The sequence below is a fragment of the Lissotriton vulgaris genome, chromosome 12, assembly GCF_964263255.1.
Source record: "Lissotriton vulgaris chromosome 12, aLisVul1.2, whole genome shotgun sequence".
NCBI classification, from domain to species: Eukaryota; Metazoa; Chordata; class Amphibia; order Caudata; family Salamandridae; genus Lissotriton; species Lissotriton vulgaris.
Genome location: NC_141700.1, coordinates 481,914,826 through 482,914,931, shown reverse-complemented (window position 1 = coordinate 482,914,931; position 1,000,106 = coordinate 481,914,826). Strand labels below are relative to the sequence as shown.

General features: G+C 45.5%; 2 protein-coding genes across 3 annotated transcripts; both read right to left on the bottom strand.

Annotated features, from left to right (window-relative positions):
- Positions 1–115,011: 115,011 nt before the first annotated feature.
- LDHD (lactate dehydrogenase D) lies at positions 115,012–850,662 on the bottom strand. 2 transcript variants are annotated; one of them, XR_015302444.1, is made up of 12 exons: positions 850,458–850,662; positions 761,938–762,050; positions 617,930–618,071; positions 556,492–556,633; positions 473,370–473,529; positions 406,853–407,052; positions 401,705–401,833; positions 360,298–360,425; positions 258,599–258,689; positions 158,970–159,081; positions 115,744–116,675; positions 115,012–115,080 (listed from the first exon to the last, which is right to left on the bottom strand). XR_015302444.1 is itself a non-coding variant. In XM_086945224.1 (11 exons), exons 1-11 carry the CDS (start codon positions 850,533–850,535, stop codon positions 116,510–116,512), a joined length of 1,461 nt encoding a protein of 486 aa, XP_086801350.1. In that variant the 5' UTR covers positions 850,536–850,662; the 3' UTR covers positions 115,600–116,509. The 2 variants fall into 2 exon arrangements, 1 of the variants encoding a protein (XP_086801350.1); XM_086945224.1 differs by lacking the exon at positions 115,012–115,080 and having other exon boundaries at positions 115,600–116,675.
- LOC147676803 (uncharacterized) lies at positions 295,295–335,143 on the bottom strand. Its single transcript, XM_086946519.1, has 4 exons — positions 335,077–335,143; positions 298,601–298,699; positions 296,869–297,012; positions 295,295–295,901 (listed from the first exon to the last, which is right to left on the bottom strand). The coding sequence occupies exons 1-4, from the start codon at positions 335,141–335,143 to the stop codon at positions 295,510–295,512; spliced, it is 702 nt and encodes a 233-aa protein (XP_086802645.1). The 3' UTR covers positions 295,295–295,509.
- Positions 850,663–1,000,106: the final 149,444 nt, after the last annotated feature.

The window sequence follows — 1,000,106 nt, the reverse complement described above, 5'->3', positions numbered from 1 at the left end:
CTGCCTTAAGGCGACACTCCTCCGTCACCCCCACTCACGTATGTCATCCTTCCATTTGTCCCACGTGGGACCCAACAACCAGACCCAACATTACAAACTTGTGTCTTATCTGTGTCCCCTTCTTTGGTGTTGGGAGTACGGCAAGTATACATTGTTTTATGGAGGCTTCGATTCGCACTGCTGTTGCTGTGCGAAGAGTTTGTACCTCCCGATTCCAATACATTTGTAGACGCATGCAACTCCGAGTCATGTCTAGGAATGTAGCGGGGTCTGTGCCGCATCGTGGGCAGGAGGGGGTCAGTCCCGGAGTAAACCGTGCACAGTGCTGTGGGGTCAGATACGTACCATGTGGATAATGGAACTGAGTTAGCTTGAACCTCGATTTACTTGTTGCTTTGGCCACCTGCGCTTGCGCTCTCTTCCACTCGACATCAATCAACGGGATAGGAAGGTCCTAATTTCACTTCCCCCTAATTGCCGATAGATTGGACCCACGGTCTTCATCAGTGCTCTAAATATACTCGAGATGAGACCCCCTACTGGAGCCCGTATGTAACAGCGTCATCAGCGCCCATGACTCCTGTGGTTCCTCTGGAAACGTAGTCCACATTTTGCGAACCGTACGTGATAATTTTGCTCATTGCAAAAAATGCCCAGCCGGTAGCTGGAACAGATTCTGTTCCTCAAAGAAGGTCAGAAAGGCTCAGTTGTGGTAGAGATCTCCCGCCGATCTACATACTCCCTCGTACCATTTCGAAATGTCCATAGTTGCCTGAATATTCTGAAATCCCCATAACCACTGGGGGGGTAGCGCACTAGCATGCGGGGCCCTGCAGAAAACCAACACAACTGCCTCTTCCCAGGCCTCAGTCACCTGTCGTATTATGTTAGAAATTGGATTTCTGGTTGGCTAGGGCATGCACCAAAGCCAGGCATATACCACCACTCTAGTCAGGGCAAGATAACCCCTGCTCACCCCCTTGGTAGCTTGGCACGAGCAGTCCGGCTTATCCCAGAGGCAATGTGGAAAGCGTTTGCGCAACACACGCACAGCAGCAACACACTAGGCAGACCACAAAAGAAACTCCACAGAAGGTTATATATAAAAATAGCCTTTGTATTATCCAAAACACATTAAAATAGTAATCAGACAATATACACTATGCCAACTGGCACTAGGTAATATTTACAGGGGATTATATACACTTGACAGGACCAATTGGGCCACTGTCAGAACCATCACAAGGCACAACGAGTACATTTAGAACACAACCAGCAATTACTGGCAAAATACAGTACTCAGCATTATATCCTGCAACATAAATCATATTATGCAATCAGCATCACATTAGGCGTAAAATACATTATGCACCAACCTCATAAGTATAAATCACATTAGACAATGGGACCCTCCTTGAGGAAATAAAAGTGGGCATAAATCACATCACTCAGTAGACTTCACATTAGGCATACCAATACACATAAATCACAGTACGCATAGATCTCATGGCAATATCTGTAGGTATCAAACCTCATAAGCATGAATTATCATAAGCATAAGCACATGATGCAAGGGGCATCACATTAGGGCTTGGCGCCCTACCAACATTACACCTGTCCCCCAGGCCAACTGGCCTCTAAAGGGAGGGCCCCAATGCCCTCTGTTCAGAAAGTCACATCTTACTCCAGGGCTATCCAATTAGCCCTCTGGCTGCCAATGCAGCGAGCAAAGTGTGCAGGTGTGCTGGGGCGTGGGGGGCAACTCACCCCTGTTTTATCAGGAAAACAAAATGTCCCCAAACATTGCAGCTGCCCACTGTCCGGCGGGGCAGCTGTGGAAATGAGCTCTGGCACTACCGTGCCTCCTGAGCCCCAACTGGGACACAAAAATAGATTGCCTCGAAGAGGAAACCAGCACTGGGCAAGTTAGAGCCCCCCACTGGGGCTCACAACCACCAGAATGCAGCTGCCCGCGACTGCAGCGCAACTGAGGAAACTGACTTTGCTCTGGCATAAACTGTGCCCAATATGAGGCCCCACTCACCGGGGTCTCCCTCTGGTGCTACAGGCACCAGAAATACTGGCAATGTAGCCCCCACTCAAGAGAGTCTGCTGGACAGGGACTCTTCTAACTCGGGACTCCTTCAGACCGGCTCCAAGCATGGGCACCACAATGCCCGGAATGAACTCCACTCACCGGTTGACTCCTCAGGTCCGGCAGTTAGACCCGCGGGGCCCCCACCGGCACAAGGGGACCCGCCCTCTTCTGGCTGGCTTCCGGGTAGCCTTCCCCTTTCTTCTGCTATGGGGGAAGGCGAAAATGGAGCCCACGAGGCGCAGATCAGCTCCTTCTGCAGGCCTGACCATAGTCAGGCGCGGCACCTGACTTTCGCTCCTGCCGGTCTCATAGTTTCTCGGCGGCGGCTCTCTTCTCACCAAAGTGCGGGGTAGGCTCCCGCTTTGGAAACCAAGAATGAGGAGTGGGCTCCCGCTGAAAAAGAGCATGCAGAGGCGGGGTGGGCACCCTCTCTCAAAATAAGCACCAGTGCGGGGTGGGCACCTGCTGATCAAAGATGCCTAAAGCGGGTTGGGCACCCGCTAGATAGGCACGCAAGCAGGATGGGCACCCGCTCTACAATAATGTCGAGTGCAGGGTGGACTCCTGCTCCTTCCCCAAAAACGCAAATTCCTTGGAAGTCCTTAAAGTTAAAAGGGGGCAAAGGCTGGGCCCAGGCAGGCTAGCACTCAGGGCCCTCCAGCCCTCCTAGCGGTTCCTCCTGGAGCCCAGAGCAGCAGCAAGCCCCCAGTCACAAGAACAGCACAACATCCATGGGGTCACAGCCTCTATATTTATATGATATCTTGGCTTTGTCTGCCCTGGCACAGGGCTTGGGGGAACCAGCCAAAACTGGTTCAGGGGGAATTGGAGCACTTTGTTTATCAGGCTCCTCTTCCCCTTTGTCAGGTGGGGCTTGTCATCGGACACACCAGAGGGGGGCGGAGCCAGCATTGTACAGGCTAGACACAGACCTATTCAGGGACCAGGGACTTCTCCTCCCACTACTCCAAATGCAGAAGTCCCATTCAGCCTAGTGCTGACTCACCCTGCCCCTCCTGGAGCCACACACACCTCACCAGCCCCTGTCACTCAAAAGCCAGACATGCAATTCACATCAGGCAGCCAGACACATAGCACACAGAAATGCCAACTTATAAAAGTAAAAGACACACAGTTGATGAATGGAATGCAGAACAAATCAAAACATTCACCCCCTGTCAAGAGATCTGGCTTAAATCAATCATTCTTTTGGACTGGACTGTTCCCATTGGGCGCAGGGTCTAGACTGATTTGCATATGGCTGGGTCAAAACTGGAATGGCATGGTGAGCAAAAAAACAATGGATTTATGCCCAGGTCTCTGTACTGGGGTGAATGTATGACATTGTTCTGCATTTAGTCCATCAATTGTTCTTTTTGCATATGTCACCCCAAGTGGGAGTGGTATGCCCAGACGTGGGTCCCGTTCTCTCCATGCTACTGGAGTCCAGCTATCCTGGCTGATGAGGGCTGAAAGCCTGAAACCGTCCTAGGAGACTTGTTTCCAGTCCAGGGAAGACCTGGCCTGGCAGTTCGGGCTGGACTGTTCCCATTGTGCACAGGGTCAAGACTGATTTGCATATGGCTGGGTCCAAACTGGAATGGCATGGTGAGCAAACAATGTATTTAGGCCCAGATCCCTGTACTGGGGTGAATGTGTGACATTGTTATGCATTCAGTCCATCAATTGTTCTTTTTGCAACTTCTAAAAGTGGCATTTCTAAAATAGTTATAATAAATCTGCGCACACCATTACGCAGCATTTATTATTACCATTCCAAATATACCAAACTTGACCACCCTGCTCCTCTCATATCAGGAATTCCCACTGAAACACTTATCAGGGAATCCCCAATGCATTACTATGGGAGGGCAACCTCATAGTAGTGAGAAACCAAAATGGCTGTTTGTCACTACCAGGACATGTCACACACTTAGGGTACATGTCCTACCTTTTACCTACAACGCACCCTGCCCATAGGGCTAGGTAGGGCCTACTTTAGGGGTGACTGACATGCAGTAAAAGGGGGGTCACAGACATGGAACACACTTTAGGTGCCACGTCACAGCAGCAGTAACACTGTGCACACAGGCCCTGCAATGGCAGAGGCCTGAGATAGGTTTGAAAGGCTACTTTGGTGGGTGGGGCAATCCGCGCTGCAAGCCCATTAGTAGCATTCAATTTACCAGCCCTGGGTATATGAGATACCACTTTACAAGGGTCCGACAGGTAAATTAAATAGGCCAAAAAGATGTAGACTAATCTTACCATAAGTAACACAGAGAGCACACACACTTTACACTGGACAGCAGTGCTAAAGTGCCCAGAGTCCTAAAACCACCAACACCATGTCAGAAAAATAGGCTAGGAGAAAGGCAAAAAATTTAGGGATGACCCTGCAAAAAGGGCCAAGTCCAACATATTATAAAAGGAGAATCTTTTGAAACCCTTGAGCCCATCATAAGGAACTGCTGTAATTGCATACCATCATTCCAGCTCCCCAATAAGTCTGTCTACACCATGCTTTCCCCCCATACACCACTGTGCTGCATACTGCAATAATCCTGCTATATAATATAATCTGAGCTCAGGCAATCCTAGGTCCCCCATGTCCATAGCCAGCTTGAGCGTCTCTAACTTAGCTCTGCTCTGTCCCCCGCCCACACTAGTGAGATTAGGAGACCATTTAATATATAAAACGTGGACTTTGGAATTTTACAGAAATAATTCTGTAAAACATAGAGACAGCGGGGCAGGAGCACCATCTTCAATACTGCCACCCTCCACATAACCGACAGTGGCAACCTATTCCAAAATGTTATCGATGCCCGCAATCCTGTGAGGACTTTTCCCATATTGAGTTCAAACTGGCTCTCTGGTCGGTGGGCCACCTAGATGCTGAGGTATCAAAAAAGATTGCATTTCCAGTCTCAACCCACCTCGGGAAGACCTTGGGGGGTCCGTCTGCGCTAGAGCCGCAAGCTTGAATAATATTGTTTTCTGGCTATTAATTCGGAGGCCAAAGGCCAATCCAAATGAAGTTAATATTCTTCGGGCCGCAGGTATTGCCTCTTCTGGTTTTATAATATAAAGAAGCGAATCATCTGCATACATGGAGACCATCTGCGTACGGCCGTCTGCCACTATATCCCATGGCTCCATATCTCTCCGCAGAACCACCGCCAGGGGCTCCATTGCTAGTGCGAAGAGTAGCGGGGATAATGGCCATCCCAGTTGTGTACCCCTCTATATCTGTGTAGTCTCTGACACCTGTCCCCCATTCCACACTCTGGCTGTCGGTTGGTAATAAAGCAGTTTAATCCAAGCAACATATTCCCTGCAAAACCAATTGTTCTCAGCACTTCCCATAGATACTCCCACCGCAATGTATTAAAGGCTTTTTCAATGTCCAGAGCGACAACTGCCCTGAGCTTGCTGTCAGCCACCGAATGCAGGACCTACGAGAATCGCCGTAGGTTCAGGTGCGTCACCCTCCCCGGTATAAACCCACACTGATGCTCGTGTACCAGTGAAGTAAAAACTCTTCTTTATCCTATGGCCAAGACTTTGGCCAACAATTTAGCGTCTATACCCAGCATGGACAGGGGTCTATATGCAGCCCGGTCTTCAGGATCCCTACCAGGTTTGGGGAGCATAATATTCTGCGCCTCTCTCATGGACGGCGGCAGACATCCAGCCTTTTTGGCTTCCTGTACGGTGTCCAACAGGCATGGGAGTAGAACATCTGCATATGTCTGATAGAATTCAACAGGAATTCAATCTGAGCCAAGAGTTTTACATCGAGCCATGGCACTCAGTGCTTCCTGTAGCTCCTCTAATTGGAGTGTTCCCTCCAGGTTTTTACTCTGTTTATCTGTGACCCGCAGGAATGGGATATCCGGAAGATATCAATCAATCAATCAGAGACATTTATAGAGCGCACTACTTACCCGGAGGGTCTCAAGGCGCTTGTCCTCCCCCACCTATCTCTTCACTCCCCGAGGGCTTGTAGTAAGTACCGGCTAAGTGGGTAAATAGCACTGTGTTGACACCAACCTGCCTGTTGCCCATAGATCCCTCAGGAATATGCAGTGTTGATATCATCAATGGTGGGCGTTCACGCTTTAACAAACATGCCAGCAGCCTTCCCGATCTATCGTTCTCCTGATGAATTAATTGCTGATATTCCCTGCGGACTAAACAGTCCAGTCTATCCCAGATCTCCCCAACTTTCGGCTGCGCCTGCAGGAGTAGGTCGGTGGCCGCCCCATCGCTCGCTTCTCGCGCTGAAGCTTAGTCAGTTTATCTTCTGCCTGTCAGTTCTAGCTCCAGTCGCTTTCTGGTGCCCCCCACTCTAGATGACAGTCCCCTCTGGTGACCACCTTCAATGCTTCCCATTCTGTACTCCTAGTCTCGGTGGTTGAGCAGTCCATTGCAAATTAGTCTACTATAGATTTCCTTAGTTCCTTTCTGAACACCGAGTCACGCAGTGTGGCCAATTGCAATCGCCACAATGGGGATCTCAACCTGATCCTCTTAGGTCCCCATTCTAGCAGTACAGGAACATGATCCGACAGAAAACGGCCTAGCACCACAGTCTTACCCACTGCAACACACACCTCTTGGGAAAGCAAGAAACAATCGAATCTGCTATGTACCTCACTGGCTGGTGTGTAGCAAATGTAGTGTCATTCATCCAGGTGTGTTTCTCGCCAGATGTCTATACAGTGAAGTCTGTTCATCATTTCCCTCAGTGCGGCCAACTTGTTCGGTTTAGTGTGGTGTTTCAGTGGGTGCCTGTCTAGAGATCCATCTATCACACAATTAAAGTTGCCAGCCCATACTGATGGTATCCCAATGTATGGGATAAGCTAACTCTCCATACCGTTAAAACTCCACCATCGTCTGTGTATGGGGCGTAATATTCACCAAGCACACCTCTACCCCATCCAGGTCATCATGCACTATCAAAAATCTACCTTCCACATCCGCCTCATATTTACGTAATTTGAACGGGACCTCTGGAGCTAACCATATCACCACCTCTCTGGTGTAAGTGGGAAAGGTGGATGCGAACAGCTGCCTTCTCCACTTTTTGTGGAGTTTCTGTGTCTCGGCATCTAGGAGGTGTGTCTCCTGCAGCATGGCCACATGAGCTCCCTGTCGTCGCAGAAATGTTTGTATTCTATAACGCTTCTCAAATTAATTTAACCCTCTCACATTCCATGGTATGATTTTGTATTGTCCCATGTCCACCAGTAATTGCCAACCCTAACTATTGTTTCTACAGCCCGCTTTTTGCCGCCATCTATGCCAGGGAGTCCCATACCCTGAACATTCCGAACACCCCACCCCTCGGATAGACACATGCGTTAAACAATCGTGCATCCCTATGTAATCCCCAAACCCAGTTCCCCCACCCCCCCTTAAACAGCATCAACAAATAAGCATTGTATTATCGTGAAAATTACATAACAAAAGCAACAATACACACACACTTCTCATGCACTCCATACCACTCATTCTGCCCGCAGTCATCCAATGTGTCTCTTCTGTCGGCCCAGGGGTGGTGCTCCGCCCGGACTCGCAATGTGTCTGTCAAACTGCGCCCACCCTAACCCCATTCGTCACACACTTGCACACATATCCCTACCATCCATACGCACTCATATCATCAAGCCTTCCACAAGTCAGAAGGCACGACCATCCAGGCAGGGAATAGAATGATCTGAAAAAGGAAACGGAAGAGAGAATTGAGTGGGAAACAGGGTATAGAAAGATCGAGAATATGTAGGGGGAAGAGGCACTGTCCCCCCCCCCCCTCTCAGTAGCTGTGTCCATCCGAATTCCTCCCCCGTCTGCAATGGGTAGGAGGGGTGCACCACCGTGACATGCAGTATTGTTCAGTAAAGAGGATACAATCTGTGACATAGATCCTGGAACACCCTCACTGGGTCCGATCTCTTGCCATTATTACATCCTTATGTGAGCTCACTGGGGGTGTGTTAGCTGTGGTGTGTCCTCTACAATGTCACCTGTGCTCATATCTGAACGTGTAGCTGTTACCACCTCCACCAGCGCTCTGGCGGCCTCCTGCTCGGAAGCTGCCAGGGCGCTGGTGGTCTATTGGTCTATTCTGGGAGATCTCCTGCCTTCAGTGCTCACGTCCGCTTTCTCCAAATCTAAGGATCCATCTCGCTGTACTACCACCCTCTGTGTTGATATAGTTTTTGGGGGGGACTTTCCACTACAACTATTACTCTTTCCGCCTCAGGGGTTAGTGGCGGGTCTGCCCTACGTAATGTCCTTTCATCCCCATAGACCTCCAACCAGTCCCAGACCACCTCCGGGGTTGTGAAGAAGTGTGTCCGGTGTGCATAGATAACTTTTAGCTTTGCGGGATAACGGAGCATATATTGGAGGTTTATGTCTTGCAGCTTTTGTTTCACCCCAAGTAAAAAGCTCTCTGCTGCTGAACCAGATGGGTGTAATCTGAGAATATACAAATTTTCTGATTCCCAAAGGCAGGATCTCCTTCGCGTCTGGCCGCCTTAAGAATGCAGTCCCTATCTCTGAAATGTAAGATTTTGGCAATGAGCGTCCTGGGCTCTATACCCCCGGTGGCGGCAGCGCAGTGAGTGCCCAATGTGCCCCTTCTACAATGAAAATCGAGGAGAGTTCGGCTATGGGGAGGACCTCTTTAATCCATTTTTCCAAGAAAAGTTCTGGCTCCTTCCCCTCAGGAAATCCCACAAAACACAGGTTGCATCTGCAGGAGCGCTCCTCTGCATCCTCAGCCCGACATTCTAGAGTCACTGTTTTTTGTGAAAGGTCACTTAGTGTGGTCTTCAGCGTGCAAACGTCTTGCAATTCGCTAACCGTTTGTTCTGTGGCCAGCAAGCGGTCCGCAACCGTGCGAAGATCCGCACGCAGCAGCCCGATGTCCAAGGAGACCCCGTCTATTTTCGCCGGCACAGTTGCACTGGAGGCTTCGATGCCCGCCAGTATTTAGGCCCCTGTGGGCTCAGGCTGTCCTGCACCACCCCCTGCTGTCACCGTATGTACGGAATCCGATTTCGGAGGTGCCCCCTGAGCAGTGAATTAATCTATCTTTGTCTGCTGAGCTGCTCTCGGAAGGCGATCCTTGCTCATTGCATAGGAGTACACTTGGCCGCTAGTAGCTCACCCGTCGACCTCACTCCACAGTCTGTGTGAATAAGCAGAATTACACCTCGGGGCGCAACTACAAGACAACCCAGGCTTATTAAGTATCACAGTAATTGCTATGTTACGTCAGTTGTTGTTGTTTGCAGGCAAGCATGGGCAAGGGTCAGTTGCTCCCAAGACTCTGGCCCGCGAGACACCGCACTGTCTCTCCCCTAAGTTCAGGCAATGAAAGCCCCAGGCTGGCCCCTCCGTACAGTTGTGCTCCCGCAGCACAACAGAGCTGCCTCAGTAGAGCACCGCCGCCGGGCCTGCTAGATCCATCGTCCCCCCCTCACCAAAGGTGAGGGGACCGGCATCCAGCTCGCAGTGAGGGGTGGGTGCAGCGCCTCGGACTAATGTTGCCTACCCTCCCGAGCGTCCCTCAGGATCCGTCACCCCTGCCAGCCGATTCCGCTTGCTGCTCTTCTTGGGCCGCAAGGAAGGGGGGCAGCACAGACTAGCTTGTTGGTGTGAAAAAGGCCGCTTTATTGGAATCAGGTGCACCTTACAAAAACACAATCCCTTGGCCTGTGCTGTACAAAACTAATCCTCACTAAATATTGTCTTCTTGCCTTACCCCCCACCCCCTCCCCTAAACATGTTCCCCCCCACCCCCTCCCCTAAACATGTTCCCCCCTGCAACAATTTTGAAACAAACTTGCCATTCCTAACTTCTCTACACCTACCCAACTTTGTACACTTCTTATGTTCCTTTATAAATTCACACCACCTTATTATATCTCCGAAAAAACTTAGCAAAAACGCCACTCGAAAGTAGGCCCTGCTGGCTTTTGACCCCCCCATTAGGCATCATGACTCTTCGGGTACCTGCGCACACCTATCGCCCTGTCCAAAGCCTCCTTCAGCTGCACTATGTAGAGCTCCTTGCCATATCGGTAAAGATGCACCCCATCCTCCCTAAAGAAATATACCGCAGCATAACGCAGCTCCGGGTGCTCCATCCTCCCAAACCCTTCCGTATTGCAGAATATTCTCATGTCCCTATTGAGTTTCCTGCGCGCCATGTCTATAGCTGCTGGCCGCTTGGCCCCTCTCCAAATCCTCTGGGGTACACATTCAGACCATATTATATGACAGCCTGCCCAATGTCTCCGAATCTCCAACAAATCCTGCTTCATTTGCTTCATCAAGCCAGGCCCTTACATTGCACCAAATCGTTCTTCCCTACGTGGAGGACTAGGACATTAGGACACCCCCGACCACTTTATTCAATGCCAGAAATTGCTTGTGCCACCTCATGCCCCCTTTCCCCTGCCAATGACAACTGTAAAGCCTAGGGTCCAATTCTAAATTCAGGTTCTTGTGCTTATCTCACTCTGACTGCTCCGCTCGCTTCACAAAAGAATGCCCTAAGATGAGGATGGACAGTCCTGCAGCCTCCGGCCCCACCACTGCACCTGAAAAGACACAAATGTAAGACCAGGAAAGCAAATCAGGCCTCTTCCTCCATCCCACAACCCCGCAACCTGATGTAGGTCTTGTAACAGTCCAATTTCCACCATCTCAACCGCATCAGCTCCTCCCTCCTCTTCCCTTTACGTGCCACATCCGTCGCTGCTCCTATGCGGAAAGAGTGCGTCCCAAACTGTCTGGTGCCCTCACCCATTGCTTGCAGCGCGTGCCGAAGGACCCACAGCAACTGTGCTGCCATCACCTGTCTACCGTCGCCCCACCAAAAAACCTCCCCCGTCACTGTACTCGCCCCAGACGCCAACTCCCCCCCCCCCCCCCCCCCCAACCGCTGGGCACACCTCTCGCTCCAACACTGGACCCATGACAACCAACTTCCCCACCCCCCTTTGATCTGTCTTTAAACACCGTAGCAGGACCGCCACCTCCCTGGACCGCATTTCCACCGCCCCCACATTGCAAGGCCTGCTGACCCCTCTGCCCCACAAGTTCAGACACCCAAAATTCCCCGAAATACATCCACGACATGGCTGTGGAAAACATTGTTACCTTTTCCCGATTACGGCAAATCTGCGGCAAAAACCGGATCTCCCCACCCAGCATACCTCCGTAATGGGGCGGCGCTGTTGCACCCTAGTGCCCCTCTCCCTCGTCCACCCTTCCAAGAGACGTGCGCCCAATTCCCCCGCCGACGGTGCGTAGCCCCACCACATCTTCCCCATGAATGCTATGGCCGACAGTTTGCCCGCAATCGTCACTTTCAACATTCCCTTGTCTATCAGTGCCAGAATATACTGCACCACCTGTTCAACCCACACCCAGGGGCTGTCATGCCACCCCGCGCCACTGTCCAGAAACTCCTGCCAAGCCTGTCCATACGCATTCCATGTAGAAACAGCCACCGATCCTCTTACCAGCTGTCGGACCCTTTATCTCCTACTGACCACAGCCCTGCCTGCACTGGCGTCTTGTATTCGTCCGCCTCTGTGGCTAACCCATGGAACCCCTGCCACTGTGAGCGAGACAAAGCATCCGCAATGTAATTGTTCACACCCGGCACATGAAGGGCCTGAAACAAAACGTTGTGTTCCAAACCTTGCAGCACAAAGACCCGCAATAACTTAAGCACCTGTGCGTCCCTGGCGGACTGTCTATTGACGACGTGTACCACTGACATGTTGTCCACCTTGAATACCACCTTTTTGTGCGATAGCTCCCGCGCCTACACCGTCACTGCCACCACCAGTGGGAACAATTCCAAGAATGTGATGCTCCTTCCCCCGTTCTTCCAGTGTGGGGGCCAGACCTCCGCGCACCACCTCCCCTGCCAGTACAGACCGAAACCGCCTACCCCCTCCGTGTCAGAGGAGATAGTGACGTCTCATTACCACTCTTCCGGGGGAACCATAGGTATACCATTGAAACGCTCCAAGAAGGCTCGCCACATGCGCAATTCCTCCTTCGTACCCGCAGACAAGCGCAGATGATGGTGTGGTAGTGTCAATCCGAGGAGATAGTGACGTTCCATTCCCACTCTTCCGGGGAAGCCATAGGTATACCTTTGAAACGCTTCAAGAAGGCTCGCCACATGCACATGTCCTCCTTCGTATCCGCTGACAAGCGCAGATGATGGTGTGGTAGTGTCATTCCGGACAAGGACAACCCCAAACACCTACAGAAAGTGCCTCCCGCCCGCACCACGCGGCACGCAAAGTTCAAATGCCCCAACAACACCTGTACTTCACGCACCTTCACCTTCGGTTTCCCCAACATGGCGTCCACCAACAACAGCATATGCCCCTTCTTGTCCCCCGGCAAGCACGCTTCCATGGCCACCGAGTCCAGCTCTATTCCCAGAAATGACAGTACTGTGCTGGGACCTTTTGTCTTCTCTGGCGCCAGGGGCACCCCCAGGTAGCCCATGAGCTCCATAAAACTGTCCAGCTGTTGCTGGCAGTCCACCAAACCGGGCAGTCCCACCAGGAAAAAGTCATCCAGGTAGTACCTCACCGTCTCTTTGCCCGTGTGCCACGAAAAAGCCCACTGTAGGAAGGTACTGAACCGTTCGAACAACGCGCACAAGGTGGAACACCCCATGGGCAAAGCCTTGTCGACAAAAATGGACCCGTCGAACTGCATCCCTAGCCGTTTCTGATCCTCTGGGTGCACCGATAACAGCCGAAGGCTAACTTGATGTCACATTTTGCCATGAGCGCCCCGTTCCCCAACGCCGCTACCAAACGTCGCGCCACATCCACTGAGGAGTAAGACACCGTTGCCAACTCAGCTGCTATGAAATCATTGACAGATGACCCCTCCGGCCACGACAGATGTTGTATCAATCGATATTGACGGGGTCCTTTTTCTGCACGACTCCAATGGGAGAGATAATCAGGTTCTGCATCGGCGCCTCCTTGAAGGGGCCCCCCATCCGCCCCTCCCGTACCTCCTTGGACAGTTTGTCCCGCACCACTGCCTTATGCGTAGTCGCAGATCTTAGATTTTCTTCCCATCTGGCAATTCTCAGACCTTCGCTCCCCAACTGGAAACCCTCCCTAAACCCCCGCCATAGGAGGTCAGCATCTTCGGTCCGTGGGTAAGACGCTAAGAAGGTTTCCATCCTCTCCTGCTTAACTGGCGTATGAGCCTTTTCCCAAAGGCCCCTGTCCTCCCCTGCCGCCACTGCTCCCTGCTTGCTGCCCTGCCGTTGCAGACTGCTGACCTTGACCCCCGCCCACGTCCCCTAAGATTGCCCCATTGGGTGGCGTTTCCCCCCGCACTCGGAGCATTTGTGCCGGAACTTGCAGTATTGCCTCGTACAAGTGCCCTTGTAGTCCCAGCAAGCCCCCACCAACAGCGTTCTCACCCTGTCCCACCCCGCCACGGGTGGGGCGAATCGGAAAGGGGCGGGATGCAAGCGGCAAACCGCTGGCCGTGTTAAGTGTTTTCCCGAACTTCGCCCCCCCATTGCCTGCTGATATAAATCTGAGTCAAGCTCCCCCCACTTAGCCTCCGGGTCCCCGGCCATATGCGCTCTGAACTCAACGTCGTAATGCAACCATGCGTAACCCCGTAGGCGATCTGATCTGTGCCCGCTGTATCACGTCCATGTATTTAAAGAGCGCGACCGATCTTTCCGGGTACTTGTCGAAGTACACACTGGCAAAGATCAAGAAACCTGCTGACCAATTTTCGATATTTAAAGGGATCCGAGGTCGCCTGGCCAACTCCTGTTCCTCCTCCTTCGACCCCTATTTAGCCGTGAGCTCCCGGTGCAACTGCTTTAATATGTCCACGTACTCCCCCTCCCATATCTTTTCTTTGGTCGCCAATGACAGGTGAGCCCCTAATGGCTTCGCAATGCCCATGTATGGCAGCTTGCATATCGGAACAGCATGACTCTCCTTCCCCTCCTTTCCCTCCTTGGGGGTCGCCTTGGTACCCGGTTCCTCACTCCCTTCCGGACCCGCGTCTCCCGGCCCCACCTCTGCGTCCTTTACGTACCGGCCGTTATTCAAGCGCCCTTCCGTCGTGGCACCTGAGTACCCGCTCACTCCTGCACCTGCTGCCGCCGGCCCCACCCCTGTGTCTTTCACGTATGTTCCTATACTCAAACGCCCCCCACCCCTCGCATCCGTGCCAACCGACACTCTGACCAGTGGGGCCCAGCACCATGCTCCATGCCACGTCTTACCTGGCGTCAAGGTCGGCATCCGCACCGGATCCCGCTGCCTAACCAGTTGAGCAGGAGGGACCGTCACTCTGTCCGCTTTGGGTTTCCTGTGCTCACTCTGCAAGAGACTACGACATACATTACTCCGTCCCCCCCATCCCGTTCCACCCAGTCTTAGCTCAAATATCTCTCCGCTCTCCTCTCCATAGTCTAGATGGGACGGGCCGCCCTCCTCGGACTCCAGCCCTGCTGTCCCCCTGCGTGCATGCTCAAGGCCGCCCTCACCGGGCTCCAGCCTGCTCAGCCCCGCCCGTTCCCTGCACTGCACAGCAGCTCCCCCAGACCAACACTCTCCCTCCTGTGTCCTGAATAGCACTCCTCTGGGTCCCTATTCGTACTGATGAACCTCTGCCCCGTCCCCCGGTGGCCATATCGACCCTTCGGGGTGGGGCTGGCGGGGACCTACCGCCCGCCTCTTGTAGCATGCCCCATCAGGTCCCTCGTGGAAGCGTGACAGCCCGCAAAAGGCAGAGCCGACCCATCCCCTTGGTGGAGTGGAGCCGCATGCTGCTCTCGAGCCCCTCGCCAAGCAGTCCTGTCGAAAGAAAAAAAGTGGAGTCCAACATGCCGGGGTTAAACCCATCCCCCGCTCCGCCACACCCCTCAGCATCTTCCCGTGATCACCCCCAAACGCCGCCTGCCCCCGACGAGTGTCCCCTCCGCCGCAACAGTGTTGACCTCCCGGTCCCTGGCCCCCCCTCCCCTGGAGTCCCCCACCCCACCGTGCTCTCCTCCCCGTCGCTCCAAACCAAATCCTCCAATTCCCTGCGGACCGCACCACCCCTTGCGGCCCCTCCGACGCCCCAAAACCCCTCCCAGGTGCCCGCCCGCTCCCCCCATGCCCTCCGACCAACCACTGCTCCCCCAGCCCACGGCCGCCCTCCCCTGCATCCAAACTTGGCATGGACCCCCAGCGCGTGAGCTTCCGGCTCACCTCTCCCCGAGGCCTCGCCCGCACTCCCTCCCCCTGCGACTCTGGCCAACCCCACCGGCTCCCTGCCCCGCAGCCCTTCCCCCTCCCTGCCATCCTCCCCTAGCCCCCCCACTGTCCCCTGCCCACCCTCTGGCCCCTCCCCTCTCCTTCACTGTCAATGAGAACTGGAGTGAAGCCCTCCTCATTCCCCGGGGGGGCGCGTCTCCGCTGCCCAGCCCCTGGCCTGAGTGCTCCACAACCGGTGTCTTGCTCAGCCCCCTCTTCCCCCTCCCCCCCCACTCCACTCGCATCACGTCGCGGCAGCCTCACCTTTACTTCGGGCCACAAGATGTCAATGGGGCCCACATCCTCCAGTAAACTGATGGCCTCCAGGACGCGGGGGTCATCTAGATGCGCCATTGCCGCCTGCCGTACCACGTAGGCCCACTCTCGCTGCTGCCCACACTTCTTCCACTGCCCAAACACGCTGCTGCTACCAAATACACCTCCGCTAGACCGCCAAAAACCGCCACTCACGAAAGCCAAGCCACGGGGAAGAAGCCCAGTTAAACCACAAAAAGAAGCCCCAGAGAACCTTCCACAACAGGCTGTCGTGTCACTGTCATGACCACCAAAATGGTGCCTCGTGACACGAAATGGCTGGTTGTACACCCCATGTCGCCCAAAACCAGCACAGCACAGCCCAGCCCAACCAGCCCAACTAGTTCCCCAGGTGCAGCAACCCCCCCCCCCCGTCTGGCCCAAAACCACCCGGGGGCAGTCTTCCCGCTGGTCGGCCACCCCCCCCAAAGCCCTATTCCGCACTTCGGCAGGCGTGCCCCTGGGCCGGGGGAGAGTCCGCAGAAGTGGGAGGCCTGCTTAGTTCGCCAATAGATTGGGTGGATCTGCGGCCACACCAGCACCCAGGCGGACCGCCATGATGCTTTCAGGTCCTATTTTGCTCGCTCCTGCATCGTCATGACACAGGCCCCAGTAGAGCGCTCCCCCACACGACAATACTGCCCTAATGCCACCAAAGCCTCTCAATACACAGTTCCCTCCCCCATGTCATCCGGAGGTGTCGTTGCTGTGACAGGAGGGCTCGGATGGGCAGGAAAATTTAGGATGATTCACAGGCGGGCTGCGGAGCTCTCTAAGCAGCGTCTGCTCCGGTCGCCAACTTGGCCACGCCCCTCCGAATACATTTTGTTATACTTTGATTAGTTTGTGTTCTAAGAGGCCCGATGTGTTGCTTTTGTGGAACGATAAACTGATCATAAGCTACTATAGGAAATGAACAACAAAGCCAATAGCTGTGCAGCGAAAGGCTAGTCGCTACTGGCTTTGTGTACGCTGGTTTATAGTGAGGACTGTGAGAAAGAGGGTGTCCGCGTTATTAATTTAGGGTTTATTTCAACTGCAACAGTGTTTCAATAACAGTTTTGCTACAAACCAGGTACAAAGAAAATATAATAGAACACATCCTTTGATTTAAAATAATTTTAGAGCCCAGCAGGTACATGCATCATTGGTACCGTTTGCGATTCCTTATTTGCAAAAATTAAGGAATCTCAATTAAGGAATCGCAAACGGCAATGCATCAAGAAATTGCAAAAGTTTTAGCGATTTCTTAATATTCCTTATTTGCGATTCCTTAATTGCAAATCCCAAATAAGGAATCGCTTTACATTGATTCCTATGGGCCTAGAGGCCCATAGGAATCAATGGGAAGGCATTTTCATTTTGCGAATTCGCAATTAAGGAATCGCAAAATGAGAATGCAATTTCAAGGGTGCAGGGGGGGTCCAAAGGACCCCCCCCTGCACCCCTGGAATGTCACGTAAGTACATTTTACTCATACACATGTCCCAAGGGCATGTGTGTGTGTGTAACATGAACATGTAAGTGTCAAATATGCATTTATTTGCATTTTTTACACTTATCGCAAAATTACCATGAAGGTGTACTTCATGGTAATTTTTCCCTACAAAATGCGAATTCGCAAAATAAAATGAATCATGCATAGCATTTAAGAAATCGCAAATTTTGCGATTTCTTAAATGCTATTGCAATTTGAGAAATCGCAAAAAATTGCGAATTCTTAAATTGCGATACATGAAAAATAAATGATGCATCCCAATAAGTGATTTTGGAATCGCAAACAGCCGATTTTTGCGATTCGCACCGTTTGCGATTCCAAAATCGCTTGATGCATGTGCCTGATAGTTTCATGCAAAATGTAAGTCAAAGTGCATCCATAATCAGCATTTTAGGATGCAATTTGAATGTTCATGCCTTTAACATGAAGAGGAGAGCAACATTTGTGATGTGAAGTTCAGTTTTATAGTGCTATTATTATTATTGTGGAAGGTTTCGTTCTTGCAGGCACTTACGCTATAAACTTGAAGTTAGGGCTTCGTGTTTGTACACTATAGTGGTAATGACTGTATTATTCCCCCCACCTAACAAAAATTTGCAGACTTGCTGTTTTCAGAAGAATGGAGTGGCAAATCACCTTGGATGCGTTTCTTACTTAAAGACATTTCATTAATAATTTGTAGACAACAATTAATACATGAGTGCTGACTGTAAAAATCGATCCACAAAAAAATGCTGTAAGTCAAATAGTTTGTCAATTTTTGACGACAGTTAACTAGGTGAAACTTCTGTGCAGAAATAAACAAATAGGCATAAGGGTATAGTGAATGCAAATGCTCAAACACATGGAGAGGGCATGGATTGTAGGTATACTTCTTGTTGTTCCTCTTGCAAGTTATGAGGCAGAAAGAAAAATCACAGTATTTAGAAGATAAAAGTTTGCAGATGAATTAAACACTGGTGTACGATGCATTTAGTCACCCTTCAAAGATATATATATATATATATATATATATATATATTACCTACTGGCGGTCGCCAGTAGGTAGTTATAGTTAGGATTTTTTTCAATGTTAAATCTCAAAATTCTATTTGGAATAACTTTGGCGCCGGTTGACGAATCTGCCTGAAAATTTCCTCAAAATGGCCTCGCGGCGCTCCGGTCCTTCCTTGACAGTTTGGGGGGGATTCGTCAAGCAGGGGCCGAGATTAAAGGGGGGTCCCAAACGTGTTTTCCCCATGTTAATTTCCATAAGGCGGTCGATTTCACTTTTAGCCCGAACGGCTGAATGGATTTCAACCAAATTTGGCAAAATTTTAGGGACTGGTAGCCCGATGTGCCTTTGCTATGTCTCAAGATATGTGCTCCAGTGGATTTTGAGTAATTTAGGTTAAAAAAAATATATATATATCTATGGCAGCGCACCGGGGAGCGCTCCGGGCGCGCCACGCGACTTGCGCACGGAAAGCTGATTGGCTCTCGGGTGTCTGTAAATATTCGAAACAGTCCGGAGCGGCCGCCATCTTGCGTCTCGGTAAAATCGAGACACAAGAGGTGGTAAAAACAAAGGGGCAAATGACCTTAAGGGGGCAGGGATAGACCCCCCCGACCCCCTAGGTTTGATGTGGGGGCTATAAAAGGGCCCCGCGGGGCAAATTTTATTTTTATTTTTTTTGCTTTGCGCGGGGGGAGCGCCCGGTACGCGCACCGGGGAGCGGACCGGGGAGCGTCCCATGGGGAAAAATGAATGATAGAGTTTTCAAAAAATGTAGCCTTTTTTAGAAATTGGAGGTAGTTCTAAAAAGAACAGTTTTTTTCTTCTTTTTGTTGTTTTATATTTTTTGTATTGTTTTTATGAACATTTTGTACTTTTTTGGGGTTTTCTGAACAGTTTTATATTTTTTTTGTATTTTTCATGGGGAGAAACGAAAAAACAGGGAATTGAAAATGGCTCAACTGGAGCAACAAAAAAAAAGAAAAGAAATAATTAGGGTTGATTGGGGCATTTATGGTTGTCCCCAGCAAGGACGATGAGCTTCACGCTCTGTTCTCCGTAGGAGATGGTCTTCCCACAATATTTGCATGTGATTCTGAAGTCAGCAAATCGTGGCTGAATGCACGGCATCGTCTCACTGTCTTCTGGTGCAGACGCAGTGGGTTGCTTCTTTTTTGAGCTGGTTCGTGTTGATTGGGGAGGGTTACTGGACAGTTCCCTCATCTCTGCAGCAGAATAGTTTATAGGATGCTTGTGCTGCATGTGACGAAGCATTGTCTGATTTCCAAAGGAATATTTTTTATTAGGGTTCCCCCTAGAAAGTTCCATGTCACAGATCAGGCAAGTCACCTTGGCTGCATTTACCTTTTTCTTCCCCTGTGGAACCGAAAAAAACTCCCAAATAATATGTGGTCTGGGCTGGTATGGGGTATTATGTTCTTGGAGAAATTGTCTCCTCACTTCTTCCTCCTCCTCCTCCTTCTCTTCCTCCTCTTGTTGACCACCAATGAAATCTTGTGGTGGTCCTCTTGGTTGTTGTGGTGGTGGTGGTGGTGCAGATGCACCAGCTGCTGCTACTACTGAAGCCATTATAATGATTAAATTGGTACAGAGGGGTACAAGCAGGTCTTCCTAAGTCAAAGGACAAAGTCAGAATAAGGAAAAAAGGTGGGGTCTTTCATCATTTGGAAAAGAAAGCTGTCCTGAACCAATGAAAAGTGTTATTTTCAGGTCACAAGACCAGGGGCTTCATCATTATGAAACCAAAACTGTTATGAACCAATGAAGTGTGTTATTTTCAGGTCACATGACCCGACGCGCTTACGCTACGCGCCCCGGGGTGCGCCCAGGGGCGCGCTCCGGGTCGCGTAGCGCAAGCGCGTCGGAAATTTACGAGTACTTCCGGGTGCGCTTACGCCGTGTGTTTCACGCAGACGCGGCTACGCGATACGTCACGATCATGTTTTAGTTCGCGATAATGGCGCTTACGGGACGCTAACCGGTGCGCGCCCCGGGGCGCTTCATTTAATTACGCTTTCTGGTGCGCTCCCCGGGGCGCGCACCGAGAGCGCACCAAGGCAAAAAAAAAAATATATATATATATATATTAAAAAAAAAATTGTCAAAATTGTAGGGACTGGTAGCCCGATGTGCCTTTGCTATGTTTCAAGATATATGCTCCAGTGGTTTTGAAGAAAATTAACTTTGAAAAAATATATATTGGGCTACATTGGGCTATATATATGCTAGAGCCCAAATGTAGCCCAAATGTAGTCCAATGTAGCCCAATATAGCCCAATGTAGCCCAAAGATGGCCACCAGAGACAAAAAAAACAAATGTAGCCAAAATATTAGCCAGATGTAGCCCAAATATAGACCAATGACAGAATGTCCAAGAGTGTTCTAAAGAACAACTAGTGGGCTAACAGTCTTACTTATAAACTGAGATTTATAGTTGGCAATTGGCAATAAAAAAAACTTTGAAATTCACTGAAAAATTTATATGTCATGAGTGATGTAATATGTGACGTCATCAGCAGTCCAACTAACTATAACGTTGGAATTTCAATGGTTTTATGTCAGTAAAATTTCCAGCTAACTATAACTGCTGTGAAACCTATGGTTTTTTCAGTGAATTTAATAGGTTTTTTAAATGCTAATTCCTAACTATAACTGGTGTGAAACCTATGGTTTTTTTAGTGAATATATATATATATATATATATATATATATTCACTGAAAAAACCATAGGTTATAGACCATATATAGTTAGGAATTCGCATTTACAAAACCTTATTTTACTCACACAAAACCATTGAAATTCCATATATAGTTAGTTGCACTAACTATATATCGCGCACCCGCAATCCACTGCTGATGATGTCACATATTACATCATTCATGACATGGTCAGTGACATCACTGATGACATCACTGATGACATCTCAAATGACATCACTGATGACATCTCAAATGACATCACTGATGACATCTCATTTGACATTACTGATCACATCACTGATTATATCATTCATGTGATAATACGATGAACCTCTTCAGACTCTAATATAACCTTAGATACAATCAGTGTAAACAGACACTCAGACTGTCACTCATCCATGGAGTTACTCACACACCTAGTCAGTCATGCAAAGAATCAATCACACCTCCATTTCCTCAACTATACAGTTATACAAACTTTACTTATTCAAACATATACTAACACATATTTACTCTCTTATACAATCCCTGATACAAGTTCACAATGATCCATACAGCCACTCACACATTCACTGGCTCTTATGCACAGTTATTTATATATGTCAACTCTCACATGTACTGTGTTTTACATATGTACTTACTTTGACATGTAGCACTGAGATATCCATTCACTCACCAATACACTCATGCACACAGTCAACCGCCCATACAGCTGTTTCCACATGCACTTTTGAAACCATACATCTAGTGAATCAACTGCTCACACATCTATGCACAGAGTCATACACCTCCCAGCCACCCACACACACACTCAGTCTCCCATACAAATACTTGGGCAACCAATCAATAACCCATATAGTTACTCATATAGCTACTTATCAACACATGCAACAGTTTACAGAACAACAGACATAATGATGCACAAATTAAGACAGTTTAGTCACTAACCCATGCACTCAGTGAGACACATTTAATCACTCACTCATACAGTCAGTCATGCACCTACTAAATCCTTCATCCAGACACTTCTACATCCACTCATTCTTCAATATGTAAGACATATTTTAACTTTACAGAAACATACAGTCACTGGATGTTGTCATCAGTGATGTCATCAGTGATGTCACTGACCATGTCATGAATGATGTAATATGTGACATCATCAGCAGTGGATTGCGGGTGCGCGATATATAGTTAGTGCAACTAACTATATATGGAATTTCAATGGTTTTGTGTGAGTAAAATAAGGTTTTGTAAATGCGAATTCCTAACTATATATGGTCTATAACCTATGGTTTTTTCAGTGAATTTTCAAGGTTTTGTAAATGCTAATTCCTAACTATATATGGTCTATAACCTATGGTTTTTTCAGTGAATTTTCAAGGTTTTGTAAATGCTAATTCCTAACTATATATGGTCTATAACCTATGTTTTTTCAGTGAATATATATATATACATACATATATAAACATATATCATCTGTATATCTATATAAATACAAACATAAATGCATGCATACATATACTTATATGCATACAGATGCATGTTATTTACATGAAAGTTGAAAAAACACTAATAAAAGCAAAGCTAAAAAGCCACCTCATTACAAACAGAATGGCTTTAACTTAAACGAGGGCGAAATCTATTGCATTTTCAATGCTTGTTTACTTTGGTTCCATCAAGAAGGCATTCAGATGTGTCACACATTTGCCATAAATTCTGAATGTTAGCGCTCTAGTTGCACATTAGATCACTGTAGTAAAGCTACTGCTCACCAGGGACGTCTGCTGCTGATATTCAAAGTGCATGTTTCAGTCTGCATGTCAGAATTTTTTTAATGAAATAGAAGAGGATTTGAGAAGTCACTCAAAATGATCCCTAATTTTTCTTTCTGAAGCACTAATCATACTTTCTATGGCAAAATTAACCCCCTCATGTTGTTCCTTTTTAAATTGAGTGTTTTCAGACTTACCACTTCATTCCAATCAAGATGGCTTCTGGTGTGCCATACTTTTGTCATAAGTAAGACTGTTAGCGCTCTAGTTGTTCTTTAGAACACTCTGGGACATTCTGTCATTGGGCTATACTTGGGCTACATCTGGGTGATATTTGGGCTACATTTGGGCTCTTTTGTCTCTGGTGGCCATCTTGGGAGACTGCATGTCAGAATTTTTTAATGAAATAGAAGAGGATTTGAAAAGTCACTCAAATGTGCCCTAATTTTTCTTTCTGCAGCACTAATAATACCTTCTATTGCATAATATACCCCCTCATTTTGTTCCTTTTTAAATTAAATGTTTTAAGAGTTACCACTTTATTCCCATCACGATGGACTGTTAGCGCTATAGTTGTTCTTTAGAACACTTTAGGAGGCTGCAGTAGAGCACAAAGGAATCAACTGACAGTCTCTGTCCTTGTTGGATGTACATGTTTTACTGAGAATGTCAGACTTCATTTTCACATGACTGAGAAAGATAATGTGAATTTACAGAAAATATGCTTTCAGTTTAGCTTATAGATCCCCTTCCAAACCACTGTGGGAAAATCATGAGATATTAGTTTTCTTTCAAACAATATTCATGATATCACAGCAGAAGGTTTTTTCACATGGTAAAATCACCTTAGAACCCACCACAATTCCTAAAACGAGTATGGTACCATCAACAAATGATTTATAATGTAACTAAAGTCCTAAAACCCTCTATTAACTACAATGCTTTTTAATGAGGTGCTATCATGTATATTGGTCCCAAGATGGCTGCCAACACTTCTTGGATGAAGTGCTGACAGCCAATCAGATCAGATGTGTGGTTAGGCTCCGCCCAGATATATATCTTTTTTTGAACCTAAATTACTCAAAATCCACTGGAGCACATATATTGAGACCTAGCAAAGGCACATCGGGCTAACAGTCCCTACAATTTTGCCAAGTTTCGTGCAAATCCATTCAGCCGTTCGAGCTAAAAGTGAGGCCAACCGCCCTATGGAAATTAACATGGGAAAAACGCGTTTTGGGACCCCCCTTTTTTCTCGGCCCCCCCTTGATGAAACCCCCCCAAATTGTCAGGGGCTGCTCAGAAACAAAATGTTCCATTTTCCTGAAAATGTCAGCCAATTCCGTCCACAAACGCCAAAGTTATTAGACATAGAATTTTCAAAAATCCCATAGAGAAAAAATCCTAACTATATATACCTACTGGCGACCGCCAGTAGGTAATATATATATATATATATATATATTTTACAAATACTTAAGTGTCCATTGGCAGCCATTACCTGATGCAGTCATGATTCCATGAGAGTGATGGAAATTAATAAAGCTTGTTTCCAGTTCGAAAACATTCACTTCATCACTACAGATATTATTATATCAAGAAGAGACTGTGATTTTTATTTGAATTCAAGTTATGTCGGAGTGACTTCCACTGTTCAGCTGTACAACATTTATTATGGCAGACAATTCTTTTCTTCTCAAGAGAGCCTTTTTTGAAAATTGTGTGGAAAAGCAAGTACCCAGGTAGGTGAATCAGGTAAGATTCTCAATCTTACTATGCTTTTGCCTTGCAAAGTTCTTCATTGTACTTACATGAATAATTAAGCTGTTTCTACACAGTATTCCCTAAATGCGAGTAACAATTTGAAGACATAATTTCCATTTTCTACGATAATCATCAATCCACAAAGAATTGGAGGAGTACCTTGACATTGTTCCTGCTTTGGTGAATCAGCCTGAACATTCCTGAGAAAAGGGCCAAGTTCATTACTAAAGATGTTAAACAGGGCAAAGGTCTATTTGTTAAAATCCATTCCTTGTATGTTTCGTATTAGAGTTGAGCTTACTTTCATTGTTTTTCTAAAGATAGTTGAGAGTACCGCATTTACTTAATAGCAGTAGAGCTTCAAACCAGGGCTGTTTACCAACCAAACATTTTTACATGTTTTGCAGCAGGAGTCCCACATTTTACAGGCAGCTTCTTGATGCTTTTGCAGTTTAGTCAGCTTTTGTTGTGTTGTGGTTTCTGTGAGGTGTAAAAAAAATGTATCTCTTTAGTGCAGCTGAATTCGCAATTGTCTGAAGTGTGCTCAAAGACACTTGCCATATGTTTTCTAGCTCTTGGCCCGACAGGCATCCTTCCAAAGTCACATACAGCGGTTTCATTTATATTTCATCTGCTAAGCACAGCACCTCAGACAATGTTGCTACTTACTCCTTCCATACTTTAATGTCTTGCACTTCTTTGTCCATATATTCCTGATCATGTTGACTCCAGTTTTGAATAGCAAACCGAGATTGTAGTTGCAATTCCTTCTATCTTGATTTATTCCCTGCAGTATCTTCTAACAAGGTGTGACAGGACAAACCACAAGAGTACGTAATAGTTGTTTGATCAAAGTAGGTTTTTTTAATCGTCCGTGAAGTGTCGTCGGTAAGTTCCTGGTAAATGGTCCGTTTCTTTTCCTCCTTTCGAGTCTCTCCTCATCTCAGTGGTCGGTATCGTCAGTCCTCGGTTGGGGTCGCGGGGGGGAGAAAGGACAGGCAATTAGTGCACGGATCACTCCTAGTACGTATTGGTTCCATCAACAATATCCCCAGGAAGTAGGGTCGTTGGATGGGTAGAAGTTCCCTCAGTTTACTTGGTGACATCTTGAGGAAAAGTGTAAAGCGCAGACTGGTAGTGCTCCCCACCTTGGGTCCCAATTCCACCCCAGGATCTGTTCACCACACAGGTTCACTCACTTAAGTCAGGTATTTAAAGAAAGGAGAGGCGAGAACACCCCTACCAAAACAACAAAAAGGAAATAAAACAAACCGGTTCCGTCTTCAGTACCCAGGAGGTGCCCTTTTGCAAGCCGGTAAGGTATGCATAGGTAAACAAACATTTACAATGCAATGGCCTCAGCTTTGTTAAAGTTAGAGCTATTGGCATTGTAAATGGCATTTTTTTAATTTTTTGTTTTTAAAAAAAACATAAATAAATGGTATTGTCATTTACAATGGCAATAGGTGAGCATTAGAGAGTAGTAGAGAGTATTAGCGGGCACAGAGCCACAGACACAGAAAGCCACACACACACACACAGAGCCCCCCCGCACACACACACACATCCACACACACACACAGAGAGCCACGCACACACACACAGCCCCCCCACACACACAGCCACACACACACACAGCCACACACACACAGACACACACCCAGAGCCCCACACACACAGAGCCCCCCCCACACACACAGAGCCCCACACACACAGAGACCCCCACACACACAGAGCCCCCCACACACACAGAGCCTCCCACACACACATTGCCCCCCCCCACACACAGAGCCCCCCCACACACACACAGAGCCACACACACACACAGCCACACACACACACACAGCCACACACACACACACAGCCACACACACACACACACAGCCACACACACACACAGCCACACACACACAGAGCCCCACACACACACACACAGAGCCCCCCACACACACAGAGCCCCCCCAACACACACACAGAGCCACACACACACACAGAGACACACAGACACACACACAGGGAACAGAGGCCAGAAAAAACAATCATAACGAGGGAACAGGGGGCAGAAAAGCAAGCACGAGGGAGCAGGGGGCAGAAAAGCAAGCACAACTAGAGAACAGGGGGCAGAAAAGCAATCACAACGAGGGAACAGGGGGCAGAAAAACAAGCACAATGAGGGAACAGGGGGCAGAAAAGCAAGCACAACGAGGGAACAGGGGTCAGAAAAGCAAGCACAATGAGGGAACAGGGGCCAGAAAAACAATCACAACGAGGGAACAGAGGGCAGAAAAGCAAGCACAACGAGGGAACAGAGGGCAGACAAGAAAAAACGAGCACAGCCAGGGAACAGAGGCAAGAAAACTTACCGGCTCAGGGGGGGGGAGTCTCTGTCTGTTGCGCGGCCAGTCTCCCTTCCTCGCTGGTCGGCTCCCTCTTCAGAAGCGACGGGGTGCTGGGGCAGCTGTGGAAATCGAGAGGAACTACCCGGTGACCTCGCAGCACGAATCAGTGGCCCGAACGACAAGCTGAGCGGAGCCAGGATCTGCTGCAGGGGTACGCGGCCTCACAATATCGAGTGCCGGAGTGAGACTGGAGCCGACCCGAAAAGTGAGTTCAAGAGCCTCAGTAGAGCTGAGAGCAGCGTGGCAGTGGAGAGGGCAGCCCGGGGACACCGGCGAAAGAGAGCGGCCGCTCCCAGCGGTAAGGGCTAAAGTGCGCGTGCTAGGAAAAGAGTTACCAGCGGCAGTCTCCTCAGCAGTGTGGGAGACGGGGCTGCAACTTATTTCTGCCTGGCTGATGAGGATTATGAATCCAAAACCGGTCCCAGGATGCTTGTTTCCGGTCCAGGGAAGACATGGCTTGGCAGTTCGGGCTGGACTGTTCCCATGAGGCACAGGGTCAGACTGATTTGCATATGGCCATGTCTGAACTGGGGTGGCTGAGTGAGCTAAAGAATGGTGATGGATTAAACTCAGATCAGTTGACTGGGGGTGAGTGTTTGATTGGCTCAAGCGCTCCGTCCATCATCCCCTTTTGTATCGCTGCAACTTATTTCGGCGCTCTGCAGGGGTGCGCTTGGCATTTGATGCAGCAGACTCAGGACTTTTAGAGCTGATGCAGGCTGAGTCCCACGGGGGTGCCGCGCTTAACAGTCAGCAGGGTGTATATCCATTCGAGCGCCACTCACCAGTTGCAGGCCCCTGCCTGCGGGGCATCTGCTTGCGGGTGCCCTCGTCTTCGCTAGGTAATCTCGTCGTGGGAGGCTCTGTGCCAGCTCTCCCAGGTGCTGTGTTAAATCGCTGAGCTACAGACTTAATCTGTGCCGCTCCCCTTATATTGCGCCACAGTAGCGCACCTTTTCCACAGTTCTCTGGGGCCGCTCGCCTTCGTCAGCTTCAGGGGTTCTCTCTCCTACCCGTAGCCGCCATTTTGTGAGGACAGGGACGCACTGCCGATTTAATGCTCCGAGCCAAGTACGTCAGTCATCCGCCGCTTTTGAGTAAGTACTCGTGCTCTACAGCTTTGGTGGGTCCCTCTTCAAGCGCTTTCTTCTTCCAGTTGGCTGTGTGCAGTGAGCCTGCAGAGAGCATCGGGGATTCGTAAAGAGCCCGCCAACCGCGCTAGTGAGCCTGCAGAGAGCATCGGGGACTCGTAAGAAGCCCGCCAGCCGCGCTAGAGGGCCCACCACCCCCTTACCTTCAGAAGCCTTGTGCATGCAGGAATCTCGTGCACAGTGCCACGCTGGGCCAGGCCTTTGTGCACAATGCGGATCGTGGGGCCACGAGAGCCCCCTTCATTTCCCACCATGTTTCTCCGAGGCGAAGCAGGAATGCCTCGGAGAAACGCAGCATCATTTTCGGCTTGGGGGGCCTGTTTTTCTTTCTCTCCTCTTCTCATTGGTTGGAATGTAAAATTTCAGCCAATGGGAAGAGGAGAGAAAGAAACTAAAAAACACACCCCTCAATCCGAAAAAGACGGGGCTTAAACGGAAAGACGCCTGTCTTCTCCAATGGCTGGCCTCCGTTTAGGAAGCCAGCCAATGGAGAAGAGGGGCGGGTTTAAGCCCCCTACTCTAAGACATAAAATCTAGCCAGCGAGACTGCGCAAGCGCAGCCTACGCAGGCCGAGACCTAAAAACCACCCACCTATAACCTGTCCGGTCGTTTGGGCCACTTGCCTGAAGCCGTGGCTCAGTGACAGAGCCTCGGCTGCCTCGTCCAGTGCGCCTTTCCCTGAGATAACCGTCAGCGCAGCCTCACTCCGCTTCTCCTAGTCTCCAGTCCGGTTTTAGTTCTCTGTACTCGCTTCTGCTCTCTGCTCCCAATGTTCGAGCCTCCGTTGCGCTTCTTCTTCTCGGGCTCTGGATGGCTCCGTCTCTGCACCAGGCGACTTACGTATGTCCTGCGCCGCCTGTGGCAGCGGGTCCTGCCCTTCTACGGACGTTGAGCACACCTTTGCGGTACCCTTGGGGCACCCGTAGTCCTCCTCTAGGGTTGCCCTGTCACACAAGTCATTCTATGATGTTCATCCTCTATTTTCCAATAAGTCTTCCCGTGACCTTTCATAAACACTGGTGTGGCAGGGTTTTTCCAAATTAGTTCCATTTGGCTGTGGTATATCCACCATATGTTGGCACTTGCTTGGAGTCTCTTTAGACACACTTTCTTAAACCATTTGGGTGCTTCAAATGTATATAGATAGGCTGGTTCCTGACATCTTTAAACATGTATTGGAACGTCAACCCTCAGTTAGAATGGTCTGGGAGAGCTCCTGCAATTATACAGTTTTAAAATGAAAAGACCAACTATATAATAAAAGGTGTGGCAGTTGTAACGTGCCCTTTTCTAATTTTCTTCTCAGTTTTTTTTTTTAAGGTAACATAATCCCTGTGGGACCCCAGGTAAAGCCTGAGACACTACCTTATATTTGCTTTCTGTTGAAGTCTAATGGTCAGTCGCGGCCGGCATGACTCGTGGGTGGGAGGGCAGGTGGGGTGAGGGGGGTGTCGCTGGGGTTCGCATGGTCCCGTGACCGGCCATTTCCCTTTATGTAGGCGGCATGCAGCCTACATAGAGAAAAGTCAGAGTGCACATGACTGGTTTGGCCAGCCCCAGAGGGCGGACCAAACAGTCAGGGCCTGCAGCATTGGGCAAGCCACTGCTTCCTACACCCGCCCCCAACCAGGCATACCCTTCTGCTTTCTCGCAGTTCGAGAAGCAGAAACATAAAATGGTATTTAAAATACCATTTTATGTTTCTGCTTCTCTCACTGCGAGAAAGCAGTAGGGCGAAGCGCCTCTACCCTAATGGAGGAGCCACCCCTGCTAATGGTATTTCAAAAAAAGGGGAGAGGTAGAGGAAAAAGAACACAGTGGCTCGTCCTCCAGGTAGATATGTTATATTCAAAGAGAGCCCTTCTGTCATACAAAGGGTTTTCTTCCCACTCTGTTGTTTGTTAGGAAAACGGTGGGTTTTCCATTAATAACCCTCACCCACCAGGGTTTCCTCTTGTTGGCAGATATTCATTGGGTTCTTCCCGTTCCACTGCGGAACGGCCGTGTTGCGACCTACATGTTGCATGGGAGCACTTATTGTTGGTAAAAAAATGTATCGGATAAAGTTAAATGTGGGAGTGGGAGGGGGGGGAGAAAGAAAGGATAAAATGAAAAATACCGGACTAGAAGGAAAATATTTTTTACTCATACCTCTACCCGGTATGATTAAAATGTGGGGAAAGATAAGGGAACTTTGAGAGAAAAATGTTTGACATGTTTTTAGTCCTACCCCAAGGCTATTCTTCTGGACCAAGAATGAATGCACCCTGATACCACTCATGTCTTTTTTTAGTCAGGAAAATAATTTTGTGATGAAATATAAATAGTACGAAATATACATACAGCACCAATCTGTGTTTGTATCAGGATAAATCTGTTGAAAAACTATGAGATACAAAACGGTTGTCATGGTGTCAGGCCTAAACACAAATTTTCATGCTAAATTATGGTAAAACAAATCAACTGCGTGGAAAATGTAATGCAGGCAACGGTCTAGTTGCCGCACGCACACACGCATCCCTACATCCGCAGGCCAGGCGTGGCCTGCGGGGTGAAATAAAAGAAGGGCGGGCGCTCGTGCACGTCTCTTCCGACTGTGATCACTGTGTCGGGCTGAGTTCCTGCGCTGCGCGCTGCCAGCCTCCGCTCTACACTTCAGGCCTAACTGCGGCCTTGCGCACTCATAGCCCCAACACACAACATTGGCGACGAGCGGAGGGGGCCCAACCCTCGCCCGCGCATCGGTGGCTGTGGCGGAGCTGCCTGCTCCCTTACGCGGTGCCTACCGTGGTGCATTGCCTGCTGTGGCGTGGTGCCTGCATTGCTTGCAGTGGCGTGGTGCCCTCCTGTGCCTGACGGCCCACCCCTGCCTCCTCACGCCTGGGCCCCAGAAGATCCAGTGACTGCCTGCAGGACGCGGTGCCGTGGTGCGGTTTACCGGACCGGAGACGCGACAAGGTGCTGTATCTCACGCATCTCGCGTGAGCCGCGGATCCCGGGACACCCTACCAATGCTCACGCATTGCGCGTGAGAGGCGGGAAAACGCCCTACCAATGCTCACGCATTGCGCGTGAGGTGTGGAAAACGGCTGAGGGTGCATCCTACTGTGCCCTGGAGGGAGTGTATGCAGCTACGCAGTTCTAAGAAGGACCCCAAACAGGATTCCAGCGCCTTCACGCATACGGAGGCCGGGGAGACGATCAACGGAGCTGAGGTGAGCCGCACAGCTACCACGAGGCGTCGTGGTACCAGCGCAACTACAGAGGACAGTCCGTGGGTGCGCACACCCCTCACATTGTGAGTAAAGACAAGTAGAGAAAGCCACCCCGACGCACTACCACCATGGCAGACGAAGACGCGCCAGCAGCTACGATTAATATCCCGTTTCAGCACGCTGCTTCTGGGGTACTACCCCCATTCAGCGAAACGGAGGACCCATCCACAGCCGCGCCAAGATGGAAGATATGGCTCGAAATACTGGATAATTGTTTCGTGGTCATGAGAGAGACAGACAAAGCAGTGAGAAGGTCGCTCTTGCTACACTATGCAGGGGATGAGATATTCAGACTGTTCAAACATTTGCCCAACACGGGGGCAGCGGATAATTATGATGCGGCAGTTGCTGCCCTCAACGCCCATTTTGACCCACAGCTGAACTTGGACTTCGAGGTCTTCAAGTTGGGTCAGGCACGCCAGAGGGAAGGAGAAACGACGGTCCAATTCTACGCCCGCGTCAGGGAACTAGCCAGTTCCTGTACCGACGAGGATCAACCGAAGGCCATAAGGAGACAAATCATTCAAGGATGTCGAGACAAGGTGCTGAGAGGGTCAATTCTACGTAAACCAGGGATATCACTGGAAGATATTCTAATCCTGGCCAGATCTCACGGGCTCTCAAACGTCAGGGCCACCGCGTCGGAACACCACAAACACCTCCGGGATGTACTAAAGAGACTGAGTACCTATGGAGCGACACTCCACAAAGAAAAATGGCAATTCTTTCAGCCATCTATAGAATTTGTCGGATACGTCTTTAACCAGGAGGGTATCCAGGTAGACCCGAGGAAGTCCAAGGCCATCAAAGACGCCCTTGCACCGAAGTCCCCGACGGAAGTAAGAAGCTTCCTTGGCATGGCAACATACTGTGGCCGGTTCATACCGGGCCTAGCTACTCTGAGTGAGCCGCTACGAGCGCTGACCAAGACGGATGCCACCTGGCAGTGGAGCCCGAAAGAAAATGAAGCATTCCAGGGAGTCAAGGATGCACTCCTGGAGAAAGCCACTCTCTCATACTTTGACCCTATGAAACGTACGGAGGTAATCGTCGATGCCAGCCCAGTGGGCCTCGGTGCGGTTTTGACCCAGGAGCATGAACCTGGTCAGTGGACGGCGTTAGCCTTCGCCAGCAAAGCCCTAACTCCTACGGAAACCAGGTATGCCCAGATCGAGAGGGAGGCTCTTGCCATTAAATGGGCTTGTGGCCATTTCCATCTATATCTACAGGGACACCCTTTTGTAATGGTCACTGACCACCAACCCTTGGTGTCCCTTTTCAAGGGAACTGCTCCACACCCACCACCTCGCATTGAACGATGGGTAATTCAACTACAATCATACGAGATGGAAGTAATATACCGCCCTGGGGCCAAGAATCCAGCAGATTACTTATCACGCCATCCCTCCCAATCGGAGCCAGAATCAGTGGACGACGACTGTGAAGAATATGCCCAATGGGTGGCACTCACGTCATGCCCCCAAAGCATGACAATTGAAGATATTAAGGAAGCAGCTGTCGCTGACAACATCTATCTGAGGTCGCTACAAGCAGTTCGAGAAGGGTCGTGGGCTGACTACTTACACCCACCCAATTTCTGGTCCGTGGAAGACAAAGAGGCACTCACGAAGGTGTGGCGAGTTCGGCATGAACTAAGTGCTACTGAAGTAGGAGTATTATTGAGAGGGGCACAGCTAGTTATTCCCCAGAGCCTGAGGCACCGGGCAGTACAACTCGCTCATGGGGGCCACCAAGGCACGACAAAGATGAAGGCACGTATGAGGGAAAAGGTATGGTTCCCGGAGCTGGAGAACATGGTGGAGGAATACGTGAGGAACTGCATGGCCTGCCAGTTGACAAGTGACCCTGAGAGACCCGCACCGTTGAACACTGAAGAAGCCTGCACATCTCCCTGGACCAAGGTCAGCATAGATTTTGGGAGCTTCCCGGGGGAAGGACACACACTAGTGGCTATCGACGCTTACTCGAAATACCCGCTAGTGGAGAGGGTTGTCTCCACTGCATTTACATACGTAGGGCCAGCATTGGAGAAAATATTCTCCATGTTCGGGTATCCGTCTGAGATACGGAGTGACAACGGACCGCCCTTCCAAGGGGCTGAATTTGCAAAATATCTCAAGAACAGGGGCATCCAGCATCATCGCATCACGCCTCAATGGCCCCAGGCAAATGGGGACGTTGAGGGATTCATGCGGGCCCTCAACAAGGTATTCCGGATAGCAATGGTGGAACAGGCCGACCCCGAACAGAGACTGCATGAGTTCCTGCGGGAGTACAGGGGCACCCCTCATTGCACCACAAAAAGCAGCCCATGGACCCTCATGTTCCAAGGGCCCAGGAGAGATCTTCTCCCCAATGCCCCGGGCTGGACCCCGTCCCCGGCAGCCACCGACGAAGCACAAGAACGAAGGCGGCAAGGAAATCAGCGAGCCAGCCGGTGCAGAAGAGCCACCCCTAGAAGTTTAAGCCCGGGGACCCGAGTGATCATACGGAACAGACGCCCCGGGGGAAAGTTCCAAACTCGATATGAGCCGGGTACCTGGACAGTAAAATCTACAAAAGGCACTATGGTCACCGCCCAAAAGGGGGAAGAGGAAGTATCAAGAAATGCATCTTGGTTCAAGGCCCTACCTCCAGAATCCAGACAATGCCCGGAGGCAGCGGAAATGGACAACGAACCACACGAGACAACGACTCCTGGAGAAGAAGATAACATCTCTCCAGAGAGCCAAGCGGAAGAGCCTGAATCTGCGTCGGTGCCCCAAAAACCGCCGACCACGATCAGAGGCACTCCTCAAGGTGCTGAAGTTGTCAGGGCCAAAGCCCGGAGATATAACCTGCGGCCCAACCCACCACCGAGTCAGAAGTTGAAAGACTATGCCTGCCTGCTGAGACGCTGAAGCTGTCATCAAGGGACACGCAAGTACCCAGGCATTTTTGTTTGAACTGTAGTACAAGTCAGGACTGTTTTCATCCTTAAAAAAAAATATATAGTTGGATAGAGATGTAATGCAGGCAACGGTCTAGTTGCCGCACGCACACACGCATCCCTACATCCGCAGGCCAGGCGTGGCCTGCGGGGTGAAATAAAAGAAGGGCGGGCGCTCGTGCACGTCACTTCCGACTGTGACCACTGTGTCGGGCTGAGTTCCTGCGCTGCGCGCTGCCAGCCTCCGCACTACACTTCAGGCCTAACTGCGGCCTTGCGCACTCATAGCCCCAACACACAACAGAAAACATGTGATATATTTCTTGCAGTAAAAGTGACCACTTCTAGTGCTACCATAAGCAATTTCTTTGCTTAGGAAATGATTAATCACACACAAGGCTTATACAGGACAAACACATATTCAACATAATTATGAAAAAAGTGATTTAAAAGCACATACATATTAGTTGCTTCCAATTTGCAACATGAGACCGTACGGGGGAAGGGACGCCTGTAGTCACACTGTGCCTAAAAGGATAAGATAGAAAAATTATCCCAGATATGAGTTTTAGCAGAAGTGAGAATTGCTACAAGGGTAGCGATACTTGTACGGTCAGCGGTTGTCTGACCTTTCGTGTTAGGAGTGGCTATGCCGTACTTACTGCTGCATCAAGGCTACTCCCTTGCTTAATGGCTCTGTAGGTGCCGGTCAGTCACTTCTGCAAACTATTTAGTGGGGCCGCGGTGGTGAGACGTCAACATCCTTGTGTCCAGAAAAAAGCTAGAATGCTGACATAACAAAATGGTTGCCTTGAGTGGAACCACTTCCTGGTTACTCATTGGAAAGAATACATTGTGTGTGTAGCTTCTAAATAAGGTAATAACTGTGGTCATGTTGGCACAGAAGCCAAAGAAATCAAAGGGTATAAAGAATTTAATATTAAATCATGTATACAAAATACTTTATATATATTAAAGGTATTGGTTTTGTGTAGGTTATGGAAAAAAAAGGATGTGACTTACGTTTCCTTTTGTCATTATAGGAGTCTGTACAAGGAAAAAGAAAGACAAATGGACTTGCATGTTACTTAATGAACTGTGGCCATGTGTTCTTCTAAGGGCTTCCCCTGAGGTTTTTAAAATCCTCAGGAAAGACAAAGTAGGGAAAAGAGGAGAGGGGCATAGCGCTAATGGCCAGAAATAATTTCAAAACGTGGTTTAAACCAATCTTAGATAACACAGAGTGTGAAGCAGCTATTTTTAAAATCGGGCTTAATAGTCAGAACACTTTTAATGGCACATTACTTTATCGTCCACCTAAAACTAAAGCTAGCTTTCTAAATTCAATAGGTCAACTTCTGGAGAACAAACCAGACCAGTCTAATTTCTCTATTTTGGGTGACTTCAACTTCCACCTGGAAAACAGTGCAGAGAGGGATACTGAAGCCCTTATTGATCACATTGCCAGTGCAGGACTTAGTCAGTTGGTCAAAGGGGTCACATACTCGGCCGGGCATTGCTTGGACTGGATCTTTTCGGATCATCCCAACCTAGTATGGACCAGAGCATTGCCACTTATCTGGTCGGATCACCAGGCAATTATGTTTGAAATTGCCCTGCCGCCTAAAAGGCCCTCTAAACCCTCTAATAAAGCTATCAGCTTTCACCCCTGGAACAAGGTAATGATAGAAGAGCTAAACAAAATGCTTACCTAGTCCCTACATCCTGCCCCAGACCTGGACGTGGCAGGGATGAGCTCTCCCTCCTGGGTGGACTCCGCAGGCCAGCAGCTGGCTCCTCTAACTACTCTGAGATCAGTCAGGCAATCTCCGTCAGAACCATGGCTCAATGAGTCATTGAGAACACAAAAACAAATATGAGGAAAACTAGAAAGAAAGTGGAGGCTAGAAAGCGATGCTCAGACCAAAACGGACTACATACTAGCCATCCAAACATTTAAAAACCTTATTCTGAAGGTAAAGTCAGCGTACTTCAAGGAAAAAATAGAAGAAGCCAATGGCTGCTCTAAAATACTATTTTCTACTATTAAAAAACTCTCTAATCTCCCAGAAACCCAAGATCACGTAAGAAGGCAACAATTTTGCAATAAGCTAGCAGACTCTTTCCAACGAAAGGTTAAACATGTCTTTGATGCATTTTTGCCCCAAGCGAACCAATCCTCATTGCCCTCCAATAAAACTCAGGTGATAGTTCTGGATCTCACTCACACCTGGATAGCTCCTCCATACCTACTTTCTCATCTTTTCCGCCCATCACTCTTCACCAGATTACCAAACTAATTCTCCGGATCTCCCCTCGACCCATGCCCACCGAAAATTCTTCATTCAGCCCCCGAGATCGTAGCCTCTTCACTCCGGCCTATCTTCAATCTTATGGTCTCCTCAGGGCGCTTCCCCACTGAATGGAAGAAAGCTTCCATTGTGCCACTTTTGAAGAAATCCAATCTGGATCCTAAGGACCCCTCTAATTATAGACCCATCTTTAGGTTGCCTTTCCTGGCAAAGATAATAGAAAGGTTTCTAAATGAAGAATTATCTTGTTTAGTTTAGGATGGTCTACTACAAAGCTTCCTCAGCTTGGAGGAAGACTCCCCAGTGCACAGCACTCAAATGACTGCAAAGTCTAAATGTTTATGCACAGTTCATCATGAAGTGAAATTCACAAGTTTGAAAGATTCCTCATGTTTTAATCCACACTCATTAGCTTCATGAGTAGTTCATCAATGCTTGAAAAATGGGTTTTATACACATAATCCAACAATGTATCATCCAACGTTAACAGTCCCAATGCATATATGTGTATATAAGTGAGTGTATGTGAGAGTGAGAGATTGGGAGAGTTCCTGTATAAATATGCGTTTCTATAAGTCATTGTTTAAGAGAGTAAGTATGTGTAAGTTTCTGTAGAAGTAAGTATGGTGGTGTGTGTATAACTATATATAAATAAATGGATGTTTGATACTTTGTTTGCATGTGTGTGAGTAACTCTATGGATGAGTTTCAGTGTGTAACAGGATGTATAGGTGTATGAGTACATGTGATGAGTGAGTACATGTATGAGTGACTGTATCGAACTATTGGTGAATGAGTGGATGTGTGTGTAGATCTTGGAATTACTGAATAGGTGTGTTGTAACTGGTATTGGTATCTCATTTTTTTTAATGTTAGTTTCTATTTTTGTGTGAGAGGAGGTCTGCAACTCTATCACAAGGTTGATGTCATCAGTGAGGTCACTGACCATGTCATGAGTGATGTAATATGTGACATCATTAGCAGTGCATTGCGAGTTATAGTTAGTTGAACTAACTATAACGGGGGAATGTCTATGGTTTTGAACGTGTGGAATGCCCAACTAACTGTAACGCCCCTGGAACCTAAGTTTTTCCAGTGAATTTCTAAGGTTTGTTAAATGCTAATTCCTAACTGTAACGTGCCTGAAACCTATGTTTTTTTCAGTGAATTTCAAAGGTTTTTTAAATGCTAATTTGTAACTATAACGTGGCTGAAACCTATGTTTTTTCCAGTTTATTTCAAAGGTTATTTAATTGCTAGTTTCGAACTATGCCTACAGAGGTAGGACATGTAAAGAAAGGGAAAAAAAACGCAGAAAGAAGAAGAAATGCAGAAAGAAGCAACAGAAGTCCTCAAAGGCGAAGAAAAGTGCATGAAGAAGGAAGACATGCAGAAAGAGCAAACAGAGGAGCAGAAAGAGGCCTTGTTGCAAAATCATCCTGTACCCTCAACTTTTTCAGATAGGTACTGGTGGTAACTGACTTTGACTAACCAGTCCTAGAGGCAGTGCTATGCTAAAAGACACTAAGGGGCAGATTTACAAGCCCCCTGTGCCACCACTACATCACTTTTCGTGAGGTACTGGTGGCGCATTGGGCTCCTCCATATTTACAAGGAGAGGAAAAGCCACCCTGTGTGACTTTTCCGCCCCTCGTAAATATGGCCCCTTCACACGCAGCACTATGTGTGGAAGGGGCGTTCCATGGGTGTTGCTGTGGGTGTTCCCACGCAACACCATGGAACAAGACACATCTCCAGATTTACGAAAAATCGTAAATCTGGAGATGCGTGTGAATGCTACGCCACCCTAGAGGTGGTGCAACGAGGAGAAATGTTTTCATTCCTCCTCGTTTTTTCCTCTATCAATGCTTGCTGCATTCTACAGCACGCATTGAAAGAGGAAAAAGCCTCTTGTGATAGTTTTTGTGCAGGAAGGTGTTCCTTCCTGCACAAAAACAATCTCCCCACGTCGCAGGCATCCTTGCACCATGGTGCAAGGGTGCCTGTGCCGGCGCATGGCTGCAGTTTGTGCGCCAGCGCAGGGGAAGCACAGAGTTGCGACATATTCTTGTAAATATGTTGCATCTCTGTGCTTTCCAAACTAACGCAGCACGATGCAGCAAAATTACTTGCTGCACCGTGCTGTGTTACTTTGTTGTAAATCTGCCCCACAGAATAGAGTTAAAACACCTACATACACTAGGGAACACTATGCATTGTGTTACCCCTGTTATTAGCATGACCTCCTCTGTAAGCCCCTAGTATATAATAGGGCAGGAGGATTAAAAATACTTCTTAAAACGCGCCACAGGTCGCGTTTGCACACTGGTGAAGGGGGGGCTGAGCTGACATGTGAAAAACACGCCCTGTGGCCGTTTTCATTTGGTGGATAAAGTCCCCTAGAATCCTGAGTGTCCTTTAGGTACAAGCAGCCCACAGGTATCTCCAATTAGCGCCACAGAGCTGCGTTGCAGAGAGGTGTAAAAAGGGGCACGGCCTGGACCACCTCTCTACAATGCAGCGCAGTGGTGCTTACTGGAAGCACCTGGTGGGCTAGTTGGCCCCCATGGGCCCTCTGGATTGAAGGGGAATTAATTCTCCAACTTAAAACACGCCACAGGGCGTGTTTACACACGTCACCTCAGGCCCCCTCCACTCCCTTCATCCACTATGTAAATGCGACCTGTGGCCATTTTAATTTTGGAGATTAAGTCCCCTTGAATCCTGAGGGTTCCTACGGTCCAACTAGCCCGCTAGCAACCTCCAGTACGCTCCACAGAGCTGCGTTGCAGAGAGGTGTAAAAAGTGGTACGGCCTGGACCTCCTCTCTGCAACTCCGCACAATGGCGCTTATTGGAAGCATCTGGTGGGCTAGTTGGCCCTCAGGGGCTCTCAGGATTGAAGGGGAATTATTTCCTCAACGTAAAACACGCCACAGGGTGTGTTTGCACACCTCACCTCAGGCCCCGTCCCCTCCCTTCGCCCCTGTGTAAATGCGCCGTGTCCGTTTTAAGTTATGAGATTTGTATTTGTAGAGCGCATAAATCACCCGTAGGTCTCATAGCGCTAGCGGATGCTCAGGTGAAGAAACAGATAGCCAGACAGAGCTAGAAAAGCCAGGTTTTTAAGTTTCTTAGGAATTTCTGGTGGTTGGATGTGTAGAGGCAGAGCGTTCCAGGTTTCTGGGGCTATTTTAGAAAAGGATCTGTCGCCGTTTCTAACTGTGCAGACTTTGGGAACAGTTAGGAGAAGCTTGCTAGTGGATTGGAGGGTTCTGGTCGGGCGATAGTCTGTAAGTTTTTTTTCAAGGTATTTAGGCACTTGACTGTTGATGGTTTTATGAACTAGGCAGCATAATTTGAAGTTGATGCGTTTTTTGTTTTTTTATGCGGAGCCAGTGTAATGTCCTGAGGCTAGGCACAGAGGGGGTGCGCGGGTGGGGGGGAGATTAAGCACCATCCTGGCTGCAGTGTTTTGCAGGACCTGGAGTTTTGCCAAGAGGGTTTAGTTAATGGAGGCATACGGCTTATGATTAAACCTTGAACTAGGGGCACGCGGGATGGTAGGGAGATCCATTTAAAAATATTCTTAAGGCTGCGCATCAGCTCAAAACTCGTGTGCAATATCTTGTTAACATGGTCAGTCATGAACAGCTGGTGATCAATTGTAACCCCCAAGTTCCGGGCTGTGGTCTTGGGAGAGGGGCAGGGACCCATTGCCGGGGGCCGCCATTCGTCTGTCCAATGTTTGTGGGCATTTCCAAAGAGCAGTATCTCTGTTTTGCCGGCATTGAGCATCAAATAGTTGTTGGTCATCCAGTCCTTTATTGACATTGAGATCATGCATTGTTAGAATCTTAGTTTGGTGTCACTGTATTGATCCCTGGGGGACACCCTTGTCGTTTTCCTGGTTTGTTGAGGAAAATGATCCTATTTGGACCTTTGAACGCCGTTCAGTCATGTAGCTTTTGATCCAGAGTAAGGCTGAGCCTTCGACACCAATTTCAGCCAGGCATTCTAAAAGAATGCTATGTGAGATGGTGTTGAAGGCAACCGATAGGTCGAGCAAGATCAGAATGGCAGATTGTTTTGCATCGAGGGTCAGCCTTATATTGTCCACGGTCTCGAGTAGGGCAGTTTCAGTGCTATGAAACATTCTGAAACCTGATTGAGATGGATCCAGCAGCTTGTTGTTCTCTAGATGTATGCATAGTGGGCCGTGAGCAACCTGCATATATTCTAATGAAGCAACGGGGGTGGTGGTCCCCGGGGCTTGGGGGGGCCTTTGAGCCCCCCACCCACTTGTATTGAAGCCCAGGGGGGTTGCGGTCCCTGGGGCTTGGGGGGCTGTTAGCCCCCTGTACATCATTTTTGGAGCCCTGGGGATCCTTGTGGGACACCCTAAGCAGGCCTAGAGGGTCAGGGTGTTTCTATCCTGCCCCCTTTTTGTGGTATGCGCATTTTTTTCTCTCCTTTCTTGTGCCTCGATTCTACAGAGGCACAAGATGGATGCCAACACTTCCTGATTTGGAGTGTTGACAGCCATTTAGCATGAAGCTCGTGCTCGGGAGGGTGAGCGGATCCTCTGCGGCCATAGATATATATATAATTTAACTTTTGATTTTTTCAGGAACTACTGAACGGATTTACACCATTTAACAAAAAGGCACTACTCGGAACCAAGGGCTACCTTTTTGCCAAATGTGGTGTAATTCCGTTCAGCAGTTCGGGCTGTAGCTGCGACTAAATGTTCCTATGGAAAATTGCATGGGGAAAACACGTTTTTGGGACCCCCCTTTTTTCTCTGCCCCTGCTTGACAAATCACCCCGAGACTTTCAGGATAGGAGCGGACCTGAGCTGGCCAAAAGTTTTGAAAATTTCTTGAAGATTAGTCAACCGGCGCTAAAGTTATTGGGAATAGAATGTTGCGGATTTCCTATGGAAAATAGGTCCTAACTATAACTGCCTACTGTCGACTGCCAGTAGGTAATATATATATATATATATATATATATATATATATATATATATATATATATATATATTCAATGAAAAAACCATAGGTTATAGACCATATATAGTTAGGAATTAGCATTTACAAAACCATATTTTACTCACACAAAACCATTGAAATTTCATATATAGTTAGTTGCCCTAACTATATATCGCGCACCCGCAATCCACTGCTGATGATGTCACATATTACATAATTCATGACATGGTCAGTGACATCACTGATGACATCTCAAATGACATCACTGATGACATCACTGATGACATCATTCATGTGGTAATACGATGAACCTCTTCAGACTCTAATATAACCTTAGATACACTCAGTGTAAACAGACACTCACAGATTGTCACTCATCTACGGAGTTACTCATGCACCTACTCAGTCATGCAAAGAATCAATCACACCTCCATTTCCTCAACTATACAGTTATACACACCTTACTAATTCAAACATATTTCAACATATTTTTACTCTCTTATACAATCACTGATACAAGTTTTCAATGTTCCATGCAGCCACTCACACATTCACTGGCTCTTCTGCACAGTTAGTTATATATGTCTACTCTCACATGTACTGTGTTTTACATATGTACTTACTTTGACATGTAGCACTGAGATATCCATTCACTCACCAATGTACTCAGTCAACCGCCCATACAGCTGTTTCCACATGCACTTTTGAACCCATACATCTAGTGAATCAACTGCTCACACATCTATGCACAGAGTCATACACCTCCCAGCCACCCCCACACACACTTAGTCTCCCATACAAATTCTTGGGCAACCAATCAATAACCCATATAGTTACTCATATAGCTACTGATCAACACATGCAGCAGTTTACAGAACAACAGACATAATGATGCACAAATTAAGACAGTTTAGTCACTAACCCATGCACTCAGTGAGACACATTTAATCACTCACTCATACAGTCAGTCATGCACCTACTAAATCCTTCATCCAGACACTTATACATCCACTCATTCTTCAATATGTAAGACATATTTTAACTTTACAGAAACATACAGTCACTGGATGTTGTCATCAGTGATGTCATCAGTGATGTCACTGACCATGTCATGAATGATGTAATATGTGACATCATCAGCAGTGGATTGCGGGTGCGCGACATATAGTTAGGGCAACTAACTATATATGAAATTTCAATGGTTCTGTGTGAGTAAAATATGGTTTTGTAAATGCTAATTCCTAACTATATATGGTCTATAACCTATGGTTTTTTCATTGAATTTCAATGGTTTTTTAAAAGCTAATATCTGTAGCTGTAAAATGTCTTTTTCTTTATATCCCAAATTATATGGTATATGTTTATGATTATTTTTTTTAAAAATATTTTTGGGGTTCGCTCCTTGTTCGCGTACCGGAAAGCTTTCCGTTAGCTCAATTTGATGCCACGACCCGGTCCGCTAACCGGTAAACGTTCCGTTCACGCAACTACCGCATCAGAAATCAACATCGTGACGCGTCGCGGAAACGCGACATATCACGTTGTCGCGTAATGCGTCTTATGACGCGCCGCGTTAGCGCTCCCGGAAGTGCTCCGGAACGCGAACCGGAAGCGATTCGATGCGCGGCGCGCTCCGCGTAACGTGAGCGGAACAGGTCATGTGACTTGTTTATTAAAGTTTTCATTGGTTCATTTCACTTTTGGTTTCCTAATGATGTAAGACTAGGTCATGTGACCTAAAAATAACACTTTTCATTGGTTTAGAACTATTTCTTTTCCCAAATGATGAAAGCCCCCACCTTTTTTCCCACTCTGACTTTCAACTTTGAGAAAAGAAGACCTGATCATTTTCTCTGATGGCTTCAATAGTAGCTTCAGCTTCTGCACCCCCACCACCACCATCTCCTAATAGGAAGAGAGGACCACCTGCACAATTTATTGGAAACACAGAGGAGGAAGAGGAACAAGAAGACGGAGAGGAAGAAGAGGGACCACGATTTGTCCAAGAATTACCCCGGGTATCTCATCGGAAAGAAAGCTTTATCTGGCAATTTTTTAGCATTCCTCCTGGAGAAAAAAAAGTCAATGCACGCTATGCTACGTGCCTTATCTGTCAAGATAAGTTATCCAGAGGAACTAATAAAAAATACAGCTTTGGAAATCACACGATGCACCGACACATGCAGAGGTGGCATCCAATAAACTATAGTCGTGCAGAGATGAGAGAACTACAACAGAACCCCCCAACTTCGGTGGCTAGAACATCTTCTGATCTCTCTCTCTCAGTGGCAGAGGCAAACGAAACTGTGCCAAACATACAAAAAAATGTTGTGCATCTTAAGCTGACATGCTTATATTGTGGAACACTAATTTAATGCGCTAACATGAGTGTGAAATTAATTAATCTGGCTTTCGAGAAACACCAATGTTCCAAACGCAAGAAGTTTTAATTTTTTTTTTTGCTCCTGTTGAGCCATTTTCAATGCCTCTTTCTGTTCTTTCCCTTTGAAAAAAAACAAAAAAAACAAAAAAGTGTTAAAAAAATACACAAAAAAAAATAATGTTCAAAAAAGAAAAAAAAATATAAAACAAAAAAAAAAAAGTTCTTTTCAGAACTACCTCCCCTTTTTACAAAAATTGCTAGAAAGTGTAACACTCTGGCAAGCTGTTTTTTTTTAGTTCGCTTTCCGGTTCGCTCGCCGGTACGCGAACCGGGAGCTAACCCCAATTTAAAAAAAAAAATAAATAAAGGAGTAAGTACAAGAGAAGAAAACAGAGAGTGATGTAAAAAGAAAGACAGCTATAGGGACTAAAAAAGAAATGGTGTTTAATAGATTTATTTACCTAAGAAAAGAAGGAAGAGGATATAATTGTGGAAAACAAAATACATAAGGAAGTGAAAGAATCAAGCATTGAAAATGCAATAGGTTTCACAATAGAAGAGTTTGTTCGTTTGGTTTTGCAAATGAATGAGTGGCGTTGTGTGGATGAGAGGCATTGCATGGATAATTGGCGTTGTGTGGATTATTGGTATTGCGTGGATGACTGGTATTGCGTGGATTAGGGGCATTGCGTGGATGAATTGCGTGTGTGAATGGCGTAGTGTGTGTGAGTGACGTTGTGTGTGTGAGTGGCGTTGTGTGTGTGAGTGGCGTTGCGTGTGTGAATGGTGTTGCGTGTGTGAATGGCGTTGCGTGTGTGAGTGACGTTACTGTGAGGGGGGGGGGGGAGAGGAGAAATGCACACGGCAGACAGGAGAGGGGACGAAGCGAGGACAGTAGAATGAGAAGGTAAAGCAGCCGGGGCGTTTATAGTGAAGCTAAACTTCACTTCAAAGGTGTGGGAGGAGTACGCCTGAGGAAACAGACGGCGATTTGGTAATGTGCACACGCATTTTAGGTCAATGCACTTGTGTATTGAACCAAAACCCACGGGCACAGCTCCAAATTTGCACATTTAAATAATCTTTGTTTAAAGCTCTATAGTCTGAAGCCCTAAAGTAGGTGAATGTGATTGAAATGTAACGAAAAGAGTAGAAAACATTTACCTTATAATTCTTGTTAACTTTTTCAATTCTTTTTTCATACTTTCAATCTGTGAAAGAGAGAACAAACATTTCAAAAATATTAAAACATGTATTTAAAAATTAGAAAAGACAAGGGAAAAGGTTCAAGAACAAACAGTTTTTCAACAACTTTAACATTTACAGAAGCCTCTGCTTCTCTACGTCCCCTACACAATCCTAAAGATATATATATTAAACAAACAGTATCTTGATGCTGATGAAGTGAGGCCTATTTTGGAACATGGTGCATCTTTTGCACTGCTTATGTCTCACAATAGTGATGCAATAGCAGCGCAAAAGAGATGTAAAGCCATCATGAAATTGTGTCTAACATTTTAAATGATTGTTTCAGGATGCAAATAAGATGTGTCCTTTCAAGAGGTTTGTTTGAGGTGAGGCCTATTCAGTTTTAAAAAAAAAACAGTACCCAGAAGTGTAGCACTGTAAGCATTAACTTTGACACTTACAGAAGCCTCAGTTTCTCCATATCTACCTCACATTTCTAAATGTATATCATAAGTACAAAAAGTAGAACATTAATTATACATGTTAAATGGTTTATTTTTGCTGTTCTCAGAGTGTATCAAATTTCACTTAAATCAGTGACTTGAAGGTATTCATCATGTAACAGCGGGGAAAAAAAAACACAATCAAAATGATTGTGTTTAAAAAACCCATACAACATAAGAAATCTGAATTCAAAACTCCTTAAAATTAACTTACTTTCCATAACGTCGAAGGATGTCCTATGAACAGCGTACACTCTGTTGTGCTATTAATATTTTCATCCCGCCACTTTCTGAAAGAAAACCTCCATCGTTTTGAAAAATATGTTACATACAATAAAAGACTTCTCACATTCTACCACATGTTTCCACATGGCCAAATCATGTTGGAGCGATTTACAACTCTTGTAATTCTTGTAATCAAATCCCGTCATTTTCTATTTTCGCAACTTTCAGAAAGAAAACATTTAAGATTACTTTCACAATCCTGGACTACTAATATCTTACCCTTCTTGCTCACTCATGTTCTACTTTTCCTATGACACTGATACTGCTTACTATGAAGCAGACTTACTTGCATCAGGTTTATATAGTTGGATTTTTAAAATGACATTATAATTAAAAGTTTTGGACCAATAATCTAGACAGCATTGCAGACTTACATTCCCTCTACTTTATGAACCTTTTGCAATTCCTCTGAGCAAATCCCGAGATTCTTTCCTTAAAATTTTGGTTTTAAAAACACCAGGTAAGAATTTTTAAGGTCAAACGGCAATTTTTTTTTTAAAGTTACAACAGAATCGTTGCAGAATGACCAGCCGTTTCTAGACTTTAAATAAGCTGTGTAATGTCCTGATGTTGTTGAAGGACCATCGTGATAGATAATTGCTGCAGTTACAAAAGTCCTTCCTGATATTGACAACTGCGAAGCAACAAATTTTTTTATTAAAGTTGTCAATTTTGATCCATCAGGCCTACATCGTTGGATCATTAAAATGACATACTGGCCATATCTTCGTATAATTAATGTTGACATCATTTCAGATTTACATTGGCTACACTCCATGTTGTGATCAGCTGCTTTTACTAGCTTATTAAAGGAGACTGATTTACTGTCTGGCAAAGTTAAATATATAAATCTTTCTGAGTCTACACTAGTAGTACTTGATACCATACAGTTCTCGCAGTCATGCTGCCATTGATAAGAAAGCCCAAACAGGTGATCTACATCTACACCCTCATCTTGCAATACATCAAGCATATACATTAAAAACTCCTGACAATCCTGCTGATTATTTTCAGAGAAGTCTGTTTGACCTGAACATTCGTCTAATAGATAACGAACTTCAGACACACTTTCTACTCTCGTTCTATCAGCACTACATTTCTCTAACACAGAATTCAACACACAGCATAAACCTTGTTCCGAATTATTCACAATCTGTTCTTTTAAAGTCTCTAGTGAAAAGAGAACATTAACCACTACATTAGCATAGCAGTTGACACCTGAACTGTTTTCAAATTGAAAACCGACAACATCTTCAACAGAATCCATTTTCTTTCTGCTTACAATTTTCGGTTCATCGACTTTTGGGCTTTTTGCTTCAACCTCTCTACTATTACTGATATTTCTTCGTTTCCGGCCTACCACACGTTTCTCAAACAAAGGATATTGAGGCAAATGTGGCGCATACTCTTTTCTTAACCTATTGTATTCCTTAACACAATCTAGATCCGCACAAATGTTTGTGACATCACAGTCAATCAAGTACAATCCCGATAAAGATCTCACTCGTGACAAAGCCACATATGCCATACCTTCCTTGAACACAGAACTTCCAATATTCACCAATGCACTATCTACACTTAAACCTTGTGATTTATGGATTGTCACCGCATATGCCAAGCAAACAGGAAACTGTTTACGGCGAACATATAAGTCTTTAACAAGCAAAAACCTAGCAGAACAACGACCAATTACCTGTACTTCCTCAATGCCATCAAATTTAATTTTTAAAAATTCAATTCCATCTCTACTTCTGTATTTCTCAAAATCAACAACATTACCCATTGATCCATTTACCAGACCTCTTTCAACATGTAAATTCCTTCTCAAAATGATTCGGCAATTTAAACACACATTCAAAGTCTTTTTAAAACCCGCTGTTTTAGATATAGTCTTCTCTAATGAATTCAATTTTGATTTCAAATTCTCAGACAAAATAATTGTTGATCCCATATGCTCTATTCTGTCAATAGCTTCAAGTTTCACAATATCTTGCTTTTCTAAATTCAACATTTTGTTGTTGAAGATGGCACATTCTGCAACAGTTGGCATCAAACATATTCCGGATTTCTTCTCAGTAATTTTCTGAAAAATATTCTCAGGCACAACGTCTTGTTCTGGATATAAATTTGACAGTAATCATGCATTTAAAGCTTCTTTGCCATGCTCGGTCACTTTTCCAATTCTAATATCTTGTAGAATATTCTTGTAATCTTCATCCTTCGCCTGACGCATATTTTCATGCAGTTCAGCATAATTGAAGTTTAACCATATATTGACGTTGCCAATGCTCCCTAGGCACTTCCTAGTATCTTCATGCGTGAGTATTTTGAACACAGGTTGTCCTTTTACTGGTGTCAGCTGCAGAAGATCTCCGAAAACAATGATGTGTTTGCCACCAAATAACACATCATACTCAGTTTTAAGAACTTCTTGCATTCTCAAATGCACAAAGGCAAGCATGACATTGGAAACCATGCTTACTTCGTCAATGATAAGAAGTTTCATTTTCCTCAAGACTCTTGAAACTTCACAACAAGCATCCCCAGATAACTTGTGGTATTGTAATTTGTTGTCATGCTCCACTGGCAGCATCAGTAGACGATGCAAAGTAATACCTTTAATGTTATGTGCTGCCAGTCCAGTAGGAGCGCTAACAACACAAGACAGCGATGACTCAGTCCTTTCCTGCAAATAACAAGAAATTGCTTTAATAAGGAAACTTTTTCCAGTTCCCGCTTCTCCACTCACGTACAGTCGGACAGGCTTCAACGACGTACATGAGCACTCTTTCTTCTCATGACTTAATCCATGATCAATTTGCTTGGTAACTTCGTCATATATTTTCCTCTGCTCAACGTTGAGTTGTTTTTCCAAGTCTTCTAAATTAACCACATCCTCCTGAGCATGTGCCATGGCTCTTTCCACTTCATTCATAGCAGTGGCAGCTTCATTTTTGATAATAGGTCCTCCTAGTGGATCCTGACTCAATGAAACAGAACTCTGACTGTCCTGAGAACTGTCTCTGGCAATCTCGGCTGCAATCGTTGCTTCTTGCTCAATTTCCAAAGTCAACATTTCTTGATATTTGGGAAAAGCAGGACATTCTATGGTCTCCTTTGCGGCAGTGAAAGAGTCTTCGTAACAGAGGAAATCTCCAAGCAGTTCCTCTTCTGCACGCCAAGGCTTGAACAGTTGCAAAAGTGCTAAATAGAAAAACTCCTTTTTTTCTGGAGATTCGCCACTCAATTTTCGATGGTTTACTAATTGGCATTTTCTTTGCTTGACCAGACATCCCTCACTTCCAATTACAGCATACACTCCTTTCTCAATATCTTCTTTGATGTTCCTCTTGAATATGTAATTTTGTAGAACATCATATAGACAAACATTCTCAAGGTGACTGCTTCGATTTGGATAATATGTATCCAACATGTTGGTCTTCAAAATGTCGGTACTGTTTGGCTCCTTTTCCGCCAAATACTTAATTTCCCGGACAGGTTTTAGAACTCGATTTCGCGTTGCAGCAAGACCAAGACTCGCCCAAACGATACTCCTGGATTTGGCATAGAGACTTGCTGAAGACAACCGGTCAGAACATTCGTAAGCTCCGATTTCTCGATGCGACAACATCTTCAAACTGAAACTGTACAACTTCTTGCTGAGGCTTCTTTCATGGGAAATATCCTCCCACATATCCTTCAATTCTGTCTTTTCTTTTTTGGTGATGTAAGATGTCACATACCGAGCCACAGCCATACAGTTGTCAGCCACAAACTGTATATCCATGTTAGCATTCCACATGGACAAAATCACTGGGTTTTAGTCGCTGATGTACTTGGACTCTTCGTTCCTTTTCAAATTGTATGTATTTTTGGGTGATTTCCTCATCACATTATGTCGCAGAGAAGACATCAAACTGTTCACTCTTCCTTTAGAAATCACCGGTCGTGGAAAGTTGAAACGACATTTGGTGTAGAATTTGTCCTTGTTTCTGAATTTACGACGACAGTACTTTCCACAACGATGGCTTTGGAAACGTAGAACTTGTTCTCTTAGGCTTTTCTTCTCCGTTGCGTTTGGAACAGCACATGTAGAATACTGTTCTATGAAATTCATCACTAAGTCATCCGGATCTGTTCCAAATTTAGGTGCATCCTTGATCCACAGCAGCATATGTATATGAGGAGCACCTCTTGCTTGGTACTCCTTTCTCCAGAAGAAATCCAACACCTCTCCAAGAGGTGGATTCTTTTTATTTGTGATAAAAGACATCATAGCTTCAAATCTATGATTGAAGTACCTGCATACATTCACTGGATCCAAAGAACACAGTTCTCCAGGTGTCTTGAATTCAATGTTTTCAATATTTCCATTTGCCTCTCGTAGAAATTCAAGTAAGTCTTCCCAGCCATACTCGGCACAGCTCAGAGTGAGGAACCATGTTGGAGTTCCTAAGTTCTTCAGCATACATTTTAAATCACCATGACGACGGTACCAGTACTCATTAGTACCACGCTGACACGCCATGAGATTAATTAGGTGAGAATCCAAAATACTGTCTTGGACATTGACTTTATGCATAAAGTCACTTGCAGAGATGTTTCGCATCTGTATACCACTTTTTAAGATGTGGTTCACTGCATATGACAGTCCAGACAGATCGCTTTCAAACAGGAGATGAAACAAATAGGGAATGCATTGACGAAACCTAGGATCTTCTGCATACAATCGTAAAGTCCGGTATTCAGACGCAGGAATTTGATGAGGTCGCTCATCATATCTTCCTCCTTGACCTGTTGGAAATAGCTGTGGGAAACACCGAGCTTCCAAACTTTCCTCCCAAACACTAATGGGACTCCCTTTGGCTTGTTTCATTTGAAACAACTCAATAGCATTCCCCATGACTTCCTTGGAATGCAAAGGATGAACACTATAATGTTCATATATTTCTTCACTTTTAGAGGCCTCTACTTTCTCAATTTGGCCAGCACACAAATCGCTATCCTCTTCATCACTTACTTCCTCTTCTGCAACATATACATTCTTATAGTACTTATTATTTTTCTTCAAATACAATGTTGCCTTTTTGACTTTCCTAACATCCACTAAATCTTGCCATATTTTCATATTCTTTGTCGGAACCCCATTAACCAAGATAACCAGAGGTTCCTCTTCCACTTTTTCTACTCCAATTGTGTTTATGTTTTTGTTCAAATCTAGAGGCAAATAAACAACTCTTCCCTTTAATCCTCTCTGTAAATCTGATGGAGGCAACTTCCCTGTCTTTGGCTCCATTCTTACAATAGCCTGAAAGGGATGGATACTTTGAATCAAAATAGATTCATAAGTATTTAAATCCTTCAATTCAGAAGGAATCTCAACCAATTCCAGATTATTATGAACCGCCCTAGCAGGCATCTGGTTTTGGTTTAATTTGTTACAACAATAAGTACACACACGTTGATCCGATCCCAAATCAAAATAATTTTCTACCATCAAGTATGTGGCAAAATCCTTCCATTCACTATTATTTTCCCTTTCACTTTTTGCATATAAATCCACTAACTTAATCTGATTCTTGTAATAAGTGCGTCGACAACACACACAAGTGAAATTAGGCCTCTCACTTGATTTCATCTGAAACGTGGCAATTTCCTTCTGAAAATTATCTGTACTGGAAACCTGTACATTATCTTCAACATTACCCTCTAATGATGTTATTTTTCCCATTTAAATTGAAGAGCTTTCTCCATGGGGCTTGTTCCTTGTAAATACATGAAAGACACATGAAAGACACATGAAAGCGTTTTTTTGAATGCCCTTGCACCATTTTTGGGACATTTTTAACATGGCTAAGTAACTCCCATAATCAAAATCTAAATTTGCCAAGCACAGGTGGGAGCGTATTTACAAGAAACTTGCCCCATGAAGAACGCTTTCCTTTTAAAAAGGGAAAAATAACATCATAGACACTCATGCCCAAACAACCTATGAAGCTCTAGCAGTACATACCCAGAAATGTAATTGATTTCAAAAAATCGTTTTTAAACACAACATATAAATCAATTGAATACCTACATTCAGTTGGAAATGACTGAAAATGTCCTTAAGACACATGAAAGCGTTTTTTTGAATGCCCTTGCACCATTTTTGGGACATTTTTAACATGGCTATGTTACTCCCATAATCAAAATCTAAATTTACCAAGCACAGGTGAGAGCGTATTTACAAGAAACTAGCCCCATGAAGAAAGCTCTTCGATTAAAATGGGAACAATAACATCAGAGACACTCAAATGCCTTATAAATATGGCCCAAACAACCTATGAAGCTCTAGCAGAACATATCCAGAAATATAATTGTTTTCAAAAATCGTTTTTAAACACAACATATCTGTTTCAGCTTACATGAGAGACCATGGAATGGGCTCCATGTACAACAATAACTTGTGTTACTGCATGCCAGATTTCTACACAGAATATGCAATTACAATTTCTCAAAGAAACAAAATCTATTTGTATATCACTTGAGACAAAGCCACATTTTAAAAACACAGCTTTCTTCATCATTTTCTCCTTAAATCATACTATTCTCTATCTAAATTAAATAAATCTTTTCTCACCTTAGCAAATACTTTTTGAGTTTCAAAACAGTCTCAAAAATGCACCAAATTGTCTTCAGCAGAACAAAGAGGATGCACTCCAGAGGCTGCAGCTATAGAAAGCACAGAAATGCTGATATTCATTACACATATCTCTCATATTAGCCAATCATAACTCTTCCCTCACTTTTTTCAAATCAAAACCCTTCCCCCCTCTGCCCTCTCTGCCTTTTTTGCTTAGCAACCACCTCCTGAAAGACCTCTCATGTTTGCAAGTTCACACAACAATGTTTCAATTGAACTCTGAACTCCCAGTGCACCTGCGTATCCAGTGCAATCTTTCATTAAATGTTTTTTCCTTGACCATTCAAATTACATCTTTCAAAGAACACATCCATGCACCCTAACTTTCTGTTTTCAGAAATGGAAATGCACCAATCACTGCTAATGAATCATTAGCACTGGAAATCCACAGTTTTTTTTCTTTACAAACTCCTACTGTTTCAACTGCCCTTTCATTACCACACTTCATCTGACTGCAGCACAACCTTCTCCCACCATGTTTAATGTCTGGATTGTTGGACATAGTTACATCTACTGGGCTCAAAGGTATGCTGAGAACAGAAATTTACCTAACCTCAATTTACAAGATGTGGAAATTAAGTGGTTGGGCCAAAGAGGATTAAAATGTCACCAATTGATACCATTGGTGAAAACCTTTATGCATTTGCCAAAACCTGACCTGTTAATTGTGCACTGTGGAGGTAATGATTTGGGCACTTTGACTGGGGTAGGTCTGGAAATGCTTTTAAAGGACACCTTTGAGCAATTAATGGCACTTTTTCCTCAAACTGCCTTGGTATATTCCAATATATGCCAAAGACAGAAATGGAGGTGGTCCAACCAATTTTGTCCACAAATTGAGAAGTCGAGGAAGCATGTAAACAAATCTGTTTCCGCTTACATGAGAGACCATGGAATGGGCTCCATGTACAACAATAACTTGCGTTACTACATGCAAGATATCTACAGAGGAGATGGAGTTCACTTCTCAGATGAGGGCAACAGAATTTTCATTTTGAATTTAAGACTGTGCATTGGTACCTACTTATAAGTACCTAAATGTACCATAAACCCAAAAGCTCTTCTCAGAGCTACCCTACATCTAATCACTCACATTTATTATTTTTTCTCTAACTTTTTTCTCTAATTTTCATCAAACTACGCTCAAAGAGCGCTACCCGGTACGCGAACTGGAAGCTAACCGCGCAAAATTTAAAAAACAAATGTTTTTTTCCCGCACATATGGTCCTCCTCAGCCACCCTCAGAAAACCTAGGGGGTCAAGATACATCTACCGTGCCCCCTTCTACCCATTCTGAACATTATTTGCCCTCCATCTTGTATCTTGATTCGACCGAAACACAAAATGGTGGACTCCCGTAACGCTGCTGGTTCGCGGACCGGAACGCATACCGGGAAGCGGTCCAATAAAAAAGGTGGGAAAGTAATTCACAGAAAAACAACTGGAGACACTCTCACCAAGTATACATTAGCTCATACTACATAACAATCCCTTTCATTTTCACAAATTTGATTGAAATTCCATTTAGCCATTAAGCCTGTAGACCTCTCTAAATACCGTGAGGTAAATTACTTCACAAAACACATCTAAAGTGTTGGAATTGACAACCAATGAAAATGTTACTTTCATTTTCAACTTTTATTACCTGACATTTGATTGGTTATATACCTGAATATATATAAAGGAAGAGAAGGAAACACAGCCATTTTGACTGCTACTTCTTGTTGTACATTACATTTGAATTATCACTAAACACTTCAACTTGTTTGTGAAGGTAAGTTGTTATTTTTAAAACTGAAGTATATTGTGCACTATAAGTTAATATGGTAAACGTTTTCTGATAGTTATATACTATCCCTCTGTAGTAGTTATAGATTTAGATAGACTTCTCTGTTATAGTTATGGATGGAGTTACGCTTCTCTTAGTTAAATCACATAGACTTTTTTATAGTCCTACTTCCACTCTGATACTATACACTGCCAAAAGATAAATTCACTGATAAAAACTGCCTATCTAAAATTAATCCCAACAGTGCCCTATCTCTACTAATATATATTTTTTTATCCAAATTTCAGGCAAAATGGAAGGCGAACAGAAAGTTGTATTTAAAATTGAACTGCAAGAGAGCAGCCAAGAAAATGAATTTATGGATGAAAGTAGGGACCAGGAACTACTGCAATGTGTGGAAGCAGTGGATAACCTCCTTAAAAATGAGGACATTTTACACCCTCAAAGACTACAAAGTATATTCAATGAGAATTATGAAATTTCTGACAGTGAAATGTTAGAAAGTTTAATAAATTATGAAACACAATCACAATAAAAAAAAATGCTTCAAAAAAAAGAAAATAAAAAATAATAAAAAAAAACAACAAACAATTAACATACAGTATTTGAAAAGTCTATCATTCTTTTTTCCTTATAGTACGCTGCCCAGAACGCTTTCCGGTTCGCGGACTAGGGGCTTCCCACGCAAAAAAAAAAAAAAAATTTTTTTTTTTGCCCTGCTGGGCCCTTTTAAAACCTCCACATTAAACCTAGGGGGTCAAGGAGGATCTACTATGCCCCCTTATGGTAATTTCCCCCTTTGTTTTGGCCTCCTCTTGTCTCTCGATCCTACCGAGAGACAAGATGGCGGCCGCTCCGGACTGTTTAGCATGTTGACAGACACCAGAGAGCCAATCAGCTTCGCATCGCAAAGTTCCGTTACGCGAAAAGTACGCGAACTGGAGCGCTATCCGGGACGCTGTCACAGATATATATCTTTTTTTGAACGTTAATTTCTCAAAATCCACTGGAGCACATATATTGAGACCTAGCAAAGGCACATCGGGCTAACAGTCCCTACAATTTTGCCAAGTTTCGTGCAAATCCATTCAGCCGTTCGGGCTAAAAGTGAGGCCAACCGCCCTATGGAAAAATGAATGGGAAAAACGCGTTTTGGGACCCCCCTTTTTTCTCGGCCCCCCCTTGACGAACCCCCCCCAAATTTTCAGGGGCTGCTCAGAAACAAACTGTTCCATTTTCCTGAAAATTTCAGCCAATTCCGTCCACAAACGCCAAAGTTATTAGACATAGAATTTTCAAAAATCCCATAGGGAAAAAATCCTAACTATATATACCTACTGGCGACCGCCAGTAGGTAATATATATATATATATATATATATATATATATATATATATATATATATATAACTATAACATCCAAGTTGCCCATGGCTTCAGGAATGCGGGTGCATGCTGCTAACGCCTACGATGTGGTGTGATTCCTGACGTGTGTGGTTCCTCACCTGGGCAACTTGGATGTTTTATATATATATATATATATGTAATGGTTTGCAACCTGATTAAAGGTATTGGTTTTGTGTAGGTTATGGGAAAAAAAGGATGTGACTCACGTCTCCTTTTGTCATTATAGGAGTTTGTAAAATGAAAAGAAGTACAAATGGAGTCACTTTTTATGTAATAAACACGCCCTAGGAAATATGTTCATTCAGACCGTTGATGTGTATTTAAACCGAGAATTGCAACTTTTTGCAAGGGAACAATGTTTGGTTCTCTCATTCTAGAATAATCCTGAAGAAATCACTCATTCTAGAATAATCCTGGAGAAATCACTCATGGTATGTTTCTGTTCTATGTAGTGAGCTGAAATTTTTGTGGAGGCGCATCTACATCTTCAATTGCTACGGGGTTCCCCTATACTTACTTTAGCTTTTCTGTCGGTCATACCAATGTGGTGTAGATTACATAGGCAGGTAATCATATATACAACACATTCGGAGTTGCAGTTGATGAACAGTCTGAAATCCCATATAGTGTTGTCAAATGTGATTGTCTTTGTTGGTTGGAGTAAGGTGGCATACACTGCAAGTAACACAGGGGGTGATTTCCGTGGACTGGGAAAAGCCGCCTTTGGGTTTCTCTGGTGTTGTTGGTTTTCTGTGGTCGTGTGTGGACTAACATATCCCAAAAGCTATACCCTCTCTTATGTGAGAACATGGGTTTTGGAAATTGGAGTGTGTCACTGTTCATTGTGTGCCAATGCTTGTTGATGATCTTCCTTATTCGATTGGCTGCCATGCCGAGGGTGGTAATGCATATCGGTCGGTCTTCTTGCTCTTTAGGGGGAGTGTCTCCAGTAGAGCCTCCTTAGAATTTTTGTTTGTCCGTTTGATGGCTCGGGAGATGATTCCTTTTGGGTAGCTTCTTGCTTCCTACTTAATCGATATAGTCTCTGCTTGTTTCTTGTAGTCAGTATGTGTGGAGCAATTTCGTCTTAGTCTTAAGAAGTGGTCGAATGGTAAACTCTCTTTCAGATGTGTTGGATGAAAACTATCAAACATTAGGAGGCAGTTCTTCGCTTTAGGTTTTATGTGGGTGGTGATTCTCAAGGTTCCCTTTTCCGTGATGAAAAATAAGACAGCTGGACCAAGCTTTCTCCCTCTAACCAGGGTGATACAGGCTGAACTAATTCTATCAATCACCTATGGAAGTGAAGCCATGAAAGGGAGAGATGCGGAAACATTAAACAGCACCATTGCAAGAGCCTTGAAAATAATCTACCGGTTGCTAAGATCCACATCTCCGGCACAATTTAGGCTTGAATTCGGGATGCAAAGACAAGCGCTGGCCCGTAAAGGTGCTTTCGTTAAAACCTGGTACAAAATCAAAAAAGGGCAGCCAGAAATGCTAAACTCCTACTTGTGGAGGGAACTAGAAGCCTCAGAGACCTGCCCAGCTAGACACTTCTTGGACACTGCACTGGACCAGCTGGGGTTACAGCAACTCTGGGAATCGTCAGGGTCCTTGGCAAGCTTAAAAAAAATAGTAAATAACACTGTCAAAAATGAATATCATAAAAGACAAAGCCGTCTTGACAGAACGCGCACACGGCTGGCTCACTGTACAGTCCTACAGCAAAGCGACCCCCCAAGCATACCTCGAATTTAACTTCTCCAAAACCACAAAAGAGAAGTTCTTGAGATTTCGGTTAGGCTTATTGCCATCTGCACATCACCTGCCTCCATGGTTATGCCCTCCGAAGCCGACAATTTGCCGTCTCTGTGGGGAAGGAGAGGAGGACATAGTGCACATCATAACCATATGCCGGGATTTAATGCAGGAGCGCCGGTCACTACTTATACCAATCTTTAATAAGATACAATTACGGCCCTGTAGGCAAGCTGTGCTGGCAAGTTTCTCTGGTGTAGACATTCTTGTCCAAGAACGAAATTTGTGAATATCGTGATATGTAAATTATCATGTGATTATTGAAAATGAATGTATATCATTAAATCAAATACGAAAGATGGTACAACAGGTTTTTGTGGTGTGTATATGTTTTGATGAACAATGTGTATATATATTTTTTGAAAAAATATGAACAAAGTTGCCATATTTTGTGTTGAAAATTACAGTGCAGTTGCATTGAGCTAGAGTGCACCGTGGTCAGGTCACACAGACCTGAAATCGGGTGGTTCAGTATTAGGGCGTGTCTCGACACGTATATCACTGATGCACGCTGAGACAAGTGGTATAGATTGTTGATTCCTGAAATAATTTAACTCACTAATTTAATTCCCAAATTATTTTCCTGACTAAAAAAAGACATGAGTGTTATCAGGGGCTATTCATTCTTGGAGTAGGGCTAGAAACATGTCGACCAGCGGAACTGAGGTACATTGTCCCCTCTAAGTTCCCCAATCCTTCCCCACATTTTAATCATACCGGGTAGAGGTACAAATCTTTTCCTACTAGCTAGGTATTTTTCATTTTTTCCTTTCTTTCTCCCCCCACTCCCACCTTTAACTTTATCCGATACATTTTTTTTTACCAACAATAAGTGCTTTCACATAACACGTAGGTCTCAGCATGCCCTGTTTCACAGCAGAACAGGAAGAACCCAATGAAGAAGCATGCCACCAAGGTGAAACCCTGGTGGGTGAAGGTTATTTAAGGAAAACCAACCATTTTCCTAACAAATATCAGAGTGGGAAGAAAACCCTTTGTGTGACTGAAGGGCTCTTGATTATAGCATATCTACCTGGAGGGCAAGCCCCTTTGATTATAAGAAGTCTAATGGTTTACAATTAAAAAACGTACATTTCAGAAGAAAACCATCTTAATTAAAAGGATCTGCCCATGAATAGTTATTGGCAAGTTCAAACGTGTTTTCAATTGAGCATTTACTACTTTTGAGAGCCTATTTACATATCCGGACAGAATATTGATTATATCCTGTGTTATAGGTTACCGAAATACCTTATTTTCTTCATTCTGGTGCTAATACTATACTCCATTGGTAGATTCCATTCCATTAACTCGGTCTTCTCTTCAGTCAGCTGATATCCTGAAAGGACTGATCACTACTCAAGTAGTTAATAATGACTCCTCTTAGAAAAGCTTTATATGTGTTCCAGATGTTATTCAGATTACAGCTGCCTAAATTGTGTTGCAAAAAGTCTATCTCGCTGTCTTTTATCATCTGTGACATTCCCTCATTTTATAATAATCGTTCATCAAGTATACATTCAACTGCAGAATGGCTCAAGAAATGCCCGTACGTTTTACAATGGAATGTAAAGCTCCTCTTTTTCCCTGCCTTTCCATGCAAGACATCGTACAAATCCAATTCTTGCAATATACTCCTAAAGGAGCTTGATACTTTTTTTTAAGCTTTATTTTTTGTATTTACCTCACAACAGTAAAACACAGCGGTACATTCTTCAAGTTCAGTTCTTTTACATAGTAATGAGTCACTATCCAACATAACATATTTTAAACCTATGTATCTCCATCATCTTATTAATTCAACAGTGTTTCGTTCTCAATTTTATCCTGATTCACAGTGGTATATAATATGCTCCATAACAGAATGTAAAAAGCCTGCATACAGTCTGTCTCTTTTACCCTTTTAACATACCTCTTTTCAACTGTGTTTAGATATGTCTTTTGCATAGTGACGGCTTCACAAGGTACTCCCTCCCACATTCTCAAGCATTACACAACATATCCAATACAATCAGAGGTGAGGTCCTTGCAGTTTTCAGTAGGCAGCTAATTTATTTCCCTTTATTCCTGTGTACGCAAGTAAGCGATCAATGGATCTCATATGTCCCTGGGGCGAGAGGAGGGTGGCAATAGTTCCGCTCCTCTGTATACCCCAGTACCGCAACTATGGGCGACAGGGGGAGTCGGCTGTCTACCATCTCTGCTATTGCCTCTATTAAATCTCTCAGAAATTTCTGTTTTTTTTTTAATAGAATTTTTTATTGAGCGGAACAGAAACCAGGTACAGGACGGATAAAAACCAATCTTTACAAAAATGGAGAAGAAATTACAAGAAAAATACAGCTTCTTCTAAAAACCACAAACAGTCAAGCAATCAATCAATCAATGTAACTATTACTTCATAGAAATAAAGTGCAAAGTCCATATTTTGCTTTACCAATCTAAAGTGCAAGTATACAGACCGTTAATTCATTTTTCCCTTTCTAAAGTGCAAGTATACTACAGTACAATACAGTCGATCCAATAGAAGCAAGTTGCAGGATGAGTAAAAAACAGCCTCCTTTTTAAACCAAGAGCAATCAATATAACTGTTAATTTACCTACCAAACAAATATGCAGAATTTTACTTTTCGATTCTAAAGTGCATGTGCAAAGACCTTTTATTCATTTTCAATTTCTAGAGTGCTAATGCAATACAAATCAGTACAGACCGTTGAATTAAACTAAACCTCTACTATTTAAAACTGCAAATGTAATATAATACATATACTAATTTAGCAGTCCTAAAGTGCAAATGCTAAAGACCCCTAAAGTGCTTAATACGCCAAAGTGCTAGTGCATACCCACCCATTATATTCAGCTTGCCCCAGCCTCAAGACTATTTAATACTCCTGGTTTAAGTTCTCCATTGACACCCCCTTGCTTCCTCCAAATTCTCCAAATAGTGCAAGTTCCTTTCAAATCTCCTAATAGCCCCTACTCTGCTTGAATATGCTTCCTCAAAATTTCGTACCCTTCTCATTTTAATGAGCCATTTCAGGTGTGATGGGACTTCTTTAGATTTCCAATTTTGTAGGATTAATGATCGTGCAACTGTGCAAGAAATAAAAATGAAGGTTTCCTCATCCTCCTTAAGCCACCCTCTATTATGACAATTCCCAAAAAGGGCCATTTCGGCTGAGGGCAAAAGTGCATTCCCCAACGCTGCCTCAATGTCTAAAAAGACCATCTCCCAGAAACGATTCAAGTGGGGACAGGTGTAAAAAAATATGGAGCCAACCACCCTGGCCTTCAGCTAGACATCTAAAACACTTATTCCCTAACTCTGGAAACCTCTTTCCTAACGCCTCCGGAGTCCAATATGTTAGCCAACGAGACAGAAAGGACATTCTCTTAAAATTAGCGGCACGCAATGACCTATTACCCAACCGACTAATCGTTTCCCAATCTTTACGTGTTAGGTTGCATTGTGTTAGGTCATTAATTTTCACTAGATGGCTATCTATAATTGGGAGTTGTCCTTCACATGAAAGCTTCTTGTACCAGTTTCCTATTCCACAACTTTTGGCTTCATACAACAATTTCATCATCCCATTTATTACATCTAAATGGTCACCTATATTATTCCGTAGAAAATGTGCAATTTGTAGATATTCGAGAAGCAGCGAAGACCCGGGAGTACTTGCTCTACCCAGAACTTCTTGCCATGTAATTATTCTATCCTGGACAAAGAAGTGCCTAGAAATGTCTGTTTTGATGCACACTGCCATTATAAATGTGGAAAGCCAGCGCCCTCTTGGCGACATCTATCGCATCGGTCCTCTTCCCTTAATTTGTATCTATTCGCAACCGACTACTTTCAGTGATAGCCCCCGTTTGTGTACAACAATAGATCCATTGCTTATCTGTTACTGCAATACTTAAGACTGTCTCCCCTCTTCTCCTTGCGGCCTATTCTGCACATGGACGTTCCAATGAGGCAGCGAAAAAAAGGGGCTTGATACTTTGGTTGAGTTCATATGGGGGCGTCAAGTGGACCTTTCCATTTCATTATTGAGCAATGTATTAAAGTGTTTTATCCCCCCCCCCCCCGTTCCCCAAATACAACTGGTGATGTGCATTGTATTCATTCAGAGAACAGACACCTAAATGTCTCTGGGCCATCAATATTTGGACCATAATGTCCTGCACATATGAAAGTCATTTTGCATTTCTTGACCTTGGCTATAACTCATCTACCCAGTTTATCTACTATAGCATTGGTACATAGCGTACCAGAGTACACCAACCGCACTGTAGACCTTGCTTATCAGCCAGCATACCTTTTTCTTGGGCCCATGTGGTAAACAGAAGTGCACAGGTGATGCTTATCGGTCTGGTTGAGGCTTTCCCTGTATCCAAAGGAGCGCCTGTGAAGCATGAGCAGTTATGTGATTGTGGCACGTACTCCACTGGCCCTCTAAAAGTGACGCCATGCTTCTGGCAGGAAGTAAATGCATTTAAAGGTCAGCTGTTGCTCAATTACATAATAGTGAAACAACTTCTGAGCCTTCCCACCAGCCCAGCTTTGTTGGCATTGCCACCTGCAGCCAGTTCTTCTCTCCACCTGCCAGCCAACTCTCCACGCTCCTTGCTAGTCTGCCCTCTTTGTTGCCCTGCAACTGCTCTCCTTGCTGACCATTAGCCTGCTGTCTTTGATGCCTACCAGCCTGCTCTTCTCAATGCCTGGAGTCAGCCAGCTTGACTTCACAATCAGCCTGTGGCCTTCCATTGGAAAGGGAGTAATTGGCTACATTTAATGGATACGGAGAAATTGTCTACATTCAAAGTTGAGTCACAATTGATAGTTCTTTTTACTGACCTGGCCCATATTTGAATGTGCTAGTGAGTTCAAAAACTAGAAAAACAAGCATTGGCAAATGCAATAGGCGTGATTAATAGCTAAGCGGCGATAATTCTATCGCTCTATTAGCAAGCTGTCGCTAACAGCAGTTAGCAACAGCTTTTAGGCGATAGCGAGCGGTTTGGGGCCCGCTTTGCATGCTAGCGATATTTATCACTAATGACATGCAAAGTGGGCGTACCCAACCTGTTAGCGACTGAAAGCAGTCGCTAACATCGCTATCGCCTATTAGCAAGGCAGGCATAGCGATGGAAATATTCGCACTAAGCGTGAATATCTCCATGAATGGGAGGTGGATAACATGGCTATGAGCATTTCGTCGCTAATGTGTGAATATCGCTGTATTCTCAGCGATATTCACGCTATCTCCGGAAAATTTAGCACTTAGGAAATAAACGTTGCTAATAGCACGTTATCTCAGCGATAATTTCCGGCGATGCTTAGCGATAAAAAAAAGTTGCTAACCCTAGTTAGCGATAAATATCGCTGCTCGTTGGTAATATGCTCCCTGGTCTAATGTTGCTCCTAACCCCTCGTTACTCACGTCAACTGTTATGATACATTCTTTTGACGGATCAAAAAGTGCCAACACTCCTGCAGATCCAATTTCTTTGTTAAGTTAATCAAACTCTTGTTGGCAAACTTAACACCATACAAACACGTGTTTTTTCTTGAGCAATTCTCGCAAATTTGCAGTTTTTGCAGAAAAAGTTCTTAGAAACTTTGCATAGAATTCACAAAGCCCAAGAAATTATGCTCCTTGTTCTTTGCTTTAAGTCTCGGGTGCTAATTAAATTGCTTGTACCAACCGTGGTCTTGGCTCAACGCCCTTTTCTAAAAAATGTTGGCCCAAGTATTCTAGACTATGTTTTGCAAATTCATACATGTTCATGTTGTCAACTATACCATTCTTTTGCAACATTTTTAGCACACTATGCATCAATTTTTCATGACTGTCAGTATCTTCCCAGGCCACCAGAATATCAACCTGGGATGTCACCACTCATTTAACACCCTGTAGAACATTTTCCAGTACCCTGTGAAAAACCAATGTGGCCGAAGCTAGACTGAAAGGCATCCTCTTAAATTGGAACGTGCCTACCGGTGAAACAAAGGCTATGACATGTCTAGAGGTTTCATCCAATTCAACCTGATGGCATACGGATGTCAGATCAATTTTCCTGAACAACCTGGCACCCTCAAATGTGGTTATGATATCATCCATACTCTTTGGAGGATGAGAATGTACCTACATTACCTTGTTTGGACTACGCAAATCGATGCAAACTCTCAGCTGGCCATTTCTCTTCCTTGCTATGACCAATGGAGAGAGCCATAATGAAGATTCAACAGGTTCAATAGCCCCATCTTCACACATTTTCCTTAAAATTTCTCCCAACTTGTCGCGAATGCTAAAAGGCACATTTCTTAATTTATGCTTTACAGGCACAACACCATTTCATAGTTTGAGTTTCTGCTTGAACCCTATAATTTTGCCAAGTCGGTCACTGAACACATCCTTATACACTTTTGTCCAATTAGTATCCTGATGCTGAGCATTATTTTTTTGACTGTTAGGCATACTATCCCTTACTATGGAAACCTGTACATCCCTTCCAGGTCTTAGTGTCATACTGTATAGTCCATGATGATACCACCCAAGGATATTTATACCTATCCGTGCCATATACACCTTCCAAAATATAACCTTATCTTTGTATTGGATGTTGCATTAAAATAAACGGGAAAATCAATCATTCTTTCATCATATAGGACAATGGGGTTCTGTCAGGAGGCTAGAGTTTTTTCTCTCCCCATATTTAATGAAACAATTTGTCAGTAATCATAGTCATTCTTGCTCCAGAATCCTTCAACAAATTCAGAGCCTTCCCATCAATAGTAATGTTTTCATAATGATCCTCACAATTGGCTTCTCCGCCACCCACAACCAATATCTGATTTCCATGTGAACATTGTTCATCTTCTGAACCTTCACTATACTCTCCCTGGTGGACAGCATTGGCTTTTCCCCCTCTTCTTTTGAGACTGGCAGACCTTTGTATAATGGCCCATTTTTCTGCAGACCCTACACTGAACGTTTCTAGCTGGACAAGGTCATTGGGTGTGGGCTTTGAGAGTCCGCACCGAAAACATGTTCTTTTGCCCCTCAAAACTCTTTTCTTTAAAATATTTTTAGCTTGTTCTTTCATGTTGTTACTAGTGCTTACAGGTCCCACTCTACTCTGTTCCTTCTTTGTTAACTCTTTACAGGATTTACAAGACATTTCTATGCTTTTGAGAATGTCAGTTGTTTCCATCAAAGTTGTGTTCTTCAATGACAAAAGCTTCTGTTGCACTCTATTTGTCCCAACAACGTACTATTATCTGGTCTCGTATAAGTTGAGAGCAGAAGTTTTCAAATTCACACTGCTGCAAGAGTGCACAAAGCTGCAATATATCTGTCAATAGACTCATCCTGTTGTTGCTCATGGGTAAAAAAAAGTATATCTATTCACAATAACACTAGGTTGGACATCAAATAGTTTTTCAAGCTTCTTGATAGCCAATTGATATTCATCGATTTCGTTCTCATCATCCTCTGGACATTTATAGAATGGCAAGGGTTGATAAATGGACTGAACCCGGTACCCTAAGTGATGCTCAAGTAAAAAACTCTTCTGCCCAGGACATTTCCTTTTCCTTCAAATGTCTTCAAGATATTTTGTGAAAGCTTTAAACCAAGTACTCCAATGGATGGGCAGGTCACCTGGCGTCTGCAAAAACTGTGGTTGTGCTGTGATATCAGCTGGTCCCCGACCGAGGCAGTCGAGATTTTCCAAGATGGCACCACGGAGAAACCGGAGGTGGAAACTGTGGGAGAAGCCCGAGGACCGGAGGAAACGGGCGAGAAGACTGAGAACAGCGCAACGCAGCAGAGGGAGGATTCCCCAACAACCACCACACTAGTATCCGGTAGTCCGCCGAGGCAACAGGACACCAAGATACCCACTGCTACGGTCCAGGGGGACCGTAGCTCCAGGCAAGTGACGTGGAGGGAAGGGTGGAGGAAGAGGTTGATAGGAAAGGGCTTGTGGGGACTGTGGCACAAATAGAGTACTCAGCCCTGAATGAGTGAAAAATCCTACTCAAACCCTCACTTTCCTTACCCTTCAACCAACCTCTGATTAAACTGCACTAACCTCGGTGACCCAGGAATGTTGGTGACGGGGAGCACACTGTAGAGCTATAAGTTTAGCAGATAGACAGTGACAGTAGTGTCCCTTTGTTTCTGTTTGCCTTTTGGGGAGCGCTGGTCCTGGTTGCAGTTTGGGTCTAGTGGATGGCTGGACATTGTTTCACCCTAGTCAGCGACAGTATACCTTCCACTCGGGTGCTCATGGTAGTCTTTCTCGAATTGATTATGGTCTAGTGCCGGCTGCCCAGGCGTTATATATTACTGAAGTAAAGCATCTGGCTAGAGGCATTTCTGATCACTCGCCGCTTTGGCTCAGATTTGAAATGACCTCGGGTTCAAGTGGTAGAGTCGCCCCCATCAATTCTTAGTACTTGCGTAATCCTAAGATTCGCAAGGATTTTTTAAAAACGTTGGAGCAATATTTTCAAGAAAATGAGGGTTCGGTTTCCTCGTCGATCTCGTTGTGGGAGGCGTTTAATACAGTGATTAGAGGTCAAGCCTTGTCCCTGATCACAGGAGTAAAAAAGCAGAAAGAGGAAGAAGTGGTGAGAGTTGAATCGGAAATAGCAAACATCGAAATGGAAATAGAACAGAAGGTGTCCCGCGCTAGATTGCATGTTTTGCAACTTATGCAGCTTGAGTACAGGACGCTAGTCACTGATAGTGCTAGAGCCCTGAGCCGGGAACAACAAGGGCGTCTATATGACGTGGAGGACAAGGCCGGTAAACTGATTGCCTGGCTGGATAAGAAGGATAGAGCGGATCGAGTGGTTCCTGAGATTGAGACGGAGGAGGGGACTCATATAACTGACCCGCAAGGGATAGTGGGTAGTTTTGCGGAATATTTTCGTAAAGTTTACACTTCCGTCTCAGATAGGCCGGAGGAAGATTCGTGTCTATTGCTGAGGGATATTCAAATTCCATGTCTGACTGAAGAGGATCGCAACTTCATGGATAGCAAGCTTACCGCTGATGACGTAGCCCTAGCGATACGCTCTTTGAATTCGGGGAAAGCGATGGGTCCCAATGGGCTCCCAATTGAGTTGTACAAGATTAGACCATACAAGATTGCCCCCTATTTGAGAGACATGTTTTTGGAAGCCCGAGAATGCGGGGTGCTGCCCCAAGACCATAGACTGGCCTTGATAGTGGTGATACATAAGGAGGGGAAGCCGAGATCCAATTGCGCTTCGTACAGGCTGATCTCATTGTTGAATTCGGAACCCAAAATATTGGCTAAAGTGTTGTCTAATAGATTAATCAAGGTCATTAGTGAGCTGGTACATCCCGACCAATCTGGATTTATTCCACACAGAAATAGGGCTTTGAACCTAAGGCGGTTACACGGGGTGTTGGCTAAATCGCGTGCCTTGCGAGAGCCGGCCATAATAGCGTCGCTGGACGCAACGATGGCCTTTGACACGGTGGAGTGGCCATATCTATGGGCTGTTTTGGCTAACTTCGGTTTTGGCTCTGAGTTCATTAGCTGGGTGCGTCTATTCTATACCGAGCCTCTTGCGCAGGTTGTTGTGAACAACCGTGTCTCAGCGCCATTTTGTCTTGGGCGGGGCACTAGGCAGGGTTGTCCGCACTCCCCCCTTTTGTTCTAGCTGGCTCTCGAGCCTCTGGCGGCTTGGATCCGTTGGGAGCCCTCGATTAAGGGTATTCGTTGGTCTCCACAGTTCGAAGACCGAATCTCTTTATATGCTGACAACATATTACTTTATTTGACCTCACCCAGGAAATCCCTTGACGTTCTCTATGATGTTTTGGCTCCCAACGGTAGGAATTCGGGATTGATAATAAACTGGGTGAAATATTATCTTTACGTATTATGTGGTGACGCCCCCATCCTGCCTCAGAATTGTCCTATTCAGATCGCTAAGGAAGGGTTCAAATATCTCGGGATTTATATTTCAATGGATCTCACAATTCGATATGACAAAAACCTTCTCCCTCCGCTAGCTCGGCTGAAAAGGATGTGGCTGGCTGGAAGAAACTTCCGCTCTCGCTGTTGGGACGGGCAGCTCTTTTTAAAATAATGTCCCTACCCCGTTTTCTTTATGCCCTCCAGAACACTTTAGATGTGGTACAAGCTAGCTATTTTCGAGAAGTGGAAGAAATGCAGCGTAGCCTACTTTGGGAAGGCAGACCACTTATAGCATTAGCTAAGTTGACGCTCCCATGGTATGACGGAGGAATTGCCCTCCCTGATATCAAGAGATACTATTGGGCATCGCAGTTGGGAGCTATAAATCATGGTACCTACGGGTCCAATATGGATCCGGGATACCCAATGGATAAATGGCTGCTCCCTGGTGGTAATCATAATCGAGCTTTGTATACCAGGTCCATAGAGAAAAGTCTGATGGGACCTACCAGAATGGCGGTACGTATATGGCATGATGTTACTAGCTCACTGGGATGGAAAAACCACCTGACTTTGGCTTTCCCATTATTTGGATGTGATAGGTTGGGCAGGCTAAGGAACACGAAGGGTTTTGACAAATGGGACTTGATAGGGATTACTACTGTGGGCGATATTTGGGCAAAGGGGAGGGTTAAGTCATTTGCTGAATTACAAACTGAATATATGCGCTAAGTGGGACTGAGTATTTTTGTTATGTGCAAGTGAAACATGCATTGATGTCGGTATTCCGTGAAGGGGAAGAGATACCAGAGCCATCCCCATTGGAAGATTGAATACTAGATGGGCATCTGCCTGATAGCACCATTTCTCTCATCTATAAAAAACTGATAAATCACAGAGCGGATCTTTTAGTAGATTTGAGGGACAAGTGGACGCGAGATGGTATTGAAACTGATGACGAAGATTGGCAATCTGCAGTATCTTCCCCTAAAGAAGTTGCGATTCCGGCGAGACTGAGGCTCGTCCAGTTGAAAATACTACCCACCACTTATGTCACTGGTCCACGTCTGATTAGAATGGGTTTAACGGAGGAAGGTCTGCGTAAGCGTGGATGTGGTCAATTGGGGACATTTCTTCATATCCTGTGGGAATCTCGATATATGGTAGACTACTGGGGTCCTGTCCATGATGTTATGCAGGAAGTAACAGGTGTGGCTCTCTTGTCGGAAGCAAGGAGATCTATATTGAATATTTGGGAACCAACGGACCTGAACACTGCACAAACTCAGTGGGTTACTCTAGGGGCCATGATAGCTAAGCGAAATATAGCACAGCATTGGGGATCTGAAAGGCCACCTACGATAGAGGGGTGGAAGGAAAGTATGGATTGGTGTATGTTCCGTGAAAAAACTGTTTATCTGGCAAGAGGTCGCCCCCGGAAGTGGAATAATGTCTGTGGTCCATGGAATCAGTACAGAGGAAATATCTGTGTACCACCTGCACTGTTGTCTTTGATGCCCCGCTTTCCCCATGACCCCTACATGTTAATATGTTTTATATCTGTGCTCCCTCCCCCCCTCTCGCCAATATTTATTGTATCATATTTTGAATTTGTGAGCGACCCTCTTCTGTACTAAGCAGCTGTGTATTTATTGATGCCTTGTTTTAATAAAAAGAAATATAAAAAAAAAAGTCTCCCAGATGGGTATCCTCCCATTCGGGGGATTTCAGAACCAAGCATTCTGTCAATGTCCACTCCAAGGGTCAAATTGAAGTCTCTTTCCCGCCACCAGTAGCAGGGCATCTGGAGCATTTGTTGTCCATTCTCTGAGCTTCACCAACCTTTTCCATTACAATCCAGGTGGTAGGTAATAGGAGGCCACCACCAATCCCACGCCATTCTAACTGCCAGCCACCTCTATGTAGCATCCCTGGGGGTCCACCCATGTGTTAGTCACCTGCAAGCGCAGCGACTTCGGCATCAACGCACCCAATCCCTTCAACCAGCGTCAGCCAGGAGTTGATAGCATCTCTAATTGAGAAATGTGCAGTTATTTCCCACCAAATGAGTCTCCTGCAACAAAATCAAAAATGGTTCATGTCTGGACAGGAATTTGATCACTAAACCCTATTTTTAACTTGCTCCCTAAACCATTACCATTCCATGACAGCCCTTTTAGGGGTATCCCCTTTCCATTTCAATGTACCTTGGGATCAGCCATAACCTGCCCCCAGGAAATGCCCTTCTCTATCAGTTCCCTGGATGTGGTGGCCCTCCGTGCAGGTGTCATGCTGTTCCCTCCTCTCCCCACATGCTGCTAATGTGTAGCTGGGGTGCCATGCCGTTGATGGCTCATGTACATGGCTAGCCCAGGTTCCCACAGTGAGTTGTGCTGTCGTGTCTGGTGGTTGGGCATGTTGTTTGGCATGTTGTATGTGACTTTGTGACATGTGCATTTCCAGAGTTGTGAATTGCATGATTGTGTATTGGAGGTGTGTGGTGTGTTTATTTGGTACTTACCAATGAGCAGTGCATTTCCATAGGTGCCATCCTGGAAGCACTGGTTGATGATGGACTGTTGGAAGATGTATGAATCATACACACTGCCAGGGTAGTTGGTGACGACATTGGTGAAGAGTCCCCAGTGGTCCACTATTGCCTACACATTGATGGAATGTGTGTGCTTTCTGTTGCGGTAATTGTGTGCAGTGTCAGCAGGGGGCACAAGTAGGACACGTGTGCAGTCAATTGCCCCCAACATGTGCGGGAAGCCAGCTATGGCGTAGAATCCTTGCTTGGTCTCCAGCTGTTCCTGTGCAGTGTGGGGGAAGTATAGGTACTGGGGTACCAAGCTGATGATGGCATCCAGGACAGGTTTGAGGAACTTTGGTAGGGCTGGCTGTGAGACTCTTCCGACTCTGGCTGTTGTTGGTTGGAAGGTACCAGAGGCCAACAGATGCAGCACAGCCAACAGCTTTGTCTGTGGAGGGATGTTGGTTGTCCGCAGTGTTGGTACCGTCAGCCTGTAGGCTATGATGTCCAGGATGCGGAGGATGGTTGTCCTTTTGAGCCTGTAGTGGTTAATTACATACTCTGGTGTTAAGTCTGTGTGGCTGGAGTGTTTTCTGAAGGTCCGCGGTCTGTGTCTGCACTGCCTCTGTGGTGGTCCGCGGGGGGCTGGCCTGGGGGTGGTGGGTATTGTGGACCTGTTGGGGCTCTGAGCTGGATGATCAGTAGGTCCATGGCATCTGTTGTTCTTCAGGTGTGGCTCTGGGCTGGGCTCCCTTGTCTGGTGCAGACTGTCGCCTGACTTTACACCAGGTCAGGGCAGGTGTTAATTTCCTGCTGCTAATGCGCCTTTTCGCCTGTTTTGGGTCCTTATCGCCGATCTGGCTGGTTGTTGAGAATGTTGCGGAGTGGTGTTGTCGTGGCATTTTGCACGGGAACGCCTACTCTGCATCTCATTAGCGATAGTTGCAGGAGTCATCTGTGGTGATGTTTTTTGCGGCTGCTATCGCAGGTGAACTGGTGATATGGGCTGTTTGCACCAGCTTGTGAATTGGGCAATATATTTATAGCCAAATTGGCTGCGATAAAGTGCTGTTAACTTGGCGATAGCTCCTTGAGAATATGTGACATGTGCATTTCCAGAGTTGTGAATTGCATGATTGTGTATTGGAGGTGTGTGGTGTGTTTATTTGGTACTTACCAATGAGCAGTGCATTTCCATAGGTGCCATCCTGGAAGCACTGGTTGATGATGGACTGTTGGAAGATGTATGAATCATACACACTGCCAGGGTAGTTGGTGACGACATTGGTGAAGAGTCCCCAGTGGTCCACTATTGCCTACACATTGATGGAATGTGTGTGCTTTCTGTTGCGGTAATTGTGTGCAGTGTCAGCAGGGGGCACAAGTAGGACACGTGTGCAGTCAATTGCCCCCAACATGTGCGGGAAGCCAGCTATGGCGTAGAATCCTTGCTTGGTCTCCAGCTGTTCCTGTGCAGTGTGGGGGAAGTATAGGTACTGGGGTACCAAGCTGATGATGGCATCCAGGACAGGTTTGAGGAACTTTGGTAGGGCTGGCTGTGAGACTCTTCCGACTCTGGCTGTTGTTGGTTGGAAGGTACCAGAGGCCAACAGATGCAGCACAGCCAACAGCTTTGTCTGTGGAGGGATGTTGGTTGTCCGCAGTGTTGGTACCGTCAGCCTGTAGGCTATGATGTCCAGGATGCGGAGGATGGTTGTCCTTTTGAGCCTGTAGTGGTTAATTACATACTCTGGTGTTAAGTCTGTGTGGCTGGAGTGTTTTCTGAAGGTCCGCGGTCTGTGTCTGCACTGCCTCTGTGGTGGTCCGCGGGGGGCTGGCCTGGGGGTGGTGGGTATTGTGGACCTGTTGGGGCTCTGAGCTGGATGATCAGTAGGTCCATGGCATCTGTTGTTCTTCAGGTGTGGCTCTGGGCTGGGCTCCCTTGTCTGGTGCAGACTGTCGCCTGACTTTACACCAGGTCAGGGCAGGTGTTAATTTCCTGCTGCTAATGCGCCTTTTCGCCTGTTTTGGGTCCTTATCGCCGATCTGGCTGGTTGTTGAGAATGTTGCGGAGTGGTGTTGTCGTGGCATTTTGCACGGGAACGCCTACTCTGCATCTCATTAGCGATAGTTGCAGGAGTCATCTGTGGTGATGTTTTTTGCGGCTGCTATCGCAGGTGAACTGGTGATATGGGCTGTTTGCACCAGCTTGTGAATTGGGCAATATATTTATAGCCAAATTGGCTGCGATAAAGTGCTGTTAACTTGGCGATAGCTCCTTGAGAATATGCCCCTGTGTCGGGCCATCAGTCACGAGACAGAAAATCTGGATTCCCCTGGTCCTTGTTTATTGTTACAAAGTAATACACCAGCTTAAGATCCCTTCCATGGCCTGCAGTTCAGCAACCAAGTTTGGCAAGTGACCAGTTCAATACAGAGTGAAAATAGAGTGTTACGGGGGGGGCGTGGCCAAGCAACATGGCCGACAGGACGTGAGCTCCTGCAGCTCCCGGCTGGCCTAACCCAAATATCCTGATTTCGGGCAGCTCCTGTGGCCGCAAGTTAACGCAAAGTGAGGATCTGATGCTCCGCCACCCTGGGGAACGCTGTGGTGCCGAGCTTGGGGGCGCCTGACTGCGGCAAGAGGTGTGTGGCATCCGAGCTGCGGGCGCCCGGCGCCCTAACTACGTGAGGCCGGTGCTGAGGCCTCCTTCACGAGCCACTGCCGAGGGATCCCGTCGGTCGCGACATTTTCCTGGGCCGCAGTGGCTTGAGGACTGCGTGTCTCCGGGGCCGGGAGATTGCGAAGCTAGGGGCGATACCTCCCCCGGGACCTGGGTCCAGGTGGGCCCTGACACGCAGAGGAGAGGCGGAGACAGCCAGGCCTGGCGCGGCTATCTGGGGTGCCGCATCGGCCTGGAGAGGGAGAACGGGGGAGTGCGGGGGCCCCTACTGCCATCGGGGGCCTCCCTCTGGGCCTGCCGTGCGCTGCCTGCCTGGCGAAGTGACCGCCTACCCCTCGACTGATTCTTGGAGGTGGGGGGAGGGGCTGCACGCATCACGGCCGTCGGAGCCCCTTGAGGGGACATAGCGGCCCGAGACTTGAAGCGGAATACCTGCGGGCCCTGAGTGAGCCGGATTAGACTTTGGGCCCTATGCCCGTGAACCGGACTGTGGTGAGGCCCCGGGAATTGTCATCCCTCTGCGGTGTGCTGTGGACCGCTGGAGCCGCCTGTGAGGTGGATTGCTTGGCAGGGCACGGCTCTTTGTGGACGGGTGCGGGGCGCTTGGAGGCACTTGGAGGCGCTGGGTCTGACCTGGGGCCCCCTTCCTTGCGGGGATGATTGAGGAGCTCCTGCCCTGGTGAAGTGCCTGGGCGGGGTGAGGACTGGATGCCCGTGGCCCCTGCCCCTGAGGGTTGAAGCCGGGACCGGGCGTTGTCGGCCCTTGAAGTACTGTTCTGGCCCTTGTGACCTGCGGGGGTCTGCCCGCCTGGAGCGGCTGGAGGTGAGCCACCGTAGTCCCCCGTGAGGAAGCTGCCCAGGGGGTTTATTCTGGCCGCAGCGCTGCAGCAAATCTATCTGGCCCTGGAGGACTTGACGCGGAGGTGGGGGCTGCACCGTGACGCAGACACTGGGCCATTGGAGTGGAGGTGGGTGTGGTAAATATTTGATTTACCGTCTTAATTTCTATGCAGGTAAGTACTTAATCAATAATAACTCAATCGGAAAGAAAGAGGCAGAGTCCGTGGTGTTAGAGTTCTTAGGGGTTTTATTCCTTAAAAAGGAATGGTCATGACCTGGATATCATGTTCCTGCAACCACGGGGGTTCAGGATGGGATAGAGCAATATTTTATTGACAATACATAGCTTATATACTTAAATCACATCATAGAAACCAATATAGTAGGCGTAACAGCTGAGAGAAGACAAGATAACAACATCCATGTGGTAGTGATACGTAATTAGAAGGCGTGAACTAGGCGTGAACTAGAGGTGTGTGCTAGAAACGTCACAGGTAGGTGTCACAAGTGGGTGGCACAAAGCAGAAATGTTGCAATGTCAGCAGAAATCGGAGGCTTGGATGCGCGCGCAGCTGCATGACGTATGATTGACGTGAAACTGGAGGGTGCAGGGATCTTGACATTTACACTGGCGGAAAGAGACAGAAGTCTGGCATGTCAGATCAACTCGTACTTCTATCATATCTGATATCTGATGTTTGGGAATCATATTATCTAAACGGAAAGGTCTCTGGGGCAGAAGCTATTCTATACTAACTGTGAGTGCGTGTATAAGCGCCTAAGTGTCTGCATGAGAATGCGAGGGGCATGGGCTTTCCATGGTAACAGGGCTATGAATTACTTGCACATAGACAGTGAGGCCGGGCCCTTTGCTCTGCAGCTGGGAGGATGTTTACTTAAACTAGTAGGCAGGAATGTATTTTCGAGGAGTGGAACAGATAATTCGAAGATTGAAGTCAGTCTTGGCAGGCAGCAGGCTGAGCTAAGCGCCGGGGGCCGCACAGAAAGTAAGTCAGAGGTCACGGGTACAGAGAGAGCCTGGGCTGAAGTTTTCGGAGTCAGAAGGCAGAAGGAAAAGGCTCGATGGCAGAATTCAGGGCCTACTTTGCCAGACCTGAAAAACGTGTAAAGTACACTACAGAAAGACATTGGCATAGCATACTTAGGAACGGACTATTCAACCCATTCAGGGTGGGTCTGAAAGAGGACATGTTAACATTGGACGCAAATGTATTTACGTCTTCATAGCTGGCTCAGGAGGGAAGTTACATGCACTTTAAGCTGGTACATGGAGACGGTGGGGTACACGCTAGGGAACACAATTTGACCATAAAATGTATATTTCCTCATTCCCTCCTTGTTCCCTACGGACCCTTCATGATATATCGATCCTCATAAATCGATCAGTCTGTTCTTGTAACATCATTTGTTCTTCTTTCTTTCTTTCACGTTTTAAGAGAAAACTGGAATGTTCAATGCATGATGTGGCACACAGTCCACAAATCGCTGGCCCACACTGTAGGCACAGGCAGCAACTGAATACTAGGACTAGGCCAATGCCTAGGAAGGATAGGATCTTCCATCCCCAAGCAGTTAACGTTGTCCAGAACCAACCGGACCAAGTCCAGGTGCCTGGATTCTGATGTATCAGATTTGCAATCTTATGAAGACGTGTAATAGCTTTGTATACAGATGGCGCGTTTTCTGGAATGAAAACACAGCAACTTGACCCGATGACCTTACAAGCTCCGCCTCTATCTGCCAAGATGACGTCAATAACAAGACGATTCTGAAGAACAACAACCCGCATGGCGGACTGCTCTTCTGTTAAGTTACCTAGGGCGGAGGCAGTTTCATTTACTACTGCTTCAAGTGTTCTAGTTAATCTGCGTATTAGTTTACTATTCTGGACGGGGCCTAAGAAGAAAAAGAATCCTTTATTAAAATCTGTATATTGTTCCCATGCCGTTTCTGTGTAGTCGACAATCGGGAGATCTCTTCGGAATCTATTCTTTACTAGATTTGAATTTCTGTGATAATCAGGAGGGGCTAGAAAGACAGGTGGCAGAAGGAATGCGATGTAACAGGTACCATCCCAATCTGGAGGTAAGCGTATGTATGCGGTATGACCACAAACAAAGTAGGAATGACGGGTAGCTCTAAAGGAAGATTTGCCTTGATCACTGAATTCGACCACAGTAGTACATTTACTATGGCCTAAGTGTACTGAACCTTTCTTACTGACACATAATTCACCAGTGACTGGTAGTACTGACATAGCAGGGAGAACTGGTGCAGCTTCGGATTCAACAGTAAGAATCATAAGGTTAATTGTGTAATTACCTAATCCATATACTTCATTTTCTAGATCAGTTCCTATTCTAGTGGGGAGTCCCTTCTTATCAGGGTAACAGACATTAAGCAGAACTAAGTTCAAGTTTCCCCAAACCCAGCTCCCTTTGAAAACAGCAATATCAGGATCTAAGGAATTAATTATTCTAAACCATGCACCACAGGAGCCATTGTGAGTGAACGGGTACGGAAAGAGGGGCAGAGCTCCCTTGTATTTCTGGTAAGGAGGGAGTCGGCCACATATCCAGCAGTTTGTAGCATTGTTAGTCTGATGGGAGTGATGTAACATACTAATGAATGTGTTGTTGCGCAGCGCGAGTCTGTAAGAAAGTTCGTGTGGAGGTAATTCACTAAAAGAATGCTCAGCAGTGACATTGTAAGCAGATTGTTCATGCTTGAAAATAGGGTAGTAGATAGGAAGCAATATACTCGCAACAATAATCAGAAGACTTAGGAAAAACATAATCAATAATGTCACTATACAGTGACTGCGGAGTGATTTGCAATATGTACGTTTCTTGAGTTGTCTCTCTCTCTCTCTATCTCGATCTAGGGGATACATGTCAGAAACTATTTAACCGATTCACCTAGGGGAGGACTTAAACAATTAAACTGTCTGACTTGCTAGATCGAAGTTTCAGTTTATACTCCTCTTGGGGAGTTTTCTCTCGTTCGGGAACTTTAAAGTCACTAGGTTCAATACAGTCTTTGGAGGGGGTGGACGAGTCTGGGTCTGGTTTCAGTTCATTGCATTGTTTAATATGGCTTGTGTGGATCCACCCCTTTCTGCCTTCCACCTTTACTGCTGTCCTCGTAGTAAGAAGGACGGTCTTCGGCTCTTTCCAGCGGGGCTCCAGCGGACTTTTCCTGTCGAAGTTCCTAATTAGGACCAGGTCTCCTGGACGGACATCATGCGGCTTTACATCAGTGTTGTCAGGGAAAGCTGCGGCAACCTGTGAACGACATGATTGGAGTGCAGACATCAAGGAGGCAAGGTAATCTGTCAGCATATTACAATCGACATCGGTAATTTTCTTAGGAATGGGCGTCCCCCACATATTCGGTGGTCTGCCAAAGACCACTTCATACGGGGATAGTCCTGATCTCGAGTGGGCGACCATCCTCATATAGAACAATGCAACTGGCAGGGCAACTATCCAGTCGACCCCTTTTTCTTTACATATTTTGCTAAGGCGTGTCTTTAGTGTCTGGTTATGCCTCTCTACAAGGCCTGCGGCTTCGGGATGTCGGACACAATGGAATTTCCACTGATATCCTAGCAGCAAGGAAACTTGTTTCATTAATTCGGATGAGAATGGCTGTCCGTTATCTGAATACACGACACGAGGCAAGCCGTACCGTGGGAAAAATTCTCGAACCAGCTGCCTGGCAGTGGTCGGAGCAGTGTAATCTGGGACTGGATATGCTTCGGTCCAACGGGAAAGTGCACAAACAATTACGAGGACATATTTGAATCCTCGACAACGGTCCATCTGGATATAATCCATCTGGAGGACTTCAAAAGGGTGATCGGGAGGATGAAATCCACCTTGCTCTACAGGGATGCTTTTACCTGGATTGAACTGACAACAGATCATGCAAGTACGCACTTTCTGTTTTGCTGCTGCTCGTAAGTGTTTGTTATACCAGAGATTCTGTAAACTGTCTAACATCGCTTTCTCTCCTAGATGTGCAGGACTATGTGCTGTATTGATTATGACTTGAACCATAGAGTCGGGGAGAAACCATGTAGATTTTCCCTTCGTCATCCAACCTTGATCTGTCTGGATCCCTCCTAGTTCGGTCCATTTCTTTATTTCATCTGTAGTAGCATGTGTTTGAATATCGATTACATCTAGGGCGGGATCCCTGACTGTCATACAATGTGTCGGTACTATTGTCTTTGTCACATCAGTTGTCTGAGTGTGAGTCAGTGCTGTATGTTTTGCTGTCTGGTCTGCCAGGTCGTTACCCTGGGAAACAGAATCTGTAACTTTAGTATGTGCTTTGCACTTCATGACGGATATGCCTGAAGGCAGATGTATTGCTTCTAACAGTGCTTGAATGAGGGGACCGTGTTGAATCTTGGCACCATGAGAGGTCAAGAAACCTCGTTCTTGCCATAACATTCCGAAGTCGTGTACAACTCCGAAGGCATAACGGGAATCAGTGTATATGTTAACATTTCTGTTCTTGGCTAGTATACAGGCTCGGGTCAGAGCAATAAGCTCTGCCGCTTGAGCGGACAGTGTGTCAATACGATATGTTTCTTTAACTTCAGTTTCAGTGGTCACGGCATACGCGGCCACTAATTCTCCTGTACTTGTTCTCATGCATGAACCATCCACATAAAGTGTCAGGTCTGGATTTGTCAATGGAACATCGGTTAAGTCTCGTCGAGGCTTTGTTACTGTATTAATGATCTCTAGGCAATCATGCGGGGCTGGATCTGTCATAATTGAAGGTAACAATGTTGCGGGGTTCAGAATACTGCAGCGTCTGATTTCTATGTGTGGCTGGAATAGTGTTAATTCATAACCTGTCAGTCGTGCTATAGTCAAGTGTTGAGTCTGGGTTCTGTTTAAAAGAACCTCTACAGAATGTGGAACTTGTACTGTTAATTGATGTCCTAAAACAATTGAGTCGCTCTGTCTGATTGCTAGTGCTGTCGCTGCTACTGACTTCAAGCACGCAGGGAGTGCCTGGGCTACTGAATCCAATGTACTTGAAAAATAAGCGCAAGGCTTATGTGAACCTGCTTGGTCTTGAGTGAGGACAGACAACGCTGTACCATCACGTTCTGTAACAAAAAGTGTAAAAGGTTTGCTGTAACATGGTGTCGCTAAAACTGGTGCTTGGCATAAAGCTTTCTTTAATTCTTCAAAGGCTTGTGTGTGTTCCTGAGTCCAAGGTAGGGCAGTCGAAGTCGCTGCCTCCTGTGTTGTCAACTGAATGAGTGGTTTAGCTAGAAATGCATACTGAGGAATCCATTGTCTGCAGTACGAGGTGAGGCCTATAAAGGCCCGCACTTCCTTTTGTGTCTGGGGTTGCGGCATATTTACAATTAACTGGATGCGATCAGGAGTGAGCTGTCTCCCCACTTTGGACAGCAAGTGACCCAAGTACACAACTTGCTGAACACAGAATTGTAGCTTCGAAGGAGACACCTTGTGTCCCTTGTCGGCCAGAAAATGTAAAACTGTCAGTGATGCTTGCTCACATTCGGGCTCACTTCGTGCGGTGATCAGCAGATCATCGACGTATTGCAGTAAAGCGGTGTTAACTGGCATTTGAATACAATCTAGTTGTCTTTTCAGTGCTTGACTATAGATGCTGGGGCTTTCTGTGAATCCTTGAGGTGCGCGTGAAAATTTGAAACTTCGTCCATTTAAACTGAATCCGAAGAGATATTGGCTCTCCGGATCAATAGGTACACTGAAGAAGGCGTTCTTGAGGTCAATTACAGTAAAGAACGTTGCTTCAGAATCAATAGCAGTCAATAGGGAAGAGATATAGGGAACCACAGGGTACTGTGGAACGATACATTTATTCAGTTCTCGTAAATCAATCACCAGCCGATATACTGGCGGTGCATTGGTATCAGTACGTTTAAGAATCGGAATGATAGGGGAATTACAGATATTTGAGTCGGTCTCTACGACCACTCCTTGGGCAATGAGCTCTTCAATGATTTCCAGTAAAGCCACTACAGCATCCGGTGGTAACTTGTACTGTCTGATTCTCGGTAAAACAACACCTGGTTTGAGTGTAACACAGTATGGTGTGATATGCATACAACCTACATCGGTTGGGCCTTGTGCCCACAGGTGATCTGGTACATTTTTCAATCTGACATCAAACTCTCGTAATACATAATGACCCTTGAAATCTCTCAGAAACAATCTAACTCCCTCCGGAGAACAACATATCACAGCTCCTAGAGCCTTCAATGTTTTGATACCTAACAGATTTTCTGGACATGATTTCGTAAGTAACAAGTCTGTAACACGTGATAACGGACCCACAGCCAGGGGAACTGGTTCTGATACCTCATTTACAATAGGCTGTCCTGAAAAACCAAGGGAAACATTCTGTGAGCCTGAGAGGGGTGCCCCTGGGACTTCGTCATGGCTGATTGTTGTGCGGCTTGCCCCTGTGTCAATTAAAAACTTTCTGTCTTTTCCCAATACTTGACTGTGTACGTAAGGACCCTCTTGATCTACAGGAATCTCAATAAGAGGCAAGCCAAATTCCCTCTCTAGGCTGTTTCATGTGTATCGTGGATAATCGGGGTAAGCAGATTGGGCATACTGGTACATCTGTTGGGAAACTTGCTGAGTCGCGGCAATGGGCTGTGGCTGTGGTACCGCTACCGTCTGTGCTGTATGAGATGAAGCATGTGTATGCTGTGCATTCTGCATGGGCTGTACATTCTGTGAAATCTGTTGCTGGGCCTGGTCTTGTCTCGGCGGATGCGGTCTTTCTTTAGTTTTACCGGTTGCTATATTGTGTTTCAGAACTGGGCATTCATGTACGTAATGACCTGGCTGCTTGCAATAGTTGCATGTCCCTTTGACGGGAGCTGTGGCGTGACCTGTCTGGGTCGTACCCTTTCTTTGGCCGTCGGCTGGAACCGATTGGGCCACTAACATTTTCATTTTCGTGTCTTTCATGCGTTTCTGTTCATGATCCTGTTCTTCTCTAATTCTGTTCTGATGGTATTGTAACATCTGCAACATCTGTGATGGCGTGTTTGCTTGCCATGTACTCTCGACCTTGTATACACGCTTTTTAACTGCTAACAGGGAATTTTCCACTAATTTTGATACAAAAAGATGCGGGTACGACTCGCTACTTGGTCTAAGACCACTATTAATAATAAAACATTTCTCGAATCTTGAATAGAAGTCACTAGTATCTTCATCTGGTTTCTGTTTACAGGCCGAAATTGCATCCCAATCTTCCTTTCTAGTTGTCAGTAATCTTGGCAGAACCTGTACGATCAAACCTGGTAATGCTTTAGTTTTCTCCCCAAGGCCTACCCCTGGGGTACGTTTGTTCTCCTCGTCTTCTATTTCTGCCCATACAATCTTTTTCTCTCCCACCTCCCATTCTTTTTCCTTGAGTTTCTCGTAGATGCCCGTAGGCAGCAATACCTTTAACATTTTCATGATATCTTCATATGTGTAATCCCCCATCAGTAACATGTCTTTAAGTTCTCTGTGAAAACCTGCAGGGTCTTTATCATGACAGGGTACTAGTTTCTTCATTTCTAACAATTCTAACTTAGTCAGAGGCGTGTGTACATACACACGTTTCAAGTTCTGGTCGGCACCCATGACTGGATGTACTTCTCGTAAGGGGTTCTGACTTTCAAGACCATGCAGACGCTCCATATGATACATTTTCCTTTCTGGGGGCGGAGCAGGAACATATTCGGTACTTAAGAAAGTGTTATATCTATGTCGTTGTTCTAGAATTATTTGTATTAACTTGGTACTTAGACCTTTCCATCTATCCATGAGTAGTGCTTCTAATGTATCGTGTAAGGGACCTGGATCAGAATGTTGGTTTCTGTATAACGTGAGGAGGTGCTGAATCATGTATACACCTGCTAATTTCTGTTCGTCTGGGGAAAGGTTCAGAAATGTCTGCGCTACTGTGTCATCATTGTATATGTTCGGATTGTCAGCCCATAGTACTGCTGATCGGGCTAGTTCTTGTTCATCCATAGAATTGAGTAAGTGGTACCCTATTCGGTCTCGCAGCCTTTTATCAGTCTCTTGGAACTGGTGTTCAGGAGAATTCGGTTTTGTTATGCCAGAGAGAAAAACTCTCTTGCTTTCCGGACGAATGCCTTTCCTAAGGTAAGACCCCTTACCTACATACGCTATCGTATCTGTAGTCCTTTCTTGTTCTTCAGGTTCTTCCTCCTCCTCGGAGGAGGCTTTCTCTTTTTCTCTTTCATGTATTTCTATCACTGCTTTTCTTATTCTCTTGTACATACTGGCTATGCAACCCCCTTTATCATGCTTTCCTTCGGATATATTTTGACCCCACTTATTGAGTCCATCTAATTCCTCCTGTTCTGTCTCAGGCCTGTCTCGTTCTCTTATTAGACAATTTATGAAAAAACGTAATATATATGCTTGAGTGTCAACTTTCTGATAGGCCATGGCCTCCTTAATACTGTCAGGGTCTTCCCCAGTCTGGACAAAATGATATATTCTATCTAGGTGCTCCTTCATTCCTGAGAATAATGTTAGGTAATCTGTAGCTTGTCGCAATCGTAGTGATGCTATCAACATCCTATCGTCTTTACCGGGCACTGGATCGTATCTACAAACTGGAAGCTGTTCTTTGAGTCTGTCGAGACGGGGTGATTGAAGCGTAAAAGGGTTCTGTAGGTCCCTAAGGTGTAATCTGTGTGTTAATGGCGGGGTCCGAAGACCCCCTATCGCACCTCCTGAGGCGGAAGCTTGGACATTATCTCTCTGTGGAGTCTGTATCTGTACCTGAACTTGTCTTTTAGTAGGATCAGGTAGAAGCGGTTTTGGTATATCAATTTTAGGTGCGGGAAGTGGTGGAGGTGGAGGAGCGATGGGCTGTCGAACGGGGAAACCTGATTGCGGTAATGGCGGGATAGGGTCTGGAGGCGGGTTGCCACCCCCGTCACCGTCAGTAGGCGGGGCGCGGACAGGCAGGTTAGTGTAAGCGGGTGCTACATCCTCTAGATAGGAATTCAGAAATATGTCTTTAGTAGTCCTGTGATTTACTTTAGTTGGAACCAATGGTGGCGGCAGATTTTTCGGTATTTCTGACGTGGCTTCAGGCGAACCCTCGGCCACAAGATACATACCATTTACAAGATTGTTTCGTGCGCGGTCTACTTGTTCTGATTTTACTCGGATCCCTTCAGTAACTAATTCGTTTTCCTGGGCTTTACCTGATTCTTTAAGTCTGTCCTCTCTACGGAGTGCTTTTTCAGCACGCTTATGTGATTCCTTACGCCAAAATTCTATGGCGTCCTTCTGAGATTGTCTGGCTTTCTTTTTCCATAGCGCTTCTTCTACCTTCATGATGCACTCTGCATCCCATGTTCCGGTAACAGGCCATCTGTGTCTCTCGTCTAGATGCTTAGTATAATCGGCCCATAAATCTAGATACAATATGGCATCTAAGCCATGCTTGTGGTACATAAAATTTCCTGGAGTGTCCCTAGGGGGGATAGGAATTTCTTCCTCTAGTATCCCTTTCCTAGTTCCTATCTGCTTTAATTTATTGAAAAACGGCATCTTGTTTACTTAATACTGAATGCTCAATTCTTGCTACTTAATTCTGAATACAGCTAGTTACACAAGAATACAATAATGCACATTAAAACAGTCACACTCATACTACGACATTAATCACAATAAAGACATTTGAGACATATATGACTACCCCCCTATACCGGATGTACTGCTAAACAGCACAGATACACTGTCAGAGACAATGCAAAAACTTGAATAACTGATGTACTGCTAAACAGTACAGATACACTGTCTAAAACAGTGCAGACCGAATTTGTGTACCCAAACCCGTCTTGATACGTCCCAGCAATGGTACTCACCGGGAAGCACGGAAACAGAAGGCCTCGGAAAACTCGACTGGACTGGACCGGACTCGACTCGACTCGACACGTGAATACTTCGGAAACTGGTGGGCCTCTTGACACCTCGGACCTTGCTTCTTTCGGCTAGGCTCTGGTCGGGATCCTCCGCACTCCTCACCGCCTCGTCTGGGTGCTGATTGCAGTCTTCGTCACCTCCGTGGGCCAGAGGGAGATACAGGAAATCCTGCCGGTACGCGTAGTTTCCGTCTAACTGATGGCAGGGGACAGAGTTTGCAACGCACCAACCGGCGCGTGGGGTGGGGGAGGGGGCCTGTTCGGGCGCCAAAATAATGTGGTAAATATTTGATTTACCGTCTTAATTTCTATGCAGGTAAGTACTTAATCAATAATAACTCAATCGGAAAGAAAGAGGCAGAGTCCGTGGTGTTAGAGTTCTTAGGGATTTTATTCCTTAAAAAGGAATGGTCATGACCTGGATATCATGTTCCTGCAACCACGGGGGTTCAGGAAGCGATAGAGCAATATTTTATTGACAATACATAGCTTATATACTTAAATCACATCATAGAAACCAATATAGTAGGCGTAACAGCTGAGAGAAGACAAGAAAACAACATCCACGTGGTAGTGATACGTAATTAGAAGGCGTGAACTAGGCGTGAACTAGAGGTGTGTGCTAGAAACGTCACAGGTAGGTGTCACAAGTGGGTGGCACAAAGCAGAAATGTTGCAATGTCAGCAGAAATCGGAGGCTTGGATGCGCGCGCAGCTGCATGACGTATGATTGACGTGAAACTGGAGGGTGCAGGGATCTTGACATTTACACTGGCGGAAAGAGACAGAAGTCTGGCATGTCAGATCAACTCGTACTTCTATCATATCTGATATCTGATGTTTGGGAATCATATTATCTAAACGGAAAGGTCTCTGGGGCAGAAGCTATTCTATACTAACTGTGAGTGCGTGTATAAGCGCCTAAGTGTCTGCATGAGAATGCGAGGGGCATGGGCTTTCCATGGTAACAGGGCTATGAATTACTTGCACATAGACAGTGAGGCCGGGCCCTTTGCTCTGCAGCTGGGAGGATGTTTACTTAAACTAGTAGGCAGGAATGTATTTTCGAGGAGTGGAACAGATAATTCGAAGGTTGAAGTCAGTCTTGGCAGGCAGCAGGCTGAGCTAAGCGCCGGGGGCCGCACAGAAAGTAAGTCAGAGGTCACGGGTACAGAGACAGCCTGGGCTGAAGTTTTCGGAGTCAGGAGGCAGAAGGAAAAGGCTCGATGGCAGAATTCAGGGCCTACTTTGCCAGAGCTGAAAAACGTGTAAAGTACACTACAGAAAGACATTGGCATAGCATACTTAGGAACGGACTATTCAACCCATTCAGGGTGGGTCTGAAAGAGGACATGTTAACGTTGGACGCAAATGTATTTACGTCTTCATAGCTGGCTCAGGAGGGAAGTTACATGCACTTTAAGCTGGTACATGGAGACGGTGGGGTACACGCTAGGGAACACAATTTGACCATAAAATTTATATTTCCTCATTGGGGCGACCTGGTGTTCTACGGGATCCTGTGGACCCCCTCCATACCTGAATTGAGACTGCCCGGAGGGCGTGTTGTTGGAGGGGCGCCTGAGGAAGCTTCGCAGGGGGGTACAAGATGCAGAAAGATAGGATGGCCCGCGCTTCGCAACCGTCCACCAACACCATCACGCAATACACACGCCGCGCCTCCCTTCACAACGCATCACCCGTCAGACTGGCCAGGAGGACGAGGGACGCGGGACGAGGGTCCGGTGTCCCCGGCGAGCCCACCAGGGCGGAACTGCTGAAAGCCATACAAGGATCCCACACCACCCTGGAACGACAGATTGAGACTGTGTCAATAGATGTAAATTTGCTGAGGGCGGATCTCCGCAAGGTCACCGACAAAGTTACTGAGGCGGAGGGGAACATAGTTCAGTTGCAGGAGGAGGTGGCCTCTCTTAAGAAGACGGTGACGAGGCTCTAGGCTACCACGGGGGAGCTGGAGCACATGGCGGAGGATGCCGAAGGAAGGGCGCGTCGCAGCAATATCAGAGTCTTGGGTATTCCGGAACGGGCGGAGATGGGGAATGCGGAGCACTTTTTGGAACACTGGATCCGCTCTACGCTCTGCCCAACTGGGCTTTCAGATGTCTTCGTGATCGAGCGTGCCCATAGGGCACTGATGCCGCCGCCGCGGCCTGGGGCCCCACCACGAGCCCTCATCGCAAAGATCTTGTATTATCGCGACAGAGACTGTATTCTGAGGGCGGCGAGAGAAACGGCAGACCTGACCTATGAAAATTCGAAGGTGTCTGTCTATCCGGGCTATACCCAACAGGTCCAGGAGCAGCGTAAATCCTTCTTGGTGGTTAAACAGAAGCTATGGACCATGGGCCTCCAATATATGTTATTGTATCCTGCGAAACTTAAGGTCCTCTCCCAAGGCAAAGCTCACTTTTTCGAGAGGCCAGAAGAGGTATGGAGTGGCTTGAAATCAGAGGCTTAGCCGTCCCGCCGGAAGAAAGGGCCCGATCCAGGACTGTGTGGGGGACACGCCCTGCGAGGAAGCGGCGATCCAGACGAAGGCGGTCCACTGGCACCTCAGGTGGTGCAGAGCAAAGATGGATTACGGTGGGAGAAGATGGAGTCCTCCGCCTGGACTCTGCGGAGGCCGAGGATCCTTTGGCGGCTAGTTCAGACAACCCACAGGACGATGTACTGGTGCCGGACACCTTGATGCCACCTTTGGACGCTCTCCCGCCTACGGTCGATACGATACCGGAGACCCTTGGCGAAGCTGCAGCTGCGACGGCGAGCCAGACCTGACGGAGATATCCTTGTTTATTGCTTGGTCCTTTCTCTGTATTTCCTTGCGAGTATTGGGTGCTGTGGTTGGTTTGCATGATTGTGTGGGGTGGGGGGGTGGCCTTCGGGGAGGACTGCGGTTTAGCTAGGTGCTAGACCTTAATATTTGGCAGTTTGAGTGGCGCAAGGTATATTCAATGGGCTGGCTGTGCTGGGGGTTGCTTGGGGGGGAGTGGGTTTGCCTTTAGTACTCTTGGGGTGATTGTTATGTTTGATGGTATGGGTTGCTGTGCACATCCTGGCACCGGCGGGGGAAGGGCATTTCGGCATGTTTAGTTGTTGCAGGAATATTGCTCGTGGGTAGGGGGAGCCGGGGCCGTTGGAGGGGATTGTTCGAGGGATCTGTTTCAGGCATCAGTTGTACGACAGTTCAGGGACAGACAGGGAGGTTTGCGGAACCTGGAGCCAGGGTCCTTGAGGGGCTGGATGACTGGTCATGAGTTATAAGTTTTTAACATGGAATGTGAGGGGGTTGGGCACGTGTGCTAAACGACATAGAGTCCGCACATTCCTCCATAAACACGGGGTCTCTATTGCATGCCTCCAGGAGACCCATCTAGATGATGAAGGTGTCCGTAAATTGGGGAGAAAGTGGTGGGGCCGACTGTTTCATTCTTCCTTCTCTACATATGCCAGGGGGGTACTCATTTGGCAGGGGTGGTGGGTGACATTTGAAAGTGGTGGGGCGCAAACTGATTAGCATACAGCACCGTTGCGAGCGCAGCGAGCGAGGCCGAACCCCAAAAGGGGGGTTTGGGAGGGTTACCCCCCCAAGAAAATTTCGAAAAAAAGAAGAAAAATCTTCACATTTTCAAGCAAATTTGAGAAAGCAGGAAGGTTAATAAAGCAATTGTGAAAGTGCAGTTATTACATTAATAGATGGCATAACATAGGTAGCTGCTTATTCAGTATAACCACAGAGCTTCATACAAGGGGATATGGGTGCAGCTTCAGAGGACATTAAGGGCATGACCACTCCTCTCAGGCCCACATCCTTCCACAAACAAACAAGGCAGGGAGGAAAATTGAGAGGGACCGCAGGAACAGCAGTGTGGGGAGCCTGCCTTTATATGATCTGTACTAGTCCAGACATCATGTTCAAAATCAAACTCAAAGATTAAGGCAGGGCCCCTCTGCGGCCGCCCCCCTCCTTCACTCGGACTCTGCTCCGTCCGCCCTCATATGCTGGCCTGCCCTGCCCATGCCCACAAGCGACCTGCACCTGCTAATTAGACCTTAATGCACTTTTAGCAAAATATTAATTAGCCTCATCGGTGTCATAATGAAGACTAGACTAAAAGCCGAATGTACAAGGTGCTGTTGAGTTTGTATGCCCTCTTGAACATAGTTTACCTACAGGCGTTTGTCATGTACTCACACTACAGGCATGCACAAGGATGTTTGTGTTGGCCAACATACACAGACCCGTTTCAAACACACAGCACAAATTCACTCCCAGCAGCAGCAACAACCCCCACAACAACAACATATTTTCTTCTTGCTTTCTTCGGGGCTCTTTAAACTCGGCCAGTTGTTTAGAAAGTAGGCGAGCCTTCTTGATGACTTGCCCCGTGAACAGGAGTAAGTGTGGCTGTCTGGGGTTGTCCGAGAAGCTTACAGCTGTGTAGCTGTACAGCAGTCAGTGCCAGGAGGCCCAGACTGAGGCTTTCCAATAAATAATTTAGAGACAACCAGACATCCTGTTGGACATAACCCCCTGGCACTTCTCCGCAATGAGAGAGCACACAAAGAGAATGGGTGCAGCCGGGCCCCCCTCACACAAACCATATGATCTCATTAAAAATGCAGCAACAACTTCATCCTTTTAAGTGAAATCAAAACTTCCCACTCCGCCCTTTTCAGACAATGCAATGCATACTCTGGAGGAAATAACGTGCAATGCCAAACACTTCCTCCGGTAGCGTCGACTGATTTGGCCGCAAAGTGACATTGTTAAAACATTTCCTTAAAAAGAGATTTCTAATGCGGCCAAGAAAGGCGAGATAATGAGGCTGAAAAGTGCAAAGGGAGAGGGGATTAGTTGCTTGTCGTGAAAAGGTGCTGGCATCACGTGATGCAAAAGAGGAGGTGTTGCCTTTTCCACCTTGGTTAAATTCTTATGATGCATATGCTCAAAAACACATTTTCCTTGTTTTTGCTCAGGGGCAGGATCACTGTGTGTGGTATTTTCACACCCTGTCCTTTCACATGCATCCATGTTTTAGACACATATGAATATTGTTCAGTAGAGTTCAGTGAGGATCACATCTAGCATGTAATTTTGTGTAGAACATGATAATTTTCTCCTCAGTATGGACAATTCCAGGTGTCGAATTTCCACACCAATTTACTTGTGAACGTTGTAAATGAGGGGATGTGAAAAAGGGCATTACTGTAAGCACAACTAATGACCCAATTGGGATAACATATGGAAAACTGTCTATTAGGAAATTAGGATTAATGTTTTATTAAAAGAAAGTGGTTTTTTAAGGCGATATTAAAGTGTATAGTGGCTGAGTATTGGTCTTTATCACGGAAAGTCTTTTACAGATTAAGGTTTTGATAATCATACACTCGGAGGGGCATAGACGCTTAGTGCTATATATTCGACCTTTAAGGTAATGTTACAGTGAGTGGAGCATATTTGCTATTATGGAGGAGGGAGGCCGCCTCCCTCCTCCATAATAGCCACGGACCTGGCTGTCACCTTAGGGAGATTGGGTGATGAAGCTGCAAGATCACCCTACCTTGTTGTCGCTGAGGTTCTGCAGCACTTCCTTCCCTCCCGAGGTCCTGATCTCGATGCCAGTGACGCCGTTGCCCGTGGGCGACTGAGGGGTTCCCGGGTCCCCTTGCGTCTTCTCCTGGGGCACCTCTGGCTTGGTGGGGCTGCTGCGGGGGCTCCTGCCTCCTGGCACCCGCCTTTTGCCCCACTCCCAAGGCGCCGAAGTCCAGGGTCTTGGACTCGAAGGCCCCTTCCACGCTGCTGAACATGCCCAGTACCGTACTTCCACCCTGGGCACCTGGGCAGTGGTGCCCGGCCGGGCCAGGTAGAAGGCAGCTCCTCCTCCGGATCGTCCTCCCGCGGCCGCCGGATCCCCGAAGCCAAGCTTGGAGAGGGTGTGCGGAGTCTCAGGGGACAGACAGAGGGGAGTAGACAGCCGGGAGGCGGAGGGATGGGGCTGAAAGTGGGGAGAAGCAAGTGGGAGGGACTATGTGCCACCCCCACGCACGGCATCCAATGATGGATGCTGCGCGGTGGACCAGACAATCCTGGCGCTGCATGCAGCGCCAGGATTGGCTAGGGGGCACATTTGCTGCTCGCCCTGTCGGCCCTTGTAAACCCGGGCTACGGCAGGCTGAGAATTCCCCCTGGGTCCCACTGGGGAACTGTAGTGCGCAGGCTTGGGAAAGTTGGATCCCAAATTGCATTTGTGCACTACGCAGAAGTCTGTCTGCTGCAGCCAGAGTGTACTGTACTGTCAATCAAGCTGCAGCAGGCCACTCCCCTGCCATTCCGAAATCGCCGGGTGTGTCCCGGCGGCTGACAATAATGTGTACACACTTGTAAGACTACAGAGAGGACTACATAGTAATTTTATTCAGCTGTAAAAAGGATTGCGGCCGCAATGCGGTGCCATGTGGCTGGAGGGGCTACGCCCCTACGCCCCAATGGACGCACCGCGGCTGTCATTTGGGTGGAGCCCGGGGTCCCCTTTGTTGTTCAGTACATGGAGGCAGACATACAGGGTAGATATTTGCTCCTGAGGGCGAAACTGGATGGAAGGGGATCTCGCGCTGTTGAACTCATACGCCCCTAACGTGGATGACCCTGGGTTCTTCTTGACCCTCCAGGAGGTGCTGATCCAGGACCTGGAGGCCCCTTTGTTTTGGCTGGGGGACTTTAATTGTGTCTTGGACCCCGTAATGGATAGGCACCCACCCCGCGCGGGCACGAAGCCGCGTATGACGATGCAGCTTAGCGAGGTGATGAGGAACATGGGGGTGATAGATATTTGGCGCCAGCGACACCCAACCCTGAAACTATACACATGTTTCTCCCCCACTCCTAATACTCATAGCAGACTGGACAGGGCATTGGTCGCCAACATAGATGCTTCCATCTCACTGGTGATCACTCACCAGGCTCTCTTTTTATCTAACCACTCCCCGGTGGGTGCACGGTAACGTGGGAGGGGCGACCCACCCGCCCACGAACTTGGAGGATGCCGGGGGACCTTTTGCAGGACCCGGTAGCAAGAGACCATGTGCACAATGCACTCGCCAGCTACCTAGAGTTGAACTGGCAGGAGGAGTCCCTTACATATTCCACCAAGTGGGATGCCCTGAAGGCGGTTATAAGGGGTGAGTGTATGGGCCTCACCTATGGGGTCAGGAGACAGCTTCTCCAGGACCTGCGGGATGCTGAGGGTGATTTATTTCACCGACAAAGGTTGCCGGACCCGGATCAGGCGCAGCAGGAGTTGGAACGAGCGGCCCGAGCCTGTGTTCATGACATTCTAGATCGGCTCAATAAATACACATTGGGGCAATTCAGGCAGTGGCTTCATAGAGAGGGGGATAAGGCGGGTTGGATGCTAACCTGGATTCTGCAGAGGGAGTTTGCCCCGGAGAGGATATTGGCATTGCGAGACGCTGCGGGCGGGTGGTGCACTCTGAAGAGGCCATCCTCTGGGTCCTTCAGTCACATTTGCAATCACCGAAAATTCATACCGGCCGTACTTGCAGGATCTCCCCTTGCAGACCCTGTCGAGGGACACTGTGGAGGATTTGGATGCTGCGTTGACAATAGGGGAAGTGCGAGCTACCGTGGCCGGCCTCCCGAGGGCTAAATCACCGGGGAGCGATGGTTTTCCATCGGAATTTTACCAGGCATTCGCTGACACCGTTGCCCCCAGCCTCTAGCAGGTGTATCACGAGGCTTTCGAGAGTGGAGCCTTGTCGCCTAGTATGAACCAGGGCGAGATCTGCATGATTTTTAAGCCAGGTGGAGACAAATGTGACCCGGCCGCGTACAGACCCATACCCATGATTAATACGGATGTCAAGATTTTGACGAAACTCTTGGCGGCTCGGTTGGCGCCCCATATGGTGGACTTGGTACACTCAGACCAGTGTGGCTTCATCCCGGGACGCAATACCGCCATGAATTTGAGGCGGTTGAACCACATTCTTCATGAAGCACGCGATCGGAGGGAGCACCTAGTCATAGTGTCTATTGATATAGCCAAAGCGTTCGACACTGTGGATTGGGGATATCTCATGGAGGTCCTCCGCATGGTGGGTGTGGGTCCTACTTTTTGTCGTTGGGTCCGCCTACTGTATGCGGCCCCCTGTGCCAGAGTGAGGCTGGGCGCGGGATGCTCAAGGAGTGGCGTTTGAGTCGGGGGACGTGGCAGGGGTGTCCCCTCTCGCCGCTCCTCTTTGCCCTGGCGATTGAGCCTTTGGCGGTCAGGGTCCGTGCGGAGATGGCGCAATGGGGTATCTCGGTGGGGGACACGTGTAATGTGGTCTCCCTGTACGCAGATGATGCCCTATTCTATATGAGGGTGCCAGGTCAGTCGCTACCCATATTGTTGCGCCACCTCGACCGCTTTTTTGGAAGCCTCGGGTCTCAGGATCAATTGCAGTAAATCCTTGATTTTTCCCCTGGCGGGCTACGGAGTTGGACCGGTATCGGACCTCCCGGACCTTGGACTGCGCTGGTAACAGGAGGCTTTCCGGTATCTTGGAATACAGGTGGCCCCGTCGGATTCGCAGGTGCTGGCTCCGAATGTTGATCGGATTCTTCTCTCTCTACGGAGTTCAGTAACCTTTTGGAATACCTTGCCGCTTTCCCTTATGGGACGGCTCGCTGTCGCAAAGATGGTGATGCTTCCCAGGACTCTCTGCGTCCTGCAGAATTCGCTCTGTCCTATTCCCCCATGAATATTCTGCACGCTCAATACGCTGTTAACGTCACTGCTCTGGCTGGGACGTCGCAGCCGGGTTACGCTTCACACTTTGGTTCGGAGCTGGGAGGAAGGTGGACTGGAAGCTCCAAGGTTCGATTTATATTACAACGCAGCGCAACTGCTGCCGGCAGCGAGGTGGTTTGCAGCTGCGGACGGGTGGGAGATCCAACTCTTGGCTGGGAGGGCCACCGAACGTACCCTACAGGTGGCATTGATGAAGGGCAGAGGAGCGGACGCGACCCTACCATATGTGGTGCGCCACACGGCTGGAATCTGGCAGAGGTTTGTGGAACGAGTGATGAAACGGGCCCCCTTTCATAGGGAGTTACCGGTTTGGATCCTGGCACCCATAGTAGCAATGGAGGAGCACATGTCATTTAGGGATTGGCGGTCCGGAGGCTGTGCGACATTGGCGGACCTCTACCCAGGCGACTCGTTTGTCTCGCATGAAACGGCTGCGGAGGCTTTTGGGCTGGGAGGGGGACAATATCTACACTACTGTGGCATCCAGGAGGTGGTGAGGGAGACATGGCCCCAGTTCCCTGAGACGCCTCAGACTTACCATACACTGAACATCATTCTTTCCTGTGGCAGAGGTCGTAGGTTGATTTCATTATTGTATTCTGCCATGTGTCAGGACTCGGTTCCACCGGTCCAGCCCACTTGGAGTGCTTGGGAGACAGATCTAGGGGTGGCCCTGGAGGCGGGACAGCGCAGGCGTATAGGGAGTCTCACACGTAAAGTATCATGCAAAGCAAGGTTCAAGCTCATACACTTTAATTTTATGCATCGTACCTATTTGACCCCGGTTTCGTTGCAGCACATTTCACCTGACAGAGAGGACATCTGTCCCAGATGCGGGCGGTAAAGGCGGGGTTCTTGCACTTGGCCTGGGGATGCCCCTTAGTGAGGAGCTTCAGGGCGGATGTGGTGGGACGTATAGCCGCCACTACAGGCCTTAAGATAGACTTGACACCGCTCCATTGTCTGCTAGCTCTGGTTCCTAGGCCTAAGAAAAATAACCTCTCCTACAAACTACTGCAGCTTATGTTGGTCCTGGCTTGACGCAGGGTGGCCATTACTTGGATGGGGCGGAGGGCTCCAGAGCTTACTGCATGGTTAAGGGATGTTCGGGAGTGGGTGCTGGCGGAGGAGACTCATATGAAACACACGCGAAGGGAAGAGAAACTGGAAGAAAACTTACTGGCCTGGAGAGTCATGTGTGCTGCCGGTCTGAATTTGAGTGGTTCCGAGGGGACTAGTGAGGAATTGTTCACGCCCGAGGGATCGGTTGCTGATGGGGAGTGGGAGGGCGATGGAGACTGCTAGAACTGAATTGTTGGGGGCATTCGGCTACCTTCTCATGTCCATTTTTGTTATCTCCTAATTGTAATGTATGGTTATTCTTGTGTTCCCTATTGCCAATTCTCTCTCTGTGTTATCTGTAACCCGAAAGTGTCAAGTCAAGTCAAAAAAACTTTATTCGAATGTTCATAGTAACATCCATAAAAGCACATTTCAGTAAACATACATTAACACATAAAATCCAGATATTGTTAAAAACGACATAGAATAGAGGATCACAAGCAGAATATACAATAAAATTTTTTAGATATAAATAATTAAGTTAGTTAAAATATTTCTCTCAGCAACACAGATACCCCTCCATGCTTTTCCTAAATTTAATTGCAAGTTTTAAAAAGCTACATACAAATAAAGTGCAATCACAGCTTAAAAGTTGGAGGTAATAAAGTGCTGGTCTGATTTGTGCAAAATTCATTTGTTTGAGGCATGGTTTTAAATATAGCTTCCGTGGTACAAGATAGAAGGGACAGATGAATAAAAAGTGTGCCAGATCTTGCGGAGACTTTTCGTCGCAGCCGCAAGCTGGCAACACTTGGCCTCGATGGTCCCCCCTCGGTACGGCCAATAATAGATGGAATAAATCTAGGCGAAACCTCGTGAGCAGAAAGCGATCATAACCTGACAGGGGCCATGACAGGTACGGTTCCATGCGCAGAGAGGTTTTTAATAGCACATGTTTCCGGACGCTGTATTTCTTTAGTTCAACCTCCTCCCGAGCTAAGTACCTGGATGCAATGAAGGTCTTCTTCACAAAAATAACATCAGATTTAGTGATAAACTCTGGGGTTGCAAAAAGATCGGGACGCCCTAGTTCAGAAAAACATTTACTGATATATTCAATCCAGGGAACTTTGAACCCGTTTTCCCATGTTAGTGCTTCTTTCAGGATTTGTTGGGTAAGGAGTATGTCAGTATTTATCCAACAGTTTAGCCAACAAAGTAAGGGATTTACGGCTATCCTATCGCATAAATAGGGCATGCCCAACTCTTCATGGGCAGAAAAGTTTGCTGTTCCCCTCGGAACCCTCAAAACCCATTTAAAAAAACTATTTTCTGCAACCTACAGGCCTCTAGAGGAGGTGTACCCCCATAGCTCACTTCCATAGCGTGCAATAGCAGTGCTCTTAGCTTGATAAAGTTGGAGCAATGCGGCCACCGGACTATTACCCATTTTTCTTGCGAAGTCAAGTATTGCTGCGTTTGCTCTGGTTACCTCTCCCATTTTCCTCTATACTGCGGGTCTCCAATTTAGCTGGAGGTCAAAGAGGACACCGAGGTAGGAGAATGTTTTGGCTACAGGAATTTTAACATTAAATGAGTTTGGCTTTTTTTCCCTAGGCCTACCTTCATGACATAAGATTTTGAGTTGTTGATACTCAGGTACCGGGACTTCATAAAAACATGGAAAGAATTTAGCAGGGCTTGTAGGCCTGTTGCAGTCCTGGATATCAGGACTGCGTCGTCCGCATAGAGCAGAACCGGCAGACCTTTCCGGCCGACATAGGGGTAATCCACTCCTGTACTTAAAAGATGCTCTTCTAGATCATTGATGTATAGGTTGAAGAGGAATGGGGCTAGAATACACCCTTGGCGGACGCCCCGACGTATTCCAAAATCCCTCTTTACTTTTAAGTCTTGTGTATATCTGACATTTGCTCTTGTGTCAGAGTGCATGTCGGCTAGTAAGTTAATCAGGTTCTGCTCTACACCCATTTTTGCCATGGCATCCCATAGCCTACCTTGGTCTACACAGTCGAAAGCCGACGATAGGTCCATGAATGCCATGTGAATTGTACCTTGTCGGGCCATGGTGTATTTTCCTATGATCATGTACAGGTTCAAACACTGGGTAACCGTTGAGTGTCCAGGCCTGAAGCCGTATTGAATTGGAGAGATTACATTATTTTTATCTGCCCATGCTACTAACCTGTTTAAAATTACACCCCCCATTACTTTTACTACAGAGTTAATTAGAGATATTGGTCTGTAGCAGAGTGGGCTACTGCGGTCTCCTTTTTTAAATACGGGTACTATGGTGGAGATCCCCCACGACTTTGGGCAACCAGAAGCTGCTGCTGCATTAACTACAGCGGTAAGAACAGGGGCCCATAGTGATGGACAAGATTTAAAACGATCTGGGGGAAGGCCGTCAGGCCCTGGGGCCTTATTACAGGTTAGGCCTTGAATTCCTTTTTCAACCTCATTAATTGAAAAATGCAGAAGATTCTCCATAGGAGTGATAGAGTTATACTCAGCTTGTGGCTCGTTACTTTTAAAAATAGTACTGAAATGGGTGACCCACTCTTCCTCTGGGATATTTGTGCCAAGAACAGTGTAACTTGGATGATCAAACAGAGGTTTATTGATGATTTCCCAGAACTTGGCACTGTTACCCAAAATTTTAGGATCTAAAAGGGACTCCCAGGTGCTTGCCTTTACCTCTTTTTTCCGTGTCGCAAGGGATTTATTATAGTTGGCGCGCATAGCCTTGATACGTGCCGAGTCTCTGGGTCTAGCTTTTAGGGCCGTCTTAAGGTCTCGGCTGGCTTTGGAGCAGGAGTGGTCAAACCATTTTGGGTTATTGCCAGCATGCCCATTTGCTGGCACCATCAACAAGGACCCTACTGTTGCTACGGCCCCCTCAAATGCAGACAAAGCTTGTCCAGGAGATGATGTAGATGACACACAGATTGAAAATTTGGAGCTACATAGATTATTGATTGAGGTATACAAATTATCACAATTCACCATTGTCCATTTCAGGCGGCGCTTTCCATTTGTGCACTTTATGGTTCCCCGGCCTTCACAGCGCTTTCGCAGTTCAAAGATGCCTCCACCCAGTTTGATGGAGATGGGGTTATGATCACTATGGACGTTCATTTGGATGCGAAAATCTGAGGCAAAGTTGGCAAGGTCCGTAGATAATAGGATATGGTCTATGTATGATCTGTTTGAATTACCTTTATATGTGGGAACATGAAAAAGTGTGTGCTCCGCCGTCTCAGACATAGCTGCAACTAAGTTGTTTTCATTCATCAAAATGTTAAGTTGAGTTCCATGCCGAGAATGGTCAAAGTGAAAGCCTTTCATGCTATTACACCCTAGATATCCCATGGGCGTCACTCCTGGATTCCCACAGGGATGGGTATTAAAATCACCAGCAATCAGCAATTTGCTTGACAAGTTCCCCACATTATCTCTCAGAAAGTCACACAGCTGCAGTAAATTACATTCTCCATATTGGTTTACTGCATTATAAAAATTGATCAGGGTCAAGGTATGTTTACCCCTCTTTAGCTCTAGGACTTGGATATTCCTATTGCCTGAGTGACGGATGTTTTTATGACAGATAAGAGCCAAATTTATGTAAATTGCCAGACCCCCCTTTGCTCTTCCACTGCTCGAAGGTTCGGCTGGGGTGAGGAAGCTTTGATATCCCTCGATGTGAACATATTTTTTTTCTGACAGCCATGTTTCTTGGAGGCATATCACTGCGTATTGTTTGACAAAAGACAGCCAAGTAGGATCGCAACCTTTATCGGCCAAGCCTGCCGTGTTCCAGGAGACCAGGCTTGTGCTGCATGATGGTGTTGTGTCTGCATCTGTCGCTATATCTATGTTTACATTGTTAGATATATTTGGGTCAATAAACTCTGTTCGTGTAACTACCTATTCTTCCATAGTATTGTGGTTGTGTTCTATATTGGTTAGGTCGCGGCTAAAGGCCTCTAAATAGTCTGTGGACGAACTTGACCGATTTTGTAGAAGCGAACTCTCTGATGAGGTTCTTGTTTCTGGGCCTGTCTGGTCAATTAATATTAATTTCTCAGTAATGGTAAGTTCATTCAGGCCCTTTGTATCAGCGTCTTTGTCAGGTGTTATATCATGGTTTACGTAATCATTACGTACAGGGGGGATTTGCGTTACAGGTAGTCAGTCGACCCCCTCCAGGCCACACTGTTCATAGAAGGCATTAAACCTGTTTGAAATAGGAACATTGTACTGGTTATTCAGATAGGTTGAATAGGGATATTCGTGTTGGGGTACTTGGTATGATCCTTCCCTCCTCTCTGGGTACATTGCAAGGTGATTTATGGTTCTGTAATCCCTGGGTATGGCCCGACCTGAATATAATAGGTCGTCTGGGGTGTAGTGGCCATAATTACCTATAGTATCCCAGTTTTGGTGTTGGATAGTGAGGGTATCAGGTCTCCCCTGTTCCGGTAGAAGATGTATGTGCATGTTATTAGACCCAGAATCGTTTGAGGGATAGAAGTAGCTGCGGTCCATAGTACGAATCAGACTATTAGTGGGGCCATCCCTCCATCTGCTAATATGACTTGCCACGCGAATGTCTCTAAAAGTTACAATAATGCACTTGCCCTCGGTAGACTTAAATCTATGACCCACCCAATCTACCCTCCTGACATGGGATATTTGCCCATTGAAATGTGAGGGAAGCGGCCTATGTGTAGTTAGCCAATGGCTCACTTTATTTTTTAGTTCCCCATATGTTTCTGTTTTTCCCTCACCCAGTTTCGGGACACCTATCATTACTATTGTGTAGGGGTGAGACTCAGGGGGAAGGTTGATGTGGATTGGCTTTTTAGCTGGTATCCAGTTTGAGGGTTTCTCAGGGTGGTCATTTGTGGGCATATTTTGGGATACTGTGGGCCTTAGAGGTCCGGGCTGGTCGTTTTGTTTATTAGTACATAGACCCTCTGCCGCCCATTTGCTCTCATCATTTTCAGTTGGAGGGGACTCAGAAGCTATATTGGGGTCTAGAACTACTACTGGTGCAGTATTTTCGCGAGCGCTGGAGTTTTTGTTTGAGACGTTTGGGCTAATGCTGCAGATAGAGGGGGTAGTGTCTGTTTGATGTTACCGTTGTGAGGTGGGTTCTTCGATCGTACGGTCTTATTATTAGTCGGTTTTGATGGACATTTAACCGACGCAGGGTTCTCTTTTGATGGCGGTGATCTGAGTATTTTTAACATTGTTGCAGTGTTTTTGTTTTGTGTAACTTCAAATTTCTCAACGGTTTCCTCCAGCTTAATAATTCTTTCTCGTATAGGCAACAGGAGGGACCTTATTAAGTGTTCCAGTTGGGTCAAAAGTGTGTTATCACTTAAAGTTAATAAATCAGTCTGGCATGACTGGTCTATACTAACTATTATGTTTTCGGCCTGTGGCTCTTTTGGCTGTTGGAATGCCATCAGACTAGGTGGTAGTGGGGTCTGGTGGTTAGGTATATTACTTATCAGTTTGGCCGATCTGAAATTGGACCAAACGTCCTTCGCTAAGAGCTTGTGTCTAAAGGGGTCGGGAGATTATCCTCACATTTGATTTACATTTTTTCCTATTCCGCCTTTTGGGCTTAGTTGTCGGGCTGCCTTTATCGCAGGCGGAATTATTTATAGATGGTGGTCTCCCCGGGTATTCCTCACGTGGTAAAACTAAAGACATAGCTCTTGATGGAGCAGGAGGGCCCGAATTGTCCTTTGGGCTACAAGTCGGCAGCGGACTGCTTTCCCCGCTGTTACAAATTAATGGTGTACTTGTGCCTGGTAATGAGGTTTCTCTGACTTGGGTGTTAGGCAACCCTGTAAAGGATTGCATTAAAAGTGATTCCTGGGAATTTATAGTGATGTCAGAGGTATTAATGGTGGTGGTGTTATGTAGTGAAAGATTAGGGAAACACAAATTAGGAGTTAGCGAAAGACGCCTCTCTGTATTTTGGATAGCGTCTGCCACGACGCCTATAGTTTTCTGCAGCATTATGTCAATAGCAGTGAGGGTAGGAAGAGGTGTAGTAGGGGACACTTTATTCCTAGTGGAGGATCTTGTGGCGATGGGTGTTTTTTTGGCTTTCATCATGTTATTGGTGATTGACGTTAATTATTAGATTCTGTCTGCTTTAATACAGTTGTCTCTACTTAGATTCATAAAAATTAATCAAAATTAAAATACCACTGTGCATTCAACCAAAAAGAGAGGTATTTGTTTGTACAGTCACCTTATGCCGTAGTTCACGTAGCTGGCTGAAATGGGGGTGGCCCGTCCCGTCCTCCTTGGGCCTCTGAGGGCCACAGAGGGCCCGCCCTTTGCCCGGGCTTAGCCCCGGGCGCTCCCGCGCGCTCCAGCGATGCGGGGGTGACGCGAGCTTTATGCGCCGCCTGGTGCGATCTTCGTTGCGTCTCCCGCCGCTGTGCAGGGCGGGACAAGTAGTCCAGAGCCCCCCTCTGCTCGGTGGCCGCTATCGATGTCGGTTGCGGCGGCGGGAGGGGGACAGAGGCAGGCACCAGGCTCCGCGGGAAAAGTGTCAGGCTGTTGTGAGTTGGCAGGTCCTGGGATTATCAGCAAAGGATTACGGCGTCACCCGCTCTACCGGGGTGACGCAAGCTTTATGCGCCACCTGGTGCGATCTTCATTGCGTCTCCCGCCGCTGTGCAGGGCGGGAAACGTAGTCCAGAGCCCCCCTCCACTCGGCGGCCGCTATCGATGTTGGTTGCAGCGGCGGGAGGGGGACAGAGGCAGGCACCAGGCTCCGCGGGAAAAGTGTCAGGCTGTTGTGAGTTGGCAGGTCCTGGGATTATCAGCAAAGGATTACGGCGTCACCTTAATGAGGTTATCGTTCTGTGTGCAACAGTTCGTATGATGCCGTGTGTGGTGAGGGATTGGTCATATTGTGTTATATAACAAAAAGAAAGTTTTAAAAAAAAGAAAATAGAGTGTTCCAGGCTGTGTGGCAAGAAGAGTACTTTTGTATCAAGTACTCAAAAGAGAAAGATACATGTTTCCTTTACAAAGAGAAAGTAAATGTACTTAAAAATGACAATCAGAAGCAACACTATAAAACCTGAGACTCAGAATATGCTGAGAACTTTCCATTAAAGTCAAAACTGCGCTCTACAAAAGTGGCATTGTTAGAGCAATCTCTTCTTTCCGAGCAGAGGCTCTTCATTTGTAAGATGAAAAAATCTTAGGCTTTTACAGAAGCGTCATTGTTATTGTTATTGTTATTTTTCTTATAAAGCGCTAACAATCATCTTGGATAGGATATCACGGCGCTACAGCGACTATTGTGAGTGGTGGTATAACTTGAGTCCTACCATTTTAATCTAATTTGGGGAAAAGGGGAGTTTTCAATTGTTTCCTAAATGATATATGGCAGTCCATAAGTCTGAGGGCCACGGGCAGTTCATTCCATTTGGTTGCGGCTATGTGGGAGAAAGCTCGCTCTCCCATCTTGGCTCTCTTCACTCGAGTTGTTATTGCTCTTGCTGTGACTTGAGAGCGGAGATTTATAGATGGTACATAAAACTGAATCCTATTTCTTAGGATGAGTGGGCCTGTGTTGTACAGTGCTCTGTGTGTTATACACAGCATTTTAAAGGTTGCTCTCTGCCTCATTGGCAGCCAATGGAGTTCTCTCAAGCAGCTCTTGGCGGAATCAAATTTTCTTTTCTTGCATATAGCCTTGGCTGCCGCATTCTGCACTATTTGTAGTTTGGCTAAAAGATAGTCTGCTATACCTACAAACAGTGAATTTCCGTAGTCCAGCCTACTCACCAGTAGTGACTGAACCAGGATCTTTCTGCACTCTATGGGAATCCAGGGAAAGACTCTTCTGAGCATCTTTAGCAAGGCAAAGCCTTTGCCGCAGATTGTTGTCACGTGCGATTTCATAGACAGAGAGGTGTCAATTGTTACTCCCAAATTCCTTGCTGTCGATGTTGGTATTGGGGGGGTTCCCAGAGATGCCGGCCACCAACTGTCGTTCCATAGTTGCGTATGTCCACCGAACAGCAGTATTTCTGATTTGTCTGCGTTCAGTTTAAGGCAATGTCCATACATCCAGTCAGACAGTTCAGTAAGACAATTTAGTAACCTGTTTTTAGGATCATCATTCTCATCCAGGATTACAATTAGTTGGGTGTCATCTGCTTATGAACAGATTTCGACACCCCACTTTCTTCCTATTGCTGCTAGGGAGGACACAAACACGTTAAACAACGTTGGGCTCAATGAGGCCCCTTGTGGCACCCCATATTTGATATTCCTGAGCGGGGATGAAAAATTACCCATGCGCACTGATTGCGTTCTGTCCATCAAAAATGATTGCAGCCACCCCCATGCTCTATCCCGGATTCCTTTTAATACAAGTGTTTGTAATAGCAGGTTGTGTGGTACGGTATCAAACGCCGCCGAGAGGTCTAATAATATCAAGGCGACTGTTTTCCCTCGATCTTCATGCATTCTGATGGTATCCAGCACGGACAAGAGTGTAGTCTCCGTGCTATTGTTGACCCTAAAACCCGTTTGCGAAATATCTAATAAATTGTTAGTTTCAAGAAATCTGGACAATTGCCTGTTAACCAATTTTTCTAAAACTTTAGATAAGTAGGGTAGTTGGGATATGGGTCTATAATTGGCAGGATTATTGATGTCTGAGCCTGCTTTTTTTTAGTAGTGGGGTCACTATAGCGTTCTTCCAGTTAGATGGGAATTCAGCAGATTCCAGCGAGTGGTTCAATACTTGCGTTACTGCAGGGCATATTATTGGGGTGAGTTGTGAAAAAATGTGATGTGGACATGGGTCCAACGGGGAGCCTGATTTTATTTCTAACATGACTTTACCCACTTCTTCTTCCGAAAACGGGCCAAAGCTGGTGCAACTGATCTGAGGAATGGGCAAGTCCTGGGCATCTGGACATTCCAAATTGGTATGGGAGAAGGACGAATAAATTGTATCTATTTTCTCACAGAAAAAAATATTCATTTCATCACAGCCTACTTGGGAGGGTGTCAAATTCAATAAGAGACTTGCAGGACTACATAGTTCTCTGACTATTTTAAAAAGTTCTTTGGATGAATTTTTATTTTCGGTTATTCTGCGAGAAAAGTATTCCTTCTTAGCGTTCCTAATGACTTTATTATATAATAAGAGTTCTTTCTTATATGACACTCTAGCATCTTGGGTTTTTAAAAGTCTCCATTTATGCTCCAATGATGTGCATTTCCTTTTTAATAACTTTATTTCTGGCCTCATTCAATATGCTACTTGCTGGCAAAACATAAAAAAACATTTCCAGCGACAGCCCTAGTGAAGAAATGTGTCTTTTCTGCAGTGGAAATTTTTATTTGAAAACTATGTTATTAAAGCCAACATTTCAAAGAAAATCATTCCATTCAGCCGTGGCCCGTGCATGTAAGCGCAGTTGGGCCAGGTTGGGGCGGGGGGGTATTTTGACAGAGGTGATGGCAAGGGAAAAATACATAATTAATTTACCCTTCCAATTGTCTGTCGAAATCTCAATTCAGGGACCTCACCCCCCCTGTTAAGTCTAATTGAACTTTCATGGATGAATGCAAGGAATCTTGAAGTTGTTTTAACCTATTGGCCTGAAAAAGCACAAGCAGAAATTTTACAGATTGAGATACAGCACAATTAAATTAAATCACCTTTTTTGTGAAAGGAACCAGCAGAATTCTGGAAAATTGTATCCTTAGATAAATTCCCTCTCCCTTATACCTTGTCCAAGAATGTGATTTTTGTGTTGAACATATGTATTTGAAAGTTCTTTTACCACATTAGGTGCTATCAGCCCCCTTTTCAGAGGTGCTGTCAGCCCCCTTTTCAGAGAGGGGCAGGCAGGGCTACTGGGCCCAACTGTGGTGTTTGAGGCATTTTACTCCTGATGTCCCAGGCCAAGCCTACTGTGGATCCTGCTCAACTAGGCCAAGTATCTCTTCTGCACTTGATTCTCAGTGGTTGCTGTGGTCGAGCAGTCAAGGCTCCCGCTTAGGGGGAATGTAGATACAGGTCAATGAGCACAAGTGCATACAATATGAACAATAAATCAATGTTGAGACAAATATTTGCTTTTATAAGAAAAAGTAGTATTTTATTTGTAACTCAACACAGGCAAAGGGATGCAACACAATCCCCCTTGAGGTCAGGGGTCTAATGGTCATCAGGTGAATCTGTGTCTTGCCCTCCTACGTGTAACATGTTCAGGATTATTCCCCATTCACTGGTGGCTGCATCAGGGAATGCAACGTACTAGGCTGTACTCAAGAGTTCCCTTTTGCACTCTTCAGGATTTCAGTCAAGTGTCTATGGTGCTGCAGCACATTTAGCAGTGAATCCCCCAGGGCCCCAAAGGCCCTAGTTCAAGTCTTACCCCATCCTGCAGCACAGAAGCATTCGGGGGACTTGGAGAAGTCAGGCTGCCCATGATATACGCACTAGCATTGGGTGAGCGCAGACTCACTCTCTGGAGTGGCACGGCTGCTTTCCCCAGCTCACAACGATGCTGTAAATCAAGTTCCCCCTGGTGGGAGAATTGAGCACTTTGACTCCCAAATGCAGTTCTGTGAGGGTGTGTTGGCCTCCTCGGCATCCTCCTGGTCCACGTGAACCAGTCAGGGCATATCCTTTGGTGCGGCTAGGACCACCGTTCACAGATTGACTTCAATCATGTGAGAGGGCCCGAAATCTTTGATGATTTGGTCGCAGCAACCCCCCAGCATGCATAGTTGCTGCAATACGTTCCAGATGCAACGTAGACTCCTCAGTTGCAATCGCCACCACCATAGCAGCCCCATCTGGCATACGGAGTCACCATTCAGGCGTTCACGGGTCCTGGCACACTGGTCACACAGCTTCTTCACCGGTGGCTCTCTTTGGCATACAGGGCCACCGCAATGAGGCCCTGTGGGCTCGGCACCCTCCACACAGTGCTTGATACTTGGCACAATCTACGGTGGCCCTTTCCTGGCATATGGGGGTTGCAGAAAACATTCTTGCACACATGCACCCAATCGATGCACAGCTGAATCCTTAAACCTTGACCAGGGAGTCCAGACCGTAGTGCTCGGCAATAGATCTCGCCCCTCCAACGCTCTCCTCTCCCTCACAGAGCACACTGGTCTTAGTAAGAAGGCAGGAGCTGGTGCTCCAGGGCAGATGGTCTTTGTTTCCCTGGGCGATGTCCCCTCACCTAGCAGGGAGACTAGGAGGCTTTGGTCTCCAGTCTTGGTCACAGGCAGGAGTCTTGTAGAGCTTTCCCTTCTCACACTTCTAAGGTAAATTGGGGTCTTTGTATTTTTGTGTTAGGGTTCTGCTTCTTTTGAAGTGGGCACCTCTCCATGTCATCTTCTTTCACAGAAGGCACAACTTTGAAGTTGATTGTCCACAACACAATTCATGTGAGTGACCAGAGTTAATACTTGGATGTCAGCCACAAAGAGATCTGCATCAAAAGGTTAATCCCAACCCTGCAGCCTACTCTTTATGATTCTCTTACCAGCCCCATCTCCCTTCCTGAGATGTGTCCAGGTCCCTTCCTTGTGGTCTATTAGTGAATCAAAGAACATTCTTTTGAAATGTAAAGGGAATCTTTTCCTTTCCTCTCCAGTGTATCCCCACCTAGCTCACAGTAATGCAGCAGCACACAAATCTGTCTGGGGGAATTGCTCTTTTCATCATGTCCGTGTGCACTGTTCAGAGCTGAAGCTTTTCTATATTTAACCAGGGTGTGCTATTAATCACACACACTGCCAGGACACACACTCACTATGTGCATGCTGAACAACAGTTCATATTTCATACTGTACTCCATTCAAGCACACACACATTCAACACATGTTTTATCCACACATGCACTGCACAGTACTACATTTCTAATGTGATGTATTCTTCTTGGCATACATACACACAGTACATGTACTAACCAGACATGCACTGCACAGTACTGCTCAATCCTTGTATTTTACCCTTCCCAGGAACATATACAACTAACGCAGAGTCACTACTCCTGCGCTACGCAACCCTCCACAACTTACCTGATGTCGACCAAAGGTGAGTTAAGAACACAGCAAATGAACTTTTAAAATGGTGAGTGAGCCTGCAGGCCTTACTCCAGTGACACAGGGTTAAAGGTTCCTGTTCACTCCTAAACGGTATGCTGCTGCCACCGCACTGGTGCTGCTTAACTCCTGGTGAAGACGGTCTCCTTCCACCGCTATGAGCGTAGCGCTTTGGCACCACTCCTGGTCCAACAAGAGTGCAGTCCGTGAGACAGACCTATGTCATGGCGCACAGCCATGATCCTTATTTGCCTAGTCAAGTCAAGTCAAGTCATAGAATTTGTATAGCGCACTACATACCCAGAGGGTTTCAAGGCGCTTAGGAAGGGGAGGAGGATTATTTGTCGAATATCCACGTTTTAAGCTGCTTTCTAAACGCTAGGTGATTCTGGGTGAGGCGAAGGTAAGCGGGCAGTGAGTTCCATGTTTTGGCAGCCAGGAATGAGAAGGATCTGCCTCCCATGGTAGTCTTGTTGATGCGAGGTACAGTGGCGAGGGCTTGGCTGGAAGAGCGAAGTTGGCGGGAGGGGGTGTAGAAGGACAGTCGAGAGTTGAGGCAGTCTGGTCCGATGTCGTAGAGTGATTTGTGTGCGTGGGTGAGCAGTCGGAAAGTAATTCTCTTGTTGACGGGTAGCCAGTGGAGGTCTTTAAGGTGACCAGAGATGTGTTCGTTGCGTGGGATGTCTAGTATGAGCCTGGCTGAGGCGTTTTGGATTCGTTGTAGTTTCTTCTGGAGTTTAGCGGTGGTACCTGCGTAGAGGGTGTTTCCGTAGTCCAGTCGGCTCGTGACTAGAGCGTGGGTGACTGTTTTCCTTGTTTCGGTGGGGATCCAGCGAAATGTTTTTCTGAGCATGCGAAGAATGTTAAAGCAGGAAGAGGATACGGCGCTGACTTGTCTGTTCATTGAGAGTGAAGAATCCAGGATGACGCCAAGGTTCCGTGCGTGGTCTGTCGGGATGGGAGCATTTCCGAGGGCTTCCGGCCACCAGGAGTCGTCCCATGCAGAGGGGGAATTACCTAAGATGAGGACTTCTGTTTTGTCTGAGTTAAGTTTCAGACGGCTTTGTTTCATCCATTCGGCGACTTCTTTCATTCCTTCGTGTAGGTTAGTTTTAGCGGTGCTGGGGTCCTTGGTGAGAGATAGGATTAGTTGAGTGTCATCCGCGTAAGAGATGATGTTGAGGTTGTGTTGGCGGGCGATGGCCGCGAGGGGGCTCATGTATACGTTGAAGAGGGTGGGACTGAGTGAGGATCCTTGTGGTACGCCGCAGATGATTTCAGAGGGCTCGGACTTGAATGGTGGGAGGCGGACTCTCTGGGTTCTTCCGGTGAGGAACGAGGTGATCCATTCCAGAGCCTTTCCTTGGATTCCGATGTCCTTGAGGCGCTGTAGAAGGGTGCTGTGGCAGACTGTGTCGAAGGCTGCTGAGAGGTCGAGGAGGATGAGGGCGACTGTGTCTCCATTGTCCAGTAGAGTTCGAATGTCGTCTGTTGCTGCGATGAGGGCGGTCTCAGTGCTGTGTTTGGCTCGGAAGCCAGATTGTGAGGGGTCGAGGGATTTGTTGGCTTCGAGGAAGGTGGCGAGCTGGTTGTTGACAGCTTTCTCGATGACTTTGGCCGGGAATGGAAGAAGCGAGATGGGGCGGTAATTTTTGAGTTCGGTGGGGTCCGCTGTGGGTTTTTTCAGAAGGGTGGTGAGTTCAGCGTGTTTCCAGTCTTCCGGGAAGGTGGCGGAGTTGAAGGAGCAATTGATGACGTCTCGGAGGTGCGGTGGATCCTGACAACATTCCAGTTGAGCACTCAGGACAGTAGTTCACATCTTTACCATGCTGAGGACTTTTCCGTCGCAACAGGTGTGTTGAAAAATAACTCGGAAATAAATCTACTGACTTATATCTGGATCACCTCATAAGGCTTGCAGTCTCCAACATAGTTCCAGATTGCAGGACATTACTAGGAGATAAGAAATGCAAAATAGGTTCATAATATATCTTATTTGGAAAATGCACTTCCTGTGGTGCCTTTGTCCATTCCCAACCAAAGATATTTAATGCCAGACTTGCAATCCTTGCACAACTTCCAACTTGCTCTTGAAAACAGTTCTGTGTTTATATAATTCTGAATGTCACTTAGGAACCTGTTAAACCTCTGTTGCATTGGGCCCTTGCTTTGAATTTGAATAAGAGGTAAGAGCATGGCCATGCAATACCTATTAAGATTGCTGTTGTTTTTGACAATAAAAATATATTATCCAAATGTGAATAGAATGTGTTTTTAAAGTATACATATTTCTGAAAGGTCAACCAAGTTTATTCACTTCTCAGAATGCGTTGGAAAAGCTCTCTCTTTGAGTTGGGTTTCCATATAAATCTGCTTTTCAAATACAGCATTTTCCACTAATCTTTTTGGAAAGGTGTGTATTTTATTTTCAAGTTCACATAACCCATCACTTCCCACCTGCAAATGTTACCTGGGGTTGCCCTGGCATCGATGCCGCACTCAGTCACAAAACAGACCAAGCGTTTGCCCCCAAGAAAAGAGACGTTTACCGTGAGGGTACTTCCCCCCTCTGGTTACCCCGTACCCTCTATTAACACCATTAAAGGGGGCCCTTGCATCTCTGCACATTTACTGACGTCATTGTTCACGTGCGGGGTGGCCAACCAACCTAGAGAAAGCGTGACTCCCCCCTCCCCCGCACCCATCCAGCCCCCTGGAGTTCTAGGAGAGACCACTTGTCCCTCTCCTTGGGCGACCCCATTCAAGAATGGTGCCACCCTCTAAGGACCTTAAATTTACTGCTCACCAATCATGACCTTACCGCTACAGGCCAGCGTAGTTGACCGACTATCTGGCCCCCCCTACCCTCCTACACTGAAAGGTCATGCCCTGCCCTTAAAACTCACTAGCCAAGCCATTATATTTTCTAACAGGATTTCATTACCTATCCTAGTCAGGTGGACCCCGTCTTTTAAGAAGCATGATTCCCCCCCTGATACACCCATGTGCGATCGTCTGTAGCTGAGGAGACCAGAACAATTTCCATATTTTATTGTTGATCCTCCTTACTAAGTGATTCAACGCTTTCACAGAATCTCCCCCTTCCATTTAAATCTGGGTACCATTTGTGATCAAACTATGGTGCATCCCTGGCATGTCTTGGCTAACCACCCCACTTCCGAGATTATGTCCTCCATCAAGCCTCTTCTACCCAGATTCCCCAGGCCGTTCCCATCCAAGTGTAAGATAACTATCCTGGGCGGAGCCCTGTGTCTACTCAACAGATCTGTAACAAAACCCCTGAACTGACTGAGGCTAAGACCCCCTTTACCATGGAAAGATACCGTAAAACCATCCTGCTCAGCTCTGTGTCTGTAATTACCTGAAAGAAAAGAAAAACTGAATTCAGACGCCTTACATACGAATGACCAATGACCCAAACAACATGTGCTCCTGTGTCTTGTGGAAGTGCCCGCCGTTGCGAAGTATCTTGCTGCTGGTGCACCAATGCCTATTTCCCCCCTGCGTGACAGGTTTGAGAAACTGGAATGAAAACAGAAGATAGGACAGGCATCAGCACAAATTCAGTGCCACACTCACAACATGTGGAGCCGCACATAGCACTTATTACAATTGGATCACCACCTCCCAATTTTCTTCACACTGTTGCTGTGCAAACCTCTAGCTGTTGCTTCCGTGGCAGCCCCTATTCTGAATGAATGTGTTCCAAAGCCCTTTGGATCCAAACCTGTCCTTTCTATCGCCATGTCCAATACCCTTTTAAATTGGAACCTGGTAAGAGGGGTACCGTCAGCATGCATTAGTAATGCTCCCCCCATCGCACTATTCCTCTGTCGGAGGAATGCTTCTAGCTGCATCACTGGGCAGGATGGATTATCCTGTTCTCTGTGAAGTACTATCCTCTCGCCACGGGCTTCTTGGTTAGTTTTAGCTGGGGGGCAGACCGTGGAGCGCGGGGTCAAAGAGGCAGACTCACGCACTCCACTGCCTTTTAAACCCCTCACTGTCCAGGCTGGTTCTAACCGGGCTGACCTTTGCTCCCCAGCGACTCAGAAGTGATTCAATCACTTCCGGCTCACTGTGAAGCCCAGGGTCCAATCCACGATCGGGCGCGCCCTCCATGTCATTGTGACGCGGCGTGGCACGCCCCACTGCAGAGAGCGGGTGGGGTGGGCGGTGCCCCACCATACTTGCGGCGGGCCGATGCTGGCCCCGCTTTTCTCGGAACTGCTGCCCAGGAGCTGATGCTCCTTGGAACATGGGGAAGGTGATGTGTTGAGGATCTGGATGGTAGCAGGGTTGCCCTGCACCTCATGCAGCAGCAGGTTGTGGTGCATGCAGGATCCCCCGCTGCGGGCATAGAGCTGCTCGAAGATCAGGTTCATGCTGGGCGCACGCAGAGCTCTCACCTTCCGGTCCAGTCTCAGCAGCTCCTCCAAGGCGGTAGGGGTCAGGATATTATTGTTGTCTCTGGTCACCGCAATGAGGGAGGCGTAAGCGCCCTCGGTGTCCGGAATCGTTGGACAGCCTCTGGGGCAATAAGTAGAACCCGACTCCCAGCCCTGCAGCTAACACCACGGGGCACCAGCAGGGACCACCAGGGATGCCTGGCGATCAGTGCGCCCAGCCGGCCGAAGGCCCGGGAAAGGGGCTACTCCAGGCAGTCCGTGGTGGCACGTGGGCATGGCGGGGTGAAGGGTTCAACACCCAGGCGGTGACCCTCAGCACCGAGCACCAGAATGATGTGGACAGCCGCAGACTGCACGCTGAATAAATAAGAAGACACATTAAAAAAATATATAACAAAAAAAAACACGAAATAAGACAAAACAGCAGGACTCATATACAAAAATCAGATCTGAAAATCTCGCTTCAGTGGCCGCTAGTCAGGGTGATATGGACTAGGCAGAGTAACAGAACAGAAAGAAGCAGCTCATTGTGGAAAGTGGAAGTTAATAAAGCAGCAGATCTACCTGGTGGCGACAAAGTAAACACACCGAGCGACCTTAAGATCTGTGGTGGTGTGGGCGGCTCCGAGTTTTCTTTGGAAGCTGACTGTTTTTAGGGCTCGCCTGCTGATGCGCATGCGCATAGCTGGCGAAGCTCTAAAGTGGCTTATACAGAGTTCAAACAACTGGCGATTCCATGCCGTGCATGTGCGCTTTTTAGGTCATTGCGCAAGCACAAGCCCTAAAAAGCGCGTGCACAATGCCACCAGCCGCCTGACTGTCTGCCTCGCATTACCACATCAAAGGCAGCCCAGCCTCCCTCCCACAGCTTCTCAGCGTGCGCTAATTATTCATTGCCAGCCGGCCGTACTTTCAGTTCCTTGTCTCCTTTTATTTGCTCTCTGATGCTTGTTGGTTATGTACCTTACAGCTATTTTTTTATACTCAAGCATTGCTCTCAGTTCTACTAAAGAATTTTTCTGTCAGAACCATTGCTTTTCCGTCTGATTAAAGATAATCTCACCAAGTGGAAGTGTTTGGCTCACAACAAAATATATGGAAATACGTGTCTTTTTTTTGTTGCTTTATCATCAAAGAAGCAAGCTTTTTTACAAGTTACTGTTCTGTACGATTTCAACGTTGCATCTGTAAAATCTCGTCTGGGTACACTACACCTATTCAAAGTATATTTGTCCTTTTTCAGTGTGTTGCACAGACTATAAACCTCGTTCTCTCCTTTCATGCGGTCGGTCAGGCCTTTGTTTCCTTGGCTCAGGACCATTATCGTTCAGTTTCTCATGACCTTGCTTTGAGCGTTATTACCCTAGGGTTTCCGTTCTATTATTTAGAAGTAAAACCACATTCATGTCGGACAGCACTGAGCTTTTAGTAAAGGGCTTTTGCGACTGAGCACATCTGCAATAGAGTTCAGGATTTCGTTTGTTTTATGCAGTATGTTGTTTCCTGGCCAGCAGTGCAAAGGCTACAAACTTTTTAACAGTAAGTAATCTGATTTGTTGTATACCTTTACCTTTACCTTTACCTTTGTGCGTCACAGGAGCTGAGGAACGCACTACTTCCAAATCCTCTCCAATGTCCTTTTCAGGACTGCACCATTTGGCCACTTTCATTAACATGAGCAATTATGAAAATTATGATTTACCGTATCATTTTGGTAGCTCGAGTTTGCATACGTAAAGCCAACCACATTAAGCAAATCTTTATTATCAGATGTGAAGTATGAACATCTGGCACCTGTTGAAGCAACCACCACACAGCTCCAACGATGCAGCCACCACACAGCTCCACCACACAGCTCCACCGAGGCACCCACCACACAGCTCCACCGATGCACCCACCACACAGCTCCACCGATGCACCCACCACACAGCTCCAAAGATGCGCCCACCACACAGCTCCACAGATGCACCCACCACACAGCTCAACCGATGCACCCACCACACAGCTCCACCGATGCACCCACCACACAGCTCCACCGATGCAGCCACCACACAGCTTCACCGAGGCACCCACCACATCTTCTTCCTGTGTAAAAAAACAAAAGGGTATATACTATGTATCCAGTAACACACATAAATCAGCATAACCCAAATGAACACCATCAACACCACACACACCTGCGAGAACAATTGGCGTACCGCAATTTAAATAAGCATATTAGCTTAATCACGAAGAGGAATTTCCTCTCTGTGATACTCACCCAGCTTTTTGTGGGTGAAGACCTCACCTCACCCGGCAACCGCTCGGGAAATGGAGGCCCCGCTCTGATGTGTAGAAAAAGAGGGACACAGTTAGTCCAAAGGTCAACCGTGTCCAGCCAAATCGCTTTATTTTGCTCCTAGTGTGGTATAAAAAATTATGCGGTCGGGTGAGGAAGCACCAGGTAGTACCGAGCGGGTCTGCCGATAGGAACAATGTTTCCACGAGGCGTTCCTGCCCTTGCCTAAGACCATGGGGTGTAATCATACACTCTTTTATGAATCAAAGTGAAATACAAAACGTATGTATGACAACACGCATGTTTACTAATAACAGCGTTCATTGTAAATAATTATATTTTTAGCAACACTTTTTTCATTTGAAAACAGGAGTGGCAATACAGGGCTGGACCCTGTATGGTCCTGAAGAAAAGCTTGGGGGAGCTTGAAACATGTTGACCTTGACACTGATCTAACTCAGTAAAAGTTGGAACACAGTGTTACCCCTTTTTAATTTTTTATACCACACTAGGAGCAAAATAAATTGTTGAGGCCCACTAGCACGGTATTTTTAATTCCACACCCACTCCATCATCACTACACATGCACCACACATAGTCATCTCACAAAACCAGTGCTCCAGCGTAGTCGCCTTGTCGCAGCACGCCCCTTTTCGTAGAGAACTGGGATGGCCCCAATGATGAAGCATGTCACCGTGGGGCAACCCCGGTGAGTGAGGGGACTCTAGAAAGAAATTTTTCTTTCTTACACATTTTTTGGTACACACTGACTAAATAAGCAGTGACCATACAAACACCTACCAGGTCTCTGGACCCTTGACATAGGGTTCCTGTATTTCGTACACAGACTGGAGGCCGACCTGGCCAGGTTTAACCTCCTTCTCCCTCCTTTTTTGTTTATACATACAGGTGAGCCCATTTCTCCTTGTCATGTGGGTCAGGCTGCGAGAGTCTCGACCCATAGGTGAATTGACACTAAGGGTGTCGTAATTGGCTGAACGTTTTCGCCTCCTCGCGCTTTTTAAACCGATCCTCCAAAGCCGTCGGTGCCTCCCCTTCCGCTCGACTTTGAGCGTTGGGCACCGACGGATAGGTGAGTCTTTGGAGCGCGCGAGGGCTATTTTCGAGCATTTAGCATTGGCATTAGTACAGGCAATGCTGCTAGGTAGCGGGTCCTATGACGTTTTGACGCACACTGCTGTTGAATTTAGCAGATTTTGGCATGTTACCTGGCTGAGCATGCCTCATACCCTATGGATTGTAGCGCCATTGAAGAAAAAACGGGGCTCTTTTTCCCTATTTCTATGAACAACAGCACTATTGTGCTGATATTCATCTTAGTACCCTCAATATTATTTACAGCAACAGAGATGAGATATTAGACGGCCATTACTGTCTACTTTACCATCCCAGTTCTAAGGTTTCTTACTCTTACTTTTTATAACAATGAATGTAAATAGAGTACTACCAACTCATAATCAGTACTGATCTGGCGGGAATGGCGTAGGATAAGTCAGTCAGCGAGGTGTCTATCACACGTACATTGGCGTTTGGTGTAGAGCGATTTGGCTGGACACGGTTGACCTTTGGACTAACTGTGTCCCTCTTTTTCTACACATCAGAGCGGGGCCTCCATTTCCCGAGCGGTTGCCGGGTGAGGTGAGGTGAGGTCTTCACCCACAAAAAGCTGGGTGAGTATCACAGAGAGGAAATTCCTCTTTGTGATTAAGCTAATATGCTTATTTAAATTGCGGTACGCCAATTGTTCTCGCAGGTGTGTTTGGTGTTGATGGTGTTCATTTGGGTTATGCTGATTTATGTGTGTTACTGGATACATAGTATATACCCTTTTGTTTTTTTACACAGGAAGAAGATTTCCTTCCTGCCCACATCGGATAATGAGGTTCTAATGTCTCTGCCTCTTTAAGTATATTGTATGCTGTTGTGTGAATCTAATGTGTTTGCACTTTTGAATAATTTTTCACACTGTATTGCAGTAGCTTACCAATTGACAAGGTCCTGATGAAAGCTGGAGCAATTCTCTTTCTAGCTGAAACTAGTCGACCGACCATACTGCACAGCGCCACAATGTACTCTTACATTTTTTGAATACCAGGCGCGCGTTTTTAATCTTGACACCTACACTAATGCTTTAAGGAACATTTTCCAGTTTAGGTAGTCATTTTTAATCATGCACACTTTTCTTTAAGCACTGCACACTCTTTTTTCTAACTGTAGATCGCACACAATTGTGACTACAGGCACTGCCTCTTGATGGCATGGGCAGTAGATGGAGCAATTGCCCGTCTCCCACATGATGATATGCCGCCATGAGGGTGGTCTGATGGGACTTTTCTAGCCCTGTGTAATGCAACACACTTTCCTACACACATATCCGTGTGATCCTTTCTGCACCAGTCAGGACAGCACACCACTCCGGACCTGGTCTTCTCTTTTTGTGTGGTTGATCTCATGTACAGGGGCATGAGGAGACAGGTCGTTAAACTATTACCCCTTTGACCCTCCGTAAAAAATTTTGTGTTTTGGTTCCAGTGGGAGAGCCAGCGTAAGCTCTGCCCTTGGAAACGCTGGGGATTCCTCTTCTAGAAATGAGACTGGGCATCAAGGCGGATCGTAGTGAAATGAGGATGCATCTAGCGATTTCCACAGCTTTCTATTGGATGGTTTCCATGAGGCTGCTTGTAACGCTGGATTATTAGCACCTCTAAGAAATGTTAACCACTCCTGCCAAATTTTAAAGTTTACCTCTTTCGCGTTCTTCCATTTGCATAGAACTACTTTGCACGCCAGTGTCATCATTAAGTCCAAAAGCAGGCGGTCTTGGTCATTTGATAACTGTGGGTCAAGCGCCCCTAGGATTACATATACAAATTCCTGTATAGGCCGTATCTTGAATACATGTTGAATGCAATCAAATATTTTCCCCCAATATATACGTAGAGAAGGACAACTGAAAAGCATGTGCGCAAGGTCGCCTGAGCCCGACTGGCAGTTCCAGCAGGTAGGCGAATCTCTTAATTTACATTTGAAGAGCCTATAATGCCACTCCTACGCACTGAGAGTTATGTCTGTATGTGTTTTATAATAATGCAAGCAAGAGTTGATTTATTTTTATATTAAGTTTATTCTCTGTATGTGATTATCGATAGATGAACCGAACATTTTGTATACTGGAAGAATTATTGTACTGTCTTTTCCTTTTGTTTTCCTATTTCAATAAAAACGACTTGAAATAAAAAAAAAAAAAGAAATGAGACTGGGCAACTGCGATTTTGGTGAGGCAGGAGCACCACTGATTTATTTCAGTTCGCACCCCAGCAAACTCCAAATGAGGCCGTTAGTCCCACATCTTTATGGTCTAGGAGTTTTCACAGTACAAGTTCCCATGAACACTGAAGTTGCATAATCTTTTATTAGTAGAACCAAGAAATTCTGCAGTAAATCTTCTTGTCCAAATTAGTGTCCTACTGGTCTGGACCAAAAAAGATGTGTGCATGCTGCATCATCTGGGTTGCCTTCATTACTTATACTTATTATGACGTCAGTATATTTCCAAATCTTTTTGCAGGAGCTTATATATGGAATCATTTGAGTACATTTGGCGGTTTTCACACCTATGCCAAACGAAGAAACGTGTGAGAGACAGAGTAAATGCCTTTAAGTAGCTATTTGGATGTGTGAATAGGTTCTCACATGTTTTTTCCTAAACAGCCTTATTGATGTTGCTGTGCCAGTACAATATTGGGTGGTTTGTGACAATCAGGATCCTTTGCTTCATTGCTTTAGTTTTCTTTATTTGAACAGCCTATCTCTGGGATTCTACATTCCATTCACATTGCCCATTTGTCTGGCTTGGCCTCCAAGTTCCAGAATTACATCAGAGAGACAGAGGTTTTCAGGGGGAAAGTTCCAGTATCCATGTATCAGAATTGTGAGATGCCCAATTTCTGACAGCCCTTAATAAAAAGTCATTGGTTATGGATTCAATCATGTAAGAGCAGTCTCTGTCATCACTCTTGATCATTAAAGGACTTTTCCTGGGTTCATTAGATTTTTGGGATCCAGAGTCGACTTGAGCCTTCTCATTATCTCCACGCCAATCTTCCCAACTTCTTCCTCCAGCAACTTCCGCTTCCCCAATCCAATGCCATGCTCCCCTGTACATGTGCCATTCATTGCCAGGGCCCGCCTGAAAAGAGAAAAAGTACATTCTATATCAATATTTGTTCAACTACCAATCAGGAGCATTGTGTCATATTTGAATATTGGGTACGGATTATAAAAGCAGACTAATAACAGGCTAGCCCTCCGCGCAGGTCTACTGCGGATGGAGGGGTACTCCGAACACCATGGCCAACACTGCCACCAAAATGCTTGAGAAGAAAGGATTCCACTAAAAGAAACACTGTGGGAATAGTGACATTAATACTATACTCAAATAATGACTGTTCATATTCAAAAGAAGGAGTGTCGCCTATCGCACTGTGCAGGGCCGCGGAGCCAGTAATACTCATGCAGATACAGCACCTGATTCCTTCTGTAATGCTGAGGGAGGCATTTCGTTGGAAATATGTTACGCTGAAAAGGGTCCTCGACAAATGACTCCAGGTTTACACATACCATAATTAGGGTGACCAACCGGCATTGGTGCAAATTCGGGACAGTGAGTGCAAAAATTCAGGACAAAGGGTCAAAATTCAGGACAAAAATTTCGGACAAAGGGTACGTTTTGCATACACAGAGGAAGTCCTGCAATAGTGCACAAGTAAATAGACTACCAACACAACAAGCACAAGTCAAAATGAGTTTATTTTAGGATGAGAGAAACTTGCACTGTCACTGCATCTGTTATGTATGAGAGTGAAACACACCTGCGTTTGCATATTCAACAAAAAAAAGTGAAGAAAAAGATCACAGCTGAAGACTTCTCAGATCTTACATTCCCATAGCTGCCAATGTTTCAGATTGCTTACGTGTGACATATTCATAATTTCAGTGTAATTATGAGTGACATTCAACGACTATGAGTGACACTTTCTCACGAGGAGCAAAATCAATCAATGAAGACAAGGAAAATATATAAATATCAGAAATGACAGCCAGCACCAGAAATGGAAGAGCAGTAGGATGTGTGAGAGGCCCCCGCGTGGAGCCTGAACCAGCCACACTGACGCTGAACTCAACTTTGTGCAGACTGTGACTGAAGTGCAGAGCTCAGCTCGGGCACTTACTTAACTCATCGATTCTCTCATCTGCTTGCACACTCATTTGTCCATCAATACAATCTCTTAATCTATTCATCCATCGATCTGTTCATGCTGTTAGTAATCACTGCAAGCACACAGTTATTCCTTGATCCATGTATTCTACTATTCATTATCTAATCTATCCAAGTAGCACTCATTCATACATGCACTCACTCATCCATTGACTCAGCCACCATGCCATTCATCTGTGCGCTCACCCATGTACCTCATCTCCTCTTGCATTCATTCATTCACCCACCAATAAACGTGTTCATCTACCTATCCTCACCCATTAATACATTCTTGCAACCATTCACATGTCCCCCCAAAGACACTTACATCTAGAAACTCGCCAACCAATAAAAAAAACACTAAACTAAAAAGCTATCACTCATTTTTTAGCTTCTTTTGAAGTCTTTCACTCGCATATCTGCCAAGTTTTCAGTTTCGTAACATTTCCATTTCTGCAGCTTGCTTATGTGTATCATTTCAATACATTCTGCGTGACTCTTTAAGGGACACTTTATAATGTACTGAATAAAGCAGTTAATTTCTCTTTGGGTCAACATATTTGCCAGAGAGGGCCTTGAAATAGGTACACCGCTCACTCACCTACTTCATGCTTCTAACATTGTAGCCCTAAAAGCCTATGATGTCATAAAAACAGCACAAGTCATTTGTGACAAGACCTCCAAGGACAGCTACCTTACCTCTCCCACTTTGCAGAGTCCCCTGTGACAGTGCCTTTGCACGGAGCCTTTGACACACCATTTGTTCTTTTTTTGGAGAGACCTTGGCCCCTTCCACGTTATGGCTTTACCAACACTTGACATTCTTGTCATGCCAAAGACACATTGCGTATTATACTGTAGCCCACTCCATACAGAGATGTCCGTCACACTATAGACGTCTACCATTTTAAAGGACTCATGGCAAACCTCTTCAGAAGCCCCTATTAAAGCACGTACGTTGTTTTTAGCAGGCATGTAATAGTTAAAACCTCAGAGATGCTGAAAGTGTTTTATTTATTTATTTTATCAGGACATTTCGATTCCCCCTCACCCCCACTGGAAAAAAAACACAGGATCCGAAATGCTGTCACTGGGCACACAGGCCCATTATCGCTCTGTATGTGATAATTAGGGCAACATACAGAATGATAATGGGCCTGATAGTAGTCTCTGCCAGGGACTGCTGCAGGCCAGGGGTCACAGCAGGAGCGTGAGCAGGTCCCTGCAGTGAGAGTTACAGGCTGCTTGCAGGGGGCAGCTCACGCCAATGTCTGAAATTACGGACAAAAGGCGTCCGTTGAAGAAACCCTTACGGACAACGGACAAGAGGCCCAAATTACGGGCAGTCCGTGAAATTTACGGACGATTTGGTCACCCTACCATAAATGACTAGTACCTTATAACCATCAGCTATGGCTGAATCTCATTAGTGGTTCAGTAGGTACCGCAGATTGGCTCTCAAGGATGTCTTCTCTCTATACATCATAACTATTAGGAAGACAGTGAGCAGTGTTCACCTAACCCTACACTTAAGCATTGTGTTAGTGATAAGAATGGCTTTCAAGCACTATATCTCAATAAAGTGCTTGCGAATCACCCCCTAGGTTTGTTCTTACATCTATGGATCCTTTAATATCCCTTCTTGGTCCATAGTCTCCAATGCAAACTCAGGAGCGGTATCCAGTACAACATCAGTGTGTGTGTTTCTTTTGGTATGGTTTGTTGGAGGATAATCAGCTGCCATTTTTTAAATTTTCTTTTACAAATGTCTTTATTGAGAAAACTTAAGCTACATCTCAGATACATTCAGGCAGTTTCCTATAAGTGGTACAGTTCTCATCTCCATGTAGCGGGCAAGTATGACAAAGGTAAGAAGATGTCAGCCATCTATACACATTGGCGATCCAAACTGATGTCATTCTAGGTGAGTATACACATACAGTAGGTGGGGAATCAATTGGTTATCTCATCAAGCAGGGAAGAGTATTATTTAAGCATGGGCGAATTTTGCGAATCTGGCGTTCGCGAATTTGCGGATTTGCGAACTCGCAATCCGCAAAATCCGCGAATTCTCGCGATTTTTTTTTATTTTTGTGTTCGCAAGGATTTCTGCCAGTTCGCGAGGGTTTTGTACCAGTTCGCAATTGCGAACTTACATGTCGGCTCGCAACGGTCGCGATTATGTTGTTTCTACGTCTGGTTCATCATCACAGGTTCCCAGCACCCTCTGTTTCACCCATGCCACCCTCTGGTACATCAATGCCACCCTCTGGTTCATCATCACTGTAGATTATGGGGGGAAAAAGCAAGCACACCTGCCCTGCTTCAACTGACATGAATTAATTTGGGGTTGATTTATTAATGTGTCACTGTTTTAAAATTCCAGTCTGGCACCTGCTTCCTTATCTGTAATTTGCTTTCTGTTGCAGTGCAATTTTTTTTTCCAGGACCTTTGTGGCCTACTTGTAGCTATTCTATGAGCCTGCTGTGAGGGTCAGAGCAGGGTCATACAATTGTTGCAACTAGCAACTGAACTCTGGAGGGGCCCCAGTCAGGAAGCACTACAGGGAATGGTTACTAATGATGAGTTTGAACTTTTGCACCTGCTGAATGCTTTCACTTTTGCAAAACTCGTTTTTCTGCAGAACAGCATTACAGCAACTGTAATGCCCCAAACAAGCTTACTTGTGAAAGTTGATTTCTAATCCAAAAGTGATCCAAAGAAAGTCAAAAGGCCTCAAATCCAAAAAAGTGCAGGCAAATGTCAACCTGAGGAGTTATTCTGATAAAAATCATAATTTTCAGAAGGTCTATGCTGCTTGCTAGTGGATTTCTTGTGCAGAATTGCAAATTTTGTAATTTCGCGAGTGCGAGATTGTTGCTGCCCGCCGCACCTACATGTTCGCAATTGCGAACTTACGCCGCACGCTGCAAAATTGTATCACCAAGAAAAAAAAATCCGCTGCGTGCGAATTTGCGGATTTTTGGTAAATTCGCAAGCGTTCGCGGATCGCGAATTTACCGAAAATCCGCAAAATCCGCGAGCGGAACGGATTTTCTGCCCATGCTTAGTATTATTCTTCCCAGCTACTCCATATTTTTGTGTTTTTGGGTATAACCCCCAGCCTCAGATTGGGATTTCAAGAATATGCTCCTATTTGTACCGCTTTCCACACGTTAACACTTGGGGAGGGGAGGGGGGAGGGGGTGTATGAAATCCCCTATTCCAGCCTGACACCTCAGACACTCAAGCCCTGGTCATCTCCAAAACCACGAGTCTTTCACGGGGTCACGAAAATTCTATGGAGGTATTTAAACTCTATGAGGTGAAACTCAGTCGAAATTGCACTTATGGCTCCACGTGAAGCATCAAACATCCAATCCTCATTTCCCAGAGCACCTATATCTATCTTCCAAGTCTCATGGTTGCCATTTTAACTCTTACTGGGTCCTGTACAGATGCGCTTTACGGCCAAATCGTAACTTTGGTAGAAGCAAAATCAAACATGGTCTGACCACATCCCCTCATCTCCATAACAAAAAATAGCACATGGCCATTGACCCTGGTAATGGGCTTTTACATGTTTTTAAAAACTTTATTGCAATCAAGACTGTGAACTAAAAAAAGCTAAAGCCACACTTGTGGCCTCATTTCAAGATGGCTAACCGGCTGTTCTCAGTCACAATGAGGTGGATGTCCCATCGGCATCATTACAGGTGTAATGTATCTTTTGGTCCCTGTAAAAAGGCGGACGGGAAGTCCGTCACGTTGTGGCCAGTAACCCATGCAGCAAACTCTAAATCAGACCCTTGGTCTTAAAAGATCTATATTGGTAGTGGCGGGTTTGAAGTATGTCGGATGTAAAGAATAATGCAAAATGTGGACTGTGATGAGGAATGTTATGAATTCCTTGGATTTGACATTTGGTCGAGAACTGACAATGTAAAACATTATTTGATTGGAGACTTCACTAATGAATTAAGGCATCAATATATTTTCAAAATTCAGAGATCAGAGGGATTGTTCTGCGGCCATTGGGTGCACACAACAAAGTGTGGGTGGGGGCTGGCAATTATTACTCCTAGCTACTCCACATTGACGGCCCTCTGCCTGGAGCACCTTCTGATAGGAAAAAAACAAGAGCGTCTTGGGTGGAATTCTTGATTTAATCTCTGCCGATGGTAGTTACTCAGGGCTACATTCCAGCGGATTTTTTTTGCCCACTGTGCCTCTCCTTATGGGGAGCAAAGATGTGCAAATCAGCCTTACTCCTGCTCCAGTACGGGCAGTCCAGCCAATGCTGCCAAGTCACTTCCCATCCAGTGGCAGCCGGCATGACTCATGGGTGGTGAGACAGAGGCGGGCGCGGGTTGAGCAATGAAAAAAAAATATATACACTTACCTTGGGTCCCTGTCTCTGCTCCTGCTTTCCTCGTGGGACTCGAGGAACAGGAAGCCAGGAAGAACAGCCAGGCTCCCCATACCAATCACAACCCTGCAATACAGCGTTGTGATTGGTAAGCACCCAGGCTTCCCTGACCATTCACAACGCTGCAATGCAGCATTGTGATTGGTTTTGAGCATCCTGGTTGATGCTCAACCAGGGAATGTGGCCCTGGACATGTTCTCCACGCACGCTGTAATGCAGCCTGCATGGAGAACGGGGAACGTGCGCATGACTGGTTTGGGCAGCACGAGAGGGCCGACCCAACAGTCATTGTGCACTTAGGAGTGGGCAAACAGCTCCTCCCCTGCCATGCTCCAAAAGCAGAGCAGCCTCACCCACCCACCTACCCGCCCGCAAAGGAAACATGAAACGATAATAACTCAAAGTTATTATCATTTTAAATTTGCTCAAAAGCAGTGAAGCAACGCTCCTCTGCCATAGCGGTTGAGCCGCCACTGGTCTCATCGCAAAGGAAACACAAGAGATGCCAGCATGGTTGTCGGCTTGTTGAGCCTCATCAGTGAGGCCGCTTGACTCTTCTTACACTGGGAGCACTTTCAGATTGCAGCAGTCACATGAGAAACAACAGCTGATGAGTCTCCTTTTCTCCCTCAAAAAGAAGCAACACGCCTTCTCATCTAGAAATAAATGGACCAGTCAACACCAACTTCAACAAGCAATCGCCAGTCAGAGTAAACAGGGTTTAGCCCTGCAACACGCAGAAAAGTTATGAAAGACCGTGGCAGGCGGGACCCCATTCCCCAACCTTTCAAGGGGGCCCCATTCAGCCCCAAACCAATGAATATCTGTGAGGTATGTGAGACTCTGGGCCTCATCACATTCTGCAGTGCAAATGCGACTGAGGGTGTCTTGTGTGAGTTTTGCCCTCTAAAATCTCTAGTGTTGAAAAGGGTGAGTCAGGTAACATGGGTAGTTTTATAGGAATTACTTGTATTGCAGTGAAAGTATCACACAATTTACCTTTTCCCCCATTGTTTGCCCCTGTATTCATTTATATCTGGAACTCCATGCAAAGCCAGCTTGCGGCATATGATCTGCCTCTATTTGATCTAGCCTTGCCTGGAATTCTAGGGGTGCTTGTAATGTTCCTGCCCCGTTACGCTCACTTTGCATTGATTTACTGGGGATTCATTTTTATCAACTATAGGTTGCACCCCCCAGTCCGAATATCCAAAGGAAAACTAATTTATGAATGTCCATCCAATATTAGTAGTGTTCTGATTTCTTTATTCTTCTTTTTTAATTTGAAACAAAGCACCAGGCAGCCAACGTGTTTTGTTCTTTTAGAAAGAACTTCGTCAGGGCGATTATATTGATATTAGTTCTTCTAGGCTGAAGACGCAATCATCGGGATAGCTGAACTAAGAACACTCTCTGCAACGTCACTTTAAGTTCGTAATCCCAAGTGGAGAATAATGGCTGTTGTGCCTATAGTGCAGAATTGCTGGGTGTATTTTCAGACCTGGCGGCAATACCCTATTGAGAGGCTGTTGTGCCGGCGACGTGGTGAATCGAGCAGCAGGATATGTATCAATTCAAACGCTAAAAAATGAGTGGGCAAACAGCCCCTGCCCTGCCCTGCTCCAAGAGCAGAGCAGCCCCACCCACCTACCTGCCCGCAAATGAAACATGAAATGATAATAACTAAAAGTTATTATCATTTTAAATTTGCTCAAAAGCAGTGGGGCAACGCTCCTCTACCATAGCAGAGGAGCCGCCACTGGTCGCATCGCAAAGGGAACACAAGAGATGCCAGCATGGTTGTCGGCTTGTTGAGCCTCATCAGTGAGGCCGCTTGAATCTTCTTACACTGGGATCACTTTCAGATTGCAGCAGTCACATGAGAAACAACAGCTGATGAGTCTCCTTTTCTCCCTCAAAAAGAAGCAACGCGCCTTCTCATCTAGAAATAAATGAACCAGTCAACACCAACTTTAACAAGCAATCGCCAGTCAGAGTAAACAGGGTTTAGCCCTGCAACACGCAGAGAAGTTATGAAAGACTGTGTGACGCAGGCGGGACCCCATTCCCCAACCTTTCAAGGGGGCCCCATTCAGCCCCAAACCAATGAATATCTGTGAGGTATGGGAGACTCTGGGCCTCATCACATTCTGCAGTGCAAAAGCGACTGAGGGTGTCTTGTGTGAGTTTTGCCCTCTAAAATCTCTAGTGTTGAAAAGGGTGAGTCAGGTAACATGGGTAGTTTTATAGGATTTACTTGTATTGCAGTGAAAGTATCACACAATTTACCTTTTCCCCCATTGTTTGCACCTGTATTCATTTATATCTGGAACTCCATGCAAAGCCAGCTTGCGGCATATGATCTGCCTCTATTTGATCTAGCCTTGCCTGGAATTCTAGGGGTGCTTGTAATGTTCCTGCCCCGTTACGCTCACTTTGCATTGATTTACTGGGGATTCATTTTTACCAACTATAGGTTGCACCCCCCAGTCCGAATATCTGAAGGAAAACTAATTTATGAATGTTCATCCAATATTAGTAGTGTTCTGATTTCTTTATTCTTCTTTTTTAATTTGAAACAAAGCACCAGGCAGCCAACGTGTTTCGTTCTTTTAGAAAGAACTTCGTCAGGGCGATTATATTGATATTAGTTCTTCTAGGCTGAAAACGCAATCATCGGGATAGCTGAACTAAGAACACTCTCTGCAACGTCACTTTAAGTTTGTAATCCCAAGTGGAGTATAATGGCTGTTGTGCCTATCGTGCAGAATTGCTGGGTGTATTTTCAGACCTGGCGGCAATACCCTATTGAGAGGCTGTTGGGCCCGCGACGTGGCGAATCGAGGAGCAGGATTTATATCAATTCAAACGCTAAAAAATGAGTGGGCAAACAGCCCCTGCCCTGCCCTGCTCCAAGAGCAGAGCAGCCCGCCCACCTACCTGCCCGCAAAGGAAACATGAAATGATAATAACTCAAAGTTATTATCATTTTAAATTTTCTCAAAAGCAGTGGGCCAACGCTCTTCTGCCATAGCGGAGGAGCCGCCACTGGTCGCATCGCTAAGGGAACACAAGAGATGCCAGCATGGTTGTCGGCTTGTTGAGCCTCATCAGTGAGGCCACTTGAATCTTCTTACACTGGGAGCACTTTCAGATTGCAGCAGTTACATGAGAAACAACAGCTGATGAGTCTCCTTTTCTCCCTCAAAAAGAAGCAACGCGCCTTGTCATCTAGAAGTAAATGAACCAGTCAACTCCAACCTTAATAAGCAATCGCCAGTCAGAGTAAACAGGGTTAAGCACTGCAACACGCAGAGAAGTTATGAAAGACCGTGTGACGCAGGGGGACACCCAACCTTTCAAGGGGGCCCCATTCAGCCCCAAACCAATGAATATCTGTGAGGTATGGGAGGCTCGGGGGCCTCATCACATTCTGCAGTGCAAAGGTGACTGAGGACGTCTTGTGTGAGTTTTGCCCTCTAAAATCTCTAGTGTGGAAGAGGGCGACTCAGTAACATGGGTAGTTTTATAGGAATTACTTGTATTTCAAGATTTATTTATTTAAGTGATCGGTCTTTTAACCCGTTAACCGCGGCAGGCGGTAATTCCGCCGCGGTGTGGGTGTTTCGTGCGCGGGCGGTTGACCGATGGCAGCACTGGGGAGGTTAAAAACAAAAACCATTACACCAATGACATTTATAGTAGTACTACTGCATACTTATATAAATACGTAAAATAATTAGTAGAATTTTTACACGGTTGGTCTAAAACATACTACTATACATCAATTATTTAAAATTTCGTTTAAAATGTATATTTGGGAGTTGTTGTCTTTATGACAGTCTATTGCGATCTCCACAGAGTTTCAGCAAATTTCCTTTAAATACGCATTTAAAAGTTTCAACCCCCTGCATACCAGAAGGATTGAGGCCCGTCAAGCCAGGTGATTACGGCTTCCCTGCATGTTCATACTATCCAGTAGTGCTTTTTTTAGTGACTTCCGTTCTTTTAGTAACTTCGGGCATACACAATAAATATTTTGAATCGATTAGTATTTGTATCCACAAAGTCTGCAGTCTTGGTTATCACTTTTATCCTTCCAAGCTTGGATTAAATCTTTTGTTTCCAACATGCCAAGATGCAGCCTCATAAATTGATGTTTTAGGGTAGGTGAGAAGTAGGCTGATAAATAATCCTGTGGCTTCCTTTTTCCATATGAGCTGATAAACATCCAGGCATGCCGTCTTAGCAGTAAGGTGTTCTCATCCGTTGAGTGACACAAGAGTTTTATTGTAGTGTTAATTAATTTGTTAAAAGCCGTTTTCCCTTTGCTGTAATTCCAAATGTTTTGCACAGACAGATCCTCTATCACCTGGTTTAAATAACTACCCCAGGTTCCGTGCATCCTCTTTTCTTTTTTGTCTGCCTATTTCTTTACAGCATAGTTGGTCTATGGACCTGCTTTCAGAAGCACGTAACCTCCAACATAATTTAATGAAGGCGCCTTTGCTCCGAAATTCCTGATTTGGTAAGCCAAACTCTAGTCGCACCTGGGCTGGCGATGCACATTGTTGGATATGAAAAACTTGTTTGTAGACTTTTGTTTGTATTTTGTTCAAGGCAGGGATGTCACAACCTTTCATTATTTTAGTGCCATAGGTTACTGTTGGCATTAACTGTGCCTGCATGGTATGGGAGACTGTTAATAGGTTACCGTATGATGGACAACGTAATTCTTTTTTAGAACGTTAAAACCATATATCAGGTTTTGGGATTTTGACCTCATTGAGGTGAGCTGTGATTTATAGCACAATTTTTGTTCTACCATGAACCCAAGATATTTATAGGAGGTGACCGCTTCAACTTTTTTATCCTCTATATGCCATATGAATTTCTTGTATTTGGCATCCACCAAGCGTACAACCTTTGTTTTTAGTAAATTCAGTTCTGGCCCTTGAGCTGACAAATATTTGGCTAAGGCGCTCATTCCTCGTTGTAAGCCGATTGGAGTTTGACTTAATAGTATTAGGTCATTGGCTTACTGAAGGCACCTGATTTCCTCATTGGCTATCGATGGGGGATGACTATTGGTTTCCAGGAGAGCGTCTTCAAGATCAGATATGTACAGATTGAAAAGAGTTGGAGCTAACACGCACCCCTGTTTCAGAACATTCTGGGTGTATATTTTCTTTGTTATCCACTGGCCATCCCCTAACTTTACCTGACTCCATGTACACTAATATAGTTCTCTGATGGCGTTTAAAAACTTTGTTGGGATGCCCCATCTGTCCAGTTTTTCCCTTAAACGTTTACGGGGCACACTGTCGAAAGCTTGCTTAATGTCCACAAAACAGGCAAATAAGCGGGTGTTCTTAAATTTGCCTTTTTCGGCTAGCAATGTTAGAGCTGTTCAGTTTGTTAGCTTGCCTGCTCCGGCCCGAAACCCTGTTTGAGATCTTGGGATGAGGTTGTGATTGTCTGACCATTTTTTCAATTGGGTTAACAAGCAACTTGCATATAACTTTGCTTCAACGTCAATTAAAGCAATCAATCTGTAATTTGTCAGCTTTGTTGAGTTTCCCCCTTTGAAAATTGGCTAGATGTTGCTTCCCCTCCATGATTCTGGGATTCCATTAGTAATAAACAACTCATTGAAGAGTGGAGTAAAGTAATGGGCCCAATATGAGGCGTCTCCCCTAAAAAGGGCATTGGGGATCTCATTGGGGCCTGGCGGGCCCTCTAATTTAAATTTCTTTATCATTTTTATTAATTCGCTTACTTCCGTTAATTCATCCGAGTTTTTGTGTTGTAGGGCGATATGTTTGTTTTTCAAGTTGATGACACCCCGGAGGAATTTCCATTTTTCGTTCCTCGCTCCTCCTGCAATCCTTTTTTGCTGTTTGACTGACTGATGTTGATTTGGGCTTTGGTTCTTTGTACATACTCATTATGTGTGCTACCCATGTATCTTCGTTTATCCCTGCATTTTGATGTCTATTTTCCCAAGTGTCAGTGAATTTATCTGATACCAGTAGTGTTTTCCGTTCCGTTGTTTACTTTCCAGAAGTTTATTCCATATTGCAACTTGGTATCTGGTTTTGGCTATTCAACAGTTTTTAGGTCTCGGGCCTAGCGTACACTGCACAAGCAGTGTGACGTAGCCAGAGTCCTTTTCCTGGGTTTTGAAAATGGACCTGGAAATTCCACGCAGCTCGTGCGTGTTATATCCTAGGTCCTTTTTCATAGGCCTTTGCATGCGTGTATTTTTAAAACAGAACACACAGAATGCGTAGCTCCGCCCATGGCCTATTGGTGTCTGTTACGTGCACCATAGGCCATATATCTTCAATTATGGCGCCCGTCACGGCCGCCATAATTGAAGACATATGCTGGCAGTGGCGCGCACGCGTGCGCCATTCGCCGTTTTTCCCCCCCTGTTTCTAGGTCACTATTGATAAGCATTTTCTTCCGTTCTCTTGAAATTTTGCCACTAGCTTCAGTTGGAAACAGGAACAGACAATGACTAATTGCTCTAGATCATAGTCTTTTCTGTTAGAACTCAATTTTAGTACTTAAAGCACCAAAATCCACAAGACATCGTAAACATTGTACACTTTTGCCCTGTTGAACTCCGTCAGGTTTGACATGCCAACATTTAACAAAACGTGAGGTATTTAACTCAACTGGAAATCACGAGATCCGTTAAATACCACCCAGCGTGAAATTCCAGGTAGTGTTCTGGGAAAAAGAAACCCCCCTGAGAGGTTGCCATGAGTACTCGGTGTAAGAGATCGTTGGAGAATCTTTAAGTTGCAACTGTTTCCCAAAAATGTACTTTGACAGCGCAGTCCGCTTGACCTACCCACAAAGCCAATAAGGATACTGCCTTATTGCAATTGGGTGCAGAGTGAGAGTGGCTGCAGAGTGAGAGTGACAGCATGAGTGACTGCAGAGTGAGAGTGACTGGAGAGTGACAGCAAGAGTGACTGCAGAGTGAGAGTGGCAGCATGTGTGACTGCAGAGTGAGAGTGACAGCATGAGTGACTGCAGAGTGAGAGTGACTGCAGAGTGAGAGTGGTGACTGCAGAGTGAGAGTGACAGCATGAGTGACAGCAGAGTGAGAGTGACAGCATGAGTGACTGCAGAGTGAGAGTGACTGCAGAGTGAGAGTGACAGCATGAGTGACAGCAGAGTGAGAGTGACAGCATGAGTGACTGCAGAGTGAGAGTGACAGCATGAGTGACTGCAGAGTGAGAGTGACAGCATGATTGACTACAGAGTGAGAGTGACTGCAGAGTGAGAGTGACTACAGAGTGAGAGTGACAGCATGAGTGACTGCAGTGAGAGCAACAGCATGAGTGACTGCAGAGTGAGAGTGACTGCAGAGTGAGAGTGACAGCATGAGTGACTGCAGAGTGAGAGTGACAGCATGAGTGACTGCAGAGTGAGAGTGACTGCAGCTTAAACGGTGCACTGACAAACAGTAGCTAAAACAAAGAACAGCTGAACATGTGTCTTGGGAGCTTCATGGAGGCAGCCGGCCCTCTGTTAGGGGAGCAGCAAGGAGGGGACTCCTCAACCAATCAAGCGCAACTACTCACAACCTACTGTACGATTATAACACAGGCCAAAGGGCAGAGGCCATGATCTTCTAACCTTTTGCAAACTTCATAGAGATGTCCTACATGGTCATTTTCATTCCTTGAAAAAATCAGAATATCGTCCTGAAAGCACTTAACATATTCATCTAAGTCTCTGAAAATCATAAACATGACTCTTTGGAAAACTGACGCAGCTGACGCCAACCCAAAAGGCATTCTAGTATATTGATATAACCCAAATGGTGTAATAAATGCTGTCAGTTTCTTAGATTCCTCTTTAAGTTCAATCTGATGGTACGCTGAACGTAAATCCAACGTTGAAAATATTTTTGCACCTTCAAACATTGATACCACTTCGTTGATATTGGGTAAAGGGTGACAGTCTATGACAATATTAGCATTTAGAGCTCTGAGGTCTACACACACTCTTAATTTTTGATCAGGCTTGCGGACCAAAACTATGGGGGAAACCCACTCCGCTGACTCAATAGTTTCAATTATTCCCTCATCTGACAATTCTTTTAACATGTCCTTTAGTTCTTGTCTCACACTGATAGGTACACCCCTTATTTTTTGTTTCACCGGTATAGCATTGTCTTTTAAGACTATTTTGTGTGAGAAACTCTTTAACCTCCCCAATTTGTCACAAAAAACATTTTTAAAAGAATTGACAAGTTTTTGTTCTTCACCATCAACCTTCAAATTATCTTCCACCGTGGCTACTTCGTTATAAAGTGCATCATCACATAACATAACTGGTTCCTTAGCTCTCGGATTAAGTATAATACCTAGCTTATATTGATCACGCCAACCAAGGACATTAACACCTTTTTTTGCAATGTACAGTTTTATGTCAGCAGATCTGTGCTTAAAATGTATGGACACTTCAAAATAACCTTCAACTTCGATATGGTGTCCTTCAAAACTAACAGCCATGATATCCGGTTGTTCCAACTTACTAATACTAAGATGGTCACTTAACTTTTCAAACAAATACTGTTCTGTCATAATAGTCCATGGTGAACCTGAGTCTACCATTAAGGATAACTTAACCTGACATATAATGAAATCAGCATTAGGTGATTTTTTTATGTGCGCCGGAACCATATCAATTATTGAGACAACAAAACCCTTGTCTATTATGTCTGTCACCTGTAATGCATCTTGTGAATTGCTCTCATGAGTGGTTTCATTACTAGTGAGAACAGAAACTGATCCCTTAGAGGATGTGGCATTTCGTTTGACATCTTTGCAAACACTGGTAAAATGTCCCATTCTACCACAATTTCTACATACCTTATTGAGAGCAGGGCAACCAGGGAAGGAAGCCAAATGTGATCTATTTCCACATCTATAGCACACAGACATACTACCAAAAGTTCCCTGAAAATTTCTATTAGAACCTCCTCTGTAATTTTGTTGAAAACGTGAAAATTGAGGACGTTGATAGGTTTGTTGCATATGACTATCATTCTTGAGTTTAACATTACATATTTCCTCTTCAGTGGCCTTCTTATTAGCATTATCTTTAACAACTTCCATCCATTTTTCAGATTGTTCTAAAGCTTTGGCTTCTGAAATGGCCTCAGTTAACGTGGGATTACCCAACACCCACAATCTCTCCTGTATTTTTTTATTCTTAACATGCACTATGATTTGATCTCTGATCATTTCATCTGTTAACATCCCAAAATTGCAATGTATAGATAATGATCTCAAACCTGTAAGGAAATCATCAAAGTTTTCATCAGACTTTTGTTCTCTTGTATAAAATTTAAAACGATTAAGAGCGATACTGGTGACAGGTTTAAATCTTTTCTCTATACGTAATAAGGCCTCGTTATATACATTTAGATTGTCACCACTACCATCATTCTGTACTGTAACTTGAGGTAGGGACCTAAAGATAACCTGACCCTCTGATCCCAAGCAATGAAGGAAAATACTTTTCTTCCTTTCCGCTCCCATGCGTTCCCCATCAATTGCCTTCATATATGTAATGAACTCCTCCTTCCATCTTACCCATGGCATAGGAGGGTCACCTTTAGTTTGTAGAAATTTTGCTGGAGGGTCGAACTGCATATTTAATGATAACAATAGATACTACAATACTGTATAAGAGCTAATCTAAGTACTTCAATAAATAATAACAGTTGAAATACCAGTAAAAATGAGCAATAGGAGAAAACTGTAAGAAAACGATATATAAAGAAAAGAAATTTTGTTCCTATATAATAAACTAAAATGAGTTAAATATGAATAAAATAGTAGTTAGTCAGCTTGCCGTGTGAAAATCTGTGTTCAAAATAAACGAAAAGGCAGTAAAATGTGTCTCGTTGTCGGAGCTCCGTGAAATGTTGATTTCCGTAGTCTTGGAAACACAAAATGGCCGCCGACGTTATGACGCGCTGCGTTAAAGCGTGATGACGCGTTGGTGTGCAGATGCCAGACGATGAGAGCACTCGCGTAGGCAGGCGTCTTGGTAACTGGATACAAGGCAATGACGTGCCGTATTATTATTATTATTTGGCAACAAATAATAACAACGCTCGAGGAGAGGAGCTGCTAGCGAGCGATGGCAGGAGTTGCTCGTGTGCCGATCTCGTGTGCCGATTAAAAGATGCAGATGATGGTGTCCGTTTGAAAAATGGACAAAAGGTACGAAATTAACTATTTTGAAGTGGAAAAGTCACAGGAACATACGGTTTGAAGGAGAGCGAAGAGTACAGTTTAACACAGGCACGATGCAGTAAAAACGCTGTTTCCTTTTTATCTTCAAGAAGAAACGATAAACACAGGAACAGTAGAAATAGGTGCAATCCAGGGTAATCCAAATTTATAATAAAAGAATACAGCCGCAGGTGCTATAAAGCACATATAAACAAATTTGTAATTAGAAGCTGCCGCTGGTGCAATCAGAGCACATTTAGAAGAAAGTTTTTTTTTTTTTTAAAATAGACACTCCGTACCTGTGCTGGTGAGATGACAGGAGTGTAGAAAGGTTTTTTCCCTCGTCGCCAAAATATGTTGAAATCAATCAGGAAGCATTTGTAGAAATGAGTAGTTTTAATGTCCAGCACAGCATCAGCAAGTACACAGATCAAAGTCCACAGTACAACTGCTTCATTGCACTTAAACCTTCTAGAATACAGGTGAGGTTGGAATCATAACATAACATGCAGGGAAGACATCAGTAGAACAGAGTGATGTCATACAAGCATAAATAAATAATTAATAATGAAAGGAAAGACAGGATGTAACAAGGTGGCATCCCCTATTTCCAGGCAATCTGTATTTCCAGTAGGTCCTGTAGGCTAAGATTGGTAATGTGGGGAGCATAGTTCTCAGTAGGTTCTATAGGGCTGTCCTCCCTAGTCCTGCTTTCCGGGTGACTTACTGTGGTTTCATGTGAATGGGCAAGGCCTTCAGCGCCAAGGATGTGCCTGATTCGTTGGAGGTCCTGTAACGTTGAGATGCGTTTGCCCTGTTTTTATAGCAGGCTTTTCAGGATAGCCATTGTAGGAGGTGTATCGATTATAGTCTCGGAATGCCAGCCCAGTGTCTCATTTGTCTTTGAGAGGTACCTAGCGCAAAGGCTGTTGTCCTGGAACAATGCTTTTAATGCATCCCTGAATGTGTCAGGACCCGCCTTGGACACCCTGTAGTGCAGTTCAATGAGATCCTTTTTATATACGATGTCCATCATTGGAATGTTAAACTCCAACCCAATAAGTGTGCGGTTAGTTGAGTTTGGAAGATTAAATAACCTTCGGTAGACCATTATGTGCAGTCGCTCCAGTTTTTCAGTGAGTTGGCCCAGGAAGACGAGGTGGCCGTAGCTCAGTGTAGGAATCAGTTTAGCTTGCATGACCCATCAGATACCCCCTGCAGAATGTCTTTGGAGCTTTTGGTTTAATTTGTATAGCCCGTATGTGACCTTGGCCGCCTTTGCTTCAAGTGCCTTGGCCTGCGAGTTCGGGCTCCCGTTATCTGTGAATTGTATTTCTAAGTAATTGTATTTGCTGGTAGTGGTGATCCTTATCGGTCCAAGGTGCCATTCCAACAGGCACTTTTAGGTTTGTGGCCGAAGACCAGGACCTTCATTTTTGTGGTATTGGTGCAGAGTTTATTGTCCATATTGTACAGTGTAATGACTCTAGTGCCTTTTTCATGCCAATTCTGGTGTGATCCAGGAGTACCAGGTCATCCGCGTATTGCATGATGGGGATTCTAAGATGGTTTCATATGGGTGGAAAGATGTTGACTTTTAATAGCGCCTCGCCCAAGTCCACAGTGTGTAGGTTAAACAAGGTGGGAGTGATCACACAACCCTGTTTTAGCCATTTGTTGGTATAGACCTTAGCCATCAGATGAGTCTGCAAGGGCTTTGTGCGAACTCATGTGCCCGTGTGGAGCATCATGATGGCTGGCCAAAAGCTTCCTCAGGATGCCCCACTTTGCAAACTTGGCCCAAAGAATGTTGCGATGAATGCCATCAAAGGCTGAACTGTAACTGACAAAGCAGGCGTAGAGCGATGGGGAGGCGACCTCTGTGGTTCGAGTTGCCAGGTATGACAGGGCGACGGCATTGTTAAGCATGGATAAATTAGACCAGAATCCTGTCTGGTATTAGGGTATAATCTGATTTTTGTTTATCCAGGCCTCAAGATCGTTCAGCAGCACCTTTGCAAATGTTTTTCCATTAATATCCAACAAAGCCAATCAGTATATAGTTCTCTGGTTCTGATGCATCCCCCTTTTTGTAGATCGGGTGCAAGATGGAGCCTTTCCATGATTCCGGCACTGTCGATGTGAGGAGACATTGATTAAACAAGCTGTATATATGTGGGGCCCAGAATTCTCAGTCTTCGTTGAAAATGCTTCCCGGTCCTGGAGCCCCATCCTTCCGGATGCTCTTTAGGATAAAGAGAGTTTCTTTTTCTTTTGTCACCATGTGGCTGCCTCAAGTTCACCTAGGTGTTTGCCCCCCACCTCCATGGAATTGTCCAATGTTTTTTCTGGATCGACATAGAGCTTTGTTGCATGGGCTGCCCATTCGTTGGCAGGTACAGCATTTTCTGTGTGGACTGCGCCATGGAGGCTGCTGACGTATCTCCAGAATTCCCTGTTTTTATTGGGCGCCTAATAGGGCGTAGATGTATTTCCATTTCTTTTCAATGCAATTCTGTTTCAGCTGCCAGATAGTTTTTTTCTGCAATTTTGTAACAGTTTGCAGATTTTCTTTCGTCCATGAGCACTTTATCATCCTATGCTGTGACTTTGCCTGACGGCACCTCTTTTTGCTCTCATTGAATTCTTTGTTATCATAGAGGGGGATGGGTCCCTTTCCAATGTGTCTTCCTTTATATACTGATGCACTGCGTGCAATCAGGGCATTGAATAATGAGACCATTGTTTCTGTAAAGCTTGTATCGATGGCAGTTGTGATATGACCTGCTTCCCTTTACTATAGCTGGCCCAGCAGGAGAGTCCCCATTTGATTATTTTTATTGATGCCGAGTCACTGGTTACAGCGAGTATTTGGCCGGCTGGAAGATGCACTTCGTGCGTTGTGGCGCTTATGTTCACAAGGATGGATAGTGGATGATGATCACTCACAGTAGAGTGATACACTCTGTATTCTGAGCAAGACTTTACTCAAAAAGATGTAATCAAGCGTGGAAATGTGTTATATCATATCATATTATAGGGATAGACTAAAAAATCTTGCTGTGATGCAATCTGTCTATCTGTTGAGAAAGAGGCTAATCTGATTCTTATTTCCGAGGTAGAGATCAAATTTCATACCTACATGTGTGTGGATTCTGCCATTAGTGCTATTGTGTTAAAATCCCAAAGCACAGAGCTATAATCCACACAAACGTTATTTATTTTGTAATTCAGTCTCCCACAGTACCTCAATATCTTTCTATCTCTAGGTACCATATTTCAATGGTATATTCAAGATAGAGTGAGGCACTAGATAGACAGATTGCATCACAGCAAGATTTTTTAGTCTAACCCTATGATATGATATGATATGATATACACATATGTTCTACAATGCGTGATAATTTGGCACTTTTTGAGTATACAGGAGTATTCAAGTTACCCCACTAAAACCTGTATGGTCTAACTGAGGGTTTCTCTGAAAATCTCTTTTACAGAGCCTTCCCTGAGCTGCCTGCCAGGTTGAGGTGAGGTTATATATCCTACTTTTGAGGGTAAGTCTAGCACTATCCATGGTAAATCCATATGACTTTTGACAATATGATGACAGAAGATTATGTCAATAGCAGAGCACTTATAAAGAATCTGTGTGTTTTTCTTTCCTCATTTTTCTCAGATATTCCCTGTATTACCTGATACTACGCCGCAGGAATACTGGTTTCGTATCACTATTTTATTTTTACACTATATATACCAGCAGCAAAATACATTTGTCCATTTATGTTGGTCCTGAAGAAAGCCACCGATACTAGATACTGATCATATGGCTGAAACATGTCGAACTTGTACTAAAATTAGTTTTAAATCTATACTACTTATTTACATTGCTTTTTAATCCTGTTAGGATGAGCATGTGAATAAAATTGTGGTTGTGCATCAATCCAGACAGTTTTAATACACCTATCTTTATATATCTGTTTATCACACTTTTCTCTTTTTCTTTGCGCTGCAACCTAGCTACTTTATAAGGCTCACATATGGGATTTAGTATCCTCCCCCTTTAAGAACGTACCAAAGAAAACATCTCTGAGCTCCTTCATTAAAGTGAAGAAGTCGTAGCTCCCAGTAGGACCAGGTTTTCCTACTGGTAAGGAGGAACCCAAATGATGAAGCATGTCACCCACGGGTGAGTGAGGGTTCTAGTCCTTAAGGGATACATTCCCCTTATTGTGATTAATATTTGTCCAGTTTGTGAATACACTTGTTTGACTAATGAGAGAATTTTGATACAGATCACACATTTTTGATCCTGTTTCTGTAGTCCCCATCTGGCAGTTGTATGATCTTTGCCCGACTCATGCTGTTTCGTCCAATTTAAAGCTAGGGAGAAGCTTGGCCATCTGAGCCTTATGAGGGGATGTCATCATCCATGATGGTGTTGTTTGTGATGTTGGCTGTGTTCAGGCCTTCGAGTTTTGTTTCTGTAGATGATAATTGTGGCATTCCTGTGCTAATATCCCATTTTGGTACAGGGGCGGCAGCCCAGACTGCTCGCGTTGACGCATATCCACGAGCCTGTGCGCTGTTGTTTGAGCTGCCGGGCTTCTACTAGCCTTAGGTGGTCCCTTTGGTTCCCCGAGGGAATCCAGGCTTTTTGCTCCTTTTGGCGCACTGTTACTATTGAAGCTTACTGCCTCAGAATAAGACTTTACCTAAGGGCTGAGGGCAGAGTTTGGGGTAAGAGAGGTCGAATTTACCTTGTTTTGGTCATTCTATGTTTAGTGAATTAGGACTATTAGGTTTGGTTACTTCCTGGTAGTTTTTCGCCTGTGCCATCCAGGGTTCTGGGTTTTGTTCAGAAGATTGAATAGTTTGCTGGACCCCTGGGGGAGCTATCTGTTCCAATTGGCTGATTATAGGCTGGGTTTGGTGGTCTTTCGAGCATCTTTTGTACGAATAACAAGCCCTTTTTCCTTTCGCTTGTTTTCTGTAATTTCCGCCGGTTTTTCTTTTAGCATCTGGAAAGCTGTCCTGCGGTTTCCTTTTGACCTGTTGTTTCGCTAGGATGGTCATCATCCAAGCTTGTTTTGGTGCTGCAGCCTGCATCCAGGAGCGTGATGTTGATGGAATCTACGGTATCAGTAGAATCACCTAAATCCGTTGGGGCGGTTGTTACACAGATGGGTGATTACGCGCTTACAGTGATTCCCCTGTTTTGTTTGTTATTTGTCCACGCTTCCAGTTTATGAGATTGCCCCATTAATGCCTTCACTGCTGCCAGCAAGGAAGAGTTTATTGTGTTCAAAATATGTGTCAGACCGTTCTTGAGGTTGAGGTCTAGGTTTTGGGAGCAGGTACCAGATGGTTGATCCATCGGTGCTCCTTTGGGTGCATCTGTCCTTGTTAATGGTTCACTGTCTGTGTCCGCAGATGAATTTTCAGTGAGTCAGACCCTAGGTCGTGGAGTTGCTCCTGGGGCATACAATGCTGTGTATGAGGTACTAGGTACGCTGAGATCGCTTAATTTATTGTTGTGATTAAGTTCTTCCTAATTTGATTGCTGGAGTAGAGCAAATCTGGCTAATTCCATGGATGCTGGGTTTGATGAGGTCGTCCAATGTGTTGTGTTGCTGATTGTAGATGTGATGGACGAGGGCCTTTATTTCGAACACGCTCCGTTTTTGAGTGGAGCCCTTCGGTCTTGGCCCTGCATTTTAACTGAGTCATCCCCGTCGTTTATTATTGATGATATCTCGATGATCTCGGTTATCACTGGTAGCACTACGGCTTGGTCGGGCATGCTATGATTGAGTTGATTGTTGGTGATGGTTTGGGTTCTGAAGCTGTCCACAAGCATGCCTGCCGTGTCTGCGAGTCTCACCATCTCTGCAATTAGTGATTCTTCAAGGGTATGGTGGGCTGTGTTCTTTGGGATGCGGCTGAGGGCCTCTCTCTGCATCGTGGCTGCTGGGCCAGCCGTTGCAATGCCTGGTCTGGGGTCTTCCGCAGGTCTCTCATCCCTCACCGTGCAGGTTTCCGTTGTTTCTGCCTTCAGTCTCTGGAGGTGCCTTGGCAGTCCTCTCCCTCTGCTGCTGTGGACTTGGTATGAGCTTTTGGGGCCCATCGTGAGCCACCCTGACTTGCTTTCCTCTCTTCTCTGAGGCCTTGCACTTGAATCTGCTGTTCCTGAATCTGTTGGGTGCACTCTAGTGCCTCCACTCCTCGCTTTTCTCACTTTTCTGATGGTGGTGCTATTCCTGCGGGTCTCAAATACCCTATGTGAGTGCTTCCAGTTGGTGTCGAAAGATGAAGCGTGCTGTCTAAGCCTACGAGCCCGTTCCCTTGTCCGCTCTCATGACTTTAGGAATCAATTGTTTTTGTTAACGGAAGACATAGGTGTTAGACACAGCTTCCTGCCTACATCATCACGCCGGCAGAGTGATTAAATAGTACATGACACAGCATATATAGCCAACAACCCGGAGGCAGGCTGCTTAGTGAGCAGGACTGTTTCTTAATAGTAGCACAACTTCGGGATTTTCAAACACTAAATAGAACATCACCTGACAACAGTACAGATGAAGAAACAAAAAACAAAGAAGAATCCCTCCCACCCCCACCCTCTCCGCACCAGCCGTTGTCTTCTTACAAAAGGGCCATTTGCAAACAAAATTACAGAAGCGATATAGGCCGTTGACTCCTGATCCAACAGTATTAGTTGAAGAATCTTCAAGTATTTGGGGCAAGTAACTTCTCTCATATCCCTCATCAGCAAGTCCAAAAAGGGCGCCCACAATTTAGTAAAGTCTTTACCAACTCCCGCCACTCTCATGGACATACGCTCCATTGCTAGCAGGTGCCATAAGCGATGTATAGCAGGTCAGGTTCTGAGATTGTACCCCACAGTGCTAGGATGACCTGCCGAGCAGCCAACGGCGCAAGAGCTATCTGCCTACCCCGCAAGGATTTTAGTGGAAAACCTTAGGATGTGTATACTCTGGAGCTCTGAGCAGCGCTATGGCAAAAACCTTATCTATGTTATCAATAACCTCAGTCCAATAGTGTTGAGGTTTTCGACAATGCCACAGTAAATGCGCTAAGGTCCCTGTCATCCCACACCCCCTCCAGCAGTGATCTGTCTTACTCTTGTCCCAACTCTGGATCCAGGCAGGTGTGTAATACCAATAGGAGAACAGCTTGAAAGCGGCTTGCACCCCGCTGTATTGAGCGCTGTGTGATGAGTGTGGGTATAGGATGTGTTCCCACTACTTGAACGTCAGCGGCCTTCCCAATTCTGTCTCCCAGCAAACCTGCGCCTTCGTGCATTTTGGAGTTGGGTCCGCCAGTAACATAGCATACAATTCAGAAACTAGGTGACGGTCGTCGCTTTTACAGACCAACCATCTTTCAAAGCTGGTGAAGGGCCTGGACATGTGGGAGTAGTTAGCGGGCATGGTGACCCAGTGAGCAAGGTGCCTATAGGGGAATTTGTCAGTAGATAAAAGGCAATAGTCAAGTTGGAGCTGTGCAAATGGGATCAGCCGCTCTGTGTCAAAGACGGAACCAACTCTTTTACAGCAGGCCTCCTGCCAACGGTGGAAGACCGCCGAGCCCTGACCCAGAGGGAAATCGGGGTTGTCAACGATGGGCGTCATCGGCGAGGGAAAGGAGGTCCAGCATTTCTGCAGCACTACTCTGTCCCAGATCCGAAGTGTCGGCGCCGTGAACAGAGACGAGTAAAGGCCCCAAGCCCTGTGTTTGCGGGGTAACCATAGTTCCCTCCAAATATTACTCCCTGCAACGGACTGGTCCATAAAATTCCAGTGCTTGCTGGACATAGACCTGTTCCACTCCACAATGTAGCGTAATGGAGGCCTGATAATAGCCCCTGATCAGAGGTAAGCCCACTCCACCCTGGATTTTTTAACTTGCCATATGGGCAAGTGAAAGGTGCAGCTTCTTCCCATGCCATATGAATTTATTGATGAGAACCTGCAATTGGTGGAGTACGCGGGCGGGGGAGATAAGGGCAGCATCTGAAAAATATAGAGGATGCGCGGAAGAATGGTCATCTTCTTTGCAGCTATCCGCCCAAACCACGCCAGGCGCAAACGAGACCAAGCGTCCAGAGCTTTAGTCGTCTGGTCTAGGAGCCGCTCATAGTTAAGTGAGACTGTGAGGGCAATGGTAGGACAGTGAAAGAAACAACCTAGGTGGAAGTTGTGGATTGCCTACACAATGGTAACAGGACAAAGACTGAAAATGAACAGTTTCCAATTAATTACTTAATTTTATTAAACAATTTATTATTTCATAGAACAAATAAAAATACATATATCACAAAGCAAAATTAAAATTACATTCTTCAGAAGTAAATATGACTGTAAAATAACATTAATAATTCCTTCACAATGAGGAATAAGTTGTGTGTCGACGCGTTTCGGCGGCCAGCGCCTTTCTCAAGACAAAATACAACTTTCTATAGCTAAAACCAACTGGTCATAACGGTCGTTATCTGGAATTAAGGATTCTATTCAGTTCTTGAGGAAAAAGAATCCCGTGCCATAAGCGAAGAATTTCTAATGTAGCGGGTCTTTATTTCTTATATTAAACTAATATTTATATATGTTTCACTCTTTAACACAACGAAAAATAGGTTGAATAGCCTGATATTGAACAAAAGGTTACGTCGCCTCCACGAGGTGCAATGGGCTTGATTCGAACCCCTAATTTTTCGGCATCGCCTACGCAAGCTTTTAAAAGGATGATAAATGCTTATAATGCTTGTCGATGAAATGTTAAGGATTCGGAGACTATGCTGGGCTTGGTGAATAATTATTGTTACAGCATGGTACTTAAAGCTTAGCTGTTCTGGGTTTACAGCGGGGTGTTTTTCAAATATTGCCGAGTGCCGAGGATGTGAACACTTGGGTGGTGCAGTTAGTATTTTGGATGTAGGCGCGTGGAGGCGGACATCTATCCCGAACGTATTTCCGTGATCAAAAAAAAAAAAAAATCCAAAAAAAAAAAAAAGGGCAATGGTAGGAGCCAGTCGGATGCCAAGGTAAAGTATGTCTTGGCGCGTCCATGTAAACAGAAATTGCCATTGCATCCCCTTCATCTCGTCTGGAGGAATTCCCAGATTCAAGATAACTGATTTAGCCAGATTAGCCAGATTAACCTTAAAGCCTGAGACAGTGCCAGAAGAAGTGAGCTCTTCCAGCAGTGCTGGCATGGTAGTTTGGGGCTTCATGAGGGTGAAAATAACGTCATCCGCATAAAAGCTAATTTTATGTATATCTGCGTCAAATTTTATCTCCAGTATCCGATCATTTGCTCTACTCCGCTGCGCCAAAGGCTCCATATAGAGCGCAAATAAAAGAGGCGATAAGGGGCAACCCTGTAGGGGCCCTCTAGCACTTGGGAATGAGTGGGACCTAGTGCTATTAACTCGTACAAAGGCCGTGGGAGCATAGTATATGCAACAAATCCAAGTGATGACCTTCTCTCAAAACACAAAACGGCGAAAGGTTTCAAAGAGGAAGGCCCACTCCACCCGATCAAACGCCTTCTCGACATCAATGGATAACAAAAAGGTTTGCCTCTGCGACCGTTGGGTGCTATCAAGGAGGGGTAAAAGCCTCTTAGTAGTGTCACCCCCCTGCCTGGTTGGAATGAAGCCAGATTGATCTGGCTCTACAAGGTCGGGCCTGAGAGGACTAAGGTGAACAGCCAGTATACCAGCAAAATTTTCTGCGTCAACATTAAGGAGCGAGATGGACCTGTAGGAACCACACTCTAGCGCATCTTTGCCAGGCTTCAGGATGACCGAGATCGCCCACTCAGACATGGAAGGGGTCAACCTACCATATTCCAAAAAGGAGTTAAACAGATTTGTTAAAAAAAGAGCCAGCTCCGCACAGAAGGCCTTATAAAAAGAGGCCGAGAAGCCATCGGGTCCCGGGGATTTTGCCACCATCAGCTTAGAAATCGCAGAGATCACCTCCTCAATACCAATAGCCCTATCGAGCCCCCCAGCAGAAGCCTCAGTTAGAGAGGTGATGTCGCAAGTGCTCAACTAGGCACTCGGATCAGACGCGGGGCAGTCCTGTTCGTAGTATAGCCCACTATAAAAGGAGTGGAAGGCTTCCAAGATGTGGGCATCAGAAGTCTGCTCCTCCTTGTACCCATAACTATTCTTACTCATTTTCTCATTCATAAGATGGTTTCTTTACCCCTTTTTCTCATTATCTCTGTATCAGATTGTTTCCTGCTATAATTTCTTCTGATGATATACGTTTTATCACTCTACTGTTCCATCTTATGTTTTTCTGCTAACTTTGGTACTTTACTATTATACCAATAATCGGACATCTGAAACTCTCCTGCAGGAGATCAAACATAGCAGCATAGCCAGTTTCGCAGATAATTCTTTCAAAGAAAGGTATCTATTCGGCTGCCAAGATAAAAAGAGGTTTAAAACCAAGTTGACATCCCAAAGGGCCGAATACAAAAGTTCCGGAGGTAACGACAACCGGATACCACATAAGAGTCTACAGATCAAAGGATGCTCCCCAACTGGCTTCTCATTGAGCGGGGAATGACCCGCAGAAATTGCTGACCGAACCGCATTAATAGAGCGGTACGCCAAGCCATCAGAAGCCAATTCCGCCAGAAAATCCAGGATGTGAACAACATCCGCGACCACGGGATCCAAATCCCTTCGAACAATCAACGAAGCCAGCGTGTCCAAGCGGACCTATAACGCTTCGTGGTGCTGTCAGCCCAAGCCTTGGACAAGAGAGACGCAGCTGTTTCCGAAAGGCCTGGCAGCGACCAACGCCGCCGGAAAGCCACCACACCATGAGGTGGAGCTGTCCCTGCCCAGTCAGATGGTGACACATCCCCTCCGGGTTCAGAAGGGGATGAGGAAACTGGGGGAGTAGGATTGGAAAATCACAAGAAAGTTCCAGAAGAATCGGAAACCAAACTTGAGATCTCCAACAAGGCGTCACCATGACCACTTCCGCCCCTTGCCGACGGATGTGGGCAGCCGCCATTGAGATCATCGAAAAAGGGGGGAACACATACCCGACTTCCGTGGTCCAATCCTGCAGGAAGGCATCCGTGGCCACTGCCATTGGATCCGGCCTCCAACTGAAGAACCTGGGCACCTGATTGTCCAAGCGGGAGGCAAAGAGGTCCACTGAAAACGGTCCCCACAGGGACTGGATCCACCGAAAAATCTGGGGATCCAATTTCCATAAACTGGAGTTGCGTGAATGCCAGTCCGTGACCTGATTGGTCTATCCTGGAAGATATTCGCTGTGACTGAAATGTGGTGATCTAGACAAAAAGTCCAGAATTCTTTCGCCAGGTTCGCCAGAACCCGCGAGCGGGAGCCTCCAAAACGATTGACGTACCGGAAAGTCGAAACGTTGTCCATTTTCAGAAGGACACAGGATTGCACCCTGTCCTTGGTCCAGCAACGGACCGCGAAGGAACCCGGTAAGAGTTCTAGACAGTTGATGTGGAGACTCTGATCGTCTGCAGACCACACTCCACCGGTGGAAAAATCTCCGCATTGTGCTCCCCAGCCCGAACGACTGGCGTCGGACTCTATGACCAGGTCTGGAATCAAGCCGAAAATCGCCCGCCCGTTCCAGGCCTCCATGTGAGACAACCACCATGTAATTTCCTCTCTGGCCTCTTTCGAAAGGGGAATCATGTGATCGTAAGATCTCCCTCTTCGTAGATGAAAGGCCTTGAGGCATTGGAGTGCCCGGTAATGAAGAGGGCCTGGAAAGAACGCTTGAAGTGAAGAGGAGAGCAGGCCCACCACACGGACACAAGCACTCGAGGACATTGTGCCATGCAACAGATCGTCCAAATACACGATCATCCAGATGCCCTGAGCTCGGAGGAACTCCACCGCTGGATGCAGCACCTTGGTGAAACACCACGGTGCTGAGGACAGACCGAACGGAAGAGCTGTGAATTCGAACAGCAAGTCCTTCCAGCAGAACTGCAAAAATCGACGATGCAGTGGATGGATAGGCACAACCAGATAGGGGTCCTTCAAGTCGAGACGCACCATCCAATCGGCTGGTAGGAGAATGTCGTGGAGGAGGTGTATCCCCTCGATTTTGAAATGATGATACACCAACCAGCCGTTGAAGTCCTTGAGATTGATAACAGGACGTGGGCCACCGTCGGCCTTGTCCACCAAGAAGATATTGCTTAGGAAGCCATGGGGATGAAGTGTTGATCGACGAATGGCCCCTTTGCGAAGCAATTCAGAAACCTCTTCATCGATCAACTGAGAATGTCAGGTGCTAAAAGAAATCGGACAAGGGAGAATCTCCTGTCTAGGGTCCCCATGGAACTCTATATGAAAACCTTGAACGGTTTGGAGAACCCATTCATCTGAAGTGATGTCCTCCCAAGCATCTCGAAATACAGCTAAACGCCCCACAATGCACACAGGAGTCGCTTTTAAGAGATTTACCGTTGGAACTGCCGCCAGAGTTGGCTCTGAAACCTCCATGTCCTCGGAATCGTTGTCCACGTGTGGGGTCGAAGTTGTTGTAGGTTGCGGAAGCATTGTATTGTCCGCGGCCAGAGCCTTGTCCCCTGCCTGAGGGTTGTTGCGATCCGCGGCCGGGAGAGCGGCCCCTGCCTCGCCCGGCCCCATGGAAAACCCGCTGGTTAAAGACCTTTTTTATACTGGACTGGGCCTTGTCCAGGGAAGAAAAAGTTGCAATAAACTTTCCCAATTCCTTTATAAATGGGTTACCGAAAAGGCCTCCCTGTGCCACGGCCCCTGCCTCCGAGGAAGCCAGATCTCCCAATTTTGAGTCCAGCTTAATTAAAAGAGATCTACTACGCACTGTGGACAAAGCGCAATTCACGTTGCCCATAAAAATATTAGCCCGTGGGCCCAATTAGAGAGCACCTCTGGGGAAATGGGAGTCCCTGAAACTTTCGCCTCCTCGGCCATGTCGAGAATTTAAGTCATGGGCCCAATGGCATCCAGCAACTTATCCAGACAGGATCGCCATGATCTATCAATGCCTTTCCTGGGATCCTTCGTGAACTTTGCCATAAATGTTACCATCTTCGGATCTAGCTCTGGGGTACAGGCAATCTTATTCTCCAACGAAGGCCTGGGGCACTCAGCCCACAGACAACCTCGAGCTTCTTTCTCCAAGGGTTTCCGTAACCTATTAGCCACAAATCTGGCTACCTTCTCACCCGGAACCCAAGCCGCCGAACAAGGGTGCATGATCTCGTCAGGGTTGAGCATGTCAGCATCCTCCTGTGCAGTAGCGTCGGAGGTTGACTGAGTCACCGCCGGGAGCCAAGGCTGTGAAGACCCCGCCTCGTCATCAGTATCACCCTGTGTGCCATCATCATCAGTTGCAGGGGAAGGGGGGTCCAGGGGTTCATGCAGGGCGTCCGCCGGTGGGGGAGAGGGAACAGAGGATGCCCCTGAAGCAATAAAAGCCGACTTAAGGCGCGCAAAAGCCTCCAAATCCACCCCCTCAGGGTGCTGTTTTTTAGATGGCGGAGGGCTCTCCCCAGACTGCTGGCCAGACTCCCCCAGAGGGTCCGCCTGCGCCGCCGCAAGCTTAGCGCATTCCTGGACTATTTTCTATGACAGGCGCTGCTCCATTGGACCAACCACCTCATTGACCACCCTTTAAATGGAGGTGTCTACCGCCTCGAAGAACTCATCGTCGCATGGCAAATAACCCTGTGACTCCTCATCATAATATTCAGAGTGGCCTGCCATAGTCAACCACAATGCCCAAACGGCTATACACCAAACTGGAACCTGTAACTAACCACTCACAGCAAAAAAACACACTAGGAGTGTAGCACAAAAAGGTCAGTAGGGGGTCTAAAACCCTTCCAATATGAGACAGGCTGGTTTGCTGCGTAATTTGTGGGTAAACCAGAGGATTACAATGGGGGCAGTACTCACCCCGAACGCGCACAACCCTCAGCAGAAACTGACAGGGCCTTCTGCCTCCTGGTGCACGTTCCGAGAGATGCGTGAGGTTTGGCAGGTTCGGCAGCGCGCGAACAGAAAACAGCAGGATTAGTGCTTATACAACGCTCCACCAAGCGCGTTCTGAAAGCGTGCGGAAACGCTTATTTACGAACCCCCGCCGGGGCCTTCAAGTTAGAAAACAGCAGGGAATAATGCCTGATCGGGCGTCATGGTGAGGCAGCCAGGGACAGGCTCAACAGATCAAAGGATGCTCCCCAACTGGCTTCTCATTGAGCGGGGAATGACCTGCAGAAATTGCTGACCGAACCGCATTAATAGAGCGGTACGCCAAGCCATCAGAAGCCAATTCCGCCAGAAAATCCAGGATGTGAACAACATCCGCGACCACGGGATCCAAATCCCTTCGAACAATCAACGAAGCCAGCGTGTCCAAGCGGACCTATAACGCTTCGTGGTGCTGTCAGCCCAAGCCTTGGACAAGAGAGACGCAGCTGTTTCCGAAAGGCCTGGCAGCGACCAACGCCGCCGGAAAGCCACCACACCATGAGGTGGAGCTGTCCCTGCCCAGTCAGATGGTGACACATCCCCTCCGGGTTCAGAAGGGGATGAGGAAACTGGGGGAGTAGGATTGGAAAATCACAAGAAAGTTCCAGAAGAATCGGAAACCAAACTTGAGATCTCCAACAAGGCGTCACCATGACCACTTCCGCCCCTTGCCGACGGATGTGGGCAGCCGCCATTGAGATCATCGAAAAAGGGGGGAACACATACCCGACTTCCGTGGTCCAATCCTGCAGGAAGGCATCCGTGGCCACTGCCATTGGATCCGGCCTCCAACTGAAGAACCTGGGCACCTGATTGTCCAAGCGGGAGGCAAAGAGGTCCACTGAAAACGGTCCCCACAGGGACTGGATCCACCGAAAAATCTGGGGATCCAATTTCCATAAACTGGAGTTGCGTGAATGCCAGTCCGTGACCTGATTGGTCTATCCTGGAAGATATTCGCTGTGACTGAAATGTGGTGATCTAGACAAAAAGTCCAGAATTCTTTCGCCAGGTTCGCCAGAACCCGCGAGCGGGAGCCTCCAAAACGATTGACGTACCGGAAAGTCGAAACGTTGTCCATTTTCAGAAGGACACAGGATTGCACCCTGTCCTTGGTCCAGCAACGGACCGCGAAGGAACCCGGTAAGAGTTCTAGACAGTTGATGTGGAGACTCTGATCGTCTGCAGACCACACTCCACCGGTGGAAAAATCTCCGCATTGTGCTCCCCAGCCCGAACGACTGGCGTCGGACTCTATGACCAGGTCTGGAATCAAGCCGAAAATCGCCCGCCCGTTCCAGGCCTCCATGTGAGACAACCACCATGTAATTTCCTCTCTGGCCTCTTTCGAAAGGGGAATCATGTGATCGTAAGATCTCCCTCTTCGTAGATGAAAGGCCTTGAGGCATTGGAGTGCCCGGTAATGAAGAGGGCCTGGAAAGAACGCTTGAAGTGAAGAGGAGAGCAGGCCCACCACACGGACACAAGCACTCGAGGACATTGTGCCATGCAACAGATCGTCCAAATACACGATCATCCAGATGCCCTGAGCTCGGAGGAACTCCACCGCTGGATGCAGCACCTTGGTGAAACACCACGGTGCTGAGGACAGACCGAACGGAAGAGCTGTGAATTCGAACAGCAAGTCCTTCCAGCAGAACTGCAAAAATCGACGATGCAGTGGATGGATAGGCACAACCAGATAGGGGTCCTTCAAGTCGAGGCGCACCATCCAATCGGCTGGTAGGAGAATGTCGTGGAGGAGGTGTATCCCCTCGATTTTGAAATGATGATACACCAACCAGCCGTTGAAGTCCTTGAGATTGATAACAGGACGTGGGCCACCGTCGGCCTTGTCCACCAAGAAGATATTGCTTAGGAAGCCATGGGGATGAAGTGTTGATCGACGAATGGCCCCTTTGCGAAGCAATTCAGAAACCTCTTCATCGATCAACTGAGAATGTCAGGTGCTAAAAGAAATCGGACAAGGGAGAATCTCCTGTCTAGGGTCCCCATGGAACTCTATATGAAAACCTTGAACGGTTTGGAGAACCCATTCATCTGAAGTGATGTCCTCCCAAGCATCTCGAAATACAGCTAAACGCCCCACAATGCACACAGGAGTCGCTTTTAAGAGATTTACCGTTGGAACTGCCGCCAGAGTTGGCTCTGAAACCTCCATGTCCTCGGAATCGTTGTCCACGTGTGGGGTCGAAGTTGTTGTAGGTTGCGGAAGCATTGTATTGTCCGCGGCCAGAGCCTTGTCCCCTGCCTGAGGGTTGTTGCGATCCGCGGCCGGGAGAGCGGCCCCTGCCTCGCCCGGCCCCATGGAAAACCCGCTGGTTAAAGACCTTTTTTATACTGGACTGGGCCTTGTCCAGGGAAGAAAAAGTTGCAATAAACTTTCCCAATTCCTTTATAAATGGGTTACCGAAAAGGCCTCCCTGTGCCACGGCCCCTGCCTCCGAGGAAGCCAGATCTCCCAATTTTGAGTCCAGCTTAATTAAAAGAGATCTACTACGCACTGTGGACAAAGCGCAATTCACGTTGCCCATAAAAATATTAGCCCGTGGGCCCAATTAGAGAGCACCTCTGGGGAAATGGGAGTCCCTGAAACTTTCGCCTCCTCGGCCATGTCGAGAATTTAAGTCATGGGCCCAATGGCATCCAGCAACTTATCCAGACAGGATCGCCATGATCTATCAATGCCTTTCCTGGGATCCTTCGTGAACTTTGCCATAAATGTTACCATCTTCGGATCTAGCTCTGGGGTACAGGCAATCTTATTCTCCAACGAAGGCCTGGGGCACTCAGCCCACAGACAACCTCGAGCTTCTTTCTCCAAGGGTTTCCGTAACCTATTAGCCACAAATCTGGCTACCTTCTCACCCGGAACCCAAGCCGCCGAACAAGGGTGCATGATCTCGTCAGGGTTGAGCATGTCAGCATCCTCCTGTGCAGTAGCGTCGGAGGTTGACTGAGTCACCGCCGGGAGCCAAGGCTGTGAAGACCCCGCCTCGTCATCAGTATCACCCTGTGTGCCATCATCATCAGTTGCAGGGGAAGGGGGGTCCAGGGGTTCATGCAGGGCGTCCGCCGGTGGGGGAGAGGGAACAGAGGATGCCCCTGAAGCAATAAAAGCCGACTTAAGGCGCCCAAAAGCCTCCAAATCCACCCCCTCAGGGTGCTGTTTTTTAGATGGCGGAGGGCTCTCCCCAGACTGCTGGCCAGACTCCCCCAGAGGGTCCGCCTGCGCCGCCGCAAGCTTAGCGCATTCCTGGACTATTTTCTATGACAGGCGCTGCTCCATTGGACCAACCACCTCATTGACCACCCTTTAAATGGAGGTGTCTACCGCCTCGAAGAACTCATCGTCGCATGGCAAATAACCCTGTGACTCCTCATCATAATATTCAGAGTGGCCTGCCATAGTCAACCACAATGCCCAAACGGCTATACACCAAACTGGAACCTGTAACTAACCACTCACAGCAAAAAAACACACTAGGAGTGTAGCACAAAAAGGTCAGTAGGGGGTCTAAAACCCTTCCAATATGAGACAGGCTGGTTTGCTGCGTAATTTGTGGGTAAACCAGAGGATTACAATGGGGGCAGTACTCACCCCGAACGCGCACAACCCTCAGCAGAAACTGACAGGGCCTTCTGCCTCCTGGTGCACGTTCCGAGAGATGCGTGAGGTTTGGCAGGTTCGGCAGCGCGCGAACAGAAAACAGCAGGATTAGTGCTTATACAACGCTCCACCAAGCGCGTTCTGAAAGCGTGCGGAAACGCTTATTTACGAACCCCCGCCGGGGCCTTCAAGTTAGAAAACAGCAGGGAATAATGCCTGATCGGGCGTCATGGTGAGGCAGCCAGGGACAGGCTCTGGCTCGTTGCTCGCGCAGCGCAACTCCTGAATGAGGAGCGACACCGCAAGAGCAACGAGAGTCCCGAGTCCCTCTAGCAGTCTGATTTGAGCACCGCAACAGCAGGAGGGTGGCCGCGTGAGGAGCGGAATGAACGCTCCCGCTCACGGGAACCTGAAACGCAAAGCGCTAGCCTAGAGTATGAAGTATTACACGCTCAGGCTATATTTATGCCCCAAAAGATATGAAAGTCTACAAAAGGCAGTAAAATGAAACAAGAAAGTAGTAGAGCACTTAACTGGCCGACCAAGCAGCGAAGAAAGAGGACGTGGAAGGACAAGCAGGGGACTTAGTACCTCGAGTGCTGGACATGGTGGAAGGACTATGGACTGACCGGCCTCCCTGGGTGTAGGGAGTTGTAGTTTTCTGTGTTTATGGAAGAAATGTGTTTTATATTTCTGGCTGCGGTATTTGAAATGTTAAATAAAGCGGAGAAAGGATAAAAGCATAATCTGAAGCCTCCGGTCCTGACATAGAATTATGTGGTGTTGAGTGGTATTATGTGGAGTGTAAATATGTTGCATGGTGTGGAATCGTGTGGCACTGAATTGTGTGTTGTGGCATTGTGTGGTGTTGTGTTGAATTATGTGGAGTTGAATGCTTGTTGTCTATCCACAGCAGTGCTGATGAAGCAGCCTTCATGGGAGGTAAAACAATGTTTCTTTTTTCTGTCCTCTTACAGCCATGAAACTGGTTAAAACAGTGGTAATTGGCATGCAGCAGTTGGAGTCTTGAGATGACTCTTGCTTCAGGCGGTTGGATTTCAGACCGCTTTGAAGTTTCAATCTGGGCTTTGCTGGGGGGGCGGGCATGGTGATTCAAGGTAGCTTGAGGTCACTCCTTTGGGGGTGGCTTGAATGAGGTAGGCGTTCTCTCAGTATGCTCTATTGGGAAGGTTAAATGTGCTTGCCCTTCTTTGTTTATACAGAGCTTAAGAAGCCGTGGCCAACCTCCCACGAGTCCAGCATGCCTTTGTTCTGCTGACTTTGGTGACCTGCTGACAGCCAAGGAGATGTATGTGTGCACTCAACTCGTGCACAATATGCTTCAGTGCTCCCGTCCCAAAATCACTTTACAACACAAATAAATACTTGCGAAAGAAAGCAGCGCTACTTTTCCAATGCCACAAAATTACATCTCTGTACTAGACTGTGTGGAGAATTGGAATGAAAAGCGTTCATGTTTCAGGAGTTTCTCTATAGTGGCCGAGGACGGCAGACACACAGAGTAAAGACAACCAGCATCTTATTATTATAAAAATAGAAATAAAAACTTTTCAGTCTAAGCGTTTCTCGACATGGGGAAACAATAAACAAACAAGCAAAGGCAGAAGATGAACATTGTAATACAAGATAGTTTAAAACGCTAACGCCGGGGTCTCCAACCGGTCGATCGCGAGCTACCGGTAGCTCGCGGAGACCCCGGGAGTAGCTCGTCTAGCTCTAGCCCTTCGCCCGGATTGGGCATAATGTGTGGATGGGGCGGGATAACAGGATGACGTTATGACGCGATGACGCTCCTCTCCTGGAGCTTCCGGCTCTACTGAAAACGCGCTGGCATCGCACTGTCTGCCATTGTGCGACGGGTGCCAGCGAGGAGCAGTAGGAGACCGCCAGAAGCAGCCAGGAGAGGAGACGTGCCTTTGACTGCAGGTAAGCTTCCCCCCCTGATTGTGCCGTTTTTCGTTCCTTTTGTATTAGAACCTCGTGCAGTTGGCGGGGGGAGCTTTTCTAGAAAACGGAATCAAAAATGGGCAGTGAAAGTAAGCCGCTGCTCTGTTACGTTGTGCAGCTCTTTGCAGCCAGTGTCTGTTTTCGACAGCGCAGCCAGGTGTCCTGACTGCGTGACATGCAGACACGAGGTGGTGGTGGTGTCGGCGCCCAGTGCATGGGGAGAGGAAGGGAATTCAGGGACCGCAGCCAAGAGTCAGAGAGGAACGGTGCAAGGTCTGGCTGACATAATACCCACTCTGGTGGGAAACACAAGCACAAGGGGGAGCAGTGTAGGATGTGGGGCATCACAAGGAGCAGCGCAAGTTCTAGGAGACCAGGAGCAGTACAACTAACAGGGAATCATAGCACTTGTGCTGAGTGCGAGGAGTGCTTGAATGGGTGACTCGTAAGGATGGGGCACTGGAAGGCTCTCACTCCCTGGTATGGGAATAAAAAATGCAGAAATAAGGGTTCAAGGAGACGGGCAGAGAGAAAGGTGGGGGGTGAGAAGGTGTGAGGGAGAGGGTAAAGCATAGAGATGGCGATATAGAAAGGGAAAGTGAGAGAGGCTATGCGAGGCAAGAGTGACTAAATGGGAGAAAAAGAGAGGAGCTGAGAGAGAAATTGAGCCTGAAAGAGAGACTGGCAATATTCAGGGAGAGTGAGAAAAGACAAACTCTGAGAGGCAACAAACCAGAGACGCACAGGAAGAAAGAGAAAAACAGAAAGAAGGGGCAGCATAGAGAAAGGTAGAAAGAAAGGTTACAAGAGAGGAGTTAGAAGAGAAAAGAGTGAATGAGAAAGCAAAATGGAGAATACAAAGGATAGAGATGTGGCAAGAGCAAAGACTAGAGCAGCAGAGATTGTGCGAAAAAGAGACCGACATACAGAGAGGGGGAATGAGACAAACCGCAAGAAAGACAGCTACAGATAGGAAGAGAGAAAGATTGACTTAGAGAGAGGGAGAGAGTTAGAGGGAAAAGAAAGTGTGGTGTAATCATGGGACGGACAGGAGATGGAGAATTTTGTAGAACGGACCAAAATACATGTTTGTGCATGGTGAGAAAATGAAACTTTTCCACCTTTCGGGCAATCCTGCCATATTCATGGTGATGCTGACATATTGGTGGTAGACCTCCTCTCTGCTCCAAGCATGTTTAGTTACTGAACCCACTTTGCACTAGAGCTGCCATTCTCTGCATCACTGTGCCAACCACCTGAGCTCCCAAATCAGTGGAAGTGAGAGTCAGTGTCACTGTGCCAGTCCCCCGAGCCCAGCGTGTCCTAAAAGTGACAAACCCCAGTACAGCCCTACCAGTGCCTGACCCAGAATCACATTGCTAGTCTTCTGAAACGTCTGAGATTCAAGCTCAGCACTCTGAGACTGCATCCCCCGACTCTACAAGTCTCCAGTGATGGAATAGTGCATCCCCATATCAATTCACAGAGCTCTGCACTCCTAGAGGTGGAAGGCTCGATGTACCATTGATCATCTCCTGGGTCTCTCCAGTCCAGGAGGGTACAGTTTTCAGAGCCTGTACTTGTTCAGAGATGGCCTGTCTCCCGGTTGTTAATCCCCTTTACAAGCCAATATGAAAACCTGGTTCAGTGGGGAAGGTGTTGCATACATGATTATGTTCTTGGAGGTTAAAGGTCAGCAAGCAAGGTTATAGATTTTCCAGCATGTGTGCTGAACGATGTGAGGACAGGCTGCGCTACTGTAAACTTTTGACATGTGTTTACTTGCAATACCTCAAAAAAATCACTTATTTTAAAACTGCGATATATTCATTTATTAGTATTGGGTTCAGACAGCTGATGCCTCCAAGCTTGGAACCTGTCGTTTTGGCATGAAACCTAGTAAAGCACGAGTTGATTCGGGTTCAGTAGCTCACGGCGATTTTAACTGGCCAGAAGTAGCTCGGACTACACAAAAGGTTGGAGACCCCTGCGCTAACGGTTGTACCAAAAGAAGGTGTAATTCCGTAAACGAATAATAAGGAGCGACTGTAATCATCTGATGTAAATCAATGTGCCTAAGCGCTCCTTTCCCAACGTAAAAAATCCTTCGCATCTTAAACTATTCATTGCCAAATGAAGCCCAATACTATTGAGATACCACAAAATCACATTTAAAATGTGGTTATGCACTAGATAGTCCAAGGAGATAGACATTTTACTGAATCATCGTATTAAACGGCAAGGGAAGAACTCAAAGGAAGTGTGGCATAAACAAGCAATAGCATTTATTCCCAGACCCAACATCTATACACGAGTCAACGGGCAAGGTCCGATATATACAGACAGGAAACACATTTTATCTGTAAAAAATAAAAAAATAAAAAACAGAAAACTGGGAACCTTAATCACATGGCAACGCCCTTGCAAAAGATAGTTAATATGGCCGATTACAAGAAAGAAGCCTCAATTAGGAATAGGAAGGAAATCTAAGCATTAGCCTTTGGTAAAACAAAATATAACACGGAGAGGAGACTGGTGTCCAGGAACTGCCGCTATGTTGCCTCAGCAGTTCCTCCAAGCAAACCCTTTAAAAATTCTGGGACCAGGCAACACGCAGTGCACCGACCCTTCCACATTCGCACAGCCCCAGATAAAATTCCTCTGCATAGACAGACTTGCCTCAATCAGCACACAACGAACATGGATCTTCAAAAGCAATATTAAACCTCACTCCAAAAAAGCTCACCTGGTATTCCACACAGACATCTCCTATTTCACTTTTCACATTTAGCCTCACCGCTTTAAACGCCAGCTCCCTGAAATGGAATCCACTGCGAACGCACGTGCCCAGTAAAGCCGCATTATATGCCGCGCTAAATACGATGAAGGTCCCCGTTCCACTGTCAAGTAACTGATGCAGTAGAGTTGTAGTGTCAGCCACACACGATACACATACCCTTGAGTGTGTTCGCGGACGAACAGTGAAGCAATCTTAGTCCCTTCCAATAGTTGTGGGTCTAAGTGGTTCCACAGCACTTAGGGACATATTAGCAAGAACCTCGTTAAAATTATCGCTGTTTTAGCGGCAGGAAACTGTCCCTAAAACGGCAATAATGGGCTTGCTAATATGCGTTATAGAATTCCAATAGAAGCCCAGTTTAGATGTCCTGCACATCTAACCTGGGCTTCTATTGGAATTCTATAACGCATATTAGCAAGCCCATTATCGCCATTTTAGCGGCAGTTTCCTGCCGCTAAAATGGCGATAATTCTAATGAGGTTCTTGCTAATATGCCCCTCAGTCTTTAAATAGGCGCTGCCAAAGGTAGAATGTTTTCCACCGAAAACAACTTTGTTCTTCTCTGACACAGCACTGACGAGTGGCCAAGTGTGCCACAGCTCAGCTGATTCGTTAAATAAGTACTAGCATCAGGGAAAATGCAACAGGAGTTGCAAAAGCCTTGCACTGGTGACCGAGGCAAGCCAAAGTAGAAAATACAAAATAATAAAAACATTGGTAGAGTGTGAGTTGCACACTATACAAAATACCTTGAGTGTGAACAGTGAAACTGTCTAAGCCCTGGGTGTAAGTGGTTCCACTGCACTCACTCTTTAAGATTATGCAAAACACAAGCAGGCAAGAAAAAGACTAAGTAGTCCTCAAAAGAACACATAATACTGAAAACGCAAGGAGATAGTACTTGACCGGTGCTCTGTGGCAGGAAAGTGGACACACAAAGGAGGAAAAAGAGGCATGATTGCCTAGTAGCAAGCAAGGGTTTGTAAAGGACAGTGGCATAGGCAAATAAAAAGCAATGTCAAGCAAAAGGTGGAGTTTAACTGCACAAACCATATACAACAGGTCGCTAAGTGACACCGCAAGCACTGTCTAGGCTTGACCGAAACATTGAGGAAGATTCCTTAAAGCTTTAGGTCCCATCTAACAAATGAACCAGACCAAACTTCATGAGGTTAATTCAACGACTCCAGGTTTAGGGAAGGCTTGAAAGGTCCTATGTTCAAGAATTCATTTGGTAAATTATTGCCTGCGCTAGAGCACTCCTTATGCTACTGGCCGAATGACAAAGAAGATTGTTACAACCCCTTGTACCCTTCATATTTTTTGCACAGGAAGACTCAGGTCTCTTCCATTATAGAATCCCCCTAAACCTTACTATAGAAAAAGATGTTCTTTACAAACCATCATATCTGATTAGGGGCTCTTCAACTTATACTAAATCTAAGAGTCTCCTATAAAAATAAAAAATAAATAAAAACGGGTGTGTTTTTTACGTTTTCAATGACATAATGCCATATGGAGCAAATCACATGCACAAGTCAAAAAATAAAGCACAGTACAAGAAACAAATGATGGCGCAAACCTAAACAAAGTACATTGATGGCAATACTACAATTCAGAACTTCTTGGGCGTAACGTGGTAGGGTCATTGGTTTTGTTAGAATGATAAGAAAACACAATTGCACAGGCAAACCCTTCTTTTGCAAAAGGACCTTTAGAGGTCAGAACTGTTGAGGAATAAAAACTCCAAAGTTCAGCCAGGTCCTACGCCTCAATTCTTTGATGACTTGCAAGTAGCCAGAGAGTTCATTCCCCTTTGGATACAAATCTGAATAGTGTCTCACAAGTTGCTGCAGCTGTCAGGCTCAGGGCAACCCAGCAGTGTATATTGGTGGTCCTCCTGGCATTCCCTATCTGTTCAATGGTATCTTCAGCGTTGGCGATGGACGCCACAGCACAATGCTGGTAGAGTTGCTATTTACTATCTTTATTTCACACTCATTTCAGGACACATTCTTTTCTTCAGGGACTGCAGGGAGGATTTGCTGAAAGGATTTCACACCCATGACCTTCAAAGAAAGCTCTCTGAAGGGGCTGCAAGGCAACACGTTTTAGTATAATACAAAACCGACTCAATAAATTAATAAATGAATCTATTCAAATCATGAACATGTTATCTGCAAGGTAACTGCACTTGTGACTGCCTGTTTAGTAGTAAAGTTTTGCAATAATCTGGGTTTAGTAGGGTTCAGAGAGCTTTTGGCCCTGGTGCCACTGCACCTGCAGCACCATTCAAATCAAGTCTCTTTCAACTGCAAGATAACTGCAATTGTGACTTCCTGTTTAGTAGTCAATGATACCAATGTTATGTGTTTAGCAGAGTTCAGCCAACTTTTTGGTCAGACACTATGTCTGCAAGGTAACTACACTAGTGGCTGCCTGTTTAGTAGTAAAATATAGAATATCTCTTGTATATTAATTTTATTTTCAACATGCAATGTTTATTACAACATTTAGAATTTGATCATAATGACCAAATAAATTAAGCTGAACAAATCAAACCGATAATACCTACGAAGTGCAAAGAAAGGTACTGAGGCAAGAATAGGAAATGCCACAAAATATTCTAAGGCTAAAGCATCTGCTTTACACTACTAAGTAATAAAAAGCAAGCATTTCAGCATTCTGTTAGAAGCTGTCTGCCTTCTCCGTGGGAAGAGATCTTATCATGATAGCGAATGGGGCTTAATAGTGTGAACAGCTTTAGTAGAAATATCGTAAATGCGTGCAGGGGAAGAGATCTTATCTTGACTGTGAGTGGGGTGGGGCTTAAACATTGTGAACAGCTTTAGTAGAAGTATAGTAAATATGTGCAGCCAGGGGAAGTTAAGAAAAAATCAAGTTCCATACAAAAGCGAATGAACACAGTAATTAGGCTATGGGAACTGATAAGAGCCCCCGTTTAAGATATATTAAATACAAGAGATTTGACAAGCAGTGCGCAAGCGCTGTGCAGGCAAGACCTAAAAAGAGAGACATGCAGTATGGACAATTGGAGTGGAATAGAACATTTAATTCTGTTCAAATAATACTTGGAATAGGAAGCTTACACACTATGGGCCAGGTGTGCGAATCATTTTACTGGTCGCAAACAGCCTATTGAGGTGTTTGCAACCAGTGAAATGCATTTTTTCAAGTACAAAGGCAGAATGCAACTCAGTAACTTGTTACTGAATCCCATTTTGCTTTTGCGGTTCGGTATTAGGGAGTGGTGTGTTTTGGACGTCCCTCCCTAATACCAAATAGCACTGTTGTGTTGGAATGTTTTGCAACTGGAATACAGTTGCAAAACATTTATGATTTACCGACTCCGTAGATGAGGCAGTAACCCATTCACAAACGGGATGGGGTCCCCAAGGACCACTGCCTACTCTTAAAAAATGGAAAGAAAAATGTTCATTTTTATTTTTGTAATGCACCCGTTTACCTTTGGGAAAATGGGCTGCATTACAAAAAAATACTGCTTTATTTAAAAAGCAGTCACAGACATGGTCTTTGGCCACCCTCAGCATTCCAACATCCCTGTGATTATAGCCATTCCCAATGGGTCGCAAATTGCGACCTGCCTCATACATTTTGATGATGCAGATCCATTTGTGACCCATTGGGAATTGCAAACAGTGTCTGACACACTGTTGTACATAGCTGTTTGCGATTCCCTATTTGAGAATAGCAAAAATTTGCAATTAAGAAATCGCAAACTGACTTCTTAGTACATCTGGCCCTATGTGCCTTATTGAGAGTTTGGCGGATGGGGTACTCCGTAACAAACTTGGCAGAAGTCCGCCCACTGTATTACAATATTATTTTAGGCTATTGCATTTGTAATAAGATGTTTTGAAATAGCCCGGCCGCCAAACTCTAAACCTGGCTCTAATTCTCCACTCTGCTGCTGCAGGAGCAGTTTAGAACTGAGACCAACCCTGGCATTCTTACTGAAGCTCATTAACCAGTGGCCTGCTTTTACAGGCAAAACTCATTTCGCATTGTTGAGCTGTTCTTGCCTGGCTAGACGGTCTGTGAATAATTTCACCCTTTGAACTTCATCTGGGTCATCAGGGTTCAGCACCATGATACAGTGGAAATTTCCATCTCCAACATGGCCAGCTATAGGACCTATGGGGAGAAAGTTAAAAATAAAAATCAACAAGAAAATATAGACAAGCACTCCTTTACTTAGTAATATGTACATAAAACATCCTGAAGGCTCAATAAAAATGTAATCAACCATAATTACTGAAACCACAACAAAATAAACAACAACACAAGCTTTATCAATGATGGATGTAATAGTTATGTGCCTTGTAAAATTCCAACTCTCGTGTAAACACTATTTGCTAGGTTGTTGTAATTGTATATTAGAAAAACAGGCATCAGTCGGATTTTTCATCCAATAAGTTGTGGCAGGTCAAACATGGTTACATTTGCTGAATGAAAAAGGCACAGTAAATAACGGAACATGACGATTTTGGTGCAGTAGGCACATGCTATGCCTGATTTAAGAGACTAAACGAGTATTTCAGCTGATACATTTCAAAGCCCAGGGTATCATTAGTTATTAGATGTGGTAACTAATTAAGGAATTACAAAGAATTTGCAACTGAGGATCTAGTATTGGTTGTCTCATAATACAAAGTCATCTTAAAGAACCAAGGCTTCTCTAGGAACCACGCATTATGACCACTCTAAGAACTAGAAAAGTTCCAGTCACTGATGAAACACGCTAACAAACTAAGGTCCTGGTTCAATACCAGTCGGTCAGACCACCGCCCACTATTGCAGCAGTCAGGAGACCGGCCGACAAGCAGGCAGTGCTCCGACAGCCGCATTTTGATGTGACCACCATGCTGAAAGTCGGAAAGGTCTCTGTATAACAGTGGCTTCTGCTGCGACCAAGGAAAAGGGCCACAGCATAAGCCGCTGTGATATGGAGTAACTCCTGCACGTCCATGGACCATGTGTAATGCACCATGTCGTGCATGGCACATGGTGCATGGAGGTGAGTGGGGAAACTACATGTGCCCCCAGGGCTACTTTGAGGTGGCCCACAATGCACGGGGGCTCCAATATTCCTTTCTGACAGCCTTTACACGATGTTGTTCCTGCCATGAACAGGCTGTGGGAAAGAAATATCCAAATCCTGGTGGTGGTGCCTGGCTCGGCACAGCCATAATTCATGGCTGCGACTCTGACAGCTATCCTGTCGGTATCTAAGATCCTGACGGCGGCGGTCTGGACTTCGACCGCTGAGGTTCGACCGCCAGCATTGAAATGCGGCAGTCGGACCAAAGGGTTGTCAGCGGTCGAACCACCCCTTATCCTTAGTTCTGAGCAAGGTAAGCTATACTTGTCTCTAAACTGAACCAAGCTATTTCTAAGTACCAATGATTCTCAAATTACTGAGCTTTCTTTATATATGAGCACTGTTCTATCTAAAAGTACTGTGCCACCTCTAAGGACCGAAGCCACTTATGCAATAATTAAACTATAACACTAGCTTGTAAAATATTGTTACTTTCAAATAATTTTTGCCGGATCCATCATTTATAAAGAAGGGTTTTCCATCATTACTTCAGGTAAATTTCATAACAAATATACTTAATATTATATATGTGTGTGTGTATATATATATCTTATATATTTACATATATATATTTAAATGTAAGCATAAGCATATTTAATTTTTAACATATATTCACTGAAAAAAGTTACATTGACGTTATAGTTAGCTATTGAAATAATATCTTCAAGTCGTCAATCATCTTTATTCGGTTTATAAAACACTTAAACCATAAAAGAACATACAATAAAATATAATTACTTACATTATTAAAAAATATATGAAATCCATAAAATCTACATAGCTGCAGCCAAAAATTGTCAAAATGTATGTACTATAATTCAAAATGTATACATTCCAAATGAGTTAGGGACTTTCTTATAAGCACATCCTGTAGGACAAAAGTTACAACTGCATTACAGACAATTACATAGCCTAGATTAACCAAATGTCAGTACTGGTCCATATGTAGTACAAGTCATGTTTAAAAGTAGAGATGTTAAACACTTCTTTCTTGGAAGACTGCATTTATTTATTTATTTATTTTGATCGTTTGTTTTTAAGGCATGAACTTGACCCTTGTAAGTATCAGAGTGCTTTACAAATTTACAGAGAGCAACACATTGATAACAATAAAATCACATATGAAGAAGAAAAATACAGGATAAAGTTAGTACCCAGAGAAGGGAGGGTACGCTTGCAATGTTCAAGAGCAGAGGGGATAACTCAATAAAAACCAAAATATCATAGTGAATAAAACTGTAGGATCAGGCAGCGTCAAGAAACGGGAGGGTAGAGTCAGAACTGCTAAATCTAAATCACTGATGTCACCGGTGAGAGTAGTCATAAGTGTGATTGGGGGAAGAAGGGTATCCTAGTATCTAGGGAAGAAATGTGTTGATGAGGAGTACTTTGACTTCTTTCTAGAAGGAAATAGTTGAGGGATTCATTCTGACTTCAGGGGGCAAGGTGTTCCAAATTCTTGGGGCTATCCCAGAGAAATATCGGTTGTAAGTTTTCTTATAGAATCTCTGTGGTTTCAGAAGAAAGGTGTTGGAGCTTTAAACGTATTTTGATATTTCTGAATGAAGTTTTGTTTATTAATATGCTGACCCTTATAGTTTAGTTATTCAATTATTCTATTCAGTGAGTTAGAGCTGATGTTAGTGAGGTGCTCGAGAGGGAGCTCAGTGCGGTGTCTACCATTTAGTTTTTTGGTGTCCGCTGTGACTGTGAAGAAGACTGTGTGTGTTGATGCAATTTTGCCCAGATGCTCTTCGTTCACGTCTGTTTTCCTTTCAGGAGGACAGGAGGTTGTGTTTATTCCTTGCTTCCTTTGTCCGCTTGGTTGGGCTCACTCGAGTACGAGCTTGGTGAGGAAACATTTTTCCTATTCAATGGTTGTGGGGACTGTGAAATCTGCTTCCTTTTATGTAGGTATTTTAGAATTTAATGATATGCTATTCCTTGAACTCAGGTCACATTCAGACTGTTCGCCTTTTGTTTTTTCTTCCTTAAGAGATGGTGTGAAAAAGAAGTCACAGACAAAAGTGGCCTTAACGAATTCAGTTTGGCTGAATCTAGGATGATTATTTAGGAGATGGTCCCTTATATCTCTGTAAAGAAGAGTGAAGTGATTCATACAGTGGTTAATCCTGTTCACGGGTCGGACCCTTGCATTAATGCGCAGGAGGTGGTGCAGTCGACTATTAAAGTAGTTATTAGATCCATGAATACTATTATTGGCAATTCAATGAGCTTCTCGGATAGGGAAATAGCTCTTTTGATTCAATATCCTAGAGAGAGGACATAACACGAGTGATGCAATATGTGGGGTAATGAGCAGTGTATGGGGAGGGCACGAGTTCTAGTTACTTTAGTCAAAGTCTGGCAGAGATCCGAATTGGGAAGAAGTGTGCATCCAAAAGGAGGTTGTAACCTGGGCAAGACGTCACGCCCCGAAGAGGGGCCCCCATTAATCATGTGCGACCCCCCCCTCTTATCTCCACAGCCTACACAGCCCCCCGGTTGGTCGGGACAGGAGCGGTATAGTTGCGATGACGAGGAAGAAGAGGACTCGGGGCCCTTTAAGTGGACTGGAAGTTTGATGGAGGAGGAGGAGCCACGCGCTCTGATTGAAGGCGGCGCCGACAGTCCACAGGTGTGTTACTACACCGGAGGAGCGGACAGCGGGAAGGAGAACGGAGAGGCGGGGAGCAGCGAGGATGAGTGGAGCAGAGGAGCGAGTTGGATAAGCGAGGACAGCGTAGTGGAGGAGGAGAGACCGGAGAGGAGAAGACTGAGCACGGCACCATCGTCTCAAGAATCAGCGGGACCTGAGGCGACTTCTGGAAGTGAGGAGAGCCGATCGGCCAGACCAGTAAAGCCCGGAGGCCAACCCCACGAGCCGCCCAGCCGTACGCCAGGAGGGGTACGGCTAGCCGAGGTACGTGAGCGATTCCTGGAGTGGTGGAGGAAGAAAGGCAGACGCCTAACTTGAGTAAATAGTTTCCGTGAATAGCCTGGGTCCCCGCACCAGCAAACACCATTATTTCCCTGTCATGTTTCCATTAATAGGTGCACCGGGTGTTTCACTCACATCCCTCACACTCCCCATCCCCCTCTGCACTACGAGGCTTATACGCCCGAGTACTTACTTGTCCTCTCTTCTGTTTGCTTCCTCGGTGTTCGACGAGGGCGGACATAACGGAGCCTCCGGCGCCCAGCAGGAGGGGGAGCCCCGTCCGGAGAAGGGAGAAGGGAGGAGGGAGTACTCCGGAAGACCCGGCAGGAGAGAAGCAGATCACCCCGTAGAGGCTCGTCGAGAAGAACCTGTACAGATACTCTGTTGGCAAAAATAAAACAAACTACAACAAAAACTCGCCTCCTACCAATCCCTAGCCCCGCGGTAACAGTGGTGGAGAATGCAGGCATAACCTCCGTCTGTCCAACAAAGATGGATGAAGTTGTACAGGCCCTAGTACAAGGACAGGAAAGACTTGAAAGGATAGCCGAGCAGCAGCTGCGTGCTGCAGAGGCCGACAGGGAGATCATCAAAGCGGCTGTGGTAGCCCGTGCCTTGGATCCCCCTATATCAACCAGCTCCGTGGTGGTAGGCGGAACACCCCATAACATAGGAGGGGTATCCCTGCAGAAATACCAGCCCGGTGAAGATCCGGACGCCTTTCTTCCTAATTTTGAGAGGGCAGCTCGAGCATGTGGCTGGCCAGGAGCGAAGTGGCCGTTCTTCCTGGCCCCATTGTTGGTGGGAGAGGCTCAGGCGGCATACCAGGTGGCGAACCCCCGCGGGGACACCTCCTATACCGACATTAAAAAGATTATATTGGACCATCTAGGACTGGACAAAGAGGCGTACAGGCTTCGGTTCAGGAGAGAGAGAGGCGTACCAGGGGAGACGCCTAAAACCTTGTTTGTCCGCCTAAAGATGGCAGCGGATAAATGGCTCAAACCCAACGAGAGCACGAAAGAAGAGATAATGGACCGTATTTATCTTGAGCAATTTCTAGAGGCACTACCCTAGACACTAGACAGAAAAACCCCTTCAAGAACGAGAAGAGACCCGTGAAGGCCCAGGAGCCAGTGAAACCCCGAAGTTGGAGCCCGGAGCCCCTGCCACACAGTGGGCCGCAATGTTTCGAGTGCGGAACCTGGGGACACATTGCCCGTCATTGCCCCCGTCGGAAACATGAAGAAGAGCCCATGGAGGTCAGATACTTACCCCGGACCGTGTTATACTCGGCCGAGATGGGGCACGCATATCGAGTGAGTATGGATATAAATGGTAACCCAGTAAAAGCCCTTCTTGATTCCGGATGTCGCCAGTCAGTAGTCCAAGCCCACCACGTGCGTCCCCACCAGGTTCTGCCCAGAGAAAAAGTGTATATCAGGTGTGTCCACGGGGACGTGAAACCCTATCCCCTGGCCATACTCCCGTTGGTTCCCCAGACGGGCATCCCCTACCGAGTCAAAGTGGGTGTGTTGTCCTCACTACCGGAGGACCTAATAATAGGAACAGATAACCCGGCTTTTTTGGAGATGTTTAAGCAGAGCATAAAGCCCGAGAAAAAGGCAAGACTCTCCTCAGGGATACAGAAGTCCTTGCCAGCCCTGGTCTCTCCAGAACCATTGGTATTGGACCGGAGTTATCAGTTCGCACAGGCCAATGATGCGACCTTGTTTAACGCCTGGGAGAGTGCGCACCAAAACCAAGATCTTGTTCCCATCAAGTATCCTCGTCTGTTCATTAAAAATGACTTGCTATACAGACAGGGGAAAGAAAACGACCCCGAGCAGTTACTGGTACCAGTGTCCTTTCGTGAGCAAGTGCTGTTCTATTCCCACTCGCACTTAGTAGCAGGCCATATAGGAGCCGAAAAAACGACGCAAAACCTGCTGAAATGCTTCTACTGGCCTGGGATCTATAAGGATGCAATGGTATATTGTCAGGTATGTGACATTTGTCAAAAACGGAACATGACCAGACCACCTGCAGTTCCATTGCAACCTCTTCCGATTATAGGAGTCCCATTTGATCGAGTAGGGATGGACCTCATAGGGCCTCTACCCAAGACCAGAAAAGGATACCAATATGTGCTAGTCGTAGTCGACTACTCCAACAGATTTCCCCAAGCCTTCCCACTAACGTCGGCGACAACAAAGAACATAGCAGACAAAATGCTGGAGCTATTCTCCCGAGTGGGTTTCCCAAAGGAAATATTAACAGACCAAGGGACCCCCTTTGTGTCACGCCTCATGAAAGAAGTATGTACCCTCTTACACATACACCAAATCCGCACAGCCGTATACCACCCCCAAACCGATGGTCTAGTGGAGCGGTACAATCGCACCCTGAAGACCACCCTGCGAAAGATGTTGGAGGTAAACAGTGCGGAGTGGGACCAGGTTCTCCCCCTCGCATTATACGTCATCAGAGGACAAAAACAAAGTAGCATGGGATTCTCCTCATTTGAGCTGCTCTACGGTCGCCAGCCTCGGTCCCTATTGGACATGACCAAAGAGGCATGGGAGAGGGAGACCCCGGAAGAGATAGCCAATACCCTGGAGTATGCCAGAAACCTTCGGTCCAAATTGGGCAAATTAAGAGACTTGGCGTTTGCTAACCTGGAAAAGAGCCAGGGGAAACAGAAGACGATGTACGATAAAGGAAAAAAATGGCGAAGACTCTCCATAGGCGACTGGGCTCTGGTCCTTCTGCCCTCCTCGACACAGAAGTTCAAAGCGGAGTGGGGCGGACCCTACAAAGTCGTTGAAACGGTTGGAAACACCAGTTACCGACTACAGATCCGTCCCCGGACAATTCAGGTATACCACATAAACATGTTAAAAAAATGGCTGGGTACCCCTCCCAGATCCATCTGGCAGAACAAAAAAACCCCGACCCATCGACTACCCTCGACAAACTCGTGATCAACGAAGATTTGAGGGAAACAGAGAGACAGGAGCTAATGAAGACACTAAAAAAACATGCCACGGTATTCTCTGATATACCAGGAAAAACCTGCCTGGCAGAACATCGCATCAATACCATACCAGGGAAAAGCGTCAAGATCAAGCCATATCGGATACCGGAAGCCCGAAGGAAAGGGATTCGACAAGAAGTAGAAGAGATGCTGAGACTAGGGGTTATCCGACCATCACATAGCGACTGGTCGAGTCCGATCGTACTGATCCCTAAACCGGACGGGACACGTCGGTTTTGTATGGACTTTAGAGCGCTGAATGACAATTCCACATTCGATGCTTATCCCATTCCGAGAATAGATGAACTCATTGAAAAACTGGGAGAAGCCAAGTATATCAGTACGATCAACCTGACCAAAGGTTACTGGCAGGTCCCTCTGAAGGAAGAAGACAGACACAAAACCGCGTTCACCACAGAAAGATGGAAGATACGAATTTACGGTTCTCCCGTTCGGACTTCATGGCTCACCCGCCACATTTCAAAGGTTGATGAACAATGTGCTAAAAGACATCTCTGCCTTTACATCAGCCTATCTTGACGACATAGTCGTCTTCAGTCCGGACTGGGATACACATCTGCAACACCTGCAACAGGTGTTGGAAACCCTCGCCCAGGCAGGATTGAGAATAAATGCAAAGAAGTCAAGGATCGCGTTCCAGAAAGTGAAGTATCTGGGTTATGTACTCGGTCATGGCCTTATAGAGCCACAAGTGGAGAAAGTGAAGGCCATAGCAGAGACCTCGTTCCCGACAACAACAAAAAGAACTGCGTGCGTTTCTGGGCCTCATAGGCTATTATAGACGGTTTATTCCCCGCTTTGCGCAGATGGCAGCCCCCCTCACTGATGCCCTACAGACAAAAGTGAAACAGTCGGACTTACGGACACCCACCCCGGCCATGTCAGAGGCATTCACCTCCCTTAAACGGACAATCACCTCGACCCCAATACTCACCTAGCCCGACTTCTCGCGTCCCTTTTCCCTCCATACCGATGCCTCGGACTACGGTATCGGGGCTGTGCTGTCTCAAGTGGGTGGGGATGGTATTGATCATCCAATTCTGTTCATTAGCCGGAAGTTGTTTCCGAGGGAACTCAAGTATCCGACTGTTGAAAAGGAATGTCTGGCCATCAGGTGGGCGGTGGAGAAATTATCCTATTACCTGGAGGGTCGTCCGTTCACGCTTTATACAGACCATGCCCCCCTTCTCTGGATGGCCCGCAACAATTCCAACAACGCGAGGGTCATGCAGTGGTTCCTGGCGCTACAACCGTATGCCTTTAGCGTCCGCCACGAGAAAGGGGTGGACAATAAGGGGGCCGACTATCTGTCTAGAAATCCACTTCCCGAACGGAAGTGTTCAGGGGGATGGTGTGTAACCTGGGCAAGACGTCACGCCCCGAAGAGGGGCCCCCATTAATCATGTGCGACCCCCCCCTCTTGTCTCCACAGCCTACACAGCCCCCCGGTTGGTCGGGACAGGAGCGGTATAGTTGCGATGACGAGGAAGAAGAGGACTGGGGGCCCTTTAAGTGGACTGGAAGTTTGATGGAGGAGGAGGAGCCACGCGCTCTGATTAAAGGCGGCGCCGACAGTCCACAGGTGTGTTACTACACCGGAGGAGCAGACAGCGGGAAGGAGAGCGGAGAGGCGGGGAGCAGCGAGGAGGAGTGGAGCAGAGGAGCGAGTTGGATAAGCGAGGACAGCGTAGTGGAGGAGGAGAGACCGGAGAGGAGAAGACTGAGCACGGCACCATCGTCTCAAGAATCAGCGGGACCTGAGGCGACTTCTGGAAGTTTGGAGAGCCGATCGGCCGGACCAGTAAAGCCTGGAGGTCAACCCCACGAGCCGCCAGCCGTACGCCAGGAGGGGTACGGCTAGCCGAGGTACGTGAGCGATTTCTGGGGTGGTGGAGGAAGAAAGGCAGACGCCTAACTTGAGTAAATAGTTTCCGTGAATAGCCTGGGTCCCCGCACCAGCAAACACCATTATTTCCCTGTCATGTTTCCATTAATAGGTGCACCGGGTGTTTCACTCACATCCCTCACACTCCCCATCCCACTCTGCACTACGAGGCTTATACGCCCGAGTACTTACTTGTCCTCTCTTCTGTTTGCTTCCTCGGTGTTCGGCGAGGGCGGACATAACGGAGCCTCCGGCACCCAGCAGGAGGATGAGCCCCGTCCGGAGAAGGGAGGAGGGAGTGCTCCGGAAGACCCGGCAGGAGAGAAGCAGATCACCCCGTAGAGGCTCGTCGAGAAGAACCTGTACAGATACTCTGTTGGCAAAAATAAAACAAACTACAACAAAAACTCGCCTCCTACCAATTCCTAGCCCGCGGTAACAGAGGTATATTGCTGAGATGCCACTGTCGCTCATGACGGAAATTGTACTTATGCCTCTAAAGGTAATGGGTTTGTCCATTTCTAAAAGGAGAATGGTACCATTTGTTGAGGATTCTTTTCTAAGAGTCTCCATAGACTGATGATTCTAAATTCTTTTGGACAACACAATGATGGTGACATCTCTGGTGGCAAATAATGGTTTTAAGGATGCTGTGACATTAACTGTCCTGGATAATCCTATTTTGGACTCTTTGGGGACATTTAATTTTGATTTTAATGTAATTAAAAATCTAAGATTGGAGGAGTGGAATCCTCCACTCTTCATTTCTTAGTTTATGGGTAAAAGGGTGAGGACTCTAACAAGAACAAACTGTCTAAGGTGCATTCTTCCATCTAGGTTGGTGGATATGATTGATATTGACCCTCCCATTCAGGCAGTCAGTTTTCTTATCTAAGAATGGTAAGGACTCAGAGAAAATGATAATAAAAGTGTTGTATGCTACTTGACACGCAAGGCCTTTTGACTCAGATCTTGGAGTTGACAGAAGAAGCTTAGTCAGTTTATTAATCTACCTATCCAAAAAGGTTGGAGCCAAGGTGCCATTTGCTCACTGGGAAATTTTAATTCAGCACTTTAGCCTGCATTAGGATGGAGATCTCTTCTTATGTGACTGACCAAACGTTAATGGAAAGGGCAGAGACTTGATAAGGCTCAGCAGAAGGAGCGATGGTCGTACGCATACCAACCAGAGCTCCTTCAAGCTATTGTTCTGTGGTCCCAGAGGGCATATATTTCTTCAAAGAATGATAGAGGTGGACAGGAGCCTTTCTATCTCCTGTGTGGGAGCATCCAGGAGAGGAAGGTTTCTTGTCACTTAACTGGAGAGTCATCAAAAACTAAATATTTCCTCCTGAGAAAACTCGGTGGCAGGCTAGCCTTTTTTCTCCAGAAGTAGGAGTGAATAACATCAGATCCTTGGGTACTTCAGACAGTTTGGGCTTCAAGGTGGAATTATATTCCTGTCTCATTCATTTAGCTCATCTTTTACCATAAGGTTTTTGTTGTAAATGAATGCTACGTAGTCCATATACTTTCGTGATGCTCCTTTATTCAGGTAAGATGGTAAGTCAAGTAGTAGAAGGAGAAACCCCACCAGAAGCGGCCTCCTGCCACTCAGCCCTCATTCAACTGCCAGACATCCACACAGAACATTCTAACAGGCTCTTGCATCATACATTCTATTCTGGGCAGCAGGGACAAGTACAACAGTTTTTAAAAATTATATAAAGTGCAAAGTGGATTGTAATGATGTCCCAAGGACAGGAAGGCATAACCGTACTCCAATGTCTAATCCTGGGGAATACCACCAGATGGTGAACTATACCTAAGCGAAATCCTGTAAGTATATATCTATGAAATGTATATGAAATGTTTAAAAGATAGGGTTGGACACCCTCCAGATAAACCATAGGAAAATGATCTATACACAATTCATCATGAGCTGTCTCTTGTTCTCTAATGGCAATGTAGAATGACTTACATTTTTCTCTAGTATAACTATTTATTAACGTCCTTGCCAGATTAGCTTTGTGGGATTTTTCTTTTACCCATTCTGATAAATTGGTATAAGGTGGATCCAGTCAAAGACGGTTTCTGGGATGGGTGGCCAAGCATGGCCTCAATCGGCCTTGGACAGGCTCAGATCGGTTGTCCTGGCCCAGGAGAACGCCCATCACATGCAATAGAGAAGCGCGTGCCAATTTATAGCACATCCCCTTCCAATAGCCCTCTAGATTCTGGGCTTTGAAGGGGCAGGCGATGGGTAAAAGAAGCTCCTGCTCAAAGTCCAGCAGCTTGTCCTCAATATAATATCTTACTTCACATAAAAAAATGAAATTCACTGGAAAAAACTAAGATTAAAGTGACATTATAGTTAGGTGAAAATGTCACCTAAAACATAACATTTCAAACAAAAATAAACAAAAAAACGAAATTCAAGATTATGGTTATCTCAAGTAACTATAACGTGGGCCCATGGCATGCTCTTTGTTGTCAATGATCTCATTTCAGATGTGGCAGTGATGTTATCGATGACACATAGAAAATGACATGAGGGATGTAATATGTGAGGTAATTAGCAGTGCATGGCATATAGTTTATTTTATTTAGAGTTTTATATAGCGCGAACAAGATCTTTGCAGATATCAGAGCGCTTTACAGAAACAGTAGGTAGGAAAACAAACTTTTGAAAACAGTGTAATATACGGTAGGGAGTGAGTTGCAAAGTAGGGTAGTACTTGCACAAGAGTATGCACACTAATAACAATCTAGAAGCAATAATATTGAAGCCGTGCAATGACGATTCGAGTAAGATTATAGCACCTCAGAGGGTGAGTAAACACACTGTTGATAACGGAATAATAGGCAGTAGTGAATGGATTGCAAGTTAGTAGGGCACTCAGGTCACAGTGTACATCCCTAGTAAACAATCTGGAAACAAATATTAAGGCATCCGTGCTATGATTTTAGTCCAGTAGCAGTCGTATAAGAGTCTAATATAGATAAGCAATCAGGTAGCCGGTAGACTAGGAGCCCTGTACTGTCATTGATCCAGTAGCAATAGGGTTCAGGTGAACTTAGCCATAAGGATGGCTTTTACCTCTTTCTTGAAAAGTACAGAGGAGGGGAGTTGCTTTTAGATAACTATAACTGGTAAAACATCCCTCACTGTGCAACCCCCACGGTCATGGCCTCTGCGACGTGGGGTTGGACACAGGGCCTGACCTGCGCCAAACCCTCCAGGGGCGCTCAACTGCCCGCCTCGCATAGCCAAAGGCAAGCAGCCAGCATCCATTCTGGGTGCCGGCAGGAGCTGAGTACTGCTATTTTTACAATGTGTGCCACCCGGGGCATCCACAACAATTCCAATGTTGGGGACTAGGGGAAAAGCTCATGCCCTCCACGGTTCCAGCCTGCGCTGTAGCCAGCACCCATTCTGGGTGCGACAGGAGTCATCTCTGTTGCTTTGCTCCCATCTGGCGGGAGCAGCTTTTTTTCTCTGTTCAAGCAGGTGGGAGCAAAACTATGTTTCCTGCCTTGAAGAGTGGAGGCAAGGAATTACATTTAGATTCCCTGCCCTTGCACTCTCCCCGGAAGGAAACAATACAGTGTACCAGGGGATGGGGACCTCTGGGACACTGTCCCTCTTCAGACCCCGGGGATGGGTTACCTGCAATCATTCCATGGCTCGAGGAGCGGGCCCGATCACCCCTCCTAATAAAAATACCATCCCCGGGCGATGGGGTCCCAGGTGCTTTAAAGAGGCTTAGTTAAATACTTTAAAAGAGCAAACAGCTACCCACTCAAGATTTCCCCGTGCTTTTAGCTACAGAAAAGTTTCTCCTAGCGCAGATCGATTCAGAACAGCCAAGTTTTTTGTTGTCTGTGGAAGGAGAGCAATGAAGTGCAGAATCTCAAATGTTCTGGCAGAGCATTCCAGAGTTTAGGGACCAGGCACAGGAGGAAGCAACCTCTCATGCGGGTAAGTTTGACCTTAGGGACAGTGCACAGAGGGAGATTGCTAGAGCGCAAATATCGAGTAGGCTGATATGATTTTATCAAGCCATTGATGTGGTGGGGGCGGTCCCAGCCCTGGTTTTAAAGATGTAGCACAAGGCCTTAAATTGGACACATTTGTTTTGCATCATGCCAGTGGAGTTCGCAACAAAGAAAAAGTGGCCGAGGTATGTTTTGGTAGTCTGTAAATAAGCCTAGCGGCTACATTTTGCACCACCTGCAGGAGTCTCACAGAGGCTTTATAAACCCCCACTTAAAGGATGTTACCATTCTAGCCAGGACAAAATAAAAGCCTGGATGATGGTTCTTTGGCCAGATATGGGACGAATCCAAAAACATTTCTGTAACCATAAACATTTCTGTAACCATTTTCACGTTGCAAAATACGTCCCAGAAACCTTTGCCACTTACGGCATTATGGACAGCTTAGAGTCTACTAAGAAGCCTATGTTCTTAACTTTAAGACTAGGAATAGAAGTGTCCCCCTGAGCAGACAGCAATGCTGTGGCCCGAGAGACATGGGTTCTTCCCTAAGATGAACACCTCTTTTTAGGGCTCGCCCCTCGATGCACTGCGCAGCAGTGCTCGCACAGGCGAGTCGTTTTGTAGGGGTTTTCAAAATTGACCTGGAAATTCCACACAGCTTGTGCGTGTTCATTTCCTAGGTCCATTAACACGCAATAGGCAAAAGGCGGTCGCACAGCTCCGCCTATGGCCTATTGGTGTCTGTTACGTGCACCAAAGCCCATATGTTTTCAATTATCGCGGTCAGACATGGGCGCGATAATTGAAAACATATGCTCGTAGTGGCGCACGCGCACGCACCACTCGCAGGTGTTTTTTTTCTCACAATAGCGATGCCGTACACAGCTCAGCCTGTGACCCTATGACACTTTAACCTGTAACCCAGTGCCTGGCTGCTCCTCACAGCATACATTCGCACTGCGTGACCCTCTGCAGCCTGTGACCTTAATATCACCTCCTCCTTATGTCATTCAGTCGCACCCTGTGACCTTCTGCAACGCCTCCTCCTTCACGTAGGGATGCCCCATCCCCTTTTCCTAAATAGATGCAGTTAGCCCTTTAACACTGATCACGAATCCACTCATATTTATACAATCACAATATTAGGCACCCGCATTAAGCATTAGTATAATTATCCCTTGTCCTGTGCAAACATTCTTCACACGAACGGCTGCAGCCCACACAAGGCTGCAATGTGTAAAAAATCAGAGCTGTGCTGGGTGGAGCGCAAGTAAAGCGGGAGCCTTGCCAAAGCCTCTGCCGCTACTGCAGGAAATGCTCTTTATATCAGATATATACAAGCAGGTCCTTGCAGGGAGATACATGGCGAGTGAGGAAAACAAGCTGGCAAAAATAAAAAACGGGGCCTCGTGAGCCCGTACCGGCCGCTGTTAGGGCCTGGAGGACCTAGTGGCAGGGACTCGCCTATTTTTAAATGTTGTATCGCCCGCTGCCCCCTTCAGCCCTCCGCCCAGTACAACGCGTGTTGAGCCGCCCCATTCTCGCTCGGGTCTGAGCACGGGGCTCAGTGGGTTTCCACCCGTGGTCGTCTTGCTTCCCGTCGGGACTCGGAGATGATATTGATATCATGGCAGCTGGTGGCACCCTTCCCTGCCAGGACCTCCCGTGCCGTCCATTCAAGCCAACAAGTTTTGCAAGAGAATGTAATGAGTTCAATGCACTCAGCAAAGCCGCAAAATGGAGGAGCAGAGCTTCGCGCTGCAGGTAAGAGGGAGGGTCATGTCCGCTTGCACCAAGGGCTGGGATGGAGGGTCCGGACGGGAGCTCGCAGGCAGGACCGGCAGTAACTTCCAGGCCAGGGGGCGGCACGGGGACGTGATTTGTTCCAGGAAGAGTTCCTTGACACACGTCCCGTGCCCTGCCACTCACCCCTAACCCTGGCAGGACGGGCAGCCAGTTGCATACCTGAGGCTTCAGGGGCGCGGTTGACCCCAGGAGTTCTCCACTGCCCGAGAAGAGTGCCATTAACACACGTGGGGGCCGTTAACACCTCTTAGCGCCTGTTCCTGCTTTATTTCTCGCCTCTATGCAGTGGGTCGGCTCCCCTTGTGGGTTGCACGGATCGTACACCTTCTACAAGGCTTTCCAGTGCTGCTTGGAGGGCAGAGACAGGATCCTGTGCCTTGGTGACTTCTTCCCTGTTTGTTGCAGCCCGGGGGGCACCCGGTCTGCATAGCGGATCTGCAGCTGCTGTGGGAGGAGAGGACCAGGGGGCAGCTCCTGTCCAGCTCCAAGCTGTACTTCCTGCCCGAGGACACTCCGAGGGGCCGGAGCAGCGAGCACGGCTAGGTAAGGGGCATTATTAAAAGTTAGAGCCCGCTGGCAACATGGGTGAAGCTACGGTAAGGGTTCCGTGCCAGAGCTGTGAACGATGACCGTGCTTGTGGGCAGCAAGAAGCACAAGGCATGCTAGTATACTTATTCAGTGATTGTTGGTAGGCGAACCTGAAAAACATCTGCTTCTTTCATGCACGTTTTTATTGTATACACGGTGCATAGACTCACTGATTTCACCCACATTGGGCGTACTACTGCTGCGTTTGTCACTTGTCGTAGATCATGGTGTAATTATAACATACCTCTATATTTATATATGTCCGTGTGTGTGTGCACATAAAAATGTATCTTTAAGTATCTCAGTGTGATGAAACTCGGAAATTGTGAAATGGACTCTCGCACGAGAATAAAAGCAGTTGAGCTGACAGACATGTTTGATAAAGTGACATGTGAATACGACACTCTCTTGGCTATACGTTTGCGAAACTTGTTTTCTCTGTTGACAATCCATGCTTGGCTGGCTAGGGTGATGAGGCACTGGCAGATGGGCATGTTTGAGTTCCTCTAGACTTCCATCCGAGTACGGCTTATTGCAGGTTTGACAGTTGTGGTCAAGTGTAACCTAACACCACCTCACTTTGCATCAGAGAAGGCACCTGCGGTGCACAGCACAGGGGAAGGCTCCATTCATGTAATTGTGAGCTGATCTGCAGATAGACGAGGGAATAGTGCTTTAAAATGGATCCGCGCCAAAGTGTAATTTCATGTACGACCACAGAGGTGCTCTTGTTAGCTGACAAGCATTACATTATGGTGACAAACTATTTTTATAGAGTCTGCGTGGACTGCGCCATATTTATGTCACCACACACACTACCACACACACACACACAACCACACACACACCCAACCACACACAACCACACAACCAGACACACACAACCACACGCACAACTACACACACAACCACACGCACAACCACACACATAATCACACGCCCAACTACACACACACACAAGCACACACACAACCACAAGCACACACACCCGCACACACACAACAATAAGCACACACACCCACAAGCACACACACACACACCCACACACCCACAACCACACACACAACCACACACACACAACCACAAACACACCCACACAACCACACACACACACAACTACACACACAACCACACACACACACACAACCACACACACAAACACAAGCACACACACACACCCACACACCCACAACCACACACCCACAACCACACACAGACACACACACAACCACACAGCATCAGTGCACAATTTCTACAGGCATACACACAACCAGCCAGCAGTGCACACATCAATTAACGCATCCACAATTAACTATTGTAGCAATCGCAGTATGGCGCACTTTACTTTTAAACATATTCATTTAAAGCGCAACATGCCACCATTGCTACAAAAATATATACACATTTTTTTGGCCTACAATTTATAGACTTTTGTTGCAATTGGTGTTGCAATATTTAGCAATGCCAATAGCTCAAACTTAATTAATGCGAGACCTATTGCATTGTAAATGCTTGTTTCATCATTAAGTTTCAGTGAATTGTTACTCATCCATCAGGCTACGCGAGCCAGGCAGGAATAATTCAAAGACGTGGAGCTGTGGTCCTGAGCGGATGATAAAGAGATAATTTGGGTATCATACGTATAAGATAATAGAATAAGACCACAGCTTTCCACCAGGTCAGCCAGAGGGCACACATAGATATTGAAAAGTGCCAGACTCAAGGCCAACCCCTGAGGAACCCCAAAAGTTAACCATGGCCTATGGATAAGAAACTGCCAGAAGAAACCTGGAACGTGCAACCCTGTAGAAAAGAAGAAAACCAAGATAGTGCCATTCCCTGGATTCCTTGATGAGCTAGTCTCTCCGTGAGCATGTCGTGGGACACAGTATCCAAGGCAGCTCTGAGATCAAGTAAAATCAGAGCCTCTGTTTCACCTTCATCTAGGAGCTGTCTAAGATGTTCTATAACTCTTAGGAGGGAGAACTCAGTTCTATGTACCATTGTAAACCAGGATTGGGAGTCATGTAAGTAATTTTGAGCCTCTATCAAAGCAGAAAGTTGGGTACAGACAAGCTGTTCAAGAATTTTTGACAAGATGAGGAGACTTGGGGTGGGGGCCCAACAAAAACATTACTTCGATTACAGGATATGAGGTCCCTGGGGCATTACAGAATATCATAGAGGGTGCACAATTTCCCTCTTCCCATAAAAACAAATCAGCTCAAGGGCATAGGGTCTCCCAGGGCCTTACAATAGCTCTGGGAGAGGGGGCTACACGCCGCCTCCTCAGAAATAATAGTTCCACAACCCACCCAGGCCCTGCCCCACCCTTGGTGGAGGGTGGCTGCTATTTGAAAATAGCAGATGCCCGCTGTTTTTTTGAAAACAGGACTGCGGATCCTACTGCCAAAAAATATATATGTTTTTGACCCCCCTAGGATCCCCCTCACCAAGCCTAGGATGGCACTGTATCTCTGCCCTGCCTACTATATCATTTTTACATTCTTTTTCCTGGACTGGGGACTGTGTGCCTTCGTCCTAAAATGGCTGCTGCAGCATCTTTGTTGATGCTGTAGCAGCCAATCGGACATTATCTTTTGGTCTGCTGGATCAGTGGAGGATTTGCCTCCCTACATATACATACATTTTAAGCCTTAATTTTTCAAAAACTACGGAATGAATTTACACCAAAACACAAAAAGCTAATTTTCTGGATCAAGATATATATATATTTCACGACCACTGTTCCCTTTAAGGTGCAAGCGCGCACTGCAGTGTGGAGCGCGTGCACACACCGGACATTCCGAAGGAGAGTTTGTGCCACCGCTTCAAAAAAGAGAGCGGCGTGAAAAAAAGGAACTTCCTGGATGCGGCGTGGACTGTGGACAGAGGAAGCGTTTGGACTTTGGAGTGCAGGTAAGGCTGGCTGTCTGGCTTGGGGGCTTGGGGCTGTTAGGAAAGCAAGGTGCTGGGCATATTGTGCGCTTTAGTTTAAGTATTCATGTTAATCACAGACCCTCAACGAGCTGTGATTAACACAAATACTTAGACAAAGGTACACAATGCGCTCCGCACAGCACTTTACTTACAAATTATTCTGAAAGTACACGCTGTGTTTTTAAACTTTCTTTACTCTTGTAAATAAAGCGCGGTATGGGGCACATTGTGTGCCTTTGTCTAAGTATCTAAGTATTCATGTTAATCACAGCTCGTGAAGGGCTGTGATTTACACCTATTAGAGCAGCCAGAAACTCTAAGATCTCAAACCGCTGCAAAGCACCAGTGATGCTGGGAAATTCCATCTGTAGCTGGCTCTGCATGATGCCGTTATTGTACAGAATATGCGCTCCTACCGGCCCACCTACTCCTCTAGTGGTTATCAGTGCTGCTGGCCTCAGTCAGTGAGCACCCCGTCAGCTTCAGTGCTCCCAGGTCCCACGTATCTCCAGCCTGCTCATCAGGCGGTTATGCCTATTTTTTGGAGCATTTTCACGTAGCATGTCATGATTCCTCCCCAGCCTTACAGGCCTGTATGCTTCCCCGCACCATGCTCGTGTCTTTGTGATTGCAGACCCACGGGCACAGCAAGGAGGTGGGGATAGGCTCTGGTGCTGTTAGTGTTAGGGGATGCACCCCGGTTGCGCCCAAGCCCTAGAATGCGTTGCAGGACATTGTGGTGAGAGTGGTCCCCAGGCGGCACCAGCTAGCAGCTTCAGTTTAAGCGGGGCCTAGGGCATTGAGGGAATAGTGCGGCCCTCCGGTAGTCTCGGGTCGCATCCTTCGGGTGTGCACACTGCACTGCAGCCATGTCAGAAGTTTAGCGCATGTACAGCTATCAGTCAGAAGTAGGCTAAACGTCACAGGCTGCTGCATTAGTCCATGGGGCAGGGAGATTCACATGTGCCAGCCTGCAGGGTGGTGGGGGCGCAATAGAAATGTAGCCATGCACAATAAGTTTGCTACCATTAGCAAGAAATTAGATGGGGAAGCAATACTTTATTGCCTGCAGGGACGAAATTCCAGCTAGTTTCATTCAGCATAAAAGCGCTACAGTTTAACTACCGAGCCAAGTGCTATACCTTAAATTCGTGACTTTCCATTTCAGTGCGGTGATGTGGATCAGCACACTGAAATGCATTATTCCCACGCCTGATGCGTGGTACTTGGCAGGCATACACATAAATGATGCTGTTAATGTCGGTATCTATCGCACTGTGATTGACTGCTGAGCCCGTTGGTAGCTCCTTAACGCTGCGAAGTGCCCATTGAACTATATTTAATGTGATGATCCTGTTACTGAGATCTTCGTGTAACCTCCAGCGCTCTGTGTTTTTAAACTTGCTGTACTCTTTTGAGTGAAGCGTAGTGCGGGGCATATTGGGTGCTTTAGTTTAAGTATTCATATTAATCACAGCCCCTTCACAAGCTATGATTAACATTAATACTTAAATAAAAGCATACAATCTGCCCCGCACCGTGCATTATTCAAAAGAGTACAGCAAGTTTAAAAACACAGTGTGTACTTTCAATTTATTCTGAAAGTACACGCTGTGTTTTTAAACTTGCTGTACTCGTTTGTTTTGTTAGTAAAGTGCAGTGCGGGTTACATTATGTGCTTTTGTCGAAGTATTCATGTTAATCACAGCTCATGAAGGGGCTGTGATTAACATGACTACAGCAGTGAACAATCAGCACGGGGGAAAACATGGCGGCCGGCTAGTAGCGGGTCGCGGGTGCCGTGAGCAGTGGTGGTGTATGTAGCGCTGTATGCTGAGCGAACGTGTTTTTTTTCCGCCCTTTTGCTCGATTTGTATTTTCAGACCTGAATAGCGTTGTTGGAAGGAGTTCTCCGAAGAGCAGCGTCTGTGGTTTCGGCAGCTTGGAAGCACGGTTTTCCGCTTGTGTGTCCCGGTACTGCATGGTGGCTAAAGAGCTGGAAAGACCTCGGTGTGAGGAAGCAGAGGAGACGAAGCTGGAGGCGGGGCTTGAGGTCGCAACGGTAGTAGCGGTAGGCAAAGCCAATCCAGGCTGCTGGGGGAGAGAGGCATACGAGCTGGGGAGAGGGCGTCGAGCGGCAGCAGGAGCGGGGGACAAGGGCACTGGGGGGCCTGGAAGAGGAGCGGCCGCTGCCCCAGGGTGGAGGAACTCGTTGGAAGGCAAAACCTGCGAAGGTACTGTCGTTGTTTGTGAGCTAAGGGGCTCAGCTGAGCAGAATACTTTGGTTGAGGGTGTGAGCTTGGGGGCCTCCGGCTATACACTGAGAAGTACAGGGAAAGTAGCAGGGGTGACAGATAAGGCATTGAAAAAACTCAGCGTCCCCTCCAAACTAAAGGATAAAAATTAGCAGGAGATAAATTTGACAAAAGCACAAAAAAAGAGGAACCGCTCTAAGCAGACCAGTAAAACAGGAAACTTCAGCATTTTGGAGCGTAAACTTAAGACTACTCCTTCCCTTAACTCGTTCTGTAAAGCTATTCCTAAGACCTTGATAATAAAACCTAATCCTGTGAAACCCGGTGAGAGTACAAAATCCGAAGACGAGGGGAGTGGGGCGATTTTGACAACTGAAAATATATTAGATTGGTCCTGCCACTTGAGCCCCAATTGATACCAAGCCCTTATGGAGGGGGAATGTCCAATTGAGGTTGTGGAGGAGTTGGCCCTGACGACATCCAACATGGCTCAGCCTGAGGTGTTAGCAGGGGTCATATGTGGGTCAGAGAAAGCCGAGATTTGTGCCATCAAGGAAAACCCCTTAGAGATCAATGAGGAAGAGTCAGATAATCCAGATATGCCAGTAATTGCGCTACTAAAAAAGTTAGACTTGGATATGCATAAGGGGTTTGAGATTTCTAAATTAAATCAAGAAAGTATTCAAGCCTCATGCAGCATACTAGAGGCCAAATTTAATGAATTAAGTTCTCGCACAGAAGTGTTAGAGGCCGAGGCAAAGAAGCTCCATGAGTCTGTTATGGATAACCGTAGAGAGATTGAAGAAATTAAGTTTAGAGAGAGGGCGCTGGAAGAGAGAGTGGAGAGGCTTGAGAATATGCAAAGACGCAATAACATTTACATTTTGAAATTACCAGAAGGGAAAGAGGGGCCAGACATTAAGAAATATGTGGTACATTTTTTAAATGTGAACTAGAACTAGAGGACGACGAGGGGGTGATCCCAGCAGACATTCAGAGGGCTCATCGGGACCCTTTCAGGTTGAATCCGAATCGTACTAAACCTAGAAAGATTTTAGTAAATTTTCTGACATATAATTTAAAAGAGAAAATTCTTTCAGTTGCTCTAAAGAAGAAAAACATCTTAGTTGATGGGGTGAAAATTGAAGTTAGATATGACCTGTCTCCATGTAAACGCATCGAGCCTCTTAGAGCCCTTGGAGCCACGGTCCAACTTAAATTCCCAGCTTTTTTTAAAAGTAATGTGGCGCAACAAGATGTATAATTTTCGGGGTGTTGAAGAAGTAGATACATTTATTGTTCAATGTCAGGAGATGGCCCAGCAGGCAGATAGGCAGATATGGCATAGTCTTAAGACTTAAAATGGGCGGAATCTTGTATTTTATTTCTTAAGTAGGAGGCATGCATATAATGTGTTAACTATTTAGTTGAGTTATTTTCACCACCACGGTAGGCACCCTCAGGGCTGAGGCCATGGGAAGGTTGGCTGGGTTTTCCACAGGAGGGGGGGGGGTGTAGTGGGAGTAGGGGGTTAGGTGGGGGGTGGTGGGGGTGGGGGAGGAGATGGGTGGGGGGAAAAACAATAAAAGATTTCCTAAGAAGCCTAGTTGTCACCAAGACTTAAGGAATAGTTGGCATTAAAAATAATGAGCGGTGCTAATATAAAGGAATTGAAATTTCTGTCATGGAATGTCAATGGTTTACGTGTTAGATCCAGAAGGCGGGTAATATTAAAATATTTAGAGGACTCACAAGCCCATATTACTATTTTACAAGAGACTCATCTAACTGCCATTTAATGTAAGGAAATTTTGTCGGCCCAATGGTGGGTTGCTCATTCATTTTACACCCCGCAAACTATAGTTACAAAAGGGATGGCAGTTTTGATTAGACAGGGGGTACATCTCTGTGTAGAATCAATGGTGGCAGACCCAAAAGGTAGATGGCTGATTTTGAGAGCAAAAGTGAAATACTAATTATAATTGGTTATTATGGTCCAAATTTGGATGATGAAGGACCCCTGGATATGCTGGCTAAGGAGCTACTAGGACTTACGGGGAAAATAATTATGGCCGGAGATTTCAATGCAGTATTAGATTATAATTTAGATCGATCTGCAAATTCGCGAGGGATGATGAACTCTAAAATGTCCAATAGAGTCAGGCTACTGATGACTCAGTTTGGGTTATGTGACATTTGGAGGATAAAACAGGGTCAACAGCTAGGATATACGTATTATAATAAAAAATACAAGCATAGATCTCGAATTGATTATTTTTTGGTGGACTCTAGATTGAAGGACCAGGTACCGGCGGTAGGACATGTAGGTGTGTATATTTCAGATCACTCAGCCATTTCACTAAATATGAAGTTAAAAATGAGCGGAGCTGATTCAACCTGGAGGTTAGATCGCACAGTTCTCTTAGATGAAAATTGCCTAGAAGCGGTTGGGGAAAAGCTAGAGGTGTTGGCACGACAACGATTGAGCTAGTTTGGGAGACCTCTAAAGCTTTTCTGAGGGGTAGATTGGGAGCACAGGGAGCAAAAAAGCAAAGACCTTACTATAATAAAGTCACTGAATTGGAAGAAAAGATGTGTTTGTGTGAAGCTAAGATTAACAATTCTGGTGAAACAACAATAGAGATGCAGGTCTTACATAATTTGGAAGAGCTGAAATCAGATTTAAAGGCAGTCCTCACATATAGAATTAAGGAAAATGGGAAGCCAGTCAGCTGGCTCATTTCAGTTATGGTGAGGGCTGCGGCAAACTTCTAGCATGGAAGGCGAAGAAAGATCAGGCCCGCAATTTCATCAAGGAAGTGAAGCTGCCAGGGACAAATACCACCATTATAGAGAGCATAGGAATAGCGGATGCTTTTTTTGAGTATTTTTCAAAAGTTTATAAGGAATTTTCAGCAATAAGGGGATGGTTACAGTTGGTAAATCCACTCCCAACTGAGTTTAAGCAGGTTCTAAATGGGGATATATCTTTAACTGAAGTCAAAAATGCTATTAAATCGGGAAAGAGAGGTAAGGCCCCGGGGCCAGATGGTCTGCCGGAAGAGGTATATAAAGTGCTGTGCGGTAGTATAGCGCCCACAATTCTTCAACTATTTAATAGTATTTTTCGGGGAGAGGCGGCCCTACCAAATTCATGGAATGAAGCAACTATTGTATTAATTCCAAAACCAGGGAAATCACCAAAATATTTAGACTACTATAGACCCATCTCACTATTAAACTGCGATTATAAACTTTTTGCTAAAATCATAGCTAACAGGTTAAGCCTGGTCATTTCTAAATTAGTACATGAAGCTCAAAAGGTATTCATCAAGGATAGGTTTTTAAAAGAACTTACATTTTCTCTAATAGCCACTATAGATCTGGCCACGGCCCATAAACTTCCCTTGGCGGTCACAGCATTGGATGCCGCCAGGCTTTTGAACGGGTAAACTGGTCTTTTTTAAATGCCCTTCTGGGACACCTTGAGTTAGGGTTGAATTTTACCAATTCATTGTTAGCATTATACAATTCCCCTACATCTAAGGTATTGGTCAACAGGAATCTAACCCAGTCCATTAAGGTGATGCGGGGCACACGTCAGGGATGCCCACTATCCCCTTTACTGTTTGACTTATACATAGAGCCCCTGGCCTGCAGGATTAGGAATGCTGAAAATACCCCTCCTTTTATTGTAGAAGGGTGGTCTAAGAAAATAGGACTGTATGCTGATGATATTATTATTTATTCCCCTAATTTGCAACAAGCAATGCAAGGTTTGTTAGAAATAACTAAAGAATATGGACTTGTCTCAGAATACGAGATAAACAAAGATAAGACTGTGATAATGGCTTGGAATCTGGATACAGGATTAATTAATTCTAAAGCTGAGATGAGATATTTAGCGGCAAGGATAACACAGAATCTTGATGATTTAACGAAAATACATTTTCTGAGGATTAAAAAAGAAATAGGAGTTATGTTGCGAGGCTGGGGACACCTATAACTTAACCTATATGGACGCACAAATCTAGTAAAGATGATGGTTCTGCCAAAATTGACATTCTTGTTTGAAACCATTCCCCTAGCATTTAAAAAGGAATGGTTTAAGAGGCTGCATAGTGAGATTTGTTCGTTTATTTGGACCGCAAAAGGATCTCATTTATCTTGGAACAAGATAAGACGAAAATTGGTTAAAGGGGGTTTGGCGGCCCCTGACTTTCAGTTGTATTTTTGGGCTTTTCAGTTAAAAAACTTTAGAACACTGTTGAACATTCCGATGGCTACAACTATTGGTACATTGTTTGCTGCAATGCTGAAGATCTGTAAATATAGTGAACTTGGCTTCATGTGTAAATTCTCTGATCCAAGGTTTTTAAAAAAAGTAAGGCTCAAGATATTGCATGATGGGGCGGAGCTTTGGTATAGGATAAGGAGAGCATTAAAAATTCCCTTCTATGGGCATATAGCCACAATATGGGATAGTCCAGGGGCACCTCTCTGGTCTAAGGACGCACTGGTTACTCCATTGAGAGCATCGGGTCTGGAGCGATGGGGTGACCTTTTTCCAGACGGAAAGCTGATTGGGTGGGGTCAAGGTGAAGCCATCTGGGGTCGGGGCTTCTCAAAATTTAAATACTTGCAAATTCATAGTTCCAAAGCGGAAAATATTGTTGGACTTCAGAACGACCTAGAAGAAAAAATCTACTCAAATGTATAAAAAGGAAGTGGCCCTCTGGTACTGGTCGATACTTGAGATGGAGGACGGCGTGTTTGCACTTCCTGAGGGTCTGTGGGCTGACTGCTTGCTGGACGTAACAATGGCTATGTTATATAAAATAGTCAAATCTGAAAATTTAAGGTGAAACCATCTGTTTACAACTCACAGGGCCTAATGGTCAACCCGTAGACTCTCGAAATTCAAGGCTGGCGGTCTGGTGGAATGCCCTAAATGCAGTAGCCCTAACGAGGATGATTTGCACATATTCGTGGATTGTCCGAATATCAGGGAGCTCTGGGAAGCCGTAAGTAATTGTCTATCACAAGCTGCTGATCAAAGGATTGAGGTAAGCCCTGAGCTAATCATAACTGGAAGATTTAATTTGCAGAGTAAAGATATGAATGATAGAGCTAAACTGGTCTTTTATGGGATTATTTTAGCTTGAAGGGAGCTTTGCAAATTATGGGTGTCTCCTTTATCTCCAACGATTTTGGATTGGATACGAGCCATGAGATATACTGCTAAAATAGATACATTGGATCAGACTAAGAAGAAGCGTACATTTTGGACACTATTTTTGACACACTTTGTGCGAGGGAGGGAATTTAGGGCAAGTTGAAGCTGACATATCAACAACAATCCAATGATTAAGGTCTTGGCCTATCTCACTGGCGGTTTCCTTTCCCTTGGTGCCAGGAAAAGGAATTGACAAGGTAGTAGTGTCTACTTCTGAACTTGGGTCGGTTTGCATAAAAGAAGCTATGTTCGGAGTAGCATTGCATGTGCCGATGTTTGTAAAGCTGGTAATGAGATAAAAGCCCATGGGCGGTATCGTATGGTCAGAAATGGGTGGCGAAAAGGCTAATGAGGAATAATAAAAAAAAAAAATTTAAAACAGTGAAAAATCAGGGTTATGGCAGAACGTAGCAGAGAAAGGTGGTGTTTCTGACTTAGTAAAATCTTATGATGGTTCCACTGTTGGGGTCTTGTGCTTTTCTAAACCTGAAGTGTACATGTTTGTGTAAACAATTCATGTCATGGCGTGTTTATCCAATTGGCAAACCTGCTTTAAGACCCTTAATGTGGCGCTGTATGTGTGGAAATGCACCATCTTTTCACTTTTTTTAAGTAATCGTATAGAGTGACATTAGACGCTGAACCCACACGCGCGGTCTGGTTCCTGTCGCACATAGCCATGGTTGCAGCGCACAGAGACCCTCCACTGCCGCACACAGAGGTAAAAAATTAAAGGGAACATTGTTCACGACTCATTTAGGCCTCCAATGCTTGCTGGACCACTTCTGCATTTTTATGGCATATTTAAATCTGACATCAAACCAGACCAAAACATATATTATGATATATGGATTGTGAGAAGTTGGCCTGATATGTGATGTCCACTATTCTAGTGGGCACCCTGTACCAGTCCAAACAACCCTTATGGTGATGGTTGTAAAGTCAACCTTATAGACCAGCTATCCTAGTGGTAGCATGGACAAAGCAGTCTTAGGCTAATACTTCAGAGAGCATGTAAAGCCAATTGTTTTACCAATGATAACCCCTTGAATTCCAAATGATAGGACACCACACAAGGTATATATCAAATATATATGTATTTATTACTAACATAACCCCTCTGCACTCTTTATGAGGTCAGAGTTCGAGATACAGCACAAGTGACTCAATAAGCATACTATAAGTTGCACAAATACAATTCTGCCCTAGGGGCCTCACAAACCATATACTAAGTAAGTGGTATAAGAACCACTTCAGAACAGGTGAGTAGGCCTAGGGCCTAGGGAATTGCTGGAACTACACTGAACAACCACAGGTTAGGAAGTAGGAGTCTCACGGGATGCGTGTGCAGTGTCTAAACACACACACGAGTTCTCATAGGCTTTCAGTGGGAACATAAAAGTTAGAAACTAGTTGATTTCGGACAGTCCGGGTGGACTTGTGGGGAAACCCAGTTAGAACCGGACACTTGGATAGTTATTACCCACTGGAGCACCGGAGTACTCGAGTTACCTCACCCAGCGAAGCCGGGTGCATAGGTGTGAAGTCGTGTCGGGTTTCGTCGTTTATTCTTATGGAGAGCTGCAAGAAGATGCTGCAGGCGAGCAGGAGGAAGATGTCCGGATGGATCCAAGGGTGGATCGGAGAAGTGAAGAACCTGAAAGCAGAGGGGACAGAGTCTGGGTCACTAGCCAGTGACCAGGAAGGAACCAGGAAGGAACCAGGCGATGTCGAGCTGCAAATAGGTGAAGTGAAGCGTGTCTCTGCAGCCACGTGGACCAGGAGGTGTTGACGATGACCAGGAGCTGGATACGGACTGTCCCACAAAGACCCTCACTGTTGGCGGTGTAGGCTTCCGGATTGGAGTCAACAAGCCTTGGCCAAGGCAACCCACGTAGGAAGTGAAGATCGGCTTCTTGTACAGACCAGCAAGGTCTGTGGAGCTTCCCCTTTACAGGAATGCAAGAGCAAGCCCAGATCAACCAGGCAAGCAGTGTTGTTTCAAAATGGAGTCTTCAAGATGGCCACTAGCCAGCGGGCTAGCAACCGCAAAGACGCGTCAAGAGGAAATGCAAGAGCAGGCCCTACGCGGCACTCGCGGAGTGTGGAGGGCTGAGCTTCGGTGCACTTACGACTAGGTGTTGGGGCTTCTCAAGTCCCAATGCACAACTTCGAGGACGCCTCAGAAGCTGCACAGTTTAGCAAAGAGCAAAATGGCCAGGTGTCTGGTGCTACGTCTCTCGTGTCCGCCACGAGTCTCAGCTTTGCTGGAGGTGTGGGTTGGGTCGGAAAAGTCTGGAAGTCCAGTCCTGTGAAGCAGAGCCGTCGGGATCCTTCGGGAGCGTCGACAAAGCAAACCGGCAATTCGCTAGGTGGTGCCTGTTTGCACAGGGTGGTCACTCCTTGACCACAAGGGAGATTCTTCAGTCTTCTAGTTGCAGTAGAATGTCTAAGGTCCAGAGTTTCGTTTCAGAGTTTCAGTTCAGGATAATCTAATGTCTCTAGACTCAGCTCCTAGCTTTATACTTATTAAAGGGGCTGGATTACCTGCTAGGTCCCTCCTATGGGTGGGACCAGGGAAGGGGGTGGTTACACCCCTTTCCCTTTGTCCACTTTCGTGCCAGAGCTGGGGCTGGAGTGCCCCAGCAACTGGTTTGAACCAGGCTATGCATGGAGCACCTTGTGTGCCCCAGGCAGTGTCTCATTTCATTCAACCCACCCTGCCCCAATACACTATGGCCTGTCTGGGGCGGTGCTAGCACCTCCCAAGGCTGGAAATCTATTGTCCAGGCCTGCCTCGCTGGAAGGGCTCCCAGCTGCAGGAGGTCAGACTTGTGTCTGTGGCAGCAGCATCCATTTTGTGATGCTGAGGCTCTGTTTAACTTTAACCGGGTAAAGCTACAACTACATGTCTTCTCCCTCTAGAAGGGTGGAATGCTACCCCCGTCAAAAGAACTGGCATGGGGGTAGTATTCCAAAGCGTATGACACCTTACACAACATGTTTTGATAAAGCCAAACTAAAGTTAGCATTAACCGCGAGGATTATAATGCACTTAAGAGTACATGGTATAGTTATATCATAGAACAGCTATAAGGACATGGTTCCGAAAGCTGCAGACAGGCTCAGCTCATGCTAGAGCACCATCTCACATAAAACCAAGCACTCTGCCTTCAGGATTGTTAAGGCCTGCCATAGGAGTGACTTATAGGTGCATATGTGTCTATATGTAAGGTTAGATATAGGAATACTATATCTAAGCAAGGGGTGATTACACGACCTTGCCCCAGCTGAGTGATCAGCCAGTTGTGTGAATTTGGATGGCCAGCCAGGGGTGGCATAATACATGCTGCAGCCCCTGGTAGGCCTTGGAGGCACCTATGCCCTGGGTACCTATGGTACACTATACAGGAGCTTATAAAGGTGACCCAATACCCAATTGGATATGTACCTAAAGTATATGGTATGAATTTAAAGAGAGAACAGCTGGGCTGTGGGTCTGATTAGCAGGCCCACAGCCACACTAAAGTCGAGAAACCAGTATATCAGAGCAAATAGTGGGGGTGGCCATAGGAAGCAGACCCTACATGGATTGCACTGTATTGTCATTTCCATATCTGAGTATTTTATTGAACGATAGGCTTAGATGGGGTCCTTTGGGAAAGGCTAAATCAGGTGACTTTGCAAACAGTATTGAAGTCATATTCAGTTTTGCCTCCAAGCTTGGCATCAAACCTCTTAAAGAAATGATTATAATGTACAATGCTAAACGTCATTCAATTGTTACTTAAGGTGCTGATCTCTGGGGCACAAAGGAGGATTACCTTCTAATACAGAGGATCGAGAATGGGTTCACAAGAAAATTGCTAACATCGCTATCTCCTATTACCAACTTTTGGAGATATTCGGGCTAAGCGCGAATATCTCCAAAAGCTAACACCTGCCCTGAGAAGTTCTTAGCCATGTTATCCAATGGGAGGTGGATAACATGGCTAAGAGCATTAGCTCGGTAATGCATGAATATCGCTGACTTTTCAGCGATATTCATGCATTTCGGCCGATTTTTATCGCTTAGGAGATAAACCTTGATAATATCAAGGCTCCTAAGCGATAAAAATCGTCGCTACACGGCGATAAAATTATTGCCGCTAAGCCAACCTAGCGATAATTATCTCTAGTTGTTGGTAATATGCCCCATAGATTTTTGGTGAAGCCCCTATCGCCAACACAACATCACTAAAAATGACGTTGTGGTGGCGATAGGGGCTTGTAAATATGCGCCAAGATTGTAACTGTTCCAGAATACTTTTTGCGAAGACTTTGCCAATAGCATTTAACAGAGCTATTTGTCTATAGTTACTCAGAAGTTTACAAGTTTCCTTTTCATACATAGCCAAACTATCACACTATTAGTCTCAAATTTAGAGAGTTTTCAGAGTCATAGTAGCTGGAAAACAATTGTGGTATAAATTGTGACCAGAGGGATGGTTCAATTTAGCTGTTATCGGTATTTGGTCAGAGCCCGTAGCTCCAGGTATATAGTGCATGAATGCTTATGGCGTAAGAAGCCCATAGTCTAAATCGTCATTGAAAGGAGTAGGACCGGTAGAAGTAGGCAATATTCATTCTGAATCATAAGCACTAGAGATATCAGTTATGGATAGTGTTTGACTATAAACTTTACTATCACAATTCTGCGCAATTATACACCACAACATACTTGTATTTCTAGCTACAGCAGCATCCTGCAAATCTAACCACAGCTTAAAAGCATGTTACTTTTTTAAAAAGACACCCAGTGTGTGAGAAGTTGGCCTGGTATATGCTGTCCACTAGTTATAGTGGACACCTTGCACCAGTCCAAACAACCCTTATTGATGATTAGGTTTAAGACAACCTTTATTGAAAGCTATCCTAGTGGTAGCTATGGAGATCAGCCTTCAGGCTAAATCTTGAAGGAGTCTAAAGCAGCTTAGTTTACAAGATTATAACCTCTTGAATGGCCAAATGAAAGGAGAACCACACAAGGTATATATAAAATATATGTATTTATTACTAAACACCTCTTTATGCGATTAGAGAGCAAGATACACAATAATAACACTCTAGAACGTAAGTAAATAGCACAATCTACAATGGGCCCCAGGAGGAGACCAAACCATATATTAAGAAAGTGGTATAAGAACCACGACTTGACTAGACACAGTGCCTACAACATGTAGAATCACTGGGACCCTAAGGAACCACCCAAGCTAGTGACACAGGAGACCCACGGGGATGCGTGCAGTGTGAGAACACAGCCGTGAGCTCCGTACAATCCTATGGGAAAGTCGCGGTTGGAATTTTAAAAACTAGGGACACTTCAGAGAGGACTTGGAGCAAACCCTTTTAGACTTAGAAGGTTCTAAGGCTAGCACCCATGTGAGCACTGGAGTACTCGTGTTACTGCACCAAGGGCAGCCGGGTGCATAGGTGTCAAATGGTGTCGGGAATCGTCGGTGTTTTCAATGGCGAGTTGCTGCAAAGTGCTGCTGCTGTGGAAAGGAAAAGTGCCCGATGTGATCCAAGCCTGGATCGGAGATGTGAAGAACCTGAAAGCAGAGGGGACAGAGTGTGGGTCATTTCAGGGTGACCAGGAGCACGGTAGACCAATGCCCTCCAATGTCGGGTGTTTCAGGTGCGATGAGGTGAAGCTTGACTCCGCTGCCATGGGGACCAGAAGACGTCAACGATGGCCAGAGTCTGCAGACGAGCTGTCCCACGAAGGATGCCGAGTGCTAGGGGGTCGGTGTCTGGATCAGAGACCAACAAGCCTTGGCAACAGCAACCCACATGGTGAGAATAAAAAGGCTTTGGTGTGGACCAGCAAGGTCCTGGTGACTCCCCAAGCGATGGAGAGTCAGGGTACATCTCGAGCAACCAGTAGGCCCATTGAAAGTTAAAGTACCTTTCTCAGGGACCCACAAGTCGACAGACCAGGGATCGCAAAGGGACCTCAAGAGGAATCACTAAATACCAGCCCATGGGTCACTCGTGGATTGTAGGCCAGTAATCTTCGGTGGAATCACTGCTCGGGGTCTGTACTACAAGTAGCCCAAAACACAGCCTCAGGGATCGCCAAAAAGCATATGCTGCTGCAAATGAGCACGTGCCCAGGGGTTCAGGTTGCACTGTCTCCACAAGGGCTTTGGATCTCAGGTTTGCTGAGAGCACGGATCGGCCTCGGGGAAGCTTGGAAACCCATCTCCTGTGTTGTGAAGTCCTTCAGAAGCTGCGTAGTTGCAAACTGGAAAGATGTGTCTTGAGTGCCTGCCTTGCAGGGGAGTAACTCCTTTACTCCTAGGGAGATTCTTCTGTCATCCAACAAAGTGTAGATAGTTGAAGTTCTGGGATTCTGTAGCAGAGTTTCGTCCAGGTAAATCTAAAGTCCTGGAGTCAGGGGTTCCTACTTTATACCCAAGGATGGGGTGAGAAAAACTCTGGGGACGCACCTATGGGAGGGTCAGGACAGAGGGGTTATACCAGCCCATGGGTCACTCGTGGATTGTAGGCCAGTAATCTTCGGTGGAATCACTGCTCGGGGTCTGTACTACAAGTAGCCCAAAACACAGCCTCAGGGATCGCCAAAAAGCATATGCTGCTGCAAATGAGCACGTGCCCAGGGGTTCAGGTTGCACTGTCTCCACAAGGGCTTTGGATCTCAGGTTTGCTGAGAGCACGGATCGGCCTCGGGGAAGCTTGGAAACCCATCTCCTGTGTTGTGAAGTCCTTCAGAAGCTGCGTAGTTGCAAACTGGAAAGATGTGTCTTGAGTGCCTGCCTTGCAGGGGAGTAACTCCTTTACTCCTAGGGAGATTCTTCTGTCATCCAACGAAGTGTAGATAGTTGAAGTTCTGGGATTCTGTAGCAGAGTTTCGTCCAGGTAAATCTAAAGTCCTGGAGTCAGGGGTTCCTACTTTATACCCAAGGATGGGGTGAGAAAAACTCTGGGGACGCACCTATGGGAGGGTCAGGACAGAGGGGTTAGGGATGGTTGGGTGCACTCCAAGACAGAGGGGTGTCTACACTAATGTCCTTTGTCCAGTTTCGCGCCATAGCATAGGCTGAGTGCCCCTGCAACCGGTTTGAGCTGGACTATGCACAAGAACACCACATGGGCCCCCAGTGCAGACATCAAAGCACTCTTGGAGTGCACCCAACCATCCCTAATACACTAAAGCCTGTCTGGCTAGGCCGGGGTCATGGATAGCAGGATCCCAGCCAGACTCAAGTCCAAAAACATTGAAACATCAGCAAAAAGTGGGGGTAACTATAAGAAGCAGGTCCTACTCTCCTACACCCAGTACTTGTCTCTCTTTTTCTGTCCACGCCAATCAATATTGCTTTACTTATTGAAAATTAAATGTATTGCCTAAGAATTAGTATTTCTTAAATATTTCTTCAAAATGTTCTTTAATGGACTGAACTCTAAGTAGCCAGGTCGGATCATCTATGTTAGGGCCATAGTAAGAAACTATGGTCCATTCACTGCCACTAAAATCGACCTGTGCCAGAACCCATCTACCTGACTGGTCTGTAGATGTTGATTTAATGGACCCCCTAATCCCAGCCTTAATCAAAATTACGACACCCTTATTTTCCCCAGTTTGGCCCGAACAACAAAATGCACCTATCCATCTCATTTTCCCAAAGATCTCTTTACTTTCGGTAGAGCTTAGATGAGGTTCCTGAAGCAGGATAACATTAGCCGGGGATTGTTCCAAGAAACTCATAATCAACCTCCTTCTCCTTGGGCCCCTAAGACCGTTCACGCTCCATGAGATATAAGATACTCTATTATGGGACATTCATATTATCCGTTCTCCCCTCTTCAGACCGACCAATCACCCACAGGCCTGTGCTCTGGGAATTCCTGAAACTTATGATGAAAATGAGGATCAAATTTTCTCTTTTGTTTCCCCTTACTCCCCCACCCGTGCTTCTCCCCCCCTCCACCCCTCCCCCAACCCCCCCTTCTCCCACTCCCCTTGGGGAACCCTCCCTGTCTTCTCGAGCATGAACCCTTAGACGTGTCCCCCCCCCTGTGTATGTTAGATTTGTTGCCTTCTTACTTAAATTCTACATTTGCCGAATGGCAGTGATCTCTATACTCCTTCCCGTGCGTGTCTTATATTTAATTTAATTACATGACTCTGCGTATTTCAGAAAATAATATAAAAGCAGGCCCTATTGCCTATAAACTACATCCTGTTTACTTACGGGCTACTGCGCTACTCTGTTCTCCTCCACCCCCTTTACTATCTGCCCTTATCTTTTCAATGAGAGTATCCACTTCTTCTATCTGCCGTATATTATACATGTGGTTACTCCACATTATGCGGAGTGTAGCAGGAAATTTCAACTGAGCACGGGCACCTAATGCATTAAGTATAGGAAGTCTCTTGCCCATCTCCCATTGCTTGGTGGCCGTTGCATGTGAAATGTCCGAACGAATTGTGAAGGAGAAAGGAGTGGAGAAGGAAGTTGATTTTATAGCCCCTTCTTTTAGTGCCATGGACAGAATCCTTTCTTTAATTGCATATGTCAGGAAATTCACCAGGATCTTCCTTGGGCGCTCCCTCCCTGGATTTCGCCTATATGGATCCCGGTGAACCCTCTGAATATCTGCCAATAATTCTGCATCGCCATCTGTGGAATCCTTCAAAATTGTAGTTTTGAGTAGTGCCACCACAAATGCCTTAATGTCCCCGCCTTCCATATCTTCTGGGACATTCAAAATTTTAGGTTGTTCTTTCTGGTGTGATATTCAAGTCTCTCGATATCATCCTTCATTTCGCGATTTTGCTGCTCTAGTTTTTCCATAGTGGCAGAAGTAGTACATAATGCTTCTTTGATCCTGGGTAACTCTGCTTCTAGGGCCTCTGTCCGTTGTGAGACCTACTCCACTTTTTTGGCCAGCACATCACAGGATGCTTGAATCGCGACCTGGTTGGTCTCTGAAATCGTACATTTTTCCCCCATCTCCCCAACTCTCTTTCCCATTTCCTCCTTTAATCCCAGCAGGATCTCTGTAAGTGTAGGTGTGGCAGGGGTATTCACGGGAGTGGACACTGGTAATGGAATAGGGGCCGTATATGAACCCTCGACCATTGCTTTGCCCCCTGCATCATTCACCTCCTCCTGTACATAATCCTGTATCTCCAATGCTGAAAAACTATTTGACAGTTCAACTGAGGGGTGGACCATGACTCCCCCTGAAGGTTGAGATGAAGACGGAGTTGGAGGTAATTGGGTTAGTTGGACCTTCTGGGTGGACTCAGCTATAGGTATATTCGTTGCTGTGTCTACTGTTACTGCCTCTTCTCCTGGTCCTCCTATCGTAGTTGGGGTACTACTAGAAGCCATTTTGTCTGCTCTGTCCATAGTAGAATGATTGACCTTATAGAATGATTTTAAGGAGGGGGTGACCTTAGAGGCTATCAATGCTGTACCCTTTGTTTTCTTTTTGCCTCCCCCCCGTGGGAGTGTGGTGACTAATATGATTCCCCCTCCCTGTCCGGGACGTAGCCTGAATTTGAATCACAGGCGGAGTCACCTGCAGCTTTTGAAGTGCAGACAATACACCCCCGGCTCGATTACGCAGGGTATAGCGACTTACTTCAGCTTTACCAACAGATACTTTCAAATGGGAGCCGGGGTTTCCTACTTGCTGGCTTCCAGCGTTAGTGTTAGTGTCCCTCTCCTCCATGCAAGGCTCCCAGACCCCCACCTGCTTGCTGCCGTAAAGATCCTTTGTAGTAGACAGTAGAACTGGTATGAGCTCACCGCCGTATTTTGGGAGCCCTCCAAGGCCCGCCCAACACCTGCTGCCTCTGCTGTTTACTGTAGCACAAACTTTTCTAGGCGTCGTGGTAACTCTCTGTGCAACCGGCGATGGCCTTCACGAGCACCTGGCTGATATTAATGCTGCCACACCGGTAAAACCCAGAGACACTCACCTGGGGTCTCGCCGCCACTGTTTAGCAGCTCCGGCCCCCCGGAACCACGCCGGTCTGGGAGCTTCACCAACCATCAGGGGTTTTGCCTGTCGAGAGCCCGCTTCCAGGCTCCCAGCTACCAGCTACGATTCCTGATTTCAGAGGGTACTAAACTGGGACAAAACAAAACGTGTGACGGAGCTAATTGGACCCCCGAAAAGCCACTAATAAGTCATGCTGGAAACCAGAAGCTATCAAGATGAAACCCACCAACCTGAAAAGCGGGGCACTTTTTTACCGCAGCCTGAGCGCTGAGCGTTCCACAGCTGAACCGAGTACCTTTAAATACCTTCTGTGAGAGAAAAAAGCTGCTTATCTCGGTTTTCCTGTTCCAAAATGGCTGGAGTCACATGAGACACGAGTGTTAGAAGGGCGGCCAGATGAGAGAAAACAGGAGGAAACGGAGCAGAACATACTGCTGCGGCACACCTCTATCAGCTCAGCTCGGCGTTCTGTGTTCCATACTCGGTGCCATACACGGGTGAGAGAGGAGCTCCGTCACGGCCGTTAGCTTCCGGCCGTCATGATCCGACCTGGCTACTTAGAGTTCAGTCCATTGTAAAGGGGGCTACCTCCCCTGTGGTTATAGGGGGGGACTTTAATGTACTTTTAGATCCTCGACAAGACCGATCTAATTATAGTCACCATGTTACCACCCCGCGCTCTAGACGAGCCATATTTAATATGATGCACGAGGTGGGGCTTAGCGATCTCTGGAAGATTAAGGGGGAGGCCGCACCGGGTTTTACGTATTTTAGCAAAAAGCATGGGCATGCCTCAAGATTAGACTATGTCTTGGTAGACAGGCTAAATCTGGAGTCTATACATGAAATTAAAATACTTCCGAAGATCCTCTCAGACCATGCCTCCATTATATTTACATCTAGGATGGGCAGCATTAGGCGAACTTCCATCAGATGGACTCTAAAGAGGTCTGTACTTTGCAATCAGGACATAGTCACCACCATTATTACAGCAACAAATAACTATTTCTCAGATAATGTTGGGTCCGCCCCAATCGAGTTCGTCTGGGACGCATATAAGGCCTATATTAGAGGTCAAATTCATAGCCTTACTAGTGCTAGTAATAAGAAGGAGGCTCTTAAACTCAAAAATCTGGAAAATAAAATTGCATTGTTAGAAACTAAAAGCCACGGTGTCCACCCAGACAATTTGTCACAGTTTATAGCCTACCTAGAACATCACCGGCTGGAATATCGTGGGCTGTTGGACTTAAAAGTCAAAGCACAATGGACAGCCCATGCCATGGAGAACTATGAATACGGAGAGAAGGCGGGGACTTTTCTGGCTAGTAAATTAAGAGCAGACAGGGTCCTAAATAACATAAATAACCTAATTATTGACAACCAGGGAACCATATCATCCCAGCAGGCGGATATGGAAGAACATTTACTCTCCATGTTCTCTAAATTATATGAAGAAGATGAAATGGCACCTGATTCAGACAGCACCCTACGGTGGCTGGAGAGTAAGGTCCTGCCAACATTAACGAACCAAGGTCGAGAACTTCTTAATAGTCCCTTAACGCTGGAGGAAATTGGAGTATATATCAAGAAAATAAAAAACAAAAAAGCGTCTGGCCCTGATGCCCTTCCCGGTGAGTTGTGTAAAGTGCTACAGGACATCTTAACGTCACGGCTGTGTGATTTATTTAACTACGTTTATAGCCCGGAGGGAAGGGCACCCCCTCATGGAAGGAGTCTAAAATCGTGTTAATATTAAAACCTGGGAAGGATCCCCTCAGGGCGAACTCTTATAGACCTATCTCCCTGCTAAACGCGGACTTTAAGATCTTTACTAGTGTTTTGGCAGGGAGATTGGCAAAGTTAATCCCACAACTTATAAATCCCGAACAAAAAGTATTTGTTCCTGGGAGATATATACACAATTTAACCCTCCAGCTGATCGGAAGTATAGACTTAGCAGAGGCACGGTCGGAACCCTTGGCTATTGCGGCCTATGACGCGGCCAAGGCTTTCGACCGAGTCAACAGTGGCTTTTTGTGGGATGTACTAACTTCAATGGGTTTTGGGGCAACCTTTATTAAGACACTGAGGGACTGCTATGAGGGTGCATCTGCGGTAATTCTATTAAATGGTATATTAACTTCACGTTTCAGTGTAAGGAGAGGAACGAGGCAGGGGTGCCCTATCTCACCCCTCCTATTCGATCTTTACATCGAGCCATTGGCGCAAGCACTTCGAGCGGACGACCGGGTCACACCCTTTAGGGCAGGAAATTTTAACTGTAAATTGGCATTATATGCTGACGGCCTGTTAATTTATACTGATAACCCGTTGGAGGTACTCCCCAGAGTGGAAGAGACAATGAAGGACTTTGGCCAATACTCAGGGTACATGATTAATAACTCAAAAACTGAAATAATGTGCTGGGGGTGGACAACTGGGGGGGGGGGGAGCTCAAAGCAAGCAGTTTCGATACCTGGGAATATTAATAACACCGGATCTAAATACTATACCACAGATTAACATCAGGAAGGTGACAAAGGATATTGATCACCTTTTGCTGAGATGGCAGAACCTCCAACTCACAATATATGGCCGGGTTAATCTGGTTAAAATGGTAATACTGCCAAAGCTGACCTACTTATTTAATATGATTCCATTGACCTTCCCGCACAAATTGTTGGCTAAAATCCAGGGGAAATTAGGCAGTTTTATATGGACCAATAAGAATTCTAGGGTCTCCTGGAAAAAGCTTAAAAGAAGATTGAGGAAGGGAGGGCTTGCGCTTCTGGATATCCTTTCGTACTCTTTTGCCTTTCAACTGAAAAACATTTGATGCCTTTTGTCTAGCCCCGATGACTCCAACTGGGGGCAGGTATTGAGCACTATGGTGGAACAAGAGAACGGGGGCTCTGGGTTCCTCTATAGGTTTGGTGCGCCAAAATATTACATAAAGGTGCGCTTAAAGGTATTGAAACATGCACTTTTGGTATGGTTTATAGTTAAGGAGAAATGGGGCATAAAATATTATTCAGATCTTGCCCCAATCTGGGACTCTCCGGGGCTGCTGCCCTGTTTTGATGATAGTCTCTCTCTTCCTATTAGGAGAGCGGGGATAATAATATGGTCAGATATGGTATCTTCAGAGGGGGTGTTACCATGGGAGGTCTTGAGATCAAAGATTGGGGACTCCTTTTCGAGATTTAAGTACATTCAGATATGTTCCTGGTTTGCCGCCGAAAGGGATAATATAGGTGGAAACTGGGATGTTGAGTCTTCACTTCAATCCCCGAGTCCGATGAAGAAGAAAGTAGGACTATGGTACAGGAAAATGCTGGAGTATCTGGAATACCTCTAGGTTGGAAGATTCAGCGGCTGCTCTCTACGACAAATCTCTCCATTTCCTATATAAATATGTTAGATAGGCTTCCCTGAAGAAAAATCACTATTTCACCATCAATAGGCTATATTACACACCAAAAAAATAGCTACATTTGTGAATCCCCCCCCATCATGTTCCAGGTGCCGGTTAGTGGAAGCTGACGATTTGCATGTTTTTTATGACTGCCCTATATTGGGACCCTTCTGGTCCATGGTAGAGAAGGCCCTGGAGGGAATCTTTAAGGTACAATTAAGCCTGAATTTAGCTACAGTTTTTTTGGGCTGGATATTGATCTAATTAGTTTATTAAGGGGAGCACAGGTAGCGCTATTTCGAAGTCTAGTTTTAATTGCGCGCAGAGAGATATGTAAATTATGGAAGGACCCTAGTCCACCCCTGTATGAATGTTGGTTACGGGCGGCACTAAGCATTGAGCGCTTAGAATCTGGACTAGGGCGAAACGTAAATAGTATGGTGTGGGATCCGTTGGTGGAATGGGGAAGGGAAATGAGGCTGGTCTAAGGCCTCCTGTCCAATGATTACACCATGCCTCGGAATAAAGAGGAAGGGCAGGGTGGCCCAGGCTTTTGCAAGATCATCAGCCCCAGGGCGCCCACGACGGAATGGGTTGAGGAAGCTTATTTGCACAGATTTTGGTGGAATGAGGACAACCCAAAAAAAAATAATTCTGAAGCCTTGTTCAAAAATTATTTCATGTATAACTCATATTTTTAATACTCATTTTTGTAATATTGTACACATGAGTCACCGCCTTCAATAGCAGGGTTTGTAGATAAAATATTTTATTAGAACTCCTTTGTACCGAGCAACTTGACGTCTGGAATAAAGCATCCTCATCCTTCATGTTCCATGAATCTACACTATCAAGGGGGAGTATCACTTTACAAGACAGGATTATTTGTACACATGAGTTACCACCTTTAATAGCGGGGTTTGTAGATAAAATATTTTATTAGAACTCCTTTGTACCAAGCCACTTGACGTCTGGAATAAAGCATCATCATCCTTCATGTTCCATGAATTTACACTATCAAGGGGGGAAACATTGTTTACAACGCGGTGTTTACACCACATGACCTTTACCATTCCAACACCTTCCTCCCTGTTACGTGGGCTGGAGTTGGAATAGAAAATCATATTAATCCTCAATCCAGCGCCCTCCAACGCAAGTTGTTGTAACGACTTGCGTTGTGAAAACCGCAATGTAAACTACCGCAATCAAAATTATCAATACCAAGACAGGGTCTGGGCTCAATGGCAATAAGGACAAGCCTCAAATATATAACTACAAACCAACACGAGCACCAATATTGCCAACCTATTTCTACAATGATCCTTAATTATCACTCGAATTACTGAAACAAAACAGTAACTCTTAGGAATTTCTTTTTCCAGAATAAATCTAATGATTTTTATTAATTTTGCATCGCAATCACCAATTAAATGGTCACAAGTTTTTTTGTTTTTTTATGCAACACAATTTTTCAAATCCACATCACATATAAAAAGACGTAATCATCTAACATAACAACTTTCGCTCCAAACACTCATACATACAGCACATCAATATATACAACATCTATTTTCTAGAACTTTACAACAAAATTATGGCGGTGTACTGTCGTTCATCCATCAAGGGGGAGTATCACTTTACAAGACATAATTCTTTTACCTCTAAGGGCCTTTTTAGAGTTTGGTGGACTGGATATTCTTCAAAACCTGAAGTATATCCCTTCTGCCATATTGTGCCATAAGCTATAATACACTTGTAATACGGCGGATGGGACATGTGCCACGTTTATGATGGAGTGTTTAATCAGCCAAACTTTAAATACGGCTCTAAATGAATTTGCCATAGAATGAGGATTATAAAGACTTAAGAAACACTTCATACAAAGTGGCCACATAATCTATTATTGAAGGGCCTCCCAGACAGAAAGAAGTGTGTGAGATTTGCTGTGATATCATTATCTAAGCAGCCATTGGCAATCAAACACCCCCATTTCTTAAAAAACTCTAGGATAATTAACTCTTGCTTATCTGCTCTGGGGCCATTTGGGAATTGGGCAGAGGGAATTTTCTGCATTCCTCCCTCTCCATATCACCAAAAATGTTTAACGCCCAATTAGATACCTCGGCTGTTAGATCATCCACATAGAACATGACTTGTTTGTTCCTTTTATTTTTTGATAACCAATTTTATTCGCATTTTGTAAAAAAACAAGATAACCATAAAAACACTTGGCGCACTGTCACATATAAGACATTTCATTGCATAGCCAATTATTATCTCCTCAGCAATAGGCTTAAAAAAAGAAATATATTAATAGGAAGGAGTCCAACCTTAGCACTAACAGTAATCAGTGCAATAGTCCCATCCATTTACCCCATTTTTGCTCATATTTGTTCGGGCACCTTCTTGCTTCATAAACCGCTTTTTCTTGGATAGCACACCATCAACTCCCCTCCACCATTTCGAAATAGAAGGAGACTTTGAGGGGCATATTATCAAGAACGGCGTTAAAAATTATAGCCGGTTTAGCGGCTGAAAACTGCAGCTAAAACGGCGTTAATCGGCTTGATAATATACCCTTGAGAATTCCAATAGAAGTCCATGTTCTGGTGTGAACATGGGCTTCTATTGGAATTCTCCAGGACACATTATCAAGCCCATTATCGCCGCTTTAGCTGCAGTTTTCTACTGCTAAACCGGCGATAATTTTAACGTTGTTCTTGATAATATGCCCCTAAGTCCTTCCAGGCCACTGCAAAGTCTCTTTTAACAATCAGGATGGTTGTACCTAGAAACAACTTGTCGGCTCGAGAGCTGTTCATTCCCTCATTCAACCCCAGAAGAAGAGCCAGCGGAGTAAGGGGTACCTTCCATCCCAGTTCGCACTCAATTCCTTTGTGATTGACGCCCAGTATTTAGATATGACCGTGCAGGAGCAGACCATATGGAAGAAGTCGGCTGGTTCCTCTTTACAGTGTGGACATTGTGGGGCTGGCAGAAGTCCAGCTTTGTGCAGTCATGCCATTGTAAGGTATGCGCAGTGAAGATAGTATAGCTGGATAAGGTGAAGTCTGGAAGATATAGTGAGAGTTCTGGGGGCAATAAGAGCGTCCCTCCAATCCTCGTCCTCCAGAGGGCCCACCCACCTGGTTCTAAGCGGGTCCAGCGTGGATGGAGCGTTGTTTATCTGGGATCGGTATATTTGGGATATCCCCCCCTTCCCTAAGTCTTCCATGAGAATTTTGGCCTACAGGGGCTGAAGCAGGGAAATGATTCTTGGCTAGGGATGTGAGTGGCAAGGGGGTGACGTAATTAGAGATATTTAGAGAATTGCGTAGAGCGTAAAGAGTATGTGCGTTGTAATTCCTGGAAGGAGCACAAATGTTCTGCCTTCCAGACATTTCCAACATAGGTGATGCCTATCAGATCCCACGTTTGAAAACCCGTCAGAGTTCCCACCTCCGACGGCCAGGTGCTGTGCCATAATGGAGCTTGTAATGTGATTTTTTTTGTCCCAGTGAATGTGCCTCAGTGTCGACCGCCATGCCAGGAAAGCTGTACGAGTGACTACTGGTAGCATCGGAAGGATTGGGGTTCTGTATAACATTGTTTGGGTCTGAGAGAATCCAAGACGTCCCAATTCAAGCCGGTATGCTGGATCCAACCATCCCCGTTAAACCAATCATGAAATATCAGGAGGCGAGTGGCGAGATAATATAAAAAGAGATTTGTCATGCCCATTCCACCCTCAAATGTGGTTCATTGGCAAGTTGTCAGAGCTGAACGCTCTCCTGAGCCCCCCCAAAGGAAGTTGGTAATCACTCCATCCAGATCGCGAAACCAGCTGCAAGGAAGATGGATCGGGAGATTCTGGAGGACATACAAGAGGCAGGAAGGACCATCATTGTGAAGAGGGCAATTCTCCCGAGAGGGTTAGGAGGGAGTTGTTGCCATCTACGTAGGTTATCTTCAGTGCGTCGTAGAAGTGGACCGACGTTAAGGGAGCAGGTCAACTCCGGAAGAAGCACTACCCAGATGCCAAGGTATTTAAAGGATAGACGTTGAATGAGCATGGTTGTCTGCCAATCTAAGCATTCCCTGGTGGCATGAAGGGGCACCACCATGGATTTGAGCGGGTTGAGGCACAATCCAGATGCCTGGTCGAATGAGTGAAGGATCTGCAAGCATCTCGACCTGGAACAGCAGGGTACAACAGGACATCATTGGCATATAATGCGATTTGGTCCTCCTGAGATTTCTGCCAACGCCAGCCTTGTATTCGGTCATCTGTCCGGATGTGAAGGGTCAGTGGCTCGATCCCAAGGGTGGAGAGGGGAGAGAGGACATCCCTGTAGGGTTTCCCTCCCAATCGGTAAAGTGTCGTTTATAATGGCCCTCCCTGAAGGGTTAGAGTAAAGAACTCCTACCATCTAACGAAAATAGGGTCGAAAGCCTGCTCTGATTAGCACGTTTAGCATGTAACCCCAGTCAACCGTATCAAAGGCCTTTTCAAAGTCAAGTAAAACTAAGGCCAGATATGGTGTAAGGAGGTCTCGGTTGGCAAGGGCCACATCCAAGCTGATAGATATGGCGCATTCCTGCCCCTTTCTTTTGTCATAGGGCAGCGCAGCAGCAAGGCCTGTGGCGATACTCTGTGGCAAGACCTCATAAATGAGGCCCTAAATGTTTTATTTTGCAGGAAACATCGCTAATGACCCATATCAACAGCTGTAATATGCTCACCTAACCAAATTGAGTGATCTTAGAAAAATCACTTTATTGTGAATCATTTTGATGAAATGACCAATTTGAGAGCACTGTGAAGAAATTCAGTTCAGGATAAGAGTTAAAGAAAGTGTCACTCCAATTTGGTTTCATTGGTGATGGTGTTGCTTCACATATACCAACATAGGGCATATATACCGGGCATATGACAAACTTTTACCTTTGTTAGTTTACTTACAATAAAGGTGTTGGGCACAAAGTCATTTTCGAATGTTTCTAAGTTCATGTTGTGAAACAATTACTTTTAATCAATGTCACAATAGTGATGTATTATGTGTAATAAAGTGAAGCGTACAGACGTGGAAAAATTATTTTATGGGTTTTTAAGGAGTCTGCATCTATTGTGCATGATTTACATGCCAAATCTTTCCATGGTTCGACACATGTCTCGGCTCTAATGACTAACTTCGCTACCTCTATGATTTTGCAGGTTCGCCCAGCTCTAAAGAAGCCACATCTCTGCCTTGTGCTAGCTGAATCTCCTTCCTAAAGAGCAACAACAACCGTGAACCGTAGGAGCTCACTTGGATGGGCAGGAGTTTGGTCTTCAAACAGTACCTGAAGATTTATCAACTTTAATTACCCTTACAGATTTGTCTGCAGATGAGAGGTTCTTGAACTTGACTGTGTTCCTTGAAACCCTGCCAAACTGTTCAGTAAGGAAGAAGGGGGCTGGCTGGTTCTCTCTGTGTAAATTTTTTGATGCTGGAGTTCAATCAGACATCTCAGGTTGTTAGACTTGCCTTCTGGTGAATTGACGTTCATGCATGTAACTAGAAATGTGTATCTCTTGATGCCATCTAGACTGCCCATGGTTCTCATTGGGCAATTACACAGCAGGTATGGGACTTCTGTAATGCAAACAGTGCTGGTAAAGAACTGGGGATGCCAGGAATGTCGCTGACTCTGCCCAGCTTTACAGGCTTTACAGGGCAAAATGTTTTTTGACCTTGTTACCCACTTCTAGTTACTCCATTTGTAATATGCAGATACAGGGTGTGAGAAGTTGGCCTGGTATATGATGTCCACTAATTGAAGTGGGCACCTTGCACCAGTCCAAACAACCCTTATGGTGATTTAAGAGGTCAAAGATAACCTCAGAAAGCTATCCAAGTGGCAGCTGTGGAGAGCAGCCTTCAGGCTAAGGTCTTGAAGGAATGTTAAGCAGCTTGTTTTACCAGAATGCAATCTTACTGTATTGGTTAAATGAAAGGAGAACCACACAGTAGTTATAAAAATATGTATTTATTATTATAACACACTCTAAATACTTCATAGTATCTGCTACATGCAGATAAACACAAAACACACAATACTGTAGCACAGAAACAATCATAAGTAGCACTAATACACAGTGGGCTCCAGGGGGAGACCAAACCATATACTAAAATAGTGGTAAAAGAACCACAACTTCAGTCAAGACAGTATCTAGAGGATATAGAATCGCTGGGACCCCAAGGAACCACCCAAAGTGAGTAAATAGGGACCCCACGGAGGATGACTGCAGTGTGGAAAAACGACTGCAGGAGCCATACAATTCTATGGTAGAGTAGCGTTGCAGTTTTAAAGTTTAAGGACCCTTCCCAGTGGATTACGAAGAAACCCTTTAAATCATGGAAGGTTGGAGAGCCACCCCACCCGTAGATACCATACTACCCGAGTTACCTATCCCAGGGAAGCCGTGTGCATAGGGCTGAAGTGGTGTCAGAAACCGCAGTCGATCTCAATCTGAAACTTCAAGGAAATGCCACTGTGGCAACGAAGAAAAGTGTCCGAAGGAATCCAAAGGTGGATTCTTGATGAAGAGTACCTGAAAGCAGAGGGGACAGAGCCTGGGTCACTCAGGAGTGACCAGGAGCTCAGTAGATGAATGCCCACCGATGTAAGGTGCTTCAGGTGCAAAGAGGGGGCTCTTGACTCTGCAGCCACCGGGATCAGGAGACGTTGAGGACAACCAGGTGCCAGATACGAGCTGTGCCACAAAGTATGTCAGGTGGTGAGGCGTCGGTTTCCGGCTGGAGCATCAATAAGCCTTGGCAGTGGCAACCCATGAAGATGGTCAAGCAAAGTTACGGTTCGTAACAGCAAGGTCCAGGAGACTATTCAAACACAGGGAGGTCAGGGCCGGCTTGGATCAACAAGGGGAGCCCAAGAAAAGCATTGCTGACCCTCAAGAGGAGGCACAGGAGTCGCGAAGGAACCTTGAGCAGAATTACAAAGCAACAGCCCACACAACACTCAGTGCAAGGAGGACAAAGTTCTTTGGTGAAAATGGTGCCAGCGGTTGGGGCTACTCGGAGCCCAGTGCACTTGTTTCGAGAACACTAACAAGTATATGCACTTGCAAAAGTATGCAGTTCACAGGGGTACGGGTATTGCAGCCCCCACGAGGGATTCTGACCTCAAACTTGGTGAGAGGGCAGCTTGGACCCCCAGGGAAATGGAACCCACCTCGTGTGATGCTGGAGCCTTCGGAGTCCGCAGGAGCTCAGGATTAGCAGACCAGTCAGTTGCATTAGGGTGTCTGTGACTGCAGGGGAGTGACTCCTTCACTCCAAGGGAGATGTCTTTGGTTGTCCTTGATGCTCCACAGGTCCTGCACAGAACCTGTATGGTGCACGGGCACAGACGATGCTTCAGACTGAGGGGAAGACAAAGTTGGACCCAAACAAAGTCCAGCGAAGTCCAGAGTGTTCAGATGGTTGAAGTTCAGTGGTTTGTTATCAGAATCTTGCTCATGTCGAATCTAGGGTCCTACAGCCAGGTAAGCCCTTTTGTACCCACGGGACAGGGTTGGACAGATTCAGGTGACCCTCCCAAGGGAGGGTCAGGACAGTTGGGAGGTTACGCCCATGTCCTTTGTCTAGTTTCGCCCTAGAGCAGGGACCAACGACTCCCAGGACTGGTTTGAACTGGACTATACACAGGGACACCAAATGTGCCCATCATGCAGAATTTCGGTCGCTGGCAAGTGCACCCACCCAGGCCTAATACACTAAATCCTGTCTGGGAGGTGGTCACACCTCTCTGTGACAGGATGCCTATTGTTCTGCCTTCCCCTGCTCGAGCTTGGCTCAGCAGCAGGAAGACAGAATTATGTCTCTGGTCGGCACACCTTTTGGGCTGCCCAGGACTGGAAGGCTGGTACAGGAAACACCAGGGACCTCACAAAGTTCACTTCTGAGGGGTGGAATCATACCTCCCACACCGATTACCGATATGGGGGTATGATTCCACAATGTTTGACACCAAACACGATAGGGTAACTTTCAGCTGTTTTAGAGTTGGTCATCACGTGGTCGCATAATAGCACTCTATATATTGTAAATGGCTGCAGCACTAACAACTCGGGAGAATGGACTCCGTAGACTACAGGGGTGACCTGCTCATGCGGTGGCACCCTCTCACTTAGAATCAAGCACCCTGCCTTCAAGATTGTCAAGGCCTGCTATAGGGGTGACTTATAGTTTTTAAGTGTAGTGACCATTAGATATAGTAAACCTATATGTTAAGTAAGTGGTGCATGCACCAACTTACACTGGCTGCAATGGCAGGCCTGTGGATCCATTTTGCATGGCCTATCATGGGTGGCATAATACATGCTTCAGTCCATGGGAGGCCTCTGGGGTACCTATGCCTTGGGTACATGGGCACCATATACTAGGGACTGACAAGGGTACCCCAGTATCCAATCTGGAGTGTACCCAAGTACATGACATAACATTGTAGGGAGAAAGCAGATAGGCTGGGGTCCTGATTATCAGGATCCCAGTCAGACTAGTCACAACCAGCAAAACACCAGGCAAAAAGCGGGGGTAACCATGCTTCGACCCAGTGAAGAGCTCTCAGGCTGGAGTGAAAGTTGTACTTGTGCTGGTTTGATGGCTTGTAACAAACCTCAAATGCGTAAGGAGAACTACAAATCTTTGCTCAGGTCTTCTCCAGGCAGGCAGGCTCCAGCAGGACTCAGAAAACTGCACTAACCAATCGTGACGCTGCTCTAATGCAGTATGAAAGCAGCACCAGGAGTGGAGGGAGCAGCCACCTTTGGCGCACCGGAGGACACTGGAGCCCTATGCTTTGCTCTGGCCTGTCCTGCCCATCACGGCTTTCAGCTGCTGCCTGACTGGCGTTTCAAAAGACAGTGGTCCCAAACATTAGCAACAGAAATAGCAATTACAATAAATATAGAGCAAAATTGAAATCTATATTTCAAACTGTCCAGCCGGACATATTTTAATAGTTTAAATATTTGTTTCCAACAACAGATGAAAAAGCAATGACCAAGCGAGACACAGCCTGTGTCCTACTATTACATCTAACAACAATTAAGGCAAACAAAAGAAACAGGGCGGTCTGTAAGTGCATTTGTAGTATGAACAGACAATAAAGAGTATACACTTTACGCAATCTATTCAGTGTAATATACAACGATCATCAAGTGTGAAGTGTCGACGACGTTTCGATCCCTGGTAATATGGGATCATCATCAGGACATGTAATTTTATGCCTTAGGTAATTATTAAAAGCCCAACATTTTAAGTCAACATACAATCACAATCACCACACATATTTACAGTAAAATTAAACATCAAGAAAATGAAGGGGGGGGGGAACAAAATAACATATATTAGACATAGTAGTTATATCTTAACGATTTTCCTATTAGCTCAAAAACAGAATTTAGAGCATATTCAAACAACCTACGAAATTCCAAAGAAAATTCAGTACCAAGAATGAACATGCCGGAACTTGGAAGGATCAATGTGAATCAGAAAGTAGAAATAACAGCTTAACATCCACTATTCCCAAGAATGAGAGAAAACAAGAATAAACCACCCGTGCGCAGATTAGGACTACTCTACACAAAACATACCTTCAAGCCCAGAAGTTGGAACAAGGGCGTCTGTTTGATTAAAATAATTATATATGGACCTATTGATGGAAAGAGGAATTAGTTCCTATCTAGGTACGGCTAGTAATAAATATAGGTCGTTAAGAGATATGGCTTACCGATAAAGTTGTAACTTTAACAAATAGAGGAGAAATACCAACAGCCAATCAGGGTATTACAAGACCTAATGGTAAGAAATGGGCATAATTATCTGATTTATATAAAATTTGAAAGTACAAATTTAATATCCGGGGTCAAGCTTACCGTTATATACAGTAAATTAACAGCCCATTTCTGAAAATTCAAGTGACATATAAAGAAGGAGATTAGTAACAGGCGAGGGCGTCGAAAATTAGCTTGAATTTAGGAAAACCAAGAGGCACTCTCTTACCGAAATGACGCTCGAGTGCTGGAAGTGATAATTATTACCTAGAAAGGGGAACATATGCTGAAAGTCACCCCAAGTAGCCATAGTACACAGGGAGTAATCCATAGAATATAGCCGGTACATCAATCTTACCAGAAAAGGAAGCCACAATCGGCCGAAATGGATTTCTACTTCACAACTCGGGTCACCCTGCAATTGGAAAACAATTCCGAGAGGGTTGTAACTTACAGGCATGTTACTATATTAAAAGACTATCACGGGTCAAGTTAAGGCATTGCCAAGGGTAAAGGCTCATTAGTGATCTTACCGTTAAGAGGAGACAGAGTCCGCCGCAATGGGGGTCCGTTAACTCGGTTGAGTAAGTGCTCGTACCGATAAGGCGCTCTCCCTACAGTCCCGGTAAATACTGCAGCAGGAAGTAGAATGCCGGGCTGTAGTCACGTGACATTTGGGCGAAATTACGGCGGCCTGACTGGCAGCAGCAGAAACCAGAAAGCCCCTTCCTCACGCCCAGCTCTGGGTTTTGACAAATAAAATGGTAATAAATGAACTTTATTACTATTTTAATTTTCATCTCTGGGAGAGATTTGATTAGTGGGTCGAAGTACCTCCGCCTTAACAGAGGAGCCGCCCCTGCATAGAGATGCTTCTGAATGATGAGACAATTTAAGGTCCAGTTTTAAGCATGCGCTAAACTGCCTGGGTGGTTAACACATTTTAGAAGACCATTTGTAGACTATTTGTAGTTCGTAGATAGGAATCTGCCACTAGGTCCTCCTGGAACTTTCCGCTGGGTGACTAAACACATTAAAAAAGTATTCAGCTGAAAGTCCTTAGTACCCTAAGCTTCTTGTAGATAAATTATTCCTGCCTTAAATCTGTTCCAGGACTATTTATTCTGAAAATCAAAAATTAACAGATCAATGTTCCAGGAGAGGACTGTTCATTTGTGGATAAACTATGATAGAGAGAGTGAAAAGGCTGTCGAAAAATGTATACACAACTGCTAGGCGGGCCTAAGGAAATGACTGTGGCCTGGGACTCCATTAAGAAATCTTGAAGGACAAGACTAGTTTCTACCAGAGAGGGGTGGGATCTTTTCTGAAACTAAAATCATATTTATTTGCTTTACAAATTTGAACTGATGATGTCACAGGAAGGACGTCTATACCTCTAATTTACCAATATTCACAATTTTGCCAAATCAGAGCCGAAACTTCATTTTAATGAATATACCAACCTGAAACAATTTTTAATTACGATTGTTACTGGGACAATGTGCTTGGAGACAATAGTTTTCAATTTGTCAAGATCCTGTAATAATATTAAGAGACATCTGTTCAGTGAAGTTGTTTAGTCACTGGTTATCAAATCAAGCACTGGAGAGGTCATTGGATTATAATTTACTTGTGTAACTCTCTCAGCTTAATTATAGAGGTGTATAGTAGAGAACAATGGTTGACATTCTAATGTAGCAAATTTGAAAAAGTGTAGCTACTGAAGATGTTTTCATGACATCTCAAAATGGGGAACTTGATCAGACTCAAAGGTATTATGAATATACTGGAGAAATAGCGAATACAGAAGTGTTGGGCTGCATGCTTTCAAGCTTTAATTTACGTTAACTTTCTTTGAGATCATGTGCCTTCTTTTTTCAATTTCCTCTTTCGTGATTGAACTCTGCTCTTAATATCTGAATTTTTCTTTGTACTTTTTAGAAAGATCGGATACAAAACAGGAGAAAAGGGAGAAACTTCACAAGCCTGTATCTGAATAATGAGATAAACTTCCATGAAGAAAGGGGGGCGTGGCCTGGCGATCGGCAAGATGGCTGCACTTTAGTGCTGCTCTGCCGGCCACCGTATATAATCCTTCATAATCCTGCCTAACCTGAGCCTTCCATTGTTGTCTCTTACTGGGATCGTGTAGCTGGCATGGCGACCCACCAGCTGAGCTGTTTGTTTTTCGGCCGTAACGAGAGTTGAGTGTGGCGGAGGAGCGGTGAGAGGCCTGCTCGCCGAGATCTCTATCTACCCGTGGCCGCTGCTGGGAGGTGCGGAAGCTGCTTTGCACCACGTCGGAGAATTGCGGCTTTCGGTGGCACAAAGACATCTGCTAAGTGTGCTTGCGAGGGGGCGCTGATATCTGCGAGGACTGTGCGGGAGAGGGACTGAGTGCGCTGGCCGCTGAGCTACGCGAGCGGCCGGTACCTGCTCCCGGACTGGGCCGCACAAAGGCAGCGATACCTGTGTCTGCGACGGAGTCTTGCTCACTGCTTCGGCGTGGCACGGACTGCCTTCACTCCGGCATCGGCATCCCGGCATCTGCATCCCAGCCTGGGTGGTGGAGGGTGCGCTCCGCTGGACGGTGGCGGATCTGCCGGGAGGTATGTTTGCTGTCCCTGAGGCACTACGTGGGGAGGAGCCTTCCTGACTTGACTCGGCTGCAGTGACTTGTATACCGGCGGATGCTGGGCCTGTCCACAGAGGCATGCTCTACAATTTGGAGTGGGATTGCGTTATTCCTGCATCGCGCGTCCTGCTTGCTGTGCCCCTCACCCCCCTGGAATTGCTCTGCTGATGACTGACCGGCTCCCTTCGGTCGGGGGCACTGGGGCGCCATGTGAGAGCACAGCTGGAGAATCCTCAGAATATAGCCGCCTGCTGGGCTTCTGCTGGGTGTGTGAGGTCCAACAACATTTCACTGATAGACGCAGTGCCTGTGGGATTCACCTGCGATTATATGGGGTGAACTCAGTGTGTCTACTGGCGGAGCGGCCATTGTGCATGGGAAGTGCAGTAGAGACCTGCTTGGCTGTATCTTCATTCAGCCTGGAGGGTGTATAAGAGTAACTCCGCCGAGTGCACAGTGTGACACTATCTGGATTCCTACCATTGACATCCATCAAAAAGAGAGGACACGATGGGTAAGCCGGACAAATCTCAACTGCGCCTTAATTTTGAGTTACGTAAGGGTGGCAAAGCCACTCAAAACGCGGCCTCTGACTCAGAACTTGTTTCACAGGGCCCTACAGCGCTGGAGAAATTGCTAGCTGCCATACAGGCCAGTCTTCAAGCAATAGATGGTAATATAGAGGCCCTCAATGGCAGATGGACCATTTCTCGGCGAAACTTGACAAGCACGCAACACGCATATGCGAGGCCGAGCAGCGTATAACAGACATGGAGGACGGCCTGCAACAAGTAGCGGCGAAAACTGCAGACATCACGAAGATCCTCGCAGCTATACAGGCGAAGAATGAGGATATTGAGGCGAGATCAAGGTGCAACAATATTCGCGTCCTAGGCCTTCCAGAATCTATGAACGTGGGGCGCCTTGAAGACTATATGGAGACAATGCTGCGTGAAGTGTGCGGAGCGCACCTATGTTTGCTGTCGAGCGAGCACTTCGATCATTGGCGGCGCACCCTCCTCCGGGTGCTCTACCGCGTCATATAATCGCTCGACTATTGAATTTTAGAGATCGGGACTCTGCTTTGTGTATCGCCAGACAAAAGGGCACGATCACCTATCAGAATAATACACTATCATTCTACCCGGACTTTATAGCACAGGTGCAGGCGGCTCGGCAGGAGTTCCAAAATGTCAAGAAGGTGTTGTTAAAGGAACAGATCCTGTATGCCATGCTCTACCCAGCGAGGCTGCGCATCGGGGAAACGGACAGGGGTAAAATCTTCACAAATCCGAAACAAGCGATGGAACATGCCAGATCTCTGTGGCGAAGATGCAAAACACCTGACCACATGTCTGATGTCAATGACTGATTAGTGAGAAGGGTATGGTCTCTGCAATCCTGTGTGCTACAGTTTGTTGTCTCTCCTGGTTTGGTTGGGTTACGATTCCCCTAAAGTTGTGACTATTGCCTAACGGGTCATCCCTACATCCAGATATGTTGAGGTGGCTTGGCTCACATTGTTAGGAAGCCCCGCACTATGCGCTTGGAGCACTGTGGGTTGGGATGTATGGCCCTTGCTTTATAGTTTGACATGGGGGGATGTGACTGCTTGAATGATGATCTCCTTACAGGAGTGTTACTGTTTTTCTAGAGGTTGGTCTCAGTGGTGGGCTGACTAATTGTATGCTCAGTGGCCCCCTCCCTCCTAGAGATGGGAGAGGACTTAGCCGCTACGTTCCCCAATGGGTAATACCCACCAAGTACAATGTACTCTACTGTTACTGTTGGGGGGGGAGGGTGGATTGTGTCTTTGGTGTTTGGGGTTGCCGAAGTGGGTGGAGGGTTGGGGGGGCTGTTTATCCTTCCTGTATACTAGATTTGTTATCAGGCGAAACTAAAATTGACAGGTCTGGATTTCACATGTGCATATGTATTTCAGAGTGACTTGCTGCTTCCATAGATTCTTTTCACTGGATTGTAGATGACAGGTGAAAAATATAATTGCATTACTTAGAATGTTCATGGCCGAAACACACCCAAGAAGACAAGACATTTGTTGGCACAATTGGATAGGTATAATATTCACATTGCTCTCCTACAGGAGACCCATTTAAACAGGCACACGGAGGGTTCGGTGGTGCGTAGATGGGCGTCTTATCGTCTTGCCTCATCCTATTCCACTTATGTTAGAGGGGTCCTTATTCTTATTAAAAAGGGGGTCCTGTTTCATCCTATTGAAACCTGAGTGGACAATGAGGGCTGTTGGGCGATGGTACATGGGAAGTTGGGGAGGGTGTTGGTAACTATTGTGAATATTTATGGACCGGTGGTAGATGATACAACATCTTTCTTGAAACTATTTAATGTATTATGCACCTGGCCAGAAGCAGCGTTATTATGGGGGGTAGACCTCAATACACACCTCAATCCACAAGTGGATAAATCTAAGCCAACTGGGGTACGCATGGTTAAAGTGGCGCAATGTATACAAGATTTTATGGAAGAGATGGGCTTTGTGGATGCCTGGCGATTGAGCAATGAGGGGGTTCTAGAAGGCACACATATCACTCTCGCCTTTAACAGCTGGTCTTGACTAGATTATTGGATACTAAATAGGTAGGCTAATGGGTGGGTGCAGAAGGTTTACACATTGCCAAGAACCCTATCAGATCACAATCCCGTCGTTCTCACAGTAGCTGCTCCACTTAATCCACACCGACCCTTCACTTGGCGTTTTCGTGCGGATTCACTGCTCGACCCAGTTTATGCTGAGACAATCAAAAATTCTATTGTACAATACTTTGAATTTAATGTGGGCATGGTTGACAGCCATGCAACCCTGCGGGAAGCCTTCAAGGCGACGATCAGGGGGTGTGCATAAGCACTTCAGCGGGAATTCTACGTGACCTGAGGGGATAATTGCGACGGTTGGAGGAACAATTACGAGCGTTGGAGTCCCAATATGTTGCTTCACCCTCCTCTGATACATTGGCACACATTAACGAATACGTTGAGGAGTATAATTTATTAGCATCTACAGAAATAAAATACCTCTCTAAACGATATGTGTCGAGAGCATATGGTGAGTGTGGTAGGCCTGGTAGGGCTCTGGCCAGTAGACTCCGAGACAGAACTGACACCCCCCCGGATGACCATATCGTTGATGACGCTGGAGGTGATCATTATTCTCACTGCAGCATTATAGACCAATTTCATACACTATATATACGTCCCGGGGTGCCATGCTGCACTGAATGACTATCTGGCGGACACGGCCTGTGCCTGGCTGTCCGATGTACACAGGAAGTTTCTCAGCCTTCCCATTGATGAGGCAGATGTCAAAGAGGCCATTCTATCGCTGCCTAATAAAAAGGCCCCGGGAACGGATGGTCTGACGGCGGAGTTCTATAAAGAATACGCTGATCTCCGTATGCCACATCTCTTGGCGATGTACGCAGAGGCACACAATCTGGGTTATCTTCCACCATCCCTGAGGCAAGCCTTAATTGTCACATTGTTGAAAAAGGATAAGCCTTCCACACGTTGTGAGTCTTATCGCCCGCTCTCCCTGATCAATCTTGACGCAAAGATCCTGGCAAAAGTGCTGGCCACTAAATTACAACCTTTGATGCCGCTCCTTGTCCTGCCTGATCAATCAGGATTTATCCCAGACCGCTCTACCGCCTTGAATCTGCGTACGATAGTTGCCATGTTCCACGTCCTTAATCCGGAGCTGCCAGCCGTGGCCGTTCTTTTAGACACGGCCAAGGCATTCGATTTTATATAATGGAAATATATGATATCTATCCTCTATATGATGGGCTTCCCTCCTGTTTTCGTCAGCTGGATCCAGGTCCTTTATACTGATGCGTCGGCGAGGGTAAGGGTGGGTGGGCTCACTTTGGAACCGTTTGCGATTGAGCGAGGTACTAGGCAGGGCTGCCCACTGTCCCCTTTTCTTTTTGCTATTGTTTTGGAACCTTTGGCATGCAAAATTTGTCAGTCTCATAGAGCAGCTGCACTGAATTTCAAAAATGGACCTCTTGGAATTTCTTTATACGCGGACGACATGGTCCTCTACGTTCAAGAACCGCAGACATATCTGTCCCAGGTTGTTCGGGAATACATTCAATTTGGCCTCTTTTCTGGTTTGCAAATAAACTGGGAGAAATCTGTTTTTGTTCCCCTTATGCCTGCTATGGTGCCGCCTCAGATGGAGTATCCTTTTGTATGGACAGAGGACCCAGTCAAATATCTGGGTGTGTGGATACACTGTGACCCTGAAACCGTATTTAGGGAAAACTACGGGCGTGCCTATATGGAGCTGGTACAGCGGATCGATCATTGGGTTGGCCTCCCACTTTCACTGGCGAACCGCATAGCAGTGATAAAAATGACTATTCTCCCCAAGTTTTTGTACTTATTCTGTAATATCCCTATCCCCCTGACTAAGCATTTTTTTCAAAACAGTGCAGACTCAACTGCTACGACTGGTGTGGAGGGCGAAGACACAGAGAATAAGCTGGGCTACACTGACATTGCCATTTGAGAAGGGAGGGTTTAATACCCCGGATCTTTATGTGTATTATTTATGTGGGCAGGCTCAGTATGCATACTTTTGGTTCAGGCCGCGTAATTTTATTCCGCATGTGGCTGTAGAAGAGGGGGACGCATGCCCTGTGCATTTGAAAAATATAATCACGCACACCAATAGACAGACGCCCAAATCAGAGATTAACCCGATTGACACTACCATTAAAGCATGGCAGGAGATTGGGAGGCGGACACATAGGCTGCCTCTGTATGCTCCGGCATTGGCCATTAAAGGTCATGCTGCTTTCTCAGTGGCAGGGGAGCTTGGACCGATTACGGCCCTCAGGGATGCAGGCCTAACTCATATGAGCGACCTATATCTAGAAGGGATATATATCACGGGTGCAGATCTGGGCTATATACAGAATCCCACGCCGTTGTTTCAATATACCTGCTACAGACTGTGTAGGGCTGTAAGAGATCACTATGCTTACTTTCCAGAGGAACCTTTAGGGTTGAAGGCGTTACATCTGGTTATAGTAACCGCATCAAAGAACAAGCATTGGCATAGCCAATAGGTCTCGCTTTTGGGACCTTATAAGTATTTAGTAATGCAGCACAATATACTTGATGCAACAACATCAACTGTTGCATGGCTAAACACTTATAAGGTCCCAAAAAGCGAGACCTATTGGCTATGCCAATGCTTGTTTATTGGTAGCCGTCACTCGTGAGAAAGTGAAGCTTGCTTTGCTACTGTAAGAGAGCAAAGCTTGCTTTGCTGCTGCCTGATTTGTATGTGACCTGAGATGAAGAAACCTTGCACTACTGCTACCCTAGCTGAACATATCCTCTGAAGGGGGAGTTTCCATTGCTTTTGCCCAATCTTACCCAAAACCAAAGAATATATCGAAGCCTTTGGATAAAATTCTCTATGAACCAAGGGCTGTTTTACAATGTTTGATGTGAGATGACATTACAGTGTGAAGAGTTGTCAGAGAATGGAGCTTGTGATAAAAACGCCAAGAGGTGTCAGGAGGTGGGGCATGTGATGTCAATGCAGTGTGCTGTTTGTAGGTAGGATTTGTGATGTCATAATAGAATGATGTGCGGTCAGTCGGTGGGGCTTGAGATGTCACTGCAGTGCGCTCTGTGATCAGGGGTTCAGGCAGGACTGTAACATCACAAGCTGGGCCATACCTTTATCTGCAGCTCTGCGACCCCAAAACGAGCTTGATTATGAACAGAGCCACTGAAATTATGAGATTCTGCAGCTGCTGCATTTTTCGCCTAGCTATGGATCTGCTGCATTTGTCACATAATACTCATATCTGCATACTTTGCAGATTTTAACTAAATAAAATTATTTCTACCTCAAATGGATCAAAAGTTAGTAAAAATGCACAACATTTGTTGCGCAGTGAAAGGTCCTGAACTAAGGTTTACTGGTAACTTTTCAGAACTTATTTTTGTATTTCAAATCAAATGAAGTATCTTTATTTAGATATAAAACAATATCTTTAAAAGTTTTTCCCAAATCACATTATGTACAGTTTTGTGAGAAAAAAGATTTAAAAGAGAAACCCATACAGACATAAATAGCATAAAAAGAAATAAGAATTTAAACTGTTTTATAAAAGGTGACCTGGCGTGTCACAAGCATCTCCCATCGTATTCAATTGTAAAGTCAAACCGTGCGTCAGGGTTTCGATTGGTCTTATTACCCCCCTGGTCGGTGGAGATTATGTTACGGAACATTGATCAGTCTAAAAGGTCAAAGTTTTTGTATTTGAATTTGAAAGTGGTACTAATAAGCTGAAAACTTTGCTAAAACAGTGATTTTTTAAAACTCACGAAAGGGCAGGCGTGAATAAGAAGTATTTGAGGGAGAATAAAAAATGTGCAGATACCACCAGATCACCATAAAGCACTGCCCCCTTCTGACAGAGTGGCATAATACTACTACCCCCCACCCCCCACGAACGTGACAGTGTCAGATGAGACGCCAACGGGTATCCGTGGTGCGCTCTATAGCCCTCTACCGAACAAACCTCACAGTGGAGCATGCAAATCCTTTCAAACGTGGTATATGCTCTATATCAACAGTCAAGCATGTATCATGTAGAATGAGTCTTAAAAAACGAGAATGCACGAGGCATCCATGCTTGTGTAGACAACCTACATATAAGAGATAGATTACATAATAGGTGATACACAGAAAAAAAGCACAAGGACAGCAACCTGTTGAATATGCTATTTTATTACACAAAAACGTTTTTTATTTAAAAAAAATAATATTCTTTGGAGCAAATATTTAACTATCCTTACTCCAAACCTCGCCCCTAGACAGTTTGTGTCATCTTATGCCCTGGTTCACGTATGAATTGCTGTCAACTATTAGCGATCCTGCATTTTCAGTCTCTAGCACTAAGCATACCGGGACTAGTATGCAGGTACTTGTAGCAGAAAAGGTGAAACTGCAAGTCCCAGCATGCTTGCTGTAGCTGGCTGAAGACCAGGATTGGATTTACTGAAATGAAAGATGAAAGCTACGTTTGGTTTCAACCAATGCTTTTTTTGTTGCTTTCACTTACAAGCTCTGAAAGAGTCTCGGAAAATTATTTGCTGTGCCTCTGTGCTTTTGGGATGTCCTCATAAATTATCATGAGCACATCTAAGGAAAGCTGCGTTGTCTGCGATGTACACCATTACATCCCCCCCAAGGTAGGGAGTCAAATATAGCAATTCATGTTGCACTAAGGGTAGGTATCAAGTGGGAGGTGCAGTACCCCGATGGGGGTTACTTTCACCCAGCTTTGTTTTAATCCAACACCACTAAGCCATATTTAAAGTGGGAAAGTGAAAGTGCTAGTATGCTTAATGTTTTGGGATTAAAAATAGCCTTGGTGACAGGGAGCCAGTACCCAGATATGCCACAGGGGACTATAAAACATCCTTCACACAAATGTTGTTAACCACGCTGCAGTGATGCCACAAACCCAAGCTCTATTTCTCCTCTGATCCACCGACACGATTTTGGTTATCAGTTCATCCTAGTCTTTCCGCCAGGCGCATGATGGGACTTGTAGACCCATTCCTTCGATGATATTGTAAAACAACATGACCTGCAATAGGAATGAGTTCACAGAAAAACAAAACCTTATGCAGTCAGCAACATGACACAACCCAACTGTAATTGCTGTAAATATAAAAAACAGTTTAAAAGAAACATAGCCACAAGTGGCCCCACGCCAACAGCAATTTGCATGCTGAGGTTTTAAGTCCAATTGCAAAGTTACAAATGAAACTGCAGGTTCTAGAATTACACTTCCTCGAGGTAAGGTGCTACTGCCGGATGAGCGTGTCACACACTGTAGGGGACCACTAAGCCGGTAGGTCTTAGCTACCCAAAGGGAAGACAGTGTTCTGAGCACATAGAAAGGAGAGCTGAGTACACTGAAAAACACCTTTCCCTTCTGTGTGCCGGAGGAACTAAACTGAAATAGCCCCTCCTTCCGTGTTCAGGGATTGGCTGAGCATCTGTGTATCATGTGCAGTGCACTTAGTATACCCCCATGGTACTTCCGCCTTCGTTCTAAATCATCATTCATCAAACCACTGCACCGAAAAACGTGTGTTGAAATAAATGCATATCCACCCCTAAATGTCAGCTGGGAGTGGGGTTAGAAAAGAAACAGCGCCGCTTCTGAGGTGCGGAAGAAGCGCCGCTGCACAGCAAGTCCTGAATGGCAGGGAGAACAGAGGGGCTCTTATGCTTCTGGTGATTTGAAGTAACCTATGCATTTTTCAGGCGGACAAGTCGGTGGTGGTCGTGATAGATACATTGTTTTGTTACTAGAGCTGTGTGTTTCGCTATGCTTGGATCTCATCCTCCAATTGATGTTTTCGCGCTCCGCCTTCGATGGCAGATGGGGGAGGGGAGAGAGGAGGGGGCTGCACGATTCCCTCGCGGGAGCGAGGGGCTGGCGACCCAATAATTGATAACATTTGGCCCCAGCTGCTCGCTCCCGCGAGAGAATAGCCAGACGTGCACGCGTTGCCATTCGAAGCAATGCAACCCGTGCATGTTTTTGACTGGAAAGCTCTACCGATGGCTAGAAGTCTCTTTCCTCTGCAGCGCATGCGTGCTGCGGAGGCGAGACCTAAAAAACTGCTGACTAGGTTGTACAGGGCAGTGCAGGAGGAGATGGTTTGCCAAGGGGATAAAAGTTTGGCGCGCTGGAACACTGTACTGGATACGCAGATTTCAGAGTAAATTCGGGAACAGATATTGAGGGATAAAAGCAATTTTCTACATTTATCTTAATCTTTTGTGTTAGCATGATGTATCTATATTCTCATGTATATCATAAATCAGACTAATTAATTATGTCAATGTAGGAACTCCTTTCCGGCTTTTGCATTATATTTCTTTGTACGCAGACTGAGAACCAAACAGACTCCATTTTGCCTGTACATGTATTAAACTCGAACGGTGGCCATGTGCCACCCTCCAGCAGCCGAGTAAGCCCTGTTAGTTGAGTTACATAGACAGCTGAATTCATACTATTCTTTCTTGTTCTGAGACCCAAGGTCGCATCTGGTTTTGGAGGTGATAAGCACATTCCTGGAGGCGCCGTACCCGTGCTCCCAGGCACCGAGACGAAAGGGAGTCATCCCTCCTGACCCTCCCCAATAATAGCAGAAGCAGACTTCTAAATGAGCTTTGTGTGCCATATATGGTCTTTCCTTTAAGCTACTGTGCCTACCAGTATTTTTCCATGTACGGTGATCTCATGTAACGCAATGAAAGTATATATGTCATGACTTGAGTGTGAAAAGGCAGTCTTCTCCACGCACTGGCTGGGTGACGTCGGAGAGGCTCCTCTATAGAGTATTGGTTATCTAATAAACAATTGACTTTTCTTCACTGCCAACTGACTGGATATTTGGTAAGATGATAATTGGGGGCTATTGGTAGGTATAGCTCCGTAGATTATTTTATGTAATACGTCAGTTGGTGACTCTGGTGGGACTCCACGTTTGGGGTCATCCTCCCGTAAATGGGGCAAGAAAGACCAGGAAAGGGGAGCTCTGGTCAAGGGGGTGGACTGACTAACAATTCTGGCTGAACTCCGCTCTTGCGATCAGAGAGCCCCAGATGCTAGTAACCCCTCACCGGAGTCCTACGGGCGTAACCTAGGAGCTGACCGTGTTGGTCTCCAGAAGTGGGCAGTGGAGAACACGCAATCATACCTGAGTGCACTAGGTAAGTGTATTGGTTTGGTGTCTTTGGATTACGCTGTTGAGCGGCATTTAGGAAACAGTTAACTGTATTTGGCTGGTGGTCAGCGTACCACGGAGAACTTTGGAGGTCTGATGGGGTGGCATTGAGCTGCACGGGCAGATGTTCCACGGACGTGTTTGGTGAATAATAGAGGTTTTCGATCGGACGCCTTGGTGAAGCACGTGTGGTGCTCACCCAGCCAGTCTGTTCTCGGAAAGGCCCGTGGTTGCACCTGGGTAGCCTTTAGGACACATCTGAAGCGGCGCTAAGGCAGCGGGCTCAGTCAGAATAGTCCTGAAGTTGAACCAGAAAGACTACGGGATGGTCTGTAGGCCGGCCTGTGGTTAATTCCTGTCTAATGGCCTCTTGGTAGTCTCCGGACTGCCTGTTTCTGGTATTTGTTGGTCTGGTGGTTGGAAATCTACGAGTTCTCCACGAACGAGAGTCGACGGGCTCCGTTCTTTGTTTGTTTGGTTCTGGAAAAGACATGTCAATGTAAAATATTGTATGTTTTGTTCGTCCTTTTTATGTGACAGACCCTGTTTGAGTAGAGATTGAGCATGAGTGAACATGGCCATGTTTGAGAGCTTGTGAGTAGGTGTATTGTTGATAAACAAAATGTTGTGTTTAAGTAAAATATGTTTTGGATGTTGTTTCCACCGTAAGAGCAGACGATTGGATGAAAGCCAGCCTGCTCCGCCAGAGGGCAGCCCAAATTTTAATATGTATGTAAAACATGGCCTTACGCCTATTTTGTTTAATAATTTATGGCACAAATATACAAAGTATAATGTAGAGTTGCAATGGCCCTTAACTGGATAGTTCGATGAGAAAAAGATACAGTATTTACAGGATCGATTGTTCGTCAAAAGAAGCCGGCAGGCAATGTTCGATTCTTTAAAGCTGTGGCAGAAAGAGGCAAAAACGCTGTCGTATAAGGGAAGAAAAACTGCTCAAAGTTAAAAATGGCCAGACCATAACTCAGAAGGCTGTAGCATATGATAGAGAACAAACTGAGAAAAATGTTGAATGTATAGACAGGCAGTTTAGGTTACAGGCGGATAAGTTACACAGCTTGAACCGAGTTGGAAGATGAAATTGAGGACCTATTGGATGTACGTCCTCCGCCTCCTTATGCCCCGCAACGAGTATACCCTGCGATACCACTTGTAATGGCCCCCGCCTTGTACGCCCCACAAGCTACGGCCCCGGCCGTTACTACGGCCTCAACCCCTATGGGGCCAACTTTCACTCCCGTTTCCCCAGTACCAGCCACGGCTACGTTATTGACTGGCGGCCCGTCACCTCCCTCTATGTCCTCTAACATTAGCTTCACCGGCCTCGGCTTGGCCTTCTTTGTCGGCTACGTCGACGCCCGCAATGACTGAACAACTAATAAGGAACAAAACTGTGTTACAACGGTAAGTAGACATTTTCCACATGAGCATGTTCACATTGTTACTGATCTACAGCCAAAGAAGGCTTGATTGGGGGAGTAGAGAGCTTGACAGACTAAACATTTTCTCGATTTTTCGAAGGAATTTTTCGTACAATGTAAATTTTGAATAATTGCTTCTAGAATATGGTCTGAATAAAGTTTGTATTTGTCCACTAGTAGCAGATTAGATAAGAGTGCTGCAGAAATGCCTGTACAGCTTCACCTGTAAGATTACAAGAATTTTCAAGACCACTGTTAGGAGACAGTGATAAGTCAAAGGCCGGTGGAAAATCTTTACTTGGGGTGTTGCTAAACAAGTTTAAGGTCTTTTTTGTAAATTTGCTGATGTTATGCATGATAAGAGAGATCCTGACCGTAATATTTGGGAGTGTGAATCCAATGGAACTAATGCAGTAGGAGACAGCTGGGACATAGACCACTTTGCAAGAGCACATAATATTTAATGGTACTTCGTTTAGCCGAGTCGGTGATGTGGCAAGCACAAAGTAAGTGGTTTTCCTTTTTTAAATACATTTTTCCCTTGTCGTCGTCTGTCAACTCCCTCACCACCCTACCCCTCCTCCCCACCTCACTTATCTGCACCGGCTGCTCCTGTTTTTAGAAGCAAAATCATAGTTTGAGAATCACTTTCCATAGCCACGCCATTCATATATTATAGGCAGTACTAACTATTTTGACAGTGTAAGGCATTGTTTGGCTAGATTTTTTTTTTGATCACTCAAGATGTAGCATCTTTATATACCTCCATTAGACATTAAAATGACATTGCAGCAAGCAAGTACGTTTTGAAAGAAAGAAGACCAATACATATTTCTGACCCAAAATTGAACAATGTTATAAATATTACAATGGTGCCTGGCCAATAACATTTTCTTGTTCCAATTTAATTTGTACGAACATAAACAAGGAATAGCTATGGGCACAAAACATGTCCACAGCTTTGAAAACCTCCACATGGACTGGTGGGAGGAGAAGGTTGTATGGAATGAAAGGATGGATAAACATACAGCACATGGATTTATTGATGACCTGTTCACTACTGGGCCCAACACCAAACAAGAAACTTTGAATGTCGAAAAGATCTCTAGCAAAAATCAGAAACATCATATTGACTATAGATATCAGTCAACCTTCAATAAGTCCCGTGGACATATGAACTGTGGTCAAGGAGCAGTTTTACACGTCTCTATATAAAACCCACTTCAGGTATTACATGCCACCAATCCACATAAAAATCTGAAATTAAGTATCCTCATGCGAACATAATTTGCATTAAGAGGAAATAAAGTGCAAATTAGTACTTTTTAAAAAAAAACCCTGAGAAGGTGCTGAAAATGCAAGAAAGCAATATATGAAATAAAGGGGAGTATGATTTACCCTAACTGTTGTCACTGAGGATATATGCAAAACAATATCTCTGGTTATAGATTACAGTTCAAATGCAAACCAAATTTGTGATAGGGTGAATAGACAGTGAAACAGTTTGATGACAGGCAATGTGTTTTAAAGCATTTTGGGAAACAGACCTCAAATAACTCATAAAAGATTGTGTTATTTGAATAATGATACAGGGCACATCAATTCAAAGAGCAACAAAGACACAGAATGGAAGACCAATGTTAAAGGTTTTTTCTGTAAGAGCTGTATAGGTTTGCACCAACACTGCAGACAAAAAAAGAATACAAAGTGCCACACTAAAATCGCAAAATGCTGATCGAGATACATATTACCTGCTGAACAGAACACATGGTACACATACATGAATGTTCTTGTGAACAGAAATATGTTGGAAGCATGATAACTCCAGTAAAAGATCTCGCATTTACTGTGGCAAAGCATTTCTTTCAATTCAATTCACAATAACTTTATTTCGGCCACCAGGGTAATAAAAGTACAGATGCAAGCATAGATACATGATCATTATGTGTAAAAGTTAAAACATTCCAATATAGTACAGTTTGTCATAGAACTTCTCCAATGAATAATACAACTTGTAATATAAGACATATAAAAATAGACGTTAAAAGGGTACAATGCATCAGTTACAACCATTGTGAGGTAAAAATCACACGAGATTAAGCAGGAGGTAAGAGCTTCCTGCACAGCATCCACATAGCCTCGAAGAACTTAGCAAGAGGTATGGCAAGTGATAGACAATAGACAACAATCGGATCTCAGTATGTGAAGTACCACTAAGTGGCTATGCTAGCATAGTCGCCTGGAGATGGGAGCTAGCCAAAACATGCTGGGTGTGCATAGGCAGGGCAAAAAATGTAAGTCATTGTAAACTGAAATATGTTGGAAGCACGATAACTCCAAAAGATGAGAACTTGCAACACAAGGAAGCCATTAGCCACAAGACTTTCACATTTCCTGTGGTAAGACATTTCTTTCATAAACATGAAAGTAATGGAGACCTTATACTATGCAAAAGATACTGTTGAATTAATCAGAGGAGGCAGCAGAACAGGGAAACTGTGTCATTTAGAGTAAAAATATATGATTTTACTGAAGATAAACACCCTTTAGGCTTGAAGATTGGTGAGAAATTGAATGAGCATCTGGAAAACTGATGAACAGAGTTGTCTTACAATGAATTTGAAGAGTTTTTATCATTTGGGACACAGATAATTGTTCAGAGTGGCTAAGGTGATGTTTTGCCTTAAACTTGAAATTCCTATCCCAGTTGCCCTTTAAGGCCACACTTTGTTGGCCACTTTCACTGAGGAAGTATTGATTTAAACATAAGAATGAGTTGTCATGCAGATACATACATCATTTGTTAATAGTTAACATATATCTTTGTAGCATATAATTACAAATACAACACTAATTGCATGCCTAAACAAGGACAGTCATACCATTACGCATACAAATTAACCCAAGACAAGAACATTACAACACGAGTGGAGCACTGCAATATACATTAAGCTATATATCAACAGATAAGTCAATGGAACATGATAGTTCTAAATATACAACACTGCACATCACAAGATACAAGTAGCGACAATAGTCGCCAGCTACATACTTTTATCAAGAAATGTGGATTTTTAGGTAGTCTACTGTGGCACAATTGTGTACTACACTGATTATTTACATTAATGACAACACACCTACTGTATTATAGAAAACCTACCTTTTTACACCTAAGGTAATAGCATTTACTACCATATTCTGAAACACTGACACCTTTAATATTACCACAATATGAAACATTTTATTATAAAAATGAAGTGTAAATCATGATCAAACACTTCAATTGAAATTCATATAATATTATGAGTCTGAAGGTATATCAAATGGCATTAATTACATGGAAGTTGAATGTACAAATGTATACCTTTTGCTCAATGTAAAAATGTGTAAAAAGAGGGTTCCAAAATTTGGAATGTTCTTTGTGTTGTATGAGTATACATTTTTACATTTAAAAAAAGATATTTTAAATAGTGTCTATTTTTTATATTTCATGATTTATTAATTGATTTTAGTACGTTTTAGTAAGATTTAAGATTTAAATACCATTTAGTATTCAATATTTGCCTGAGATTACATATACAGTAATGTTTTGAGAAATGATTGTTTTTGATGAGGATAATGTGCTAATATTTAAAATGTGTTTTATGCAACAATGTACATTATTAGAGATAACATTTTAAATGCAAACCACTTTGTAAGGAAATCAAAAACCTGCTTTCTCAAATGTGCTTTCTTTTGTAGTACATTGCATGTGCTGCTAAACCTACTCTACATTGTTAAAGGAAAATAAAGTATAACGTGGAACAGTGTAACCCTTTCACTAACAGAAAGTTACATGTACAGTGCTTATTTTCACATGGTGGGGAGGATTAATTGGTAGATTTTTACATCCAGGATGGGCCTACAAGGGTAAACATGTCAGGTGTGCTTATTAATGGTCTAAAAGCAACACTGTCATAGTGAAAGCAAATGAATTTTACTAGCATTGAAAGAAAGAGGAAATGCTGTTTTATTTTAAACTTTGTTCGTTTAGGGAAGCTAAATACCCTGTACGTAAACTCAGTATTGTGAATCACAGAAAATAATTCAAAGTTCTCTTTTGATTCTTTGAATGAATTTGAACAAAACTTTGAAATGTACTGGCTTCATCAACTAAGCTTTGGCATGCCAAGTTTTGTGAAGATCCATTTTGGGGGAAATAAGTGGAGGGGGTGGTGGAAGTAACTGACAGGTAGTGCTAAAAAAAGTGGAGGAAACCTATGGGGGGGGGATCAAGGGAAAAAGTAGAGGTTGGAAAAAGGTAGAGTTGGGGGGGAAAAGTAGAGGGGGTGGGGGAAAAAGTAGAGGGGGTGGGGCATAAAAAGCAGAGTGGGTGGGGGAACATTTTGAGTAGAAACAAGTAAATGAGTTGGGGAAAATTTGAGGGGGTGGGTGTGAGAAGTTAGCCTGGTATATGATGTCCACTAGTTCTAGTGGGCACCTTGCACCAGTCTAATTGACCCTTATTGATGGTAGGTTATAAAGTCAACCTTATAGAAAGCTATCCTTAGTGGTAGCTGTGAAGAGCAGCCTTCAGGCTAAGAATTGGAGATGAGTTAAGCAAGTTGTTTTACTATTTATAATCTCTTGAGTACAAATGAAAGCACACCACACAACGGACTAGGAACCGCAAAGACGTGTCGAGCTGAAATGCACAAAGCGGGCCCATGGGATACTCGTGGAGTGTGGGCCTCTGAGCTTCAGTGCAAAAGGTGCTCGGGGCTGGGGCTTCAAGCACCCCAATGCACAACTTAGGGATACCTCGAGAAGTCGGTGCAGGTAGCAAAATGCAGGATGTCCAGGAGTTCTGGTCCCACGTCTCTCATGTCCGCCACGGGTCTCTGCTTTGCTGTGAGCGGCGGTCGGGTCAGAGATGTCTGGAAGTCCATGTCCTGTGTCGCAAATTCTTCGGGATCCGGCGGGAGCCTTGAAAATACAGACCGGCAAAGATGCTGTTGGTGCCTGTTTGAACAGGGTGGTCACTCCTTGACCACAAGGGAGATTTCTTCCATCTTCCAGTGGATATGGAATGTCGAAGGTCCAGGATATATGTTGCAGAATTTCATCCAGGGTAATCTAAAGTCCTAGGGACTGGGGTTCTATACTTATAACAAGTTTAGGGGTCGGCTAACTCTAAGGTCCCTCCTATGGGTGGATCTGGGGTGGGGGTAGTTACACCCCTTCCCCTTTGTCCAGTTTCGTGCCAAAGCTGAAGCTGAGTGCCCCAGGAACCGGTTTGAATTGGGAAATGCATGTAGCACATTGTGTGCCCCAGAGGCGCCAAGGCAAACTCGACCTCCCACGAGGCAGCTGTATGTGTGGGGGGACAAGAGGGGCTCGGGGAGGGATGCAGGGCCCCCTCCAGCCTTGACCCGTGATGGGACGAGTGGGGTTCACTGACCCCTGTGGCGCCGCCAGGGCCAGCAGTCGCCGGCGCCGTAGCGGCATCACCTCGGCCTCAGACAAGGTCACCGCCTGTCCATATGGCGAGAGGGGCTCGGAACGCGACCCAACCCCTGGCAACCTCCTGCGTCACCACAAGGACTCCCGTGGCAGTTTGCAGCGAAGCTGAGGCACCGTGGTCCGAAGGAGGGACCCCCCGAAGAGCTGCACCCCAACGGCACCACATCCTCCAAGCCTGAAGCTGAGTCAGTCGGCGCTGGGGCCAATGAGGATAACGACGGCTGTGTCGAAAGCCTTCCGCAGAAGCTGGTCGAGGTGACGAAGCTGATCTGGACATGCGAGCAGAGAGAAGTTTGGCTTCAAATGTTGGCATGCCTCGCAATCAGTGGAGCCGTGATCTTCCCCCAAACACCACATGCAAATGAGGTGAGGGTCCGTCGCCGACATCAGGAGTCCACAAGAAGGGCACGTCTTAAAGCCCGAAGGCATCCGCACTCTGTTCCCAAAAACACGCACAATAGCGAAAGGCCTAAACAGGCCTGGAGCACGAACCGGATCCGCGTTGCACGTGGAAAAGGAAAAAACGGACGTAGGCGCGCCGGGTGGGACTTATGTGACCTCGCTGACATCACGTACGCGGACGATGCCTGGGCGGAGTCGCATGATGCAGTCCCCCGGCGGGCAAGCATGCTGGGCAAAAGATTTCCGGATCCAGTCTCACGCCTTGGGATAAGTCTAAATTAAGGAATCTGTGGCTAGTAGTCTCTATCAGATTTATGGAACAGCAGCACCCTTGGTCAGATGACCGCTTCCACAACCAGCCTGTCTACAATGGCTATGAGGGCAGTGAATTTTATGCATAACTGAAGCAACCCGTAACCTGCCCATGGAACAGCGTGCACATAGTTCGTTGAAGTTGACCGGACATTTGTACAGGCATTTTCAATTGCTCAACCAAGAACGCTCGTATTGCGCAATTTAGTGCAGCCATAGCACCCTGGGTGAAGTGACAACTTCCTCTGTCTACCAGGCTTGCTTAACTAACGTTCAATCACTTGTCCCTTGGAGCTCAATCCAGCTATAGACCTAGTTCACTTTGTTATCCCTGGAATGATTGCCCTCGCTTAAATCAACAAGAAACAACTAGGGCTGGCTCTAATCAGTAAGGCTGAGCCTAATAAACGAAACAACGAGAGAGAGAGATGCCAGTACTGATAATATAGTTCACAAACCCCTTTATCAACCAGAAAAATATATACTTCAAGTGTGGGAGGTGCTATTGAATAGCTGTTTTATTCTGCAAAATATCATAAGATGGTACAATATTATAAACCTTATTGGATATAGTCAACACCAAAGAAATTTTGTGACAAGGGAATGAAATAAAGGACACAGCACAAGATAAAATGTCAATCAACCAGTCATAAGTCAACCATATCACAGTCATACCACAAACATTCATACATTCATACTGGAGTACTTTGCCCCATTGACCAGACAATTGCACAGACCTCTTTGATTGCTAAACCCTGGTGAACACAATAATGGTGTCAAATCTGGTTTGAAAGAATATATGTATTGTGCCCACTATTGGAGACACCTCACCCTTTCGTGGAGTGACAACTTATGCAGCTCACCAGGCTTGCTTAACTGCCGTCTCATCACAGATGCACAGTACCTGCTATTCAGCTGTGACCCGAGATGCTTAAACCAGCAAGAGTCTTGGTATCCAAGAGTCCCAGTTTCATGTTTAGCTGTGGCCCACCTTCAGTGGATGCACTGGGACCCCTCTGCATCCCTGCAAATGACCCTGTTACTTAATACCGCCCCTTAATGCCCTTGCCTGTCATTCAACGACATCTAGCAACAAAATGCCCAGCAGTTTGGTGAAGAGGATTTTTGAGCCCAACGTACTCCAGTCTGTGTTTCCAGCATTTATCCTTTATAGGGGCTCCAGTCGTGTGAAGTGTGTGTCACTGTCCTGGCAAGGCATACCCAATACACTGTCCAACCTTGGTGACTATCCTGCCATGCACTATGTGACAGTAAGCCAGGGAGTCCTCGTGTGCTTGCTATTTATACCTCCTTTCGTACAGGAATTTTGCCTTTACAGTTTAATCGGTGGTATTCGCCCCAGGCTGCATACTGCTGGCTATGTGAGCAGCTGCTAACATTAATGAGAGAATCTCCCGGTTGCAACTTGCAATAAAACACTGCCGCCTTAATGTGCAATTTTGTACATGATTAGGTGCCTAACTTATATTTCTTCCCCTTGAAAAGATACCACGAACCGCATTGGTCATGAGAACCTTAAGAAGCACACAATTTTCACCTATGCTATCATCAAATGAAGAGTTGTATAAAGAGAGCATGAAAACATGTATCAAGAAATTCAAAGACCGAGGTTACCCAGGTGACATTCAAGAAACAGCAACTCTCAAAGCAGACACCTGGACATGGGAAGAACTACTGAAAAGCACAGGTCGGACCAAGGAAGAAAATCGATGTGTATTTGTATCAAAGTTTTCCACTCAGAGTTACCAGATCAAAATAATTATACTCAAATATTGGCCTATACTCAGCACAGAAGTTGACTTCAAAGGGATATTCAATGCACCACCCAGTTTTGCCTTTTCAAGATCAAGAAATTTGAAGAAAATATTGAATAAACCCACAGTTCAGAAAGAACAAAATTTCATTAAAAAAAAAAGTTATTGTTCAATTCATAGCATATATGTCAAATTCAATCCATTAAACATCCAACACAAAGAAATCAAATTCCACGCTATAGAAATCTATTACATTCCAACAGATATCTTCATGTGGTTGAGCATCGGCCCCCAAATCTGATTCCCCAGTTTTTTCTTGTTCACTGATATCAAACAATAGAGACTATATTCCAGATTAAAAATATTGTAGAACTTTGCTCGCCACATCTCAAACGATAGGGTGTCGGGTTGAAGTCAAACTGAAGCAAAACAAAGTTGTGCAACTGCTATGAATACAAAGTACATAAATGGATAACAAACTTGACCTGTTTTTGTAGCCTCCCTCACACCTGTTAACATTTAGGGCCCCATTAGGATGGCGGGCGGGCTTTGCCCGCCATCCTATCGGAAATCGGGACCGCCCGCCCTAAGGGCGGGGGTCCCGCACGCACCATTAGGATGTGCCCGCCACAGTGGCGGGCACATCCTGTATATTGAGCATTGTGGCGGGCGGTGCTCTCTGCACCGCCCGCCACAATGCTGAAAATGCACTTTTACATTTTCATTTGCAAATGACAATGAAGGGGGGTACCACAGGTACCCCCCATGTGCACCCCCCCAACTGTACTTCACTCTGGGGGCCCGCAGGGGGCCCCCAGAGTGAAGACCACATGCCTTTCCGTGGCGGCATTGCCGCCACGGAAAGGCATTGTAAAATGCCTATGCTAATATGGCTGGCAGTGTCTGATAGACATCGCCACCATATTATCCCTTTTCCGCCCCGGCCGCAAGGCGACCGGGGCGGAAAACAGGCGGGCGGTGTTTCCCACCGCTGCGGTCCCCTCCACCATCGTAATATGGCGGGGGGAATGCAGGGAAGGATGTCGGGCGGATTGCCTCCGCCAGGGTGGCGGTGGCCACCGCTACCCTGGCGGAGGCAATCCGCCCGACATCCTAATGGACCCCGTACTCTTTAAAAATATTTACAGCCACCCCAGTAATTTCTGACAAAAACAGTTCAATATGATTTCTAAATTGAGATAAACTTATACATTCATAAAATATATGCACTAAATCAGCATTTTCCATATCGCATCTAAAACATTTCCTATCGTATGGCCCACCCCTTTTCATCATTTTTGCAGGGGTATGATATAAATTAAATAAGTCTTATAATGTTGAGTTTACAAACTTGCTGTCAAGAGAATCCTACCAGCAGTGTCAATTGATTGTTGCACGTATGAGTCTTCAAGCCCAAATCGTGCTCTCCATTTCCTATCCTGATTCTCTATTTCGTCAGACTGAGTGTCAATCAATAGTCTATATAGTATCCCAAACTTAGCTCTTTTCATAACTGCCTCAACTAGAGAATTGGGGATTACCTCTAAATGCTTATAATGTTTACAGAGAAAATCCCGTATTTGTAAATAATTAAAAAAATCATTTTTTGGCAAATCGTACCGATCCATCAAATCAGAAAAAAGAATAAGCATCCCGCCACAGTATATATCTCCAAATTGCCTGATCCCTTTAGAACGCCACCTTTCCATCTTCATATCCCAAAAGATAGCCGGAAATATAGCTATAGAGTTTAAAGGTGTTTAATAGCATATCCGAGTTAAAAACTAGCATCCGACGTACTGTTTTCTAAGCCTTATATGCTGAAATCATGACTTTGAATTGTGTTCTATTAAAGTAGCGGGGTTCCAAAAATTTAAATAAAGTATTTCTAACCTCCGCTCCCATCAACATTTGATATATATTTGGTGCTTCTACCAACTGTTCTTCCTCTCCAGTCAAAAGAAACGGCATGTTTTGTAATAGACCTACTAAATAATAAAATGTAAAATTTGGTACAGCCCATCCTCCTCGGTCTCATGGTTACACCATATATTTCAAAGCTCGACGAGCTTTCTTTTGTCCCCGTATAAACCTATCACATAGGGATTGTAGTTTCAATCATTTTAAACAAGTCAGCTCCAATGGAACTGTCCTAAAATAATACATAGCTTTAGGCAAAATACCCATTTTAAGCACATTGCACCTTCCTACCATCGATAAATGTAAACATTCAACCCTGTCCAGTTGTCTTTTAGCCGAAGAGACTACATCTCCCCAATTCACCTCAACTAAATCCTGTGGTGATATCCTAATTTTGATACTCAAATACATGGCTTCACCCGTAACCCGTCCTTCTCCAGGGCATGCTCCTTCAGGACGAACAATCTGGGTTTTAGCAGCATTTAACTTGTATCCCGCCACTTCCCCGAATACCGAGCCAGATTCTCTATCTCCACCACTGCTCGCTCTCGATCAGATGTTGCCACTGCTATATCATCAGCATAAGCTAATACAAGCCCCTGATGTTGCCCACAAGCCATAGACTTAATCCTATTTGTTGCTTCCAACAATACAATGAGTGGGTTAATATATAAGGCAAAAAACAAGGGCGAGCAGGGACATCCCTGTCTTGTCCCTCTAGTAATGTGTGCAGGGGCTGATTCCCTACCCATTACATATATTTTAGCCCGTGGAGATTTCTACAAAGTTTGTACAGCCATAACATATCGGGGCCCAAACCCTATCTTAAGCATAACAGCCCAGAGAAATGGCCAGGGCGTGGTCGAACACATTTTCAGCATCTAAAAATATTACACCAAGACTCTTCTGTTGTACACTAGCATAGTCAATCATTGCAGTTACCTTATTAAGGTGATTAACCGTGCTCCTGCCTGGTAAAAAGCCATGTTGGTGCTTAGAAACCAATGGGGTAATTACTTGAGACAACCTTGCTGCCAACATTTTTGAATATATTTTTCCATCCACATTTATCAGAGATATTGGTCTATACAACCCTGGCAGTTCAGCCGGCTTATCTTTCTTTTTGAAGACCACAATATTGGCTTTGTCCCATGATGGTGGCGGATTTCCAGCTTGACCTTCTGAAAATGTGGCCAGCATGTCGTCCTTTATTACTTGAAAAAGCGTTCGATATATCTCCAATGGCAATTTATCTGACCCTGCCGCTTTACCACTAGCCAGTAAACAGAATGCTACCTCGAGTTCTCCCATAGTAATCAGAGCTTCTATGGCGTCCCGCTTTTCAAGACCCACTAGATCCATCTGTTGCAAAAAAGCGCCTACGTCACCCATTTCGACTGTATCTTGTGTATATAACTCCTCATAGAAATCATGGAATACCTCCAGAATTCCTTCCATATTTGCTACTACATTCCCCTTTCCATCATCCAATGATACTATCTTCTGTGAATATTGCCTACCTCTAAGCCTTTGAGCCAGACAGCGACCTGTAGCTTTCCCATATTCATACCTTTCTTCTCTATAGATTTTATATTGACCTGTGATTTCCTGACTCCAGATTATATCAATCTTAGCTTTACTACAAGCAATCTGAGTTTGTATCTCCTTGACATCCACACTGTTTCTTATCGCTTGGACCAGATCCCGCTCACCTATCCTTTACTCGTCCAAAAGCCCCAGCATAAGAATTTTCTGCTGCCTTTGTTTAGCCAGCCCATAGCTGAGCATTGCACCTCTCAGCCCTGCTTTCAACGCATCCCATACAATCGCTTGGGTAGTAGAGCCTCTATTATTCTCCAAAAACGGTGTTGTCCAGTTTTTAATATGGTCTTGCTTATCTCCAAGTAATTTCCTATTAAAAGTAAATGACCTAAGCTTATTTCCTTGAGCTATATTACATATATCCAATACTACAGGGCCATGATCCGAAGTTATCCTCGGCCACACCTGCATCTTAGCCCCCGTAATAAGTAGCTGAGACATAAAAATATAATCCAACCTAACTAATTTATTATGGGGATATGAATAACATGTATAGCCTGGGTATCCATGATTTACAGCTGCCCACACATTCACCAACCCATGACCCTGCAAGAGTAGATGTAATGCTCCAAAGACTTTTGGTGTGCGCCCTGTATATTTCTGGTTCTCCACATCCCGCATCGTACTTTCCCCATGGATGTTAAAATCTCCACATAATATCAGCGGGGTATCCCATAAAGCCAATTCCACATTGAGATGTTCCAGTGTTTTAGCCTCGTCAAGGTTTGATCCATATACCGTACAGATCACTATCTTACTTTCGCCTACCATACACTCCGTTATAGCCTATTTCCCTAAATTGTCTGCCACCTTTCTTTCCGTCCCAGTAATTCCTTGTCTAACATCAGCCAACTCCTTTTTTTGATCCTAGAACAATAAGACACAATTTTCATTGGAACAACTTTTTGGACACTGTGAACCCCAAGTGGTTAAATGAACGGTTTGACTTCAGTTGCTTTCTTTACATTGCATTTATCTGGTAATGATAATGGTTCAAGCTTATGATATATTAGGGGTAGTTAGAGTACTGAGGAAATATAAATTTTATGATCAAGAAATGTTCCCTAACGTGTACCCCACCGTCTCCATGTACAAGCCTAAAGTGCATGTAACTTCCCTCCTGTGCCAGCTATGAAGACGCAAATACATTTGCGTCCAACGTTAACATGTCCTCTTTCAGATCCACCCTGAACGGGTTGAATATTCCGTTCCTAAGTATGCCGTGCCAACGTCTTTATGTAGTGTACTTTACACGTTTTCCAGCCTCTGGCGAAGTAGGCCCTGAATTCCGCCATCTAGCCTTTTCCTGCCTTCTGACTCTGAACGCCTCAGCCTGGGCTGCCTCTGTACCTGTGACCTCTGCCTTACTCCCTGTGCAGCTAACGGCGCTTAGCTCAGCCTGCTGCCTGCCAAGACTGTATTCAACCTTCGAATTATCTGCTCCGCTCCTCAAACATACATTCCTGCCTACTAGTTCAAGTAAACATCCTTCCAGCTGCAGAGCAAAGGGCCCGGCCTCACTGTCTCCGTGCAAGTAATTCATAGCTTCTGTTACCATGGTAGGCCCATGCCCCCTCGCATCTCATGCAGACACGTAGACGCTTATACATGCACTTCTTAGTCAGTATAGAATAGCCTCTGCCCAAGAGACCTTTCCCTCTAGATAATATGGTTCCCAAACATCAGATATCAGATATGATATAGGTACAAGTTGATCTGACATGCCAGACTTCTGTCTCTTTCCGCTAGTGTAAATGTCAAGTCCCCTGCACCCTCCAGCTTCACGTCAATCACACGTCATGCAGCTGCGCGCGCATTCAGACCTCAGATTTCTGCTGACATTGCAAGATTCTGCTATGTACCCACCTACTTGTGACGCTTACATGTGACGTTTCTTGCACACACCTCTATGTTCACGCCCAGTTCACGCCTTCTGATTACGTATTGCTAACACGTGTATGCTTTTATCTTGTTTCTCTCAGCTGTTACGCCTACTATATTGGAATTCATTATATGGTTTAAGTATAAAAGTTATGTCTTGTCAATAAAGTATGCTCTATCCCTTCCTGCACCCCAGTGGTGTCAGGAATCCGATATCCGGTTCTAGAACCATTCCTTTTTAAGGAATAAAACCCCTAAGAACTCTAACACCACGGACTCTGCGTCTTTCTTTCCGATTGAGTTATTTTTGTTTAAGTACTTACCTGCATAGAAATTAGGACGGTAAATCAAATATTTACCACATTATTTTGGCGCCCGAATAGGGACCCCTCCCCCACCTTACGCGCCGGTTGGTGCGTTGCATCCTTTGCCCCCTGCCATAAGTCAAGACGGACAATTACGCGTACCCGCAGGATTTCCTGTATCTCCCTCTGGCCCACGGAGGTGACGGAGACTGCGATCAGCACCCAGACGAGGCGGTGAGGAGTGCGGAGGATCCCAACCAGAGCCTAGCCGAAAGAAGCAAGGTCCGAGGTGTCAAGAGGCCCACCAGTTTCCGAAGTATCCACGTGTCGAGTCGAGTCGAGTTCAGTCCGGTCCAGTCCAGTCGAGTTTTCCGAGGCCTTCCGTTCCGTGCTTCCCGGTGAGTACCATTGCTGGGACGTATCTAGACGGGTGCATTATTATGTATCCGGTAAAGACGTGTTTGGGTACACAAACGCGGTCTGCACTGTTTTAGATAGTGTATCTGTACTGTTTAGCAGTATATCAAGCATACAAGTTCTTGCACTGTCCTCGACAGTGTATCTGTGCTGTTTAGCAGTACATCTAGTATCAAGGTAGTCATACATGTTTAAAATGTTTTTCATGTGATTAATGTCGTGGTATGAGTGACTGTTTGATGTACATTACTGTGTTTTTGTGTAACTAGCTGTGTTCAGAGTAAGTAACCAGTATCGAGTATCCAGTACTAAGTAACAAGATGCCGTTCTTCAATAAACTAAGACAGATAGGAACTAGGAAAGGGATGTTAGAGGAAGAAATTCCTATCCCCCCTAGGGACACTCCTGGAAATTTTATGTACCATAAGCATGGCTTAGATGCCATATTGTATCTAGATTTATGGGCCGATTACACCAAGCACCTAGACGAGAGACACAGATGGCCCGTTACAGGAACATGGGATGCCGAGTGCATCATGAAGGTAGAAGAAGCGCTATGGAAAAAGAAAGCCAGACAATCTCAGAAAGACGCCATAGAATTTTGGCGTAAAGAATCACATAAACGTGCCGAAAAAGCACTCCGTAAAGAAGACAGACATAGAGAAGAGTCGGATAGAGTCCGAGAAAACGAATTAGTTAATGAAGGGATCCGAGTAAAAGCAGAACAAGTAGACCGTATGCGAAATAATCTTGTAAATGGCATGTACTTAGTGGCCGAGGGTTCGCCTGAAACCACTTCAAAAATACCCAAAAATCTGCCTCCACCATTGGTTCCGACTAAGGTAAATCACAGGACCACTAAAGACATATTCCTTGCTTCCTATCTAGACGATGTAGCACCCGCTTACACCAATCCACGTGCCCGCGTCCCGCCTACGGACGGTGACGGAGGTGGCAACCCGCCTCAAGACAATATCCCGCCATTACCGCAACAAGGTTCCCCCGTTCGACAACCTGCTCCACCTGTTCCTCCACCTCCACCACTTCCCGCACCTAAGATTAATATACCGAATCCGACTGCACCGGATCCCAGTAAGAGACAAGTTTAGGTACACATACAGACTCCACAGAGAAATAGCGCTCAAGCCTCTGGCTCAGGAGGTGCGACAGGGGGTCTCCAGACCCCGCCAGTAACACACAGATTACACCTTAGGGACCTGCTGAAGCAACATACACCCCAATCACCCCGTCTCGACATACTCAAAGAACCCCTTCCAATTTGCAGATACGATCCAGTACCCGGTAAAGATGATAGAATGTTGATAGCATCACTACGCTTGCGACAAGCTACAGATTACCTAGTGTTATTCCCGGGGATGACTGATCACCTAGACAGAATATATCATTTTGTTCAGACTGGGGAAAATCCCGAAAGTATTAAGGAGGCCCTGGCACACCAGAAAGTTGACACTCAAGCATATGTATTACGTTTTTTCATAAATTGCTTAATAAGAGACCGAGACAGGCCTGGGGTAGACCAGGAAGAAATGGAAGCACTAAACAAGTGGGGTCAAAATATAGCCGACGGAAAGCATGATAAACTGAATTGTATATCAAGCATGTACAAGAAAATAAGAAAGGAAGTAATAGAAATACACGAGAAAGAAAAAGAAAAAGAAAGTGACAAGAATGACTCCTCTGAGGAGGAAGGACCTGAAGAACCAGAAACGACTACAGACAGGATAGCGTATGTAGGTAAGGGAAGTTACCTTAGGAAAGGCATTCGTCCGGAAAGCAAGAGAGTCTTTCTCTCTGGCATATCAAAACCGAGTTCTCCTGAATATCTGTTTCAGGTTACCAATAGAATGCTTCAAGTACCATGTACTCAATTCTATGGATGAACAAGAACTAGCCCAGTCAGCAGTGCTATGGGCTGACAATTCTAACACGTACAATGATGATACAGTAGCACAGACATTTCTGAACCTTTCCCCAGACGAGCAGAAATTAGCTGGTATATACATGATTCAGCATCTCATCACGTTATACAGACAACAACATTCTGATCCAGGTCCCTTACCTGATACATTAGAAGCCCTACTTATGAATAGATGGAGAGGCCTAAGTACCAGATTAATTCAAATAATTCTAGAACAACGACGTAAATATAACGCTTTCTTAGGCCCACAATATGTTCCAGCTCAGCCACCAGAAAGAAAAATGTGTCACTTTGAGCATTTCGACAGACAGAATCCCTTACGAGAAGTACACCCAGTTATGGGTGCTAATAATACCTTGGAACGTGTGTATGTGTACACACCTTTAACAAAGTTAGAATTGTTAGAAATGAAGAAACTAGTACCCTGTCATGATAAAGACCCTGCAGGTTTTCACAGAGAACTTAAAGACATGTTACTCATGGGAGATTACACGTATACAGATATTATGAAATTGTTAAAAGTACTGCTGCCCACCGGCATCTACGAGAAACTCAAAGAAAAGGAATGGGAGGTGGGAGATAAAAAGATTATATGGACTGCAATAGAAGACGAGGAAAAAGGTCGTACCCCAGGGGTAGGCCTTGGGGACAAAGCTAAAGCCTTACCAGGTTTAATAGTACAGGTCTTGCCAAGATTACTGACAACTAAAAAGGAAGACTGGGATGCAATCTCAGCCTGTAAACAGAAACACGATGAGGACACCAGTGACTTCTATTCAAGATTCGAGAAATGTTTCATTATTAATAGTGGCCTAAAACCAGGTAGCGAGTCGTACCCACACCTTTTTGTAACAAAGTTAGTCGAGAATTCCCTGACATCAGTTAAGAACCGTGTATATAAAGTTGAAAGTACATGGCAAGCAAATACGCCATCCCAGATGTTACAAATGTTACAATACCACCAGAACAGAATTAGAGAAGAACAAGATCACGAACAGAGACGAATGAAAGACACGAAAATGAAATTGTTAGTGGCCCAGTCGGTTCCAGCCGACGGCCAGAGAAAGGGTACGACCCAGACAGGTAATTCAGCAGCTCCCGTTAAAGGGACATGCAACTATTGCAAGCAGCCAGGTCACTACGTACATGAATGTTCAGTCCTGAAACACAATATAGCAACAGGAAAAACTAAAGAAAGACCGCATCCGCCTAGACAAGACCAGGGTCAGCCACAGACTTCACAGAATTCACAACCTATGCACGCTCCACCACATACAGCACAGACCGCAGCGGTATCACAGCCACAGCCACAGCCCATTGCCGCGACACAGCAAGTTTCACGACAGATGAACCTGTATGCCCAATCTGATTATCCCGATTATCAGCGATACACATAAAACAGCCTAGAGAGGGAGGTTGGCTTGCCTCTTATTGAGATTCCTGTAGATCAAGAGGGTCCTTATGTACACAGTCAAGTATTGGGAAAAGACAGAAAGTTTCTAATTGACACAGGGGCAAGCCGCACAACAATAAGCCATAATGAAGTCCCAGGGGCACCCCTCTCAGGCTCACAGAATGTTTCCCTTGGTTTTTCAGGACAGCCTATTGTAAATGAGGTATCGAAACCAGTCCCCCTAGCTGTGGGTCCATTATCACGTGTTACAGACTTGTTACTGACGAAGTCATGTCCAGAAAACTTGTTAGGTATCAAAACATTGAAGGCTCTAGGAGCTGTGATATGTTGTTCTCCGGAAGGAGTTAGACTTTTCCTGCGTGACTTTAAGGGTCACTATGTATTACGAGAGTTTGATGTCAGATTGAAAAATGTACCGAAACACCTGTGGGCACAAGGCCCAACCGATGTAGGTTGCATGCACATTACACCATACCGTGTTACACTCAAACCAGGAGTTGTTTTACCACGAATCAGACAATACAAGTTACCACCCGATGCTGTAGTGGCTTTACTGGAAATCATTGAAGAGCTCATTGCCCAAGGAGTGGTCGTAGAAACCGACTCCGATATCTGTAATTCCCCTATCATTCCGATTCTTAAACGTACTGATCCCAATGCACCGCCAGTATATCGGCTGGTGATTGATTTACGAGAATTGAATAAATGCATTGTTCCACAGTATCCTGTGGTTCCCGACATCTCATCCCTATTGACTGCTATTGATTCAGAAGCAACATTCTTTACTGTAATTGATCTCAAGAACGCCTTCTTCAGTGTACCCATTGATCCAGAGAGCCAATACCTCTTCGGATTCAGTTTAAATGGACGAAGTTTCAAATTTTCACGCGCACCTCAAGGATTCACAGAAAGCCCCAGCATCTATAGCCAAGCACTGAAAAGACAACTTGATTGTATCCAAATGCCAGTTAATACTGCCTTGCTACAGTACGTCGATGATCTGCTGATCACCGCACAAAGTGAACCCGAATGTGAACAAGCATCACTGACAGTTTTACATTTTCTGGCCGACAAGGGACACAAGGTGTCTCCTTCGAAGCTACAATTCTGTGTTCAGCAAGTTGTGTACTTGGGTCACTTGCTGTCCAAAGTGGGGAGACAGCTCACACCTGACCGTATCCAGTTAATTATAAATATGCCACAACCCCAGACACAAAAGGAAGTGCGGGCCTTTATAGGCCTCACCTCGTACTGCAGACAATGGATTCCTCAATATGCATTTCTAGCTAAACCACTCATTCAGTTGACAACACAGGAGGCAGCGACTTCGACTGCCCTCCCTTGGACTCAGGAACATACACAGGCCTTTGAGGAATTAAAGAAAGCTTTATGTCAAGCACCAGTTTTAGCGACACCATGTTACAGCAAACCTTTTACACTTTTTGTTACAGAACGTGATGGTACAGCGTTGTCTGTCCTCACTCAAGATCAAGCAGGTTCACATAAGCCTTGTGCTTATTTTTCAAGTACATTGGATTCAGTAGCCCAGGCGCTATCCCAAATCTGATTGAGAATGGCTCTACACAGCCGCAAGGCCAGAGACACACATATATTAAACCTATTTACTGGTTTTTGCCACTTGGCACCCTTCTGGTTGGTGATGCGGAACCTCCTACCTCCTATAAGCTAACAGTCTTGCGTTGCCGTCACACCACCTGTGTCCCGTGACTCACCCTCACTCCTCATGTGCAATAGACATACTGTTAAGTGGGCAATCAATTCAGGTAATTGAAATGCTCATATGTGTAGTTGCTGTGAACAACAAGGGGCATGGCCATGATGTTTTGAGTGGGGGAAGTTAGTGTAGCTCAATTATTCCTTGATGTCCTGTATGGGTCCAACCCAACAATTAAAGAAATGCTTTCTTTCTTATTGTAGGTGATGCAGCCCTCATATAATACGCTAAGATAAGAGTTCACTTGCTCTGTAATCCCCTGGCTGCTTGTCTGTCCTTCCTTAATGCCCAGGAATACCTAAGGCAATGTTTCAATTATGAAATGATGGGACTATGCAAGAACTGCAATAAGTCTTCACCTACATAAGTCACCCAACAAACAAGTTGGCCCTGACTAACCTTGTGTTCTGGTGCCAGATTTGGAAAAGCGTTTCCCACGTTCTTTCAATTCCTTTGCTGCTCTGCGCACACTCTTCCCAGGCCATGTAAGTTGCACAACTTAAAACTGCACAGGTTCCCTTTTCCATCACCCATCTCATACCCCTTTTTAAAACACCATTTGACCTTCTTGCGCAAGTGGTCATTTGACTGAAAGCCCAGTAGGACCTAGCTGTGGCTATGAGGTGGGAGCTACCTCACTGTGAGGGCCCACTTCCGGGGGCGTTAGAACACGTAGCCTTCCGCCAGGAGGGTTTCTTCGGTTAATAATCTGGCCATTATTAGCCCTGCATTCTGGCACCAGATGTGGAAACATCCTAGCCTTTGCTTGCTGCCCCCTGGGGCAAATACAATGCCCTTGCACTGTCCATGACTGCAAAGCCCTCGTGTAGCATCAGGTGCTTGGTCAAAATCACTTGCCAACTCCAACTGCTCAAACCTATACCATGACAATAGCGCAACCACCAGACATGCACCTGCGAACTCGGCCAGCTCACTTATCTTTTTGAATGCCTCCACCTGGAGGTCCGATTCCACGTGGCGGCATGGATTAAATATTTACGCATAACTCGTAGATAAATGAGAATGCCGCAAACGGCTGGCATCCTTGTGACAGAGTGCTTTGCATCACCAGTACTGTAAATTGAGGGGAGCATCGTTTACAACGCGGTGTTTACACCGCAGTGCCTTTTTACAACGATGCCAATACAACGCAAGTCGTTACTACAACTTGCACTGGATGGCGCTGTTGGACAAGGAATGGTATAATTTTATATTCCAACACCTTCCCTACTGTTACGTGGACTGGTGTTGGAATATAAAATTATAATATTCCAAAATCCGTGCCCTCCAACGCAAGTCGTTGTAACGACTTGCGTTGTAATGCCCGCGATGTCAAGTACCGCGATCTAAAAGATCGCGTTGTACTGACATACATCCGTAAATTGAACCGCTTGCCCCCAACAAAGCCATCCACTTGCACCCCCAAGACAGACTGCTCACAGCACATGCCACCAACAGCACCACCCTGGCACCAAACAGGACAGGCCGGGTTTGAACCGAGCATCCCACACCAAAGGAAAAGCACCACAAACAACCCCCACAGTGCAGGTCACTCACAAAGGCACCACTGTAAGGACCCAACCTTGAACGAGGCCCCCTACATGAAGCTTGTGTGCACCCTGTGAATAATGTAGGCTGTGCTTGAGAATGCCATGTAACAGCAGGGTCCTTCCCAACCACCTCTGCAGGCACCGGGCAGTGGTCCACATTCCTACTACTCCTACACAACTGCCACTGATCCACTGATGCCACGTAACGGTCTCCATCTCAGGAACCACCGGCAACAATAGGCACTTTGGGTCCCTTCCCACTTTACCTAACGTTCGTGTCTGGGCGTCGATGGAATTATGCTAGGGTCCTGGATGGTTACACCAGTGAGCTTTGCACAACCATGCAGGATAATTCAAGCGCAATACTGTGCAGGTGCCCGACCCGTGTGCCACAGCAAAGTAGCCCCACGCAACCTTTTTCCCCCTGAAACAACTGAAACGATCTGATCACCCAGTGTGCTTGCTATTGGCATGTTGCTAAAGCACCAGCGCAGACATGCCGCATGGAGCACTTTAATAAGTCCCGGTTGCATTGCTCCAGATCGGATTTTAATTAGCAAGGGGAATTGATTGATTTGCCCCGGGTCACTCATTTTAGAGCTGACTCCGGGACTCAAAATTGGTTATGCAGTTCCAAGTTGCCTACCTGGGCGTTAGTGCCCTCATCTTGTCTCCAAAACAAGCGTAAGTACTGCCCCGGTAGTCACACACCGCCAGCACCAGCGGCACCCCATATTACTGCTGCCTAGCTAATTGCTTAAGATTGCATTTAAATTGGGACTGGACTCCCTGCTCATGTGATATCAAAAGTTGCCGGGGGGGGTGGTGTCTCAGCGGGGGGTCACCGTTGTCCCCAAAACTCATGCGGAGTGGTCAGCTGGAGCCGGCCACCGATGCTAAATACACACCCCTGGATTTCCAACCCCCCCACTCCTGTGGCCTTGCGCTGTTACAGCAGGGAGGCCTGGAAATTGCCGCCTAAATCTCCTCATGCAAATGACGGCCCCCTCGGCACCCAGTAGGTGAGCACATGGTACCCGACCCACCAGGAGTTGATCATAATACCGGAAAAGAACGTGGCAAGCCACTCGCCACAAAGAAAAGTTTTTTAATGCGGACAATCCTTGCAGGAAAATACTACTAAACTCAATAGAATTGGTTTATATTTCCTTAAACCTAGCTTCTTAGCTGTTAAGTCACAGAATGGTATAATGTTGTATTACATACAACTGAAACTTTACGTATGACCATTTATTTGGATGAGTCGGGATGAGTCAAGACCTCATGAGGTGGCCGCCGAATGTGTCTTGTCTGTTTATATATAGTCTGCGCCAAGCTAATCTCGGTTTTGTGTTGGAGAGTCATTAATTGGAATGAAGAGTCTCCCGACCAAACCCATATGGGGACAAAAGGCGCATTAGAGAAACTTTGTTTCTGCAGACTCAGCATCTGAAGTGCAGAGTGCAGTTTGGACACAATCTGACCAGACAAGAGGCTCAGCCGAAACTGATAATATGGAAGAAGTTATAGCCGTATTAAACTGGGGCGCAAAAGAAAGACTGCAAAAGGGGACTGTTGTGTCGGACGCACGGGCAGCACCGACACTGTGTGGGGGCACGTCGGGATACAGCAGGTACGCTTAATTATATTAATGACGACAGGAGCCAGGTATGCTTGGGAACTGGTGTGCTCCATCTTCGTCGCCTGACTGGCGTACGTTTACGTGCACAGCACGCATATCTAGTGGTCGTGACATCAAGCCGTGTCACAACATTACATTCCTCCCCAACAACAAACAAAACAACAAAACACCAAAGTTATCACTATAGGATGGGGCGAGAAACAGCAATGTCTACATTAAAAACACCCCTGAACTCTTAATGAGCCATAACTGTAAGTGGAACAGTCTTATGTGAAGCAGTCCTTCAGCCGACAGGATGGTTCAGGGTTTCTCCGCAGCAGATACTGGGATTGGCTTCGCCCCAATGGGAAGCCCACTCTGTCCTCAGCGATATTTTCACCCATATTGCCGTCCAACGGAGCAGGAGACACTTCCAGCTCACTCATCCTTGATCTTATGCCAGTTGTTGCATTACAGGGCCACCTTAGCTCTCTGTAAGCATTCATCAGTGGAAGTTACCTCTGCCAAATCCTGCATGGACAAGAGAATTGGGCATGACCGGGCCGTGACACACTTCACATATTCTTCGGTGTCAGCAGCGCCCTTCATTTCCTTGCTAGTGGTATGTCGGGACAAGTAGTCCGCCGGATTGTGGAACCCCGGTTGGTACTCCACCTTACAATTATAGTCTTGAAGCTGCAGCATCCACTTCTCAATCCTCGGCGGCGGTTTCGTGGATGTTCCTGAGAAGAGAGCCACCTGAGGCTTGTGGTCCGTTGTAACTGTGAAAGGCTTTCCATAGACGTATAGGTGAAAGTGGCGACATCCCCAGTGGATGGCAATGGCCTCTTTTTCAACTTGTGAATACCTCTGTTCCGTTTCGGTGAGGGATCTACTCGCAAAAGCCACAGGAGCCCAGTCTTCTTCTTGCGGTCACTTCTGCAGCAACACAGCCCCCAGACCCATGGGACCGGCATCCACTGCTATATGTGTCACTTTAGCAGGGTCAAAGAAAGCCAGTGTCGTTGCTTCAGGGAGGGTGTTTTTATCTCCTTGAATGCCTTGCCATGATCCGGACCCACTTCCAAGGAACAGAGTCTTTGGTGAGCTCTCGTAGCGGCCGTGTTAGAGTAGTGAGATCCCGGATGAACCTCCCGCAATAATTTATCATGCCAAGGAAGCTGCGTACTTACGTCACTCTGGTAGGGGCTACAGCCTCTTTGATATCCTGAACCTTTTCCAGATCTGGTTTGACCCCTTCAGTGGAGAAAGTATATCCGAAAAACTGGAGTTTTTTTTACAGGAATTAACACTTCTTTCTGTGGAGAGTGAGTCCAGCATCCCGTAAGCGGCAGAGCACTTGGGTGAGTCGGGCATTGTGTTCTGGAAGTGACTTTGCGTGCACCATGATATCGTCACTTACATTGATCACCCCTTGGATGTCCATGATCAGTTCATGTATAATATTTTGAAAGACTTCAACCGCACTGGATACTCCAAAGCTCAACCTGGTGTAACGTCGTAACCCCACATGGGTCGAGAACGTGGTGATGTTTCGTGACGCTTCATCAAGTACCAGTTGATGGTACCCTGACCGTAGATCAAACTTCGAGAACCAGCAGGCTCCAGCCATCTCTCCAATGAGATCATCGATAGTCGGGGTGATATGGCGCTCCCGCTTGATCACCGCATTTGGCAAACGCATATCAACGCAAATCCTCACTCAGGCTGTTTTGGTTTTCTCGTGACCACAATGGGAGAGACCCACGGAGTGGGACCGGAGACTTTCTCAACGATACCAACAGCCTCTAATTTCTTAAGTTCATCCTCTACTTGCGGGTATAAATGGAAAGCTATTCTTCGATGTCGCAGAGTGACAGGTCGCACTGTGGGATCGACGTGAAGGTGAATTTCTTTTCCTCGGAATTTGCCAATCCCTTTGAAGACTTCTGCAAACTCGTTGAGCAGGTGCTGTATGGATTCATGATGTACACTGAAGGCAAATGCCACAATCCCAAGGTCTTCTGCCGCTAGACACCCCAACAGCATTCCTTGTCCATCTTCCGTGACTTATACATTAGCGGTAACAGTCCATTCCCCATGAGCTATGGAGGTCTTGAACCACCCTAAGATCTTCAATGGGGTTTCCTGTCCATACGCAAACACTGTGATCGCGGAGGGATGTAGTATAGGTGCAGGACGCAGTGTCCGGTGTAGAGCAGCTGCCATGATATTTATGGTATATAACAAAAGAAATGCCAAAACTGATAATTGAATTCCAAGGCAACAATTAACAACCAGAACAGAAAAATTATTCCAAACTGGGATAGGCTACTAACTAGCTGTTTATTCAAAGCACTTTTAGGAAATATAAATGTATCTAGTTCAAACACAATACTATACAGTTATAAAAAGACACTTGGACACAGCACAATAGGAATATACACAGTATGGTAGAAATATCAGGGCGTCAACACTCAGTCAATCGTATCACATTCATTCTGCATACGTGTATTCATACCAACCACTCCACCTAACTGGATTAGCAAATGTACCAGTTTCGGAAGAGGGGGGGAAAGGGAGAACAACACAGGGGAAGAAGAAGAAGACTGCTCTTTCAGTTTCTGAGGCACGTTTTCCAAAACAAATTATGAAAAACTGTACACTACAATTATCACTACAAATTGTCAAAGGAACAAAATGTCAGTAAAACATATCATAAGACTTGTGTACTAGGAATTCACTTGTACAATGCACTATAAGTCGACATGTGAGTGATAAGAGCAGACAAGGGCCTACGCGTTTCGAATCCCTGATTCAGAGGGGATTCTCCTCAGGGCCAAGACAATTCTGCAAAACAGAAAAAATATAAAATAACCTTGTGAGGCTGCATGAAAGAGTGACCAAACTTATGAGCACTACACCACCAACGCAACACACAACTTACCCTCAGTAATTTCAAAATGGGAACTAATAGTAGGCTGGAAAGCTTCCTGCAGAATTAGACAGAGATGAGAGCGAAGACAAAAACCATGTTATAATATATACCAAAAACCGTGTGTGTGTGTGCGGAGGACAAAGGGAGGGGCTTTAGTCAAAGGGGCATAAATTACCTATCGAAGGTGGCGATATATCGGTCATCCACGGTCAAATAGTTTTTTACGCGGCGGTCAGAAACCACAAGGAACCTAGAAGGCAGTAGGGTACTGTTATTGTTGTGTACCAAGTCTAACGACAGTCTAGCAGCCAGACACGGCTTTTTTACTCCAAGACACACGGCATAATCGGATCTCTTACCGGGGAACAGCACCATGGCTCAAAGAAGCCCGGTTAGCGTCGTATGTAGCACTAATCCCTTAGGCATGCGCTGTGGACATGCAGAAACGAGGATTGAAGCCTCCGTAGTGAACGAGCTTTAGTGGATTGCAGTCTGGATTAGCAGCATTCCTAGTCTCACGAAGCTGTAACAAAGAAACGAAGGAAATTATTGCAGGGCCAACGGGTCTTCGCAAGTATTCAGACACCCATAAAGGAACATGTAGCACGGTGCAAAAGTAAAGTTTACCCAGCAAGGTCTGGCTTTTCCACATATTTGCTGGATGGACGAGTGGCACTAGTCTCCCGTACATGCGCAGTGAAGGAACGCTGACGCTCTGAAGGATCTATTGTTTTTTAACCCTATCCCGGCGTTTCAACGACCCGCCCCAAGGCGGAGATTTCTGGAAGTGATGACGTAGTGTGAAACGATTAAAAGCCATTGATAAAAGATAGCAAAGCCCCATTTGTCCGCCCACGAGGGAAAGGGTATATTCATAAAAACACTCAACGGACTCATCATTCAAAATGATAAAACTGGATTGTAAGTGGTAGTTTAATTACAACTTATACATTTCAGACAGTTCATTAAGACCAGTGACGGCCGTATCAAACTTCACAATGAGGAGTGCCTCCCTTTTGCATAACTTGGAGTCCCAATCACCTCCCCGTGGGTCACGTTCAACTTTAGGAAGAATGGTCCATTTCAAATCATTGATGTGGTGGTTCAATCTCAACCAATGGTTTACCAGTGGAGCTGTTTCAACTTTATTTTTGAGCCTTGACTTGTATTGGGAGATTCTCTGCCGGATCTCTTGATTGGTTTTCCCAATATATAGGGGTCCACATGGGCAGAGAATGCCATAAACAACATATTTGGATTTGCAATTGCTAAATGTGTTGTGTTTCCACGAAATGCCTTTGTGCTGGAACAGCAAACCCTCTATCATAGTGTCACAGTACAAGCAGGTCCCACATTTATGACGTCCAGTCACGGGCGTTAGCCCCAGCATCTGGTGTAATGACGAGGGAGCTTCTTTCACAGTCGTGGCCCTCACCACATAGTTAGCGATACTGTTCTCCTTTTTAAATGCAAAAAGGGGTGTCTGATTCAGGCTCGGATCCAAGTTTTTTACCAGATGCCAATTCTGTCCAATGATTTTTTTAAATTGATTGGAATTAGGGCAATAGGTGGTCACGCACACCTGGCGATTTAGCTGCGGCTTGTTCCGTCGTTCAAGGAGGGTTTTCCTCGGGGTCCATCTCGCCCGTTTCATAGAGTTACGCACTAGCTTTCTAGGGTACCCACGGTCACATAGTTTTGATACCAAACTGGTTGCATGAAACTTGTAGTCTTCAATGGATGTACAATTTCTCCGTACACGGAGAAATTGGCCATAAGGAAAATTTTCTTTAAGGCTTCTCGGGTGATTGCTTGAGAAAAGAAGGGCCTTGTTTCGATCAGTTGGTTTTATGAATAATGATGTAGCTAATTTGCCTTCAAATGGAAAAACTTCAACATCCAAAAATGATATCTTCTTTTCGGAGCGGGACATGCTGAACTTAATGTCTGGTGTTCTAGCATTGAGCCAGTCATAGAATAATATGAGGTTTGCTTCTCCTCCTGTCCATACCATGAAAACGCCATCTATGAACCGAAGCCACGTGCCAATGTAGTGTTTAAACGGGTTGTTATTGTGGACATACGTGTATTCATATAATGACATAAACAGCACCGCCAGTTCTGGGGCGAATGGGCAGCCCATCGCGACTCCCTTGACTTGGAAGTAGAAATCTTTCCCAAAACAAAAGTAAATCTTCCTCAAGGCAAAGGATGCTAGATCCACCAAAAAGTCTGTGGGCACTCGTACTGGCCTGGATCTTGATTCCAGGAAGTGGGTTAGGACTACCGCTGCTTCGTCCTGGGGTATTTGGGTATATAGGCAGGTGACATCTAAGGTGACCAATATGTCCCTCCCTATATTGAACTCTACCTGCTCAAGTTTATTAATGAAATCAGTTGTATCTTGTAAATACGAAGATACTTGGACCATAAACTGTTTCAAAAAGCAGTCGACGTATTTGGCAATTGGTTCAAGTAGGGAGTCACATCCTGCAACGATGGGTCTCCCTGGTGGCTTATTTTGATCTTTATGCACTTTCGGCAAGATGTAAAACAGAGGAACCTTAGGGTGTTTATTCTGAAGGTATTCCAATTCCTTCGGGCCTATGAAGTCTTGATCGAATCCATCCTTAATAAGGGGAAATAGTTGTTGCTGTAGTTCCAGCGTTGGGTCCTTTCCTATTTTGCGGTAACAAAGAGGATCATTGAGTTGTCTCAATACTTCGATGGTATACTCCCCGGTATCCCAAACCACGATGGCACCGCCTTTGTCGGCTTGTTTAATAGTCACCGTGGGGTCATTTCTTAAGTTTGTTAAAGCATAAGTTTGTTCTTTTGTGATGTTATACTTTACATACTTCCGATGTTTTTCCATTTCAGAAATGGCTGAAAGTACAGTTTTTTCAAATGTTATAATTTCTTTAGGAATTTTTTGACCAGCTGGACAAAAGGTTGATTTCTTTCGCAATCCAGTAACCTCAATCGGAGGAGAGGTGGAATTATCAGAGAAGAACATAGTTAGTCTAAGCTTTGGACAGAACTCTATAAATTCGGTCTTCATTCTTACGAAGCCAGTACGTTTAGAAGGAACAAATGACAACCCTTTTGAAAGGATACTTTCTTCTGCATTGGTAAGAATTCTTTTAGATAAATTGAAGATGGGCGAGACTGCTAATTTTTGTACTGTTGTTGACGAGTTGTCATTTCCCATCTTACTTTGGCCCTTGGTCTGGTTTGGCCTCTCCCTAAAAAAGAATTTGAAGATTGTCCTTGGGCTTGCTGATTTTGGTTCCAATTCCGGTTCCTAATTGGTCTATTATTGCTGTTATTACTGTCACTGTCGCCTCCGGATGAAGAAGATGTATCCGAGAACGTGATAAACTGATTTTGTGACCTACCTCGGTTGTCTAATAGATACCGTCTAGAGTCTGTTTTAGCATAAAAATCAGTCTATAGGAATGGATATACGTTTTCCAGAGAGAAGTTTTTCTTATCCTTTTCAAACTGATTAGTTTTTTGTGTAACCGTATAATCTTTAACCTCCTGAATTTCCTTGGCCACTTTTTCTAATAGTGCCTTTGGATCAGCTATAGTTGGATTGCTGTTTATTTCAGATTCAAGTTGTGCTATTTCCTCTAGTTCTTTTTTAGAGATTCTGACTTCTGTTTCAACAGTAAGGACCATAAGGTCCCTACTACATTTCGTTTCGATGAAACTAAAACCCTTTTTAAAGATGGGGTCCTCGGTAAAGATAACCGGGATATTTTTTATTTGAAGGCCCCCTGGAATGGTGCCTTCACGAAGATGTTGAAGTAAGAAATGGCCGTGTAGGTCTGTTCTTATTTGCTTCTTTTTTAACCGAAGCAATTTGTCTGATTCATTTTGTGATGTTGCTGAGACACTAAGGGAAACTGAGGTGAATATTGGTGGGTCACTCAAGAGATTATGAATATGGTCCTCAGTGTAGGCAAAGGTGTCCTTCTCTGCCATGTGATAAATTGGACACAAGTGAGAAACAAATTAGAATGTGTAAAAAATAATAATAAAAGACAAAGAACAGGAAAAAGGAAGTGATAGGTGAATTAAATGTTCACCAATCACACAAAGGACAAAAGGATTAATACTTTTGTCACCCACAAGATCTTGTGGTATATTTACACAATGCTTCACAAGAAGATTCCCGCTACCATTACTGAAAACAAAAATGAGCTGGCTCTAATCCGTTAGGCTGAGCATCAGACAATATATAACAAAAGAAATGCCAAAACTGATAACCTAGTGAAGCTGCATCCCAGTTTGGAATAATTTTTCTGTTCTGGTTGTTAATTGTTGCCTTGGAATTCAATTATCAGTTTTGGCATTTCTTTTGTTATATATTGTCTGGTGCTCAGCCTAACTGATTAGAGCCAGCTCATTTTTGTTTTCAGTAATGATAGCGGGAATCTTCTCGCGAAGCATTGCGTAAATATACCACAAGATCTTGTGGGTGAGAAAAGTATTAATCCTTTTGTCCTTTGTGTGATTGGCGAACATTTAATTCACCTATCACTTCCTTTTTCCTGTTCTTTGTCTTTTTATTATTATTTTTTACACATTCTAATTTGTTTCTCACTTGTGTCCAATTTATCACATGGCAGAGAAGGACACCTTTGCCTACACTGAGGACCATATTCAGAATCTCTTGAGTGACCCACCAATATTCACCTCAGTTTCCCTTAGTGTGTCAGCAACATCACAAAATGAATCAGACAAATTGCTTCGGTTAAAAAAGAAGCAAATAAGAACAGACCTACACGGCCATTTCTTACTTCAACATCTTCGTGAAGGCACCATTCCAGGGGGCCTTCAAATAAAAAATATCCCGGTTATCTTTACCGAGGACCCCATCTTTAAAAAGGGTTTTAGTTTCATCAAAACGAAATGTAGTAGGGACTTTATGGTCCTTACTGTTGAAACAGCAGTCAGAATCTCTAAAAAAGAACTAGAGGAAATAGCACAACTTGAATCTGAAATAAACAGCAATCCAACTATAGCTGATGCAAAGGCACTATTAGAAAAAGTGGCCAAGGAAATTCAGGAGTTTAAAGATTATACGGTTACACAAAAAACTAATCAGTTTGAAAAGGATAAGAAAAACTTCTCTCTGGAAAACGTATATCCATTCCTACAGACTGATTTTTATGCTAAAACAGACTCTAGACGGTATCTATCAGACAACCGAGGTAGGTCACAAAATCAGTTTATCACGTTCTCGGATACATCCTCTTCATCCGGAGGCGACAGTGACAGTAATAACAGCAATAATAGACCAATTAGGAACCGGAATTGGAACCAAAATCAGCAAGCCCAAGGACAATCTTCAAATTCTTTTTTAGGGAGAGGCCAAACCAGACCAAGGGCCAAAGTAAGATGGGAAATGACAACTCGTCGACAACAGTACAAAAATTAGCAGTCTCGCCCATCTTCAATTTATCTAAAAGAATTCTTACCAATGCAGAAGAAAGTATTCTTTCAAAAGGGTTGTCATTTGTTCCCTCTAAACGAACTGACTTCGTAAGAATGAAGACCGAATTTATAGAGTTCTGTCGAAAGCTTAGACTAACTATGTTCTTCTCTGATAATTCCACCTCTAATCCGATTGAGGTTACTGGATTGCGAAAGAAATCAACCTTTTGTCCAGCTGGTCAAAAAATTCCTAAAGAAATTATAACATTTGAAAAAACTGTACTTTCAGCCATTTCTGAAATGGAAAAACATCGGACGTATGTAAAGTATAACATCACAAAAGAACAAACTTATGCTTTAACAAACTTAAGAAATGTCACCACGGTGACTATTAAACAAGCCGACAAAGGATACCGGGGATTATACCATCGAAGTATTGCGACAACTCAATGATCCTCTTTGTTACCGCAAAATAGGAAAGGACCCAACGCTGGAACTACAGCAACAACTATTTCCCCTTATTAAGGATGGATTCGATCAAGGCTTCATAGGCCCGAAGGAATTGGAATACCTTCAGAATAAACACCCTAAGGTTCCTCTGTTTTACATCTTGCCGAAGGTGCATAAAGATCAAAATACGCCACCAGGGAGACCCATCGTGGCAGGATGTGACTCCCTACTTGAACCAATCGCCAAATATGTCGACTGCTTTTTGAAACAGTTTATGGTCCAAGTATATTCGTATTTACAAGATACAACTGATTTCATTATTAAACTTGAGCAGGTAGAGATCAATATATGGAGGGACATATTGGTCACCTTAGATGTCACCTCCCTATATAGCCAAATACCCCAGGACGAAGCGGTGGTAGTCCTAACCCACTTCCTGGATTCAAGATCCAGGCCAGTACGAGTACCCACAGACTTTTTGGTGGATCTAGCATCCTTTGCCTTGAGGAAGAACTACTTTTGTTTTGGGAAAGATTTCTACTTCCAAGTTAAGGGAGTCGCGATGGGCTGCCCATTCGCCCCAGAACTGGCGGTGCTGTTTATGTCATTATATGAAGACACGTATGTCCACAATAACAACCCGTTTAAACACTACATTGGCACGTGGCTTCGGTTCATAGATGACGTTTTCATGGTATGGACAGGAGGAGAAGCAAACCTCATATTATTCTATGACTGGCTCAATGCTAGTACACCAGACATTAAGCTCAGCATGTCCCGCTCCGAACAGAAGATGCCATTTTTGGATGTTGAAATTTTTTCCATTTGAAGGCAAATTCATCATTATTCATAAAACCAACTGACCGAAACAAGGCCCTTCTTTTCTCAAGCAATCACCCGAGAAGCCTTAAAGAAAATTTTCCTTATGGCCAATTTCTCCGTGTACGGAGAAATTGTACATCCAATGAAGACTACAAGTTTCATGCAACCAGTTTGGTATCAAAACTATGTGACCGTGGGTACCCTAGAAAGCTGGTGCGTAACTCTATGAAACGGGCGAGATGGACCCCGAGGGAAACCCTCCTTGAACGACGGAACAAGCCGCAGCTAAATCGCCAGGTGTGCGTGACCACCTATTGCCCTAATGCCAATCAATTAAAAAAAATCAATGGACAGAATTGGCATCTGGTAAAAAACTTGGATCCGAGCCTGAATCAGACACCCCTTTTTGCATTTAAAAAGGAGAACAGCATCGCTAACTATGTGGTGAGGGCCACGACTGTGAAAGAAGCTCCCTCGTCATTACGCCAGATGCTGGGGCTAACGCCCGTGACTGGACATCATAAATTTGGGACCTGTTTGTACTGTGACACTACGATAGAGGGTTCGCTGTTCCAGCACAAAGGCATTTTGTGGAAACACAACACATTTAGCAATTGCAAATCCAAATATGTTGTTTATGGCATTCTCTGCCCATGTGGACTCCTATATATTGGGAAAACCAATCAAGAGATCCGGCAGAGAATCTCCCAACACAAGTCAAGGCTCAAAAATTAAGTTGAAACAGCTCCACTGGTAAACCATTGGTTGAGATTGAACCACCACATCAATGATTTGAAATGGACCATTATTTCTAAAGTTGAACGTGACCCACGGGGAGGTGATTGGGACTCCAAGTTATGCAAAAGGGAGGCACTCCTCATTGTGAAGTTTGATACGGCCGTCACTGGTCTTAATGAACTGTCTGAAATGTATAAGTTGTAATTAAACTACCACTTACAATCCAGTTTTACCATTTTGAATGATGAGTCCGTTGAGTGTTTTTATGAATATACCCTTTCCCTCGTGGGCGGACAAATGGGGCTTTGCTATCTTTTATCAGTGGCTTTTAATCGTTTCACACTACATCCCCACTTCCAGAAATCTCCGCCTTGGGGCGGGTCGTTGAAACGCCGGGATAGGGTTAAAAAACAATAGATTCTTCAGAGCGTCAGCGTTCCTTCACTGCGCATGTACGGGAGACTAGTGCCACTCGTCCATCCAGCAAATACGTGGAAAAGCCAGACCTTGCCGGGTAAACTTTACTTTTGCACCGTGCTACACGTTCCTTTATGGGTGTCGGAATACTTGCGAAGACCCGTTGGCCCTGCAATAATTTCCTTTGTTTCTTTGTTACAGCTTCGTGAGACTAGGAATGCTGCTAGTCCAGACTGCAATCCACTAAAGCTCGTTCACTACGGAGGCTTCAATCCTCGTTTCTGCATGTCCACAGCGCATGCCTAAGGGATTAGTGCTACATACGACGCTAACCGGGCTTCTTTGAGCCATCGTGCTGTTCCCCGGTAAGAGATCCGATTATGCCGTGTGTCTTGGAGTAAAAAAGCCGCGTCTGGCTGCTAGACTGTCGTTAGACTTGGTACACAACAATAACAGTACCCTACTGCCTTCTAGGTTCCTTGTGGTTTCTGACCGCCGCGTATAAAACTATTTGACCATGGATGACCGATATATCGCCACCTTCGATAGGTAATTTATGCCCCTTTGACTAATGCCCCTCCGTTTGTCCTCCGCACACACATACACGGTTTTTGGTATATATTATAACATGGTTTTTGTCTTCTCTCTCATCTCTGTCTAATTCTGCAGGAAGCTTTCCAGCCTACTATTAGTTCCCATTTTGAAATTACTGAGGGTAAGTTGTGTGTTGTGTTGGTGGTGTAGTGCTCATAAGTTTGGTCACTCTTTCATGCAGCCTCACAAGGTTATTTTATATTTTTTCTGTTTCGCAGAATTGTCTTGGCCCTGAAGAGAATCCCCTCTGAATTAGGGATTTGAAATGCGTAGGCCCTTGTCTGCTCCTATCACTCACATGTCGACTTATAGTGCATTGTACGAGTGAATTCCTAGTACACAAGTCTTATGATATGTTTTACTGACATTTTGTTCCTTTGACAATTTGTAGTGATATTTGTAGTGTACAGTTTTTCATGATTTGTTTTGGAAAACATGCCTCAGAAACTGAAAGAGCAGTCTTCTTCTTCTTCCCCTGTGTTGTTTTCCCTTTCCCCCCTCTTCCGAAACTGGTACATTTGCTAATCCAGTTAGGTGGAGTGGTTGGTGTGAATACACGTATGCAAGTTGAATGAATGTGATACGATTGACTGAGTGTTGACGCCCTGATATTTCTACCATACTGTGTATATTCCTATTGTGCTGTGTCCAAGTGTCTTTTTATAACTGTATAGTATTGTGTTTGAACTAGATCCATTTATATTTCCTAATAGTGCTTTGAATAAACAGCTAGTTAGTAGCCTATCCTAGTTTGGAATAATTTTTCTGTTCTGGTTGTTAATTGTTGCCTTGGAATTCAATTATCAGTTTTGGCATTTCTTTTGTTATATATTGTCTGGTGCTCAGCCTAACTGATTAGAGCCAGCTCATTTTTGTTTTCAGTAAGGATATTTATGGTGGCTCCGGTGTCCACTACGGCCATCACTTCCTGAGATCCCACGTGAATGTTGCATTGTGGCAAGCGACGGGCCTTCCGGGTGGAAGTGCACTTTGTGTACCACTTTCTCTTCTTCCTCATCATCCTCCATGTCGCTTGGTGTTCTGTCCCTCTCCAACACTCCATTGGCCCTCTGTCGTGACCTTCGGTACTTTTTAGAGCGGCACACTTTTTCGAAGTGATTAAACCGTCCACAGCCAGAGCATTTCTTACCTCTTGCTGGACACTCTGCTGGCTATTGTGGCGACCCGCCACAGTATCCATATGTTTTGGCTGGTCCGGCCATCGCGGCTTTGGGTCCTTCCTTGGTCCACCTTGTCATGGGTCTAGTGGTCACCACATTGACTGGTTCCGTCTTCACCGGGACTTGGAGAGCGGCCTCCATATGGGCAGCACGGGCTTTGGAGAGCTCCTTGGTGCTTACCAGGGTTAGGATGTTAGCAAGAGGTTTGCCAGATTCTTCCAGGATGCGCTCTCGAAGTTTGGCTGATGCGCACCCTTGAATTATTTAACCCCTTATCTCCTCCGTTACGTCCTGGAATCCAGTGAACTTCTTTGGAAGTCACCACGGCTGACACCTTTGTTAGGAGAGAACCTGGTTGTAGGGATGTCATTTAGTATAGTGTAGGGACAGATTTATCTGGATGTATTTCTTCTTTTCTTCCATGCCTACCAAGACCCAAATCATAGCAATTCTTGCAAGCCTGGTGGTCTTGGAAATCATACTGGTGTTGTTTCTTAGTCGATTGAGACTTTTCCGTAGGATTATGTTTGTATTAGTACCTGTATATTTACTGAATCTTTTACTGAGGTGTTTATATACACAACTGCTTTTGGCTTTATAATAAATCTTTAAACTTGACTTTTTGTCAGTGGTTCTTTGGGGAAAGCAATGAAGATGTTTTGATCTGAAGGTATGGTGTCGAGATAGATTGCCTTCTACACTCTATGACAGGTAAAAAGGTCTAGTCGACCTGTGGCGGGACTCTAGTAATATTATTCTGATTCTAGAGAAAATTCCCACCTTTCCACTTCTTTTTCAGAAAACTACTATTTAATGTTACTAGTTCACAAGACCCTACTGAAGACGCTTTGGAGTTTGTGCTCGCACAGAGTGAAGCACAAAAGTCTCCAACTGAGTGCTGGTATCAGCAGCAGGATCCAGCAGTGTTCTGTGGCTACAAGTACTGAGGAATGAGGACATGCCGGAAAGTCTGGTGAAATGTCCAATGTGTCCATCACAGAGCCATATGCATGGGCTGAAAAACCAACAACAAGAGCAGAGTCTTTCAAGACTTCAGGCGGCCTTCTGATGATTGGGTCATCCTGAACTGCAAAGAAAATAGCCACTCCAACCAGCCATCCCAGGGTCAGGCTCGCATTAGAGTCTTGACACAAACATAAATGAGCGAAGGCTGTCACCTAGTGGTTTGCATCCACAAATGAGGCCGGCCCTTAGCAGGTGGCCAACAAGTTACAAGCAATGTAGTATTCCATCTTAAGCTACAACCTGGCAAGTTGTTTAGGCAAGATCTCATCAGCTCTCCTCCCTCAAACGCACACAGGTAATCATGACAGATATACATCAATAAAGATTATTATGAGTGACCTTTCATTATAGTACAAGCACCTTCACAGTCCTTGCATGGCAATGGAAGCACTCCGGCAAAGAGGACATACTCCTAAATGAATCAGCATAATATGAATAACACTTTCTGCTAACATTAGCTCAGGGGTCTGACCCAGAGCACTTAGTGACTAGAGAGGGCTGCCCAAAAGTCTCTCTATGAATATGTTTTTGTACATGAGGTGAGGCCTGGTCCTCTTCTGAAGCCCTAGCCACGCCAAAAAAGAGCACTATTGAATGAAGTTGAGCCATGGAGAATGAGAAGAACAGGATAAACAGAATCACTGAAATAAGTTCATAAAACAACAGATTTGTACCTGTAAGCTGTGATTCCATCAGGTCTTTCTTCGTCTCCACTACAATTTCAGGAAGCCTAGAGATGGGGACACACACATCTGTAGCATAACCCTAAAGAAAACAAATACTATTTATTCACCATTATCAAGGAGGCAAGAAGATATGGATTAAAGCTGCTCGAATGATGATAAGAAACGTGACCATGAGAACAAATTATAATTCAGACTATGTATATAATTTCAGGTGTGGAAATGTCTGCAGCACTGATGATTTCAGGGGAGGAAAGGAGTATTCCCAATGTGTGAATGATGATTTGTTTTAGTGAGCAACTGAGGGTTCTAGGTGTTCAAATCATCTTCCAAGTATGTGTCATAATTGTGGGTGTGCAACCAATTCTAGTTGTGTGAATAATATTGTGTTGAAACACAATTATAGCAGATATATTTACATAAGGGTAACAATAGCATATTTCACAAGATACAAGTATGTATCAGGCCATTTAAATATAGCTGCTTGTATGGTCCTACTTATAAACTGGTGTAATTACAGAGGGTGTGTGCCTTGTTCTTAAACTTTACGTAGTGTCATGTGTATATCCGTATAAGTTAATTTCAGTTATAGTTTAAAAAATCTTTGGATACTTCACCATAAGATACATGTGCATATTAAACCATGTAAATATTTCTGTGTGTGTACATCAACCAGTTACCCCCGTGCACTGCCTTTCAACCCTGGTGAACTGTGGGTGATGTAGTCAGGATTCCAAGACTACAGAAGATGTGCATAAAAACAACAGGGGGCGGAGCTCTCCGACCAATGAGGGAGCAGGAGGAGACACTTTAGGTGGAGATGGAATGGTGGCTCGTGTGTGGAGGCGTCTGACGAGGCGAAGGGTCGCCGAAATGCATAATGCCCAGTGCCCACATTAAAGGCTCCCAAAAGGATTCCTCCGTGTGGCCTCTTACTTCTTGGAAGTGAAGGGGTGTTTTTGGATGTTTTACACGCTGGCCAGTAGCGTGTTGAAGGGGCCCCGTTCCGCCTAAGAGACCGGAGCATTGCTGGCAACAGTTGTGGACTTAAACAAAGGTTTTGGTAGCTCCGGCCCGCCTCGGACTGCGGGAGATTGGAATAGGGCTGATTGCCAAGAGCAGCTCGACACGGTGCGAGGAGCCGGGAATCATTGTATCCCGACTCGCGGTTCGCCAAGCCTATGCAAGAGAGGCTGGAACGACAGTGGGGGCCTGAGGGAGTCACAGGACACCATTCCCACACGGGACCAGCCACCGTTACAGCAATCATCTTTTCTCCCCGAGTAACTTAACATCAACCAGTTACCCCCGTGCACTGCCTTCCAACCCTGGTGAACTGTGGGTGATGTAGTCAGGATTCCAAGACTACGGAAGGTGTGCATAAAAACAACAGGGGGCGGAGCTCTCCGACCAATGAGGGAGCAGGAGGAGACACTTTAGGTGGAGATGGAATGGTGGCTCGTGTGTGGAGGCATCTGACGAGGCGAAGGGTCGCCGAAATGCATAATGCCTGTGTCCACATTAAAGGCTCCCAAAAGGATTCCTCCGTGTGGCCTCTTACTTCTTGGAAGTGAAGGGTTGTTTTGGATGTTTTACACACCGGCCAGTAGCGTGTTGTAGGGGCCCCGTTCCGCCTAAGAGACCGGAGCATTGCTGGCAACAGTTGTGGACTTAACCAAGGTTTTGGTAGCTCCGGCCCGCCTCGGACTGCGGGAGCTTGGAATAGGGCTGATTGCCAAGAGCAGCTCGACACACGGTGCGAGGAGCCGGGAATCATTGTATCCCAACTCGCGGTCCGCCAAGCCTATGCAAGAGAGGCTGGAACGACAGTGGGGGCCTGAGGGAGTCACAGGACACCATTCCCACACGGGACCAGCCACCGTTACAGCAATCATCTTTTCTCCCCGAGTAACTTAACATCAACCAGTTAACCCCGTGCACTGCCTTCCAACCCTGATGAACTGTGGGTGATGTAGTCAGGATTCCAAGACTTCAGAAGGTGTGCATAAAAACAACAGGGGGCGGAGCTCTCCGACCAATGAGGGAGCAGGAGGAGACAATTTAGGTGGAGATGGAATCGTGGCTCGTGTGTGGAGGCATCTAACAAGGCGATGGGTCGCCGAAAAACATAATGCCCAGTGCCCACATTAAAGGCTCCCAAAAGGATTCCTCTGTGTGGCCTGGCCTCTTACTTCTTGGAAGTGAAGGGGTGTTTTTGGATACATATATATATATATATATATATATATATATACATATATATATATATATATATATATATATATATATATATATATATATATAAAATAAATAAAAATAAAAAATATATATATATATATTTATTCACTGAATAAACCATAGGTTTCAGGCACATTATAGTTAGAAATTAGCATTTAACAAACTTTAGAAATACACTGAAAAAAACATAGGTTTCAGGGGCGTTATAGTTAGTTGGACATTTCACTTGTATAAAACCAGTGAAATTCCCTCGTTATAGTTAGTTCAGCTAACTATAACTCGCGCCCCCGCAATGTACTGCTGATGACGTCACAAAGTACATCACTCATAACATGGTCAGTGACATCACTGATGACATCTCAAATGACATCACTGATGACATCATCCAGTGACTGTCTGTTTCTGTAAAGTTGAAATATGTTTAATATATATAGGGAAAAGCATTTTAAGAATGAGTGGGTGTATAAGTGCCTGAATGGATGATTTAGTAGGTGCGTGACTGACTCTATAAGTGAGTGTTTAAACATATCTTACTGAATGCATGGGTTATTGACTAAACTGTGTGAATGTCTGTATCCATCTGTCTGTTGGTGTGTAAGCGGCTGCAAGCGTTTGTGAATAGCTACATGAGTGTCTATATGAGTTATTGATTGGTTGTCTGAGTATCTGTATGGGTGCCTGAGTGTTTGTGTGTTTGCGTGGGTGCGGTGTGTGTGACTCTGTGCATAGATGTGTGAGTGGGTGATTCACTGGGTGCATGGTTTCAAGAGTGCATCTGTGATGGACTGTATGGGTGGGTGAGTGTGTGTATGGGTGTGTTAGTGAGTGAATGTATATCTCAGTGGTACATGTGTGAGTAGGCAGTATATATGTGTGTTAGAGTATATAAATGGCTATAAGTGAGAGTGTGTGATTGTGAGAGTGGCTGTATGGATGAGTGTGTGCTTGTATCAGTGATTGTATAAGAGCGTAAAACGGTGCTAGTATTTATATGAGTAAGTGAGCTGGTGTGTGTATAACTGTATAGGTGAGTAAATGGGAGTGTGATTAATTATTAGCATGACTGACTAGGTGTGTGAGTACCTATATAGATGAGTGGTGGTGTGCGAGTGTCTATATAGGTGTATGAGTGCATATGATAGTCCTGTACTGAGTGATCGTAAGTATGAGTGACTGTACGGGTGAGTAAGTGGATATGTGTGTAGACCTAAAAATCAGTGAGTGGGTATGTAGTTATTGGTGTTGGAGTGTGTATGGCTTTGAGAATGGCAGACTGTAATTTAGAGTGAGTGTATCAAAAGTTATATTAGGGAGTGAGAAAATGCATTAAATTATCCCATGGTTGATGTCATCAGTGATGTCATTTGAGATGTCATCAGTGTTGTCACTGACCATGTCATGAGTGATGTAATATTTGACGTCATCAGCAGTGCCCCCTGGTGCGTTGTAAATTGGAGGATTAAGTCCCCTTGAACCCTGAGGGTCCCTGTGGTCCAACTAGCCCACTAATGAGCACAACAGAGCTGAGTTGTAGAGAGGTGTAAAAATGGGCGTGGCCTGGAGCACCTCTCTGCAATGCAGCCTTGTGGCGCTTACTGGAGGTACCTGGTGGGCTAGTTGGCCCCCAGGGACCCCCAGTATTTAAGGGGAATTAATTTCCCAATTTAAAACGTGCCACAGGTAGTGTTTGCAGAGTGTTGCTGGGAGGAGCGGGCCTACAGCAAGATTGAGGTCTTTTTGTAAAATTTAATATTTTAGAAGGGGGCCTGTGTGGCCCCCCTTCTTTTGGGCCCTGGGACCCCATCCCCCAGGGCCAGACCCCTATAAAAAAAAAATATATATGAAGAGGAAGGGGGCCACGTGGACCCCCCGCTCATGGCCAATTCTGGCCCCGGGAACCCCATCCCCGGGGCATGGCCACATATATTTTAGTTTTTTATGGAGGGTGGCTGCGTGGCACCTCTCCTGAGGCCTCTATTGGCCCCAGGGACCCCATCTCCCGGGACCGGCCTTTATTTTATTTATTTATTTATTTATGTATTTATTGGAGAGGGAGCCCACTTCTCACCCGGGGGACCCCATCCCCCGGGGCAGACCCTATCCATTGGGGATGTGGGGGGAGCACCAATGCACCAACGGGCCGCCGGCTCCACGCATCCTGCAGAAGCCAGTATTGCTATTCCACATAGGGAGCTGCTGACATGCAGCTCCCCTTGTGGAAAAGCAATTCTGCTTTGCTTCATTGAAGCGAGAGCAAGATTTCCTGCTGTTGCTTCAATGAAGCAAAGCAGTTTGTAATGACAGGGTGGGAGCCGCACGGCTCCCGCCCGTCATTGAAAACAGCTGTGTCTCGGGGGTGGGCACCCCAGGACACTGCAGGAGCCAGCCCTGGTGGGTGGCGGTCCCCAGGGACATCAAAGGCTTAGGAGGGGGGGCCATGTGGCCCCCCTCCCTACTTGTGCACAGCCCCGGGAAGGTGGTGGTCCCCAGAACTCGGGAGTCCGTTACGGACCCCTCGCATTCACATACTTAGTGCCCCGGGGAGGTGGCGGTCCCTCGGGCGTGTGGGGGGCTTGAGCACCCCCACATAGGTTCTTTTTTTTTTTTTTTTAAAACAAACCCGAGGGGTAGCGGTCCCCGGGGCTGCGGGGGGGCCATGTGCCCCCGCAAATATTTAAGAAAAGCCCCAGGGGGTGAGGGTGCCTGGGGCTTGGAGGGGCCTTGCAAGCCCGCCACACATTAAAAAAAACAAGCCCCGGGGGTGGCGGTCCCCTGAAGTGCGGGGCACCATGTGCCCCCACAAATATTTAAGGAAAACCCCAGGGGTGGCGGTCCCCGGCGCTGCGGGAGGGCTACCTGGGCCCCCGCAATTACAATATGCCATGCCGCCGAGACTTGGCCCACCCGGGGGCTAAATAATAATGAAGATCGGGAGCCCGCGCTTGGTTTTTTAAATTTTCACTGCAGGATCCTCCGCTACTTTTGCTATTTAAAAAAAAAAATGCTTTTTTTGACCCTGGGGGTCCTTGTGGAACTCCCTAAGAAGGCCTAGGGGGTCAGGGTGTTTCTACCCTGCCCCTTTTCTTGTTTTTAGGGTTTGTTTTTCTGTTTTCTTGTGACCTGGTACTACCGAGTCACAAGATGGCTGTCAATACTTCCTGGTTTGGACAGTCAATTAGAATAAAGCTCGTGGTCGGGTGGATCCGCGGATCCACCGCGCCTCTAGATATCTAAACTTTTATTTTTTGATTTTCTCAGCAACTACTGAACAGATTTACACCATTTAAAAAAAGGCCTCTTTCTGAAAGAGGGCTACCTTTTTGCCAAATTTGGTGTAATTCCGTTCAGCAGTTCGAGCTGTAAGGGTGTCTAAAGTTTCCTATGGGAAATTGATTTTCCGACCTCTTTTTTTGGAATTTGTCAGGAACTACTGAACGGATTTACACCATTCAAGAAAAAGGGGTCTTTCTGAACCAAGGGCTACCTGTTTGCCAAATTTTATGTAATTCCGTTCAGCAGTTCGAGCTGTAGACATGTCTAAAGTTTCCGATGGAAAATAACATGGAGAAAACACGTTTTGGGACCCCCCTTTTTTCTCGGCCCCCGTATGGCTAATCACCCCGAAACCTTCAAGACAGAAGCTAACCGGAGCAGGCCACTAGTTTTTAAAATTTCACGGAGATTCATCAACCCTCGCCAAAGTTATAGGGAAAATAAATATGTATTTGTGGCTTTACTGGCGTGCATCCTAATTGCCGGTGGTGCAAGAAAGAGGCAGTACCACAACCACCTCATTTAACTACCAAATACGTTTCTCAACCTCCAGAGAGGTACATCTATGAAATGACTGTTTATCCACTGATGTTATCTTTACCTTGTATCTCCTATTCTGTTTTTTAAGATTTTGTGTTCATTTATATTTGATTAAGTGCAATTTTGAAAGTCGTTAATTGCATCATCTCTATCTGACTTTTTTACAGATATCTAACTGGGATCAGTAAGAAGTACAGGGGTGGCTGTTTATATGATGATCCATGAAAAATAACTGCACACTAACTTGAACAGGACTGTATTGATGAAATACATGTTGAATATGGTCCTTTTCTGAATATCAACAATTTTGAGATTGAGTATGTATTGTAATGTACTCGATTGTACACCTGCCCACTAGGGCCGAATTGCTAAACACATGGTTTGGGTTTCCGGACACATTTAGCAAATATTTTATTGAGTGCGAGGTTGATCTATTGTGCCCACTTGGGCTGTACACAATACGCACTGCAGGAGCCTTCGTATACGATATTTTGAATGTTGTTCTTTGACGGGTTACGCTCACTTAGGATCTCAGCACGATCAGCTTGCATCCAATCTTCACGATAACACTAGTCTCTCTGCGAGAGCAAGATACACTTTGCAATAGAGGCCACGGCTCCAGTGTTGATTTTTCGCCTTCTAAGGAGGAGTCGCGCATTGATTGTTTGTTGGATTTCATGGGGGTGGCTACCACTGCCGTGAGCCCACTATGGAAGTGGCTTGGGTGAAAGCTAAACCAAGACGCGGATATATATATATAGTGAGCAAGGACACAGCCTTGTTGTCCGAAACGCGGCGAGGCATGCACGTTCTAAAAATCTGGTTACCAACCACCATTGTGTCCGTGGTCCTGTTCGGTGCAGCGAGGCATCTGGGAAGTGGAGTGTATATACATATATATATATATATATTCACTGAAAAAACCATTGGTTATAGACCATATATAGTTAGGGATTAGCCTTTTCAAAACCTTATTTTACTCACACAAAACCATTGAAATTTCATATATAGTTAGTTGCACTAACTATATATCGCGCACCCGCAATCCACTGCTGATGATGTCACATATTACATCATTCATGACATGGTTAGTGACATCACTGATGACATCACTGATGACATCTCAAATGACATCACTGATGACATCACTGATGACAACATCCAGTGACTGTATGTTTCTGTAAAGTTAAAATATGTCTTACATATTGAAGAATGAGTGGATGTATAAGTGTCTGGATGAAGGATTTAGTAGGTGCATGACTGACTGTATGAGTGAGTGATTAAATGTGTCTCACTGAGTGCATGGGTTAGTGACTAAACTATTTTAATTTGTGCATCATTATATCTGTTGTTCTACAAACTGCTGCATATGTTGATCAGTAGCTATATGAGTAACTGTATGGGTTATTCATTGGTTGTCCAAGTATTTGTATGGGAAACTGAGTGTGGGTGTATGGGTGACTGGGAGGTGTGTGACTCTGTACATAGATGTGTGAGTAGTTGATTCACTATATGTATGGGTTCAAAAGTGCATGTGGAAACAGCTGTATGTGCGGTTGACTGTGCATGAGTGTATTAGTGAGTGAATGGATATCTCAGTGCTACATGTCAAAGTAAGTACATATGTAAAACACAGTACATGTGAGAGTTGACATATATAAATAACTGTGCATAAGAGCCAGTGAATGTGTGAGTGGCTGTATGGATCATTGTGAACATGTATCAGGGATTGTATAAGAGAGTAAATATGTGTTAGTATATGTTTGAATAAGTAAGGTGTGTATAACTGTATAATTGAGAAAATGGAGGTGTGATTGATTTTTTGCATAACTGACTAGGTGTGTGAGTAACTCCATGGATGAGTGACAGTCTGTGACTGTCTGTTTACACTGATTGTATCTAAGGTTATATTAGAGTCTGAAGAGGTTCATGGTATTATCACATGAATGATATCATCAGTGATGTGATCAGTCATGTCAAATGAGATGTTATCAGTGATTTTATCAGTGATGTCATTTGAGATGTCATCAGTGATGTCATTTGAGATGTCATAAGTGATGTCATTTGAGATGTCATCAGTGATGTCATCAGTGATGTCACTAACCATGTCATGAATGATGTAATATGTGACATCATCAGCAGTGGATTGCGGGTGCGCAATATATAGTTAGTGCAACTAACTATATATGAAATTTCAATGGTTTTGTGTGAGTAAAATAAGGTTTTGAAAAGGCTAATCCCTAACTATATATGGTCTATAACCAATGGTTTTTTCAGTGAATTTTCAAGGTTTTGTAAATGCAAATTCCTAACTATATATGGCCTAAAACCTATGGTTTTTTTCTGTGAATTTCAATGGTTTTTTAATAGCAAATATCAAAAGCTGTCAAATGTCAAGTACGTGATAGGTAAAAACTTTTTCGTGTTTATGCACGCTGATGTGCTTTGAACGCTGCCCCCCCCCCTCTTTTCTCTTAGTAGTACTCTCTCTTTGCAGATAGTGAAGAGTAGTTAACGCAGGCCTTTACCCCCATTGTAATCCGTCGTGCCTGCTTGTCTCTCCATTTGATTGATTGTTATCCAAGCATTTACTGTTTTACAATTGAATCTCTTTGGTTCATTCTCTATTTACAAACAAGCACAAAGTCGCAATACTCTGTTTAGTCTTTGCAGATAGTGAAAAATCGTGTAAAAAAATAAAATTAATCGAGCAAAATCAGTAGGCCACTAATTGGATCTCTTTTTGACCTCGCTAAAATAGAAATATTAGGAACAACCCTTCATGAGAAATACGAAAATAGTGAGATGAACTGAGCTCCACACCATGAGGGCTGCAAGACAGCTCGGCTCCGTCACCCACCCCGCCCAAAATAACGACAAACCCTATGCAAATATTAAAAATATATACAACACACCAGCAAAGAAACAGGGTAAAACATTTTATTAAATAACTATTTACATAACTATTTTATACTTTTTATTGCCCGATCCGGCTAGCTCAATCGATCGAGCATGAAACTCATGCACTCTGATAGCAAGCGTTGCTACTGATGCTATGCAGACCAAAACTGGTTTTCAGTTTGTACATTTTTCTAGATTTTTCCATCCAAGGTTGGTTGAGTTTGTAGAACGATGGCTTCAGATTTTCAACATACGGTGTGGTGGCGCGGACTGGGAGGGGGCGGTTCGCTCCTGCCCCCTCCCCAAGTAAGATTTTCATACGTGAAAGTACGTTAATGGTTTTGGTCCCTGAGTTGCTTCGATGTCACTGCCATTCTCAAATGGCATAAGTTCTGGATGTTGGGTGCCATAGTTCAGAGTTCTGAGCAGCGCTTGTAACACTGTCTGAAGCTTATTTCCACCTACTGCAGCTTCACTATTCTCAAAGTAAGTGAGGGTCGTTTGTGGACCTGACTGCATTTGAAAACAATGTGATATGGTACCTCCCTAAACCGCTTGACGGAGGCCCCCGAGGGGCGGTGTGATGGCACGGACTCGGAGAAGACGCTTGGCTCCGACCCCCTCCCCAAGTCTTATAGCACCGGTTTAGCCTGAGATCGCCCCCGACATAGGCGGCCGGCTCCCGGGGTCCGGCGGAACTTTTTGCCTTTTGATGACTCTTCTATTCTGGACCTTGTCCCACAATCCGTTTGACCTGAAGACACGCTGTAGTGGGGCGCCCCTTTACCGTTTTAGTTGCCATTCCGCCCGCTTTTGCTACACTGTGCCTCTTCCGCCATTCAGCTGTTTACCGCCCGCTCTTGCGACTACAGCGTCTCGCTCACCATGTAGTTGAGTTGCTCCCGCTCTTGCGATGTAACGATAAGCGACTGCCACAGGACTCTCAAAATGGCGGCCGGCTCTTCAGATTTGGGAGTGGTCCACTAAAATGGCCCTGGGACACCTTGGAACTCGGACGCTTCCCTGATAGGGCTTGGGTCCCATTCTCGAAAGCGTCCCCTCAGCCGTGAAGATTCTACAAAAGTCTTGGGGGCCCCCGACTCCCGCAGGCTTCTGGTGGGGAGCGGCTGCCATGTTTGCTCGTGGAATGGCCACGACGGACCTACGAGATGGTAGTGCTCTCATGCTGACGCCAGCTTTAGTCTGAAACATCCAGAAACACTGTAGACTACCAATTCGATCAGTTCCGGTATAGCCCCAACATGACCCGGTAGAGAAGAACTTGCCCTCCCCTCTTTGACTGATGGTTCTTGTTGCCTGTCCCCTCAGTTGTCATTTAACAGAACTTTTTGGACTGCTGAAAGGGGTTGTGTTCCGAACGCTGGTTGGTGGAGACATTTTGACTATATTCTTGACCTACGTTGTCGCGTAATGCGTTATATGACACGCCGCGTTAGCGCACCCGGAAGTGATCCGGGGCGCGGCGCGCAGCGCGTAACGTAAGCATAACAGGTCATGTGACTTGTTAATAAAACTTTTTATTGGTTCATTTTACTTTTGTTATTTTAATAATGAAAAGCTTGGTCATATGACCTAAAAAAAATACGCTTTTTATTGATTTCGAACTTTTTTTTTTTAAACATATATATTATAATATTCCAGGCTAATGTACTTTCCCGGAAAATTTACAACTGTCCTGCAAGTAAAATATATTCCTTTTTCGAGAAAAAGGGCGTTTCTTCGTTCCATGACGGAGCCGTTGAGTAAAAGAGACTCGGCCTGCTGTCTTAGTCGCCGATACGCCTGATTATCAGATTCTTATCGATCACTTTATGTTGCAGGAGTGGAAAACACAACTGCCCTTGACCATTTATCTTTACTGCGTTCCTACGTATTATACCTTTTATCCGTCATGTAATTGGACTGCTTTATTTCACTTGCCTTTTACTGATTCGAAAACAGTGACTAAAAGTAAAAACTTTACCAATGTAAATACTACTACCATGTTTTGTTTTAAAAACCTTTATTGTGAAAATGTCAGTATACAAATACGGGCCTATAACCACGTGGGCCGGCCACGGAGCAAACTGAAATCGTATATGATGAGGAGACATTTACATTATAGAGGAACGTAACGAGCGGGCCATTAGGTTGCAAGAACTAAGGTGTCTAACAGTTGCGGAATCGGTGGACGTACATTTTGTAATTAAATTACGACAGGGCCACTTACAAAAAAATCATCTAGATATACATTTGCGGGCAAGTACCATGGGTGACGTTAATTCGAACTTTCAATACTACAGTAATCAATAACACATCAGAACTTAATATCAATAGGGATGTCAAAATATTCAATCAATTCTCGTCCCCGCCCGCCATGAGCATCAAAACTGCATTCATATCTCGTGATATCAAAGTTGTTCAACCAGTACACAACAAGGAGTTACGAGTCCCATTTATACCGGCGCCATTTTGGGCGAGGCCGGGCAGGTCCAAGATATAGTCAAAATGTCTCCACCAACCATCGGCCAGACCAGAACCCATTTCAGCCCTTTATGCTACAAGATGGTGTCTTCCATTCAGAAAATATTGTTGGCAGCATTTTGAAAGGAAAGATAAACAGCCGTTCTCCTAGTGAGTCTCACATTGTTACATTTAGGAAAAATGTTGAAGAGTAGTATGTGGAAAATCTGAAGCCATTTTTCTACAAACTCTCAATCAGCCTTGGATGGAAAAAAAATCCTGAAGAATGTACAAACTGAAAACCAATTTTTGTCTGTATAGCATCAACAGCAACGCTTGAGTCAGCTTTGTGTGAAGCCGCCATTTTGATTCAATCAATAACGTCCCCCTGCACACATTCAGGGACCTGGTCGTGTCTTCAGTTGAAACGGATTGTGGGACAAGAAGCAAAAAGGAAAAGGAAAAAAGTTCCGCCGGACCTCGGGAGCCGGCCGCCTATGTCATGTGCGATCTTTGGCCACACCAGGGCAATAGTGAAGCTGCAGCAGGTGCAAATAAGCTTCAGACAGTCTTACAAGCACTGCTCAGAACTCTCAACTATGGCACTCAACATCCAGGACTTGCCATTCGGATCTTGGCGCCTTGTGCTGGTTCCGACCTATTCACACATCGGTCCACTACTGACATCACCTCATAAGCCAACGGGGCACCCCACGCCGACTTTCGGCGCAGCATTGTAGGATGGCCACACCAGTGCGGCAACTTGCTGGACACCACCTCGGTGCCATCCGGATCTCGGCGCGTTCGAGTCACTGTACCGCAAGAGCGGGAGAAACTCAGCTGGACACGCCGTCTTTCGGCGCAGCATTGTAGGATGGCCACACCAGTGCGGCAATTTGCTGGACACCACCTCGGTGCCATCCGGATCTCGGCGCGTTGTGATGCCTTCGGCCTACTGTAGCCGCAAGTGCGGACGCAACTCAGTTGGACGGCGAGTGAAAAGATAAGGGGCGCCCCACTGCAGCCGAGGAGCCTCCATCTTGGGGGAGACGCACAGCCCCCACTGACTGACGCAACCTCACAGGCCAACGGGGCGCCCCACGCCTACTTTCGGCGCAGCATTGTAGGATAGCCACACCAGTGCAGCAACTTGCTGGACACTAACTCGGTGCCATCCGGATCTCGGCGCGTTGTGCTGCCTTCGGCCTATTCGCACATCGGTCCGCTACTGACGCCGCCTCACGTGCCAACGGATTTTCTACGCTTTTTGTAGCCCTATGCCGCATAACAGGTCATGTGACTTGTTTATAAAACTTTTCATTGGTTCATTTTACTTTTGGTTTCCTAAAGATGGAAGGCTTGGTCATATGACCTAAAAATAACACTTTTCATTGGTTTAGAACATTTTTTTTCCCAAACGATGAAAGCCCCACCTTGTTTCTGGATGTTTCAGACTGAAGCTGGCGTCAGCATGAGAGCACCACCATCTCGTGGCTCCGTCGTGGTCATTCCGCGAGCAATCATGGCAGCCGCTCCCCACCGGAAGCCTGCAGGAGTCGAGGGCCCCCAAGACTTTTGTAGAATCTTCACGGCTGAGGGGACGCTTTCGAGAATGGAGCCCGAGCCCTAGCAGGCAAGCGTCCGAGTTCCAAGGTGTCCCAGGGCCATTTTAGTGGACCAGGCCCAAATCCGAAGAGCCGTCCGCCATTTTAAGAGTCCTGTGGCAGCCGCCTATTGCTGCACTGCAAGAGTGGGCGGAAGTCAATTACATGGTGAGCGAGATGCTGTAGCCGCAAGAGCGGGCGCAACTCAGCTGGATGGCCGCCACCTGAGGAGGCCCGTTCACGCCGCCTCCCTCACGCCCCCCCCGGGCCGCCCCACGCCAATTTTCGGAGCAGCATTGTAGGATACCAAAACCAGTGCGGCAGTTTACTGGACATCACCTGGGTGCCATCCACATCTCAGCGCGTTCTGCTGCCTTGGGACTATTCGCACAACAGACCGCTACTGACGAGGCCTCCCCCCGCACCACCCGGGACGCCCCACGCTGTTTTTCTGAGCTGCATTGTAGGAAACCAAAAACCAGTGCGGCACCCAGGTGACATCACCTGGGTGCCGTCCAGAACTCAGCACGTTGTGCTGCCTTGGGACTATTCGCACAAAAGACAGCTTCTGACCATTGTTGCTTTTTTTTGTCAAAAATTTTTTACATGTATTTACAGTTTTTGTTGCGTTCGTTATATTTAAAAGTTAATAAAGTTTTATAATCCTACTTTGTTGGAGTGCTATATATTTTTAAAAAATCGGGTGAATGGGGCCTTGAATCGGGTTATTGTCATGTGTGGGCTTTGCAAGTGTACTGCTACATTTCAAACTCAAATGCACGTTCTTTTTCTTACCTTTCCGAAGCATGGAGCGCAATAGCAGGCAGAGAAAGGGTGATGCAAGTGTTGAACACTGCCTGGCCTGGCAAGTTGCTGGCAGTGCCCCCCCCCCGCCCGCTCCTGAAAGAGGACACACACACACCGCCGCCCCGAGTACTTCACAGATCTTTAAAAGACCATGCGCTTGTTCATGAGGCTTAAATGGTTTATCACCCCTTCTAGAACCCCTGCATCGACCCTCTGACGTTTCCTGGAAGAATTACCACGTAACACAATACCAAGCCCTGTCACCTGAAACCCCCGAGGAATCGTGGGGCATATTATCAAGGGGGTTTTATCTCCGCTTTTTTAGCTTTAAAAGCCAAGAAAGCGGAGATAAAATTATCTCCCTATTACCAAGCTGTCGCTAACACCAGTTAGTGACAGCTAAAAGGAGATAGCGACCATCTTGGGCCCCGCTTTGCATGTCAGTGATATTTATCACTAATGACATGCAAAGTGGGCGTGCCAAGATGTTAGCGACTGGAAACAGTCCCTAACATCGCTATCTCCTATTACCAACTTTTGGAGATATTCGCGCTAAGCGCGAATATCTCCAAAAGCTAACACCTGCCCTGAGCAGTTCTTAGCCATGTTATCCAATGGGAGGTGGATAACATGGCTAAGAGCATTTGCTCGATAATGCATGAATATCGCTGACTTTTCAGCGATATTCATGCATTGCGGCCGTTTTTTATCGCATTTGCGATAAACCTTGCTAATAGCAAGGTTTATCTGCGATAAACAAGTTAGAGACAAAAATTATCGCTAGTTGTTGGTAATATGCCCCCGGGTTTTTGCTTGCAGAAATCGGGAGGCGGGAGACTAGCACTGAAATCAGTAGTCTCACGCCTGAATCGGGAGGGTTGGCATGTCTGGATTCTCTACAGCTGGGGCCATAAACTACATCCGCAGGGCTAGGTGATAGCCTGGGACCGGCCTGGCATCTAAAATGGCTGCCGTGCACGACAAAATTGTGGCATTGGAAAAAAGGCAAGATGGCGCAGACAATGTTTATCAATAAGGATTCATTTATAACAAAATATTTTATCGCACTGACAAATTGGCAGTCAACACTTCCTGATTTCCATCGAATCGAACGTTAACAGACGTCACGCAGCAAAAAAAAAAAAAAAGCTCACGCACAGCCGCTGGAAGACATGTATCAACATATATGAGCCTCCTCAGCCACCCTCAGAAAACATAAGGGATCAGGATACGTCTCCCGCACCCCCTTATACCTAGTAATTTAATTAAAACAAAACACAAAATGGCGAATTCCCGTTTCGCTACCAGTTTGTGGCCCGGGAAGCGCTTCTACCATGAAAAATCAATTTTTTTTTCCCCACGGGACCCTTTAATAACCCCAACATCATTCCTAGGGGGTCAAGAGGGGAATACCTTGCCCCCTTTCATTAAATTCCCCCTTCGTTTTTCACCTCTTCTTCTCTCTCGATCCTACCGAGAGACAAGATGGCGCACGCACAGCCGCTGGAAGACATATATCAACATATATGAGCCTCCTCAGCCACCCTCAGAAAACATAAGGGATTAGGATACGTCTCCCGCACCCCCTTATACCTAGTAATTTAATTAAAACGAAGCACAAAATGGCGAATTCCCGTTTCGCTACCAGTTTGCGGCCCAGTTCGCGGCCCGGGAAGCGCTTCTACCGTGAAAAATAACCCCAACAACATTCCTAGGGGGTCAAGAGGGGTATACCTTGCCCCCTTTCATTAAATTCCCCCTTCGTTTTTCACCTCTTCTTCTCTCTCGATCCTACCGAGAGATAAGATGGCGGCCGCTCCGGACTGTTTAGAATGTTGACAGACACCGGGGAGCCAATCAGCTTCGCATCGCAAAGTTCCGTTTCGCGAAAAGTAAGCGGACCGGAGCGCAGCCCGGAGCGCTGTTACAGATATATATCTTGTTTTGAACGTTAATTTCTCAAAATCCACTGGAGCACATATATTGAGACCTAGCAAAGGCACATTGGGCTAACAGTCCCTACAATTTTGCCAAGTTTCGTGCAAATCCATTCAGCCGTTCGAGCTAAAAGTGAGGCCAACCGCCCTATGGAAATTAACATGGGGAAAACGCGTTTTGGGACCCCCCTTTTTTCTCGGCCCCCCCTTGAGGAAACCCCCCCAAATTTTCAGGGGCTGCTCAGAAACGAAATGTGCCATTTTCCTGAGAATTACAGCCGATTCCGTCCACAAACGCCAAAGTTATTAGACATAGAATTTTCAAAAATCCCATAGGGAAAAAATCCTAACTATATATACCTACTGGCGACACGCCAGTAGGTAATATATATATATATATATATATATATATATATATATATATATATATATATATATATATATATATATATATATATATATAGTAGTAATATATATATATATATATTCACTGAAAAAACCATAGGTTATAGACCATATATAGTTAGGAATTCGCATTTACAAAACCTTATTTTACTCACACAAAACCATTGAAATTCCATATATAGTTAGTTGCACTAACTATATATCGCGCACCCGCAATCCACTGCTGATGATGTCACATATTACATCATTCATGACATGGTCAGTGACATCACTGATGACATCGCTGATGACATCTCAAATGACATCACTGATGACATCTCAAATGACATCACTGATGACATCACTGATGACATCTCATTTGACTTTACTGATCACATCACTGATGATATCATTCATGTGATAATACGATGAACCTCTTCAGACTCTAATATAACCTTAGATACAATCAGTGTAAACAGACACTCACAGACTGTCACTCATCCATGGAGTTACTCACACACCTAGTCAGTCAATCAAAGAATCAATCACACCTCCATTTCCTCAACTATACAGTTATACAAACTTTACTTATTCAAACATATACTAACACATATTAACTCTCTTATACAATCCCTGATACAAGTTCACAATGATCCATACAGCCACTCACACATTCACTGGCTCTTATGCACAGTTATTTATATATGTCAACTCTCACATGTACTGTGTTTTACATATGTACTTACTTTGACATGTAGCACTGAGATATCCATTCACTCACCAATACACTCATGCACACAGTCAACCGCCCATACAGCTGTTTCCACATGCACTTTTGAAACCATACATCTAGTGAATCAACTGCTCACACATCTATGCACAGAGTCATACACCTCCCAGCCACCCACACACACACTCAGTATCCCATACAAATACTTGGGCAACCAATCAATAACCCATATAGTTACTCATATAGCTACTTATCAACACATGCAACAGTTTACAGAACAACAGACATAATGATGCACAAATTAAGACAGTTTAGTCACTAACCCATGCACTCAGTGAGACACATTTAATCACTCACTCATACAGTCAGTCATGCACCTACTAAATCCTTCATCCAGACACTTATACATCCACTCATTCTTCAATATGTAAGACATATTTTAACTTTACAGAAACATACAGTCACTGGATGTTGTCATCAGTGATGTCATCAGTGATGTCATTTGAGATGTCATCAGTGATGTCATCAGTGATGTCACTGACCATGTCATGAATGATGTAATATGTGACATCATCAGCAGTGGATTGCGGGTGCGCGATATATAGTTAGTGCAACTAACTATATATGGAATTTCAATGGTTTTGTGTGAGTAAAATAAGGTTTTGTAAATGCGAATTCCTAACTATATATGGTCTATAACCTATGGTTTTTTCAGTGAATTTTCAAGGTTTTGTAAATGCTAATTCCTAACTATATATGGTCTATAACCTACGGTTTTTTCAGTGAATTTTCAAGGTTTTGTAAATGCTAATTCCAAACTATATATGGTCTATAGCCTATGGTTTTTTCAGTGAATATATATATATACATACATATATAAACATATATCATCTGTATATCTACATATAAATACAAACATAAATGCATGCATACATATACTTATATGCATTTTAGGGTTGTTAGGGCGTTTTTGTGTGTATTATGTTGCTTTTTTAGGGCTTTTGGGTCAATTAAGTAGGGTTCCCGGAGCCTAGGGCTGAGGGGCCGGTTCAGTTTTGTGCGTATTGGTGTTGGCAAGGTTTTGAGGGATTTTGGCGGTTTTTGGTCGAGATTTGGCCGTTTTATGGCTTTTTTTTGTGTTTGCGGGGGGCGCGTATTCGGGTTGAAATTCGTCCCCGTTCCAGTGGATGGATTGGGCTGATTTTTGGTGAGATGTTAGGGAATCGCTGGAACTAGTGTCCAGCCAAGTTTGAAGCGGATCGGAGCAGTGGAAGTGCTTTAAAGAGCAATTTTTGTGCGGAGTAGCGAATTGTCATGTTATTCAATGGGAGTTTTTGGTGCGCATGGAGAAGGTGAATTTGGGGTGTTCCAGTTGCGCTAGAGGGACGGGGCTTGGGTGAGCTGTAGGGAGAGTGGATCGGCAGGTGTGCCGGATTTTTGGGATTTGTTGGCCGAAGGGAAGGGTGTGCTTGGGCAAAGTCGATTTGGTGAAAACGGTGCGTTATTTACATGAAAGTTGAAAAAACACTAATAAAAGCAAAGCTAAAAAGCCACCTCATTACAAACAGAATGGCTTTAACTTAAATGAGGGCGAGATCTATTGCATTTTCAATGCTTGTTTACTTTGGTTCCATCAAGAAGGCATTCAGATGTGTCACACATTTGCCATAAATTCTGAATGTTAGCACTCTAGTTGCACATTAGATCACTGTAGTAAAGCTACTGCTCACCAGGGACGTCTGCTGCTGGTATTCAAAGTGCATGTTTCAGTCTGCATGTCAGAATTTTTTTAATGAAATAGAAGAGGATTTGAGAAGTCACTCAAAATGATCCCTAATTTTTCTTTCTGAAGCACTAATCATACTTTCTATGGCAAAATTAACCCCCTCATGTTGTTCCTTTTTAAATTGAGTGTTTTCAGACTTACCACTTCATTCCAATCAAGATGGCTTCTGGTGTGCCATACTTTTGTCATAAGTAAGACTGTTAGCGCTCTAGTTCTTTAGAACACTCTGGGACATTCTGTCATTGGGCTATACTTGGGGTACATCTGGGTGATATTTGGGCTACATTTAGGCTCTTTTGTCTCTGGTGGCCATCTTGCGAGACTATGTCAGAATTTTTTAATGAAATTGAAGAGGGTTTGAGAAGTCACTCAAAATGTGCCCTAATTTTTCTTTCTGCAGCACTAATCATAATTCATATAGCAAAATATACCCCCTCATTTTGTTCCTTTTTAAATTAAATGTTTTAAGAGTTACCACTTTATTCCAATCAAGATGGCTTCAGGTGTGCCATACCTTTGTAATAAGTAGGACTGTTAGCGCTCTAGTTGTTCTTTAGAACACTCTGGGACATTCTGTCATTGGGCTATACTTGGGCTACATCTGGGTGATATTTGGGCTACATTTGGGCTCTTTTGTCTCTGGTGGCCATTTTGGGAGACTGCATGTCAGAATTTTTTAATGAAATAGAAGAGGATTTGAAAAGTCACTCAAAATGTGCCCTAATTTTTCTTTCTGCAGCACTAATAATACCTTCTATTGCATAATATACCCCCTCATTTTGTTCCTTTTTAAATTAAATGTCTTAAGAGTTACCACTTTATTCCCATCACGATGGCTCCAGGTGTGCTATACCTTTGTAATAATTAGGACTGTTAGCGCTCTAGTTGTTCTTTAGAACACTCTGGGACATTCTGTCATTGGGCTATACTTGGGCTACATCTGGGTGATATTTGGGCTACATTTGGGCTCTTTTGTCTCTGGTGGCCATTTTGGGAGACTGCATGTCAGAATGTTTTAATGAAATAGAAAAGGATTTGAGAAGTCACTCAAAATGTGCCCTAATTTTTCATTCTGCAGCACTAATCATACTTTCTATGGCAAAATATACCCCCTCATGTTGTTTCTTTTTAAATTAAATGTTTTAAGAGTTACCACTTTATTCCAATCAAGATGGCTTCAGGTGTGCCATACCTTTGTAATAAGTAGGACTGTTAGCGCTCTAGTTGTTCTTTAGAACACTCTGGGACATTCTGTCATTGGGCTATACTTGGGCTACATCTGGGTGATATTTGGGCTACATTTGGGCTCTTTTGTCTCTGGTGGCCATTTTGGGAGACTGCATGTCAGAATGTTTTAATGAAATAGAAAAGGATTTGAGAAGTCACTCAAAATGTGCCCTAATTTTTCATTCTGCAGCACTAATCATACTTTCTATGGCAAAATATACCCCCTCATGTTGTTTCTTTTTAAATTAAATGTTTTAAGAGTTACCACTTTATTCCAATCAAGATGGCTTCAGGTGTGCCATACCTTTGTAATAAGTAGGACTGTTAGCGCTCTAGTTGTTCTTTAGAACACTCTAGGAGGCTGCAGTAGAACACAAAGGAATCAACTGACACTCTCTGTCCTTGTTGGATGTACATGTTTTACTGAGAATGTCAGACTTCATTTTCACATGACTGAGAAAGATAATGTGAATTTACAGAAAATATGCTTTCAGTTTAGCTTATAGATCCCCTTCCGAACCACTGTGGGAAAATCATGAGATATTAGTTTTCTTTCAAACAATATTCATGATATCACAGCAGAAGGTTTTTTCACATGGTAAAATCACCTTAGAACCCACCACAATTCCTAAAACGAGTATGGTACCATCAACAAATGATTTATAATGTAACTAAAGTCCTAAAACCCTCTATTAACTACAATGCTTTTTAATGAGGTGCTATCATGTATATTGGTCCCAAGATGGCTGCCAACACTTCTTGGATGAAGTGCTGACAGCCAATCAGATCAGATGTGTGGTTAGGCTCCGCCCAGATATATATATTTTTTTGAACCTAAATTACTCAAAATCCACTGGAGCACATATATTGAGACCTAGCAAAGGCACATCAGGCTAACAGTCCCTACAATTTTGCCAAGTTTCGTGCAAATCCATTCAGCCGTTCGAGCTAAAAGTGAGGCCAACCGCCCTATGGAAATTAACATGGGAAAAATGCGTTTTGGGACCCCCCTTTTTTCTCGACCCCCCCTTGATGAAACCCCCCCAAATTGTCAGGGGCTGCTCAGAAACAAAATGTTCCATTTTCCTGAAAATTTCAGCCAATTCCGTCCACAAACGCCAAAGTTATTAGACATAGAATTTTCAAAAATCCCATAGAGAAAAAATCCTAACTATATATACCTACTGGCGACCGCCAGTAGGTAATATATATATATATATATATATATATATATATATATATATATATATATATATATATATAAAGAAACACTCCTGTTCCGTCAGTAATCGGCGGAACCAAACAGGTATGGACCTCCAAAAGCCTCTTTCAATGCAGCGTAAATAAAGCAAGAAAGAATCACTCCTTGTTAGACGGGGACCTGGAGGGTCGGCCGAGGACAAGGGGAGAGGCCTCCGGTGAGGGCCGTCTCCAGCGATCGTACAGACAAGTAACTTCCCCCCCACAGATGGACACCACACAAAGATAAGGTTAACGCTTTTTTATATGCAGTTCTTGAAGTAAGGTAGTACGGTACAATGAGATCAGGACACAAGGATCCTCTCAATTCTAGTCTCTGGAAGGGAAAGGGGGTAGCGGGACAGTCTTGTTACCAATCTGGTATTGAGATTAAATGATGGGTAGCTCACAATCCTCGAGCTCGGCGTTCGGGAAGGTCGGGCCACGGCAGCGCCAGCAGGTCCCGAGGAGGTCGTAGGTAGCAACGGGCAGCGGCAGCGCCAGCAGGTCCCGACGAAGATGGTGATTGCAAGAGGCCGCGGCAGCGCCAGCAGGTCCCCACGAGGATGAAGGTTGCAAAGGGCCGCGGCAGCGCCAGCAGGTCCCACGAGGATGAAGGTTGCAGAAGGCCGCGGCAGCGCCAGCAGGCAGGACGACAGTTCACAAGGCAGGGCTGCGGCAGCGCCAGCAGTCCGTCAAGGATGAGTTCTTCACGGTGTCTCTCGACTCCAGGATACAACTGCCTTCCTGCTCTGGAGCTGCCTCAGTTATAGGTCTGGCGCCCTTGGATGTCCGGACCCTCGCACTTGGAGGTCGGGAGGTCCGGGATGAGGGAGTCCAGACACCCAGCAGGGGGGTGGAGCCAGCGCCCGGGGAGGCTGGGGGCGATCGGCACCTGGCGGGGGAGAGCCATCGACACTTCTTTCTCCCATTGACCTGCCAAGTGGTCCGTTCACCTCCTGGGTGGATGGTGGTGCCGGGATGTCGGGGCCTGGCCAGGCCCAGGGTTGGGGTCGAGCTGAGGCCACGCGGCCTCGTGGTGCAGTGTCCAAGATGGCGGCTGGGCCGGGCAATGGTGCTGACGGTAGCCCGGGCCAGTGATACAGAGATATCCGGGAGCAGGTGTCCCGTAGGGGACGGGTTGCGGGTTGCTTCTGTGGGTAGCACCTGGAGAGCCGGTGTCCGGGCCCTGTCATGCGGGGAGGGAGCGAGCCCTTCATGGGGCCTGTCCAACATGCGTCCCCCCCAGCTGAAGGCGGGGAGAGTCACCCTTCCTCTTGGGGACTCTCCTCGTCGAGGCGGAAAAAGCGTGACAGGCCATCCGCGTTGGCGTGGTCCTGGCCAGGGCGATGCTCCACAATGAAGTCCATCCCCTGCAGGGAGATGGACCATCGCAATAGTTTGGGATTCTCCCCCCACATCTGCATTAACCATTGCAGGGGGCGATGATCTGTTTGTACCCGAAAGTGGGTACCGGAGAGGTAGGGCCGAAGCTTCCTGAGGGCCCACACTACTGCAAAGGCCTCCCGCTCGATGGTACTCCAGCGCTGTTCTCGGGCCAGCAGGCGTCTGCTGATGCAGGCCACTGGTTGGTCGACTCCCTCGGGGTTCAGTTGGGAGAGGACGGCCCCAATGCCATGGTCTGAGGCATCAGTCTGGACGATGAACTCACGGCTGTAGTCAGGGGCCTGGAGCACAGGGGCGGTGCACATGGCGGCCTTCAGCTTCTCGAAGGCCGCTTGACAGTCTGGAGTCCAGTTGACTGTTTTTGGGTGTTTCTTGGATGTGAGTTCTGTGAGGGGCCACACAATGCTGCCATAGTCCTTCACAAACCGCCGGTAGTATCCGGTGAGACCCAAGAAGGCTCGGACCTCGGTTTGGGTTACGGGGGGCTGCCAGGACTGGATGGCAGCGATCTTGAGCTGGAGGGGGGCCACCAGACCGCTCCCCACTTGGTGTCCGAGGTAGGTCACGGACCCCTGGCCAATTTGGCACTTTGCTGGCCTTGATTGTGAGGCCGGCCTGTTGGAGGGCCTGCAGGACCTCTCGGAGGTGGTGGAGGTGGTCTGACCAGTGGAGGCTGTATACCGCGATATCATCCAGGTAGGCGGCGCTGAACTCTTCGAGGCCCGCCAATACCTGGTTCACAAGTCGTTGAAAAGTGGCTGGAGCGTTTTTCATGCCGAATGGCATCACTTTGAAATGGTAGTGTCCATCCGGGGTGGAGAAAGCGGATCGTTCTTGGGCCCTGGGGGTGAGGCCGATCTGCCAGTAGCCCGCTGTCTGGTCGAAGATGCTTAGGTAGCGGGCAGCCCCCATGTTCATCTGCTCGGGGGATGGGGTGAGCGTCGGTTCGGGTGACAGCGTTCAAACCCCGATAGTCGACGCAGAATCGGAGCTCGGGGGTGGTGCCCGGGGCAGCAGCCTTGGGGACCAGTACGACAGGGCTGGCCCAGGGGCTGTCAGAGGGTTCGATGACTCCGAGTGCGAGCATTTTGGAGACTTCTTCTTGGATGCAGGCGCGCACCCGATCTGGTACTCGGTACGCCCGGTGTCGAATAGGGGGACTGTCCCCAGTGTCCACGTCGTGCAGGCACCAGGGGGTGACCCGGGGGGTGAGGGAGAATAGGTTTGCAAATTGCAGCAGGAGGGCCCGACAGTCTTGGCGCTGCTCCGGGGTCAGGGCATCGGAGAGTCGGACCCCGTCCACCGAACCATCTTTTTCACGGGTCCTCAGTAGGTCAGGGAGGGGCTCGGAGTCCTCTTCCACTCCACTGTCTGTAGCCATCAGCAGGCTGAGCTCCGAGCGCACGAAGTGTGGTTTGAGTCTGTTGGCATGGAGGACCCGGAGGGGGTTCCGGGGGGATTCCATGTCGATGAGATAGGTGACGGGGCTCTTGCGCTCGACCACCTTGAAGGGCCCCGTCCATTTGTCCTGCAAGGCACAAGGTTCGATGGGGGACATCACCCATACCTGCTGACCAGGCTCGAACTCGATGGAGGAGGCATGTTGATCGTACCATTTCTTCATGTCCTCCTGACTGGCCTCAAGATTGGCTTTGGCGATCTCCCTGAATCGCCTGGTCTGATTGCGGAGGGTCAGGAAGTACTTGTAGACGTCTGGAGGGGTCTTCAGGGGGGCCATTTCCCATTCTTCTTTAACTAGGCTGAGGGGCCCTCGAACGGGGTGTCCGTACAGGAGTTCGAAGGGGCTGAAGCCGAGGGACTTCTGGGGGACTTCTCGGTAGGCGAAGAGGAGGCACGGGAGTAGCACGTCCCACTGGCGGCGTAGGGGTTCTTCCAGCCCCATGATCATCCCCTTGAGAGTGCGGTTGAACCGCTCGACCAGTCCGTTTCCATGCGGGTGATAGGGGGTTGTGAATCGGTAGGTGACTCCGCACTGCTGCCAGAGGGATTTCATATACTTGGAAATAAAGTTTGTGCCCCTGTCGTTGACGACCTCCCGGGGGTAGCCCACTCGAGAGAAGATTTAACCATGGGCGAAGAACTACGCTCCGTTCGCGGAGTTTGCGGAGTTTCGGCAACTCCGCGTTCCGCGGAGTACGCGTAGCTGTCGATTACTCCGCTATCCGGTGCGGAGCGTAGTTGTCGCGCGCTGAATAACATTATCGCGTGCGCGGCAATGTCTTACCTTGGTTCTGCGTTCGCTTTTTCCCGGTCGCGTCTGCCACCATGTTTGTAAACCCTCCCGTGCGACTGTGCGAACGCGATAACGTCATTGGAATCGCGATAAAGCCATAAGGTCGTGCGAGTATGTTTGTTGGTAAGATCGAGTTGCCGAACACGCAGAACCTGCAATCTTGCACAGAATAACTCGCGAGCATGTTAAAAGTTAAACCATAATAATAAATTACCATTTTGGTTAGCAAACAAGTGAAAAACCCCTCAAAGTTGTACCTTTGGATGTATTTTTTGGGGGGAAGGAGTCCTCTTTCTGTTTCTACTCTATTTTCGAATATTAAGGAGGAAGGGCTCTGGAGTTTACAACTTCCTGTTCCTGCCCACCAGGCTCCTCCCAGTGCTTTGTCCATGAGGTGGTCACTTTCATTTGGATTTTGAGCTGGCAGGATCACTTTCTGTGTGTGTTGGCTGCATTACTGCTTTTTTTTGGATTTTACTGAGGACTTTTGGATTTTGAATTCTCTTTTTCAAGTAAGTTCAGTAATGTATGAGTGAGTATGATGTTGTAGACTTGTGTTTGTTTGATTTAAAAAATTTTAACTACAGTATTCATTCCTTGATTTAAATTATTGATGGGTGCCTATACTTTTATGAGGTCCCAACTTGTATTTCTTTTTAAATTTCATCCAGGCTACATAGAGAGGTACCCATGGGTAAAATCATAATTCTGTGTTTAAATTTTTATTCAAGTTTGTAAACAAACATCATGGCTGGCATTGGATTATGGTCATCATTATGCAATAGCAATGTCTGCTGTGGAATTTCTGTTTGTGTAATTTAAAAGTTTTTTATTTTTTTAAGCCAATAGCTGACCCTAGTACTCCATGTAGTGTTAGTGTTAGTGTGTAGGCATGTTTGAGTTCATTGTAATAACTTTCTGTGGTTGGCCTGGCCATGTGTTGTTGGCGGCCATTTTATGTTTCCCAGCCACTTTGCTCTTGCCATAGGCCTCCAAACTTGTGGCCTACTCTGCCAGTAGGCCAGAGGTACTAGTCATAGGGTCATGAAAGTTAATCAACTGTTTTTCTGGTGTACCTCTAATTAGAAAATCATGGATGGACTGGTTTGATTTAGAAAATCTTATGTTTATGTGTGGGGTATGTCAGGTTTTGGGTGTCTGTCAATTTCTGCCATTAGGTAACCCTAGGAATACAGCTCGGGTAGTTTTGGTAACGTCGCACCGTGTGAGAACGCGACCTTACCTTTTTTGTCTTGTTCGCGCGCTCAATGTACTGGCTCGGGAACGCGATAACGACTTTTCACTCGATTCGCGTTGCCGAACACGCCGATTTTGCAATCTCGCGAACAATATGTCCCGAGTTGCATAAAAGTTCCTCGAAAATGTTTAATGTGTCCCCTGTGCTACAAAAAGTCCTCATTTATGTGTTATTTGGTTGGAGTTTTGTCTTCCTGGAGCATGGGCCACTCCCAGTTCCTTTCTGTCCTCTATGTAATGATTTCTTGTTTATGGTTGGGGTGACCAATTTGGGCGGTGGTGTGTCCATTTTGTGAAGCTAAGCATTGTCCCTTTGGCATAGGCATTTATTGTCTGTCTTCTCTTTCTTTTCATGTAGTGGTGAGGGCCATTTTGTGTGTACTTACTTCCTTTGTGATGATTCTGCTATGTTGTTGTTGGTGGGCAGGCCATGTGGTGGCGGCCATTTTGTGTAAGCTTCCTTTGTGACTGATTTTGCCATGTTGTTGGTGGCCATGCCATGTGGTGGAGGCCATTTTGGGTGCATCCTTTTTCCATGTTGTTTTTGGGTGTCCCTGTCCTCCTGGCCCTATGGAGGCGGCCATTTTCTGTGTCCTTCCCTGGTTCTCTTCTTTTGCCATAGCCATCCAAGGCTTTTGTAGGTACTACTACTCACAGCCATAGGTGCATTCAAGTTAATCAACTATTTTTGTGGTGTACCTTTAATTACACCGTGTATGGCTTTGGATTGCCTCACATTTTTTGTAATGGTGGTACTTTCAGCTTTTGGTTGCTTGTGTGTAACTAATATGGCACTCCCTGCCAGTAGGTAACCCTAGGAATACTGCTCGCGTACTTTTGGTAACGTCGCACCGTGTGAGAACGCGACCTTACCTTTTTTGTCTTGTTCGCGCTCTCAATGTACTGGCTCGGGAACGCGATAACGACTTTTCACTCGATTCGCGTTGCCGAACACGCCGATTTTGCAATCTCGCGAACAATATGTCCCGAGTTGCATAAAAGTTCCTCGAAAATGTTTAATGTGTCCCCTGTGCTACAAAAAGTCCTCATTGATGTGTTATTTGGTTGGAGTTTTGTCTTCCTGGAGCATGGGCCACTCCCAGTTCCTTTCTGTCCTCTATGTAATGATTTCTTGTTTATGGTTGGGGTGACCAATTTGGGCGGTGGTGTGTCCATTTTGTGAAGCTAAGCATTGTCCCTTTGGCATAGGCATTTATTGTCTGTCTTCTCTTTCTTTTCATGTAGTGGTGAGGGCCATTTTGTGTGTACTTACTTCCTTTGTGATGATTCTGCTATGTTGTTGTTGGTGGGCAGGCCATGTGGTGGCGGCCATTTTGTGTATGCTTCCTTTGTGACTGATTTTGCCATGTTGTTGGTGGCCATGCCATGTGGTGGAGGCCATTTTGGGTGCATCCTTTTTCCATGTTGTTTTTGGGTGTCCCTGTCCTCCTGGCCCTATGGAGGCGGCCATTTTCTGTGTCCTTCCCTGGTTCTCTTCTTTTGCCATAGCCATCCAAGGCTTTTGTAGGTACTACTACTCACAGCCATAGGTGCATTCAAGTTAATCAACTATTTTTGTGGTGTACCTTTAATTACACCGTGTATGGCTTTGGATTGCCTCACATTTTTTGTAATGGTGGTACTTTCAGCTTTTGGTTGCTTGTGTGTAACTAATATGGCACTCCCTGCCAGTAGGTAACCCTAGGAATACTGCTCGCGTACTTTTGGTAACGTCGCACCGTGTGAGAACGCGACCTTACCTTTTTTGTCTTGTTCGCGCGCTCAATGTACTGGCTCGGGAACGCGATAACGACTTTTCACTCGATTCGCGTTGCCGAACACGCCGATTTTGCAATCTCGCGAACAATATGTCCCGAGTTGCATAAAAGTTCCTCGAAAATGTTTAATGTGTCCCCTGTGCTACAAAAAGTCCTCATTGATGTGTTATTTGGTTGGAGTTTTGTCTTCCTGGAGCATGGGCCACTCCCAGTTCCTTTCTGTCCTCTATGTAATGATTTCTTGTTTATGGTTGGGGTGACCAATTTGGGCGGTGGTGTGTCCATTTTGTGAAGCTAAGCATTGTCCCTTTGGCATAGGCATTTATTGTCTGTCTTCTCTTTCTTTTTATGTAGTGGTGAGGGCCATTTTGTGTGTACTTACTTCCTTTGTGATGATTCTGCTATGTTGTTGTTGGTGGGCAGGCCATGTGGTGGCGGCCATTTTGTGTATGCTTCCTTTGTGACTGATTTTGCCATGTTGTTGGTGGCCATGCCATGTGGTGGAGGCCATTTTGGGTGCATCCTTTTTCCATGTTGTTTTTGGGTGTCCCTGTCCTCCTGGCCCTATGGAGGCGGCCATTTTCTGTGTCCTTCCCTGGTTCTCTTCTTTTGCCATAGCCATCCAAGGCTTTTGTAGGTACTACTACTCACAGCCATAGGTGCATTCAAGTTAATCAACTATTTTTGTGGTGTACCTTTAATTACACCGTGTATGGCTTTGGATTGCCTCACATTTTTTGTAATGGTGGTACTTTCAGCTTTTGGTTGCTTGTGTGTAACTAATATGGCACTCCCTGCCAGTAGGTAACCCTAGGAATACTGCTCGCGTACTTTTGGTAACGTCGCACCGTGTGAGAACGCGACCTTACCTTTTTTGTCTTGTTCGCGCGCTCAATGTACTGGCTCGGGAACGCGATAACGACTTTTCACTCGATTCGCGTTGCCGAACACGCCGATTTTGCAATCTCGCGAACAATATGTCCCGAGTTGCATAAAAGTTCCTCGAAAATGTTTAATGTGTCCCCTGTGCTACAAAAAGTCCTCATTGATGTGTTATTTGGTTGGAGTTTTGTCTTCCTGGAGCATGGGCCACTCCCAGTTCCTTTCTGTCCTCTATGTAATGATTTCTTGTTTATGGTTGGGGTGACCAATTTGGGCGGTGGTGTGTCCATTTTGTGAAGCTAAGCATTGTCCCTTTGGCATAGGCATTTATTGTCTGTCTTCTCTTTCTTTTCATGTAGTGGTGAGGGCCATTTTGTGTGTACTTACTTCCTTTGTGATGATTCTGCTATGTTGTTGTTGGTGGGCAGGCCATGTGGTGGCGGCCATTTTGTGTATGCTTCCTTTGTGACTGATTTTGCCATGTTGTTGGTGGCCATGCCATGTGGTGGAGGCCATTTTGGGTGCATCCTTTTTCCATGTTGTTTTTGGGTGTCCCTGTCCTCCTGGCCCTATGGAGGCGGCCATTTTCTGTGTCCTTCCCTGGTTCTCTTCTTTTGCCATAGCCATCCAAGGCTTTTGTAGGTACTACTACTCACAGCCATAGGTGCATTCAAGTTAATCAACTATTTTTGTGGTGTACCTTTAATTACACCGTGTATGGCTTTGGATTGCCTCACATTTTTTGTAATGGTGGTACTTTCAGCTTTTGGTTGCTTGTGTGTAACTAATATGGCACTCCCTGCCAGTAGGTAACCCTAGGAATACTGCTCGCGTACTTTTGGTAACGTCGCACCGTGTGAGAACGCGACCTTACCTTTTTTGTCTTGTTCGCGCGCTCAATGTACTGGCTCGGGAACGCGATAACGACTTTTCACTCGATTCGCGTTGCCGAACACGCCGATTTTGCAATCTCGCGAACAATATGTCCCGAGTTGCATAAAAGTTCCTCGAAAATGTTTAATGTGTCCCCTGTGCTACAAAAAGTCCTCATTTATGTGTTATTTGGTTGGAGTTTTGTCTTCCTGGACAGGCCTTGTGGTGGCGGCCATTTTGTAGGTACTTCCTTTGTGCATTTATCATTGGCCTCCCTGCTTTTGGTCTGATCTGATAGTAGGCCAGAGTCCCAGAGGTGGTAGTTACTAGTTAGCGGGGCTGCTTTATGTAGCTGTTTCTATTTGGTCTATTTAATTACCATCATTACGGCATGTGTGTATGCCATTGCATTTCCAAGTTTGTTGTCTGGGCAGGGGGGTAGGTAACTTTTTTGTGTGTGTAATAATTTTATGGCTTGTATGTGTTTTTGCAGTGAAGTTTTCCAAACTCTTAGCCATGGGGTATTTTGATTTTCCTTGCATTAACCTGTCATGACTCATGTGTAGCAGGCATCCTCCTTTTTCTGTCCATATTGGTATATGATAGGCCTGCTTGACTTTATTATTGGTTCTTTCTGGACTTCATGTGGCTGGGAGCTGTGGTGCTGGTAGTATTAGTCTTCTTTTTTGTGTTTTATACATTGGCCTGTGTGTCTTTCAATTGTTCATGTGTTGCTTGTTTGACTGACGTGTTCTGTCTTCTTTGCTTGTAGGTGCACAGAAAAAGACTGAGGAGGTGCTGGTTGTTTTCATCCATCGCCCGTTCAACTGCCAGACGGACGTCCTTCAATTGTACGCCACGTGTGGTGTGTGACTCATCTGACCACACATCTCTGCAATTTGTGCTACTGAGTGCTGCTGTGTGCTGACATCAGAAGAAGATGGGCCCTAAGAGAGCAGGTACCAGGTCCTCCCCCACCAAGAAAGTTGCTGAGAAGAAGGTACAGAAGAAGGAAGTGTCACTTAAGGCTGGTATGGACCCCCAAACCTTTTTTGGACCCCCAAAACGTACGCCTGCAGCAGCGGTGTCCGTGGTGCAAGCTGGGGCCAGCACATCCGCATTAGCGGGGGCAAGCCACCAACCCAGGGCCAAGCACATGAGGGTCGAAGAGGTAGCCAGCCTAGTGTTACAAAGCAGTGATACTGAGCCTGAACTTAACTTATCGCTGTCTCAAAGTAGCACACAATCCACGCAAGATGAAAGTGCTCATCGACCGCCGCCGGCAGTAGATGTTCAACAACCACAACCACTTCCCGCAATAGTTGTTGAAAAACCACAACCACCGCCCGCAATAGTTGTTCAACAACAACAACCAAATCCCACAATAGTAGTTGTTGAAGAACCACAGCACGCTATAGTACTTCCTCAAGAACAACAACCACCGTCTCCGCACGCAATAGTGGAAGTTGTTCCTCCCGATGTCGGGGCAGTTCAGGAAGTAGAGCCTCATTCCGAGCAAGAAGAAGAGGAAGCCACTTCTGGAGGTGATCTACTGTCTTTAAATTTACGAAAGGAAAGGAGGGTTAGTGGCAGTGCATCGAGTTCTTCGCAGAGCATCCCTTCAGATGACCTTGATAAGGAATGGCATCCACGACGAAGAACTGAGCATTCAAAGGAGAGACATCCTACGACCAGGCTGGGAAAAAGGAAGGATCCGTCAAGGCTTGAACTTCCGGAGTTCGATGTAGGTGAGCAGGATACTGATGGTGATAAAGACGGGTCTGACACTGACAATGTCATCATCACAAGCGTTATTCCTGGTGCAGAGGATGTAGAGACCAGCATTTTTCACCCTATCCAGAAGGGCTGCGATTAGTGATGAGCAGGTAGCACGTGTAACTCCTACACACTCAGCACCCAAAGTCACACCAGCTCCCATTTTTGCATCAGCGAAGGCCCGGCAGCGTGCGACATCCAGCGCAAGCACCACCTCAACAGAAGGAGGTAGTGACAGTACTAGTACTGAACTGTCACATAGGGAAATTCAACAAAAAGGCTCCAGTTCATCCGGCATTGGAAGTGGGTCCTCCTCTTCCTATGGCAGGAGACAAAAGTTTAGCTCCCCAGTCTGGGATTTTTTTACGGTTCACCCACATCAGGAGAACATTGCTATATGCACCATTTGTCATACCAATGTTAGTCGTGGTAAGATTGGTACAAACTATGGTACTGGAGGCCCAACGACCCATATGAAAAAAACACACGCAATTCAATGGGAGAACCACCTTGCAAGCTTAAAAGATGTAAGCACTGGTGTTGGTGGGGAGGATACAGTACTACAAGGTCCACTCATGGAAGAAGAGGGAGACAATGACCTTCTATCTGGGAGTGGTACACAAATGAGCCCTGTCGCCAGCACTGGAGTGGTGCAGTCCAAATCCTCAGCATCAGCAACTTCTCAGTGGCACCAGAGTCAGCCGGAGACACCAAGGACAAGGAGTGAAAAGTCTGCGTTGAAAGGTGGTCCGTCTAGCAGAACAGAAAGAATTACCAAGCAGCTTACCATTACTGGCATGTTTAGGCAGGAGGGAAAGTACGAGCGGAACCACCCAACAGCACGTTTGTACAATGCGAAACTTGCAAAAATGTTGGCACTCGACCTTCTCCCATTTTAATTTGTTGAGGCAGTGGGATTTCGGCAATTAGTGGCAACACTCGCCCCAAAATGGGACGTTCCCAGTCGCTACTATTTTGCAAGAGTTGCTATTCCAGCACTACACCACGACGTGCTGGGATTGATTGGGAAAGCCTTACAACAGAGTGTTGTCCATTGTATCCACCTGACAACCGACATGTGGAGCAGTCGCGAAGCCACAGCAGATTACATGTGCATCACCGCACACTGGATCTCTTTTGCAGGTGTGAAAGACAAGTTAACTTCAGGCCTTCTTGACGTTGCTGGGATTTTCAATGACACTCGCAAACATGCAACTGTAGCCATGTTTGGTATGGAGAAAAATCATACTGCTGACAACATTTTGTCTGACTTTAACAGCAAGGTCTTTGAATGGCTGAAACCAAGAGGCCTTAGGATTGGTTTTGTTGCCACCGACAATGGCAGTAATGTAGTGAGGGCAATGAAAGATGGACAGTATTTCAGGGTACCCTGTTTGGCACACTGCATTAACTTAGTCGTGCAAGACTTTCTGAAACATGAACAACAAGTCAGCAACATACTGACCATCTGCAGAAGAATATGCACGCATTTTAACCATTCTTTCAAAGCGCGGAAGCTGCTACGCGTCATTCAGCGGGAGCATAATTTGCCAGTCAAAGCACTGATCCAGGAGGTCCCAACACGTTGGAACTCTACTTATTTCATGTTTGAGCGTCTCTTTGAGCAGTACATACCACTGAATGCTTATGTAATGTCAAGAAGATTAGTGGATCCTACTGTTAATCTTAAAACCCTGACCGTTGAGATGTGGCAGTGGGACATCATTAAATGCTTGACAGAGATGCTACAACCTTTTGAGGTGTTCACACGTGCAGTTAGCAGGGAGGACTGTACTATGGGCCAAGCCATCCCATTGTTGTACATGCTCGAGCAACAGCTGAAGGAGGTCTGTGAAACATACGAAGGTGACGAAGAAAAAGTTGATGCATGTACCTTGGCCAAGGCCTTAGCCAACCGCTTATCTGGAAATGCAAGGATTAAAATGATTGTGTCAGATCCAAATTACATAACTGCAACAATCTTGGATCCACGGTACAAATTGTTTGTCAGCAGTAGCGCAGTCATTCCTTTTTCAGATGGGGATGTTGCCAATTACAAAAGTTCCATAGCTGTGGAAGCTAATGATTTAGAAACTGAACGGCTGTTACTTAAAGGCCTGCCAGTGCCAGCCCAGGACAGTCAACGTACTCCAGGCCATCCTCCTGAGGCAAGTTCATCAGAGCATGAGAGCAGTGCGTCCGCTTCCCAGCAGGCACCAACAGTACCAAAAGCAGCACCTACACGATCTGATTCAGCAGACACAACCAAAAGCATAACTGCTTTTTTTCTACAGAAGGGGATGGGTAAGTCCGTTGCTGTTGCAAAGGGGAAAGAGGAGCAGCAAAGCCGAGCACCAATGAACACTGAGCGGATGGTTCAGGCCTATCTGGATGACACAACAGAGGTGTTCATGGAGCAAAGCCCATTGGTCTATTGGTATGAAAGAAGGAGACAGTGGCCAGTGCTGAGCAGGCTGGCGATAAAGTATTTGGCTTGTCCTGTAGCCAGTGTCGCCTCTGAGCGGGTTTTCAGTGCTGCTGGTGCCATTGTGACATCGAAAAGGACCAGTCTCTCCCCCAAAAGCGTCGAGAGGCTGACAATGATAACAATGAATCAACACTTCATACCACCAGACTATACTGTACGTGAATCAGAGCAGGATGAAGAAAGCGAGCCCGAAGAATTCATCACTGCTGGGTTACATGACCTACTGCTGTCCGGACCCACAGAGTTTGAGGACGAGCACCTCTTCCCTGACCAATAGGCTTTTAAATTGTTACTTTTTCCCTTCTTTTATTTGTGTTATTTATTTTCTTATTAAAAATGACTTTCTGGTGCAAAACTGCTAATCTTAAAATAAAAAGCTCAACCAAATCCATCCCCACCACTCATTCTTTTAATGTACCTACTGGAGTTGCACACCTGTGCATTTATTTTCGCTGTATCTTTTTTATTTACCTCCTGGAGTTGCACACCTGTGCATTTATGTTCCATGTTGACTGCACTCCTCTGAGTCTTGCTCCATCTTCTTGACTCCCACTCAAGTCAATACAATTCCATCTTGGCAGCCATACATTTGATGTTGTAGATGGAGTATAGTACAATAACAATAATGTAGCCTCTAACAGTCCCTCCATAACAAGTGAACCGTACATGACTACAGCCATCCTCTATTTCATTTGAAATCTGCAACTCATAATAACTGCCTTGCTGAGTCTTACTCTTAAGGCTACCACCTCTGTCTGCAGCCATTCAGAGACGACTCTTCTGTGTCAAAAGAAACTTGAGCAGGCATCCACAACTGAAGTCAACTTGTTGTGACTCGCATTACAAAGGCTCGGCAGCATCTGTGATCAATCATCTGACAGTGAAAGAGAAGAGCAAAACAGGTATATTAAAAAATGAATGATGCCATGCATTGCATTGGATGTATTTTTTTGCTGACTCTGAGCAAATGTGCATGGAGTTGAAGTATACTAGTAACTTCAGTTCAGACTCACGTGATAGCCAATTTTTCCATGTTATTTACTAATAATAGAAATTATTTACGCACTTGTGTTCCTACTACTACAGATGCAGTCAGGACTTAATTTATCGTAGTCACTCACTACAGACTGAGTTGCTGATGATAATGATGGTGACCACCATATCTTTGCTGTCAGGCAGTTGGATCTGAGCTGATTGATGCACGATGTTTCTTGGAGTGGAATACAAGGTAATAAATAAATACAAATAAGAGGCACAGCACAGTAGACCCAGGCTACTACATGTTTGTGCACTGTGCTGTGGTAGAGTACAATAGTGGTATGATTGATGACTGAGAATGACGCATTGATTTTGTTGATTAATTTTGTAAATGCTAGGTTGCTTTTTCAATTTCATTCACCTTTCTGTGGCTCTGTGAAATTTTTAGGGAAATGCAGTTTGTATAACGGGCAAACCTGTGTCGTCGTGGGCCTGTTGTTGTGTGCTGGCTCCTGTCTTTTTTTGTACTTCTAGATTAAAAATGATATGCAACTAGTAGACTTATACAAATTGTATCCAAGCCGCCTCAGTCTGAAAGTCCTCTCATACGACTACTCCTCTGGTATTATTTTTTTTATCTTCACTGTATTACAATTTGTTTAGGTCATTCACATTCTTTTGTATTTGCCTTTTCTTTTTCAGGCTGGACGTCTTTCACCCACTGCTTTATAGTATGAGCATCAACTCTCACCCTTACCACAAATCCTCATCATCAAGCAATTGGATTGCGGGAAACCAAGAATGATATTCAGCGTGTCCTTTTCTTACGTTCATTGCTTACAATCATTGGCTAGCGGATCAACATCATAAATCATCGTCTTCATTGTTTTGCTTTTGTTGTCTCCAATCTCCATGCGTACTGTTTTTCTTTCTCAAACCTTTCCCAAAACCCCCGTACCCATCCATTAAACAAACCCTAACCCTCTCCCCCGGGCTGCGTGGTTACATTGAGGTGTGATGTTTCTTACATTAAATATACACCAACAATTTGATCACGCGCTTGCTGGGGCAGATGTGGTGAAAGCAACAATAGTGAAATGTCAACAAGGCATGGCCAGGATCTTCTGCGGCTTCCCAACTCAAGCTCTGTGTATAAAGCCAAATAATTTACCATTAACATCAAACAATGAATGCATCTAATGAATTGGCGTAATTTTTTGGGTTTAAAGTTTAAAGCATTATGATTTAGAAAAGTTTGACGTTGCCGTGAGTACTACAAGTACAGTTGAACTTCTTATCTTCTCTTGCACTTAGTTTCCAGTCCCCAAAACCATTGTTTTGTTTCAGTTTAGCAGTTGCAATATTGGGTCACCCATGCAATGTACTGTACTTACTTATACTACCCCCACATTGTCTGTCACGCAAATGACTGCCTCTTTCTTTTTGTCTCTAAATGCTACTGGCAGGGTCTGTCTACTACTACTATCACAGAAGTTCTGATTCTGAACCACAGATTCTTCACCATTGTCTTGGAAATCAAATGCAGCCCTTGCAGTGCCACACTTCATCATAAATCATCATCATCTCATCAGCAATCACAGGTAAGATAAGTTTGCAGTGAGGTATAACGCAAGACAGACTGGTCGTTCTTCTAATACTACAAATATAACTCGGTGAGGGTTTACCGCATCTATCTGTTTGCATGTTAAAGATGTGGGCAATATATTTTATTATTAAAAAGCACTGTCCGCCGACCTGCATGGCCAAATTAAACCTTGCGAGGTTGCACAACGTACATTATTTGGTGAAACACTCCCCCCTCCAACCCCCCAAGAAACGCAAATGAACTTCAAATGTTTTCTTTTGAACATAACTTTGTTTCTCGTTTATTTGGAACATAATCTAATATATAACTAAAGATGATACAAAAATAAAATATATATAAATCCTACACCACAGCTGTCCCTACCCGCCTCCCCTAACCCCAACCAAATTCCCACGCTCAATGTAATGTAAAAACCCAACACCCAATTCCCACCCACCAACAAAAGGATTGAAAAAGGGGCAAACAGGGTCCATCTCATAGCCGGCGGGCTTTTAAGTGTTGATCCACCAGGATCTTTACACGCTCCTCTATTTGTCTTTTTGTCTGACTGCTTTGAGCCTCCAGCCTGGCTACCCGGAGGAGAATTTTTCTCTGGAACTGGTGGCACCTACATTGGCAGCCATGTTGTTGTGGGGGGGTGGACGATGCGGGGAAAATCTGGCGGCGGGCGGCTGCCTGACCACGCCGACGTACTCCTGCAGGCTTGGGGGCCGGGGCATTTGAAGAGGCAGCAGCTGCTGCCGCCGCCTCCTCCTCCTCCTCCTCAGCCTGAGCCACCAGCCGGCGGTAGGCCTCAACGATGGCCTGCAGTTTCCGCTGACGGGCCCGGACTGCCAGCTCCTTCCTCGTTGGTTTAGAAGGAGTAACTATAAAGAAAGAGACAGAATTGTTGTAATCAAAAATCCCAGCAAATCAAGAACACAAAATGTATCCAACACATAGTGGGCGGCACAGTACAGTAGCAATAGCAAGCAAGCTGAGTACCTAAATGTTGTTTTATCTATCTTGAACATTCTACGCCTTATATACTTCATTTGTCTGACTTTTTGGCACGGCATTATGCCTGCCCTAGTAACATAGCATGGGTGTACTTCAACGGTCACATACGAACACCTGTCTTTTTCATATCTCGTTTTTTTATATCATATACTCTGTGCTTCCGGGAAAAGTGACAGTCTCAAACTAACATTAATTAACAGTGGCCAGCTAGTACTAGTAAATGTCTACTCTAGAGACTATCATTCTTTATATCGCGCAACAAACGTTAGGTGGTTTGTGTTTCGCCAGCAACGACCCGGAATGCATCCAGTCGTCCCCTCCTTCCCTTGCCTTTGGGTTTAACCAAAACACCGCTGCCGACACTAGTATCCACTATCCACTAACCACCGATATTGGATGTGTCTCCCACCCACGCAGGCAGCTGTGTTTTCCCCTTTCTATGCTTCCACAACAACCCACGCATCCAACTGCTCTCAAACACCTGCATTGCTGATTCCAAAGTATACTTCTATATGATATGATTGGTGCTTTTTCCTTGCTCCTTTCATCATACTTAAAATCAATCTCCTGTTAATCCATCGCGGTCATGTAATGTTGTGGATAAGACTTTTTTAGTCTGCCACCAACCTTTCACAGCTGAGTTGTAGTCACATAGATGTATAACTTATTTTATCAATTCTCGCCGGTGGTAATGCTTTTGCTAAGCTTGGTAATGACAAAGGTGGCGTCATATATTGTCCAGTAGAACTTCAAGTTCATTATAAATATCAGAGTACAGTGAGGAAGTTTTCCCCACCCACCAAGTAATGCGGATCACTATTGAATGTAACTTACCATCGCCCACCGTTGTTGGCTCCTCCCCCGGTGCTGCCGGTGCTGCTGTAGGTGCCTCTGGTCCTCCATTCCCCTCCGGGATCGCCTCTGCTGACGCAGTCGCAGCGCCGCTGCCCCCGTCGGCACTGGTGGATGGTACTGGTTCTGCACAAATAAAAATGAGTAATTAAGTACACCTTTTTAGATGGATGCACAGCCCCCATTGTACTTGTTCACCAAGAATGGAGTTCTGCAAAACAGTTAAGTACAACGTAATCAGTAGTAGTCCACATTGCCTAGTACAGCAGAGTAAGTAACACACTACACATATTAGCATTTATTTGGTATGGTATGGTACCCAAGCTCATCTCATCTATACTGCTACTCTAGTCCTTGGAAAGTTAGACTGAACCATGTAACCTAACCAGTTTGTACATCAATGACATGTCTACAGTTTTGCGCATGCTACCTCACAGCTTGTTGCGCAGTACGAGAAGACGCCTTTGAGGCCACATGATAGTTCAAAGCATACACCTGAAGAGTTTGGAAAATAGAAAGGCCCGTATTTATTTTTTGAATGTGGATTGTGGAATCGAGTTTGCTTACAGCCTCAGGTTACACCTTTTTTTTAGCATGACAGCTAAAAACGTTGAATAAATGTATGTAATGTTTTCATACTGTCTAACGTGCACCACTTTTGTCATTATCTTTCGGCAGATGAGAAGATTTCCTTCTACGAAGCAAAGATTTCCAGAGCTTACCAAAAAGAGGCATATGCAACCAGCATACGTTCAATGGTGAGGGGTCTCCGACATTTCCCACATTTCCCTATCGTGCACTGGTAGCTGTACAAATGTAGATTACTTTTTATTCAGCCTTTTTTAACTCTGGATTTTTTCTTGTGGCCCTGGCCTTGACGTATTTCACGGAACAACTTAAAAACATTGATGTTACTTACTTAGTTACTTCTAACAAAATAAAGGTTTTGAAGTACCACATTGACTCGGAAGTATATTTTCAGTGTCTGTTGTCTTGTAGACTTACACGAGAGAGTGAGCAAAAGGGGGTTACTTAGGTTATGGATTGTGTAATAAAAGCATTTGGCATCTTCATATTGGGGTTCTGGAAAGGGGTAATTGAATAATTGACCAATGACTGAGCCCATATAGGTTGTCGTTCATTGAATTGTGGGTTCCTCTGAGTTCTGTGACTGAGGTGTAAGACTGTAAGTAAGTAAGGTCCAACCTGCCTATCACCAACAACATCCAATTTTGTGGTGCATACATAGTTATGTATGTGACTGCATAGAAGAATACCCGCAAGAGTAGTAGTGGTATTCATTACTAACGCTTACAAAATAGTAGACCAACATCTGGATGCATACTTGGTTGGTGTCAATTGGCAAAGAAGAGACATTACAGAGGAAAAAGCATAAGACAGGAGTGGACCCTGTGCCTTCCGCTATTCTATCACAGATTTTTTGAAAAGATTAATACCTTAACTAAAGAGTGGGCAACAGGGCAAGCTTACCTACAGACAGTCTAGTAGTAGCACAGAGAGTCATAGGAGAGGCTCTTTCAAGGAACAGAAAGGCAGGGACATATAGTAATACCCAAAATTTTGAAAACATAAAACCAAACAAGCATTTGTCAAAATTTAGTTAGGTGAAATGTCATTAATCGGTTGGAAAAAAAGCTCCGTTAGAAAGTTAGGGAAATATCATTGTTCCAAAAGAAAACACTGTTGGACTTACTGGGGACAGCAGCAGGATCCTCAGTAGAGGAGCTCTGTGCCTGTGGTTCTTCGCGTTCACCCGCCGACTCGGTCCCAGTCTTCTGCTTGCCCCTGGGTTCTGTGGTTCATGCAAGAAATAATAATAAAGAAAGAGGAAAACATTGAGTGCTGTGAAACATAGACAGCATTTCAAAAACCACTGCTACAACATTAAAAGAAACAAACATTGGTCTACCAAATGACTACTGCCTTGCATGATTCACTGACTAGTGTATATACTTGGAGAAAACAAATCAAATGTTCCATAAACATTCTGATTGCAGATTACTAAGTAACACAGAGGCAGTAAGACCTGAACAACACCACCGATTCAAGAATGGGGTAATCAATCAATTATCTGTAAGTAGCCATTTCTTTTTCATTTTTTGCCAGCAAAATGCATAGATCACAAGGAGGAGACATGCTTAACTTTGTGCATACTTACTAACACGAAATTGCACGTTCATGGCATCATATTTTGTTTTGATACTGACTGAATGCTACTGCTGCCCTACCCACTCAATAAACAAACTACATCAGTTCTATGGAGGGCTGAGGCAGGGGCGGCTCTAGGCTCATGGTGGTCCTGGACTCCTGGCCAGGGAGCGTAGGTGGGGGGCCCGGAAGAGGAGGTCGGGGCTGAGCACGGAGGCCAGTGAAGAGGGGGAGTCAGGGTGTTTGGAAGTGGAACAGAGCCGGAGGCACCAAATCCCTGCCAGGGGCCGCCACGCAAATATGTATCCATCCTCTGAGGATTATTACATTAAGGATATATATTGGTGGGGTGGCCCCTGGCGTTTGGTGGCCCTGTGCAGTTGCACAGCTTGAACATGCCTAAATCCGGCCCTGGCTGAGGTAAGAAGAACAAAGTAACTTTTGCATTCATTGCCAGAGGAGGATTCATGCAGAAGAGAAGGCCGTGAAAAAAAAATGATACAATATGCATTGCAAACACGTACAATTATCCATCAACGGCTATTTCACTGACGGACAAAGGAAGGGGACAAGACTATATTAAGCATTAACTAACTTCAGTTCTCTACAATAAAGAAAATCTCACACCAATAAACAGCAACAGCTAGCGCCAAATTGAACACGCAAGAGTCAGTGAAGATGAAAAAGCGCAGCACAGACCAGTGTCATACAATTACAGTAGATATAATAACGGAATACATCGGAAATGTAACTAGGAGCAACAGTCATCGCGTTACTTATTCAGCCAAGATTTACAAAGATACAATAACAATACTTATACTACTATAGAGATATATATTATACACACACTTTTTTTTTTTGGGTAGCCACTCACCAAGACCCACGACCTCGACGCCAAGCAGGTCCAACAGGTCCTGCTCCCGGTCCAAAATGTCTGCCCAACGGTGGGTCAGCTGATGGTGGGTACGCCGGATACCGGAGCAGCGGAAGACTGCCCGGCGCACCTTCACCCACCGCCGGAGACGCTCCTCAATATGGTGGTAGCCGGAGCCGGGCCTGCCACCTGCTGCCAACATCAAGGGGAGGTAGCGCTGGATAAAAAACACCAGGGCAGCCACCTCCTCCTCCCCAAAAAGTTGGCGGGGCCTCACCCCTAGGGGGCGCATTCTGCCGCAAGGCAGCCGGGTTTTTTGGGGCACTGGCGCCTTGCCCTTTGAGCCGCCGCTGCTGCTGGCGCCCTTGACCATGGTTCTGGGTGGAGGGGAGAAGAAAAGTTCAAGACAAAAAGGTAGGGGAAAGAAGAAGCAAGGTAAAAGAAGGAAGTAAAATAAAGCAATAGAAAAGTTGTAAAAGTAGAAATAAAATAAAAAATATAAACCTAGGCACAGAGAGAAATAGGTAATAACTAAAGAAAGTTTGAAAAAGTGGCTAAAAAGACAAGGATTAAAGAGATTTCAACAAGATGCAAAAGTAGGCCCAAAACCATAGCCAGAGTGTGTGATCCAAGATGGCTGCGCCCATCGCGACCGCATGGGTAGGTTCGCGCGATATTTAGCGCGATCACGCACTTTTGTAGTGCGAACGAGAAGATGAGTTCCCGAACATGTCTTGCACAACGCGACCACGTTAATTGTGACCCGGAACAGGAAATAAGGGAACGCAAGCAGGCGGGACAAACTTCTGGGGTAATTTAGCGCGCTAGCCATCCCAAGCATGCAGGCAACGCCCCGAACACGCGCACCGCGCTCCCGAAGACGAAAAACGAAGCGCGAACGGGCCCAGCAAGCAACTCCGCATGGCTGCGGAGCTACGCGTAGTTCGCGGAGTGCAACTACGTCTTCGCGGAGCTCCGCGGAGTCCGACTCCGCGAACTACGCCCAGGGTTAGAAGATCCCCATTAAGGCTCGGCCTACCACTGGTGCTGTTACAGTTCGAAGGGGAACGGCCTCGGGATAGCGGGTGGCGTGGTCCACCAGGACCAGGATGGATCGATGCCCTTGTACTGTTCGGGGGTCCAGGGGCCCCACAATGTCTATTCCCACCCTTTCGAACGGGGTGGTAACGACGGGGAATGGTTGCAGGGGTGCCTTGAGTTTTCGGCCGCTCTTCCCGCTGGCCTGGCAGGTGGGGCAGGACCGGCAGTGGTTGGAGACGTCATTTCGCATTTTTGGCCAGTAAAAGTGGGTTACCAGGCGGTTGTATGTTTTGTCTTGCCCCAAGTGTCCAGCCAGGGGGACATCATGTGCCAAGTTCAAAAGGAAGTCTCTGAAGCGGAGGGGCACCACCAGCACTCGACTGGCCCCCAACTCCGCGATTCTTTGTTCGCTGTGCAGTAGGTCATTGTCCCAATAGATCCAGTGGGCCCCTGCGGTGTCTCCCGCGCTCTGGGCGAGTGCTTGCTGTCGGAGTCCCTCGAGGGAGGGACAGGTCTTTTGCTCTTGCCGGAATGGCACCTGGGTGGGTCCCCCCTCTTGACGCCACTGAGCCAGGTCTGGAAGGTCTTGGGGCTGAGCGGGCCCTTCTTGGGTTTGTTCTGGGGGGTCGGTATGGACGGTGTCTTCCTCCGGAGCGATCGGGGGAGGAGGTGCTGGCCATTCGGGTTCTTCGGGTCTGGGGATGGTGCGGGCGGCCATGGACCGGGTTGTTACGCACGCCCAGTCCGGGAGGCCCAACATCCCCAGGTGCTCTCTTCTTTCAACGGCCGCCCACGGGGAACTCTCGAGATCGTTTCCCAGGAGGCAGTCCACGGGGGCATCATCGCGGACAGTCACTTTTAGCATACCGGACACTCCTCCCCATTCGAAGGGGACGCAGGCCATCCGACAAAGCTCTCAGAATTGTCGGCCGATCGGACGGGGCAAAGAACGTTTGGCAGGATTTGTTCTGGGGTCACCAGGTGACAGCGGACGGCCGTCACACTGGCCCCCGTGTCACGCAGGGCTTCGGCCTTGCGCCCATTTATGTTCACCCATTGGCTGTATTTCCTGGTGTTGGCGGGTAGGGGAGCCTGCGGGATCATGTCTCTTCCCCCTAGGCAAGCCAGGACCATGGCGGCAGGTTCCCACTCGGGCTGCTCCTGCTCGTACTCTTCATGCTCTTCGGAGATTTGCTCTTCTCCTAGGGCGGCGGCAGCTACCTGGCGGGGCCCGGGAGTCTGGTTCTTTGGGCAGTTTGGGTCACTGGCATAGTGGCCGATTCGCTGGCACCGGTGACAAGTAATATTGGCTCGGAACCCTGGGCGCATCGGGGGGTTGCCCCGACCGGCCGGGGGCGGGGTGTTGTTGGCGGGAGCGGCCGGGACGGCGTCTCTGCCCCGGCCCTGGCCTCCTCCTCCTCCTCGGGGACGATGGTGACCTTGGTTGGTTCTGTTCTGCTCGTTTGGCCCACTCCGGGCCACTCGGGTGCTTTCCCATCGGTCAGCCTCAGCGGCGAGCTGCCGTGGTTCAGTCAATTTACTGTCGAGGAGGTGCTGCCTGAGCTCGACGAAGCAATTGTTGGAGAGGTGCTCCCACACAATGAGGTTGAAGAGCTGCTCGTAGGTGGTTACGTGGCTACCCTTGATCCATCCCTCGAAGGCTCGGCTGAAATAGTTCACATATTCTACCCAAGTTGTACCCGGGATCCGGGTGCAGTCGCGGAACCTCTGGCGGTACAGTTCGGGCGTAAGCCCATATCGAGTGAGGAGGGCGGCCTTCATGTGGTCATAGGACGTCATTTGATGGTCCGGGAGCTGTAGCAGGGCATCGCGGCCTTCATTGACGAACCTCCCCCATAGACCGGCTCCCCAGTCACTTCGATCGATCCGGTGGGAGGTCATGGCGATCTCGTAGGCCTTGAACCACTGCTGTATGTCGTCGTTCCGATAATATTCACGGACCACATCTTTGGGGATGTGGACCTTTTGTTCGGTAGCGCCTGGGGTGCGCGGTTGCTCGGGCACCCCTAGGTCTTTGTTCTGTTTCCGCATTTCTATCTCTGCTAGCTTGCGCTCGTGTTCGTATGCCAGTCTTTTTTCTTCGAGTTCTCTCTGTCTTTGCTTTTCTTCCCGCTCTTCTCGGAGCCGTAAGTGTTCTAAGTTTATCTTTTGTTCCGCCAGTTTCAGCTCTCCGTCCAACTTTAGCCGTGCCAACTCTAATTCGCGGAGTCTGCTTTTTTCTCGTTCTTGGATCTCTTCCCGGGAGAGACCCGCTCTCCTTTCTTCCGTCAGAGTGGTGTTTGTCTCTGGTGCTTCGATGTTTTGGTCCCGGGGTCTGGTGGCATTTGTTTCTGCCCAAGATTCTAGGGCGTGTTTGAAGTCCTCTTTCGTGCTCAGACCGGTGGTAGCAATGCCTAGTTCTATACAAAATTGTTTTAGCTCTCGATGGCTGTACTCTTCTAGTTTTTCCATCTGGAATTTCTCTGTAGATCCGCTCTCTTTGGTTGTCATTGTAGTTTAGTCATGGGGTGAGTTACTCTCTGTACGATTATGCGTTGGTTCGGATCGCGCCGCTGGCCACCAATGTTAGACGGGGACCTGGAGGGTCGGCCGAGGACAAGGGGAGAGGCCTCCGGTGAGGGCCGTCTCCAGCGATCGTACAGACAAGTAACTTCCCCCCCACAGATGGACACCACACAAAGATAAGGTTAACGCTTTTTTATATGCAGTTCTTGAAGTAAGGTAGTACGGTACAATGAGATCAGGACACGAGGATCCTCTCAATTCTAGTCTCTGGAAGGGAAAGGGGGTAGCGGGACAGTCTTGTTACCAATCTGGTATTGAGATGAAATGATGGGTAGCTCACAATCCTCGAGCTCGGCGTTCGGGAAGGTCGGGCCGCGGCAGCGCCAGCAGGTCCCGAGGAGGTCGTAGGTAGTAACGGGCCGCGGCAGCGCCAGCAGGTCCCGACGAAGATGGTGGTTGCAAGAGGCCGCGGCAGCGCCAGCAGGTCCCCACGAGGATGAAGGTTGCAAAGGGCCGCGGCAGCGCCAGCAGGTCCCACGAGGATGAAGGTTGCAGAAGGCCGCGGCAGCGCCAGCAGGCAGGACGACAGTTCACAAGGCAGGGCTGCGGCAGCGCCAGCCGTCCGTCAAGGATGAGTTCTTCACGGTGTCTCTCGACTCCAGGATACAACTGCCTTCCTGCTCTGGAGCTGCCTCAGTTATAGGTCTGGCGCCCTTTGATGTCCGGACCCTCGCACTTGGAGGTCGGGAGGTCCGGGATGAGGGAGTCCAGACACCAAGCAGGGGGGTGGAGCCAGCGCCCGGGGAGGCTGGGGGCGATCGGCACCTGGCGGGGGAGAGCCATCGACACTTCTTTCTCCCATTGACCTGCCAAGTGGTCCGTTCACCTCCTGGGTGGATGGTGGTGCCGGGATGTCGGGGACTGGCCAGGCCCAGGGTTGGGGTCGAGCTGAGGCCACGCGGCCTCGTGGTGCAGTGTCCAAGATGGCGGCTGGGCCGGGCAATGGTGCTGACGGTAGCCCGGGCCAGTGATACAGAGATATCCGCGAGCAGGCGTCCCTTAGGGGACGGGTTGCGGGTTGCTTCTGTGGGTAGCACCTGGAGAGCCGGTGTCCGGGCCCTGTCATGCGGGGAGGGAGCGAGCCCTTCATGGGGCCTGTCCAACACTCCTCAAGTGAGTTGCAGAAAGACGATTTATTCAGTAAAAGGACGACACGTTTCACTCCACTTAGGAGCTTGTTCACATAACGCGCTCTGAAACTTAGGAACATTTATAGTAAAAATAAAAGTGGGACAATCAAAAAAGTGTGTACTCGCCCTCTCTGGATTAATAAAATCTGGTTACCAACCACCATTGTGTCCGTGGTCCTGTTCGGTGCAGCGAGGCTCGTGAGGAACGCCGTTTTTTGAGGATATTAATTCCAGCTGCTCCGCCGGTTCGAGCCACCCCAGCCAAAGTCGAGGGGTTGCCAGCAGGAGCGTTTTGTGTTGATATTATATATATATATATATATATATATATATATATATATATATATATATATATATATATATATATATATATATATATATATATATATATATATATGTATATATATATATATATTACCTACTGGCGGTCGCCAGTAGGTATATATAGTTAGGGTTTTTTCTCTATGGGATTTCTGAAAATTCTATGTCTAATAACTTTGGCGTTTGTGGACGGAATTGGCTGAAATTTTCAGGAAAATGGCACATTTTGTTTCTGAGCAGCCCCTGAAAATTTGGGGGGTGTTCGGCAAGGGGGGGCCGAGAAAAAAGGGGGGTCCCAAAACGCGTTTTTCCCATGTTAATTTCCATAGGGCGGTTGGCCTCACTTTTAGCTCGAACGGCTGAATGGATTTGCACGAAACTTGGCAAAATTGTAGGGACTGTTAGCCCGATGTGCCTTTGCTATGTCTCAATATATGTGCTCCAGTGGATTTTGAGAAATTAACGTTCAAAGTAAGATATATATCTGTAACAGCGCTCCGGGTAGCGATCCGGTTCGCGTACTTTTCGCGTAACGGAACTTTGCGATGCGAAGCTGATTGGCTTTCCGGTGTCTGTCAACATTCTAAACAGTCCGGAACGGCCGCCATCTTGTCTCTCGGTAGGATCGAGAGACAAGAGGAGGCCAAAATAAAGGGGGAAATTACCATAAGGGGGCATAGTAGATCCTCGTTGACCCCCTAGGTTTTATGTGGAGGTTTTAAAAGGTCCCAGCAGGGCCAAAAAAAAAAAAAAAAAAAATTTTTGCGTGGTGAGCGCCTAGTACGCGAACCGGAAAGCGTTCTGGGCAGCGTACTATAAGGATAAAAGAATGATAGACTTTTCTAATACTGTATGTTAATTGTTTGTTGTTTTTGTTGGTTTTTTTTGTTTTCTTTATTTTTAAAGTATTTTTTTTATTTTGATTGTGTTTCATAATTCATTAAACTTTCTAACATTTCATTGTCAGAAATTTCAAAATTGAATATAGGGTGTAACATGTTCTCATTTTGAAGCAGGTTATCCACTGCTTCAACACATTGTAGTAGTTCCTGGTCTCTACTTTGATCCATAAAATCATCAATTTTTCCTTGGCTGCTCTCTTCCAGTACAATTGTAAATTGAACTTGTTGCTCGCCTTCCATTTTGCCTGAAATTCTGATTAAAAAAATATATATTAGTAGAGATAGGGCACTGTTGGGATTAATTTTAGATAGGCAGTTTTTATCAGTGAATTTATCTTTTGGCAGTGTATAGTATCAGAGTGGAAATAGGACTATAAAAAAGTGTATGTGATTTAACCAAGACAAGCCTAACTCCATTCATAACTATAACAGAGAAGTCCATCTAAATTCATAACTACTACAGAAGGATAGTATATATCTATCAGAAAAAGTCTACCATATTAAGTTATAGTGCACAATATACTTCAGTTTTAAAAATAACAACTTACCTTCACAAACAAGTTGAAGTGTTTGGTAGCTATTCAAATGTGATGTACAACAAGAAGTAGCAGTCAAAATGGCTGTGTTTTCTTCTCTTCCTTTATATATATTCAGGTATATAACCAATCAAATGTCAGGTAATATAAGTAGAAAATGAAAGTAATATTTTCATTGGTTGTCAATTCCAACACTTCAGATGTGTTTTGTGAAGTAATTTACCTCACGGTATTTAGAGAGGTCTACAGGCTTAATGGCTAAATGGAATTTCAATCAAATTTGTGAAAATGAAAGGAATTGTTATGTAGTATGAGCTAATCTATATTTGGTGAGAGTGTCTCCAGTCGTTTTTCTGTGAATTACTTTCCCACCTTTTTTTTGGACCGCTTTCCGGGTAGCGGTCCGGTCCGCGAACTAGGAGCGTAACGAAAGTCCACCAGTTTGTGTTTCGGTCGAATTAAGATATAAAATGGAGGACAAATAATGTTCAGAGTGGGTAGAAGGGGGCACGGTACAAGTATTTTGACCCCCTAGGTTTTCTGAGGGTGGCTGAGGAGGACCATATGTGCGGGGAAAAAACATTTTTTTTTTTAATTTTGCGCAGTTAGCTTCCAGTTCGCGTACCGGGTAGCGCTCTTTGAGCGTAGTTTGTTGAAAATTACAGAAAAAAGTTAGAGAAAAATAATAATTGTGAGTGATCAGATGTAGGGTAGCTCTGAGAAGAGCTTTTGGGTTTATGGTACATTTTGGTACTTATAAGTAGGTACCAATGCACAGTCTTAAATTCAAAATGAAAATTCTGTTGCCCTCATCTGAGAAGTGAACTCCATCTCCTCTGTAGATATCTTGCATGTAGTAACGCAAGTTATTGTTGTACAAGGAGCCCATTCCAATGTTCTCTCATGTAAGCTGAAACAGATTTGTTTACATGCTTCCTCGCTTTCTCAATTGGTGGACAAAATTGGTTGGACCACCTCCATTTCTGTCTTTGGCATATATTGGAATATACCAAGGCAGTTTGAGGAAAAAGTGCCATTAATTGCTCAAAGGTGTCCTTTAAAAGCATTTCCAGACCTACCCCAGTCAAAGTGCCCAAATCATTACCTCCACAGTGCACAATTAACAGGTCAGGTTTTGGCAAATGCATAAAGGTTTTCACCAATGGTATCAATTGGTGACATTTCAATCCTCTTTGGCCCAACCACTTAATTTCCACATCTTGTAAATTGAGGTTAGGTAAATTTCTGTTCTCAGCATACCTTTGAGCCCAGTAGATGTAACTATGTCCAACAATCCAGACATTAAACATGGTGGGAGAAGGTTGTGCTGCAGTCAGATGAAGTGTGGTAATGAAAGGGCAGTTGAAACAGTAGGAGTTTGTAAAGAAAAAAAACTGTGGATTTCCAGTGCTAATGATTCATTAGCAGTGATTGGTGCATTTCCATTTCTGAAAACAGAAAGTTAGGGTGCATGGATGTGTTCTTTGAAAGATGTAATTTGAATGGTCAAGGAAGAAACATTTAATGAAAGATTGCACTGGATACGCAGGTGCACTGAGAGTTCAGAGTTCAATTGAAACATTGTTGTGTGAATTTGCAAACATGAGAGGTCTTTCAGGAGGTGGTTGCTAAGCAAAAAAGGCAGAGAGGGCAGAGGGGGGAAGGGTTTTGATTTGAAAAAAGTGAGGGAAGAGTTATGATTGGCTAATATGAGAGATATGTGTAATGAATATCTGTATTTGTGTGCTTTCAATAGCTGCAGCCTCTGGAGTGCATCCTCTTTGTTCTGCTGAAGACAATTTGGAGTATTTCTGAGACTGTTTTGAAACTCAAAAAGTATTTGCTAAGGTGAGAAAAGATTTATTTAATTTAGATAGAGAATAGTATGATTTAAGGAGAAAATTATGAAGAAAGCTGTGTTTTTAAAATGTGGCTTTGTCTCAAGTGATATACAAATACATTTTGTTTTTTGGGAGAAATTGTAATTGCATATTCGGTGTAGCATTCTGGCATGCAGTAACACAAGTTATTGTTGTACATGTAGCCCATTCCATGGTCTCTCATGTAAGCTGAAACAGATATGTTGTTTTTAAAAACGATTTTTGAAAACAATTACATTTCTGGATATGTACTGCTAGAGCTTCATAGGTTGTTTGGGTCATATTTATAAGGCATTTGAGTGTCTATGATGTTATTTTTCCCTTTTTAAATGGAAAGCGTTCTTCATGGGGCAAGTTTGTTGTAAATACGCTCCCACCTGTGCTTGGCAAATTTAGATTTTGATTATGGGAGTTACATAGCCATGTTAATAATGTCCCAAAAATGGTGCAAGGGCATTCAATAAAACGCTTTCATGTGTCTCAAGGACATTTTCAGTCATTTCCTCTTGAATGCAGGTATACAATTGATTTATATGCTGTGTTTAAAAACGATTTTTTGAAATCAATTACATTTCTGGATATGTACTGCTAGAGCTTCATAGGTTGTTTTGGGTCATATTTATAAGGCATTTGAGTGTCTATAATGTTTTTTTTCCCTTTTTAAATGGAAAGCGTTCCTCATGGGGCAAGTTTCTTGTAAATACGCTTCCACCTGTGGTTGGCAAATTTAGATTTTGATTATGGGAGTTAAATATCCATGTTAATAATGTCCCAAAAATGGTGCAAGGGCATTCCTAAAAACGCTTTCATGTGTTTCAAGGACATTTTTAGTCATTTCCTCTTGAATGTAGTTATACAATTGATTTATTTGCTGTGTTTAAAAACGATTTTTTGAAATCAATTACATTTCTGGATATGTACTGCTAGAGCTTCATAGGTTGTTTGGGTCATATTTATAAAGCATTTGAGTGTCTATGATGTTATTTTTCCCTTTTTAAATGGAAAGCGTTCTTCATGGGGCAAGTTTATTGTAAATACGCTCCCACCTGTGCTTGGCAAATTTAGATTTTGATTATGGGAGTTACATAGTCGTGTTAAAAATGTCCCAAAAATGGTGCCAGGGCAATCTAAAAAAACGCTTTCATGTGTCTTAAGGACATTTTAAGTCAATGAGGAAACACAGGTGATGTAATTCTGAAATGAGGAAAAGAAACTCCACATTTTTCATTTACATCACTAGTGTTTCCTAAGTTTATGAATGACATTGTGCAGATGAAGTTTAGGTGTGACCACAGATTCAAAAGAGGTCTGCCCTTTGTTCAAGAGTGAAGTGGACATGACTTACTTCATTGGTAGGCCTTCACATGTATTATCTCCTTTGTTTTCTTCAACAAGTGAAAATCTCATCTGCAACCATGTGTTGGCCTCACCTCAAAGAAACAAAACAGGTGATGGACCGAATGTGGATCAATGACACACATTCACCCCAGTCCAAAGATCTGGGCCCAAACAAACCTTTAGATAGGCCACACCTTATCGTCAACCTGAATTAATCATTTAAAATGTTAGGGAGAGATTTATGATTGTTGTATGCCTGTTTTGTACCACTGTGTGTCATTTTTGTGACGCAGTGCTGGTGCAAAAGATTTGCTATGTTAAATAATAAGTAGGGTGTTAAGTTTTTGATGACTGTTATTCATTTACTGTTTGGTAATAGTGGTTAATAACATTTTTTATTATATTTTTCCACAGATTCAACTGCAGATCATTTCAAAATTTGAAAAATGCCAACTAAGAATCGAATTAGAAAGGCTAGAAAACGTCACAGACAGCAAGATCATGTATTATTGCAGCAGTCCTCTCCCCAAAATACTTGTGAAATCACCAAGAAAGCTCCGGGTAAGAGCACGAAATCATTCTTAAGAAATATTTGTAGTAAAAAAAGTATTTCTCCAAAAAATGTTTCAGTCCAGAAAAAGAAAAGCAATTTAAATGGAAAGCCCAATCAAAAATGTTACTGGTAGAGCAAGAGATAACTCTGTGCATGATAGTAGAAGGAAACAACAGTTTAGGGACATTCGAAAACGAATGTTCCGCAACAGGATAATAGTTAATTTATTAAAAAATATTAAGAAAGGCCAACAGAAAGTGGCATTTTATAAGAAGAAGAAAAATGTAGAGAAAATTATTGATCATGCTTTTGAAATTAAGCGAAAGTTGTTTATTTTGGTAATCAATAGAATTAGGAAACTAAGCAAGGTAATTTCTGATTTCAAATCAAATAGTAGATGGAAGAGAGTAGTAAATCGTAGTAACTTTTGTGAAGTTTTTTCCGGAGAATGGATGCATAGTTCAAGTTGTGAGGCATTTTTTAATGAGGAGAGTTATTTTCAGGATAATGATTTGGTGTTTGCAGTTGACACCAGTGGTCGAGCTTATGAAGTGAAGGATGGTTGTCCAGTTGAAAAAGAAAAACTTGTGACAACAGAGACAGACGAGGTGTTAGGTAATGATGTTTTAAGAAGACGTCCTAAGGGTCCTGTGTACATTTGGAAGTGTAGTTCTATTTGCAGTGTGCGACAGGTTTCCATCAATTTGCTTTGTGATTTTATACGGACATTTAATAAGAAAAGTTTGAAGCAGAAAATGAAGTTGTTGCAAGATTTAGATCCTTGCAGAGTGAGACAAATGACAGGTTTGCGTGGTCATTCACTGGCTTGTCTTTCCAGGAGAGTATGCCAGAGTGTTTTTCATCATTTCAGGATGCTAGCAGTGCATCATAATAAAGTGAGAAAATTAGTGAGAATGTTGTATTATGCTAAGAGTCCAGCAATTATGCTTAAACAATTATGTGCTGCTCTTTTGCATGGTTCTGAAATAGATGTCAAGAATATTTGTGAAGAAATTGAGTTTTGTTACTTTGGTAGTAAAGATGAGAATGTTCAAATTGACCCAGAAGTAGAAGGTAATGTTGAAGATAATGTACAGGTTTCTAGTACAGATAAATTTCAGAAGGAAATTGCCAACTTTCAGATGAAATCAAGTGAGAGGCCTAATTTCACTTGTGTGTGTTGTCGACGCACTTATTATAAGAATCAGACTAAGTTAGTGGATTTATATGCAAAAAGTGAAAGGGAAAATAATAGTGAATGGAAGGATTTCGCCACATACTTGATGGTAGAAAATTGTTTTGATTTGGGATCGGATCAACGTGTGTGTACTTATTGTTATAACAAATTAAACCAAAACCAGATGCCTGCTAGGGCGGTTCATAATAATCTTGAATTGGTTGAGGTTCCTTCTGAATTGAAGGATTTAAATACTTATGAATCTATTTTGATTCAAAGTATCCATCCCTTTCAGGCTATTGTAAGAATGGAGCCAAAGACAGGGAAGTTGCCTCCAGCAGATTTACAGAGAGGATTAAAGGGAAGAGTTGTTTATTTGCCTCTAGATTTGAACAAAAACATTAACACAATTGGAGTAGAAAAAGTTGAAGAGGAACCTCTGGTTATCTTGGTTAATGGGGTTCCGACAAAGAATAAGAAATATGGCAAGATTTAGTGGATGTTAGAAAAGTCAAAAAGGCAACATTGTATTTGAAGAAAAATAATAAGTACTATATAAATGTATATGTTGCAGAAGAGGAAGAAAGTGATGAAGAGGATAGCGATTTGTGTGCTGGCCAAATTGAGAAAGTAGAGGCCTCTAAAAGTGAAGAAATATATGAACATTATAGTGTTCATCCTTTGCATTCCAAGGAAGTCATGGGGAATGCAATTGAGTTGTTTCAAATGAAACAAGCCAAAGGGAGTCCCATTAGTGTTTGGGAGGAAAGTTTGGAAGCTCGGTGTTTCCCACAGCTATTTCCCACAGGTCGAGGAGGAAGATATGATGAGCGACCTCATCAAATTCCTGCGTCTGAATACCGGACTTTACGATTGTATGCAGAAGATCCTAGGTTTCGTCAATGTATTCCCTATTTGTTTCATCTCCTGTTTGAAAGCGATCTGTCTGGACTGTCATATGCAGTGAACCATATCTTAAAAAGTGGTATACAGATGCGAAACATCTCGGCAAGTGACTTTATGCATAAAGTCAATGTCCAAGACAGTATTTTGGATTTTCACCTAATTAATCTCATGGCGTGTCAGCGTGGTACTAATGAGTACTGGTACCGTCGTCATGGTGATTTAAAATGTATGCTGAGGAACTTAGGAACTCCAACATGGTTCCTTACTCTGAGCTGTGCCGAGTATGGCTGGGAAGACTTACTTGAATTTCTACGAGAGGCAAATGGAAATATTGAAAACATTGATTTCAAGACACCTGGAGAACTGTGTTCTTTGGATCCAGTGAATGTATGCAGGTACTTCAATCATAGATTTGAAGCTATGATGTCTTTCATCACAAATAAGAAGAATCCACCTCTTGGAGAGGTGTTGGATTTCTTCTGGAGAAAGGAGTACCAAACAAGAGGTGCTCCTCATATACATATGTTGTTGTGGATCAAGGATGCACCTAAATTTGGAACAGATCCGGATGACTTAGTGATGAATTTCATAGAACAGTATTCTACGTGTGCTGTTCCAAACGCAACGGAGAAGAAAAGTCTAAGAGAACAAGTTCTACGTTTCCAAAGCCATCGTTGTGGAAAGTACTGTCGTCGTAAATTCAGAAACAAGGACAAGTTCTACACCAAATGTTGTTTCAACTTTCCACGACCGGTGATTTCTAAAGGAAGAGTGAACAGTTTGATGTTTTCGCTGCGACATAATGTGACGAGGAAATCACCCAAAAATACATACAATTTGAAAAGAAACGAAGAGTCCAAGTACATCAACGACTACAACCCAGTGATTTTGTCCATGTGGAATGCTAACATGGATATACAGTTTGTGGCTGACAACTGTATGGCTGTGGCTCGGTATGTGACATCTTACATCACCCAAAAAGAAAAGACAGAATTGAAGGATATGTGGGAGGACATTTCCCATGAAAAGAGCCTCAGCAAGAAGTTGTACAGTTTCAGTCTGAAGATGTTGTCAAATCGGAGCTTATGAATGTTGTGACCGATTGTCTTCAGCAAGTCTCTATGCCAAATCCAGGAGTATCGTTTGGGCGAGTCTTGGTCTTGCTGCAACGCGAAATCGAGTTCTAAAACCTGTCCGGGAAATTGAGTATTTGGCAGAAAAGGAACCAAACAGTACCGACATTTTGAAGACCAACATGTTGGATACATATTATCCAAATCGAAGCAGTCACCTTGAGAATGTTTGTCTATATGAGGTTCTACAAAATTATATATTCAAGAGGAACATCAAAGAAGATATTGAGAAAGGAGTGTATGCTGTAATTGGAAGTGAGGGATGTCTGGTCAAGCAAAGAAAATGCCAATTAGTAAACCATCGAAAATTGAGTGGCGAATCTCCAGAAAAAAAGGAGTTTTTCTATTTAGCACTTTTGCAACTTTTCAAGCCTTGGCGTGCAGAAGAGGAACTGCTTGGAGATTTCCTCTGTTACGAAGACTCTTTCACTGCTGCTAAGGAGACCATAGAATGTCCTGCTTTTCCCAAATATCAAGAAATGTTGACTTTGGAAATTGAGCAGGAAGCAACGATTGCAGCCGAGATTGCCAGAGACAGTTCTCAGGACAGTCAGAGTTCTGTTTCATTGAGTCAGGATCCACTAGGAGGACCTATTATCGAAAATGAAGCTGCCACTGCTATGAATGAAGTGGAAAGAGCCATGGCACATGCTCAGGAGGATGCAGTTAACTTAGAAGACTTGGAAAAACAACTCAACGTTGAGCAGAGGAAAATATATGATGAAGTTACCAAGCAAATTGAGCATGGATTAAGTCATGAGAAGAAAGAGTGCTCATGTACATCGTTGAAGCCTGTCCGACTGTACGTGAGTGGAGAAGCGGGAACTGGAAAAAGTTTCCTCATTAAAGCAATTTCATGTTATTTGCAGAAAAGGACTGAGACATCGTTGTCTTGTGTTGTTACCGCTCCTACTGGATTGGCAGCACATAACATTAAAGGGATTACTTTGCATCGTCTACTGATGCTGCCGGTGGAGCATGACAACAAATTACAATACCACAAGTTATCTGGGGATGCTTGTTGTGAAGTTTCAAGAGTCTTGAGGAAAATGAAACTTCTTATCATTGACGAAGTAAGCATGGTTTCCAATGTCATGCTTGCCTTTGTGCATTTGAGAATGCAAGAAGTTCTTAAGACTGAATATGATGTGTTATTTGGTGGCAAACACATCATTGTTTTTGGAGATCTTCTGCAGCTGACACCAGTAAAAGGACAACCTGTGTTCAAAATACTCACGCATGAAGATACCAGGAAGTGCCTAGGGAGCATTGGCAACGTCAATATATGGTTAAATTTCAATTATGCTGAACTGCATGAAAATATGCGTCAGGCGAAGGATGAAGATTACAAGAATATTCTACAAGATATTAGAATTGGAAAAGTGACCGAGCATGGGAAAGAAGCTTTAAATGCACGATTACTGTCAAATTTATATCCCGAACAAGAATTGTGCCTGAGAATATTTTTCAGAAAATTACTGAGAAGAAATCCGGAATATGTTTGATGCCAACTCTTGCAGAATGTGCCATCTTCAACAACAAAATGTTGAATTTAGAAAAGCAAGAGATTGTGAAACTTGAAGCTATTGACAAAATAGAGCATATGGGATCAACAATTATTTTGTCTGAGAATTTGAAATCAAAATTGGATTCATTAGAGAAGACTATATCTAAAACAGCGGGTTTTGAAAAGACTTTGAATGTGTGTTTAAATTGCCGAATCATTTTGAGAAGGAATTTACATGTTGAAAGAGGTCTGGTAAATGGATCAATGGGTAATGTTGTTGATTTTGAGAAATACAGAAGTAGAGATGGTATTGAATTTATAAAAATTAAATTTGATGGCATTGAGGAAGTACAGCTAATTGGTCGTTGTTCTGCTAGGTTTTTGCTTGTTAAAGATTTATATGTTCGCCGTAAACAGTTTCCTGTTTGCTTGGCATATGCGGTGACAATCCATAAATCGCAAGGTTTAAGTGTAGATACTGCATTGGTGAATATTGGCAGTTCTGTGTTCAAGGAGGGTATGGCATATGTGGCATTGTCACGAGTTAGAACTTTATCGGGATTGTACCTGATTGACTGTGATGTCACAAACATTTGTGCGGATCTAGATTGTGTTAAGGAATACAATAGGTTAAGAAAAGAGTATGCGCCACATTTGCCTCAATATCCTTTGTTTGAGAAACGTGTGGTAGGCCGGAAACGAAGAAATATCAGTAATAGTAGGGAGGTTGTAGCAAAAAGCCCAAAAGTCGATGAACCGAAAATTGTAAGCAGAAAGAAAGTGGATTCTGTTGAAGATGTTGTCGGTTTTCAATTTGAAAACAGTTCTGGTGTCAACTGCTATGCAAATGTAGTGGTTAATGTTCTCTTTTCACTAGAGACTTTAAAAGAACAGATTGTGCTCAATTCGGAACAAAGTTTATGCTGCTTGTTGAATTCTGTGTTAGAGAAATGTAGCACTGATCGAACAAAAGTAGAAAGTGTGTCTGAAGTTCGTTATCTGTTAGATGAATGTTCAGGTCAAACAGACTTCTCTGAAAATAATCAGCAGGATTGTCAGGAGTTTTTAATGTATATGCTTGATGTATTGCAAGATGAGGGTGTAGATGTAGATCACCTGTTTGGGCTTTCTTATCAATGGCAGCATGACTGCGAGAACTGTATGGTATCAGGTACTACTAGTGTAGACTCAGAAAGATTTATATATTTAACTTTGCCAGACAGTAAATCAGTCTCCTTTAATAAGCTAGTAAATGCAGCGATCACAACATGGAGTGTAGCCATTTCATTTCATTTCATTTTGGAATTTTGTAAAGCGCTTGGTAACGCACACCGGCGTGTCCCCGCGCTGAAGAGAACCTGGAAGAGAGTCAGAGGATTATAACAATGCAAGGCGGAAGAGATAGGTTTTGAGGGTTTTGCGAAATTTAGTCTCAGAAGGTTCGAGACGCATTTCAGTGGGGAGCAAATTCCAATTCTTGGCTGCAAGGAGCCTGAAAGATCTACCTCCCATCCGAGATTTACGGATTTTGGGGACAACAGCCAGACCCATCCCAGAGGATCTGAGCAGCCGCTCAGGTCTGTAGGGAGTAATAAGGCTGTTCAGCGGGCCGGGTGCTTTGCCTCCAAAGATGCGATGGCACATGCAGAGAGCCTTGAAGGTAATCCTTTCCCGGATAGGAAGCCAGTGAAGGGACCTCAAGGCAGCTTTAGAGGGTGCTCTCCTGGGGAGTCTCAGTACCAGCCGGGCTGTGGCGTTTTGTAGAACTTGGAGACGGTTGAGACTTTTGGCCGTAATACCCAGATATAATAGGTTGGCATAGTCAAGTCTCGATGTGACCAAAGCATGCACAAGAGTTTGTCTGGCACCAATCGGTAATAGGTCAAGGACCTTGCGAAGGCTCTTCAGTATCCCGAAGCACATTCCAACCACCCGGTTAACCTGGGGAGCAAAGGATAGATCAGAGTCGAATAGAACCCCAAGATTTTTCGCCTGGTGGCTCGGCGTGGGGGTAGAGCCCAGAGAGTCAGGCCACCACGCTGAGGACCACACAGACGGGCCTCCCCCTACCACGAGCACTTCCGTTTTGGACCCATTCAACTTCAGGCAGTTGTTGGACATCCAGGAAGCAAGTTCCTGCATGCAGGCCCTGAAGTTGAGTGCCGCAGTATCGGGTGCCCGTGACAACGAGATGACCAGCTGTGTGTCGTCAGCGTACGACACCAGCTGGATGCCATGCCTTTCCACAATGGTGGCAACAGGGGAGGCGTAGAGGTTAAACAGGGTGGGGCTGAGGGCCGAGCCCTGGGGAACCCCTTGTTCGAGATTGAACACCCGAGAGTAGTGTTCCCCCTGCCTGACCTGAAAGCCCCTCTCAGACAGGAAGGACTGCATCCAGCTGAGTGCCATCCCGTTTACCCCGCCATTGTTCAGACACTGCAGCAAGGTGGAGTGTGCTACAGTGTCAAATGCGGCACTTAGGTCGAGTAAGATGAGAGCCAATGTAAATCTGAAATGATGTCAACATTATTTATACGAAGATATGGCCAGTATGTCATTTTAATGATCCAACGATGTAGGCCTGATGGATCAAAATTGTCAACTTTAATAAAAAATGTTGTTGCTTCTCAGCTGTCAATATCAGGAAGGACTTTTGTAACTGTAGCAATTATCTATCACGATGGTCCTTCAACAACATCAGGACATTACACAGCTTATTTAAAGTCTCGAAACGGCTGGTCATTCTGCAACGATTCTGTTGTAACTTTCAAAAAAAAAATTGCTGTTTGACCTTAAAAATTCTTACCTGGTGTTTTTAAAACCAAAATTTTAAGGAAAGAATCTCGGGATTTCCTCTGAGGAATTGCAAAAGGTTCATGAAGTAGAGGGAATGTAAGTCTGCAATGCTATCTAGATTATTGGTCCAAAACTTTTAATTATAATGTCAATTTAAAAATCCAACTATATAAACCTGATACAAGTAAGTCTGCTTCATAGTAAGCAGTATCAGTGTCATAGGAAAAGGAGAACATGAGTGAGAAAGAAGGGTAAGATATTAGTAGTCCAGGATTGTGAAAATAATCTTAAATGTTTTCTTTTTGAAAGTTGCGAAAATAGAAAATGACGGGATTTGATTGGAAGAATTACAAGAGTTGTGAATCGCTGCAACATGATTTGGCCAAGTGGAAACATGTGGTAGAATCTGAGAAGTCTTTTATTGTATGTAACATATTTTTTAAAACGATGGAGGTTTTCTTTCAGAAAGTGGCGGGCTGATAATATTTATAGCACAACAGAGTGGACGCTGTTCATAGGACATCCTTCGACGTTATGGAAAGTAAGTTAATTTTAAGGAGTTTTGAATTCAGATTTCTTAGGTTGTATGGGTTTTTTAAACACAATCATTTTGATTGTGTTTTTTTTCCCCGCTGTTACATGATGAATACCTTCAAGTCACTGATTTAAGTGAAATTTGATACATTCTGAGAACAGCAAAAATAAACCATTTAACATCTATAATTAATGTTCTACTTTTAGTACTTATGATATACATTTAGAAATGTGAGGTAGATATGGAGAAACTGAGGCTTCTGTAAGTGTCAAAGGTAATGCTTACAGTGCTGCACTTCTGGGTACTGTTTTTTTTGAAAACTGAATAGGTCTCACCTTAAAGAAACCTCTTGAAAGGACACATCTTATTTGCATCCTGAAACAATCATTTAAAATGTTAGACACAATTTTATGATGGCTTTACATCTTTTTTGCGCTGCTATTACATCACTATTGTGAGACATCAGCAGTGCAAAAGATGCACCATGTTCCAAAATAGGCCTCACTTCATCAGCATCAAGATACTGTTTGTTTAAAATATGTACCTTTAGGATTGTGTAGGGGACGTAGAGCAGCAGAGGCTTCTGTAAATGTCAAAGTTGTTGAAAAACTGTTTCTTCTTGAACCTTTTCCCTTGTCTTTTCAAATTTTTAAATACATGTTTTAATATTTTTGAAATGTTTCTTCTCTCTTTTACAGATTGAAAGTATGAAAAAATATTTGAAAAAGTTAACAAGAATTATAAGGTAAATGTTTTCTACTCTTTTAACCCGCAATCCACTGCTGATGATGTCACTGACTATGTCATGAATGATGTAATAAGTGGACATGACTTACTTCATTGGTAGGCCTTCACATGTATTAATGCATACACTGCTGCACTTCTGCGTACTGTTTCATATGCTGGACTACATCTGCACTATGAGATACCTAAGCAAAGGCAACACAGGTGATGTGATTGTGAAATGAGCAAAAGAAACTCCACGTTTTTCAATTACATTACTTGTGTTTTCTAAGTTTACGAATGACATTGTGCAGATGAACTTTAGGTCTGTCTATGGACACAGAAGAGGTCTGGCCGTTGTTCAAGAGTGAAGTGGACATGTTTTACTTCAATGGTAGGCCTTCACATGTATTATCTCCTCTGTATTCTTCAACAAGCATAAATTTGATATGCAACCCTGAGTAGGCCTCACCTTAACCAAACTTTTGGAGAGGACACACCTTATCGTCATCCTGAATCAATCATTTAATCTATCACATTTAACATCTATTAGTTCTACTGCTTCATTTCTTTAATCCTTACTTTCCTGCGTTTGCTACTTCCCTCATTCCTTTCTCTATTACTTAATTATTCTACTCCTTCCAGTATTTTTCTCAGTCCCTCTCTTCTCATACTTCTTCATTCTTATTCACTCATTCTGTCTCTATTAATGTTACTGTTTCTGAATGATCTAAAAAAATTTTTTAAAACAAGAACAGTAAGTATAAGGATAGGAAACAGACATTTATGTTACAAGAAAGACAGCTATAGGAAGTAAACAAAAGATACTGTTACTCGCAATCCACTGCTGATGATGTCACTGACCATGTCAAGAATGATGTAATATGTGACATGATCAGAAGTGGATTGCGGGTAACAGTATCTTTTCTTTACTCCCTATAGCTGTCTTTCTTGTAACATAACTGTCTGTTTCCTTCCCTTATACTTACTGTTCTTTTTTTAAAAATTTTTTTTTGGTTCGCTCCTAGTTCGCGTACCGGAGTGCGAAATGGGAGCGAACTAAAAGAAATAGAGGTTGGCAGAATTTCAAAAATTCTACCATTTTTTTTTATAATGGGGAGGTAGTTCTGAAAATAACTTTTTTTTTGGTTTTTGTTGTTTTAAATTTTTTTTATTATTTTTCTGAACATTTTTTATTTTTTTTGTTTTTTCTGAACATTTCGTAATTTTTTTGTTTTTTGGGCGGGGAGGGGGGAAACAAAAATGATTCATTGAAAAGGGCTCAACAGGAGCAACGAAAAAAAGAAGAATTTATTTTTTGGGGCGTTTCGGCCAAACATGATTTTTGATAGCTTTCACTATAAGAGTAATGCTACTTTCTCGGTAGCATATTAATTGGTTGCACCGCATGCACACTTGCTTTACTTCCCCCATGTCCATTTGAATGTTCGGGACCACCTCCCTCGCCTCTGGTCCCGATACTTCTTGGACGACAGATCTTCTCGCCATTACCGGGGGATTTTGCTGTTCATCGCGAAGCTGGGCAGCACTATAATTGTTTGGGTGCCACCTACTCATATGCCTGTGCATCGTGTAATTTCCGAAGCTATATTTTTTGTCAGTCCCCCTTGAAAGTCGATCGTCGCAAATACGGCAAAAGACATATCTGGCATTGACTTTTTTTGCCCTGCTGGAAATTAAAAAAATTGCCAGATATAGTTTTCTTTTCTGTTGTATCTCCTGGGCTCCTCTGGCAAAAACTCAGGCTCTTCCTCCTCTTCCTCCTCTTCTTGATCTTCCTCTTCTTCAAAGATTGCTTGAGCAGGTGGTCCTTTCTTCCCTTGAGGAGGTGGAGGTGGTGGTGGGGGAACACTAGCTGAAGCAACTATTGAAGCCATTTCTCAACAATGAAAAAGGGTCTTTCTCTCACCAAGATGAAAGTCAGAGTGAGGAAAGAAGGAGGGGTTTTCATCATTTGGGAAAAGCAAAAGTTCTAAACCAATGAAAAGTGTTAATTTTAGATCACATGACGTAGTATTACATCATTAGGAAACCAAAAGTGAAATGAACCAATGAAAAGTGTTATTACCGAGTCACATGACCTGCTGTGTTTACGTTTCGCGCTTTGCGCCGCTTTCTGGTCCGTTTCCGGGTCCGCTAACTTGGCGCGTCCAATGACGTATTACGCGACAACGCAAAACGTCATGCTAACGTAACAGTTACGCTAAAGGAACGTTTACTGGTTCGCTGACCGAGCCGCGGCTTTAATTTGAGCTAACGGGAAGCAGACCGGTTCGCGGACTGGGAGCGAAACATAACATTTTTTTTTTTTTAAATTGTCTAAAAAACATGTAAAAATTTTTTTAAGATTTAAAGAAGAATATATTTTACAGCTACAGATATTAGCTTTTAAAAAACCATTGAAATTCAATGAAAAAAACATAGGTTTTAGGCCATATATAGTTAGGAATTTGCATTTACAAAACCTTGAAAATTCACTGAAAAAACCATAGGTTATAGACCATATATAGTTAGGGATTAGCATTTTCAAAATCTTATTTTATTTGCACAAAACCATTGAAATTCCATATATAGTTAGTTGCACTAACTATATATCGCGCACCCGCAATCCACTGCTGATGATGTCACATATTACATCATTCATGACATGGTCAGTGACATCACTGATGACATCACTGATGACATCTCAAATGACATCACTGATGACATCTCAAATGACATCACTGATGACATCACTGATGACATCACTGATGACATCTCATTTGACATTACTGATCACATCACTGATGATATCATTCATGTGATAATACGATGAACCTCTTCAGACTCTAATATAACCTTAGATACAATCAGTGTAAACAGACACTCACAGACTGTCACTCATCCATGGAGTTACTCACACACCTAGTCAGTCATGCAAAGAATCAATCACACCTCCATTTCCTCAACTATACAGTTATACAAACTTTACTTATTCAAACATATACTAACACATATTTACTCTCTTATACAATCCCTGATACAAGTTCACAATGATCCATACAGCCACTCACACATTCACTGGCTCTTATGCACAGTTATTTATATATGTCAACTCTCACATGTACTGTGTTTTACATATGTACTTACTTTGACATGTAGCACTGAGATATCCATTCACTCACCAATACACTCATGCACACAGTCAACCGCACATACAGCTGTTTCCACATGCACTTTTGAAACCATACATCTAGTGAATCAACTGCTCACACATCTATGCACAGAGTCATACACCTCCCAGCCACCCACACACACACTCAGTCTCCCATACAAATACTTGGGCAACCAATCAATAACCCATATAGTTACTCATATAGCTACTTATCAACACATGCAACACTTTACAGAACAACAGACATAATGATGCACAAATTAAGACAGTTTAGTCACTAACCCATGCACTCAGTGAGACACATTTAATCACTCACTCATACAGTCAGTCATGCACCTACTAAATCCTTCATCCAGACACTTATACATCCACTCATTCTTCAATATGTAAGACATATTTTAACTTTACAGAAACATACAGTCACTGGATGTTGTCATCAGTGATGTCATCAGTGATGTCATTTGAGATGTCATCAGTGATGTCATCAGTGATGTCACTGACCATGTCATGAATGATGTAAAATGTGACATCATCAGCAGTGGATTGCGGGTGCGCGATATATAGTTAGTGCAACTAACTATATATGGAATTTCAATGGTTTTGTGCGAATAAAATAAGGTTTTGAAAATGCTAATCCCTAACTATATATGGTCTATAACCTATGGTTTTTTCAGTGAATATATATATATATATATATATATATATATATATATATATATATATATATATATATATATATATATATATATATATATATATATATATATATATATATATATCATATATATATATATATATATATATATATATATATATATATATATATATATATATATATATATATATATATATATAATATCATATATATATATATATATATATATATATATATATATATATATATATATATATATATATATATATATATATATATATATATATATATATATATATATATATATATATATATATATATATATATATATATATTACCTACTGGCGGTCGCCAGTAGGTATATATAGTTAGGATTTTTTCCCTATGGGATTTCTGAAAATTCTATGTCTAATAACTTTGGCGTTTGTGGACGGAACCGGCTGAAATTTTCAGGAAAATGGCACATTTTGTTTCTGAGCAGCCCCTGAAACTTTGGTGGGGTTTCGTCAAGGGGGGGCCGAGAAAAAAGGGGGGTCCCAAAACGCGTTTTTCCCATTCATTTTTCCATAGGGCCTTTGGCCTCACTTTTAGCTCGAACGGCTGAATGGATTTGCACGAAACTTGGCAAAATTGTAGGGACTGGTAGCCCGATGTGCCTTTGCTAGGTCTCAATATATGTGCTTCAGTGGATTTTGAGAAATTAACGTTTAAATCAAGATATATATCTGTAACAGCGCTCCGGGCAGCGATCCGGTCCGCTTACTTTTCGCTTATCGGAACTTTGCACGCAGAAAGCTGATTGGCTCTCCGGTGTCTGTCAACATTCTAAACAGTCCGGAGCGGCCGCCATCTTGTCTCTCGGTAGGATCAAGAGAGAAGAAGAGGTGAAAAACGAAAGGGGAATTTAATGAAAGGGGGCAAGGTATCCCCCTCTTGACCCCCTAGGAATGTTGTTGGGGTTATTAAAGGGTCCCGTGGGGAAAAGAAAAAAAAATGATTTTTCACGGTAGAAGCGCTTCACGGGCCGCGAACTGGGCCGCAAACTGGTAGCGAAACGGGAATTCGCCATTTTGTGCTTCGTTAATTAAATTACTAGGTATAAGGGGGTGCGGGAGACGTATCCTAATCCCCTATGTTTCCTGAGGGTGGCTGAGGAGGCTGATATATGTTGATACATCTCTTCCAGCGGCTGTGCGTGAGCTTTTTTTTATTTTGCTGCGTGACAGTCCGGAGCGGCCGCCATCTTGTCTCTCGGTAGGATCGAGAGAGAAGAAGAGGTGAAAAACGAAAGGGGAATTTAATGAAAGGAGGCAAGGTATCCCCCTTTTGACCCCCTAGGAATGTTGTTGGGGTTATTAAAGGGTCCCGTGGGGAAAAGGAAAAAAAAATGATTTTTCACGGTAGAAGCGCTTCACGGGCCGCGAACTGGGCCGCAAACTGGTAGCGAAACGGGAATTCGCCATTTTGTGCTTCGTTAATTAAATTACTAGGTATAAGGGGGTGCGGGAGACGTATCCTAATCCCCTATGTTTCCTGAGGGTGGCTGAGGAGGCTCATATATGTTGATACATCTCTTCCAGCGGCTGCGCCATCTTGCCTTTTTTCCAATGCCACAATTTTGTCGTGCACGGCATCCATTTTAGATGCCAGGCTGGTCCCAGGCTATCACCTACCCCTGCGGATGTAGTTTATGGCCCCAGCTGTAGAGAATTCAGACATGCCAACCCTCCCGATTCAGGCGTGTGACTACTGATTTCAGTGCTAGTCTCCCGCCTCCCGATTTCTGCAAGCAAAAACCCGGGGGCATATTACGAACAACTAGCGATAATTTTTGTCTCTAACTTGTTTAGAGACAAAAATTATCGCCGCACATCGGCGATTTTTATCGCAGATAAACCTTGCTATTATCGCAGAAAAGTCAGCGATATTCATGTATTATCGAGCAAATGCTCTTAGCCATGTTATCCACCTCCCATTGGATAACATGGCTAAGAACTGCTCAGGGCAGGTGTTAGATTTTGGAGATATCTCCAAAAGTTGGTAATAGAAGGTAGCGATGTTAGGGACTGTTTCCAGTCGCTAACATCTTGGCACGCCACTTTGCATGTCATTAGTGATAAGTATCACTGACATGCAAAGCGGGGCCCAAGATGGTCGCTATCTCCTTTTAGCTGTCACTAACTGGTGTTAGCGACAGCTTGGTAATAGGGAGATAATTTTATCTCCGCTTTCATGGCTTTTAAAGCCAAAAAAGCGGAGATAAACCCCCTTGATAATATGCCCCACGATTCCTTGGGGGTTTCAGCTGACAGGGCTTGGTATTGTGTTACATGGTAATTTTTCCAGGAAACGTCAGAGGGTCGATGCAGGGGTTCTAGAAGAGGTGATAAACCATTTAAGCCTCATGAACAAGCGCATGGTCTTTTAAAGATTTGTGAAGTACTCGGAGCGGCGGTGTGTGTGTTTCCTCTTTCAGGAGCGGGCGGGGGGGCACTGCCAGCAACTTGCCAGGTCAGGTAGTGTTCAACACGTGCATCACCCTTTCTCTGCTTGCTATTGCGCTCCATGCTTCGGAAAGGTAAGAAAAAGAACGTGCATTTGAGTTTGAAATGTCCGATCCTGCAGCAGCACACTTCCAAAGCCCACACATGACAATAACCCGATTCAAGGCCCCATTCACCCGTTTTAAAAAAAATAGATAACACTCCAACAAAGTAAGGTTATAAAACTTTATTAACTATTAACTTTAACGAACGGAACAAAAACTAAAAACATTTAAACATTTCTCAACACAAAAAGCAACAATGGTTAGAAGCTGTCTTTTGTGCGAATAGTCCCAAGGCAGCACAACGTGCAGAGTTCTGGACGGCACCCAGGTGATGTCGCCTGGGTGCCGCACTGGTTTAGGGATCCTACAATGCTGCTCCGAAAATTGGCGTGGGGCGTCCCGGGTGGGGCGGGGGGAGGCCTCGTCAGTAGCGGTCTGTTGTGCGAATAGTCCCAAGGCAGCACAACGTGCAGAGTTCTGGACGGCACCCAGGTGATGTCGCCTGGGTGCCGCACTGGTTTAGGGATCCTACAATGCAGCACAGAAAAACAGCGTGGGGCGTCCCGGGTGGTGCGGGGGGAGGCCTCGTCAGTAGCGGTCTGTGTCCAGTGTCACATGGCTGACACAACATGTACGACAGGCACCCAGGTGATGTCCAGTAAACTGCCGCACTGGTTTTGGTATCCTACAATGCTGCTCCGAAAATTGGCGTGCGGCGGCTCGGGGGGGGGTGCGTGGGGGAGGCGGCGTGAACGGGCCTCCCCAGGTGGCGGCCATCTAGCTGAGTTGCGCCCGCTCTTGCGGTTACAGCGTCTCGCTCACCATGTTGTTGAGTTGCTCCCACTCTTGCAGTGCAGCGATAGGCGGCTGCCACATGGCTCTTAAAATGGCGGACGGCTCCTCGGTTTTGGGCCTGGTCCACTGAAATGGCCCTGGGACACTTTGGAACTCGGACGCTTGCCTGCTAGGGCTTGGGCTCCATTCTCGAAAAGCGTCCCCTCAGCCGTGAAGATTGTACAAAAGTCTTGGGGGCCCCCGACTCCCGCAGGCTTCCGGTGGGGAGCGGCTGCCATGATTGCTCGCGGAATGACCACGACGGAGCCACGAGATGGTGGTGCTCTCATGCTGACGCCAGCTTCAGTCTGAATGATCCAGAAACAAGGTGGGGCTTTCATCGTTTGGGAAAAAAAAATGTTCTAAACCAATGAAAAGTGTTATTTTTAGGTCATATGACCAAGCCTTCCATCTTTAGGAAACCAAAAGTAAAATGAACCAATGAAAAGTTTTATAAACAAGTCACATGACCTGTTATGCGGCATAGGGCTACAAAAAGCGTAGAAAATCCGTTGGCACGTGAGGCGGCGTCAGTAGCGGACCGATGTGCGAATAGGCCGAAGGCAGCACAACGGGCCGAGATCCGGATGGTACCGAGGTGGTGTCCAGCAAATTGCCGCACTGGTGTGGCCATCCTACAATGCTGCGCCGAAAGACGGCGTGTCCAGCTGAGTTGCGGTCACTGTTGCGGTACAGTGACTCGAACGCGCCGAGATCCGGATGGCACCGAGGTGGTGTCCAGCAAATTGCCGCACTGGTGTGGCCATCCTACAATGCTGCGCCGAAAGACGGCGTGTCCAGCTGAGTTGCGGTCACTGTTGCGGTACAGTGACTCGAACGCGCCGAGATCCGGATGGCACCGAGGTGGTGTCCAGCAAATTGCCGCACTGGTGTGGCCATCCTACAATGCTGCGCCGAAAGACGGCGTGTCCAGCTGAATTGCGGTCACTGTTGCGGTACAGTGACTCGAACGCGCCGAGATCCGGATGGCACCGAGGTGGTGTCCAGCAAATTGCCGCACTGGTGTGGCCATCCTACAATGCTGCGCCGAAAGACGGCATGTCCAGCTGAGTTGCGGTCACTGTTGCGGTACAGTGAGTCGAACGCGCCGAGATCTGGATGGCCCCGATGTTGTGTCCAGCAAGTTGCCGCACTGGTGTGGCCATCCTACAATGCTGCGCCGAAAGTCGGCGTGGGGTGCCCCGTTGGCTTATGAGGTGATGTCAGTAGTGGACCGATGTGTGAATAGGTCGGAACCAGCACAAGGCGCCAAGATCCGAATGGCAAGTCCTGGATGTTGAGTGCCTCAGTTGAGAGTTCTGAGCAGTGCTTGTAAGACTGTCTGAAGCTTATTTGCACCTGCTGCAGCTTCACTAGGTCCGGCGGAACTTTTTGCCTTTTCCTTTCTGCTTCTTTTCCTACAATCCGTTTCATCTGAAGACACGATCAGGTCCCTGAATGTGTGCAGGGGGACGCTATTGATTGAATGAAAATGGCGGCTTGACACAAAGCTGACTCAAGCGTTACTGTTGGTGCTATACAGACAAAAATTGGTTTTCAGTTTGTACATTCTTCAAGTTTTTTTTTTCCATCCAAGTCTGATTGAGAGTTTGTAGAAAAATGGCTTCAGATTTTCCACATACTACTCTTCAACATTCTTCCTAAATGTAACAATGTGAAACTCACTAGGAGAACGGCTGTTTCTGTTTCCTTTCAAAATGCTGCCAACAATATTTTCTGAATGGAAGACACCATCTTGTAGCATAAAGGGCCGAAAGGGGTTCTGGTCTGGCCGATGGTTGGTGGAGACATTTTGACTATATCTTGGACCTGCCCGGCCTCGCCCAAAATGGCGCCGGTATAAATGGGACTCGTAACTCCTTGCCCGCAAATGTATATCTAGAAAATGTTATTGTAAGTGGCCCTGTTCTATTTTAATTACAAAATGTATGTCCACCGATTCCGCAACTGTTAGACACCTTAGTTCTTGCAACCTAATGGCCCGCTCGTTACGTTCCTCTACAGTGTAAATGTCTCCTCATCATATACGATTTCAGTTTGCTCCGTGGCCGGCCTACGTGGTTATAGGCCCGTATTTGTATACTGACATTTTCACAATAAAGGTTTTTAAAACAAAACACGGTAGTAGTATTTACATTGGTAAAGTTTTTACTTTTAGTCACTGTTTTCGAATCAGTAAAAGGCAAGTGAAATAAAGCAGTCCAATTACATGACGGATAAAAGGTTTTATATGTAGGAACGCAGTAAAGATAAATGGTCAAGGGCAGTTGTGTTTTTCATGTCTGCAACATAAAGTGATCGATAAGAATCTGATAATCAGGCGTATCGGCGACTAAGACAGCAGGCCGAATCTCTTTTACTCAACGGCTCCGTCATGGAAGGAAGAAACGCCCTTTTTCTCGAAAAAGGAATATATTTTACTTGCAAGACAGTTGTAAATTTTCCGGGAAAGTACATTAGCCTGGAATATTATAACATATGTTTGAAAAAAAAATATTGTTCGAAAATAATAAAAAGCGTAATTTTTAGGTCATATGACCAAGCTTTTCATCATTAAATTAACAAAAGTAAAATGAACCAATGAAAAGTTTTATTAACAAGTCACATGACCTGTTATGCTTACGTTACGCGCTGCGCGCCGCGCCTCGGATCGCTTCCGGGTGCGCTAACGCGGCGTGTCATAAAACGCATTACGCGACAACGTAGGTCAAGAATATAGTCTAAATGTCTCCACCAACCAGCGTTCAGAACACAACCCCTTTCAGCAGTCCAAAAAGTTCTGTTAAATGAGAACAGAGGGGACAGGCAACAAGAACCATCAGTCAAAGAGGGGAGGGCAAGTTCTTCTCTTCCGGGTCATGTTGGGGCGCTACCGGAACTGATCGAATTGGTAGTCTATAGTGTTTCTGGATGTTTCAGACTTAAGCAGGCGTCAGCATGAGACCACTACCATCTCGTAGCTCCGTCGTGGCCATTCCACGAGCAATCATGGCAGCCGCTCCCCACCAGAAGCCTGTGGGAGTCGGAGGCCCCCAAGACTTTTGTAGAATCTTCACGGCTGAGGGGACGCTTTTCGAGAATGGGACCCAAGCCCTATCAGGGAAGCGTCCGAGTTCCAAGGTGTCCCAGGGCCATTTTAGTGGACCAGGCCCAAAACCGAAGAGCCGGCCGCCATTTTGAGAGTCCTGTGGCAGCCGCCTATCGCTGCACCGCAAGAGCGGGCGCAACTCAACTACATGGTGAGCGAGACGCTGTAGTCGCAAGAGCGGGCGGTAAACAGCTGAATGGCGGAAGAGGCACAGTGTAGCAAAAGCGGGCGGAATGGCAACTAAAACGATAAAGGGGCGCCCCACTACAGCTTGTCTTCAGGTCAAACGGATTGTGGGACAAGGTCCAGAATTGAAGAGTCATCAAAAGGCAAAAAGTTCCGCCGGACCCCGGGAGCCGGCCGCCTATGTCGGGGGCGATCTCAGGCTACACCAGTGCTATAAGACTTGGGGAGGGTGTCGGAGCCATGCGTCTTCTCCGAGTCCATGGCCATCACACCGCCCCTCAGGGGCCTCCGTCAAGCTGTTTAGGAAGGTAACATATCACATTGTTTTCTAATGCAGTCAGGTCTACAAACGACACTCACTTACTTTGAGAATAGTGAAGCTGCAGTAGGTGGAAATAAGCTTTAGACAGTGTTACAAGCACTGCTCAGAACTCTTAACTATGGCACCCAACATCCAGAACTTATGCTATTTGAGAATGGCAGTGACATCGAAGCATCTCAGGGACCAAAACCATTAACGTACTTTCACGTATGAAAATCTTACTTGGGGAGGGGGCAGGAGCGAAGCGCCCTCTCCCAGTCAGCGCCACCACACCGTATGTTGAAAATCTGAAGCCATCGTTCTACAAAGTCAACCAAACTTGGATTGAAAAATCTAGAAAAATGTACAAACTGAAAACCAGTTTTGGTCTGCATAGCATCAGTAGCAACGCTTGAGTCAGCTTTGTGTCAAGCCGCCATTTTGATTCAACAAAGCACAGGCATTGAAAAAGGCTGAAATTCAGAACTCTAAACTATGGCACCCAACATCCAGGAGCTTGCCATCCGGATCTTGGAGCCTTGTGCTGCTTTCGATCTATTCACACATCGGTCCACTACTGACATCATCTTATAAACCAACGTTATGTAAATAGTTTTTTAATAAAATGTTTTACCCTGTTTCTTTGCTGGTGTGTTGTCTATATTTTTAATATTTGCATAGGGTTTGTCGTTATTTTGTGCGGGATGGGTGATGGAGCCGAGCTGTCTTGCAGCCCTCATGGTGTGGAGCTCAGTTCATCTCACTATTTTCGTATTTCTCATGAAGGGTTGTTCCTAATATTTCTATTTTAGCGAGGTCAAAAAGAGATCCAATTAGTGGCCTACTGATTTTGCTCGATTACTTTTATTTTTTTACACGATTTTTCACTATCTGCAAAGACTAAACAGAGTATTGCGACTTTGTGCTTGTTTGTAAATAGAGAATGATTCAAAGAGAACCAATTCTAAAACAGTAAATGCTTGGACAACAATCAATCAAATGGAGAGACAAGGAGGCACGACGGATTACAACGGGGGTAAAGGCCTGCGTTAACTACCCTTCAGTATCTGCAAAGAGAGAGTACTACTAAGACAAAAGAGGGGAGGGGGGGGGGGGTGCAGCGTTCAAAGCACATCAGCGTGCATAAATACGAAAATGTTTTTATCTATCACGTACTTGACATTTTAAAGCTTTTCATATTTGCTATTAAAAAACCAATGAAATTCATAGAAAAAAACCATAGGTTATAGTGGATATATAGTTAGGAATTTGCATTTACAAAACCTTGAAAATTCAATGAAAAAACCATTGGTTTTAGCCATTTATAGTTAGGAATTAGCATTTACAAAACCTTATTTTACTCGCATAAAACCATTGAAATTCCATATATAGTTAGAAGCGCTAACTATATATCGCGCACCCGCAATCCACTGCTGATGATGTCACATATTACATCATTCATGACATGGTCAGTGACATCACTGATGACATCACTGATGACATCTCAAATGACATCACTGATGACATCACTGATGACATCTCATTTGACATGACTGATGACATCACTGATGATATCATTCATGTGATAATACGATGAACCTCTTCAGACTCTAATATAACCTTAGATACAATCAGTGTAAACAGACACTCACAGACTGTCACTCATCCATGGAGTTACTCACACACCTAGTCAGTTATGCAAAGAATCAATCACACCTCCATTTCCTCAACTATACAGTTATACAAACTTTACTTATTCAAACATATACTAACACATATTTACTCTCTTATACAATCCCTGATACAAGTTCACAATGATCCATACAGCCACTCACACATTCACTGGCTCTTATGCACAGTTATTTATATATGTCAACTCTCACATGTACTGTGTTTTACATATGTACTTACTTTGACATGTAGCACTGAGATATCCATTCACTCACCAATACACTCATGCACACAGTCAACCGCCCATACAGCTGTTTCCACATGCACTTTTGAAACCATACATCTAGTGAATCAACTGCTCACACATCTATGCACAGAGTCATACACCTCCCAGCCACCCACACACACACTCAGTCTCCCATACAAATACTTGGGCAACCAATCAATAACCCATATAGTTACTCATATAGCTACTTATCAACACATGCAACAGTTTACAGAACAACAGACATAATGATGCGCAAATTAAGACAGTTTAGTCACTAACCCATGCACTCAGTGAGACACATTTAATCACTCACTCATACAGTCAGTCATGCACCTACTAAATCCTTCATCCAGACACTTATACATCCACTCATTCTTCAATATGTAAGACATATTTTAACTTTACAGAAACATACAGTCACTGGATGTTGTCATCAGTGATGTCATCAGTGATGTCACTGACCATGTCATGAATGATGTAATATGTGACATCATCAGCAGTGGATTGCGGGTGCGCGATATATAGTTAGCGCTTCTAACTATATATGGAATTTCAATGGTTTTATGCGAGTAAAATAAGGTTTTGTAAATGCTAATTCCTAACTATATATGGCCTAAAACCAATGGTTTTTTCATTGAATATATATATATATATATATAATATCAACACAAAACGCTCCCGCTGGCAACCCCTCGACTTTGGCTGGGGTGGCTCGAACCGGCGGAGCAGCCGGAATTAATATCCTCGAAAAACGGCGTTCCTCACGAGCACTCAGGCGCCAAACGTACAGACCACACTCCACGTATAAGTCCAATAAAGTTGATTTATTCACTCCATAAATCCACGTTATAAATATTGCACACGCACACAATTATAGAGCTTTACTTCAGTCACGAAACCTTTACCAAGTCTCATTTTTAAATATGTATGTATGAGTTAATTCCTGTTTTGGTTGAAATAACAAAATTCTACTTCCTTCAACCTTTGTCCCATAACTCCTATGTCCCGAGGTATGGGACTGATTTTAAACCTCTCTGACTAATAAGAACTCCCAAACATCCTTCTCAAACATCTACCCTCCTTTTTAACCAATTCACCCAACTAACAGGCATACATTTCCACTACTCCTGAACATCCTTTTCAAATGTACCCCTCCTTTTTAGCCAATTTACTCAACTGACATGTGCACGTCCACTAATTCTAATAACATCTTACTGCTTCCCCTTTTCCTATCCATTCCTATCCTACTATCCCCACTCAAAACACTGCTAAATACACAACAACTTAACACAACTAATCCACAAGGAAAAAACATGAGTAATCTACTAACCATTGGACTCTAATCTTGAGTTCTGGGGTAGCGTATTACTCGTCGCAAAGCACTTCAATGTCTAATTAGGGGCAGTAGGCGTTATTTAATTTACAATTACAAAAGCTTTCTACATGACGACTCTGTATATGTTATTGGGGACTCTGTTTTCTAAGGATGATTTTAAGAGTCCTATTGTTGATTCCATATGTTTTAATGGGGGTTGTGAGAGTGCGAAACATGATTTCCGGTATGCCGTCATTACTTTTGATGTGGAAATTATTCTGGGAGGGTATTTGTTATTGTGTGTGAAAATCATTTTAGTCCTGCAAATTAGGTGTTCCCATGTACGAAAGATTACTAGGGTGTGAGTGATCTCTCCAGGATAGTGAATAATAATTACACTTGTGCAGATGAGGATTCTGATTCCAGAGGCGTGAATGACGATTCTGGGTAGATGGAATAGAGTTGTCAGTAAGTGAATTGAAACAATTGTGACCCGTTCTAGCAAAAATCAAAATGCTAAAGTGTGATGGAGGGTCTAAACTGTAAGAAAGGTAATTCACTGTGTGAGGACGAGGGTGTGCTGAGTGGAAATTAGCAATTTAGCTGCAAAATTAAGATTAAGGATGCACAAAACAGCATTTTAGCTGAGATTAACACATGAGCTCTGAGAGCAAGTGTTCAAATTGTAATAATATTGATTCTATCTGGGAAAACAATTCTAGAATCATTTTGAAAACAGGCTTTACAACGCGGCAATTAGCACGCAATGCCTATACTTCACGTCTTTACAATGAAATGACAAGTATATATCAGATAAGTGTATGCATAAATGCACAAAAAAACAAAGGTTACAGGGACGTTAAAGTTAGGTTCAGATTTTACACACATAACCACAGAAAGTCTGCAGTTATAGTTATCTCAAAAAACTAAGGGGCATATTTACCAAGAAGTGACGGAGCGAAGCGTTAGCCTTCTTGGCTTAACACCATGCTACACCACTTCTAAAATGCAGGGCTGCACTGTATTTACAACAATATGGTGCAGCCCTGCATTTCCCCCTGCCCTGCTGCTAAATTTAGCTGCCTAGTGCCAACGCAGGCACCCTTTCACCATAGTGCAGGGTTGCCTTTGTTGGGGCGAATGATTGTTTATGTGCAGGTAGGTGTCCCTTCCTGCACATATACAATCTTAAATCATGTGCTGCTTTGTGCAGCACACATAGAAGTTGCAAGTTGTTATTTTTAAAATGATTGTTTATGTGCAGAAAGAAACACCTTCCTGCACGTACACAATCATGCATTGCGTTTACAACTGTACCCATTCCTTAGATATATTGTTCATTTCTATAGCACAACTAATCTCTTGTGGCAACCAAGCACTTTGGTAGTGCGGATTCCTCTTTACATCAGTGACTTCTGAGTATTTTTTAATTCCATATCTATATGCACGTCTTTAAAATTCTGTACTTAAGCCTACACCTGGATGTATAAACTGCATTTGTAGGTGACACAGAATTGACCATGAAGTCTACCGTAAAAGGGGGCTCCGTGGATTTCCAGACAAGGGGTCAGCGTCTGTATATTAAACACTTTTTGACCCCGTCCCCGGTCCCCTCAAACTATAACCATATCACCAGGAGGAACAAGCTACGCCATTGTCAGCCTTGTGCTCCAGTTGCTGAGGTGCATTCCTCCGGTGGCAAGATGTGACGTCTAACTGGAAGCGGCCCTACTTGCAGCGTGCTGCTATGTATGAGTTTATTTTTAGGGGACGTGGGGTGGGGGGGTCATAATACAAGTATTTAAAGTGCCTTTGCTGTAAGACGCGCACTGAATCTGCCCGCATATGATGCAGTTTGCGATTATTTGTGTAGTCTTGCCTGCATAAAAGTAGGTACTGGGTGTAGGGGGCGCGCGCAGGGTAATGAGTGAGATGGCTCACACCGGGTCAGCAGCCTGGCTGCGGCGCTCTCTGGGACAGTGGACATTAAGTCATCCAGATAGGTGGCTCACTTCCATTACCAGCATCTGCTTCCAGGTCATCACTGAGGGAGCCGAATGTTGTTATGCAGGCAGTTTCGTCTGGCATCTCAAATCTGAATATATATATATATATATATATATATATATATATATATATATATATATATATATATATATATATATTCAATGAAAAAACCATAGGTTATAGACCATATATAGTTAGGGATTAGCATTTAAAAAACCTTATTTTATTTGCACAAAACTATTGAAATTCCATATATAGTTAGTTGCACTAACTATATATCGCGGACCCGCAATCCACTGCTAATGATGTCACATATTACATCATTCATGACATGGTTAGTGACATCACTGATGACATCACTGATGACATCTCAAATGACATCACTGATGACATCACTGATGACATCTCAAATGACATCACTGATGACATCACTGATGACAACACCCAGTGACTGTATGTTTCTGTAAAGTTAAAATATGTCTTACATATTGAAGAATGAGTGGATGTATAAGTGTCTGGATGAAGGATTTAGTAGGTGCATGACTGACTGTATGAGAGAATGATTAAATGTGTCTCACTGAGTGCATGGGTTAGTGATTAAAGTGTCTTAATTTGGCAATCATTATTTATGTTGTTCTGTAAACTGCTGCATGTTTAAATCAGTAGCTATATCAGAAAGTATATGGGTTATTGAATGGTTGCCCAAGTATTTGTATGGGAGACTGAGTATGTGTGTAGGTGGCTGGGAGGTGTATAACTCTGTGCATAGATGTGTGAGCAGTTGATTCCCTAGGTGTATGGGTTCAAAAGTGCATGTAGAAAGAGCTGTATGGACAGTTGACTGTGTGCATGAGTATATTGGTGAGTGAATGGATATCTCAGTGCTACATGTCAAAGTAAGTACATATGTAAAACACACTCCATGTGAGAGTTGACATATATAAATAACTGAACATAAGAGCCAGTGAATGTGAGAGTGGCTGTATGAATCATTGTGAACTTGTATCAAGGATTGTATAAGAGAGTAAATATGTGTTAGTGTATGTTTGAATAAGTAAGGTGTGTATAACTGTATAGTTGAGGAAATGGAGATGTGATTGATTCTTTGCATGACTGACTAGGTGTGTGAGTAACTCCATGGATGTGTGACAGTCTGTGAGTGCCTGTTTACACTGAGTGTATCTATGGTTATATTAGAGTCTGAAGATGTATTATCACATAAATGATATCATCAGTGATGTAATCAGTAATGTCAAATGAGATGTCAGTGATGTCATCAGTGATGTCATTTGAGATGTCATCAGTGATGTCATCAGTGATGTCATTTGAGATGTCATCAGTGATGTCATCAGTGATGTCACTGACCATGTCATGAATGATGTAATATGTGACATCATTAGCAGTGGATTGCGGGTCCGCGATATATAGTTAGTGCAACTAACTATATATGGAATTTCAATAGTTTTGTGCAAATAAAATAAGGTTTTTTAAATGCTAATCCCTAACTATATATGGTCTATAACCTATGGTTTTTTCATTGAATTTTCAAGGTTTTGTAAATGCAAATTCCTAACTATATATGGTCTATAACCTATGGTTTTTTCTGTGAATTTCATTGGTTTTTTAAAAGCTAATATCTATAGCTGTAAAATATATTCTTTATTAAGTGACGTATCACGTAGCCCGTGAGACGCCTCATGATGCATCGCATAACCGTGACGTATCGTCTCTGCAGCGCAAACCAAACCCAAAACGTAAGCGCGCCAGAACACGCTTAAAGATATATATATATTTTTTTAACCTTAATTAGACAAAATCCACACGTGCACATATCACAAACGTTCAAAAAACACAATATGTCGGACTCCCGTTACGCTGCCGGTTAACTGCCCGGTTAACGTACCAGGAAGCACCTTTACCGCGAAAAATCGCAATTTTTTTTTCTTTTGCCCCGCAGGGAACTTTAATAGCCCCCTCATCAATCCTAGGGGTTCAGGAGGGGTCTGCCTTACCCCTTTCATTCATTTACACCTTTTTTTTTCCACCTCTTGTCTCTCGATCCCACAGAGAGACAAGATGGCGGCCGCTCCAGACTGTTTACAATGATAACAGCCAATCAGCTTCTCCTCAGACTCCCGTTACACTGCCGGTTAGCTTCCCGGTTAGCTGCCCGGTTCGCGTACCAAGACGCGTCTCTACGGCGAAAAAATCGGATTTTTTTTTTTTTTTTTTGGCCCCGCGTGGCTTTATAATATCCCCCTCATCAATCCTAGGGGGTCAGAAGGGGTCTACCTTGCCCTCTTTCCTTCATTTCCCCCTTTGTTTTGGCCTCCTCTTGTCTCTCGATCCTACCGAGAGACAAGATGGCGGCTGCTCCGGACTGTTTACAATGTTGACAGCCAATCAGCTACTCCTCAGACTCCTGTTACACTGCCGGTTAGCTTCCCGGTTAGCTGCCCGGTTAGCTGCCCGGTTCGCGTACCAAGACGCGTCTCTATGGCGAAAAAATCGGAATTTTTTTTTTTTTTTGGGCCCCGCGTGGCTCTATAATATCCCCCTCATCAATCCTAGGGGGTCAGAAGGGGTCTACCTTGCCCCCTTTCCTTCATTTCCCCGTTTGTTTTGGCCTCCTCTTGTCTCTCGATCCTACCGAGAGACAAGATGGCGGCCGCTCCGGACTGTTTAGAATGTTGACAGACACCGGAGAGCCAATCAGCTTCGCATCGCAAAGTTCCGTTACGCGAAAAGTACGCGAACCGGAGCGCTGCCCGGAGCGCTGTTACAGATATATATCTTATTTTAAACGTTAATTTCTCAAAATCCACTGAAGCACATATATTGAGACCTAGCAAAGGCACATCGGGCTAACAGTCCCTACAATTTTGCCAAGTTTCGTGCAAATCCATTCAGCCGTTCGAGCTAAAAGTGAGGCCAACCGCCCTATGGAAAAATGAATGGGAAAAACGCGTTTTGGGACCCCCCTTTTTTCTCAGCCCCCCCTTGACGACCCCCCCCCCAAAATTTTCAGGGGCTGCTCAGAAACAAAATGTGCCATTTTCCTGAAAATTTCAGCCAATTCCGTCCACAAACGCCAAAGTTATTAGACATAGAATTTTCAAAAGTTCCATAGAGAAAAAATCCGAACTATATAAAAATCGCAATTTTTTTTTTCTTTTGCCCCGCAGGGAACTTTAATAGCCCCCTCATCAATCCTAGGGGTTCAGGAGGGGTCTGCCTTACCCCTTTCATTCATTTACACCTTTTTTTTTTCCACCTCTTGTCTCTCGATCCCACAGAGAGACAAGATGGCGGCCGCTCCAGACTGTTTACAATGATAACAGCCAATCAGCTTCTCCTCAGACTCCCGTTACACTGTCGGTTAGCTTCCCGGTTAGCTGCCCGGTTCGGGTACCAAGACGCGCCTCTACGGCGAAAAAATCGGATTTTTTTTTTTTTGGCCCTGCGTGGCTTTATAATATCCCCCTCATCAATCCTAGGGGGTCAGAAGGGGTCTACCTTGCCCTCTTTCCTTCATTTCCCCCTTTGTTTTGGCCTCCTCTTGTCTCTCGATCCTACCGAGAGACAAGATGGCGGCTGCTCCGGACTGTTTACAATGTTGACAGCCAATCAGCTACTCCTCAGACTCCCGTTACACTGCCGGTTAGCTTCCCGGTTAGCTGCCCGGTTAGCTGCCCGGTTCGCGTACCAAGACGCGTCTCTACGGCGAAAAAAATCGGAATTTTTTTTTTTTTTTAGGCCCCGCGTGGCTCTATAATATCCCCCTCATCAATCCTAGGGGGTCAGAAGGGGTCTACCTTGCCCCCTTTCCTTCATTTCCCCGTTTGTTTTGGCCTCCTCTTGTCTCTCGATCCTACCGAGAGACAAGATGGCGGCCGCTCCGGACTGTTTAGAATGTTGACAGACACCGGAGAGCCAATCAGCTTCGCATCGCAAAGTTCCGTTACGCGAAAAGTACGCGAACCGGAGCGCTGCCCGGAGCGCTGTTACAGATATATATCTTATTTTAAACGTTAATTTCTCAAAATCCACTGAAGCACATATATTGAGACCTAGCAAAGGCACATCGGGCTAACAGTCCCTACAATTTTGCCAAGTTTCGTGCAAATCCATTCAGCCGTTCGAGCTAAAAGTGAGGCCAACCGCCCTATGGAAAAATGAATGGGAAAAACGCGTTTTGGGACCCCCCTTTTTTCTCGGCCCCCCCCCCCAAATTTCAGGGGCTGCTCAGAAACAAAATGTGCCATTTTCCTGAAAATGTCAGCCAATTCCGTCCACAAACGCCAAAGTTATTAGACATAGAATTTTCAAAAGTTCCATAGAGAAAAAATCCTAACTATATATACCTACTGGCTATCGCCAGTAGGTAATATATATATATATATATATATATATATATATATATATATATTACCTACTGGCGGTCGCCAGTAGGTAGTTATAGTTAGGATTTTTTTCAATGTTAAATCTCAAAATTCTATTTGGAATAACTTTGGCACCGGTTGACGAATCTGCCTGAAAATTTCCTGAAAATGGCCTCGTCGAGCTCCGGTTCTTCCTTGAAAGTTTGGGGGGGATACGTCAAGCGGGGGCTGAGATAAAAGGGTGGTCCCAAAACACGTTTTCCCCATGTTACTTTCCATAGGGCGGTCGATTTCACTTTTAGCTCGAACGGCTGAATGGATTCCAATCAAACTTGGCAAAATTGTAGGGACTGGTAGCCCGATGTGCCTTTGCTATGTCTCAAGATATGTGCTCCAGTGGATTTTGAGTAATTTAGGTTAAAAAAAATATATATATCTGTAGGCGCTCTCCGGTGCGCGCACCCGAGTGCGCTCCTGGCGCGACACGCGACTTGTGCGCAGAAAGCTGATTGGCTCTTGGGTGTCTGTAAACATTCTAAACAGTCTGGAGCGGCCGCCATCTTGTGTCTCGGTAAAATCGAGACAGAAGGGGTTTGAAAAAAAAGGGGCAAATGACCATAAGGGGGAAGAGTAGACCCTCTCTGACCCCCTAGGTTTGATGTGGGGGCTAAAATAGGGTCCTGCGGGGCATTACATTTTTTACTTTTTTTTTCGTTTTCCGCGGGGGAAGCGCATGGTACGCGCTCCGGAAAGCGAAGCACGGGGAAAATCCAGGACCATATTTATGAAGGCCTTGCGCTGCCAGTTTTGCGCCGCCTGTGCGTCAATTTTTGTGACGCACCAGCGGTGTAAAAAAATGTGCATTGTTACGCTATATTTAAAAAGTGACGCATCTATCTAGATGCGTCACTTTTTAAATATAGTGCAACGAGGCACATTTTTTTACACTGCTGGTGCGATGCGTCACTTTTCTGTGCGCACTCCTTATGACATTCCAGATGTGTCATATTTAATGTATGACGAATCATGTTGCAAGGAGTTACAGATACGTCAGTATTTCTGACATATCTGTAAACATAAAAGTGACGCGAGGCAGGCGCAAGATTTTGACGCAACAGCATCCTAAAAGTGACGCAGAGAAATCTCATAGATTTCAGTACGTCGTTATTACCAAGCTTTTTGCGGGGGAATGCCCCCTCTGCATACATTATACCTGACGCAGATATAATGTGGCGCAGAGTTTTAAAAAGTGACCCATGTACCTAGATGCGTCACTTTTTAAAAATAGCGTCAGGTATAATGCATGCAGAGGGGGTGTTCCCCCGCAAAAAGTTTGGTAATAACGACGCAGTGAAATCTTTGAGATTTCACTGCGTCACTTTTAGGATGCTGTTGCGTCAAAATCTTGCGCCTGCTTCACAGCAGACCTTTCACATGGTGCTTTTTCCATGTGAAAGGACACATTACTGGAGTTGCGTCACTTTTGTGACGCACTCCAGAAATGCGTTACTTGGAATGTCATAAGGAGTGCGCACAGAAAAGTGACGCATCGCACCAGTGGTGTAAAAAAATGCGCCTCGTTGCGCTATATTTAAAAAGTGACGCATCTAGGTAGATGGGTCACTTTTTAAAATCAAGCACCACATTATATCTGCATCAGGTATAATGCATGCAGAGGGGGTGTTCCCCGCAAAAAGCTTTGTAATAGCGACGCAGTGAAGTCTTTGAGATTTCACTGCGTCACTTTTAGGATGCTGTTGCGTCAAAATCTTGCGCCTGCTTCACAGCAGACCTTTCACATGGTGCTTTTTCCATGTGAAAGGACACATTACTGGAGTTGCGTCACTTTTGTGACGCACTCCAGCAATGCGTTACTTTTGTGTTTACAGATACGTCAGAAATACTGACATATCTGTAACTCCTTGCGAATTGATTAGTCATATATTAAATATGACATATCTGGAATGTCATAAGGAGTGCGTCCAGAAAAGTGACGCATCGCTGTTTTCACGTAGCGATGCGTCACTTTTCAGAAATGAGGCCTCCAGTTTATTCACTGTGTCACCTCTACGACCCTTTCTTGCGTCAATACGTCCCTTTTGCATACATTACACCTGACGTAGGAATAATGTGGCACAGGGGTTTACAAAGTGATGTATTTACCAAGAAACGCCACTTTGTAAATATGAATAAATAAGGTGCATTTTTTATTGGAATGTTGTGTCACAAAAAGTGATGCTTTGGTGGCGTTAAAGTGACGCATGGCTTCATAAATGAAGCCTTCTTCCTTCAACTCCAGCAATGCATCTTTTCTTATCCTTCAACACTCCTGTTCTTTTTCAACATTTTCATTGAATATCAACATTCCCCATATTCACTCTTCTTCTCATAACTTTCTTTTCTAACACTCACCTTCTTTCATTCCTCCTACTTCACTTCTTTTTTCCTCTCATACCTTTCTGTTCTTTCTTACTCATTCTCCTTTGAATTATCAATGCACTATATTTCACTTACTCTTCATTTTTTTAAGAATATAGCTCTTTGATGAGAATTGGAGGTAGTTCTGAAAAGAACTTTTGGTTTTCTTCTTTTAACTGAACAGGAACAAAAACAGGGAATGGAAACTGTTCAACAGGAGCAAAAAGAAAACAAAAAAATTAGGGGTGGGAAGGGCAGCTATGGTTCTCCAATGCTCGAACCATGAGCTGGACACTTTGCTCCCCATAGGTGAGGAGTTGATTGCAGTATCTGCATCTGAGGACACCATGGTTAAAAGCAGGTTGTATGTTTGGCACCTGCTCCTGCGATTGCTCTCTCCCAGAAGAAGTTGCTCCTCCGGTTGATGTAGAGGCCCCATCTCTGGGAACCTCTTGTGTCAGAGCCCTGACACTTTCCCGGGCAAAATTCTGGGGGTGCCTCCTCTCCACATGTCGGATCATCGTAAAGTTCCCAAAAGAGTACTTTTTTTTGGGGTCACCCCGTGACAGGACCTGTTTGCAGATCCTGCACTCCACTTTTGGTGCATTCACTTTCTTCTGGTCAGCTGGAATCTTAAAAAATTTCCATATGAAATGTTCCTTCACCTTTGGGGTAGGAGGCTCTTCAATGATGAACTCAGGTTCATCCTCACTGCTGGATTCTCTGGCAGCCATGGTAAATCACAAAAGATCCAGGTACAAAAAACAGGTCTTTCAGTCACAAAAGTGAAAGAAGAAGTGAAGGAAATGGGTGGGGATTTCATTCATTGTAAAAAAAACTGTTAGCAACCAATGAAAAGTGTTATTTTAGGGTCACATGACCCGACGCGTTTACGCTGCGCGCTCCGGAGCACTTCCGGGTGTGTTTACGCAGCGCGATCGTAGGCGCTTCCGGGGCGCAAACGTGGCGCGATCGAAGGCGCTTCTGGGTGCTTTTACGCGGCGCGAACGTAGGCGCTTCCGAGGGCACTTACGTTGCGCGCCGAAGTGACGTCATCAAACTTTTACAGAAATGCATAATCATTTTCCTTATAAAAAAAAACTGATTTTATTTGTATGGTACGAAATGTTTTGCATTATTATTAACTTTTCATTCATATTTTTTTTCACGAACGACAGTAGCGCTCTGGGTGCGTTTTCACGAGAGCTCACCGGAAAGCTTACCGGAGAGCTTAGCTGAAAGCTTCCCTGAGCGCGCACCCAGAGCGCAAAAAAAAAAATTATATAAAAAAAAATGAATACTTTCAAAAAAACAGCAAATTGTAAAAAAAAAAAAAATGGTTAGAAACTCGATATAGAAAGGAATTAGCATTTAAAAAACCTATGAAATTCACTGAAAAAACCATAGGTTTCACACCAGTTATAGTTAGGAATTAGCATTTAAAAAACCTATTAAATTCACTGAAAAAACCATAGGTTTCACACCAGTTATAGTTAGCTGGAAATGTTACTGATATAAAACCATTGAAATTCCCACGTTATAGTTAGTCGGACTCACTATAACTTGCGCGTGCAATGCACTGCTGATGACATCACATATTACATCACTCATGACATGGTCAGTGACATCACTCATGACATCACTGATGACACCATCCTTGTGACACAGTGACAGACCTCCTCTCACTGTAAAGTAACCTTTGAAACACATATTGAAAAATAGAAACTAACATTTTCAAAAAAGTGCATATACCCATACCAGTTACAACAACCAATTCAGTAATTTCACCATCTATATACAAATTCACACATTCACTAACAGTTTTATGTATTCACTCATACATATACTCACTCATCATATATAGTGATACCCCTATTCATTCTGTTACACACCGATAGTCATCAAAAACTTACTCATACATATAATCACACATGCAAATTAACTAATAAACATCCATTTATTTGCATATACAACTATACACACATTAGCACATTACTTCTAAGGAAACTTACACATACTTACTCTCTTAAACAATCACTTATAAAAACACATACTTATTTAAACAGGAACTCTTTCAATCTCTCACTCTCACATATACTTACTTATATACATCAATGCTCATATATACAAGATTAAAACATATGTAGTTACTCATAAAGACACTAGTGAGAGAGGCATTCACTCTCTAACACACACATATACACAATCATCCACCCATACAGTCCTGCACATATGCTGTCTTCAAAACACATACAAACAGTGAGTCAGTCATTGATGCATCTATGTGCTAAGTAACAGCCCCACCAAACGATACAGACACTCATACTGATACTAAAAAACATCTAATAACCCATATACACACACATGTAGCTACTCACCAACCCATGCAGCCACTTATACACAAAGTAAAACACTAATAAATATATTTAAATATTTAAACATTACTCGCTAATATATGTATTCACTAAGATACACTTAATAAGCCAGATAACCAAACAATTTTTTTTAAAAAAACATCCATTTAGACACTTATTTAAAAATGTATTCTTCCATCGACCTTAACATATAGATATATAAAATATATTTATTTTTCAGAAAGACACACATTCACTGGATGGTGTCATCAGTGATGTCATGAGTGATGTCACTGACCATGTCATGAGTGATGTAATATGTGATGTCATCAGCAGTGCATTGCACGCGCAAGTTATAGTGAGTCCGACTAACTATAACGTGGGAATTTCAATGGTTTTATATCAGTAACATTTCCAGCTAACTATAACTGGTGTGAAACCTATGGTTTTTTCAGTGAATTTAATAGGTTTTTTAAATGCTAATTCCTAACTATAACTGGTGTGAAACCTATGGTTTTTTCAGTGAATATATATATATATATATACTAGCAGCCCATCCAGACCTTGTCCGGGAGCAATCAGGCTTCCCCAACCCCCGCCCGCCCTGACATTGTCCAGCAGCCAGGGCCCCCGCCGCAATCATTTGTGCCCTTTGTTATTTGTGGCTCTTGGTATTGAGCACAGTGTACTTTTCTTTTGGAGCGATGTGACATTGCTGCTGTTTGGCTCTATCCATGACGTGACCCCCGCCCGTCATGACATTGCCGAGCAGCCCGGGCCCCTGCCCGCCCGACCCCTGCCTGCCCCGACCCCCACCTGCCCCGACATTGTCCGTGGGTCCCCCGGAGCCTTACCTCAGCCGCCGCTCCTCCCCCGCGCTCCTCAGTTCACCGCTCCGCCGCTCCTTGTCGCTCGTCACCGCTCCTCCCGCCTGTCCGCCACTCCTCACCGCCTGTCCGCCGCTTCTCACCGCTCCTCCCCTGCGCCATGTCCGCCGCTCCTCCTCGCGCTCCTGGACGCCGCTCCTCCCCGCGCTCCAGACGTCAGCACGCAGCCTGCGGCCGGCGCTACTTCGAAGGGACTACTATTTTTTTTATGTAAATTTTTTAAATAACGCATATTTGTATAGTTTATATAGCCTATGTGCATCTGCACACCCTGACGATTACAATGATGTATCGGGTGTGTGGATTGGCGCTGTGGTTCCCGAGTTTACCCGCCTCAAAGGTTCAAAGTTCTTACTTTATAATAGTAGTATAGATATACTGTTCCACAAGTTACCCATAAGGCAGGGCGCACTCACTAATCGGCGTGTCATCTGGATAAGGAAATGTCAGGCACATCCAGCGTCTGCAGTAACCTGACGCGTTTCGAGTATTTCACCCTTAATCATAGGTTTCCACTGCCACACACAAACTGCCAAAAAAATGGTTACCAACGATCTCCCTTTATAAATAACCATCAATCAAAGTCAGGTGAGCACAGTTTCAATTGCATGCTGGGACTGGAAGTCCATACAATAAAACGCAAGTGGGCTGCAGGCAGTTCTGTGTAAATAAAAATGTTCATCACGGGTGTGCCAGAGAGAGCATTTCCCAAATACACCTTCCGCCTGTTTGTTCCGCTCTGCTAAAAACAACTCCAGCAGCACAGCCGCCTGCTTCGCGGCGGTGCGCCTCTCGGCCGGGTCGGCCGAAATGAATACTGTTCCACAAGTTACCCACAATGCAGGGCGCACTCACTAATCGGCGTGTCATCTGGATAAGGAAATGTCAGGCACATTCAGCGTCTGCAGTAACCTGACGCGTTTCGAGTATTTCACCCTTAATCATAGGTTTCCACTGCCACACACAAACTGCCAACAAAATGGTTACCAGCGATCTCCCTTTATAAATAACCATCAATCAAAGTCAGGTGAGTACAGCTTCAATTGCATGCTGGGACTGGAAGTCCATACAATAAAATGCAAGTGGGCGGCAAGCAGTTCTGTGTAAATAAAAATGTTCATCACGGGTGTGCCAGAGAGAGCATTTCCCAAATACACCTTCCGTCTGTTTGTTCCGCTCTGCTGAAGGATGGCACAGGAGCGTACTAGAAGGGGCTTATGGGAAAAGCAACTGAGCGTGCTTTTGCAAGCCATCCCATGCCTGTCTTGCGTATCCGCCGGTGTCCACCTCTGCCCTGGGGCTCCTGTAGGGTAAATAAAGAGCAGTGCTGAGTGGCCAAAGTGCCTTTCTGACCACCTCAACCGTTATGTGTGGCTACAAGGGATAATAATATAGATATTGCGCCTGGGCACCCAGCCCATAACGTGTCAAATAGAGTACGACAAGCCACCATGAGAGTAAGAGTTGGGATCTCCCAATTAAGGTAAGTGCAATTAAATTAACGCACAAGCGGTGCAGGAATCGGGTTGTGAGAGCGACGGGCAAGACAAGAAAAAGGTATGAGAAGTTGAGGACAAAGACCATTTTTGCAATCATTATCCACCCAGCCAATGACAGCGGCAGGCAAGTCCAAATTGGAATTCTGTCTTCGAGCCGGGACATGGCACAGTCGTAACTAGCCCTCCAGAGTTCATCCAAATTGCGACCTAGCCAGATCTCCAGGTATTGCACCTTCTCCGATGCCCACTCTAACGGGTATTTCATGGGGAAATGCTGTGTGCTGTTGGTGAGGGGGAATAAACTAGATTTTGACCAATTTATCAGAATAACACAGAAGCCACCAAAACGAATGATCTCCCGGGTCAGGGGGGCCAGGTGTTCTTGTGGATTATAGATATAAAGGGTGATGTTGGCATACGTGGATACCACCAGTCCCCTGGAAGTAAAGCCAAGACCACGACTGCATGATGTCGGAACTGGCCCGTCATTGGCTCCATTGCTATGGTAACAAGCATTGGCATAGCCAATAGGTCTCGCCTTTGGGACCTTATAAGTGTTTAGCCATGCAACACTTGATGTTGTTGCACCAAGGATATTGTGCTGCTGGATAACTAAACACTTATAAGGTCCCACCCAAAGGCGAGACCTATTGGCTATGCCAATGCTTGTTTGATTCGTTTTCCTCCATTTCTCAGAGGTCATAGTACTATGGGATTGGGTTTTCTCTGCTGGTAGACATACATCTGTCTGACATGTTTGTGTTGTTTTACCAACTTAGTCATATCATGCATAGGGGCTGAACCTCTAGTCGCCTTTTGTATTCGATTGTATTTTTTTTTTAAACGTTGAGGCCGCTCGGATAGTAAGCCTGATATTATCACCTGTAGCATACTTATTTTCCCTACACATATTGGTCGCTCGTACTGCACCACAATAACATGTCATAAGATGGCTGCAACGTTTTCTTCGTAGTTTTGGGGGTAGACGTGTCCAGTTTCGATGTCTATCAGGAGGAGCGCTTTAAACGTGAATCGCCATCTCATTCCGGTCTTACATTCAGGACATGGCGTTGCAGATGGCTTTGTGCCAGTTAGTAGTAGGCTCCTCCCAAGTGTGCGTTTTGATCATAAAGGTATCGTTCCAGAGGACACGGAGACCATTCTCACTCCCTGCAGATATAATTTGATTTACTTTGTTGATTCAGGAGCTTACCAAATCTCCTACTTGAGAGGTACACTTTACATATTTGGCTACACAGATGCTATTTTACTAAGGGGAAATATACCCTGTGGCCTTGTTTGTTGTTTTAGGCATTTATCAGATCTCCTTCAAACGTCTGACTGGCATTATACCCTGACCAGGTTTACAGTGTTTTTGTGTACACAGCGTAATGTTTGCCAAAATACTAATGGCGCACGCTGTTTGTGTTACAATGTAATTTCCCCTACACACTTGCAATATCTAACTAACCATTGGAACAGGGTTGTGCACACTTCATTTCGAGTGAATTGAAATCTGTTTAGATAGTCTCACTATTTTATGTCTTTTAAGGGCGTATCAGTTGTCCCACCTACTTTGGTTCGGCTAGACTGCATTTCTATATTTCGCTGACTGTTGTCAGGTGATCGCTTGTTCATATGCAAGTCTGCACTTTTACTGCAGGACATAAAGCGAGTATTAACATTACTTTTTGTATTTTTCACGCAAATGACTTGCTTTTTACTTTTCAATTTCTAAAGCTCCTATGTGCAGTATTTGAAATCTTCGATTGTGGAAATTTGGCAGTACTATGAACACTAATTTGCAGGTGTCTCTTGACTATTGCATGCACTGTCAGGTGGGTTTACCTTTTACACAGTGAACAGCTCATGTACATGGATTTTACACAATGCTTATTGGTACAATTCTATTTGCTTACTTGCCTTATACAGACCTGACTGATACCTGCTCATACTGCATAATATATTAATTATTATTGGAAACACATGGTAATTGACTTCACTGTACAGGGTGCTGCTCTTCACCAGTGTAAGCTTCACACATTTTCGTGTTTGATGATCATGTCTCTACTTATATTAGGAGATGCAAAATGTTGTCTACTATGAGTCCCTTATTACCGAAATATATCTTTTTTTTTAAATAAAAAATTACAGAAATAAAAAAAAAAAACTTTAAAAAATATATATATATATTTACCAGGCCAGAGTTAAGGCAGCAGCAACTTATGGAGCTAGTGCGTGGGCTATGGTTGCATCGACACCACTACAAACAGTTGAGAATATATATTTCAAATCTGTAGTGGGATTGCCTCCCTCTTTTACAAATGGTATTTTACACTCTGAACTGAATCTGCCTTACATTTCAGACTACACACAGCTAGCCCCACTTCTCCTCTGGCACTCCATCTGGAGGAGAGATACAGTTTCCCTGAATCAACTAATATTGAGGAGCTGCTTAGAAATGGACAAGTGGAGGAGGTCTAGGTGGCTTATTTATTTATTATTATGCTATGTGGAGTCAGACTTAAGGGAGACTGGTCTCCAAGAACTCTTCAAAGACCCCCTAGCCTGTAGAAAGGTGTCAAAACAGAAGGTTTGCTACATGTTTATGCTGATGGCTGAGTACAAGCGCAAGGAACACTCTAAAGAGAAACAAGCAGTCAGGGCATATGGCCTCAACCCGCCAATAACTGAAGGAGGTTTTGCTTATCTAGCAAATGTAAATAAGATGCAACACAGATTTATATTATTGAGGTTTCGCACTAACCTGATTACCCTCATGTTAGGGTACCCTGAAAAAATATATAATCAGACCGATCTAAGTGCATGCCCATGTGATAACCTATCGGAAAAAACAGAACTGCACATACTTTTATTCTGTAGCCTATATGAGGAGGAAAGGAATGCCATATTAAACCGTTTTTAAAGAAAATGAATTTTAAACAGTGTCGGGTAGCACTATACATTTTAAAAACACTCCCTGACCCTTTGGTTTGTTATTCAGTTGCATCATTCCTATGGGCTTTCATGAGGAAGAGGAAAGGGATAGTTTGAGGATTATAGAGTCTGTATAACAATAATACACGTATCTAGAAATGGCTCTCTTTTTTAAACATTTTTATGTACTTGCATCTTTATTCTGTGATGAAATATTTGTAATCTTAAAGTTAGAATTTGGAAATAATTTGTATGTAAATTATTAACATGTGCTTTTATGATCCTTTTAATATGATCGAATAAAGATCATTGATTGAGTCCAATATTTTTTTACCTTAGAAACCTTTATCTTCTCAGATACCAATTGTAACATAGAATCATTAAACTTGCTTACATCTTTTACTTTTGTGAACAGGACCATAGTAAGAAGTTTGTGTGCTTATATTTCAAGTTATTAACGTAATTTGGTGATGGGTGTCCGCTGCACTTGTATATTTATCAAAGTCACGACTTACCTCTCCTTGACAGGTTCTCATTGTTCTGTTCACTGTACCCAACATCACTTTAACCTATTTATTGTTGTCTCTCATCCTCCTCTTTTCTCACTTTTTGGTCTGTCACCAATACCTATTCAGGTGACCATCTTTTATGCTCTGCATTTTATGGGAATTGGGACTTCATCTCTTTCTTAGTCGCTACTGTACTCTTAAGTCTATACAGTTCCTCAAGTCAGGGATATTTGTATCGCGCATATATCACTCCAGGAGTCTCATGGTGCTTGGAGACGGCTCTGACAAAGATGTAAGATAACGACTTAATTTTCAAAAAGCCAACTCTTCAGCTTTTTACGGAAGCAACTGTGTTCGGGGGTGGTGCGCAGGTGTAAAGACATCTTATTCCAAAATGTCAGAGCAAGAAAAGAGAAAGATCGACCCCCTTTTCTGGCATCATGAATTCTAAGGGGAGTAAGCAATGCCTCATTCCTGGATCTGAGCAATCTGCATGGTTGATACCAGCGTAGCTTCTGCGACCAGTATTTGGGACCATTTCCATACATTTGCTTATGGGTCAGGCACAATATTTTGAAAAGAATTTGTGTTTTCACTGGAAGCCAGTGGAGGGCTCTTAGACTGGGGGCAGAGGAGGATCTTTGCGGAAGGTCAAGGACCAGCCTGGCTGCGGTGTTCTGCAGGACCTGAAGCCTCTTTAAAAAGTTTTCATTAATTGAGAGCAATAGGGCGTTGCCATAGTCCATTCTGTTTATGATAAGTCCTTGTATTAATGGTTTGCAGGCTTCAATAGGGATCCATTTAAAAACCTTCAAAAGACTGCGCATTATGCCAAAACAGGTACAGGTTACATGATTTATTTGATTCTTCATGGACAGTTGATTGTCCATGTATACTCCGTGATTGCGGACCATTTCCTTGGGTGTTGGACAGGGGCCAAGATCGGATGGCCACCAATCATGAGTCCACTGCTCAGTGGCCTTACCAAAAAGCACGATCTCTGATTTGCTAGCATTCAATTGGAGATGGTTGGTCCTCATCCACCTATCAACATGTGTTATACAGTGTTTAAAACGCTGCTTGGTTTCATTAGGGTCTGGGCCCAAGGTGATCAGAATCTGGGTGTCATCAGCATAAGATATGACACCAAAACTATAGGATCTGATCACCTTGGCCAATGGAGTCATGTACAGATTAAACAACGTAGGGCTCAAAATAGAGCCCTGCGGTACCCCCATCTCGACCGGTCTTTCACAAACATTGCATTTGCCGCTCTGCACCGTGGTGACATGATCTGACAGGTAGCTGTGAAACCATTTCAGGGCATTTCCTCTGACACTGATATTTGAACTATGATCATGAATATGTGATTTTTGATTGTTTGTTCTTGTATTATAAATTCTTGCAGCCTTGAAGAAGTCACTTGTGTGATGAAACATATGTTGGCTGAGCATCATGATGTCACTTATCTTGTGTTGTTGAAGATCCCAATTTCTATACAATGAATCAAACTCCTCACTTAAAGGACTATTAGATTGCTCATCGTCCTGCATCACGAGTGCTGTTATATCTTGTGTGTAACTTTTCTTAAAAAAAAAAAACACTTTGTGCTTGTGTGCACTTCTCCTAGTCCTAGATGAGTTCCCAAGCCGAAGAGAGATGCAATCACACCCCTAAAACCTAGTACCACAGAAGCCTTGAAGCCCATCTACCTACAAATTTTGACAGAAATTCCACCAACCCAGATTGGGGAAAACCTGGTAAAAGAGTCGTAACCTAGTCCTCCAGATAACAGGAAATCCGATTCCACCTGGCCCGAAGAGCTCACTGGAGAGATTGCATTCTCCGCCATCAGCAAAAGGTGGCGGATTGTCAAATGCTGCAATCACTAAAGCCTAAAGCAGATTTGTAGCAGATAGTGTACAGCAGGAGGGGTTGACAGGCGTCATTTTGCTACATGAACTCCCTTTAGCTGCTGTTTGGTTTTTCAGAGTGTTGCCTCGGTTATTTAAACTATTGTTTTAACATTTTAATGTTTAGACTGTTGAGGGTAATAGGGACTCTGTGAAGCTAATACTAAAGCACGAGCCATTGCCGGTTAGACCAAATAATTTGCGTAAATGGGCTGCTTTCTCACCACACAATCACCGATCATCAAAAGGCTTATCCAGTAACTGGACATCACCTGAAAATCCAGGTTTGCACTAAGCACATTCATGAATATTTCAACTTTGCGGCCAACCACATGAATGTGGAACACATCCATGCTGTAAAGCAAGGTTACATATTTTGTTCCAGCAACCTGAACCCTGCATTCAACTGCTCCTTAAATGGGTCATGAAAAGAAGGACCTGCCATGGAACCAAGCTCCCACAAGGCATGTGCATATCTTGCCATGATACACACTCCACTGCATGACATCAAAACAAAACTACCAGAAACAAAGATCATTTTACCTAAAGAGTCCAGTCTTTTGGACTCCCCATTCACCGGAACCATGGAAATTCTGTCTTTGCTTCACATCAGAAGCTTGAACAACCAAATACCAAGAATCAGATTGATCGATCGGGTGTTTCCGAGCGCATACCAAGCTACTGCTGAAAACTGACTGAGGATTCCACCATTGACTAAATGACAAAGGAGATTACACTACTTACTTTACAATACAATCTGACAGACAGAAAGAACTCGCTCTAGAAAGGCATCTAAACCAATGATTCTTAATCTTTTGACTTCTGCAGACCCCCAGTAAATTATTATTTGAACCTAGGGACCCCACAATCATTTGAATCAGGCAACACCCCCCTCACTGAGTTATTACTAGAAGTCAGGTACCCCACCCTAAGTATTTATGGTGATTTGAACCACAAATAATAACACAAAAAATTACAGAAACAAGCATTTAGCTAAAATATACACACCCGATGAAGCATTTTATTGAATTTGCAAACAGATATTTTTTTTAAAAAAAATGTAATAGGAAGGTTGGAGCTTTTCTAAATTCAATTCAGACCACTCATCACCCATACTATATTCTGTTTGATGCACTTGCACTGCTCTCGCAAATCAATCTGAGGGTACTTCCAATTGCAAATTCCGAACATTAAAAAATTTCACTTGCACATTTGTTTTAAGCAGTAGAGGACCCCCTGTGTAGGTTTTGAGGACCCCCAGTGGTCCCGGACCACAGGTTAAGAACCACTCATTTAAACCACTTGCAGGGTTGATTCTTCATTTTGACAAGTGGGCAAGCTGGAAGGCTGAAGTCACAGATGCCATTCCCTGCTCCATCACCCCGCAAACCAGTATCAGACCCTTGCCAGTTTGCAGCTGCCTGCCCATGATTCATTGAAACACTGTCAGTGAGGAGCGCTGCCACTTCCATCTCCGACCATTTTGTGGCTAAGGTTTTTTTATGTAACTGAAGTAGAGGTTCCCATTTGAGAAATGATTCTTAACAATAACCCTAAATGCCATGCCAAGTCCTAAGATGGCTGGCCAAATCAACATGCACACTTGCAGTGCCCACCACTCTTCCTGCTGCTGATTGCCCGCCCTCAAGACTTGGCTTGGGTTCCTACTAGTACAATAAAATGATAATAAAGCAGTTTTATTAGTTGCTTTATTATCATTTTATTTTACATGTTTTGATCTGCTGGTTCCTGCAGTGGGGTGACGCTCCTCCGCCACCCCTGTCCTATGTTGTTAATTTGTTTATCTATTTATATGCATATTGTTTTTCTCTGGCTTCATCATGAGAACGCACTACAAGTGAGGCAATCCCAAAATTCTTGTCTGGGAAAGCATTCTTATTAGAAACTGGAGAAGTTCTGAACTCACCAGCTTGTTTTGTTTTGGAAGAGGAGGAGGCGGCTGAGCTTGGTCCTTTGATGCTTCAGACGCCTTTTCGGCAGACGGCTTAGAGCGTTGGGGCTAGCACAAGCTGAGTCAGAGAGGGGCCGCAAGAGGGAAAAATGCAGTGTGAGGGGCGGGCAGCCCTTAAAGGACACTCGAAGGCAACAGCAAAAAAAAAACAGATTTAAAGATTGACTGACATGGCAGAGAACAACGCTGATTCATTCAACCCAAAACAAAGATAAATACAACTACAAATAAAAACAAAACCACCAGTAGGATGAACGTGTTATGGTCTGGATGTGAAAAAAAGAATTACTGTATTGCCGAAAAACAAACAACACAAAACAAAATAATTAAAGCTTCGCCGACACGGCAGAGAATGAAAAGGGAACCTTCATTAAACACGAACAGAAACCCCCCAAAACATAGTGTGCACAAACAAACACAAATGCAGAAAGGAGAAAGGCTGCATGTAATACAGCGATAGCCCATGGCCGGTAGAAACACACGAAAAGGAGAGACATATAAGAACAAATAACCACTTACAAGCAAGGATTTCCAATGGAGACTCAAAGCTAACAACCAAAAGCGATGGGTGGGCTGTAAGCCCACAGAGTAGATACAGCATGTCTCGAAGATACGCTGCCTAGGCGAGGCCTAAATATGAGGGAGGTGGCACAGACAGAGCTTAGGGGTAGTCCCAACGAGCACTGACATCCTCACATGATCCCACCTGGGAATAGATTGACACAACTGATGTTTCTGTGTATTCACTGCCAGATCATTTATGTATTTTAAACTTCTGGGAGATTAATGTTTGGCTCATTCATGTATGTGCTGTCAGGGAATTAAGGCGAAACAATGCCTGGGCCAATGCTCATTCATGTTTCTAATAATTCATATTCATTACAGTGTGAGGCCTTAATGTGAGGACTACTAATGCTCAATTCTTTCTTAGGACAGTCACATGCCTTAGGACAAGTTTTCACCCAGTTAGGACAAATTATAAAAAACCCATTTCTCATCAATAAAAACTGCTTTGCAGTATAATGGTCCTGAGATCATAGCAGACTCAGACGTAAGTGATTATTTCATTAATTCCACTCTAGAGTTCTAGGTATATTTTATGTCATTTTTATCTTGAATATCTAAAAGCTAGTAAAATACACTCTTTAGGGCTCAATTAAGTCAAAATGTGCTTCAAGGGAGAACCCTTACAACCCCTAGATAGCCTTTTCTTTGCTAATTATCCTCACCCGAAGCAATATACAGTTTGGATGAACATTTTTGCCAGGGCTGTTTTAAGTACCCAGTCCAGCCCTTACTACTCTCTAAAATGTCCTCTATCAGAATAAGCAGGAGATAACAAATTGACAGCCCCACTCATAGCCTCATCATCACCATCAATCAGGGAATGGATGCTCAATTCCTGAAGCATCTAACTCCAAACCTAAAAGATCACCAAAAGGCAGGAAAATCTGTCTAGAAGTGACATTAGGCATCTGAAGAAATTCCTTTACAAAAATACTCACACTAAACCCTAGACCTTCTCAATACATCATCAGTCACTGGAGTCTGACACACAGAGCAGGCTTATCCAATGGTTGGCTTGAGGTTGCACACAGAGCCATTCCTGGCTCCCCTTCTAGTGAAGACTTTGAAATCACTGAAGCTGACTCAAGAGACTTCATCTAAATATTTTGTTCAAAGCTGACCACTTCATTTCGATTTCGAGCAAATCAAATGCCATCCCTCTACCATAATAGCTCCGAAGAGGACTACACAGGGCTCTTACTTCGCAAACGTAAGCAACACAGTGTCTTAAAAACCTGAAGAGGTGATGCCCCAGGTGTGAAGAAACTCATGGCCGATCTCATCATTTAGGAAACTATTCAGACTAAGACGACTCCAAGTGATTCGTGGCAGTCACTCTTCTATTCTTATGCTCCATTTGAAAGGAAGAGCAAGACCCCCTGTGCTTTCGATGATTTAGGTGTGTTCTCTCTTTGAACTTCGCCTTTGCAGGAAATCTGGAGTTTAGTTTGGGAGCTGCCAACAGAAACATTGCCTCTCATTTGCTCAGTGCTTTCGATTGCATCAGACCACATGTGTTACATGTATCAATGTTGTCAAGTGAGGCCCAAGCTACTGAGGTAGTGACTCACAGTGACGTTGGATCGAGGAACCAACCTTAAATCCGCAAGATTTCCTTTCTACAAGAAAGGTGGTGAGAACTTGATTGCTTTAGATCCGCTTGTGTTGAGTATGTAAAAACATCAAACTATTTCACTGTTGCTGATCATGTATTAATTGACCAGGGCAGCATAAACCATAGAGCCACATATGTCTGCAATGAAGATATCTTTACCCACTTGAAGCCAATGGGGCGGCACTGCTAACAAAAAAGACTCTGGATACAGAAGGAGTTGCGAGCGCAGATTAATACAGAATAATGTTCATCTTTGTGTGTTTAAGTTAGCATACGTACCGGGCCGAATTCAAGAAGGTGGAGGGCCTTAATTGCCAGGTACTGAACACTCTGGAGACCAACAGGCTGCTGATTTGGTGTATTATGCAATACCTTGTTACAACTGTGCTGTATTTCAGTAACAAAATTATTACTGTTTGCATTGCTGGGTTCAAAGTAAATGCCCTCCATGTACTTGTTGTTAATGTTTGCAATACTCATTAGGTGTTTTTGTATACAATAAAAAACAAAATAAAAATATTGAAAAAATATTTTTTTAGCATAAGTAGGCTGCAAAACTAATTTACTGGGCCTGCTGGTCTTGTTGCACTGACAGCTAAAGAAGCATAGCTTTTTAAAAGTACAATGGAAAGTTGTCTATGTGCATGTATTTCTCTAGAATCAAAAAGTGGGGCTTCTGTTCCTGAGAAGAGAGAGACATTTTTTTTCCTAACAGGTGTGTCTGACCTATATCATGAGGACAGTCAATGAGACTGTCTCATGTTGCCCTCACACATCCCCAAGGGGATGTCATGCTTCATCATAGGGCTGTGCTCCTCGCCAGGGCGGCGCTGGATTGCCCCACAGGCCCCCAGAAGTTTCACTTTTGGCGGAGATTTTTTTAAAAGATGCTGTATGATGCGTGCAAGTGAGGTGATTGGTGTGGTGGAGTAGTAAAACATAGCTGTGGGTTAAAACTGATAGGGGAGGTCACAATCTATCCTTTATTTAATAAGTCGACCGCCCTGTCAGAAACATGGCGACAAATCACTAAGTGAGAGATCAAAGTGAGGCCATATATTAATTGCCCACTGACTACCAGGGTTCCTTTCAAACCTCTAGGGTAGCATTTGCCTGTTATAGGTTTTTATCTCCGACAGGGCGGTCGACTTATTAAAGGATAGCTTGTGACCTCCCCTATCACTTTTAACCCACAACCACCTTTAACTACTCCACCACATCAATCACCTCATTTGTACGGCATCTCTAAAAAAGATCTCTGCCAAAGTGACCCTTCGGGGGACCAGTAGGGCAATGCAGTGTCGGCCCAACGAGGAACACTGCCCTTTGATGAAGCATGACATCCCCTTGGGGATGTGTGAGGGCAACATGAGACAGTCTCATTGACTGTTCTCATGATATAGGTCAGAGACACCTGTTAGGAACATTTCTTTTCTCTCTTCACAGGAACAGAAGCCCCATTTTTTGAGTTGTTAATCTACCCATAGGAGAATGGGCTCTGGACCTTCTAAACTAGCTCCGAGTACCCACCCTCCCCTCTGTCCCACAGAGAGGAAATTTATTGAAACATGTATTTCTCTCTACAGTGCCTCTCAGACAAAAATGTGATCTGTACTGTGGTGCTGTTTATTCACGTTTTATCAAATAAAGTACCTCAAAGATAGCCTGCCTATGAAGTTCATGTATTGTTACAAATGTTCAAGGCTCTTCCTGCTCACAGCCACAGCAGTTGGCCTATTCACTTTATTAAGTTTACTGTTGAATCGTTTCATATGGTTTCCTTTTGAATTTAAGGCATGGGGACTCTTTGTTAATTCATTTTTGGAGGAGTTCTAGAACAGCCTATTAAACATAAAATAATTTCAAAAATGTTAATTGGCTTCTGTCAATATATCTTAATTGGTACAGCTGGGATGCCATCTAACACCATGCACAGGGCCACAATCCTCTACTGCCTAGAAACTATAAAATGTGCTGTGTTTGGGATACGTACCAGACTTTTCAGAGACTCCTATTGAGCCTTTGCCTGAGCTTTTTGCCTATTCTTAGGAGGCCAACGTCAAGTCAGTGCTCTTACTGTTTCCATATTTAGACGTTCCTCTTGATTTATGATATTAATGTTGATTTGACTTGACCAACTATTTGCCCTTTTTGCCTTCTGTAAGGATTCTTAATTTTTAAATAGCCTTCTGGGTTTGGAATGTGAGTCTTGTCCTACATGGGGTTTCCTGTCTGGAATTTCCTTTATTTGCCTAGGGCCCTTGCCCTTTGGCACTCACATGGCTTGATCCATTCAATAGTCCCTTTCATTAGTAGAAAGCGTCAGCGTCTGGGGATGTTAACTTAAGGAAGCAGCAGGAAGGGAATCCATTAGAAATAATATTGAATGTAAGTTTGAGGATTCCAACTATGAGAATCCAGATTTCAGGTCCTATGCTGTAGATGCATGTCATGAGACCTTAGATTACAAATAAGGACCCAGGGAGTAAATGGAAGTTATCAGGTCATAATAATGAGAATTCCTAATGATAATACTTGTGGAAATGAGAATCTAAAATATCAAGATGTACCAAGGACTTTTGCAGTTGTAAAGTCCTTTTACAAGTTAGAAAGTTCTTTTCAACTTATAAAATGGGGTTTGTAAACTTTTCAAAATCACGTATAAGAGGTCGAATGAAGGGATTATTACCCTGCTGTTTTTGAATCGGAGAGGAATGTATGAGTGGTTTGTGACTGCAGTTGGGGTCACAATCCATTGAGGAGTTAATAACCTCTGCATTGGAGGGGTTACTGATTTGCAAAGGGGAAAGTGTCCCCTTCCCCCCTTGTAAATTGGGTCTGCAGCCGAGGAAGGGAGTAGTCAGTCGTACACAGGGGCGCGGCCTGCTCCACCCAATGTTCTCACAAACAATAACCTTTTTCTTCTTTTTGTTGTATAAAGGGAGCATATGTTCTTTTACAGAATACAGGCTACATAAAAAGTACAATTTTAAAAAACTTTCCAGTTTGGGAATGCAAACACAGGGATGGTGGTATGCTATACCTTGCAGGCCATCATCCCTGTTATTTCAGTCAATCGCAAGTGGCTATAGTGGCTTGCCTAAGTAATATCCATTAGGTAGGGCACTCTGAAACCCCCTGCAACTGAATATGTTGTGAAGGGACCTACACAACATATCATTGTTAGCCCCCACCTCAAAAACAAATATAATTATGTCAGCTTTAAACATTTTAGAAATGTAATGTAATAAACACCCTCCAAAGAAAGGCTAACCAATTTCTTGAAAATAACTCTAGTGTTCTTGTTATGAAATACCAATTATTTGCTTTTTGTTGATATAAGGACAGATTGTAACAACCATACTCTATATAACCATCATATATAGACCTTCATAAAAACACCATGCATGGCCGCAATTATGTCAAGAAGGCATACAATATGTCAGGATGTAACCATAGTGCAGTAGCAGCATCATTCTAGGGCTTGGAACCATCATGTCAAGGATACTCACAATAAGCCAGGAATTATCACCATTATGATTGGATGTGCACTAAAATGGAGGGCAGTACAATGAGGTCTACAATAATACATTAACTGCCACATTGTATGTTGCAAGCATTGTACTAGGGATAGGGACAGGAACCACTGAACCAAAGATGCTCACAAAAGTTTAACAACTGCCGCCACTATACTGAGGCTAGTACTAGTCCCGGAGTGCCTGCTACTATGCAAAACATGCCCACAATATATCGACCCCGGCTCTCATGCATCCATGAAAGATTTCAGACGACTCACTTTGCTGACAGCAATCCAAGGCAGGCGTTTATGCTACATCACTTTAAAAGTTCACCAGATTCCACTGATGGTACACGGTAAACATGCTCTTCTCACAGGAGACATGTATGCAGTGGAGTCATTTAACCCCTCCCTAAAATACCTCTCCATGCAAAAATGTTTGCCTCAACACCAACAGCGCGGTCCTCAGTGGCTTTGATTATTTTCCAGCTAAAGTATCCCCAGTACGTCCTATTGTAATAACTTAGTACATCATATATATATACACTTTGAAATATTCACATGATTTACTTAAACCCTTACAGTGTCCTACTATCCATTTAAGGAACTTAAGGATGTTATAAGCAACCATTGCACCTTCATCTTCGGCAGACTAACGGTCTCACCTTACATCCCGGACGGAGGCCAAGGGCTGCATACCATGCATTGTGTCGCGCAGTCCATAGCTTATTTCTGGATTCTTGATTCTTGGCGTAAGTAAATTCAGAGCCTCCATTTAGCTGAATAATCTCTTCTGCAGGAGCGAGATATGCCGCAGAATTCCATACATTTCATAAAAAAGGAAAGATCTGTGTTAGAAATTGAAAGGAAGAGTCTAATTTTATAAGACACTTGCTGGAGAAAAAGTGAATATGAGCGGTAGATACATGCTCAAGATGCCAACTATTAGACATATTCAGGTGCTACTCTTATACCATATTGGGGTTCTCAGTTCCACCATGTACGAAAAGTTATTTTACTATGCCATATTGGAGTTCATACCATTATTTCCTAATCATATCTCCTTATGATGCTCTGTTGTTGCATTGCTCATTCTGACACAGATGTTTAAGAGATCCTTCAAGCCATAATAAGATCCCAGAACAGATGTGTAGAAGCTCTTGCAGGTCCATTCTAAGATTCTGTGACCTAACATATAAGGAGTTCTCATTTATTGTTATTCCCAGTAAGTGTATGGAGTATGGTGTCCCAGTCATTCATATTTATGTTTCTGTGTCCCCTCAGCTGCTGGGGTACACTCTCTGTCAATTTCACTTGTTCTGCCATCCATTTAGATACCTGTGGGAGGGTCAGAGGATTTTCAATGAACTGCTATTCATCTTTTGGCCAGTAGGAGCACAATGCGAATATACCTGCATTATATCTTCTTATGCATAGGCATGGGTATTAGATCCAATCAAAAGATTGTAGGTTTTAGTACTAAGTTACTTGAGGTAATGGAAACAGCCCGTGCAAGATGGTGTTTGCCGGTACATGTATGCAGCAGGACAGGTCCATACCATATGTTGAATGCCTTTCACTGCTGACCTACAGTTATAACATTGATCTAATGCTTTAGGTTATAACCTATTGATTCTCTGTGGATTGTGGAATAAGTGTGGCCTAACACATGAAATATTATTTTAAAGATAACAGTAGGGTATTCTTATACTGTACTCCATTCTGCATCACTCAGTTCTCCACCAGAATCTCTAACTCACAACTTTCTCAGAGGTTCTAACAATTTATTTGTCCAGCATTTTCCTCACACAATGTAATGGCTTTCTGACTATGTGAGCAGCTTCTCAAGCACTGGGTGTTGTGGCGGCTTTCCAAAGTATTCCCTCCAAAGTATTTAACAATGCTCTCACAGCTGCTCCACATATGTCAGAAATTGCCGTTTTAGCCCTCAGTTTCAAACAGGTCACCAATTTTCAGGATCCACACTTTTGACCATTTAGTAGTGTTTACAACCATCATCATCTCTCTAAATGTGGGATATGTCTGATGGAAGCCATTCTAGGGCCAGAGCGGGTTAGGCAATGTCGTCAACAGCATATGGAAGTGCCCACCAACCTAGGTGTCTGATTTATTCATCACTTTGCTGAAAAAAATGTTTCCTGGGGAATATTCCTGTGAGTTCAGATAATAAATAATGTGACATCTACCTGCACCTGCCTACAACCATCACATGTTTACTTGGAGGTGCATCACCAGGTTATATTTGCTTATAGTCTACCATGCACAATCCACCATCAGTGATCGGCAGCTGCAGTTTTCGCAATTCTACTTCTTCCACCCTACCAAATTAAATTTATTACACTTGAGTTTAGTGCTCTAAAAATCTTTAGGGTTCATTTTGCAAGCACATTTACCAATTCCCATGGAAAGCAAATGAGTAGAACCATCTTGGAGAGTTAAGTGTGAGCCATCACCAAGAGTGGGAGCTTCTTCCAGAAGACCGACCACTATAATATATGAAGGAGATATGGTCTTATCGACATTCCCAACAATAGTCTTCATCATATCATGATATCTTTGCACCCCTAAATTATACCTAAAAGGTTCCATTTGCAATTTGAGTGGAGTTTTGGGTAGGTCTGATTCACTCAATTCTGCAATCAACCCTAGAGGGAACAGGAAGGATTTATCTATGATAACTTTCAGATCTCACACATAGATACAAGAGTCCAGCATCGATAGACCATGTGGAAGGTCATCAGTGACACTATGAAGATACAAAAAGACCAAATCCATTGAAATAGCATGTACATACTTTTGTAGATCAATGCCCGTTAGCCTCTTCCTTAACAATTTAGCCACTGGCTCCATGTGCAAAGCAAACAAGAGCAGCGACAATAGACATCTCTGTTATGTTCTCCTCTGTAACAGCAGGGGCCATTAAATTACTTAACCATTTTAAACTCAACCCATTGGGTTTGCAAGTAGGGCCTTGATCCAGCTCATCCAGTCATTCAAAATTCCATTTCTTTGAGAGCCATAAATTAATATATTCCCAACTCAATGAAACAAATGCTTCAAGTGCACTGTAATGCCACTATCTCAATCTCTCTATTTCTTTATGGTTTAAATCTTTTTATTGAGTTGTGCTATCAGAACAGTAGCCGCCACCTATATCCAGTAGCCGGTGGGGAAAGACATTATAAGAATGTTTAAAGAGGAGTAAGAAAGGTATAGTTGTAGGTCGAAAGAAGGAAATAGAAGAGGAAATCTCAGGGAGCTAATGATGGCTTAGAGTTCGGGAGCAAAGCGAGTCCTTCCTGTGTTCAAATCTGCCGCTGTGAGGGGCGTTTATTGGTCATGTGGGGGTCCCAGGTGAGTCGGAGTACCGGTAGATATCTCGGGCATGTGAGTTCAGTGAACTCAGTGGACAGGAACTCTAAAGTGGATCTCCGTGTTTTATCAAAGCGGTGAAGCTTATGTGCAACGCTTGCTGTTATCTTTGCCATGCCAATCACCTCCCATAGCTTATGTAGCCATTCTAACATGGTTGGGACTCCATCCGTTTCCCTATTTAGAGAGTATCACCTGCTTGGCAGCACCCAGTGCCAATGCTTCCCCGGCATGATCCTAGAGGGTACGTTAAGGCGTTGGGGAGACCAAGGAGTATGTAGCTAGGGAATGTTGGTATGTCCATATCATAGGTAGCATTTGTCGGGTAGTATTGAGTCCCAGAAGGGTTGTATTTTCGGATTTTGCCATAGCTCATGTGTCAAACTGCCCACCTGGTCACAGTGGCGCCAGCAATGGGCATCTCCCCCGGGTTTCCAGCGTGCCACCCTGCCGGGGGTGTAATACTAGTAATATGCTATTTTGAGAAGCATCTTCTTTCCTGCAGTGCTGCAAGGGGAGGCCCTAGCTCTGTGTATTATGCCATGCCATTCTTTATAGGAGAACTCCTGTTTGCACTCCGACTCCCATCTTCACTGGGTGGGGGTCTTTACTCGCTGTGTGGGTGAAAGAAGAAACAAGTATATATCAGAAAGCAGGTGTTTGTCCAATTGTCGGGTTATGAACCATTTTTCAAATTTTGTTAAGGGGCGGATTGCATGTGAGCGAATGTGTGGCTGAGTGACCCAGTGCCATAAGGCCAGGTATTGCCAGTAAGTTGCTTTAGGTAAGCCATAGTTGGCAGATACTTGGGAAATATCCATTAACCCCTCTAATTCGAAGAGATCACCCACATTTTACAGTTGGCTTCCTTCCATTTGAGGTAATCCTGTTCTGTCTGGGTGGGAGATAATTCCAGGTGACCTCTAAAGGTGGTCCCGGGGTATATGGGGGTAGATAGACCGTGGGGCACCTGAAACCTGACCCATACATTCATCGTAGCTCGCAGGACCCGTGAAATGTAGACCCCGGCAGGGAGCACCAGTGTTTTTCCAACGTAAGCTTATACCATTCGATCATCTAGGGCAGCTTGACCGCATGGTAATATCGTTCTAAGTGTGGAACCCCTAGCCCCCCGTCTTCCTGTTTCAAGTACATTTGGAGGTGCGCCATTCTGGACCTCTTTCCTCTCCAGACAAAGTCCACCAACAAGTGTTTAATTTTAGCCAGTGTTTATGGGGCGGGGGTGCAGCGGCTGAGTCTGCATTACATACAGGTTGTGGAGGAATAATGTCATCTTGATAGCGGCCAGCCTGCCTAGCCAGGATCGTGTGAGCCTTGTCCAATTCTGAAGATCTGACCGAATATTGGTCAATAGGGCACCATAGTTTTTGCGTACCATCCGTTCAACCGTAGACTATATCTGTAGACCCAGATAGGTAACACCCGTTGGAGCCCAACCAAAGGGGAACACCGCCCATAATTGCCCCAAAACAGTTTGGGGAATTACTAGGCTAAGAGCTTGTGTTTTTTGTATATTAATCTTAAAGCCAGATACTAGGCCAAATTCTTCAATCTCTTGCAGGCGGGGAGGCAGGGAAGTGAGTGGCTGAGTGAGAAAGAGCACAACATCGTCGGCATAGAGAGTGATTTTATGATCCCTAGCACCCATATGAATCCTAGTGATGGAGCCGTGTTGGTGGATACGCTCCGCAAAGGGCTCCATGTATAGAGCAAATAACAAGGGTAACGGGGGCACCTGTGTTGGGTACCTCTCAGAATCTTAAAGGGTCGGTAATGGATGTCGTTCACGTTGATTCTTGCCTCCGGTGCATTGTAGGTACTACTTACTCAATTAAAAAACCACCCACCCAGGCTGAACTTAGCCAATGCCAATCGCAGATAGGGCCTGTGGACCCGATCAAAGGCCTTCTAGGCATCCACCGATAAAATTAAAGCTGGCCTCTGGGAGCCATAAGTCTTATCGAGAAAGTGGCACAGTCACCTGGTCCTGTTACTACAATTAAGTTCCGGTATAAAGCCGTACTGGTCTGGAGCCACCAGCCCCTGCATATAAGGTGCCAAAAGAGCTGCCAAGATGCTAATGAATATTTTCAAATTGGCTTTTAGCACGGAGATGTGGCTATAAGAGGCACATTTTGTCAGATCCTTGCCAAGTTTAAGTAGGATCACAACTGTGGCCATGTGCATGGACGGGGCAATGGATTCAGTGTCACTGAACGAGTTGAAGAGTCGTGTAAGCAACGGGACCAGACTAGGCATGAAGGTTTAATAAAATTAAGCGGAAAACCCTTCATCCCCTGGGCCCTTACCCGACGTGAGTCCCTGAATTGCCTGCATCACTTCATCCGGGTGGATTTCTGCATCCATTTTATCTACCTCTACAGCCAGTAGTGAGGCTACTGGTACTTGGGCCACATAAGTTACTGCTGCTTCCCCATCCAGAGGGTAGGCAGTGTAGAGAGCAGTGTAGAACTTTTCAAATTCGAGAGCAAGAAGGTTGTCTGTTTGTATTTTCTCCCCGCGAGGGTTTTCGATTTCTGCAATACAGCGTTTATTTATTTGGGTTTGGATTTGATGTGCCAAAAGTTTCCCAACCTTGTCCCCCCTCATAATAGTGCTGTTTGGTGCGTAAAAGCCAGTATTCGGCCCGGTCGAGGTCCAACGCTTACAATTGTTTTCAGGCATTGGTAAGTTGGCGGCGGGTTTGGACTGCGCCTGTGCGGCGATGTATCGCTTCCAACTCTTTGACCTGGCATTCCAATTAGTCTTGGTTGTCCCTCCTATCCTGGTTCAGCTTGGCCACTATTGCAAGAAACCGACATCGGATGACTGCCTTCAGAGTGTCCCACAGCAGGGTGGCAGGGGTAAGAACGTCATTGTTAGAGTTCAAGAAGGCTTGTAAGGCCTTTTGTACCTCTTTGATATTTGTGTTGTATGTAAGCAATTTAGGGTTAAGCTTCCACATCTTCTGCCTATTGCAGTCTCCCCCCAACTGCCCGGTGAGAGTGATAGGGAAATGATCCGAAAGTGATGCCATCCCAATCGCAGTGTCTAGTATCTCCAATGTGACACGCAAGGACGTCAAAAAGAGATCCAAACAGGCATAGGTCTGGTGTGCTGTTGAGAAGAAAGTGTAGTCCCAGGTAGTAGGGTTGCGCCGTCGCCAGACGTCCACCAACCCAACCTCAGTCAGCCACTGTTTCATAGATTCCGAGAGTGCCCCCGAGTCTATCTAGTGTAGAGTTGTGTACAATGTTGTAGTCACCCCCCCCCCCCCCAACAATAAGGTTCTCATCTGGAGTTTCCAGGATGGTGCTCAGGGCCTCCCTGAGGAAAGTCTCTTGGCGATCGTTTGGGTCATATAAGGATGCAAGTGTATCGGTGTTTCCCCCCCACTGCCACTCTTAACGCCTGCATCCTCCCATAGTATCTCTGCTTGAGTGTTTAGTATCTTACCGGGGAAGTGTGTTGCGAATAGGTTAGCCACCCCTGCTCTCTTCCCTGACATAGAGGAGAATAATTGACAGTCGAACCATCTTGACCAGAGGCGTTTCCAATCAGTGCGTTCTAGGTGAGTTCTTGTAAGAAACATATGTCAAAGCTGGAGTCCCTAAGTTGAGCTTAGAGTGTGCACTGTTTTACAGATGAGTTAATGCTTCATGCATTGAGGCTCAATATCGAAACACTAAGGAGAGCCATTGAGGTAACCTTGGAGGTGAATGTGCTGTGGGATAGACTCTATTCCCCTTAAGGACGGGAGCCCGTTGCCTTCTGCCCTACCCCAGAGCTGGCCCACAAAGTCCTCCAGCTTCCCTTGTCTGCCTCACGGACCTGACGAAGCGCTCTTGGATCCATTAGAGACCACTTCAAAGCGGGAAACATGTTGACCTAACTTCACCTATCACACACTTACACAGATATTGAGAGCAGCAGGAAGACACTCATCTCCCGACACATTGGCCTTGTTTTTATACCCTATCTTTCGGACACCTGAAAAAATTGGTTCTGGGTACCGCAAAGGTATTTTTAACTCACTCACTCTGTTTAGGCCCACATAACCACATGCACAACTGCAGCATCTCCTTGAAAGATCTCCGATAAAGAGTCCTCTCGCAGGGCCTGTGGAGGACAGCAGCGCCACCCCCACGAGGAGCAAGGGCCGATGATGAAGCATGACACTCGCAAGGGTGTGTGAGAGCACTATTTTCAAAAGAAAAAATTCCCCCACCTTCATCTGACCCAACCGTTCTGAGAGACCACTCCGACATTCATTTTTTCTCAACCAGAATAGGTTGTCTTTCCCTCTTTTTTTAGGAACAGATTACCACGTCAGTCCTTGGGAGCATCGGTACTGGACCTTTCCTCTTCCTATTAGCTCCCCGTCCCCCTCGCTTGACATTGTGTTGTAATTTTGTACGGTAGCCAGCCGTGGGACAATTTTACGCTCTATATTTCCTCTTGCTATCTCCCTTGTCACTTTCCGTTACACAGACCACTTTATCTTTTTATTAGCGGGGTCCACCAGAAGCACACATATATCTCTTACAATGGACAATCCAGATTTAAGTTTCTATGATAGGACAGTGGCAGAAATTCTTAGGGCACCCTCACTCTTATCAGGGGATGGTAGTTCAGTGACCGGGAGTAAAAACGATGACTGGAAAGCCTTACAATCCCTAAGGAAACAACAGATAAAGACAGTCCTACACTGGATAATCATGACTGAATACTATGGGCTAATATAGCCCCCAATATCTTCTAGTTACACTGACTCCAAGAATCTTCCTAGAAGATCTGACCTTCCGCAGAGAATGATCGAAAAATGCATGGAAGTGTGCACAAGATTGGCTCCTTCTACTAATTAACACAGCTAAACGCTTGTCAGACGAACTTCTGATCCAGATCACCCTAGCTGAGAACAGCCTCAAAGCTAGAATCTCAATCACAGTATTCAAATCATGATTGGCAGAGATAAATGAGGAAATGAACAAACACAAGGAGTTCCTCACGAAACAAAAGATTACCAACTTCTAGAAGTATGTGAAGCGCTTTGATCAAGAAAAGGTATATCCATATACCAAAGACGACTGTGTGTTTCAGAACTGTGAGACAACATCTGATGAGAGGAGTATTAACCACTCAAGGAGATCAGGATCCCCAAGCAGCGACTCCAGCTACGAGGGCAGAAATTATGTGCCACACTCCAGAGGAGCCCAGAGACAACACCCGCCACCTCTGTTCCAGAATTTCCTACCGCACCCCTTCCAACCGCAACTGTACCCTGGAGAGTGGATGGGACCCCAACCAATGTGGAACATGCAAACTGGACACTCAAACCAGGCTCCTCAATACCACCAATTCCCGAACCCCCCTTTTTACAACAGAGGGAGGGGCAAAGGAAGAGGCAGAAGAAGAGGAGGACCCAAGAATGTCCACTGGCAGGATCCAGAACAGAGGACACTATGGAGCAAAACATCAGGACAGAAACACTAGTGGTGAATCTGTCCTCCAGACTGCTGGCCGAGGGCGAATATAGGCTCTTGGAGAAGCGCTTAGGTTTCGTCCCGACACCAGCCGAGGACTCATTCAGACTTCATCAGGAACTACATCAATTCTTCCGGAAAGTGAGATTGAAGGCCTTTTTCCAGGATAAACCATAGACCCCCACCCCCGAAACAGGTTTGAAGAAGAAATCTAAGTTTACTCCTACAGCTGCCATGACACCTAAGAAAGTACTCCCCTTCAAACAAGCTGTTCTGAAGGACGCTACTAAAGACCATCACCAAAGACAACAGCGTCATCATAAAACCAGCCAATAAAGACGGTAACATAGTGATCCAGGACATTGGGACATATAATGTAGAGTGTCGTCGACAACTCACTGACACTAAATATTATCTGCTCATTTCGGAAGACCCCACAGCCCGACTGACTGCCAGGATTAAGGTCTTTGTTATGGAAGCAGAAACCAAAAGTTGGATTTCCTCACAGGAAGCAGAATTTATCAGCAATGACGATCCCCGGATGCCTTACTATTACACTCTACCAAAGATCCACAAGGGGATCAATTCCCCCCCCCCCAGGATGCCCCATCGTGTCTGGGATTGACTCAGTGCTGGAACCACTGAGCAATTTTGCAACTATTATCTTCGTTCATTAGTCACCAAGACACCTTCCTACCTTCGGGACACAACCAAAATCCTTAATTTGATTAAAAACATCCCGAATCTGAAACCATCAACCTTCTGGTTACCTTGGATATAGAGGTGCTCTACAGGAATATCTCCAAAGATGCCACCCTGGAAGTTGTGGAGTCCACACTATGGAGTATCGAGCCATGGCCCTATGAGACACCTATCTCGTTTATCTGTGAATGTGCCTCCATAGCCCTAAAAGAAAATGTATCTGCCTTTCAGACACAGCTCTATCACCAGATCCAGGGCCCCGGCATGGGGAACACCTATGCCCCGAGTCTGGTCTGCCTTTATATGGCTAACTTGGAGGCCAAGTTCATCCTAGGGGAGAACAATGCCTACAAGAATGAAATTTTGATGTGGCAGCACTACATTGACGATATCCTCCTCTTTTGGAAGGGCAATGAGGAACAGTACATGGCATTCTGTGGGTGGATCAACACTCTGGACCCCTTTCTCAGGTTTTCTGGTACCAGATCGCAAGAAAGCATCCCCTTCCTGGACCTCCATATCTCCCTTCATGAAGGCTCCCTACACACAACCAACTACAGAAAACCGATGGATAGTTATAGTCTCCTTATGTATGAGAGCCATCATCCGAAAGCACTGCAGAATAATCTTCCAGTAGGCCAGTTTCTACGCCTCCGTAGGAATTGAAACACCTTAAGCGAGTTTGAGGACCAATCCAAAATTCTGTCAGATTACCTATCAGAGCGCTACTATCCCCAAAAAATAATACGACAGGCACAAAAAACAGGCAAGGAACAATCACAGAGAAGCTCTCCTGAAAGTCAGGACCAGACCAGATACAGAGGCAATAACGTATGACAACGTTCACTCCCAATTCAAACAAGATCCAGAAAGTGATTAGGAAACACTAGGGCATTCTGGAGACAGTTACTTTTACCCCAGGGCCACCCCCTCTTTTTGCATTTAAAAGCACCCAAAATTTGAAAGAGCTCTTGGTCCACACACGTCCCAAAGTAACTCCCACCACACAATCTCCATTATGGGACTTACCCCCGGTAGAGGGTCATTATCCATGTGGGACCTGCTCTGTATGCCCCCTCACAACAGTATCAAAAACGATTGACCTAGGTCTGGCCAGACCTTGGCACCAAAAGAAACATACTAATTGCAATACAAACATTGCATATATCTAATCACCTGTCCGTGTGAAAAGAGATATGTGGGGATGACAACAAGACCAATCAAAATCCGAATAGGGGAGCATAGAAGCACCATAAGGTGTAAAAAAACTAATACCAGATTACTGAACCACTTCTCTGAAATGAACCATACCCCAGGCAATTTCAATTGGACAATTATTGAATAAACCCCTAACTGGACCAATAATACATTATTCAGGCAAGAACAAAGCTGGGTCCACAGATTGAAGAGAAACTCAGAGGGCCTGAACGATGAGATACCCTGGGCTGAACTGATTACTTAGAACCACAATGTATGAACATTGCCTGGTACCCCGTTTTCCACCAATAGGGGTACTACTCAACATCTGGAGTACACCCAGACTTCTTTCCTATACCCCGCACACCATTCTTAGAACACCGCACCTGACATGGGGCTTATCACACTCATCAAGACATTACATCCTTAGTCAGCATAGCAGCTCTCCTACCAATACCTGTACTTTCAATCAGATGGGACATCAACAACCATGTGCCATATCTGACATCGAGGTTCCCTGTACAATCATGTAGTTCACGGATCAACTGACCTTGAGTGCAACGCATGACTTGTGGTAGTATACAGGACCCACCTTGACACATGGTTACCCCTATGACACCAAAGGCCCTGCAACACAGAGCACTCAACATAACATACGATCGCCCCCGCAAAAATATAATTACCACAGAACCCATATGAGCAGCGACCATGCTATCCTATAAGGGTCGATAACACTCCCATCATTCCACCTGCTACGATAGGTAATTGCGGAACTCTGCATGCTGGATACTTGAGTCTACCATCATTGTACTCCATGAGACCTAAAGTCCATAACTAGATGGACGTTTGTGTGGCTCTTGGTATGATACTCCAAATCCTTGAGCCACAAACCCTTTTTTAGAATTATATCACCAGTCACGATGCTATTTTCATTAGCCCTTGACCACTCAAATATGGCCGCCAATGTCTATACACACTGTGGTCACACGCGCACAGTCTAAACCCCGTGACCCGCGACCTACTACGCCTCCAGCGACGTCATTTCCAGGCATCCCCGTTTAGGGTCCATAAATAAAGAAAACCGCCTTCTTCCTAACCATCGGCGATCGACGAGCGGGGGCAGGTAATGGGCCACCACAGGGGAGAGTGACTGTAAGTATCTTCCTGCTGACTTCAAACAAGTCCTAAGGTAAAGACTACTTTGTGCACAACGGGGCCTGGGGGTAGCAATAGCTTACGGTCTCAACATCTTTATGCATTCACAGAGACTCATCCTCATTATCGCAGTGATAGCCGGCGAGGCCAATCATTCCAAATAGAGGGGTATGCTATAGAGTTTGCTTACGTGTGTTGTATGTGTGACACTGCGTACTTTACTATCGTCAGTATTAGTGGCACACTACAGAAACACCCATAATAGTCTCAATTCACACTTGATACAGCTGTGTCTTCAACCTCTAAACCATTCGGTTCATTAACAAGACATATGCATGCAATACACTCATCGCCTCTGGCCATGATCAGCCAGTTGAGGGCGATACCACACCTGTGTTTCTAATATAATACAGGTCATAACTGTTCGCAAAAGCTTGGCACATAAGAGCACATGGCAGTCTGTTGAGTGGGGCATACTACACTGAGCATGTCCATGAGTATGTCCGAAGATGTGCATGCCGACTGTGACTTCATCCCAGTCCTAGCGATTGCCATAATTAACATGTGAACAACATGTTTATCTATGTTTTTGTGTGTGTCTCTCTCTTGTTTTATCCACTGATCTGAAGGAGCTCTCACTACACAAAATGTTGGAGATGCTGGCCTAGTTGTTGGCCAGGGTCGGGGTGCATTCGGCTAGCTGTGGGCCCAGGTCGGGCTGCAATTCACTCAACATGCCAATTGGCCCAGGCCACGCCCACGGGAAACATCGTTTACACTGCATCCGACAGAACGCATACCATTACAACGCGGTCATTACAACAACCTTGTTATAATAACGCATGCCATTACAACGCAAGTCGGAACAACGACTTGCTCTAGGGGTCAGAAGGAGTTGGATTTAAAATACAACACCTTCCCTACTTTTGCACAGACTGGAGCTGGAATAGTAAATTATATCAATCCAACATCCAGCGCCCCCCTTTAGCAAGTCGTTGTTCCGACTTGCGTTGCAATAGCATGCGTTGTTACCATGCAGTCGTTGTAATGACCGTATTGTAATGGCATGCGTTAAAAAAGCATGCAATGTAACGTAGCATATTCGTGTCCACCTACCAATCCAGATCAGTTAGGGCAGTCAAGTGCAGGACAGTCATTAGCCATGCTTTACCTCCTCAGTGGCTATTGAGAGTTGCACATGATTAACATGAACCTTGGTCTGCAGTAGGACTGATCTACATTGTTCATTGTTCATGCTAGAAGAGCGAGAAGGACTAAAAGACTGAATTCCAAACCACTTCATCACCAGGGCTAATAACCTGAGTAAAGAAGTGAACTAATTGTGCATTTGACTTGTGGATATACATTATATGCCCCTAAGCCTTTTTCACACCTCTTTTGTGGTTGCTCGGGGTTGCATGCAACCTGGGTGGGAGAGAGCACAGACGAGGGAAAGGGTGTAGCGCCCACCTGAGAATCGTGATCAGAGTTACCTCACTGTATACTTGATTGCAATGTGTCATATTGAGTAATAATGTGAAAATTAAAAAAGATTTTTCTTTTTCTAAAAGACCAGCATTGGGCTGGACATTGAAGGTATTGTGTATGTTGCTTGATTGTTGAGTTCTGGGCGTGTGCCCTCCACATTACCTCCCAGAGAAGCCTGTGACTGCTCACCCTTGCTACCCTGAGAATCAGTTATGCAAAGGGTTCTACTTGGCCCAGTTTACAGAGGACACCTACGGTCAGATGCGCCTCTTGCAGTAAAGCAATGTCTCCTCCTTGTCAATGTAAGGAGGGGTGCATTTTGGATCTCTTATTGGGGTTTTGTTTACCTCATACATTTCATGTGAGGAAAGTGTGCTATGTGAAGGGAGCTATCTGCCTCATGCTTCCGAGGACCCTCTAGTCTCACCCACCATATGTGTACATGGGGGTAACTCCATTGTCTGATGACGATAACTTCCCACGTTCATCACTCTCTTTATGTTGCAGCATGCCCATATTGTACTCAAATTCATCCTTACGAGCACCACCTAGCCAGGGTAAAGTATAACCTTCTAACACAAACAAGCATTTGCAATGCAATAGGTCTCGCATTAGGAAAGTTTGAGCTATTGGTACTGTAAATGAATATTTTTTTACTTATGTTTTGTTTTTGAAAATAGCGAAATTAATAGCTTTGTCATTTACAATGCCAATAGTTATAACTTTCGCAAATGTGACACCTATAGCATTTGTAATGCAATATGTTTTGTATTTACGTGACTTACATGTATTGATATTACAAATAACAATGGCTTTAATTTTTTGTAAAACATTACTACTTAAATAAAGGTTATTGTAATTTATATTGGCAATAGCTTAAACTTTTGTAAATAACTTTTGTGAAGATTATGTTCAGTGTATTATACTGTGACGAAAATCCAAGAACAGAAGTGAAATATTAACATCTTTCTGTTACATTTGTAATAAAGCTTGAAACATTGAGAAAACATATTTGAACCAGGTGTTGTTGAATGGTTGCACAGATTGATGCTGTGGTGGCGCTGAGTAATGTGATGGCGAACGAGTGATGCTGTGGCTTTCAGTGATGCTGTGGTAGCGCATAGTGATGTTGTGTTGCCCCTGAGTGATGCTGTGGTGCTGAATGAAGCTGTATGCTATGCTATGTTTTGCTATCCTATGTTTTGATTTGTTATGCTATGCTATGTTTTGCTATCCTATGCTTTGATTTGTTATGCTGTGTGTTGTTATGCTATGCTTTGTTGTGTTTTATTATGCTATGCTTTGTTTCGCTATGCTATGTTTTGTTATGCTATGCTATGTTTTGTTGTGTTTGGTATGCTATGTTTTGCTATGCTATTATATGTTTTGTTTTGCTATGCTATGTTTTGTTTTGCTATGCTATGTTTTGTTTTGCTATCCTATGCTTTGTTTTGTTATGCTATGTTTAGTTTTGTTATCTATGTTTTGTTATGCTAAGCTATTTTTGTTGTGTTTTATTATGCTATGCTTTGTTTTGCTATGCTATGTTTTGTTATGCTATGTTTTGTTTTGCTATGCTTTGTTATGCTATGTTGTTTTTTTATGCTTTGCTATGTTGTGTTTTGTTATGCTTTGCTATGTTTTGTTGTGTTTTGTTAGGCTATGATATGTTTTGCTATGCAATGTTTTGTTGTGTTTTGTTATGCTATGTTATGTTATGTTTTATTATACTATGCTATGTTTTGTTTTGCTATGCTTTGTTATGTTATGCTTTGTTTTGTTATGCTATGTTTTGTTATGCTATGCTTTGTTTGGTTATGCTAAGTTTTGTTATACTATGCTATGCTTTGTTATGCTATGTTTTGTTTTGCTATCCTATGTTTTGTTTTGCTATCCTATTCTTTGTTTTGTTATGCTATGCTGTTTTGCTATCCTATGCTCTTTTTGTTATGCTATGTTATGTTATGTTATGCTATGCTATGTTGGTGAGGGTGTGTGAGGGTGAGTGAGGGTGAGGGTGTGTGAGGGTGAGGGTTATTGAGGGAGGGTGAGGGGTGTGAGGTTGTGAGGGGGTGTGAGGTTGTGATGGGGTGTGAGGTTGTGAGGGGGTGTGAGGTGGTGAGGGGGTGTGAGGGTGAGGGGTGTGAGGGTGAGGGGGTGTGAGGGTGAGGGGGTGAGGGTGAGGGTGTGTGAGGGTGAGGGTGTGTGAGGGTGAGGGGGTGTGGGGGTGAGGGGTGTGTGAGGGTGAGGGGTTGTGTGAGGGTGTGGGGTTGTGAGGGTGTGGGGTTGTGAGGGTGAGGGGTTGTGAGGGTGTGGGGTTGTGAGGGTGAGGGTGTGGGGTTGTGAGGGTAAGGGTGTGAGGGTGAGGGGATGCGAGGGTGGGGGGTGTATGAGGGTGAGGGGATGTGGGGATGTGGGGGTGTGAGTGGATGAGGGGGTGTGAGGGTGAGGAGGTGTGTGAGTGTGAGGGAGTGTGAGGGTGAGGGGGTATGAGGGTGAGTCAGCGAGACCTAAAAACAACAAGTATTCAGAAAAACAACAAATTATCTACATGTGGACAAACACACCTTTGCTGGAAGCAGTGAAGGCAGGGCTAGTTACAAAGAATGCGTGTGCATACAGTTCGCTGCCAAATGGGATTCAAGCCATGTGATGCAGGAAAAAATGCGCACTACTTCCACACTGCATCTCCTCTCATATCTGAGCTGCGCACCTTTACACACACACTTATTTTAGATGATCCCTAGCTCAGCAAGACAAAGAGCTTTGTGCAACACCAGCCCAAACAGCTTCCCACCCCCAGTTTCATCTCTGGGTTTGATGTGGGGTGATGTATCATGGCCACAGAGTAAGATAAAAAAAATCTGGTGCAGGAAGCAATAAACTGTGGGGTGAAGTGTGCACTGATACAACACGTTTGTGTGAATCTGGTGTATCCACTTAGGTGAACCTATGTCCAAATGAAAAATGGGAACTCCAATGCGCTCTCACAAATAAAATGCACTGAGATGCGCAAGCATAAGGAGCACATACACAGATTCTGGCCCCTCAAAAATACATAAGTGCACTTGATGCACACCCAAAACACGCTAATAGAGTCAACAAAAACTGACATATACACAAAGCACATGGACTGGGTCTGACGGGCAGATATGTCACAGTGCGTCTGCAGTGGCAGCTACTGATACACATGTGGAGCAAACGCACGCACTCAGAGTGCTTTGAAGAATGTGCTTTATGTATATAGATTTTTTTTTAAACTCCCTCATAGCGCTGTACAAAACCTTTAAGTTACCCTAATCACCAAAACACCACAACACGTCACACAACATCTAGAAGGCAGGGCATCTCTACCAGGCTGTGTGTTGCACGGGGATAGCAGCCAGCCTGCAGACATCGAATGCGGAAATATCAAGAGACAGCCGGTGGCCGGGATGGGGAGCTATGATGACGCCAGGGGAAGCCTCGAGCAGCCGAGTATAGTGGAGATGAGCTAACCCATATGGGACTGGCTGAGGAGCGCAGTATCTTCCCCATGTCCCACTCCTAAAGCTCTGCGGTGAGGGAGCAGTTGCTTGCTTCCTTCAGCAGCAAAAAAAAAACAAGCCTCTTTAAACGAAACCATATCAAAGCACTTCCTGGTTAGGAGAGGTGGGTTCACAGAGACTAGAAAGGTTTGAACTTTAAAGTGCTGTAAAGAATCCATGTTGTTATTGTCCAACTCGATAACATGCGATTTGTCGACCTTGAAAGGATGAGAGGCCAAGCCTGTCCCGCCTGAGCTCCAGGCGTTGCTTGCCTGTTGGTGGCACTCAGATTCTTGCAGGAAATGTATTGACGGATTGAGCTGTCTCGGAAGGCACGAGCCAGTGCTGCTGACACACACGACACATTGTAATTACTCCAATTACTTCTCCATTAGAGACCTGGGTGCCTTTTGTCTTTTTGATGATTTATTAAAATTCAAATCACATAAGTATATGTTGCATAACCAACCCACTCGCGTGGGACTGTGCAAGAGGGAGGTCACGTGTGAAAGAGGTTGGCAGGGTTGGTGGAGGGTTCCGCCTGGCTCCGCTCTGGTGCTGCTCAACAGATGCTACAGATGTCTCCTGCAGTCACATAAAGTGTTAGCTGGATTCACGTTCAATAGAGCATATCACACCCCACGCGCCTTCACGGCTTGTAAACGCTCCAGAACGTCCGAGCACTGCGAAGCCACAATAGTGGAAGTTTAACACTACAGACATGCTAGAAGGGATATAATTAAATTACAGACCAACAAAATAACACCATCACCCGCTAAACATGTCCCTTCGCTTGTAATCCCTCCGGGACGTCTGAGCGCTGCGATGCCACACTAGTGAAATGTAAGCGCTACACACATGCTGGGAACTATACCATTAATTTACCGACCTATATGCCGGAGTTAAGGTATGAGCAATGCCCCCATCTCCTTCATGACACAATGACACTAAACTACGTATGATAGCTTTCTGTCACCAGACCCGCTGAAGTAAATGTCCTCTGGTTCAAACTGTTGCGTGCTCTTCCAGTGGTAATTAACAATAAATCAATGAACAGGCATTCCTATCTTCATAGCGTGGGCACAGTGACAACAGATCTGTGGAAGAAGCATGCGGTTGGAGGTGGCACGATGCCCACAGATCAGATGATCGTGCCAGCTGGGCGGGTAAGGCAGACCACACGCACACGGACACGCTGCCACCCTGATCACTGAACGAGGAGCGTCATTGACATTCAGAGGGGATTTAGTAACGTATTGGAGCGAGGCTTCCCTGCGAGCAGCTATTATTAGACCAGAGAGGGAGCGGCGGTGCCAGCAGCCTACCCGGCCGCAGCGGGCTGTAGGGCCAGGCTGTAAGGATGCCTTCACAGCAATAAACCGCGGCTGGCACCGGAGGGCGGGAGCAAAGCGCCGCCTGCAGCGCGGAACCGCCGTGTTTACACCGCCAAGCCACCCCAAGCCAGTATAGAGAAAACAAGCCACGACAGCGTCGTGACCGAAAGCATGCTTAGCTGCAGAGCCGGCTGCGAGGGTAATGCGCCCACGACTTTCTTTTATGTATGTTATCTTCCAGAATGAGGTGGTGCTGTCTAGTGGTGATGATTATAAGAAAACAAGGGGACCCAATAGATAGCTAAGGACCAAGGGTATATGCTATTTCAAGAAACAAAGGTCCTGAGCACATTGACAAGTGTAAGCAAATATAATATAGGACACAATGGTAACTATATAGTTCTCCTGTCCAGCCGGAACAGGGATTTATTTTGATAAAGGAAAAGTTGAATACAAAAAAATGAAAGTGAGGCACACTCCTGTACCGTACTTGTGAGGAAAACAGAGTAGTAGAAATAGTTCAAGAGTTAGAGTTAACAGGCAAAGAGACAGAGCAATCTGGACACTTTTTATATCAGTGTACGTAGTGTTCTCCAGCATAGACTATACACAGTGATACATAGTAGTTACATGTATGTCTATTTAAACAAGTCGACGACGTTTCGATCCATTGCTCAAATAAAAAGGATGATCATCAGGACTAAAACATGAAATTATTTTGCCTGGTTAGATTAGCACGCCTCGGTTGCGAGGATACAAGTTTTTGGGGGATACGCTGCTTGAAACTCGTAGTGGAAATAGGGTGGAAATAGATAAGATCCGCGCGTTGCTGAACGATGTCAGTTACTGGCGGCGAGGGCGGCTGGATTCTGCCGGAGTGCTCTTACCGCTCTATTTCGAGACCGCAAGAAAGGATGTGTTACCTTACACGATCTACAAAGCCTCCAGGTAAAAAACGAGCGCCCTTGTTCGCGCAACCGGCCATACCACCATCAAACTACGAGTTTCAAGCAGCGTATGCCATAAAACCTGTATCCTCTCAACCGAGCTAAGCTTGAACTCTCCCGCATTGGTTATACCACCCTCAAACTACGAGTTTCAAGCAGCGTATCCCCAAAAAACTCGTATCCTCGCAACTGAAATGAAAGCCTTTGATGCAGCAGGGGGCGGAGCGGATCCCTTTGAAGTGAAGCTGCTGGCGGCACCACGCTGGGGAAGCAACAGATGGCTGGCTTTGATGTGGTGATGCGAGGCAGGCAGGCGGATAGAAGCGTGTGCACGGGACACATGCACTTCTGGAAATCCGCATTTTTGAGCTCTTAGTTTAGCCCCAATAGTCTCGTCCTATTCATTCCTTGCGGAATGGAATAGGACGAGACCTAAAAACCAAACATTCAACATTAACATCTAAACTGTACATCCTCGCAGGCCTTTCTATGTAAATGTAAATGTAAATGTATTTGAGCTTATATAGCGCACAGCTACCCACAAAGGGTTTCCCGGCGCTTGCTTAGGGAACCCGTCCTGGTATTCCCCTGTGAGATAACCCCGGCAGGGTATCCACAAGGTGAAAGCCAGGCATCCCGCCGCGAGGGGCCGTTGTGGAGATTAAGCAAGCTATTGCCCAGAGTCGCAGAGTGTGAACCCGTGAGTTGAGAAGGCACCGGAGCGAGAATTATCGAGTCTGTGGAATTTTTGAGCCCAAGACCCGCCGAGGCGGGGAATTGAACCCTGGTCCAGGGCCGATCTCAGCTTCCGGGTCTGCCGCCTCTAACCCCTGAGCCACACTTCTCCTATGTGTGATTGGTGCATGTAGTGAAGCTAAACTAGCACCACTTTCCCTCCTTGGATTTCTCGTTCTCATAGTCAAAGTTCTCGCTCTAGATCCGGATGCCAGCTGTCTCCCTCTGGTGCCCCATGTTTATACTTTGTGACTTTATACCCACACAGGGCTGTACCATATTATGACTTTGACATTATCACGACCTTCCTAATGCGTTCTAGATGCTCAAATAACTTGCTGTATCGCCTTTTAATCCCTGATTATATTTCTCCCCATGTGCCCTATGTTTATTCTTTGTGACTTCATAACCACATATTGCTGTTCCGTCTTATGACTTTAACGTTATGTCAACCTTCTTGTACCTCTTGTCAATGTATTAACGTATTCCTTTAGCATGTAAGGCACTCTGATACCCCCGAGTGCTGCTAGTGCTATCTAAAACTCAAAAAATAAAATAAAAATAAATCCAGGAGAGGCTGCTTGACCAAGTGTGCCCCTCTGGTGCTATTCCACTAAGTTAGTGCCTTATCCTCTAGGCAGCTTAGCAATGCAGACCCACCTCCGCAGTTACTTAAAAAATATTGTAGGTTTTGCAGACAATGGTGGTTAGGGATTGTTCTATCCTTGTCAGACAATATCATCAGCAGTCATTGGCGCTATATTAGGGATCGTTGGACATCAGTTATTTTTCTGAACCTGCGCCACATTCTGCAGCATCTAAGTCCTTTGGGGTTTGTCTGGGTAAAGTCAGCTTGCCATGCATAAATCTGCACATTTGCCTTTTCTTTTTCAGCTTCAGTCTGTGCCTTGAACGGTTTATAGATGCCTCTTGTGTGTTTCCTGTTCTCCCGCTTTTGGCGGGGCTTTCATGGTTCCGTTGAAGTGGCCACTCTCTTCTTGGTCGCCCATCTATCATCCTATTCATATTTTTTTTTTGTGCCTCTATGAAGAATACGGTTTCTTCCCAGCTAGGAGCTTTTGGTTTTCAGGAACATTACGCATATGCTTCCCGTCCAGCTGTCTGAGTCTGCGTTTGATTGCCTGGGGAGAGCTGCTTGGAGGTTGTACTGCGGTCATACAACTAGGAAACAAAAGGACATTGCTGTTTCCAGCATGGGAGCAGCTGTACCGTCATGTTATGTGTATTTAAGTCATCACAGTCTTCATAGCTCACCACCAGAGTTGGGGACGTTGCTGGGCACCTGGGAAGAAACTGGGCAGACCGTTGGGAGCGACCTGATGGTTGAACATGTCCTCCAAATGCAGCTCCTCAGTAGCTCATTCAGTTGTTTCCTGCTGAATCATCAATCAGAACCTTCCGCTCTATATTGCAATTATCTGACACTTTCTTTCAATTCTGCCATTTTGCTGCATAATTCCAAACAGTTATAAGATCCCAAGATTGGAACTCTCAGCTTTTCTTCATCAGCCCTGAGGAAGTCCGAGTCCAAAGCCACTGTGTACAGTTTTTGCTAAAGGGCATTGTGGGTGTTTTTTACAGTCAGTAATATGGTAATACAATAAGCAGGGTTGAAAAGAATCTCTGTTTTTTCTATTGGGGGCTTGTGATACTGTGTGGGAATCCTTTCCTTAAGAGCTGTGAGATTTGTGGACACACCAAGGCTAGCTCATAATACATTTCTGTTGACCTTTGTAATGTACTAAGTACAGTAATGTCTTATGCTCAGGACCATCTCTTCTTGTGAATCTTTTCTTGGGTAGCTCTAAATCGCTTTAACATCCCGTACAATCTAATTCCAAGAAGTATTCAGCTTTTGGACAAGCCCGAAGGTCTGAAGCTCTTCAAATGTTGAGAAAGACTTCTTCCCGAAAGTCAGAGCCAAAACTTATCAGACTCCAGCAGACCTCACTAAAAATTGAAACCGTACTGTAGTTTCATAATAAAAAACATACTGTCTATAACCTATTAACAATTTGTGACATAGCCCAGAGTGTCCACCACAGGGGATGAAACATGTGTTTGACTGTCTAAACAAAGAAATGAAAAAGACTTCATTACAACTTTACCAAGAAATGACAAGCCAAATTATCTAAAATGTTAAACATCCTCCTTACACCCTTCAACATTGATTGTAAATATATATTATAAGATAACCATTGATATGCTAACATAATTTTGAAAGGGGACCCTTTGCAATCACCAACAGGTCAGATACAAATTACTTTGGAGTCCCAAAGCTAGATTTGTTCCATGTGTTCACCCTTACATGGAATTGCAGTAGGTCCCAACCTGAACACTCATTCAATGTTATTTATGGTGCCTCCTGCTCAACACCAGATCGCTTTGCAAACACGCCACCAATGTCTGGGGAGCCATCTCTGGTGGAGTGGTGTGGCTCACTGGTTAGAGGCGGCAGACCCGGAAGCAGAGGACGGCCCGGGACCAGGGTTCAATCCCCGACGCGGCAGGGTCGTGAACCAGGGTCAGCGGACTCGATAATTCTCGCCTCGGTGCCTACTCTAACCAGGGATTACACTCGGCAACTCTGGGCATTAGCTTGCCTCATCTCCACAACGGCCCCCCACAAACGCCGGGGATGCCTGGTTTCACCTTGGAGATACCCAGGAGGGAACATCTCACAGGGAAAGCCAGGACGGGTTCCCCAGCGGTCTATAGCGCCAGGACGCCTCCGGGTAGCAGTGCGCTTTACAAGACACACACATTTACATTTCCATCTCCACCCTCACCCGACATGAAATTCATCATAGAAACATGCATCCAACCCGGACATCGCCACAACTACATCGCCACAACTACTCCCAGCGGATACAGAAGGAAACACCCCAACAGACCCAAAGGCTGCATCGCCATCATACACAAGGAATAGATCATCTGCACCATCTCCAATGATGAAATCATGTCGATCATGGAACACATGAACTTCCAGCTTTGCACAGACGATAACAACACTTTCAAAGGTACCCTCTCATACAGACCGCAGGACCAAAAACCAGTCTCAGAGACACCATCACTGACTTCATCACCCCGCTGAACATCGAATCCAAACACTACGTCTTCCTGGAAGACCTCAACTTCCACCTGGAAGACACAACCGACACCAGCTTCAGCTTCAACAGCCTCCTAGAAAGGCTGAACAACATCGGACTAAAGCAGCTAGTCAAGGGACCCCACGCACAAAGTAGGACACACACTGGACCCCATCTTCAATTTAAGCAACAGAATCAAATACCACCACATCTCCGATCTCACCTGGTCAGACCACTCCATCATACACTTCGCCATCACTGGACTTGCCCACACCCCCCAAATGGACACAGTGCTCCCTTTTACAACTGGTCAAAGGTCACCCTTAAACAATGGATTAACTCCATCAGCACCACACAGCACAAAGACACCACCAACATTAATCAGGCAGTACAGAACTCCAACAAATGTATTACCAGTGCGGCCGATCAGAGTCACCGCTACCAGACAAGCCAAACCACATAGACCCTCCAAATAAGCCAGATGGTACACCCCAGAAATTCACGGGTCAAAAACCAGGTGCAAATAACTTGAAAGAAGATGGCGCACCAGCAGAAATCTCACCAACAGGGTCACCTTCAAATCAGCCTCCAATGACTACCACAGACAGATCAAAGCTGCGAAAAAAGAGGCCCTAACTCGCTGGATTGATACAAGTGCCACCCAAGCCAAGGAACTCTTCACCATCATGAGTAGGTTCACTTGCCCGTCAGCCACTGAAAACACTATGCCCACATCACAGGAACTCTGCAACGCCCTCGCCTACCACTTCCACAACAAGATAGCAACCATCTATAAAATCTTTGACCCTACCCTCCAACCTCCTTAGCTATCGATCGACCACCACCACCGACCACCCACTCACTGCATGGGAACAACTCACCACACTGAACACTACCACTCTGATGAACACAATCCACTCAGAAGCACCCATTGACTTTTCAACCTAGGAAAAGACAAAATCAGCCAGCCAACTCAATACCATCCTCAATGCCTCAATAACCACTCGCACCTTCCCTGACAAGTGGAAACACGCTGAGGTCAGACCACTCCTCAAGAAACCCTAGGCAGACCGCAGTGAGCTCCAGAACTCCTGCCCCATCTCATTACTCCCATTTCCTGCCAAAGTCCTGGAGAAGGCCATCAACTTTCAACTCACTAAACACCTGGAGAAGAACAACCTACTGGACCCTTCACAATTAGGCTTCGGAACCAACCGCAGCACTGAGACAGTTCTCATCTGCACCCTACTTGACAGAGGAGAATCAGCTGTCCTGATCCTACTTGGCCTCTCCGCAGATTTCAACGCCGTCTCCCACCACACACTCATCGAACGATTACACCAGGTCGGCATGACAGACGATGTGCTCAGATGAATGGCATCCTTCCTCGCTGGATGCACCCAGAAAGTCTGACTACCTCCCTTCACATCGCAAGCCAAGCACAACATATGTGGTGTTCCCCAAGGCTCATTCTTTAGCCCAACACTCTTCAAAGTCTAAATGGCACCAATCGCAGATATTGATCCAGAACACAGAGGCTAGGCTGATCCTCGACCTCCCCAAGAGGACCCACATCAACCAGCACCTGAAGTGCCTCCCCTGGCTTCCAAATCAAAAGAGATGCCACTTCAAGTTCCTGACCCACGCCTACAAATCCCTTAATGACCAAGGACACGCCTACAAGAACCACCACCTGCACTTCCACTGACCACCCAAGAACCTTCCCCCTCCACCGCCGCAATGCACCCTCGCTCACTGATTGCAGGAAGGGGCTCAAGATCTGGCTTTTCAAATGAGCTCGGCAGCAAGCACTTGGATACCCTCGTAGGTGACAACCAGCGTTACAAGAATACTACTTCCTATCTTTCCACGCCTATGACTCAATCCCAGCATATGCTTTATGAGACTGGATGGCTAGAGCTTCAAGAGGCAGTCTCTCAAAGGTGTTTCTACAAGTTTGTTAAATAATAGCAACTTGTTTGTGCTAGAAGGATGATTGTGCACTATATCAATCTGGTGTTGGAGCATAGGAGACTGTGATACAGGGAGCTCCTGGAGACTAATTTTCACCAGAAATGATCTACTGCTATTCTGACCTAACTGGTGCTTCTCTGTGTGTTCCTTGCAAGTGTTTTTCAGGATGTTTTGGGTAAGGTCTCAGAGGAGACAATGTTGGGTTCATATGGTTGGCATTTCAGGGACGCATGTTTCCAATAACCTCTTTTCTGTGTCAGGGCTTCGCAGAGATCGGATGGATCCTTCTTTATATGCATATCTAGTTTCCCAGGTGTCTTCTCTTCTTATATTATTTAATCAGTCGAGCCTTGCTACAATGTGCATCCATATGTGTTGCAGGTATTTCTCATAGGTAAAGGTTATTTGTTAAAAACTCTTGTTCACCTGGACGCTTGAACAATGGCAGAGTTTCAGTGTACGATATATAATCTAACCTTTTTGTCCATTCCTGGAGCTTGTATTTCTCTCAAACAAGCCAGTATTTACTGAGTCTTGACAAGTGCCTTCCTCAGGATTGTATCCACAATATTTCTGTTCCCTGCTTAGCCACCTTTTGCCCTAAACTTCCTGTTAACAATCTACTTCATTCCTATTGAACCCTTACAATAGTTTGTTCTTGAGTTGCTTCCTATAATTTGAGTTTGCTCTGTGATCACGACATTCAAAACCAGAGTTACATTGGTCAGTGCGAAAGAACACTGGCTCTGCAAAAGAATGTATGAGTTCCTCTAACATGGAAGAGAGGAGAGATATCTAAATCTGCATTCTTAGGGTAGATATAGAGGGCTGGGCCCTCATCCCCTGACTCCTTGCCATATTACCATTGCTGCAGACATAGGGCTTTCAAGGACTGCAAAATGTTACAAAGGTTTACAATGGGTTATAGTAGTCTGTAGTAGGTTCTCCTCCACAACCTAAATGTCCAATTACTCATCTATGAAAATATGTTCTTCCTCTGATAGTGTAGATACTTAAAACAAAAAAAGTACTTAACAGCTTGGAAGTAACAAGATCCCCATTCAAAATGGGATATGTGACCGTTTAATCTTATCTAAAGAGAACGACTATAGATTTGTAAGGACCGTTTGTTTTTGCATTAGGATATGTGGCCCACATTTATTGACTGACATATGTGAATGCTTCTAGGATATCAACTTTTATTTTGATTTGCACTGTTGTGTCTTTCCATGTTGTGTCTGTTTTTCATTTCAATAAATGCTTGTCATTTTTTATGTTATGGTACTGAAATAACCTGTAGTGCTTCAATATAAAAACTGTTTTAAATCAGAGGATTCTTAGAAGGATGTTTAGTTTTTTGTTTTTATTCTGTGATATCTAACTTTCAATACAAATGTATTAAAAAATGAACAACTACTTCTGTTTGTAAAACAGTGGGGCATTTTAAAATTAATGTTATGTATGCAAAAGCTTTCAGTATCAGTCTTTTATTCTTAACTTTACATTTTTAAATATTTATGTTCGGTCATGTTGTTTTGTAGCTGTAATAAACAAAATCATAAATAAAACAAATCCATACACACACATATATGTACAAAGATGGTCTTTGGTTAAACCTCTTCGTATAATGGCCTGTTCACCTGTCATTCACATTTTGCTTCCACCCTCCACAGCATACTGGGAGAGCCAACTTCAGCCATTGACTCTTTTGCTGTTTTTTTTCCTGATCATGTGTGCACATCCACCTAAAAAGAAGTGCATCTCAGTGAAATGTCAGTTTGGTGAAAGCTTTATTCTACCAAAGTCTTATGTTCATTCTTTCAATCCTTTATCAATTTTTTGTGTCATTTTTCGATATTTAAACTATATCTTCAGGTTAGTTATTCAAAGTCAATAGTAGCTATTATTTGCACCAATAATAATCATATTTCCCCTAAGGTGCATTAAAACTAAATAGGGTTTGTGGCTTGTTGTCAAAGAGGTTAGCCATGTGTTCTTGAAACACCAAGCCACACCTGACTGGGCCTTTTTTGACACATACCGCTTGGGGCTGAAATCACCCATACCGACAACACAAGGAAGGTAGAGAGCAGCTGACACAACAGATTCAGTGGAGCTTGTTCACGAGAGCGGAAAACCTGCTGGCAGTAACCAAGGACATGCAGGCGCAATGTGACCAAGATGGTGCTGCCCCATGTATAGAAAAGAGATGGAAGTATGCATGCCCTTTTGGAGGAAAACAAGACCAAAGTGCAATAGGACAACTAGATCTGGGATAGAGAAGCCGGGTGCTGCACTCAGAGTTTCGTCCGGCACTAAGTTGACACCAATGCCCTGCACATGAATCTATGAGAGGCAGTACACCAGGGCTCGGGGGCTTCACCTCAGGCTCACCCCTAACGGGACAGTGCTTGAGATTCCTCAGAGACAGTGCTTCTTGTGCTGAAGACACACATAGTTTTAGAATACCAAGACTGCCAACAAGCAGGAGAATCCTGTAACAAAGCAATTAATAACTAAGATAGAGCTGAGGGAAGGGCAAATCCTAGCTGGGACCTCCACAAAGCAGGGTGGCTAAGCTTTAGTCCACATCACAGAGAGCCATACAAGGGTCCATAGCCAAGTGGGTGCTAGAACAAGTAAGGGAGTAACTACAAGCGGAAGAGTCCGGGTTGGAACTGAAGTACAGAAACTGTAAATTGAATATGGATTCTGTGTTTTTGACTTTGATAGGGAAAGCCCCACCTCCATTGTTGCAATCAGCCCTGTGTTCGCCAAGCCAAACTCCAAAGGGCGGAGAAATTCAGAGGCATCTTGGGGAGGGACCTGGGAGTTACTCTCTAGTTTGTAACTAGTCTGTTGAGAGTTCTTCTCTCCCATTGGCTTAGAGCCTGCCTCCTGCCGCCCTGTTCTAATCCTGTTGGATAACCAATTTTCAGCCACAATTGCAAGTTTCTTTAGATCCCTCTCTGTCAGATCTGATAGGTATGCCTACATGGGGTAGTGTGCTGCTCCTTAAGTTCTTAAGTCTCTCTGTTACCATTAACTGATTACGGGAATAAAAAAATTGCCCTCCATCCCACTTACCATTTCATTCTGATCATGCAATATTCCACAATTCCAAGTTTCAAATAGTATCTGCTTGCTTGCCATCTTTTAACGTTTGCAGGTACTGAGATAGCTTTAACCCAATCTTGGGATCAGAGCCTCTTTCCTCCAGTCATAACTCATTTGGTCAGCCACAGGCATTCTTCTGATGACTGCCTTACAACCAGTAGGCCAGAAACTCAGAAGAGTGGCTGGCTTAGACATATAATTCAAAACATAAACATTACAATCAATTCCAAAACTCATAAACCATTCGAAAATGTCTTCTCCTTCCACATACATGTGACAAATGCTTAAGCCCCTTTGGAACCTTAACAGGAACTCCTGAAATGTTGGATATGGAATGGTTCCTCTAGATGCAGCTGTCTCAGCAGCCATCCTGCCCTTCTCTTTCTCTATAGCTATCTTCTCTCTCGCCAATTATTTCTCCTTTTCTTGCCATTCCTTCTCCCTTTCTCACTCCTCTCACTTGCTCTCTCTCTCTTCTTAGGTCCATTCGTTCGGTCTCTTCTTCTCTCTTTCATCTTATTCCTGGCATGCTAACAACTTGAGCTTCTCCTCTCAAACTAACTGGACTTCTCCTCTTTCTCAGCTTTAGCCTTCTGGAGAGCCAATTGCAAGTTCAGTGTCACAGCTAGAGGGAATAACTCTTGGAGTTGGTGACAATGGAATCCTAGAACTCTGTGGCAGTGACTGGCTTGGGGACATACTGGAAAGCAAATTTGGAGGATACACAGAGGGTGTGTCCGGAGAAAACCTGTACAAAAGGACTATGGGAACCTGGCTCTACAGCACTCCCTCCCCTGTGTCCATCACAGTTTCTTCCGTCTCCTCCAGGTTCTCCTACTGGTTTCTAATGTTACTGACAAGGACTTATCTTTGCTCCTTGGATCCCTGCACTCTCTATTTGAATACCGATCCCTCAACTGATCGAGGGACACGGTGGCAAAGCCTACTTCCACTAACCTTGTATGTGCCATTTTGCTGTCTAGGCTGTAAAGTTTAAAGTTGTAACTTATTACTCTGTAGGATCTCACACCAGCTGCTTACCTCAACGTGGCTGGGTTAATGGTAGAGGAGGTAGAGTCCCTTCCAATGGGAGGATAGGTGTCTCTATTACAGAGTTTTGTATAGTTAAGATGTACAGCGGTCAGCAATGAGGCATGAAACTTTGTTTTGCTGCCGGGTCATCACAGGCAGATCACACACGCTGGCGGATGCCGGAGACATTACGTCCGGGTTAATGTCAGAAGAGTGGGAGTCCCCTGCAGGGAATAGATAAGGACTTCAGGTGAATAAACTAATTAGGATGGTCCAGAGGAAGTCAGGTAGGTACTAAGGATCAATTTAGATTGGCCAACGGGTATTTAAAGGCGGAAATATTGCGTCGCCTTTGAATGCTTTTTGGAATGAGGAGAACCATTGGGGTCCAACTATAAAGTTCTAACGAGGTAGGAATGGCACACCAAATGTGAGAAAGGATACCGAGACACTTTGGACTATGCATGTCCTGTGGAGGTAAATGGGTTAATCTCCTCGATTCTTTCTTTCTCCGTGTAGATTTTAATCTAGAGAGGACTCGCTACATTGGACGGCCTCTGTTCTTATGTTGACGGTGTCCACGTCTTTTAACCGTGAGCCAAAGTATGAATAATAGGAGGTAAGGGAAGCTTCCAATGTGTAGTTAATGTGAATAGTCTTCCCTTCAATCTTACATGATCGTGAGTCAATGCACGACTTCGGGTCTATATCATACTTATACTTTTCTTTCAGACTCAACTCAAACGAAAGAGAAGAGGCCATTGAGAGGCCTGGCCCCCTAAATTAATTAACCTTTGTGCGACACTCAAGCCTATTTAGGCAGAGGTCGCATGCCGGCATTCTAAGTGTAGAGAAGATATGTGAGTTGTATTGGCTTTACTCGAATGGTTCTAAGAACCTGTTGCTGTATGCGTGTAGGCTATAATATATGTCTCCTTTTTAGTTCCAGTTATTGCTACCCACAAGACGGAGAGTCTTGTTTTAATGGTGTTAACCAGATCAAGTGCGACATGAAACAATATAAAACAATAAGCAATGATATTGTGAAATAACGCAACGAATATATCCTGATAAAACAATTTGTCTTTATGAATATAGAATTAGCCGGGTAGAGAATGAGGCATTTAAAGCAGCGAATGAACGAGCGTATGGTTGTCTGGGTTTTCTCTCTCTCTCCTCTGTTTTTCTCTATCTATATCCAGCCCACAGAGCATATTTTTGAAGATCAAATTATGTAAATGAAACTTTTCTATTCAATGTAATAGCTTGAGGTTCTAGTTACATTGCCTTTAATATAGATTGCTTTGAATACTGTGTTACATACATTTCTTGTATATCTTATTGGTGTATGTGTCTGTTTTATACAGATATATCTGTTTTATATACAGGATCCATTTTTGGTGCAACTACACAGTGCAACATAGAAAGCTTTTATTGTTTGTCTTGAAACGCGTCGACGCATCCTTTACATGATTTGTAAAAGTGACCGGATCTGTTGATACAAGAATATGTTTAAGTGTACCAGGTCTTAGTGACAAACTTGTCCGTACGAATGTGTACAATTGAATGACAAAGTATAGTGTCTATTGCATTGTTCTCTGTTTACATTTATATATGCGTTTTCCTTACTAGGTAAGGGAATTTAGAGTGTATAAAAGGCTATTTTGATCTACTTTTGAATTGGAAACACCAATATTTTTGCTATAGGATTTTACTTCTTTTTAACTGTAACTACAAACAATTTTTTTAAAATAAAATCTACTGTAATAATCTTGTAATTATCTATGCTTCTGATTTCGTTGTTCATTGAGTGGGCCTCTTGCACTCATTTCTATTCTAGTCTGTTTTCGAGTGGTGAAATGTAAGTTGATTTCTGCCTCTAATTAAGCGTATAGGAACCAAGGGAAAACTTGTTTTTACTTGCTACTAGTACCCTATTCCATTAGTGTGGTAAAAGGGGTCCCTGTCATTTACTATTACTACAATGACATTGCACACAGGCCAAGTCCACCCCTTACAGCTCTTCACTCTGTGGTAGCGCTGCTGAGAAATCACTTTAAAAAGCAATAGTATGCACAACAATAGGTAGAAACTTTCAGTTTCTGGAACAAAACCACTGGACCTCGGGCAAGGGTACCCCCAATGCTCACCTTCCCCTCCTCCTCTTCTACAGGTTAGGGCAAGTCTGGTGTAGGTATTAAGCACGGGTGCAATGGCCTCCTCCTAGGCAAAGTGTGCACACAGTCTCTCATTCACAGTCTGATTAGACGCCCTTTGGGTCTCCACCTAGGAGGGCCATGAGATTCCCGCTTCAAATTCCATTCAGGGACTCTTTCAGCAAGAGCCACAGGATTAGCAGCAAACATGTTCAGCGTTGAAGTCTACCTGGCACACTGGGGGGGCAAGTGCCATGAGCTAACCGCTACAAAGTCTGTTCAAGGACACTTCGAGCAAGTGCCACTGGCTTGGTAAGATTTTTGTTCTTTTTTCTCAAAACCATTAAGTCAACCCTGGTCGTTTGAGACTTCTCAGTTAGTGAATGAATTAGTTTGGTAGATAATACCCTTTGCTGTGTACTGAGTGCGGATCTGGGAGAAGATTATCACCCTGGCAGCCCAAGGAATCAATAGGCGTATCTGGTCTTCTCTCATGGAAATTCGTTGTGATTTTATTTGTTGTCAATTTGACCGGTCCCCTTAGCTTATTGGCATTTCCTGCGCTTAACTTCCAATTCAGCACACCGCAATACTCAATGATTATACAATCCATATCATATCGTATGTGTTTCTCCAAACCCCACCCAAACTCAAACCTAGCAATCACATCGGACAACACTGCATAAAATCAATGAATGGCACCTCCTTCAGCAATACATCTGACTATTCCAACACGCCTCTCATACCACAAGAAGCAGGCTGAATAGCTTGTGCGCTTTTATGCACACCTGTATTTTCTTGTATTAGCACATTACAGCCATACCTTTTGGTTTTGCCAATTTCTTTTTTTTTCATTTAAGATGGCAACTGTTAAAGGCAGCTTTATTTATCTATTTATCCAAACTAACGGCTGAATGAAGTTACACCAAATTAGGCATGCCCACAGTGCTTGCCTCCATTTGGCAACTCTTCTTTGTCTGGTGTATTTTCCTGCAGCCAATTTTAGATGTGAGCATAAAATGGAGAAGCCATAGCCCATGTGCTTGTTTTAACTATTTCAGTTAATATTCATGAATTTTGCACTGTTTCTTTTCAGAAATACCAATCCACAGCACACAAGGGCTACCAAGTTGCAATGTTCGCGAAGAACCAACTGTCTGGGGGATTTAAGCCATTCATATTGTGGGGTTGGTCCACCACCTTAGGCTTATTTCGCACCAACCTTCATGTTTGGCTGGAGACTGTTTCAGAATAGAAGGGGGCCTTAATCCCAAACCTCCTGCCTTGCAGGATGAGTCACAAATATAGCTTGGACATGCGATAGGTGGGGTTGCTATAAACAACCATTCTGGTCTTGCTGAGCAGCCGAGCATGTTGTGTTGACCCAAATGTGAGGCATTTGTCTTCCCTCTGTGAGTTTTCTAAGAGCTGCAATGATTTATTTCCCTCACACACTGCCTTAGAGATAGAGGGGTCTTGGTTCACTTCCCACACCTTGTCCAAGTTTGAGTGGGGTGGGTGTTTTGTGCCTCTCCCCACCTTGCGAAAGGGTAAGAAGTATCTTCTCTTACCCATTACTCTTCCTACCTCAATCATGAGCAGGGATGGTTTGAATATATGAATTACCAACAAATATGCCACGGCAGCTGATGTCTGTTGCGGTGGGAATGTGTTTTGACTTCCAGTATTGCCCAAAACTGGAAGGATTATATATGACACACTGCCTTACCAGCCTTGCATAAACTCGTGGATATTCTGTTAAAATCAGAAAATGGCAGGAAACTCATAAAAATTGTTGTAGTATGTTAGCTTTTTAAAAATCTCTTCTTTTTTTCCATCCTTTAAGAGGGAACTGACAGCTTACTCAGCAACGTTCACAACTGAAACAGTGCACTGGGACAGATGTCAGCTGCATGGCACTTTTTTCATTTTTTTAAGGTACAATATCTTGTCGTCCATGCAGAGTAAGTAAATAACCTCCTTCCTAAGCCTTTAGGCAAGTAGAAGTGCACAAAATAACCTTGTCACCCTTGGGCACATTAGGGGTCAAACACTCTCTCAATGCCACTGGGAAAGGTAGAGGCTATCAAATACCCACCATACCTGTGCAAACTGAGGGGAGAAAGGTCCACCCCACGTTTTGTTAAAAACTAGCACTGCGTAAGTTACAGAGTAAGTCAGGAGGCAAAAAACAACTGGCCCAGTTGGCCAATGTGAGATTGCTCCCAACAATCCTCTGTGTACTTGGTCCAGGGGGCGCTGACACAACACTGGCCTCCTTACTCCAGTCACATAATGATCTGACGGAGCAGAAAAAGCCACCAAGACTGATATTATGGGATGTCCTTTATAAGGCTTCTAAAAATAAAGATTCCAAATCAGTTTGGAGCATTGTAGTTAATTTCAGGCTTCAATGAAATATTATTGAATATTTCACAATTATTACTGATACTACGTTGATCCATTTTGTCTCATCTGCGTCCTTTCAGATCATATCAAATCCCTATACCTTTACTATGGTGGGCAGGTCACGAGCCTGCTGTGGATCTAGTAGGCCTCACTACACACACAGCTTTGTATGACTGTCTGCCCAATTCAGAGTTAACCGTCCACAGGCTGTTTCTTTATGATGAAAGTGCACACACTGACATGGATAAGTCATGGTGGCCTGCTTGGCATTTTTGTTTTTTGTTTTTCGGAAACAAACAGACAAAGCGGGTTGGTTACCGAAAAAAAAGCAAGGCAATGGCCCTGAATCACAGGAGTTTTCTCTCAGCACGTTCTGGACACTTTTTATTTTCCCTGCATGCGAGGCGTGATGGACCCAAGCTGGAAAAATCTGCATCACATGGACTGCCCTAAACAGGATGGATCTCCTACTGCACTAAAGACACAGCCCTAGTGTTTGGTAGACTAAGGCCAATGATGGTGTGCTGGTGGAGACGGCAGAGGCTCCACAAGCTCACAGAAGAACTTTCCCCACATCTACATATCCATAGAACAGATCTACAGTGATGGATCTAAGGGACAGTTTATATGTAATTAATCAGTAGTACCTAACCAGTTAATACATATTGTATTAACTGATAAGGCTTTACCCACCTCTGGTGTTTTAAAGCATTAAACAAAGGAACTGCAACTTGTTAGATTTATTAACAGGTCAAAGAAATCAAATAATTTTTAGGGTAGGGCGTTCCAATTGTGTACTTTCGTTTATTCTCCCAAAGGTTATCCCAATACTGCATACATTTGAAGTGGTTACTTACGTGTCAGCAAACCCAAAAATGAGTAAAAGATTTGTACATTCTAAAGTCTTTGCCTCCCTGTAGAAGAAGACTGGTCACATTAGTATCTGTGTCTTTTTGTCAAAGGCCAAGTTGGAAACCAGAGACTTGGAAAGAGGAAACCTACCTAAACAGCAACAATTAGCTAGTCCTCAGGTTTGGTACATGTACAAATTAGCCCCTTCCTGTACCAAAAAGGCGCTTTGGTCCGATAGACAAGCTGTAATAAAATAAGCTCTGAATGTTTTTTGTGTAGGACAGTTCAAAAGACTACTGCAAATAATCATTTCAGTTAAGGGGAGTTTAAATGAAGCTACATGTTAGCATATAGATCATTCTTGCTGTTTGGTATCCCACTAGTATATGCTTATTTGCAATGCTACTTCATTGTTTGGTTTACAATTGTTCTAGATCTGATAAAACAATGGGCCTAATAGAAAAAATTAGTAAATCTACACTGGTAAAGCTAATACTAGAAAAGGGTGCAGGTTTACTACTTTTTATAACTGACAAACATTGGCAAATGTACACCAAAAAGCTATGGCAGTTGCCTGTTTCCGGGATACTACTGATAATGTGATGTAACATTTTTACGAGTTGCTGTTTTCACAGTGCATGATTGTTCGAAATTAAGCCTTGGGAGAGGCGGCCCCTCTTACTAATTGCGCAATTAATATTATTATTTGTTTTCGACTCATAAAATGTTTTCAACCCCTATACGTTCATGAGGTTTTGGGTTGTTCCAGTTCCATCCCACCATGGAAGTAGATTATACTCTAGCTCTCTACTAAAGAACATTTCTGACCATTTCCAAGGTGGGAAAGTTCAGGGAGCAGTTTGGGAATGTCCACAAATTCACAAATTGATTGGCAATCACGGACTCTCAAGTCAAACCATGCGGTAATCTGCCTAGCTCTTTTGTGGGGTATTGAAGTGGTAATTGTAGTGTATAGCCCTACGCTTCAGTAGTGTGCAGGGCTATATGCCTGATGTATGCATTGCAAGACCGGTTGCTAGCTCGCTGCAATGCCAGTGCATTGATGTTGAAGTACTTGGTGCAGTTCTAGGTACAAAGCTATGTAGTAGAGCTTTTCGTACAGGTACGATTACCATTGCATAGTCAGGTAAAAGAATCACAACTGTCACAATCTGTAGAGTCGGAAAAAGATGACAGTCCAGGGGATTCTAATAGTATATCTGCTGAGAGACCCCATGTAGCACCATCAAATATCTGGCTTTTAACCAACAGCACTTTCTAAAAAATGTTGTTTTAGCGATTATGTTATAAGTAAAGGCCTACAAATGGAAACAGGAGAATTGCTGTTGGACGAAAAGCGAAACATAGATGGAGCCATAACATGACATGGTCATATGCATGGCCAATCTAATTGTGTAGGAAGGAGACTTCTTCTATTGACTCCAGGCTTGTTGACATGGTTCACTTTTGTGTATATCTCCATCCTATAAGATCCAGTATTCTATCTCCTTATTGGACAAATAAAGTTTTACGTTAATACAAAACAAAACATCTCTCCTAGGTTAGCAAACGCTGGCATGTGAACGCGCCAGCAGGGATTGAACAGGTAGCACTACTAGCATTATCAGGCCATACTAATGGCAAAGTGTGTGCTGTACAATTGTCCTTAACAAACTATATTAGACAAAGGTGCATTTTTATGGAAGTTGTTGCTTTGGGTCAGAAAACTTGGTTAACTCACTGGGCCAATGTTACTATCACATTATGCCACTGGGTATTTGTATGGCGCATTTGTCATTCATCTAGCAGGGCTTTTCCACTACTGGAGTCCTACTCAGATCATAGACAGTTTCGGTAGGTGGTTTGGAGGGTGAGTGTTACCTTTAATTAGATGGTATATGTATGGATATGTAGGATTGGTCTTGCGGTTTTTCAGCATACACCAATGTAAATGTCAAGCGTGCAGTGGTTTGTCTCTGCCTGGTGTTTGACAGTGGGGAATCAAGTTTTGTGGCCCTCTATTGAATCTACTTCAGCTCTTGTTGACCTAATGCTAGTGCATTTCTGAGCAACCTCTTGCAGTTGGCAAGTGTTGGATTATTTTAATGTAATATCTGGTGTAGCTATATTGTGGTGCTTCCTCTACATCAGAGTTCTTCAAACTGTGGGGCGCGCCCCCCCAGGGGGGCGCGACACCGTCTCAGGGGGGGCGCGGACTCCACCATAAAATCTTACATTCCTTTGTCTTTCACTGTCGTATGTCTTCACCCATTTTAAATGGGGATCTATGATTGGAGAATTTTGGGACACGTAGGAGCGTCATCACTGACGTTCTACCAATGAGGGGGATAGAAGCAGAGATGTCCGGAAGTGCTGCGAAATTTGCGTGCATAGAGATCCTGCACTGCAGTCTAGTCCGTGCTGCCTTTCCTTCCTTGTTTACAGACGCCTCATTGTGAAGGAGTGTGTGGAAATCTACATCAACAGTTAGGAGGGCCATTTAGTGCTGCCCAGTTTTCGAAGTCCGTGTCCGGGTCGGTGCGGGGGGGGGGGGGAGAGGAGGGAGTGGGGAGGCGTTGGTTCGGCGGTATCAGAGGATTGGAGGGGGAAGGGAGGGGAATCGATGTGGCACGACGTGCCCATGCTTTTTTGACATTGCAAGAGCTAACGGGGTTAATTGGTGAATTGTTACAGCTGAAATGCTGTTACTTTTCCCTCGCGTGGCACAGACTACCGATACATACACCCCACAGCTTCACATAAAACCACTTGTGCATCGGAACTGATGATGAGGTGACGAAGTGCTACGGAGGTGTTTGCCAATGGAAGTCTGGGTGGGATGTTTCACCATTAATCATATTTACGTTACGGGTGGGAACTCACTCCTCACACACCTGACACCGGGGCTACTGCATGCCACACACTCCCGGCCGCCATGGTAACAGCAAACAAGAAACAGCTCACAGAAGCAGGCCTGCGCACCCTAACACGGCGAGGTATATGAGGTTCCCGGAGAGCATGAATTATTCACCCGACCTGTCCAGGTCATGCAGCCTTGGAGCGGTGTGTACAGCAATCAATTACCTCACCAGGGGCCGACAAAGGCATCTCCAGTACCGGCGCTGCTCGAAGAGCAGGGCAAACACACCTGCTTCAGTTTTTCAGCTTGTGTTGTGTGGGATAGGTTAAATAAGATTTGCACAAGGTCAGGCATGGCACAGATTGATTCTGCTTTATTTTTGCAGTGCTAACATATTAACTGGATGAAATATATGTCTCCTAGTTTTCAAAATATAGAGATGGGAACTCTTTGACTGAGGCAAGTCAGTATGCTCTATGTGTGGGGTGCAAATAGTAGAATCATTGCTTTCTCAGATTGCGCAATATTTAATAATTCTTTCTCTACGATTTCTTTGATGGGAACTATGGTACTCCTAAATGACAAAGTGCTAAAACTGAAAGCGAAGAGACTGCTGTTCCATGACATTCGGTTTCAGAGCAGGGGAGACTCCCTTGCCTCCCACTGCAGCCGAAATTACTTTGTTCATTGCTTTCAGTTTCAGCAGAAGAGTTTGCCTCCCACCTCAGCTGAAGCATTTCAGCTCTAGGATTTTAACCCCGTCCTGGGAGGGTTAGCTCTTCCCAGAAAGCAGAAAGTTTCTGTTAAAATTACACAGGCAGGCAGAAGGGCTAAAAGGGCTTCAAATTGCCCCCAAAAATGCCAGCCATGTGTTGTTTAAACAGCCTGCAAAGACCTGGTCTTGACACTAAATGCGGGTTATAAATAAAGAAGTATGTATTTATTTGTAATGTGACTTTTCTGTCTTTGTTCAATTTAATTATCAGTCATGGATCATTCAGGCAGCCCTAGAACACAATTAAAGAGCTTTCCATTGATTTTTGCTGTTGGAAGTATGTACAGATAAGTGCTGAAAATACAGCTTTAGTGACTGCTTATTTTTGTACCACCTGGAACATCAAAATAATGAGCTGACAACCCTAATCATAAAACTAGAGGTTTATTGCAAGATCAGCACATTTTTTATTTCCTCCACCCTCGATCCCCGGTTAATGCCATAATAGCAATAGTTTAACTTGTATCTGAAACTCTGTGCCACTGTGAATAACATGGTGAGTTACTTCAAGTGTCTGGGAATGCACCCTGCATTCAGACAACTCGCTCCTCATTCTCGCCCTTCACTTTCACGCTCATCCTGCATTTACTGCCATCACAATGCCCTCACACTGATCTCCATGCACTCAAACCATTCACCCGCTCACTCTGTAGTCACAGTGATCACTCTGCACTTACAATGCACTTGCATTGTTCACCCTGTACCTCAGCCTGGAGTCTCACGGGAACACTACTCAGCCTTCGCTCATGTGACACTTCACTCTCTCACCTGTCCCCCCTCACTGCTCAATCTGCAATCTCACTCAAATAAGCCTGTCATTTAACTACACCCACTCACAAACCTGCAGTTTACTAAACACTCTTATTGTGTTGAATATCATTTGCAGGATATGGCCTGGGATGTACGGGTGGCGGTTGATTATGTAGCGTACCAGATTCCAGACATCTCTGTCAGGTGGTGGTGGGTGGGAGGGGGGCGGGGGGGGGGGTTGGGCGGGGGGGCCCGACATCGAAAAAAAATCAGCTGGGGGGGCTCAACCTACAAAAGTTTGAAGACCTCTGCTCTACATGTTTTAATCTGAAACTAAAGGTTTTGATGATTAGTTAGAACCTAGAGTTGAAATGCCCTTATCTTTAGGTGGAATTATGGTATCACCAGGCATTCAGATTTCGAATAATCATGGAAATTGCTAAGATAAGTCACGTTCTTTGTCCCCAATTCCCATATTTCCCTGTCTATAGTCTTTGTTTCCAATAGTGTGACTTCCAAGGGTTTAGGTTAAACCCTGTAACCCAATTAGGGTGTTTTACATTTTGGGTCTTGTGATTGCTCAGTCAGGAAGTCTGAAGGTCCTGTATTAACATGTAGCTCTGTGCTCTACTTGTTGTCATCAGCATTTTAAGCATTTAAGGATGTGTCCGTAAGTTGAATGATTTGCTTGTGTGAAATGAGCGAATGAGGAAAGTGGGTTAGAGGTGAAGAGGTCAGTTGCTATGTTATCAGTTAAAGTTGGGACTGTTTGAGAAGTAGGGTTGCAGTGAGGAGGGTTTAGGATAGTTGCCCACTTTTAATACCAGTTTTGGGTGACATGGTAGTGTATTTTGCTATGAAGTGGGTTGTATGTTCAAATGAGTTAATGTATGGGGGAATGTTGTAATAGTCAGGTCACAGTGCATTGCTAAAAGAGGTGCCTTTGATTGATTCTCTGCAGTGTTTTGTGAGATGACTACTAGGTGTGAGTGTGGGTGTAGTGTTTTATAAAGGGGTTTGCATATGGATGATGTGGATTGTATGATCATAGAGTACTGTGGTATGATGAATTGGACGTTAAGCACAGGAGATAGCAAAAATCTAAGAGGACCTATCAAAATGACAAAAAATAAAAAAAGTACTGATTTCTTTGAGAGAAGGCCAGATAAGGCTGTTGAATCCTTAGGATGCCAGGGGCTGGTCTCCTCACAGGTCCATCCTCAGTACGCAGCAAAGGTAATTATCCGCTGAACTAACCAATTCACCAACTGTGATGACTCAAAGGACCCAAGAGGACTAAATGGCTTTGAAAAAAAGAACAAAGTCTTTCCAACCCCATGGCACTTGCCTGAAGTGTTCCTGAACAGACTCTGAAGAGGTTAGCCTGTGGTACTTGCCCCCCAGTGTTACCAGGCAGATTTCACCACCAAACCTTTCTGATGCTAATCCTGTGGCACTTGCCCGAAGTGCGCCCATAAGGACTTTGGTATTGGTAGCTCATGGCAATCCGAGGTGTAGACCCGAAGTGCATCTAATCGGACTGCAACACTGCTGCTGAACCTATAAAAAGCCATTTGACGGGGCCCAAGTAGACTGTCTTCAACCCTGAGACCTGCCAGTAGAGCCAATGACTCACCAGCCAGCATGCGTGGAAGAAGGACACTGCAGTGATCTGTGATCTCCTAAGTCTGCACCCTACGTTTTTATTCCCCAAGCTTGCAGTGGCTCATGCCACCAGTATCACAAGTTTAGGGAGCAACAAAAGCTTGGTGGAATAAAAAAAAAAAGGACAGAGAATGGAAGGCACAGAAATAAACATGTCTCACAAGACCCACTAGTATCAGCATGTGGCAGCACATTAAACCATACCTCTTGGTGTTGCTTAACTCACTGTCAATATGTTTATCTACATTTTTCTATTTCTGTCTATAGGTTAGCATGAAGTGGTCAGAGCAATCCAATCTGGGAGAGTTTCTTCTTTTTTATAATCAAGGTTGAGTCAAGCAAGCCACCATATTCTAGTAGGTTGTTCTCCGATTGGAAAGATTTGAGTTGGGATGTGTGGGTGTCTTTGCCTTTCACAAACCGCACCTTGCTATAATTAGGATGAGTATGCTCGGATACGGGTCCTGTGCTTCCTGTGCCAGTGGAACCGAGCTACACCCTCCTGAAGAGCCCCAGCCAGGGCAAAACCAGGCTTGGGATGCTTCTGTTCCCGTTCAGGCGGGTCCTGACAGTTCAGGCTCATCTGCTCCTAGTCAAGCAGAGTCAATACTGATTTTCCTATGGCTGGGTCCAAAATGAGGTGGCATGGAGTGTAAAAATAATGATGAACTGCAATGCGCCCCAAAGTAATTATCAGTGTCTGGACTGATTCAAGCATTGCACCCATCACTCACCTTTTTGTATACTATAATATAAACTAATGGCTGAAGGACGCTTACCAAAAGCCCGTCTCTGTGTATGTTTTTGGTGTTTATTACATGAGCTATGGGAAACAGCTAAAGCAGTTTGACCCCGACCAGAGCACCTGTTTTGAGGTCCTCATGTCATTTCACCCTATCTGAGCAATTTTCCCCAAATGTAACTTGATCAAAGCCAGACTTTTGACCTGTGTTTCTTCCAAAGTTTGGTGCGTGTTGGTCAACGGGGCACCACTAGAGTTGTGTCCCAAAATTAGCTATAGTTGTGTATGCATTTCCATAGTTCCCAGATTACACATGGTAATGTTCATTACTTTTTCTCTTTTCTCTTCATTGTTTCATTTTGTATTAGTGAGGAATTCTGCCTCCTGTAAGACTTCTGAAACTGTGGACTTCTGTTTTCTTAAGACTTTCAATTTACAGCATGGCCTTCCCTCCACAAAATAAGTGTTATTGATCGATCTTAAAATTAGGCACGAGTCACCCATGGAATTAAGACTGGCCTTCCTATTCCATATTATGACCCAAGGACTTGGGACGCATCTGTTGTTCCCAGCTATCAGCAGAATTAAGTTGGAAGAGCTCACTTCACATCCCATAGATCAAAAAGATTCAATTTCTTGCCACCATACCTGTCTGATTTAGATGCTCTTCCAGACTCTTATCTGTGCCGTGGAACTCCAGGAACAGCGTTGGCATTACTGCATAACTCAAGTTGCTGAACTTGTTGCAGGCATGCATCATGACATCATCCAAAAATTCTGGCAAATGAAGAAAAAAATTGCAATTTAGGCATACTAGCAAATCATCTGCATCCCTGAACATGGCCACAAGAAACATCAATTATATCTGAGACCTACTTGAAAGAAATTAATGCTCAAGTAAAAAGCATCTTTCATTACCTCTGGAAAGACATGAATCAAGCAAATATTAAAACCCCATTGAGATGGCTTGCATCTAGGCCAAAACATGGAACAATCTGCAAGACCTGCGGCGGAATAAGAGGTGCTGCCAAGATTGGGGCAAAAACAAAAGTTGATGGACAGAATGCAGAACAAGGTCTTACATTCACCCCAGTACAGAGATCTGGACCTAAATCCATTGTTTTTTTGCACTCCACACTACCCCAGTTCAGACATGGCCATATGCAAATCAGCCCTGACCCTGTGCCTCATGCCTGTTTTCTGTACTCCTTAGACTGCCTCATTCAGTTGCTAAGGCTTCTGTGTGACGTAGTCTCCCTCATTTGAGGTTAATAAATAAAGATGTTACTTTTCTATTTCAGCTTCTGTGCCAATTTCTTCTTTGTTGTTTTAAAAGGACCAAGTATCAGTAGGACTCCTGAGAAGGTTTCTATTTTCTACAGAACCTGCATGTTGATGTAGCTATCAGAAATGTATTTTCTACCTACAGACAGGAAGTTTTTGTTCTGCAGTAGCTAGGGAAATCAAAAAATGCAATAGATGTATAAAGGGCCACAAGAGTGTAGGAATTGGTGGGGGATGAAACAGTACCTCGCGAAGAGTGGTGTTCCATCTTGATACAGGTCAGGATTTGTAATGAGGATTACATTAAACTTGAACAATCCAATAAGGTCAAAGCTGAATAAACCACTGCAAAGACTAAGGGAATGCAAGTACTATGCATTGTCCACCCATAAGGGTACCCCGTGCATGCACCGCATATGACGGTAGCAGCTGGCAAATGTAACTGCACAAATGTAACAGACCTTCACATCAATAAGGTTAGCTTCTCCTGTGCACTACTCCCTACGGCACCTTCTTAGTACCTTTCTTTTGGACACACAAAGGACAACTTTCCAGTTTAAAAAAATCTTTAGGACTAGCCAAGCACCCCCATTAGGAAAGAAACACAAAGCCTTTTCGGAATAAAACCATCTTGTAATATTCCAAATCCAGTACTAGATGGCAGGAGAGTGCGCTCATCATCCAGCAAACATAGTGCTAATCCATTGATCTTTTCACATCACACTCCGTGGCCACTCACTCAAGCCACCTGATGTTGGCAGATGGTGTGAGCTTTAAAAAGATTCACCATGTGTGAGAGGTAGGTCAGAGAGCGGTTGGTCAGAATCCTAAAGTAAAAAGTAAAGGTAACTACCATCCAGTCAGCAACTGCTTGGGTCCCGCTTAGAAAAGCAAAAAGGAATGTTATGGCAAGATCTGTAGCATCTGATAGAGCCGAAAAAATGTGCTTAAATAAACATAGTAATAGAGCTGAACATTGACTAGTTATCAGTGGTGTGGCAAGGGAGAGGGGGTCGGGGCGCGGTCCTCCCCAGGTGACACAAATGTTGGGGGCGGAGTCTGGCACCGGCCACTCTTACTCGCAGCTGTCGCAGGGTGGCGGCCGCAGGAACTACAAGCATCCCCCCGCTCTTAGATTTACCATGTGCGGCCTAAGGTCTAGCTATGCAACTGCCAGTTATTAACGAGAAATCACTTTGCAGAACTGACAGAAGAAAAAGTGCCTCTTAAAAGACGTGTAAAAATGAAATTGTAGCTTGTTTATTTGCACTAGGGATTCATTTCTATCATAATGTCATTGCAAGACAAGACTAGGCCTCATCCTTTTGCTATTTGTCCTAATTTCTTTCTTAAATTAATAAATGCTATTCAAAAATAAATTCTAAAGGATGTACAAATGTACATGTTTGATGGCTCCCACCTGACTAGCTAGAACTTGTCATCAATGTAGAATGTGCCGACTTTATTAACATGTATTTCTTCTTTTTCTAAGCTACATGCTCACATGATATTTAGTTTTATCCTCTGCACAATAAAATGCTGACTAGTGACTAGTATATTAAAACAATTAATGCTTTTGTGAAAACGTGAATCTTATGACTTAATCAGGATGCTGTAGAGAAGTTCATTGCTATGCAGTGGAATACTGAATAGCTGGTAGGTTAGGCTTGCTAAAGTTGTCATGAGAACTCAAATTGACTATAACACTAATATAAATGTTTAGCAACTGACTGATACTTTAAGGTTGTGCTTTGTCGACATTGTGAGTTTGCCGTGGGAATGAAGGAAGAAGTTGCAGACTGTTGGACGATTGCCTCTCATTGGCTCAAGATGATCTAACACCGGAATGGATTGATACATGTTTTAGAGTTCTATATTAGTGCGTGATTCCTAGTTAGAGCAGAACGCTTCTTAAATTGCCACTCTTGAGACTCCAGACTACTCTCCTGATTTACTTACTTTAAGGTATTGCTGTCAGCACTTGTTACTTTCCAATTTGGCAGTGTCTTTCCTTAATAGGTCTTTCTCATAGTTATACGGGTGCAGCTATTGCTGCACCTGTTGAGTTCGCATAGGTTGACTCAGCTGAGTCATCCTGAACTGCTCTTTAAGGGGAGTTCGACTTTTTGAATGCTCCACTGATCTCGCACTTTCATGGAGCTCTTTATGAGTTCTTTCTAAATCGGATCCTAATTTAGTATAGAATATGGAACAGATTCCTTTATGGACAACACTTGTTATTTTCTGCATTTATTCTGACTCTAACTATGATGTTCTTGATATTTCTGTAAACAGATTTATCTGAATTACTAATGAAAAAAAAAGACAAAACCAAAACTACTAAACTCTAATGAGAATAAAGGTTTTCAAAACTTAATTTAATCTCTCATCATTGACTGAACTAAATTAACTGTAATGATGATAAATATTGAGATGTGTTTGATTTATGCTCCATTCTAAAATGGTGGCAAAGATCTATTCGCCTAGAGAAGAACCAAAGGCATGGAGTTGGAGTCACACTTGTAAGTTACGGCTTGAACTGATAACATTTAAATCGATTTGCACATCAGCATCTCAGTCCTTGATTTTGCTAGCCGACTGGGTGTTAAACCTGCTAAAGCCCTGATCGATCAAGGTTTATCAATTTTAATGTATCTCTCTAGAGAGAGATATTTGGGAATATAAAGATTCCAGGGACTTGAATACGGCAGAGAATACCTTTCTTAGACATCTCCCCTCTGCCCCACAATCTACTGCATCATATATGATCCATGACGAGCTGGATGTGTGGTATATCTCGGACATCTTAGCTCTACGTCCCCTGTTGAGGTGGATTGGGATCTGGGTAAACCCTGAATTAGAATTAAATAGGATAATCATTAGGGATCGCGTGTCCCTGGAAAAGGCTAACTCTATCCCGTGGATAAATTATATTCAATCCATAGTGGAAAGTTGGGACAGTCAGAGCGATTTAGATCAACAGTAGGAATTAGAAAGGAGGATTTGGCTTGGATCAACCAACACTTGCTTTCCGTTGCTCAAGCAGAGAGAGAAGTGTGTGAGCTTAGCAAACCCTCAGTAGGCATCCATATCTTATTAAGACACATCACGCAACAGAGCCTTATTTAACTGTGTTCATGAATCCCTAACATCGATTTCTAGCTCACACCCAGGGGTGGAATAAAATTAGTTATATGGGTCCTTGCAGTTGTGACTGCTTTTCAGAGCGAGATATTATTCACTTTATCATGTTTTTCGACCACTATAGCATGTTAAGTCAATGATTCATGTTGTCGTTGCTAACAGAGAAACCATTTTCATAAGTAAGGACAGCTTTTTTATATTTGCAGATGTTGCCTAATATCCAAGTTTGTTTTAATGTAGCTAGTTCGTTAATGACAGTAAGAAGTAGAAGGAGACAATTGAATTGTCCTAGGGTGTGGAGGCATATTAATACTTGTTGTTGTTATTTTAACACATTTTAAAGAGATGATCAGCTTTCATTGTCATCATGTCTTATGTCTTATGAAATCAAGCTTTTTAATAAATGTGTCTGTAACTTTCATGGTTTTAATTAACCAAATAAAGTATATCTGACTGACTGACTGACTGACTGCCTTGCCATTTCCTCTCCATGCAGGGCAATGGATGCCTGCTTAGTGGTATGCGTGGAACCTCTAAGGTATTGCTGGCCAGTAATCTATCCAGGGAAAAGCCAAAGGTCTGCCAAGGTTTGATGCCAACTCTGCCAAAGATAAGGCACCCTGCAGGCAAAATGAGCACAATAACAGGCTACAATGACTAGAAGGATATCAGACCTTGAGTGACAGGCAAGCATGGTACCTCTATCATAATCAGAGCATCTATAGAGGCCAGGTTATGACGGCACTCACAATGTACCCCTTCTTCCAGTGTCTACAATGGGTGGTACACATTCTACCTCCTGACACAGGCATTGGCAGGATTTCTGCCAGACGTTCTTACAAGTTCCAAAAAATCAATCCTCAAAGGAAGAGACCGCTACTGTAGTGGAGGGACACCGGCAGCCTTTACAAAGATCTCTAAATTCAGCAAATGTTCTACTGGCAATGTGACTGAAGGCCAAGATCCAACTTACGGATGGAAGGAAATTTTGACACCTAAACTCTAAATCCGCCTGGCGGTCAGGAACTGATCATTGGACCATGCGGTGTAGGTAGAAGAAAGGAGCAACATCAGTGATGAATGCGAGAGTCTAAGTGCTAAAATAAGTAAAGCCTAAAAGATGAATAAAGAAAAGAAAATGTTTAACAGTTTGGATTATAAATAGTAAATACTTCATCTGACTTCTAAAAATTCCTTTAATGTCCTTTGCCTTCATGAATCCTCATAGGCTAGATTGATGGTTACCAAATATTTGGCACTGAGGCAGTTTTGGCCAACGTATGTTCATTCTTGAGTGAACCCACTCTGCGCAGAGACTATTTGTATAATACCTTCTTGTGACAGTTCCTCACCCAGGAGGCTGCTTACCAATACGAGCGATGGGGACGCCGCACTGCAGGATCTGCACGGTGCTGTCAACCGCCGCCTGGACACTTGGGAATGCGCAAACAGCAGACACGATGGCCTCTGGAATCCCGTAAAGACGTAACGTTGTCTTGGTGATGATGCCCAGTGTCCCCTCAGAGCCCACAAACAGACCGGTCAAGTTATAGCCAGCAGCTGACTTCCTGTGGGAAAAAGAGTAAGAAAGGTTTACGATGATGTATATAGGGTGCAGACAGACTTGACGCTGTAGGTGGGGAGATTATGAACTCTATTGGGCACATCATTTGAGACTTCAACAACCTCAGAAATGGCAGTGTGTATTTATGAGGTGTGGTATGTCAAACCATTGACTTTTCTCTATGTCCGACATCCACGTAAAGCCATGTTGGGACTCCAAAGGTTATCTTGTGCATTGGATTCCTTCTTGCACTCGCACACCAGATCAGGCACACTGCACCAGATCAGAGTTCTATGGATGGCTGCTCTATATATCAATATAGAATAAAAAAACACCTGTCATGAGAATGGACTCGCAGCTCTACCTGTTTGAGGCTCCTCACTTCTGATACCCCTGTGAGTGTCCAGGCTTGAGACTCTGTGCATTATGTGCAATGCTCTAACTCTCTAGTCTGACACTTGAGATCAGATGACCTTTTTCCAGATCTCATGCAATGATCTTTAGTTTTATATGTTGAGCTGCTGAAGCACACTTAAGTCTGTTTTTGCATATTATAGGACGTCAATGGAAATGGTGTAATTGCTTATAATTCCTCTATTCATAGCGGAAATGTTGGGTTTCAAAGGTCAATAGATATGGCTTTTGTGTACAGGATGCAAATGTTTGTGTGCACATATTTAGCACGATTCTGCCTCTGCCCAGTTAATTCTGAATTGGGTACGTTGTGCCCAAGTGGCATGGATGTAGAAATAGCTCTAAGTGCATATAGAAAGGTTTTTTTTCTGGGCTACAGGTTCAAAAGCAAACCCTTCAGTAACATGCAGGCTGAAATAAAAGGTCAGATGTAGGTATTTCTCGTCGTCTCGTTTCAGAAGTACATACTGCTGTGATCTGAAGAGGAAGATGCATTTCAGTGTGCTGGCACACAACTGGTCTAGCGTAAAAACAGAGTACCTGCATTCCATGTTCAGGAGTATCATACAAGCTGTCAGAGAACTGGTAGGGTATTTGAGTTCAAAACCTCACTGGATGGTACTTAAATATTCTGGGAGGAAAACAACTGGCTTCAGTCACATGGACAGAAAGGGTAATGCCCTGCTGATATAAATGTCGTTACTATGAAGAACCAAAGCACTCTCCAAAAATGTAGTGTCCAGACAAAAAAGATCTTTGAGCCAGAAGTTATCTCTTTCTCATGACATTGTCTCTTTTATACCTCTCTTTTGTGCTTACTCAATCCATCTTCACTTTCTCTTTTTATAATATGCTTTTTGGTTATGCTCAGAATTGCAGAAAAATGTTGTATGCAACAAACAGAACATCAAGTTTGTAATTATTTTACAGCCTTGAAAAAGTCAAAGCTTGACTAAACACGTGTTGGCTGTGTTCCTTCTGGATATCTCAACATGAACTAAGATTGTGTATTCTGTGGATTACAACCCTTTTTACATTTGACTGTATTATTGTATTATCATGATCATGTTGAGAATTAAACAGCGCTATGTCTATCTAATGAAAGTCTATACTGTCTGAACACTACATTTTTTGGAGAGTCCTTTGGTTCTTCATAGTAAATACATTTGATACTTTAACTGTTCTTAATGTATATATGCAACCTATGATAGTAGGGTGCTCGAACCATGATAGCACCTCCACCTTTCACTATACCAGTTTCATGACCGACCAACTTTCCCACGAAAATGCGTTTTATGTTACAGTAAAATACGAGGTGCGATAATTCTGGCCACCACTACCTGAGTACATTTGAACTGATATAAATGTAGTATTGGTGTGTCCCTCTAGATTTAGGAAATGTTTAACTAATCCACAGTTGAAGGGTAGGCTGAACAATTTACTTGTGAGAGGAAAGTGGAGTAGCTTTATTCTCTGTTAAGAAGTCAGTGTTCCATCCTGTGGTTTGAGGCGTCTAGGTTCCAGCGATTCAGTCTCTGAAAAAACAGGTTAGGAATAGGAGGGAGGTTTTTCCTGTGACATGGACCTGTGGGTTAATTCACATTCAGAATGTAATAGTTACAGGCTGTGACAAAGTGAAGTTCTACATCCAGGAGGTCGTGCTCAAGTTATACACACTGGAAATGTTGTGCTCCAGCGATCAGATTCCAAAAGTAAGTTTTTTCTTCACCCAGAATCTGGAGAGAAAAGTGTGAGCTGCAATGGCAGTGCTCCCTGTGTCACATTCTTTATATCTCGGTGCTAGGGTAGGTACACACGCTAGAATCTGATTGAACTAATGTTTCGGTCATCAACGTTATTGTCGACTAATGATGTTGCAATTCTCAAATAATAAGCTAATGGTCCACCGATTTACTCACCAAAGAATTATGTGAGTGACTACCACCAAAGTATTGGTGATGTCCTATGCTTAGGCCACTACTGCGAGGTGCCACAGGACTCTGTCTACCAGCCTGCCCTGCGCACTTTGCCCCAAAGAGGAGGTGGGGCTCTAAGAAAGCACAATAGTAGGCGCAAATTTCTCCCGTACCATTGGACGCCACTACTGAGAGGTGCCACAGGGCTCTGTCTACCAGCCTGCTCTAAGAAAGCGCCATAGTAGGCACACATTTATCCCGCAGTGTTGGGCATGCGCGGGCAAAGACCGGACCAAGATGGGATTGTCTGAACCCGTCAAAAGCCGGGAGAGGCTGGGTTGACTCATCTCACTAGGCCCTTAACTTCTACAATCAGAGAATAATTTGTTGCGCAAAAAGCAAAGAAGTCTTCCTCAATCCCTAATAAATTAGCTTCATCGTCTAAAATTACTTCATTTTTGTCGAAAGCCATTGAGGGTTATCAATAAAGAGATTACATCTGTTGAGGAGAGCCTGGGAACAACTAATTTAAATGCCCCTACTACTATACCCTCTTTTGTTCTTCTGTCAAGAACGGAAGTATAGTGGGAGCCTGTCACCGGGCAGACCTGCACCCCGGGTCACAAGATGGCGATACAGACTGATGAACTGTTTCAACCCATCACCCTCTCTCTTTGATCCCCAACAGGATGACTGGTCCTGGGAAGTAGATCGTAATACAGCCGAAGAAAAAGAACCGTGTTCCTTTAATTGGGCTTTCTACTGCAATGAAGCCACGCCTGCTTTGAACGTCACAGGAAGACCACTGGATAAAGTGCAGGAAGAATACAAAGAGGCTTGCGACATCACCGACGTGAAGGAGGAGAACAGAGGAACAACGGCGGTTACGAGTTCCAGGAAGAATCAACCCGAAGGCAGTGAGGAGCAGAAGACGGTCGGAGACTCGCTTTCGACGGAGCCAGTGCCAGGAGGCCAACGTTCCCACTCATCCCCAAGCCACGCTCCTGGAGGCGCATGGCTTCTTCAGGTACGGGACCGGCTCTCGGGCTGGGTGGGGAAGCGGGGACGCCCTTAAGCGTCAGTCGGAGCTTTTTGCTCAAGCTGTTCCTGCGTACCCCCTCCCGTATCCCTCACTCCTTTCCTTGTTTCACCGGCACTGCACTCACACCCTGCCCCTCGACCGTAGCGCACTAAGTACACAAGTGTTACAGGTGTCTCCCTCACTCCCAGCCATGACATTTGGTGGTGCTCAGATAACAGCCCAATGATGGGTTTTTTCTCTATATTATTTCTTTTGGCTGACATTCCTCCCCTGAATTGACGGGGACACCTGACAAGTCCTGCCTGGCTGTGGAACTTGGGACCCTACCGCCACCACGGATCCCGCCAAGTTTGCATCAGAAAGACTTACCAGTCGTAATAAGCGTGTCCTAAAAAAAATAAAACCGGACCTACCTAGACCTAGCTTTCGCCCAGTTCATTCCACGCCGCCACAACGCCAATTCAAAAGGAGCTAAAACAACTTTTTTATTTGACTGTCCACTTACTTCTCCCCGCTTAAAAAAAACAAAAGGAAAGAAAGAACCTAGAGGAAGCAAACCTCGAATTGTGACCCACAAGGTTATAATCATGTGCAAAAGGCAGGTCTAACCGTTGTTTGAATTCTTTAAAGGTTGGGCTAGTTTCCATTTCAGAGCTTGACTCCAGTTTGCATGCTTCACTGAAGTGTCTTATCAAGTCCTAACTTGACCCAATTTGCAGAGACTCTAAAATTGAAATCTCTTCAGCAGAGGTAAACAAGGAGCTTTTGAGACTGAAACCTTGTCTAGTCAGCTTGTCGCAGGTGGATGGGGGCCCACCAGCTGGTTTCTTCCATAAGGATGTCTCGGATGGACAGGCCAGGTCAAGTAACTGCAGAGTTGTTGCACAACAGGATCATGGATCACCCCATTCACTTAACCCCGCAAAGCATGTGGCCATTTTCTAATGTTATGGGTGATGACAATTTGGAACGGTGTAAATCAGTTGATCATATTAAACTTTCTTCACAACCTTCTATGGCATCTCTGATGCTCCAGCTTTCCAGATTACTGTTGCCACCAGAGGCTACTCTATATGTTGTCATACTAAGTAATGTTCCTACTCTCAAAGCTCGTCAAGCTAAAAACTGCAATAACTTCAAGAAAACAATTCTTTACTAGGTGTCTCAAAATATTGGTCAAGATGTATGCAATTATAAAAACATTATCATGGTGAGAAGGACTGCATGGGTAAGGTGTGGGCAGAAAACAGGGGAGGGGGTAGTGTGCTTTAAGTCTAAAGACCTCTTTTATCACTGACTACATCCTCTCTAGGGCACAAACTTCTCCCCCCTCCTTCATGAGACGCATATTTTACCTTTGGGTATTTTTTATAGGCCAGATGGTCCAGTTTGGGCAAACCCTGAATGGGACTCCTCCCACTCATCTAATCTGTCCACACTGTCCAACGAGCTTTAACATTCAGACTTCCAATTTTTTTGACCCCTTGTCCACTTTGGAGGATACAGACTGACCAAAAACAGAGACTGTCCTGGGTACCTGTGCACTGACGGTAGAGCTACCAGAGAATCGCGCTTTGTTGATGAGGTCTTTATTCCTGTTTAAGAGATCCTACATTCACCACTCAACCAAGCCTCTGTTGTACACACTTTGAATTCATCCAACCCATTTTTGGTATCCTTGCGATGCATTTCATTTAACGTTGCGGGTCTTAAGTCTGAATTGCATAACCCCGATTGGGTTTTAAGCAGTTTGATTGTGTTCTTCTGCAGGAGACTTGGCTTTTGGATAAGGTTTTTTTTATAGTTTTGTCTAGTTTATGAGTCCTGCTATTGAGTCATCTAGCGGTAGACCTAAAGAGGGTCTAGCCCTGTTGATCGCTTCAAAATGGGCACCTGCAATTCAGAACACTCCGTTCAAATCTCCCATTTATTTGGCACTCTGTTTTGATGCTCGGAGATTTGATAAAATTATTCTTGTTAATTTTTATGATAACATCTTTGCAATAACATGCAACTTTATTCCCAAATAACTGGGCTAAACAGAGTAAAGGGTGGTTCTCCTATGGGCAAGTGGTTTTAACACCTTATTTGTGTAATCTAAATGCTAAAGAGGTTTGTGATCATGATGAGCCTTAGAGCTCTGGCTTAACAGATTTTTCACATTCTAGTCTGGGTAACGCCCTCAATGATCTTCTCACTAGATATACTCTTTATTTTGCTGTGGATATTTGTAATCCATCTTCTGACCCGATTACTACATTTACCAGCAGGGTTTTTTGTTTACACTATTGATTTTATGATTATTTCAGAGGAGAGTTGAGGATCTTGAGTTTATGGTTGCGTCTCATTAAGCTTGAGACCATAATCTTTTAATTTTGTCCCTCGGTTGTTTAGGTCCTTCCATTCTAAAATTGTCCTCCCACCAAGACTTGGACAAGGACCAACACAAGAGGGTGCTTTAAAAGTGGTTAGGCTTTGGCTGAATTTCTATCCTTTAATGGTAATCATTTCTTTAAATGTTTAGATTTTGACGAGGATCTAGTGGTGATTCTGAATTCATTTAAGGAGCTTAGTTTGGGGCTAGTCAAATTGATGTCACCCTGTCGAAAAACCATACAGATGGTTTGACCATTCATGTACCAATGCCTGCAAGTCTCTCAGAATAACTTTTAACAATTATTGTAGAAGTTCAGCTTTGTAGAGCAGAATATAAAAGGATGATAACTCTCAGGAAAATGATGATTATGGAGGACACTTGGGTGCCTCTCTCCAGAACAAGTGCTTTACGTGACAACACAGAATGTTCTGAAGTGATTAATGTTCCTCATTTTAATGATTCAGCATTGCAAATTCAAATTCAAAATAGCTTTATTCGACAGATGTGTCATAAAAGCACAACATAGACATTACAACATGCACGTAAAAAAATTATTACATAAATATTCCAGACCTAAAAACATATTTAAGAAATTATTAAACGTTTAGTAACTGATGAATAAGATGTGTCTAAAAAAATTTAAATATTCAATTCCATAAAAATCAACATTAAGCCCCCAGCAGCATTTCATAACTCCAGTTCATTACTTGTATTACAGGCTAACATTAAAGGTTATCATTTGGTGTAAGCCTGGGGAAGCACCCTAGATTGAATAAACCAGGCCCATCCCAAAAACTTAGCCATTGTGATTGCTATTGATAGGGTTGGATCCGTAGTAAGGACTCTCAACGCCTCTTCATGCCTTCTAAAGCCTAATAGCTTGTAGATTGGTATAACCCACGTAGAGCGGGGTTTATTATATAATGGGCAAAAAAACAACAGATGACTGATCGTTTCCTGTCTATCTGAACACTTTGGGCATGCATTCTTGGTAACCCCTACCCATTTACTAGTAAATGACCTGTCAGGTAGGGTACCGACCCTCAGCTGGAAATACTATTTCCTATCAAAGGGTTTTTCGATGGCATCCCAATATTGTTCAAAAACAGGGCCTTGACTTGAATTCTAGTAACCGGCCTGTTAAATGCTTTGCTGATTCACTAGAGCATGCTGTAATCATAATAATTTCCCAATACATTTCCTTCAAGATCTTCTTAGAGGGAAAAGCAGCGTTAAGGGGATCGTCCCACAATTCGCTCAGGCCCAGGTTCACCAACAGCGCCCTAATCTCCTTCAAACAATTAACCTTGTGAAAGCGATCTGCATCCATTAGATCTTTGAGACCCTTGGCATAATGCGATAATTCAACTGTGCACCACAATCTTCGCCAGTATAGAAGGGGACGAAGTTTCGCCAAATCCATTACTGCTTTCCTGCCCAGATCTAGCAGTAGTGGTCGCATAGGTGTACTTTTTGGAGCGCTGGTGACCTTTCGCAAAAAAGAATTTTCAGCTGCAGTTAGAGGCTTTAAGTTCGTAAAACCCCATAGCTCGGCTCCATATAGAGCGGAACTTAAGACCTTCATGCCATAAATCTCCAGTAGTGGGCTGATCGGTTTGGAGAGGGAAGATTTGAATTTGACTGCAAGGATCCCTGACTGTTGTTTATGCTTTAATGTGGCCACATCAATTTGGTTTGACCAACTTATATCTGCCTGTAGCGGGACTTCCAGATAGGTAAAGGCATCGACTTTTTCAAGGGGTGCATTGTTCATGTATACCTTTCCCCGAAATGATCTATGTTCATTGAAAGACATGAACTTTGTCTTAGCCATATTGATTACTAGGTCCCGGATAGAACAGAAGTCCTCAAACCTATGTAGGACTTTTTGCAGGCCACTAGTGTCTTGGAGATAATCAGGGTGTCGTCCGGGAACATGAGGATGGGTATATGTTCATCTGCCAGCATGGGGGCATCGGAGGGGACCACCGAGAGGAAATCGGCCACCCCGTTTACATAGAGTGAGAACAGGGTAGGTGCTAGCACGCATCCCTGGCGCTCTCCCCTGTTCACGGCAAATGACTCGGTAACCTCACTCCTGGCCCCCACCAAACCCGTGCATGGTTGTCCTCATGCTAGCGGACGATCAGGGATAGCAGTTCGGGAGCCATCCCCATCTCACTCAGGACACGCCACAGCCTGCAACGCGGTACTAGGTCGAAGGCTGCCTTCAAATCCACGAATACCACATACAAAGCCCCTTTCCCCAGAACAACTGTCTTCCAATAGATAGTAATAAAACAGAAAACCTGGTCTATGGTGCTTGTGAGGGGTCGAAAACCCGCCTGGAGGGGGGTTAGGATTTGCTCATCTTCTATCCATGACTGGAGCTTTTGTAAAATCAGCCTACCCATAATCTTTTGGATAGAGTCTATAAGGCTAATTGGCCTATAATTAGCTGCCACTGATTTGTCACCCTTCTTAAATACTGGAATAATCTCCGACCCTTTCCAGGAAGGCAGGATTGGAGCGCCATAAGCAATTGCATTTGCTACATGTATAATATACAGACGCCAGGATGGCTTATAATTTAAGAAAACATCCGCGGGGATGCTATCAATTCCAGGGGCACGTCCTGGTGTGATAGAATCTAACGCCCTATCCACCTCCTCTAATGTAAATGTCCCATTAGTAAAAAAAGTGTGATCAAGGGGATCATTATTCCGCTCGTCATCAGGGGAAGCATACTGAGGTTTGAAGTGTTCAACCCAAAGGTGGTGGGCAACATTATTCTGCGGGGGTTCTAGGCAACCCCCCTGTCCCATTTGTACTTACTCCAGAATAGTTTAGGATTTCGAGACTCACATGCTTCCTTGAGCTCCTGCCATCTTGCCTGGTCCCAGAGCTTTTTGGCTTCCTTGACTGCTTTTCTGTATCGGTCCCGCACCAGCCTTACTCTAGCTGAGTCCCCAGAACCTAAGGCTACCCCCAGAGCCCTCCGTGAGTGCCGACATTTCTCATTAAACCACCCTTCTGGTTTCTTGTTCATGCCTTTCTTAGTATTACTAGGTTGACAGAAAAATAGCTTTAAACGGTCAAAGAGCGTTGTGTGCATCTCGGTTATTTGGGGCATCAGGGTCTGGCTTCCCTCACTAGTTCCCCAGACTTCCAATACGCTATCTTCCTCGTTATTCATGGCTATCAGTGTTTCCGGGTCTTCTATAATGTTACTCCATTTCAAATGGCGGGTATCGTTAGTCAGTAGCAGGTCACTGGCCACTGCCTTTTCCATGCTGGATAAAGCTTCACCTAACAACCCATCCATTGTGACGATGAGGGGGTTATGATCACTTTCAACTCGAATAGTAACAACCATGGGGCATATTATCAAGGGGGTTTATCTCCGCTTTTTTGACTTTAAAAGCCAAGAAAGCGGAGATAAAATTATCTCCCTATTACCAAGCTGTCGCTAACACCAGTTAGCGACAGCTAGTAGGAGATAGCGACCATCTTGGGCCCCACTTTGCATGTCAGTGATATTTATCACTAATGAGATGCAAAGTGGGCGTGCCAAGATGTTAGAGACTGAAAACAGTCGCTAACATCGCTATCTCCTATTACCAACTTTTGGAGATATTCGCGCTAAGCGGGAATATCTCCAAAAGCTAACACCTGCCCTGAGCAGTTCTTAGCCATGTTATCCAATGGGAGGTGGATAACATGGCTAAGAGCATTTGCTCGATAATGCATGAATATCGCTGACTTTTCAGCGATATTCATGCATTTCGGCCGTTTTTTATCGCATTTGCGATAAACCTTGTTAATAGCAAGGTTTATCTGCGATAAAAATCGCCGATGCGCGGCGATTATTTTTGTCTCTAAACAAGTTAGAGACAAAAATTATCGCTAGTTGTTGGTAATATGCCCCAAATCTTTAAGGAACTGCCACAGGGGTAGGCTCACTAGCACATAATCAATACGGCTAGTCCTGTGGCCGTTGTTAAACGTATCAACCACCTTCCTGTCAGACAGTGTACGCCCATTTGCAGCCCTCAACTGGTGACCTATACACATCCCCTTCATTTGAATGGCCGCTCTGACAATTTTTTGATTGGCTCAATCTCAAGGATAGGTATACCCCACTTTGCATCTTCTTCTTCCATGAGACACTGGTCCTCAAGCCCTAGTAGTTCAAACTTTGTGTTAAAATCCCCCACGACTATCGGGCTGGAGTTACTCGGCGTTTCATCCAACAACCTCTCCACAGCTGCTACAACTTCCGAACTTCGCCCACTAATGAGGCCTTTTGCGTAGACGTTATAGATATTCAAACTAGGACCCTGATCTGAAGTAATTCTTATTGCAAGAATGTCAAATTATTTGTGGATATTTGGGATACTTTACACGACAGAGCCTGTCGAACCCAAATCACCAGCCTCACCGCTGGACGGCCTTTCGCTTGTTTTACTGCTGGAACCTGGAAGGTAAGATACCCCGGACTATATACGGGCTCTACCGCCCATCTCTCTTGACAGAGACATATATCGTGAGTTTCCATGAAATCTGACCAGTCAGGAAGTGCTAGTTTAGAACCCAGTCCTGCAATGTTCCAGGATAAAAGGGACACAGTATTGGACCTTTGGGTACAGAGATCCTATCTTAAAGGACAGCCATCCTGAGTAGAGGGTGGTCCAAAACTCCTATTCAACCCCATGATCGTTAACAAATCTTTGACACCATTTCCACTAGTAGGTATTAGATTACCATCTACAGGGACTTTACCTGCATTCTCTATACAGAATGTAACTGTGGGGAATTAGTTGAACTAGGTTCCCCGTGTGCTAGATCATCCAGTCTACGGCCAGAGTTATAGGGGATATAAGCTTGCGGGGCACTAACGGGAACGCTATGATTAGGCGTGATTTGATGTCAATCGCACTCTTCTAGACCCGATAGTACATCGTACCTAATCCCCGAACAAACACCGAAACCTCCCCAAGGCCCTTGGCTGACCCACTCCTTCCTACCTGGGCATTCAAAGAAACCCAGGTAATTAGCTGGATAAAAGTATGTCAAAGGGAGTGATTTAATTAGGGAATCCGTACCTTGATGTTCCCAGCCACATATGTGTTCTACAGCTCTAGAATCCCTGAAAATGATGATAACACTATCACCCTTGGTAGTTTTAGGTCTTGGTCCAACCCAGTCCACCCTTCTTGCAAATAAAATTTTGTCCGACACCCTAGGGGGTAAAGACCGATTCACAATGAGCCAGTGGATGCTCTTGTTATTCAGTTCTGCATAGTTCTCTCGTTGACCTGGCCTCAATGGAGGAACCCCGGTTAGAATAGACACATATGGCGCGGAAGCCGGGGGGAGATCTATGCATGATAAACAATCTAGAGGTAAGTCATTGGACACCCTTTTGCTGCAGCCTAGATGTTGGGTCCCTAAACTCAGACCTCCCACCCCATCTTCCTCAACACACGGTGGCTGCAATCCATTAGCACCACACATTCTAGTCTGAGAAATAGAGTCACTAGCAATCGTGGTGGGATTACGTTTGGGTGCCGCTGCCTTCACTATCTGGATAGGAGGGTTAGGACTTGGTCTATACTAAAGATCACCCACAACACCATCCCCACTCGTGGTCCCGTAGGCCGACCCAGGCCTGCTATTATCTTTGACCTTGGCCCTTGCAGATTCTAGAGTTGTGAGTCTCTTTTCAATGGTGTCCAGTCTATTATAGATGGGGGCACAGGACCCATAAAAAAAGCTGTTCAAGTTTATCCCATATGTCCTGGCTCCATTCCAATGGAGACTCCATCCTAGGTGGCATCACTGGATCCACCACGACAATCGTCGGAGTCATATCCTCTGCACTGTTATTTAAAGGTGTCAATGTTACCCCAGGAGTTTCTACAAAAGCATTTTGCTTCTTGACTTTAGCTTTTCTGCCCTTATGAGCTGCACCCCCACGTTTCCTTTTGGTGACCGGTATTGGTTGCCCAAATTTTGCACCACGAGTGGATCGAGCCCTTTCAGTACTCTCCGGGAGGTCGGACAAAAGGCTGCATTCAGGAGAGCCAATCCGCACAACTGACGTATTACCTTGAATTGAGCTTGGACAATCGGTATCACCCTGGGGAGAATGGACTTGAACAGAATGAACCCCACGATCCACCCCAGCACCTTCACTCAAAGGAGCATCAGGGCCTAGAGTGGTGGTAGGCGACACCACCCAAGCCAGCCTTCCTATTGAAGACCTTTTATTAAAAGCAGGGTCCAGTGACAGTATTTTTTCTGTGCGGTCTATTTCATGAGCTAGGATTGACGAAGCCTGTACAATGAATTGATCCAGCGTACCCATAATTGTGCCAGTAGTTGTCGTTTTCCCTCCCTTCACTGCCTTTAGGGGCATTTTGTCAATGTATGTAAACTGCCTTCGGTATGATATTCCGGTGACAAAAACCTTCGTGAGGCAATTTACCAAGCTACAAGTTACAAATCCATGGAGAGCCCCGAGTAACAGTTGAAAACTAACCTTGGCAAATAGATGTTAGAGGGTGGCCCCGTCCCGTCCTCGAGCTGTTCTCAAACGGGCTCAAACAGGCCCACCCTTGGCCCGGGCTTAGCCCGGTGAGTCCCGCGACGCGGGGGCTGACTTTGATTTTTAAATGTCTCCAGGCGCTGAAATAGATGGGAGCGGCTTCCTACCGCAAGTGACCCTGGGAGTTTTAGTCTCCCCCTCTCAGCCGCCGCGCCGGGATGGCAAGGGCTGCGGCGGCAGGGGGAGACAAGAGCCAGGAGCAGAGAGCGAGACCGGCAAGACCAGCGATGAGCAGGTGAGGCAGGGAGTCAAAAGGGCTGCAGGCAGAACTGTCCCAATGTGCTGGAATACGAACCCGCTCCCCCGGGGCTGACCTTGATTTTTAAGCCCCTCCAGGCGCGGAAATAGGCGGGAGCGGCTTCCTGCCGCAAGTGACCCTGGGAGTTGTAGTCTCCCCCCTTCTCAGCGGCCGCGCCGGTATGGCGAAGGCTGCGGCGGTGGGGGGAGACAAGAGCCAGGAGCAGAGAGCGAGACCGGCAAGACCAGCGGTGAGCAGGTGAGGCAGGGAGTCAAAAGGGCTGCAGGCAGAACTGTCCCGATGCGCTGGAATACGAACCCCAGCATTGCACTCAGCAATAACGGTTACAACTCTGGATGGGAGAATAATTTTGCAAAGGTTTAAAGCTTTGGGCTTTCTGGTTTAGATCACACACCATTTTATGTTGGCGAACCAGCAGTGGGCCCTGTTTTTAAACTTGAGGAGGTTAGGCTGTCAATCACTGTAGGAGAGTAGGGTCTGCTATCCTATGGTCACCCCAATTTTTGCTTTTTGCTTCACTGGTTTTCGACTTACTGAGGCTGTGGGCCTGCTAATCAGACCCCCAGCCTGCTGTTCTCTCTCTAAATTCACATACATGTACTATAGGTACATAACCCAATTGGAAATGGACTCCTTGTCAGCCCCTGTACCATGCACTATAGGTGCTCAGGGCATAGGTGTGCCACCAAGGCCTACCAGGGGCTGAAGCATAGCTTTTGCCACCCCTGGCTGGTTCTTAAATTGACACAACTGGCTGATCACTCAGCTGGGGCAAGTGGGTGTAATCACCCCTTGCTTAGATATAGTATACCTATATCTAAACCTATATCTGGACACATAGAAACCTGTGAGCCACTCCTATGGAAGGCCTTATCAATCCTGGAGGCAGAGTGCGTGGTTTAATGTGAGATGGTGCTCTGGCATGAGCTGAGCCTGTCTGCAGCTGTCGGGAACAACTCCCTAAGCTGTTCCGGGATAATGCCATACCATATACTATTAAGTGCATTATAATACTCGCGGTTATATAGCAACTTTGGTTTGGCTTTATCAAAACATGTCGTGTAAGGTGTCATACGGTTTGGAATACTATCCCCTCGACAGTTCTGTCGACGGGGATAGCATTCCACCCCTCTAGAGGGAGAAGACATGTTACTTCACTGAAACGCGGTTGATTTTTAAGAGAGCCTCAGATCCACAAAATGGATGCTTCTGCCACAGACACAAGTCTAACCTCCTGCTGCCGACCGAAACTCAGCAGAGGAGGCCTGGACAAAGGCTTTCCTGTCGCTTGGAGGTGTTACACCACCCCAGACAGGAGATAGTGGATTGTAGCAGGGAGGTTTGAAAGAAACCAGACACTGCCTGGGGAGCACAAGGCTGCCCCTTGCATAATCCGGCCAAACCGGTTCTGGGGCACACCAGCCCCAGTCCCAGCGCGGCCTGGATCAAAGGGAAAGGGGTGTATCCACCCCCTTCCTGGGTCCCACCCATAGGAGGGGACCTGGCAGGTAATCCAGCCCCCTAGATTGGTATAAGAATGGGAGCAGTGCCAACACACTCAGATTATCCTGATGAAACATTTGAAACGAAACTCTGGACCCTTTGACATCCTACTCGACGTAGAAGACTGAAGAATCTCCCTTGTGGTCAAGGAGTGACCACCCTGTGCAAACAGGCACCATCCAGCACCTCAATGTCTGCTTTGTTGCAGTTCCCTCTGGAACTCGAGCGACAGAGATCGACGAGATCAAGCTTGCCTGCCTTCTTACAGCCCGATCCACAGTCCCTGCAGAGCTGAGACCCGTGGAGGCGATCGGAAGCGTGGGGCATGCCATCTTGAAAAGACCACGAGACGCTGACCGTGCAGCCCACGAGTGACCCTCGAAGCTGTACACTGGGGTTTGAGAAGCCACAGCCCTGAGCCACTTTTGCACCAAAGCTCACCCCTATACACTCGACGAGTGCTGTGTGGGGCCCTTCTGCTTTCTTTGGCTCCACGCGTTGGCTCGGTCCCTTGCCAGCTGGCTTGTGGCCCCTGTGCCAACGAAAACCTAAATACGACTTGTGATTCTGGTTGCTCCAGACTTGCACCCGCTCCTCTGAAAAGGAGCACCCGCTCTGACCCTCCTGGTCTGAGTGAGAAGCAATCTTCCAATCCCGCGTGGATTGCTCTTGCCAAATGTTGTTTGCTCCGATCTTGAAGCCGACAGCGCCGACGGTGAGAACCTGCGTGGGACAGCTCGTGACCCACTCCTGGACGTCGCAGATGCCCCAGAGCCCACGTGGCAGCGGAGAGAAGCTCCTCAACAACCACCTGATTGCGCCCGACATGCCTGGTTCCGTCCTGGTTCCACATTGGTCACTGCTGAGTGACCCAGACTCTGTCCCCTCTGCTTTCAGGTACTCTACAACTCTGATCCACCCTTGGATCACACCTGACACTTCTCCTTCACATCGCCTGCAGCATCTTCAGCTTCAAGCACCAACAACCTGCGTGACGAAACCCAACGCCACTTCGACCCTATGCACCCGCTTCCTGTGGGTCAGGTAACTCAGCAAGGCCGGTGTTCCCACACTGGTACACACCTCTAGGGTCTGTGTCTAAAGTTTTGTCCTTCTAGGTTCAGCGGAAGTATCCTTAAACTCTATTTGTATAACTTGTACGCACCATTGACTTTGCATTGGTGCATGCATGTGCTTTAAGCGCTGCACCCGAATCCCGCGGGCTTTTCCCGACTTCAGCATTGCTTGTCCCGACTACTCCCAGCGATTCCCTACGCCCTAGGCCTAACCACTGTTCAATTGGTATCTCTTATACCACTTTCTTAGTATATGGTTTGAGTGGCCACCCGCCCTCATCCATAATTGTGCAACTTTCATATGTTATACTGTGCTTTTGATTTAACGCTTGTGCCCCTTTGCTCATAAAGAGTACTGGGGATTATTTTAGTAATAAACACATATATTTTTATAATATATACTTGTGTGGTGTCCTTTCATTTGGTATTACAGGATTGTGATTGGTAAAACAGCTCGCTTAACACGACCTCTTGAGTTTAGCCTTTAAGGCTGCTTAGTCCATGCTACCACTAGGATAGCTTGTCTAATAAGGTTGACTTACAACCAGACACCATAAGGGATTGTTTGGACTGATACAAGGTGGTTCCAGAATTGGAAACATCACATAGGATCTGGGGAGGCGCTGGCCCTCTCCATTCCCATGTAGGTCTAAGTTGGCCTGGTTAAGCCTGGCAACTACAACCTGGTCAACCCTCTGATCCTGATCAGGCTCATCTACTTCTGAGCCATCCTCCTCCTCCTCTTCCTCCTCTTCTTCTTCTTCCTCTTCTGGAGTGTGCTCATTCTCAGGGGTGTACTGTTCATTCCATCTCCTGCATCTAAGGGAGCTGCACTCGCCTTATCTAAGTCATCCTTTTCCAGGATGGCTATCAGGGAAGGAATGGTGGGGTTGCGACCCCTTTTTAGCCCTCTTGCCGTGCATAAGGCACCCAAGTCTTTATGGCTAAGTTTGTCATAACTGGAAGTTGCCTTGGTAGGGTCAACTGTCACAGAGGCACAGCCTGAAGCTCCTCCCGTGCCAGACATGACTGCTAGTGAGGTGCAAGTGGTGCACTTACCTACACTAAGTGTTTTCCTACTGTACCTTGCTAGTGAGTTGTAGTCAGGGTGTGCTAATCCCTTTAATCTACAACTACTAAGTTCAGTAGAACTTAAATATGCTAAGCTTTTGATTTATATGTACCTAAGGTACTTGATGTGATCTTTCAATTTGATAAAAAGATTGCAATGGTAAAACAACAGCAAGCTCAAATCCGCACCGCTGCACACCAATGTGAGAAGTTGGCCTGATATAACATAATTCCCCCAGGCAACAGAAGGGTGAGATCTCCATCAGGGGACTCTCACATTTCTAGTGTCTCAAGGGAATCTCAAAGGGGAATGACTTCCCCCTAGAGGAAAGAGCATAGGGCCAGGATGAGGGCTGTCCAACTCCAGATAGAGAGGGAAGAGATAGCCTTGGCTCAAGCTAAACTTGCTTTAGCAAGAGAACAAAAGTTGTGTGGCTTAGATGCCACTGGTGGCAGCAATATTCCTAGACAGAAAGACAGGGGCTATGACAATAGAAACCTGACAAAAATTGTGCCCCCCTACAAGGAAGGGGATGACATCCACAAATGGATGACTGCTCTTGAGAGAGCCTGCATGGTACAGCAGGTTCCTCAGGATCAGTGGGCTGCAATTTTATGGTACTCCTTTTCTGAGAAAGGGAGGGATAGGCTCCTCACAGTTAGACCTGAGGATGCCAAAAACTACTCTGTCCTGAAGAGTGCTCTTATTAAAGGGTTTGGCCTAACCACTGAGCAATACAGGTTGTTGTTCAGAGACACCCAAAAAGCACAGACTCAGGACTGGACTGATTTTGTTGATTGTGCCACTAAGGCTCTGGAGGGTTGGCTGCAGGGAAGTAAAGTCTCAGACTATACAGGTTTGTACAATCTTATAATGAGAGAGCAGATCCTTAATAACTGTCAGAACCAGCTGTTGCATCAATACCTTATTGACTCTGATCTGACCTCTCCCCAAGAATTGGGAAAGGAGGCGGACAAATGGGTCAGAACAAGGATTAAGCAGAAACCCCAGAACCATGGTGGTGACCAGAAGAAAACAGCCCAGAAGGGTGGGGATAAGAAAGATAAAGAAAAAGACCAAAAGTCTTCTTCAGGCCCACAAAATTCTAATAAGGAGGGTGGTTCCCAAAATGGTAACAAAAAGAAAAAGAATGATGGCCCAAAGAGACCTTGGTGTAATGCCTGCAAATCAGTTTCACACTGGGGCAGTGAATGCACCAAGACAAATCCAGTTCCTACCACTGCAGCTCCTAAAGCACCTGCACCCCCTAGTACAGTCAGCAGTGGTAGTGCACAACCTAAGGGGATAGTAGGGTTAACCTAGGGTACTGAGATGGAATCTGGCCTAGTCAGAGTCCCTACTCAGGCAGTTCTCCTATATGATGTGGACTTATCTTTGTCCACTACTGTGAGTCCCAGTAACCTGGGCAAGTATAGGCAGACGTCTTTGATAAATGAGAAACTGGCTCAGGCCTACAGGGACACTTGTGCCAGTGTCACTATGGTGACACCTGACTTTGTGGACCCTGGTCAGATTGTACTAGGTGAGAATTACCTAGTGACCAATGCAAGCAACACCACTACTACACATAGTGTGGCTGTTGTGAACTTCTCCTGGGGAGGGGTAAATGGCCTAAAGAAAGTTGTGGTAAGTACAGACCTCCCAGTAGACTGTCTATTAGGCAATGATCTTGAAAGCTCAGTTTGGTCAGAAGTGGAGTACAGGACTCATGCAGAAATGCTAGGGATTTCAGCTCATGTCCTTGCAGTGACAAGGTCTCAGGCTAAGAAGTGCCTTCCTGAACCAGTGGTGGATCTTGAAGCAATAGACCAACCACAACCCAAGAGAAGGAGCAAGAGGGTTAAGGCTGTGCCTTCCCACTTGCTCCAGGTTGAGGATCAGACTTCACAGGAAGCTGATTCTGCAGTCCAAGAGGAGACTGTCTCTGAGGAACTTGAGCCTGATCAGGTTGAGTTTCTGGGGACAGGGGGACCCTCAAGGGCAGACCTGGGGCAGGCCCAATTAGATTGCCCTTCACTTGAACCCCTCAGACAGCAAGCTGCTGCTGAGGATGCAGGGAATGCTCAAGGTACCCATAAAGTTTATTGGGATGATGGGCTCCTTTACTCAGAGGCTAGAGACCCCAAGCCTGGTGCTACCAGGAGGTTGGTTATACCTTTGAAGTTTAGGGGCTTCCTTCTTACCTTGGCCCATGATATTCCCCTTGCAGGACACAGGCCAGAACAAGACTTGGGACAGGCTTGTCCCTCACTTTCATTGGCCTCACATGTCAGAAAATGTCAAGGAGTTTTGTCGCTCCTGTGTCACTTGCCAAGCCAGTGGTAAGTCAGGTGGCACAACAAAGGCCCACCTGATTCAACTACCTGTGGTGGGGGTACCCTTTGAAAGAGTTGGAATAGACATTGTGGGTCCCATGGATCCTCAAACAGCATCTGGGCACAGATTTATACTGGTGGTAGTGGATCATGCCACCAGGTATCCAGAGGCAATTCCCCTGAGGACCACAACAGCCCCTGTTGTGGCAAAGGCGCTTCTTGCAGTTTTCTCGAGATTGGGCTTTCCAAAGGAGGTTCTTTCAGACAGAGGTACCAACTTCATGTCTGGATACTTAAAGGCAATGTGGAAGGAGTGTGGAGTAAACTACAAGTTTACCACACCCTATCACCCACAGTGCAATGGGCTTGTGGAGAGATTCAACAAGACCCTCAAGGGAATGATAAAAGGATTACCAGAGAAGCTTAGGCGGAAATGGGACACCCTTTTACCCTGCTTGCTCTTTGCTTACAGAGAGGTCCCACAGAAGGGGGTTGGCTACAGCCCTTTTGAACTTTTGTTTGGCCACCCTGTTAGGGGTCCACTATGTTTGGTGAAGGAAGGATGGGAGTTACCTCTCAAAAAGCCAAAGCTAGATGTTGTGGACTATGTACTTGGTCTCCGCTCCAGGATGGCTGAGTATATGGAAAGAGCATCCAAAAACCTGGAGGCCAGTCAAGAATTACAGAAAGCTTGGCATGACCAAAAGGCTGTTCTGGTGGAGTACAAACCAGGACAGATGGTGTGGGTGTTGGAGCCAGTGGCCCCAGCAGCACTCCAGGACAAATGGACTGGACCCTACCCAATTGTTGAAAAGAAGGGAGAAGTCACCTATGTTGTTAACTTTGGAACCCCTAGGAGCCCCCACAGGGTACTCCATGTACATCGTTTGAAAGCATTTGTTGACAGGGAGGACATGAGTCTCCTCATGGCCACAGATGGGGATCAGGAGGAAGAGAGTGACCCTCTCCCAGACCTGCTTTCCCAGAACCCTGATGATGGTTCAGTTGATGGAGTAGCCTTGGCAGGCAGCCTCACTGAGCAGCAACAGGTGGACTGCAGACAGGTGTTGCAGGCCCACAGACATATGTTTTCACTCACACCCAGTCAAACTAACTGGTGCACCCATAAGGTGGACACTGGTGACAGTCTGCCTGTGAAGAATAAAATCTACAGGCAACCTGACCATGTCAGGGATTGTATAAAGGCTGAGGTGCAAAAGATGTTGGAGCTTGGAGTGATTGAGCCATCAGAGAGCCCATGGGCTAGCCCAGTGGTCCTTGTGCCAAAACCTCATACCAAAGATGGAAAGAGAGAAATGAGGTTTTGTGTGGACTACAGAGGTCTCAATGCTGTCACTAGGACAGATGCTCATCCCATTCCAAGAGCAGATGAGCTCATTGATAAATTGGCTTCTGCCAAGTTTCTGAGCACATTTGATTTGACAGCTGGCTACTGGCAGATCAGGTTAGCTGAAGAGTCAAAAGCCAAAACAGCATTCTCTACCCCTAGTGGACATTATCAGTTTGTGGTAATGCCCTTTGGTTTGAAGAATGCACCTGTCACCTTCCAAAGGTTGGTGAATCAAGTCCTTGCTGGGTTGGATGACTTTTGTGCAGCATATCTAGATGATATTGCTGTCTTTAGCTCCACCTGGGAGGATCACTTGATCCACCTGAAGAAGGTTCTGGAGGCCCTGCAAAAGGCAGGCCTGACTAGCAAGGCTACTAAGTGCCAGATAGGGCAGAGCAAGGTTGTGTACCTGGGCCACCTAGTAGGTGGGGGTCAGGTTCAACCATTGGAGAGCAAAATCCAGACCATACAGGACTGGGCTCCTCCAACTACCCAGACACAAGTCAGAGCCTTCTTGGGCCTGACTGGGTATTACAGAAAATTTGTAAAGAACTATGGGTACATTGTGACACCATTGAATGACTTGACATCCAAGAAGATGCCCAAAAAGGTTCAGTGGACAGTTAGCTGTCAAAAGGCATTTGATGACCTGAAGAAGGCCGTGTGCTCTGCACCTATCCTGAAGAGTCCTGACTACTCCAAACAGTTCATTGTACAGACAGATGCTTCTGATTTGGGGGTGGGAGCTGTGCTTTCACAACTGAATACAGATGGTCAAGACCAGCCCATTGCTTTTATTAGCAGAAGGCTGACCCCCAGGGAGAAACGTTCGTCAGCTATTGAGAGGGAGGCCTTTGCTGTGGTTTGGGCCCTGAAGAAGTTGAGGCCATACTTGTTTGGAACTCACTTCCTAATTCAGACAGACTATAAGCCCCTCTTGTGGCTAAATCAGATGAAGGGTGAAAATCCCAAACTGCTCAGGTGGTCCATTTCCCTACAGGGGATGGACTTTACAGTGGAGCACCGCCCAGGGACTGACCATGGTAATACAGATGGTCTCTCCAGGTACTTCCACTTAGAACATGAAGACTTATCTGGTCAAGGTTAAGTTTAATGTCCCTGCGTTTGGGGGGGGGGGTTGTGTAGGAGAGTAGGGTCTGCATTCCTATGGTCACCCCAATTTTTGCTTTTTGCTTCACTGGTTTTCGACTTACTGAGGCTGTGGGCCTGCTAATCAGACCCCCAGCCTGCTGTTCTCTCTCTAGATTCATAAACATGTACTATAGGTACATAACCCAATTGGAAATGGACTCCTTGTCAGCCCCTGTACCATGCACTATAGGTGCTCAGGGCATAGGTGCCACCAAGGCCTACCAGGGGCTGAAGCATAGCTTTTGCCACCCCTGGCTGGTTCTTAAATTGACACAACTGGCTGATCACTCAGCTGGGGCAAGTGGGTGTAATCACCCCTTGCTTAGATATAGTATACCTATATCTAAACCTATATCTGGACACATATAAACCTGTGAGCCACTCCTATGGAAGGCCTTATCAATCCTGGAGGCAGAGTGCGTGGTTTAATGTGAGATGGTGCTCTGGCATGAGCTGAGCCTGTCTGCAGCTGTCGGGAAAAACTCCCTAAGCTGTTCCGGGATAATGCCATACCATATACTATTAAGTGCATTATAATCCTTGCGGTTATATAGCAACTTTGGTTTGGCTTTATCAAAACATGTTGTGTAAGGTGTCATATGATTTGGAATACTATCCCCTCGACAGTTCTGTTGACGGGGATAGCATTCCACCCCTCTAGAGGGAGAAGACATGTTACTTTACTGAAACGCGGTTGATTTTTAAAAGAGCCTCAGATCCACAAAATTGATGCTTCTGCCACAGACACAAGTCTGACCTCCTGCTGCCGACCGAACCTCAGCAGAGGAGGCCTGGACAAAGGCTTTCCTGTCGCAGGGAGGTGTTACACCACTCCAGACAGGAGATAGTGGATTGTAGCAGGGAGGTTTGAAAGAAACCAGACACTGCCTGGGGACCACAAGGCTGCCCCTTGCATAATCCGGCCAAACCGGTTCTGGGGCACACCAGCCCCAGTCCCAGCGCGGCCTGGATCAAAGGGAAAGGGGTGGATCCACCCCCTTCCTGGGTCCCACCCATAGGAGGGGACCTAGCAGGTAATCCAGCCCCCTAGATTGGTATAAGAATGGGAGCAGTGCCAACGCACTCAGATTATCCTGATGAAACATTTGAAACGAAACTCTGGACCCTTCGACATCCTACTCGACGTAGAAGACTGACGAATTTCCCTTGTGGTCAAGGAGTGACCACCCTGTGCAAACAGGCACCATCCAGCACCTTGATGTCTGCTTTGTTGCAGTTCCCACCGGAACTCGAGCAACAGAGATCGACGAGATTAAGCTTGTCTGCCTTCTTACAGCCCGATCCACAGTCCCTGCAGAGCTGAGACCCGTGGAGGCGACCGGAAGCGTGGGGCACGCCATCTTGAAAAGACCACGAGACGCTGACCGTGCAGCCCACGAGTGACCCTCGAAGCTGTACACCGGGGTTTGAGAAGCCCCAGCCCTGAGCCACTTTTGCACTGAAGCTCACCCCTCTACACTCGACGAGTGCTGCGTGGGGCCCTTCTGCTCTCTTTGGCTCAAAGCGTTGGCCCGGTCCCTTGCCAGCTGGCTTGTGGCCCCTGTGCCAATGAAAACCTAAATACGACTTGTGATTCTGGTTGCTCCAGACTTGCACCCGCTCCTCTGAAAAGGAGCACCCGCTCTGACCCTCCTGGTCCGAGTGAGAAGCAATCTTCCAATCCCGCGTGGATTGCTCTTGCCAAGTGTTGTTTGCTCCGATCTTGAAGCCGACAGCGCCGACGGTGAGAACCTGCGTGGGACAGCTCGTGACCCGCTCCTGGACATCGCAGATGCCCCAGAGCCCACGTGGCAGCGGAGAGAAGCTCCTCAACAACCACCTGATTGCGCCCGACATGCCTGGTTCCGTCCTGGTTCCACACTGGTCACTGCTGAGTGACCCAGACTCTGTCCACTCTGCTTTCAGGTACTCTACAACTCTGATCCACCCTTGGATCACACCGGACACTTCTCCTTCACATCGCCTGCAGCATCGCCTTCAAGCACCAACAACCTGCGTGACGAAACCCGACGCCACTTCGACCCTATGCATCCGCTTCCTGTGGGTCAGGTAACTCAGCAACGCCGGTGTTCCCACACTGGTACACACCTCTAGGGTCTGTGTCTAAAGTTTTGTCCTTCTAGGTTCAGCGGAAGTATCCTTAAACTCTATTTGTATAACTTTTACGCACCATTGACTTTGCATTGGTGCATGCGTGTGCTTTAAGCGCTGCACCCGAATCCCGCGGGCTTTTCCCGACTTCAGCATTGCTTGTCCCGACTGCTCCCAGCGATTCCCTAGGCCCTAGGCCTAACCACTGTTCGATTGGTATCTCTTATACCACTTTCTTAGTATATGGTTTGAGTGGCCACCCGCCCTCATCCATAATTGTGCAACTTTCATATGTTATACTGTGCTTTTGATTTAACGCTTGTGCCCCTTTGCTCATAAAGAGTACTGGGGATTATTTTAGTAATAAACACATATATTTTTATAATATATACTTGTGTGGTGTTCTTTCATTTGGTATTACAGGATTGTGATTGGTAAAACAGCTCGCTTAACACGACCTCTTGAGTTTAGCCTTTAAGGCTGCTTAGTCCATGCTACCACTAGGATAGCTTGTCTAATAAGGTTGACTTACAACCAGACACCATAAGGGATTGTTTGGACTGACACAAGGTGGTTCCAGAATTGGAAACATCACATATCAGGCCAACTTCTCACAATCACCAAAAGGTTGAGGGTGGCACTAAGCACCAGGCCTGATGGAGTCCCAGTAGAATTGTTAGAGATGGTGATAGTGCACCAATTGTTACCAATGTCTCCAGGGCGGTAAGTAACACAGACTCCCCCCCCCCCCCCCCCCCCGATCATGCAAGGAATCAGTAATACTGCCCATCCACCAAAAAGGTGATAAAGCTAACCCAGCTTGCTATGGACCTACCTCGCTTTTGGATTCACGGGTGAAGGCGGTGGGGAGGGTTATTCTGGCTACACTCCACTCATCGGTTCAGGAGCATGATATTTTCTCAGAGATTCAATTTGATTTACGGTAAATTTTGGGAACCATAGATCAATATCTAAATCTCTTTCTTTTGATCTCAAAGTATACCGTTGCAAAAGACAGCACAATTTCTCATCATCATCATCTTTATTGCGTAATTACTTAAAATCATTAGAGATAATAAATATACCATAAAACTACAATGCCAATACATTCAGCAGTAAAGATTAACATTTTGCTAAATTACATTTAAAACATAAGCGACACACAACTTTAAAAAACAAGACAAATTATCCTTATCACATGGGATTTGATAAGCATGCTAGAGCATGTTGTACACATGCATACAATTAAATGTTAAGTGCCCTAGTGCGCAAGTTATCGTTTCTGTTCTCAAGGTTGGACGCTTACAGCTTAAAGTGCCACACGCTGGTCCTAGAAGTTTGATAAGCATGCAATGTGATATAGTGCAATTTGCCAAATGGATGCTTTCTGCAAGCTTAAGTATCTGGGAAGCAGGCTATTTGCTTAAGGTTTACAGAGGATTGGCCCCCGTGCGGTTAAACGTCAATTAACCAATCAGCCCGACTATAAAGGATGACGTCGAACCTTCCTCGGTACCTCCCACACTGCTTCCAGGTTGCGACGAGTTACCGATGGACAGGCAAGACGCTCCTTGCTAGCGCTGCTGTTTTTAATCCTTCACTCTCTAGTCTGGCCTATTTCATCTCTCTCTCTTCTTTTATCTGGGTTACTGCATTTCGTTTTCTCATGTGGGTCCGAATTTAGCCCTGGAAGAACTAATCTAAGAACAGTCTAGATAAAACAAGCAATTGAGCTGCATGTTAACCTCTACCACCATTAGCTGATAACCTGCAACTTAGAGATCTGCCTGCAGGATTGCATGCATCTTTGGTACATTCTGAGTGATGATTTTTTCATAGACACTACTGTGTAAGTTGTAGGCCAGACCTAGCATTTACACATAACAAATAGGTCCCTTCACCAACAATATTTACTGATGTAAACAAATTGCCCATATAATCACACCTGGAAAGAGAGACATGAATATAAAGAATGCCCTTCCGACAGATATTGTGTTAATTTGATGCTGGGATTCATTCCAACATCTGACACAGAACACTGCTATTGAAAAATTACACCATATAGGAGAACCGTCGTCAGAGCTTGAGCATGCTTGGTCTTGTGGCGATAATTGTTATGATTCTGCAGTTTTTTGAAATTCGGTTTTTATTTGATTTTTAATAAGGAGATATGGGGGGCGTGGCCAAGATGGCGACCTGAATAGTCGCAGGTCTGCGTGGCTCCCTGCCCTAATTCCCCTGCAGCACACATAAGCATTGCGAACTGCCCCCAAAACACCGGCCTTCGAGGGACCCTGTTGTCCGCTAGCCTTGCAGGTGCCCCCGGCGCGGCTGTGGACCCGGCGGTGTCGCCTACTGCCCGGGAAGCTGACGGTTGGCAGGACTTGGGTGACATCCCGACCCGGAGACGCGAAGGGAGCAGGCAGTGCCCAAATCGAGGCCCCGGTCTGGGCCTAGGCGGACCGGCTGGAGAGGTGATAGGCGGTTGGGGGCCAGATCAGGAGACGCTGCGCACCCTCCCTCAGCCTCCGGAAGCAGCAAGTGAGAGGGGGGCTGTCCTGGGCGTGCTGAGCTCCCGGCGGCCGGCTATCGAGAGCGCGAAAATCGAGGGCCCGGCTTGGGCCTGGACGGGACAGCGCCAAAATCGAGGCTCCGGCCTGGGCCTCGACGGACCGGCTGAAGAGGTGCTGGGCAGTTGGGGACCGGATCAGCAGACATCGCGCATCCCCCCTCGACCTCTGGCAGAAGCAAGTAAGCAGGGGGCTGACTTGGCGAGCTGAGCTCCCGGCGGCTGGCTGGTGGAAGCGCTGGGAGCGTGAAAATCGAGGGCCCGGTCTGGGCCTGCAAGACGGAGGGCCAGCGGAGCACAAGAGAAGTGGGCCTGCGGACAGCAGCAGTCGGGGCCAGGCGGCAACTGGCGAGGAGAGAGAACTCTCGAATGGCCCCGGGCACCGTAAGCGGTGAGTGGTGAAACAGGCCAGGAGCGCGTGGGCTGGGGTCCGGTCGGGGCCTGGAAAGCGGACATAGACTGAGCTGGGTTGAGGTCCGATCCCCCAGAGACACTAGCAGCAGCCCCGAGATTGAGGCCTTACCAGGGGTTGCGGCCTTTCCGAAGAGGGGCGCCTGAACAGACCAGAAGACGTTTTGCCCAGCGACCTGGTTGAGGCCTGGCAGAGCCGGGCACCCGGTGGACTTGCATAGGGAGGAACGCAAGGCCCATCCCGCGACGCCGCGCGGGCCCCAGCGCACCCAGGAGGGCAGAGATCAGACCCAGGGTGAGGCGGCTGGTCGTGGGTGTCCTGGACGCCTCGGCGGGGTAGCCACAGCAAGCAAGAGGCAGTGCAACAACGCAGTGGGGGTAGGCCCCGCGCCGAGGGCAGTCAAGCACCCTCAGAAAGACCCCCGCAGAGAGAGGCCCTCTGGGGCTGTGGAGCAACACCTGGACCGGGGCAAGAGGACGTGGGGCGCAGTTCGCCCCCCCGAAGGTAGCTCCCGCCTGACTACCCTAAAGCGGCTGTCAAGAGCCTGGTGCTGGTGGCCCCCCGGGACCGGAAACACACCCGGGGCGCATGGGGACGACACATGGCGGAGCTGCGGGACTCCTGGCCTAAGCGGGACCTGAGTGCCGAGCCCTGGGGACACTGAACCGGACATACAACCGGGCTGATCGTCCATCCCCGCAACAGCCACACAAGCGGCCTGACCCGGACTGGCCCTTCCTCGCAGCTTAGTGGCCGGTTGGAGCACCGAACCACTGCCGTGGCCACGGAGATAGGGCACAGCAGGAAACACCGCGATGGCGCATGCTAACCACAGGGGAGGCCGCTCCATCACTGATCTCCTGGTGAAGCAGCCGCCGAAAGGAGACAAATCTCAAGCAGCGTCGCCGGCATCCACGCCCGCCACCAACAAAGATGCGACCCAAGCAGAAGCCCCTGTCACAAGATCCTTCCTAGAATCCTTGTTCGGCACACTGCGGGAAGACTTCCAAACCCTAAAGCAAGAGCTGGTGAGCGAACAGAGGGAGCTGCGCAGGGACCTGGATGGACTTGTGGAGAGGGTGGCAACAATGGAGGACTCCAATCACGTCCGTTGTGAAGAGCTGGTGCATCTCCAGCAAGAGGTCCTGCGGCTCCGCGATCAGAAAATGGACCTTCAAGCGCATAATGAGGACTTAGAGAACCGCTCCCGGCGGAAGAACATAAGGGTCCGGGGAGTACCATCAAAAGCGGAAGGGAACAGCGTCACCATGTACCTCCAAGATCTGTTCCGTAAAGTTCTCAAGGAGCCCGCAGACTTCCCCATCCGCATAGACCGAGCGCACCGAGTAGGGGCCGGAGCCCGAGTTGGCACGTCGGGCTCCGGCCCCTCCTCCTGACATACTTGCTTTCCTCCCGGACTTTCCACTCAAAGAGAGGATTCTCAGAGAAGCACGCCAGTCCCAATCTCTCCGGTTCAGAGACGCGTCAGTGGAACTCTTTCAAGACCTCTCTGTGATAATGCTCCAGAAGAAAAGGGAATTTAAGATTGTCACCACTTTCCTGAGAGACAAAGAGGTGCCCTATTCTTGGGGCCACCCGTTTCGACTCATCTTTCGGTGGGACGGTGCCCTTCACCAGATGCGCTCCCTCCAGGACACCTGCGAGCTCCTGGGGCTCGAGCTGCCGGATCAAGAACACAGCGACGACGCCAACACGGAATCGTCATAAGAAAATCAGTCACAGCCACGACGCGATGGCTGGCAGAAAGTCCGAGGACGACGACGACCAAAGTCGAGTGCACGCCTGGACCGGACGACTATGGCGAAGGAACATGCTGAAGCGGTGCAAGAGGTGGCAAAGGACACCTCGGGGCCTGCTTAGGACAGCCGCTGAGGAGGCATTCATGGTCAGTCGCAACAGAGAAGGGAACGGGGCGGGGGGCCACGAGGGTCGCTGATGCCACATCCCCAGTCTATTTTTGGACCAACAGGTTTGGGTCTAATCTGACTTTGATCGCTCTGCAGGTCTACGCTACTTTTGACTGACCTGGGACTATGACTTTTTCTTTGGGTTTCTTGGTTGGGATCGGGGGAGAGGGGGAAGGGGGTGGGTCTTGGGAGAAGGGTGGATGGCGCAATTGGGTTTGCCGGGAAGGGCTCTTTTTTGGGGTTGGGGTTTGGGGTGGGGGGAGGGACCTCCTTGTCCACTAGTGCTGAGAGAAAACGTTTGTCCTTTTTTTTCCCTTTTTACCATCACACTGACAGTTCACACACTTAGCGCGCTTGCCCTCGCTGCGTGCCCGGGATGACTCAATCCTTGACGATTCTCTCGCTTAATGTGAGAGGACTTAATAGTCTGAACAAACGCAGGGCAGTCCTCTCTTTTCTGAAAAACTCACAAGCTGACATCTGCCTACTGCAGGAGACACACCTGCTGCCCAGAGATCACCATAGGCTTAAAACCCGCTTCTTCCCAGAGCAGTTTTTCTCATCAGCATCCAAGAAAGTGGCGGGAGTGGCGATCCTTGTAGCGAGATCCTTTAGGGGAAGGGTGTTGCAAAAAGAAGCGGAGATTAAGGGCAGACTATTAGTCCATCACTTCTAGGTAGCGTGCAGACGTTACTGATAGGCTCAGCATACGCACCTAATGATGGTCAGGAACGATACCTACACTCAGCACTAGAAGCGGCCACAGCCAACACCCACCCACACTTACTAATAGGGGGATATCTGAATATAGTGTTCCACAACACGGCAGACCGCTCTAACCAGCGCTCCGGACAGGTCGGGCACTTTCCGCAGAGGGGCACGCACGTCTTGCTGATTTGGGCTTAGTTGACCTATGGAGGCTCTCCCATCCCCGAGCCACAGCCTACACACACTACTCAGCAGCCCGTAAATCATATGCGAGGCTAGATTATTTCCTATGCTCTACCCAATTAGCGACGCGCGCGCGGGATGTCGAGATCCTCCCGGCCTCACTGTCGGACCACTCCCCAGTGGTGGCGTCCTTCCTGGTACCGGGCACTCCCGGTCCGTAGCGGCACTGGCGTCTGCGTATTGGCCTATTGCAAAACCCTGCCACGGTAGAGAAGATAACAACCGCCATCAACCAATACCTTGTTAATAACTCTAATGATGACACCTCCAAAGCCACTCAATGGGCCGCGCTTAAAGCTGTCCTGCGAGGCGAATTTATCTCAGTGGCCGCGGCCAACAATAGGGAGCGCGCACAGAAGAGAGCTGAACTTACGCAGAGGGTGGCGGAGTTGGAGCAGATGCACCAGCGCACGGGGGCAGCCAGGGCTTGGCGCCAACTGTGCACAGAAAGGAAGATGTTGGCGGCCCTGGATCAGGATGTGGCGGAATTTGCCGCCTTACGCCTGAAACATGCCTACTACACCGGGGGAGACCGATGTGGGAAACTGCTGGCGAGCAAGCTCAGAGAGCAGCGCCAGAGGCAGCACATTCGGACTATTCATCCTAGCAATGGGGACCCGATTACGGCGGACTCGGCCATAGCGGCAGAGTTCGTTAGATTTTATGCCGACCTGTACGACGCAGACACCCTAGACGCGCAGGCAGGCAGCGAGTATCTAGATGGGGCGGTCCTCCTGTCATTGAACGAGGCGCAAGCGAAGTTTCTGGATAGGCCCATTGGTATAGAGGAAGTCATCTCGGCGATATCTCGCCTCAAGCTTGGGAAATCTCCAGGTCCGGATGGCTACCCCGCGGCATTCTATAAGAAATTCTGTCCGCAGGTGGCCCCCTTATTGCGAGACCTGTTCAATACCTTTGATCAGACCGGAGCCATCCCTCCAGACCTATTGGAAGCCGCAATCTCGGTGATACCCAAACCCGGTAAAGATCCGACCAGGTGCGGTTCCTACAGGCCTATATCCCTACTAAATATTACCCTCAAACTCTATACAAGCATCATAGCTGGCCGATTGGGTCCTTATATGCAACAGCTGGTGGAACCGGACCAAGCTGGCTTCATCCCCCAAAGACAGACGAGTGATAACACCAAACGCGTTCTCCACTTGATTGAAGCTGGATCGCGGGCAAAGCCGGGCTGCATGCTCCTCACGGTCGACGCCGAGAAAGCGTTCGATCGGGTGCACTGGCCCTACCTAGACCTGGCGCTACAGCGATTCGGTCTCGGGGCAACTCTCCGAAGCCGCATCTTCAACTGCTATAGGCAACCTACCGCTACGGTCAGGGTGAATGGCCACACCTCACCACGGTTCCCGATCAGCAGGGGGACCAGGCAGGGCTGCCCCCTCTCCCCCCTGCTATTCGCGCTCTACATGGAGCCATTAGCGCAACTGATTAGACAACATCGACTCATCAGTGGCATCCCCTTTGGAGGAGATACACACAAAATCAGTCTATACGCAGATGATATTCTGCTCTCGCTTATGGGCCCAATGCAATCCCTGAGAGCGCTCTTTATTGAGCTACATACATTTGCCCAGGCCTCGGGCTTTAAAATTAATGTAGATAAATCAGAAGCACTGAATGTGTCCCTACCCGCAGAGGTGTTAGCGGAGGCTAAGGCGGAGTTTGACGTGCGATGGTCTACATCTTCTGTTCCCTATCTAGGAGTCTTACTAGCACCCACGATACCGGCCACAGCAGAGGTCAATTATGCTAGACTTAGCGCGCGCCTTACCGAGACTCTAAGGAAGTGGAAATACCTCTCACTGTCCTGGCTGGGCCGTATTGCTGCCATTAAGATGACGCTGCTCCCCCAGGCCCTATACGTCTTCCAGACTCTCCCACTACGCCCTCCAGCAGGCTGGCTCCAGAAAACGCAGGCAGATCTGTCGCGTTTTGTTTGGAATGGTCGCTGCCCCCGATTTAAGCATCTAATCGCCACGCTTCCCCCGGCACATGGGGGAATTGGGATGCCCGACCTCGCCCTGTACTTTCAAGCGGCACAGCTACGCACGCTTGTAGAGTGGTACCAACTGGAATCCAGCAGACACTGGCTTTTTCAAGACCAGGCAGTGGCGGGCGGACACTACAGGGGGTACCCTTCCTGCCGAGACGCCACAGGCCACCTAACCTGTATGCGTCATACATAACCGGTACGGTCATGGAAGTGTGGGATAAAGTGGCAGTCCGGAGAGATCTCACTTCCTTCCCTTCCCCGCTAACGCGATATTCGACAACCCCGGGTTCACTCCGGGCCTAGATGCACAAGCATTCGCGACTTGGAGAACTACGCCTTGTCGGGAGATAGGCCACATGTTTGACCTTCAAGGCATCCTTCCATTCCAGAAGGTGAAGGAAACTTATGGCATACCGGAAGAGGACCGCATGCCCTATTTGCAGGTCCGACATTGGGTCCTACAGCCGCCGATCAAGCCGGGAGCGCAGCGCTTTCTTACACCCTATGAAAAATGGCTGCTAACGCGTACGTCGGAGAAGAAACTGCTATCGGACATATACCAACACCTGCTTCTTACTAACAAATACACCTATAACGCGGGACAGGCTAGATGGGAAAAAGACCTAGGAAGGCAGCTCACGCGCAGGGAGTGGGAGGGGATCTACCACAGGGCCCGGCACTCGGCCTACCACACGGGCCTCATTGAGACGTTCACAAAAGTGGCCACCTACTGGTATCACACCCCAGAACGCATACACCGCTGGGATCCCCAAGTCAGTGACGGCTGTTGGAGGGGTTGCGGAGGGTTGGGCACACTGGAACACCTGCTGTGGAGTTGTGAGCATCTGCAGAAATATTGGACTTCTATATTAGACCTGATAGAAATACACTTAGACACCCAGCTCCCCCGATTCCCTGCCTATGTGTTGCTGGGACTTCCCAACATCTTGATGTACCCCCTTAAGTCTATGAGAGGGAGACTAATAGCGCTTGCACTAGGGGCAGCGATGCAAAACATTGTGGCCCACTGGAGGGATCCTCAACCACCGATGCAATTGGGCTGGCTGCACAGGCTCTGGACTATTCTGGGAATGGAGAAGCTGTCACTGACCACGGCGGGTAGAGGTGACGAATTTGCGGACCTCTGGCGGCCTTTCCTGTCGCTTCTTACAGGGGAATTCAGGGAGCTGAGCTGTCCCCGATACCTGAGATTGCTACGCCTGGCCGACACACCTCTCTCAGAGCCTAAGACAAAACCCAGCAAAAAGGCATCCCAGAATTAGAGCTCCCTTCCGTGATGTTCTAGCCACTACCACTGATTTCTTTAGTGTATCATTTCCTTTACCTCAGCGGACAAGGGGGTAGGGGGGGGGAAATGTGGGGAAGGGAAGGTTGGGGTTTTTTTCCCCCCTTTTTTCGTTAATGTCTGCATTGTTGCTGCGACCGACTGATTCTCAGGCTTCATACGCGGCCGGCCCGGCTGGGTTGTAGGCGGCATGCCGTGTTTAAATTGCATCGTAAAACACCTGCATTGGTGTTGGCGCAGCGCCTGTTTTGTCATTGTTCGGCCCTTGCCTCCAAAAGCACTGGTCGGTGTATTGGCTTTCAATAAAAAAGATTTAATACTAATAAGGAGATATGAGGTGGATAATAGCATTACCACTTGTTCCTTATTTTACTTACAAATAGAGCGGGGCCTCAACCACCGAGCAGAAGCCGGGTGAGGGGAGGCATACTCTCACAAAAAGCTGGGTGAGTACTTACCATGATACATAATGTTAAATCACCATTGCCTTATAATTATCACAGAATGAATAGGCTTAGACGGTCACATTGTATGATTGATCTTTTTGACTCTTTTTACTTCGATGCTCTGAATGTTGCTTTTTGTCAGTTTTATTTAGTTGTTGCACTGAACTTTACCTCTTACTCCTAGGAATGAAGAGATAGATCCTATCTACGTGTACATCGGAATGGTACCTGGTAGGGTGGTGATACACCACTGATCTGTTTTCTTCCTTATATAGAACGGATGTACAGTAGAGTCCACTTATTTCTGTTTTTTTGCAGTAGCGACTTAACACCATAAGGTCCTGAAGAAAGCCGGGCAAATTTGCCGTATGGCTGAAACATGTCGACCTCACACTTTGCCAAATGATAGTCAAATCTCTTAAAAAACTATCAGGCGGTTTTTATCCATGATACCAGGACAATACCTAATAAACATATTTTTTGTCCTTGTAGTCATTTTTAGTTTCACATACACCTAGCACATGCACTGCACCCCATCAGTGATATTCATACTTTGAACAAACCGTGGCTGAGAACTTCTGGGAATAATAGGTCAAGTTTCCACACCTGTTGGCCTTTGAGCTACACTAGTCAAATCTGACCCTCTTTCTCAGAGTCTTCCAAATGACGATGCTCCGCCAGATGGGTGGGCTGATGGAGACACTTTTTCTCTCAAGCCAGCGTTTGGGCAAGCTATGTTGAACTGATGAGGAGTTCATTTCTTGAGCATTCGAGGTTACTGTGTCAATAACCAGACCTACTTTCTCCTAGTAGTCATATAGATATTTGCTTAAGGTGCCATATACTAGATAATTGAAGACATACATATCAATAAAGTGTGACGTTCCCTATGATTAAAAATATCCCATGAGTCCTGTCAGCTATTCGCTGAAGGTGCTCCATGCTAAACAAACAGGTGCAAGAATATGGTGCACCTTTGTGTTTCCACCTGCGCTGGCGCTAAATTTAGCTGCCTTGCGCCAATGCAGGAACCCTTGCACCACAGTGCAAGGGTGTCTGCGTTGCAGGGAAAGATTGTTCATGTGCAGGAAAGTGTCTCTTCCAGCACATAAACAATCTTTAAATGGCGTTTTCCAACTTCTATGTGTGCTGCTCAATGCAGCACACATAAAAGTTGCAAAAAGTCATTTTTCTGTCTCACCTGAGCTAGCGCATGCGCTGTTCTGGTGAGACTTTTAGTAAGTGGGCTTACTGCAGCCCGCGATCACTTTTTACTTTCGCTGCAGCTTCACTTTCACGGCTGCACGGCCAATGCTTTTTTTTTTTTACTTTTAGCACGCCTGACTCTTCTCAGCAGCATATTTCAGATTAAATGTGTTTTCTGATTTTAAAAATGGCACATCCTATTTCTCTACCTAACTAAATATCACTAGTGCATATTTAAAGACGCAGAAGCAGGTGCGGTAATTGAAAACACATTGCCTGCTGCACGCAAGTGCGCGTGCACCACTCGCACTCAGCAGTCCCCCTGGGGCACAAGCAGGCATCCACTTTAGCCTGCTGCTCGGGCTTGTTAGTCACGTCAATAAACAACATAATTTCCCTTGTTGTAATTGTTGCGGTGTGGCACGCCGCACTTAATCTTTAAGTATGGTAGCGCGCCTTTGTTCAACATGGCGCAGCTCGCCAACCTCTATTTTTAATATCATAAACAAACATACTTTAAGTATCAGCTCGGCGCCCTTTCCACGAGCACCACACTTTATGTTTGACTTTCTTGTTTCGTGTTAATTCAGGGACTGTATCTTCGTGTGAGGTGCCCTCCTTGGCCTAGGGGAGCCCTTGTCGAGTTAACGCCACTGTGAGCAGACCTTTCTGTTTCGGGGTCTTGTCCCCTGCGCACCACACTGCTGGCTGCGCTCTCAGACAGAGGACCCCGCCCCTCTTCTTTTCTCCTGACATTTGCCGAGGGCACCCAGCGTGAGCCATCAATCCAGACATGTCCCAAGCAGGGCTCTTTATTTTGTCTGCACCCGCGTCACCTGTGACCTCAAGTGCAGCAGGAGAGGCAGGGGAGGAACCGGGTGTTCTGCAAGAGATGCTGCAAGAGATGCTGCAAGAGACGGAGCGGACATGCCCGTATCCGTCTGGCTTTGGAAACCTTCTGCCTTAGCGCCGCTCCCCCCTGAGTTTTTCTGTAGGGAAACAGAAGGTCTGCCGTAGTATCTGGGAGCCATATCTCAAACAATGTAAACACGTGACAGGGACAGATGCATTCTTTCCGGCTGTGGATTGTGCAGCCTGGGGACCATCTTGCTGTCTGCACATTTGGATCAGACAGCAGGTGACACCAGAGCTGGCTCAAACCCTACTGAGCAAAACCAGCAAAGGGGGCTGATTACATGTCCCACTGCACAAATCTGTGTTTTCAACAGTGCAGGACACATCAACCACACTCCCCCCGTCGCTCTCCACAATCAGTACTTACTTGAAAGTGCCCCACAACGCTTACAGGAATAAGCGAAGGCTGGCACTGCACAGTGCGGTTAGATGAGTGGAGGCATAGACCATGCTCTCTCTCTGGGAAACAAGCATTTACAATGCAACAGGTCTCGCATTTAAACGAGTTTATGCTATTGGCATTGACAATAATAATGCCTTTAATTTATGTTTTAAAAACCAAAAGATAAATTAAAGGCGTTGTCATTTACAATGCCAATAGCTCAAACTCGCGTAAATGCGAGACGTATTGCATTGCAAATGCTTGTTATAAATTATTGTTTATGTACAGGAAGGGGCACCTTCCTGTACATAAACAATCAATGGCATTTTGTTGTTTGTATATGTGCTGCAAAACGCAGCGCACATAGAAACAGCATAAAGGAGGAGAAATGAAACATTTCTCCTCGTTGCACCTGTTTAGGACCAAGTTTTTCCTGGTCTTAATAGTGGCCCTGCCCCATATTTACGCTGCCCTTGTAAATATGGATAATTAAACAACAGGGGGTGGTGATGGACAGAGTTTCTGAATTAAGCAGAATACGCTCACCCAGTCAAGCGATCAGGGCTTGATCCAACACCGTTTTTTAGCTCATTGCACCATCCCAGCTCAGAACCTGGCTATATGCAAATTAGTCTGTCCCTGGCCCAGTGTATCATGGGAACAGGGCAAACCAAACTACCAAGCCAATTCTTTCACTGGTAAGGAAACAAGCTACCGGGGACCGGTTTCTGGCATTTCAGCCGTCTTCGGCCCGGCTTGCTTGAATCCTGATGGTGCAATGAGCAAGGGACTCACGTCTGAGTATACCCTTCCACGCTTATGGTGGACAAAATAATTAAACAACAGGGGGTGGTGATGGACAGAGTTTCTGAATTAAGCAGAATACTCTCACCCAGTCAAGAGATCAGGGCTTGATCCAACACCGCTTGTAAATATGGGGCAGAGTCAAAATCAATAGGTGTTGCGGTGGAACACCCACCACAACACAAATTGCCCAGGCCCTTTCACACTAAGTATAACGTGAAAGAGGCCCTTATTTAAAAGGCAGCATTAAGCCATGTTAAGTGACTTAACGCTGCCTTGTAAATAAGGTGAAGCCCATATTGCCACAGGAACGTCACTAATATTGACATTCCTGTGGCGATAGGGGCTTGTAAATATGCCCCTAGGTGTCTGTTGGGTGTTGGATATACATCTCTCGCGATGTTCCTCAACGGGTACAATTTGGTTGATTCTATCCCCCTGGTGAAGCTCTCCCAGCCTGTTCTAATTACCCATCTGTATGTCCATAGGAATTTTCGCGGGCCTAGTGATGTCTGCCTGTGCAGCGGTTCCCGTAACTATTTCTTATGGGACAGTGTTCTGCTCAACTATATACGATCTTGCTCACCCAAAAGAGGTGCATTTGGCATCAGAGTTCACGAACTGCGAGTAAGTTATTTCGAAAGAGTTATGTGCTACGTGAAGCAATGTTTGCGTGGAGTTTTCCTTTTTTGTGCTTGCATCAAGCTGCTGGCTTGAGCCAATAGTGTTGTTTCCCTTCAAGCATATTAGATTTTTTGCTTTAGTTGGCAGTTTGGAAGTTCTTTGTCTTGTTTGAAAAATAGGATAGCTTCCCTTTATGCTGCTGTCATTCCCAGGCTCTATCCCATTAGCTGGGGTATTTAGTGCTAGCAATGTGATCTCTGTCATTTTGTGCATGGTATGTACCATCTTATTTTTCCTTTTACAGTTTTTCAGTGAGTTCCGTAATTGATGTTTTTCTTTTGTCGTCTGAACAGCTGTCCATGTGTACTCACTGTCGATTCTGTGAACTGTATCTTGCTTTAATGGATTTGTCCTCTGCATTTGATAAGGCCTTGGGGATGAACTACACATTTGTTAATTTTTTGTTAAAATTACATTCCTACACTTCTTGTATCCAATATGGTCGCTCTGGAGGACAGCCAAATTCTTTCTGGATTTGGGGGAAGGTCAGAGATGGTTGTGTTCTGGACCCTTTTTAGGTCTCGCCTGAGCCATGGTGCATGCGCTGCTCTGCAAAGCTTCTGATAAGGACTTTCAACTCAGACCACACGCTCGTGCATGTGATTTTTTTTTGCTCACACGCTATTGGTCTTTGCGTGCGTCTTTCTAAGAAAGACAGCATGCAATTGGCCAAAGGTGCATGTCCCGCCTTCTCTCTCTCCTGGCCTAGGGAGCTCAGGAGCGAGCCGCAGCATGGCCGGGTGCCAGCGGCATACCTCACAATCCTTTCGCGGCCGCGTTTGTTCCAGTTGGTAAGCAGCATGTCTCTGGCTTGCCTCTGTAGCTGGTGAGCAGTCTCATTCTTTCCTTTTTGGCTGGGAAGCTGTCTGTCCCTTTGTTCTTCAGTAGGTGAGCAGACTGTCTCTTACCTACCTCTGTAGATGGTGAGCAGTCCCATTCCAGAACCTCCTGTTTGCAGCCGGGAGCTTTCTCTTTCTCTCCACCAGGGATATTTTTGTCTGTGACGGTGCAGAGGTCAAATGTTGTTTTATTCGTACACAGACATAGCTGCTGATCCGACCCATCTCGTGACCGCATCACCCTGTCTTGGTTATCTGCCAGCATCTCATGCATGCAGCGTCCTGCCCTGTTCCGTTTACTACGTACGTTTCAGCCTTTAAGTCCCTGCGTTGAAGTGCGGGTCAAAATCCAAAAATGTCACAAGTGCACCTCGGACGCACACTTCTTGGCCCTAATGAGAGTGCCTGGGATCTGCCAGAGCATGGAAGACCCTTGCTTCCCTTTTAAAGTTAAGCAAGTTCCCACCTGACCCCTATGCACATAATGATCCAGACTTCGCTTTCCTTATACACACACTTGTTTTCAGGTGTGCCGTTTCAACCGGGTCAGTGACCCAGGACTTCAACTCCCAGAATGCCTTAGGCACTTAATTGAAAATCCAGGACTAGAATCCTGCGTCCTTGGTAAATGTGGTAATTTGTTAACATTAACCACTTAACCCTTTTCCTTCCTTTAAGAGCTTAGAAGTGTAACCTGTGTTTTCAGCACTAGACAGACACACCATGAACAGTTCACTACTTAAGCTGTGCTCAGTGTGCTGTGGTGCACGAGTTGTTCATGAACGACACTGCTGCTCTTTTACGTGGGAGGAGCAGAAATTGCAGAGAGAGCCAACCTCCTGTTTAGTTTTGCTGTTTGCGCGTCACTCTTGCACACTCCTTGCCACACAGGTTCTGCTGACAAGATCATGTCGGCAGCCTTGATGGATGTCTTGCAATTTAATAAGCCGAGAGCCAATATAACCGCCAGGAAGTAGCCAGTCCAAGCATAGCCTGCTGATGCCGTTGCCAGGTGCTGCGGCAAAAGGATCTTCCTCTCCCGGATGTCTGGAGGGGCCGCGGGGTCGGATTCCCGTCACCCAAACCAAATTTCTAGTCCCCCAAGAATTGGTGCATCATCATAGAAGGCATTCACGGGAGGCCTCAAGGTGGTGATAAATGCCATTTGCAGCACTGCATTCTGGGACTTGTAGATCAACTGCTTTTTCGGATATGGAAATTAAATGTTCATGTCTTCAAATCCCCTCTATCTAGGGGTGGACGATAAATTCTGCTCTGCTGGCAGAATTAGCAAAGTTTTGCCTACTCTGCATTACGTTTGTAACACGGCGTTCCGGCACAGCTCTGCCAACAGCTGCATGGCATAGATTTTTCTCAAATGCGGTAGGCAAGCCTGAGACATAAGATGGCCGCCGCTGAGTTCTACCTCAGAGATCGCCATGTCACCTTGTGGTACAAGGGCATATCTTCGGGACACCAGCCCTGTGGTTGTCGGGTCCAGGAACAACCCGCTGGGTGCCCGTGCACATATATCCACAGACCGCAGTGGTACCCAAGCCTAGGCCTGTCTTCCCCTGATTCTTTGACGTGCTCACTCTGCCAGCTCCGGGGGTTAGCGTGCTCGCTCCAGAGGTTCACACTAGTTTGAACACGGAAGCTTCTGAGTTTTTTTCTTTCTACATTAGATAAAACAAGTGCCATTGAGTTCAGTAATTGTAACATCTGGCATTTACAGCGCTACAAAGCAGTAAAAATATTTGTCTGCAAGCACTGTATAACAAGCATTTGCAATGCAATAGGTCTCGCACTTACGTGAGTTTGAGCTATTGGCATTGTAAATGACAATGCCTTTAGCTTAAATTTTGGTTTTTAAAACATACAAAAAAGGCATTGTCATTTACAATGCCAATAGCTTAAACTCGCGTAAATGTGAGACCTATTGCATTGCAAATGCCTGTTTTATTTACTTTAGGTATTAATGATCTTGACTCCCATCTTAGTTTACTGAGTTTAGATACACGCCAGATCAGCACTCGTCCGGTCCCCATGCTCCTTTATGTTCTCATGGCACGCACAGCTAATGGACTCCAAATACTCCTAGATTCATTTCTTTAAATTCATGAAGGACCTGGAAACAAACATAGCTCAATCGCACGTGATGCTGTGCAGTCTAAGATTAAAGTTGGTGCTCTTTTTTGTTGATTCAGTTCCCACTCACAAAGTCAAAACTTGCCAATATTTGGGAGTCCCACTGGACTCCACCCACGCCTGGCATCCTCTCATTATGGTGAGATTGCAGCAATTTGAGAAATGTGTTGAGGCTATTTTTAGATTCACAGCTAAATTGGGTTCGAAGCCAATAGAAGAAATCTGAGAGATTTATGAAAGTAAATGTATTTCGTCCTTGACGTATGGGGCCGAACTCTGAGAACCTGTTAACCTTAAGAAGCTTCAAAGGCTGGAGTGCCCTTTTTTTCAAAAATGATCAGTCCTCCCAGCATCTCAAGTCTGGTCAGTCACTCTGAGCTGGGCATCCCATATTTCATGGATTGTATTAAATTCTGTCCCCTGGCTCTCTGGCTTTCAATATGAGGGAAACCTGAGAAATCTTTCAATTGTTTAGTTATCTCAGATTGTCTGGAGAATTGTCTTCATATTTCCTTTCTTAAGTATGTGACAAATGGGGGGGCGGAGCTAGCCACGAAGCGAGATGGCCGCCGCCTGAGGGAGCTCCTCGCCCGAGCCCCGATTATCCTGGCATAACTATCCTTTTCTCCTAACTGACCCCGAAGCAACACGAGCAGCGAGCCGTGGGACACCCAAAAACACTGCCGACTCGTTAAATCCCACGGATCGTGACCGCAGAGCCCTGGATCCTGCCCCCTGGTATCGGAGGCCTGTTTGCGCTGCTGCGTAATTGGAGCCCCGACCTTGAGTGAGTGGAGGCCCGTGGCGCGAGCCGTGCACGGCGGCCGCGCTGAGTGGCGCGCCCCGCCTGCCATGCACCGGAACCTGTGCTGCGTGAGCTAAGGCCGCAGAGAAGATTGCGAGCCTTGGAGGGCTGGCGGCCTGTCCGGAGGATAGCCCCGGGACCAGGACTGAGCTGGGGCTACGAGAGACCCGATCCGATGCCCGCAAGATAGGCCCGTGGCCTGTGGGACTGCTCTGGGGGCTGGGGCAGCCGGACGCGGCGCTCCCTTTCTGTCCTCCTTTCTCCTCCGCCTCTATGGTGGACCCGGGAGGTGCCGCATCGGGAGCTGGACGCACCCCCCCAGGACCAACGCGACTATTGCGGCCCCTTACAAACGCTGCACATACTAAAGGGAGGGAGCAGGTCAGTGAAGCCCTACAATTGAGGGGAGGAGGCACAACAGACGCCGTTAGCCGCCATCGCTGACACCGCCTAACAGGCTGCAACTGCTGAAGCAGACAGGGACTCTACAACGACTGCGGTATTGCCCTCCCGCGGAGATACAGGTCTATTGAGAGGGAGCCATACTAGCAGTGCAACACTTGTCATCGCCTGGTACCGCGATGCAGCTGAGCTGACAACACACGTGGCTGCGGAGTGAGTGGCGTGGACCCTGGAGTGGAATGCAGAGGGTCGTTGACACACACTAGGAGGTAGCGGAGCGCACACATATGCACCGGCGCGGAGGCAGGAATTGAGCGGCGCTGCACTAATCTACATCTTCGCATTACCTGCGTGCTGAAGTTGACGCCCTGGTTCGACCCCTGATTTTGACCCGGCGGGCACGCTTTTCCTCTTTGGGATCATCCCACCATTGAGATCACCCGCGCTGACTCATCGTAGGCCGTGGGGACACCGGACCGCAACCAGCCAAAGATAACCTTTGACCAGGTCAAAAAACAACAGGATGCCGGCACGGAAGCGCAGGTCCCACCCACGCTACAGACATCTGACGCAGGAGTGGTTACGAACGAAGCCAAACAGACCATGTTTCATACCATACAGACCTCGCTCACGAACATTGATGGAAAGAGAGACTCATTAACATACAGGGTGGATAGAATGTCCGAGCGCTTAGACAAACACGCGGAGCGCCTAGGCATGGCGGAGCGACGGATCTCCGAGGCCGAAGACTCTCAGAAGCTAGTGGAAATGAGGCAAACGAGGATGGAGAAACAACTGGTGATGATGGCATCTAAGACACAGGATTTGGAGGCCAGGTCCAGGAGGAGCAACATTCGCCTGATGGGTGTTTCCGAGACAACCATCACTGGCCCAATGGAATGCTATGTAGAGAACCTACTTACCCGCTATGCTTGGCCGGGACACCTTCTCAGAAGTGTTTATCATAGAAAGGGTGCATAGGACATTGGCGCCAAAACCACTGACTGGATCTAGGCCGCGACCCATTTAGCTAAAATACTCAATTACAGAGATCGTGATGCGGCGCTATGGAAAGCCAGAGAATTAGGTACGCTCACCCATGAAGGAATGAACATCTCCTTATATCCGGACTTCACCTCTGCGGTGCAGGAGGCACGGAAGAAGTTCATGGATGCAAGGCAGAAACTTTGTGAGCTCCAAATACCCTACGCGATGTTATACCCTGCACGGCTCAAAATCACAACCGAGGGTAAAACGAGAATATTCAACTACGCAGAGGAGGTGCAGACATTCTTAAAGCAAAAGGACAGGGCACGAGTCGGGGTACCACGCGGGTGGACGGCATCGCCCCACTTATTTTAGAGGGTTTTTCAGGGCGGACGCCGTCCACCCTGCTCAATTAAAACCGCGTGCACCATTAATGATAAATTATGTTTGCCTCTAGGCTGCGCGTGTGTGCCCGAATGCAGACTTGCTTCCTACAGCGCCCAGACGCTCTGTGGGAGTGCGCTCGGCTCTCCCCTCGAGAAGCAGAATACATAACAAAAGGGTATCGTCAAAACGTCCCTTTTCAAAGCGGGAGGCGCACCAGGAAGCCCAGTACAGCAATTAAATTACAAAGGGGCTGCTTACAGTTTTCCAAGAGGCCCTTAGCAGGCAGTGTGAAACTAATCCTATGTGAATGTGTTTCACACTGCAATGAGAGGGTGTGGACGTGTCATTACGCCCAGTGTTGCTGAAATTGGAACTGGGGGAGGATTGCGAGGCCGGCACTAGGGTAAGTATCGTTGTTCAAGTAAGTTTTTACTGTTTGAGTTTTGCTTTAGTTTCAGCCATTGCCTGGGCAGAGGCGCTCCTGCTAGTGAAGTCACGTAAGTAACTAGTAGTTTGTCTCTACAGTGTACGAGCCGAGTGCACCGTCACGCAGGCTGCAAAATCTCAGTTTCAGACAAAATCTGCAGGCAGGGCTGCTCTGCCTCTTAATCCTGTCTGACGGAGTGTGTGGTTTATCTGCAAGATGATATAATCTGCATGTATTTAATCAATTTAATCTGCAGGTCGAGCAGCAGGGCTGCTCTGTGAGTCATCCTTCAGAGGCCTTGGGCACCAGTACAAACGAAACTGAAAGGGTTTCCGTCTTCGGACAAAACCATTACCACGACGGGTGATGGGTGTTTTGCCAGGCAGGGCGCACAGTTTGTCTCTGTCTGCTCTCATCCTGTGTGGGGAGTGGGGAGTGGTGGTGGGGGGAGGGGGAGTTTAACGACTCGCACAGTTGTTTGTCTGCCGGCAACAGGGTCTCTGAAAGAAAACATGAGAGAATTAAGCAATTACTTGCCCGGCCCGGGCAGCATGATCATTTACAAGGGAGGATGAACTCGGAGGTCCCACCAGCACATCACAGATGACCAAGCAGGTTCGCTTTCGGTCCAGCCTGCCTCTACTCTCACAAGACAGACACATCTTGCTTGGGCCGGCTCAGGTGGTGAGGGTGGGTCGACTCCCACCACTTGACTAGAGAGAGAGGCCCTGATGTGTCAGATGACCACCAGCCCAGGTTCGTTTTCGGTTCTCAGCCTGCAGCCCGGCCTCTCTCACATTCTGTTGTTTGGGCTGGTGGTCGACTCCACCACGTGAGAGAGGCCCTGAACATGACTGACTCGGTCTCGGGACAGTCAGATCCCAAGAAGAGAGCCCGGACACACTCTGTGTGTCAAGTTGGTTAGCGCCCTCCCATTTTTGGCGATTTACAGGTGTTTTAAGATGATCTTATGGTTTCTTGGTGCTCAAATGGGTGCAATTTCTGACATTTATGTTTCCCTAGTCTTCATTGCTTGATTTTGCTTGTGGCAGTAGAGTGTCACTCATAGTCGTCGAATGTCACTCTTAATTACACTGAAATTATGAAAATGTCACACATAGCAATCTGAAACCTTGGCAGCTATGATATTAAAGTTTAAAAAACACCTTCTGCCTTGTTCCTAGCCACAATAAAAATGTTACATAGCTTCAGTGATTAATGTTCTACTTGGAGTGAGATCGGAGTTTTGTCTAGTGAAAGTTTTGACTCATTGTTAATATGGGTTAATATGCCTGATGCAAAGGACGTGTACCATACATCACAGACCTGTATTTATGAAGGTAGCTCAGTGGGTTACTGCTTTTGTTAGAGGTATTCTTTAGTTACTTGTAGTTTCTAAGTTAAAATCCTAAAATGGAACAGCGAGCTATCAACTGTAATCAAAGCGCTGCATGCAAACTGCAAGTTATACATTAGAGTGTTATACTTTTTTCCCCAGTCTTCCATTTTTTTATTGTTGCAAAAAAGATTTGTTTGGGTAGAAAACAATTGTTATTATTACAGAGAACTCTCAAGTATGGTGTTACATTTTGAATCCTGTTAAAGGGTGGTTGTAAGGGAATCTGTGCCGGTAGTGGTCATTGGGGGGCGCTAACTGGGCACCACCAGTGCTAAAGACGGCCCTGGAAACAGGTTCCAGTATTGATACTCAAATGAAGAGCTCCAATATTTTCCAGTCGATGTTGATCAAAAAACTGTAAAAACTACATTAAACATTCATCTTAAAGTATAGGCAAAAAGTTTTAAACCAATCCTCCTTTTTATTTATCATCTCAAAGAATACACCTTCAAATACATTACTTCAGGCTTTGCACTGTACAAAACCCCTGACTTGCCTTTTAGTTCACTAATAGCACTGTCTTTTGGGGGGAGGTGGTGGGGGAGCTGGAACGATTCTCAGGTCTTGTTTGATAAATACTTTGCATATAATCTGAAGTACTAACATGAGGTGCTTTCGATAGTTTACTATAGTCTAACAATCTGTGCTGCATGATTGACACACCACATTTTTTCAAGGCTTGGCTTGTGTATGGGTTCTTAAGAGCCAGAGCAGACCCTTGGCTCCGCTGTCCCTGGTAATTTGGTGTCTCGCCCACCTTTGCCTTTTGCCATAGTCTGGGCCACTGGAATTATGCGTCAGGAGAAGACCAAATTATGCAGCAGGGTGGAATTATGAGGCAAGCAAAGGCAAGTTATGTAGTATGATGCTGCATATTTTATGATAGAGTTACTTTATTATTTTGAAATTTTGCACATGCTAACACTAACTGTATTGTATTGTATTGTTACTTGTATAGCGCATGGCTACCCGGAGGCATCCCAGCGCTGCGCGGGGCTAAGGGGAGGGGGTCTGAGCTTTTATATGAACAGCCAGGTCTTCAACTGTTTTCGGAAGTTCAAATGGTTTGGTTCGCTCCGTAGATGCAGTGGGAGGGCATTCCATAGTCTGGAGGCATTGAGTGAGAAGAGGCTACCGCCACTTCTGGCCTTCTTGATCCTGGGAATCACAGCAACTGGGCAAATGTTTAATCTCATTAGTACCATTTACCACCTAAATACATCCATGTTTAAGCTACTTTAAGTGCATAGTTTATTCAGTCTGATAATATGGCAATGTGGGCTGTATTTGGATAATTAGCAAAATGGCATCTTGGCAATATCTGTAACTGAGGGGATAAACATGCTGCCCAAAAATGCAGGTCATATAATAGAACGTAGAATATTCTGTAACCTTTACTACCGCTCCCTATGGAGGACAACCCACCCAACGTATAACTCTTGACTGTGTCGATGGGGAACTCTTTAACACAAGTGTATCCATTGGTGAAGTAGATGTGCTTTTGGCAAGACTGAATGCTGAGTGGGCTGTCATATTGTTACAGCCCACTTCGCAAACTTCTTTGTTTTTCAGAAACAAGCCCACAATTCAAGGGTTTGTTTCTGAAAAATAAAAATGTCTCCTACCCACAGGGAGATTTTCCCCTACAAGTGGTGGGCAGTGTTCATTTTTCCTGCCAGGCATGGCAGACACTGAGAGTGGTCTGCCTCAGCAAATCCGCCCCAAGTAGGCAGACCTTCAGAGGTACTGACTGGAGCGTCATTTCAGTGGAATGACCTCTGCCTATAACTGTACCCCAGTGGACAATGGTCACACTTGCAGAACCCAGAGGCTCTTCCTTCCAGTTACCCGTACCACCCTTTCTTCGGGACGTGGAATAACCAGACTTAACACGTGCTATTATAGGACACTCAGGATGTCGTGATGTCACTTCATGTCGTGATGTCACTTCCTGCTGTGATGTCACTTCCTGTCGTGATGTCACTTCCTGTCGTGGTGTCACTTCCTGTGACCACGCCTACCTTGGAGAGTCCCCCCGCTTCTTTTTTTAGGACTTGTGCCCTGCAAAAGGAGAAGCAAAGCGTGAGGAGAAGATCACCAAGAAGCACACATGGGGAACCCTCACTCTGTCCGACGTGGAATAGTTTGTATTTGTGTTGCATAGGGTCTGTGGGGAGGCGGTGGGCTGATGGTGTACCTCAAGAGCCCGTAGAATCTGGACACTAGCGCCGGCACTAGGGGACTGCAGAGGCAAACATATCCAGATAAGTGACTATTTATTATATCTGTAATGTGCTTGGACTATTGCATATACGAATGCTGGATCGGAAGTAGGCATTGCTCTGCCATTCTATGCTGTCGCCCTGTGGCTCTAGATAAAATGTTTGGAAACAATGGGGGAGGAGGAGTGGACACTGCGACGCAGGGGGCTCGGACTCATGTAACTTTGGTTACAGGAAATGGGTAGGCAGCTCTGACCCCTGCGCATGAATCGCACAGTTTTATTTTATTTTAGGGGTAATGACACTATACTGGACTGCACAAGATGAGTGGCCCCTCTAAAGATCGCATGTCCCTGAACCTCCTCACGTGTAACGTACGGGGCTTGCACAACCCACAAAAAATACGCAGGTTGATAGCATATTTAGACAGACACAAAATAGATGTCGCCTGCCTGCAGGAAACGCACCTCACTGACACTCGGGAACAACATATAGGTAAACGGTGGGCCTCGTTTAGGCTGGCATCCTCTTATTCGTCCAATGCCAGGAGGGTTCTCATATGGGTAAAATGCACTGTTCCCTTCACTCACCTCAAATCACTTCGGGACGACCAGGAACGCTTTGTCATATTACAGGGCAACTTCGGGGGCTCTGTATTGACCATAGTGAATGTATATGGCCCGAACATAGACAACCCTGACTTTTAAACTAAACTCTGGTCAACCTTGAGGGAGATGCAATTTTTTTTAAGAAAAAAATCAACCTGTACACCGGGTTATGTGTATGTTCCTTATACTCTGTCACATATTACACAAGGATATAAATTGAAGTGCCGTGATATGTGTTTCTGAAAAACATCTATTTATTGATTATTATTTTTTAGCTTTTTCCACACTTTTTGTAACACTTATTTACAGTAAATCATTTTTTTTGCATATATCTACATAACAATTGATATACTTATTATACAATTCAAAACAACAATAGCATATTTTTGCTCATTACAAAACTAGATCCTCGTTTAGGCTGGCATCCTCTTATTCGTCCAATGCCAGGAGGGTTCTCATATGGGTAAAATGCACTGTTCCCTTCACTCACCTCAAATCACTTCGGGACGACCAGGAACGCTTTGTCATATTACAGGGCAACTTCGGGGGCTCTGTATTGACCATAGTGAATGTATATGGCCCGAACATAGACAACCCTGACTTTTAAACTAAACTCTGGTCAACCTTGAGGGAGATGCAACCAGGCACCATAATCTGGGGGGGGGGGACTTCAACACTTGTCTAGATCCAACACTAGAACGATCGACTGGCCTTGAAAGATATGGCAAATGCTCTGCAAGAGTGCTACGGGAGGGGATGTCTGAATGGAAAATGCTGGATGTGTGGAGGCAGAGGACCACAGATAAACTAGAAGGAACGTGTTTTCGTCCACGCACCTCACATGGTCTAGACTCTACTACTGTTTAGTGACTCAAGACGGCTGCACTTGGACTACAAAGGTAGCACACACGCCTAAGACACTGTCAGATCACGCACCGGTCATGCTCAAAATGGTCGTAACAACGCACACACCAAGACAGTTCACCTGGAGACTGAAACACACTGCACTATAGGATCAGGTGTTCAGAGAGGGGCTGAGACAGGCCATAGTAAGCTTCTTTGAACACAACACGGGCTCTGTTCAGAGCGCAAAAACTCTGTGGGAAGCATTTAAGGTGACCATACGAGGCTACTGCATTAGCACCCATGTGGGGATATTGAGGGGCATCCAGAACCAACTGGGAAAAATCGAAAGCGACATACAAGTATTGGAGCAAAGGTTTGAGGAGAGTCCAGCAGACTCTATCCCAGCCGAGATAAGACAACACATTGATAGATACAATGAATTTGCTGCCGACGAAATAAAATACCTCTCACGCAGATATGTGGCATGAAAATATGGTGAGGGAGGTAGGCCTGGAAGGGCCTTATCCTTCAAAATTAAGCCTTCACACACCATGACACACATCACAGAATACACATGTATACGACACACCGTCTATATTGACTAGTTTTACTGAATTTTATACACAGTTATACACGGCGCGTGTAACACCCCCAACCTCGGACGTTTGGCAATACCTAGACGACATAGGACTAGCCTGGCTGTCTGATACACACAGAAAATATTTCTGTCTCCCGATATCCAAAGAAGAAATAATTGAAGCTTTCAACTCACTACCCAATAACAAGGCCCCCGGCCTGGACGGACTCCCGGGTGAGTTTTATAAAGAATACCGGGACATATTGGTCCCACACTTTGCAGAAATGCTCGAAGATGCGTACGATGAAGGCACGTTACCGGACACACTTATGGAAGCGCTACTAGTATCGCTTCCAAAACGGGCAAAGACTACCTGAAATGTGAATCCTATAGATCCCTTTCCTTAATTAACATTGACGCGAAGATCCTGGCAAAAATAATAGTGAATAGAATACACCCACTCCTTTGTAACCTGATCTTGCCGGATCAAGCAGGCTTCATGCCAACGCGGTCTACGGCTCAAAACCTCCGCACGATTTTTTCCCTCTACCACCAGTTGGATCCGGAAGTGCCAGCGGCGGCGGCCCTTTTGGACGCCGCTAAGGCATTTGACTCCGTGGAATGGGTTTTATGTTTGTGACCCTGCACAAAATGGGGTTTCCTGAACCTTTTCTGAAATGGATTTCCCTGCTGTACACGACACCAAAGGCACGAATACGTATTAATGGTCTAACTTCAGCTCCCATCTCCATCACTAGAGGCACAAGGCAGGGATGCCCGCTGTCCTGCATGCTCTTTGCCCTGATACTTGAGCCGCTGGCCTGTAAGAAGTGTGGCTCACTGGTTAGAGGAGGCAGACCTGGAAGCAGAGGTCAGCCCGGGACCAGGGTTCAATTTCCGGCTCGGCGGGGTCTTGAGTCCTAAAATGTCCATGGACTCGACAATTCTCGCTCCGGTGCCTACTCGATTCACAGGTTGACACTCTGCGACTCTGGGCAATAGCTTGCTTAATCTCCACAATGGCCCCTCGCGGCGGGATGCCTGGCTTTCACCTTGCGGATACCCTGCCGGAGTTATCTCACAGGGGAATACCAGGACGGGTTCCCTAAGCAAGCGCTTAGAAACCGCTTGGTGATTTGCGCTATATAAATTCCTGTACATTAACATTAAGATTCGCCAGAGGCACTCTGACACTGCTTTGCAATTTACCCTGCGACCGATTAGCATCTCATTGTAAGCAGATGATATGGTCCTTTACATCATACACCCGAACAGGAATCTAAACCCGCTCATTAGAGAGTATGTCCAGCATGAACTATACACCGGCCTCAGTATCAACTGGGACAAGTCGGTGGTGATTCCACTCACCACCACTACTACGGACCCAGAGTTAGACTATCCCTTAAAATGGTGCACTGACCCGGTCAAGTACCTAGGGATATGGATCCACAGGGACCCAGATATAGTCATTAGGGAAAACTATGGAACAGCACTGCCTAGATTAGAAGAGCAAGTGGATAGGTGGATGTAGGAAGGTGGATCCCTGACTATGGTTACCCCAGATTTTTGCCTTGTGTTTAGCTGGTTTTCGACTTAGTTGGCCTGGTTCCCGGCTAATCAGGGCCCCAGGCTATCTGCTCTCTCTTTAAAATGGGTTCCATGTACCCTAGGTACATAACCAATTTGGTACTGCACACCTTGCCAGCCCCTATACAGTGCACTATAGGTGCCCAGGGCATAGGTGCATCCAAGGCCTACCAGGGGCTGCAGCATATCTTTTGCCACCCCTGGCTGGTCCTTAAATTGACACAACTGGCTGATCACTCAGCTGGGGCAAGGTGGTGTAATTACCCCTTGCTTAGATATAGTATACCTATATCTAAACCTATATCTGGACACATATATACCTATAAGTCACTCCTATGGCAGGCCTTAGCAATCCTGGAGGCAGAGTGCTTGGTTTTATGTGAGATGGTGTTCTAGCATGAGCTGAGCCTGTCTTCAGCTGTCGGGACCAACTCCCTTAGCTGTTCCGGGATATTGCCATACCATATACTCTTAAGTGCTTTATAATCAATTGCCGTTATGTGCTAACTTTGGCTTGGCTTCATCAAAACATGTCGTGTAAGGTGTCATACGATTTGGAATACTACCCCCTCGCCAGTCCTGGCGACGGGAGTAGCATTCCACCCTTCTAGAGGGAGTAGACATGTTTCTTTGCTAAAATGCGGTTAATTCTAACCAGAGCCTCAGCATCACAAAATAGATGCTGCTGCCACCGACACGAGTCTGACCTCCTGCTGCTGACCGAAACTTAGCAGAGGAGGCTTGGACAAAGGGTTTCCTGTCATAGGGAGGTGCTACACCTCCCCAGACAGGAGATAGTGTATTGGGGCAGGGTGGGTTGAATGAAACTAGACACTGCCTGGGGCACACAAGGTGTCCCTTGCATAATCCAGTCAAACCGGTTCTGGGGCTCTCCAGCCCCAGTCCCAGCGTGACCCTGGTCAAAGGGAAAGGGGTGTAACCACCCCCTTCCTGGGTCCCACCCATAGGAGGGACCTAGCAGGTGATCCAGCCCACAGATTTGGTATAAGAGTGGGAGCAGTGCTAGTGCACGCAGCTTATCCTGACTGAAACTTATGAAATGAAACTCTGGACCCTTCGACATCCTACTCGACGTAGAAGACTGAAGAATCACCCTTGTGGTCAAGGTGTGACCACCCTGTGCAAACAGGCACCATCCAGCGCCTCACCATTTGCTTTGTTGCAGTTCCCGCCGGAACTCGAGCAACAGAGATCGACAAGACCCAGCTATCCTGCCTTCCAACAGCCCGATCCACAGTCCCAGCGAATCTGAGACCCGTGGAGGCGACCTGAAGCGTGGGGCCGGCCATCTTGGAAAAACCACGAAGTGCTGACCGTGCAGCTCCCGAGGCTCCCTCGATGCTGTGCATTGGGGTTTGAGAAGCCCCAGCCCTGAGCAGCTTTTGCACCAAAGCTACCCCCTCCACACTCTCCGAGTGCTGCGTGGGGCCCTTCTGCATTTTGCTGCTCAACGCGTTGGTCCGGTCGCTTGCCCGTTGGCTAGTGGCCCCAGTACCGACGAACATTTGAATTTGCTCTGCCAGTCCGGTTGCTCTGGACTGGCCCTCGCTCCCCTGAAAAGGAGCACCCGCTCTGACCTTGCTGGTCCGAGTAAGAAGCGATCTTCGAATCCTGCGTGGGTTGCGCTTGCCATGGTTCGTTTGCTCCAATCCGGAAGCCGACACCGCCGACAGCGAGAGCCTTCGTGGGACAGCTCGTGATCCACTCCTGGACATCCTCGGTGCCCCAGAGTCCACGTGGCAGCGGAGACAAGCTTCATGACAACCACCTGATTGCGCCCGACATTGCCTGGTTCCTTCCTGGTTCCACCCTGGTCACTGCTGAGTGACCCAGACTCTGTCCCCTCTGCTTTCAGGTTCTCTACAGCTTCGATCCACCCTTGGATTTAACCGGACACTTCTCTTCTGGACGCCTGCAGCCATTTCATCTTCAGGCACCATCAGACTGCGTGACGAAACCCGACACACTTTGGCACCTGTGCACCCGCTTCCTGTGGGTGAGGTAACTCATGAACGCCGGTGCTCCTGCATTGGTATACACCTCTCGTGTCTAAGTCTAAAGTTTGGTCATTCTAGTCCAGTCGGAAGACTCCTTTAACAGTAACTTTGTAACTTTTACGCACCATTGACTTTACATTGGTGCATGCGTGTGCTTTAAGCGCTGCACCGAGTCCCGCGGGCTTTTCCCGACTTCACCACTGCTAGTCCCGAATAGCCCCAGCGATTCCCAAGGCCTCAGGCCTTACCACTGTTCGAGTAGTGATACTTATACCACTATTTTAGTATATGGTTTGAGTGGCCCCTGGGCCTCATCCATAATTGTGCAACTTTCATATGTTTTACTGTGCTTTTGTTTAAACGCTTGTGCTTCTAGACTCATAGAGAGTATAGAGGATTATCCTAGTAATAAATGCATATATTTTTATAATATATAACTTGTGTGGTGTCCTTTCATTTGATATTACAGGATTGTGATTGGTAAAACAGCTGGCTTCACATGCCCTCTTGAGTTAAGCCTTTAAGGCTGCTTAGTCCATGCTACCCTTAGGATAGCTTGTCTATAAGGTTGACTTACAACCATCACCATAAGGGATTGTTTGGACTGATACAAGGTGCCCCCAGAATTGGAGACATCATATATCAGGCCAACTTCTCACAGTGGATTAAACTGCCCCTCTCCATGGCAGATAGAATAGCCCTTCAAGAGATCATTATCCCACCTAGATTTCTGTATCTGTTCTGGAACGTCCCCATTTGGCTGTCAAACGCATTCTTCGATAAATTGCGCTCAGTGCTCCAAAAGCTGACGTGGAAAGTCCTTACACAGCCATATCATCTGGGCGGATTTGAGGAACCTGACCTACAATTATATTACATTTACGCGCGAGCCCAACATGCGCATTATTGGACATGGCCCCATGCTTACATACCACACGTCGCAGTAGAACAGGACAGCGTATCCCCAGGATCGCTGTTGGCGCTACTGGCCGAGCCCATACGTTATGCCCCAAAGGACACGATACACACGGCGATGAACACCTCGAGACAGTGTCATGCACTGGCGCGAAGAGCAGATAAATTGCTGATATATGCACGGGCCCTCCCAACAGCACAACACCCTAAGCACACAGTGACGCAAGAACCCAAAATGCAGACACTATTAGAGGAAATGGGCTTTCGAACCATGGGTCATGCGTTCCCACATAACACATTTCTTAATTTGTCAGACCCCGCCCTCTGTGCACATCGGACTCCGATGAAACATTTTGTGTACCTGCGCTTTCGGGCGGCCATGATAGCGCTATACAGCACCGAAAGAGAGATGGGAAAGACTGCTAGGCGCACCAATAGATGAACAAGACTGGCAATATAGCTGCACGCAGCTAACACTTCTAACATCTAATTGTAATCTAAGCTTAATGCACTTTAAGTTCCTTCACCAGGCCTACTACATGCCTGCAAGGCTACACCGATTAGGACTCAGGGACACTGACTGTTGCCGCCGCTGTGGCACAGCTGGTGCGGATTTTTTGCATGTGGCGTGGTCCTGCCGGGACCTACATGCCTACTGGCACGCTGTCACTGATGGATTACAGACCATGCTGGCGGAACATATCTCGAACACGCCTCAGACGTGCTTACTGGGAATTCACAAGCTTAAACACGCTAGACGTAGAAAGTTCCTGGCAGTGGCGCTGCTGCTGGGGAAACACAGAATAGCGATTAGATGGGGCAATAAGAGGCCACCCAGATTCAAGGACTGGATCATAGATATGACATACTGCAAAACAACACTGGAGGCCTATGCAGAGGAGATACCACTGGCTTCCAGACCCAGAGACTTCTGGGAGCCATTGACGATATACTTACAAAACACACACGCAAGCGCGTAGTGGCTGACTGTTGTCTGGTCATCCTGCTGAAGTGGAATCTCCAATGTAAATAACTGATTTTACATTCCTGTGGCAGTTAAGAATATTTGGATACATGAGATGGTGGGAGGTAGGGGCAGAGGATCTGCGATAAATGCCTGTATATCCCTGTACAATGTTTGCAATGTTGGTTTATATGACTACAACAATGTTTCCTAGTGTGTCAACTGGATGACATGATCATGGTAATATGTCAATGGATGCTGTGTATCTGCTGGTCGGATTGAAAATTAAATTAAATTTTTTTTTTTTTAAAGTATGTGACAAATGGATTTGCCATGATAGGCAAACTTGAGATTTTCTCCTCTCCTATTCCACAACTCAGTGGCCACAAGAGCAAATTAAACAATTGTTTGAAGACACTAGCTAGGTGTGTAGGTTCTAGGAATATCAATGTAAAATTTCTGTAGCGGATCATAACCCTTTCTTTTGTTTACTCATACTCCATATTGTAGTAAACTACTTCTCTACTGTTCTCCACTGTATAGAATGCACCATGACATCATAGAATGCCTAGGTGTCTCTATGGCTCACAGTGTCAGTTGGGCAACTCAGGCTGAGCTGCTTGGAGCCTGCTCCTGGTGGGGTTTTACCTATTCTTCCTATCTTCTCCTACTTACCTATCTTAGAAGGAATCTACAATAAAGGATTATCTACTTACACAGTTGGACTATGCATCTTCTTTTACCACACATATCATAGGTTTCTCTTTACGAGGATTAGGTTTAGTTCATTCGTTTTTTACCATCCCAGAGAAGTTTTTATGTCCCAAGCTTCTGCCATGTTCTTTTGATAATCGTTCTACTCAATCTTTGTTCGTTTTATTTTGTTATCCCTTTTTGTGGGTCCTAGGAATTGCTTCATGGTCCCTGTGAGAAGTTGGCCTGGTATATGATGTCCACTATTCTAGTGGGCACCCTGTATCAGTCCAAACAACCCTTATGGTGATGGTTGTAAAGTCAACCTTATAGACCAGCTATCCTAGTGGTAGCAGGGACAAAGCAGTCTTAGGCTGCAACTTCAGAGAACATGTGAAGCCAGCTGTTTTACCAATAATAATCCCTTGAATATCAAATGAAAGGACACCACACAAGGTATATATCAAATATATATGTATTTATTACTAACACAACCCCTCTGCACTCTTTATGAGGTCAGAGTTCGAGATACAGCACAAGTTACTCAATAAGCATACTATAAGTTGCACAAATACAAATCTGCCCTAGGGGCCTCACGAACCATATACTAAGTAAGTGGTATAAGAACCACTTCAGGAAAGGTGAATAGGCCCTAGGGCCTAGAGAATCGCTGGGGCTGCACTGGACAACCAAAGGTTAAGAAGTAGGAGTCCCACAGGATGCGTGTGCAGTGTATAAACACACACGCGAGTTACCATAGAGTTATAATGGGAACGTAAAAGTTACAAAGTAGTAGATTTCGGACACTTCCGGATTGACTACGGGAAAGCCCTGTTAAACTAGGACACTTGGATAGTTAATACCCACGGGAGCACCGGAGTACTAGAGTTACCTCACCCAGGGAAGCCGGGTGCATAGGTGTTCTTTCGTGTTGGGTTTCGTCGCTGCATCCTATGGAGAGCTGCAAGAAAGTGCAGCAAGCGACCAGGAGGAAAATGTCCGGGTGGATCCAAGGGTGGATCGGAGTCGAGAAGAACCTGAAAGCAGAGGGGACAGAGTCTGGATCACTAGCCAGTGACCAGGAAGGAACCAGGCGATGTTGAGATGCAATCAGGTGAAGAGGTGAAGCTTGTCTCCGCAGCCACGAGGTCTAGGAGGAATCAACGACAACCAGGAGCTGGAGTCGCACTGTCCCACGACGGATCTAGCTGTTGGCAGTGTCGGTATCCGGATTGGACCCAACAAACCTTGGCGATGCAATCCATGCAGGATTGGAAGATTGGCTTCTATTCAGACCAGCAAGGTCTGGGGAGCTTCTCCTTTGCAGGGAAGCTGGAGCAAGACTGGAGCAACCAGGCAAGCGTGTTGATTTAAAGATTCATCTTCGTAGGACTCACTAGCCAACGGGCTAGCAACCGGGAAGACGCGTCAAGCTGAAATGCAGGAGCGGGCCCCATGCGGCACTCGCGGAGTGTGGAGGGCTGAGCTTCGGTGAAAATGTTGCTCGGGTCTGGGGCTTCTCAAATCCCAATGCACAACTTCGAGGCTACCTCTGAAGCTGCACGGTTAGCAAAAAGCAAATAGTCCAGGATGTCTGGTCCCATGTCTCTCGTGTCCGCCACGGGTCTCAGCTTTGCTGTGGATGTGGATCGGAGTCGGAGAAGTCTGGAAGTCCAGTTCCTGAGTCGCTGAGTCTTCGGGTTCCGGCGGGAGCGTCAACAAAGCAAACCTGCAAGTTACTGGTGGTGCCTGTTTGCACAGGGTGGTCACTCCTTGACCACAAGGGAGATGTCGTCAGTCTTCCAGTCGATATGGAACGTCGAAGGTCCAAGAGTTCATTTCAGAGTTTCTTTCCAGGATAATCTAATGTCTCTAGACACAGCTCCTATCTTTATACTAAACTAAGGGGCTGGATTACCTGCTAGGTCCTTCCTATGGGTGGAACCTGAGAAGGGGGTGGTTACACCCCTTTCTCTTTGTCCAGTTTCGTGCCAGAGCTGGGGCTGGAGTGCCCAAGCAACTGGTTTGAACCGGGCTATTCATGGAGCACCTTGTGTGCCCCGGGCAGTGTCTGGAAAAGCATATTTCCATTGAACCCACCCTACCCCAATCCACTGGGGAGGTGCCAGCACCTTCCTTTGACAGGAAACCTATTGTCCAGGCCTCCCCTGCCGGAGTTTCGTCCAGCAGCAGGAGGTCAGACTTGTGTCTGTGGCAGCAGCATCAATTTTGTGATTCTGAGGCTCTGTTTAAACTTAACCGGGTAAAGCAGTAACTACATGTCTTCTCCCTCTAGAAGGGTGGAATGCTACCCCCGCCGCCAGGACTGGCGGGGGGTGGGGGGAATAGTATTCCAAAGTGTTTGACACCTTACACATCATGTTTTGATAAAGCCAAACCAAAGTTAGCATTAACCGCGAGGATTATAATGCACTGAAAAGTATATGGTATGGCTATTTCATAGAACAGCTATAAGGACATGGTTCCGAAAGCTGCAGACAGGCTCAGCTCATGCTAGAGCACCATCTCACATAAAACCAAGCACTCTGCCTTCAGGATTGTCAAGGCCTGCCATTGAAGTGACTTATAGGTGTATATGTGTCTATATATAAGGGTAGATATAGGAATACTATATCTAAGCAAGGGGTGATTACACCACCTTGCCCAAGCTGAGTGTTCAGACTGTGGTGTCAGTTTGGATGGTCAGCCAGGAGTGGCATAATTCATGCTGCAGCCCCTGGTAGGCCTTGGATGCACCTATGCCCTGGGTACCTATGGTACACTATACAGGGGCTCACAAAGGTGACCCAATACCCAATTAGGTATGTAGCTAAAGTACATGGTGTCCATTTTACAGCGAGAGCAGATAGCCTGGGGCCCTGAATAGCAGGATCTCAGGCCAACTAAGTCAAAAACCATCTAAACACTAGGCAAAAAGTTGGGGTAACCATATAGTCAGATATCCACCTTCCTACAGTCCCTATTTCCGTTAGTTAAATATAATGTTGTATAAGATGGCATATATTTTTTTTACAGTATCTAAATTATGTATATGTATGTGTCTCAGTTGTTTTTTTATGATGCAGGGTATGACAATCAGGAATGTTATGTCTTAGATCATTATCCGGTTTGCAGTTTTTAAAACTTTTAGTGTTTTTTTAATGTGATTCTGTTTTTTTTCACAACACATTTTATGAGGTTTTGGCAATAAACCAAGGCGTATGACGCCCACACAGGAGATTGTGGTAAGAACCCCCTTGAACAATAACACACAGAAACTTGCACAGTCTGTCCCAATTCTCCCATCCAAGTACCACATGCCACTATGAATGCCCTAAATCAGGTTTAACATTAGACACATGCTTCAGTCCCTTGTGCCCTGGCACCACAGTTCTGTATTTCTGCATCGAGCTTGGAGTCCATAGAGCGAACCAGGGTCAGAACTATTCCCCTGTAGTCAGCCCATCTCTGCCACATATTGGGGTGTTTTGGGGGGCATCTCCAAGTGATTCTGTTTTTTGAAGTGATTCTGTATGTTTATGATATGAACATAATGCACTTTGTATCTATGTATTTTATCTTTTATAGAACTTTGATGAATAAAGATTTTCTTGACTGATTGGTTGACAGATGTTTACAATCCTCCTACCTAGAACTCAATCTGTGAACAAATAATATTGATGCTTTCAACATTGAAGTAATGGCAAAGGATTCCTATTTTGCTTCTTACATGGGTAGTCTGCTTACTTTTTGTCTCATAAGTATATACTTTACAAGTTTAATTCCCATGGACACACTTTGCTATTTTTTCATTACATCATAAATGCCTTTTCCCATGTAAACTAGGTAAATGTGAGAAAATCTGGTCACTCATTTTACATATCCTTGGAAATGTGAGAAGTCTGATAAAGCGTTTACATATCCACGAGGTACAGGTTTTTCCCCCTATGACAGCATAGGAAAAAAAAACAGATTGTAGCAGCTCAAAAGAGGAATCCCAAATGTTGTAGGGCACTATGATCGGGCAAGGCGCTCACCGCCCTAGAACACAAACTATTGGCAAGAGATGGGCTGCACTCTCACTGGCTAGTTGAGGAAAGGGGTAAGATTGACATACACCACATGAAATCAGCAAAGTAGAATACGAGATGTTACTGTTACTAGCCCCTACAAGAGAAGGACAACCCAGTTTGCTCGCATCAGTAGCACAGAACTGTGGGGCAATACTTGGTTCGGCCTTGAGGGTCATCATAATATAGAGAAATCAGAACAAATAGTACTACCCGCAGATAGGGCTGCTTAATACAATAAATTCTCTCCTTCGGATAAAAAAAGAGTTGTCCCTCTTCTTCCACAGTTTTGTTAAGCTTAACAGTTATAAAGGATGCCCGGATTAACTGGTTAGTACCTGTTTCTTAGCCAGGGCTGCCATAATTATATTCGATACTATAAACCGGCCACTCGCTACAGTATTAAGCGTATCATATATGGATGGGGATGTCATGTTTACATTGACAGCAAATTGCACTATACCCCTTAGGTTTCTTTTCTTGGGTTACAGGCCTTGCTGTTGATGGTGACTTCGATCTACTTACTCCTTACACTTCAAGCTAAGCTCTTGCACCATGCTTGACGTCCCTATAAGACATTCTATTTCACATAACAAGAATACCTGCAGTGATCTCAGTGGCTGGCCAGTTGTTTGAAGGCACTATTAGACAAAGTTTATGCATACTACTGGGACAGACCTCTCCAGTGTTTTTAATAAGTTGTATTCTTTTTAGTTTAGGCTCAACCAGTATGAAGAAACATTAGGCGTCCTCAGAAGCACAGTCAGATGCTGTGTGTCGGCTGCTACTCTTAGCCACAATATTCAAACTCTACAGCCAGCGCAATGTATTGTTAGATACTACAACTACGACACAAATCATGTCCATATAATTGGCGCATTCCGAGCGATCCACTATAATCACACCTCTCCTCAGTAATTAACAATCATGTTTAGCTCATGAAACACAATGCATTGACTTTATTTCACATAGGACCATGGAATCTGCACCAACTATCACATATTTTCAGAAATGTGCATGGGCCCTCCTACTCATAAAATTCCCATTTGAGCACCATGCCCCTGTCCACATTCTACAAATGTGGGAGGTGGGGGCCGCAGGGGTGGGGGTGGGCGGAGTGGAGGGAATGTGTGAGTCAATCTGCGTAATGTGACCATTTCACACTTGGCCACCACCAAACCGGTAACACAAAGGAACTCTTTCGATTTCGTTGTCAGATGTTTACTCCTGGTGCCCGGCGGCATAGTATCGCCATTACCCTATTTGTACTACTAATAATCCTGATAGGCAGTCTGACAGCTTGAGCCGGAACCCGGCTATTTATTAACAGACACCACGGTCACCTGTGGAACTCCTTCCCTGCCGTTCCACAGCCCCTCCGGCATGTATGAGATTGAACAGCTTAAACTGGGTTCCAGTGTAAAGGTTTTGGTGCAAGGGCTGTGCTAATCGAAGCCTGCTCTATGACTAGCGCTCTAGGACCCCGATTGGCCTTTCCCTAGGCTGCGTCATCGCGCATACCCAGCTCTCTCTCCCATATCACCTTCATCAGAGGAAACCTGTCCAGTGCAGGTGGGATTCACCCCTGAACCAGATTTAGTCCAACAGAACCTGCAGCTAACCGATGAGTTATCAGTGGTCTACACACAGATTATGAGCATGGGGTCTTGAAAGCCTTCACCTCAAGCCACTCTTCAGCAATCTAGGAATCACTGACACACAAGCTTTCCCGAAAAAAACCTAATAATGACTACCTAGCGGGATGCCTCAGACGCAATGCATAGGCTGGGGGCACATATTAGCCAACATCTACACTGCTTAACTGGTCACAGAGTCTTTAGCCGTGATACCAGATGCCTTAAAACAAATCCGGCTGTTTATCTTGGAATGCTCTAACTATCCAACAGTTTCTTAAAAGTGATGCAAATAAATAGAGACTTGCAGCTTTACCGTATGAAGAAAGGGTGACAGAATTTGTCCACAATTATGTGACAGGTCTACATTTTCACTAGACGAGACACCCTGCCCCCAATCACCAACACTTCAGCTTAAACTGTTAAACTTAAAGCCGAATTACAAGGCTTTCTTAGAGAGAAGACGCAAGATAAGGAGCAAGCATTTGCAATGCAGTAGGTCTCACATTTGCGAGAGTTTAAGCTATTGGCACTGTAAATGACAATGCCTTTTATTTATCTGTTTTGATAATTAACACATACATACAGTGGTGTAGCAAGGGGGGGCGGTCTGCCTCAGGCAGCATGAGTTTTGGGGGTGGCGGCCTCCCCTCGGCTCTTATGTGGCGTCTTAGGGGGGCAATGCCACCAGATCTTTTTATTGCACGGGTGGCAAAAGTCAGTGGAATCGGCCAGCACCCCTGCGCTCTTCTATGCGGCCGCCGCAGGACGGCAGACGCAGGGACCACCCGGGGCAGTCTAAGTGCTAGCTACGCCACTGCATAAATAAAAGGCATTGTCATTTACCAACAGCTTAAACTCTTGTAAATGCGAGACGTATTTCATTACAAAAAAGCGGCCGCCATTATCCCGGGCTGCTTTGAAAGTGAAAGCACGCATGATGCACTGAAAGTTGCAGGAAAGCACGTCCTGACTGCAGAAGGAGAAACTCATTAAAGAAAATAGTGCTTACAGACTAAATAAGACATACCGTGTAACAACACAAGTAAAAGGGCCAGTCCTCATGGGAGGTTACAAATGAAGACAAGGCGATACTAAGGAGGGACTAACATGCCTATTAACGAATCAGAAGCCAGCATTTACAAAGGACAATGACACAAGCTAATGAAAAATAAGGGTGGGGAGTGGACGGAGCTTCAAGTCCATACTCGAATACAACATGCCCCGCAAATCAGCTTATGCGCTGCCCAGGCTCGACCTAAAAAGGACTTGTTAAGTCTACTGATCACCACACGGTATGTTCCCACCACAGCACTCATGCTGTTTAACTTCTGGTAAATGCTCTAGCTTGCCACCATTTTGGGGGTAGCACTTTGGACGCCCCTCCCGGTCTAACAAGACTGCAATCTGTGAGATAGGCCTATTTCATGGTGCACATCCATGGTCCATGTTTGCCTATGACAAAAACCCAGCATTAGGGATCAAGATAACAGTATAGATGGGCACTCAGGCCAGGAGTGCACACCTGTTTGCTTATGTTATTTATTTTCAGTTATGTTAACAGTTACTCAGGGTTCTTGGCAATTTCTATTTCCCATTACTTATTTAAGAATTTCTCATTACTTGTGTAAACATTTTGGGCATTCTGATATCCTCTACCTATGTAATTATCACGACCAATGTTGTACTTTGCAACAATCTGTTCTTGTGCTACCAATCAATGCACTGTCACTGTTGTGCTATTTCAGTATTTGAGATTCAATCCTCTTCGATTTGTCTAACTAGTTTACTGAACGCAGGTTGTGAAATTGTTTTTGAAAGCCCACTTTGCCTGCATAATTTTTATTTGGTATAAAACTAGGTACAAGAGGAGATAATATGCAATGCCTAAAATGGAGACTCAAATCCCGGCCACCACTCTCGACTGAAGGAGGTGACCTTAGGCAAATTACTTCTCTGTAACATCTGGAGTGACCTAGAAGTTCTTCAGAGAGCACACTACAATCTATATACTCACTCTTATATGTTTGATAAATTGTAATGCTGCGCCATGTATATATTGTTGCTTTTGACCATTTTATACGGTGCTCATCACACCCTGAATTGTCTGATGCCATTCTGGGTAGAAGTTCTTATAACTTTCGTTCTTAGAAGTTATTAATTGTAATAAGTGGCATTCAATACAGTATGTAATGTAATATTCTAAAATGAAAGCAGAATTGTTGCCTCGGTTTTGGTGGCTCGGCTCGTACTTTGGCTCTTCCACCTCCTATGCTGGGCAAGTTCTCAAAGTTTTAGGGCTTTTTAGGATATTGTGAAAGATGCAAGAGTTGATTTATCAGAGTCCGGCACTACTGAATCAAAACCTACAGATGTTAGGCAGATCCACAACTCTCACTCTTTGGGTGTGAGTCCCACGCCTTGGAGCTCAGTCTCACTCACGGGGCGTGAGTCTCAGACCTTTAGTCCAGTCTCATTCCTTGAGTGTATTTCACTTCTTGAAGCACTGTCTCACTAACTGAGTGTGGAGCTCCTATCTTGAAGCCCAGTCTCACTCTTTGAGCTCAAGTTTAACTTCTTGAAGCACTGTCTCACTCACTCGCTCATACCTTGAGCCGCAGCTTCATTCACAGGGTGAGACTTGCGGGATGCTTAATTTCTTCACCAAGGAGCAGTCTTGCGTATTGTGTGTGGATCTCACACATTTAAAGCGCAGAGTTTCACTCACTGAGTGAGACTTGCTGTTGCTTGTCTTAGACCAAAGGGCAGTCGCTCTAATTGTAAGCGAATCCCACGTGATAGCAGAGGTTCGGTCACTGAGTTTGGGTGTCATACACTGGCTGCCATCTCACTCCCATGGCTTGAATGCCCCACTTTGAAACTCACTCACACTCATCAGCAGTGAATATCACACATTTGAACAGTATCAGTCTTATAAACTGTGAGTGTCACACAATGATCTACATTCTCACTCTTTCGGGGGAATCTCACACCTTGGAGCAATGTCACTCACTGGGGGAGAATCACTAGTTGGCTGCCCTACGCCTTACGGATGTTTCACTTACTGTGAATGAATGCGATGTGGTGGCAAATAGGATCACTCACTGAAAAACAGCTTCACTCATTATAAGTTGAATCTCAAACAAAGAAGCACAGTCTCACTTGTACGAATCTCACTCTATGGAGATGCCTTGCGGCGTGTTTCAAAATATGAGGACTGACAAACTCCCACAAGTGGGTTTTACACTCATTCAGAGCAACTAATCCACTCCGGGTTTTTTCCTTTACAATCTGGGATCTGAAATCTTTATTTTTTAACGCTAAACACAAGACTACAAATCCCAGAATGCAAAGACACTTGTGAGCGTGGTTCCCAATTTGTATCGCAATCTCGGACTTCACCATTCTCTGTGGACCTTTTTGCTATAAATAGATAATTTCCCTACAAACATTAACTTTGGGTTACACCTGTGCACTCGCTCAACCCTGCGCTACCACCTACTAGACCGCTCCCAAATTCCAAAGCGAGTTAGTGTTTAATTTCCCTTTGAGGAGGAGGAAGATGCGCTAAATGGAATAACACGCCACTTTTACAGAGCATGGAATTGCACAATAATACAATAATACAAGCATCGGCAATGCAATAGGTCTCGCATTTACGCGAGTTTGAGCTATTGGCATTGTAAATGTCAATGCCTTGTATTTATGTTTTAGTTAAAACATAAATAAAAGCATTGTCATTTACAATGTCAATAGCTCAAACTTGCATAAATGCGAGACCCACCTATTGCATTCCAAATGCTTGAAGGCATCGCTGAGTTGCTTCCTTGTGTCTCTCATGGCCCCTGAAGAGCTCCCTGTTTGCTACAAGTTAAATAAACATGCCGGTGGTCACAACTGCACAGGAGAGACCCTCCTGCCATCCTGCAGTAAGAGAAACGCATTGAAGAAAACAGTGCTTACAGACTAGAGAAGATGTACCATGTAACAACGGAAGTAAAAGGGCCAGTCCTCAGGGGCGGTTACAAATGAAGACAAGGCGGTACTAAGGAAGGACTAACAAGCCTAATAACGAATCAGAAGCCAGCATTTACGAAGGACAATAACACAAGCAAATGGCAAATATGAGCATAGAGTGGGCAGGGCTTCAAGTACATACCTGAATACAGCATGGCTCGTAGAGCAGCGCATGCGCTGCCCATGCTCGACCTAAAAAACAAACAACCCATAGGAAGTGGCTAAATCCTTGACTAAGCTATGTTGTTTAAAGGAAACTTTTTCATCAAAGATAGCTCTCAGTTACTGATGAGACCCGCCACTCCAATCTGGTGTCCTCAAGATGCTAACTAAAGCTAGTGTTTTTCCTGCCCAGATATTATGCATGCTTTTTAAGTGTTATTTTCAACCTATTATGTTTGTAAGGCAACCAGCTGTCTCTGTAGAACTATGGATGTAACATCTAAAGTGGCTAAATTGACAGCAGATAGTGAGTTCACATGGCGATCATCGACTCTTGGTATGTTGCCCTTGCCTCTTTCGGCTCTCTGGGTGATAGTTTAGAAAAAGAGATCGGCAGTGGTGTAGTGATGCAAGATTGTTCCAACCTATTACTGATTGAAATCCACGCTATCTTCTTTACTCCTTGCGGGCCAGTAAAATCCTGCTCTAATTTTCCGAATTGAAAGCTAAAAGGAAGCAAAGTGGCTCTTGTGGGAGTCAAGTATCCATAAGCTTTAGCTATAATAGCCTTAAGTTAATCAAACCAAGGACTGATTTAAAATCAACAACACATACAGGTACATTTCCCCTTCTGGTGGATTTTTCGTGATATATAATTTAATGTAAAAATCTGCTGCACCGTTGACTGGCTAGATTTAAATCCAGCCTGTTCAATACATACTAGTTTGTTATTCTTGGCTCAATCATCAACAACAATTGAGCAAATATTTTGGATGAGACATCAATTAAAGAGAGGATTCTATATGCCACAAGATCATTTACCATCCCCTTCTTAAAGATAGGTTTAAACCATGTTCAAAAGAATGCCCAACCAGTGAAGATCTCAGCAGTTCTGTTAATAAATAAGATTTACAGGTCAAAGATAACTACCAGATCTTTCGTCTATCTGAAATTGTACATTCACATGTCTGTCTATTAGCCAGACATTTTGTAAACATCAATAATAAGCATCACTTTGGTAATAATCACTCTTAAAAATAACTTTTCTGAGATACTCATAAGCACTATTAGCATATAATTTGTGGATTGCAACATCACTGCTGAATAAACATTTTCAGAACATAAAAATTATAAAAAATATAAAACTATGACTTTGGGGATTTGGGTCCCAGTGGTCTAGAATCAAAGGTAGTGCGTACTCTTTTTCGATGCAGAAGGTTGATTTAAACTTAGATCATCAGTAGTGCAACACTGTGTTCAGTGAATCGGAGCTTGTGTGGTCTAGCTAGCAACTGTCATTTGTAAGTCCTCTAAGTTTAGAGTTTGTGTGCCAGTGATGTGTGTAAAGTGGTAGGGTGAAATGCTTTGTTTAGTAGCAGGTGTGTACCAGTAATCTTAGGGCACTTTTGAAGTTATTTTCCTATAAATTCAGACCACATTTCTTCAAGTGACATGAGTGCAGAAAATAGGGCAAAGTGTGTTGCGGTTCACCTGACACCCTTATTAGCGACATAAAGCACCCACTTACTCAATTCCAACTGTACCAAGCGAACTCTCGAGTATCAAGACCTAAGGGCACCGACACTTTAAATATTGATTTGTAAGCCAAAAACAGACCTCGCTCAATGACGTTCAACAATCACAGACACTTGATACCTGTCTGCAGTCCTTTGGCATGAGGAGACGTACACCTTGGGAGTAATACGGTTTAAGGGCGTGCCTATTATCATAGAGAATGAACTTGAGCTTCCAATATCCTCCCGCGCCCCCATACCTGAAGCGTCGATCCCGGCCGGCGGTGTGCAGGATATTCCCATCAGGAAGCACCACCTCCAGATTGACAACATTCTCCCTCATTGTGCCGTAGCGCACTGCGTTGGTCCCGGAAGCGCTGGTGGCTGCCATGCCACAGAGGGAGGCGTCAGCACCAGGGTCTATAACAGAAACACACATTCTTTAGCTGAACATCTCCAACAGAAGCCCCTCAGGACAATCTCCACTGACAGCGGGTCACAACATTTGTAGTACTTCTAGGCCACCCTGTGCCTGACCTGTCCTACAGGCAGAATGCTGACCAGAAGCTCATAACTCCGATTAGCTGGGAGAGCTTGGGTGCAAGTTCCTCACCCAAGTCAAGTTATACCTGTCTCAGCATTTCAGAGGGCTTGTTTGGTTCAAAGCTCCCAATTTCACTACATACCAAACTGCCTCCGAAAGGAATCTCTTAATGGAGTCTTTTCTATTTAGTTGTGATTTGGGAAAAGTAGAAATTGGATGCAGCAGATATTCCTGGTCCTTTGTGCACCACTGCATCTCATGGGAACTCATCTGATTGACAGGAGGAGCTGTATGCACAGCTGTATGCACAGCAGCTGACGGGCAGCTCTACTGTACGTCGAACCTGTGTGTCTTTCATTGCCCTACCATCTTTAATGAGCCTGGTGACTACTTAAACTCATGCGTGTAAGAGAGTTTTCATTTGCTACAAAATAGTTATTTATTTAGGCATGCTTCAGCTCTCATAAGTAGACTGCACCAGACTACACTGACAATCATTTGTGAAATGCGCAGAAAAAGGCATGTTTATTTATTTATTTATTTATTTTGAAGGTTTTATATAGCGCGAACAAGACTCTTACGAGTATCAGAACGCTTTACAGACAAGTGTAAGGAAGAAACCAAAAAATGTAATAAAAACAAGGGATAGGTGCAAACATGGTACACAACGTAAACATGTAAGTCAGTTATCTTGACAGAGCAAATGTCAGCTAGTTGAGGATAAATACATAGATAGGAACAATAAAACGAAAGGTAGCAGAACAGACAGGATCACATGAATTGAGCCAAGAGGATCGCTTTGACTTCTTTTTTGAAGGCGGCAGGTGATGGATTCGTTCTGGTTTCCTTTGTTTTTATATCAAAAGATATAGTTGTTTTATTTTAGAACCAACAGGTATCAAAATATACTTTTCTCAATATGAGTGACTTTGGGTAATGACTTTGCAGACAGGCAATATACTTAGTAAGTACAATAGTTACTGGGGTTGCAATAGGAAATACAATTCTAAACACAATGTAACATTGAGCTCAATGGGTTTCTCTATAAAAATGCAATAGATTACTTTCAGGCTTACTTTGCTAACCACAGGACTGGATGCTGGATTCAGTCCCGGAACCTAAGCTGTAAACAATTAAGTAAAAGCGTTTTGGTTACAGTTGTACTTAGTTGACACTTGGTACAAGCTTTCCACATGCATGTGCCTTTCTCTCTTTGAGAAAATCAACGAAAATACAGCCGCAGCCATGGCCTCGGACTTAAACAAATGTAGACGGAATCATTCTGCTGTCCGAGGGAAGGTTATGTTTCTGTTAGAAGTTCAAGGCCTCTTATCCGAGCACTGCTGGTAGTTGAAGAACCTAGGATTTTCATGTGTTTACTAATGTATGATTTCATCATCTTAATTAAATACGCACAGCTTTAATCAATGAGATGTTCAAGGAAGTGATAGTTTCTAGTATTGTTGCACCAACTAATCGATTCATTGGTTGTAATGACAAACATTTGGAATCCAACCCTTCTATATTATGTCATGCTTTGAAATTCTGTGTCTTCTGTTCATGAAACATCACAAAACACATGCTTTTTGGGTACAGACAACGTTTTATTCGTTATATGTTTAACTGCAGAGCAGTGATCTTTTGGGCTTTACTTGGACAGAGGCCTCATGTTAGTATAAACCCACAATGTTATTCACTTTAGAGTGTTGTTATTTTGTTTGCAGGTTTTGGACCAAGTCTATGAGAGGCGCAGACAGTCCAGTCCCATTTCTGCCCAATGGCCCCTCCATGTCTTACCTCGAAGCGTTAACCACGCCTGCCAACTCGTGAAAACCTTTCACTGTGTGAGCAGGGGCGGCCTCAGAGGGGGCTAACTCACAGCCCCCCCTTCGACACAAACCCTCCCCCGCAAAGTTTGAGGCCGCCAGTGTCCTGGGTAGACCTCACAGCCCGTAATGGAACGAGTCTGCACAGAGCCGCCAATCAGCTGAAGACGTGCTCTGTGCAGGGCCTTCCCGGCCATTGTGTGCATTTGATATCAACTCCTCAATTTCGAGACCATGGGAATGGAGACAATATGCAGTGATAAATGGCTGCACCACAGGAGTTGGAAAGTCTGGACTATTGTGCCCATATTTTTAGTCTTCCTGCTTCCTGACAATACGGCAAGAGCCCCAGAAAATACACTTTCATCAAGTATTAATTAGAAAAGTACATTTGTTGCTGGGGCACAAAATATTTCACCTTTTATGTAGTAGAAACAAGACTCAATTTTGGGTAAAGGCGCGTATTTTCTACTCCCAGTCAATAGTGCCTCCTGGTACCAAGGAAGAGGTTAATGTATGGGATTATTTTATGAGCTTCTCTTAGAACGGCCTTTAAAACCCGTGGATTTTTATCTAACATACTAGGGAAAGTGTGCTTTAAAAGGCACAATTGCTTCAAATCAATGCCATGACGGGAAACCACAACCAACAAACATTGGCAAAACTTGTTATGTTGTGCCTTCTTACCTGTCTTCCTCCTCTCTACATTCTAGTCCCTCTTGCTTAGAATAGTAATTGATTCCATGTTCTTAGAATAGGAATGTACTTGTGATTCCAGGTCAGTTACGACCTGAAGCTGTTGGTGGATGAGGCGAATAAACTGGACTCTTGTTCTACACTTTGTTTCCTTCTCACTTCATTTTGGGAAACACTACATTATTATTGGCGACGATCCTACCTCACATCGCCTCAACACGCAGCTGTCCTCTTCTCGAAATACCTCCCCAGCGGCTGTATTCCATCGGAAGGAAGCGAAGTCTTCCCAGCGGCTGAATCGACGGTTAAAAAAGAAGAAAGAAAACTCCTTCATGTGGTGAGGAGTACGGAGGGAGGTTAATATAAAAAATAAGGGGACGTAAAAGAAGAAAAATAGCAACGCGCATTGTTTATTAATTGAGCCGTTAAATGCGCTCGCGCTGCTCGTTTCTCTATGCGCGATAGATTTCAGCGCGTGAAGCAGGAAGGTTTCATGCGGTTCAGTGACGTAACACGCAACGTGTGAAGGAAGTCACGCTGCGTTTCAAGCCTCGTTGCGCTCAGTGACCAACGCGCATTTTGAGAAAAGAATACTGATTGTTGTCCTTGCTTTGCTCATAGTTAAAAGAACGTAGAGTGAAAGAACGTTCGTTTTGCATAGAAGGAAACGCAAATATTGAGAAAAGAACCCTGATTGTCTTTGTTAACAGAGTAAAAGAACGTTTCTGTAGAAAAATAGAACGTGTCTTTATAAAAAAAGATGATCTCACAAAGCCTGCTTTACTGTGACTAAAAAAAAAAGGTAGACAAAGAGAAGCTAATTTTAACACAATTAAATCTTTATCAATGACATTTCTTTACAAGAAAATAAAGAAAAGTTTATTAAGGACACAATAAAGGATAAGGAGAAGAAAGACTATATTATACATAAAATAAAAAGGAAAAGAAAAGGGTTAAAAAAAAAAAATGCAGAATGTCACCCAACCAGCATTCTTTTTGATAAGTCCAGGTGAACCTAGTGTGAAATGGCAGAAATGGAAGAAGATTTTTGCGAATTATGCGAGAGTTTGTGGCACAAACCTGAGTGCAGAAAGGAAACTTTCTTTACTTTTACACTGTCTAGGAGGTGAAGGACAGGACGTACTAGAACACTTGCCAGAGCTCACAGCAGCAGAACAGCGAAACTTAAATGAGTACGAAATAGCCATAGAGCAATTAGACCGTCACTATCTTCCAAGATTGAGCACAATAATGGAGAGATACCATTTTGGCTTGAGAGGACAGAAGAGAGATGAGTCTGTAGAAGACTACGTGTCCGCTCTAAGAAAATTGGCGTCTTCATGTAAATTTGGACAAACATTAGAAGAAAGGATAAGAGATCAATTTGTCTTAAAATGTGCTCATGACAGCATTCGTAAAGAGTTATGGCTAAAGGATGAACCACCCTTAGAGGAAGTACTTGTGATAGCAAAACAAGTCGAACACATGACCAAATGTGTAGATGAACTGAAAGGAGAAAAAGAGAAGATGGTGGAACCTGAGAAGAAAGCCGAATCCAAAGTAGAGGAAGTAGTTTGTCATGTTCAGAAAGAGGGAAAAGAAGACAGTGGGAGGAATGACAATGTGACGAATAGATTTAATCCGAATTTTAATATGTCTAACAAATTTTCTTGTTTCAGGTGTGCCAATCCCGGACATTTAGCTAACTCACCAAATTGTCCTGCTTTGAAAGTTATTTGCAATGAGTGTGGGAGAAGAGGTCATTTTTCAAAATGTTGTAGGACAAAAGGTAATAAAAGGGATAATACGTACAAGAAATGGGCACAACCACAAGTGAAAACGGTTACGTTTCAGGTTAGTGATGGAGTATTAGAACATCCCACACATTTAGTTAAGGTAGATGGTGCCATGATTGAATTTAAATTTGATTCTTGTTCCCAGATCACTATGATTGATGAAGAGCTTCTGCACAAAACCTTTGGAAAAAATGTAAAGCTGTTCAAGAGTGACATCTTACCGCTAGGGTATGGCAGTAAACCCATTAAGATTTTAGGTTATTTCACTGCCACTATGGAATTAGGATGTAGAATCATTCCTGGAAAAATTTATGTTACCAATTTTGGGGATGCACTAATTAGTTGGAGAGACCAACGTGATCTTGGAGTCACACTTGATCCTAATGCCACACCTCAGGTGAGAATTCAGGAGGTAGAAAATCTTGCTGACATGTTTGCTGGAAAATTTCCATCTGTGTTTAAAGACAAGTTAGGATGTTTAATTGGCTATAAGCATTGTATCAAGCTTAAGAAAAATGCTATCCCTATAGTAGCGAAGGTTAGAAGGATTCCACTAGTGGAACAGGTAAAGGTACAAGAAGAGATCGAAAAGTTAGTTTCAAATAACATTATAGAGCCTGTAGAAGCCACGGAATGGTTGGCTCCCATTGTGGTTGCGAAGAAGCCAACTGGTGAGATTCGTTTGTGCATTGACCTAAGAGCGTTAAACAAGGAGGTGGTGGTGGACAGATTTCCGTTACCTAACATAGATGAAATTGTAGGCACATTAGAGGGTGCGAAATACTTCACTACCCTGGATCTGGCATCTGCCTACCACCAGGTAGAACTAGACACTTCTTGTCAGGACTTGACTGCATTTGTAACACCGATGGGTACTTTTAAGTTCAAAAGGATGCCATTTGGATTGATATCAGCTGCCTCGGTATTCCAGCGAATCATGACACACATACTTAAGGGTCTTCATGGGGTAAAATGTTACCAGGATGATCTTCTTGTATATGGGTCGGACTTGCAGGAACACAATGAGCGTGTGTGTGAAGTGTTGAGAAGACTGGCTGATTCTGGTTTGACTCTTAAGAAAGAGAAGTGTAAATTTGGCTTAGAAGAAGTAAATTACCTAGGGCATTGTATTAAGAGTCAAGGGGTTTTTCCAAAATCGGATTTGGTTGCTTCCATCAGTAATGTTGCAGAACCTATCAATAGAGAAGAGTTATTATCCTTTCTAGGGATGGTAGAATTTTATGGGAAGTTTATTGTACATTTTGCGGACAAGACAAAGAACATGAGGAGACTCACTGGGAAAAGTGTCACTTTTGTCTGGTCAGATGAGTGTAAGAAGGAATTTGAGGGTATAAAAGAGGAATTGAAGAAAGCTCCGTCCTTGCAAGCATTTGTTCCTGGTTTACCTACGTTCATTTTTACTGATGCAAGTGAAAAGGGATTAGGAGCGGTGTTGGTACAAAATAAACATGACCATGAGTCTTTAATTGCATGTGCATCCAGGTGTCTTCGTGGTCCGGAGTTAAACTACTCTGTAATCGAAAAGGAGTCATTAGCGATATATTGGGCACTAAAAAAGTTCAAGAATTTAGTTTGGGGGACTAAATTTATTGTCAAATCTGACCATAAGCCTTTAAAAGAAGTATTTTGTAAAAAAGGACTAGATTCTATTTCTTCTCGGATTAGAAGATGGATCATATCTTTACAGGAATTTGACTTTGAAGTTCAGTATTTACCTGGTGTGTCTAACAAGGCTGCTGATTGTTTTTCTAGATTGGTTAAAAGTGATGATATGGGGTGCGAAGATGACTATGTTGATGAAGATGAATATTTAAATGTTTGTGAGGTCACAGAGGGTGTTGTAAGTAAAGAAGAGTGGAAAGAGGAATTGTCAAAGGATGAGGAGTTGGTTAAGGTAATGTCTCTATTAAAAGATAACAAGCGTCTGGACAAACCTTGGTCTCTTGTTTCTCATGAACTTTCAATTTCAGATGACATGCTAACTCGTGGGTTGAGACTTATACCTCCTTTCGCTTTAAGAAAAAAATTGCTCTCTCATGCACACTCTGGTCATTTGGGGATAGTAAAAACCAAGGAGATGGTTCGTACTCAGTTTTGGTGGCCAGGAATGGACTTAGAAATAGAACGTTTGGTGAGGGAATGCGTGGAATGCTGTGCAAGTGATAAGATTCTAAAAGTCAGGCAAATGCCCATGGTATGTAGGGAGTTACCCAATCATCCCTGGGATGAATTGGCAATTGACATTTTAGGGCCTCTTACAGGAGTTTCTGACACTCCCTACCTGATAGTCTTAATTGACTTGTATTCAGGGTGGATTGAGGTTCGTGCAGTCAGTGAAATTACTTCTAATTCTGTCATCAAGTTTTTATCGGACATATTCTTGAGAGAGAGTTTCCCTAATAGTTTACTGTCTGATAACGGTCCTCAGTTCTGTTCTAGTTTCTTTGAGGACTATCTTAAAAAATGTGGAATAGTACACAAGAGAACATCGTTATATCACCCTGAAACAAATGGTGCAGTTGAGAGGGTCAACCGTACATTGAAAGAGTGCATTCAGCTCGCAAGAGCTAGTGGCTTGGATTGGAAGGATGTATTAAGAGAAAGAATAGACGCTTATCGTTACTCCCCTCACTCGACCACTGGAAAATCTCCCTTTGAGCTATTTAGAGGTAGAGTTCCGAACACGATGTGGTGTCCAGGTTGGATGAATATGAAGAAGGGATTTGTGGATAATCATGTGGGTGCTTGGAGGGAGAGAGAAATTGAGAAACAAACTTGTAGGAAGGCATATTTCGACAAAGTTAAACGTGTTAAATTTCATGAAGTAAAGGTAGGTGACCTTATAAGAATAAAGGCACCTGTAGGGAGACAGCCTTGGTCCAAGTATACCAATGTTAGGCCTGTCATTAAAGTTTTTGGTAATGCCGTCAAGACACAAGATGGGAGGATTTGGAACAAAAGTCGAGTTGTAGTTGTTAAGTCAAAGAACCTCTCTCAGTCTGACTCTGATATCACATCTAATCTGTTTGGCATAAGCAACTCTTCTCGCTCTTGTCTCAACTCTTCACCCAGTTCTCGTATGAGGAGTCAAAGGTTACGCAGTGCTCCAATGTACATGAAAGATTATGTGTAAGTTATGTTCATTGGTTTCTGCTTATTTATCAGTTTCTTTTATCTCTTTCTTTTACTTAGTCTTCTGTTCAATATGTTTTGGTAAAGAAGGGAGATGTGTTATGTTGTGCCTTCTTACCTGTCTTCCTCCTCTCTACATTCTAGTCCCTCTTGCTTAGAATAGTAATTGATTCCATGTTCTTAGAATAGGAATGTACTTGTGATTCCAGGTCAGTTACGACCTGAAGCTGTTGGTGGATGAGGCGAATAAACTGGACTCTTGTTCTACACTTTGTTTCCTTCTCACTTCATTTTGGGAAACACTACACATTGGCAAAACTGACAGGTCTGGAATTGTTTGCCAGCCTTTAAGCTTGAACATTCTTGTTTTGCTCTCTCCTGGTTTGTACAAAACTGTGTTGGCTACAGACAACATTTTTTTGTGTGTGTGTGTGGGGGGGGGGGAGTCAAAAACCCATGCATTACTATAGTAGACCCTGGCACTACTTTGTCTGTAGATCTCTTTATGATAGGGCAGCACGCTGTAACTCAAGTTGAATCCAGCTAGTGGCTGAAGTGTGCTGACCCACTGCCACATGAAGCATGCTGTAGTCGCTAGATAAACAGCTTAATGGATGAAGTCTGTTTGAAACCCCGTACAAGCAACTTATACATATAATTTTGTTAACATCAAAAGGTCTTGTCTGGCCCCTGACCTAAATGGGTGGTGGGTGGATGGATGGATGGATGGATGGATGGATGGATGGATGGACGGACGGACGGACGGACGGACGGACGGACGGATGGATGGATGGATGGATGGATGGATGGATGATGGATCCGGAAATTGGGATAAATAGCAAAGCTTCAACTAGTGGTATACTAGTTAAAGGTCTGTAAAAACATGACATGCAAGAGCACTGAAAGCACTTGGGTAAGCCATTGAATCATGATATACAGACTGGTTCATAAATCTAACTGTAGTTCTCAATTAAAATACATACAAACATGATATAAATGAGTGCAGTTATAAAAGCACTTCAATGCACCATACGAAAAAAGTGACACTTTCTAATTGATACAATCTGGCATGCTGTGAAATAACAGCATGTTGCCAGGTAAACAGAGGCCACGCCAAAGAAATTCAAAACAGCATTGGCAAGAGACAGGACCTGATAAAGCTGCAATGTGCCCTATCACATCAGACTCTAAACACAAAGGCAACCCCAGAGTAATAACGTTAAAACAAAAACACTGGCCCGAGAGAGAACTACCTTGTGAGTGGGTGTGCTCCTTGACAAAGAGCAAATGCAGTCACTCAAAGTGTGGTTAGCCAGTTGTGGTCGGTTGGTGTAACGCCGCGCTGGGATTGGTGGAAGTTCATCCGAAGTTCAATACTGATTTCTGGATTGCAAATAATTTATTTTCACAATGAGATGTTTTAAGGTGTTGCATGATTTGTGTAGAGGCGACACGGGTGGTAACTCGGGTGGGAGAAGAAGCTCCACCAGAGGATACCCCGCCACATTATATGGCAACCAATGTAGGACTCCATACTACAGTGTGTCTGCAAAATTGGCATAAAATAACAGAGAAAGAGGGAGAATTGGCTTTCCCTCGTTATGGGTCATTTCATTTGGATGTGCTATACCAGCTGAGAGAAGTGATGTCTTCTCTGAAGCCTCCACCCAGACAACGCAATTTGAGGCATTAGATGCGTGGATGAGAGCAGCAATGATACAGAGAAGAGAAGCTTCACAGCGAAGAATGAAGAAAGCAATGAAGGCATATCAGGATGCTAAGTGGGATGCACAATTGAAGAGGTGGAGAGTAGATACCATAGAGGGAGAACGCTTATATCCATTCAGGTTGCTGAAAGGAGCGTCTGAAGGACAGAGTAAGACAGAAGAGGACAGTGATACAGATGATAGCTTTCTAGAAAGATTGTTAGCAGAACATCCTCCACCTTGTGATTCCAGGTTGGAGCTGGAGAGAACACAGCAACCTAAGGAAGCTTTAGGGGTAGGTCGAACAGGTTCAGAAGAGCAGACAACAGGAGTAAGAGGGAGATTGGCAGTTGGAATAAGAATTCCAGGGGTGTCTGGAGGGTCAGGATGTGCAGACCCTGAGCACAAAGGAAGTCCAGGTGCCATGCAATTACTAGACTCTCTTACTGTACAAGTTACAATTAGACCTGTGGTTTTGAACTAATCCCCAAATGAGAGAGCAAATGAAAATCAACAGTAGACCAGAAGAGGGAAAGAGACTATGTCAGGAGTGAGTCTTACAATGAGTGGAACAGGGATGGCTCAGATGCCAATGGAAGCTAGTACTCCATTGCCAGCCACTGCTGATCCATCAAGGTTGGACAGTGGGTCAGAACGAAGATGAACAGGAGGTTTGGCAAATTCTAGGTCAGACATCAGAATGTGGGTTCCACCAGGGAGGGAGTCAATGCTACAGAGAGAAGAGCCGGATATGAGACAGGAAGCCTGGGGAGAGGTGTGGTGCCGCGGTCAGGGTGACTGACACTGGAATCTGGGCATCACGGTTCGATCCACTGTGCCGGCGGCAGATTAGCCCAGGCCCATGTGACTCTGGGCAATAGCTTGCTTAATCTTCCTGACGCCCCGCGCCTAGAGACCCTTACGGGTGATTGTTCGCGCTTTACAAATGTAGATTATTATTATTATTAATATTATTATTATTATTAGAGTAACGTTTCAACCACAGGGTTTGTGTGAGGGTAACCATTGCAGAAGTCGAAGTTGTGAGAGAGAAAGTCGTCCGGTGTTGAGAATGGAGGAGAGTGCAGGTCTAAGGAGAGCACAAAGTTGTGGCAGGGAAGAAACAGGAAGTGAGAAGGGTCAGAGAATCATACAAGTGGCAATGAAGGCACCATTGTTAGATGTGGTAAGACTGAAAGTTGAAATAGATGAAGTGATAGAAGGGAATCTGCCATTGGACAGGATTGAAACATATGATCCAAGCAGGTTGTTATTTGTAGCTAAGGATGTTACTAAAAAGGCAAAGCGAGCTCATGAAGCATTGGTACAGTTGGCAAGACGGTAGAAGGTGGATTTGACCAAAACGAAATTGATGCAGGAAAGCTGCAGATTGAATTATACTGATCAAGATTTAGAGGAAAAGCGAACAACAGGATTAAAGGCACAGATTAGAGATTTGATTATAGCAATGCGACCATGGAGAGAATTAGATAAATGGGAAGAAAGATGGTCTAAAAAGAAAAGTGCCACGAAAGTGATAAGAGATACTCTGCTGCCAGGTGGAGGGATGGGAGCAGCAGGGAATTTCCCTCTGACAGAAGTATAGAATGGGGGGTATGTACATGTGCCATGGAGCAGGAGTGATTTAGCAGCATTCACTAATGATTTTTCTTGGCTGAGGGAGAAACCTGCTGACTAGTATAAACAAATTGATAGGTTTGTTAAGATTTTGAAGGTGTTATGGATTAATTTGAATACCTTGTTTTATACAGTTGTTCCGGGTGATCTATGGACGGCATGTAAGGGTGCCGTTGATTGACCTGCGGCAGAACCGGCGGGTGCCGCTCGAAGATGGGAACTTGTGCCTCTGCTCTCTGCCCACCGAGGACCTGACCACACTCACTCCGGGCTGAAAACGCCTTTTTGGGAGCACTTCTGCAGCACGGGACTGCGACTACCACTGTGCCTTGCAGCTGACTAACCTGCCGCACCTGCGGTGTCTTCCCGCCTCTTTCTATAAAGTCACGTACCCGTCCGCGCACGCGGAACGCTCGCCGGGTGAAGCCCGGGCCAAGGGCGGGCCCGTTGTAGCCCGTTAGAGCCCGTGTAAGACCGGACCGGGCCCACTCTCTAACTCCATTTACTTTATGCTATAAGATTTTGTGTGCATGTTCTCCTGCCCCTAGTATTAAATATTGGTGTATGGTGTTATTTAAGATGTTGGTTGGATTAGTATACTCTCTCCTGTAACAATGACCACACACGGAAGCAGGAGCAAAACTGCCACTGAAGGGGGCCAGATAGTAGGCTCTTTAGATAGTTTTCTCATTCAGGCAAACTCTTTTATTGACCAAGGCATTGCTGACCTTGAACGTAGAGTCTCTCAAGATCTAGCAGTTGACCTCCAAAACGATCTTCCTTGGGCCATTTAGCTACTGCTAAAACACCTGATCAAACTAGAAAATCTACCTTAATAGAGGTCAGAGCTGATGTGTATAGAGTACCAAATGTGGTGGATCTATCAGCTTCGGTATGCCTATCAGACTCTCAAATTAGCCTAGAGCTGGAAAAAACTCCTGACCTATCATTGCAAACCACACCAGAGGTCACAAGACAGTTAAGAGGGAATAGGGAGGGGGCTGTTAAGAAAAGAAGGAATCAACAGAAAAATAAAAGGGCAAAAAAGACACACGAGCTAGCTATGCACCAGGGAAAAAATTTAACTAACCTGATACAGAAGAAGGGGGAAAATAGAAACACAAACTCATCTAACCCTGCTAGCAATGAGCAACTTGGAAATACGACCACAGATGTTTTGACTCTTTCAGTAGGGGGTGAAAATGAAAAAGAAAATGAGACCGATCGAGGGGTAGATAACCTATTTCTTATAAAAGTGGGAGAGCTAATTAAATCCTACCTCTCTCCTTTAGAAACTAGTTTGTTACGTATTGAAAGACAACTAGCCGAATTAGTCGGTGTTTCCAAAAAGAACGATCCATTAACATCGGGGATTTTAAAGCAGGGGGGAAACAAATTGACCACAAACAAACCTATGGTTTCAAAGGTAACTAAAGTAGTGGCTACAGGGCATCCTATATTACCTAAATCTCCTGCTGTAGCAATAGTAGCAGTGGATAAAACTACTGAAAAACCCAAAGACCCTGCTGTGCAGGATAAGGTGATCAGTAATATCCCCTTAGAAACCCACAAGGAATCACACAAGACCTCCAGTCAATCTTCCCCCAGAGGCTAGTCCCTTTGTGGTAGTGCTGACTGGGGTTCCGGAGTTGTCTGACACCACAGATGAACCTCCCTGGGCACTAATGAATAAGGTTCGACACTGGTTAAATAAGAATCGTCCTTTACCACCTTACGCGCCGAGCCAGATCTTAACGGTTCGTAGAGTCCCCTGGATGGGCTATAGAAGGAAATCGACTCAGGGAGACTGCATACTGGTTAACTTCAAGGATCCCTGCACAGTGAATCACATTTGCTCTTGGGGCCCCCGAAACACCACTGAAGGAATAGACACAAAACGTCTTTCCTTCTTTTACCCTCCTGGGACATACAATGACTCAGGTTATGGACAAAATTGGCAAAGAGTAGGTAACCGAGCACTGGATAGAGACTGGGAAGATTGGGGTGGCAACCCCATTAGATATACTCCCAGGGTGGATTGGGGAGGAAATTCCATCAGATATCCCACACAAGAACCTTCCTTTAGGGACCACTGGAGAGGATTTCCTACCACAAACAGATATAGCTGTTTGGAGATAGTGGATTGGCCACCAACTCCAAAGGGGTATGAGATGGACGGTGGGTGTCAGACTGCTGGTACCTTGCCACACAGTGAAAAAACTTGCCCCCGTCAGGTAGAATCTATTCCATTGGATTTAGGTAGTAGCCCATTGGTTGTGACCCCGAAAGCTGATGTGGTAACTCAGTTACAAGCAATAACACATATGGAGGATCCAGATAGTATGACTGATGGCCACTTATTTCGTCTGATCTCGTTGAATATAGCTGGTCTTTCACGGAGAATAGAGGACCCGGCATGGCTAAAATTTGTGGAACCCTTTGGTATTGTTTGCCTCCAGGAGACATGGAGTAGGGGATCCCCTGGTTTGGATGGCTTCCAATCTTTTAATGTTGCAGCAGAACCCTGTGTCTTGTCCTTGGTTTCTATTACTTGTGTTAAAGGGTTTGTTCTTGGTCCCCCTGCTCCTAATCAACTGGTATTACAACATTTTTTACCCCCAATCTACAGTGGTTATACAAAGACTACAGGATGAGATTGTTAAAGCAACAAGCATATCTCCTCTTTTATTATGTGGGCAGGTGATTTTAATTGTTGTTTGTGTAAGTTCAGTGGCTCAAGGGTTTGTGGCTTGGTAGAACTAGATGAGCAGCCGCTTGCACATTTTAAGCATACAAAGCAAGGTGAGGCCTTAAATAACATCATAATCATAAATGATCTTTGTGTCATAGATATGTCTAGCTTCTCAAAAATGTTGAGTATTCCTACCTTCCATGGTGCGGGAGGCCAGACGAGTGTTATAGATTTTGTTTTAGTTTCAAGAAAATATGTTCATCTTGTTAAAGATTTCCAGATTCAGGTTAATCCCGCAAGTGATCATAATCCACTTGTTTTGACCCTGTGTCCCGCGTGAACGCAGACTGCAGAACATCCAATTAAGTTTAGCCAGAATAAGGGGGTTACCTTAAGGTTGACGCCAAACTCCTGGAGAAAGAGATTTTTAAATTAAATAAACAAAGGCTCGAAGTCTGCTTAATGCCGTCAAGTGAGCCGAATCTAATAATTGATCATTTTGAAGCTCTTTTAACAAATGTGGCCTCCCATCTTTTGAAACCAATGGGGGGGGGAAAAGGGTAACACTCATAAATGGTTTGATTCCGAATGTAACACCAAAAGAGGGGGGTTTCCTTTCTGTGGTTCTTAGATAATGTTTGTACAATAAATCCGACCAATAGAGTAAGACCCCTGTTGCAGGACAAGTATACAGTATCCTCAAAAACATATACCTTTAGACAAAAAGATGTATCAAAAATTATCACATTTATTTAAAAAGAAAAAACAAGCATTGGTATTCAGAATTTCAAACAATTACATGTAAACAGCAAAATACATACATATACTTATTCTTCCTAATATTACAGTAAAAAATATTTTAAAAACAGAGTTGTCGACGCGTTTCGGTGCTTATTCAGATCGAACACCTTCCTCAGGACTTATGGTTAAAAACTTCATAAATCTAAAAGATTGATTCCGAATGTTCCAGAGCACAATCTAGCCTAAAAGGCCCTACGTCAAGTGCCTCGTGATAGGGTTTTGGTAAGAGTGGCAAGGAAAACTGATAGAGATGCCATCATTAAACGCAAAACTGAACTAAAAAGACAGGCATGGGACGACTTGGGCAGAGCCTCAGAATTAAAAGATAGCCGACTCTTTTGGGATGTCGTAAATCGTCCCTTTTTAAAAAGTGAGGAAAAGGAAACCTTGCAGATGCACATTCCAGGGAGTATATGGGAGGCACATTATGGGGGTATTTTTAATCCTAAGGGGGTTTCTTTTGTTACCAGTCTTGAAGGGCTCCCTGATACATGGAGGGAATTAGCAGACACGCTTAGTCTCTCATTGACTCTTCCAGAGGTAGAGGCTGCTCTTAGAAAGGGTGTAGCTTTGAAAGCCCCAGGACCGGATGCAGTGCCTCTGGACCTTTTTAAATATAACACAGATGTCTGGGCACCCCTCTTATTACTTCTGTTTAAAGCAGTTGTGGTTGGTCATATCCTGACCTCATGGCAAGAAGCGGTATTGGTCCCGATATTTAAAAAAGGCAACAAATGTGATCCTAGTTGTTACAGACCAATATTGCTAATAGACGCGTCCTGCAAATTAATGGGCAGAGTGATTCTGGCTCGCTTAGAAACTTGGGCCGAATCCAATGGAATCATCGTCGAATCCCAATATGGGTTTAGGCGGGGTAAAGGCACAAATGAGCAGTGCCTAAATTTGGAGCTGTTCATGGGTAAGTACATGAGAGCCAAGCGTGGTTGTATCCACCTGGCTTTCATGGACTTATCCAGTGCCTTGGATACTGTTTGCAGGGGAAAATTATGGCAAATAATGGAGTCTATGGGGTTCGAGGAGCCATTGGTCACATTACTTCGCAGACTCCACGCTGCCACTACAGTAAAGATCAGATTCGGCCCCACAGGGGAGATGACAAAGCCCATACCATCAACTGAGGGTGTCCGCCAGGGGTGCATACTGGCCCCTTTTTTGTTTCTGGTCTATACCAATTGCTTGGAAGCCTTTTTGTTAGAAAGTTGTGCTGATTTCCCCCAGGTAAATGGCAAACGTATACCGATGTTATCCTATGCGGATGACACGGTCTTAATGACCCTAACTGCAAATAGCATGCAAACTTGCTTAAATGCTTTTGAGACTTTTATGCAGGGGTTAGATCTAAGGGTCAACTTTGCCAAGTCTTTTGCTATGGTCTGCGGCCCGAAAGGGGTTAAATCTCGCAGGCTTGTGGTAAAGGACTCGACCATCGAGAAAGTTGATTATTTCAACTATCTGGGGAACTTATTCAACAAAACCCTAAGTTGGGATCCGTTAATGTCCGCGCGTGTACAAAAAGCTACCCAAACTGTTGAAGCTATCTTTCGTTTTTCCAGCAAATTGGGGCAGAGGCCGGTTGCAGAATTGAAATCCCTATACAAAGCTAAATGCATCCCGGTTGTAACATACGGTGCGGGTGTATGGGGTACTCAATCCTGCAACAACATCCAAGTTATGGAAAATAAGTTTATAAAACACCTCTTATGTGTCTCACCAAGCGCTTCTGATCTCTTTTGCCATACTGAAGTAGGCTTGGAATTTGTGAGTGACATTATCCATGTTTCTCCTTTGCTGCTCTGGATTAAGGTTTGGCGCTCTGACGACTTGAAACTTACTAAGGAAATATTACTAGATTGTCTTAACCTTGAACACTATGATAAGATCCCATGGTTATCATATGTTAGGGATACTTTCCTTAGAATAGGCTTGGGCCATATCTTTTCGAAAGTTGAGACCATTGGCGCTGAAACAAAGCAACTTACCAAAGAGGCGTACCGCTTGGATTTGGGGATGTTGCGAAGCAGTGAGAGTGCGGTCTACCATAGGGGGAGGCTGTATCACCAACCTTACCTTTCATATATAGGGCAGACACAATGGCGTTTTTATTTAACTAGGTTTCGTCTGAACACATTACACTTTTTATTTGCATTCCCACAACAGGTGGGTTGGTGTGAGAGTTTACCCTTGTGTGCTTGTAACAATCAAGTTTCTCAAAACACTCTTCATCTGATACTTTTTTGTTCCCTGTACAAAGATCCAAGGAATAGATTTATTAGACCAATTCTGTTATCTCTTGGATCCCGTAATTTTAAAGAGGGATACGAACATTTACTCTCATTATCAACTCCAGTAATATGCAATGCTGTTCTTAGCTTTATCAGAGTAGCACTCAGTATTAGAAACCGATATTAATTAACTACTGTTATGGACTGTTGACCCTCATAAATGCAATTAGCTCATAGTTGGCACTAATATTTATTCATTGTATTTGTATTGGAAAATTGTTTTTTTTAATATATATGTTCTCTCCCAAATTGACCTGTAAATGATGTATTGACAACATTTATAATGGTCTGAAGTTAATTGTAGGAACTTTTAAACTGTACAATGCTATGTTATACTTTTATGATTCTGTTTTTATGAATCGAAATAAAGTTTTCAAATGAATGAATGACCTGCTGCAGAACCGGCTAGAGATGCGGTGAATAATGGTCCTTCAGCTGAGGTGATGAAGAAATATGAACAAGTGATTACATGGTTGCAGTCTAAAGTGGCCCAGCAGACTGTCGATTGGCTTAAAATTGATCGTACTACTCAAGATCCTAAAGAATCAGTACATGATCATTATGAGAGACTTTTAGTGGCATGCAAACAACATAGTGGATTGGCTACTGTTGAGCCAAATGATTTTGGACAGTTTGTTTATAAATTTGTATTAGGATTGAGATCTGATCTTAGTTTGATGATACAGCACCACTTGATATGTTGGCAGAATAAATCTGTCGACAAAAGTTTGCGATATGCAAATTACTGCAGTGAACAGGTAGAGGCAGCACAAAAGAAAACAAAGAAAACATTTATGTTGGTACAGTTGAGAAAGGCCTGACTGGGTGCAAGGGGTTGGAGGTGCGATGGGTTGAGGAAGAGGAAGTGGTAGAGGAATAAACCAACAGACGGTGTCTCAACCTGGATAGGGTGGAGGAAGGGCTGCAGATGCCAGTATGGGAGCTGAGTGGATGGCAAATCAAAAACGTGTCACAGCCTGCCACTATTGTCACAAAATCAGGCATTGGAAGCACAAGTGTAGATTGAATCCAGCAAATCAATTGCAATTGCAATTGCAATATGAGGGGAGGGACAAATGTCAGAAGGTGGGAATACTATGACGAGACCCAGATCCATGTATGGGGGAGGTTGTGAGTCCCAAATGCAGATACCATAACCCACAAGAATACCTATGAGTAATCAGACATATCGTCAGATGACTTACTTCGGGATACAGGACAGATTAGATCAAATAAAAGGCCCTCATGAGTGTCAGAGGGGGGTGCAGGGAGAGTGAACTTTGGGTGCTGCTCTGGAAGTGGATTGTTTGTAGATGCAGAGGTGAATGGACATCCTGTTACCTTTTTGTTGGACACTGGAGCAGCGCGCTCTGCAGTACAGACAGAAGTGGTCCCAGATTTATCCCGGTCAGGTATAACGATCCAAGTGATGGAAGTAACCAATTTGAAAATGACTAATCTGTTAACAAATGAATTACCTAAGAGAAGAGGACCCTTTCAGGACAGACACCAATTTGTGGTGGGCGATTCGAGCCCAGTCATTCTATTGGGACGAGATATTTTGTGCAAGCTAAATTGTGCCATATCATGTACTTCGAGGGGTGTGGGGTTGCAAATCTATGATGACAATGCCGATTTTAAAATGGCCAATATGAGTTTGTGTGCAGAGCTGTTCGTGGTTCTCGCAATAGAAGACCTACCATGTGACTTGAGAGATTCAGTTGCTCCGAAGGTATGGGATTTCACGGGTGAGGAGATAGAATTGATCCGAGGGGTTGAACCAGTTAAGATACAGGTCAAACCAAATGCTGAATTCCCACGAATCCCTCAGTATATATTGATTCCAGAAACTGTGGCTGGAATACGACCTGTAATTGAGTCCATGATTGCACAAGGCATTCTGAAGGAGATAAGAGGAAGTCCCAGTAATTCACCTATAATGGGACTACAGAAGCCTAGTGGTAAATACAGAATAGTGCAGGATTTGCGCAGGGTCAATGAAATCGTGATCCCATGTTGTCCTGCGGTACCGAAACTAGCTGTTATATTATTTCAGATACCATGTGAAGCCGAATGGTTTACAGTCATCAATTTGTGCCAGGCGGTATTCTCCATACCATTGCATGTGGATAGCCAATATATTTTTGCGTTTAGGATGGACGACCGTGTGATAACATGGTGTAGGATCCCTCAAGGGTATACAGAAAGTCCCTCTATCTTTAGCCAATGTTTGAAAAGGAATCTTGAAGCGCTGGTGATGCCCCAAAACTCAGTCCTGGTACAGTACATTGACGACTTTTGGTCGCGTCAGAGAATGAGGATGCTTGAAGGATCGATACAGTGGCTTTGCTCAATCATTTGGCAGAGAATGGACACAAGGCGTCCCCAAACAAGCTTCAGTATTGTCATACAGAAGTGCAGTATATAGGTCACCGAATTGAAAATGGAAAACGAAGGAAGTCGCCAGTTCGCATAGAGACGATTCTGCAAATGGGAACTCCGAAAAACACAGAAAGAAGTCTGCATGTTTTTGGGAATGGTCGGCTATTGTCGATAGTGGATCCCAAATTTTTCCTTGCCAGCAAAGCCACTTTTAAGGTTGACTCGAAAGGACATTAGTGATCCTGTACCATGGGATGATGACTGCTTGAGAGCCTTCCATGAGCTGAGAGAGAGCCTAAGACGCGCTCCAGCTCTGGGAATGCCAGATTACAACAACGTTTTTGCTCTTCTGCTGTGAGGAAGAAGGATGCGCATTAGCCGTCCTTGTACTGACACATGGAGGTTCCTGTAGACCAGTGGCTTATTTTTCTGCTACATTAGATACTGTAGCTTCTGCGTTTCCCGGATGTCTCAAATCTGTTGCTGCAAAGGGTGTCAGCATTGAGATATGTGAAAGCATAGTAATGGGTCACCCGCTTATTGTTTATGTGCCACATTCAGTAGAACTGTTAATGACAAGAACAAAGACACAGCATTTAATGAATAACAGACGTACAAAGTATTAGCAAGTCATATTGGCTTCTGAAAATGTTACTCTAAAATGCTGTACTACCTTGAACCCTACTACATTGTTGCCTCTACCACAAGAGGAAGTAGAAGATTGTGAAGAGCATGACTGTCCAAACCCAGACCTGACATTGTCGATGAACCGTTGCTCGAATCTGATTTGATCCTTTTTATTGACGGTTCATGCCTAAGAGACAATGAAGGGTGTTTGAGAGCAGCTTTTGATGTGTGTACCATTTTGGGGGTGGTAGAAGCTGCCTTTTTGAACAGAGTATATTCTGCTCAGGTGGCCGAAATTATCGCTCTGATACGTGCCTATACCATCGCAGATGGAGTTCGAGTTCGAGTGACTAACTATACGGACAGCCAATATGGGTTTGGAGTGGTTCACGATTTTGGACAGTTATGGTCACAAAGGGGATTTTCAACGTCATCAGGATCCCTTTTCCGTAATGGAGAATATGTAAGTCAATTACTGGAAGCCTTATAGAGACCCAAAGCAATAGCGGTAGTGAAATGTGCAGCCAATGGGAGGGGAGAAGATTTTGTCACTAAGGGTAATAATTATGCTGATGAAGTAGCTCATTTTTGTGCACTACATGTTTAGGTTTCTAATTGAGAGTATGTAGGAGAAAGCACAGAAAAGACCGAGCTCAGCATGTTGTTAGCTGTGGCCTACACATGGGTTGAGGTGAAGCGGCTGCAGGGTGAGGTCTCAGAGGAGGAAGCTACATCATGGGTTAGAGCAGGATGTGAAAAGAGAGAAGATGGTATTTGAGTATCGACAGATAAAAGGGCAGTGTTACCTAACTGTTTATTGAGCCCAATGGCAAGGCAGATTAACGTGGCAGTTCATCTTGGAAGAGATGCCATGGTGCGAGTCTTTAGGCAAACATGGTTTAACCCCCGATTTCCAGTGCATGCTGAAGCAGTCTGTCACAGGTGTGTTACATCTCAACAAATGAATGGGAAAAAGAACTCTGTTTGCGATGAGTCACATTGGAAGATCAGGAGGTCCTTTCAATAGGATACAATTGGACTTTATTAAGATGTAATAGGCAAAGATATGTTTTGGTGGTGGTGTGTATCTTTTCACGTTGGGTTGAGGCGTATCCAACTAGACAATGTGACACTCTCACAGTGGCAAAACTGCTCTTAATGGAACTGATACTGCGGTTTGGATTTCCGACCTCAGTGGAGACAGATAGAGGAACACACTTCCATAATGAAATCATGAAATTATTGTGCATAGCTTTGACAATTGATCAGAGACTGCATAGTAGCTTGCATAGTAGCTACAGGCCTGAGGCTTCTAGTCTTGTGGAATGGATAAACGGCACAATAAAAATGAGGGTGTCGAAGATGTGTTTGTCAACTTCATTGAAATGACCAGACGTGTTGCCATTAGTGTTAATGAGTCTGCGTAGTACTCCTGATAGGAGGACAGAACTCTCTCCTCACAAAATATTGATGGGAAGAGCTATGCGACTGCCTATGGTGCCAGCTACAGCATTGATAAACATCCCATATGATTTGGTTATGGATTATTGTAAGGGACTGGCTGATGTGGTTAATTCTGTGTCCCACCGGGTCGAAGTTGCGACTGCATCTACCTCGAGAGACCTGCTGCATAATCTTAACCCTGGTGATTGGGTGCCTGTCCGAAAGCACGTGAGGAAGAGCTGCCTTGATGCTCGCTGGCAAGGACCATATCAGGTGCTTCTGGTCACCAGCACAGCAGTGAAGAGTGGATGATTGCCAAACTGGAACCACGCTTCACTTACTTGCAGAGCTCCAGAACCTGTTGAGGACACGACTCCTCTTGTTCCCAGAAATGCAATCGAGAGTGCAACAGAAACAGAACGAACAGGTCAGATCTTGAGAACTCTTGGTGAGGCGGAACAATCAACCGAGCAAGAAAGAATATACCAAACAGCTTCCGAAGGGAATGCAGACTCAGAGATAGAGGACATTGTGGAGGTGAACTTTGAACAAGAGCAGAGTGAACAGCCTGGTGCAGAAGGATCAGATCAAGAGGAAGAGATGAGAGCAGATGCTGCAGCAACAAGGTGGCCAACAGAGAAGGAAAGGCTGAACATACTGAAGACAACATACTGTAGAACGACTCTGGTCGAAGCTCCCGATGGACAGTTGGGCGGAAGAGCTAGCTAGAACCTGTCCTTACCCTGTAGATGACCCCAATATCGCTGATCAGCTCTTGGGCGAATGGCTTACCAACTCTCTGGGCTTACTGATCCCGAATAAAAGGAGGCTTGTCAGGGAGAGAAGAATTGGCTCTGCTCCCTGGTATACCCCCGAACTTAGGAGTTTCAGAACCTCTTGTAAAAGGCTTGAACGTGCTTGGAGGAGAGAGCAGACAGAAGAAAGCCGGGCCAATTATAAAAGAGAGATGAGGAAATATAAAAACGCACTGAAGGATGCTAAAAAGAACTTCTTTAGCGATAGGATTGAGAGAGCAAGTAATTCTTCAGGAGAATCGTTTAAAATCTTCAAGGAACTTCTGAAAGCCCCGGTCCCGCCAGTTGTGCATGATAATCCCAAAGAAAAATTTGAGGAACTGGCCAGCTTCTTCCATTCTAAAATAGAGAAAATATTATCCTCCTTGCCCGCTACCCCTCAAATCCCTCAAATCCCTGAACCGGCTACTAGTCCAACAAGTCGTCCGATTGAGCTAGCCTCCTTTGGCCCCTTCTCGGAAGAGGAGGTTATAAAAGTCCTGTTAGAGATGAAGAGTGGATCTCCAAGTGACCCAGTCCCCATAAAATATCTTAAGCTTGTGGCTAACACCTTGTCAACCCCTCTGACTGACCTCATGAATCTTTCACTTGCTCATGGCACAGTGCCCCAGAGATGGAAAAAGGCTGTGGTAAAAGCCTTATTGAAAAAAACAGGATTGGATCCATCCAACTTGACCAACTTCAGGCCAATTTCACTTCAGCCTGGATTTTCAAAAATTGCAGAGAAGCTGGTCAACCGTCAGCTCTCTCACCATCTAGAGTCTAACCACCTGCTGGGAGACTCCCAGACTGGTTTCCGCCCCGGCCAGGGAACAGACACAGCCTTGCTGGCAGTAGTGGCGGAAGCAAGGAGCACTCTAGATATAGGAGGGTCAGTGGCAGTGATCCTCCTGGACTTGAGTGCTGCCTTTGACACCGTGAGTCATCAGGTGCTCCTCCAATGTCTGTCAGAGGTAGGTGTCTCAGGGACGGCCCTGAAATGGTTGGGATCTTTTCTCTCCAACCGTTTCTACCAAGTCTGGGAAGGATCAGAGCAATCTGCCCTATTCCCTCTTCAATGTGGAGTCCCGCAGGGCTCATCGCTGAGCCCTACCTTATTTAATATATATATGACTCCACTTGAAAGAGTGGTCGCCCCCTCGGGGGTGAAGATCATCAGCTATGCTGATGATACTCAGCTGGTGGTGGGCCTCACTCAGTTGGCAGAACAACCTGAGGTGTTACACGACTGCCTTGCCAATGTTTATCGTTGGATGTCTATCTCCGCCCTAAAGCTTAATGGAGGTAAAACCGAGCTGATGCTCCTGGGCAATTCCAGTCCCTCCATTATTGCGAGCTGCTGGCCCCGGTCTCTTGGTGATCCACCAGCCCCCAAGAAGGAGATCAAGTCCTTGGGAGTATGGTTGGAGGAAGATCTGTCCTTTAGGACCCACGCCAGGAAAACCGCAGGGGTTTGCTTTGGTCTGCTGAGGTCAGCCCGAAAGGTGTTACCACTGCTTCCCGATCCAGCAAAGAAGCTGTTGATACGTGGCCTTATTCTATCGAGGCTCGATTTCGGGAATGCGCTGTTTCTCGGTGCTCCCGAAGCAACCTTTAAAACCCTCCAACAGGTGCAAAACGCAGCTGCGAGAGTCCTTATGGATGTTCCTAGAAGGCAGTCTGCCGCTCCGGCCCTCAAAGCGCTTCACTGGCTCCCCGTGAAGGAGCGGGTGAAATTTAAAGCGCTATGTACAGCCCATAAAATTCTGCATGGCAAAGGTCCCCCCATCCTTGCTAACATGGCCCGTCCTTATAAGCCCCCACGCCTGTTGCGCTCGGACCAAAAACATCTTCTGCAGTCAGCGAGAGTAAGGAGAGCTCGTTCTGGGGGCAGGCATTTCTCTGTGCAGGTGGCGACTCTTTGGAACTCTTTGCCCCTCAAGATTCGCTCAGAGCCCAAGATCCTACCATTTAGGAAACTTCTTAAGACCTACTTGTTTCCACAGTAGTGATTAGTTGAGTCTCTCCTTCTGGTCTGTTGCGCCGGGATGCCCCCGGGTAAGCTGAGCGCATTACAAATTTCATATAATAATAATATAATAATAATAATAACATAAGGCTTGCATCTGAGAAAAATCTCGCTCCGATTCCTGAAACATCTGAATCTGGTCAAAATGAAACCGAAGAAAGACAGGATGGTCTAAGACGATCCAAATGAGAGAGAACCGTCTCAAAAGTAAGCATCTCCTGAGTGGACATATCTGGCTGCAGATGCAGAGACAGGAGAGATCAGGGAGGTTGGGGACCGGCACAGTGATTCACGGAGAGAGCACTCTGACAATTAACATTCCATACTAAATTTAGCATAAACAACATGATTCTCTACTTGGCAGCTACAGAACAAAATGTTTACAATTATTTTGCAACGCATTGGCGGGTACAAGGTTAACTACAGTAAGTCTGAAGTTTTACTTTTTAACAGTTTCTCCCAAATATTACCAGGCGAAATGTGACAGCTCTACTGAATGACTCGCACTGTAAAATACCTGGGTATTTATGTCCTGCTTGAATTTACAGAGCTTTTTTCTTTAAACTATACTGCTACTCTGAATATGACACGTGTGCTATTACAGAAATGGCAAAATGTACCTCTTTCTATTGCCACGTGTGTGGCCTTAATTAAAAAAGCAATTCTGCTGCTGTTTTCCTTCATATTGTCGAATGTGATAATTAAAGTGGTAGGCCAGTTTTTTGGCAAAGTCAATCAGACAATTCGGTATTTTTTATGGCAGGGAAAACAGGCTTGTACTATTCTCCAGACAATTTGACTGAATATTGAGCAATGTGGGCTGACTTTACCACCTATCAAAATTTACTAACTACTTTTCTTGATTGGCTTACTCGGATAGCAGTAAAGATCAGTAACACTCATTGCTTCTAAGTTCAATGCATGCTTTAAGAAGTCGCAATTCAGTTGCCCACATTTCTCCAAATCCCAACAATGTCCCAAACGCACTCCCTATAAAGTGCACATATGCTCGCATATAGATTTAAGCAGATAAGAGCGCAAACACAGTTCCCTCTGGTCTATCCCCACCTGTATATTAGAGAATGTCAGAACTAGGATCAATCATAGGAACTGGGTTTATGGAAAAGTGGGAAAAGGTGTTGTTGTCTAGATTTATGGACTTCATGTTGGCAGGAGATATGAAAACTTGGCAGCGCCTAACTACCAGCAATCCCGCTATCCACCCTGAGCTATCCTTTTCCTATCTGCAAATTAGACATTATATGCATCCTAATCGGCTCGAGAAGAATTCATTTTCAGAACAAATTAGTAAAGCATACTTTGTGGGTGGTATTAGAGGGGTAGGAAATTGGTATCGTCTGCTTCATCGACAACTGTAGGATGAAATGGGGCCTGCAGCATTGTCCAAAATCAAGATCTTGACTGACTGTGAGATTAATACCTGCCTCTGAGGTTGATATAATTAACTGGCTCATTAAGCTATTTGAAGCTCTAATTTTAAAAGAATGGCCTTCTACTGTAAATGGCAGCTTTATAATACTTACAGCCGGCAGATCAGCAGAATGTTTTAGGAATGGCCATGAGCAGGGTGACTAGCTACACATATGCTTCACCTGCCCCATCTTAAAAAAATTCTGTCAACCAATATTCACAACTATTAGTAAGCAAGGGCAGATAAAGATAACGCCGGGACCCTTAGAGACACTATTTGGTATATTGACTCCATCAAGGCAGGTCTCTGTGAGACAGAGGCACATTTTGCACATCTCCTCGCTGTTCACTCACTCACTGATTTTGCAGATGTGGAAATCTCCTGAAGCACCAAATTTTGAATCATGGGTAAATAGGATGCAATGGGTTAAAATGTGGGAGAAGCTGTATGCCCAAAGAGTTGGGGCAGTCGGAAACTATTGGGGCAATTGGGGGTGGACGAGGTATGACATGAACTAGAAAAGGAAAACCTGAGCATTAATTGATGATAGATATGAGCATGTACGTTTTTTGTACTCCGATTTATTTGAAATGTATTGATGAATTCACATTTTTTCTTTTTGTGCCTATCTGACGACCAAAATAATTTAAAAAAAGGTGTTGTAGTAAAACCCATCTTCAAAAAAGGTAATGGAATTTCCCCAAATGATTACATATTATTAAGTTTACCCGTCCTGTATCAAAGATATTTGCAAAAATACTCTTGTTACTTCTAGCACTGTGGATGGCTGAAAATAATCTTATAACGCTTGAATGGGCATGTTTCACGAAGGACATTCTACTGTAGATCCATTGCTTTGCCCTCAGGGCCATTGTTCAATTATGCTTTCATTTTGTTGACGTTTGCACAGCTTTAGATGCAGTGGATAGAGGTGTTCTTTGGAAAAAGTAATAGCATTGGGGTATGCGTCCGGCCTAGTATCACTTCTACATCTTTTACAGACTTCTGAATAATCTCAGGCCGCGCTAGATTTATTAGGACACTTGTTGAACAGAACTGATAATTAACTCGGCTGCGTCAAGGATGCGTGCTTGCGCCATCTCTTTTTGGACTTTACATATCTTACTTGCATCTAACCCTTAAAAGGCACATTCTTTTTACCATAAAATGGGTGATATGTATATTCCTTGTCACTTGTATGTGAATGATTTAATTATGAGTGATTATACAGAAATCAGTCTTCAGATGAAGCTAAAGGCATTTTATAAATATGAAAAAAGATAATAATATATAATTATATATATGTGTTCGTACCACACATTTCTATGGACCCGGCTCTCAGCTATTTTATTGTTCCAAAATTTGGATTGAAAAACACTAACCAGAAGGCCACCCACAAGCTGTATTCCCAAGTAACCGTTTGTAGGCATGATAAGCCTTTCTCATTATGCCATTATATCTGCTGAAAAACTCAATAAAGATGGTTATAAATAATAATAATAGTAATAATGTATATGTTGGAAAGAGGCACTAAGTAGTAAAAGAAACTGTCATCGTCTTAAATTAAACTGATTAAACTGCACCACAAAATGCATAAGGAATGGGGTGACACACTCTAGTGAGAGCCTTTCCCCTGTAAAATACTATAAAGAAAACAATGTGTATTTACTGACTTTAGAAATCTGATGAGTATCTGGCACATAAAGCATTAATTGCACTCAGCTTAAGAAGGTTGGGAAGTAATATATATAAATATATATATATATATATATATGTATGTATATATATATTCACTGAAAAAACCATAGGTTATAGACCATATATAGTTAGGGATTAGCATTTACAAAACCTTAATTTACTCGCACAAAACCATTGAAATTCGCATATATAGTTAGTTGCACTAACTATACATCGCGCACCCGCAATCCACTGCTGATGATGTCACATATTACATCATTCATGACATGGTCAGTGACATCACTGATGACATCATCCAGTGACTGTATGTTTCTGTAAAGTTAAAATATGTCTTACATATTGAAGAATGAGTGGATGTATAAGTGTCTGGATGAAGGATTTAGTAGGTGCATGACTGACTGAATGAGTGAGTGATTAAATGTGTCTCACTGAGTGCATAGGTTAGTGACTAAACTGTCTTAATTTGTGCATCATTATGTCTGTTGTTCTGTAAACTGCTGCATGTGTTGATCAGTAGCTATATGAGTAACTATATGGGTTATTGATTGGTTGCCAAAGTATTTGTATGGGAGACTGAGTGTGTGTGTGGGTGGCTGGGAGGTGTGTGACTCTGTGCATAGATGTGTGAGTAGTTGATTCACTATATGTTTGGGTTCAAAAGTGCATGTGGAAACAGCTGTATGGGCGGATGACTGTCTGCATGAGTGTATTGGTGAGTGAATGGATTTCTCAGTGCTACATGTCAAAGTAAGTACATATATAAAACACAGTACATGTGAGAGTTGACATATATAAATAACTGTGCATAAGAGCCAGTGAATGTGTGAGTGGCTGTATGGATCATTGTGAACATGTATCAGGGATTGTATAAGAGAGTAAATATGTGTTAGTATATGTTTGAATAAGTAAGGTGTGTATAACTGTATAGTTGAGAAAATGGAGGTGTGATTGATTCTTTGCATGACTGACTAGGTGTGTGAGTAACTCCATGGATAAGTGACAGTCTGTGAGTGTCTGTTTACACTGATTGTAGCTAAGGTTATATTATAGTCGGAAAAGGTTCATCGTATTATCACATGAATGATATCATCAGTGATGTGATCAGTAATGTCAAATGAGATGTCATCAGTGATGTCATTTGAGATGTCATCAGTGATGTCATCAGTGATGTCATTTGAGATGTCATCAGTGATGTCATTTGAGATGTCAACAGTCATGTCATCAGTGATGTCACTGACCATGTCATGAATGATGTAATATGTGACATCATCAGCAGTGGATTGCGGGTGCGCGATATATAGTTAGTGCAACTAACTATATATGCGAATTTCAATGGTTTTGTGCGAGTAAATTAAGGGTTTGTAAATGCTAATCCCTAACTATATATGGTCTATAACCTATGGTTTTTTCAGTGAATTTTCAAGGTTTTGTAAATGCTAATCCCTAACTATATATGGTCTATAACCTATGGTTTTTTTTGTGAATTTCAATGGTTTTTTAATAGCAAATATCAAAAGCTGTAAAATGTATTCTTAATCTAATTCAAAAATATATTTTATATATTTTTGTATTATATTTTTTCATTTTAAATTATATTATAATTTAAATAATTTTTTCTTGTTTCGCTGCCGGTCCGCGAACCGGTAAACGTTCCGTTAGTGCAAGTACCGCGTTAGAAAGCCACATCGGGACGCGTCGCGTAATCGCAACGTATCGCGTTACTGCGTAATGCGCCTTATGACGCGCCGCGTTAGCGCACCCGGAAGCGTTCTGGAACGCGAACCAAGGCGCAAAACGCAGAGCCCCGGAAACGATCCGAGGCGCGGCGCGGAGCGCGTAACGTAAGCATAACAGGTCATGTGACTAGTTCATGAAACTTTTCATTGGTTCATTTTACTTTTAGTTTCCTAATGATGGAAAGCTTGATCATATGACGTAAAATAAACACTTTTCATTGGTTTAGAACATTTTTTTTCCCAAATGATGAAAGTCCCTCCTTTTTTCCTCACTCCAACTTTCATTTTTATGAGAGAAAGACCTGTTTTTGCTTGTTTAGTCATGGCATATGTAGTAGCTGCAGCTGGTGGATCCCCACCACCACCATCACCACCAAGGAAGAGAGGACCAACTCCACAGGTCATCTTCCAACAAGAGGAAGAAGAAGAGGAAGACGAGGAACAGGAGCAAGGGACAAGGGGGGTTTTGAGAGAAATGCCAAGGACGTCCCATGTTAAAGAAAATTTTATTTGGCAATTTTTTTCTTTTCCTCCACATGAAAAAAAAGTAAATGGCAGGTACGTTACCTGCCTCATCTGCCACGATGTACTCTCCAGAGGGACCGAAAAAAAATATAGTTATGGTAATTATACCATGCATCGACACATGGAGAGGTGGCACCCGATTAATTATAGTGCTGCACAAATTCGAGATTTGGTGGATAACCCCCGACCTGCCAGTACATCCACCAATGAACTAGCAATAACAGAATCAGAGGCAAGGGAAACGGTCCCAAATCTTCAGAAGAACTTTGGACAGATGAAAATGACATGTATAGCTTGTGGCAAATTAATTTCATGTGGAGAGAGGAGTGTTACTCTAATAAATAGAGCATATGAACATCATCAATGTCCAAAACGTCCCAGAAAGTAAATTTTCTTTTTTTTTTGTTGCTCCTGTTGAGCCCTTTGTAATGAATCATTTTTGTTTCCCCTTCCTCCAAAAAAACACAAAAAAAAATAAAACAACAAAAATAATTAAAAAAAAGTTCTTTTCAGAACTACCTTCCCTTTTAAAAAAAATTGCTAGAATGTTTAGCACTCTAGCATCCTCTATTTCTTTTGATTCGCTTCCCGGTTCGCGCTCTGGTACGCGAACCGGGAGCGAACTAAATAAAAAATTTTTTTTTTAAAAAGACGAGTAAATAAACAGAGAGTAATGTGAAAAGAAAGACAAATAGAGGGAGTAACACACAGTTACTGTTGAAAGAGGGACTGATAAAAGGAGTGAAAAGAGTAGTATAAATAAGTAATAGAAAAAGAAATGAAGGAAGTAGCAAAGGCAGGAAACTAAGGGTTAAAGAAATGAAGCAGTGGAACTAATAAAAGTTAAATCTGATAGACATGTAACGTAAAGAGTACTAAACACTTACCTTATAATTGTCATTAACGTAGTCAATTATCATTTTTATACTTTTAATCTGTGTAAGAAAGAACAAAAAAATTTAAATTAATACAAGGTAGTAAAAAAAGAGTGAGCATGAGACAAAATGAATACATATTATAAATCACAATTCAAAGTACAAAATTAAATATACATATTTAATGTTTAATGATTTATTTTTGCTGTTATCAGAAAATATCAAATTTCACTGAAAGCAGTGAGTTGAAGGTATTCATCATATACCAGCGGGGAAAAAAAACACAATCAAAATGATTGTGTTTAAAAAACCCAAATAATATAACTAAGCAGAAATCAGAACTCCTCAAAAGTAACTTACTTTCTATGACGTCAAAGGATGTCCTATGAACAGCTTATACTCTGTTGTGCTGTTACTATTTTCTGCCCGCCACTTTCTGAAAGATAAACTCCATCGTTTTAAGAAAACTGAGACATACAAAGCAATTTAAAACAGCACACTAAATTACAGCAACACCTAGAATCATTATAGTCCGAATACCTACCCTAAATTCTCACTTCAGTAATCAAGTCAAAAGGCAACATTGCTTCGTACTCAATTGGCAATGTTTGCTGAAAGACTAGCCTTTTTTATATTTCAAATAAGCTGTGTAATATCCAGATGTTGTCAAAGGACCATCATAATATATAATAGCTGCAGTTGCAAATGTTCTTCCTGAAATCGATGACTGTGTAGCCAAAACATTTTTAATTAGACTTAACAGCTTTTTTTCATCCAGTTTATGTAGTTCAAATTGTAAAATGACATTTCACCCATAAGTTTCCATAAAAAATATGGACAGCATTGCAGACTTACATTTCCTGTACTCCTTATTTTGATCTGCTGCTTGACTTAGCTTATAAACACAAACAGTTTTCGCTCTGTACTACAATTATCCACAAGGCCATATAGAGTAGGAGCCATTAGAACCTCTGGAAATTCCTCTAAACAAATCCCAAGATTCCTTTCCTAAAATTTTGGTTGTAAGAACACCAGGTAAGAATTTTGAAGGTGGAAAGGCAATTTTTTTTGAAAGTTAAAACAGAATCATTGCAGAATGACCAGCCGTTTCCAGATTTTAAATAAGCTGTGTGATGTCCTGAAGAAGTTGAAGGACCCTCATGATATATAATTGCTGTAGTTACAAAAGTCCTTCCTGATATTGACAACTGCGAAGCCACAAAATTATTCATTAAAGTTGTCAATTTAGTTCCATCAGGCCTACATCGTTGGAACATTAAAATGACATACTGGCCATAACTTCGTAAAATTAACGTGGACAGCATTGCAGACTTACATTGGCTACACTCCATGTTTTGATCGGCTGCCTTTACTAGCTTATTGAAGGATACTGATTTACTGTCAGGCAAAGTTAAATATATAAATCTTTCTGAGTCTACACTAGTAGTACTTGATAGCCTACAGTTCTCGCAGTCATGCTGCCATAGATAAGAAAGGCCAAACAGATAATCTACATCTACACCCTCATCTTGCAATACATCAAGCATATACATTAAAAACTCCTGACAATCCTGCTGAATATTTTCTGAGAATTCTGTTTGACCTGAACATTCGTCTAACAGAAAACGAATTTCAGACACACTTTCTACTCTCGTTCTATCAGCACTACATTTCTCTAACACAGAATTCAACAAACAGCATAAACTTTGTTCCGAATTGATCACAATCTGTTCTTTTAAAGTCTCTAGTGAAAAGAGAACATTAACAACTACATTAGCATAGCAGTTGACACCAGAACTATTTTCAAATTGAAAACCAACAACATTTTCAACAGAATTCATTTTATTCCTGCTTACAACTTTTGGATCATCGACTTTTGGTCTTTTTGCTTCAACCTCCCTACTATTACTGATATTTCTTCGTTTCCGGCCTACCACACGTTTCTCAAACAAAGGATATTGAGGCAAATGTGGCGCATACTCTCTTCTTAACCTATTGTATTCCTTAACAGAATCTAGATCCGCACAAATGTTTGTGACATCACAGTCAATCAAGTACAATCCCGATAAAGTTCTGACTCGTGACAATGCTACATAAGCCATACCCTCTTTGAACACAGAACTGCCAATATTCACTAAAGCAGTGTCTACACTTAAACCATGCGATTTATGAATTGTCACCGCATATGCCAAGCAAACAGGAAACTGCTTACGGCGAACATATAAGTCTTTTACAAGCAAAAACCTTGCTGTGCAACGACCAATTAGCTGTACTTCCTCAATACCATCAAATTTAATTTTTAAAAATTCAATTCCATCTCTACTTCTGTATTTCTCAAAATCAACAACATTACCCATTGATCCATTTACCAGACCTCTTTTAACATGTAAATTCCTTCTCAAAATGATACGGCAATTTAAGCACACATTCAGAGTCTTTTCAAAACCCGCAGTTTTAGATATAGTCTTCTCTAATGAATCCAATTTAGATTTCAAATTCTCAGACAAAATAATTATTGCTCCCATATGCTCTATTTTGTCAATAGCTTCCATTTTCACAATCTCTTGTTTTTCTAAATTCAACATTTTGTTGTTGAAGATGGAACATTCTGCAAGAGTTGGCATCAAACATATTCCAGATTTCTTCACAGTAATTTTCTGAAAAATATCCTCTGGCAAAACGTCTTCTTCTGGATATAAATTTGACAGTAATCGTGCATGTAAAGCTTCTTTACCACGCTCAGTCACTTTCCCGAATCTAACATCTTGTAGAATATTCTTGTAATCTTCGTCCTTCGCCTGACGCATATTTTCACGCAGCTCAGCATAACTGAAGTTTAACCATATGTTAACGTTGCCAATGCTCCCTAGGCATTTCTTGGTATCTTCATGTGTAAGCAGTTTAAACACTGGTTGTCCTTTCACTGGTGTCAGCTGCAGAAGATCACCAAAAACAATGATGTGTTTGCCACCGAATACCACATCATACTCTGTTTTAAGAACTTCCTGCATTCTCAAATGCACAAAGGCAAGCATGACATTGGAAACCATGCTTACTTCGTCAATGATAAGAAGTTTCATCTTCTTCAACACTCTAGATACTTCACAACAAGCATCCCCAGATAACTCGTGGTATTGTAATTTGTTATCATGCTCCACTGGCAGCATCAGTAAAGTAATCCCTTTAATGTTATGAGCTGTCAGTCCAGTTGGAGCGGTCACAACACAAGACAGCGATGACTCAGTCCTTTTCTGCAGATAACATGAAATTGCTTTAATAAGGAAACTTTTTCCAGTTCCTGCTTCTCCACTCACGTATAGTCGGACAGGCTTCAACGACGTACATGAGCACTCTTTCTTCTCATGACTTAATCCATGCTCAATTTGGTTGGTAACTTCGTCATATATTTTCCTCTGCTCAACGTTGAGTTGTCTTTCCAAATCTTCTAAGTTAACCGCATCCTCCTGAGCATGTGCCATGGCTCTTTCCACTTCAATCATGGCAGCTTCATTTTCGATAACTGGTCCTCCTAGTGGATCCTGACTCAATGAAACAGAACTCTGACTGTCCTGAGAACTGTCTCTAGCAATCTCGGCTGCAATTGTTGCTTCCTGCTCGATTTCTGCATTCAACATTTCTAGATATTTTGGAAAAACAGGACATTCTATGGACTCCTTGGCTGCATTGAAAGAGTCTTCGTAACAGAGGAAATCCCCAAGCAGTTCCTCTTCTGCACGCCAAGGCTTGAAAAGTTGCAAAAGAGCTAAATAGAAAAACTCTTTTCTCTCTGGAGATTCGCAATCCAATTTTCGATGATTTATCAATTGACATTTTTTTTGCTTGACCAGACATCCCTCACTTCCAATTACAGCATACACTCCTTTATCAATATCTTCTTTGATGTTCCTCTTGAAAACGTAATTTTGAAGAACATCATACAGACAAACATTCTCCAGGTGACTGCTTCTATTTGGATAATATGTATCCAACATGTTGGTCTTCAAAATATCTGTACTGTTTGGCTCCTTCTCCGCCAAATACTCAATTTCCCGTACAGGTTTCAGAACTCGATTACGCGTTGCAGCAAGACCAAGACTCGCCCAAATGATCCTCCTAGATTTGACATAGAGACTTGCTGAAGATAACCGGTCAGAACATTCGTAAGCTCCGATTTCTCGATGCGACAACATCTTCAGACTGAAACTGTACAACTTCTTACTGAGGCTCTTTTCATGGGAAATATCCTCCCACATATCCTTCAGTTCTGTCTTTTCTTTTTTGGTGATGTAAGACGTCACATATCGAGCCACAGCCATACAGTTGTCAGCCACAAACTGTATATCCATGTTAGCATTCCACATGGACAAAATCACTGGGTTGTAGTCGTTAATGTACTTGGACTCTTCGTTTCTTTTCAAATTGTATGTGTTTTTGGGTGATTTCCTCGTCACATTATGTCGCAGCGAAGAAATCAAATTGTTAACTCTTCCTTTTGATATCACCGACCGTGGAAATGCAAAACGACATTTGGTGTAGTACTTGTCCTTGTTTCTGAATTTACGACGACAGTACTTTCCACAACGATGGCTTTGAAACCGTAAAACTTGTTCTCTTAGACTTTTGTCTTCGTTTGTCTTTGGAACAGCACATGTAGCATACTGTTCTATGAAACTCATCACTAAGTCATCCGGATCTGTTCCAAATTTGGGTGCATCTTTGATCCATAGCAGCATATGTATATGAGGAGCTCCTCTTGCTTGATACTCCTTTCTCCAGAAGAAATCCAACACCTCTCCAAGAGGTGGATTTTTCTTGTTCATGATGAAAGACATCATAGCTTCAAATCTATGATTGAAGTACCTGCATACATTCACAGGATCCAAAGAGCACAGTTCTCCGGGTGTCTTGAATTCAATATTTTCAATGTTTCCATTTGCCTCTCGTAGAAATTCAAGTAAGTCTTCCCAGCCATACTCAGCACAGCTGAGAGTGAGGAACCATGTGGGAGTTCCTAAGTTCCTCAGCATACATTTTAAGTCACCATGACGACGGTACCAATACTCATTAGTACCACGCTGACATGCCATCAGATTAATCAGGTGAGAATCCAAAATACTGTCTTGCACATTGACTTTATCCATAAAGTCCCTTGCCGAGATATTTCGCAGTTGTACACCACTTTTCAAGATGTGGTTCACTGCATAAGGCAATCCAGAGAGATCACTTTCAAACAGTAGATGAAATAAATAGGGAATGCATTGACGAAACCTAGGATCTTCTGCATACAATCGTAAAGTCCGGTATTCTGAAGCAGGAATTTGAACAGGTGGCTCATCACATCGTCCTCCTCGACCTGTGGGAAATAACTGTGGGAAACATCGAGCTTCCAAACTTTCCTCCCAAACACTAATGGGACTCCCTTTGGCTTGTTTCATTTGAAACAACTCAATAGCATTCCCCATGACTTCCTTGTAATGCAAAGGATGAACACTATAATGTTCATATATTTCTTCCTTTTTAGAGGCTTCTACTTTCTTAATTTGTCCAGGACACAAATCGCTGTCCTCTTCTTCACTTACTTCCTCTTCTGCAACACATACATTCTTGTAGTACTCATTATTTTTTATCAAATACAATGTTGCCTTTTTGACTTTCCTAACATCCACTAAATCTTGCCAGATTTTCTTACTCTTTGTCGGAACACCATTAACTATGATAACCAGAGGTTCCTCTTCCACTTTCTCTACTCCAATTGTATTAATGTTTTTCTTCAAATCCAAAGGCAAATAAACAACCCTTCCCTTTAATCCTCTCTGTAAATCTGATGGAGGCAACTTCCCTGTCTTTGGCTCCATTCGTACAATAGCCTGAAAGGGATGGACACTTTGAATCAAAATAGATTCATAAGTATTTAAATCCTTCAATTCAGAAGGAATGTCTACTAATTCCAGATTATTATAAACCGCTCTAGCAGGCATCTGGTTTTAGTTTAATTTGTTATAGCAATAAGTACACATACGTTGCTCTGCTCCCAAATCAAAACCATTTTCTACCATCAAGTATGTGACAAAATCCTTCCATTCACTATTGTTTTCCATATCACTTTTTGCATATAAATCCACTAACTTAGTCTGATTCTTATAATAAGTCCGTCGACAACACACACAAGTGAAATTAGGCCTCTCACATGTTTTCACCATAAACGTGGAAATTTCCTTGTGAAACTTATGTGTACTGAAAATCTGTACACTGTCTTCCACATTACCTTCTTCTAGTGGTTCAATATCAACATTGTTCTCTTTACCAGCAAAGTAACAAAACTCAATTTCTTGACAAATATTCTTCACATCTACTTCAGAACCATGCAAAAGAGCTCTGCTTAATTTTTTTAAGCATAATTGCTGGACTCTTAGCATAATACAACATTCTAACTAATTTCCTCACTTTATTATGATGCACTGCTAGCATCCTGAAATGATGAAAAACACTCTGGCATACTCTCCTAGAAAGACAAGCCAGTGAATGACCATGCAAACCTGTCACTTCTCTCACTCTGCAAGGATCTAATTCTTGCAACAACTTTATTTTTTGTTTTAAACTTTTCTTATTAAATGTCCGTATAAAATCACAAAGCAAATTGATGGAATCCTGTCGCACACTGCAAATAGAACTACACTTTCAGGTGTACACTGGTCCCTTAGGACGTCTCCCTAAAACCTCATCACTTAACACCTCTTCTGCATCTGCAGACACAAGTATTTCTTTTTCAACCGGACGACCATCTTTTACCTCATATGCTCGACCACTGCTGTCAACTGCATGCACCAAATCATTGTCCTGAAAATAACTCTCCTCATTAAAAAATGCCTCACTATTTGAACTATGCATCCATTCTCCTAAGAAAACTTCACAAAAATTATTTCGATTAACTTCTCTCTTCCATCTACTATTTGATTTGAAAACATAGATTACCTTGTTTAGTTTCCTAATTCTATTAATTACCAAAATAAATAACTTTCGCTTAATTTCGAAAGCCTGATCAATAATTTTCTCTACATTTTTCTTTTTCTTATAAAATGCCACTTTCTGTTGACCTTTCTTAAATTGTTTTAGCAAATTGACAATTACCCTGTTGCGGAACATTCGCCTACGAATGTCCCTGAATGTATTTTCCCTTCTACTGCCATGCACAGAGTTATCTCCTGCTCTAGCAGAAACTTTTTGACGGGCCTTTCCTTTCCATTTAAATTGGCTCTCTTTTTCTGGACTAAAACTTGTTCTGTAGTTATACTTTTGTTTCTACTGTGGTAAATAAAGTTATTACCCTGTCATAATTTCTATACATTAATAAGGAATAAGGATAGCTCATAAAATGAGAGGCAGAGTCCGTGGTGTCCGATTCAAAAGGGCTTTAATACAATGACTCGAGTCAGTGGAGAATCGGGTTCCATCACCACTAAGGTTCAGGAAGGATCGTCTTCTGGGGCTTTATTCACATAACACATTATATATAGTAAAACCATACAATTGCATTGAATAGAGAAGGCGGAGCGCTCGAGGCGGAGCAAGTGAAAGAGAGAGATAAGAACACATGGGCGTGAAAAAAGGCGTGTAAGGAGGCGTACACGTGGGTGTTCACTTGATGAGTCATAGGTGTGTCATAGGTGGGTGGATGCATAGAGGAGGTCTGCAGGGTCAGCAGGAACCTTTACCCTACTTGTGCGCGCAAAACTGGTCATGACGTGTAACTGACGTGTAACTGGGGAGAGCTGGGGGGAGCTGACTTTAGCACTAGAAGAGGAGTCTGGGATGTCAGAACGACCTGCACCTTTGGCATATCTGATATCTTGTGTTTGGAGGATGTATTGTCTGAAGTAAAGGTCTCTCGAGAAAAAGCTGTTCATCACTAAATGCTAGTGTGTGCATATATTTCTTCGTGCACTGCGTGGGGGCCATGGGCCTTCTATGGCAACGGGTTCAGTAAATCACTTGAATGGAGACAGGAAGGCTAGGCCCTATGCTCTGCAGGCAGAATATGTTTACCCCTTTCACTAGACTGGAATGTGTTTTTACGGAGCTGAGCAGATAACTGTAGGCAAAATACCGTCTTGGCAGGCCAGGCCGGGCACCTCTCGGCTAAGCAGGGAGTAAGGGAGAGGTCAGGGATGCATAACTAAACTGCAGCTTTCAGAGTCAGAAGAGGCTCGGAGCCTGAATTCAGGGCCTGGCTCGGCTGGGCCACAAAAACGTGTGCATCTCGACTGTTAAACGTGTACCATGTAAATGCATTGGCAACGTAGGCCTCAGTGCAGAATTAACGTTTCATTCATGGAGGGCCTAATAACTGACATGCTAATGTTAGACGGAAATGCAGAGGCATTATTATTACAGGCATGAGAAGGGAACTACATGATAATATGGACATACATGGGGCATAGGTACATACATAGGGTGCATGTAGGGGACACACTGGCCACGTAAATTATTATTTCCTCACTACAAATGTTTCTAAGGAATGATTTCGTTCTCTTACCCGGAGCTTTCTTCGTGCGTTGAGGTGATTTTAATGTAGAGGACTGCTGCAAGCATTTAGTAATCTGCTGTCTTTGACGTTTCGTAGCCTTTCGGATTCTATCCTTAGACGGCATTGCCTAATTTCTAAATAATCTGCAGCTGAATCTGTGGTAAAATATAAGAAAAAATGTTATTAACCACTATTACCAAACAGTAAATCAATAACAGAAAGAATTTGATTCAGCAATGCTATAAAGATGATTCAGTAAAATGTTTTTAATTCTACTGTGATAGTGATAGTATTACAGGGCTTTCATGCAAATGACTGCCCACCCTGCAACAAAAAGCCCACATGAAACTTTACGCACATTAAATTGTGTACTTACCTGCAATAATCCATATGCCAGTGTTTAGGTCCCTCCACCCTGCCCCTCCCCCTCCCCCACCTGCCTGCCCCACCGTAACTCCCTCCACGACCCGCAGCTGCTATCTTGCAACATGGTGCATCTTGTAAATCTCTCCTGCATTATAAAAGTGACGCAACAGCAGCACAAAAGAGGCGCACAACCATCATAAATCTGCCCCTAAGACTTTAAGGGCCAGATGTAGGTCGGTCGGTAACGGCCGAAAAACGGTATTTTCGGCCGTTACCGACCGGTTTACAAAATTTGGCATGTAGGAGGCAATATTTTACCGAATCGGTAATTTTACCGATTCGGTTAAATAAAACATTGGTAAATATACCGATTTGAAACCACCCATATGTAGGTGGGACTCTTCAGAGTCCCAGGAGCCTTAACGAATCGGTATTTTACCATCAAAACCAATTTGATGGTAAAATACCGATTCTGGTGTGCATGCAATTGATTTCAAAAACCGTTTTTAAACCTTTTATGTAAAACAATTATATACCTACATTCATGGGGAACTGACTTAAAATGCCCTAATACACATGAAAACGTTTTTTTAAGGTACTTGCACCTTTTTTTCAATACCTTTTAACATGGCTATGTAACTCAAACAATCAAAATCAAAATTTGGCATGTAGGGGGCAATATTTTACCGAATCGGTAATTTTACCGATTCGGTAAAATAAAACATCGGTAAATATACCGATTTGAAGCCACCCATATGTAGGTGGGACTCTTCAGAGTCCCAGGAGCCTTAACGAATCGGTATTTTACCATCAAAACTAATTTGATGGTAAAATACCGATTCTGGTGTGCATGCAATTGATTTCAAAAACCGTTTTTAAACCTTTTATGTAAAACAATTATATACCTACATTCATGGGGAACTGACTTAAAATGCCCTAATACACATGAAAACGTTTTTTTAAGGTACTTGCACCTTTTTTTCAATACCTTTTAACATGGCTATGTAACTCAAACAATCAAAATCAAAATTTTTCAAGCACACATGGGGGCGTATTTACAAGGGCCTTGCACCACGGGGAAAGTGACTACAAATGATCAGACACACATGGGGACGTATTTACAAGGCCCTTGAACCAGGGGGAAGTGACTTGAAATGGCTAAGCACACATAGGAGAGTATTTACAATGCCTGTGCAACACTTATGCATCATTTTTTACATGTACACTGTAGAGCAGCATGGGGCAATAACAACACAGATGCATCATGCATCTGTTCCGCAAAAGCGACGCATTGCAGGAGTCACATCACAAGTAAATAAATTCTCATAATTTTTTAATGAATTTGGGATTTGTATGAATTTGGGATTTGTATAGCGCATGGCTGCCCGGAAGCGTCCCAGCGCTGTGATTGCAGACATACAACTGAGGATAGGAGCTGAGGGGGAAGGGAAAAAGTTATTGTGGGAAGAGGTGAGTTTTGAGAAGCTTTCGGAATTTCATATGATTAGGTTCAGACCGGAGTTGGATTGGGAGGGAGTTCCAGAGGGTTGCGGCGACCACCGAGAAACGGCGTCCACCAGTACGAGCTCTTTTAGTTCGGTGGACCTTGGCCAGGTTGCCTTGCGCTGATCGTAAGGGTCTGTTCGGTGTGTATGGGTAGAGCATAGATTTCAGCGTTGGGGGTCCTTAGTTTTGCATGGCTCTATGGGTGGTACATAGGGACTTGAATTTGACCCTTTCGCGGATCGGCAACCAGTGCAGTGTCTTAAGGGGAGGTTTGGCTGAAACTCTACGGGGGGTGCCAGTGAGTATCCGTGCAGCGGCATTTTGTGTTCGCTGCAGGACATTGAGCGTGGCTTCAGGGGCACCCAAAAAAAGGGCATTGCAATAGTCTAATCTTGATAGTATTAGACCTTGCATGAGCATCTTTTGGGAGGTTGCGGGGAGTAGTGGAAGAACCTTCCTAGTTGATCGGAGTAGACCAACACAGGTGCCGGCTGTTTTTTTGGCTTGTGTTGTCATGGAAAGATTCTGTTCCAGCCAGAAGCCTAGACTTTTAATTTCAGTTTTAGGCTGGGGGATGGGTCCTAGGCATGAAGGCCACATAGCAATGGGGAGGGATGGTGGTTGGTGTCCCAGGAGCATAAGCTCGGTCTTTGAGCCATTGAGCTAAAGCCTTGAGTTGGACATCCAGGCATGTATACCTTCTAGGCAGTCATGGAGGTTTTTGATTTTTTCTTCCTCGAGTGAAAATGATACGATCATTTGGGTGTCGTCAGCGTAGGTGACGGCTTTTATCCCAAATGGGGTGACCACATCTTCCAGGGGGGCCATATATGTATTAAACAGTGTAGGGCTCAGTGAAGAGCCCTGGGGGACCCCACACTGGAGGGAAAGGATATCTGAACGGACGTTCCCTTCACAAACCTGGAAGGTACGGTTTTCTAAGAAGGAGGAGAGCCAACTTAGTGCCGTGCTTCTCACTCCTAGTTCAGATAGTCGCTGTATTAGGATCTTGTGGTCCACCGTATCAAATGCAGCGCTTAGATCCAGGAGGATCAGTAAAACCGATCCCCCTGAATCCAAGATGCATCTAGCCTCCTCTACCACTTTCAGGAGGGCTGTCTCGGTCCCCTGGCCTGGCCGGAAGCCTGTTTGTGAGGGTCGAAGAAGATTATTGGATTCGAGGAAGGCTGACAATTTTAAAGCATGCCTTTTCCTTAAAAACGATTTTCTGATCATAATTTGAAAACACAGCACAGCTCCTATGTACATACACACCTTGTCAGTACTAATACTTTACATTATCTGCAATTACAATTGGTAAAAGAATGCAAAATCGTCTTTGAAAGCATAATGCAAACACTTGACGCAAAACATCATTTTAAATACACAGCTGGCTTTCTTATTTACGCAAAAAAGCATACTAGTCTTTATCTAAAATATAGAAATGATAACTCACCTTTACAAATTCTTTTTGAATTTCAAAACAGTCTCAGAAACACACCAATTTTTCTTTAGCAGAATTAAAGGTATGCACTCCAGAGGCTGGAACCAACAAAGGCACTGAAACGCTGATATTCATCACACATATCTCTCATGTCAGCCAATCAAAACTCTTCCCTCACTATTTTCAAATCAACACCCTTCCCCCCTCTGCCCTTTCTGCCCTTTTTCCATAGCAACTACCGCCTGCCAGACCTCTCATGTTTACAAGTTCACACAACAATGTTTCAAATGAACTCTGAACTCTCAGTACACCTGCTAATCCACTGCAATGTTTCATAACAACATTTTTAAATAACCATTCAAATTACATCTTTCAAAGAACACATCCATGCACCCTAACTTTCTGTTTTCAGCAATGGAAATACACCAATCACTACTAATGAATCATCAGCACTCAAACTCCACAGTTTTTTTTCTTTACAAACTTCACTATTTCAACTGCCATTTCATTCCCACACTTCATCTGACTGCAGCAAAAACTCCTCTCACCATGTTTTCTGTCTGGATTCTTGGACATAGCTACATCCACTGGGCTCACAGGTATGCTGATAACAGAAATTTACAGAACCTCAATTTACAAAATGTGGAAATCAAATGGATTGGCCGAAGAGGATTGAAATGTCACCAATTGATACCATTGGTGAAAACCTTTTTACATTTGCCAAACCCTGACCTCATAATAGTGCACTGTGGAGGAAATGATTTGGGCACTTTGACTGGGGTAGGTCTGGAAATGCTCCTAAAAGACACCTTTGAGCAATTGATGACACTTTTTCCTCAAACTGCCTTGGTATATTCCAATATATGCCAAAGACAAAAATGGAGGTGGTCCAATCAATTTTGTCCACAAATTGAGAAATCGAGGAAGCATGTAAATAAGTCTGTTTCAGCTTACATGAGAGACCATGGAATGGGTGCTATCTACAACAATAACTTGTGTTACTATATGCAAGATATCTACAGAGGAGATGGCGTGCATTTCTCAGATGAGGGGAACAGAGTTTTCATACTAAATTTAAGAATGTGTATTCGTTCCTACTTATAAGTACCTAGAACTTACACAGAACCCAAAAGCTCTTTTCAGAGCTACCTTAACTTTATTTACTCTTTTGAAATTTCAAATGTACCTTTTTTCACTAATTTTCACTTATGTTCGCTTCCCGGTTCGCTACCCAGTTCGCGTACCGGCAGCTAACCGCGCGAAAAATTCAATTTTTTTTCTCGACATATATGAGCCTCCTCAGCCACCCTCAGAAAACCTAGGGGGTCAGGATACGTCTAAAGTACCCCCTTCTACCCATTCTGAACATTATTTACCCTCCATCTTGTATCTCAATTCTACCGAAACACAAAATGGAGGACTCCCGTAACGCTGCAGGTTCGCGTACCGGGACACGCACTGACAAGCACTCGCTCAAAAAGGGTGGGAAACTAATTTACATAAAAAACACTGGAGACACTTTCACCAATTAAACATTAGCTACTGCTATTTCCCCTAATCGCATTTGCATTCGGGAGGGTGCTATAGCGGTGGTCGATGTCCACGATATGCCTGTTCTGCCCATTCCCTCTCCACTTCTAGGTCTACCTGCTCTGCCTGACGGCCCGCCCATTGTTGAGGGTAGCCCTCTTGTTCCCCCCATTTCTTCCCCACAATCCCTTGATATATCTCTGGCCTCCACCTCATATGGCGGTCTCAATAACATTCCGGTGAATTCCAATAAGAGAAAACGTTCCCCCAGCCCAACCTCCCCTCGGAAAAAACTGCCAATGCAGGGTGCCAATCTGTCCACCATTGATAACACAATAGCTGATGCCAGTCCGGTTACGTCTTTCCCCTCCCCATTGGTTCCTTCTGGCGAAAATATCGTGGGGCAAGTCCCTTTAGATCCTGGAAGCACCCCACTACCTGAGAGATCAGACCCGGGTTGGACTAATCAAGAAGGGAGGGAGAGGGAATTTATAGGAGTGGTTTGGGAGTCTCTAAAAAATCTTCTATCTCCCCTGGATTTAAGGCTTTCTCGTATAGAGAACAATCTCCTTGAGATGGAGAAAAGCATTATCGCCTTGGCCACTCTTGGCCTGAGAGGCCTTGAACGCCAGGGTCTGATTGATAGTAATATGGTTACACAGGTTCCTACCCCACCTCCTACAGCTATCCCTGGTTTGCCCCCTAATCCCACTCTGCCCTGCCCTACCCACCCTATTCCCAAACCCCGTACCAGGAGTCTCATTACTGTAAATCCGCCCCCCCAGGCCAGGGCTAACACCTTAAATGCTCCAGCAACACAATCTCATATTGGCACTACATTAGCTGCACCGAGAGCCCAGAACTCAATTAGCTCTAGTTCCCGCCCTGCCCAGGCCCCTCGGAACAACACTACACCAGCCGCACTGAGAGTTCAGAACTCAGCTAGCTCTAGTTCCCGCCCTGCCCAGGCCCCTCGGAACAACACTACACCAGCCGCACTGAGAGTTCAGAACTCAGCTAGCTCTAGTTCCCGTCCTGTCCAGGCCCCCCGGAACAAACCCCCTACTCATTCTGCTAGGGGTCCTCATACCAGGAGCAATTTTCGAGGAGGTTACATCGACCTTCCTCCTGAAGCAAATGATTATATGGTGGTTTTGACGGGTGTCCCGGAATTAGAGAATGGCCAATACGAAGACCAGCATTCCCTACGCAATAAAGTTATGCATTGGCTTAATACTTATAGACCTATCCCCAATGGTAGGAGGAGTAGAGTCTTAACAACACGAAGAGTTCCGTGGGTGGGTACCACGAGGAAATCGACCCCCGGTGACTGTATAGTCGTAACCTTTGATGATGTGTATACGGCCAAACACATCTGGTCTCCTGGGAACCAAGACTGGGGTTCCTCTATTGCTCCGAGGCCTTTGTCATTCTTCTATCCCCCCCGTGCTGTATGTCCGCAGGGGGTTTTTTGGCCTACAGTCCCCCAACAGCCTAGTTGGGGATACCTTCCCACTGTGTTTAACCCAAACAGTGGTTGGCTTGGAAATGTAACTTCAGATAGGTTTGGCAGCCTGGAGGATGTCGACTGACTCCTAACGCCCCCAGCAACAGCACTACCAAGTAATCCCAATGGTCTTGTATTGGTGGCGGGGAGATCGTCCCTGGCGGCTACCGCGGGTGTGATTAGTACTTCCCCTCCAACTCAGTCCTCAATTCAGGTCCCCTTTACACAGGATCTGGTGCACCTTTCCTCAGCTGTTTGTTCTCCTATTACTCCCCTAGCCTCAAACCTGACTGCCCCCGATGTCTCGTCACCTGCAGCTTCTCTCCAATCTTCCAGGGTCGATGATATCCATGTCATCTCTCCAGTTTCTGAGCCACAGTCTGGTAAGACCTTGACAGGTGTTCCCCAGCTTAAAATCTTAAGCTGGAATGTGGCAGGGCTTGCTCGGAACTTTGACAAACCTGATTGGATTTCTTTCATGGAGCCTTTTGGGATCTGCCTTCTACAAGAAACTTGGTGCCTGGAGCCCGTGCACAGGGTCGGCTTTACCACCTACTCTGTGCCGGCCTCCAGGTCCAAAGGCAGTAAAGGCCGTCCTTCTGGTGGCCTTCTTATCTGGGTTAGTGTATCGCTGGGGCTCACAGTAAAACATATAAATTCACCATCCCCAGATCTTTTGAGACTCACTATCCAATGCCCGGGGGGCAAGACTCTAGAGCTTTTCAACCTGTACTTTAGGGGGGCCAGGGCGGGGAACTCGAGCCCCTTGTCTTCAACTGGAGTTGAAGAGGAGCTAACTGGCTGCAACATTGACTCCTTCACTATTCTGGCCGGGGATTTTAATTGTTGTTTCGAGCCTCTGGCCAGTGATGACATTTTGGACACATGGGAGGACGATGCCAAGAGAGGCATTCCCTTGCTTGCTCTCGACCCCATCAAGAAATGGACACAGAATGCCATTGATATTAACGCACTTTGCTTGGAATACGCCCTCAGAGCCACTAATGGCCGTTGCAAGTCAGATACTGGGGGTGCGCACACATTCAACAGGATTGGACACACCTCCAGAATCGACTACGTGCTGTTAAACTACAACCTGTGGGAATATGTCCTTGATATGGCTGTCCAACAATCCACGGATAGTGACCACAATCCTTTGATCCTCTCGCTTGCTCTCCCGTGGGACCTAGGGGCCACAGCATTATCCCGGCCAACTTGGAAATCATCCCATGAAGTTGTTCCATCTAACTGCGGGAGGCGACTGAAGTGGGCTAAGGTTGCTTCTGATGTTATAAGAATGGCCCAAGTACAGTCCATAATGATGGAAGCTAAGTGTATCGCAGGCACGCTGGACTCTGACACTCCTATCCTTGTGCCATTTGTGGAGACTATTGTATCACTTAGTAATCTTTTTCTGGTTCCTGAGGGGAGGGGGGGGTCCAAGCGGAGAAACGAGACTAGGGGTAGAGATCAATGGTACACCCACGCTTGCCGTCAAGCAAAAAGTGAGCTAATCCTGGCGGTCAGTGCTAAAGACCCGGCTTTGATTTCACTAGCTAGGAAAAACTACAAGAAGACCCAAGCTGTGGCAAAGGTCACGCACGAAACTAACTTCTGGAGTGATTTAATGGAGGCTGGCTCTAGAAAGGACTCAAGGGCTTTCTGGGCTCTGATTAGAGGCAGGGACAGGCCTGTTGACTCCCTGCTAACATGTAATATCACAGGGGAAGTTTGGTTGGCCCACTTTTCTAAACTCTACTCTAACTCCTTGGGGGTTTTGGGGCCAAGCAGGGGTACTAGTCATATAGTGTCAGCTAATAGCTCTCATCCTGGCCCCACTTTTTCATCTAGGGAGGTGGAAATAGCAATCAGGTGTATCGTCCCCAACAAGGCGGCAGGCCCAGATGGAGTCCCCGGTGACTTGCTTCGTAGCAACGTAGAGGTTTGGAGCCTATACATTGCTAAACTCCTGAATGAGGCAATGGTGGGTGGCGGTTTCCCGGATTCTTGGAGGGGTGCGGAAGTTGTCCCCATTTTTAAAAAGGGCTGCAGGGACGACCCTGCCAACTACCGACCCATAAGTCTGCTTGATTCCACCCAGAAGGCAGCAGGGAAGGTAGTTTTGGGTAGGATCTTGCAGTGGGCCGAGGAAATGAAGGTTTTGTCTGACTTTCAGGCCGGTTTCAGATCTGGAACCGGTACGATTGAGCAGACATTCCGTTTCCTAATGCTTTACTGGAAAGTGGTCAAACTGGGCAAGGGCAGTCTGTATCTCGCCTTCATCGATTTACGGACTGCCTTTGACCTTGTTCCACGCAACCAACTGTGGGCTGTACTTGAGGGTATGGGTATGCCCGCGTATTTGTTGGCCTTAACTATCAAATTCCACGAAAGCAACTTTGCCCAAATTAGATGGGGTCAGCAGGGCCAAAAAACATCCCGGATTCCTGTTGACAGGGGCGTCCGCCAGGGGTGTGTGCTAGCTCCCACTCTGTTTTCTCTATATCTAAACGGAGTGGTAGAGCACCTTCTCCAACTACCAGCAGATGCTCCCTCCCTGGCGGGCAGAAAGATACCAACGCTCCTGTTCGCAGACGACACCCTGTTGATTTCGAAATCCCCGAAGGGCCTCCAAACTCTGTTAACGAGGTTCCAGGGCTTCTGCGACGCAAGGGGCTTGGCTATTAACATCAACAAAACCAAGTTCCTTGTGCTGAATCCCCCCAGGAAGACAGTCTACCCGCCATCTATAGACGCAGTACCTTTAGAAATGGTCAGGGAATTCGATTACTTAGGAATCAGACTTTGTGATTCCATGTCTTGGAAGGCGCATCATCAAAAATCCATCTTGACACATAGGAGGGTCACGGGCGCTCTCCTAAAAGAACATCGCGCCTCACCCCTTAAACCCATTGGGGTGATACTCGACATCTACAAGGCAAAGGCTGTGAGTGCGGCATTATACGGGGCTGAATTGTGGGGTACCCAGAAATTTGATACCCTATTCCATCTGGAGAATAAGTTCCACAAAGACCTAATGCGGCTCCCCCATAGCTCTCCCACTCTACACCTTCTACTTGATACAGGAACACGATCCATAGCCGATCAGGCCAAGCTACGTCCCCTCCTTCTGTGGGCCCGTATATGGAATGTCCCTGAACTTTCAAGTTATGCGGATGCACTAAGCGAACTTCTTTCAACCCCGGGTTGGCATAAGATCGGTTGGCTCCTTGGAGTAAAGCGCCTCCTTTGTGACTTAGGCCTGGATGATGCTTGGGCCAGTAGATCTTCACCACCCAAACAGCTGCTAAAGAAAATATTCTGGTTGTGGGTGGATAACGAGAGAGTGACCCAACCGAATCTGTGCAGATCAGCTGAGGAGTTTTTGGCTACCAAATCCCGTCCCTTCAGAGAACCCTACCTTGATGTGATTTTGAATCCAGCAGATAGGGCGTTGTATTTTAAATTTAGGGCTGGGGTTTTGCCCTTAGGCACAAGGACAGCTAAATGGAAACCACCATGGCAAACCGTAGAAACTTGCCCTTTCTGTACAACTAGGGATGAATCCATTCCCCATCTGTTGTTCGAATGCCCAGCCTACGCTGCTCCCCGTCGCAGATGGTTGAAACCGCTCTGCGCGAGGCTGGGCACTCGGTCACACTTGGAGGCCTTACAGCTGTTAAGATCAGACCCTCACCCACTGTTTGCTTGTGGCCTGGCAAAATTCCTGGGGTGGGCTTGGAGGATAAGAACCGCGAGGAGAAAGATCCTCCAGTAAGGATGCCAATCTACATTCCAGTGGCCTGGTTGCTTTTTGTATGTGTCCCTTCCCCATTATTCCTATCAGAAGTTGATAATTATATACTTGCACAAATGTTTTTAGAATGGATGTTATCTACTATGTTATATATTTTTAGCGCCCTTCTTGAGATTTTGTCAGTTTTGATGTACAACTGTTTTTATGCTCACATTGATTTTTACTGTAATGCTTTTATGAAATGAAACATTTCGAAATAAAGCTATACACATTTACACAATTAAACATTAGCTCATACTACATACCAATCCCTACCATTTTCACAAATTTGGTTGGAATTCCATTTAGCCATTTAGCATGTAGAACTCTCTAAAATCCCTGAGCTAAATTACTTCACAAAACATATCAGAAGTGTTGGAATTGACAACCAATTAAAATATTACTTTCAATTTCTACTATTATATCATGACATTTGATTGGTTATGTACCTGAATATATATAAACAAAGAGAGAGAAACACAGCCATTTTGACTACTACTTCTTGAAGTGCATATCCACTACATTTCAACTGATAACTTCAAGTTGTATTTAAAAGGTAAGATATTATTTTAAAAACTGAAGTATGTTCTGTACTGTAAGCTAATTAGGAAAACATTTTCTGGTAGTTATATTCTATCACTCTGTAATACTTATAGAATAAAATAGACTTCTCTGTTTTAGTTATGGATGGAGTTAGACTTGTCTTGTATAATTCAGAATTGACTAAGAGTTTATTTGATATTTTTTTTCATATTTCTACTTCCAGTTTGATACCATACACTGCCCAACGAAAAAATCACTGTTTAAAAAACCAAACTACCTGTCTGTACTTAAACCCAACAGTGCCCTATCTGTACTGATATATTTTTTAAAAATTCATTTTTCAGCATACAAAATGGAAGGACAACAGAAAAATAACTTGGAAATTGAAGCAGGAACCAAAACAGATTCAGAAATTGACCATGAATTCAATGATGATTCACTGAACAATGAACTTCTGCAATGTGTGGAAGCAGTAGATTTCCTACTGGAAAATGGAAAAAAAATGATAATGAATTTTTAGAATTTCTTTTAAATTTTGAAAAAGAATCAGAAAAATAAATTTTTATTTCATAATTCAAAAATTGTTTGACACATTATTCATTTTTATATGTATTTTGTAAACTAGTAGCAAATTGATTATAATGTGAAGTCAGACTTTAAATATACTGTGCAACTTTTTTGTGTTACATACTAAGTTTGCTCATAGTTACTTCCTTTCTTCCACTATATTATCTCCAATGTGTATTTAACATCTCTTTATCATCTCCTACCTCCATATTGTTTCGGCTTTCCAGACAGACTATGGTATGAATTCCATATACCACAAAAACTTCAGAAACAACTTGCAAGATATCTACAAAGGAGACGGCGTTTATTGATTTTTAAACTCTGCATTGGTACCTACATGTTGCTACGTAAATAAAAATAAACAAAAAAAACCAACAAAACGAACAATCAATAAACATACAATAAGTTAAAAGTCAATCATTCTTGTTTCCTTATAGTACGCTCCCCGGACCGCTTTCCGGTGTGCGTACTGGGCGCACCCCACGAAAAAAAACAATTTTTTTATTTTTTATTTTTTGCCCCCGCGGGGCCCTTTTAAAGCTTTACATCAAACATAAGGGGTCAGGGAGGATCTACTATGCCTCCTTATGGTCATTTGCCCCTTCGTTTTGGCCTCCTCTTGTCTCTCGATCCTACCGAGAGACAAGATGGCGGCCGCTCCGGACTGTTTAGAATGTTGACAGACACCGGAGAGCCAATCAGCTTCGCTACGCAAAGCTCCGTTACGCGAAAAGTTCGCGAACCGGAGCGCTATCCGGGACGCTGTCACAGATATATCTGTTTTTTAAAACGTTAATTTCTCAAAATCCACTAGAGCACATATATTGAGACCCAGCAAAGGCACATCGGGCTAACAGTCCCTACAATTTTGCCAAGTTTCGTGCAAATCCATTCAGCCGTTTGAGCTAAAAGTGAGGCCAAACGCCCTATGGAAAACTCAATGTTAAAAACGCGTTTTGGGACCCCCCTTTTTTCTCGGCCCCCCCTTGACGAAACCCCCCCAAATTTTTAGGGGCTGCTTAGAAACAAAATGTGCCATTTTCCTGAAAATTGCAGCCGATTCCGTCCACAAACGCCAAAGTTATTAGACATAGAATTTTCAAAAGTCCCATAGAGAAAAAATCCTAACTATATATACCTACTGGCGACCGCCAGTAGGTAATATGTACATATATATATATATATATATATATATATATATATATATATATATATATATATATATATATATATATATATATATATATATATATATATGTACATATATACATATATATATATATTCACTGAAAAAAACATAGGTTATAGACCATATATAGTTAGGAATTAGCATTTACAAAACCTTATTTTACTCACACAAAACCATTGAAATTCGCATATATAGTTAGTTGCACTAACTATATATCGCGCACCCGCAATCCACTGCTGATCATGTCACATATTACATCATTCATGACATGGTCAGTGACATCTCAAATGACATCACTGATGACATCACTGTTGACAACATACAGTGACTGTATGTTTCTGTAAAGTTAAAATATGTCGTACATATTGAAGAATGAGTGGATGTATAAGTGTCTGGATGAAGGATTTAGTAGGTGCATGACTGACTGTATGAGTGAGTGATTAAATGTGTCTCACTGAGTGCATGGGTTAGTGACTAAACTGTCTTAATTTGTGCATCATTATGTCTGTTGTTCTGTAAACTGCTGCATGTGTTGATCAGTAGCTATATGAGTAACTATATGGGTTATTGATTGGTTGCCCAAGTATTTGTATGGGAGACTGAGTGTGTGTGTGGGTGGCTGGGAGGTGTATGACTCTGTGCATAGATGTGTGAGCAGTTGATTCACTAGATGTATGAGTTCAAAAGTGCATGTGGAAACAGCTGTATGGGCGGTTGACTGTGTGCACGAGTGTATTGGTGAGTGAATGGATATCTCAGTGCTACATGTCAAAGTAAGTACATATGTAAAACACAGTACATGTGAGAGTTGACGTATATAAATAACTGTGCATAAGAGCCAGTGAATGTGTGAGTGGCTGTATGGATCATTGTGAACTTGTATCAGGGATTGTATAAGAGAGTAAATATGTGTTAGTATATGTTTGAATAAGTAAGGTGTGTATAACTGTATAGTTGAGGAAATGGAGATGTGATTGATTCTTTGCATGACTGACTAGGTGTGTGAGTAACTCCATGGATGAGTGACAGTCTGTGAGTGTCTGTTTACACTGAGTGTATCTAAGGTTATATTAGAGTCTGAAGAGGTTCATCGTATTATCACATGAATGATGTCATCAGTGATGTGATCAGTAATGTTAAATGAGATGTCATCAGTGATGTCATCAGTGATGTCATCAGTGATGTCATTTGAGATGTTATCAGTGATGTCACTGACCATGTCATGAATGATGTAATATGTGACATGATCAGCAGTGGATTGCGGGTGCGCGATATATAGTTAGTGCAACTAACTATATATGCGAATTTCAATGGTTTTGTGTGAGTAAAATAAGGTTTTGTAAATGCTAATTCCTAACTATATATGGTCTATAACCTATGGTTTTTTCAGTGAATATATATATATATATATATATACATATAAAAATGTAGATTAAGTTGTGACCCCACTTTTTCCATGCCTGGCCTTTGTCAAAAGGCTCATAAGATTAAGTGGTATTACTCATGTTCAATAAACTCTTAAATGCATTTTAACACATGTTTAATTGATTGTTTACTTAAGGCTATCCAGGAACAAATATTAAAACCTCTATTTTTCTTAAAATATGGTAATTTTGAACATTCCACTGCTGTCGATCTCTAAACCAATATGTACTTTTTAGACGGGACTCTCGTGCTAGGTCACTTTCTTGATATTGTAAATTACAATATATATGTATTCGTTTCTTATGGATAATTGTCTCAAACTTTGTTTGTGACCTGACCCCAAGGATATTTTTTTTTAATTCTTTTTATTAATATATAACAAACAATGAAACAAAATTAACAAATGCATTGGGGTAGATCGACGTTATTTCTGCACTGCTCGGAGCAGAGGAAGTCTTGCAAACAGAATATGATACACAGAATGGTATAGAACATAGAATCAAGGGGAACCCTGAGTGTCCGAATCAGACCGCCCGGCTGGGGGAGCACAAATGTCACCACGGTAAGCATTCCACGGCCCCCAAACCTTTATCCACTTTTCAGGGCAGCCCCTCGCAACATACACAGCACGCTCCCGGAACATACACCAGTCCAGATCCTGGGCCCATTTAGTGTGCTGCGGTGGTGGTTGAGTTGCTCCCCAAAGCTGTGCTATATTACGCTTCGCAATCATGCAGGCCAGTGTAACTCATTGCTTTAGGTATTGATTGAGATCTTTGGGTTCCCAGATATTCAAGAGACATCTGCGTGCTTCCAATCGCACCTCATAGCCCAGGACCTCGTTCAATGTGTCGTGAGTGGCGCGCCAATAATTCTGAAAACTATCGCAGTGCCACAGTAAAAACCTCTCCATAGCCTCTCTTGCATTCACCATTCGTACTCCATCCCATCCTCACCAGACCCGGACCCGTGACATACGATCTATGTAAGATCTTTAATTGCACCAGACGCAACCTCATCTGTATCGCCACTACTCTAGGGGAGGACACAGCTTCAACCCAATCCTTATCGTCTATCTCCAAACCATCAGCAACCCATGCAACCCTGAGAGACCCCAACGGGTCTTCCATGTGATTAATCAACTTTCGATAGATCAATGAAATGGTTTTCTCTGGTATATGCCCATCCAATAGACGGTCCTCAAGAGGGGAGGCCTCGGGGAGGGTTTCTCCGGTAGCACATGGGAGAGGAGGGCATGCCTGACCTGCAGATAACGAAACCGCTCATTGTTATGAAGGTGATGTCTCTGCTGGAGCGCTTCGAAGGACAGTATTTCCCCTTTCCCCCAGACATCTTTATTCTGGCCAATACCAATCAACTCCCACTTGTCAAATCCTTTGCTGGTCCACAGATTGCCCAATTTGGCGGAGCTTAAGAGAGGGGTCACGAGAGACAATGTCCCTTCCCATCCCAGACTCCTGTTAGCCGCATGCCAGACCTTCCTCGCATGCGAGGTGGGGCCCGCGAGCGAAAACCGTCCCGGACGATTATACAAAGCCCGAAGGAAATCTCCCCCAGGCGATTGACTATGATCCATAGAATATCCAGGGTCTCCAGGAAAGCCTTAAACTATATGGTTAATAGCCGCCAACTGGGAGGCCCAATAATATTTCTTCAGATCAGGAAGCCCAATACCTCCATCATACCAGGCCAGGGTGAGTTTAGGATAAGCGATACGGGGTCTACCATCCCATATAAGTTGTCTCTGAAGCGCCTCTATCTCCTTAAAATATTTAGCGGGAACAGGGTCCATAGCGATTTGGAGAGCATATAAGAACCGAGGAAGCGCCAACATTTTAAACAATACTGCTCTGCCCCGGAGAGACAGAGGCAACGCCCTCCAGCGCTGAATATCAGTACGTAATCTTGCCAGCGGAGGCAACAAGTTCTCCACATATCTCGGCCTGGAATCCAAGGCAATATAAATTCCCAAATACACAAAGCCCGTGGTAGTAATTTGAAGGGGGCAGGTCTGTGGAATCACCGGCGGGTCCCCCGACAGTACTAACATTACAGACTTCGCCCAATTAATAGCAAAGCCCGAGAACTCACCAAACACTGAGAATGTCGAGAAAGACAAGCAAAGAGGATCTAGGCGAAGTAAGATAAAGAAGCACATCATCAGCATAAAGCGAAATCTTGTCTTCCCAATCCGGGGACCACCGCAGCCCACGCACAGATCTATCCCATCTGACCCAAGCCGCCAATGGCTTCAGCACCAACGCAAAGAGAAGGGGCAACAGGGACATCCCCGCCGTGTCCCTCTCTCCAAAGCGAAATCACCGGATTGACAGTTGTTCACAACAATGCGAGCCAAAGGGGCAGTGTATAGCAGGCGCACCCATCCAATAAACTCAGGCCCGAAACCCAGCTTCTCCAACACAGCGAATAGGTACGACCATTCGACCCGGTCAAAAGCCATGGTGGCGTCCAGGGACACGAACACGGCTGGTTGCGACAAATCTCGGGCCCTACCCAGTACTCCGTAAAAACGCCGAAGGTTCAACGCAGTGTTGCGGCGTGGCATAAAGCCAGACTGGTCCGGGTGTACCAAGGTGGAGATCACCTTTACCAACCTGATCGCCAGTACTTTGGCCAAGATCTTGGGTTCTGCGTTAAGCAGAGAGATGGGCCTATAGGAAGAGGGGGAGATTTGGGGTTTACCTGGCTTGTGGATAACGACAATATTCGCGATCCGCTGATTATAGGGGAGGCTACCAGACTCTTTACTCTCAAGAAACATGGCTTTAATATGCGGCACAATTTTGTAAGCATTCAATTTAAAGAGTTCAATCGGAATACCATTGGGACCTGTCGCCTTCCCCGAGTTAATACTCTTGATGGCACCCGCTATTTCGTCATCCGTGATCGCAGAATCCGTATATTTCCGATCTTCCTCAGACAAACTAGGCATGATAATGTCTCTAATCATCTCGGCTTGCTCAGCGCCAGTATATGCGTCTGAGGAAGCATAAACACTCTGATAGTAGCAGCCAACGCGATCCTCTGAGCATCCGTAAGAGCCTCAGGACCGTCACCCTCAAGCTCCGGTACCAACCGAGAGACGCGTTCTCCACGCTCAAGACACGCTATAAGCTTGCCAGCTCTATCGCCGTGCTCATAAATCCTACTCTGGACATCATAATGTTGCGTCACCGCCAATCCCCTGGACAGTCTGTGGTACTCGTTCTGCTTGAGGTGCAGCTGATGCTGATTCTCAATCCCCTTTGTACCGCTTTTGGCCGCCATAAGTGTGACAGGGTATGCTCAGACGTGAGTCCCTTGCTTACTTTGCCACTGGATTCAAGCAAGCCGGGCTGAATACGGCTGGAATGCCAGAAACCGGTCCTCGGAAGCTTGTTTCCGGTCCAGGGAAGACATGGCTTGGCAGTTCGGACTGGACTGTTCCCATGAGGCACAGGGTCAGACTGATTTGCACATAGCCATGTCTGAACTGGGGTGGCAGAGTGGGCTAAAGAACGGTGATGGATTAAACCCAGATCTTTTGACTGGGTGTGAGTGTTTGATTGATTCAGATGCTCCGTCCATCACCACCCCCTTTTGTACCGCTTTTGGCCGCCATAAGTGTGGCAGGGTATGCTCAGACGTGAGTCTCTTGCTCACTTTGCCACTGGATTCAAGCAAGCCGGGCTGAAGACGGCTGGAATGCCAGAAACCGGTCCTCGGAAGCTTGTTTCCGGTCCAGGGAAGACATGGCTTGGCAGTTCGGGCTGGACTGTTCCCATGAGGCACAGGGTCAGACTGATTTGCATATAGCCATGTCTGAACTGGGGTGGCAGAGGGGGCTAAAGAACGGTGATGGATTAAACCCAGATCTTTTGACTGGGTGTGAGTGTTTGATTATTTCAGATGCTCCGTCCATCACCACCCCCTTTTGTACCACTTTTGGCCGCCATAAGTGTGGCAGGGTATGCTCAGATGTGAGTCGCTTGCTCACTTTGCCACTGGATTCAAGCAAGCCGGGCTGAAGACGGCTGGAATGCCAGAAACCGGTCCTCGGAAGCTTGTTTCCGGTCCAGGGAAGACATGGCTTGGCAGTTCGGGCTGGACTGTTCCCATGAGGCACAGGGTCAGACTGATTTGCATATAGCCATGTCTGAACTGGGGTGGCAGAGTGGGCTAAAGAATGGTGATGGATTAAACCCAGATCTTTTGACTGGGTGTGAGTGTTTGATTGATTCAGATGCTCCGTCCATCACCACCCCCTTTTGTACCGCTTTTGGCCGCCATAAGTGTGGCAGGGTATGCTCAGACGTGAGTCTCTTGCTCACTTTGCCACTGGATTCAAGCAAGCCGGGCTGAAGACGGCTGGAATGCCAGAAACCGGTCCTCGGAAGCTTGTTTCTGGTCCAGGGAAGACATGGCTTGGCAGTTCGGGCTGGACTGTTCCCATGAGGCACAGGGTCAGACTGATTTGCATATAGCCATGTCTGAACTGGGGTGGCAGAGTGGGCTTTAACATCGCTGGACGGCCCCTGTTCCACGGGCGCTGAAACTGCTGTTACCTTGCTGCATTTATAACCCTGCTCCTGACAAAGAGGATCGGAAGGGCATTCCAGCATTCTTGCTACTTTTCACGGCCCCCGCTTCGCGGGTGCCATTCACGGACTCGTGGGGCAGAGCACTCTGATATTGAGGGACTGCGAGGCCCAGCAGGCATATCGACACACACCTGCTGCCTATTCCCTCATCGGACACGCCCCCCCTGGGAGGACCTTAAAACTGAAATAAATTTCCAGCTGCGCAGGACGCGCACGGGACGAAGCACGGGGCTAAGCCCGGGCCAAGGGTGGGCCCGTTCTAGCCCGTTACAGCCCGGGCCAGACCGGACCGGGCCATCTTTCTTGCCCTTGTTGTATTGCAGGACTACTCATCAAACTTCCTTTCTTGGTCAAGCGACCCTGTTACTAGTGAGGATATGGCGACCCGTGAGTTGCGAAGCAAAGCCACTACTTCTAGCACAGTGGTTGCAGGTACTTTGGATAATTTTTTAATTCGGGCCAGTTCAATATTGGAAAATGAATTGAATGTGGTGGAGGAACGCTTATCCTCAGGGATTGATAGTGCCAGAAGATCCTCACTTGGACTGATAGCTAACGTGAGGACTCCTGATAAGGAGGGGGGTTTTGCTGACCCAATTTTGGATAGTATTGATCAGGCTATCACCGCAGCAATACAGGATATTGAGAGAAGTTCGGGGGGGTCTAGAGTTTCACTGTCTCCAATCCTAGAGATAATTCCACCTCCTATTGTGCCTATTGTAACTATTGAGAACCCAAGTGTTAGGACAGGCACTACAAACGCACGGGGCATAAGGGAAGGTGCAATCCAAAAAAGGAAGTGGGCTACACAGACGAAGGGGGGAAAAAAAAAAATTAGACATTAGACCTGAAATAAACCCACCCTTGGACTCGCATGATAACAGGGAAACTGATATGGTAACTCAGAATCCTCCAATCCCAATCCAAGTACCAGAGGTTTTTTCACTAACCCAACCAGTAACATTTAGTTTTGGGGACTCAGTGCGGGAGGGGGGGGGGGGGGGGTTTACTTGCTCTGGGTAACACGCTTAAAACCCTCCTAAAACCCTTAGCGGATAGACTTAGCCTAATTGAATCAACTTTAAAAAACTTGGAAAAAACATCCGGGGAGCTGTTAAAAAACTCCAGTTCACACACAGCCACCCAAAGGGAATATTACTCAAGGGGCAATGCCACCCAGGGTCATCAATACGGCAAAAATTAGTGATCAATCACCCACCCTGACTGCGGTAGCAGTGTCCGCAGGAGAAGTTAGGCCCACTTCGGGAGGCAGCACGGATAAATTAAATGCCCCCCTAGAGGTGGGTAGTGGTGATAGGCCCATCGCCAATAGGAGCAAGGATTCGTTCAACAACAGAGAGCCTAGGCCTATAGCTGAGGGCCCAAATTTGAAATGGAGCAAGATTGTCAGCCTACCGCCGGCTGCCGCACCCTTGGTTGTGGTACTTACGGGTGTTCCGGAGCTTACAGGGGCCTCATCGGAGACCTTTTTTTCCTTAAAGAATAAAGTGATCAATTGGTTAAACATTAACAGGCCACTTCTATCACATTTACTAGCTGAAATAGTGATGGTTAGAAGGGTTCCATGGGTGGGTCCCACTACAAAAAACATAAATGGGGATTGTGTTCTGGTTAACTTTAAGAAGGAGGGTATTGTATCCTATATTTACAATTGGGCGGGGTACTCAGGGAATACTTCTATTCAGACCCGACCCCTTGCTTACTTTTACCCTCCAAAGAGTAACAGTTCAGGCAGTGAGAGGGAGGATGGATGGACCAGGGTGAATCGCCCAAGACGGTATGGTGGTTCTGGGCCATCTCACTATGCCGCCTTGGTGCCACTTAATACCTACTTACATGAGAATAGGTTTGCCTCCCTGGATCAGGAAGATTGACTTCAATTGCAGAGTACTGTGGGGGGATTACACGGTAATGGTCTTGCGACTATCCAGCAGAGTGACCAATTCGCGCCCACCCCCATTGTCGTAGGTCCTCCAGAAGCCCAGGAAGTTTCGGGTGCGTTCACAATTAGTGATTCATTCCTGAGGACAAACACAACCTCTACTGAAGTTCCACCACGGTTGACTACAGGGGACTGTATGGACAGACCGACTCTCCAAATTCTGTTATGGAACATTGCCGGGCTATCGAATAAAGTAGCATGTCCAAACTGGGGCTCATTTATTGATGACAACACTATCTGCCTCTTTCAGGAAACATGGGCAAGAGAGCAGGTGTTCGGTTCTGGCTTTGCCTCCTTTTTTGTTCCTGCAAAGTGGGGAGGGAGAAGCAGGCCCTCTGGGGGGCTAACAACTTGGGTGAAGATTGACCTTGGTTGTACTGCCAAGATTATGGTTACTGGTTTAGAGGACATACAAAGCACTCTTTTAGAATGGCCCAATATGCACAAAATGGCTATTATTAATGTATACTCGAGGCTGGTGAATATAGCAGCTGAATCTAAAACAATTGAGGAGCTCTCCAGGTTCTTAGATAAGGTCCCGCAGGGTGTAACGATCGTCATAGGTGGCGATCTTAACTCACACTTTGAGCCCTTGGTGGATCCGATAGATGGTCTGATTCTGGAAGAAGACCACTATTGGAAAATCCCCCAGGTGGTGGGCCCATCACCAAAATCTTGGTCCCCCCTGAATGTTCAATTACTTTCCCTGACATTAGCCCATTCAATAAGGGCGTGCAATGGTCGGGTATCTCCAGATATCCCAGCAAGGTGCACATTCAATAAGAAGGGACAAGAGACGCGCCTGGATTATATCTTTGTTGAGACAAAGGCATGGGCAAGGGTTAATGAGTTTAGGGTGGAGGAACGAGGTGATAGCGATCATAACGCTCTGATCCTATGCCTCTATTCCCCCGTCACTCCCAACCCTCTAACTCAGGGTGAGAATGGCCCGGCTAGTAGAGCAACACTATCGAGCAAAAGGAGGAGGATCAGGTGGGAAAAGGTAGTCATTCGCCCTAATTTGTTGTCCGTAATTTACGGCCATGTAACCGAGGCATTGGAAGCAGCCAGTGTCCTGATTACAGGGGGCAGTTCACCTTCCTTGTTGGAGGAACTGGGGGTGTTATACCAAGCCCTGACAACTAACCTTGCAGGGACCTTTTATCCTGAGGGGGTAAGGATTAGGCCAGGTAGAAAACCCTCCTGGTTTAACCATGCATGTAGGAGGGCTAAAACCGATCTTATTCAAGCCCTGAAGCAAAATACTAGCAGGGACCAAATTAAGCAAAAAAGGTCATCCTACCGGCATCTGATCCATCATGCAAAGAAAGAGTGGGAGGTCGCTCACTGGGAGAAATTGGTTGAATCATTGGCAGTGAAAGACGCCCGTAATTTCTGGCAAGTTGTAAATACAGGATCAGTCGACCCCGTGGCGGCCATGGATCCTAACATCGCTGCCGTGGTTTGGGAGGATCACTTTGCTAAGTTATATCAGGGAGACCAGGATTGTGACACTGTGGAGTGGCACGTACCTGTGCCACCTCCCCAAAGTGATTTGGAATGGAGTGAATTTTCAGTGAGGAAGGTGGAAATGGCACTCATGAGCCTACCTTCCAGGAAAGCTCCAGGTTTGGACAGAGTTCCTGGGACCTCCTGAAGCATGAGCCAAGGGTTTGGGAACCTTATCTAGCACTCATATTTAACGCAATCTGGGGAGGCATGTCAGTGCCCGATACTTGGCTGGGGGCAGAGATTGTCCCTATCTTTAAGAAGGTATCGCCTCTGCTCCCGGCCAACTATAGGCCAATTAGCCTCATTGACGTGCCTCAAAAACTTTTTGCTAGACTGATTCTAAATCGTATTTTAGACTGGACAGAGGAACACTCTATCTTGAGCCACTACCAAGCTGGCTTTGGTAGGAATGTTTCCACAATAGACCAAATTTTCCGTCTTAATATGATTTATTGGAAGGTGGTGAAGGCGGGCGGGGGTGCTCTGTACACAGTCTTCGTAGAGCTCCGCGCAGCTTTCGATTTAGTCCCACGCCAGAAGCTGTGGACTGTGCTAGGTGACCTAGGGATTCCATCTCCCTCGCTGAAAATCTTGACGCACCTACACACTGGGAACTACGCTAAGGTCAGATGTGGTGGTACAGGGTCGTTAACAGCTCGATTCCCCGTTGGCAGGGGGGTAAGACAGGGTTGTGTCTTGGCACCAACCCTGTTCTGCCTCTATGTCAATGGGGTAATCGCACACCTGGCCGGGTCAAGGATTCCAGCGATTATGTTCGCGGACGATACCCTGCTTTTATCGAAAACACCGATGGGTATCCAGCGAGTCCTTGACGTTTTTATTTTTTTTATTTTTTGTGAGGAGCGAGGTTTAAAAATCAACACTTCCAAGACTAAATTTATGATTTTCAATCCGCCTGCCAAAACTCGCCCAAACCCTGTTATTGGAGGAGTCTGCCTTGATAGGGTATTTACTTTTGATTATCTTGGCTTGACCCTCAACGAATCTTTTAACTGGGTGCATCATCAAGTTAGGTCACAACTTAAATTAACCCAGATAGCAGGGGGCATTGTGAAATTACTGAATAGATCAGCTTGTAAGCCACTCGCCCCCCCTCTGGAAATTTATAAACTAAGAGCAAGAGGAGCGGTGACCTATGGGGCCGAGCTTTGGCGTTTTAATCCTCTGCCTGGGATTGCAGTAGCAGAGAACAGATTTCTCAGGCAGCTCACAGCCTTACCGCCTAGCACCCCCCTGGTCCCCCTCAGACTAGTCCTGGGAGTTCGGCCTATAGTAGAAGATCTCGCCTTAAGACCAATAACCTACTGGAGGCGACTCTGGGTTAACCCAGAGTTAAGTGTTTATAGGGGAGAGTTATCCGAGATCTTGCAACAGCCCAATGCTGCTAAATTACCTTGGTTTAAATATGTCAGAGGGGAACTTTTGAAACTAGGTCTTGAGGCACTGTGGAAAGAACCAGAGCAGGCATGTGCAGCCATTTCGAGACAGCAGCTGGTTCATTTGTTCCGAGAAAATAGGAGAGCACGCTTGTTATCTATTTTGGATTCGGGGTCACTTACAGCCACTTTCCTAATAACCAAGGACAACTATTTCTTTGAGCAAGTCTTGGATGAAATTCACCCCACTTCGTCAAGGAAGCTCTTTCTACAATGGCGTCATGGTTCTCTCCCCATTAGAGCCCTAACCTCGAAGTGGATCACTCCATCCCTTGTGACTTGCCCAGGATGTACTGCTAGTCTTGAAAGTGAGGTTCATGTATTTTTTTTCTGTCCTGCCTATGCTGGTCCTAGGAGGACCTGGGTTGTCCCGTTATGTAAAAATCTAGGATTAACACATCGTGCTCAAGCTTATAGGATTTTTAAAACTGATCCCTCATCGGTGGTGGTCTTTGCTGTAACGAAGTTTCTCGTGGCCATGTGGAACAAGAGGAGGTCTTTGCAGGAACCTCCTAAAGACTAGATTTGTGTCTGTGCCAGGACAATCGTGGGCCTGATTTGAATTTGCATGTTAGGTGCTAATTAATTGCATTCTATGAATTTTGTATGTTTTAACCTATTATTTTTTAATGGAATTTTAAGTCAGAATTTTAACCTTTTTCTTTATTTTGTTAAATATATGCAGCTGTATATGTTATCTTTTATGACAAACAAATTGTCGAAATAAAGACATTTGATGATGATGATTTGCATATAGCCATGTCTGAACTGGGGTGGCAGAGTGGGCTAAAGAACGATGATGGATTAAACCCAGATCTTTTGACTGGGTGTGAGTGTTTGATTGATTCAGATGCTCTGTCCATCACCACCCCCTTTTGTACCGCTTTTGGCCGCCATAAGTGTGGCAGGATATGCTCAGACGTGAGTCCCTTGCTCACTTTGCCACTGGATTCAAGCAAGCCGGGCTGAAGACGGCTGGAATGCCAGAAACCGGTCCTCGGAAGCTTGTTTCCGGTCCAGGAAAGACATGACTTGGCAGTTCGGGCTGGACTGTTCCCATGAGGCACAGGGTCAGACTGATTTGCATATAGCCATGTCTGAACTGGGGTGGCAGAGTGGGCTAAAGAACGGTGATGGATTAAACCCAGATCTTTTGACTAGGTTTGAGTGTTTGATTGATTCAGATGCTCCGTCCATCACCACCCCCTTTTGTTCCGATTCTCAACCGAAGCACCACCAGCAACTTGCTTCTCCAAATCAACAACCTCCGCCTCAACAGTATTAACCTCCGCCAAGCGGCTCTTTTTCTTATCCGCGATGAGAGACAAGGCCTCTCCGCGTAGAACAACTTTATAGGCCTCCCATAGCGTCCGCGCAGAATCCACCGTACCCTGATTATGTTGAAAGTACTGTTCCGAAGCACTACATATTTCTGTCCTAATGACGGGGTCTCGAAGATGCCAGGTGTTGATAGGCGCCACTCTACCCACCGTAGGCTGTCCCATCTCAACTCAAACCCAAACTGGGGAGTGGTCGGAAACACCCCTACCCAAATGACGCGCCTCCCTGATAGTGTCTGCCATGGCCACCGGCAATAGGATATAGTCAAGTCGCGACATAGAGCCATGTGCCGCCGAGAGATGTGTATAGCTCCGTAGTGCAGGATTCAAGAGACGCCACATATCAATCAGACCCAAAGAATCCAAAAATTCGGGGAGCCATTGACGCGATGGGGGGCGCGATCTCGGCAGGGTACGGTCTAAACTGCCATCAACGACTGTATTAAAGTCGCCACCAAGAACTAGAAGACCAAGTGGGAGTGAAAGAAAAACCTAAGCAAGATTCTTAAAGGTGTCAGATTGGAGGCCCGGGGGAACATAAGTGGAAAGAAAAAGACAACTTTACCCCCGACCCTCCCAGAGACACCCACATATCTGCCCCGCTGATCAGACCACGTAGCTTGAACCTCCAATGGAAAGGACTTCTTCACCAAGATTCCAACACCCCTGGAGCCTGTCGAGAACCCCGCATTCGCAATCAGATTATGTCCCCCTCTGTGAAGGGCCATACAACGGTTACCAACAAGATGTGTCGCCTGCAAAAGTACCACATCGGGTGAATGACGTCTGATTAGCTGGCCAACCATACCTCTCTTAATTTTGTCACCCAAACCATTCACGTTCCAAATCAACACCCGGATCCCCAATCCGTGACTAGAGCAAGACATTCACCCCACTCCACACGCGCACATTCACATCTGCCAACACCCAATGCAATTCAAAACAAAACTGAAACCAAAAAGAAACAAAGAACTCCCCTCAAAACTCCACCCCCCTCTCTGCACCCCTGCATTAGGACAACGCCCCAACCCCAACTCGCAGTGTGCCTGTCGCCCCTCCCAACAATGGTAACTAAAAGTAGGAAGAGGAGGCGCCTGCCGCACAGCTCCAAACCCCTTCCCCCAAGAAACATGCTGGAGGAACAAACGTATTAGCCCAAAGCATTACTGTTACACGTTAAGAAAAGGTTATATCCACCCCGTGTCCAAAGATCCATTGAATCGTACAATACAGAAGTCTCTCATCCAGGCCCTGCCGCTCATCTTCAGCCTCTTGTCGCCGGTCTTCAGCACCATCAGCCATCACAGTGTCCAACCAATCCGATGCCACCTCTGCATTGTCAAAAAACCATGTCTTCCCATTCGCTTCGACTCGTAGCTTGGCAGGATATAGCACTGAGTATTTCATCTCTTTGTCTCTCATCCTCCGCTTGACTTGGAGGAAACTCTGACGCATCCTCTGTACAGCTTGTGTAAAGTCCAGAAAGAAGGACACAATAGTATTTTCATACCGTAGCGGGCCGTCCGCCCGTGAGACCTGAAGTATGACATCACGGTCCCGAAAATTCAGGACCCTCGCGATCATGGGTATAGGTGGCGCCCCTACTTTCGGCGGCCCGCCCGGAACTCTATGTGCCCTCTCCACTGTGAAAAGCTTGCTGACTCCCTTAGGCTTCAAATGTTTAAGGATCAGGTCTTCCACAAAGAGATCAGGGGTACGATCTTCTGCCTTTTCCGGTACACCTAGGATACGAGCATTGTTGCGCCGATTACGGCCCTCATAGTCATCCAGCAGCCGTCGGGTCTCCTCCCTTGCCTCTTGCAATGCCCGCATCTCTCTCTGCACTTCAGCGACGTTGTCTACCAGGCTGGTCGTTTTGATGTCCAGGGACTTCACTTTTTCGCTAGTCTTAGCGTGATCCGTGCGCAGAAGGTTAACATCAATTTTAACCGAGTCCAGTTTGGTATCAAGCGCATCCAACCTGGTCCCCATAGACGCCTCAGTCCTAGTGACGACATCCATTATGTCTTTCAAAGAAGGCTCGGAGCCACCACTTGGGGAGGCTGGTCTGGTTGCGGGGTGTTGCCTCTGGTCGCTCGGAGATCCCTTAGGAAGCGTATATCTGTCCAGTTTATTGGACTGGACCGCTCTCTGTCCTCTCCCACATTTGGGGGGCGGTTTCTCGATCTCCGGCCTCGCCGCCATGGTGGGTGATCGAGGGGCTTCAATCGACCGACCAATGTCGCACAAGTTCACACCTCCGACAACACTTCACACCTCCTCAGCCCTCCGCGAGCCGAACCAGTAACAGTCAATTAGTGCAGAGAGGGCCCCCTCAAAACGCCCAGTCGTCAGGGATAATTCCTGGTAGCGATTTCCAGAGGAGGCACCACTTCCGGTCGACACTGCCGCTGTTGTGCCATTAGCGCCCGACCACAACTGCCACCACGGTCCGCGGCTCTGGCGACGGAAAGGCCCAAATCTTCAGACGCCGATACGGGAGGGTAGAATTGCACCTTTCGAGCCGCAATTTCACCAGAGGGCAGCAATACTATTCCGCCATCGAATGCGGTCCTCAGGTCACAGGATATCTGGCAGGATGGACAAACGGGGGAACAGGTCTTACGGAGCTACACGATCACGTGGCCATCTTGGTCCCGTGCTAGGCTCCTCCCCCCAAGGATATTTTTAATGCAGATTTCTTAAATAGCCTTAAAATCCTGAAAAATGTTTCTATGTGGAGGAGAGGTGGAGTGGATTGAGGGACCTGTCACTCTTTTCGACAAATACAAAAACCCAGAAAACCAGACGCTTTTCTTGTGGGATGTAATGCCAGAAACCGGTCCCCGGGAGCTTGTTTCCTTCCCAGTGTAAGAATTGGCTTTTGTAGTTTGGTTTGCCCTGTTCCCATCATGCACTGGGACAGGAACAGACTAATTTGCATACAGCCCGGTTCTGAAACTGGGATGGTGCAGTGAGCTAAAAAACGGTGTTGGATCTAGCCCTGATCTCTTGACTGGGTGAGAGCTTTCTGCTAAATTCAGAGACTCTGTCCCTCACCACCCCTTGTTGTAAATATTTTCTTGTGGGATGGCACCTGAGAGGCCGGAAAGGCGGGTATAGAGACAATCATTTGTCAGGCGAACTTACTATAAGAACAAGTAACTTACCTTCGGCAACGATGTATCTGTAAGAGACATATGTAAGTTATAGATACCTTACCGTAGAATTTTCCCCCGGTGTCAGACTGGATCCGGAGAATTTTTTCTTAGCAGTACCCCGTACCCCTCTGCGTTGGTAGGTCGTGTTGGTCGACTCAGCGTCTGTCATCGGTGTCATGTTTGCTGCGATGGCATCGCAGTGTCTATTTAGACACCGCCCCTGCGCACTGATGTCAGTTCTGACAAGACTTTCCTTGCCAGAAGCGCAGAGCCATGCAAGATACTGACCACTGGTGCGCTAAACTAGGGCCCTGCAAGGGAGTCCCTGTCCCTAGAAATCAGTTCGCAGAGTGGGGACGATGGGTGGGGCGTAAACAAATCTATAAACAACATATGTCTCTTACTGATATATCGTTACCAAAGGAAAGTAATTTGTTCATCTGAAAGGGACTGTTAGTTATAGATTCCTTACCTAAGAATAGATACCCCAGCAATACCAAACTCCGGAGGAGAGTCTGCAAACTAAGATCACAAATGAGAAAGTCCTGGAGGACAGAATGGACAAGATAGCAGTCCCTCCGGACTTGGCTGTCCAGGCAGTAATGTCTGGTGAACTTGTGCAAAGATGCCCACGTTTGCTGTCTGACAAATGTCAAGGAGTGGAAAGCAGTAGCTCTGGTAGAATGACCAAGGAGCCCCAATGTGGTTCCTCCTTCGCCAAAGCGTAGCATATTTAACTAAAAAGGACAACCCATCTAGAGATGGTCCATTTTTGAACAGCCCGACCTTTCTTGGCACTCACATAGCCAACAAAGAGTTGATCGTTCACCCGGATATCTTTTGCGCGGTCATGGTAGAAAGACAGTGCACGTTTGGGGTCCAGACGGTGGAGTCTCTCCTCCTCCTTGTAAGAGTGCGGAGATGGGAAAAAGGTGGGCAAAGTAATGGTTTGTCCAATATGAAAAGGTGTAACCACTTTGGGAAGAAACAAAGGTCTCGTCCTATGCACCACTTTGTTCAGATGCACAGAGAAGAAAGGGGGCTTAAAAGAAAGAGCTTGGAGCTCACTCACTCTGCTAGCAGAGGTGATGGCAACAAGAAAAGCTGTCTTCAGAGTGAGAAGCTTGAGAGTACAATTGTGAAGAGGCTCGAAGGGAGTGGACATAAGATAGGTTAAGACCAGGTTCAAGTCCCACTGGGGCATTACGAAGGGAGAAGAAGGAACGAGATGAATAATCCCCTTAAAGAATCTATTTACACTAGGGGACTTGAACAAAAATGGCTGATCTGGTAGCCGAAAGAAAGCAGAGATGGCAGCAAAATAGCCTTTAAGAGTGCCCAGGACAGAGCCCTGCTGGGCCAAAGAGAGTATATACAATAGGACCTCTGAAAGAGGGGCAGAAAGGTGATCCACTGCCTTTCCTGTGCACCATGCAACAAACTTGTTCCGTCGACAGGTGTATATCGTCTTAGTGGAGGGATGCTAGGCTGTCAAGATGACGTTTCAGAGCAAAACCTGTCAACTGTCGCTGCTCAATCTCCACACAAGGAGGTGGAGGCTGGACAGGTTCGGGTGAAGAACCCTCCCCTGCTGCTGCGACAGAAGATCTTCCCGAAGAGGCAGTCTGAGTGGAGGATCGATGGCCATGCTCAGTGCGGCGGGTACCAGACTATTCATGCCCAGTCCGGAGCCACAAGAATGACGTGGGCTGGGTCGCGCTTGATCTTCTTCAGTACTCTGGGCAGAAGTGGTGCAAGCGGCAAAGCGTACAGAAGGCCCCAACGCCACTCGCAACGAAAAGCTTAGCTGAGCGATCGCCACCTTATAAATTCCAATGTGCAGAATTGCTGACATTATGCATTCTCATCGGTGGCGAACAGATCTAACCAAGGCTCTCCCCACTGCTGACAGAGACCTTGCATCACCTCTGAGTGAAGACCCCATTCGTGTTCCACCAGGTATGTAGTGTAGTTCCTAGTTTCCCACTAGGCCCTGCGCATTGGAATAACATAAATAGTAGTATCGACGTGGAACTGCGGATATTCCAGGCCTCCACTGACTATGCTAAACTTAATTGGGTTGTGTTACCAACTAGCTCAGAGGTCACTGGAAACTTTCTTCTCTGCATAGGAAGTGATCAGCTTCCTTGGCACAGACAAGAAGGGATTCAGCTTTCCAACAACCGTGCAACATGACAACTTTGCTCCTCAGATCAAGAGTCAATCTCTAGGGTCGTGTGAAACAATAGACATGTATTTCACTCAGTCAGTCTAGTGCAGTTTACTTTCACGAGATGTAGAGAATAGAGAGACGGGCGTTTGTCAATAAAGGGTTAACATTTATTGAACAGTCTTTCTTCTCGTACAAGAGAAATGTATTGCCACAATTGCAATAATTGTTATTATAAAAAGTACGTACAGTAAGATAAGTATTGCGAAATAGAACTGTAAAAGCATTGATATGGTTTCTTAGCCATACAATGGTTTAAAAGTAATAAAACATATATACAGTCATATATACATTAGGCTAACATACTCAACTTGTGCTTCTAACTAAGCCTACCCCAGTGTGCCTGACCTAAGCCTAACACGTGAAAGGGGGAGTAAGTAAGTAGCTTTAAGTTAAGTTGGTTTTGCCAAGGTTTGTTTCAAGAATTCTCGTCTAAGGGTTTAGTCAACACCATACCTCTGAATAGAATGATGGAGGATTGGTATCTCCTTCAGGGGTCTCTCTCAATATCCCAGTCACCCGCGAGGGTAAACCGGAAACGCCGTGACTGGATTTCTCTGCACGAGAAAGGCAGCGGGTCTCTTCAGCGCGTCGAGGAAGGAGGGGGGACAGCGTCCGCGGGCAGCTGGAATCTGCTGGATGTCTTCGCAGAGGGACGGCTGTTCAGCTCCTTAAGCGTACTGCACCATAGTTCGCGCTTTAGCGGCGATAATGGTATCAGCAGCTTCACCACCACAGGATAGCAGGCTGCAGCGACAGAGTGCTAGATTTACCAACACGGGGTCGTGCAGGCAGCTGGCTTCAGTAGCTCGTACAACAGGCATTGCTTAAGGCAACGTTGGTAATATTTATACCTGACAGGTGCCGGGTTTGACGCAAGTTTGCTGGACATAAGACGTCAATTAAAGATGTCACTAGGAAGTGATAGTTATCAGTTGCTCATTAGAGTTCCATTACTAATCAAAACATAGCAAGCAGGGATTTCCAGGTTTGCTGAGTTTTTATCTTGTTGAAGAACTCGGAGTGTTATCTAGGAATATAAGATAGTGACTACTGCTCTGTCATTGCACTAATTGGTCGCAAAGGAAGTGGCAGAGGGAACTATGCTGGAATGTGGCTCTGTTCGTGTGAGGCCAGAGATGACTTTTCAGAAAATCGCACTTGAACGGTTATGCCAATATAGGGAATAAATGGATTTATAGCCGAATAGGGGCATAAGGTCACAGTATCGATCAGGAACCTAGATAAACACGCAACACCCACTCCACGGGTTAATGTCCATCAAAATTACTAAAACTAAAGCAATTAGATGCATGTGTAACATTGCCCACCCCAAAATACATAAATGCATTCGAAATAGGCGTACTTGTAATACATGAATTTAGGTACTGTACGTTTTTTAAAGCATAGTAATCATTCAAAAAATTATTGCATATGAAATCAATGAACGATTATGCAAAAGGAATTACACATGAAGTATCTCTGACAGAAGAAAAGGCGAGATAAATCATCACATAAAAATGCATTGTAATAACATGTGTGCTAGAGGCTGGTGTAATGTTGTTATGTCTCTAGATGTGTTTAGAAATAGAAGTGTGAAGCTTCTGTTCTCTAAGAATAGTTTTTACGTTAAGCAAAGAATTGTTCGTGCCAAAAAGGGTCAATATTAAAAAATGTCCAATTCAAAGAAAATAGATTTCCAAAGCTCCTGGCAGTTTTTGTTGATTAAAACTGAAGGCCGAATTCAGAGTTCATGGGAACGCTGTGTGTCGGAAAAGCTTCCTAAAAGTTATTGTTTCTCTATGGGTGAGAACATCGTATCAGACAGGCTCTCAAAGAATTGGTCTACAAATTCAGGTGATAGTTCAACCAAATTAGATAGCGCTGTAACTTGGCAGGTGTGAGAATGATTGCTGTCATCGAAGGCAGGATCAGCAATGCTCACAGAACGTTGTACCTGGATGATGTTGCTTTTGTCACTCGCTCCACTGTTACCACTTGGCTGTAGTACAGGAGTCTCCACGAATGCCGTCATCAGGATTGGTAGCCGCTGGGGACAACACAATGCGTGAGCCGTTATTGGACTGAGCAAAGTATCGACGTCCATTGGTACTGCTGATGGAAGTGAAAGACAGATGTCCAACACGCATTCATCGCCGCAAAGCATACACCGTAGCACAGGTAAAATGCAATTTTGCCATATCGGTCTGAATGAAAGGAACCAGGTCATGTTTAGATCTCTCAGCCTGGCCAATCCAAGGACGTTAGTTATCCTGTCCCGGTAGCGCATTGCTAGGATTGTCTCTTCCATTCCCATGGGAGCTATGTCTGAGCCGAGGCTTGCCATAACGAAGCAGGAGGGTCAAAAATAGAATCCCTGCGACGAGTCCCAAAAATAATGGTATGCCGCCAAAAATGGAGTGCACAAAATTAGGAAAGATTCCCAAAATTGCCTGGAAGGGTGTTAGCAGTCCCGTAAAGACTGTCTTAAATATGCCTGGGATGCTTGTTGCACTAGACATGTTAAGGAGTTGGCTGAACATTTCTACGAAATGCAAGGGGCAATTTGTTGATAAAAGGTCATGAACTTCAGTAGCTGTCCTTGCAACTAGAAGATCATACGTCTCTTTAGATGACGTTATAGGCACTGTTGTCTGTAAAAGTACAGATTTCATTTTGCTTAATGTATCAATTCGTATAGAATAGAGATTCAGACGAGGCCAGATGGGAGTCACTATGTCTGGAGGCCCACTCGGAAACAATGCTTGCATACAGCATTTGACCATGGATGTTACTTCTACTAGATAACTTTTCCCTGGCACGAGGCCACAACATCTGTGATCCGTTCTAAGAATGTAACTCCCGTTCGAAAGTTGCATAAAGAAGGGCTCTATCTGAGTTGCAGGTGTGACTAGCTGGTGGCATGAAAGGTTGTTTGAATTTCCATCACATGCTCCGTGTAAATTAATACCCTGACACAAAAGTATACCGCTTAGTGAATGTTTACAATTTTCACCACTAAGAAATACATTTTTGTCACGGTCACTATAGCAAGAATGAGTGTATGGTAATTTCCATTCGGATTTTACATATCCTTTACCCAATTGTTCATATTGGCCAGCAGGTATGTACTCAAGGCACTTTTTAAATCGGAAAGTTGTTATCGGAATTGTGATAATTCCGTGTATTATCCATTCAATGACAGGACTCTCTGACATTGTCAATGGTAATCTCTCGAGTTTTTCGATGCTCAGGATTGTATAGTCTGCTCCTTTCTGTGCCAAACTGATCTGTTTATCAGTAAGGTTAAAACTGGAAAATAATGACGTTGTGTTGATTAAACGCCAAGGCACATAGCCTGAACGAAGATTTTGCAGCGTCCAGCCTAATTCTATAATAGAGCGTAATTGAGATTGGCCATGTTGTAACATTAGCAAATCTCTGTCTATCACATCAAAGGCAGAGGATACAATATTGTCCAACGAATATATTCTGGAAGACAGAGTCATTAACCCATTGTCTACCACAGAAAGTGATTTTTCCAAATTAATACGATCAATTTCTCGTATTTTTTCAGCAGTTTCAATTTGCTTTACTTTCCAAGCCTCGTTGTAAGCAGCATACATACTGGTCGCTATGAAACGCTTTTGACGCTGTTTACGTGGTCCAAGAATGAAATCGCGCAAATCAGCACCATCTTTTAGTAAAGACAAGTGTCGCTTAATTTCAGCCGGTGTGGACGAAGTTAGCCATTCAAGGCAGAGTTTCCCTACACTGTATGTTGTTATAATCCCTGGATGTTGTCTCTGGGAGTATCTAGGGTCTAATCTGGTCATTTTTAACCCCTGTATTTTATTCAGGAATCTATCTTGACAGCTATTTGTGTCTGTAGGCCAGATTAACCACTTTTTCCAATCAGGATGTGTTCTGTTGAAATGTAAAATTTGTGACACGTCTAATTCAATATCTGTGGTTGTATTCTCAGGTATTGGCTTTGGTATAGATGGTGTTTTAAGGTCTTTGATCTTAGCTAGGCCAAGACAAGATGTTTGGTGTATTGTGTCATTTAAAAATAACATTTGTTCAGGTATCATGCAGGTTCTAAATAGTGCTTCTATGCCTTGCACCTGCCAATCTTTTGTACCCCAAATTTTTTCGTTTCAATATTATTTTTCCAATAATCAAAACCAAATGTCATCATTTTGTCATAAAATGCTTCTGAATATATCAATTTAGAATTTGTCAGCATTGTTTTCATTCCTGTTTTATCTAACAGTTTATAATAAAACGATTCTGCATCACTGGTGTTAAACCCTGAGAAGTATTTGAATTTCTCAAAAAATGCTTTAGAACTGCTTTTAGGTGGTGTAGCACAATGTTCCCATTGATTATACATAAAAACATTTCTAGGCTGTGCAGATTTATGTAAGTAATGATCCCCATAATGGGTATAACAGAATAACTGCTCATAACTAGATGAACCTTGTAAATAATCATGATCTGTGAATCTAGCTGACATTACTAAATCAGACATCATGTCATTAATACTGTTAAAGTCCCAATCATCAGAGAATGTACTAGGTGTCACAAAGTCACTTAAGGAAACCTTTAGTTGATGAGGATACTTCAGGATTTCGACCGGACCATAGATCTCATAGTCTGTTTTCTCCCATACTACCCCACCAGGTATTGGAATTGCTGTGACATTTACTGTTGACAGTTCTCTTTTCTTCACGTGGGATGATCTGTGTGGTTTCAGGACTAGGTTGATGTTCTGACTTGCTGTGTCCATTGTAATATATTTTCCTTCAATGAATTTTCCCAAACACAGTACCATGATGAGCCAAAGCAGGAGGAAAAATACACCTAGACCGAACCAGAACTCTAGCCAAGGGGAAATAAGGTAGATTTCCTTTAGTTGATGAAAGAGTTCTGTTGCTTTTTCTTTAAAAGTCTTTTTTGTTTCTGGCATCACTTCGGGCTCATTTTGATCTTCAGAGAAGTTGTCGAAGTTAATGAAATAACCAGAGGCAGTTCTGTCAATTGATGGGATTGTTCTTTCAATCTGTCTCTCGGTAGCACTTTCTGATGCTACATCATTGTAGACTGGTGTTGTTTCTTGACAAACTGTTTCAATCTGTGTTTCAAGAGGCACGAGTTCCATGGCATTATTGCATAGTCCTTCATTGTGCACTGCAGGCTGATCGAATGTGATTAGTCTTTCAGTTTGAACCTCTTGGATTGTTGCAAGTTTGGGTATTCTGTTGTTTCTTGGGAGTCCACTGGGCCTACTGTTGATTATAGGCCACATGCTTGTGGTTTTACCAGATCGATAGACACGACTCTGTTCTCCTTTTTACCAGCAAGGGGCGGTAGCACAACTGATCTTGTTCCGGTGACTGCCAAGACAGGTACTGCTTTTCTGTAAGAAGGCCCAAATTCCTTCTTAACCGCGATCTTTTCTCTGACTAGATCCCCAATCTTTCGAATCCAGACAGGCCTTGCTGGGGCTGTTGCGGGTGGTGCCTCGTCAGTGGTACTTGGCTGTTGCTTTAACTTTACGTGGCTTAAGGATTTTCTTGTTTCATTCAGTTCCTGTAAAACAGCCAAACGATCTTTTACATCAAAGTGCGTTGTTTCTTCTTGTACCACTGACATCTGACTATCGAGGTCCTGAACTCGCATTCTAATTCCGAACAATAGTTCGTATGGGCTGAAACCTTTTAGAGAATTTCTTGGCATGTTGTTAAGACTAGTCTGGACACTTATTAAATGTTTGACCCACCCAGCGCCTGAACCTAATACCTTCGCTGTTATAGATTGCTTTATGTCACGGTTTTTTCTTTCGACCACACTATTCCCTTCGGGGTGCGACGGACAAGAATACCGCAACCCAATTCCCATGCTAGCCATGGCCTCCTTATAAGCTCGAGAGCTGAAAGCAGGACCCTGATCAGAATGGAACGTGGTAATTGCGTATGTGCCGATAAAGACTCGCAAATCTTTTATAACCATTCTAGCGTCAGCCGAGCGCTGGGGGCCTCATTTTTTAAGTGCTTTTCGTCTTAATGGTGTACACTGGGACGCGCTTCTCTTCTTTGATTGCGCAGATAGACCGCGTTATGCAGTCTAGAAGGGATCCTGAAACTACACTGGCCTGTTCATTTCTGCGATCTCGGTTGCAGTTTTCACAGTTTTGAGCAAAACATTGAATATCTATACTCATTCCTGGCCACCAGTACTCTGATTGTAATTCTTTCAGAGAGGCTTTGATTGTTTGGTGTCTCAGACCCAACCCCATGTGTGCTTCCAGTAAGAGGAAGCCCCTCCTGCTCCTGTTTGGAATTACTCTGTCCCCCACTCCAGGGATTCGAGCAAAAGGAACGGAGTTTGCATCGATTATGTATGCATAATTGAGTGGATAGTTTACGGGTAGTGCTGCACAGTCGCCTTTTACGGTCGTTTTTACTGCCAGCATGGTTTCCCCGTCTATGTATTTATCTGTACGCTTTTTTGTGGCTATGGAAGCCGGTTTAGTTGCTTCCGCTTTGGCTGTATTAGCCAATGAATTCCCTGCAACGTGAACGCCACCACATTGAAGACTCTGTGCGTGAATCACGTGAGTCTTTTGTAGTTCTTTGTGTAAAAGAGCTACCTTGTTCCAGAGCAATTTATGCTTTATTGTGGCACCTGTGTCATCTTTGTAGTCGTTTTCGATCCAACTCTGCAGTTTATTGTTGTAAGAGTTGACGCAAAAATGAGAATCGCACACGATAAGTGTCGGGAATTCACGTTCTGCATTTTCGAGCGCCATCTTTAAAGATCTGATTTCAGTTCTCTGAACCGAACCTTTTCTTACAGATTCAGTTTTTGTTACTTTCGGTCTGAATTTACCGCACAGCCAACGACCTTTAATGATCGCACATGCTGCATCGTAGGATTTTCTCTCTACGTTGAAATGCTGTACAAAGCTATCTGTATAGATTATACAGGCGTATTGTGGGAGAGGCAGAATCTCGATTGGCAGAGGATATTCTTCTTCATATACTAAATCATTCAGTTCTTCGAATTGCGGGGCGAAATAGTATTTCACGTCTTCCGCTCCTAGAGAATCTATGCACTGTATCCATTTCGGATCCAGTGACACTGTAGGCAGGTTTACTGGGCTGAATAGCGCCTCGAAGGCGGATTCCGCTGTAAGGATATTAATCCGTTTGCCGTGTGCTAGTTCTCGTTCATTTGCTAATGCGATTTGCACTGCTTTCACAGTTCTTTCTGTGTGACTGAATGTTTTTTCTGCTTGTGTGTACAAGTGAGATTTAATTGAAATTGGTACCTTTTCTCCCTCATTAGAGGTTAGGTACGTGAATCCGCATCTTCCTGGGATGACTCGGATTACAAGATCGATCGTGTTGTCACGTGTATCTAATTTTGTTTTTGCTAACATGTCATTGTCATGTCAGTGATCTCAAAATTTCTGTGTGTTTTTGAGTCCAATTGATTTGTTTAAAATCAGGTTTAATTAGTTCGTAGAGAGGTTTAACCCTCTCTGCGTAATTTAGAATGTAAGTTCTTCCGAAATTCAGAAAACCTAGAATGGATTGTAAATTCTTCAGCGTTTTTGGAGCTTGGAGTACAGCGCACTTCTCTAAGAAGTTGTCCGCTAGGCTTTTCCCTTCACTTGATAATTCGTACCCTAAGAATAGTACTGTCAGATGGGCAATTCGGGACTTTTTAAAGTTGAATTTGTAACCCTCTGCTGCGAACCCAAGTATAATGGTGTTCACTCTTTTCAAGTGAGTATCCAAGTCGTCGTCTGTGAGATAAATATCATCTACGTAAGACAATGCTTCATCATCATAGATTTGTAGTAACTCTGTTACCCTAGCTGAGAATAGTCCTGGGCTGTTCTTGAACCCCTGTGGGAGTCGACAGAATTTTTTCTGTGACCCAAATGCTGAGAAAGCGGTCAAATATCTGCTTTCTGGTGCAATGTTTTGACAAAAGAAACCATTAGAAATGTCTAATGTCGTTTTATATTTTTTCCTAACTATGTTATTCATTAGGGCTGCACTATGCGAGTTTTGTACTGCAAAGGTTTTGCAACATGTATTAAGGTGTCTGTAGTCCAAAACTAGACGATATGAATTGTCTGGCTTGGAGACAGGAAACAAAGGATTGTTCATTTGAGAGGTGCATGTTTCAATCACCCCCTGGTACTCAAGTTGATCTAAGATCTCCCTGACTTGTTTTTTAGCTTCTTGCTTTATGGGATACTGCCGTTGGGCAGTTGGTTCACTTTTTAATTGGATTTTGTGAGGAGGTGAATCCTCATCCCATCCTACATGATTTTTATATAATGCAGGTGCCTGGGCTACTGCCCATTTCCTTGCATATGTATATTTTTTGTGAATCGGAATGTGATTCGAGAAGGCAGGCATAATCACTTCTTCGCCACGAGGGCACTCCCTGACAAACTCTGGGGGCCAATCTTTTTCAGCTAACAGAATATCATAGCCTTTTGAGAGCTTATCCCAAAATAGACCCTTAATTTTCCTAGTCTTATCACCCTCTATACGCAATGTTATTTCGTATATTTTATGGGGCTCGCTAAGTCTGGCGTCGGCAGTTTCAACCTGAATGTATTCATTCGTGTCCACTGTCTCCAGATGACTCATCAAGATCTTGCACGCTATACTGATTTCTGCTGCACTGTCCAACATTGTCAATGCCCACTCCCCGTTTTTCAACTGTGTCCTCAGTATTCTCGGCATGGTTGATTACTCTAATACTGGCTACCTTCTTTTTCTGAAATTGAGATTTCTTATTTTGAGCAGGTTCCTTGTCTTTAGACTTGGTGTGCTCTCCTGGGTCTGACCGTCCTCTTCTTTCCGAATTCTGTGGAAAGGATCGAGAGGGACGTGTATCAATACTTTGATATCTATCAGGTTTTTTTAGATTATCCCTATTTCTAAGGTTGTATCTTTTCTCAGAGGGCTCCCTCTGGGGAGACTGGCGTTCTCGAGTCGGAGTTCTTTCCCTCCGTCGAGGAGACCTTCCTCTGGACTGGAAAACTTTTTCCTTGGGAGTGGATTGTTTATTTCCATCCCAGCTCTTTTTAGGAGTGTTTAAATTATTTTTAAATAATTTTTCAGGATTTTCGAGCAGTTGGGGCTTAACTGGTTTTCCACCCAAGCTGTCTCTACCTAATTCTTCATAGCATTTTTCTATGATTTTTGCAAGCTCAACAGGATCTTTTATATCTGTTTCCTTCAACTTCTGGCGGATCGCCACAGATGCTGCTTCTCCTTTAATGTTGGCTAATAATATAGCCGAGACCTGCTTGAAGTCTTTCAGTAATTTCATACCTAGATTTAAAGCGGGCTCTGGACCGAATTCATTTTGAATCTGTTTTAGCACTTCTGGTATTACCGCCATAGACGGAACACCGTGTGTTTTTGTGTAAATGGAAGCAAAGACTGTACCCCAAGTGTCGCAGTCCTCCACATGTGGTGCGATTCCCATAGGAAGGCAGATGGTCAAGATTCTGTGTTTCTCAATAGGGGTAGTATCAGGAAATACTGCCTCTATTTGAGTGATTTTCTGTGCTAACCAGAAAGGAATTTGTTCCCGTTTTACAGGTGTTTTACCAAGACATGACTGTATGTTCTGTGGTGTGATTTTATTTGTATTCCCCTGATGAGGGGTCAGCTGTGGTGTATTAATAGCTGGCTGGACAGTTGCAGTCCGCATTACATATTGGACTAATTGCCTATGTATTTTTATTAATGTGTTTAGCTGTACTAACAGCTCTTCTCTAGACATTTTTACAATGTCAGGATGTGGTGTGTAGCTGGCTAGAACCGGCCACGTTGCTCCTGGTCTACCTAGTGGACCGAGCCTGGTAATGTGATCATTGTGTTTTAGGGCGCCATTAAACCAGAGCAGGTGCTCTTGAAATTTAAGTGGAATTTCAATCTCCTCGAAAGGAGCGTACTCTTCCGGAGGTTTCTCTATTTTGTAATAGTGAAACTCTTTTGTTCTAGCGTTTACCGCTGGAAAGTTTATCCATGAATAGAATACCTCTGTCTGCCGATACTCGTGAGCCTCTATCACGAAAATTACTGTACCACCTTGAGGTGTCAGTCCGTTTTCTATAAGTTTTAACGTTATAGATCTTCTTAAGTGGACCGGAATGATAATAGCATCCGGGTCTGTGTATTCAGGACCTTGCTGAGTCGCATCTGCTGCGGCCCCAGAGGTTCCGTTTTCTGGCATTGTAAAAATGCGAGGTTTGCAGAGTAGGTCTCCAAGGAGACAAAGATTAGATGCACAATATTTTGGAACACTGTATCCTTCAACGTTGAATAAACCAGAGCTTTACATAGGAATCTCTTCCTACTAAGGTCGGGCAGATTTTAACCTTTCACCCACTCCAGACGTCTATTGGAGTATTTACGGGAGAAAGGGGTGTGAAATATGCACGACTGAGTTACTCTAACTGTCTTGCGTTAGTTTATCGCCTTACCAAACGTTGGGCGCCATGTAGTGTAGTTCCTAGTTTCCCACTAGGCCCTGCGCATTGGAATAACATAAACAGTAGTATCGACGTGGAACTGCGGATATTCCAGGCCTCCACTGACTATGCTAAACTTAATTGGGTTGTGTTACCAACTAGCTCAGAGGTCACTGGAAACTTTCTTCTCTGCATAGGAAGTGATCAGCTTCCTTGGCACAGACAAGAAGGGATTCAGCTTTCCAACAACCGTGCAACATGACAACTTTGCTCCTCAGATCAAGAGTCAATCTCTAGGGTCGTGTGAAACAATAGACATGTATTTCACTCAGTCAGTCTAGTGCAGTTTACTTTCACGAGATGTAGAGAATAGAGAGACGGGCGTTTGTCAATAAAGGGTTAACATTTATTGAACAGTCTTTCTTCTCATACAAGAGAAATGTATTGCCACAATTGCAATAATTGTTATTATAAAAAGTACGTACAGTAAGATAAGTATTGCGAAATAGAACTGTAAAAGCATTGATATGGTTTCTTAGCCATACAATGGTTTAAAAGTAATAAAACATATATACAGTCATATATACATTAGGCTAACATACTCAACTGGTGCTTCTAACTAAGCCTACCCCAGTGTGCCTGACCTAAGCCTAACACGTGAAAGGGGGAGTAAGTAAGTAGCTTTAAGTTAAGTTGGTTTTGCCAAGGTTTGTTTCAAGAATTCTCGTCTAAGGGTTTAGTCAACACCATACCTCTGAATAGAATGATGGAGGATTGATATCTCCTTCATGGGTCTCTCTCGATATCCCAGTCACCCGCGAGGGTAAACCGGAAACGCAGTGACTGGATTTCTCTGCACGAGAAAGGCAGCGGGTCTCTTCAGCGCGTCGAGGAAGGAGGGGGGACAGCGTCCGCGGGCAGCTGGAATCTGCTGGATGTCTTCGCAGAGGGACGGCTGTTCAGCTCCTTAAGCGTACTGCACCATAGTTCGCGCTTTAGCGGCGATAATGGTATCAGCAGCTTCACCACCACAGGATAGCAGGCTGCAGCGACAGAGTGCTAGATTTACCAACACGGGGTCGTGCAGGCAGCTGGCTTCAGTAGCTCGTACAACAGGCATTGCTTAAGGCAACGTTGGTAATATTTATACCTGACAGGTGCCGGGTTTGACGCAAGTTTGCTGGACATAAGACATCAATTAAAGATGTCACTAGGAAGTGATAGTTATCAGTTGCTCATTAGAGTTCCATTACTAATCAAAACATAGCAAGCGGGGATTTCCAGGTTTGCTGAGTTTTTATCTTGTTGAAGAACTCGGAGTGTTATCTAGGAATATAAGATAGTGACTACTGCTCTGTCATTGCACTAATTGGTCGCAAAGGAAGTGGCAGAGGGAACTATGCTGGAATGTGGCTCTGTTCGTGTGAGGCCAGAGATGACTTTTCAGAAAATCGCACTTGAACGGTTATGCCAATATAGGGAATAAATGGATTTATAGCCGAATAGGGGCATAAGGTCACAGTATCGATCAGGAACCTAGATAAACACGCAACAGGTACAGGCGGCTGAGTTTGTCCGCCCTGGCATTCAGAGAACCTGCCAGGTCTTGAACCACCAGGGTCATGCCCTGATGCTCCAACCATGTCCAGAGACGAAGAGCCCCTTGACAAAATGTCCACGACACCAGTCCACCCTGTTTGTTGCAGTACCACATGGCGGTGGTGTTGTCTGTGAACACCTGCACCACTTTCCCTTTGAGAGAGGGAAGGAATGCCTTCAGGGCCAGACCATTCGCCCGGAGCTCCAGCAGGTTGATATGGAGCTTGTACTCCGCCGGAGACCAGATGCCTCTGATCGTCCCTCCCAGATGGCCGCCCCATCCCAGGAGTGACGCACCTGTCACCACTGTGAGGTCTGGTTGGGGAAGGGAGAGGGATTTACCTCTGGCCCAAGTTTGGTTAGTGAGCCACCATGAGCCACAACAGCAGTTGCTGCACAGTCCCCTCCAAGATCTAGACGTAGTCAGAAAGAGTGCCCCGATGCTGCGCTCACTGGAACTTCAGGTCCCACTGCAGAGCCTGCAGATGCCATCTGGCATGGTCCACCATTCGGCTGCAGGAGGCCATGAGGCCCAGCAGCCTTAGGGTCATTCTCACCTAAATCTTGGATAGAGGCTGAAACATCAGTATCATAGACAGAATATCCCAGACATAAAAAAAACTGGTGGTTCAGAAACAAAGAGGCTTGTCAGGGCCCCAATGTGCCCTCGTCATGTGGATATATTCCCGTCTGTATCCCCACCAAGTTCCAGCATGGCACGAACGTCACTGTCCAAGTCGGCCTGGAACTTTTATGCCTTTCCGATTCTGGTGCAAAAACAGGGAAGACATGGCTTGGCAGTTTGGTCAGGACTGTTCCCATGAGGCACAGGGTCAAGACTGATTTGCATATGGCCATGTCTGAACTTTGGTGGATTGGTGAGAAAAATAACGATGGATTAAACCCAGATCTGTGACTGGGGGTGATTGTTTTGCCATTGTGTAACATTCCGTCCATCATCTTGTGTGTTTTGCTGTTCACCCTATGCGGGAAGGGTATGCCCAGACGTGGGTCCCGTGCTCACTACGCCACTGTAGTCAAGCTATCCTGGCTGATGAAGTCTGATAGCCAGAAACCGGTCCTAGGATGCTTGATTCCGGTCTAGGAAAGACATGGCTTGGTAGTTCGGTCTGGATTGTTCCCATGAGGCACAGGGTCAAGACTGATTTGCATATGGCCATGTCTGAACTGGGGTGGCTTGGTGAGCAAAATAACGATGGATTAAACCCAGATCTGTGACTGGGGGTGAATGTTTTGCCATTGTGCAACATTCCGTCCATCATCTTGTGTGTTTTGCTGTTCCGATTCCGGTGTCTATTTTCCAGGCACCACCATGGGAAGGGCAAAGGACCGGCCACCGGATTACAAGTTGAACTTGTGTAACATGAATTCAACTCATAATGCGGCCGGCGGTCCATACATGGATTTGGCACAGCGGATCCGGCGTTGCGCCGGCACTGTTGCGCCAAACTCATGATAAGGCCCTTAAATCTCTTATCATTATTTCAGTTACTTCACCACCATTGCCCAGGGAATGTTTCCTACTGTTTCTCAACTATTATTAATTGCAGAGTTACAAAGAACAGATCCCCTAACAAGAAACAGAAACCACAAACAGAAACGGCTATGTCGACCTCGGACCTGGGGATCTGGGTTTGAGTCTCGGTAACAACGCCAACCATCCTGTGATTCTGGGCAAATCACTTAATCTCCCCGTTCCTAACAAAAATGAATGTGTGTCCTCATGTAACGTAACTGGTGCTATGTAAAGCGCTCTGATACCCGATTTGATTCGGGTCAAGTTTGCGCTATATAAAACTAAAAAAAAAATATCTATTATCATCCAAACAGTAATGACATAAATTTAGTAACTATAGTTGTGGACCTACCCACGGGGAACCAAAGGCCACTGTCACGTAGATAGCTGTTCAGTGATTTCCTGGTGACACCGGGCTCTACTGTGACGTGGAAGTCTTCGGTGTTTAAATCTAACACCTGGTCCATTCTTGTCAGATTGAAGCAAACACCACCCTGTCAGGAAAAAGAAGAAACACCTGATTGACCAAATCCAGTTGTATTTCCTCAATGGCAGACTACACAACACTGCATAGCACTATCAGAAACTACCCACTATTTGCAAGGCCACTCCTAGGATAACAGTAAACAGGTGTGCCTTTATCAAATAGCATCAGTGAGCTCCTTGAGTCTGAGTAAAGTCCTCCTAGGGAGCAAAGTACTGCCTTTGTCAGTACCGTGACCCAGAACGTAGGCGGTTCTCTCAAAGTGTGCTTATATCAATCCCAGAAAATGTCATGTCGATCTAGAATTGTTTCATATAGGGACGAAAGTATTTTGTAGCACTGAAAAGAAATCAGTTTGATAACCACAAACAAGCAATAGTTCATGTAACGAAAGATACTACTGAGGACCATACATGAAGGGCACATCTGCAATGATGACACCATATGAGTTTGATGGCTGCTTCTGAGGGAGTGAGAAGATGTGCACAGCACAACCCTGCAAAATCAATCACCTCTAGGGTCTATAGCAGGCTGTAAGATCGAATTGCCACCATCTGATCTCGTGTCCTTCATTAGAAAAGATTCTGGATCTGGGCTGCTTTTATGTAAGGTAATTGACTCCCAATCTGTCTGAGTTACAGGAAGGATTAAATATTTCTGTGACTTAAATGTAAGATAGAGGACTTTTCCAAGAACCACCAAGAGCATGGCTGCGAAAAGACCTACAATTCTCTTCTGATCAGACCTTATCCTGTTCATTGTTCCATTTACTAAAGCACATCACACTGGCACAAACCAGTTAGTCCCCAACATCAATGTATACACCTAAAGACCTAAAATAATAGCACTAATTAGTTCCAAATCTCCATTTAGACCTTTACATCAAGTTAATGAACCAGAACCCCATAACGATCCTAGGAATGCAAGGAAAACAGTAAAGTAAATCATGCATGTTCAGCGAAGAGTCTGTAGAAGACCCTCATTCATCAAAAGATCTGTGCATTTCACCATCCTGAAGATAATGCACAGGCAGGGCACTATGCTCGTCTCAACATTTTGCATCGCACTACACCGAATGGTACAATTACAAGTCACTGATGTATCGCATGCAGGAGCATGTGCCTAGGGTCAGTAGTGCTGACATGTCTTCACAAGCACAGAATGGATTACGAAATATACAAGATCATAAGCGAGATATACTACTGTTAAACTGATGTTTTCTCTTGGATGTGTGCAAAATGCTTTGCACCCTGAACATACCAGTAACCTATGGACAGGTATATGCAAATGTGCTGCAAGCAAGCAGGTGATAGTCTCAAACCTCTATGGGCCAAATACAACATACTAACAACAGTTAGAGTACACACAACAGTTAGAACTCAAACCAAATGACCATGTGGGTTGGTAACAAGATGGTAAATATTTAGAAAAAGTAGACCAGACTAGATATAAGCAATAACTAGATGGCAACCAAGTCTAGATTTAGTGTCTACCTAGCAAACTAGACTGGACAAACAACAGTTTGTTTACGGAACGGGCTATTTCTTCTTGGAAAAGCGGGCTTTCCGGAGCTTTCTAAATCTGAGAAAGTCCGTTTTGAGCCTGGGAGTGAGTGAGTGAGTGATGATTCTTGCACCAAATTCTTGTATCTGAATGACTATTAGTTTGAGATTTGTAGATCTTAGTCTCATGGATGAGTGAAAAGGGTTAAAGAACTTGGCCTAGTAGACCAGGAAGCAACCATTTACAGCTTGATGGAAGATGTAGAGGGACTTGAAGATTGCTCTTTCCCTTGGGTGGGATCCAATGAGGAACTTGCCATATTCAAAGCAGGAGATAGATCAGCACTGCAAAGCTTTTCTGAGAAAGGGTAATGAGCGGAAGCTCAACTTTAAGCAGAAGTAAGTGATGACAAGACAATTTGCAGAGAGTATTCAAATGAAGAGGGAAGGAGAGTTTGTTTTCGGACAACTCTCCACGCTTGTGGGCATTTATACCTGGCTGGACGGGTGGGGGTGGGGGTTGTGAGACCAGAATCTAGAGCCAAACAAAAGGCAACTGAACAGGACTGCCATTGTCCCACAGCAGGATAACTGCCTCCAGTAGTGGACATGGGAAGAGACTGTGATATGTTGATAGGTTTCAATAATGGACCTCAAGCCGAATATGTAGTTGCTTCTCGTGGGCATACTTGTGATACCCAGTTGAAAAGAAATCCAGGATCTTGGCACGAGAGGATTTGTAGATGTTGAATAAGGTTACGATAAGGTGGAACTCCTCAAGGATCCACAAGTGATAATAGAGGATCTGAAACAGCATTCACCTATTTTGAACTGATGGTACAGTTTTGTGGAAAGACAATAGAGGAAACCAGCATATCATTCTGCTGATGATGCCTTCTGGGTGATTCAGATTATCAAGACCATTACATTGGTCAACTGTGTTAAATGCCACCTAGACAACAAGCAACATTAGGGTAAAGGGTATGCCTTGGTCTCTGATATTAGGTATTTATTGCCTAATATTTAGTAGTGTTGAATCAACACACTTAGAGGGACTGAAGTCTGACTGAAGGTCACTGCAAGGTGAAGAGAAAATGTGATTCTAGATGATGAGAGGGTTGATTGTATACTAATATTTCCACTGCCATTGCAACACAAGGCAGTTTGAGGTAGAACTGTCATTTGTTAGATTGCCTAGGTCTTGCTGCTGGTTTCTTTAGAATAGAATGACAGTAGCATGCTTGAGAAGTTGTATGGTTCTGCAAGAGAGAGACAAGTGATCAAACTGGTGACCAATGGCACAAGTACAGAGGTGCCAAAGGGGACCACTTTAACAGGACGTTGCCAGTTTTATGTTTTTGAGGGCCATCATGGTCTTATGTCATCCTCTGCTATTGGTGCAAACCTGATGTGCATAAAAAGTAAAGATCATGGGGAGAGCCTCCTTTGACTGAGTGCCAGAGGAAGAGATGCCATACCACAGGGAATTGATTTTCTTGACTAAGAATGTTAGGAAGTTGTTGCAAAGACTATTTGAAAGCACCAGGAGGATTGAAGAATGTTTGGGGAGCCACCTCCAAGAAGACAAAAAAGTATTTGTTTGTGTAATTGTCAGACTGAGCAATACATGCTTGGCAGCATTCCTTTGTGGCTCTGGAATGTGATTTGCATGCAGTGCAATCGGATTATCCCAGCAAATTTCCAGTGCTCTAGCTTGGTATTTCAAGAGATGAGGTTTATCTTTGAACCACTTGTTCTTAGACAGGCTCTTCCTATGTGTGGAAAGGGGAGCAAGGGTAAGCAATATAGTGAGTACTTTATTCGTAGGATGAGTTCAGAGTCTCCAAGTGGAGGTGTGTAGTGTTAAGGAGAACCTGAGAGAAATCATTGTGGTTCAGGCTATTCACATTTCTGTGTGTTTAACAGTACTATTGTAGCGTAGTTCCCATATTCCCAATAGGCTCTGCGTATTGGAATAATATATCCTGTAGATGTGACGTAGGACTTATGTCTACTAGGTCCCTATCGAATATATTAGACTTAATTGTGAGTTCCAGCTAGCTCAGAGGTCACTAGAAACTTTCTCGAATTCACAAGAAGGGATTAGTCTCTGACAATCGCATAAACATGACAACTTTGTTTCCTCAAGATAAAACGTATCTTCAGAGTCAAGGAAACAATAGATAGATATTTCACTCACTCAATCGTGCATGCTTCGTTTCACCAGAGGTGCTGAGAAAATAGAAAGGCGGGCATTTTCAATAAAAGGATTTATTGAACAGTCTTCTTTCTCAAGCATAAGAAATTAACTGCTACAATCGTAAAACTGGTTGTATAATATAATACATACAGTATACATACAGTAAAGACTCTCAGTTCTTTGAAAACACCATGAGTTCTTGAACAAGTCAGTGTTCGAGCAAGGGGAAGTCCCTAGTCGTTGAAGCTGAGTTTACCAAGAAATTGTTGTAGATTTTCAGAACTAGAGGAAGTAGACCTGCTGTATTTGGACTGCATGAGCTATGTCTAAATATGGTTATGATTCTTATGTATATATAAGGACATATGCATCAACGTTCAATTTTGCGAGTCCTTAATTGCAAAGTTTAAGGATTCGCATTTAGGGACTTGCAAAATCAGATGCATGTAGGATTTGCTAAAATATTAGCAATTCCTAAATATTCCTTAACTGCGACTCGCAGAGTGCGATTCGCAAATAAGGAATGATGGTATAGATGCATCAAGCGATATTGCGATCGCAATCGCTGCGAAACAGCGATTGCGATTGCAATTTCCACTTACGCAGTGCATCAAGTATAAAAGCAGCAAATAGCGAAATCGCAAAACAAAAAATCGCGAAACCATTTGGAAACGCCCATCGCGATTCCTTAACAGCGATTCCCCACACATTTAGCAAAATCAATAGGGAATTCACAATCAAATTGCGAAATCGCTAATAAATCGCTATTCCCATTCATCATAAATCACAAATTGCGAAAATACCATAAATCGCTAAATACGAGTCGCAATTTAAGGAGAAGCAAAACCAGGTGGTAACCATGAAGTCCAATTGGTGTAAAAAAAATGGCAAACAAGAAACAGGTGTTGGGTAAATCAAACACACTTAAGGAGACTCAGTAGGAGCACAAGGAAAGTCACAATGCCAGGTCTCTACATCGTGGCAAGGCGGCTGAGGCTCCAGGCTGCAGCCCAGAACCAATGCAGGATCCAGGAGCGCATCTTCCAGCTGCGGATTACACTCCTGGGCCAGACTGAAGAGGAGATCTACTCCAAATACAGGCTCAATGGGGCAATGATAAATAAGCTCATCAGAGACCTTGACCCCCTGATGAAGCACCCAACACGGAGGACCAATGCCGTGCCCACCCATGTCCAGGTCCTGTGCTGCCTGCACCTCCTGACCTCAGGCAGCTTCCAGGGGATAGTCGCATATGCAGGGGGTATATCACAGAGTACACTGTCACGCTGCCTACAGACTTTCCTGGACATCATGCTGAGCCGGATACACCACTACATCACCTTCCCAACAACCCAACAGGACTTAATGCAAACTAAATTGGATTTCTATCATACCGCCCATTTCCCCCATGTAATTGGCTGCATCAACTGCACCCACATTCACATCTGTCCACCCGCAGAGACCAAATACATGTACCAGAACCGCAAGTCATGCCACTCCCTCAACATGCAGATGGTCTGCAATGCGAAGACCATCATCACAGACATTGTGGCACAATACCCGGGGAGCACGCATGATTCGTTCATCTTCTGGCACAACGGCATACACACCCGCTTGGCCAGGGGTGAATTTGGCGAGGGACATCTCCTAGGTAAGTACACATGCCCACATACAGTATGTTAAGACCATGTTGCTGCGCATAACAGGCACTGACCCTCTGCTTCTCCCTTCAGGTGACAGCGCCTACGGCCTCTGTGAATACCTCCTCACCCCATACCACAACCCTGCAACACCACAGGGACGGCGGTACAATGCTGCGCATATACACACCAGAAATGTGATAGAGCGGACATTTGGCATGTTAAAGAGTAGATTCCGCATCCTCCACAAGACTGGCGGGGCCCTCAAATACCGGCCTGAGGTCTGCTGCCGCATCGTGGCCGTGTGCCCCATACTCCACAATATGGCCACCAAGTGGAAGATACCTGTGGAGGTGTCTGGTAGTGAGTAGGAGGGGGACAACCTACCACCTGCACATGTGCATCATGCACACGGGGAGAATTCTGCTGAAGGACACAGGCGCCGCACCAACATCACACTGAACTATTTCTAGTGCACCCATACCCCTCACACAACCCAGAACTCATGCATGCCACATGAATGATTGACATGAGGAAGATTTGTGTTCAAAATAAATATTTTGTTTATTAAACAAGCTCTCGATGTGCTTTAAATCAGCAAACATTTGTGCTACTGTATTGAGACATACAGGCTCTTGTATCCTGAGCAGGCGTGCGTGGTTACCTCACCATGGCACTGCCGGTAATGTACAGTCACTGGCGCCTCCTGCCCGACGCACCCTGTCGCCTCTCACCCTCCACGTTGGGAGTGTTCTGCCGTGATGCAGCCTTGGGCCGGGAACTGCGGCGACTTTCTGGTTGCATCGCCACAGACAGGCTGCTGAGGCTAGATGTCCCCTCACTGGCATCATACCCCCCCTTGCATGGCCATGGCCAGCCACCTGTTGGTTCTCTACAGCGGTGGTGACCTGCTCCAGGGCCCTAGCAACATCTGCACAGCATTGTACCATCTGTATCTGCATGGCTAGTGACATGCGCGACAGCTGGGAAGTGGCGTTCCTAATCAGGTGGTTTGAGCGTGTGTAGGCTGATAGTTGTGTCAGCAGCTGCCTGTGGCGTGTGAGTGTGATGTCCTGCTGCGCCACCATCAGTTGGTTGCTCTCCTTGATGGCTGCGGTCAGCTCCTGCATACTCTCAGTGAGTTGACTAATGTTGCGTGCAGTTTTGTAGAGCTGCAGCTACATTGCTGCCATGTGCTGTGCCTGTTTGCGGTGCACAGCAAGCATCCGAGCCTCAATACCAAGGCCTAAGTTATGTGCCTGTTGCTCCATGTCTGCTGGGGTGGCCACAGAGCGCTGCTGCCTCAACCTGCTGCTTGCTTGGGACCGCACAGTTGCTGAGCGTCATGTCTGCCTCCTGGGTGGGGGTGGGATCTGCTCCACTGCCATGCGTGCAGACTGGTGAGGTTGTGCTCCACCTATGGCTGCAGGGGTGGCCCTGTGTCTTTGGGAAGATGCTGGTCCAGGTGCTAGTCCAGGTGCTGGTCCAGGTGTTGGGGCTGGCTGGCTCTCTCCCTCCGTCTTATCAGGTGTCTCCACAAGGTGGAGTGTCTCACTGTCAGATGTCTCAGCATCTGCAGCACCTGTGATGTGAATGAGTGCATGATTAATGATATGATTCAGGCACCTGGGATGTAGAAACATGCATGCAGGCTTGCATTCCCTGACTGGCCTTAGGGGTATGTTTCACTTGACTATACGGACTGTGTGTGGCTATCAGGGCACACTTCAGGTCCCACAATGCATTTGGGCATTTGGGAGGGGCAGGAACTGGATTACTGCGGTTACAAATATGGGTTCCTCTGGGGGCATGGGCATTGCTAGGGGACGGGGTCACAGTTGTATGGCTCTTACCTTGTGATTGGTGTGTGGTGCAGGAGGTGTCCAGTTGAGTGACCCCCACGCAGGCTGCAGGGTTGATGGTGTCCTCAACTAGGTCCTCCTTTGGTGTGTTCTCGGGGACTGTGGAGTCTCCTCCTCCCGTGGCCAGTCTCTCCCCCAGTCTCTCCGCAATGCGCTCCTTGGCATGGCCTCTGAGGTTGTACCACCTCTCTTTTAGGTCCTCGATGGACCGGTGCGTGACTCCCACCGCGTTGACCTTGGCCTTGATGCGCAGCCAGATGCGCCTCTTGGTAGCCTCGGGCGCCTTCCGGGACAGCTTCCCAAACAGCTGCTCATGGTCCCTGCTGACTGCCTCTATCAAGTACTCCAGTTCTTTTTCAGAAAACTTGATTTTGCGCTTCCTGGCTGTTTTCACTTGGTCCTGCAGCTTCCTGGGACATTGTGATATCAATATGTATCCTGTATTGGGACTGCAGGTTGTGTCTCTTGAAGCTCAGTGATCTGCCTCCTCTTCTAACCAGCTCTGTCATCCAAATGATGCATGGAGCAGGCTACTTCCTGGTAGTGATGTCAACATTGTGCTCAAAATGCGACTTCCCGTTTTTGCGATCTCGCAATCTGCGAGATCGCTATTTGCGATTTCGGTATTTGCAAAATCGCAATTTGGGTTTGGGAAACAGCCGATTCTGCGATTTTATAGCGATTTTAGCAAATTCGCATATGGCGATTGCGGCCAGTTGCGATTCGCAGATATTTAGCGATTAAGCTACTAGATGAATCAACGTTTGATTTTGCGAGTCCTTAATTTCGAAGTTTAAGGATTCGCATTTAGGGACTCGCAAAATCAGATGCATGTAGGATTTGCTAAAATATTAGCAATTCCTAAATATTCCTTATCTGCGACTCGCAGAGTGCGATTCGCAAATAAGGAATGACATCTCATTGATTCCTATGGGCCAAGAGGCCCATAGGAATGAATGGGGAGGAATTCTCAATTTGCGATTAGCAATTAGCTAATCGCAATTTGAGAATGCAATCTCACGGGTGACGGGTGTCCAAAGGACACCCTGTTGCACCCCTTAAATTGACCTGGACACTGGTATTGCACACACACATGTCTCAAGGACATGTGTGTGTGTAACATACAACTTTGAAAGATGCACTTTAGTGCATTTTTCACAGTTTTCGCTATTTACCATGAAGTTTGATTTCACGGTAAATAGCGACCCCTATCAGCGAAATCGCTAGCTATTTTACCTTCATACATTGCATTTAAGGAATCTCAATTTGAGATCCCTTAAATGCAATTGCAAATAGAGATTTATGCATTTGGGATGATGCATCCCAAATGCATAAATACCGGTCACAGAGGGGCAGATTCTGAGAATCTGCCCCTTTGCGAACGGTATTTCACTTGATGCATCTAGCTGATAGTAATTTATACCTATATAAGGGCATGAATTGGGAAATTTACAATAGTGATCTAAAATGGTTCACAACACTATGGCACATATGGATGATTACATTTTTCCCCAAGCTCATTATCAAGAATCAAGTTAATAGGCTATGGCAAGAGCAGGAAAGCAGGGGAGACAATCATTTTTATTGCTCTGGTATATTGACTGGCTGGGAGAAGCAAAATGTATCTAGTTCTTCAATCTTAGTATGGCTATAATAAGCATTGGATGCAGTAGCAGCCCATGTATTAATCTCACGAGCTAAGCAACTGTGTTTAGAGATGTATAGTATATGTTGGGCGAGAACTAGGAGATTGGAAAGGAAGGCAGTGTTGCATTTCTTCAAAGGGGGTAAGATCACTATATAAATAAAGGATGTTAGTGAGCTGTTAAGCACCTTAGAAAGCAGGTATCCAAGGGATGCAAAGGAAGAGCCAGTTAGTTCTGTAACAGAAAGTAAGGTGTGGGGAATAAAGGCAATCCCACCACCACTATTCTGCTCCTTGTTCTTCATGATTATATTGTAATCTGAAGCAAAGATATTGACTATATCCGATGTGGATGAAGCATTGAACCATGTCTCTGTGTCGGCCAACAATTGGAGAGTGTGATGTATGACGAGGTCCTGAACGTCAAAGGAATTTGACAGGAGGACACCGCGTAAGGTACAGGCGGCCATTAATGGGCTGTATGGGTCTTTAGGAGGGGAGGTGGAGGGAGAGGTTATTCAGCATTTGATAGAGGTAGATGCAGGAGGGGGAGCTTGACGTATGTAGGACTGGAGGGTAACTATGGTGGTAGTAGGATGTGGGAAGAGTGGTGAGAGTGCTACTGGTGGGATTTCTAGGGGGTGTTTGCCGGTTTTGAATGTTTGGCACAATGCAGTCCCTTTGAGGTTGTGATATTATGATTGGACTAATTACCTTGAATCATTATCTTTCTGTTTCAAATGCTAAGAGTTTCTCGTATGAAGCGTGCTGTGGTGACGTAACAAGCCTCATACCTGTAGGAATTGCTGAAATTGTTGAGGAAGGGTATGCAAGTAGCAAGAACTTCGTCCAACTATTGATGTTAGTCATGTAGAATAAAAGAGAAGTGTAATTTTGGTATGACGTGTTTGAAGTTAGTATCCACAATTAGGGTCTGTGGGTACACATGAAGGATATTTGTTTTGAACTTCCTGATTCCCTGTTTCTAGGTTGTAAATGCCGGATAGCTGATTAAATAAGGTGTGTATGTATACAGCCAGTTTTCTGGATGCCTAGTAAAGATGAGAATGTTTGGCTTCCTGTTCTTACAGGGCTTCTATATTTTGGGATCTACAGATTCACAGCCTGTTGACTGCTCAGCCTCCCAGCATAGAGGGTCCATAAGATCGGATGCGTGCTGTAAGGTTAGAACATGATGTTGTTTTTGGGCCAAATAGGTACACAAAAACTCTTATCCAGGGTTCTTATTAAGACAACAGTGCTTTGTGTTTCAAAACATTTTAGTGTAATTTCAGTAGCATATTGACAGATGCACATCCACAACATTGTCCATTTCCCAATCCCAGATCCCTGCCACTCTCTACCTTCCCCCGGAACTCATCTCTCCCTTCCAGGCCCCACTATGTCCCCAAACCACCTCTGTCTCAAACGTCCACTCAGGGCAGCCCAGTGACTACTAACAGCACTCTCTATCCGCATGTGCCCATCTCTTCCTAAAATGACCATGGATGAGTTCTGGCCTCCTTCTTTCTCTGGGACGGTGACGGCCGCAGACTCTGCTCGTAATCTGGGGGTCATGTTTGGCCACAACCTTCAACTGGATCTTTTTGTAAATAAGTCCGTGGCCACTTGCATGATGCTGCTTCGGATGCTACGGAAGGCCCTACCACTTCTTCCAGCTAAGGCTTGGCCAGAGGTAGTGCGGGGTCTGATCCTAAGCAGATTGGACTATTGCAACGCACTACTTCTGGAGGCGCCTAAAACGCTGGTGGGCAGGCTGCAGCGGGTCCAGAACATGGCAGCCAAGCTGGCACTATCTCGACCGCGCGCTGCCTCCTCCACTCTGGCACTGCAAGATCTACATTGGCTGTCGGTTCACCAGCGGATCCTTTTCAAAGCATCCTGTCTTGTTTTTAGAGCTTTACATAGACAGGGCCCAGTGCTGTTACAGAACCTTTTCTCCTGGTATACCACATCTCGGAGACTGCGCTCCTCGTCGGCGTACTTGGTGTCGGTTCCTAGAGTGCAGAGAGTAAGGACGGGTGGACGGTCGTTTAGTTTTGCGGCCGCCTGACTCTGGAACTCCCTTCCGCTCTCGTTAAGAAGTCAGGGTGAATTCCTAGCCTTTAAAAAAGGGCTGAAAACCCATCTGTTTCCTAGAATAGCCTAACTTTGCATCTGTTTCTTAGAGCAGCCTAATTCCGCATCAATAGTTGTGGCTTATCTAGTCAAAGCGCCAGGATGCCCTTTGGGTGACAGATTAGCGCTATATAAGTATGCCAAATAAATAATTAAATAAATAAATAAACTTCAAAAGGCTGAAAGTGGCCTAAAATGGCTTCTTAAAATGAAGCCATCTCTACCTTGATTGTTTAATAAAGATCACTATTAGAGTTATCAAGAATGTACAATGCTCGCAATCTTCTATGGCACCGCAGTTTCTTAAGCTCTCTACGCAAATATTCTAAAAGGATGATAAGATATTGCCTGAATTATTTACCCTCTTATGGGCTGTTTTGATCATCTTTCTCATTCCTAATATCCAACACAGTTTCTGCAGCCACATGTCTTCTGTGGAAGGCAGTGTGGAGCCCATCAAGTAAGGAGAGATTGTTTCTAGGCAAGGAGATAATTTTCCTATTTCTATTATGGAAAAGTTTAATTGTCAAGGATTGACTATCAAGCAGCAAGAGTTCGACATCCCACAAATTGTGACCCCGTGGCCTCCTTAACTCCCTTTTAACATCTTATTACAGAAAGGCGTTGGATGTGGAGTGCAAGAGTATACATTGAATCCCACAATCTCCAGCAGAAGCAGCCCCCCTCAATTTTCCATGGCCCCAAGTATTGCGGGCATAGAGTACCACATGCATAGGACTCTGAAAAGGGTCTTATTTCCACTGTTTGTCTCACACAATTATTTGTTCTGACAAATAGGTTCTCGTATTGCTCGGGATATATCATTATCCACCCCTCTCTTTCCCACTCTCTCTGCAAGGAGAGTTTCACTTTCGTTACAGGACTGTTAACCCCTTCGATGCTCATGACGAGCTCAGCTCGTCATGAGGTACACCTCTCGTGTGCTCATGACGAGCTGAGCTCGTCATGAACAATGGAATTCGATCATTATCTGCACAGGAGGAGAATACCATCAGCAGCGATGGTGTTAAGGATGCAATAGATGCACGATATGGCACGGCCACGTCCTTCACCAATGAGCGTGACACCAAGGGCCTATGATCCACCGAGTATCTGGACATTTCTCCCTCGGGCAGCCCAAGGTTGCCTACAACTTGATCGAGTGGTTTGGCTTCTCTCTCATAAACAGGTCTCTTATTATTCGGCACTCCCCCACTTCGAGCCTCAAAGGCCTGTCTCACAATGCACAGTGAGTAATGTTTGCAGCCCCACAGCGCAGAAAACGGGAGGGGAATGTAGTCAGTTTCATTTGGTTGCTTAAACTACCCCAAACCTTACTTGTGCTCTTGTCAACAGGAAAACACATTATACACCAGCCGTTGTCGTTTCACTTCTGATGAGTGCGTCGCATGCTGATGTCAACAAAAAGGGCCAACAAAACGGGCGAGACATTAAGAATCAGACGCAATAGGATGTAGACAGTACGCTGCCTCCGACAGACAATGGGAGAAGGCATGGTTACTTATACCCCGGCTTGAGCAATGCAAGGTTTCAAACTTGTACAATGTAATAGTCTACATGGGACATAGTTGACCCCTACCAAAGAGAACACCCCGCAAATAACGGTTACACAGCGTATACAATGGATAGTCTCTAAACCCAAGGGCAGGAAAATGAGAAGCAGGTTTGCGACTCTGGCAAAGTACTGCATAGCTCTACAGTGGCTCAATTCTCAGGGGCTTATTTGCAAGCCCATTGTGTCACCAGTGCATTACTTGTATTGACGCACAAGAGGCGCAGTGTGCCTGCTCATATTTGCAAGGCCATGTAAAGCCACCCTGCATGGCTTTTCATGGCCTTGTAAATATGGCCCCCTTCCACGCATTACTGTGTTCCCACGCAACATCCATGGATTCTGATGCATTCCCAGATTTAAAAGTAGGGGAGGCATAAGGGAGGCACAACGAGGAGTAATACCTTGTTTTTCTTTTTCTATGTGTGCTGAATTCGCAGCACACATAGAAAGAGGAAAACACCTCTAGTGATTGTTTTTGTGCAGGATGGTGTCCCTTCCTGCTCAAAAACAATCACTCCTGCAGCACAGACCCCATAGCACCAAGGCACAAGCGTGCCCCCATTGGTGCAAGGCAGCCCTTTGAGTGCCAGGGCAGGGAAAAAGGACCAGAATGCACCATATCTTGTAGATACGCAGCGTTCCTGCCCTTTTCTGTTGACCCACAGCAGTGCAGCAGGAAGGCCTGCTGCACTGCTGTGCGACAACATCTTGTAAATAAGGCCCTCAATATCTGACCAGGAAGGCGTGGGAAAAATGCTTTGCAGACTGGACATTAGCAGACGACGTTCACATTAGGGCAACTAGAACAGATGAAACAGTAGCGGAAGACCTGTAGAAAGAGATGCAAAACAGTGCTCCTGGATGGCAGGCTCGCAAGAGAGAGGTCAGATCAGAAAACGAGGACACAGTGAGGGACATGAGTAAATTAGGTGGGGGTGAAGGACATCCCCACAATCAATGGGGAAAGAGTTCACTTACCTCTGCTGAAGACTGCTGGTTGAGATGAAAGGTATTAGTGGGCATGCAATAGTAGTAACAGGTGGATCTTAGCTAGAGTAGCAGAACAACAGAAATTGATTCTGGGAGCAAGAGGTTGCAAACGGATAAGTGTAGACATTGCTAAAGAGCTAAGATTGCATGTGACGACTCTGAGATCAATGTTTTTGATTCAACAACATGAATTATGATGTGTTTCACATGTGGCATGGCAGAGGGAGACCCCCTCCATACCACATGGATCTATGCCAACTGTAAGCCATTCTGGGAGGCTATTCAAGAAACACTGGGACAATGTCGGGTAGACCATTTGACCTCACTTTGAAAACGACCTGACTGAACATTGGAGAAGATCAGGGATTCAAGTATGCGGTGAGGACTCTAATACGACTGGCCCTCGTAGTTGCCAAGAGGAACATTGTTCAGGGATGGAGACAATCCTGCCCCTCGACAGATGCAAAAAAGAAGGGTGAGCATGGACTCCTGCTGCACAGTGGAGAAGCCAGTGTACAAGGCAGAAGGTTGTCCCTGGAAGCATGGAAGGGTTCGGAAAGGATGGTTGCAATACATGGAGAGAACTTGATTGAGACTACACACAGTAACTCCTGGCAACTGTCTATTGTGATGAACACACCTTTATTTATTATTGTGAAATGCGACAAAATGTTGGCTTACTTAAATTCGGGACTCCCTGACCCAATCTCATGGTCGCAAAGACCATGATGCTCTTTCTAGTCTGGCCCTTTTCCCTCGCCTTTACAAAATCAGAGCACAGTTGTTGCAGTCCATCTAGATTCAATCCATTTAAATATAGGCTGGAAGTGCCTGGAAGACATAGTATTTTGGGCAATAACTTATTATAAGGTCATTTGAAGGGCAGAAATGCACCCTATCAAAGAAGCTGGTTTATGCCAAACCCAATCTGCTCTTCCCAAGGCTGTCACGGTAATCTCCCTTGTTTTTGAGAGGGTGCCAGTCAAGTCCAGCCCCAGGTATCAGATACTGCTTTATGAGCTCTGTAATCGAGCCGGCTGCTCCAAGGTTTGTAGTGTCCCTAGAGTCAACCACAGATTGAATCCCCTCGCCCAGTTAGAGGAATCAAAAAAAACCAAATCTGGCTCTATAGGCTAAGCTCCTCCATAATCATTGAAGTGAAGTCGCGGATTCATCACAGACAGTAAAACATCCTCTACAAACATAGTGGGTTTAAGTTCATCCTCACCTAGCCTGATTCCTGTTATGCACGTTGAAGTAATCTGGTAGTCTGGATTCATGTATACCAAGAAGTTTATTTCAGAAGACAGCTTATACATCCACATTGCAACAAAGCATAACTCCCTCTGCCCAACCCCCCCGTACAGAATGTCAAGGGACAGAGAAACCATAACAATTCTGAAGAAGTATTCTAACTGAGAATAGTACACACCTTCCCCCCTAAAAAAAAACCCAAAAATAAAAAAAATAAAAAAATTAATGAATAAAATCCCGCAATTTGATAGAAGTATGTTTGATACGAGAACTTTTCCTCAAATTAGCCAGATTACTAGGTTCAACTACAATATCACCAACATTTTTATCATTGTCACAAGGTATGCAAGGAATGGAATCTTGATCATTACTTGCACTTGTAGAACCAGACACCACAGTATCAGAAATAGGTAAATCGCATCCAAAGGTGTCTAACATGGCGGAATAGTTTTCATAATTATCACCAGATTTAGATGGACAAGATTGAGAAATCACCTTAGAATTTACAGCTCTACACAAAGAAATACGTCTAAAATTCCAAATTTTACCACCCTCTACTCTTACCGCCTGGCTAAAAACTTCCAACACTTTACATGGATCAGACCATTTAGCCCACTTATTGCCGTAAAAGCCACCAAACTTGACACGTACAAAATCTCCCACCTTAATCTTCGAGCTATGACTAGACACACGCAGCGAATTACCTCTCATCTTTTCCTGATACTTCAAAACTTTATCTCTATCTTGAGAAGAATCAAATGAGGAATTACAAGGAATTTTAATTTTCATCCACTAAGGTACAAGTTTAGATCCAGGTTTTATACCCCGCAACATCTCAAAAGGAGATAAACCAGTAACAGAATTAGGAGAAGTACGGTAAGACAACAGAGTCGCACGTAATGCTTTTTTCCACTCTAAACCACTTCTAATTGCTAGTTGAATAGACTCTTTAATAACTCTATTAAAGCGTTCTATTTGACCATTGGCTTGAGGGTTGTAATTGGACACTCTTTTATGTACTATGCCACATCTTTCAAGAAACAAACCAAACTCTCTGCTGATAAACTGAGGACCATTGTCCAAAACAATTTCTGCAGGAATTCCCTCCCTACAAAAGACCTCATCCAGAAATTCGATTACTTGTGTCGAACCAATCTTATTAACCACCTTCAACTCGGGCCATTTAGAAAAATAATCAATTAACACTAAAGCAAACACCTCCTTGTTGGCAGACAAATTAAGCGGACCAATAATGTCAATGCCAAGTTTCTTCCAAGGACTGGTAACAAACTCAATAGGAGAAACATCAACAGCCACAGGTTTAACAGATTTATCACTCTTAGCACAAGGAGAACATAAACTAACCCACTTGTCAACCATTCCGTTAACTCCCAGCCACCAATAAAACTCTCTAATAAGCCTTTTGGTGCTGGACATCCCCATATGACCTTCATGAGCCATGGAAATAATTTTCTCTCTTAACTTAAATGGAGGAACTACTTTATCACCTCTGGTTACAAATCAATGATCAAACATAAGTTCATCTTTTATTTTACAAAAAGATAAAAGGTCACCAGCTAACTTTCGTTCTTCAGGCCAACCAAGTTGCATGAATTTTACAATATCAGACAAGTTGCTGTCTTCACACATAGCTGCTTTCCACTCAGATTCAGAAATAATATCAGACAAAATCTTAGAATTCCCACCATTAACATCTTCAATAGAAAACGCAACATCAAAGTCAACTCCAATGTTGGCAATGTCAAGTGTGTCGGATAATGGTAATCGAGACATACAGTCTGCATGCACATTAAGACGACCAGGAACATACTCAACCACACATTGAAATTCCTGTAATTTTGCAGCTAAACGTGCCAAACGAGCAGTTAAGGTTCTACCACCCCCAGCTGCTAACATATTAATCAACGGCTTGTGATCAGTTCGCAAGCAAAATTTGGTACCCCACAAGAATTGTTGAAAATGTTGCACAGCCCAAGAACACGCTAATAATTCCTTTTCAATGGTAGAATAATTGTATTCTGCACCCCGAAGAGTTCTTGATGCATATGAAACCAAATATTCTTCGCCCTTGTTCCTTTGCATTAATAAAGAGCCTAGGCCAACATTACTAAAATCAACAGACACAATACAGTCTTTACCAATTTCAAAAGGTCTTAGAAAAGGAGCATTCACAATTTCTTTCTTGAGCAATTCAAAAGCACACTGTTGTTCTTTGTTCCATACAAATTTTGCATTTTTCTTTAACAAAGATCTCAATGGATGAACTTTAGAGGAATAATCCTGTACAAACTTACTGTAAAATTCTGTTAGCCCTAAAAATGATACAAGTTGTTCCTTTGTCGATGGAGCAGGAGCGTTAGAGATACTCTGAATATGATTGAATTTGGGCTTAATACCTTGAGAAGAAATTTCATGACCAAGGCATTCCGCTTTACTTTGTCTGATCTTACATTTAGAGAATTTCAAGGTCAAACCTTTTCCCTGTACACATTGTAACACTCTTTCCAAACTCTTATCATGGTCTTCATAGTCCTTTCCAAAAATTAGAATGTCATCCTGGAAGGCAATAGCACCAGCACAGCCCTCCCAAACTTCCTTCATACGTCTTTGGAATATAGACGCCGCACTGGCTAAATCAAATGGTATGAGGCAAAACTGAAACATACCTTCAGGTGTGATAAAGGTTGTTAGGAATTTTGATTCCTCATGTAGGTCCACTTGGTGATAAGCACTGGCCAGATCTATGGTGGAGAAAACACAAGCACCCGATAGTGTGGAAATTGACTCATGTATATGGGGTAAGGGGTGCCTATCAATCCAAATGTCCTTGTTCAAACTGTGAAGATCCACACATATACGGAGCTCACCATTACTTTTGAGCGATAAAACCACTGGCGAAACCCAGGGAGAGGATTCTGTAGGTTCAATAATATTCTTAGACACTAAATCAGACAAAATCAATTTCAATGTATCACGATACGCCAATGGTACATTTCTAACTCTATGTCGGACAGGAATTGCGCCCCCCTTGAAGATAATTTTGTGTTGAAAGTTAACAAACTCTCCTAAGTTTTCATACAATATTGAAGGAAACTTATTTCTTATTTTAATTGTGAAATCATCATCCTCTGGAAGCACAACATACACAGGTGGGGATGCATTAGGATCAAGCTTAATGCCCATTTCTTGCTGGTGAGGCCAACCAAGAATGGACACACCTTTGGTTGCAACGTAAACCTTCCCTCTGGTTTTCCTGTTTTTAAACTCAAGATCAGCCCACATAAAACCATCAAGGTCAATTTTATGACCAGAATAACCACCCGGTTGGACATCAGGTAGTAGTAATTTCGTAGAACTCCTGAATTTGTTAAAAACATTTCTGCCTATAAAACTGTACCAAGTGCAAGAATCAATTAGCATAGAAATTTCCTCACCATTTATCAACATTTTATCGCTGGGAAAACCTTTGTACTTAGTATCCACAACACATAATAGACTGTTGGTTTCTGAGATTTGTTTGAAATCCTCACTTTCTTCACATGACACTAAATTTACTTTTTGTGAGGATCTGCACATTTTGCTAAAAGGACCAGGTTTCTTTCACTTAATACAAATTTTATTCCATGCAGGACAGCCTTTGTAGCTTCCTACATGGTCAATGCCACCACATCTGTAACAAACCACTTGAGATTTTTCCCCGAAAAACTTGTTGTCTTTTCCAAAATTCTCTTTCTTAGTGGGAACAAAGGAAGATTTTCTAGCATTTGAATGGTCTCTTACTATTGCTACCTCAGGAATTATTTCCTTACTTTTAACTACTTGACCCCTGATTTCACCAACAAATTTCTCCGATTGTTCAATCCCTTTAGCAATGTTTAGTACAGCACTTAGAGAAGATTCCGTTCCCATCCATAAACGCTCTTGAATCTTCTTACTTTTAGTCTTCATCATAATCTGATCTCTCAACACTTGTTCAAAATTAATCATTTCAAAAGCACACGATCCAGCCAAAGTGCGTAATACAGCTACATAATCTTCGATAGACTCATCCTCTTTCTGAGCACGAGAGTAGAACTTAAACCTCTCCATAACAGTATTGATCTTCGTGCCAAATCTAATGCTCATTTGTTTAACAGTAACTTCAAAAACATTAGTGTCACCAGAACCCTCTATAGGAGGTAAATTTGCTAATTCCTTTAATCCTGCTCCTCCCAGACAATTCCTCAAAACTGCAAGTTTTCTCTTAGGAGAACAACCATCTTCTTCTAACACATCCACGTATGCTAAGAACATTGGGTACCATAGATCCAATTCCATTTTGGGTTCACCTGCCACAGGTAGAAAATATGGGGGAATAATAATATTGGACATTTTGAATGATAAAACAAATAGTAACCTTAAAGAAATAAATTGCTAAACATTAGTGAGACACAACAAAATGACCTTAACACATGTGTAAAGTACAATAACAAGGTCAAATGTTAAGAATAGCAATCTAAAATAATAAATGTAGTCACTGATGTCCAATGTGCGATGTTGAAGTAAAAATTAATATCCAAAATGTTGATACAATGTTCGAGTCAGATGATAAAACTTGAAAAGACTCCAAAATATGCTTCAAAATGGTAGATTTATGATCCTCTCACCTGATGCCAACGTTGAGGAAAATAAACGAAAACGAGCAAAACTGAATACTTCCAACGTGCTTAAGCTTGATGTACTGTTGTCATGAAGATAACTCACGAATGTGAAGAAAAGAAAAAGAAAATGGCCGCTGTGCGTTTCATGTCACTCGTAACGCAACGTCGTAACGTGACGTGCTCCTTCGATACCGCAAAGCGTCATGAGCAGCGAGACACCAAGATAGAATGCATTCCTAGCACGCTCCAGAGAACAGGTGACAGCTTCAAAAAATGCGTTGCAGACAAGATGCTTAAAAACTTATTTTTAGCCGTTCAAATGTTATTTCTTCTTAGAAAGAAGTGAACACTGTCTTCTAAAAAAAAAAAATTCTTCTGTTAGGTTCTTCTTCTGAAAATCCCAATCGTCGCCAAATTGTGAAGTAATCTGGTAGTCTGGATTCATGTATAACAAGAAGTTTATTTCAGAAGACAGCTTATACATCCACGTTGCAACAAAGCATAACTCCCTCTGCCCAACTCCCGCGTACAGAATGTCAAGGGAAAGAGAAACCATAACAATTCTGAAGAAGTATTCTAACTGAGAATACTACACATGTGTTTCACCAGATGCACTCCAGCAATAGCCAATGATAGAAGAGGGGAAGAGTGCAAACTTCCTCATGCCTCATTCTGTACTTCTGATACCCTACCAGGGCCCAAAATAAGGGAATTCGCTCCAAGCAAAACACTTCCCTTCAGACTCAAGTAGATACTGTCAAAAGCTTTTTCCACTGTCGAATTTCAGGGCGCTTTCTGCTCTAACTCAACCAGGTGTAATGCAAACGTTTGTGTTATCCCCTCCCTGTCTGTTTGAAATGAAGCCTGCCTGATCTGACTGAACCAATGACAAGACTGCAGCCTGCATTTAAATGTAAGGATTTTTGTTGAGGGGAGAGATTGGCCTGGAAGACGCATATTCCATAGCTGGTTTGCCCATGGCCTCCAATATAGTTGAGTGACTTTGTCAGCTTTGTCTTCTGAAAGACTCTAAGAACGAACAGGAGTAATTGGATCGAAAAAGTCAGCTGTTTCTAGTACTGTTCAAATCTTTAAACTCTGGAGAGCTCGGGCGACCTCCTCTTTTGTAATTGGCTCCTCCAAATGTGGGAGCTTGTACCCAGGTAGTCTTGTCAGAGGCAGATGTGGTGTGTTCTCACATACATTTTTTCTCTATTCATACTCTGAAAGCACGTAGTCTCCTTAGCTACCCTGTTATGGATGATCCATCTATATCTCTAACGTTGATTACATAATTGCCTGTCTCCTTGGTTCTTAAAAGGTTCACCCAAACAAGATGACAGCTGCTTAGTTCAGCTGTGAGGCACTCCTCAAGCCCACTACATCATATACACTCAAAATCACGTTATTGAGATGCCCCATTTTTAAGTCTTGCCTGAGACAGAACATGAGGGGCTCATTGCAAGATCTTTAGTTTGTCAAATTAAATTTAAAGGGGGCATAGTGCCGGCTCATTACATACCATTGGTTGACTTCATCATCACTCATTCCTTGGTTCTCATTGGTCAGTGTGTGCCAGTTTTACTTTCTCTCTTTGTAAGTTTGTTTTTTCGATGGTGCATGGACCAAGTACTGAATAATTAAAGAATAATGTCTTTATTAGTGTCTTTCTGCAGTTTGCGCTCTGATTGAGGCACTTTGACACTGTATCTCCGGACTTGTTTAATGTTTAAAAGCACTTTGTTTTCCAAATATGTTATTTTCTCTGCAGCACCTCTTCTCCGTGTTAACATTGTAGCCACAGAAAGCAGTTCATACAACTACAACGTTTTGTCTGCTATGCTTCTTCTCCAAAGTAACACTGTTGCTAAGGAGAGCAGTTCGTACCATAGGATACAATGACAGGCCATATCGCAGCTTGCTAAAATACAATGACAGGCCATTTCATACATACTATACAATAACAAGTCATACAGTGATGTGCAATGCCGGGCCATATCACACTATAGCATAAAATGAAAGGCCATCTCATATCATAGTTTCTACTCCTGGAGTTATTCCCTGTTACTCCAGTATTGGAACTTTCATAGATTCCCATTGCTTGTATCATTCCCCGTCGTCGGAATGGGAGCCTCGGTAATAATATATATATATATATACCTAGGTAAATACACCCTAATAGGTGTAAAAAAGGTAAAAAATTTAGGCCTAGGCCTCATTATCTTTTGCAGCCTATTGCTGTCATTATGTAAAAAGACCCAAAGTCCCCTTAGCAACCAATCAGATCAGCCTCACCCTGTAGAACCTTCCTGAGAAAGCTCAGAGCCTCAGATTTTCTACCGCTTCGTTGGTGACAGGGAGTCTCCTTAGAGCTCTGCTCTAACTTCAACTTGAGGTACTGTTTAAACAGTTTTCTTTAAGGATTTCTTTCAGCTTTGTCATGGCTGATAAGGAAAAGAAGAGCCTTTTCAGGTCTTGTGCCACTTGTGGCAAAAAACGACTTTATACAGAGGATCAACATCAAGACTGTATTTACTGTCTATACCCAGACCATAAGGTCGATAAGTGTAGTATATGCAGGAGAATGTCTGTTAAAACCCTCCGTGATCGTGAAGGACGGCTGCTTCTGTGGCTCAGGAAGTTGGAAAGGAGGGAGGAAGTAGTGTCTGGTGATGAGGAAGATGCCAGATCAACATCTTCAAAGACTTCATTGAAGAGGGGCGGATCGTCTGTGGACACTTCAACTGAACCCCCCTTAAAGGCTGTGCGTGTGACCTCTGATAGGTCTGGCAAGCCAGGGCCTATCGAATCTCCTCACGTGAGTGTAAAGGAGAGGGAAAGGCAGGCACTGCAGGTGCAAAAGGCTAAACTGGATGAGAGCTCGGCTGGGCCTTCCCACCAGGTTAAAGTAGCCAAGTCCGTCAAAAAACCGACTGTAGAGGCTTCTACAGGGGTCAAGAAGGACTCTAAATCATCTGAGGTGATTTTGTCTCCTCAGTCGTCGACGAGCCATCCAGCGACGACGAGGACGACGACGAGAGCGTCGACGAGGACCTCGATGTCGATTCCGTCGACGAAGACTGGATCGATGACGGCGTCGTCGACGATGACCACGTCGACGGTGACCACCACGTCGACGAAGACCATCCCGTCGACGATGACTATTCCGTCGACGGTGGCAATCTCGATGACGACGATCCCGTCGACGAGGACGGTGAGCCCGTCGACGACGACAGCTCCGTCGACGAGCCCGTCGACGATGGACCCGTCGACGATGACAGTTCCGTCGACGATCCCGTCGACGGTGAACCCGACGACGATGATGGTTCCGTCGACGATGCCGTCGACGGTGAAGGGACTCTCGTCGACGATGCCGTCGACGACGATTCAGAATATAGAAACGGTGGATTTGTTTTCAACGCCGTTGACGACAGGAGCGCCAGAGAACATCAGAAGGAGGAGGATAACCCCAGATATGACTTCTCCAAGGAAGGTACCATCATTACCTCCACCCCTTTTGTTGGATGAAGATGACTACTCAGAAGAGGAAAATGAGATGTATGGGGACGCTTACAGTCCATCACAATTGAATCTGAAATACCATGATTCGGATTTGGATGAGGAATATTATTATCAAAAGGAACAGCGGCCAGAGAGACAGGTTGCATACCAAGATACCCAACCACAGCAGGGCATGGTATCGATGCCTATAAGTCTTTTGACAGACTTGAGGGCTATGCTGGAGGAGTATAGGAGCAAGAAGGGGTCGCAACCTGTGGAAGGTCAAGCACAGGTTCAACCGCAGGTGGTGGCAGCACAGTCAGTGCGGCCTGCACAGGAAGAACATGAGAGGGCATATCCTCCGCAAGTCCAAGTGGATACCTCGGATGAAGAGGAAACGGGGCAAAACCAAGATCAAGAGAGTGAATGGAACCAATATATTGCTCCGGATCCGGCTTCACCAGTGCCAGACCCGGTCGATTCGCCTCCGGCTGATGTAGGAGGTTTCTTCAGCCTGATGGAAAGAGCCACAGCGCGCTTTAAGTTAGCGATGCCGACAACATCTACAGATTGTTTTTTATACGATTTCAAAGAGGCATACCGTAAGGCCGTGCGCTCGATTCCCATTGTGGAGCACATATGGGAGGAAGGGAAGAAAGTGATGCAGACCCCAGCGACGGTCATTCCAACTCTTCCGCGCTTGGAGAAAAAATATAAAGCTCCAGATGACAGTCCCGCCTGTTTGATTGGACAACCTAGACCTGACTCGGTCATATCGCAGGCGGCACAGAAGAAATCGCGGAATCCTTCGGCCACCCTCACGACTCCGCCGGATAAGGAGGGTAGAAGGTTGGACAACGCTGGGAAGCGTTTTTCGTCGATGGCTAGCTTGCTGGTCAGAGCGGCGAATGCCTTGGCGATCCTAGCAAGGTACGACCGCCAGATGTGGAGTGATGTGGCACACTATGTGAATCTGCTAGCGGATGACCAGAAAGCGGAAGCACAGAAACTTCTGGAAGAGGGACAACGTTCCTCTTCGGAAATGATTGACTGCGCGATGGACATCGCCACCATCTCTTTCCGTGCCCTAGGCAGTGCAGCGGTTCTTCGGCGACAAGGATGGCTGAGAGCTACATACTTCCGGCCAGAGGTCCAGAATAGGATTTTGGATTTGCCCTTCGACGGGGACATGTTGTTTGGGAAACATGTCGACGATACCCTACAGGGTATAAAGAAGGACACAGAGACAGCAAGGGCTCTGGGGAACCTGCAATATAGAAAGACACCGTTCCGTGGAGCACGAGGAAGAGGTTTCTCTTCACCTAGAGGAGGTTATCAGCAACAGCGATATTCACAGCAGTCGCAGTCTTACAGGCCCCAGTACGGCAATCAATACTATCAGAGGCAGTCGCAATCCCAGTCTTTCTCTCGCCAGAACGCTCGTGGACGACAGGGGCGTCAGGGCAAGGACGCTGGCAAGCGTCAATAGCGGCCTCCCGACTCTGCCAACTGTTCCTCCGCTTCTGGGATCTCCAGTGGGCGGCAGGATATCACAACATCTGAGCAGCTGGGAAGAGATTACATCGGATCAGTGGGTATTAAATATCATCCGAAATGGGCATACTCTAGAATTCCAGGACTTTCCACCTACAAGAGCTCCCCACGCCGCTACTTCCAGCCATCTGAACCTTCTTCAAGAGGAAGCTCAACAAATGCTTCAAAAAGGGGCGATCCAGCGTGTTCCCCTATCACAAAGGGGAGAAGGTTTCTATTCCAGATTTTTTCTGATCCGAAAGACAAAACAAAAGTGGCGTCCTATCCTGGACTTGAGGGAGCTCAACACCTATCTCACGAAACTATCGTTTCGGATGATTTCACTCCAGGACATATTGCGCCTCTTGAACCCAGGCGACTACATGGCAACATTAGACCTGGAAGATGCCTATTTTCATATCCCGATCCATCCAGCTCACAGACGTTTCCTTCGCTTTACAGTAGGCAAGAGTCACTTCCAGTTCATGGTGCTCCCATTTGGATTAAAGTCCGCTCCTCGGATATTCACAAAGGTGCTGGCACCGGTAGCAGCATTTCTGAGAAGACAGTCGCTGGAAGTATTCCCGTACTTAGACGACTGGCTGCTGAAGGCCCCAAGCTTGCAAGAGGCATCGAAGGCAGTGGACACGTGCTTGAACCTCTTTATTCATCTGGGTTTACAACTCAACAAGGAAAAGTCAGTTCTTCAGCCTGCAAGTACGGTGAAGTTCTTGGGAGCGATACTCAATACTCAGGAGTGCAAAGCCTTCCCATCGGAAGAGAGACAGATGAAACTCATATCGTCAGCCACCCGTTGCCAAAAGAGAAGTTGGATGACAGTCAGGATGTACAAATCTCTTCTAGGGTCGATTTCATCCTGTATTCAATTGATTCCGCATTGCAGACTGCGAATGCGCCCCCTGCAGGAGGAGCTGGACCTTCAGTGGAGACAAGTGGAAGGTTCGTTCGACGACAGGGTGGCGATAACCCAGCGGATGAAACGGTCGGTTTCATGGTGGATGAAAAGATCTCACCTCACTGTGGGACTCAGTTTCAAGGCTGCAAGGGCTCCTCAGGTCATTACCACGGACGCTTCTCTTCAAGGTTGGGGAGCGGTCATGCAAGACCTCCAGGTCAGTGGTCACTGGACTCAGGAAGAACGTCATCTACATATCAACGTTCTGGAGTTAAGAGCTATTCGACTGGCAATGTTGGCTTTCCTCCCAAGGATTACAGATTCAGCAATCCTGGTGCGGACGGACAACACCACCGCAATGCATTACGTCAACAAGCAGGGAGGCACAAGATCGCCACTGCTTTCACAGGAAGCCCAAATACTGTGGGAATGGGCGATAGCGCAGAACATCACACTCGTAGCAGAACACCTTCCAGGAGTATGCAACACGAAGGCGGATACGCTAAGCCGCCTGAGAGCAGTCTCGCACGAGTGGGAATTGGAGGACGCAGTGATCAAGGACATCTTCTCCCGTTGGGGGACCCCAGCGATCGACCTGTTTGCAACACCGGGGAACAAGAAATGCCGGTGTTACGCAAGCAGGGAACACCATCGAGGGTCACTGGGGAATGCCCTTTCGATGTCCTGGTCAGGCGCGTTTGTTTACGCCTTTCCGCCATTTCCCCTAATTCCTCGAGTCCTCAAGAAACTCAAGATGGACAGGTGCAGGATGATACTAATAGCGCCTGCCTGGGCTCGCCAGTTTTGGTACACGGAGTTGCTTCTCCTATCAGAGACACCACCCATTCATCTGCAACCCAAACTGACACTTCTGTCTATGTACAACGGCCAAGTTCTTCACCCGAACCCGAGCTCGCTTCAGTTGGCGGCTTGGCTCCTGAATACAGAGAGTTTAAGGATTTAAACATCCCGGAAGAATGCAGGACCATCTTGGCACAGGCACGAGCCCCTAGCACTAATAAGACATATAGAGCGAAATGGAAGAGGTTCCATTTGTGGTGTCAGAGGGAAAAAGTACATCCTTTCTCGTCAGCTCCGCATCAACTCTTACCATATATTCTTTCATTGGCACAAGCAGGTCTGGCTCATGCTTCTATCAAGGTCCACTTGGCAGCTATTTCCAGGTATAGGAGAACGAGATCGGGTCCCTCTCTATTATCAGCGAGAGTAATCAAACAATTCCTGAAAGGACTGTTTAGAGTTTTCCCGCCAGTTAGGCCCCCACCTCCGGTGTGGCACTTGAATGTGGTCCTGGCTCAGCTAATGAGACCGCCATTTGAGCCAGTGCATAAAGCGGACCTGAAGTTCCTATCATGGAAAGTGGCGCTTCTTTTGGCACTCACCTCTGCAAGGAGAGTAGGAGAGCTTCAGGCTTTAACCATCAAAGAACCCTTCTTACAGTTCAAGAATGATACAGTTATCCTGCGGATGAACCCCAAGTTCATTCCGAAGGTACCGACAGACTTTCATCTTAACGAGCCAGTGGTTTTGAAATCTTTTTTTCCTCGGCCTTCAACCCAGGCTGAGAGGACACTTCATTCTCTGGACGTTCAGAGATGTTTGAAATTTTATCTACAACGCACAGCTGGATTTCGAAAAACACCCCAACTGTTTGTGGCTTTCGGAGCCCCAAGGAAAGGATTTCCTTTGTCAAAACAAGGGATATCTAGATGGATAACTAGTGCGATCCGGTTCTGCCACCAGGCGGCAGGCAAACCTTTACAAGGACAGGTGAAGGCACATTCCACAAGGTCGGTCTCAGCATCAGCGGCACTGTTTGCTGGAGTATCCATAAAGGACATTTGCAGAGCAGCCACCTGGAGCAGTACGCACTCCTTCACGAGACATTACTGCCTGGAGGCGGCTGCAAAGGAGGATTCGGCTGTAGGACAGGCAGTCCTGAGAAATCTCTTCCAATAAGAGGTGAGCTTTCCTCTCTTCCCTCCTCCTGTTTTTTCAAACATTTCGTTTATTATGCTTTGTTACTGCTTTATAGTTGTTATAATCTGTGAGGTCATTGGCTGATAATGATTCTATACTGTGCACGAAATGTTTGAGGTATGCTAACTGCTATCTACTCTGATACAAGCAATGGGAATCTATGAAAGTTCCAATACTGGAGTAAGAAACAAGTTACTTACCTGTAACTTTAGTTCTCCAGTATTGGTAACTTTCATAGATTCCCATGCGCCCACCCGCCTCCCCTGGGAAAGCTCACTTTAGGGCTAGGTGATTATGTGGCAAAGCAACGGCTACGAAAATCTGAGGCTCTGAGCTTTCTCAGGAAGGTTCTACAGGGTGAGGCTGATCTGATTGGTTGCTAAGGGGACTTTGGGTCTTTTTACATAATGACAGCAATAGGCTGCAAAAGATAATGAGGCCTAGGCCTAAATTTTTTACCTTTTTTACACCTATTAGGGTGTATTTACCTAGGTATATATATATATATATTATTACCGAGGCTCCCATTCCGACGACGGGGAATGATACAAGCAATGGGAATCTATGAAAGTTACCAATACTGGAGAACTAAAGTTACAGGTAAGTAACTTGTTTCTTCAGCTTTCTTAAATGTAAAATGGGTAGGGAGGGGTGACCAAGATGGTGACGAAATCGGAGCACCTCGGCTCTGCACATAACCTCTCTATTTCAGCAGCTGCCTATCTCTCCACCCAAACCCTAACCCCCGCCGGCTGCACCAGCTCGCCCAGAAGGGCAATGATAGCAGGAGCCCACCGTGGCTGGCTCCTTGGTAAAGCTTGACTAGGCTTCCCATTAAATAAATTGTCTGTGAGTGGACCAAGCCCATGTGTGAACCAGTGCAACTTGCACTAACCTCAGCCGCACGAAAACGATCGAGAGGGTCGGACTGAACAGCACAAAAGGCAGCGCTCCAGGAAAGCAGTGAGGAGGCCAAAGGTTGATATGGGTAGATTGCAAGTGTGCCTGGGGGAACCCACAGACCTAGAGTGAGACTAGAACAGTGGCCCTGTGGGACGCGCAACATCAGCTACGACCAACAACGTGCAGGGAGATCCGTTAAATGCAGAACCCCATGAGGTGCACCTGCAGTAGAGTGAGTAGGTTGATCCCCGGCAGTATCAACCCCTCTACCACTACCGAACTACAACACCTTGGCCTATACAGTTCCCCTCCATCCTCCTCCCCTGGGTTAGTATCCCTTCTTGCCTCATCTGCCCTCACATCCTCCCCAGTTCCCCCCCCACCCCCAGCCCCCCCTGCTCAGGCGTTTTCTACCTCGGCTACCCTTCTAAATACCAGGTCCGCCGTAAATCACCAATACGAGCTATTTGACTATCTCGACTCCAATGAACCAGATCTCCTGTTCTTAACCGAGACCTGGTTCAAGACCGACTCCCTGCCTAACGTGCTTGCCGCCTTACCATCAACATATTCCATCATTCGTGCGGATCGCCCTGAAGGTAAGCGGGGTGGTGGAGTGGCTTTAATAGCTCGTACTGATTTCAACTTTCAAATTCTTCCTTCCCCACCTATCACCGATGTTGATCTTCTCGTAGCTCGTTCTACCTCCCACCACGCCCCCCTCACTTTTGTCCTTATTTACCGTCCTCCCCAGTCCACTCCTTCGTTTCTCCCCGATATCCAGACTCTTCTGGCCACTTTGGTAGTTAATAATTCTTCTGTATTAGTTCTAGGGGATCTCAATTTCTGGCCCAATGACCCTGCCGAAACCCCCCAATCCAAGGAATTTACCAGCCTTATGAAAAATTTGAATTTTGTACCGCTCATCCACAGCCCAACCCACCTTCATGGCCATATGCTAGACCAAATTTGGACACTGAATGTTCCATCCACTTCTCCCACTATTTCTCCTTGTCCATGGTCAGATCATTCCACCATCACGTTTTCCCTTGCCCTAGCACCCCCGGTCAAACCCCCCCTTCCCAAAAACACCTGGGTTCGGAAATGGGGTAAGGTAAACATGCCCTCCTTTTGTTCGGCCCTGGCCAAGACCTGTCCGGATCTTACCGGTCTGACAGCTGCCCCTCAGCTGGCCGCAATTAACAACTGGCTCACGGTGGCAGGCGACGAATTCGCCCCCCTCAAGCGTTTCTCAGTTAAACGCGCCCATGCAGCCAATCGTTGGTTTACCCCCGACCTTAAAGAGAAAAAACTTGCTGCAAGAAGGGCTGAACGAGTTTGGAGAAGAACTTACGACCCTGCCCAAAAAACAATCTACCTGGCCGCTCTGCAAATCTATAAAAAGAGCATCCTGGAAGCAAAAGCTGAATATTACACCCACAGGATAATGGTCGCTGAGTCACAATCGAAAGAGATCTTCTCCACCGTCCATGAGCTTGCCTCATCCACCAGAGCCGCAGCAACCATCCCCCCGTCCCAATCCCTCTGTGACTCACTCAACGAGTTCTTTATAGACAAAGTCGTAAAAATCAAACACAACATCCCTCCGCCTTCCTCCACCTTTGTTGACCCCCCCCCCCCTTCTACCGTTAAACTGACCAACTTTCCACTTCTAACTATTGACACCCTCCGTCCTCTGCTCCAACGGGTCAAATCTGGCTCACCCCAGGACTTTGCCCCTGCCTGCATACTCAGGGAAGTCTACTCAGCCTGCCCCACCCCCCCTCTGACCCTCCTTAACGACTCACTTATCCATGGTCATGTTCCCATTTCACACAAATCGGCGATTGTCATCCCAATCTTAAAAAAATTGGACGCCGATCCCTCTCCTCCCCTACCTGGCAAAGGTTCTCGAAACCCACATCACCTCTACTTGGAGAACTCATATTGAGGCAAACCACTGCCTCTCCCCTGCCAAGCCGGTTTCCGTCCCCTGCATTCTACCGAAAAAGTGGTCATCTCAGTCATGGACAAGCTGCGTGAAGGCATCGACATCAACCTTCCGCAAGCCCTGATTCTCCTTGACCTATCCGCCGCTTTTGACACGGTGGACCACACCATCCTCCTTAACCGTGTCAAGGCGGCGGGTGTAGAGGGCCTAGCCTTCTCTTGGCTGGAGTCCTTTCTTGCCGGGAGAACACAAGGAGTCCACTTGGCTGGTTTTGCGGCGGCCTCTCGTAAGGTAGAATGCGGGGTCCCCCAGGGTTCATCACTTTCCCCTCTTTTGTTTAATCTTTATATTTTTCCCCTCATTTTTATGTTACAGCAACTGGAGGTCACCGTGTTCAATTACGCGGACGACCTCCAGTTAATCTTCAATCTGTCTCATTCACCTTCATCTGCCCTGAATGTCCAAACTACCATGACCCTCATTCAAGATTGGATGAACTGCAGCCACCTCAAACTCAATCCGGACAAGACCGAGCTGGTCCTGACCGGAGGTGGCTGCAGCCCCTGGTCCCCTTCCTTCTGGCCCCCCTCCCTCGGTGCCCCTCCACTCCCGGTGTCCAAAGTGAAAACTCTGGGAATCTTTCTTAATCCCCAGCTCACTGTTCACCCACAAGTCAACTCTGTGGTTTCTTCATGTTTCTTTTCCCTCAGAGTAATTAGGAAAGTTTCTCGTTTTTTTCCCCCTCAGCCTTAAAAATTATCATGCTGGCCATGGTACTGTCCCGTATAGACTACGGTAACATAGTCTATAATGGAGCCCCTGCATACACGATCCATCGATTACAACTGGTGCAGAATCAGGCGGCCCGCCTGATCCATGGCCTCCCCAGATATCATCGGGTCACCCCATTACTCAAAACACTGCACTGGCTCCCCATAAGAGAGGGCCCCTGTTTAAACTCGGCTGACTTACATATCAAGCCAGAGCGGGCACTGCTCCCGAGTTCATCTGCTCTCTTATCAAACCATACTGCCCAGGCAGAGAACTTCGCTCGGCCCATTTGGCCCTCCTTACCATCCCTCGCTTTTAAAAGCAGAGGGCGGGCGGAGCGAGATTCGCTGTCCTGGCTCCAACCTTTTGGAACTCCCTCCCGGTTACTCTGCGCACCTCATCTTCCTACCCCCTGTTCCGGAAAAACCTTAAAACTTTTTTGTTCTCACAAGCCTACCCTTAATCTCTCTGCTGCTACCATCCACTGATCACCACTAGCGCCATGAAACCGCTGGGTATGCGTGCGCTGTACAAATGTTTTTAAATTCAAATTGATTCCAGGTGGAACTGTCTCGCTAAAGCACAGGTTGCCTTTGAGGTGCTCGTTGGACACTGGCAGCCCCCACACCAAACAAGAACTGGAATGACCAACACAGCCATTATGTCCCCCCACCTAGATCACCCGGGGGTGGGGGGTCTGGGGCCCGCACAACAAACGGAGAGCTAGCAGAGGGTCTGTGGGACACTTGATTGGAGCCAACTCAGCAGCTGGGTCCGATCACTAAATTTTGGGACCTGTTGATAGCAGGTACAAACCAAAAAGGGCTATATTACAGTGGCACAGTGACAGCCTGAGCCAATCAATGCCCCAAACAAGTCCTCTGGCCTGACCCCTGTCAGGGTGGCGACACAAAAATCTTAAAATAACTCAACACTCAAGGATATGCTTCCCAATGTCTCCTCTTAGAAAACTGAACCACCTTGTGAGCAAAGCCCCCAAAAAGGAGCTAGCCGGGTCCCTTCTCTACAAAAATCCTTGCCCTCACGAGTGAAGACTCCGAAGATCAAGGCCTTCATGGAAGACGTTTTTGGTAAACTCCACCAGGACATCACACTGCTATGGGAAGAGGTCTCAAAGGACATGAAACATGAACGGGGGAATTGGGCCAAACAGTCTCCTCATTGGAAGATAGTATTGATGTAAGAGAGGAGGAATTGGACACCTATTGGAGGGAGCTGGTGGACTTGAAAAATCCAAACCTCACATGACAATCCCACCTGGAGGATTTTGAAAACAGATCATGTAAATAACACAATTCCGCATCCGGAGAGCCCCGGGTGAAGAGGAAAAGGGAGACATTGAATCTTATGTAAAACAACTGTTCCATCAAATTCTCCCTGATCTAGCACTGGCCAACATACAACTGGACAGGACCCAAAGGGTCAAAAGACCCTGGCGCAAGAAACATCCCATCAGACATCTTGACCTGTCTACACTACTGCCAGAAAAAAAGTGAAATTGGAAGCAGCTCGCCAAATGATCACCATACAATTTGAAGGTTCAATGATATGTCTAATTTATGTCCCACCTACAATAAAGCAATAATGCACTGGTGTTACTCTTGACCTGGAACAATGAAGCCCATGCAGTCCACTCCCTCATGAAAGCAGACATAATTTTGGAGCTGCCTGAGGTGGAGGGGATACTCTCCTGATGAGAAACTCTCCCTCAAAGAAAAACAATCAGAGAAGCAAGTTGGAAGGTGGACAAAGTTGAAGGGAGGAAAAAATCAAATGGAATCCCTCAGAAGACGAAATACAGCAAGAACAATAGGTTGATCCTCTTTCAACTCCAAGCCGACGAATTGGAGCCCTGAGACTGTAACTATGGTCAGCCACCTGACTAAGGACGTTGTGTGTGGGGGGAAAGGAGGGGGACCCAGGTGGCATATAACTGGTACAATGAACCATGGACCCAATGGGCACTTTCAAGCCCTACAATTTGAGTGGTTTAATACAGTTGGGGGGGAGTGGAAGTGTTTTTCAAGTTTACTGGATCACTTTACAGGTACATCCGAGAACCACACCACCGCAATACAATGCGTCATACACACCTCATGCTACTTCACTCTTACACAACAGAGATATCCAAACCTTTACAATATATGTGGAGGAGTTATATAGCAAGATTCTCTGCGCTAATGACTGTAGGTCCTTAGTCTAAACACCTGGGGCCTTAATGCCCCGTGAACCTCGACTAAGTACTCAGAGCTCATTCAACCAAAGGGCATGCATGGCTAAGAGATCTGGGGCGATATTTGGCGAGCTCACCATCTCTCTAGTATAGACTACATATCCTACTCTGCATCACCCCAAACCTATCCCAGAGTAGATTAATACCTAGGCACAACACAGCTCTTACCACTTGTCCTAAAGGTGGATATAGGCATCAAGGCACTGTCAGGCCATGCCCATGCGTTGCTTAACCTGCAAAACACAGATGTTCTCCCAAGACAGGGACATTAGTAATTAAACAACAACTTCCTGAAGCGATCAGATGTTTGAGTCCATTCGTACCTACATTACAACTACTTGACAGAGAACGAGGGATCGATCTCTAAATTAGTGTTGCTCTGGTATTCCCTTATAGCATTCAGTAGAGAGGAGCTTATCGCTATAATTGCAATCCTTAACACAGATAGGAGGGTCAAATTCAGGAAACTGGAGGGAAAGGTGAGTGACTCTGAGAGCCAACATAAACACTCAGGGTTTCGGAAGGTCTGGCACCAGCTCACAGCTGCAAGACAACAAATTAAAGCACTTGACTGGGACACCATGGAATATGCCTTGCTGCGCACCAAACACAGATACTACACAGGGGGTGACAAAGATGGCAAACTACTTGCATGTAAGCTCAGAAGGACACTGCAGAAGAAGACCATCACTTAAATTACTACTCATGAAGGCAAGAAAGCTTACTCCTCTAAGGGCATAGTAGGGGATTTTCAACACCAATAGTCTGCACTATATACCTCTGACCAATCCTCTTAGGGAATGCGATCCTGGCTTGGACACAACTTCACTCCCGCCCCTCAATACACAACAGTCAGAAAAGCTATTTAAGGACATTACAGTCGATGAGGTCCTAAGTAGTATCTCCAAACTGCACAAAGGGAAAGCCCCAGGCCTGGACGGGTTTACGGACACATTCTAAAAAATGCACTGCCCACAATTATCCCCATATCGAGAAAACGATACCACTCCTTTGCTGACACTGCAACACTTACTCCCACGATGCAAATGGCTATCATATCGGTCATACCCAAACCAGGCAAAGACCCCACCAAATGCGCCTCTTACACCAAGTTGACTTTTTCACGTGCATTCTTGCCCATGGTTTAGCTCCTATATGCAACACCTGGTGGGTCCGGATCAGATGGGGTTAATCCATGAGGGGGGATGTCATGACAACACAAAACACATTACACATGATAGACCAAGCCTCACGTACTAAGACATTTCTCTTAGACCCTTAAAAAGTATTTAAGAGAGGACAATGGGCTTTCCTCCAGGAGGTCCTTAAAAGGAGCAGGACGAGACCCAAATTCTGGAAATCGGCATTAAGTGGCTACACACGCCCGGAAGGAGGGTTCAAAGAATGGCACAAATTTGAGCCCCATCAGGATTCAGAGGGGGATGCATCAGGGCTTCCCCCTATCTCCCCTCCTAATCACCCTTTAGATGGAGCCTCTGGCCGGGGCTCTTCACAAGAGCCCACAGATTTTGGAAGTCACAGTTGGTAAAACAGAACACAACTTAGAGCTAAACGCAAATTACATTCTATTGATGCTCACGAAGCCGCAGACCACGTTTCCAACCCTGTTCCACAAACTCAACACCTTTAGCTTAGCATCAGGATTTAAGGTAAATGCGCAAAAGTCTAAAATCCTAGGACTTAACATATCGAGGGAATGAAAAATAACTCTTCAAGAGAGATACCATTTCTCTTAGGCACAGAAACATATCACATACCTTGGTGTTAAAATCAACCCTGCAGTGGACTGTATGACCGACTAGAAATATAGAGACTTAATTAACAGAGCACATAGATCTGTCCAATTTAGGATGTATATCAGCCACCAAGATGACTCTCCTACTGAAAATACTATACACTATGCAAGAGCGCCTTCTTCAACCACTTTTATGTAGACTCTCTGCTACGTAGACCTGATGGAGGGATTCATTTCTAAAAAGAAAAAAAGCTTAAACACTGAAACAACATCAATATGCGTTAAAGAGATAGGGAGGACTGGGAATCCACTACCTCAAACACTATTATGTGGCTCAAAGCTGCACTACTTAGTAGACTGGCATTGCAAGGTTTCTGAGAAAAACGAGTGCTTTATGGGACCAATCAGTTGCCGGCATCCATGTTTGGAAGACCCCTTGGCTACCTAAGCAACTCAGACATAGGGGCGTGTATTCCTCCCCAATTCTACAGACCACCATGGCTGCCTGGGCTAGTGTGTCTCAATGTCTTAGCTTAACACCATACCATCTCCAATGACCCCTATAATAGGCAACCATAACTTCTCACCAGCTAGAGAAGGCAATTACTTTCTCGCTTGGCAATTTGCGAACTACAGGCGTGCAAGGGACCTTTTTATCTGAGCGGGCTGCAATCGTTTTAGCAGTTGAAATGAGACTATGGTATCCCTGACAAGCAGAGCATTAGGGGGCAGATTTACAAGCCCCTTGTGCCTCCTTGCGCCACAATTACGTCACTTTTTTGACGCATCGGCGGTGCAAACAATGAAGCAAATTTACAATGTGACATTTCAAGGGAGATGGATCACGTTGTAAAGCCCTGCGTCACATTATACCTGCACCAGATATAATGTATGCAGGCTAGACGTTCCCATGCGAAAAGCCATGTAGTACTGACGCAGTGAAATGTACAACTTTTCACTGCATCGCTCTACGCCTTCACTGCATCAAAATCCCTACACCTGCTCAGACCAGGTGTAAGGAATGGTGCAGGGCTTTTTGTGTGGGACTCACCTATCTGTTGTGGCACATTGCTGGAGTTGCGTCACTTTCATGAGCAACTCCAGCGATGCGTCACTAGTATTTCTGACGCATCTGTTAATCCTTGCGCCATGGGGAACTGTATTGGAAATACAGGGCATCCACCGTGGTGCAAGGACATTTTTCACTGGCGCAAGGAATCTATGCAGATGCGTCAGTTTCTTGTAAATCTGCCCCTAGATATATACAACTCTGTTATCGGGTGACTCACACTGCGGTCCAGAAACACAGCCTGTCTGCTGACTGCTTTTGATAAATGGCTCATTAACAGAGCTGACAATAAGCACTCAGTCTCTAACATATACAAGTTCCTCTTTAAGGCAGGCCCGTACCACGCACAGCAACACTACACCGATGGGAGAAAGAACTAGATCACACTCGGTTGGATAGGGAATGAGGAGGCATATTTCGCCGTAGACGCTCAACAGCAACTGGCGCAGCAGCCAGGGAATCAATGAATAGAATGACTCACTACTAGTAATATACCCCCACCCGAGTACATTTAAGGCCCCTGGCAGATCTGCCAGTTGCTGAAGAGACTGTGGCTCAACAGGCGCCCTCGTGCGTCTAGTATGGCACGGCCCCAAATAGCAACTCTATTGGAAAACGGTGCTTAGTAACCTAAATACATTTTTTGTACATTCCCAGCCTGTACTATTCTGTGCCTACAGAATGCACTCACATTCCCCCTGTGCACACACAGAAGGGAAGAAGAAGCCTTAGCCTTAGGTGAGGCTAAACAGGCTAATATTATTATGCAGCAGATTTTGAGTGGTATGCAAAACGTTATGGTGTTCCAGGATGATGTTTTAGTTCATGCAGAAACAGAAAAAGAACATGATCACATTTTAAGGTTGGTCCTTGGAAAATTGAAAAAAGCAAGTCTCACTTTAAGCTTTGACAAATGTCGATTTGGTGTGAGTTCGGTGGACTAGTTGGGACACACCATCTCTAAAGAAGGGATTAGACCAAAAATGTATTTAATTGAGACGGTGAAGGAAGCAACATCGCCTTCCAGTAAAGATGAACTTAGATCATTTTTGGGTCTCGTGGAGTGTATGTCAAAGTACATAAAAATGTACCAGACACAATAGCTCCTCTATGGGAACTTTTGGAAAAGGGTGTTCATTATGTATAGGATAGTGAGTTAGAGAACACCTTTAAAAATATAAAAGAAGCCATTGTTTCTGCACCTACTTTGGGATGTGTTGATGTTAGTCATAAAACCATTGTGACAGCTTATGCTATCACCAAAGGATTGGGAGCCATTCTGATACAAGTTCTTGACAACAAAAAACAGATAGTGGCCTTTGCGTCCCGATCCCTCATAGGGGCGGAATTGAACTATTCCACCATTGAGGGAACCTCTTGCATGTTATTGGGCCAGTCTACACTTCACATACTATGTGTGGGGCCTCCCATTTGTTCTATGTACTGCCCACAAACAGTAACACACATTTTTACCACCAAAGGCATGGAAAATTCTACTCCTAGAATATCTAGATGGGTGTTAGGTCTGGAGGGATAACATTTCAGGATCGAATATATATCAGAAGGGAAGAATTGTGCTTCTGATTGCCTCTTAAGATTGCCTATTTCCAAATACTCCCCTCAGGAAGAGTACAAGCTAAGTTCAGTATTGGAAGTGAATCTAGTGGGCATAAGTAAAGAAGAATGGGAGAAGGGCACCCAAGGAGGGCACCCAAGAAGACGAGGTCCTAAATAAAGTTAAAGACAGAATAGTTTAGGGATGGCCTAGCAAAATACATGATTTGAAAGAAGAATTGCAAAACTTTTGGACGTCCAGGAAGAATTGTAGATTGAGGAAAACTTAATAAAAAGGAGTGATAAGATCGCTTCCCCCCAGGAAGTTGTGGATAGAATAGCTGAGCTAGCCCACAAGGGACATCAAGGTAGGAGCCTAACTAAGAATAAGGCCAGATCTCATTACCGGACCTGGGACAGATACCCTCTTGGAAGATAAAGTAAACCGTTGTGCTCAGAGTGTCAGATCCAAGATAACAAGGAATTCTCCCATGTCCCCAGTGGAAGTCCCAATTAAACCATGGGACAAATTAGCTATAGATATAATAGGTCCCCTAAAGTTTTCTAATCTGTACAGGAGGTATATGATTGTTTTGATTAATTATCTTTCACATTGGATAGTTATATGAGTTGTACCGACCATTACCACTAAGGTCATGAAGGATTTCCTCACTAATGCGTTTTACACAGAAGGAGTTCCTAATGTCCTTGTTTCAGACAATGGCGTACAATTCACCTCACAAGAGATGAGGTATTTCCTGCAGAACTTGTCTATAACCCACACACCACAGCGTTGTATTGCCCAAGAGCCACTGGCTTGGAGTAAACAGAATTATCAAAGAGAACTTGAAATAGGTCACCATTACAGGGTTACCTCTAGAAGATCCTTTAAAAGGTCTGCAATAATCCTACCACACTACACCTAATGCTGTTACGGGTGTTTCACATTTGTGTCACTGAAGGGAAGAATACCTGGAACTAAACTAAAACCCAGTTATTTGGGAGGAGGGCAACCAGTATGGGTACAGAGAAAGGAAATTGAGGGAAGAGTACACCATCATCAGCGAGCCTATATACACAATACAATTTAAATCGCAAAACCCTTAAAAGAACCTGGAAAGGGAGTGATAAGGTAGTCATTCATCTTCCTGTGGCACGAAGGAATGCAAATAGCATGTTTTCTGAACTGAAGCTGATAACAAATGTGCGCAAGAATGTGTTGGTTTTGGATGATGGAAAGGTTTGGAGCATCAATAGAATCACAAGCATTCCAGATGTTGGGGACAAAAACCTGAATAAACCTGAGCCAAAAGAAAAACAAGCATTGGCATAGCCAATAGATCTCGCCTGTGGGACCATATGTGTTTAGCCAGAACTTTCGGTTCTGTTGTAAGCATTGTGGCTGCTGTGCATCATCTTGAAAAGTTATAATAAAAAATGTTACGCATTTTTGTTACCTTTATACAAACCAAGACAACATTATATACAACTGAACAACCTAATTAAAAAAAGATTTTAACATAAAAAATGTCTTCTGGTTTTTTTGTACTTGCACTGCGGGCAACTTCTTCCTGCCTGTTCTCATGCTTGTTTGTTATATATTTTTTGTTATGAGGGAGCGGGACATAAATAACGGGGGAGTGGAGTTTGCATTGAGTAGAGTGTAATTATGTGGTGTGTAATTATGTGGTACCGAGTGGTATTATGTGGAGTGTATTTATTTTTCATTGAGTATAGTGTAATTATGTGGTGTGTAATTATGTGGCACTGAGTGGTATTATGTGGAGAGTATTCATGTTGCATTGAATAGAGTGTAATTGTGACGTGTGATTATGTGGTACTGAGTGGTATTATGTGGAGTGTATTTATGTTGCACTGAGTAGAGTGTAATTATGTGGTGTGTAATTATGTGGTACTGAGTGGTATTATGTGGAGTGCATTTATATTGCATTGAGTAGAATGTAAATATGTGGCGTCTAATTATGTGACACTGAGTGGTATTATGTGGAGTGTATTTATGTTCCATTGACTAGAGTGTAATTATGTGGCGTGTAACTATGTCACACTAAGTGGTATTATGTGGAGTTCATTTATGTTGCATTGAGTAGAGTATTTACATGGTGTGTAATTATGTGGTACTGAGTGGTATTATGTGGAGTGTATTTATATTGCATTGAGTAGAGTGTAATTATGTGGCCTGTTATTACGTGGCACTGAGTGGTATTATGTGGAGTGTATTTATGTTGCATTGAGTAGAGTGTAATTATGTGGCACTGAGTGGTATTATGTGGAGTGTATGTTGCAATCAGTAGAGTGTAATTATGTGGCGTGTAATTATGTGGCAGTGAGTGGTAAAATATGGAGTGTATGTTGCATTGAGTAGAGTGTAATAATGTGGCAGGTAATTATGTGGCACTGATTGGTATTATGTTACATTTAGTAGAGTGTAATTAGGTGGCGTGTAATTATGTGGCACTGATTGGTATTATGTGGAGTGCATGTTGCACTGAGTGCAGTGTAATTATGTGGAATATAATTATGTGGCACTGAGTGGTATGATGTGGAGTGTATTTATTTTGCATTGAGTAGAGTGTAACTATGTGGCACTGAGTGGTATTATGTGGAGTGTATGTTGCATTGAGTAGAGTGTAATAATGTGGCAGGTAATTATGTGGCACTGATTGGTATTATGTTACATTTAGTAGAGTGTAATTAGGTGGCGTGTAATTATGTGGCACTGATTGGTATTATGTGGAGTGCATGTTGCATTGAGTGCAGTGTGATTATGTGGCATATTATTATGTGGCACTGAGTGGTATTATGTGGAGTCTATTTATGTTGCACTGAGTAGAGTATATATATTTGCCGTGTAATTATGTGGCACTGAGTGGTATTATGTGGAGTGTTTTATGTTGCATTCAGTAGAGTAATTATGTGGCACTGAATGGTATATGGAGTGTGTTTATGTTGCACTGAGTAGAATGTAAATGTGGCGTATAATTGGGTGACACAGAGTGGTATTATGTGAAAACGCCATAAGAGGCTGGGGAATAAGAGCTATGCACAGTGCCTCCTTGCCTCGCATATTGCCTGCGTTGAACCTTAAAGGGGGTCATGGTGGCGACATTTCCTTTTTTAGCACCACACTTAGATATATTTCTATTACTTTATACTGTAAACATAGGCCCCAGTGTATTTGGGTGATAAACTGGTACAAATATTGAGTGTCTCTTGTAGACACTGTTTTTTTACTTGGTAAAATTGTAACATAATTGCACAGTGTTCCACTTAATGTTCTATATTGCTGCATAATTTTGCCAACATGCCACATAATGTTGTCCTCCATTCTTGGATGATCCCACTGTAGTTGCATGCATTCTTTGACATGTAAGAAACCGAAGGAGCTTGGCTGTATTAATTATTCGCAGGACATAAGACCTTAGACTATGGCTGGAAAAAAACAGGCACACTTTTAGCTATTGGTGTGCCTTTGCTGTCCGACATTATCTCATGTCCCTTCAGTGATATGACACGGCGAAAAAAATACCAATGTGGCAACATTCTTTTATGCTAGCCTCACCTTGTTCACTAATATACCAAACCCATTCTTTCTTATTACAAGCTCCATAGACAATCAAAACATGAATCATTTGAATGTATCAAAGAGGGCTGTGCTGTTTTACATATGGCTCAAGCATCAAATGATGGTAAGTAAAATGTTATTGTTGTCACAGACCTGTCACACAATGAAAATATTTCATTGTGTGAAGAGGGGCGGGACATTCGGACCAACTCAGCCTCTGCTACTTTTACTCACCAGGGTGGCTTCCTTGACCCGGGGAGGTGTCACCCCCGTAATAGACTAGAGGTATGCGGAATGTCCAAACAATTAGCTGGAGCGATACCCCCTTTCCGCAGGGGTCTCCGTTTAGTTGTGTTGTGTGCACGCGCTATAACAGCGGCGCCTCGCCGGGTGATCCTGCGCAGGGAGCCAATCTCGCGAGACACATACACGCACCGTGAGTTGAAAGGTATGTAAATGTCCTCATGTATTTAGGAGTGAAAGACGTTTTGCTGTGATCCCGAAGTACGAAGAAAAGAAAAACAAGGGTAAAAGTGTGTAATCTGGATAAGAACACTTGACACCGATCTCTGCCTATTTAATGTGTTCTTTGGTGCCCCCTTCCTGGATACAACCCCCGATATCACTGGCGTTTCTGTTCCTGCGCTGGATTGAGAGGATATAGCGTCAGGAGCCTTACTTAGGCCAGCGAAATCCCCGTGGTGCTGGGGGCTGCAACCTCCCAGGAGGCCGCAACCCTTTCATGGGGCACCATTCAGCCCAAAGTCAAATAATGTCTGAGAGATATCGGAAACCCAGGTCCCTCTCTCTTTCTCTACATTTTGTGTGTGTGTGTAGGGGGGGGGGGGGGGGGGGCATTGTGCGTTGTGCCACTCTCGGCGTAGTAACCCTGAGTTCGTGCCAACGCATCTAATGAATCATATTTTATAATAGACCCAAACCTTCTTTGATTCTAGGAAATGCATTGAAGGCAGGTCACTTCTAGCGCCAATAGCGCAAACAGCGTGTAACTTCCAGTATCATGATTGGACCTGTTCTGTGCACCAGCACGATCTGTATTTTTCCGGGTGATGCTTGACATTCAGTACAGAAAATATGTAGTTATTCAGCTCAAATCGAAAGATGTAAATTCTGAATGCTTATCAGATCTCTCAATCAGGCACATTGACCCACCCAGCTATCTTACTGAAATGCTAGCCTCGCGAACAGGTTGCTAACAGTCCTTTTGTGCGAGCACAATAGCCACGCGTCTATCTGATGTACATTGTGGCTTTGGGGACACCTGACAGGGAATTCCCAGGCGATGTGGTTTCCCTGTCTTTCCCGCCACCGCCACTGCCCCTTTTTTCTGCGGGGTGAGCTGTGAAAATACCCCTGCGACCCTCTTTGTTTCCCACTTAACACATGCAGTCTCTGTTTGGTGGAAAAGGGCTGCAGTCTTTTATTATATTGACTTCACATGAACATCGTTGCAATATCATCGAACATCAACAGGACGGACATGTGATATAAGATGGCATTCCGTAGCTCATTTGGAGGAGGCCTCCTTTTGGTTTCAAGGCTTAATCAGCGATCGAAGTACATTAACAAGTTACCAACATGCGAGCTGCGTGGTGTGCGCAAGCTCGTGTGACATCTGACACTTAACACATGGCATCAGGCCCGGACTGGCCGTTGCAGGCACCGGGCAATCCCCCGGTGCACCGCAAGGGTGGGGCCGGTTTTCGGCCATTTCTGTTGCTGGGCCGTTTTTGCAGCATAGCTGCAAAAGCGGCCCTGTAACAAAATCGGCCGAAAACCGGCCCGAGAAAGAGCTCGGTCACACCCCCAGGGGGCCGGCCAAGCACTTTGCCATGGCCGGTTTTGGTTCTCAGTCCGGCCCTGCATGGCATACTGCGCGCTGCGGCTCGTAACCTCAAGCCGTAGGCCGTGGGCGGTACAATCCCTGGCAAAGGTGGGACATACACCCGCCTTTACCCAATTGCGTGCTGTTTTCGCACGCAAAGCCCAATAGGAAAAATGCAACAAAAACAAAACACACACACAAGCGTGTAAAAAGTACTCAGTGATTCCAAGAGGGCGCTGCTCTAGGCTCGAACTTAAAGTGATGAAGACTATCACTCTCAACTCCAGAAGAAATAGGAGGAAACCTGAGTGGCTCAAAGAATTGGTCACCACTTAACGTTTAAAACTCAATTGCCACTTCACTCATTGTCTGATTGTATCTGGGAATTCTTCCCACTCCATGGTTTATTAGCTCCAATATAGTTGCTTATGGTTTCTACTCAGCCAAGACAAGGGAAGGTCATAAACGTTCTTGTTGTTTTATAAAAGGGACATGTGTTATAATGAATATAATTTCCTGAGTATTAAGTTATTTTCACCTTACTATTATTCATCACCTTGTTCCTACTTGGTATATTCCTCTCCTAACTTGCTCCTCTTCCCCCCGCTCTTTTGTTCCTTTGTAATGCTCGGGAGTGCATCGTAGATTGGGATGGATGAGGGGGCAAGCCACACCGACAACCATTTGTGTGTGTAAAAGGCCGCTTTATTGAAACAGGTGCATATCACAATTTTATTTAAACTGGCACTTTGCCTTACAAAACGAAAACCTCTCTAAACATAGATTTACCTGACCCCTTGACTTTCCTCCCCCACCCCTACGATCCCCACATGATAAAAACTCCCACCCTGCAACATACAATGCATAACTTTCAATAACATTAAATATTACACAATCTTATCACATAGCATTTAAAACTCCTACCCTCCCATGACCTACAATCCTACCTGCCTTCCTGCAACTGTAACTAACAAACCTCTAATGTAAACTTCCAACCTGCTTAACCATTCCCGCTCCTGTTCACCAACTCCCCAAGCTTAACGATAAACTACCAAACTCCAGCCAAACTTGGTCAACTTCAAAAACAACTCCGCAGCATCTGTTCCAAGCGACAGTATTACAAAAATATAAACACCCCTATGCACCAGTTCCAAACATGGCCCCTGCTGGAAAAAACCTACCTTAACATCCTCCCACAAAAACACCAAAGCCCAGGGAGGGAGGGAGGGTGGGGACAAAAACCTAACCTACAGCACTCCCAGCCACCAGGTCACCGGAACCTAAAATGGTGGCTGGGCAGGCGCCAAACTCCCCTAAATAGCCTTGGGGTATCTTTTGAAATTGGGCTGCTTTTCGGGTATTCCCAAAGCAGCCCAAATCCACAAAATGGCTGCTTCCGTCTGGCCCCCACCCCCTCCCAATCTGCCAGGGGGCAGACCCCGCTGTGCTCGGCTGCCCCCCAAACACCCCATGTTCAGACTGAACTCTGTTATTGCGTTGAGGTGACTTGGAGTTGTCATACGAATAAACTCGCTCTTCACTGTGCCTTGAATCCTGTTTATTTGAACACAGGCCATTCTAGTTTTGAGGGGCAAAGAGGCAAACCTGGATTATGAAACGTGGTTGAATCGCCTCTGGGCCCTAGTGAGGATGGAAATAATGTCAACAACGCTTCAAGCAAGGGAAGCAACTTTGAGAAAACCTGGGGACCATGGCTTACCTTCCTTAGGTGAGAGAGTAGAAGAAACTTACATGTTCCAAATACTGAGTTCTCCAACTTACAACCACAACTAGAGATATATGGATACCATTACACACACCACCACGCCTGTTGGATGCTTGACAGGCCCTTTAGTGAGCTCCTCTGGAGTGGGCTGTGGAAGGTTTAGATGTGCAAGACTATTGATGGATCGGGTGTGAGAGATTCCCCCGGGAGGACATTGAAACTTAGTTGGGGTGTGGGTTTTGTTCCTCTCGGTCTTTGTTCCACTCACATTTTGTCGTGATATACCCACCGGCCTTTGGATGTAGGTGGTATTATTGTGTATACCAATAAACAGATTTAAACTCAACATGGATATGGTACTACTATACTCTTCTTAGTTCGCTTCAATCACATCTATTTGGTTTGACCTGCTTAAGTTGTTAACTCTTTCAAAAAAAGGCAGCCTCCCACCTCTGTGCACATCTTACAGTGCTAAATCGCCACAATCCTGTAATAGGGGATGGAGTCACTGGATCTCAAAATCTTGTGTGCTATGGAGAAACGAGAGGGAATTCTATGAAAATCAAGTTTGTGAGTTGGGGCATCTCTGTAAAAGTATTTCACTTGGCAAATAGCATAAGGCAGTGATTCAGAGGTTACACCCAATAACTATGGTTTTGGTACAAAATCCAACAGCTGGGCTTCCTCAGAAATCTATAACAAATTAACGTTGGATACACAGGCTAAATTCAGTGTTAACACTCTAGTTAACTTTGTTATGAACCAGTTGGGATTAACTGAACTAGGCATTTTGATCTACACTAATAACCTGCAAATTAGGCAATGTCTGACAAGGGAAATGAGCCGAAAGAGTTTTGACCGTGATATTAATCATTACATTACAATTAGAAGATTCACCCTATGGTATACCAACTTTTTGGGAAAAAGGCAGTTTTATCACCAAGCAATTATATCGTCTGGCATCAGATGACTTTTCTTGAATCTCAAAACCAGGGCATGTCTTTTGCAGGAGAATTTATGGTATAAAACGCCTAACCTGAATAAACATGTTTCCTGCTGCTTATATAAGTGTCCAATGCAGGATGCGAAAAGATGACTTTTAAGACCTATTTTATTGTATCAAATATTTACTGTAACTTTAACTGTATTAAAAAAACAACATTATGAATTTGATAAATTTGGTGAAATTGCTATCTATATTGGAATGTAATGTTTACATTTGTAAACGTATACTAAGAATAAATAAGTAAATACATAAATAAACATCAGTTGAAGACAGAGCACCAACTGGTCATCCTAGACACGCCTTTTGAGACATTTGAAAAAAATCAAGGGTATGCATTTCTTGTTATGCTCCTATTACTGGTAGAAGCAATATCTTTTTAAACTAATGAGACAGTATATAAAAATTGATTTCATTAACATTTAGAATTAATCGTTTCAGGTAATGAGAAATTATATTGCTATCGCTAATTCAATATTGTTGCGCCAGTAGTCTTATATAGGCCGTGTAGGAAGGTGGATACCTGACTATGGTTGCCCCCAACTTTTTTCCTGGTGTTTTGCTGGTTTTCCGACTTAGTTGATCTGGGGCCCTGCCAATCAGGACCCCAGGCCTACTGCTCTCTCTCTAAAATGGATTCCATGTACCTTAGGTACATTTCCAATTGGTACTGGGCCACCTTATCAGACCCTGTAACTCAGGGCATAGGTGTACCCAGGGCCTACCAGGGGCTGCAGCATGTATTATGCCCCCCCCCCCTGGATGGCCATCTAAATCTGAAACAACTGGCTGCACGACAGCTGGGGCAAGGTGGTGTAATCACCCTTTGCTTTAGATATAGTATACCTATATCTAACCCTAAAATGGACACACAGATTCCTATCAGTCACTCCTATGGCAGGCCTTGACAATCCTGAAGGCAGAGTGCTTGGAATCGTGTGAGATGGTGCTCTGGCATGAGCTGAGCCCGTTTGCAGCTTGCGGAACCAAGTCCTAATAGCTGTTCCATGATAACGCATACCATATACTCTTAAGTGCATTATAATCCTCGCGGTTAAATGCTATCTTTGGCATTGCTTTATCAAAACATGTCGAGTAAGGTGTCATACGAATTGGAATACTAACCCCTCGCCAATTCTGGCGACGGGGTTAGCATTCCACCCTTCTAGAGGGACATGACATGTATGTAACTGTGAACCCCGGTTAAAGTTAACTCAAGCCTCAGCATCACAAAATGGATGCTGCCACCACAGACACGAGTCTGACCCACTGCAGCTGGGAGTCCTTCCAGCGAGGGGAGCTTGGACAAAGGGTTTCCTGTCAGGGGCGGTGCTAGCACCATCCCAGACAGGGTTTTGTGTATCCTGGGTAGGCAGGGCTTTACAGGAAGGTGACTGCAAGTGGCACCCCGGTGCTCACTACGCATCTGCCGGCTAGAACCAGTTCCAGGGGCACACCAGCCCCTGGCCTGGGGAAAGTCCGGCATGGGAGAGGGGTGTAACCACCCCCCTTCCTGGTCCCACCCCTAGGGCAGGACCTAGTCGCGTACCCACCCCTTTCTTTAGGATAAAGGCAGGAGCTGGGACCCTTCCAAATTAGATAATCTTTGATTCAAGAAACTGCTTTCTACGAAAGGAACTCTCGACTCTTCTCAAGATTTCTACCTTGTGGCTAAGGAGTAGTCACCCTGCATCCGCAGGCACCATCTAAGAACTCTGCGGTTTGCTGCACGTCCTTCCTCCGGAATCCGACTGACCAGCTTGACGAGACCCGGCTTCCCTGGCACCTCTGACCTCTACCTACCTCTACAGCTAAGCTGAGAACCGTAGGTGCGACGAGACCTCGAGGGACCGGCCATCATCAGAACTGCACGACTTCTATCCAGCACGACCGCCGAGGGATCCTCTGGTGAGTGCTTTGGGGTCCGAGAAGCCCCGACCCTGAGCAGCTCCAGCACCGAAGACCAGCCCCCCAGCATCCACGAGATCTGCGTGGGGCCCTTCTGCTTTTTGCTGCTCACCGCGTTGTCTGGCTACTAGCCCGCTAGCTTGTGGCCTTCCCGACGACGACCGACGATGACAACACTGCTGGTCTGGTTGCTCCAGACTGGCCCTTGCTCCCTTCCAAAAGAGGAGCACCCCAGACCCTCCTGGTCCACTCCAGACGCCATTTTAGGTCCACCGCGTGGGCTTGAATTTGCCAAGACTTGTTGCCCCAATCCTGGGTCCAGCGACGTCGACAGCATCAACCATCGTGGGACAGCTCGCACCTCCATCCTGGTTGCCGACAACGCCTCCTGGTCCGTGAGACTGCAGAGTCCAGCGTCGCCCACTCACCTGGTCGAGGTGACTACCATCCGGTGCCATCCTGGTGCCCATCTGATCACTGGCTAGTGATTAAGAACTTGGTCCCCTCTGCTTTCAGGTGTCATCCATCTTCGATCCAGGCTTGGATCACTTCGAACAATCTTCACTGGTCGCCTGCCAGCAACTCTTTTTTCAGGCTCCTGGTTCGTCAATGAGGATTCCCGACGCCTTTTCAGACCTATGCAGCCGCAGCCCCTGGGCTAGGTAACTTCGGCATTTCGGTGCCTCAGCATAGCCTCACTATCCAAGGGTCCAGATCCACTTTCGTTTTTGACCTACCTAGTCGGGTTCGCCCGAGAACACTAACTTGGCTTTTACTAGCCTCCATAGACTTTGTCCCGCATCCCGCGTGAGAGTGCACACTCTGCACCCGAGTCCCCTAGGCCTCCTACTAGTAATCTGAAGGTTCAGTAACGTAGTCCTAGCGATTCCAAAGCCTATTAGTCCAGTACTTACCTGCTAGTAATTTCGCATTCCACTTTCATAGTATGTGGTTTTTCGTGCCCCTCGGGCATTTGTGTAAATTGTGCAACTTAAAGTATTTTCGTAAGAGTTTTGTTGTGTGCTTAGTACCCTGTCCTCATAAAGAGTACAGGGCTGTTGTGATCTAAATAAATACACTGTTTATTTTCATAACACTTGTGTGGTGTCCTTTCACTTGGTGTTCAAGGGGTATATGTGATGGTATAACAGCTGGCTTAACACGCCCTCTAGAGTTTAGCCCGAAGACTGCTCGTATCCATGCTACTAGGATAGCTGGTCTATAAGGTTGACTTACAACCAATCACCATAAGGGTTGTTTGGACTGATACAAAGTGCTCACTAGAATAGTGAACATTATATATCAGGTCAACTTCTCACATTGGTGGCAGCGGTGGGATTTGAGCTTGCTGTTGTTTTACCACACGTATCCTAAGAATATCATTGTGAAAGATCACATAAGTTAAGGTACATATAACTTAGCTTAGAATACTCTGAGTTCTACTGAACCAGCTGTTGTAGTTTAACAAGGCTTAGCACACCTTGACTACAACTCTTAGCAAGGGATCAGTAGGCAAACAAATAGTGTAGGTAGGTGCATCACTTACACCACACTAGAAGCATGTCTAACCACGGAGAGTCTTCAGAGACCCCTCTTGTGGTTGTGGACCCTCCACAGGTCCCTTCCAGATATGCTGCACTTAGCTTCCAAGAGATGAGACAAATCTGTACATCCAGGACGCTAAGACAGGGTTCTAACCCTACCATTCCTTTTCTGATTGGTCTCTTAGAGACTTATGATGCCAGGAGGTCTGCCAACACAGATCCTTCTCATCCAGATGGGAATATGCCCCCCATACAGGGTCCCTTTGATAACCATGACCACCCCCTCCAGGAGGCAGATGATGCTGAGGATGAGGATGAAGATGAGTTATCAGGGGAGGAGGCAGACAAGGGACAGGTAGAAGTCAGGAGACTCACCAGGTCCAACTTAAGTAGGCATGAGACTGGATTTGGGGGACCCCCAGGGCCACTCTCAGGCAGACTTAACATTGGGAGTGGACGAGTTAGGTCTCTATCCAGAGGCTCTAACAGATCCATTCAAACCAATGGCTCTCAGACCTCTTCTCATAGAGGGATGTCATCCCCTAAGAGAAGGGAGCATGAAGCTAAGATGAGGGAAGCCAATCTGAGGATTAAAAGGGAAGAACTTGCCCTGGCCAAAGAGAGGCTTGCCTTTGCTAGAGAGCAAAAATTGTGTGGGCTAGAGCCCACTGGTGGCAGCATTCTCCCAAGAGAAAAAGACAGGAGTTTAGACACTAGACACCTGAGTAAGATAGTGCCCCCTTTAAACAAGGGGATGATATCCACAAATGGATGACTGCTTTGGAGAGGGCCTGCACTGTACAGTGTGTCCCCCAGAGTCAGTGGGCAGCTATCTTGTGGCTCTCCTTTGAAGGCAAAGGTAGAGATAAGCTCCTCACTACTAGAGCTGAGGATGCTAACAATTACCAAGTCCTGAAGAATACACTGGTTGATGGGTTTGGTTTAACCACTGAACAGTACAGGTTGATGTTCAGAGAGACCCAGAAAACTCAGTCTCAGGATTGGGCTGACTTTGTTGATTGTGCCCCTAAGGCTTTTGAAGGCTGGCTACTGGGAAGTAAGGTTACTGATTTCAAAGGATTGTACAATCTAATTATGAGAGAGCAAATCTTAAGTAATTGTCAGAACCAGTTATTACACCAACACCTGGTAGACTCTGATCTGACCTCTCCACAAGAATTGGGTAAGAGGGCAGACAAATGGGTCAGAACCAGGGTCAGGCCTAAGAACCAGGGTGGTGACCAAAAGAAGGAATCAACCAAGCCTCAAGAGAAGGGTGGGAATAAATCTTCTGATCAAACCACAGGGCCCCAAAATTCCTCTGAAAAGGGTGGGTCCCAAACTTCTCCCAAAACCCAAAAGAAACCTTATTGTCATACATGCAAACAGGTAGGCCATTACAAAAGTGACAGCAGTTGTCCCAAGGCCAACAACAATAAGGAGAACATACCCCCCAGTAATACTCCCAGACCTCCTGTTACCACTAGTGGTAATCCCCCAGGTGGTGGGAGTGCCCCCAAGAATGTGGTGGGCATTACTTTGGGAAACCAGGTGGATTATGGCCTAGCCAGATCCCCTGGCACAACTCTTGTCTGTGAGACTGGCATGGGGTTTGCCAACTTCACTACTGGTACCCACATTTTGGGAAAGTATAGACAAGAGCCCCTTATCAATGGTCAGAAAGTTGAGGCATACAGAGACACAGGGGCCAGCATCACCATGGTGATTGACCATCTGGTCCCCTCTGCTCAACTGACCCCTGGTTTCATTTATCAGGTGACAGACGTTCATGGAGTGAAAAGAAGGCATCCCATGGCAGTAGTCGAGCTCAGCTGGGGTAATGTCACAGGGCCCATGAGAGTGGCAGTGACAGACACCCTACCTGTAGAGTGCTTACTGGGGAATGACCTGGAACTCTCAGCATGGGCTGAGGTGGAGCAAGAAACTCACTCCAGGATGATAGGCCTACCCAGAAAGGTTAGAGGGGCAGTAATAGCTACAGCCCCAGTCCAAGCCCCAGTCCTCCCTGAAAAGGTTGGAAGAACAGTGGTAGCCACTGCCCAGGCTCAGACAGACTTTCCTGAACAGGATAGGAGGGCTGTGACAGTCACAGCCCAAACACAGACTGAGTGCCCTCCTGAAAAGGTTGGCAAGGTTGAAATGGTCTCAGCCTCTACTCAGACAGATAGTGGGGTTGTGAAGCCTGAAACAATGGATCACTCCACCCAAACAGAGAGCATTGAGGAGGAAGAAAAGTCTTCCCCCTCCCAGACACTAGGTGAGAGCCAGCCTCCTCAGGGAACTGACTCTACCCCTGGTGAAGGAACTGCCCCAGAGGTAGTCAGGCCTAGCCTGGCAGAGCCCCTGATGGCAGTGGACCCTTCCCAGGTGGGACCCAGTCTGGAGCAGGTAGCCTGCACCTCTCTACCCTGCCTCAGTCAGCCCAGGGCTGTAGAGGTCAGGAAGGCCAGTGGTGGACCCCAAAGGGCCCCCTGTCCAAAAATTCCCAATCAGCAGATTAGGATCACTGAAGCTAGTAGTCCTAGCCAAGTGAAAATAAAACAAACTCCCGAGGGATCCCCCTTAAACTTAGTTAGGGAACTCCCACAGCTGGATACTGCTGGGCACAGCCAAACCTTGGGCCTAAAAACCCCAAACCTGACCTGTCCCTCCAGTAAGCCAAACAGAGGGACTCAGCCTCCAGCTTTAGGTAGCCAGAGGTTGACCCTGAGAGCTCATAGCAACTCAGTACTGGAAAGAAAGGCACATATGGTGGATAGTGATTGGAGGAAGTTGAGCCCAACAGTAGTGGAGTCTCACTTCAGTACTCCATTCCCACACCAGCCTTTTACTTTGCCAAAGCACACCACAGGTAGTGATTCCCTATGGTGGAGACCCTCAGATACCCTTAGGGTGAGGGGTTGCTTAGTGGACCATGATACAGGGGGTAACCATGCCAGTGCATGTACCACCTCATATGGCCACTCAGGCAATATAGGCTTACCTGGTCAAGGATAGCCTTATCTCTTTTCGTTTGGGGGGGGGGGGGGGGGTTGTGTAGGAAGGTGGATACCTGACTATGGTTGCCCCCAACTTTTTTCCTGGTGTTTTGCTGGTTTTCCGACTTAGTTGACCTGGGGCCCTGCCAATCAGGACCCCAGGCCTACTGCTCTCTCTCTAAAATGGATTCCATGTACCTTAGGTACATTTCCAATTGGTACTGGGCCACCTTATCAGACCCTGTAACTCAGGGCATAGGTGTACCCAGGGCCTACCAGGGGCTGCAGCATGTATTATGCCACCCCTGGATGGCCATCTAAATCTGACACAACTGGCTGCACGACAGCTGGGGCAAGGTGGTGTAATCACCCTTTGCTTTAGATATAGTATACCTATATCTAACCCTAAAATGGACACACAGATTCCTATCAGTCACTCCTATGGCAGGCCTTGACAATCCTGAAGGCAGAGTGCTTGGAATCGTGTGAGATGGTGCTCTGGCATGAGCTGAGCCCGTTTGCAGCTTGCGGAACCAAGTCCTAATAGCTGTTCCATGATAACGCATACCATATACTCTTAAGTGCATTATAATCCTCGCGGTTAAATGCTATCTTTGGCATTGCTTTATCAAAACATGTCGAGTAAGGTGTCATACGAATTGGAATACTAACCCCTCGCCAATTCTGGCGACGGGGTTAGCATTCCACCCTTCTAGAGGGACATGACATGTATGTAACTGTGAACCCCGGTTAAAGTTAACTCAAGCCTCAGCATCACAAAATGGATGCTGCCACCACAGACACGAGTCTGACCCACTGCAGCTGGGAGTCCTTCCAGCGAGGGGAGCTTGGACAAAGGGTTTCCTGTCAGGGGCGGTGCTAGCACCATCCCAGACAGGGTTTTGTGTATCCTGGGTAGGCAGGGCTTTACAGGAAGGTGACTGCAAGTGGCACCCCGGTGCTCACTACGCATCTGCCGGCTAGAACCAGTTCCAGGGGCACACCAGCCCCTGGCCTGGGGAAAGTCCGGCATGGGAGAGGGGTGTAACCACCCCCCTTCCTGGTCCCACCCCTAGGGCAGGACCTAGTCGCGTACCCACCCCTTTCTTTAGGATAAAGGCAGGAGCTGGGACCCTTCCAAATTAGATAATCTTTGATTCAAGAAACTGCTTTCTACGAAAGGAACTCTCGACTCTTCTCAAGATTTCTACCTTGTGGCTAAGGAGTAGTCACCCTGCATCCGCAGGCACCATCTAAGAACTCTGCGGTTTGCTGCACGTCCTTCCTCCGGAATCCGACTGACCAGCTCGACGAGACCCGGCTTCCCTGGCACCTCTGACCTCTACCTACCTCTACAGCTAAGCTGAGAACCGTAGGTGCGACGAGACCTCGAGGGACCGGCCATCATCAGAACTGCACGACTTCTATCCAGCACGACCGCCGAGGGATCCTCTGGTGAGTGCTTTGGGGTCCGAGAAGCCCCGACCCTGAGCAGCTCCAGCACCGAAGACCAGCCCCCCAGCATCCACGAGATCTGCGTGGGGCCCTTCTGCTTTTTGCTGCTCACCGCGTTGTCTGGCTACTAGCCCGCTAGCTTGTGGCCTTCCCGACGACGACCGACGATGACAACACTGCTGGTCTGGTTGCTCCAGACTGGCCCTTGCTCCCTTCCAAAAGAGGAGCACCCCAGACCCTCCTGGTCCACTCCAGACGCCATTTTAGGTCCACCGCGTGGGCTTGAATTTGCCAAGACTTGTTGCCCCAATCCTGGGTCCAGCGACGTCGACAGCATCAACCATCGTGGGACAGCTCGCACCTCCATCCTGGTTGCCGACAACGCCTCCTGGTCCGTGAGACTGCAGAGTCCAGCGTCGCCCACTCACCTGGTCGAGGTGACTACCATCCGGTGCCATCCTGGTGCCCATCTGATCACTGGCTAGTGATTAAGAACTTGGTCCCCTCTGCTTTCAGGTGTCATCCATCTTCGATCCAGGCTTGGATCACTTCGAACAATCTTCACTGGTCGCCTGCCAGCAACTCTTTTTTCAGGCTCCTGGTTCGTCAATGAGGATTCCCGACGCCTTTTCAGACCTATGCAGCCGCAGCCCCTGGGCTAGGTAACTTCGGCATTTCGGTGCCTCAGCATAGCCTCACTATCCAAGGGTCCAGATCCACTTTCGTTTTTGACCTACCTAGTCGGGTTCGCCCGAGAACACTAACTTGGCTTTTACTAGCCTCCATAGACTTTGTCCCGCATCCCGCGTGAGAGTGCACACTCTGCACCCGAGTCCCCTAGGCCTCCTACTAGTAATCTGAAGGTTCAGTAACGTAGTCCTAGCGATTCCAAAGCCTATTAGTCCAGTACTTACCTGCTAGTAATTTCGCATTCCACTTTCATAGTATGTGGTTTTTCGTGCCCCTCGGGCATTTGTGTAAATTGTGCAACTTAAAGTATTTTCGTAAGAGTTTTGTTGTGTGCTTAGTACCCTGTCCTCATAAAGAGTACAGGGCTGTTGTGATCTAAATAAATACACTGTTTATTTTCATAACACTTGTGTGGTGTCCTTTCACTTGGTGTTCAAGGGGTATATGTGATGGTATAACAGCTGGCTTAACACGCCCTCTAGAGTTTAGCCCGAAGACTGCTCGTATCCATGCTACTAGGATAGCTGGTCTATAAGGTTGACTTACAACCAATCACCATAAGGGTTGTTTGGACTGATACAAAGTGCTCACTAGAATAGTGAACATTATATATCAGGTCAACTTCTCACATTGGTGGCAGCGGTGGGATTTGAGCTTGCTGTTGTTTTACCACACGTATCCTAAGAATATCATTGTGAAAGACCACATAAGTTAAGGTACATATAACTTAGCTTAGAATACTCTGAGTTCTACTGAACCAGCTGTTGTAGTTTAACAAGGCTTAGCACACCTTGACTACAACTCTTAGCAAGGGATCAGTAGGCAAACAAATAGTGTAGGTAGGTGCATCACTTACACCACACTAGAAGCATGTCTAACCACGGAGAGTCTTCAGAGACCCCTCTTGTGGTTGTGGACCCTCCACAGGTCCCTTCCAGATATGCTGCACTTAGCTTCCAAGAGATGAGACAAATCTGTACATCCAGGACGCTAAGACAGGGTTCTAACCCTACCATTCCTTTTCTGATTGGTCTCTTAGAGACTTATGATGCCAGGAGGTCTGCCAACACAGATCCTTCTCATCCAGATGGGAATATGCCCCCCATACAGGGTCCCTTTGATAACCATGACCACCCCCTCCAGGAGGCAGATGATGCTGAGGATGAGGATGAAGATGAGTTATCAGGGGAGGAGGCAGACAAGGGACAGGTAGAAGTCAGGAGACTCACCAGGTCCAACTTAAGTAGGCATGAGACTGGATTTGGGGGACCCCCAGGGCCACTCTCAGGCAGACTTAACATTGGGAGTGGACGAGTTAGGTCTCTATCCAGAGGCTCTAACAGATCCATTCAAACCAATGGCTCTCAGACCTCTTCTCATAGAGGGATGTCATCCCCTAAGAGAAGGGAGCATGAAGCTAAGATGAGGGAAGCCAATCTGAGGATTAAAAGGGAAGAACTTGCCCTGGCCAAAGAGAGGCTTGCCTTTGCTAGAGAGCAAAAATTGTGTGGGCTAGAGCCCACTGGTGGCAGCATTCTCCCAAGAGAAAAAGACAGGAGTTTAGACACTAGACACCTGAGTAAGATAGTGCCCCCTTTAAACAAGGGGATGATATCCACAAATGGATGACTGCTTTGGAGAGGGCCTGCACTGTACAGTGTGTCCCCCAGAGTCAGTGGGCAGCTATCTTGTGGCTCTCCTTTGAAGGCAAAGGTAGAGATAAGCTCCTCACTACTAGAGCTGAGGATGCTAACAATTACCAAGTCCTGAAGAATACACTGGTTGATGGGTTTGGTTTAACCACTGAACAGTACAGGTTGATGTTCAGAGAGACCCAGAAAACTCAGTCTCAGGATTGGGCTGACTTTGTTGATTGTGCCACTAAGGCTTTTGAAGGCTGGCTACTGGGAAGTAAGGTTACTGATTTCAAAGGATTGTACAATCTAATTATGAGAGAGCAAATCTTAAGTAATTGTCAGAACCAGTTATTACACCAACACCTGGTAGACTCTGATCTGACCTCTCCACAAGAATTGGGTAAGAGGGCAGACAAATGGGTCAGAACCAGGGTCAGGCCTAAGAACCAGGGTGGTGACCAAAAGAAGGAATCAACCAAGCCTCAAGAGAAGGGTGGGAATAAATCTTCTGATCAAACCACAGGGCCCCAAAATTCCTCTGAAAAGGGTGGGTCCCAAACTTCTCCCAAAACCCAAAAGAAACCTTATTGTCATACATGCAAACAGGTAGGCCATTACAAAAGTGACAGCAGTTGTCCCAAGGCCAACAACAATAAGGAGAACATACCCCCCAGTAATACTCCCAGACCTCCTGTTACCACTAGTGGTAATCCCCCAGGTGGTGGGAGTGCCCCCAAGAATGTGGTGGGCATTACTTTGGGAAACCAGGTGGATTATGGCCTAGCCAGATCCCCTGGCACAACTCTTGTCTGTGAGACTGGCATGGGGTTTGCCAACTTCACTACTGGTACCCACATTTTGGGAAAGTATAGACAAGAGCCCCTTATCAATGGTCAGAAAGTTGAGGCATACAGAGACACAGGGGCCAGCATCACCATGGTGATTGACCATCTGGTCCCCTCTGCTCAACTGACCCCTGGTTTCATTTATCAGGTGACAGACGTTCATGGAGTGAAAAGAAGGCATCCCATGGCAGTAGTCGAGCTCAGCTGGGGTAATGTCACAGGGCCCATGAGAGTGGCAGTGACAGACACCCTACCTGTAGAGTGCTTACTGGGGAATGACCTGGAACTCTCAGCATGGGCTGAGGTGGAGCAAGAAACTCACTCCAGGATGATAGGCCTACCCAGAAAGGTTAGAGGGGCAGTAATAGCTACAGCCCCAGTCCAAGCCCCAGTCCTCCCTGAAAAGGTTGGAAGAACAGTGGTAGCCACTGCCCAGGCTCAGACAGACTTTCCTGAACAGGATAGGAGGGCTGTGACAGTCACAGCCCAAACACAGACTGAGTGCCCTCCTGAAAAGGTTGGCAAGGTTGAAATGGTCTCAGCCTCTACTCAGACAGATAGTGGGGTTGTGAAGCCTGAAACAATGGATCACTCCACCCAAACAGAGAGCATTGAGGAGGAAGAAAAGTCTTCCCCCTCCCAGACACTAGGTGAGAGCCAGCCTCCTCAGGGAACTGACTCTACCCCTGGTGAAGGAACTGCCCCAGAGGTAGTCAGGCCTAGCCTGGCAGAGCCCCTGATGGCAGTGGACCCTTCCCAGGTGGGACCCAGTCTGGAGCAGGTAGCCTGCACCTCTCTACCCTGCCTCAGTCAGCCCAGGGCTGTAGAGGTCAGGAAGGCCAGTGGTGGACCCCAAAGGGCCCCCTGTCCAAAAATCCCCAATCAGCAGATTAGGATCACTGAAGCTAGTAGTCCTAGCCAAGTGAAAATAAAAAAACTCCCGAGGGATCCCCCTTAAACTTAGTTAGGGAACTCCCACAGCTGGACACTGCTGGGCACAGCCAAACCTTGGGCCTAAAAACCCCAAACCTGACCTGTCCCTCCAGTAAGCCAAACAGAGGGACTCAGCCTCCAGCTTTAGGTAGCCAGAGGTTGACCCTGAGAGCTCATAGCAACTCAGTACTGGAAAGAAAGGCACATATGGTGGATAGTGATTGGAGGAAGTTGAGCCCAACAGTAGTGGAGTCTCACTTCAGTACTCCATTCCCACACCAGCCTTTTACTTTGCCAAAGCACACCACAGGTAGTGATTCCCTATGGTGGAGACCCTCAGATACCCTTAGGGTGAGGGGTTGCTTAGTGGACCATGATACAGGGGGTAACCATGCCAGTGCATGTACCACCTCATATGGCCACTCAGGCAATATAGGCTTACCTGGTCAAGGATAGCCTTATCTCTTTTCGTTTGGGGGGGGGGGGGGGGGTTGTGTAGGAAGGTGGATACCTGACTATGGTTGCCCCCAACTTTTTTCCTGGTGTTTTGCTGGTTTTCCGACTTAGTTGACCTGGGGCCCTGCCAATCAGGACCCCAGGCCTACTGCTCTCTCTCTAAAATGGATTCCATGTACCTTAGGTACATTTCCAATTGGTACTGGGCCACCTTATCAGACCCTGTAACTCAGGGCATAGGTGTACCCAGGGCCTACCAGGGGCTGCAGCATGTATTATGCCACCCCTGGATGGCCATCTAAATCTGACACAACTGGCTGCACGACAGCTGGGGCAAGGTGGTGTAATCACCCTTTGCTTTAGATATAGTATACCTATATCTAACCCTAAAATGGACACACAGATTCCGATCAGTCACTCCTATGGCAGGCCTTGACAATCCTGAAGGCAGAGTGCTTGGAATCGTGTGAGATGGTGCTCTGGCATGAGCTGAGCCCGTTTGCAGCTTGCGGAACCAAGTCCTAATAGCTGTTCCATGATAACGCATACCATATACTCTTAAGTGCATAATAAATCCTCGCGGTTAAATGCTATCTTTGGTATTGCTTTATCAAAACATGTCGAGTAAGGTGTCATACGAATTGGAATACTAACCCCTCGCCAATTCTGGTGACGGGGTTAGCATTCCACCCTTCTAGAGGGACACGACATGTATGTAACTGTGAACCCCGGTTAAAGTTAACTCAAGCCTCAGTATCACAAAATGGATGCTGCCACCACAGACACGAGTCTGACCCCCTGCAGCTGGGAGTCCTTCCAGCGAGGGGAGCTTGGACAAAGGGTTTCCTGTCAGGGGCGGTGCTAGCACCATCCCAGACAGGGTTTTGTGTATCCTGGGTAGGCAGGGCTTTACAGGAAGGTGACTACAAGTGGCACCCCGGTGCTCACTACGCTTCTGCCGGCTAGAACCAGTTCCAGGGGCACACCAGCCCCTGGCCTGGGGAAAGTCCGGCATGGGAGAGGGGTGTAACCACCCCCCTTCCTGGTCCCACCCCTAGGGCAGGACCTAGTCGCGTACCCACCCCTTTCTTTAGGATAAAGGCAGGAGCTGGGACCCTTCCAAATTAGATCATCTTTGATTCAAGAAACTACTTTCTACGAAAGGAACTCTCGACTCTTCTCAAGATTTCTCCCTTGTGGCTAAGGAGTAGTCACCCTGCATCCGCAGGCACCATCTAAGAACTCTGCGGTTTGCTGCACGTCCTTCCTCCGGAATCCGACTGACCAGCTCGACGAGACCCGGATTCCCTGGCACCTCTGACCTCTACCTACCTCTACAGCTAAGCTGAGAATCGTAGGTGCGACGAGACCTCGAGGGACCGGCCATCATCAGAACTGCACGACTTCTATCCAGCACGACCGCCGAGGGATCCTCTGGTGAGTGCTTTGGGGTCCGAGAAGCCCCGACCCTGAGCAGCTCCAGCACCGAAGACCAGCCCCCAGCATCCACGAGATCTGCGTGGGGCCCTTCTGCTTTTTGCTGCTCACCGCGTTGTCTGGCTACTAGCCCGCTGGCTTGTGGCCTTCCCGACGACGACAACACTGCTGGTCTGGTTGCTCCAGACTGGCCCTTGCTCCCTTCCAAAAGAGGAGCACCCCGGACCCTCCTGGTCCACTCCAGACGCCATTTTAGGTCCACCGCGTGGGCTTGAATTTGCCAAGACTTGTTGCCCCAATCCTGGGTCCAGCGACGTCGACAGCATCAACCATCGTGGGACAGCTCGCACCTCCATCCTGGTCGCCGACAACGCCTCCTGGTCCGTGAGACTGCAGAGTCCAGCGTCGCCCACTCACCTGGTCGAGGTGACTACCATCCGGTGCCATCCTGGTGCCCATCTGATCACTGGCTAGTGATTAAGAACTTGGTCCCCTCTGCTTTCAGGTGTCATCCATCTTCGATCCAGGCTTGGATCACTTCGAACAATCTTCACTGGTCGCCTGCCAGCAACTCTTTCTTCAGGCTCCTGGTTCGTCAACGAGGATTCCCGACGTCTTTTCAGACCTATGCAGCCGCAGCCCCTGGGCTAGGTAACTTCGGCATTTCGGTGCCCCAGCATAGCCTCACTATCCAAGGGTCCAGATCCACTTTCGTTTTTGACCTACCTAGTCAGATTCGCCCGAGAACACTAACTTGGCTTTTACTAGCCTCCATAGACTTTGTCCCGCATCCCGCGTGAGAGTGCACACTCTGCACCCGAGTCCCCTAGGCCTCCTACTAGTAATCTGAAGGTTCGGTAACGTAGTCCTAGCGATTCCAAAGCCTATTAGTCCAGTACTTACCTGCTAGTAATTTCGCATTCCACTTTCATAGTATATGGTTTTTCGTGCCCCTCGGGCATTTGTGTAAATTGTGCAACTTAAAGTATTTTCGTACGAGTTTTGTTGTGTGCTCAGTACCCTGTCCTCATAAAGAGTACAGGGCTGTTGTGATCTAAATAAATACACTGTTTATTTTCATAACACTTGTGTGGTGTCCTTTCACTTGGTGTTCAAGGGGTATATGTGATGGTATAACAGCTGGCTTAACACGCCCTCTAGAGTTTAGCCCGAAGACTGCTCGTATCCATGCTACTAGGATAGCTGGTCTATAAGGTTGACTTACAACCAATCACCATAAGGGTTGTTTGGACTGATACAAAGTGCTCACTAGAATAGTGAACATTATATATCAGGCCAACTTCTCACAGGCGGTATAGCTCAATTTCTTAAATACCAAGTATCCATTATGAAGCCTTCTTCTGGAGGTGGAAATGAGTAGATTTACTCTGTTTCCAGCAGTTTGTCTGATATTTAGAGATGAATTAAAGTAAATATGTTGGTACCCTTATAAAGATGACCTTTTCATACCAAATGTTATTTGAGCTGCTTAGGTCCTTACAGCTGTATCCAGAGGTGAAAGAGCCTTTGCCAGAAAGCCCACTTGATCCAACATTAGTTTCTTACCCTCACCGCACAGACGCCGCCCTCCAATCCTGTGCCTGTGCCGAAGGGGATGATGGGAGTGTTGTGGGAGTGGCAGATCTTCGCCAGCATGGAAACCTGCTCCACATCCTGTGGCCACACCACGGCATCTGGAGGCAGACAGCTGCAACAGAAATACAAAGGGATCAGAAAAATATGTGAAATAGACCCTGAAGAAGAAGATGAAACTGTAGGTCTCTCTACTCCCAGGAAGTAGACACAGCCTGGAACAAAGAAAAACATTGGCAATAACTGCAAGCAGACCTAGCATGTCTGGGCTGTAAAGGAAACAGTTGCAGCCAAAATAATGGCAAAAACGACTTGGTGGTAAGAGCCGCAGCCATGCCTGGGAGGATTCCCTACTTTTGGGTACCAGATGGAGCTCACAACAAAGAACACCACTTGGTTGAATGTCGAAAAGCTGGTCCGGTAAGTATGGCTATGATCATGCCACAGTCACAGCCCACAACAGCAAAAATATGCTTGAAGTGAATAACGGCATGCAAGCATTCCAGCTTTTGACCCCCAAACACGAGTGACAGCCCACAACAGATAAAGCCGCTTGCATAGAATCACTGCTAGAATGTAGGGCATGTCTCCCCATCCCCACGCAGTGATTGCAGCTCAGAACATAGAAAACACCTGGTGAGAATGACTGTAAGCAAGTGTGGAGGTCTAATACCGCTGTAGTCTACAAAGTGGAAAGTTCTTGTTGAGAAAGATGGCAAGCAAACCTGACATTGTCCTACCCTCTTGACACTAGACCCAGCCAACAACAGAGAATAACACTTGTTGAGAATGCCGGCAAATGGGCCTAGTAGGTCTCCCTACACTCAAAGAGTAGGCACAATCCACAACGGGAAAAAAAACACTTGATGAGAAGGGCAGCAAGCAAGCGTCCTTACTTTCAAAATTGAAAGGAACAAGTGACGGATGGAATGCTGAAGAATGCAAACATTCACCCCCAGTCACAAAGATCTAGATAAAAATTCTTGTGATTTTGCTCAGAACACCACCCCGTTTGGACCCAGCCATATGCAAATCAGTGCTGACCCTGTTCTCATGGGAACAGTCCAGCCCGAACTGCCAAGCCAGGTCCTCCCTGGACCGGAAACAAGCATCCTGGGCCCAGTTTCGAGCAAAAGAACAATGGATTAAACCCAGATCTTGGTGACCTGGTGTGAATGTTTGCATTGTTCAGCATTATGCCCATCATTTATTAGGTCGAGCTGGTGTAAGCAGTGTGAAGCACTGCGTCCAGCGAAGCATCTTTTGCCATCCACTTCCTGGAAATGTGAGACAGGGGATAGGCACGCGCATGGGATTCTCCCATGTGAGCGCGTACGTTCACCCACACGCCGTGCACATCTCCTGTCCCACATTGCCAGGAAGTGGATAACACATACACAGATACACACACGCGCACGCACATACACACACAAACAGACACACACGCACACACACACACACACACAGACACACACACAGACAGACACACGAATACACAGACACACTGGCACACACACAGACACAAGCACGCACACACACACGCGCACACATCCCCCCGAACACACTCACTGGGCTCTTTCCGCGAGTCCCTCTCTCCCTCGGCAGCCAGCGGGTCAGTCTCGGCAACAGGGGGGGCTCTCCACGAGCACGGGAGCCCCGCTAGCTCACACGCAAATCTTCCGGCTGGCTTCACGTGCACAGGAGCGCGGGGTAGGCTCCCGTCTGCTTCCTGTCTTTTTGCGGCCCCACCCCGCCCCCGTCCCACCACAGGTTGCTTGACTTCCTGTCCAAGCCGGCTGCGGCGGTGAGTTTTTCAATACCTAACTTGTTTTCCTTTGTTTTAAGACCATTTGCAAATTGGTGTTTTGAGCACGGCAGTCAGCGCAGGTTATAACATCCATTGTGTGGATTGGTAACCAAAACTTTCGAACTTCAGTGTTTTGTCACATTTGTGCCAGAACAATAATTTAGATTTTAACTGTGTTGTTTTAAGTGAATGAATTTTTAAATGAAGTACTTAATTTTCAAACCTCGTTCTGCACATTTGCCATGTGCAGATGAGGTTGGCTGCTGTGAGCGGCCAACAGCTGCAGCTCATGGCCTGTGTCCATGCATAGGGGATGGTGGGCACAGGACCTGACCTGCAGCCTGTCCTCCCGTCAACCCTCTGCTATCAGCCAACCCCTTTGGCCAGGCCTAGTTCCGTATTTACTGCTGTCAGTTGATCCCACTCTGTGTGCAGCAGTATGGGTTTGGCAAAGGACCTGGCCAGTGTGCAGGCATATTGGACTATACAGGCTATCAGATAATTCCATCTGTGCCCTGTCTTCAGCCATGCGCTGTGGGTGTGGTGTGCAGGGACTTATCAAGGGCCACGCCCTGTGCCTTTCCCCCTACCTGTAGCCTTCTGGCATGCTCGGGAAGGGTTGGGTGCCAGGGCTCAGTCTTTATTTGTGGTCAGACACCTGATAAAGTATCTGTCTTTGCCTTTGTTTGTTTTTCATCAGCATGAAAGTCTTGAATTGGAAGTACTTTGTGATTCAACCACAAATTCGCAGTTGCTTCTCGCACCTAAAATGGCAGTTCTTGCGACTCTCGAAGCTTTTGTGACTGGGAGTCAAGCACCATTTTTTGTGGGGCTTTTCGTGGTGTGGGGCTTGAGTTTCTTTACCAGTCCTCTGGGGCCAGACACTTCTTAACCACCCCCACCCCACCTCAGTTGTGCAATTGTCTTTCTACAGCATGAAACTCTCAAGTCATAGCCTACTCATGACCTTCAAGAGCCCTCGCCCCACCAAAAAAATCTGAGCCTTTATCCAGCCAGTTAAATTTTTACAAACAATTAAAGATGTGAATGACTGTCAAATTGAAATAGAAAAGCCTATGTTTCAATTGTTTTACATACTGATATCTCAAGAACTACTGGATATATTTACACCAAACCAACTAAAGCACGCTTTCTGTGTAATGTAATACTTTCGTGCCAAGTTCGGTGTAAATCTTTTCAGCTTTTCACGCTGTAGGCATGAGCAAAATTTCCTATCAGAAATAAAATGGAAATTCACTTCTTTTTAACACCCCCCCCCATCTTTTTTGTCCGTGCAAGAAAATTGGCATGTGGGACATTAGCTGACTAAGTTGCAGAGTCGCCAAATTTTGTGCAATTAAAACTGATAAATATTTATAATTTCAAATGTACTATTTGAAATAGGTTATTAAAGATTGTATAGTTAAATACGAAATAAATAATATATATTTATATATATATATGAATATATATATGAATATATATATATATATATATATATATATATATATATATATATACATATATATACACACATACATTAATATTTTTAACTTTAATAATTAATTTAATTTCTCATTATTTCCTATGACGTTTTATTTTAAGTCCCTTCTGCCTTTATATTCTATGGGAGGTTGTTGCACTACGAGTGATTGGCCATGAGTAGTGCTGAATTTACAACAAAAATTTAAGTTACTAAAAAAGTGTAAGTTACTACAAACGTTCAGTTTATGAATACCGAAAAGTAATAAACGTACTCAGAATCGCAGATTGTGAATCAGGCCCTCTGTATCGGAGAACACCTGGCCATAATCGTACAGCACATTTCATTATGCAGTCACTCCCTGCTCCAGATCGTACACATGTTCAGAGCTTGCACAAGATCACATAGGTTATTGGAAGGCACAGATACTCCCTGCTTGAAGTCACACCGAGGGCTAAACGATATCAAGCTAGTCACAGGGCCGCACAGGACCAAAACTCCCAGCAACAGAAATGTTGTTAGAGAATATAAAGTCTCTACCAGGCTCAAAGGGTACAGAACCTTTCTCAGGATCCCATACAGTGCCACAGAATATGAAGCGCTCTATAAACTATAAAAGCTGATGTTGACGAATATGAAGCGCTCTATAAACTCACAGCTGGTATGGACGAATATGAAGCTTTGTTACGTCTAGTGGTATGAAGTGACTGAGTGACAGGATACTTTTTATTTAACCATGTTCTGGCCACTCTCCCTCTGTATGTGAGAATTCTAGCTCTTGCTCCCATCACTTCTCCACTTTGAACCCTGCATGAGTGTACTCTTCCGAGTTACCCCTTGTAGCTATGCCATCTTTGTATCACTACAGCGATTGGCATTGCTAATCCCCATCCGCGCTTGGAACTTCTCTTATAAACAGTGATCACGTCCCTTTTAAGAGACAAATGGTTTCACTTCCCGCTCTAATGACAATGACCGCAGCTGTTGCATGTGTACAAAGTTGGTATATTCCATGGATCTAATTACAATAGAAAGTGACAACTTGTTGTCTCTTTTGCATGGCAATATCAAGAAACCTGCACAATGATTTACATCAATTGTTTACGCCGGTTTCAGGTGAAATTATAATATAGCAGTGAAAGCATTAGTTCTTAATTTGTAATAAATAAATAAGTGCCAGTGCTCTGTCAGGAGTACACTTCTGTTTGCAGAGCTCATTGCCGCTCTCAGCACTGCCAATTATAGTTTCAACACGGCTAACCTTCACTCTCCTACAATAATAATAATAATACAGAAACTTGTTGAGCGCGAACAGCTACCTCTGGGGAGGTGTCCCGGCGCTAGCGAGTCCTACAGCAAGAGTGAGAAGTCAGGAAAAAGAACAGGATTATTGCATAAAAAGCCAAGTTTTTAGGAGTTTCCTAAAGCTGGCTTCTGACGTGGCGGATTGGATGGCAGGGGGCAGTGTATTCCAAAGTTTCGCCGTGCCGGCCGAGAAGGACCTGCCTCCAAGTCTAGCTTTCCTCACGCGCGGTACCATTAGCTTGAGCAGGGAGTTTGAGCGCAGCTCTCGTTTTTGGTGGTAGCGGGGGAGTCGGAGTTTTAAATAATTGGGACACGTGCCTTTTAGCGCTCTGAAAGCCAGAGTAAGCACTTTGAACTTAATTCTGCTTGCCACTGGCAGCCAATGCAGCTCGTGCAGATGCGGAGAGATGTGCTGCCTGAAAGGGACACGTTTTATCAATCTCGCAGCCGCATTCTGCACGATCTGTAAGCGTTGCACCGCATATTTGGGTAGACCAAGATAGAGGCCACTACAAGTGTGACAATTCGAACTATTACAGACCGCCAAAGCTAGAAGAATGGCTTTGGCAGCAGGTATTAGTCATTTTTAAGTATATTGAATAATAAACATCTTTTGTGTTAGGCTCCAAGTTAGACAGACAGCGCCGCCATACGGTAGCCTGTCATAAGTACCGTTGTTGACAATTCAGTGCCGGTGCCAAGCACCAGAAACCACCAGCTCAAATTAAGCACTAGATAGCATTCATGGAACTGGCCAAAAGTGAACACCAGGGATCAGCTACCAGTCCCTCAGCCACACAAGCGATGGCGTGTGCCAGCTGAGGGCCACCTGCCTAATTTAGAATATTATTTTTTAGGATGAGGCAACGTGTAAAATTTAGGCCGAGGTTCTGACATTCCTACGGTTTATTTGAATTTTGAATTTGAATTTGAATTGGATTTCTAAAGCGCGAGATACCCGAGGGCGTCTCAGCGCTGTGACTCGTCAGGTTAGATCTAGGGCGAGGTGGTTCAGGGGAACAGCCAGGTTTTCAATAGCTTACAGAAGAACAACAGATTGGTTTCCCTCTGGATGTCGAGTGGTAGGGCATTCCACAGTTTAGGGGCGTTGTATGAGAAGAGACGCCCCTCTGACCGTGCTCTTTTAATTCTGGGGACGCTAGCCAGGGAGAGGATGTTAGATCTCAGCTGCCTGTTGACTTTATGTGGTTTGATAAGGGGTCTCAGAATAGGGGGGCCCTTGCCGTGAAGGATTTTGTGAGTGATGCATAGGGTTTTAAAGGTGATTCTTTCATGGATTGGTAGCCAGTGTATCGAGATGAGGGCGGGTTTTGCAGAGCATCTGAGTTTAGTGCCCGTCAGCAGCCTTGCTGCTGCGTTTTGGACATATTGAAGTTTATTAGTGACCAGTTTTGAGGCACCCAGGTATAGGGCGTTTCCATAGTCCAACCTTGATATGATGAGGCCCTGAATGAAAAGTTTCCTAGACTGAGGGGGTATAAGGGGGAGTATTTTGCGGGCGATGTGTAAAAGGCCAAAGCATGTTACAGCAGTTTTTCTAGCTTGTGTCTTGAAATTGAGGTCCTGGTCGAGCCAGAAACCTAGGCTCTTTATTTCTTTTTTTGGAATGGGGGTGTTCCCATGCAGGGTGGCCACAGAAGCTTAGTGGGGAGTTTGGATGCATCACCAAGTAGTAGAATCTCTGATTTCTCCCCATTAAGTTTGAAGAGAGACTCACTCATCCATTTTGAGATGTTCGTGAGGCACGTGGCTAGGTTTTCCTGACATTGAGCCGACTGGTTTAAAGAGACGACAAGTTCAGTGTCGTCGGCATACATAACTACCTTGATGCCAAAAGGTGTCACGATTTCCTCCAGAGGTGACATGTACACATTAAAGAGTGTGGGGCTCAGGGAGGAGCCCTGAGGAACCCCACACTGCAGGGGCAATGCTCTAGAGCGGACGTGTCCATCAGTGACCTCAAAGGTTCTATGCTCCAAAAAAGATTTGAGCCAGGCCAGAGCAAGGCCAGTGACTCCAGCCCTACTCAGCCAGTGGATAAGAATGGCATGGTCCACAGTGTCGAAAGCGGCGCTAAGGTCCAGGAGGATCACTGCCACTGTTCCCCCTGCGTCCAAGATGGATCTCGCTTCTTCGACCACTGCAATGAGGGCGGTGTCCGTTCCCTGCCCTGATCTGAATCCTGTCTGGGAAAGACGCAGAAGGCCGTTGGATTCGAGGAAGGTCGAGAGCTGTTGATTAACAGATTTCTGTGCCATCTTGCTGATTCCGGGTAAAAGGGAGATTGGTCGGTAATTGGCCATGTCTGAGGGGTCAAGGTGAGGTTTTTTTTAGTAATGCTCTAACAGTGGCCTTTTTCCAATTGGGGGGGGGGCTATGCCTTGACCAAGGGATGAGTTTATTAGGTTGATGAAGAGGGGAATCACAGTGGGGGTTACCAGTTTAAGTTTATTAATGGGTGCCGGGTCAGTCGGTGATCCACTCTTGATAGAATTTAAAATTGTGAGAAAAGTCTCTTTGGTTAGCTGGGAAAAGAAATCAAGGCAAGGAGTGTCTGGTGCTGGGGCGGGGGAAGGGAGATCAGGGGAGTGATTACCGGTAGGGAGTGTTTTTAGGATGGTAAGGATCTTCGTGGAGAAGAACTCGGCCAACTGATTGCATCTTAGGCCAGAGGGGTCGGTAATCGGTGGTGGATCTGGAACTTTCATCAGTGATCTGATGATATGGTACGTTTCCCTTGAGGAATTGGCAGCAGCTTGAATTTTTCCTTCAAAGAAGGCGGCTTGGGTACTTTTTAGGCTGGCTTTATAGAACATCAAGGTTGATTTATAATCTCTTTTGCTCTTGGTAGACCAGTCCTTCCTCCATAAACGTTCCAGTTTTTTACATTGTTTTCTTAGGTCACGCAGCTCTGGCGTGAACCAGGGGGATTTGAATGTTCCACTTTTATCGGGGAGAGGTTTTTTTGGCAGGACTAGGTCTAGGGATTTTTCGATCCAGGTGGTAAGTTGCTAGTCAGCTAGGACAGGATCCGAGTCTAGGGCTGGTATGGTGGCTGGTATAGTGGCTGGTATGGTGGCTTTATGATGCCTTCCTGTGCACATGTACTGATTGGGGGCGAGGAAGAGGGGGTGTATTTACTGAGTGTACTTTTTTTATATATGTATGTGGTCTTGACATGAACCCAGACAAATCGGTGGTGGACAGGGTGAAAGGCATACAGCCAACGACTATTACATACATGTCGACAGACACAGGTGGCAGATTCGATTTGTAAAGCCATAAATGGCCTTATTTTAGTAGTCTCCCACCTAAAATTGCTACTATTTCAATGTTAGTCCAAAAGGGAATATAACATTCCCCGATTAAAATTCTTCTTTGTCTCCCTCTTCCGGTCTTGTAAATCTTGGCATGTATGCTATTGGAGGGGCTAATGGGGTTAGGCTGTTAAAGCGCCATGTTAATCCATCGTGAGCTAGTGTCCTTCAAAGATTAGTGTTTTCAGGTATTTCCTAAATTGAAGCAGGGTTGAGGCCACCCTGGTCTACACAGTGATGTTTTAAATCGGAGGTCTGTTTTCTTTCGTTTTCTTTTAAGACTTCTTTGTCTTCAGACTGGTGGTGTCTTGTCTACGGTACGGTGACCACTTCCCTTCATGTCAGTATGGAAACTGTGTCTACTGCTGAATTTTTGTGTGATATCCTATTGTTCAGGGTGCTGTGGTCTTGGTTTACTTCCATTGAATCAGAGCTTAACGTGTGCATGTTCATTAGTTAAGCATTAAACTATTTAACATACCCTAAAAAATATAAAACCTTAATTTAAACCTGCAGGTTAAAATGACATGGGCTGTGCCAGCTGCAGTGGACATGTAAGTAATAATGTGGGCCCTGGCACTTCCTTTTTTACAAATCAAGCACTGCATTGAGCTAGGTAGATGAACAAATACCAAAATCAATGATTTGTAAGTTAAAAGGTCAGGACTGGAGATAGTGTTTCCAGTGATCTGGAGTGAAGAAGTCACCCTAACTGATAGTCACCTAAGGGGTTGAGCTTGTCAGCCAGGTAGTTTGCTAGAAGTTGTGATGGCTTCATCAGTAATCAGCTGTTTAGGTCTCGCACCTGGCGATACAGCGCGAAAGCGATGTCGCCTGCGAGACCTATTGTTGTCGACTCTGCTTACAAGGGCTTGCAAGGGTGACAGGAGATGGGCAAGCGCAGGCCGGATCGGATCGGTGAACGTGCGCGTTCACCACGTACAGTCACGCGCTGTGCCCATCGCCTGTCTCCCTTGCAAGCCTCAAGCCGTTAGTTTCACTTTCCCTCCCCCCTCAGCTCCTTTCCGCTATTACAGCACCAAATGCATTTTACTCGCACGTGCACACAACCCCCTCATGCTTGCTTACATTACGCACGGTAGTCCTCTCTCAGACTTTCTTGTAGGCCCCAGCACATCCAATGTCCTGGACAGCTGCCATTATGGAGTCGAGCGGGCGGCTGTGGTCTGTAGGCCTTCAATCCTTCTGTGCTAGACGGCCGCCGTTAGCCCCGCACTCACCATTAGTTCCGCACTCACCATTAGCTCAAGGCGTGGCAGCGGGGTCAAGGGCCGACTCCACTCCTGTCATCTTCTGCCTGATCTCCTCTGTCCGTGCCACCGCTTCAGTCTCTCTGAGTCTGCTACTTCAACTCGGCATTCAGTAAGTCTCCCACGTCTGCTACACCTCTCGGCAGAAGCTAGGCCAGGCTCATCGAAATTCGCATTGGCGGCTAAACAGGCCCCGCCCCTCGTGTCCTTTGGTCTCAACGCTGGCCAACAGGGAGTCATCCTCCTCTCCTTCTCCACCCAGCACCAGTAGGGAGTCTTCACCCTTCTGTTCCGACTTCTGCGGCCACACCCTCTTCACCTAATACATTTTTACAGCTTCCTGAGTTTCCGCTCGTGTTGCTGTGTAAATTGTACAAAATGTGTTTATCTACTTATGGACACTGCAGGGCTTTTATTTTAACATTGCGCCCGCTTCATGGACGCTGGGCTTTAGATCATTGTCTTCTTTCCTCACGGGCGCTGCAGGGGAGACACGTGGCTGCTTCATGCAATAAGCTAGTTCAGCATGTCAGGGGTCCGTGAGTGGAGCAGGATACAAAGGCAAGTGCACGCGGTAAGACTGCAGCCCTGCCAAGGGTCACTCAGGGGTTAAACTAATTGCACATTTGGTATTGTTATCCCATCCCCTCAAAATATTTTGTCATGCAATTCACAGCGCCAGTACGTGCTTGAATTAGTGTGCTGGTAATGCGCTTTGCAAAGACACTAACAGTGTCTGTTCTTCTGCGGCTCTGTCAGTATACCCAGGACTGAGGAGAGAGCATGGGTTATGATCAACCGTTTAGTAGTCAGACTCCTGTGGCTGGCAGCATTTGACCTTGCTTTACTTTAATACTTATGGAAGTCCTGGCTGCTTTTTTTTTTCTTTTTTTGTGTGTGTGGTTAGAGGTGGTGCGCTTGGTGCAGGGCAGATTGTCTCTTAGGGAGATCTCGCCATGAAGCTCTGCCCCCACTCCCCCTTCACACAGTGACATTTTATATACAGGTTGGCAGGTCTAAGATCTGTATGAAATGTGCCATTAGTAGGAGACGAGGCAAACAGTTTTTGTTTCCTAGAACTCGCAGGTATTCAGAGGGTAGGAGGCTTCCGAGTTTCTAAAAGCACTTTGCACTTCAGGAGGTGTAGCCCACACAAGAATCCCCCTTGAAAATCATCCTTCATGTGCTGAATCGCGACTCTCCAGTTCAGGCGTGTGTCTCTCTAGGGCCCAGGCATGATTAATTGTTAGCAAACTGGCCTGACCCCTACCTAAGCTAGTGACCTCTCTGTGACAAAGAGCCATGCCTTGTGGACTACTAGACCCTGTACACCTGTGCTTGCATACATTCAGTTCATAGTGGGTACTTCACACACACACTGCACCCTCACACACACTGCACCTTCACACACACTGCACCCTCACACACACTGCACACTCACACACACTGCACATTCACACACACACACACACTGCACCCACCTACACTGCACCCTCACACACACTGCGCCCTCACACACACTGCCCACACTGCACCCTCAAACACTGCACACACTGCACCCTCACACACACTGCACCCTTGCACACTGCACCCTCACACTGCACCCTTGCACACTGCACACTGCGCCCTCACACACTGCACCCTCACACACACTGCACCCTCACACACACTGCACCCTCACACACACTGCACCCACACACACCGCACCCTCACGCACTCTGGACCCTCACACACACTGCACACACTGCACCCTCACACACACTGCACCCGCACACACTCTGCGCACCCTCACACTCTGCGCACCCTCACACTCTGCGCACTCTCACACTCTGCGCACCCTCACACTCTGCGCACCCTCACACTCTGCGCACCCTCACACTCTGCGCACCCTCACACTCTGCACCCTCACATACTCTGCAATGGAACATACACTCCAAATACCACTAAGTGCCACATAATTACACTGCACTCAATGCAACATACACTCCAAATACCACTCAGTGGCACATAATTACACTCCACGTAATTACACTGCAATCAATGCAACATACACTCCAAATACCACTCAGTGCCACATAATTACACGCCACATAATTACACTGCACTCAATGCAACATACACTCCAAATACCACTCAGTGCCACATAATTACACGCCACATAATTACACTGCACTCAATGCAACATACACTCCAAATACCACTCAGTGCCACATAATTACACGCCATAAAATGACACTCTACTGAATACAAAAGATAGAAAGAGCTGGGCACTGCTTTTGATATCTTTGTTTGAAAAAGTACAAGTATTTAGGTGCTCTTAGGTATCGCCCATCACTCCAGGCGAGTATTAACAATCCAAATAAAGTGAAATCAATGAGTCATTGATGCCATCCCTAAGGCACTCTATGAATTAATTGTTCAAAACGATTGATGAGAAAAATCCTTATACGTTCATCAGTATGTCTATTTTATTTATTTTCCATAGTTGATATTCATTTCATATCGATATAATGAAAAGTTTCAAACACATTCAATGTTCACAAGTACAAAATGTGAAATCCGCTCCAATGCATTTCGGGCCTCCGCCCTTCATCGGGGAGCATCTACAATGGAAACAATATGTGGTTGTAATCTCTATTCCAAATGACATATATTTCTTTAACAATGTGGCTGATGAAATGTTAAAGTCCAAAAATACCATTAGTCGTTTTAATCACCAGTAAGTGCTCTATCTGTTTCATGTGCTCGCTGTGAAAATACTCGAACTGTTTTGCCGTTTAAATGATACTGTGATGCATGAAATTAATAACAGGTGAAAACGTGCAGTATCATGAGAAAAACTACTTAGTTGCGATCAAATGAATCTGGGTGCGCAAAGTTTCCGATGTCTAAAACATGCAGAGTTTAAATCGGCTAGCTGCGCGCCTAATGCGATGCCTGAAATTTTATCATTACTTACTTTGTTTGAAAACTTCAAAAGTTCCGGACGCCGAGAACGGCTTGTTTACCCGGTCTGGTTTCAATGGCGTTTAAAAATAGACGCCGAGGTGTAGGTCATGTGACCTGCGTGTATGAATATAGAAAAAGGACTGTGTGTGGAAAAATCAAGCTAGATGACGGGCTATTCAGTACGCTAGAAACAGTGAAAACGTATTAAGCGCTAGGCTAATGGTATTCTATGATTAAATCGATGTGTAGCAGAAACAGAGTAAATAAAGTAAATTACAATTCACAAAAATAAGTTACAATTCACACAGATATAAAGTTTCATTTGTGATCCACGTGTAGGGGTCAGAACGGAACAATGGGGCATGCTGTTGCCATCTGCTTTTCTTATAAATAACATGCAAATTCCACACGTTCATTTAAGCCAGCCGGCTTGATCGAATTCAATTTATAGATCCAATAATTTTCCCTTTGTAACAGCATCCTGTTATTGTCTCTACCTTCTTTTTTTAGAATAATTTCCAGAACCATGAACCTCAGTTGAGATATATTATGATTCATTTCTAAGAAGTGTGTTGCTACTGATGATTTTAAGTTCTTGGTACGTATGTTGGATTTATGTTCATTTAACCTGGTCTTGAGCTTACGTTCGGTCTTTACAACATATACTTTTCCACACGGACATTTAAGAAGGTAAATGAGATTGGTCGAATCACACGTTGCTGTCACTTTTAATCTAATGTTATATCCTTTCATGGGATGTGTTATCATATTTCCAGGAATAACATTATGGCAATTGTTGCAGTTGTTGCATGGTTTAGTTCCTTTGGAGGTGAATGATGGTTCTGTGGGTTGTTTCAAAATCTCACCCAAGTTTTTACTCCTAGTATGGGCAAAAATCGGTTTGGCTTTAAACATGTCTTTAAAGTCAGACTCTAAAACAGACAAGAAGAAGCCGACCATCAGCTAGTGATCAACATATCAGACTACTCTTTTTCTGATCAAGAAATAAAATTACTTCAAAGAGGCACTTCCTTCGTACCAACATCAAGAACAGACTTACTTGAGCTTGAAGTCAGTACATTTAAACTAACTAGAAAATTAAGATTACGCCACTTCTTTACCAACATAATGCCGACAACAGGAGAAAAAGAACCGGATCCCTTAATGGGCCTTAAAACATTCAGTTCATTCCAGGCTCCCCAAAGCCACAAAACCATTGATCTATTTGAACAAATGGTCAGACAAGATCTCTTATCGATCAACTTCGAGAAAAAGAAACATAAGAATATCACACAAAAAGACCGTGATACACTCAAAAAAATAGCAAACAATCCCAATATAACTTGTACCAAGGCAGACAAGGGTGGTGCCCTGGTGATCATGAATTCGACCATGTACCATCAGAAAATCAATCAGCACCTATCAGATGACTCTACCTACTTACAACTTCCAGGGAACCCTAGCGTTGAATACACTAGGAGCTTGACTGAAATAGTGAATAAAGCCACAACACTAGGAGTGATCAACCAAAAAACAAAGAACTTTTTGCTCAAAACCAATCCAAGAAGCCCCAACATATATGCGGTTCCAAAGATCCACAAAAATCTAATGGATCCCCCAATTCGACCAATCGTATCGACCCGCAACAGCATACATCAACCCATAGGACAGTTTTTGGACCGTCACCTCCAACCTATTGTTCAATCCTTACCAAGTTACATCCCGGATACTACAGATTTTTTGAAAAAACTCGAAACTATCAAACTAGATCCAAGCGAAGAATTGTGGTTATGTACCGCTGAGGTAAACTCGTTATACACCACCATTCCACATCAAGAGGGTATAGAAGCCATGGAACAGGCCATTCTACAATTAGAAGTAGACGAACCCATGAAAATATTCTTAATGGAACTAGTTATGTTTACTTTGTACCACAGTTATTTTGCTTATAAAGACAATTGGTTTCTGCAACTAGTGGGCACGAGCATGGGAAACAGCGCTGCTCCAGTCTACGCGAACATTTTTATGGGAGAATTTGAAAAGTCTCATATTTGGTCTAACCCAAAGTGGAAGAACAATCTCAAAATGTATGGTCGATTCATAGATGACCTATTTATCCTTTGGAATGACACACGACACAACTTGGAACAAGCATTAATCATGCTGAACGCAGCCAATCCCCGAATACAATTCACTAGGACCATAGATCCTAAAACTATCAATTTTCTGGATGTCCAAATTACCTTGCAAAACAATCAAATAACAACGGATATCTTTCGTAAACCGACAGATCGTAACAATTTGTTACATTACAACAGCTTCCATCAGCCTTCACTGAAAAAAACACTTACCAAAGTCGCAACTCATGAGAGTGAAACGTATCACTTCAGATCCAAACATGACAAAATCAAGAATGGAGGAAATGCAAGATCGGTTCAGAGAGAGAAAATACCCAGAGGAATTGCTAACACAAGCCACAAAGGAAGTCAATAAAATTGATCGACAAACTTTATTACACCAGACAACCAACAAACAGAGCAGTGACCGGATGGTCATAGTGTCAAAATATTCTAACGTAAGCACTGAATACAAGAAAACAATACTGAAACATTGGCCAATGTTAGAGTTAGAGTCTGACTTTAAAGACATGTTTAAAGCCAAACCGATTTTTGCCCATACTAGGAGTAAAAACTTGGGTGAGATTTTGAAACAACCCACAGAACCATCATTCACCTCCAAAGGAACTAAACCATGCAACAACTGCAACAATTGCCATAATGTTATTCCTGGAAATATGATAACACATCCCATGAAAGGATATAACATTAGATTAAAAGTGACAGCAACGTGTGATTCGACCAATCTCATTTACCTTCTTAAATGTCCGTGTGGAAAAGTATATGTTGTAAAGACCGAACGTAAGCTCAAGACCAGGTTAAATGAACATAAATCCAACATACGTACCAAGAACTTAAAATCATCAGTAGCAACACACTTCTTAGAAATGAATCATAATATATCTCAACTGAGGTTCATGGTTCTGGAAATTATTCTAAAAAAAGAAGGTAGAGACAATAACAGGATGCTGTTACAAAGGGAAAATTATTGGATCTATAAATTGAATTCGATCAAGCCGGCTGGCTTAAATGAACGTGTGGAATTTGCATGTTATTTATAAGAAAAGCAGATGGCAACAGCATGCCCCATTGTTCCGTTCTGACCCCTACACGTGGATCACAAATGAAACTTTATATCTGTGTGAATTGTAACTTATTTTTGTGAATTGTAATTTACTTTATTTACTCTGTTTCTGCTACACATCGATTTAATCATAGAATACCATTAGCCTAGCGCTTAATACGTTTTCACTGTTTCTAGCGTACTGAATAGCCCGTCATCTAGCTTGATTTTTCCACACACAGTCCTTTTTCTATATTCATACACGCAGGTCACATGACCTACACCTCGGCGTCTATTTTTAAACGCCATTGAAACCAGACCGGGTAAACAAGCCGTTCTCGGCGTCCGGAACTTTTGAAGTTTTCAAACAAAGTAAGTAATGATAAAATTTCAGGCATCGCATTAGGCGCGCAGCTAGCCGATTTAAACTCTGCATGTTTTAGACATCGGAAACTTTGCGCACCCAGATTCATTTGATCGCAACTAAGTAGTTTTTCTCATGATACTGCACGTTTTCACCTGTTATTAATTTCATGCATCACAGTATCATTTAAACGGCAAAACAGTTCGAGTATTTTCACAGCGAGCACATGAAACAGATAGAGCACTTACTGGTGATTAAAACGACTAATGGTATTTTTGGACTTTAACATTTCATCAGCCACATTGTTAAAGAAATATATGTCATTTGGAATAGAGATTACAACCACATATTGTTTCCATTGTAGATGCTCCCCGATGAAGGGCGGAGGCCCGAAATGCATTGGAGCGGATTTCACATTTTGTACTTGTGAACATTGAATGTGTTTGAAACTTTTCATTATATCGATATGAAATGAATATCAACTATGGAAAATAAATAAAATAGACATACTGATGAACGTATAAGGATTTTTCTCATCAATCGTTTTGAACAATTAATTCATAGAGTGCCTTAGGGATGGCATCAATGACTCATTGATTTCACTTTATTTGGACTCTACTGAATACAACATACACTCCTCATATTACCACTAAGTGCCACATAATTACACTCCACATAATTACACTCTTCTCAATGCAACGTAAATACACTCCACATAATACCACTCAGTGCCATATAATTACACACCTAATACTTACACTCTACTCATTGCAACATAGATACACTTTATCTATCTATCCCCCTCACTCTATCTGTCTATTTATCGCACTCACTCTATCTATCGCCTTCACTCTATCTATCTATCTATCACCCTCACTCTATCTATCTATCGCATCACCATAGCATCACTCAGCACCACCGCAGCATCACTCAGGGGCACCACAACATCACTATGCGATACCACAGCATCACTGAACGCCACAGCATCACTCGTCGCCACCACAACATCACTCAGCGCCACCACAGCATCAATCTGTGCAACAATTCAACAACAACTGGTTGAAATATGTTCTCTCAATGTTTCAAGCTTTATTACAAATGTCACAAAAAGATGTTAATATTTCACTTCTGTTCTTGGATTTTCATCACAATAAAATACAATGAACTTAATCTTCACAAAAGTTATTTACAAAAGCTATTGCCATTATAAATTACAATAACTTTTATTTAAGTATTAATTATTAAAAAAAATAAAAGGCATTTTTATTTGTAATATCAATACATCTAAGTCACATAAATACAACACATATTGCATTACAAATGCTATAGGTGTCCCATTTGCGAAAGTTAAAACTATTGGCATTGTAAATCACAAAGCTATTAATTTCGCTATTTTCAAAACCAACACATAAATAAAAAAATTGTCATTTACAATACCAATAGCTCAAACTTTCCTAATGCGAGACCTATTGCATTGCAAATGCTTGTTCCTTTAGATGCCCTAAATGGGAAGGGTATGCCCGACGTGGGTCCCGTGCTCAGTGCGCAACTGGATTCAAGCTAGCCTGGCTGACGAGGGGTGATGCCCCTGAACCGGTCCCAGGATGCTTGTTTCCAGGCCAGGGAGGACCTGGCTTGGTAGTTTGGGCTGGACTGTTCCATGAGGAACAGGGTCAAGACTGATTTGCATATGGCTGGGTCTAAACTGGGGTGACGTGGGGAGCAAAAGAACAATGGATTGAACACAGATCTTTGTGAATGGAGGTGAATGTTTGCAATGTTCAGCATTCCATCCATTATTTTTTCCTTTTGCTTTTGTCACCTTACTTTCAGGCAACAGTAGCAGCTCACAGAAGAGTAGATCACTTGGACAGAATGACTGCAATCTGACCTGCCAGGTCTCCCTACTTTTAGGCAGCATTCTCAACCAAAAACAAAGAAAAAACTCTGGTTCAGAATTCTGGCAAGTAGGCCTGTAAGGTCACCCTACAAACAGGTAGTAGTGACAGCCAACAAAGCAAAAAAAAACAGTGAGAGTAATGACATGTAGGCCTGGGAGATCCCACTCAGTCTACAATGGAGGAATGCATGGTGAAAAACAATTTTTCGTTATATGCCAGACCTATAGTTATAGCCCAAGCTTGGTGTACTTATGCTTGTGCACAATACATACACTCTATGGTAGATATCACTGCATCCGATTTTTGTTTAGAAGAGAGAAGAGAAGTTTCTTTATGGAACACCTATTTGCTTAAATGTGCTTCTTTGTTGTGTGTGTCACTATACTGTATTTCACTTTATTACTACTCAGTCTACTGAGAATTTTCAGCTTATCTGCTATATTGCTGTATCTTTTGAATTTACTTTTACTTTGCTTCTATACTGGATTGACTAGTAATCCGAAAAAATCCCTTTGACCTTAATTGGTGATTCTTGGTCCTTATTGGGGAGTCACATTGGCTTCACAAATTAGAAATTTATTATTGATGTCTTCTTCCTTACAGTGCTTCAATTCAACCATATGACCATTGGGGAAAAATCTTTGATGACTTTACTAATGGAATGAGGAATAAGTACCAGAACGCTGTCAAGAACCATGTGGTATTAAACGTCTAAGAATTTTTCTACGGTAGAGATGGAAAAGCAAGATTACCAGTCATTACATTTTTGCATGTGGCGATGGCTGGGTGAGATAAGTGCTCAAAGCTGTCATTTACTTGTAACATACAAATTTGTTTAATCACTTAATGGCAAGCTTAACTCTTTATCCTTGGTTTCACGGATTGAGGACTGTAACTTAGGGTGTAGCAACAGAATAATAAAATCGTAAAATTACAGTAGCAAGTACTACATAAAAATAAGTAATGAGGTATGCCGAATAGTGATAGAGGGACACTATTTGTTAACTGCAGGGAGTTTTATTCAATTCAGATGACTGAAAGGAAGTCTTTGCCCTAGTGAGATTCGAACATGTGAACTGAAGGTTACACACAAACATCAAAAGTATCCCCATACTCTTCTTTATCATCTACCTCTGGATCTCTCTTCATCAGTAACATCACCTGCAAGAAGCACAAAGAGAGGAAGACATCACTGTTGAGAGGCCACATATGTCGACTCAAGCCTCAAGGGACCCATTCTGGCTAGACATAGGTTTTTAAATGATATCTTAAGGCCAGAATTATGTTGGTTTTCTTGGAGCTTGTAATGTCAAACATTACTAAGTTTCATCAGAGGTTACTATGCTTCCTTTCTGGGTTCATAAATCCAATCCCTGCTGCCCTTGATGTGCTAATCGAGGCCTTCCACTTGCTCCTCCTTCCCACCTATCCCATAGTCCCTTCTCCCATGGTGCCATTTCGGAAGCATCCTCCTCCACCTGTCCTTCATAACCCCTACAGGTAAATTGAAAAACATTAATGGTGTCTTCCAGTGGAGTCTTCCCTACTACAGCATGCTAGAGCAATCGCTATGGTTAGAAGCTCTGCCCTAGTTCACTCTCCTTCCTTCCTTACTGAACCTAAAGGACTTGTCTTCTCTCTTGTTTGGCAACCTAAATGCATTCCCTTTAAAGAATAACTGATTGCACCAGCGAGCTTTGGTTTAAGTAATGCCCCGGCAACGAAGGATTGGGCTAACATCTCTTTTTGGTGGATTGCACAACCCATATACATGGTTGAAAATATCATGCCCATCGCTCTGAGCATAATGTAATGGGGTAGGGTTGAATGTAGGAGGCGAAAGGTAGGAAGACCCTGAAACAGCACTTTAGAAGTTATCCACAAATGTTTATTAGCAGAGGTCTGGTAGGCAGGGGGTGCACAAATATCTAAATATGACCTCTGGTATGTAGAGGGAGTTTCCACTTGCCTGAACTGAAAATATGTCTGTTGAAATACTAAATAATAATTGTTTAAAAAGAATACCGGCCCTAATTTCCCCAGTCCTCCACCACCTTCAGAGCTGTGACTCTTCAGTATAATATCTAGACATTTCTTGGTAGTATGGCAATTTCTCTGCATCAGCACTATCCCATAGGGTTTACCTACATTGAATCCTCAAAGTTCACCTCAAACGTGATAATGATCAATTTGAATATCTCTATCCTAAAAGTACTGACAAATAGTGAATCTAAAATCAGCAGCCTCCTGAAGTCTCCTGATATATCATCTAGTCAATCCAGAGAAAAATGCTTAAAGAATTACCAGCAGATCAGATTTTAATTGCTGTGCATGTCTGTATTCTGGGTATTAACACCTCCTCCTGAAATTCCAGTTTTTGTGGGAAAACTGGAATAAGGAGAGACAAGGTTTTTCTGGCCAAGGCAAAAGTAGGTTTAATTACTATGGCCAGTAGACCAGTCACCTTCGTAGAGCTGAAAAGCTAATTTCAAATTGCTGCTCGCAGGCAGCTGCTTATATAGTTGAAAAAGTGAATACCTAAACATAATTGTCTAAAGAAAAGCCAAAAACAAGTCAAAGAATACATGAGTTAATAATATACTTTTACATAAACATCACAACTCCTCTGTGTCCTTCAACTTTGTAACCTTTTCTCTACATTCTCTTTATCCTAGTTCTAACAAAGCTTTAATTCTGGGGACGCTAGCCAGGGAGAGGATGTTAGATCTCAGCTGCCTGTTGACTTTATGTGGTTTGATAAGGGGTCTCAGAATAGGGGGGCCCTTGCCGTGAAGGATTTTGTGAGTGATGCATAGGGTTTTAAAGGTGATTCTTTCATGGATTGGTAGCCAGTGTATCGAGATGAGGGCGGGTTTTGTAGAGCATCTGAGTTTAGTGCCCGTCAGCAGCCTTGCTGCTGCGTTTTGGACATATTGAAGTTTATTAGTGACCAGTTTTGAGGCACCCAGGTATAGGGCGTTTCCATAGTCCAACCTTGATATGATGAGGCCCTGAATGAAAAGTTTCCTAGACTGAGGGGGTATAAGGGGGAGTATTTTGCGGGCGATGTGTAAAAGGCCAAAGCATGTTACAGCAGTTTTTCTAGCTTGCGTCTTGAAATTGAGGTCCTGGTCGAGCCAGAAACCTAGGCTCTTTATTTCTTTTTTTGGAATGGGGGTGTTCCCATGCAGGGTGGCCACAGAAGCTTAGTGGGGAGTTTGGATGCATTACCAAGTAGTAGAATCTCTGATTTCTCCCCATTAAGTTTGAAGAGAGACTCACTCATCCATTTTGAGATGTTCGTGAGGCACGTGGCTAGGTTTTCCTGACATTGAGCCGACTGGTTTAAAGAGACGACAAGTTCAGTGTCGTCGGCATACATAACTACCTTCATGCCAAAAGGTGTCACGATTTCCTCCAGAGGTGACATGTACACATTAAAGAGTGTGGGGCTCAGGGAGGAGCCCTGAGGAACCCCACACTGCAGGGGCAATGCTCTAGAGCGGACGTGTCCATCAGTGACCTCAAAGGTTCTATGCTCCAAAAAAGATTTGCGCCAGGCCAGAGCAAGGCCAGTGACTCCAGCCCTACTCAGCCAGTGGATAAGAATGGCATGGTCCACAGTGTCGAAAGCGGCGCTAAGGTCCAGGAGGATCACTGCCACTGTTCCCCCTGCGTCCAAGATGGATCTCGCTTCTTCGACCACTGCAATGAGGGCGGTGTCCGTTCCCTGCCCTGATCTGAATCCTGTCTGGGAAAGACGCAGAAGGCCGTTGGATTCGAGGAAGGTCGAGAGCTGTTGATTAACAGATTTCTGTGCCATCTTGCTGATTCCGGGTAAAAGGGAGATTGGTCGGTAATTGGCCAGGTCTGAGGGGTCAAGGTGAGGTTTTTTTAGTAATGCTCTAACAGTGGCCTTTTTCCAATTGGGGGGGGCTATGCTTTGACCAAGGGATGAGTTTATTAGGTTGATGAAGAGGGGAATCACAGTGGGGGTTACCAGTTTAAGTTTATTAATGGGTGCCGGGTCAGTCGGTGATCCACTCTTGATAGAATTTAAAATTGTGAGAAAAGTCTCCTTGGTTAGCTGGGAAAAGAAATCAAGGCAAGGAGTGTCTGGTGCTGGGGCGGGGGAAGGGAGATCAGGGGAGTGATTACCGGTAGGGAGTGTTTTTAGGATGGTAAGGATCTTCGTGGAGAAGAACTCGGCCAACTGATTGCATCTTGGCCAGAGGGGTCGGTAATCGGTGGTGGATCTGGAACTTTCATCAGTGATCTGATGATACGGTACGTTTCCCTTGAGGAATTGGCAGCAGCTTGAATTTTTCCTTCAAAGAAGGCGGCTTGGGTACTTTTTAGGCTGGCTTTATAGAACATCAAGGTTGATTTATAATCTCTTTTGCTCTTGGTAGACCAGTCCTTCCTCCATAAACGTTCCAGTTTTTTACATTGTTTTCTTAGGTCACGCAGCTCTGGCGTGAACCAGGGGGATTTGAATGTTCCACTTTTATTGGGGAGAGGTTTTTTTGGCAGGACTAGGTCTAGGGATTTTTCGATCCAGGTGGTAAGTTGCTGGTCAGCTAGGACAGGATCCGAGTCTAGGGCTGGTATGGTGGCTGGTATAGGGCTGGTATAGTGGCTGGTATGGTGGCTTTATGATGCCTTCCTGTGCACATGTACTGATTGGGGGCGAGGAAGAGGGGGTGTATTTACTGAGTGTACTTTTTTTATATATGTATGTGGTCTTGACATGAACCCAGACAAATTGGTGGTGGACAGGGTGAAAGGCATACAGCCAACGACTATTACATACATGTCGACAGACACAGGTGGCAGATTCGATTTGTAAAGCCATAAATGGCCTTATTTTAGTAGTCTCCCACCTAAAATTGCTACTATTTCAATGTTAGTCCAAAAGGGAATATAACGTTCCCCGATTAAAATTCTTCTTTGTCTCCCTCTTCCTGTCTTGTAAATCTTGGCATGTATGCTAATGGAGGGGCTAATGGGGTTAGGCTGTTAAAGCGCCATGTTAATCCATCGTGAGCTAGTGTCCTTCAAAGATTAGTGTTTTCAGGTATATCCTAAATTGAAGCAGGGTTGAGGCCACCCTGGTCTACACAGTGATGTTTTAAATCGGAGGTCTGTTTTCTTTCGTTTTCTTTTAAGACTTCTTTGTCTTCAGACTGGTGGTGTCTTGTCTACGGTACGGTGACCACTTCCCTTCATGTCAGTATGGAAACTGTGTCTACTGCTGAATTTTTGTGTGATATCCTATTGTTCAGGGTGCTGTGGTCTTGGTTTACTTCCATTGAATCAGAGCTTAACGTGTGCATGTTCATTAGTTCAGCATTAAACTATTTAACATACCCTAAAAAATATAAAACCTTAATTTAAACCTGCAGGTTAAAATGACATGGGCTGTGCCAGCTGCAGTGCACATGTAAGTAATAATGTGGGCCCTGGCACTTCCTTTTTTACAAATCAAGCACTGCATTGAGCTAGGTAGATGAACAAATACCAAAATCAATGATTTGTAAGTTAAAAGGTCAGGACTGGAGATAGTGTTTCCAGTGATCTGGAGTGAAGAAGTCACCCTAACTGATAGTCACCTAAGGGGTTGAGCTTGTCAGCCAGGTAGTTTGCTAGAAGTTGTGATGGCTTCATCAGTAATCAGCTGTTTAGGTCTCGCACCTGGCGATACAGCGCGAAAGCGATGTCGCCTGCGAGACCTATTGTTGTCGACTCTGCTTACAAGGGCTTGCAAGGGTGACAGGAGATGGGCAAGCGCAGGCCGGATCGGATCGGTGAACGTGCGCGTTCACCACGTACAGTCACGCGCTGTGCCCATCGCCTGTCTCCCTTGCAAGCCTCAAGCCGTTAGTTTCACTTTCCCTCCCCCCTCAGCTCCTTTCCGCTATTACAGCACCAAATGCATTTTACTCGCACGTGCACACAACCCCCTCATGCTTGCTTACATTACACACGGTAGTCCTCTCTCAGACTTTCTTGTAGGCCCCAGCACATCCAATGTCATGGACAGCTGCCATTATGGAGTCGAGTGGGCGGCTGTGGTCTGTAGGCCTTCAATCCCTCTGTGCTAGACGGCCGCCGTTAGCCCCGCACTCACCATTAGTTCCGCACTCACCATTAGCTCAAGGCGTGGCAGCGGGGTCAAGGGCCGACTCCACTCCTGTCATCTTCTGCCTGATCTCCTCTGTCCGTGCCACCACTTCAGTCTCTCTGAGTCTGCTACTTCAACTCGGCATTCAGTAAGTCTCCCACGTCTGCTACACCTCTCGGCAGAAGCTAGGCCAGGCTCATCGAAATTCGCATTGGCGGCTAAACAGGCCCCGCCCCTCGTGTCCTTTGGTCTCAGTGCTGGCCAACAGGGAGTCCTCCTCCTCTCCTTCTCCACCCAGCACCAGTAGGGAGTCTTCACCCTTCTGTTCCGACTTCTGCGGCCACACCCTCTTCACCTAATACATTTTTACAGCTTCCTGAGTTTCCGCTCGTGTTGCTGTGTAAATTGTACAAAATGTGTTTATCTACTTATGGACACTGCAGGGCTTTTATTTTAACATTGCGCCCGCTTCATGGACGCTGGGCTTTAGATCATTGTCTTCTTTCCTCACGGGCGCTGCAGGGGAGACACGTGGCTGCTTCATGCAATAAGCTAGTTCAGCATGTCAGGGGTCCGTGAGTGGAGCAGGATACGAAGGCAAGTGCACGCGGTAAGACTGCAGCCCTGCCAAGGGTCACTCAGGGGTTAAACTAATTGCACATTTGGTATTTTTATCCCATCCCCTCAAAATATTTTGTCATGCAATTCACAGCGCCAGTACGTGCTTGAATTAGTGTGCTGGTAATGCGCTTTGTAAAGACACTAACAGTGTCTGTTCTTCTGCGGCTCTGTCAGTATACCCAGGACTGAGGAGAGGGCATGGGTTATGATCAACCGTTTAGTAGTCAGACTCCTGTGGCTGGCAGCATTTGACCTTGCTTTACTTTAATACTTATGGAAGTCCTGGCTGCTTTTTTTTTTCTTTTTTTGTGTGTGTGGTTAGAGGTGGTGCGCTTGGTGCAGGGCAGATTGTCTCTTAGGGAGATCTCGCCATGAAGCTCTGCCCCCACTCCCCCTTCACACAGTGACATTTTATATACAGGTTGGCAGGTCTAAGATCTGTATGAAATGTGCCATTAGTAGGAGACGAGGCAAACAGTTTTTGTTTCCTAGAACTCGCAGGTATTCAGAGGGTAGGAGGCTTCCGAGTTTCTAAAAGCACTTTGCACTTCAGGAGGTGTAGCCCACACAAGAATCCCCCTTGAAAATCATCCTTCATGTGCTGAATCGCGACTCTCCAGTTCAGGCGTGTGTCTCTCTAGGGCCCAGGCATGATTAATTGTTAGCAAACTGGCCTGATCCCTACCTAAGCTAGTGACCTCTCTGTGACAAAGAGCCATGCCTTGTGGACTACTAGACCCTGTACACCTGTGCTTGCATACATTCAGTTCATAGTGGGCACTTCACACACACACTGCACCCTCACACACACTGCATCTTCACACACACTGCACCCTCACACACACTGCACACTCACACACACTGCACACTCACACACACACACACACACTGCACCCACCTACACTGCACCCTCACACACACTGCACCCTCACACACACTGCCCACACTGCACCCTCAAACACTGCACACACTGCACCCTCACACACACTGCACCCTTGCACACTGCACCCTCACACTGCACCCTTGCACACTGCGCCCTCACACACTGCACCCTCACACACACTGCACCCTCACACACACTGCACCCTCACACACACTGCACCCACACACACCGCACCCTCACGCACTCTGGACCCTCACACACACTGCACACACTGCACCCTCACACACACTGCACCCGCACACACTCTGCGCACCCTCACACTCTGCGCACCCTCACACTCTGCGCACCCTCACACTCTGCGCACCCTCACACTCTGCGCACCCTCACACTCTGCACCCTCACATACTCTGCAATGGAACATACACTCCAAATACCACTAAGTGCCACATAATTACACTGCACTCAATGCAACATACACTCCAAATACCACTCAGTGGCACATAATTACACTCCACGTAATTACACTGCAATCAATGCAACATACACTCCAAATACCACTCAGTGCCACATAATTACACGCCTCATAATTACACTGCACTCAATGCAACATACACTCCAAATACCACTCAGTGCCACATAATTACACGCCACATAATTACACTGCACTCAATGCAACATACACTCCAAATACCACTCAGTGCCACATAATTACACGCCATAAAATGACACTCTACTGAATACAACATACACTCCTCATATTACCACTAAGTGCCACATAATTACACTCCACATAATTACACTCTTCTCAATGCAACGTAAATACACTCCACATAATACCACTCAGTGCCATATAATTACACACCTAATACTTACACTCTACTCATTGCAACATAGATACATTTTATCTATCTATCCCCCTCACTCTATCTGTCTATTTATCGCACTCACTCTATCTATCGCCTTTACTCTATCTATCTATCTATCGCCCTCACTCTATCTATCTATCGCATCACCATAGCATCACTCAGCACCACCGCAGCATCACGCAGGGGCACCACAACATCATTATGCGATACCACAGCATCACTGAACGCCACAGCATCACTGAACGCCACAGCATCACTCGTCGCCACCACAACATCACTCAGCGCCACCACAGCATCAATCTGTGCAACAATTCAACAACAACTGGTTGAAATATGTTCTCTCAATGTTTCAAGCTTTATTACAAATGTCACAAAAAGATGTTAATATTTCACTTCTGTTCTTGGATTTTCATCACAATAAAATACAATGAACTTAATCTTCACAAAAGTTATTTACAAAAGCTATTGCCATTATAAATTACAATAACTTTTATTTAAGTATTAATTATTAAAAAAAATAAAAGGCATTTTTATTTGTAATATCAATACATCTAAGTCACATAAATACAACACATATTGCATTACAAATGCTATAGGTGTCCCATTTGCAAAAGTTAAAACTATTGGCATTGTAAATCACAAAGCTATTAATTTCGCTATTTTCAAAACCAACACATAAATAAAAAAATTGTCATTTACAATACCAATAGCTCAAACTTTCCTAATGCGAGACCTATTGCATTGCAAATGCTTGTTCCTTTAGATGCCCTAAATGGGAAGGGTATGCCCGACGTGGGTCCCGTGCTCAGTGCGCAACTGGATTCAAGCTAGCCTGGCTGACGAGGAGTCATGCCCCTGAACCGGTCCCAGGATGCTTGTTTCCAGGCCAGGGAGGACCTGGCTTGGTAGTTTGGGCTGGACTGTTCCATGAGGAACAGGGTCAAGACTGATTTGCATATGGCTGGGTCTAAACTGGGGTGACGTGGTGAGCAAAAGAACAATGGATTGAACACAGATCTTTGTGAATGGAGGTGAATGTTTGCAATGTTCAGCATTCCATCCAATATTTTTTCCTTTTGCTTTTGTCACCTTACTTTCAGGCAACAGTAGCAGCTCACAGAAGAGTAGATCACTTGGACAGAATGACTGCAATCTGACCTGCCAGGTCTCCCTACTTTTAGGCAGCATTCTCAACCAAAAACAAAGAAAAAACTCTGGTTCAGAATTCTGGCAAGTAGGCCTGTAAGGTCACCCTACAAACAGGTAGTAGTGACAGCCAACAAAGCAAAAAAAAAACAGTGAGAGTAATGACATGTAGGCCTGGGAGATCCCACTCAGTCTACAATGGAGGAATGCATGGTGAAAAACAATTTTTCGTTATATGCCAGACCTATAGTTATAGCCCAAGCTTGGTGTACTTATGCTTGTGCACAATACATACACTCTATGGTAGATATCACTGCATCCGAATTTTGTTTAGAAGAGAGAAGAGAAGTTTCTTTATGGAACACCTATTTGCTTAAATGTGCTTCTTTGTTGTGTGTGTCACTATACTGTATTTCACTTTATTACTACTCAGTCTACTGAGAATTTTCAGCTTATCTGCTATATTGCTGTATCTTTTGAACTTACTTTTACTTTGCTTCTATACTGGATTGACTAGTAATCCGAAAAAATCCCTTTGACCTTAATTGGTGATTCTTGGTCCTTATTGGGGAGTCACATTGGCTTCACAAGTTAGAAATTTATTATTGATGTCTTCTTCCTTACAGTGCTTCAATTCAACCATATGACCATTGGGGAAAAATCTTTGATGACTTTACTAATGGAATGAGGAATAAGTACCAGAACGCTGTCAAGAACCATGTGGTATTAAACGTTTAGAGTTTTTCTACGGTGGAGATGGAAAAGCAAGATTACCAGTCATTACATTTTTGCATGTGGCGATGGCTGGGTGAGATAAGTGCTCAAAGCTGTCATTTACTTGTAACATACAAATTTGTTTAATCACTTAATGGCAAGCTTAACTCTTTATCCTTGGTTTCACAAATTGAGGACTGTAACTTAGGGTGTAGCAACAGAATAATAAAATCGTAAAATTACAGTAGCAAGTACTACATAAAAATAAGTAATGAGGTATACAGTAGCAAGTACTACATAAAAATAAGTAATGAGGTATGCCGAATAGTGATAGAGGGACACTATTTGTTAACTGCAGGGAGTTTTATTCAATTCAGATGACTGAAAGGAAGTCTTTGCCCTAGTGAGATTCGAACCTGTTAACTGAAGGTTACACACAAACATCAAAAGTATCCCCATACTCTTCTTTATCATCTACCTCTGGATCTCTCTTCATCAGTAACATCACCTGCAAGAAGCACAAAGAGAGTAAGACATCACTGTTGAGAGGCCACATATGTCGACTCAAGCCTCAAGGGACCCATTCTGGCTAGACATAGGTTTTTAAATGATATCTTAAGGCCAGAATTATGTTGGTTTTCTTGGAGCTTGTAATGTCAAACATTACTAAGTTTCATCAGAGGTTACTATGCTTCCTTTCTGGGTTCATAAATCCAATCCCTGCTGCCCTTGATGTGCTAATCGAGGCCTTCCACTTGCTCCTCCTTCCCACCTATCCCATAGTCCCTTCTCCCATGGTGCCATTTCGGAAGCATCCTCCTCCACCTGTCCTTCATACCCCTACAGGTAAATTGAAAAACATTAATGGTGTCTTCCAGTGGAGTCTTCCCTACTACAGCATGCTAGAGCAAGCGCTATGGTTAGAAGCTCTGCCCTAGTTCACTCTCCTTCCTTCCTTACTGGACCTAAAGGACTTGTCTTCTCTCTTGTTTGGCAACCTAAATGCATTCCCTTTAAAGAATAACTGATTGCACCAGCGAGCTTTGGTTTAAGTAATGCCCCGGCAACGAAGGATTGGGCTAACACCTCTTTTTGGTGGATTGCACAACCCATATACATGGTTGAAAATATCATGCCCATCGCTCTGAGCATAATGTAATGGGGTAGGGTTGAATGTAGGAGGCGAAAGGTAGGAAGGCCCTGAAACAGCACTTTAGAAGTTATCCACAAATGTTTATTAGCAGAGGTCTGGTAGGCAGGGGGTGCACAAATATCTAAATATGACCTCTGGTATGTAGAGGGAGTTTCCACTTGCCTGAACTGAAAATATGTCTGTTGAAATACTAAAGAATAATTGTTTAAAAAGAATACCGGCCCTAATTTCCCCAGTCCTCCACCACCTTCAGAGCTGTGACTCTTCAGTATAATATCTAGACATTTCTTGGTAGTATGGCAATTTCTCTGCATCAGCACTATCCCATAGGGTTTACCTACATTGAATCCTCAAAGTTCACCTCAAACGTGATAATGATCAATTTGAATATATCTATCCTAAAAGTACTGACAAATAGTGAATCTAAAATCAGCAGCCTCCTGAAGTCTCCTGATATATCATCTAGTCAATCCAGAGAAAAATGCTTAAAGAATTCCCAGCAGATCAGATTTTAATTGCTGTGCATGTCTGTATTCTGAGCATTAACACCTCCTCCTGAAATTCCAGTTTTTGTGGGAAAACTGGAATAAGGAGAGACAAGGTTTTTCTGGCCAAGGCAAAAGTAGGTTTAATTACTATGGCCAGTAGACCAGTCACCTTCGTAGAGCTGAAAAGCTAATTTCAATTTGCTGCTCGCAGGCAGCTGCTTATATAGTTGAAAAAGTGAATACCTAAACATAATTGTCTAAAGAAAAGCCAAAAACAAGTCAAAGAATACATGAGTTAATAATATACTTTTACATAAACATCACAACTCCTCTGTGTCCTTCAACTTTGTAACCTTTTCTCTACATTCTCTTTATCCTAGTTCTAACAAAGCTTTAATAAAACATTCACCTTCTTCCGATGAGGGTGTTCATTTTTATTTTTCTGTTCCCAAGACTTCTTATCTGTATGTTTTAGACTAAAGTCACCTTTGACCAATATTTTCTAAACCATGTGAGCATGGACCCTGCTTGTGTGCTGTGATTATAATCTCGTCAAGGGCTGTAAACATGTTTTTCTATTTAACTGAAAGCCTTCTGAATTCGTGTTTTGGTTTTCTGGTGAACTTTAACCTACATTGCATGTCTATGAAACTTAAGTCAGCTATGTTAAGTCGGCTATTGCTAAAGCCCCCACACTAGGGGCCTCATTAGGATCGCGGACCCCAGAGCAGGAGGGAACCTCCGCATGGCATGCGGAGTTCCCTCCTGTGCAATTAGGATGTGACCGCCACCCTGGCGGTCACATCCTCTATTTTTAACATTGCGGCGGGTGCGGCTTCAAGCTGCACCCGCGGCAATGTTAAAAATGCAGGTGTTGCATTTGTATGCAGAAAGAGGCAGGCACCGCGCGGTGCCTGACGCTTTCCGCATACAAATGCAGGGGGGTACCATAGGTACCTCCCATGTGCATCCCCACCCCCCCTTCACCTAGGGGGCCCGCAACGGGTCCCCGCAGTGAAGTTACACATGCTTTTCCACGGCGGAAAACCCGCCGCGGAAAAGCATCTGAAACAGGCCATCCTAATATGGCAGACGGTGTCTGACAGACACCGTCACCATATTAGAGCTTTTCCACCACGGTTGTAAGCCAGCCACGGTGGAAAAGCTGCGGACGGAAGCCAGGACCCACCAGCCATCCTAATGTGGCGGTGGGTCTTTGGTGGGTCCGCTGCGGATTTTCCGCATCCTCCGGGCCGGCGGAAGCCACCGCCGGCCCAGAGGATGCGGAAAATCCGCAATCCTAATAACCCCCTTAGTATGTTTGACCCCAATGCAAAAACTACTCTTACCACGGATGCTAGCATGAAAGGCTTGGGGGCATCTATTACGCAAATGATGGATGGGAGTGAGAGAATAATTGCATTTGCATCCAGAGCTCTGAAAGAAGCAGAATCTAATTACTCAACAATTGAAAGGGAGGCCCTAGCGTGCTATTGGGCGATAAATAACTTTACATTTTTCCTGTGGGGAATCCCTTTTACGTTACGCACCGACCACAAACCCCTTATTCCATTATTTTCTACAAAAAACATTGAGAGGGCCACCCCACGTATTTCAAAGTGGATTTTGGCATTGCAAGGTTACAATTTCACAATGTGTTATGTGACGGGTGAAAAAAATACTATAGCGGATTGCATGTCGAGGCTACCTATACCTGGTGATAATTCCCAGTGCAGTCCACTTGATGAGGTCATCTTGTCTATTGAATACCCTGCCATCAAAAGAGAGGAGTGGGAGAAGAAATCACAGGAAGACCAGGTGTTAAGGGAGTTGAGAGTGTTGATTGAGAAGGGATAGCCTTAGACTTGCAACAAGCTTTCAGATGCTCTCAAACCATTCTGGGTTGTGAGAGACGAGTTATCTATCACGGGGACAGGTGTGCAGGGGAACAAAAATGATTCACCCTGGTAACATGAAAGAATGAGTTATTGCAATCGCGCATGAAGGTCATCCAGGGAGAAGTATGACCAAGAGTAAAATTAGGCAAGACTATTTGTTCCCTATAATGGATTGGTTGGTGGATAATACTGTGAACAAGTGTGTTACCGGTGGAATGTGTGACAAGCCCAAAGTGGTCCAGGAGCACCCCTCATTCCTGTGGTTGTGCCGTCAAAACCTTGGGATAAGCTCAGCCTGGATATTATAGATCCTCTGAACCATCTTAACATCTCCCAAAGGTTTATGTTTGTACTCATTGATTATCATTCTCATTGGGTTACAACTAAGTTGGTGTCCTCAATAACTACATCAGTCTTAATTGAGTTCCTGAAGGATGTATTTTCAAAAGAAGGCATACCTAGTACCCTGGTAATGGGCAACGGTGTCCAATTTACATCCGAGGTAATGAGGGATTTCTTAGCTGAATTTGCCATTTCACATGTGAAAACACCCTTCTACTGTCCTAAAGCTAATGGAATGGTGGAGAGAGCAAATAGAATGTTAAAAAACACCATCCAGATGGCTGTCACCATGCACAAACCTATAGAGGAAGCCATCAGGAAAACATTATGGTCATATCACTCTTCCCTAATGCTGTGACTGGAGTTTCTCCTTTTGTATCCCTTAAAGGGAGAAATCCAGGATCTAAACTCACTCCTAACTGGCTTAATGGGGGTAGTCCAGTATTGGTGGATAGAGATTCTGTCATGGGAAAAGTGGACCAACATCAAGCAGATTACAAAACTAAATATGACCAGAAATGGGGAACCTCCAACAGAAACTTTTATGTTGGGCAGTGGGTGGTGATCAAAAGGCCTGGTATTGGGCGTGCGAAAGTCTCCTCTTTCTCTGAACAATCGAGAATCCAACGGGTAGGCAAGAACTCTGTTGTATTGGATGACGGCAGCACATGGAGCATGGACAATGTAAGTTATTGCCCAAATGTGTGTGTTCCTGTACCCAGTTGCGATGAGAATCAAGAGGATATGTTGTCCAATAACCAGTTACCTAGGGAGTCCAGAGTACGACGCCAGCCACGTTGGCAGGAGGTCTACGTAAAATAATCAGTATTGTATATAGTTACCTCCTCCGGAGGAAATGTTTGCTGTAACAATCTCATTGTTTTCCTTACATAGGGAGATGTGTTGTAACCTGTTATTAGACATGTAATTATCATAGATTAAATAATGGTATTAACCTTCCACCCCTCCCCTTGCTCATGAGTGGTTTTACCGACTCGAGAACCTCGAGAGAAGCTCACCGGAGAACGTTGATGTGTGGCTGTTGTGCTTGAGTCCAGAAGGAAATAAACTGCTCTTCTACATTTCCGTGTCCGCAGTGTTTTCTAACACATATATTACTCTTTAACCACGTTTTGAACTGCATTGCGCTCTACTAATGTCTGCGGTAGTGTGAGTTCCTTGCTATACATTTTCTCCTTAACATTTTCCCCTCTAGTTGATATTTCAACTACTTCCTCTAATCCTCGATCTGCACTTGGTATCAAATGATATGTATTACCCTGAGCATCTACTACCTGTGTAGGTGGTCGGACCATGAACATCTCTTCTGCCTTTGTCTCAGCCTCTTACAGCAAGCTATAATTAATTGGAAACACAACATATGAAAAGCAATAACACAATAAGCAGTAATAAAGCTTTCAATAGTCTCAACATCCAGGATGGTAACCAATCAAACCAACCCTCCAATCATTCACCTGGGGCACCACCATTTTCTTTTGTAAATTGTGCAACGTTTGTATGGCCTTCGACACTGTTCCATTGTCCACATCGTTTGCAGGGACATAAGTACAGCAAGTAGTCCCTATCTTGGCACAAACTCTCCTTCCATGGGCCTCATAAGATCAAGTACGGAACAGTGCTGCATGATCATGGCACGCAGATCTTCCTTTATGGCATTAAATACATTTTTTGTAGCATTGATCGCCTTCATTAGTACCCATCTAGTTATTTGCAACCATTGAGAAGCTGCTTTTGCCTGAAAGAATGGTAGGAGACTTCCAAAAAATGGCTGGGTGTCATTGAACAACCTGTGCTCTTGGGGAACATCTTTCCAGGTAGCAGTGCCATATTATTCTGAAGCTCTTCTCCTCCGGTGATGGTGCAACAATGCTCATGAGGTAGTCATGTAACGTGGATATATCTATTCGCTGAATGACCAAGACAGGTGTGTTCAAAGTAACCAAAGAACAGACAAAACAAAGGTGGCTCTGCCAAATACAAATGTACATCTACTAGGAAAGTTTCCGGATATATATTCAAATCAACAAATAATGGTTTTGTTGCTCTCAAGTTACTAAGCCCCCCAGCCACTTAGAGGGTAAGACCCTAGAGAAAAACTCTAGGATTGAACCTACTCCACATAAGGAAGAACCGAATCACACGCAAATAGTCCAAACAGTAATGCTAAATTGTAGCAAATAATACAATATAGTGCCAAGTTATAGCAAAAAATACAGATACATCCGAGATTTCTTTTCTTCCCAAAATGCGTGCTGTTTATGATCAAATCTTGATACACAAGTCAAGCAAAAGGGCAGCCGACACATGCATCATCCTACGGACTTTTTAAGGCTGAAAATTATATTTATATATTTATATAAATACAAAAGCCAAAAACATATTGAATTTTATATATGCATAAAATAATATCCTACAAACATTATATTATGTGTGCTAGACAACCTTATTTGTTTGTAAAAAAAAAGCAAAGAAACAATATAGGTGTGTTTTAGACAGACCCAGGCACCCAAAGAGTTGGTGATCAAGTTAATACTCCCCTTTCAGGGTTATTGGCCTTGCAAGCCTATAAACAGAGGAACACCCGATTATCGTTCACCACATGAGAAAGTGAAAAAGTGTGATGCCTATCATTTCATGCCAATACTGCTGGGTGAAAGAAAAATTGGAAAGTCAACCATCAGTGTCCCGAGTAGAACAGTGAAAAGCATAAGACGAATAGAACAAAAAAATACCTATAAAATTCTTTCTAGGCAGCAAACCAAATATGGCACTGACATTTTAGCTGGTATAGGTCAGAATATTTTCACACAGCAAAGCCTGATCAAACATGAGTTTGCTTGTGCTTGTGCTTGACAATGGTGCATTCTGTAACAACTGTGTACAAAGGGAAAAGAAAAAAATACAATAACCCATATACTCAAAATCAAACATAACTGAAAAAGAGAGCAACAAAATTTGCCTAATAACCAGTACAAACCAGATAGCAAACAACCCAGGAGGATTTATTGTATTGCTACCATAATAACGTGTACAGACCATATATGCCAGGTAGCAAAACAACACAAGAGGATTTATTGTATTCCTACCATTAAGCGAAAGCAAGTACTAAACACGAAGGAGAGGGAAAATATTGAAATACCAAGACTATATTAAACGCCTTGATATGTAACCGATATTTGGATACTGACAGAGTAAATCACATACGTACCCAACAGTACCTGACACATACGTCGAGAGTTGTGCGAGGACTGTCAATCTCCACTCTGTATGCTCGCATATGAAAGGAACCAAGAAATATAGTAGACGACGAGTTACCAGCACACTGCAGGGCTCAATTCCACCCCCAAATTGGTAATGGGCCAAGAAGGCCTTGATAAGCCTACAAATAAGCAATAGATTGCACACTATCAGCAAAACCTTTGGGACGTGCAAATATGCATACAATGCCAGGTGCTAGAAGGAGAAAGAGCGCTGAAGGATACCCTGTAACTATTCAGACATGAGTCATCAGTGACTGTAGTATCGTTGTCTCCTGGCAACGAGTGGAGGACAACGCTGCATATACGCAGGTCTCACTGGAATGCCCACAGGATTATAAAAGTAAAGATCGGACTTGTGCAGAACAATTGCTGCAATCACAGAGTCAATGACGATGCTGTAGGGTTTGGTGAGGGCGCTAGGCCCTCATTCTGTGGATAGGTAAATGAGACACGGACACAGTGGCTGGGGATAGGTAATGGGCCCACAGCACGTGCGCTCAGCCCCTTTTATTAGCCAGGGTCATCTGACCTGTGACGCCTGGTGGTGGGTGGGTGTTAGGTGTGAGGTTACAGAAAGACTCAGACACTAGACCGTGTCTTACATTATTACATCCCTCCCAACCTTAGTTAATAAAATTACACTAACTAAAGTCCAACCTGTGGGAAGGAAATACAGTTCACACAAACCCCAAACTTAATCACGACGACTCCCACGCAGTCTTCACTGCGGGTTACGTTGATTGCTGGCAATGGTGTTTCTTCTTGCCTTGCCAGACGTGCAGATTGAAGATGGACCACACAGTCTATTTCGCTTTGCTTCACATCCTGTGAACGTGTAGAAGTATCCATAGCCGGTCCCAAGTGTGTTGCTTTCCGCTGGACCGTCCTGGTCAAAGTGCTTAGTTCAAGCTGGTGTCTATTTCTGACGGGATCTTCTGCTGCAGGTTATCCCTCTCACGGATACCCCTCTCTCGTGGGTGTCCCCTCTCACTGGACGACCCGGAGGCCCTTCTGCCAGGCTCCCACTGGACCGGAGGACATGCCGCCTTGTCGCTCCAAAGTGTTGAAGGACGTCGCTACGGGCCCTCTCTCCGTGTCCGAAGCTCCCCCTGAAAGGGTGTTGTTGGCACTGGTTCTGTCTTGTGCGATCTTCGGTCTTCCAGGATCTTCAGCGCAAGCTTCCACAGTCCGTCTCTCGTTGGGGATCCGCTGCCACCGGTGTCCCTGAGGCCTCTGCCCCTGGATTTCCACGGCCCTTGTGTCCGTTCCATCCCAAAGGTGGGTGTTGCCAACAGACCGGCCTGCTCGCTTCTGTCCTTCCTGGATGACTGTCGGGTTCGCACATGGATGCTCGCTTCCAGTGATGTTACTTATCCCGGTCGTGCGTGTGGACTGTCGTGCACCTCTCACGTTCTCCTCGGTGTTTTCCCCTTTTGTGTGTCATAGCATCTTGGTCCACACTCCTCTTGGTTATCCTCCAGTCTCTTGTCTTCCTGTTGTCGTGTTTCTGACCTCTTCTCCTTTCCTTCTCTTTGGTGGTGGCAGACGTGCCACTCAGACCTCTTCTCCTTTCTTCTTCTTTGGTGGCGTCGTGCCATTCAGACTTCTTCTTCGTCCTTTTCCCAACGCGGTCTGGTTACCTTGCTGTCTTCCTCTTCCTGGCCAGACTTCTCCAGGCAGCGTGCACTCCGCCTGCTTCCATCTGGTCTTGTCCTGGTTCACAGACACTGTCTCTTCTCGTCTGTGACTGGACCGGGCGTTGCGATCTTCTCTCCTGATCTTGACTTTGAACGTTGACTTGTGGTTGTTGAAGTTCGCTGGTCCACGTTTGTGGACTGTGTCTTGGTAGTTGAACTTCTTGGACCTCTTGACGGTCCACTCTGCTGCCGATGCTGGCAGACCATCTTCGATCACCTCCTCTCGCGACCCCCGGTGGGTCGGCTTTTGGTGCGACCATCTGGCTGGCTGGCTTCTTGGGTGCGTCACGTTGTGTGACCGTCATGGATACTTCGTGCGACCGTCTGAGGGGTCGGCTTTCTTGGGTGACCAGCGGGGTGGTCTTCTGCGTGAGTCCTCACGCTTTGCTGACTTCGGTTTGGTCGCTGTTCGCTCCGTTCCGGTGCTGTAGCGTTGGCACGCTTTTGTCCGTGCTCTTCCTGTGCTTCTTTGGTGCAGAGGGTTACGTCACCACTCCGAGCTTCTTCGTGTTCAATCGCTTCCCGTTACTTCACGGGGTGTGCTTGCTTTCGTTCGGGGACCCTGGAGTAGTGCCGGCGGTCATTGCGCTTCGTCACTGTGTCGCACTTGCCTGGTGGGGAGTCTCGTGGTGGTGCTCCTTTCTCTTTCCTGTCATGCAACGACAACCTGTGGCCATCAGGTGCCGCTCCGCCTTTGTCGGTAGGTCTCCTGCTTGGCTTAGTGCGTCCAGTGGTCATTGTTACTGCTCCGTCGTCCTTCTCCTGGTGCTTGGAGTTCCGTCACTCCTTGCGTTTCTCTAGCGCAGAGCCGCATTGTCCTGGTGGGGCTTATTTGCTGCAGTGTGGCGTTCCTGCGCTATCACTTGTTGGTGGCTTGGCGTCTCTCCCATGGTGTGGCGTCTGTCTGGGCACAGTCTGTGTGCACTACGCAGTCTTGGCAGTGGGTTGCAAGTAGCTGTCCCCGTTCAGCCTTCACGTGCTCCTGACGATTTTGCTGCGGTGCCTTAGGTGCAAACCTTGCGGCCTCCTTGCTATTTGGGCAGCTCTTCCTGCTCTGACTCCTGTCTGTAGATTGCAGCAGCCTAGAATTGTCCCTGAGCACCCTCAGTGCTCTCCAGGCATTCTGCTCTGATCTGCTGCACTGTATCTGATCAGCGGGTGTATTGCTGTGAGACGGCCACTAGGTGGCAGCATTGTCTTGTCTGGGCCTGCTTTCCTTGTCCTCGGTAATTCTGCTACACTGCAGGCTTTCTGTACTTTCACTTTCAGCGCACCAGCAGCCTTCTACATTCTGCGGTCTTCGTGAAGGTGACGGCGTGGCTTGAATTTACTCTGCCCGGCTCGCCCGGTTACATTGCTGTACTGAGAGGTAAGGCGCAGACTACTCTCCTTGATCCCGCCGGCCACGCACGCCTTCTTCCTGCAGGGGTGGGGCACTGGTGCTCACGGTTGTCCTAGTCCGCCTGGCCAGCACTCCTCCCAGGTGCAGTCACTTTGTCGTGGTCGACTCGGTGGGCTCCGGTCGGTCGCTACTTCCTGGGCACAGTTGCGGCCGGTGTAGGTGGGCTCTGGCCGGTCCGCTGCATTTCGGGCACTTCCCTGCAGGTTTGCCAGGTGCGGGGTGGGCTCCCGGTCACCTCGTCATGGACATCTGGGCCCGGGGCAAGGCACACGCCCCGCGGGCCTCTCGGCAGGCTGGTGCCACTCCTTTGGGGGAGGGGGGCGCGACGTCGCCCTGCAGCTCTCTCCCCTTTCATTAAGTTTTTTTCTTTTAGCTGGCACGTGTGGCATCGCTTTACCGCCTCGTCGCCATTGTAGGGTTTGGTGAGGGCGCTAGGCCCTCATTCTCTGGAGAGGTGAATGAGACACGGACACAGTGAATGGGGATAGGTAATGGGCCCAGAGCACGTGCACTCAGCCCCTTTTATTAGCCAGGGTCATCTGACCGTTGACGCCTGGTGGTGGGTGGGTGTTAGGTGTGAGGTTACAGAAAGACTCAGACACTAGACCGTGTCTTACGTTATTACAGATGCTATATTCGTGTTGTGTGCAGTTGAATTGGGCAGATGCTGTTGAAAAGTAAAACTATATCATGTCAGACACAGGACAGGAAAATAAAGCCAATGCGTTCCAAAGTGTGAGGAATAAGAATACGTTAGTACATTGGGTGTTAAAAATACACATTGTGTAATCACACAAATGCAAATAGTAAAAGAGGCATATTCAAGCATGTACAAAAATATCTTAGAGAGGTTAGTTTAGGTTTATTTATTTATTTTATTTTACTTGTTTGTAAGGTGCACAAATCATCCTCAAGGGGACCTCTCGGCGCCCAGAGAAGAAGGCAGATGGATAAGAGGCGACTGTTCCCTCTTTAGAATAGCCAGGCCTTGAGGAGCTTTTTAAATTGTGCAAAGTTAGGGCAGGCACGGAGAGATTCGGGTAGCTCATTCCAATGTTTGGGGGCCAGATAAGAAAATGCCCGGCCTCCCATTTTAACTTTCCTAATTCTCCTACCACAGAGCAGGCTGCGATTGCTGGATAGGAGTTGTCGCGCAGGTTGGTAGCGTGTGATTTTGTTCGTCAGATAGACCGGGCCCAGCCTGTGTAGAGATTTATAGACCATGCAAAGTAATTTGAAGATGGCACGCTTCCTAACAGAAAGCCAGTGTAAAAGGCACAGGAGAGGGAGGGAAGGGACTCGTGCTGGTTTTCAAATTCAAATTCAAATTCAAATTCAAAATTAGCTTTATTCGATTTCAGAAAGCAAAATCATAAAAGCGTACATTGTAAAAGTGCCATTTACATTTAAAAAAAAGACTGTACATATATAAAATTTGCTAATTTCAAAATAAATACTGAGATGCAATTTACACGGGGCAATTAATGATGGAAATACATGTCACACAGTGCATGTCATGTCGTAAGAGAATCTAATCAGGTATGTACATTCATGAGGATTTAAAGAATCTAGTTTTCCGGGAGTGTGAAGTATGAAATAGAATTAATTACCGTATGCATTACATTGAATTTCAAAACCTAATAACACGTTTTAAGAAGGAGGATACTGCCTGAATGACAAGGTCGTTTTCTAGCTGTTGCAACTTAAGAAATGCCGCTCTACAGGTACGGATCCCCCAGGCCTTTAAAATAGGTTTCAAGAATACCCCTCTTGGGAACTGATAAAATGTACAAAACAGTACGCAGTGGATGTTTGATTGAAAGGAGATATCATCGCATGGGCATATTAAATGTTACCTTGACCAGTTGTTACAATCTGGAAAAGTGATCAAGCCGAAAAAGGTGCCCATGCGGAGGCAAGTCAATAACGTGAGAGCATGGCAGCTTGGCTCAGATAAAAGGTACTGTTGTAATTTGCTGGTATTCTACAATTGTGCTTTTAGCTTTTTCCAAGCCCCACCTCTTATTTGCTAAGTGGTGGGAGACCATCTTTTTTAATGACCCTCTAGACACGGCTTCCATACTTGTAGGCCTCAAGAAGAATTCCGGGTGCCCTATCTCAGTCAACATGTTTTTTACATAAGTAAGCCATTTAATATTAGCTACTCCATCAAGTTTGAGGCAGTCAGTAATTACATCTCTATTTAAGGTTGTCTCAGGTATAACAAAAAAACTCAAGTGAAACCACTTGACCTTATGCGCACTGTTGCAATTCCTGCTGGAGGGCTACTGTTTAATTTATCAACACAACTTGTTTCAAAATATTCAACAACATAAACTTAATCACACGAACTCAAGCATTGAATGATTTGTTCATTATTGCTTTACTTGTGGCTTTTTCAAAACTTCAAATCAAACATTATGACCAATTGCAATTTCATTGGATTATAATATTTCATTAGATGTTCAAATTAAACATTTTACACTTTTGCCAATGCCCTATGCATTTCGGGCCTCCTGGCCCCTCCTCGGGGGCTGTATCTGTAAATAAACAGAAAAGTTCATACCATTTGACATGTTCCTTCAATATAATAGAGAATGCAGTACAGAAATTTTTAACATGGTGACCTTATGTTGTTCAGAGTAAATGCATGCTGTTTGGTGATAACTGAAATAGAGCTGAGAAGTAGAAATGATGAAAATGATTAGTTGATCTGTAGAGGGGTTCATGCAGTCTAAAAAGATAATAGTAAAACCAGCCTGAAAACTGAACCCAGGACGAAAACAACTATAGGACATGCGTAGGATTTTATCCTGTGTGTGTAATCGAGTGAGAATCCACCATGGATGTGCATATCTTACATATACTATTTCATCAGCAGTACCAACCTTTCCTGCGCTACATAGAGTCAGGACAATAGGTGCCTTCTTGTTTATAATCCTAAGAAGCGCAAATAAATACCATTGAAATGCAACTGGTACGTCGGAAAGACCGAACGCAAAATTAAGACTCGTATATCCGAGCATAAAAGCACGATACGTAATAACAACCCCAAAAGCAGCCTAGCAGTGCATTGGTCTAAAAATAGACACACCATAGCTCAGTTAAAGTTCCAGGTACTTGAGGTAGTTAAACCCACCCCTGGTAAAGATCCTACCAAGGCATTATTACAAAGAGAGATCAACTAATCATTTTCATCATTTCTACTTCTCAGCTCTATTTTCTGTTTATTTACAGATACAGCCCCCGAGGAAGGGCCAAGAGGCCCGAAATGCATAGGGCATTGGCAAAAGTGTAAAATGTTTATTTTGAACATCTAATGAAATATTATAATCCAATGAAATTGCAATTGGTCATAATGTTTGATTTGAAGTTTTGAAAAAGCCACAAGTAAAGCAATAATGAACAAATCATTCAATGCTTGAGTTCATGTGATTAAGTTTATGTTGTTGAATATTTTGAAACAAGTTGTGTTGATAAATTAAACAGTAGCCCTCCAGCAGGAATTGCAACAGTGCGCATAAGGTCAAGTAGTTTCACTTGAGTTTTTTTGTTGATTTGAAGTGCACAAATTGGACATTGTGCAAACCTGAGCAGCACGCATATAAAAAGGTATAACCAAACATATAAAGCCTAAAAATGAAAGGAGTGCCCAGCCCCTATCTCCTATGTCTCAGGTGTAACCCATACCTTATGCCACTGTAATACAGGAGAAGTGTTTATGATGTCGGAAATATATGGTAAGCCCACTTTGATGTGTGTGGTATAAGTGGCTGTTGATTTGGGGACCCCTAATAGATAGCGAATATAGTGGTTTTTGAAGCGTTGTATCTGTTGTGCGTGTTCGATCCCCCAGAGGCCTGAACCGTATGTACCTGTGGATACACATTTTGCTTTGTAAATTTGGATCAGATCTCTCACAGGTCTTCCACCTAGTTTAACCGCAAAATTTGTCAGAGCACCTATGGTCCTGGAAAAGGCTAAATTTCTTGCGGTCGCTGCTGCGTGCCAGGTGCCCTTCTTGTCAAAATTCATTCCTAGGTATGAAAATCTCTCTGTGGTCTCGATCCTTTACCTATCCAGGAAAATTGGGCAAGGTGCCCTCTTAGTCCCGATGCCGCACGACATAGTATACGTTTTTGTGATGTTAACTTTGAGCCCTCTATCTCTCATGTAATTGGTGAATTTAACGACAGCCCTCTGTAGACCGACCCTAGTCCGAGACATTATGGCAGCGTCGTCGGCGTACAAAAATAATGGCACTGGTGTTCCCATTATGGTTGGGTGGTCGTGCTGTGATTCACTAAGGTGTTGGCCAATAGAGTTGATCTACAGGGTGAAGAGAAGAGGTGCTAAAATGCACCCCTGTCTCACTCCCCTCCGGATATAAAACTTGTCTGAGCACTCGCCCATCCTACCGTATCGTACCCTAGCACCTGAACCCCTATATAGTTCTCTGATAAATAGGAGGATTTGTCGATCTATGTCCATATCACTGAGTATCAACCATAATTTCTCATGGTCCAATCAATCGAAAGCGGAACTTAGGTCCACAAATGTAACTAAAATGTTTCCCTTCTTAGCCTGTGTGTATTTAGATATAAATAATGCCAAGTTTAGCCCCTGTTCAATTGTACCTTTGCCCGCTCTAAAACCATACTGTAAATTAGAGATAACATCATTATGCTCTGCCCATGCCTGAATCCTGTTTAAAATTATCCGGCCCGCGACCTTCATTAAAGCATCAAGTAGCGAGATCGGCTGATAGCAAGTGGGATCATTTCTGTCGCCTTTTATAAAAATAGGGACAACAATTGCATCAGGCCAAGATGGTATAAACCTGTGATGGTTTGCGTTGTTTAAAACATTAGTTAACATAGGAAACCAAAGATCAGTATCAGTTTTGTAGACATCTATTGGGACTCCGTCGGGGCCCGGTGCTTTGCCTGTGGGGCTTTCCTTAATTGCCTTTGTGACCTCATCACAGTTAAATGTGATGCCCAGCGGAAATACGCTGAGTAGATTATTATCATGGTGTGTGCCTGTTTCATCGGTCGTTGGATTTCCAGGTTCAGGGAGCATAACTTTATCATAGAGACTTTTGAAATGTTTCACCCAAATTTCCCCAGTGATTGCCAAATCTATAACATCTGTCTCCTTACTCTGTAAGAACGGGGCGTTTACCGCTTTCCAGAAAGCGGTGTTATCTTTTCGTTGTGAGGCTTCATGTAAAGCCAACCAAGCCTCCCTCTTCAGTTGTTTTTTCCTGGTTTTAATGGCGATTTGATAGAACTTTCTTGCTTGCCGGATCATCACAGGGGATCTTGGTGATGCGTGCAATACCCATTTCAAGGTAGTAAGTGCATTTGTGCAACTTTTATTAAACCAGCTATAAGCCTTGTTTGGGCCTTGTCGGTGTTCCCTAGTCAGTAACTTTTTCGCCTCTGCTTGGATTTTAGTAAATGAGTCCATAACTGTTAGGGGTTCCGTGTTTTGTGAGAGACAGATTATCATGTCTTCATAAGAAATTGATACCAGGTTTTGCAGGAAGGCCACTGGCTCCACCTTGTCCCATTTAATTGAATAACCATTTCTGGTTGCCAGGTTTATCGTGGGTATGTATGGGGGGTTTTCACCTAGGGTCTGCTCAAGACCTTTAATTTTTATACCAAAGGAGATAGGATAATGGTCGCTGAGCAAGACTTCGAGTGTTTCCCATGACGATACTAGCCCTGCATGAGTAGTAGATAAAAATGCAAAATCAATCGTCGAATTACACCCCCTCCTGTTGAAGGTGGGCTGAAACGGGATATTTGGGATGCATAATTCGTTGGCATAGGACAAATTAAAATAAAAGATCAAATTGTTCAGCGTGTCCCCGAGTTTAGAGTGGGTGAAGTGAGTGGGGTTGTCCTCCCTACTTTTGCCTAGGCCGCAAATGCCGGTCGAACCATGAGGACAAACAATACAGTTAAAATCACCCACCCAGATCAAGACCATTTCTCCTCCCAGCTGGTCCTTGAGAGTAATTAGACTACTCATAAGTTTGTTCATCACGTTTTCCATGGAGACTTTTGGCACATTGTTATTAAAATTTACTAAGGTCATGTTTTTTACATGACCCCAACTGATTGTTAAAATTTGATAATACTCTGTGGTCGTGAATTTAAGTACATTGATCCCCCCTGCGGTTGAAACGTATGTACACAGGCCCCCTTTGTTTCTCCCATGTGAACTTGCTATTGCAGGTGTGTGAAGGGTTTGATACCCAAGAATGTGTAACTCGTCTATAGTCCATGTTTCCTGGAGACAGAGTATACTGTGTTTGGTGGCTATATCTAGCCATGGTGGATGAGTCACTTTGTCTGACAATCCTGCAACGTTCCAGGATAGGATGTTATAGTTGGCATCTTTACCCTTAAGGGGAGTACTATCTGTGCTATATCTCTCTGTCGCACCCCATGGAGGTGTGGGGCCTATCTTTGTCTGTTGTTCGGCTTCAAGCCGTGGTTCATTGAGTTTATTACGTAGTTGAATCTCGGCCGGGGGGTTTGTAGCGACTGCAACCCTCATTGCCTCATCCTTGTTGTTCATCTCGGCCCGGCCAATGTATTCCCTCCCCTGTGCCCTGTTTGATTCCGTTAATGGCGGAATAATGGTTGTCGATGATCTCCACCCCGTGTGGTTCCTCCTCTGTCAATCTAGGTCATCCATGCCTGTTAAGGCCTCATAACGGTTATCTAAGGGTATACACCGCCATGGGATATGCGTAACTAGCTGTGTTCTGCTACGTTGGTGTGTGGAGGTCCTATCTACATGTGGTTGTGGTGGATAGAAGGTCCCCAGTGGGTTGACGTTTATTGAGGTTTGAGCTGTAGGGGTACACCTGGTGCTCTTAAGGATGTCATGAACGAGTCTAGGGTCACTAAAGGTCAGTACCATGCAATCCCCGGGTGAGGTCTTCATTTCCTTTCCCACCCATATTACCCTCCTGACCATTTTAAAACAGTGGAACAATTTGTTATTTAACCCTGTTTGATTACCCTACCAGTGTAGGGATTTATTCCTAAGCTCCATCCAGGATTCGTGCTTTGATGGTGATATTGGAGGGACGTTGGTCAATACCATCACGTATGGGGTGGCGGTGGGGGGTAGGTCAAGAGTGTCCCTCTTGACCGCTGGGTTAGTGTAAAATAAGGCATTAGATGTAGGAGGAGTTCTGCTGAGCTGGTTAGAGTTGGGTTCTTTCACAGAGGTGTTTGTCAGGGCAGTGTGCCTTGAAGGGGAATGGTTGATGTTATTTGATTTAGGCTTAATTTGCGAGGAGTTTCTAAATTCAGGTGTTGATTTTGCCGCGCACGGGTTGTCATCAGGCTGAGCGCTATGTGTGTCTATCCCTTGATGGCAGAGTCGGGGCCAGGTTTGATTTGCTAGTCCTGTAGGATGGGAATTATCCTTGACCATTGCTTCCAGGTTAGTCATTCTATTGGCCTGGGATTGTATTGCCTCGACTAGGGTGCAGCGAAGAGTATCTATTTCCTTTGTGAGGTTTTCAATCGCCGCTATGTTGCGTTCATTTTGTGTGGGAGGATTCATTTTAGTCTGTTTTTTATTTAGCCTGCGTGTTACAATATGTGCGGGATTTTGTTTCCCCTTAGGCCTTTTTCTATTTAGGGTGGAATCTTTATCTTTGGGTGGACTTATATCGGGGATATTGATGGGTACCAGTGATGTATTATTGGCCTCCACTGATTTTGCAGGGTTTTTGGGGCGTTTGTTTGGGGGTTGGGCCTCCCTCTCCTCGTCTGATGCGCTTGATTCAATATCTACTGGGGTTTGATGTACACAACCATTATGAATTCTACTCCGCACGTGTGTTTCACTCAGGGGGGGGATCCTGGACTAAGCTAGGTGTTGTTAATACTACAGTTGAGTTAGCTGTCTCTTTCCCCAGGGTCTCTTCCACATTAGTGATCTGTTTCTCTAGCACGCCCATCGCTCCCACCAGGTAAGATAGCAAAGAAGACTGGCCCTATGAGGGTAGATCTTGCTCGCCCTTATTATCGGCTTGGGGCTTCTTTCTTTTACTCATGATTAGTTCGCTAATAAAAGCTTCTTGCTCTAACCCCTATTTTCCCCAACGAAATGATGACTATACAGGTGGGAACACAGAGCAATTGCACAATACAATCCGATACCAGTTTTTTGTATGAATGTTAATGACGGGGCCCAGCCTCCTTCGGTCTCCGAAGGGCCCGCCCTTGGCCCACGCGCGTCCCCCGCCACGGAAGGTGCCGCGGTGTGTTAAGCGCCTCCGGGCGCTTGGGGGTGACGTTGATGCAGCGCGCAGCCCCAATGTGCACTAGGAGTTGTAGTTCCCAGGGCCTTCGTCGGGCAGAGAGTGTCAATAGATTCCAGCCCTTAGGTCCGGTCCCCTGATGTCACCGCAGTATCCCCAGCAAAGTTTTCAGCGCGGAATAGGGCTCAGCGTGGTGCTCAAGAGTGCAGACAAAAAGGCGCCCCGCGCCGCGGAAGGGGCCGCAGTGTTTTAAGCGCCTCCGGGCGCTTGGGGGTGACGTCGATGCAGTGCGCAGCCCCAATGCCCACTGGGAGTTGTAGTTCCCGGGGCCTTCGTCGGGCAGAGAGTGTCAATAGATTCCAGCCCTTATGTCCGGTCCCCCGGTGTCACCACAGTATCCCCAGCAAAGTTTTCAGCGTGGAATAGGGCTCAGCGTGGTGCTCAAGAGTGCAGACAAAAAGGTGCCCCGCACCGCAGAAGGTGCTGCGGTGTTTTAAGCGCCTCCGGGCGCTTGGGGGGAGACGTCGATGCAGTGCGCAGCCCCAATGCACACTGGGAGTTGTAGTTCCCGGGGCCTTCGTCGGGCAGAGAGTGTCATTATATTCCAGCCCTTAGGTCCGGTCCCACGGTGTCACTGCGGTATCCCCAGCAAAGTTTTCAGCGTGGAATAGGAATCAGCGTGGTGCTCAAGAGTGCAGACAAAAAGGCGTACCGCGCCGCGGAAGGTGCGGCGGTGTTTTAAGTGCCTCAGGGCGCTTGGGGGTGACGTTGATGCAGTGCACAGCCCCAATGCGCACTGGGAGTTGTAGTTCCCGGGCCCTTCGTCGGGCAGAGAGTGTCAATAGATTCCAGCCCTTAGGTCCGATCCCCCGGTGTCACCACGGTATCCCCAGCAAAGTTTTCAGCGTGGAATAGGGCTCAGCGTGGTGCTCAAGAGTGCAGACAAAAAGGTGCCCCGCACCGCAGAAGGTGCTGCGGTGTTTTAAGCGCCTCCGGGCGCTTGGGGGGAGACGTCGATGCAGTGCGCAGCCCCAATGCACACTGGGAGTTGTAGTTCCCGGGGCCTTCGTCGGGCAGAGAGTGTCAATATATTCCAGCCCTTAGGTCCGGTCCCACGGTGTCACTGCGGTATCCCCAGCAAAGTTTTCAGCGTGGAATAGGAATCAGCGTGGTGCTCAAGAGTGCAGACAAAAAGGCGTACCGCGCCGCGGAAGGTGCGGCGGTGTTTTAAGTGCCTCAGGGCGCTTGGGGGTGACGTTGATGCAGTGCACAGCCCCAATGCGCACTGGGAGTTGTAGTTCCCGGGCCCTTCGTCGGGCAGAGAGTGTCAATAGATTCCAGCCCTTAGGTCCGATCCCCCGGTGTCACCGCGGTATCCCCAGCAAAGTTTTCAGCGCGGAATAGGGCTCAGGATGGTGCTCAAGAGTGCAGACAAAAAGGCGTCCCTCGCCGCGGAAGGTGCCGCAGTGTTTTAAGCGCCTCCGGGCACTTGGGGGTGATGTTAATGCAGTGTGCAGCCCAATGCGCACTGGGAGTTGTAGTTCCCGGGGCCTTCGTCGGGCGAGTGTCAATAGATTCCAGCCCTTAGGTCCGGTCCCCCGGTGTCACCGCAGTATCCCCAGCAAAGTTTTCAGTGCGGAATAGGGCTCAGCGTGGTGCTCAAGAGTGCAGACAAAAAGGCGTGCTGGTTTATTAAGGGCCAGGCGGGCTGCGGTATTCTGCACCACCTGCAGTTTAGATTGGATGAAAAGGGGGCCATTTAGTCCCAGAACCAAATATCGATGCAAGTGTGGAATACTATGTACATCTTTTTTTAAAGTTTTTTTATTGAAGTCCAAAAATTGCAATACATTAAATACATTAAAACCAATACATCCATAAAAAAAAGATTACCTTTAGGCATAATTTTAAGTTTCCAAAAGTTAATAGATAATACATAGAGCACTAGGAAGTCAGGGAACAGATACAAAACAATAAAAAAAAATAGTTTTTTAACCACATACATAAGGCAGTGACCCCTACTAATCTTAATAAAAATAAGTAGCCCAGATTTATTTGAACTTCCTAAGACCGCCCACACGTAGTGCATAAGTGCGTTCACCTCTTTTAACCGCTTTCATCTTATGGGCCCACTCCAGGACAGAAGAAATCAAATTGTATGCCACCTTTGCAATAAAAGTGATCTGCTATTGCCATTGCGATGTATAAAAATGTAACCAATTGGACGGGAAGGAGAAGATCTGGGTCAAAACCAATAATAATTAACAAATCATTCACTGCTAATTGAATACAACATTCAGTTTCTAAATAACAAAAAATGTCCTCCCAGAACTTCTGAATCCTATGGCAATGCAACATAATATGAGACCAATTCGCTGAAGGATGGTTGATACAGCGAAAGCAGTGTGCTGAATGATTGGCATACATTTTCGAATGGTAAAGAGGGGTTCGGTAAAGTTACCATTTACTAAAAAACATCATCCTTCGCCAATTCGCACCTCTTAGTGTACTGAAATTAAGTTTATTAATAACTGACCACAAATTATCAGAAATTTCTAAATCTACATGATCCATCCATTTTGTAATTGCCTTCTGTCCAAGATCCAGGCCCCTATCTAGAACTACATGCTTTTTCCATACCCCAGGTTTTCAGCCGGGTGCATCCTCTAAAAGTTCATTAACTAGCTGGTGTTGTTCGCCAATTTGAGAAACATCTAGTTTAGCAAGAAATTTGTGGAAGATGTTATATGACCCCAAAAAATAAAATCATTAACAATCACTTGCGACATTTCGGCCATAGTCAACCATCTTTCATTCCTCAGAAAATCTGAGACCTTGCGGAATCCTGCCGAGGCCCACTTTAAAATAAATTCTGGGGATTGTTTAATCCCTGCTAATGGTAAAATGCCAGATAGTAAAGTGGCTGAATTTATTACAGGGATGGAATATCTTTTATTGAGCGCCTGTCGTTTTTTAAAAAGCCAATGAAGACACTTATAACGAACCAGTTTAGGGGGTTTGAAAATTAACAAAGGGGAATGGATCTGGCTTTCCTTACACATTAGATCCATAAAACTATTAATAAAAAGGTTTGACTGTAGTTGAGGTTTAAATCTAGATAGATCCTGTGCAAAATAAGCATAGTAATAATCCCTGAGATTAGGAAGAGCTAAGCCTCCTTGTTCCAGTTCTTCATATAAAGTGCTAAGTGCGATACGTGATGATTTTTTAGCCCAAAGAAAAGCTGTAAACATTGACTCTACTTGGTTAAAAAAGGAGCCTGATAAAATACATGGAATGGTTGAAAACAGAAAATTAAACAGGGGAAGATTGGACATTTTAATCAAAGCCACCCGACCCAGGATGGATAAAGGGAGAGAGTTCCAACGTAAAAACAAGGCCTGAGTTTTTCGAAGAAGCGGTGCAAAGTTCAGGTGATATAGGTGGCTAACACTTTGGGAAAAATATACCCCAAGATATCTCTTAGGTTTGGTGTTAACGCAAGAAAGAATATCGGGGTGCAGATCCAAGCTTGCTCCTCCACATTGTAAAATTTCGGTTTTCCTTTTATTGATGCGATACTCACCTAAAGCCTCAAAATCCTCAAAGACCTGAAAAACTTTAGCCTGGGCCTCTATGTCAAATTTGATACTAAGCATGATATCGTCGGCGTATCATTTCAATTTCGCCATAGATGGAATTGGGGGCCAAATATCAGCACAGTTCCTTATTGCTATTGCCAAAGGTTTGATAAAGAAAGCAAATAAGACTGGCAATAAGGGGCACCCTTGCCTTGTGCCCCATTTTACTTTGACCAGCCCAGCCACCAAAGTGTTGATAATTACATTGGCTTCAGTGTTGATATATAAATTATGGATGAGGGCCGTGATCTTTGAGGAAATACCAAAGTGACTTAAAATCATAAACAAAGTCTCCCACACAACAAGGTCAAAAGACTTTTCGGCGTCTAGTAGAAGGGCTAATGCAGGTATCCTTGAAATAGTCCAATGCCTCAGTTAAATAATGTGTATTGGTGGCTAACTGCCTACCAGCAATAAAACCATTCTGGTCAGAATGGATCAATTGTGCTGCGTGTTGATTAAACCGAAGTGATAACAATTTGGTGACAATTTTATAGTCTAAGTTTAACAGCGTTATCGGACGATGGGAGTTCGGATCCTCGCTGTTCTTCAGAAAACTACCTATATTGCCTTGTCTAAAGCACTCTGCTATTTCTCCCCTCCAGCATAGAATTTACTAAATGAAGGAAAAAATCCGCAACTGAACCAAAAATAACCTTTTAAAAATTCAGGCGGGGGGGGGGGGGGGCGTGGTCAAGATGGCGGCGTGAGCAGATGTGTGGACTCGCAGCTCCCGCCGACGGCCATTTTTCAGCACCCGTTCTGGCGGTTCCTGACCCTCTGTCTTGGATCGGGGGACAGTCCGGACTGAGGACAAAGCAGATCGGGCTGGAGGGGGCCGGCCGGGAGGCTTGCAGCGCGAGGATCGCGCTGGACAGAGCTCGCGACCGGCGACGCGTCCATCCCCCACGGGGCCGAGACTGAGGCGCGGCCTGGCGGAGTGCACGCCGGGCGGTGGACACAGGCGGACCGGAGGAGGTCGGAGGTCGGAGGGCGGCCCTGGTTGCCGCGGGCAGCTGGAGCATCCACAGAGTGCTGACGCGGAGGAGCGCTGGTCTCACACGTGCGGCGGAGAAGCGGCGGAGTAGGTTAGTGCAGTGCCGCCTTGTGAGGCGCGGAGCGGAGCGGCAGAGCCGTTGCACCCAGGTGGGGGCCCGGCCGAGGCGGATTGGCCATCTGAAGTTACCCGGTGGGATAGTGGACTGCACGCCTGGCTGTTGGGAGTATGAGGGGCGGAATGTCTCTCGAGTGCTCAGGAGCTCCCGTGTCATGAGGAAGACTGCGAGGTGGCAGAGGAGGCCTCGGGGCTGCGACTAGGCCGCGCCGGAGAGGGCTCCGGCGCCATTTTGAGGACAGCTGCGAGACGCCAGACCACAACAAAGGCCAGAGGGTGGGATAGGGGGCCTGTCAGGTGGAGCTGAACCCCCCCGATCCTGCAGAGAGCTGATGTGATCTGGGCGACCGGCAGGAGTGGTGACTCTGGCCAGTGGTAGCAGGAGCGTGGAAGCCGGGACCGGAAGCTGTCTGGCGGAGAGTGGAGGCATTGTTGGATTGTCGGCCAAGGCCGGGGTAGCGCACGACCACGGTTAGGCGTGGCCGCCTCCAGGTGCCCGAGAAGGTGGGTAACGGTGCAAACGGGGCCTGCGGCTGACGGCGGCTTGGAAGGGGCCTGGCGCTGAGGAAGGGGTTGCGCTGCTGCTCGTTGAGCCACTTGAGGTGCGGTCCTGATTGGGATAAGCGGTGCTGGAAGCATCCCACTTTGGTTGACATGGTGGATTAGGTGAAGCATATCCCGTGGTGACGAGCGCCTGGCCGGGAAATGTCTACTGCCAGAGGCCAAAGAGAAAAAACGGTCAAGGACCTCTTTGCAAAAGCGCAGGGGGCCCAGCAACAGGTGCACCGGTGCCGGCCGTGGTTCAGATGGGTCCGGAGGTGGAGGCGAGAGCGGAGCCGATCACGAAAGCGCTCCTTAAGTCCCTCTTCATGACTCTAAGGGAGGACATTCATGCTCTGAAAACGGATTTTGCGGGCGAGATCAGGGAGGTGAGAAGCGACGTTGATGGGATCGGTGAGCGGATGGCGGACCTGGAGGGCAAAAGTGACAACAGGGACACTGAACTCGCTGCCCTACAGCAGGAGATTCTGCACCTCCACGACCAGCAAGTCGACCTTCAATTGCACATGGAGGACCTGGAGAATCGTTCTAAGAGGCATAACATCCGCATTCGGAATGTCGCAATTTCAGAGAGTACCAAGGACCTGTTTCGGTTTGCGCGGGAACTCTTCAATCATGTCTTGGGGCGTCCACTGGAGTCTGAGCTGCGCCTGGACAGGGCCCACCGTGCCGGCCCTCCGAGGGCGTCGTCGGCCCCACCACCGGACATCCTGGTATGTGTAGAGGCCTACCGAACAAAGGAGGAGATATTGCAGAAAGCAAGACTGAAGCAGCCCCTCACGTTTCACAGTCACTCGCCGGTACTGTACCAGGACTTGGCGGCCCTCACGTTGCACAAGCGTCGTCTCTTCAAACCGGTCACGGCTCATCTGCAACAGCGGAAGATACCATACAGTTGGGGTCACCCATTTCGCTTGATCTTCAGACTGGACAACAAACAATACCAGCTCCGCTCCGTCACAGAGGCCTGCAGCTTGTTGGGTATCGAGCGGCCGGCCGAGGAAGAGGACAGTCAGGAGGCCGGGACAGAGGTGGATGACTCCAAACCAAGGTGGCGACAGCAGAGGAGAAGGCGGAGAGTGAAGAAGCCCCCTGCGACCGAAATAGAGGAAGGACAGCGGTCAGCGGTGGAGGCCAAGGCGACGGATGGTAGCTCGACTTCCAAGGACTGATTTGTCAGGCTCCTTGCCAAACCATTCTCTCCTGATTTGACTGTCTGGCCGTTGGCGGGAGTGTGTCCAGTGGCAGATTTGGTGTACTACCCCGTTTCATATCTTTCCTATCATCTGTAGATGATGGACTAATTGATCGTTTGTTGTTTGGGGGGTTTTGGGGGTTGGGGGGGATTGGGAGGGAATGGTCCATGGTCCATCCGGGGGTTGGGTTTGTGTGTCGTCTCTGCTCTGAGGGCCGCTGGGTGGGGTTGTGCTTATTTGCTGCACCACTGTATGTTTTCATAGATGCTACCAGGCTGGTTTGGTGTTCCGCTGGTTAAATGCCTGTCAGGGATCTTACCATACTTACACTTAATGTTCGGGGTCTGAACAACTTGGTCAAGAGTAAGGCTGTACTGTTGGGTTTGGAGCAATCCCGGGCCGACATTTGCCTCCTTCAGGAGACACACCTTCTCCCCAAAGATTGTCATAGGCTTCGCTCCCGCAAATTTTCCACTCAGTTTTTCTCTTCGAATCCTAACAAAACAGCAGGGATTGCGATCTTGGTGGCCCAGAAGTTTGGGGGTTGGGTGTTAAATAAAACTGCAGAGATTAAGGGGAGACTCTTAGCTTACAGGTTCTTGATGGGGGACTCCACAATCATAATCGGCACTGTCTATGCCCCAATGAGGTACAGGAAAAATTATTTAACAGGGCGCTCACAGAGATAACAGCAACAGCCGACCGGTATGTAGTGCTAGGGGGGGACTTGAACATAGTCTTTGATAACACCCTAGTCAGATCCTGTCAGCGCACTTCCCAGGTGGGGGTTCTTTCCGCGGAAGGGTTGGACCGTTTGGCTGAATTGGGCCTCCATGACCTTTGGCGCAAGCTACACCCTGGGGAAAGGGACTACACGTATTATTCTAATGCACCCAAGTCCTACGCATGTCTAGATTAACTGCTTGCATCTACACCTGTTCAGGCGCTTGTATCCAAACTAGACATAGGATCTGCTTCATTGCCTGATCACCCTCCAGTGACTTTAGTCCTCTCCTTGCCGGCATCACAGCGGACACGCAGGGTTTGGAGACTGCGGGAAACATTGCTACACAGGGAGGAGGTGGTGGTTAAACTGTGGCGTGTAATTGCGGATTACCTCTCACACAATGACAATGCAGACACCACACTTGGCACACAGTGGGCTGCGCTCAAGGCGGTGCTTAGGGGGGAGCTTATTGCCACTGCGACGGCCGAGAACGTAGAATGACAGGCTAAGAGAGACAAACTCACTCTGCAGACCAGGGAGCTGGAACAGATATACAGGAGGATAGGTGCCCCGAGATTATGGAGGTAACTTAAGGCGGCGAGGCAGCAATTGGCAGCGCTAGATCTGGACCGAGCGGAGTTCGCTGCCCTGCGGCTCAGTCATGCGTACTACACTGGGAGGGACAGATGTGGACGTCTGTTGGGGCACAATCTGCGGGAGGTGACGCAGCAGCGTACGGTGCGGGATATTGTTAGAGGAGACGGTATGCGGGCTACGGAGGATTATGATATCGCCAGCTCCTTTAGCGGACCTTTACTCCGCGGACCCCTCGGCTGATGCGGAGGAAACGGATTTCCTGGCATCTGTCCCCCTCCCGGCTCTAACGCAGGATCAGGCGGGGTGCTTAGAAAGGGATATACGACTTGAGGAGGTCATCTCGGCCATAGCCCGTCTTAAAGTAGCAAAGGACCCTGGCCCAGAAGGCTTCCCGGCAAGTTTCTATAAGACATTCTGTGTCCAGTTTGCCCCGATCCTTGCACACCTGTTTACCTCCTTTTCAGACCAAGGTGCAATCCCTGGGGATCTTTTAGAGGCCTCTGTTGCTGTGATACCCAAGCCGGGGAAGGACCGCACGAACTGTGGGGCATACCGGCCTATCTCCCTGCTAAGCGTGGACCTCAAGCTTTATCCCGGGATCCTGGCCGCCCGACTAGGCCCCTACATGGGATACCTGGTGGATACAGACCAGTCCGGGTTCATCCCAGAGCGCCAGACCTCGGACAATACTAAGCGAGCATTCCACCTCCTGGAGAAAGCGGCACGCAAAGAGGAGGAGTACATGTTGTTGGCTATAGATGCCGAGAAGGCGTTCGACTGGGTCCACTGGCCTTATCTCGAGAAGGTCTTGGCGAAAGCAGGTATGGGTCCGAAGTTCTGCACGTGGGTGATGAATTGCTACAAGTTCCCTACAGCCGCGGTTCGGTCAACGGGATCACGTCTCCCCGATTTGCTATCGAAAGAGCTACTAGGCAGGGGTGCCCTCTGTCTCCCCTCCTATTTGCCCTCTATATGGAGCCCCTAGCACAACTTATTCGGTTAGATCAGAGAGTGCAGGGAATCCGCTTTGGGGGCAATGTTCATACCATCAGCCTGTGTGCCGACGATGTTCTGATCTCACTTTCTACCCCGAGGACGTGCTTGCCGGAGTGTTTTGAAGTCCTATCGAACTTTGGTCGCGTTTCGGGGTTTAAGGTTAATATGACTAAGTTGGTGGCCCTAGACCTGTCCCTGGCGAAACCCACACGTGCCTTCTTGCAGGAGTCGTTCCCAATTCAGTGGGCAGAGGAGGCGGTTCCCTATCTCGGGATACAGCTGGCCCCCTCTCCGGTAGCATCCGTGTCCATCAACTACTCCCAACTGCGACTTAAAATTAGGCGGGAGTTGGGGCAATGGAGGCACTACCCGCTATCTTGGCTTGGCAGGGTGGCGGCAGTCAAGATGACGGTCCTCCCCCATATCCTGTACCTCTTCCGCACCATCCACCTCCGTCCCCCAGTAGGCTGGATAAAGCAGGTTCAATCCGAGCTGTCACAGTTCATTTGGCATGGGAGGAAGCCCCGTCTGCAGCTGCGTCTGGCGATGCTGGCTCCTGAACAGGGCGGGATCGGGGTCCCAGATTTGGCAGCGTGTTTCCAGGCGGCGCAACTACGATTCCTGGTAGAGTGGAGCAGGTGGGAGTCGGGGAAGCATTGGTTATTTCAGGACCAAGCCATTGTCGGTAGAACCCTACAGGAGATTCCATTCCTGCATAAACGACACAGACCCCCTAATTTGTATGCCTCTTGGGTTACGAAAGTTCCGCTGGAAATCTGGGGACCGTAAGAATGTGAGTCACGAGCTCACAACTCTTCCATCCCCCTTACTCCCATTGTGGGGAACCCGGACTTCCAGCCGGGCATGGATGGTGTGGCTTTTGCCAGATGGAAGCCTGCTGGATGTCGGGTCCTCTACCACATGTACGATCAAGAAGGAGTGATGCCCTTTGTGCAGTTCCGACAGGAGTTTGGGTTGCCGGAATCAGAGATGCTCCGTTACCTACAGGTGTGGCACTGGGCTCTCAGTGACCAGGTGCACCCACTAGCGGATGGACGCCTGACGCCTTACAAATGGTGGTTGATTACGCGCCAGACGGATAAGCACTTGATCTCAGATCTTTACAAGATGCTTCAGAGCAAACACACCTACATCTACAGCGCTGGCAGGGTGCGATGGGAGCGGGACTTGGGGAGGTCATTAACTCACAAAGAATGGGAGGCAATATACTATAGAGCGCGGCATTCAGCGTACCACATGGGGCTCACGGACACACTCACCAAAGTCGCGACCTATTGGTATTATACCCCTGAGCGCCTGCACGAGATGGACCCTGCCAAGGACGCCATGTGTTGGCGCGGCTGCGGGCGGGTGGGCACATTGGTGCATTTGCTCTGGGAATGCACGCTGCTCAAGGGCTACTGGAAACAGATTCTAGACGATGTGGATTCCCACTTTGACACAGAAATTCCTCGTTTCCCCTTGTACATGCTCTTGGGCCTCCCTAACCCCCTGACTTACCCGCTACGGTCCCGTAGGGGCCGATTGATAGCCATTGCCCTGGGCTCAGCGATGCAGAACATAGTGGCAATCTGGCGCTCGAATCAAGTCCCCACATATCAAGGGTGGCTCCACCGCCTCTGGATGGCATGGAAAAACTGTTATTGTCGAGAGCTAGAGAAGGTGCCAAATATGCGGAGTTCTGGCAACCATTCCTGTCTTTGTTGGCCTCTGAATTTATGGAGATTACTTGCCCTAGATATCTACGGCTACTGCGCCTTACAGATACAGAGTAGATGAGATTGGGTTGGGAGAGGGTGGGTTGGGGTGGATGGGGCTGGTAGGATAACACTAGGTGGAGGACATGGACCATGGGGGGCACAGGAGTGTTGGGGATGGGCACGGATAAGGGGTTGGGCTTATTTGGTGGGTAGGGGGCTTCTTTTGGGGTTCCCTTTCTTGTTCATAGCGATTGACGAGTGTGCCTGCGTACCCGGGGCCGATAAGAGGACTTCACTGCTGGTGTTCTTTCACAGGATGGTCGAGGGGGCTGCCTTAGGGACCTGGCTCCAGAGGGGGGCTATGATGGCCTTCTGGATATGACTGTTATGATGCAGCCTCTCTCCTCCTTGCTTCTTGTTTAAAGACGCGGCCGGCCCGCTAAGGGTTGTAGGCAGCTTGCTGTGTTTAATTTCCAATCCCCCTTTGAGTCCTTTTAGCTTTGTCGTGAATTTGCTTTTCAACGCTGGCCCGTGGGGTTGTAGGCGACTTGAATGTTCTGGTTTTTTTTTCTCCTGCCCGACACTTTTTCTCAATAAACAAATTTAATACTAAAAATTCAGGCGGAAACCCATCCGGGCCACAGGCCTTGCCATTTGGCAAATTCTTAATGACCCCCTCCAGCTCTTCCATAGTGAAGGGGCTAGCCATAGAAAGGTTTTCCAATTCCGAGAGTGTTGGTAATCCATTATTCAGCAGAAATCTTTCTAGCAAGGTCATATCCACAGTCTATTGTTGGCCATAAATGGACTCATAATGCTGAAGCATTATTTCCCCAATTTTGACTGGATCGTCTGTACGCGAGGCGGTTAAGGGGCATTTTAACGGGTTGATCTGATTTAAGGCAGCCTGTTCCCTAGCCTGCTAAGCTAAAAACCTACCCATAAAATTACTTTTCTCATATGTTTTTTGGCGATATTGTTGAAAAGAGGCTTCACTCTGAGTGCAATAATTGGCACTAAGTTCACGCTTAGCCTGATCCAGCTGACGCTGGTTAAACAGAGGTGTTGTTAAGAAATGCAGAGTAGGTTACTTGGACATTCTGCTCCAAGATTTTCTTATCTTCCCTAACTTTTTAAAAAATGTCTGCATTTTTTCTAATAATTAACCCCGTACAAAGGCCTTAAGTGTATCCCAGACCACACAGAGGTGAAGAGTCACTAATTCGTGATAAAAATTCCATAATCTCTGTCCCAATAAAACCCACCCAGTCCTCATCATTAAAATGTTGTCTGTTTAGCGCCCATCTTTCAGGGGACCTAACGCAATCTCCTAATTGTACCTTAAGCACCAACATGGCATGATCAGAGAATCCATTGTATAGGAATCTCTGCTTGCTAAAGCACAAACTCTGAGAAACCAAGAAAAAAATCAATGAGTGACGAGGTACGGAATCTACCTGACCAACAAGTATACGCTATTTTGGTTGGAAAGGCCGCACGCCATGGATCCTGTAGGTCCAAAGTTACTCCATAATGTTGCAAGGTTCTTAAGACTTTAGGTGTCAACTGCTTTTCAGCCCGCACTGAGGAGTCTATTTTAGGATTCATTAGAACATTAAAATCGCCCCCTAGAATCAGCTCACTGGGTACCTGAATTAGGGACTGAAACAGATCCTCATAGACCTTAGAGTTATCCTCAACTGGGGCATATATGCTGACAAAAGTTATCGGTCTCTGTTTCTGTCTGAGAATGCAGGTAACCCAGCACCAACGACCATGCTGATCTTTATCAAAATTAACAACCTCCGCCTGAAGTCTTTTACTTAAAAATATTGCTGTCCCTCTATGGGAAGCGGAAGACAAAGAGAATCCCCTATAAGCTGCCCAAGACCTAAACATAGATAAATCAGACAGCTTTGCAGCTGGTATATGGGTCTCTTGTAAAAAAAAATCCCTGCCGGGTTTTCTGTTTTAATCCCTGATTCAAATGCCCACATTTTCTTTTTATTGTTGAGACCATTAACATTAAAAGAAACCACTTTCAGCAGTTCCTTACTAGCCATAGCTTAAACCCCCTAAACACCTTCCCAGAGTCAAACTAACAAATGGATGTATAAAACCTGAATGAATTTGCAAAAAAAGGACCTTGTTATTTCCCCTTATGCTCCCATCCCACCCCCTGTGACTCCTCCCCCAAAATGTGGAAAACCCCCCACCAACAACATTAACCACAGTTCACCCCCCCCCTCTAACCTGGTTATCATGTAATTACACCGAGTGATCTTACCTCTAGCACCCCCAGCAATGCGGAAAAAGCCATCTATTAGTTAAACATGCAAGCGTGCACTATAAAGGTAGAGCTCCACTATGATCAAGTAACAGCCTGACAGACAACTTAATCTTGAGTAGACCTTCCAATGAGAGAAGCAAGAGGCAAGCAGGGCTTACCCCACCTGACCCCCCAGTCTGATGACCATGGCAGTTTGATAAAACAAGCATTTCATTCTAAGCCCTGGAGCCCTGCGAGATCTCTTTTAATAATTCCTGGGCTTCATCCAGGTCGGAAAACATGAAAAATTTGCCCTTAACCAAGACTCTCAATTTGGACTGTTGGGCGATAGATGCTTGCGCTCCATTTGCTTTGAATAGATGGAGGATCTTCACAAATTCCTTTCTCCTGTGTGCCGCCACAGCAAACATATCGGAGAAAATGCAGCATTTTACAGTTTTGTTAATTACAAACTGTCTCTGTTGGATTGCTTTTGACAATATTCTCTCTTTTACACAATAGTCTGCAAAGTTTAATAATATTGTCCGTGGAATCGTAGAATTAGGAAATGGACGGACAAGAACACGATGAGCCCTGGTGATGGTGAGATCGCCTTTGAACTCTGGGATTACCCTTTGTTTAATAAAAGAGTTGACCCACTGCAGGTTTTGGGAGCCCTCAATTCCTTCCGGAATTCCGACTATCCCGAGTTTGGACCTCCGAGAATGATCTTCTAACTTCTCCAGAACATGCTTGCTTTTGGCAGCCGCCTTGGCTTCTCCCATTACAATGGTCATCTGGTCCTCTAGAACTGAAATTGTGGCTTCTGCCTCCTGAAGTTTAATTGGGAAACTTGACATTGTCTCTTCAATTTTCATTAATCGTTGATGAAGAGAAGCAAGTTCAGCTTTCTGGGTTCTCTTCAGCTCACAGACTTCTTCCAAGATTAAGTTAAGCATGTCTTTGACACTAATCTGAAATTCGCCCGCAGGCTCCGTACTAGGACTAGAGATAACATGAGCAGGATCAACAGTGAAAGAAGAAGAGCTCCCTACCCTTATCCCCTCAGGAGACAACAGTCCAGTCAGAGGTGCCAGTTCTTGCAGAGAGACACAGGGCTGTGTCGATGTCATAGCTTGGGGAGTTATCGGTGAACCGGGGCACAGGAGGCAACAACAACCTGGCCAGATGTTTATGATGTTTCTAGTTGCCCTGCTTGTCTCGTGATTTGAATAGTCGGCAAAGTTAAGGAGGTCAACTCTTCCTGGTTTAGATTTTGTCCCGAGGATGTCCCCATAATTGTACTAAGATCAGTTTTCAGATTACCCTGCAAACTTTCCTGACTAATAGGGGGAAAGTCCACGTTTGCTGCAGGGGCTGGGCCCCACGGCACTATGACTCCTGAAGATTCCTTAGAAGATTTCATGGCTGGGCTGAAGCTGGAGCCTGGAGAGGGGGATTGCAGCGTTGCTTTTTTCAGAAATTATGCAAATTGTTTTTCTTCTTTTGTCTCTTTCGCCTTTTTGGGCCCTTCAGCCCCCGCATTACCCTGTAAAGATGTTGCTGGCAAAGCTGCAGCTGCATTCTTGTCTGCCATGCCCAACGTACCCGCCTGTTCTGAAGGTGCGACGAAGGACAGCTCCTCCTCTTCTGAGCTCTCAAGTGTAGTATCCAATCCGAGAAAATTGGGGGCAATCTCTTTACTAGCCAGTCGGGCTAGCTCTTTAGCCTCCTTTGCCTGAGCTCGGCGAGATTTAACCTTTAGGTGGGCATTAAGCAGATTTCCCATTCTGACAGCTGCACCCCCTTACAGTTTCCCGGTGTGATCTGATTGCGCTTATAAATTGTGCTTCAATTATAGTTCTTTTATAAAATCTCTCCCTAGAAGATATAGCTGAGCCAAAAAAGCTCTGAAGCGGTAAAGTGTGAAGTTAATAACACACAAAGAGGAAGCATGGAGGAGACACCTTGTGTAGATGGAGGACAGATTAAAAAGTCTTTCCAGCTCTCCTGATGACAACCTCCTGATGACAACAGGCTATACAAACTATGCCGGTACGGTGAGTTGCTGACCGCACTATAACAAAGTGTATCAGGTGAGCTGATCAATATACCGCTTGCCGCTTTTGTTGCTTTCTGCAGTTTTTTCCGCCTTTGCCTCTCTAACACCTCTAACACCTTCTCCCTGTTAGATTAAGCAGAAGCTAAATCCCATGAGTAGCTGGTGATGGTGTCTGTTGACTTTCAAGGCTCTGCGTAATTGAGCAGGAACAGAAGCAAGGATACTGAAAAACACTAATCAATCCTCAAAAATATATAGGAGTACTTTCCTACCACTTTGCAGTGTAGATCTGCTTTTATTGTTATTGTTACTGTTGTTCTTGCAGCCCTCAGTGTGTCTACAGTGCTTAAGAAAGCTGCTTGCCGAAGCTCCAGAGCTTCAGAGCTCTTCTTCATGCCGCCACATAATTAAGCCAGTGGAAATGCCTGTTATTAAACACAGGGCCTTGTGAGACAGAAGCGCTAAAGAATGCTGCTGGCCGGTGTCTGCAGTACTTCAGGGAAAGCTCGTCTGCAGTGCTTGAGAAGGCTGTTTGCCACTTTAGCCACTTTTCTTTTTTTGCCAAAGCTTCAATGTTTCAGAGCTCTTCTTCTAGCCTCGCTGGAGAACGCCGGTCACTCTCCTCACTTTCGCGAGCAGATGCCGGACCCCTCAGGCAGATAGCGGTGTCTGCAGCACTTCAGGGAAAGCTGCCGGAGCTTATGCGGCAGCAGCCTTTTCTGCTGTTTTTCACCACTTTGCCATTAACACTGCCATTCACCCCTCGCCGCCTTTCGCCTTCTCTCCTTAATTAGATTTTCGTCATCCTGGAGCTGCGAGCCCTTGGCAGCCGAGCCACGCTTCCGTCTAAAAATGCTCCGCAATCACTAAACAAAGCTCACAGGGACGAAAACGCCAGCCTGCCAGCTGCCAGCACACCAGGAACGATCCACCATTGCTGGGGGCGGGGCAGAGATCACCTGAGGCTACACAGAGGTCTGGTACTCAGCAGCCATCCCGTAAGCCAGCATGTACATCTTAATGATGGTATATAGAATCTTATTAGGGGTACCAAAAAACAATGCCTAAGCAAATACAAATACCATATAGAACATTATTAAGTGTTATTTACCCCTGTAAAATTTGAAGAGTGAAGCAAGAGTGTGAAACCCAATTCCTTATTTGGAAAGTGCCATAAAGATGTGTACACATACAAAATATTAGAAGCGTCATATAAAAAGCACATTGAGCCATAATGATGTACAGAATAGTCAAAGCATATAAGCATTGTCATTTATACAGGACACACTATATATCAATGAAGATAGTGGCTCATTACATATGGACATTTGTTTTTCCCTGAAGCAAACCACAGATCAAAGATCACATCACATCACATCAGAAAATTATGGAGATCTTTGTCCATATTGAGGCCCATGTCCGCCACTCAAAGTTGAATAATCCAATGGCTCTCCAGCTGTCTTAAAGACATGGTTTTGTTACCCCCCTATTCATAGGGCCTAATGTATCTAGGCCAAATAAGGCTATTCTGGAATGTTCCTTTTGGCCATGCAAACTGTTGTAATGTACAGCACAGGGGTAATCTGGATTGTTATTTTTGATGGCACGCACATGTTCCTGAATACGCTCCTTGAAGGGTCTGATTGTGCTTCCCACATATATAAGACCACACTCACAGATAATGCAATATACAACAAATTTAGTATTGCAATTGATAAATCTGGTAATTTTATGTTTTGCATTGAAACTCTAGAACCTTATCTGTGGCAAATCGACATATATTACAATGTCCACATGTGTGAAACCTGATAGGCGGACGGGGGAGCCAAGTGCTTGGAGTGGGTGGAATAAGATAACTGTGACAAAGAGTTTGTCGTATAGTCCTGCCAACTTAGGGCGAACAAAGCAAAACCAAAGGGATGATGGACGGAGTGTTGAACATTGCAAGCACTCACCCCCAGTCAACTGATCTGGGTTTAATCCATCATTATTCTTTAACTCACTCCCCCACCCCAGTTCAGACATAGCTATATGCAAATCTGTCTGACCCTGTGCCTCATGGGAACAGTCCAGCCCGATCTGCCAAGCCATGTCTTCCCTGGACCGGCAACAAGCATCCTGGGACCGGTTTCGGGCTCACAGGCCTCATCAGCCAGGCTATCTTCAATCCAGTGGCAAAGTGAGCAAGGGACCCACGTCTGGCCATACCCTGCCAACTTAGGGTGAACAAAGCAAAGCAAAGGGGATGATGGACGGAGTGTTGAACATTGCAAGCATTCAGCCCGAGTCAATGGAACTGGGTTTAATGCATCATCATTCTTTAGCTCACTCCGCCACCCCAGTTCAGACATGGCTATATGCAAATCAGTCTGACACTGTGCCTCATGAGAACAGTCCAGCCCAAACTGGATGGGTCCAAACTGGAATGGCATGGTGAGCAAAAAAACGATGGAATTAGGCCCAGATCTCTGTAATGGGGTGAATGTATGACATTGTTCTGCATTCTGTCCATCAATTGTTCTTTTTGCATTTGTCACCCCGAGTGGGACGGGTATGATCAGACATGAGTCCCATGCTCTCCATGCCACTGGAGTCAAGCTATCCTAGCTGATGAGAACTGAAAGCCCAAAACCTGTCCTAGGATGCTTGTTTCAAGTCCAGGGAGAACCTGGCCTGGCAGTTTGGACTGGACTGTTCCCATTGGGAGCAGGGTCAAGACTGATTTGCATATGGCTGGGTCCAAACTGGAATGGCATGGTGAGCAAAACAACAATGGATTTAGGCCCTGATCTCTGTACTAGGGTGAATGTATGACATTGCTCTGCATTCTGTCCAACAATTGTTCTTTTTGCACACTCCTAAATTGGAGCAAGAGTGCTCTAGTTTAGTTGGATAATGAATGTTGTTCTGTATCCTAGGTGCACAGTAATGGAGGACTGTTTCCTTGATTTTTCTTGTCTTTTTTGCAGTTCTTTGCTTCTGTTCTGATGGTAGCCTATCTGCAGGTATAAAGAGAGCCACCAGAGATGGTGAACTTGTCAGCCAAATAGACAGAGGTGTTGCTTGTAGAGTTCAATCCATGTGAGGTGATATGTGTATATTTATCAGGCCATGGATGAGACATGTTGCAGCATGCAGGATTCTCCTACGGGGTCCAGTGTAGCATATGAGAGGCCATGGAGCAGGCCATTGCCACCTTGAAGTAGTTATCTGGTAGGAACAGCTTCACTTTCTTTAGTTCCATGCCACCATTATTTGGAATGGAACTGGGGGAGCCTACAAGGGATAGGAATCTTCTGGGGTCTGTAGATGCCCATTTGAACGAAAGTACCAGTTGAAGAGGCGGGAGAACAACCAGTAAAGGACATTGTCAGTGAATCACATTCAAGACATTCAGATGTGGATGAGGGTGGGATGGGCAAAGCTGTTGAAAGATGCAGAGAGGTCCAGCTAAATTAGTAGGTAGGAGTCCCCTTTATCTACAGATTGTAAGATGGTGGTCTCCATGCTGTAATATCATCTGAAGCCAAATTGATAGTTGTGCACAAGATTGTTGACATTGTAATCTTGAAGTTGAGCAAAGACTAGAAGATTACCCCATCACATCATCACAGGTTAGTATATGTCACCCTCTTGAAAGGCTACAGCATCATTGGGATCTAAAGGAACAGCTGATGGCCTACATCCCAGATCTGCACTTGGGACAGACTTACAGAACCTTAAGAACATGGATTCAAAGGTTGTGGATTTTCCTAATTCCCATACCAGCAAGAAACTGGCTCTCCTGTGCCGGACTCTGACCTACCAGTAAAACACTGTGACTACAGCGGTACAGAAAGGTGCGATCCTGCAAGACCACATTCATACAACTTAATACATCAAAGTTCAAAACAGACACCGTCTTGAGGATCTTTTTTTGTTTTCATATCCAAGTGGACCCATTTTCTGCCCAAAAGGCTGCATATGCTGCTTTCTGAAGAGCAAATTCTATCCAGATTTGGCAGCATCCCTGACGTTTACAAAGATTACTCCTTCACTATTTAGAACTGGATTTGTGTGATTGTCATTTACCGGCATCCTGCTGGTTTGCTCCCCTATCTCTCAGGCCACCCTTGCATAATTCAAGCAGGTAGTATTTATCTATTTATTTTTTAATTTATTAATCACTGGTTTACCATCTTAAATGTTAACTAAATTTAATTGTTCACAATGTATAGTTGATTTCTTTGCTTAATAAGTAGCTTTAAAATTACAAACGTTTTATACTGTCTATCCAAGGAAGTCCTGGAGCTTACTCTGGTTTGGGAGCTGACTGTTTTAAATTAATGTCCCTGCTAGGTTTTATGTACTTAGAAGGGGGTCAACACCTCTAGTTTTTAAAGTGCTGTGCTGCATGAGGTCCTCCTTATCTTAGTCATGGAAATCCTGCATTCACAATCACGGACCAGGTGGTGCTGATACTATAGGGATTAATAATTCTGGAATGCAGGTCATTATGGATTTTTGACTCACAAATTGGGAATTACTCCTTGAATTAATGCTTCCACACTGATTTCATGAAGTTTACTTGCCCCCATTTACCAAGCCTATTTTTCATAGCAAATGTGGGCATTTTTTATTGTGAAATTTCTGTACATGGAACAGTGGTGGGATTTCAAAAGCAAAGTCCAATACAGCATTCCTGTGACTCTTGTAACTACAATTTAGCATTTAAAGTATTACCATCCAAATCTCCCCACAGGTAAAAGGGCAGGAAAAACCTATTTTGTGCAGCCGGTGTGTGGCAAGTGTAAGGAAAACAGCATTCAGAACAGATATGAACTTTAAAACTAATTCTTATTACTAACGTTAGGCCTTAAACCATTGTGATATTTAAAAGATATACTTGTGACCCGGAGCTTGGTGAGACATTGAAGACTCGAGTGAGACGCGAGTCAGATGCCCGGTTCTGGCTCAGCTCAAAGTCCTCTTGCACCTTTGAGACCAAAATGAACAAAGCTTTTATGTGGCTTCTGCCTGCCACCCATGCTCTAACCTCATGCACCAATAATTAAAGGCAAAGCATTAACCTTTGAAGTAATAAAGGAGAGAGAAAGAGATACCCAACTAGCGACACAAGGTGAAATCAGAACACTTGAGACGAATCCCATCCTCCCCGCTTGACCAAACTGTGTATCCTAAGCAAAAGTTTATTTCAGCATGCTCCGTTTTTTTCAATATCGTATATGTGAGCACCTTGATAAGGTGAGTTCAGGATGTGTGCTGGACAAAAATCTCTTGTGTTTTACTTACTAGATTGGTGGAGAAAGTGTTATCCTTGTGCACTCGTTTATTCAAGATTCTTCCAATAATTTGAACTTTATTGTTGGCGCAACTCGTGTCCCAAGGCGTCCAACCTTGTCTTAGTAAACACGTATATGTTGTGGGGAGTGGCTCCTTCCCACTGACAAGTGCACAAAGTAATCAATGAAACATACTAGTTTCTTCACTGGTTTTAATTCATTCTTTCAAGTTTCTTACAACGTGTAAACAAATCAAAGTTTCACGTGTTTCAATGTTCGTAATTCATTTGGCAATTTTAAAATTTTTTGTCTCAGTTATAACTCCAAAGGTCAACAGATAACATCCACCCAATGCATTTTGGGTCAAGTAAAGCTGACCCTTCGTCAGGGGTCTATAAGAAATGAAACAGGACCAATTAATTCACTGTCCTATTAATCAATATCGCAATATAAATCATAGGCAATCATATGCAATGACAACAAACAAAATAGACCATAATAATTGAAAGTAACGCTACAGAGAAAACATTTCTATTCAAAATGGATAACGCTCAAAAATGTCCAGTCTTTACATTCACTACCGTTACGATATCACTATCTTGCTAACATAGCATTCTGCACAGTGTATATTTTACGCGCAACGTTTTTATCTGACACACATCATTGCTAACGAAACTACTTACAAAGGACCAATGGGTCTGAAACAGCGGATGTACAAACTTCTCGGTTTCTCAACAGTGAAGTTACACGCCAAATGTTGCAAGTTAATACAAACCAAATACCGGTCACATGATCAGCAACAAAGCCAATCAGCTGCGACTTTAGGCGTTGACACTAATCACATGATAGGGTGTACGAAGGCTTCACGGAGGTAAACATACTCTTTGCTCACAGTGAATACTTCATATTGCGGAAGCAAAAACAATCTGAGCGCAACCAAATAAAATGTAAAAAGGAAACAATAATGCATAGTGAAACATGAAGAGCGAATACCTGACATTATATTCAATGGATAACTAGGCTCAGAATGTGTTTAAGGACAATGCTGCAAAATGTATTCTATAGAAAACATGAATGTTCAATACGGTCATTGAGCCCAATGGGATGGGCCGAGTTCAACTTTTTGATCCAAAAATATTCAGATCTCAGTCTTTGCTTAATGGGATCCTGGTCTCGGCGTTGTGTGATTTTCTCTAACACCATGAAGCGTAATTGAGAAATCTGATGTCTCGCTTCCATCCAATGACATGCTAGAGTGCATTTAGTGTTCATCAATCTTATATTGCTTTTGTGTTCAGTTATACGTGTTTTCACCTTCCTTTCAGTCTGTCCCACATATGTTTTGCCACATGGGCATTTGATCGCATAAACACAATTCATAGTGTCACAGGTGCTGTTGTGTTGGAGATCAATTTGATACCCTTTGGTGGGGTGGGTGAATTGGTTTCCCACAATAACATTCCCGCAATGAATGCAGTTTTGGCATTTTTGCATACCTCGATACGTCATCGTGATTCTCTTAGGAATGTTCAATAGTTCTTTAATGTTTCTCGATGGTTGGAAGGCAAATGTGATCTTTTCGTTGTATAGATCTTTAAGATCTGGTTCTAACTGAATTAATCTCCAATGTTTATTAATGATCCTTTTGATCTTGGATGAGTCAGTAGAGTATTTCAGGACACATACTGTTTTAGTTTCTTTCGATTTAGTCTTTTTTTTCAACAAACTGTCTCGAGATTGTGTAGCCACTTTCTTTAAGGACGTTTCCAGGACATCATTTGGATAGCCTCTAGAACGATATTTCATCGTTTGTTCTTGCAAAGTGATTGTCAAATCTGTTTCATTGCAAGTGATGCGTTTCATTCTGATGTATTGGGATGTTGGTAAGTGTTTCTTTAATGATGTAGGATGAAAACTTTGAAAAAGTAGTGAGGAATTTGTATCTGTTTTTTATATGAACATTAGTGATAATGGAGTTTTGATCAATTCTCACTTTCACATCAAGAAATGCAATTGATTGGTCATCGATGGTATGGGTAAATTTGATGCGATCATTGCGTGAATTCAATATCATGATATTGTTTTCAAGTTTTTGACGACTTCCTCTCCATATTATGAACAGGTCATCTATGTACCTCTTGTATGTGACCAGATGTTCTGTCCATTCTGTGTTCTCCAAAATGAAATCTGTTTAAAATTTGCTCATGAAAATATTGGCGTACGAGGGAGCCCCCCCGAACCCCATGGAAGTTCCGCTGCTTTGGTTGTAAAATTTTCCTTCCCACTCAAAATAGCTACAATACAGTGCGAATTGCATCAGTTCAATAATCAAAAGTTTTTGTGACTCCTCTAAGTCACTGTTTACCAAGCTCCATTCTAATGCTTCAATCCCTTCATTGTGGGGAATAGAAGTATAAAGGGCTGTGACGTCAATGGTACAAAGTAAGTATGACTCATTTCTCTCAAGTTCAATAGTGTTCAATAGATTCAAAAATTAGGTAGTGTCTTTTATGTATGTTGAACTATTTTGTACGATAGGTTGTAAAAACGTATCTATAAATTTCCCAATGGGTTCAGAGATTGACCCACACGCCGAGACGATGGGTCTGAATGGAGGGTTAGTTGAGCCTTTATGTATTTTTGGTAACATGTATAACTGTGGTCGTCTGGGATATTTAATTTCAAACAATTGTTTGGTTTTCTCATTGATCCATTTCATGTCATATGCATGGTCGATGATTTTTTGTAGAAATAGTTGGTATTCGCCTGTGGGATCTGATTCTAGAGGAAGATATATATCTGGATTGTTGACATGATCGTTGACATTTTAGATATAAAAATCAGTGTCCATAACTACTAAGGCACCTCCTTTGTCTGCCTTCTGAAATGTTAGTTGTTTGCCATTGCTGAGATTTTTGAAAGTATTCCATTCACTAGAGGATAAATTGCTCTTTTTTGGTTTCGCAAAAGTTATTTGTTGGACATCTGTGAGGACCGACCGTTCAAAAGCTTCGATGGTCTTGTGAGTGAAAGGCGCGCAAAATGAACTTTTAGGTCTGAACTCTTTTTCCCATGCATTGTCTGGTTGAGTATCTTTGCTGTCTTTAAAGAAATATTTCAATTTTAAGGATCTGAAGAATTTAAATAAAGCCATATCGGTTTCTGCTGGATTAGAGCGATATGTGGGTACAAATGTGATCCCTTTGTTCAAGAGCTTGCTTTCTGCTGTGGTGAGTTTTTTAGATGAAATGTTCACGATCAGGTGGCTTTCGTCTTCTGGCTCCTTGTCCTTTCTGCGATGCTTTTCTCTGTTTCCGTGTCCTCTTCTTGTGCTTCTGGTGTTATCGGTGGAGCATTTGCGGCTGGACTGATATCTAAAAAACCTTCTTGAGGGAATCAAGCTGCTAGTTGATGGTTTTTCTATTGGTGTCTTAGATTTGTCAGTTGGTATATTGGATTTGGTTATGGGTCCTCTAGATGGGGCTATGTCTGAATCTAACACAATGCTCTCTTGGGATGAGGTTGTTGTCGTCTTTTTTGATTGCTGTTGTTGTTGTGGTTGATATTTCCTTTGGTTATAAATGTCGGCCCAAATATAAACTTCTTCAAATTTATAATCCAAGGTGTCTCTGCGATACTTCCGGACTTTTCGATAATTCACTTCCTTAGCGTATTTATCTAGTTTCTTGTTTACATCTTCTAGTGTTTTTTGTAGATCGCACCGGAGGCCGCCGGTTCTCGTTGAATGCAGCAAAAAAGTGGAACGCACTTCCCAGGGATCTCCGGATGGAATCCGCACCTGAAATTTAGAAAAGCACTTAAAACCTTTCTCTTCCCTAATACTTCTTAAAACCTTCCCTTCTTGAGTTTTCTGTTATTAGTTTACCAGCGCTGGGACGCTTCAGGGCAGCCATGCGCTTTATAAACCCAATTTAAGATCTGGAATTTTATTGATTTCAGTTTGTAAAATCTTAATTTCTTCTTCCAATTCTGTCAACACTTTGGAAAGTTCCTCTACAATTGACAGAATCAAATCGAGGGAACATTTAAGATTTGGTACCAACGTTCTACGAATTTTTTACTATTCTTACACAGCATTGGCTTAAGGGCTATCCTGAGGCCTCTAGGTATTCTTTTATTCTTGTGGTAATGGATTAGCGTGGTGGCATGCATCCTCTGGTTAATCTCTTTTTTGCTCATGTATTCGAATTGTCTTATTAATTGCGCTGTTGTCGTTTTTTGTGGAGTGAATTGTCTGGTCTCCTTGATCAAATCATATATTTCTAGTGCTGCTTCTGAAGTAAAACCTAAGGTTTCAGCTTAGTTGGTTGTTAATAGTGCAATATCATCAAGTTGCATGATTCTGTTTTGGTGCAGACGGGGATAGGCGGGACTGAAGGTACAATAACAGAGAAAGTGTTATCCTCATGCACTCGTTTATTCAAGATTCTTCCAATAATTTGAACTTTATTGTTGGCGCAACTCGTGTCCCAAGGCGTCCAACCTTGTCTTAGTAAACACGTATATGTTGTGGGGAGTGGCTCCTTCCCACTGACGAATGCGCAAAGTAATCAATGAAACATACTAGTTTCTTCACTGGTTTTAATTCATTCTTTCAAGTTTCTTACAACGTGTAGACAAATCAAAGTTTCACGTGTTTCAATGTTCGTAATTCATTTGGCAATTTTCAAAAATTTTGTCTCAGTTATAACTCCAAAGGTCAACAGATAACATCCACCCAATGCATTTTGGGTCAAGTAAAGCTGACCCTTCGTCAGGGGTCTATAAGAAATGAAACAGGACCAATTAATTCACTGTCCTATTACTCAATATCGCAATATAAATCATATGCAATCATATGCAATGACAACAAACAAAATAGATCATAATAATTGAAAGTAATACTACAGAGAAAACATTTCTATTCAAAAAGGACAACGCTCAAAAATTTCCAGTCTTTACATTCACTATCGTTACGATATCACTATCTCGCTAACATAGCATTCTGCACAGTGTATTTTTTACGCGCAACGTTTTTATCTGACACACATCATTGCTAACGAAACTACTTACAAAGGACCAATGGGTCTGAAACAGGGGATGTACAAACTTCTCGGCTTCTCAACGGTGAAGTTACGCGCCAAATGTTGCAAGTTAATACAAACCAAATACCGGTCACATGATCAGCAACAAAGCCAATCAGCTGCGACTTTAAGCGTTGACACTAATCACATGATAGGGTGTACGAAGGCTTCACGGAAGTAAACATACTCTTTGCTCACAGTGAATACTTCATATTGCGGAAGCAAAAACAATCTGAGCGCAACCAAATAAAATGTAAAAAGGAAACAATAATGCATAGTGAAACATGAAGAGCGAATACATGACATTATATTCAATGGTTAACTAGGCTCAGAATGTGTTTAAGGACAATGCTGCAAAATTTATTCTATAGAAAACATGAATGTTCAATACGGTCATTGAGCCCAATGGGATGGGCCGAGTTCAACTTTTTGATCCAAAAATATTCACATCTCAGTCTTTGCTTAATGGGATCCTGGTCTCGGCGTTGTGTGATTTTCTCTAACACCATGAAGCGTAATTGAGAAATCTGATGTCTCGCTTCCATCCAATGACATGCTAGAGTGCATTTAGTGTTCATCAATCTTATATTGCTTTTGTGTTCAGTTATACGTGTTTTCACCTTCCTTTCAGTCTGTCCCACATATGTTTTGCCACATGGGCATTTGATCGCATAAACACAATTCATAGTGTCACAGGTGCTGTTGTGTTGGAGTTCAATTTGATACCCTTTGGTGGGGTGGGTGAATTGGTTTCCCACAATAACATTCCCGCAGTGAATGCAGTTTTGGCATTTTTGCATACCTCGATACGTCATTGTGATTCTCTTAGGAATGTTCAATAGTTCTTTAATGTTTCTCGATCATTGGAAGACAAATGTGATCTTTTCGTTGTATAGATCTTTAAGATCTAGTTCTAACTGAATTAATCTCCAATGTTTATTGATGATCCTTTTGATCTTGGATGAGTCAGTAGAGTAGAGTAGTGTCTTTTATGTATGTTGAACTATTTTGTACGATAGGTTGTAAAAACGCATCTATAAATTTCCCAATGGGTTCAGAGATTGACCCACACGCCGAGACGATGGGTCTGAATGGAGGGTTAGTTGAGTCTTTATGTATTTTTGGTAACATGTATAACTGTGGTCGTCTGGGATATTTCATTTAAAAAAATTGTTTGGTTTTCTCATTGATCCATTTCATGTCATATGCATGGTCGATGATTTTTTGTAGAAATAGTTGGTATTCGCCTGTGGGATCTGATTCTAGAGGAAGATATATATCTGGATTGTTGACATGATCGTTGACATTTTTGATATAAAAATCAGTGTCCATAACTACTAAGGCACCTCCTTTGTCTGCCTTCTGAAATATTAGTTGTTTGTCATTGCTGAGATTTTTGAAAGTATTCCATTCACTAGAGGATAAATTGCTCTTTTTCGGTTTCGCAAAAGTTATTTGTTGGAAATCTGTGAGGACCGACCGTTCAAAAGCTTCGATGGTCTTGTGAGTGAAAGGCGCGCAAAATGAACTTTTAGGTCTGAACTCTTTTTCCCATGCATTGTCTGGTGAGTATCTTTGCTGTCTTTAAAGAAATATTTCAATTTTAAGGATCTGAAGAATTTAAATAAAGCCATATCGGTTTCTGCTGGATTAGAGCGATATGTGGGTACAAATGTGATCCCTTTGTTCAAGAGCTTGATTTCTGCTGTGGTGAGTTTTTTAGATGAAATGTTCACGATCAGGTGGCTTTCGTCTTCTGGCTCCTTGTCCTTTCTGCGATGCTTTTCTCTGTTTCCACGTCCTCTTCTTGTGCTTCTGGTGTTATCGGTGGAGCATTTGCGGCTGGACTGATATCTAAAAAACCTTCTTGAGGGAATCAAGCTGCTAGTTGATGGTTTTTCTATTGGTGTCTTAGATTTGTCAGTTGGTATATTGGATTTGATATGGGTCCTCTAGATGGGGCTATGTCTGAATCTAACACAATGCTCTCTTGGGATGAGGTTGTTGTCGTCTTTTTTGATTGTTGTTGTTTTTGTGGTTGATATTTCCTTTGGTTATAAATGTCGGCCCAAGTATAAACTTCTTCAAGTTTATAATCCAAGGTGTCTCTGCGATACTTCCGGACTTTTCGATAATTCACTTCCTTAGCGTATTTATCTAGTATCTTGTTTACATCTTCTAGTGTTTTTTGTGGATCTGGAAGTTTATTGATTTCAGTTTGTAAAATCTTAATTTCTTCTTCCAATTCTGTCAACACTTTGGAAAGTTCCTCTACAATTAACAGAATCAAATCGAGGGAACATTTAAGATTTGGTACCAACGTTCTACGAATTTTTTACTATTCTTACACAGCATTGGCTTAAGGGCTATCCTGAGGCCTCTAGGTATTCTTTTATTCTTGTGATAATGGATTAGCGTGGTGGCATGCATCCTCTGGTTAATCTCTTTTTTGCTCATGTATTCGAATTGTCTTATTAATTGCGCTGTTGTAGTTTTTTGTGGAGTGAATTGTCTGGTCTCCTTGATCAAATCATATATTTCTAGTGCTGCTTCTGAAGTAAAACCTAAGGTTTCAGCTTAGTTGGTTGTTAATAGTGCAATATCATCAAGTTGCATGATTCTGTTTTGGTGCAGACGGGGATAGGCGGGACTGAAGGTACAATAACAGAGAAAGTGTTATCCTCATGCACTCGTTTATTCAAGATTCTTCCAATAATTTGAACTTTATTGTTGGCGCAACTCGTGTCCCAAGGCGTCCAACCTTGTCTTAGTAAACACGTATATGTTGTGGGGAATGGCTCCTTTCCACTGACGAGTGCGCAAAGTAATCAATGAAACATACTAGTTTCTTCACTGGTTTTAATTCATTCTTTCAAGTTTCTTACAACGTGTAGACAAATCAAAGTTTCACGTGTTTCAATGTTCGGAATTCATTTGGCAATTTTAAATTTTTTTGTCTCAGTTACAACTCCAAAGGTCAACAGATAACATCCACCCAATGCATTTTGGGTCAAGTAAAGCTGACCCTTCGTCAGGGGTCTATAAGAAATGAAACAGGACCAAGTAATTCACTGTCCTATTACTCAATATCGCAATATAAATCATATGCAATCATATGCAATGACAACAAACAAAATAGACCATAATAATTGAAAGTAATACTACAGAGAAAACATTTCTATTCAAAAAGGATAACGCTCAAAAATTTCCAGTCTTTACATTCACTATTGTTACGATATCACTATCTCGCTAACATAGCATTCTGCACAGTGTATTTTTTACGCGCAACGTTTTTATCTGACACACATCATTGCTAACGAAACTACTTACAAAGGACCAATGCGTCTGAAACACCGGATGTACAAATTTCTCCGCTTCTCAACGGTGAAGTTACACGCCAAATGTTGCAAGTTAATACAAACCAAATACCGGTCACATGATCAGCAACAAAGCCAATGAGCTGCGACTTTAAGCGTTGACACTAATCACATGATAGGGTGTACGAAGGCTTCACGGAAGTAAACATACTCTTTGCTCACAGTGAATACTTCATATTGCGGAAGCAAAAACAATCTGAGCGCAACCAAATAAAATGTAAAAAGGAAAAAATAATGCATAGTGAAACATGAAGAGCGAATACATGACATTATATTCAATGGTTAACTAGGCTCAGAATGTGTTTAAGGGCAATGCTGCAAAATGTATTCTATAGAAAACATGAATGTTCAATACGGTCATTGAGCCCAATGGGATGGGCCGAGTTCAACTTTTTGATCCAAAAATATTCAGATCTCAGTCTTTGCTTAATGGGATCCTGGTCTCGGCGTTGTGTGATTTTTTCTAACACCATGAAGCGTAATTGAGAAATCTGATGTCTCGCTTCCATCCAATGACATGCTAGAGTGCATTTAGTGTTCATCAATCTTATATTGCTTTTGTGTTCAGTTATACGTGTTTTCACCTTCCTTTTAGTCTGTCCCACATATGTTTTGCCACATGGGCATTTGATCGCATAAACACAATTCATAGTGTCACAGGTGCTGTTGTGTTGGAGATCAATTTGATACCCTTTGGTGGGGTGGGTGAATTGGTTTCCCACAATAACATTCCAGCAATGAATGCAGTTTTGGCATTTTTGCATACCTCGATATGTCATAGTGATTCTCTTAGGAATGTTCAATAGTTCTTTAATGTTTCTCGATCGTTGGAAGACAAATGTGATCTTTTCGTTGTATAGATCTTTAAGATCTAGTTCTAACTGAATTAATCTCCAATGTTTATTGATGATCCTTTTGATCTTGGATGAGTCAGTAGAGTATTTCAGGACACATACTGTTTTAGTTTCTTTTGATTTAGTCTTTTCTTTCAACAAACTGTCTCGAGATTGTGTAGCCACTTTCTTTAAGTACGTTTCCAGGACATCATTTGGATAGCCTCTGGCACGATATTTCATCGTTTGTTCTTGCAAAGTGATTGTCAAATCTGTTTAATTTCCAAATGAATTACGAACATTGAAACACGTGAAACTTTGATTTGTCTACACGTTGTAAGAAACTTGAAAGAATGAATTAAAACCAGTGAAGAAACTAGTATGTTTCATTGATTACTTTGCGCACTCGTCAGTGGGAAGGAGCCACTCCCCACAACATATACGTTATATTTACTAGATTATAATGTGGCTCAATATAATAAGAATCTAGGCCACATAGAGGGTGCACACAATTCACTTGCCTCTTCCTTCACAAGTGTCATTGTCATCAAGGGGGGGCACATGAGTGTTTCTAAGTTAATGTTTATGTAGGAAGGTGGAATCTGACTATATGGTTACCTCCACTTTTTTCCTGCTGTTTTGCTGGTTTTTGACTTAGTTGGCCTGGGACCCTGCTATTCAGGGCCCCAGTCTATCTGCTTTCTCTATAAAATGGGCTCCATGTACTTTAGGTACATACCATATTGGGAGACGCATTGTGATTCTTGGTGACGGTTTCTGGCTGTGGAGCACCTGGGGCCCAGACTTCAGTTATTTAGTCACCTACACTTCCCCGCGATGCGGGACGCGCGCGGGCAGGCGCCGGGCAAAGCCTGGGCCATGGGCGGGCCTGTTTGAGCCCGTTCAAGACCGGTAGAGGCTGGGCTGGCCCCCCCCTCTAAAGTAACGGACATCAGAAAAGGTAAAGCTAATGCTTATTGCAACCTGAAGCTTGGCTATTTGTACTGTTTGCGATATGTCACTGCGTACTGGCATGGGAGGGCGGGTCGCAGGGACACTTGATCAATTTATTATTAGGGCCATCTCAGTCCTGGAACTTGAAATAGCGTTAACGGAATGTCGTTATTTCGATGGATCCTGTATTTCAAAAAAGATCATCATTGGGGCCTATTCAGAATGTAAGAACGCCAGAAAAACAAGGGAATATTGATGAGACAACTGTTCATCAGGAGGAAATAACAGGGACACAAACATTATCAGCGCCCCTAATTCTGCAAGACCCAGGGCTGCACCTGCCCAATAAGTCAGTAGCAGGCGGAGTAATAGTCCCGGAGGAGCATCATCCTTAGCCGAGCACTTGAGGGGGCCACGGCGAAAAGAAAGCATGGAGTGGGCCGCCCTGGAATGCAACAGAAAGGGAAGAAGTATAAGAACTGCCCGCAAGGCAGTCAGTAGGAGAGCCCAATGGCGGACCCTGTCATAGCAAATATGCTTCAGGGAGCACAGTCAGGAGGAACAGCACCAAATAGTACTGACTCAGTCGCTGTAGCAGATCCCTTTCAACTTGAGGAATCATTCTGGAGGAAGATGGAGGCCCTCATTATTACTCACCTGGAGCCCTTTGGGAATAGACTGAAAGCGATTGAACAGAGACTTGGGAAGGCTGAGGGAGAAATAATGTGTACTTTGGGCAGAATTGATAAGAAGATAGAAAAGAGTAAGCATAGGAAGATCACAGAAAGGGAGGGTGAAAGGGAGGGTGCTATTACCCCAACTACTATCACTAGTCCAAGGTTGGATCTCCCAGTGCAATCCCCGATAAGAGATAACCCAGGGGGAGAATTGAGAGGCAAGGCGACAACAGTTTCTGATAGGGTACAGGGGGTACCAGTCAATGAAGGGAAGGAAAGAAACATTGTAAAGAATTTGCAGCCTCACTTACATCTACCCTCAGACTGTGCACCCTATGTTGTGGTCCTGACGGGGGTCCCTAGGCTGAAAGCAGAAGTAGAGGAATCATACGACCAACTTAAAAATAAGACAATCCACTGGTTAAACCACAACAGACCCTTGCCCCGAGATGCCCATTGTAAGATTCTCTTCGTAAGAAGAGTTAGTTGGGTTGGAAACAGGCAGAAAAACATAGTGGGGGACTGTATTGTAGTGACTTTTAAGGACCCCAAAGTAGCACGGCATGTCACCCAGGAACCCCAAACATGCAGGCAATCAAATATAGAGGCATATGATTTAAGCCACTTTTATAAACCTGAAAATAATGGGCACATGGGAGGGCACCGGGAGGAAGACAGAGGGTGGTGGGAGTGGCCACACAGAGGGCGAATAAAGAGTCAAAGTGAGATGTGGAAGGGCTGGGCAATTGCTGACCAGGGGGCATATACACACGAGAATCAGGCGTCCCATTTGAGGGATAGGTACCTGCTCCCGCTGCTCAACAACTACGCGCCATTGGGGTGGGGGGCAGACTTCTTAGCGATATAGATTGACAACCCAAAGGGAAAATAGGCAAGGTAAGGGAACCAAACCAAGAAAACAAGTAGAGGAGGCCCTAAATGAGGTACACCCGAATATGAGTAATCAGGCGGAAGGTAATTCACACCAAGCGAGCCCAAGGGTTACACAGAATGAGCCAGCTCCAATCGCCGGACTCCTTAACAGCGGCCACAGGAGCACCTTTGAATTAGTGTCTTGGAACGTGGCGGGTCTCTCCGCCAAATTCCAAAATACAGAGTGGTTGGAATATATTAATAGATTTAAGGTAATCTGTGTACAGGAAACGTGGGAAGTGGAACCGTCCAATTTTAATCTGGTCGTGTTCAAATTCTTTGGCACCCCAGCAGTTAGATCCAGGACAAGGAGGGCCAGGGGTGGCCTTCTTATATGGGTACAACTGACCATGGTCGGTAGCTGGAAGGACCTAAAATGGAACTCGGACTGTATGATTGCTGTACAGTATAAATGTAAAGATCTTAATTTAATCCTAGTTAATTTCTAGAACGCGGGAGGCTGTAGAGCCGGAGAGCCGGAGGAAAGATTAGGGTCACAGAGAGAGCGGGAAAAGGGCGGCATGGCCCCATTGATTTTAATAGCAGGGGATTTTAACTGTCACTTGTGTTCGAACCTGATACCATTCACGAATACATGGGCATCCTGTAATGTAGAAGAGACAGCCCATTTTGACCATACTGCAGAAGGAAGGGAACTGAGCAAGGTCCTGAATAGTTATAATATGGAACACACAATGGACCTGTTATCTATTACACCCAACAAGCAGGTTAACCCCACCTTTAAAGGAGGAGGACATGGCTCATTTATTGATTTCATACTTGTTTCTCAGTTGTTAAAACAGAGAATTTTGGGCTTCACCATTGATTATAGTGGTTTTAGTGACCATAACCCACTAACAGTGACAGTGGCAGGGTCATGTGTTAGAAAGGCAACCAGGAGGGTGGCGGATGATATCTGGGTGAGGGCTGCGGATCAAGGGTGGCGCTTAAAATGGTCTAAGATTAATGGCGAAAGCTTTTATAAATCACTGCTAGGAGAGGGGAAACAGCAAATAGAGGCATGTTTAAACTTAGAGGTTAACGGATCCATGATTGTTGAGGCGTTTGAAGAGATAGGGCGGTTAGTAGATAGCCTACTACACATGAAGGGGAGCGTTAAGAAGAGGAACAAACCCAAATGGTTTGACAGAGGGTGTTCCCTAGCCCAAAGGAATCTAAAAATGGCTCTTAAAAACATGCCAAGAGATAAGCAAAGGGTCATGGACTGTAGGCTAATCTGTAAACAATCAGTAATGCACCGGAAGATCACACTCCAAATCCAAATCCAAATGTGGGAAGATCTCAGAGAAGCGGCTGAAAGAGGAGATCTTTCCAATTTTTGGACAATAGTTAATAGGCCCTGCTTTCAGGATGCCAATAGCCCACAAATAGCATCTAATGTGCTTCCAGAACAGTGGGTGGAACACTACAGTGGACTATACAATAGGGGGACCACCGAGAATGACGAGCACGAGGAGAACTGGGGTGGGGGACAGAGGTGCCCGAATTTACCCAAGAGGAAATCGTGGGGGGTATCAAGGGCCTGACAAGAAACAAGGCCCCAGGCCTTGACGGGATCCCGCCGGACCTCTTTTTGAATAATGTGGAACTGTGGGGCCCAGTCCTAACTAGAGTAATAAATGCTGCTATATCTTCAGGGCTACCCCGCTCATGGTCAATGGCCACAATAGTGCCTATTTTTAAAAAAGGGAGTAGGGATTCCGCCCAGTGCTATCGTCCGATATCACTGATAGATGTAACAGCCAAAGTACTAAGTAGGGCCATTTCGAACCGTCTGATGAGTTGGGAAGAGGAACACCATATTATCACTTATGTTCAGTATGGTTTTCAGGCAAGTAGATCTACAACTGATCAGTGTTGGTGACTAAATATACAGAAGCCAGTAAGGAAAAGGTTTATTTAGCTTTTATGGATCTAGCTGCAGCCTTCGATTGAGTAAATAGGGAGAAGTTGCGGACTATTTTAGCCAACCTAGGGGTAGAGGGTGGCCTCATTACGATTTTGAGAGACCTCCATCACAATACCTCTGCCAAAGTGAGGTACAACCTGGAGGGAGAGACCACCGAGCCCTTCAGGTGTACCAGCGGGGTCAGGCAGGGGTGAATCCTGGCCCCCTTCCTGTTCTCCATATATATTAATGGTCTTGAAAAGATTCTATTGAGACTAAAAGTGGAAACAGGCAAATTGCCGTCTTGCTTTATGCAGACGACGCAATCTTGCTGGCTCGCACCCCAGTTGGGTTACAACGACTGATAGACGGGTTCATAGATTTTATGAGTAGCTTAGACTTAGCGGCCAACCTGTCTAAATCATATGTCATAGAGGTGGGACCAAAAAACCTGGGGAAACATTTTAATTACAAAATAGGGTCAGAGAGTATAGCGAAGGCACAGACCTTCTCTTACCTGGTAATTTTATTTGATAGGGGCCTAAATTTTAAATCACTGATCGAGGAACGTTGTAACAAGCTAGCATAAAGCACAGGAGCTATTATGAATTTTGGTCGCAGATTGGGGCGATGGTCTCCTAAGCTGATGCTGACTCTATACAACTCCATTTGCTATGCCAAGGTGGCATATGGGGCAGAACTATGGGGGATGTTGGAGGTACCCAAATTGCAAGTGGAGGAAAATAAACACTTGAGAAGGCTCCTTAAAGTACCCCAGTGTGTCCCCTCCCAGATCATACATGAAGAATTAGGATGTGAGTACCTAGAGGACAGGGTGGGGTGCAGGCCTCTCATTGCCTGGTTAAAGATCTGTGTTAATCCAGAAGCCAGCTTGTCCAAACAGATAATAAGTGACTGTATGGGCAGAGAAAAGGGACTGTCCATCCCCTGGCTTAAATATGTGAAGGGAGGTTTGGAAAGCATAGGATGTGAGGATCTTTTCCTGACGCCATCCCGTATAACAAAACGGGACCAGGTCAGAGTAAAAGAGATGCTTCTCAAACATAAAGCCAGAGTTCGAGAAGTAAAAGACAGAAATAAACACTAAGTTCAGACACACGCTATAGTAAGGTCCTGTAGAGGTCTGGAACCTTATCGCCCTCATACACAATGTCCAGGATAGGTTTTTATTTACACGTTTTAGACTACATTTTTTACACCACCTTTTAGCTGAACCAGTGGGTTTTACCAACTCAGTTGAGTCCACGGGGCCCTGCGGCTGCGATCATCGATCTCCGCAGGACACCCCTCATTTAAAAAGGCCAATCTCAGACACGTGAAGAAAACCCTTGAATTTTTAAAAATAGCCCGAGATCCCCTGACTCTCTTTTGTGTGATAAACTTTTTAAGAGCAGCAGTTAAACTAAGAGACACTAGAGGTATTTGCTGATTAAATACTAACTAAATTTGCACAAGCACTTGGTGGGAAGTATGTTTGTCTCATAAATAATATAAGTAATTAACAGTACAGTGTCTCCTAATGTTCTACAGTGTTCTTAATGATAACTGTCAATATTGTCTTTTTTAATCTGTGCTTTTATGGTGTTATTTAAAAATGCAGAATAAAGAATATTTTGACTTTGACATACCAGATTGGCTACAGGGTCACCTTTGTGAGCCCCTGTATAGTGTACCATAGGTACCCAGGTCATAGGTTCATCCCAGGCCTACGAGGGGCTGCAGCATGTATTATGCCACCCCTGGCTGGCCTTCCAAACTGACACCACAGGTCTGTTCCCACAGCCTGGGTAAGGTGGTGTAATCACCCCTTACTTAGATATAGTATCCCTGTATCTACCTATACATATAGACACATATACACCTATAAGTCACTCCTATAGTAGGCCTCGACAATCCTGGAGGCAGAGTGCTTGGTTTTATGTGAGAGGGTGCCCTAGCATGAGCTGAGCCCCTCTGCAGCTTTCAGAACCATCACCTTATAGCTGTTCTATGATATAGCCATACCATATACTCGTAAGTGCATTATAATCCTCGCGGTTAATGCTAACTTTGGTTTGGCTTTATCAAAACATGTTGTGTAAGGTGTCAAACACTTTGGAATACTACCCCCTCACCAGTCCTGGCGGCGGGGTAGCATTCCACCCTTCTAGAGGGAGAAGACATGTAGTCACTGCTTTACCCGGTTAAAGTTAAACAGAGCCTCAGCATCACAAAATGGGTGCTGCTGCCACAGACACGAGCCTGACCCCCTGCTGCTGGACGAAACTCCGGCAGTGGGGGCCTGGACAATAGGTTTCCTGTCCGGGGAGGTGCCAGCACCTCCCCAGACAGGCTTGTAGTGTATTGGGGCAGCGAATGCTGCATTCAGTGAATCCTTTCCAGACATTGCCTGGGGCATAGAAGGTGCTCCATGCATAGCCCAGTTCAAACCGGTTGCTGGGGCACACAGCCCCAGCTCTGGCGCAAAACTGGACAAAGGGAAAAGGATGTAACCACCCCCTTCTCAGGTCCACCCATAGGAGGGACCTAGCCAGGTAGTCCAGCCCACATCCTTAGTATAAGTATAGGAGCTGTGTCCATAGGATTTTAGATGACCCTGGACAAATCTTTGAAAGACATATCCTGGACCTTCGATGTTCCATTCTGACTGGAAGACGGAAGGTATCTCCCATGTGGTCAAGGAGTGACCACCCTGTTCAAACAGGCACCAACAGCAACTTTGCCGGTCTGCATTTTCGAGGACCCTGCCGGATCCTGAAGAATCTGCGACACAGGACTCGGACTTCCAGACATCTCTGACTCCTACCCACATCCACAGCAAAGCTGAGACTCGAGACGGACATGAGAGAAGTGGGACCAGAACTCCTGGACATCCTGCATTTTGCAAAATGCATTCCTTCAACGAGGTATCTTGAAGTTGTGCTTTGGGGTGCTTGAAGCCCCAGCCCCGAGCACCATTTGCACCGAAGCACAGGTCCCCACACTCCGCAAGTGCTCCGTGACTTGCTAGTGACCCAGACTCTGTCCCTTCTGCTTTCAGGTTCTTCAGATCGTCGATCCACCCTTGGATCCACCCGGACACTTTTCCTCTGGTCGCCTGCAGCACTTCTTTGCAGCTCTCCATAGAAAACGACGACGAAACCCGACACAAAAAGACACCTATGCACCCAGCTTCCCTGGGTGAGGTAACACGAGTACTCTGGTGCTCCCGTGGGTCTTGACTCTCGAAGTGTCCTAGTTTAAAAGGGTTCCATCCTAGTCCATCCGGAAGTGTCCTCAAATTGTATATTTGTAACTTTTACGATCTCCTTAGAAAGTCAATGGTAACCCGCGCCTGTGTTTAGACATTGCACGCGCCTCCCGTGGGCCTCCTACTTCCTAACCTTTGGTCGATTAGAGTAGCCCCAGCGATTCCACAGGCCCCAGGCCTGCTTTCTAATTCTCTCGTGGTTCTTATACCACTTCCTCAGCATATGGTTTGTGAGGCCCTTTATGCATAACGTATACTGTGCAACTTATCGTATATTAATTGTGTGACTTGTATTGTATTTTTACCTCTGACCTCATAAAGAGTGCAGAGGGGTCATGTTTAGATTAAATACATATATATTTGATATAAACCTTATGTGGTGTCCTTTCATTTGGTACTCAAGGGATCATAATTGATAAAACAGCTTGCTTAACTCGCCTACTGAAGTCTTAGCCTGATGACTGCTGTTTCACGCTACCACTAGGATAGCTTTCTATTAGGTTGACTTTACAACCACTATCAATAAGGGTCGATTAGACTGGTGCCCACTAGAACTAGTGGACATCATATGCCAGGCTAACTTCACACAGTTTAAATGCTCTTACTTTTAATAAGTGCCCTTCAATGCAGTGATATAATCTGCCTCACCAATGTGAAATACATCTGCATGTTAATTTTGAAGAAACATTGTCATATTTTTACAGTTTGTGGAACTTTTTTGCATGTCAAATATTTTCATGGCTCTGCTTTTGCACAGGCTCTTAGAGCCGAGCCAGGCCCTGACTCAGCTCTAGTTCTGCTCTCCCACATCTGCTGTGACACCTAGAATATGTAGGCAAGCTTGGTTGCGACTGGACAATTTATTTGATGCACAAAGTGATTTCTATAGCCATTAGTTGGTAAAAATGTAATTTGTCACACATGCTAGGATTTACTGTTGACCATCACCCAACAATTGCAGAGTAGTTGTAAAAGGGTAAACAGTTGTTTCATGGTGGATAGGAGCCCCCAACTACACACAAAAACAAGGCGTCTTTTAGACTACACCGAAGGCTTAAATTCAATACTCCGGAAAAGGAAGAACAGAATGTGGAGACTGCAAAGGAGTTAGAAAGCTTCTGCACTGCTTTATGTAGACAGAAGTGAAGTCCAACTCTTGCACATTGGTGCTTTCATCTGAGCAGAATAACCTGTCAGCAAAGGATTGGAGCATATTTATGAGCCCCTCTGCTTCGCTCTTGCACCACATAACATGGTGCAAGGGCACTGCAAATGTAAAAAGAGATTTAAGAAGCCACGAAAGGCCAACTTGCATGGCCCTGCGTGTCTTCATGGATCTCGAGTAATGTAACCCACTGCAAATTGCTGAGTTACATTACTCTGCCCCAGGAAGGCATTTCCATGGGTGTTCCCAAGCAACATCTATGGATTTTGATGGATTCCCAGATTTACAAGAACTTGAAAGCCTAGGAAAACGCCAAGATTGTATGCCTCCCTGGAGAAGCATAACAAGAAGAAATATGTTTATTTGTCCTGCTGTACACATAGAAAGACGAAAAAGCCTCTCAGGGTTATTTTTGAGCAGGACGGTGCTCCTTCCTGCATAAAACAATCCTGCCTACAACATGGGCACCCTTGGCCCATTGTGAAAGGATCTGGGTTGGCGCTAGGCTGCAAAAAGGGAGCCAGCGCAAGGGAAACTGACAGGGATGCACTGTATTGGATAAATATGGCACATTCCTGCCCTTTCCCTGTGAAGCAGGGCAGCACAGCAAGGTGTCTTGCTGCACTGCCCTGCGCTACAACAGTCATACATATGCCCCAAGGTCTATGCTGGCCAATCTGTTTCATGATTAATTTCTCTTGTTGTCCTAAGGAATTACGTTTTCTATTTAGTCTGAGTGATGCCTACCTTATGTCTCATAAGTAATGTATACTTACATATGTGTGCATTTACTCATATCACCAGAATCAAGTAAAAAAATAGCAATAGCACTGATTTGTTTACCAGAATTTAGCGTCTTGAATGTTACGCCACAAAATAATTAAATTAACAAACCAAAACAAGTGCCAGTACTGGGACCAACTGAACTAAATAACTTAACCCAAAGACTAGAAACATGAATTTTTAGTCCTGTGATGAATTGAATCCGTCAAATTTAATTTTTATTTATAAATTTTCAAGAAAGATTAAATACATTTAATAAATATGTGCGACAGCAATATTGAATGTAACAAGAACAGACGTGGATAAACAAATAACAGTGCAATAAAATCTCCTCAGCAGGGAATTACAGTACATGCTGCAAGAACATACCTTTTTTTTTTTTTTTTTGGTGTAAGAAGTGTATTGCACTTTCCAGAGAAAATATTACATGGTTCCTCGCCTACAACCTCAACAGGCCGGCTACATAATCGTGCATCATATAAAGGACGTTTTAGTTGTACACGGCCCATCAGCCGACATCCATTGGACCGGCGGCGTTGCGAATGGTAACCCAAGAAATATAGAGCAGTGCTATACTCGCTTACATGCATGTTAGTGATCTTACTTTTTTCATTTTTTCCATGAGAGAACAAAACATAACAGTTTATAACTTAAAGTAAAAGTAACCTCTAGCGACAAGCACTCTGCGTCACAGCATCCTCCCTCCTCATCACCACATTACAGTCCAGTGCTCCATACCGTGTATTCATCCTTAGACCTTACCATTAACCATCCTCTGGCTCTGTCGTGCCATGTTCCAGCAAATAGGTACGCAAGAACAACCAGTAGTCTCTGGGCCGGGACCTGACCGGCAACTCTTCCTCGTATGTGGACAATGTGTCCCGACAATACGTCAGGTCTTCTAGCCAGTTTTTGACCTCTGGGCCCTTCCTACTGTTCCAATGCAGTGATACCCTCCGTTTGGCCAATAACAGCGCAACAACACAGAATTTGCGCTTCTGAGCTCTCAGTTGAGGGACAATACCCAACAGACAGACTTTTGCTTCACACATCAGGGAAGCCCCAAGCATTTCATTCAGCACTTGTACTACCTGCTCCCAGTATCCCGCCACCTTACGACAGTGCCATGCTAAATGCATGAAGTCTGCATTCTCTTGTTTACACCTGTTGCACTTGGAATCCTCCCTTAGGCCGTATTTGTGCAGCCTCTGAGGCGTATAATACACCTGATGCAGGTACTTATAATGAATGATTCTTAAGTTTCCGTTCGGCGTCAACATGCTAGTGTTCATACAAGTGGTAGCCCATTCATCATCAGATAGAATTGCTTCCAATACAGCACTCCATTTGTCCTTAGCCTTGTCAGTGTTTCCACCCTCTGCACATTGTATGCTTGTGTATAATTTCGATACCAGGTGAGAAGCCGTGGGCGTGGTGAGGATCAATTGTAATGGTGCAAGTGCCTTTGGCTCTTCTGGGTATGTAGGATAGTGTTCTTTAATTGCCCTTTGCAGCCTGTAGTAATTAAAACTGAAAAGTAGGGATGGGTTGCTAATGTACTTCAGCTTGTCTAGTGTCTGAAAGACACCTTTGACGTATAGGTCGCCTAGTCTGTCTATTCCTGCCCACCGTAACATATCCATGCCAACCTGTTCTTGGGTGACCGAAATTGCTGGGTGGTGAGCCAGTGGAAGTGCAGGTGCGTAAAGTGGTAGGCTGTCCGCCGCTTTCCCCATCAATCTCCACGCCTCCGTGGTAGTGTTAACGAGATTGATGCCATGGTCGTGTAGCCTAGGGCGTTTATGTGGTAGTATGTTAGCCAGTGGAATCGGGTCTGTATCTCCCGCTTCCACAGCCACATGTGTCAAGAAGGGTATTTCGTGGTACCAGTAATGCGCAAACTGCGCCTGAGCGCATAAATAGTAAAGATAGAAATCAGGGACCTTGAAACCTCCTTTAACATATGGCAGTGTCATGGTGTGTAGGTCCATCCTCGCCTGTTTTCCCGCCCAGAGCAAATTGAGCACCAGTGCTTTGATATTTTGGAATACTTCAGCTGGGGGTTTTATCTGGATATTGTTGAACAAATATAGAAACTTGGGCAAAAGTACCATTTTAACTATAGCTGCTCTGTCCGCCAGGGAGAGGGGTAGTTTATTCCATCTCTTAATTTTATCTTTGAGGGACGCTATGGCTCTTCCATAATTGGTGCGGATAACCAATTCAGGATCCCTATGAAACCATACCCCTAAATACTTCGTCGGTTCATCCTGCCATTCCAGTGGGTAGTCTAATGGTGTCGGGTGTGTGCTGTCTGTTAGTGACAAAATAAGGGATTTAGACCAGTTGATCTGTAATCCGGAATGTTGACCAAATTTTATGTATTCCCTTAAAAGCGGATTTAAGTGTTGTTCTGGGTTCTTAACATATAGTACCATGTCATCCGCGTAGAGCGAGATGTGTATGGGACGTGTGGGCATTTGTATGGCTGAGTAGTGATGGTGCTGTCTGATTTTGCAAGCTAGCGGTTCCAATATTAAGGCACAGAGCATCGGCGAGAGTGGACAAGCCTGTCTGGTGCCTCGGCATATCTGAATGGGCTCTGAAATATACTTGTTTATTCTAACGCGCGCTGTTAAGTTGGTGTACAACATTGAGATCCATCCCATAAAGATAGGGGGAAATCCCATACGTATCAAAACCGCTTGTATAAAGGACCAGCCAATGGCATCGAATGCTTTAGCAGCATCCAGTAACACTGCCACAGCTTTTGTTTCAGGAACCAGATAGTGCGCCAGAGCAAACAATGTGCGCGTGTTATGTGTGGTGGACCTATCGGGGATGAAGCCAGATTGATCAGGTCGTATTAACAGGGGCATAAGCGGTTTCAGCCTATCAGCGAGCAAGCTTGCTATTATCTTTGTGTCTACGTTTAATAGTGAAAGGGGGCGATATGAGTCACATTTATCCTCTTCCTTGCCCGGCTTTAATAGCGCAATGAGCAAGGCCTCCCTCATAGACACTGGCAAGGTCTGGGCCTCGTGTGCTGCCCCATATAGTCTCACTAAGTGCGGAGCGAGCATATCTGCGAACATTTCATAGAATTCTGTCACGAAGCCATCAGGCCCCGGTGCCTTGCCGTTAGGTAATCATTTAATTGTATCCTTGACCTCTTCCACGGTGATAGGACGCGCCAGGTATTCCCTGTGACCATCCGCCAGCCATGCAATTTCCACGTCTGCCATATAGGACAGTAAATCTTCCTGCGAGGGAGACGGACGTGCTTCATAAAGTGTACTATAAGCTGCCATAAATTCTTTTGTTATCCCTTTAATGTCTCTAACCACCTCTCCTGCTTGAGTACATATGGATGTTACGTGTTGAGGCGCTCTCCCCGAGCAAATTTTTTCGGCCAGTGCCCTGCCCGGCCTGCCTCCCTCTCCGTATTGCCTAGCAGTTGTACGCTTGGACACATAGTTAAGTTCGTCAGAGGCAAACTGTCTATGTTCCACCAACAGGGCCTGAATTTCTCCCAATACCTTAGTGTCTCCCGTCTGCGTGTAGACCTGTTCCAGTGCTTGTATGGGCCTCTCTCGTGTGTGTAGTTGATGTCTTATATCCCTTAGGATACCCGTGGTTGTACTGATACACACCCCCCGTATCGTGGCTTTAAAGGCCTCCCAAAGTAGACATGGGTCCTCAGTCGTGGGGCAGTTCAGGTCAAAATAATCTACTATTGCTTTTTGGACGGTGTCCACATATAAGGGGTCTCGCAACGCAGCTGCATTGAAACGCCAAGTGAAAGGTGGTGGCTCGTAGTGTGGGATGTTAACCTCCAGCATCACCGGATTGTGGTCAGACAGCGTTCTTGGTAGGTGTTTGATATGTGTAACCCATGCCAGTACTTCTTGCGTGACCAGCCAGTAGTCCAGTCTGGACCAACTATTATGTGCCGCATTAATGTGTGTCGCTACTGCCTCCCCCGGGTGACGAACCCTCCACATATCCACCATCTGCAGGTCGTCCATGGCATCTCTGAGCATTGCTCTCGCATTCCCATATTGTTCCATCTTCCTTCCGCCCTGTCTAGATTGTCCTGCAATGCTACGTTAAAGTCGCCACCCCATATTATGTGTTCAGCCTGAACGTCAGCTATATGTTGCCACACACTCAGAAAAAACCCAGGGTCGTCAATGTTAGGGCCATAGGTGTTCACTAACATTACCCGCTGCTGTCTTACCGTACCCGCCACAATAACGCTTCTCCCCTCTGTATCTCTGTGTATGTGTGTGATCGCAAAGTGTACCCCCTTCCTTACTAAAATGCTAACCCCCCTAGAATAACAGGAGTAGTTCGAGCTGGTAATAGATTCCGCCCACTTAACGCCTAATGTGGATGTGCTGTTGCTTGCCATGTGTTATTCCTGCAAGAAAACTATGTCAATGTGTAAGTGGTCGAAGTATGCAAACATCTGTCGAATTTTCTTCGGGTTGCCTAGGCCTCGTACATTCCATGTGAGGAGTTTCAGTGTGCTAGACTGCGACATGACTATTGGTGTTTAGCTCGTCATTTCTTGCTAGGTGTTTTTGCTGCATCAGGTATGATAGGTCTGCAGGACAGTTTAATATACAATAAAAGATCAATAGCTTGCACTGAAATAGATCAGTTTTTGCATGGTAGTGCATGATTAAGGAGTTTGCCATGCTTCTCAGACACAGAGGTTGTAACTCAAAAAAACCCTGTTTCCCTGCCCGCCCTCCACCCACTTTAGCACCCAAACTTTGCCAAAGCCATCCCCCAACAACATTTGACTTCAGTAGAAAACTTGTTTTGGGGCGCACCCTCCTGGGGGTGTCGCCAGGTTCACACATCTCCATCCACATAGTGGACGTGGACAGACGCATGCGCTGTCGTCAATACTTTGCGATACTAATCCTTCTCCCCTCCTCCAACCGCCAACATGAAGTAGCAGAGCTACGCAACACAAACATAGCCATCCAAGTCCACAACGGCGCAGTCTCACAGATCAGCAATTTACTACTCCTTCTCGTACTAGTTCAACCCATTTGCAATGCCCAGTTGGACAATAGTTTTGGGGTCAGTACCGTGTCCGGGAAACCCAGGTTCAGGCGTCCCTTACATCCCGGCCCAACAAGTGCAACTGAGTTGTCCACTAGGGGGTTTGCAATACATTCCCCTGGCCATGAGGTCCGTCCTGCACCCCCTGTCTACAACATGCCCTCCGGGTACTCACTGCGTAAGAGACCCTCCAGTGGCAGATCAGTATTGAAGTCAGTGTGCACAGTACGTTCATGATCTCACCACCATGCATTAGTCCATTCCAATCGCAGTCCTTGTACCCTTCAGCAGTTCCTTCACCAGTTCATGGCGACAGCAGGCCGGTTTCGTTCCTGTTTGGCCCATAGAGTAAGCAGGAATTGTCATTGACATGTCTGTTCAGTCTACATCACTCGTCGGTTCATCTCGATCTTGAGCTTTTCGCCGCTTCCCCAGTTTCTTGAGATAGTCCTGTGCGGCTTGCACTGTCGGTAGGATAATAGGCTTTCCCGCATTAGTAATTTTGAGTTTCGCCGGGTAGAGCATGGCATACTCCAATCCGAGATCGCGTAGTTTCTTTTTTACTGGGGCAAATTCTTTTCGCGCTAGTTGCACTGCCATGGTGTGGTCGGGATAGAATTCCAGGGTATTTCCCTGATATGCGATTTTACCCATTTCTCTGGCAAGCCGGAGGATCGTGTCTCTATCCCTATAGTTGAGCACGCGGGCAATGATCATGCGCGGGGCAGCACCAGGTTTCGGTACGGGCGCCAGGGAGCGATGCGCACGTTCTATCAAGAACACCGATGACAGTTTTTCAGTGCCAAAGATCTCCTTCAGTAAGGTTTCGATGTAGGTTTCCATTTCGCCTGTGTTGGTGGACTCCGGCAGGCCCGAAACGCGGATATTATTGCGCCTAGACCTGGCTTCCTGGTCCTCCACCTTAGCACGTAGGCTCTCCACCGTTTTTTCCAGGCCACCGCAGACCTTCGACGTGGTTCTACAGTCATCCTCCACCTTGGAAATCCGTTGCTCCGCTTCGACAATCCGCTCGTCATGTTTTTCTATCTTCGCCGCCATATTGTCCACTCTTAGCATTACGTTGTCTAGTTTGCCATTCATCTCCTGCAGACTCTGCTGGATTGCTCGTAGCACCGACTCCATTCCTGACCCATCCGACATCTCTCGCTCTCCCTCCACTTCCGAGACGGTTGCGTTATTTTTGACCTGTTTCCTGGTTTCGAACGGGAGCTTGGTCTGCTGCTTTTCCGGCTTCCCCATGTCTCTGGGTTGCAAAGGCGGACTGTGCCCGGTTGCCCTCGGGCTTATAGCCGTTGGAGTGCTTGTAGTAGATATGTTGTGGCGCGCCGGTGTTTTGGCTCCCCACTGTGAGGTACTTCTATTCATCAGCTGGTTTATTTGCGTGCTGGTACTGCTGGGCCTGTGCGATGTCTGCAAGGCGTCTGGCTGTTCTAACGGTCGCTTTCACCTGGGGCCCTCCATGCTGCACACATGACACATACCGCTCCAATGCAGTTCTAAGAGGGTGTTGGACGCCCACCTTGGAGCCAACTGTGTGGCGTACAGACAGAAGGAGCACCAACCTGGTTAACGGTGCCTACCCGTGTGTCGCTGGTTTCAGGTGCACATCGCGCCCCGTGACGGCCGCCGCGCACCTCCCACCGTGATCGCTTGGCGCATCAGGTGTACGGCACTGGGGGTCGCGAGCCGACACTCTCTGTTATGGCGTTGGGGTGTGCGCGTCCCGCAGTTTACTTTAGATTGCCAGTTCTCACTGTCCGCCGGGCAGAAAGGAAATCTCCGCTCTTACGGCTCCATTTGTCCGTTCCACGGGCAGCCGCCGCTTCAAGTCATTTGCGTTCCAGCGCCGCCGCCATCTTGTGGCCGCTGGAACGCATCCCGATTTGCGATGTTCACCCTCTCAGCAGCGGCCCCGACCTCCTCGCAGCCCCGCATAGCACACGGTACCTCCAGGCTGCTTGTATCCGGCAAGGAAGAAGCCCGCACCTTCCCCAGATCTGCACTTATCCTCAATTGCGCCGGTCGTCGGGCGCGGCCATTTTGAATCGCCGTCGGCTCCGCTGCAACTTTCACCGCTATGTCCGTCCGTGGCCCCTACAGTGGCATAAGGGTGCTATGAGTGTGTCGGTCTTTCATTCCGACTTCCGATTCTTGCTTTTCCAGGGCAGTAGCGGCGGTTTTGAAGGGTTAAAGGCCGCTAGGATCGCGCCCGTCCGGTGGAGCTGACACACTAGCCAGCCATTCCGCAGTGCGCCCTCTAGCGCCCCCTGCAAGAACATACTTAAAAGGCAATTTCTAAGCCCGGTAGCTTGTTTGGTAATTAATTTGCTTAAAAAACAAACAAACAAAAAAAATAAAAAACAAGCCCCCCTGTGGTCCATAATGCTCCCACAGGACAGAAATAAGGGTCCCCAGGTCAGACTGACTCTCCCCCAAACCAACTCAGCTCATGGCTTAAAACCCCATGACAAAAACTCCTTCTCCATCATGTACCCCCCCAACCTATCGCACAAAGCGAAAAGAAATTTTAAGCAAAGGTTGCTAAGACAGCATCAAGAATGCCTAATTGCAGACCTATACCACTGTGCCACAAAAGGATTACGGAAAATGGATCTCATCTTCCACACACAGAATCCCAGGGGGTAGAACTCCATCCTCAGATCCCACCTCCACATTTATAAAACGACCACCACCCCTGTAAGCTGCAAACTAACGTTGCTAATCCCCAACCACCGCACTCGCTGTGAAAACTCCTTTGTAACCATATACAACAATGGCACGATCCTGATCCAAGCCAACAACGACAACCGAGAGGCCTTTGACTCACTCTTCCCCACATTACGCCTTGCCCTCACCCATTCATCTCAGACCAACGCGAAAGACTCCCGAGCCTCAAACCACACACAAGACGAAAACCTCCCAACCCTTGCACACACTCAACCCCCCCCGCGGGTACCGCCAACCTACCACCACCTAGCCCCCCCATTCACCTCAACGCCTTCCTGAGCCTGCAACATTCATCCCGCTTATGCTCACCCACCTCTAGACTATCACCAGACAATACACCCCAACCCCTCTCCAGCACAAGGGTCTCCCCTTACCCCCTTCCAGTAACCAAAGTAACCGATCCAGTAACCAAAGTAACCAACCCACTGCCAACTGTCCTGAATGCCCTGCCCACTCTAAACCCAGTAAGCCCACCGATACTAGTGATTACCCCCATAAACCACAATAAGATCACTGACAGAGAGAGGAACTCCCTCACTGATTTGCTTTCTCCACCTACCATAACAAATCTCCCTCCAACAACTAAAGATCGGACGCAGGACACACAAAGCCCTAACCCCCCACCCCTCCTTCCTGGAGCATAACCCAAAGATTGGCTCGACTAGAACTCCAGCTAGGAATAGTGACCCAAAATTTCAACAGAATCTTATCTAAACTTAACATCCCCTCTATCCAAGACCTACCCCCTCCACTCCCTGGCCCCCTCAACAAACTTAGACTCCACCACATAAATTCACGACTGAGTTGGAAGACAACCCCCCTCAGTAATAATCCACACAGACCCAAGAGAACGAGCGCTGTAATGTCCATGCAAGAGGCGAGGGACCTTGCAGAATCCTATAAAGTAAAGCCAACCTCCCTCACAAGTGCTATGATCCCAGTAATTATCGGTCTTGGGAGAGAAACCACAACCTCAAAATTAATGAGACATCCAGCGCACCTCATTAACATTCCTAGGGCCCCCCCAAGCTTAGAGCTAAACAACAAGAAAATGGCCAAATGCATGCTCATCAACTGCAGATCTGCGAATAAACACACAACTGAATTGGCAGAAACCATATTAACACATGACTTAGATATCCTGTTCATCACTGAAACCTGGCTGAATGAAACCACCCCACCTATCTTCAACATGCTTGTACCCCTAGGATTCTCTATCCTCAACAAGGACAGGAACAACCAAAGAGGTGGAGGGACGGCAATCATATTTAAAAAGAACATCTCTATAACAGAAATCGACTCCCTCAAATATCATAATCTGGATTACCTGTCAGTCAACATCAAAATGTCTGACAACAAGAGACTTCACTGTCACCTTATCTATAGACCACCAGGAAACAATACTATTTTTGGTGAACAGCTGGCGGACCTGATCTCGCACTGCTCACTCTCAAACGAGAACAACCTGATACTAGGAGACCTAAACCTTCACTGGAATGAGACAAAAAACCCTCTAACGCAAACTTTAAACGAGCTCCTTCACAACAACAACTTGATTCAATACTGCACTGAACAAACCCACGACAAAGGATCAATCCTAGATGCCATCATTGCCCATGAGGATGCAATCACCATCATTCGCACCCTCCCAGTGGACTGGTCAGATTATCATCTCATCCTCTTCCACATCAATCAAAAACCGCATCAAACTCCTAAAAGTAATGACCACTTCCACTGGACAAGAAACCTGAGACAGATCTCCTTGGAAGAACTAGAAGAAAGTCTGAACCCACTCTTCCCCCCAATGAAGATGAAAGGTCCACTGTAGAACTTACCACCCAATATAACGAGGCCCTAACCGACATGTTGGACAAATTAGCACCCTTGAAACAAAAAAAGAGCAAGACCTTCCCATCGAGATCGTGGTTCAACTCTGAACTAAACGTGGAAAGAAGACAGCTAAGAGCAACTGAAAGACTCTGGCACAATAACCCCTCGTCAACTCACCTCGAACTACTCAAAACAAAACGTAGGATGTATAACAAGCACATCGCGCACGAGAAATCCTCCTTCTTCTGCGCGGCACTGAACAATGCAAAAAAACGCCCCAAAGAACTCTTCAACATTATCAGACAACAAACATCTAAACCTACTCCGGCTGCTATTCCGGCCTCCAAAGAGCTATAAAACAAATTTGCTAACTTCTTCAGCGATAAAATTCTAAAGATTGAGCTCTCACTGATGACCCATCCACCTCAATCAAAGACCGGCCCGCTACTCAGTAAAGATGATGCAAACCCACCCAGTCAACCTACCTACAATTGGCTAACCTTCACTCCCACCACTGTAACTGAAATTACTGAACTAACCACCGGATCCAAACCCTCATCGCACCTCGAAGACTCCATCCCTGCGCAACTGGCAAAACAACTCAAACACTCCTTAGCCCCCACCTGGACTAGGATCATTAACAGCTCCCTAGAAACAGGAAGCATACCTGACTGCCTCAAAATAGGCCAGGTAACTCCACTAATAAAAAAGACCGCTGCTGACCCCAACGATCTTAGCAACTACAGACCTGTATCCTATCTTCCTTTCCTAGCAAAATTACTAGAAAAATGTGTTCTCCGTCAACTCACCCACCACATGGACATCAACAACCTCCTCGACCCACACCAATCAGGCTTCAGGAAAGGATGTAGCACAGAGACTGCCATCCTAAATGTCATAGATGACATGCACAAATCACTAGACAAAACCCGCTGCTGCCTACTCATACTCCTGTACCTTTCGGCGGCCTTTGACACGGTTGACCACAAACTACTCATCAACACTCTCACAGATAGGGTAGGTGCCTATGGAGTGGTTGCACAGTGGTTCACCTCCTTCCTACTAAACCGATCTCAAAGAATAAAAATAGGAAACTTCACGTCCGAACTACACCCTATAACTAGAGGTGTCCCCCAAGGGTCAGTGCTATCACTCGCACTATTCAACATCTACATGGAGCCACACACCATCCTCCTTAAACAAGCCAACATTCCCTTCCATCTCTATGCCGACGACACCCAGATATACCTAGAAACCTCCTCCCTAGCAGACATGCAAAGACTAAACATCACCCTAAGAGAAGTACAAGAGTGGCTATCCCGCAACCATCTGAAACTAAATCAAAACAAAATGGAAATTCTTCTCCTAGCCAGCAAGGAAAAGCCCCCGCAGATCACGGAATGGTTAAAGGCTATTGATGCTCTAGACTGCACTCTCATCCCAGCAGACTCAGTGAAGTCATTGGGTATCACTCTGGACCCTAACTTGGATATGATTAAACACATCAAGAGCACCGCTAAAGGTGCCTTCTTCAACCTAAAGCTACTAAGTAAAATCAAACCCTTCATCCCACCAACGGACCTCAAACAAGCCACGCAGTCCCTTGTCCTATCCAGATTAGACTACGGAATCGCCACCCTCACAGGCACGGCTAAACTACACCTGGCTCCACTTAGAACAACACTAAATGCAGCAGCCAGAATGGTGTCGGGAGTGAAGAAATATGAACACATCACTCCCATGCTAACCGAACTCAAGTGGCTCCCAGTAGAAATGCGAGCTAATTTCAGAACCGCCTGCCTCACACACAAAGCTCTACATACCGGCAAACCCACCTATCTAGCTGCCAAACTCAAGAAAGCGGGACAGACACGAACCCTCAGAAGCACTAACTCTCTGCTTCTCATCCCTCCGAAAACCTGCAAACAAAAGGCTCTATCTAGGTCCTTCACCGGAAATGCGCCCAAAATCTGGAATGCCATTCCCATACACATTAGGACGAACTCTTCCTACAGAGCCTTCAAGAGCCAGTTCAAAACGCTCTTCCTCAATCAAATCCTCACGAAGTAAAAACGGATCCTCTTTAACTCCCGACCACAGAACAAAAGACCAGAAACTACGTCAAAGCGGATTACCGAACCTCCTTAGACCTTGGACTCACTATTTACCTGAGCACTCCTGATGTAACAATCTGTTTATAACAATGTAATCTGTTTACATCAATGTTGTAAAGCACTCCGTCTGGCTAGCGCTATAGAAGTCAAGTCAAGTCAAGTCAAGAGATTTATATAGCGCGCTACATACCCGGAGGGTCTCAAGGCGCTTGAGGAGGGTGAGGAGTTACTTGTCGAATATCCAGGTTTTAAGTTGCTTTCTGAATGTAAGGTGGTTCTGAGTGAGGCGAAGGTGAGTGGGGAGTGAGTTCCAGGTTTTAGCTGCCAGGAAGGAGAAGGATCTGCCTCCCATGGTGGTTTTGTTGATGCGAGGTACAGTTGCAAGGGCTTGGTTGGAGGATCGTAGGTGGCGGGAGGGGGTGTAGAAGGAGAGTCGTGAGTTGAGGCATTCGGGTCCAAGTTCGTAGAGTGCTTTGTGTGCGTGGGTTAGGAGGCGGAAAGTAATCCTCTTGTTAACGGGGAGCCAGTGGAGGTTTTTCAGGTGTCCAGAGATGTGGTCTTTACGCGGGATGTCTAGTATGAGTCTGGCTGACGCGTTTTGGATGCGTTGGAGTTTTTTCTGGAGTTTTGCGGTGGTACCGGCGTATAGGGTGTTTCCGTAGTCCAGGCGACTCGTGACCAGTGCGTGGGTGACCGTTTTTCTAGTTTCGGTGGGGATCCAGCGGAATGTTTTTTTGAGCATGCGAAGGATATTGAAGCAAGAAGATGAGACGGCGTTGACTTGTTTGTTCATAGAAAGTGAGGAGTCCAGGATGACCCCTAGGTTCCATGCGTGGTTGCTTTTCCAAGGGCCTCTGACCACCAAGAGTCATCCCAGGCGGAGGGGGAGGTACCAAGGATGAGGACTTCAGTTTTGTCGGAGTTCAGTTTTAGACGGCTGTACTTCATCCACTCGGCTACTTCTTTCATTCCTTCATGAAGGTTGGTTTTGGCGGTGTTGGGGTCTTTGGTGAGTGATAGTATCAGTTGGGTGTCATCAGCGTAGGAGATGATGTTGAGGTTGTGTTGGCGTGCGATGGCCGCAAGGGGGCTCATATATACATTGAAGAGGGTGGGACTGAGTGAAGATCCTTGTGGCACGACGCAGATGACTTCTGTAGCTTCTGATTTGAATGGTGGAAGGCGGACTTTCTGAGTTCTTCCGGTAAGGAACGAGGTGATCCATTCCAGTGCTTTTCCTTGTATTCCGATGTTTCTGAGGCGTTGTATTAAGGTGCTATGACAGACTGTGTCAAAGGCTGCGGAGAGGTCGAGGAGGATGAGGGCAACTGTGTCTCCGTTGTCTAGCAGAGTTCGAATGTCGTCAGTTGCTGCAATGAGTGTGGTCTCAGTGCTGTGTTTGGCTCGGAAGCCGGACTGTGAGGAGTCGAGGGACTTGTTGGTTTCGAGGAAGGCGGCGATTTGGTTGTTGACAGCTTTCTCGATGACTTTGGCCGGAAATGGAAGGAGTGAGATGGGGCGGTAGTTTTTGAGTTCGGTGGGGTCAGCAGTAGGTTTCTTCAGAAGGGCGCTGAGTTCGGCATGTTTCCAACTTTCCGGGAAGATAGCCGAGTTGAGGGAGCAGTTGATGACGTCTCGGAGGTGTGGTGCTATAATGGAGTCTGCTTTGTTAAAGATGTGGTGGGGGCATGGATCTGTGGGGGATCCTGAGTGGATGGAGTTCATCAGGCGGATGGTGTCCTCAGTGGAGATTGGGTTCCAGTCGTTGAGGATGTTCAAGGGGGGTGGGGGTCCTGCAGAGGGGTGGGTGGGTTGGTCCTCGGGTCGGTTGTCGAAGCTGTTGTGGATTTCTGCAATCTTGTTGTGGAAGAATGAGGCTAGGGAGTCGCAGAGGGCTTGAGAGGGGGGGATGTCGGAGTTGGCTGAGGGGTTGGTAAATTCCTTGATGATGTTGAATAATTCCTTGCTGTTGTGGGCGTTGTTATCTAGTCTGTCCTTGAAAGCGGCTTTCTTGGCAGACCGGATTAGTTGGTGGTGTGTGCGGGTGGCGTTTTTGAAGGCGTCCCTGGTGCTGGTGTTTGGGTCTTTTTTCCAGGCCTTCTCAAGGGAGCGACAGAGTTTCTTAGATTTCTTAAGATCATCGTTGAACCAGGAGGTCTTCTTGCTGCCTAGATTGATTTGACGTTTTTTCAACGGTGCTAGGATGTCGGCGCTGTTGGAAAGCCATTGGGTGAGGTTAATGGCTGCTTGGTCGGGGTTTGTGGAGTGGGCAGGGGGGTTTTGAAGAAGCGATGAGGAGATGTGGTCGATGGTGATTTTGTTCCAGTTTCTTCGCAGAGTGGGTTGAGGATGGTTGTTGGTTGTGGTCTTGTTGTAGGTAAAGTGAACGCAGCTGTGGTCCGTCCAGAGGAGAGCTGTGGTGTGGCTAAAGGAGACATGTTTGCTGGAGGTGAAGATAGGGTCGAGTGTGTGACCTGCGATGTGGGTGGGGGTAGTGACAAGTTGTTTAAGTCCGAGGCTGGCGAGATTGTCCAGAAGGGTGGTGGTGTAGCGGTCGTTGTTCTTTTCAAGATGAAAGTTGAGGTCTCCCAAAAGAATGTAATCCTCGGAGGGGAGGGCGTGCGGGGTGATGAAGTCCGTGATGTCGTCACTGAATTGTGCACGGGGTCCTGGTGGCCTGTAGAGGAGGGTGCCTCTGAGTGTGGTCTTGGGGTCGATGAGGATCTGGAAGTGGAGGTGTTCAGTGTTTGCGAGATTGACGTCTGAGCTGGTTGAGATGCGGATGGATTTCTTGTGGACGATAGCGATGCCTCCTCCTGTTTGGTCGGTCCGGTCCTTACGGATGATCTTGTAACCTTCCGGGATGGCAATGGCGATGTCTGGGGCTGAAGTAGAGTTCATCCATGTTTCTGTTAGGAAGGCGACATCTGGAGAGAAGGTGTCTAGTAGATTCCAGAGGTCGATGGCGTGCCTGTGGACTGAGCGGGTATTGAGTAGGATGCATTTAAGGTGGTTGGCGTCAGGTCTCTGTTTAGTGTTAGTGGATGTGGAGTTGGTTTTGGTGCCGTCAAACTTGCAGGAGTTGCACGTGAAGGGTCCATGGGTGTGTCCGGGGGCGGCTTGAGCGCAGTCGGAGAGGCGGCCGGGGTTAAGGGTTAGGAGGGAGGATGCGGGGTAAGTAATGCGGGAGGGGTGGGTGGGACGGGGACCAGGGGGTCTGGCGATGGGTGCGGTCCAGGCGCGGACGGGCGTAGACGGGCTTACCTTTGGCGCACCTTCGGCGCGGCCGCAGCGCGTGGACGCTGCGCGTTGGGACATCTGGCATTTAATGGTGAGTGGAGGGGGCGGAGCGTGGGAGGGGCAGCAGCTGGGAGGCGGTAGCGGGGAGGAGGGGCGGGCCAGGGAACTGCTACAGACAAAATGTAGGGTCAAAGGGAAAGTGAGGCAGGGGCAGCAAATGGACCAGCGCGCCTACTGTCCTGTTAAAGCGCCAGCAGGCACATAGAGCAAATGTCGCGCTACAATATAGAGCTGAGAGAGCGGCGCCAAAGTCAATTCCTGGTCGGTTTACAAGCTAAACGATCACAGCGCTAGTCAATTGCAGAGGCTCTCGCACAGCGCTAGTCAAATACAGAGGCTCTTGGTAAACAAGCGAGTCAATTTCAGAATCTCAAGTAACGATACCCAAGTGAGATCAGCAGCGCCCACAGTGCGTGAGATTAGCGAGGGAGGGAGGGAGCGACCGTTCAGGAACAAGTCCGGGCGGTCACAGAGGGTCAGAGGAGGTGGCGAGCCCTCTATTCGTGGGTGGGAGGGGCAGCAGCTGGGAGGCGGTAGCGGGGAGGAGGGGCGGGCCAGGGAACTGCTACAGACAAAATGGAGGGTCAAAGGGAAAGTGAGGCAGGGGCAGCAAATGGACCAGCGCGCCTACTGTCCTGTTAAAGCGCCAGCAGGCACATAGAGCAAATGTCGCGCTACAATATAGAGCTGAGAGAGCGGCGCCAAAGTCAATTCCTGGTCGGTTTACAAGCTAAACGATCACAGCGCTAGTCAATTGCAGAGGCGCTCGCACAGCGCTAGTCAAATATAGAGGCTCTTGGTAAACAAGCGAGTCAATTTCAGAATCTCAAGTAACGATACCCAAGTGAGATCAGCAGCGCCCACAGTGCGTGAGATTAGCGAGGAGGGAAAAATATATAGACTCTGCCTTACTGAGGTGAGTCAAAGCCCTTGGTTGTTAGGTTATCAAAATAATTAAATGCATTGTTTGTTTTCTTATCTACATTGCACTTTTATTTAATTATTTGTTTAGCCAACCACAACTCCCTATTCACCAGGATGACCTTGTGACCAACATCAGTCACATTTTAACACCTTCAATGCTATAGCAATTCCCCCCCCGGTGCTGGGTGTCCCTTAAATCCCATTGTTCATGACGAGCTCAGCTCGTCATGAGCACAGGAGCACTGTACTGCATGACGTGCTGAGCTCGTCATGAGCATGGAAGGGGTTAAGAAAACTACCCGTCTAAATTGAATAGGACATGTTACAATGGCTGCTTTTACAATGCATGCCATTAAAACGCAGACATTACAACAACTGCGTTGTTACGATGCATACCATTACAACACAAGTCATTTAGACATGCTGAAGGGTGGGGGGGGGTGGAGTTTGGAATAGTATAATTTACTATTCCAAGTCCTGTCTGTGCAACAGGAGGGAAGATGTTAGATTTAAAATCCAACTCCTTTTGCCCCCTTCAGCAAGAATTTGTAACAACTTGCGTTTTAATGGTATGCGATGTAACAACACGGTCATTGTAATGACCGCGTTGTAATGACATGCATTGTATCGACTTCGTTGTTAATGATGTTTATCTTTTCTATCTACCTGAAATCATTTGCTTTAGAACATTATTAAACAGGAATATAAATTGCATTCCGTTTGAAAATAAATAAATCACTGGGTGGAAGTATCCCAGGAGATTCTGGTTTATTCCTTGAACTCTATAATGAATATCCCTCCATTTACAAGAAGACAAGACAGGACGTATCCAACTGTAGAAGATAAAATAGCAATAAAATAGCAAGCAGACACCAGTATACCAATCAAGGGTTAAAAATCAAGTCAGGAGTGTAGGAAGCTGGCCCTGTATATACTATACCAAAGAAAGGTATAATTTGCACAGAGTCCAGCGGATCCCCAAAGGTAGGCAGAGTTAAAAGTAGATAATACCTTAATCTCTAGTTGTGGTAGTGTGGGCAAGCAGTAAGGCTTTATCAGAGGGTAGTGTTAGGCATTTAGTGTACACACTCAGGGAAGAAATTATTTCACACACTCAAAGACAACTCTGAATAATTTGTTTTGTATAAACATATTATTTAGTTGTACTTTATTTCTAGAACCGAGCAAGACCTGGCACAGGTAAGTGTAATAGTACTTTGCAAGTATAATGCAGTTGAATACAGTTGAATGCAATTGGTTTGATAACAGGTAACTCAAATGTTCATGTACAGTTGAAATTATAATACAGTTACTTTGTAATTACTCTGTGAGTAGTGGTTGGATAACTTTTCACACTTAGATACCACACTGGGACATTACCTGAATAAAGGTAAGTAATGCAATGTGTTATCAAAACATACTTGCATGACTATTCATAGGATTTCCAACTCCACACTTATAACTTTTTTTCACAGAAAAGCAGTCAATGCAATCCTATAGGAGGAAATGAAGTTATCAGTTTACAGGTAAGAACTTGATTTTGGGAGTTGGGTTTCTGGGGTTAGAACAAGGGTTCCAGTAGGGTCAAGGATGCTCTCCAAAAGCACCCTCAGCGGCATTGGGGGACCAAGTGCAGAATGTTGAGGCCCAATGTTATCAAATGGGGATAAGGGGCCTCCAGCTGGTGGCTGCTCTCAAGCAGGCCACAAGGTTGAGGGAGCAAAGCTCCTAGGGTTAGGCTAAGGGCAAAGGGGGTTCAAGTTAGCACACAAAGTGCACCCACAGTGGCGGCCGGATGCAGGGTGCTGTTTTGGTGCCGGGTGCCATGTTGTTTTCAAAGGGGATTCTCCGGTTGCAACAAACACTGCAGGCTCAGGGACAAAGATCTTCTGGAGGTGACCACTGGTTGTCGAATCCAATGCACAGCTGTTCTCTAGTGGGTCCCCCTGGGCCTATGAGGTCAACCTGGTAAGGGTTAAGTTTCAAGGGCTCAGTTCCCTCTGGGGCTGACAAGTCTTCTTCCTGAGGATCGAGGTCCTGAATCTTTTGCTGTCCATAGGTTGGTTTAAAAGCCTTCTTGCCTTTTCTCTTGGAAGGTTGGGCCAGTCTTCCAAGCTCCAACACTTCTTTTTCACCAGTGCTCAGCTCCGTGCTCTAGTCTTGACACACACAATCTTGGGGATGTCCAGCATTGCTGCATGGGTTTTCAAATCTACCTCAGCCCATGCTGAGGTTTCTAGGTAGTTTTCAAGCAGACAGGCGGCTAGAAGTTTTGGAGAGACCACTACCTGTTTCATGCCAGTAACCCCCAGTCTAATGTTACCATAGCCATGACATGATTGGTAGTAACAATGTCAGCGTTGGTGACTGGGTACGTTTTCCCAATCAGGTATTGCTCTGGAGAAACCTGTGTATCTCTCACCATAGTGAAATTGGCACCTGTATTCCTGAGGACTTCTATCCTAGTCCCATTTGTTCAGGAGTATTGCAAATACGTCTTTAAGTTGGGAGGCCACACAGCTAAAGTGGCAAACTCAACTTCACCCTCAGCGACTAGAACTGCTTCAGTGTGGACCCTGATTTGCTCTGGGTACACTGTTAATCCCATCTGGAGACCAGTACTAATTGGAGGAGGACTAGGGGGTCTTATTGCTAGGACAAGTAGCATCTCCAGTTAAGTGTCCCAACTTCTTACATTTGAAACACCAGGCCTTCTGGGGATCAAAGTTCTTCCCTTTGTATCTACCGTTGGACTGGAAAGTTTTGGGACCCACCTCCCTGAGCAGGTATTGGGGCCCTTTTAAAGACTCTTGGTTTTTGTCTTTGGGGTGCACGCCCCCTTTTCCCTGGGGAGGTTTGGTAACCCCTTACTTTTGGTCACCCCCAGTGGCTAGTTTTGTTACCCTAGTCTTGACCCAGTGGTCTGCCCAATATTTGGGGAAAAATATTACCTAGGTTAGGCTGTCTGGAAAGCGGTTAAACGTGATTGTGCCCAAAAGTACCGTACCGGATGAAAATCATCTGTTTAAACAGAGTGTCACCGATTTTCATAGTTGTTGTACCTATTGGCCACTTGATGGAGCCAAAGCATTACAAAACATACTGCAATTTAAGCCCGAGAAGGAAGCAGATCTGAACATGAGTCACCCTCATTAAATTAGGGGAGACACATTGGTTGGCAAGGTTGGTGGGTGGGACCAAGTCCTATTGAAATTACTGTCCGGGCTTTGTCTGGCCCCACACACCTCATCACACTTTAGACGACGATGACGAGACGACCACCACCACCAGTGCTCCAAGGCCCAGCAGGTAAGTTCTACAAGGGAGCCCATTTTATTATACTTTTTACCACCCTGAGTCTGTGTGTCCGCTCTGGCTGCAAATCTGCAGAGCTCCCCGCAGGCTGCCAGACAGTGAGGGAATTACCTTCCGCCCTATGCCCTGAAAGGTCTCCACCTTGCCTGGCCCCCAGCAAGGCCCACGCATACTTTTCCCCACCCACACTGGCCTGCCTGTGGTGGCCTGGCGCAGAGGGGTTGGAGGAAAACACTGCTGCTGGGCCAGTCCGGCACATGGGGAGCAGAGTTGTGAATGGCCCAAGGGCCAGAGCACCACCAGACCACCTGCCTGGCTCAGGTGGGGGGGAAAGGTGTAACTTAGCTGAAGATGACCCAACGGACGCTGCTGTACTCTCCCCGTCTCCCCTGCCCCAGTGTGTCAGCACGGCAGGGGAAGGTGACAGGACAGCACAAAAGGTTCTGTAGGCTGTTTATAAATCCACATGTTTTTTGAAAATCGCTATATTAAATTCTCAACTATGGGCTTTGTTAGTTAACAACAATAACTAACAAAGCCAATAGTTACGAACGTTATAGCGATTTTCTCTTACTAAATATATGCACAGGCATGTCAGGAAGTATAGTCTACAAGTCGATCTACTGATGTCTCATATTACTGCCCACCTACAGCTCACAGCTGTTATTAACGTGTTTGTAAACAATTTGTGGGAAAGTGGTGCACAGTGATGTTCAACATGTCGACTCTTCACTTTGTTTGCACCAAAACATACAGCCTGAAATGGCAGTGTGTGTGTGTCAGGGAACAGGGCCTCTAAGGGTGGCACAATATTTGCTGCAGCCCTTAGAGGCCTTCCCTGGTCACAGTACCCTTGGTGCCCATGGTACTTTTTACAAGGGATTTACATGTGGCCAGAGAGTTGCCGATTGGGTGTGCAACAGTACAGATTTAGGGAAAGAACTTAGGACGTTGGTACCTGGTTGGCAGGAACCCAGGGCACACTTAGTCAAAGAGCATCAACATCAGGCAAACAGTGAGGGGCAACCATGCAAAAAGTGGCACTTTCCTACATGTGACCCTAGAAAGTGCAATACTGGTTATCAATATTCAGAAATGTTAAGTGAGATATTGTACAACTTAAAACAAGCATTGGCAAAGCCAAGAGGTCTGGCGCTGGCTGCCAGCTTTTCGGCTTTGGCAATTTAGGTTTTGTTCTGTTGTGGTTTTAGCAAACGTTTTTGTTGGGAAAGCTGCTCGGCCCTCATCAATCAAATAAAACTTGGATGAAGGCTAACATATTTTTTGGTCTTCAAAAAGCACACATTAGCATAGTAGACCCTAACATCGAAAAGAGCTACTTTGTGTGTGGATGTACTCCTTGTGAAAGGTCAGAATGCAGCAACTCTCAGTGAAGTCAGACAATGTTGGAAGGGGACTGGTTCATTGCCGCATGGTGGAGTGGGTGGAAGAAAAACATGAATGACAACAACACACTAAAAGATGAAGCCTGGCTAAAGCACCCTATAAGTAATTATGTTATACACATAATTTTAGTAAACTCAAAAGGTCTTGGATAACAGCAGACCTAAAAAACAGCCAATTGATCTGCTGTTGGTTGGCAGCCTCTTTGCTGATACTGGTTTTTTCTAATGTTTTTTTAAATTCTTTACTACAAATAGATAAGAAGCATGGAAAAGATAGGTAAAAAGGGAAGCTTGCAAAAATAGATAAGAGTTGCAGAGATTGATAAATAGAGTAAAGGTAGATAAAAAAGAGTTACAAAGATAGATAGATAGATAGATAGATAGATAGATAGATAGATAGATAGATAGATAGATAGATAGATAGATAGATAGATAGATAGATAGATAGATAGATAGATAGATAAAGACTGACAGGCAGGTAGATAGATATACAGGTAGAGAGACAAACAGATAGGCAGGTAGAATGGCACTGTCAGGTACCTAGACAGACAGACAGATAGATAGATAAAGACGGACCCTTTCAAGTCAATAAAATGTGTCATAAACAATATTACATACTCCTCTTATGACAGTGCAGAAAAGAGTACTACCAGGAAGTCTTGGTTAATACTGTACATTTGCGTCATGAGATAGTGTGTCATGTGCATGTGCCCCATGCATCAGAAAATGCCCATTGGAGAAAGGTACTAAAAGTTGTCTGGGAGAAGCACTTGCAAGCGGAAAGCAGCCTTGATGTCCCTCTTAGCCATTTGGGGCCCTCCACCAACTTCCTCTTCTATGGAGATCACCAAATCCACTGAAAAGTATTTGATTAAAGCCTGGTCCTCTGTGATGAAATCATTAACAGAAGTGCCTACTTGCTATGACAGGTGCTAAATCATCCTGAACTGACCGTTGCCTTTTTTCGGAACCACTCCGATGGGTTACATAATTAAGTTTACTATGGGCCAATCGTCAAATGTGCCTGCCATCCTTCCTTCCTGTATCTCGTTTAACAGTTTTTCTTTCACCACTTGTTTGAAAGCAAACTTATTTAAGATTGTTCGCCCACCTGCACACCCTCAGGCCCTGGTACCCCAGTCTGAAACTCCATGTGAACCCCCTCCCTCAACAACCTGACATCTTCTTTCTGATCATAGAGTGCTAGCCAAAAATTCATATGTTCTAGCTTAATAGTCGTACAAGCTTTTGCCCCAGGTCCTTGTATTCCCCGTCTGCCCCTAAACCCAGAAGCTTGGCTATACTGCTGACTGCCAGTGGGTCCCTGCTGTTTCTGCCACTGCCCCAGTGAATTACTGGATTGTCCTCCCACCCTGTAGCAATCAACATGGGGATGTTTGCTGGCACATTTTGAACATTCCTGGTGGAACTTGCAATATTCCCTAGTGCATACCTCTTTGTTAAAATCCTAGCAGGCACCCATCTGCCCACCTAGTCCTTTTCAAGTTGCTCCCACCCCTCCCCTGGTGGGGCACCCTGGAATGGACCGTTACACAATAGATAATCTGCTGCCCGTAAAGACTGTTTTGCCAAACTTTGAGGGTAGGGTGCCAAAGATCTGAGTTTACCTCTCCACACTGTGCATCGGGACACAGAGCCATGCGCATCCTAATCTCATCATCCAATGGGACAAAGCATAACCCCCATAATTGATCTGCACCTTTCTTATTGTGTCCACATATTTAAAAAGCGCTACACACCTCTCAGAATATTTTTCAAAATGTGCTCTGATAAGCTCCGTCCTAGTAGAAGGAACGGCTGTCCGGGTGCTCATCAACACAGGTGCATCGGTCAATGTCGTGACTCTGTCGCTACAGTCCCCTCTCACACCTACCAAGGCCCAGATATACACATATGGAGGGATGGATCTACTCCCCCTCCGGGAGGTCATTGAGGCCAAGATCGCCAGTGGAAATCATGTCACCGTGGCTCGTTTCTCCATCACGGAAGGGAGAAAAGGCATGCTGCTCAGCTGCCACACGGCAGAAGGCTTGGGTTTGGTCTTCTTTACCCACCAGATCCATGACTTCCGACCCGAAGCCATTCTGAGGGAGTTCCCGGTGCTGTTCACTGGCCTTGGCAAGCTCAAAGGAAAACGGTTCAAGCTCCACATTGACACCAAGGTGAGGCCCATCACCCTGAGGCACCGGAGGGTGCCGTTTAATCTGCACCCGCAAGTGAAAGAAGAGCTGAAGAAGCTGGAGGACCTCGATGTTATAGAGAAGGTGTCTGGCCCAACCCCGTGGGTGTCCCCACTGTCGTAGCTCCCAAACCAAAGCAGCCTGGAGCCATCCAGCTCTGCGTGGACATGAGGCTACCCAACATGGCGGTCAAGAGGGAATGCTCACGCCCACTATGGACGACATAGTGGCAGATTTGAACAGAGCCAAGTGGTTCTCGAAGCTGGACCTGAACGCGGGGTACCACCAACTGGAGCTCAAACCTGAGAGCAGGTGCATCACCACGTTCTCAACACACATTGCATTCAGGCGGTACAAGAGACTGAGTTTCGGAGTGTCGTCGGCAGCCAAAGTCTTCCAGAACGCCATCAGGGAAGCACTGTCGGGTCTGCAGGGTGTGATCAACCTGAGCGATGACATCCTGGTGTTCTCGAACACCCTAGAAGAACACCAAGCTCACCTCCGGGCCACCCTCCAGAGACTCGAAGACTGCGGACTGACCCTTCACAAGGCCAAGTGCTCGTTTTACCAGGAGTCTGTTGATTTCTTCGGGTACACTTTCACCAGATATGGACTACAGGTAGACCCCAAGAAGGCAGTGGACATACGAGCGGCCAGCACCCCAAAGACACCCAAGGAGGTACGCAGTTTTCTTGGCATGGCCACGTACTGTGGCAGATTCATTCCAAATCTGGCTGCCCTGTCAGAACCGTTCTGCACTATCACCCGCAATGACCACAAGTGGGAATGGACTGTGGCTGCCAACACAGCATACAACAACATTAAGGCAATGCTCCTGGACAAGATGGTGATGGCCTACTTTCACCCGGGGCGGCGCACCAAATTGGTTGTCGACGCCAGCCCAGTAGGATTTGGGGCGGTCCTCCTTCAGGAACATGGTCCAGACACCTGGGGAACCGTGGCGTACGCCAGCAGGACACTCACGGACACAGAAACAAGCTATGTCCAAATCGAGAGAGAGGCCCTGGCGATAAAATGGGTGTGCCACCACTTTCACTTGTTCCTGTATGGACAAGAAGTCCAGGTAGCCACCTACCATAAGCCACTGCTCCCGCTCTTTGCAGAGTCATCTAGGCTGGCCCCCCTGAGAATAGAGAGATGGGCTGTGCAGTTACAGGCATATAATTTCAAAGTCATCTTCCGCCTTGGGGCACACAAACCGGCAGACTACCTCTTGCAACACCCGGAACCCATACAACCTCGAAGCACACCGGCGGATGTGGCATACTCTGAGGCATTTGTGAAAATGGTCTCGCAGGAAACGTGCCCCACAGCCATGACGCTTGAGGAGATTGGCCATGCAACAGATGAAGACGAGACACTGAGCAGGGTAAAGGCCACCCTGCTGAGTAATGGTTGGGCGTACCTCATGGATGGGACGCAGGCGCTCCGAGCAGAAGACAGCCATGCTCGGCAACAGATCTGGCAGATACGCCATGAACTAAGTGTGGGAGAACATGGAGTCGTTCTGAGAGGACATGTGATCATAGTCCTGAAGAGGCTACAGCGGCGGATACTTCAGCTGGCACATGTCAGACACCAAGGGATGGCAAAGACAAAAGCCAGACTGAGGAGCAAAGTCTGGTTCCCAACTATGGATTCCATGGTGGAAGAAATGGTGACGCAATGTCACACTTGCACCATCACGGGGGGGATACCTGGCGCCCACGCTCACTGAAGAACCTAGTGAAACCCCATGGGCCAAAATCAGCCTTGATTTCAGAAGTTTCCCGGATGGGCGCACCATGTTGGTGATGGTCGACTCCTTTTCAAAGTTCCCCATCGTGGAGGTAGTGGCGTAAACAGCCTTCACACATGTCCAAAGAGTCCTCCAAAGAGGAACTCCCAAGTGGAAAGTGAAGAGACTGTCTCTGAAACTGGTCGGCTTGGTCAGGATGGGGTGACTGGGTCCCCCCTGAACACGCAATCGGACGCAGTAGTTAGTTCCAGCTCCCGGAGCCAGAAGCATGGTCTCCGGCCGAACCCTGCGCCAAGTCAAAAAATGAAAGACTTTGTATGCTCATCTCCGTGAACCTGAAGAACCTGCTAATCGGTCACTAAAAGAAAGGAGGGATGTAGAGAGCCATTCGGGCTCTCCACTACTAAGTATCACAAACATGCATGCATACACACCTCGGGCAGGCTCAACTCTTATGTCGTCAGGGTATGTATCCATCATTGTCAGTGGAAGATAAGGAATCCACTACCTCAATAGACCCAGTGGACACTGATGTTCCAGCTTTAGGCTATAAAGATCTGATATTAATTTCTTTGACTGACATAAACAAAGTTACACCAAAGGTTGATGACTTATTAAAAATGGGGGAGGTTGATCTTGCTCAAATAATGAATAAAGACCCTCTTAAACCTGAAAAAGTATATGAGGGAACAGTGTCCTTAACAGGAGACAATTCAGTAAAATTAAGACAAGACAACAATGGAAAATTACTGAAACAAAAGTCAAAAGATATATTAGAATGGGCTAGCAAGATTCCTCAAACCTCAAGTGAGGGAAATGGATATTATACTAGCACCCCACAGGTGAAGTTTGATTTAGGGGCACAATCAAAAATATATCAGGAAAAGGATAAGGGCTTTTAGAGAACAATTAAGAGGAGAGCAGGTGTTTCCCAGTAGTACAACAAGGTCTGGGCGTCCATTTTGCGCAGAGGGTATGATAGAGTTAGGACAACGTTCCCCTCCAGCTGAAGTAAGATCCCTTCATGAACGAAATATGCAGGGAATGACAAGTTTCATACAGAGAAAAGAAAGGAAAGGAAACAGTGACTTGACACCCAATGAAATAGTAGCAAAGGGAGAAAATAGTTGGTATAATGTTGTCCCATTTACTAATAACCTTGCAGGATGGACAGCAGGCATGGTGCCACAGATGAAAGTATGGCCAAGAGCAGGATCCTCTGACCCTGAATTGATAAATATGGCTGATGTATGTATTTTTCAAGGTTATGGGATCCAGAGTGGGATTATGATTACATGCAACAAAGTCTGTGTGTGTGTGTAAGAAATATGCTTTAAGGTCTGACACACCTTATGAGGGACATGGTGACAGGAATACCGCTGTAATGCAGATACCACTGGTGAATAAGACACAGGGAGCACAGCCTGTCTATGTTCCATGGCAACACATGGATAAAGAAAATCTAAAAAAAAGGCCTGCCTCCATTACACGAAGGAGCAGGGAAATGGATAAAAGCATTTGAAAATGCAATCCCTGGGATACCTTTAGTTCTTGGGGATGTAAAGAGCCTTTTGAGCTCCAATATAGGGGATGAGGTGGATAGAATAATGATAAGTGCAGTGATACAAGGAGTAACTATTACTAAAGGAAAACATGATGTTCTGCTTTTGGAGAAGTGTGCTCTAGAGTGTGGACTGAATTAAGGAATAGGTACCCAGACCGACCAGATATTGGGGCATTGATGACACAAACTATGTCTCCAGGAAAGTCCTGTGCAGACTACATAACAATGATGAAGAAAAAGTGTTGTGTGGCGCTTTAGACTCCGATTGCCATTGCCATTGCCCTTATATAGGTACAATTCTCGTTCCCTTATATACGTATAGAAACCAAGCCCTTATTTAGGCATAGCCCATGTTACCCAAATACAGGCATGGCTACTTCCATCTGTTTACCAAACGTCACAACGATTTCTTGGAAAACCGGCTTAAGCAGTTAGGGAACTTCCCCTTGCTTGAATATTGATTTCTCCAAGAACTCAGTTACTTTACAATGAATAACTATTCCCCAGGGGTTCTTTTATGACGTTCATATGCCCGACTTTACGTCAAACTATGGCATTCCTAAACACCTTCAAGGTATAAATATACCTTCACTTGCTATAGCAAGATACGGAGGTTCGGAGCAGTTCGAAGACCTACTTGCCCCATGCAGCTCTCTACAGCAAGTGCCGAAGGAAGCCGACTCTCCAGCTGACGCACTGATCAGGAAGCAGCCTTTCTCCTGCCGAGAATCCAGCTCCAGTGTTTCCAGCTCCCCTTGGGGGGTGTTGGGAAATCGAGTCCCCGAGACAGAGATACCAGACCTCCTTCATTCTAACAAGGTATGGAGCTGATAAGAACTTAGAGAAACCTTTGGTAGATTCTTGGCAAAACTAAACCTATGCTAAACAACACTTACTTCTTCCCTCGTACTAGACTTAGGTTAGGTATATTGGGGTAGGCGTATTTTAGAAGCACCAGTTGAGTGTTTTAGTCTATGTTATTTATGTATGTATTTTTATATGGCTTAGAAACCATACAATGCTCTTACAGTATTATTTCATATTACTGTTTACGCTGTACGCATTATACTTTGCATTCTGCATAACAATGTAGCAGTTCACTTCTTTGCATGAGAAAGAAGACTGTTCAATAAACCATTTTTTATTGAAAACGCCCATCTCTCTTTCACTGCAACTCTGTTGAAATGAAGCATGCACGATTGACTGAGTGAAATACTTATCTATTGTTTCCACGACTCTAAGAGATATATTCTTATTCTTGGGAAACAAAGTTGTCATGTTTATGCGGTTGTCGAAACTAATCCCCTCTTGTGTATTCGAGAAAGTTTCTAGTGACCTCTGAGTTAGCTGGCACACACACAATTAAGTTTAGTATATTCAATAGAGACCTAGTTGACCTAAGTGCGACATCAAATCTATAGGATATATTATTCCAATGCGCAGAGCCTATTGGGAATATAAGAACTACACTACAAAAGTGGGAAGCAGATGTAGGACCTGTAGACACGGGAGGTATTTGTAGATTATTCTACAATGTTTTAAAACAGGGGCTACCAGGAGACATACATGATCATTTAGGTTGTGGCTTTAGATGTAAAACCCTGGGCAGAAATACAAGCACATATTATACATTTTTGTAGAAAAAAGGAAGAAAAGGAAAAAATGTTTGCCTTGTGTTTAGCTGGTTTTCCACTTAGTTGGCCAGGTTCCCTGCTAATCAGGGCCCCAGGCTATCTGCTCTCTCTTTGAAATGGATTCCATGTACCCTAGGTGCATAACTAAATTGGCTTGGGTCACCTTATCAGCCCCTGTACAGTGCACTATAGGTGCCCAGGGCATAGGTGCATCGAAGGCCTACCAGGGGCTGCAGCATATCTTTTGCCACCCCTGGCTGGCTATCCAAATTGACACAACTGGCTGATCACTCAGCTGGGGCAAGGTGGTGTAATCACCCCTTTCTTAGATATAGTATACCTATATCTAAACCTATATCTGGACACATATATACCTATAAGTCACTCCTATGGCAGGCCTTAACAATCCTGGAGGCAGAGTGCTTGGTTTTATGTGAGATGGTGCTCTAGTATGAGCTGAGCCTGTCTGCAGCTGTCGGGACCAATTCCCTTAGCTGTTCCTGGATATTGCCATACCATATACTCTTAAGTCATTATAATCCTCGCGGTTAATTGCTAACTTTGGATTGGCTTTATCAAAACATGTCGTGTAAGGTGTCATACGCTTTGGAATACTACCCCCTCGCCAGTCCTGGCGACGGGGGTAGCATTCCACCCTTCTAGAGGGAGAAGACATGTTACTTTGCTTAAAAGTGGTTAAATCTAACCAAAGCCCCAGCATCACAAAATGGATGCTGCTGCCACAGACACAAGTCTGACCTCCTACTGCTGACCGAAACTCCGGCAGGGGAGGCCTGGACAATAGATATCCTGTCACAGGGAGGTGTCACACCACCCCAGACAGGAGATAGTGGATTGTAGCAGGGAGGGTTAAATGAAACTAGACACTGCCGGGGGCACACAAGGTGTCCCATGCATAGTCCTGTTCAAACCGGTGCTGGGACCCTCCAGTCCCAGCTCTGACGCGAAACTGGACAAAGGGAAAGGGGTGTAACTTCCCCCTTCCTGAGTCCCACCCATAGGAGGGACCTAGCAGGTGATCCAGCCCACAGATTTGGAATAAAGGTGGGAGCAGTGCTAGTGCACACAGATTATCCTGACTGAAACTTATGAAACGAAACTCTGGACCCTTCGACATCCCACTCGACGTGGAAGACTGAAGAATCTCCCTTGTGGTCAAGGAGTGACCACCCTGTGCAAACAGGCACCATCCAGCGCCTCACCGTTTGCTTTGTTGCAGTTTCCGCCGGAACTCCAGAGACAGAGTTTGACAAGACCCAGCGTTCCTGCCTTCCAACAGCCCGATCCACAGTCCCAGCAAGTCTGAGACCCGTGGGGCGACCTGAAGTGTGGGGCCGGCCATCTTGGAATAACTACGAAGTGCTGACCGTGCAGCTCTCGAGGCTCCCTCGACGCTCTGCATTTGGGTTTGAGAAGCCCCAGTCCCGAGCAGCTTTTGCACCAAAGCTCACCCCTCCACACTCTCCGAGTGCTGCGTGGGGCCCTTCTGCATCTTTCTGCTCGACGCGTTGGTCCGGTCGCTTGCCCGTTGGCTAGTGGCCCCAGTACCGACGAACCTTTGAATTTGCTCTGCCAGTCCGGTTGCTCTGGACTGTCCCTCGCTCCCCTGAAAAGGAGCACCCGCTCTGACCTTCCTGGTCCGAGTAAGAAGCGATCTTCGAATCCTACGTGGGTTGCGCTTGCCAAGGTTTGTTTGCTCCAATCCGGAAGCCGACACTGCCGACAGCGAGAGCCTTTGTGGGACAGCTCGTGATTTACTCCTGGGCATCCTCGGTGCCCCAGAGTCCACGTGGCAGCGGAGACAAGCTTCACGACAACCACCTGATTGCGCCCGACATTTCTTGGTTCCTTCCTGGTTCCACCCTGGTCACTGCTGAGTGAACCAGACTCTGTCCCCTCTGCTTTTAGGTTCTCTACATCTTCGATCCTCCCTTGGATCGCACCGGACACTTCTCTTCTGGCCGCCTGCAGCATCTTCATCTCCAGGCTCCATAGATCTACTCGACGAAAGCCGACACGACTTTGCACCTGTGTACCCGCTTCCTGTGGGTGAGGTAACACTTGAACGCCGGTGCTCCTGTAGTGGTATACACCTCTAGTGTCTAAGTCTAAAGTTTGGTATTTCTAGTCCAGTCGGACTCCTAAAACTGTAACTCGATAACCTTTACGCACCATTGACTTTGCATTGGTGCATGTGTGTGCTTTCAGCACTGCACCCGATTCCCGCTGGCTTTTCCCGACTTCAGCATTGCTAGTCCCGATTAGTCCCAGCGATTCTCCAGGCCCTAGGCCTGACCACTCTTCGATTAGTGATACTCATACCACTTATTTAGTATATGGTTTGAATGGCCCCTGGCCTCATCCAAATTGTGCAACTTTCATATGTTTTACTGTGCTTTTGTTTAAACGCTTGTGCTTCTATACTCATAAAGAGTCTAGAGGATTATTCTGAGAATAAATACATATATTTTTATAATATATAACTTGTGTGGTGTCCTTTCATTTGATATTACAGGATTGTGATTGGTAAAGCAGCTGGCTTCACATGCCCTCTTGAGTTTAGCCTGAAGGCTGCTTAGTCCATGCTACCTTTAGGATAGCTTGTCTATAAGGTTGACTTACAACCACCACCATAAGGGATTTTTTGGACTGATACAAGGTGCCCCCAGAATTGGAGACATCAGGCCACCTTCTCACAGGAGGGATCAAGACTAAAGTGGCAGAGCCCAAGCTAAACTGGTGACACAAAAAATACAGAAAAATGAGAAGGAAAAGACAGGAAAAGAAATGACTGTGCGGGTTCCTGTTGCGAACAGGGAGCAAGGAAGGGGTCAAAGAGAGGGGAGACAGATGCAAGGAAGAAGACATTTTAAATGCCATTACTGCAGTAATATTGGACATGTTATTGCTGAATGCAGCTTTAAGAAGAGTGATGAAGCACAAGGAGTGATAGGAATAGGGAGAGGAAGGGGAAGAAAAATGTGAACACGTCAGAGCCAGCGCCTCAATATGGTCCTTATCAGTATGCCCCCTATCCTCAACAAAAAATAACTCTACACTACCACAGGTTTATATGCCACAACAGCAATTTGCTAACGTACCTATTCAAGGGGCACCAGCACCTCTTGTACAGGCAGGAGGCCAGTATCAGGTGCAGACTACTGCACTGGTGAGCTGTGAGAGGGACGGGTGGAAAAAGAAGCTAGGAGGTCTTATGCGTGGATCTATTTTGGCATATTTATTCAAGGCTCAGTGTAAAACACAAAAGACAAACATAAGTGAGGCTTTGTGGATGTGGATTCCAGGTGTTGCTTGAGAGCTGTCGGTGTCGTCCTCTCCAGGTGGGTGGTGATAACGTTCCCCGGGTACCGTAGGAGGAAAAGAGACAAAGGGCTGTAAGTAAGGCTGTCACGAGGTCTTAGAGTAGGAAAAGAGCCTCATCACCAAGTTGAAGAGAAAACCGGGTGTACTCTGACAGAGGGAATACAGGAAGTGGAGGATGGGAGTAGGATGTGCTCAAATTAGGGGAAAAACTGAGAGAAAGAATCAAAACTCGTCCCTTACTTCAGGCCAAGAGTTTTAAGTATTGAGGTGAGCTCTCTACCCCAGGGTCACTATGGCGAGGAAGAGCAACGGTAAATCAAGGCCGGTAGTGCTCAAGGGTGTGCCCGCTTCCCTCCCCAAAACACACAAAATAGACAAGATAAATCCCCGTGCCCCGTGTCCCCAGCAATTATTTTTCCTCCCCCCAACCCCACTGCCCGATCCACGTACAGCGGAAATCATAACTCTCCGGAGTTACGGCGGCATATAGGCGTCCTCTGGGGGCGTCCACCAGTCTTCGGACCAAGCCTCCACCTCCGCAGGGACGTCGTCCTCATCCTCTTCGGGCTTGGTGCTGTTATCGTTTTGGTACTCCTCAGGGCCATCCGTCGTCCTTTGCAGAGTCTCAGGGCTTCTTCCGTCCGGTCTCCGTGCTCCATCCTCCGTGCTGCTGGCGTCTACCGGATACTCCCCCTCATCCGCCCGCTTCGTCTTTCTACTGTCCTGGGCATCCTCCCATTGGTTGTGGCACATCTCGGGGCGTTCCTGCGGGGAAGAGCAGGTTGGGTTAATTAACCCTTGCCTATCGGGTGTTTGGTGTGTCAGCCGGCAACACGTCCCAAGAGCCTCGGTGAGGATCGGCTAAGGGGGTGAAAGCGGGCTCCTCCTCACATGAGCACAGGGAGTCAAGGACAAAGGGGAGTGATTGTTCAAGGTGGAAACCCCTTTTATCATACAGCCTGAGGGGACGCACCAGGGATTCCCAATAGAACTGTGGTAGCTAGGACTATAGACCCAGAGGAAGAACCAATCGTAGAAATGATTATAATGAGAAGGAGGTATGCTTTTTTGGTTCATACAGGGGCAACAAATTCTTGCCTCTCAGAAGCAAATGTTCCATTGTCCTCTGCCACCATGGATACGCAGGGCTTCTTTGGTGAAGTACAGCGCATTCCATACACAACACATGTGCCCATAGAAGTGGCAGGAGTGCGAACGCAGGAGCGTCTCCTTAATTCTCCAAATTCACCAGCAAATTTATTAGGAAGGGATATCATGTCTAAATTAAACATGACAATAAGATTTTCCTCTGATGGGTCCATGACATGTGAAATACCAGGGCAAGTGAAATGTGGGATACCAGAGGGAAATGTGGTTGGAAGGGCAGAGCCAGTGCATTATAAACTGCTAGCAGATACAGTACTTACGGTTCTGAAGACAGAGGAAATACTTTTAGGGAGATGGATGGAATTACCACCAGGACTAGTTTTCAGAAGACAAGCTGGTGGTGATGAAATAGGACAGGTGAATACCCTTTATCTTGAGTGCATGGAAATATCCAGAAGGTGGGGCGTTCTGTTGGCATCAGATAATGATGGAGGAATTTGGAAGGTCCTGATTATTCTTATGCCTGGTCTGAGACCGCAAGACATTTCTGATTCAGAACTCTTTTCAGAAGATCCCACCAGGACTGAGATAGTTTATACACATACTGCACCCTTGTTAGTACGTGTTTACCGTGCACAGACCACGTTACCAGTTGTGCCCTTTCCTTTCAATGATATTGAAGTACTTGCAGCAGTCCCACCTTGTCTCTGGACATCAGCTCCAGATGAGGTAGGACTGATACTATCTGCAGAACCATTTACGATAAAGTTGAAGCCAGGTGCACAAATACCACGTGTAAAACAGTATCCACTGTCTAAAGAAGCAAAAGAAGGTATTAGAGGGACAATACAAAAACTCAAGGATCAGGGAGTCCTGTATTCCTGTCCATCACCTTGTAATGCAGTAATTTATCCTGTAAAAAAATCTACAGGTAATACTTGGAGGATGGTTCAGGATTTTCACCCACTTAATGCCATAGTATTAGCAGAGTACCCCATAGTGCCAGACCCATCTGTGATATTGATTAATATACCAAGTAACACCAAATGGTTTTCTGTGGTGGATTTAAAGAATGCTTTTTTTAGCATACCTTTACATCCTGACAGTCATGATTTGACAGCCTTCAGTTTTGATGGTGAACAAATCCAGTACTCTAGACTCCCACAAGGCTATTGTGAGTCTCCATCTGTGTTTAATAGAGTATTGAGAGATGATTTGTTAAATTTCCAGTCAGATAGCACAGTTTTGCAATATGTAGATGATTTATCAATATGCTGTAAAACAGAATCTGAATGTGTTCTGGACACTGTTAATCTCCTAACACTACTTGCTACTAAGGGATACAAAGTGGACAGAAAGAAATTACAGTTTGTGCAACAAGAAGTGTTGTATTTGGGCCAAGTGTTGTCTGCAGAAGGCAAAAAGATAGCAGGTTCTAGAATACAAACTATGCATGATCAGCCTCAGCCCAAGACAGTAAAAGACATGCAGAAATTTCTCGGCCTTTGTAATTTTGTACGTCAGTGGGTATTTGATTATGCTACCATCATACAACCACTATTATATGCAGTGAAGCAAGCTAAAACTGACAACACAGGCATACAGTGGAGGGATGACAGTGTAAGTGCATTTCAGACATTGAAAGAAACAATTGCTTCAGCCCCAGTGCTAGCAAATCCAGACTATACAAAGAGATGTTTACTATTTTCTGCTGCCACAGAGGATTCCATGATATCAGTCCTTACTCAAAAATACCCGATGGGTCACAAACCCGTCGCCTATTTTAGTCGACTATTAGATCCAGTAATGAAAGGTCACTTTCCTTGTGAGCGTGCGCTTTCAGCAGCAGCTTTTGCAGTAGAAAAGAGTAGTACTATGACAGCAGGATGCCCTGTAACAAATGTTGACACTCTCCATTTTCTGTGCTGCAGAAAAGTAAAAGTACACTGACCACTCAAAGAGCAACAGGTTATGAATTAATACAGTCAACCCCTTCTATCTGCATTGAGCGAGTTCACTCAGTCAACCCTGCAACTTTTTTAGTACACCCAGTAGAGCCCACAGATCAGGACTGTAGTGCAAAGTAGAGGAGGACGATCACCTGGCACATGAGGACCCCTTGTCTGATGGCCGACAATTGTTTATTGATGGTTCCTCATGGATAGACCAGGAGACAGGTAAAAGACATATAGGTGCAGCTGTTGTTGAGGCTATTGGTACACCTACTGATTATACCTTACACACATTGCACCTCTTACCCTTGCCATCCCAAGACTCAGCCCAAGTGGCTGAATTAAAAGCATTGATAACGGCCCTACAGGCTTCTCAGGGTCAGCCAGTAACAATATACACTGATTCAGCATATGTAGCTTCCACAGTTCACTCGGCTGAAAAGATGGGAAAGGCGAGGATTTCTTAAATCTGATGGGACACCAGTAGTGCACCAACATCTTTTAGCTGACCTTATTGCCACATTGCAAATACTGTGTCAAGTAGCAGTGGTTAAGTGCTAGGCACACACAAAAGGAACAGATTTGGTGTCTAAGGGAAAAGAAGCTGCTGATACAGCAGCAAAGGAAGCTAGTTTATATGCAATGAAAACATGCAGTATGCACACTCTAAATGCAGATGATGAGGTTGGGATCCAAAACTATGAGAATATTTCTACAGAGGCATTATTAGACATTCAAAATGCAGCACCACAACATGAGAAACATCTCTGAAAATCAAGGGGGAGACTGACTGGATTTCCAGATCTTCTTTATAAATCAGCAACTTCAGGTAAAGTTATAATGCCTCAGTCATTACTTATAACAGCCCTTCGACAACTTCATTTACCAATACACGAATCTGACAGAGTAACGATGGATGAATTAAATGAAAGCTGGTTTATCCCTAATCTAGGACCATTAGTTGATGTATTTCTAGCTTCATGTCATGTGTGTTATCAGTACTCTAATAAGAGGTTATCAAAAATGCCTTCATCCTCCATTCCAAGACCAATATGTCCTTTCATAGAGTTACACATAGATTTTGTAGATATGATACAAAAATGTAATGGTTATATTGACGTAAATAATTAATTTACTCTCTTAATTTCTATGCAGGTAAGTACTTAATCAATAATAACTCAATCGGAATGAAAGAAAACAGAGTCCGTGGTGTTAGAGTTTCTAAGGGTTTTATTCCTCATAAAGGAATCAGGATATCATGTTCTGACCACCACAGGGGTGTCAGAAGGGATAGAGCGCTGAACTTTATTGACATTACATAGCTTATATACTTGAATTACACCATAGGAATCAATGTAAGAGGCGTAACAGCTGAGAGAAGACAAGATAACAGTATACACGTGGTACTAGTACATCATCAAGAGGCGTAAACTAGGCGTGAACCAGAGGTGTGTGCTAGAAACGTCACTGATAAGTGACGCAAGTGGGTGGCACCAAGGGGTGGTGCTAACAGAATGTTGCAATGTCAGCAGAAATCGGAAGCTTGGATGCGCGCGCAGCTGCATGACGTGTGATTGACGGGGTGCAGGGGACTTGACATTTACACTGACGGAAAGAGACAGAAGTCTGGCATGTCAGATCAACTTGTACTTCTATCATATCTGATATCTGGTGTTTAGGAACTATACTATCTGGGCGGAAAGGTCTCTAGGGCAGAAGCTATTCTATGCTAACTGTGGATGCGTGTATAAGCGCCTGAGTGTCTACATGTGAAGCGTGGGGGCACGGGGCCTTCCATGGAAGCATGGCAACAGAGGCTATGAATTACTTGCATTAAGACAGGTCGGCCCTTTGGCTCTGCAGCTGGAGAGGATGTTTACAGGATCTAGTAGGCAGGAATGTATTCTCGAGGAGCGGAACAGATAACTCGAAGGTTATAGTCAGTCTTGGCAGAAAGCAGGCTTGAGCTGAGCGCGAGGGGCCGCGCTGAAAGTAGGACAGAGTTCACGAGTACAGAGGTAGCCTGGGCAGAGTCAGGAGCCACAAAAGAGGTTCAGATGGCAGGAATTCAGGGCCTACTCTTGCTAGAGCAGGAAAAATACGAAAAGTGCACTACAAAAAGACGGTGGCATAGCATACTTAGGAACGGACTATATAATCCATTCATGGTGGATCTGAAAGAGGACAAGTTAACGGTGGACGCAAATGTATTTGCGTCTTCATAGCTGGCACAGGAGGGAAGTTACATGCACTTTAAGCTGGTACATGGAGCCGGTGGGGTACGCGCTAGGGAACACAACATGGCCAAAATTTAATTTTCCTCATTCCCTCCTTGTTCCCTACGGACCCTTCATGAAATATCGATCCTCATGAATCGATCAGTCTGTTCTTGTAACATCATTTGTTCTTCTTTCTTTCGATTACGTTTTGAGTGAAAACTGGAATGTTCAATGCAAGAGGTGGCACACAGTCCACAAATCGCTGGCCCGCACTGCAGGCACAGGCAGCAACTGAATACTAGGACTAGGCCAATGCCTAGGAAGGATAGGATCTTCCATCCCCAAGCTGTTAACGTTGTCCAGAACCAACCGGACCAAGTCCAGGTGCCTGGATTCTGATGTATCTGATTTGCAATTTTATGAAGACGGGTGATAGCTTGATATACAGATGGTGCATTTTGTGGAATGAAAACACAGCAGCTTGACCCGATGACCTTACAGGCTCCACCTCTATCTGCCAAGATGACGTCAATTACAAGACGATTCTGAAGGACAACAACCCGCATAGCGGACTGCTCTTCTGTTAAGTTACCTAAGGCGGAGGTAGTTTCATTTACTACGGCTTCAAGTGTTCTAGTTAAGCTGCGTATTAATTTACTATTCTGAACAGGTCCTAAAAAGAAGAAGAATCCTTTATTAAAATCGGTGTACTGTTCCCATGCCGTTTCTGTGTAGTCGACAAGTGGGACATCTCTTCTGGGTCTATTTTTTACTAGATTGCTATTTCTGTGGTAATCAGGAGGAGCTAGGAAAACAGGTGGCAGAAGGAATGCAATGTAGCAGGTACCATCCCAATCTGGAGGTAGACGAATGTATGCGGTATGACCACAAACAAAGTAGGAATGACTGATAGCTTTGAAAGATGATTTTCCATGATCACTGAATTCGACCACAGTAGTGCATTTACTATGACCTAAGTGTACAGAACCTTTCTTCTTGATACATAATTCACCAGTGACTGGCAGTACTGACATAATAGGTAGAACTGGTGTGGCTTCGGATTCGACAGTAAGAATCATAAGGCTAATTGTATAATTACCTAATCCATACACTTCATTTTCTAGATCAGTTCCTATTCTAGTGGGGAGTCCCTCCTTATCCGGGTAACAGACGTCTAGTAGGACCAAGTTCAGGTTTCCCCAAACCCAACCCCCATCGAAAACAGCAATGTCGGGATCTAAAGAATTAATTATCTTAAACCATGCTCCACAGGAGCCATTGTGAGAGAACGGGTACGGAAAGAGAGGCAGAGCTCCCTTGTAATTCTGGTAGGGAGGGAGTCGGCCACATATCCAGCAATTTGTAGCATTGTTAGTTTGATGAGAATGATGTAACATACTAATGAATGTATTGTTGCGCAGCGCGAGCCTGTAGGAAAGCTCATGAGGAGGTAACTCACTAAAAGTGTGTTCAGCAGAGACATTGTAAGCAGATTGTTCACGCTTGAAAATAGGATAGTAGATAGGTAATAAGATGCTAGCAATAATAATTAAAACACTGAGAATAAACATTATTATTAGTGTCACTATGCAGTGACTACGGAGTGATTTGCAATATGTACGTTTCTTTGCTTCTCTCTCTCTATCTCGATCTAGGGGATACATGTCAGAAACTATTTAACCGATTCACCTAGGGGAGGACTTAAACAATTAAACTGTCTGACTTGCTAGATCGTAATTTCATGCGGTATTGTTCTTGAGGAGTTTTTTCTCGTTTGGATTCGGTAAAGTCTTTGGTAACACAGTCTTTGGTGGGGGTGGGTGTGTCTTGTTCCGGTTTCAGTCCTGGGAATGTTTTGATATGGCTTAGGTGGACCCACCCCTTTCTGCCTTCCAATTTGACTGCGGTCCTTGTAGTAAGAAGAACGGTCTTCGGAGACTTCCAGCGGGGCTCCAACGGACTTTTTCTGTCGAAGTTGCGGACGAGGACAGTATCCCCGGGGCGGACGTCATGCGGCTTCACATCAGTGTTGTCAGGGAAGGCTGCGGCAACCTGTGAACGACATGATTGGAGTGCAGACATCAAGGAGGCAAGGTAATCTGTCAACATATTAGAATCAACATCAGTAATCTTTTTAGGAATGGGCGTCCCCCACATATTCGGTGGTCTTCCAAAGACCACCTCGTACGGGGATAGCCCTGATCTCGAATGGGCGACCATTCTCATATAGAATAGTGCCACTGGCAGGGCGACTATCCAGTCGACCCCTTTTTCCTGACATATTTTGGCAAGGCGGATCTTTAATGTCTGATTATGCCTTTCTACAAGGCCTGCTGCTTCTGGATGTCGGACACAATGGAACTTCCACTGGTATCCCAGTAACAAGGAAACTTGTTTCATTAATTCGGATGAGAATGGCTGACCGTTATCTGAGTACACGACACGAGGCATGCCGTATCGTGGGAAGAATTCACGAACCAACTGTTTGGCAGTGGTCGGAGCAGTGTAATCTGGGACTGGGTATGCTTCGGTCCAGCGGGACAGAGCACAGACAACTACGAGAACATATTTAAATCCTCGACAACGGTCCATCTGGATATAATCCATCTGGAGGACTTCAAAAGGGTGATCGGGAGGATGAAATCCACCTTGCTCTACAGGGACGCTTTTACCTGGATTGAACTGACAACAGATCATGCAAGTACGCACTTTCTGTTTTGCTGCTGCTCGTAAGTGTTTATTGTTCCAGAGATTTTGCAGACTGTCTAGCATTGCTTTCTCTCCTAGATGTGCAGGACTATGTGCTGTATTTATCATAACTTGAACCATAGAGTCAGGGAGAAACCATGTAGATTTTCCCTTCGTCATCCAACCTTGAGCTGTCTGGATCCCTCCTAGTTCGATCCATTTCTTTATTTCTTCTGGAGTGGCATGTGTCTGAATGTCAATAACATCTAGTGTGGGATCTCTGACTGTCATACAGTTTGTCGGATCTGTTGTCTTTGTTGTGTCGGTTGTCTGAGCGTGAGTCAGTGCTGTATGTTTTGCTGTCTGATCTGCCAGGTCGTTACCCTGGGAAACAGAATCTGTGGCTTTAGTGTGTGCTTTACACTTCATGACTGATATGGCTGAAGGCAGATGTATTGCTTCTAACAGTGCTTGAATGAGAGGACCATGCTGTATCTTTGTACCATGAGAGGTCAGAAAACCTCTTTCTTGCCAGAGCATGCCGAAGTCGTGTACGACTCCGAACGCATAACGGGAATCAGTGTATATGTTGACATTTCTGTTCTTGGCTAGAATACAGGCTCGGGTCAGAGCGATGAGCTCTGCCGCTTGAGCAGACAGTGTATCAATACGGTGTGTTTCTTTAACTTCAGTTTCAGTGGTCACGGCATACGCGGCCACTAACTCTCCTGTACTTGTTCTCATGCATGAACCATCCACATAAAGTGTCAGGTCTGGATTTGTCAATGGAACATCTGTTAAATCTCGTCTGGGCTTTGTTACTGCATTAATGATCTCTATGCAATCATGTGGAGCTGGATCTATCATAACTGTAGGTAACAGTGTTGCTGGGTTCAGGATACTGCAGCGCCTGATTTCTATGTGTGGCTGGAATAATGTCAATTCGTAACCTGTCAGTCGTGCTATAGTCAAGTGTTGAGTCTGGGTTCTGTTTAACAGAACCTCTACGGAATGTGGAACTTGTACTGTTAACTGATGACCTAAAACAATTGAGTCGCTTTGTCTGATTGCTAACGCTGTTGCTGCTACTGACTTTAAACATGCAGGGAGTGCCTGTGCTACTGAATCCAATGTACTTGAAAAATAAGCGCAAGGCTTATGTGAACCTGCTTGATCTTGAGTGAGGACAGACAACGCTGTACCGTCACGTTCTGTAACAAAAAGTGTAAACGGTTTGCTGTAACATGGTGTTGCTAAAACTGGCGCTTGGCATAAAGCTTTCTTTAATTCCTCAAAGGCTTGTGTATGTTCCTGAGTCCAAGGGAGGACAGTCGAAGTCGCTGCCTCCTGTGTCGTTAACTGGATGAGTGGTTTAGCTAGAAATGCATATTGAGGAATCCATTGTCTGCAGTACGAGGTGAGGCCTATGAAGGCCCGCACTTCCTTTTGTGTCTGGGGTCGTGGCATGTTTACAATTAACTGAATGCGATCGGGAGTGAGCTGTCTCCCCACTTTGGACAGCAAGTGACCCAAGTACAAAACTTGCTGAACACAGAATTGTAGCTTCGAAGGAGACACCTTGTGTCCCTTGTCGGCCAGGAAATGCAAAACTGTCAGAGATGCTTGTTCACATTCGGGCTCACTTCGCGCGGTGATCAGTAGATCATCGACGTATTGCAGTAAAGTGGTATTAACTGGCATTTGGATACAATCTAGTTGTCTTTTCAGTGCTTGACTATAGATGCTGGGGCTTTCTGTAAATCCTTGAGGTGCGCGGGAAAATTTGAAACTTCGTCCATTTAAACTGAATCCGAAGAGATATTGGCTCTCCGGGTCAATAGGTACACTGAAGAAAGCGTTCTTGAGATCGATTACAGTAAAGAACGTTGCTTCTGAATCAATAGCAGTCACTAGGGAGGAGATATCGGGGACCACAGGATACTGTGGTACAATACATTTGTTCAGTTCTCGAAGGTCAATCACCAGCCGATATACTGGCGGTGCATTGCGGTCTGTACGTTTAAGAATTGGAATGATGGGTGAATTACAGATATTGGAGTCGGTCTCTACGACCACTCCCTGGGCAATAAGCTCTTCAATTATTTTCAGTAAAGCCACTACAGCATCGGGTGGTAACTTGTATTGTCTGATTCTGGGTAAAACAACTCCTGTCTTGAGTGTAACACGATATGGAGTGATATGCATACAACCTACATCAGCTGGGCCTTTTGCCCATAAGTGATCTGGTACATTTTTCAATCTGACATCAAAGTCACGTAGAACATAATGACCCTTGAAATCCCGTAGAAAGAGTCTGACTCCCTCCGGGGAACAGCATATTATAGCTCCTAGAGCCTTCAGTGTTTTAATTCCTAACAGATTTTCTGGACATGATTTCGTAAGCAACAAATCTGTAACTCGAGATAATGGACCCACAGCTAGTGGTACTGGTTCCGATACTTCATTTACAATAGGCTGTCCTGAAAAACCAAGGGAAACATTTTGTGAGCCTGAGAGGGGTGCCCCTGGGACTTCATTGTGACTGATGGTAGTGCGACTTGCCCCTGTGTCAATTAAAAACTTTCTGTCTTTTCCTAATACATGACTGTGTACATAAGGACCTTCTTGATCTACAGGAATTTCAATAAGAGGCAAATCACTTTCCCTCCCTAGGCTGTTTCATGTATAACGCTGATAATCTGGATATGCCGACTGGGCATACTGGTACATCTGTTGTGATACTTGCCGAGTTGCGGCAGCGGGCTGTGTCTGAGCATGCTGTGGCTGCGGTACTGCTACTGTCTGTACTGTATGGGACTGATCATGCATAGGCTGTGTATTCTGCATTGGCTGTTCGTTCTGTGAAGTCTGTTGATGACCCTGTTCATGTCTAGGCGGACGCGGTCTTTCTTTAGTTTTACCTGTCTCAATGTTATGTTTCAGGACTGGACATTCATGTACGTAGTGACCTGGCTGCTTGCAATAATTACATGTCCCTTTAACGGGAGCGGCAGAATGATTGGTCTGGGCCCCACCTTTTCTATGACCGTCGGCTGGAATCGTCTGAGCTACTAACATTTTCATTTTCGTGTCTTTCATACGTTTCTGTTCCTGATCTTGTTCTTCCCTAATTCTGTTCTGGTGATATTGTAACATTTGTAACATCTGAGATGGCGTATTTGCCTGCCAAGTACTTTCAACTTTGTACACTCTATTTTTGACTAATGGTAGGGCATTCTCTACTAATTTTGTTACAAAAAGGTGCGGATATGACTCACTACTAGTTTTTAGACCACTATTTATAATGAAACATTTCTCGAATCTTGAATAAAAGTCACTAGTATCTTCATCTTGTTTCTGTTTACAGGACGAGATTGCGTCCCAATCTTCCTTTCTTGTTGTCAATAATCTTGGCAAAACCTGTACTATTAAACCTGGTAATGCTTTAGTCTTATCCCCAAGGCCTACCCCTGGGACTCGTTTGCTTTCTTCGTCTTCTATTTCTGCCCATGCTATCTTTGACTCTCCTACCTCCCAATCCTTCTCCTTGGATTTTTCGTAAATGCCCGTGGGCAACAGTACTTTTAACATTTTCATAATATCATCATACGTGTAATCTCCCATCAGTAACATGTCTTTAAGCTCTCTATGAAAACCTGCAGGGTCTTTATCATGGCACGGAACTAATTTCTTCATTTCTAACAGTTCTAACTTAGTCAGTGGTGTGTGAACATACACACGCTTCAAGCGTTGGTCCTCACCCATAACTGGATGCACTTCTCGTAAGGGGTTCTGACTTTCAATGCTACCACCGCATTGCATGTGGTACGTTTTTCTTTCTGGAGGCGGGGCGGGAACATATTCAGGACTTATGAAGGTGTTATACTTACGTCGTTGTTCTAGAATTATTTGTATTAATTTGGTACTAAAACCTCTCCATCTATCCATGAGTAGTGCTTCTAATGTTTCATGTAAGGGACCTGGATCAGAATGATGGTTTCTGAACTTGATGAGGAGGTGCTGAATCATGTATACACCTGCTATTTTCTGCTCTTCCGGGGAAAGGTTCAGGAATGTCTGTACTAACGTGTCATCATTATACATGTCTGGATTTTCGGCCCATAACACGGCTGACCGGGCTAGTTCCTGTTCATCCATAGAATTGAGTACATGGTACCCCACTCGGTCTCGAAGCCTTTTATCAGTTTCCTGGAACTGATGTTCAGAAGAATTCGGATTTGTTAAAGCAGAGAAAAGAACTCTCTTGCTTTCTGGACGGACACCTTTCCTAAGGTAGGCTCCCCTACCTACATATGCTATAGTATCTGTAGACCTTCCTGGTGCGTCATGTTCATCTTCCTCCTCGGAGGAAGCTTTATCATTCTCTTCCTGGTGTGCAGTCAATACTGCCTTTCTAATTTTCTGGGACATACTGGCTATGCAAGCCCCTTTATCATGCTTTCCTTCGGCTATATTTTGACCCCACTTGTTTAATGTGTCTAATTCACTTTGATCTGTCCCGGGCCTGTCTCGTTCTCTTATTAAACAATTTATAAAAAATCGTAATATCTGTGCTTGAATGTCAACTTTCTGTTTATGCATGGCAGCTTTGACACTGTCGGGGTCTTTCCCGGTCTGTATAAACTTATATATTCTGTCGAGAAGTTCCTGCATTCCTACATAGCATAACAAGCTATCGGTGGCAGATCTTAATCGTAGTGATGCTAATATCATTAAATCGTCTTTTCCAGGTACTGGATCATATCTGCAAACTGACATCTTCTCTTTAAATGCTTCAAGCCGGGATAAGTGGGGAGACTGGAAAGGATTCTGCGTGTCCCTTAAGTTTAATCTGTGTGTCGGTGGCGGGGTCTGTAGACCCGCTGTCGCACCTCCTGAGGCGGATGCTTGAGCATTATCTCTCCGCGGAGTCTGGATCTGAGTCTGAATTTGTCGTTTAGTAAGATCAGGTAGGACTGGTTTCGGTAGGTCTGTTTTGAGTACGGGAAGTGGCGGAGCTGTCGGAACAGAGGAGGTCTGTCGCGGTACCGGCGGAACATTATCTGGGGGCGCAGTGCCACCCCCATCCCTGTCAGTAGGCAGGGCACGAACAGGCAGATTGGTATAAGCTGGTGCTACATCCTCTAGGTACGAATTCAGGAATATGTCTTTAGTAGTTTTATGCATTACTTTAGTTGGAACTAATGGTGTCGGTAAGTTTTTCGGTATCTCTGATTCAGTTTCAGATGTGCCATCTGCTGCAAGATACATACCGTTTACAAGATTATTTCGGGCACGGTCTATTTGTTCTGTTTTTACTCGGATCCCTTCAGTAACTAATTCGTTTTCCTGTTCTTTATCTGATTCTTTAAGTCTATCCTCTCTACGGAGTGCTTTGTCAGCACGCTTACGTGATTCCTTACGCCAAAATTCTATGGCGTCCTTCTGAGATTGTCTAGCTTTCTTTTTCCATAATGCTTCTTCTACCCTCATGATGCACTCGGCATCCCACGTTCCGGTAACAGGCCATCTGTGTCTTTCGTCTAGGTGTTTGGTGTAATCGGCCCATAAATCTAGATATAATATGGCATCTATGCCGTGTTTCTGGTACATAAAATTGCCAGGAGTGTCCCTAGGGGGGATAGGAATTTCTTCCTCCAGTAACCCTTTCCTAGTTCCTATCTGTTTTAATTTGTTGAAGAACGGCATCTTATTTACTTATTACTGAACGCTAGATCTTTATTTCTTAATACTCCTGACAGCTGACAGCTAGATTATACGAGAAACACAATAATACACGTTTTAACAGTCACATTCATACCACGACATTAATCACATAGAAACATTGAAAACATAGATGACTACCCCCCTATACTGTATGTACTGCTCAACAGTACGGATACACTGGTGTAACAGTGCAAAAATTCGGAATACTTGATATACTGCTAAACAGTACAGATACACTGCCTAAAAACAGTGCAGACCGGACTTGCGTACCCAAACCCGTCTAGATACGACCCAGCAATGGTACTCACCGGGAAGCACGGAAACAGAAGGCCTCGGAAAACTCGACTGGACTCGACTCGGAACTTCGGAAAACTTCGGAAAACTGGTGGGCCTCTTCACACCTCGGACCTTGCTTCTTTCGGCTGGGCTCTGGTCGGGATCCTCCGCACTCCTCACCGCCTCGTCTGGGCACTGATCGCAGTCTTCGTCACCTCCGTGGGTCAGAGGGAGATGCAGGAAATCCTGCCAGTACACGTGTGTTCCGTCTAACTGATGGCAGGGGGCAGAGTTTGCAACGCACCAACCGGCGCGTGAGGTGGGGGAGGGGTCCCTGTTCGGGCGCCAAAATGACGTAAATAATTAATTTACTCTCTTAATTTTTATGCAGGTAAGTACTTAATCAATAATAACTCAATCGGAATGAAAGAAAACAGAGTCCGTGGTGTTAGAGTTTCTAAGGGTTTTATTCCTCATAAAGGAATCAGGATATCATGTTCTGACCACCACAGGGGTGTCAGAAGGGATAGAGCGCTGAACTTTATTGACATTACATAGCTTATATACTTGAATTACACCATAGGAATCAATGTAAGAGGCGTAACAGCTGAGAGAAGACAAGATAACAGTATACACGTGGTACTAGTACATCATCAAGAGGCGTAAACTAGGCGTGAACCAGAGGTGTGTGCTAGAAACGTCACTGATAAGTGACGCAAGTGGGTGGCACCAAGGGGTGGTGCTAACAGAATGTTGCAATGTCAGCAGAAATCGGAAGCTTGGATGCGCGCGCAGCTGCATGACGTGTGATTGACGGGGTGCAGGGGACTTGACATTTACACTGACGGAAAGAGACAGAAGTCTGGCATGTCAGATCAACTTGTACTTCTATCATATCTGATATCTGGTGTTTAGGAACTATACTATCTGGGCGGAAAGGTCTCTAGGGCAGAAGCTATTCTATGCTAACTGTGGATGCGTGTATAAGCGCCTGAGTGTCTACATGTGAAGCGTGGGGGCACGGGGCCTTCCATGGAAGCATGGCAACAGAGGCTATGAATTACTTGCATTAAGACAGGTCGGCCCTTTGGCTCTGCAGCTGGAGAGGATGTTTACAGGATCTAGTAGGCAGGAATGTATTCTCGAGGAGCGGAACAGATAACTCGAAGGTTATAGTCAGTCTTGGCAGAAAGCAGGCTTGAGCTGAGCGCGAGGGGCCGCGCTGAAAGTAGGACAGAGTTCACGAGTACAGAGGTAGCCTGGGCAGAGTCAGGAGCCACAAAAGAGGTTCAGATGGCAGGAATTCAGGGCCTACTCTTGCTAGAGCAGGAAAAATACGAAAAGTGCACTACAAAAAGACGGTGGCATAGCATACTTAGGAACGGACTATATAATCCATTCATGGTGGATCTGAAAGAGGACAAGTTAACGGTGGACGCAAATGTATTTGCGTCTTCATAGCTGGCACAGGAGGGAAGTTACATGCACTTTAAGCTGGTACATGGAGTCGGTGGGGTACGCGCTAGGGAACACAACATGGCCAAAATTTAATTTTCCTCAATATGTATTTGTTAGTAGTGGTGTGTCCATTTTTGGGATGGATTGAAGCAGTACCCTGCTCCAGGTGTGATGCTGACCAGGCAGCCAAATTCCTGGTGAGAGCGGTCATACCTAGGTGGGGGGTTCCGGCGGCAATACGCAACGATAATGGAAAACACTTTGCTAACACAGTATTTCATCAAATTACTACACTATTAGGAGTGGAACAACAGTTTACCTCCATTTACCACCCAGAGAGAAATTGAATTGTTGAGAGGATGAATGGCTTATTGTAAAGCAAAGTGTGAAAAATTTGTGACATACTGAAAAAGAATTGGCTTTACTGCCTTCCCCATGCTCTGTATGCATTGAGAAATGCCCCTTCAAAATATCATCATTTGATCCCTCACCAAGTCGTAACAGGTAGGCATTCTAATTTTTCTTTTAACACCTTGGCTGCTGTGGTTATTTTTCCCCTGCGCTGGAAAATCCTGGATGCCATATATTCATGACGAGCTGAGCTCGTCATCAGCACACGACCACCGTGGCTGATGACGAGCTGAGCTCGTCATCAGCATCGAAGGGGTTAAACAAAATCAAATGATTCGTTCTGATACTAAGTCTGCATCAGAAAGTGTTTGGCAAGAAATGAATGCATACATGTCTGCCTTAGCAAGAGCTGTACAGGTTTATTCTAAACCGTTCAGCTGCAACAGGCCAACAGTACTGCACCACCCCTGCCCTTGTCTACAGCCATCAGCATCGGTCCCTGGGTCTTCATGCACAACTTTGTGAGAACATGGAAGGATCCCAAGTTTCTAGGCCCCTAACAAGTAACACAAAGCACGCCAAAAGCAGTAAAAGTAGAGGGGATGCGAAATTGGGTGCACATAACGGACATTATTCCATTTTTGGCCTCACTCCCACAAGGATTGGAGGAGGCAATGGTCTAAGAACACATTATACAATGAAGAGACAGCTGCATGATATTTTTCATAGTATAATAATGAGTTCAGTGGTTATGATTATTACTCTGATAATTTGCTATTGTATTATGTGTTATGTAGATGCAAAACATCCCAACCATAGGGAAGAAGTATTACGCTTTCACAGAGCTGTTTTCAATGAAACAGATATACATCCTCTGCATGATTCTCTACTTGATAATTTGTGGTACAAAAGCAAGCATGATATAGGTACCAATACACAAAATGATAGTTGTTATGTTTGTTGTCTTATTCCCCATGCCATAGAAACACCACCTTTAGTGTGTCCTAAAGAAGTGCCTGTTAATATGACAACGTGTATATTGCATCTTTTCTTGTGTAGGATTAAAGCACAGTTACAGCCAACACATGTTAATCCTATGACAGCCAGAGTTAATACAACCAGATTTGATACAACCCTTGAAATTTTGCACATTTTGACAGATAAAACAGAGATAATGAAAGAGATATCCAGAATGAAAGGAGCAGGGCAGAAATATAGTTATGTAAATTGGGAGGAAGCTGTATTGGAACAAGGTATTCTAGGGAGATCTACTCTACCATCCACCTGTAATAATTATTCTGCCAAACCACTGCCCCCAGATTGCGCAGCCAGGCCAGTATTAAGTATTGAAGCATCAGTATTTGCCAATAATAATTGGTTAACTGCAGCTAGGTTTTCACGTAGGGCTATATCTTTATGGAATGGCACAGAAACAAAAATGAGATTTGATGATATAAAAGCATCATGTCAGCAAGTATTGCGATGAAAACATACAGAGATATACATGGACTGGAACTAAACGTCATCCTAAACTGGCTGTGAAACTAATGAGATTTTCTCTTTGCTTTCAGGGAAATGGGATTGTTAAAGTGGGACGGAATCTCAATTGCAGTTCGACTATTTACAATGCCGATATGCAGGGTGGTACCTCCAGCCTTATGAATTTTTTCTGGCAGTGTGGAGCTTGAATATACACTCAAATATCCCCCCCCCCCCGACTGGAGCGGAATCTGCTCTCTGGTGACTTTGCATACTCTATCTATGGCAATCCCAGCAAAAGAAATAAAAAAAATTGCATTTGCAGTCCATGAGTAAAGCATCAACTTTGCTGCATCATCACAGAAGAAAAAGGATGGCTGAGTACTTTGGAACTTCGGTGTGGCAGGATGTGCCCAAAGAGTATAGGTTGTTCAATGACGCCAAAACATTTTTTGGAAGTCGGATATCTAGGTTTCAAGCAAATGCAACTGATCGCTGGGTTCAGATCACCCGCTGGGAGCTGATGAAATCCATAAATGCTACTGAATATGGCTTTAATGCAATTAAAGAAGAGCTGCGTTCAATCAGACTTATGTTGATGGAAAACAGATATGTTATGGACTTAATTACAGCAATCGAAGGAGGAGAATGTAAAAAACGCAATCCAGTATGCTGCACTTTCATACCGGCGAATGATGAAGATGAAGGAAATCTAACTCGGGCCATATTGACTTTGCATAATTTGCATACACAGATGAAGAAAGAGGGGTGTGCTCCAGATGAGTGGTTCACTGTCTGATTTGCTTGGGTGCCGTCCTGGATGTCGGGGTAGTCTAAGGCCTTTGTGCCTATAATAGTTCTGTTGCTATTGATGTGCCTAGTATTTCAGGTTATCTTAGCATGTTGCAAGAGGGTTACAGCTAAAGTGTGAGGTATGTTCCCTATAAGGAGAAATAAAGAGATGCAAAATATAGAATTGGAAGAAATGCGCAGGGGTAGTGAGGAAGTAGTCGAAGAATCGACTAGAGAGGGGAATGAAAGGCATCAAACCCTAATTTAAGATTTAGGACCTAATTATTCAGTTTTATCTGTCACGTGCCCACACACAGTGAAATATTATGTAAAGACAGAAAAACAGTATAATGTTGTTTAAATGTGCATGTTAAAGTTGCACAATTGTATCTGGAAATTACCTACAGCCTGCTTTATAAAAAAACTTAAATGAGGTTTGGTTTAAGGGGGTTTTCCTCTTCATTGTATTCAAGCTGAGAACGTCCTGCCTAGGATATGTAACAGGAAATTTAGAGCAGCAAGAATGTTTTCCATTGTAGTCTGTTAGTTTGGCGTGAGAAGCCACAAACAACAGGAAAGAGCTGTTCTTTAAATAAATGTATGTAATCTGGGTTGGACAGAACAGAAAAACAGGAAGCTTTTTCTATTGTGAACATTGTATTAAATATGGATCTAGGCCAAAATTAGTATTATAAGAAATAGACTTGAAGTGTATGTTAGTTGAGACTGACTTGTGCTTCGTTCATAGCACATCACTCTCCCAGCTGAATTAGCCTGGCATGTACTATAAACCTTTTTGTACTCCCTTTTGTTGCAGATGTGGAGAATAATTATTTGCACTGCTTAAAGGATGTTTTCCCGACAAGAGCATTCCCTCCCCTGCAGCATCTTTCCTTGCCTCCTTCCCACGATCTCCAGAGGACCGGCAGGCATCCAAAGTTCCCAGCCCATCAACAGATGCCAGATTCCGAGAGCAGGCTGAGTGGATGCTGAGGTGGTGACTGGTGCACAGACGATGCTGAGGTGATGCTGAATAATACTCAGGTCTTGCTGAGTGATGGTGATGTGGTGGTGTACTTGTGCAAAGGCGATGCTGAGTGATACTGATATGGTGCTGAGTGATGCTGTGGTGGCACTGAGTGATGCTGTAGTGGCGCTGAGTGATGCTGTGGTGGCCCTGAGTGATGCTGTGGTTGAGGGATGCTGTGGTGGCGCTGAGTGATGCTGTGGTGGCACTGAGTGATGCTGTGGTGGCGCCGAGTGATGCTGTGGTGGTGCCGAATGATGCTGTGGTGGCGCTGAGTGATGCTGTGGTGACGCAGTGATGCTGTGGTGACACTGAGTGATGCTGTAGTGGTGCTGAGTGATGCTCTGGTGGTGCTGAGTGATGCTGTAGTGGCGCTGAGTATTGCTGTGGTGACGCTGAGTGATGCTGTGGTGGCGCTGAGTGATGCTGCACAGCAACTTGGGTAGGGTGAGGGGAGGAAGGTGAAGAAAGAAGGCTTGGTGATGGCCAAGCAACACAGGAGGGTATGCAATAGGGGGAGGGCAGGAGTGCACGCAAAAGCAACAGGGAAGGGAAGAACAGAAAGCAACACATTGGTGAGTCGAAAAACAAAGGAAGGTGCTGGTTGTGGGAAGCAATAGTTGAAGCACATGGGCGAGATCAAGATGGTGTGGAGAAGCAGTCAGGCAACAGAGCTAACCGAGTTGGGGGGGGGGGTAGATATGTACATGGGGAGGAGTCATGAAAACACATGCACTTACAGCAGTACTTTTATAAAAATGAAAAAAGAACTGATTGTAAATTGTAACAATACAGATTGTAAAGATGCATGCTACATGGGAAGGACAAAGACAAGACTGGCAAGATAAGAAACAGACAAATGAGAATGACAAGGAAAGCCAACCAATGGTAAGCAATGGGTGGGATCCAAGTCCCTCAATTTTTTTGGTAGCCACAATATGCCTTGCAAGACAGTGCATGTGCCGCTAGTAGGCTCGACCTAAATACAAAGAAATATTTGGGGATAAGAAAAAAACGAAATGTGATTATGCAGCCCCTGTCGCACAAATAGGCACTCCCTGCAAACGGGGAATCAAAATCACTGAAAAATGTGTTCATTCACTGTAAAAACAGAGAGTAACCAATCAAGTAAGAGACATGGAAAATAACATTTTCATTTGCGGTACATGACTAAAAGAATTGCCAGGTAAAATAAACAAAAATAGCATTTTAAAACTATGAAACATGGTATAATTGATTTGAGAGGTAGTGCTACCACAGCAGTAGAGGATTATAATACACCAACTTTTGATATTTAAGGCATGCATTAACATTGAAACCCTCAGCCAATTGCATAAGAAATATGCAGGTGCTTAATAGTCAGAATACCAAGTACACTTGTTTTTCTGTTACACTAAAATAGCATGGGGAATTTTTGGATCAACATTCTCTAAATCATACCAACCAGCAGAAATGTTTATCAACCAGTAGAAAAAAAGTAATCTGAGAATGTGAAAACGAATATGGTTTTTCATACAGTGAAGGAAAAAGGACCTTAAAAATAGCATGAACAAACAATTCATAAACAACCACCTAAACCAGATATTCATGGCAGAGAAGCACCAATAATCCATTTAGCCCATTTTCCCAAAGCAACACCTGCAAGAAAGTTTTCATCTTGGTCACACTATTACAACTAAAGCATTTATTTCCCACTGTAGTACGTACATAGGGTATTGTAGAGAAATCTAAAAAAAAAAAAAAAAAAAAAAAAGTGAGGCTTGTTAAAGTATATTTTGGTGCTCTGTCATAGTCTCCTTTGTTGATGTTTGGGACTCTCATAAATACATTCTTAACTGCTAGCACATTATCCTACCATTGGTTTGTCATAAGAAAGAACCTAGAGTCAGGAATGAATACCGACATGCAATGTAGTAGGATGGAATTTCGTTCTACAGGTCTGTCGCCTGAAATATGTATGTTACCACTTCACCCACAAAAAGATTTTTTTAAAAGACTTCCGCCAGTTACTAGACTATTGCAACCTTTCCACCTCGGGGCGCTTTTCTCGTTTCACCTTTCAGCATTAATTAGGAACCAAACTGTTACTACTGTGAGATTCGGGTATGAAAATCTATATCACATATACGCTTATTACGGATTGCTTGACTTTACCCTTTGTATAGAAAACATTCCCACGAATCCTTCCCTTAACCCCGAAACCCAGACTCCATCTGAAGAAACCTTGATGCGCAAAGCCCTTCTACAGTGATTCCTACGACACAAGTAAGTTAATGGTGATCCATGCACCATTTCACTGCATTTAGTCAGAGGCTAGTACAAGAATATGCATCTATTTTAACGTCTATCATGTTGCAAGTGAGCCTGCATGCAAAGCATTCACTGGAAGTAAATGTAAACACTACTAAACACTTTTTGGCAACAATAAAATGAGGAGTAAATCTGTCCCTTTCCAAGGATTTAAAAATGCTAAATCAGCACTAACCAAGAAGCAAAAATGCAAGAGAAATACTTTGTGGCTAAAATATATTCAAATTAAATAATCACATGTGAAGGATCTATTGCTTTTACTAGACTAGCTCGAAGTAGGAAACTCACCCATAAATATTTTGCTGCTTGTGGAATACAATCAGCATTTCAATGATGAAGAACGCATATCAAAGTATTTGTTTCTGACCTGAAGACAGTAAAGTCATCACGTGGCTCAAGAATTTCATGGACAATTAACCATAGAGGTTCAGGTGTTTGCAGGCTAGTACCCAAAGAAGGCTTCTAAGCTATTTCAACACAACGTTACCCCCAGCCCTGTTTTGTGCTGAAGTATGTGATGACAAGGATGTCACGGCAATTGACTTTGAGGCATTATTAATCAAAATGTAAAAGCCTGCTGTAAATATTATTATATTTTAGACAGCGTTTATGCTAACATCCCACATCTCTAGTTATCAACCATTAGCAGGCTACATCTAGCGGCGTGGAGTGCACTGTGGTGATTGAGCTGGTAATGATTAGAGCGCTCTAGTGTACCATAAATCTGCAGCTCTGAAACCAGAGTACCTGGTCTAGTACACGGGTCTCAAACTAAAAACATTACTGTTTGTGAAGAATAAACAAGATACAAGTAAAGGTCTGGTCTACAGTCAAACGTGAAAACAAAGGCTTAAAAATAAACTTCAATACTCCTCCACACACACCACGACACACAACATACGGGAACAAGATGCGCGCGCCTCAAGTTAAAATAAAACAAGCAATGGCCGCACGGCCGTGAAAGTGACACAGCCGTGCGGCCGCAAAAGTCAAAGTAATTGCCAGCGATGTGGAGGAAAAGATAAGAAAGGCAGATGGTGGGCAGATGGCGTCTGCGCATATGCACCCGAGTGTGCACGTTAAGCTTGAGGTCAGGAAAAGCTAGTGGGTAGCACTTTCAAAACCCCCTTCCTAAAGTCGAGCAAGTAGCGCATGCGCTGCTCTAGGCTAGACCTAAAAAATAATGAGGCAGATCCTTTCTAACCCCCCACGTACAAACACTCCCTCAGTTCCCTCCCCCCACAGGGCAGAGAGGTCCCCCTTCTTTCTGCATATGTGTCAGTGATTGAAACGCTGGGGCTTTCTCTCCCTGACAAGTTGCTCCCATCAAGGTCAGAGCCCCCTCGATGGCAGGAGCCATTTTGTTCTCTTCTCGCCTGGCAACGGGTACCCACCATTACTTCCCACTCTCTCTCACCACCCTTCAACAAGCCCTCCCAGTTACACGCCCACTCCCAATGACAGAGTGTTCTTAAACCTAAACCCAATTAAAATATGGGGTGGCTCACGGGATGACCTCTACAGAGTTCATTTTCATAACGGTGGCCTTTGGCCCTTCCTCTCCCTGCTGACAGAGAGAATCAGTCTTTTTTCTACCCAGGATCCACAGTAGCATAATAAATTCTATCATAATGTATTTTAATAAACCAGTCTTCCGTGGCATTCTTGTGGGCGGGCTTATAAATCAGATACCGGGCCCGGACAGTCCTTCTGTCTCTATAGTCTGATCTGTGGAGAAGCAGGGGGACATTTACCTTTGTAGGCCGGCTCCTTTGAAAAAACGGTAGGGCTGGAGAAGAGCACGTTGCAGGACATGCTTAAGGTGATATGGTGACCGGCTGTGGCCTCTCAAGTGTTAAAATGCTGCACTAGAATGCTTTGGAGGAAATCCCAGTTAACCTGTTATAAGTGGCTTCTACAAGCGTCCGTTCAGCAGATGAAACCTTATATTGCATTGTATTATAATTGCATTTATTCCACTGATATAGTGTGAGGCGCTCGGTCCATATATGCAATTGAAACAAACGAAAGAAAATCAGGCTAAAGGAAAATGTCCACTAAAACCATTAGTCAACCGTAGTAATAGTTCCAAGATGTCAATGGAATGCAATGAAATGTTCCCCATTACAGCTGAGTCTGGGTCCAAAAATCTACATGCCAGCAACTGAAACAGCTAGACATCATTTCTATCTGGTCACCTGGAATTTTCACCAGAGTAGTCACTTGTTAGGTTGAATTTTTTAATTTTTTAAAATATTTCTATGTTTTCTTAAAGAGTATAAGGATCACTGGATGTGTGGGATTCCACAAACTGAGTTCATGTATAATCATTCTTTATTGAGGGCTGATTTAGCATTTGAAAGACGGTGCTCTATTTGACAGAGTGGCGGAGAGCATTACCTCTATCATGCTGATGGACCAAGTACCTCAGATTTAGAGATGATCATCAGTCCAGCGGAATAGCCATCATGAAGGTAAGTAACAAAGATTTAGTATTTAAAAAGTATAGCGGAGGTGTAGGGGTACCACTGTGCTAAGAGACATCATGACAAAAAAATGTAAATCAAAGGGCAGCAGAGGGACCTTTCTCAAAAAAGTGCTAAACTAATTTTAAAAAACTAAGTGGGCAAAAAGTCTGCAAAGGATATTTGAAGCCCCTTGGCACTGCCATGGTGAGAAAGGGGGAGTGTATAATGGCTGGGTGGAGAAGGTAACATTTGCTGCTGCTGTTCTCTTCTGGGTGGAGAGATGGTTGGCGTTCAGTAGTCTGTCTTGGCTGGAGTGAGTAGGAAGATTCTACTTCTCTCTTCTGAGCAGGAAGAGTAGGGCGACTTCCACGGCGCTCTTCTGGGTGGAAAAAAGTGCTATGTCTTCCATTACTCTCTGCCGGGAAGGGGAGAATAATAGAGCACCCAATACTCTCGGGTGGAAGTGGATGGCATTGCTTCCATTATGCTCCGCGGAGAGAGGGAGAGTGGTTTCCACTAATCTCTGCTGGCTGAGAGTCAGTGGATTCTCTTTGAATGAAGAAGAGTAGCCTGGCTCCATTAGTCTCTCCTGGTTGGCCGGGAATAAGCAACTTTCCACTACTGTCTTCAGCAAGAGAGTAATATTGCCTCCCGTACCTGGCTTGCAAGAATGGAGTGGGATCCAATTGTCCTTAAATTCCTAATTTGGCCTCATGGATGGAGAGCTTGAACAGTCCCTTTCTTTCACACACACTGGAGTATAGAGCTATCAAAGGTTGTTAGCTGTCTCACCGTGTGGCACTGAATCTGATCAGCATCAAGGATCAGATTTCCTGTGTACTCGCCAACAGGGCGTAAAAGGCATCCCATTCTTGTCCACCATCCAGGTCACAATGTCATAGCCAATATTCATGTTCCTAAATTCATCATAGTAGATGGTGCTGTTTCTGATGAAGTTTATCGTCTTTAATTTTTTCAGCAGCTCCACTCCAGCCTGTATGCTATTCACCGTCCTCTAGAAACGCACTGCACGGCCGTCTCTATCCTTCGCTAGCCACAGAGGCAAGGCTGGCTGTGGCAGAACTTCAAGAGACCCCGTCCGGGGTACCAACAATTTTCCGATAGATACTGCAGTCTGGGCAGCACGTTCTGGGGTTTTCTTACCAGAGCCTGTCGGCGTCTCCAGAGTGTTCGCTTGGAGTCTAGTCAGAACTTCAAGAGACCCCGTCCGGGGAACCAACAATTTTCTGATAGATTCAAAAGTCTGGGCATCACTTTCTGGGGTTTTCTTCCCAGAGTCTGTTGGCGTCTCCAGAGTGTTTGCTTGGAGGCCAGTCAGAACTTCAAGAGACCCTGTCCAGGGTACCAACAATTTTCTGATAGATTCAAAAGTCTGGGCAGCACTTACTGGGGTTTTCTTCCGAGAATCTGTCCGTGTCTCCAGAGTATTCGCTTGTAGGCCAGTCTGTTCGCGAATGCGCTGCAATTCAGCATCAAAGGCTCGGGAAGGCTTCTCATCTGGGGCCTGTAATTGCAATGGGTGGTGCCTCAGGGCTGGGACCAGCTTGTAGCTTGGTATCCTCCGAACAGTTCATTCAGCTGATGCATCTTATTCAGCTGCTCCTGCGCACTACGCAGCTTAGAGCGGACCTCTTCAAATGCATTGCGAAGAACTGTACTGTCTTCTATTAGTTTCGATATTGTATCCAGCAGCATCTCCACGTGGTTCTCATTCTCCCGCTGGAGCTGGGCGTATTTCTGGTTGTGGCTCTCCAACGCGCGCCGGTTTTCCAGCTTTAGGGAGTTATGCTGCGTCTGTAAGTCCAGGAGCTGCTTTTTGGCTCCTTCATGCTGGTTCTTCAGGGTCATGTGCCGAGAGGGGAGGGTGACGTTGTGGTTCATGGCGCCTTCCTTCTCCTTGCTCAGGGCTTCTTGAGTTTTTAATTTATGCACCACAAAATCTTCCTTGGTCTTGTGCTCCGCACGCTCCTTCTCAAGGGACTGCTCCAGCCTGGACCGCTGCTCATACATCACTTCCACCAGGCCGGAGAGCGTCTCCTGCTGCTGCTGCTGGAACTGTGAGGGCCTGTACAGGTAGATCACGGACCCCAGGCACGTCACGAAGGCCAGCAGGCAGAAGACTACCTGCAGAATCCTCGTCTGCCTGCGGAACCCGCAGGCGCAGAGTCCCATCATGGCCGGAGAGCTTGGTTCCTCATCAGGAGGGCCGGGCCCTCGGACTCCCGTGATCATCTTGACCTCAATGTCCGACTGACATATTTATGGGCCCTGCGCGGCCTTATATAGCCCTGCTGAGCCCCCCCGGATTATGACGTTGTTGTGATTCACAACGCCGCACTGTGACGTCGAGTCAACGCGCCTTGCGTCCCACACAGCATCAACCCTGGATGTCTAAGTAGTCCGCACCCTGAGCAGTGCAGCTTTTCAATCCCGTGTGTAGGTCATTGCACGTGCTGTGTGTGCGCCTTTCCTGGCCACTAGTTAGTCTCCGCACCGCTCTCGATGTGCTGTCCTTATTTGGGCCTACAGTCTTACCACGTGCACGGTAAACCTCCCTGGCTCCCGTCCCTCCTGCTGCAGCTCTGCCTACCTCTCTGGCATCACCCCCCCCCCCCCCCCCCCCCCCCCCCCCCCGCCAACATCTTCCACTAGGTCCTCACGAGCACTCAAATGCACTCGGAAAGCAGGACGCTCCGGCTCAGTTTCTGCCCCACCTCGAGCCGGAGTGGCCCGTTCCCTTACCTCCACACCTGCCCAGCGGTGGTCCACTGAAGGACGAGTAGGCAATTACCGCCGCCGCAACCCCTGCAGATGCCCTACGCATCGGGTGGCCTCCACTGGCTACGTTCGGAGCCAGGAGCTTGAGACGCCCCTATCACTTCCATGAGCAGTAGCGCCTGCACGACTTTTTCTGCAGACAACATTTTACTTCAAATAAGGTAAGGAGTAATTCACACTATCTCAATAAACCGCTAGCAACCAAGCCAAAAAAGCGCTACAAAAAATGCTCTGGGACCAGCTACCAGCCACCGTGTCACCACTATAAAATGGTGACTGGTAGCATAAACTGCCCAGTTTTAAACCTGGGCTACAATATAGCCCAATCCTATCCCAAAACAGCAGAATTCGTTGGAATGCTCAATTCCTGAAATTATCCCGATGTGCAGACCTCCCTGTGGTCAGCTGCCCCCCAAGACCCCATTGTACAGTGCAGGCACCTCACCTGTGCATGGATTCATCTCTGCCATGTTGCTCGCGGACTGGCAAGGCTGTAGAAAGATTTGCAGTGCCCACAACCTGACGTAAAGAATCCAGCAACTGTTCCGATAATGTAACCTATAGAAGGAAAAGAGAACTTATTGTGTTTTACATTAAGACTGAGGGACTGATACGATGTATTGCTACCTCTAGAGTGAAGGATGGTTTATGCTGTCTAATACACTGCTGCAGGTACTATTTTACATGTTTGTCTATTCTCTGTACATGCAAAGTGGGTGCTAGTGGCTTTCTCCATATGCTAACTGTTATTTGTATTTAATGTGCACTGGATTTAGAAGAGGAAGGGAAAAACAAGGCAGTAGAAGAGGGGAAGTATTAAAGGGGAAATAAAAAGGGGAAAAGGAACTACGAAGCCTAGAAAGGAGGGATGTAATAGGACACAGTGGAAGGATACAGGGACGAAGAAATCTCAAAGAACATCAAACGTGGGCACCTGTGGAAGGAGCCAAAGTTATTACTGTCAGTCAAGTCTTTGTGGTGGCTACAGACCAGAATGTCCTCGAGTCCATTTTATTAAGCCAGGGCAAAATGGGTATACACTCCAGCAGACTCCAACCTGCAACAATGGTGCAGAGATTGACACAAAGAAAGTCAATGGGTGCAACTGTCCCGCAGCTGGCAAAATCAGAACCTGCTGATCTTTGTCCCACCTTCAGCACGTAAAGGAACCGGTAGGCCTCTGGCATGCTCCACAATAAGTATAATTTGCCTTCAAATGTCACTGCTTTGCCAGATGCAAAAACTTCACATGGACTTTTGTTGCTAGAAACTCTAGTCAATGGAAACTATTCCCTCCTATTTCTTACTGCAGCCTGAGGGGTTTCCACAAAGAAGTAGATGGGTTTACACTTCAGCTGTTTCTTACCTCTACAGCGGCCTTCCATAATTGCTTGAGTACTCATCTTTGTTTTAAATTTATTTTATGCGTATTTATATAGCGCAGACTTTACCCGAAGGTGTCAGAGCGCTTCACAATAGGCACAGTAGCGTTACATGAGGAGAAAATTACAAGTGGGCATGTTACAAAAGCAAACGTTACATTACACGAGGCAAAGGTGGCAATTGTGCATGTATGAAAAGCAAACAAAATACAAGAAGAGGTAGCAAACGATAGGTTACAAGAGGAAAAAGTGACGTGTGCAAATACATAAGCATACAAGATACAAGTAGAGGTATAAAACTGCAATAAATGGCAGACACTCAAAACACAAGAACACACTGGGAAAGCACTTCTATAGGCATGGAGTACAGAATTTCCTATAGTGAAAGAACTTCCTTCAGGGAATAGAGAGGGCGCGAATTAGATTTGGAAGTGTCTTTGAAGGAGGAGAACTTTGAGGTCAGTTTTGAAGGACTGGGAAAAGGTGGTGGTCCGGAGCTGAGGGGGAAGTGAGTTCCAGATTCTCACTGCATTGCCTGAAAAGGATTGGGCCATCGATCTTTCCTTTTTGAAAGTGGGAGGTTCAAGCAATACATTTTCCACATTTCGTGATCAGGGCCGGACTGAGAACCAAAACCGGTCCTGGAAAAGTGCTCGGCCGGCCCCCTGGGGGTGCGACCAAGCTCTTTGTCGGGCCGGTTTTCGGCCGATTTTGTTACAGGGCCGCTTTTGCAGCTATGCTGCAAAAATGGCCCTGTAACAAAAACGGCCCCCTGGACCCAAAACCGGCCCCAACCCTTGCGGCGCACCGGGGGATTACCCGGTGCCCGCATCGGCCAGTCCGGGCCTGTTCGTGATGGTCTAGATCCTCCAGAGAGTTTCGGTTTATTCGCCAGGTAGCGAGGAGAGGAGGAGTGCAAGGCTTTGTGGGTGATACAGGCAGTCTTGTAGATCGATCTTGCCTCAGAGTGTTGTGATTGACAGTGTCAAAGGCTGCAGGAAGGTCAAGGAGAAATAGAAGAGAGGACTCCCCCGAATCAAGTATCTGCAGCGCGTCATCAATCACTTGCAGTAGGATTGTTTCAGTGCTGCAGTTTTGAATGAAGCCAGACTGGAAATTGTCAAGAAGATCATTGTCCTTGATATGACGGGAGAGTTGTTTCGCTACACATCTTTCTGCGATTTTCGCAACAAAAGGTAGGTTAGTATAGGGCAAAAGTTGTTGAGGTTGTTCGCATCAGCAGTGGGGTTTTAAAGCAGAGGGGCAACCTGCCCAGTTTTGAAGGAAATAGGAAGCGACCCTTGACAGAGGGAGAGGTTAACCAGAGTGGTCCAATAGGAAAGAGAATTGTTGCAGAAGTCGATGGCAATGGCACTAGGGATGGGGTCAAGAGAATGGTTGGAGGGCTTTGTTTCGAGGATGCATTTGAAGAGGGCATCTTCAGAGATGGGGTCAAAGTTCTGCCAAATGGCTAAGGATTTGACCATGGAATCTGAGGGGTGAAAAGTGGTGCAATTGAAGCTCAAGAGATAGGCATTCAAAAGTGTGGAAGGCGCTGTTAGTAAAAGCCTTAAGTTGAAGGTAATTTCTAAAGATGACCAACACCTCCCCCAACTTTGTCTAATCTGTCATTTCTAAATATAGAATAGCATGTGTGTAATAGGAGATCAAACATAGAGTGAGAGGTAGGTATCATTGAACCAGGTCTCTGTAGGGAACAGCATGTCAATGTTATTAAGGATGATGGTATCGGAGATTTCAAGTTTGTGTTTTATTGCAGATCTGCAGTTGTGGAGCAGACAGCGCAGCTCTGTCGAGACAGTTTTGGTGACGGGGCACTTGGGCTATGAGGGGTGATAGGGATAATGTACTTTTACAAGGGTGCTTGGGAGGGTTTAGGTGGATGAGAGGTTCTGACAGAGGTGATGGTCGGAATAGTGTAGATAGTAGGGTTGCTTGGAGAGGAAAGTGGAAGAAAGGTGGCGTTCGAGGGCTTGTGTGAGTTCGCGATGTTTGCAGACAACAGGTTATGATTGGTTATTTTGGGGTGTGGGGGCGAGGTGCATCTCGTGGGAAGATGAGTGTTTTCCAAAGGAATTGAGGTGTATGGAGAGGTGGAAATCTTGGAGCTTAAAAGTGAAATGCTAGCCTCAAGTTGATGGAGATGGAGGTGATGACAGAACCTAGCTTATTTTCCAGAGAGAGTAGGGCAGAGCACAGCATGTTGGGTGGCTCAATGGCAACAGGAGGGGGTGCAATTGGCGCTGGAAGGCAGGGTGAGGGGGGTACGGGAGGGGAGTTGGGGTGCAGGGTTCAGAGGTGGGGAAAGGTGGTTGTTGAGAGCGGGCGTTGGTGCATCAGAGGTGAAAGGAGAGTTGTCTTTGTTGACGTTGCAAGAAGGAAAGGAATTAAGGACATAATTAGGGGGAGATAGGTGAGGAGCGAGGCGGTGTGGCGGAAAGGGAGGGGGAGAATGTGTGAAGTCATGGGAAGGAAAGTTGGTTTGGGAGAAAGTGAGGGAAGGGGATTGGAGAGGACCGCTCAGCTAGGTGAGGTGGATGTAAGAAAACGGGCATCTGGCAGAGTGAATGGGGTTGTGAGATAGGAAAGTTGAAGAAAGAAAGTGGTTCTGCTAGGCCGATGTAGGGAAAGGGTTACCAGGGGGAAAAGGGTATAGCACAGCATTACTGGAGAAGTGGAGGGAAGAAGAGAGATGCAATGGGTTTGTGAAGATATCGGGGTACATAGCGAGGGGAGGAGGGGGTAGAAAAGAGGAGAAGAGTAGGAGGAAAGTTAACTAGGGGTGAAGGTTGGAGGAGACGTGGACTAAATAGGGGGGTGGCAGATAGGGATGGAGGGGAGGAGATAAGATTAGATTACCGGGATGGTGCAGATTTGACGAGGAGCATATTAGGTAGAGATAAGGCTGAAGTGATGAGGGGTGGGCACACTGTGAGGGGGGAAGAATGGGAGCGGAGGGCACAGGGGAGGGGGGAGAAGTGGGTCGACCTGTGCCTCCCGAGAGTGCAGCCTATTGGAGTGTAGGGGGTCAGGGGAGGAGATAGGGAGTAATGGGTGGAGCTGGATGAAGAGTCAAGGGAAAGGGGAAAACCTGGTCGCAGGGGAGGGGAGTAGGGAAGGGAAGAGGTGGTCAAAGAGAAAGAGTGAGAAACAAGAAGTACCGGGCTGTTCCTAAATGGAGTGAAGGTTGGATGTTGGTGACTACTTTATTTTGTGGATGAACGCGTGGGTATCCACTTTGTTGGATATAATGGCCTCACACACCCTTGCAGGTGTCATGCTTCATCATCGGCAATGCTCCTCGTTGGGTCGGCGGTGCAATACCCAACGGGCAACACCTCAAAGAGGGGCTCTTTGGCGGAGATCTTTTTCCAACTGCCATATGGGTGAAGTGTGGGTGAGGGGCCAGTAGTGTGTAGACGTGGTGAAGAAGTTAAAATTGGAGTAAAGGGTACCAGGATCAGGTTTATTCTAGCGATCCCTTATTCCAAATTAAAATTGGACAAATAGAATAGGCTCGTAGGGAATTAATGTCCCCTAGTGCGAGACTAGACTACAGAGTGTATCAATCGGTCGACATGTTTCTCGCTATTCGTCCTCTGACAAGCGATTCGTCAGGATCAAGAAAAATAAACAGAAAGTTTTGTGATTTGTTAACTGTCTACATGGTGCCCTTACCTAGCTAGAAGACTTTTTCTAATCAGTGTCAAGGGTCAAAAGTAATACCTGTGTTGTGCTGCAATTGCCTATCTTGGTTGGGTGAGCCACAACAACAGCACCCGGCAGGTAGAGCTGCGGGTATAACCTCTCAGTTTTCAGGTTGTATTCTGCCGCGCTCCCTCTCGTAGGCCTACCCCTCTCTGCCGGGACCGGGAGAGAGGGGTAGGTCTACGAGAGGGAGCGCGGCTTGAATCATGACAGTACCGTTGTTATAGAATGAGATAGTGAGAGAGCCGTTAAAACATGCAGAGGGGGGACATTTTTAGCTGTTTCCCATGAGGGATAGAGGAGGAGGAGGTGACGTTAAGGGAATTATATATGCTGGTGGACCAGGAGGGGATGTCGCGAGTGAAAAAAATGAAATCATATTTGAGCCTACCATAACGACCATTGTAGAATTGAGCAACAAAAAGGGAATCAGGGAAGCATTCAATGGTGTTATGCTTGAATCCTTATGCTAAAGCTTTAGTCAGGTTAGGAGAATAAATGATTTTATAGCAGTTAATTCCAGAATTACCTCGAGTGGTGGCCATGTTGGGAAAATGAGGAGGAGGAGGGTGGTGGGGGTATGAGAAAAGTGTTACTAGGGTAGCAGTGGTGAGGAGAAGCATAAAGACAAGAAGGGGGCACATATTCCAAAAGTCAGTTGAAGATACGCAAAATAATGTGCAGTTAGGGAAGTGAGGCGATTAGGAACAGGTTGTTACTTCAGAACAGGACTGATTCAACAAGATAGGACTGAAGATAGAGTGTTGTAAGAGGAACAAGGGGGCACAGATTCCAGTAGTCAAGAGAGGATAATCGAAATATTACGCAGTATGGCTCCTTTGTAAAGTCAGGCATTGTAGACTCAAATCTCCTCAGTCGTCATGAGGCCACAAAGAATTGTTAATCGTCAAAGTCAGTCAAGGAACAATGGTCACTACCTTGGTCAGGCACCAGGTGCAGTGACCTGTGATTACTGATGTTAGGGCAGCGGGCTGAGAATTTGTTTTATGTTACCAAGAGGCTGTAATAGAGAGCTTAATCTGTTGTTTGGGTGGGTGAGTTTATTGCAGTTGATTATTGTGGTTATTCACCCGTTGAGAGGCTGGATCGCGCAAGACTATCCGCCATTTTGGAGTCAGGAGTCTTAACCCTCATCTATGGAGATAAACAATCACGGGGCCTGGTACTCTCTTCTTGGCTGGTTGGGAAGGCAACTTCAGTTGGAACCATCTTCTTATGCCATCATTCAGGGCCACAGGGGGGATCAAGTTCCTCCACCATAGACAGAGCTACAAATAAGCTCAAATCTGAATTACCCTCTCACAGCGGATCCCCCAAGATGCACAGGAGCTTGGTCCTGGCTTGGCGAACCTAAATCACGAAGATCAAAATTGCCCCAAAGATAGGGCTGATAAATTGATACTCTGAGGCCAAAGGGTGGCATGAGAATAACATGACATCGACCCATTAATCCTGCAAAGGACAGTTGGAATCCTGACAACTGGGCGTGGGCCTTAGTTCACTATGTGTTGGTAGAGGTGCAGTAAGTCGAGCAAGGGAATTTAGGCCGCTGTCCCCATGCTAAATGGCAAGCACTGTTTTGCAAAATGCACTAATTATTATAATGTCCGGTATCTTTGGCTTTGTTGCAGGATGGATGGCAAGTTATATTCTAAAACAGAACTGAACTCTACCCACATCGGACGCATTCCATTATTTGCAACTGAGGCACCCTGTGAACTCTCTGGGTTATAAGAAGGAGGCCTCATCCCCCCTTACCGTGTTGGAGAAATGGCTGGTCTGCAAAGAGGGCGGTAAGCGCCTTATCTCCAATCTCTATACTATGCTTTCAGAGGAGGGCACGACATGTAAAGCCAAAGGACTTCTGCGCAGGGAAGAGGAATTAGGGCGTTCTCTCTCCTCCAAGGAATGGGCTGACATTTTTTATAGAACACATCATACAGCACACAACATGGCCGGTACAGAGGCAGCCTACAAAATAGCATCCTACTGGTACTTTACACCAGCACGTACACACAGGTGGAACACGGGGCGGCTCAGAGAAATGCTGAAGGGGTTGCGGGCAGACAGGTTCTCTTCTTCATCTTCCATGTAACTGCCCCAAGCTTACAAGATTCTGGGTGCAGGTATTATATGACATCAATTCAGGGTTTAACACTACTCTTCTGCACTTTCCCGTGTACTCTATCCTTAGACTGCCAACTCCTAACTTTCCCGCTCCACTCGCTATGGGGTTGGCAGATGGCCCTAGCATTAAATGCTGCCTGCCAAGTGATCCTCGAGCTCTGGGGTGCTGAGAGCATCCTGGACCATACCTCAGGCTTCATAAACTCTTGGTTTTCATTGGCAATGGAACAACTGTCTCTCACAGTGGAGAATAGAACAGCTGCATACCTGATCCATGGCCCCCTTTCTTTGTATTTGCTCAGCAGAATGCAGGGAAGTGACGTCCCCCAAATACCTACAGATTTTGCGCTTGCTCCGCCCGTGAAAAGCTGAACTGGCAGAGTCCCTCCCAACAGTCCTAGACTCCTTTCAGGGTCTCTAGGGGACCTAATCCTGCCCGAGATGCAACAAGTACATGCTTCTGGTGTGGAGGAGAGGGGGCGGGGGGAGGGTTGTGGGAGGCTGAAGTTTTGTCATTTATTTTCATTTGGATTCATTTTATTTTTGTTTTTGTCTTGATGATATGGTCCCTGCATCACTGCTGGCTTACGGGCTGTGGGCACACAGCTGTGTATTGCTAGCTCTCATGACATTCTCTGCTTACCACTGGTTGTAGGCAAAAGCTGTATTGTTCACACTGTGGACCCCTATCAATCAACAGAATTGTTCCATAAAACAGAACTGAACACCCAAAATACCTGCAAGTTATCCCTACCAATATATAGCAAAAATCAATCAATTTGAGACAGTTTCTTGAAATGAAATGAAATGAAAATGAATTTTGTAAAGCGCACGTAGCTGCCCTGAGGCGTCCAAGCGCTGAGACTAAAACAGAGGTGCAGTTAGATGAGAGTGATGTACCAGTGAAGGTTCTACTTATTGAACAAAAACGTTTTTAATTGCTTGCAAAAAGAGGTGAGTTCTGGATTGGACCTTAAATATTGGGGGAGAGCATTTCACATCTTGGCCACGTTATAGAAGAAAGAGCGGCCTCCCGTTCTAATTCTCTTTATTTTGGGTACCGTGGCCAGGGTAGCATAGGTTGAGTGCAACTGTCTGACAGGGTGGTACGGGGTAACGAGGGATAGCTTGATTGCTGGACCAGTAGCCCAGAATGCCTGATGAGCGAGGCAAAGGGACTTGAAAATGATTCTCTCCCTAACGGGGAGCCAGTGTAGGCTTTTTAGCCCAGACTTAACAGATGTCCTGCGGGGGATTTGCAATAGTGTCCGGACAGCACAGTTTGGATTGTTTGTAGTTTCCGCAGGGTAAAATCAGGTGCTCCCAAATACCGGGCGTTCCCGAAGTCCAAACGGGATTGGATCAGGCCCTGTATCACGGTCTGTTTTGCATGAAAAGGTAGCAGAGGAAGGATCTTTCTAATGATTCTGAGGAGGCCAAAGCAGGTGGCAGATAATCTGGTTGCCTGATAGTCAAATGACAAAGACCTATCCAACCAGATACCAAGGCTCTTAATGGTGTCCTTTGGTGCCGGTGGTGGGCCCAGACAGTGTGACCAAATCGAGTCGATGGAAGCAGGAGCAAGCCGACCCAGTAACATGAGCTCTGTCTTGTCTCCATTGAGTTTGAGACAAGACTTGGTCATCCAGCTTTTGACCCTCTCCAGACAGCCCGCCAGATCAACCCCGGCTGAGGAGCCACACTCTTGAGCCAGATAGACCACCAAACAAATCCTAACAAATTAGAGAGTGGGCTGTTTTATGCTATATCATTTGTTTATCTGTCGCAGGTGAAAGGATGATGAGGGGCTAAGGTTGGAAACTCTAAGGTTCAATGTCACAGGTTTCACATGTGCAGTGTTTTTTAATACACTGACAGAAAAAGAAGCAAATGGAACACACAATTATGAGGCATGTTCAAATGCCACGATCTGTAAATAATCAAATTGTGCAGTGACAAATACACCAGAATGTTAAAATTTGAGAAGACTCATTCAATGAAGGCCTAATTCACCATAACAAAACACCGGTTTTGGATGCACCATGCTCAGAACCGAGCACAGAAGGATGAAAGCTTGAGGGTTGGGGATCTGATTTCAGGAAGAAGTATTATAGGGAGCAAAACTCACATTAAACACACAAAAGGTAATTGGAATCTGCTTGCAATAAGTCTAACCACTGACATTAGCTTGGGGTAGCACTCCAACCCATCATTCTATTTTTATTTATTTATTTATTTATTATTTAAAACATTTATAGAGCGCGGCTGTCACCTGGCAGGTATCCTGGCGCTGGTAGCTTACTCCTGGGTTTTTAGGTGGGAGAGTTGACTAGGGGCGGGCGGGGTTAGAGGGCTGGGGGAATAGCCATGTTTTGATTCGCTTCCTGAAGGGTAGGAGGTGAGGGATTTGGCGAATATCGGCAGGTAGACTGTTCCAAAGCTTGGCCGCAGCTACTCTGAAGGATCACAATGCCACCTCAGTTTGGACCCAGCCATATGCAAATCATTTTTGACCCTGCTTCTCATGTGAACAGTCCAGCCTGAAATGCAGAGCCAGGTCCCCCTGAACTTGATCACAAGCAACCCAGGACCAGTGTTGCCCTAGTTATGGGCTCACTAGCCAGGTACAACTTGGTTCCAGTGACACAGTGAGCTTGGGATCCAAGTCTGTGTATATCAAGCTGTACCTGGCTGGCGAGCCCAAACTAAGGCGAAAATGGTCCTGGGTTGCTTGTGTTCAGGTTCAGGGAGGACTTGGCGTACTCGTATTACTGTGTCCAGACGTTTATTGAGCATTTACATTAATGGCACCAGAATGGATTCAGAGACTCAAAATGGAATGCTATCAAGTATAAATTGCTTTGGGCAAAGGTTGCACATCTTCAAGAATGTTTGGCAAGGGCTCATGTAATTCATACATTGAGTCACCAATGTGTTGAAATATATGTTGCAGGAAGTTCACTGGCTGACGAAGCCAAAAAAGTGGATGTTCAGGCTGTTGTAGTAGCTGCAATTACTCATTCACACATGAGAGTGGATGGTGACATCATGGGAGCTGTTAAGGGTTCAGCACTGGCACACCATTAGCCAAGAAATTTCCAGAAAAATACTTCTATCTACTGAGTACCCAAAACATAACTTTTGCTTGTATTTCCAGAGTGGGGGATTGAGCAATACCAAATCAAGACTGCAGGCTAGAATTAATCATAGCTGCTCATGATGATTTTGCTTCTGCCAATGCCTGTGGTGGGTTGGTTACTGTTTCCTTACTACAGAAACGCTATTGGTGGTATGGTCGCTACAAACAATCAAAGCAATATGTCCTTAGCTGTGACATTTGACAGCAAATTAACAGATCCACCGCAGCCCGCCCACCGCAGTCACCTCTCTTGGGCTCAAATATGTTATGTTATTGAATTTTTATAACACGCACAGCTATTCCTGAGAGTTCCCGGCACGAGCCTTTTGAGGGGCTGATGGAGAAAGTGCTTAAAACAGAAACGTTTTGAGCTGTTTCTTAAACTGCCCTAGATCCTGGATGCTGCGCAGAGAAAAGGGCAAAGAATTCCAGGCCGTGGCTGCCCTAACGGCTTGGGACCTGCCCCCCATTCTTTGTAGGCGCACTCGGGGTATCTGTGCAAACAGCTGAAATGCCAACCTCAAGTGTCTTGCAGACGTATAGAAAGCAAAGAGCTTTCTGAGGTATACAGGCCCTCCAGCATGAAGAGCACGATGCACTATGACCAGGGCCTTGAACTTAACACGATTTATGACAGGTAGCCAGTGCAGCATTCGCAGATGATGCTTGACGCTCTTTCTAATTGGAATGTTGAGCACAAGCCTAGCTGCCGCATTCTGGACCCCCTGCAATTTTCTGAGAGTATAATCAGGAAGGCCCAAGTACAATCCATTGGCATAGTCAACGCAGGAGAGGATCAGTGCCTGTGTCACTGTTTCCTTTGCTGTCCTCAGAAGCAGTGGATGGAATTTCTTAAGGGAATTTAATATCCCAAAGCAGCTCCCCGCCAATTTTTTAATCTGGGTCGAGAAGGACAGCTGCTCATCGAACCAAACACCCACATTTTTTGCTGGTAGGCCAGAGGAGGATGGCATAGGATAATCGGAAAGCTAGAGAGATTCTCTGAACTGGGGGCGGGGGGAATTTTCTGTAGAGAAGGATTTCCGACTTATCCTCATTACATTTGAGCTGAGCAGCACAGAGCCATTGAAAAACAGCCATCAGACACTCTTTCTCCTTCACAGTAGAGAACTCTGATTTACCCAGGTAAACAGAATTTGGGCGTAAGTAACGATCTTGGCACCCTGCTCTTCCGCTAGCTGGACCAGAGGGGTGACATAGATATTAAAGAGCAGGGGGCTCAAAGAGGACCCCTGCGGCACTCCCGTGGTCACAGGTTGAACAAATAAACCATTGGTATGTGTCTATCTCAACCATTGCGGTCCTCTAAATTTGGAAGGTTTATTTAAAAGTACTTTATTGGCAGTGGATTCATGTTCCAGATTTCTATGGGTGTGACCACATTGAATTGTTATAAAATATTTGAAAGTCTTTATCAGGACATATGTAGTAGTTGCATTCCACTCGGACCAAGGACCAGTGTTTGCCTCTAGGGCTTACCAGGATACCATGGGAACCCTGGGTGTGGCTGTGCATTATTCCTCCCCTATCATCCTGAGGGGAATTCGATAGTGAAGAGGAAACACTGTGACTTATAGCAGTCTTCAAGATCTAGAGTATTAGGTTCAGATCGTAGTTGAGTCTATCAAGTGCATGGAGTCCAGAGAGCTTTAAATAATCTGCCTAGAAGATTCTTGAGCAGCTGGACCCCCTACAAGATCCCGTTCGGCATCCAGATGTACATTCCAGACCTTAATAATCCTGGCACAGTGGTGACAGATAAGTCTTTTGACATCAATGAATGTTTCACTGTCTTACAGGAACTAGAAGGCTTTTGAGATGTGTGCTGAAATGAAACTACTAAACGTTCTGCCACTGAAAAAGTGAAGGAGCAACAAGCAACTCCTGTCTGGATTCCTAACATTGGGATCTAGTTCTAGAGAAGATTTCAGAAAAAGAGTTTGGCCCATTACACAGAGCACAAATGCCAGTCTTTGGCATTTCATGTACCAGAACTGTGATTTTGCCACCACTTGCTGGTTGGAGAAACAAACAATTTGTGTCTATCCACCGTATCAAACCACACAATGTGGCCAGTCCTACGCAGTAGGCCACGACAACTTCTGGGTAGTTTGCTGTCTCCTCTCACTACCATACAGGAAATACCTCTACAAGAATTAAATAATACAGAAATTGCTACTCCCTGGCTGAAGAGGTCAGATACTGAAGTTCTACTACTTTCTGTTACTACTGCTAACACCATATGTGAATTCACAGTCTTCGACTGCCATTGTCAGGATGTGCATTGTTTGTGCCTGCCTAATATATAAAAAACTACAGTTCCCATGATCCTTCACTCAGGGAAGTATATTACCGGCTTGCGCTATAGGACGGAGCGCGTAATTCTGTTTCCTGTTTCCTGTTAGTTGCTGATGATCGAGTGGTCGAATGCGCCGCCTTTGGATGTGGTTCGTTGTGTGTCCCGATGGAGTTTCCTGGTGCGAGACTTCGGTGAAGGGATTTGGAATGTACAGTGGTGGCGGAAACGAAACCACAAGGTACTGTTATCGTTGCTGAGGACTACGGGGCGCCGAGTGTTGCTCAACTAGCGCTGCCATTTCTGATTTACTGCTGAGCCCTGAAGTTGTCGGAACGCGGAGGAGGTTATCTTGCGTTGCCGTATATTGATTCTTTAGTTGGTGGATCGGTATTGCAGCGGAGCGTTGTGGTGGCCACTACACGCTTCCGTGTGCAGTATTAAGAGGACCATTTGTTTTTGGGATTTATTGGCTCAAAGAGCAAAGGAGCATAGTGGTGGGTTCTACATGCTTCCGTGTGCTACAGGGTGTATGTATATGAATATCATCATTACCGGAGCGGCAGTGGTGGTCGCAACCACCCGTTCCCGGTATCTATCGTTTTCAAGTATCTATTGGTAAGCGGAGCATAGTGGTGGTCGCAACCACATGTTGCCGTTACAGAAACTAGAGAGACATTAATTTAACGGAGCGTTAGAGGTGGTCGCAACTACACGCCACCCCGTGTGGCCTCATGTTTCTTTTCTTTTCTTTCATACAACAACTACTTTGACTGTGTACTGCCTTTATGAACCTTGTAATCTTGGTGGAGTGCTCCGGATGTGTTGTCCATTAACTTTGCCAAAGACTATTCTTTTGAGGAATTTTGGGAAATCAGAGGGTGCCATTGAGAAGGGACTAGAGACTGTCTTCTCTGCAGGTGAATGGTGTGTGGTTACACGATAGACAGCACTTCTGTTGTGTATGACGTGTCTGACTCAATGTTAACTTTATTGTCTGCTTGTTTGCAGGAGAGCATGACAGCTCTTATACACTTGGGAAAGCTGAAATAATCATTACAGCTTCTATAAGGTATTCAAGGTTTAGTGAGAATTCATGAGAGAAGTAGTTAACTTGACATTGTTTATATATGTTTGTCCTTCTGTTGTTTCAGGTCCTTTGTCCCTGTTGACCCTTCCCTTTCCTTTTTTCCCTCGCCTGATAGTTCAAATACCCTGTGTTGCACATTCAGGGTGTTGGTAACATCAGGAGGTGGACCCATATTTTCATCATCCGGATCCTGCGGAGCGGGCCTTGACAGACATTCCTAACAACAAAGTTGTTCATTATCAACCATCTTTGGAGGTACTAACCAGTTCTACTTTACCCCATGAGGTTCCTCTTTTTGCACAGACTGCCTCTGGCTACTTTGCGGACACTGATGACTTTTCCTCAGATTTGTCACAAACTTCACTGCATAGGATACATGCATTTGTTTCCTGGCCGAAACAGACTTACCTGATTCCATCATGGTAGTACATATGGAGCTCCATTTCACTACTTTTCCTATTCATTTGGATTGAATTTGTCACAGTTTTCTTTTAGCTCCTAAATGGCTATTATCTCCCAAAATGTTCTGCTGTTGTACTGGTAGCTGAGGTACTCAAGCCTCCTTCTTCTTTACAAAAAGTCTGAAGAGACCTGTACCTTGTGAACACTTCTGCATTTCCTGTCCTGGGCAGAATTGTTTGGGATAAGGTCCCATTTGATATGTTTCATCCTATAGAAACATTGCAAATTCCTTATATATTTAAAGTCTCCATGGATGATGTTATCACTCCTGGTAGTATTTATGACAACTGGGATGTTACCACTGTGAAAAACATGCTTTCTGAACTAGATTCTTATACAGTATTCATCATCATCACTATAAAACCTTTATGTGGTTGACAAAAACAACCATAAAAGACTACTATAAATCTACCAGAAAATCATCTTTATAGAACATATTACCACACAGAATACAAGAATATATGAATCTAGAAAAAGACAGTACATTTAACACAATCCTAAAATCAATCAGATCTTGACCACCTAGACATTAGTGCAGCTCGTAAAAAGCAAGATACAACAAATAAAACTGATTCATTTGGGAGCATCTCCAAATAAACAAAGGCAGGGTATACTTGGGTAACATTGAGTAATTTCAGCATGGGGACTAAAAACCTCTTCCTGGGCCTACTAAAATAATCACAATGCATGACAACGTGCAAGGTGTCCTGAGGAGACCTATTGTCGCAGCCATAGAGCAACCTAGCCCCAGCATGAGCACAACCAATGAGGACAGCTAGCACATTATGTTAGTGATTAAATCTAAACCTAGCAAGTAAAAACCTGGCTTGTGGATTGGGTAACTTAGGTAGGGCTCAATGCCCTCTAGTCTTCAGAAGCAAATATCCCCTTTTTATGATTTATAATGTACCCCGATATAGGCTTGGGTAGTCACCTAGCCTTTCACCTACAATTACTATGCTATTGTACTATATAATGGGTTTATGATGACTTTTTACCTAGTTAGGTGCTGCATAAATATTGTGTGCTTTTCTCCGAAAACTAGCCTAATTTATTATGCATGAGGATTCTTAGAATCACAGCAGGACTACCATCTTCTACATCTTCTGCATATTAACTATGTATAAGGGTCCTCCCTTTCGTCATCCTTGGCCGACATGACAAAGCAAGGTAGAACCCCTGAGGGTACCTTTTAGGTATATAAACACCATATTTTTTGCAGGGGCGGGCAGAGGAGTAACACTTCCATGCTGACACGAGATGCTGAGGCTCCTGCATGTAGACACTGCAGCATGCAGTGGTCTGACATCCCTCGCGGGTTGTCCATCTCGAGACCAAGACGGGGTCCTTCAGTTTCTCACTTCAGGAAAGGGGGTTGGTTTTATCCGAGGGGGATTCTTGGCTCTATACCTACCTGCTAGGTACATTTCAATACATCTAGTTAGGGTTAGCATCATAGGAGTGCCTATTATTACTGTCATGTATCTATATACCTGCATATATCTATTGTTTTAGCACTATGATAGAAATCTACCATCCATTTACTCTCTTGGTGCTTATAACCGTTTATACCTGTTTCTGTCTTATGGTTATTGCAAAAACCACAGTTGATGGACAGAATGCAGAACAATGTCATACATTCACCCCAGTACAGAGATCGGGCCTAAATCCATTGTTTTTTTACACTCCACACCACCCCAGTTCAGACATGGCCATATGCAAATCAGTCTGACCCTGTACCTCATGGGAACAGTCTAGCCGGAACTGCCAAGCCATGCCTTTCCTGGACTGGAAACAAGCTTCCGAGGACCGGCTTCTGGCATTCCAGCCGTCTTCAGCTCGGCTTGCTTGAATCCAGTGGTGTGGAGTGCATGGAACTCACGTCTGAGCAAACCCATCCCACTCGGGGTGACAAATGCAAAAACCACAGTTGATGGACAGAATGCAGAACAATGTCATACATTCACCCCAGTACAGAGATCTGGGCCTAAATCCATCGTGGGATGTGTATGGGATGGGTATGCTCAGACGTGAGTCCCATGCTCTCCACACCACAGGATTCAAGCAAGCCGGGCTGAAGACGGCTGGAATGCCAGAAACCGGTCCTCGGAAGCTTGTTTTGTTTCCGGTCCAGGGAAGGCATGGCTTGGCAGTTCGGGCTGGACTGTTCCCATGAGGCACAGGGTCAGACTGATTTGCATATGGCCATGTCTGAACTGGGGTGGTGTGGAGTGCAAAAAAACAATGGATTTAGGCCCAGATCTCTGTACTGGGGTGAATGTATGACATTGTTCTGCATTCTGTCCATCAACTGGGGTTTTTGCATTTGTCACCCCAAGTGGGATGGGTATGCTCAGACGTGAGTCCCATGCTCTCCACACCACAGGTTTCAAGCAAGCCAGGCTGAAGACGGCTGGAATGCCAGAAACCGGTCCTCTGAAGCTTGTTTCCGGTCCAGGTAAGGCATGGCTTGGCAGTTCGGGCTAGACTGTTCCCATGAGGCACAGGGTCAGACTGATTTGCATATGGCCATGTCTGAACTGGGGTGGTGTGGAGTGCAGAAAAACAATGTATTTAGGCCCAGATTTCTGTACTGGGGTGAATGTATGACATTGTTCTGCATTCTGTCCATCAAATGTGGTTTTTGCATTTGTCACCCCGTGTGCGATGGGTACGCTCAGACGTGAGTCCCATGCTATTCACACCACAGGATTCAAGCAAGCCAGGCTGAAGACGGCTGGAATGCAGAAACAGGTCCTCGGAAGCTTGTTTCCGGTCCAGGTAAGGCATGGCTTGGCAGTTCGGGCTAGACTGTTCCCATGAGGCACAGGGTCAGACTGATTTGCATATGGCCATGTCTGAACTGGGGTGGTGTGGAGTGCAGAAAAACAATGTATTTAGGCCCAGATCTCTGTACTGGGGTGAATGTATGACATTGTTCTGCATTCTGTCCATCAAATGTGGTTTTTAGGTTTTGCCTGGCGAAAGCTGCGCTTTCTGCGCAGCTTTTTCGCGCAGGCGAAAACCTGATGAGAACTGTAGTGTAGCTTGGTTCGGCCCTCGTCATTGATTGGCTGGCTCCGTAAACGGAGCCTTGCCATTGGACGAGGGGCCTGTCCGTCAATGCCGGACCAGACACGGGGGCGTTCCCGAGATTCTTTGGCTTTTGCCGACGTCACGCGACGCCGGGAACGCCCCCGTGTCTGGTCCGGCATTGCCGGCACTTCTGCGTCTCTCCTGCCCCGTGACTGGCCGGCCGGCCAATCCTAGCGCGGCCGGCCGGAAGTGCCCGCCCCCCGCAGCCCGGGGAAGAAGGAGAGGAAGACGGCAAGCACTATGGCGGCGCCCGCGGGGAGACCGGAGAAGTGCCTCTCCAACCTGCCGCTCTGTCTGGGCTGCCCAGCCTGTCGCTGCTCGCCTCCCAGACCGATCGTCACGGTGCTCTGCTAGAGGCTAGTTGCTTTAAGCCCCGAGTCGTCGGAAGACGCTCTGCTTCGTGGGATAAAACACACGGCATCCACCCTGCCCCCTCTGCAACATCCAGGCGTCTATCATGTTGGACTTTGGCCTCCATGTCAGCCAGGCTTTTGTCCAATGCGTCAAATCGCCCATCGAGGGCCTTAAAACCAGCCCTCATTTCCTGGAGCATCGATGCAGACAATGAAGGGAGGTCGTCTACTCTGTCCGCAATCTGAGCATTGTCCGCCATGGTGGGGGTCTCTTCGGTCGTTCTGTCTGTAAGTTTCCCAAAGGGCCCATGCCGCGGTGTAGTGGTGCAATGTGGATGCAGAGTGAGGGACAGGCCCTGGTCGCAGTCGGCGGGTCCAGACACCACAAGGAGTCAAGCACGTTGTGCACAGCAGTGGGAGAAGGGGATAGTTGAGACCTTGGCGCAGTTTACAGCCGCCCCGACAGGAGAGAGGACGATGGGTAGTGCCTAGTACAGTCTGCGCAGCTAGATACCCATGTCCAGGACTACTTGTTAGTGCGTATCCTCTGCCTTTGCTGTGCTCTTCACCTGGCCGCCAGGAGGACCCAGTTGTAGGGGACAGTTGAGCATCAGGAGCGCGCAGTCTTGGACACACCAGAATTCTGCAGTGAAAGTGCGTAGATCGCAAGGCCACTGACCGCGGTAAGTGTTGAAAGATGAAAGGGGGTGCAGCCAGACATCACATCAGGGATAGAGATATGTCCATCATATGGGGCTCTCAGTTCAAGGACGCAGTGTGGTAGCGGCTCGCTCACAGGCCCGGGAGCAGGCTCAGGCGGGCACCCGACAAGAAGAGAGTCGAAGGGGCCACAGAGCCGCGCGGCCAGTCGCTGCGTGTTTGGGGTAGGCACCAGAAGGGTTTCCCCCAACCGTCTCCTACGCCCCAGCACTCGTTATTCAATGCAGCGAGGCATGCAGTTGGCCCTGTCCCCAACGTCGCCTCCCAGAAATGCCGAGTGTGTTTAGTGCGGAACGGGCGCGGCCGACCAGGCCGACTGCAGAGCCCGTTCATGGCGCATGGGGAGGTGTGAGTCACCTCAGCTGGTCCGCAACTGGCCAGATTGCGACAGCCTACCATCCAGGCAGTTCACCGCCGATCCTCCAGCAGCAGGGCCCAAGTCGCTGTGTCCATCTCTCTGCAGTCCCAGAGTGCCGGTGTCGGAAACACAGATTGAGAATGTCTGTTGGACTCGGGATTGATTCAGGCGCACAGCGCCACAATTTTCTTGGCAATGGTGTTGAGGCATTGGGGGGGGGGGGGGGAATGCTGGAGATGTTGTACTAGCCGACGACGGAGCTTCGACAGCAAGCGACCATCTTGGATGGAAGGGTGGGTGTCTGACATAGAACAGTCTGGCACGCGGGGTGAACAGCTGGAGTGAGTGAGTGGGTGTCTGGTGCGGTGTACATCAGGCTGTTTGACTCACAGCTAACCCTGGGGTGGGTGTGTCCCCGGTGTAGAGCCAGCGAGAAGCCGGGTCCACAGCTGGGGTCGTGTGTGTCTAGCTTAGAGCAGTTTGAAAGAGAAGCCGGACGAACAGCTGGGAAGGGTGGGTCTCTAGTGTAGAACAGTTTGAAGGAGTGGTTGGGTGCACTCCTAGGGTGGGTGGGTGTCTGGTGTAGAGCGGGTTGTAAGAAAGGCTGGGTACACAGTTGGGGTGGATGTCTCGTGTGGAACAGTTTGAAGGAGAGGTTGGGTGCACACCTAGGGTGGGTGGGTGTCTGGTGTAGAGCGGGTTGTAAGAAAGGCTGGGTGCACAGTTGGGGTGGATGTCTGGTGTGGAACAGTTTGAAGGAGAGGTTGGGTGCATACCTAGGGTGGGTGGGAGTCTGGTGTAGAGCGGGTTGTAAGAAAGGCTGGGTGCACAGTTGGGGTGGATGTCTGGTGTGGAACAGTTTGAAGGAGAGGTTGGGTGCACACCTAGGGTGGGTGGGTGTCTGGGGTAGAGCGGGTTGTAAGAAAGGCTGGGTGCACAGTTGGGGAGGATGTCTGGCGTAGAACAGTTTGGAAGAGAGGTTGGGTGCAAAGATACGGTGGTTCGTGGTTGGGTGACTGGTGTAGAGCAGTATTGTTTGACAGGTGTCTAGTGTAGGGCAAGATGGGTGCACAGCGGATGGGGGAGGTCTGTTGTAGTTCTGCCTGTATGAGAGGCTGGGTGCTCAGCACCCTTGCCGTGTAATGCCTTGTACTACATCTGTGTTAGCAGTCGCCTCAGGCTGTTGTTTTTTATGCAGGGGACGGGATTTGATCATGCCCATTACGCCGTATTGCTTTTCAAAGGCAACTGTTGCAGAGCCAAGTGGGCTGTTGAAAATTGTGTTTTCTCCACCTGCCCCTGTTGCCTGCTTGTGCCTCCGTTTTCGTGCCTCCGTTTTCGTGCCCCTGTTGCCTGCTTGTGTCCCTGTTGCCCGCTTGTGCCTCCTTGTGCCCCTGTTGTCTGCTTGTGCCTCTGTGTGCCCCTGTTGTCTGCTTGTGCCTCTGTGTGCCCCTGTTGCCTGCTTGTGCCTCTGTGTGCCCCTGTTGCCTGCTTGTGCCTCTGTGTGCCCCTGTTGCCTGCTTGTGCCTCTGTGTGCCCCTGTTGCCTGCTTGTGCCTCTGTGTGCCCCTGCTTGTGCCTCTGTGTGCCCCTGTTGCCTGCTTGTGCCTCTGTGTGCCCCTGTTGCCTGCTTGTGCCCCTGTTGCCTGCTTGTGCCTCTGTGTGCCCCTGTTGCCTGCTTGTGCCTCTGTGTGCCCCTATTGCCTGCTTGTGCTCTGCTTGTGCCTCTGTGTGCCCCTGTTGCCTGCTTGTGCCTCTGTGTGCCCCTGTTGCCTGCTTGTGCCTCTGTGTGCCCCTGTTGCCTGCTTGTGCCTCTGTGTGCCCCTGTTGCCTGCTTGTGCCTCTGTGTGCCCCTGTTGCCTGCTTGTGCCTCTGTGTGCCCCTGTTGCCTGCTTGTGCCTCCGTCTGCCCCTGTTGCCTGCTTGTGCCTCCGTCTGCCCCTGTTGCCTGCTTGTGCTGTGTTGGTGTGTGTGGAGGGCTCTGTGTGGCTGTGTGTGTAGGAAGCTTTGTGTGGCTGTGTGTGTGGAGGGCTCTGTGTGGCTGTGTGTGTGGGGGGCTCTGTGTGGCTGTGTGTGTGGGGGGCTGTGTGTGCGGGGCTCTGTGTGGGGGTGTGTGTGGGGCGGCTCTGTGTGTGTTTGTGTGTGTCATTTGCGATAGATAAAGCTAGTGGCATTGTAAATGACAATGCCATTTATTTATGTTAAAAAAACATAAATAAAAATAATGTCAAGAGCAATGCCAATAGCTCTAACTTTAACAAAGGCAAAACCATTGCATTGTAAATGCTTGTTGCATTTGTCACCCCGAGTGGGATGGGTATGCTCAGACATGAGTCCCATGCTCTCCACACCACAGGATTCAAGCAAGCCATGCTGAAGACGGCTGGAATGCCAGAAACCGGTCCTCGGAAGCTTGTTTCCAGTCCAGGGAAGGCATGGCTTGGCAGTTCGGGCTGTACTGTTCCCATGAGGCACAGGGTCAGACTAATTTGCATATGGCCATGTCTGAACTGGGGTGTTGTGGAGTGCAAAAAAACGATGGATTTAGGCCCAGATCTCTGTACTGGGGTGAATGTATGACATTGTTCTGCATTCTGTCCATCAACTGTGGTTTTTGCATTATGGTTATTGCAGCACACATATTTTACACTAGAATGAAGCTGGATCAATAAATGCGTATTGAAAACATCCCCATCGTTTATTCTGTATAACTCTCTGAGACAAAGTGAGCATGAGTGACTGAGCGAAAAGTACTGTACTGTTTCCATGATCCCTGAGGTGTCAGGGTTGTCATGTTTGATAGTTGCCCAAAACTATTTTCTCCTTGGTAAGAGGAGTGCATAGTGGCCCTGTGAGCTAGCTGGTATACAGGCGAACAGATCCAGTGGGGGTGTCTGGAATCAGTCTAGACACCAGTCACACAGTTTATGTAGTCTAACACCCAGATCCTATATAGATATATAGGAACTACACAACACCCTCACTGAAGGTATCTGTAACTCAAGCTGCTCCCTTGAACTCAAGGCTCGCTCAAGGAACAAACTCTTGGGCATTTTTCAGTTCTCAGGGGGGCAAAGAATATGGGTCAAAAAAGATGTCCACTCTCCCCATGGTGGCGAAAGCTGTTTTTACATATGCTTCCAGGGCATTCTATGCGGATAGTCAAGGGACAAACAGTCTGAAAGGATCGGATGATTACGTTTTAAGTCCTCCCTAATCCAGATCTTGATCTAGCACAACAAGGGGCTGAGGGCAAATACATCGGATAAATGTGTGATTCCAAGCTCCGCCTCTTCTGAAAAGGCCAAAGTGCATTGTGGAGCATGCACTGACCGACAGGGAATTTTTTTTTCAACAACTTGGATTTCCTCTATATTCGTAAACCTCACTTCCATAGCGCATCTGGCACACACACTTGGCCTGATATACCTTAAGTAACACTTGTGGGGACATCCAATGGTTTTGATAAGTTTCAATTTATTACCCGCAATTAGGGATTTCCAGTTGCTTTTCACATCGAATAAAACCACTAAATAGGGAAAGGCGGACACTTTCTATAAGGTGTAGTCAGCCACCTTGAAAATTCTGGAGCTTGTGGATCATGGTCCGGCAACCATGATGTGAGACTTTGAAAAGTTTACAGACAGGTTCAGGCTCCCCTTGAAGGAGACACGTTTGTCCAGAAGTTGCTGCAGACGCTTTACTGTGCGAGACATAAGGACCGCATCATCGACATAAAACAGTACAGGAAGTGATCTAGCCATCACCCATGGACAGTCCACCTCAACAGAAAGGAGAGCACACTTAAGCCCATTTACATACAATGTGAACAGGAATTGTGCTGAAATGCACCCTTGGGGGACACAACTTCTCGTCGGGAAAGACTGTGTGCAGGCCAACCCCTGCGAAAAGCACACTGAGACAGTAGTATCAGAGTGCAAATCAACCTAAAACGCCCATGATGCTCAGCTGGGTCAACAGGGCCACAAGTTTGGTTTGATTAACCCTGTCAAATGCGGAAGTAAGGTCCATAAATAGTAAATTGAGAGATTCCGGCTGGGCAACTATGTATTTCTTAATTATCAGCTAGAGGTTCAGGCATTTTTCAGATGTAGGCCTGCCTGGTCTGAAACCATGTTGGACGTCACTCAAGATGTCATTGGCGTCAGCTCACTACAGTAACCTTTTAAGGACTACCCTCCCTAGAACCTTTATCTCCTCCTCTATCAGGGAAATGGGGCGATAACATTGCAGATTGTCATTGCCTCGCTTCTTAAACATAGCCAAATCACTGCAGACGACCAAAAGGTCATCGCCGTGGCCCAGGGAGCCACAATCAGGACCCAGGTCAAGAGGGGCCCCCCTCAACTCAGGATCAGCCTTGAAAAGATCTGGGGGAATTCCATCTGGTCCTGGGGCATTAGTGCAAGATAATACCCAAATGCCATGTGTGACTTCGGCTAGATCAAAAACCACATGGTCAGTCCTTAGCACAGCTGTTGTCCTATCCATGACAACCTCCCAGTGCCCTGGTTATAGGCCCTTCAAAGTTTTCTACTCATTGTTATTCAGATATGTGATGGCATATTGCCGGGGTGGACCCTTCTGCAAAACAAGGTCTATTGACAACCTTGCTGAGATCCCACACAAATACCAGCAGTTCCTTCACGGTTACAGACTCCGTCACAGAATGCAGGGCCACACTGACCTGAGGAATGCTAAAAAAAACATCAAGTCCTGATCTAACATTATAAAAATTATCTAGAATCCATAGGAAAATATCTGGCATGGTTATTAACAACCCCAGCATCATCAGTGCCTCCCACTGCAGATACCAAACACAACCACATAGTTCCACTACTATAAAAATAATTATTCTCCCACATGCTCTCCCTGCCAATGCAGGCACTGCAAAGAAACAGCCTTATAGCCCTCCTATAAAACGTATTCTTCAGCTCCCACCTTTCTTGAGGCATACAATCTGATGGGTTTTAAGAAATATAACCCAATTGGGATCGGTATACCAGGGGTGGCTCTATGCTCATTGGAGGCCCTGGGCAGGGAGCATAGGTAGGGGGCCCCGGAGGAGGGGGACCGGGAGGGCCCCGAAAGAGGGCGTGGTCAGGATGTTTGGAAGTGGAACAGAGCCGGAGGCTGGCAAATCCCTACCAGGGGCCGCCACACAAATATCTATCCATACTCAGAGGATTATTATATTAAGGATAAATATTGGTGTGGCGGCCCGTGGGGTTTGGCAGCCCTGTGCAGGTACACAGCTTCCACATGTCTAAGGTCGCCCCTGGGTATACTTGGTTGAGAGACACACGATATTCCAGGACAAGAGCTTCAAGTCCTTGGTATTATCATGGGCTTCCCCTAATGAAGTTGTCAACACATGGATTGATGGTGCGGAATTCAGTGCACCCAGTCAGTTGCATATCTCCAAATTCCTTAAGGGGGACAATCTGTTGGATAACCTCAGAGGGGCAATTGCCATGGGGCTGGGCAGCAACAGCCATAGAAACCTGACACCAGTCAGGCTACTGACTGTCTCAGGCTTGTAAAAGAACCCCCTCACACTACGAGGAGGGCAATAATTTTCGATGGATCAAACAGCCTATGAGACGATAAAACAGACAAGATGTGAGCCACATTAGACAGATTGTTAAAATTTGCCACCACCGTCCCCTGCCCATCTCTTTGGCTCCATTCCTACCCACTTAACTCTACTGGCCACTGCAACTGACTCGGAGATCCCCAATCAATCACAGGAGTGCCAATTAGACCAATGTGTTACCTTATTTCCCAATTTGTGAAAAGACTCTGGGGCAGAATCAGCCCGGGCGGGAACATTTCCCATGACTACGCCGTATGGAGTTGCCTCAGAAGGCAGGTTAAGCACAGCACCATGATGTGCACCTGGGTTTGCTAAAGGGAAGGGGACAGGGAATCGTGAGTTGTTCACCTTCCTAGTTGTGGGATTGGTCTGGGGGATTCCTTAGACAGCCCTAGACGACTCAAGAATGTACAAGGGTGTATTTATGTCAACAGGGGGCCTGATGGGCCCAGATGCAGAGGCAGTTTGGGCAGAGATAGAACTAGCAGGATCCACCAACAGGTTGCGCCTGCTGCAGGACTCTCCCAGGATTTATGTGAGTCAAGATATCAAAAGACTCAATGAGGATAAGCCTTGCAAAGTTTAGCATTAAGGGCTGCCTTAAACTCAAGTAATAGTTCCCTCATGGGGGATTTCCAGTCCTGGGGCCTGTAGAGTTATGCGTACAAGGCGAGGTAATGTTGGCGTTAGAACCACTCAGGGTCGTCGCAGCCCTTCATTTTCTCAGTTTACATTTAAGGCTAAGTGTGGGACTTAAAGAAGCTGATTCCTGGGCAGGACCCTCCTCTGCCCCCACAGAGTCCCCCTTCATTGGTGTCAGATCACACGACTCAATAGCCCCTTGGACCTCCTTGGAGCCTCCGAACAGTTCAGTGCGGAGTGAGGAGGCCTGTACCTAGACGAGGAAAGCCTTCTTTTCAGCCAGTTAAGTATCTTTAGAGGCAACCACCACCGCATGGTTATAAAACCCCTCAACCGTAGAAACAGGGGTGCAACCTTCAGAGGCTGCGCCCCCCCTTTCTCTCATCCATTTTAAATTTGCTTGTAACCCCGTCCTCCCAGCATGCCAGCAGCTGATAACGCCAAAAAACAACAGATATATAACAAGCCTCCTCCCTTCAGCAACCAAATTTACCAACTTCTGCAATTAATGGTGAGTTAATCATAAAAGGAAAACCTCAATAGAGCGCTGGCAACGTCCCAGGTGATAAAGTCACAACAAAGCCCCCAGAGTTCATAAATTGTCATTAGCTTACTCTAAACACAGCGTGGCGGCAATAACCAAATATAGTAAATCTTCAGGGGCAACACAAGTTGTAATCCAAGTTCCAAAGCCACCAGGGCAGAGCACTGCAGAAATAGTTCAGCTCAAACCCCTCCAGCTAAGTGAGCCAAGGAGGTGGCCCCACCCCGTCTCTTCCTGTCGCTGACGGGGCAGGACGAAGCCTGCCCTTGGTCATGGCAATGTATGCACCGAGAGGCATGCTGGTGAAGCGGGCGTGGCGGCTCCTTCCACGATGAAGACTAGGGCCCATAGTCTCCCTGGACCAGGCAAAACAATGTCTCAATCAAATTCTCCCTCTCTACAGGGGAAGCCGGGGAATTTATTGCTGAGAGGCATGCTGGTGATGCAGGTGTGGTGGTTCCTGCTGCGAAGTCGACTTGGGCCCATAGTCTCCCAGGGCCAGGTAAAACAATCTCTCCCGTGCTGCTGGGGAATCCAGGACAATTTATGCACCGGGAAGTGCGCTGGTGATGCAGACATGAAGGCTCCTGCCGGGATGTAGACTGGGGTCCTCAGTCTCCCGAAGCAAAACAAAACAATGTCTCCCGCAAAGTCTCCCTCGCTGCAGGGGAAGGTGGGACATTTATGTGCCCAGATACATACTGGATATTGCTGGCATGGTTGCTACTGCCGTGATGTAGACTGCGGTCCATAGTCTCTCTGGGCCAAGCAAAACAATGTCTCCCGCTAGGTCTCTCACATTGCAGGGGAAGCTGGGGAACTTTATGTGCTGAGAGGTGCGCTAGTGATGCGGGTGTGGAAGCTCCAGCCGTGATGTAGACTAGGGCTGGTATTCTCCCTGGGCCAGACACAACAATGTCTCCCACAAGGTATCCCATGCTATGGGGGAAGCTGGGGCAATTTATTCACCGAGAGGCACGCTGCTGGTGATGTGGGCGTTGTGGCTCCTGCCATGATGTAGACTACAGACCGTAGTCTCCCAGCATTCAAAAGTGATGATTTCCATCTAAATTCTGCTAATTATGATGAAATGTGTTATCATTATGCACACCATTATTTACATTGAGCTAGTAATTCAAGAAATTCAAGCTGTCGATCCACGCTCCTGAGCCTCTACACAACTCAGGACTCGCCTACATTAACCACCGCCTGAACTCCCACCAACCATTCAAGATGACTACACTGTCTCCCTTTTATTTGCCTATACTCCCCGCATCTACCGCAGCCGAAGTTGAGAATTTGCCATCTCCCACATCACAGAAAAGACATTGAACAGCCTGCCCTTGTATCTCCGGACCATCACCTCACTTCTGGAATTCCAAATGGCCCTCAAGACATGGCTGTTCAAATAAGCCTCTGGGGCCTGTAAGCACTGAGATACCCTATCTGGTGATAAGCCACACTTTATCAATCCTGATTGATTGATTGATAGTACGCCACATGCAGTTTTCAATGACACACAATAGGAACATTGCCAGACACTGCCAGTGGGCAGTTTAAAATCATATCTGCAAAAGTTTGCACATTTTTCTGGTATCAACCCTTTAGACCCAATTTCTTCTTATAAATGTACCCCTTCCCCAGTGAAGAAAAATATGCAGACCGAACAAAACAAATCTATTCAGACTCATTCATTTCCCAGCTGTACATTTTGGAAAGAAAATCGATTTGGAGAACACAAACTTGACAAGTCCAGGGCAGTGAGTCTTTGTTTAGAGCTTGTTTAATACATAAACAAATGAACTTTCTGAACATGACAGTACAGCAAACCACCTAAATGGGTGTGGCTAAAATTAAAGACATGAACATACCTAACCTTTCCTCTTTTGCACGTTTTGATAATTGACAACATTATGAAAATTACAAAGAGGAACAGATCAAGAAAGTGATAAAGAATGATACATATAATTCTTCACTTTCAGGTTCAGAAGGGTGGTTCGTGTGGCCAATAGACAGTAATGGTTGTCATTTTAACATTTTTTAATTTTTTTTTATTGATTTTTAAATAGTCAATTCCGATGTACAGCTATGCAACTTCAGTCAGATTTCAACAATATAAAATGTCATCAATCGTTTCACGCTGTACCCCCCACCCATATCCCCCCTCCACCGGTGTGCCTAATTAGCATGGTCTATCAACATTTACAGTTTGCCAGAACCCAATGCAATATTGAATGCGAACATCAGTGATACAGTAAAGGTCATAACATAGCTACTCAGAGATCACCATTAGGTCCAGTGATTATATCTCGGTTCCTTCCCACCGTGCTAAAGCATCATATGGATCTTGCACATCCTCCAAGTCCGAACCCTCCCCTGACTCTGATTCTGGTGTCTTCAATATCACAACTAAGGCCTCCCACGCCCTCGCCACCTCCAGCGCCTTTTCATTATTCGTTCTCAGGGCCTGCTGCAGCCTAAGTGTGCCTTCACTCTGCGCCCATTTGAGCAATTCCGCCCTCCATCTTCCCACCCCTGGCCCCCTCGCTGATTTCCAATGCATTGTGATTTCCCTCTTTGCTAATACAAGGCCCAGTCCTATAAATTTACTTGTCACTTTCGTTTTGGTGGTATGTGGGAACCAGTGCAATAAACAAATGCCCATGTCTGGTTCCAATGTCCGGTCTGTTAAATGACACAGAAGTTCCAGTACCTCTTTTCAATACGTCCCTAGACTCATACACCCCCACAACATGTGCTGAAAGTCAGCTCCCTCTAAGCTACTTCTTGGGCACTGAGCAGCTACCGCATTGAAGTATTGATTAAGCTTGGCCGGCCTCAAATACGCCCTGTGCAGGATATAGAACTGTTCCAATTGGAACCTAGCATTCCTCGTACACTTCCAGGCTCTCCTAACCAGTTGGATCCACGTATTCTCCGGGATTTCCCTGCCAAGGTCCCGCTCCCACTTCCCTTGCAACGCGCGCAGTGGCTCCTGAGCCTCCGTTAACATGCGCCTATAAAGGCACGTAATCGCCTTAACCGTTCCCACCGCCATCACCACATATTGGCACACCATGGCGGTAAGTGGTTCCGACAGACCCATTCCCCAATAATGCTGCATAGCTAAAATAAGCACTAAATGCAGCAAATAATCCCACCGTGGAAGATTATATTTCTGTTGAAGGGCCTGAAACGGTAACAGAGTTTCATTTTCGTAGAGGTCTCCCAACACTTGTATTCCCAGCTCTTCCCAGGTAACTAGCGTTGCCAAATCCCCGCCATGCAGTAAGGCCGTACACATTCCCAGCGGTATCTCACGGGGCATATGGACGACTGAATCCGGCCCAACGCTGGCACCGATTCCAGCACAACCGCAGAGTCCTCTCCTCAGCAGTAAGCAGTTCAAGACGCATCTTCTGCCGGAGAATTGTAAAGGATAAAATATATCGTGGGATCCATCGCCCATCAGGGCCATCCGGACCACGGACCTCCTGAACCACAGCCTGGGTGAGCCACTGCAACTGCGCTGCTAAATAGTACCATTCAAAATCTGGCAAGGCCATACCACCGTCAGCTCTCGGACGTATCATTGTGGCCATAGCAACTTGCTGTCTACCCGACCCCCAGATAAATCCCAGCACCATAGAGCGGAGCTTTCAAAAGATGGAGCCCGGCACCCAGATCGGCAACGTCCGGAAATAGTACAAATACCTCGGGAGCACCACCATCTTCAGGAGTGCCACCCGACCCGCTACCGATAGTGGCAACGTACTCCAAAACCCCAAACTACCCCTAAGTCCACGTATTGACCGGCCCAAATTACCCTCCAACAAATCATCTGGAGTGTGATAAACGTTGGTGCCTAAATAAGGTAAACATCGGGGTTCCCAACGGATGCCCACCACATGCGAAGTATTCAGCACAGCCAGTACCACCGGAAACAAGCAGGTCTTTTCCCAGTTTTCAGCCCCGAGTACTGTCCAAACACCCGAAGCAATTTTCGCGCTCTCTCCAAAGCCGTATCCGTGTTGGCGAGAAAGATCAACAAATCATCTGCATATAGGGAGATAAACTGCATGTCCCTTCACAGATATAATCCGGGATAATACCTCCCCAACCGAGCATGAGAGGCCAGTGACTCACTGGCCAATGCAAACAACAATGGAGAGAGCGGGCGCCCCTGTTGTGTGCCCCGCCACACCCGGCAGGCCGAGGAGATCATCATGCCCGTCCGCACCAGAGCCGTCGCTGATCTATAAAGCAGTTCCGTCCATCCCACAAAGATGTCCCCAAGCCCAATCTCGCATAGGATCCAGTACAAATATGGCCACTCCATGCTAGCAAATGCCTTCTCAATATCCACTGAGAGCACCGCCGCGACTGGGGCCTAACTGTGTTCCTCTCCCAATATCCGCAACAACCGTCGCACATTAATCGCGGTATTGTGCTTTGGGATAAAGCCCGCCTGGTCAGAATGGACCAGTTGTACCATATAAGGAAGGAGCCGGATCGCCAGAATCCCACTCAATATTTCATAGTCAGCTGTCAGCATAGATAATGGACGGTAGGCGACCTATAAAAAGGGTCTTTACCCGGTTTCAGCAACTGGATGATAGCCTTGCGAGCAGAATCCGGCAACCTCCCCACCTCTCGGGCTTCTCATAAACCGCCAGCAATTTGGGATCCAGGATATCGACATAAGTAGAGTAAAACTCAACTGGTAGGCCGTCTGCACCTAGGGTTTTCTTACGTGCCATATGTTTTATTGCACTATGTATTTCCCCACTGTAATCTCCTGCCCCAACTCGTCTCTCTGGTCGTTCTCAAGGCGCGGTAGCTGCACCTCAGCTAAGAACTCCTCCAATCCCTCACCTGTATCCCGCAGTTTACTCTCATAGAGGTCCGTATAGAAAGCCAGGAACATCTCATTAATCCCTTGCTGGGTATATTACGGTACACCCGCCAGAGTGGTCAGTGCCATCACCGGCGTACCCCTCGGGGACGGATTGGCCAACAACGCCAACAGGGAGCCCACCCTATCTCTCTCCGCCTGTGCCCGCACCAGGTATTCTTTGTGGTCGTAGCAGCGAGTCTCTCTACCTGCGCCGCCACCCCCTCTCTCGCAGCCAACACTTCGGCGTGCGCTACTGGGTCCTCTGGATGGGATCTCTCTGCGCGACACAATTGCTGTTCCTCCTTCTCTATGTCTGTCAAAAGCGTCCTCCGCACTCCTGCTGTCTTAGCACAACACAGGCCCGCACCACCAACTTAAAAGCATCCCACTCCAGGGCCAGGGTCGAAGCTGTCCCCTCATTCTCAATAAAATAATGTTCTATGCCCTCCTGCACCTCTGTACGGAATACCTGGGACAGTAATGGTAGTCATGCATGTTTTTTAAACACCACACCAGGTTTCAAAGTAAGCAGACCGGACCCCGATATGTGCAAACCCAACATTCAGGACTGGTTACTACCTACAGTGTAGGGAAGTTATGCCAGAAATAGTTACAACATTTGACTTTATCTGCAGTTAAGGAATACTTATCTTTCCTTTCTGATAATATGGATTTACAGGATTTCTGGTAGGGTCCTAATCAACACTTTCTCTATGCCAAAATATGGAAGTTTCCCATTAGGAAACTGCTGAAATTTTGAGAGAAATTGACAGGGATGATTTGAAAAAGGCTTCAGCTGTTGTAGATAATGGCATGACTACACTGTCAACTCTTATTTATTCTCTGTATAATATGTTATCATGTGCATTCAACATAATACAGAATGATATGTCTCTCCTCCAGCATGGACAAAGTCAGCTAAGATCAATTATACAATTGAGTTGTACATTTCAGATTTTAAAATCAAATTGTGTTCCTTGGAAATATCTGAACTGTTGGACTTGGCCCTTCTGGCAGGTTCACCCCTGAACTTTTTGCCTAGTGATTTCTGGTCTTTGCGCACTTTGACACTGTGGCGCAGTGTAAAGTGCGTGCGCTCCCTGAGTGCGTGTGTGAGATTGGCCTGCTCTCCCATAGGAATGCATGGGGAATGTCTGTGTCCCTGGTAGTTCCTGATGCGTGAGGCGTGCATGGTCAAGCTTGGTATGTGCGAACTCGTGAGAGTGAATGCTTCGCAACGATGTATGTGGCATGGTTGTGTCTTGTGCGGAAGCGCCACTTCTAGACATGGCTGAGTATGTGCTGTGAGGGTGCTGGCGTGTGATTGGCTGGAGCTGGCTGGGATGCCAGGCTCCAGGAGTCTGTGTGGGTCTGCCCCGGTGGTGAATGGAGAGATTAGCATGCTGATGTGAGGGAGGGGCTGCGCCTGTGTCCTGAATGGGGCTGGGTTTTCCCCACACAATGCTGGCTCCGCCCCCTGTGGTGCGACTGATGACCCTAGCCTGCCTGATGAATGAAAGGGGTGGTTGGGCCATCAAGGGTACTCCAAAACCAGCTGCGACTGGTTCTCCCCCCACCCTGCACCTAAAGACAAAGGGAAAAGGTGTATAAAAGAGGGGCTGTGACCCCAGGAAAATGTTCTTGTTTGCTGCTTGAATCTGCCAGGGGCGTGCTGCTGCTTGGGCCCAGGGGAAGGCTTGCCTCCCCTGGGCTCTGCCCAGCCCCTGGACTCCTGAAGAACTTTTGCTGGAACTCTGCCCTGCTGAGGGCACCTGGGAGCGCTTGATTTCCCCTCTAAGCGCTTAAGAGCGCTGTAATTTGCATTTAGCGCAGGGAGCGCTGTAAATTGCCTTTTAGCACCTAGGAGCGCTTTGCCTGGCTAGCGGCTGCCCACGCCGCATTTTGGCCGCTGATTTAAACCCCAGCGCTAGAGGCGCTTTACTTTTGGGAGCCGGTGCCCACCCGGCGTTTGTCCCGCTCCTGGCCAATTTTCGAGTCCCCTTGGCAGGTGCCACCCTGCCAGGGACATTGCCGCTGTTGTCGATTGCGAGTGCCCACCTCGCTGCTAAATTTAATTGGAGGCCGGTGCCCACCCGGCATTGCCCCCGGATTGCCACTTCAAAAAGGAGCTTCCCTCGGGCCGCCGCTCTGCCTACGGCGACCCGGAAGTCCCGCCTCCAGTCTCCCAGGGCCGCGCTGCTATTGGCTGCAGCCGCGACCCGGAAGACAGGCACAAGACGCCCGGACGAGGGCAGGACCGGCGAGTCTCCCTCCTTCTTCCCCCGGTCTGGGGAAGCCTAGGAGCCCCTCGAAAGCGGCCCCAGCAGAGGAGCCGAGCCGCGAGACACCCGGTGAGTGGCAGACAAGGGAGAGGGGCGTCGGGACACATTGTCGGTGTCCGCCCCCCCCCCCCCCGTAGCGCGACCTCGCGCTTGTGATTATTTGAAGCCCTGAGAAGGGCTCCGGGGCCATATTCCTGTATCGAGTCCCCCGAGAGGGACTCCACCGTCCTGGCCAGCTGTATTGGAGCCTAGATAGGCTCCTGGGGGAAATCACAAGTTCAGAGTCCCCAGTGGGGGACTCCACCATAACGGCGCAATTTCTGTCGAGCCCGGAGAGGCTCGTGGGGCATCTGATGATTCTGAGTCCCTAGAGGGGGGACTCCAACGACGGCCATAGTTTGTTTAGAGCCACAAGGCTCTGGGGGCATTTTCCTTGGATGCAGAGTCCCTCGTGAGGGACTCCCACGCCCCACATTTGTTCTGTGGAAGCCACGAGGCTCCCAGGGGCCAGTTCATTTGTTATAGAGCCTGGAGAGGCTCATTGGCTGCCAATTTGTGTTCAGAGCCCGGAGGAGGCTCCCGGGGGCATTTCCTTCTGCCCCAGCCATGTTCTTGAGCCTGTGAGGCTCCAACGTTGTCCCCACCAGCATTGCTCCCCAGTTGCCCAGCACTTTGTGGGCAACTGCCACGTTTAGGACCCTGACTCTGAGACACAGGGCGTCCTAGCCCCAACAAGGCCAGTTGGCCTAGGGAAAGTCACAGTTGGTGACTAATGTGGATTTTGCTATTGCTACGTTTAGGTTCTGGCGCAAGTGGCGCAACCTGGACTTTGTGAGTTCTGCGCTAAAGGTGATTTATGCGCTAACTGAGGTTTAGATGCTGTTATGATCTATGTCCTATTGCTTTTGGGTGCTAGGAAATGTACAATGTGTAGTATGTTTTGTGCACCCTGTGCTCTGCACCTCTGAATGTGTTGTTGATGCATCATGTGCCTTTTTCCTTACACCGCTGAACGTGTGTTGATGCGTCATGTGTTCCTTACACCGCTGAATGTGTTGTTGATACATCATGTGTTTTGTCCCCAGGTCTATACCCCTAAATGTATGTTGATATTTAGTTGGTTGTTCTTGCTAGTGCAGGTGGTGCTAGTAAGGTCCTGGTTCCCTGCGTGACCTGTTCCTAGGGTGGTTAGGATTGCGTAGGGAGTACTTACCTGATTACCAGTAGTTACTTGTATTGAGCTACAGTGATTTTCTGTTATATTCTAAGTGCTATTCCAAGGGCGTGGTACTGAGCTCGCCCCCTGACCAGAGTCCCAGGACCAGTGGACTCTATTGTGCCTGCCCTGACAAATTGCTGGGACTTGTCTGATCTCTCTTGGGCCCCTGGGGCCTCGCTGAAATGTGCCTCGCTCATTCCCCTCGGCAGCTCGTGCACGGCAGCCCGTCCAAGCCTCGAGCAGCACCGCTCTCCCCTGAGCCGCGCCGCTTCGCTGGGTCGCCCGCATCCTGCCTCCCCCTCCTCTTCTGAGCCGCACACATTGGTCGCCCCAGAGAAACGCTGCGCCAGAACCTAAACGTAGCAATAGCAAAATCCACATTAGTCACCAACTGTGACTTTCCCTAGGCCAACTGGCCTTGTTGGGGCTAGGACGCCCTGTGTCTCAGAGTCAGGGTCCTAAACGTGGCAGTTGCCCACAAAGTGCTGGGCAACTGGGGAGCAATGCTGGTGGGGACAACGTTGGAGCCTCACAGGCTCAAGAACATGGCTGGGGCAGAAGGAAATGCCCCCGGGAGCCTCCTCCGGGCTCTGAACACAAATTGGCAGCCAATGAGCCTCTCCAGGCTCTATAACAAATGAACTGGCCCCTGGGAGCCTCGTGGCTTCCACAGAACAAATGTGGGGCGTGGGAGTCCCTCACGAGGGACTCTGCATCCAAGGAAAATGCCCCCAGAGCCTTGTGGCTCTAAACAAACTATGGCCGTCGTTGGAGTCCCCCCTCTAGGGACTCAGAATCATCAGATGCCCCACGAGCCTCTCCGGGCTCGACAGAAATTGCGCCGTTATGGTGGAGTCCCCCACTGGGGACTCTGAACTTGTGATTTCCCCCAGGAGCCTATCTAGGCTCCAATACAGCTGGCCAGGGCGGTGGAGTCCCTCTCGGGGGACTCGATACAGGAATATGGCCCCGGAGCCCTTCTCAGGGCTTCAAATAATCACAAGCGCGAGGTCGCGCTACGGGGGGGGGGGGGGGCGGACACCGACAATGTGTCCCGACGCCCCTCTCCCTTGTCTGCCACTCACCGGGTGTCTCGCGGCTCGGCTCCTCTGCTGGGGCCGCTTTCGAGGGGCTCCTAGGCTTCCCCAGACCGGGGGAAGAAGGAGGGAGACTCGCCGGTCCTGCCCTCGTCCGGGCGTCTTGTGCCTGTCTTCCGGGTCGCGGCTGCAGCCAATAGCAGCGCGGCCCTGGGAGACTGGAGGCGGGACTTCCGGGTCGCCGTAGGCAGAGCGGCGGCCCGAGGGAAGCTCCTTTTTGAAGTGGCAATCCGGGGGCAATGCCGGGTGGGCACCGGCCTCCAATTAAATTTAGCAGCGAGGTGGGCACTCGCAATCGACAACAGCGGCAATGTCCCTGGCAGGGTGGCACCTGCCAAGGGGACTCGAAAATTGGCCAGGAGCGGGACAAACGCCGGGTGGGCACCGGCTCCCAAAAGTAAAGCGCCTCTAGCGCTGGGGTTTAAATCAGCGGCCAAAATGCGGCGTGGGCAGCCGCTAGCCAGGCAAAGCGCTCCTAGGTGCTAAAAGGCAATTTACAGCGCTCCCTGCGCTAAATGCAAATTACAGCGCTCTTAAGCGCTTAGAGGGGAAATCAAGCGCTCCCAGGTGCCCTCAGCAGGGCAGAGTTCCAGCAAAAGTTCTTCAGGAGTCCAGGGGCTGGGCAGAGCCCAGGGGGAGGCAAGCCTTCCCCTGGGCCCAAGCAGCAGCACGCCCCTGGCAGATTCAAGCAGCAAACAAGAACATTTTCCTGGGGTCACAGCCCCTCTTTTATACACCTTTTCCCTTTGTCTTTAGGTGCAGGGTGGGGGGAGAACCAGTCGCAGCTGGTTTTGGAGTACCCTTGATGGCCCAACCACCCCTTTCATTCATCAGGCAGGCTAGGGTCATCAGTCGCACCACAGGGGGCGGAGCCAGCATTGTGTGGGGAAAACCCAGCCCCATTCAGGACACAGGCGCAGCCCCTCCCTCACATCAGCATGCTAATCTCTCCATTCACCACCGGGGCAGACCCACACAGACTCCTGGAGCCTGGCATCCCAGCCAGCTCCAGCCAATCACACGCCAGCACCCTCACAGCACATACTCAGCCATGTCTAGAAGTGGCGCTTCCGCACAAGACACAACCATGCCACATACATCGTTGGGAAGCATTCACTCTCACGAGTTCGCACATACCAAGCTTGACCATGCACGCCTCACGCATCAGGAACTACCAGGGACACAGACATTCCCCATGCATTCCTATGGGAGAGCAGGCCAATCTCACACACGCACTCAGGGAGCGCACGCACTTTACACTGCGCCACAGTGTCAAAGTGCGCAAAGACCAGAAATCACTAGGCAAAAAGTTCAGGGGTGAACCTGCCAGAAGGGCCAAGTCCAACATGAACTTTAATGATTTATTTTTGCCATACAATTTAACACGCACAGAAAAAAAAATGCAAAAATGACGCAACTTACACAATGTTAAGTATAAAGCTTTTTAAAAAATTGCCCTTCACAGTAGCTGAGACAGCATCAGCCATATGGCTGATTCATGGATTTATCTCACTACCAATGTCAATGTTTCATTTTACATCTTGTTTGAAACATTTTTAAATAGGCAGATATGAGGTGTTAGGGGAGTAATCTGTTCATGAAACCTGGGTTTTGACTTTCGATTACAGGTGTCAGAATGGAGAAACTGAAGTCTTTCTCAACAGAAACTAATGTGAAACTTTGTTTGGCCATTCATTGCTCTGTAAAGAGGTAATGCTACATGGCGTGTGCAATGCAACCATGGCCAATTTTCATGTTATCTGAAGGGTGTCCCTGCTGCCTTGATTCAGCGAGTATTCAGATTGCTTTCAAATAGAAGTTATTGGATTCTGAATGACCAAGGTTACTGTGGGATGAAACCAGGAGTACCAATATGTGGTGACGGTTTCCAGGCAGTGAACTGCTGTAACAATGTGTTGTTCCCACCTGCATACACAGTCAGGGAAGTTACTATTTGGCCTTCAATTGCTATTTTTAACGTTATCTTGATAAGTTAAGTCAACAGAAAGCCTTAATGTTTCAAAAGAACGTAGCATTAACATCTGCTAGAGAGAAAGTTGCAATGTCTTCTTCTGAAATACATCACTACTGCGCACAAATCTGACACTACATTTTGGTGAACTTGTGCACCACATATTTGATGCTTCAAATACCACTGGAGTGATACACTTTTTTAAAGAGATTGTATCTGGCTTTGCCAGCACGTTTCAGACTGTATTTGGAGTGATTACTTCCTATATACACTCTTTAGTTTCCAGTGTATTTGGAGGCATACCGCTATTGTTATTCCTGATTGTTGGAATTTTAGTCCTATTTTTGTTGCTTCGCTTTGGATGTTCCACCCCGAGGCCAAATGATGATGGAACTCCCACATGCACTGCTATGTTATGAACGCATGATACAGTACTTTGGAGTATCTTTACTTCAGGAACTGAAAGACACTTGGTCTTTGTCCTTTCGACCTATATGGTTACACTGCATAGAGCCCGTATGCCACTGTCTATTGTGCACTTTCTAGTATGCACTGGATCTATGTCTTGCAATGCAACTGGTTCAATCTATGGTTTCGGATCTGCAGGTGCGTCTGTTAAGGGCCCATCTCCGGTGCTGTCCTATGAGACTACCATTGCTACAAGATGCTTATTATGAGCCATTCCTGGATGCTTCGGATACTAGATCCTGTCTCCTCCTCTGTGGTTACACTGCCGGCTGGCACAACATCAGTGGCTACTGATTGGGCAGGATCCCCCCATTTTTGTTCCTTGGAACTTGTAGTCCGGACCACTGGGGAAACATTGTCTGCGGTTGCAGGTTCCTTCCCGGATCCTATTGACTCAGAGCATGCAAAGCATTTCGGGAGCCTCCTTATGTTTAATTGGGTACCTTGTTTTTCTTGCAAATTCATTTTTATTAATTTTTAACAATTATGTGTTTTTAATTGGCATTTTTAATGCAGTATGGCTTACAGTTGCTTTTATTATTAAAGTGGATGTTATATTCATTTGATAATAATTAGGCTTATATATTAAGTTTATTTTCAAAGACTAGCTTTTGAGTTTTAGTTTGAAGAAAGATTCTCCATCTAGCCAAGGAGTGGGTGTTGTAAGATTTAACAGAGCCAGTGCCCAAGTGTCCATTTAAGTTACACATTTAAACTTTTCATCTTTTTCTAAACTGTGACTTTCTACATGCCTTGAACTTGCACAATAGCATACCTAGAAATTGTTCTGCGTGCAGCATATTTTTTAGTAAGAGTTTTATCATGTAATTTGTACACTCTGTACAAGGCTAAGGAACATTGAACGCGATGCCCTTGCATTTTGTTGCCCAGTTGGAAAAAGCTCTGAGTCTCAAGGCAAACAATCAGCGCTGCTTCTTTGACAAAGTGCAATTGAAACAATGCTTTTAATATATAATGCACCTCTGAGTCAAATTCGACAGAGGAGCACCTCTGCAGATTATCCTGGAATGATGAGCCTGTGATTGAGATGCAGACCTGCTGACACTTCTCTACATCCTGCAAGAGACAGTAGATTGCTCTAACCGGATCAGCTTCCTAATAAATCATACATAGGTATGGGACGTAGGGCTTTCCCAAGAGATCTAGTAGAGGGTACTCCCACTATGCTCTGGAAACTGTAGGTAGTAATAGGTAGGAGTATAAATGTAATTATAATCACACTGTAACATTATAATGGTTGAACTATTTATCGTTTTCACCATTCTTGCAATGCTTGTTGTAATGCTTTGTTTCATTCTACTAATAATTGCAGGTCATGCTTTTTACACAAGAATGCCACTGTTTCAATAAACGTTTTAAAAGTCAATTTGTATCATTCTTGTGTCTCCCTCGGGCATGCCTGAGCAACAGCAAAAGGATAGATCTGTTTACATGATTTCCTTGGGGAATTATAGTGGTCATGTTCTGATGTTGCAGATACCATCTGGTACCCTGGAAAGTTAGAGGTTCAGATGGTACACTGTGAGCTTGCTAGGAATTGGGCCAACATACTCTGATGATGTGTGGACTCAGTCCCCATATTTTGACGGTTGCGTTGTCCGGATACACAGTCCTACTTCAGTCGTAGAATCCGTATGACACAGGGGTGCTTTAAAAAAATCATGATAATATTTCATAGTTTAAAACTATGAAACACTGCTCATTGTGTTTCCTATGCATGTAAACAGCTGACTACGGAGCTGTGAAAGATCTGTTGTCAATTACAGCACTCGTAATATGTAATTTCTTCAATCCATACCAATATATCAAAGGGCAATTACAGTATTTCTGCAAATTACATCAGAGTTTCATGGATAAAGTGGCCTTTATTCTTCCAGACATCGTCCTATCGTCATCCCTGTAGACTCCGGTTTAATGTGTGACCTGGCCAAATAGCAACACTAGCAAAGACTGTTGACTGGAAACATAACTTAAGGCGCATACACACATAGCAGTACAGTGGCTTCCTGACCCTCCCCTGTATCTTGCGCTTTGTGCTAAGGGGAAGAACCACATAATGAAGAGAACAGTGTTAACCTCTAAATGGTTGCCATGGAGCTTGTCCAGTGTGACACAGCACTGAATAGAAGCTGGTATCTTCAGCTTATCCAGTGTTCGTTTTTAGGTCTCGCCTCTCAATGCGCATGCGCAGTGAGCGGAGCGAGACTATAGGGACTTAAACAGACTTTAAATAACTGGCGATTTGATGCTGTGCCCGTGCGCTTTTAGGTCAATGCGCAAGCACATTGACCTAAAATGCGCGTGCACAGCATCAAATCGTCAGCCATCTGTTGCCCAGCTTGGTGCCGCTCCACCCCCTGCGGCATCAAAGGCTTTCACGGCCGGCCGGCCGGCCGTGCTTTCAGTTTCACGGCCGGCCGGGCCTCCTTTTCTTTTAACTTGTTTATTGTTTTTTTCTGCCCCTGTTGTGCCGTCCGTCCGACCTACATCACTGGTAATCTCCCCATCTCCTGCCCACAACGAATGGATAACCAAAATGCATAAAACCGCCTCATGAGAAATTCGTAAGGTCCTAGACGGACTGAAAGTTTGCTGCAGACTTGGTAAAACCCAGGAGTTTTAATGAAAGAATGACATCGGAGTGAATGTATCTATTATACGGCCTCTGCTCTCTCCCCCTCTTTTCCCCTCCCAGCCCCCACCTATGTCATCCTGTCACCCCTTCCCATGCGTCTGCTGCCGCCATGCCCCTCACTTCATTTGAATCCTGGACAAGGCAGACACACAGAGATGAGGTTACGTTCCAGTTACTCAGTCTGTTTCTGCTTATTCAGTTTCTTGCCTTCCGTTCTGACATTGCGCCGTCCGTCCGCCCTCCGTCACTGGCAATCTCCCCATCTCCTGCCCACAACGAATGGATAACCAAAATGTATAAAACCGCCTCATGAGAAATTCGTAAGGTCCTACACGGACTGAAGGTTTGCTGCAGACTTGGTAAAACCCAGGAGTTTTGATGAAAGAATGACATCGGAGTGAATGTATCTATTATACGGCCTCTGCTCTCTCCCCCTCTTCTCCCCTCCCAGCCCCCACCTATGTCATCCTGTCACCCCTTCCCATGCGTCTGCTGCCTCCATGCCCCTCACTTCATTTGAGTCCTGGACACGGCAGACACACCGAGATGAGGTTACGTTCCAGTTACTCAGTCTGTTTCTGCTTATTCAGTTTCTTGCCTTCCGTTCTGTCATTGCGCACACTGCCCACACTTTTCGGGATTGTTCCCGGTACCTTGCGTTCTTAATGTTCGGTGTGTGATCTAAATACAAACTCAAGGTTGGCTCAGGTAACACGCATGGGGCCATTTGGTGAATATTTCATTCCACAGAACTCCCTCAATGAGCTGCTTCCGACATCCATCATTCAACATCCACCCATGCATCGTTTCACCCAAGCATTCACCCACCCATTCACACTTTCATCCATCTACGTGTGTTGCCAGAACATAGACCATGGAGGAACTATTCCCCCCCATAGCCCCTGTGCTTGGTATCTGCTTCAGCGTCAAACATTCAAAACAATACCTTTATTACATGTATTTGCTCTTTTCATAGCTGCAGGACTTGGTTCGGATGGGGTTTTATTAACTGAATGTTTTTCCCGACTCATGTCACTCTCCCACTGTGGATAAAGTGCAGAGAGTCGGCCCGGGAACCTGCACAGCTCGTTAACGGAAGGGTTTCACTTTGGTGTGACATTCCCATAGTTCAGCAAACTTAACGTGACATCTAGAGAGGTGCAGCGTCGCAAGCTCTGCAAAGCGCCTCTTATTGTAAATTGTATCTGAAATTATCCAGTTTCTATAAATCCACCCATTCACACTTTCATCCATCTCCGTGTGCTGCCACTCCTACCCATCCACCCTCGCATGCAGGCACACCCATCCAACCATATATTCATCCACGTATACACCTATCAACTATAAACGTATCCATGCATCCATTCACCCACCCATTCACACTTGTATCCATCCATGTGTGCAGCTACCCCTACCCACCAACCCACCGCTGCATGCAGGCACGCCCATCCAACCATAAACTTATCCATGCATCCACCGCATTAATACTATGTGCATGTCCTCATACAACTGTCGTATGTCACCATATGTATGAATGTGTGTGAGTGTGCATACCATTGCCTTTGACTAAAATAAACTGGTCCTATTGGCTTTTCAATGCTTGTTTTATATAACACATTTGCCTTAAAGCTCTCAGAAGAGCATAGATTCAGTTTAGAATGAGATACAGCCTCGTCATTCATATTCTTTGCCTTCACAAATTTAATAAAACCTTCATGAACAATAGAAAGACGAAGTCAGCAATATTCACTCGTTTAAAGTTCCTTAAGGGTTCACCCTGAACCAAGGAGTAGAAACAGCACAACTCACTTCGCTGTGCGCTCCGTGCTGCAAAGCCCACAACCCTACTCCCCTCCGACAAACTTTAAGAAATCCAGGAATGCTGCTGATTTCATCTCAGTCGTTAAGAGCCCGCAGCGTCTCAGAACCAGCTTGCTTTTTTTTTAGTCATGCCATAAGTATGCGCTATATCCACATCCACCACCACATCCACCACCACTTCCACCACCACATCCATCACCACCACATCCACCGCATCCACCACCACCACATCCACCAACACCACCACATCCACCATCACCTCCAAATCCACCTCCACATGCACCACCACATCCACCACCACATCCACCACCACATCCACCATCACATCCACCACCACATCCACCACCACATCCACATCCACCACCACATCCACCGCCACATCCACCGCCACATCCACCACCACATCCACCACACCCACCACCACCACATCCACCACACCCACCACTACTACATCCACCACCCCATCCACCACCACCCCATCCACCACCACCACTGCATCCACCACCACCATCGCATCCACCATCACCACATCCACCGAATCCACCACCACATCCACCGCATCCACCACCACATCCACCATCACCACCACATCCACCACCACATTCACCAGCACCACCACATCCACCACCACCACATCCACCATCACCTCCAAATCCACCTCCACATCCACCACCACATCCACCACAATCACATCCACCACATCCACCACCACTACATCCAGCACCCCATCCACCACCACCACCACCCCATCCACCACCACCACTGCATCCACCACCACCACTGCATCCACCATCACCACAACCACCACATCCACCACCACCACATCCACCGCATCCACCACCACATCCACCATCACCACCACATCCACCACCACATCCACCATCACCTCCACATCCACCATGACATCCACTGCCACATCCACCACCACATCCACCACATCCACCACCACTGCATCCAACACCACCACATCCACCACCACATCCACCACTACATCCACCACCACATCCACCACACCCACCACCACCACATCCACCACCACATCCCCCACATCCACCACCACATCCACCACCACATCCAACACATCCACGACCACTTCCACCACCACCGCATCCACCACCACAACATCCACCACCACCACTGCATCCACCACCACCACATCCACCACCACCACCGCATCCACCACCACCACATCCACCACCACCACCACATCCACCACCTCATCCACCACCGCATCCACCACCACCACATCCACCACACCCACCACCATCACCTCCACCACCACATCCACCACATCCACATCCACCGCCACATCCACCGCCACAGCCACATCCACCACCACATCCACCACACCCACCACCACCACATCCACCACACCCACCACCACTACATCCACCACCCAATCCACCACCAACACCACCCCATCCACCACCACCACTGCATCCACCACCACCACCGCATCCACCATCACCACATCCACCGCATCCACCACCACTACATCCACCGCATCCACCACCACATCCACCACCACATCCACCATCACCACCACATCCACCACCACATCCACCATCACCTCCACATCCACCATGACATCCACCGCCACATCCACCACCACATCCACCACATCCAACACCACTGCATCCACCACCACTGCATCCACCACCACGACATCCACCACCACATCCACCACCACATCCACCACCACCACATCCACATCCACCACATCCACCACCACATCCAACACATCCACCACCACTTCCACCACCACTTCCACCACCACCACATCCACCACCACAACATCCACCACCACCACCGCATCCACCACCACCACATCCACTACCACCACCACTACCACCACCGCATCCACCACCACATCCACCACATCCACCACCACTTTCACCACATCCACCACCACCACATCCACCAGCACCACATCCACCACCACATCCACCACCTCCACAACCACCACATCCACCACCACCACCACCACATCCACCCCATCACCACCACATCCACCATCACCACCACCACCACATCCACCACCACCATATCCCCCAGATCCACCACCACCACATCTATATGTGTGTGTAGGTGCAAATGCAAGGTTCTTGGATTTTCGTCACAATAAAATACACTGAACATAATCTTCACAAAAGTTATTTACAAACGTTTAAGCTATTGCCATTATAAATTACAATAACTTTTATTTAATATTTGTAATATCAATACATCTAAGTCACGTAAATACAACACACATTGCATTACAAATGCTATAGGTATCACATTTGCGAAAGTTAAAACTATTGACATTGTAACTGACAAAGCTATTAATTTTGCTATTTTCAAAACCAACACATAAATAATAAAAGTGTCATTTACAATACCAATCGCTCAAACTTTCCTAATGCGAGACCTATTGCATTTCCAATGCTTGTTTCAACAAAGTAGCTCTACACAGCAGCATAGAGGAGGGTGCATTTCAGCGACAATCTGTGGTTGTCTCCTTTCAGCAGTTAAGGAACATATGCCTGTTGCTAAAAAGAAATCTGCAGCAGCTGAAGGAACCTGGAGCTAGAGTACTCAGTGTGGAGACAATCTAAATATTTCCCCAGACTAAGGTTCACTATAAGCATCTTGAGTGAGGAAATGGGAGACGCATAGACTGTCAAAACCAGGACTTGTGAACCACTGCTCAGCCAGTGAGCTTCATCCTGTTCTGCACCCGAGGATCAGGAGAGGGTCATTTGCCTGAACCACACTGCGGCTTCACTTCTTCTAGAGACTAACAAAAGTACCTGGTCCATGTACTCCAACCTTTGTGTAAGACATATTTTCTGTATGCAACTGATAAATGCAGCTAACTGATTACTATGCCTGACTGCTGCAGCCAGACAACATGCAAAGCAATTATTATTAAAGCAACTGACATCTGTGCATGGCACATTTGTCCGAAACTTCTTGCCACACATCAATTTCCCCAAGCACTGGCTAAATGTGTGCGACCCATTCACCTCAGTTCCTGTGGCTGCTGCACACCTCTTCCATCTGCAGATATACAAATATTAGCATGTGTGGTTGCCGGAGTTGGAAAGACCGTCGACGTTTCGACCCTCTAAGAATGCAGGAAGAATTAGCCTTGCTGCGGGGTCTTCCGAAAAACGACGAAGCACGAAGGACCGTTTTTCGGTGCAGTTTTAGAAACCGCAACTGCTTTATACCACTCAAAGACCACGCGGACATTTTCTGACCCTTTGGTCCTCTGCCCCTTCCCTGGTCCTGATGAAGACCCCGCAGCAAGGCTAATTCTTCCTGCATTCTTAGAGGGTCGAAACGTCGACGGTCTTTCCAACTCCGGCAACCACACATGCTAATATTTGTATACATTTTGTACATTGTGTTGTATGCCTTCATCTAAATAATGTCGCCATTTTGTCATGGCAGTTGTTGCTATACTAGTTATGGCATGAAAAATGTTTCGAATTGCTGATTTTACAGTCACATTATCCTATCACTTCCCTACCTTCACACCATCACTTCCCTTCTCCTTCCTGGGGCACTGTATGACCTTCAATACAGTTGATCATTTGCTACAATATGTGTATTAATCACACCTGATCCCATGGTGAATAAAACTCTGTGGATCCCAACAATTGTTTTTGATTAATTCATGTTAAAACGTGTTTTATATGCTCCCTGTTCACACTGGGACCCCTTCCTCTCAAGACCAGAGGGCAAAGCTGCTTGTTGGATAAGGTGGCCTGTGCCGAGTGTAGCGTGCCAGCTCCCTGAAGTTTCTGGGGACTTCAACTGCTGACCCCGCTCCACCACGAGTGACGAGTAGTATCACTTTCTGACACTTTCTGGCCAAAATTGGGCTCAAGGACTTGTCTATAGATCCCTATTGAGGGAGACGGAGTCTGGTTGGATCCGGATACACAGAGGGGCGGGCGGACCCTGATCACTAGAAAAAGCGAAGATTTGACCTCCCTATAGTCACCCTATCCGGCCCTGCATTGCACCGTGGATGCTGAATCGACCCAAGAGGAAGCCATGGGTAAAGCTGGCACCCGCCAATCTAAAATCTCGTTCGAAAATAAGCGCCATGTAAAGCCAGTAGACCAAGACCAGGAGACCCTGGGGGCCACGGGAGGTGAAGAAGTTGGCGACAATCAGGGAGAAGATCTCAAGTCACTGATGTTGGAAATGCGCAACAGTTTGCGTAACATAGATGCAAAGCTAGATACCCTAACATCTCAACTTGACTCAGTAAAGACTCAAGTCCCCACCCATGAAACACGGCTAGACTGCCTTGAAAACCGTCATACCGAACAGCACGAATTCCAACAGGAAACTAGAGAACAACTCCTGAGCATGGAAAAAGTATTGGAGGTCATACGTGCAAAGTAGGACGACTTGGAAGCGCGTTCCAGACGCAGTAACGTCCGTATCACAGGCGGATGTACCATGTTACAACGCATACTATTACGACTACCTACCATTACAATGCAACTTTTACAACGCAAAAACTTTTACAACGCATGTATTTACAACGTAGGTACCTTTCCAACGCATACCATTACAACGTAAGTATTGGTAAGTATATATTAATTTAATAATCGTAAATTAATTTTTAAAAAAATAATTTAATGTTATTTAATGTAATTTAATATCAATTAATTAATTTAATTTTAATTTTAATTTATTTTTACCCTGTACCCCTGTACCCCAAAAACTAAAAACGGACCCTGAACCCTAAAAATACCCCTTTACCCAAAAACTAAAAACTGATCCTGATCCTCATCTGTCGCCCGTCTTTGTGGTGGAGCGCGCACACAGAGCCCTGGGCCCGAAGCCGCCGGTGGGAGGTATACCGAGACCTATACTGGCTAAACTCTTGAATTACCAAGATAGAGACATGGTGCTGAGACTGGCTAGAGAGAACGGTCGTATCACGCATAAAGGTAATGTCATCTCCTTTTACCCGGACTTCACGCTGACGGTGCAGGCGGCAAGACGAGAGTTCCTACCAGCTAAGCGTCTGTTGATGGAAGCTGAAATCCCATATGCGCTACTCTACCCTGCCAAGTTGAAGGTGTCCCATGATGGAACTGCACACTTTTTTACAGACGCCAAATCAGCTTTCAAGTTTGCCAAGCTCATCTGTGGCCCTAAGAAGAAGACGGCGCCGGGAGCCGAGAAACCCGGACATCATGACCATCTCAGTGACAATGACTCATTCTACTGGCTCTGCTGCGTGATCCCCTTACCTGACCTATGTAAAACACCTATGTGTCCTCCATTTGCGAACTGACGATATGCTCTGAGTGCTATAGAGGTATTGCTATATTTGGTGCTCCGATGACTGGTCCATCACTTCCTTTTTGATGCTACTAATGTACGTTGCATTATTTCCTAATTTTTACCTTTTTGGTGGCCTTGCTGTCAAGTTTTCTTATAGTCTCAGCCACCCTGTGCAAACGGGGGTGTATGCTTGTGCTCCCATGCCTCCAAGGGATTGTTCCCACTGTTCAAATGTTCCCACTTTTTTAAGTGGCTTTGGCGGGGATATGTCACAACCTAGTTGGGGGGTTGAGGCGGGAGGGGGGGAGGTAGGGGATGTGAGGTTTGTTTGTGTGTTTGAGCTGTCAGGGTTGTTTACTATACCGCAGGTGTACGGAGGGGATATTTGCATAAAGGTGGGGTGCTACCATGAGAGGACCTGGACGCACCGATAGGGACTAATGCTAATCTGTGTAAAATCCTTACTTGGAATGTACGGGGGATGAACGATGGTCGGAAGGCGCGCCTCATACACACCTATTTAATGAGACATCACATTGATATATGCTATTTACAAGAAACGCACCTCAATACCAAGCCATCACTCCGTCTGAAGCACAATAGGTGGTCAGATGTACATTCTGCAATATATTCTAATTATGCAAGGGGAGTAGCTATACTCCTGCGCCGAGGCCTTGCTTGGAGAGAGTGTGCAGTTGATATTGACCCTGAAGGCAGATTTATTATACTACAGGGACTCCTGGGAGGGAAATCTGTTGTGTTGGTGGCCCTATATGGACCAAAAGTTGATTCCCCCGATTTTCTTTGAGAGATCTGGGCTGGGCTGGCTTCGATAGAATGCACTATCATTATTTGGGGTGGAGACTTCAACGTGGTGTTACAGGACACATTAGATAGGAAGGGCGCGTCTAGGCCGCTGCACCCTGCTGCGTCTCAAGCCCTTCATGACCTCATGGACGAGGGGAACCTGGTCGATATCTGGAGGCTCCGCCATCCAAATCTGCGGGAGGGGACCTGTATTTCCTCGTATCATGCTGCTTGGTCTAGGCTTGATTATTGGCTAGTATCACAGGATGTAGCTGCCTGGACATTTGAGATCCGACACCTGGCTCGCTCCCTATCGCACCATGCCCCCTGTTTATTGACGATTGTCATCCCTGATCTTCCGCCAAGGGCGTTCATTTGGAGGCTCCCACAACATGCCCTCTTGGACGAAGCGTTTAAAGAGGGCATTAGATCTGATATCTCTGACTACTTTGACTTAAATGCTGGTTCGGTATCTACAGTTGCCACTTTGTGGGATGCATTCAAGGTGGTGATCAGGGGTAAATGCATATCACGGCAGGCTGGGGTATTAAAAGCAGTCAGAGGCACCCTGAGGGACATAGAGACGCAAATCAGACATCTTGAGACAAAATTCTGCACTGAGGGTAGTCACCAAGTGGCGGCGGACTTAAAAGCAAGGCTGCTAGATTTTGCAGAGGAAGCCCAACGCGAACTGGAATTTTTAGGTAAACACGCTGAGGCGAGACGCTACGGTGAAGGGTACAGACCGGGGCGAACACTGGCCACCCTCATCCGAAAGTCGGCCTCCTACCCTTACATACACATAATTAATACCCATGGGGGGAATACTGCGATAGGCCAGGAGCAGGTTCTACGTGAATTTCGCAACTTTTATTCCCACCTATACACGGCCACACAGACGGAATGTGCAGATGGTATGCAGGCTTTCCTTGATTCGATTGCACTTGTGTGGTTCAGTGACGCACATCGTAAATACATGGACCTCTCATATACTGTTGAAGACATCAAATTAGTTATAAAGAGTCTTCCCCTTAATAAAGCTCCAGGACCTGACGTTCTAACGACTGCGTTTTATAAGACATACACTGACGAATTGGCTCCACACCTTCACGCAGTGTATGGTCTTCCATATTATTATTATTAATTAATTGTGGGTTTGTAATGCGCTAGAATCGACTCCCGAAGGAGTATCTCTGTGCAGTAGACCGCTGGGGAACCCGTCCTGGCTTTCCCTGTGAGATGGTCCCTACTGGGTATCTCCAAGGTGAAACCAGGCATCCCTGGCGTATGTGGGGGGCCATAGTGGAGATGAGGCAAGCTAATGCCCAGAGTTGCCGAGTGTGATCCCTGGTTAGAGTAGGCACCGAGGTGAGAATTATCGAGTCCGCTGACCCTGGTTCATGACCCTGCCGCGTCGGGAATTGAACCCTGGTCCCGGGCCGTCCTCTGCTCTCGGGTCTGCCGCCTCTAACCAGTGAGCCACACCACTCCACTCCATGCGAGAGGCGCTGCTTAAATCAGACAAGGATGAAGCGGAACTGGACTCGTACCGTCCATTGTCGCTCATAAACGTGGATATAAAAATTTATGCAAAGTTGCTGGCTAACCGCCTACAACCGCTCCTTCCGATTGTGGCCCTCCCAGACTAGTCTGGGTTTATACCTGGCCGTTCGACGTCTCACAACCTTAGGACAATATTCTCAGTTTTACCCTATTTACACCCCTCTGTAAAAGCTGCTGCTGTCTTTTTGAGATGCCACAAAGGCATTTGATTCGCTAGAATGGCACTACCTGTTCCGAATTCTGACACAAATGGGATTTAGTCCTTTATTTATAAAGCGTATAAAACTGCTGTACACTGCCCCACTAGCCAGAGTGCGGATTAATGGGCTGATCTCTTACACATTTCCGATCTTATGTGGCACCAGACAGGGCTGTCCACTGTCACCACTCCTATTTGCCATTGTCATGGAGCCTCTTGCTGCTCTAGTCCGTCAGCACCACACTGCCAGGGCATAGGCTTCAGTTCCCGTAGCTTGCTGATTTCGATGTATGCTGACGATGTCCCATTGTATATTTTGAACCCTTCCGAGAATCTAGGCCCAGTGCTGTGGGAATTTATCAAGTTCGGGGGCTATCTGGGATATCAATAAACTGGAGGAAATCGGTCATCTTCCCGTTCACAGATGGAACACCGGAGGTAGCGTCGGAATACCCACTATGCTGGGAAGAGGATGAAGTCAAATATTTAGGTGTATGGCTGTGTCGCAACCTGCAAGACATTTGGTCCATGAACTTTGGAAGAGCCATCGTGTGGCTTGAAGGAAAGGTGGCAATATGGTCTAAACTTCCCTTGTCAATTGCCGGTAAGGTGGCATTGGCGAAGATGGTTATACTCCCAAAATTTATATATATTTTTGTAACCATACAGATTCCACTCACACTACATTTTTTTAGATGTATCCGCACTCATCTGCTCTCTCTAATATGGGCGGGTGGACAGGCACGTGTCTCATACGAACTCCTGACATTGCCTCTGCGCCAGGGTGGACTGGGGGCACCGGATATGCAGCTCTATGCTCTATGTGCGCAAGCCCAATTCTTGCACTTTTGGATATCAAGTCAAGTCAAAACCACTTTATTCGATTTAGTTAAAAATCATAAAAGCATTCTACAATCACATCACAAGAAGGGCAATACAAATTCATAAGCAAATACAAAAATCATCAATCAATAGTATTTACATATACATAGTGTAACATGATATGAGGAAACGTCGATAATAATTAATTAATATACATTATAAAAATACATCATAAAAAGAGTAAGTACTCGATAAAATAGACATTTAAATGTAAACAACATTTCCATTTCAGTCTTCTTCACAAAACACTAATATTTGCATTTTTAAGTCTTTTCCTCCTGATCCTAACCGCAGCAACAAGGTAATTGGCCACGCTAAACATGGCCAACGTAGAGTCCAATAATTGGAGATACAGGAGAGCAGGTTTTGCCTGGTAAAAAGCTTTATCCTTCAATAATGGTACCAGGTATTTCTGTCTGGGCTCAGTGAAAAAATTGCAAAACAACACAAAGTGCATATTATTTTGTGTAGAAAAACTATCACAATTACAGACAGGGGCGTCCTCCTCCTTAAACCAACCTGGACTATCACACAAAACTGTGTAAATCTGGTTAAACCGGAGTTTAACCAGGAGCCACCTATGAAAGGGGATAGTGACGATAGTAAGGTACGGTTGTATCGTAAGACGGGTAATGGTCAGGAAATGGGCTCTGACCGTGGGCTTGAGTAGTTGGCGTTCCTCCCTCTCCACATTTTTCAATGTTATAAAATTGGCCTTCACCCAATCTAAATCAGATTTCTTTAGACCCTAAGGGGCCTGAAAAATATCAGAACGTCCCAGGTCCAGAGAGCACTTTTGTGTATATGAAAGCCAAATAATGTTTTTATAATTATCTAGTTTTAAACAGTCCACCAATATTTTATGATTTAGACCCAAGTTTTTATTGGTCCAAAGCCTTATCCATAACAAGATAGGGGCCATAAGAAGGGTGTCAGATATATACCCAAGCCCAACTTCCTGGTGAACTGAGAACGTGGCTGTAGATTGGGGAAGCCCTAAAGTGGAACGCAGGAACTTATTTTCTTCCCTTTTAACTGGTTCACTATTTACATAGCCCCACAAACCCGAGCCGTACCTGGCTATTGCCACTGATTTTGCCCTGTACAAGTTAAGTAAGGCACCAGTTGGCTTCCCGCCCAGTCTCCTGGCAAAACTTAGAATAGCAGTGGCCGAGCTTCTGACCGCTTTAGTTTTAGCTACAATTTGCGGAGCCCAACTCCCCTTGGTATCAAAGATTACACCCAGGTACGTGAAAATTTTAACATTAGTGATCCCGTCACCATTGCAGTAGAACTGTTTGGAGTTGTTTTTACCAGCCCCAAAAGCCATGACGTGAGATTTGGAGTTGTTTATCACTAAGTCTAATGATAACATAAAATCATTAAAAGCATTTAAAAGTTTTTGCAAACCTATGGGGGTCCGAGCTATTAAAGCTGCGTCGTCCGCGTACAGGAGAACCGGAATACGAGTTTCCCCTGCACGCGGAGTATCCAAGGTAGCAGTTAAAAGAGTTTCCTCAAGTGAATTTATATACAAAGTGAACAGCATGGGAGCAAGAATGCAGCCCTGCCGCACGCCCCTGCTGGATTTGAACCAAGCGGTACGATTACCTTCTTGGTCCATTCTGATTGAAGCTTTTAAATCTTTATGTAATTCTGCCAAAAAATATACAAGGGGAGGATCAAGACCCAGCTTTAACAACATGGTCCACAGCCGAGCTCTATTCACCAAATCAAAAGCTGTGGACAGGTCCATAAAAGCAACAAAAATTGACCCTTTTTTAACAGTTGTGTATTTCGAAATTAACAGATGAAGATTTAAGCATTGGTCCTCAGTCCCTCTCCCAGCACGGAACCCATATTGGGCATCTACTAGAATATTATTGTCTATGGACCAGGTGTTAATTCTAGCAAGCAGGACTTTGCCCAAAATCTTCATTGAAGAATCCAATAACGAAATTGGTCGAAAACACTTAGGGTCGCTTCTTAGACCCTTTTTAAAAATAGGTACTATAATAGCACATGACCACGTTTTTGGCAAACCCCCCTCATACACACAGTTAAAAACATTAGCTAAAATCTCAGCCCACATCTCAACGTTAAGTTTGTATAGGTCCAGGGGTACCCCATCCGGGCCCGGGGCTTTATTTGCAGCTGAGCCTAAAATTGCCAGCTCTACTTCTGATTTGGTAAAATCTAATTTAGTGGGAGACAATGGGGAGTAAGGTATTTTAAACGCCTCGGCAATTTCATTAGAACCATATATATTAGAGAAATGGTTGATCCAGTCGGCTTCAGAGATGTTAATTTCAAGATCCATATTGTTAGTGTGGGAAAACAAAGGATTATTAATTATAGCCCAAAATTTGGAGCTATGTTTAAGGGTTATGGGGTCCATCAAAGAGTCCCATGCTTCATCTTTGATGGCTTTTTTCCGAAGTTTGTCTGTCAGAGCATATTGTCTTCTTAAATGTGCCACCAAAGTCCTATCTCTAGGGGATTGTTTAAGACCCTTCAGCAAAGCTGAGTGTGCCTGTGAGCAAGAGTGGTCAAACCATCTACACACTGGAGCAGAACCCCTCCCTGGTTTAACTCTTAGCTCTTTTTCTACTCTAGCACAAATAGCTTCGAAGGCACTCACGACTTCCCCCCCCTCATCTCTCTATTCCTGCATTTCCCAATTTTGACTCCCATATCTTGTACAATAAGACCATGAAAATCCTCTGGACAGACTTTACACCATTTAAGGCGTCTACCCTGATCTTTACTCCTCACGTCCCTTATAGAGGTAGCCCTTAATACTCCTTTATGCAAACCAGAAAGAGCATCCAAAACCAATAACACAGGGTTGTGGTCACTAAACCCACTTACTATTGCGTTATAAAACAATACATAACGAAGGAGCCCTGAAGACATAAAGAAGTAGTCGATAATCGATTCACTGCCCCTTGCGTTGTACGTGACCACTCGATTTATTGTGTCTGAGAACCCTGGTTCATATAGGTCATTTGATGATAGCAGGTTTTCCATTGCCACACCCTTAGGGCTATGTTCAAAGTGTGGCGGTGAAGTATAATCAGGACCGTTATCATCAATGATCTGGCAATGGGACTCACACAAATGAACATTAAAATCACCCATCATTATACACTGAACAAAAGTGGTTTGTTTTGACATATATTTGGTTAAAAAGTCCGATAAACCATCTAAAACAAAATTTGCCCCCCCCCCCCCCTGCATAGAATTGTAACAGTTTATTAATACAATCTTATTCTTATCAGCCAAACAAATTTCCACCAGCTGAAAGTAATGAGAAGAACTAGGGATTTCTCTAACATTACCTGCAATTTTAACTGAAACAAGGAATAGCAAACCCCCTCTGTCCCTACCCGATGTGGAGCTCTGGGCATCAACAAAAAAAGAAATGTATCCTTCTACCCAGAAGCCTTTATCTTTCATCCAAGTTTCTTGTAAGGCAACTATATCATGGTTCTTCACTGATTGTAACCAAATTGGGTCGTCTTGTTTTGCCCGTAGGCCCGCAATGTTCCATGATAATAACCGTATGTGCCCTCCACCTAACTGTAATGGGCCGTTTATAACAGTTTCAACTCTGGCATCAGGTAGGGTCACATCAGTATTGCCTGGGAGTTGGCGAGTCAGGTTTTCCTGTTCAGGTACAGGTTCTAGTCATTCAATGTCTATTCTATCAGCTAATGCCGAAAACATGTTTGACAATGGTAGATCATTGGGGGGTGTATTCCTTACAACATTTGCTACACCATTACCTTTGATTGGCTTAGTCAACCAGACATTAGTAGGCATAGGTGAGATAAGATTATCCTCTGTCCAAGTATTGTCAGTAAACTGTAACTTATTGTTCTCATTAACAACTGGCCTATAAGGTCGGGGATAAAAGAAGCCAAGAGGCATCGCCCGGACCCCTTTACTTACAGGATCCAGAGGGGAGTCATCCCAGAAAAGTCGACTAGCGACATTCTTGGATTTGAAATTTACAATGACACAGTCTCCAGATACCTCTTTCTTGCTTCTGCCCACCCAGTTTACCCGTCTACTTGTTACAATATTGTCTGCGATGTTACTTTCTCCCGTGCAGTTGGCATTACACCATTTTTTGACGTGCCTAAGCAGGGTCTCATGTTGTTCCACCACCCCGTCTTCAAGCTTAGGCACGTTAACCAAAATTGCAACAAAGGGTGTTGCATCCGGAGGTAAATTTATTGGAGGTACCCTTTTTTCCACAGCCCCCCACTGGCCTCTAGGTTTTGTGGAGCAACTTGCACTGTGGCCGGCCTCTGTCGTGGGGATATATATTCCATTATCTACTTTCCCTTTTTGTGGCACAGGTTTAACAATAGGTAAAAGAGGGATATTGACTGGCCTAGTTATGGATGGGTCACAAACTTTAGGGGTAGAGACCTGCACAACTGAAGAACATGGAGCCAAAGGCATAGAGAAGGAAGGGGCCCGAGTATTAAGAACATCATTAATACGATCACATTTTGCCATAAGGTTCTTAACACAGTCCTTCAAAGTTTCAGTAATGTCCGAGGCAATCTGGATTAAAGCAGTCTCAAGTCTATCTGTAAACAGTTTTTCCAATAAGGCCATAATGCCTTCCTCCGTCAGAAGGGTTGGCTGGGCAGAGCCAGCCAAAGTTAAAGCAGACCTTCCAACATCCCCGGAGTTCATAGGGAAGTTAGGTATCACAGTTTCAGGTAAAGCCGTGCATGGAAGAACTGTGGCGGGTAGTGGCAAAGTAGGTCTACAAGCCTCAATGATAACCCGAGGCTCCAATGGTATACAGTTTATAGCAGAAGAGTTAGAAGTATCAACAATCCCAGGGCTAGGAGCAAGGCCCAGTTCACGCTCGGACTCAGCAATCTGCGATGATAATTCCCCCACCTTTGTAGTTAAGTATGTGAGTATACTTGTAGTATACTTTGGCACCTTCGCTTTAGCTTCATCTGCCGCTGAAGTAACCAATTTGCGCTTACCCATAATGACAGATGTTACGAACGTGGCCCGTCCCGTCCCTGGTCGTCCTTGGACGGCCTTAGACGGCCCGCCCTCTGCCCGGGCTCCGCCCGGCACCGCCCGCGCGCGTCCGCGAGGCGGAGGGAAGGGCGCTCTCAAGTACGCCTCCGGCGGAAGTCCCTGGTGGCAGGCGGCGTCCCCGCAGCTCCGGGGACGCTGGGAAATGTAGTCCTCTCCCGGGCCCCTCTCGGCGGCCGCGAGTGGTCAGCGGCGGCGGGGGCAGCAGGGAAGGCAAGGGAGGCTGTGGTCCCGGCTGGAGTCCTAGCAGCACAGCGGTAAGCCCCGTAGGCGCAGCAGAGGTCCCCGCTTAGCCGGGGGAAGGGCGCTCTCAAGTACGCCTCCGGCGGAAGTCCCTGGTGGCAGGCGGCGTCCCCGCAGCTCCGGGGACGCTGGGAAATGTAGTCCTCTCCCGGCCCCTCTCGGCGGCCGTGAGTGGTCAGCGGCGGCGGGGGCAGCAGGGAAGGCAAGGGAGGCTGTGGTCCCGGCTGGAGTCCTAGCAGCACAGCGGTAAGCCCCGTAGGCGCAGCAGATATACCAAAATCACTATCAACCACATGTGGCGGTGGAGTTGGATGCAGTGGCACTGTTGCCCTTAATGGTGGCGGTATACAAGGCAGCGCCTAGACCTGGCGAAGACGTAGACACCGCAAACACGCTGAGATGGGCCTGGAGAGCTCTTCAGAAACGGGCACGCCTTCTGCTCCTATACGCTCCCGCAATACACCTTCGCCAAAACCCAATGTTAGCATGCTTGGAAGTGGGAGGAGGGGTTCCTGAACTTGATGGCACTCAGCTACTGATTTATGCTGACTTGTACCCGGACGGCTCATTTCGCCCCACCCCCCATCCCCCATCGGGTGTAGACGGGAATGAGGTCCCTTTTTCAGAGAAATTTACATACCATAAGCTCCGATCGGCGTGCCAATCTCTTGGTGATGACTTCCCGAAGGCTCCCCCCACGCTCCAGGCTCTACAGACATTGCTTGCAAAAGCCTCGCCGAAAAAGTTGGTGACTAGACTATATATGAAAGGTCCACCTCGAAGAGGGTCAGTGTGTATCCTGTTGTTTATGGAATACACACAATGTGTTAAAATACCCCTCACACACCAAAAGGGCCCTTGGTGTCATGCTTCATCATCGGGGTCTTCCCGCCCGGCTGCCGGACGGGGCAGTGCTGCGACAAGCGACTATGCTGGAGCACCTTTTAAATGTGGGTGCTATGTGAGTGAATTGGAGTGAGTGTCAGTGGGGTCAGGGGTGATGAAAAGTGATGTTAAAAAATACCTGGCCGAGTGATAGAAAAAACTATTTAATGAACACTGGCTGGTATTATTAGAAAAATTGGTGGTGTCGGAAAGGTTAAGCGGGTTAATGGGCTTACTTTCCTGTGCGGGTCAACATGTTTCGGGGCGCCATGCCCCTTCGTCAGGACCGGGGTCAGATCCCCCTGTCACTCACTAATGTTTCTCCACAATTAAGTGTATGTACAAAAAAGTTTGGTGGTGATCTTTATTCATCAATGTGTATAGATATACATTTTAATTTTAATACACTTCCCTTGCTAATACTAAGATACTGATGTAGTATGCCTGAAAGACAAGAGCACGGTATTATTAATGCGCGGATCCCACAGCGCTATTCTCTAAATTACCTGTAAGAGAAAAACATACATATAGCAGTAATCTGGTGCTAGGGATCCCAGAAGAGAGTCCCTAGTTTCTGTAATATTTGAGGTGATTGACTAGACATAGTTAAGCACACACACGGTTAAGCACACACACTGTTTATGTGTACAGTACAGTAGGTTAAACTGGAGAGAGTCTGTACTCATTTTAAAATACATACTTAGCAAGGTGAGGAACAATGCCCCATGAGCCAACTCTAGACAGAAGGGTATTTGAGGGTCCAACTGCAGGTGAGACAAAGATGGGAAAAAAAGGAAAAAGGAGGTTTCTAGTCCCAGTATTCTGATGGTAAGTACCTTAAAAGAAAACTATGGTTGTGAAACCAAGTGTGCCACTGTCTTTTAGTCTCTCCCTTTCGGCTATGCCGTACTTACTCAACCCCCAGCCTCGTTGTGCTTCCTCCTCCGTCCGTGGCTTCCGTGATAGTGAGGATGGAAGCTTGGGCGGGTGTTTTTATAGTAGCGTTAATTGGTAAGACAGGGCTGGCCTAATTACTTAAGGGCCTATGACTCCGGACAGGTGTGCCAGAAAGAAAGGGTTCCGAGGTCCGGTTAATGTGGTGGCCATTGTTAGCTAGTCACCGATCTTTTTAATAATGGCACAGGGAATGGTTGTTGGTTCCGATGTCCCCCGTAACTAATCGCCATGCAAATAATTTGTTAAAGATTAGTGCAAGCGGATCGGGAGGTAAAAAAGCATCGTCTTTGCGCAGCCGCTGTGCGGTGAGTAATGCGCATGGGCAAAGGAGTGTTATCGGTCCGCGCATGCGTGGTGGAGTGTGGAATCACCGCGCATGCGCGGAAGGTAGAGGCACACTGCGCAACACAAATAAGGATATTAGGCGGCTCACTCCCTCAATTGTTAAACAAAGTTTACAAACTCGTGAGGGATACACCGGGCAGGCCATTGTGCTATATCTGACAGTTATTACTGGGGAAAAGCCTGCTGGTTATTACTGGGGAAAACGCCTGCTGATACAATACAGCTATATATTCAATACAGCTATATTTGCAAGTGTGGCATGCTTGTATATTTTTGGTCTAGATACTTTTATGCAATTCTTTGACAGGCATAGATAATGTCAGCTGATTGGGCTAATGTTGTACTGTCTTAAACATCATGGGGCTGGTCAGGAGTTTAGTTGAGACCAGGGTATATCATTATTCAGGCCAGTTTGATGTGTACCTAACCGATACACCCACCGTTGTTCCTTCGTTAGAAGGTCCTTGTCACTGTTGAAAACCTCAATGACCGTCCATTTCAGATCATGAATGCTGTGTCCCTTTGTCACATAGTGTGTCGCCATTTTAGTAGTGGTTTTTCTGCAGCGTACATTGCTGCGGTGTTCATTCATGCGAATTTTCACCGGTCTGCTTGTCATACCTATATATTCTTTTTTACAGGGACAGGTGATTAAGTAAACCACGTTGCGACTGTTACAATTGGTAAATGCGCGTTGTTCCCATGTAGTTTGATTGGAGAATGTGATTGTGCAGCTTTTTTGCGTGTATTGACAGGACGCGCATGAGCCACATGGGTGGTGGCCTCCAACCGCTGTAAGTCTGGTGGGAGCGTTTGACTCAATGTTCCTAGGCCTTGTGTGAACCAGCATATCCTTAAGATTCTTGCCTCTCCTATGCGAGAACATGGGTTTAGGGAAATCAAGTTTGCCACAGTTAAGCATTCTCCAATGTTTGTTCACAATTTTAGTGATGCGGTTGGAGTTGGTGTTGTATGTTGTAACACAGATGGGTCTAGGGTCAGGCTCTTTTTACATGTTTCTTCTAGTAGGGCCTCTCTGTATTTGATACGGGCTCTTTTTTGGCCTTTCTTAACAATGGCTTTTGGATAGTTTCTATTCAGTAATTTACATTCTAAATCTGCCGCCTGGGTCTTAAAATCCTTGATGTTGCTGCAGTTGCGTCGCAGTCGAAGGAATTGCCCATAGGGTAGATTCTCGCGTAGGTGTCGTGGGTGAAAGCGGTCGTAAAGTAACAGGCTATTCTTAGCCGTAGGTCTGAAATGTGTGCTTGTTTCTAGTTTACCATCAATAGGGTAGATATTCAGATCAAGGAACACAAGGTTCTCTTTGGAAACAGTGTGGGTAAATTTTAAGAACCGATCTTGTTGGTTTAGCCATGTCATGAACAGGTTAACTGAGTCCTGATCACCCCTCCAGATCACAAGCACATCGTCAATGTACCTCTTCCACGTTACCACGTGGTTTCTATAGGGATTTTGGTCGCTGAGGATCTTGGACGTTTCTACGTGGTGTACGTACAAACCTGCCAGACTAGGGGCACAGGTGCTCTCCATGCTCGTGCCCTGCTTTTGCAGATAGTAAGTATCTTCGTACTGAAAGTAGTTTTTCTTCAGTGTTAGAGAGATGCACTCAAGTACCACCTGCCTCGGTGTGTGATATTTCCAGGGGGTAGAGAAAAGAACTTCCTCTATTATCTCCAAAGTTTCTTGGTGGGGGAGGCTCGTGTAGAGACTCTCCACATCCAAACCTACAAAGAGGTGTTGTTCTGGGTCGAACTGTATCTCTTTGGCCAACTGTAGGACAGCTTTAGTGTCTCTCAGATAGGTACTGGTTGCTTGCACAATGGGTCTGAGAAATGCGTCAGCAAATTTTGAAAAGGGTTCCAGGATTGATTCGATACCTGAGACTATAGGGCGTCCAGGTGGATAAGGGGCATCCTTATGAATCTTTGGTATCGTGTAAAAATAGGGTGTTTTGGGGTTGTCTTGAATCAGAAATTCACTCTCTTTTTTAGAGAGCCAATCATGTGCTGTGGCTTCCTCGATCATTATCAGTATACAGATCCTGACCTCTTCTGTTGGGTCATCCCTAAGTATTTGATAGTTGCGCCTATCTTCCAACAACTTCCTACATTCCCTATCGTAGTTTGCAGAGGTCTGTATAACTGTAGCCCCGCCTTTGTCGGCCGGCTTAATCACAATATCTTGGTTGTTGGCAAGCTCATGTAGAGCAACTCTCTCTAATCTGGAGATGTTCTGGAATGTAGTGCCTGCATCTGTGGGCAGTTTCTCTAGATCCTCCATGACCACTTTCTCAAAAGCCAGGAGTTCTACCGGTATTGTAGAGTCTAGTGGGGTAAAGGTAGATTTTTTCTTTAGTACCGTGTCAGATTGGTCATTGGTCTCATTCTCAGAGTTCTGGAAGAATGCTCGTAGCTTCAATTTCCGCATAAACTCTTTCATTTCTTGACAAATTTTGAATTTGTCCATCTTATTGGTTGGGACAAAACCCAACCCCTTTGACAGGACATTCTCTTGGGCTTCTGTTAATTGCAAATCAGATAGGTTCACCACTAGGTTCCCCGACTGGTTGATGCAGTCTGGCTCCGGGTTGACACTCCTGGGGGTACTGCTGGTTGTTGGTTCCAGTGTACCTGTGTGCCCTTTCGGTTCCTTCCCCTTCGGGGGCCTTGGCGCTGGCCTAAAAAAGGCGGTTGGCCATAGTAGTTGTATGAGGGTGCCTGTTGGTTCCAAGGTTGGAACTGATTACCCATATAGGGTGGCATTGGTGGATATTGCATGTAGCCAGGTGGCCCTTGGTAGGGTGCCCAACCCCTCCCGCCTTGTGGATATGGTCTTCTATGGGATGGCGCCCCACCTCTAGCTCCCTGATTGCTGTTCCTACTTGAACCTGAACTGTTGGAGCTTGTGTCTGAGTACTCCGTGTCTTGATCACTGTTGTGATTCTTGGTCACATAGTCTTTTTTAATATAGGGATATATGCGTTCTTGTGTAAACCCCTCTGTATCTTTTTTGTGTTTCTTGTATTTACTTTTCTTTAGGGTTAGTTCAAAATCTGTCATTTCCTGGTTGAGTTCCTCAAGTCTCTTCTTGAGGGCGGCTGGAGATAGGTAACTCTTAATTTTCACCTCAAGTTTTGTTATCTCTATTTTCAGTTCTTGTGTAAGTTTGGTGGCAGTTTTTATAATCAGGACTAGCCAGTCCCTGGTACACCTCCAACTTATCAATGACCAGTCTCTTTTGAATTCTAAGTCATGTGTGAAAATGAAAGGTTCATTTTTTACTATTAGGCCTGGAGGGGCAGTTTTTGTCTTGAGGTACTCTGACATCAGTAGGCCATGCAAAGCTGTCTTTATCTGTGTTCTTCTTAGAACAGCTAGTTCATCCCAATCGCCATCGTTTGTGCCTGGTTCAGAATTGCTCAGCCCAGGCACTAATCATCGGACATATTGTTGTGTTGTCAAATTTAGCCTTACATGTTACTAGAGCAGTGGTTTTCCCATATTTCCCAAAAGTTAAATTTTTTGGAGGGTTGTTTATGAGTTGTTATTATGGAGTTTAACCAGTCCTCATGTAAAGGTGGTGTTGGCTTAACCCAATTCAGGCATATCTCTCTTCTCGCAAGAAGTATCAGTACGAATAACAGATTTTCTTGTTTTTTGGTTAGCCTCTCATCCCCTACATTAAACTCAGTACATATCCCAAAAATAATTAATGTTGTACTTACTTTTAGATGAGTTCCCAATATGAGTTCCCAATATCCGACATAACATGTTACCTACTTCTTGCAAGAAGAGTTACAAACGAGGGCAGCTTTGAAACATGTGTAGGTCATCCGCTTTACCAAGCCCACACTTTGGACACGATTTTATACTTGCTCCTTTGAATTTTGACAGTTTTTTGGGTGTCCAGTATGCCCTATGCAATGTGAATAAATGATTCCTCTTTAGGCGTGCTGGTTTAATAATGGACCAACATTTACCACACGATTTCTGGCATAAGCTTTGAAGTTCTGGCTCTATAATGTCTTTCCTCCAGACTGATTCTGATATTGGAGCATTATCATCCCCTGCAGAAATTAACGCCCAATACCATTTTGAAATTTCTTTTTTCATTGGGGAAATTTTGATAATTTCTTTCTCTATTTCGGTGTTTCCTGTTTTTTCCTCCTTCAGAGAACCTGCCCAGCTTGTGAGTTGATAATATGTAAATTTTGACAGAGTTCAGTTGGTAGTTTCTGTAAGGTACTCCCAAGGTTCTACTGAGTTCTCTATCATCAATTGTCCCCATTTGTTGATTCCTGCCGTTCTTAGTAGGGTTGCTAGGGCATCTTTTAAGCACTCAGGGGTGCCTGGAGAATCCCAGATAGGCGCTAAAGAACTGTAATAGGGGATATTTAGAATGGTTCTCATTTGATACCAGAGTTTCACAGCATTTTTTAGTACCTTTAGTTTTATCTTTTTAAAGAATTTTGGGTGTCCAAATTTAAATAGGAAGTGGTCAGTTTTATTTGTTAGTATTTGGAGAAATTGGGGATAGAGTTCATACTTTTTCACAAGCGATCTTGCATTCTTGAATTGGAAAGCTCTACAATATTCCACGATGTCTGGACTGGCTATTGCCCCTTGTTCTTTTTTTCTTATTATTTTATTCCAGGCAATCCTTGTTCCTTTCGAAGCCCAAATGAAGTTTTCAATTTCTCCCTGGATTTTCTTCAAGTAGTCTCTTTTGAACTCCAGTGGTATAACATTAAAGAGGTAGGTAAATTTGGGAAGGATCGACATTTTTACCAAGTTTGATCTTCCTATCATGTTTAGAGGTAACTTGTCCCATACCTTGAGCAATTTTTTGGTCTTAGTTAAAATCCTGTTGAGATTTAATTGGGGGATTTTTTCAAGATCTTTCACAATGGTGATACCTAAATATTTTATTTTATTCTTTGTGTATGGAGTATTCTGTTGTGGATTCCAACTTATTGACTCTGTTTTCGCTTCATTTGTCAAGTACCCCGATACTTTCCCGAACTCTGTGATTGCCTTGTTTATTGCTGAGGAGGAACTTTGATAGTCTTCTGTGAAGACCATTAGGTCATCCGCGTAAAGCGCCGTCTTTTTAACCCAATCCTGATGTTTAAAGGGGGTTATTAACTCGTTGTTTCTAATTATGTCTGCCAAAGGTTCAATGTACAAATTAAAAAGCAGGGGAGACAGCAGGCACCCTTGTCTCGTTCCCCTTTGCATCGCAAAGTTATTAGTAAGACTTCCATTGATCAGAATCTTCGCTCTTGGTTTTCTATAAGTCTCGATTATCAAATGACTAAAATTTTGACCAAGGTTGTATTTGTCAACATTTCTGTTTAAGACGGACCAGTTGACCCGGTCAAATGCTTTGGCAGCATCATAGGTTACTATTGTCAGGGTTTTTTTTTCACTAATTGCTATATCAATTGCAGCAAAGAGTCCGTGTGTAATTTCGGATATTTGCCTCCGTTTTATGAATCCTTTTTGATCCAGATGTATCAACTTTGGCATTACACGGGCCAATCTTCCTGCTATTATTTGTGTAAAGATTTTATAATCACAGTTTAGCAGGGATATGGGCCTATAGGACTCACAAACTGAGGGGTTTTTCCCTGATTTTAAAATTATGCTGATTATAGCATCATTCCAGGAGTCCGGGATGTTATCATGTTCCCTGTATATTTTGTTTAGTAATTTCGTTAATACGGGGGCCACAATATCCCTTAAAGCTGAATAAAATTCATTTGGTAGAGCGTCAGGACCGGCTGCTTTCCCTTTTTTCAAGTTTTTCAAGGCCGTTTTTACTTCTTCAGTTGTTATTTCTGCATTTAGTTTTTCGTTTTCTAACTCCGACAACTTTGGTAGGCTTAGGTAGTCAAGATACTTTCCTATTTGATCCGAGGAAGAGGAGGAATCTTCCCTGTACAATTTAGAGAAGAAGTTTTCAAATTCCTGCTTGATTTCAGATTCATCAGAGGTTACATCTGTTCCATTGCTCAGTTGTATACTGGCTATTTTGTTTCTGGTTTGGTCCGTTTCAGTTTTCCAAGCCAACAGTTTTCCGCAACCCTCTTCATACTCATGATTGGCTAGTTTACTGGCCTCCCACTTCGCTTTCACTCTATCTTCTAGATAATCTGCCAGATTTCCTTTTAGTTCTTTTCTCTCCATCTCCAAGGTATTTCTTATTTCCAAGTTTTGTTCTGCGTTAATCTGCACATCCAGTTGACTTATACTTTCTTCCTTATCTCTGATCTCTTGTTTGATGACTTTTGATTTATGAGCCCCAAGGCTTATCAGTTTACCTCTGATAACTGCTTTGTATGTGTCCCAGGTTATTTGATCTGAGGTGCCTACTTTATTATCTTCAAAGAAATTGACTGAGGTTATGCCCAGTTCTTCCCTTATTTTTGGGTCCAGAAAAAGAGTGCGATCCACAGTCCATCTATATTGAGGTTTATTTATTTCTGATTGTACGGTCAGTTGCGCTGCCGAATGGTCGGATAGATGTTCTGGCAAATGGTCTATTTCTTTGAGATGTTGTTGTGCAGATTTTTACTGATCAGGAAGTAGTCTATTCTGGACTTGTGGCCTAGTTTTTTGTTGTGTAGTGTAAAAGGGTGTTCCTTATTTCCTCTCTCTTTCCACATGTCGATCAGTTCCAGGGCTCTTTTATATATGCTTAGCCATTCTCTCATTTTTGGTAAGTTGAAATGTTTTCCTGGTGGGGATCTATCTAATTTAGGGTCCATTATAATATTGAAATCGCCTCCCAAGATTATTGGATCAGATGCTGTTAAAAGTTCTGTATATAGATTTTGTAGGGGATTTGGATCATCAGTGTTTGGTCCATAGTATCCAGCTATAGTAAAGTTGTTGTCATTAATTTTCACTCTTGCTACGGCCCATCTGCCTTTGTTGTCTACTACTTTATGAATAACTTTAACATTGAGCGATTTTTTAAATAGTACAGCAGGTTTTAATGTCTTTATTTCGATAAATGAAATCATAAAAGACAACTTAGCAAAATATTTACAACAATATGAACATCAATTCATGTTACAAAACAAAATCATTATAAAGAAAAAGGGATAGTTATGCCTATGTATGTAAAATCAACACTATACATCATGCTTGAATCCAAAGTTAAAAAGTTATTAAACCATCAACGACAAAATCAAGACATTAAGTAATCCAAATATAATATCATAATAGTTAAAAAGCTCTAAAATAGGTTTAACAAGTATTAGTGATGGGCACTATACAGCTTACACTCTGTCAAATAACGGTAGGATTCCTTCTTGTTCTGATTACCCAAGCCCAACCTAGGTATTTAGCCAAGCATATCACAATAAAACCAGTTGTATTTGTTTTTAAAACCCTTATTGCATCTGAAGATTTATTACAGTTCATACGTTTAAAAATGGGTTTTAGCCACTTTGAACGGGGTTCGCTATATCGCGGGCAAACAAACAAAAAGTGTCCCTCTGTTTCCTTGCACCCAGGGCAATGGCTACATAGATTACTAGTTTTATTGTTCCATGTTGCTGTGAAGGAATTGAGGGGTAAAGTGCCCACCCGAAATTGGTGATACAATTTTTTGTCTAGGGGCTTTGAGATAAGATCCCAATATAGCTCCCGAACCGGATCCAATTTAAATCTTAAAAAACGCCCTGTCAGATCTTCAGAACCGGATGCCTGGACCAGAGAATGGCGGGTAGAAGCCCAGAATAAACTCTTGAAATCCTTTTTTGAGGGAAAGTTGCTAATATATGGCGAGGACCACAGGTGGCTAAGGCCCATGTCAAACAGGGTCTTTTTCACCATCTGCAGCCATGGGATTCTCTCTGAGCCCCCAATAGCCTTCACCTCGGATACCTCCTTTGCAAAGAGTGACAACTCCTCCGTGGTCCACAGACGCCTCCAGGTAGACACTACTCTGTAACGTGCCATATCCGTTATTGGACGGCAACCCATGTCGTGACAAAGAGGGATCAGTGGTGTTGATTGGGGGAGTCCCACCAAACTACGAAGGAACCTGCACTGGATTTTGTACAAACTTGAAAGATCCATAAAACCCCATAACTCTGCCCCGTACAATGTCGCAGCGTTGATTTTAACATCGTAAATTTGTAAAGCCGGGGCAACCCTTTTGGTAATCGATTTCTTTTGCTCCCGCAAAAGGCAACCAGTGAGTTGGGACAGTTTTAAATGCTGGGTCTCAATTTGTGGTTTCCAGGACAATCGGCAATCCAGAGTGACCCCCAGATACGTCATCGTGTCAACTTGTTCTAGGTTAACCCCATTAAGTTGTACACTACTACGTATTGTTTTTTTTCTGGAGAAAACCATAAATTTTGTTTTCCCCACATTTATCTGAAGGTCATTACGATTACAGTATTCCTCAAAGTGGTTCAATGCCCTCTGCAGACCCCCCCTCGTTTTAGATAAGAGGAGGGTGTCGTCCGCAAAGATCAGCAATGGGAATTTTGTCCCCGCCAGAGACGGAGCATCGGTGTTAATTGACCCAAAAAATTTCACTACCTGGTCTATAAATAGTAGGAATAGGGTGGGTGCGAGAACGCACCCCTGGCGGACTCCTCGAGAGACTGGAAAAGAGTCCGTAAATTGGCCTTGTGCCCCCCATCTGACCCTAGCGAAATTGTCTTCATGTAGTCTGATGATGATGTCCACTAGTTCCCCCGGCATTCCTAGGTCCCTTAAAACCTGCCACAATTTTCCTCTCGGCACCAAATCAAATGCTGATTTTAGATCTATAAATGCAGCAAAGATGGTACCGCCGCCAAGTATGACAAATTTCCAAAAAATCATGCAAAACCTCAGGACCTGGTCTATAGTACTTGTACCGGGTCTAAAACCTGCCTGTAAAGGGGATAGTATTCCTTCTATATCCATCCACCCATGAACCCTCACCAAAATCATACGGGCAAAAACCTTTTGAAAACAATCAATTAGGCTAATCGGGCGATAGTTCCCTGGGTTTGTTCTATCGCCCTTTTTGTGTATGGGGAGAATCTCCGCCCCTTTCCAGGTCTTGGGAATGTGGGCACCTCTCGCAATGATGTTAGCTATGTATGTTAAGTAAGGTACCCACAGACCTGTATTCGCTTTAAAGAGGTCAGCCGGGATTTGGTCCAACCCAGGTGCCTTCCCCCTCTTTGTTAGCCCCAATGCATATTCTGTTTCAGCTTCGGAGAAGGACAGGGTCAAATTGCCTGGTGTTGTTACCGGCAGCATAGACATTCTGGACGGGGAATCATGGGCCACTGGACAGAATTGGGTAGAGTAATGTTTGATCCAGTCTTCCGGGCAAACATGGTTGGACGGAATGCGAAGCTCACCATCTTTACCACATTTGACGATGTCCCAGAATTTGACATGGTCGTTTGATTTACTGGCTTCCAGAAGATCTGCCCAAAATTCGTCTTCCCATTCCTTTTTTGCCACCCATTGTACTTTTTTGTACCTTTTCCTAGCCTCTTTAACAGCACAGATGTCTCTAGATTTAACTTTTTCTATGAGATGGCTATGTGCCTCTCTACATTCTCTATTGTACCATTTACTTCTTGGGGGGTTCAGATGTCCAGTATTATGATTACATGGCTTCGATAGAATAAATTTAAGTTCGGAAAAACAATTATCATGAATACCCATCAATTTATGTAAATCATCCTGACCCTTTTCAACAGCAACAGACTTCATGTTATTTAGAGCACATGTCACTACATTTTCAATGTTGGACTGAATCGTTACATCGTTTGAAATTAGTGACCACTTCACTCTCCTCCGGTCATTTGATACAGTTATCACCCCTTGCCCCCTAGGATCAGGTTCCCTTAATCTTGTCTGATCACACGTTAAGAATTTCAAGGACAAGGGGTTATGGTCACTCTCAGGTCGTATTATAATTTCCATGTCATCGATTACATTCCAATGTTCCATTTTTATAAAGATATAATCGATACGACTCTTCCTCACACCATTATCAAAGGTAGGGTTTGCTCCAAAATCTGATTTTGTGCGACCGTTCACAGCCCTTAAACCCCATGTGAGGCAGAAGGATGTCCAGTTCAGGGCGGCCTCCGTTGCTTTGACTATGGTTTTGTTGGAAAGTTCAGGAATTTTCCACGTGACATCTTCTTCGAACCCCCAATTATCCTCTGGCTGGTACAAAGGCTCAATCGTGCAGTTGATGTCACCTGCTAACATGATGAGGGAGGCTTTATCCCAGCCCGTTAACAGTGTATCTAATTCGCCGATCAATTTGGGGCATCTGCCGCCAGGGAGACCTCTGGAATATATGTTAATAATGAGCAATTCCTGCCCCCCTGTTTTGCTCAACCTTACAGCCAGTATGTCAGGGTTATCCACATACAGTTCAGAAGCTGAAAAACCCCAGGCCTGTTTGACCCATGTGGTTAAGCCCCCAGACGCCCGCCCCTTTACACCTTTTACTGCTGGTTTGAAAAAATTAATATAGCCAGCCATGTAAAACGGAGCTGTAGCCCATGTTTCCTGCAGTAGCACCACCTCATAGTTACCTATAAACCCCGACCAATCGTCGGATACCAGGCGTGACTTGGCTCCAGCAACGTTCCAGGACACCAAGTGTGAATGTAACAAATCTATCTCTGCGTAGTTGTTGCTAACAGAGAACGGGGATTGGGGACTCGGTGGATGGGTGTTTGTTAGTCCTGCTTCTTCTGCATTAGGGGAGGTGCCTTTAACCCCCAAAGATCCCTTTACTGACCTGCTACTATGGGGCGTGGGCTGTCGCTCTTCTACCGATTCTGGGGTGGGGGTGAATGAGGTATGGGCTCCTTCATCTTCCACTAGTGCTAGATTGGGTGACTGGTTTGGTGCACATAGTCAGTCAACCCATTCTAGGTCGGACAGTGCCTCAAAGTGGTTGTAGAGGGGGGGGATAGTATGGGGGGTGATGTATTACAGGCTCTCGGGGTCTTCCCCCTTTGACTTTCCATGGATTATATCCCGTATGGCTTGTTTGATGAGTATGGGGATAAAAGTAGCCAAGATGTAAAGTCTGGACATCTCCCAAACGGGCAAATCTAGCTTTCCGTTGGATTCTATCCACTACCCACGGGTCTCTAAAAGAAATTAGAATGCAGTCCCCTTCTAGATCTTTTTCGCCCTTTCCAACCCAATCTACTCTCCTTACGTATAAGATTTCGGTGGGGGACGACGGGGGGAGTGGGCGATGTTTATTCAACCAGAATGTAACCTTGTTCCGCAAGTCCACCTGGGATTCTCTAATGCCCTCTTTAAGTGGAGCCACTCCTGTTAGCACAATAGTATATTGAGCCGCTTCTGGTGGTAGGTTGACCCTCTGAGTTTTCCGTGAGTTTCTATTATCTAACCTCTTGTTCCTATCTGAGTATGGAGTTTTATTATCCCTATTTGATGCAGGGGCGCGTGCTGGGGTGTTTTTTGATTGCTTTGATACAGCATTAGCTTGATGTTTTACCCCATGAGCGGTGTTGACTACCGATGCAGGTTTAGCCTTCGGTGGGTCTTTAATGGTGGCTCTAGTTATAGATGTTGTTTTTGCCCCTGTTAATGGTTTCATGTTAGTGTTGGTAGATGATGTCACTGCAGGAATTGTTGTGGTTGTCCCGGTACTTTGGGTAGAACCCCCTTTAGGAACTGGGCCCCTTGGCTTAGTGCCAGATATGTTTTGTAAGAGGTCCATATTAATATTAATTGCCGCTTCTAGGACATCTATTTTGGCGGACATTATCCTTATATTTTCTACCACCGGAAGCAGTAGGTTTTTAACTATTGTTTCCATTTTTGCCAGCAGGATGTCATCGCTACTAAAACAGGTTGGGCAAGGGTTAGAGGATCCTGAGTGGGCCAATGATGGGCAATACACTATCTGTGGTATTTGGATGGACTGAGAGTGGGAGGGACTATTCTCGGAATCTATTTTAGGTTGTTTCTGTGTCTTTCCTCCCTCGGGGCTGGATACATGTTTTCTTTTCCGTGGTGCCTGTTTGGTGGTTTCTATTGGTGGGACAGGGGTACAAGGTAAAGTAGTGGCATTTATTTGAGAGGTTTCAAGCACAATGGATTGGCTATTCTCTTCTATGCTAGTCACATTACTATTGGAGACCACGTCCATGTTTTCATGTAGCCTAGATGTAGTGGCTTCGATCCCTTCTTCATGGACAATTATGGCGGTGTCTGATGTTAAAATACAATTAAATGCTGCGTTAGTTAAAGGGCTTTTGACACGAGCCAAATCACCTATTGAGGAACGTTTCCCAGTAACTAGGTCCAGGGACAATCTATGCTCAACCAGTTCAATTTCTTTTTCCAGTATACCGGTTGCTCTGGTAATAAAGGCATCTAGGGGGCCTGAAACAACCCCCTTTGAAGTTTGGATGTGCACTAGACGCTGCTTTCCAGATCTAAGGGCCATTTTTTTGGGGCAGATATTTAAGCCTCTGGATACGTATTCGCAAGAATATTAAACGAAGATTCAAGGATTCTGGACCCAACCCAACCTCGTTAACCCCCCCTACTCAACCTTATGCCTGGGCGATTCAAAGGGTGCTCTTGAAAGCCCCACTGACCCCCGTCTGGCAACAAGGAGGAGAATGGAGGAATGCTATAAATTGGGGATTATGCAACAGTGTTCAGTGGCACAGAATAGCAAAATTCTTACAATTGTGTCTTTTAGTCAATAACAGTACCTTGGGTATGCCTTAGCGTAGAGTGTAGGATGTTAAGGAGTGGGCCCAGCCCAGCCTCCTTCGGCCCCGGACGGCCACAGACGGTCCCGCCCTTGTCCCGGGCTTCTCCCGGCGCCCTCCCGCGCGCTCTCGCGCAGCGGGGATGACTCTACTCCTTTGTAGATGGTTGCTTGCACTCTGGGGGCGGGGCCGGCAGGGAGAGCAGCCCAGGTGGCCACGGGCGCGCGGGGGCTCCTGGAACTTGGAGTCCCCCGCGTCTAGCTCGCAGCCCTGCCGGTCAAGGAATCAGCACACCTGGAAGCCCCACAACAGCTCCTGGCCGCGAAGCGGGACCCGCGAAGCGGGTCCGGCGAGGGGCAGCGGCGGGAGCAGGCACAGGCAGGTAACGCTGGCAACAGGGAGCGCCCTCAGCTCCTCCTCGGTCGCTGTAGCTGAAGGTCCGCAGTCCGCAGGCTTGGAAAAAAGGAATCCGCCAGATGGAGGGAAGGACGGCTCTTTAGTCGTCCAGGTGGGGGCGGGGCCGGCAGGGAGAGCAGCCCAGGTGGCCACGGGCGCGCGGGGGCTCCTGGAACTTGGAGTCCCCCGCGTCTAGCTCGCAGCCCTGCCGGTCAAGGAATCAGCACACCTGGAAGCCCCACAACAGCTCCTGGCCGCGAAGCGGGACCCGCGAAGCGGGTCCGGCGAGGGGCAGCGGCGGGAGCAGGCACAGGCAGGTAACGCTGGCAACAGGGAGCGCCCTCAGCTCCTCCTCGGTCGCTGTAGCTGAAGGTCCGCAGTCCGCAGGCTTGGAAAAAAGGAATCCGCCAGATGGAGGGAAGGGCGGCTCTTTAGTCGTCCAGGTGGGGGCGGGGCCGGCAGGGAGAGCAGCCCAGGTGGCCACGGGCGCGCGGGGGCTCCTGGAACTTGGAGTCCCCCGCGTCTAGCTCGCAGCCCTGCCGGTCAAGGAATCAGCACACCTGGAAGCCCCACAACAGCTCCTGGCCGCGAAGCGGGACCCGCGAAGCGGGTCCGGCGAGGGGCAGCGGCGGGAGCAGGCACAGGCAGGTAACGCTGGCAACAGGGAGCGCCCTCAGCTCCTCCTCGGTCGCTGTAGCTGAAGGTCCGCAGTCCGCAGGCTTGGAAAAAAGGAATCCGCCAGATGGAGGGAAGGACGGCTCTTTAGTCGTCCAGGTGGGGGCGGGGCCGGCAGGGAGAGCAGCCCAGGTGGCCACGGGCGCGCGGGGGCTCCTGGAACTTGGAGTCCCCCGCGTCTAGCTCGCAGCCCTGCCGGTCAAGGAATCAGCACACCTGGAAGCCCCACAACAGCTCCTGGCCGCGAAGCGGGACCCGCGAAGCGGGTCCGGCGAGGGGCAGCGGCGGGAGCAGGCACAGGCAGGTAACGCTGGCAACAGGGAGCGCCCTCAGCTCCTCCTCGGTCGCTGTAGCTGAAGGTCCGCAGTCCGCAGGCTTGGAAAAAAGGAATCCGCCAGATGGAGGGAAGGACGGCTCTTTAGTCGTCCAGGTGGGGGCGGGGCCGGCAGGGAGAGCAGCCCAGGTGGCCACGGGCGCGCGGGGGCTCCTGGAACTTGGAGTCCCCCGCGTCTAGCTCGCAGCCCTGCCGGTCAAGGAATCAGCACACCTGGAAGCCCCACAACAGCTCCTGGCCGCGAAGCGGGACCCGCGAAGCGGGTCCGGCGAGGGGCAGCGGCGGGAGCAGGCACAGGCAGGTAACGCTGGCAACAGGGAGCGCCCTCAGCTCCTCCTCGGTCGCTGTAGCTGAAGGTCCGCAGTCCGCAGGCTTGGAAAAAAGGAATCCTTTAACATTGCAATTTTGGTTGGTACAAACATAAGTATCCACCCAGTTCAAGGAATTTTATTATTTGTTCCCATTCAACTTTCAGTAGGTGAGTCTCTTGGAGAATGATCACTTCTTTATCTACTGATTTTAGATATTCAAAGATTCTCCTACGCCTGCTTGGAGTTCTAAGTCCATTTACGTTCCATGATAAAATTTTAAATTCTTTCGTTATTTTAGACATGTTTAATTAGTTCCGGTTCCATTATCTCTTGTCGACCTCGTGTATTCCTTTTTACTTCACTATTGAGGATAATTTTTTTCAATTTTTTCCTATTTTGCTCCCTACCCACGTTGATTTTTTGTTTGTTTTTATATTTTGTCTGTGTTTATTCCTCCCCAACCCCCCCACCCCGAGGAAGCCTCCTTTCTCTCTTTTGGGCGGTATTGTTCGCCCTTTCGAGCTCCATTATTCATCAACTTGTTACATTCCGATCTTAAATTTATGTTTTAGACCGTAGCTGTTCCTTTATCTGCTGTATGAAGTGTTCTACTTCGCTTGGTTCTCTTATGTTGTGCATTTTGTTCTGCCACATGATTCTCAGCGCGGCAGGAAATCTCATCTGGACCGTGGCTCCTAGGGTTTTTAGTTCTGCCATGTATTGTCCTAGTTCCCACTGCTTGTCCTGGGTAGCTTTAGACATATCTGAGCGAATCCTGAAGGTCCAACTATCTTTCTTTAGAGAGCTACTCTTTAGGCCTTCACTTAAGAGTCTTTCTTTTAGTGTGTATGATTTGAATTTTATTAAAACTCTTCTTGGAGTCTTTCTGTCTCTGCTTTTTCTGAATGGGTCTCTGTGTACCCTTTGTATGTCATCGCTCAGGTTTGTATCTTTAGACCAGGGGAAATATTCTTCAAGCAAGGAGATGACAAATTTCTTTATGTCTTCTCCTTCCAAGTTTTCTGGCACATTTAGAATCCTGAGGTTGTTTTTTCGAGCCTGATTTTCAAGTGACTCTAGTTTTTCCTTAGTGACTCTATCTGCATCTCTCAATTTCCTGATTTCGGATTGGTTAGAGTCTACTTTTTTGTTGAGGGACACCACCTCAGATTCCACCGCAGATACTCTGTCCCCTAAAGCGTTCAACTTTTGGTCTAAGGTCTCACAAACTTCTTGAATCTTGGCCTGGTTGGACTCAGATACCAAGAATTTCTCTCTCATCTCCCCCAAGACTATGAGGCTTTCCATGAGTTTTCCTGTCTGAATGAGGAAGGTTTGTGGGGGGGGACAGTTAGAGGCGCTTGTACCCGTTTCATTTGCGGTTAGTTGAGGAGGATTCTCTGGAACCTCTTGACTTTCATTGAGCGGGCATACACTACTAGTCGTTTCTGTGCTCATTTTCGGAGATTTGCTGCTCTGACTTTCACGTTGTTCTTCAGTGTGGGGCGGTACGGTAAGGGGGCTTCTTTCTTCTAATCGCGGGGGTTGCTGCACTTTAAAGAAAGATCTCAGCGAAGGTGTGATTTTAAGTTTATGATCCGGGAGGGCTCCAGTCTTTTCTGATCTAGGTTTGGGTCTTCCATTTTTCAACACTGATATGGTATTGTAAATATGGCTGCCTTAAACATTTTGCCCTGGGTTTGTTCACAGGGCTCTGTGGTCAATGATGTTAAATTTATTTAGCATACCAGTGGTTTTCCTACATATGACAGCTATTTATGCTTATGTGACCACGCAGACCGTTGGTTCTGAATTCATATTATGTCTGTTTGTATTATGCAGTTTTTTACTCTGCGTCACATGCTAATATTCGAGCACCTTCGGGTTGGCTTTTAATATTGCACTCCATAGGCTTATCTAAATTGTTTATACTCAAAATAATTCAAAACATGGACATGATTTTGACAGCAAGCTTTGCCGCAGTACGCCTTTATTTACGGAATTCCCTTTGACACTGATGGCTACAGTCACTTTTATTTTGAAACTGTGCACTCAGCTGGTGACTTTTATTTTGAACTGAGCGCAAGCCTCTGGCTGCGTGCACGCCACGAACGAGACGTTTATCTAATTGAACGCCACTTCCCTCGGGTTGTCTATGGTGACGGCACCCGTTGAGGAGGTCAGCGTGAATATTACCAGGTATGTTGAGGATTCGAGTCTGACACGTATAAGTATTTGGATCTAATGCCACATTAACAATAGTTTTTGAACATTGACAACAATGACACATTATCGATAGATTTTGATCATGGGCTCATTCTGGTTTTTATTGTTTGGTTTGACTCTATAGGACCAGGCCTATGGAACTAACTGACTGGCGTCTGGTTGGTGTATAAGTATAATTTCCGGGCTTACCCGAATGAAGATTCACCCTTTGGTGAGTGGTTTTCCAGAATTCTATTTGTGCATACATGTGTTACACTGAGTTGTTTGGCAGTTTGGACAATACATTGATGTTGTCTATATGTGATTGTTTTTAGCGAGTTGGATTTACTTCCCAATCAGCCCTCTCCAGTAACAGGAAGAGCTTTCTACCAAGTTTTCATTTATTGAAATTCTAGAGCACGCCATTATTTGGTGAGTCTTTTGTTTTTCCCTTAAAAAGAAGAGATCTTGCTACTTGTGTAATAAATAAGTGCCGGTAATTTGCTGATGGGCACTAAGCCATATGCGTTTTTTTGGTTTGCAGGTGGCTACCCTCATTCTTGGGGTGCTGTCTGTCTGCAGTATAGGTAATGTACCCAACCCTTTGACTGGGCTTTTTGAATATTTTTGAGTGTCAGTTGGTTAATTCTTCGTATGGTTTCCCCCAGGTTCCCCCCTCCCTTCTCCTTCCGTCCTGATGAAGACCCGCAGCAGAGGTGTCGAACCACCCTCCACAGCGTTTGGGTCGAAACGTCGACGATCCCCCTTTACTTGAGGCCTGCACCCCTTCCCCTACCTTTTTTGAAAGACTATATTCAAACTGTATGATTAATATACGTGGGACTGGCATAATACTAAGGGAGCACAACCTTAGTCCCGGTTCTAAATCATTTGAGTATCCCCCTTTTTACTCACTTTTCTCTATCTTCACTTGAGCACAAAAAACCTTTGCACTTTCTACTGCGCCTGGCAGAATTCCCCCAACTTTTTTGGGGTCTGGTAAATAAATATGTATATATGATTGTGAAATAAATTGCGAATTTATATTGTTACAACCGAACTCAGAGTTTTATAATCTGTTTTGGGTATTTAGGATAATACTGTAAAACGCATTTGGCTTGTTGTTTGTCTCTTTCCTTTTCAGGATTAAGTCCTACAAAGAGCAAAAAGTGAATAATTCATTTATATGTGTTGGATAAATTGTGTCTAGGACCACTTTGTTTACATACCTATATGCCAGAAGGCAAGTCGCTATGAAAGGGTGCAGACATAGAATACCCACTTTCAAGGCATGGCTAGAGGATGTGAGCTATGGTCATACACAACTGGGAGCATTCTGGGAGTTGATGCCCACGGCCTGCAGACCTAGAGATCTTTGGGAACCCTTTCTACAATGGTCCAGGTCGCGGGAGCAATCCCCCCACCCTGACAATACAGAGGAAGAAGCTTGAAAATTCCTGATTTGTACATGTTCCGTTGAAAGGGTCGAATTCTCTTGTTTTAGACACTTTGGGTTACCTATCTGACCACCTATTACATTGTGCAGTAAATGTCCCTTCCATATGACACCCCCGTGTTCCTATTCACATAAGGATGTACATTGTACCTGATTACCGTTTAATGTTCTCTCTGAATTACTGCCTCACCTGTAGATGCTGATTGATGTATACCTATAAGTATATTCCCTATCCAATAACCTGTGGCCAGTAATGTGATATGACAATTATTCTGATGTTTACCCTGACTTGCTCATAGTGTTGTGTTTTAAGTCGTTTTAAATGAAAAATGTATCTGCTTTGATCATATTGCATTGGATATGCTACGTTTGAATGTATGCAATGTCTCTTCATTCAAATGCCAATAAACAAAATTAAAAAAAATAAAATAAAAATAAAAAGTTGAAAGCCATATGTTCTCAATAATAATTGAAGAACATTGCTTAAATAGCGTATTCATTGTGGGTGATACACATGCAGCCTGAATTAAATACACTATCTCACACCATCATCGAAGAGTAGTCTTGATTGCTGGGCACGCTACCACTCAAAGAAACAAGCATTGGCAAAGCCAAGAGGTCTTGCCTATGCAAGAGCTGTTGGCTTTGGCAATGTGTTTTAGCTATAATGTACACCAGTGTGGCTGCTGATCAGCATGACTAATTGTTTGCTGGGTGGGGTAATTTGGAGTGGGGTAGATTGGGGTAGAGTGGAATGGGGTACAGTGGGCTAAAATGGAGTGAAGTAGATTGGAGTGGGGTGGAATAGATTAGATTGGGTAGATTGGAGTGGGGTAGAGTGGAGTAGATTGGAGTAGAGTGGAGTGGGATAGAGTGGTATATATTAGGATAGACTGGCGAGGAGTGGGGTAGATTGGGAAAGAGTGGAGGGCATGGTGGATTGGGGTGGATTGGAGTAGAGTGGGGTAGATTTGAGTGGGGTAGACAAGAGTGGAGAGGAGTGGGGTAGATTACGGTGGAGTAGGGAAGATTGGAGTTAGATAGTTTGGGTGGATTATGGTAGGGCAGACGAGTGAAGTGGGGTGGAGTGGAGTGGATTGGAAAGGAGTTGGATAGAGTGGTGTGGGGTAGATATGGGATTGGGGCGGTAGATTGGGTGGGTTAGAGTGGAGTGGAGTACACTGGGGTAGATTTGAGTGGGTGCATTGGATGGGGTAGATTGGAGTAGAGTAGTTTGGGGTAGAGTGAGGTAGGGTAGATTGGAGCGGGGTAAATTTGAGTGGCATGTAGTAGAGTGGAGTGGGGTAGACTGGGTAGAGGGGGATGGAGTGTGGTAGATTGGGCTGGAGTAGGGTATATTGGGTGGATTGGGGTGGGTAGATTGGAGTGGGGTAACTTGGGGTAGAGTGTGTGGGGTAGAGTGGAGAGGGGTAGAATGGAGTGGAGTTGAGGCTAAAGTGCATTTATATAGACTGGGGAAGAGTGAAGTAGGTTGGGGTGCTGTGGAGTGGGTGGTTAGAGAAGAGTGGGTAGATTGGGTGGATTAGAGTAGGGTAAATTGGAATGGAGTAGGGTAGATTGGAGTGGAGTAGGATAGAATGGAGCGGAGAGGAGTTGAATAGACTGCAGTGGAGTTTGGACTGGGTAGATCAGAGTCAAGAGGAGTGGAATATACCATGGCAGAGTGGAGTGGGGTAGATTGGGGAAGAGTGTAGTGCAGTGGATTGGGGTAGATTGGAATGGAGTGGAGGAGATTGGATTGGAGAGGGATGATATGAGTTGGGTAGCTTGGATTGGGGTACAGTGGAGTGGGGGTATGTGGGTATATTGGAATGAAGTAGATTGGAGTAGAGTAGATGGGGTAGAATGGGGTGGGGTAGATTGGCGGTGGTGAATTGGGATTGAGTGGGTTGGAGTGGAGTGGGGTAGATTGGAATGTGGTAGACTGTAGTGATGTGGGGTAGATTGGGATAAATGGGAGGGGGTAGATTTGAGCACAGTGGGGCAGGTTTGAGTGGAGTGTGTTATACTGGTGTGGAGTGGAATGTGGTAGATTAGTGTGGAGTGGGCAAGACTGGGGTATATTGGAGTAGATTGGAGTCGGGTAGATTGGAGTGGAGTAGGGTAGACTGGAGTTCTTTGAAAAAGGGGTAGATTGGGGTGGGTAACTTCGGGTGGAGTAGATTGCAGCAAAGTGAGTGGTGTAGATTGGGGTACATTGGAGTGGGATAGAGTGAAATGGGGCAGATAGGAATAGGGTTGAGTGACTGGGGTAAGTGGTGTGGATGGGTGTTCAGAGGAGTGGCGTGTTGTGAGTGGCGTAGACTAGAGTGGCATGGAGTCGGGTGGTGTGGCGTGTTGTAGAGTGTCTGAGAGTGGAGGGGTGATGAGTGGAATGGCATGTTGTAGACTGAAAAGGCGTAGAATGGAGTGGCATGGCATAAAGTGGAAGGGCGTAGAATGGAGTGGCATAATGTGGAGTATGCATGGTGTGGTAGTGCACTGCTATAACAGACAACATATTTTCAATTGAAATGAACATTTCATTTGCACTGAAATACGGTTTTACTGCACACAAATGTTAGTGTTCAAATGTCATCACCTTGTGTTTTGATGTGTCTTGACCTTATTCAAATATTTGTTTACACCACACATCAGAATTACAAAAAAAAATGCTTCATTTGTACTTATTCTGATGTATTCTGAAACATCAGCACAGTTCACTTTTTTTGCATGCTAGGAAAAAAAACAGCCGACACCCTCTGCTCCTACATGGATACTCAGCAGGATTGTCACATAAGTTCTCTCACTTTGAAAGAAAGAAAAGTAAATACCAAACTCACTTGGAAGAGTGAGATTGACAATTGACTTTTGTCTTTTAATACACAGCAATTGTGACAAGCATTTGCAATGCAATGGGTCTCGTCTTTGGGACCTTATATGTATTTAGCTATGCAGCACATTAGCCTGGGTGCTGAAACATCTACTGTTCCGTAACATGGAGGGAAAGTAAGCACCAAACTGCGTGACACGCCAGGCATTGGAACACATGGAGAGAAATATTGCCTTTCAGCGGGAAATTGTATAGTCCAAAGCTCTGTTTTTAATATAAAATCAGGACCTTCGGTAATCATATCAGTGTAAATACAAGATTTGAAAAAAATATTATTGTCTATGGGTGCTCGTGGAAGACAATTTCTATGGACTGGAATCTAGCGAATGCTAAGTGATTCTGGTATTTTGCTGGCCTCTGCTGGTCATTTTCTATCAAGAAAGTTAAATAGAGGCAGTTGCCAGAAAAATAAAAATGAAGGTCACTCAGCAGAAAGCAATTCTGGTATTTTACTGACCTCTACTGGTCATTTTCCATCAAGACAGGTAAATAGAGGCAGTTGAACAGAAAAAAATCCCTAAGCGGAACCAGACAAGTCCTAGGGCTAATCTCCAGAGCCCACAAAGTACATACACATATAAGTATATACTAAAGTATATACAAGAGGTCTCGAATGCTTGACCTAAAAAAGATAAGAACAAGATTTAAAGGCCTGTTTACAGAAAACGAGGTTTGGGCAACGGGAGGGACAGACTCAAGCTGGACAGCTTAAAGCAAATAAAGCCAGCAAATAGAAAGCCAGAAAATGTGAGTTAGAACTTTGTGTCACTATGGAAGGTTTATTGGCACCAGCATCCTTTTTTAACTTACCAGGGAAACCATATGTTGTTTGATTGGAGAGAAGGTTATTAAGCGTATCTGGAAGTTGCCATTGCTTAAAAATTATTTGGGTGCTGAAGGGAGCAGCATTTTGAAACATTTACCCTCATTAACTGAGGAAAGTGAAGAAGATGATCATGACTCCAGAATGGGATGATTATGAAATAGCATTATTGAAATTTTGTTGTAATTGTTTTGGAAAAAAATTAAGTTGTAGATCAGTATACATTTTTTAAAAGGACGCTACTTCCTGGAGAGTTAGTAGACAAGTTTGTAGCAGCACTTAAGATGTGGCATCTACTTGCAACTATAAGGAATTTTTTGAGAGTCCAGTTAGTACAAAAATTGAAGGACAATAGGTTAAAGAAATGTTGTTGTGCACAGAGGGTTTAACTTTACAGACCACTATTCATGTAGTGAAAAGAGCAAAAAGAACAGATGAAGGAAATGATGACTGGTGATGTGAAGAAGACGGATGGTGTGCAAGGAGTGATATGTAAAATGTCCAGAGAGAAGAAAGAAGCAAGAGACTCTATGAAGAAAAATACATGGGGGGCGGGGAGAACGGAGGTTTTCTACGAATTCGAATGGAAGCGGCGTGTAGCAACTGATCCTAGTTGTAGGAAGTGTAAAATGAAGGGACATTTTGCAAGAGTTTAAAAACGGTAAGGAATGTTCCAGACCAATGCATTATTAGATAAGAAAAGTGTAATGTGTTGGAAGACAAAGGAGAATTGCAAGAGGAGTTTTTGTTGGAAGTGAGTGGAGTCGGAGATTCTGGAGCAAGAGACCTTCCTTTTTGTCATGTCACCATTGATGGAGTGCAAGTGCAAATGATGGCTGACTCAGGTGCGCTCTACACATTGGTTGGTAAAAAATGAGTAGGAAAATTTCCTGAAGGGAAAATATGTGCCCCAGACATCAAATTATTAGCATATGGGAACAAACCTATAGATTATTGGATGGTTACACTGGAATTTCAAGGTTTGGAAACTTTGTCCAAGGTATATGTTGCCAGTTGCAGGTCAAACTTGTTTAATTGACCACAACAAAGAGAGCTACAGATCCCCTGGTTCCTAATCACTCGGACCAAGTGCTGGGAGCACTAAACAATGTAAATGCGATTGGTGAGGCGAGTGGGAAAATTAATTTCTTGAGATCTTCCAATAGAAGCTATGCCTCTTGAAGGGGTTTGCACACAAAATCATTTTAACAGATTGTGCCTGTCCTAAAGCACAAAGCCTTGTGGAGTACTATTGGTGTTGAGAAAGCCTTTTCATAAGGAATTGCGGAGGTTATGTCAAGAGGGTTTTGATAAAAGAAATTGAGGCTTCATAATTGTTTGCCCTGGTGGTCTTAGCTAAGAAGAAGAATGGAGACTTGCGAGTGTGTGTAGATCTGCATGATCTTAACAAGTGTATCTGGGTAGACTGGCATCCCCTTCCTAATATTGGTGATATATTGATAACGATCAAAGATGCTAAGTTGTTTTCTATACTGGATCTGCCATCCTTGTTTGACCAGAACCCATTGTATCTGGAGTCGAGACCACTCACTTCTTTTATCACGACTGAGGGGGCATACCAGTTTAAATGCATGCCATTTGGTTTGACATCCACAGCAGCACTATTTCAGAGAGCCATGCACTAAGTGTTTAAAAAGAAGACAAGTGACTTATTTTCAAGATGACATATTGGTGTTTGGGAAAGAATGGAAGAACATGATGGAGTGTTGAGGAGAGCGTTAGGGACTTTGCAGGGTTGTGGATTAACTACCAAACATGACAAATGTAAAATTGGTGCAGAAGGTGTGGAATACTTAGGCCATTGGTTGAATAAGCATGAAATGGCTCCCACATTGAAGCTTGTGAGGGCTATTGAGGAAGCACCATCTCCAAAGAACAAAGTCCAGTTGAAGTTGTTTTTGGGTCTTGCAGGATACTACTCCTACTTTGTTTCTATGCTTGCTGACAAAACAGTAGGCGACTTATGGATAAAGATGTTAAATTTGCAGTGAGGATTGTCAGAAAGAGTTTGAGTTGATAAACAAAATGCATTGCGATAACCCTAGCTTTGAAACCATTTGACACAAGGGACACATTTTGAGTTTGAACTGATGCAATCAGTGTAGGCTTGGGTGCTGTTTTGATGCAACACAGAGCTGGAAAGGAAGACACTATTGCTTATACTTCAAGACCTTTGAGAGGTGCAGAGTTGTCCAATTCCACCATTAAAAGAGAAGGTTTGGTGTTTTGTTGGGGTGTGTGTCATTTTCGAAGGTTTGTATGGGGAATGGATTTTGTGATTCACACGAATCATCGACCTTTGGTGGATGTGTTTACCAGAAAAGGCACAGGTCAGTTTCATCTAGGATGACCAAGTGAGTTTTTGAATTGCTGGAATACATTTTCAGAAAGGAATGTGCGCAAGGAAAAAGAATGTTATTGCTGATTGTTTGTTAAGTTTACCAGTGAAGAGTGAGGATATGGTGACTGAAGGGAAGGAGGAATGGCTGATAATGAATGTGGAGACCCTTACTAGGGGCAGATACCTCCTAGGAATGGGCATAGGCAGTCAAAGAGGAAACCACATAGCAAGAAGTTAAGAAGTGTATGTCAAAGGGATAGTCAGCCAATAGCAAAGCTTCTGATAAAGCAGAGTCATTCAGAAATATTACTGCAGAGTTCTCAGTAACTTTTGAGATATTTCTCAGGGGTGAGTTGCTGGTCATACAGGAGGTACTGAGAAATTGTATAGTGAGATTGGCACACAAAGGTCATGCTGACAGGAGCGCAACCAAGAGTATGGTGAGATTGGAGTATTTGTGTCCAGGATTAGATAAAGATGCAGAAAGAGTACAATGTGTACCATGCGTGTGGAGTGACAAGTTGCATAAGACGGTGGAGTAACCCTCACCTGAAATGGACAAAAGGGATGCCTCCTAGAAGAAACTGTGTATGGACATCTCTGGTTAATACAGAGTGTGATCCTTGTCCTAAATTTGCCCTGGTAGCCATAGATTATTATTCCTGATGGCCAGAAGTAAAATCTACTGATCATGTGATTACTCAATATGTGATCACATTTTTGGAGGCATTATGGCACCTGAGCAGATGGTAACTGACAGTGGGGTGCAGTTTGCTTCACAAGAAATGAAGGAATTATTGGGAACCTATAGTGTGCAGCACATCAAGACCTCAGGCTATTAACCTCAGAGCAATGGTCTTGTGGAGAGGTGGAACAGGACTTTAAAGGAGGGTTTACAACTGGCACTGAGTCAAGGTTACCAGTGGAGGAATGCGGTAGGAAAATTGGTGTGAGCTTATCGCACAATGACCAACAGTGTTACAGGAAAAGTGATGCTCGAACTTGTGCATGGAAAGAAAGCAACAGGGTCGATGTCCAAATGAGTTAAGAGAAAAAGATGGGCAGAATATGTTGACGGATTGAAAAATGGATTTAAAGTTGAAGAGTGAGTGTGTGTGTGTGTGTGTGTGTGTGTGTGTGTGTGTGTGTGCGTGTGTGTGGGTGTGTGTGTGTGTGTGTGTGTAAAGGAAGTAGAAAAGACAAAGGTTTGGCTAAATTTTCAGACCCTTTGCAGATTATAAGGGTGTATCCGTACACGTTGTTCAGTGATGGTAATGTGTGGAATTGCCAAAAAAGTGGTGACAAATGCAGACTGTTTGTTGAAAGATGAAATGGATGATGGGATCTATGAGGATAAAAAACCGGAGTGTGCGGGATGAGAGGATGCGAATAGGACAAAGAGATGAATTACAGGATGGTGATCTGATTTATCAGAGGATGAAAGAGGAATATGATGGCATTCGTGGAAGGGTCAGACAAAGGCTGGTTTGGCATGGGGAGTATGTGATGGGGTGATGCAACCCTGTTTGGTTGGTTTGCGAACTATGTTAGGCATGTTGTCTTTTAAGTTTGAGTGAAATGCTAATCAACAATTGAGAAGGATGTTACATTATATTATACTCATATGTGTTTAGCATTTTCATTTTTTTATGTTTTATTATTATTGAGTTTCATCGATTAATATAGGGAGAGAGATGTGTTATATCAGACTCGTAGGAGTCTACTTCACAAGACATGCAGTTTGAGGCTTTGCTCCGCACAGCATGTTGCGGGGATCTGGAAAACAGAATGTGGGAAAAGAAGACCATTGAGATGCTGGCTAGCAGCTCCCTCATGATACTTGTAATAAACTGTGTTAACTGTATTAACCAGATCAGCTCATCTTTTCACTCACATTGACACAGGAGCTTCTTTTTGTGCCGCCCTCTCCTCTCGTTGTGCGTGCTGTCTGCCGCATGAAACCCACACTGATGACTCAACTGAGGCCGTCCACTTCCATTGCCGCTTTTTTGCAGCGGCCCCATATACGCACATAGTGTGCAGTTGGACCGCTGCTATCTACCCTCTCACGCTGCTAGTCGCAGCACTGTCAGCTGCCTCTAGAAAGCCACTCCAGCCCCCTAGCAGCTATCTCTGTCCTTTGTGGCCCCGTTTTTGCAGTTGGGCAGCTGGGGCCTGCATCGCATCATTACCCTGCCCGCCCCGCAGAGGATGCCCCCCTTCTTGCCACCCCAGTAGTTTTGTCAGATTCGAGCGGGGAAAATTAGAGAGAGGCAAATTATTTTGGATTGGAGTGTGGCACAATGGAGTGGAGCAGATTGTTCTGGAAGGGAGTCGGGCAGATTGTTTTGGATTGAAGTGGGTCAGATTGTTTTGGATTGAAGTGGGTCAGATGGTTTTGGATTGGAGTGGGACAGATTTTTTGGGATTGGAGTTGGGTGATTGTTTTAAATTGGAGTGGGGCAGATTGGAATGGGTTGGATTAAAGTGGAGCAGATTGGAGTGGGACAGATTGAAGTGGGCCAGATTGTTTTAGATTAAAGTGGGGCAGATTGTCTAGGAATGGAGTGGGGTAGATTGGAGTGCAGAAAACTGGAGAGGGGAAGATTGTTTTGGATTGGAGTAGGTCGGATTAGAGTGGGGCAGATTGGAGCTCAGCAGATTGGAGTGGGACAGATTGGAGTGGAGCAGATTGGAGTGGAGCGGATTGGAGCGGAGCGGATTGGAGTAGAGCGGATCGGAGTAGAGCAGATTGTTTTGGATTGGAGTGGGGCGCATTGGTGTGGAGCAGATTAGAGTGGATTGGAGTGGGGCAAACTGTTTTGAATTAGAGTGGGGCAGAAGACTGGAGTGGGATGAATTAGTGGGGTGCAGATTGGAGTGGGGCAGATTGTTTTGGAGTGGAGTGGGGCAGACTGGAGTGGGGCAGATTGTTTTGGATTGGAGTGGGGCAGATTGGAGTGGGATGGACTGGAGCAGATTGTTTTGGATTGGAGTGGGGCAGATAGCAGTGGGTGGATTGAAGTGGGGCAGATTGTTTTGGATTGGAGTGGGGCAGATAGTTTTGGATTGGAGTGGGGCCAAATGTTTTAGAATGAAGGTAGGAAAGATTGTTTTAGCCTGGAGTGGGGCAGATCGTTTTGGATTGATGTGGAGCAGATTGGGATGGGGCAGATTGTTTTGGATTGGAGTGGGTAGATTGTTTTGGATTGAAGTGGGGCAGATAGGAGTGGGTGGACTATAATGGGGAAGATTGTTTGAATTGGAGTGGGGTAGAATGTTTTAGATTGGGGCAGGCATATTATTTTAGACTGGATTGGGGTAGATTGTTTTGTATTGGAGTGGAGAAGATTGGAGTGGGGCAGATTGTTTTGGATTGGAGTGGAAATATATTGGACTGGGGCAGATTGTTTTGGTTTGGAGTTAGGCAGATAGGATTGGGGACTGGAGAGGGCAGATTGATTTGGATTGGAGTGGGGTAGATTGTTTTGGATTATAGGAGGGCAGATTGATTTGGATTGAAGTAGGTTAGATTTGAGTGGGGCAGATTGTACTTGAATTGGAGTGAGGCAAATTGTTTTGGATTGGAGTAGGGCAGACTTGAGTAGGGTGGGTTGTGGAGATTGGAACGTGGTGGATTGAAATGGAATTGGATTGACGTGGGTGATTTGGATTGGAGTGAGGTGAATTGGATTGGTTTTAGGTTGATTGGATTGAGAGGGATGGATTGATGTGGATTTTAAATAAATCTTTGCAATTCTGTTGGTCCTGCTGGGAAACGTTTTTGCCAGTCACACGCCTTCTGTTTGCAGTGCACTAGAAGTTAGAAAAAACGAAATAGTATCTCAAGCACGTCGGTAGCAGCGAGCGGGCACTGATTAAGTTGAATCAATTAGCTCTTGGTCTCTGCTCCATACAGAGGAACGAAAATGATGCTAGGCTTGCAGTGCCGAATTATGAGGCTGTAAAGAAGAGCGCCACGCAAAAATGGTAAGCAATGGACTAGCTCCAAGCCCTTCTTTGTTAACAACAACATCCTGCAGGCGAGCTGCATGCAACAGTGCATGCTCTTTTAGGTTCAACCCTAAAAACTGTTAAATCTCTGCTCAATTATTTTGTATGCTCTTTTATTCTGCAATGTGTACCCAGCAAGCATAGTACCTGTAATGCAAGAGTAGGTGTCCTTCATTATCACTCCTGACATAACTAGAATGGATTTAGAGAAGTGAGATGTGGTAGCTAAAATGTGGTTGGCAGAAAGAGTGTGATTCAAGATGGCTATCTCTGGACATGTTGTAGAGTGGCAACCAATGGCCTCATTTGTGGTGTTTTGCCGTAGGCTTTTGCAGCAAGTCATCTTGAAAGTGAAAGGGCTGGAATGCACCATATTTTTCCAATGCAGTGCATTCCTGTCCTTTTTCCCAGGACTGATACTGTTTCGGCAGCCTAGCGCCAAAGCAGCCACCCTTGCACCCTAATGTAAGGGTGCATGTGTTGTCGGCAGGATTGTTTTTGTGTGTGCAAGAAAGGGCACCTTCCTCCACTAAAAAACAATCCTGAGAGGTGTTTTCCCCTTTCTATGTGTGCTGCAGAATACAGCACACATGGAAAGAGGAATAAATGAGGAGAAACAAAGGTATTTATCCTCATTAGGCCTCACCTCGGGAGGCATTACATTTTGGTGATCTACCAGGTTTACATGGTCTATGGGTGTTGCGTGAAAGCACCCACCTCAACCCACATGGAACGCCTACTGAGCGCAGAGTAAGGTGACACTGTGATTTGCGCTTCCTCGCCTTACTCTATATCTATGAAGCCATTCAAAACCACTTATAGTGGCTTTGCATGGCCTCCTACTTATGATTTTGTGATTTGTGCCTCCAGAGCATCAAAGTGATGGCGAAGCAAGGAGCTCATAAATATACCCCCAAGTTTCGTATGCAGGTATTGGAAAGGTAACTGCTATGCTGCGTTTGCCCACTAAGGGCCTCAGTACGATGGCGGACGGACTTCAGTCTGTCCGCCATCGTTTTTGGATTTGGGACTGGCTGCCTTTGAGGCGGCCTCCCCACAATTCGAATTACGATGTGACTGCCACCACAGTGGTCGCATCAACTATATTTTGCATTGTGGCAGGTATGCGGTCAGCAGCCCCGCCGCAATTAAAAATATAGGGTGCAGACACATCCCTGAACTTCGTGGCAGGCCACATGGTGCAGGGACCCCCCAGGGTACATGTCTCTGCACCTGGGATTAGGAGGGACCCGATACGGGCCTCCAAATCTGTTTCTGCCAGCCGTTTTGCAGCAGGTTGACCGCTCAAGTACATCCGGAGGAAAATGATATCATAATCCCTACGGCTGTGCCTGCCAGTCAGAGCTGTGCATTTGGTCAAACGGGTGGTCGGATTTGATACGCCCATCTGGACCATGGCAGTCGACCTTTCCTTGTGCCATGCTACGCTTTCCCCCGCCATCATAATATTGTGGGGGGAAATCGCATCGCGATGGCAGAGGGACCGCCAGCGACAGCCTGTTGGTGGTAGTCCCTCAGGCTTCGGAATGAGGCCCTACATTTGCGCAGCCTACCGAGGAGTGACAAAGGCATGGGATCACTCAATTGTATGTTCTAATTTTAGTCCTACATGGGGCTCAGGATTGCTACCTGAATGACTTCTCATAATAACTCCCAGTTCAAGTTTGAGCTTAAACAAACTCAGAGGAATCGTCTGCTTAACTTGAATTGCACAATCTATTTTTAGGCCGTCATTCGTTGAAAAGTGTTACGTGTTAAAATAATGCCCCCTCAAAAGTTGATGAAACCATGTTTCGCTAGCAGAAAATGTGAAGAACAGAAAACATGTATCATTGTTAATCAAATGTACTCCATTGGAGCCCAGAGCTTTCATAAACATAAATACAACTAGGTTCGGGAATGTCTAAATTATGTATCAGAAAGGCTTATGTAGGTCACAGATCCAGTGCTTAATTTGAGCAGGTGGTTTCTGTTACTTGGCACAGCATCTAATTGCCAGCACCAGGGCTTATGACAGTCTGCCTCATGGTGGCGCTGTTTATAAATTGCATTTAAAACGACTAATGTCTGCCTTCCAAGCCATTATTATAGCGTTGGGGGTCTGAAATAATATGAATTGTCACACTTGTGAGTGTGAGGATTAGTAGCGGTGTTTGTACTGTCCTTGGCAGCTCGCAGGGGCAATGTGTGGTACACGCGGCAGTGCCTTCCTGGTGGGAGCCCCAGCACTTATGTTTTTTTACAAATTTAGTACTGCACCGATCCAGGCAGCGCGTCTTCCTTGACCAGTCAGAGGAAATAATAAATATTACGTTCCTTTTAAATCTGAGAATCCAGAATCCATTCTGCTTGTCGAGAGCTCTTTTAAACAAGTCTGAAATGCTATGTAAAGCTTGCCATGGCGATATAACACAGGGGAGGCGTGAATTCCTTACTTGACTGCTCACGGGGCGCCTTCTCTGGGTGCTGTCCAAGCGCCTCTTCGTCAGTCTAGTTGCCAGCCGTAAGAACATGGCTGTAGCCGCGAGTCTGCAGTCAGGACTAAACCCTAGACTCGTCAGTGACCCGGTCACGCATTGGTAACTCTGGCGCTGGGAGACCGCGCAGGCGGTGGTTCACCTTCACAGCCCCACTAGTGAGCCGGGCTGGTTCAAGTCCTGTGCTCAAATAAGACAAGCAATGGCACTGGCTGCCGACAGGGGAGGACCAAAGAGGTGCGTCTTTAAGGTGGACTGACAAAAAGGCTCTTAAGGTCGAGTAATCAGTCGATGCTTAGCGCGCATTTCCCAGTTCATTCTGGTTCTTGTAGTTTATGCCTTTCTTTCGTTTCTTGTTTCTTCCATTCTCACTATTTAAAAGCATGTTTTGCATTGATCTCATTTCCTTTTTTTCTCCCCTTACTTTTCTACACGACCCAGGGCTTTTAAGTGGGATGAAAACACAGGGGGCCTCTCATAGGGGCGCGGCTTAAAACACTTAAGCTTAAAATCTGTGCTTAGCATAGTGTGCAGCCCCTGCTTCTGTCCATTTATCCAGGTACGTAACAGAACAAGTAGCATTACACAGCGCTTTAAGTGGGATGAAAAAAATGGGGGAGGGGGTCTCTTGAAGGGGTGTGGCCGATATAATTGAGGACGTGGCTTAAAAAATATACACTAAAAATCTGTGCTTAGCATAGTGTGCCCCCCGACTGGTATTTTGCTGCATCTGGTATTGCCTCCACATATATGATACAACAAGTAACATTACACCTACAACAAGCCAGGACTATTGGCTTTGTCAAAGGTAGTTAATTGCATAAGATAAATATACTACATGCATACATACAATTATGGCTTTGTTTTATATAATATTGAAAATGCTTTGGTTCTTGTGCAAGAGGTTGTGGCGTAATGGTTGAGCTGCCAACTTTGGAGCTGAGAAAGCAGGCTTGAGTCTCAGCATTGGCTCAACATCCTGTGTTTCTGGGCAAATCAGGTAATCGCCTGTGCCGAGCAAAAAAGAAATGAATATCTCCTTGTTGGTGCTCATGTAAAGCACTTCGAGTTTTGCAATATAGACCTACAGAAAAAATAAAAGTTACATCAAAAACAGTGAACTGCTACAGAGTTAAGGTTTTTTTTTCCATTCTGAGAGTGAGGGCAAAAATGGAGAGCCCGATAGGGACCTGTCTCAGCACCTGCTTTTAAGAACTCCTGGTGCTGGTGCTGAGCACTGGCAGGACCCATCCCACTTAAAGCCCTGACATTACAGCTACAACAAGCCAGGACTATTGGCTTTGTCAGTGGTTGTAGGTAGCATAAGGTAAATAAGCAACAACGATCACTTCATTGTATATAATACTGAACATGCGATTCCCTCGTGTGAGCAAATTTGTGGCAAAAGGCTAGAGCAGCTGACCTTCGAGCTATGAAAACAGGATCAAGCCGGACGTCCGGTGATTCAAAAAATTAATATTCCCTTGGGTAATGTAACTGGTGCTTATTTAAAGCCTCCAAGTTGGTGCTATATAAAACTGAAAAACAAGCCAAGTTACATCAGAGGCAGTGACAGGTTGCACTATTGCAGAGTTAAGGGTTGTTTTTTTTCCGCCCTTAGGGTAAAAATGGAGAGCCCGATAATGACCCGTCTCAAAAACTGGTGGTGCTGAGCACCAGCAGGTTCCGGCCCACTTAAAGCCCTGTACATATCTATATCTGACATACAGTTTCCTCTTATTCACTGCCCTCTCCTGTCTTTTAGGTCGAAGCCTGCGCTGCCTGGTTCGCTAATGGTATCTTAGGCACATTCGGAAAGCTTCTCTGGGAATGCATTCCACCATTGGTTACTGTTTGCTATTTGCTGGCTTTATTTGTTTTAGGATGTTCAACTTGAGCTAGCACATCCCTTGGAGCATACCATTTTTACCGCCTTTTTACACCGTGCTCACTTTTTGTAAACATGCCTTTAAATGTTGTTCTTATCTTGTCACATTTAGGGTGTATTCAAAAACAGCGGTCAAAGGCCAGGGTCTGTTTTCCAATGGGGGCTTGGTGTTTACTTTTCTTTTTCAGATTTCAAATTGAGAGGCTTTATCTGACAATCTGGGGTATAACATGTGGGGGCCTGTTCCCTCTGCTTATGTGTAGGGTTTTCTTATCTTTTTAATTTGCTCTCCCTGCCTCTGTTGCAGCTTCTGAATTTTGCTAGTGCTGTGACACCCCTGGGTACTGTGCACTTTTCAAGTTTATTTTACTTACTAGAGGCCTTTTTCTAACACAACAAAAAATGAAAATGTCTGTAAACGAACTGTGCAAATATTTCAGAATATGTAAAAATTAGGAAAGCACAGATAAAGCACATGTTTTTATAATTCTGAAATGTGATGGAAAGAAATATCTGAATATGATCAAAACAAATGAATGTACTAGGTGAAACCATTTCCACACATTATCATTTGGGCGCTGTATAGTTTTATCAATAAAACTGTATGTCTGCGCACAATAATGGTAATTTATATTGAAAATGTGTCGCCTGTAATGGCAGTGCGCCAACACACTATGCATACTACACTGTGAGCCACTCCATTCTAAGAAACTCTACTCTACTTTATGCCACTCTACTCAAATCCACTCTATTTCACTTCAGTCTACTCCACTCCAAGCCATACAACCCTACTCCTTTCGACAACACTCTACAATACTCTACGCTACTTCACTCTACGCCACTCTACTCCACTCTATGCCACTCTAGGCCTTTCTACTCGACTATACAACAATCTACTCTACAACACTCTAGTGTATGCCACTCCACTCTACGACTCTCTGATACTCTACATCACTCCACTCTATGCCACGCTACCCCATGCCAATCCACTCTACAATACTCTATGCCACTTCACTCTAGGCTACCCTACTCCTTTCTACAACACTCCATGGCTCTCTACAACACTGCCACTCTATGTCCCCCACTCTACTACACTACTTGCTACTTTCCCCCACTCTACCACACTCCAGGCTACGTCACTCCACTCTATAACATGTTACTCTGCTCCACTAGACTAGACTCTATGCCACTCTGTAGGAGAGTAGGGTCTGCTTTCCTATGGTCACCCCATTTTTCGCTTTTTGCTTCAGTGGTTTTCGACTTAATGTGGCTTGGGCCTGCTAATCAGACCCACAGTCTGCTGTTCTCTCTCTAAATTCACAACCATGTACTTAAGGTACATTACCAATTGGGTATTGGGTCACCTTATCAGCCCCTGTACAGTGTACTATAGGTACCCAGGGCATAGGTGCATCCAAGGCCTACCAGGGGCTGCAGCATATCTTTTGCCACCCCTGGCTGGCTATCCAAAAAGACACAACTGGCTGATCACTCAGCTGGGGCAAGGTGGTGTAATCACCCCTTGCTTAGATAAAGTATACCTATGTCTAAACCTATATCTGGACACATATACACCTATAAGTCACTCCTATGGCAGGCCTTAACAATCCTGGAGGCAGAGTGCTTGGTTTCATGTGAGATGGTGCTCTAGCATGAGCTAAGCCTGTCTGCAGCTTTCAGAACCATGTCCCTTAGCTGTTCTGGATATTGCCATACCATATACTCTTAAGTGCATTATAATCCTCGCGGTTACTTGCTAACTTTGGTTTGGCTTTATCGAAACATGTCGTGTAAGGTGTCATACGCTTTGGAATTCTACCCCCTTGCCAGTCCTGGTGACGGGGGTAGCATTCCACCCTTCTAGAGGGAGAAGGCATGTTACTTTCCTTACACGCAGTTAAATCTAACCAGAGCCTCAGCATCACAAAATGGATGCTGCTGCCACAGACACGAGTCTGTCCTCCTGCTGCTGACCGAAACTCCGGCAGGGGAGGCTTGGACAAAAGGTTTCCTGTCACAGGGAGGTGTTACACCACCCCAGACAGGAGATAGTGGATTGGGGCAGGGAGGGCTGAATGAAACTAGACACTGCCTGGGGAGCACAAGGCTGCCCCTTGCATAATCCGGCCAAACCGGTTCTGGGGCACACCAGCCCCTGTTCCAGCACGGCCTGGATCAAAGGGAAAGCGGTGTATCCACCCCCTTCCTGGGTCCCACCCATAGGAGGGGACCTAGCAGGTAATCCAGCCCCCTAGATTGGTATAAAAATGGGAGCAGTGCCAACGCACTCAGATTTGCCTGATGAAACACAAGGTGTCCCATGCAAAGTCCAGTTCAAACCGGTGCTGGGGCACTCCAGCCCCAGCTCTGGCGCGAAACTGGACAAAGGGAAAGGGGTGTAACCACCCCCTTCCTGGGTCCCACCCATAGGAGGGACCTAGCAGGTGATCCAGCCCCTTGATTTGGAATAAAGGTAGGAGCTGTGCCATGGCACATCAGATCATCCTGACTGAAACTTTGAAATAAAACTCTGGACCCTTCAACATCCTACTCGACGTAGAAGACTAAAGAATCTCCCTTGTGGTCAAGGAGGGGCCACCCTGTGCAAGCAGGTACCATCAGCGCTCAAAGGTTTTCTTTGCTGTTGCTCCCGCCAGAGCTCGAATGACAGAGACCAACAAGAACTGGACTCCCAGACTTCCAACAGCCCTATCCACAGTCCCAGCAAAGCTGATACCCGTGGAGGCGACGTGAGACGTGGGACCGGCCATCTTGGAAAGCCAGTGAAGTGCTTTCTGCGCAGCCCCTGAGACACCCTCGAGGCTGTGCTTTGGGAATTGAGAAGCCTCAGCCCCGAGCAGCATCTGCACCAAAAATCAGCCCTGCACACTCCACGAGTTCTGCGTGGGGCCCTTTTGCATTTTCCTGCTTAACGCGTGTGCCCGGTCACTTGCAAGTTGGCTAGTGGCCATCTTGGCAACGAAGCTGAGAAACTACACCACTGGTCTGGTTGCTCTAGACTGGCCATTGCTTCCCTCAAAAGAAGCAGCCCCTCAGACCTTGCTGGTTTGAGTAAGAAGCCTACATTGATTCCTGCGTGGGTTGCCTTTGCCAAGGCTTGTTGAATCCGGCCCCCCCCTCCCACCCTGGTGCAACCCGCAAAAGCAAAGCCTCAGACACGTGTGGACCCACCCCCCCAGCCCGCAAACTCAGCACCCCCTTCCCAACCCAGAACCCCCCCAACAATCGCAACACCAGAACTCCCCCCCACGCCCCACACCCACCACCCCAATACCTCAGAAAACGTTGAAGTATCTGTCGCGGCATGGAGAGACCCGGGTCCAAAACAGAGGACCCAGGGCCCGCCATACCAATGGATCCCAACAACCCCACAATGACACACACACCACCCCCCCAACAACACTCACATCCGTGAGGGTCTGAGGCCCACAAATGGTACCCCCCGAGCCCCACTGCGTCCCCATGGCAATAACTGGAGTCTTCACATGGGAACCGACTGGCACATCAAGGACAGAATGAAACAGTCTCACCAGCCAAAGCAGAGCAGTTCAGTATTCAGCATACAAAGTGCATGCAGACCCAGCAATGTTCAGCTGCCCGCATCAGAGTGCTCCGATTCCCTGGCACCACCCGACTGCGATGCACTGGCGGAAGCCGATCTCTTCTTGGAGCGAGACCTCCGATGGCGGCCCTTCCTGTTTGGGCGATCCGTCCGCTCCGGCGACGATCCCTGGGACCTGCCAGGGTCCAGCCCCGGCTGGGCATGGGGCCTGAGTCACACCGCCTCATCGGTCCAGCGGAACACCTCCTCCGGTGAATCGAAGAAATGGGTCCGAGACTGATATATCACCCGCAGGCGAGCCGGATACAGGAGCGAGTATTGGAGCTTGAGGCCCCTTAGCTTAGCCTTAGCGTCCATGAAGGATTGCCTCTGTTGCTGTACCATCTTCGTGTAGTCCGGGAAAATCATGATAGTATGATTCTCGAAGGCGAGTGAGCCCTTGTTCCTCGCCTCCCGTAGGATAACATCCCGGTCATGATAATTCAGCAGGCGAGCGATGACAGGTCGTGGGCGCTCGCCCTCCGGCGGCCGCTGAGTCAGAGCCCTGTGGGCCCTCTCAATCACGAAGCACGTAGACAGTGCCCCTTCGGGGAGCCAGCTTTCCAGCTCCATGTTGTCCTTCTCGCACCGCTCCGGAAAGCCAATGAAGCGGAGGTTGTTGCGCCGCGCGCGCCCTTCTGCATCTTCCACGCGGGCCGCCAGTGTCTTTTGGATGCTCTCCACCTCCGCCAACCGCTTCTTTAGGCCACCAATGTCCGCCTCGGTCTCCGTGATACGGGTCTCAGCTCCAGCGATCCGCTCCACCGCGTTGCGGAGGTCCTGGCGCAGGAGCGTGACATCCGCCCCAACCGCCCCAATCTTGGCATCAAGCATGTCTCGGGATTGGGTGATGGCCGCCAGTATAGCCGCATTGTCCGGCCCAGGGCCACCGCTGCCACCGGCCGCCTCTTGCCACCACTCGGCCCAGTGAATTTATCGATGGGGCCATGTTTAGGCGGGCCACCTCCTCTGTCCCTGGTCATGGCACACGCTGGGCAGGGCGGACACTACCCCCGAACCTTCGGGCACTGTCACAAGTCCTGAACGGGACGGCCCAGATGAGGCCCCAGAGAGGAATGCGGGCCGGCCGCCGAGATCGGGTGTCGCGAAAATCGAGGTCCCGGCGTCCCCCAGACGGGACAGGCCGCACCCGCACTCGTCCCCACGAGCGGCCGTCCAAAGTACAAAAAGAAGCTGTGGCTCCGTGGTCTGTGGGCAGCCGTATCCAGTGGGCCGGGCCAGGAGAGGCAGATCGGATGCCACCACCGTCCGCCAGCCCGTCACCGGCCGCCCCAAGGAACCCCGTCTCCAGACTGTCGCGGGGCCACGCCTTGCCGTCACCGCTCGCTGGTCACACAGGGGGAGAGCCGATGAGTAGGAGCTATTGGCACCGTCCCGATCTCCAGATGATCGCGGCCAGAAAGATGAGCCAAGGGCGATGCAGCTGATGCCACCCGCACCCGCCAGATCGCAACTGCCACCAGGCGTCGCGAAACTCGAGGACCCCGGCCTCCGGCCGGTCACCAGGCCGCACTTCACCGCCGCCTCCCTCCGATCACAGGAAGGGAAGAAATGCAGGATCGACACACCAAAGTAGACAGGAGACTTCGCCAGATCGAAAGCAAGCACTGGGTACCAACAGCGGGCTCGGGGGTCAGGATAAATGATCGAATTAAGTCCGGGCCGGCGGGAGCTCTACAAGGCTGCGACCGCCATCTTCGCCCGCCAAGCCACGCCCCCCGATGTAGGATTTTAAGTTGAACTAGTCGGAGAAGGGCCGGAATCGCGACCTCCTTAGACGAGGATAGTGCCGACTGCCAGTCCTCGTCATCCAGCTCTAAACCATCGCTGGTCCAAACCTCCCTGAGCCGCACCAACAGATCCGTTCGATTATTAATCAATTTCTCATATATCAAAGAAATAGTGCTGTCGGGTACGAAGCCGTCAAGCACCCGATATTCTAGTGGGAAGGATTTAGGGATGTCGGTACCCTCAGGAAAAACCGAACTCAATGCGTGGGTAATCTGTGCATAACTGAAGAATTCCCTATCACTCAGCTCATACTCTATCTTCAGTACCTCGAAGGTCTTGATCTTACCTTTGACCCACAGATCACTCACCCTGCTGATACCAATCATATCCCACTTTTCAAATCCTTTTATCTTCCATAGGCAACCCAGTCTTTCAGGCGCATAAAGTGGAGTCGCACGGCTCAATCGATCCCTCCATCCCGTTGCCGCATTCGCATCGTGCCACACTCATACCGCTATCTTGGTGGGTCCCAAGAGTTCCCTTCCCGCTGCCTTGGCATATAGGGCCCTGTTGTAGTCCCCACCCGGTAACAAGTACTTATCCATCTCGAATGCAGGGTTAGATGCTGGTCCATACATTCCATGGTAATCGCTCTCTACTGAGAGGCCCAATAATACCGCCTGATATCCGGAAGTGCTATACCTCCGTCGTACCAGGGAAGCGTGAGCTTGGCGAGGGCAATACACGAGCTGCCATCCCAGATCAATCGTCTTTGTGGACTCTCCACCTCCCGAAAGTAACTCGCAGGAATGACATTAAACGTATTTTGAAGCGCGTATAGAAATCGCGGTAAGGACATCATTTTAAAAAGAGCTGCACGCCCAAGTGGTGAAAGTGGTAGCCTGAGCCAGCCCGCAACGTCCGACTTTAACCTCTGAAGGGGAGGGAGCAGATTACAATCATAACGAGCCACGGGATCTAAAGTTATAAAAATCCCCAAGTACTTAAATCCCGTCTGCGACACCTGGATGGGACATTCGCGCGGTAAAGGGGGAGTATCACCCGAAAGAACATACACACAGGACTTGGACCAATTGATCACTAGGCCGGAGTTCGTTCCAAACGAGGTAAGCACATCAAACAGTACATTCAACGACTTGTGAGGGGACGTGAGGTACAACAAAATGTCATCTGCATAGAGCGATATGCGATCCTCGAACCCGGGGTCCACTGAATACCCTTCATCGAAGGCTACCATCGCTGCCAGGCAGCCAAAGGCTCCAGGGCAAGGGCGAAAAGAAGTGGGGACAACGGATAGCCCTGCCGCGTACCCCTCCCAAGAACAAAAGGCTTAGACACTCGACCATTCACTACCACCTGGGCCAATGGCTCCTCATACAACAGTTTCACCCAGCCAATGAAACCAGGGCCGAAACCAAATTTTGTAAGAGTGGCCCAGAGGTACGGCCACTCCACCGTATCAAAGGCCATCGTAGCATCCAAAGAAGCCAAAATGGACGGCTCACGCAGCGACGACGCCCTCGCGAGAACACCGTGTAAGCCCCTCAGGTTAAGTGCTGTATTGCGGTGCGGGATGAAACCGGACTGATCCGGGTGAATCAAGTCACTAATTACTTTTATCAAGCGGTTTGCCAGCAACTTAGCGAGGATCTTTGGTTCGGCGTTTAAGAGCGAAATGGGCCTGTAGGACGCACAGCGATCCCGCGGTTTCCCCTCCTTGTGAATCACCACGATGGTAGCAAGACGCTGATCACAAGGAAGGGAGACGATGTCTTGTGACTCTAGAAACATATCACGGAGATACGACGCCATTCTGTCAGGACGCAACTTGTAGAGTTCTATGGGAAGACCATTAGGGTCCATAGCTTTGCCCGAGCGCACAGAGCGAATAGCGAGGGCCACCTCGTCAGCTGAGAATGCAGCGTCCATTAGGTCCCCATCTGAATCCGACAGGCGAGGCAATGCAATGTCACGCAGCAACAGGTGGGAGTCTTCCTCCGGTCTATCGGAGACTGGGGAATACACGTTTCAGAAATGTTCTGCAAAATACTCGACAATCTCAGTTGGGTCAGTCACACACAATCCATCAGGTTTCTCAATCACAGGCACCACACGATGCGCCCTCTCCTTTTTATCCAGCCAAGCAATCAGTTTCCCTGCCTTATCTCCCACATCATACAGTCTGCCCTGTTGCTCTCTACTCATCACTTTGGCGGCATCTGTCACCAGGGCCCTATAATGCAGTTGTTTGAGGCTGAGGGCATGGAGCTTGTTACGAGTCACACCTAGTTCCAAATCCTTTTGTAGCTCAGTTATTTCAGTCTCTAAACGGACCACCTCCTCGTATTTACTTTTCTTGGCACCAGCGATTAACATTAATGCCTGTCCTCGGATGAGTGTCTTAAGTGCCTCCCTCAGTGACACAGAAGAGGACACCGACCCCTCGTTCTCAACAAAATACTGATCCAGGGACATAGTCAACTCAGCACGAATTTTGGGGTTACGAAGATACCAGGGATTGATCGGGGCAACCCGCCCCTCGACACCCATATCAGTGCCGATTTGGAGCCACAGTGGGGAGTGATATGATATACCCCGGGCCAGATGCCTAATCTCCCTGACAGAGGAGGCCTGCACCGCCGGCATCAAAAAATAATCAAGTCTGGAGAGACTGCCATGGGCTCCGGAGTGGAAGGTGTATTGTACCTGTCCCGGATGCATCAACCTCCAACAATCTACCAGACCCAATGTCTCCAAAAACCCACTTAACCAAGACTGTGACCTGGTGAGGTCTCTGGGGGGGTAGCGATCTACACTGCCGGATACAACCGAGTTGAAATCTCCGCCCATCACCAGGATTCCATCCGGAAGCCCCAGCACCACACGCCCTAGTTCAGCAAAAGTCGAGGCCTGTAGACCTGGCGGGACATATACAGAAATCAGCGAGACAGTCCTCCCCTCCCACCTCCCCGTGAGAGCAGCGTAGCACCCCCTGTAATCAAGGATCATGTTGTCTATTTCCAAGGGGAGAGAGTTCTTGACCAGGATGCCCCCGCCCCTAGAACCAGTAGTGAACACAGAGTGTACAGCAAGGCGATATCCTCGCCGATTCATGCATGACAAGTGTTTCCAATCAAATGCGTCTCCTGCAACAACACAACATCAGGGGAGAGGCGTTTCAGAAGTTGCAACACTACTCCCCGCTTTATCCTATCCCCCAACCCATTGACATTCCAACACAATAGTTTCAACCCACTACCCCCCATCCCTGAAATGAATGCAGAATCCACCCCATAGCGAACACAATACCCAGATCCAAGAATAAAACAATACGTTGCCTTGAGAAAAAATGAAGCATACCCAAACTCCCCCCCACCCCCCAACATTGACCCGTTACAACACCCCCCACCCTGTACCCCTGCGTTAGACTCAGAAGCCACCCCAACTTGCAGTGTGCCTGTCGCCCTAACATTAAACTAGTCTACAAAAAGAAACCCAGAGGAGGAAAGAGTCCCACTCCCCCCGCCACCTTAAATCACATTAATATGAATGACACCAAACCAAGCTGTATGGTATGTTAATTGTTCGGAAATCAGGAACCACAATGTCATTCTTGCTCCGGCACGCCACCCTCCGCTCCACCCGAGTGCTCCGTTCGATCGCTCCGCCTTGGTAGTGTATCCAGCCAGTCACTCACTCTCTCGGGGCGATCAAAGAAAAACGTCCGGTCCTCATATTCGACACGGAGCCTGGTTGGAAATAGCATCGCATATTTCAAGTCCATGTCTCTCAACCGTCGCTTCACCCCCTGATACTCCATCCTCTGCCGCTGAACGACTGGGTAGGTCCGGGTAGAAGCTCACCGTTGTGTTTTCAAACTTCACAGGGCCGCCCACCCGCAATGCCTGCAGGATAGCGTCTCTATCTCTAAAGTTGAAAAGTCTAGCGATAATCGGCCTCGGAGGGGCACCCGGCTTCGGCTTCCCACCCGAAACTCGGTGTGCACGCTCAACAGCAAAGAATTTACTTAGGCCTTTGAGGGCGAGTTAATTTAGGATGAGGTCCTCCACAAGGAGATCTGCAGCGGGATTTTCCGATTTTTCAGGGACCCCAATAATACGTACATTATTGCGTCCTCCAGCCGACGAGCCATGAGATCGTGGGCGGATCGCAGATTGCGACCTCCGTCTGTAAGTCGGACACGTCGGTCGTGAGGCTGGAGGTCTTCAGATCCAAGGATTTCACCTTCTCATTAGTCTTCGATAAGTCAGCTCTAATCGAATTGACGTCAATGGCTACGGTGTCGAGCTTAAGGACAAGAGCCTCATATTGCTGGCCAATAGAAGTCTTAATACCAGCAATGGCGCCCATGACATCCTGTAGAGTCAACTCGGTCGACGCAGCCGGGTATTCCCTTGCCTCTTCCAGAGTCCTATTCGTACCACTGGGGGACCCCTTGGGTTGGGTATAACGATCCATGACATTCGTTTGAATAGTTCCCCCTGAAGAGGCGCCTTGGTTTTTCGCTTCTCGTTGTTGGGCCTGCCCGCCATGTTGGGCAATGTGCCCCCGAGGGGCCTGTGAGACTTGGTGTAAATGGCCCTTCGCTGTTAACCCACCGAAGTCTTCGAAAGCAGGCGCCTGCAGCTGTGGCTCAACACCCAGACACTCACGACCGTTGGCACACGGTGGATTCACAGAGTTCGGCTAGACCTCGGGCAACCAGATCGATCTTGAGATAGGATAAGACCAAATACCCAAAAGCGAAACCGAAAGTTAACTCCAAGGCAACGAGCAGAGCCCCACAGGCCATTGTTGTTCAACTACTGCCTGGGCATCGCAACAATTCGAGCCCCAGGCGTCGCCATGGGGTGGGCCTCAAAAGTTCAGGTCGCCGTAATAGCGGTTCCCGAAGTCCGATTCGATTTTTGAAAGCAGCTAATCTATCAGCTGAGTTTCATCTCCAATACACCGTCTTCGTGATCAGGATATCGTTCAGGATATATGCGGCGAGGGTCCCGGGAGCCCTGTTCTCACGCGGCCATCTCGGATGCGCACAAAGCTCCTCCCCTTATACCACTTTTCTAATATATGGTTTAGCGGGCCACCCGGCCCTTTCCATAATTGTGCAACTTTTGTCTATTCTATTAAGTCACTTGTATTGCGCTTGTGCTTCTGTGCTCATAAAGAGTTCAGGGGTTTGTTTAGAAATAAATACATATATATTTTGAATATATATCCTGTGTGGTGTCCTTTCATTTGGTATTAAAGGGATTGCATATGGTAAAACAGCTGGCTTCACATGCCCTCTTGAGTTTAGCCTAAGACTGCTTTGTCCATGCTACCACTAGGATAGCTGGTCTATAAGGTTGACTTTACAACCATCACCATAAGGGTTGTTTGCACTGGTGCAAGGTGCTCACTAGAATAGTGAACATCATATACCAGGCCAACTTCTCACAGTTTGGTGTAAGGGAGGTGTCCCTCGGCTATTATTTTCTTTTTTGTGCACAATGGTGAAAATTTAAAATACCTATATCCAAATGTTTTATAAAAACTAGATATCTTTTAGACAAATAGCTTGACACATAGCAAAAGAATACACATTTTTAAATGGCCTTCCTTTTTTGAGTCTCAAACCTTTTTTAGCTCCCCACCCTAGAAAAGCAAGCAGGCTGTCATTATGAGTTGCCCAGTAAGTGGTCCAGGTTTTCCAGAACCCCAGAGTTACCAATAGCGGGGGTACTAGTAATTCTGGAAATGATGGCTAAGCAGCCTATTATATATCACACTTTGTGAATTCTGTATATATAATATTTAATAGCGGCAGGAGACTCCTGAAGAGAGTATGATGCCCTTCGTCATAAACAAATAAAAATCACCTCTAGGCACTGTAGCTTCCGTGGGGTTTTAAAAATAGTCATATTTTCACATGATATTTAACAACTATTTTAGGACTTGGCTCATGCACTGGCTCTTACAGCCCAGCCAAACCCTCGGCTTAGCTCCGATCTCCCTGTTAATTTGCTAACTCACTCACTTATAGAAAGGGGAGAGGTGCAACAAGAGACTGGCCTTGTCGGGAATGGTAAACTCTGAAAGAGGAGACGAAAGAAGCAGAACTGGCCTGGACAGGGCCAGCAGGGATTAGCAACACCACTTATGGATATAGTAGCTAAAAGGAATATCGCAAGGAGATGGGGTGCAGTGCAACAGCCAAGGGTCACAGAATGGGAGGCGGACCTTGACTGGTGCCGTGCAGCAGAAAAAGTGGGTTACCAAAGTAGGGGGTGTCTGAGGAAGTGTGGCAAAGTGTGGGGTAAGTGGGCAGAGTATAGGGGGATTTGAAGCATCATGATAGTGTGTGGTGTTGTGGGAAGGGAGGACATAAATAATCATGTAATAATATGCCATTGGGCTCAGGATCCTTGAAACTCTGTTGTCTTGGAAGGACTGATTTAACCATAAGTGTCAACCTGTCAACCTTGCTTAACATAACCTGATGTTTCTGTGTACCTATGATGTGTAGCTGAGCATCTGTTTAATAAAAACAATGTTTAAAAAGCCATCATATATGGACATAGATGGAAACAAAAGCAAAGAAGGACTGAAACCGAAAATCTGTAAATCCTGTGGAAGGGAAGAGTAAAGCAGGCCTGGCCTGGTTTGGACTGATTAAATTTCCAGCTGTAAGGAAATAAGAGAAAAGCAGGACTGGCCTACTTACTTTTAATCATTTTCTCACTTCCTTATTCCTTCTGCTCTTAAATCAGTCTTTATAATAATGACTTATCTTTTATATACCGGTACCTACAATATGGATTGTGCTTCCAAGCGCTGTAAAACGCATGTCATTAACCAATTTATTGCTCTCCTATTGCTTTTATGGGGCTGCTCCCTTATAAAAAGACAGTGTTCTACACTCTATTCCTGGAAATGAAGCCAAAACAGATACTCTTTGGTGAGTGTTTATATCTCTACATTGCTTCCTATGCCTTTGTTTCTCAGCTGAACACCAGTGATAGTGTACTCCAAGTGATACGAGAGGGAACTTTTTTGATGCATTAAAAAGTCCACTATCTCCAGATAACAACCAAAATATTAATTGTCCATCATTTTCTGTGGGCCTGTACTAGGATAAATATTTGGCCGGTTTTATACCAGCATGACCAGTATCCTAATGTTTCTGCCGGTAAATGTATTTAAAAAAATGCCCTAAAGTTGGTAATTTTTTCCTTTATGAATACATACTTTAAATAATAAATATACGAAGAAAACACTTTAAAAATGTGTTTTACAGCTGTTTTAGTGATCTCTGTCTAATAATGAAAGTCCATGTTAAAAATGTATAGACAATTTCATATAAGGATATGTTTAGGAATTGTCTCTTGGCCTTTGAAGTATCTTAAAACGTGAATAGGTGACTGGTATTTTTGTCTGGGAAAGAGGGCAAACCTAACTTCCATCCCTTTTCTTGTGAAATTGAAGTAAAATGAGATAAAGAATTGCATGAAGAAAGCACTACTTCACACAACATGTATAAAGCAAAATACCATTTGGAAAATAAACTTTTCTTTCATTCTTTTACACACTTTTCTGTATGGCTTCTCCACCTCCCAAACGCAGAGTATACATTTAACAAGCTCTCCTGAGTGAGCGTGTTGATTCTCAGTATACACTGTTATAGAGCGTGTTGATTCTCAGTATACACTGTTATAAAGTCTTGTTTGCAGTGGATGATGACAGAGCCATCAATCTGAAAGACTATTAATCGCGCCCTTTTTTTTCCACTGCCCTCGTGCTAGGCCATTGGAGGGGTTTTTCTTCCCAACACTTAAAAGGGAAAACAGGTTAATGATGATGTTACACTGATTTTCAACAGGCTTATTTAAATTAAATGTGTATGTGCGCTCAATGAATAGAAATGCGTAGCACTTGAACAGGAGCTGTGCGGCCACCCAGGCACGCACTTTAGAGGGAACATAGTCTACAACACTCTATTCCACTCTACGACACTCTATGTCCCTCCACTCTGTTCCCCTCCTCTCTACGCCACTCTGAGAGCCTACCCGCCACTTTAAGCCACTCCACTCAACAATATTCTAAACCAGCTCATTCTAGGTCATTCTACTTCTCTCTACGTCACTCCATTCTATGAGACTCTATGCCTCTCTAAGACACTCTACCACACCACTCTAATAGGGGGATTGTGCTGCTTTATTTTTATTGTTGAAACTTTTTTTAGCCTTTTAAAATAATAAGCCCACTCACTTGCACTGTAAAAAATCTCGCATTGCTCTGCCCAACGGGAATTATCCTACCGGCACTCGCATTTCCTAGTCAGTGCCATCTTGGTTAGCGCGCTAGTTTGTTGGTCGCTCAGCACACGTCTCCCTATATAGGAAGGGTGATGCAAGCGTGCAGCGCGCGCACACAGTGGGCACGCCGATGGCGCACAGGAAGCGCGCCAGAGGCAAGCCTGCCTGCGCCCGTCTGCGCTCCGATCGCGCTCAGCGCCAGCCACGCTGCCAGTTTCACTCAAGGACACTGTAGAATATGTTATCCCAGGAAACAACCCCTCCATATAGGTAAGAGGGATGTCAGGGGGACACAAGAAGCCATGGCTAATAACGATAACACTACTGTTGCTGACCAGACCCTGGGTAGGTTAAAGTGTGGCCTGAATAACAGTAGGTCTTTAGTAAAGCACTACCAAGAAGTGTCAACCATGTGAGAGTGCCTCGACCTAGATGCTCTGTTTCTAACCGAAACCTGGACTAGTACTGACTCCACTGTAGAGTTAGGACTCGTTTGTCCAGATGGCTATAACAGACCATTAGGGAGGGCAGGGGGGTCGGGTGATCTTTCACACCTTGGGTGCTAGGGGTTTTCCCCTCCTGTGCTGGAAATTGAAATAGTCCATGGATCATGACAAGGTCAGCTCGTCATAAGCACAGCTCCACTGTGCCTCATGACGAGCTGACCTTGTCATGAGCATGGATGGGGTTAAAGAAAAATTGGATTTTACTCTGTTACATGTCGATGATGTCGAGGGTATTGAATTTTTTTTTTTTCCAACCCCAAGGCCCCCCCGTTTGCTATCGAGTGCATTGATGGAGTCTCTGTCATCCTCCCTAAGCTAATAATGTTGGTTGCGCCCTCAGTGTGTGTCATAACCACCCACCACCCATGTTACCTTCTAGTCCGCGTCACTCCCAGCCCGTCTCCCCGGTGTAGTATACGCACCCCCCCTTCTCCCACCTCCTAAACTCAAATCTTCAGTTCTCCTCATGTGGTAGTTGTCCCAGTTCCAAACCATCGCCCAACTCCCGAGCCTGGAGATCGTCGACGTCTGACGTGTCAGAGCTGTCCCCCTCCCCCTTGTGTAGGTATTCCTTGTAGAGGTCCCAGAAGGATTTCGGTCTGCTTTTGGGCGGCAGCAGTTCGCTGTACAATTCCGTTTGGGTGCAGCAGTATTGGAGGTCCCTGAGCCATCTCGTTTTGGTAGGGAGTGGTCCACGCATCCAGCACGTTGCCACAACTCTTCTGGCCAATAGCATCGCCACATCCACTATCCTGCGCAACGAGGGGGCCAGTGGCTTGGAGAAGCCCAGCAGTGCAAGCGACGGGGATCTCTGCAGCGTCTCCCCCAGTATCCTGTCTAGCTCCGCAAATACCTCCTCCCAGAAGGAGCTTACCCCTGGGCATAGCCAGGCCATATGAAAGAAATCAGCGACCTGGGCTCGACAGCGCTCACACTCCGAGGATGCACGTAGGCCATAGCGATGTAGCCGCTCGGGGGTGTAATACACCCTCTGCAGAAATTTAAAATGCACTAGTCGGTGCCTGCCATTAAGAGAAACTTTACGAGTGTTGGCGCAGCAATAGCGCCACACAGCATCATCTATGGGGGCCTGGAGATCTGCTTCCCACGCCGCTCTAGGAGCAGAGGTAGGCAATGTTTGGTGCGAGATTCCTAGCTTGTTGACTATTGAGACCAGTTTTGTAGGCGTTTTAGTCTTAATAACATACGTCAATTCAGGGATCTCCTCAGGTTCCTTCAGCGAGGGGCCTAGTATGTCCCGGCAGGCCGATCGGAGCCTGTGGTACTGGAACCTTTGTAGCAGCGAGGGAGCCGGGGTGGTAGGGGGGAGTTGTTCCCAGGTTTTCAGAGTACCCTCAAAGAACAAGTCCTCCATATTCAGTATGCCAAGGGCTCTTAGGGCCTCTATTACTCCCTTCTCGTTAAGCGGGTCTAGCCATAGGGCCCAGGCCACCGGCATTTGTGGGGAGTACATCAATTCACAACCTCGCTCCCTCATCAGTGCATGCCACGCGTGGTTGGTCGCCTTGAGCGAGTCCATCTGTCCGACCGCTCGGTCCGCTGGGAGACAGATCGTGGCTGGCAGGGGGAGCGGGTCAGCAAACAGCCGCTCTAGAATGAGATGCGGCGTACGTGCATCTCCGTGGATCCATGAGTGTAAGTGTATCGCCTGCGCCACTCGATAGTAGCGCTCCAGGTCTGGCGCCCCCAGTCCCCCCATCTCGCAGGGGAGTGTCAGTGTCGCCCATTTGACTCGAGGTTGTTTCTCGCCCCAGGCCAGCCTGACTAGGACCTGTGTTAGTCGTTTAAAGAAGACCTTCGACAGCACTACCGGGATGTTAACGAAGAGGAAGAGGAACCGGGGCAGCACTATCATTTTTATGATGGCAATCCTGCCTAATAGTGAAAGCGGGAGTCTGATCCAGACGTCCACATCGTCCACTAGTTTGTTAAACGCGACACCGTAGTTGTCCCGTATCAGGATCTCGGGGTCCGTGTGTAGGCGGATGCTCAGGTATCTGACCGAGTCGTCTGTCCATTGCAGGGGATATTCCATATCGAATGGCCTCGTGACTGGGGTCAGGGGGAAGGCGATGGACTTGTCCCAGTTCACTCTAAGTCCGGAAAGCGCTCTAAACCGGACCACTTCTCTGAGTATCGAGGTCAAGTTGGCTTCTGGGTCACGGACATACAGTAAAGTGTCGTCGGCGTATGTCGAGATACCAATTTTGTAGGTAGGGAAACTAACACCCTCCAGGCTATGGTATTCCCGCATGGCACATGCTAGTGGCTCCGCTACCAGCGCATACAGCAGTGGCGACAAGGGGCATCCCTGTCGGGTTCCCCTACTGATGTGTATAGGCTCTGAAACTCTGTCTCCTATCCGGAGACGGGCCGAGGGGTGGTGGTAAAGTGCCCCTATCCTCTGCAAGAACGGTTCTCCCAGTCCCAGTTTTCGCAACACTCTGATCATGAACGGCCATTCGACGGAGTCGAACGCCTTTTCCATATCCAGGAAAATCGCCAGTGCGCGATTCTCCTGTTTAACATGCTGTATCGTACCTAGTACGGTTCGAATGTTATAAGTTAGATTCCGGCTAGGGACGAAACCAGATTGCTCCGGTGCCACGAGGTCGGGACCAGTAAAGCTAGCCGGTTGGCCAGCACCTTGGCGTACAATTTCGCGTCTATGTTCAGTAAGCTGAGCGGTCTGTACGAGCCACAGAGATCAGGGGGTTTCCCCGGTTTTGGGATCGTAACCAGCAAAGCTTCCCGCATGGAGAGTGGCATCTCGCCATCTTCGCAGATGGAGTCGAAGAGGGTTATCAGGTGTGGGAGTAGGAGATCTTTGAACGCTTTGTAAAAGCCTACCGTGAGACCGTCGGAGCCCGGGGCGCTACCCGACCTCATGCTGCCTAGGGCATCTAATATCTCGTCTTCGTGGAACGGGGCCATCAGAAATTCCCAGTCTGAGTTCTTGAGGAACGGCATCGAGATGTATTCCAGGTATTCGTCGATTTCTGTTTCCGCACCCCCCGCCTTGGAACGATAGAGTTCCGTGTAGTAGCGCCTAAACGTCTCCAGTATCTGGTCTTCCTCAGCTACCCTATCACCCTCCGGGGTCTGCAGTTCTTCTATCACCAAAGGTCTCCGGGAGCCCTTGACCATGCGGGCCAACAACGCCCCCGGTCTCTCCCCCTCCCCGTATGCTCGAGCAGTGGCGTACTTGCCCATGAAAAGGACCTCTCTGTCCGCAAGTGCGCTGTAGTCCGTCAGCAAAGACGGCAGCGCCTGCCCCACATCACTACCGGAAGCTGCCAGCTGTCGTTTCTCTAAGTCCGCAAGCTTTGTTTCTAAGTCGGAGAGTTCCCGCCTAATAGTGCGTAAAACACTAGCGTGTTTGGACATGGCCATTCCCCTAATATATACTTTGAAGGCTTCCCATATCGTAAAGAAATGATCAACCGAATTAATATTGGTGGCAAAGTATCGTTCTATGTCTTCCGCCATCTCCCCACGGAAGGCGTCGTCTAGCAGAGCATAGGGTGGGAAACGCCAAGTGTAGGGCAAGATCCCCTTCCTGGCAGTGGAGAGATGGATCAGGACTGGGGAGTGATCTGAAAGTGTGCGTGGGAGTATCTCACACGAGCTGATACCGCCAAGGACCGAAGAGGAGGCCAGCCAGTAGTCTATTCTAGTATGTATGTTGTGATAGGCCGAGTAGTGTGTGAATCCTTCCTGCATAGGGTGTTTGTCCCGCCACACATCCACTAGGTCCAGCTTTGTCATCTCTGCGCTCATATAGACAGCAGATGCTACCGGCCTTCGAGCTGGGCCCGTGGAGCGATCCTTGGTAGGGTCAAATACAAAGTTGAAGTCCCCCCCCCACAACATTTTGGAGTGTGTGTGTGTCCTACATGTGGCCGACAGGGCGGCATAAAATTCCGGATTATCATGATTGGGACCATAAACATTCACTAATAACAGATCCAGTCCTCTCCCCGCACATCTAGCAATTACATATCTACCCTCTGCGTCCACATGTACCGGGGTCAGTTTCAATCTCGAGGAGGGGTTAGCCCAGATAATCACGCCACGGGCGTGAGTGGTGAAGCCCGCTGCCACTATATTGCCCTCCAACCCTCTAGTCTGCAACAGCTTACTTCGGACGGGTAGGTGTGTTTCTTGCAATAGGGCCACATCTACATGATGTCTGTGGAGAAAGCTCAAAACCTTTCTCAGCTTGCGGTTGTCATTTAGCCCTCGCACATTCCAGGTCATCAGGTTTAGCGTGTGACGGGCCTGTGGGCGCCCAGACATTACAGCAGCAGACATCGCAATATACAACATATCATAGTGACTCCAGAGGCAGGGAAAATACAATAACCCGGGGCATCAGTACCTATGGTGGCCAGCCAGCCACTCCATTCATATGCATTTACTCCAATCCTGTTCCTCATAGCAAACCACGGGCCCTCCAACATCTCATCAACAACAATCCCCCCAAACCAAACCCCAGACCCCTCCCCCCTGTTCCCTCCCCACCCACAGCTGACCACCCCCAACCCGGCCAGACAGAGCCCCCCACGATTCCCCATCAACCCAAAAACCTCAGTCTGTTAGGCCATACGAGTCCCAACTCCCTGGGGAGTGTCACAGCCAAAAGCACAGGGGCAAAGCGTGCCGAGGTTGCACAGAACCACCAACAGTTTCAAAGTTTATCACCAGCTCTGCACCTCAGCCCAGCCCCAAAGTGTTCCAGTGCCTTACTCGAAGTTCCCCCATTCCCCTGTTCCCCCCAAGCCCGACCCCGTTGTCAATTCTCGATACGCCTTTTCATCACTTGTAGACATCCCCTGTGTCTCCAGGTTAGTGCGCACTACAGTTCAGTTTCTTCTCCCATCCAACCTCAAGTGTCCCCAGATGTGTCTAACTTACAGCTCACCTTATAGGGATGCGTATTGTCCGCATGGTAGCGAGTCTAGCTTCACCACCCGCAAAGGGGAGCAATATATATTGGGTGCGACACCTCAGTCCTGTTCCTCCAAGTTCGAAGCTGCCCCCGAATCTTCTCTGTGGTGCTGTCGTTGTTCCTTGCGCTCTCTAGCCCACGTCTTCAGAGACTTCTGCAGCTCCTTGGGGTCCGTGAAGAAGTACGATTTCCCACCAGTGTTAATTCTCAGTTTGGCCGGGTAAAGCATCGCATAGTCGAGTCCCAACTCGCGCAGCTGTTTCTTATGTGGTATAAATTGACGGCGCTCCTCTTGCACTTTGGCCGTGAAATCGGGGTACAGTGATATGTCCATGCCTTCCATCTGCAGTTTTCCTTTTTCCCTAGCCAACCGCAAAGCCGTGTCTCTGTCCCTGTAATTCAGGAGCTTTGCTATGATGGGACGAGGAGGCGCGCCAGGCTGTGGTTGAGGGCCTAAAGTGCGATGCGCTCGCTCCACGATGAACATTGGGGAGAAGGCCTCCTCCCCCAGCAGTACCTTCAGCAAGTTCTTGACGTAGAGCTCCATTTTGCCAGTCCGAGTTGATTCTGCCACTCCCGTTATACGAATGTTCGATCTGCGTGAGCGCGCTTCTAAATCTTCAGCTTTGTCACGGATCACTTGCAGCAGCCTGCCGAATTGCTGTCGGTCCTTGTCCCATTCGGACTGCGCCTCCTCGGCCTCCGTGAGGCGTCTCTCCACCATATCCAGGCGCTCCGCATGCTTGTCTACTCTTTCCGCCATGCGGTCCATGCGGTATGACAAAGCGTCTATCTTGGAGCCCACCGCCTCGATGCTGTTCTGGATGCCCTTCTCCATCGCTGCCAGCAGGTCCCGAAGTTCTGCAGGAGCCGCTGTTGCCGTTTCCCCTTTAGGGGAGGCCTCCGGCGCCGGTAGCTCAGACCCCTTAGGCCTTCGGCGTTCAAACGATAGTTTGGCCTGCGCTGTATCGTTTTTCCCCATGTTGTCCTCCCAGTGCAGTGGGGCTCTGTCCCTGAGAAACCACCTCGTCACAGTCTAGGCAGGGCCGTGGGAGAAGTGCCCCAATCGCCCCTTCACCACCCCCGGCAGCCGTGCCGGCGTTAGTGGAGCAGGCGGGTCAAAATGGCGGACACGTTATGGGTGCCGCCGCTGCTGTGCGTCCTGGTCTGGCCACCGCGCTCCGCAGATCTGTGCTAGCCCCTCCGGGTTCGCAGCTGACAGTACCTTTTCAGCAGTAGTGCCGCAACTCGTGGGCTCCCAGGTAGCTCAGCGTATGCACGCGGCCGGAGTGATCCCCAAGCCTCCGCCCTCCGTGCTGTCTCGCCGCTGTGTCCACCTTGCTCCGTCGCGGTGTCGCTGTGAGGGGGTGCCGTCTCGTTAGCCCTGGGGTGGTGCGTAGTGGCTGTGGCGGGGCTCCCGGGTGTCCAGGTGTCAGCGCACCGAACTCAGCGCTGATCGCCCCGTCTCCTCCAGTGTCCGGGGCCGCACGTCGGGTGACGTCGTTCGGCCTGCTCCGCAGGACAGTCCGCGGCTTCAGGCCTGGTCCGCAACCGCTCTCCCCCGCGGATCTTCACCGCGTTTCCTCTGCAGCTAGCGACTGCTCCGGCCCACTCTGTCAGGTCCGGGGGTGCCGGGGGTCACAGGGTCCAGCACACATCTATACTGGCACTCGACAGGATAGTTTATCAGGATATTTTAGGGGCTTAGGCGACGAGCCGAAAGCTCACACGTCCGCCATCGACGCTGGCTAGCTCCGCCCCCCTCGTCGAGGGTATTGAATTATTAGGCTTTTCACTGCCAGAGGCAAGAGTAAAAGTACTAACAGGAATAGTATGCTACAGGCCCACAGGTCTAAATACCCAATATCAAGTCCTGTTTGACACCCTTGCCAACTTGACCTTAACACACTCAAGGATGATTATACTGGGGGATTTTAATCTCTGGGATAATAGGAATTTAGGGCCCCCTCTGAGAGATTTGAGGCAAACTTGCGAAAGCCTTAATCTGCACCAACTGGTGCATCAGCCGACTCATCAGGGAGGACACGCCCTAGATCCTCTGTTTGCCAATCGGAGCGAGATAGAGGTGATTGATGTACTTCCCCAATGCTGGACCGATCACTTTCTAATCCATTTTAGGATAACATTGCCCAGATCAGTTAATAATGGTAAACATCGTTTACCACGAAGTTTTTACAACGCGGTACCTTTAGCACGCATCCCTTACAACGCAAGTCGTTACCACGACTTGCGCTGGAGGGCGCTAAAGGATTAAAAATAGTAAATTTACTATCCCAACACCTTCCCTCGGGTCCACGGGGACTGGTGTTAGAATAGTAAATTATACTATTCGAAATCCGCATCCCCCAACGCAAGTCGTGGTAACGACTTGCGTTGTAAGGGATGTGTGGTAAAGGGATGCGTTGTGACGGTACGCGTTGTACCGTCATACATCCGTTAATAATACAAATCAGTCAGCTACTTACCGTAAGGGAAAAGAATGAGCCAAGCAAGTAAAAAAATAGACAATACCCGACATTCCCAGGATAGAATCTTTTTGTCTCTAGGAGTTCAGTAGAAGAATATTACCAAATCTACTGTGACTACATTAACGGGACTTTAGATCAGACTATCCTTGCAAAAAGACTGAAGAACAGAAATAAACCCTCAGCCCCCTGGTACAGTGAGGAGTTAAAACTGATGCGGAAAAAATGCAAACAGGCCGAGAGGAAATGGAGAAGGTTGTATGTGGAATCAGACAAAAAAGAATTGAAACTGCTGCAGGCCTCATACAAGGAAGCTATCTCTAGGTCCAAGGCAGAGTACTACGCCAAAACCACCCTGCAAGCGCCTAATAGTACTAAAATGCTTTTTAATTTTATAAAGGACCTGTCCAATACAGCTTGTACGGGCAATAAGGTGGATGCAACGCAGAAACTCTGCAACGATATTGCTGCCCATTATGATGAGAAGATTAATAAAATTGTTGGGGGTCTAAACCCCAACAATAATAGCTGTATGGATGTGGAAAAGGAATCATCTCAGACACTAGCAGAAGAGCCACAGATCGAGGCTTTTCATAGCCGTCAGCCGCCTGCTTTGGAGTGCTTTCAACCTCTCACTGAGGATACATTTAGCAGTCTTGCTCAAAGTGTATCCTCGGGCTCCCTTCTTGATCCTCTTCCACATGGGATATGGAAAGAGTTTTAGTCAGAATTATTTCCCTGGCTGTGGCAGATTTGCTGCCAGTCACTGGTTGAAGGAACTGTTCCAGAAGTGTGGAAGCAGGCAGTGGTGACCCCGCTGTTCAAGAAACCATCTTTTGATCCTAAAAGTCCAATGAGTTTTAGACTTATCTCTCTCCTCCCAATACCCAGTAAAAATCCTGGAGAGGGAAGTTAGCACATCTTTGTCCTTATATCTAGAAGAAAACCATCTGCTAGATAAGGACCAAATTGGGTTCCGATCAGGGCATGGAACTGAAACGGCCCTAGTGACTGTACTGGACAACCTGAGAATGCGAGCCGAGAATGGCAATCCATCTGTACTAGTGTTACTAGACATGTCGGCCGCATTTGACACTGTGAATCACAAAATATTGCTGAAAAGACTAGAGAATATAGGAGTGAAAGGACGGGCACTGAAGTGGCTGCAATCATATTTGACGGGCAGACAACAACACGTAGTGGCCATTTCACCATTCACATCTACAAAGACCCTGGTGCGCCACGGGGTGCAACAGGGCTCTGCAATAAGCTCCATTCTATTCAACATCTATTTACGCTCTTTGATCCCTATTATCAAATCTTTTGGAATTGATCAAGTCAGTTATGCGGATGACACTCAATTGGTGTTTTCCCTGGAAGGAAATCAAGCAGCATCCAAAGATACATTTCAGGCGTGCATGCATCAGACATCCAATTGGCTTAGGACAAACTCTCTACAATTTAATGGAGGAAAAACGGAGGCTGTGTACTGCTCCACGGCCAAAATGACGTGGCCTGTGCCGTCGGAGTTCAGACTCACCCCTATGGACAAATCACTGGTTCCATTAAGAACAGTACGTAACCTTGGGGTTTTAATGGATGATAACCCTCAAATGGAGTCACAAGTCAATAAAACAGATAGTATTTGCTTCTCCTTGCTAAGAGCGCTATGCCAGATCCTCCCACTACGGCCTAGTGTTATTAGACCTTTAGCAGTGAGGAGTATAATTTTAAGTAGACTGGACTACTGCAGCTCTCTGTGCCTGGGAGCACCACAGTCAGTACTACAGAAGCTGCAGAGAATCCAGTCCATAGCAGCCAAACTGGTGTTAAACAGGCAGCGCAGGTCTTCAATGACGGCAGCTCTAAAGGACCTCCATTGGTTATCCATCAAGGAGAGAATTCAATTCAAATCTCTCTGCATTGTGTTCAGAGCAGTATATGGTCTGTGCCCACTGCCCATGCAGGAGAAACTCACCTGGTACAATCCTGGGAGAAATCTTCGTTCTTCCAGTGCAAGTCTGGTAACCACCACTAGATTTAAGAAGACCAGGATGGGCGGCAGAGCATTTGTTGTAGCAGCCTCACAACTCTGGAATGATATGCCACCGAACATTAGACAAATTCAATTTGTGCTTCCATTCAGAAAAAGCTTAAATACCTGGCTCTTCCCTAGGGATGAGTAAAATGAACTCTTTAAATCGGTGATTAGGCTATCTGTTTCACCTAGTGACATCTTGGTAAGTTGCAGCCCCAGGATACCCATAGGGTGACAGTTTTTGTGCTATATAAGTCTATGATACATACATACATACTACACTCTATGCCACCTAACTCCACTCCATGGCCCTCCACTCTATGACACTTCATTCCCTCTATGACACTTTACTCCACTCTAAGACACTTTACTCCACTCTATGCTCCTCCACTCTATGTGCTTCCACTATATGTCACTCAGCTCTACGAAACTCTACACAACTCCACTCTATGACAGTCTACTCCACTCTATGCCACACTACAACACCATATGCCACTCTATGTAGCTTAACTCTAGGCCACTTTCCTCCACTGTGAAACTTCACTTCACTATATGGCACTCTACTGTGACATAGCACTTCACTCTAACACTTCACTCTGACACTCAACTCCACAACACTCCATTCTATTGCACTCTAAGTTACTCCACTCCACTACAACACTTTACTCCACTCTATGCCACTCTACTCTACGATCCTCCACTCAATGACCCCATATGCCCCTCTACTCTATGACGTTTCACTCTACGACACTCTATTCCATTCAACAACACTCTATGCCCATTCACTCTATACCCCTCCACTCTACGGCCCTCACTCTACTCCACTATACAACACTACACGCCACTCTACAACACTCTATGGCACTCTGCCACTCCACTCAACGTCACTTAATGACACTCTACACCACTGTTTGCCACTCTACACCATTCAACGGCACTCTACTTCACTCTCCTCCACTCTATGCTACTCTACTTACTCCACTCTACGCCACTCAATGGGACTCCGCTCTATGACCCTCCACTCTATGACACTCCACTCTACGAGCCTCCACTCTGCGATACTCCACTTTACGACCCTCCACTCTATGCCCCTCCACTCTACGACACTCTATGCCAATCCACCCTATGCAATTTTATGGTTGTTTTCTCACTAATAGTAGGTAATTTATCGTACCTGTTAGATCGCAACCATACTATCATTGACTGTCTTTCAAGATAACTAAACATTGCATTCTAAACTATGTTGTGGAATAATACTGATATTGTGTATTTAGTGCTGTTCCTATTACAGCAAATCGTATTCAATTCTGCTGTTGTACATAGACAAAACCACCTCATTGTCACTGAGTTCTAATACCTTTGCAATACAATTCATAGATATTCAATATATGTTGATATTTAACTGGTGGCGAACAATAATGCTGATTTTGAGCAAATACTTTTGATTGGAACACACAGTAGCGGCTGGTGTCTGGGCTCAGTGGCAAGGCGGGGTGAAGGGAGGGACAAACGGAGACAACAAAACAAAAATAAAAAAATAATTTACTTGATGCATCACCGCTCTTCTGCTCCTCACAAGCACAGGCTCCCAGAATCCCCTGCAGCCAATCCTGACGTTGCTATCATGTTCCATGAGAGCAGCGTCAGAATTGGCCTGGGCACCCTCGATTTGCACCCCAGAGAGACTGGGAACCTGTGCCTGCTGTCTACAACCCGGCAACGCAGATCAGGTTGGAAACAACTTCAGTGCGCATGTCATTTTGGCCACCCTGAGAAGGCCGGCCAAACCCACATGTGCACTGACAACAGTGTCCACCACTCCCCCTCTGTGACTGCCCCGGCGTTGACTCCACCCCCAAGACTCGCCAGGGAGAGAAAAATAAAATGATAATAAACCTGTTTTGTTCTCTTTTTTTCACAATCTGTGCAGCTGCTGGTGGGGGGGAGCGGCTTGGGTCGACGCAGCTCCACCATAGCATAGGAGCCACCCCTAAGAACAAGTTCTGAAGGTTAGTCACTTGAACTTCAAAGTTTTAATGCTACTCAAATTTTATTTCAGGAAAAAACAATAAAATTTTCTTTAAAAAAATGGCTGCTGCATCATTACAAATGCATGGTGATGCTGTGGCCACTGTAGTGCCATGATGCATGCGCACTCATACCTCATGGCGCTGTTTTTGTATTTTTTTTTTGTTGTGTGCTGTTTCGCATTCACACACACACATTTCACCATACACACATGTATATCACTAATTTTGGAGTGCTGGGCTTACCCAGGTGCATAGTGGGTGATAGCTAAGGGCTTAACAAGCATTGGCAAAGCCGAAATGTCTTGCCTATTCAAGAGCTATTGGCTTTGTCAATATGTTTTAGACATATTGTACACCAGCATGGCCTCTGTTCAGTATGGCTAAAAGTTAGTGGCATAGAGAAGAGTGGTGTGGAGTGTCATAGACTGGAGACGGGGGTCGTAGAGTGGAGTGGTGTAGAGTGGAGAAGAGTGTTGTTGAGTGGAGTGGCGAGCAGAGTGGTGTACAGTGTCATGGAGTGGCATGAAGTGGAAAGTGGTGGAATGGCTTAGAGTGGATAGGAATGTTGTGGAGTCTTGTGTCTTAGGGCCTGATTATGATCGCGGACAGACTTGAGTCCGTCCGCGACCCCTGAGGAGGAGGGAACGTCCGCAGGGGCTTCGGCGTTCCCTCCGAGCAGATTAGGATGTGACCGCCAGGGTGGCGGTCACATCCTCCACCTTTAACATTGCGGCGGCTAAAAATGAATGCATCGCATTTGCATGCACAAAGCGGCAGGCACCGCGCAGTGCCTGCTGCTTTGTGCACACAAATGCAGGGGGGTACCATAGGTACCCATGTTAGACACCACCACCATATTAGGGCTTTTCCGCTGCGGTCGTAATGCGACCACGGCGGAAAAGCTGCAGACAGAATTCAAGACCCAACAGCCATCCTAATATGGCGGTGGGTCTTTGGAGGCTCCGCAGCGGTTTTTCCGCATCCTTCGGGCCGGCGGTGACTTCCGCTGGCCCGGAAGATGCGCAAAAACCGCAATCATAATCGGCCCCTAAGAGTGTTGTGTCATGGGGTTAATTGTCGTGGAGTAGAGTGGAGTGTTGTGCAGCGGAGTTGAGTGTTGTGGAGTAGAGTGGTGTAGTGTGGAGTACAGTGGAATGGTGTACAATGGAATAGTATAGAGGAGAGTGGAGTGGTGAAGAGTAAAGTGGAGTGGTGTGGAGGGGAGTGAAGTGGTGTAGAGGGGAGTAGAGTTGAGTTGAGTGCCGTTGAGTGGAGTGGCATTGAGTGACATAGACTGGGGTGGCATAGAGTTGCGTAGAGTGGAGTAGAGTGTCTTGGAGTAGAGTGGAGTGGCATAAAGTGGCATGGATTGGCATAGAGGGACTTGTGTAGAGTGAAGTACAGTAGAGTTGCATAGAGTGGAGTAGACTGCCGTGGCGTGGTGGGCGTAAAGTGGATGGTTGTAGAGTGGAGGGGGTTCAGTGGAGTGGAGTGTTTTAATAGTGGAATAGAGTGTCGTGGAGTGGAACAGAAGGGAGTAGAGATTTGTAGAGTTGAGTTGAGTGAAGTAGAGTGGTGTGTTGTGGCATAGAGTGTAGTGTCATAGAGTAGAAAGTATAGAGTGCCATGAAGAAGAGTGGGGTAGAGTGGAGTAGAATAGGGTAGGGTGGTGTAGAGTGGAGTGGCATAGAGTGGAGCCATGTAGAGTAGAGTGGAGGGGCAATAGAGTGGAGTGCCTAGAGTGTCCTGGCGTAGTACTTGTACAGTGCACTTTATGTGCCCAGGGCCTGTAAATTAAATGCTGCTAGTGGGCCTGCAGCACTGATTTTGCCAACCACATACGTAGCCCTTTAAAACATGTCTTAGGCCTGCCATTGAAATATATTTCCCACCGAAATGTACATAGACTGGAGTGAACAGGAACCCAAGCCACTGATCATTTCTCGTAACCCATGATAGTTTTGTTGTGTGTGTATGCAGTTACTTTCACCAACGAAAATTGACTTAAGTTCTGTATTTTCTGCTTCATCCGAAAGTCATAGAGCTTCATCTTTCCTTTTCTTACATTCCTTTAATTCTTGTTCACCTCTTGCTAATTCTGCAATGGTACACCCGAAGCTGCATTTTTGCCATTCTTCCTTTCCTCTAACAAGCTGTGATATTTTACATTGTTCTTTAGGCGGCCGCACATGCACAGGGGCCATTGGTTTGTCATTCTGGATGCAGGATGGGGCAGTGAAAAGTTGTTCTGTTCTGAACCTGGGTATTTTTAACTCTCCTTCCTTCGTCATCCCCAAGGTGTCCCAACCTGCCCTAGCGTTCCTCGCCTCATTCCTAGAAGTTCTGTCAAATGTGTCTAGCATTGTCTGATCTCTTTTTGTTGGTTGAATGTTCAGGCATGGCACTCTCTTTGTCTTGGGCATTGCTGTTACCTGTTCTGTAGCTATCTTGCTCTTTCTAGGGGGCGCACCAGCTATAGACATGTGCTTTCTGAAGAGCATGTCTCACAGTAAGACACATCCAACATATTTAGAAAAGGGTTGTAACTCATGCTGTTTTCTGTGCCTGTTGGCAAGTGTGTGCAAACATAACGTCCAGATATGTTTTTTTAAAAATCTTTAGTCATAAGTTTCATAAAATACAAACAAGCATTTCAAGACACATGCTCGATACCTACAGCCATAGAGGATTCTCTAATACACAGTGATCCTGCACAGCACAAATACATTTCAATGCCTGGTAACACAATGATATATCCCCATTCGCCCCTTGCACCAACACCAGCTAAATACTCAATTGCTTGTGGCATTCAGCGGGTCGATATGCTGTTCAGTCTGTGAGCTAAAAGATGTCTGTTCCAACAAATAGGACCTATAAGGCTGCCATATATCTAACGTCCTAGAGACTGGGTATTGTAGCTGTGCATATGTCTCAATGGTGGTGTTACAATAGCACATGCTGAACATTCAGCCTTTCAGTGTAGGCAGGTACTTACTCCCCCGTGAATTGCCACTTCTCTTTTTGATAACAATAATGCAATTGCACTAAAAAGCTTATATGGCTTAGCGATTTCTTGTACATACCCCACCAGTGCCTGCTTAGGCAAAGGGGAAAGGCTCAAACCAGTCATTTTCGATAACTCACTGAATACTTGAGTCCAAAATCGCGCTACTTTGACACAGGTCCAAGCCATGTGCGCAAAATCAGCCATCGAGGCGCTGCGTCTGGGGCAAGTGTGTGGACACTGTGGATCCATACGGTGAACTTTAACAGGAGAAATGTATGCTCGCCATAAAGTTTGTAACTGTAATATCTTGTGCTTATGGTTTAATTAAACTTTACGTGTTTGTTCACAGCATGCCTGCCATTGTGCGTCAGTAAAGGGGGCACCTAAGTCCTGTTCCCAGGCTGCACGTACCCCCACATCCCTAACTGGGAGCATGACCACAGAGGCTCTATATATCCTAGCCATGAGGTGCTCACCTGTTATGTCCTTAATAAGGATGTCAGCGGGGGGAGACTCCTGTGGCTCCAGAGGGTAGCTCGGAACCAGGGACCTGAACGCTCTCTGCAATCTGCACAAATTGAACTGGTCAAGGTACGTGGCTCCCTGAAATCTTCCATCTTCTTCCCTGGTGAATATGTGCCCATCAGGGAACACATCCCTAATTGTGCTCAGGTTAAATTTAGTCAAAGTTTGTTGCATCATGCCCTCCTAAGTAATGAGCATCCAAATGTTGCCAGCAAGCGGGAGGGCTGGAGAATACAGTAACTGCGCTCCTGTAGTTTGAGCCAATTGCATCCAGGCCCAACTGGTCATCAACAGCGTCTGTATGTCCACTGGGTCTCTTTTTAAACCAGTCAGAAGCAATGCAGACAAGGGGGTATGGGTTATGCTAAGTCTGCCTCTGGCGTAAATATGGAATTCGTGAATCAGAGTGAAACCAGTGTCTAGAAAAGCTACACTGCACAATGAGGTAGTATATGTGAAAATTAGGAATTCCAACCCCCCAACCGCTCAAACAGGAGCGTCAATGTGTCCCAGCTAATCCTCGGCTATTTGCCACCCCACACCAACCTGATTAGTTTAGAGCGCAGTGTGACTTATATAGTGGTATTGGAATGTTCTGGAACAAATATAAAAATTGTGACAAAACCACTATCTTGACCAGTGCTATCCTGCCAGCCATGGTCAGAGGGACATTAAGCCACCTCTTTATTTTATCATCTAATTTCTCCATGGCTGGACCATAGTTAAGTTGGAGTATTTGGGTCGGGTCCCTATGTACAATTATTCCAAGATATTTAACTGAGTCGTCACACCACTTCAAAGCCACTTCAGTGTCCCGGCTACATGGTTCCTCCGTCAATAGGAAAATGTCAGACTTGCCCCAATTAATATGCAATCCTGAGAAAGCACTGAAGGGGTCAATCTCCCGCAAAAGAGGCTTCAGATTTTCATCCGGGTGTCACACATACAAAATAATATCATCTGCATATAATGTGATCAACAATGGGCCCGTTTTGAATTGTATGCCCCTGTGAAAATGATTATCCTGAAGGTGACCCACCAGGGGGTCCATCGCAATTACAAATAGCAACAGAGTGAGAGGACACCCCTGGCACATTCCCCTCACAGCGTGAAAGACGCCATCAACATGCCATTCACCCTAATACAAGCCAATGGGCGCGTATATAATAATGTAACTGCGATGAACCTGGGAGGCATCCCCAGCCTTATCAATGTCGACCGAAGAAAGGGCAATTCTAAAGAATCTGGGGCCTCATTTATGAGAAATGACGCATCGCTGGTTGAAAGCAGCGATGCATCACTTCCCAGTGCACACTCCTTGCGACATGATTGATGTGTCATATTTATAATATGACGCATCATGTCGCAAGGAGTTACAGATACGTCAGTATTTCTGACGTATCTGTAGGCGCAAAAGTGACGCATTGCTGCAGTGTGTCACAAAAGTGACGCAACTCCAGCAATGCGTCCTTTCACATGGGGCAAGCCCCATGTGAAAGGGCCTGCGTCAGTCTTACGCCTGCTCTGAGGCAGGCACAAGAATTTGACGCAACAGCGTCCTAGAAGTGACGCAGTGAAATCTCATAGATTTCACTGCGTCACTTCTACGAGGCTTTATGCGGGGGAACTCCCCCCTGCATACATTATACCTGACGCAGGTATAATATAGCGGAGGGGTTTACAAAGTGACGCATCTGCTTAGATGCGTCGCTTTGTAAATAGTGCGCAATAGGAGGCATGTTTTACGCTGCCGATGCGTCACAAAAAGTGACGCATCGGAAGTGCAAAACTGAAGCAAGGCCTCATAAATGAGGCCCCAAAGATCTTTTCAGCACCCAACAGCACTGCTGCTGCTCGCAATGTAGGTGATATCCTGTGAAGCGTGGCAAACAGGGTGCGAAGATTCAGTGCAGTGGACCTATGCGGAATGAACCCTGCCTGGGCGGGCAAGATCAGCTGGTCAACTATCAGGGCCAGCCTGGTAGCCAGCATTTTCACCAGAATCTTATAATCAAAATTCAATAGAGACAGCGGTCTGTATGAGCCACATCTCCTAGGATCTTTGCCTAACTTAGGTATTAGTGTGATAACTGCACCGCGGAGAGTCGGAGGGAGCGCTTCCTGTTAAACATCTATCAAGTGGGGAGCTATTGTCCATTTGAAGGCTTTGTAGAAACTGCCAGAAAAAACATCCAGGCAGGGAGCCTTGGACCCATCCATTGCGTCTATGGCCTAAACTACTTCATCCACTGTAAATGGCTCAGCTAGGAACTCCCTGTGTAAATTCTCCAGCAATACTAACGCTATTTAATCCAAATAGGCGTTACTGGCATCCGCATCCGAGGAGACTTTCGTAGCATATACATCTTTATAATATGATAATATTTTGGCCTCTATTCCCTCGCAGTCAGTTATAGTCTCACCTTCTTCCCCATTCAAGCTAGTTATGTACGTTGGGGCCCTGTGTGGCTGAATCAGTCTGACAATGTGCGACCTGGGCGCTCTCCCTCCCCATATCTCCTGGCGACTGCGTATTTCCCCAGATAGTGTGATTCCCTCACCGCAGCCTCTTGAAAGTCCACCAGTAGCGCCGACCGTCACCTCAGCCCAGAAGTCGTCTGAGCATTTCCCTGCTCTCGGTCGAGAGCCGCTAATTGCCTCTCAATCCTGAAGAGGGTATTATGCAGGTCTTTGAGAATCCCAAACCCTTTCGATATGCACACCCCTCTTATATAAGCTTTAAATGCTTACCAAAGCATCACTTTTGTGTCCACTGCGCGAACACTTGAGCCAGGGATCTTCAGTCCCACCGTGTCCGGGGCATGATCTGAGAAAGTATGCGGTAAGCGCCCAGTCTCACTTTGCCATGTAACCACATCAGGGGGGAGAAACCAATAATCCAGTCTTGTCCATGCATTGTGTGGAGCCGCATATTGCGTATACATCCATGTATCTGCTTAAAAGTGTCACCAAGCATCAGTCAACTGATATGCCTCTATCAACCCTGTCAGAGTCTGCCTGGCAATTGGCTTCGTGTCTGAGGTATTAGCTGTGCTATCCAGTTGTGAGCTCAATAAAATATTCAAATCCCCACCCATGCAGACCCTTTCTGCCCCCATCCAGTCAATACTAGCATGTAGATCAACAAAGAAGTCCGGATTATCTATATTTGAAGCATATACATTAACAAATAGTATTGTGTTCCCTAATAGCCATCCTTTTACTAGTAGGTAACTACCCGCCCGGTCTGAGTATACATCTACCTCTCTAAAAGGCACCCTCTTGTGGATTACAATGGCAACACCTCTAGAATAAGTGCTGTAACTGGCAAAATAGCGATTTGTGCCCCAACTACAGGCAACAGTGGGAGGGTTATGTGGTGACAAGTGGGTTTCCTGCAAGAATGCTATGTCAACATTGTGACGCTGTAAATAGTGTAAACCTTGTTTTCTCTTCCGAGCATCATTAAGCCCCCGCACATTCCAAGACATAAGCGTCATGGTATCAACAACACTATTACTATGCATTAGTCTTTAATTTGGTATCTAAGCCGCTATACGGTCTCACTATCAGTACATATATGCAGAACACGTGTCTACAAGGTTGCAAAGAACTCAAATCTATAAATTTTACCCATCCCTCCCTCCCCTCTCCCATCCCCTCAATCTTGACTAGGGCAATACCCCAACTCCCAAACATTAAAGTAGTCATAACACTTAAAAAACGTAACACCCAAACAACTGTATGTGCCTAAGCACTGGGGGGTGACAACGCTACACCTAGTCCCCTGTTGCACTCAATCAGTAAACGGAAAACAGTTTGTAGATCGGTCCACCCCCCCCTGGACAGCAAGCACCCCAATGTACAACAATGTGATAAAAGCACCGGCAATACTCATCATAGCAGTCAGTCCGTCAGCTGGCCGAGAACAAATTGGCGCTAGCACCAGAGTTTGTCAGTCCAGGTGAATGAACCGGCGTAGGGGATTTCTTCTGATGCCCATTCACATCTCGCACTCGAAGAAAGTCCTGCAGTGCAGCAGGTGTTTCAAAAATTTGAACCGGCCCTCCACATCCACTCTGAGCCTTGTGGGCTATCTTTTTAGTGGTCTGCGCAGCGCCGTCATCAAGGTGCCATATACTGCCCTCTGTTGTCTCCAGTCTACCTTCGTGTTGATCCAGCTGGGCCCCCATTTTATCAAGTCATTTGTCCAATGAGTTGAAACTTGTATCCAGCGCCTTGAATCCAGCACCCAACTCAGAAATTAGCACCTTGTTACTCTGGAGTGCAATCTGTGGGGGACCTGCAGCGTCGCCTCCTTCTGCCATTGATGTGCTTGTGGCATCCGTACCCCAACTCTACTTCTCAAAGGTAAGTTTCCTTTGCTTGTAGTCTCCCTTGACCAGACCTCCTTGTCTGGCGTATCCGTGCAGTTGACACATACTCACTGGCCTCTTGTAGCAGTCCCTTCAGCTCGCTGGTGTGCCCAAAGCCCTGCAGTGGATCAGCCTTGTAAATGTCCACTCCTGCCTCAGTCGGATAACTCACCCCCTCCTCACGTGGCACGGGACCCCAGTCTCAAATTTGTGCAATATGGGGTCACGAGGTGGCCATGTCCCATTTACATCTTTCCAGCAGGGCTACGGTGATGAGAGTCACAACCCACTGTTGTACCTCGAGCCCAGATCTTCTCCTGCAATGTCCAGCACTCCAGGAAACTTTCTTTGCTCAACTTTAACCATTACTGACCTTTCATATGCCTGTCCCATTATGCGGGCCATCCACTATGCTGGGGGTGATACTCCGCTGAGTCACAGACACTCCACATGCTGCAACCGGGTACCAACTTTAAAGCGGCAGGCGCCCATGACCACACAACCGCAAGCCAGTCTCCTGCCCCTCCTCAATGCTGCCCACAGGTTTTTCGAGGACTCCAGGGAGGATAAAGTAGACCTTGTCTTCTTACTTGGTCCTGGTGAGGGCTACCAGAGAAGTGTGGCTCAATGGTTAGAGCAGGCAGACCTCGATGCAGAGCTCTGGCCAGGGACCAGGGTTCGATTCCTGCCCAAGCGGGTCTCGGGCTCATTAATTCCCCTGACCTGATATTCTCGCCTCAGTGCCTATTCTGATCATGGGTCCCACGCTGCAACTCTGGGCAATAGCTTGCTTAGTCTCCACAACGGCCCCACCACGCGAGGGATGCCTGGTCTGGACACTTCACAGTGAAAGCCAGGAAGGGTTCCCTTGCGGTATTCGTACAAGCGCCGGGAAACCCACTGCGGGTAGCTGTGCGCTATACAAGTACAAAAACATTTACATTTTACCACAACCACTGCAGCTCAATCTCCGCCTGTAGCTCCGATGCCGTTCTTCCGATCCCGGTCAGAACAGGCTTATCGTGGCACCCAGCTACCCGGCATCTTCTGGTGCATTCCATATCACCCTAGGGGTGCCGCTACCGCCAGGCGGCCGATGTATGTTGGGGGTTTCGGTGGAGCTCCACGGCTATGCGGCCATCTTGGCCCACACCTTGGTCACGCCCCAACATCCAGAGATGTTCATAATGCATACATACTTTTTTACATTTCAACTTATTGATTTCTATGGTATTCATCCCATAACTCCCGTTCCCTTCCTCCTTTAATCTCAACCTTCCCCAAAATGTCTTGTTCTGTTGTGTTTATTCTTCTTTCTCCGTATCCCCGTATGTTATGTTTGAGTTGCTACCATCCCCCACCTGACCATTTAGAAACGGTATTTCAAGATCTTTTGCATATATTATTATCAATGCAGTCATTATTATTCCTTGAATGGGGATAATATTGCTGTCAGCACTACTGGCCACTTTCTTTCCTCTTTCTTTGTTCTTGGCATTTTCCTAGACGTTATGAAAATTTGCTTTATGTCCAAAATTATTTCCCTAATCTTTTCCTCTTTTTGCTGGAAAAATCCATAATTGTATTCTTCTTCCATTCCGGCCTATGTTGTCTTCTTTTGAAATGTCTATATGCAACTCATAGTTCAAGCGACATCCTTTAATGAGACTAGAGCCAAGTGCATGAATCACACACTGTAGAATTTTAAGGTGAAGTTCTGCAATGTTTTGAGCTGGTGGCTGGTATCCGAAAGTTGGGAAAAAGAGATCTTGCAGAATTAGACTTCGGAAGCCACTCAAAAGCGGAGGGTTTGGCACAGTCAGTGTTAATACTCCATTTATTTCTGCCACAGGGACCGTGATCTCTATTACTAGTTCAGAAGCTCTACAAGTCACTCGTATAGCTCTCAACCTTCCGGACCTTACAGTTCCTGGCATTTGTAATCAGATAGGGCCCTTCCTGTTTTGCGTACCCCTGGCATGGTGCCCTTGGAGTTGGAAAGGTATGTGTTTTTCCTTAGGTGAAACAATTTGTCTTTGTGTCTTACTAGCAGGTCCTGCACCCCTCTTGAAGCAGGCCCCAGTAAAGCCTTTTAAAATAAACCGTTGGTGCTCTTATTGTGTACCGTCAGAGGTTAGCCAGCACATGACGTCACTTAGCACTTGAAGAAAATGTAGGGGTCCTTGGAAAGAAAATATCCGGAGGCCTGGCCTGCTGTACGCAGCAGGGAGCCGCCTCTGTAAAGTTGTGCTTTCTGTTGGAGGCCTGGTCTGCAGCAAGCAGGGATCTGCCTCTAGTTGAATTAGGCTTACTGTGAGAAGTTGGCCTGATATATGATGTTTCCAATTCTGGAACCACCTTGTATCAGTCCAAACAATCCCTTACGGTGTCTGGTTGTAAGTCAACCTTATATACAAGCTATCTTAATGGTAGCATAGACTAAGCAGCCTTAAAGGCTAAACTCAAGAGGTCGTGTTAAGCGATCTGTTTTACCAATCACAATCCTGTAATATCAAATGAAAGGACACCACACAAGTATATATTATAAACATATATGTGTTTATTTCTAAAATGATCCCCAGTACTCTTTATGAGCAAAGGGGCACAAGCGTTAAATCAAAAGCACAGTATAACATATGAAAGTTGCACAATTATGGATGAGGGCGTGTGGCCACTCAAACCATATATTAAGAAAGTGGTATAAGAGATACCAATCGAACAGTGGTTAGGCCTAGGGCCTAGGGAATCGCTGGGAGCAGTCGGGACAAGCAATGCTGAAGTCGGGAAAAGCCCGCGGGATTCGGGTGCAGCGCTTAAAGCACACGCATGCACCAATGCAAAGTCAATGGTGCGTAAAAGTTACACAAATAGAGTTTAAGGATACTTCCGCTGGACCTAGATGGACAAAACTTTAGACACAGACCCTAGAGGTGTGTACCAGTGTGGGAACACCGGCATTGCTGAGTTACCTCACCCACAGGAAGCGGGTGCATAAGGTCGAAGTGGCGTCGGGTTTCGTCACGCAGGTTGTTGGTGCTTGAAGCAGAAGATGCTGCAGGCGGTATGAAGGAGAAGTGTCCGGTGTGATCCAAGGGTGGATCAGAGTAGAAAAGTACCTGAAAGCAGAGGGGACAGAGTCTGGGTCACTCAGCAGTGACCAGGGTGGAACCAGTGCGGAACCAAGCAATCAGGTGGTTGTCGAGGAGCTTCTCTCCGCTGCCACGTGGGCTCTGGGGCATCTGCGACGTCCAGGAGCGGGTCACGAGTTGTTCCATGCAGGTTCTCACCGTCGGCGCTATCGGCTTCAAGATCGGAGCAAACAACACTTGGCAAGAGCAATCCACGCAGGACTGCAAGATTGCTTCTCACTCGGACCAGGAGGGTCAGAGCGGGTGCTCCTTTTCAGAGGAGCGGGTGCAAGTTTGGAGCAACCAGAATCACAAGTCGGTTTTAGGTTTTCGCCGGCACAGGGGCCACAAGCCAGCTGGCAAGTGACCGGGCCAACGCGTCGAGCCAAAGAAAGCAGAAGGGCCCCACGCAGCACTCGTCGAGTGTAGAGGGGTGAGCTTCGGTGCAAAAGTGGCTCAGGGTTGGGGCTTCTCAAACCCCGGTGTACAGCTTCGAGGGTCACTCGTGGGCTGCACAGTCAGCGTCTCGTGGTCTTTTCAAGATGGCGTGCCCCACGCTTCCGGTCACCTCCACGGGTCTCAGCTCTGCAGGGACTGTGGATCGGGCTGTAAGAAGGCAGGCAAGCTTAATCTCGTTGATCTCTGTTGCTTGAGTTCCGGCGGGAACTGCAACAAAGCAGATGTCGAGGTGCTGGATGGTGCCTGTTTGCACAGGGTGGTCCCTCCTTGACCACAAGGGAGATTCTTCAGTCTTCTATGTTGAGTAGGATGTCGAAGGGTCCAGAGTTTCATTTCAAATGTTTCATCAGGCAAATCTGAGTGCGTTGGCACTGCTCCCATTTTTATACCAATCTAGGGGGCTGGATTACCTGCTAGGTCCCCTCCTATGGGTGGGACCCAGGAAGGGGGTGGATACACCGCTTTCCCTTTGATCCAGGCCGTGCTGGAACAGGGGCTGGTGTGCCCCAGAACCGGTTTGGCCGGATTATGCAAGGGGCAGCCTTGTGCTCCCCAGGCAGTGTCTGGTTTCTTGCAAACCTCGCTGCTACAATCCACTATCTCCTGTCTGGGGTGGTGTGACACCTCCCTGTGACAGGAAAGCCTTTGTCCAGGCCTCCTGGGCTGAGTTTCGGTTGGCAGCAGGAGGTCAGACTTGTGTCTGTGGCAGAAGCATCCATTTTGTGGATCTGAGGCTCTTTTAAAATCAACCGCGTTTTAGCAAAGTAACATGTCGTCTCCCTCTAGAGGGGTGGAATGCTACCCCCGTCGCCAGGACTGGCGAGGGGGTAGTATTCCAAATCGTATGACACCTTACACGCCATGTTTTGATAAAGCCAAACCAAAGTTAACATATAACCGCGAGGATTTTAATGCACTTAATAGTATATGGTATGGCATTATCCCGGAACAGCTTAGGGAATTGGTCCCGGCAGCTGCAGACAGGCTCAGCTCATGCTAGAGCACCATCTCACATAAAACCAAGCACTCTGCCTCCAGGATTGTTAAGGCCTGCCATAGGAGTGACTGATAGGTATATATGTGTCCAGTTAGGTTTAGATATAGGCATACTATATCTAAGCAAGGGGTGATTACACCACCTTGCCCCAGCTGAGTGATCAGCCAGTTGTGTCAATTTTGGATAGCCAGCCAGGGGTGGCAAAAGATATGCTGCAGCCCCTGGTAGGCCTTGGATGCACCTATGCCCTGGGCACCTATAGTGCTCTGTACAGGGGCTGATAAGGTGACCCAAGCCAATTTAGTTATGCACCTAGGGTACATGGAATCCATTTTACAGAGAGAGCAGATAGCCTGGGGCCCTGATTAGCAGGGAACCAGGCCAACTAAGTCGAAAACCAGCTAAACACAAGGCAAAAAATCTGGGGTAACCATAGTCAGGTAGCCACCTTCCTACACTTACTGTTGGAGGCCTGGCCTACAGAAAGCAGGGATCTATCTCTGCTTTAATCCTCCTTTGCTATTGCTGGTCTACTGGAGTGAAGATTGTACCTGTGGGATGCCTCAGATGAAGGTGATGGTGTAGGTGGAGCTTGCCCTCCTTTGTCCAGGCCTGCTGCTCTCTTGGTGTGTGAGTGGTGGATGTAGGATGTCAGCCCCCTCACCCTTGATGGCTGTTGCAGTCGTCAGGAGAACCTGGTACAGGTCTTTCCACCTTGGCTGGAGGCAGTGTCACCTCATGTGAGCTTTTATCCAGACCCATTCACCTGGCTGCAGGTCATGTGATGGTGGAGTTGCTGCTTCTGGAAGAGCCTGCAAGACTTGGTGATGGAGCTAACGCAATGTCTCTGTTAGTGTCTTACAATAACACAAAAGCAAGTAGTCTGCTATTGACAGTGGTGCAGTAGACATGTGGCTTGCAATGTTCATGGGGTGGGCAAACAAAATGTTGTGAGGGCTTAGCCTGGTCACCCTATCAGGTGCGCTTCTCATTGCCAACAAAGCTAGTGGCAGCGCGTCTACCCATGATAGTTCAGTTGATGCACAAATGTCACCAATTTTTAGTTTCAACACCCCATTTTTACTTTCCACAGCACCTGCTGCTGGTGGGTGATAGGCACAGTGCAGTTTTATGTGACCCAAGCCTCTTGAGTATTCCCCCTATCACATGGGATATTAACGCAGGTCCATTGTCAGAGTTCAGAAGTGATGGAATTCCAAATCTTGGGATGAGTTCTTTCAACAGGTGTTTAGCTACAGTGTGTGCATCACAGTTCTTTGTTGGATCAGCCTCAGTCCATTTGCTGTATATGCACACAATTACCAACACGTTTGTACTTCTGTGTGGGGGCATGTCAATGAAGTCTAGTTTGAGGCTTCCAAAAGATCCGTGGGGCGGTCAAAAGTGGCCAGATGCAGTTGGTGTACCTTCCCAGTATTGCATTGTGCACAAACAGTGCATTGTTTACAAAGGCTTTCTACTATTTAACAGAACTTGCAGTTGTACCATGATTGGGAAAACAGTCTGATCATGCCATCTCGGCCAACATGTGATGGACCATGATAAAAGCATGGCTTAGAGGAAAGCATTGATGAAAGTAAGCATATTTTCCCATTCGGCCCTGTCGATAAACCCTCCTTTTTGGCACACACCCTCCATTGGCTCACTCCACCTTTTCACGTTCCTCAACCATTTCCTGAATGTGTATAGGGTCAAAATGTAGTGAATAATTCTTCACATGAATCTCTTTGTTCTTGTTGATCATTTGTACCATTGTTAACTGGCAGCCTGCTAGTGCTATTCTCTTTGCTTCCCTATCGATGAAGGTATTGTCTTTTGACACATAGTCCTTTAATGAGGTGTGTGCTGCACATTTTGTTATGGCTACTTTGAATGTTAGTAACAATACTTGGAGACGGCCACTTATCAATTCTGCATGCTGTATTTGCTGGCCTGCTGATGTTAGGAATCCCTCATTGACCATAGCTGCACGAAATCGTGGACCACCCCGAAGGCGTATTGGCAGTCTGTATAAATGTGTACTCTTTTTCCCTTAGCAAAGGCACATGCCCTCGTTAGGGCTACTAATTCAGATGCTTGTGCCTGTTTGGCCTCTGTCAACCTTCCCCCTTCCGACAACTTGTTAGCAGTGCCCACTGCATGGGAGGCCTGCAGTGTTCCATTGTCATCCCTGAGACATGACCCTCTACAAACAAGACCCCTTGGGCGTCTGGCAGTGGTGTGTCTTTCAGGTCTGGGCGCACATTTGTATGCCTGTCTATAGCCAGTGCACAATCATGGAATGCATCATCTGCAGTCAAATCATCTATGTCATGCTTTGTGGGCAAAAGGCATGCTGGATTTAGAATGTTGCAACTTTTTATGACAATGTGTGGTTCTAATAGTGTCAGCTCATATTTGGTAAGGCGTGATTCCTCAGATGCTGGGTCTTCGTGGACGTGAGAAGCATGTCCACTGCTTGGGGAACGTGCAAGACCATGGTGTGTGCCAGTACTAAATTTTCTGACTGTTCTACTGCTAGTGCTGCCGCCGCGACTGCTCAGAGGCAAGGCGGAAGCGCTGAAGCTACTGGGTCTAATGTTGCTGAATGGTATGCCACTGGGCGGTAAAAAGACCCATGCTTTTGCGTGAGGACCCCTAGTGAGCAGCCCCCCATCTCATGGCAGAACTGATGAAAGTCTTTGTTGTAGTCTGGGAGGCCTAACGCTGGGGCCCCACTGAGTTCTTGTTTCAGTTTGTGGAATCCTTTTTCACAGGCCTGTGACCAGGGCACAATGTCTGGTACATCTGAGTGTACGATGGCTTGTAGGGGCTTAGCAATTAGAAAGAAATTTGGGATCCATTGCCCGCGGTATCCCGCCACCCCCAAGAAAGCCTGAACCACTTTTTGTGTGCGAGGTCAGGGTAAATGGGTGATGGTGGATATTCTGTCAGGCAGTAATTTTTTTGTTCCTTCAGACAATTCAAGGCCCAAATATTTCACAGCGATGAGACAACCCTGCAATTTCTTTGGGGAGACCTTGTAACCATTCAGTGCTATGTGGCGCTGGAGGGCAACAGTATCCTCTGCACAAGCATTTCTGGAAGGTGAAGCCAATAGTAGGTCGTCTATGTACTAGATAAGTGTGGAACCCTCTTTCCGTACCAGGCAGTCTGATTTTAATGCATTTGTGGAGATGTAGGGGGGCTATGTGTATCCCTGAGGAAAACCGCACCAGCAAAATCTCTTAAAACGAAAGGAGAACGCAAAGAGAGACTGGCTGTCAGGGTACAGGGGAATGGTAAGAAAGGCAGAGCTGACATCCAACACTGTAAAGTGTGTGGCTTTCATGGGAATCTTGGAAGATATTGTAGCTGAATTTGTGACCACAGAAAAGGAAGGTACCACTATTTTGTTCAGTTCTCTTAGGTCTCGTGTAAAACGATATACAGGGGCCTCATTCGGGCCCTTGGAAGCTTTCTTTACAGGAAGTATTGGTGTGTTGCATGGGCTAGAGCATATCTCTTTTATAATTCCCTGTTAGAGGAGATCCTTTATAACTGGTGATATGCCCTCCTCTCCCTCTCTTGAAATCTTGTATTGTGTCACTCTTTGGAGGGAGGCTCCTGGCTTCAATTTGATCTGCACTGGTGGGTAGTTTAATACCTGTCCCACGTCATTGTTACTTCGGGCCCAGACCTGGAGTGGCACGCAATCACGCAATTCTGGTGGTATTATGGGGTCTGTTCATATCATGAAAGCTTGCAACATCAAACCATGTGCCCTGCTTTCTAGGAAAACCCCTGTTGGTGAACAGTGTATGGTGCATTGTAATTTGCAAAGCAGATCCCTACCCAGTAAATTCACGGGGCAGAACCTGCTAAGAATGAACTGGTGGTGGACAGTGATGTGCCTACTACTAGTGTGAGTGGCTTTGTGAGATATTAGTGGTATTAGCCTATCCTGAGACCTGCTGCCTGCCTGTCCTGACACAGCGCACAGCGCTATCTAAAGCGCCTGGTATCGTTATCATTCATTTTAAAAACGCTGTTTATGCTACATTGCACGCGCGCGCTATCGCTCTATCTAACATTTAACTCATTTGCATACAGAGCATTGTAGTGAAGCTAAGGAGCGGGACTTTATACTTTATTAGTATACCTCGCTCGAACTCGAAACCCAGCTCTGCCCCAGTTTCGATTGTAACAGCGAACGGCCATCTTATTGTTTATTTTCATTGGCCCGTGGCTCCTCCCCGCTCCCCGCCTCCCAGCTGACCCTCCCACACAAGGATAGTTTACTATCGCCCCGTCCTCTCCTTCCCTGTGACCACCTGGATCCCCTCCATTGCGGTCGCTCACCCTGCACTCGGCTAGCACTACGGAGGCTTCTCTTCCAGCTGCCTGCCTATCCTGAGACCTGCTGCCTGCCTGTCCTGACACAGCGCACAGCGCTATCTAAAGCGCCTGGTATCGTTATCATTCATTTTAAAAACGCTGTTTATGCTACATTGCACGCGCGCGCTATCGCTCTATCTAACATTTAACTCATTTGCATACAGAGCATTGTAGTGAAGCTAAGGAGCGGGACTTTATACTTTATTAGTATACCTCGCTCGAACTCGAAACCCAGCTCTGCCCCAGTTTCGATTGTAACAGCGAACGGCCATCTTATTGTTTATTTTCATTGGCCCGTGGCTCCTCCCCGCTCCCCGCCTCCCAGCTGACCCTCCCACGCTCCGCCCCCTCCACCATCCATTTATGGCCAATGCCCCCACGCGCAGCGTCCACGCGCTTCGGACACGCCGAAGGTGCGCCAAAGGTAAGCCCGTCCGCGCCTGGACCTCGCCCAGCGCCAGACCCCCTGCCTCTCGCGCTGCCCAGCCCTCCCGCATTACCTACGATGCAACCACCCTCCTAGCCCTTAACCCCGGCCGTTCCCCCAACTGCGTCCAAGCCGCTCCTGGACACACCCATGGACCTTTCTCCTGCCACTCCTGCAAATTCATCGGTACCAACAACATCTCCACTACGACCTCAACACAGACCCCTGACCCCAACCACCTACAGTGCATCCTTCTCAACACCCGATCAGTCCACAGGCACGCCATTGACCTATGGAATCTACTAGACACCATCTCTCCAGACGTCGCCTTCCTAACAGAAACTTGGATGAACGCTTCCTCCGCCCCAGACATCACCATTGCCATCCCTGAAGATTATAAGATCATTCGTAAGGACCGCACCGGCCACACAGGAGGAGGAATCGCTATCGTCCATAAGAAGTCAATCCGCATCTCAACCAGCTCTGACGCCTATCTCACCAACTCTGAACACCTTCACTTCCAGATCCTCATCGACCCCAAGACCACACTTAGAGGCACCCTCCTCTACAGACCACCAGGACCCCGCGCAAAATTCAGTGAAGACATCACGGACTTCATCACTCCACACGCGCTTCCCTCCAAAGACTACATCCTTCTGGGAGACCTCAACTTTCACCTTGAAAAGATCAACGACCGCAACACCACCACCCTCTTGGACAATCTCGCCAACCTCGGACTTAAACAACTGGTCACATCCCCCACCCACATCGCAGGTCACACACTCGACCCCATCTTCACCTCCAGCAATCATGTCTCCTTCAGCCACACTACGGAGCTCCTCTGGACTGACCACAGCTGCGTTCACTTCACCTACAACAAACCAAAACCCACCAACCACCTCCAACCAACTCTGCAAAGAAACTGGAACAAAATCACCACAGACCAGATCTCCGCATCGCTCCTTCTAAACACCCCAGCCCACTCTTCTAACGCAAACGAAGCCGCCGCCAACCTCACCCTATGGTTATCCAACACCGCCGACACCTTAGCACCACTGAAGAAACGTCAAAACAAACCTGCCAGCAAAAAGGCCTCATGGTTTAACGATGATCTTAAGAAGTCCAAGAAACTCTGCCGCTCCCTCGAAAAGGCCTGGAAAAAAGACCCAACTACTAGCACCAAGGACGCCTTCAAAAACGCCACCCGCACTCACCACCAACTAATCCGAAAGGCCAAGAAAACAGCATTCAAGGATCGACTAGACAACAACGCCCACAACAGCAAGGAACTTTTCAACATCGTCAAGGAATTTTCCAATCCCTCGGCCAACTCTAACGACATCACCCCCTCTCAAGCCCTCTGCGACTCCCTAGCCTCTTTCTTCCACAACAAGATTGCAGACATCCACAACAGCTTCGACAACCAACCCGGAAACCAACCCACCCTACCTTGTGCTGAACATTCTCCCCCCGTGAACTCCCTTAACGACTGGAACCCAATCTCCACTGAGGACACAATCCGCCTGATGAATTCCATCCACTCAGGATCCCCCACAGACCCATGTCCTCACCACATCTTCAACAAAGCAGACTCCGTCATAGCACCGCACCTCCGAGACGTCATCAACAGCTCCCTCAACTCCGCCACCTTCCCGGAAGACTGGAAACACGCTGAACTCACCGCCCTTCTGAAGAAACCCACAGCGGACCCCACCGAACTCAAAAATTACCGCCCCATCTCGCTCCTTCCATTCCCGGCCAAAGTCATCGAGAAAGCTGTCAACAACCAACTCGCCGCCTTCCTCGAAGCCAACAAATCCCTCGACTCCTCACAATCTGGCTTCCGAGCAAAACACAGCACTGAGACCGCCCTCATTACAGCAACAGACGACATTCGAACTCTACTGGACAATGGAGACACAGTCGCCCTCATCCTCCTCGACCTCTCTGCAGCATTTGACACAGTCTGCCACAGCACCCTTTTACAACGCCTCAATAACATCGGAATCCAAGGAAAAGCACTTGAATGGATCACCTCGTTCCTCACCGGAAGAACTCAGAAAGTCCGCCTCCCACCATTCAAGTCCGAGGCCACTGAAGTCATCTGTGGCGTACCACAAGGATCCTCACTCAGCCCCACCCTCTTCAACGTATACATGAGCCCCCTCGCGACCATCGCCCGCCAACACAACCTCAACATCATCTCCTATGCGGATGACACTCAACTAATCCTTTCTCTCACCAATGACCCCAGCACCGCCAAAACTAACCTACACGAAGGAATGAAAGAAGTTGCCGAATGGATGAAACAAAGCCGTCTGAAACTGAACTCAGACAAAACAGAAGTCCTCATCTTAGGTACATCCCCCTCTGCATGGGACGACTCCTGGTGGCCGGAAGCCCTCGGAAAGGCACCCATCCCGACAGACCACGCACGGAACTTAGGCATCATACTGGACTCTTCACTCTCAATGAATAGACAAGTCAGCGCCGTATCCTCTTCCTGCTTCAACATTCTTCGCATGCTGAGAAAAACATTTCGCTGGATCCCCACCGAAACAAGGAAAACAGTCACCCATGCTCTGGTCACGAGCCGACTGGACTACGGAAACACCCTCTACGCAGGCATTACCGCTAAACTCCAGAAGAAACTCCAACGAATCCAAAACGCCTCAGCCAGGATCATATTAGACATCCCACGCAACGAACACATCTCTGATCACCTTAAAGACCTCCACTGGCTACCCGTCAATAAGAGGATCACTTTCCGACTGCTAACCCACGCACACAAATCACTTTACGACATCGGACCAGAATGCCTCAACTCACGAATGTCCTTCTACACCCCCTCCCGCCAACTACGTTCTTCCAGCCAAGCCCTCGCCACTGTACCTCGCATCAACAAGACCACCATGGGCGGCAGATCCTTCTCATACCTGGCTGCTAAAACATGGAACTCACTCCCCGCTTACCTTCGCCTTACCCAGAACCACCTAGCATTCAGAAAGCAGCTTAAAACGTGGATATTTGACAAGTAATCTTCCTCCCCTCTCTAAGCGCCTTGGGACCCTCTGGGTATGTAGTGCGCTATATAAATTCTCTGACTTCTCTGACTTGACTATATAGCTTTTGCATGGAATTTATTGTGTCTAGATCTGCACTGGATGTTAACTGTGTTTCTAAGTGTTCAATATTTAGTTTGTTCCATGGTCGATAGGTGGATGTATGTAAGGTGGTTTTAGGTGTGTCGCTTAGTGTTGTTTTACGTTGGAAAGCAATCAAATGGTGGTCTGACTATGGGAGTGGAGTCACTGTTTCAAAGGTAACTAGTTCTGTATTGCAAACATTGCATCTAGGGTTTGTAGAGGATCTAATGTAGGTTCAGTGCATCTAGGCCAATGATGATTGTTTTTGGATGGGGGCATATTGGGTTTGTCAAACCAAATGTTGAGGTCACCCTAAATGCATAGGTTGGAGTGTTGTGTGCTAAGGTTTGAAACCATGTCTAGAAGTGTGCCTGGGATTTGTGTATTGTTAGGTGGAGTTCTAATAGGAGTGTAGTGTAGTTCCTAGTTTCCCACTAGGCCCTGCGCATTGGAATAACATAAACAGTAGTATCGACGTGGAACTGCAGATATTCCAGGCCTCCACTGACTATGCTAAACTTAATTGGGTTGTGTTACCAACTAGCTCAGAGGTCACTGGAAACTTTCTTCTCTGCATAGGAAGTGATCAGCTTCCTTGGCACAGACAAGAAGGGATTCAGTTTTCCAACAACCGTGCAACATGACAACTTTGCTCCTCAGATCAAGAGTCGATCTCTAGGGTCGTGTGAAACAATAGACATAGATTTCACTCAGTCAGTCTAGTGCAGTTTACTTTCACGGTATGTAGAGAATAGAGAGACGGGCGTTTATCAATAAAGGGTTAACATTTATTGAACAGTCTTTCTTCTCGTACAAGAGAAATGTATTGCCACAATTGCAATAATTGTTATTATAAAAAGTACGTACAGTAAGATAAGTATTGCGAAATAGAACTGTAAAAGCATTGATATGGTTTCTTAGCCATACAATGGTTTAAAAGTAATAAAACATATATACAGTCATATATACATTAGGCTAACATACTCAACTGGTGCTTCTAACTAAGCCTACCCCAGTGTGCCTGACCTAAGCCTAACACGTGAAAGGGGGAGTAAGTAAGTAGCTTAAGTTAAGTTGGTTTTGCCAAGGTTTGTTTCAAGAATTCTCGTCTAAGGGTTTAGTCAACACCATACCTCTGAATAGAATGATGGAGGATTGGTATCTCCTTCAGGGGTCTCTCTCGATATCCCAGTCACCTGCGAGGGTAAACTGGAAGCGCCGGGACTGGATTTCTCTGCACGAGAAAGGCAGCGGCTTCTCTCAGCGCGTCGAGGAAGGAGGGGTGACAGCGTCCGCGGGCAGCTGGGCTGGATGTCTTCGCAGAGGACGGCTGCTCGGCTCCTCAAGCGTACTGCACCATAGGTCGCGCTGTAGCGGCGATAATGGTAATCAGCAGCTTCACCACCACAGGATAGCAGGCTGCAGCGACAGAGTGCTAGTTTTTACCAACACAGGGTCATGCAGGCAGCTGGCATCAGCAACAGGGAACGAACTCACAGCTCGTATCTCACTCATTGCTTAAGGCAACGTTGGTAATATTTATACCTACAGGTGCCGGGTTTGACGCAAGTTTGCTGGACATAAGACGTCAATTAAAGATGTCACTAGGAAGTGACAGTTATCAGTTGCTCATTAGAGTTCCATTACTAATCAAAACATAGCAAGCGGGGATTTCCAGGTTTGCTAAGTTTTTATCTTGTTGAAGAACTCGGAGTGTTATCTAGGAATATCAGATAGTGACTGCTGCACTGTCATTGCACTAATTGGTCGCAAAGGAAGTAGCAGAGAGTCATGCTGGAATGTGGCTCTGTTCGTGTGAGGCCAGAGATGACTTTTCAGAAAATCGCACTTGAACGGTTATGCCAATATAGGGAATAAATGGATTTATAGCCGAATAGGGGCATAAGGTCACAGTATCGATCAGGAACCTAGATAAGCACGCAACACCCACTCCACGTTTTCATGTCCATCAAAATTACTAAAACTAAGCAATAAGATGCATGTGTAACATTGCCCACCCCAAAATACATAAATGCATTCGAAATAGGCGTACTTGTAATACATGGAATTTAGGTACTGTACGTTTTTTAAAGCATAGTAATCATTCAAAAAGTATTGCATATGAAATCAATGAACGATTATGCAAAAGAATTACACATGAAGTATCTCTGACAGAAGAAATGCGAGATAAATCATCACATAAAAATGCATTGTAATAACATGTGTGCTAGAGGCTGGTGTTATGTTGTTATGTCTCTAGATGTGCTTAGAAATAGAAGTGTGAAGCTTCTGTTCTCTAAGAATAGTTTTTACGTTAAGCAAAGAATTGTTCGTGCCAAAAAAGGTCAATATTAGAAAAATTGTCCAATTCAAAGAAAATAGATTTCCAAAGCTCCTGGCAGTTTTTGTTGATCAAAACTGAAGGCCGAATTCAGAGTTCATGGGAACGCTGTGTGTCGGAAAGCTTTTCAAAAGTTATTGTTTCTCTATGGGTGAGAACATCGTATCAGACAGGCTCGCAAAGAATTGGTCTACAAAATCAGGTGATAGTTCAACCAAATTAGATAGCGCTGTAACTTGGCAGGTGTGAGAATGATTGCTGTCATCGAAGGCAGGACCAGCAATGCTCACAGAACGTTGTACCTGGATGATGTTGCTTTTGTCACACGCTCCACTGTTACCACTTGGCTGTAGTACAGGAGTCTCCACGAATGCCGTCATCAGGATTGGTAGCCGCTGGGGACAACACAATGCGTGAGCCGTTATTGGACTGAGCAAAGTATCGACGTCCATTGGTACTGCTGATGGAAGTGAAAGACAGATGTCCAACACGCATTCATCGCCGCAAAGCATACACCGTAGCACAGGTAAAATGCAATTTTGCCATATCGGTCTGAATGAAAGGAACCAGGTCATGTTTAGATCTCTCAGCCTGGCCAATCCGAGGACGTTAGTTATCCTGTCCCTGTAGCGCATTGCTAGGATTGTCTCTTCCATTCCCATGGGAGCTATGTCTGAGCCGAGGCTTGCCATAACGTAGCAGGATGGTCAAAAATAGAATCCCTGCAACGAGTCCCAAAAATAGTGGAATGCCGCCAAAAATGGAGTGCACAAAATTAGGAAAGATTCCCAAAATTGCCTGGAAGGGTGTTAGTAGTCCCGTAAAGACTGTCTTAAATATGCCTGGGATGCTTGTTGCACTAGACATGTTAAGGAGTTGGCTGAACATTTCTACGAAATGCACGGGGCAATTTGTTGATAAAAGGTCATGGACTTCAGTAGCCGTCCTTGCGACTAGAAGATCATACGTCTCTTTAGATGACGTTATAGGCACTGTTGTCTGTAAAAGCACAGATTTCATTTTGCTTAATGTATCTATTCGTATAGAATAGAGATTCAGACGAGGCCAGAGGGGAGTCACTATGTCTGGAGGCCCGCTCGGGAACAATGCTTGCATACAACATTTGACCATGGACGTTACTTGTATTAGATAACTTTTCCCGGACGCGAGGCCACAGCACCTGTGATCCGTTCTAAGAATGTAACTCCCGTTTGCGAGTTGCATAAAGAAGGGCTCTATCTGAGTTGCAGGTGTGACTAGCTGGTGGCATGAAAGGTTGTTTGAATTTCCATCACATGCTCCGTGTAAATTAATACCTTGACACAAAAGTATACCGCTTAGTGAGTGTTTACAGTTGTCACCACTAAGAAATACATTTTTGTCGCTGTCACTATAGCAAAAATGAGTGTATGGTAATTTCCATTCGGATTTAACATATCCCTTACCCAATTGTTCATATTGGCCAGCAGGTATGTACTCAAGGCATTTATGAAATCGGAAAGTTGTTATCGGAATTGTGATAATTCCGTGTATTATCCATTCAATGACAGGACTCTCTGACATTGTCAATGATAATCTCTCGAGTTTTTCGATGCTCAGGATTGTATAGTCTGCTCCTTTCTGTGCCAAACTGATCTGTTTATCAGTAAGGTTAAAACTGGAAAATAATGACGTTGTGTTGATTAAACGCCAAGGCACATAGCCTGAACGAAGATTTTGCAGCGTCCAGCCTAATTCTATAATAGAGCGTAATTGAGACTGGCCATGTTGTAACATTAGCAAATCTCTGTCTATCACATCAAAGGCAGAGGATACAATATTGTCCAAAGAATATATTCTGGAAGACAGAGTCATTAACCCATTGTCTACCACAGAAAGTGATTTCTCTAAATTAATACGATCCATTTCTCGTATTTTTTCAGCAGTTTCAATTTGCTTTACTTTCCAAGCCTCGTTGTAAGCAGCATAGATGCTGGTCGCTATGAAACGCTTTTGACGCTGTTTGCGTGGTCCAAGAATGAAATCGCGCAAATCAGCACCATCTTTTAGCAAAGACAAGTGTTGCTTAATTTCAGCCAGTGTGGATGTAGTTAGCCATTCTAGGCAGAGTTTCCCTACACTGTATGTTGTTATAATCCCTGGATGTTGTCTCTGGGAATATCTAGGGTCTAATCTGGTCATTTTTAACCCCTGTGTTTTATTCAGGAACCTATCTTGACAGCTATTTGTGTCCGTAGGCCAGATTAACCACTTTTTCCAATCAGGATGTGTTCTGTTGAAATGTAAAATTTGTGACACGTCTAACTCAATATCAGCTGTTGTATTTTCAGGTATTGGCTTTGGTATAGACGGTGTTTTAAGGTCTTTGTTCTTAGCTAGGCCAAGACAAGATGTTTGGTGTATTGTGTCATTTAAAAATAACATTTGTTCAGGTATCATGCAGGTTCTAAATAGTGCTTCTATGCCTTGCACCTGCCAATCTTTTGTACCCCAAATTGTTTTCGTTTCAATATTATTTTTCCAATAATCAAAACCAAATGTCATCATTTTGTCATAAAATGCTTCTGAATATATCAATTTAGAATTTGTCAGCATTGTTTTCATTCCTGTTTTATCTAACAGTTTATAATAAAACGTTTCTGCATTACTTGTGTTAAACCCTGAGAAGTATTTGAATTTCTCAAAAAATGCTTTAGAACTGCTTTTAGGTGGTGTAGAACAATGTTCCCATTGATTATACATAAAAACATTTCTAGGCTGTGCAGATTTATGCAAGTAATGATCCCCATAATTTCGACCGGACCATAGATCTCATAGTCTGTTTTCTCCCATACTACCCCACCAGGTATTGGAATTGCTGTGACATTTACTGTTGACAGTTCTCTTTTCTTCACGTGGGATGATCTGTGTGGTTTCAGGACTAGGTTGATGTTCTGACTTACTGTGTCCATTGTAATATATTTTCCTTCAATGAATTTTCCCAAACACAGTACCATGATGAGCCAAAGCAGGAGGAAAAATACACCTAGACCGAACCAGAACTCTAGCCAAGGGGAAATTAGGTAGATTTCCTTCAGTTGATGAAAGAGTTCCGTTGCTTTTTCTTTAAAAGACTTTTTTGTTTCTGGCATCACTTCGGGGTCACTTAAATCTTCAGAGAAGTTGTCGAAGTTGATGAAATAACCAGAGGCAGTTCTGTCAATTGATGGGATTGTTCTTTCAATCTGTCTCTCGGTAGCACTTTCTGATGCCACATCATTGTAGACTGGTGTTGTTTCTTGACGAACTGTTTCAATCTGTGTTTCAAGAGGCACGAGTTCCATGGCATTATTGCATAGTCCTTCATTGTGCACTGCAGGCTGATCGAATGTGATTAGTCTTTCAGTTTGAACCTCTTGGATTGTTGCAAGTTTGGGTATTCTGTTGTTTCTTGGGAGTCCACTCGGCCTACTGTTGATTATAGGCCACATGCTTGTGGTTTTACCAGGTCGATGGACACGACTCTGTTCTCCTTTTTACCAGCAAGGGGCGGTAGCACAACTGATCTTGTTCCGGTGACTGCTAAGACAGGTACTGCTTTTCTGTAAGAAGGCCCAAATTCCTTCTTAACCGCGATCTTTTCTCTGACTAGATCCCCAATCTTTGGAATCCAGACAGGCCTTGCTGGGGCTGTTGCGGGTGGTGCCTTGTCAGTGGTACTTGGCTGTTGCTTTAACTTTATGTTGCTTAATGATTTTCTTGTTTCATTCAGTTCCTGTAAAACAGCCAAACGGTCTTTTACATCAAAGTGCGTTGTTTCTCTTGTACCACTGACATTTGACTATCGAGGTCCTGAACGTTCATTCTAATTCCGAACAATAGTTCGTATGGGCTGAAACCTTTTAGAGAATTTCTTGGCATGTTGTTAAGACTAGTCTGGACACTTATTAAATGTTTGACCCACCCAGCGCCTGAACCTAATACCTTCGCTGTTATAGATTGCTTTATGTCACGGTTTTTTCTTTCTACCACACTATTCCCTTCGGGGTGCGACGGACAAGAATACCGCAACCCAATTCCCATGCTGGCCATGGCCTCCTTATAGGCTCGAGAGCTGAAAGCAGGACCCTGGTCAGAATGTAACGTGGTAATTGCGTATGTGCCGATAAAGACTCGCAAATCTTTTATAACCGTTCTAGCGTCAGCCGAGCGCTGGGGCCACATTTTTTAAGTGCTTTTCGTCTTAACTATTAATAGGACGCAGGATGGGGTGTAGGCAGCGTTACGCTCTTTCTGACTGGTAGCCGGTAGCAAGGTTCGCTACTGCGATCCCTATTACAGTTTTCACAGTTGTTTGCATATATTTGGTGTTCTACACTCATTCCCGGCCACCAGAATACTGATTGTAATTCAGTCAGTGATTCCTTGATTTCTCTGTGCCTTAGACCCAAACCCATGTGTGCGTCTGCTATTAAAAATATTCTCCTGTTCATGTTTGGAATTACTCTATCCCCCACTCCAGGGATTCGAGCAAAAGGAACGGAGTTTGCATCGATTATGTATGCATAATTGAGTGGATAGTTTACGGGTAGTGCTGCACAGTCGCCTTTTACGGTCGTTTTTACTGCCAGCATGGTTTCCCCGTCTATGTACTTATCTGTACGCTTTTTTGTGGCTACGGAAGCCGGGTTAGTTGCTTCCGCTTTGGCTGTATTAGCCAATGAATTCCCTGCAACGTGAACGCCATCACGTTGAAGACTCTGTGCGTGAATCACGTGAGTCTTTTGTAGTTCTTTGTGTAAAAGAGCTACCTCGTTCCAGAGCAATTTATGCTTTATTGTGGCACCTGTGTCATCTTTGTAGTCATTTTCGATCCAACTCTGCAGTTTATTGTTGTAAGAGTTGACGCAAAAATGAGAATCGCACACTATAAGTGTCGGGAATTCACGTTCTGCATTTTCGAGCGCCATCTTTAAAGATCTGATTTCAGTTCTCTGAACCGAACAGTTTCTTACAGATTCAGTTTTTGTTACTTTCGGTCTGAATTTACCGCACAGCCAACGACCTTTAATGATCGCACATGCTGCATTGTAGGATTTGCTCTCTACGTTGAAATGCTGTACAAAGCTATCTGTATAGATTATACAGGCGTATTGTGGGAGAGGCAAAATTTCGATTGGCAGAGGATATTCTTCTTCATATTCTAAATCATTCAGTTCTTCAAATTGTGGGGCAAAATAGTATTTCACGTCTTCCGCTCCTAGAGAATCTATGCACTGTATCCATTTCGGATCCAGTGACACTGTAGGCAGGTTTACTGGGCTGAATAGCGCCTCGAAGGCGGATTCCGCTGTAAGGATATTAATCCGTTTGCCGTGTGCTAGTTCTCGTTCATTTGCTAATGCGATTTGCACTGCGTTCACAGTTCTTTCTGTGCGACTGAATGCTTTTTCTGCTTGTGTGTACAAGTGAGATTTAATTGAAATTGGTACCTTTTCTCCCTCATTAGAGGTTAGGTACGTGAATCCGCATCTTCCTGGGATGACTCGGATTACAAGATCGATCGTGTTGTCACGTGTATCTAATTTAGTTTTTGCTAACATGTCTGTTTGCAGTGATCTCAAAATTTCTGTGTGTTTTTGAGTCCAATTGATTTGTTTTAAATCAGGTTTTATTAGTTCATAAAGAGGTTTAACCCTCTCTGCGTAATTTAGAATGTAATTTCTTCCGAAATTCAGAAAACCTAGTATCGATTGTAAATTCTTCAGCGTTTTTGGAGCTTGGAGTACAGCGCACTTCTCTAAGAAGTTGTCCGCTAGGCTTTTCCCTTCACTTGATAATTCATACCCTGAAAATAGTACTGTCAGATGGGCAATTCGAGACTTTTTAAAGTTGAATTTGTAACCCTCTGCTGCGAACCCAAGTATAATGGTGTTCACTCTTTTCAAGTGAGTATCCAAGTCGTCGTCTGTGAGATAAATATCATCTACGTAAGATAATGCTTCATCATCATATATTTGTAGTAACTCTGTTACCCTAGCTGAGAATAGTCCTGGGCTGTTCTTGAACCCCTGTGGGAGTCGACAGAATTTTTTCTGTGACCCAAATGCAGAGAAAGCGGTCAAATATCTGCTTTCTGGTGCAATGTTTTGACAAAAGAAACCATTAGAAATGTCTAATGTCGTTTTGTATTTTTTCCTAACTATGTTATTCATTAGGGCTGCACTATGCGAGTTTTGTACTGCAAAAGTTTTGCAACATGTATTAAGATGTCTGTAGTCCAAAACTAGACGATATGAATTGTCTGGCTTGGAGACAGGAAACAAAGGATTGTTCATTTGAGAGGTGCATGTTTCAATCACCCCCTGGTACTCAAGTTGATCTAAGATCTCCCTGACCTGTTTTTTTAGCTTCTTGCTTTATCGGATACTGCCGTTGGGCAGTTGGTTCACTTTTTAGTTGGATTTTGTGAGGCGGTGAATCCTCATCCCATCCTACATGATTTTTATATAATGCAGGTGCCTGGGCTACTGCCCATTTCCTTGCATATGTGTATTTTTTGTGAATCGGTATGTGATTCGAGAAGGCAGGCATAATCACTTCTTCGCCACGAGGGCACTCCCTGACAAACTCTGGGGGCCAATCTTTTTCAGCTAACAGAATATCATAGCCTTTTGAGAGCTTATCCCAAAATAGACCCTTAATTTTCCTAGTCTTATCACCCTCCATACGCAATGTTATTTCGTATATTTTATGGGGCTCGCTAAGTCTGGCGTCGGCAGTTTCAACCTGAATGTATTCATTCGTGTCCACTGTCTCCAGATGACTCATCAAGATCTTGCGCGCTGTACTGATTTCTGCTGCACTGTCCAACATTGTCAATGCCCACTCCCCGTTTTTCAACTGTGTCCTCAGTATTCTCGGCATGGTTGATTACTCTAATACTGGCTACCTTCTTTTTCTGAAATTGAGATTTTTTACTCTGAGCAGGTTCCTTGTCTTTGGACTTGGTGTGCTCTCCTGGGTCTGACCGTCCTCTTCTTTCCGAATTCTGTGGAAAAGATCGAGAGGGACGTGTATCAATACTTTGATATCTATCAGGTTTTTTCAGATTATCCCTATTTCTAAGGTTATATCTTTTCTCAGAGGGCTCCCTCTGGGGAGACTGGCGTTCTCGAGTCGGAGTTCTTTCCCTCCGTCGAGGAGACCTTCCTCTGGACTGGAAAACTTTTTCCTTGGGAGTGGATTGTTTATTTCCATCCCAGCTCTTTTTAGGAGTGTTTAAATTATTTTTAATAAATAATTTTTCAGGATTTTCGAGCAGTTGGGGCTTTACTGGTTTCCCACCCAAGCTGTCTCTACCTAATTCTTCATAGCATTTTTCTATGATTTTTGCAAGTTCAACAGGATCTTTTATATCTGTTTCCTTCAACTTCTGGCGAATCGCCACAGATGCTGCTTCTCCTCTTATGTTGGCTAATAATATAGCTGAGACCTGCTTGAAGTCTTTCAGTAATTTCATACTGAGATTTAAAGCGGGCTCTGGACCGAATTCATTTTGAATCTGTTTTAGCACTTCTGGTATTACCGCCATAGACGGAACACCGTGTGTTTTTGTGTAAATGGAAGCAAAGACTGTACCCCAAGTGTCACAGTCCTCCACGTGTGGTGCAATTCCCATAGGAAGGCAGATGGTCAAGATTCTGTGTTTCTCAATAGGGGTAGTATCAGGAAATACTGCCTCTATTTGAGTGATTTTCTGTGCTAACCAGAAAGGAATTTGTTCCCGTTTTGCGGGTGTTTTACCAAGACATGACTGTATGTTCTGTGGTGTAATTTTATTTGTGTTCCCCTGATGAGGGGTCAGCTGTGGTGTATTAACAGCTGGCTGGACTGTTGCAGTCCGCATTACATATTGGACTAATTGCCTATGTATTTTTATTAATGTGTTTAGCTGTGCTAACAGCTCTTCTCTAGACATTCTTGCAATGTCAGGATGTGGTGTGTAGCTGGCTAGAACCGGCCACGTGGCTCCTGGTCTACCTAGTGGACCGAGCCTGGTTATGTGATCATTGTGTTTTAGGGCGCCATTAAACCAGAGCAGGTGCTCTTGAAATTTAAGTGGGATTTCAATCTCCTCGAAAGGAGCGTACTCTCCCGGAGGTTTCTCTATTTTGTAATAGTGAAACTCTTTTGTTATAGCGTTTACCGCTGGAAAGTTTATCCATGAATAGAATACCTCTGTCTGCCGATACTCGTGAGCCTCTATCACGAAAATTACTGTACCACCTTGAGGTGTCAGTCCGTTTACTATAAGTTTTGAGGTTATAGATTTTCTTAAATGTGCCGGGATGATTATTGCATCCGGGTCTGTGTATTCGGGACCTTGCTGAGTCGCATCTACTGCGGCCCCATTGGTTCCGTTATTTTCTGGCATTGTAAAAATGCGAGGTTTGCAGAGTAGGTCTCCAAGGAGACAAAGATTAGGTGCACAATATTTTGGAACACTGTATCCTTCAACGTTGAATAAACCAGAGCTTTACATAGGAATCTCTTCCTACTAAGGTCGGGCGGATTTTAACCTTTCACCCACTCCAGACGTCTATTGGAGTATTTACGGGAGAAAGGGGTGTGAAATATGCACAACTGAGTTACTCTACAAGTCTTGCGTTAGTTTATCGCCTTACCAAACGTTGGGCGCCATGTAGTGTAGTTCCTAGTTTCCCACTAGGCCCTGCACATTGGAATAACATAAACAGTAGTATCGACGTGGAACTGCAGATATTCCAGGCCTCTACTGACTATGCTAAACTTAATTGGGTTGTGTTACCAACTAGCTCAGAGGTCACTGGAAACTTTCTTCTCTGCATAGGAAGTGATCAGCTTCCTTGGCACAGACAAGAAGGGATTCAGTTTTCCAACAACCGTGCAACATGACAACTTTGCTCCTCAGATCAAGAGTCGATCTCTAGGGTCGTGTGAAACAATAGACATAGATTTCACTCAGTCAGTCTAGTGCAGTTTACTTTAACGGTATGTAGAGAATAGAGAGACGGGCGTTTATCAATAAAGGGTTAACATTTATTGAACAGTCTTTCTTCTCGTACAAGAGAAATGTATTGCCACAATTGCAATAATTGTTATTATAAAAAGTACGTACAGTAAGATAAGTATTGCGAAATAGACCTGTAAAAGCATTGATATGGTTTCTTAGCCATACAATGGTTTAAAAGTAATAAAACATATATACAGTCATATATACATTAGGCTAACATACTCAACTGGTGCTTCTAACTAAGCCTACCCCAGTGTGCCTGACCTAAGCCTAACACGTGAAAGGGGGAGTAAGTAAGTAGCTTAAGTTAAGTTGGTTTTGCCAAGGTTTGTTTCAAGAATTCTCGTCTAAGGGTTTAGTCAACACCATACCTCTGAATAGAATGATGGAGGATTGGTATCTCCTTCAGGGGTCTCTCTCGATATCCCAGTCACCCGCGAGGGTAAACTGGAAGCGCCGGGACTGGATTTCTCTGCACGAGAAAGGCAGCGGCTTCTCTCAGCGCGTCGAGGAAGGAGGGGTGACAGCGTCCGCGGGCAGCTGGGCTGGATGTCTTGGCAGAGGACGGCTGCTCGGCTCCTCAAGCGTACTGCACCATAGGTCGCGCTGTAGCGGCGATAATGGTAATCAGCAGCTTCACCACCACAGGATAGCAGGCTGCAGCGACAGAGTGCTAGTTTTTACCAACACAGGGTCATGCAGGCAGCTGGCATCAGCAACAGGGAACGAACTCGCAGCTCGTATCTCACTCATTGCTTAAGGCAACGTTGGTAATATTTATACCTACAGGTGCCGGGTTTGACGCAAGTTTGCTGGACATAAGACGTCAATTAAAGATGTCACTAGGAAGTGACAGTTATCAGTTGCTCATTAGAGTTCCATTACTAATCAAAACATAGCAAGCGGGGATTTCCAGGTTTGCTAAGTTTTTATCTTGTTGAAGAACTCGGAGTGTTATCTAGGAATATCAGATAGTGACTGCTGCACTGTCATTGCACTAATTGGTCGCAAAGGAAGTAGCAGAGAGTCATGCTGGAATGTGGCTCTGTTCGTGTGAGGCCAGAGATGACTTTTCAGAAAATCGCACTTGAACGGTTATGCCAATATAGGGAATAAATGGATTTATAGCCGAATAGGGGCATAAGGTCACAGTATCGATCAGGAACCTAGATAAGCACGCAACAGGAGCAGAAAGTTACAGGAGGAAGATGGTGTAGGGTAGCATTTGTTGAAGAGGGCCTCACAACCTTGCATGGAGATGTCATCAGTTTTACTGATATGTAATGTTTGCCTGAACACAACAGCTAGGCCACTTCCTCTTTTGCCTATACGATTTTGGGTGATAGTTTGATAGCCTAGAGAAACGGCTTCATGCAAGACTGGAGTCATATCATCTCCCAACTATGATTCAGTTATGAAGAGTATGTCAGGATTTGTGTCAGTGAGAAGGCTGTAGATGTGATGCTTTTTTTAGAGAGCGAACGAACATTTATTGACAGGCAGTTTAGAAAATGTGCTTTGGTGATAGTGTGACTTTGTTTTGTAGAAGAGTGAGTAGTATTTTGTGGGTTTGTAACAAGTGTGTTCTTAGTGCTGGTATTAGCTGTTTGAGGAGAGCAATGGTGTAGCTGTTCTGCATCGTGTTCCTCGTGCGCAGGCTTTGAAGGCATTTTGATGGGTCTGCATGTGTAGGTGGTGGAGATGGTCATTGAGAGTGAGTTGGTGAGCTGCGTTGTTTTTGTAGTATAGCCTTGTTGTGCAGTAGACATGGAGAAGTGAAGTTGCGAGGAGTGGCATGTTACTTATTTTATTTGCGTCTGTTTAGGGTGGAAGGTGTATGGGTTAGGGGGGTGGTGGTGCAGCATGTGGGTCATGTTGTAAGGCTCTAAATTGTCCAATGGATGAGACAGTTAAAAGAGTTACTGAGTTGCTGTGTATGTGTTAGGTGTGGGGGAAGAGAGAAAGCAGGGCTTTGGTGTATCATTTGTTTAGTCAGGAAGGTGAGAGTGGGTGTATGTTTGTAGTTTGTGATGGAAAATATTATGAGGTGTGTGTGAAAGATTTTGTTGTGCTGGTGTGTGTGTCATGTTTTGTTTTTGTAGAGTTATGAAAGGAGGTGCTGATGTATCTGTTTTTTGTGAAGGTTTTGTATGTAAAGTATTGTTGGTGAGTGGAAGCTGTAAGGTAAAGGGGGTTGTGATGTGTTTGTGACTACAGTATGTAGTGTAAGAGGTGGTGAACTAGAGTTAAGTGTGTTTGATTTTATTGCTGAAAGGTAGTACGTGTGGTGCAGTGGAGAGTAAGTGTTGCATGGTTGTGTTATTGTGGTAGAAAGAAAAGGAGGGTGTTGGTAGACAAAAATATCAAAGGCTGAGTATAGGTGTGCTGGTGTCAATGTTAGATACGCAAAATAGAACTTATCAGAACCGGAATGCTGCTCTAAGTGGTTAACCTCATGACATCCCCAACTCTATGATTTTATATATCAATTACATTCAAAGACTTTATTTCGATCTATGCGGATCATAAAAGTAGACCATAAAAAAGACAATGACAAACACACAATACAAATAAAATGTCACCCTAAATAAACAATCACAATCTATCTACAATCTTAGTTTTATCAATTGATCAAAGTGCGCTAATATTTGTGCAAGAGGGAAGTTGTTCCACATAGTAGCAACATAATTATACAATTTACATTATTAGTTATAAAAACAAACTTCATAAATATTCCTTAAAATAGAAAAACCAATTGTATATGTTGCAACTTCTTTTAAAAAGCAATTAAAAATGTTAAAAAAAATAAATTACATGTTGCGTCATAGGTACCTTGCATTGTCACTTTCAGAAGAAGAATACTTGGCACGCCTTATGCATAGGGTCATTAGAAACTTTGCTGCAGAAAAAACAATAATGCGTGTCGTGTTGGTCTTCATTATTCTATGTGCCTCCTTGTATCTCCTTACTTCCAAATTTCTACAGAGGGGAGCTATTCATTTAAGTCGAGATCGGGAGTAGAGGGGACAAAAAAATAAAAATGTAAATGTAAATGTACAGGAATTTTATATAGCGCAAATCACCGAGCGGTTTCTAAGCGCTTGCTTAGGGAACCCGTCCTGGTATTCCCCTGTGAGATCACCCCGGCATGGTATCCGCAAGGTGAAAGCCAGGCATCCCGCCGTGAGGGGCCTTTGTGGAGATTAAGCAAGCTATCGCCCAGAGTCGCAGAGTGTGAACCCGTGAATCGAGTAGGAACCGGAGCGAGAATTGTCGAGTCCATGGCCATTTTTTTTAGGACTCAAGACCCCGCCGAGCCAGGAATTGAACGCTGGTCCCGGCTGACTTCTGCTTCCAGGTCTGCCTCCTCTAACCAGTGAGCCACACATGATCAGAAGTCTCAGCAGTCCCTAAACAACAGAGACAACACTCTTCTTCAGCATGTCCCCTTCTCTACTCCAATTTCTTCTAAAGTGGCTCAGAGAAAGACAACCATATCTAAACTGTAAATACAGTTTCCTCGCTAGCGGGGGTATGGAAAGGTAATCTCTTCTTCTCCAAAGTCTTGCCAATTATGAATACATGCTCCTGTAATCACTGTAAAATCATTTGAAAAGAGACCATATATATTCCTTATCATGGGAATCAACTGCACCTCTTCACGTTAACAATGAACACTAATCCATCACATCCAAAAAAAGAACTGAAGATAGCCATCTTAGCCATCTTAATTTGCCAAAAAATAAAGGTACCAGAAAAATGGTTATGTAACCTAGTTTCACATTGTTAGTTAAACGTTAGAAACAACAGTACTCTTCAGCCTAGAAGCCTCTTTTTAACAGAAAAGAAAAAAACGGCTGGGAAGAGAAAATAAATCCTGAGTCTTTAGATACAGTGGGATGCAGCTCTGTTCCCCCCGCACTGGAGTTTACCATACCAAATACCTCTGAGACGAGTCCTCAAGGTCACGGACAATGGATGTGGTTAAGACACCTTGTCTTGCTGCATGTGTGAGCAGAGCCCGGCCAACAAAGGCCGAAGTTCTCCGAAGGCCTCCACATGTATACCTTAGTGAAGCACAGTACCCGATCAGCCGATACGGGTCTCTGAGAACAACCGGATCGAGAATTACGCACGCTGGCTACGTGCGTCAGCAGTCATAAATACCCATGAGCCTCTTCCTCTGCATCATGTAGTTTCTCCTCATCACATGTCTGTCGCGATGTGGTAGGCACTTCGGCCCGCTGTCCCTGACAGTACGCCCCCTCCCAAGCGTCTCTTTGTGAGCAGCATGGAAGGCGCGAATCGCCACAGGGGCATGGATATTCAGAACAGGCTCCCAAGAATCAACCTCCGAGGAATATCCCTTGCATGAGACCAGATACCACAACTGACCCTTTTTGTATTTAGAATCCAATATGTGACGCACTATGTATTCCAGATACTCATCACGAACAACAGGGTGGACAGCTCTCCTCCTTGCCCCTCTCGCCGGTTTCAGAAGGCTGCAGTGGAACACCGGATGGAACCTCAAGGTGTTAGGCAAATGGAGCCTGTAAGCGGCTGGATTGATCTGTTTTAGCACGGTGTAGGACTTATAAACTTAGGGTGAAAAATTCTGCATACTCTGAAGCGAATATTTCTAGGAGACAACCACACCTTGTCCCCTGGTTTGTACTCGGGCCATCTCTCCGATACAGATCCGCCCACCTTTTATATTGTTGTTTAGCCCCGATGAGGTGGGCTCAGACCCTCTGATGGATGGAGTGAATTTTCCGTATGCGACTCGTCACCTCTGGTTGGTCATCGAGGTCGCTGGGCAAGGATATCGGCAGGACTTTTGCATGGAACCCATTGTTTGCGAAAAAAAGAAAATATCCTTAAGGAACTGTGCCAAGAATTGTTATATGCCAGTTCTCCTAAGCATAACAAAGAGATCCAGGACTCTTCAGCCTCCTTAGCATCGCAACGCAAATAGTTCTTTAGGGTTTGGTTAAGCCTTTCAGTCTGGCCATCCGTTTGCAGATGGAAGCTGGTGGACAACGCAGGAGAAACTTATAGAGCCTTGCACCACATCCGCCAAAAACGAGCTATGAACTGGGGCCCTCAGTCTGCAACTATGGTATTTAGTAGGCCATGTAATGGCACTACATCTTCGAGCAGTAGTTGAGCGGGCTGGCCTGCTGTTGGTAAGTTTGCACAAGGAATTAAATGCCCCATCTTGGTAAGGCTGTCCACCAACACCAGAATAGCTATTTTGCCTTGATAGTTAGGTAGCTCTGTAATGAAATCCATGCTGATATTCTGCCACGGTTGAGTGGGAGTTGGCATAGGCACTAGTTTCCTTTTGCTTTGGTGGGTCCTCCTTTGGACCTAGCACATACCTCACACTCCGCTACCCAAGACTTCACGCCTTTGGTTAGAGTGTCCCACGAGAAATGTCGTTGTATTAGTTGTATCGTTTTTTTACTACCCTGTGCCCTTGTCAGGAATCATGGGAGGTTTCCTCCTCATACCTCCTCAGTGGCTTCTACCCTCCCATTCCAAACGCAAAGAGTACCTTTTTCTTTAAGTTGGAGTGCTAGTTGGCACCGCAGAAACTCCAACATGGCTGCCAACATTCTGTCACTGCAACAGCTTACTGCTGTTTAGCAGTCTAGTCTTTTAAACAATCACAGCCTGGTGAGGTGTGCTCCAACATTCTACTGTGCACTTCACCAAAGAATCTACTAGGAGAGCATCTGAAAATGAGGCTTTGTGGAAGTTAGCCAGGGTAGGCTCGAAATATCCAGGTTTTAGCTTCGTTGGTAAAAGTCCTTGTTCTAAAAATAAGGTTAGTGCTGAATTAAAAGTATTTCTTTAGTCCAAAGACTGGTTTATAATTTCCCTTGTTGATAAAACCTTAGCGTAAATGAGGAGGAAATAAAAGTCGAACTTTTAGAGTAATGCTCATCTTAAAAATTAAAGAATGCCTTGCTCCTAAGAATTAATCTTTGTAAAATATTTCCGAGTTGAGCTGACACGGGCGTGACCTTTCTACAGCCGTGTCAGAAAGAATAAACTGTGTTTGTTGCAGAAACTAATATAAAAGAAAGTCTTATTTGAGCACATTATTTCTCCGTGCTGTTTAGGCTTTCATTTTAAAAGGATTAAATGTTAACATGAGCATTTCCTGCTTGCTAGTGAAAGAAACCCATAAATAATTCCCTTGTCACTGGCAGTTCATTCGCTCTTGAAACTGTGTGTTTCTTTGAATTAATGAAAGAAATAAACTGGTACAGGTTTCCAGTGTTCGTGTTTATTTCCTGTTAAGCTGCATGAATAATCTAAAGCCTAGGCTGCGTGTAGCCAATAGTTTATTCATTTAATAAATATTCCAATTAAAACCCCTCAAGAGAGTATTAAATCTGCACTCTTTTCCTACCTAATAAGAACTTAGGCTAGGAGAGTTGGTTTTATGGAGAGAAACTAAAGACACACCTTATCATATCAGACCCCCAATAAAAGTCCACAAGTCTACTTGTTGAGTGAGTACATTAAGGAGAGAATTCCCAAGACATTTACAGAAAGAAGTTAAAGAAGAACATACACTTACCTTGTTTTCTCTCATAGAAGATAGAACAGAGAATGACGTCGAAGGGCCTGTAAAGAAAAAGAACAAGAGACTTAGTGAAGGCTTCTTTTAGTGAAAATACGCATCTATAAGAGAAGTAAGAAGAGAGGCAAGCCCAAAACTACTTACTGGTAAGATAAGTTATTCATGTATTAAAAGAAAGTACATTTTATGCAAGCAGAAAAAATTATATAAACATTTGTTCTTTAGCCTTAAAAATCCGAAGAAGAAGAAGAAGAAGAAGACGCAAAACAGGCAGAGTTTTGGAGTGGTCTCTTCTCTATCCCAATTCCCTTTTCCCCCTTAGTATTTACCTGCAAGGAGTATATCACTTACCTGCAGAGGGGTTCTGAGAGGGGCACTGGGACTTAGCGGCACTCTGCTCGTGTGTGGTTTCTTGCTGCAGTTGAGCAGCCCCTTGACAGCCCTGCAAGGACGGACCCAGGGCACCAGTTGAATGCTTTACGTTTGATTGTTTTGGAAGGCAGATAGAGTTTGTTGTAAAAAAAGGGCAGGCCTTGTTTTACGCTTCGCTGAGCATGTACTCCCACCCGTTGATCCCAAGCATCTGCTGAGTGGATTTTCTTTACTTCTTCCAAGAAGTTATTTGCGGTCACTGCACACAATACTCTTGTGGGGGCTATAATGGCATCATTATGTGCTCTTCGAGGGTGGCTGTCAATGGCCTGTCTCGATAAGGAGTCCGCTTTTCTGTTTTCTGCCCCAGGTCTGTGCGTGATGACAAAATCGTATTCTGCAAAGAAAAGCATCCACCTTATTTGCCTCTGCAACAGCTGTCTAGCTGTCTTCATGTACTGAAGGTTTCTGTGATTGGTTTATACCATTATTTGGTGTTGTGAACCCACGGATACTGTCTCCATTCCTGGAAAACTTTTTTGATGGCTAGAAACTCTTTTTCTGCAATTGTGTCGTTAAGTCCTGCAGCACTTAGTTTCTTAGACATATAGGCCATAGGGTGTAGTTGTCCTGTCTATTGATCTCTTTGAGAAAGCACAGCCCCTATAGACAAATCTTAGGCATCCACTTCTACTATGAAGGGGAGATCAGTTTGTTGGTGTTTGAGAACCGTAGCGGTCATAAATGCGTTTTTTAGGAGTATAAAAGCCTCCCCTGCATCGCTGGTCCAAACAAAGGGTTCTTGTTTTCTTAGCAGTCTCACAATAGGAGCTACTACATATGAAAAGCGCATAATGAATCTACGGTAGTAGTTAGCGAATCCTAGAAAGCTTTGTACATCATGCACATTGGTCGGAACGGGCCATTCCTGAGCCACTTTCACCTTTCTTTCCACCATACTGTCGCGTTCTAATCTAGGACCCTGATCAATACTGTGACCTTATGCCCCTATACGGCTATAATCCCTTTGTACCCCTATATTGCAATATTCAGAAAACTCGTCTCTGGCCTCACACGATCAGAGCCACATTTCAGAATTGCTTCCTCTGCAGCTCATTAGAGCAAATGACACAGCAGAAGCCAATATCTAAGATTCCTAGATTACACTCCGAGTTCTTCAACAAGATAAAAACTCAGCAACCTGGGAAAGCCCCGCTTGCTATGTTTTGGTTAGTAATAGAACTCTAATGAACACTAAGAGACGATCACTTCCTAGTGACATCTTTATTGACGTCTTATGTCCAAAAACTTACGTCAAACAAGGCACCTTTCAGGTATAAATATTACCAACGTTGCCTTAAGCAAACGCTGCCACGCTGATACTGATGCTATCGCTGCCTCAACGACATCAGCGAACGATGGTGTGGTGAACATAGGAGCAGAACAGCTGTCCCCCTGCAAATCCCAGCAGATACAAGCTGCCCACGGACGCTGCCCCTCCTCCTCTTCCTCGACGCGCTGAGAGAGACGCTGTCTTTTCTCCTGCCGAGAAAATCCAGCTCCGGCGTTTCCAGCCTACTCTTGCGAGTGACTGGGATATTGAGTCCTGGAAGGAGATACAAGACCTCCAACATTCTATCCCAGAGGTATGGTGTTGATTAAGCGCTTAGAGAGAATTCTTGCAGCAAACCTTGGCAAAACCAACTTAACTTAAACTGCTACTTACTTACCCCCTCCCAAGTATTAGGCTTAGGTCAGGTACACTGGGGTAGGCGTAGTTAGAAGCACCAGTTGAGTACGTTAGCCTAATGTATATATGAAGGTATATATGTTTTATTCATTTTAAACCATTGTATGGCTAAGAAACCATATCAATGCTTTTACAGTATTATTTCGCAATCCTCATTTTACTGTACTCACTTTTTATAATAACAAGTCTTGCAATTTTGGCAATTCATTTCTCTTGCATGAGAAGAAAGACTGTTCAATAAATAATACCTTTTTATTGAAAACGCCCGTCTCTCTATTCTCTGCATATTGGTGAAAGTAATCTGCACAAAAACTGACTGAGTAAAATAACTGTCTATTGTTTCACACGACTCTAGAGATTGACTCTTATTCTAAGGAGCAAAGTTGTCATGTTCATGCGGTTGTTGGAAAACTGAATCCCTTCTTGTCTGTACCAGGGAAGCTGATCACTTCCTATTCAGTCAAGAAAGTTTCCAGTGACCTCTGAGCTAGTTGGTAACAAACCCAATTAAGTTTAGCATAGTCAGTGGAGACCTGGAAGATCCGCACTTCTACGTCCATACTACTGTTTATGTTATTCCAATGCGCAGGGCCTATTTGGAAAATAGGAACTACACTACAATACACCGTCCTGATGGACACAACATCACTCCTAGAAACCCAACTTCATACACATGGAAGTCGCATTTACTCAACTTACAAAACAAGGAGTGGTCTCTTAATTTTTGCAACACCAAAGGAACATGATGCTCATGCACTGTTTCATTCTCAGAATAGACTACAATGTTGTCTATGTACACCACCACAAAGGTGTCTATGTAGTCTTTTAGTACATCGTTTAAAAAATACTGAAAGGCCGCAGGGACATTGTATAACCCAAACAGCATGACATTATATTCAAACAGCCCATAGCGGGTTTTGAATGTGGCCTTCCACTCATCCCCTCTCTAATCCTAACCAAATGGTAGGCACCCCTCAAATCAAATTTAGTATAAACGCTACCTTCTTTCACCTGGTCTAAGAGCACTGAAACTAGAGGCAGTGGGTTTCTATTCCTAATTGTATTCCAATCCAATCCAATCAGAAATTTGTATAGCGCGCTACTCACCCAGAAGGTCTCAAGGCGCTTAGGGGAGGGGGGGTCCGTTATTGATAAAACAACCAGGTCTTGAGTTTCTTCCTGAAGGAGAGGTGGTCCTGGGTACGACGGAGGTGAGTGGGGAGGGAATTTCAGGTTTTGGCCACCAGGTAGGAGAAGGATCTTCCTCCCATGGTGGCTTTTCGGATGCGGGAAATCGTGGCGAGGGCTTGGTTGGATGATCGCAGTTGGCAGGTGGGGGTGTAGAAGGTCAGGCGGTTGTTAAGGTAGCTGGGTCCTTGGTCGTGGAGGGCCTTGTGTGAGTGGGTGAGGAGACGGAACTTGATTCTCTTGCTGACGGGGAGCCAGTGCAGGTCTCTCAGGTGTCCGGAAATGTGGTTGTGTCGAGGTATGTCCAGGATGAGTCGTGCGGAGGCGTTCTGAATGCGTTAGAGTCTTTTTTGCAGTTTGGCTGCGGTTCCGGTGTAGAGGGTGTTTCCGTAGTGTAGCCGGCTGGTGACGAGTGCCTGGGTGACCGTTTTCCTGATTTCGGTGGGGATCCATCGGAAAATCTTTCGGAGCATGCGTAGGATGTTAAAACATGATGATGAGACGGCGTTGACTTGTCTGGTCATCGAGAGGGAGGAGTCAAGGATGAAGCCCAGGTTGCGTGCATGATCCGTTGGTTTGGGTGCACTGACTAGGGCCGGAGGCCACCAGGAGTCGTCTCAGGCAGAGGGGCATGATCCCAGGATGAGGACTTCTGTCTTGTCTGAGTTAAGTTTTAGGCGGCTGTTCTTCATCCACTCTGCTACTTCTTTCATCCCTTCGTGTAGGTTGTTTCTGGCGGTGGTTGGGTATTTGGTGAGGGAGAGGATCAACTGGGTGTCGTCGGCATAGGAGATGATGTTGAGGTTGTGTTGGCGCGCGATGGCTCCGAGGGGGCTCATGTAGACGTTGAAGAGGGTGGGGCTGAGTGATGAACGTTGTGGTACGCCGCAGATGACTTCGGTGGCCTCTGATCTGAACGGGGGGAGGCGGACTCTCTGGGAACTTCCGCCGAGGAACAAGTTGATCCACTCCAGTGCCTTATCTTGTATTCCGATGTTGCTAAGGCGTTGTACTAGTGTGCGGTGGCAGACAGTGTCGAACGCTGCGGAGAGGCCCAGGAGGATGAGGGCTGTTGTTTCCCCGTTGTCGAGCAGGGTCCGGATGTCATCTGTGGCTGCGATGAGGGTGGTCTCGGTGCTGTGGTTGGCTCAGAAGCCGGACGGTGAGGGGTCGAGTAAACCGTTGGATTCGAGGAAGGCGGCAAGCTGACTGTTGACGGTCTTTTCGATGACTTTGGCGGGGAACGGGAGGAGCGAGATGGGGTGGTAGTTCTTGAGTTCGGTGGGGTCTGCTGACGGTTTCTTCATAGATAACTATAGAGGAAACCAACAAAATTAACATCACCTCATCAGCCTTTTTTAGCCAGAGGCCAGCGAAGGACAAGGGGACGCACCCGCCAAAACCAGCAACCATGGGAAATGCGAACCAGAAATCAATACTACCGGAGTTAAAGCAATCACCCCTATTCAATCTATCTGATCATATATTAACAACAGCAGAAACGTCAATTCTAACAAAAGGGCTATCTTATGTTCTAGTGCGTCCAACTGATTTCACACGGATGAAACTTGAAATTTTAGAGTTTTGTCGGAAAATTAGACTAAAAACTTTTTTCAATGAAACTGTTGATATAATATCTGAGGAAGTTACTGGACTCCGAAATAAATCCTCATTTTGCCCACCAGGCTTTAAGACTCCAAAAGAAGTGATTACTTTTGAAAAAACACTTTTGTCAGGAATATCCAGCCTAGAAAGTAAAAAGCACTATGTCAATTATAACATCACAAAAGCTGAAAAAGAGGCAATCTTTGCATTAAAAAATGACCCTGGTCTAGTGATAAAACAGGCAGACAAAGGCGGAGGAATAGTCCTGTGGGACATAAATAAATACAAACAAGAAGTGAAACGACAATTGAGCGAACCCAACTGTTATCGGATAATTAAGAAAAACCCTACAGACGACTTACAAAAAGAATTGTTTTCGATTATTCAAGATGGATTTGACCAAGGGATCCTCGGCCCAAAAGAGTTCTCTTTCCTAAGGAATAAACATCCGAGAATACCGTTGTTTTACGTCCTTCCTAAAATCCATAAGGACGTTAATAACCCACCAGGCCGCCCGATAGTATCGGGATGTGCCTCTCTGACTGAACCTATTTCTAAGTATATAGATTTTTTTCTGAAGCCATTTCTGGAAGATATCCCTGCCCATTTAAAGGACACTACGGCTTTCTTGAACAAAATAAAAACGACTACATTTGATGGGGCGAAACAATTTTTGGTGACTATGGATGTAGTCTCACTTTATACGCAAATACCCAGGGAACAAGCTCTTGAGACACTCATATTCTTCCTGGAGAGTAGAGAACGCCCGACACGAGTGCCCACGACTTTTATTGTTCAATTGGCAAAATTTGTCCTACAAAAAAACTACTTTATGTTTGACACGGACTTCTATTTCCAGATAAAGGGGGTAGCCCTGGGCTGCCCCTTTGCTCTGGAATTAGCAGTGTTATTCATGGGTCTATATGAGAATAAATGTATCTACAACAACAACCCATACAGCGAGTACATTACAAACTACATGCGTTATATTGACGATGTTTTTATGATTTGGTCTGGAACACAACAGAAATTGGAGGAGTTTATGACCTGGTTAAACCAAAGGACGGAGGATATCAAATTCAGTTTTGATTTCTCAAATGAGACCATTACTTTTTTAGATGTGAGAGTTTACGCATCTGATGGTATGCTGGGTACTACATTGTACCGTAAATCCACAGATCGGAACAGGGGATTACATTACACAAGCCATCATCCGAGAAGTCTAAAGCAAAATCTGCCGTTTGGGCAGTTCCTCCGTATCCGGAGAAACTGTTCCAATAAGGAGGAATACTTCTTTCATGCCAAGGAACTTTCACAGTGCCTTATGGACCATGGGTATCCAAGCAAATTTCTGAAAAACACATTAAAACGAGTCTGGTGGATCCCACGGGAAACCTTACTCCAAAGAAAACACGCATGGAACAGAAACGGACTGTATGCGTCATGACATTTGGCCCTCAGGCCAGTCAGCTACAAAAGCTGGTTAAACAAAACTGGCATTTAGTCAAAGACTTGCACGATGACTTTAAAGACCGACCACTATTCGCCTTTAAAAAAGAGAAAAGTGGGGCACAACATATTGTAAGGGCAGCATTACCAACAGTTCCCAAAACAACAATAAGAGGAATGCTTGGACTACCTCCGGTAGTCGGCCACCATAAATGTGGCAATTGCTCGTGTTGTGGACAGACTAATGAAGGGTCTGTGTTTACTTTCAATGGCATCCATTGGAAGCATGAGGCGTTCACGAACTGCTTGACAAAAAATGTGGTATATGGGATCATATGCCCGTGCCCTAAACTATATATAGGGAAGACTACTCAGGAGGTCAGACACAGAGTGACGCAACACAAATCGAGAATACGTAAAGAAACACCCAATGCCCCGTTGTGCTTCACTGGGTTACAAATAAGCATAAGGAGGAGGACCTAAGGTGGACAATCATTTCGAAAGTCCAAAAGGATCTACGTGGAGGAGATATAGAAGGGACACTCAACCAACGCGAAGCGTTGCTTATAATGAAATATAACACCGCAATCACAGGACTGAACGAGATGTCGGAAATCTTCAAGATTAGCCCGTAAGAAAACATCTCTGTACATTTTCCAGATCTACCACATTCTGTACTGGTAGGGGTTTTTTACTTCAGATCCGAGGGGTATCTCGTAATTAATGCAGGCTTTTATGCATCATACGCCTGTCGGATTAATGCAGTATCAAATCTCGGCACTGACAGCAGAGGGACACTGTCACTTTAAGACTACGTGGAGCCTAGATGGAAGCCGCATCATGTGACTTCAGCACTCACCAATAATACACGGGTTTACCACAACCCGGAACTGGCTCTTAGACACCGGGACTGTTTGAAACGCGGAACGAGCTGTGAGAAGGTAACTTAGACCCCTAGCCCGCAATGACTAAGCGCAAGACACTACCGCCGACCCTGTTAACCCCGGTGCTTCTCCCTTTTCTCCCCAGCAAGTGACCTTCAAGGCACACGCCCCCACTTCAAAATAATATTCAGACCGCTGACGCACATAGATGAATGGACACATCCGCAAAAGCGGTAAGAATATGACCCGCGGTGGCGTACTCTCCTGGACCTTTGTTAATTTAAACGAACGTATCGTTTCATGTCCCTCCCCCTTTTTTCTTCCCCCAGATTGCAGTGTTGCTTCATTAACTAAGGTAAGCTCTTACCCAGCCCTTTCGCTTTAATTCATAATGTGCAAGTAAGGCTGCATGTTCAGACGTTGTTGTTGTCTCTTTTTATTTAGAGCACTCTGTTTTCCGATTCAATTGGAATTTGATAGCCTCACAAGTGACTCAGGTAGGATGTTGGTTCTGCCAGGTGGTGGCATTGAAGTTAACTCTGTGGATAGCGAGATATTATTCTGACAGAAGTTTCCTTTTATGTTTTTAGAACGTGTTGGTCCTGAGGAAAACCCCACATTAGGGGGTTCGAAACGCGTCGACCAGTTTTTGTTTTCCCTTTTTGTCAATTGTAAATAATGATTCTAAGAGACGGTAACTACTGATAACTTCTGAGAAAAGAGCTGTTGAAATTTGCAAAAACAACTGAAAAAAATTGTTATCATTTACATGTTTTGAGAATTTATCATTGACATTGGGTTCTAAGTGCACATTTTTTTCTTGTATGACTGTGGGTGTATGAGTATGAGAGCTGGATGTGATGTAAATATGTATATTCATATATTGTATTTTGTATTCAACTTGTTTAAATGTATTATATTTGTACATATGCAAATTTAAAAAAACAGAAGCATTGATAAAAATATTATTCCACTAGTGACTAAAGTAACGAATAAACTAGTGACATAAATCAATTTACGGACCTTTATGTTTCATTTATGTTAAGGTCGGCGTTAAACAGCTTTAGTGTTGTCCAGTACTGGCAATTGTGATGCTCTTTTGGTTTCTTCAGGAGGGCGCTGAGCTCTGCATGCTTCCAGCTTTCTGGGAAGGTAGCGGTGTTGAAGGAGCAGTTGATGATGTCCCGGAGTTGGGGTGCGATGACTGAGTCGGCCATGTTGAAGATGTGGTGGGGGCATGGGTCGGTTGGCGATCCGGAGTGGATGGTGTTCATCGTGCGTATGGTGTCTTCGGTGCTGACCGGGGTCCAGGCGCGGAGGGTGGTGGTGGGGGGCTTCGGATCTGTGGTTGGGGGTGTGGTCGGGTCGCCGAAGCTGTTGTGTATGTCTACAATCTTGCTGTGGAAGAACGAGGCGAGAGAGTCGCAGAGTTCTTGTGAGGGAGTGATGTAGTTGTTGCCGGCGCTGGGGTTGGTGAACTCTTTGATGATGCTGAAGAGTTCCTTGCTGTTGTGGGCATTGTTGTCTAGTCGATCCTTGAATGCAGATTTCTTGGTGGTGCGAATCAGCTGATGGTGTTTGCGGGTGGCGTACTTGAGGGCGGTCATGTTGTCTGTGGTCGGGTTTTTTCACCAGGCTTTCTCGAGGGTGCGGCAGTTCTTCTTGGAGATCTTGAGGTCATTGTTGAACCAAGAGGCTTTTTTGCTTCCTGGCTTGCTGGGATTGTTTTTCAGGGGTGCGAGGTCGTCAGCGCAGTTGGAGATCCACTGTGTGAGGTTGTTGGCTGCTTGATTGGGGTCCGTTGATCTGGCAGGAGGGTTCTGGTTCAGCGATGAGGTGATTAGGTCGGTGGTAATCTTGTTCCAACTTCTGCAGGGAACCTGTTGCGGTTGGTGGTGGGTCATGGCCTTTTTGAAGCTGAAGTGGACGCAGCTGTGGTCTGTCCAGTGGAGTCCCATGGAGTGGTTGAAGGAGATGTGCTTGCTGGAGGAGAAGATTGGGTCGAGCGTGTGTCCGGCACAGTGGGTGGGGGTGTTTACCAGTTGTTTGAGTCCAAGATTGGAGAGGTTGTCCAGCAGGGTGGTGGTGTTGTTGTCATTGTTGTTCTCCAGGTGGAAGTTGAGGTCCCCTAGGAGGATATAGTCATCGGAGGGGAGGGCGTGTGGGCTGACAAAGTCAGCGATGTCTTTGCTGAATTGTGTGCGGGGTCCTCGGGGTCTGTAAATGAGTGTGCCTCTGAGTGTGGTCTTGGGGTCGGTGTGTATCTGGAAGTGAAGATGTTCGGCGGCTGTGAGGGTGTCGTCGGAGCTGGTCGTGATGCGGATGGTGTTCTTGTGGACGATGGCGATGCTTCCTCCTATTTGGTTGATGCGGTCCCTTCAGATGATCTTGTATCCATCCGGGATGGCTATGGCGATGATGGGCGCTGATGAGGCGTTCATCCAGGTTTCCGTGAGGAAGGCGACGTCTGGAGTTGTGGTGTCGAGTAGGTTCCATAGTTCCACGGCGTGTCTGTGGACGGAGCGGGTGTTGAGCAGGATGCACTTCAGGTGGTGGAAGTTGGTGCTCTGCTTGGCGTCTGCGGGTGAAGCAGCAGAACTTGCAGGATTGGCAGGTGAAGGGTCCGTGGGTGCGTCCTGGGGCGGTTTGGTGGCAGACGGGGAGTCGGCCGGTATTGAGTGCGGTGAGGGTGGCGGCGTCGCACGTCCGGCGGGTGGGATGGCCTCGGCGGGGGCCAGGGGGTCTGGCGCTGGGCGCGGTGCAGGCACGGACGGGCATAGACGGGCTTGCCTTTGGCGCACCTTCGGCGCGCTTAGGGCGCACCCTCTGCGCGTGAACGCTGCACGTTTGCCACTCTGCCATAAGTGGAAAGTGGAGGGGGGCGGAGCGAGGGAGGAGCAGCTGGGAGGCGGGAGCGGGGTGGCGAGTGGGGAGGGGAACGTAGATGCTGGAGGGAACGGGGGTGGGGCCGCGGGGAGCAGCGGCTGGGAGCGGGGTGGGTCACCAATAGAGACGGCGGTGGGGGCGCAGGGCGAGCAGGGGCACAACGATGAAAAACATAACCCTCCTCACATTGTACCTTAAGAGCCACGTGTGGCGCTTCGTCCTTTTCCTTCGTGTTGTGCTCTAGCTGAACTCTATACGTGACACTGATTATGCACATGTTAACAAGATTAGACTATATAACAGTGAAAAGGTATAGAGTTCAGCTAGAGCACAACACGAAGGAAGAGGACGAAGCGCCACACATGGCTCTTAAGGTACAATGTGAGGAGGGTTATGTTTATAATCATTGAAGGGGCCGTTGCATAGTAGAACACTTGGGTAGATCAGGGGGGGGTCCGGATGTCATCTGTGGCTGCGATGAGGGTGTTCTCGGTGCTGTGGTTGGCTCGGAAGCCGGACGGTGAGGGGTCGAGTGAACCGTTGGATTCGAGGAAGGCGGCAAGCTGACTGTTGACGGTCTTTTCGATGACTTTGGCGGGGAACGGGAGGAGCGAGATGGGGCGGTAGTTCTTGAGTTCGGTGGGGTCTGCTGACGGTTTCTTCATAGATAACTATAGAGGAAACCAACAAAATTAACATCACCTCATCAGCCTTTTTTTAGCCAGAGGCCAGCGAAGGACAAGGGGACGCACCCGCCAAAACCAGCAACCATGGGAAATGCGAACCAGAAATCAATACTTCCGGAGTTAAAGCAATCACCCCTATTCAATCTATCTGATCATATATTAACAACAGCAGAAACGTCAATTCTAACAAAAGGGCTATCTTATGTTCTAGTGCGTCCAACTGATTTCACACGGATGAAACTTGAAATTTTAGAGTTTTGTCGGAAAATTAGACTAAAAACTTTTTTCAATGAAACTGTTGATATAATATCTGAGGAAGTTACTGGACTCCGAAATAAATCCTCATTTTGCCCACCAGGCTTTAAGACTCCAAAAGAAGTGATTACTTTTGAAAAAACACTTTTGTCAGGAATATCCAGCCTAGAAAGTAAAAAGCACTATGTCAATTATAACATCACAAAAGCTGAAAAAGAGGCAATCTTTGCATTAAAAAATGACCCTGGTCTAGTGATAAAACAGGCAGACAAAGGCGGAGGAATAGTCCTGTGGGACATAAATAAATACAAACAAGAAGTGAAACGACAATTGAGCGAACCCAACTGTTATCGGATAATTAAGAAAAACCCTACAGACGACTTACAAAAAGAATTGTTTTCGATTATTCAAGATGGATTTGACCAAGGGATCCTCGGCCCAAAAGAGTTCTCTTTCCTAAGGAATAAACATCCGAGAATACCGTTGTTTTACGTCCTTCCTAAAATCCATAAGGACGTTAATAACCCACCCGGCCGCCCGATAGTATCGGGATGTGCCTCTCTGACTGAACCTATTTCTAAGTATATAGATTTTTTTCTGAAGCCATTTCTGGAAGATATCCCTGCCCATTTAAAGGACACTACGGCTTTCTTGAACAAAATAAAAACGACTACATTTGATGGGGCGAAACAATTTTTGGTGACTATGGATGTAGTCTCACTTTATACGCAAATACCCAGGGAACAAGCTCTTGAGACACTCATATTCTTCCTGGAGAGTAGAGAACGCCCGACACGAGTGCCCACGACTTTTATTGTTCAATTGGCAAAATTTGTCCTACAAAAAAACTACTTTATGTTTGACACGGACCTCTATTTCCAGATAAAGGGGGTAGCCCTGGGCTGCCCCTTTGCTCTGGAATTAGCAGTGTTATTCATGGGTCTATATGAGAATAAATTTATCTACAACAACAACCCATACAGCGAGTACATTACAAACTACATGCGTTATATTGACGATGTTTTTATGATTTGGTCTGGAACACAACAGAAATTGGAGGAGTTTATGACCTGGTTAAACCAAAGGACGGAGGATATCAAATTCAGTTTTGATTTCTCAAATGAGACCATTACTTTTTTAGATGTGAGAGTTTACGCATCTGATGGTATGCTGGGTACTACATTGTACCGTAAATCCACAGATCGGAACAGGGGATTACATTACACAAGCCATCATCCGAGAAGTCTAAAGCAAAATCTGCCGTTTGGGCAGTTCCTCCGTATCCGGAGAAACTGTTCCAATAAGGAGGAATACTTCTTTCATGCCAAGGAACTTTCACAGCGCCTTATGGACCATGGGTATCCAAGCAAACTTCTGAAAAACACATTAAAACAAGTCTGGTGGATCCCACGGGAAACCTTACTCCAAAGAAAACACGCATGGAACAGAAACGGACTGTATGTGTCATGACATTTGGCCCTCAGGCCAGTCAGCTACAAAAGCTGGTTAAACAAAACTGGCATTTAGTCAAAGACTTGCACGATGACTTTAAAGACCGACCACTATTCGCCTTTAAAAAAGAGAAAAGTGGGGCACAACATATTGTAAGGGCAGCATTACCAACAGTTCCCAAAACAACAATAAGAGGAATGCTTGGACTACCTCCGGTAGTCGGCCACCATAAATGTGGCAATTGCTCGTGTTGTGGACAGACTAATGAAGGGTCTGTGTTTACTTTCAATGGCATCCATTGGAAGCATGAGGCGTTCACGAACTGCTTGACAAAAAATGTGGTATATGGGATCATATGCCCGTGCCCTAAACTATATATAGGGAAGACTACTCAGGAGGTCAGACACAGAGTGACGCAACACAAATCGAGAATACGTAAAGAAACACCCAATGCCCCGTTGGTGCTTCACTGGGTTACAAATAAGCATAAGGAGGAGGACCTAAGGTGGACAATCATTTCGAAAGTCCAAAAGGATCTACGTGGAGGAGATATAGAAGGGACACTCAACCAACGCGAAGCGTTGCTTATAATGAAATATAACACCGCAATCACAGGACTGAACGAGATGTCGGAAATCTTCAAGATTAGCCCGTAAGAAAACATCTCTGTACATTTTCCAGATCTACCACATTCTGTACTGGTAGGGGTTTTTTACTTCAGATCCGAGGGGTATCTCGTAATTAATGCAGGCTTTTATGCATCATACGCCTGTCGGATTAATGCAGTATCAAATCTCGGCACTGACAGCGGAGGGACACTGTCACTTTAAGACTACGTGGAGCCTAGATGGAAGCCGCATCATGTGACTTCAGCACTCACCAATAATACACAGGTTTACCACAACCCGGAACTGGCTCTTAGACACCGGGACTGTTTGAAACGCGGAACGAGCTGTGAGAAGGTAACTTAGACCCCTAGCCCGCAATGACTAAGCGCAAGACACTACCGCCGACCCTGTTAACCCCGGTGCTTCTCCCTTTTCTCCCCAGCAAGTGACCTTCAAGGCACACGCCCCCACTTCAAAATAATATTCAGACCGCTGACGCACATAGATGAATGGACACATCCGCAAAAGCGGTAAGAATATGACCCGCGGTGGCGTACTCTCCTGGACCTTTGTTAATTTAAACGAACGTATCGTTTCATGTCCCTCCCCCTTTTTTCTTCCCCCAGATTGCAGTGTTGCTTCATTAACTAAGGTAAGCTCTTACCCAGCCCTTTCGCTTTAATTCATAATGTGCGAGTAAGGCTGCATGTTCAGACGTTGTTGTTGTCTCTTTTTATTTAGAGCACTCTGTTTTCCGATTCAATTGGAATTTGATAGCCTCACAAGTGACTCAGGTAGGATGTTGGTTCTGCCAGGTGGTGGCATTGAAGTTAACTCTGTGGATAGCGAGATATTATTCTGACAGAAGTTTCCTTTTATGTTTTTAGAACGTGTTGGTCCTGAGGAAAACCCCACATTAGGGGGTTCGAAACGCGTCGACCAGTTTTTGTTTTCCCTTTTTGTCAATTGTAAATAATCATTCTAAGTGACGGTAACTACTGATAACTTCTGAGAAAAGAGCTGTGGAAATTTGCAAAAACAACTGAAAAAAATTGTTATCATTTACATGTTTTGAGAATTTATCATTGACATTGGGTTCTAAGTGCACATTTTTTTCTTGTATGATTGTGGGTGTATGAGTATGAGAGCTGGATGTGATGTAAATATGTATATTCGTATATTGTATTTTGTATTCACCTTGTTTAAATGTATTATATTTGTACATATGCAAATTTAAAAAAAACAGAAGCATTGATAAAAATATTATTCCACTAGTGACTAAAGTAACGAATAAACTAGTGACATAAATCAATTTACGGACCTTTATGTTTCCTTTTCGTTAAGGTCGGCGTTAAACAGCTTTAGTGTTGTCCAGTACTGGCAATTGTGATGCTCTTTTGGTTTCTTCAGGAGGGCGCTGAGCTCTGCATGCTTCCAGCTTTCTGGGAAGGTAGCGGTGTTGAAGGAGCAGTTGATGATGTCCCGGAGTTGGGGTGCGATGACTGAGTCGGCCATGTTGAAGATGTGGTGGGGGCATGGGTCGGTTGGCGATCCGGAGTGGATGGTGTTCATCGTGCGTATGGTGTCTTCGGTGCTGACCGGGGTCCAGGCACGGAGGGTGGTGGTGGGGGGCTTCGGATCTGTGGTTGGGAGTGTGGTCGGGTCGCCGAAGCTGTTGTGTATGTCTACAATCTTGCTGTGGAAGAACGAGGCGAGAGAGTCACAGAGTTCTTGTGAGGGAGTGATGTAGTTGTTGCCGGCGCTGGGGTTAGTGAGCTCTTTGATGATGCTGAAGAGTTCCTTGCTGTTGTGGGCATTGTTGTCTAGTCGATCCTTGAATGCAGATTTCTTGGTGGTGCGAATCAGCTGATGGTGTTTGCGGGTGGCGTACTTGAGGGCGGTCATGTTGTCTGTGGTCGGGTTTTTTCACCAGGCTTTCTCGAGGGTGCGGCAGTTCTTCTTGGAGATCTTGAGGTCATTGTTGAACCAAGAGGCTTTTTTGCTTCCTGGCTTGCTGGGATTGTTTTTCAGGGGTGCGAGGTCGTCAGCGCAGTTGGAGATCCACTGTGTGAGGTTGTTGGCTGCTTGATTGGGGTCCGTTGATCTGGCAGGAGGGTTCTGGTTCAGCGATGAGGTGATTAGGTCGGTGGTAATCTTGTTCCAACTTCTGCAGGGAACCTGTTGCGGTTGGTGGTGGGTCATGGCCTTTTTGAAGCTGAAGTGGACGCAGCTGTGGTCTGTCCAGTGGAGTCCCATGGAGTGGTTGAAGGAGATGTGCTTGCTGGAGGAGAAGATTGGGTCGAGCGTGTGTCCGGCACAGTGGGTGGGGGTGTTTACCAGTTGTTTGAGTCCGAGATTGGAGAGGTTGTCCAGCAGGGTGGTGGTGTTGTTGTCATTGTTGTTCTCCAGGTGGAAGTTGAGGTCCCCTAGGAGGATATAGTCATCGGAGGGGAGGGCGTGTGGGCTGACAAAGTCAGCGATGTCTTTGCTGAATTGTGTGCGGGGTCCTCGGGGTCTGTAAATGAGTGTGCCTCTGAGTGTGGTCTTGGGGTCGGTGTGTATCTGGAAGTGAAGATGTTCAGCGGCTGTGAGGGTGTCGTCGGAGCTGGTCGTGATGCGGATGGTGTTCTTGTGGACGATGGCGATGCTTCCTCCTATTTGGTTGATGCGGTCCCTTCGGATGATCTTGTATCCATCCAGGATGGCTATGGCGATGATGGGCGCTGATGAGGCGTTCATCCAGGTTTCCGTGAGGAAGGCGACGTCTGGAGTTGTGGTGTCGAGTAGGTTCCATAGTTCCACGGCGTGTCTGTGGACGGAGCGGGTGTTGAGCAGGATGCACTTCAGGTGGTGGAAGTTGGTGCTCTGCTTGGCGTCTGCGGGTGAAGCAGCAGAACTTGCGGGATTGGCAGGTGAAGGGTCCGTGGGTGCGTCCTGGGGCGGCTTGGTGGCAGACGGGGAGTCGGCCGGTATTGAGTGCGGTGAGGGTGGCGGCGTCGCACGTCTGGCGGGTGGGATGGCCTCGGCGGGGGCCAGGGGGTCTGGCGCTGGGCGCGGTGCAGGCACGGACGGGCTTGCCTTTGGCGCACCTTCGGCGCGCTTAGGGCGCACCCTCTGCGCGTGAACGCTGCACGTTTGCCACTCTGCCATAAGTGGAAAGTGGAGGGGGGCGGAGCGAGGGAGGAGCAGCTGGGAGGCGGGAGCGGGGTGGCGAGTGGGGAGGGGAACGTAGATGCTGGAGGGAACGGGAGTGGGGCCGCGGGGGAGCAGGGGCACAACGATGAAAAACATAACCCTCCTCACATTGTACCTTAAGAGCCACGTGTGGCGCTTCGTCCTTTTCCTTCGTGTTGTCCTCTAGCTGAACTCTATACGTGACACTGATTATGCACATGTTAACAAGATTAGACTATATAACAGTGAAAAGGTATAGAGTTCAGCTAGAGCACAACACGAAGGAAAAGGACGAAGCGCCACACATGGCTCTTAAGGTACAATGTGAGGAGGGTTATGTTTATAATCATTGAAGGGGCCGTTGCATAGTAGAACACTTGGGTAGATCAGAGGGGGTTGCAGGATTGAGTAATAGTGTGTTCACGATTTTTTCCAACTGTTTTTGTTAAGAGGTATTCTCTGAAAGTTGCACTGATTAGTTATTCACAATGGCGAGCGGCCACTGTTGCCTATCATCTAGATTTAAAAACCAGGGGCTTTTTTGAGTAATAATTATGATAACATTAAGGGTGGGTAATAAAGGATGTACAGATCGATTTTGTGAGTTTGTAATAACCATGGTTCATCGTATAGATGGTATAGTTACCTTTCCTATTATTATTCTTGTAGTAACCCCTGACGAAGAACCAGTTAAGGTTCAAAATGCATTGGGTGGATTGTTAAGAACCTGCTCTACACGGATGCTTTGTGAACACGTGCTGCTTGTATAAGTCAGGATGATTCCAGGTGGCATTTGAAAATGGCAAATAAAACATTCAAGTGGAACTATGCTGTCTCTGTAGTGGTTTCAAATACATGGTTTAAAATTTGGATAAAGATGAATGTAAAGAATGGTTTAAGAGACGATTATCCTAAAAACTTGACAGACTCTGATTCATTAAAAGGGACACTCCCTTAACTCAGCAGTGCGGAGGACGGGTGCGGCATGAACCGCACCATTTTCGCCCGTTTTGTAAATCTCTGTGAGTTGGGACAGCTCACAGCCCCTACTGCACGCACATTATTGAGTGCTTTCCGTTAAATTGCTGTAAACGAATAAGAAGGGGAGGTGTGCACTCGTGCATTTTTTCATTTGTGTACCATACTGGCAGACAGTCTAACTGTCTCTGTCTGTTCTGTCACCAGCCCAGATGTCAAAGGTTTTCCATCGACCACTAACACTCTCTCAGGGGCTTCTCTAATAACTCGGGTCAATGCAAGTTTCTGAACCAACCCTTGATCAATAAAATTTCCGGTGGCCAAAGAGTCCATCATAACAGTTACCGAATTGGAAGACTTCATGACGTTCAACTTCATTGGGACCAAAATGTGAGCTTCTGTCTCCCTACCCTCAGATGCCGATATAGTAGGCACTTTCCATTTAAATCCTTCTTCGTCTGGCTCTGGAAAAACAAGTAGGTTATTCTCGATTGGTTCTGTTTTCTTTCGCAGAACTGAGGCGTCTCATTTGGTTCTGTTTTCTTTTGCAGAACCGAGACTGCTACCCTCTTACCTGTCGTGAGGTTGCTAGAGGATTTAGGCCTAGTAGGGCATTCATGTGCGAAGTGCCCCTTCTTCTCGCAGTACATTCACTGCCCGTTTACTCTGCGTGCCTCTCTTTCTTCTTTAGAGAGAGGAGATCTTATTGCTCCCACTTCCATGGCCTCGGCACTGGGTTCAGATTCTACAAAAGGTTTCCTAACCCCGCTATCATATCTGGTATTCCACTGTTCACCTATTCTCTTCTCACCCTCTCTTTCAGATAATCTTTGATCCAACCTGAGAATAAGGTTTATTAAGTCAGTGGAGTTAGTGGATTGGGGATCAATCTGAGCGAGAATGTCTTTCATGTCATCTCTTAAACCCTGATAATACAAAGGCATCCTCTTTTCTTCAGGCCATCCTGTCTCTGCTACGAGGCGGTTAAATGATGTTAAATAAGTTACAAGATCCCTCTTCCACTGCTTTAACTCTAACAACTTGATGTGGGAGCTAAAGGTGGTGGCTCTTTTGTCAAACACTCATTCAAGTTCCCTGTGGAAGGCATTCCAATCAGACAATACCGGTTCATCATTCTTCACCAGAGTAACTGCCCAATTGGCTGCCTCCCCAGCTAAATAGGAGATAACAAATGCCACTCTGGAATGGTTGGTAGGAAAGGAGGAGGGTTTACATGAAAAATGCAGCATTATCTGTGTTAAAAAGACCTGTATATTATTTGGATCGCCTGAATACCTCTCAGGTGTTGCTAGAGGTATGGGAGGTGGCATGTGTACCTGTATCTACGAAGGAGTGGAAGACACGTCAAACGGGTCACATATTTGCCTCTCTAACTTCTCTTTAAGAGCGGCTGTTTCCGCCTTTGATGTTGTTAATTCCTTTTGCACCAATACTAATGCCTGCATGACGTCATCCAAGGTTGCCATTTCTAGTACTACACCCCAGTCGGGAGAAGTTATAAATCGTGGGTGCGTAATTCTGTTAGACCCGCAAAATGAAACTCTTCAGAACCGGAATGCTGCTCAAAGTGGTCCACCTCCTGACAACCCCAACTCTATGATTTTATATATACAGAGTAGTGAAGCGGTCAATCGAGGGATAGAAAATAAGAAAAGGAACTGCAGGGAATTGGAAGCTGTGGAAGAAACAACACAAAGAATGAGTAAGGCACACTGTTGTATATGAATTTAGGACCCTCGTGTAATTTTTCCGATTCATGCCCATATATAGGTATAAATCACCCTATCCTTATATAGGCATAGAAATCATAACCATATTTAGACTTAGCCTATACAGTCCAAATACGGCATGGCTACTTCCACTAGTTCCGAGAATCCACAACGATTTCTTGGAAGAACCCGCCTTCAGCAGTCAGGGACTTCCCCTTGCTTGAATATTGATTTATCCAAGAACTCATGGAGTTTTCAAAGAACTGAGTCTTTGATGACATTATTATGTCCAACCTTACGTCAAACTCAGCACCTTCAAGGTATAAATATGCTTTCCAACAGTGATGCCAACACCTTGTTGGTCTCCATCACCCAGGCTGGGCGTATTACTTGGGCTTGACAATCTGTCGCGATAGCCAGTAGCTCAAGAAATATAAGTGCCACTAACCTTTCTCTCTTGTGACCAGCAGAGATGATGGAAGATGAATAACTCCCCAGTTCCCTCTGACGCAATCCCCAACAGAGGAAAAGATCCTACTGCGTGAAACTGAGCCCTGGGGAAAAGGGGACGTGGATAAAATAATAAACTAGCAGATACTTCTGGGGTCGCTTCTAGGTCTGGTCTGAGGAACAGCACAGCAATAGTACTGAATCACAGCGCGCATCCAAATGTCAAAATGAAATAGTTATTTTGGGCATATCCCATTTACTCTCCGGGAATACGAAAGTGAAGAATACTTAATCATGGGCGCCCAAATGCTACAGAATGCTGAAAGAATCAAAGTACATGAGGCATAAAGTACCGAGCATGCAAAACACCAAAAACGAGTCTGGAAGCAATGAAAGACGCGTCTGGTGTTTCCACTGTGCTCGCAGCTTTGGAAAACAAAACTGACTCTTCGGTATCGCGTTGGAAGGAGGCGAGCCCACACTCCGTTCTGGTACCTGTATCCTGAGAGGGGATGATGACAGATGTCTGGAAACTGGGGAGTTCGAGCAGAAGCTCGCAGGAACAGATTGCGGCTTTAATCTTCTAGCTGAAATCCGGCGGGAATATACCATCCGCCATTCCTTCACACAAGAAAGATTGTCAAGCACCTTCCCATTGCAGGGGAGGTGCTTATATTGGAACCTCTCTTGACTCCATGTCATTTGCCCCATGGTCTGCTGGTATACGTAGTGCTGGCGGCTGTTTCGCATACTAAACCAATGGGCATGCTTCCGCTTCATGGGAAATGGGTATGCAATCGCTACACCCTGCTACAGCAAGCGCCGAAGGAAGCCGACCCACCAGATGATGCACTGAGAGAGACGCTGTCTTTTCTCCTGCGGAGAAATCCAGCTCCAGTGTTTTTAGGCTACCCTTGCAGGTTGCTTGGAAATCGAGTCTGAGAGAGAGATACAAGACCTCCATCATTCTAAACCAAGGTACGGAGCGGATTAGACCCGTAGAGAATTCTTGGAGAGATTCTTGGCAAAGAATACTAAATTTAAGCTACACCTCACTTACTTCTTCCCTCGTACTAGACCTAGGTTAGGTACACCAGGGTAGGCGTATTTTAGTAGCACCAGTTGAGTACTTTTAGTTATTATTTATTAATGTATGTATTTTATGTATTTATATATGGCTTAGAAACCATACCATGCTATTACAATATTAGTTTTTAATACTCTTTTTACTGTACACACTTTACTTCATGCTAAGTATTGCGATTGTATCAGTTCATTTCTTTTGCATGAGAAAGAAGACTGTGAAATAAATACTCTTTTATTGAAAACGCCGTCTCTCTATTTCTCTGCACCTCTGGTGAAACAAAGCATGCACGATTGACTGAGTGAAATAACTATCTATTGTTTCCGCGACTCTAGAGATTGATTTCTTATTCTTGGGAAACAAAGTTGTCATGTTTATGCGGTTATCAGAAACGAATCCCTTCTTGTGTATTCGAGAAAGTTTCTAGTGATCTCTGAGCTAGCTGGCACTCACAATTAAGTCTAGTATATTCGATAGAGGCCTAGTAGACCTCAGTCCTACGTCAAATCTATAGGATATACTATTCCAATGCGCAGAGCCTATTCGGAATATAGGAACTACACTGAAACACAATCCTAGTCTACTCTCTGTAAGTCTCACTAAGAATATAGATATATATACCTTAAAACAAATAGTAACAGTCTCCTACTTGACAGTACCCCGGAAATATAACCATTGATACATTTCGTCCTGCAAGAATCTACTAAAATAAGAACAAAGGGAATTAACACCGTCCTACATGCATCAAACAATCAACCCATACTGCTTAAGAAATGTAAGACACCATACGTTCTACATACCACATACATTAGATGAAAGATAGTTATTGGGAATATAACAGTACGGAAAGGTAATCTCTTCTTCTCCAAAGTCTTGTCAATTATGAATACATGCTCCTGTAATCACTGGAAAGTCATTTGAAAAGAGACCATATATATTCCTTATCATTGGAATCCAATGCACCTCTTCACGTTTACAATGAACGCTAATCCATCACATCCAAGAAAAGAACTGAAGATAGCCATCTTAATTTGCCCAAAAAATAAAGTTACCAGAAAAATGGTTACGTAACCTAGTTTCACACTGTTAGTTAAACAGTAGAAACGATAGTACTTTTCAGACTATAAGCATCTTTTTAACAGAAAAGAAAAAACGGCTTGGAAGAGCAAATAAATACTGAGCGTTTAGATTCAGCGGGATGAAGCTCTGTTCTCCCCCGCACTGGAGTTTACTGCAATAACAAATACCTCTGAATTCTAGTCCTCGCAGTCGCAGTTGCGGGCAGTGGGCACGGCGAAGACACCTTGTCTTGCCACCTGTGTGTGCCGAGCCCTGCCAACACACGCCGAAGGTCTCCGAAAATACACGGTAGAGGACCTTTCCTCCATGTGTATACCTTAGTGAAGCACAGTACCCGTTCAGCCGATACGGGTATCTGAGAACAACCGGAAAGAGAATTACGCACGCTGGCTAAGTGCATCAGCTGTGATAAATATGCAGTTTCTCCTCATCAGATGCCAGACGCAATGTGGTAGGTGCTTCGGCCCGCTGTCCCTGACAGACAAAGAGGGGTCTGTTAGAAGTAATTAGAGCAGGGAGTGTGTGCTTGGATGGGCTATAGTTACGTGTGGTGCGGATATGGGTTGTGTTGTGTTTGTGATGAGTGGATTGGTTAGTGGTATAGGATAGAGTGGTGTATAGTTTCTAAGGTATGGTGCACATGTATCATAGTTGAGATAGCAGGCTGGAAAGGTGTGGTTTATGGAGTTATGTGGTGAGTGTTGAGATATTAAACTTTGTGTAGGGTTAGCTTGTGGATGGAGTAGTTTTGTTGTGAGTGTGCTAATGTGGTTGTGGATGGGGTAGGGTGGCTGCTGGTGCGTGTAAATTTGGGCTGCATTTCTGGCCCTAGACCCGAACAGCCTCGAACAGGCAACTGCCCTTGTCCTCTCCTCACTTAGCCTCAACGCCTGGAACCCTACGCTTAAATAGCCCTAGTAATCAGATGACCCCTTCGGCCAATGGGAACCTTAACCCAAACCAGTCACAACACTAACCCTATGCCATAGATCCTATAAGACACCAGCATCTTACAGCCAATCATGGCCCTAGTTCCAGCAGCAAATCAGGAATGAAACCCTAAGCACTGAGTCCAATTGAAACTCTAGCCCTAGTCCCAGCAGCCAGTCAGGCACACAACCCTAAGCCCTATGTCTAATAGAAACCCTAACCCCAGCCCTACTCCCAGCCTTAGTCCCAGCAGCCAGTCAGGCACGAACTCATCCTAAGCCCTACGTGCAATAGAAACCCTAGCTCCAGGAACCAATTAGTAACCCTAAACCCACCCACCAATCAGAACCCTAGACCTATCAGCCAATCAGAACACTAAAGCTAAGTCCAATAGAAACAACAGCCACAGCCACCAATCAGTACACAAATGGAACACTCAATAGTATCTTATATAAGGGGCATGTGACCTCAAGCACAGACGGCTGAGCAGGGGGCTGGGAGCTACTCCTCTATTTAGATTCTCCTTTGAGACAGACAGACAGGCTCAATTCACACCCTGCAGTGCTGCAGGTAAGAGTCTAAACCAGGCCTCTAACAATACTGTTTTTCCCACAGTTTAAACTCTTGAGAGCAGATTACTGCAACCTCAGAGCAATGTGATACTCTAGCAAGTCATCAACAATGCAAGGTTCACATCAAGTCATCTGCATAAATCTGCACACATTTCACAATGTTACAGGGAAAACAGTGAGTGCAGTCCAAGCCCATTAGAGCGAGTGCAAAAGGCCCTAAACAGCAGGATACAGTTTGACCATCACAGTGATTAGTTTGCATATTGTATTGTAGTGTGTTATATCTGTGTACTGGCAGCACATATCACAGGAATGGAGTGCACACTCTGGTGTGGGTTTGGTTAGGGTAGGTCAATGGTTCAACATCATCGACTTAAGCAGCGTGGAATAAAAAGGTATATAGTGGGCCCCAGAGATCTTTGGGTCTCAAAGAAGAGGGTTGTAGCTCCACATATATTCAACTTTTTGTGTTGCAAAGGGCAACATCTCTCAGCCAATCTTTCGCCTTGTTTCACAACTGATTCATCATTAACAGGAAGTCAATGAATATTCCATTTCACACAGCGCTCCTCCGTGTGATATAGGAGTGGCAGACGTGCACAGGCTAGCGAAATTATTGTATGATATTAAAACGCATGCTTTTACTCCACATGCCTTTACCCCGCATTTTTACACCGCGAACACTTTTACAACTCAGGGCTTTACAAAGCAATCTTTTACAACTCACAGGGGCGGCTCTAGGCTCATGGCGGCCCTGGGCAGGGAGCGTAGGAAGGGGGCCCCGGAAGAGGGGGTCCGGGTGGGGCGGAGCGCGGAGGCCAGCAAAAAGTGGGTTTGGTCAGGGTGTTTGGAAGTGGAACAAAGCCGGAAGCTGCCAAATCCCTGCCAGGAGCCACGAGGCAAATATGTATCCATCCTCAGAGGATTATTATATTAAGGATATATATTGGCGTGGTGGCCCCCGGGGTTTGGTGGCCCTGTGCAGGTGCACAGCTTGCACATGCCTAAGGCCGCCCCTGCAACTCATTCCTCATTCCAGCGCAATTACTATTCTAACTCCACAGGGCGTTACTTTGGGGAAGCCGTTGTAACAGTTCGCGGTGTGAAGCCCTGCGTTGTAAATGTTTTTGCGGTGTATTAAATGTGGGGTAATGTCATGCGGAGTAATGCTTGTATTGTAATGCATGCGTTGTAACGGTTGTTTCCCCAGGGAAATGGGGTTATGGAAGCTCAGTATGCAGGTTCACCCAGATTTGCACAGGGTTATAAAAGCAGGGCCACTGGAATTATGCAGCAGGAAAGGTCCACATTATGCGTTGGGTTGAGTAAATTATTCAGCAAGAAAAAGCAAACCATGCAGCCTAATGCAGCACATTTTCTAATAGCACTACTGCATTCTTTTCTCATTTTTAAACTTGGTAACAATACCTGGACATTAGTTGCACCTCTTTAGTACCAGTTTAATACCCAAATATAGCACTAAGCATCAAAAAGGTGCCCAGTCCAGCTTTGCAAAGGGCCTTCTACTGTACGGCAACACCTGTCATTGCATTTTTACTAACTTTTGAACCGCTTGAGCTAGAGAAAAATGGTTTTTGGGTTGAAATCTGCAGATTATGCGGCAGATGGTGGATTATGGGGCAAAACAATAATAATGCGAGAATTGCACCGACCGCACAATCACATAATTCCAGCGGCCCTGGTTTTAAGGCCGCATTCCCCTCCCCCCAGAAATGCATTGTCTCCTACGCCCCTGTGTGCTGTTCTAACTTCGTTGAAGCCTGTTCCTGGCGAAATTCACCAATCCCTGAAGTCATTACGCTGGGTGTGGTCCAGAACATGGGGACAGAAGAAAGTGAAGTGGTTAAACAAACATAACATCGACTAATTCCCCTAATGCAAAATACCATAAAAACGGTGCAAGTTATGTATTTAGAATAGCTAGCAAATTTTTTTAAATGTGTGAAGTTGCAGGACGTCGGGCTGCCAGAAACAGAAACAAAAGCCTATCTGTGGTTGTAAGCAATGGCAAACGAGATTCCCAATATGACCTTTGTGAGAAGTTGGCCTGATATATGATGTTTCCAATTCTGGAACCACCTTGTATCAGTCCAAACAATCCCTTATGGTGTCTGGTTGTAAGTCAACCTTATAGACAAGCTATCTTGATGGTGGTATAGACTAAGCAGCCTTAAAGGCTAAAAAGAGGTCGTGTTAAGCGAGCTGTTTTACCAATCACAGTCCTGTAATATCAAATGAAAGGACACCACACAAGTATATATTATAAAAATATATGTATTTATTTCTAAATTAATCCCCAGTACTCTTTATGAGCAAATGGGCACAAGCGTTAAATCAAAAGCACAGTATAACATACAAAGTTGCACAATTATGGATGAGGGCGGGTGGCCACTCAAACCATATATTAAGAAAGTGGTATAAGAGATACCAATCGAACAGTGGTTAGGCCTAGGGCCTAGGGAATTGCTGGGAGCAGTCGGGACAAGCAATGCTGAAGTCGGGAAAAGCCCGCGGGATTCGGGTGCAGCGCTTAAAGCACACGCATGCACCAATGTTAAGTCAATGGTGCGTAAAAGTTACACAAATAGAGTTTAAGGACACTTCCGCTGAACCTAGAAGGACAAAACTTTAGACACAGGCCCTAGAGGTGTGTACCAGTGTGGGAACACCGGCGTTGCAATGTTACCTCACCCACAGGAAGTAGGTGCATAGGGTCGAAGTGGCGTCGGGTTTCGTCACGCAGGTTCTTGGTGCTTGATGCTGAAGATGCTGCAGGCGATGTGAAGGAGAAGTGTCCGGTGTGATCCAAGGGTGGATCAGAGTATAAATGTACCTGAAAGCAGAGGGGACAGAGTCTGGGTCACTCAGCAGCAGTGATAGTATTCCAAATCGTATGACACCTTACACAACATGTTTTGATAAAGCCAAACCAAAGTTGCTATAGAACCGCGAGGATTATAATGCACTTAATAGTATATGGTATGGCATTATCCCGGATCAGCTTAGGGAGTTGTTCCCGACAGCTGCAGACAGGCTCAGCTCATGCCAGAGCTCCATCTCACATTAAACCACGCACTCTGCCTCCAGGATTGATAAGGCCTTCCATAGGAGTGGCTCACAGGTTTATATGTGTCCAGAGATAGGTTTAGATATAGGTATACTATATCTAAGCAAGGGGTGATTACACCCACTTGCCCCAGCTGAGTGATCAGCCAGTTGTGTCAATTTAAGAACCAGCCAGGGGTGGCAAAAGCTATGCTTCAGCCCCTGGTAGGCCTTGGTGGCACCTATGCCCTGAGCACCTATAGTGCATGGTACAGGGGCTGACAAGGAGTCCATTTCCAATTTGGTTATGTACCTATCGTACATGTCTGTAAATTTAGAGAGAGAACAGCAGGCTGGGGGTCTGATTAGCAGGCTCAAGGCCTCAGTAAGTCGTAAACCAGTGAAGCAAAAAGCAAAAATTTGGGGTGACCATAGGATAGCAGACCCTACTCTCCTACAACCTTCTTTTGGGAAAGCCAGGGACTTCTCAGCAGAGCTTTAATAATGTAAGGGGTTGGTATCAACATTTCTCTGTAAGGTAACTATGGGTTTGAAGACCCATTACCAAAATCTTGTGCCGGGCATATATTTTCAAAGAAGCAGCAAAAATGCAGTTCAGCAGAATTGCTATAACTATAATCAACAGTACCAGTATTTCTCAGCATGGCATTCACACCTTTTATTGACTAGTGGATCGCTTGTCTTAAAGGTTCCTGTGCTTTTAACGGACTTAGCGGCACAGTCACAACCCTATTTTTCAGAGACGATATTTAATGTGAACAGTGCAGACATTTCTTAGCAGAGAAGATACACTTTCAAGGTGAGGATTTATTACTTTTTGGACACTGACGCTTCTCTGCAGGGCTGTTCTGCCTTTAACGGAAAAGGACCTCTAAGTTACGATACAATTGTATGACGTCTTACCAGGAGGCAGGGGCGCAACTAGACACAAACTTCAGCGGGGATAACACTCCCAGCCAGGGCTGGCCTGGCACTGGTCGCACATGTGCAAAAAATGTTGCGGCATCCCCTCCCCCATTTCCTCCTTTTCCATGAATTTCCTCAGTACCACTCACCAACAATGTATGTACCTCATCTCTCTATAGCACCTTTCTGGCAAACATTTCATCTTTTTATAGCACTACTCATAGTACACTTACACTCCTTTCTGTGAATTGCATGGCACGTGTTCTTTGTAGCAGGCACATTAATCCTCTGCCCTGTGTGGGTGGCAAGAGTGCCCATGTGAGTGCACAGTGAGTAATGCAGCCGTGTGAGAGTAGGGTAAGAGGAGTGACTGCAGGGTGAGTGAGGTGACCAGATGGTGTGGATGTAAGTGAAGAGTGGAGTGGGATGAATGAATGAACCTGGAGGCCTTTGACCGCTTATTCCCCTCCCTACTAGTAAACTCTGTCACACCGGACGCCCCCCAAGACCACCACCCCTATACGATGATCAACACCCCTACACCACCCACACGGAGTACAGGCTCCCCTATACATCCCTCTTCCATCCACAACCCCCCAATAAGCAAGGCCACATCATCATCCACCTCCACAGTCCACTATCCTGAAGCACTCCAGAGACGGCCCACCCCCCCGCAAGACCCAGATGACAAGGCGGCTACCACCAAGCCCTCCCACACTCAACCCCTTCACCCCCTCAAGAGAAATCGTCCTCCACCCCCCAAACTCCACTCTCTACCTCCCCATACCACGACCCAAGCAATCCCTCAAGCCCTAGCAGACACCCAGATCAGCCCTAAAACACAACACAATCAAAACAGCCCCCTAACGCAACAAGAAGGCCCACACTGCCGCCTCACCCGCATCGAAAACCAAATAGACACCATAATTCAAGGCCTAAACCTCATCCTCACCAACCTCTCGATTGGACACATCCCTAACCCCAAGAACCAGCCCTCGACACTCCCCCCCCACACCTTCACCCCTCCCAACCAAACTAACTCACATCTCCACCCCAACACACAACCTCCCACCCTGCCCGTGGCCGGGAGACCGAACAGAGCGGAGAAAGCCATGACCTGGGAAGAGGCGCTCGAAACGGCAGCCTCTTACAACAACATCCCTACCCGGCCCACACCCGAATCGGCTGCCTCTTACACCAACCGCACCACCCGACCCTCCCAGTCCTCTATTCAGGTAATCACCAGTCTAAGAAACGATAATCCCCCACGCAGACCCCCTAGACCCCCGATCTCCCTCATCACCATTCCCACCGAACCTACAAAAAAAGACCCCCCCGGGACCAACTGCCTACTCATAAACTGCAGATCGGCCACCAAACACTCCACAGAGCTAGCAGAGACCATCCTCAACCACAACACAGACATAGCATTCATCACGGAGACATGGCTCAATGATTCTTCAACACCTTCCCTAGATATGCTTGTCCCACCAGGCTACTCCATCATCAACAAAGATAGAAAGAACCAGAAAAAAGGTGGAGGCGTGGCAATCATCCACAAGAACGCCCTCTCGGTGGCTGAAGCTAACGCTTTTGACTACAACTCCTTTGAATGCCTGACAACTAACATCAAAACCAGCGACAACCATTTAACACAATGCCACCTACTATATCATCCCCCAGGTAACAACGCCACATTCACGGAGCAACTTTCAAACCTGATCGCCAACTGCTCTCTCAAAGAGTCCAACACCCTCATTCTGGGGGATCTTAATCTACATTGGAACAATGAGAACAATGCCACTATTAAATCCCTAAACGATCTTCTGCACTCCAACAACCTCTCCCAACACTGCACAGAAGAGACCCACTACAAAGGGGCGATCCTAGACGCCATCATCGCCCGCCATGATGCAATCTCCATCGACCACATCCTCCCGGTAGACTGGTCGGACCACCACCTAATCCTATTTCAACTTTCCCAAGGGATCCAGTCTTGCCCCCCCACCGAAACCCCCCCCACATGGTCCAGAAACCTATCACAAATTAACATCTCAGAACTAGAAGAAAGAATAGCCTCCGCCCTACCAATCTCCACAGAAGGACTATCAGCTACCGAACTCACCTCACACTACAACACGACCACGTCCAACATCCTAAACCAACTGGCACCCCTTAAACGGAAAAAGCAAAGGAATATACCATCAAGAACTTGGTTTAACAAAGACATCAATAAGGAGAGGAGACTGCTCAGAGCCACAGAGCGACACTGGAGAAAGAACCCCTCCACCATCCATCGCAGGGAACTCAGGGAAGTACGAAGAAGGTACAAAAACAGTATCAACAACGAAAAAACAAACTTCTTCTGCAATGCGCTGGACAAGGCTAAAAATCGACCCAGAGAACTCTTTGACATCATCAAAAAACAAACATCCAAGCCAACAATTGCCCTTGTACAGCCCTCCAAAACTCTATGTGACAACTTCGTCACCTTCTTCAACGATAAAATAGCCAGGATCGAACTATCACTAGACACCAGCCCTCCCTTGTCTACCAGCATCATTCCAACAACTACAGAAACCACCTCCACTGACCCCACCGCTAACACCTGGTCTTCCTTCGACCTTGTCCATGAAGCCGAGATCCTCAATCTAATCTCATCCTCCAAACCCTCTTCCCACAACCTCGATCCCATCCCCTCCCAAATGGCCAAAGACATCAAACGCACTCTCGCGCCACTCTGGTGTGAAATCATCAACAGCTCCCTAAAGACTGGCACCATCCCGGACTGCCTCAAAGTCGGCCAGGTAACTCCCCTCCTGAAGAAACCAGGCTTAGACCCCAACGACCTCAACAACTTCAGACCAGTCTCAAGTCTGCCTTTTCTAGCAAAAATCCTAGAAAAATGTGTACTACGCCAACTCAACAACCAGCTTAATAACATCAACCTCCTGGACCATAATCAATCTGGCTTCAGAAAAGGATATAGTACTGAAACCGCAATCCTGAACATAGTAGACGACATACGCAACTCCCTTGACGCAGACCAGTGCTGCCTACTCATTCTCCTCGACCTGTCAGCGGCATTCGACACGGTTGACCACAAGCTCCTCATCAAGTCCCTTAAGGAAAGAGTAGGTGCGAACGATATGGTCCTGCAATGGTTTGACTCCTTCCTCCAGAACCGCTCCCAAAGAGTCAAAATAAAAGCCTTCACATCCGACCCCCTCCCCGTCACCAGAGGGGTTCCCCAAGGATCTGTTCTCTCCCCGCAACTATTCAACATATACATGGTACCCCTCACCATCATACTGAAGAAAGCAAACATCCCCTTCCATCTTTATGCAGATGACACACAGATCTACATAGAAACCACCTCCTTCAAAGACATCCTAAAGCTCAATAACACACTCAAAGAAATCCAAGCCTGGCTAGGGAAAAACCATCTCAAACTCAATCAAGGAAAAACAGAACTTCTCCTCATCTCCAACAAGGATGACAACCCCCAAATCACGGAATGGATGAAAGCTATCGACGCTCTCAGTGGGAATCTCACTCTGACTAACTCAGTAAAGTCTCTCGGAATCACCCTTGACCATAAACTTTCAATGACGAACCACATCAAGAACTCCGCAAAGAGCGCCTTCCTCAATCTGAAACTCCTCAACAAAATCAAACCTCACATCCCGCAGAGGGATCTCCAAATAGCCACCCAATCTTTGGTGCTATCCAGACTGGACTATGGGATCGCAACCTTAACAGGCACAGCCCTATCACACCTAGCGCCAATGAAGACAACCCTCAATGCAGCCGCCAGAATGGTCTCAGGGGCAAAGAAATTCGACCACATTTCCCCAGCACTCAAAGACTTAAAATGGCTCCCAATGGAAATGCGCGCCAGCTTCAGAACAGCTTGTCTGACACACAAAGCCTTGCACACAGGGAAACCAGAATACCTAGCCTCCAAGCTCAGGAAGGCGGGCCAGTCCAGAAACCTCAGAAGCTCGAACACCCTACTACTCATCCCCATGAAAACCCGGAAACAAAAAACCGCAACGCGCTCGTTTGCCGGCAACGCCCCAAAAATCTGGAACTCCATCCCAGTTGACATCAGGACTACGACTTCATTTCAAGACTTCAAGAGACGCCTCAAAATCCTCTACCTCAACCGGGCATTCCCGAACTCTACCTCAGCAGCTCACCCTGCAACTATGACTACCTCCAACCCACTACCTCAAACTCGCCCCTCAGGCGCCAATTAACAATGTTAATCCTTGATCTTACATGAATCTCTTTTCCTTGATATATTATTATGTAACCGTTCCCTGCAGCTCGATTGTAAAGCGCTCCGATACCCTCGGGTCTGGCCAGCGCTATAGAAAACTCCAAAAATAAATAAATAAATAAATAAAGTGTGACTACAGGGTAAACAGCGCAAGTGCATTGTGAGTGCAGAGTGATTGCTGTGAGTGCAGGGTGATCAGTGTGAGTGCATTGTGCTCACTATGAGTACAGGGTGAGCGTGAAAGTGAAGGTCAAGAATGAGAAGTGAGTTGTCTGAATGCAGGGTGCATTCCCAGACACTTGAAGTAACTCAGCATGCTATTGATGGTGGCATAGAGTTTCAGATATAAGTTAAACTATTGCTATTATGCAGGGCTTTAAGTGGGATGAAACAACTGGGGTGTGTAGGAAGCTGGGTTTCTGATGCAGTAACCCCCTCTCCCACTTTTTGCTAGATTTATGGTGCACTTTGGCTTGTTAAGCCCTAGATCCCTGCCAATCAGGTTCCCAGGGCCTGTGTTTTTTCCCAAAACTTTATCTTTGTACCCCCAATTGGCACCTCTCTGGCCACATGTAAGTCCCTTATAAAAGGTACCATGGGTACCAAGGACACTGAAACCAGGTAAGCCCTATAAGGTCTCCAGCACATGTTGTGTCACCCTTGAGGTCCTGTAGCATAACGCACACACTGCCATTGGCGGCTGAGTGTTTTGGTGCAGAGTTAAGTGAAGAGTCGACCTGGCACACATTCCTGTGTGCCTTGCATGCAACCTTTCTATGGTATAGGTAAGACACCCCTCTAGGTGGGTGCACAATACCACTGGTGAGGATACAGTTGCATGAGCACCATGCCCCTACCGTGTCTAAATCCATTTTTAGACATTGTAAGTGCAGTAAAGCCATAAAGAGTATATAGTCTTGGAGTTTGTCATTACGAACTCCAGAGGACCATAATGGCATTACTGAATTCTAGGAAGTTTGGTAGCAAACTTCTCAGCATAATCAACCCATACTGATGCCAGTGTGGAATTCATTATACAATGCACTCAGAAGGCATCTTAGAGATGCCCCTGAAAATCGACCAGCCTCGGGTGGGTTCCCTGACTGGTACACACCAGCCTGCCACCACGAGACATGTTTCTGGACCCCTGGGGTTGGAGCCTTCGCTCCCTGAGCCCAGAAACAAAGCCTTTCCTGGGCGGTGGTGGTCACACCTTCCTCAGGCCATGACGAACCATCTGTGGCAGGGTAGCTTCAAAGACCTTGCTGACTTTGTAACACGACCCCCAGCCCCTCCTGCTATCAGGAGCAAGCCCCCTTCCTGTCTCCCCTTCTTTTCTGTGGGAATACAGGTGGGAAAAATTAGCACAGCCTAGAAGGTGTGCCCACCTCTGCCAATCCCAAACCTCAGGTGGAGGAGGCGAGGTAAAGCCCACTCTTCAGTGCTCGTCATCTTGCAGATGGCAGGCACTCTCCAATCAGCATTAGGGATTGTGTCCACTCCCCTCCGTGGGGTGAGCACGCCCACGGTGTAGTCACCCTAACATCAGTAGCCCATTGGCTACTACCGGGAGACCCCTAAAATGCCCCCTAAATAAAGTATTTCGGGGGCAGCCCGAACTCAGAACACAGATTCCCGCAACCTAAGAAGAAGAAGGATGAAAGAAGACGGCCAGCAGAGGAGACTGCAGAGAAGAACTGCCTTGGCTCCAGCCCTACCGGCCAGTCTGCAGTTTCCAGAGATCCTGCATCAAAAGTCACCTTGTCCTGCAGCCAGTGACCACCAGAACAATTGGGAGGACTGACTGCCTTCAACAAATACCAGATTTCCTGTGAACAGCAGCTCTGTTCAAAAGAAACTCTCAATATAGACTCTGAGCCTGCTGAGGACAAAAGAAAACAAAGCATGGAACCACCACTGCCTGAGGCCTAAATCTGGGTGGCCCACGGGTCCCAGCAATGTCCTCCAGCGCTCCAGAGTTTGAGACCACTGGTGGTTGACCCCTCCAGGACTACCCGACAACGCCTGCAGCCTCTGCACGGAAACCCCATGTGAAGAAATACATGAGGCAGGATAACTTTGGAGATTAACTTGTTTATTTTAAGCTTCAGGTACAGAAACGTCCTATCCACAGGGCACCCGACAGCAGCTGACTGTGAGCACTAGGCAACAGATCCCAAGCATTCTACATTCTAGAGTCACCACTGGTGGTTGACCCCTCCAGGACTACCCGACAACGCCTGCAGCCTCTGCACGGAGACCCCCTGAGAAGAAATACATGAGGCAGGATAATTTTGGAGATTAACTTGTTTGTTTTAAGCTTCAGGTACAGAAACGTCCTATCCACAGGGCACCCAACAGCAACTGACTGTGAGCACTAGGCAACAGATACCAAGCATTCTACATTCTAGAGTCACAGTTAATGGATTTTCCACTTGGAAGGAGCTTGCTGATAAACAGCAGCATATCAAGCAATACCACACACCTTCCCCCAAACCTGAAGTAGGAATGTCAACACAAGAAAGCAAGAAGAGAAAAGTAAGCTTCCAAGGAACTTCAAGGCTAGGGGGGTACAAACATAACAAGACAATTAGTTCAAAACAAAGGCACGTAGAGTCTCAGGAGCTCTACATGTGCGAAGGCTCCTGCATGGTGGAGAGACAACCTTGGAGGGGAGGGGTGGTTCATCTTCTTAAGAGAAGGTACTGGGACACGTGGGAGCAATCTTACACATGGGGGCAATCCTACCCAAATTCCAAATGCGCCCATCATTGAGCTTTACAGGACTGCGAAACAGTTTTGTCACCCTAAAGGGAGAAGAGAATTTAGCACCAGCAGACTTCTGGGGAGAGCGTACCTTCACGCGGTCACACACACGTTCAATCGTGCGACAGACAGCATGCCTGGCATAGAAGTTTGTTTTCTCTTGGCAGACTTGAAATCCTGGAGAGCCCATCATTGGGAATCCTCGCGACCCACAATGTCAGCACCTTTCCCTCTCATCCAAGACTAGAACATGTAAGTGTTCGGGGTGCGGCCTCTGTACAACTCAAAGGGAATCTTCCCAGTGGTAGAGTGGGGAGTTAAGCGGTAGACCATAACTCTCTCAAGAATTCCAGACCTCCAGTCTCTGCCCTGTTATTTAGCCAGTTGAATTGATTCCTTAAGGACACAGTTGAACTTCTCCACCATTCCGTTGCACACAGGGTGGTAAAGAGAACAATGCTTGTGCCTAATTCCCTTTGTGGCCAAAAACTCCTCCATCTTTCTTGACAGGAGCTAAACACTGTTGTCCGTCAAGAGAGATTCTGGAAGGCCTTCCCTGCAGAAAATGTCTTCCAAGAATTTAGTAATGTCTCTAGTCTCTATGCTCTATGTCACCTTGACCTCAGGCCATCTAGAGAACAAATCAATTAACACGAGAACATAGAATTGCCGCGCTTTACTGGGGACAGATCCCAAGAGATCCAAGGCTACATGTTGCCAACATTGTGTGGGTGGTTCTCGTATTACCATGGGTTGCACTCTAGTCTTGTAAACCTTGTCACAGGCATTGCCCTCTGTGCAGTCTCTTATCATTCGTTCCACAAGAATATCAATGCCCGGCCACCAGAAGTGTAGACAAATGCTTTCCTTAGTTTTGGAAATGCCCTGGTGCCCGTGTTGAGGCAAGTGGACAATTTGCGCTCTGACTGGTGATGGAGGGACGAGTCAGGTGCCTCTCCAAAGCAAGCCGCCACCCACTGAGAGTTCATCCCGAACGTTCTAGAACTTCCGGACACTTTCGTTCAAGATCTTGATACCTGTCCAACCCTCAGACACCCTCCTGCACACCTCATTCATGTCCACATTATTCTTCATGGCGTCTTTCCATTCTGCCTCGGAAACTACTCCTACCACAATCTCGCACACCTTGAAGTCATCAATTTCCCCACAAATCTTCGGGGTAAAGTGGGACTTCCCCACACTGTTTGGGCACTAAGCGAGAGAGACAGTCGGCAACCTTGTTATCTACCCCAGGTATGTACTTCCCGACGAAGTCAAAATCTTGCAGGGCGATCACCCAATAACATATTGTGGAGGAGACGGCATCTAGACCCTCCTTACAGAACACATCCTTTAACTGCTTGTGATCTGAATGGATGACAATGGGCTACCCCAGAGAATTTTTATTTATTTATTGATGGCCCAGAAGGTACAGTGCTTCTTTCTCTATTACCAAATATTGAAGCTCTGGACCAACAAGGGCCCTGGGGAGGAACATGATGGTCACTTCCTTGCTGTCTCTCCCTGCTTAAGGACAGCACTCAAACCCTTGGAACTGGCATCAGAGATTAGAATTGAGCTCGAAGAAGTGTCAAAGCTCTGAAGGGAGGGAACCAAACTCAGAGCTTTCTTGATACCTTCGAACTCCAACTGGCACTGGGGAGACCAAGAAAACTTCACACCCTTTTTAAGAGAGATCTCAACATAAAGGTTTGGCATGCGTACTGGGGCACAAACGTATTGTATTACTCTGCCATTCCTAAAAAGGTGACTAGTTCATCTCTACTTTGCTCTTCAATGGTCCTCTTAAGGCGATCTCTAGGTTTGACTCCATCCTCCGTCAAGCAGTGGCCCAGGTAATCGATTTCAGAGAGGTTGAACTTACATTTGTTCTTACGCAAAGTCAAGCTTCTTGCACCAAATCGTTCAAGAACGACCCTTAACATGACATCATTTTCCTGTTGAGATGAGCCATGAACCAGAACGTCGTCCTGATATATCTTACCTCCATCTACTCCTTTCAACACGTCTTCCATGGCTCTTTGGAATAAAGAGGCTGCAGAGTTCAAGCCAAAGGGAAGACAAGTGAATTTGTAGGTTCCAAAGGGAGTTATGAAGGCAGTCAAGTTCATGGCCTCATCATCAATCTTAACTTGATGATAGGCCATCCTGGGATCTAGAGTGGAGAAAACATGTGCATCTCTCAATTAGGCTAGCATCTCAGAGATGTTAGGAAGAGGGTACCTGTCGACAACAACAGCTCAGTTGAGGGCACGGAGGTCCACACACAAACGCACCTCACCAGAGGCCTTGCGTGCGAGAACGACTGGAGCCAACCACTCACTCGCCTCTGTCTTGATTATGATCCCCTCTTGCTTTCGTTTCTCGAGTTCAAAGCACATGGACTCCCTCATGGTCAATGGTACACTGCGCACCTTGCATGTCACGGGAACTGCATTGGGCTTAAGTGTGATTTTGTGCGTGTAATCCAGAGGCAACCCAAACTTTCACTAAACACTTCTTTAAACTCAGCATGTAAAGTACAGCTAGGATCAACCTCACCCAGAACCACATTTGAAACAATTTCACTTGAAACAACATTCAGAGGGACTTGATGTGGAGATATGTCATGAGGACAATGCAGGGGTCGACACCGGGAACCAATGACACACCCAGATCAGCCTGGTGGAACCAGCTAATTATGCTGTCTCCTCTGCAGGAGAGGTATATCTTCCCTGCAGTTAGCCTCCCCTTGTATTCGATGTTGCTAAGAAGTAGCCAAACAATTTTATGGGTTGGCCACCATAAGCAAGAGTCTTAATGTCAGGTTTGTAGACTCTCACCTTCCCATGGAGCTTCATGTAAAAAAAACTCCTTGGAAATGAGGGAGATCTTTGCCCCTGAGTCGAAAAGCATTTTAATGTTGCAATCATACACCAGTGCCTCATCCACAGGTCCCTTACTCTTGTTCTGACCATTCCACACTAAAACCTCCCCACGGTGTAGCTCATCATAATCGGAATCACTTTCATCTTCAAGGCAAACCTCCTTGACCCATCTGCCCTTTTTGTTCTTTTGAGCTCTACACGCTTTGGCTAAGTGACCAATCTTCCCACAATTGTGGCACTTAGAAGAAAGAGCGGGCAGGATTTGTCATTTGCAAGATGACCTCAACATGTCACATCAGTAACACTTCATCTTGGAGTTTCCTTTGAGTTTAGAAACAGAAGGAGAGTGGATAGGTTCACGCTGCTTCCAAGTAGGCTTTATGGGGTTGTATGTAACAGAGTGAAACTTCTCCTCCAGGACACCATTTTCTTTTTTGATAACCTCGATGCAAGCGAGGGAGTGTTCTATCCTCTTGACTATAGAAACAACCTCATTTAGCTTTAGGTCATCTTTCTGCCAAAGTTCATCTTTAATCTTCTCAACATTGCATCCTAGCATAAATTGATCGCAAATGCGCTCTTCAAGAGACACATCAAATCTACAGGTAGCACCCAACTTATGAAGAGTGGTAATATATGCCTTAACAGATTGGTATAGCTTTAGGCTGGTGCTAACTTTAGGAAGGTAGTGCTAGTCGAGTGTTTTAAGGCAAATCTCAAATTCATTGAGGGTATCTAATTCACTATCACTCAAATCAGGAAGATGTTCAAAAACTTCCTGTCCTTCAGAGCCCAGGCAGTGCCACAGTAACACCGATTTTCTCTCAGTGCTAAGTGATACCCCACAAACTCGTGCATAATTAAGGATGAGTGTCCATTTTGACCAGCATATACTTTATATTTTATAGAGGGATCACCAGGGTTAGAGAGAAAAAACGGTGGAGGAGTAACATTTTGAATCTTGTAAACGAAGGACTTAACGTAAGGGTCACAGGAGAAATAGTAAATGTCACTTAACTCCCTCACCAAGAAGTAATGTAGGTAATCCAAGTAGTAGGTGTGCTTATCACAGAGGAAGTGGACAGATAAGCAAGTGTCACCGAAGAAGCGAAGTGAGTATTTTCAGGAGACCTCACATATGCTGTGCGCATCAGCACGTAGCCCAGTGTATGAAGTTAGAAAAAGGAACAAGTGTAGTTCATGCTGTGCGTGTCAGCGTAGATCAAGGGCAAGAAAAATATTGCTGTGTGCAGCGGGAAGCTGTGACAAGTGTCTATCAATGTTCGTAGACGTGGACAGCAATAATAAGTAGTCGGGTTGTGCGTGTCAGCGTAGACCAAGGGAGTAGGTAGCCAATGAATACCTTGAAGAATTGACAGGCTGAGCATGTTGCCAAGGACAGAGAAATCAACAATGGAGTGAACGTGTCGTCAGGGAAACAAACAAGCATTGTGAACAGGAATGGTTGCTAGGTGACTGCAAGACAGTTCTACGTGGGTGCTCTTTGGACGTCACAAGCAGAAACTTGCAGATATTGGAATAAGTGACATCAAAAGGAATAAAGGCGCTCACAGGAACGAGGAAAAAGTTTGACCCTTGCAGGTAACGGAGCGCGTTTAATGATGCTCCGAGTGGTGCGCTCAAACAAAGTTAACAATGAGTTGTAGTCCCATAGTGTTTTGAAAGTTGAAGGCGCGCTGTAAGAAGGGTGCACATGTTTTGTGTGGTGCTGATGGAGGCTCGGGAATAACCCTGGGAAGTCCTGCTTAGTAGAAATGGGCAAGCAAGGAAGAGCGATAGCTGCTCAGTTCCGCAGAAGGACAAAGTCTTGGGAGAGCACAGCGCAAAAGGCGGAGTTGCCCAGTTCAGCAGAGAGACAAAGCACAGCGTGCACAATACCTTGGAGTTTCAAGGGAAACGTAGCTGTTTTAGGATGTTTGCTGTTGAACACGTTTCTGTTGATCACGTAGGAGGCCTCTTCTTGTATTGGAGCTTTGATTTTGTTTGGGTTCAAAGTTCTCTGCTCGTCGTCAGTGTGCAGAAGTACATTGTAGTGTAGTTCCTAGTTTCCCACTAGGCCCTGCGCATTGGAATAACATAAACAGTAGTATCGACGTGGAACTGCGGATATTCCAGGCCTCCACTGACTATGCTAAACTTAATTGGGTTGTGTTACCAACTAGCTCAGAGGTCACTGGAAACTTTCTTCTCTGCATAGGAAGTGATCAGCTTCCTTGGCACAGACAAGAAGGGATTCAGTTTTCCAACAACCGTGCAACATGACAACTTTGCTCCTCAGATCAAGAGTCAATCTCTAGGGTCGTGTGAAACAATAGACATGTATTTCACTCAGTCAGTCTAGTGCAGTTTACTTTCACGAGATGTAGAGAATAGAGAGACGGGCGTTTGTCAATAAAGGGTTAACATTTATTGAACAGTCTTTCTTCTCGTACAAGAGAAATGTATTGCCACAATTGCAATAATTGTTATTATAAAAAGTACGTACAGTAAGATAAGTATTGCGAAATAGAACTGTAAAAGCATTGATATGGTTTCTTAGCCATACAATGGTTTAAAAGTAATAAAACATATATACAGTCATATATACATTAGGCTAACATACTCAACTGGTGCTTCTAACTAAGCCTACCCCAGTGTGCCTGACCTAAGCCTAACACGTGAAAGGGGAGTAAGTAAGTAGCTTTAAGTTAAGTTGGTTTTGCCAAGGTTTGTTTCAAGAATTCTCGTCTAAGGGTTTAGTCAACACCAAACCTCTGAATAGAATGATGGAGGATTGGTATCTCCTTCAGGGGTCTCTCTCGATATCCCAGTCACCTGCGAGGGTAGACCGGAAACGCCGGAGCTGGATTTCTCTGCAGGAGAAAGGCAGCGGCTCTTCTTTCAGCGCGTCGAGGAAGGAGGGGGGACAGCGTCCGCGGGCAGCTGGAATCTGCTGGATGTCTTCGCAGAGGGACGGCTGTTCAGCTCCTTAAGCGTACTGCACCATAGTTCGCGCTTTAGCAGCGATAATGGTATCAGCAGCTTCACCACCACAGGGACAGCAGGCTGCAGCGACAGAGTGCTAGATTTACCAACACGGGGTCTTGCAGGCAGCTGGCATCAGCAACAGTAGCTCGCATTGCTTAAGGCAACGTTGGTAATATTTATACCTGATAGGTGCCGGGTTTGACGCAAGTTTGCTGGACATAAGACGTCAATTAAAGATGTCACTCGGAAGTGATAGTTATCAGTTGCTCATTAGAGTTCCATTACTAATCAAAACACAGCAAGCGGGGACTTCCAGGTTTGCTGAGCTTTTATCTTGCTGAAGAACTCGGAGTGTTATCTAGGAATATCAGATAGTGACTACTGCTCTGTCACTGCACTAATTGGTCGCAAAGGAAGTGGCAGAGGGAACTATGCTGGAATGTGGCTCTGTTCGTGTGAGGCCAGAGATTACTTTTCAGAAAATCGCACTTGAACGGTTATGCCAATATAGGGAATAAATGGATTTATAGCCGAAAAGGGGCATAAGGTCACAGTATCGATCAGGAACCTAGATAAACACGCAACACCCACTCCACGGGTTAATGTCCATCAAAATTACTAAAACTAAAGCAATTAGATGCATGTGTAACATTGCCCACCCCAAAATACATAAATGCATTCGAAATAGGCGTACTTGTAATACATGAATTTAGGTACTGTACGTTTTTTAAAGCATAGTAATCATTCAAAAAATTATTGCATATGAAATCAATGAACGATTATGCAAAAGGAATTACACATGAAGTATCTCTGACAGAAGAAAAGGCGAGATAAATCATCACATAAAAATGCATTGTAATAACATGTGTGCTAGAGGCTGGTGTAATGTTGTTATGTCTCTAGATGTGTTTAGAAATAGAAGTATGAAGCTTCTGTTCTCTAAGAATAGTTTTTACGTTAAGCAAAGAATTGTTCGTGCCAAAAAAGGGTCAATATTAAAAAAATTGTCCAAATCAAAAAAATTATTGCTTGAACGGGGAAAAATAGATTTCCAAAGCTTTTTGCAGTTTTTGTTGATCAAAACTGAAGGCCGAATTCAGAGTTCATGGGAACGCTGTGTGTCGGAAAAGCTTCTAAAAGTTATTGTTTCTGTACGGGTGAGAACATCGTATCAGACAGGCTCTCAAAGAATTGGTCTACAAATTCAGGTGATAGTTAAACCAAATTAGATAGCGCTGTAACTTGGCAAGTGTGAGAATGATTGCTGTCATCGAAGGCAGGACCAGCAATGCTCACAGAACGTTGTACCTGGATGATGTTGCTTTTGTCACTCGCTCCACTGTTACCACTTGGTTGTAGCACAGGAGTCTCCACGAATGCCGTCATCAGGATTGGTAGCCGCTGGGGACAACACAATGCGTGAGCCGTTATTGGACTGAGCAAAGTATCGACGTCCATTGGTACTGCTGATGGAAGTGAAAGACAGATGTCCAACACGCATTCATCGCCGCAAAGCATACACCGTAGCACAGGTAAAATGCAATTTTGCCATATCGGTCTGAATGAAAGGAACCAGGTCATGTTTAGATCTCTCAGCCTGGCCAATCCAAGGACGTTAGTTATCCTGTCCCGGTAGCGCATTGCTAGGATTGTCTCTTCCATTCCCATGGGAGCTATGTCTGAGCCGAGGCTTGCCATAACGAAGCAGGAGGGTCAAAAATAGAATCCCTGCGACGAGTCCCAAAAATAATGGTATGCCGCCAAAAATGGAGTGCACAAAATTAGAAAGATTCCCAAAATTGCCTGGAAGGGTGTTAGCAGTCCCGTAAAGACTGTCTTAAATATGCCTGGAATGCTTGTAGCACTAGACATGTTAAGGAGTTGGCTGAACATTTCTACGAAATGCACGGGGCAATTTGTTGATAAAAGGTCATGAACTTCAGTAGCTGTCCTTGCAACTAGAAGATCATACGTCTCTTTAGATGACGTTATAGGCACTGTTGTCTGTAAAAGTACAGATTTCATTTTGCTTAATGTATCAATTCGTATAGAATAGAGATTCAGACGAGGCCAGATGGGAGTCACTATGTCTGGAGGCCCACTCGGAAACAATGCTTGCATACAGCATTTGACCATGGATGTTACTTCTACTAGATAACTTTTCCCTGGCACGAGGCCACAACATCTGTGATCCGTTCTAAGAATGTAACTCCCGTTCGAAAGTTGCATAAAGAAGGGCTCTATCTGAGTTGCAGGTGTGACTAGCTGGTGGCATGAAAGGTTGTTTGAATTTCCATCACATGCTCCGTGTAAATTAATACCCTGACACAAAAGTATACCGCTTAGTGAGTGTTTACAATTTTCACCACTAAGAAATACATTTTTGTCACTGTCACTATAGCAAGAATGAGTGTATGGTAATTTCCATTCGGATTTTACATATCCTTTACCCAATTGTTCATATTGGCCAGCAGGTATGTACTCAAGGCACTTTTTAAATCGGAAAGTTGTTATCGGAATTGTGATAATTCCGTGTATTATCCATTCAATGACAGGACTCTCTGACATTGTCAATGGTAATCTCTCGAGTTTTTCGATGCTCAGGATTGTATAGTCTGCTCCTTTCTGTGCCAAACTGATCTGTTTATCAGTAAGGTTAAAACTGGAAATTAATGACGTCGTGTTGATTAAACGCCAAGGCACATAGCCTGAACGAAGATTTTGCAGCGTCCAGCCTAATTCTATAATAGAGCGTAATTGAGACTGGCCATGTTGTAACATTAGCAAATCTCTGTCTATCACATCAAAGGCAGAGGATACAATATTGTCCAAAGAATATATTCTGGAAGACAGAGTCGTTAACCCATTGTCTACCACAGAAAGTGATTTCTCCAAATTAATACGATCAATTTCTCGTATTTTTTCAGCAGTTTCAATTTGCTTTACTTTCCAAGCCTCGTTGTAAGCAGCATAGATACTGGTCGCTATGAAACGCTTTTGACGCTGTTTGCGTGGTCCAAGAATGAAATCGCGCAAATCAGCACCATCTTTTAATAAAGACAAGTGTTGCTTAATTTCAGCCAGTGTGGACGAAGTTAGCCATTCAAGGCAGAGTTTCCCTACACTGTATGTTGTTATAATCCCTGGATGTTGTCTCTGGGAATATCTCGAGTCTAATCTGGTCATTTTTAACCCCTGTGTTTTATTCAGGAATCTATCTTGACAGCTATTTGTGTCCGTAGGCCAGATTAACCACTTTTTCCAATCAGGATTTGTTCTGTTGAAATGTAAAATTTGTGACACGTCTAGCTCAATATCTGTGGTTGTATTTTCAGGTATTGGCTTCGGAATAGACGGTGTTTTAAGGTCTTTGATCTTAGCTAGGCCAAGACAAGATGTTTGGTGTATTGTGTCATTTAAAAATAACATTTGTTCAGGTATCATGCAGGTTCTAAATAGTGCTTCTATGCCTTGCACCTGCCAATCTTTTGTACCCCAAATTGTTTTCGTTCAAAACCAAATGTCATCATTTTGTCATAAAATGCCTCTGAATATATCAATTTAGAATTTGTCAGCATTGTTTTCATTCCTGTTTTATCTAACAGTTTGTAATAAAACGTTTCTGCATCACTGGTGTTAAACCCTGTAAAGTATTTGAATTTCTCAAAAAATGCTTTAGAACTGCTTTTAGGTGGAGTAGAACAATGTTCCCATTGATTATACATAAAAACATTTCTAGGCTGTGCAGATTTATGCAAGTAATGATCCCCATAGTGGGTGTAACAGAATAACTGCTCATAACTAGATGAACCTTGTAAATAATCATGATCTGTGAATCTAGCTGACATTACTAAATCAGACATCATGTCATTAATACTGTTAAAGTCCCAATCATCAGAGAATGTACTAGGTGTCACAAAGTCACTTAAGGAAACCTTTAGTTGATGAGGATACTTCAGGATTTCGACCGGACCATAGATCTCATAGTCTGTTTTCTCCCATACTACCCCACCAGGTATTGGAATTGCTGTGACATTTACTGTTGACAGTTCTCTTTTCTTCACGTGGGATGATCTGTGTGGTTTCAGGACTAGGTTGATGTTCTGACTTGCTGTGTCCATTCAATTGTAATAAACTTCCCTAAAATTAAAACTAAAATTAGGCATAGTAGGAGTATGAATACCCCTGAGATAATCCAATGCTCAATCAACGGTGAATCCAGATATAGTTCTTTGATTTGTTGAAGGAGTCCTGTTGTATTTTCTTTAGAAATCTTTTTTGTTTCTGGCATCACTTCGGGGTCGTTTAAATCTTCAGAGAAGTTGTCGAAGTTGATGAAATAACCAGAGGCAGTTCTGTCAATTGATGGGATTGTTCTTTCAATCTGTCTCTCGGTAGCACTTTCTGATGCCACATCATTGTAGACTGGTGTTGTTTCTTGACGAACTGTTTCAATCTGTCTTTCAAGAGGCACGAGTTCCATGGCTGTACTGCATAGTCCTTCATTGTGCACTGCAGGCTGATCGAATGTGATTAGTCTTTCAGTTTGAACCTCTTGGATTGTTGCAAGTTTGGGTATTCTGTTGTTTCTTTGGAGTCCACTGGGCCTACTGTTGATTATAGGCCACATGCTTGTGGTTTTACCAGATCGATAGACACGACTCTGTTCTCCTTTTTACCAGCAAGGGGCGGTAGCACAACTGATCTTGTTCCGGTGACTGCCAAGACAGGTACTGCTTTTCTGTAAGAAGGCCCAAATTCCTTCTTAACCGCGATCTTTTCTCTGACTAGATCCCCCAATCTTTGGAATACAGACAGGCCTTGCTGGGGCTGTTGCGGGTGGTGCCTCGTCAGTGGTACTTGGCTGTTGCTTTAACTTTATGTTGCTTAATGATTTTCTTGTTTCATTCAGTTCCTGTAAAACAGCCAAACGATCCTTTACATCAAAGTGCGTTGTTTCTTCTTGTACCACTGACATCTGACTATCGAGGTCCTGAACTCGCATTCTAATTCCGAACAATAGTTCGTATGGGCTGAAACCTTTTAGAGAATTTCTTGGCATGTTGTTAAGACTAGTCTGGACACTTATTAAATGTTTGACCCACCCAGCGCCTGAACCTAATACCTTCGCTGTTATAGATTGCTTTATGTCCCGGTTTTTTCTTTCTACCACACTTTTCCCTTCGGGGTGCGACGGACAAGAATACCGCAACCCAATTCCCATGCTGGCCATGGCCTCCTTATAGGCTCGAGAGCTGAAAGCAGGACCCTTGTCAGAATGGAACGTCGTAATTGCGTATGTGCCGATATAGACTCGCAAATCTTTTATAACCGTTCTAGCGTCAGCCGAGCGCTGGGAGCCTCATTTTTCTAAGTGCTTTTCGTCTTAACTGTTAATAGGACGCAGGACGGGGTGTAGGTAGCGTTACGCTCTTTCTGACTGGTAGCCGGTAGCAAGGTTCGCTACTGCGATCCCTATTGCAGTTTTCACAGTTGTTTGCATATATTTGGTGTTCTACACTCATTCCCGGCCACCAGAATACTGATTGTAATTCAGTCAGTGATTCCTTGATCTCTCTGTGCCTTAGACCCAAACCCATGTGTGCGTCTGCTATTAAAAATATTCTCCTGTTCATGTTTGGAATTACTCTGTCCCCCACTCCAGGGATTCGAGCAAAAGGAACGGAGTTTGCATCGATTATGTATGCATAATTGAGTGGATAGTTTACGGGTAGTGCTGCACAGTCGCCTTTTACGGTCGTTTTTACTGCCAGCATGGTTTCCCCGTCTATGTATTTATCTGTACGCTTTTTTGTGGCTACGGAAGCCGGTTTAGTTGCTTCCGCTATGGCTGTATTAGCCAATGAATTCCCTGCAACGTGAACGCCATCACGTCGAAGACTCTGTGCGTGAATCACGTGAGTCTTTTGTAGTTCTTTGTGTAAAAGAGCTACCTCGTTCCAGAGCAATTTATGCTTTATTGTGGCACCTGTGTCATCTTTGTAGTCGTTTTCGATCCAACTCTGCAGTTTATTGTTGTAAGAGTTGACGCAAAAATGAGAATCGCACACTATAAGTGTCGGGAATTCACGTTCTGCATTTTCGAGCGCCATCTTTAAAGATCTGATTTCAGTTCTTTGAACCGAACAGTTTCTTACTGATTCGGTTTTTGTTACTTTCGGTGTAATTTTACCGCACAGCCAACGACATTTAGTAATCGCACATGCTGCATCGTAGGATTTTCTCTCTACATTGAAATGCTGTACAAAGCTATCTGTATAGATTATACAGGCGTATTGTGGGAGAGGCAGAATTTCCATTGGCAGAGGATATTCTTCTTCATATTCTAAATCATTCAGTTCTACAAATTGCGGGGCGAAATAGTATTTCACGTCTTCCGCTCCTAGAGAATCTATGCACTGTATCCATTTCGGATCCAGTGACACTGTAGGCAGGTTTACTGGGCTGAATAGCGCCTCGAAGGCGGATTCCGCTGTAAGGATATTAATCCGTTTGCCGGGTGCTAGTTCTCTTTCATTTGCTAATGCGATTTGCACTGCTTTCACAGTTCTTTCTGTGTGACTGAATGTTTTTTCTGCTTGTGTGTACAAGTGAGATTTAATTGAAATAGGTACCTTTTCTCCCTCATTAGAGGTTAGGTATGTGAATCCGCATCTTCCTGGGATGACTCGGATTACAAGATCGATCGTGTTGTCACGTGTATATAATTTTGTTTTTGCTAACATGTCTGTTTGCAGTGATCTCAAAATTTCTGTGTGTTTTTGAGTCCAATTGATTTGTTTAAAATCAGGTTTTATTAGTTCGTAGAGAGGTTTAACCCTCTCTGCGTAATTTAGAATGTAAGTTCTTCCGAAATTCAGAAAACCTAGAATGGATTGTAAATTCTTCAGCGTTTTTGGAGCTTGGAGTACAGCGCACTTCTCTAAGAAGTTGTCCGCTAGGCTTTTCCCTTCACTTGATAATTCGTACCCTAAAAATAGTACTGTCAGATGGGCAATTCGGGACTTTTTAAAGTTGAATTTGTAACCCTCTGCTGCGAACCCAAGTATAATGGTGTTCACTCTTTTCAAGTGAGTATCCAAGTCGTCGTCTGTGAGATAAATATCATCTACGTAAGACAATGCTTCATCATCATAGATTTGTAGTAACTCTGTTACCCTAGCTGAGAATAGTCCTGGGCTGTTCTTGAACCCCTGTGGGAGTCGACAGAATTTTTTCTGTGACCCAAATGCAGAGAAAGCGGTCAAATATCTGCTTTCTGGTGCAATGTTTTAACAAAAGAAACCATTAGAAATGTCTAATGTCGTTTTATATTTTTTCCTAACTATGTTATTCATTAGGGCTGCACTATGCGAGTTTTGTACTGCAAAAGTTTTGCAACATGTATTAAGGTGTCTGTAGTCCAAAACTAGACGATATGAATTGTCTGGCTTGGAGACAGGAAACAAAGGATTGTTCATTTGAGAGGTGCATGTTTCAATCACCCCCTGGTACTCAAGTTGATCTAAGATCTCCCTGACTTGTTTTTAAGCTTCTTGCTTTATGGGATACTGCCGTTGGGCAGTTGGTTCACTTTTCAATTGGATTTTGTGAGGAGGTGAATCCTCATCCCATCCTACATGATTTTTATATAATGCAGGTGCCTGGGCTACTGCCCATTTTTGCATATGTATATTTTTTATGAATCGGAATGTGATTCGAGAAGGCAGGCATAATCACTTCTTCGCCACGAGGGCACTCCCTGACAAACTCCGGGGGCCAATCTTTTTCAGCTAACAGAATATCATAGCCTTTTGAGAGCTTATCCCAAAATAGACCCTTAATTTTCCTAGTCTTATCACCCTCTATACGCAATGTTATTTCGTATATTTTATGGGGCTCGCTAAGTCTGGCGTCGGCAGTTTCAATCTGAATGAATTCATTCGTGTCCACTGTCTCCAGATGACTCATCAAGATCTTGCGCGCTATACTGATTTCTGCTGCACTGTCCAACATTGTCAATGCCCACTCCCCGTTTTTCAACTGTGTCCTCAGTATTCTCGGCATGTTCGATTACTCTAATACTGGCTACCTTCTTTTTCTGAAATTGAGATTTCTTATTTTGAGCAGGTTCCTTGTCTTTGGACTTGGTGTGCTCTCCTGGGTCTGACCATCCTCTTCTTTCCGAATTCTGTGGAAAAGATCGAGAGGGACGTGTATCAATACTTTGATATCTATCAGGTTTTTTCAGATTATCCCTATTTCTAAGGTTATATCTTTTCTCAGAGGGCTCCCTCTGGGGAGACTGGCGTTCTCGAGTCGGAGTTCTTTCCCTCCGTCGAGGAGACCTTCCTCTGGACTGGAAAACTTTTTCCTTGGGAGTGGATTGTTTATTTCCATCCCAGCTTTTTTTTAGGAGTGTTTAAATTATTTTTAATAAATAATTTTTCAGGATTTTCGAGCAGTTGGGGCTTTACTGGTTTCCCACCCAAGCTGTCTCTACCTAATTCTTCATAGCATTTTTCTATGATTTTTGCAAGCTCAACAGGATCTTTTATATCTGTTTCCCTCAACTTCTGGCGGATCGCCACAGATGCTGCTTCTCCTCTTATATTGGCTAATAATATAGCCGAGACCTGCTTGAAGTCTTTCAGTAATTTCATACCTAGATTTAAAGCGGGCTCTGGACCGAATTCATTCTGAATCTGTTTTAGCACTTCTGGTATTACCGCCATAGACGGAACACCGTGTGTTTTTGTGTAAATGGAAGCAAAGACTGTACCCCAAGTGTCGCAGTCCTCCACGTGTGGTGCGATTCCCATTGGAAGGCAGATGGTCAAGATTCTGTGTTTTTCAATAGGGGTAGTATCAGGAAATACTGCCTCTATTTGAGTGATTTTCTGGGCTAACCAGAAAGGAATTTGTTCCCGTTTTACGGGTGTTTTACCAAGACATGACTGTATGTTCTGTGGTGTAATTTTATTTGTGTTCCCCTGATGAGGGGTCAGCTGTGGTGTATTAACAGCTGGCTGGACTGTTGCAGTCCGCATTACATATTGGACTAATTGCCTATGTATTTTTATTAATGTGTTTAGCTGTACTAACAGCTCTTCTCTAGACATTTTTGCAATGTCAGGATGTGGTGTGTAGCTGGCTAGAACCGGCCACGTTGCTCCTGGTCTACCTAGTGGACCGAGTCTAGTTATGTGATCAGTGTGTTTTAGGGCGCCATTAAACCAGAGCAGGTGCTCTTGAAATTTAAGTGGAATTTCAATCTCCTCGAAAGGAGCGTACTCTTCCGGAGGTTTCTCTATTTTGTAATAGTGAAACTCTTTTGTTATAGCGTTTACCGCTGGAAAGTTTATCCATGAATAGAATACCTCTGTCTGCCGATACTCGTGAGCCTCTATCACGAAAATTACTGTACCACCTTGAGGTGTTAGTCCGTTTTCTATAAGTTTTAACGTTATAGATCTTCTTAAGTGGACCGGGATGATAATAGCATCCGGGTCTGTGTATTCGGGACCTTGCTGAGTCGCATCTGCTGCGGCCCCAGTGGTTCCGTTTTCTGGCATTGTAAAAATGCGAGGTTTGCAGAGTAGGTCTCCAAGGAGACAAAGATTAGGTGCAAAATATTTTGGAACACTGTATCCTTCAACGTTGAATAAACCAGAGCTTTACATAGGAATCTCTTCCTACTAAGGTCGGGCGGATTTTAACCTTTCACCCACTCCAGACGTCTATTGGAGTATTTACGGGAGAAAGGGGTCTGTGTGAAATATGCACGACTGAATTACTCTAACTGTCTTGCGTTAGTTTATCGCCTTACCAAACGTTTGGGCGCCATGTAGTGTAGTTCCTAGTTTCCCACTAGGCCCTGCGCATTGGAATAACATAAACAGTAGTATCGACGTGGAACTGCGGATATCCCAGGCCTCCACTGACTATGCTAAACTTAATTGGGTTGTGTTACCAACTAGCTCAGAGGTCACTGGAAACTTTCTTCTCTGCATAGGAAGTGATCAGCTTCCTTGGCACAGACAAGAAGGGATTCAGTTTTCCAACAACCGTGCAACATGACAACTTTGCTCCTCAGATCAAGAGTCAATCTCTAGGGTCGTGTGAAACAATAGACATGTATTTCACTCAGTCAGTCTAGTGCAGTTTACTTTCACGAGATGTAGAGAATAGAGAGACGGGCGTTTGTCAATAAAGGGTTAACATTTATTGAACAGTCTTTCTTCTCGTACAAGAGAAATGTATTGCCACAATTGCAATAATTGTTATTATAAAAAGTACGTACAGTAAGATAAGTATTGCGAAATAGAACTGTAAAAGCATTGATATGGTTTCTTAGCCATACAATGGTTTAAAAGTAATAAAACATATATACAGTCATATATACATTAGGCTAACATACTCAACTGGTGCTTCTAACTAAGCCTACCCCAGTGTGCCTGACCTAAGTCTAACACGTGAAAGGGGAGTCAGTAAGTAGCTTTAAGTTAAGTTGGTTTTGCCAAGGTTTGTTTCAAGAATTCTCGTCTAAGGGTTTAGTCAACACCATACCTCTGAATAGAATGATGGAGGATTGGTATCTCCTTCAGGGGTCTCTCTCGATATCCCAGTCACCTGCGAGGGTAGACCGGAAACGCCGGAGCTGGATTTCTCTGCAGGAGAAAGGCAGCGGCTCTTCTTTCAGCGCGTCGAGGAAGGAGGGGGGACAGCGTCCGCGGGCAGCTGGAATCTGCTGGATGTCTTCGCAGAGGGACGGCTGTTCAGCTCCTTAAGCGTACTGCACCATAGTTCGCGCTTTAGCAGCGATAATGGTATCAGCAGCTTCACCACCACAGGGAGAGCAGGCTGCAGCGACAGAGTGCTAGATTTACCAACACGGGGTCTTGCAGGCAGCTGGCATCAGCAACAGTAGCTCGCATTGCTTAAGGCAACGTTGGTAATATTTATACCTGATAGGTGCCGGGTTTGACGCAAGTTTGCTGGACATAAGACGTCAATTAAAGATGTCACTCGGAAGTGATAGTTATCAGTTGCTCATTAGAGTTCCATTACTAATCAAAACACAGCAAGCGGGGACTTCCAGGTTTGCTGAGCTTTTATCTTGCTGAAGAACTCAGAGTGTTATCTAGGAATATCAGATAGTGACTACTGCTCTGTCACTGCACTAATTGGTCGCAAAGGAAGTGGCAGAGGGAACTATGCTGGAATGTGGCTCTGTTCGTGTGAGGCCAGAGATGACTTTTCAGAAAATCGCACTTGAACGGTTATGCCAATATAGGGAATAAATGGATTTATAGCCGAATAGGGGCATAAGGTCACAGTATCGATCAGGAACCTAGATAAACACGCAACAACATGAGGCAGGCTAAAGCTGGAGATTAACTTGTTTATTTTAAGCTTCAGGTACATAAATGACCTATCCACAGGACACTCAACAACAACTGACTGTGAGCACTAGGCAACAGATAGCAAGCATTCTACATTGTAGAGTCACAGTAAATGGATGTTCCACATGGAAAGATCTTGCTGATACTCAGCAGCATATCAAGAGCAATACCACCCCTCCGCCCCCCTCCCCCCACCGCGAGTGGCCCGGTAAGGTGATGTCTGACCTCAAAAGACACCCCTGCATCCAGCTGCCCTGCGCCCTGGAGAAAAGAACCCGTGGTGAACCCTTCATCTTACTTGCCTGGCTGTTGGTTCCTCCCGGAAGCCTTCCTGGACTGAGCCTGCAGCCAAAAACAAAAAACTGCAATCCCCATTTAAAACAACAGGGCATTCGACGGCAAAACATTACCCTGCACCCAGCCGCCCCTGACCTGCTGTGGGTGCACCTTGTGTGCTAACTTGAACCCCCCGCCCTTTGCCCTGAGCCGAACACCAGAAGCTTTGCTCCTACAACCTGTGGCCTGCTTGTGAGCAGCCACCACCCAAAGACCCCCCTTCCCCATTGAATAACATTGGGCCTCAGCAATCTGCACCCAGCCACCCTAGTGCCGCTGAGGGTGTTCTGAGAGTACATCCTTGACCCTGGGGGAACCCTGGTCCTAACCCAGAATACCAACTCTCACAAACCAATACTTACCTGCAAACTGATAACTTCATTGCCCCTTCCATAAGATTGAAAATTCTTCAAAGTGTGGAGTTGGTTTACATGAAACATTGAAACACTGCATATGTGTAAAAACTGAATTACGTACCTTTTGTCTAGGAAATGTCTCAGTGTGATATCTAGGCATATCACACTGATTAGCAAAAGTAACTTAAAAAGTAAAATGCACAGTAATCTGTAAAGTAACTGAAAAGTCATTTCGAACTATTGACTTACCTGTAAATCAACCAACTGCATTTAACCCTGCATTCAACTGTAAATCACTGCATAAGATTTTGTAAAGTATTGTTTCACTTACCTTGCACTAGGTCTGGCTTGTTTTAAAAATAAAATAACTAAATAATATTTTTACACAAACAAATCGGTGTGAGTTCAGTCTTTGACTGTGTGACATCTTTTCTTGCCTGAGTCTGTACAATAAATGTTTGACACTACCCTCTGATTAAGCCTTACCGCTCACCCACACTACCACAAATAGTGTGTAAGGTACTATCTACTTTTACCTCTGCCTACCTTTGGGGTTCCACTGGACTCTGTGCACACTATACCTCATTTTGGTATAGTATATGCAGAGCCAGCTTCCTACAGGGGGTCTCTCAAAGAGGCGATATAATGAAGGGCGTGGCTTAAAACATTTAGGCTAACAATCTGTGCTCAGCATATTGTGCCGCCCGACTGGTATTTCGTTGATTCTTTTATTGCCTCCACATAAATAACATTACACCTACAAGAAGCCAGGACTATTAGGTTTGTCAACGGTTGTAAGTTGCATAAGATAATTATACTACATGCATGCATACAACTATGGCTTTGTTGTATATAATATTGTAAATGCTTTAGTTCTTGTGCAAGAGGTTGTGGCGTAATGGCTAGAGCTGCCAACTTTGCAGCTTAGGAAGCAAGTTTGAGTCTCAGCGTTGGCTCAACATTCTGTGTTTCTGGGCAAATCTCTTAATCATTCGTGCCTACCAAAAAATAAAGGAAGATAACCTTGTTGGTGCTCATGTAAAGCACTTAGAGTTTAGCAAAACAGAACTGCAAAAATATAAAAGTTACATCAAAACAATGAACTGCTGCAGAGTTAAGAATTTTTTTTCCAGTCTGATGGTGAGGGTGAAAATGGAGAACCCGATAGGGACCCGTCTCAACATCTGCTTTCACCAGCAGGACCCGGCCCACCTAAAGCCCTGCTATTATGGCATTAATCAGGGTTCGAGGGTGAGGAAATAAATAATGTGCTGATCCTGCAAGATACTTCCAGTCTTATGATTATGGTTGCCAGCTTATTAGTTTGATGTCCCAGACAGGACAAAAATAATTAGTCACCTAAAGCCGTATTTACAGCACTTATCTGTGCATACTTCGAACAGCAAATATAAATGGAAAGCAATTTTAATTGTGTTCTAGGGCTGCCTGAATGATCTAGGACTAAACATGAAAGGGAAAAAAGACAGAGAATTTGGGGGCATGGCTTACGCGCAGAGGTAGGATGGCAGCGGACTGATAAGCTCTGTCTCCTCACGGAGCTACTGAATAGATTGTTGACCACTTCAAGATCATGTGTAACACTTTATTAGTTGGGTTCATGTTCCGCACTCTTTCTATGCACTTGTGGGCTGGCGGGAGCTTTTAAAGATTCACTATTCTTCTACAGCTCCAACGACGTTTCTCCTCACACACAAGCAGACGCCATTTTACCGGCCCTCCGCTCGTATCGCATGCAGCTAGGAGTGAAAGTCTTAGAGTCATTGTGACTCTGAATTAGGTAAAAAGACTATTGTGGGGCATATAAATGAATGAGAGAGAGGCCCTGGAGACAACAACTAGATACTGAAACAAGGAAATAATAAACATGTATGGAAAGAAGAGCTGGGTTAGTGACCTTGTTTTCAGAGAGGTAGAAAAACATAAATACAGGGGCATGGTCTGACTGATAAGCTCCATCTTCACATAAATGAACTGACTTTTGGTCATCTTGAGACTATCCACTGCGGCTTCTAAGTTGGTCTCATGCTCTGCATTGTTATTACGCGCCTGTGGACTGGCTGGAGCTTTTAAAGTCTTATCCTTTTCCTATTTCAACCCCGGCGTCGCACCAATTTACTGGTGCACTGCTCACACCACTGCTCTTCATCTCCACAATGCTTTGGGTTCTTCTATAAGTGACCTGCAATGCTTCATTTACAACATGTTTTTAGTCAACTGCCCCATCATAAATTTTGACCTAGACCTGTTTATCTTGATGGCATTGAGGATTTTATGCAACTACTCTGCCAGGAGTTTGAATGTGGAAGGATGTGATTGAGGGTCTATAAACTGTGGGGCAGTTATTTAAGAGATCTTTTGTTCCCTGTTTCCTCGCTTGTTTGGCAAGCCAGTAGGAACTACTATTAATTCTCTGCTCCAAATCTTACTATGTAGCTGTTTACCTGTGTCATATAATTATCCGTCCTTCTCCTCAGCACAGTGGGTGCAACCTCGCACAAACATATTAAGTCTTTTTTCACCAATTATCTATTATATGGGCAGACTGTCTACTTCTAAAAAAACCCTCATCGATCAGTGCACATCTTCAAAAGGCTCCTCTGGCACTAAAACTAAAAGAGTTAAAAACGATCCTCCATCTCTGATCCTGTTGTCTCCTAATCGGATCTTAGATACAATTCTAGATGAACTACTTGCACTTAAACTGTTCATGAATACTACCAATGAAAAACTACAACAAATTGAAGACCGTTGGATCACTATGGAAAGCAAACTGCTCGAAATGGAACAACACATGGGCCACCTCCAGGACATGCTTCTAAAATACCCATGCTGGAACAAGAAGTTCAAAAGCTAAAGCTAAAGCTTCACACCAAAGATCTTAAAGCCAGCAATAGAAGGAACAATCTTTGCCTTTATGGTCTACCAGAGAATATTGAAGGCCCTGATCTTCTTTCCTTCTTGAAGAAATTTTTACCTGATCTCCTCGACTTATAGTCTTCTGCTCCCCTTAATATTCAACAGGTACCTCGCTTAGGTTGTCCTCAACCTCAGTGTACCAGACCTCGTGGTATTATAATGCTCTTTTTGGATGTCACAGATCTGATGCGTGTCTTAAAATCTGCCAGAGAAAAACGCCGCCTTGTATGGTCTCGTCATAACATTTTTATTTCTCAAGATATTTCCAATGCAACTAATGCTAGATGTAAAGAGTTCCTAGCTCTTCGTCCTCAACTGAGATCTCTAAACATCCGATATGGCATACTACATCCTTGTCTCTGCAAAATTACTTATGAACATGTCTCTTGCTCGTTTGAAGATCCGACCAAGCTGAAGATGTTTCTCCAAACCATCAATAGGTCACCTATGGACACAAATACGCAATATTGTCAAATTGATAATATTGCATGGTTTCTCGTTTCTTGTTGCACTCTTTAACTATTTTAATGAACATGGTTCATATGGCCTTAATCTTCTCTATTTTGTTGCTTTCTTTTTTTTCCTCTCCCTTGTTGTTCTTGCTTCTGGGTGCTGACATGCCTGGTTCTCATTTCCTTTCCTCTTTAATTCAGATCTGGCTTTATGGCGTTGATCTGACCCTTTTTTCCTTAATTCCTTTACTCTTCTCTTACTCCCTCTATCTATCTCTTTTCCTTTCCTTTTATCTCATCCTATTCGCTCTTCTTTTTCCTGTTTCTATAATTGCATGAGTATCTATTTGTTTTTCTTATTTACATTTCTGGTAGTGCTTTCATGTTTTAACATTTTTGACAAATTGTGTCTTTTTGTTTCCATTGCTGTTTTTGCAGTTTTTCAACATTGTTCCTGTATCCTTGTCTGTGTTCATCAACATGTTTAATATTGTCTCTTGGAACGTCTGTGGTCTGGGTCATCCTGTTAAATGTCAAAAGGTACTTTCCTATTTATCGTAATGTAATTGTTAAATTGCACTTTTACTGGACGCTCATTGTAATGATGCTGAATCACTTAAGCTTAAACGTCAGTGGGTGGGTCAGGTTGTTTTTTTCAACTGCTATTAACCCGAAAGGGTGGTGTTGTCATTTTAGTTCACAAATCCTTAAAACTTCACATTCAATCAACTGAATGTGATATGAGTGGACAATGGGTATTACTTAATGCTACTATCCATAATAAACAGGTCACTTTTTTAAATATTTATGGGCCGGGTAAATCCGACCCAGAATTTTGGCATAATATCAAATAAAAATTATCTTTCATTACCAATCCCAATGTTATCGTTGCTGGCGATTTTAACGATTGACTATACCTTTTACTGATAGGAAATCTAAATGTAATTTCAAACCAGATAAATCGCATAAAGCATTTCAATCCGCCATGACCTCTCGTCTACTCTATGTTGTATGGAAAACTAGTAATCCTTAAACATATGAGTTTACATTTTATTCAAATGTACCTCACACCATCACAGATTTTGATCTAAAAATCTTTACTCCCCTCCATTCATTCCTCCGAGACTGGCTCCATTTTTATTTCTGATCATGCCCCTGTCCTATCATCCCTTGCCACTCTCAAGCATGATCAACAACTCTTTATTATCTGACCAAAAAGTCAAACTTCAAACTTCAATTTAACAATCCTGATGATAATTCCATCCACAATAACTGGGATGCTTTCAAAGCATCTTTTAGAGCCTTTACCATTGCTTATACTGACAAAAAGAAGAAGCAGTTGAGCTACCAATATCTTTCCATCCTCAAACACATTAACACTCTCGAACATGCTTATTTTACTTCCAACCTTCCTCCCACCTTCGAGACCTTAATAAAGATAAATCCACTCTGAACAAACTAGCTACCATTCATTCTTGTAATATCCTACTTAAAATAAAATCCAAATTTCATGGGGGTCAGAATACAGCTGGTAAAATGTTGGCTAAATATTTAAAAGTTAAACCTGAAAAGAAAACTAATGGACCTATTTGTAATAGCCTTACTAATAACCTATTAAACTCTGATTCAGACATTTGAAGGCTTTTCAATCCCATTATAATTCATTATATATGGAGGATACACGTCCCTCTGAACATCATATCCAATCATTCTTCAATGATCTCCCTTCTCCTTCTTCCATGCGGAGGCAATGGCTCTCCTTGAAAAAGATATAACCCTTCAAGAGATTTTTGATACTATCAAATCTCTGAAGAGAGCTAAGGCCCCTGGTCCTGATGGCTTCTCCATTTAACTAATTTCTTCTTTTTTATCTATTTTTGCTCCACATTTACTTGTTCTTTTCACCTCTTTCCTATTGAACTTCAAACCTGAGGGTTTTTTTTTATATGTGCTTATTGTAGTTGTTCCCAAACTGAGTAAAGATCACACTTTGTGTCAAAATTATTGTCCAATCTCTTTTATCGACTATGATTGTAAACTTTTTTCAAAAATCCTTACTTCTAGATTGGATGATATTATACCTTTTCTCATTAAACCTGACAAATCCAGCTTCATTAAGGGGAGGCTTGCCTCAGATAATTCCAGAATGTTTTGTAATATTCTAACATTAGGGAGGAGGTACCCTGATCCTCTTGCCGCATTATCTCTCGATGCTGAAAAAGCATTTGACCATATAAATTGGCATTTTACGTCAAAACACTTTATTGGTTCGGTTTTGGCTCTAAATCAATCTCGGTTTTCCAACTATTATATTCAGAACCACGTGCCTGTGTCTCTGTCAATGGTTTTTTATCCCCTTACGCAGAGGAACAAGACAAGGTTTCCCCCATTTCTCCTCTTTTATTTCTTCTCTGTCTCAAACCTTTTCTTGAGCGCATTCTTTGTAATCCCTTAATAACAGGTATTCGACATAATTCTTATGTAACCAAACTATCTGCCTATGCAGATGATATTCTGGTTTACCTCTCAAATCCCTTAACTTCCCTATCTTCCTTTCTAGAGGAGATTGATTATATTCTAAAATACATGGCTATAAATTGAATTTCTCTAAAGCTGAGATTCTACCTTTAAACTCCTTATGCTACCAATTTATGTGCTCTGAATCTGATTTTATGTGGTGTCAGTCCAAGGTCGAATATCTAGGTGTTTGGTTTTCACCTAACATCCCTCAAACTCTTGCTCACCATTTTACTGCACTAAAACTTAAGATTCAGAACTAGGGGCAGATTTACAAGCCCCATCCGCCACTTTTGCGTCACTTTTCCCATGTTAAAAGTGACGCAATATTGGCGCAAGGGGCTTATAAATCTGCCCCTAGGTTTCTTCCTGGTCCCGCACTCACCACCAACTAATCCGTAAGGCCAAGAAAACAGCATTCAAGGATCGACTTGACAACAACGCCCACAACAGCAAGGAACTTTTCAACATCGTCAAGGAATTTTCCAATCCCTCGGCCAACTCCAACGACATCACCCCCTCTCAAGCCCTCTGCGACTCCCTAGCCTCATTCTTCCACAACAAGATTGCAGACATCCACAACAGCTTCGACAACCAACCCGGAAACCAACCCACCCTACCATCTGCTGAACATTCTCCCCCTGTGAACACCCTTAACGACTGGAACCCAATCTCCACTGAGGACACAATCCGCCTGATGAATTCCATCCACTCAGGTTCCCCCACAGACCCATGTCCTCACCACATCTTCAACAAAGCTGACTCCGTCATAGCACCGCACCTCCGAGACGTCATCAACTGCTCCTTCAACTCCGCCACCTTCCCGGAAGACTGGAAACACGCTGAACTCACCGCCCTTCTGAAAAAACCCACAGCGGACCCCACCGAACTCAAAAATTACCGCCCCATCTCGCTCCTTCCATTCCCGGCCAAAGTCATCGAGAAAGCTGTCAACAACCAGCTCGCCGCCTTCCTCGAAGCCAACAAATCCCTCGACTCCTCACAATCTGGGTTCCGAGCAAAACACAGCACTGAGACCGCCCTCATCGCAGCAACAGACGACATTCGAACTCTACTGGACAATGGAGACACAGTCGCCCTCATCCTCCTCGACCTCTCTGCAGCATTCGACACAGTCTGCCACAGCACCCTTCTACAACGCCTCAATAACATCGGAATCCAAGGAAAAGCACTTGAATGGATCACCTCGTTCCTCACCGGAAGAACCCAGAGAGTCCGCCTCCCACCATTCAAGTCCGAGGCCACTGAAGTCATCTGTGGCGTACCACAAGGATCCTCACTCAGCCCCACCCTCTTCAACGTATACATGAGCCCCCTCGCGACCATCGCCCGCCAACACAACCTCAACATCATCTCTTACGCGGATGACACTCAACTAATCCTTTCCCTCACCAATGACCCCAGCACCGCCAAAACTAACCTACACGAAGGAATGAAAGAAGTTGCCGAATGGATGAAACAAAGCCGTCTGAAACTGAACTCAGACAAAACAGAAGTCCTCATCTTAGGTACATCCGCCTCTGCATGGGACGACTCCTGGTGGCCAGAAGCCCTTGGAAAAGCACCCATCCCGACAGACCACGCACGGAACCTAGGCGTCATCCTGGATTCTTCACTCTCAATGAACAGACAAGTCAGCGCCGTATCCTCTTCCTTCTTCAACATTCTTCGCATGCTCAGAAAAACATTTCGCTGGATCCCCACCGAAACAAGGAAAACAGTCACCCATGCTCTGGTCACGAGCCGACTGGACTACGGAAACACCCTCTACGCAGGCACTACCGCTAAACTCCAGAAGAAACTCCAACGAATCCAAAACGCCTCAGCCAGGATCATACTAGACATTCCACGCAACGAACACATCTCTGGTCACCTTAAAGACCTCCACTGGCTACCCGTCAAGAAGAGGATCACTTTCCGACTGCTAACCCACGCACACAAATCACTCTACGACATGGGACCAGAATGCCTCAACTCTCGACTGTCCTTCTACACCCCCTTCCGCCAACTACGTTCTTCCAACCAAGCCCTCGCCACTGTACCTCGCATCAACAAGACCACCATGGGAGGCAGATCCTTCTCATACCTGGCTGCTAAAACATGGAACTCACTCCCCGCTTACCTTCGCCTTACCCAGAACCACCTAGCATTCAGAAAGCAACTTAAAACGTGGATTTTTGACAAGTAATTCCCCACCCCTTTCTAAGCGCCTTGAGACCCTCTGGGTATGTAGTGCGCTATATAAATTCTCTGACTTGACTTGACTTGACTTCTCCACTTTTCCTGGTGGGGTAGATTGGATACGGTCAAAAGGATGATTGTACCTCTTATTCTTTTTTTGCTCTCCATGCTACCTTTTAAAATTCCTAATTACTATTTTAACCAAATTAACTCTCTCTGTACCAAATTTCTCTGGGATAACAAACCTGCTTGTATTGCCTTATCCAAATTAATCAAACCGAAAAATGAGGGGGGTAACGATTTCCTAATTTTAAGTTATATCATATGGCTTTTCTAATTAGACAAATGTATGCTTTAGACAAACAATATCAAGAATCCCCTATACCCAGCTGGATTAATTTTGAGCGCTCACTACTAAATTAATTTTCTTTTGATGATATTAGTTACATGTCCAATTGCACTTTTATTTCCAAGCATCCTATTTTAAAAGATTCCCAGCATCTATTACAGTTCAGTTTCAGTTTTTAACGTCTTTATTTCGATTTTTCATCATAAAAGACACACATATGCACAAATTTTACTTTAAATACAATTAGTGCGACGAAGTCATAAGATCATAAATATTTAAATACACATACTAAACAAATCAAAAAGAAACAAGACAAGAAAAATTAAGACAAGACAAATCTAGTTAAAAATCACAATTAAACATGTTTGTAAAGACGTCAAGGCGAATTATAAAAATATTTGAGCATGTATAAAAAATAGCAGATCATCGATACTTATAAGGTCATAGGCCAAAAAAACAGTGGGGAACACAGTGTACAGGTTATTTAGGGCATGATACTAAGAGCTGACTGTTTTAATCCTTATCAGCCAAGCCCACCCAAGGAATTTGGCCAATCCTATGGTTAGCCATTCAGATGTGTTAGTTCTCAAGATGTACAGTGCATCACTACTCACTCGGGTGTTAAGTCTAGTACATATAGGTTTCAGCCACTTATTACGCGGTTCACAATAAGCAGTACAGGCAAATAAAAAATGACCCACTGTTTCTTTGCAAACGGTGCAACAGGGACAGAAACTTGACTCTGACCTCTGCCAGCCGCTGGTAAAAGCTCTCAGAGGCAGTGTACCTACACAGAACTGATGGTATAGTTTCCTATCTAATGTTTTAAGGATAACATCCCAATATACTTCTTTGTTGGGTACTGCTTTATGGAGCAAAAACTGGCCTGTCAGATTCATTTTCTCAGAGAGTGCCACATGTTCCGTTTTTACCATGGACCAAAAGAGAAGTTTAAATTCATTCTTGGTAGGGAAGGTTTGAGAACCCGGCTCCGACCAAAGCAAGGGAAAACCCATTTCTGTAAGAGTGTTCTTAATTAGCTTTAGCCACGGTATGTCACCTGCCCCTTGTTGCGATCTCACATCCTGTAATTCACTGGCAAACATGGCCAGCTCCGGGGTGGACCATATACGTCTCCATAGCGCCACCATCCTATAGAGGGCCTGGTGTTTAATAGTATGCATGCCCATGTCCATCAAGAGTGGAAGAACTGGTGTTGAGGGGGGGAGACTAACTAAGTTTCGAAGGAATTTATTCTGTATCCTATCCAGGACAGCCAGGTCCACACATCCCCAAATGTCGGCCCCATATAATATGGCTGAGCTGATTTTAGCACTATAAATTTTAAGTGCGGGCAGTACTCTTTTAGTCAGAGAACACCGCTGCTCTTTAACTAGACAACCAGTCAAGCGGGCAAATTTCAGGCAGAGTGCCGCTACTTGATCTTTCCATTGTAGCCTATAATCCAAGGTAACACCAAGATAAGTCATTACATCAACCTGCTCCAGTCTAGACCCATTCATTAAAACATGGCCCCTCAGTGGCTTTTTCTTAGTTAGGACCATGAACTTGGTTTTATTAATATTGATCTCAAGATCATTCATAGAGCAAAAGTCCATGAATTTATTTATTGCTACCTGTAAACCCTTCTGTGTTTTGGCCAATATGAGAGTGTCATCTGCAAAAATTAAAAGAGGGAATTTGGTCCCACCCAGTGTAGGAGCATCAGTGGGGGTGTCTGAGAGGAACTTAACCACCTGATTGATGAAGAGTACAAATAGGGTGGGGGCCAGGACGCAACCCTGCCTCACACCGCGAGTTACGGGGAAGGATTCGGTAACCTGGCCCTGGCGACCCCATCTGACTCTTGCAAAGTTACCCTCATGCATCCTAATGGTAAGTTCTAATAGTGCACTAGGGACCCCCATCCTTCTCAATGCTGCCCACATCTTCCCTCTGGGGACCAGATCAAACGCTGATTTGAGGTCCACAAATGCAGCGAAGATCTTCCCGTCTCTCAATAACACAGTTTTCCAATAGATCATGACAAATCTTAATATCTGATCAACTGTGCTAATGTGTGCTCTAAAACCCGCCTGCATTGGAGACAGAATGTCTACTTCTGACATCCACGAATGGATTTTCCCTAACAGCATTCTGGCTATTACTTTTTGTAGGGCATCGATGAGGCTGATGGGGCGGTAGTTTCCCGCATCAGATCTATCCCCTTTTTTATGCACTGGCAAAATCTCGGCCCCTTTCCAGGAGTTTGGGATCCTAGTCCCTCTAGCTATAGCATTAGCTAAAGTTAATATATACGGGACCCAGTGTGTTTGATCGTATTTGAAGAGGTCCGCAGGGATACAGTCCATGCCGGGGGCTTTGCCATTCTGCACTTGTTTAAGAGCAGAAATAGCTTCAGTTTCCGTAAAAACAATGTGATCAAGTGAGGCCACCTCAGACTGCACACTGGCATCTTCCCTAATAGTAGTAAGGGAGATCCGTTCCGTGTGGCTGAACTGTGCCTCGTAGTGCTTGACCCATTGCTCTGCCGGGACATAATTTACTGGAATATGTAATTCCCCCGCGCCTCCCCATTTCACAACCTCCCAAAATTTTTGTTGGTTAGATGAGGTACTTGCCTGGTATAAATCTAACCAACGCTGATCATCCCATTTGATTTTTGCCTCTTTCAATGCTTTCTTATAATTCACCCTGGCTATCCTTATATCCGGGCATGATTTGGATTTAATAGCCTTTAACAGAGAGCTGTGGGCAATACTACAGGTCTTATCATACCATTTCAACCTAGATTGTGCTGGGACATTGTTTCCTCCTTTTACAGGTTTGATAAAAAAAGACTTAATTTTACTAAAAAGAGACTCATGAATTGTCCCAATTTGGTCGAGAGGAGTTCCAGCCTCGAGTATGGGTACCATCTGGCTTGTAGCCGCTAGGACCTCCATGGCAATCCTGCTAATAATAGCTGTATCGTCTTGGAGCCCGGCCCATCTTACCCTTCTATAATCGTTTGTGAGACCAGCGTCCGCTGTAACAAAATTAGTTGCAGGGTTCAAGCGGAGACCCTCATCCACTGATAATTTTATTACCAAGGGGTTATGATCACTCTCAGATCTAGTGACTATTTCCATGTCCACCAATATTTTCCAAAACTCTATCTTTAACAAAAAATAATCAATGCGACTCGAGTTTAGGGAGTTATCAAAAGTAACTTTTCCCATCTGGTCTGATTTGGTCCTACCATTCGCTGCACGCAAGTTCCATTCAAGGCAAAGACCCAACCACTGCATAACTGCCTCCGTTACTTTTTTAATTGGAGGGATAGTCAAAGGAGGGACATTCCAAATCTGATCAATTTCCCCATATCCCCCGCTATCAAGGTTAGGAAATGGTTCGAAACAACAGTTGAAATCACCTGCCACCATAACACATTTGTCACTACTAATGTTATTCAGTAGGGAGTCAAGTTCAGCTACCACTCCCGCAGGCTTCCCACCTGGTAGCCCTCTAGCATATATGTTAAACAAACAAAGGTCCTGATTATTTTTGCCAGTTAGTTTCAACGCTAGGATGTCATTACTCAGAGTAGGGAGTTCCGTGATGGTAATGGCTAATGATTGTCTGATCCAAATAACTAGGCCTCCTGAAGGGCGACCCTTCGGTCCCTTACTAGCTGGTTTGTGGTAATTAAGGTAGCCGACCCGATGGATAGCGTCGGTTGACCAGCTTTCCTGCAAAATAATAACATCATGTAGATCCACAAAGGAGCCCCAAGCAGCCTCTGACACTTTCCCCTTTAAGCCCGCTATATTCCAAGACAAAACTGCGAGGGTGTGAGTTGTTTTCTCTGCCATCTTGGTGGTTGGGATGACGACAGCCTTAGTGATCGTCTGTCTAGGGGTACCTGACAAGAATGTTTCCCCTATTTCCACCCTCTGTGGATTTGCGCTAGACTCAGGGACAGTCTTTACCCCAAGGACACTCACATTATTTAAAGAACACGTTACTACAGTACTAGAACGCCCAGTAATCGAATGTTCTACATCATGTCAATCCACACCTTCCAGACCGGAAAGGGGAGCAAACCGGTTCGCAAGGTGGGGATAGAACATTGGATAGAGTGGAGTGTCAAAATGGAATATCCCTCTAGACCTATCCCTTATTGAATGATGAAACGGGGTGTGGGATCTATTTGCATATAATGCTGGATAAAAATAATGCAGTAGTAAAGTTTGTACATCCCCAACTCTACCGAATCTTGGTTCCCTGCAAATATATTCGGCAACCCAAGGCTCTCTAAAGCTAACCACCACACAATCCCCCTCAAGATCTTTCTTACCAAAACCTATCCAATCCACCCTCCTTACATTAAGTATTTCAGGATTTAGATTTGGAGGTAGTGGCCGGTTTTTATTGAGCCAGAATGTAACCTTATTGTAAAGATCCTTGTGTGTTTCCCTCTTGCCATCTACAAGCGGAGCCACGCCAGTTAATACAATTGTATAAGGTACTGACTCCGGTGGGAGGTTCACACACTGTTTCTTTGGGATGGGTTTGGCAATGGGCTGATGACTAATATTTTTGCCCCTAACAGAGGTTGCATTTTTCTGAACCTGCTGGTTTTTTACAGGCTTAGGCCTTGCAGGGTTCTCTGTGGAAGCTGCTTTCTTGGGATCGGGTACAGTTTTTTGCGGGGCCTTAGATATGGGGGGTCCCACTTGTAAACTATTAACCCCCGCTTTATTATTCGTCTTAATGGTGGGCTTCGGGATGGTCGGGACAGGAGGGGTCAAACCAGCAGTTGCTAAACTGGCAAGGATTCTGTCAGAGGTCGCTATATTATCCTTCACTAGCAAGTCTATGGAATCCATTTTTGTATTTAGTAACCTTGTCCTTTCAAAGAGAGGAAGAAGTAAAGATTTGAATAGCAGCTCAATTTTAGCCAAGAATATCTCTTCTGTAATGCTAATCATAGTCTCTCCTCCCCCTTGCTGGACAATAGCGTTAATATTGGGTAGCTGTGGGGGGGATGGTGAGGCATTTCCCAACCCCTCAGTTTGTTCCTCTAAATCCGGTGAGTCTACCCTCTTGCGTTTCCCAGGGTTATGTGTGGGTGTTTGTTGTGAATGGGGAGGGGAATCCATCAGTTCAGTACTAATGTTAAGATTTGGTGAGTCTGAAAGACCAGTATTATCCCTGGACTGATCTAAACAAATGGTCCCACTATTTTGTAAATTATCTTGCGCAGTATTAAGAGCACTTTCCTGGTAAGAGTCCAATATCTCCACTGTATGGATCTCAGGAGCAGTTGCCAACAATACTTCAGCATTACTGTCCGAGTTCAATGTAGAGAGTGGGACAGGGGAGACAGCCTCATTGATTTTACCTAGTGAAGACCGCTTACCAGTAATAATATCAAGAGAAAGGCGTTTTTCAACCAGGGCGATCTCCTTCTCTAATATAGCAGTGGAACGTTTAAAAAACTGATCAATTGTACCAGTAAAAGTACCATTAGAGGTTGAGACCTGAACTTGCCTCTCCTTACCAGACCTTAAGGGCATTTTTGTTATACCTTTTAAAATACTACTGGCGGGGCTATATCCAACCTCAATACTTAGTCAACGATGCCACTCAGGCCACAGTATTTATCCTTCCAAATATGGGGATTTTAACGTCACTTTAGACACAAACAATCACAATAAAACTTTTACCAATTGATAAGATTCATGAGTAGGTAAATAGGAAAAAATGTTAATAATAAGGCCCAGCCCGGCCTCCTCCGGCCCCGGACGGCCACAGACGGTCCCGCCCTTGTCCCGGGCTTCTCCCGCGCGCTCCCGCGAGGCGGGGATACTAGGCTCCTTAAGACTCTGCTACTCCGTGATAGGCGGGGGGGGCGTGGCCAGCGGGGAGAGCAGCCCAGGTGATGGTGATTGGGCGCGCAGGGGCTCCTGGACACTGGAGTCCCCTGCCTATGCTCGCAGCCCCGCTGGTTACTCGCCTGTCCCCGCGCTCCTCCTGAGGTCTCAGATGCTGCCTCCTGGCAGGCGACGCGCTGCGGGACCCGCGAAGCGGGTCCGGCGAGTCGTGCAGGCGGTTTGAATCCACAAGGGGTCAGCTACAAAGGGACAGCTACACAGTCAGTCCGCCGTGCTCCTCTGGCGTCCTGGCACTGGCAATCCGTTTACAAGGGGTCCCACAGGCACAAGGTGAGATCGGCTTTTACTCCCGTAGGCGGGGGGCGTGGCCAGCGGGGAGAGCAGCCCAGGTGATGGTGATTGGGCGCGCAGGGGCTCCTGGACACTGGAGTCCCCTGCCTATGCTCGCAGCCCCGCTGGTTACTCGCCTGTCCCCGCGCTCCTCCTGAGGTCTCAGATGCTGCCTCCTGGCAGGCGACGCGCTGCGGGACCCGCGAAGCGGGTCCGGCGAGTCGTGCAGGCGGTTTGAATCCACAAGGGGTCAGCTACAAAGGGACAGCTACACAGTCAGTCCGCCGTGCTCCTCTGGCGTCCTGGCACTGGCAATCCGTTTACAAGGGGTCCCACAGGCACAAGGTGAGATCGGCTTTTACTCCCGTAGGCGGGGGGGCGTGGCCAGCGGGGAGAGCAGCCCAGGTGATGGTGATTGGGCGCGCAGGGGCTCCTGGACACTGGAGTCCCCTGCCTATGCTCGCAGCCCCGCTGGTTACTTGCCTGTCCCCGCGCTCCTCCTGAGGTCTCAGATGCTGCCTCCTGGCAGGCGACGCGCTGCGGGACCCGCGAAGCGGGTCCGGCGAGTCGTGCAGGCGGTTTGAATATACAAGGGGTCAGCTACAAAGGGACAGCTACACAGTCAGTCCGCCGTGCTCCTCTGGCGTCCTGGCACTGGCAATCCGTTTACAAGGGGTCCCTTGTATCTATTACATTCACTGTTTACCTCTGGCTCTAAGTTTTGCCAAGCTTTCCTTGCCTCTTCTATCTGGTACAATACATTAATTAAATTCCGCCATAAATCATTTTACTTTAAGTATTGGAAAGAAAAAGGTATCCTATATGTTCATCAACTAGTATCTCAAAACTTTGTTATACCCTTCACTACATTGAAGGAACGTTTTGACTTACCCTCTTCTTGCTTTCCCCAATATTCCCAACTATCACAGGTACTTCAATAGTTTTTATTAACCAAAAACTTTCCTATTGACTCCACTCCGTACTCTCCCCTTAAAACCCTTATTCAACATCTCTTCTCATTCTAATCCTAAAGCCTTTATCATATATAAACTCTTATCTACTCCTACCTCCGATAGACCAAAATCCTTAATTAAAACAGCATGGGAACAAGACCTCTCTATATCCCTCTCGACCCAGCAATGGGATAAATTATGGAAAACATTTTTTACTACCTCCAAAGCTGCCAATATCACGCCTACCCTATTTTTCTTATACAATAGACTGGTTTGTACACCTGTTTTCATTTATAAAATCAATCCCTCCAATTCTCCTCTTTGTTGGACATGTCTTTCCCTCAACGGCACACTAATACAGTCAATATATCATTGTCCTAATGCTTTTAACTTTTGGAAATCAGTTTGGTCCAAATGTTCTATGATATTTCATTGTTGTATACAATTATCCATTCAAAATGTTTTTCTTGGTTCCATGTCTGTTGATTTCCAACATACTTCCTCAAAGTCGAGGCTATTTGATCTTCTTATTGCTCTTGCATCTAAGGTTATTCTTACTTACTGGAAAGATAACTGTTAAATATGAATTTTATTTGTGATGAGCGTAGAACATCTACTGTTTCATCTTCAACACTATCTCAGAAAATCAATTCTGATTTATTTTTGTTTCTTTCACTACTTTTTTATCTTCACACTCATCTTTTCCCTTATTTCTATTCACTGTTTTCCTTCTATTTCCTTTCCCTCCCCTTTACCTATTCCTTTCTTTCCCCCTCTTTCTTTCATTTTCTCTGTTTTAAAATATAAAAACGACAATTGTTAGATTGGCACTTTATTTTTTTCTTTACTTTTTTATAACATAAGATTGTACTTTTTAGCTTTACACCATAGAAATATCAGATTTTCTTATTGTATTATCTTCATGATATGTGCTGTTACTGTTATATTTCTTTCTTATGTTGCCTGTAACTTTTGTTCTTTCTTTTTAATCCCAATACAAAATTATAAAAAAATAAATTAAAAAAAAGACAGAAAAATCACATTACAAATAAATACATACTTTTTATTTATAACCCTTAGTGTCAAGACAAGGTTTTTGCAGGCTCTTTAAACAACACATGGCTGGTATTTTTTTTGGGCAACCCTACTTTATATTCCTTTTCCTTAAATGCATTCTCACACTATGGCAGTAAATGTAAAAGCAATGTAAGGAATAGGCAGAGTGGGGGCCCAGGTGGTACTGGAACCAGAAAAAAAACTAATCCTCTGTAACCAGTTTACAAAGGCATGTAAATATGCAAATGGTCTTTAAAGACCTGTGAAAAACTCGGGTGTGCCGGAGATAAGACTCCAGACACTGCCCAGCTGAGCCCACAGCTGCAGCAGCCGGGGCTGAGACACACGACGGGGAGGGGGAGGGGGAGGGGGGGATGGGCTGAAGCCATTTCAGCCCAATGGGCGTTGTGAGCTGGCCAGGAGGTGATGTCTTTTTTTTTACAAGGATAATGTTGATCCTTCCCCGTAAGATTGCTATTCATCTTAGAAAGACAGTAAACATTGTATTAGGTAAAGATGACACACACTTGGGCCTAACAGAAACCTAGAATAATGATGCATCATCTCCAGACACAGCTTTAGCTATTACTGCAGGCTTCTCAATCACTCACTTTGATCGACAGCACTGTAGAGGGGGCGTTCAAGTCAATATGGATTGATCCTACTTTGATTGCACAACCTCCAAAATAAATAAGTTAACAGATGCAGAAGGGCTTGAATTTACTATTAACATTTCAGAAATGTGCACCTTCTCAGGAGCTCTTATCTGTGAGCCTCCAGGTTATTCTTTTGATTGTATTAATTCTCTTACTGATCCTATTGCCCATGTCTGTGTTCAGAATTCTAATTTTATGATACTAAGAGACTTCAATTTTCACTGTAAAAACAACAATAATGCACTTGCTTGCTCACTGATTGATGCTCTTTCTGCTCTTAATCTGTTGCAGCTACTCACCACACCCACTTCTACAGCTGGACACCCTGCATCTTAGCTTTTCTAAATTTCCTTCTCTATTGGTAGGGTTGCCACTCCCTCTTACATGGTCAAATCATTCCCTTATACCTTTTTCTTTCAGCACTCCCAAGATTGTCCCCCAGACTGTATTCAGTCTAAACTTACCAGAGCTTGAAGTAAAATCGATAAACAAAATGTAACACAGATGTTGGCTTTATCCCTGCCATGAATAGAGGGGAATGACGGCTGAATACGTCAGTTTAGTTTATAATTTTTTTATTTTTTGGGAGTTTTATATAGAGCAAACTCGACCTGAAGGTATCAGAGGACTTTACATGAGCACCAGTTGCATTACAGATTGACAAATTCATTTTTGTTAGGCATGGGGAGTTTAAGTAATTTGCCCAGAATCACAGGATGTTGAACGCCCCTGCCGGGACTCGATTCGGGTTCCCCCGTTTTGAGGTAGACCTCTCTAACAGTTAGGCAACAGCATTGGCTTACGACTGTTATTCATCAAACTTCTCCATGGAAACCTAAACCCTCCCCATATCAAAGGCAATTGGGTCCTTTGTTTTCCATCAAGATTATGGCCGTAAAACATAAATGCAAAAGATTAGAAGATTAGGAAGAATTTGGAGAAGGAATAATTTTACTTCGGACAAAGTAAACTATGCATAGCACTCATTCAGCACTTCTGGAGGGAGGTCTCTGAGTTCATAAAATCAGTTTGGAACAGGGTCATTCTGCCGCATTGGTGTTACTCGGGCTCTTAGCGTCATTCGACACCGCAGCACATTTTATTCTCTTGGAGCATTTAAAATACATAGGTGTATATATATGGACTAACCTCGAGATGGCTGAAATCTTTTCTCTCAGATAGAAGTAAAAAGGTTTAGGTTCCCCTACTGTCTTCATTGACTAAATTGCTTAAATATGGGGTCCTTCAGTGCTCTTTATGATTGTGACACGGTTCCGTGTCTACATGGCTCCCCTTGCAGAAATCATCTAGTCGCCCAGCATTAGCGTGGTTTCTTACATTGACAATACCCAACTTATATTTTTATTTTAAAAAATCCTCCAAAGTAATGCAAGCTGCTTTAAAATAAAACCTGTTATTATTTGGTGTAAGAGCAAAATTATCAACACCACTTCCAGCTGTCAATGGTCATCCACGGAGGAAAGTATAGCGTCACTGTTACAGAAAAGGCAACAAGTCCACAATAAACACATTGGGATGGTTCCATCTCCCGCCGGTTTTTAGCCACTGCAGACCGGTAACTCATAGTAACAGGACAAGTCCAGATCATGTGATCATGCAGCTTTTTTTAACGTGGTGTGTTAGTGTCACTGACTGCCTGAAAACCAGACACATTTAACTCGATTCGGGCAAAACGAAATAAGGATTTTTGGAGGATCGTAATCAGTGAGGTACAGTGTTTGGTGGCCTGCTCCCTCCATTTTAGCAAGAAATATGGGAGTTGAATGTGACTCTGATATTTCTTTCCACCCTCAGATTGTATCAGTTGCTGCAACATGTTTGTTACTTTTACACTCCTTAGAAAAAGTCTCAACATCCTACCAGATGATACATGTAAGTCCACTGCCTATGCTCTTATAACTGCCAGATTAGATCACTCTAAATCCTTGTATATTGGACTGAATATTTAGTCGGTCGGCTCCAGGCGGTACAAAGCAAAGCAGCTAGGCTCAGCCTCACCCTCAGTATTCCATGCCAGCAGTCAGTTTCAGTTCAGTTCAAAAGCTTTATTCGAAATGTTAAAAACAATTCATAAAAGCATACATACAATCAGGAAAGCAGAAAAACTAATTCTTGTTACAAAAACAGTATAAAAAATCCATGTATATGCTAAAATTGGAACGACATGTGGGAATTATGTATTCAATAATAAATAGAGCATAACCTCGAGCAGAACCGTTGTATCATCAATATAACGTTACTTATTCTAGCGTAATGTCCCGTCTGGATTTCAATATTGCTCTTAAATACATCATTACAGTATTAATTGTATAGTAATCTTCCAGGGATCGCAATTTATTATAGGCTTCTCTCGATTTTCTTATGCCCCACTTTAACAAAAGGGGCCGTAATATTTGTCGCCTTGGAAGTGCGTATAAAGTGCAATATAAAGTGCAGTGAATATTGGATTGGACTGACAGCTTATCACAGGGGCAAATTAGTTTAGCTTTGGACCAGTTGTTACACCTTGGAAGAGTAATAAGTCTGAAAAATGTTTCAAATCGGAAAGATGTTAATATTCTACGATAAAAAAAGGGTTGGTCAACAGTAAGGTACAACTGGATGTTTCTATGTAGTGTCACTTCATCGTGATTTCTGACTGACATCTTGACCCTTTGGGTTTTCCATCTGATTGATTCACAATGTTCAGTCAGTATTTTCTTTAGCGCGGATCTGGAGATAGAGTCCATGGTGGCTGGGTTAGAGAAATATTCTGGACAGCCGATCTCAAAGCACAGACTCTTAACATAATTAAGCCACATGATGTTTTTTACCCCGCAGCACTGCAGGCAGTCCTCTGCTACCGCTCTGTTGAGATTTGTGGCAGGGTTGGTCCAGATGTTATGCCACAATAAGATTGGTGCCATCTTAATGGTATCAGAGATATGTTGTATGGCCAATTCTGCATGCAGGACATATATTGATGTGCTGGGCGGCACTGCCAAGACATACCTTAAGAATTTGTTCTCTATTCGTTGGATGATTTCCACAGACTGTATCCCCCATAACCCAGCCCCATACGTGCCAATGGAAAGACATTTAGATTTATAAATTTGTAAAAGTTCCCTTGGTGGCCTTGATCCAATCTTCTTCGCAAAGTTGAGGAGAGCTCCCGTTGCTTTAGTGAATGCCAACGCTCTTGCTTTCACTGCTGGTTTCCAATTACCTTGTCTGTCCATATGAACCCCAAGATAACAGAAAATGTCTGCTAATTCAACACACTTATTATCCAAATTTATATTACATGGAGCTCTGAGTTTCCGTGGGCCACAGGACATGGTGAAAGTCTTGGACACATTTATAGATAAACCCCTCTTATTCATGTACTCAGAGAATGTATTTACTGCGTTTTGCAGGCCTCTCTTAGTCTGTGACAAGATAGCCGCATCGTCGGCGTAAAGGAGTATGGGTATGGGTTTTCCTTTAATCACTGGATAGTGATTATACTTCTCTGATAGCAAGGTTCCCACATCATTTATGTACAGATTAAAGAGCAGGGGTGCAAGAATGCACCCCTGCCTTACTCCTCTACGGATAGGGAAGAAATCCGAACATTCGCCTCCCTTGCCGAACCTCACCCGTGCACCAGCCCCCGAGTAGAGTTCTTTGATAAAGATTATGATCCTGCTATCTAGACCGATATCTTCTAAGATCTGCCACAGGGTGTCATGCCTCACACAATCGAAAGCAGAACTGAGATCTACATATGTTATGTACAAATTAACCTTTTTGGCATGAACATATTTTGACATAATAAGGGCAAGATTTAAACCTTGTTCAATTGTTCCCTTTCCTCTAGTAAAGCCGTACTGCATTGTAGATAGGATATCTTTTTCTTCGAGCCACTCCTGCATCCTGGTAAGGATGATTCTGCCTGCTGTTTTCATTAGGCCATCTAAGAGCGAGATGGGCCTATAGCAGGCAGGATCATTTCTATCCCCTTTTTTGTGTATAGGGACCAGGATAGCCTCCTGCCAGGTTTTGATGAATCCGACTTTATTAGAGGAATTAAGGAAGTTTGTTAAAATTGGGGCCCAAAGGTCAGGGAGATTTTTAAAAACATCTAATGGGACCTTGTCTGGTCCTGGCGCTTTTGCCGCTGGACTTTCTTTTAAAGCTCTTTGAACTTCTTCTAGGGTAAAGGAAATATCTATTGGAAAGCTAAAACCCTCTATTACATTTGTAGATCTTGTAGTCGTGTGGTCCTCATCAATAGGGACTGAACAGCTATAAAGTTTCTGGAAGTGTTGGACCCATTCCTGTGCAGAGATTGCGTTGTCTATTGAGGGGCCCGCTCGCTCCTGGTAAAATGGAGCGCTCACGGCCTTCCAAAAGGCAACGTTGTCCCTTTTGTTACATGCTTCATGCAGGTTAGCCCACGCTTTTAATTTCAGTTCTTTTTTCCTAAAGCTTAAGGCAAGGCGATAGTTCCGTCTCGCAGTTCTGATCTCTACTCTCGTAGATGAGCTACAGTGCAGGGTATTTTTTAATGCAGTAAGGGCACTTCTGCATTTCTTATCAAACCACCCGAAAGGACCTTTTTGTTTGTTGGATTGGGTTCTTACAAGGTTATCCTTAATTTTACCTGAGATGTTACCAAAGGATCTAAGGACAGTTAGTGGGTCCTCATCTAGAGATAGACAGATATTAAAATCTTCCAGGGAGGAGCTTATCAGGTTTTTATTAAAGGTTTCTGGGATTACCTTTTCCCATTTGATTGTAAACCCATTTTTTTGACCTAAAATCGGGGTAACGTCATAACAGCTGCCAAGAGGGTGAAGTTGGTTGCTAAGTTTGAAATTATAAATAGAAAGGATAGGAAAATGGTCGCTCATAGGTGAATCGAGAGTACGCCAATCAATTACCTGAGCTGAATACCGTGCTGAAAATAGGGCAAAATCGATTATTGAGTTGGCTCCTCTTCCATTAAAGGTAGGTGTGAACGGTTTAGGTGGAGTACAGAGCTCATTTGTGAAAGCCAAGGAGTAGTGCCCCATGATCCTATTCATCTGATCTCCAAATTTTGTATGACAGAAGTGATGATAAATCATCGCCTCTTCGTCGCCCTCCCAACCGCACACCCCCTTTGTGCTCAAGGGACATAAGGAGCAGTTAAAGTCCCCCACCCATATAATTGTCATATCCTCTTTTGATGACTCTTCAATACCATTAAGAGTGGAATCCAGTTTCTTAAGCACGTTTTCCGCTTCCAGAGGTGGGATATTATTATAAAAATTTATGATTAATAGATTTTTCTGAGAACCCCATGTGGAAAGAAGTATTTGAAAATAGTTATCGTCCAGAAGTGTTTTTTGAATCACTGGGCCCGAGGTTATAGATGTATATATAGTTAGACCTCCCTTTGGCCTACCTCTCCTGCTGGGTATAGCTGGGGTAAAGAAAGTTTTATAGCCCAGAATATGGAATGCCTCGGTAGCCCATGTTTCTTGGGTCGCGATCACAGGATGAACTGTTGTGATCGCCTGCCATTGTATGTCATCAATCTTTCCTGCTAAACCTGCCACATTCCATGAGACTACAGACATATGGGTTTCTGTGCATTCCAAATGGGACGGGATATTTTGAGAGGTATGGGGTGGGTCTATACCCCTATCCTGGGTGCCCGGTTCAGGGATTAAGTTTGCCACCAATAGTAATGATGATTGACTTGATGTTTGGGGATCTACAATGAGTGATTGTAATTGCGGACTGGGTATGGGGGAGGAAGATCCCTGGGTGCATCAGTCTAAGAGATCTGCTCCCATCAGTGCCTGATATCTATTTGATAGGGATAGTGGATAATAGTAATCCTCATGTTGAGGTCTCTGGTGCCTCTGATAATTCCACTGAGTAGGTTCCTGCTGAGGCCTAATGGCTACCAGAGACCTAGGGTAAAAGTATGTTAATTCCTGAAGTTGGATGCCCAGGTTATCTCTCTCCTGATACCACTCTCTTAGATATTTCATCACTCTATAGTCTCTAAAATTGATGATTATGACATCCCCACTGATGTCTTTTGGTCTAAGACCCAGCCATTTGGCCCTTCTGACAAGGAGAATATCCCCGTTTATATTTGGTGGCAAAGGACGATTTTTTTTAAGCCAATATATTATTTTGTTTTTGAGGCTCCCATAGTCCTCGAACTGATTCGGTAGAAGCTCAGGGACCCCGGTCAGGATGGCCACGAATGGGGCCGATTCCGGTGGAAGAGTAATTTGTATCTCTCGTTTTGGTCTAGTTCCTTTGTATGTTTGAGGTGACCCAGTGTTTGTAAATTCTGCCGCATTGGGGTTATTTCTAGGGACTGGAGCGTCTGTAGGATTTTTATTAAGATTTTTTGTTACGGGGTCTGCTCTTTTGGTTTTTTCCCCTATATTATTCGAACCTTCGGATGATTTAATTAAATTGCTGTTGTTGGTTTGAGGCTGACCTGATTGCAATTGGGTCGACCTGGGTTTTTGAATTAAGGAGTTGGAGTTTTGTTGATTAGTCCCTGATTTGTCTACAGGTCTAGCAGATTTCTCGGTGGGGGCTGAAGTCGTATTGGGTTTCCTAACTCCTGTGGTCTTGTCTCTCTGATTCACAAGTTGTCTGGTCAGTTCCACATTAGTTTGTGTAGTGACTTCTAATTCACCCAATTTTTCTGTAATAATTTTTAAGCGATGAACTAGGGGTAAAATTAAGGAAGTGACCAAATGTTCGAACTTCTCTACCAGCTCTTTAATTGGGGCGGTTTGTATTGGTGGATCATTAATGATGTTTATTTTATTGGTGTTGGGCTTTTCTACTACATTCTTATTGGGTTTACTTGTAGGGACCATTTTCTTACTAGCTTTGGCCCTTCTACCTTGATGTGTTTCTATGTCCCTTTTCCTCTTTCTGGAGTTGGGAGGGTTCTTGGTATTTAAAGCTGTAGTAGGGGAATTGTTTTTCTGCTTTTGCAATGATATATTTTGGGGGCCGCGCTCCTGAGATTGAGTCTCACTCCCTACTAAGTCTATAATGGGGGGAGGTGAAGTGGTTTGATCACGTAACTGAAGGGGGATACTGATATCCCCCAATATTGCTTTGGTAGCTGAGGGATTTTTCGGGGAAATAATTTTATTAACAGCATCTACAGATTCCAGAATATCATCGATCAAAGGAAAGGATAGGGCCGTAGAGTGAAGAGAGGGAAAATCCAGAGGACTAGCCTCCCTTTGTTGGTCTTGGGTGAGTGGATCCAGTAAGATATGAGGAGCACAGGGAAGAGAAACAAAGGAAGGCAAAAGGTACGAATCCTGGGAGATGTTAGTAATATCAGGTAAAATAGTACTGGACAGAGGGGGTAATGTTCCAGCAGGTAGGGATAAACGTTTTTCAGTCTGTTTTATGACTGTTGTCACAGCTCCTATGGTCCTCTGCAGCATGCGATCAATGGCTGTGAGAGTTTGTACAGAGTTTTTCAAAGGTTTTACAGATTTAGCGGGAGGCATGATAAGTGACCCCAATTAGGGCAAAGACTGGTAATCCCCAAACAAAAAGATACAAAACAGGGCTTACTGGCTCCGATGAAGTAGGCGAGGACCGATGAGTAGATCTAATACCTAGGGCGAAAAGGGGTTGCCCAGCCCGGCCTCCTTCGGCCCCCGAACGGCCACAAAACGGCCCGCTCTTAGCCCGGTCTTCGCCCGCGCGCGTCCCGCGTCGCGGGTGAAATGGTGGTGTTTATGTGCTTGTGTGCTTGCCGGCGGTGGGCGTGTCCGTGGGCGTGTCCGCCGGGGGAAGAGGAACCAGCTGAGCAACCTAGAGATTGCTGGTCCTCGCAGTCCCCCGGCTTGCAGTTCGTAGTTTTTGCCCAAGCCCAAGCCTCTGACCCTAGGACTCCAGCTGGGAGCGCTGGGCTGGCTCTGCCGATTGCAGAGCTCGCTCACACCAGCGAGTCCTTGGGGAGGCGGCAGTCAGGGAAAACGAGCAACGAGCAGCTCCCAGCTTCACACGGACCTTGATTTTCTGCAGGGACAAGTGAGTGGCACCCCTGCCAGCAGTCAATATCACCACATCTCAGATTATTTCACTGGCTTCCGGTACAGAGGAGAATTTACTTTAAAAGTCTGGCGATGACACACAGAGCGTTCTTTAAGAAAGGGTCAAAATATCTGATTGAAAGAATTACCCACTATTGCCTGATGAGAGATTGAAAGAATTACCCACTATTGCCTGATAGGAGATTGAAAGAATTACTCACTATTGCCTGATGAGATCCCTGAGGTCTTTCAATGCGCTTCTTTTGAAGATGCTGATGATACAACGGGCTAGGAAAGGAAGCCATTCTTTTGTCTTTCTTTCAGCCAAGATGTGTGTCGTGCTTCCACTAACCTTGTGTGTCATCCCATTGCCATCTTGCTTTAGGAAATAACGACTCTATAATCTGGGTCTCATCGAACCGCCCTTCAACCAAAGCATTAAGGCCTTCGCCATTGAAATCTGGACTAGCGCGTGAAGACGCGACAAATCCATTGAAGGGCTCTCTGAACGTCTCTCCTCAAACGCACAGCTTCGATCTCCTGTCACAAACATCTACTCCGTTTCTCAGCGGGGTACCAGACTTCGCCTTTTCCAGAAACAATTGCTCGAGGCGGAGATCAAAGCAAGCCCATTAAAAGTGTCATCAGTAACTAGCAGCAGCCACAATGCTGGCACTAAAGACTGTAGTATTACCTTAAGCCCAAACAAAAACGATCCAAAGGAACAAATTAACACATTTATCAATTCATCTTCGACTCATAATTATCCCACCGGAAGAAATCCCCTCGCAATGGATCCTGGGCAAGAGGTCTCCCAATCCAACCCAGGAATGCTCAAAATCGAAGCATTTCTGGCAGTTACCAATAGGGCCCTGAGCTCCATGAACAGTGTTGCTCATATGCATGCCGATAAACTCGACACCCAGATATCCATTTTACAATTAGTTGCCGACTCTATAATGGGAATAGATTCAAAATTAGATCAATTAAATTCGCTAATACGAAGAGCTCAAAAAAATGTGGCCCAAAATCATGCTCTTGACGTGAATTCGAGCTTGGAACCAACTGCAAATGCAACCGCACACCTAAATCATGACCAAAGTAGCTGCATTTGTGAGCCTCTACTAAAAAAACTTGAAACACTACCCGAAATAATGTCTACACTAATAGAAGACCTGAGGCTAAAGACCCAATCCAGCTCACAGAGTCTTAGTACTCCCCCCATCCAACTCCGAATCTTGGAAACCCACAGACCATCAGAACCAATCTCTAACAACCCAAACCGCTTTAATAACAATAACATCAGTTTAAAATTGGAACAGTTTCCGCCCAAAGCCGCACTAAATAACCATTTTGAACAGCCTTCCCTAGTACTTCCGGACTTTGTCATCAATCCCTCCTTACAAACACTGAACTGTGCAAAAACAACTACGCAACCCAACACTGAAGTATTTCCACCTACGTCACCAAGCCACCATATTCCTATAACTAAGACCAATCAAGATCCAAAGGCAGGAATCTTCCTGTCCAGAAAGAACAAGAAGAAACTGAAGAAATTAAATAAAGCAAAAAAAAAAGGGCAACGCGCTAACACAATGGCTTGGAACAAACATGGGCGAGTCATCCACTGACCTGACTAACCAGGCCGAAAAACCAGCAGCCCCTCAACAAGATAAAACTGAAAATCCGAAAACCCCATTTAACTTATGTGCAGCCATTAGCAGATCACAAGTCTCCCGGCAATCGCCTGAAGCAATATGACAACTCCATCAAACTTTCTGATAAAAGCTCCCTTCTTATAGTTGTTGAAATACATAATCCTGCTACTCAGGAGCTAGGTCTAACAGCAAGAACAGCCACTGAAGAAACTTCATTGCTACGATCAGAAAAGGAAGAAAATTACTACAAAGCCACTATAGATGAGGCTAGCACTGGCAATAAGATGCCCGCCCCCAAGAACCTCTAATGGGAAGTGATCCATCAAGAAGGTCCTGCCCACTAATTATAAAACCAAGTTCACAAGACAACTCGGAGTTCCAGGGCAATGACCCTGTTGTACCCAGTACCAACCAGGCTCTATTGCATCAAGAGACTCGCCCCGAACAACAACAGCATAGAAAAATACTGCTATACCCGGAGTACGAATCCCAGGGACAATGGGACATCTTAAATAGAGGTAATATCTTAAAGTTATGTCTGCACCTGCCAGGCTTAGAAAGCGTGAATTCAACGGACATTGAGACAGTGGCCTTTATAGACCCCGTTTTGGGACAAAGAAACGAGTCCACATTGGTAACCTTCTTCAATCCAGAACGGGGGGCAACATTGATGAAGAACATAAAACCACTGAATGAATGGGGCATTCAGCCTAGCCCCTATACCATCACCAACTACCGTCCTTTTTAAAAAAACTCCCCAGACGCTATAATGACAGCCAAAATCAGACCAGACTTAAAACAAGAAAAGCATTTAACACAGCCATCCCCGATGCTGCGGGGCCTCCGACAAAAGCCCAAAACAGCCTCATGGATTGAGAATCCACTTCAAGTAATTGCCTCTGCAGCAGGAGGACCACGCAAATGCATACTAAAACCGCACAAATCCCAAGACTGGTTTTGGCTCTCCCAGGCGTTAGGGTAGTGTGTCGATACCCACGTATGATAACAAACCTATTCACGAGACGGTTCATCATTTAAACATATGCTCTTGGAACATCCGGGGTCTAACAAAGGAGAAAACAGAACGATTACCTTCAGACCTGCAGAAGACTCATGACATCTTCGCTATCCAAGAGACTTGGGCCTTGGAAAACACCATTTGGGAAGACTTTACCGTAATAGAATCTACTGCTACTCCATCTTAAGTAGGTGGTCATGCATCCGGCGGTGTGCTGATCGCCCTGAAGAACTCACTGATTGCGAAGCTAGAAACTCTCCAAAGCGGAGTCGGCGACTATATTTTCATCAGCATTGAGATCGAGAGCCATGTAAAGGGGAACTCAAAGCAAAAAATTATCCTTGGATGCGTCTATTTACATCCAACAAAAACTAGACGAGAGTCTACTTTGAGTAATATACTACCACTAATGAATAATCTCGATGTTTTATAGCCAAATGATCTGTGGTTGACAATGGGTGACTTTAATGCAAACTTAATGGAAATTGATCTCACCCAATCCTCTTAAATAACATCACTTAATGTAATGTGGGCAATCCCGGAGATAAAATCCCAGTATCACCGAAAGGATGTGAATGGAATAAAACTGGCAACAAAACTGAATCGTCTGCGCATCCTCAATGAAAGGATTTTACAGATCAACCGGCCGCATATTCTCATGTATCCTCCTCCTGAATGGCCACCCTAGACTATATATGGATATCGCTTACGGCCTTCCATCTGGTATGCCAATTCTTGGTAACGCCGACCCCTGAAAGCGATCATGCCATTTTAACATGCAGTATTGCCTTGGGCCACTACATCGCCCGAACACAAATCCGATAGGGATGGCATCAAGCCTACAGAATGTAAGGAAACTCCGATGGTCAGAAATTAACCAGGATGCAATTGAAAAGGAGGTGGACAAGCTTATGACCAGATGGCCCCCAGCTGGTATTAGTCACGTGACATCTCCCACTTGGGAAACTATACTGACCAATTTTAGTGCTCACTTCACCTCAAAACCTATAAACAACCTTTCGAAGGACATTCCAACTCCGACAACTCTGTCAGTGCAAGAACAACACACAATTACTGCAAAGAGTAAATTAAACAAGCTACAACGAACAAACGTCAATAATGAAAGTGAACATAAACTTTTGAAGGAGGTCATCATGGCTGCGCGAAAAGCCTATAGGAAGGCCCGTTTTACCCCAAGGAAACTGGAAGAAGAGCAGCACTGGGCAACAGCTTTCGAGATTATAAAATCTAAAGACCAAAGGAAATTTTGGAACTGGGTTAACAAGGCCAGCAAAGCCACTAAACCCCCTACCGCAACTAACATTACCCCCGCGGACTGGGAGACCTATGTTGAAATGCTCTATACAGCACCGCATGGCCAGATCACCAATAGTACGGCCATCCTTGATCAACTAGTTAACCAGGACAGAATCATCCCCACCGCCAATATATCAACAGACGACATAACCAGAATAATAAAGAATATGCGCTCGGGCGGCGCCCCTGATCCCAACGGAATTCCGACTCAAGTATTTAAAGCCTCTGCTGGAAAATGGGCCCAGATACTGACACCTCTTTTTGAAGCCGCAATACTGGGTGGCCCCATCCCGGTGTCTTGGCAAGGATCACTTCTCATCCCCTTCCATAAGAAAGGCTTGCGCTCTAATCCAGATAACTATCGGATGATAGCCCTCCTAGATGTGGACGGGAAGGCATACGCTAGCATTCTCTTAACTGCACTCACTAAGTGGGAGGAAACTAACAACTTAGTCTCCTTCACCCAAACGGGCTTTCAAAAAGGGTGCCACATCGAAAACAATCTGATTTGTTATTGCTCACCTGATGGAAACCACCGACATACATCCTGTGTGAGAGAGGCAGAAGTGAAAGAACTTCTGGGATGTTGGGAGATGCGAGAGAAAGAAAGAGCTTAAAGAAGCCATATGAGAACTAGAGAAACATGGAGATAAGGTGGGAGGAGATTTTAAGTGGGATTTATAGCTTATCCAGTGGCGTGGCAAGGGGTGCGGGGTGCTCTTACCTGCAGTCTCTCGGCGGGTAATCCCCATCCCTTGATTTTTAATCAGCCAGCATGGGCAGCAAACGAAACGGTGATCTTGCCAGCAGAATCCCCCCCCCCCCCCCACCTTGCACCCCAGCTGCTGCGGGGTGGCAAACTCAGGGACTGCCACTGGCGGCCAAAGGGCTAGCTACGCCACTGAGCTTATCATGTTTTGGTCAGTGTTCCTTGTCCACCCAAAGTGTTTCAAATGCACAATTTCGTGATTATTTCAAAAATTCTCTTACACCCAATAATCACACTGCCACGTGGCCTTCAAAGTCCCACATTGCATTTTGACAAATCATGTAACCATGGCATGCCATCCCCTTGTTAATTTTTTACTGTACTGTTATGGTAAGAGGTGTGGATACCTTCTCTTTCAATGTGTTTCAGTCATGCCTAGAATTTATGGCCTAGCTGAAATGTACAGTATACAGACTGAGTAGTTATTGTTCTGTTAACGAGGTGATTTTTAAACTTGGCAGTCTTTCACCTGCTTCATAAAAGGAAGCTTGAGTTTTAGCTGCACCTCTAGTAAAGCTTAACAATCCCCCTAGAAGTAAATATTTTTCATTATTATAATACATATGGTAAGCTCCCAGGCTTTCTATATTCACCACTTCGAAACGTTTGCTTCTCCAGCAATGTTGGCCACAATGAGGGTTCCATCATGAGACTTTAATGCAAACAATCAGTTGAATATGAATGACAGAAGGATGTCTCTAATTCTAGACAGTGGAGCCCTCTCCAGCAGCCAAATGGGGGACACCATGAAAGCAGCAACAAAGAGAGAGGTCATTAGAGAACAGGACCCGAAATGCAAACCATGAAACCTCTACTCACTGACACAGCCTTAGTAGCAGGGCTGCTTTCCTGCTCACCTACTGCTACCTCTCCTGTCCGTGAGTAAGGAACGTGTGTCATCAGCCAGGCTACATCCCTTAAACAGACGTATTACAGACTCCGGCAATCACCTACCCACTACGGTGCCCAAGTGTCTTGCTGGTGACTGTCTAAGGAAGGTCTCCGTTTGTACAGCACCTTCAGCACAATCTGCCTGTTCTGCCTGGTGATTTGTTTCAAATGCAATCGAACTATTCACCAGCTACCCCACCTTTACATTGCAATTCATTGTAGGGCCTTCCCATCCCACCATCCCTGCATTTGAATTCTATTTAGATGGCACCACTGTTGCAGCTCTAAGGAGTTTACAATGCACTGCTTGCCACTCA

What these genes read in the sequence shown, in the direction of transcription:
- LOC147676803 (XM_086946519.1), bottom strand. Translation starts at nt 335,143, where the DNA reads ATGCCAGACGAAACTGCCTGCATAACAACATTCGGCTCCCTCAGTGAT. An exon ending in GGATCCTGCTGCTGTCCCCA is followed by an intron (nt 297,013 to 298,600) that starts GTAAGTCCAACA and finishes TTATTTGTGCAG; the next exon opens with AACCAGTACCATCCACCAGT. An exon ending in GCCAACAACGGTGGGCGATG is followed by an intron (nt 295,902 to 296,868) that starts GTAAGTTACATT and finishes CTTTCTTTATAG; the next exon opens with TTACTCCTTCTAAACCAACG.
- LDHD (XM_086945224.1), bottom strand. Translation starts at nt 850,535, where the DNA reads ATGTTCTTACGGCTGGCAACTAGACTGACGAAGAGGCGCTTGGACAGC. An exon ending in TGGCCTTTGGTTCCCCGTGG is followed by an intron (nt 473,530 to 556,491) that starts GTAGGTCCACAA and finishes TTTCTGTTATAG; the next exon opens with ACCCTGGTGCTGACGCCTCC. An exon ending in AGAGCATCTAAATCAGACAG is followed by an intron (nt 360,426 to 401,704) that starts GTATGGTGGCAA and finishes TCGCTCCTGCAG; the next exon opens with AAGAGATTATTCAGCTAAAT.